Source organism: Prinia subflava, chromosome 9 (genome assembly GCF_021018805.1).
Source record: "Prinia subflava isolate CZ2003 ecotype Zambia chromosome 9, Cam_Psub_1.2, whole genome shotgun sequence".
NCBI lineage: Eukaryota > Metazoa > Chordata > Aves > Passeriformes > Cisticolidae > Prinia > Prinia subflava.
This window is the reverse complement of record NC_086255.1, coordinates 30,562,685-31,716,117: the sequence shown is the minus strand read 5'-3', so window position 1 is coordinate 31,716,117 and position 1,153,433 is coordinate 30,562,685. Positions and strand designations below refer to the sequence as shown.

Sequence of the window (1,153,433 nt, the reverse complement as noted above, 5' to 3'; positions counted from 1 at the left end):
TGGCTGTTTGTAAGGAATCTCAGAAGTGACTGTGGAGCAGGGAAAGATGCAGGGAGAGACACCTGGGGACTTGCTACACTTCCTAAAAATGCATCTGAAAAAAAAATCAGGAAGCTGGAAGGAATAAATACATCCAGTGTCCCCTCTTGCTCCAGCACATGGAAATTTTTTTTTTTTTTTTTTTTTTTTTTTTTTTTTTTTGACATTCAAAAATAAAATAAATCCGTGCTTGTAGAAATACAGAAAGGTTCTGAAGGTTTGGAAAGGCAGGATGGAGAAAAGCTGGGAAGGTGGGAAAACAGCAGGAAGTTGCTTTATCTGGGAAAAGCTGGCAGCACCAGGGCTGCATCTCCAAAGTGGTTTTGCTTCCCAGCCCACCCAGCCCAGTCAGGGATTCTGCTTTTTCTGCATTTGAGGTTTACCCTTTTCACAAAGCCTTGGGGACATTTCTGATGCCATTTCAGCCTGCATGGAGGCAGGGGAAAAATCCCCAAATCAGCTTTTAGAGGGAAAATTTTCATGGAATGACACTGAGAGTGTATTTTATCAATTGTCAGCAGCCCCTCCTCGGCTACATTGTTTCAGTAGTTCAGAAAAGGGCTGTTCAATATTTAAAAAATTAAAATACTACAATGAAAGCAGCATAAAAGGTGGTGGTTGTGGAGGGTTTTTTTCTCCCCCACTAATTTTCATGCTACTTTATGAAATCTGTGTCAAGTAAAGGGTGAACTCTCTGCCTTCCCTTTCATGCCATAATGCAAGGCTGGGCTCTCCCTGCCAGGAGCACGCTCCTCTCTTTGATCTGCAGGTTTATTATCACATGTCCCACCCAGGGAGAAGGCTGCCGTGCCTTTTGGGAAGCTCACACTGGAGCAGTGGATCTCCCCTGCAGAAACCCTGACATTTTAAATCTTCTTCCCCACATTTCTCAGCACTGCTGGGGCAGAGAGACTTGAAGCCAGGTTGAAATTTACCCCTCCCCTCCATGATATTAAAATAATCACTTAAAAAAGAAGAATTTCAAAGTGTTTTATCTTTTGATAGGAGAATGCTCCTGGCAACTTCAGCCAGAAACTTGTTCTTCTGTGGGAAGATGCTGCAAAAATATAGGTTGAGCTGGTGTGGGTATTATGAATATTAAATTTGTTCTCCATTATTCCATATGTTTGGAGGCAGAAAAGGAAAAAAGGAAGTGGAAATGGTGTTGTGGATCAACTGAGGGCTGGTTTTAGGGAAATTTTGGGGGCTGATTAATCTCTCCTGAATCTATGCAGCCAAATCCATCCTAAAGCATCAGTTGCAGAGACCATTTGATTTTGGGACAGTTGTGTCTCATGCCCAGTTCCTGCTGCTGCTGATCATTGTCTCTTGCACCTTTTGGCTGGGTTGATCCCTAAATTGTAATTTCTTCTCTGAGATTAAAAACAGGTAGAGCTGATTCCCATCTTTTATGTTGGGCTGGTTGATTTCTATTTTCGGAAGCCTTCTCCTTCTCCTTCTCCTTCTCCTTCTCCTTCTCCTTCTCCTTCTCCTTCTCCTTCTCCTTCTCCTTCTCCTTCTCCTTCTCCTTCTCCTTCTCCTTCTCCTTCTCCTTCTCCTTCTCCTTCTCCTTCTCCTTCTCCTTCTCCTTCTCCTTCTCCTTCTCCTTCTCCTTCTCCTTCTCCTTCTCCTTCTCCTTCTCCTTCTCCTTCTCCTTCTCCTTCCCCTTCCCCTTCCCCTTCCCCTTCCCCTTCCCCTTCCCCTTCCCCTTCCCCTTCCCCTTCCCCTTCCCCTTCCCCTTCCCCTTCCCCTTCCCCTTCCCCTCTTTATTTCTTGCCCAATATTCAGTAGCTAAAAATCAACTCTCTTTTAAAATCTTTACATCAAATGGAAAAGACAGGGGGAAACTTCCCATGGAATGATGTCAGGAACCTCCCCAGGCAGCGTTTCTGTGATGGGTCCTGCCCAGGCAGCACGTGGAGAAGGAAAACCACTGGAGCACATGGAGAAGGAAAAGCAGCCCCCACAGTGACTCCTTTCCTGAGCCTGTGATTCCCTGGGAACTGGAAGCAGCAGCTCCTTGCGTGGGCGTTGTGCTGGTGGTGTTCACATTGTCAGGGAGAGCACGGAGCTGAGAAATCCCTGCATCCCTCCTCCAGCCTGCAGGAAGCTGGGCTGTAAATCCGGAGTGTAACCCTGACCTGGGGGAAGGAGGTTTAAAATTTAAATCTGAAATCACATTTGTGGCCACTCTGGAGCCCTTCTGGCGGGGCTGGGAGATGCTGGGTGGCAGGGGAGCAGTGGGAAGTGCTCCAGCTCCCGAGTGGGGATCTCAGGAGTTCAGCAGGGCCAGCTTTGCTCACCCAGCCCCGTTCGCAGGTGAGCCCTTGGCCTCCATGAGGGTTTTGTTTTCATGGGCGCAATGTTTCTGTCATTAATAAAATCAGAATTATATCAGAAATAATAAAACCCTTCCCATCCCAGCTCAGAGCCCCACGGTGCCCTGTGAGCTGCAGGGAACATTAATCACCCCGATTGCTCTGCCTTCAATTGTGGTTCTCCATTCCCAGCCCGAACCCAGCCCTGCTGCTCATCCTGCCCCGGCTGTTTGCTGTCCTTCCCACGCTTCTCCGAGCGCTTTTCCCTCATTCCACCCCCCTGTGCCTGGATAAAAGCCCCCAGAGCTGGAGATGCTCCCGACGAGCTCGAGGTTGTGACTCAGCCACTTCACAGCAGCTTTCTAATCGCACTGCCTGGCTGCCAATGCTTTTTTCCAGCCCAGTTTGCAGGTGCTTTAATAGAACTTGCTCAGCTCGTTCCGTGTGATCTGTTTTCCCTATGGATTGGTATTTGTTGTCTTGCCTTCATTTTTCCAGCAATTAAATGGAGGCTGGCACATCCCAGAGGATGTGCAGGACTGGCTGTCAGGCTGACATGATTATCTGTGGGATTTCATTTACCTGCTAAAACCCTGGTGGAGTGTTTGCTGTTCTCTGGCTCTCCAAAATGTGGGTTTTTTGTATTCCAGAACTCAGCAAAGATCAAGAGCAAACTCAGTGACCCTCTGGCCCACCTTTTGTTGAAAATTAAAAAACCTAGTGTGCAAATTCCTGAACCACTCTATTTTCCAGTGTTTTGGCTGTCCATATTCATGTCCTGCTCTATGTTTTATCTGCTCAGGTGCTGACCCAGAAGATAATTTTTTATCCAGGGACTTGTTCAGTATTTTCCTTCCTGAGGCAGCTGTGACCATGAGTTTACTGCCCCATCACGTGACTCTTCCTGCCCCCTTCAATTCATGGGAATGAAGTGGGATTTGGGCAATTTTAGTGTGATGTTGATGGGGCTGGAGGTTTTTCTTTGCAGCCCATGCTGCCTTGGCCAACCTGTGCTAACACTTCCATTTAAATACACAAAATTACTTTTATTTTATTTTATTTTATTATTTTATTTTATTATTTTTATTTTATTTTATTATTTTTATTTTATTTTATTTTATTTTATTTTATTTTATTTTATTTTATTTTATTTTATTTTATTTTATTTTATTTTATTTTATTTTATTTTATTTTATTTTATTTTCATCTCCTTTCCTCTCAGTCTGAGGTGCCTGGCCCTGGGAGCAGGGGTGGTTTTTGGCCTGGAGAACACCAGGATTGCCACGAGTCTCTTGCTGAGGACATGAGGATGTTCTGGTGAGGTTTCTGCTGCCCTTTTCTCTCTGCTGGTCTCATCCCAAGCACTTCTCTCCCCAGTCCACATCCTCAGGGGCAGATTTAAGGAGCAGGATTTGAGGGAAAAGCTGAGGTGCTGTTTCAGGCTGCTCCTGCTCGCAGCAAAAGCTGCTTGAGCTTGATACTCCCCTAATGAAATGATGGAGGCAATGATTTCCTGGTGTGGGGGAAGCATTTTCCACTGACATTATCTCAGTTTAGCCTTCAGACCCGACACAAGGATAATGGGATAATTACAGCCCGATTTGATGTGCTCAGGCATCGCTTTCATTACAGACAAACGTTCCTGGAGAAAGGAAATGTCATCCCATTACTGGCTGATCTTTAAAACCTCGAGGTGCTCGCTCACTTCTGCCTTCCCCAATGCGGTTTCCACTCGTACACATCCCCAGCCATGTCCAGGGTAGTGTTTATCAGGCAGATAAAGCAGGCCTGGACACTCCAAGAAATGAGAATTCACTGGTCTCCAACCAATAAAAGTGTCCAGCAGGTTAAACACAGATCTGTCTTTTCAACTGAGCTTCTCATTCAGGAGCACTGGAGGGAAAACCAGGCTGGAAATGAGGAATGGTGCAGGTTTGTTTGGGATTTGGAGCTTTGGCATCTCCCCAATAAGATCAAGCCCTGTGTGGAATTTTATTGCTCTGCACAACTCCTGACAGGAGGGGGCAGCCAGGGGGGTCGGGCTCTGCTCCCAGGGAACAGGGACAGGACAGGGAAACAGCCTCAGGTTGCTCCAGAGGGGATTTGTGTGGGATAGCAGGGAAAATTCCTTCACCAGAAGGGTGCCCAGGCCTTGGTGGGGCTGCCCAGGGAAGTGGTGGAGTCACAGCCCTGGGAGTGTTCCAAAACTGTGGACGTGGCAGCTGGGGACATGGGTCAGAGGTGGCTTTGGGAGTGGTTGGACTCGATCTCAGAGGGGTTTTCCAACCTTTAGGATCCTCTGTGGAGCATGAACCCCCAAGCCCTAAAAACCCCGGCCTGATGGTAAAAGAACTGCCAAACCTGGGCTATTTCTCTTGCTCTTTTCGCATTGCCAGCCTCTCCTTAATTTTTCAGTTCAAAAGAGCTTGGCAAAGTAGTTGGTGGTGCAAGAAAAGAAAGGGTTTGGTGCCATGTGGGAGAACCGGGGCTGGATTGGGGGTCTGGTCAGAGCATGAGTGTAAATTCAGTGAGCATTAATGTAAATTCAGTGAGCATCAATGTAAATTCCGTGTAAGGCTGAGCTGGCAGATGGATTTTATGCCACCTCCCTCCTGGCCATGGCTTCTGGGAGGGAAAGGAGATCTGGGAGAAAAGTGCAGCCTTAACACTTGGATTATTTCAGCTTTGTCCTCCCCGTGGCTGGAAATATTTGATGCTTAAGGCAGTGACAGAGCCACGTCTCCGTGTAAAACCCAGACAAAATGCAGGGGACAGCCCTCAGCTTAATGCTGTGAAGTGGTCAAAAAAAGCTCCCAAAACCCGACGCCTCAGTTGCCAGGGAATAGAGGGAGGGCAAAGCTGCGGGGGCGCACGGCTTTCCTGGGAATGCTGCAATGAAGAAAGGCTTTCAGCTCTGCCTCCCCACCCTGTGCCCTCGCAAAGGGCCTCCCAGAGCAGAGGGGAGCTTTGGATGAGGGCTGCAGACGGCGGCGGTGCCCTGTGGGTGACCACAGCCCGCTCCAGGAGCTGCCCCTGGAGCCGCGGCTCGCCCCGGCAGCGGGGCCGGCTGAAAGGCAGCGCTGTTCCCGCTGCGGGACCTTCATCGCACAAACGCCGGGGAAGGATTCTTGGGAAAAGCTGCCAAAGCCCCAAACCCAGCGGGAAGGTGGGGAGAAGCCTCTCCTGCGTGCTGGGCTTGGCTGTGGAAAATATCTTGGCACGGCTCTTTGGGAGTGGAGGGGATGTGGGGTGGCTGCGCTGGCAGCGGAGGCTCCGGAGGGGGAAAATTTGGGGATAAACGCACTTGGGCAGGAAAAAGCTGCATGGTTTGGGGGTTTAGAGCATAAATCTGCTCAGCTGGGCACTGGAGGTGGCACTGCTGAGCTGGAGCTGCAGGTGGAGGTGTGGGTGAGGCAGCCTTTTCCCAGGGATTTCGTGCACCTGGATATTTGTCCTTGTTCAAAATAGGTGCCTCATTTTTCGTGCGGATTTACCCATCTGCCAGTTCCTGTAAAGCCTTCTGCTGCTCCTCCAAAAATGCCACTTAATACTGAGCATTTAATCGATTATGGCATCGATATAATGTAAAATAAGATTTTAATTCTATTTTTTTCCATAAGCCCCTTCTGCCCTTGACAAACACCAGCTCCCAGGTATTTGTTTACCTTCTTCACCACCAGCTCCAGCTGCATCCTTTGCCACGGGGGGATTTTAGCACTCCAAAAGTGCAGTTCAGCCTCAGCCACCAGGACTTAGAGCTCCTCCTTGGGCTCTGGCTGTGTCTTGTCCTTTGAGTCCATGGCTCTCTACCCACACACGGGGCAAACTTCGCCCTCGGGGTTTGTGTGGGGATTAGAGCAGAGGGTGGAGGTGCAGAGGCTCTTCCCAGCAGGAGGAGAGCTCCAGCCTGGCTTTTCAGGCAGCCTGCAGGGGGGTGGGCACAGGTAACACCCCGTTTTTTGGTCCTGATGCCCATTTTATGGCTGCAGGGTCCTTCCCTACCTAAACCCAGCACTCGGGTTGTGCTGGGAGAGCAAATCATGGCAGAGGTGACAGGGGAGGAATGTCTGTGCCTTGCACTGTGCTCCTTTCCAACACATTCCATCAAGGGACCAACAGGAAAAGGTGATTTTTTTCCCCCCAGATTTCTTTGATGTCACTGGCATCCCTTATAAATCAAATTTCCTTCCTAAGGCAGCTGTGGCCATGAGTTTACTGCCCCATCATGTAAGTCTTCCTGTCCCCTTCAATCAATGGGAATGAAGTGGGATTTGGGCAATTTTAGTGTGATGTTGATGGGGCTGGAGGTTTTTCTTTGCAGCCCATGCTGCCTTGACCAAGCTGTGGTAACACTTCCATTTAATGACACAAAATTCCTCTCCTCTCCTCTCCTCTCCTCTCCTCTCCTCTCCTCTCCTCTCCTCTCCTCTCCTCTCCTCTCCTCTCCTCTCCTCTCCTCTCCTCTCCTCTCCTCTCCTCTCCTCTCCTCTCCTCTCCTCTCCTCTCCTCTCCTCTCCTCTCCTCTCCTCTCCTCTCCTCTCCTCTCCTCTCCTCTCCTCTCCTCTCCTCTCCTCTCCTCTCCTCTCCTCTCCTCTCCTCTCCTCTCCTCTCCTCTCCTCTCCTCTCCTCTCCTCTCCTCTCCTCTCCTCTTTTTATGTTATTTTACTTTATTTTTATGTTACTTTATTTTACTTCATTTTATTTTATTTTACTTCATTTTTATTTTATTTATTCTATTTCATTGTATTTAATTTCATTTTTTTATTTTATTCTATTTCATTGTATTTTATTTCATTTTATTTTTTCTCCCCAGCTGGACGTGGGGAGATTTAAAACACGGTGTTTTTGGTGGCTAAATGCCACCCCTTCCCATTTTCCCTGCTGTGATCCCGGGATAAACAGAGCTGGGGGCTGGTGGGGCAGGGCTTGGCTTTGCCTGGCAGCTCCAATCGCTGGCACTGACTGCCAACAACCCCTTCAGGCAAGCTCCAGGCCATAAATAATGAATACCTGCTCAATTATTCGTGCAGCAGATGAATGCAGCGAGCTGACCAGGCTACGAATGAGTAATTATGTTAATTAACCCGTGCAGCTCGCTGGAGGTGCAATTAAGTTCATCCTTCTTTCAGGCTGCTGCGGTTTTTCAGGAACGGAAATGAGATAAAATGAGACAAACTAAAGCTGCAGTTACAAGAGCTGGGTTAAACCGTGTGTGCTTTGAGTGATCAGCAGACGAGCTGTGCTCTAATTCAGGTGGATTTATGTTCCAGCAGCCCTCTGCTCCTTCAGGGGGGAAACAGGTACATTTTTTAAAGCTTTAATCACTGCTCTCTGCAAGAACTTGAAGATGTTTCTGCAGATTTAGTAGCGTGATGTGCCAGTCTCTTCTTTTTATTTCCTGTGTGTTCCTGAAGAGGAAGAAAAATTAAAGAAAAAAAAATTTAAAGCCATTAGCATCATCAAATGAGTCCTGATAATGCTCTACAAATGGAAAGCTTAATTTTGCAAACACATCTCTTGCCATTCAGTGGCCAACAAAACCCGAGTTCATGTTAAAAGGCTTTTCTGGTGAAAACAAAACCAGAATTCAGTCACAAGTGGAGAATATTCCCATTTCCCCCTTGCTCTTGTGTTGATAACAAACATTGCTTTGCACTGTGAAGAACTGGAAGAACCCTGTTGGAGCTGGGTTCATGAGACAGAAGTTTAAGGAACGCCTGAGATTTTCCCCAAGCTGACATGGAAAGGATCTGCCCTCAGCTTTGCCTCTCATCGAGGAATTACCCAGGCAAGGGGAATTCTCCACTGAGGAGCTCCAAACCTGCTCCAGCTGGGAGGGTTTTGGTGAAACCTTTAAGTAGAAGTGAGGAGGATACAATCCATGGTTTCCTCTCCTTTTGGAAGAGCAGAGATGCAGAATGTGGCTCATCCATGGGCTGGATTTTTGGATTCGGGGTTCCCACATCTCATTTCACCTCCTGATAGGGATTTTTTCCTACTAAAGGATTGGGAGCTGGGTGGTTTCACCTGAGGTTTGATTTATTTTCCTGAATCGCTTAATCTTGCCTGGGTTTGATGTGCCTTTTAAAACTTTATTTACCCCCTGTCCTGGGCATCCCCTACAAAAATATAAAAAAGCTTGAGGGATAGAAAACATATTTACTTAAATTCCCCATCCTAGTGGGGCTCCTGGATTGATTCTTCTTCCGTAATTTACCCCTCCATGCTCAGCATTTGCTGTTCTGCTGCCCAATCAATGCCTGGAAATTGCATTCATGGTTTTTAAAATCAGAGTTTGCTTGCAACGCTTGACTTTATCTGCAGATCTGAGCAGTTTGGGAAGACAGGGATTGTTGTGGGGTTTGGGGGAGGTGATGGATTAACTGCAATTGTAGTGAAATATTTGTGGCATTAGCATGAGCTATTTAAATTTAATTGACTTTTCTGGGAGTTTACAAAGGAATACAAATGGAGAGTAAAAAGAGCCAGACTCCTGAAAACGGAATAATTTAAAATTCAAAGAAATGAGACAAAATTTGGCATGTGGAGAGGAAATAAACCCCCCTCATTTTTCAGGTTGGTCATTAATACTAAAAGCTAGGGATGTTTGGGTCTGTGTGCCCTGAATTTTGTGTGCACACTCAGAGTAGTTGGGAGTTGAGCCAGGAACGGGTGCAAATCAATGCTTTAATGTCCATTACTGCATCCAATCATTGATTCCAACTTGCACCAGTTCAATCTTTTGCATCTGTTTAAGGGGGAACAGAGAGATGGTTTTATTTACCATACCACAGCAGGAGTAAAGAAAACCCGCCCAAACTGTGGTGTCTGCAGGCAGAGTAGCAAAAGCACCAAAATAATTTGTTTATTGGGCAAAATTAATATTGAGCAGAAACAGGCTGGGAGTTTGCTGTCAGGGAGCTGCAGACAGTGCTGTGGGTTTATAAATGTCCATTTTTATATAAATAAACCCCTTAAGATGCCAGTTTGGGGGGGAGTTTTAGTGGGTAACTCGAGAAAAACTTGTGGTTAAAAAGTTGTGGTAGCCCCTTGCAGAGAAACTGAATAAATGAATGTATTGAAGCTGGGCTTGAGCAATAGCATTGCTAAGGTTTTTTAATGCGGTGACTATTTTTGATTTTTATTTATTTTTTATTGATTGCAATTTGATCGCTTTTGGGTGTTTTTTTGTTCGGCAGTTTTTCTGTTTTGTTGTTTTTTGGGTTTTTTTTCGTAATGCTTGCCCCGAGTGTTGGCGGCTGCGGCTCCAGCAGGGCAGCAGAGGGCGGCCTTGCTCCTTGTGTTTGCGTTGCCTCCTCCCCCGAGAGAAACGGGGCTAAAAAGCAGGGAAAAAGGGAAGAATGTGGGGAATGCAGCGCCTGCCCGAGCTGCAGGCCATGTAAGGGAGCGGAGCCGGCCAGCACCCGCCGGGGAGGGTGGCACAGGAGGCGCGTCATGCCCAAAGCATCGGCTGCAAACTCTGCTGATAGCCCTGGCTTGGAAGCAACAGGGAAAAAAAGAAAAAAGAAAAAAAAAAAAGAAACAGCGGGTGCGCCTGGGCCGGGTTGTTCAAGGAAAGCCGAGATAAAGCTGCAACACAAACAGTTCTCGCAGAGAAATCACCTGGGGCCAGCACAGGAGGGACCTGGAGCTGCTGGAGAGAGGCCGGGGGAGGCACCAGGATGAGCAGAGGGATGGAGCAGCTCTGCTGGGAGGAAAGGCTGGGAGAATTGGGATTGTTCACCTGGAGAGAAAAAGCTTTGGGGTGACCCAGCTGTGGCCTTCCAGTGCCTGAAGGAGCTACAGGAAACACGGAGAGAATCTCTTTCCAAGGGAGGGAGTGACAAGGGGGAATGGCTCCCCACTGCCAGAGGACAGGGCTGGATGGGAGATTGGGCAGGAATTGTTCCCTGGCAGGGTGGGCAGGCCCTGGCACAGGGTGCCCAGAGCAGCTGTGGCTGCCCCTGCATCCCTGGCAGTGGCTTGGATCACCCTGGTGGAAGGTGTCCCTGCCCATGGCAGGGGGTGATCTGGGATGAGCTTTCAGGTCCCTTTGAACCCAAACCCTTGTGTGATTACATAAAAAATCAACACCAGCCTAGGAATCTTTCCCAACCACAGAGAAGAAGACCCAAAACACTTTACCTTTGCGGCAGCATTGCTTCCAAGAGATTTTTCCTTTTAGGTTTGAGGAAGCTCCCAGTAGCTGGTGTCACAATTCCCCAGAAGTGACAATTGTGCTGTTTTCCACACAAACCAAAGATTGGGAGCTGGTGGGGAAGAGGTGCAGATCTGAGCCTTCCTGGCATGTGTGAATTCTCTGCCATGGAGAGGGGCTAAGGTCAGAGGAAAGGCAGCTGGAAATGGAACTGGAGAGAGGAAAACCAGGGCAGGTGAGGAGGTGGAGCAGCACCAGCCAGGAGGGAGTCCTGCACACCTCAGCCAGGGGTTTGGGTGCTGGTCTGTGCCAGAAATGGAAACAAGGTGAGGATAAAAGCTCTGCCCATCCCTGACTCACCCGGGGCACTCAGCTGAGAGATGTTGTCAGTGCTGAGGAAATCAGGCGAGTGCTGGTCTCTAATGCTCTGATGAGTAGAGCAATCGGTCCCTGCAAACACTGACAGAGAAAACGGTGAATATAAACATTTTACACACTCTGAGAGCCCAACTTGATGGAGTTCCCCCAAGCATAAATAAGAAATCGCTGTAGAAGTCAGTGGAGCGCTGTAAAACCTTTGTGAGGCCTGATGTGAGCCCTGTTTGCAGATTGAGCCTGGATGATTCATGGATATTGCCTTGGTACTGTAACAAGCCGGGCCCTCTGTGGGGTGCAGCCATTGATTCCAGGCATTACATGATCCCAGGGCTCAGCTCCTGTGGACAGAGCTTTTTGGGAAATGTTCTTGGAGAGGAGGGGTTTAGCATTGCTGGAATTGTGGCTATAAACACCTGTAGATCCCTAAATAAGAGTCTGGTGTTCCAGTGAAATATTTGCAGTTGCTCAGGACATGCAAATGTCAAAGACTTCAGGATAAATTCTGGCACAAATCTGATTTTAAAAAAGGAAGGCAGCTCTCAGTGCAACTTAAAGAAACACCAGCCTGTTCTCTGGGCATGTAAACTCCAGGTTTAAAATCTGTGGTTTGTGTTTATTATTATAAATACCTGAAACAGCCAAATGATAACTTTTAATAAGCAGGGGAATTAAATTGATTGTATAAAGAGACAGGGCACTTGTTCTCAATGCATCATGAAATAATGGTAATACACTGGTTATTTTCATATCGGGGGAGCGGAATTTGTGTTTATTTCTAATCCAATTTCAAATATAAATGAATTGTTTTGAAGGCTGGATAAATCAACCCAACAGACCAAGGCAATTATGGGAGGTGAGTGGTGCATTACTGGCGAGGAGAGATAAGAAACACTGCAGGGTCTGAAAGGGTGAGCAGAGGGAGCACCCAGAATTGCAAATGCTCAGGGCTGCTGAGAGGTTTGGCACCGCAAAACCCCTGAAGTGGAGGAACGGCATCAAACAGTCTCAAAATGAGGCTGGAGAAATGAGCTGCTATCAATTAATATAATTTGGGGGAGGTGGAAATGAGCTTCTTGCTGTTCTCACCTTCCTGAGGGTTTTGCTTTGCACCTCTTGCAGCCAGAGTGCAGTGACTGAAACAATGTGCACCAGGCAGCGCAGGTCAGAGAGGGGAAAAGCTGAACCTGAGGAGTTCAGCTGTGCTTGTGTCGTGTTTTAAAAGGAAACAGTGAAAAACTGCAGCTGTCTCGTGGAACAAATCTCCTTTCTGGTAAGCCCAAGTTTTTCCCAGCATCTGACAAGGACCAGTGCTCTGGCAGGGTTGGGATTGTTCAGCCTGGAGAGGAGAAGCTTTGGGGTGACCTCACTGTGGCCTTCCAGTGCCTAAAGGAGCTACAGGAAACATGGAGAGAGACTGTGGACAAGGGATGGAGGGACAGGACACGGGGAATGGGTTCCCACTGCCAGAGGGCAGGGCTGGATGGGATATTGGGCAGGAATTGTTCCCTGGCAGGGTGGGCAGGCCCTGGCACAGGGTGCCCAGAGCAGCTGTGGCTGCCCCTGGATCCCTGGCAGTGCCCAAGGCCAGGCTGGACTTTGGGGCTTGGAGCAGCCTGGGACAGTGGAAGGTGTCCCTGCCCATGGCAGGGGATAAAATGAGCTGAGATTTAAGGTTCCTTCCCACCCAATCTCCTCTGTGATTCCAAGGGTGCCCGGGGAGCTGCTGTTGCATGTTAGAGTCCCACATAAGACAAGCCAAGAGGTGATTCCATGTGGAAAAGGTTTAGGATGGATGCAGTCCAAGGAGGGATGTGTTGGGGGCAGTGCAGGTCACAGGGTCACTGAGGACGGGCTGTCCCCAGCAGTGCAGCTCTGGCTGATGAGAAGTGGAAGGGAGGTGGCCTGGCTGGCCCAGCCGTCCCCCTGTGGAAATCAAAGCCAGCACATGGCTCCCACCTTCCTTCAGCTGTTTCAGCTTCCCCCAGTCCAACAGAGATGTGTGTGGGAGCAGAATGGACCTGTTTTTCCAGCAACATCGACTGAGTTGATGTTTTTTACAGACTTCACCTCCGTTGCATCCTGGATCTTGTGGCTCCATGACTAAATCTGCTTCCTTACATTTCATCTAATTGGTCCCTGGGTTCATTTGCTGGTTGCTTATGGCTGAAAGCAGAAGGAAAACTGCATTTCCAAGGCTTGCCTTGTCTAAATGCTGCCTTTGCTCTACATAGTCAGTGCCCCGGGACTGCTGTGAGAAGCAGGGCATAGGCAGTGCCTAATTGGGGTAACTGCAAAGAGCACTGAGTGTTTATTTTCAGTTTGCAGAACAAGTTTCTGCTTAATCCAAGCCTAAGAAGACCTCCCAAGGCAGCTGAATTGTTTAGAAGTTGTTTCTGGCTTAATTCAGCCCAGAGGAAGTAGTGTTTAGGCTCTGCCTATGTCTGATCTTGCTGGGCAGTCCAGCCTTTTCTGGAAAGTGGGAAAAATGAAGCAGTCCCTGGAGGTGTGTGTGGACAGGAGGGATCAGGATGGAGGCACTGGCTCCTACAGGAGGGACTGGGATCATGTGTGTGGTCCTTCCTGGAGAAAGCCTGGCCCCAAGGATGTCATTCAGGCTGAGGATGTGAGAAGTGCTCCCAGGAATTCCATAGCATTCCCTTAACCCTGAAGGGCTGTGGGGACCCACAGCCACCATCGGCACCCAGCTGGTCGGGTGACCTGCTGAAAATCCAGTTTTCCTGGAGAAAAAGGTCCTGCTTTTGGAGGGCAGAGGTTTCTGTAGGCGTGTGGGCAGAGATGGTGGCAATAGGGTCTTGTTAGTGGGGAGAAGAAGTCAGAGGGATGGTTTTGATTGCTCTGATGGAAGCTCTGAAGGGCTTCTTGGACTTCTGGCTACTGAGACTGATTTTCTGGTGCCATTTTTCTGTAGAACTGATAATGAGATGAGTGATACTCGTGTTTTAGCTCTGCGGCCCACCCAGCAGGAAGCACAGCCCAGGCTTGGCTCCAGCCTAGAAAAACAACGAGGGGAGGGAGGGAGATCTCTCACCTTGTACTGACAAGGAGATGCTTTGTGCCATCTCTTCCTAGCAGGCAAAGAGCCCACAAAGGAGAATTTAAATCTTCATTGAAATGTGAGATGTGCTTGAAGCCACTGTGTTCCTGGAGAATCCTCTGCTATTCCATGCTCCCAATGTCTCCTCCTTCGGCTTTGCATGGTACAAACATTCATTTTGGTGTTCTGCGTGTCCCTAATGTGATATAAAAAGCTAAATGCATTACAACTGCAGAACAGCACATTGTTATTTTTTCCTTCAGCTTCTTCTGCAGCGAGCAATTTTTTGTTCCATTATTAAGCCTTGTGGTATTTTTCTTTTCTTTCTCATGCACTCTACCCCACATTCATCCTGGGAGGGTTTCCTAGGCAGGCTGGAATGGCTGCATGCTCTTCACACTTCTCAGTGTTTCTTAGTGAGCATGGAAAGAACCGATGCCCTAAAGGAAAGTCATCAGGATAATCCAGTTTAGATGTTTTGACTTCCAGCACCAAGGAATCAATGGGGTTTGAATGACAGTGCTCAGAGCTGGATATCTCCATCCCTTTGTGGGGAGGAATAAATGGCTTTCAGTTTTGTTTTAGAGACTCTGGAAAGGACCAAAATAGGGAGGAGGATTATCCAATGTCATGAGAAAACAGATCTTGTTTTCCTAGAGAAAAGAGGCTGAAGCACTACCCAGATACCCAATTCCTGCTCCTTGGTCTTGGCGAGGCTGCTTTGACACAGTAATTTCAGCTTCATCCCCATTCCTGGAGGCTGAATTAGTTCCCAGGTGCCCCCTACAAATCTGTAGGGCCCCGTGGCCCCAGAAGGAGCTGCCAGAGGCACTTCAGGGCAAAAGGAACGGCCAGATGTGCCTTAGGGAGGAGTCCGGTGTGCCCGTGTTTCAGTAGGTGGCACTCCTTGCTCTGCCTTGGGGACTGCTGTGGATTTTGGGGACGTGGTGGAATAGCATCCCACAGATGTGATGTGGCGAGTCTCAGGTATGGTTACACCTCGAGGTGCTTTTTGTGACGGTTCAGCTGCTGTGCTGCCTTCCTCGAATTTTTCCTGTATTTTTGTTTTTCCTTATCACCATAAAGGTGTTGCTGTGACTGTGCAGGTAGGGAAGGAATTTGGTGGTGTGCCAGGGGAGGGCAGAGCCCTGCAGGTCACACTCCTTCCCAAACCTGCACAAAGTCCCCACCAGCAGGATAATCCATCACAAAGTCCAGCCGGTTCAACTTTGTGCCGTGGCCTGATCCGCTCCTGCAGATATTTTGGGAAAAGGGTAGAGTGGATTAGACAAAGAACAAACACCACATCCAGGAGGAGGAAAATGTTTATGTATGTGGTCAGTGGTGTGTGTCCAGCCTCTCTGTCCGTGCTGTCCTGGCCGGCTGGAGCAAGGTGACATTTGTCTGTCAGGGATTGTGCCAGCTCCCTGAGCCTTGTCCTGGGAATCCAGGGAGGTGTTTGCAGGGTAGACAGTGTTCAAATACGGTTTCAGCTTGGAAAATGGCAGCTGAGTGGGTGCATTTGGTGACAGATGATCCCTGAAAAGGTTCAGAAGCAGAAGCTATCAAAACCCTGGAGCTGTGCAGACAGGAAATATTGTGAGTGCAGCGGAGAGGAGAAATTTCCCTGCTCCGTGTGGTTCCCACCAGCCAGCCCTGCTGCTTTGGGGTAGCTGTCTGCAGATGCTCTTTTTTTGGCTTCCCACTCGGCATCCAGGCACACTCTGGCAGTGGAGGGAGCAGGGAAAGGCTTTGGGAAGTTCATAGCTCAAGGTTTCCTTAAACTGCGAGCAGCTTCACCCCATCTTCACAACACCGAGCCAGTTGGTGCATTCCTGCCATTCTTCTCCCTAAAGCTGTTTCTTTCCATTCCCTGGATCAAGCAGACAAAGCAGCTGCTCTGTTGAGCCTGAGATTTTTTTTTTAATGGGAGCTTTAGATTGGAAGGAATGGGACCATAGGATTTATTTTTATTGGAGTGGGGTGGTACCCTGGGATCCCTGAGATCACACACCAGGATCTGTGCTGGCCTCGTGGTTTCTGTGCTCTGGTTTCTTTGGGAGAGCAGGGAATAGCCAGAAATAGGCAACTGCCAGCTGCCTTCCCATGGCAGAGCTCTGCTGTCAGCTTGTGAAACCCTTTGGGCTGCTTTGGCCTCATCCTGAAACCAGGGAACACCGGCCTTGGACTTGACAGGTGCTGGTTATGGTCCCAAATCTAAACCTGAGCCATAAAAATGTCTCTTGAGACCCTCAAGGGTCTAATGAAAATCTGCTTCCCACCTGGAAATAAATATACATTTTAGATACACTCAGCTAAATTCCTTGACAGCTTTATGTGCCACAATTTCTTATGGTTTTCTGTGGATCCCTTCTGTTCTAGGGCACTGTTGACTCAGTCCCGGCCTGTGCCCCTCTCATAGAAACAAAGCAATATTATTTTACTGCTTGTCACTGAGAAATTATGCATCAGTTTTCCCCAGCGCTGCAATTCTTTTGAAGCCTGGTGGGCTTCAGGTAACTGTATCACCTCACCCTCCTCAGACTACACTTCTGCAGGGAGGAAAGCAATAAAACTTACAGCGTGTTGGCTGAACGCTGTTAAAATATTTTATTTATCACTGATTCCCAGTTTGTAGGCAGCAGGAATGCATCTGTTTAATGCCTGTTGTCTTTAAAATGGAAATGTTCAGGAGATATTTGGTACTTTTGTTCCCAGTGAGTTATGTGAGATGGAAATAGGGGGAATAGGCAGTAAAAAATGCTGTCTGGGCTTAAACCTGTGGAAACAACCGGGGGACTTTGCTTTGTGCCTGGCTTGAATGTATCAAGGGGACTGAAAACTGAAGCGTTTTGCATAACCCAAATTCCCCCCCCTCCCCTTTTCATGTGCATCTTGAAAAATGCAGGATCAAATGCACGAAGAACTTCATATCTGTGAGTGGAGGCCAGGCCCTTTCCAGTGTGGAGCAGGGAGCAGTCCTAATTCCTCATCTGCTCTCTTTTATAAATTTATTTTATAAAGACCAGCTGCAGGTTGAAAGCTGGAGCCAGCGTAAAACAGAGAAAAAAAAAAGAAAAAAAAAAGGCAAGACCAAAGGAGCTCAGTCCCATAAGCAGGGGCAAATCAAACTCACAGAGGGGGAACAGAAACAGCTGCTGAAAACCTCTGAGCATGAAACTGTGCTGGTGCCCCAGTGCTGCAGAAGCTTTTGTGAGGTTCCTGTGCTTTCATCACTGGCTCCTCCAGGCTGGATGATTTCATCAGGAAGACCCAGACCAGCTCATAGCCCCCTGTTCCTTGCCCAGAGAGCCAGGGCTGGAGCTGTGCTGGCCCTTCAGTGCCTGGCAAACAGAGGAATCCAGAACCATTTGGCACCCAGGGCTCGGCTGCTGTGGCTCATTTATTTGATGTTGTTATTTCTGTGCTGCAGCCCCGTGGGCTGTATGGCAGAGGTAGGGCCACACAGAAAACCCGAGTGCATGAAGGAAAACCCCGCGCTCCAGGAAAGTCCGATCGGGTTTGGTATGGCAGAAACTTGGGTATTTCACGTGGGTATTTGGGCCAGGCAGAAAATCTCTCAGATTTAAAGCTGGGGATATGGTTTTTTTAGTGCTCTGAAAGCCAGATGCCTTCCCTCCAGGCTTTTCCAGTGCAGACAGACTTGACCGACATTCCCATGAAAATCTGGGTTTTTGGAGCCCGGAGCTTGCCGAGGCATGAGGAGGAGCCATGCCAGACGCTGGCTTGTGCTTCCACTCGGAGAAGACAACAAAACCCGGCTCTTTAAAAGCAAAGTAAAGGGGGGGAATAAGTTCTTTACGGAGAAGCGGCACCTTGAGCGGAGCGGAGGGAAGCGGGGCCACGCCGGCAGCGGGACGGGAGGGGAGGTCCGCGGCTCGGAGCTGTGTGCCGGCCTCCAGCAGCAGGCCGGGAGGGCAGCACCGGGGGCTGCTCCCGGCCGGCCCCCTCCCTCCTGGGCAGCCCGCGGGGCGTGGGCGGCGCGGGGCGCGGCGGGGCCGGCGGGAGGGAGCGGGGCGAGCATGTGCATCCTCCCCGCCGCCCCTGCCTCCCTCCCGCCGCCCGCCCGCCTCCCCTCCCTCCCCGCTCGCCGCCGCGGGTGTGTGTGTGTGTCTCGGCTCCCTCGCCAGCCCGGCCTGACGCAGGCGGATCCACATCGCCCCTGACAACACCCCGGCTCCGGAGCGCCGTGCCGGGGGTCCGGCTGCGGCGGCGGCGGCCCCGCGGGGCCGGGCCGAGCCCAGGGGGGCGGCGGGGGCCGGGGTGGCCCGAGCGCGGGGAGGCGGCCCCGGGGGGGGAAAGTTGCCGGGAGCGGCGAGGGGCGAGCGCGGCGGCAGGACCATGGGCACTTTGCGGGATTTACAGTACGCGCTGCAGGAGAAGATCGAGGAGCTGCGGCAGCGGGATGCGCTCATCGACGAGCTGGAGCTGGAGTTGGACCAGAAGGACGAACTGATCCAGAAGCTGCAGAACGAGCTGGACAAGTACCGCTCGGTGATCCGGCCCGCCACGCAGCAGGCGCAGCAGCAAAGCGCCGGCACCTTGCAGGGCGAGCAGCGGACCAAGCGCCAAGCGATCTCGGCCGAGCCCACCGCCTTCGACATCCAGGATCTCAGCCACGTCACCCTGCCCTTCTACCCCAAGAGCCCGCAGTAAGCAGGGGGTCACCCCGCCGCTCAGCCTTCCCTCGCTCCCTCGTCCCGCTCCATCCCCGGCCTCGCCGCCGCCCGCCGGGCAGAGCCCGGAGCGCGGCATTCCCGCATCCTCCCCGGGTGGCCCCGCGGGGTGGGAAAGTTGCGAGCGCCGGGCTTAGGAGGGGGAAGAGCGGCAGGAGCGAGCGCCGAGGTGCCAGCACAGGGGGACCCGGTCGTGCCCCGTCCCGGCTCGGGGGGTCCCGGCCGCCCCATCCCGCCGGGGGACGGGGCCAGCGGCGGGCGCGGGGGGGACGCTGCTGCCGGCGGGTTGAACCGGATCGTGTCGTGGGCATGGAGGCTTTATCGCTGCGGGAAGGGCTGGGGGAAACCCGGGGGTCGCTCTGGGACCCCGCAGGGAGACATTCCCAGCTGGGAAACTTGGAGCCCGTCGGGATGCGGTGCCCGGCTCTCCGGGCGGGGGATGGTGTTTTGGGGAGGGGGTTTGGCAGAAGCAGGAGCTTATTGCAGTGCCCCGGTGCGCCGGAGGGTGTGCGGGGGGCAGGGAAAGTTGCGGGGATCCTCAGGTGCCGGCGCGCCGGGGGATGCGCTGCCCCGGTTTCACACCTGCCGCAGATTAGGGAAATTAGAGCGCCTTAATGGGGAAACGGAGCCCTCGCGGGAGCGGGATCGCTCTGCCTCGCTCAGTGCCTTTTCCTGGCCAGTAAATCGCCGTGCCTTTGCTTCAGCACTTCTCGAGGGATAAAAACGAAGGAGGGAAAGAGGTGATGAGCGGATACTCGCCGCGCCGGGCTCCATGTGCGGGGACCTCGCCGTCGATGGGCAAACCCGCCTGCCCTCGGCGGCCGGCATCTTCCTCGTGGGATTATAACCGGGAGCGCTGGCGGATCCCCGGAGCCATGCCGGTAGTGGGGAGCGTGTGTGCCGGGCGGGATGCGGGCACCCTGCGGAGCCCCGCGGGGAGTGGGGCGGACGGTGCCCGGCCGGGAGCGGCGGGCCAAGGGGACGGTGCCCGGGCAGGGGCGGTGGGACACGGGGACCCTGCCGGGGCCGGGGGGCCCTGCCGGAGCGTCCCCTCAGGATCCCTGCCGGGGCCGGCTCTGCCGGAGCGTCCCCTCAGGATCCCTGCCGAGGCCGGCTCTGCCGGAGCGTCCCCTCAGGATCCCTGCCGGGGCCGGCTCTGCCGGAGCGTCCCCTCAGGATCCCTGCCGGGGCCGGCTCTGCCGGAGCGTCCCCTCAGGATCCCTGCCGAGGCCGGCCCTGCTCCCCGCGCAGCCTCAGCCCTTTCCCGCCGCCATGGCGGGGCCCCGCTGTCTCCAGGCAACTGCCCTCCCTCAGGGCGGCCGCCATGGCCGGACCCCGCCGGGCCGGGCCGGGCCGCGTGTCCCTCACGCCGCCCCGCCACACTCCCGCTCCTACATTCCCCTTCCCTCCCCCCTCGTTCCCACCGCCACAGATATTTTGTCCTTTTAAGGCGTCTGGCCGCGCGTTCAAAAGGATGTCAGGGGAAGGAACGGCGGTGGCGCGGGGAATGCCTCCCCGCAGCCCCCAAAACGAATAAAACACCCCAAAAGTGCCCGCCCTGCCTGGGGGACGGGGTGGCTGAGGCCCGGCGGGCGAGCGGTCTGTGAGATCCCTGGGGTGTGTGGTGAACATCCAAGGTGGGATAAGGTATCCGCTGTGTTATTTCCTCTGGGAAAGCGAAACCCCAAACGTGTTGGTTTCCTTGTCAGTATCGTTGCCCCTCGGCGCCCTCGAAGTGCTCCAAGAGCTCCGGGAAGCGCCACAGGTTTCAGCAGAGCGAGTGTGCGGAGTCCTCAGCCTCTGCCCTATCCAGCAGAATACCTAGGAAGCCTGGCAAAGCCTTGGATTGACGTTTTCCAGCTGGAATTTCAGTCGCTCCTTGTGTAAATGCAGCCCTGCAGTCTCGTGTGGGGTGTAACGTGTGCCACTCCTCCGAGTGTTTTATATTGATCATCCATGGCCAACACTCCTAATATTACTTACAGTGTTGAAGTCAACTTGTGGCTGCAGGTTGTAATCGCTCAGGTGGGGTATTCCAGGGGTTTGGAGCAGCCTGGGAGAGCGGAACGTGTCCCTGCCCATGGCAGGAGGCTGGAGCGAGATAAGTTTTAGGGTCCCTTCCAACTCAAACTGGTCTGGGATTACAGGAAAAGATCCTTGCTAATGGTTTCAGGAGTGTTCATGGCTCTGAGAAGTGCTGTGTGCTCTGTGTCAGCCCTAAGAGCCCGGTGGTCGAGATAACTCCTGGTGGTGGTGAGAGTTAAGGTGGTGAGGACCTGGAAATAACAAAATCTGCAAAAAAGGGTTGGCTTCCCCCCCCCAGTTTGTGCTGAACCTCAGTGACTCTTGAGGTAATGGCACCCAACCTTTGATTTTGTCAAGCCACTGGGAAGTGTTCAAAAGGCAGGTGGATGTGGAACTTGGGGATATTGGCTAGTGGTGGCCTTCACAGTGCTAGGAGAATGGTTGGACTTGATTTTGGAGAGGTTTTCCAACCAAAATTGTTCTAAAGTAGTTTCTGAGGGGTATTTTTTTAGTTTGGTGGTGCTGGATTTGCTCTCCTGGCAGAGGTGGCTGGAGATCAATAGTAGGTAGGATCAGTAGTAGCAGAAAATCTGTTGGAACTGAATTCTCATGAGGGTCATGGTGGATACTTGAGGGTCTGTGGTGGTGGAAGTTGTTGTGATGCCAAGTAGAAGAGTCTGGGTTATAGAGTGGTTGAACTCTGAATGTCTGTAAAGAGAGGAACTTGGGACAGGACACAGGGAATGGCTTCCACTGCCAGAGGGCAGGGCTGGATGGGATATTGGGCAGGAATTGTTCCCTGGCAGGGTGGGCAGGCCCTGGCACAGGGTGCCCAGAGCAGCTGTGGCTGCCCTTGGATCCCTGGCAGTGCCCAAGGCCAGGCTGGACTTTGGGGCTTGGAGCAGCCTGGGACAGTGGAAGGTGTCCCTGCCCATGGCAGGGGTGGCACTGGATGGGCTTTAAGATCCTGTCTAACCCAAACCATTCTGGGGTTCTATGAATGTCTTTCAATGCGTGAAAGTACATTTAATTGCGTTGTGTGGACAAATACAATTAAATCCGCAGGATCTTCCCTTACACACACATCCCCCCTCCCCCCATTTAGGATGCATAAATAGGTTTAGGTTAAATAAAATTGCTTTTTCAGAGTTGTAAGAGTTGGAGTTGCTGTTGCAGGGTTGGGCTTGTTTTGCCTCTACAATGTTTTTAAGAGTGAAACAGGACTTTGGGCTGACATGAGGAGCTAAAGTCCATGGAGGGACATGTCTAGCTATTCAACCATTTTCTTCTGAGTTATGAGTGAGAAGAATTGGGCATTAGCATCTTTATCAGTCTTCTTGTTCAAGTAACTAGTTATTTAAAGTTAGTGGCTTTTTATTTAAAATAAGTGGCTTTTTTCTTCCCTTACTCTCTCAAAGGAAATAACTTGCAAGAAGTGACTAAGAGGGTGCAGACTGGGGACAAAGCTGGCTGGTTTTCCACGTCAGAAAAAATGCCACGACTGATCTTTCTCTCCTCTTCATCTTCCCAAATTGCTGCTCGTGTTTGTTTTTCCAAACCTTTGACCTCTTGCAGGATATATCCTGGCTGCTAACAGCCTGTCAGCACGGAGGGAGTACAGGGAGATGGAGTTTGCACCAACTGCCTTTGCAGTTAAAATTGTACAGAGCAGCCAAGCAAAGAGAAGGCTTTTCCACCAGCAAGCTGCAACTCTTCCCTTTCCCTGCCTCGCTCTTGCCATGGGAAAATACCCAGGACTTTAATTTTAACAGGCTGCTTTGTTCAGGGATCGGCAACAGCTGTTTGCCTTTTTGGAAGGCTGTGAAGTCAGCTTGTTTTCTTTTCCAGAAAGCAGAAAAAAAGAAATGTAGAAGTAGAACATAGAACAAAGCACTGAGCTCATGAGTGTAAAGGGTCTGATCTCTTGGCTGAGGTGGTAAAAGCTCTGTTGTTAACAGAGACAGCAGTAAAGTGCTGTGTCATTTGTAAGAGATGTTGAGTAAAACAAAAAATAATTTGGTTTGAGGAGTTAACAGACTTTTGGGGAATCTGCCAAAATCCCAGGGACTCGTTTGTGAGGGGAGGAGCAGCCTGTGAGTTGTATTTAAGAGGTCTGGTTTAAGAAATATAAAATACTTGGTTGCATAGCCTTAGGGAAAGTACAACATCCATACAAGAGGTTTAACAAAATCCTTGCAACGGCCAGATTGGTTCTTTGAAGCAAATGTGTGCATCCTCTGGGAGCTAGAGGCGTATTTTAAATGATCATAATAGTCATAAAATCCTTAGAAATACTTGAAAAGCATGTTGTGTTTAGGGTGTTGGCATGAAATGCTCTTCTGGTGTTTATTAGTGCTACGTATGCTGCAGTACCCAGGAGCACTTATCTAAAACCCCCTGAAATGACACAAATCCTCTTCCCTCAAGCCCCACGCTCTCCTCTTCCTAAAGTAATTTGGGGGATGGCTGGTACATGATGAAACCACCGGGAACTGGTGGTTGAAGTGATGGGGGGAGGAACTGAGGCACGCTCCCACAGTGATGGTTTCCTGGAATGTGGGGTAGGAGCTGGGGTGGTGGTGGCCTCTTGAGTCCTGTCGCTTTCTGGTGAAGCATCTTGCCCTGAGTCGTCAGCAGAGCTGGATCTTGTGGTGCAACCTTCATTTTTCTTTTGGTGTCAATCCACTCTGATGTGTCCAGTGAGCAATTAGTTGAACTGCATTTATCATTTGCCGTGAGAGCTGTTAAATGCAGTGGTTGCTTTTATGTGCCCTAACACAGAATCCATCCGAACGTGGTTTAAGCTGATGCTCGAGGGACAAAAACCCATTAATGTCAGTGGGGTTTTTCGGTGCATTTGAAGGGTCAGGATTTTATTGCAGCGTGTGGAGCAGTGCTGGGGCACCGGTGGTGGGGGAGGATCCCTGGTGCTCTGCAGGGCTGAGGTTCTGCTGTGAGGGATGATGCTCTCCCTGCCAGAGCTGTGAACACAGGAAGGGTAGCGCCGGAGCAAGGCAGCCGAGCGTGATTTTCCCATGTTTTGACAGGTCTGGCTCGGCAGTGGTGGCAGTGATGGGGCTCCCCTCTGTGCGCTCGTGTGACTCACGCTCCGAGCGGCTTTAATGCCTTGGGAAGTGACAAGGGGACATTGTGACAGCTCAGCTGCTTGTGTAATACATTACAACCCTCTGAGGTTTGGGTTACTCACAGTAGTAAGGGCTGGCTGTGTGGTGTTGGGCTCTTGAGCACAGAACTAGTTTTTCTCTATTGGAGCAGTGTTTTGGGTCATCTCTCAACACGCTTGTTCAGGCTGGTGATGTTTATGCTGAGTGTAAACTCCGGCGGGGTTTGACTCAAAGGAAGGTAAAAAACAAATCTCCCAGTAAAGCTATTAAAGCCACGCAGTTGTTTTGTCATCTTCCGTCTGGTTTGTGCTGAGATGAGTTTAATTGCAAGATAAAACATCGCTGCAGTGTCAGTTATCCTTAGATCTGTGCAACAAGCAACACAGACTTCCCTGGGTGTTTGTGCTGTTGGAGATTAATTTTAGCAGTGTGGTGTCAGTAAACTGTGTTTTAAAGCAAAGTAGTTCTGTTCAGAAACGACAGTGACATTTTCTTGGTGGTTATATGCAAAGCAGCACTGTTCAGCAAGTACAGCAGCTCTGAGCACACTAACAGCTGGTAATTAACATAGAGGCTCTTTTTAAAATTGTAGTAGAGCTTCATAATTTCATTTTCTGCAGAATTAACTTTTTTCCTTTTATCTGTACTACTGAAATAATTACCTATACTTGTCTGAGCTGTTTTACATTCATTCTTAGCTGTATAAACGCTGTAGGTGGAGAGTTTTAAAGTGCTTCAACACAAAATGAGGTCCCCAGGCCACGGACACGAATTCCTTCTCTCCAGACTTTGTGAAAGCATTCCTGAGCTTCAGCATCCCATGTTCCTAAACACAGGATGTGTCTTCCGTTTCTGCAATTAATAATAATAATAATAAAAAAGCCAGGTCAGAGTTCTGAAATTGAGCAGAAATGGATGTAGCAGCACAGACAGCCCAGCCAGCTGCCTCTGGAAGGAGAGGGGACTCGGTGAGTCCTGAACTTGTGGAGCACCAGATGGAAAATAGGAGTCAAGGGGAAAATTTGTTACTTTAGAGAGTTAAAAAGGATACAGTGAATTGTTACATATCAATTTCTGTGGTTCTCCTGCCTGAGCTAGATGCTGTAGGATGATAAGAGTTACTGAATACAAACATCTTTCTGAGGGAAGGGGTCCAGGAAAGCTGAGCTGGAGGTGGGTTAAACACCACTCACTGCCATCAGCGATAGTCCTTGCTGCCTGTGCTGCTGGCCTTTGCTTTTGGCTTTTCATGGTGCCCAAACAGGCATCAGGATGAAGCATAAATATTTCTGTCAATGTTTTTCATCCGCTGCTTTGCTCTTTCCAGAGGGTCCGTGCAAGCAGAGAAGCGCCTGACATTCGTGTTTTGCTGTGGTGGTGTGGATGGTTGGACTTTCCCCATTTCAGTATGTTAAACCTCAGTTGGACTCCACAAAGAAAGTTGGGACAGTGTAAGCAGGAACAAGCAGGTGCTGTGAAGGACTGTGACAAGGAAAAGAAGGACAGACGAGGGAGAGGATTTAAAGAGAGAGACTTAAGGAAGAAGGAGAGGGTGCTGAAAGAAGGATATAGGAAAGAGGGTTTTGAGGCAGAGAGAAGTTGAAAGATATATGGGTGGTTTACCAAGTGGGAAGGATTTAGATATGTGGAAAAGATGAAAGGCTGGTGGGTCCTATATTGTATGTTCTGTACAATGCTGTATGTTCTGTACACCCCCCCTTAATTGAAATTCATAAGTTCCCCTTGGTCACATGTTACCTTTTCCCCTCTTCCCGCCACTGTGTTATCCCTCCCCTATCCCCTAACTGGTTCAAGGCTTGCAACCCTTCCCCTTATCTCCCAAGTGTCAAGGTTCCATTGGTTGCCGCAAAGAGGGACTCCCATTTCTCCTCCCCTACCCCGAAAGCATATAAGCTGGTGCATTTCTTTGTTCGGGATCCAGTTCCAGTTCAGCCTGGTTCCACTTCGGTCTGGACAGTGCTATGTTGGATTAAAGTTGTGGTTCCTCTGTCTGGCTGGCTGGATCCTCCTTTCTCGCTCTTAGCGCGTCGCTTCAGTTATCCTACTGCCGTTCCGGCCTCTCCCAGGGACAAGAACCCACAGGGCTGACCCCTTCGTTCCGCTGAGGGGCAGCTCGGGTTCCGCTTGCTCCGGTGCCTGGGCTGGCTCGGGGTGAAGCCAAGGGGCTTAGTAGCGGCACCGCGACATTTTGCGTTGCTTGTCTTTGTTTTGAAGGGCAGAACGAACAGGAGAAAACAAAAGTATCGGTTGCTACACTGGAGCATAAACCGTGACAATAATACCTTTCTCCTCTCAGCAGCTACGGAAAGTGGGTTGGTGTAAGTGTGCAATCAGTCGGGTATGTTGTGTGTATCCTGACATCCTGAACGCCTGGAATTGCATCCAGGTGCTCTGGAGGTGCTGCTGAAGCCCCTGCCTGGCAGGGTTTGTGTCAGGGGAAGCTCCAGCGTAGCGTGCTCCGAGCAGGAGCACAGGACCCGCGTTTTGCAAGGCTCTTGCAGCCTCTGGTTTCCTTGGAAACCAGAGCCTGAGCAAGGGAGAGCCAAACTTCAACACCCGTGCCTGCCTTCCGAGTCGAAAATGGGCTGTCAGACTTTCAGAAGTGTGGGCTCTTTGGGCTGTGTTTGGGGCTTGTTCATTAGGAGCAAACTTGAAGTAGGGTATCAATGAAAAAAGCTCCTTTGTCAGGCTGCAACAGTTCTGCCTGGAGCGATGCTTCTTTCCCCAAATTCCCTTCTTTAATTCAGTTTGTGAGCACATTTATTGGAGGTGTTTCCTGTCAAACCCCCCAGCCGTGTCAGGAAAGCTGCACAGCAGCTCGTGACTTGGGCTTGACGTGGATTTAGAAACTGGCCAGCGCAGGCCAGCTCGTTTTGTTCACTTCCCTGATGTTCTCTGAGGTGGTGGCTGGGGGTGACGAGGAGAAATCATCAAAGAGGAGAAATCATAATGGAGCTGCCTGGGTTGATGGAAAATTAAATTGCAGTCTTGTAAGTGCACATATACTTTGTGTTGAATGTGAAGAGAAATATATACATAATGACATGTACGTGCACTCATGTATTTAGCACATGTAGGGGAGCATTGCATTCATGCAAATACACTTTTATTAGGAGGTAAAACAGTCAGGTTTAATATCAGTGGAGTAGAGGCAGTTTTGTACAGAACCAGCAGGACTGTGGGAATGCATCCTGGTATAATGGAAGGTGTCACTGCCCATGAACGAGGTGACTTTTCAGATCTCTTCAAATCCAAATGTGGAAATGCTGTTGGTTTCCGTGACCACAGAGTATCATTGAGATTCAGGAGCAGAGGAGTAAATAACATGAGTGTGATGGAAATGGAGAGCCACTGTTCCCTGCTCCCAGTGGAAGTGGGTCCCTGGGATGTGTCACTGCTTGTTAGGATTTAAACTGGCTATTTGATGTCATTTGTGTGCAGAGATCTGGTGGCTGAGGGGAATTCATTACTGCTCTTGGAGTCCACAGGCTAAATGAGGAAAATAACCTTCTTGGTGGGTGAGATTTCTGCTGAATAGAGGAAATCAATGGCGCTGGGACTGCCAGCAACACATCAGGGCAGTGGCCAAGCACTTCAGGAAGGTGTAGATAAAGCAAATGTGATGCAAGTAGTGCCACTCGGCTGTACCTTCAGGCTTGTTGGAAACCATACCTGGCTTCAGCTACAGAGACTCTTTCAAAATCAGGCTCTTAAACTCCTGAGAAATTCCTTTAGGTGAAATGGAAGATCAGGTATCCTGGAAATAGAGTTAGCCTCAAGCCCTTTACCTTGAAATTGCAGTATTGCCTAAGTTGGTAAAGGTAAGGGGTTGTGTGAAGCTTAAGGGTGGACATGGTCAGCTGAAGGAGATGAACATCCTTCAGCAGCTCCTGTGTTTTGTGGTGTGGAGCACCATCCTCTTCTCCCTTTTCTTCTGAGCCCTTGGTTACTCCCCTGGGTGTCTTGTTCCTGCTCCTCCTTCTGCCCAAGATGTTTCTCTCTTCCCATGGGTTCTGCTTATTCTCTTCCCTGGCAATCCCAAAGCTCTTCTTCTACACAGCTATCTCATCCAGCAGGGTCCAAACTTTACATCTCTGATAAAAATCAGCCTTGTTTCCTTGTGTGCATCTGGAGGCAGAGAACCTCCAGTGGCTGGAGCACAAGATACAACAGGAGGCTGGATTTTCCTGCCAGTCCAGCTCTTCTGCTGTGCCAAGGCCTTTTCTGCTCCTCACCTGCCCCACCAGCGAGCAGGCAGAGGCCACACAAGAACTGAGAGGGAAAGGGCCAGGACAGCTGATCCCAGCTGCCCAAGGAGGATTGCATAGGATGGAACCCCACACTCCTGGGAATGGCTGAACACCCATCTGCCCATGGAAAACATGGAATGAATTCCTTCTGGCTTTGCTTTACCTGTTGAACTGCCTTTATATCAACCCATGAGTTTTTTTCCCTTTTGCCCTTCTGATTGTCCAGCTGGGGCGAGGGCTGTGAGGGGGTGGTGGTGCTGGGGTTCCTCCTCCAGCAGGAACATCTCAAAGTGCCTGTGACTCCAAAGGGATTGGGGCCCAAGGGTAGCTCCTGGAGCAAGAACACCCTGGGGCATCAGCAACTGTGCATGAGGCCATGGATAAGGTCATGGCACTGCAGGTTCATTCCTGGAGGGACTGTGGCTGTGGGTAGATCCATGCTGGAGCAAGTTCATTCCTGGAGCAGGTTCATTCCTGCAGGGACTGTGGCTGTGGGTAAATCCATGCTGGAGGAATTTCATTCCTGCAGGGACTGTGGCTGTGGGTAAATCCATGCTGGAGGAATTTCATTCCTGCAGGGACTGTGGCTGTGGGTAAATCCATGCTGGAGGAGGTTCATTCCTGGAGGGACTGTGACTCTGTGGCTGTGGGTAAATCCATGCTGGAGCAGGTTCATTCCTGGAGCAGGTTCATTCCTGGAGGGCCTGTGGGTAAATCCATGCCTGGAGCAGGTTCATTCCTGCAGGGCCTGTGGCTCCCAGAGAAGGCCATGCTGGAACAGGAGCACCTCAGAATAAGTGTGGCTGTGGATAAATACAGCCCAGCAGGTAAACCCCTGGAGAGACTGGTTGATGGATAAGGTTCCATCTGGAGCACGTACATCCCTAAGGGTGTCTGGATAGGTCCAAGCAGGAGCAAAGGGGAGGAGTTCACTGCAATGTTTGGTTTCACAGTCTGATCCAAAGGGAGGGTGGTGGAGAAAGTGATGGATACACCCTGAAGTTGTTGTAGCCAGAGATTTCAGTGACACCTCCCAGGAATTACTGCAGCAGGAATCCCTTGCTGGGAGCAGGGGGAAGGCTTCCCTGCGATGTCAGCCCCTTCAGTGGCAGTGACTTTGAGCTGCATTGTCCCAATGTCCCTCTGCACGCCCTGTGCTGGCTCAGTGGCATCCTGCAGACCTCCGGGCCCTGCTCCAGCTCCAGAGGCTCCGTGTCATTGTTTGCCATCGCTTGTCCTTACTACAGTCCTGCCTGTGGTCCAAACAACAGCCAGGTCTCACTGATGGGGAATATCCAGACCAAGAGCGGGATAAATGCATTATAAACGTGGGAGTGTGTGTGTGTGTCTGTACACAGCTCGTGTCTGAGTCCTGGAACAGGGCTGCGCATCCAAACTTGGCAGATATCTGCAAACTAACTGGGGGGTGTGTGTAAGACCTATTGTTTCTCCTTTATGCCTCCTTGCACATTTAAGTCCTGTTCAGACAGCTTTTGCACAAAGGGGAGAACATCTCCTGCTCATCAGATCCGTGATTGCTTCCTGTTCTCCCTGTGGAACCCCAGCTCTGCGAGGCACAGGAGGGCAACGAAGCGTGGAGAGGAGAAGGCTTTTCTCCATCAGCACTGTGCCCAAACATGGACTGGGGTACCAGGATAGAGCCTGCTGGGAGAGCGTAAGGCAGGCAGATCCTCTGGTCTTCCCTGACCTTCCCTTCTTTGAGGGCACAGCTGGGGGAAGCCAGAGCCACTTGGACTGCCATTGAAGTGTCCCTTCTCCTGCTTGGAAGAGAGACACAGCTGGGACAGCTGTGCTTGCACGCATTCTGGTGACATCCTGCTGCTTTCTGGGTGACTCTGGCAGGTATCTCAGAATCACAGCTTGCCTTGGCAGGGAGGCTCCTGTGGCCTTTTCCTGGATGTGTTCTGGGTGGGTGCTGCAGCACAATCTGGATTCCCAAGGGAATGCTAACTATCCATCTCATCTCCCTCCATTCACATGCTGGGTTTGTGACTGTGCCTGCAGGAGGGTTTCCAGCAGGAAACTTCTGTTTCTTGGGATCTGGCACTGGGAAAGTGACTTTGGGCTCTGTGAGGTGACAGACCTGACCTCTGCCTGCTTCACCTTCTGTTTTGCAAGGACTGTTATTGTCTCATCAACCACTCTGCCAGATGCTTTGTGTGTTGTCCATGGCTAGGAACAAATCATCCCTTCCCTCATAAATCCCCAGGTTTTGCCCCTTTGGACTTTGTGCAAGGATGAGTGTTAGCATGATCTAGGAAGGCAAAGCGGCTCCAAAAGGGAGATCATCAGTCAAATCTCAGCTCTTTGGGTTTGTGTCATTACTCTTGCACAGACAAAACAGGTGTTTTGAAATGGTTTCTTAATCTGAAAGCCACAAATAACTCAAATGGGAACCCAGCTAGTGTGGTGCTAAGAGCATCACTTGGGATGTGCAGATCTGGGTTAAGCATTATCCCACTGTTTGCAGGTACAAATGGAGAAGCTTCCACAGGGATTGAGGCCAAACCCATGGGAGACCTGCTGGAAACGGGGCAGAGCCAGGGACATGAGTCCATGTCACTCACATGTCACCTCTGGAGCACAGTGGCTCTCCACCCTCTCCTCGTTTTGACTGAAATTCCAGCTGTGAGCTATAAAGGACTTTTTCAATGGCAAGTTTACTCTATAGCCATATGTTTTTTCAACGTTTTCCACCACAAAAGGTTCGTGCTGTGCTCTGTGACGGGCAAGTGTTACAAGCTGGAGTCACATTATTTGTTTAAGCTGGCTGGGCACAAACATTTTGGCTGTAGGGTTCTGAAGGAGGCTCCTGCTTAATAAATACAGCTGAGCAACATTCAGAGCATTGTGGCAGAGTTGTTATTGATGGAAAATCCATGAATATGTAGCAACCAAAAGATAAAGCTCAGCAAAGCTGTGCTGGCAGGGTGCAGGGTTAGGAAGGGTGACAGGGGACAGCTGCCTTGGGCACTGGGGCAAAGCAGAAGCTCAGGTTAACTGTGGAAAATGTGGATGCTTGTGGAATGTGCCCAGAATGGGATCTTCACAGGGATTTGGAGTTTTAATATATGCTGGAGGAGCTTTCTGAGGCTTAGGTGCTCCCTGGGGAGCCTTCAGCTCTGCTACCTATCCTGATTTCCTTGGTCAGCAGCTGCAATATTTTGTGCCTTTGCTCATACTGAAGAAATGATATATCATGGGGAGATAATATTCCATGCTTATTCCAAGCTTCTTAATGGAATTTTTATCAGTTCCACTGAAGAATAGGATGCACAAAAAAGCTGCCTGGCTGTCAGGTTATTTGTTCTGTGGCTCCTTTAGAGCTGACTTGGCTCTCTCTGTGTGCCTGCCCAGTAAAATGATGAGAGGGACCATCCCACCCAAAATTCCAAGTGTCTGCAGCCACCAGGTGACATCAGATCCCTTGGACACTGAGGGACAGGCAGGGCAGGACTGCAGGATGCAGCCCCTGAGCATCCCTGGCTGATGCTTCAGACCCATCACTGGCACATCTCTCACTGCTTAACAGCTGATTTGTGTGTTTTTTGGGGTTTTTTTTTCCCCCAACAATATCTGCTTGTTTTAAAACTATCTTGTGCTCAGTGTTTTCAGAAGATCTAAAAGCTGGAGGTTTTGTTTAATCTGTTTGGGCTCGGGAGCCTGAGATTGCTCAGCCACAGCCACTCGGTGCCGTGACACCATTTTCTCTGGGATTGCTTTGCCAACTCAAGTGCACTTTGCTGCAATACAAACATTGAGGATAAAAGGCAGCCACCTCAACAAATCAGTGTGAAAGCACTGTAGAAGAACTGTAGATGGGTATTTTGGTGTTTTGGTCTTTTTTAGAGTCAAGATCTCTCCTTCTGCCCATTTTAAGGAGTTTTTTAGGCTTTTAAAGGAGTACCTATTGTGCAGGGAGGAATTTCAAAAGTTAAATCAATTGCCTGTTTGTGGACTCATCTGAAGGGTAAATCAGATGCTGCATTGACAGGGATCTGCCTGTGTGGTAAAACTTCAGACAAGGTTGGATCTAAGTGAGTCTGGAAAAAAAAGATCAGTCATGGATCTTTTGAAACCTCTCCTGGGAGGAAAGGCAGGGAGAACTGGGGATTCAGCCTGAAGAGGAAAAGCTTCAGGGAGAGCTCAGAGCCCCTTCCAGTGTCTGAAGGGTGCCAAGACAGCTGGAGAGGGACTTGGGACAAGGGACGGAGGGACAGGACACAGGGAATGGCTCCCACTGCCAGAGGGCAGGGATGGATGGGGTCTTGGGCAAGAATTGTTCCCTGTGAGGGTGGGCAGACCCTGGTTTAGATTCCTAGAGCAGCTGTGGCTGCCCCTGGATCCCTGGCAGTGCCCAAGGCCAGGTTGGACTTTGGGGCTTGGAGTAGCCTGGGACAGTGGAAGGTGTCCCTGCCCATGGCAGGGGTGGGATGCGATGAGCTTTAAGGTCCCTGCCAACTCAAAGCATTCTGGAGTTCTATGATTCCATTCTAATATTCATAGTGAAAAATGTTTTCCTCTGCATGCTACAGGTGTCCAGGCATGCAGTCCTATAACAAAAAAAAAAAAAAAAAAAAAAAAAAAAAAAAAAAAAAAAAAAAAAGGGGGCAACCCCCCCCAACCAAACAAAACAAAAAACCCAAACTGAAAATGCTCTGAAGGGTTATAGTGCTTTTTAAACAAGAATCTCAAAATGCCCAATCTTATTTTTGGTTACTGTCCATAAAGGCTTTTCTGAACAGCAGCGTCTACTCTGAGTGCAGCTGGTTGAGAAACCTCCCTTTTAGTGGCAGCTGGGTTGTGTGGAATGAAAGAATTCATTAACCTGGTGTGGAATGAGAGAACTTAATAAACCTGGTGTGGAATGAAATAACTAATCAGCCCGTGGCCAGCCTGGAAGAGCTGCCAGCTGATGTGTCCTGTCTGATTATCAGGGGCTTGATTCCCAGCCAGGCATGGCTGAGCTGAGCTCCTTTGTGTAAGGCTGAGGTGAAAAGCTCCTTTTTTTTCTGCTGGGGCTTCAGCAGAAAACTGAATTTTCATACCTAAGACTCCGAAGAGTGGTCACGGGCACGTAGTGGCAGAAATTTCTGCTGAGGAACAAAAACAAATTCCTCATCAGAGAATGTAATCAACTGGTGATGCTGCAGCTGGTTCCTTGCAGCCTGTGCACGCAGACAAAATAGCAATGTAGTAGAGAGAAAATGTTTGCTGAGTTAACTGGGCTATATTTAGGTGCCAAATAAACAGATTTCTGCTTTTGACCCTCCCCCTCACACCCTCAAAACTGCTTCTTGGGCTGTCTGCAAATGCCTTGGCTGTTGGTGGCTTCTGTTCCCTGCAAGAAGAGTGATGGGGAGCAGCAGGGGGGGACGTCTGTCCCAGCTGAACATGGAAAAGGTGAGTGCTGGGCACAGAGTCCCCATCTCCAGCCTTGTTCGCTCCTCAGACCTTCCTTAGCCCTGTCTGCACAGGCTGCCTGAGTACGAACCCCTGAACCCCCCAAACTCTTGTCCATGGGGGCCCTTGGGAATTGCAGGGAGTTCAATCACCAGGCCAGGAGCTGGTGCTGTCCCTGGGTCAGGGCAGCCCCCAGGATCGATCCAGGCTGGGGCTGAGCAGCTGGAGCAGCCCTGGGAGAAGGACCTGGGGGTGCTGGGGGTGAGGGCTGGGACCCAGAACCCCCCCGTGCCCTGGGCTGAGCCCCAGCGTGGGCAGCAGGGCAGGGGGGATTCTGCCCCTCTGCCCCTGTGCTCAGGTGAGAGCCCACCTGCAGAGCTGCCCCAGCCCTGGGGCCAGCACAGGAGGGACCTGGAGCTGCTGCAGAGAGGCCGGGGGAGGCACCAGGATGAGCAGAGGGATGGGGCAGCTCTGCTGGGAGGAAAGGCTGGGAGAGCTGGGGGTGTTCAGCCTGGAGAGGAGAAGCTCCCAAGTGACCTCACTGCATCCTGAAGGAGCTGATGGGAAAGATGGAGAGGGACTTTTAACAGAGGCCTGGAGTGACAGGACACAGGGAATGGCTTCTCACTGCCAGAGGGCAGGGCTGGATGGGATATTGGGCAGAAATTGTTCCCTGGCAGGGTGGGCAGGCCCTGGCACAGGGTGCCCAGAGCAGCTGTGGCTGCCCCTGGATCCCTGGCAGTGTCCAAGGCCAGGCTAGACTTTGGGGCTTGGAGCAGCCTGGGACAGTGGAAGGTGTCCCTGCCCATGGCAGGGGTGGCACTGGGTGGGCTTTCAGGTCCCTTCCAACCCAAACCATCCTGGAATTCTGTGACTACTGTGGCCTTTTTGATCCATGTAAAGCAGGAGCCGAAAAATCAGCATCTTCCCTTCCATGCTGCATTTTGCATCCCATTTTCCCCTTGCAGCAGGCTCTTTTCCTGGCACTGCTGTTGGGACTGATTGTACAGTTAGCCCTTTATTCGTGTGTGCATAAATTTGACTTCTTTTAAAGGAAGCAGCTCCTGTAATCGCCTTGCCAGAACAGATTAGGAGAGGGAGTGTGCAGATCACAACACTCCTCTGCTGCCTTTGACAACGAGGATTTCATCAGCCTGCTTCAAGTGCTGCTTGCAGCCTCAGGGGTGGCCAGAGAGCAGTAGGAAGTTCATTTATTCCTTTATTTTCTCCTCTTCAGATATACTCGTGCTGTTCATATGTTTTTGCCTCCTAATTTACAATAGGTTGGGTGGTTTGGGGGACACAGTGCTGTACCCGAGGAGGAGAAGCACAAGGTTTGCTCTGCCCATCCCTGCAGGCTTTGATCTGTCTGGCTTTCAGTGCTGATGAGTTTTCCTATCCCAGAGAAGCCTTAACTATAATTGCTTCACAAGCAGGGGCACTTGGTGTAGAAATTACTTTTCATTTCTGGTTAAATAGCAAGGCACACACTTAAAATTCTAGTGTTCTTATTTAAGGGACATGGATTTTCACAGGCAGAAAAGCTTTCCTCAGATTTCCACCTAAGGGACAAACATTAATGCAGATATAGGTTAATGACAGGTTTGTTTAAGGTTTCCTTTTCCTAATAACCTGAGAGTAAATCACACAGCAATCTTTAAAATTGGATTTATGTCTGTTAGAGGTGTGCTAATGATGTGAAGAGTTTGGAATAATTAAAGCTCAGGTTAGGAACTTCAGGTGGGGTTTTTTGTTTCATTTTTCTTTCGTTCATCTGAAGGCTTCGTGGAGCCCAGATTGATTGTTGGGGGGCAGAGCTGGTAACTTGGGGTGTCTGCTGCTGAGCTTCCAGCTGAGTGCTGGGCATATCTGTCCAGAAAAATGGAATTGGAGCACCTGCAGGGAGTAATTCTGCCTGGCACTTCTTTGTCCTGCCTCTGCAGACTTCTGTGGGGGAGAATATGATAACCAGCCTCGGGACATCCCTTGCTCAGCTCTCTTTTTGGTTGTCCCCGTGTTTTTTGATGTTGGCTTGGTGGCACAGGACAGCCCTCAGCTCTCAGCCACCCACCAGCCCACGGTGGAGATGGTCAAACACAGAGTGTCATCAAGAATTGGGGTTCCTGTGCAGGCCCAGCTGAGGAATGTCTCCTGGAGTGTGCTTTCAGTGCCAGGCACAGCGTCCAGCTGGGAATGCAGTGATTGGGATGGGCTTAGATGGGATTGCTGTGTTTGCTCCTTGGCTTGCTGTGCTCCTGGGGGCCTGCAGGGGCTTTGTGCAGAGCCAGCAGCTCCACAGGTGCTGTCACCTGGGATTTGAACTGTCTGCCCCATTTTGCTGTGCCACAGTCACCACCCTGACCACAAAACCCGTTTATTTGCGATTGTTGCTAAGCGGATAAAGATTAAACCAGTCTGCTGCTTCTCACAGAGCTGAGGAAGGTTTGAGCAGCTCTTGAATCCTTGTCTGACCCCATGTGAAATTCATGTGGAAGTACCAGGCCCTTGGGACATCATTCCAGTACAGGAAGATGGCAGAGATATGTCTGAAGGCAACGTTTTTGTCCAGGTTAAGCCTCTTAAACCTTGTTTAGCCCCCTCCTCAGCCCCTACCCCCTTTGCTGTTCCTGACAGCTTTTCTCCCTGCCCACAGAGATAATGCCAGGCTTTTTCCTGCCGTGACAGCCGAGCAGGATTCATGGTTGTGGCTTATCCAAACAACCGGTAAAAGTGTTATAGAGTGTTAAAAAAATAATAGTTGTTATAATTCAAGTGAAGAGCAAACAAACACTTGCATTCTCCTCCATGTGCACAGACCTTAACTCAGAATGGAGAGGGGAAGAGATATTGTTGGGAGAAATTTCTTTTTCTTTCAGAAAGGAGCTGTTTAAATGAAATATTCTGTTTTAATAACACAAAGATGTTAAGGCTCCACAGACTGCACACAATTTACTTGACCTTTATAAATAGAACAGCCTTGTCTCTCTATTGGAAAACAAAAGAAAAATCCAAAACCCTGAAAGCAGCATGTGCATTTATTAACCAGCACAGAGAGGGATTGTGAGATTTTATTCTTTGAGCAGGAAGGCCAATTGTCCAAGTAGGATTTGTAGAGAATACCACCACATACACCAGCTTTTTGGGATGGCTGCCAAAAAAAAAAAAAAAAAAAGGCAGATCCATTAAATTGGCAGGTGGAAAGTGTCATATTCCTGAGATCTTCCTGCAAGAGTTACAGTTTGGGAGGAAGGAAATACTGGGATGGTTGAGCACCTTGTGAAGTTGGCCTCAAACTGTGCCAGAGAGATTTAGATTGGATATAGGAGAAACTTCTCCATGGAAATGAAGACACTGGAAGAGGCTGCTTAGGGATTGGAGTCTCCATCCCTGGAGGTGTCCCAGGAAGGCCTGGATGTGGCACTTGGGCACATCTGGTGGATGTGGTGGTGTGGGGCTGATGGTTGGACTCAATCTTAGAGGGCTTTTCCAGCCTCAGTGGTTCTGTGATGGGAAGTGAAAGCTGCCAGCTGCTGGAATCACACGATGGAGAGGGAAAACCCTGGGAATTTAAATCCTAACGTTGCTTTTAGCAATCATTTAGAACCACTGCACCTATAGGACACTGGGGCTACAGATTATTAAAGACTAGTAATTTTATTCTTGGAATAGATGGGGAAAATCATGGAATTGCTAGGGTTGGAAGGGACCTTGAAGCCCATTCAGTCCTACCCCTGCCATGGGCAGGGACACCTTCCACTGTCCCAGGCTGCTTCAAGTCCTGTCCAAGCTGGCCTTGGACACTTCCAGGGCTGCAGGGGCAGCCACAGCTGCTCTGGGCAGGGCCTCACCACCCTCCTGCCCAATATCCCACCTTCCCACCCGTCCTGGCATGACAAAATGGGTCAAAGCAGAATGTCCCAGTTCCCTTAGCTGCAAGAGGTGGATTCCTCTTCTTAGTGTTCCATAATGGAGAATGCTAGGAGGGCTCGTTCCTGGAGGGAATCTGTCTCATAGGGACACAGTTAAAATACTTTTCCAAAGTCTGCCAGTGCATCACAGCTGCCTGAAATGCTTTGTTAGGTGAGCAGAGTTGTTTCATTTCAGATCAGGTGGATCTTGGTGGGTGAAATAGAGGTAAGTAAACGAGTTCCATTGGAAATAAAGGATTTTTCAAACCTCCTGTGAAAGGACACGTGGAAGTGCAGGACTCAGCATGAGCAGCGACTCACACAGGGTTTGGCTGTTCTTCTTTGGGTTTGAGTTTTCTGTTTAGCTCTGGCTGCTGTTGCTGTTTGGGAGAACAGGCTGGATTTAGATTTTAAAAAAGAATGCTCAAAGTTGTGCTGTTTTCTTACCAACTTGCAAGGCTGGAATTTTTTCTCCCTTAAACTCTCTAAAGGAAGGTGTGTTTTGCAAGAATTCCAGTGCCAGTTAATTTCATTGTTCAGTGTTTAACACAGGCTTAGGCTGATCTTTCCAGTCACCTGCACTATTGAATACATGGGATATTAGGATTTATGTAAACAGCTTGTGTCTGCTTTTGACTTTAAAAAAGAATTGTTATCTTTAAAATGCACTTAAATTTCAAATGACACTTTTTGGGCCTGTTGGGATTAAACTAGATGTAAATTATATCGGTTCCCTCCATTAGTTCCTGTTTCTTCCACGGAAATAACTCTGCTTCTTGGCAGGCACGTTTTCTCCATCTCTTTTTAGCTCTTTCTGTGTATTCCTTCATGTAAATATTTCCTCAACGCAGCCTGTGGAGCATGGAACAGATTCAGAACATGGAAGAGTTGTAGCAGAGCTTTTCAGAAAGTGAACAAGGTTTCTTTCCAAGTCCTGTGAAATACTTGGGACAGAGGAAAGGAACTGTTTCCCTAGAAACTCACGTGTGCTGTATTGGAGGAAACACCATTGCTGTCTCCTTGTGATGCACTGATGCCCTGTTCTGCTGCCTTTTTTTTTTTTTTTTTTTTTTTTTTTTTTTTTTTTTTTTTGGTAGGGTTTTATTTCTTTATTATCATGAAATCACAGATGGATTTGAGTGGGAAGGAATTTTAATGTCCATCCAGTGCCACCCCTGCCATGGTGGGGACACCTTCCACTGTCCCAGGCTGCTCCAAGCCCTGTCCAGCCTGGCCTTGGGCACTGCCAGGGATCCAGGGGCAGCCACAGCTGCTCTGGGCACCCTGTGCCAGGGCCTGCCCACCCTGCCAGGGAACAATTCCTGCCCAATATCCCACCAAATCTGATGCAAAGCACATCTGCCATTTCCTTCTTCCTTTTGTCTTCTGCCACATTTAACCTTTGGGGTCTTTCTGGCCCCTTGCAGCCCCTTTCCAGCCTGAGTATTTCTCCTGGCCTGGGGCTCAGCTTTCTGATTTGTTTTGGCTGATATTTGTTCAGCTGCCCCATGGGAGCAGTGAAATTGCAAGGGGCAAGGACTTGCAGGAGGAGCAGGGGGGGAGAAAGGGTTTGGGAGGATGGTGCAAGGAGAGGAAAGAGAAATCCATGGTGCTCTGCACTAGGAATGTCAAATGAGGCACTCAGACGAAAAAGGAACACGAGCCAGAGTTGCTGCAATGGGAGCAAGCATTTTGGAGTTGGGAGATGGTGTGGGAAGGTGATGAGACATGAGGGTGGTGGAAAAGGGGAGAGTTAAGTGCAGGATAGTAATGCAAGGGAAGGAAAGCAATCTCAGCACTACATTATGAGAGCAGACCTCGTTTTCTGCTCATGTGATGCAGATAAAGGTAACTTAATTCTCTGCCCTCCTTCGCCTTCTTTCTTCTGTCACAGTTCTCAGCCTCTACATGTGGTTCTTCTCTCCAGTGCCCTGTTTGGGGCTTTCCTGTGAGCCAAAGGTTTTTCTGCGGAGGACCTGGGCAGCAGCACATCTGAACTGTAAATTTTGGGACTTTCCTGGCTTGCTGAGGGAGACAGAAGAGCCCTGTGCCTTAATGCCTGTGGCTGTCTGTCCTTCAGAAACAAGTGCTGCTCCTGTTTTCCCTTGAAATGGCCCTGTTTGCAAAGGGGAGAGCCTTCCCTTGGGAATACCTCAGTGGATCCCATGCTGGGATTCTGGCTCGCCAGGCTGTAACACCAGGAAGTCAGAGGTGCTCCTAAAGACCACAGTGAGTGATCTCCAAAACTTCTCAGGGTCTGGAATGTGAACCCTGTGAGGAGCAGCTGAGGGAGCTGGGAAAGGGCTGAGCCTGGAGAAAAGGAGGCTCAGGGGGACCTTGTGGCTCTGCACAGCTCCTGACAGGAGGGGACAGCCAGGGGGGGTCGGGCTGTGCTCGCAGGGAACAGGGACAGGACAAGGGCAAACGGCCTCAGGCTGGGCCAGGGGAGGCTCAGCTTGGCCAGCAGCAGGAATTTGTGCATGGAAAGGGAGCTCAGGCCTTGGCAGGGGCTGCCCAGGGAGGGTTGCAGTGCCCATGGCTGGAGGTGTCCAAGGAAGGGCTGGAGGTGGCACTGAGTGCTCTGGGCTGGGGACAAGGTGGGCATTGGGCACAGCTGGGACTGGATGATCCTGGAGGGCTCTTCCAGCCTAGCTGCTTCTGTGGTTTCCCCAGTCTCCATGCCATTCCTTGGCTTTCCTTGGGCAGCACCTTTTGTGTTGCTGCATGCTTCTTTTACCTCTGTATGTCCATTCCCGTTAGGATTCCCTGAGGACAAGTGGTGCCATGTAATGTGAGGTTACTACTTGTTCAAAAATATCCTCCCATTTGCCAGACATAGGATGTTTCCCCTTCAGTATCCTTCCAGGCTGAAATTCCTGGAAACATTCAGAGCCTCTGGAGGAGAGTTATTTTGATCAAAGAAAAGGGCAGTTTCCTAAAGTCCTTCAAATTCAAAGCTCTTCATCTTTCCCTTGCTTTCCATCAGAATTTGGTGCCTGTCTTCTCCTAGCACATTTGTCACTATTATTCTTCAAAATAATTCCTTGAAGTTCTCTCTGTCTCATGTTCATATGTGGTTGGATGATTGCAGGTATCCCTGGAGTTTGTCTCATACGGTTTATGGGAATTAAGGAAATTTCTCTGAATCCCCAACCCACCACCAATTTCCCCCTGCAGATTGTTCTTCACAATCCAAGATTTTTTGAAGACTTGAAAGCCCTGAGACTGGAGCTTTCCATGCCTGGGGTTGTGTTTTTTGTGTTGTTTTGGGTGAGAGGGTTTCTGTGGAGGTGTTTGCCTTGTGCTGCTCTCATTCCTGCTGGGCTGGGCATCCCTTCTGTGGCTGTGGGATCTCCCCTTCACGAGGACAGTGTTGAGGGCTGTGTCCTCCTGCTTCAGAGTTTGGGTTCTTCCTTTGGTTACAGCCAAAGACAACATCACAACCATGGGATTCTTAGTGAAATTCCTATAACGAGAGGAGCAAGAGCATTTCTGAGCAAAAGCCCTGTTTTGTTTTAGTACCACAGAGTCATTGAGGTTGGAAACGCCCACCAGGGTCATCGAATCCACCCTGTGCCTGATGCCCACCTTGTCCCCAGCCCAGAGCACTCAGTGCCACCTCCAGCCCTTCCTTGGACACCTCCAGCCATGGGCACTCCAACCCTCCCTGGGCAGCCCCTGCCAAGGCCTGAGCTCCCTTTCCATGCACAAATTCCTGCTGCTGGCCAAGCTGAGCCTCCCCTGGCCCAGCCTGAGGCCGTTTGCCCTTGTCCTGTCCCTGTTCCCTGGGAGCACAGCCCGACCCCCCCTGGCTGTCCCCTCCTGTCAGGGAGTTGTGCAGAGCAGTTGTTTTTGGCATATTCTTCAAAACTCAGTGGGATTGTCACGGTCAGTGCTCATGCAGTAGAAACAGAGATGAGAAAATAGTATTTGGAATGTGCCAGCCTCTCCCCCACCTGCCTCTGAGCGGAAGGAAAGCAGCAGCAGCACTGCCCTGCTCCCTGCCCCATCCTCCTGCTTTTCCACAGACACCTCCTGAGCTTCCTGCTGCTGCTCTTTCTCCAGTTAAACGCCATCAAGTTGTGTGGCTGCTCAGAGTTCATTCTGCCTGCCACAAGGTGCTTGTCCAGCTCTAATTTGGTTTATTGGCAGGCTAGACAGAGCCTGCAGGATGTGCTCCTGCGGCTGTATCCCGGAGTGACCCTTCTGGGAGGAGGCACATCTTGCCCTTCCATCCCCACGGGCTGCTCCTTGGCAGTGGGGAGTTATTTGGCTAATGCCACACATCTTGCAAATATTTATGTCCCTGCAAACGTCAGGCCTCCTGCTGAGTCGTGAAGCAGGAAGAAATAGTTCTCCCTAAAATCCCCGAGAATATTTATTGGAAGACTGAGGCTCCAAGCACTGTCTGCATTCCACTGCCACATGCCTGTGGCATTTCAGCCAGGGACTTCCCCAGGCTGGAGAGAGCTGATGGAACTTCCCTGGTGACAGTCCCATCCATCACAAGTCTTGGGTGAATCAGAGAGAAGGATGTGAAATCTCTTGTTGCTTTTCTCCCCTCCCCATCCATCACAATTCTTGTGAATCCCCCTCCTGAACTTTCACTGGAGCAGCTCTATATTTCCCTGGCTGTGACAGCATTCCCTGTGGATGTGTTTGTCAGGGAGGAGCAAAGTGCTTTTGCAGAGCACATCCATCTCTCCTGGCCCACGGTGCATTTGGAGGAGCTCCTGACATGTTCTCTAATCCAGGAGAGCAGAGTGAGCTGTCTCTGCTCAGAGGATCTCTAATTGGATTTCTGCATCTATGTAAATTAGGTTATCATCCCCTTGGCAGATTTCCTGCCTGTTGCACCAGGGTGAAGCCATCCCCGTGGTGGCCATCAGTAACTCCCTTCTCCAGGGAATGGGTGCGGCTCACCGTCCACACCCTCCTTTATCCCCAGGCAGACCTCCAGAGGCACTAATAAACTTGGGGGAACTGTTGGAGTTGCCTTTTAGCTCCACTGCTCATCCCTGCCTCCAGTCAGGGGTCGCTGCATGGAGCTGCCAGGACTGGAAGGCAACATTCATAGTGGTTTGATGGATGGAGAAACTCGTGCCTTTCAACTCTGTGGGTCTTTCCAAGAGGGATCACTGTGACCTGCAGAATGTGTTGTCTGGATCTCTGTGACTCTGCCTTGCTCACTGAGCTCCTTCTGGAGGAGTTTGGGTTGTTTCTGGGTCCCTGGGCATGGAGACATATGGGGACGTGTTTTCTCTGCTATTTCTGTAGGTGCAAGAAGGCTCCAGCACAGCTGTGCTGGATGTGAGTGCTGAAATGTGAAATGCACGGGGTAACACCCCTCAAAAGCCTGCTTGGTTTTGGCCAAGCATCCCTGAGAGACACCCATCCCCCTTCACCAGGACTTTGCTACGTGTTCTGGAAGAATTCTGGGAAAATTCCTCCATGGAAAGGGAGCTCAGGCCTTGGCAGGGGCTGCCCAGGGAGGGTTGGAGTGCCCATGGCTGGAGGTGTCCAAGGAAGGGCTGGAGGTGGCACTGAGTGCTCTGGGCTGGGGACAGGGTGGACATTGGGCACAGGGTAAACTCGATAGCCTCAGAGATCTTTTCCAGCCCAAATGCTTCTCTGATTTTGTGTTCTCACCTGTCATTAGCTGCTCAAAGCTTCTGCTGTTTTCTTCAGGTAATCAAGGAGCTGCTTAATCCTGCTCCGAGGGCTTGGTAGTGGTTTCTCAAAATGCAGCTCATGTGGGAGTTCCTCGGAGCTGTCAGAGGGTGCAGGAGGAGGCAAACTCTGTTGGCAAGAGCCAACTTCTTCTTCTGCCTGAGCTTGCCAACATTTCTGGTGTCTAAACCTGGGGCTTTGTAGGATGCGAAGTAGGAGCCTAAAAAAAGGGTGGCAAATTAAGATCTGTGGGGTGAGACACATTAAAATGCAAGTTAACCAACTCCTGCCTACAGTATTTTTGTACCAACAACAATTTTCAGCGTAGGTGAAAGGGGATTTGAATATTTTTCTTGCTGAAATGATTTTTCTTTTTAAATGTCGAATGCCAAAATATGATATAATGAACAGCAGTGTACTGATATATTTAGAAATCCTAAGTAGAGCTGTCTGAGCAACATTCTCTGCAGAGCAACTCGATTCTGCAACTCCAAGTTGTATTGAAGTGCAAGAAAACCTGGAAATGTGGAAGCTGTTTTCTTTGTTTACAGGTTTAGATCAGGGCAGAGTTGCTTAACCTCTTTTTTAAATTGGCATTTTGGTTAAAAAGCTTAGTGGACTCTTGTGAGGAACATTCTTCCATCCAGCTGTTCAGGAGCAGCCTCGCTGAAGATGCTTAAGATCCTGCTCAGAAATTTCCTGTCAAACCTGAAGATGAGCTGTGGGTTGTGTGTTGTGGGAAAGGGAAGCACTGTAAAGAAAATCTACGAGTGTATTTAAAGGCCTTCATGTTACTCAGTCCCAGACTTGAATCCTACTCTAATTCCCAGTTACTGAGTCAAGAATAGCTCTCTTAGAGTTATATTTAAAATCCCCTGAAGGAACATCCAAAGTGGGCTTTATCCAGAGCCAAAACAAACAGCTAATGCAGAGTTATCAGCTATTAAGAGCACTGGAGTCCAAACAAGCCCCAGATCTTACCCAAAGGTCTGAGCTTTTCTCTCCTGCTCTGCTCCTCAGAGTGAGTTAGGAAAAGATCCATTTGTTCCCTTGCAGGTTTTAGGATTTGAAGGTATTATCCAGCATTTCACCCTTCAGGAAGTGCCGTGTGCTGGGGGCTTGTTCCTACTCCGGGGGCTTTGGCACTGAAGGCCTTCAGGGAGGAGCTTCCACCTTGCCTTGGCACCAAGATTTTCACTTTGGTTGTAAAAGCAGCTTTGCTGAAGGGTGTGGGCTTCAGGCTGGTGGCTGAGGGATTAAATAATCATCCTGGAAGTTCTGCTTCCTGCCTCTGGTTCTTAGATGGGAACCAAGGAGCTGACAGCAATCCATGACCCAGCCTGCTGGGAAGGGGGAGTGCCAGGAATGGGTTTGGACTGCCCTCTCTTGATGATGCTTATTTTGGTATCACTGAAGGCTTTGTGGTTCTCAGCTGCCAGGCTGGGACCTCTGGATGCGTGGCCAGGCCACAGGAGATGAGCTATACAGATACTTCAATGTAAGGAGGACACGGAACTGTTGGAGCAACTCCTGGAATTGCTGAGGGGACTGGAGCAGCTTCTCTCTGGAGCCAGGCTGGGAGAACTGGGAATGTTCAGCCTGGAGAGGAGAAGGGTGTGTGGAGACCTCACAGCTCCTTCCAGGGCCTGAAGGGATCCAGGGAAGCTGGAGAGGAACCCTGCAACAGGAACTGGAGTGCCAGGACAAGGGAAATGAGTTCAGACTGCCAGAGGGAAAATTCAGGTTCCATAGACAGAATAAACTCCTCCTTGTGAGGGTGGAGAGACCCTGCACAGAGCAGCTGTGGCTGTTCCTGGATCCCTGGAAGTGCTCAAGGCCAGGCTGGACTTTGGGGCTTGGAGCAGCCTGGGATAGTGGAAGGTGTTTGGGACAGCCCAAAGAGGGTGGGAAGAGGTGATTTTGAGGTCACTCCACCCCAAACCACTCTGGGATTCTATTTCAGAACAGAGCTGAACGTGTGTTTTAGTCTTGCCTCCTCTTTGCATTACACGAGGGCTTAAAACAGAATTAGAAGCTCTACAAAGGTGAGCTTTGATCAAAAAGCTTCCCCAACCCTGCTGGAAACTCGCGGCCTTTGCTTTTTGTGCCTCTTGGAAAGGACACCCCCTTTGGAAAGGGAGGTATGTCTGGGAACAGCTTAAAAAAGAAAAAAATCTGCCTAACACTTCTTGCTATGTATTCGTATTCTGCTGGACAGTTTCTGGAAAGCTGGAGCAGGCACAATCCTTGGCTGTGTTTTCCCTTTTTAAGGAAGGTTTCTTTTTTTCTTTTTCCATGGCCATGTTTTGTACAAGTAAACACTTTTAAACATTTCACGGTGTGGATTTTAAACAGACCATTATTGTAGGGATTGGCTGGATTCTTGTATCCCCCGTCAGATTTGGGGGCAGAGGCTGCAACTTTTTTTTCCCTACTTGTTATCTCTGAAATCAGCTTAATTCCTTGGGCAGAAATATGGAAGGTCCCAAAAGATAGTGCTTTGGGGCATGAGTTTCTACAAATAATTTGGATTTTTACAGCAGTGATGACCTAGTCCAAAAAGGTGCCACTGCTTGTAGTAGCTTTGAGCAGGGTTTATGGTGTGAGTAAATAAGTTCTCATCTCCCAGGGCCCTGCAGTTTTACTGCTGTAAACTTGAGCTATCTCTCTCAAGTTCCTGTGCATGTTTCCCTCCTAAATATGGAGATTTAGGTTATTAGTAGCATTTGTTAATTCCTGATGGGGGAAACTCCAGAAAAAATACTCTTTCCCCCCATCGGTATTTGCATATTGAAAAGTTCTGCTCAAAGTTTCGAGATGGAAACAGCTAAACAAATGGCCTTGCTTATTTTTGTCACTCCAAAGTGTGCTTTTTTTCCCCTTTTTTTGCAGGCATCTGCCAGCCTGTCCAACCAGTACATTGCTTTTTCATTTTCCTTACTGGCACTTTCAAATGGTTTTGCTGCAGAGCTGTGGTGGTGAGCACCCTAAAATTCAGAACTGTGTCACTAATCTTTAAATTGAACTCTTAATTTCTTCTGTTTTCCCGATCCACCTCTGTTTAATCAGCTCTTGCCAGCAGCAGATTCCCTGGGGAATGATTCCTTGACCCTCAGGTTCCTGCAGGCGCCATTGCAAACCGGGGCTGCACCAGTACAGGGTGTGGTGGGAGGGCTTTGGTTTCTGGAAGCATCCCTGGAGGGGTCTGTCAGAAGTTTTTCCATCTGCTCCTAAATTCTTCCCTTCCTTAAAACCAGCAAGTGGCTTTTCCACATTGAAACAAGACCTTTTGGGATGAAGAATGGAAACGAGCCCTTTTGGGATGAAGAATGGAAACGAGCCCTTTTGGGATGAAGAATAACTTTGTGTTCTAATATTTATTGTACATGCCAGAAGGTACAAACCCAGCAGGGAGAACGCGGCTTTTGTTGCTATGGGGGAAGAGCCTGGGATGAGCATTTCTTGTGTTCCTTGGAAAATGGGAATTTGGGTTCAGGGGTTTACTGTGTGCATTACAAAGCACCGTGGATTCACCTGGGCTGGAAAGTGCCCAAGGATTGGGCTGGAAGGGACCTTAATTTAATTAAGGGACCCTAAAGCTCGTCCTGTTCCACCCCCCTGCAGGGACACCTTCCACTGTGCCCAGGTGTTCCAAGCCCTGTCCAGCCTGGCCTTGGGCACTGCCAGGGATCCAGGGGCAGCCACAGCTGCTCTGGGCACCCTGTGCCAGGGCCTGCCCACCCTGCCAGGGAACAATTCCTGCCCAGTATCCCATCCATCCCTGCCCTCTGGCAGTGGAAGTCATTCCCTGTGTCCTGTCCCTCCAGCCCTTGTCCCTCTCCAGCTCTCCTGGAGCCCCTTTAGGCCCTGGCAGGGGCTCTGAGCTCTCCCTGGAGCCTTCTCCTCTCCAGGTGAACACCCCCAGCTCTCCCAGCCTTTCCTCCCAGCAGAGCTGCTCCATCCCTCTGCTCATCCTGGTGCCTCCCCCGGCCTCTCTGCAGCAGCTCCAGGTCCCTCCTGTGCTGGCCCCAGGGCTGGGGGCTCTCACCTGAGCACAGGGGCAGAGGGGCAGAATCCCCCCCCCCCCCTCAAGCTCCCCACACTTCTGGGGATGCCTTTCAGGGGTTTTATTTCCCATCTGCTACAAAACAGTATTTTTTATTTATCTCCTGCCCTTGTTCCAGTGGGTGTTAATAGCAGGGTTTGAAATTCAGCATTTTTATGTCCACTGCAAACCTTTAACACAAGGATTTCCACAGCTTAACACGGCTTTTGTGCAGGGCTTCTTTTTTCTGGGTCAAAAACCTGAATTTCTTTGGCTTGTTGGGGATGCTGGTGCTGGCTCTGGTTGGGCTGGGGCAGCAGAGCCCCCCCAGTGCAGCACTGGGAGGTGTGTGGATGGACTCCCCTCTGCGTGCTTTGCCCCTGAGAGGCAGCACGGCCAGGTTTTTATGCATTAAATGTATTTGTTAAGGTTCTTTTTGCATGACTTCTGCAAATTCGAATGCAATTAGCTTCTTCCTCCTGTTGCCTTATTAATTACCGTGATGGACCTAAACTGATTTGGGACAGGATGTATCACAGAGGATTGTGCCCTCTTTTTAAACTCTTCATCAAGTCTCCAGCACATTTGGTCATTAATCTTTCAGGAAAACGGGGATGGCTTGGTGCCAGGCTGCTTGCCCTGGAGAGGAAAGATGGCAATAACTGCTTTCTACTCTGAGTGACCCTCTGAAGGCAGAGACAGTCACTCCAGTGCTAAGTAGATATTCATGGAAATCCTCCTCCTTCAGACAAGCTCATCTGGAAACAGTCCTGCTGCCTTGCAAATATTGTAGGTTATTTTGTTTGTGTGTTGTTCCTATTAGAAACCTGAACCGGAAAGTACAGCAGAAACAAACACTTTTGGAAAATAAGAGGCAACGAAACAGCTGCATCTTGTTTAAAACACTTGCTCGCCATGGCAGGAGTGTGATTTTTAACCATTTAAAATACTTTTTTACTCTGGGTTACTGGGTAGATTCCTGTATTCACAGGTGTGGGATAGCTGCTGTTTTGGAATAATGGTGAGGATGAAGGAATGGCGTGGTTTGGAGAGGCATTTGTTATGGAATAATTGGGAACCAGGAGTTAATTCGTGTGCTCTGAGGTTCAGGGGTTTCTGGGCTGATGACAACGTGGGGGATCAGGCACAGGTTGGACTTGATGGTGTGGGAGGGCTTTTCCCACCTGGGATTCTACAATAAACACAATAGAAAAAAGCCTGTTTACCTGAAACAGCACCTGTGAATTACACAGAAAGAAAAGCTAATAATAATAATAATAATAATAATATAATGTGGAAGTTGCTGAGGGCCTGGCACGTGCAAGTGTGTGGGACTGGCAAGCCAGAGTGCATGAATAATTTTTGTGAATTATTAAGAGTGATGAATATTCTCTTGCAGGGAACAATAGAGGAGCTCTGCTTGTGGCTCTGACATATTTTTAGTACTTTGGAGTATGTTAAACTCAGCTTTTTTTTTCTTACTTGATTTTAAAAGGTGGATGGAATATTTCCTGCTGGAAGGGCTTGGAGCTCCCAGACTGTGGAGGGTGGTTTGGTCTGCAGTGGCAGGGGTGGAAGGAGAGGATTTTAAAGGTTTTTCCTAACCCAAAGCAGTCTGGGATTCCATGGAATACTCTCACAATTAGGCAGCTGGCTTGCAAGGTGGTTTTGCTCCTCCAGCCAGCACTGTTTAGGGCAGCTGGAGGTGCTTTTCTCACCTCCAGCTTTGTAGTCAGTGTCTCATTGTAACCAATTATCCCTACTAATAAAGCCTATTTTGCTCACATTCAAGCATGACTGAGTTATTATCCAGCCCTTGCCGTGTGGGTATTTAATTTCAGGTGGCAGAGATGAAGCTGTGCTTCACTGGTGTCCCAGCCAACGTGTTTTCCTTCATGATGATGTGTTTTTGTGGGGTGGTTAAAAGTGTTTGGATGACTCAGGGCCCCTGAGCTTGCTCTGACGTTCCTGTGTTGAGGACAGAGACTGAATCAGGTTGTTCAGATGTTCTCTTACACTTCTGATATCATATTGTGTTATTATTTATATAATTATTATTAATAATAATATAATATTGATACTATTATTAAGCTCTTGAATTCCCTAAATTTGTTCATGTCAGGTCTGTTTTGCAGGTAGAGTCATAAAGGTAGAAAAAGACCTTTAAGGTCCTTGAGTCCAGCTGAGTTTTCCTGTTCCTTTACTGTTGTTTGGACCAAATTTCTCCTCAACTCCTTTCCTGTGTTCATTTCCAACAAGGAGAGCATTGTTTTCTGCTGGGGATCTCCACATCCAGAGGGAAGTTTGACTTGGGCCAGGAATTCCCCACAGTCTTTTTGGGTATTCTTGCAGCAGCTCCACTTGAATGCCTGACTTTATCAAGGAGAAACAAAATAAATTTGGAGCCTTGGAATGAAATAAATGCCTGGAATCGGAATGCAGGGTGACATGATGAGCACAAAGGCTTTAATTAGGCTTTCTTTGGTGGGTGCTTGGGCAACACCAATAATGAGCTCGTTGTTATGAGGATTTGGGGTGGATGGGACCAGAGGAGCGGTCAAGGCTGAATCAAGGCACAGCAGAGAAAGCATTGGCTGGCTTGGCACAGGAGCTGGGGTGAGGAGCTGGGGCGATGCAGCCTGGTCAGCCTTACAGATCCCCAGCTTTGCTGAGAGGAAGGCACCCCCAGGGGCAGGTATTCCTTATTTACACAGGGAAGGGCTGGCGTGGCAGTCAGGGTTGGTGTGAAGGTAGATTCCCACTCTCAGGAGTGGTTTTTGGGCAGCCAGGTCCTGTCCCCTCCTGCCCTTCAGCAGGGTCACTTCTGGTGGCCCCTGGTGTCCAGTGGAATGAGCTGTGTTGAAATAACCTCAAAACTATCAAAGGAATAAAAAGAATCTTGAACATCACTGAGCCGGCTCTGTGGTGGGTGGAACCCTGAGCTGCTCCTAACCCTGTGCAAGGACCGTGGTGTCCCCAAGGCTGGGCTGGTTTGGGTCTCCTCAAGGCCCAATTTGGCTCTTTTTCAAGAAGACATGACCTATTAAAGCGCTTTTCTTTGAAAACCTCGTTTCATGTTCATCTTTCCAGCAGCTGAGCCCCTCCTGACTGCCCAGGCTCTGCAGGGAGCTGCTGCCTGTGAACAGTTCAGCCCCCAGGGTGAGGAAGGAAGGGCTGAGGAGCTGCTGTCCAGCCTGGAGGTGCTTTAGGAGCTTTAGTTTTGGTCTAAATCAGGACTGAACGTTCTCCGTTGTCCACCTGCACAAGTGGCTGTAGGAATTTTGTGCCAAATGCCTCCTGTAGTGATTATAGTATAAATACTCAGAGAATCTGTGAAGTGTCACCCTTTGGTGTGCTCCAGTTTGTTGAATCAATAGAAAATATAATAAACCAAGTAATAAATCTGTTACTTTCTTGTTTGTGCTTCCTTTCAGTTTTGTGTATGGAAGATATTCCAAGTAACTGTGTTATTGTAGATGTGAAACTTGTAGCTAAAAGAGGATTTTGCAACTCCACTAAATCTATTTTTATTTCAGTGCTGGACGTATCTCAAGCCTATTTACAAAAAATAATTGCAAGTCCATATCTCTGTAATTTTTTTTGACTTCTCTGCACATTTTTAGGGAAAACACTGATTTTTCTTTTTTAATTTATTTGTGCCCCAGGTCCAAGGAGCTAATAAAGGAAGCGATCCTTGACAATGACTTCATGAAGAACCTGGAGTTGTCCCAGATCCAGGAGATTGTGGATTGTATGTACCCCGTGGAGTATGGCAAGGACAGCTGCATCATCAAGGAGGGAGATGTGGGTTCCCTGGTGTACGTCATGGAAGGTAGGGGTGGGAAAGATCTTATTTATTCCTTTCTTTTCAACACTTAGAGACAAAAACTTTCGTGGGAAAAACGGTTTCAGAGGAAGAGGTTGTCTAAATATGGTTGCTTAAAAATTGTGTGGAAAATTCTGCCTGGATTTGTGTGCGTGCCTGGGTAAAGAAAGGAGGTGAAAGCTGTTAACCCTGCACTGGAATAAACCTCCCCTAACCAGAGTTCCTGTACTGGAGGTGATGTTTGCTGGATAAATGAGGATTTCAACAGAAGGAATGGTGGTGTGGAGATGGGAAGTGGCTGTGGAACAGGAGAAGGTGGTCACAGCCTCCTCCCAGGTGGAGATGTTGGTACAGCACGTGGGGCTCTCCACAGGAGCTGTGCTTGGGAGGATGGAAAGTGCTGTTGGTGCACAAAGGAAGTGCAGCACCTTGCTGGAGCACATCTGCTTTGGCTTTCTCAGGGAACACCAGAGCAGGGCGTGTTCAGCTTGGTAAAAATCTTCTAACTGATGTTGCCAGAGCTCTGCTTTATCAAAATCTCAGCTCCTTGTGTTTGGTGTCGTCTTCTTTCCAGGTTCTCTCACTCTCCACCTGCCAAACTGAGCATATTTCGTGTATATTTGTGATTTTTCTTTTTAAGGCAGTGCATGTCAGCTGTCAGAGTCACTGAGCTGGATCAAGCCTTGTGTGCATCCAGCATCCCTCTCCTCTGAGTGGCTGATCCTGAGTTCTGAGGGAAATATCCCTGAATTCCTTCCTGGTGTGATTTGGTACCACACTGGATAAATGCTTATCAAATTCTTCTTGCTCCTCACCAGAACTATCTGGTGGACTCAAACATTTTGGCCAGATAACACCTAAGGGGAGTGGAGGTTTTTCACTTGCCCACATCTGTATTTTCATATCTTAAATTGTTCTTTTAAACAAAAATCTTTCCAAGGCAGCAAGCCATCCTTTAAACAAGCTTTCCTGCCAAATTCCTCATGCTGTATAGTTGCAAATACTCCTCACTGCTTTCCCAAAACAACTTGAAGCTTCTGTCCTTTTAAGGTTAAGTCCTTTCTCAAGGCACAGGTTTTATTCCTCTGGTTTTTCACAGTTTTGAATTTTGCACATTGAAATGGTTTTTCTGTGAATTATGTGTTTCCACCCCCAGCACTGCATGGAAAGATTTAAGGTTTTCAGTCCTCTGAATACAGCGACTACTCTGAGGTGCACAATCTGTTCTGCTGATGATAAAAAATTACTTTAACATAATCCTTGAACAGTGTTTTCTTCCGAGTGGAAATGTGGAGGATTTGGACTGTGCAGTTCTGTGCTAACTTCCCAAACTCCCCCCACACCAGAGGTTTGCTCATGGGGTTTTTGCTGCCTGGCAGCTTTTGGGATGTTGTGTTCAATGCTGTCCCTCGAAAAAAAACCCTAAGAACAGGACATGTTGGAATCAGGGTTCATTTATCTCCTGCTCAGCCTCTTCCCACTCCCTGGAGAGGATTTTGGGGCAGAACTGTTTCCAGCGTGGTTTGGGGTATTGAGCATGGCTTGGTACTCAGATAACCCTTTACTGCTGAATAGATTTTATCATATTTATGTGATAAAATGATATTATTTATCAGGTATTATTTATCACATGGCCATGTGGTGATGAGTGTGCAACAAACGTGTGTCATAACCAAATATTGTGTTTTTTGGACACTTGAGGTTTTCCATGTTCTCCTGGCAGCCCTGTGTGTGTGAGGGCACGACTTGGCTCTTCCTTTGGCTTTGTAACTTAATTTAAGATTATTTAGATAGCTCCCTAAATATGCATAATGCTTGGCAAACCCAATTATGGAGAGTTTATAGTCTATGTTTAGATATAATGCAATGAGTGATGATGAAGTCATGGAAATGGGAGAGGACATTATCAAAGAGGTTGGGCTACGGTTATAAGAGCTCATTTTGGTTCATTATTCTGTATCCTCTCAATTATTAACACAATAAACCCAAATAAAAACTCTGTTCTTTGCAAAACTCTACTGGAGAGACCCATCTTTGAGTATTACCGAGAGGTGTTTCCTCAAAAATCAAATAAATGCAGTCCTCCTTCCATTAATTCCTTTTTCCTTCCTTACTTGGGCTCTTGCTCTTCTTTGAGATAGGAGTGAGAAAAACCAGAGCTTTGAGTCAGGAGCTGAAGCTGAAATTTCTCAGCAAGCAGAATCCTGTACTTAGAGCTTCTTTGCTTTTAATAAGTCTAATAAGCTTCTTTTTTTTTTGTATCTTGGGGTGACTTCAGCCACAGTCTGTGTCTTGCTGGCCAAATTCCCACCTCTAGGCATATGAGGGCCCCAGTTCAGGCTTTCAGGTGCTGGCCCCACCACATCCTATTCTTTAAAACACTTTATTTCTCTGGCTTCACCCTGCCTGTGCTGTTCCTTCAGCCCTCTGGGAACACCCCTCGATTCCCCTTGTGTTCAAAAAGTGGCAAGAAACCCCCTCAGCTTTTCCTTATTAACTGAAATGGGTCAAGAGGCGCCCTAAACTTTGAGCAACACCAAAAAATTTCCCTTACAGCTGTGCTTTGAAGGTGGGAATAGATGTATTTGTGACGTGACAAGTATCCATCAGGGGCTGGAATTGCTGGCAGCATTACACATCCCTGCTGTGCCCACCTCCAGCAGGAATATTCCTCCAGGCTGTGAGACTGGGAATGAAAAGGAGGATGAGTGATGCTCTGCCTTAAACTACTCCACACTGGAACTCTTGGCTCTGCAGGGAAAACAATTGTGAGAGGAAAATAAACTTATTTATTGGATATATTTCCCTTCCTGGGAGAAAGTTTGCTGCTCTGACAGGGGTTCAACGGATTATTTGTCTTCAAACTGAGGGGTTTTAGAGCCAAAAAAATTTCTTGTTAATTAATCATACATGAATCTGCTACCTCCATTTTTTTTCATTAAGGGAAAAAACCCTAAACATTTTCCACGTGGTAGTTTTGCAGGTTTGCATTTGCTGGCTTCACAACATTGCTAAAATTGTTGCTGAAAGCAAATTTAAAACGGTGGCAGCCTGGAGAGATGTTTCCAGAGAGCTCCCCCTCTGATCTGGGCGGTGTTGAGGGGCTGGAGCTGTGCCTGGGTGCTGCCTCACACTGATGAGGACAAATGGGATCTCTCACCTCCCACCCCAAATGTCTCCTCTGGCTGAGCCAGTCAGCTGCAGGCTGGATTGGGGCACGAAGATCCTGTGGAGAACATCAGGTCACAAGGATTGAGGCTCTCCTGGGAATAAATAGATATTCTCAGGTTTTTTTTGAAACATCAGTAATAAAGAGTAAATAGTAATAAAGTACTAAAGGTGTAAATAGTAATACAGTTTACACCTTCAAGTAATAATGGTGTAAAGTCCTCCCTTGAGGGTTGGTGCCATTCCCATGAAGTGTGGAAGAAATAATTGGTGGTAGTGAGGAAGGGGGAATTCCTTGGATTAACTCTTTTGTGGCTCATGGTTTTGTATTGGCACTGGGTGCTTCAAATGAATTCTGAGGCTGCACCTCTGCACACCCCTGGAGAACCTGAGGGAAGGAAAATCCCTGTGTGCTCCTGCTTCTACAGGCATGGGAAGGGAACAAGCAGCTTTTGAAGAACCACGCTGAGAACCAGCCCACACTTCCCTCAGCCCCTGCATCAGTAGTTTTCCCTTTCCACTTAAATTTCCTTTCATTTTGGTCTTCAGTCGTGGGGATTTGCCTTTTATTTTTAAAAATGACTTTGTCTCTTGCTTCCCTCTTGATCCAAAGGAACTGTGATTTCCCACGGGAACATGGGTTTTTGGGAGTCTTGGGAAGCAGTGTATTCCTAGACACTGTGGGATCTGCTGGGTGGGTGTTAAGGGAAGCCAAACAAAGTCCATGTGGCTGTTTGAAGTGCACAGACAAATGGCAGCCCTTCCACAGGGCCTCAGAGGGGTGAAATGCTCCTCTGGGAGGCTCAGGGGGGTTGAATCCAAAGCAAAGCAGGCACATGGATGTTGTTTGTGTCCCCCCAGGCATCACCTCACTGCCTTCTGCCTGCAAGGATTCATGCTCAGTGTGTTGGCACTGGCACTTCTCACTTCCCACATCTCCCTTTTCCCACCCTGCTTTTCCCCCAGGGTCACTGCAGGCTCTCCTGTTTCATGTGCTTTTGTACTATTTGTTTTTGTTTCCTTCATCCTGGTATTGCAGGGTTGGCCAGGAGTCAGGTCAGGGTTTTTTCCCCTCTGCTCCTCTCTGGAATCCTTCAGGCTTCATAGGTTTCCTACCTCTTGGAGAAATTGGGTTGTCGTGCCAAACTTGGGGCAATGGAATGCAAATCTTCTACTGTTATCAGCTCATTATTTTAATTTTACGGTGTCTTAATTATTAACTCTTCCAAGGGTATTATTTACTCATATTAGTGACGGGGAATTAAACATTTCTTGTACTTACTTCATGAAATGTTCATGAGATGAAATGGGATATGAAAGGATGATTGGGCTCCTGACAGATGTGGTTTGATATTCTGGAGACAGCAGTTATTTTTAAAGCTGCAGAACTAAGCCTTAGCACTTAAAATGCAGCAAGGAATAATGGTGAAGTCATCCCTCTTCAGCAAGGAAAAACCTAAACTTTGGTTTTCCAACTAAGCCAGTATTTGGTAGGGAGGAGAAGAAAATGGGATCCAAGCTGGGATTGATGACTTCAAACATCCCAAACCTGTGAAGCTGTTGTTGGACTGGCAGAGAGAGGAGGGACTGGAGGCTATTTGATGATTTATACAGATATAAATCCCCCAAACAGCTAAGTCTGGTCTCTGTCCTGCTGCCAGCACAAATTCCCTTTGGAGCTGGATGAGAGGGGCCTGGCAGGTTCTTCTGCAGGGCTGTAGAAGTTTGTTTCAGTGTCGAGCTGACCTGAGAATTCCTTTCATTTTCCCAGTGAATGCCTGGCTTTCTTTGGGATCTGCTCCTGTTCACAGTGATTTACTCCACTTTCCATCCCTCTAATCATTACCTGAGCCTCTCTGACTCTTTCTGCAGTGTGGTACTGACACGAAACTGGGGCAGCCTTGGCAAAAGCTGAAAGAATTCATTTCTGGGGAGGAGCACTTGGAGTTTATCAAACAGATAAATTATTCTGTAAATGCTCTCCTACAACCTGGTTCATCCCCAGGCAGCCAGAGATCCATCTTCCCCTCTCCAGGGAGAACAGTGGGTAGGTGTAACCTCTTTGAAAACAGTTCCTACTGGAGGACAAGCGTGATTATAGTGGATTTTTCCCCCTCATAAGATCATAGCTGGTGTGCCATTGATTTTTGTACTGCTCAGCAGTTAGGCAAAGGCTGTTTTGTGGTGAAGGGGCTTTTATTTACCAAAGAAATGGGAAGAGATAAAGCCTCATTCATTTTAATAATAATAGCAGCTGGAAAGGGAGGCACAAATGTCTTTCTTGTCCCCCCACGCTGTTCCATGAGTCCCTTTTGTTGTGGCTCCTACAAGTGAAATGTGAAATAAAAGGACTTTTCAGCCCAGCAGTGAACCTGGAGGAGCCTGGGCCCCTTCAGCTCCAGGGCTCTGTAACTCAGGCTGTGCGTGCAGATAGAAAAATCCCAGTGTTGGAGTCCAAACTATCATGGAAGGACCAGTAAAGGGAAGACTCCCTTTGCGTGGGCTCCACTGGTTTGAGTTCTTTGTTTGCTTGGAAGACTCATCTACAAAAACAATCAGACCATGGGAGCTCGGTGCCCTTTGTTTCTGCTCTTGGTTCTGAGAGAGAGCTCAAAATCACCACTTTTGGGAAGGGGAAGGAGAGAGAGGCCGGGTCAGAGTTGTACAAATACAGAACAGCCTGGGCTGGAAGTGATCCCATCAGGATCAGCTCTGGGTTCATCTGGAACCCTGCAGAGTTTCCTGTAGGAGCTCATCCCAAAGAGTTGCTGAGTAGTGACCTCATCACTGTTATTCCAGGCAGGAACGGGTTAAATGGGGGAAACCATTCCTCTTGCTCCCAGGGAACTTTTCCACCTTCCTTAAACGCTTCACCTTGGTTGAACACCTCTTCCCCTCCAGGGGAAGGTCATGAGAACATTTCCTGCTTTTTCTTCTCCACTGAGGTTTCTTCTTTTTTTGGTGGGGAAAACCTCCCCATGGATTTTTGTGGCCAAGGCTTTGTGTAGCCCAGAAGTTTGAGAGAGAGAGGTCTGAGAATAAATCCAAACAAAAGGATAAAACCTGGGAGGGGAAGGGGGGAGATGTTTGCATTGCATTATTTGGCAAAGTTTTCTGATTTTTCCCATGCTTTGATGTGCGGGGTCCTGATCTGCAACTTCTTTGCAGCCCCAGCAGATGGGTTTTGGGGAAAAATGAGAATTCTGTTCTTAGGAAACAAATCAAAATGTCAGATCAATGTTTGCACTGTATTTATCTAAAATAATGGAAATTACAGTGTATCCCAGCAGCTGCTGCTCCTCGCACATCCAGGCACAGATGATAATTAAATGCAATCAGAACACGTTGGATTTAAGATGGAAAAACTAATAAAAATAAGATGTTTGCCATCCTTGTGCTAAATATTTTCATAACCTCTCGGTTCTGACTGCAAAAGCTATTTTGTGGAGCCACTAGAACATGAAATAACAGTGGGTGAGCTTTCTCATATTCTAAATAGCAGCAGCAGCCGGGATTGGAGATGCTGCAGATCTGGAAAAGCAATAATCCTGGGGTAGTTCTGCAGCCCCATCCTTCCAGTGGAGCTCCACAAGGGACTCTTTATCACTGCTGAAGCTCTGTAAACTCTTATCTTGGAGTAGGAGGTAACTTGAAGTCATTTTCTGCCTGGATTGCGGGGTTTTTTTAGCTATTTTTACTGGTAGTGATGTGTAACTTCACAGGCTTCCTAAAGTTAATTGTATTTTTTGTTGCTTGTTGTTCTTCTGCTCCCAGCTCTTTCCTCTCGTTACTTTTTTGGGGGGGATGGAGAGGTCCAGGAGCTTTTAAAAGGTCTTATTTATAACTATGTGAAATCTGACTTAAATTAGTTCCCCCCCCCGCCCCACGAGTTTTCAGCCCAAAACACTGTGTTCTTTTGCCCTGTTCTCTCGTGACAGTTATTCCTCTCAGAAAAGAGAAGTCCAGTTGTAATGTGGATTAAAGGTGTGCAGTGGGGAGTGAGGAACTGCCCCTGGCAAAGCCCTGCTGCCTTCAGGACCGTGGGACTAGTCAGGGTGGAAGGGACATCTGGTGCCACATCCCTGCTCCAGCAGGGTCATCCCAGAGCCCCTGGCACAGGGTTGTGTCCACTGAAAATGGTGAATAACTGAGGAATTTACTGCAGGTGTCCCTGCAAAAAAATATTCCTAAGGATTATGGAGCCGTTTGTGCCCCTAAGCCTGTAACCCATGGCAGGGGTGGAATGAGATGAGCTTTAAGGTTCCTCCCAACCCAAAGTTCAGGATTTATTTGGCAGAAGTAAGATGGAAAACTGTCACCACTGCTGAAATTTAAGTTTTCCAGTGATCCCTGGAGGTTTGTAGTAACCCATGGGGTAAAAATTCCACATTGGCTGAGGAAAACGCCCAAGTGTCAGGTCCCAGGATGGAATTTTTTTAGAGCCAACTGGTCAACATGCCCTGAAATGAGAACCAGCTCCAGAGATCTCCATTTAACACTGCGCTCCTGTGTTCAAATTTGGACTGAATAAACGTATGGAAGATAATTTTTTTAAAGCAAGAATTATTTTTGTTCCTGGTCGGTACAAGATAAGAGAAGGAGATGTCCTTGGGAATGTTCATCTGGAGGGAACAAGTGGACCTGCTGCATGATGAATGGAAAGAAAGGAAGTTTATTTTCTGCTTTCCACCAGCAGCCTCAGCTTATTATCATTTGTCAGCTCTCTCCAGGAGGTTGTTTTCCTTCTTGGAAAAACCAGGCCTTTTTCACAGACCCCACTTGGCTGAACATATTTAACACTGCAGAACTTACTTTGCTCGTCACTGCTGCTGGGAGGATCATTTATTTCCTGCTCTTGTGCTCTGTCGACTGGAACAAAAAGCATTTGGGTTTCCTCAGGAGCTTTGGGTGGTGGGTGGGAAGATCAAGGGGCTGAGAAGTCCCAACAGCTTCTTGTGCTGCTCTGCCTTTTAAATTTTAAATATTAATGGTAATCTCAGTTTTCTGTCTTGTTTTGGCAAAATAAATCCTACATCCCAGAATGGTTTGGGCTGGGAGGGACCATAAAGAATATCTCATTCCCTGCCATGGGCAGGGACACCTTCCACTATCCCAGGTTGCTCCAACCTGCCCTCAGACAATTCCAGGGAAGCCTCTGACAAAAAAGCAGGCCTGGAGCTCTTTATCCCTCTTCCTGGTCCCCAGATTTGCTTCCCAGTTCCGCAGGCGGGTGATTTCCATGTGTTAGTATTCCGAGCCAGGTCCTTGGGTGACACAAACCAGCACAGCCCCATCTGTCACCGAGCTGCTGTCTCCATGCTCTGTTTAATGTTGTTATTTGCCAGAGGAAGATGAGCTGTAAGTGAAACCTTTCCTTCGTGCTCTGGCCTCAGACAAGGTAGCTGAAAAAGAGAACGAGAGCTGGGGCCAAAGCAGGACGTAAAACCTCACAGTGAGTGAAAGCTGAAGGGAGGCAATGGAGTGTGGGATGGGATATGGATGTGGGGACTTCCCCTGAGGACTGTTCAGGGCTGATGGGGCCAAGGCAGGAAGGAGCATGGGAAGGGACCTCAAAGGGACATCTGCCACTGTCCCAGGCTGCTCCAAGCCCTAAAGTCCAGCCTGGCCTTGGGCACTGCCAGGGATGCAGGGGCAGCCACAGCTGCTCTGGGCACCCTGTGCCAGGGCCTGCCCACCCTGCCAGGGAACAATTCCTGCCCAATCTCCCATCCAGCCCTGCCCTCTGGCAGTGGGGAGCCATTCCCTGTGTCGTGTCCCTCTATCCCTTGTCCATAGTCTCTCTCCGTGTTTCCTGTAGCTCCTTCAGGCACTGGAGGGTCACAGCTGGTTCACTCCAAAGCTTCTCCTCTCCAGGCTGGGCACCCCCAGCTCTCCCAGCCTTTCCTCCCAGCAGAGCTGCTCCATCCCTCTGCTCATCCTGGTGCCTCCCCCGGCCTCTCTCCAGCAGCTCCAGGTCTCTCCTGTGCTGGGCCCCATGGAATGGATAAATCCCCATTCCTTAGGATTAGTGATGTCTAAACACAAAGGTTAAGGGTTAAAAACTCATGCTGGGCTTTTGTTCCCCCTGAGTAAGTGATGAAAATGATCTGTTTTCTAACACAATTTTTAATTTTCTGAACCTTACAAGTCAGAACTGGCACTCAGGAGGCGTTTCCAGAGCTGTGCATTGTGCTGCAGTGCACAGCAAAAAGAGGTGCTGGAGATTTATTTCCCTGTCTGGAGATGAGTTCTAAGTACTTTCACCACATTATGCAGATCAGCTGTCAGACTGTGGGATATCTGCATCAGGAATGGCTCTGATGCCAGAATAGAAATCAGGGAGTATTCACTCCAATATTACAAATTAGTGATTTTAAGAGCTCCATAAGGAGTAGAAAGAATCACCATTTTTACAAGCTCATAATAAACAAGTTAATGCAGTGACAGTGCTGTGTGAGTGACGAGCATCAGTGTTAAGGTTTCTTGCAGACTGACTTGGATTGTCCTGTGTTTATTGAGGATGTTATTCCCCACAATGGGGAGGTCCTGGCACCGACTGCCAGAGACGTTGTGGATTCCCAATCCCTGGAAGTGTTCAAGGCCTTAAAGCTCATCCAGTCCCACCTTGTGCTATGGGCAGGGACAGCTTCCACCAGAGCAGGTTGCTCCACATTATGAGAAGGGGAATGGAAACATGCCAGGGATAAAGGGGTTCCCACCATCTGAGAATCAGGGGTCACCAGCAGACCCAAACAGGCAACAACTCCTAAGAGCAAAAAAAGGGGTTTTTTTTCTTTTTTTTTCCTCCAGTGGTGAAAGACAGGATACAAATGTGACATCAACAATTCCTTAGGAAATGCAGAGAGTTTTACATTTCAACTATGATTCCCTTCCTAAGAGAATGTGTAATTTTATTAATTTGACTTAGCTATTTCCTTCCATGGCATTTGATCTGTCAGCTTTGCTATGTGCAGGACATTTGGAATATCTCCCTGGTGGCCTGTGAGACCTTGTGCTTGCTCATCCCTGGACATCCTTCCTGATCCCTAGAAAGATCTGAGGCCTGGAAAAGGCACCTTTTGAAGAACCAGGAGGGCTCACTGAATCTTGGTGTGCACTAACAGCTACCATGTCTCTTTTGAAAGAAATGCTTTCCCAACATCCCTGCTCTGGTTCAGCCTAATGATTACCACAAAAACCTGGCCAGAACAGGTTGGGAGCAGCTGCAGACGGAACTGTTCAACATCACAGATTCATATCAGGCTCTAATGAGGCAAAAATTAGCTCTCCCCATGGCAGATGATTGCTAATGTGCTGGAATATTGCTGCTGCTGTCTCCAGCCTGCTTGGAATTCTAACATCATCCCCTCACACGGGCAGGACTGGGAGCTGGGAGAACGCCCTGCTTCTCCTTGCGGGGCTCAAGTTCTTCAGGACATCAAATTGGAGCAGAGAAAAGAGAAGTGGGTTTGTTAAATGACTGAGTTCTTCCAAAATCAGGCATTGCTGCCCTCATGTCACAGCTCCAGTGGTTCAGTCCGATTCCCTGAGTGCTTTAACAGGGAATTGCACCTTCCCTGTTCCTGATGATGAGCTGGGCACAAAGGTTTGCTAGGATGGTGCTGCCTGGAGGAATGGACACCATTCCCAGCTCCTCCCCAGGGCTTTCCATCACAAAAATAGCCTGAAAACTGGTCTTTGCTGGGAGAAAACAGCGGCTAAATTTATCATCTGCTCAAGAAATGAAACTTTAAGGATTGGTTTGTTAATGAAGGTGATTAAAGCAAAATGTCTCAGCTTTTTCCTTGCTTCTTCTGTGGTGTGGAGTTCAGGTGGAACATCTGGCTGGGAAAGCCTCAAGTCATCCATCAGGGAAGCTGAGTGATTTTTCCTCCAGGGCCAAAAGTCCCAGTCACAGGGAGTCTGGAGAGTTGCTGATGGAGTATTGAGAACACTTCCACCCCTCAGGCCCCACACCCCCGTGGCTGACTAATGGCATCATAAAAAACCAAAAGAAAACAACTGGGACACAAGGGAGCTTCCTGGTGAATGCGAATATAAACACTGTGCTTCTGTTACACTCTTGGACAGAAATGGTTCACTGTGTCCTTTTTCTACAGAACTTTCACCCTTCAGTGCATGATTTAGGAGTTGGGATTAACGCTTTGTCCTTTCTAGAGCCAAGGGCCACTTCTTGAAGTGTAAGAAGTGCTTGCATCTTGTCTTTGCTGTGGGAAGTTCAGCTGGAGCAACTGCCAGTTAAAAATACTGATAATGGAGCCATTTTCAAGGCCAAGTGGATTTGAAAATCCAAATGTGCCAGGCTGCTGTCTTGCAGCAAGTTTGGGTGGAAGCACCTCCAGCCTGACCATGATCAGTGGGCACTTTCTGCTCTTTGGCTAAATGCTCTCTCTGTGTCTTTGAAAAGATCTGTGTTTTCCCCCTGCAGCCTTCTTGAATGACCTCCTGATCAGTTTGCCACACAGGCTTTACTGTGTGGTGTGTCTTGATCTCAAGATACATCCCACATTTCTCGATGTGATTGGGGATTGCTTTGTTAAGGACCTTCCCCATACCATAACCCAAGTACCGCGTGTGGAAATGAAATTATTTTAGCTGACAAAATGAGGGTTTTTTTTGTGGTGTTTACCAAAGTTACACCTAATTCTTACAGGAGAAGAGCAGCCAGATTCTGTTGTTGATGAGCTTTAACAAAGGTCTTGCAGGAGATTTTTTTTCCCAATCCTTCCTATTTTCTTCCTTCTGTCCTTGTTACAATTCACCCCCTGAGCTGTTGTTGCTAAGCTGCCCTAAGAATTTGCATTCCCAGGCAGTCTGAAACTCTCCTAATTTCAAGAATAACCTCAGCAAGAAGCAATTCCATAACCTAAAACGTGGGCTGAAAACAGCCACTGGTGTGTTTGGTCTATTATTTGTGCCAGGGAACAACTCCTTGGGCTGCTGTGCAATCCAGAGGAATCCGTTTTAGGGGATGTGCGGAATTCTCCCTCAGCTCTCCTCTGCAGGCTAATAACCTCAAAAATGGTTTTGTTTCACAGCCAGCATTGCCAAGGCTCCCAGGGAAGGGAGGGAAAAGGAATGCTGGCCTCAGGAAAAGGCAGTCTTTTTTTGTCTCTTAAAAGATATCGATTCCTGCGCTGTGGGAACCTGGGGAATGGAGTAACAGTGTGTGGGATTTGTGTCTCAGTGAATGGGGAAAAACAATCAGCAAACAGATAAAGCCATTGAGGAAAAGCAGCACAGACAGACAGAAAGGGTTTTATTGAGTACTGGAGTGGAATGGCAGAGCAGTTGTGCTAATAAAGTCATTTTACCTGCGTGGGGCAGGAATGAAGGCTCGGAGGAGGAGAAATTCCCTGTTGGAGGAAGCATGGGGATGGAGTCTGTGCTCCGTATGGATGCCCAGCCTTGGGATGAGCTGTAAACCTGCCCGAACCATGGATGAAACCCTGAGCAGGGTGAAAGAGGAGCACTCAGTGCTGTGAACAAGCCAGTAGTACCTTGCCCAGCAGGTTGAGGCTGAGTCTCCAAGGCAGAGTCTGACAGGATTCAGCAGAGTGACAAAATCTGAGGGATTTTGGTTTTTTTGTGGTTCTCCCCAGTACTCTCACCTTGGATAAGCACAGCACATTCTTAAAGAGCTGGGTTTCCCCTCCAAAGGAACAAAACAAACCCCAATTGTCCTGGCTGGGAAGAGACATTTATTTTTAGAAGCCCCTAGGTTCTATGCAGACATGAATTATGAATTAATCTGCTCAGGTGATCAGTATTCAAAGCAGCTGTTCCCAGCAGGCTGCACACCAACAATTAGTGGCTCCCTTTGTTGAGTATTCCTAAGTGAATCCATACTGGGCAATTCCATCATCATCAGTAATCCAGGGAAAAACCGTCCTGTTGGTTTTGGTGTGCTTTACTGACCGAACCCTGCGGAAAGGACCAGTGGCTAATGGTTTTATTGTACTTCCAAGTCTTACTTGCATGGAAAGAAATCCCATTTTCTGCTGTGGACTTGCACTCCATTATCTTGGCTTCCTTCTCCGTGTGATGGAGCGTGGGCCAGGTGGTGTTTGTGGGACATCTGGGTGCTGGAACACCTCTCTGACAGCGTCATGCTTTTCTCCTTCATCCTTCTTTCCCAGTCCATCCCCTCATGGCTTTGCACCTGCTGGGTCTCACCTGGGGAGTCACTCCCAAGGAGATGCGGGTTCTGGTTTTCCACAGCACACAAGCAGATGCCAACATCTGCCTCCCTTTTTGGATACACCAATATTTCAAGTGATTGCAGCTCCAGGCTCGGGGAGATGGCTGAGCACCTCATTTATTTTGGATCCAGCCTGCCATCCCCTCCTCAGATGAATTACATTTGCCCACAGGAGTCCCTTTTCCCTCAGCCTGAAAATGTTTTCTGTCGTTCTTGATCTGCTTCATAATTTTCAGTGGGTCAGGAAACAACCCTTTCATTTAGAGGGAGTAAATACAGGTGCAGAAAGACATTTTCTCTTCTCCCAGCTATTTGGAGGCGATACAGGAGACTGGCTTTGAAAATATTGGCAGGCTTAAAAATGCCTCCATCTTTCATGTGTACGAAAGGAAACCTGTCTGTGACCTTTTAAGTGCCTTTGTTTACTTTTTGCAAGGTACTTCAAAGAAAAAGCAAGATTTAAGAGGAATTTGCTACTTAATGGGTCGATAAAGTATCCAATAAGGTGAGACTACTGCTTTCCCAGCCCAAAATAAATCACAGCACACACCAGCCTTGCACCTGAAAAGCTCTAGAGAGCAGCTATGAAAAAATATGTCTTGGTGGGTGATTGTTCTGGGCCGTCTGGTGACGTCCCCAAGTCATGACTGTGTCCTTTCAAGCACGGCAGCCACGTCACTACTGCTGTGATTCATCCCAGAGCCTCCAATGTTTCTGGCTAACATGGGCATGGTTTGTTTTCCTGATATCAGGGTAATTTGTAGAGGTGTTTAATAGCTGATTCAGTTCTGATTTGGCAGCAATTGCAGCCTTTCAGACATTCAGGATTGCTAGCTTTGTGTCCTTGCAGCAAAAACGCCCCCCAAACAAAAAAAAAAAAACAACAACCAAAACTTATGGCTAGAGTGTTTATGAGCTGTTGTTTTTAAATGGATTTGTGTGTTGAATATGATCTAGCAGAAAATCTGTGCTTTGCTTGTGTGTGATGGAGATAAAGCAGTCAGGCATTATTGGGCTGTTTATTATGGGTTTGTTTTTCTGGAAGATGCTCATTTTCAGCTTCTCAGAAAACACGGGCTCCTCTCCTGCGTAGTAACTGAAACTGAGTGGGTTTTGCTGCCAGCAGAGAGGCTGCTGGGCTGCCTGCAGGTCTGCAGGGGAGAGATGGCAAACATCTCATCCTTGTGGAGATCACTTTGGCTGGAGGTCCTTGAGGAGGGCAGAGGAAGCTGAGCTCATGTTTGTATAGCGAAATCCTTATCCCCTTTCTTCTTTATTGCTCTTAAATACCCATGACTTTGGAAGCAGCACTTGGAGAAATACTTGGCTGATCTGGACGTGAGGCAATAAGGTCATCATTCCTGCCAAACAGCTTCCAGCATCCCTCAGAAAGGGAGGAGCTGGAGTTTCCTGCAGCACTTTGGATGTGGGTCCTGTCTGGAGAGCTTGATGGCATCTCCAGGCCGTGCTGGGCATCTCTGGGCTCTGGGGAAGGGCTGGGGCAGCACAGCTGCACATCCCAGACATGGAGAACTCACTGCCCCTGTGATGCCTGGGAAGGCTGACCTGGAACAGAGACTGGACAGAGCTATGGAGTAAAGTAGATATTTATGAAAAGCCTCTAGGATACACCTCGGGCAGGACAAGAGCCTGGCCAGGGCTACACCCAAGATGGACTTAAAATGGTCACAAAATGGATGGCTGGTCATGAGGTCTTACACTTTTATAGAAGTTTTGGGTCATTTGCATGTTGGGGTTTAATTGTCCAATTACAGCTCCAGGTTGTGAAGCTCCACCCTTCTTGTTTTCTTTCTTCAGCCCACCTTTGTTTGTGCTTTTGGGCCTGAAAGTTGTACTCGTTGTTGGTCTTCAGCAGGAAAAGGATTAGTTTTGTCTCCCTGCTCTGTGAAGAGAGCTTACTAACACTTAGTGTGAGGCTCAGAACTGCACCCCTAGGCAGCACAGAATTTGGAAAACATGAAAGCTAAAACTCAAGGCACCACTTCCCCCTGGCAGTGTCCAAGGCCAGGTTGGACAGGGCTTGGAGCAGCCTGAGATAGTGGAAGGTGTTCCTGCCCATGGCAGGGCGGGGGACAGGACAGACTTTCAAGTCTCTTCCAACCCAAACCATTCTGGGATTCTGGAATTTTCTCCTAATCATTCTGTAGCAGGTTGGTAAAAAGTGTCTGGAATTTGGAATGAAGGGCAAAGAGCCTGAGTACAGTCAGAAGTCACCAGAGTGGCTGTGCCAAGTTCATCAGCAGTGCCAGGCAGCTGGAAAACCTTGGCTTTGCCAGGAATGAACTCCACACCTTAGTACAGGAGCAGAGCAAGGAGCTCTCTGATCTTGCTGATTCTGCCAACTTCTGTTTTAACCTCCCTCCCATTCCTCTGAGTTACCCCAAGTGCTGATGGAACCAGGCATTGTCACCTGAAGTTGTGCTGGGACACTTGTGCCGGGTGGCTTTGCTGCTCTCAGGGACAAGTGTGGGTTTTGTTTCATCCTCACACTGCTGTAAATAACACCTTCTGTGTTAAACCATGTTTCACACTGTATTTGTGAAACCTCAGAGTTTCCAAACTTTGAGGCCAAGGCATCCAAGGAGCAATTTCTCCTTCCTTGCTGCTGTTCCCGGCGGCTCTTTGGCACACGAGCTGGCATCCCCCGAGCCAGCCAGCCCTTAGCATGCAGGGCCAGCAGTCCTGGCTGGAAATGGGTGTGATCTTCACTCCTCACAGCACTCAAGACAATGATCTCATCACGTTCTGGGAGGATGGATGAGGCAGTGTGGAGAGATGGAGGCCAAAATAGCATCTTCATCCCGAAGGACACTCGGGAATGGATGGATAACCCTGGAGCTGGGGGAGTGGGGAGCCAAGCAGCTGCAGAGCTGCGCTGCAGAGCTTTGTCGTGATGGAAGTCTTACCCATTCAGACTTATTTGGAGTGAAATGAGAGCCTTGCTAACCCTGCCTGAAGGGTTCCCAGTGAGAGGTGTACGGAAATTCCCTGTGTGGGGCACAGTTTTGTACCTGGAATAAACCCCAGGAGAGCCAGGGCATGGCCCCAGCTTTACACTTCACCTTCACACCAGGTGTCTGGTGAAGCTTTCCATTAAATGTTTAGTTCCTGATCATTTTGTAAAGCAGGCCTTTTGAAACTTCTGCCATCGTGATTTGCACCAGGCTACTCAGTTTTTTGTCTGGTCTGACACCTCTTCTAATGAATTTTTTGTTGTAACTCGGTGTCCATGTGTTGAGTTTCATTGTCTTTGCACCGAGCTGCTGGTATTTGCATTTGAATTGCTTTCCCAGGTTTGTCCAAACGTTCTAATTTTCAATTTCCCAATTCTTTTGCAGTAAGAGCTAGTCAGATGAATAAAAGATGAAAAATTTCCTGGCTGTTTCATACCCTTACAGATACAGCATTTCTGAGCACTCAGAGAAAGGTCAGCAGTGCTCGTGCACCTTCATTTGTGCTCTTCAAATAACTCCAGAGTCCAGAAATGACAGGACAAGGCACAAAGTAATGGTCAGTGCTGAGGACAGCTGGGAGTACCTAAGGAAAAATCAGGAATCTGAGGGCAAGGATCACTCTTCTGTCTGTGTATCAGCCTGGGGATACACAAACCAAGAGTCAAACAGCCTCTGTTTCTTTAAGTTCCAGAGGGTTTGAATGAACCCCTTTTGGTTCATTCCATTATGATCCTTTAAAACTTGGAGGAGGAAAGCCAAGGGAAGATATTGGTTGTGCTGAGTGAAAATATTTGTGGCAGACTGCTCCGGTGTTTGGAGCTTCACTTAGTAGCTGGATGCTCCAAGTGAGTATTTTGGTAATCTGTAGGAGAAGTGTTTGTTTAATTGGAGAAACGAGACTACAACACATCGTGGGGGATAAAAGAGGCTCTGCTGCCATCCTTCCCTGCCCAGGAAAGGCTGAGGGAGCTGGGGCTGCTCAGCCTGGAGAGGAGCCCCAGCTGAGAGGGGCCCTCAGCCCTGGGTGTCCCTGTGTGCAGGGAGGGCTCCCAGCAGGGCCCAGGCTCTGCTGCGGGGGCCCAGCAATGGCCCCAGAGCCACGGGCAGGGCCTGAGCCCAGCAATTCCCCCTGCACAGGAGGCACAACTTCTTCCCTGGGCAGTGCCCAGCCCTGAGCACATTGTCCACACAGCCTGGGGGCTCCTCCCTGGGGCTGCTGCACAGCTCTGTGCACACAGTGCTGTGCCCTGTGCTCTGGGATGGCCCTGCTGGAGCAGGGAGGGGGCACCAGGTGCCCGCTGAGCTCCCTGCAGCCTCACCCAGCCTGGGTGACTGTGACTGTGACTGTGCCTGTGCCTGGGCTTTGCCAGCTGGACAGCACTGGGAATTCCCAGGAAATTCAGCTCAGCAGTCAGTAATTGAGATGGTTAAGGAGCAGTTATGGGGTCTCCAATGGCCAGAGGGGCTGTTTGGTGAGGCAGCTTTATGGATATGTCTCCCTCAAAGCTCCCGTTACTTCTTGTATTGTTTCCTTCATTCCAAATAACTTCTCATTTGACTTCCTTAAGTAAATGTGGGTTGATTTAATCACCTCCTCCCTGTGTCCACCCTCTGCACTGAGGTTACCTGTTACAGTCCCATTATGTTCAGCTTTTTAGAGCCCGTGTCTCCTCCTATTTGGTTCTGCTGAGGCAAAGCTCAGAAATTCACACCTTAGTAGCTTCTTTCCCTTCCATGGAAGATTTAATTTGGAAATGAGGGAAAAGTTCTTCTCCCAGAGGGTGCTGGCACTGCCCAGGCTCTCAGGGAATGAGCACAGCCCTGAGGCTGCCAGAGCTCCAGGAGCCTTTGGACACATTCCCAGGGATGCACAGAGTGGGATTATTGGGGTGTCTGTGCAGGAGTGGGACTGGATGATCCCTTTCAGCACAGGATATTCTCTGATTCCATAACCAGGAGAAAGCAGAGGAATGAACAGAGAGACTCTATATCCTCACTTGGCTTTTTAAGAAAGCTTTCGGATGCTCAGGTTCCTGTTATCCTGTTACTGTGGCTGCAGGGATTTTTCCCCCTTTAAAATTGGCTTCCTATCAGTAATTTTTATTTTCCCAGGGGATTTGCTTTTTGTAGGCTCTGGAATTTTTGCAAGGTGTGATTCCATGCAGTATGGATGGAACATCCTTTTTACCTCTCCAGTTACCTTGCCCTGGAGGATTGGAGGGAACCTTGATGCACATGAAACAGTACCTGCATTTTTGGTTCTCATCTTTGGCATTTGGATTTACCCCAGGAATAAACAGAGTAACCTTTGGGCTGCGAGTGGTTTTCTGTGTGAAATGAAAGCAGGCTCATTTTCCACAGGACCTAAAATCATTTCCCCACGAGTTCTAGTTAAGCAGTGTTTGCACTTGAAATCAGGACTGTTGATAGGAAATTAATGTTTTCAAATGTGATTAAAAAGCAAATAGTTGAATATAATCTCTGCAAACTAATGAAAAAGAGTAAAGCAGAATGGTTTAAACCAGCTTTGTTTACACTCCAGAATCCCTCTGTGTGCACATTCACTGCTGGCTACACTTTTCCAAATCTAATTGCTCCTTTTTTTCCTGCTGGAATAGCTGATAATCAGATTTATGTGTGAAGAAAAAGCATGTTTTATATAAAAAACCCAAAGTGTTTTATTTGAAAGAAGACTATCACCATGATTTTGTGGCACTGAGTGTTTCAAGGGGAGCTGAGTGATTCCCACTTCTCCTGAAGCTCAGCCAGCTGCCTGATTCTCCATCCCAGCACTTGTCTTACTGGGGTTAATGTTCCAAGACCTCGCAAAGAAACTCTGCTGTTTCACTCACTTCGTTTTTTTTTCCTTCCTGGAACAGAAGGAGCAGCACTTTGGCCTCTTGCAGGGTGAAACCAGAGCCCTGCTGCTCTCCTGCAGTTGATATTTTTGTTTGGGGAAGGGGTCACAGACCTCTAGTGCTTGCTGTGTTCCTCATCCCTCTGGCTTTTTTTTCACCTCCTGGCAAAGCCTGAGCCTCAGATCCGAGGCGGATGGGGCCAATGAGCTCAATGGCTCAGATTTTTGGGGAATCAGGCACGTAATTATGCCTTTATTATCTTAGATTTATTTATTGGAGTGTGCAACATTCTCTGTCCTTGGGAGTGAGCGTTATGGTTGCTGGAAGAGGCAAGAACAATCCTTAAGTGATACTGGTTACAGCGGGGTTTCCTTGCTGAGAGTTCATTTTCCTCCATGAAAGGAGCTTTAATTCTCTCTCTTTGAAACCAATCTGCACTTGATGCCTTTTACTGGAAAAAGGGAAGCAGCCAGCAGTGGGAAGAGGGTATAGTTCCAGTGGTAATACAGAGAAAATGGACTTTTTTTGGGAATTGGCAGATAGGTCTGTTTTCTTCTGGAATTAAATAAAGCAGGAAAGGCCCCAGCAAGATGCTGCAGGTCCCCTGCAATTCTTACAATAACAGTGACCATCTGCGAGCTGTAAGGTTCAGAACAATAAATAATTAACTCCAGAAAATTAGCTCAAATGCTCATTCATCAGAACAACAGGGAAGAGAAGGGTTATTGAATAATCCTGAAATCAACGTTTTCCAGCATCCTTCTTGCAGGGACATATTGTGAATTTGTTGGATTTGATATTTTAAGCACAAAAAGTCCTTAAGTTTCCAAGCTCTAAAGGAAAAGTTGCCTTGCCCGGGGTGTGTGTGCCAGGTCATCAGGCACTGCTCATCACCTCACTGAGTCAAGTCCTTCCTGAAAAGGTTTCATTGCACTCAGTTGTGACTGGACTAATTCTCTCCTCCTCAGGATGTCTCTGTGCTGCCTCCTGACTGCTGAGCACAAGAAATGGCACGAGAGAGTCACTGACTGTGGGATGCAGGCAAAGAGCTCCATCCTGTTGGGATGTGCAGATCACAGAATCCCAGAAAGGGCTGGGTTGGAAGGGACCTTAAAGCCCATCCAGTGCCACCCCTGCCATGGGCAGGGACACCTTCCACTGTCCCAGGCTGCTCCAAGCCCCAAAGTCCAGCCTGGCCTTGGGCACTGCCAGGGATGCAGGGGCAGCCACAGCTGCTCTGGGCACCCTGTGCCAGGGCCTGCCCACCCTGCCAGGGAACAATTCCTGCCCAATCTCCCATCCAGCCCTGCCCTCTGGCAGTGGGAAACCATTCCCTGTGTCCTGGCACCCCATCCCTTGGAGAGTCTCCATGTTTCGTGTGGCTCCTTCAGGCACTGGAAGGCCACAATTAGGTCACTCCAGAGCTTCTCCTCTCCAGGGTGAACAATTCAAGGCCAGGATCGTTGTAAGGCCAGGCTGGAAGGGGCTTGGAGCAGCCTGGGACAGTGGAAGGTGTCCCTGCCCATGGCAGGGATGTGACTGGATGAGCTTTGAGGTCCCTTCCAACCCAAACCACTCTGGGATTTCCTCTGCCTGTTTTTCATTAAGCAGTAACCTCTAAGTGCAAGTGGGAAAAAGGAAAAGATAATAATAATAAAAAAAAAAGATAACAAATACAAGCAAATATTTGTCCTTCCAGAATTACAGGAGTGTTGGGATGTGTGTGACAGAGAGAGCAACAGGCAGGATTGGGTTGGAGGAACAGGGGAAACTTGGCTGAAGGGCGTGCAGGAAGGATGGCTGCTGCCCACAGAGGAGAGGCAGTGCTGGGGAGATGCCTTTGGGCAGGCAATTCCTGCTGGGATGGCTGCTCTGGAATTCCTGCAGCCTCCTGGACCGAGGCAGCCCCAGTGCCTGCCACAGTGATGTTTCCCAGAGCCCCGAGACTTGTTTGAACAGAGCAGGAGTATTTCCTGTGGGATTGCTCTGGGAATGCTCAGGCAGCAAAGGGGCTGCTCTGCTTGGAGGTTTGCAGTCCTTCTGTTGGTTCAGAGGGAAAAAATGAGGAGGAGCTGGACACAATCAGGTTGTGCCTGTGCTTTTTCCTTTCCGCTGCAACTGCTCAGGCCAGGTGTCATTTTGGCAGCACAACTTCTGACTGCCCTCCTGTAAATCAGAATAATTAACTGCTATCAGGTAAAATAATACTGGAGAAAGCGAGTTGGCTCTTCTATTAAAAAGCTCACAGGGCTTGCTCTGCTTACAGCTCAGAAGAGTCAGAAACCCTGCAGGAATTGTGGCATTTCAGGTGATGATTGTGACTGGATTGCTCCAAATGGGAGCTTTAATTCCCTTGGATTTCTGCTTACCCCCTTAGGGTATTAAATATCACGACAATTTGGATGTTTGCAAGTGGGGTTTGACTTTGGAATTTCCTTCATGGCTTTTTCTGTCTTGGAGGTCTGCTAAGTCTTCTTTTTTGGTGTGGGCAAAGCTTTGAACACCGGGCCTGACAGCTGTGTGTGGTTTCTGACTGAGGGGGCAGGGCAGCTGTGGAGAAATGATGGGAGCATTGTCTGGTGCCTTTTGGCCTTCCTTTTCCTGGGTCAGGAGTGTTCTGTTGTGCTGTCAAGATAAGAGATGTCCTCTGTAGCTGGCAGAATTGTTTGCTCTTGGTTTGTGCAGCACTTCTAGGAATAAATATTAAAAGTGTCATTTTTTTCCACTGCTGCTGTGTACCGTGAAAACCATGAAGTTCATCTTTCCCAGTGTCATCTTCTAACTAGGAATTAAACTCTGTAGTACTGGAATGTTACAAGGTTGCTAAGATGTTGTATTTTTAGAAATCTGTGCTTATATCTTCTGGTGTGACAGGGGGCTACTGCTAATACCAGAAATGAAGAACCCAGCCCAATGTTTTATTTGCACTGTGAGAGTAATGGTGAAGTTTTGAGAGACAATCAATTTTTGCCAAGGAGCTCTTTCCTGAGCTGTCCTGACTCCAAACACAGCCTTGGGAAGAAAGGAGCCCTATCCTGGTGCAAACCAGAGCAGTGGGAGCACTGTGACAGCTCCTTGGGGATGCTGATCTGTTTGGAGCAGAGGCTCTGCAGGAGCTGGGGAGCTGCACACAGACACCTCTTGCTGGCCCTCACCAGCCCAGCTGGGCTCAGCAGGCGTGGGGGAACTCCAGCTCCCCTTGTGTCTGCAGCCTCTTCTCAGGCCTGGAGCAGAGCTCCCAGCTGGAGCTGCCACTGGAGCTCCCTCCTGGGAGCCGTGGGGCTGCACTGGTGGCACCAGCCCTGTTCCTGATGTGCCCCTTGCTCCTGGGAACCCTTCACTGCCATGGGCTGGGCTCCCATTTTAACTCCCAGGCTTTTTCCAGCCATGAGCACAGGCCGGCAGAGTGGTGATGTCACAAAGGAGGTGACACTGGCATGAGGCTGGGCTGTGATGTCACACGGTGTCCTGGCCCCAGCATGGTGACATCACCATGCCATGTCCATGTGTGGGCCAGCCCCACAGCTGCCAGCGCCCTCCCCAGGGATTCTGCATGGGCCAGTTCATGTCCCCTGCTGTACCAAGGTGGGACGTGACAGGGAGATGGGAGGGAGCACAGGCAGGACAGCCTGTCCAGACTGGCCAGAGGGATATTCCAGCCCATGGAACTCCCTGCTGAGTCTGGAAAGTGAGCAAGCTGGGGACAGGAGAGGATGATCACTGCTGGGATGGGCTGGGCAGGTGTCCACAGTCACCTCACAAACAGGGACAGAGACAAGGCTGAGGTATTTAACGCGTTCTTTGCCTGCATCTTCAACTCTCATTCCTCCATTGCCAGTGGAAAACGTGGATTGTCCCATGAGGCACTGCAGAGTCCTTGAGGAGGGCAAACCCTGCTCAGCAGCAGCCAAACCACCCACGTGTGATCCACAGCACTGGATGCACAGCACTGACAGGGTATTTTGCAGTCACAGAATCCACTTCAGCCTGTCCCCACGATGTGAGTTCCCAGCCAGGGGTTAGGAAAGCAGCGGGTAAAGGGCAGAGTGTTTGTGTTCCCTAGCTGTCCCTCTGGGCCCTGGATGCAGGGATTTGCTGTGACAAGCCCAGCTAGTTCATTCAGTGAGTGTGTATTGCTGTTAGGATGAATTTTAGCTGGATTTTAGCCTTGGTTGCTGCCTGGCTCAGAGAGCTCTCCTGTTTGGGGTGAGCTGGGAGTTACACAAAATGGTTGAGACAGGATGGGAAATGTTTAATAGTCTCCAAAGCAATACAAGTTTCTGCTCTTGCTGTCTTCTTCCACCTGCAAAGTGAGGTTTTGGCAAAAGTCTGCCAAGTAGCAGCTGCCTAGAAATGGGTGAGTTCAGGTGTCCTGGAGGTCTGTAGACCTTGAGGGACTTGGGGCTGTGGGAGAGGCAGAGGCCGTCTGCAGGATCTGCAGCTGCTCCAGGGTCAGGCAGGATGGACGTGGCTGTTCTGCAGTGCTGGGAGAGCTCTGCTGCCAGAGGTTTCCGTGTTTACCTGGACTGGAGGTGCTGTGTGTCCATGGTGGTGGCTCCATGGTCAGTGTTGCACCTCACTCCACAGTCACCCAGGCTGGGTGAGGCTGCAGGGAGCTCAGCGGGCACCTGGTGCCCCCTCCCTGCTCCAGCAGGGCCATCCCAGAGCACAGGGCACAGCACTGTGTGCACAGAGCTGTGCAGCAGCCCCAGGGAGGAGCCCCCAGGCTGTGTGGACAATGTGCTCAGGGCTGGGCACTGCCCAGGGAAGAAGTTGTGCCTCGTGTGCAGGGGGAATTGCTGGGCTCAGGCCCTGCCCGTGGCTCTGGGGCCATTGCTGGGCCCCCGCAGCAGAGCCTGGGCCCTGCTGGGAGCCCTCCCTGCACACAGGGACACCCAGGGCTGAGGGCCCCTCTCAGCTGGGGCTCCTCTCCAGGCTGAGCAGCCCCAGCTCCCTCAGCCTTTCCTGGGCACCCCCATGCTCCAGGCCCTTCCTCAGCTGCGCAGCCTCCGCTGGCCCCGCTCCAGGAGCTCCCTGGCCCTGCCGTGCTGAGGATCCAGAGCTGGCTGCTTTGGGCTCAGCACAGGCACCCTGCCTCTGGTTCTAGCCCCAGGATTAACCTCCTCTTTCTAATCTGTTCAATTGCTGAGTTATTACCAGACTTCAGGAGCTGGACTTCATTGTTGTCGACCTGACTTAGCGTAAGCCAGGCCTGAATCCCCAGAGGACACAGTAAATATCAAACTCGCAGTCATTCAGAGTAAGCCTTGCCTTGCCTCCTGCTTGGATGGGCTGGCTCAGCCTGTCCTAAATCTGTTCCTGTTTGTGTAAATATTTGCAGCCAGACCTCCCCTTCCACCCACTGCAATCCTGAGTCTCACTAATATGTGTCACCTTCGACTCGGTGCTGCTGATCCCTGTTGGTTTTTCTGATATTTAAAAGCTCAGCTGGAGCACAGTGACCTTCAGCCAGCTCCACTCAGGGATGACCTTGCTTACATTTCCCTTTCTACTTGCACTGAAGAGAAGTTTATAATTTGATTTTTTGTGTGTATGTGTGTCAAGTGATCCTTTCAGGAAGAATCCTGCAAGTTACAGTTCCGAGAAGGCGATGATTCGATTTTTGAACAGCAAAGAATTAACTTTAAATCTGAGAGCAGATAAAATATGAGGTTCTGCTCTGGCCCTTGCTTTCAGTAGCCCAGGGCAGTGGTGGAATTGCCATCCCTGGAGGGGTTCAGAGACTGTTCATATTCCCAGTGCCTCTGTCCCAGACCTGTTTGAAGAATTGCAGGTTAAGAAAAAAACCTCAAACTTAACCATCATTGTGAAGTGTTTTCAGAATTGTGGAAAAAGCTTAATTCAGGATAAACACATGTTGTACAATAAAATTTCAGCACCAAGTGGTACAAAAATGCCTTTTGAAGCCTCTTAAAATGAGGAGTGGGGTTTCCCATCAGAAACAACATTTTGATGAAACATTCTCTGCTGTGGTGCTGTGATGCTGCACTTCCCATGCTCAGTTCTAAAAGGGTCAAAGAAAACTTCAAGACCAAAATTCTCATTTTTGTGCCCCTCTTTTGTAAACTAAGGCTACTGTAAGTACAGTAGGCTGTGACACACAGTTTGAAATATCCTGTTCTTGTTCAGGTCTCGTTTCCAGCTAAATATATTTATCCCAAGACATGAAGTAGTCCCCAAGTGACTCTTGTTCTTAAAATACACTTCAGCAAAGGTCAGCTTAGCCCCTCACAGCCCCATTTTAGAGGAGAACATGACCATGCATTTTTCAGCTTGTCTTCCCAAACCCATCTGCAAGCCTCTCCAAGCAGATCATCGGCTGAACATGTGAAAATATGTCCCAAGGTTCCCTGAGGATTTTAACCAAGGCACTGAAACAGGGAAAAAATTTTGGCTTGGTCTCCAGCTGATAGAAATCGGCCTGGATTCCTCGGCTCCAGCCCAGCTCGTTGGATTTATCCTAGCTGGGGATGCAGGGGATGTGGAGGAAGTTATTTCAGGGAATTGACTGCTTTGTCAAAAAGATTAACCTGAAACATTTCCACCGTTTCAGAGCAAATCTCTGTTGCCAGCACTGGAAAGGGTTTCATTCATCAGGACATGATTAATGAGGGCTGGCAGCTCCACACAGGATTTGGGATTTTTTTTTTTGGTACAAATCTGATACGATTTAAGTTGGGCTGAGTTGTTTTATACGCATTTTCTGGGAGCTGAGAGCGCTTTGAGTAAGTAATTCCTTCAGCTGGAGATTGCCTCTTGGAATTTATGATGGGGCAAGGTTTAACCTGAGCATTTTTGTGGATTGCACTGCAGAATAAATAAACACAAGGTAATAGATTTAAAAAGCTGTGGAGCTGCAGGATGGGTGGAGGGAGTGTTGGGAATATGAATAATGGTACTGGATGGTCCTTCAGGTCCCTGCCCATCCAAACCATCCTGGGATTCCATGATCAGTGAAATCAAAAACCTTACAGCAAAATAGAAATACACGATTTGAGTTAAACAAGCAAATTCAATTCTTCAATTTCCTTTTCAGTTTTTGAGGGCCTTTATTTCCCCTGTAGTGTTTAATAGTTTTGGATGGTTTTCATTCAACAGTAAGTGGAGGGAGAATTGATTTTGCCTTCATTTATGTAGCAGGAGCTGTTTGTTCATATGATTCCTTTATGTGCTTTCTGGCATGCCATATGTGCTGCTGCAAGCCAGCAAGAAGTGCAGGATTTTTAGCTGTGTAAAAAAGATTTGAAGATATCTCAGCTGTATCTCAGCACTTACAAAGGAGTTGTTTAAATGTACACGTTGGAAATGTGTATTTTCTGTCTGTAATTGATTTCCTCTTGACCTGTGCCCATTTATCAGCTGAAAGGGAGCATTTTTATTCCTGTTAGGAGGAATCAGTCCAGGCTTGGTGCCGTCTCTGTGAAGCACTGAGTGGGAGGGGAATGGGGACACAGTTTGTGAAATGTCACCGGTGTAAACACATCCCCCTGAGCCTCAGGCACAGGAGCAGCCAGCACATGGATTTTCTTCAGGCAGGGGGAGGCTGGCAGGTACTTCTGACAGAATCATCCAACCAGAAGAGTGTTTTCAATCCAGAGAGGGCAAAACACAGCAATATCTTCTTAAATTTGTAGCGATCTCTGATTTATCTTGACTGTTTAGCCACAATTTGTCCTTCTGAATGTAATTCTGGTGACTTCTGACCCCTCATTAAGTGCTTTAAATTCAGGCTTTTGCTGGCTTCTTCAATCTTGGCTTGCTGGACTCTTTCCTTGTTCTTACTTTAAACTTTTGAAGTTTTTGGGTCACTTCAGTCCTGTTGCAAGCCCAGAGGGTTCAGTGAGGCTGCTCAGGGTGGGTTGAGAAGATGCTCACGTTCCAAAGAGAAGAGTGCTGGTTATTTGTTTTACCTGTCAGCAAACAAAATGCAGGTGGAAGAACTGAGTGGTCTCAGCCTCTGCTGAGAGCTGGAAAACACTCAGAATTTTACAAGCAAAGAGTGGAGAAGCTGAGCTGGTTTCACTGCAGGACAAAATTGGAAAGCACAGAGGAAGAAGCAGCAGAAGTTGGAGGCTCACATCTCCAAAAGCCACCAAGCAGATTGCAGCACGAGAGTTTGGATTTGTTAAGGATTGTGTGAGGCTCTGGGAATTGTCCCTGCTTTAGACATTTGATATTTCTCTCAATATCATGTTAATGAAGCTGGGAAAGTGCCCGTTTCAAGGCTACTTTTCTTCAGAAGGGCTAAATAAAAGTCACCATCTGTTACCAAATCACTGCAGAAAAACAAGTCTCCCTCTAATCTCGATTCCTCTCTAAGCCTTGAGGTCATGCTGGTAATTGCTGACATTCCCTGAGCTCCTGTGTAAATTTTACCATCATTTCAGCAGACGTTGTCCAAAATCCCTTGCCATGAGAAGCTGGGAAGGTGGTTGAGGAGTTTAGCAGTGGGGGCAAAGGGTGCTTTCACCTAAGGAATTCCCTTTTAAAAGCTGAGCAGAGGAAGAAACTGTTTATCTGAGAGCAGGAGTTGTGTGGCAGTTGTAGAGCTGGGGCATCACAAGCATTCCAGGTATTCCTGATGGAGTTTGTTACCATTTCCTGGAGCTCCTCTGCACTTTGGATTTTGGTGATGTCAAGTCTCCCAGCCCCTGCCTTGCAGCACATTGAAACCCATTTTGGCTTGGGTTTTGACACAATTTTTCAGTATCTCCTGGTGTCTGCTGACCTTTCTCAGGGCTGCTTGGAATGGGAAGTTAATCCTGTCCCTCTGTGCAAGAAAATTAAATGGTTGTTTGCCTTAACTGGCAGGGATTTGCAGCTGGCACCGGGAGCCTGCCCACTGCACGCAGATGATTTTTGCTGCTTCCCTGCTGGAAAGCAACTGGGTAGCTGTCATCTCCTTAAACTCCTCCGTGCTTTGGAGAGCTGCTGTGCCAGCTGCCAAAGCCTGACTGGTGGTTTTAATGGAATATTTTTTTCCCTGGCATCCAGATCGGTGCAATAACAGGGCAGCAACCGCGCCTCAAAAGCACAGCAGCATGAAGGGAAAGTTTTGTCCACTGATGAGGCTTCAGAAGGTAAATCCACAGCATTTCCACTGTAAAAATCACATTTTGGATGAGTTTTTCAGCTGTTGTCTGAGGCAGTTGCACATGCATAGGTAAGAGCAGAGCAGCTGTGGTGAGGAGCCTGTTTGAAGGGAGCAGAAGGAGTAACTGTGATGTGTCTGCTATGTCTGAAACACCGTGGGATGGCTGCAGGAGGGGTGCTGGAGCTCATGGAGATGACACATGCCATTGCTCTTTCAGAGTGATGTTTATTAGTGCTGGGGAAAGGGAAGGGACAGCCCCTGGGAGTCTCAGAGCGGGCCCTGTCTGGGGTGCAGGCGGCTCTGCGGGGTGTGGGAGAGGGAACTGTCGGCACTTTGGGGTGGTGAGAAGGGGCTGCTGAGCTCTGAGAAAATCCACGGCAGCCTAGAGGCTTTCCTTCTGTTAATTTTAGATTCTGTGTCTGTGTTTGCAGTCCTGAGGTTTCCTTTTTTATGTTTCACTCGAACTGGGAGTGATTCAGAGTTGTTGGTGAGCTTAGACTGAAGGAGGTTTAGATAGAGATAAGAAATAATGAGGGATTTCCCCCTCTGTCCTTGCTGGGAGGCGTTTCTGTTGTGCCAAACTGCCGGGGTGGCCTGAGGAAAGGCTTGGACTCCCAGGATCTCCAGTGGCTGTCATCCATCCTGGACAAGGGGAAGAAAAATTCCTTCTTCTTCATCCCTCCAACCCTAGTACATCTCTAGTCTCCACGGTCACTAATTAGTGGAAAGCCAAATGAGGATCATCCAAGTCAAGCAAGGTGAGGTGGATTTCCATCCCTTGCTCCCTGAGCTCTTGCTCCAGGTACAACCAGAGCAGGACTGCTTGAAGAGGCTGTGGGCTCTCCATCCCAGGGGTTTTCCAGGATTTAGCAGCTCAAAGCCAGCCCAAGTGAGGTGGTGTGAAAAGAAGGAGAGTTTAGGAGCAGGGGTAGGGAAAAAAATCACAGAGTGCTGTTTTGGGAAGCACCTGCCAGCTGAAGGGCTCCATCTCCTCCTTCCTGCCCAAACTCCTTTGGAAGTTGGGATCCAGACACGGACTGGGATGAAACATCCCCATAGGGAATGCTGCAGAAGCTGGATAACCCCTCCAGGAGTAAATATGGCTGTATTATATTTCAGGGTTTCTTGGGAACGTATTATGTGAGACAGGAAAAAATTACGGTCGGCAGGGTGGGAATTTTTTCCACGTCTCTTCTGTTGACATTTCTTCCAAAGTTTAGGTACTGCTAAGATCAGCAGTTTCCTGTGGGAAAAAATGGGAACAGAACATGGCTCTTGCATAAGAAAGAAAAATAAAGCACTTTTCAGAAGAACTGCCTTTATTTGTTACTTAATGCCTATGAAAGCGATTAGGGAGTGAGTACCAATCCAGAAAATAAACGTTGTGGAGCCTCCAAAACTGAACTTACTGCAGAATGGTTTAGGAATTCAGTGTAGTAGTTTCCACACCAGAAATTAAATATTCCACAAGAGTTTTGCGTCTGAGCTGAATTTACTGAGCACAATGTATTAAAAAGCTCCACTCCAAGCATTATCTCACTCTCTGAGAAAAAAGCCTCCTATTCTCACTCAGTGCCTCCAAGGACCCCTTGCTTCAGTTCATTTTTAAGGTCACTGAGATGAATTCATTTGCATTCCCAGTCAGAAATGCCATAAATTGTTTGATCAAAACCCTGCTTTTTTATTTTTTGTCAGTCTTCCCACTCGTTTTATGTAATCTCAATTTGGTATTTTTGGAAATCAGGCCTGCCTGGCCGTGTCTTGCACTGATATTGTCTCACGGTGGAAGCCTCCAGGGATTCAGGGTCTCGGAAACCCAAACAGGCAGAGCCAGTGTCCCTAAAGGAACAATTTTTGTGTAGGGAGTGTCCCTATTTCCCTAAGGGTTACAGATTTTTATGCTAATCACCAGTCTTGGAGAAGGGCATTTAGGAATATTTCCTGTTGATCTCCCTGTCAGCATCCATTTCCCAGCAAAATGTGAGTTTTACTGTAAACCTCAGAGACTGGGATTGGAAAATAATTACTTTAATAATGGCTTTGCCCAGCACTGCCTGAAATATTATTGTGAGTAGTGTCAGTGTAACAAATTTTGTGAGGAGAAAAAAATCTCAGAGGTCTGCAGTTGGAACAGAACTGCTTATAGTAAAGGTTATGGAATTGTGGAATCGTGGAATGGTTTGGGTTGGGAGGGACCTTAAAGCCCATCCAGTTGCAACCATGTGCAGGGACACCTTCCATGGACCAGGTTGTTCCTGGTCCAGCCTGGCCTTGGGCACTGCCAGGGATCCAGGGGCAGCCACAGCTGCTCTGGGAGATCCATTCCAGGTCCTGCCCACCCTGCCAGGGAACAATTCCTGCCCAATATCCCATCCAGCCCTGCCCTCTGGCACTGGGAAGACATTCCCTGTGTCCTGGCACTCCAGGTGAGGACCAATCCCTCTTTATCTTCCTTGCAGCCAATCTTCAGAGACTCCTTTCTCCTCCTTGTTTGGTATCCTAAAAACCTCATCCTGAGAGGAATCAATGCCCAGGAATTCGACCTCTGGGTAATTGGAGAAGTGCAATCGTGGAGGTAGAGCAAAGCAGGACCGAGCTGCACAGCGCTGCTGGAACCATGGAAATCACCCCAGGAAATCCACCCCTCCTCCCCAGAAAGGCACCAGGGGCACAGGGAGGTGCTGAGTAAGGGCTGAACCCCTCCGGTGTCTGGCTCACACAGGACAGGCTGGAGAGCCGGGTTCCAACCCCCAGGGACTGGGACGTATTTAGGAATGTTGGTGTTGCTTTTCTCCACGCAGGTCTGAAAAGCGCCGTCTTGGTGCTGCAGAGGAGACAATGGGTCATTCTTTTGTTTTGATGATGGAAGACTTGTCTGCAGTGGGAGCTGGCTGAGAGCTCCTCCCCCGTGGCTTCTGGCTCTTGGCTATTTTCTTTTATTACTTGGTGGAGAGAAAAATCACAGTGGCCTTTTCAGTGAGAGCGGGGGCAGAACTCCCTGCAGCCTTTCAGGGCCTGGAAAAACAGCTGGGGCACTTCTTACATGGGCACAGAGAGACAGGACAAGGTTTTGAACTAAAGAGGGGAGATCTGGGTGAGATATTGGGCAGGAATTGTTCCCTGGCAGGGTGGACAGGCCCTGGCACAGCTGTGGCTGCCCCTGGATCCCTGGCAGTGTCCAAGGCCAGGCTGGACCAGGAACAACCTGGGGTAGTGGAAGGTGTCCCTGCCATGGCAGGGGTGGCACTGGGTGGGCTTTAAGTCCTTGTCATCCCAAACACATGTGGCATTCTGTGTCTGCAGATTCCACAAGTGACAGCAGAGCCCCACCCCAAAAGCTTACAGCCAAATCCGGTGTAATTAGGAATCAAAGGCAATCTCCTGCTGGAGAAATGAGTGATGCTGAGCCAGTGGCTGCTGGAAGTGCCCAGGATTCACTTCCAAGATCCCAGGCTTGTTTCACAACCTGTGAAAGGAGCTCAGTTACCTTGGGCCATCCCTTCCCCGAGCACCGTCACAGCAAACACGGCTGCTCTCATTGCTGGGGCTCAGCCTCCTCTTGTTTCTCCATCAAAGTTTAGTAAGGGTGGGATTTAAGCAGGATTTCACCACGGATGTCTCAGCTGTCCCTCCCTCCTCTGCTTTTAGATGGAATTTTTTCCGTGACTTGTCCAGGGGAAGAACAGTTTGTCTGCAGTGAGTCCAGACAAATTTTGGCAGGCGGCTCTGTGAAAAGGGCATTTGAAAACCTGATGCACTTTAGGTATGCAGCTCTTTAAAGTGATGGAATAAGCTGAATAACAACTTCCACTTGATGGTTTCTTGGTTTAAAAATAAATATTTTAAGCAAAATGGATTGGAGATTGAAGATAATTTTGCTTCTTTTTTTTTTTTTTTTGCAAGAAAGGATAGAATTTATTGTGCTTGTGCATTTATCTTGGTGAATTCTTTCATCCTTAGTTGGTGTATTTCTAAATCTTGCTTTTCTTCTTATATTACATATGGAAGAATTCTCAGTTTGGAAGGAGGGCTATATATGGAATATACTCACCAAAAGGAAAATAAACCCAAACTGAAAATCCTTTTGGCTCCATGTCGGAAAAGTTTAAGGTCTGGATCCAAGAGAAACACAGCAGTTTCTGTATGAAGGGACTGCTATAATGTGAATAATATAATTAATATAATATAACGTACACATCTGGGGTCGCCTGGAGGATTTCTGCTGCAGAGGAACTCTAATGACAGACAGATGTTTTACCCCAAGTTCTTTCAGATCTGGTTCAAAAGCTGAGTTTCCATTGTTGCTCCTCCTTCCCTGAACCAACAGAAATGTGTTTTATAGTGGTGCCAAAACTGGGTTCAAAGGCTGCTGGCAGCTCCCAGGAATCACATCCCATTTTGCTCCTTGCCTTTGCCAATAACCTGTACACTTGCCGTGATATTTTTCACTGCCATGAAAGGATTTTTCGTCTTTTTGATATAATCCCTCCTTTAAGGGCGTGTGAAATGGGATATTTTAAATAAATGTGTGGGGGTTTCGTCCAGCAGAGGTGCAGATGGCAGTGTCAGACTGCAGCTGAGGGTGTGGATAGAACCACAGACTATCCTTAGCTGGGGTATTTGGATACAGGGATCACTGATCCAACTCCTGATCCCTACAGCCCCACCCTGGGCATCCCTGGAACGGTGTCCAAACACTCCCGGAGCTTGGGCAGCCTCGAGGCTGTGCCCATTCCCTGAGAGCCTGGGCAGTGCCAGCACCTTTCCCTGGGTGATCAGAACCTTTCCCTGGGTGATCAGAACCTTTCCCTGATCTCCAGCCTGACCCTGCCCTGGCCCAGCTCCACCAGCAGAGAGAATTTGTTTGTAAAGTCCCTGTGCTGGAGAAACAGCAAAAATGGAGTGGCTCATTAAAATCCAGCACTGGGATTGTTGGGTTTTATCAGGGCAGCGTCTCCCACCTGGGATTAACTCGCTGGGAGAAGATACAGGAGGAATAAAAGGAACTGGCAGTTCTCACAGCCATGATTTTGAGGCTGCTCATGCAATCTGAGACCTTCAGTGCAAAATCAATTATGAAGAAAAGAACCAGGCACTGAGCAAGGCAAACATTATTGCTTTAGAGCTGTTTCATTATGGATCGATTGCCCAGCGTCTCTGCTGTCATCCTTTTCCTCCTCATGCCCTGCTCCCATGAACGTGGAGAAACCCAGGAAGATTCCTTGTTCCCAATCGCTCTGTGCCTGCTGGCAAGTTGGAATTTGCCTGGTTAAATCGGGTTTTTAATTAAAATGCAGAGTTTTCAGTGGAGTTTTGTGCCATATCCTAGAATTTTGTTTTTGAATAACAAACCCACCGTTGCACCTTCATGGAGCTCTTGCTCTGTTCATTATTTGGGAATAATTCCAGGTATTGGGCTGTTCCCTAAACTTTTAGGGAGGAGGGCTCAAGGGCAGAGTTTTGTGTCCCACATCTGGATGGCTAAAGTGACTTTGCTTTAATTTCCCTGGATGATTTTGATTTTCACATTTCAACCAGCAGAATTATTTTTATCAAAGCCTCTCTGAGGATCAGGGAATCTGTAACCAAGGAGGGTTGTGTGAATTGTTTTGACTGGAGGCTCTCAGGGAAAAGCCCAAGTATTTTGGCCTGTTATTTCCAGGGGTTGGCTTTGAGGTAGCTGCCCTCCCCTTTTGGGAGTTTGGCTTTTATTATATTAGGAATCTCTTAATATAAAATGACTTTAATAAGAAACTCTAAGCTGGGTTAACAGGCTCAGGTTTCTAGAAATGTCCATTGATCCTTTAGATGGCTGAAGAGGAAATTGATTGAGGAAGGCGTCAGAGAGACCCTTTCAATATTGGAGGGTTTCAAGAAGTCTCCTGCTGGGTGTTTTCAGAAGGGGACATGCTGAAAATCAGATTAACTTGGGAAGTCTTGGCACAAGCAGAGCATGGGAGAGCAGAGCACCTTGGACTTGCCTGGTTTTCCCTGCTGCTTGATGCCTTCAAGGCTTTTGGTGGTTTATTCAGAACTCCAGCACCATCCTTCTCCTCCAGCCTGTTGTTTTGCACTTTGATGGCCTGCTGGAATGTCTTGTTGCCTTAGTAAATTGCCTAAGCACAAAAGCAAGCCCTGCTTGGGTATTTCTGTTATCATTTCTCTGTGCTTCTGCAAACACTTGCTTTAGTTCAAAAAATACGAGGTAATTTGCAAATATACTGGGAAATGCTACAGAAAGTGTTTATTTGTGTGATAGATATGAATGGTTTGGACAAGCTGTTCCTCATCATGGTGGTAGGAAATGATATCCTCGCATCTTACTGAAATAACTAAATACAGTTTGCCAAAGGACGTGTGGATGAGTCTGCCCTGAGAAGGTATTGACGTTTTTAGTGTGACTTTATGGTCCTAAGAATGAAGCAAACAGGGAGAAAAACCCTCTCTTTAGTGTCTTTTGCATTCCGTGGGGGTAATTGAAAGAGTTGGAGAACTCTGGTTTTCATTAGAAGGAAAAGAAATTCCAATTTATTGAATCATTTCTGTTTGCAGGTTTATGAAATAGCTTATTTGTTCAGGCAAATGCCAAGAGGCATCTGCAGCTCTGATAACCTGAGACATTAACTGTGCTCAGACATTATTTTTGCTTACAGTCAGGAGAATAGAAAGTTGACAGGGAAATAATGTGTTTTAATGAAGTATTCATCGCTTCTCCCCATTTTTCATCATTAAAACATCCATTTCAATTTAGAAATGGACCTGGGAAGTCATGAAATCTCTCATGCAGAACAGATGGTTTGCAGTGCAGATGGAAAAAATTCAAGCTGTTCCTAAACATCAGTCTGTGTACTTTAAGCAATTAACTGCTTTTTCTGCAGGTACAATGGGTCCATTCATTTTTTCTTTTGGCATGGCAGAGGTGAGTTGCCCAGCATGATTAAGCTCATATTTTGTTTTCAACCAGCTAAACGAAGCTCATATTTAAAATACTACATTTGTTAAACACAAGGGGTATTATTTTGGTAGATTTCAGGGTAGGTCAAAAGGATTTTGAGGAATGTTTGTGGTTCTCTTTTCCTAACTAATGAGGGCTTCTCGAGGTTCCTTTGTGGGCCACAGTCACAATGGAGTTTTCCATCCAAGTCCCCTGTTTCTCTAGATGAGATTCTCCTCCTGCTTCCTCTGGAGGTGGGAGGACAGGGTGTGATTGCTCAGTGTTTCTGTGCTGGTGTTAATTAGCTCGTTAATTTGTCGGGATGCTCGTTGTGGTTGCATTTAACATATGGCTGTTTGGCAGGGGTGTGACCTGGAGGAGCTGGTGTCTGTGTATATCTATATTATATATATTTATATTTATTGCTTTTTGAGCCATCTCCTCTGATGGAGCACTTGAGGGTCACTAATGGGATTTCATGAGGTGAATGGAGAGGGGATTTTAAATGGGCCAATAGTGACAGGAGAAGGGAGAATGGTTTTAAACAGAGGGCAGGGCTAGATGGGATACTGGGAAGGAACTGTTCCCTGAGAGGGTGTGGAGGGCCTGGTTCAGATTCTCAGAGAAGCTGTGACTGCCCCTGGATCTCCAAAGTGTCCCAAGTCCCAAAGCAAGGGCTGCCTGCACAAAATGTGATTTTCATGGAACTGGAGCAGGTGCCAGCCATTGGATGTGCTCCTGATTGGAGCTTTTAGAGGGGGGGATTCCCTTCTCTCTTTGTGTGCTTGCTGTGGTCCAACACACACCCTGGGAAACACTCGGCAGTGCTTTTTATTCTCTGAGATAATCCTTTCAGGAGCAATCCTAAACTTTCCCGTGAGGCTTTAGAGCTTCCTGGTAATAGAGAATCATGGATTCATTGGAGGGTTTGGGAAATGAGGGACCTTAAATCCCATCCAGTCCCATCCCTGCCATGTGCAGGGACACCTCCCACTGTCCCAGGCTGCTCCAAGCCCCAAAGTCCAACCTGGCCTTGGGCACTGCCAGGGATCCAGGGGCAGCCACAGCTGCTCTGGGCACCCTGTGCCAGGGCCTGCCCACCCTGCCAGGGAACAATTCCTGCCCAATATCCCATCCAGCCCTGCCCTCTGGCAGTGGAAGCCATTCCCTGTGTCCTGGCACCCTAGGTCCTTGTGCAAAATCCCTCTCCAGCTGTCTTGTAAACCCTCTTTACGTACTGGAGGGATCTGAGGTGCTTGGGGTCTGCTTGGAATGTTTTACATTTGTGAAATGTCTACGTCTTTGATCCGGGACACCTTTTAAATTTGCCACACTGCAGGACTGGCTTCACCTGATGTGTGGGTGAAACTTCATCACCACATCCAAGGTGGGTTTTGGTCCAAGATGGATAAAATCCTGTGTTTTGGGTGCACTGGGGATCAGTTTCTGGCTTACAAAGGTTTACATGGTGGATGCTTCGGCCAGAGCAATTTCAAAGCTTCCACCTCTGCTGATTTTGGAATTGAGAACCTGCAGAGATGCTTTATATTCCATGTCCATCAGCTCCCAGGAGATTAAATATATTTTTGGAGCATTGCAGACAGTGTGACCTCACTGGACTGCGGGATCCATCTCAGGTACAATACTGAACAGGGCGATGCCTTCGCTGCAGGCCAGGAGCACTTTCCTGTGGATAAACCATGGATAAACCATGGATAAATGCTGCTGCTGTGTCCTCCCATTGCCTGGGTGGGCTCAGCCCTGCTCCAGCCTCCTCTGGGAGCAGACATGGAGCTGTGGCTCTAAAAGGAAGTTGTCTGGACACCCAGCTCTTCCCAAAGAGCCCAAACAGCTCGCTGTTAAATCTGAAGTTTAGGCAGGCTGGCATCTCTTTACCCTAGAAGAGCCAACATTTCCCATGGTTTGTTAGCGTTGTGCCTTTCCCCAGCACTGCTCCTGTCTGACAGGCTCCAAATCCAAAGGGTTTCACAGGATTTCTGCCAGCTCCTCCCTCAGCAGTGCCCCCCCAGGTGTGGTCAGGGTGGGGGCTCCAGAAATGGGCTGCTCCCTGCGCTTCCCTTCTTTCCTCTCAGGAGCACAAACAGTTCCATTTTCCTGCTTAGCAGAATCAGCAGCTGAATAGATTATTACATTTAAAAAAGCATATTAGATGAAGTTTTATGTTTGGTCCAGAGCTGTGAGACCTGCACTGAATGAAATGAAAAACATTAAGGAGCTCTAACCACAGTGGAATCACGGAGTGGTTTGGGTTGGAAGGGCCTTAAAGGTCACCTCCTTCCACCCCCTGCCATGGGCAGGGATGCCACTCACTAAATCAGGTGGCTCCAAGCCCCATCCAAGCTGGCTGTGGACACTTCCAGGGAAAAGGCATCCACAGCCTTTCTGGACAACATCTCTGAGCAGTACTTGGTATCCTAGAGGAAAAACAAAGGCAATTTGAAGTGTTTTTCAATTGTACACAGAGAAATGTGAATATGGGAAAAGTGTCAGATCAGATATTCCCACTGTGCTGGTGGAGGGAAGGAGCCCTTAAATTCCTGCACATGTCACCTGTAATATGTACAATAGTCAGAAATATCAGTGTGGACAGTGCCCACAGCTCAGAAGGAAAATTAAATTTCAGCCTCCCCTTGGATTTTCAGCTTCCTGAACACCACTGAGGCTTCTAAGCAAGAAAATGATGGATTGTTGCTTTAGTTGACACATTACTGGGATTATTTCAGGTGATTTGCTGGGAAGGTGATGGTTTTTTCCTTGGCTTGGAGCATTTTGCTGCTTTCCTGGGGTGCAAGAAGAGGCTCTGCTGAAGAAGAGCTGAAAGTACAGCTCTGTACACAAAGATTGGACTCGCTGGTGTGGCATCTCAGCAATTAGTCATGACCCAAATGAAATAAACACCAAATCCAAACCAGCCAAAAATAGGCACCAGGTAAAATCCACGTTCACATTCCGTTTCCATTCTTTAAATTCCTCCAAGGGGATTAAAAAAATCCTGAGAGCTTTAGGCAGAAGGGCCAGAGAGAGGCAGGAATGTCACATCATTTGTGGATACTTCTGTGTGCTAATAAGCCAATGTTAGCTGAAATATTATCCCAGTACATCAAATATCCATTTTCCAGCTAAGGAAAAAAGGCATCTGCACATCTTGGCTGCTGTCACCTTATAAATTTTGATAAACAGATGTAGAACAATCAGCACCAAAGAAAGTGTGAGCACCAAACCGCCTTCTCAACTTACTGCACTCCAAATTCCTGAATGTAGTTCACTTTTCTAAGAAATGCTTAAATAAATTTTATTTATTCCCCTGGTGGCTTCAAACTGCACAGGGAAATGGTGGAGTCACCATTTCTGGATGTGTCCCACAGCTGTGGGGATGTGGCACATCACAGCTGATGGGGACATGGTTTAGTGGTGGTGGTGCTGGTTGGACTTCATGAGCTTGGAGGTCTTTTCCAACCTTAACGATTCTGGGATTCTTTAGAGTTGTTTTTAATATTTTCATCTGGAATATATTTCATATTTTTAATATTTTCATCTGGAAACCTAAAGCATTTCCCCATTTTTCTTGGAAAATAACCATGCATTCAGAAATCACTGGACTTGCAAAAATAATTTGCTTTTTGAAGTCCAGAGCTTACAACATTACTCCCAAAATGGTATTTTGGGAGGGGCTGTACTGAACACAGAGACACTGAGCTGTCCTTTTCCATCCCTTCTCCTCCACGAGCCTTGGATGTTCTTCCAAGGGCTTTTTGCCTCAAGATCTCAATCCTAAAAGTGATTATTTAATGAGTGGCCATGGATGTTAAAGCTCAAAACACGAAATACAAGTTGCAGAACTCGTGGAGGGCACAGACTGTGGGGTGGGAGAAGATCTCTCCCCATTCAGCTCCTGCAGGTTCCTACTGTGCTTTTCTGCTCCTTTCTAATGAAACATTCTGGCTTCCCAAAGGGATTTTTGGTTTGGATGCAGCATTTGCAGCCTCAGGGAAGGTGGGACAGCAGGAGCTCTGTGGTTAGGAAGGTTTGAAATCAGAGCTTGGACTGGAGATAGAGGGATGGCTCTTTCCCTCTGCTCCGTGTTCTGAGTGCCAACGCCAGCAGCAGCCCCAGACGCACCAACGGGAGAGAAAATAAGGTGAATTTTAAGTATTTTTGGGCCTTCTGGCCAAAAGTATAAGGTGAATTTTAAGTATTTTTGGGCCTTGAGTCACTGAGTTCAGCGAAGATGAGGCAAACCCCAGCTGGCACAGCAGAGCCAAGAGGACTTTTCAAAGAGGTGAGGGGTTTATTAAATCATGGAGCCACTGAAGGAACAATGTTTGCACACACCCAGTGGGGTTATTTTGTTCAGATAAAAAAGGCAGTTTAAATAGTAAAAATTACAGGAATAATTTCTTTTAATAGTGAACTTTCTGGGTTAAAAAGTCTTTGTTTGTGTTGCATCTAAACATCCCTGCTATGAACAGCTCCCTAATTAAAGCCTGAGAGAAGGGCAGTGTGTTCTCACTGAGGAGAAGTGGCAGGAACAGGGTCAGTTTTGGGGTAAATTCAGTGGCTGTGGCTACCTGGTGGCTGTCCCTGTTGCCCCCAGGCTGTGCCAGCTCCCAGTAACACTCACCAGATGAGATGTCTATCATTCCCATTAATGTGTTTACCCACAGCGAGTCTACAACAGTAGAAAATGATAAAAGAATCTATCTTTTATATATTTGAATTTAGCCCTTGGTCTTGCCATTTCCTGCTCCTGCAAGGCAGCTCTGAGAAGGTGATTTTCTGCCAGGGTCAGGTTTGGGTTTCCTCATTCCAGATCCACCTGATGAGTTTTGTGTCTTCTGGAGCAATGGGAAAAGCAGGGCCGAGCCCCACATGACAAAAATCACAGAATTCCAGCCTGGTTTGGACTGGAAGGGACATTAAAAATCATCCTATTCCCACCCCTTAGCATGGGCAGGGACACCTTCCACTGTCCCAGGCTGCTCCAAGCCCCAAAGTCCAGCCTGGCCTTGGGCACTGCCAGGGATGCAGGGGCAGCCACAGCTGCTCTGGGCACCCTGTGCCAGGGCCTGCCCACCCTGCCAGGGAACAATTCCTGCCCAATATCCCATCCATCCCTGATCCCTGGCAGTGGAAGCCATTCCCTGTGTCCTGTCCCTCTGTCCCTTGTCCCCAGTCCCTCTCCAGCTCTCCTGGAGCCCCTTCAGGCCCTGGCAGGGGCTCTGAGCTCTCCCTGGAGCCTTCTCCTCTCCAGGTGAGCACCCCCAGCTCTCCCAGCCTGTCTCGCTCCCTCCCTTCCCTGTTCCTGGTCCCTCCAGACAGATCCCGTGTTGGGGGTGTGTGGGCAGTGCCTCAGCCCTTGGGACCAGCAGGAGCCACGTCTGGCTGGGGTTCCATCCTCTGCTCTGTGCAGAGGTGCTGGGTGCTCACACCCAGCTCGTCCTCCTGCCTCTGGACATGCTTGGATTGCCTTCCCTGCCCTTTCCTGGAGAACACAACTGGGACACAAATTTCCTCCGTGCTTTGGAATGGGTGGATCTTCTCCATGTTTAATCCTGCAGCTCCATGGGTGTCTCAGGCCTTCTGAGCCCATGGGTGATGTTAATTAATGTGACACTGGGGCCATGCTGTCCCCTCAGTGGTTTCAGAGGCTTGGTGGCTGCAGGGAGGAACCAGCAGGGCCTTTCCTAAGTTCTCTCTGGGAGCCCTTCATTTCAGGAGCACACATTGAGATGGTGGGGTGGAATCCTGGCAGCAGAAATTGTGTTGCAGAGGAAGATTTCTCTCATTTTCAGACCTTTTCCGCAGGTTTGGAGCACAACATCTTGGCTTAACCCACTGTGGTGCAGCAACAGCCGGGGTTGAAGTGCCTGAGGGTGGCTCTGGCTTGGTATCAAATATTTACTTATCACTCCTCTTTGATCTGAAGGTGTGAGCCTGTGCAAGGTCACTGTCCTCAGACTGCACAAATCCCCGTGCTCTTGGAGGCTTTAAGGAGGTTAAGCCCTGTTTTTGCCAGCTTGTCCTGTAAGATCCTTGTGCAAAGGAGTGTTTTTCCCATGTATTTTGTATGTCCTAGCTGAGTTGAATTCCTCCTTTGAAATTGTTCCTGTGTCTCGTTTTATTGGTGGAAATAAAAAGCAATAAGCTGTTTACACCTTGGCAAAAAATTTCACAATAGAGGAAATCTTGCCGGAAAGCTTTTTCTCTTAGGGTTTTCAGTGTGGGGTGGAGATCAAAGGAACCTTGAGCTTTTGGATGCTCATCTGTATGAAACTGGACCTCTGAACCAGCGGAGATTTTCAGAACACTGCTTCACAGGAAATATTTATTGTTCTAAGGGAAAAAAAATATCCCCAGGAGTTTACTTGCAAGTGACTATTTTCCAAAAGAAATATTCCCCAGCTGAAAAAGTGGGGCATGAAAATGACTTCCACACTGAGGCATGAATTTCTTGGTTTTTCCCATCATCTTCTTAACCCCCCAGAGGCCTCATGAGCCAGTTACACACATATTTTTCCTTCCTTTAAAAGCTTTGCTAAAACCCAGGGTGTTGTAGGGATGGGTGGGAGCTAGAGCTGGCTCTGGTGGTGAAAATGTGACCGCTTTTGTTTGTTATCTTTAAAAAGCACTGAGAGCTGCAAATTGGCTCCTTGTCTGCTGTGTTTCCTGGAGGGACACGATGATCCCAGATAAAGAATCAGAGAATCCCAAACTGGGACTGGAGGGACCTCAAAGCCCATCCAGTGCCACCCCTGCCATGGGCAGCGACACCTTCCACTGTCCCAGGCTGCTCCAAGCCCCTTGGATACTTCCAGGGATGGGAATTGCCCACCTTGGCTGAACTGAGGGCTCAGGGATGGCTCTTGGAAGTGTGATGAGTTCCAGATGCTGGCTGGGAGAGCAGAGCAGTGCAGCTGGCAGCTGATAAGGATGTCCTTTGCTCCCTACTCCCAGGATAAGAGAGCAAATCCTGTGGATCCCTCTCGGTGTTGATCGGGAGCTCGGTACCATCGCTCTGCTCACCTTCGCTCTGAAACTCTGATTAAGTTATAAACTCGTGAAGGCAGGGAAGCTCAGGCAGGTGTTGAGATCTGCTGAGATTTCCCCTCCTGGGTTCCCTGGCCTGTGGCAATCCTGGCAGCCTTTCCCTGGCATCCCCTGTGTGCCCATATGTGGAGCAGAGCCTTTGATCCACACTGCTGGTGGGACCCGCGTGCGCAAAATTCTTCATTTCCCTTCTCCTCCCCAAAAAAACAAGAACCAGCAGCAAAGAGCTGGCCTTGGGCTGCTCAGGGATTTGAAGATATCAGACAGGATATGAATTTTCACGCAGGCAGTTTGCTGGAAGCGAGTGGAAGTGAGACAGGAGCATTAAATGCTGGAGCTCAGCTCCTCCTCTTGTTGGCAAATTGTTGGAAATGAGTCCCTAAAAGCACATTTGTATTTTTGTCTATTGGAGATGAGGAGTTGAGGTCCTGTTTGGAAAATGTACAAATGGTCTGGGAGTGTGGGGGCGTTTTTAAAACCCAATCTGTGTGTCAGGCATGTTGTGGGGGTGCAGGCAGCCCCTCCCAGGCTTGTCACTGCTGCTGATTCCCAGAAAATGTGGGAATCCTTCAATGCTGGGAACTGTGGTTGCTTTTCCTATCAGTGCTGGTTCCCTGAGCTCTTTTAGGGGATGGAGCCTTCTCCATGGCCAGCAAATGGAGATAGATTTCTTGCTGAAGTGTTGGAAGTTGGGTTGATCTTGGATTACAGCCCTGGGATGGCTCAAATCCTGCAGGGTTTTGGTGCTGTGACCTAACATGTATGATTAGGTTAAGTGTGTCCTTCAAGACACATCTCAAAGGACCAAGCACTGTAAGTGCTTGGGAAGCTTTTTCAAGCTGAAACGAGCCTCACTTGGTCCATCTGGAATTATTTTTCCACGGAGCTTGCTGTGTTTTATGCCCTCTGGTCCTTCCAAGCTGCGTGAGGTGACACGAGGCTGAGAAGTTGTGCAGGTGTTTTAGTGGAAAACTTGGGTGCTTGCATCAGCTGCAAATGTTTGGTGTTCCTTAGGGATACCTTAGGCTGACCTGGACAAATGCATCTGAGGGAAAATGGAGAGAATCTCCTAGGAGTGTCCGTGGGAAGTGCCTGGAAATGCTGCAGGAACATGGGGCAGGAAGGGAGCAGTGAGCATGGAAACAATCTCTGGAATGAGTTTAACACAAAACCAATGGCAAACAGCTCAGACATGAGGATGTCTAACTGAATAAACACCTGGAAGCTGCACAGGGACCATCCCTTGGAGCACACCTGGGTATTTAATGGTGAACTTTTGAAAGCTCATTAATGCACACAGGGTAGGAGTGTCCCAGGAGAAGGCTGTGCCTGTGGATTCAGCTTTTCTTGCCATGAATATGCATTGCCATGGAGTCAGCTGTGCCATGAGGTCGTCCCTAGGCAGCTCCCCAGGGTTTCTGGGCTGGAATTGCACTTTTGTGCCTGTGCTCCCTGGAGCTGCTGAGTGCAGGAGTCTCCCTTGCTGGGATTTTGGCAAGGGAAGGAAACTGGAGCAAGTGGAGTGTCTGGCTGTGCTGTTGTGCCTCAGCTCAGCTGTCCCAAATCCTTGTGAAGACGTGCACACAAATTGCCCAGATTTGCCACGTGTCACCCCTCCCCGAGCTCATTAAGGCAATTCCCTTCATTAAGCTGGAAATCTGCCCCAAAAGGTCCCCAGGGCTTTGTTTCTACACTTGGGGCCATTCCCTGCAGGAGGATGTGTGGGGTGAGCCTGAAGGTGTTGCTGAGCTGATAAAGCAGTGACAGCCTGGGGGGTGCCGCTGCCTGGGGTGGTGTTGGCAGCTCCAGGGGTGCTGCAGCTCCTCACCGGACACAGCCTCACCCCTGCCAGCTCCTGGGTGTCCTGCAAAGCTGTCAGGATGGTTGTGTTTGCTGGGCTTTTGTTCTTGTGAGAGGTAGGGCCAAACGGGCCTTGAGGCAAGTGTGGAACAAGTGTGTCAGCTTTCTCCAGCAGGTGCTGGTCCCTGGCAGGTTGGATGTGTGTCAGCAGTGCCCTGCAGCCAGAGGGACATCCCTGTCCTGGGGGTGCTTTGGGCACTGCAGTACAGAAAAGATCTAAAGTTGTCCTTCCAGAGTGACCAAAGGAGGGACACAGGGATGGGGAAGGGTCTGGAGGGGCTGCATGAGGAGCAGCTGGGGGCACTGGGTTTGTTCAGCTGGGGGAGGCTGAGGTCAGACCTCCCCAAGGGCTGCAGGTCCAAACTCTGCTCCCTGTGACGGGGACAGCACCCAGGGAAGGGCTGGAGCTGTGCCAGGAGGGTTTGGGTTGGAGATCAGGGAAAGGCTCTTTCCCAGAGGGTGCTGGGCAGGGAATGGGCTCAGCCCCGAGGCTGCCAGAGCTCCAGGAGAGCTTGGACAGCGCTGCCAGGGATGCACAGGGTGGGATTGTTGGGGTGTCTGGGCAGGAACAGGAGCTGGATCAGTGATCCCTGTGAATCCCTTCCAGCTCAGCACATCCCATAACTTTACAATTCTCTCTCTGACGTGTGACCCTCCAGAACTTCAATGTCTGCTGAGCCTGTGCCCCTCACTGCCTGGAGAAGGGCACAATCCCTGTGGGCACAGCTTGCAGTCCTTTCCATGGAGCTGGGATAACTTCTCAGGTCACCAAAGTAAAATGATAATTCCACGTGGAGCTTGTGGGTGTCTCCAGAGGGAGAGGGACACCAGCAGTACTCCCTGAGCATCCCACTGCTTTCTGGTGTGGACTGCCTCGTTCTGCTCTTGGGTAGAGCACAGTGCTCCAGTATCCAACTGGCAGGAGATGACAGCAGGAATTATTCAGTGCCTGGGTGTGGGGATGTGTCTCTGAGCACACAGAGGCTCTGTCCTAGGGGCAGCAGGGAATTGCGTTTCGGATTTCACGGAGCTCTTCCCTTTTCTCCTCAGGAAATAGAGAATTGCAATGCAAATTGCCTGGCAATTGATTCTCAGCCAAATCAATTTCTGAAGGGAATTTTGTTATTCTAACAGTCTCTAATGCACAGCCAGTATTAAAGGTTAAGAACTTGAGGGAAAAAAAACACAGGAAAATTGAGACCAGGACTCCATTACTGAGCTATTCACCTCCTTCAGTGCAGGAAAAGCGCAAGTCCTAATGCTTTCACAAGGAGCTGTTGATGATTTCCAGTAGATCAGAGTGTAATTAAATCAATTTGCTTTTAATGTGCTTTAATCGTTAAGAAAAGCTCATTAGGCAGCTTTTCATCCTGTGTCAGCAGCATCTTGTTTGGGGTAAGACCTGAGGATCCAGGGCTTACAATAGATGATTATAATCAGCCTGTAATCCAGCTCTGAGCTGTGTCAAAGTATTGATTGGTTATATGAAAACAACCCCAAAACATGTTCTACAATTGAAACATTGACACTATTGGCTGCAATTGCTGAAACAGAGCTCCCGTTTAGCAAACTGAGCTCTCCAGGCTGCTCCTGGCTCCTTCCTGCCACAGCTCCTCTGCCTCAAGGAGCCTCTCGGAGATTTTTTGGCCCTGGCACGACACTGAGTGCCTCAGGATCTGTGACAGGGGACGGTCACAGTGCCCTGGGGGTGAAAACAGCCTTTTACTAAACATTCCCTTTCTCTGAAGGGTTGGTGTGTAGAAATTCAGTGTGAAAATTGTTTGCTTTGCCTGGGAATGGCTGATTTTCCACTCTGACGTGGTTTGCTCTGTGCCTGTGGACTAGGGCTGGTTTTTAAAGAGGTTTAAGAGTTAAGTACCCAGTCCCAAGGAAATCTCGGAGGGGACATTTAGGCAAAGTCCACGTGGACCTGGAATTGTAAAAAGAAATATTTAGAGCTTGATTCTGGGCCTGATTTAGTAGCTTTTAGTAATGTTCCAGTATAAATTTGCAGGCTGAAAGCAGCTGTTGTGTGGCTGAGGAGTGGCTTTGGGGCAGGACAGGGAGGATGGAGCTGTTTCCCTGGAAAAGCTGGAGAAGCCACACGTGAAAGGGGAGAACAAATCAAATGGAGCTGCTGGAATGATGGTGAGGATGGAGCAGCAGCCCGGGAAGGCTGGGACACTGCTGGTGAACCAGGAATGGCCTCAGGATTTATGGTGGAGCATGGACACCACAAGCAGCAGCAGAATGGGGATCTGGGACACAGTTTTGGTCCGGCTGGGAAAAGAGACTCCTCAGCTGATTAAAACTGAAGGTGACAAGGCAAGAGTTCATCTTGTCTTGTCTCCTTCCCTCTGCAGGTGCTCCCAGCAGTGTGAATCCAGAGGGGATCCAAACGGGAGCGAGGTGGGAGAACTCTCCCTGCGTGTTCTTCAGAAGTGAATTCACTGAATTTTTTGTCGAAGGGAAAAGGAAGGGACAGGGCACAAGTGAATAGATTTCCAAAAAGAAAATGCAAAGGGCCATTTCAGCAGGTGCAGTCTCGTTTCTGCAGGACAGACAGGTGGCCAGGGGACAGTCAGAGCTGTGCCTGGGTGCCACCAGGCACCTTGGGTACAAGCGCCCCTCTGAGCTGGACAGAGCACGGGCTGGCTGCAGGCACAGAAAAGAAGGTCCTGAGTTACCTGTGCCAGCAAGAATCACTGACTCCTGGATTTAGTACAAAATAAAGCAGCAGGACTCTGCAGTGAGCTCATGAGTGGAGCAGGGAGGGCAGGGAACACAGGATCAGCAGGAGGCTTTCATTACCCTCTGTGTGCTGTGGGGAAAGGCACATTTGGGATTAATCACAGCAAGAAGGAATAGTGTGGGCTGGAAGGGACCTTGAGAGCTCCCCAGGCTGGCACTGCTGCTCAGAGCAGGGTGATGTTCATGTGAGGTCCAGTTTCTCTCTGGAACTTTGAGAATCTCCTCACCTCGAGTGCTGGGGGAAGTTTGGGCAGTAAAAAAGAGATCGAGATGTGTCAGAGAGTGACCAAAGGAGGGACACGGGGATGGGGAGGGGTGTGGAGGGGCCACGTGAGCTGTGGCTGAGAGCACTGTGTTTGCAGCACTCATGGGGGGACACTTTGGGACTTGGTGACTGGAATTTGCTCTCAGCACAAAATGTTTTCCGTGGGGCAGAGATGGACAGCTCAGCATTGCCACAGAGAGGGGCTCTGGCATCGCTGCAGGTGATAGAAAACCATCAGTTTAAATCCCTGTATCAAAGCTGGAGGTGCTCTGTGAGGAAGGAGAGGTGCCCAGGTTCCTGTGGGAGGGATGTGCTGCTGCCACAGCCCTGGGCTTCGTGGGCAGCCCCAGAGGGGACCAGGTGGCACTTCACAGGCTGGGCCAGGGCACACCGAGAGCTCTGCCACGGAAATGGGATTTATGACAGCCCTGTCAGAGCACCTGAGGCTGTGAATGCCAGCCCTGAACCTGCACAAAGCTTTGTGACAGCCCAGCAGCTGTGATCCAGGGCCTGTGGGCACTGAGCCTTCACAGGGAGGGCTTGGCTCAGCCTCTGAGCTCTGTCTCCCCTGCTTTCGGTTTGTTAACAAGCAGCACATTTTTTACTTGCCTGCTGAAACTCTCCCAGTGAATTTCCTGGATTTTTTTAAAATTTTATTTTGCTGAAGCCTCTTATTTGTAACAGCACCTGTAAGACTGTTTTGTTAAACATCTCCTGAGGTCTAATGGCCAAACATTTTGGTTTTCCTTCAAATCAGAGCACTGCATGAGTTTAGTGTGGTATGGAAGTGAAATAGCCTGAAAATCTGTGCCCCATCACCCAAATTAGCTTTTTGGAGCTGCCTTTTTAAAAAATCAGACCCTTTGTGGGACCTAAAACATCAACACATATTTTTATCTGCCTTGCTGTGGATCTGTGGATCTTCTGCCTCTGCTGTGTCCAGTTCTGTCCCTCCAGCCAGAGAGCCCTGGAGGGGCTGGAGTGTGTCCAGGGCAGGGAAGGGAGCTGGGGAAGGGGCTGGAGCCCCAGGAGAGGCTGAGGGAGCTGGGAAAGGGCTGAGCCTGGAGAAAAGGAGGCTCAGGGGGGACCTTGTGGCTCTGCACAGCTCCTGACAGGAGGGGACAGCCAGGGGGGGTCAGGCTGTGCTCGCAGGGAACAGGGACAGGACAAGGGCAAACGGCCTCAGGCTGGGCCAGGGGAGGCTCAGCTTGGGCAGCAGCAGGAATTTGTGCATGGAAAGGATGGTTAAACATTGGAAAAGGCTTCCCTGGGCAGTGGTGGAGTCCCCATCCCTGCAAGTGTTCAAAAAACAAGGAGATGTGGCACTTGGGTAGGTGGTTTAGTGGGCAAGATGCTGTTCTGTCAAAGGCTGAGCTTGGTCATCTTGGAGGTCTTTTCCCACCTTGATGTTTCCATGATTCTGTGTGGGAATAGCTGGTGTTTTCGCAGTGTGTGTTTTTCTCCCAGTGGAGGTACCTGAGCTCAATCCCTGAATTTGCCATTGTGGGCAGCAGCAGCAGTGGTTTAGTTTATTAAATTCACTTGGCTGCTGCTGGCTCGGGTCCTGCATTCCTACAGACAGCGCTGCAGGAATCCAGCTCTGCAAACACCAATTAAGAAGACAGTGGAAGGCACAGTAATTATAGGGATACTGTAAAACCCCAATGTTTGGCTTGGCTGTTTGCTGCTTGTTGCAGCCTCTACCCTGCAGACAAATCCCGGGGTGGCTGCTGAGGAGCCGAGCAGTGCAGGGTGGGATGTTTAAGAGCTCATTAAGATGAAGAAGCAGTGTTCCCCTGGGTCACAGCCCCTGTGTTCCCATCTGTCTGTGGGCTCCTTTCCCCCTCCACTCTCCCCAGCAGCAGCCCTGACCTCTCCATGACCCCCTGGCAAGGCTCACTTGAAAAACCAACTCAGGGAACTCTCCTAGAGAGCGTTGGTGCCGTTTAACGCTTTGTGTTTAACGCTTTGCCCACGTTGTTTGCAGAGTCAAATGTTTGTCTGGCTTTGTTGGGGACGGGCTCAGTGCTGCAGCACAGAATCCTGGAATGATTCTGGCTGGAAAAGATCTTAAAGCTCATCCCACCCCATGGCAGGGACACCTCCCACTGTCCCAGGCTGCTCCAAGCCCCAAAGTCCAGCCTGGCCTTGGGCACTGCCAGGGATCCAGGGGCAGCCACAGCTGCTCTGGGCACCCTGTGCCAGGGCCTGCCCACCCTGCCAGGGAACAATTCCTGCCCAATATCCCATCCAGCCCTGATCCCTGGCAGTGGGGAGCCATTCCCCCTTGTCACTCCATCCCTTGTAAAGAACCTCTTTCCATCTCTCCTGTAGCTCCTTCAGGCACTGGAAGGCCACAGCTGGGTCACCCCAGAGCTTCTCCTCTCCAGCTGAACACCCCCAGCTCTCCCAGCCTTTCCTCCCAGCAGAGCTGCTCCATCCCTCTGCTCATCCTGGTGCCTCCCCCGGCCTCTCTGCAGCAGCTCCAGGTCCTTCCAGCAGAGCAGAGCTGAGGAGCAAAGCCCTGCAGGTTTTGATTTCTCTCTTCAGGAGGAGAAATTGGGATCTGCTGATAGCCTTAGATGAACCTTTCTTATCATTAAAGACATAACAAGAGGCTCACCTCTAAATTATGGGTACAAGCATGTTTAGGATCCCAGAATGGTTTGGGTTGGAAAGGATCAGTCCCAGAAAAGGCTGCTACAACTTGTAGAACTCTCAGACCTTTCCCCCTGTGGATAGAAAGCGTTTTATTGTATTTTAAATGATGCAATTAATGTGTTGTGGAGATGCAGATCAGCCTTTTTTTCTTCTTTTTTTTTTTTTTTTTTTCACTCAGGTGGTTTAAAGTAAAGGATCTCATGAAGAAAAATGTCAGGGTAATTGCCAGATATAATTTCATTATGGCAGAGAAAAGAGTTGTAACACCCCCTGAATTCAAGGCCTCCATTTCTGATGTCTGCAACGCCTGGAATTATTTTAATTTAGTGTAAAGTTTTAGTCAGCTTCTAGGAGCTCTCATTTTCAGAAAACTTTCTTTGGTGGGAAATGCAAGACTGAGATATTTCCAGCTTAACCAGCGGAGATAGGGTTTTGTGCGCTGTTCAAGGACAGCTTTTTCACTGCAGTGAGAGAGATAAAATCCAGCTGGTAGCACCAGTAATAGCAATTTTTTAATTTCAGAGAGCCAGGCCTATCTCTGTGTTTCATTAATGGACTGTACTCCTTAAATCCAGTGAGGGCAGTGAGCCAAGGGCCACATTCTGTGTGTGTCTCCCACCTCTGGTTTTGGGCTGCAGGTCCCCAGCTGCTGTCCTGACATGGACAACCATGGAATATCCCAGCTGGGAAGGGACCCACACTGTCAAAGGTATCAGCAAAACCAAGATCTAATATTAATTTGCAAAAGCACAGCCAAGTTGGATGGCAAGGATTGCTCTCTTCCTTCCTGTGTGGATAATGCGGATAAAGGAAAATCAAATTAAGAGTTGAGTTATGGTGGTGGATACAGAGCTCAAAGGGTGAGGGGAGATGCCTCAAAGCTGTGCCAGGGGAGGCTCAGCTTGGGCAGCAGCAGGAATTTGTGCATGGAAAGGGTGCTCAGGCCTTGGCAGGGGCTGCCCAGGGAGCGGTGGAGTCACAGTCCCAGCAGACATTCAAAAACGAGTAAATGTAGCACTCAGTGCTCTGGGCACGCTGGGATTCGCTCAAAAATTGGACTTGATGCTCTTGGAGGGCTTTTCCAACCTCGGTGATTCTGGGATTTAATGATCTTTTCTTCACACCGAGTCCGACCTGTGTGTGGATTGCAGCACTTACTGGAGCAACACCCAGAATCTCTGTCCCAGGAATCTATCAGCTCATTCCACTTCTGAGGAGGTTTCTTGGTGATGCTGAGACCCCCATGTCCTTCACTGTGATTTATTTCTATTGTTGAACACTTTGAATTTCAAATCACAGTCACCCAGGCTGGGTGAGGCTGCAGGGAGCTCAGCGGGCACCTGGTGCCCCCTCCCTGCTCCAGCAGGGCCATCCCAGAGCACAGGGCACAGCACTGTGTGCACAGAGCTGTGCAGCAGCCCCAGGGAGGAGCCCCCAGGCTGTGTGGACAATGTGCTCAGGGCTGGGCACTGCCCAGGGAAGAAGTTGTGCCTCGTGTGCAGGGGGAATTGCTGGGCTCAGGCCCTGCCCATTCCTGCTCAGCTGGTTAAAGTCATCAGACAGCGATGCCTGTTTGTATTGGAGTGTTTTACGAGCATCATTTGTCATGTGAGCAAATTCTATCGATGCTTCAGTTCTGTAGCTTAGTTAAAGCTCTTAGTGATGGCTGTACCCTACTTTAATTTTGTTTTTCATCACAAAACCAAGCGCTTTTGCTTATCTGGGCCTGGAGCACAGCGGGGAGATGCAGGCCCGTTGGTGTTCTGTGCAAAAGTTGGACCAAGGAACGTTGCTGTGTTTAAAAATTCCCTCACGTTCCCCTGGCCTCGAATGCTAATGAGGAGCCAAGATGTGAGGAGATAATGCTCCTGCCTGGGCTCGGGAATTTGCTGTAGGGAAGGAGGAAAACAGCGGCATGGAAAATCGCCCAGTGGCAGCGAGGGCTGAGCGTCCCTCACTCTGCACCTAACACAGGCTGGACACAGATTTGGGGCTGCTGCATGCCCTCGGCCTCAGCTTTGCTGTGAGTACAAACCTTTCTCTGGAAAGAACCCTTCCAGGGCTTTGTGTCACAGAAGTGTTTCCAGAACACCGAGGAAAATAAAGATAAGGATTCTGAAAGGAGATTGAGCAAGAAAGGGAGAACAGAAAATCCACAGGGATGGCGTGAGAGAGGGGAGGGAACCAACTTGTTTTTACAGAGTAAATCATGGAGTCATGGAAATCAGTAAGGTTGGAAAAGACCTTTAAAATCCTGGAGTCCAGTTATCAACCAGCACCAGCACCGTGTTCACCGCTAGTCCACATCCCCCAGTGCCACATCCACACGTCCTGGGAACACTTCCAGGCATGGGGACTCCACCAGTGCCATGGGCAGAAATATCCAAATTTCCCTCTTGGCCAGGAAGAGACTTTGGCCAAGGCTTTACAGGTTGGGCTTGGAATACTCCCTCATGGTATGCTCAGTTACAGACTGAACAGACAAGTTTGATTTTCCTGTGCTGGTGTGTTTGTGCCCTTTGTATTTGTTCAGTTCATATTGTCTAAGGCCAGAGTCCATCCTCCAGCCTTGTCTCTTCTGTCCCCATTTGGGTGAAGCAAGAGGTGCCTGGCACTACATTTTGCTCCTTACGATTTTCCAAGGGCTGGACAGTGCTGATGCTCCTACTAAAACAATTTTGGTTGGGGCAAACCCCTTTTTCTCCTCACCCTCCATCCATAGCAACATTCCTGGCCATGCCCCTGAGCTGGGACAGAGCTGAGGGGATGATTTTAAGTCCAGAGTGTAAAACCTTTTTTGCTGGGCTCACCCACAGCTCCTGCTGAGTGCAGACTCCAGAGGGTGATGCTCAAATTTCAGCTCGATGCTGCAGGAGCCTGAGGTTAGAAACTTCCTCAATATTCATCTGGATTCATTTTTCCAAGCACTCCCCTCTAGAAGCTGAGGTTTAAATCCCCAAGTGTGTGTACTTGTGCAATGTGATTACTGAGATAAGAGTATACAAGGGAAGAAAGCCGCAGCTACATCACTGATATGTTTTTTTGCCCTTTAACTCGTCCCATTGAGCCAGAATTTGCTTTGAGTTATCAAGGAAAGCATTTCAGCTGTAATTGCTGTGTAGGGATCAGAGGGGGAGATTTTTTCTGGAGATGAGTGGAGGAGCTTTTATATTCCTGGAGAGGCTGTGGCCCCTGAGCTCCCCTGCCATCAGCTGTGCTATTTGTGGTATTTTCTGTATGGCCCCGTGTCCCTCAAAGCTGAATCTGTGAGATGGGAGGGATGAAGGTGTTCACAGGGTCCTTCCAGAGCAGGAAGATGAGTTTTGCTGCTGGGCTGTGCTGCTCTGTGGAAGTTCTCCAGAGCAGCCTCCTGGCACAGGTGTCCTTTGGTGGATTTTAGTGACACTGAGTTGGATTTAATCTGGAAAACTGCTGAATGGAACCTGGAGAGGAACACCTTGGCCTCAAACCCTGGGAGTATTTATATAGAGAGAGAAGTCCCAAAACCTCCTCAAAGGGGGGTTTCTTCATGATCTTTCCTGGACAGGTGGGTTTCCTTTGGTTTTGGCTCCCTGCTAAAGGAGGGGGGGGCTTTGCTTGCTCCTGCTTCCAGCTGTGCCAGTGCTGGTGGCACTGGGAGATGCGAGAATGCTGCTTTCACTGCGGGATGTTGAGGGACACCACTGCTGGGGAATGGTGGGGAATACACCTGGGGAGGGATGCTGAGGTGTGGGATGGTGGGGAATACACCTGGGGAGGGATGCTGAGGTGTGGGATGGTGGAGAATATACCTGATGAGGAATATTGAGGAGCAAACACCTTTCCTGTATCCTGGGGAAGCCACCTTCAGCACTAGGAGGAAGGAAAAGTTCATTTAAAAGATGATTTTTGGGGTTTTTTTCTGCTGCTGTTTGGGAATTGCTTTTTTTAAATTTTTTTCCCCTTTTTGCATGGGCTCACAAAATAAAAATTCATTGGGTTGTGATGCTGTTAAAAAACATTTTATTTTCATCTTTTGCTTTGTTTGGCTTCATCTGCAGAGAGAAACAAGCAGGTGCTGCTCCTCTGGCCCTGCAGTCACCGTGCTGAAGTGTGCTTTTCTCACTCCTCCACACTGCTCTGCTGCCCACTCACTCTGAAAACAGGGACTGGATTGTTTCCAACATTTTAAATTTTGTGGAGGCTTAAAGGATCCCAAGGATCTGCTTCCAATATGAAGGGGTTTACAGAGAAGCTTGAGGGACACTATGTCAGGGACTAGGGTGACAGGATGAGGAGAATGGCTTCAAATAGAAAGAGGGGAAATTTTGGTAGGATATTGGGCAGGAACTGTTCCTGGCAGGGTGGGCAGGCCCTGGCACAGGGTGCCCAGAGCAGCTGTGGCTGCCCCTGGATCCCTGGCAGTGCCCAAGGCCAGGCTGGACTTTGGGGCTTGGAGCAGCCTGGGACAGTGGAAGGTGTCCCTGCCCATGGCAGGGGTGGCACTGGATGGGCTTTGAGGTCCCTTCCCAAACCACTCTGGACTCCAGGTTTCTCCCTGCTGGATGTGAGGTACTCACATGATGATTTCAAACACAAAAGAGTTTTAAGCTGTACCCATGAATCATTTTGTGGGTATTTGGAGGGAACATAACTTGGCATCTGGTGTAACTTTGCACCCACCCACCTGCTTGAGCACAGACAGGCTGGGGGATGGCAGGGATCTCGTCTGGAGTCTCTGCCTCGCTTTTTCCAAAAATATTCACTTGCTTTGGCCTCTCCATGGTGCAGAGTTGCATCTTTGCTGGTGGCTGCTGTCCTTACACACGGCGGGGTTTGTGGGCTCCCATCCCTCAGTGAGCTGGGCAATCTCCGTGTCCATTCCTCTGCTGCAGAAATTCTTGTGCTGCTCATAAACCCTGTTCATGGATTTCATTTGGTGAAGCTGCACCTCGAGGGCTGTGTCCAGTTCTGGGCCCCCAGGCCAGGAAGGACTTGGAGGGGCTGGAACGTGTCCAGGTCAGGGAAGGGAGCTGGGGAAGGGGCTGGAGCCCCAGGAGAGGCTGAGGGAGCTGGGAAAGGGCTGAGCCTGGAGAAAAGGAGGCTCAGGGGGGACCTTGTGGCTCTGCACAGCTCCTGACAGGAGGGGACAGCCAGGGGGGGTCGGGCTGTGCTCGCAGGGAACAGGGACAGGACAAGGGCAAACGGCCTCAGGCTGGGCCAGGGGAGGCTCAGCTTGGGCAGCAGCAGGAATTTGTGCATGGAAAGGGTGCTCAGGCCTTGGCAGGGGCTGCCCAGGGAGGGTTGCAGTGCCCATGGCTGGAGGTGTCCAAGGAAGGGCTGGAGGTGGCACTGAGTGCTCTGGGCTGGGGACAAGGTGGGCATCGGGCACAGCTGGGACTGCCTGGGCTGGGAGGGATTTTCCAGCCCCAGTTATCCCAGAATTCTGTCACCCCTGTGGCTGTGATGCGTGGGAAGTCTGTGAGGCAGCTCCCCTGTGCACATCCACCCACACAGAGCACAGCCCTGGCTTTGGGATGTTTATTCCACCTGTATTAAATCCATTTATTCCCCAAAGAAATGACCAAAGCTTCTCCTTATGCATGGAAAAGTATCCAAACATGTAGTGCATCCCCAGGGAGGCTGGAATCACATCAGCTGCCTCTGCAGTGAGCAGGAGCTCACACAGAAATTCTGCACTTCTGGGGGCCTGTTTGGCTGCCTTGTGCCAAGCAGCAGCACAGCAAAATATGTTCGGGGTAGATTAAAGAGAGAGAGAAAAAAAGAATTAAGCTCTTTATGTGAACTAGGGGAAGGATTTGTTCCATGGAAATCCAGAGCAAGCCTTCAGAAATGTTGATTTCTCAGTTTTGAATAGGAACAAGAGGGTTCTTCATTATTTGTGAAAACAAAACAAAACCCTCCAGTCAAAAGTTGATTCTTTGGAATCATAGAAATCACTGATCGTTCCTGCAGCTTTGTACTTATACCATGTACTGGAGGTTTTTTTAAACCCCCCAAACAAGGCAATGTTTTATAGCTTTGTTGGCCTCCCAGGCAAACCTTTCACTGGCCCAGGTCTGATCAGCTTGTATCCACCCCAGGTCTCTGAGGAGAGGCAGGTCCTGTGTTCCTTCTAACAATTCTTCTTTTTCTTCCACTGAAATGATTCACCACCACAATGCAAAAAGCCTGAATGTTTCAAAAAGCTGCTAGAAAAGGAGCTGGATGGCTTGAGCAGCAGCTGGGACAGGAATTTCAGTGCTTAATCTCTGTTTTCTCTGGATGTGCAGTGAGCTCTGTGCCCTTGGGAGTTCCTGATCAGAGGTGTGAAGTGGATTGTGGCTGTACAAGGCTTCTCCTTGCACATCCTGGAGCCCTTTTCCCACCAGCACTGTTTAAAACATGTGGATTTGTAGTTTGGGATAATTCTGCAGCCCGAGGCATCTGCTTTGCTTGAGGAAGTTTAGCATAAAAGGGAATAGAGACAAAGGTCAAATCTAGATTAATTTTCCCCAGATTCCGGAGGAAAAAAGTTATTTTCCTCCTGTTTTCTCCCTGGGGGAGAGTGGAGACCAAACAGCATCATGGAGAAGCTGTTGGCTTTTCCCTGGCTCAGAGGAGAGCAGGTCCTGCTGAGGGCAGAGGGATTTCCTTGTCCCTGAGCTCGGAGGCTGTGGGGAGACTCTGGTCCCTCTTGGGACCATCCCCAGTGTCCCTGCACTCTGTGCTGGCTCACCCTCCCTTTTCCCCCTCCAGGAAAACAGAATTCCAGAATGGTTTGGGAAAGGATTTTAAAGAGGATCTGTCTCCACCCCACACCTCCCACTGTCCCAGGCTGCTCCAAGCCCCAAAGTCCAGCCTGGCCTTGGGCACTGCCAGGGATCCAGGGGCAGCCACAGCTGCTCTGGGCACCCTGTGCCAGGGCCTGTCCACCCTGCCAGGGAACAATTCCTGCCCAATATCCCATCCAGCCCTGCCCTCTGGCAGTGGAAGCCATTCCCTGTGTCCTGGCACTCCAGACCCTTGTCCAAAGCCTGTCTCCATGTTTCTTGTAGCTCCTGGATGGCCACAATTTGGTCACCCCAAAGCTTTTCCTCTCCAGGTGAACAATCCCAGCTCTCCCAGCCTTTCCTCCCAGCAGAGCTGCTCCATCCTCTGATCACCTTGGTCCAACGTGATCCTTTAAATCCCAGGAGTCAGAGGTGAGAGGCTTTGCTCCATTTTTGCTGTCCAGAAGAGGCATTTCCTGGTGATGTTTAATCTGCAGAAATGTCCATCTGTTGAGCTGCTCTGTGTCCAGCAGTGTCCTCCTGCTGTGCTCGAGGAGCTGCCGACACCCCAGCACGTGCCTGTGTCCGTGATCATCCCTCAGTCCTGGGGCAGGAGCTGTTTCCAGCCCCTCGGATGGCAGCACGAGGCTCTGAGACAGCGGAAGGGACATGCTCCATTAGCAGCTGAGATCTGCTGATCTCTCTTAAATTGTTTTCTAAAGAGTTTTTGCGGCGCTGTTCTGTTTTCGTCAGCAGAAAGGCGCAGCGAGAAAAATCCTTCCCGTTGGCTTCTCCCGCTGGTTTGTGTGTGCCCAGCTGGGCAGGGCTTGGGAAAGGGCCTTCAGAGCACAGCAAGGCTCAGCTTCGCCTGCAGTTCCAACTGGGAAGTTCCAAATGGGAAGTTCCAACACCAACCTGAGGAAGGTTTGCATTGGGTTGGGGCCCTCAGCACGAGAAGGATGGGGATGTGCTTGAGCAGATCCACAGGAGGCCTCAGAGATTCCTGAGGGATGGAGCAGCTCTGCTGGGAGGAAAGGCTGGGAGAGCTGGGATTGCTCAGCTGGAGAGGAGAAGCTCCCAAGTGACCTGATTGCATCCTGAAGGAGCTGATGGGAAAGATGGAGAGGGACTTTTAACAAAGGTCTGGAGAGACAGGACACAGGGAATGGCTTCCACTGCCAGAGGGCAGGGCTGGATGGGATATTGGGCAGGAATTGTTCCCTGGCAGGGTGGGCAGGCCCTGGCACAGGGTGCCCAGAGCAGCTGTGGCTGCCCCTGGATCCCTGGCAGTGCCCAAGGCCAGGCTGGACTCTGGGGCTTGGAGCAGCCTGGGACAGTGGAAGGTGTCAGGGTGGAGACTGGATGATCTTTCAATGTCCCTCCCACCCCAACCATTCCATGACTCTGTATTTTTATGAATGTGTGAGATGAGATGGAGACCCCCTTCACTTGATAGGATCTCACAGTGCATTCCTTAGGACTAGGGGTGTCCTCCTGGCTGGATCTTCTTTGTTTCTATCTTCTTTTCATGACCTCTCCCCTTCCCTAAACATTTGGAATGTCATTGTTGACCCAAATGTCCGGGGTTGTCCCCTCCTGTCTCTCTCCATCCTCTTGTTACATTGGGGGTGCGTGAATCCAGCATAAAACAAGCTAGAAAAGGGTTGGATTTCTGTTGCATAAAGTGCACTTTCTGCAAGAAAAATCCCAATTTTTCTTGGAATCCACTTCATTTTTCAAGTAGTCTCGAGCACGTGGGCAAGAGAGTGAGGAGTCTCTTGTCCCATCACTCTTCCTCATTGCCTAGATCTAGGAGAAAAAAAAAAACATTTCTGCAACTCTGTTGCTTTGCTTTTATTTTTCAATATTTTCAGACAGGAATATTGCATCCTTAGCTGGCGTGTGAAGGTGAGGGAAATAAACCTGGTGAGGAGCGTGAGGGGAATTCAGTATTTTTGGGCTCTAAAAGGTTTGTGTGGCTCTGCCCTTGCCTTCTGGAAGATTGGAGAAAATCCTGGAGCAATCCTGGTTTTTGTGCTGGACAGAAAGGATCTGCTGGATGGGTGTGAGGTGGGAGCAGTTATCCACAGAAATCTAAGGAGTTATGCCCATTTTTATTGCTGCTCCCTGATTTTTGGGTGTTGCTTTTTTCACATGCCTAAAATTGATGATTTTCCAAGCAAAATTACAGAATTCCTGAGGCTGGAAAAGACTCCCGGAGTCCAATGTGTGCCTGATCCCCTCCTTTTTTTGTGGTGGGGTTTTTGGTGGGTTTTTGCAGGAATGAGCTGAATCCAAGTGGGAATTGTACTTAAAGAAATGCCAAGCTGGATGAAAAATGAACCAGAAATAATTATGTATAATTTATTAATGAGTTGAATCGGCACCAAGAAGCTCTTGGAGGAATATTCTGACCACAGGTTTGTGTAAATCTGTATCTACTCCCACAGTATCCCCAGGAAATGCAGCTGTAACTTGGAATTATTGTCATTATTTTTCCATTAATTCAGCCAGGGAGTTGTTTGATCCTTTTGACAGAGGAAAATATGCTTGGAAAAATGATCTGGAGATGGAAATACACTGGCATTTTTTATTCTTTAGAGAGAAGCATCTCATGCTCTTGTCTCCACCTCAGCTTTTGTTGGAGGTGCCGTGGAATGTGGAGAAAAACAAGCCCCAAATCCTTTCATTTCCCAGGGCTGATTTCCTGAAGTGTGACTGCAAAGATTTTTTTTTTCTCTTTTCATCTCTTTTCTTGAAAACCTGAGATAGCCAAACCTTTGTCATCTTCTCTGTTTTCCTGCAAATGAGAGCAGCACTGGGGTGGGGTTTTTTTGAAAGTGAATTTCTTTGTCTACACTCAGAGACAAAGACCCGAGGAAAGGCCAGAATTCCATCTGAGAAAGAGCCACAATAAATTTATTGTTGCAGGATCAAAAATTCCTTGTGTCTGTGAATAATAAACAGCCAGAAAAGCAACAGAGATTTCTATAGGACCTTTAAATATCTCTATGAAAATCCTGGCAAGTTTTCTAATTCATTTTCCTTTTCTAAACTGAGATAAATACATTTTATACTTCCAAGCTCTGTGCCAGAACTGTACAAAAATGTGAAGGAAAGCACAATCACAGCTTTCAGTTTGTTGTAGGTTCTTAATTCCTGTGGAATGAGGCAACAAATTCCATGGAATGTGTGATCCATATAGATGAGACATTCGTGGTAACTCGTGTTTTTAATTCAATTAATGTTTAATGAAGGCCATTAAAACATTTTGGGGAGTTAAACTGGAAAAACCACACCAACACCCACCTTGCTTTGAACTGGATAATTATAATTATAGGGAAGCTGAGGAATTTGAGAACATGCCTCTTTTTCATGAGCTGGATGAAACAGCAGCAGTCAGAAGGTCGGGAATGTTTCCTCAATCCTGCGGGAAGGAAGCTGATCCCACCTGTGGATCCCACCCGTGGCCAGAGGCAGGAGAACCCCTGGAAAGGCTGGAGCTGGCTATTCAGAGCTGAGATGCTCTCCCCAGAATTCCCCAGTGTTCTTCCTGGGAACATTTTCCTTCTGGAATATTTTCACCCTAATAACTTCTGTGCCCTTATTCCAGCTGGAATGGAAAGCAGGTTTCGGAATTTGGGATTTGTCAGCTGCATTCCTTGGAGGAGATGCTGCTGCTCTTGGTTGGATTTGGGTTAATTTTGCCTGAATCAAGCAAAATAAGCAAAGTTCTGGGCAAGCCCTGAGCAGGATTTGGGAAGAGTTCTTCCCACCTGTGGCTTTTCCATCCTTTTGACGTTTCCATCCCCAAAGTGCAGCTGGTTATTTTAAAAGCACTGTTTGATAATGATAAAATTCATTGTTAACAGGGCTTGGCAGAATACGGTCAGGGCCTGGAGGGACAGGGCAAGGGAGTGGCTTCAAGCTGGAAGAGGGCAGGGATGGATGGGATATTGGGAAGGAATTCATCCCTCTGAGCGTGGGGAGCCCTGGAATGGATTTCTCAGAGATCCAGGCTGCCCCTGGATCCCTGGAAATGCCCAAGGCCAGGTTGGAGCAGCCTGGGATAGTGGGAGGTGCCCCTGCTTTGGCACTGGATGATCTCCAAGGTCTCTTCCAACCCCAACCATTCCATGATTCCAGGGTTTAGGTCCAGTCTCGTTTTCCAAGCTCTCAGAGAGGTTACTAAGTAGGAACTTCCCAAATTTCCCTCCCTGTTGCACCAGGGGTGTTGGGAGTTTTATTTCTGGCTGAGCTTGAAGTGCCTTTCCTTGGAGATCTTTGCTCTTCCTCTCCTTTTCCAGCCAAGCCCCAGGCGAGGTGAGGTGGAATTGCCTTCTTGGGATACATTTGGAGACTGTAGAAATCCTAATTTTTTCTCCCTGTGATACTGATTAGACACGGATGGGAGGTTTTCCTATTTTTTGAATTACTGCTACATTTGTTTAAAGACCACCAGCCTTGGATTTAATAAATAATTGAGAACAATGAATGAAGTTTTCTGTGGAAGAAGATATTTGGGATATATACTTGTTTGAATGATTTTTGGGGCAGGAAGAGTCCAGGATTTAAAATATTGTCATGATTTCGGTTGCTGGAATTCTCTGTTTAGAGAAGGGGGAGTGCAGCAAAATTTGGATTCTCCTTTTTGATTCCCTTCTTTCAGTAACAGCTAATCTGGAAAAGTGAAGCTCACACTTTCAGAGTAGAATTCTAATTTCTATTAAACAGGAATTGAAATTATCAAATTAAAATGCTTTTCCTTGAAAAGCAGCTCTTATTGCTGAAATAAAAGCTTCTAATTTATTTTCCTGACAGCAAATGCAGAGCTTTCACTTTGATCTTTGGATCTGCAAGTCATTTTCCTGGAGATTTTTTTTTTCATTTAATAACATGTCTTTCTCCCCACACTGCTTTAAAAGAAAAAAAAACTGAGGAAAACTGTTCTGAATTTTGGAGGTGAGCTTTCCATTTTTAATGGATATTCCAGGGGCTGTGGAAGGGATGGAGTCTGAAGGAAAGAAAACATGGAAGCATTTTTCAGGTGAGAGTCACTGCAAGAAGCTTTTGGGTTGATTAAACAAAATGAAGCTGTTGGTGAGCTGGCTGCACACAGGGGACTTTTTGGGGTTTAATTCTGTGTATTTACAGTTTTCAAGGATTTGGGCTGTGTTTTGGACAGTTCTTCACTTGGAATTAAATGGATAATCACAGGAATAGGTCTCAGGAGGAGAAGTTCACCCCCTTCTCAGGTTTTCCTGTGGGATGGGTTTTTTTCCTTGTGAATTTGTTGGCAGCATTCATTAAAATATAATTTTTTCAAGTCCCTCAGTGGAGGGAATTGAAGGATGGGAATGCTTGGATGGAATGGGGCGTGTAGGGAAAAGCTGGGGAGGTGGAATCTGGCAGGAAATAACAGGGTTGGGAGAGCTTTTGCTTTTGTATTTCAGAATTTCACACAAAAGTTTCTGAAGGAAGCTAATTCCAATCTGCAGATCAGTGCTGACAGTGTGAATAACCAGCTTTTCCAGGAGAAAAGGAGATTATTTGTTTGTTCCAAACTGTTTGGGAGCAGTTGCTGCACGTGACCACCACAGAAAACAGTTTTCATTCCACTTGTGTAAATAACAGCTTCTGAGACTTTGAGTTTTCCTGGGGTTTCATGGCAATCAATATTCCCAGGATGCCTTTTAGCTGGGCCATGTGGGGAATATCCATCAATATATGGGAATATTCTCAGAAGTGGAGCTGCTGTGATAGCAAAGGAAGGTGCTCCCTGGCAGGAGGGGTTTGGCATCTCCCCTTCTTAAAACCAACAGATCATAAATGTTTTCCATGATGAATCCAAAAATGTGTGGAACCCATGGATGTGCCACATTATCCCAGTCCCATCATTTCTCACCAAAACACAGCAAGAAGCACAAATCAAAATTTCTCTTTTGGGCTCTTTCTCCCTGTGCTGTTCCTAGCCCTGTTTGATGGGGATTAGGGGAAGGTTGCCTTTCCCAAGAAATCATTTGCCAGGGGCACAAACATTCCAAGAAACCCTGGATTTGCCTCTCTGCATGAGAGGTGAAATCTCATGTAAGCCACAGTTTCCCTTGTTCTTTTTTCCCCTTTGCTCAAATGTGTAGGAATTGATTGGAAGTCGGATTTTTTGCTGAGAGCTAAAACATGATTGGGTTCTTAATTATGATTTTTTTCTCCCCCCTCTCCATTTTGCTGCTGAACAGCCCTCAGTGCTCTGGCACGTGGCTTTCAAAGACTCCTTCTCCTTCATTTGCTCAGGAATCATTTTCCTCTGCTCCTGAGGTGCCTGGATTGATTTTGAACAGCCTGGGATCTGTGGGAGTGTGTTGGATTATTCCCACTGTGTTCTCCTAACACTCCTCTTGCTTTTTCTGTCCAGCTGTGTGGTGGAAAACGGGATTAACCCCAGATATTCTCCTTTTTGTTAAATTCCATGAGGGCTTTGCCTGGAGAGCTGGCTATCCATTGGAATTCTTCCTTTAGCTGGGCCATCAGGGTGGGAAGTGTGGACTCAGCTCGTGCCTGATTTTCTTTGGGAATTTTCTTTCCTAATGGCAGCACTGGGCAGCAAAGATGAGAGCTCTGCAGGTAGGAACCCACAGCAACTGCTCCCAGATGTGTGACACCACCACAGCACTGCTGGGAATTTAGTCCAAGGGTGTTCCTTGGACTAAATTCCTTCCTTGTCAAAAGCCTTCCTTTTTTCCACTGAGGAGCACGGGAATGCTCGGTTTATTGAAAAAAAAAAAAGAATATAAAATCCTTTCTAGAAGGTAAAGCTGCAGAGCAAACCCCCACGCTGGTTTTACAGGATGGAACTGTTCTGCTGTGATGGAAATTAGGACCAGCCTTTGGTTTCAGTTCAGGGAGTGCACTGAAAATTGGGAGGCAGCTCCTGCCCACTTTGTCCAGCCGGAGAAAAATTCCCAATCCCTTTGAGAGCTGGAAATACACTGGGAATACTTCTGGGCCTTTTGTTCAGATAAGAATTTATCTGATTTCTGCTTCTGAAATGTCCCTTGCACATCAAACCCTGGAATGTTCAGCCAAAAGAAACTGGAAATTTGCTTTATTTCCACAGTGACAGCCACTGTCACTGCAGGTAAAGTCAATCCAGCTGCTTTGTCCTGCACAACCTGCCCTTCCACATGAGGAACTTCTTTTCCATGAGCCTGGGGTGGGTGTGGAGTCTCTCTCTCTCTCTCTCTCTCTGGATTCATTCCAAGCCCACCTGGAAGTGCTCCTGTCTCACCTGCTCCAGATGAAGCCACATTCCTTTTAAAGGCAGGGAAATCCAGTTCTCTAAAATGACCATTCTGTAAGATCCAGGTTTTTAATCCTGTGATGATTCCCAGTGTTCCCAGTCCTGCAGCTTGGCCTCAGTACACGACTTTTGCCCTCAGTTCCTGCTGATGAATTTCCTTATCACAGACTCAAGGAAAAGAAATCCCACAGTTTTCATTTCCTGCATCTTTGGCAGCTGTTGATGCAACCCACGTGGGTTTTTTGCCATGAGGAATTACCAGAGCAACTTTTTCCTTCCTTTGCTGTGGAAATACTGATTTTTCCCCAAGATGTCTGGTGTGGTTCTCTCTGCAGCAGCACCCGGGCATGTGAAAGGGGTTTTGGTTGCAGAATCCTACAATGACTGCACTGTTCAAACCTGCTCTGGCTGCTGAATCCCAGCCTTGCTCAGGAAAGGCTGCAGCAGCCTCCTGGAGAGCCTGAATAAAACCCTCTTTGCTTGACTGTGAAATAAGCAGAGGGAATTTCAGAAATGCCCTTTAGCCCTATTTGTTTTGGTTCTAAAGTTGTTTTAGGTGTATGCATAGCAGAGACCGTATCATTAATTTGCCAATAAAAACCCCATAAACCAGCCCTGTTGGAAAGCTTTCCTGGTTGTGTCAGTGTCTCAGTGTAGGTGGAAAAAGGTCTGGACTTAAATATGTAATTAGTTCAAGAAGAAGATTATTTCTGGCAAGAGGTAAATAGGGCCTCGTTATTTCAAGGTATCTTTCTTGGGAGGAAATAAAAACATTTGCTTTAGGTGCTTTGTGGTAAAGGCAGGGATTAATTTTGTTGGAAATGTGGGGGTTTGTAACAGCAGCAATCCCAGACTGGTTTGGGCTGGGAGGGATCTCAAAGCCCACCCAGTGCCACCCCTGCCATGGCAGGGACACCTTCCACTGTCCCAGGCTGCTCCAAGCCCCAAAGTCCAGCCTGGCCTTGGGCACTGCCAGGGATCCAGGGGCAGCCACAGCTGCTCTGGGCACCCTGTGCCAGGGCCTGCCCACCCTGCCAGGGAACAATTCCTGCCCAATATCCCATCCAGCCCTGCCCTCTGGCAGTGGGAGCCATTCCCTGTGTCCTGTCCCTTGTCCCCAAGTCCGTCTCCATCTTTCCTTTCTCCTTCAGGTCACCACAATCAGCTCAGCCAAAGCCAGGGATGTCTTGTGTAAGCTGGGGGTGTTACAGAGCTGCTTCTTTTCTCTTTTCCTTTCCTCTGAGAGGCCTCAGGATGCTTGGGAACACTGTGTTTGCTGGGAAGGAAACTGAGGGTTCTGAAAGTGTCTGGCTCTGGCCAGGAAACCCGTGGAAGCTGCACTGCTGGTGTCAGGGAGCGTCAGGCAGCTATTTCCCTGGAGTGTGATCTCAATTTGCCTAAAGTGCTCTTCTTTCTCTCTCTGCCAGAGTTGCTGCTGGAAATGGTCATTATCTAAGGCAGTGTGTGCCCTCAGAGGTGTTTGAAGTTTTGGTGTCCCTGCTCTCTGGTGTCCAGATATGTTTTAGGTGCGTTCATTCTCTAAAAGGCTCCATTTCCACATGGACAGTTCTGCTGGGAAGTGGCTGCACACCACCCCTCATTAATTGGGTTAACTGCTTATATTTTAATGAGGATCAACAGTTCTGAGGGCAGGAGATCCCTTCCCTTCTCTTCTGAAGGCACTGGGAGTGTTCCTGTGTGTCCTGCTGCTTCACTTCCTCAGGGATGCTGCTGTGGAGGTAAATCCCACACAGCTCTCTGAAAGTGCTAAAATAAAGTAATTAACCCAAAAAACCTCGTCTCCTCAGCTGCACCAACATCTTCCTGTAGTGTTTCAGGAACAAAAGGGTGCTAACACCTCCCACAGCTTTGATCTCCCTTCCCCACTGCCTGTGGAGAAGGTTTGGCCTCAGTTTGTGGCTCTGCAGAGCCACAGACATTTCAGAGGTGTGGGATGGTTAATCTGGGTGATTTTTGGGAGCTGTTTCAGTTTGGCACACAGAAAATGAAGGCACAGAAGGACATCTCCAGACAATGTGTTTGAGTCACTTCACAGTATCCCGGGATATCATGTTTGGCGGCAGCTTTCCAAATGTTCAGGATCAGAAGGATGCTGATCTGTTTTTTCTAGGAGATAATTGTTGCAAGGAGGAAAAACATTAATGCAAAATGTCAGCTCAAAGTACAGTTTTACTCCATAAAAATAATCGACAGAAGGGACATTTTTTGGGGATAATTTGGTTGTTCTGGCTGTCCTGGCTATGGAGAAATGGAAAATTCCTGAGTGTGGATGTCCAGGAGTGGAATGTGCAAGTGAACTCCCCAGGCTGTAATCAGCAGTGCTGCCCCAGGAGGGCTCCTCCTGCCCCAGACATCTTGGGTGGGAAACTGAGGAAGCTTTAATTTCCATCCCCAACCTTCTCCCAGCTCCTGGGCTGCTGTGCAGGACATTTCCACTGGGAAATCTGGGAGCAGCTCTGAGCCCCCAGCAGCGGGAGTGGGGTGGGAAATGCTGAACAGCTTTAGCAATTACCAGTTCTGAATCAGCCAAGAAATGAGAGTTAACACCATCTATATTTCAAAAAGTACCAAGGGACCCTTAATGAGACTTCAGGCTCTTCTCTCATCCTGCAAACAGCTCTTCCCAGCACTGCTGCTGCTTCCCAGCAGATTCAAAGGGAGAAATCCAATTTGCTGGGTTACAAATGCCATCCCCTGCAAGAACAGAGAGGTTTGGGAGGCACCACCTCTGAGATTTGTATCTGTGGAACCTTTGCTTTGGAGCGGCTGGTGTGGATAATAAATAAATCAATCAGTGGCAAAGACTGAATATTGTGCTGGCTGGGTTGATGGTTGTGTTCCCAGACATTTTGGAGGTGCTGTTGAATCTGCTGGGTTTGAGATGTGCCTTTAATTCCCATTCAGCTTTGCAGCAACAGCCAATTCCCGTTTCTTGCTCCTCTTCCCATCCCTGCAGGCAGGGCTGGATGTGATCCTCAGGCTTGTTCCTACAGGCAGCATTGTTGGCTGCAGGTTTTTATGGCACTTCAGCGAAAAGCTGATGGAAAAGCACAAGGGAGAGACTCTCCCAGAGCACAAGTACCATTAAAATTGTATTTTCCACTCCTTTTTGTCCTGCCCTCTTCCAGCAGGGCTGGAGAGGCCTCCCTGAGCCCTGCTGGAGGCTGCAGATGCCCAAACCCACTCCCAAGAGGATGTGTTTAGATGCAATCATTCTTCTCTCCTTCCCTGTCACTTTGCCTCCATAATAATCTTTTTTTGTTGGACAGAATAGATGAGAGATTTTCCCTCTGGCTTGTGCAGCTGAGGAGGTTCTGCCACAGACCAAGGGCAATTTTTGGTGCATTTGGCACCTGGCACGGGATCAAAGTGACCTGGATGAATCCATGATTTAATAACACAACTCATCTTTGACATTCCCACTCCTTTTCACTATTTTTTTTTTGTGGTTTGTGTGATTTCTGTGAGTTGATCTCGTTGGTTCATAGCTAAAATATCTCCTCACTGGATGGGAACTGGGATTGACACTTGATCACCAAACCCAACAGGATTCTATTTTGCCCCTCAGTCATAATTAATTTCATGTTCAGTCAGAATTAAAGTGGAATTACAGAAAGCCTTTGGATGAAGGCTGGAGTGTTTGCTTCCTCTAGCTGGCATTATAATAAAATAATGATTGAAAACAGGTAAATCCCCCTTGATAACTAGAATAAAACATGATCCATCACTTGTTATTCACCTGCTCTTGCACACACGGGCTTCAAATCAAAATCCTTTGTATTTGCAATTGCTTCCAGCAGTGATACGAAAATTTTTGAGGAAACCCAGCAAACTGTGATTATTTCGAAGCAGATTTCTGTATTTCTGCAGTGTTGTTCTCACAGAATTGAGTCTGAAAACAGCTCAAGCCTTTAAACCCACGGAGTGCCCAGGATGAGGTTTGCATGAACCTGTTGGATTCTTCATTGACTCAAACCCCACACATTGATATTCCTGGAAAAAGGAGGAGCACCCCAGGAACAATGCCTGGTGATTTTTAGGAATGTTTTCCCCTTAAAATGCCTCAGAGACCCAAGATGAATTGCCTAACCCCACCTCGTAAAGAAGGGGGGAGCTGAAGGGTTCTTCATCAGCCTCTGGGACAAGCACTGAGCACAATACTCAGTGTTGCAGAATTTACTGCCCAAAGTTCAGGGGAAAAGTGTTTGTTGTGAGCCCTGGAAAAAGCTGAGGGGGGCTCTGGGTGTCCATGGAGAGGGCAGGTCCAGCTCTGCCTGAGGAGGAAATTAAAGGGGAGATGCCTGCAAAGATCTGCAGAGGGGTGGTTGGGTGGTGCCGAGCTTCTGGGCCAGTGTTTAATACAAAAACAGGATGAAAATAATCACCAGAGGTGACTTTTCCACACACTTTATGATGGTTTTTCCTTTCATTTCATTACTGAAAGCTTTTTCCATGAGGGTTTTATGCAGAATGACAGATCCTGTTTGGATTTACTATTTAGTGCATGCTTAAATTAATAGCAGCCCAGTGACACAAGTTAATTACATTTTAAACCATTATTAATGCCCTCCAAAGAGAAACATCTCCTCTGCATTAAATTCTGCTGCTTAACTGCTCCTTGGCTGGTGGAGATGGGCTCCTCCAGGAAGTCCAGCAGCGGGTTTGGGATGCTTCAAATTGGAATTTTCTTCCAGTAACATCCAGTGGGTGTTTGGACTGCTCAAGGAATTTCTGCCATGATCTGCTGGGCCAGGATTTTTGGTTCAGATTTCCACCACTGGGTTTTCTTTCAAAAACAGTTTGTTCCCATCAGCATGTGATAAACAAGATAAGGCAGCACCTGCCAGGTTTTAGCATCTTCTATTTTCTCCTCAGAGGTGACTGATAACACTTTTCCTTTCCTTATTTTTCCCCTTCTCTTCACTGTCCTGCAGTAAATTACTGTAATCCAATCTGGGGCTGTATTGAATCAGAGCCCTGTAAGGAACTGGGTAAGGCAGAGGAGGAGAGGAATACTTTGGGTTTCAAAGTCTATAAATCCCTGGGGGAAAAAAAATCCCTGAGCTCCAGTGAGGAATGGTTTTGTTGCTTTAACAAAGTAAAACTGCCTGAAAAATCATCCCAAAGAACAGCTCAAGGGAAGGGTTATTTTCAGGGAAATAGCCTGCTTGAAGTACTTCCTCACTCATTTTTTTTCCAGGAGAAAAGAGGATTCCTCAGTGCTAAGGAAACCTCTAAACTTGTCTGCTCTTGGGAGCATCTCGAGATGAGCCTCAGGAATTTCCTTGCTGCTGCTGCAGCGTGTCCCTCACCTCGAGGCTTTAATATCTGCCATCTGTCACCGTGCTTCGCTCTGATTTCCCTTAAATGAGGAGAAAAAGGCAGCCACCAAAAGGATCAGTGGCTTTTATTGCTATTAATCACATCTGTGGAGTCAAAAACAGCAGAGGAGCTGAGGGGAGGGAGAGCCTCGCACAGAGGCAGCAGCTGGTGGGAGAGGGAATGTGGGACTGGGAGAGGGAATGTGGGACTGGGAGAGGGAGTGTGGGACTGGGAGAGGGAATGTGGGACTGGGAGAGGGAATGTGGGACTGGGAGAGGGAATGTGGGACTGAGAGAGGGAATGTGGGACTGGGAGAGGGAATGTGGGACTGAGAGAGGGAATGTGGGACTGGGAGAGGGAATGTGGGACTGAGAGACGGAATGTGGGACTGGGAGAGGGAGTGTGGGACTGGGAGAGGGAATACAGGACATTTTTTTGTCACTTTGGGCTGCAGATTTTAGTGTTGGCCTGGCCTACTCTGTCAGGAAAAGCATGGTGCGAGTCAGGGACTCATCCCAAGTCTTGGAAGCAACACAGGCCGTGGTGTCCATCACCCCCCACGTGTGTGTGAGCACACAGCAGTCCCAACATCCTGGCTCTTGGAACAGAGTGAGGAGAGAGTGTTTCACATCCACTGCAAACTCTGGCCAATGCATCCGATGTTTCCCGGGCAACCAGCACACAGTTCCAGCACCAAACAGCAACATCCCTGCACCCTGCCCCTCCTGGAGAGGCTAAAAACACCGGCAGAGAGCCCAGGGGCTGTGAGAAACAGCGTGGCAGGAACAGTTTCTGAGGCAGATGGGCTGCTGGAGGGAGGGCAGCAGGGATGTCCCTGTGCCGGGAGCACCAGGGCTGGGATGTCACCCGTGGGAGCCATGGGCCACCCAGCCCTGTCCTCGTGGGCACACAGCGCCCTGCTAAGTTGTTTTCATAGACTGTGTGTGGTGTTTAGATATATTTGGATGTATTTAAGGTAAAGAGAATAATCTGAAGCAGTTGGAGGTAGAACAGATGGCAGTGGCTGCTTTCTCGGGTGGTGTTTCCTGGCACTTCCAAAATGGCCAATGCAGGCCTTTGTCAGCAGCTTCTGCTCAGGGCACTGGCACGTGGGAGGGTTGTTGCTGTTCCCACAGCTTGGAATGGGACATTTCTCCATGGCTTTATTTCTTGTTGTCCTGCTGGCTGAGCGAGTTTGAGGTGCTAGGAGTGATATCTCTTGTTTAGTCCCTCAGGGTGTTACTACAGCTCTTCCCCATGTGGGTAGGAACAGCTTTGTCTTCCTCACAGGATCCCAGGCTGGGTGAGGCTGCGGGGAGCTCAGCGGGCACCTGGTGCCCCCTCCCTGCTCCAGCAGGGCCATCCCAGAGCACAGGGCACAGCACTGTGTGCACAGAGCTGTGCAGCAGCCCCAGGGAGGAGCCCCCAGGCTGTGTGGACAATGTGCTCAGGGCTGGGCACTGCCCAGGGAAGAAGTTGTGCCTCGTGTGCAGGGGGAATTGCTGGGCTCAGGCCCTGCCTGTGGCTCTGGGGCCATTGCTGGGCCCCCGCAGCAGAGCCTGGGCCCTGCTGGGAGCCCTCCCTGCACACAGGGACACCCAGGGCTGAGGGCCCCTCTCAGCTGGGGCTCCTCTCCAGGCTGAGCAGCCCCAGCTCCCTCAGCCTTTCCTGGGCACCCCCATGCTCCAGGCCCTTCCTCAGCTGTGCCCTGTTCACAGTTGGAATTGTATTCCTGTGGTAGCATCGGATGTGGGAAGTAACTCCCTTGTTTGAAGGGGAACATTTTCTCTAGGAGTGAATTAAGTCTCATCTCCTGGGTAATTTATCTTTGTCCCAGGGCAAGGCCCTGTCTTGACGCCCTGCCCGGGCCGGTGATGAATCACTGAGTCCCAGCAGCCTCTCAGGGATGTTGGTGGCTGTGCTCCCAGCCCTCCGCAGGGAATGGACTCTCATTTATCCCTGGATCCTGACAGCCGGAGCCTGCGTGCCCCCTGCTCCTGTGAGGCCACATGGAGCTCAATGAAGTGACAAGGAAGGGGGACAGCGTGGCCACGGCAGGAAATGTCCTGCTGGTCAGATTGGTGGCAGCACAGGGGAGCCATGAGAGCCAGGCCTGCGGTGACAGCAAGGGGACAGGGGGGACAGGAGGGACAGTGTCTTTCCTGCTGCTGTGACACCTCAGGAGAGGCTGCCATCAGCAGGGCCGGGGCTGAGTGACACCTGGAAATGTCCAACTTGGAATCCCAGAATCCCTGTTTAGGTTGGAAGGGATTTAAATCCCATCCAGTGCCACCCCTGCCATGGGCATTCCCACCCCTTCCACTGTCCCAGGCTGCTCCAAGCCCCAAAGTCCAGCCTGGCCTTGGGCACTGCCAGGGATCCAGGGGCAGCCACAGCTGCTCTGGGCACCCTGTGCCAGGGCCTCCTCATCCTCGCAGGAGGAATCTCTTCCATTTATCTTACCTGAACCTGCCCTCTGTCAGCTTAAAGCCATTCCAGGTTTCTCCAAGCTCTGTCCTTCCTGGCCTTGGACATTTCCAGGGATAAGGAGTCTGAAGCCTCTCTAGGCAGCTTCTCAGGAGCATTGGCTTCTTTCCCTGCCAGCTTTTCTGTTTCCCTGGAGAAAAGGCGTGCTCAGATCCACCTGGGAGGAGACATACTCCAGGAGAGATCCCAGAGGAAGTGGATCATGCAAGCACTTATTCCAGGAGAGGTTTTTATCTGTTTATTCCTCCTGGAGAGCTCCAGTAAAATCTGCCGAGGGTAATGGTTCCTCAGAGCTCTAATGAAGGCCATCAGCGAGACATTGGCCTCTGTAGCTGCTGCTTTTTGTCTGCCTGAGCTTGTGATTGGCAGCAGGGGGTGGATTGCCTTTAAACACATGATCGATCAACTTAAGCAGCCTACTTGACAGCACCTTCATTATTTTTTCTCAGCCAGATCATTTTCTGTTATTAAAAAGAAGAGTAACAAGTGGGTTGGAAAATGTTTACTCATAGCTCCTCTTCTAGAGAGCTTCTGGTGTGGTTTTTGCCTTAAACAGCAAATACTTGTGTTTTCTGTGATTTGTTGGTTGGTGGTGTTGGATACCTGTAGTGGCTTAGAATGGTTTGGGTGGGAAGGGACCTCAAAGCCCACCCAGTGCCACCTCTGCCATGGGCAGGGACACCTTCCACTGTCCCAGGCTGCTCCAAGCCCTGTCCAACCTGGCCCTGGACACTTCCAGGTCAGGCTGGAGCCTGTGAGATGAGATGATCTCTGATATTTATTGGTATCTCTGATATTTATTAGCCTGTTCTCTTACATTACTGAAACTATATTCCTTTCCATTAATTCCCCCCAGATTTCCTGTGAGGCCACTCATCAAGTTCTAGGGCTGTAGCTCCATGGGAAGGTGGAGGATGGAGATTCCTGCCTGGGAGGTGCTGCCTGGCCCTGAGGACAGGGATAAATGGGACTGAGAGGCACCCGAGCTGTTTTTCTTCATTTCCAGAGCTGGGGAACACTTTGTTTGCAGAGGAATTGCACATGGGAGAGGGCAGGGCTGAGTTTTGGGAGTGATGCTGTCCTGGGGCTGACCCTTGGCTCTCCAGGTGTGCCCATCCGTCCCTGTGGGTTTCCCAAAAGCAGGAGGAGCCAGCAGTGGGAAGCAGGGCTGTGTTGGTCCCTCTGGCAAAGGCCAGGACAGGGGGAGGATCAGTCACAGTCCTGTCAGTCTCGGGCAGCTGCTGTGCTGTGCAGTGGCTTTTTGGAAATGCAGAGGTCCCAGGCCACTCTCCTGCAGAGATTTCGCATTTCCTTGGGGAATTAGCCTTGGGAGAAATTGAAGTAGCAGGTGAGTGATTTGGGGGAGAGATTTGATGGGGGAATGACAGGAAGAACACAGGAACCAAAAGTGAAGCAAGGTGGGAACACAGGCACCAAAGTTTTTGTTTGCTTAGTTGAGCTTCTCCTTTTCCAATTTTGCTTTAAGGATTCACTGGCATTTCCCTCACACATCCCCGGCTGCCTCTTGCCCTCCTCCCCGGTGCTGTCTGGCAGGTGCTGGCATGGGTTTTCCTTTGGAAGGCTGCAGCCAGTGTCCCTGCAAAGCCTGTGGCTCCCTCGCACTGTGGGATCTTGGCTTGCTCACATCCCTGAAAGCCTGGCTTGATGGAGCAGCCAGGATTGGCAGGTTTGTGTCCCCGGAGCTGAAGGGCAGCTTTTGTGCTTTAAAAAGGCCTTTTACAAATGCTCCGGACCCCGGTGCCAGCTGGAGAACTCGAACATCAGTTTCTAGGTAAATTATTTCTGCTCCCTGAGCCTTCCCAGCGGCCACTTGGCAGGCAATTAACCTGACAATGGGATATGGGAGAGATATGGCACAGGGGGTGAGAATTGGACATCGGGAAGATTTTTAATTTGCTTTTCAAAGCAGCACCTTCCCTGCTCTGCAGTGGCTGTTGTCATACAGCCAGGGGAGGGGGTGTTTGACACCCCCCCAGGTAGACTTTGAGGTAGATCTCAGCCTTTTAAGCCCCACACTTTGAGCCAAAGAGGGTCCTGTGCCAATGTGCCAGCTCTCAGGGCTAGCCTGGAGAGCCCTTCCAGCTCCAGGCAGCTCTGGGGGGTTTGGATCCCTTCCAGTCTGGAATATGTTGAAATATGGTGGGTTTGGAAGAGCAGGGAATTTGTCATTACCTGCTGTGGGGGACTTCTGGAGCAGCGGCTCCGTTATACTTTGGAGAGGTGAGTCAGGGATGCTGGGACAGGCTCCAGGCGCTGCTGAGCCAGGGATCACCAGGGACTGGGACAGGAGCTGGGTAGAACCTGGTCTGATCATGGAATCGTGGAATGTTTGGGGTGGAAGAGATTTAATGCTCATCTCATCCCACCCCTGCCATGGCAGGGACACCTCCCACTGTCCCAGGCTGCTCCAAGCCCCAAAGTCCAACCTGGCCTTGGGCACTGCCAGGGATCCAGGGGCAGCCACAGCTGCTCTGGGCACCCTGTGCCAGGGCCTGCCCACCCTGCCAGGGAACAATTCCTTCCTCACATCTCCTCTGACCTGATCTCTTCAGTTTTGTGCCATTATCCCAAGTTTTGGGTTTTCTCTTTCCCTGTAGCATCGCTCTAAAGGAATGGGCTGGGCAGGGAGGGGTTTGTGCTGCCTCGAGGATCTCGTGTGTGGTGTTTGTTCCTTTGTGGGCTTGTTTTGAAGTCGAGGAGCTGACAAGGTGGGCAAGTCTGGGGCTGGCAAACCTCTGATCTTGCTCTTGCATCCAGTCAAAAATCAGAGAGGCGACTTACCCTGAGGGATTTGGGCTGGAATGGGAATGTTTTCCTTGTGAGCCCCGCTGAAATGAAAGGTTTCTGACGAGAGGGGCTGGTTCCAGCTCAACTGAAGTTCAAAGCATTGAGTGGGAGCTGTGCCTACTGCGAGCTCTGTGAATACAGGATCCCTGCTTGTGCTTTGACAGCTCATTTCTTATATCCTAAAGGAAAGTCACCCGCTTCCCAGGAACCCGTTTGGCCGAAGTTGGAGCACCTGCAGTAGATGTGACAGTGAGTGGCAGTGTTGTAAGAAGTTACAAATGGCTTTTTGATGTGGGCACTGGAGAGCCTGTGCCAAAATGGCAAGAGATTTTCTGGCATGGGCTTGGGGGAAGCGTAGAAAGGCAAATCCTGCAGCTGTGTCCACACTGGCAGTGTCCAAGGCCAGACTGGATGGGGCTTGGAGCAGCCTGGGACAGTGGAAGGTGTCCCTGCCCATGGCAGGGGTGGCACTGGATGGCATTTAAATCCCTTCCAACCCAAACCACACTGGGATTCTGGGATTCAATCAGCTTTTTGTCAGCTGGCTGGTGTGGCTGGAAAAAGGCTGTGTGATTCCCTGAGCTATATCTGTGTGTGGCACTGGTCCTGCTGGAATTTTCCCTATACCAGTGATAGTAAAATGCAGTTTGTAATTGAAGGTTTTATTTCGCTGCTCCGTTTCCCTAAGCTCAAGGAGAGAAATCATAATTTTATTTCTTTCTCTGGAACCTGCCCTCTCTCCAGCACATGACCTTGTTCCTGGGTGAAGCCCAGCTGTATTTTGGTGCTTTTTCTGTGACCAGCTTGAAATTCAGAGGTCATTCAGACACACTGAAGATCACTTCAAGCATTTTGTGTGATGTAGTCAGGTTAAAATGTTTGCTTTATCACAGCTGTATGGGGAAAAAAAAAGCTGAAAGATGTTGCTGCTCCTGGCTTTGGCTGAATCTGTTGGGTTTAAGGCTTGTGGTTTTAAGGACCTGGATCATGGCAACCTTTGAAAAAGCTGCTGGGTGCTCTGCAGTAATAAAAGAAGACAGAAAATGAGTAATTTTCAGGTAATTTGAAGGCTGGTTCAAGTTTCTTTTCACTTTTCCATGTCTTTTGAGGTTGGAGAACACACTGCTGCCCAGAGCTCTGGGTCTCACTGACACAGGGTCTCTGTGGAGTGGCAGCAGCCACTGGCCCCTGAACACCCAGGAGTTCCTAAGCTGTAAGGGTGTAATTGCCTGTAATTAGCTGGCCTAAAGTTAATCAGGGCCAAAAAAGAGATTGTTTTTGTCTTTCTGTGTCTACCTGTTGCTTTCTAAGGCTGTGTGTTGGGTTTAAGCACAGCAATTAAAAGAGGAATAATTTAAATCATTTGTTTGATGAAGATGAAGAGAAATCTAGGAAATGCTGCTGATGTTCTGAGTTAAATCAACATTTATTGCAATAAAAAGTCCTTGTCCTGTTGGATCAACTCATCAGTGCATCGATCATGAGGGATTTTAGAGTTTTATGTTCCATTCTTCAAAACCCAAGGAAAGGAGAGGTTTTGCATGGGTTCCTTCCTGCCAGCTTCATCACTGGTCTCATTTTCGGGGTTTTGTCCAAACAGAGAGCAAATCCCTGTGGCTGGAGCTGGGGTGGAGCTCCTGCAGGTGGGGCAGAGTGGGGGTTTCTGCTCGAATCCCTCTGGTTTGCAGACCCCAGGGAGGGATTCCCTGAGGAGTCAGGGACTGTGGAGCTGCAGATCTGGATTTCTGTGCTGTTGTACCCTCCCAGGAAAATTTTCTCTTTCCCTTTATTTATGGTCCCTGCCTCCCACACTGAGTTTTCTCTCCTTGCTGGTCTCATCAATCTCTCAGAGTACAATTCATCTCATTTCAGGGGACAGCTTCTGTCTGTTAAAAAATACTTCTTTATTTTTCCCCTGCAAGGGCAGCCATGCAGGTGCCCACATTTGTTTCCCACATGCTTCCACAGGGTCCTTCACCCTTTTAAATCCAGGGGAAAACCGAGTGTGAGAGAGCAGGGAACAGCTTGGCAGGGGTGGAAGAGGGTGGGGTTTAAAGTCCCTTCAAACCCAAACCATTCTGGGATTCTGTGATTCAAGGACAACTCTTGGTTCTGTTTAAGAGGGGAAATTAAAAGACTTCCCAGGTCTGCATCTCCAGGTGCTGTGTTGGGATGTGCTTGGCTCCAAAATTAGCAATTTTCATCAAATTCCTTGAGCTCATTTCCCGGATGCCCTGAAGAGTGACAAACAGCCTGAGAAAAAGTAAAGCTGGCTGGGTTTTATTGCAGACACTGCTTTTTTCCTTTTCCTCATGGGGCTGTTTGTCACCAGACAAAGGAAGAAATGGCAGGCCTTGCAGGCCTTGATTTGTGGGAGCCTCTTTGCCTGAATTCCCAGCGGTTTTATTACCTCAGAAAAGAGAGAGGATGTGGAGGGAGGTGAGAGCATCTCTGCATGGTGCAGGGAACATCTCAGCCAGCCTGAGGCAGTTCCAGTGCTCACAAAATCCTTCAGGAAGATGAAAGGTGTGCTCTTTCATTCCTGCTTTTGACCAGAGTGCTGGTTTGGAGTCTGAAAAACAACTTTTCTTTGCCAGGCCAGGCTGGATGGGGCTTGAAACAACCTGGGATAGGGGAAGGTGTCCCTGCCCATGGCAGGGGATGGAATGAGGTGAGCTTAAAGGCCCTTCCAGCCCAAAGTAATCCATGAGTCCATGATTTTACAGCTCCAAGGGGCTTAGAAGCCATGGAAAGGTTCTGGGAGATTTGGCCAAGGTTTGGGTCTTCTGCTATATTTGGTTCCTTCTGTATTTAATACGCAACTTAAAAAATTCCTCTTGTATCTGTGAACTACAATCAGCCTTGTCATGCAGGGCTGTTAACTGGGGAACTGGGATTTGTGGGTTATTATTAATGTGTAGTTAATAAATAATAAATAAATAAGGCAGAAATTTGATTTTTTAAAATCAAAACTTCTCTTACTCATCTTTTAGGAAGAAATTTAGGTCAAATACCTTAGCTGGGAAACAATCTGGGGTGCTCAGCAGTGGTCTCTGGTGCTCTAAAGTGGCAAAACCTTTCACAGCCGGGAATGGAGGGCGAAATTTTGGCACTGCAGTAGATGAATTTCCACCTCAGGCAGCAGAATAACAAATCAGCCATTAATGTGTGCTCTCCTTTAATGTATATCCTGGAATTTATTACAACATATGCTCTGCACACACAATATTTACTGAGCTGGCAGCTTCTCCAAATGGGGCTTTGGAAAATGCTCCAAACAGGAATGCAACAAAAGCGAGAACCGTCTTTTAGCTGTAGTGTTGACTAAAACACACTTGACTGGCAAACAGAGGTAGGGTTTGCCAGGGAAAACCAGCCAGGCTCTGAAGGTTGGTGCTTCCTGCCAGCAAAGTGCTCCTTCTGTAAAACTTGTGCTGCTGCTTTAGGAACAAGACAAAACATTCCCTCGGCTTTCAAAACTGCTTCAAATTAATATCAGCAAGTTTCCTACACAAGCTGTGGCTGCACCTGAATCCCTGGCAGTGTCCAAGGCCAGGCTGGAGCAGCCTGGGACAGTGGAAGGTGTCCCTGCCCATGGTGGTGGCACTGGATAGGTTTGAGATCCCTTCCCACCCAAACCACTCTGATTCTCTGATCCCCTTAACCCTCCTTTCTCTCTGCCCTGGTCTGGTGCACTGAAAAGCTTCACGGGGACTTGTCCCAGAAGATCTGGAGATGTCTGTGGTGTGTCAGATCATCAGTGAAACCTGGAATTGTTGGAGGCTGCTGCCCCTGGCTCCTCATTGCTGCCAAGGCAGCACTTGCTCACTTCAGTACTTCCTGTGTTTCCCACTGGCAAACCCAGCAGGAGTTCTGGCAATGGAAAAACAGTAAAACAACAAAATGTGAGGGCTCAGGAATTTGTGTTTCATCAATAATGGTGCCAAACCAACCCCCCAGTGAAGGGCTGCCTACGCAGGAATCCCTGATTTCCCTCTCGTGAGGGATGTGTGCAGCTCCAGCTCTGACTTTTAAGAATCTGCACACACAAATTCGGAAGGATGAACTGGTAATTGTGGTTGTTAATGTGCCACTTAGATGTGGATTGATTGCATCACTTCACGGCCACCCCATCTCGGTTTTTACTTCATTTTTTCTGTCAGGGAGAGCCATTGCACAGAATTAGTGTTTGGTAGAAATGGAACTCCCTGCTTTTCTCCTTAAATTGTGATTTGTCATCAGTTGGAATGGGCAGAGTTCTTGGGGTTTGGGAATTGCTCTGTATGAAACTTGTGTCTCCTATTGGCCCACAAACTTCCATAGGTTCTCCTTCTAGGATAACTCTTGCCTTTCAGGCTCTGTCATCGAAAATGTTCCTTGTGGTGATGTTTTCTGTGCCTGTATTTGGCAGAGCAGCTATTTTGCAAACCCCATTCTCATCCTTTCTCACTTGGTGCTGTCACAGGGGTTCAAGTCTGTTGCAGACACACAGTTCCCATCCTTGTGGCTGTGGTGGGAATGACATCTCCATAAAACTGGGGAAGAAAACCCTGGAGGAGCAGCTGTGCAGCTCAGTACACCTGCAGCTCCTCATGCCCGTTCCTCTGGCTGGGCACTTTGTGCTGTGGTTTATTTGATGTGGTGGTGCTCAGTCAAGTATTTGATTTTCTTGAGGTCTCTTCCTGTTGCATTGCACCCCTACAACACTAAAAGTGTTTCCATATTAAGAAAAGAGTTTAAGTTACACCCCTAGGACTTTTAAAGAAGAAGAACAAGAAACTTCTGTGCTTCTCTCATTGTAATTAGCCCAGTGCCAGGACAAAAGCACCCGCTGGGTCTTTAGCTGTCCCTCAAGGAATGTGGCAATTTTCTATTAAGCAGCAAGCCAAAAACCCCTCCCAAATCATAACAGAGAGCACAAAGATTCTCAAAGCTTCTTCAGTGTGTCCTAGCAGGTGCAAGAGGCTTCCCTGCACTGTGCATGGCTTTTATTCTCTTGTTCTGTAGAGTTTGTTATTTTTCTCTTTAATTAAACCTTTTTGCTTTTTCAAAACACCTCTGATCAAGCTGTCTTGCTAATTATTCTTAAGCCATTTCTAGGAAGTTACCAGTTAACCCTCAGAGCTTGATACCCCTTTGTGGGGCTCATAACCTGCTTATGATACAGATTTGTATCATTTTCCAACCTTACCGGTGCTTCCCTTGGAAAAATGAGGCTCTGTCATTGTGTGGGCAGCAGTGGAAGGCACAGGGAAAGAAGGGCTGAGATGCAGCCACAGCTCTGTGTCAGTGGTGGTTTAGTGCTGGCACTGGGCAGGGTTCAAACCCAAACCCTACTCCAAACTCTATCCCCGGCCCTCCTCAGGGCTCAAATCTCCCTCATATTTCAGTGCTTTTCTGGCACAGCAGCCCCTGTGTGTAAATGCTCCCAGACAGACAGACAGAACCATTGCAGAGATAATTCTGCAGCCTAAGCTTCTTTTTTCCTGCTGTTCCCTGAATAGGGAAGTGCAAAGCCTATCAGGATCCTTTCCTTAAGAGCAGCTTTTAACCAGAAGCCCCCTCAAACTGCACGGATTGGGCTTTGATTCTCCCCCTGCTATCAGCAGAGTTTTCTGTCCTGCAGTGCCGTGGTGTGGGATTAGCTGGGGGATCAGTGACTCTCTAAGTGCCAGGTGAATCACGGCAAATTGGAGTGTGCCTGAACAGCCACGTTCCAGCTCTGAGCAGGGCTCGGAGAGTGCTGCATTAACCTCTGAGTGCTGAGGGCAGTGTGGAAAAACATCTCCCCGTGTAGCCGTGTGCTCTTTTATGGTTGCTGTCATTTCTCTCTGCTCCAGATAGCCTCTGTGAGTCAAAAAAACTTGATTATCCTGGTTACTCATTGATTATCCAAAGAGCTCGGCTCTGGGACTTAAAGAATTTGGCCTTCAAAATGAGAGCTTGGTGTGATTAGAGCCATCATGCTATGAGCAAGGGCTGTGCCTGAGGCCACAGAAAGATCCCACGCTCTCAAATCCACTCCTCTGGCTGTATTTCTCCCAAAGTTTGTCTTGAGTGGAAGCTGCTGCACCTTCCACTATCCCAGGCTGCTCCAAGCCCCATCCAACCTGGCCTGGAACACTTCCAGGGATCCAGGGGCAGCCACAGCTTCTCTGGGCAACCTCCCCACCCTGCCAGGGAAGGATTCCTTCCCAACATCCCCAAATTTCTCTGTGTCACCTGCTGTGGGGGCTGTCCTGTGTCCTCTGTTAGGCTTGTGAGCAAGGGACTCCTTGTACTTCCCAATTGATGGGATGGCAGTGCCACCTTTGTAGCTGTTAAACCGTGGCTGTCTGGCTGTACTTGGGTCTGCTGAGTTTGTGTGGACGTGCGACTGAGCTTTCCCTGCTCAATTGCCTGGGAAAAGTAAATGTTAAGTGCTCGTGCTCAATTAAACTGGGACAACAAACCGCAGTGCTGTTGAAGGTCCCAAGTCAAACACAAATCCCTGGCTTTGGGCTCTGGGTGGCCTCACCTGCAGGAAAAACCTTCTCTGCCCTGGAGTGCCTCTGGCCAAAGCTGAAATCTGGAATTCCTGTGTCCCAATTTGACCCCAAATTCTGCATTTCAGGTTGGGATGCAAGTCCTGTGACTGCCCAGCAGGACAGCCCCCCACCAGCACACTAGGCAGGGTGGGAGAGGTGGCCTGGGATAAATTCAAGTCCATCCAGCTCTTCGATTTCTCTTCCCAAATCTCTCTCCCCATGCAGTCCCAGAGGGCTGGGACTTGCTGCTCTCATCTACAGCTTTCCACCCTTTCCCACAGCCTGAGGGAGGATATCCTCAGTGGGGTTGGACAGTGCTTAGCTCCTGCTTGGCCCTGAGCAGACCCATCCCCTCCTTTCTGTGTGGATCTGCCCCTCCTGAATGGGGAATTGGGGTTCCAGTGGCCCCCTAGCTTCTATGAATGAAATCTAATTGGTCCGTTTTGAATTTTTGGTGGCCAAAAGCTGTGATGTCTCCAAAAATTTAGACAGATTTAGGGATTATATGTCCAATCCATAAATTCAATCTCTGGGATGAGCCAGGCTGATAAATGAACTCAAAAACCAGGGAGAAAATGCGGATTTTTTTCCCAAGGCAACAATTCCAGTAGGAAATGGGTTAAGTAAAAATCAGTGGTAGGTTACAACTCTGTGGTGTTGTTCCAACAAACTCAGGTGCTCTGAAGAGCTGCTTGTGGAGAGGAAATGCTGGGACAAACTGTGAGTAAACAGTGTGTAAATAGCGAGTTAATGTTCTCCCCCCTGCCAGCAGCTTCGTGGTGATCCTCAGGAATGATCTGCAATAAATTACTCTTAATTGGTTCCTAGATGTACAGAAATCGTCCGCCCTTGTTTGCTATTTTAAGTCATAAATTAGAAGTGTAACAGTGACCTTGATTCCATAACCCATCCGTGCCCTCGGAGTTCTGTGCTCAACACAAATAAAAGACAGAAAAATCAGGGTGGTCTGGGATGAAGTTGGGCTCCTCAGAATGCACTGCTGTTAACAAATTCTTGGCTGAGCAGCTCCACGATCAAGAGAAGTAAAACAATCTGTGCCTGCTGCTGGGGAAATATTTGTTATTTTCCCCCTCAATGGGGTTCATGTTCCTGATGCTGATCAGGAGTTCGTAGCTCTTGTTCTGCAATGGAGTTTCAATTATTTCTGAATTCTGCTCCTGTCGGTGTGTGTGGGGGAGATAAGAGTCTGTGGAGTCGGAGCAGTAAATCTTCCATTACTTCCTTTCCTACCGAAAGGCCCTGGAAAAGAGCAAACATGAGCACTCCTAACAATATCTTCCAGGTTTCAAATTTTAATGGAAACTCACTTTTGTTATAAAACCTTCCAGACAACTCCTTGCTCAGCCTTTTGCTCCCTCAGCTCTTGCCTGTTCTTCCCTGAAGTAGAATTTAAGGGAATTGGATATATCCATTTAAATGGATTTTTTTCATTTTAATGGATTTAATTGCACAAAGGGAATTGCAGTTGTGGGAACAACGGAGTGTCCTGGTTTGGAAAGACAGGTGTCTGCTAAGGAAGGCAGGAGCCTCCCTTGGAATGGAGAATGTAAAACCCCTCCCTCCGAATTATTATAATTTTGAAATTAAGGAGCTCTCAGGCAAAAATATGGGAATAGGAGTAACAGTTCTTTACTAGGAATATTAAAATAAAAATGTAGTATTTCAAAAAAAGCAACCAACCAAAAAAAACCAAAACACAGACAGAGTCAGAACACAGCCTGACACGCTGTTGCTCAGGGTGTTGGCAGCAGCCCAGTCCAGCCCTCCTGCAGTGACAGATGTGGTTCTGTTGCAGCAATGATCCTGGAGCAGGGGCAGTTTCCTCTGAAGGTCCAGTGGTGTGAGATGGGTCCAGCCTTCCTCTGGGAATGCAGAGCACACAGGCTGTGCTGGGCTCTGAATGCCAGGGTTTATCCAGGTGGGAATGCAGAGCACACAGGCTGTGCTGGGCTCTGAATGCCAGGGTTTATCCAGGTGGGAATGCAGAGCACACAGGCTGTGCTGGGCTCTGAATGCCAGGGTTTATCCAGGTGGGAATGCAGTGCACACAGGCTGTGCTGGGCTCTGAATGCCAGGGTTTATCCAGGTGGGAATGCAGAGCACACAGGCTGTGCTGGGCTCTGAATGCCAGGGTTTATCCAGGTGGGAATGCAGTGCACACAGGCTGTGCTGGGCTCTGAATGCCAGGGTTTATCCAGGTGGGAATGCAGTGCACACAGGCTGTGCTGGGCTCTGAATGCCAGGGTTTATCCAGGTGGGAATGCAGTGCACACAGGCTGTGCTGGGCTCTGAATGCCAGGGTTTATCCAGGTGGGAATGCAGTGCACACAGGCTGTGCTGGGCTCTGAATGCCAGGGTTTATCCAGGTGGGAATGCAGTGCACACAGGCTGTGCTGGGCTCTGAATGCCAGGGTTTATCCAGGTGGGAATGCTGGGCTCTCCCCTGGGTGCAGCATCTCCCCTGGATGATGGAATTGTATCAGCCCTGCAGGGAGCCTGGATGGCCCATGGACAGCAGAGATCCCCTGGAGGGAGGATGGGTGTGGAAGAGATAAAGAACTCTGGCCCAGCTGGTTTTAACAGCTGATAATGGAATACACACCCCTGGCCACATCCTGTGCCACAACCCAAGACATGGAGCCACTGGAATCCAAGGAGAGGCCTTTCCTCCTAGCTGGGAAATAGGGATGGAACAGGTGCATCAAATTAAGCACATTATGCCTTTATTTCACAACATTCTTGTTTTCCAAATTGCCCAGAAACACAATTATCCAACTAAGGAAAATGCAAACAATGACATTTAATTTGGCTTGGCGTATAATGAACGCTTCAGATTTTTGCCTCTCATGCTTTTTAAGCCTTTAAAGGAAAACCTGGAATTGGGGATGTGGAATGGGGAAAGGATTTTCAGGTAAGGAGGGGAATTTATGGTGAAGTTATTGTGCCCAGTTACTTGTCTGCAAACAGGGGTGTTTAGGGATATGCCTGAGGTTCAGAGTCAGATTTCAATTCCCAATTTCCCGAGGCTGCTGTGCTCCACTGCCCATCCCTGCCCTTTCCCAGCTCCACGTGTCTGGTGCTTTGGGCACACCCAACACTTCCAATGCAAAGCAGGGCAAAGAGAGCCTCAGGTGTGCTGAGGGGGAAAGGATCCTTGGAGATTCTCCCACCAATTCTGCTTCTGGAGAGAGGGAAGAGGAACAGAGAGACCGGAAAATGCTTTTCTTTGTGATCCAAGGTGAACCAAATAAGGAAGATGGGCTGGGAGAGTTAGAGGTGTTCACCAAGAGCAGAGAAAGCTCCAGGGAGACCTCAGAGCTCCTGTCAGGGCCTAAAGAGGCTCCAGGAGAGCTGGAGAGGGACTGGGGACAAGGGACAGAGGGACAGGACACAGGGAATGGCTTCCCACTGCCAGAGGGCAGGGCTGGATGGGATATTGGGCAGGAATTGTTCCCTGGCAGGGTGGGCAGGCCCTGGCACAGGGTGCCCAGAGCAGCTGTGGCTGCCCCTGGATCCCTGGTAGTGCCCAAGGCCAGGCTGAACTTTGGGGCTTGGAGCAGCCTGGGACAGTGGAAGGTGTGGCAGGGGTGGGGTGGGATGATTTTTAAGGTCCCTTCCAACCCAAACCGCTTTGGGATTCTGTGAAGATACAAAGGAATATTTCTGCTTCTTTTCCTGCAGGGCTCCATCTATCATCTCCCCTGTGTTAATTGGACATGTGAGCAGCTGTTTGCCCCCTCCTTTGTGATAATCAACCTTCCCAGCACCGTCTGGGGGGGTCGATGGACCCCACCCTGGGATACAGCCCAGATACCCTGGAGTGTGCTGGTTTTTATTCCCAGTGGGAGAAGGGAAGGATGGATGGATGGATGGATGGATGGATGGATGGATGGATGGATGGATGGATGGATGGATGGACGGACTGGATTGCTGGTGGTGCTGACTGAGCTCCAGGGTTTCTGGGTCAGGCAAGGGATCTGCCAGATCCCACCTTGTGGCATTCCCCAGCAGGAATAAATCACTGCGTTCCCCAGACACAGCAGCTCTGGCAGTCACTCATCTCTGCCTTCTGGAGCCCTCAGGATTTGATGAATCGCTTTCTCCCATCTTACAGTTTCCACAACAAGCAGCTCTGTGGGAGCAGGCAGGCAGGGAAGGAGAGGGATCAGCTCACCTCTTGTTTGTGAGCAGCAGGAGGGTGTCACACTGAAGAGGTGATTGATGGTGACATTGGTGATGGCAGGGATTTGTTCCTGAGTGGTGACATTGAGAAGTGACCCTGTGACTGCTGAGCTGGGAAAGGGCTGAGCCTGGAGAAAAGGAGGCTCAGGGGCGACCTTGTGGCTCTGCACAGCTCCTGACAGGAGGGGACAGCCAGGGGGGGTCGGGCTGTGCTCGCAGGGAACAGGGACAGGACAAGGGCAAACGGCCTCAGGCTGGGCCAGGGGAGGCTCAGCTTGGCCAGCAGCAGGAATTTGTGCATGGAAAGGGAGCTCAGGCCTTGGCAGGGGCTGCCCAGGGAGGGTTGCAGTGCCCATGGCTGGAGGTGTCCAAGGAAGGGCTGGAGGTGGCACTGAGTGCTCTGGGCTGGGGACAAGGTGGGCATCGGGCACAGCTGGGACTGCCTGGGCTGGGAGGGATTTTCCAACGGAGATGATCCTGGGATTCTCTGGGTGCTGCCGCAGACTGGCATTTCTGGTTTGCATGACCTCCTCCTCCCAGGGCTTGCTTTAGCTGGACCATCCATACAGCTGTTTATACTTTATTTTTCTCTTGCTGTTTTTATTTCCTGTTTGAATCGTGCCATCTCAAGGTATCCACAGTAATGTTTCCTCTCCAAATATAAATCTAAATTCAGCGAGCAGGCTGGCGAAGTTCTGGCAGGAAGGAGGACTATCTTCCCTTTCTTTAAATGTGATGCCCTTAAATATATGGGGCTGTGTTTTGAGTTCCCAAAGATTCCTGGAAGTGCCTGTTGGATTGGATTTTTCCCCTCCTCACAGTGAAAGAGGGTAGTTAATGCAAGAAAGCAGCTTGTCTGCTGGGTAGGCTGGACTTAAATCTTTGGTGCTAAATCCCAGACCTCTGATACATTTTATATCTGTTGTCACAGCCGTCATTTGCTGTTCCCGGGCTTTCCATGAGGGATGAGAGAGAAGAATCCTGGTGCTTTCTGCCATTGGCAAAGTGAGCAAAAGAATGAGCACATTCTCCCTGTCAGACATCAGAAGTTTATGGCATCTGTGCCTTGTGAGAGCATTTTCCAGGTGATCCTTTCCTTAATCCTGATCCCTGGGATGGATTATCTGCCAAGGAATAATGAACCAGCCTTCAGCCTTGGTGATGTCCCCCTTCCTCAGCAGCAGGTGGACAGCCAGATCCTTGGGAGAGCTGCTCCAGGCTCAGGTGGACCAGCTAGCTCCTGGCACAGTCAGGTCCTCTGACAAGGCATGACAATCCAGGCAGGTGGATGAAAAACCTTATTTAGCAGGTAAAAATCCCTCCTCAGTCCCTGAGGTGCTCGTGCCATGCATTTCCCTGTGGTGGCTGTCCTGCTTTGTCACTGGGGAGGGCTGGAGGGTATGAGGGAGGCTGGAGGAGCAGCTGAGAGGGGGTTTGTGCTCTCAGCCAGCTCTGTGTCCTCTTCAATGGCTCAGCAGGACGCCACTGCCTTGGCTCAGACCTCTCCTTTTCAGCTGGCAGCACAAGGAGCTCCCTCCCTGCAGCTCCCCTGGCACTGCGCCTGTTCCTTATTGGCAGCCAGAAAGTGGGAGCAGGAGCCATCCAGACCCGTGTCCTGCTCCAGGCACGGCGTCACTGCCCTGCTTTCCCTGTGGGAATTGGGAAATGTCTGATGCTCCTCTGCCCACTCAGACTCCATCTGTGTGGTGGCAGCAGGAGGAGCAGTGGCAGCAGGGCAGGGAGGGACGCTGCCCCTGTGGCAGCCCTGGAGGCACCTCTGGAGTGCTGTGCCCAGCTCTGGATCCTCAGCACGGCAGGGCCAGGGAGCTCCTGGAGCGGGGCCAGCGGAGGCTGCGCAGCTGAGGAAGGGCCTGGAGCATGGGGGTGCCCAGGAAAGGCTGAGGGAGCTGGGGCTGCTCAGCCTGGAGAGGAGCCCCAGCTGAGAGGGGCCCTCAGCCCTGGGTGTCCCTGTGTGCAGGGAGGGCTCCCAGCAGGGCCCAGGCTCTGCTGCGGGGGCCCAGCAATGGCCCCAGAGCCACGGGCAGGGCCTGAGCCCAGCAATTCCCCCTGCACACGAGGCACAACTTCTTCCCTGGGCAGTGCCCAGCCCTGAGCACATTGTCCACACAGCCTGGGGGCTCCTCCCTGGGGCTGGATGATTTCTGCGTGGTCACTCTTGGTTAGGACTATTTTACCCAGCTAAAGTTCTCAGCTGCAGTTGGATTTTTTTACAATCAGATTTGCCAAGGCTGAAGCTTAAGGATGGCTCAACAACTCATGAGCTACAGTAGTGCTATTTTTCATTTTCCATGTCCAAGGGGTAAATCATATTGGGGAGGTGACATTTAATCATCAGACCATGTATTAGAAAGGGGCTTGCTCATCCAGGGCATGATGAATTGATTTTCGGGGAGGACAACTTTCTCCCAGGGCTGAGTTAGGAGCATCCTCACAGGGTTTCTGTTTGAGAGACTTTGCACCTCTTTGGTGACAAATACGAAGCACCCGTGATCATCATCTGAATTTATGGCTCTGCTGTGTTTTGCAAGGCACAGCTTCACTGTCCTTTAGTGTTCAATAGAATATTATGTGCTTGATATTAAAAACCTGCAGAAATGTCAGGGCAATTCCAGGTTGTAGATGAAAGGCCACTTGGAGGAGTAAAAAAACCAAAACCTTTATGTAAACTGCACAATGGAAGGGAAGTTAATATGTCCCCTTGTGAAAGAATTGGGAGCTTGTTCTTAAAAATACAATGAAAAGGAGTAAATCACCTCCCTCAGAGGAGAAATCCATGTGAAAGTTCAGTGTTGGGACCCTTTTTGGCTTTGTGTCTGCCTCTTCTGGTCTCCCTCTGCACTTACAGAGAAAAGAAAACAAAGCAGATGAGCTTTGTGGGTGGTTCTGTGTTTCTTTTCAGAAGCTCTCACCCGTAACCTTTCCAGCCCTTTTGGGGATGTTTGTCCTTAAGTGATGTTCCCTTCTGCAATTCCAGCCTGCAGTCTCCTGTGAACTTTGATCTGTACAGTTGTGTGCATTCACCCAGGCCCTGCGGCCCTGATGGGTTTGGTAGAGATTAATTAGGGATGGGTTCTTGCATCGCTCCTGATTTTCACACCCCAAGCGCTCTCTGAGCCCTGCTCATCCTGCCCTTCCTCTTCTCCTGCCCTGTAAGAAATGGGTGTTGGTGACTGGGGGAAAGTTTAGCATGGAAAGGAGTAAAAAAGTTTGTGTGAGAGTGTTTGCATCCATGCTGGGGACAAATTCCTGCTGGGCAGGGTGATGGAGCAGCTCTCCTGTGGGGAAAGGCTGGGAGAGCTGGGGGTGTTCTCCTGGAGAAGAGAAGGCTCCAGGGAGAGCTCAGAGGCCCTAAAGGGGCTCCAGAGAGAGCTCAGAGGCCCTAAAGGGGCTCCAGGAGAGCTGGAGAAGGGACTTGGGACAAGGGGTGGAGGGCCAGGACACAGGGAATGGCTTCCATAGTGGCTCTGTTTTGTTTAGGCTCAGCTGCCTGGCTGGAGGAGCAGCCCAGCCCTTTACTCTGCTGTTCTCCCCCTCTGCCCCTGTGCTCAGGTGAGACCCTGCCTGCTTAGCTGCCTCCAGCCTGGGGCTTCCCAAAAAAAAAAAAAGGAATCTGGAGCTGCTGAAGCAAGTCCAGAGGAGGCCTTGGGGGTGCTCCAGGGCTGGAGCCCTTCTGCTGTGGAGCCAGGCTGGGAGAGCTGGGAGGTCTCACCTGGAGAGGAGAAGGCTCCAGGGAGAGCTCAGAGCCCCTGCCAGGGCCTAAAGGGGCTCCAGGAGAGCTGGAGAGGGACTGGGGACAAGGGACAGAGGGACAGGACACAGGGAATGGCTTCCACTGCCAGAGGGCAGGGCAGGGATGGGATATTGGGCAGGAATTGTTCCCTGGCAGGGTGGGCAGGCCCTGGCACAGGGTGCCCAGAGCAGCTGTGGCTGCCCCTGGATCCCTGGCAGTGCCCAAGGCCAGGCTGGACTCTGGGGCTTGGAGCAGCCTGGGACAGTGGAAGGTGTCCCTGCCATGGCAGGGGTGGCACTGAATGGGCTTTGAGGTCCTTTCCAACCCAGGGCTGTGTTGGATTGTGTGATTTTGGGATTCAGCTTCTCAGGTGGTGGCAGGAAGCAGGCAGTGTGGGGATGGAGGAGGCAGGAAGTGTTCCAGCCCCAGGCTGCAGGCATGGAAACAGGTTTTTGCCATGTGAAAACAATTCCAAACAGGCCAAACCTTTTTCCCATCCAAACTCCAGACTCCTACCCTGATTGTGTTGGCCAGGGCACTGGTACTTGATGTTTGGCTTTAATCTTTGGCCCTGGCACTTTTGATGTTCCAGGATTACTGAAACTTCCTGGATTGCTGAGGAAAAGTCTCTTCAGGGCACCTTGTCACATGAAGCCACTGCCTGTGAGCTGAGCAATTGTTTGCAGGCAGATGATCAGATCTGGGTGCTTTGTTTTCTGCATGCCCAGAGAGAGCAATATCAGATTTTTTCCCCCCTTTTCCACAGTCAAGACCGGTGACAGAGCTGAGAAGCAAATGGGACTTGTCACTCTGTATTCCCTCCACCATCAGAAGCTGCTCTCTCATGTCCCAGACAGTAATAAATCACATTTGCTGAGCCCAGCCAACGTGCTGATTTGCAAACATGGACTAGCAGCTCATAAGAGAATGCATTTCACATCTGTAGGGAGTAGACGTTGCATTAACCTGGAGTGGTGCAAATTGCAGCAGCAGCGAGTGAAATGAAGCTTTGCTACTTGAAAGTTCAGTGCAGACTTGATGTATGCAAAAGTAATTAAAACTCAATTTGTTGTGTTTTCAGAAGAGACTTCAAACACATTTGACAGAGAAATCACGTCCCTTTATATCACAAGGTGTTTCCAATCTTGTAATTTGCCCATTTGTCAGCTTGGATCTGGAATGAGAGCTCGTACTTCCAAGAAGTTTCTTGCTCAGGCAGTGATCACCCAGCAAGCCTCGTAAGAATAAATAATTGTCCCTACCTCCATTTTTTAGTGGATGTTCCCCAAGATTGTATAAAATGGGTCCAAACCTCCTCACAGCCCTTTGTCTTTTGTTTGAACAAATAACAAACTGGCTTCCATCCCTGGGAATATCTGTTCCCAAAAATGCCACTTCCCCATGTGCCAGGGTTTCTTTTCCGAAGAGTCTTTGTGCTTCACAGCTCCTCAGAACTCCTGGGCTGACCCATCCCTGCCAGCACAGGGCAGGCTTTGCTGGGGGGTCAGCAGTGTTGGGTTTTCCAGAGAAAAGCAAAAGTGAAAAGCAGCTCTGGTGAAATGGGGATTTGAAGGAGGATTTTTGTGTGCTCACAGCTGGCCCTGCCCTGCCTGAGGCAGGAATGAGATGATCTTCAAGGTCCCTTCCCACCCATCCTGGGATTCTCTGTTCAGTGTGGTTTAAGCCCTGGTTTCTTGCTTCAGAGCTGCCACCCTGATTCTCAGCTGATGGCATTTGATTATCTGAACAAACAGCCCTTGGATGATAAATTCCCCTTTTCTCTCTTGCTCAGAATCAAGACTTTCTTTTACGTATTTGTTTTTTCTTCCTTTCTTGCTGTTTTTTATTCTTTGAATCAAATAACCTCAAGTTCATAGCACAGGTATTTTTTTCCAAATTACTGATTTCCCAGTGTTGTCCTAACCACTTCCACCATTCCCTCTCTCTGCTGACTGGAGCAAGGTTATCCCTCTGTGGCCTCCAGGAAAACTCAGCTCCGTATTTTGGCACAAGCAAGGCAGAACAATTCTGTTTAATCCAACCTGTCTCCTATCCTTTCCCCTTTTCCCAGGGAACTCTGGATTTTTGGAGTTCTGTGGAAGGAAACAGCCCTGGAAAAGCTCTGGAAGAAACCACAGAGTCATTTGTGGGACAAACAGGGAGGGAATTGGGGCAGTAAGGGAGCAGAATCTTTTACAGCAGTGAAATCATTATTAGGTGTCATTGTTTCCATGTTATGGTGGAGTGTGGACCTTGCAGGCGTGTGAGGGTCTCCAAGGAATCCCTATTTTGTTTGCTGCTGACACTTTTCTCATATTCCTGCTTCTCTTCTTGATTGTTCTGGTTGCTTTATGAGCCACTTGGCATTTTTTAATAAAATTTGGGTTGAGCCCCTGATGTTATTTTCCCATTTCTTCCTAGAAGAAAACAGCTCTGAAGTGTCCTTCCATTCCCCACAGGATGCTTTGGAGGTCTTAAATCATAGTTAGGTGCAAAGAGGACTAAATATAGGGGTGAAATAAGGAAATCACTGGCATCCATCTCCCTGGGAGGCTGCAGGATAAAATGGGAAGGGGAGCAGCTCCTGAGGGCTCTGCCTGCAGCTTTCTTTCCCAGTGGAGAAGCCTCAATAGAGTTGTTCACTGTGCTGTGAAGGTGGCTGGGAATCTGAGCAGAGCTCCTCTTGGAGGAGAATTATTTTTGTTAAATGGGAAAGAAATTGTTCCCTTACTGCCTTCAGGGGAGAAAAAGCAGAGTGAAATTCTGAAGAGCCTGTTCTGCCAGGAACACTTTGCTGTCAGAAACCTGCAAAGTTTTATTGACCAACAGTTCAAAACCCCTCATGCCTGGACAAGGAATGAAAGCACCAAAGGTGCTGCTGCTTCTGTGTAACTCAGAGCCGAGCTCATGGCAGCTGTCAGGTGAAAACATTGATTTAGTGGAGATCTTCTCCTGCTGCATCCAAGTCACTCCAGTGAGAGCTCTGCCTGCTCAGCCTTCCTGCCAGCCCCTTCAGCCTCACCCCAGGCATTTATTTACCAGGAAAATGTGGGAAATAGGGGAGAGAGGAGCTGTGCTGTGAGAACAAGACCTGAAATGGGAAATGTGGACTCACAGTCATTTGGCACTCGGAGCAGTGTGAGAGAGGTGTTTGGCTCTTTGGTGTCTTGGTTTGGAAAGACAGGCATCTGCCAGGGAAAGCTGGAGCCTTCCTTGAAATGGAGAATTTCAACCCCCTCCCTCCGAATTATTATACTTTTGAAATTAAGAGGCTCTTTGGTAAAGATATGGGAATAGGAATCACAGTTCTTTACTAGGAATATTAAAAATAAAAATACAGTAGTACAAGAAAAGAAAACACTGACAGAGTCAGAACACAGCCTGACACGCTGTTGCTCAGGGTGTTGGCAGCAGCCCAGTCCAGCCCTCCTGCAGTGACAGATGTGGTTCTGTTGCAGCAATGATCCTGGAGCAGGGGCAGTTTCCTCTGAAGGTCCAGTGGTGCTGAGATGGGTCCAGCCTTCCTCTGGGAATGCAGAGCACACAGGCTGTGCTGGGCTCTGAATGCCAGGGTTTATCCAGGTGGGAATGCAGTGCACACAGGCTGTGCTGGGCTCTGAATGCCAGGGTTTATCCAGGTGGGAATGCAGTGCACACAGGCTGTGCTGGGCTCTGAATGCCAGGGTTTATCCAGGTGGGAATGCAGTGCACACAGGCTGTGCTGGGCTCTGAATGCCAGGGTTTATCCAGGTGGGAATGCAGTGCACACAGGCTGTGCTGGGCTCTGAATGCCAGGGTTTATCCAGGTGGGAATGCTGGGCTCCTCCCCTGGGTGCAGCATCTCCCATGGATGATGAAATTGTATCAGCCCTGCAGGGAGCCTCGATGGCCCATGGACAGCAGAGATCCCCTGCAGGGAGGACGGGTCCTGGAAGGGATAAAGAACTCTGCCCCAGCTGGTTTAAAGGCTGGTAATAGAGTACATAATTTTGACTACATCTTGCATTGCAACCTAAGACATTTGGGCTGGAAGGACCAAGTAAATCCTAATCCCAGGTGTCCCTCAGGTGGATTTACCCATCTCCTCATGTTATTTGCCACAGGACGGAGTTGTCAGCACATGCAACACCACTAAGCGTGCAGTGGCCTTTAAAAGTACTATGGCATTGGACCATTCGGCTAAAATTGGACTAAATAACATCCCTCCCCCCACACACAGTTATTGTGGTGTGGCTTGAAGGAGGGAAAGACTTCCCTGGTTTTTGCAGCACCTCTCCTCCTTCAAGGACGTGGCCGGAGGGCGAGGCTGGAAGAGCGATTCAGGATTTGCCCTGAGGAGTCTTTGTGGGATTTCACTGCAGAGCTGTCGGTGTTTGGCACTGAGCTGAGGGATCTGTTCCAGGCAGATTGATGTGTGGGCGTGCACCTGCAGAACAGTGTCAAATATTATGGCTGTGTAAATTTTAATCAGTATTAATCTTTTATTTCTCTGAGTTACAGCTTCTCTAGGAAGTGGCTGTCTCAGGGTTTTTAAATATATCTGTTCTTTTATTGCTGCCTTTCAAGCACATTATGATCCTGGGTAGAAAGGGAAAAAAAGCAATGAGTTTGTGCTGTTTTAAGGGATCTCAGCCTCTCAGTTTATTCTGTTATCTTTGATGAGACTCCAGTGATTGCATGTCCCAGTATCACTTATCAATCATGTATCAAAAGTGATTTTCAGTTTCATTGAAGGATAAATTAAAATTGACTCCTCAGTTCCTCACTTTGATTTGTTTATTGCTTCAGCTTTTGGTTTTGGTTGGGGTTTTTTTGGTTAACATTTTGACAGAGAATCATTAAGGTTGGAAAGGCCTCCAAGATCAAGTCCAACCATTAACCCAGCACTGCCAAGGCACCTCTAATTCATGTCCCTACATGCTGCATCCCCATGGCTTTTCAACACTTCCAGGGGTGATGATTCCACCTCTTCCAGCAAACCCTTCCAATGCCTGGCCACCCTTCTGTTGCCCTGTTCTTTTGGAAATTTTTAGCCTTCTGATTGTTTACTTTATTGGAGTCAAGATTCTCACGCTTCTAACAGTCTCTTAATGTAAAAATAGCTCTGTTTACTTAACGGTAGTTTTTTGTTTACATTCCTTTATGGAGGAGAAAAACTGATGGACTGTCTGTTTGACCAGTGTGGTTGGAGGGGTCATGATCCTATCCTCCAATCCACAACTGGTGCCAGAAATGTATAAATACGAAAGAAAGTAAAGTTCTGCCCCTTCTTTCCTGCTGAAACACCTGTGAGTCGCAGGGTTCTTTTATGTCCAACTGTGTCACCCTTCCTGTGAAGAAATATCTCCCTAAATCCAATTTAAACCTTCCTTGGGGCAACTTAAGGCTGTATTCTCTCGTGCTGAAATGCTCTCAAACTATTTTGAAAAGCCAGGAAATGTAAGTGACAGCTCTGAAGAGCAAGGGAGGAGGTTTGCAACCAGGAAATAAATTTGGATGGCAGGACCTAACAGTTGTTTGGGGCAGGTGAGCAAAGTAAGTGTATTTTCTCAGTGTATTCCACTGGGAACATCTCAGTGTTTTAAGGGGGATTATTTTAACCAAGTGTCTTAGAAGGGCTGTGAAAATGAAACAAATCGGGGGTTAAGAGGTGCTGAACCAAAATTGGGACAAACACTACAGCTCAGCAGGGCATGCTGTGTCCTTCTACAGAATGCTTGGAGGAAAATCAGTTTGCATTTGGGTTTGTTTGCTTTTGAGATTGAAACTTGTTATTTATCGAGCTAAGAGTGAGGCAAATTAGACAGGTGTGCCCTAAAGGGTATTTGAGCTTTTCAGTATTTTATCCAGGGTCAATATGAAACTCATCCCTTCTCTCTGATCACTTTTGGTTCACATCTGGGTTTCAGGAGGACTGGGATAAGGGAGTGTGTGTGAGGATAAACTCACTCTCTGCAGATCTTCTTGAGTTTCAGCTTAACTCCTTGAGTTCCTCAAAAATCAAACTGAGCAAACCACACCTTCTGTTGCTTTCCCCAAGGATCCCAGACTTCTCTCTCCCTCCTTTTGTCAGCCTCCTGATGGATGAATCAGGCAGAGCTGTTCATTTTCTGGGAGCTGTCCAGCTGAGGGGGAGAGTGTGGGATCAGTGCTCGTTCTGGGGGGACACAACCCTGTGTGTGCCTTTATGCTGAAGGAGATCTTACATCACACAAAATATCTGTGAGTCACATGAGAACCAAGGTTGTGCTGGAGTTCTGGAGGTCACCTCTCCATAACCTTGGGCAGGGTATGTTACAGTTGGAAGGATCTTGGAAAACCAGACCAAATATATGTCTGTGTATCTATTTTTTTGGATGCTTTATATGTTTTTTTTGAGGATGTGTATCCTTGGGAGTGGGTCCTGTAACAAAAAAATCATCATCATCATCATCATCATCATCATCATCATCATCATCATCATTTTAAGAGAAAAAAAATCCAAACTAATTTTCTGTTCTCCCCAAGAGGAGGCACCTGGAAAAAACCATTTATTTTGCTTTGGCTGCAGAGTTTCCTTGTGCAGGTCACAGGAGGAGATAGTTGGGAGTGTCCATCCCTGTGCAGGCAGAGCGTTTCTTCTGGGATAATTCATGAGGTGCAGGAGAAGGGAGTACAGGTGACCTCACCCCTGATTAGTGACAGCTGTGTTAATTAACAATACAGCCTCACCTTGATGAGTCACAGCTGTATCCAATAAGGATGAGTGAGGTGAAAGAGGGGTTTGGCTGCTGAGGGGAGGCTCATCATGGAGGAGGAACTTCGAGGAGCATGAAGGAGAGAATCATGAAGCAGGATCCTGAGGAGAGAGGATCACTGCTGTGAGGTCAGTCTGGGTCTGCAGTCACAGTCTAGCTGGGTAAAAGCTGCAGTCACACTCTGCACACTGATCCCTGCAGTCACAGTCTGCACACTGATCCCTGCAGTCACAGCCTGCACACTGATCCCTGCAGTCACTGATCCCTGCAGTCACTGATCCCTGCAGTCACTGATCCCTGCAGTCACTGATCCCTGCACACTGATCCCTGCAGTCACTGATCCCTGCAGTCACTGATCCCTGCAGTCACTGATCCCTGCACACTGATCCCTGCAGTCACTGATCCCTGCACACTGATCCCTGCAGTCACTGATCCCTGCAGTCACTGATCCCTGCAGTCACTGATCCCTGCAGTCACTGATCCCTGCACACTGATCCCTGCACACTGATCCCTGCAGTCACTGATCCCTGCACACTGATCCCTGCACACTGATCCCTGCACACTGATCCCTGCAGTCACTGATCCCTGCAGTCACTGATCCCTGCAGTCACTGATCCCTGCAGTCACTGATCCCTGCACACTGATCCCTGCACACTGATCCCTGCAGTCACTGATCCCTGCAGTCACTGATCCCTGCAGTCACTGATCCCTGCACACTGATCCCTGCACACTGATCCCTGCAGTCACTGATCCCTGCAGTCACTGATCCCTGCAGTCACTGCACACTGATCCCTGCAGTCACTGATCCCTGCAGTCACTGATCCCTGCAGTCACTGATCCCTGCACACTGATCCCTGCACACTGATCCCTGCAGTCACTGATCCCTGCACACTGATCCCTGCACACTGATCCCTGCAGTCACTGATCCCTGCAGTCACTGATCCCTGCAGTCACTGCACACTGATCCCTGCAGTCACTGATCCCTGCAGTCACTGATCCCTGCAGTCACTGATCCCTGCAGTCACTGATCCCTGCAGTCACTGATCCCTGCAGTCACTGATCCCTGCACACTGATCCCTGCACACTGATCCCTGCAGTCACTGATCCCTGCAGTCACTGCACACTGATCCCTGCACACTGATCCCTGCAGTCAGAGTTCAGCAGGAAATAACCAGCAGTGAGAGGCTGCAAGGGAAACCTACAGGAGGAGCTTGCTGCAGCCAGAGTCAGGGAATGGTTGGAGTTGACTAAGCCATGAAGAGGAATAAACCAGGGCCCTTTTCATGCTGTGTTTAACAAGAAGTCTGTGCCTTGGCTCATTTTTACCCTCTAATAAGAGAGCTGCTGCAACAATTAGGGACTCTGCACTTCTTCTTTTAAGGGGAATGTTGGGAGTTTGGTGATGAGGAGGGGATCGGGCACAGCTTGGATTAGAAGATGCTGGAGGGTTTTTTCTAACCCCAGTGACTCTGGGATCTCCACAGGCTGCCACGCTCTGGCTCTCAGTGCTCTGTGCCTTCCTCTCATCCTCTCTGTGCCTACTTCCTAAAGGTAGGTTTTTAGTCCCTACCTTTAAAGCCCAGGGGAAATTTCTTTATCCTTTTTTCAGCTGCTCTCAGTTCTCCCAGTCCCTCTCTGCCCCCAGGCTGCTGTTACAGATTTTGGCAATTGCCTCCTTTTTTTCCATTCTCTGCTTTTCAAAACTCTCCTGTAGCCAGGGTGGAAACTGGGATGGAGCTCTGCTCTTATCTCCAGTAATCCTTTCTCTGGAGTGTGCCTTGATTTAAATCCAAGAGGTGTTCCTGGAATCACTGCTTCAGGCTGCAGACATGGTACACGTTGATTTGTGGCTTCAAGCCCAGTTTCAAAACTATTTCTTAAAAGCCAGTGTTAAAAGGAGTTTGAGGATATCATTTCTTGGTAGCAGGTCCCTGCCAGGGAGGTGGGGCCAGCTTGGTAAATACTTTGTTTTTTGGGCACCTGAGCCATGGGTTTGTGCTGGTGTCAGACTCTTCAAAATAAACTTTGGCACTGGAAATACGCCCCCGGCAAGAGGATTTCCAGGGTCTGGTTTTGGGGAGAGTGTCCCAGTTCCATCACATTGGGACTGCTTCCCCCAGGGGGTTTGGGAGGAGGTAAAATCCATTTGTTCAACCCCAAATGCGTTTGCTGAAGGGGCTTGTAGTGTCAGCAGTTACAGCTGCAGGTTTGAGAGTCAGGATTCAGGTCTTGCTTCATTTACCTTCCTCTTGGGTTTTATCCAACAGGGGTAAAGCTCACTGGAGGGTTTTTGGGCATGGAATATGGATGAGGCTCTGCAGGGTCATCAGTCTCCAGGCTGACCAGCTGCCCTGTGTTCAATTCCTCTTCATTTGCACAGCTCTAAAAGATTGAGCTTTAAACTCTTGCTGCAGGTGCCAGCTTAAAACAAAATAAGCCTGGAAAATGCTATCAGAATTTATTTGGCTTTTCCCAGGGAGACATCTGAGGAAAATGCTATTTTCTCCGTATTCAAAGCACTCTCGCAACAATTTGCAGTGGGAAAGCAACTTGAAATTTGGCAAAATATGCATTATTTATTTTTTTCCTTGCTGATGTTGTGGTTATTCTGTCAAAACTTTTCTGAATTTGGGTAAGGGAGAATCCCATCAGGGCTTACATTTCCCCCATGGACAGGGGCTTGTCACTGTGTTGAAGGGTAACTTGTGCTTTGCCTCAGGTGCTATTTTTGAAAATATATTCAGCCTTGTTCAGGAAAACCTGCAGCTCCAGAGTGATATTTCCTAAAGAAAACTTTTTGCAAACAATCATTCCTCAGTTTTCAGAGCTGAGCTTGAATAGCATCCAACAAATCAAGCTGCAGTCCAAGTGTGAAGCAGGCACAGATGAAATCAAATATTGAACAGTCATTCATGAATTCTGTGCTGAATTGAGGGAATCCTCCTCCCACCCCTCCTGGCATTTTTGGAGTTGTGGGATGAAATTTATATCCTAGGAGTACGTGAGCTTGTGCTGAGCCCTGCTTTTTTACATTCCTCATTTTTCACTGGAAGTGTTTGTGTTTTTCAGCCTGGCATGGGAGTGTGATGAATAATTAGTGCCTTAATGGAAAAATCATCCTTTTTTTTCCTCCCCAAGGGTCCAGGACTTGAAGAGGGCCCAGTAATGTGAATAATACTAAAATCCATTGCTCTTACCCACTGCTGGGGTAGACAACTGAAAATAAGGAATTGGACCTTCCACATGTCTCCTGGGTATGGAGAAATAAAGGGTAGGAATGTCCCTGGCTCATTCCTGCTGTTAGAGCCTTTACTGGACAACAGAGAAAACTCTCTTACTGTAGAAAAATCCACTTGGGGTTCTCAAATACTCTCTTGGATATTCTTGTATGTTTAAAATTTGGATTTGGGAGTCAAGGAAGATTTTGGCTTGGAGCAGCAAGTGCCTTTTCCCCCGTGCTGGGAGGGAAAAGGGAGAGCTGGTAATGCACTGCAAAAATTCAGTCTATTATATAAATTACACACAGTTCCTCAGGTCAGCTTAATCTGTTTTCTTCTGTGCCTGGAAAGAGAAAATCACTATTTAATTATTGGGGGAAAAAAATGATCCTCCTGATTGAGGGAGTCACATGAGTGCAGTTTACTTTATGCTTCCATTCATTTGAGGGACATGGATGCAGTTCAGAGATATTATTTCAAGTTTAATTGGGTGGACTCAGAGTGACAAAACCCTCAGTGTCCCCATCAAAACAAAACCCCTCTGCTTTGCTGTTTTTGGTGTTGTAGGGGATAAAATTGATCCTGCTTTGTTGTTATGTGCTTCATTCATCTGTATTTTTCCTCTCCTGTGGTTAAAATGATCCATGTTTAACTTGGCATCCTAGGAGGTTATTCAGGAATTCACCAGGGCACAGGCCCTGGCACAGGTTCCTCATCCCTGGAAGTGTCCAAGGCCAGGTTTTGGATCACCCTGAGATAGTGGAAGGTGACCCTGCCCATGGCAAGGGTGGCACTCGATGACCTTAAAGGTCCCTTCTAAACCATTCTATGATTTCCCACGTGTAGATGATCTTCCAGGGACTCCTTCCATGATTCCTGAAACTGGGACGGAGACGCACCAGGAATAATTCACTGTCAGCCTGTTTTAAGAAGGGCTGTGACAAAAAATCCCCCAAATCCTGGCTTTAGTTTTAATATTGTGATTATTCTTCATTCTGAAGTGTAACACTCCACAGTCATCAAGGGGAAGATTGCCGGTGGCTGGGGCAGAACCCCGTCAATAATTCCATGAGTAATGCCGGCCATTAGCAGTTTGTGTTTCCAAACCAGAGCTGGTATTAGCACATCTTCATCGGACCCACCGGCTCCGAAGTCAAGCAGCAACTTAGCAATTAAAACTTTAATTGCTCCACAATTGAACTTGCAACTACAATGTAATTAGCGCGCAGAGTTTAATCTGGGAAAGCAGAGGTCCAAGGCTCAGGCTGTGTGCTGGGGACCAGGGCAGCAAGGGAAGCTGTTTCCTCTTGGAAAATCCCCAAGGATCGTTCAAGTCCAACTCCTAGGACTAGTTTTTCATAAGAAAAGCTTAATTTCCTAAAGTTTGAGTGAACCTCCCAGAAATCCTGCAAGGCATCAGGATGAGATGAGGCTCTGGCACAGGTTGCCCAGAGCATCTGTGGCTGCCCCATCCCTGGAAGTGTACAGGGATAAAGAACCAAAGAACTGAGACTTGAGTGTCTGCAGAACCCAAAATATTTCGATTTCTGCATGGTTCAAGGGGTTTTTGAAGGGATTTCAGTTGGGAGCAGGCTTGTGGCATGTGGAAACATCGATCTCTTTTATTGACCTTGACTCTGGTCACCTTCTCATGTTTGTCCTGGAAGGGGAATGGCTGGAGCCCTTGGAACTGGGGAACTGCAGACACTGAGGTTTTGATTTTATGCTCTGTTGAAAGATCATATGGATTGCCCATGGTTATAGAATAACTTCTTACAGCTGACAGAAAAGTGCTTTTTTTTAGTGCTAACTAAAGCTCCCCAAAATCAGCTCAAGCTGTAAATCAAATATAATGTTGAATTCGATAATTCTCAATATTTAGATTGAAACGCAGCATTTTCTGATTCTCCTGCCTGGAGCAAAGCATCTTGTGCATTATTTAGTGTTTGTCTGATGGAGATGCCCAGGCAAGCTGCAGATGCATCTCCATTAATTGATCAATATTGTGTTGTGTTTCGTTTGGTTCCTTTATCTGGCTGATGCAGCAGAACAATTTGTTTGCTCCATGGAAAACTGCGCTGTATAGACTGCCAGGTAGGAAGAGAAAATGGGGAAAATCTACGACAGTCCTTTGACTTTTTGATTCCATGAGAGGTGAAGTTTGCTCACGGTCAGGGCATCTTATGGTGAGATGTTTAAAGTTCCAGATTGTTTAGTTACACAGCAGGAGAAAGGGAGGCTTTCTCCAGGATAATAAATTGTAATTAAAGAACTCATTAATTAAAAAAACCACAAAACATCATCTTATCTAGTCTTGCCAATATTGTGCTGGGAAATCTTCTCGATATTTTTAAAACAGGTATTTCAATTTCATCAGCAATATGTTTCCTGTGCTCCCCAGCACTTGGGAATAGTGTGATCCCATCTGTGCTTTACTGCGCAGAATTGTCCCTCTTTCTTTGGAACCCATGAGCCATAAATCAGGTAAAGTCATTGCCTTTGCAGGTTTCTGTTATACAGCTTTATCCAGCAAAGCTATTTGCAGAAAAGCTGCTGAAGCTCGGTTCTATTAAACAAAAAAATTACATTCTTCAAAATAATTTGGGAATCTCTGAAGTGTGTGAGACCACACTAAAGGCTGATATTACTCATTCTTGAGATGAACAACTATTTTCGTGCTTCTTGTTAGGTTGATACTTTATATGAAGAAATGAACCAAGCATTTATAAAGATAGTCATAAAAGTTAACTTGTAATGCAGATATTTGAATCCCCCCCCAACTCTGCTTCTGTTCTACAGAAAACACTGCTGCCATTTTATACTCCCACAGCCCAGGTAACCTTTAGGCCATAATATGTACCAAACAGCCACTTTCAACTTGATAAATAATCACCTTTTCCAACCTGAATGAATCTGTGTTTCAGTTCTCTGATTGTTCTCCACGATCCCTGAAGCTGTTTCCCAGTTTGGGGTGTCAGAGGAGGCTTTTTAGTGGCCACTAGGATTCAAAACCTTTGCTCTTTTTCACCACTCTTTGTTTTTGGCAGGAATAACCCTGTGGCCCCCTCACATCTGTCCCCTCTCCATTCCCTTTTCCTGGCTCTTGCTTTTCAAACCCTCCAGTATTTCAAAGATTGGTCACTTCCAGCCTCCCAGGTTGGTCCTGAGCTCCTTTCTTTCCATCCAATCCGGGATTTTAACCCCTCCTCACACATCCCTTCCCAGCATGGTGCAGGTGAGCTGACAAAGCAGATTTCCCCTCATAAAATGAGATATTCAGGAAGGCAAGGGGTGGAGAGATGGGAATTAAATAATAGCCATGGGTCAGAGTAATTTTCTTTTGGATAATAGCTCTGTTATTTGTGGATGAGTGTTCTCTGGGATTAGTTTCTCAGGGAAAATGAGCAAAATTACAGTGCTGTTTTCATGTGTGGTGTTCAAGACCTAAATCTTTTCCTTTTTGAACACAAAATTGGGGGAAATTTCAGTGGAAAGTGTAAGAGGTGAAACCAAGTTCACACTTAGTGTACTGTAAGTATGTCCTGACTGTACAGAAGCTCCACTAAAAAACACTCAAGTGCTGAAAGTTTCTGCATGCAACAGTTGGTTTTAATCTTCTGCTGAATATGTGTTCTCTCCTTAATAATACATTTAATTCCTTTTGAAGTTGCAGGGTCTGGAGTTTTTTTGTTCACAGTGTGGAATCCCAGGGTGATTTGGGTTGGAAGGGAATTAAAGATCATCCTCTTCCACCCTCTGCCATGGGCAGGGACACTTTCCACTATCCTGGGTTGCTCCAAGCCCCATCCAACCTGCCCTGTAATCAAACACATTTTAAAAGTTACATCAAAAAACCATCAATCTTCCTTTTAAAATGTCTGAAATTATTTAATTGCCCTTTTCAAATGGTCTTTTTCTCTTCTTTTTCTCACAGATGGGAAGGTTGAAGTGACAAAAGAGGGAGTGAAGCTCTGCACCATGGGACCTGGCAAAGTTTTTGGGGAGTTAGCCATCCTCTACAACTGCACCCGGACAGCTACTGTCAAAAGTAAGAGCTTTTTAGATGTTTTTTCATCTCTTCACGTGGAAGTCGCAGCCTCTTTTAGATGTTTCACTTTCTCAGTGAATTCACCTCTTCAGGGCATGGATTCTGGTATGGAATTTAGCCACTCTGTGTGAAGATGATGCAGAGGAAATGCTTCATTCAGTCACTCAGGCTGGTCCTGCCCCATGCAGAGGAGCCTGAAGCTTATGCCAGTTTTCCTTACAATTCCTGCTGAATCTCATGATAATTATTTTCTTACTGCTTAGAAGAACCTTTCTGACCTATGTAAGTCTTGAAGTAATTCAGTAAGCCAAGCTTAGTTTTTGCTCAAGACAAGTCATCGTTTTCCCACTAAGCTGACTAAAATAAATCAGGAAAAAAAATGTGGATGGCACTTGACTCCCGGCTCTAAACTCCCCAGCACTTCTCCTCTTATCTGCTTTCTTTTATGAATGTTCTGGGCAAAGGCTTGGCTTACACAATTAAGCAGAGGAAGTAAATCACACTGCTGTGTACGACTTAAATAGGTTTTTGTTTAAATTCAGATGCAGAGTTGAGATCTGGTCCTTGATCTTGAGGACAAGAGTTTATAGTGGTGTCTGGAGCAGAGAGAGAGATAATAAATAGTTGTGTGATTTTAAGGTGCTGTGGGGAAGGGTACAGATGGCACAGAGTAATCCAAACAAGAGGTACAAATTTGAATCATACAAGCCAGTGGTATTCTTGTGCCAGAACAATGAGCTGTGCGAGTCCCTGCTCAAAAGAAAGCCTTTTCCAAATACCTAATTGTGCTTCAAAAGGAGAGAAAGGAAAAGAACAAATGGGCAGGAATGAGAAAGCAGGAACAGATAAGTGGATTATTTTCTGCAGGATGTGCTGTTCTCTGTAGGGCTGAAGGACATGAGTGATGTTCTCTGTTCTCACCTGTACCTCAGGTGACAAATTCAGAGAGGCAGCAGGTCTGTGTGATAAATGCAGCTGGGGAGGGCTGGAAAGAGCAGAGAGAAAGGTCAAGTCCTAGCCAAGGCAGTGAGAGCATGTTTGGTTTCCCCTTAGGAAAGCAGAGCTGAAAGGCGCCTGATCCTGCACTCCCCACGAGTGGAACCCCCCATGACCCCACACTCTGCTCCTGTGGCCATTCCCACCTGGCCGTGCAAGGGGCTCCCACAGGGGATTGCACACAGCAGGTTTTCCTGGCAGCTTTCCTCTTGCTGCCTTTTCCAGGCTGCTCTCCTGAGCAAACCTCCAGTGGCATGTGTCACTCAGTTGTCCCAAATCCCTTTGTCCTGGTTACACTGGGGCCAGGAGTAAGGTCACTACTCAGAGTCCTTGCCTCAAGGAAGAGCAGTCTGTGTTCATGTTCCTCTGCTCCTTTCCCAGCAGCATTGTGGGATTAGAGTTTTAATCGCTTTCCCAGGGACTTTAAGGGACTTTAAGGATATTTTTCTCGTTAGTGCACAGATCAGTGCAGTTGGGGTTGTAATGAGCTTGGGGAACCGCTGCAGCTTGCCCTCACGGAGCTGAGGCTGTGGAGGTGTTCACATCCCCTCAGGGCGTGGGGTTGACTCAGCTGATCCTACACAGCTTCAAACACCTGCTTGTTCCTTTAGGAAATGAGCAATAAATGTGGTAAATCCCTAGAAAGGTGAGTGGTAGTAAATGCTCCATTAAGCCTGGGGATAACTTAGATCATTCCAAGGTTTATTCTGGGAGAAACAAAACCGGTGCCTGCAGCTGAGAGCAGACACTCAGTAACACTGGTGGTGGAGCAGTGTCAGGGAGCCTCGTCCAGCTCCCATCTGGAGAAACACTCAGGGCTTCCCAGTATTCAGGAGAGAGCTTTCCATCATCTCCAGAGTGTCAGGAGTGTGTTTTGCTGTGCCTGCCTGTACTTCATTACGAGGACATTAAGTGCTGCTTTCTGAGGATGAAGCTGCAGCAGAGGCTGAGTGAAGGATGGATTTATCGGGGTGTGGAGCTCAGCGTTGCAGCTGGGCCATAATGAGGTGTCAGCTGAGTTGACATCTCCTGCTGGGACTGGGTTTTGTGTGTACCCTGGCTTTGGTTTGTAAATAATAAAGATTTTAGTGTCATTACTCACTGTTAGTCCACATGGGCTCTTCAGCTCGTGCTCACTCTGCAGGAGCAAACTTCAGCTGTAAATCACTAGGGAAGGGCTTTGTCTTTGCAACAGAATTTAGGAGATGTTAAAATTTAATGATTCTGATCTGACCCTTGTCTCATAATGACTCCTTTAATAAGGCAATCCAGGGCTTTGAAAAGCCTGCCCCAGGAGCACTATTAACATAGTTTTTCCCTATTATTGCAGTCTTAAATAAAAGCAGGATGGGGTTTGAGTTCAAGCAGGGCCTGGGAAGAACCCAAACCCTTGGGTGTTGAGGAGCACTGGGTAAGGCAGGGACACATCTCCTGACATGTGGCCTTCTTTTAAGGCAAATACACAGTTTTTGACATCTGATTTTTGTTTGGTTGTTCTGCAGTGTTTGCTTTACATTTCCAGATACTATTGGATTTGGGGTTTTTTTGGTTTGCTTTTTGTTTTTCCGGTAGAAACCGGACAAGTCTGCTCCAAGTATGGAACCGTGGAGGTTTTCTGTCTCCTTGGTGTTCACAGATCACCTTCCATTGCACACTCAGTGAAACTCAAATCAGCAGTTAATTTCTCCCTCTCTCTGTATTGATTATCCAGAGTTCTCAAGTGCCTGCATGCACACTTGGATGCTGCTTGCAATTTAAAGCAGAACCACAGACTTCCCTCCCTTGCTCCAACAAATAATTAAGTTCAGACTGAGAAAAACACCACTTGTTATGGCTACACCTAAAATGATGTCTCTGATCCTCTGTTTTTAGAGACATGGCTGGAAAAAAGAGCTGTGAGAGGTCAGCAAAAAAAGGCAAAAAAGATAGAACTCCCCCCAGCTGAATTGAGGCTGTGTCTAAAACATTGTGATTCTTCATTTTGATAACAGAAAAGATGTGGGAGGAAGTGAAATTAATCTGCTGTTAATATTGTGCAGCAGCACTCATTCCTCCTAAAGAATAATGCGTGCAGCAGGTTTTTGCAAGTGATTTAGGGTGGATTTTGTGGAAGAATCAGATTCTCCATCCTCTAAGCATATTCTGCTTATTTTAGGTGTGGTCTTAACACCTGAAATGGATTCTCTTGGGGGCAAAATTCAAATAAAACCATCCCCTAGAAACATCTTGGTGCAAGGCTGATGATTTAAGGGGAGTTACACTCCACACCAGCCCGTGTTTTCAGGAGAACTATTAGAAGAAAAAAAAAAAAAAAAAAAAAAAAAAAAAAAAAAAAAAAAAAAAAAGGCAAGCAGAGGCTGTAAGTTATTAAACTCTAAATTATGTAAATCCTTCTGCTGGCCCTCAAAAGGCAGCACAAGAGTCCCTCAAGCTGCTGTGCTTGCCAGCTGCACTAATTGTACAAAACCCGGCGCGGCGCTCAGGGATTAAGGCGGGAGCTGAGCCCTTCCTTGCCAAGCCTGGATGAGTCTGAATTTTCCACGGCTGTTTTTGTTTTAATGGAGTCCTGTGCACTGCTCACTGCAGCCCCAGGAATGGCAGAGCTTTACGAGGAGCTTGGTAACGTGGATAATTTGTGAGGGAAAAGAAGGCAGCAGTGAGTTGCCAGTTAAAACTGCGGAGGCTCGTTAAAAGCCCCGCAGAAGGATGTTGCCTTCAGATGTTCTCCTCCAACAATTACAGCAGCCAGGGTAAAGTTTCCTCAGCTCTCCTAAAAACACACTTTGGAAGGAAGTTGACTTTGGATACTCAACTGTTTGATTAAAATCTCTCTGATATTACCCGGAGATAAAAAACTCGGAATGGCCCAGCTGGTCCTGTGCCTGGTGGGAGATAAATGGAATATAGATGGATATGTCCTGGGAGAAAGTAATTTAAACTCACCCTTCCACTGCCTGCATTTTTCTGTGACCTTTACAGGTGTTGCAGGTAATGTGACAAGATGGGACTGGATTATTCCTCCAGGGGGATGATAATGAGGAAATGATGTTGAGGACAAGGGACAAGGCGTAGCAGGAGTTCTGTTCCACTTCTTGCTCTTCAGGAGCATCTTCAGGATGGCATCTCTGTGGCTCAGGAGACACAGGCACAGGGATGGGTGGTCCTAACTGAAATTTTAACTGAGGGGCAGACTAATCCAAGAGAAATAGGGAAAACAGAATGAAAAATTCATTCACCTCCTGGGATCATTTGTGTACCTGAAACATGTGTTGGAATAAGGTTGCTCAGAGCAGCTGTGGCTGCCCCTGGATCCCTGGCAGTGCCCAAGGCCAGGCTGGAGGGGCTTGGAGCAGCCTGGGACAGTGGAAGGTGTCCCTGCCCATGGCAGTGGTGACACTGGATGGGCTTTAAGGTCCCTTCTGACCCAAACCATTCTAGGATTCCAGGATTCACAAGTTTTCCCAGGCTCTGCTTCCTATTCCCTTTTCTAAAGCCTTAAAGGAGGTGCTGAAGGAAGAGGTGGGGCAGCCACAGCTGCTCTGGGCACCCTGTGCCAGGGCCTGCCCACCCTGCCAGGGAACAATTCCTGCCCAATATCCCATCCATCCCTGCCCTCTGGCACTGGAAGCCATTCCCTGTGTCCTGTCCCTCTGTCCCTTGTCCCCAGTCCCTCTCCAGCTCCCCTGGAGCCCCTTTAGGCCCTGGCAGGGGCTCTGAGCTCTCCCTGGATCCTTCTCTTCTCCAGGTAAACACCTGGAGGTTCTGGCATCATGGGTGGCTTTAAGACTCGGTATTTATTTATAGGAAAAACTTCCAGTGTTAAATCCATGCTTAAAATCTCTGCAGACCTGTATGGCCAAGCAGATAAAGTAACAATAAATGACAAAGCCCTGTTTTCTGTGTCTGATACAGAACGGGGGTGATCACCACCCCAGGGAAGCAAAATGCTTCTGTTGTTGTGGAATACTTGTGGAAATAATTTTGTTGATATTTTTCACATTGGTTTAATTGCAGAGTGGATTGAGCTGAGATCCCATCACTTAAACACGGTTATCAGGAGATGATGACTTTCTCTGTGCAGCCCTTGAAGAATTAGTTAATATTAACAGCAGATGTCAGATAATTAGTTCACAAGAGCTCCCATTTCATCCCTTTTTATAGATGTCACTGAAAATGTTGCTGATGTTTGAAATATGGCCAGAGCAGCTGTGAGAAATGAGGTGACTGAACTTTGCTGTCGACAGTAAAGCTTTGCTTTAGGCAGAGTTTGATAAACAAGGGGATGCAATGCAATATTTGCCATAAATATTAGTTTATGGGCTCAGTGACACATCTTTTCCCAGATTAAAATGCAACAGACAGCATGGGCTGGATTTGTGCTATAATTTACACTTTATATACAATTTCTCATTCTAGACTATTTCCTGGTGGTGATTTGGGAACAAAAAGCCACTTGGCACCAAGACAGACCCAGAACTGATCAATTTGTGTTTCAGAACCAAAGCAGCCACTGCCTTTTGTTCTCTACAGCCACTTCTAGAAGCTCTTTGATGACATGAAATCACCCCAAGCTGCCTTTCCTGCTGTCCATAAAAGCAGAGTTTGTAAAGACAATTTTGCCCATTGTAACTCAATGTTTCTTTCTGAGAAATGCTGGATGAATTTAAATATTTGATTGATTGTGTTGGAGGAATTGTGCTTCCCTGTATCTCAGGGAACTTCCATTAAGGGAATCCTAGAACAATCTCCCTAAAATAAGCTCTAATACGGTACTATTCTGTGAAAGTTACTGAATTTTTATTGCTTTCAACCAGGGTGTAGCAGCACCATCTCCACTGGCTGATCCCTTTGGATCATGAGGATCCTGCTGCCTCTGCTTCTCAGGCAGCAGTGGCCTCCAGGTCTCTGCAGCCCACGTGGAACAGGAGCATTTTTTCCAATGTTAAACCTACTACAGGTTTCATTGATGAATAATTTTAATTATTATCCCCCCCAACTTTTGTAGTACTGTGGGGTTATTGTGAGGAAAAATGCATGTGAACACCAATACTAAAATTATTCTTTTAAATTCTCCACGGGTATAATGTCAGTGAAGGTTTCCCTGTTTTCCAGGCCCTGTTAGCTGTGGCACGGTTCAGAACAAGGCAGGGCAGCCCTGGGATTGGGCTGGATCAGTGGAAAACATCTTCCCCTTGTGTCTGAACATCTCTGGAGGAGAGGAGACAAAATCAGGGGAACTCAGAGAGTCCCAGAAAAGTTTGGGTTGCAAAAGATCTTAAAACTCATCCCACCCTATCCCTGCCATGGCAGGGACACCTTCCACTGTCCCAGGCTGCTCCAAGCCCCAAAGTCCAGCCTGGCCTTGGGCACTGCCAGGGATCCAGGGGCAGCCACAGCTGCTCTGGGCACCCTGTGCCAGGGCCTGCCCACCCTGCCAGGGAACAATTCCTGCCCAAGATCCCATCCATCCCTGCCCTCTGGCAGTGGAAGCCATTCCCTGTGTCCTGTCCCTCTGTCCCTTGTCCCCAGTCCCTCTCCAGCTCTCCTGGAGCCCCTTTAGGCACAGAAAGGGCTCTGAGCTCTCCCTGGAGCCTTCTCCTCTCCAGGTGACACCTCCCAGCTCTCCCAGCCTGGCTCCAGAGCAGAGGGGCTCCAGCCCTGGAGCATCCCAGTGCTCTCTCCTGGCCTCTCTCCAGCAGCTCCAGGTCCTTTTTTTGTTGGAGGCAGCTCAGCAGGCAGGGTCTCACCTGAGCACAGGGGCAGAGGGGGAGAACAGCAGAGTAAAGGGCTGGGCTGCTCCTCCAGCCAGGCAGCTGAGCCTAAAGCAAACAGAGGCACTGTGCAGGCTCCTGCCTTTCCAGGCTGAGCTGCTCTGATCCCCCTGCTGATGTGTTCTGGGGGATGAAGGCCCCTGGAAGCTTTTTAAGGGCACAGAGGTGACTTTGGACATGAGGGCTTCACCCTGGTCTGCTGCCAGGGGTGGAACTTCAGCCTGAGGGAGCAAGGAGCAGCCCTGCAGTTGTAGGTGTTTTGCAGACAGTTCCTGTGTTGATAAAAGGAAATCTCCTCATTATTCAGCATTCCACTCTTATTGCCGCTCCTCTCGCCTTGCTTTGATAGCAGGCAGTGATGTCTTGTCTCCATTTCAGGGATGTGGTTTGAAGTGGGATTTTTCACATGGCCCAGGCTTTGTGGGGAGATGTTTCAAGTGAGGAGAAGGCTGTGCAGGGCAGCTTGAGCCTTCCTCTGCCACAGCTCTGTGTTACTGCTCTGATAATGTCAGTTTAAAATACTGATTCATGCTACACATCAGTTACACTGGCAAAAAGAGGCAGAATTCTGGAGAGGAGCTGAAAGTCCCAGTGTGTTTTTGGGGATTGTGTGGTGTCTCATCACCCTCCCTGGCCCTTTCAGCTACAAATGCTCTGGGGCAAAGCAGCTGACATCTCCTCCATGGTGTCGACCTTGTGACCTTAAATCCATTTGCTTGTGGCAATGGTGCAATAATAATCAAATTGATGGAATAATAATAATTCCAATAATAACAACAATTCCCATGATGGAATCATTGAGGCTGGAAAAGACCTTCAGGATCATGGAGTCCCAGCTGTGCCCGATGCCCACCTTGTCCCCAGCCCAGAGCACTCAGTGCCACCTCCAGCCCTTCCTTGGACACCTCCAGCCATGGGCACTGCAACCCTCCCTGGGCAGCCCCTGCCAAGGCCTGAGCTCCCTTTCCATGCACAAATTCCTGCTGCTGCCCAAGCTGAGCCTCCCCTGGCCCAGCCTGAGGCCGTTTGCCCTTGTCCTGTCCCTGTTCCCTGGGAGCACAGCCCGACCCCCCCTGGCTGTCCCCTCCTGTCAGGAGTTGTGCAGAGCCACAAGGTCCCCCCTGAGCCTCCTTTTCTCCAGGCTCAGCCCTTTCCCAGCTCCCTCAGCCTCTCCTGGGGCTCCAGCCCCTTCCCCAGCTCCCTTCCCTGCCCTGGACACGCTCCAGCCCCTTCCCAGCTCCCTAAGACTGCCAGTATTTGCTCAGGTTTAGGATGCTGAAGAGGGCTGCAGTTTAGTTGCATTTAGCTGCTCTGAAGTACGCTGGCAAAGATGGATTCTATATTATTTAAACACCAGTGTTAAAAGCTTTTGGATACCAAATAAATTGACAAAACTGCAGATAAGCTTTTTAATTAAAAAATAAAAAAAAAAGGCGCCAACCAAGTTCTCTGTATCGCTCGTTTGAAGAACTCATTTCATGAATTACATCTTCTCTGGGAATGCCTCGGAATGGAAGAGCTTTTATTTATCTTTAGGCTGCAATAAAACCCATCCAGACAACAGAAATGTTGACAACTGCATTCACTCCTCTGAAGTTGTTTGCAAAAAACCCTTTACTCCAGAATATCAGAGTCAGTAGTGTTTGAAATGGGTTTGGTGAAGCTCTGCCCTTTGCAGCCTGTGCCTGACGCCCAGCTGGAGGAAATGAGATTTAAATAGTGTCTCTTGTTTAGTTAACTGCAGGAATGAGGTGCGTGGGAAGAGGCTCAGCTATGTTTTGTTAGCTCTTTGTGTTTTCAAAGCAGTCCAGGGCCTCTGTGCACAGCAGAAGGCGCAGGGGCCACCCAAACGCTGGCTTCCCTTTTCCTCTGACATGTCCTGGACACCCCGGATTGGCTTTTTGATGGGAATTGAGGTGAACTCCAGACATCTGAAGCAATCTGACAGCACTGGGAACGAAGTGCAGAGATCTGAACAAGGCAGAATCCTGGCTGCCTTTGAAGAAATTGAATTGTCTTTATTTCTTGAGTTTGTTTTTCAGCTCTGAGGTTACTCCGCCTGACTTATCTGTGGTAGAGGGCAGGGGCAGAGGCTGATTAAATTCACACCACGCACCCAACTCGGAGCTTGTCTTTTAAACTGGGGTTTTCTGTAGCTGATGGGGGTCACAGGAGCTGCCTGGAGTGGGATGAATTTCCTGAGTGGGTGTGAAAATGCCACATGGTGGCTTTGTCCATGTCACCAGCCCTGTTTCCCAAGGGCTTTGCCCAGATACACCTGAGTGCCCACAGCAGAGGCACTGCTGGGATGTGCCTGTCCCTCCTCCCTGGCCCATTCCCTCCTTGGGAAGGCACATTCTTCACTTAAAAGCTGTTCAGCATCTGATTAGATTCTGTGTTCCCTGTCTGAGGACTCTCTTGAACCTCTTCAGAGTCCTTTATGTTCTTTGAATTTCTTCTGCCTCTGCTTTTGTGATCCTTCATCATTTCTGAGCACTGCCGTGATTCTTCCATGGCAGAGATCCCAAATACAGATTTATTGCTGTCAGACACTCTCTGCTAACACGGCACAGCTGGCTTTGTTCTTGGGGAGATGGAGTTTAGGTGAGTTTAGCTGATTTAAGGAAACAGAAACTCAGGTGCTCTGCCTGTGGTAATGGGACATCTGCCTTGATCCTGGGCTTGTGTTGGTTGGGAAGGAGCTCAGGAAAGCGTCTCCAGCTTTCCTCTGGGAGTGGGGCTGCCAGGCTTGAGACACCTGCTTGGAAAAGTTGTTTTCCTTCATGTCCAACCCCAGTCTCTCAAACTGCATCTCCTGAGAAGGGAGGTTTGGCAGTGGCAGCTCTGGAAGTGCCCCCTGGGAGGTGTGGGGGGTCAGGGATCCCAGCTTTGCTGCTGCTGCTCCCCAGGAGGAGAAGCAGTGTCCATCCACACACCTCTGTGTCCAGGCACACAGGAGCTGCTTTGGGAGGGAGTCTGGGTTAAACATTAACCCCCCTTTGGGTGATTTTTGGCCTCAGAGTCCACTTTAACCTGCAGCTGGATAAATACTTGCTGGCTGGAGGGAGGGGAGCACATAGAAGTGTGGGACAGAGGGAGAGTGCTCAGGGCTGCTGCAGGTAGTGCTGACAAAACAAGGAAAAGTGTTCAGAATCCTCTTTATTCTGCATTGTGGTGTTTGGGGAAGATGGAGCAGTTTTAAAGTGCTCTCCTGCTTCAGATTTGGAGCTGTTTGGACAGGGCCCAGTTTGGCTGGGGACATCAGGGGCCCTGCAGAGCTCATCCCCATTGTCCCACCTTTCCTAAAGGTGGCATTTCCTTTTATTGGAGGGAGAAATACACCTGGAGCAGAGCTCACAGTTTCTGATTGAGTTGAGATTTCTGCTTTGTTCTGGAAGCTTGATTTTGGATAAGCCCTCCTACCCTTTAGCACAGGTGTCTGGAAAACTGGGATAATTTGAATTTAGGTGCCTGAGATTGGAAACGTCCTGGGAAGGGGCTGGTTTATCCCATGCAATCAGCACTATAGGGGTTCTTGGCTGTAAATGGAAGTAGTAATTATTTGTGTGCCATTGCTGATGACAGCTTCCTGACTGAACAAAAAAAAAATCCGTGCCTGCCCCATTCCTGGAAGGGTTCCAAGGCCAGGTTGGACAGCCTTGGAGTCTTAGAGGGAATTCTTAAAAATCCATTTTCAAAATGAAGGATTTTGAATCTTCAGGGAGCCAAATACTTCGGTGTTGGTTGGGATTTTTTTATTTGGCTGCACAAATATTTGTCTGCTTCAAATGAATTGTAAAAGCTTTATGGTGTTTGCTTAATCACTGGTGCGTTTTTAATTGTTGCTTGACAAACATTGTAGTATCTAAAAAGACTCAGTAATTCCCCAGCTTTATGGAGCACTGGGAAAGGAGATAATCTTGTTTTGGCTGCTGCTACTGTAGAGTTTTTGGGGGTTTAAAAGAAATCCTCCTTCCAAGTCCAGGAAGATGATGATGGTTGTATTTAACAGCTAATATTCAGCTCCTGCTTCATTACTAAAATAATCCACCTTGATTATGGGCAAATAAAATGCTTCATCAGCTCCTCCATCAGCTACTGCAAGAAACTGGGAGGGTCCCAGCCTTTGCTGTGCCCTCATTTCCTCCTGGTTATTAACAAAAGCATGGCAAGACATCAGTGATAATGTATTCTTCCCTAATTAACCCCGTGCAAACACATTTCCTTCCAGCATTGCCATAAATATTTCTGTGGAATGAGCTTGCAGGCAGGTCTGGGATGGGATACAGGACATGGAATGATCATACACTGCTGTGGTGCTTCTCCCACATCCTGGAAATCCAGAGCCCAGGGGCAGCTGGCAAGGCAGGCTGTCCTTCAGCTGCCTCTGGAGCACGGCATTTTGGCAGGGGAAAAGCAGGGATGCGCTGCCCTGTCTCCAGTGGGCATGGGAATACATTCTGTAGCTCTTCAGTGGGAATAGATAAAAAATAGATGTAAACCCAGGCATGGAATCAAGCAGGCTCATTAGCACTGTGCCCCTCGGGGTTGCTTTAATGTGTGTTTTAATGACTTTGTCATCAGTGCCTGGAAAAGAGTGGTTCCTTTCCTGCTGGATTAGTGGTGGGTGCTGCTGCACTCCTGGGGTGGGTTCCCACATAAATTGGTGTATCTCTAGCACTCTGATGTGTTTGTCACAGACATGCTCGGTGCCAATCTGTCACCCAGGAAAACCCCAGACTCCAACGGGTTTGTGATGGCTGTGGCTTTTTATTTTCATTTTAATAAAATCCCAGAGTGGTTTGGGTTGGGAGGGACATTCAATCCCACCCAGTGCCACCCCTGCCATGGGCAGGGACACCTTCCACTGTCCCAGGCTGCTCCAAGCCCCAAAGTCCAGCCTGGCCTTGGGCACTGCCAGGGATCCAGGGGCAGCCACAGCTGCTCTGGGCACCCTGTGCCAGGGCCTGCCCACCCTGCCAGGCAACAATTCCTGCCCAATAGCCCATAAATCTCACCTCTTTTAATTCAGAACCCTTCCCCTTGTCCCATCACTATCTAACCATGGGAATAGTCCCTCCGTCTCTTTTTTATAAGCTCCCTTTTGCTACTGGAAGGTGCTTTAAGGTCTCCATGGAGCTTCCCCCTCTCTGTGCTGGGAAGATGGAGAGGTGGCAGAGATCGACTGAAAAATCTGATCCATTGAAAAAAGATCCACTTTTAAATTCCTCTGGGGAAGGTTTACAGCTGAGATCAACCAGGAAGACTGAGCAGTTTCTCAGGCAGAGAGGTTTTTTTGGAGGGTGGTAAATTTGGAGAAACCAATCTTAATTTTCCAACTTAGTTTGCAAATTAAGTCTTCTTTTCTGAGAACAAAACTCATGTTATGAAAACATCTTTATAAGCAGGTTGTAATTGCTTTAATCTGATAAAGGCAAAGTGTTCCCAGCTTTGTCCTTTAATATCAGTTCATCCTTCAACAGCATAAGAGCAGAACATGGGAAAGAAATGATTCCTTGTGGAAAGAAACTCATTTCCATATTCCTTCTCTCTTTTTTTTAATGTTCTACTGTAGCTAATGAACTGCTGTGGGTTTGTGTGGGCCATGAACATTCTGAATTCATTGTGTGTCTGCTCTCAGCCCTCACATTAGGACTGGAACAACGTTAATGTCTTTTAATCACAGCTGCAGTTCCTGCTGCACTGGGGTGTTACAGCTCTTGGGTGTGCTGGGAACAGAGAACTGACGCACACTTGTGTGAATTCCTGCAGACCCAAATGTTCCAGGCTGTTGGAGATGGGCACAAATAATCCTCCACAGATAAAATGTCCTTGTTGATCTAATTCTTGAGTCCCCAGTGCTCATTTGCTGGGACAGGAACAGCCTTGGTGGCTTTGGGAGCTTGTGTTTGTGTTCCAGCCTGGGAATGGGGTGAGTGTTTCCCTCCTGTTGGAAGCACTTCAGAGCTGCATCTCCATCTAGGAAGGTTTAATCTTGGTAAAACATCATTTATTCTCTGCAAGCTGCTGAGGTTTGAGGTTGGTCCAGTATCATGGAATCCCAGAATGGTTTGAGTGGGAGGGACCTTAAATCCCATCTCATCCCACCCCTGCCATGGGCAGGGACACCTTCCACTGTCCCAGGCTGCTCCAAGCCTCAAAGTCCAGCCTGGCCTTGGGCACTGCCAGGGATCCAGGGGCAGCCACAGCTGCTCTGGGCACCCTGTGCCAGGGCCTGCCCACCCTGCCAGGGAACAATTCCTGCCCAGTATCCCATCCAGCCCTGCCCTCTAGCAGTGGGGAGCCATTCCCCTTGTCACTCCATACCTTGGAAAGAGTCTCCACCTTTCTTGTAGCTCCTTCAGGTGCTGGAAGGCCACAAATTTGTCACCCCAAAGCTTCTCCTCTCCAGGCTGAACACCCCCAGCTCTCCCAGCCTTTCCTCCCAGCAGAGCTGCTCCATCCCTCTGCTCATCCTGGTGCCTCCCCCGGCCTCTCTCCAGCAGCTCCAGGTCTCCCTGTGCCAGGGACAGCTGTGTGGTGTGTCACAGGGGTGTTGGTACTGGGGGACTGCCAGGACACACATTCCGTGCTGGCAAGGCCACCAGGAGCAATTTCTCCTTGGGATCTGTGTCTCCACAAGGTTTGCTTCATGGAAGAGTGGGAAATATTCCCAATCCCAGACGTTCTCCTGTGGTTTGAGTGAGGGATGTGCTGGACTTGTTACACCCAAACTCATTTTAGCTGCCTAATGCCTTTTAGAGATTCCAACATCTGATACATTCCAGAGTCTGCTGGAAACACCCCAGAAATCCTGGGGACTCCAGCTGGGGCTGAAAGTCACAGTCACTCAACTCTACATTTCCTAAATTAGGAGTTTTAGGCTGTAAAGGTTAACGACATCAGAAGTCAGCCCCTGCCCGCCCTCCCAGGAGGGTGGCCTGTCTGGGAGACCTTCTGTGGATGAATTTTGTTGTAATGTGGAGTTATTTTGCAGCTTCCCTAAATTATTTTCCCCCAATATTTGTCAAGTTGCATGTAATATTTCTGGAATAGGGGAGGCATTAACCTTTATTAACCACTGCAGAGACTGGAACTCGTAAAGACTGACGGGATAATTAAGGCAACTCAGGGTGACTTCACTGCTCCTCAAACTCCATTAATTCTTATGACAGTGATGAATTTCAGTGCAGTAATAATTAGTTTTTCTGACTGTATGGGAAAACATTCTGTGAATCACTGCTGTAAATTCCCTCTTTCTGAGTCCAAAGGCATCTGAACTCCTCAATGATCCTGCAGTTATTTCCATGCCCTGAGAGATTTGTGTGTGTTGGAATGGCAGAGATTCCACAAGCTGGGACCAGCGGCACAGCTGGATGTACAAACCCCTCCTGTTGTGACACCAGCGAGGGAATTCCGAATGGCCTGGGATAGGCTGGGTTTCCCCCCTTGCATTTGTACCCTGCTGGAGTTAATCCTGGCCATTCATTAAATGTTCAGGCCTTGAATAATGAAGGTGTGGTTCCAGGTGAGGCTTTGGGAATAGATCCATTGGGAAGGGCTTGTTCAGCTTCTCTCTGCTCCCTGTGGGAACTGCTCTGATTGGCATTAAGGGCTGATTGTCACCTCCATGCAATTAATCTTCTCAGAGATACAGAGCTAGAGGATCATGGAATATCTTGAGCTGGAAGGAGCCACAGGATCATCCAGTCCAGCTCCTGGTGCTGCACGGACACCCCAACAATCCCCCTCTGTCCAAACACTCCTTGACACCTTCTGGGTTTGCATCCAGCTTGCAGCAACATTTTTCCCTCCCGTGGCTTTGGCCTGCAGTGTCCAAGCCCGTGTGAGGTGTGTGTTGGAAACAGAAGGGATGGGTGCTGGGGAAGAAGGGTTTTCAGACCTCTGGAGAGATTCCATGAGTGGGCAGGCAGCAGGAGAGCCTTGGAGCTCCCACAGGTTTGAGCACACACCAACAAAGGGTTTTGTCTGTCTGGAATAAGCCTGTAAAACTTCCAATGCAATTCCAGGTTGTGCTTGTCAGAGGAAGGAATTCTTGCTGATAAAATCCTGTGGATGGTTGGCAAATGGAGACAGGATGGTCCCGTTTCAAATCTTGTGCATTGATGTTGTGTGGAGATGATTGTATGTTTTGTGCTGGGAAATTCAGATTTCTGCTGGAAGAGTTGGGATCATTCAGCCTGGGGAGGAGAAGCTCTGGGGCTGCCCCCGGATCCCTGGAAGTGCCCAAAGCCAGGTTGGATGAGGCTTGGAGCAACCTGGGATTGTGGAAGGTGTCCCTTGGCAGGGGGTGGGATAAGATGGACTTTAAGGTCCTTTCCCTGATGCAATAATTTATATATAATATCAACCCACACCTTTTTGCCTATGCAGCTCTATTTTTTAAAAACAATTTTCCACTCTGAATTGCTTTTCTTCAACTCTCTGCAAAGCCTCTGTTTATAAAGTGGATATTAAAATGGGCTGAAAATTGTCTGGTCGCAAAGTCAATGCTCTCAATTCCCATGCAAATGGTTCATTTTCCTCTCTAAACTGTTATTTACACACAGTGGTCTGTGACTGTTTATGTGCAATGGCAATTCAACAAGTCCTGGGAAGGAACTGGAATCCAAGAGGCTTTAGTAAAATTGTCTGGTGCAGATTTCACAGTAGATTTGGTTAAAACCATTTTTCCCCATTTAGTTTGTCACTAATCGCTGCTTTCACTAATTACTTTTTTTGTCTTGAACAACTGCTTGGAACAGCTCCACAAAAGCCAATTTGTTGTGTTCATCATGCAAAATATGCCACGACCAATTACACTGCATGAGCCCATACATTTAAAATACAATAAATCATCTGAACACAGACCAGGATTTATTTCTCTGAGTGCACATAGAAACTAATCCACGATTTTCCTAAGGTGGTTTTATGGCTGTGCCAACTTCCTGTGTCATAGCATGAAGTCCTGGTAAGGAGGAATGGATTCAAACTGAAAGAGAATGTGTTGGAATTGGATACTGGGCAGGAATTGTTCCCTGGCAGGGTGGGCAGGCCCTGGCACAGGGTGCCCAGAGCAGCTGTGGCTGCCCCTGGATCCCTGGCAGTGCCCAAGGCCAGGCTGGAAGAACCTGGGATAGTGGAAAAGGTCCCTGATCATGGCAGGGGTGGAACTGGTTGGGCTTTAAGGTCCCTTCCAACCCAAACCATTCAGGGGTTCTGTGGTTCTAAATCAGCTTGTACCTTGTATTTGCAGCAGTGGGAATGGTGTCCTGTGAGGCCACAGGAAAATGAGGATGTGAGAGGAGGAAAAGGAGCAGAGAGAGTCGTGTGGAAGAGTTTGTTAATGAGAGCTGGATTTCCCTGTGCTCTGTTCCAAGGCTGCAAACCTGCCCCTGTAACAGACCCTCTCTGTGCACTTGTGCAGATCTGTGCTTGCCTTCATGGTTTAATCCTTTAGCTTTGCATTCAACATATTTCCAAATGACTCCAGTGATTCATTTTGGGATGACAAATTCCGTATTTTTAGCTGTTTTATCCCAGCTGCTGGGATAACTGCTGGGAGCAGAAGAGGCTGCAGCCAGTGATGCTCAAAGGGGAGGAGCCCAGCCTGGCTGCCAGACCCCCCTGGTGACTTTGATGGTTTTATGCTGTTAGCAGATAAATTGCAAAATGATCCCAAGCAGACAGGACTGGCTGGCAAGCTCCTGATGCCAGGACAAACAATATTCTGGAGTGTGGGAGCTTACCTGCTTCTCTCTCTCCCTTTTACACAGGGTGGTTTTAGCAGGTTCTTTATTTGCCAGAGCATCTTGAGGCCTGCAGCTGGTTTGGCACGTGCTGGGAAGCCCAGCTTGTTTAGCCAGTGGGTTATTTAGTTATTATTGGTTTATTTAGTTTTCTCTGCCCTCCTGTTGGAGATATGTGCATGGGAAGGAAGCCGTGGAAATCGGGCCACCCACACCTGGACTCACAGAAAAGACCAAGCAGTTTCCCAAGAGCTTTCAGGAGAAAGCAGGGCAAGAGGAAGTTATTTGGGAAGGAGACCTAAATATGAGCCCTTTTCATCAAGTGCTGAATAGGAGTGTGGCTCTGAATCCCCTTTGGAGATCAGCATTCCCCCAGGGAATTCCTGCATGGGGAGGGTCCCCGGTGCACTTAGTGGGATGTGTGGAGAGGATGGGAATGAGCCTCAGATCAGCCTCTCCACTGGGTGTTACAGCAAAATGACCATAAAGAAAAGGTGGGATGGAGCAGAATTCCTGCTTCAGTTGATGTTGTCCTCGTGTCCCAGCGGAATGTCCCAGCAAAATGTCCCTGGAAAAGCTGTTCCCACTGGTCCTCTGTGGCTTCATCCTTATGTTTGAATGCAGCACGTTCAGCTCCCTCTGCCACAAGGGACTGCAGAGGGATGGAGCAGCTCTGCTGGGAGCAAAGGCTGGGAGAGCTGGGATTGTTCAGCCTGGAGAGGAGAAGCTCTGAGGTGACCCAGCTGTGGCCTTCCAGGGCCTGAAGGAGCTACAGGAAACATGGAGAAAAGGAGGCTCAGGGGGACCTTGTGGCTCTGCACAGCTCCTGACAGGAGGGGACAGCCAGGGGGGGTCGGGCTGTGCTCCCAGGGAACAGGGACAGGACAAGGGCAAACGGCCTCAGGCTGGGCCAGGGGAGGCTCAGCTTGGGCAGCAGCAGGAATTTGTGCATGGAAAGGGAGCTCAGGCCTTGGCAGGGGCTGCCCAGGGAGGTTTGGAGAGAAACTATTTGCAAGGGATGCAGTTACAAGGGGAATGGTTTCCCACTGCCAGAGGGCAGGGCTGGATGGGATATTGGGCAGGAATTGTTCCCTGGCAGGGTGGGCAGGCCCTGGCACAGGGTGCCCAGAGCAGCTGTGGCTGCCCCTGGATCCCTGGCAGTGCCCAAGGCCAGGCTGGACTTTGGGGCTTGGAGCAGCCTGGGACAGTGGGAGGTGTCCCTGCCCATGGCAGAGGGTGGGATGGGATGGGCTTTAAAGGTCCCTCCCCACCCAAACCCTTCTAAAATTCCATGATGTTTCCGTGGCCAAGGCTGGCAGTGAGTGCCTGGGTGTCCCACTGGGCTCTGGTGACAATGTGACCTGGCTGTGGCCCTGTGGACCAGGACAGGAGATCCACCCTGGAGCCCAGGACAGGAGATCCACCCTGGAGCCCAGGACAGGAGATCCACCCTGGAGCCCAGTTGATTGGCACAGAGAATCAGCCACGTCCTGCTAGAAGCCTCTGGTGCTGTTGCTCCATTGTGACCCAAGCTGTGGATCCTGATCTTGGTGTGCAGCACAGGAATGAGGTTTTGGGGACAGGGAGCAGCCGATCCAGGATCTCCCCTGTTGAGAAAGCTCTGTCCCCCTTACCATGCTCACATCAGTCTGGGAATTAAATTTCCATGGGGAAAAGAGACAAAATTTCCATTCCTGTTCAGTGCATCTCCAGTGGCCTTGGTTCACCTGATTTCTTTTCTTTTTTTGCCTTGGCTCTTTTAATCCTGTTCATTAAGTATTTCATTAGTTGCACTGATCCCTCTGTTAATCTGTTATCAAAAAAAGATAATTGAATTTAACTTCCCAGCACAACCCATCTTTAGATGGATACAATTCTAGGCTAATGACTTGGTTTGCTTCTGTTAATTTTAAGAGTTCCTATAATTAGGCTGAGAATATTCTTCTGTTGACATGAGGTCTAAAATATTGCTCATCCCAGGGAAATATTTTTCAAATAGTGCAAATAAAAGTGGTGGTAGAAAACAGAACAGTGTTCAAATCGGAGGGGTTTTGCTTGGTTTGAAGGCAGCTTGGGAAGAGAAAGCATTTATGGACTATTTTGGATGTTCCATCTCTATATTGCTGAGAAATAGGATTGTATTCAGAGCTTTTGCAGTAAAGATAAATCTTTGTAAGGAGGAGAGAATTCCGCCATAACCATTGCTTCCAGCAGTAAAAGGCTTTGGGAATGCAACAACATTTGATGTGGAGACTTTATATTGCTCAAAGTATTTCCATTGCAGGCAGGTAACAGCAGATGAGGGGTTTCTGATGAGTAAATGTGTTGATAAATGAGTGATGGACTATTAATTAACGAGCAGCTTTAACCCTGTGTTCATCCCTGAAGGGGGACCCAGATGATTTTGGGGGAGAAGGCAGGAGGGAAGCAGCTCAGGATCCTGCAGCTTGGACTTTGTGGAGCTCTGTGTTGTTTCACTAAGAACAACTGTTAAAGTGCTTCACAAGCTGAATATTTACAGATCATTTCAGCTTCCCCAGCAGCTGGCTGTTCAAATCCCTCATGGAAGCTTCAGAAATCTCACTTAGGATATTTACTGGGTTGTCCTGCAAACTCGGTGGAGTTGCACAGAATAGAACATGAAGTGTTGTATAATCCCTTCTGCTGTGGGGAGGATGGACCCCAAAGCCTAAAGCAGTCCAGATACAGACCTGGGTTTCTTTGTGTTGTCTCCCATCTCCAATAACATTTGTGATTTCTGTTTTATCCCAGAATCCTGGAATGATTTGGGTTGGAAAGGACCTTCAGTCTCATCCAGTCCCGCCCCTTGCATGAACAGGGACATTTTCCACTATCCCAGGTTGCTCCAAGCCCCATCCAACCTGGCCTTGAACTTTTTTATGTTGGAAAGGAAATAAAAGAGACTCCTAAAGCTTTTGTTGATTAATACAGGTTTCAATTCCCACTCCCAATGTGCTTTCCCCTTCCTCAGCCTTTTTGCAGGCATATCCTCCTGCATGGCCTCCATTTCTGTGCAGCACCCAGGGAACAGGAATCACTTGCCATCCTAAATTTGAAGGGCTTGCTCCATCTGGACATGGTGGTTTTTACCAGGAAAACCACAGTGTGGGGATTTCCCAGATTTTCCAAGCTCGCTGTTCTGAAAGAAAAAGTCTTGGGAAGGACTTTTCCACTTAGGTTACTTATTTTTAGGAAAAAAAATTCCTTGTATCCTCCTGGAGGGCAGCAGTGAGGATGGGTCTTGGATTTCTTATTTCCCAGGAAGCAGATGGGTAAAACAATTCCTAAATCTGAAAGCTGGACATTTTTAAAATGGAAGCAGTGCAGTAGGAAAGGTGATACGTGTATTTTTGGGCAAATAACACGTGTGTTTTTTGGCAAATTTCTCCTGGCTGCCATTCATTCAGATGCCCTGGACAGGTGTGGATGAGTCAATCCCTTACGTCAGAGATGGGCTGTAAAATGGAAAGGCAGCTTTGCCACAGGAATATCACCCTCAGAGGGAGCATTCCTTCTCCCTGTAGGAAATGAATCCCAGATTAAAAAAGCCAGGAGCAGAGCAAATGCACCTCTGGTTCTGCAGCCCTGGGCCACTCCAGCAGTGGTTGTGCAGAGCAATGTTCATAAATCAGGGTTTGCAGCAGGAAGTGCCAAGCTCAGGTGGGGTTTTTATTTGCACCACTTTGTTCAGGAGGTGCTGGCAAAGAAATGGGATTCTCTGGTGGGGCTGGCACGTCCCAGCTCATTTGTGCTGCTGTGGGACAAGTGCCACCTCCTGTTCCACACTGCCGTGGGCAGGGACAGTGACAGCAGCCCTGGGGACAGCTCATCCCTCCCACAGCTTTGGACAAGGGACAGAGGGACAGGACTCAGGGAATGGCTCCCCACTGCCAGGGATGAAGGATGGATGGGATCTTGGGCAGGAATTGTTCCCTGGCAGGGTGGGCAGGCCCTGGCACAGGGTGCCCAGAGCAGCTGTGGCTGCCCCTGGAGCCCTGGCAGTGCCCAAGGCCAGGCTGGACTTTGGGGCTTGGAGCAGCCTGGGACAGTGGAAGGTGTCCCTGCCATGGCAGGGGGTGGAATAGATGATCTTTAATTCCCTTCCAACCCAAACCAGTCTGGGAGTCTCAGTTATACCTTGAACACACCCAGGCTGTATCCATGGTTCTCCCAGGTGATATTATCCCCCCAACATTAAATAAAAAAAGAACTGATGGAAATGGTGGGGTGTGAAGTGGGAAAAGCCTATGTCCTCTTCTATTTTTGCTTGCACTGAGGCACCTCCTGTCCCTGTCAGTGTCTTTCAGTCACCAGTGATGATAAATGCAGTATTTGTGCTTTTCATATGAAAATGGGATCATTCCCAGGGCAGTCTGGAGACTCTTTTATTAGAAAGTGTCCTTTATTAGAAAGCGTATCAATAGGGGAATGGGGAATGGGAGGACATCTCTATTTATACTGTTCCCTATTTTCTTTGATCATTAGATGCTCTGTAACTCCATCTCCAGCCCTCTCAAGTGGCATCATAAAATTAATTGGTTACCTCTGGAAAGTGGCAGAGCTCAGGCACCGAGGGTTTGACAGCTGGGATCTCCAGATGCAGCAGGAATGCAAAACAATTCTGCTCTCCATCCCCGAGCAGGCTCTGGGAGTGTGAGATCCGGGAGGGATGTCAGGGATGCCAGGAGAGGCTGAGGGAGCTGGGAAAGGGCTGAGCCTGGAGAAAAGGAGGCTCAGGGGGGACCTTGTGGCTCTGCACAGCTCCTGACAGGAGGGGACAGCCAGGGGGGGTCGGGCTGTGCTCCCAGGGAACAGGGACAGGACAAGGGCAAACGGCCTCAGGCTGGGCCAGGGGAGGCTCAGCTTGGGCAGCAGCAGGAATTTGTGCATGGAAAGGGAGCTCAGGCCTTGGCAGGGGCTGCCCAGGGAGGGTTGGAGTGCCCATGGCTGGGGGTGTTCAGAGCCATGTGGATGTGGCACTTGGGGACGTGGTGTGGCTGTGGCCATCAGGCAGTGCTGGCTCAGTGCTGGCCTTGATCCCCCTGGGGGCTTTTCCAACCTTCCTGACCCCATGAAGAGCAGGGCTCCTGCTCTGCTGGGAGACAGCCACACCTTTCCCTCCAAGCAGCCCTGGAGGACCTTGCACTGAACCTATTCAAACAATCCAGCCTTGAGCTAAAGGTTCCTTTTCCAGAGGTTATCCCCTTGGGAATTGTGTGCTGCCTGCTTCTGACCTGGAATGTTGGTGTCCCTGTTAAATCAAACCGCTTCATTTCCTGATCATACCCAGCGTGTTCCTCCTCCCAGGGAAGCAGGAGGCAGCTCTGCTGCTGGAAAATCCCTCTGGTTGGCTACAGAGGAGATGTCAGGAATCTATTCCCGAGTGCTTTGTTTTTCTTTAAAAAAATACATAATTTCCCCTTTAACTTCTGGCACGGGGGTGACCCCCCTGTGCTCACATTAACAAATTAATTAGGGGAGCCCCAGCGATGCCACTTGTCACAATTATGCTCAGGAGCTTAAAACATGCAAACCTCCCCAAATTAATTGCAAAGCTATTTCATGTACTAGCAGCTCAAATTAATCATTGACCTAATCATATTTATTCCAACATTATTTCTTTGTTAAAAACGAGCCATTTTAATTGGATAATGAGGTGCCAATGCCACTCAGGGATTGTGCATTCCCCAAGCTGATGGGAAGGAAGGGGGCTTATGCAAAGAAACCTAGAAAATATTATTGGAAGCATAGTCAGAAAAAATGTATTTAATAGAGTGGCCAGATATCTCATTTTTAGAAGCCTGCTTTTCCCTTAAAATAATCTTACTTTTTTAAAGAAAGCATGGCAAAAAGAAGAGTACTATGGTGTTATCTGCCCTGCAGGAGAATAATTGATAGAAATAAAGAAGCCTCCATAACATGTTGAAAATATATTTGATTTCCATACACGAACTGTGCCATGCTGCCCAAAATGGGAGCTGCTTTTCCTCTGCCATCGCTGCATCCCATCCCAAACCCACAGTGCTGCAGCACCACTGGAATGAATGGTTTTCTCCAGACTAAAAGTGGGAGGGGAAATAACTGGGTGGGAAAAGCTCTTCTCAGCCTGGAGAAGAGAAGCTCAGGGGTGAAATAATTGTGATCTTGCAGTGCCTGGAGGAGCTGCAGGAAACACTGAGAGAAACTATTTACAAGGGATGGAGTGGCAGGACAAGGGGAAATGGCCTCAAACTGACAGGGAGTAGGTTCAGATGGGATCTTGGGCAGGAATTGTTCCCTGGCAGGGTGGGCAGGCCCTGGCACAGGGTGCCCAGAGCAGCTGTGGCTGCCCCTGGATCCCTGGCAGTGCCCAAGGCCAGGCTGGACTTTGGGGCTTGGAGCAGCCTGGGACAGTGGGAGGTGTCCCTGCCCATGGCAGGGCTGGAATGGGATGAGTTTTAAGGTCCCTTCCATCCCAAAGCATCCTGAGATTCTGGGATTTGCCCTCCCCATCAGGGGGCTGGGATTTGAGGTATGACTGAAATCTGGTTCCTCCTTTCCTGCCCTGTGCTCCAGCCTCTCCTCTGCGCCATTCCCATCCTCATCCCCTGTGCTGCCCTGGCCTTGCCTCCCCTCCTGCTCCTGGGTGCAGCCATTGCCTCTGGAGCCCCTGGGAAATGAGGAAATCCCGTGGGTGTTCATTTCCCTGCCTGGTGGCACATGCAGGGGAAATGGATGAGCTCCCTCCCCAAAGTCCTTCCATAGCTGAGAACTGGGGAGGGGTCTCCACTCTCCTGACACATTCCCACATGGCTTTGGATGAGCTTTTCTGCCAGGTGATAACTCATTTTTATAGGGAATCAGCCCAAATCTGCAAAATACTGTTTGAGATGGGGAGGAGCAGGAACCTCATGGGTTTTATTAGGAGCTGAAGGGTTAAATAGGGCTTTAGAAAACCCCAGTGTCCTGTCCTGGTGAATACCTGGATTGGTTTGGGCACTGAGCATATTAAAGAGGTGCTTTTGTAATCCCCATCCTTACTCCTGGCTCTTGGAGAAGAGGGAATATCACTGGAGAACAGTTTTGTCTGTCAGCTGCTCACACCTAAAGAGTGAAAGAAATCAGGATTTCATTGGATGCCTACATCACTGACACCTCTGGGGGGCTGCCTATTAAATTTCAGCCCTGTGAATCCAAAACCTGATACTTTTGTCATGGAAAGAGGGATTTTCCAGGCTGCTTTTAGGTTTCCCAGAGCCCATGGCTGCAGGAGTCAGCACAAACAGGATGTGCAGGTGGTTTAAGGTGATGTTTTCTTGGTGCTGTGGGTTTTCTTTCCCCTCACACAGTGAAGGGACAGTGGTGGTGTCCTCCCAGTCCTGCCCTCTTTGAGGAGCATCCTGCACGTGATGTGCCCTGTGACACTGGGGTGGGACATGTGTGATGTGCTTTATCATTTAATGTTATTAATATGATTAATAATAATTAATTATATTTATAATAATTAAATGAATTAATTTGATTATATAGAATATCATATTATATATTCTATAATTATTATTTAATTTGCTTAATCTAACATGATTTAACCCTAATTCTCTGCTAACACCACGTCAGGGCTCTCCCCTGCACTGAGGCATCACTGCTGAAGCAGCAGAAGCTTTGGTGACTTTTCCCTTGTGCTGCCTTCACATCCTCTCCACTCCTAATTAGAAACAGAGGCTGTTAATTAAATATTTCCCCAGCGTTTAATTAAATATTTGTCGGGTGCCTGTGAACCTGCTCCGAGATAACAGGGTTTGTTCTTGCTCAGCGGGACAGTGCTTGCATCTCCCCAGGAAACCTTGGGATGCTTGGAAGCTGCTGCTCTGTGTGTGCATGGAAAGCAGCTGGATGTTGGAAAAAACCAGCTCTACAGGGATGGGGCAACCGAGATTAATTCCTTTCTTTTTTTTAAGGATTTTATTCTATTTTAAAATGTTATTTTAAATATATATTTTAAATAAAATTGAAATAATATTTTATGTATTTTTAATAATATTTTATTTTATTTTATTTTAAAAGATTTTATTCTGTTATCAAGCTCATAGAAGGATGAGACACAAGAGATGTACAACTCAATGCCATTTGTTCAGAAGCCAAACTATTTCGTGTTTACAATACCTTATAAATTATTTTCAACCTATTAGCTTTTGCCACACAGTGCTGCTAATGCTTCTAACCCCCATTACCTATTATTTTACCCCACGTGGTCTTGCTACAATGCATCTTTCACAGTTCTGTTATTCTTTGCAAGGCCATCCTTTGAACCTTGTTTCCAGTTCAGTTTCTCTCTCAGCAATGTCTGTGCTGTCCCAGGGCCTTTCCAAGTCAGCATTTTCTGTCTCAGAGTTTGCACACAGATGCACAAGGCTGTGTGAGCTTTCAGCCGGGCTTTGAGAATCCTCCCAGATCCATTTCCCCCGCTGGGCTGTGCCCAGCATCCAGAGGAGCTGTGGGTGTGCAGCAGTCTCAGCCCTGGGCTGGGATCGGCTGGGCACAGGGACAGCAGCCATGGAGAGCTCCCACTCCTGGGAAAACTCCTTCCTTTTCCACTGACAGATGAGGAGAGAAGGAGGAGGGAAGGGTGAAGGCTGCTGATCACTCTGTGTCGTCTATGAAGGAATCATCATTTCTGTCTTTTGGATCACAGAATCCCACAATGGTTTGGGTTGGAAGGGAATTAAAGATCATCTATTCCTGCCCCTGCCATGGGCAGGGAGACCTTCCACTGTCCCAGGCTGCTCCAAGCCCCAAAGTCCAGCCTGGCCTTGGGCACTGCCAGGGATCCAGGGGCAGCCACAGCTGCTCTGGGCACCCTGTGCCAGGGCCTGCCCACCCTGCCAGGGAACAATTCCTGCCCAAGATCCCATCCAGCCCTGCTCTCTGGCAGTGGAAGCCATTCCCTGTGTCCTGTCCCTCCATCCCTTGTCCCCAGTCCCTCTCCAGCTCTCCTGGAGCCCCTTCAGGCCCTGGCAGGGACTCTGAGCTCTCCCTGGAGCCTTCTCCTCTCCAGGCTGAACACCCCCAGCTCTCCCAGCCTTTCCTCCCAGCAGAGCTGCTCCATCCCTCTGCTCATCCTGGTGCCTCCCCCGGCCTCTCTGCAGCAGCTCCAGGTCCCTCCTGTGCTGGCCCCAGGGCTGGGGCAGCTCTGCAGGTGGGCTCTCACCTGAGCACAGGGGCAGAGGGGCAGAATCCCCCCTCCCCTGCTGCCCACGCTTCTTTTGGTGGATTCCCTGCAGTTCCCTGCTGTGCTGCTGCAGGACGGTTCTCAGCAGCTCCAGGGCTGGGTTTGATCAGGGCTGTTGGAGGAAACAGGGAATTACAAATCCAGGCATTTCTCCCCCAAGATGTTTAACCAGGGGCTGAACAGTCTGGAGCTCCCCCAAATCCTCAAGCCCTTTCTACTCTTCCAGTCCTCTCTGTATTTACTGCTTTGCTCCTTCAAGTTGCCTTTCCAGATTTTTCCTGTTTTCGAAGGATTATTGAGGTTTAGCCACTGCTTTGCACACCAGATGGCTCTTTTTTGATTAATTCCAGTAATTTTGCTGTTGTTGCTCCTCACTGCTCTACTGCTGCCACACAACACTTGCCTGGTGTTATTAAGTTTTGCAGAAAGAACAGTGGGGAGGAAATCTACAACTTAAGGACTGGAAAATAAACAAAAAAAAATACCCCCAGTAAAATTAAAAACTCCAGAACATAATATTTTCTTTTCCATTAAAGTCCCATTTTTTACAGTATTGCAGAAAAGGCTCCTTCTGCTCTTTGCACTCTGTGATATCATGGGTGAAGCTCTGACATATAAAATAATTTCATGTTTTCCCCTTTTTAATGAGAAGGGGTAGTTGATTACACAGGGGCCAGGGCTTTGACAGCACTGCTGGTGGTGGAAGTGTTTGGAAAGAGGTTTGGGATGACAATCCAAGGTTTCTCCAATGGTTTTCCTGGGGTGCCCTTTCCAGGGACTCCTGGGAAATGCTTGGCTACCTGGCCCTGCCCAGCATCACTGGGGCTGGAATGAAAAGGTCTTTTCTTGGACAACGGAAATCTTTCTTGGACTTTTTCTTCTACATCGCTAAATTAACTCCCCAACCATATCTCAAATTTTACTGGTCGTAGCTCAGGAAAAAACAAAATAAATCCAATTTCTGAACATTTTCAAGCAGCTCAAAGGTGTAGTGACAGCAAGACGAGGCTTCTTCCCATCCTACTGCAGGTCCTGGAGCAGGAGGGAAGCATTTGGGGATAGCCATGCTTTGCTCAGTGGCAGTGCCTGACTTTTACAGGTGTAAAACTGTGGTTTATACCTGAAATCCACGCGGGTCCCAGTGCTGATGGGCTATTTTCCCATCTTTTAGCCAGCCAAGTGAGATGCCATGGAGCTGGCACAAGCAGCTGCCTCTGGAAGTGCTGGCTGGAGCTGGAGTGGGACTCATTTGATTGGAGTCAGGGCGTTGTGGCTGAGTGCCTGTGACTGACACAGGTCAGAAACCTGCGTGAGTTTCGATGATTTTGGTATTTTTTTATATTCATCTCCAGAGGAGCTGTTTCCAAGGGCTGTTTGTGATTCCTCCAGGGGGTGAGGATGGAACCATCCTGCAAGGGAACAAAGTGCCAATCTTTTGCAGTGGCCCAGCTGCCGGGAGCTGTGTCTGCGGGGTCCCTGTGGTGGGGCACCCCACGCTCGCAGTGCAGTGTCTGTGTGTGACCCCCAGACCACAGCCCTGCTCTCTCTGGGGCTGCTCCCACTGCTCTCCTCCTCTGCCTCACGCTGCAGTGGTGGGAGCTCATGGATCAGTGTCCCTGGGAGCATTCCTGCTCTCCACATCACCGCTGGCTGCTGCTGCTTCATCCGGGCACGGCTGCAGGCAGAGAGCAGCTTCTGCTCCGTAGCTTTGCAGCATTTGCAGGGCCAGTCCTGGCTTTTTTCAGTCCCCAGCTGCAGACCAGAGTGGTTGGAAACCATGGAATGTGCTGAGCTGGGAGGGACCCACGGGGATCATGGATCCAGCTCCTGTTCCTGCCCAGACACCCCAACAACCCCACCCTGTGCACCCCTGGCAGCGCTGTCCAAGCTCTCCTGGAGCTGTGACAGCCTCGGGGCCGTGCCCATTCCCTGAGAGCCTGGGCAGTGCCAGCACCCTCTGGGGAAGAGCCTTTCCCTGATCTCCAGCCTAAACCTCTCCTGGCACAGCTCCAGCCCTTCCCTGGGTGCTGTCCCTGTCACAGGGAGCAGAGATTGGAGCTGCCCTCAGGAGGAGCTGCAGGTCCCAGTGAGTCTCCCCTTGGTCTCCCTCTGCTCCAGGGAGCTCAGGAAGAGCTCTTTGGGTGCTCCAAAGCTTTTTTGTGTGTGGAATAAACTGGGATAGGTTATCCTGACAAGGCTCCCAGCATCCCTGGTGCAGCAAGAACAGCTCTGGCAGTCCCTGGGGGATGAGCAAGGCAGAGGTGCAGCCACACACAAGTTCTTGTGACTTGAAGCCAGCACAGGGCTCATTCCTTAGATCCTGGCTCTGTGCTTGCCCAGAGCAGCTGTGGCTGCCCCTGGATCCCTGGAAGTGCCCAAGGCCAGATCAGATGGGGCTTGGAGCAGCCTGGGATAGTGGAAGGTGTCCCAGTTAGAATGCTCGAATTTTAAGGTCCTTTTTTATCCAAACCCTTCTGGGATTCCATGATCAGTTTAGCTGTGAAAAATTCCAATTATCAAACGGTGACTGTGTCCTTGCTCCTTCGGTCCCTGTGGATTTCAGTGCCAGACCTGGGGATGTTTTTATGGAGCACGTGGCAGGAATTTACCCGGGAATTTTCAGGATTTTCCCCCTCCTTTAGTGGATTTCTTTCTGTATGTACCCAAGCTTGGAAACCTGTTGGCAGGAGGGCTTTGCACACTTTGATTGTGTTTTAGTCGGGAGCAGCTTTCCAAGCAGTGATTCCATACAAAATGATGAAGGATGATCCCTTGGACTGGATGTCAGCCTCTTAAGCTCCTCTCCTGGCTCTCACTGTGGTTGCCTTTGGCAAAACCCCTCCTTCCTGGGCTGTTTTGATAAAATGAGATAATTTGTCAGTGTTTGTACAGCGCTTCAGGGACTTCAATTTTCATGCTTCAGCAACTGGCTGAGGTGACTTCAGTCAAAAGTGGGTTTATCTGAGGAGTATTAAACTGAATTTGTCTCATTAAGCCCGGCCTTTCTCTTGTTTTCCCAAAAATGATGCTGGCAACTGCAGCTTTATCTCATCAGCAGTGCAGGGTGATAATTGCTTTGGGCATGACACTTTTGCTCCTTTTAGTGCCAGTTTCTTCATGGTTTCTGGGAGAAATCCTTCCTTTTCCCCATATAATACCTTTCCCTGGTTCTGCATGCAGCAGCCACTCCTGTTCCAGCCCACAACCCTTCCCAGCTATTTCTGTTCCAGGGAATCCTCCTTCCTTCCCGCCAAGGCAGGTAACATTGAATTTTTTGAGAGATACAAGAGCCTATCCCTGTTTTTTGAACCTTCCCCCTGCCATTGGGGCAGAGCTTGGGAGGAATCCCAGAGTGGAAACCTCAGATTGAGGATGCCAAATCCTTCTGGTGAAGTTTGAGTGCATTTTAAATAATTTTTCATTAGCCATGAGAGTCCAGTTGGCTAAAACCTTCCTTGCAAAGATGATGGTGATGGAGCTTAGTGGGAAAAAGGTGATTTTCCACAAATGGGGTAAAGAGGATCTTTCAAGTTTGGTGGGGTTTTTGTGGGGTTTTTTTGTTTGTTTGTTTTGTTTGTGTTTGTTTTGTTATTGTTGTTGTTGTTGTTTTTGGTGGGTTTGTTTTTTGATGTTTTCATTGTTAATCCATTAACAATTTTTCAGAGTCAGAACTCCATATTTTGGGTTTGAAATATTTTTAAAGCCTCTGCCTTGATTTTTGGTCCCAATTGCTGCTACTTTGAAACGCCCTGGATAAAAGGCTCCTGTGAGTGATAAAAGGGATTATCTGCAGAAAAGTGGTTATTGTGTTGGTAATTATGCTGTCATCAAAGCCTTGTCACGCTTGAGCAGGTGTGAATTCAAGGTTCATGTCCAGAACTCGTTGCTTTTCCACTCCTGCTCCGGGGAGGTTGTTCTTATTTTGGGAATCTCTGTGCTCACCTCAAACCCTTCTGTCACCAGACCCTGCAATGAAGTTACAGAACCGTGGGGCTGCAGGGTCTGGGGTTAAGGACAGCACTTGATTTTCCCTGGCCAAAAAAATAAAAAGTTCCTTCTTGGCCGTGGTGTCCTTCAAAATTTCAGTCAAAAGGTTTTGTTTTGTTGTTCAGCACCCAGACAGGACCAGCCTGTCCCCACAGCAGCTCCTCTGGCCACCTCAGCCTCTCCTGGTGCCACCTCTGGAGATCTCCATCCCCAAGGATAATGCAGAGGGAACATCAGATCCAGCCTTAGCACCCCACAGGCGTTTTAAGGGATGCTGGGCTTTCCAGAAGGGCTTGTGTGGTGTTAAGGCAGATACTAGGAATTATTTCTGTGTGGAAAACAAGGCCAGATGTTGGAAGGGGCTGATGGAGTCCCCATCCCCGGAGTTGTTCAAAAGCCATGTGGGATGTGGCACCTGGGGACATGGATTAGACCTCGGCAGTGCTGGTTGGACTCTGATCTCAGAGGGCTTTTCCATCCTGAAGGATCCTGTGATTCCTCATGGTGTGCTGAGGGCGTTTCTTTAATCTGAGCATCCACCTGGATGAATTTTGAAGAGCTGGAGAAAATCCTGAGACAGTTTTGGCTCCTTAAAACCATCCTGCAATGGGATTTTTTAGGGAGTGAATTTCTGTAGTTGGATCCCAGATAATTCCCAAGAAGGGAGGATGGAGTAAGTAAGAAATCTTTATTAAAAATCCAGAGGAGTGAGATGATTTTCAACTCCTGGTTTTCAGTTCCCAGGGCCTTCCCTAAGTGCCTGGATGCTTCATCACAGCATAAAAATTTATGGGATTTAGCACTGCTGTAATGACAGCATGATTTGTGCTTCCTCCTAAATGGAAGCACCAATTTATTCCTTAGGGTAAGGGGGAAACCAAACAAACCAGGAAGAAAATAACAGTTTAAAGGCTGAAAATCATCTTTTTGTGTGTATCAGCCTCAAATAGATGGGCTTATAAGAGGGTGTGATGTTCCATGGATGGTTTTGTCCTGCAACTTCCACAGGTTCAGGTGGGGCTGCAGTTGGTTCAGCAGCTGAAAAAGCTGGGAAGCTCAAAGGAAAAAGAGAAGTGGGGGAAAGCAGATTAACACAATTATTTCTTGAGTGAACACAAGATCAATCGTTGAACCCCCCTGTTTTCCTGCTGGATTTCAAAGGCAGGAATAACACAGCCACTCCTCTGAAGCAGCAGGAAACCCCTCAGCTTCATCCTTCCATAAATGTCTATTTTTTGATGCCATTTATAAATAGGGTTCTTTAAACAGAGGTAGAATTTTCCTGCCTCCGTTTGGAACCTGTGGGGAATTTTGGGGGATCCATTTCTCACTAAGGAAATGGTGCAGCCACAGGTGATTCTGTGCATGCTGGTGCTTCACCCCTTGGGTGACCTGTTACCAAAAAATGTGGAAGCAGCATCCCCTGAGCAGCTTTCCAAATCTCTAAACTGTAGGATTTTGTGGAGGAAATTCCATTTGTAAATCTTTCTAACTCACATAATTGCCATCAATCTTAAAAACTCCTTTTTTTTCTCTGCTGCAAGTAGGTGAGTTTGTATCAGTGGAGAAAATTGCCTCAAAATCATCCTTGGTCTCTGGAGTGGTCTGTGTCAAATGCTGAATTAGTGGCCAAACCTAATTATGCCTCTGCTCTAATTACATCAGCACAACTTGACATGTCCTCAGGAGCCAGCATCCCAAACCCCATCTCCAGGGCAAGTCTGGCAGCTTACCCAGGCTTCTGACACTCCCAGTGGGGATGTGAATTCCAGATCTTTCACAGCCAGAGGTGTCAGGACAAACTATCCAACATTAGAGAAAAGAAAGACATAAAACCTCAGCTTTTTATTTATGCCAGTGGAGCAGGTTGGGCTGTCTGTGTCTGACAGAGCCAGGAGTGACCACGAGAGCTTGGGAACAGGATGATTTGTAAGGTCCCCTCATCCCAAACCATTGTGGGATCCTCTCACTGAACTCATCTGAAACTGTCACCAACATTCAGTCCTTTTACTAATAAACGCCCAGCAGAAATAGATTACTAAATCTGTTACATGTTTTCATTCATACGATGATTCCCCAAGCTCCTGCAGGATTTTCCTTTGTGCTGCTGGAAACCCAAAGCACCCCTGAGCTGCTCAGGCACCCCCAGGTGAAAATCTCACCTGGCTTTGATGGGTGTCAGTGTTGAGGAGAAGGAGAGAGGGAATGCAGCTGGCATGGAAATGAAGGGATGAACGAATGGGTTTCTGGAAAGGGAAGGAGAAGGTGCCAGGTGAGGTTGCCAGGATCTGTCAGCGTTCCCTGAACTGGTTTGCAGGATTAACAACAGCCCCAAATGAAACCGGCTGCTCGAAATGAAGACGAATCTGGGCTGAATATGCAAATGAGCTGCAACAGCTGGCGAGACCTTTGTGGGGCTGCTCCGGCATTGCTCAGAAATTCCTGCACATCTGGAGGAGGACGTGTGGCAGATGGTGCTGCTCAAGGCTGGGGAACAATTCCTGGCTAAAACAGTGGTTGCTTTATTTAATTCCCAGCTGAACCTAGCACGAACCAGACTGTGGGATCATCAGAGTGTGCTAAAAGAACAAAGGATTTGGGAAAAGGGAGGGAATACTGCACCCAGCCAGCCTGGGAAGTGGATACTGGATCCCCATAGGGAGTGTGGGGAGTTTGGCATTTGAGCCACAGCAAAATTGGTTAAATTCTAAAGCAAAGCCAGCCCATGGCTCAGGCAGGTGCCACCTTTGGAGTTCAATAATCAGGCTTAATTAGAAATCCAGGTTTTCACGGTCAGTCATTAGTGCTGGGAATAAGGTGGGGAGGAATTTCTGTAGCCAAAGGAAAAACAGAGTGGCCAAACTTCTTGTATCACGTCCAGCCACCCAAAGAACCTTCCCTCTTCAAAGTAACTCATGGAATATCCTGAGCTGGGAGGGCCCCACAGGGATCATCCAGTCCAACTCCTGGCCCTGCACAGACACCCCAACAATCCCCCCCTGTGCATCCTTGGAAGTGCTGTCCAAACTCAATTCCTCTGGATCTGATTAACCAGGAGCACTGCAAACCAAGGGGATGAACTACTGTGGCTTTTAAGTGAGTTTTTGGTCACTCTTTCCACATCTTTGTTCCTGGAAAATGATATTGCAGGGTTATCCTTCTTTTTAGAGCCAGTAGCAATAAAAACATTCCTTGTGCAATGCTGGAGATTCCTTGCCATTCACTGGGAAATTTGGACGTGCCAGTGGAACTTCTAATTTCCTGTGCTAACACCAAACTTCATCTGTCATTTGTTGCTTTGTGTTTTCCAGGGATTGGGTAAGATTTTTAAGGATTGGGGTAGTTTTTTAGCTGAGCACCATGTGAAATTCCCTGTTTAAGTGATTAAAGGAGTATGATGCACATGAAGATATTTGAATGTCCATGAGCCTTTTATGATTTAATTACAAATAATGGCCCAGCTTTGTAGATGTCAGTTAAATGAGAGGTTAAAGGTATGAATTATAAAAATTGGCTAAATAATATTTTATTATTCTTGTGAAAGAACAGCTACATCTGATTCAATGCTAATATTTATAACTTAAATGTTTGTAACTTAACTAGGAGTGGATTTGAGTATAAAAATAAAATGAGTTAAATGCTAAAATTAGAAATGTACTCCTTTATGGTAAAATTGCTGTTCTGTTTTAGGTTGTCCATCCTTTCTCCCCATGGCAGAGTTTCTCCCTTTTATTTTCCTTTCTCTTTTTGGCAAACACGGGTGGTTTGCACCTTGTGGGGTTTGAGCACAAAGCCTCTTCCCTGAGTGCCTTACCAGGCAGGCCCATCCCTGCTTCCCGTGCTCCTCATTCCTGCAGCCCCACATCCTGGGCTGCATTTTGGGTCAGGATTTGGATTTGGCAGAGAGGAAGGCAAAAGGGGCACATGAAAGAGAAGCTGTGAATCCTTTTAGCCCTGGGAAGATTTGTCCTTTTAGGGCAGGAGTGGGATAACCCATGAACTGTTTTTTCCTGTTATCTCCACGAGAACCTGGGGGTGGGATCCTTTCTCCTGTTATCTCTTCCTTGGGATGCAGCATCCACGGACAGGCACCCTCTGAGCTCCTGTTCACAGCTTTACAAGCCCTGGAAAGTGCATTTTAATTGCAACTCAGACAAAAGCAGAGGAAATAATAACCCAAATGCAATTTCTTCTCCCCTGTGGGCAATGGAATGGGAGCTGCTGGAAATCCTGCTTCTCTTGGCCAGCTCAAAATGAGATTTCCCTCCTCCAGCCCTGATTTTTTGATAAAAACTGATGTCAGTTTTCTTCAAATATTGCTGGGAATGGCAATATTGGGGTGTCACTGCAATCCCTGCACATGAGCTGCTTTGCTGGATTGTTTTGGGGCTGGTGCAGAGTGAAAGGGTTGGGTCAGGAGTTTCCCACTCCAGTGTGTCCCAGTCCCAGCTGGGCTGTGCTGCCCCTGGAGCACTCAGGAGCTCCTCCTCCAGCTTCCCTTTCCCCTCGCCCTCCCCAGGAGCTCAAGCACTGCTCCAGATCTGTGTGGAGCTCTGCCTCAGGGATAAAGTGGCCTTGATCCTGGAGAGGACCCAAAGGAATTTAACTCCCCAGGAAGAGCTGCCCCAGGCAGCTCAAAATGCCCTTGGCTTAGCCCCTGGATGAGCACCCTGCTCCTTGCAGAGACCCCCTCATCTCATTTTTTATGTCCTGGTCTGGCACAAGTTTCTTTGGCAAAGAGATTTATCTCCCTAGGCCTGGCTGCCTGGAGTTCTTCCTACTGCTCAATCCATTAATTAATCCCTGCACTTCAAGGTGGCAGATGGAGGCAGCAGGAAGATGGGAAGGCCCTTGGAATGCTCGGAGGGAGACCCTTGGAGTCAGATGTGGGGACAGAGGTGGCCATGGATTGTGCCATGGTTATTTTGCTGTACCAGGAGCTTGAAATTTAAGACCAGGTCATGCAATCCCAGTCGCAGCAAAGCTTGAGCACTCAGAGAAGGAAAAACACCTTCTGTTTATAAATCAGTTAGACATGGAAATATTTTATGGGTTTTTTTCTCACTAGGGTGGTAACATTTGTTTTCTTGGATTAGGAATGACAAAGAAACCAACCATAAGCCACAACTTTGGGGTAATTTTGATACAGAGGGAAGGGAGCTGGGGAAGGGGCTGGAGCCCCAGGAGAGGCTGAGGGAGCTGGGAAAGGGCTGAGCCTGGAGAAAAGGAGGCTCAGGGGGGACCTTGTGGCTCTGCACAGCTCCTGACAGGAGGGGACAGCCAGGGGGGGTCGGGCTGTGCTCCCAGGGAACAGGGACAGGACAAGGGCAAACGGCCTCAGGCTGGGCCAGGGGAGGCTCAGCTTGGGCAGCAGCAGGAATTTGTGCATGGAAAGGGAGCTCAGGCCTTGGCAGGGGCTGCCCAGGGAGGGTTGGAGTGCCCATGGCTGGAGGTGTCCAAGGAAGGGCTGGAGGTGGCACTGAGTGCCCTGGGCTGGGGACAGGGTGGGCATTGGGCACAGGTTGTCCAGGGCAGCACGGAGTCCCCATCCGTGGAGGTGTTCAGAAGATGTGTGGATGTGGCACTTGGGGACAGTGGTGGCCCTGGCAGTTGTTGATGACCTTGGAGGGCTTTTCCAGCCTCAGCAGTTCCGTGCTCCTGGGATTCCCTGGTGCCTGTGGGTGAGCTCTGATCACCTGCCCGGCTCCTGGCTTGAACACAGCACCACACACGGATCAATCCAGCCTTTTTCCTTTTCCCAGTGTGAACTCCCTCAGGGCAGGCAGCTGAGCAGCAGGAGCTGTGTGTCACCGTGGGGTGACCAGGAGAGGAGCTGATCTGTCAGGTGAGGTGACTCAAACAAAGCTCACCCCTCCTGCGATGTCCTTTGTGTTGGGACAACATTTGCATTCCAAATGCCACCGGGCCGAGGAGGCCAGAGGAGAATGGGACGGTGTGAATCCATTAAACAGCAGCTCTGGCCACAGCTGCCAGGGACTGGTGAGCAGTGAAGAGCAGGGCTCCCCTGGGAAGCTGCAGCCTGCTGGGAATGCTCAGGAGCACAGGGATAGGAATGGGAATGGGTTGTTTCCCCTCTGGATGCTGTTTATCCACAAACAGCAATAAATAAGGATTGATGTCGTCGTAGGATTAGGAACAGCGGCAGTAACGACACTCAGACTCCTGATCTCCAAGATGAGAGAGAGATATCTTTATTTTTCACCACTCTTTTATAGACAGTTCCGAGAAGGAAATACTGTTGGATACTCAGAACAACACCCCTTGACTGTTTTTTCCAAGTAAATAACAAGTTAGAAAAACACCCCCTGCTAATGGTGTTCCACCTTAATGGTTTTCCACCTTCCAAGGATTGTTTTTGACTCCTCCTCACAGTTTCTCAGGCCAGTGTGAGAAAGTTATGTGATTGGATTTCCCACAGACTCAGACTCTGCTGTTGCTGCCTGATCTCTCGCTTTCAGTATCCAAAGGTTGCTTCTCCCAGGAAGCAAACTCAAGGAGGAGTTTCAGCATGAAAATGTGTTGGTGCTGTTGTTGTGATTATTAATGCATCCCATCTGGATGGGGCATTGTCCTTGGATTTTCCATGTTTTTGGGATGCAGTGCCTTTCCTCGTTGGAGAGACCAACACCAATGTTAGGGGATTTGTGGGTTTCCCACAGGTGCCAGGGTGGTGATTCCTGAAGGAGATCAGTAGGATGAAGGGTGGGCAGGCCCTGGCACAGATTCCCCAGAGAAGTGGCTGCCCCTGGATCCCTGGCAGTGTCCAAGGCCAGGCTTGGAGCAGCCTGGGACAGTGGAAGGTGTCCCTGCCCATGGCAGGGGTGGAATGGGATGGGAATTAAGGTCTCTTCCAACCCAAACCTGGCATTCTGTGGTTCTGTGAATGTAGTGTTGACCAAATTCCTGCAATGCCCCAAATTTCAATGGTAAAAAGCAGCAAATGGAGCTGGCTGAGACTCCCCATCCTGAAACTCAGCCTGGAGTAGTGGGAACACGCTGCCTTGCAGTGTGTCTTGTGTTTTCAAACAGCTTTAGAAACGCTTTGGCAATATTTGCTTTAAATTAGAGCCTTAAATGATTTGGACCATGAGACAAATCTAATCTAGTGGGTTTTTTCCCTCCCGAGTTGCTTTGTCCTAATAAGTTCTTGCAGTGCATGAAGGGTTTTTCATTTGCATGATGCTTTTTCATCGAGTGCTTTGCTCCCACTCTGATGGTGCCTGCAGCAATCCTGAAATGTGCCAATAATGGTGTTTTAGCAGAGTAATGAAAAGCAGATAAACACAGGGACTTGTGCAGGACACAGATCCAGGCAGCAGCAGAGGAGTTGGGGTGCTAAGGGTGCCTTTTGTTGCCCTGGAAGATTTGGGACCTCCACAACAGGCTTTGTGTTCCTCTAAACATGTGCTGGTCTGGGATCAAAATTCCTGGAGGTCTCTGGACCTTTTTAATTCACATATGCCCCAAAATTATGCTCAAAATTACTTCATTAAGCACCCCACTCAACTCCAGTTCATTACCAGAAGAATGGCTGGGTGCTCAGTGCAGTGTGGTGGTTAAAGAGCTGACTTGTGATGTGTACAAAAACCTCTGTACGTGGGCTCCCAGGAGAACGTTTGGAATTGTAATGAATTCAGGAAAAATCCTTTACTCTGCCTGAAGTGAAGGCAGTGGTGTGGATGGGATCCTGTGACTCAGGCAGATGTTTTGTGCAGGAACATACAGCTCCTCTGCTGCAGAATTCCCCCCAAAGAGACATCTCTTTGATTTGGTGATATTTTCATGGGAATAATGGCACTGCTTCAGCCCTTGCTTTTGTGCTCCTTGTAGCCAAACCCTCTTGTGGAGCCTGAAATTCAGGGGAAAATGGGTTTAGAAATAGATATTGGAATGCAAAATTTACTTTTTGGCTCATGGAAAATGCAATAGAAAGGGTTTTGTTAAATGATCCTCAAATAGGAGATAGCTGGAATTGTTCAGCCTGGAGAGGAGGAGGCTCCAGGGAGAGCTCAGAGCCCCTTCCAGGGCCTAAAGGGGTTCCGGGACAGCTGGAGAGGGACTGGGGACAAGGGATGGAGGGACAGGACACAGGGAATGATGGGTTAGATGTGACCTCTTGGACCCGCGTGCTCCTTGTGACTTCTTTGTTACTTTTAATTCCACAAATACAGGGAATCAAAGAGTCAGGCTGAAAAGAACCTCAAATCATTGAATCCAGCCATTCCCCAGCACGGCCAAGGCCACCACTGGCCATGTCCCCAAGAGGCACATCCACACAGTTTTTAAACCCCTGGGCAGGACAGCCCTTTCCAGGACAAATTTCCTTCAAGTCCAACTTAGACTTGCCCTGGCACAGCTGAGGCTGTTCCTCTTGTCCTCTCCCTCCTTCCCGGGGCCAACTGGGTGAGCAGAGTCTGCTCCCTGGGCAACACACCCACCTTCCTTAAAAGGTTTCCCCAAAACTCCTCGAGGTTTGTCATTTACCGGAGGGGTTTTGAGTTTTCCCCCCATTTCTGGGGCAGTGTTTGTTTGTGCAGTTGCTCGTTTCCCTGTTCTGCAACACCCAAGCGCCACGGAGGCGCCGGCAGCCGCGGAATCGCTGCTCATCCCTGTTTATATCCACATCCCAGGCCAAGCCCTTGAGAGCAGCAGCGTGCTGAGCACACAGATGGGTGTCATCACCCTTAATGAGGGAGCTGCCGTGTAATTAAAGAGGAAAGACTCCAGGAACACCTCCAGGGCGGGCCTTGGGATGCTGGCGTTGGTGCTCTTCAGCCGCCGATTCCCCCCGGAGGGGACGGGCAGCGACACGGGGACAGATTGTGGGGCCATCCTGTCACTGTCCCCGTGGACTCCTCATGGAGTCACACCTCAGGAGCTCAGGGCTTCTGGACAACCAACCAATATAATTGAGCAGAAGCCATTTATTGTTTACATTCAGTTACATTTATACACTCTAAAACTACTGCTCATGTGATCAGACATTGCTTGGTTGGTGCCTCTGTCTTGTCCACACGTTCAGCTCACACCCTTCAGGAAACAGGATTGGTTACAGTCCAGGGCTTCATGGCCCTCCTTTATCTAGTTCTTGCAGTCTTGGTATTCTACTTCTCAGCCTCTTTCTTATTTTAGAACAATTTCTGTCTCAGTAACCTTGACGAATCCCGGCGGGTTCTGATAAGAATGACTAAAGGCGGTTTGGCTGGAGCACGCTGCAGCCTGAGCTGTTCAAATCCATTGCTGCACACCCACACCTCAGGACAAGGATTGCTGTGTGCACACCTGGCTTGCTCTCTCCTCTCACCACAGGCTTTCATATCCCGGGAAATCTCCAGGGGATGGACCCAGCTGTGGCTTTCCAGCACCTAAAAAAGATAGAGAGAGATGATTTACAAAGCTGGAGTACCAGGACAAGGGGAATGGCTTCAGACTGAGAGATTTAGGGTTAGATGGGAGATTGGGAAGGAATTCCTGGCTGTAAGGGTGGGCAGGCCCTGGCACAGGGTGCCCAGAGCAGCTGTGGCTGCCCCTGGAAGTGTCCAAGACCTGTCCAACCTGGTCTTGGAGCAGCCTGGACAGTGGAAGGTGTCCCTGCCCATGGAACTGGCTAGGAACAATTTCAGGTCCTTTCCAATCCAAACCACCCCATGATTCTATGAAAAATTGCCATATTTTTACAAGCCTGAAGCTGCACTGCCTCAGTTTCCCTTGATTTTCCATACTTGGAAAATGTACTTCTAGGAACTCATATTCCCAGACTAAATCATAAATCATATTTCCTCCCTCCTCTTTGGCATTTCCACAGGTCCTACGACTATTTCAGCTCTTTTCTGGCACTCAAAAATCACCTGACCTCCTCTTCACCTGTTGGCAGAAGGCTGGGCTGATTCACTGCTTTTAAGCATTGTTTCATTACACCCCATTATTCCCAATGAAAGGGGCTGTTTGGGATCCCTGGCTATTTGAGAGGGATGCAGGCAGGCCCTGAGCCTGCTTGGCTGTGATTCCTTTGGAAAAGGGACCAAAAATAGAATTTACATTTCAAACAGCTCCAGGCAGTTGTGCTAATTTTAAATATTTCAAAATATCCATCAGTTCAGGGAGTTAAATGGCTTTTTTTTTTCGTTTTTGGTCCTTGCATACACAGAGGCACAGTGACAGTTTTGGGGAATCTGCTGATGCTTAGTCCAAATAAAGATGGGAAAATGATTGGGATTTGTGGAGGAAAAAAGAAAGAACAAGTGTGTAAAACCTTCCTTATTCCAGAGCCATCTCTAAATCGGCACCACACACCTGGGAACCTCCTGAATAAAGAATGAAGTGTTAATACAGATTCAGGGGAATTTCTGGGAAGGGAGAAGTGAAGTTGCAATATCCTGGCAGCGTTACAGCAGCAGTAAAGCCCTGCCATTGCCTTCCCTTATCCATCTGCATCAGCCAGAGCTGGTTTGAGTTCCTGACCATTCCATCGTCCTGGACTGAGCAGGAAGTGTTGTTTGACAGGATGGTGCTGCCAAGGGAGGGAGGGTTATCCCCAGCACTCATCGAACCAGAACGTGCAGGAATTTGGGGCACTGTTATGACCTTTGTGATGCTGCACTACAGTCAAATCCTGACTGTAGCTCTCCATCCAAAATCCAAAATGTGGCTCTGGCTGCAAAGTTTTCCCAACACTGATTCCGTAGGAGCTCTCCAGCAGGGCTGGGGAGTTGGTGGCACCAGCACCCCTTTCCTGGGATCCACGCTCAGCCCACTGATGAGTCCCACCAGTAATTGCTTCATTAAATCCCTGCCAGTGTCTCTCGCTTTGCCAAAAGGCAAAATGCTCCTTCCTTTTAATAAGAGCTCATTATTATATTGGGGTGTTTATAAAAATGCAAAAGAGACAGAGAAAGATTTAAAAGCAATTATTGGGAACACTTTTGTTGCTATAACAACGAGAGGCAGCTCTTGATGAGCCATCAGATCCTTAATGTTAAAAAGTTTCATTGCCATGACAACAGGATGCAGTTTTTATATCCTGGACTGAACTTTTGCTTTTTTCCCCTGTTTTTGGAGCAGCAGCCTGAGCTGGATTTTTGGAGGGTGAAATATTTAACACACACAAGTAGGAGACAGGAAGTGGAGTACATAGGGATGGATCCTGTGCTTTCCCTTGTATTTTAAATTTGGGGTTTAGTAACTGTTGGGAACAGGGAGACTTGTGGGAGTCTTGGAGGAGACAGGCTTTGATCCCTAGAGATGTTCTTTAAAATGCCAGGGCTGGATGGGATATTGGGCAGGAATTGTTCCCTGGCAGGGTGGGCAGGCCCTGGCACAGGGTGCCCAGAGCAGCTGTGGCTGCCCCTGGATCCCTGGCAGTGCCCAAGGCCAGGTTGGACTTTGGGGCTTGGAGCAGCCTGGGACAGTGGGAGGTGTCCCTGCCCATGGCAGGGGTGGGATGAGGTGTTCAGTTCAGAGAAAAGAGGAAAAGCAGATCCTAGGACAACGCTCAGTGCTGTAGGAATGTTCGTGCCAGTGTGGAACAGCTTTTCCCAGCCAATCCTGAGAAACCTGCTGGAAATAAATGAAAAAGGCCAAGCAAATCATCTTTTCCAATTGCTTTTGTTTAATCCCCACACGGAGCTGCTGCTGCATCCTGGGCCTGGCTGGGTTTCCCCATCACATTCCCCCATCCCCTCTCTCTGCCAGTTCTTGTTTTCCAGCTGCTGGATCACACCGGGCTCTGGGATTGCTGTGGCACCCGGGAAGGATGCTCAGGCTTCTCCCTTAATGGGCTGTCAGCCCTCATCACTGTTAGCTGGGAAACGTAGGGAAGGCTTGGGATGCGCCCTGGGGCTGGGGGTGTGTTCCCAAGGAGGGCTTGCTCATCCCAGAATTTCTGCCTTCCTGTGGTGAGGGGAAAGCAGCTGGAGTTAGAAATGAGTTACTGAGAGAGAGGTTCACCCCAAAGATGGTGGAAGGAAATAAAGATCAATTTATATGCATCTGAAGTAAAACGTAAATGGGTAGATACAATATTTTAGTATTATCATTATATAGAAATGTAAACATATACAAATGGAGAGAAGCTTTGGATAAAGGCCTGGAGTGCCAGGACACAGGGAATGGCTTCCCACTGCCAGAGGGCAGGGCTGGATGGGATATTGGGCAGGAATTGTTCCCTGGCAGGGTGGGCAGGCCCTGGCACAGGGTGCCCAGAGCAGCTGTGGCTGCCCCTGGATCCCTGGCAGTGTCCAAGGCCAGGTTGTGCATTTGAAATAAAGGCAAGGAATCAGTGGGAAGAGATGAAAATGGCAGGAATTGCCCTTTGCCCTGCTCCAGTGTTCATTTGCAAAGCAGATCTGAATTAAAACCCCGTCTTGAACTCTCCTTGCTGCTGTTCCTGATTTGTCCCAAGTTTTGAAGAGCCACATCCCTGCTCCCCCTGCCAGGAGCAGGATTTTACCAAAGCAAACCTCCAGTGGTAGAGCCACAGAAGAGAACTTTTGGGATGTGTGGATGAGGGAAGGATGAAAGGAGCTCTCTGCAGCAAGGCCACGGGGTGTCACCGAGTGCTGCCCTGCTCTGAGCTGGGGGAAGCACCCAAGGGAGCAGCACTATGATTCCATAGCAGCTCTGGGGAGAGATAACAACTCAGAGTTATTCCTGAGTGATCCCAGTGCTCTAGGAACATCAGGAGCAGGGGAGCCTGAGGAATATCCAGCCCTGTGTCCTTCCCCCCATGAGATTATCTGGGATGTGCTCAGGGAGGAGAGCTCCAGGAGCAGCTCTGCAGCCCCCCTTGCAGCCTCTCCTGCAGCACAGGATGATGAAAGCTGGGAAATGAACCCAGTCTGGAAATGAACCCAGTCTGGAAATGAACCCAGTCTGGAAATGAATCTGTTTAATTCACGCTGCAGTTTGAGAACGCTGCTCATTAGCTCAGTGGCTGTGATTAGTGCTTATTACCTACGCTTAATTCCCTCAACCTTCTCCCTATTTTTTAGTTTTTTCCTTTTTTCCAACTGGTTTCCTGGTAATTTAGAATATTGCTTTGTTTTATTAAAGCACTGAGGAGAGCAGAGAGATGAGAGAGGACGAGCACATCTGAGTTGCCCAAAACCAAACCAGAATTTCTCCTGAAATTCCATTGCCAAAGCCCCGGCCCCACCTTTCCCAAAATTTAACACTGTGGAGCAAAAAACAGAGTCCAAGTGCTTGCCTGCATCCGTCTCCCTCTCAGGGGTGGGGTTTCTACAGCATTTTCTGCTCTGTATTACACCCCAAAATAGCAGAACTCGCTGTTTGCAGCTGGGCTTGAGGGTTTTAATATTTTGCCTTCTTAAAATTTTGCCCAATTTAGCTCGGCTGCAGAATCTCTTTTGGAGATTCACTGCATAGTAGAAATTATTTTAGGCATTTCTTTCTTTAGTATTTCCTCTTCACAAGCAAACAATTTGCCCTCTGTAAATTCTGCTAGTTTTCCTTGATAGTGAAATATTTTAACCCCATATGTAGATTTTGCTGAATTAAACCTGGCTGCTTCACAGGTTGTTCCAAGAAAATTTCCAGGGGAAGAAAAGTTCATTTGTGACAAATTTTTTTTTATTTTAATGGGGAGTTTAGGAATTATTCTTTTTAGCCAACTCCCTACCAACAAAGTCACTGTCCCTGGTCTGTTTGCATTAATCAGTCAGTCCATAATTGAGGTGTAAACAGGACATTCCATAATGATAATCCTCATTTTCTCTCCCCTTCCTGGTGATGCTGAATTGCTCTGGGATCCACTGTGGGTTGTTGATGGAGCAGGGATGTTTTGGGATAGATGGTGGGATTTAGGGAATTAGGAAATGGGATTTAGGAAATGACCTGCAACAGCTTCAGAAGCCCCTGGGATTCACTCTAAAAGAAAAGCTCTACCTGCTTTTATGATCACCAGGCTGCACTTCAGCCCTGGTACATTCCAGCTGGGGATTTCCTGTGTGTCAGCACCTGGGTGTTCCAGGAGGAGCTGGAGAACAGGGATGAAGCCAGGGAGGCTGGGATTTATGCTGGGTAGCAGGAGTCCTGCCCAGGGGTGCAGTTTGTTCCCTCTGCGGTTGAGATCATTTTGATGACTCCAGTGTCCATGCTGTCATTCCCACCAGGAATGGTTTTCCATGATAACCTTTGTCTGCTGGAGATCTGTACCAAAACCCCTCACAGGGGTGGTGGTGTGGATAAGAGCCTTGTCCTGCAGCTGGTGTTTGATGCTGGGAACTGGTGGCTTCCTGGAAAGGCCAATCTGAGTGAAATCCCTTCTCCACTTCGGGAGTTCTGCTGAGTTCTTCCTTCTGGATGAGTGGAAATGGTCAATTTTCTCTGCAGTGTGAAAAAATTCCACACAAACTCTCCAAGGCATCGAGGTGCTGAGATTGAAAAGCATCTGAGGGAGCTGGGAAAGGGCTGAGCCTGGAGAAAAGGAGGCTCAGGGGGGACCTTGTGGCTCTGCACAACTCCTGACAGGAGGGGACAGCCAGGGGGGGTCGGGCTGTGCTCCCAGGGAACAGGGACAGGACAAGGGCAAACGGCCTCAGGCTGGGCCAGGGGAGGCTCAGCTTGGGCAGCAGCAGGAATTTGTGCATGGAAAGGGAGCTCAGGCCTTGGCAGGGGCTGCCCAGGGAGGGTTGGAGTGCCCATGGCTGGAGGTGTCCAAGGAAGGTGGCACTTGGGGACAGGAATTAGGGCTGGGCTTGGCAGTGTTGGGGGAACAGTTGGACTCGATGGCCCTAAAGGTCTTCCTTTTCCAAGGAACAAGATTGCACCCTGTAATCAGAGAAAACACAGGACCTTGAATTTAGAAAGGGGTTTTCCCCCAAAAAAAGGTGTAATAATCTGAAATCAAAGGAGTGCAAAGCCTTAGAGCCATTTTAGTGGAACTCTCCCAGGTTAAACACAGGTGAGGAGCAGGGCAGCTCCCTTGCAGAGCAGTTCCCATCCCACCCCTCCAGGAGGGACAAATCCCTGCCCCATCTGGGAATTGTGGATTATTTTTGCTGGGAATTTCTCCCGGGCCCTTCCCAAGCTGCTGGGAACAGATGCTTGTCAACATCCCCCCTCTCTGCTGGCAGCTTGTCAGCAGATGTTCATTCTTCCCCCCCACAAATGATTCATCTTCATCTAAACAATAGAAAAAACTCACAAGTAAAGCATTGCTAGGTCCCATGAATTATTTAAAAATCATTTCAGATGTCAAAACTCCAGTTACAGTTCCTTGCAGCTCCCTGGTGACTCTGGAGTCATCACTCTTGAAAAATAACCCAAATTATATTTAATAATTGAATAGCATCTACTTTTGTGCTTCTTTATCAACTCTTGGACTGATATTTAATGCTCCTTAGGAGGTGCTTGCGATTGTTTAATTCTCTGTCATGCCAAGAATTCTGTACAGGAACATGTTGATTTTAATTGCATTTAGATTTGATTACAAAAAAACAGTAAATCACTCAGAAAGGGTCAGATTGTTCCATTTGGCCTCAAGCTGTTTTGCTTTTCACAGCAGATATTTTATGTGGAAATCTGGTTCTATGTGTGAGAGGAGTTCTGACACAGAACTAACGCAAGGTGAAAATCAAAGCAGAATTGTAGAGTTTGTAACTGTGACAAAACATTTTCAGAGCAAATTTCAAAATCCAAATTATTTTTCCTTTCATGGCATAAAATAAATCTTACTCAGCCCTCTCTACTGCCAAAAATGTACCACATCCCATATTGGCCGGATAGAAAATAATTCCTATATTCTCCTGCATGATTTTCTTCCCATCCCCTTCTCCCGCTCTTGTCTCTGGAATTCAGTAGTGGAACATTTTATTTTCAGCTAATTTGAGACAAAACCTCAAACACTGCTTAACTGGGTGGAAATTAATGACCCAGGGAGGACCTAAATGTCCTCTGCTGTTCTTCCTTGTGGGAATGGTGAGGCCCTGGGATGGATTTCCCAGAGCAGCTGTGGCTGCCCCTGGATCCCTGGAGTGTCCAAGGCCAGGCTGGACAGGGCTTGGAGCAGCCTGGGATAGTGGAAATGTCCTTGCCCATGGCAGGGGTGAAATGAGATTTGCTTTGAGGTCCTTTCAATCCCCAAATCCAAGGCAAAATCCAGCATTTTCCAAGGCAAAGATGCCCTGAGAGCTCAAGCATCAAGTGCAATCCTGGCATTTTATATCCCAGTTTTTGATGGGTTTAAGATGCAGAGGAGCAATGTGCATAACTCTGTAGTTCCTTTTATCTCCAGCAAGAGTTGAATTATTTAGAATTTATGACATGAAATCCTTGCAGTTAAAAAAATGATTGCCAGCAGCGAGTGTAAATCCCAGTAACAAGCCAGTGCCAGAGGAGGGGAGAGCAACGGGGAGTAACACGGAAATTCTGTGTAAATTCAGTGGTGTTTGCACAGGGAGGTGCTCCACGGACTGAAAACTGGAAATAAAGAACTGGGACAACAAACCAACTGTTTGGAATCAGTGCTAATCATATTTACATTTAATCTTTCCAGGACTTGAATGGATTTGGGAGGTTTTGGAAGAAAGGCTCCGACTAATCCTGAACCTTCAGAAATTTGTTGTTTTCAGTGCAGGGTTTTAATAAGTCAGGTTAAAATCGCAGAGTGGTTTGGCTTGGAGGGACCTTAAATCCCATCCCATCTGCCAAGGGCAGGGACACCTTCCCCTATCCCAGGTGGCTCCAAGCCCTGCCCAGGTTTGGAGTTAAATGAGTGGCAGAATTGAGCTGTGACTGATACCAAGCCCTGGGATTTGCCTCAAGGCGGAAAAACTCTGCTCTGACCATTTCCATGCCCTAAATATTTCCCATTTTTTGCTGCCTGTGGGGCAGATGGGATTCCCTTCCATCCCTCATGGATCTGATGTGTTGGGAGCCTCAGTGTGGCTCAGTGCCCAGCCTTTGCACAGAGGTTTTGTGATGGCTTTGGTTGGCAAACCAGGCAGAAACACCAAATCGTGTAATGGTTTCACATTCTCCACTTTTGTTTCCCAGAATCACCCACTCTTTTTTCCTACTGTGAGATAGGATTAGGAAAAAAGCAAAGCAGGCTCAAACTTAAGAGATACAGGTTTATTAACACACTGTACTGGTTTGAAAGCAAAACCAATGAGACTCCAAGTCAGAAATACAATTTAATAGAGAGAGAAGAAACAAACACCAACAAAACAGGGTAAAATAAAATAAGGTAAATGCAATAGTAAAATACAAAGGACCACTGATAGAGTCAGAATGCAAACCTGACACGCTGTTGGTCAGGGTGTTGGAAGCAGCCCGCAGTGAGTCCTCCCAGAGTGACAGATGTGGGTCCGTTGGAGCAGAGATGATCCTCAAGAAAGGCTCCAGTCATCCTCTGGGAATCCAGTGGGAACAGGCTCCCTTGGTGTTTGGGATTGCTGGTTTTATCCCGGTGGAAAGGCTTTGGCTCCTCCTGCTGGGTGGAGCATCTCCTAATGGGATGAGGTGATGTTATCAGTCCTGTGAGAGCCTTCAATGGCCCATTCACAGGGGATGTCCCTGGGAGGAGGATGGGTGGAGGAAGAGATAAGGAGGCCCTGCCTTATCTGCTGTTATCAGGTGTCCATTAACAGAGGGCATCCACCCTCTTTCCACCCATAGAGTTACAAGAGATAAAGAACAATATCTCCCAACCTGCTTAAACAGATGAAAATAGAATACACATTTTTGGTTACATTTTTCAACCCAGGACACACACACTAAAAGAAAAGAATGAGAACCAAAAAGAAACCTTCAGAACACTTCTCCTCCCCCTCAATTGTTTACTTTCCCATAAAAAGACATCACCTGGAACTCTTGGTCACTTTACCACCCACAAAATGATCTTTCACCAGTTCATGTGGAGAGAGAAGTCTCTTTTAGTCTGCCATGGAATCTCCCCACTGACAACACAAAACAGTTCTCTTGTGGGTTTTAATTCTCACAAAACCCATCCCGAAGCGGGAACCCGCCTCTGTGAACCTCCCACATCACACAGCCTTTCCCATGGCTGCACGCGGGCCACGGACACAGCTGGGGTGTCATTTTAAAAATGGGCAGTGCCAAACCACCACAGGCTTGGTTCTTGAAACACGTGGAGAGGTGTGGGCTCCAAAGACATGGGAGGACAATCCGCAGGCAGAACCTGGAGGGGTGGAAGTGCTGGCCTGGAAAACAGGCTCGGATTAGGAAATGACAGCTTGGTGGGGTGTCCTAAGGGCAGAGGGAGAGGAAAATGGAACTGCTTGATGGCAGCACAAACGGGGGGAGGATGGATCAGTTTGGACTCCTTTTGGTGTGGGCTGACAGAGGAAAATCAGGTGATGTGGGATGGGCATTCCTTGAATGAGGCGTGGAGAGAAAACAGATATTCTTGTGATTATAGAAGTCCTGGGAATTGATAGGTGCTCAAAAATCTCCTTATGATCTGCACAAGTCCCAGGAAGGGGACAGGGATGGACAAAATCTTTTATTGTTTGGAGGCAGGAAAATGTGAGCCCAGAGAATTTTGTGTGAGGGAATTTTGGAGTCGCTCTGACTGGATTTACAACCCAGTGTGACGTCTCTTGGAAGCTGGGACTAATGAGAGGCTTGGTATTACTATCAGATCACCAGGAAAGAGTGAAAGACTTCGGCATCATCTGTAGACATTTATTAAAAAACCTCTTAAACAGAATTGAAATATAGACACAGGAGTAGAGGAAATGTTGAGACTAAAAATAGAGTATATTTAACAAGGTGTAAAAATTAATTCATCATATTGGTCACACCTTCACCTGTAGAACAGGGGAAAGCATAAAAAATTAATTAGTTCCTATTTCCTGATTTAATTGGCTGTTGAACACAAATTTCACCTTTAAAACAAGGAGTCCTATGTGGTTGAATTTTAATGGTTTTTTTGTTATTATTTTATAAGAAATGCTATCTGTTGCTAGGCTGGGTAGAGGTTTCAGCCTTCAGCCCTGAGGTGTGGGAGGGCTGCCTGAGGGATCCAGCCTGGATTTGTCATGGATATTTCAGGACAGGGGAGGAGCCCTTGCTCTGATTTAAAGGAGTCTGTGCTGCAATTGGATTATGAGTCCCATTTAAGTTAATAAAATCAGGGAAATGCAGAATTAAGGTGATTATTGGAATTGGTGGGTCTGCCTTAGCAGGAAAAGCACAGTTCCTGGAGGAGAAGATGAGACCTGAGCTGAGCTGCCACGGGGAGCTGCTCAAAATGCCAAGATTTCATGGAAATTTGTCCATATTTTCTTCATGTACATATATAAATGTACAACTAGATGGATATATAAATAAAATACAAACTTCTGCTTCAATGCCAGGTCAGATGGGGCTCAGAGCAACCTGGTTCTGGTGGACTCCCTGTCCAGGCAGGGACTGGAATTGGATGGAAAATTCATGCTGGTGTTCTGTTTTTCCCAGATGTGGCACAGGGTCACGGCCTCTGTTGTTACCCTGATCTCACTCCTCAGGTAAATGCACTCAGCAGGAAAAGAATTGGATTTATAGATCCCAGAGATGTCGTGAATTACCTTTAATGCTTCACAGATCAAATTTAAAGGTACTTGAACTCAGCATTTCTTAGCTGGGGGTGAGGTTGTGATGGGGCTGGAAGTGTCTGGTGATGAAAACTGGTGCATATCTTGTACCAGACCCCAGGAAACCTCATAATTAAATCCCCCACTGTAGATAAAAGCAGGACAGGGCCTTCCACCCAGAAGGAAAGAGAATTTTGCTGAATTGAAGTTGTCCCTATCTCCAGAACATGAAATAATTGACTAATTTTTGGGCCAGCTTAAATCTCCTGTGCTCTTGGGTTCCTCTGCTTGAAATCCCATAGAATTCAAAATCAAGCTGTGGGGTCTCATGCAATTTAGTGCTCACTCTTGACACCTGTCACTTTTTCCATTATAAAAAAGCTGAGCAGCAGCATTTTTAATCAGAAAATTTATCCCCTGGACGTGCTCAACAAATGATATTTCAGATATTAACCACTGACATGGCAGTAGATTAAAATCCTCCTGTTTTAGCTGGGAATTGTGGTTATTTTCACTTGTAGGAGCATTTCCTGCAGGAAAATGGTGCCCGGGTGTTGGGTAGGCTGGAGATCTTCTTAATCCAGGAAGGATTGGGATCATCAGGGCTGAGGCTGAGCATCCTCCACCTCTGCTGACTCCAGAAGGCATCAAGAGGTGTTGGAACACAGGACTGTACCCAGGGAATGACAGCCTTTTCCAAAGTTATCCTGGGGATTTACTTGCCATGGAATCATAGAATGGTTTGGGTTGGAAGGTGATGCCTTGGGAAGGCTGACCTGGAACAGAGACTGGACAGAGCTGGAGAATAAAGCAGATATTTATTGAAAGGCCTCAGGGTACACCTTGGGCAGGAGCCAGAGCCAGGCCAGGGCTACACCCAAGGTGGACCCAAAATGGTCACACAGTGGCTGACTGGCCATGAGGTCTTACCTTTTAATAAGTTTTGATCCATTTGCATATTGGGGTTTAATTGTCCAATTACAGCTCCAGGCTGTGAGGTCCCATCCCTCTTGTTCCTCCCTCCAGCCACCCTTGTTTGTGCTGTTGGGCCTGAAAGTTGTCCCTGGTCCTCAGCAGGAAAAGGATTTGTTTTGTGTCCCTGCTGTGTGAAGAGCTGAGTGACCCTGAGTGTGAGCTCAGAGCTGCACCCCTGGGCAGCACAGAGTCTGAGAAACATGAAAGATAAAACTCAAGGCACCACAGAAACCTTAAAATTCATCCAGTTCCACCCCCTGCCATGTGGGCCAACAGGAGAGCTGGAGAGGGACTGGGGACAAGGGATGGAGAGACAGGACACAGGGAATGGCTTCCACTGCCAGAGGGCAGGGCTGGATGGGATATTGGGCAGGAATTGTTCCCTGGCAGGGTGGGCAGGCCCTGGCACAGGGTGCCCAGAGCAGCTGTGGCTGCCCCTGGATCCCTGGCAGTGCCCAAGCCCAGGCTGGACTTTGGGGCTTGGAGCAGCCTGGGACAGTGGAAGGTGTCCCTGCCATGGCAGGGGTGGGATAAGATGGATTTAAAATCCCTTCCAACCCAAACTTTTCTGGGATCCTGGGATTCAATGAGCTGGGTCTGGGTTTTGCCTTGAAATCGGGTCAAGTTTAGAGGCTGGGAATGAATACCTGGGATATTTGCATGCTAATAATGAGGAATAAACAATCTATCGGGAGGCTGAGTATGTAATCAACATTATGGCTTAATTACACCACAGAGCTCGCTGTGATAATTTGCATTTCTGGGAAATTTGATAGAGAGGGATGCAGCTTTTTGAGGAGCACTGAGGAAGGGCTAACATGTGGATTGCAGAAGTTTTGCAGACGTGCCAGTGTGTGATATTTGCTTAATAATCACGGAATCCCAGAAGGGTTTGGGTTGGGAAGGCCTTGTGGGGCTCAGGGACCACCCAGCCACTGAGGGATTCCTGTGGGAGAACCTCTCAGGAGATATTTTTGGGTTAAGTGTTGCAGGGATTTGGGATTTCAAGTTACACCCGTTACACTGAGTCTGAGATCAATCCAAACCCAGACTGGGGGCACCAGTGAGAATTGTAAGACCTTGGAGTGATTTTTGATTGATTCCAGATAAGGTCATTGGGTGCTGCACTGGTAAAAAGTAGTGACGTGGCCTCAAGTCCATATCCTTGGTATTTTTAATGAGATTTGCACTTTTGGCTGAATTTAGATGAGTTTGGGAAGAACCAGTTCAGCTGCTGACAGCTAGGAGTGGATTTGTACAAATGGAGCTTTTCCTTTAGGTGATGGAATTTTTAGTCTTAGATGTTGTCCCACTTGGAGCATCCTCATCACCTCCAGCCCCCATAGCTGCTTTCAAAAATTCTTTTTGTTATATTTAAAATATACATTGGAATATAGCTGTGGCTGCCCCTGGATCCCTGGCAGTGCCCAAGGCCGGGTTGGATGGGGCTTGGAGCAGCCTGGGACAGTGGAAGGTGTCCCTGACATGGCAGGGGTAGCACTGGGTGGGATTTAAGATCCCTTCACACCCAAACCATCCCATGATGCTGGTAATGGAGACTGTGTGATGCCTTATAGGCAGAACAAGACAGAGATTTTGGATAGTTTTGGATAATTTTGGATAATTTTGTAGCCATGCCATAGGACATCTCCAGCAAGTCGTGTTTCTGAGCTGCTCAGAAATGTGCAACACCCTGAAATACTTCATGTTCTTACTCCTCCCTTGGATTTCAGACTTGGAGAGGATCCAAGGACAGTCTTTATCCTGATGTAGCTGTCCCAGCTTTGATCCATGTCTCCTGTCTGTGTAGCCTGGTTCCAGGAATGCAGGGTAGGGAATAAACACGGGATTAAATATTGAAGGTGGGAATGATGTTACTGGTTTAGGAGAGCTCTGTCCTGCACCCAGTGCAGAAACGTTTCCAAAAGCAGCTTTGTCAGGGAATAGGCAGCAAAAGCAAATCCCAGCTGAATGTTTTAAGGATTTGGTTTTTCCTTTTCCAAGCCCATCAGAAGGAGGCTGTAACTCCCTTGGAGCTTCAGAAGACCTGGACCAGATGCCCCTAATCCTCCTCCCCTGCCCTTTTCCATGCTCCTTTGTGCCCCCCTTCAGCCTCCTGGCAGAGTGGGATTGGAGGCAGGGACCACAGCAGGATTTCCTCCTTGGTTCACGTTTCTTTTCCCAGTCCCTTTGTCTTTCTGACCAGGAGCAGGTGATTGAGGGGTGCCTCCTGCCCAGCCACCACACCCTTGTGTCTGTGGGCGAGCCCAGCTCTCCCCTCCTGCATCATTTTCCATCCCTCAGCACCAGATCCCGTTTGATTCGTGGGTTCTACGGTGTCCAGCAGCTCCTCTTTGGCTTTTACCTCCAACAGGTTTTAGGTCATCATCCAGTTTGATCCCCTCTCCCTCACCCTCACCCTCACCTTCTTTTCCAGAGCATGTTGGGCAGCAGGAATCCCCTGCACATCCTGGGTGCTTTGTGTCTTGAACCCTCCTGAGTTTCCCTAAGATCCTTTGTGAAGAGACCTTTATGTCAAAACCCCCCTGAAATGCTCAGGGGAGCGATCCCAGCCCTTCCCCAGGCTGGGGCTGGGGAACCCAGGGCCTGATTTCCCTCTCATACAGTCAGCAAGAGCAGCAGTGATACATTCATACCCAATTTTTACTGATTTGTGTGATTCCAGACAGCAGAGCATTCCGAGCAGTGGGTGATTCCCTTGCAGCCTCTGGGAGCTGTTTTCCCAGCATTTCCCACCTCTATTTTTACCTTTATTGCACAGCGAGGGGCACGTGCTGTAATAATCCTGTGAGAAGGCCTGAGCTGAGGTGTATCAAAGGCAGTGTAGGCAATCCCTTCTCCCAGGTATTCTCTGGAAGTGCTTCCTGCTCCCTCTTTGGCTCCTTTTTCTCCTGGCTGGAAGCAGGGGCTGGGCCAGTGGGGTCTGCTCCTGACCCAGCCTTTCTGCCCTCACCTCCTCTCCTTTGCAGCCTTGTTTTAGAATTTGGCATCCCACACCCTGAGAAGAGTGTGGGATGCATCCCAGGTTCTCTTGGAAAAGGTTTTACCCTCAACCTTCTGCCTGATGCTCCTCAGAAATCTCCATTGGGTCCCTCACCATGGCTTTGTCCCTGGTTTTCCCTCATCCAGTTACAACCAGCATTTTCAAAGATGATCTTTCTCCTTCTCATACTTTTCTGCAGCTTTTTTATTTTTGTTTTATTTCATTTTTATTTATTTCTATTTTTAATTTTTTATTTCATGTCATTTTGGGGGATATCTGGTTTATATTTCCTCCAAAATTCTGAGGGATGCAACGAGGTGCTTTTAGTGCCACCACTAACTTTTACTTTCCCTTTTCTCTGATCTTTTTCATTTCCTTTCAAGTCTCCTCATTTTTCTCTTAATTTGTTTTATGTTTAAGGCTGACCATGGGGTTGAAGCTCAGAGTTTGCATTTTCATGGGGACTAAATGGGAGTATTTTCAGCAGAAAACAGATCTGAAGCAGTTCTTTGGGGAGTTGTTATCTGCGATCAAGGCTGCTTTAAGGGTGAGGCAGTTTGGGGTAGAATAGGATCCAACTGAGGTCACTCAGTAATTCTGACTTGGCAGTTTCCCACGTGTCTTGTCCTGTGCCACAGAGTCCTTTCCAATGAATTTTGCCGAGAATTTTCAGCTTAAAATAAGACCTTGCAACTTATATATATATCTTAATTTATGGATTTTCCAGCACTCGTGCCTGCCCTTGGTTCTGGTTCCACTCCCCATCTTTGTGTGATGGATTTAAATGCAGCTTCCTTTAAAAGCCAGTTCATTATTGGCTGTTTTTCCTGTCTTTTTAAGGCAATGGAGTTTTCAAACCCCTCATTCCTCTGGAATATTTAGTTCTCAATCTGTTTTTCCACTCTGGTGAGCCATCCTTGTTCATTGTTATAGAAATCTGCAAGACACTTTTTTACAGAATTGAAAGTGAGGAGAAACTACAATTCAAGCTCCAAATTAAAAGTGACTTCTCAAAACTCCCAGCTCTCAGTAAATGAACTAGAGCTGCCTTCAACTCTGTGATATTAAAATTCGATTAAAATCAACTGGTTCTGCTGGAATTCCCACTGGAATTCCTATAGAGGATCTATGTTTAATGAGCCTTCCAGCTCCTCTCCAAAGAACACAAGCTCCAAAGTTTTAAAGCAATAAAAATGAACATTAAGGATGAAATTCTCCCTGGCCAAAATCACCGAGGCCCAACAGGCACCCACCTTATCCTAACAGAAGCATGGGAAGGAACAACTGGAGAACCAGTTGGTTTTGGGATTGTTGCTGCTGCTCTGGCTGTGTCTGGGCTCAGCCTGGTTTCATCCTTCGGGTCAGAGCTGGCAGATTTGCAAAGAACAAATTATTCCTCAATAAAGGCCTCACTCAGTCAGTTGTGGACTGTTTTGGTTTTAGGATCTGATCCACAGGTCAACAAGCGCATGGAATTCCAGGGAGCTGCAAGCACATTGAGAAAGCTGCTGGAATGTGCTCCCTTGTTCTCTTGAACATATAAAAATATTCTTTTATATCAGTATGTTCATCTCTGTGCTGCTTTGGAGCCTGTCCAGCACATCCCGTGTCTCACAGGATCAGAATCTTGAGGCATAAACACCTTAAAATCTCCTGAATCAGGAGAAATAAGTGTTTGAAACGTGGCCCTTCTGAGAGGTTAAATGTGCCACAAGAGGCAGAATTTAATGTTAGTGCAGAAACCACTCAGGGGAGGATTTCAGAGTTCAGGGAGGATGGAATTCCTGTTTCCATAAGGGTTGAAGACTGCTGGATCTGCTTGCTGAAGGACCTGAAGGAGGTGTGATGTCCATTCTGTTTAATAAGAACTCCAAATTCCTGGTGTAAGGGGAGAAATTAATCCTGGGATCCCTGAGGCTGGAAAATCCCTCCCAGCCCAGGCAGTCCCAGCTGTGCCCGATGCCCACCTTGTCCCCAGCCCAGAGCACTCAGTGCCACCTCCAGCCCTTCCTTGGACACCTCCAGCCATGGGCACTCCAACCCTCCCCGGGCAGCCCCTGCCAAGGCCTGAGCACCCTTTCCATGCACAAATTCCTGCTGCTGCCCAAGCTGAGCCTCCCCTGGCCCAGCCTGAGGCCGTTTGCCCTTGTCCTGTCCCTGTTCCCTGGGAGCACAGCCCGACCCCCCCTGGCTGTCCCCTCCTGTCAGGAGCTGTGCAGAGCCACAAGGTCCCCCCTGAGCCTCCTTTTCTCCAGGCTCAGCCCTTTCCCAGCTCCCTCAGCCTCTCCTGGGGCTCCAGCCCCTTCCCCAGCTCCCTTCCCTGCCCTGGACACGCTCCAGCCCCTCCAGGGCTCTCCTGAAGTGTTCCCTGGGTTGCTCCAGCTGTGTGGCTGGACAGGCTGAACTGCTTGGATTGCTGGAAGGGAGCTGGAAATGCCTTCCCTGTGGATTGGGCAGTAGATTCTCCATCATCTCCCTCTTCCATCTCCCATCCTGAAATAGGGCAGGCACAGAACCATCACTGCTGTGTGTTGAAGTTCAGGGGCAAGGTTGGACAGGGCTTGGAGCAGCCTGGGACATTGGGAGGTGTCCCTGCCCATGGCAGGGGTGGCACTGGGTGGGATTTAATGTCCTCTTCAATTCAAACCATCCTGGGATTCTGGGATCCCATCTGCCACAGTCTCCTCCCTCTGCCTGTCCCAAGTTTACCTCAGCTCCTCTTGGTTTATCTAGATTTACATCAAGCTGCCCTGAGGTTTATCTAAGCCTGGTTCCCCTGTGAGGGCCAGCTCTCCTTCCAATCTAATCCAGCTTTAATCCATATTTTAAAACTCCACTCTTGTTAGCTCAGTCTTTCATGTCTGTTTTTCCCCAACACCTGGGCTTACTGCTGGCTCTCAAAAAATAAGAGCTCCTGAACAGAAGCATTGGCACAAAATTGCCTCCAAAATCCATGAGCAAATTTCCAGGGAAGGCAGATTTCAGTGTGATTTAACCACGTTCACTGCTGTCTTTGGGCTGCAGCAGCAAGTGTTGTGTTGATTATGGAAACTGTCTGCTGGCTGGGGACTGCAGACGTTTAAAAATAATTCATAAATGTTATTAGAAGAAGGAAGAAAGCTCCTCAATATTCCATTTTCACTGTGATTTCTGAGCACTCCAGCCGAGACGCCAACTACCGCAGTGAGTGTTCAGTTAACAGCGTTTCCCACCCAAGTCAGAACCATCTGGAATGATGGAATGAGGCTTCTGCATATCAGGAAGGGATTTTTTTATTTGACATATGTATTAATCAACAGCCACAGTAGCATTATGCCCCTGAAGAACTTCTGTACATTTGTGGGGAATGTTTTTATTCCAGCTGTCCCTCGCAGCGTTTATTGAAACCCCACCAGTTCCCCTGATGGAATACACGGTGTTATTTCTGTTGGTGTTATGGATTTAATGGTTTGGAAAAGCAGCTCCTCATGAATGCCATTAAGCACTCTGCCAGCCAGGGACATCCAGCCTCCACCTGCACTGCTGAGGGGGGGTTGAGGAGCAAGCTTTGGGGGCTCAGGGCAAGGGGGCAGAGTTTGTCCCAAAATTTATGTGCTTCTGCCTCTGGGGGATGAATTTGGGTGCTCTGTTCCAGGCAGGCAGGTGGGATGTACGTGTCTGAGTGGGAAATGAGCCACAGGGATCACTGATCCAGCTCCTGGCCCTGCCCAGACACCCCAACAATCCCACCCTGTGCCTGGGAGCGCTGTCTAGGCGCTCCTGGAGCTCTGGCAGCCTCCGTGGGGCCTTTGGATGTGGAAATTGTGGAAATTTGTGGAAATTGTGGAAATTCTTCTCCTCCTGCTCTGAAATTTCGTTGTGGAAATGAAGGTGGCACAGGGAGTGAGCCCACCCTGGCCTTTGGGGGGAAAATTCATCTCCCAGAGGAAACAACTCAGGCAAAAAGAAGAATTTCCAATTCTTTCTGTGCACCCTGGGGCTGTTTTCCCAGCCCTGGGAGTAGAGCATGGCAGAACACCCCTGCAACAAATGTTGCCCTGATTTCTTCATATGCCCCTTTCCCTCTGCAGAGAAATTCCTGGTATTTATTTTTTTTTCCATTTTTTTTCTCTTTGTGCCCATAAGCAGGTGGATTTCAGCTGGATTCCAGCAAGCTCTGTGCCTTTTGCACTGCCAGTGGCCCTGTTTAGTGGTTTAGTGGTGGATCTGGGCTCTTGGTTGGACTCAATGGTCCTTGAGGTCTTCTCCAGCCTTAGTGATTCCTGATCCTATGACTTTAGGATTCCATCTGCCTCCCAGTTTGGTCTGGAGCAGCAGACTGGTATTGATGGGAGCGCCCTTCTGGTAGAGAACACTCTCCCTGTGTCACTTTGCCACACTGGTTTGGTTTTGGTGGAGAAACACCTCCCAGAGCTCCCACCACGTGTGATCCACGTGCTGCTGGATCCAGACTCGCTCCTGCCACCCTGCAAAGCCTTCCCATGTTGACTTCTGGAGCAGACACCCAAAAGGGCTCTGAAGTGACAGGAGTGCCACCCTGGGGTGTCTGCACAGCTCCCTCCTGTGATATTTTAAGACTGCCCTTTTCCTTTTCCCTGCTGCTCAGGACCTGGTGCTGCTGCTGCTCTTTGTGCAGCCTGTGGTGCTCCACAGGTCCCCAGGTCCAGAGGCAAGGAAAATCCCAGATCAGCTCATTTCAGGAGGAGATAGATGCAGAGTCGGGAATAAAAAGCCAGTGGGCTAAAACACAACTGGATGTCAAATCTGACATGATTCTGAGGCTGCACAGGAGCAGAATTGAATCAGAATTGTAGAATCCATAAGGTTGGAGAAGATCTCTGGGCTGGAAGTGTCCAAGGCCAGGCTGGATGGGGCTTGGAGCATCCTGGGACAGTGGAAGGTGTCCCTGCCCATGGCAGGGGTGGCACTGGGTGGGATTTAGGATCCTTCCAATCCAAACTGGGGATCTGTGATGATCCTGTTATCCCAGCTCTCCTGTGGGGATGGGCTCTCTGTGGATTTGGGGTTTGTTTGACTGAGGAAGTCCCCCAAGCCCCAGCTTTTCCCCAGGGCACACACAAGCCCTGGATTAGTGCAGGCCCTGCTCTGCCCCTCCTCTGTGCTATTTAAGCACAGCAAACCCTTTAGGACAGACCTTTAGAAGCCAGGGATAGCAGCACTGGGGTTTCACAGGATGGGACAGGTTTCTATCCAGTGTGGAAAACAGGGAATGCTCAGGAGAGAAAAAATCTGAGCATGGGTTATTTAATCATTGTGTAGGAAATGCTGCTCTTGGGAAATAAGGGAAGCATTGGAACACGAGGAATTACTGCGAAGTTCATTTAGCTAAGCACCTCTTCTTAATCACACCCAGAGAAGCTTTTGTGTCGTTGGGGTTTCGAGCTGCTCCGTGTTCCCAGTGTGCTGCCAAGCCCCGGTTTAACTGCTCTGTGCTTGTCAGAATTCTGGGATTGCAGCTCAGAGCTGGGAGTTTAGCTGTGTTTGCAGATGGCAGCAATGGAGTAACTCTGTTTGATGTTAAACTGCAGGGTGATGGGCAGCATTTTGCAGGAATGTGCAGCTGAGCGTGGGGCAAGGAGACAAAATTTTCACTCCTGCTGCTGTTCTCGGACAAGTTGTGCTGGCTGAAGTTCATCCCAGACTGGTTTGGACTGGGAGCTCAAATCCCATCCAGTGCCACCCCTGCCATGGGCAGGGACTCCTTCTGCCATCCCAGGCTGCTCCCAGCCCCATCCCTTGGACACTGCCAGGGATCCAGGGGCAGCCACAGCTGCTCTGGGCACCCAGGGCCTGCCCACCCTCCCAGGGAAGGATTTCTCCCTCATACCTCATCCAAATCTGGTTTATGTGAGTAGATCTTAGAAACTGGAGGGAATTTTGATTTAAATGGAGCAAAGGTCTGATTTATACCACAACATTTCAGGCTGGGAGGGAAAGTAGAATGTCAAGGAGGAAAGGAGCACTAGGAGTTTGAGCAGTTGGGTTTAAAACATGCTATGCCTTTCCTGTGAGATTATTTTCCTTGCTGCCTCTGAAGGGTGTGTGGCTTTTCCCTCTGTCCCTTTTCCTCAATGTCTTTTTCCTGGTGAAACCAAATTCCAGCCCTGGAACCTCTTGGACAAGGGACAAGAAATTGTCCCTGGGATGTGCAAGTATCTCAGTTTTGTGGTTATTTCCATTTTCTCCCTGTCATTTCTGTGGAGGGGATTGTTGGGTTCAGCTTCTCCAGTCCTACAGTCCCAGAAGAATTCATTCCACTGCTTTATTTTAAATTATTTACTCCAAAACTCCCTCATTTCTCTGCATGTCCTTTTGCTCAGCAGAATCATTCTGCCAATAACATTCTGTAAAAAGAGATTTTTCACATTGCTTTACACCCAGACAGCTGCAGTTTGGCTTTCCCTTTCTATTTTAGCATTTTAGGGGCCATCACTTCAGAGTACATTTTAATTTTGTCCCATCCAAAGCCCAAGGAGCAGCTCGGAGCTCCAGCAGCAAAATAAATTCAAGCCATGCAGTTGAACTAGAAAAGGAGCAAAAGCTGCAAAGCAGCTCTAAAAGCAGAGGTGACATCTTCCCTTTGGAAGCTCTGGAGCTGAGTGTCCGGGATGCTGCTGCAGGGTTCCAGTGGCACTGGAGAGAGGAAGTGGCACCCTGGGCATCTCCTGAGCTCCTGCAGCAGTCCTGTGCTGGGACCTGGAGGGAGGCAGCTCAGCTTTGGGATGAGCACTGGGATGTTTGGGACTGGTTATGGAGGAAAAGCCAACTGCACTTCTCCTCCTTCTCCTTCTCCTTCTCCTTCTCCTTCTCCTTCTCCTTCTCCTTCTCCTTCTCCTTCTCCTTCTCCTTCTCCTTCTCCTTCTCCTTCTCCTTCTCCTTCTCCTTCTCCTTCTCCTTCTCCTTCTCCTTCTCCTTCTCCTTCTCCTTCTCCTTCTCCTTCTCCTTCTCCTTCTCCTTCTCCTTCTCCTTCTCCTTCTCCTTCTCCTTCTCCTTCTCCTTCTCCTTCTCCTTCTCCTTCTCCTTCTCCTTCTCCTTCTCCTTCTCCTTCTCCTTCTCCTTCTCCTGTTTATTCTCCCCTTTCTTCTCCTGCTGCTTCTGTTTCCTCTTCTCCTGCATCCTTTGTCCTTCTTTTTCTTCTGCTCCTTCTGCTTATCCTACTTCTGATTTTTTCTCCTCTTCTGTTTCTGCCTCTTCTGCTTCTTCTGCTTCTTTTCCTGCTTCTTCTTCTCCTCCTGCTCCGATTTTTCTGTTCCTTTCACCTCTTCTTCTTCTCCTTCTCTTTCTGCTTCGTCTGTTGTTTCTTGTTCTGCTTCAGCAGCTTTTTCTGCTGCTTTTGTTTTTTCTGCACCTGTTTCTGCCTCTTTTCCTTCTGCTGCTTCTGCTTCTTCTTCTGCTGCTGCTTCTTCTTCTTCTTCTCTGTCTTCTGTTCTGCTTTTTCTGATGCTGCTTCTGCTTCTCCTACTTCTGCTCTTTCTGCTCCTTCTCTCTCTTCCTCTTCTCCTCTCTTCCAAGTGCCACTTCAGTTAAACTTTTCAATAACTGAACCCCACCCTGCTGGAAAGGTGTCCCAGGTCAGTTCTTTTGCACCCAGTGTAGGTGGCACTTCCCCTGTTCTCATGGTTGTTACTCATGAATTGAAGCATCCCGTGGTGCAGAATTATAAATGAGAGTGTCTGGCTGGGAAAATGGATTTCCACCTGGCTTGCTGCTGCTCTCCCTGCTCCACTGAGCTTTATGGCAAGTTGGCCATTGGAGCCACTTCTGTAGCTAAATAGTCCAAAGCACCTGGAGATGAAGGGGCAAAAAAACCCATTTAAACCCTGGTTTGTTACTTTGGAGAAATGCTCATTAATTTTGCTGCATGTGAGCAGCTCTTTTAAAAAGAGTGTTCCTTCCAACCGCCTGCTGGATAACTAAGAGCTGGGAATAGATTTCCTGGAACTGGGTGAGGTTGTCCCTTAGGGAAAAACCTGTGGATGAGGGTGAACTGCATATTTTAGATGGTTTGGTTTCAGGATCTGTGGCAGAGCTCTGTGAGGGACCCTGGGGTAAGGAGAGAGGAAAAGATCTCCTCACTTGGTGCAGTCCTGCTTGGGGTCCTCAGAACAAGAAGGACATGGGAGGTGCTGGAATGAATCCAGGGGAGGCCTTGGAGCTGCTCCAGGGCTGGAGCCCCTCTGCTCTGGGGCCAGGCTGGGAGAGCTGGGAGATCTCACCTGGAGAGGAGAAGGCTCCAGGGAGAGCCCAGAGCCCCTGCCAGGGCCTGAAGGGGCTCCAGGAGAGCTGGAGAGGGACTGGGGACAAGGGATGGAGGGACAGGACACAGGGAATGGCTTCCCACTGCCAGAGGGCAGGGCTGGATGGGATATTGGGCAGGAATTGTTCCCTGGCAGGGTGGGCAGGCCCTGGCACAGGGTGTCCAGAGCAGCTGTGGCTGCCCCTGGATCCCTGGCAGTGCCCAAGGCCAGGCTGGACTTTGGGGCTTGGAGCAGCCTGGGACAGTGGGAGGTGTCCCTGCCATGGCAGGGGTAGGGTGGGATGAGTTTTAAGATCTTTTGCAACCCAAACCATTCTGGGACTCTCTGAGTTCCCCTGATTTTGTCTCCTCTCCTCCAGAGATGTTCAGACACAAGGGGAAGATGTTTTCCACTGATCCAGCCCAATCCCAGGGCTGCCCTGCCTTGTTCTGAACCTTGCCACAGCTAACAAGGCCTGGAAAACAGGGAAAACTTCTCTGACATTATACTTGGAAGGTGTCCTTGTGTGGGACTGGATGATCTTTATTGTCTCTTTCAACCCTAACCATTCCATGAATCCATGATTCATGAGAAACCAAATAGCTTGCAGATATCTGTGTCATCTTCCCAGAATCTTCCATGAGCCTTTTCCATTTTTCCTGCTCAGATTCAGGCCCCACAGGTGCTGCCACCTGGAATTTCTGCTTGCTTTTAGGACCTTTCCCCCCCTCCACTACCACAAAGTGCCCTGCAATTCTTCCTGCCTTTCCTTCTCTGCAAGCAGCAGAGCAATTCCTGCCCTCCCCGAGGGCAGTTCCTGCCCCACCTGCATTCCAGGACTCTGCTTTCCATGCTGGGGATTCTCTCTGAGCTATTTTTAGTTGACTTTTCAGTGCTGTTCTTCCTGTTCCCTTTTTAATGGGCCCCCACATCAACTTCTCCATTTATCAACAGCTTCCCTTCCAACACAGGACTGTGTTAAGATCCCCTCTTTAATTGGGAATATTAATTTTCCTTGGGATTGGAGCTCCTGTAGGCACTGAGCTAGAACTGATTTGTGAACTCTTTTAAATATGAATTTATTGCTTTCCTCATTCCCCTTTCCTGGTACTGCCTCCATGCTCCTGGCACAGCCAGTGAACCAATTTGTCCCAGGCTGAGTCTCCACCTTCCAGGAGAGATTTGTGTTGTTTTCCTCTTTTCCTTCCCCAAATAACTGGAGACATTTTCCCTCACCCCATCTTGCATTCAGTGAACTAAATGAGTTCTTTAATCTGAGACTTCTGACCTGCCTGAGAGCCTTTTTGGCTTTGCATTCGTCTCCCCTCACACACGTCACTCTCCATCACACTCCAAACAGGATTTGGGAGTGCTTCTTGTTCCTCCTGAATTATTTCAGCTTTCAGTGTTCAGGACTGAAGAAGGTTTCTGAAGCAGCCTGGGAGCTCGTGCCCAATCAAGGGTTAATTAAAAACCTGGGCAAAGCTCTGTGCTGCAGGAGGGTGAGAAGAGCAGAGCTCCGCTGGTGCAGCCGGGAGGAGTACGAGGTGACACGGAAAGGTTATGTGAAATAACGAGTTGCAAAGAGCAAATCAGGACAGGTAATTAGCAGGGCTTGTAGTACAAGTGGTTTGAAATTCCAAGGAAAATGCCTGATGTGATGGAACACTTCCTCCAATAATCCCTGCCACCACTTCTCGTCAAGGCTGAGGGGTTTGGAGGCTGCGGAAGAGGATGGAGAGATTTGGGGGAGACAGCAAAGGTTGGGAGTGATGTTAGAGAAGAACAAATGCCAGGGAAACACCAGGGTCCTTCAGCTGATCAAGTCACCCGGGGTGAGGTTATTCCTGAAGAACTCATCAGGAGTTTTCTGTGCTGTGTTGGGACAGGAGGCTACATTCCTCCAAGAAAAATCCTGGGATCCCGCGCAGTATCTGCTCCAGCTGGTGGTGCTTAGCCCTGGCTGATAGATGTTGTCAGATCTGTTTAATACTGTTAAATTCAGTAGTTTTAGTACCCTTTTTAATACTCTATTTAATTTATATTTATATTTAATACTCCAGGTGGTTTTGTTCAAGAGCAGAGTTTGGTAATAACAATTTCTCTCTGCTTCTTCCCTTGGTCTTACCTGATCTTCTCCAGGCAAACCTTACACACTTCCTTGGAATCTCAGGGTTCCTGGAGCTGTTTGGAGTGAAAGCAGAGCTCCCTGGAGGGAGGAGCTTCCTTTCCTCCTCACAGAACCTGCATTTATTATTTGTCACCTCTGAGACCAGGGATTGAGCAGCAGCCCAAACATTCCAGGCGTGGGGCCTTGGGCACTTCCAGGGATCCAGGGGCAGCCACAGCTGCTCTGGGCACCCTGTGCCAGGGCCTGCCCACCCTGCCAGGGAACAATTCCTGCCCAATATCCCATCCAGCCCTGCCCTCTGGCAGTGGGAGCTTTTCTCTGTCTCTGCATTTATCCTCGGCCAAGTTAAAATGACTCCTTCCCTACTGACAAAATCTCCTTGGGGAATAATGGGAAAGGACCTGCTGGAAGATGGGATATCAGGATGGAGCCATCCTTGTCCCTGTGCTGTTGGTAGAAACTTGGGACAGAAACAGCTGGAGCAGGATTAAATTCCTTTATTCCCAGAAACATCTGAGAATAAAGGAATTTATTCCTGCTCCAGCCATTGGATGCATCCTCTCCATCACTCCATGCTGTGTTCTGGAGCCTGCTGGAGCCTCTCTCGGGATTCCTAGAGTGTCTGGAGGGATAAAGCAATTCCATGTGCTCCTCCTGTTTGGTTAAGTGTGCTTTCATCATCATTTCATACCTTAAACAGGAGGGACCAGAAATAGCTGGAGATGGCTGTGTTTCCCCCCACCCCGTGGTAATTTCCACAATATTCCCTGCAAAACCCAAGCCAAGTGGGAGGATGGTTAAATAGGAGTGGAAATTTGATGTTTTGTCTGCCCAAAAACCCCCTGAGGACACAAAGTTGCAGCTGTTTCTTTGCCTGAGGGCAGATAAACAAACAATTTTTGGGATAAAATAGCCCAAAAGCCAAAGTGAGCTGATGAATTCCAGCTTGGGGTGCAAGGGAATAATAATTTTCAGGTCTGGTAACCCTGCCAGCAGCACTTGGGCTGAGGATGATTCAACTGGTGATCCTTGAAAAAACGTGGGAAGGCTTCAGTGAGCACATAAAAACTTGGGAAGATGCTTAAAGGATGCAGGGCCAGCTGAATATTTAATTTTGGAAATAATGCCCCTGCTGGACGCTCTGATATCAAGGATTTTTTAATATTCAGGACTGCCCCACCTATCTAACATAAAACATATCGTAGTAAATAACATCAACAGTATTTAGGTTGCTCCTCTGTAAGTATTTAACCTAAAACTTAGCATATCCCCCTTTATTTCACTGCCTTTGCACATGACAAAGGGAAAAAGGAGCTGATGATCCTCAGCCACTGGGTCCACAAGAAGAAATGAAGCAAAACAGCCCAAACTTGGTGCTTTGGCAGGCTGGGGATGTGATGGAAGTATTGAAAATAAAGAGAATTAAGGCCTGGAGAGGTTCAACAAGGAATAATCCCTGTTATTTAGAGATTGAGGGCTGTTCAGCCTGGAGAAGAGAAAGGCTCTGGACATGGAGAAGCAGCTGGGACATATCCCAGGCTTTGGGCTGGACTCTGCACCCCTCTGTTCTCCCCTTTCTAGTGGGAGATATTTTCATGGGTTCCCAGGTAAATAAATAGGAAGAAAAGTTTGGAAATGGTTCTTCTTGGAAAAGAAGTTTGAAATCGTTTATTGAGTTTTTTCATTTGCTTCAATCAGGCATGCTGATGGAGAGAGGGGTTTGATTCATTTACTGAAATCATTGATTTAGATAATTTCAGTCAGCTTCAATCAGAAATTAGGGCTTAACCATGGCAAGCATTCCAAATTTAAACTTTAATGATAACATCTCCACCCCCATGCAGCTCTGACCCTTTCCCCTTATCAGGAAAGCCTGATACTTTTACCTCAGCTCTCCCCTGTTTCTCCAGCAGCATTTGCTTTGTGTTCAGCCCTTGACCCACAGCAGAAATCTGTCACAAATCATCATAAATCATAATTCCCATCAATGTTTGCTCAATGTGCAGTTCAAATGTTCTGCAGTGCCCAATCCCCTCTGGAGAGCTCCTCCAGCTGCAGCCATACAGAAACTGCAGGTTTGGGCATCCCTGTCCAAAATCCTGGTGGCTTTTGGATGAGCAGTGATTTCTTTCTGTGCTGTTCCAAAGATCAGACAGAGCCCCAGCTCTGGCATTTTGCTGGGGAAAAGTGTAAAAGAGGCACTAAACTTTAACTGGAGCAGCACTGCAGCAGAGCAGCTCTGGCTGCAGGATGATGTTTCAGATTATTGAGGAAGGAAAGCCCTGTTGCAGACACATCTGCTTCCATCATTTTGTTTCTCATATTCCTCTCTGGCTGTGCCTCCTGTAGTCATGGAATGGGATATTTTACATTTTACTTCCAGCACCCAACACAGGCTCTGTGGAGAGGAATGGGCCAGGAAATCTCTGGCTGTGTCTGTTCTAATTCCGAGACGACGTTGAATTTGTGGGACACATTCCAAAGATTTATTTTCATCTCAGGGCACTCCTAAACAGATAATTTTGAAGTCTTTAAGAGCATCAAATCCCAGAGATTTCCTCCTGTTTCTTCAGCACTGACGGAGTTTCAGCACAACAGGAGATGCTGCTCCTGCTGATTATAAGGGTCCTACTGACATTTAAATCTCTACCCTGATTAGCCTTTAGTAAAGCAGCTGTTTGTCATTAAGGCAGGAGAAATGATAATATAAGGTGTGATTAGTGGTTTAATTAATACAGAAGTGCATTGTCTGCACTTTACTGAGCTCCTGGGCTGCATAGGCCTTGAGGTGGAGCGGCTGGTATATGAATTTATTAAAATATATCTATAGGATGCAGTAGTGTGTTATGGCTGTGAAATGAGAGAGCAGTGCCTCTGCACAGTTCCTGGCAGGGGAAGGACAGCAGCAGGAATTTCTGCATGGAAAGGGGCTGCCCAGGGAGCTTTGGAGTGCCCATGCCTGGAGGTGTCACTTTGATTATAAAACTGAAAATGCTTCTCCTAGAGAAGTTTCTGTGTTGAAAACCAGGAGAGGCTTTCAAGGCTGTTCTGCAGTGCAATTCGGGAGGAAATCTTTGAGTTTGCACTTTGAAGGTTTTCCATCTCGCAGTTAGGGATAAAATCTCATTAAGGAGGAGGTTTGGGAACCGAAGGACCAGCAAATCAAAGCACATTCATTTCGTGGATCTTATCAGTGAGAGTATTTGTAAATATTTTGCTGAAAGTCTCTTTGCTTCGTGCTGTTTCCCGCTGTCAAATGGGAGTATGGGGATGGAATTTATTGCATTTACTCTTTGGAAAAAAAAAAGAAATTAATACAAGTGTAGCGGTCTGGGGAATAGCTTTAATCAAACTGTTTCTCTAAGGAGAAGCCGTATTATAAACGGTACATACTCGAGCATTTGTGGTTAGTGCAAATGTCTAAGCCACAGCTGAGATGAAAACTGGACCTTTTGAGGTTATGCCCCCTACTTTATGCACTGGTTATCCCTGTTTTTACAATAGAATTTGGCCTCTGGAGAATAGGATGTGATGTTTGGTGAGTAACTCAGAAGTGCTGGAATTCAGCAGGGACCCAAAAAGTAAAGTTGGAAAAGAATGACTCAAAACCTCCCCAGCTGGGAGGAGTTTCATTATCAGGGTGTAACAGGGCTTGGGGCTGGAAATTTCCCTGAGGTCAAGGAGGAATTTGGGAGCAGGATGAAACCTCAGTGTGTTTTGCTGGATAAAGCACTAAAAATGTCCCCAAATCACTCAGGCTGTGATGGACTGACCCCGAATCCTTGCTCACCTTGGCCCTTCTGGATTTCTCCTCCTCTCACGGCTGCTTTCAGGCCATCTTTCCAAAACCCCAAATCCAGGATGCTCCCAGTCCTTTCAGTGCATGCTCCCATGTCCAGCAGCTGAGTCTCCTGGCCTGCAGCATTCCCCATTCCCATGCTTCTCACCAATGACATCGTTTTCCTCTGCAGTTCACAACAGGAATTCTGACATTTTTTGCTAATCACGTTTTCCCCTTGTCTTGTTTTTTTTCCAGCTCTCGTAAATGTGAAACTTTGGGCTATTGATCGGCAATGTTTTCAAACAATAATGATGAGGACTGGCCTCATCAAGCATACTGAGTATATGGAATTTTTGAAAAGGTATGGCACTTGTTTATTTATCCAAAAATCCCATGAAACTGCCGTCCTCTCTTGCTTTTTTTTTTCTTTTTTTTTGTGAGTGCAGTATTTGATTTATTTCCTTCTCATCTCTTTTGGTTTTAATGATTATGATGACGATGATGATGATTTTTCTTTGCTGTTTGCCCATCCTCCTGAGTGGAGGGGGAGCTTTGCTGTGGGGGAGTTTCATTCCTGTTGTGAGTTATTCATTGGCAAAGAGTCCCAGAGTCGAGGGGTGAGAGACAAGCTTTCATGTGAGTCATTCAATGTATGTCAGAAAAGACACATTTTTACAAAAAAACAGCCTGTCAAGGGAAAAATCTGGGGTTTAAACTTGATCAGATCCATTTGGGGCGTGTTCTTGTGCTTCTGGAAGTAAAATGGGAGTTCTTAGAAAAGCAGAGCTTTAGGTTGCTGTAAAATGCAGGTTGGGTGAGTAACACAGACAGAAAAACAATTTTTTCGCTCATTCTATTTGATTTTCCTAAAGCTTCCTTCAGTCCCTTCAGAGATTTAAGCCTTGGAGAGGATCAATAATGAATAATCCTGGTTATTTGGAGAGCTGGGGGTGTTCACCTGGAGAAGAGAAGGCTCCAGGGAGAGCTCAGAGTCCCTGCCAGAGACTAAAGGGGGAGAGGGACTGGGGACAAGGGATGGAGGGACAGGACACAGGGAATGGCTTCCACTGCCAGAGGGCAGGAATAGATGGGATATTGGGCAGGAATTGTTCCCTGGCAGGGTGGGCAGGCCCTGGCACAGGGTGCCCAGAGCAGCTGTGGCTGCCCCTGGATCCCTGGCAGTGCCCAAGGCCAGGCTGGACTTTGGGGCTTGGAGCAGCCTGGGACAGTGGAAGGTGTCCCTGCCATGGCAGGGGTGGCACTGGATGGGATTTAAGGTCCCTTCCCACCCAAAGCACTCCATGAAATCCAGTGCCACAGTGTCAGGAACAGATTGTGTTTCATGTCACCAAAATGATCCCAAAGAGAAGGAAATGTCCCCAAATTGTAGGGAAGGGAAGGCCCAGGCCACCGTGGGGTTTTCAGCCATCCCAGTGCTACTCAGACCTTACTAAGCTGTTACTACACCAGGCCTGTCCCTGTTACTGTTGGAGAAGAGAGGGACTCAAGGAAAAGGAAATAATAACAGCAACAATAATATGTTTAAATATGATAGTTATATTATTAATATATTAATACTGTAATAACTAATATTAATAAGAAATGTTAATAATGCCATTATTAATAAAATATTACTATATAGAAGTGGATATTATTTAAAATGTATATTATATGGCATGTATAATATAAATATATATATATATATAAAATATAACATCTACGTGATTTGTAGGATCTTTTAGGTTGGAAAAACCCTCTCAGATCATCGAGTCCAGCCATTCCCCCAGCCCTGCCAAGGCCACCACTGACCATGTCCCCAAGTGTCACATGCACACAGCTTTAAATCCCTGCAGGAATGGGGACTCCTCCACCCCTGGGCAGCTGTGCCAGGGCCTGGCCACCCTTTGCAGGAAGAATTTTCCCCATATCCCATCTAACCCTCCCCTGGCCCAGCTGAGGCGGTTCCCTGGGAGCAGGAGGTGAGCAGGGACTGATCTCCAGGGGAACAGGAGGGATTGATTGATCAATCCCGTGGGATTGATGCCCTGGGTGAGGGTGGAGCACGGCTCAGCCAGGGGCAGGGAATTCATCCAAGCTGGGATTTGATCTGGGAGCAGAGTCCTGCCCACCTCCCTCCCGCAGCCCTTGGCTGGGGGGAGATCCCAGCTCCCAGCCTCTCCTCCTAGGCTGGAATTCCACTGGGCTCATTTCAGCCAGGAATGGAAATATCCTGGGAAAATACGGAAACTCAGGGACCTGGCCAGGCTTCCCAGTCTCTGCTGAGGTGAGGGTTTCCCTGGAGGGGGCGTGGGGGATGTCCCATGTCTGGAAAAGTGTGGAAAAGGGCTCTTTGCAGGTGTCTCTGTTGATGATTCCCAACAAACCAGCTCAGGAGAGGAAAAAGAACCTGCTGCTGTATTTTGGGGCTTACAACCCACCCATCCCAGCATTGACAAACCTTTCAACAAACCCAGGACTGAGGGTGGGGTCAGCCCTGGGGTGGGAACTGCCAGAGCGGGCCCCGTGTTCACATTAAGCTTTTAAGCTCTGAGCTTTAATAAAGATTTACCAGAAGATTGTCAAGATTAATTTGGATTCAGGTCCTGCAGAGCCTGCCCAGCTTTAATTTTAAAGCAAATAATGTGAAGAGGAAACCAAGGAGTGTTTCCAGTACTCAAGCTGTGCTGCTTGAACATAACCTGTGGCTCGTTAGAAAGGCTTAAGGCAAGCAAATAAATATTTATTTTTTAAAATCTTACAGTTTGAATTTAGGAAAAGTATTTGTTACACTTGGAGCATCTGGAGGAAGGTCTTTAAAAATGTTGCTTCCCATTGGGTCTTCCACTTGGGATCTGGCCACCTTTAGCTGTCTCAAGCTCAGTTTAAATCCCATATGGAACATTAAATGCTCATTTTTCAATCCCATTTGCTACATTAAATTCTCATTTTTAAAGATGCTTTCCTTCAAAATGTATCTCAGGAAAACCAGGATAAATGCTGAAAAGAAGGAGCTTGTTGATTGTCGACTTTATTCTTTACTTCTGGAGGTTTTGGGGCTTTTGTTTCCTTTCCTGCATTGATGTATGAATGCAAATGCTCTTGGTTAAGAAATAAATGGAATATAAAATAAAGGTTTGAATGGTGTCTGCCCCCAGAGAGTTGGTGGGGTTGGACATGATTTTTTCCTGCTGATATTGATCTAAAAGTCCCTCTCCAATTGCACCATTATCCCAATAACAGAATTATCACTGTCTCCAGCAACAGATTTTCATGTGTGAGCAAAGCACAGCAAAAATTAAACTTCTGGGGGTGAAATGAGGTTGTTCATTTATTTATTTATTTATTTTAATTCTCATTTGTCCTGCTGAAAGTAAAGGCAGCTGGATTTCCAGGGCTCCCTAGGAATATCACCCTGACAGCATCGTGGGTTTCCCGGGATTTTCCCCAGCAGGAACATCCTGCTGGCACAGGGCAGCTGCTGCTCCCCAGGGCCACCCCTGGGTGTCAATCCTTTCTTCTGAAGGCCAGGAGAAAACCAGAAAGCCAGGAAAATTCCATTTCCATAAGAAATCTGGGAGTGCCCTCCCAACATGTCCTGGGCCGGAATGCTGTATCCCGCCTTGCTCCAAGGATAGCACACTAGGAAAAGTTGGGATAATTTAAACTGGCTACTCTAAAAGAACTCTTCTGGAGCAAGAAAATCCTCTTTTTCCTCATTTTGCTGAGGAACCAGTCCGTGTCTCCCTTCCCAAAGTCAGCGGATGATCCTTGATGGAATCAGAATCCTCCCCAATTCCGTGGCAGCGCCTGCTCCAAGGAGGGGCTGGAAGAGCCGGCTGGATTTTCATCCCTGTGTGTACCTGCAGGACAAATCAGAGCAGGGACTCCCCTGTCACTTTCTGTCACTTGTCACCAAAACCACAGATTTTTGGTAGCTCAATATGTGACTAAATCAATGTCAGATCAGGGTAGATCAGAGGGCAACCAGCAGTGAAAAATGAAATATAATTTTGTGTTGTAGATTTAGTAGATCCTGATGGTACAGAGGGGTTTTGTTGTATTATCTCTAGTTTTTAGTCCAAATTGTGCTTTTTGTATGTAGTTGACTTTATTTGTCCATATACAAGTGCAGTGAGGTCACAGCTGTGTTAAATGCTGCTGTACCTCTCACTGCTATATTAATTGTTTCAGGCTTACAACGATTTCTTTCTCAAGCCAGTCCTTAAAATCATTCCATTTAGTTAAAACCAGTTAAGGAAACAACTATTTATTAAATAGATTTGTCCAGGGAATAAAAGTTGGGGGGAAAACCTTGTACTGTGTTCAGAATTTCCTGCTAAACATAAAAGTTTTAAGAGCAGAACACCTTGAAGGAGTGAATATTGTGTGTTTTTTCTTCCCAAGAAAGGCCTCATAAATGGAAAAAGCTTCCATCAGTTAAAAGAGGCTGCAGGTTCTAGTCTGGGGTGTAAACCCCAATTCCTCCAAGGCCCTGGAAGCAGTCAGGAGAGCTGGTGAGGGATGTTTGGTGCCACCTTGGAGGCAGGATTGAGCTTGAGGGGTGGATACTGGAGGCTTACTGGAGGCTTTCTTCATTCCTAGGGATGAAGAAATTCCTTGGGCAGGCAGGGAAAGGATTCTGAGCAGGCTGGAGGTGAGAAGCTGCAGAGGGTGGGGATCCCCAGGCACCCACAGGAGCTCCCTGGACGTCCCTGCATGTCCCAGGCTCATCCATGCAATGTGAACCCAGCCTGTTGTCCAGGTTTTGAGGGATTTCAGTCCCCTGCATGGAAAAGCAGCTCTGGAAAGGGCCCCAGCTCTTGCCTGCCCGCTGTGTTTGGTTTTTGACCACGTTTGAAATTCAGGCTGTGAGGGCATGGCCGGGGAGGCGGCTGAGCGGGAGGAGCAGGATTTGCTGTTCAGGGTTTGCTGGAGCAGAACTGAAGGGATGCTCTGTGGGATCAAACTGTCCATTCCCTCTGCCCTTTAACAGGGAAAATTGTCTTTCTTGTCTTGTGGAGACGGCCAGGCTCAGGTTTTTCTTGAAATGCTTTTTTGTAATGATTTTTTTTCGATAGGCACAGTTTAGTCTGTCTAACTCCTTGTGGATGCTGGGAATAGATAGGAAGGGGCTGGGGCAGGTGCTGCTCAGTAACAGAGGTTTAGTGTTAACCACACACATTTTAAACTAAGGAAAATCCTTATTGCAGGCTATGCACCACAGGGAAAAGGGGGGAGAAAGGAAAAGGAAGCAAAAGGACCAGGTACTTGTTGATTTAGAGCATGATGGTAGGGGAGGATTAATTCCTTTAATTCTGGTGTCAGCTGGGCTTGAAATGATGGTTAATACACATTGGAATAAGTCAATATCTCATTTTAATATTGCTGATTCATAGAATTAAAGAATGGGTTGGGTTGGAAGGAACATTGAAGATCAACACATCCCACCCCTGCCATGGGCAGGGACACTTCCACTGTCCCAGGCTGCTCCAAGCCCCAGTGTCCAGCCTGGCCTTGGACACTGCCAGGGATCCAGGGGCAGCCACAGCTGCTCTGGGCACCTGTGCCAGGGTCCCACCACCTTCCCAGGAAGAATTCCTTCCTCACATCCAATCCAAGCCCCCTCTTTGCGCAGAGCTGCTCCTTGCCCCAACGGAGGGACAATCCCAGTGTGACTCCATGGGATGTGCTGCATTGTCACTGTCTGCAGGATCTGACACCTCAGCATTTACCCCAGGCAGGTCACAGGCAGGGACTGCATCTCTGGGGTCTCAGGTCAGGGGGGCTCAATTCCCTGACAGGAGGGGACAGCCAGGGGGGGTCGGGCTGTGCTCCCAGGGAACAGGGACAGGACAAGGGCAAACGGCCTCAGGCTGGGCCAGGGGAGGCTCAGCTTGGGCAGCAGCAGGAATTTGTGCATGGAAAGGGAGCTCAGGCCTTGGCAGGGGCTGCCCAGGGAGGGTTGCAGTGCCCATGGCTGGAGGTGTCCAAGGAAGGGCTGGAGGTGGCACTGAGTGCTCTGGGCTGGGGACAAGGTGGGCATTGGGCACAGCTGGGACTGTCTGGGCTGGGAGGGAATTTCCAGCCTTGGGGATCCTGGGATTCTCTGGGGCAATTCTGGGCTGTGCAGGAATGCTGAAGGGACCAGGGGATGCAGCACTGGGTGCCCTGGGCAATCAGATCCTGAGGATTTTGCAGTGTTTATCCTGCTTTTCCAGTTTTGGGGTTTTTTTTCTTTCCTTCACCTCAGAGTTTACTTGGTGAGGTAAGCTCTAATTTGCTGGCAGGATTCCTTTGCTCTGTGAGATGATGTCTTTACATGTCCAAGGAGAACAAAACCACACGTGTCCTTTTCCCCCCTTTTTTGATTCTGTCAGCGAGGAAAAACACCCTCAGAGCCCCACTTGTGATCTCCAGAGACACAAGGCCTGGTTTGGGTTTAAGTTGCTGCCTTCTATCTTTAGATTATTCTATTGTAGTGATTTACCGAGAATTTGAAAAGATGATGGCAGGAATTAAATCTGGGACTTTTTCCTCTGGTTTTTATCCTTTAAAAAGAATGATGTTTATTTTCACTTGTTATTTTTGTTTTCCAAATCCCCCCCCTTTTTTTTAAGGGTTTTTGCCTTTTAGTGGGTTTTTTTTGCCATTAGTTATTCATTCTGCCCACAATGAGAATCACATTTTACTTTCCAACACTTGCAGAAGGGGATCTCAGGTACAGATGGACCAACAGTGTGGAATCACAGGTAATCCAAGTGTTCCTTGGTTTCACCCTGATGCAAACAGGCCCAGAATCCAATCCTCAGTGGTGCTTCAGGGCCTTCAGGGGTGGTTCCCTCCCACATCCTGCCTGTTCAGGGAAGGAAAACTCCTCCTGTCAGGAATTCTGCATCAAGTCAAGCCCAGTCCTGGCTGGTGGCCCAGGAGGACAGTGCAGTTCTGAGCTCCAGAGCAGAGCAGGCTGTGACAGGACTGCAGATCGTGTTTTCTGCAGCCCTAGCTCTTCACAGCTCAGTGCAGAACATTAGGCACAACTGGAGATTTATTGAGGTGTTAGGGTTTGTTTGAAGTCACTCATCCTTTCCAAATGATCATTTGGGATTGAAATATTGGTGGCTGTGCTTAGCAAGGGGATTGTTTTGTGCTGCTTACTAAAATGCAGAGGAGAGTGGAGTGGTGGGAGGCATTGGTGTGAAAGGCTGGGGCTTTTTACTGCCAGCATCAAAGTAGATGCATTTATTAAATATTTTGATCACATTATAGAGTGATGAAACACAGGGCTCTGGAAGGTGGTGTGATCTCCGAGTTGGGATCTGCATGGCTTCCTGGAGGTCTCCCTCAGAAGGGAAAGGAGGTGGCCCAAAATGGTGGGGCAAGACTTGTTTGGGTGTTACTTTGCTGATTTTGGTGAGAATCTCTGGAGCTGTGACCTCTCAGCTCTAGAAATGCTCAGGGCATTTGTTCACTCCCTTGCTGGGGCAGAGGAGAGAAGAACAGCCATGCTTGGTATTGAAGTATTAAAAATCAATTCCCTTTTTTGTTTTATTACTACTTAGCTAAAGATAAATGACAAAGCCAGTTGCTTTATAAACCTTCACATACCACTGTATAGCTGCCTACAAAACAAGTCTTATTTTAAGAAACTTTCCTAACTGCTATTATTGGGACATTTTTAAAATATATTAGGGAGACTGTTCCAGTTAAGGCCTGGATCCTGGCCAAGTCCTAGCCTTAGCTAGATGAGAAATATGCCAAAAAACCCCAAGTGTTTTCTGCACCAAAACTGTAATCAAGTCATTTTACCTTGCCAAATTTAGACCTGTAATAGCTAGAACCTCTTTTGAAGTGAACTTAGAAATCTGACCCAGGGACGGTTCTCCATTGTGGTGAATTGTAAAGGATGAGACATCTGCAGGTAGAACACAACAGGCTTTATCCCCTGGTTTATAAACCAGTCCTGGAACTGTTGGCAAATGTCGAGTGGCTTGGTGTCCATCCCTGTCCCTGTCCCTGTCCCTGTCCCTGTCCCTGTCCCTGTCCCTGTCCCTGTCCCTGTCCCTGTCCCTGTCCCTGTCCCTGTCCCTGTCCCTGTCCCTGTCCGTGGTGGCCGCAGATGTCCCCAGGTTGCCGTGCTCCCCTCGTGCCCCACTCACAGCCCCCCTCAGGGTGTCACAGCCTGCCTGGAGAGTTGAGGGGCCTTCAGCTGCTGCTCAGGGATCACTATTGGATCACAAACCATTCCTCAGTGGATTGGAAGGCGAAAGCCTCAGCACAGATTGCAGACTTACTGCACCCGACTCTCTCAGCCTCAGCAGGGGATGCTCACCTCAAGCAACATCAACAGGATTTGGAGATCCAGGCCTGTTCCTTAACCTTCTTTTAGAAGTTTGCCCATAGCCATTAAACTCTCCTTCCTCTGAGCTCCAGAGGTGTTTTGGGAGCCCGTGGACAGTGTGCAGCCATTAGATAATCACGGGTATTTCAGAGCTTGTCCTCGTGTCTGACACTTTTCATAAAAAGCCATTTATTCCCCTATCCAGCCTGTTTTCAGACAGACAGAGCCTATTCTTGTGTCCATTTGCAGGCTCAGGTAACAAATAGATCCCCTCCAAGGCAGCTGACAGTCTCCTCTCCTCAGAGGAGAAGGATTTCAGCAGGGCCAGGAGTTGGCTTGGAAATATTTTGCTTTTTGATCAGGCCTAGTAAAGAGCTCTCCATACAGGGGCAGAAATGCAGCTGGAGGTTTCCAAGCCCCGTTTCCTTTTGCCTGGCTCATAATCACATCGGCTCCAGTGTGATAAGAGGATTATTGTCTTTGTCATTGGGATTGTTTCTCAAATGAGGGAGGAACCTGAGCATTTCTTGACAGGTTGGAGGCTGAACTTCAGCTTCTCTGTCGTGTTTCTCCATCTCTTCTAAGAAGAAACGCCTGAATTTCCCTGCAGTGTCCTGGGCTGCATCTTATTAGCCATGGAAGTCTGTGGAAGTAGAAGTGCTCCTAGGGGAATGTTGGGTCTGCTGGGGTCAGAGATGCCTTTGGGTGGTGTTTGTTGGGATTTCTTCTCCTTGCAAAATTGTTCATTGTCTTTGTTTTATAATGGAACACCAGCTGAGGTCTCCAGTATAATATTTTAGAGAATTCCAAAAGAAACTGGGCTAAAATACTGGCTGTGTTAAAATCCATGTCATGTTAGGGAGAGAAAGTCATGGGAAAAGGGCCTTTTTCTGCACAGCTGGTGGAAAAGTTTGAGCACAGCCTATTTACGAGAAGGATGTCTCAGTGTTGGTGTTTGAAAACTCTGTCTGCAAACTGCCTTTGGAGCCTAATGAAAACTCTGGAGTCTGCCTGCAAATCCACAATGCCAAGCAAAGCCTTCAGGAGGAGCGTTAATTTGATGGAAAACACAGCTTTGGGGCTGAATAAATCATTGAGAGACTGTTTCAGAAATGAAAAATTCCATCTCTCTGGGTGCTGGATTCCTTGCAGGATGAAGAGGCTCTGAGGAAGAGGGTGGTGCTGGTTTGGGGTCAGACAGGCTGGGGACACTTGCCTGCAGCACTTGGAAGCTAAGGATGGATGCATGGATGATTAAATGGGCTGGGATTTGGCAGGGCTGGCAGGCCTGGAGAGGGGTGATTAACTTTGATGTTTAACTGGTGCCAGGGAAAGCAGAGGGTGGTGGGGTTGATGTGAGGCAGATGCTCCATGTCTCCTCTCATGCTGCTCAAGGCTGCACCTCTAGGGCTCTGTCCAGTTCTGGGCCCCCTCAGCCCCTCCTGGGGCTCCAGCCCCTTCCCCAGCTCCGTTCCCTTCCCTGGACACGCTCCAGCCCTTTGTCATGAGGAGTCCAAAATGAAACTCCCAAGGGATGCACTTGAGGGCCTCGCAGTGCCGCAGGGCCCAGAGTGAATGTTCAAGGTTTGAGGAGTTTCTCAGCTGTCCCTTCTGGCTGGTCCCTGAATCCCTGCCCATGATTATGGCATTCCCAAAGTCCCCAAGCCTCAGGTTTGAGCGGAGGTAGAAAACCTCAGATCCTGGCAGGAATTGCAGTGTCCATAAATACTCAGTAGTTAACTTGGAGTCCTCCTATTTTCGTGAAGGATTCATTGGAGTTTCAATTGGCTGTGAAGCTCTTTAGGATTTCCTGAGTGGGTTTTTAGTACAGACCCAGCGTTTTGCACATCCAGAACTTCAGCCTTGCTGGGAACAGCCTCTGCCACGGCTGCCTTCTCCTGGCACCAATTCCCAGAGAGTTCTGTGGTGGTGGCTAAAAACACCCTTTGGGTTCTGTTAGAAAGGGGGATTTAGAAACACAGCTCTGCAGTGAATTCCCTGGCCTGAAACATGGGTGCAAGTTGAACTGCCATGGCTGGGGAAGAGAGGAAAACTTGGGATAACTGGAATTGTGCCTGCAGAGTAACAGAGTGCTTGGGTGGTGGGAATTCTTTCAAGAAATAAGTGACCATGGGAAAAGGGAAATATCAGCAACTCCTTCACTGGCCATGGCCACCTTCTTGTCATGGGCTCAGTAAAAAACCCCGTGGCAAAAGCCAAGGAAAGGCGTCAGTCCTTCACATGGTCTAATTGGTGGTAATTAGCTGGAAATCAGAAAGCTCCAGTGCAGATTTGGTGCTGTCACTTAAATCCACTTAGATTAGTGAGAGGTGGGTTTTTCTCCCTGCTGGAAAAGGCTGGCTGGGAATTTTGGAGAGGAGCACGGTGAATAACCCAGCTCAGCAGCGTGGTTTGTAGTCCAACACTCATATCCAAGGCTGCAGCCTTCATTCCATCTTTCCTTAGGGATGGCTGGCAGTTATCCCATTGCCCAGCTGACCCAGCGGTGGGTGAGCAGCAAAGTGATGGAAAAATGGAAATCCATGGGCCACTTGTCCCTGAAACTTATTTTATTTTGAATTTTATTATGACAAAGCATCATGAAAAATGCATTTCAATAAGAACAAAGATTTCATCAGGAGTCTGTTGAGCTGTCACTTCAGTTAACTCTTAGCAAACACAGAGCCCTTGAGACGTGGGATGAGGATGGTGTGATCCTGTTTGGCTGATTGGAATCCTCTGGGGAGGGAGACGTGGCCAAGCCTCTGTTTGTTCAGGCAAAACCTAAATAGCACAGGCTGGCTCTGAGGAGCTTTGAAATGAAGGGAATTATTGCTTCCCCTGCAGAGGGAGTGTAAAATACATGAATTCACACAGACCCTTCTGACAGAGGGATTTTAGTGTTTGTCAGTGATCTGGGTGAAACAGTTGCTGAGTGCAGCCAAATCATGGCCCGTATACAAACCAAACAAACCCCCAAATCAAGAGGAAAAATAGGGGACAGTCTTTGGATCCAGTTTCAGTGCAGGACTCAGGAGTGCATCTGCACTGTGAGGTATGTGAGAGTCTGAAGGCCAAACTAAGCAAAGATCCGGGCACAATTCCAAACTGGAAGCTCATTAACTCCAGCCCTGTATTGGCTTGACCTCATGCTTGACCTCATGCAGGGATGTGCATGAGGACACTCCTGGACACTCCTTGGCAGGGCATTGGGAGCTAATTTTGGCCTTGACATTACAGAATGATGCTGCTGGAGACAAAGCTGTGGTGCAGGAAGAGGCTGCTTCGCTGTTTGGGTGCGGCACGAGGTGTGAGGGAAATGCTGTGACAATATTCCCTAACATTCTTGGGATAACAGCCATGATTCACGAGGAAATGGGATAGTTCCTGTGTTTAGGTTGTATTTAGGTTGGATCTCTGCAGAATGGGCAGGCTGGAGGATGTGTAAATGTGGGATTAATGCAGTGGGTTGCTGTCTATACAATTTATATCCTGCCTGTTGCTGTCTTGGAATTGTTTGTTTTGCACGCCTGCAGCTTGGTGAGCTCATCAATGCCTAATCTGGCAGGTAAAGCAAGAAATTTGGCTTAAACAAGTATTTTAAATGATTCCTAGGGGGATTTAGGGAGCTTTTCCTCTTTCTTTGCTCACAGTGGCAGGTTCTTTCCTGGTGTTTTCCTGGAGAAAACCTCTACGACCATCTGCAGTTTCTGGTGGAGCTAAGGGAGGGTGTCAAATCATTCCCGATTGAGGTTTTCCCTCTCAGAGTTTAATTATCTGCTTTTAGTTACCTGCTCTCTCCTAATTGCACTGGGGTTATCTCTGGGCAGTGTCAGAGTTGCACCCAGCTGGGTGAGAGCAGTGAGGACGTGGTTTTAGAGGTTTTAGGATGTGTTTTAGAGGATGAGGGATAGTGGTGCCTCCTCTCTGGCCACCTCCTGGGGTGGCTTTTGTGTCCCTCTGTGATCTACATCATTCCCAATATTGCACCTGCCCCCTGGAATTTCAGACAAGGTGAGTGGGAAGTGAAGGTGATTTGATTTATTCTCTTCCTTAAATAACCCAGGGCATGAAATTGGACTTGGATTTAAAAAGGCAACCCCCCCCTACGCCCAGTTTGCAGTTTGTTCTGGCATGAAGCAGTAGCCTTTACCAGGAAGAAACTCCACAGGGAATGTTGTAAAGGTGGGATTTACATCTGTTTCATCCAAAAGCTATCCTTTCCAAACCAAAACCAACCCGTATTTTCATTAAAGCTCACCAAGAGTTGCTCAGGAAAGCCAGGAATATTTGTTTCAATATTTATTACAACAGAGTCGAGCAGTTTCGACCACTCCAAAACCACTCCTGGCTGCTCCCAGTTTGCCACATGGATTTGTTTGGAAGATGTACAAATTGGGTCAATTCTTGTTTCTGTGCTTGAAGATTAGAAACAGTTCTGTGTGTGCACATCCCCAATCATCCCTCCAGAGTGAAGTACACATCCTTCACCTGATAATTGTTGTGTTTTGTCTCACGGAGCCCAGGAACGAGGCACAGAGCCTTTATGTGATTACAGAGAGCTGTTTAGATGTGCATCTCATTATGTGCCACGCAGGCTGCCTTCCCCACACAAGCAGCGCCTTTCCCCTCATGAAGATACAGAAATATTGATCTAAAGATAGGCAATAATTAGCACTAAAGAAGATGTTACAGAAAGTAGCCCCTGGCACTGTCAATAGGGGATCTTGTTTCAGAAGCGGTTGTTGAGCATGAAATCCCCGCTGAGTAAAATGAACTGATTTTGATCACTAAATGTCCACAGATTATAAATTTGGTGAATTGATTATTTATTCTTTTGTGGCCCTAACCCCAGTGGCTCTCGTTGTGTCACAGAAAATTCTCAGTGATGGGAGCCACCGGGCCTGGGGCAGGAGTTTGGTTCAGGAGCTGAGCAGGACACGGGAAAGGCTTTAAATCATTTTTCCCCTTTATTGAATGGGAAGAGTTATATTGGTGTTTTGAGGAAAACAGGGAATGTGGCTCCTCTTTGGGAGCTTCCAACTGAACTCAGACTGGGAAGAAGTGCAGGAATCTTCACCAAGTGGAGAGGAATGGAGCTCTGCCCTTTTTTCCATCTGTTTTGAGCCAGAAATCTGGGACTCATGTCTGGGAGTTCAAGTTCTTTTCTCACTCTTGAACTGCCCTCTACCTGCTGCTCAGGGTGGAATGGCTGGAATCCCTGGAAATGCCCAAGGCCAGGTTGGACTTCGGGATTTGGAGCAGCCTGGGACAGTGGGAGGTGTCCCTGCCCATGGCAGGGGTGGCCCTGGATGGGCTTTGAGGTTCCTCCCAGCCCAAACCATTCCATGGATTTCTGATTCCGTGACCAAGGCTGGACCCCAGGACTGTGGTAACCAAAGTCAGTCAGTTCTGAGGTGGGAAATGAAGGAATTTGTAGTAGTTCCCTCCTATGAAAAATTAATCTGTGTGAGCAAAAGATGGGTTTTAATTTCGGCATCTGGACTCAATTTGGAGAACCCTCCCGGGAATCTGGAGAAGAGTTAATGACTCACAATGTGCTTAATTACCTGTGAAGTTACTTTGTGCTGAGCAGACAGAAAGCAGAAGTTGGGCAGAGTGCGATGAAAGTTCTTTAGACGAAACAAAAAAGAAAGAAGAGGGGAAGAAGCGCTGTGGTTCCACAGGTGTCAATGACAAGTCCAGAAAAAAAAGGTGGGTTTGTATAGAATCATAGAATCCCAGAAAGAATTTAGATGGAATTTAAAGCCCATCCAGTCCCACCCCTGCCACGGGGAGGGATTTCTTCCACTGTCCCAGGCTGCTCCAAGCCCCAGAGTCCAGCCTGGCCTTGGGCACTGCCAGGGATCCAGGGGCAGCCACAGCTGCTCTGGGCACCCTGTGCCAGGGTAGCTTTGGTTTGTTTTTATTTCAGGGAGTTAATTCTGCTTTGACACAGGAGCCACGCTGTTGTTAATACTGGTACAAATGCCATTTCTGAAGCAAGGCTTAGTCATGCTACTAATGGGAGCATTTTCTCTTCAGCACCTTTAAAAGTTCACTAAATGGTGCCATTTGTACTCCAGTATCTTAATGTTTTTATGTTCAGGCAGAGACCGGTCTGGTTCTCCTGCACTGAGTCCATTTGCACATCATAATGATCATTTTATGCATTTGTCCTCTCCTTGCATGGGATGAATTTTTAATGTGCAGGCAGAGGGTGACATTTTTATTGCTTTTACGGGCATCAGGAATGCATTTTAAATTCAATTATGTACTGTCTCTGGCAATACCACACAAGTGACTTGCCAATAAATACATCTCGTGGATTACTGGAAACTAACAGGGACAGTAATCACTGGAGTGACTTCACTGGGCCAATTTCTGTCACTCCAAAAAATACAAGTTAATGTATATTAGGAGGAATAATTCAAGTTTCATATAGACACTGATAAACCAGCATAATTATTTCTGGAAGGAGATGAGAAGAGTTTCTGTAGCTCAACAGAGATGAACTCACTGGGTGCCCCAGCAGCTCGATATGCAATTAGAAATCAGTCTTTTAAAGGGTAGGGGAAGTCAGAAAAGGGCACTCCATGCACTGAACACGGGCTCAAAGAACTGGCAGGATTTGTGCTGTTGAATTGAGCAGGAGATGAAGACAAATCAGGTTTAGGCTGAAGTGTCCTCAGAGGGATGGTAAAAAATCCTGAAGTTGTTAATAATTGAGCAAATTCCAGCTGACCTGCCGTGAATCACTGTTCTGTTAAGCTGCTGACAAGGAGGGGGAGCAGAACCAGCTGGCCAGAGCACGCCAGGAATCAATCAGAATCTGGTTTAACAAGAAAATCCAAACTGCTGGAAAATGGGGAAGGTAAAATATGAAGTGAATTGGGATCTGTGAGTGCAGGCACACACACATCTGTGGGCACGGGATTCGTAATGCTTTGTGGGGAGATAAAGGGTGGTATTGAAAATAAAACAATGCCACTTGAAACAAGTAAATTCAGTGTAAGTCCTTATCCAGGGGAGGTAAATGCAGGAGGAACCAGCATTTGCTTCCAGGGCACGGAATGATGGAGCGGTTCATGTTTGCAGGGATCACCTGCTCCAGACCCTCCTTTAAAACAGCTGAGCTTCAGCTGATGCCACCAGCACCCCAGAGAAACCTGGAGGGAGCAGATGCCCTGTCCAACACAGCCTCTACTCCTCTGCAGCTGTAGCATGGGAGATGCTCAGCAGCTCCTGGATCCTCTGAGGAAACCAGGATTGCAACCCCTGACCTGGATTTTCCTGTCCGGGCTAATGGGATTTACCCTTCCAAACAACACCAGGAACCAGGAGCTTCTGTTCCCCTGTGTTTTGGTTTCCAGGTTCAGCTGATGTTTCAGTAAATCTCAGCCCTTCACAAAGTGTTCCCAGCACTGTCTCTGTGAGGTTCTAGATCTCAGGGACAGTGGATAAGGGACAATGGATAAGGGACAATGGATAAGGGACAATGGATAAAGGACAGTGTCCCTGAGCCTCCGAGCTCCACTACAGCCCCCACTGCATTTTGATTGGAGAAAGGTGCTGCACCTCTTGATTGGAAATACCCAGCCTTGTGTCCCTGGCTCCCTCATGGACAGAGCTCTGCCCCACATGGTGCTCTTCCAGTCCTTTCCTTAGTGCTGGAAATGAGGGAATGAGACAAAAAGCTCAGTTTTGTAAGTGGGATTTCTAAATCCGCTGGACTTTGCCCTTCTTCATCTGTGGGTGATCTTTGTCACCTGATCTTCCTCCCATGTGGGTAATAACCACTCTGAATCCATATTAGGTGACAAATGTGTTATTCCAGTGATACTTAATGGCATTTTGGGGGGATGTTATTGGGAACAACCTGGCTGCTGTGTTCTAAATCAATCCTTGTGTCCTCACCCTGGTGCTCCTGCCCTGATCTCCGTGCCTGGTCCAAAAATGAGCTGTTCAACACATGTGGGCCATTAAAGGGAGTTTTGTTAGACATCAATCACCCCAGAGGAGTAAACTGAGTCATCTGCAAACGTGTGGAATGATCATCAATAAATGAGGAATGACAGAGAACCAGGAATGGATTTATGGAAATGCTTTCAACACCGGTTGCTGGCTCCTTTTAACAGTATTTTGATATCTGTCAATGAGTCAGATTTTAATCTGAAGTGTTTCCTTCTAAACACATTGAATGGTGGTTTTAATCAAGATGAAATGTGGCCTTGCATAAATCAATGTACAGAAAATAAAATCTGCAAGCCAGCCATAATTGTATCACGATGATCTTCTTTCAATGAAAAAATGAAATAAAATAAGGCTGACTGGCATAAATTGTATTTTAAAATCATTTTTGAATGGTGGTGAAGCCACTGTTGGATGAGGATGGGCTCTGGGAATAGCCAGGCTCTTGGATGCTGCTCTGGGAAAAGAGTCAGGGCAGGATATCCTGGATTACAGGGCTCAGGGCAAAAACTCAGCACCAAAACTGGGTTGATTAGTTTTGGACCCATCATCCCTGTCCTTTCCCCATCCCTGACCTCCTCATGGGCTAATTTGGGGTCAGGTTTCCCTTCTGTTTGCTTCACGTCTGCCACAGAAATCCTGGAATTCTGTCCTGCTTTTTATTGTTTCTCTGTCCAAATATCACCCAGTGAGCCCACAGATATTCCCAACCACTCCCTTTTCAAGATTTCCTTCATCACTTTTGGACCAGGTCAAGAGGAAAAGGTTTGGAGGTTCACGGGCCGAGGGAATGATGGAGCAGGATGGGATACAGAGACAACCCTGTCACATCCTGACCTTTTGTCATCTGTTGAACAGCAATTAATTAAACAAATTGGTGGAATTGAGTGAAGCTGTTATGTTGCAGTGGAGAAAATAATGAAAAGAGAAAACGCTGGAGAGAGCAAAATGAAACATCTGTTGGGATTCAAGCGGGGACAGATCCAATGTGTGTTGGATCCAAAAGAAAAGTCCCCAGGAATTTCCCTCTAACGGCAGGACAGGGGCTGTTCCATGGACCAAGTGACCCATGGCTGGTCAGTCTTGCTGGTGACCACTGACCAGAAGGTTCGTCCCCTTTTCCAAACTGCTTTGGACCTGGAATGTTGCATTTTCCCCTCATGGATCATCCAAACCTCAGATGCTCCAGTTGGAAGCTTGAGTGTCCTGCTCCCAGCTGGACTGGGATGAGCCTGGGTGTAGGATCAAGAATTGAGGGTTGGATTTGGGATCATTGGCCCCAGATGGGAGATCTGTGCTGGGAGAAAAAGCCAGGACTAGGATGAGCCTGGATGTAGGAACAAGATTTGGCATTGGTTTTGGGATCACAGCCCCGATGGGCTGTGCTGGGAGAGAATATCAGGACTGGGATGAGCCAGTAGGATCAGGAATTGAGGGTTGGATTTGGGATCACCAGCCTGGGAGAGGAAGCTGTGAGGGTTTGACAGCAGCAGAACAGAACTGTGTGGAATTACTGCAGTTGGCTTCCCAGCACAGAGGGTTTTTTTGTTTATTTTGGATTTTTTATTGCCCATTATGCTGCTCGCCTGTCTCTAATATTCCAAGATTATGTTTTCATAAACAATTGTATTTTCGAGCCGTGTGTGCAATCTGTCAGGCTTTATTTGATTATTTCTCCAATACATCCCAGGCCCCTTGAAAATCCTCAACCTTTAATTCATTTTCAGCTGCGGAGGCTTGGCTGTGCATAGGAAATTTTGGTCTCCAGGATGTAAAGGGAGAATTAACAGCGGTGTAAAGTCTGGGATTAAATCATCCTTCTCCTTTCTGTAATTTAATAAAAGGCTCAGCCTTATCCTGGAGCAAGGGATATCCCAGCTATGGCTTTAGAGGTCCTTTAAAGGTATTTGGGATTCTGTGCAGGTAATACATCACGAGGAAAGGGGTTTTGTCCATTCATGGGTTGGGATCACAGAATTGGGCTGCTTGGGATGTCCTGGGGGTCTTGCTGGGGATCCCTGGGGTTGGCACAGCACTGCTTGTTAGTGGGAAGGTCTCAAATGCCTCTGAGGTGGATTTTTGTGGAAAATCATCCCAGTGTGGTTGTGCTGGGTTCTCACCATGAAAGGAACAAAATTCTTTGTATTTTGGTACCATTTTTGTGGCTTATTTCTCTGGGGTAACGAAGTCATTCTTGGAAGTCTCTTCTTGTCAGTGATCTCAGAAGAGATCCTCTGGTGTTCACCCAGAAGGGATTTTTTTGAGTTGTCCCACCATAAATCACCTCATATGTATCAGCCAGAGTAAAGAGCTCAAGGTTGCTCCCAAACCCGGTCTGGGATTTGGTGATGCTGCCAACCACGGGGTCACCCCTGCTAACTCCCAACCTAGGAATGTGTTGGGCAGGAGATCTATGTTTTTAAATCCTTCTTATAGTAACTTATAGTAACAACAACAAAAAAGGTAAATATTCACGTGTTTTAAAGCTTTGTGAATTGTGGAGATTCACTCAATACCTGTGTCAGGGAGCAATTAAAAAAAAAATTATTACACAAGGTCCCAGGCTGGGTGAGGCTGCAGGGAGCTCAGCGGGCACCTGGTGCCCCCTCCCTGCTCCAGCAGGGCCATCCCAGAGCACAGGGCACAGCACTGTGTGCACAGAGCTGTGCAGCAGCCCCAGGGAGGAGCCCCCAGGCTGTGTGGACAATGTGCTCAGGGCTGGGCACTGCCCAGGGAAGAAGTTGTGCCTCGTGTGCAGGGGGAATTGCTGGGCTCAGGCCCTGCCCGTGGCTCTGGGGCCATTGCTGGGCCCCCGCAGCAGAGCCTGGGCCCTGCTGGGAGCCCTCCGTGCACACAGGGACACCCAGGGCTGAGGGCCCCTCTCAGCTGGGGCTCCTCTCCAGGCTGAGCAGCCCCAGCTCCCTCAGCCTTTCCTGGGCACCCCCATGCTCCAGGCCCTTCCTCAGCTGCGCAGCCTCCGCTGGCCCCGCTCCAGGAGCTCCCTGGCCCTTCCAGGTCCCTGTGCTTTGGGGAAATTGCCCAGGAGAAGCCGGTGAAAAGCCAGTGATTCAGAGGATGTTAAAAACATTTACGGCTTGTCTTTCTCTTGGATACATGTAATTCTGAAGGCAGAAAATGATGGTGATCTCTGTGATGTGTTCATTTGAGTGGGGTGGCTGAAAGGAGGACGCAGCGTTCCAGCAGCAAACAGGGCTGTGCTTGGAAAGGGTCTCAGTGGCTCCATGAAAAAGAGATGATTATGGTGCTGTCAAGTGCAGCAGAGATCTCTTAGACACAGGACTCCTGCCTTCATTCGATCTTGGATATGATGTAAATACCCAATTTGGAGGAAAAAAGAGAAAACAGAGCGTGCATGCAAATGCCACTTGTCCCTTATTCACAGTCACTGTGATTTTGACATATTGACCAGTGCTTAGGATCTCTTTTGAGGGCACACCATGAGAATCAGTCCCAAAAATCTTTTGTTTTCTACTTTGCGTGAGGTAATGGTCTTTGTTGGACTTCATCTTGGTGCTCCAGGGTTGCAAGGCCAGGCTGGACTTTGGGGCTTGGAGCAGCCTGGGACAGTGGAAGGTGCCCCTGCCATGGCAGGGGGTGGCACTGGATGAGCTTTGAGGTCCCTCCCAACCCAAACTATCCTGGGATTCTGTGGTTCAATCAAGAAGCAGAAAATGTACTTGGTGCACCCATTTTAGGTCTGTCCAGACGCTGAAGGGTGAGGTTTCATTTCCCATGAAACACCACAGACAAAGGGGAAAAAATACAGGAGAGCAACTCCTAGACAGCAAACTGTTTTGAAGAGATAATTACAGTGCAAGCCAAAGACAGTTTAATTTCAGCTGTATTGCGAATGCAGGATCATAAAAGTCAGTGTTCAGGGCTGTGAGGCTTTGCATGACAGCTTTTATCTTTAATCACCAGTGTATTTATATCAAACACAGTGTGGCCAGATGGACCAGGGCAGTGATTGTCCCTCTGGTCTGGCCCTGCTGAGGGACTCGAGGGCTGTGTCCAGTTCTGTCCCTCCAGCCAGAGAGCCCTGGAGGGGCTGGAGCGTGTCCAGGGCAGGGAAGGGAGCTGGGGAAGGGGCTGGAGCCCCAGGAGAGGCTGAGGGAGCTGGGAAAGGGCTGAGCCTGGAGAAAAGGAGGCTCAGGGGGGACCTTGTGGCTCTGCACAGCTCCTGACAGGAGGGGACAGCCAGGGGGGGTCGGGCTGTGCTCCCAGGGAACAGGGACAGGACAAGGGCAAACGGCCTCAGGCTGGGCCAGGGGAGGCTCAGCTTGGGCAGCAGCAGGAATTTGTGCATGGAAAGGGAGCTCAGGCCTTGGCAGGGGCTGCCCAGGGAGGGTTGCAGTGCCCATGGCTGGAGGTGTCCAAGGAAGGGCTGGAGGTGGCCCTGAGTGCTCTGGGCTGGGGACAAGGTGGGCATTGGGCACAGCTGGGACTGCCTGGGCTGGGAGGGATTTTCCAGCCTCAGTGACCCTGGGATCCTGTGATACAACAGAGTTGGAAAAGCTGGGTGAGTTGGAAGGTAGAAACGTTCTGCTTTGGGACTGCAGGTAGAATTTGATTAGCAGATATGAAGAAATGCCACCTGCTAGATCCAGAATCACCCCAGAACATCCTCCAAGGATTCCAGCAGGAGCAGGTTCCCTCTCTGAGGTGGCCCAGGAGCAGCAGAGTGAATCCTGTGCCTTGACTTGAGCAACCAGGACTGTGCCTGCCCAGACTTCACTGGGGTTCCCGGGGTGGCTGCTGCTTCTGCCGAGCCTTTGTACTCTTAGGGAGCAATTGCCCTTTTCAAGATGAATCATCCTGGGTGAATTCATGTGCAGTGGGAGGAGGGGGTTCACATACCTGCTAATTACTCTCCCTCCCTCTCATGCTGACAGCAACAATGGAACTTTTCTTTGAAATCAGTCCCGTCTCCCCAGTGGCTGCCAAAGGAGATGCAGTAGGAGGCTCTGGGATAATGAACCCCTGTCAGGGAGAGGCAGGGAGTGACAGGAGCAAGGCAAAATACTCCTCCAGAGTTCCTGATCTGCCTGTTGAACACAAACACAGCCTGGGCCCAAAGAAGGTCCCTGGAAATGTTCAGGAACCACAGAGGTGGGCAGGGATATGGGTTCGTGATGGACACGGCAGTGTTGGACTCTGCTCCTGGAGCTCTTTCCAGCCTTAGAGATTCTGATCCTTTTGAGATCATTTCACCTTCTCCTCAGGGACACTGAGAGTCCTGGTCTCGTGATGTCAGCAGATCCTTGGCATCCTTGGTATCCTTTCAGCACAAGAGGAAAAAATGCAGTTCTTAGCACTTGCTTTACCTCAGTACTTGCTCATCAGGGATAAGATCAGTTCTGCTTCTCTCCCATTTTCCTGTGTGTAGTAGGGCTTAGGATATAACCAGATCCCTGAAAACAAATGTCTCACAACCTCCTTTCAGCATTTTATTTCCCTGATAAGGGCTGTGTAATGAGTGGCAGAGCATTCAAACTGTGGCTGTTCCATTTTCACCCTCTCCAAAGTGAGTAATTGTGAATTGTTTGCTTTCTGTGTGGCTTTAGCACAGCAGATAAATCATCTGCAGCACCTGCAGAGCAGATCTGTTGTCTCTTCCTGAGACTTCTGCTCCATGATGTGCTTTCAAGGCCAAGCCAAATTGAAATTAATGGGAATGTGAGTGGCTGTCACCCTCCCTGTCACCCACCCTCACAGCCAGAGAGTCCTGGAGGGGCTGGAGCATGTCCAGGGAAGAGAAACTGAGCTGGGGAAGGGTTCAGGCAGGACAGCAGCAGGAATTTGTGCATGGAAAGGGAGCTCAGGCCTTGGCAGGGGCTGCCCAGGGAGGGTTGGAGTGCCCATGGCTGGAGGTGTCCAAGGAAGGGCTGGAGGTGGCACTGAGTGCCCTGGGCTGGGGACAGGGTGGGCATCGGGCACAGCTGGGACTGCCTGGGCTCGGAGAGATTTTCCAGCCTCAGGGATTCCATGAATCCAAGCAAAGCATTTGGGAAATTGCTACAGGAAAACCAGCCTCGACTTAGCAATTACCTGTGTGACTGGGGAAGGAGTGAGATTTTTGGAGAAATAGAAACCTTTCTTGAAATTAATTTCTCCCACTTCTCTTGTGGGTATTATAAATTACAATAACCAGCAGTTGATCCTCCACGTAATATTTATTAATCTGACAGAAAAGAGGAATTATCTTTTGATGCAGCAGTTTGCAACACAAAAGGAATGTACCTGTGATGGTGGGCAGGCCCTGGCACAGGGTGCCCAGAGCAGCTGTGGCTGCCCCTGGATCCCTGGCAGTGCCCAAGGCCAGGCTGGATGGGGCTTGGAGCAGCCTGGGACAGTGGCAGGTGTCCCTGGCCATTGCAGGGGTGGCACAGGGTGGGCTTTGAGGTCCCTTCCAACCCCAGTCACTCTGTGAAATTATGCCAGGACCACAATCCCAATGGAGCCAGCATTCCCTCCTGACACAACTGGGAGCCCAGTGGGAGGCTGCCTGAATAGCTTGAGTTGTCCAGAGCACCATCTATTTGTGATATCTCAAATCAAGGATCAGCTCGGGCCGATCAGATGGAACCTCAGCTCTTTTGGAGCTGAGACAGAGCTCTAGGAGCATCCCAAGTGTGCTAAGGAAGGACATTTGCGGTTTTCAGCCTTCATTCCAGTTGGGTACCAAAAAAGACGTTTCAGGGAACTCAGCCTTGATTTCCTTTTACTGGAGTGTTGGAGTTTGGAGCTCTGCTTTCCCAGGGCACAGAGCAGTGACAACAGCTGCAGTTGTGATGGTGCCAAGCAGCAATAAGAGAGGCTTTGTTCCAGGCTTAACCCAGGACAAACATCTGCCACCGCCCTGGAGGAGCACCCTCGCTGAACACCCTTGGAAGGTTTGGAAGGCGTCTGGAAAGGGATTTAGAGAGTAAATGGCTGCTGTTCTCTCCTGGAGGCAGCGCAGAGCCAGGAGCCCTGCGAGCTGTGGTGTGTGGCAGGAGATAAATGTCCTGTCGGCACTGGCAGCACTGCCTCTGAGGCTGCAAACAACGCCTTGGGCCACAGCCAGCACTGCCTGGAAGCCCCTGCTGCTTCCCCCAGGAGCCATCCCGAGGGATGGATCACAGGGATGAATCCAAGCACGCTTAATGCGGATGTGCTTCCACCTGGAAGGTGAGAGCAGCTTGGTGGCTGCATCCCCAGGGATGGAGCCACGGCCTTTCCTGCTTCCTTCGTGTTGGGCATATCCCTGTCCCTCCGTGGGGACAGGGATTCAGTCCGTGGATGTTCTAGCACAGCTGCTTTCCCTGAGCTTGGCAGCTGGTGCTGGGCACGCTGAGCTCTCTGGAAAAACGTGTCACGTTTGGAGCCAGGCGGAATGGCTCCAGACAGGGAAATTCTCCTGGGCCCGGGAGCTGCCATCCCTGCACAATGTTCCGTGGCTGAGCAGTGGGGAATGCAGCCAGGAAAATGTCACCTCTGCTCCTTGCCTTGCTCGCTGCCCGGGGTGGAGGGGCAGGGGGGCTGCAGCGGGTTCCTCAGCTGTTCCCTGCGGGGACAGCCACGCTCTCCTGATAAAACGCTGTTTGTGGGTGGGTTCAAATCATCCAGTTCATTGCATTTGCTGTTAAAGCTCAGATCCCTGGAGCGAGGGATCTGCTTTGCCTCCTTGTCTGCTGCCTCTGTAGGGTAGCCTGGATCCTCTTGTGGATGCTGGGCTGTACTGCCAGCGGATCCTATGGAATAGGCATAAATAATTTGGTATCCCTACTTTTTAACACTCATACCACCCTCAGGAGCTTAGAGGAGCAGAGGGGCTGCAGGTGAGCAGGAGCTCAGTGGTGAACAGCTCCATCCCATCCCCAGCTGGATTCCATACCTCCTCCAGGGAGTGGACTGGGGGCAGGTGGAGAAATGACTCCTCATTTAGTGGAGTAAGAAGCAGCTGGAGAAAGTCCTTAATAAGGAATAGGAGGAGTCCTGTTGTGCTGGAAGAGGTTGGCAAGCTGCTCTTGTTTATTCTGCAATCAAATCACAATCATTAAACTGCAAAGAGCTTCCAAGATCATCAGGTCCAGCTTTTCCTGGGCAAAGTGGGAGATGGTTGTGGAAAAAGAGGAACAGGTGAAGCCCTTCACTTGTGCTGCAGGTAGGGAGAAAAGTCACAAGTTTCAAACTTTGCTGAGGACTTCCAGTGCTGCATACCAGGATATCTGTTTTGCCAGCTGTAGCATTGTTACTGCCTTGAGTGGGTGTTCCAAAATCTTCATTATTGATGGATTTAGGGAGCACTGAGAGGTGAGCTTGTTGGAGAAGGTCTGGGTTTGTTGGACCCTGCTTTGCGGGGCTGATCAATCGTTCCTTGAACAGCTGGAGCAGCGTTTGCTGCGATTTCTTCTACCCTAAACCCATCCCAACTCAAGGGCTGAATGTTTGCCCTCCTGGAGTTCCAGCCTTTTTCACACAGTTGTAGAAAGGGAAATACAATTTTCCTGCCTCTTACTGTGGTGATCAAAGATTCCCTGGGAGGTTTTCTGCTCCCATTTGCCTCCATCCTGTGTGGTTTTCCACTTGGAGCAATTTGCAGCTCAGCTGTTTTCCTCAAGGCTTTCTCTGGAGAGCTGAGGCTCCATTTGCCTTTCATGGCAAGTACCCACCTGGAAATAATCATAGAAATGCTCCTTTTGTACACAAGTCCTTCAATAATCCAGGCAGTTCTTGGAGGGAATGAAGACTCTCTTTTATGAATCCATTTAATATTGTCCTGTGGAGAGCAGAGGGGGATTTTTATTGACCTGGAGAATCAAATCTTGCTCTCTTCTTATCAAAGAAACTCAAATATTTGGCTGTTTTGTCGGTTCTGGCTGTTCAGGGGTATTCTGGCCTGCTGTAAACCTCCCTAAATATGGGATATGAATGGTGTAATTCCATGATGCGTTGGAGTTTGTTTTGTCAACAATTTGCTCTATTGCAGAGTTGAAGTTTTAGGCTTTTCTCATGGTAAGAATTGGAATTTGTTAAGAACTTGGGGCCTATTTCCCTGTTTTTTATGGATTTGGTCTATAATAAATGTCTTTCACTACCTTTCCTTGGATTTCACAGGCATAATTATACAAAAAATACCCTGTTGTGGGTTCCTCCCCTACTTTGGGAGTTTAAGGGTGCAACCACACTAAAATCTGAGCACTTGTCCAGGGCTGTTATCTTCTGCTGTAAGTTCATTCCTCATTTGGGAATGCTGGAATTGATGTAAAGAACTTTTATTTTATGCTTGGGCCTGGCTATCACAGAATTCCTGTCCAGTTGTTTGCTTGCTCCTGTTACAATGTGGGCCCACATCCTCCCAGTAATAAAAGTGCTCCTCCTAAGGAAAAAAAGCTGTTGTTGAGAGCATGACAGGTGATATTTTTTTGCATTTATCTGCCCAGGTTTGTTTTGTTATCATTAAATAGATTCAATTGAAGCTACTCTTTTTTTTTTTTTTTTTTTTTTTAATTAAATAGAAGGGTTAATGATCAAAGAATAATTTCGGTTAGAAAAGACGTTAAAGGTCAAGTCTAGGTGTTCCCTGAGCACTGCTGAGCCCCACACTGATCCACATCCCCACATTCCATGGCTGTTAAACCCTTCCAGGGATGCTGATTCCACCTGGGCAGCCCCTGCCAAGGCCTGAGCTCCCTTTCCATGCACAAATTCCTGCTGCTGGCCAAGCTGAGCCTCCCCTGGCCCAGCCTGAGGCCGTTTGCCCTTGTCCTGTCCCTGTTCCCTGGGAGCACAGCCCGACCCCCCCTGGCTGTCCCCTCCTGTCAGGAGCTGTGCAGAGCCACAAGGTCCCCCCTGAGCCTCCTTTGCTCCTTTAATCCCATCCAGTGCCATGGGCAGGGACACCTCCCACTGTCCCAGGCTGCTCCAAGCCCCATCCAGCCTGGCCTTGGGCACTTCCAGGGATCCAGGGGCAGCCACAGCTGCTCTGGGCTATGGTGTGTATTTGGTTAAATTTCCATTGTGTCTGTGTGTGTCCTTCAGCATCACCTGGGAATATTGATGGGTCTCAGGTTTTTATGGAAAATTGAGGATGAGAAAGCAGAATATTGTAAGTCACAGGCTGGTTGGGGATGGGAGGGACCTCTGGAGGTCCTTTGGTTCAGATTGCCCTGGACCATGTCCTGATGGCTTTGGGGGCTCTCCAAGGAGGACAATTCCACAGCCTGGGTGGGCTGTAAGGCACTGGAGATACAGCCTCAAAGTCAGGACACTCCCTGGAGGTTTGGAGACCCAAACTCGTGTCCCTAAATCCAGCCTGATCTAGGTGCAGTCCTGTGGGCCCTGGGTCGGGGGCTCTTTATGGCATCCCCTTCTCATCCCTGCCTGGCCTGGGCAGCCTTTGCTGAGGGGATTGCTGCCAAACAAGTGATAAAGTCGCCTTTTTGGCCAAAGAGAAGCCACAAATTTGGCTGAAGAACTGCCAGGGAAGTGTTCAGAAGCTCCCTGAGGGCTTGGATGGGAGCTCAGTGCTGCAGAGCTGTCTGCCCTGCTCTCCATCCATCCATCCATCCATCCATCCCTCCAGGTGTGGTTTCACTCTTTTATCTGGGGCTGCTTGGAGCTGATCTTCCCTGCCCTTTTTTTGTGCTGCATTTTATTTCTGGTGGGGGCTGAAGCAGACCAGGAAGGAACATGACTGAGCAGGTTTGTGGCACACAGGAATTCCAGTGGATCCTCAATGGATCCTGGCTGATTTATTCCAGTGGTCTCCCATCATCACCAAATCCATCCTGCAAGCTGCAGGAAAAGGAGCAGCTTCCTGTGATATCTTTTTGCTGTTCAGCCCCAGAGCATGAAGGAAAAATCTCAGGAAGACAGAGGGGAGGAGAGCAGCTGGATTTGTGCCCTGTGTAGAGGGATCCATTAATGGAGGTTTCTTTTGTATTGCAGCGTTCCCACATTCCAGAGCCTTCCCGAGGAGATCCTCAGTAAGCTTGCAGACGTCCTGGAAGAGGTAAGTGCTGTGAATATTGGGATTTCATGAGCTCAGGACCTTCTGCTGGCAATATCCAGCCTCTTCTTTTTCCCCAGAGAGCAGCTCCCCAGTCTGGCAGCCGTCGAGGCCATGAGAGGAGTTGTGGGGAAAATGAAACCAGTTTTGAACAGGGTTTGTGTATATTTGGAATTGGATTTTTATCTGGCTGGGGAGTGAATCAGTCATTTCCTGTGCCCAGAAGGGGATGAGCTTCTCCAGCCCCTGGGTGAGTGGTGGGGAGGAGGGGGATGTGAGAACCTGGTCTCATTTCAGATTTGATGGGACACTTATGTTGGAGGGTGTTTTAAAAGTGTCATGGAAAAGGTGCTCTGGGAAGAGTTCCAGCAGTGTTGGGATGGAGCTGGGCTTTGCCTGCCTGGCTTTAACTGGGGTCTCCTTAGGGTCAGGCTTTTAATAAGTCTATTTAAAACAATAAAGAAATCACCCACAAAACACCAACCAAAAAAAACCTCTGAAAAAATGAAAAAAAACCCTACAACTCCTCCCAAAAATGCAAAAAACCTGAACCTGCACTTTACCAAAGAGAAACCCCAACCCCCCAACCTTGCCCCATAAGCAGATGTAAAATGGATGTCAAATATTTGGGTCATATCACAGTTTCCCCCCATATTTTATTCCCACAACGCTCCCTTCTGGGCCTGAGGAATTCAGTATCCCAGAAAGTCGTTAATAAACCCTTCCAAAAGGTGATTTAAGTTCAGGAAATGTGTGTGTGGCAGGAATTTATTTCATTCCTGCTCTCTTTTCTTCATCCATGTCTCTCTGTCAGAGAAGATGTTCCTGTGGATTTGGGGGGAAAGCGCTGCTGACATTGGAGTTGATTTGAATCCTTTGAATTCTGAGCTTTGCTGGGTGTTGTTCCTTCTCTGCCTTTTTATTTAGTGCCCCAGATAAATTCTGTGGCTCCAACAAATCAGCTGTTTGTCACCCTGAATAATTGCATATTCACAGATAAGCTTTATTCCCTTTACTGCCAGGGAATGCTCTGATTTAGGGGAAAAAAAAGAAAATGAATTCCCTCTGCTGTAAATTCTATCTGCCTATCTCAAAACCCCACTCCCAACCAGAATTTGCTTGGATCACATCACCAACATTAAGCTCCTTATCAAGAGTTAAGGAGGAGAATAAAGTCCATAAAACTTTTCCAGAAACACTTAAATTTCTGTGGCGGGGGGAAAGACATTCTTAATAAATCTCAGTGAAGAAATGAGGCACGAAAGCAGCATCTGTGGGGAATAAATCTGGATTTTTAGGGTGGATGCTCCCAGTTTCCCACTTGGAATCAGCATTATTTCCTCTGGGTTTGTCTGGGATTGAGCAGGCTGTGTTTTGCATAAATTAAAAATAAAAAGTCACTCTCAGGTCTGTATACTGAGATATAAACTCCCACCTGGCTACAACCCCCTTTCCGTAGTTGACACCTCTGAAGTCTTGGAAAACCCCTCTGGATGATGGAATTGTTAATATGACATGGAAAAACGTGTCTGCTGACTCACCCAGGGTTTATCTGGGTGGCACCATCATTGCCAAGGATTTCAGTCTGGATGGGTAATTCCATTTAGCAAATGGAATTAAATCCTGGAGGGAGTAGGAGGGGGAGTCTGTTCCTGGCATGGCTGAGGAGTGGGATGAGCTTTTGGTGGGCATGGGCAGTGCTCAGAGGTCTGGGCTGGCATTTCCTCCTCTCCCTCTTTCCACCCCCCTTCATTTTTATTTGGGTTTTGTGGCACAATATTGGAATTTCTTTCCTGTCCTTGATTTGCTGCACATTCTGGGAGTGTTTCTCTTCTTTAAGGTTATTCCCTGTGCCATTCAAATGTAAAACTTGTAGGATTTCCACCTCAAATCAGGTGTTCAGCTACTGATAGACATAATTAAGATTCCTTGACCTCTTCTCCTCTGAAGCCACTTGCAGGTACTGAAGATTCTGTAGGTTTTCATTTGATCTCAAATTCTTCATTGTGCCTACAGCTGATTCTTCTCAATTTTGTTCCCAACTGCAAATTGCTACTCCTGTATCAAATTAGGATCCCTTTGTCTGGATGTCAGGGGTGGAGCTGTTACCTGCCCCAACATCTGTCCCAGCTCCACTGAATTGGGTCAGGTTTTCAGGGAAGGAGGCAGGAATTCAGAGAGCCAGGGGCAGCTGGAGTAACAAATCCCAGACTGGATTGGTTTGGAAGGGACATTAAGGATCATCCAGTGCCACCCCTGCCATGGCAGGGACACCTTCCACTGTCCCAGGCTGCTCCAACCTGGCCTTGGGCACTGCCAGGGATCCAGGGGCAGCCACAGCTGCTCTGGGCACCCTGTGCCAGGGCCTGCCCACCCTGCCAGGGAACAATTCCTGCCCAGGATCCCATCTAACCCTGCCCTCTGGCAGTGGAAGCCATTCCCTGTGTCCTGTCCCTCCATCCCTTGTCCCCAGTCCCTCTCCAGCTCTCCTGGAGCTCCTTCAGGCCCTGGCAGGGACTCTGAGCTCTCCCTGGAGCCTTCTCCTCTCCAGGTGAGCACCCCCAGCTCTCCCAGCCTGGCCCCAGAGCAGAGCAGCAGCTCCAAGGCCTCCTCTGGCATCAGTCCAGCAGCTCCGCTGGTGCCCCAGACAGAATCATCGTGGATCTGAAGTTCTGTGGCTGCAGATGCACAGGAGGAGATTGAATTAAGGTCTCATTGGCGTTTTCAACCCAGGCCTTTTCACCTGCCTTTCCTCATCCTGTGCCCTCACTGCCCCTCTGCTGTTTGGGGTCTAGCCTGGTAATCCCGGGGGATGCTGTGTGTGGGACTCTGGGCAGAGGCAGTGGCACAGGCACTTTGGGTTCTCACCAAACCCTGCAGATCAATTTTTGTGCACATAATGTCAGGTCTAAACTGCATCTCGTGGATTTGCCCCGTTTGCTGTGTGTGCAGAACTCGAGACAGCTTTGACATTTATGTGTGAGTATGATTTGTAGATTATTGCTGGGTGTATAGAAATTCAAGGTGTTCCTGGCCAGAGTGTGGAGCAGCCTGGGATGGCGGAAGGTGTCCCTGCCCATGGCACAGGGATGGACTTTAAAGTTCCTTCCAACCCATGATTCTCTGACAATACTTTATAATACATTGAAATATATAATATTTATCTGCCCTAGTTGTAGTGTAAATAGGTATTTAAATATAAATATGGCTAATTGCCCTGAATCCAGCTGTAGAGCACTTCATTAACACATCCTGGGTTAACAGGAGAGCAGCTACAGCTTGGAAGTGCTGGGAATGCCATTCCCACATCTCCCAGTGTGCATTTTTGGGAATGCTTTCACTGGAAGTGTTAATATTCAGAATTTTAATTTATTTGAATGCACTGCTGAGATCCAAGTGCCAGTGATGTGTTTCCTCCAGCCCCAGGCAGCCTGACCAGTGGATGTTTGTCCTGGCTCCCTGGACAAACAGCAGAGCCAAACTGAGGGGAGAGGCAGAGGAATGTGCTGAACCCCACAGGTGGAGGCTGCCAGGGATGGAAACTCTTCTGCTGCTGTGGGTGCTGAAATCTGGGATCCCAACTCCTGTCTGCAGCCACTTCAGCAGCTCAGTGTGCTCAGTGTTGCTTGCCAGCCTTTGTCTTTTTTCTTACTTTTATTTTAATTCCAGTGAAAGACTGAATTTTGGAAGGCACAAATGTTAAAAAAAAACCAGGACCCACAACTCTTCCCTGTTGCTCCTGCTGTGGCTGCTGGTGGAGAGTGGGATCTTGGAGGCGATTTCATGGCTTAGTTCAGCTTTAAGAGCTCTCCTGGGCTTTCCTGCAGGGATGCCAAGCATCCTTCCTGCTCCACACTGCCCAATTAGTATGGATCAGGAGGCCTTAGGATGCCTGTGGTTAATTAACAGAGGCTGAGCACAGTCCTGCTTTTGTGGGATTGTGTGGCAACAGTGAATAGAAGAAGGAAAATGTGCAAAATTAATTAGCTTCCCATAGAATCAGTGTTCTTTTAGGTTTATTTAGGAGTGAGGATGGCTCTTGTATAAAGGGAACCGGGTCCCTGGTCCATCCTGCAGGCTTTGCCAGCACCAAAGCAGGTATTGATGTGACACAGAGCCAGAAATCAGATTTGAGGGAGAATTCAAAATAAACAGGGAAGAGTAAAAGGTTTTGGTTAAGAAAAAAAGTCACTGTTATTATTTATGTTGTTTTTTTATCAAAGGAAGCACTCTGGGGTGTGTTCACTGGAGGAGCTGTGGGATAGGGTAATGCTGCCTGTGGAGGCATCAAATCAGCTTCAGTCACAACTGACTCCATCCCAAATGGACAAAATTTTGACTCGAGTTGCACTTCCATTAATTTTTCAAATGGTGCTCATGAGAACACAGCTTTGGGTTTGCAGGTGCACCAGGAAATAAAAGCTTTTGAGGGAAAAAAAGCATAAGAAAATAAAATGCAGCTGGAAAAACTGGAGTGCAGGAATACAATGGAGTCAATGGCAGGAGCTGCTCTGGCTTTGGATTGGGATAAAATGTGGTGTTTGGAGTTAAGTTTGCCTTTTGATTTTCTTTAATGTGGGCATGGACCACGTGAAGGGAATTAAAAACAATCTCCTGCTTGTGTTATCACAGGAAAGGAGTTCAGTGTTCCCTGGTTTCTGTGGATTCTTGTCAGGAGTGTGGTCGTGCCTGTGTTTATTGCCCATCCTCTCCTCTCCTGCAGTGGTAGAAATGGGGCAGAATTTGGGGTTTTTCTTCCACGGTTATGCAAAACTTATTGTTAGAAGGTGATGCCAGTGGAGAAAACCTTCGGACTCTGATGACTTCCTAATGTCCCAATATCCCATCCAGCCCTGCCCTCTGGCAGTGGAAGCCATTCCCTGTGTCCTGTCCCTCCATCCCTTGTCCCCAGTCCCTCTCCAGCTCTCCTGGAGCCCCTTTAGGCCCTGGCAGGGGCTCTGAGCTCTCCCTGGAGCCTTCTCCTCTCCAGGTGAACACTGCCAGCTCTCCAGCCTGGCTCCAACCCTTGGAGCATCTCCATGGGCTCCTCTGGAGCCACTCCAGCAGCTCCACATCCCAGATCAGACACCCCACTGCAGCTGGGGTCTCACCAGAGGGGTGTCTGATCTGTTGCCATTTCTTCCCATTTGATTTAACACCAAATCCCTCTTGTTTTCCCAATAAAATCCTTGTGCTGGACACATGGGAAGGCATTTCCTGGAGTTCCATGCTCTTGGCACCTCTGGGATCTTCGGGTCTTGACCTGGTGGGTGTTTGTGTCAGGTGCAAGGAGCAACTTCTGGCCTCTGCCAAATGCACTTTTCAGGCTGGGAACAGGGTTCTCTTTCAAACTGAGATTTCTGAAATGAGTTTAGAAACCTCTCAAGAAGCAGCTTTTGTTCAGGCTGAAAAGCCCAGTGGTACCAGAGAGATCTTTTTCCAGAGGCTTTCCATGTGAAGCTGGATTCCTCTGGAGACAGGGAAGTTCATTAACATCTCATTTGCTGTCAGAAGTCCCCCTGCCCTTGTCTCTGGGCTCCTTTGCTAAACCCCACGCAGAGCAGCTGGGTTGTTGGTTTTCTTTCAAGTGAGTGTGGTAAAATCCACTGGAGTTAGGCCAGAGCACCCCAGCCAGGGAATTACATTTCATCCAAAGCACGAGGATTCATGTAAATCTCCATGAGAATCCCAAGAACACTCAGCAGGATGGGAGTTGGGACTTGTAAAATTTTCTCAGCTGTCAGAGAAGAAATTCTTGGCTGTGAGGGTGGGCAGGCCCTGGCACAGGGTGCCCAGAGCAGCTGTGGCTGCCCCTGGATCCCTGGCAGTGCCCAAGGCCAGGCTGGACTTTGGGGCTTGGAGCAGCCTGGGACAGTGGAAGGTGTCCCTGCCTGTGAAATGAGATAATCCTGAATGTCCCTTCCAACCCAGACCATGCTTCCCCCAAGAGAGTTCTGTAGTTCCCTGTTTTCCAGCTGCCTTTCCAGCACTTTTCCAGCTTTTCCCTGTTCTTTGGGCACCTCCTTCTCCTCAATCAACCTCCCAGTGGTGGGAAAAGCCACTCCAGCAGGGCCATGGTCACCAGCAGGACACATGGCAAAGGCAGTGTCGAACAGGAAAAAACCTCCCTGAACTGACTTCATCCCAGGATTTTCGTTCTTTAATTTATTGTGATTATTTATAGCAATAGTGCATTGAGTGGATGATCAGCTTTTCAGGAGGTCACTGATAAAATGTTCATTTCTAAAGCTGCCCCTCTTAGGTTATGCAGGTGTTGAGATTTAAATATTCCCTGTTTAGTTGGATTAAACCTATCTGGGAGGAGATATTTTCATGTGCTCTAAAGCAGATGCTCCAGCTGATCCGTCACAGTTATGAAAGAAAGGAAAAAAGAAAAACAAAACAATTTTTTTGCAGTAATCTTAGATATTTTCCAGGGTTTCACAGATATGAAAAGAAAGGATTTAAGCAAATCCATAATTTATTATTTGCCCTGGTGGATTTGCAGGCTCTGTGAGAGACACACAGGAGGGATGTGGATTTTTTCATGGCACCTGGGACAACAGAGAGGTCACAGGGGGGCAGCTCAGGAGCTCCAAGTTGTCTCTTCCCTGATCCAGCCTTGTTTCTAATTTCCCCATATCTGTTTGTTTACTGTTCCCCGTTTCCAGAGGGTCTACAGCAACACCGGGGCAAGGAACCCATGGAATCTGCTTTTCCAGGCATTTTCTTTGTTTCAGACAGTTTGAAACCGATGGGTTGGTGGTTGTCTTTCACTTCCTGGGTGGAGAAAATCCAATCAATTAATCCTGACTAAAATGAAATTGAAATTTGGGCATGGGGAGGGGGGTTGCTGTGGTGGAGGTGGCTCAGCTCAAGCCCCTCTTCCCAAGCGATGCTCCTGACAGCCTGAGCTGAGGATTTTGGGGATGGATCTCCCCATGGATGAGGTTCCTGTTTTGTGCTGAGGGCTTTGCTTTCAGTGCTGGATTCTTTGTGAGAGGTTTGGAAGGAGAGCATGTGGCTGGCTGGTCTTTGGGCCATCTCCTCCTGGGAATTTGTTCAGCAGTTTTCAGAATTCCCTAATTCCCACCCACGTATCCCTGCTTACAGGCATGTGTGGGCTAATTTTGGTGGGAATGAACCTTAGAATGAAAATCCAACTTGGTGCTTACTCAAAAGCATTCCATGATTTCCACCCTTCAGTCCTGAAGAAGCTAGCCCAGACAATACCTTTTTTTTAATCTGTAAAAACAGGGAAATACTACAATCAGCAATTATATTAGGGAAAACTCAAATATGAATTACCCTGATGAGTGTTTTCCCGGCTGGATTTTCCCATAGCGTTGCCCACAGTGACACCTGCTGGAATCTGGGGCAAGGTTGGCTTGCAGGCCCTGCTGAGCGAGTCCTGCCAGGGATTAATTAGGAAAGAAAATGACGGGAGCAGTCCATGAGGTCATGGAGACACCTGTGGCCACCCAAGGAACGGCCACCAGGCTGGGAATATCAGCTGGAATGGGATCAATCGTTAAAACCCAGCTTTAAATCAAAGGTCACACATGAAGATGGGGAGATCCTCTTCCCAGCTCCTTTGGTTTTCCAGCAGCGCCAGATGTCCCCAGTCTGGAATGAAACCCGAGCTGCTGTCACCTGCCACGGCACACAGGGACTCCCATGTTCATCCCCCAGTGCCAGCTGGCTTTTAGGAGCTCACCCACACTCAGCACAGCTCAATTTTCCCCCCCAAAAAAGAGGAATTCCCCCTCTTCCTCACCAAACCGCTCACATTGTGGGAGGGCTGAAACTCAGCTTCTATTGGGATGACCAAAGTCTGTGGTTCTTCACCTGAAAGTGGTGGAAAACAGATCTTTGTGCTGCAGGTGCTCCTGCTGTGTTCAGCATGAATCTTGTGCCAAAGAAAAGGCTTTAATAACACAAAATGAGCAGGAAAATGGAAATAAAGTGACCCTGGTGGCAATTTGGAGACAAGTGAGGTGGGAAAGAGCTCCTGGCTGGGAAAACAGAGGCTGCTGCTGGAATGGGAAAGGAGATTCCTCAGTCAGCAGAAGAGACCAGCTCTGCTCCTTCCATCCCATATTTCTGTCCCCTGGGAAAAGGTGGGAAATGGGAATAACGTGGCTGTTGCTGGCTTTAAGCTGCTGCTGTCCCAGAGTTTTCCCTGTATGGGATGGGATCCCATCTCCATTGGGGTCAGACTCCTCTGCTTGCAAATCCAAATGGGCATTCCCCAAATTCCTGCAGGGAAAGGCACGCAAAGTGGAATTCAGAGTGTAAAAAAGCCCTGCTGAGGGAATTTTGGGATCCTTGGTAAGGAAGGAGTCACCTGTGCCTCGTGCTAAAAATCTGACCTAGATTACATTTCCCAGCCTTGCCCTGGTTTTCTTCTCAGGACGGATAAAAGAGATGCTCCAAAAAAATCTGCTCTAAAGCACCAAATAGCTGGGAAAAGTCCAATATTTCTGAGGGAAGTCATTGCACAGGAGGTTGATGGAGGTGGTGCTGCTGCAGGGACAGTTCTTGATGTGCTTCATCCTTCAGAAGTCTCAACTTGCACCGTCCTGTGAATTCAGGATGTGATTTATATTTTTCCTTGCACCTTCCTCTCTAGATGCCAGTTGTCCAAAATCCTGGAATAAATTGGAAGCAGTGGAAAGGTCCTGTAAAATTTTCCTCCAGGCAAAGCTGAAATAGGCTCATGCATCTCCAGCCAAGTCAATTTTTGCAGCAGAGAGTCTGTTAAACAGTAAAAAACCACTGATTTCTGCTCTTAGGGGGGAGATATTTTGTATTTCTATTGTAAAATACAGGTTTTATCCCAATTTTCCAAATTCTGTTGTCAAGGAGATGGTGGCAACCCAGGTGAGGTGCTCAAGGCAGCTTCTTTTTCCATTGGGAAAAGTTGTTACTGATGTTCCAAAAATTGAGATTTCACCTTTTCCCGGTTTATACACAGAGTGAAAGTTCCCTTGCTGCTTTAATAAATATTTTTGGGCCAAACATTTAAACTTATGGAAGTGTGAATTCCAGAATTCCTTGTTGTGCAGACTGGGAATGGAGGCTGAGTTTGTGTCATGTGGGTTGATAAAATTCTGCCTTTTTTGTACCTTTTGGGGGTTTGCTGAGAGAAATCAAGGGAAAAGGAGGATATTTTCCAGCAACAGCCAAAATCCATGGGGATATAACAGGGAATATGACCTGAGAGAGTGTTTAATTCACCTGCCAAACTCAGGGCTGGTTGTCACCTGCACAGAACCCTCAAAGTGGAAGCAGCTGGTGAATTCCGGGGTTTAAACTGGGATAATGACCTGTTCCAGCAAAAGTCTGTAGAGGATGGATAAATCCAATGCTTTCCATGATTTCCCTTCCAGTGAAGTTGGTTTCCAGGGATAATTTGAAGTGCATTTGCATATGGAGATGTAGAGTCTCCTCTTCAGTCTAGACCACAAAAAGAAAATACATTTCATAGCAGGTGACTGGAAAAGTGGCTGAATATATTGAATTAATGTGCATTTTTTTTATTCCTCGTGATCGATTCTGAAATGAGTTTGGATCCTGGTGGCAATGCAAATACCTGGGGTGAATAAGCATTCAAAATTTGCAGGAAATGAAGGAAAAGAAATGAAACAAATGTGTTGATTTAAGTTGTTTACTTCCAGTCTCATTTTGGCAAGGAATTGATTCCCATTCTAATAACTGTGGAATAGACCTGTGGATTTTGGGAGGGCAGTGGGATTTCCACACACATTCTTCCATTATGAGGAGGGAAACTAAATCAGAGCTATTTGGGAAAGGATTGAAGAGCAGCTCTTTTCTTGCATGTCAATGAAATTTAATTAAACCCCCATGGACTTGAGCTGCTGGTGATGAGAGAGATTTTGTGGGGTTCTGGTTCTGGCTGGATTTCCTCAAAGTTCCTGTGTGGTAATGTCCAACGGAGGCTGGGAATGTCATGGAATTACAGAGACTTCAAACCTACAAAAGCCTAAAATTCCATGTATGTGGCTGGCCCAGGGCACACAAACATCTTAAATTTGTTTTTTAGTTGTCTTTTTATTTTTGCTGAATTTTACTTTGTGCAGATTTTTGCTCAGGGTGACTGATGAATTGGTTCCACTCTGTTTCCTGGGGATCCTTTTCTAATTGCGGATTCTCAGCTAATTCTCCACATTTCACAGTCATTATCTGTGAATCTGGTATTATTTAAATTCCCAAGCAAAGATTTTTGGGGTTTTGACCCCAATTTGTGGCATGATCTGTGGCCTAATACCATTACTGCCTTTTACCCAAGTATTTTGTTATCTCTTCTCTCCCCTGGGAATAAATCCTATTTTTTTTCCATATCGGTTCATCTTGTTTTCCTGGAAAATCTTCTTGCTGAAGCTCCTCTCCCATTTCTCCTGACCCCGTGCTGCTCTCACCCTCTGTCATCTCTCTGCTCTCTTAATCCTTGAACTCTTTCACTTTTCCCTCTTGATCTTTGAGGTGGCCTTGACCATTCGCCTTTTTCACTCCGCTCTGTGTCTCTGAACTCCCCAGCTTTCTCAGCATCCTTTCCTTCCCCCATTTCTCATCCTCCCCAAACTCCTGTTTCTTCTCAGCAGAAAGTCCTTAAAAAAGAGGAAGATTTGAAGCACAAATCCTCACCCACACAGGCCAGCTCCTGCTCTCCAGCCAGTGCCAAGGGCCTTCCAGGAATGGCAGAAGGAAAGGGCCAGGAGCTCCTCCCATCTCGTTCAGCTTCCCTTTGGAAAGGAGGAACCTGGGCCAGCATTTGCCAAACGTGGTGCCTTATGTCCAGCTGTGTCCCCTCAGTTTGGGAAGGACATTGAGGGCTGTGTCCAGCTGTGTCCCCTCAGTTTAGGAAGGACATTGAGTGCTGTGTCCAGCTGTGTCCCCTCAGTTTAGGAAGGACATTGAGTGCTGTGTCCAGCTGTGTCCCCTCAGTTCAGGAAGGACATGCAGATGCTTGAGCATGTCCAGAGGAGGCAGCGAGGCTGGGGAGAGGCTTGGAACACAAATCCTGTGAGGAAGGACTGAGGGAGCTGGGGGTGTTTAGCCTGGAGAAAAGGAGACTCAGGGGTGACCTCATCAATCTCTACAACTCCCTGAAAGGTGGCTGTATCAGGTGGAGGTTGGTCCCTTTCTCCAGGCAGCAACTGACAGAACAAGAGGACAGAGTCTTAAGTGCACCAAGGGAAATCTAGGTTGGATATTAGACAAAAGTTTTTTACAGAAGAGTTGATAAAGTACAGGAATTGTCTGCCTGTGGAGGCGATGGAATCACCATCCCTGGATGTGTTTAAGGAAAGACTGGGTGTGGCACTCAGTGCCATGGTTTAGTTGAGGTGTTAGAGATGGATTGGACTCAATGATCTTAGAGGTCTCTTCCAACCCAGTGACTCTGGGATTGTCCACCTTGTTGCCTCTTAATTACCCCCGAAAATTGCACTCAGCAAGTGCTGGGTTGAAATCCAGTAGAATGTAAAAGAAAGGGCATAAAATCACAGCCAAAAGGACAATGTCGTGTTTGTCATGACCAGGAGATGAAACCATTGAGGTTTATCCCTAGTTCATGTCCTTCTCCTTGGTACTGCTTGGTTCAGGGGGTTTCTGAGATGAGCAGTGTTTGTTCTATGGCAAACCTGATCAATCCTGTTCGATAGCTCACAAAGGCTCCTATTTATCCATTGTTAATGGGCATGAGGAGAGTGTTGTGAAGGTTGGGTGTTCTGGTGTAAAGGCCTTGACTTTGATGGTGTAAAAGGAAACCACACTGCTCAGCTGTGTGCTCTGGGTCATGGAAATGCCAGAGAGGGGGAACTGCTGCTGCTTTCCATGAGAGAAGTCAACTTTAAGGCAGTTTCTGAATTATCACAGCAGTAGTGTCTTGTTTTACAGCTCAATGGAAAAGACTTGAATTCCTTCCTGGTGGAAATTCAGCCTGGGTTTCAGGACCAGCAGTTTCACCTGAGGAGCTGTCAGAGTTGGAAATCACCATTTGGAGAAGGCCTTTTGCTCTGAATTGGAATATATTGAGTTTCTCTCTTCCAGTTTCCTTTTGTATGACTTTATTCCCATCTCCTGGCTTGTCCCAGCAGCTCAGCTGGGAGAGGGCTGGGTCCAGCTCAATTTGTGGAGTGGTTTTTTTGCCTTTGGGACACTGAAATGGGATGGGGTTTTGAGAAAAAGGAGGAGCAGGAGGGTGCCAGCCCTATCTCCTTCCCTCCTGCTCACTCTCAGCACAGCGCAGGGAAATGCAAACATAGGCAACAGCAGTGCCAAACACCAAAAGAAACAGCCAGAAATTAAAGCAATTATTTATCCAAAGAACTTCAAATTAGGAACATTTCTCACCTCTTTGCATTTCAGGAACAGCAGGGCCCTGTTGTTTATCCCCTTTGGTTTATCCATTTCAGTGTGTATCCCATGGATTAGGTGGAGGCTGTACTTGCTTTTGCTTCACTGAAATAATAGTTGAATACTGTTTTTTTACTGTCCCCATACATCTTTTTAGATTCCTTTTCCCTGGAGCAATCTCTGTTCCTGAGTCCTCAGAAGCAAAGATTATATCCTGATATAATAAAGATTTTATCTTGATACGACCTCTGTTGAGGATAGATAGACTCATTGTGGGTATTCATCTCTTAAATCACAGTTTAGTTTTAAGCACTTGGACCAGGGAGTTGGATCAATAATCCTCAAGTGTCCCAACTATATCCAACCCTAGAATTCCAGGATTTGTGATATTCCAGAAGCTGTGCTGTGTCCATGCACAAACAGCCCCTTTAGGAGGTGTATTAAGAGCCTTGCTCAGGGAGGGTTTTGCAGGAATTGGAAGCAACCCATAAGGTGCAGACGGCCCCACAATTGGAGGAGACAGCCGGAGTGTCCAGCTCATTCTCAGGAGTGTTTTCCTCAGTGCTGTCACAGCCCATTAAGGAGCTACAGTGAATCAGTGCAGAGGAAATGTTTCCCAAAAGGATTGGACAGGGAGACAGGCTCCTGTCACTGCCACAGCACAGCTTTTGCTCTAAAATGCATCCTCAGAATGCTGGTGGGAGATCAGAGAGCTGTATCTGTAAGGAGGAAGAGTAAGGTTGTGATCCATCAGTATGAAAAACAAAAACATTGCTGCAGGACATTGCAGCTCAGTTAGAGCCAGCTGAGTGAAAATCACAGGATCCCAGAATGGTTTGGGCTTGAAGAGACCTTAAATCCCATCCAGTCCCACCCCTGCCATGGGCAGGGACACCTTCCACTGTCCCAGGCTGCTCCAAGCCCCAAAGTCCAGCCTGGCCTTGGGCACTGCCAGGGATCCAGGGGCAGCCACAGCTGCTCTGGGCACCCTGTGCCAGGGCCTGCCCACCCTGCCAGGGAACAATTCCTGCCCAGTATCCCATCCAGCCCTGCCCTCTGGCAGTGGGGAGCCATTCCCTGTGTCCTGTCCTTCCAGACCCTTGGAAATAGTCTCTTTCCTTTTTTCATGTAGGTTTCCTTCAGGTCCTGGAAGGCCACAATTAGATCCCCTTCCTCATCTCCTTCCTCATTTCTGTGCTCCATAATTAAGGTGGAATTAAGGGCATGAGTTAACCCTCTCTTCCCCTCCTTGCTGCATCTTCTTCATGTTTTATTTCCCACTTGTTGCCCTTTAGTTAAGCTGCTGCTTGTGTATTGAGATGTGTTAAGTGTTAAAAATTAGGGTTAAATGAGGAGAGGACCACAAAAACATAATCCTCCCCTCTAACCATTTCAAGCAGCAGCATTTTTAGATAATCCTTGGGATTATCTAAAAAAATGTAAAACCTGTATAAAATATATAAAAAAGCCTGTATAAAAACAATGTAATCCCTGTAAAACAACAGGGAAACAAATCTGTGTGATTCTTAAGCAGTTCAGTACAGAAGACTGATATTTACCTGTTAGGGTTTGCAGCATTTTCAGCAAGCAAATATATTTTTCCATTTTATTTTATTTGCATGCCAGTTGTCATTTTAGGATGTTTAAGGCAGCAAATCCCAAACAGGAAAAATAAACCTTCTAAAAGCTGCTTCTGTTTGGAGTTTTGCTGGCAGTTCTGTGAATATTTTTTAAAGACCAACGAAATAACACATTTAGGTTATTTTTATTTTATTTTAAAACACCCTAGATGCAATGGGTGGGCCATGGAGAACTGTCATCAACCCCGTGTTGGCATCACTGGTTTTTGTGGTACAAACCCAGCTCTAGCTTTGAAGTCCTCGTTTCAAAGCCACCTTTGTGCCTCTGCTCCCCTGAGGGGACCTTTGGCGCCGTGGGTCACGGAGCATTCCGAACGCCCCGTCTCCCAAACATTCCCAGCATAAACACGTCAGTCAGAGGCATCCAGGTGGAGGAAAAATGAGCTTTTCTCAAGTCAAACTGTTGGGTTGGTCTCCAGAGTGAAGGTTTCTCCATGAGGCCTGGTCCAGCTCAGACATCTCATTTTTAGTCAAGGTTTTCCCACAAGGCCTGGTCAGCTCTCAAGCATTTCATTTTTAGTCAAGGTTTCTCCACAAGGCCTAATTGGGGTTTCTTTGTGAGGCCTGGTGGAAGTTTCTCCATGAGGCCTGGGCAGGCTACCAGACATCTCAATTTTAGTGAAGGTTGCTCCATGAGACCTGAGTGGGCTTTCAAACATCTCAGTTTCAGTTAAGGTTTCTCCATGCAGCCTGAATGGGCTCTCAGACATCTCAATATTAGTCAAGGTTTCTCCATGAGGCCTAATTGAGGTTTTTCCATGAAGCCTGGTCAAGATTTCTCCACATGACCTGGTCAGCTCTCAAACATGTCCTTTTCAGCTGAGGTTTCTCCACAAGGCCAGGGCAGGCTCTCAAACATCTTGTTTTCAGTTGAGGTTTCTCCATGAGCCCTGGGTGGGATCTCAAATATCTTGTTTTCACTGAGGTTTCTCTGTGAGGCTTAATTGAGGTTTATTCCATGGAGTCTACTCAAGGTTTCTCCACCAGACCTGATCCAGCTCTAAAACGTCTTGTTTTTATTTGAGGTTCTCCATGAGGCCTGGTTGCCTCTGAAACATCTCAGTTTTATTTGAAGTTCTCCATGATGCCTGGTTGGCTCTCAAATATCTCATTTTTAGTTGAGGTTTCTCCACAAGGCCTGGTTGGCTCTCAAACATCTCGTTTTTAGTTGAGGTTCTTCACAAGGCCTGGTTGGGCTCTCAGAGGTGTCAATTTTAGTCAAGGTTTTTCCAGGAGGCCTAACTGAAGTTCCTTCACTAGGCCTGGTCAAGGTTTCTTCATGAAGGCTCTCAAACATCTCATTTTTGGTGGTATTTGGGAGCAGAAGCTCCAGTTGAAGTTTGTGACTCATCAACCAAGCTCAGCGGACCAAAGTCCTCAGCCAGATGTGAAAGTGAAAGTCTGGAATTGCAAAGGCTACTTTTTTTGTTTGGTGGGTGAGATGTGCCCTGGTATGTTTCCAAAGAAATTAATCACACATTTAACTGTTCTGAGATGGATGGATTGGGGTGGTCACTGAAATATGGTGTGTATGTTGCTTTGGGTCCTGTATCTGTGGGAGGTTTTCGTCCTGGGGAGCACTGGGACTCAAAAAAGGAGTTTATTGAGAAAACTTGGTGCTATTGGGCCCCACTATTCCTAGTTTTGTCCTTTTTCAATATACACTGTAATCATAAAAATCCAGACACTCCTGAAGAGAAGTTGCATTGGGTATTTCTCCACTCAAAGAAATGTCCATGTCCCCTCACTGACATTCTGCACCGGATGAGGGTTTTCATAAAACAGGATAGTTGCCTTTTTTAGAGCATAATCTGACTTGATCACGAGGTTGGTAGTTCTCCTGTGGGGTACCTGGAGCAGGTCATGGAGCCCTATCCATGTCTGATCCTCTCAAACCTGCCGAGTGAGCATTCTTCCCAACCCCACCCCTCCCTTTGGTGCTGGGATCTTTTTGATCATTTTAAGTAAAACTGACAATAGAAGTAAAGGAAAAAAAAAACCCTGGTATTTTTATAGAAACTGCTTCATGGAAGGCACTTGATGCAGGACTTCAAAGGGAGAAAGAGCTTCACTTTTGTTCATTTAGGTTGGAAGTGCTATTTTGTGAAAGATTCCGGCTTTTCTGTATGCTGAGGGACAGGATGAGAGGAAACAGCCTCAGGCTGGGCCAGGGGAGGCTCAGCTTGGCCAGCAGCAGGAATTTGTGCATGGAAAGGGAGCTCAGGCCTTGGCAGGGGCTGCCCAGGGACGGTTGGAGTGTCCATGGCTGGAGGTGTCCAAGGAAGGGCTGGAGGTGGCACTGAGTGCTCTGAGCTGGTCACAGGGTGGACTCCATGGTCTTGGAGGGTTTTTCCAACCTCAGTCACTTTGGAATTCTGTGAACTTTTGCCAAAACTCTTCTTCAGAGATTTTTGATGGTACCAGAGGTACCTGAGGAGGTATTGCTGCCTCTCAAGTGGGGCTGAAAGCAGGAGCCTTGCCTTTATTTCCATTCCTACGTGCCCTAAGCGAGCTCTTGTGCCCTTTGCCTGCCCGGGGTGATGCTCTGAGTCTGAACAGATAGCAAGAGTTCCATTAGAAGGTTGTAGCACATGGATGAGCTGATTTGTGTCAGAAAGCCAGGATTTAAGAGCAGGAGCATTGCTGAAGGATGGCAAGGATGGGTTGATTCAAGCAGGAATAATTCTGGGTGGAATTAGCTGTGAAAGAAATGGCTTGGAATACATAAACATGAGGATGTTGGTGGCAGGAAGGGCGTGGAAAGAGGCACTGGTGAGGAGCAAGTCAAGCGAAATGAAAGCTTTGGGCACTCAAGGAAGGACTAGAGGAATGTGACTGGAATGTTGGAAGAAGACTTGGCTGAGATTGGAGCTCAGTTTTAAAAAGAAGAGACAAAATGCGCTGAAGTGAGAGGCAGCTTTAGGTGCTTGGAAGCTCAAATTTGTGTTCCTTCCATTCCTTTGGCAGAGCTCTGGGTGGGAAGTTTGGGAAGACTCATGCATGGGAATGGTTGGGATTTGTGGGTGGGAAGTTTGAGAGGACTCATGGATTGGGAAGAGCTACGTGTGGGAGTGATTGGGAAGAATTAGGGGCGGGAATGGTTGGGTGGAATTTATGGGTTGGAAGGTTGGGAGAACTTGTGGGTGGGAATTGGTTACAGCAGCAGGACTGAGACTCAGTTCTGCAGTGACTGGGTGCTGGTGGTAGCTGGCGAGCAAGACCAGAAATGGCCTTTTAGGAAGCAAGTTTATCATGTTAAATTGCCCAGAAATCATATTAAAAATACCATTATTGTATCTAATGAATATGGATTACCTGTTGTAAATTTGGAAGCCATTAGCCCAGTTTTTTCATTACTAAGATTTTTGCGTGCCTACAGGAGTCCACTTCAGGGGTTTGATCCCAACACCTCCTAAAATCAGGCCCTTCCACGGAATTTCACCCTGGATGGTCAAAAATGTGCACCTTAAATCTGCTCTCCAGAAACACCCAACATAAGCAGTAAAACCTTTCAAGTTTGTGTCCAGGTCTCCTCCAGACTTTTTTTTTTTCCTTCCTCTTCCCACTCTGGCACATGAAAATGGGAAAAGCTGGGGGTTCTGTTATCAATCTGTAAGCAATAAAAAAGTTGGGGTGTAAAGATAAATAAACTCAGGTCAACACATCACCCTTGAAAGAAAACATCTCCAGCTTAACCAAATCTGAAGATTTGGATTAATTCCCCTGGTTTAGCTCCAATCCTCGCTGGTTTAGACATATTTTGGGATTAGAAGATCTTATGGTGAGTGCAGGGCATTTTTGGGGTGATTTGATCCCAAATTTGGACTGGGATAGAATACCCAATACCTCCAGCTCTCCTGGTTGTGGTTGAAAAACCTAACAGACATTTATCCCAAGGGAGATGCAGGAGAGGTTGGATGGGAAGCTGTTGGCATCTCCCAGCCTGCTGTTGGTTGAATTTGCAGGGGCAGAGCATCTGGGATGAAAATCCCAAGGTTTGAGGGAGTCTAAATATCAGTTCAAAGTCTTGATTTAGAAAATAACTGGTTTTTTTGGTGATGTATAAATGTACATTGCTTTTGAAGGGTGACACAAGGGATGAAAGTATCCTAACACGTTTAGTGCCAGCAGTGATAAACTGTGACATGAATTTAACAAGGACTATTCCACAAAATAAGGCAAAAATGGACAGATTAAACTACTGTAATAATAGGGGAAAAGCAAAACTTACTTGCTGAATAAAGCCCTTGGTAGCAAAGCTTGAAAACCACCAAAACCAACACAAAAAAAAAAAGAAGGAAAAGAAAATTTTTACATCAGACTTATTACTGCAGTTTAGTTGGTGTAGCATATTCCCTGTTGGAAATTTCTCTGTCTCGTTGACGTGCTAAAAATGGATTTAGGCTGTGAGGATAATTCATCTGGGCACAGGCTGGCACCAGCACAGCCAGAAGAAAAATGGGCAACCCACAAATGCTTCCAGTTTAATTATTCTATTCCTTACCACAGGACAGTCTTAAAGTCACAGCCAATATCAGGCTGGGATAAAAGGGGTCCAGGGTGGTGTTCTTCAAAGCTGCCAAAATACGGGCTGGAGAACAGGCCCCTGCTTTTATTTGTTCATCTTCATTTGTTTCCTTTCCCTCTTGCAGACTCACTACGAGAGTGGAGAGTACATCATCCGCCAAGGGGCTCGAGGGGACACCTTCTTCATCATCAGCAAAGGCAAGGTGAGTGCACACCTCCCCAGGCAAGGGGCTCCCAAAATCCCGCTCCAGCCTCTCTCTCTGTCCCCTCCCAAGGCACAAATGTGTCAGCTCTTGACATTTAATGGAGCTCCTTGGCTGGGGCAGGAGGGAAGAGTGGCCTGAAGGGCTGGAAATGAAATCCCCTGCTGGTTTGCACAGGCGCTCCCAGGGAGCACCCTGGGGTGGAAACTGTTGTTGAGCATCTGTGTAAATGACCACGAAACTCAATTTCTTTGAAATAAATCCTACAATACTCCATGATTTCTTTGGTAAACATCCCCCTTGCAAGGCTGGCTTCCAGGCTTCGTTCCCATGGCTCTCTCTTCCCAGATTCTCCAAATAATAGAAAGGCAGGGATGTCTGAGCTCTCTCCATGGGGAAAAAAATGGTCTAAGTTTCTCTTCCACTGCTCACAGGGAAAGCAGTGACCTCTTTTCCCATAAAATGCTGATGAGATTTTATAGACCAAGATTTTTCCTTCTATTCAACAATTATTTATAATTTTTTTAGCCTGCCTAATACACTTGAGAGACACTTGGCTTTTTTCCACATAGCAGGATGGAGGTTTTGGAGGGAATACACAGTGATCCAGCTGCCAACTCGTTTTCCACCATCATCTTCCACTTTCTGGGAGCCAGTCTTCATTGCAAGGCAAAAAATGATCTTTTTCAGATCAATAAGAATATCATGGAGAAGTTTGTGAAATGAAGTTAAGCATAGCCTACAGAAATCCAAGTTTGTTGGTTTGATGCCCTTTCACTTCCCTTCATGCACAAATAATATTCCCTCTTTTCCCGGAGTATGGACAATAATGAGCCAAGCTTCAAATCCTTTTTCTTTTGCCATTTTTTCATGGGCAAAAATATTGGGAAAGTGCATCTCCCTCCCTCGCTGGGTGTTTGGAGCTGTGTTGGCCACTGAGGCTTTTGCCCCACTTGGTCAGGTGGATCCCATCCCTTCCCAGCAGCACAGAATCCTGGAATAGCCTGGGTGGAAGGGACCTTAAAGCCCATCCAGTGCCACCCCTGCCATGGGCAGGGACACCTTCCACTGTCCCAGGCTGCTCCCAGCCCTGTCCAGCCTGGCCTTGGGCACTGCCAGGGATCCAGGGGCAGCCACAGCTGCTCTGGGCACCCTGTGCCAGGGCCTGCCCACCCTGCCAGGGAACAATTCCTGCCCAATATCCCATCCAGCCCTGCCCTCTGGCAGTGGGAGCCATTCCCTGTGTCCTGTCCCTCCATCCCTTGTCCCCAGTCCCTCTCCAGCTCTCCTGGAGCCCCTTTAGTCCCTGGCAGGGGCTCTGAGCTCTCCCTGGAGCCTTCTCCTCTCCAGGTGAGCACCCCCAGCTCTCCCAGCCTGGCTCCAGAGGGATCCAGTCCTGGGACCAACTCCACGGCTCCTCTGGACTCATTCCAACATATCCTCAATCTACGAAGAAATGTAGAAACCAAATCCCAGTTGTTGGCCTGCAGCCTTTAACCCTCACCCAGAGGATGGAGAAGACTTCCCATGGCCTTGGCCATTGCTCCAGAGCCCTGGACTCCTCCTGGAGCAGCTCCTTGGCTTTGTCCCTGGCCTCTGCTCCTTTATCTTGCTGTGACAGCTACTGGCCAGAAAAAGGGAGCTAAAATAAAACAAGGCACAGGGACTTGCTGAAAAAATGCCCAGACTCTCAGCTGGAGCCTGATGGCTTGACAGAAATTCCCACAGGGACAGTTAAATCCTGCCCAGTTTTCTCTTCCAAGGTTATTGCTTTGGAAAAGAGACACCAGTGGCTGATGGATGGATGGAGCTGGAGAGAGTTTGATTTTACTGCCTGGTTCAGGATGGATGTAATAATTAATCCATGCTAAGGATACAGCCTGAGATAGAGCCTCAGCAGTGAAACATGGAATAAATGATAATAAAATACAGGATTTTAGAGTCAGTGTGTGCTGCCTGGCACCTGCAGAAGCTGGAGCACATCATCTCCTGTGTCCCGTGGTAGAACTTGACCCAGGCAGCTCAGGAAGCCAGGAAAGCCCTGTTCCTGGGAGCACTCCTGCAGTGTGTGCAGTCAGCCTGAGCAGGAGCAGGGAGAGCTCCTCAGGGAAGATCTGTCCTGCTGTCACATCAGAGCGTCTGGAGTTACCCAGAATCATGGAGTGGTTTGGATTGAAAGGACCTCAAAGTCCATCCAGTACCACTGGCAGGGACACCTTCCACCATTCCCAGGCTGCTCCAAGCCCTGTCCAACCTGGCCTTGGGCACTGCCAGGGATCCAGGGGCAGCCACAGCTGCTCTGGGCACCCTGTGCCAGGGCCTGCCCACCCTGCCAGGGAACAATTCCTGCCCAATATCCCATCCATCCCTGCCCTCTGGCAGTGGAAGCCATTCCCCTTGTCACTCCATCCTTTGTCCCAAGTCCCTCTCCAGATTTCTTGTACCTTTAGGCCCTGGAATTCTGCTCTAAGGTCTCCCTGGAGCCTTCTCTTCTCCAGGCTGAAGTGAGCAGAGATAATTTTTTACATTTCTGAGCCCATCACTCCTCTCAGAAATACTGAGAAAATTTCTGCTCTGTTTTCTTCCAGCCCATCCTCCATTGATAATTCTTGTAGGGCCAAATTCCTTTTGCCCTTCTTCCCTGTCAGCTCCATCCACCCTAACTGACCCCAATCTGAGCTCCCTTAGTGTATTTTTTTAACTTGTTTCCCCAAGTCCTACCAAGCAGAAATCAGAGTGTTTTCCAAACATGCTGTGTGCAGGAATCTGTGGAGTAATACTGGATGGAAATGGCTCATTCCCTTCTGCTTGGGAAGTGCTGCTGCTCCATTCTTTGCCTTTATCCAGAGGCAGCGTGGGCCTTGCTGTGCCATTTTCCACCCTTTTCCCTTTAAAATGCAGAATGTGGCACCAACTTAATGCAGGTTCCCCACTGGAGGCTGGCTCAGAGCTTTTGAGCCTCGTAAAAGTCACACTGTCCTAATCCCTGAACACTCTTTGCTTGGGATCAGTGGAAGTCTTGGAAAAAGGGCTGAAATCTGCATTGAAGTTCCCTCTGTGCAGGGGTATTCCTACCTCATCCATCCCACATTCCCTGCCCTTCCATGAGTCAGTGCAGGTGTTTAGGGCTGTGTGCTGCTCATTAACCTCTTAAACCCACTGGTTCTGCCACGCTTAAAGAGCTGGGAGAAGGTGCGGGCCACAAGCAGGAATTTAATGGGGAAATGACACCAGGATATCACTGAATCCCAAAGGATGTGCCCCACATCCCACCTTTTGGCTTTGGGAATTTCCACGTGCAAAAGCTCTGGTTAAAAAGATGGAAAGATTTGGTTTCTGCTCCAGCTGGAGTTGTCCCCTCCCTGAACTGGAGAGAGAGCAGAGCCACGCTTCATCCTGCAATGCCCCAAACTGGTTTACTTCAGTTGTGCCCAAAGGATGGTGATTTGTGTTATTCCTGTCCCTTCAGGGAACTTGGAAATGCTGGGAATCGTGGAACAAAGCTAACGGAAGCTTAGGCCACGTGTCTGATGGATGCACAGCAAAATTTTCGAATTTCATCCTCCTGTACTGTGCTTGTGCAACCAACTCCACATTTGGAGTTTAAAACATTCCCCAAAATCCAAAGCTGTGTGTTTTTGCAGGAGTAGTAGCAAAAATCACCGCTCGTTTCCTTGGATGGCTGGTTTGTGATGCCAAGGGAAGAGTGCAGGACTCTGGGGAATTCCATGGTTCCCACTGGAGCCTTTCCTGAGAGATCCAGGAGGCGACAAGTTCCCCTCTGAACAAAGAGGTTTCGGTTGTTAACTCAGAGTTCCCTGAATCCTGTGGGGGTTTTGCTTTTCCGCAGGTGAACGTTACCCGGGAGGACTCTCCCAGTGAAGATCCCGTCTTTCTCCGCACTCTGGGGAAGGGGGACTGGTTTGGAGAAAAAGCCCTCCAAGGGTAAGTGCTCCTTATGAAGTAGTTCTTGAATTTTCATATTTTCTCCGGGATTTTTGCAGCTTTCAGGTGGTTCTGGCCATTTGGGCAGAGGTTGGGAGTGGATTTATTCTTTTGGAGTCTCTGGATTTGTGTTAGAAGGAGGCCCCACCTCAGTGGGAAATGGGCTTGTTCTGCACTTGAGCAGCCAAATGTAGACCTTCCCTTGCTTATGGACATCAAAAAATAGTTTATCTTCGTGCTTCCTTTCCCAAACATCCATTGCAAGCTCAAAGAGTTTGGTTTTTGCAGCTCTGGAGTGTTATTGCTGTATGGAAAAGGATAATCGTGGTCATCCTGATGGAGTAGATGTCTGAAAGCAGGGCAGTTAGAGGGGTTTCAATTGCCATGCTGTATTTATGTGATTTTGGAGGTGGAAACTGAATGTGAGTGAGCACTTTTATATAAACATTTTCCTTTGGGGATGAGCTAAAAAGAGCTGCAAATCCATATTCAGCAGGTGTTTATTATAAAATCAGGCTTCCTTAAGGCAGGAATTTGGGACACTCATTCATCTTCATGGACAAACGTCCTTTCCTGGGGGTTCATCTGGGTGCCAGAGCTCCTGGGCTTTTTTTGGGGTGCTGTGGTAACATGGTCAATCCCTCTACCACCCTTCTCCCAAATAAAAGAATATTTGAAGGCTGACTTTCCTGGCCCTTCTTGGCAGCCAGAGATGTATCAAGCACAAACCTCAAGTCTATGGCTCTTCACCGTAATTACAAAATGTTGTGGTTATTGAACAAATATCCTGATTTTGATTCCACCCCTGCACAGCCCTGGTGACACGGAGCATCCCCATGGTGGGAATTCCTTGGCATTTCAAATACAGCAGTTGGAGATTGGTTAATTTACAATACTTGGCTGCATATAGTTAAATAATCAATATAGAAATGGAAACTGAACTATTGACAGGGCGTTCTCAGCATGCAGGGAAAGCACAATCCTGCCATCCCTGGCAGGGCCCAAGGCCAGGCTGGACAGGGCTTGGAGCCCCCTGGGACAGTGGAAGGTGTCCCTGCCATGGCAGGGGTGGCACTGGATGGGCTTTGAGGTCCCTTCCAACCCAAACAATTCTGTGATCAGGTTTTTTTTTGCTACAGAGGTGGAATTCTTCCAGAGCCAGCAAGCTGATAATCACAGGAGTCTCACAGGGAGATTTAAATGGAATAATGTGAAAATATTGTAATGTAAACATTTGGTAGCTCAATAAATGGCTAATTAATGAGTTTCTGTCAGGATTGTGTGAGACATTCCTGTTGGGCCACTTGGGAAACTTTTAGATTCCACTGCTGTAAAATAGAGCTATGGCTGAGAGCTTGAGATAAAATGGAATTTTTACTCCATTTTCTTTCCTTTTTCATCTTTGATTAATTTTTTAAAACTTTCCCAGGGCCTTAGCAATACCTGGAATCCCAGAATGATTTGGGTTGGAATGGACCTCACAGACCAAGGGACACCTTATTAAAACTTGGTATTTCGTGTGGGCAGAATAAAACAACAGCTACAAATCATTTCTTCGTTAGGATAGAAAATAATGCGAAGCCCAGCAGGAGCTGGGATAACAAATCCCTCCCAGCAATATGTCCCTGACAGAGCCATCAGGGGCCGATGTGGATTATCCCATTTTCCATGCCCACAGCAGATGGCACCCATTAGCTCCCAGTATCCCATTGCACACCATCAGAACAAGTCATGAAATGATGACCCACACCCTCTCCCAGGCCCCCTTGTGCCTTCCTGGCTAATTGGAGGCAGCAGATGGATAATTTGCAGTCTAGCACGACATAATTTAGGGTGCTCCACAATCAGGTGTTGTTTTCTTTGTTGCAAAGAAAACATTTGATAGGGCTGGTTACAATAACTGTTTCTATCAGCAGGGAAGTTCCTTCAAATCAGCACGGGGAGATAACTCAGTGCATCTCAGGTGCTAAACTCAGCAATAACTCGATGTGAATAACCCAGTGTGGCTCAGATATTAAAATTGGCTGATGAATTAGGGGGGGCTGCCTCACTGGCCTCACACAGCTGGATCTTGCCCCAGAACATCTGGAGCACACCACAGCCCCTTCCAGAGGGATGTTTTGGGAGCAGCCATCCATCCCATTGGAATGGAAAACATGGTTTAAGCCTGTGGCAAGGAGTCTTGAGATAGAAAATGATGGGGGAAGAAAAGAGGACAGAGAGCAAGTTCTTAGGAAAATGAGAGTTCTGAGCACCCTGGGCTAGTGGCAGGTGTCCCTGCTCAAGGCAGAGGGTGCAGTGGGGTGGGCTTTGAGGTCCCTTCCAACTCAAACCAGTCTGGGATTCCATGGGTGCCTCCTTCCTGCTGCATATTCCATCATATATTTGATTTACACAAGGCTTGTGGTTTGGGTGATGTGGGTTTCACCCAGTTTTGAGATTCAGGAGGAGTTCTGGACCTGGAGCAGTGGCCCAGAGCAGGGGGCTGATGTTTGGGGAGGTGGTGATGGAGCAGGAGGGAGAGGGGTTTGATAGAAATATTCATAGTTTTGTTCATGAGGCTTAGACCAAACTGGCCAAATCTTGAGGTCTAGCTGGGATTTTAAGGCGAGTGCTTTGCTTTTTTAAAAAAGGGGTCCCTAAACACTCCTGGGCAGTGGCAAAAGAGGAAGAATATGGGTGAGTAGCCTAAGCTGAAGCTGAGACAGGGCCTCCATAAGATATGTGTGTCCATTGGATGTATTTATGTATAAATATAAATGTAAGCGTGTATCCTACTGAGAAAAGCAATGGGAATGTTGATGATCTAAACCTACAGGAATAGCACAAAGTTATAACAGACATATCTTATGTTACAGCATAAAAACAGCAGCTGGTTTTAAGGCAGTTTTATTGCATTTCTAGGAGGAGAATTTTAATGCCGTTTTATTCTGAAAACCACTAAGTTTGTTTATTTGCCTGTGTGGGCTGTCCTGGAAAATAAGGAAGTTACTTGTTCTGTGGGGAAGGACCTGGGGGACACGGAGCTGTCCCCGGGCCAGCAGAGTGTCCTGGGGGACACGGAGCTGTCCCCGGGCCAGCAGAGTGTCCTGGGGGACACGGAGCTGTCCCCGGGCCAGCAGAGTGTCCTGGGGGACACGGAGCTGTCCCCGGGCCAGCAGAGTGTCCTGGGGGACACGGAGCTGTCCCCGGGCCAGCAGAGTGTCCTGGGGCACACGGAGCTGTCCCCGGGCCAGCAGAGTGTCCTGGGGCCAAGGAGGCCAATGGGATCCGGGGCAGCAGGAGGAGCAGTGGCAGCAGGGCAGGGAGGGACGCTGCCCCTGTGGCAGCCCTGGAGGCACCTCTGGAGTGCTGTGCCCAGCTCTGGATCCTCAGCACGGCAGGGCCAGGGAGCTCCTGGAGCGGGGCCAGCGGAGGCTGCGCAGCTGAGGAAGGGCCTGGAGCATGGGGGTGCCCAGGAAAGGCTGAGGGAGCTGGGGCTGCTCAGCCTGGAGAGGAGCCCCAGCTGAGAGGGGCCCTCAGCCCTGGGTGTCCCTGTGTGCAGGGAGGGCTCCCAGCAGGGCCCAGGCTCTGCTGCGGGGGCCCAGCAATGGCCCCAGAGCCACGGGCAGGGCCTGAGCCCAGCAATTCCCCCTGCACACGAGGCACAACTTCTGCCCTGGGCAGTGCCCAGCCCTGAGCACATTGTCCACACAGCCTGGGGGCTCCTCCCTGGGGCTGCTGCACAGCTCTGTGCACACAGTGCTGTGCCCTGTGCTCTGGGATGGCCCTGCTGGAGCAGGGAGGGGGCACCAGGTGCCCGCTGAGCTCCCTGCAGCCTCACCCAGCCTGTGGTTTGTATGAATTATTTTAAGGCATGGCCTATGGAAAAGGTGTAGGAATTTGGGAAGCTGTCCCTCCACCTCATGGCAGGTCAGCTCGTGGATGGAACTGCTGGAGGAAGCTCCTGTTCGAGAACAAGAGCCCCCAGGCAGAGTGCCCTCCCCTCATCCTGCTGCTTTGTAAAGACTGCAATACACATTTTTTTTGATTGATTCTTTGCAAAATGTGTTTGTGGTGTGTAGGGGGAAGAAGGAATTGTGGTCTTTGGGTTCTGCAGGAGCTGCTGTGCCCAGCAGTGATAACTGAGCTGTTGGGACTGATTTATATCTGTTTCTTTGTTACATTCTCAATGATCTGAAAATGACAATGGTCGTAGCTGTTTCTCATGAAACAAAACATCTACTTCCAAGAAAATCTGTTCTATTTCCCATTTACATCTCTACCTCTGGTAGTTATTCTCCCTAAATTACAGAAACCAGACCTCCTCTACCTGCCCCAAATCCCTGGGGCATAATTTGTCCCTTGATAATTTCCTGGAACAATAAAACAATATCCTTGAGTATGGGAGGAATGTCACAAGTTTCTGTGCTGACCATTCCAGAAACCTGGCATCATATTTCCCACCTGGAACAGTGGGAGTTGCTGTGATGGATGTTGCCATCAGCGACCAGAAAAGCATGGGAATGCACATGGGAAATATCAAATCAGGAGTATTCCAATCAGGATTGCAGCTGGTGATGTCAGAGCTCTCTTTGTTCAGAAATTAACGTTGAATTTAATGACAAAAGCTTTTTTAAAGGCTGAGAATGAGACAATAAAAGTAGGACTTTGTTTCTTTTTCTTATAGAGGTGTGGTTTTTTTTTTCCTTGAGTTAGACTCCAAAATTAATTGTTTTTTGTTAAATCTGTATTAGCTCTGCAAGAGGTGCTGGATCACCCCACTCCTGCTCCTCTACTCCCTGCTCTAATTCCTGCTTTCCTTCTGTGATGCCACTGCTGGGCTGACCTGACCTGACTTTTCCATTGCTCCTTTTCCCAGGGAATAAATGAAAACTCTGTTTCTTTAAAAACTTCATAAACCAGCCCTGGAAGCCTTTGGGGTGCCCCACCTTGTTTCCCTGCTCTCTCTGTTCTTGTCCTCTGCAGCTGTTTTCATGTTTCTTGGCAGTCCTGGAAAGGAGCACCTTTCCCTTTTCCCCCCCTTTTTTCTCTTTTTTTTCCCCTTTTCCCCCCTTTTTTTCCCTTTTCCCCCCTTTTCCCCCCTCTTTCCCCCTCTTCCCCCCTCTTCCCCCCTTTTCCCCCCTTCCCCCCCTTTCCCCCTTTCCCCCTTTCCCCCTTTCCCCCACTTTTTTCCCCTTTTTTTCCCCTTTTTTCCCCTTTTTTCCCCTTTTTTCCCCTTTTTTTCCATTTTTCCCTTTTTGTCCCCTTTTGTTCCCTTTTGCTTTCCCCTTCCCTTCTCCAGCTTTTATAGGCTGAATCCTTTTCCAGTGTCCTTGAACTGAAGTTCCCATGAGTAATGAGGATTATATTCCATTTTCATGGAATACACGAAACACCTTCTTTGCCATCCCCTGTTCCCACTAAAACCTTCCCATCTGCTGCCCTATGAACCTCATTGTCCTGAATTTTCCAGGGAAAAGAGAGTGGATGGAGCATTGGAAATATTTGTCACTCTGGGACACAGAGGCAGGCACACAAGTGCAGATGTGGCAGGAATTTCATCTCAGGGTGACATTTCTAGAGAGATATATATGAATAAAAGATATATTTATCCCATAGGATAAAAATAGGAAAATACCATTGTAATTCCTATTTCTTCAGGGAGAACAACAGTTCCTTCTGTTGCAATCCAAGTGTTTTTGGGAAAAGGCATCTAACCACCAAAAAATATTGGGAAAGGGTTTGAGGAGCAGCAGAGTTCTGGTGTAGGAAAGCAAGTGGAATTTGTGATGGGAAAGGGCTGGAAAAATGGGCTGTGGGGTGGAAGGATAAATGAGGGAAGGTTTCCTCCTGGGGTGATTCCTCTTGGCATGAAGCCATTCCTTGGTCACAGTGCTGAGACATTCCTTATTCCCATTGCAGCCCAGTTTGGAAGAGTAGAAAAGGGAATTAAGAGCAGCCACGGGGTAGGAATGAAGTCCAGGGTAATGCAGGACAATGCAGTTTTCCAGCCAGGAGCTCCGTGGATAGGGAGATGCACCCACACGTAGAGGCCACCATAAAATGGAATCAGTGCTTCAGGTGTTGATGTGCAGGAGAATGAATTAAAACAACCCCAAAAGAATGAATAAACCCAACCTTCCAACTCTGGCACATTGAGAAGTGTTTTTGTCCCCCCTGTTGCTAAATACTAGGGATTTCTTTTTTCCATAAATCCAGTGTGTTTTCCCCTATTTCCCAACACCTGTGTCCTGTGTGTATCCCATGGACTGTGGATCCGACACATGGCCTCCAAGGACTGGCTGGAATTTTTGTCATCCATTATTTCTGATGCTTTTTACACTTCTTACAAGCACTGGGTGATCTCAGATGATATTTCAGCCTTTAGTTCCCTTTCCCTGCCAGGGAGGTGGGAGCCCTGATGGGTTCAGATCCATCCCCCTGAGGCTCAGGAAGCTTTTCCAGCCCTTGGGAAAGCTGATGGCAATTCCCTGAAACAAAACCCTCCCAGAGGCTTTGGAGGGCTGCAAGTGGGGAGGCAAAGTGACACTGGGACGGTGTCACCATCTGCTCCCCTCAGGGCTGGAGCTCCTCCTGCAGGGATGGCTTGGAGAGGTGGCAGCTGGGCCTTGGAGCTGATTGATCTCCTGAGGGAGATTTTGGGCACCCCACGGCAGAAATTCAATTAAATGGGGGGAGAGGTGGCCCTGCTCTGCCCAGGCTGCTGTTGGGGTGGCCTGGCCCCCATGCCCTTGGCTCAAGCACAGATGGAGGGGGGTTCATGACTGCAAAATTGTGGGATTTCCCTCAGGCCCTTTGGGGTTTGTGTCATTCCAGTATTACAAGCATGATGGAGTTGCTTTGCTTTCTCCAAGTCAGGCCCTTCTCCCAGTACCAAGCAATGGGAGAAGAGGAAATGACCAAGGGAGGTTCAGGCTGAATGTCAGGAAGAATTTCTTCACGAGAAGGGTTGTAAAGTTTTTTTTGTGCCCAGGGAAGTGGTAGAATCCCCCCAAAAAGCATAATCCTGGCATGGTCTGGAAGTGTCCAAGGCTTGGAGCACCCTGGGCTAGTGGAAGGTGTCCCTGCACGTGTCAGAAGGTTGGAACAAGATGAGCTTTAACCCAAACCATTCCAGAATCCTGTGCTGATTTCCATGATTCTGGGCCTTCCCTCTCTGCCCTTTTTTTGCCAGTACATGAAGGAATGATCTGGAAAGCGCCAGAGGGCAGAGCATGACGTGATGGCTCTCAGAGCATCCTGCTTAGGAGCACTGCACTGGGACTCCTGAGGAACAGTTTATCATCTGCTTTTCCAGCAGGAATGAATTGTGTTCTTGGCTCTGCCTGCCTAAAATCACAACACAGAATGGATTCTACCAAAGCTCCACCTAACGTGGCATTTCCAGTACCCAGAATTAATCCTGACCAACATCCTGAACCAGAGCTGCAGCTTTAATCATTTATGATCCTTGCTGGGCTGAATATCCTCAGGCAGTTTTAAAATCTTCCTTCTTCTCCTGCACACTCTAAAGTGTGGCACTAATTGCCACAGAAGGTTGGGGCTTTTAATGGTGCTTGTTTGGGTTTTTTTTTTTTTGGATGAGCCATCTGCTGCTTGAGTTCTCAGATGTGCAGTTGACTTGTTGATTTTTAGAGTCTGTTGTCTCAGATTATACATGTGGCAACAGGCCAGGTGAAGCCAATTTTCCTCTGCTGTCTTTACATCTTCTGGCACATTTAGTGACTTGTGAAGATCTCTGGAAGGTGTCCCTGCCCATGGCGAGGCAGCTGGAAGTACATGAACTGTAAAATCCCTTCCAACTCAAACCATTCTGGGATCCTCTGAACTCAGCCCTGCTTCTTCATTAACAAGGACCACAATTTTTATAGGAAAAAAAATGCTGTGTTTTAAAAGTATTGTAATATGTTTCTATATAAATATCATATGCATAAAATATTATATTCATAAAAAGGTTTGGAGCTAGAGCTCAGCACTCACAGTGCAATTCTCTGTTCTGGCAAACAGCTCAGTTTATAATCTCAGGGTTTTTCCTCATTTTTGTGCAGAGAGCTGGTACCACCTTAGTCATGCTGGTCAAAAAAGTCCTCATGGAAACACCTCCAGTTTTGAAGGGATGGGGATGGTCAGGAATGAAAGGCTGGTGCACAGAAATTCACCTTTTTGTCATTTATTTTCTAAGAAAAAAAGAAAACAAATACCAGAATCATGGAGTGGTTTGAGTGGGAAGGGACCTTAAAGATTCAAAATCCCACCCCTGCCATAGCAGGGACACCTTCCACTGTCCCAGGCTGCTCCAAGCCCCAAAATCCAGCCTGGCCTTGGGCACTGCCAGGGATCCAGGGGCAGCCACAGCTGCTCTGGGCACCCTGTGCCAGGGCCTGCCCACCCTCCCAGGGAACAATTCCTGCCCAATATCCTGTCTAAATTTCCCCCCTGTCTGTTTGAAGCCATTCCCCCTTGTCCCAGCACTCCATCCTTTGTCCCAAATCTCTCTCCATCTTCCCTGTCATGCTCTTAGGCACCAGAAGGACACAGTGATGTCACCCTGAAGCTTCTTCCCTTCTCTAGGCTGAACAATCCCAATTCTCTTGGCCTTTTAATATCTGTCTTTAAAATATTGTTATCAACCCAAAATCTCCCTCAGGGAAAAAGAGCCATTAGGAGATAAGGCCCCTTCCAACCCAAACCTTTCTAGGAGTCTGAAAAAATCCAAATTTTACTACTCTTATTCTCCTCACAAAAAGGGCATAAATAACATTCATTTGTGTGGGGAAGTTACACTCAGAGCCAACTTGACAACTCAAATGTAGTTAGTAAATAATCAAGTGGTTTGGAGCCTTAAAGACAATTGTTGGTTTAGAAAATCACAGCTTACGAGTTGTCCTTGCTTTTCTCCAACTGAGTCATAGCCCAGGAACTCAAATTACTGTTTATTTTTTTTTTCCTTTGAAGATACTGTCTAAAGAGCAGAGACAATATTCCTCCTGTTGAGTTAAAAAAAATCAAAAAAAATCAAAAACCTACATCTAATGTTGGGCAAGCAGAGTGTGCCAGATGGAGGAAGAAAGGCAGAATTCCACGGGTTTGGGGCAAAGCAGCACTACACAAGGTTTATAGTTACCCATATATTTGCTTTTGCTGCAGTGAACGTCTCCAGGAATTTTTCCAACCTCTTTTTCCCTCTGTGTTCCTTCAAAGCCTGAAAAAAATTTGCTGCAATAAGGAATGCAGAGGAAATAATTAATATTATTGCTATTTATTAGCTAAGAAAGCTGCTGGAGCACCATTCACATCAAAAGAATATGGTTTTAATTGATAAAATTTTCTAAATTGCACAATTTGGAGGATTTGTTTTCCTGTCTGAAGTGGGAGTAGTTGAATGTGTGGTGATTGAAGAGATTTCAGGGGTCAGATCTGGTTCTTGCATCCTGGAAAGAGCAAAACCCCGGGACTGCACTTTGTTTTCCCCATCTGGAGGGTGTGAAACAGCCTGGCAGGGCTGAAGGCTCCAAACTCTTCCCTTTTCCCTTTTTTCGTGATTGTTTGCAGGCAATTCCTGTGTTGTGCAAAAGAAAAAAAAGGAAACAACGGGGGGCAAAAAATACCCATATAATTTTGTCCTGCACCAATACTGTAAATAATAACCATCAATTCTTAGATCCAAATGTTTTACCCTAGAATTTCAAAAGGAGGATGTTTGTGTCAAAATGATGGCTTGTGGCAAATGTTTCTAGTTGGGGAGAAAATCCATGCTCCGAAAGAAATGTAGTTTTAATGAGAGGAGAGAAAAATCCCTGTTCAAGGGTTCCAGTGAGGAAATCATACATTTTTCCTGGGAAAATGCTTTCATCAAAATACTCCCGCCAGCTCTGTTCAAGTTTGTAAGCATTAAGTGGAACTGAGGAATGCAGCAATGAATATGAATTCCCTTGACTTCCTTTAAAAAAAACCCAACCCAAACAAGTGAAGATGCGCATGGGGGATGCAGGAGTAGGAATTAATTCACGGGATGTAGGCAGGATAATCCATGTTAGCAAACCCTCAGAGCAGGTTTACAACAAGATGGAATCAAAGAGGGGAAAAGAGAGCAAAAAATGGGATATCAGCTTAAATTTATAGCTGAATTTACTACAGCACCTCGTGATGTGGCTCCTGTTCAAGTCTCCTGTTGTACCCAGGGTCGATTTGGGTTTGTGTGTCAGGCTTTGGAGCTCCTTTTAAAATTCCTGTAATTTATCAATTTCAGAAAATTGAGGGAGTTTTGTGCACAGTAACCTGGAATTGGGATGCAGGGCCCAGTCATTTGAGGTGCCATAGTAATTAAATGTTAAGGTCTGTGCTTTATAAGTAATCAAATGTTCTCTATTAGAGCCCTATTAAAATAATTCCACCTCTAAACCACAGAATAGTATCAGCTCATGGCTTGCACTTGGCCTGCTGTAATTTAGACACAAAGGGACCAAAGGAAACGGCCTCAGCTTGCACCAGGGGAGGTTTAGGTTTGACATCAAGGGAAATTTCTCCACCAAAATGTTGTCAAGCAGTGGGACAGGCAGTGGTGGAATCAGCATTCCTGGAGGGATTTAAAGGATGTGTGGAGGTGGCATCTGGGGATGTGGGGCAGTGGTGGCCTTAAATCCCATCCCACCCCTGCCATGGGCAGGGACACCTTCCACTGTCCCAGGCTGCTCCAAGCCCCAAAGTCCAGCCTGGCCTTGGGCACTGCCAGGGATCCAGGGGCAGCCACAGCTGCTCTGGGCACCCTGTGCCAGGGCCTGCCCACCCTGCCAGGGAAGGATTTATTCCCAATGTCCCATCTAGATTTCCCCTTTGTCAGTGTGAACCCATTCCCTGTGTCCTGTCCCCCCATCCCTTGTCCCCAGTCCCTCTCCAGCTCTCCTGGAACCTCTTTAGGCCCTGCAGGGGGCTCAGGCAGTGATACCAACCCGGGAACAATGTAGGAATAATCCTGATTTATTTATATTCATTGTTCTCCTCATCCTCCCTCTATGAACACCCAGAGTTTCACAGGCTGAGTACTATTCCTGTCCTGTACATATTCCTATTTCTTTACAGTCATCACTCTACCAGTCCCAAAAATTAAATTTATATTTAATGATTATTAACATCAGTTTTAAGTCTCAGAGCAGATCTTTTACCCATGTCCAGACTTGGCACAGGGGCTCTTTATGCTGGTGATGGCAGATCAGGCTCCAACAGCTCCACTTTCAGTGGCAGCCTCTGATCTCACTTCGAGTTGCCCTGGCTGTTGACACAAAAGATACACTTAAGCTTTTAATTCCTTGGTGCATTCCAGCAGATTTCTGTTGTCCCTGCCTGTCCCTGTCCCTGTGTGGTGTCACTGACTTCAAAGTGGAGGCTGGAGCCAGCCTTGGATCTTGGAGATCAGCAAGGCTGGCTGGGAATACCCACCCTGATAGGGGCAACATTTAAAGTAATAAACAGTGTTATCACTACCCAAATTTGGGTGTTAATTCAGGTTTTCAGGTTTTTTCAGGTTTCTTGGCTGTGCTGGAAAGGAGTCCTTTCCCCTCTTCCCTTTTCCCTTTTCTCTTTTCCCTTTTCCCTTTTCCCTTTTCCCTTTTCCCTTTTCCCTTTTCCCTTTTCCCTTTTCCCTTTTCCCTTTCTCCTTTCCCCTTTTCCCTTTTCCCTTTCTCCTTTTCCCTTTTCCCTTTCCCCTTTCCCCTTTTCCCTTTCCCCTTTCCCCTTTCCCCTTTTCCCTTGCACAGACTGAGCATGGCCCTTGTGAGAGGCAGTGACAGCGTTGGGATTGGTGTGAGGAGCTGGGGTTACCTTTGGGTCTGGCTCCCAGAACTGGGCTTTGGGGATGGTTTTGCTCTTAGGAGAGCCTGATGCCTTGGAGTGGCTGACTAGAATAGAGGCTAGACAAGATTAAAAGAATAAGAATAAGTAGTTATTAAACACCTTGGGCAGTCAAAAGTCCCCCAGAGGGGCTGCACCCAAGGTGGACAATGGTCATGAGTTTTTCAGACAGATATAAGTTTGGTTCATTTATATATCAGGAATTAATCCTCCACTTACACATTCAGGTAATGAAGTAATATACCCCCAGTTTGCTTCCCCCCAATTCACTTTTGTTTATGCTTTTTGGGGCCTGAGGCTGTAGGGTTTCCTTGGATCTCAGGCCTAGAGAGGGATTGTTTTGTCTGATCAAAATGTAAGGACAGTTAATAACACTTCATATGGAGTTATGCACTAATGCAGTACAGGATTTGGAGATATAAAGGCTGAAATCTTAAGGCATCACTCCAAATCTCCACTGGAGGCTCAAGCTTCCCATTCCAGGGAATTTTAGAGGGGAAACATCTCCAGCTGTGCCAGCTGTGTGGGAGAGTGTGTGAATGGATCCGACTCTGCTGGACACCTCAGAGCTGGGACACTGCCAGCCCTTCCCACAGGGCTGGCATGAGGGGTGGGACACTCCATGGACAGTGCTGGTTATTCCCAACCAGACACTGAATGGATGTGGAGCCTCAGCACTGCTGATGAGTGTAGGTGAGAGAACACCCTCAGGGCTGGAATTAGCCTTTGGTTTCCTGGGATTTTTGGGATAGACTGGACCATGCTGCCTTCTCCGTGAGTTATCTGCTTTATTAAAGCCGGGCCATTACACTGATGGGCATCTGGCCAGTGGAGAGTCCATGCAGCCCCTGCTCCTCTGGGACCTCTCCTTCCCTTCCCATGGCCCATCCTCCTGTGCCAGTCCTGCAGCAGCTGATTCTCTGCAGGTTTGAGGCACCAAACCTCCTCTGTCTTCTTTGTTCTCCACACACAAGGTCCTTATCCCCAGATCCACTTGTTCTTATGCTGCCAAGCTGTTCTGGCACGAATCCTGCAGCAGGCTGATTTCCTTAATTATGATTATTGTCTTCCCCCTTCTGCCATCTCTCCAGCTCAGCAGCAGTCCCCCAGCCATCTTTTCATTCCCTGACCATCATTTGTCTGCTTTTGTCTCCATTCTCTGCCCAAGAAGTCCCTGCTTTTCTCTTTCCAAAGAGAAAATGGACAAGTTATGGTTCTCCTGAGGTGTTGTCACATCACAGAATCACAAAATCACAGAATCACAGAATCACCAGGTTGGAAGAGACCTCCAAGATCATCAAGTCCAACCCATCCCTAACACCCCAACTAAACCATGGCACTGAGTGCCACATCCAGACTTTTTAAAAGCACATCCAGGGATGGTGACTCCACCTCCTCCCTGGGCAGACAATTCCAGTACTTTATCACCCTTTTTGTAAAAACCTTTTTCCTAATATCCAACCTAGATTTCCCTCGGCACAGGTTAACACTCTGTCCTCTCGTTCTGTCAGTTGCTGCCTGGAGAAAGGGACCAACCTCCACCTGATACAGCCACCTTTTAGGAAGTTGTAGAGATTGATGAGGCCACCTCCTTTGCCCCAGACTAAACAAGCCCAGCTCCCTCAGTCCTTCCTCACAGGCCTCGTGTTCCAAGCCCCTCCCCAGCCTCCTTGCCCTCCTCTGGACACCCTCAAGCCTCTCAAGGTCCTTCCTAAACTCAGGGGCCCAGAGCAGCCCTCAAGCTGTGGCCTCCCCAGTGCCCAGGACAGGGCCAGAATGACCTCCCTGCTCCTGCTGCCCACACCATTCCTGATGCAGGCCAGGAGCCCTTGGCCTTCTTGGCCACCAGGGCACACCAGGGCACACTGCTGCCTCGTGTTCAGCTGCTGCCACCAGCACCCCCAGGGCCCTTTCTGCAGGGGCACTGTCCAGCCACACCGTCCCCAGCCTAGAGCACTGCAGGGGGTTCTGGTGGCCAAAATGCAGCACTCGGCACTTGCACTTATTCAGCTTCATCCTCTGGGACTCTGCCCATCCATCCAACCATTCCAGGTCTCTCTGCAGAGCTCCCCTACATTCCAACAGATCCAGCCACGCTCCCACCTTAGTGTCATCTGCAAATTTCCTGATGACAGACTCAGTCCCCTCCTCCATGTCACCAGTGAAACAGTGACCAGAGCTGTCCCCAGCACAGAGCCCTGAGGAACAGCCCTGGTGCCTGGCTGCCAGCTGCATGCAGCACCTTCAGCACCACGCTCTGGGCCCGGCCATGCAGGCAGTTCTGAACCCAGCACAGAGCGCTCCTGTCCCAGCCGTGGGCTGCCAGCTCTTCCAGGAGTGTGCTGGGGGAGACAGTGTCCAAGGCCTTGCTGAAGTGCAAACAGACAACAGGCACAGCCTTGCCTGCATCCACCAGGCGGCTCAGCTGGGCATGAAAGGAGACCAGGCTGGTCCAACACCACCCAGCCCTCCTAAAGCCGTGCTGGCTGGCTCTGCTAGCCTGGCCATGCTGTGAGTGCTGTGTGCTGGCATCAGCATCAACTGCTGCATGACCTGACTGGGTACTGAGGTCTGGTTATCTGGCCTATAATTACCAGGATCCTCCTTCCCACCCTGTTTGTGAATGGGAGTAACACTGGCCAGCTTCCAGTCACCTGGAACCTCACCAGTCAGCCAGGACTGTTAATAAATAACGGAGATTTCGCAGTTCGCAGGCTTCTCTGCCACCTCCCTCCTCACCCTGGGGTGGATCCCATCTGGGCCCAGAGATTTATGGATATCCAAGCAGCTCAGCAGTTCTCTGAATGCCTCCTCCTGGAGAACAGGGGGACCATTCTGCTCCCTGACACCATCTACAACCCAGGAGGACAGGGGAGCTGAGGACAAGCCAGGTTCCCAATAAAGACTGAGGCAAAGAAGGCGTCAAGCACCTCTGCCTTCTCCTCATCTGCAGTTACTAAGTTCCCTCCCTCACCCAAAAGATAACACAAGCTGGTCTTACCCTTCCTTTCACCATTAATGTATTTGGAAAAACATTTTGTATTATCCTTTACAAAAGTTGCCAAATGAAGTTCAAACTGAGCTTTGGCGTCCCGAGTTTTTTTCCTATGAGCCCTAGCAACCCCCTTAAATACTTCCTGAGAAACCTGACCCTCCTTCCAAAGATGACACGTCCTCCTTTTGTTCCTAAGTTCCTTCCAAACCCCATTGCCCATCCAGGCTGGACGTTTGCCTCCTTGACTCATCTTTCAGTGCATGGGGACAGTCTCTTCCTGTGCCCTGAAGATCTCTGCTTTGAAGAACCACATGTCCCACCACAACTCTGTCCTGCTCTGGGATGCAAGAGAAATTCTCTTCTGGTTTCTTCTTGGAGTTGTCTTCATGGTCTTCATTATCTCCAATCCTTCTTTTACTCTTTCCCTTCATCTCCCTCTGTCTTTTGGATCTTTTCCCTCACCAGATGAGCATGTTTTGAGCTCCTCAGTGGCAGAGTTCTGAGCTGCTGCCCCATTTTCATCTCTCCTTACCACCAGTATTATTTATTGTTTGGAAAGCTGTTGGGATTTCTTCTCTTCCAGTTTAACAGCATCATCAAGTCATGATTTGAGCTGGAGGGGGCTCACAGAGGGCACCTGGCCCAACTCCAGCCCCAAACGGCTCTGATTAGAGCATCCATCTGAATGGATGGATTTGAGACTTATTTCTTTTTCCTTTCCTTTCTTCATCTTTTGGTCAATCCACTCAGCTGTTGGTCTTTAAGTAAAGCCATTCCTAAGCATTCATAAAAAGACCCAGGACCACCAATCCATTTTTAGACTTGGAGAGTTGTCACTGGAATTCAGAGCTGCCAACTACGACCTTCTCTTGGCATCCCCAACTTCCTTCTCCTACATGTGGTGGAAGAGTTCTGTTAATTCCCCAGCCTCCATGTGGGGATTGCAGGTGTTTGTTTCCTCTTTTTTATCTTTTTTTTCTTGCTTTTTTCCTCTCTTCACTGAGCTTTCAACTCATCTCCTCAGTCCTGATGTCTCACAGCTCCTTTCTGTGCTTGTCTCTCTCCCAACAAGAGAAAGTCTCAAGATTTCCATATGGCAAAACCCTCCAGAGGTTTTATGTCTGGACACTGTGAGGCTGCTCTGCAGTTGCTGTTACTTGTCACGATTGCCTTTTGTTTGGGCCCTGACTCCTCAGTTTTCTTGCCTCAAACCCCAACTCCTCCTCTTTTCCTTCATGACCTGCCCCCATCCAACCCTTCCACTGGAGATTTTGGCATCCCACACATCCCACACCAATTTATTGCACTCTAAAAAGTATCCTGGGGCTTCTTCCAGGTGCTCCTGAGCCTGGGAGTAAAGTAATTCTCAGTAAAGACCTACAGAGTTGCCCAGGCTTTGAGACCCCCTAGAAAGTGCAGAATTGCTGACAGTAATTACATTTCCTGTGTTTATTTCTTTAAATTGATGTTTGTCACTGAGGTCTCTGCAGGCTTTTGCTGTTTGAGGCAAGGTGTCAGTGATTCTCCCTGAAATTTCACCTCAGATTGTCGCAAAACCAACAGGAGGGATGGGAATCGTTGAGCTGCATGCCTTAGATTGAACAGACATTTTCTGCAGTTTAGCTGTGTTTATATTCAATAAAGAAAAAGGAAAAAGTTCATTTGAAACTACTAAAGCTGTGGGCAACCTTCATCTCAATTTAATCTCGGGTTTGTTCAGGCTGAAAAAGTGGTTTAGGGTTATGTGGCAGAACTTCTCTAACGAAGCAATTTCACTCCGGCTGCTGAAGGGGCTGGCAGAGATTTAAATTCATTTTAAAAAATTATATTTAATATTTTTTTCCCCCTCAGCCCCTGGGTTTGTAAAATCCAGTTCTTGGTTCCTGAAGTCTAAAGCTCTAAATGACACATCCTTAAGGCACCTGCTGAATTCCATTATGTCCACAGTCAGGCTGTAATTAAATGAAAGGTTGGCAGTTGTAGAATTGAGAAGAAACTGGAAGGTTTTAGAGTTTTATGTAAACCATGATCTTACAAAGATGAAAATGACTATTACAGGAGGTTACTCAACATGTGTCCTAGGTGCTGGTTTATTTTCTCATCCTACTGTATAATTTTGGGTATAAAATGTTTGTGAACTTCACTCCCAAAATTTGTGTTAAAATATGACTTTTGCACCATTCTGGGGCTGAGATGGTGACAGGGAATATCAGAATCTTGGAATGGTTTGGGTTGGAAGGGGCATAAAGGGTCATGAAGTTCCACCCCCTCATCAAAACCTAGGATGGATCCCAGTTCCCCACTGCTGGTGAGGCCTTCTGGGATTTTAACATCCTGACTTTGGGCACTTTGAAATGTCCTCCAGGAAACTTTGCAACAGGAGATGGAATTTGCAAGCCAGCATTGCTCTTTTCTGCAGGGGTATTCCAAACATCTCCTGTTCCCACAGAGCAGTGCAGTGCTTGTAAGGATGGCTCTGGGTTCTCTGCTGTCCTGCATCTGGAATTGGTATCTGGAATTCTCCCAGTGCTCTCTGCAACCTCTCTGGGATGAATCTGCCTGAAGGAAAACTGAGGTGGCACAAAAAGCTGTTTGGTTCTTGTTCTTCACGGGGCCTGGAACTGGGGCTGTGACATTTACAAAATGAGTTGGATTTGCCAGAGGGAGTGGGGAAGTGTGGGGAGGAAATAGGGAAAAATCAGCTGAATATGTGTTGGAGTCTAGAACATCCCTCTGGCCACCCTGGAGATTTGGAGACTGGACAGGGGGGTCTGGGATCTGTACAAGGGGGTCAACCAGCCTCACACAGAGCCCAGGAGGACACTGCCTCTGATCCCTGCCATGGCAGTGAATGCCCACATTGTATGAAGAATCACAAGCTGAGAGAATTCAAAATAAGTAGTATTTAGTTTATCATAGAATGTAAATGTAGAATCTAGGATTTTTAGTATATGGGGCTGAAGAGGCAAGATGGAGGAATTGGGGAGTGGCCCCTGTGCTCCTTGTTCTTGCTCTCGTCCCCCATCTTTTGCTGAGTTGGATTTTAGAGATTGGTTTAGAGTAGTTAGTATAGGTAGTAGGTATTGGTAAAATTTTGTAAATAAAAAGTTCATTTTGGACAGTGGTTGGGTCAGGGGTACTGTACATAAGGTGTGGGGCTCTCTGATCCGCCCCAGTCCTGCCGCGTGTCCTGCTCTGCTGGGGACGCCCTGCAGAGCTGAGAAAGAACTGAGAGATAATGAAGAATAAACACCCTTGGAAATGTGCACCGGCGGACTCAATGTGTCGTCTCTACCTTCGGTGTGTAACACTTAGGGCAAAGCAAAGACAAATAAACCTGATTACCTCTGGGAACAGCAACCCAGAGGAAACTCCCAGGGAACAGCAACCTTGGGGGAAAACCTTAGTACCTTGGGGAACACCGACCCCAAGGAGAATCTCAGGGAATCAATAACCCTGAGAAATATGGGCCAAAAAAGAGCTCTGAAGTCCCCACTCCGACTTCCTGCCCCAGGCAGGGATGTCCCAACTCCTGGAGCAGTCATCATTCCCTTGTCCAGCCTAATCAGAAAACTCCCCAAGGAAGGAGCATCACCTATTGCACTGCTCCAAGTTTTCCTGAAGTTTTCCATCATGTCCGAGCTAAACCTCCTAAATGACAACTTGGAGCTGCTTTAAAAAAATTCCTGAGGGAATAAATCCTAAGAGAAGTAATTTAAACTAGGGAATCTGGCATTTAACTGGGATTATTGCCACTGTTTGCTTCAAAAAGCTCTTGAGCCTGGTCTTTGTGGTCAGGAAAATGGGAATATAGCTAATCTCCATGGATTAGGGGCTGTCCACAGGAGCGCAGGATTAATCCACAGGGATTGCATTATATTTTTTTTAATCTTCCATCGTGTGTCCTTTCTGGACAAGGTCTTAGAGACTTAGAAATAATAAATTAGAAATAATTTGGCGGTTTGGGAAAGATCTCTCCACCTGGGAAACTTGGGAGAGCTGAAACTCTTTGGAATGCTGGAAAAGTCAGAGCCTTTTGTGCTGTTGGTTTATTGTTCTGCTGCTGCAAAAAAACCCGAAAAATTCAGATTTTAAACTCGCCCCCAGCATGTCCTTGAGCAACATCAGATATTTTATGGGAAAAGCTCCCTAAGCATGATGTCTCCAAGGAATGCAGGCTCATTCAGGAAATGTTTTATCATTTGGAAACTCTTGATAAAAGGCCTGTAATAAAGTATTGGAGTTAACTTTGCAGCCTTATTTCTCCTTTTATGGCTGCAGAAGATACTTTTCCCATGTGGAGATTCCAGATTAAGGGTAGTGAGAGAGTGGAAGGGAAGGATTTTAACTGTAGTTATAATGGGACAGTGACCCTGTGACCCTGTGTTCCTGCTGGAGCTCAGGAGAAGCACTGGATCTTCTCAATTTGGCTGATCCCCATTTTCCATCCAGACCCAAGTTGTTATCAGTATCCAGGGCTTGGAGAGGGATGAGGCAGCCTTGGGAAAAGGGACCTGGATTTCTTTGAATCCCAGAACAGCTTGGGTTGGAAGGGGCATTAAGGATCTGCTCATCCCACCCCTGCCATGGCAGGGACACCTTCCACTGTCCCAGGCTGCTCCAAGCCCCAAAGTCCAGCCTGGCCTTGGGCACTGCCAGGGATCCAGGGGCAGCCACAGCTGCTCTGGGCACCCTGTGCCAGGGCCTGCCCACCCTGCCAGGAAGGAGTTGACAAGGTGGGGGTGGGTTTATCAATGGTCTTGGAGGTCATCTTAGTCCCTCTTTGTGTTTGTCTCTTATTAAATAATATTAAATGGCAGCTGCCGAGTCCTTCATGAGGAAAATGTGTCAAGGACCATTTCATGTGGCTGCTGAATCCTGTTGCTGCTGCTCTTCTTGTTTGAGGAAAATAATGCAAATAATTGGTTTCCTCTTTATCTGTGCCAGTTCCCTGGGTTTTTGGCATTTCCTGGGTTTTTTGCTTTGCCTGGCTTTGAATGATCTGATCAAGGCTGGAAGATAAGTTCCTTATGCAGGGAAGTTCTGCAAAGGCACCTTGTTGCCCAGAGTTTCTAGAAACTCTCCTGATTTGTTCAAGGTTTAATTGGTTTGTCCTTGAATGGGATAATTATCATTTAATATATCTTAAAGATGCTCTTGTCGCCCACTGGCTGATTAAAACAGCAATGGATGGGGTGTGGTAGGGTTTTATTTCACTTTAATGAAAAAGTGCTAATTTCATACCCCTGGGTTGTTTCCCTTGGGGAATATAATTAATTACGGCCTAGTTAACCTCTGGTTCATTACAATAATTCTGAATAAATTACACGAGTAATTGGGTGAAACACTAATGGGTTTGGCAGGCAAGGAGGTTCTACCATCCCAGTGTCAGCGTTGTGTCACTCAGATTTGGGTTTATCTGTCGCTTCAGACTAAACTTAAGTCACAGTTTACCTACAAAAACCAGTTTTAACTCCTATAGAATATTCCTGTAGCTGTGTTGGCTCTTCCCTGCCTTTCTGAGCTGCTGGAAACACTGTAGTAAGTTATATCCATCTCACTGAGGGTTTCCTGGGAGCAATGGGAAGGGTGGGCCCAATGGAAATGGTTTTACCATCAGCAGAGAGGGATTTCTGAGCATTGTTCCCATCTCAGCAGTGGGAAACACCAGTGGGACACAGTGGCTCCCTGCAGGGATTAAAACTGTGCCTGTGGCACTTGGGGTCAGAGTTTGGGGGAGGATGTGGCACTGTAGGGTGCATGCTTGGACTCGATGATCCTGGAGGGCTTTTCCAACAATTCTGTGATTCTTTGCTTGTCCTGGTGCCAGCAGATCCAGCCGTGGTAGGATGGGTGCAGGTACAGGGGCTTAAAACAGATTCCATGCAGGAAGCAAAGGATAAGGGGTGAGGTGCTCATCTCTTTCAGCCTTGAAAGTCATCAACAATAAGGATTTCAGCTGGATGTGGGAATACCTGCAGTGTATATCCTCACTGTGTTGTGGCAGCTCTTGGATTTAATTGGAATTCCCTTCCCAGGCAAGTGGATTCCCCAAGGGGTGGCACAAATGGAGTTCCTGTGCCCAGAGAAAAGAGCAGGGGCTGTGACAGATGGCAGCCCACAGGTATTGGAGAAAGATCTGAGGAGAGCTCAGAGCCCCTGCCAGGGCCTAAAGGAGCTCCAGGAGAGCTGGAGAGGGACAAGGGATGGAGGAACAGGACACAGGGAATGGCTTCCACTGCCAGAGGGCAGGGCTGGATGGGATTTTGGGCAGGAATTGTTCCCTGTGAGGGTGGGCAGGCCCTGGCACAGGGTGCCCAGAGCAGCTGTGGCTGCCCCTGGATCCCTGGCAGTGCCCAAGGCCAGGCTGGACTTTGGGGCTTGGATCACCCTGGGAATGGTGGAAGGAGTCCCTGCCCATGGCAAAGCTGATCTTTAATGGCCCTCCCAGCACAAACCATTCCATGATTCTGTGACTTCCAAGTGTTCCCACCCCAGCACTGCCATTAATCCCTCTGCCTGAAGGGCTCAGAAAAGCTCAGTGGAACTAACAGAAGGTGGAATTGTCGTTTTGCTGCAGTGGGGTTTGTGAAATGGATCCTGCTGGCTGTGGGCAGATGTTTCAGGAGAGGCTGTTTGGCACTTGGAACTCTTGGAAAGGCTGTTTGTGAATACCTGGGTGGAAACTGAGCTGAGGGTGCCACTTTGCACAGGTGTTCAGGCAAACATCCCAAATCCATCTGCCACCTTCCCCTGGCACTGCAGCTTCTGGAAGTTCCAATCCAGCTTTGGCTCCTGGCTCATCACCAGCAAAGAGAGACACAGGGAGTTGTGTTCCCCTGGGGTTTGCCACCTGTGAGTTGTGGATCTGGAAAGTGCCATTTGTCAGGAAATAAATAGTTATTATTTTCTTTATATGTTATAAAGAAACATATAAAGAAACAAACTCAAATATCAAAATTGTTTGGGCTGGAAGGGACCTCAAAGCCCATCCAGTCCCACCCCCTGCCATGGGCAGGGACACCTTCCACTGTCCCAGGCTGCTCCAAGCCCTGTCCAACCTGGCCTTGGACACTTAAACGAGGTGGGATCCTTCCTTGAAACACACATTTGGAATGTGAATACTCCCAGAAGACAAAAACTTTTATCCAAAATGTCACTTTGCCCTGAATGCACAAAAATTCCCCTTTTTTAGAGAACGAATTGAGGAGGAATTTGATTCCCATGGAGATGCTGACATCCCAAGGACACCCAGTGCTACTTCCTACCAAGCCTGAAAGACCCATGGGAATATTAATATCAGAACATTTATTAGGAAAATATAATTCTTATTTTCGGATGACTTTCCCAGACTATTTCGGTGCTGTTTTTCAAAATCCAGGGCTACAATTCAGCCTCATGTCCAGGCTTTTTTCCCATATATATTTTATTTAATCTTTAAGTTTTATTTCCTTTTTTGACAGACATTTTATTTTATAAAAAACCTTTTAATACCTAATCAAATTTCCATAAGTTCTCACCCATTTTAACACTGGAAGTGGTTTAGTGCAGACCCTGCTGTGGAGGAAGAGCACTTTTGCTCCTGATTTTTGGTGCTTGGCTCCTCCCTGTGCTGAATGGCCTGCTGCAACTATAGACCAAGATGCAGGTGAAGTTACATAAATTATTACAAATAAAAGGTAATCAAAGCTTTAAAAAGACAATTTTATGTCGTCAGGTAGGTAAATTCCCCCTTTTAAAGGATAGAAGATCACCAAATTTGGGTACCACTCCTCAGAATACCCAATAAAGCTGATTCTTATCTCCCACCTGAAAGTCACGGTGTGATCAGAAAATACCCAGTAAAATAAAAGTGAAGGTGGAGATGCTGGGCTTTGAGCTCTTATTGCTAAATTCAAGCTAAGAACTGATTTTTCCGATTTACCCCCCTATCTGATGTCTTGTCCTAAATGCTTTAAATTAGCCTTATTAAGAATATTGTAACAAGGTCAAGTGTACAGTGCTGCAAGGTGGGAAAAGGCATTAAAGAACTGGAATAGCAGCAGATTAGGAACCTCTGGGTAGTCCTGTGGCATAATTTAAACCCCACCAGGGAAGGCCTCATTTTTTATTTCTGAAAACCCTCATTAACACCATTCTCAGCTGATCTCAGCACTCATCTCCCCAGGGACTCTACCAGGCAGGAGCAGGCTCTGCAGAGCAGCCACCAAGGAGCAGGCACTGACCCACCTGCTGGGGGTGGTCCCTCGAGGTTCTCCAGTTTCCTGAGCCAAGACAGGGGGTTTTGTCGTCATTTTTAGGGAAGGAATGGTGAACATCAGGAAACAACTGGATGTGGCTGTGTCTATAGGGTCACAGATGGTTTGGATGGAAGGGACCTCAAAGCCCATCCAGTACCATCCCTGCCATGGCAGGGACACCTTCCACTGTCCCAGGCTGCTCCAAGCCCCAAAGTCCAGCCTGGCCTTGGGCACTGCCAGGGATCCCGGGGCAGCCACAGCTGCTCTGGGCACCCTGTGCCAGGGCCTGCCCACCTCACAGGGAAGGAATTGGCAAAATGGGGATCAGTCAAAGACTGGACTCGATGACTTTGGAGTTCTTCTCCCAATTTAATTAATTCTGTGATGCATGTCTGCATCAATCACCTAGACCTGCCTCATTTCCATGGGGGAAAACCACCCCCCACAGACCAAAATGTGGCTTTCCAACCTTTCATCTTCTTGAGAACCCAGCATCCATTTGCCATTGGCTTTGATATAAAAATACATCACTGGGATTAATAAACGCAGCGTGCTCTACTAAACTTTTATAGATTTTAATGTGAAACTAATAAAAGGTGCCATTGGAAAAAGCTGCACTTGAAAAGCCATTTCATCAAAAACGTTGTAAAAATCCTGTCAGGCATTAAAATCTCACTTCCTAAAAGGGAATGAAATACAACAGGAGGGATTCGACTCCAACGTACCCCAGTTTGAGGACATGTAGCAAAACCCCCATGTGTTTTAAGCTTCATGGATAATGGGAAAACAAAAAATTTCTTAGGGAACAGCAATTCAGCTCGTTGAGCTGCAAAAATACTATTTTACCAATATTCTACTCAATACAAGAAAAATGTACAATTCTCCAAATAGAAAATGTACAACTCTCCACTCTAATACTTGGTTTTATGCCTTGTGAGCATCTTGTTAGCATTTACTGACTGCTCCTAAAATATATTTCTACTCCCACTGGCTCCAGCTGAAGGGTTTAAGCCCTGCCAAGGGTTGTACAACAAGATTTACAAAAAAAAAAACAAGAGGAGCTCTTTATAATTATTGACTGGAATATTTATGAAACTGAGGCCTCAGGTCTTTCAAGGCTCTGTTGGTCAAGGAAATTCTGCTCTGTCTTTACTGCATTGAGCGTGCTGAAAGTAAAAACCTCCCAGCAGCTGCTGCTGAGATTCCACCAGCCTGGGGAAAAGGAGGCTCAGGGGGGACCTTGTGGCTCTGCACAGCTCCTGACAGGAGGGGACAGCCAGGAGGGGTCGGGCTGTGCTCCCAGGGAACAGGGACAGGACAAGGGCAAACGGCCTCACACTGCACCAGAAGAGGTTTAGGTTGGATATTGGGAAAAATTCCTTTACAGAAGGAGCTGTCAAGCATCGGAACTGACTGCCCAGGGCAGGGGTGGAGTCTCTATCCAAGGGATTGGGAGCAGTGGGAGCTATGGGAGCAGGTGTTGGAGCAGGATTTCAAGCAGTTTGGGGATTTAGGAAGGTAAAAAATACCCAAAACAATGGGAATCACCTCAAATATTTTTACATTTAGGGCAATTTATGGCAGCCTTAGGTAAAACCGTGAGACAGAGGCTGACGTGTAAACTTATCTCTTCTTAAATTGAGTTGTTGACAGCTTGTCAGAAGCAAAATTGTTGTAACTTCCCAATGTGGTAAAGTTGGCTGTAGTTCCAAGGAGAAGAACAGATCTGTGCCTTTCATCCCTTCAGTAATGTCCTTGTGGTGACACAATGGCGTGGTGACACACCTGGGAACGCTTAGGAACGCGGGTATTTTTTGCCACCTGATTCCTCTGTGGGACTGAGGAGCTGAAAAGGTCACACGAGGTCTCCTGCTGGGATTTTTGGCCCCTGTCCACAGCCAAGGATCTCCTGAGGGCTCCCAAATCCTCCCCTCTTGGATTTCCGCGGGCCGAGAGCCGCCGCAGCAGCTGCGGCCTTTGTGCAGGTGCCACGGCCTGGGCTGGGGGAGCTGCAGAATGCCCGGGGTGACCCAGGGCCGGGAGCTGGAGGGGACCAGGCGTGTCCAGGGGAATGTCGAGTTTTTCATGCTGGAGCAGCCGGGAGCTGGAGGGGACCAGGCGTGTCCAGGGGAATGTCGAGTTTTTCATGCTGGAGCAGCCGGGAGCTGGAGGGGACCAGGCGTGTCCAGGGGGATGCTGGAGCAGCCGGGGCCATGGAGCGCCGGGAGAGCGCGGCTGGCTCCGCGGATGAGGAGTGCAGCTTTTCGGGGAGCAGCTCCGAGGAGGAAGGGGAGGAAGGCCAGGGAGTGTCTGAGTCAGTGCTCTCCTCTCCTCCCTGGGGCCACAGAGGGTGGTGGGCACTGCTAGGAATTAATGAATGGGTTAATTAATTGCTAATGAGTTGTGTTTTACACGTACACCTCTAATAGCTGCTCTTACACTTAGCGCTGTGCTGTTAAAATAATTACTTGTATTTAATGCACTTGTAGTAATTAACTACCTGTTGCATTTAATACAGTAATTACTTTTCACTTGTTGTAATTCCTTTATAGTTACTTTTGCCTTTAAAGCTGTGCATTTACTGGGGGTAACCTCTGCATTGAATGTTTTGCACTGATAGTAATTAGTTGTTTCATGTATTTACTACTAATTAGTATTTAGTTTAATGTTGTGCACTGGGAGTGCAAATTACCTTTGTTTTTAATGCACTTGTAGTAGTTACTGTTTCAGTTAATACTGTGATTATTTGTTGCATTTAATGCTGTGCACTTGCAGTAGCTTCTGCATTTAATGTCTTGTAGTGGTTACTTTTCCCTTCAGTACTGTGCATTTACAGATAGTAACTTCTGTGTTTAATGCTTTGCACTCGTAGTAATTATTTCATTTAGTGCTGTGCCCATATAGTAATTACTTCTGCATTTTTTGCAGTTCACATGTAGTGGAAACTTATTACAATTAATGTTGTGCACTTGTAGTAGTTCCTTCTGCAGGGAATGCTGTGCACTTACTAGTGGTTAATTTTCCATTGAATGCTGGGCACAGGTAGGAATTACTTGGACTTGTAGTAATTACTCCTCACACTTATTATTGTGCAGTTGTAGCAGTAACTTCTGCACTGGAGTCTGTGCACTTGTGGTAATTGTTGTCTTTAATGCCACCTGCTTGTAGGAGTTACTCTCTCATTTAATGCTGGGCACTTGCTGGTGCTTTCTCTTGCCTTTAATCCCCTCTTAGTAATTCCTTCTCCAATTAATGCCTTGCACTTGGAGTTTTTCATGCCATGCACTTCCAAGGTTTCATTGGCCTTTAATGCCATGGATTTCTGTGCCTCCCTGTGCTGCACCTGCTGGCCAAAGTCACCTTCTAGAAAAGGATGGATTAACAGAAATTACAACAGTCCCTTGGGCATCTGAACACCTAATGTCAAATTTTATTGAAAATGTTTGGACTGAGGCCACCAATTTTATTGTGTTTTCCTGGTCTGTAATCATCTAGGTATAAAGCAGTAACCAAATCATGTCTGTGATCCATAAATTTAAAGGGATACATATCCTTTTGTGGCATCTGAAATAATGGGACAAATGTGTTGAGTTTTAAGGGGAATTCATGGACATCAACAAGTTTGAATTCTCGTTTTAATGGATCAATATATTGGCAAAAGCTGGCTATGGCAACCTAATGAGGAATTCAATATTGTCCTTGCTTGTCCTCTCTGTATTTACCCACGTTTTAGGAGTTAATAGAGATAATTATCCACTGCTACTCCGCTGCTTCTTTCTCCTCACTTTAAATTAGCACAATGTGATTTATCAGTGGGGTAAATTAGCACTAATACACACTTAATTCCAGTCCAGAAAGACTCAGAGTCAGCATTCCAGCACAGGCTGGAATATTAATGTTCTTCCCTTGTATTTCTGCTTGCTCTGCTCTAAAGGTGTGAACACGAAGAGAGCTCCAAAGCAATTAAAGTTAATTAATGATGACCTCAAAGGGAGAGTGCACGTGCATCACCTTTTTTAACCATATTCCTGCTTTAATACCTCCAGTCTTTAAATGGGAATTTCTACTCCTAACAGGACCTGTAAACCTCATTTTCTGCTTCAATGGAAGCATAGTGAGGTTCCAGCCTAAATGAATGAGGGGTGTTTAGAAGAGGGGAGGTCTCGCTTGTCTGGAATCCACTTTGATCTGGAAAGGTTGGAGGGAATTGGGGTAGACTGCACCCAGAAAATGCAGCATTGACTCTTAAACACTAGAACTCCAAATCAACCTGATTAAAATGAATTAAGCTAATATTTTTATTAGTCTTGGAATTCCAGTCTCTTATTACCCTATATGGATGATGAGAACAGCAGGGAAAAGCTGTGAAAGCCAGAAACTTGTCCTCAAAGTGCTTGAAGAACGCTGTATGTCAGAAATCAGAAGATTGTCATGGCAATAACTGGAGAAATGTGTTTTTTCTTGCAGGGAGGATGTCAGGACAGCCAACGTCATCGCAGCGGAAGCGGTCACTTGTCTGGTCATAGACAGAGAGTAAGTTCCTCCTTCTGCCTGAGCCTGGGGGGAAACTCCAATTTGAACCTTTTCCAGAGCTTCACAAGAGCCTTGGATCATCTTCTCCAGAGAGGCCTCCTAATTTGGGGTGTTAAAGTCACAGACAGGTCCTTGATGAGTGGAGGGAAGGTGCCCCAAATCAACCTGACAAAACGCAACAGTGACAATTAGAATCACAGAAAGCCCAAAAGGAAATAAAGGAGGAGCTGGAATTACTGTGGAAAGGGAGTTACAGTGGGACACAGGTGGAATTCACGTCCTGGAAGGCACCAGCTCCTGGCAAATGTTGGAGCGAGGTGTTATCCCAGTCCATGTGGGGATGGAGAGTCCTTGGGAGAAGTCCAGAGCCCTGCTGGGAGCTCTGTTGCTCAGAGGAAATACAGGAGAGCAGAAGAGTAAAATAATAATTTGTATAGAAATCTTGAGAGAATGAAGGGGGATTAATCCAGAAAAAAACCATGCCTGCATGCTCCAGTACTGCAAATCCAGCTGCTCTCTGCAGTTACTGGGAGTGGGATTAAAAGTGACAGAAAAATGACATAAAATGACACAAAAATGGAACATGACTCCTGGGCTGGTTTTCCCATTTTGAAGCACTGGCACAGACCAGCAAAAGGCCTGGGCACACCTTCATGGGAATCTTTCCATGGGAATGTGGTCTGGATCTGTGAAACCCACAGAGAGGGTGAATAGGTCTTGACTTTTCACTGCCTCCCCCAACACAGGAGCTGCAAGGAACCAGCAGGAGGGAGCCAGAAACTATGGAATAACGAGAAAAAAAAAGCTGATGTTAGAAAGGAAAATAAATCCATTGGATTTTTGACTGGGACTCACCTCTGGGCCAGGAGCTCTCAGAGCAATGTGGATTGTTGGGGTGTGTGGGCAGGGCCAGGAGCTGGATCCATGATCCCTGTGGATCCCTAGAAGGGATTTGGGAGCCCTTGTGCTCTGGTGAGGGATGGGGTTCTGTGCTCTTCTAGGGCTGATCTCCGTCCCCTCAATCCCACTGTGCCACAGCTGGTTTGTGTTGAGTTCTCTCACAGGCCCCCATTTCTGGGAATCTAGTGTTCTGTAAAGGCTGAGCTGGGGAATACCTTCAGAAATCCTGATAAGTTGTGATTTATGTTCATTCGTTATTAATTATTAAACCCATTCATTATTAAACCTATGGTCTGTCCACTGAACACAGGTGGGGAACACCTGAGAGTCCTTTCTCAGCCTGGCAGGTAAAACTCCCTTCTCCTGCTGTGGGACAAAGAGAGGAAGAAGAATTTGATTACTTAGCAAGATAATATTTTAATAATCTCCATGCTTTAAATAATTAGCAAAATTTAGCAATCATTAATTCAGAGAAATAAAAAGCATCACATAATGGATGCTTTTTTATTTTTACACTCTTGCAACAGATATTTTTGGTTTGCACTGTGAGAGTTAAAAACTTGAATTATTTGAATTCAAGTCACTCACTGCTGATCATTTCCCAGACTCTTCCTTTCCTTGTCTCCCGTGCCTTGTCCTCAGCATACAATGCCCTTGAAATAGTAAGGAAGTACAAATTAAATTTAAACTGATGAAGCTGTGGTTAATCTACCCCAGAGATTCTATTAACACTCTGCAATTAGCAGAGTAACACTATTTATAAAATCCTTATTTATAGTGCAAGAAAAGTGACCCTATTGATGTCCCTATTTATAGCTCAGAGCAGGCTGTCCTGTGTCTTGGCCAGTGCTGAATTTCGTGTCCCAGCTCCTCCTTAGGCTGTCATTTTGTAGGAATGACAACATCAGGAGCAAAATTTCATGTGGAGGTAAACTACCAGGACTTGTGGCAATCTGGGAAATTGGTGAGGAAAAAGACCTGTTATTTTAATATCCAGTCATGGTGAATTTTACACCTTTTGGGTTGTGGTGGTGGTTGTGAATGCCAAGTGACACAGAAGGCAGCAGTGGGAGCAGGGAGCGGGTGTTCCCTGCAGCTGGAATCTGTCCCATGCAGCAGGAGGGGTGACACAACTCACTGAGGCTGCCAAATATTTCCTTTTTCCCAGACAAGCTCTTTGCCTAATCAGATGGAACCACTGAAGCAGCAATTTCCATGCTCTGTGGGTGTCCCTATGTGAAGCAGCTCAGCAAAATTCGTGTTGCAGTTTAAAAAAACAAGGGATGGGAAAAGACCTTTTCCTTAACACACGGAATTCCTGGAGAACTCCAGTCTCACTGACCAACACCACTCACTGGAATTATCTGCAGTACGGTAACTCTTCCAAATTCCTTGTGAAAGGCTTCCCAAGACATCCAAAGATTGTTCCAGCTGCCACACTCCCATCTCATTAACAGAGAGAGCCACACCTTGGTGCCACAGGAAGTTATTCCTAAGGGAGGCGTGAGCCTGGCTCTGGATTTGCCAATATTCCCAGCAATTTTAGGAATGCTTTAGCTGCTGCAGAGTTTATAGTTTGGGGGTGAATAATATGGGAAACTCCATCTCAGGGATGAGCCAGAAGCTCTGGGCAAGCTGGGTTTGAGAAGGGAATTGCTTAAGCATGAAAAGAGGGAATGCTTTGCCTGAAAGGATCCCTGGAATTTATAAAATGTGTATAAAATGGCTACAGGGCTGAAGCAGTGGGAGTTGGAAATACCATGAGGGAAGTCAAACTCGAGTCATGATGGGTCTTTAATTACCAGATGATGTTGGTGCTGCCTCGCTTTTTAATTTCCTTGTGAAACAAGAGGGCTCTTCCAGTCCCCAAACACCTCAAAGACTCCCAAATAGTAGTACAGCTATTTTTGCCCATTGAGGAAGGTGTGCTTTGCAAAGTGCATTTCCAGCATCCTTTTCTGGCATAGGAATGAGCAAAACCCTGATCTAACAATGAAAACAACCTGCAGGAAACATTTGATGCATCCCATGGACTTCATTCCCACTTAAATATTTGTTACTAAAAGCAGTGACATTGTTTCCATCTTGCAGTCGTGTTTTTGAGTCGCTCTTTTTACTGGAATAATGAATTTCAGTGGGATTTGGTCCTTAATGCTCCTAATTCTTCCCTGGGAGGGTGGGAGAGGCCCTGGCACAGATTCCCAGAGCAGCTGTGGCTGTCCCTGGATCCCTGGAAGTGCCCAAGGCCAGGCTGGACTTTGGGGCTTGGAGCAGCCTGGGACAGTGGAAGGTGTCCCTGCCCATGGCAGGGGCTGGGATGGGCAGGATTTAAGGTCCTTTCCAACTCAAACTTTTCTAGGAATTCTTTGGTTCCCATTGGGAGCACCATTCATTTTGGTCCCCCAAGGAAGAAGACTGCCAGGAAATAAACCCCAAAATTTGCGTAGTCCTACCTGGTCAGGTGTATTTGAAAGAAAGAACTTGGAATTCAGAAAGAAAAAATTCCAAAGAATTTCCCATTACCATCAAAATTTCAACACAGAAGAGGAGGTACCGTAATCCAGTGGAGAAAATGAAGGGAAAGGGTGACAAGGCTGAGGAGATGAGGCTGGCAACCCTGTAAGGGGCACAGCATGGGGTAGGCTCCGTGCTCAAGCCCTCTGGTGAGTTGGGATTGATTTATCCAATATTCTTCCTGCCAGCCATGGAGCACAGACCCAGCCCTGGGCTCAAGGCGTCAGCTTGGAGACTTCAACAAAATCCACACAGCGTTCATGGGAATTGTGAAGGCCAGCTGGATATCCGACCATCTGAGGGAATTTGGAGAAGCCTTTGGATGCTTGAGGAGCCACAGAGCTCATTGCAGCCGCACCATTTCCTGCTGCTCAAACCTCCACCCTGGGGACACACATCAATATTTTACAGCACCTCTCAGAGGGCTTTTAGGCATTTTTATTTCAAAGTACTTTTAATTTTTTTACAATTTGTGGACTTTCTCTCTTTAGGACTTGCCTTGACCCTACAAGATCATGGTTGTTGTTAATGAAGTTTTTCCTTTGGTGACACTGCAGGAATTCATCCTCTGGGAAAAAAAGTTACTGTGGGAGCTGCTGGGTGGTGTTGCCTCCAAACTGTTCTGAGCTTGGCCTTGCCAGAGCTCATCGTGGTGAATTTCCAGGCTCCTTGGAGGGGTTATTAGATTTGTTCCAGAAGTACAGTTGGGGAAAACTTAACAAATATGTGCTGGATTTGATGGATTGGTCCTTCAGGAGCTTGTCTGTAAAAGGTCTTCTGATAAAAATGGTGCAGACACGCCTCGAGCATCTGTTCTGTGGATCAGTTTGAATAAAGATGCACAGGCTTCACTTGCAGCCCCTTTGTATGGAGGGAAAACAGGAGGGAAAGGCTCCAAACTCATTCCTGACATTTGGAACATCACTGGCACCATCAGGGACAAGTTGGTGCAACTTCATAATGATTTTTTTTTCACACCTATCTCTTGAAACTGAGAAAGTGTTTGAAAGTGTTCGTGGCTGCTCCTGAACTGTTGGAATATTTACACCAAGGTTGATTCAGGTTCATCTTTTATTTATATGGGATTTTTTTCCCCTCCATATAATTTATTTATGGTGCCAACAATGTTTTCCTGGAGCCTGGAGATTTAGCAACACTGTGGGTATTGGGAGGACAAAATTGCCTCATGCAAATGGAGAGAGAGGAGCGGATGGACCAGAGCCAGGAAAACTCAAGGCACAGCTGCTGCTGACAGAGAGTTGCAGAACTACCTGGAATTTCCACTAAATGCTGTTTTTCCAGCTTCTTGTCTTCTTCAGCCACACATATCAAGAGGATGAACTTTTTTTAAGGCAACGTTTTAAATATTTTAGCTATTTTCTGCTTTTCCACTTTGCATTTCCCATTTTTTGTCTGTGTTTCAAAGCCTGGGTTTTATGTTTTATCAGGGAGAGCTGTGAGGTGTCAACAAAGGTTATTGGATCGGCCCTCCTGGCAAGGGAAATTGGAGAAAAATGAAATAAAAAAGTATTATCCTGGCATGACTGACCCCATATAAGCTGAGCCGAGCTCTTTCAGTGGAGATTTTAGGGTTTGCTGCTTCGCTGTTTCTCCCAGTCGGAGCAAAGTTTATCCATGGAGAAAATTGGTTATGAGGAGAGAATAGAAAAAATGAAGAGAAAAGACCATGAGGAGAAAAAAACCCTGAGCAGTTTCTGATTGAATTCTGGAGGAGGTTGGGACTGAGCCGAGACTGTTGAGATGGGCAATAAAAAAGGGACTGAAGTGAACTTTGATAGCTTGCCCAGTGCTAAGTCTGGCTTAAAATTTTTAATAAAAATTAAGGGGCTTAGAGAAACTGTCGTTGCTCCTTTCAGTGACTTTTTCTTCTTTGCTGTTTCACTGGAAAAGATTTATTTGCATTGCCAGAAAAAAAAGGGGAGAATTTAACCCTGCCACATGTTCCTAAGCAAACCAAGCCTAAATCACAATTTAGGCCTTAGGTGATGTCGTATGGCCTTCCAGAATGGTGTTACTGTGTTAATTAATTGCCTAAATACCTGTTTGGGGTGCAATTAGGAATTAACACCCCAATCTTGCTTTGCTTTCACTGTCCCCTTGCAAGGTTTGGCTTCATCCCGTGGCACATTCCCTGCAGCAGGAAGATAAAACTTGAGGTGTTGAAGGAGCTGAGTTGTTCCTGTTTTCCCTGCTGAGCAGGGAATTTGGGGTTGAAAGGTTACTCCCGTTATTAACACATCCTAATATTAAAAAATACTAATAATTACCAGACTGATTAAAAACCACTAACAAGAGTTTATGTGAGAGCAAAAGGGTTTGTGCGTCCTCTTCCTCATTAATGAATTAATTAATTTGCTCTCCCTGTGCTGCATAAATGATATCTCTGATTGTAGGGTTTAAAATATACTGAATTAAGTGGAGTGGAAGACTGGGTAAATTGGTGTGGGCAGAGGGCATTTCCTGAGCTGTAATTCCCAGCAGAGAATCCCAGGATGGGTCAGTTTGGAAGGGCCCACAGTGAGCACCTGGTGGCACCTCCCTGCTCCAGCAGGGCCATCCCAGAGCACAGGATTGTGTGCACACAGCCCTGGAATAGCCCTGGGGAGGAGAACTCCTCTGGAAAAGCCCTCACAGCAGCTCCAGATCCAAGCCCCCTCTCCCAGTTGTCACCTCCTGCCCCACGGTGATGGGGAAAATCCGGATTTTCCCACCAGGATAACTGTGCCTCCCTTGGTTCTGCTCTAAGTGCTGTCTCCACTCTCCACACTCCATGGGGAACATTCCACAGGGTCAGGCATCTCCTGAAGGACCCTCCTGGCACTGTCAGTGTGTCTGATCCACCCTGGGTCCCACCACTCCTGTCCCAGGAACACAGAGTCTCCCCGGCCTCACCCCGTGCCTGGCAGGACATTGCGTTTCCCCAGCTGCCCTGGATTTCCCTCACCTGCTCAGTGCCACTCATTCTCTTTGATCCTACAAATCCTCCTTGAGAAAGGGCCATATTAAATATCCCCTTCTTGTTCCTGAAGTCAGAAATGTGGCCCTCAATGGGGATTTTAAGTTTTTTTCTTTCTTTTTTTTTTCAGTGTTTCCATTCTTGTTTTTTTTTAGAGCAATTCCTGTTCTTGAGCTCTGTGTTTCATGCCTCAGGAATGTCAGGAGCACAGAAGAATTGCAGAATTTCCATTTGTGAGGCTGTGACTTTGTGGCAGAGACATGAGTCAGGAGACTCTGGTTTGCAGCAGTTCATCTTTTCAAATTTTTCTTCCTTGGGAAAAGGAAAACCTGCGTGTGACCGACCCACTGGGAATACTGGAACTGGATAGTAGAAAGTAGCTTTTCACCTGGAATATTTTTGTTTGAAGGCATTCACTGATTTCAGTTACTAATTTCTAGTTTTTCATGGAATTCCAGAATGGTTTGGAATGGAAGGGACATTAAGGATCATCCAGTGCCACCCCTGCCATGGGCAGGGACACCTTCCACTGTCCCAGGCTGCTCCAAGCCCCAAAGTCCAGCCTGGCCTTGGGCACTGCCAGGGATCCAGGGGCAGCCACAGCTGCTCTGGGCACCCTGTGCCAGGGCCTGCCCACCCTGCCAGGGAACAATTCCTGCCCAATATCCAACCTGAATTCCCTCTCTTTCCGTTGGAACCCCCTTTGATGTGTTTTTGGGTGCTTTTTCTGTAACAATGAGAAAGCTGGGATCCAGAAATGGAAATGTCTCTTTGGAAGCAGAGGGATTTGGAGGACAGGGATGAGATGGTTGAGATGCCACCACCAGCCACATTGGCACATTTACTCTGAAACTTCTCCTGGAGGGTGAGAACCTTCAGCAGCCATTTCAGGGGGCTGGATAAATCGTTTTGGATCTTCTTGGCATTGGTTTCTGCATCTCCAGCATTTCTGAGGCCTGGGCCTGGTGGGTCACCAGCGTGGAGATCCAGCCCTGACTGCTGCCGAAAAGCCACACTGGATTTCCTGGCTCCCAGGTGGAATCTCTCCAGGTTCAGTGGTGGACCTGGCAGTGCTGGTGGGACTGGATGATCTCCAGGGTGTTTTCCAGCCTTGGTGTTTCTGTGGTTTTCCTCTCAAAGTGTCCCTCTGTCTTTACAGCTCCTTCAAGCACCTGATCGGGGGCCTGGACGACGTCTCCAACAAAGCCTACGAGGATGCAGAAGCAAAAGCAAAGTAAGTGCTCAGCATCGAGTCTCAGACCTGTGTTTGTTGGTGGTGCACCCCTGGAATTCCCAAAAACCCTCTCCTTGTTCTCCATGCAATAATACCAAACAGATTGCTCCTCTGGATGGAGGAATTTTCCTCCTCGTGTCTCCCCGGTTCTCCCCATGAATATGGAGATGGTTCTCCTCTGGTCAGTGCTCACAGCCAGGTTGTCCCAAGGTCCTGCTCCATCACAATATTTGAATCCAGTGGATCTTCCAGAAATCCTCTTGAAATATTGTGAGGTGAGAAACCCCAGATCTTGGGATTGCACTAGAGGGAATTGTTGAGGGAATCGTTGTTGAAGACATTTCATTTCTGTAGAAAACTCTGACCTTTCTCAGATACTTTGCAAAGCCAAACATGTTTTGAGACAAAGGATGGGCAGTGGAATTTGTCATTTGATGGTAAAAACTGGAGCTGCCATGATGTGAAGCAATATATTAATTTGAAGTCCACAATAAACATTCATTCCTTTCAGAAGAGAGCTGTAGAGTATTAGATTAAAATAGTTTTAAAACCCCCACTTTTTATTCTTCCTTGAGCTGCAATTTGATTTTAATCTGTAATCTTTGAGCTCTGATTCTATCCCAATGATTAAAGCTTTTCAAGAAGATCCTGTTCTGCTTCAGGAGGTGCTCAGTATCAACCAAACACAATTCAAAGGCAGAAGTTGTTGAAAATTAAATTTGTTCCGTACAACATTTCTTTGCTTTTCCTCCTTCTCAATTATTTTGCTTTTATGGGTATTTTTTTCAATAGCACATTAGGAAAGGGGAGAAGTGTTTTCTCAAAGTCAAATGCTCCAAGTGACTGCCTAAATTGCAGATTCCAATTAAGTTATACATAGAAACTTCTCATTAAACCAGAGGGGTTGGAATGTGTCTGCTAGAGGTATTGGACACCTCTGTGGAGGGATAGTGAGAATTCCTGATTAAGTATTGATTAAAAATAACTTTTGGTTTGTTTCAGAAACTAAGATCCATCTCAAAAATCTTCAGTTCATGAGCAAAACTTGTTAATCCTGCACAATACCCACAGATTTCTCTTTTCTTATCTTTGAGTGATATTTGAAATATTATACCTAATTAAAGATATTAAAAGGGTTGCATTTTAGATTGGAATAATCATTCCTGGCCTCAGATCAAATGTAAGCTTCTTTCTTATAAAGAAGTTCCATTAAAAAGGTTAAATTCCTTAAATTCTTATTGACCCAATTAAAAAGCTGGGAGACTATCAGCTTCCTTTACCATCTCCCAAAAAAGGGGATTTGGGGCATGGAATGCTTCACACAGAATGGTCCCAAGTATCCCAGGGTTATTCAGTTGTTATTTTATATTAATCTCTGAGTGTTCCTATTTGGGTTATATTGATTTCCATGGGAGCAGAAGGGAAGAACACACTGGGAATAAAACTGGGGAATTTTGGGTTGGGTCATAAACGATGTCATGGTCACAGAAGGGTTTTGAAGGTGTCACCACAACCCATCAGCACCAAGAAAAACATGCCCTTCCCATAATTTTGAGCTCTATTCTGGAGTATTTATTACCCCAGGAACGTTGGGGATGCAGATTGAGAAGATTTTGAGGACAGTTCAGGGAATTTTAGGATGTGCTGTACAGTGTGGGGGAGGCTGCAGTTTGGGACCTCTTTGGAAGCAACTCTTCCTTTTGGGAGCCACTGGGTTTTGACCTTCACAGTTTTGAGCTTTTATCTTCTCCAGTCCTTTCCTTCTTATGCCAAGTGTTTCATCCCAATGGAAGGGCAAGGCCCTGCTGATGGAGGAATTGTTCCCTAAAGGGCTGAACCCATTAATTTGGAGAGCAACTTTTTTATCTTCAAAGTCAGAGGCCTGTGCTGGAGGCCTGTCACTGCAGAGCAGGGGTGACAGTGACATTATTGTCACATCTTGACATTTTGCCTCGCACAGAGCAGGAGGGATCAGTGTTGTCTGCCAGGAAAAACATCCAAAAAAAGGAATGCCCTATTGAAAAATAGGGTATTTGGCAGTCAAAATCCGTATTCCTGTTTTCTGGGCTCCTTGCAAACCAGCAGAAAGGTGGATAAAGGAGGGAGAAAATGTGAAGTTCCTTGGAGAGAGATCCCAGAAGAATTGTGAGACCTTCCAGAAAGTTTTGGTGTTCCAGAGTTACCCCGCGAGGCAAAACTCCTTGGGAGAAAAGTCTCCTTGGCAGCAAGTTTAACCCGGATTCCTTTCCAAGCAGCAGTTAATTAGCTCCAGCTAATTGTCCTTCAAGGGCTCACTTTTTTCCGAGGGGAGGTTTGTGATAGGGAAGAACTCGGAACATGAAACAGGGGCAGGTTTGTGAGGCTTCACGCAAATCCCATGGAATGTTTCTGCTCCTCTTTTTTTAGCTCACACCTCCTTCTCAGAGCTCATTGCAGGCTGGGAAGAGGCCTTGGGATGCATCCCGTGGATCAAGTGGATCAGCAGGACCAAGGCCGGCTTGGGCAGGACTGGTCTAGGGGAGGTGGAGGGGGCTGGAATGAGATGGGCTTTGAGGCCCCTTCCAACCCAAACCATTCCAGGACTGTAAATGCCTACAAAATTAGTGGCACTGGAGATTTTTTCCTGTGTCCATGCTGTAGCACATCCTTGGAGTCACAGAGCTCAGGGCATGGCTGAGAGGACGTTAGGCAGGAGTTACAGGCTTGGAATATCTTTCCATGTGTCCATCTGTCCTCCAGGCCTGGAGGAGCTGAGCTATTTATTGGGTTTGTTCTTATTTTAAAGGCTCTTTTCTGCTTTTTTGTCAGCTTGGGGTTGGCAGTTCCCTTTAAAGTCCATCCTTTGTGTTCCCTCTCTTAAATCAGCAATTGCAGACTGTGAGACCAAGATTTTAGTTGTAGGCTATAATTTTAATCATAGGATTATGCAGACTATAATATGAATTACAACATTCTACTCCTCGAATATATTCACATGACTTAATGAATTAATTAACTAATGAATATTATAGTTGCCTCCTAAAAGGGGAAGGAGAGAGGCAAATTTGCTTGCTGCTTTTAGGAAAAGGGAGTCCAGAAGAACAGCACTGTGTCCCAGTGCCAGGCCCAGCCACGCTGGCATTTAGGGCATGAAGGGGATGCCCAAATAATCAGGATTAACTCAGCGTAGGTTGCTCCCAGATGGAGGCACTCCAGCAGCTTCCATAAATCCAGGAGGACACAGGGGGGAGGTTCCTGCTGCAGCTGGTGGTGCCAAGTGGGGCGAGGTTCAGTGACCCCTTTGCTCCAGGAACACCAATCCCTCCTCCCAGCCCGGGAGCTGCTGGCCTTGGTCCTGTGCAGTTGTTGAACCCTTCCTGAGGGTGGAGGGATTCCTCTCCAGGTGGTGCCTCCTTCCCACGGCACAGCTGTGGCACAGCCACACCGCCCAGGTGTCCCTCGCCACCCGGCTGGGACAGCTGGAGCTGCCTGCCTGTGCCCAGCCGAGCACAGCCCTGTCCCAGTGCTCCCATCATGTGGGTTTGTTATCTTCTCCTCTTCTGTTGTTAGAGCTGGGATGAAATGCCCAGGAGACACAGTTCGTGTTCGGACTCAGATGTTTGTTAATTCTTACCTACAGTACAGTCTCACAAGCTGTGAGTTCTAGCTAACAAAGTGAAAACTGGCTCTGTCTTGAACTCCTTCCAAGGTCTTTTAAGCACAAACTGTCCAATTACAAGATGACACCTAGATTATTTTTACTTTTAACCCAATAACCAAACACTTGTGATCCACAATATGGACTTCTTATCCAATTACAAAACACTACCCAAACCCATGAAAAAGGAGGTGAAAAAGAAGGACTCAGCCTACGCCCTAAATCTTCCATCTCGCCTTATATATATTAGTGTATTCTAAAACTTTAAACTCCAAGTTTTCTATCCTGTGATATTGCACACTTCTATTCAAACTCCACACCCACAATCCCAGTGCTGTCACTCAGTTTTGGAAGCCTGTTCCACAGCCTCAGGTCAATGCAGTGTTCTCTTGGGGGTCAGTGCCTGTCAGCACAGAAAGTCTGAAATTCTCAGTCTCAAGGGTTCCAACACCATCACGTTCCCAGCTGGCTCCCAGTGCCGATGTCCTGTGGCAGCAGGGTTTGGGATTGAGCCCCAGCTGAAGCCTGGACTCCGGTGCCTTTGTGCTGTTGCTCCAGGCTCTCTGCAGGTAGAGGTTGTTCTGACTGCACTTTTCCCTTGGTTTTTTCTCCATCCAGCTGTGCTGCAGCCCTGGGGGAATGTCTGGATACTCACAGCCAAAACTGGCTGTTTATCCCAGGGCTCGAGGGGACAGGGACCTTTATTTAGTGTGTGATGCCTTTCCGTGTCCTTGCAGCTCCTGCCAGGAGCTCTTTATCTTTCTGAAACTGTGTTTTAATGGAGACCTTCATTAACAATTGCACTCAAAGACCTGAGAGCTCTTTTCCAACCTGAATGACTCTATCCAAACCTTTTGTTTTGGTCCCTTTCCTAGTCCCCTTTTTCAGTCCCTGAGATGTCTCTTTTTTCACCTTACACCCCCTCTCTCACTCCATTTATTCATAAAAAAAGCATCCCAGGAATGAATTGACTTAATTTCGCTGCAGAGGGTGGTTATATTTTTATATACCCATGGAAATGAAATAGTATAAAAGTACAAAGATATCTAAGGAAAAGAAGGAAAAGAAATAAAGGGTAAGAGGAAAGACAGGAAAGTTCCCATCACCCATGGATCCAGAAATGAGGCTTGGTTGTTGTGACTTTATTATGTGTGGGTCAAAGTGATGGTCACAGTCTTGATCCACTGAGGATGAGGAAACATCTCCATAAACATACTGAGCCTAGATTTGCCCTTCAGCTCTGTAAAAAGGAGCAGAAACCAGTTTATCTTCATGGAAATTCCTGTTTTGGTGTCATGGAAAAGCTTGGGAAAGCTTTGCCTGCAGGTGCTGCCCCTGCAGGGCTCTGTCCAACCTGTTGTTGGACATCCAGCCAGCACTGGGGTTGTGTGGCCAGAGCAACCCTGGGCATTAGGGAAGGATGGTTTTATTTTGTTTAGAAATACAGCAGAGACAAGCCAAGAAAATTTTAACCAGAAGGAAAATGGGCAGAGTTAGGGTTCCAAAATGAGAGCTGCCAGTTCAAGAGGAAGATTTAGTGAGGGTCTGACTTGGTGCTGGGCTGGAGAACTTGGGCTGAAATAATCCACCAAGGCATGGAATGTCATTTTTCCTGCAAGAGACAGCATTTGCTGGCTTTGCAGCATCAGGGAGCTGTGCTGAGGGCTCCATCCCCCTCTGTGTCCCTTGTTCCCTAAATTAGGGACCATCTGGAAGCAGCTTTTGCCTCGGCCATCCATGGTGCCAGACTGAGGAGAAATCCCGTGGGATGTGCAAAAAGCTGGCAAAAAGCTCCTCAGGGCTAAAAAAAGCAGAGGTTGCAATAATTTCTTTTAAGCTGTGTAAATAATTAAAACCTTTCTCGTCCCTAGTGAGGGCTGTGTGGAAACAATAACTGATCATTGATACCTGTTCAGTTTGTGTGAGCTGGAACCTTTGCTGTTCAGAAAAAATGAGATTTTAGGTGGCATTATTCAGCCTCTAATATGGAAAAGCTTTTTCTCTTTCTGCTGGAGGGTTTTGCTTTTCCCAGCGTTCAGCCTTAAATAATTTGTCATTCCATCCTGAAGCCACTGGTAGTTTGTACCCAGCTCTATCAGATTTTCCTGATTGCTGTAATAAATAGGGATGGAATTAGAAAACATCTCAGAAATCATTTGAAAATGTGAGAGCCCAGCAAGAGAGCGTGCAGGGTGATGTCCCTAAGTGGAGGTAAATGCTAAATGTGGCTTTGCTTCTTGAGGGGGAGTTGCTGTTTGTTCGCAGACCTGAATTATTCACACAGAGACCACACCACGCAGACTGGGTGGCTGCTTCCCTCTGGAGAAGGAGCACTGGGGATGCTCTGTCACCCACCAGGGATACGTGAAATGACCTTTGAAAGCCAGGTTGCTTTATTGAGGTAATAATCTCTGTGCTCTCCCCTTGCTCATCTGACCTTTGCATGTGACAATGAGCTGGGGCAGATGTCACATGGAAGCCTTGGTGGGGAAAGGTCAGGGCCTCTGAAGTGGGCTGCCCTTCCAACAGCTGTATTTGTTTGTGGAATTGGAGCTGTTCTCTTCGTTTTATGGAATTGAGGCTGTCCTCTTTGTTTTATGGAATTGAGGCTGTCCTCCTCGTTTTATGGAATTGAGGCTGTCCTCCTCGTTTTATGGAATTGGGGCTGTCCCCTTTGTTTTATGGAATTGAGGCTGTCCTCCTCGTTTTATGGAATTGAGGCTGTCCTCTTTGTTTTATGGAATTGAGGCTGTCCTCCTCGTTTTATGGAATTGGGGCTGTCCTCCTCGTTTTATGGAATTGAGGCTGTCCTCTTCATTTTATGGAATTGGGGCTGTCCTCCTCATTTTATGGAATTGAGGCTGTCCTCTTTGTTTTATGGAATTGGGGCTGTCCTCTTCGTTTTATGGAATTGAGGCTGTCCTCCTCATTTTATGGAATTGAGGCTGTCCTCCTCGTTTTATGGAATTGGGGCTGTCCTGAGAAGCAAAACTGCAGCAGAAATCATCCCTAGGATAACAAATCCCAGAGGGAGCAGAAATGCAACGTGGATGCCTCCATGTGCATGGCCATTCCAGCTGCATGTGTGGGAGCACTTGATGGTCTGGGCCTTGGAAAAATGAGCCATTCCTTTGGCATGGCTGGGAATCCTTCTCTCAGGAGCTGCTGGGAATGCTCTGCTGATCCCAGGCTTGGAGCTCCATGGAGTGCTGGCTCAGTGCTTTAACCAGAAACCTTGGCCAACTTTGGAAGGGTGAGATCGAGGCAAAGGCAGCATTAAAACATTTCCCTGCACCTCTGGCGGTGTAATTTGGTTGTCCAGCACATTTTTTGGAGCTGTCCTGAGAATTTATCTAAACAGTTTTAAGGGTTACACCACTGGAAGTTGGGCTATTTTTGTCCTGCTGTTATTGGCTGACTTAAATAACAGGGAGGCACTTGAACAAAATGCATTACAAATAAACCTGAGTGGTTCTGCTGCTACAGAGAGCCAGGGATTTTGGACCTGCTGGAAAGAGGTGTGGGATCATTTGTGGCTTTCCCAGCACTGCAGCTCCCTGCCAGTCCAGTTCTGCTTGGCTGTACCTCAGCAGCTCCTGCGAGCTCAGGCCTCACTTTTACATCCAACAATTTGTAAGGGAAAGGAAGGAGGGAGATGTAGAGCCAGTGAGAGATGAAGGGCAGGTGTGCTGCTGGTGCTGGCACACGGGGAAGGTTTGGCAGGAAGAGATTTGGGACCCAGAGGGGAGCACCAGGGCAGGAGGTGGGACAGCGTTGTGTCCCTGCTGTCAAATTGTCTCGGCGGGGCTGGCAAAGGTGTTGCCAGATAAAGAAGTTTCTTCCCATTCACCAAAAAAGCTTCCCAGGATTTATGGGGGGAGCTCCAAGGCTTGGAAATGCTGGTTGTTTTAACTGCAGGGAGAGGGGAGGAGTAGAGGGTGGATGTTCTGAGTGAATATTCATTGTTCTCCCTGCCAACTCCCTGTTAGTGAGTGTGATACCCAAAAACTGCCCAGGGGATTCAGCTGACCCCAGGACAGAAACTGTGACACATTGGAAGATGAAATTCAATCACCCAACTGTGAAGTGAAAGAATTTAATCCCACTTAAAGTAAAAAACTCAGGGCAGCCATAACTCTAAAGCTGCTGCTGACACCTCCATCTCACCCACAGCTGAGCCACCAAAACAAACCCTTTTTCTTCTTTCCTGTAGAAAACAATCACTTCTCCTGAGGGCTCAAATTGCTTTCCATACACAGCTTCCAGTGTAATTGTAGTCCCCATTCCACTCAGGATTTCTACTCTCATCTCATCCTTACCTAGGGAGCCCTTTCCATGCCTGAAGGGGCTCCAGGAGAGCTGGAGAGCGTCTGGGGACAAGGGATGGAGGGACAGGACACAGGGAATGGGTTCCACTGCCAGAGGGCAGGGCTGGATGGGAGACTGGGCAGGAATTGTTCCCTGGCAGGGTGGGCAGGCCCTGGCACAGGGTGCCCAGAGCAGCTGTGGCTGCCCCTGGATCCCTGGCAGTGCCCAAGGCCAGGCTGGACTTTGGGGCTTGGAGCAGCCTGGGACAGTGGAAGGTGTCCCTGCCCATGGCAAGGGGTGGGATGGGATGGGATTTGAGGTCCCTTCCATTCCAAACCATGCTGGGTGTGTAGGAAAGGGCTCTAGGACAGGTCTCTGCCTTCCCTGCTCCCAGCGGTGGGACCCACAGGATGGGATGCTTCTGTATTTGGGATCACCAGGAAGGTGCCAGCCTCCCATTACAGTAATATGAACCATAACACTGAGTAGCTGAGATTTATTAAAAAAAAAAAAAAAAAAAAAAAAAAAGCCTGGTGCTTCCAGTATTATTTATGAATCCTGAGAAACTGCCACCATGTGATATTATTATTATTTTTTTTTTTCCCATGTGCTTGTTTGCAGCACTTGGAATGCCAGAATGGTTTAGGTTGGAAGGGATCTTAAACCCATCCAGTTCCGTGGGCAAGGACACCTTTCCACTAATCCCAGTTTGCTCCAAGTCCATCCAGCCTGGCCTGGGACTGGATTCAGGGAATCCCAAACCCCACACTGGGCAGTGCAGTTGGTTTTCCTGGCTGTGCTCTGCTCCACTTACATTGCTTTGCCCACAGTTGCATTTGCTCCATTTTCTGTGCCTCAATGAGTGCTCCATGAAATGATTTGAGAAGTGCTGAGCTCGAAATCTTTGAATCATCTGAAAAAAAAAAGGGAAAAAAAAAAAAAAAGGAAAACTGTTCTCATGATTTAGCTGATCCCACGGCTTCTGCAGAGGTATAACAAGATAAGACATCAGAAATACAGATAAAATGACATTGTGAATATGTGTGATAGCTCAGTGCCTGTAAACCTTGAAAGAGGAGATGAAAGCCTGATCTGGCCCGCTATGTTGGACATGAATGTAAAACTACCTGCAGGCTTTTAATGGGGCTTTTGTTATTAAATTTCTGATGCGAGCTAAAAGCCCCTCATTCATGGCTGTATTTAAAATTCATTTTAGTGATGGCAGTGAGGTGTTTCTGCCTCTGTCTGCTCAGCAGAGCAGCACAGGCAGATGTGTGTGAGCCCTGTCTCTTGGTTTCCTGTCATTTTCCTGGGCAATTGTTGGGCTGCTCTGTAGAAAACATCAAATAACATCATTTATTGATCACAGAGTGAGGGATTACAGTGATACCATGAGCTCTAAAGTGTGCAATTGGGATCTGCTCAGCTGTTGATGATCTGTGTCAAACAACTGAGCCATATCCCCCAAACCCGTCAGAGCTCCAGGTCCTGGTGCTGATCTTACATTAAGTCTCAGACCTGGGTGCATTTCCATCCCAAGATGCTTTTTGGCAACATGGGTATTTACATGGTGGATTTTTACAGATAGCTTTTTTATTCTGGTAGTGAAGTTTTATTGTTTCATATTATTAAATTAATTTTTTGTGCTTATAAATACTTTAATTGTTAAATAAAGTTTTTTCCACTTTTCTCCAAAAAAAATCTTTTCCTAAACCAATTAAAACAAAAAAACACTTAAATTTATTATTCAAAAAAAAAAATTGAAATGCTTTCTCCCAAATTTACCCTAAACCAAAACAAATACACTCAGGAAGGTGCATTCCTCACACATGGATCGTTATTCCTTCAGCCCTTTGGAGGCTGCTGCTGTGCAGGAGTGATCTCATTCCTCTGGGAAGGGAGCATGGAATTCCCATGGCTTGGAACTCTTTGAGGAGCCTGGGATGGGAGAGGGGCTGGCAGCAGGCCAGGCCAGGGCTGGGACTCTTGGAACACGCAGGGAAATTGCCAGGGGGCCCTTGCAGAAGCTGGAATTTCCAGGGAGTCCCTGCAGATGCTGGAATTTCCAGGGAGTCCCTGCAGATGCTGGAATTTCCAGGGAGCCCTTGCAGAAGCTGGAATTTCCAGGGAGTCCCTGCAGATGCTGGAATTTCCAGGGAGCCCTTGCAGAAGCTGGAATTTCCAGGGAGCCCTTGCAGATGCTGGAATTTCCAGGGAGCCCTTGCAGAAGCTGGAATTTCCAGGGAGTCCCTGCAGATGCTGGAATTTCCAGGGAGCCCTTGCAGATGCTGGAATTTCCAGGGAGCCCTTGCAGATGCTGGAATTTCCAGGGAGTCCCTGCAGATGCTGGAATTGCCAGGGAGCCCCTGCAGATGCTGGAATTTCCAGGGAGCCCTTGCAGAAGCTGGAATTTCCAGGGAGCCCTTGCAGATGCTGGAATTTCCAGGGAGCCCTTGCAGAAGCTGGAATTTCCAGGGAGCCCTTGCAGATGCTGGAATTTCCAAGGAGTCCCTGCAGATGCTGGAATTTCCAAGGAGTCCCTGCAGATGCTGGAATTTCCAGGGAGTCCCTGCAGAAGCTGGCTTGGTACAAATTCAAAACATCAGCTGTGCCCTTAAATTCCCCACTTGCAGCTTCCCAGCCATTTCCTACGCTCAGGGAGTGAGTGCCTGGAGTTCAGCTTTGAAAGCTGTTTTGCCAACCCCACTGCTCCAAATCAGCTGTTTTAATAACGGTGCAGGAGCTGAGTTGTCATATTTTGCATCTGGGTCAGATTCAGACATGAAAATATTTAGGAGTTGAGCAAGTGCTTAGTGAGGACGTGACCTCCTGCTTGGAAAAACAGCAGATCCGGGAGAAAATGCTGCTCCAAGGCTTTTGCTCCCTGCTGCTCACACGTGCCCTTGCTAAGTATTGAAGCTGACATTTACAGCAAAAAGGATTTGCTCTCATGTTTTATGGTTGCAAAGGGTAAGGTCCTGCAGGAGTGAGCCTTGCACCGGTGACAGACCACACTCAGCACTTCCCAAAGTCCCCTGAAAATTAAATGTCCTCAAATGCTTTTCTTGCAACCAGCTCAAACTCTGGTCATTTGAACTTCCTTTTACTGAGCTTGGGAAATGCAGCACCAAAATGAAGAACATCTCCTCCTGTTTCTATTTGTGTTTCAACCTCTCCATTGTTTCTCAGGCAGGCAGGTTTTAATCATTGCCTCGTTATCCAGGACAGCTCCTTGGAAATGAAAAAACCACTCAGGCTTCTCAGGAGAGACAGGGGAGGTGTAAAGGCTGGGCACAAGCAGTGCTGTACCTTCCCTTTCCTGGTGGGTTGGTGTGGTTTGAGGTGGGAGTCTCTGATTCAAGAGTCCCTTTATGTGAATCTCTTTGCATGGCTTCAAGCATTTTGCATCATTGTTTTAAATAGGGCTGGGGGAAGAAATTCAAATATTTGTTTGACCTGCAGCATCTCCTGTGCCATTAAGCAGAGGAGCTGAGCATAGCAAAGCTCACTTTGGGCATTGCCAGGGGCTGCCTTGCTCAAAAACTCATCAGGAGCTGCTGTTTCAGTGAATTCCCCTTTTGAGTGAGTGTTGGATGGCACGGCCTGACTTGGAAATGGAGATTATTGCAAACACCTCAGCTATTTGAAAGTTTTCCTAATTTTCCCCAAGTTTCAGTGGATGGCGTTGCTTAGAAAAAGAACATTTCTAGTAGAGGGCATCACTCCCTCTGCTGCAGGGGTCAGGAGAGGCTGAGCTGTGTCACCACTTTGGAGAAGGCACAAAAGGGTGCCCAAGGATGAACACTCCTGGAATATTTGTAAATGGCGTTGAAAGTGTCTCAAGAAAAAAAAATTCAATCATATTTTATTATGGCCTTCTAAAAACTCTCCAGGGCTTGGAATAGCTTATAGTCTCAGCAGCATCTCTCTCCCATTTCCAGTGTTTTTGTTGGGAAGAATCCTACTGTCATGTAATCAAATTGATAATTTAAAAGTGATAATTTTCAATCAACTTAATCATTTTCCTGAAGTCCTTCATCTTTTAAAAAACCCTTTCACTGTTAAAAAATAAAATTATCCAGGACCACTTTCAAGATACATCCAAAAGCATCCAGCCTGCTCTTTCTTCGGAAACCCATTTTTACAGTGCTTTGTGCAGAGAACTTGAACCCTTGTGCCAATACTCATTTAAAATTAGGAAGCCCACCTGAGAAGATTGTAAATTAGTGCTTGTTGCCCCATTGCCTCGTTGCAAAGCTCGAGTGTTGAGGGATGAGAATCCAGAGTGACTTGAGGTGATTTGGGGGAGTCAGGATCAGAGCTGCAATGAGGAGCTGGGGTCTTGCTGCCTCCAAACTGAATAATCCAGAAAACAGCTCAGCTTCAGCAAGTGGGATCAACCTCTTCAAACTGGGGTGACTGGGGGAGTCAGGATCAGAGCTGTGAATGAAGAGCTGGGGTTTTGCTTCCTCCGAATGGAATAATCCAGGGAACAGCTCAGTTTGCAGAAGTGGGATCGACCCCGTCCCTGTGGCTCTGGGCATTATCATTTGTGTGCCATCTCTTTACTGGCTAAGGTGCAGCCTTACCTGGCTCTGCTGTTGGAAAAGCCCAGTGCCCGTTAGTGATATTTATTTGTCTGATAAAACACAACATCGCCAGCTTGGACCTGTTCATTTGTATTTTACACTTCTGCTCTTTACTTTCAGTTTCTATGGGAACCTGGGCTGTTACAGCAGTGGGAAATAAAGAGACGAGGGGAAGTCTTGGAAAACACAACTCCTTTTTTCCACTGAATTGCCAGGCACAAACACTCAGCTTAGAGCCAAATAAACTGGGAAGGGAACAATCAAGGCGGGAGAGTTGATAATCATCGAGTCCCTCCTTGCTGAAAGATCTCAGCCATGCTTTTCTACTTGGAAAATCCAGGTGGGATGCTGAAAAGTTGGGATTGAGGAGGAGATAACAGGCTGTGGTGCTTAGCTTTGTGGCTGTTTTAGTGCACAGTGCTCCAGTGCAGCTAAAAATTTTATCAAACCCCTCTTTTTTTGGTGTAATTAATTCCAGCTGATGAGGTGGAAACGTGATTCATGTACAACTCTGTACATGAGAAACACACTCCAGGTCACCCCTTCCAGGGGATCCTTTGGGATCTGCTGCTTCTCTCAGTGGTTAATTCAGATGAGTGAAATAATGAGCAGGAAATAATTAGGAAAATCCCCCTAAGGACATTCCTCGCAGCACCATGATGTGAATTCTGAACAAGATGCTGGACTAAGGCTTGGCCCTGATGTTCTTGGTGATCTTGAAGATCTTGATGATCAAGATCTTGATGAAGTAAGTCTTTTCCACCCTAAATGTTTCTGTGTTTGCATTTCAGTTGACTTGGAAGGATGTGGGTGCAATGCTCTGAATACAGAGTGTCAACAAGGTGAAGATGACTTTTACATCTTCCAAGAGGTCTGTGCTGAAAATCCAGCAGATTGGATGAGGATATAAACAAGAAAAAGGCTTTTGAAACAGTTGGCCTAGAGCAGCTGTGGCTGCCCCTGGATCCCTGGCAGTGTCCAAGGTCAGGCTGGACTTTGGGGCTTGGAGCACCCTGGGACAGCGGAAGGTGTCCCTGCCATGGCAGGGGTGGCACTGGATGGGCTTTAAAATGTCTTCCAAACCATTCCATGATTCTGGGAGTTCAACAGAGTCACTTGCTCAGCACCAGCAGAGCCTCTGATGGAGGCTCCAGGAGAACAGGCTTTTTTCAAAGCCCTTGGGCTGGAATTGGCTCATCCTCCCATCCCTGAGTGCAGGGGAGGGCTTTGGAGCCCTGGCAGCTTTGGAAATGCCACGGCTGCTGTCAAAAGGCCTCACAGAGAAAGCCTCAAAACCCACTCTGCTAAATAATAAACACAGAACCACATATTTTGTGCCTTAATAAGCTAAAACATTGGCACCTACTTAAAAAGCCAGTTTTGATGTAGTCCTCAGGGATGCAGACATTCCTAATCCCCACGTATGGCTTACAAAGGAGCTCTGCCCCTCCGCCTTGCCTGGTGTTATTCAGGCTGAGGTGCCTGACAGGAAGATCTCACAGAATTACATTTGTTTGGCACAGAGCTGAGCTCAGACCTCCATTGATTCATTTTCAGTCAAAGGGAAGCTCATTTGAAACCTCCACTGCTAATTCCAGGAAAGGGAGAAGGCATTAAGGCTCTCCTGGGAGTTTCAAGTGACAGCAGAGCCATTAGCAGAGGGGAAGTGCAGGAAGATGATCTTTATCAGAAACCTCATGTTTGGCTGTATACTTCAACCCCTGGAATCACTGTTTACCCCTTGGTTATGGATTGTTTTATTACATTAAAAAATAAATGTTTCTGGGTCTCTCATTCTCTCAGTGAGCAGCAGGTGGAGTTTGGGTGATTACTAAAGAGGCAGGAGTAAAACCTTCTTGTAAAGGAAGAGATGATCCCCTTTGAAAATATAAATGGGCTTTTGGAAAGGTTTTGTGTAGGCTGACCACTGTGAAGGTGAAGTGAAGGCCTTTATAAAGAGTCTCTCCCCCTTTCTTGGGGAATCCCTTCAGGCACTGGAAAGCCAGAATCAGAGCTCCCCTCTCCAGGCTGAACACCCCCAGCTCTCCCAGCTTTTCCTCCCAGCAGAGCTGCTCCATCCCTCTGCTCATCCTGGTGCCTCCCCTGGCCTCTCTCCAGCAGCTCAAATCCTTGCTGTGATCTGGGTTTTGTCTGGAATGCTCACACAAAGGGATCATCAGAGGGCTGAGATTTCTGCTGGAAAAGCACAAGGGAGGGTGGTTTTGCTGTGCAGTGTTCTGCTCCTTCTTGTAGCACCTCTCCAGGAGCTCACCAAGCCTCCAGAGGCTGCCAGAGTATTCCAGGGAATATCACCACACACTTGCTCTGCTTCTTCACGTGCTTCCTGTTCTCCTGAGGAGAAAAACAAGCCTTTGACCGGGTCCCAGACATCCCACAGGTGATCTGTCCCAGGGTAAATCTCCAGTGTATCTTCATTGTCCACATCACGAAATAGATCTGAAGAGAGGAAGTGAATTAACCAGAATTCATTAAAAAAACAGATCTGACACAGTCCTGCTCTCTCCCATCTTCTGGGAAAAACTGGCAGAGAAGGAGCCTGAGAGGGAAGAGCTTCACCTGCAGAATTATTTCTCCTGTAAGAGCTAACTGGGTCTTTATAGCACAGAATTAGGCTGTAAAAGTCAGGTACTTAAATGTGGAGAAGAGCTCCTAGAGCAGGGTGTGTTCAGCATTATGGCAGATATTAAACATCCAGATAGGCCAAAAACCCCTGGATTTTAGTGAAATGATGTCTCCCGTTACTAAATATGTCTTGAAGATGCTGAATTGTGGGCAATTTTCAGGCTGGAGAGTCCCAGCTTGCTCAGCCATGACTCCTGTGGTGCTGTAGATCGTATAAAGCCAGACTGTTTTCCTGCTTCTTTCCTGCTGATCCCTGCCATTCCATCCTTCTTCCAGCCCAATCAGCACAGAGCTGATGTTGTCCTGGGGTTGTCTTGAGGGGAATCATCATCCCAGAGCCTGTTTTTGGCATTGGAAGTTTGGGTTATTCTTTTCTGTCTCTGTTTGATTGAATCTTCATTGGAAAAGCGCTGAGGTGCCTCTGCCAGGCCCTTCCCAAGGTCCTTCTGCAGCTCATTCTGGTTCACTGTTTCTTTTGTGCTGCTCTGAGTGGCTAAATGTTCACAGAAACCTCCTAGGAACCTTTAACCATCTGAATTTTGACTGCATCAAGCAGCAGCCCCAGCCTCAGGGTCACAGGTGGTGGCCTCCTGCTCTCCAGAGCAGTTCTTTCTCCACAAGAGGACCTCTCCTTTTGTCTCCTGGCAGCTTCATGTCTTTAATGGTCTTTGCTGGGGAACATTCCGAGAGACCTTTTCGAAACCACATAAACTCTGCTGAGCAGATCAGCCTTGAGTGTGACCCCTTCAGGAACCCCCATATGTCCCATTGTGGGAGACAGTAAATCAATTTTACTCTACTCTTGATGAGAGTTTTCACTAATAAAGATACAGATAATACAAGCCAGAGGTACTCAGGTCAGCTCTGCAAGACTGTCACAGAATTCTGGGATCACTGAGGCTGGAAAATCCCTCCCAGCCCAGGCAGTCCCAGTTGTGCCCGATGCCCACCTTGTCCCCAGCCCAGAGCACTCAGTGCCACCTCCAGCCCTTCCTTGGACACCTCCAGCCATGGGCACTCCAACCCTCCCTGGGCAGCCCCTGCCAAGGCCTGAGCTCCCTTTCCATGCACAAATTCCTGCTGCTGCCCAAGCTGAGCCTCCCCTGGCCCAGCCTGAGGCCGTTTGCCCTTGTCCTGTCCCTGTTCCCTGCGAGCACAGCCCGACCCCCCCTGGCTGTCCCCTCCTGTCAGGAGCTGTGCAGAGCCACAAGGTCCCCCTGAGCCTCCTTTTCTCCAGGCTCAGCCCTTTCCCAGCTTCCTCAGCCTCTCCTGGGGCTCCAGCCCCTTCCCCAGCTCCCTTCCCTGCCCTGGACACGCTCCAGCCCCTCCAGGGCTCTCTGGCTGGAGGGACAGAACTGGACACAGCCCTCGAGGTCCCTCAGCAGGGCCAGCCCAGGGGACAATCACTGCCCTGGGCCTGTGGCCACCCCATGGCTGGCACAGCCCAGGGGCCGTTGGCCTCGTGCCCCCCTGGGCTCCTGTCCAGCCCTGGCACAGCACCCCAGGGCCTTTCCCCAGGGGCCCTTTGCAGCCCCTGTGCCCCAGCCTGGAGCTGCAGGGCCGGGGCTGAGCCCAGGGCAGGAGCTGGCACTTGGCTTTGCTGAATTATCCTTGTGATAATACTGCTTTCCAATTCCTTCTACAATCCAGCCCATGGATCCAGCCTGTCCTGATCCCTCTGCAGATCTCCCTGTCCTCCTGCACATCCACACTCCCATCCAGAAATACTCTAAAAGGTTTTGTTGTCTCCTGAGGAAGCAGTGAGGGTGTAAATCTCCCGCTCCATGCAAATGTGTGGAATTCCAGTGTATCTGTACTGCCTACAGAAAAATGATGTCAGGAAATTTGGGAGAGCTGCAGGTGATGCAGGGAGGCAGAGGGGCACTGGGAGGGGCGGCAGGCTGTGGGGACGAGCTGTGAATGCTGCAGTTGTTTGATGAAAATGATTAGGAAGTTCTGAGAAAACGGAGCTGCTCCATAGGAGCAGGACAGAAACCAAATGAAAGTGTGGAGGAGCACACCAGTGTCCCCAAAGGCCCCTTCCTAGGGCTGTTCAAGGGTGTGCAGCTGAAGGGTCATCCCTGGAAACGTGGGATATTCCTGCCCTCCAGTGGAAGTATGGGAAAGTGCTGGATAAAGGATGGGAACCTTCAAAGGAGTGCCAAGAAACCCTCAGGCACTCCTTGCTTTTGACCCGCTGTCCTCTGAGCTGCCCTGGTGTTGAGTACCAGAGCCCTTGGTCCCCTCTGCGTTCCCCAGACCTGTGCTGTGCCTGTATTCCATTGAATTCCCAGAGCTGGGGCGAGATTCCAGTGGTGGGAACGTGGCTTGGAGGGGTTTTGGGGCAGCACTCATCAGTGCAAGTTCAGCTCCTGGCATGGCACAAGCCCTTCTCCAAACCGAGCTGAGTGCATGGGAGGTGTTTTAGGAAATGTTGTGCTCCACCAGAAAAGCAGGAATGATGTTGTGATGTGCAGGATTTGGTGCCTGGATTCCCTAAATGAGCCAGCTTGCATCCTTGCCCAGCCAAGGAGTTACCTGAGGTAAAAAACCTTGGGAGTTCAGGTGGTTAATTTAGCTCCTTGTTTTCCTAATCCCTTCCTGATTAGCATAGGTAATATTCGAATATTGTCAGAGCTCTTGGGGGTTTCTCCTGCCGTGACTTTCGGCGCAGCAGCAGCAGCGCAGTGAGAACTCTGTCTTTGCCTGGCTGCCACGTGTTAAATAAATAAATGCCTGATAAGAGCTTCCTTTTATCTGGTCAAGACAAGCTGTAAGACTGAGCAGCTCCTGTCTCACCATGTAAGACACAAACAGCTTCCAGGGCAGGCTGGGAAACACAGCTCTGGGTTTATTGCCCTTAGACACTACAAGGAGGGGGCTTGAGTTTCCCAGTTTATCCCAGTTCTGTGCAGATCTGTTGGAAGTGCCTCAGTGCAGCCAGCTGGGTTCTGTCTCTGCCCGTGCCCTCCAGCAGGTGTCCAGAAGGGGGAGAGGAGCAAAGAGGTGATTATTGATTTGCTAATTGGGAGCCTCTGGTCTCCAGCGATTTGGGACAGCACTTCCTGCTGTCGATAGATTTGAGCATTCCTTGGTGGGTTTATCTTCCCTGAATCTGCACAGCTTCTTTCCATGGTACACCCGGACCTTTCCAACTCTGATCCTCTCCTGCCAGAGTTGTCTTTTCCCCTTGCACAGAATCCAGCCCAGATCTGTGCTCCTCACCATCACTTTCCAGCACCTTTTCCAACCTTTCTCCTTAGCTTTTGAGGTGAGGGCAATAAAGGTGGGTGAATGACCCTCACCACCTGCTTATGCAGGAATTTTTTCCCCTCACTTCATTCCCACAGGATTTCAAGTGTAGGTATCACCTTGTCCCTCGGTGTTTATTCCTTGTTTAGTTTAATTCCTTGTTCAGATTTTCACCTTAGGCTCTTGTTTGCTGGTTTTGGTGATTTCATATCCCTGACCAATGCTGTCATTTTACTTCTTGTTCTTCCAGTTCATCCCTAAAGATGTTCAACAGAAACGATTTAAGCTCTGCTGGCCTCCCTCCATTAGGAAAATGAGCCATGCGTTTTCTATTTTGAACTTTTTTTTGGTTTAATCAATGCACAGACCTTTCTTCTTAAATCCCTTCCGTAAGAGCCTTTCAAACCTTGTCAGAGGCCGTTAGGAAATCCAAGCCAACTGCATCCAGCAGATCTCTCCTTCCCATGTGCCTGGGGGCTCCTTCAAAGAGCTCCAGTAGGCTTGGGAAGTGCCTTGGCTCTTCCCCAAAGAGCTCCGATTTTTCCATGTGTCAAGTGCTTCTGTTAGGACAGATGTTGTGTTTAGGGGACCAGAGGGCTCTGGATCCCATCAAAAAGCCACTTCCATCCTGGAGGTCCCACAGAACCGCTGGGGGAGGCCCATCTGGTCCCAGGGTCAACTTGGGTCACCTCCTGACACTTCGATGGGGTTCCCCTGGAGCTTCCCTGGGAAGGGAGATGTGCTGGGAGGGTCTCCCCAAGACCTTCCATGTTGAGCCCAGGGGTGAAAAGTGCACAGAGCTTCTCTCATGGCTTTGTTCTCCTCGGTGGGCTCTTTCCAGAGGGTCTCTGTAGGGTCTCTACAGTCCATGGTCAGGCCCGTGCTGCTGCTGTGGTCAGGAGGGGTTTATTATTTGGTTTGAAGCCTTTTGAAGTTGTTATTTGACTTTTTTGTTCTGTCTTACAGTGTTTTTCCTTTCAACTGGACATGCTTTTGTTCTTTTTTCTCTCCTCTTTCTTGATTTGCTTGGAATTACTTCGTATTTGAAGGGTGCTCTTGCTTTTAATATCCTGGCTCCTGCTGCCACTCAGCTGCTCCAAATTCCTGCTGGCCTCTCCTAGATCCATGCTGGGTGTATTTGCTGTGTCCAGATCCTCCACGTGCCTCTGCTGAGATTTAATTCTCCTCATCATCTCTTTCAGCTGCTCTTCAGATTCCTTTTTGTGACTTTTTAAGTGGTGCTTTTGTATCAAACCTCTCTCCAGCAGTGTGAGATCACAGCACATCATGGTTTTTCTCTTACAAGGAGGTTCTCCCAAGGATAGGACTTTGAATTGGGCCTGGCTTATCTTTTCTTATCTATCATGTGGTTGTGGCTGCCCAATCCCTGGAAGTGTCCAAGGCCAGGTTGGACAGGGCTTGGAGCAAGGGGAAGTTGTCCCTGGCCATTGCATGATGATTTTCAGGTCCCTTACAACCCAAACCAGATCACAGCCACCCTTGCTCATCCTTTGGGTGGCCAGAAATCTCATCCTAATACTCTCCTTCCTTGTTTACCTTGGAATTTCCATGCACAGTTAACCTTGATAACTTGTTTTGTTAACATGATTTAGCACAATAAATTACTCTGTTTTTAGGGCAGGCTGTTGGGTGTAGCCTTCCTGTCTCCAGCATCTTCTGGGGGTGTAATTCTGTCATCCCAGAGATGTCTCTGCCATTCCCCTGTGTGAAAATAACCTTCCTGAGAGCTGAGACCTTTGAATTCTCCTGTTCTTCACCCTTTGACCTTGCTTGGATGTTTGTGCATGCACAGGTGCTTTGGTTTTCCTGCTCCTCCAGATTTTCTCCAAATGGACCTTTCATTCTCTGCCTTTTCCTGACTTTTGCCAGGTAAAGGTTATTTGTGTGGAGGTGTTGAACTCTTCCTGCCTCTGCACGTTCCATCCCATGCGGAGCCAAAGGGACCTGCATGGCCCAAACCGTTGGCTTTGCTTTCCAAAGCGATGCTCACACAAAAAGCAAAATCTCAGCAGATAATTCAAATTAGAATTGGGTTTGGAGCAGGGAGATCCCAGGGGGGGCATTGGTTATGTGGAACCTGGGTTCAATGAGCTCTTCCCACATTTTCATTTCTCTGCCAGAGCAAGCAAGGGGAGCACCAAACCCCTCTTTTTGTGCACACCTGTTTGCTTTGTGAAGGAAGATCTGCTTTCTGCCTGTTCCCACTTTTCCGGCAGGATTTTACGTGATATTCCCCTCCTTCCTGCCTTCCTCTTACATGTCACCTTTTTTCCCAAGTAAATTAGGGTGGAAAATGCCAGATGGAACATGCTCCACCAGCAGTGCCAGCACGGCTGGAGTGCTCTGGCATTAGCCAGAGGGATAAATCCTTGAGGGTTTTGCAGGGATGCTTTGTGAATTTAGGTCCTGATACTCCTGTGCAATTAGATGCTCTCCCTGATGATCTCTGGGAATTGTGGGGGAGCCTCTGGAGTAAGAAGACATCATTGACCCACCTACTACAGCAGTGACTCCAGATCCTGTCACACATGGATCCCCTTTGAGCAAGGGGAATGCAGGTCCTGCACCTGGGCAGGAACAGCCCCAGGAACCAGCACAGGCTGGGGGGGACCTACTGGTGCAGCTCTGTGGGGAAGGACGTGGGGGCCACGGAGCTGTCCCCGGGCCAGCAGAGTGTCCTGGGGCACACGGAGCTGTCCCCGGGCCAGCAGAGTGTCCTGGGGCACACGGAGCTGTCCCCGGGCCAGCAGAGTGTCCTGGGGGACACGGAGCTGTCCCCGGGCCAGCAGAGTGTCCTGGGGGACACGGAGCTGTCCCCGGGCCAGCAGAGTGTCCTGGGGCCAAGGAGGCCAATGGGATCCGGGGCAGCAGGAGGAGCAGTGGCAGCAGGGCAGGGAGGGACGCTGCCCCTGTGGCAGCCCTGGAGGCACCTCTGGAGTGCTGTGCCCAGCTCTGGATCCTCAGCACGGCAGGGCCAGGGAGCTCCTGGAGCGGGGCCAGCGGAGGCTGCGCAGCTGAGGAAGGGCCTGGAGCATGGGGGTGCCCAGGAAAGGCTGAGGGAGCTGGGGCTGCTCAGCCTGGAGAGGAGCCCCAGCTGAGAGGGGCCCTCAGCCCTGGGTGTCCCTGTGTGCAGGGAGGGCTCCCAGCAGGGCCCAGGCTCTGCTGCGGGGGCCCAGCAATGGCCCCAGAGCCACGGGCAGGGCCTGAGCCCAGCAATTCCCCCTGCACACGAGGCACAACTTCTTCCCTGGGCAGTGCCCAGCCCTGAGCACATTGTCCACACAGCCTGGGGGCTCCTCCCTGGGGCTGCTGCACAGCTCTGTGCACACAGTGCTGTGCCCTGTGCTCTGGGATGGCCCTGCTGGAGCAGGGAGGGGGCACCAGGTGCCCGCTGAGCTCCTGCAGCCTCACCCAGCCTGGGTGACTGTGATTTGAAAGAGGCTGCAGAAACAGAGAAGAGAAAGCTCTGGGGAGACCTCAGAGCCCCCTTCCTGTGCCTAAAAGGGTCCAGGGGAGCTGGAGAGGGACTGGGGACAAGGGATGGAGGGACAGGACACAGGGAATGGCTTCCACTGCCAGAGGGCAGGGCTGGATGGGATATTGGGCAGGAATTGTTCCCTGGCAGGGTGGACAGGCCCTGGCACAGGGTACCCAGAGCAGCTGTGGCTGCCCCTGCATCCCTGGCAGTGTCCAAGGCCAGGTTGGACTTTGGGGCTTGGAGCAGCCTGGGACAGTGGAAGGTGTCCCTGCCTATGGCAGGGGTGGCACTGGATGGGCTTTGAGCTTCCCTTCCATTCCAAACCATCTGTGATTCCATGAAATGCCCCTCAGCGGCCCTTGGAAAAGGAACACAAGTTTTCTCAAGGTAGAGCTCTGCCTCTTACCAGCTGCTGAGCTGGAATCCCTCTTGCAAGAATTTTCTCCCAGAGGATTTGGGCCATTGGAAAAAAGAACCAAGGGCAAAACACTGACAGAGTTGTCTGAAACCCCTGGGACTTGAACAGATGCACAATAAGTGGTGGGCACAGAGAGTTGGACAAATAAACGTGTCTGACATTGTCAGTTTATTGATCTGTTCCCCACATTCCTTAAAAAATGTAAGAGGAGGAAGCTGCCACGAAGTCCTTTTAGCATGATCATCATGGTCACCATGGTCACGTTTCCCCTTGCAGGTCCTGCCTGGAGGCAGAAGGGCTCCTTGGAGCTGACGTGCTCAGCTGAGCCATTCTGAGGGTGCTGGGGTCTAATTAGCACTTTGCAATTAGCTGGGGAGATTTGGTAGAGCACAGCTGTGATCTGAGCAATTTCAACCTGTAATTAGACCGAGCTTTCCTTGAGATCATGTCTGGCTTTCCAAGGGTGGAACTGAGGCTCTTTCCCAATGAATCCCAACAACTTTCCCTAAAATACCTTTGGTGTTGTTCAATGGTACTTTGGAATCCAGTTTGGTAGCTGGAATTTATTGTCCTTGCAGAATTCATTTGGAATTTTAATGCGAAATTCTTGTTTTCCTGAGTATCCACAGCAGCCTGGGCTCCCCTTGGTGTTTTCCAAAGGAAAAAAAATTCCTCAAGGGATCTGTAGGTATTGCCTCTGAATTCAGTCAGAAAAGTGAAAGGAAGAACCCTCGATGCCTTCTTTTCCAAAGAGATTTTATTGTCTGTAGATCCAAACTCTTGAATCCAAGCTATTAAGTAGAAAAGAGGGAATTCAGGGAATTTTCTCCTTCCTGCCCAAAATACTCCTTTTTTTTCCCTTCTAAATTATTCAAGGGCATTAAAGATCACTGTGGGAGGTTTATTTTCTGCTGCCTCTGTGTTGTTCCTTTAGGAGTTGGGGGGTGAGTGCTGCTCCCACAGAAATGCTGAGTACACCCAAGATGCAGCTGCTGAATGTGGGGGTTTAAACCCCAGTTTGCCCCAGGAATCCATGCCTTGAATATGAATTTATTTGCCTGTTGATAAATAACAATTTACTGCTCTTCCATTTTACATCAAATGTTCTGTTCATTGGAATGAAATGAGGTCGCCACGGTCTGAGTGCAGCATTTGAGGTGCCGTGAAAGATCTTCTGCTTTTCCTCAGGATTTTGTTCCCTGGGCCAGTAAAGAATGTGATATGAGGCATTTCTTTGGCCTCCAGTTAAAACCATCCAGGGTTTAAACAAGGGATCAGGAAAAAGGGAGGGAAAAGAGAAGTAACAACCCCCATCGTTAAGCAATATCCTTTAATACTGCACAGAACAGGAAACTCCACCGGAGGAAGGAATACTCCACATCCTCCCTCCGCCCCTTTTAATTAAAATGGATTAAAATCTGGGGGGTTTCATCAGGCTATGCTGTAGGGTGTCTTGTTTGAACTATTTCAGGACATTTTGGCATGAGGAATAGTACAAATGTTGTTTTACCCAGAGCTGAATCCATCACTTCCCAGAGAAGGAGGTGGGGAGAGTCCTGTTGGGAGCATGGAGCTGTTTCCTCAGGAGTTTGGGACGAACATGTGCATCTGGAAAACAAGTACACATTTCCTTGGTGACCTCCCTGTGACTCCCAGAGAAATCCAGGGACTGAATTCCCTAAAAACCTTCCTTGTGCTCTCCTGGGAGCACTTGGGCTCAGATCTCTATGGTGTTCCCATCAGCTGGCATTTTCTATCCCATCTTTTTTGGCTCTTCCACCAAAATTGTGGCTTTTTCTGGCCCATCAGCATTTTGTGGATGTGCAGTGGACAATTCCACAGTGTGGGTGCTGGAACTGGGGAGCAGAGGGTTGGGATTTGGGGAGCTCAGACTGCTGGGGGCCATTGTGAGCCTTAAAAGGAGTGATGCACTTCTGTGTGTTACAAGAGGAGAGGATCCTACATGAATATCTGGGAGGAAAAGGGGTGAAATTTGCATTTGAAGGGGTTTTCTCTCAGATGAGGTCCCACTGTGGGGTGGGAGGCACCGAACCCAGCAGCACAAGGTGTTTAGTGAGGTATCACCAATCTCTTGGCACATTAAGGGCTTCAACAAAACTCACTTTAGAAAATCCAGACTTTTCAGAACCTGGATGAGGAGAAGCACTTTCTGAGCTGCTTTGGCTGCATTTCAGTGTGTTCAGTTACAGTTCTGGGTGAGATCTGTGCAACATCCAAGTCTTCAAAGCCCCATAATTCCAACAAATCTCTTTGTTTAACTACTGAACCAACTTGGGATGAGCTCAGCTTGCTGCAACAGCCCAATATTGTGTTTGTGGTGCTGAGCTCTCACTGAAAAGTGATTTGTTTTTAAGAAAGGGGAGGGAACAAATGAACCTGTGAGTTTTTTAACCCTGTACTTTTAATTTCAGATCTCCTTCCCCTTCCAGAGGAAGTTAGAGCTGCCATGGCTTTAGTGCCTGGTTTAGCTGCCACTCAAAGCTCCCTTTCTGTAAGAAAATCTGAAGCAGCGGGTGTGCAATTTTCTCCTGATGTGAAAGGCTGTGAGTTCAGGTGCTGGGGCACCCAAGTGAAATTCCCCAGCCCTGAAAACATGGACTTGAAAAGAAATCCAGCCTTTCTTTTCTGGCTTCAAACCCGGCAGAACCACCAGCACATGGCTTTTAAAAATCCCAAGGAAAAGGCTTTTGGTTTGGATCTTTGAAGGTGTCAGATGTGAGAGGAGCACCTAAATCAGGAGTTAAAGCCACCTCAGAAGGATGGGCTGGAAGGAGGACACCTGACCCAAGGAATACCTGGGTTATTATTCCCATCTCTTTGCCCTGGATCCATCCACAGAGCCATCCTTCTTTCAGTATGATTTGCAATTTGAAAAAAAAAATGAGAGTAGAAGATGAGTTTGACATTCTCCTTCTTGGTCTTCCTTGGGGCAGGGCAGCAAATCCTCATCTGGAGGTAAATCCTCTCTGAGCAGCCAGGATCTGTGGGTGGCATCCATCCCTCCCTGACTGGACTGGCATTAGGGTAGCTAATCCCAGGCAGGAATTATCGATGGAGATATCCTGGAATCATTTTGGGATCTGAATTATGAGCGAGCTGTTCAACAGAACAGCTGAATTCATTCCCAGTTCTGGAATGTCTGTGATGGACAGGAAAACAAGCCAAGAGCTGGGCTTTTCCTCAGGTCCTTTGTCGTTCCCAATGCCAGCTTTTCCTGAAAGGATCTTTGGGAACTTCCCAGGTGCATCATGAGGGAGATGGACACGTGGAATGCAGAGGAAGGAGCGCAGAGGCCTTTCCTACACATTCAGGACATTGTTATTGCCTGCTCTCTCTGCCTGCTCTGTCTGAGGGGCATTTTGGGGCAAACAGCCCCTTCCAGCAAATCCATGGAGACCTGGGAGTGCTCAGATCTTGGAGGAGCCTGCAGAGCAGGTTTGGCCTTCCCCAGCAAGTGCTGAGTTCACACCCTGGTTATTTTTTCCTGCTGCAAATGTTTGTCAAGGAGCATCTCCCCCTGAAGTCCTGACCCAATGGATTGATGTGCAGAGACAATGCTGGATAAGAGGGGTTTGTACCTGGGGTGGCACCTCTGAGAGGATGAGTGTCCACAAAGAGACAGGGATTTCTCTCAGTGCCTCCCAGGGATTTGCTTTCAGGCATTCCCAGGCTCTGGATCCTGCTGGTTGTGTCAACGCCCTGTGGCTGTCCCTGCTCCCCTCTGTCCCCTGCCCAAGCCCCCTCAAACAGGGCACATCTGAAACATCTCACGTGGACACGACACGAGCTGCTTTTGTTTTCACTTTCACCTGCTCCTAGATTCCCTGTTGCCCCAAATCCCTGGGAAAGAACAGATCCTGAGCTTTTTGGAGTCACTGGAGCCTGCAGGGAAGGGAAGCTGTGGCGGCCCTGCCACCATTTGCTGCATCTGCTCCTCCTTACATCACTTTCAACGATGAAGACTCCTGGTGACAGGAATTCCAGCCATGTCCCTGCCCCTCCCCATTGTTCACCTTCACTCAAATTTGTGCTCTTCACACAGCACAAATCCAAGCTAGGGAGCTTTACGTGATTTCAGGGTTCCAGGCAGGCAGGGTCCCATGGATAGACCAGGAGGGTCATTTCATCTGGACAGTCAGAGGGAGAGTAAGAACAGTCACAGTACTGAAGATCTGGAGGAATTTTTGCTTTCTTTTACAGAGATTTTTACGTGCCCCATCAGCTGAAGCAGCATTTAATAAGAAATAAATTGTGGCTGCCCTGTCTTAGAAGTGTTCAAGGAAGGGTTGGGAGCAACCTGGTCTAGTGGAAGGTGATTGGAACAACATGATCATGAAGCCAAGCCTTCCAAGCCAAACCATTCCATGACTCTCTGACTCCTTTAGACTCTCATTGTATTTTAAAACCATAAGGAGGGGGGTTTTAGTGGGCACAGAGATAAGGTTGAGTTTTGGGATGTATTTCCCTCCTCACCCCACCTGTGGATCTCAGGCTCATTTCACCTGTGTCTCCTTGCAGGCTGGCATCACCATCCAGGTGCTGCAGCTCCACTTTTCCCAGGTTTTGCAGAGATTCTCTAATTTCCATCTTCGGGAATGCATTTCCTCAGTGACGGGTGAGGTAGTGACCTGGCTGACCAAAAAAACAAATAAAAGGCTGCTTGTTAAACAGAGCTGGTATCTGTCAGTGGGGAAGGCTCCCAAATTCTGGGTTTACGCCCAAACTGGTGGCATTTGCTCAGATCAGGGTGGTTGGTTCCCATTTGGTTGCAATTCCTGGCTGGCTGGCAGCCTGCAGGTGGAGAGGAGCCAAGTTTTCTCTGGAGATGAGTTTGCTAACAGATGTCTGATGTTTCCCAACACGGTTAGGATGGGAATCAGGAGCTACTTCAGCAGGGCTGAGCAGTTGGGTAATTGCAAACCTTTGCTCCTCGCATTTTCTCGTTTATCAGCTGCCTGGGTAACACGATTATTTCATTATTTTTGTTGTTGTTCATTGTTTTAGGAGGCAAAGCTTGAAATATCTCTCAGAGCAATCATCATCCTAGGAGGCAGTGACTCATTTAAATGCTGGGAAACCTCCAGCAGTGTGAGGAGCCACAGGCTTTCCTCTCCCACAGCCCAAATATCTGGGCACGGTGTTGCTGGGCTGTGGACCCTGCACTGCCATTTCAAAGGACTGGGATATTGGAAGATGGAATTTCCTCCTGAGCCCCCAGATTACTCTGGTAATTACCCTGCCCAAAAGGAGGCTGAGGCAAGGCAGCTCCTTGGGAAGAGGTATTTTATTTGGAGGCGGGGAAAGGAGTGCTTTTCCCAAGCCCCAGCTCTTCCAGAGGAGGTTTCAGGAGGTTTTCTGCCATCTAGAGCTGCAGGAAATCTTGGAGAATAGCTTGGAGTTTTTGCAGGATGGTCCTGGCTAACTCAGACCTGAACCTCTCCTGTGCTGCTCTCTGAGGTCCCACTCTGCTGTCAGCTTCAGGAGTGGGCTGTGAGCTCTGCCAAGGTTGGGCTAGTGTCAGTAGGTGACAAAACCCTGCTTCAATAAGCAAAAAGTCCCATAAGGGGCACACTGGGAGCTGATTCCTGGTGTTCCCACCAGTTCCTGTGAAAAGCTCAGCCTTCATTTTAAAAGCTCTTTATTAATGAACAGACTGTTTGTTGCTTTTGGATCACACATTCCCTACATCTTTTCATTTTGTGCACTTCCAGCTATGACTCTCCAGGCATTTTGACCTGGGATGAGCAGCACAATTACCAAAATATCCAGGGAAAGGCTCTTGGTTAATTACAGCTAATTCAACTGGAGATAAACAAGCCCAGAAATCCCAGTGCAGGAAGTTCAGGCCTCGTGTCTGCACAGCTCCAGCACAGCACTGAAGGTTCCTGTCACGCCACTTGTGCCTCCAAGGTGTCTTCCCAGCACTCCTCTCATCAATTAATTCAGGAATCTGAACTCTTCCAGAGGTCACAAAAGCATTTGGTTATTTGGAAATTCTCCAGGCACTGGCATAAGGCTGGGATTTACAATAAAACTGCCTTCTTGATTAAAGAGGAATGGCATCTCCAGAGTGGGGAAAAGCACCCTGCCCTGGCACAGGTGGATTTGTCCCACAAAGGGATGAGTTATTCCCACCTCGCCCTGCACAAGTGGGGTCAAACTGTCCCTGCTCTCATCCCACCTCTGTTCTATGGACCTGCTTCCCTGAACAGACTGTCCAGAGAGCCTGGGGCTGCTGCACAGCTCTGTGCACACAGTGCTGTGCCCTGTGCTCTGGGATGGCCCTGCTGGGGCAGGGAGGGGGCACCAGGTGTGGTCCCTTTCAGCCTGTGAATATCCCAAACATTCCTGACTGTTGCAGGTTCTTTATCCTGATCCAGAACCGAACATCTTCCTACAGAAGAATATTAATATATCAGTTCTGTATCCCTGAGCACTGCTCTCCTGGTGCCTTGGAAGGGCCTCTTTACTTTGGGAGGTGATAAAATCAAACATCACAGATGTTTTTTACCATCGTTTTGTCGAGAACCTTGGGAGCTTCTGTTCAGGGAGCAGCACGCTCAGCTCCAGGAATTTGGAAGGAATTATGAACGTTATGATGAGGATCATACCCCTGGTTTCTGATTTAGCTTAGGAATATTTGTATTTTCATCTTTTTATTGAAGATATTTATCCTCTATCTTAGCAGGTTTGGAATGCTTAACAAGTTAATTTATAGGAATTTGGTGTTTAGGTGGACTTGGACTTTTGCAGCTATGAATAAAACAGAATTCCAGTGGGACTGTTGTCAGTGGGCATGGGCAGGACGTTTTTGCTTGATTTTACCTGTGCTTTGGTTTCACTGCCTGTTTTAGGCATTTCATTTGGGGTTTGGAGGCTTCTTGCACCATATTTAGGAAAAAATGCATCCAGTTTGTCTCATCTGCTTTGCTGCACTTGTGTGCACTCACTGCATCCAAGGGGTGTGGCACAGGGAATCAGCCAAGGGATTTCCAAAAGCAACCCCAAGAATGCAGCAAATATTTTTTGAAGCAAAATAATAGAGTTTTTTCACATGTTCCAGTGCAAATCCAGAAGATTTCAGCTTCCTTATCCAGGAAGGTGTCCCTGCCTGTGGCAGGGAGGTTGGAATCAGATGCTCTTGAAGGTCCCTTCCAAGCTGAACCCTTGTGTGACCCTGGCCCTGAAATTTTACATGTTTGTGTGTTGGCAGGGAATTTTCCACGCTGGGTTTTCATCTTCCCGGCGATTAGAAATCATTGAAGATATTTAACTGCCCTGTACATTCATTGTGGAAATGAGAGGCACTCACTGCTCTGTCACTCCTGAAGTGATGGCTTTGCTGTGCTCTGGAAGGGGACATTTAAATCCTTTCTTGGTGCCAGCTCAGCGTTCCCCTGTGATGAGCACGAAGGGATCAATGAGCAGCTGTGGCACACAAGGTTATCCCAAGTTCACAGCGGGCTGCTTGTGCTGATTGGCTTCCAAAGTCGGATGCACCAGGAGTAAGGTCACCCACAGGATCTGGTGACAGCATGAAAAATAAAGCAGAGGTGAAGTCATTTGTTGACAACACCCCCTGGGAGAGAATTGTGCTTTATTGCCTCAGATTTGGGGCTTCATGGTGTGACCTTTCACGCTGGTGGACCCCTATTTGTAGGTTTCCCTTTTCACTTGGAAAATGATGGAGTTTTGCCCATAGATTTTTTAAACAGAGCAGAGGAGGTGGCTTGAAGGGAATCTGTGAGTAGATCAGTTCATGCTGTCAATGCAATAATCAGGGGTGGGGATGTCCCAAAGCTGGCCGGGTGGCTGTGGGTGTGGGATGGGGGGTCATCTTCCCACTGCTGTCACCCTGCACGAGTGAAGCCCCCAGTGATCATGCCCTACTGTTAATTGCAAGCTATTCCAGCTAAAATGAAGCCCTGCTCCCTCCAGGCCTCTCTCCATAACCCAGCCCACTCTTTTCCCATAAAGTCACCCGCAGCCGAAGGTCGGACACGCGCAGGGACTCTCCGGCAGCTGAATGTCACATTTCATGGAGGGTGACCACATTTCATGGAGGGGGCGGACCCTGCTCATCCATTTCCCCTCCAAGCCTTGCTAAAAATACCCTAAACCTTAACAAGAAGCTATTTTGGAGGAATCATGGTCATGGATAGGCATGGGAAGCTGGTTTTGGCAGGCTTGCATGGCTTGGAGTTGCGTGTCCCTTCCTCAGGGGCTTGGTGTTGTGGGGCAGTTGGCCACGGGATAAACAGAGACCATCAGGATTTTGGGACACCCTGGCTTGGGGTGGCTGCTCTGAGTGGGTTTACAGGAGGAGAACAAGTGAAGATATCCTTTTAGGAATGTTGATCTGTGACTGAAGTCATTCATTTCAGGCATTTGCAGCTTATCAGATCTGATTTCATGAAACCTGGCTGGGATTTCTCTCCAGAGACCTTTAGTGATCCTGCCACTTCCAATAAACATTTATAGAAGCTGCTGCCAGCCTGTGGATATGAGAAACTCCTAGGAGAGACTTTTTCCTTCCAAAACTACTTTCAGACACCAAAATATTTAAAAGCAAACCCTGCCCAGGAGAAGATGGATAGAAAGTGCCCAGCCGTAGCTTTGGGAGCTGGATTGTGGTGCCAGGCGTTGGCTCTGCACCCTCAGTAGGGAAGTTTGCTGTTCCCCTTTGGAAAACCGTGCCCTCCGGAGCCCTGCTGGGGCTGGGAGCAGCAGCATGCTGAGCTAAAGGCCAGTTCTGAGAGCTGAGATGGAAGTGCAGCAGGTAAAGGCTGGCCCAGGCTCCCACAGCTCGGGGGCGGCGTGCGCTGCTCAGGTTTGCGCCTCTAAGAAATTTCCGTTTTTTCGCCTCAAAACCTCCAGATACGAAGCCGAAGCTGCCTTCTTTGCCAACCTGAAACTGTCGGATTTCAACATCATCGACACCCTGGGAGTCGGAGGGTTCGGGAGAGTGGAGCTGGTAGGTGACCTCTTCTCTTTTGTGTGGCATCCTAAAACGACTGCGGTGTTGGAGGCTTAATTTTCTTTGTTATTACACCCCAATAACAATGATCTGCCGGGGTTATATAGTGAAGAAAGCTGAATTACATTTCCTGAGGCATAAGAAATGTACCAATAAATGCTTTGCAGTAGCCAAGAAGGATTTATGTCCTGAGCTGAGAGAGGAGCAAACATCTCCTCTCTCTCGTAAGTGGTTTACAGCATTGATTTATGGCCTTTTAAAAACAACATGGAGAATTTGGTGAGTGCTGGGATTGGAAGTGCAACCTAAAATCTTATTTAGCCAGATCCAGAGTAACAGCAGAAAGGCTCTCCCACACATTTTTTATTTAGGTCCAGAGTGTGGTTGTCCTCAAAGCTGAACATTCAGCCTGACCCATGACAAAACATCCCAGGGAGGGCCTGTTCCTGTGCAGAACTGCAGAGAAAAGACAAAACCCGAGCCTGCTTTTTGCTCTGCTTGGCTTTGGAGCTCTGTGGTCTCCTTTAAAGCTGAGCCTGAGCAAGAGGCGCCCTGTTTGCAACACCAAGGCAACACAAAACCTTGGAGTAGGAAGAGGGAGTCGGGTTGCACCACGGAGGAGCTCCGGACACCGGACACTCGTGCGGAATGTCAGGAACTCCTGCAGGCCCGGGCAGGAGGGGAACAGAGTCACTGTTGCCACCACAAAACCTGGGGGAGCCTCCACTCCCTAACCCTGTGTGAGCCGAAGGCGGCTGGGAATTGGAAAATGGGCAAAACGAGGTGGTTTGGGTGGTTATTTGTGATGGAAAGAGTAAATTTGGTGTGCAAAGCACAACTTGCTGTTCCCTGCGGTTTATTCCTGACTTTTCCTGGGTGGATGTGAAATCCTGGGGAGGAGAGAGAGTCTGTGGGAGCATTGCCCCCTTCCTGGAGTTTGGGGTTTAATGTATGATTATTTTGTTTATGAATATTTAATTTGTCGGTGTTTTGAGGGAGTTGCCTGCTGAGGATGCTTTGGAGCAGGAGGTTGTGCTCAATGTCTCTCTTGAAGCCCCTCCATCCTCTCCTGGCTGCAAAATTATCCAAAATCTGGTTTCTCCACCCTAGGAGTGAGGGGCCCACCAGTTTGGGGCCTGGCTTGAGCCTCGTGAAGGTTTTGGGTTCATTTTTAAGGGGTTCTGCCAACTTCAAGGTGTTCCTGGGGACGTGCACGGGTTTGTCTCTGTGAGGGGTTGCTGGTGGGACCCTCACCGGTGGCCATGGCCAGGCCTCTGCCTGTGGCAGCTTTAGGGTGACCAAAACCCCACCCTGGTGATGGCCCGGGTGAGAGGAAGAGCAGGAGGTGCTCTGTCCCTTTGAGGTGTCAGCTCAAGTAAAGATATTCCATTCTGAGCAGATGTTCATACCTCAGAAACCTCCAAGAAGCCCTGGAGCCACCTGGGGTGGAAAAAAACATCCCCAGAGGTTTTCTTCAGGGGTGGGTGCCCCTCTCCTAAGCAGGAAAATGCTGGATAAGCTCATTTTTTGTAGCTCTTAACTGACCCTGAAGTGCATGCAGATAAAGCATATTTAAAAGTTTAGCTCAACACACCAGATTTAGTTGTTTTTCCTTTACCACAGAGGGAAATTTTGTTTAAAAGCCAAGAAAATATTCCTTTTGTCAAAGCTGAGCCTGGAACTCCTGCCTCATGCTTCCACCTCCTCCATTAAAAATTTGGTTTGTTACTTGGGGCTAAAAATGTAAAGTTTATTGGAGGAATTGGCTCTTTTATTGCCTGAGTATGGGACTGCAGGAATGTTCCTGGAAAACATTCACAGTTTTTTGTGCTTTCCAGGAGTAAAATGGATCCAAAAAAGTGACGGGCATGGTGAGGAAAAGGAATTTTATAACTTAGGGCACGAAGCCTCAGAACGTCACCAGTTGCTGGAGAAGGCAACTGGTGGTGGCTGGGGGGAAACTGGAATGTCCGGGGCTGGGATTGGCCAAGAGGGAATGACATTCCCAGTGGATGTGGCTTTCCAGACACCTCTGGGAATGCTGGTGCCTTGGAGAGGTCGCCCTTTCCATGCATCCATGCACAAGGACATGGCTTTTAGGTCAGACAGCCTAAAATATAGATTATTTTCAATTCCAAGGATATTACACGTGGAAATCCCCTTTTGTCTTGCTTTTCCAGGCAGTTTTGTTGTGTGTATCTCAGGAAAAAATTTCCAAAGCGTTGGAGTGAGTGTTGTTTGCTCAGTTTTTTAGTGGCTCTTCCAACATCCTTATGGATGCTCCTCTTCATCCCAAACTGGGCTCTGTAATTGACTTTTGTCTAGGTTTTTCTTGAGGGATAAACCATCCAGGGTTGGAGAAGCCACAGCAAATGGCAGGAGAGGACTTTTTGGGATACATCCACTCCTTTTACAGCTCAGCCTCCCTGCTTTGTGTCAGCTGAGCATCTTCTGTGGTGGGATCTGAGATTAACATCAGGAAAATAGGAAATTCAAGTGCCACTGGGATAGGGAATGTCACCTCACGTGACAGGGATGGAGGGCAAGCCTCAGAAATCCTCTCTGCTGACCTTTATTGCTCTTGGCTTTGTTCTTTAATTTCCTTTCCACTCAAGCCCTGTGCTCCTGAGCATCTGCCCCAGGTCAGTTCTTCTGGGTTGAATTCAAGATTATTTTTGACAGCTCTGAAATAAATACACTGGAGTAGCTGAATATCCGTGATTGGAGTCATTTTCTCATGGAATTGGTTCCTGTAGGTGATGGCTGAGCACAGGGAGACTAAAAATCACATTCTTGCCCTCTGCACTCCTTCTGGCTTTGTGGTGGCCCAAAAGGAAAAATTCCTAAATTTCTTAAGACACAGATAAAAACATGCACATAAAATGTTCCAGCCGTGTTTTATGGGCTCTGTACAAAGTGGACACAATGGAATTTTTCAGCTTTATCTGTGTTTTAAGAGGAATCTGGCCCCAGCTTCTGAAGTGCAATTAAATCTCTTCCAGCCTCCAGCCTGTGTTGTAAACAAAGGCATTAGTGAATTAATTAGATAATGAGGAAAAACCCACTGCAATTGTCTTCTGATAGCCTGACAGATGCAGAATCCAGATCTTTATTGGTGGAAATTTCCAACTGTATCCAATTTCCAATTCCCAAGCGAGCTGCTTTTCTTAGCTATGGCAAAGGTTTTTATTAGAAAGATCATTTTTTCTCTTGGAAATCTCCTAAATTTTGGGGTTTAATTGTCAGGAACTACCTCAGGCTGGGCCAGGGGAGGCTCAGCTTGGGCAGCAGCAGGAATTTGTGCATGGAAAGGGAGCTCAGGCCTTGGCAGGGGCTGCCCAGGGAGGGTTGCAGTGCCCATGGCTGGAGGTGTCCAAGGAAGGGCTGGAGGTGGCACTGAGTGCTCTGGGCTGGGGACAGGGTGGGCATCGGGCACAGCTGGGACTGCCTGGGCTGGGAGGGATTTTCCAGCCTCAGTTATCCCAGGATTCTGTGAATTTTTTGGCTTTTGAAAGAATGGATCTTTTGGTTGCTATGAAGGGGGGAAGATTTGGGGATTTCAGTGAGGGATTTGAGATCAGGTACCCAAGGAAATCCCAACGTCACTCTTTCTGCTCTCGGCAGAATCCTGGGGATGATCTGACCCTTCTGTTCCATCCCTTCCCAACATTTGCAGCATATTCCCTTCTCCAGCATATGCAGAATGTTCACTTTTATCACACAGCCACGTGGGGCTGGACCACTGCAGGGCCAGGTCTTAATTTTCCCTGGATTTTGAATTCCTGTTGAAACTAAACACATCCTTTGTAGATGGAAACACATCCTAGGGCTTGTCTGTTCATGGGAATGGTCTTGGCAAAGTTTGGAAAGATGGGATGTGTTGGGAGCCTATCAAAGCTGGATCAGGATACGAGCTGAGCCAGGGATTTCAGCTCTGGCTGGAGGCAGGAATTAAACATAAAAAATAGGTGTTATATTTCAGACAAATCCAAGCTGGGAAGCAGAGCAGGATCATGTACGGGATTGTTGGAGTTTAGCTCCATTTGATATTTCCAAGACCCTGCAGCAGTGAGTTTTTCCATTTCCCACACATCTTAGCCATTGAATCCTTCTTCCTCTATTTACTTTGCCCTGGAATGATTTTATGCATGAAATCCTTGACATTCCTCACTGCTTTATAGCCTTTTGCTTCCAGACATTTCTGCAAAATCATTTTTCCTCTGGGCTTTATGGGAAGACAGAAATTTTAATATATTTTAATATATTTTAATATATTTCCTCAGTATTTGCCCTTTACTCATAAACAAACCCATGGCTGTGTTTGTTGTCAAGCAACAAAAATCAGTTTTCAGTGCAGGGATCAGGATGTGGAGTAAAAGGAGTTTAGCATAGTTGAGTATTTGATTAAAAATGGTTAAATTTGCTTTTTTTAGTGTTGTCTTAGTGTATAATTTTACAAATTATTTTCCAATAGAGTCCTGTAGTGCTCCAATTGGGATAGGAAATTTAGTGCTTTCCCAAGCAGTGGAATCTGGATTATTCCAAAATATTTAAGGTCACTGTTACGGACAGTTTCCACCCTGCTGCCCACTTGGAATTAAGTTTGAAGGATTCAACCTTCAAAATTGAGCCTACAATGCGTCTTGTAGACTTCATTTTTACTCCGTGGTTTTTCTTTCCGTCTTTTCCTAAAATCCCAGAATTCCAGGATGGTTTGGGTTGGATGGGACCTTAAAGCTCCAAAATTCCATCCCCTGCCATGGGCAGGGACACCTTCCACTGTCCCAGGCTGCTCCAAGCCCCAAAGTCCAACCTGGCCTTGGGCACTGCCAGGGATCCAGGGGCAGCCACAGCCACCTTGAGCCATGTCTTAGGTAGGGTTTATTTAAGTCTTGACTTATTTTCCAGCCTAACCCAGCACAGTGTGTTCTGTAGCCAACCCTAAATTAATGTTGGGCTAGAGGTAGGGAATGGGAATCTAATTAGGTTATGCAAATTATCATTTCTCTCTAAACTTAGGTCAGGAGAGAGGCTGAATCTGGCCTTAAGGAGATGTAGAAAGTCCCCTCAAAATCCTTACGGATCATTTGGGCTGGAAAATCCCTCCCAGCCCAGGCAGTCCCAGCTGTGCCCGATGCCCACCTTGTCCCCAGCCCAGAGCACTCAGTGCCACCTCCAGCCCTTCCTTGGACACCTCCAGCCATGGGCACTGCAACCCTCCCTGGGCAGCCCCTGCCAAGGCCTGAGCTCCCTTTCCATGCACAAATTCCTGCTGCTGCCCAAGCTGAGCCTCCCCTGGCCCAGCCTGAGGCCGTTTGCCCTTGTCCTGTCCCTGTTCCCTGGGAGCAGAGCCTGCCCACCCTCTGGCTGATTATGGGGAATTTTTTTCCACACTGGGAGAAGAGGAATCCGTTCAGTGGGAAAAGCAGGCTGTCCCCTGCTGCTGGGACAGGAGCAGTCACTGCCCTGTGTGCAGCAGTTCAGCTCTCGGCATCAGGAGAGCTCAGCTTGCAAACGCCGCTCTCAGCAACAGCTGCTGCTATTTTTGTTGGTTCCACCGGATCGAGGCAGGAAACAGGGAACATGCAGGACCTTGGGAATGCCCAGCAAGCAGGAGCACTTGGAATTCAGCTCCCAAAGCGTTGCTGTTGAATCAGTTCCTATTTAATGTGATAGGGAAATAGCCATGTTCCAGCAGGGCATGGATTTCTGGCTCCCTTCTTTTGGAAGGATTCCACAGAAAGCAAAATTCCCTTGGAAAAACATCTTTGTTGTTGTGGAGGGTCAGAGGGACACAGAGGGAAATGGTGCTGAGTGGACTCCTCAAAGCCCATCCAGTGTCACCCCTGCCATGGCAGGGACACCTTCCACTGTCCCAGGCTGCTCCAAGCCCCAAAGTCCAGCCTGGCCTTGGGCACTGCCAGGGATCCAGGGGCAGCCACAGCTGCTCTGGGCACCCTGTGCCAGGGCCTGCCCACCCTGCCAGGGAACAATTCCTGCCCAATATCCCATCCAGCCCTGCCCTCTGGCAGTGGAAGCCATTCCCTGTGTCCTGTCCCTCCATCCCTTGGAAATATCCTGGAATGTTCAGTCACGGAAGTAAATCCTTCTCTAGGGGCTTGTTCTGCATCCTGGTAAATATTTATGAAAGTTTCCACTTTCCCAAGGTCAGCTGGGATTGGATCAGCACGGGAATTGCTGGGGTTGCAGCCTGTGTATAACACACATGGGGTGATTTATTTGGAATACAAGTAGGGAGGGAGGAAGGACCAGAAACACACAGCTCCCTTTTCCTCTTTTCCATTGAGCTCTGCATTTCATCTCATCAATACCATTTTCCCAGCCAGCCCGAGAAAGCACCATGGGGTAAAACCATATTTATTTCTGTATAAGTGTTGAAAACCGGACAAAAATCAGGCCTAGAGTGCTCTGTGTGTCCTGGAAACTGCAGAAGTTTAAAACCATAAAGCAAAGGAAGGATTTTGGAGTGGTTCCAACAGGAGGAGCTTGCTGTGATCCTATGAAACAAGGACATGGAAAAGCCAGAGGGGCTGCATCTCTCCTTTTTCCCTGCCTTTCTTTGCCCATGGAATTCCAGAGTGGTTTGGGTTGGAAGGGACCTTAAAGCCCATCCCATTCCACCCCTGCCATGGGCAGGGACACCTTCCACTGCATTTATACCTGTGTATATTCCATATTTATATTAGCTGGGCACATTTATATGCAACGTATATTTTATGTACAATTTATGTCTCTAAGCAAAATAAAAACCAATTCTTATTCATTTTTCTTCCACCTGCTGAGTTCAAACCCAAAGTCCCTGTGGTCCCTGTGGCTCCCTGGGCTGGTTTCCCCCAGGACTGAAGGACAGGGTGTCCTTAGCAGCCCCTTCTCACCTTCTCTGGATTAATCCTGTTTGGTGTTTTTGAAATCAAAAAAATCCAGGTGACCCCTACATTTATTTTTCAGCTTTTGGAATGAGATTGGGATTGGACACGAGGGTATTTTTGTATTAATTAACACAGGATTAATACTAAGAACTCTTATTGGTAAGAACAATAGAAGTGACCTGGAGTTTCCCACTTTTACATCATAAAATAATCCTCAAAGTCACCTTTGGCAGAGAGCAGAGCAAGGAGAGGGCTCAGGCAGGCTGGAAAAGAAGGAAAAGCCTCCAGGGCTCATTTTGCAGGTCATCCAAAAAATAGCCCTTGGATTCTGTACCTGTGCAGCCCTTTAAATGCAAATTAATCCCTCCATGGTTTCAAATTCCCACAAATCCTCTGCCTTCCAAAGGACTGGGAATGGAAAATGGATCTAAATTCTCCAGTGGCATCAGGTCCAAGCCTCGCCTGAGCTAATTGCAGCTGCCTGTTCTATATTTAATATAATGATATTAATATATTAAATTAATATTTATACAATAAATATCACATATTTATTTGTATAATAAATTTTATAAAAGCTATTATATCTACATTATTAACATCTATATTTAATATAATAATATATAAGCTTAATATTGTATATACAATATAATAAAATATTAATCTTTTATATAGTAATATTAATTAGTTTACTATTTTAATGTATTTATTAAGTATTTACTTTAATATATTAATATTTGTTGTTCTAATATATGACTATATTTAATATAATGAGAATTGCAGCTGATTTTTCTATGTTTAGTATTTGCAGCAGTGAGGACACCCTCAAACACCAAATAAACTCCCTGCCCTCGCCCTCCTGGAAATTCCCTTCCTTCCCTGGACTTACTTGGAAGTGTAGAAAAGCAAGTGACTTCCCCAAGCTCTCCATCCCTGACAGAATAGTAATACAACTTTTAAAAATAAGTTTTTCATGAGAGACACAAAATTTAGGTGGTCAAAATCTGTGATATTAAATAAGAGGACACAGTGGGATTTATTCCCAGCACCCTTTGTTCTGTGATATTGGAATTTATTCTCCTGGGTCTCCACCAGGTGTTTATTTTCACACTGATGCCTGGTACAGACTAACATTAAGAAAATAGGAATTTCAAGTGAATTTAGAGTGCTAAATATTAAATTTTTTATTGTTTGATGCCCAAATCAACCAAGAAATGCTCAATTTTGGTACTTGGAGCTGCTTTCTTGGTTATTTCTGTGTGTGGATAACATAACATTAAAAAAAACAGGCTGAGAATGAACAGATCTGATCTGAAGAATCTGATTAGGATTTCCAAAGACTTTGGTGTGAAATAATTTGGGAAATAGTGGTAGTGCTTGTCCATCACCACATGGGCTGGTCCTGTGGGAAGCCAAGAAATCTGGATTCCCACTAAAAGAAAGAGGGATGAGTTCTCCACAAGTTGATCCTTAGTTCTCTCAAATTTTAATTATTTCTTGTTTATACGTTTTGGTGAATTCTGCTCAGCCCAGACTTCTCCTTGATTTTCATCAGGTCTTTGATCCCTGTGTGCCCCCCCCCCGTTCCCCTGGCTTGATTCAGATGGGATAATACCCAATATTTCATCCAAACAGTTAAACTGAAGCCATTTATTCAAAATGAGACTTAAAAAAAAAATAGAAACCAAACCCCAACCCCAAACCAAAAGTGGTTTTATCACTCTGAGTTGGCCAAAAATGCAGAATTTCTTTGTGCTTGGAGCTGTGGTCAAACCAGGATAAGGAATAATGGGGCAGCAGGGATGGGAGAAAATGTTCTGCTTTACTTTTTGGGCATTGTTTGGGTCTTTGTGATGTGTTTCTCTGAAAATAAAGTGCCAAACACAGATTTGCAGCAAAGATAGTAATTCAGAGGGTGAATCTCAGTGTGAAAAATAGGACAGGAGCTTTGGAAAAACAGAAGTTTTATGTGGGCTTGGAAATTCTTGGGGCTGTGGGGAATGAGAAACCACAAATCAGGCTTATAGATATATATAATATATATTATATATATAATGTATAATGTATACTGGATAATGTATATATTATATATTATATATTATATATTATATATTATATATTATATATTATATATTATATATTTTTAAAAATAGTTTAATGATGACAACTTTGGCCCCAGATGGGTGGCCTCTCATTTGTTAGACTTGCAATCATTTGTGGTGGTGGTGTTGGAAACCTCTCTGCCAGCTGAGGACCAGCCTGTTGGGATTGATATCCTTAAGGTCTGCGTGTCCTTTTGCACTTGAGACTCCCAGTTTGATTTCTGGGGATGCTGAGGACACCACCCCTGCTGCTGTTCCCATGGGGATTCCATCCCTGCTGCTGTTCCATGGGGATACCATCCCTACTGCTGTTCCATGGGATTCCATCCCTGCTGCTGTTCCATGGGATACCATCCCTGCTGCTGTTCCATGGGATACCATCCCTGCTGCTGTTCCCATGGGGACTCCATCCCTGCTGCTGTTCCATGGGATACCATCCCTGCTGCTGTTCCATGGGATACCATCCCTGCTGCTGTTCCATGGGATACCATCCCTGCTGCTGTTCCCATTGGGATTCCATCCCTGCTGCTGTTCCATGGGGATTCCATCCCTGCTGCTGTTCCCATGGGGATTCCATCCCTGCTGCTGTTCCCATGGGGATTCCATCCCTGCTGCTGTTCCCCTCATCCCTGAACCACGTCAGAACAAAGCAGATGCACAAGAGGCTGTCCAGTTCAGGGTGTGTGGCCTGGCAAGAGCCTGTGAGCCTGTGGGAACGTTTGGATGACACTGTCAGGAGCGTGGTGGGATTGTTGAGGTGTCTGTGCAGGGCCAGGAGTTGGACTGAGCCATCCTTGAGGGGCTCTTCCCTCTCAGCTCATCCCACGGTTCTACACAGGTGCCACGTCTCATATCCACCCACATTCCTGCCAGCAAACCAATACAAATCCAGGTCTGACACAAAATGAATTCTGATTGCGTGAGTGCTGTCTCCTAACCCCAAAGGCAGGCTGGGTTTCTGACCAGGCTCAGTGACAGCAGAGCTGCTTCCCTCTGGCAGAAGCCAAACTCCTACAGGGACACCAAAGCAGAAGTTGCCAGGTGGCACCTCGTGCTCGACAGAGGGAAAGCACCTCACTGGAATATTGTTGTGAGCAGCAGACTTGGAGGCCTGGGAGGTCAGAGCAGGGTTCCTTTGGGAGGCTTGGCCAGCATGGGAAGGGTGGCTGCCTTCCAGCTGGCTTTGGGATAGGGACCTGTCCCTCGGGGTGCCTCAGGCTTCACAAGTTGCCAGGGATACCCCGAGGGCAAGCAAACAACTCCTGTCAGCCTCAGCTCGGGGAGCCAGGCTAAAAATAGGGGGCAGAGGCTAAAGGTGACAAGCAAAGCTGTGAGCAGGCAGTGCTGTTGGGAAGCCAGGTCTGCTCATCTCTGCAGGCAACCCAGCTCTGCAATTCCCAGCTCTGCAATTCCCAGCTCTGTGATTCCCAGCTCTGCGATTCCCAGCTCTGCAATTCCCAGCTCTGTGATTCCCAGCTCTGTGATTCCCAGCTCTGCAACTCCCAGCCAGCGCCTGCACAGGCAGGGTGAGCTGGGGAAAGGGGGCTGGGGAAGCCGGGTGTTAACATCTGGTGGCAACGTCTCCTGACCCGAGAGCAACACCCACAGTTGGCTTTTCCCTAAAAATCACGGTGTTTAGGAACGGCTGTCTTAGCAGTAAGCCAAGCAGTAGAAACCTGGGTCTCACGGCTGGAGAGGTGGGAGGAATTCCTGGAAGGCAGGTGTGGGATTTGTGGATTTGTAGAGGATTCTCAAAGCCTGGCTGAAGGCTCACATAGTCTTGTGCATCTGTGTGTAAACTCTGAAATAAAATATGCTGACTTAGAAAGGCCATGGAATAGGACAGACGTTGTTGAGAGAGAAATGGAACTGGAAACAAGTTTCAGATGATGGCCTTGCAAATAGACCTGATATTTTGGAGAAACAGAACTGTGAAAGATGCATTGTAGTAGGACCCACATGAGGTATTTTTAGATGATTGACTTAAATTGGCTTAGCAGCATTGCATGGAAAAAGCTGATAGGCCAAGAAACCCTTATAATGTATTGTAATTAGGAAATAGTTTGGCTTCTGATTTTGATGGCGTGAGTTATAACATCGGTATTGTCTCACCCTTCACATGAGACTGAAAATGGAATAAAACCTTTTACCACGCCTCTCAGGAGCCGTGTCTGTGTGTCGGAGGAGGGGTTTGTCCAGCAGGCGGGCTGCTGTCGGGGCGGGGTGTGGTGCCAGGCGGGCTGTGCCAGGCTGTGACCCCAGGCTGTCCCGCCGAGCCCAGGTGCAGCTCAAGAGCGAGGAGGCCAAGACGTTCGCCATGAAGATCCTGAAGAAGCGGCACATCGTGGACACGCGGCAGCAGGAGCACATCCGCTCCGAGAAGCAGATCATGCAGAGCGCCCACTCCGACTTCATCGTCAGGTACCTCCCTCGGCGTGCCAGGGACACACACGGGGATCAGCTGGCATGGAAGGGCCTCCAGCTCCCCCCAGGGCACTGGAGATGTGGAGCAGGAGGAACCTGCTGGGCAGAGCTCACGGTGCTGCCGGATGATCCATGTGGAGTCCCAGCATGGAAGGGTTGGGAGGGACCTTAAAGTCCACCCAGTGCCACCCTCTGCCATGGGCAGGGACACCTTCCACTGCCCCAGGCTGCTCCAAGCCCCAAAGTCCAGCCTGGCCTTGGGCACTGCCAGGGATCCAGGGGCAGCCACAGCTGCTCTGGGCACCCTGTGCCAGGGCCTGCCCACCCTGCCAGGGAACAATTCCTGCCCAATCTCCCATCCAGCCCTGCCCTCTGGCAGTGGAAGCCATTCCCTGTGTCCCTTGACCCAAGTCCTGCTCCAGCTGGACTCACCATCAAGAATAAATATAAATATAAATATAAATATAAATATAAATATAAATATAAATATAAATATAAATATAAATATAAATATAAATATAAATATAAATATAAATATAAATATGTTATAACTATATCTATAACTATAACACTTATAGTTATAACTCTATAACTATAAATGTAACTATAAATATAGCTATATATAAATATATAAATATAACTATATATAAATATATAAATATAAAAATATATATAAATATATATATAAATATATATATATATAAATGTATAGAGAGATATTTCTCATGACTTGGCTTTTGCCCCTGCTCAAGGTGAATTTTCCTTTTCCTTCCCAGCTCCTGAGTTTTCTGAAGCTGGAAGGCAGGGCCTCATCCTCTGAGATGACACAGTGCCATGACAATGGGCAGCTGTGCCCAGCATTTCTATATTTGACAGCTCGAGTTCAGCATCCCTGGACTCCTTGTGGGCAAACACATTAAAACCATCTCCCTGCCCCAAAGCTAAGCACATCTCCAGGGAGGAAAAGGGTTCCAGGCATTTTTGGTTGTTTCCACCCTAATAACAACATTCCCTGGCTTTTCTAGGACTGTGAGGACAGAGAGGGGGTTCTTTCAATGCAGTAGGTCAGGATGGAGCAGTGAGGATCCCTGGAGACACCTTGAAGGGCATCCAAGCCAAGGCTGCCTCATCCCACCTCAGAGATGCCTGGAAAACCTTTCAGCCTCAGGAGATCAGCCCTGCTCCCAGGAATGGCTCAGGAGACACAAACAAACCCCTGGGATGACTCCAAAGGGAAGCACGTGGCCAGGCCGGGCACTCAGGGGGTGTTTCCTTCCCAGGCTCATGGCTGGGATTCCCCTGGAGCCCAGGGCTTCTCCCGTGATTCATGGGTGACAGCTGGAGCCTGGCACTGCCGCTCCCTTCGGGATGTGCTGTTGGATCCATAAACATTCCTGGTTACCCAGGCTGGAGCCAAACATTCCCTGTGGGCTGTTCCAGCCGCTGGAGTTTTGGAAGGCTGAGCTGTTTTGGGATGAGAGGGGAAGTGCAGGGCCAGCCAAGCCACCCTTCCCAGAAATAGCCACTCCTAAATAAAACCTGAGCCTCCAACCATTCCTAATGGAGCCACTGATATTCGTGGGTGATAAATGAAATCCTGCCTCATTCCCTCTCCTCTTCCTTCAGCAGGGAAGCAGGACAAGGATGTTTTACCTGCACATCTGCTCCTTCCATATCCTGCAGTATTTCCCACCTTTTGCAACAACAACCGTCCCTGATTTATATTTAATATCCCATGGAAACCCTGCCCTGGGAAGGGACTTTCCAAGTCACAAAGCCCAACCTTCTGCTATTGCTAGAAAATATTTGATTTATCAAATTTGTTTTCTGCTTTTTTCCCTCTTTTCCACTTGTCCATCCACAGGGATTTGAAGTTTTCCTATAGTTTCTATCCTAAAATTATTCAACTTGGTTTTGTTTATTCAAGAACTTGTTTATTCATTTTCTTAGACCAGCTGGGATCTTTTTTTTTTTTTTGGGGGGGGGGGGGATGCAACAGGCAGAAATTTAAATATTTCAGTTGATTAATTCAGTTTTGAGCTGAAGGATGAAAGGTGGGTTTAAAACAGTCTTAGAGCCAGGACACAACCTCAGGGATGTTAGAATGGGAAAGACAAAATTCCTGAAAAACTTGGTTGTTTTCTTAATTCATTGTGCTTGTTAAAAAGGCTTTGAAGAATAATTTGGTTTGGTTATTAAAATGAATTAAACTAGGCAAAAGGAGCAGGAGAGGCCAAGTGGCACTAAATAAAACTGACTTTTAGATAAACTAAAACTCAAACAGAACAAAATGCTCTGGGCTGGATCAGGGGCCAAACAAGTGCAAATATTTTGAGGAATAAGGAAATAAATAAAGTAGTTATTCAAATATTGTGTCCTTTAAACTTAAGTCTGAAATAATGCCCTTTCATGTGTCTAAACATTATGCTTCCATGATGGCTGATAAGTAATATTTGATTTTCTTTATCTGTGCATTTTAGGCCAGATTTAATGCCCGTAAAATTTTCAGCAGGGCTGCCTTAATTAGGGAAAGCATTTCAGTAGTATTTCAATTACTAAGCAATTAAAAACATGAAATTACATTCTAGATTCTTGAAGTTTTCTGTAAACTTTAATAGAGATTAAATGCATATTAAGATAAATAATATTTTGTCCAAGTGGCAAGAAATAAGGGGGGGATTTTTTATTAAAACCATCAAATTTAGCATTATTTACTGGTCAGTTATAACTGACCATTGGTTTTACATAAATAGAAATTGATGTCTTCCAAAGGAAGCAAATCCTGCAGTGTTTTCCTGCTGATCCATCCCAGAGCTCTGTCAAAATAATAACTGGGATTAGCAGGGAAGAGCTGGAATCTGCAAAACCCACCTGGTTTCATTTCCATCATCTGGCAGCACTCCTGAATTTTGAACTCCTGGAATTTTGAACTCCTGGAAACTGCCAGGAATGCAGGAATTGCACCAGGAGTCGCCCTCAGCATTCCTTTCTGCTGCAGAAATTGTTAAAATTATTATCCAAGCAGCTGCAAAGAAACCTTCTCTGTTTCCACACCCTGCTGGAAGCCTGGCTGGATAAAGTGCAAAAGCAGCTGAACATTAAAATCAAGTAAAAAGAAGAATCTCTGGGTTTTTTTCACCAAAGTTCTTTAATATTATTAAACACATCTATAAATCCAATTAATGTGATATCATTAGAAAATCCTGTTGAGCACAGAGCGTGGATTTTAGAGCACAGCTCAGAACCTGAGGATGGGTTCACAAAGCCTGGCCAGTCCCTTGAGGGAGATTTTTCTCCACGTTCCTTCCTGGGAGGAAGAGGAAGAGCATTTCAGCTTCTTGAAGCTCTGTCAAACCAGGGAGTTGAGTGCTTTGGTAATGAATTTATTTGTGATTTCCTGTTGCCACCTGCAGGCTCTACAGGACGTTCAAGGACAGCAAGTACCTGTACATGCTGATGGAGGCCTGCCTGGGGGGAGAGCTCTGGACAATTCTCAGGGACAGGTGAGCTGGGACTTGTCCCACAGGCTGGGATGGTTTAAATGTCAGAACTCAAACTGGAAGGGTTGGAAGGACCTCAAAGCCCAGCAGTGCCACCCCTGCCATGGGCAGGGACACCTTCCACTGTCCCAGGCTGCTCCAAGCCCCAGAGTCCAGCCTGGCCTTGGGCACTGCCAGGGCTCCAGGGGCAGCCACAGCTGCTCTGGGCACCCTGTGCCAGGGCCTGCCCACCCTGCCAGGGAACAATTCCTGCCCAAGATCCCATCCAGCCCTGCCCTCTGGCAGTGGAACCCATTCCCTGTGTCCTGTCCCTCCATCCCTTGTCCCCAGTCCCTCTCCAGCTCTCCTGGAGCCCCTTCAGGCCCTGGCAGGGGCTCTGAGCTCTCCCTGGAGCCTTCTCCTCTCCAGGTGAGCACCCCCAGCTCTCCCAGGCTGGCTCCAAGTCCTTTTGATGTCAGAGTTTTTAAATGACAATTTCCCATCTCAGAGCTTTTCCCACCCCTGTGTTTGCAGCCCTACCTCCATGATTGTGGATATCAACTTCCAGCTCTGCCACACGGACACTGATAAATAATACCCATAAATGTTTTGGTATTTATGGCCCAGCCAGGACAGAGCAGTGAGCAGAAGGAAATCAAGAGGCTCTGTTGGCCCAGATATCCCAAATTACACCAGGGCTGCTGATTCAAGTGGGAATCAAAATCCACACCCTGCCAGGAGCACTGTTCCATCAGGATGCAGCAGGGACATGGAAAATCATTAGTTAGGAATGCATGCAATGCCCAAAAAAACCCCACAGTCACTGCCTTGGGAGGGTTGACCTTGGAGTGTTTGGGGCTGCTGGGGGCACGTGGGGTGTGCCCACGGAGCAGGAAAAGGTGGAGGGAATTGTAACTGTGGAATAGCCTCATCACTGAAGCAGAATTCCATTAAATTTGGAAAGATTGATCAGAGAGCCAAGATTAAATTGTCTTTTAATCCCCCAGAACAATTTTTTCTGTAGTTCTTCCTTTTCCCAGCAGTCTTTTTCTCACTGAAATGGGAACTGGAGCAAAGTTAGAAGGTGCTGGGTGGGATTTCTCCTGATCTTTTGTCAGAGCCTGATAATTCCATCTTCAGTTCTCCGGGATTTAAACTGAGGTTTTGCTGCCATCTAGCTTAGACACCCTCCCCAAAGCAGGCAGGGGGATGTGGTTTTCCTTGGAAAACTTCGGAAACAAGGATCCAAAGGTGCAGCTTGGAATTTTCATTAACTCTTCAAGTCCCATCAGCTGTGATTCTTCTGCCTTTTGTCTCAGTTAGGAACATTAATACAGAACTTATCTGCAACCTCAAAGGAGTTTTAACTCTCAAAAACCACAGTTGTAATTAGAAAATAATACCTTTCTGTTTACAAGACAAGGATTTCAAAGTTTTATTTCTACATTATAGAATAAACCTTAAAGTAGTTTCAGATACTAGAGGCAAAGAGACTTCTTCAAAAATGGAAATTTAATTAGACTGAGATAAAAAGGTGACTTTAGCACCAGGGACTTTCCAGGTGTTAAAAAGTGATTTTACTGCAGTGATAAAAGTTTTAACAGCAGAATTAATTCCATGGGGAAGGAATCCACTTCGCAGGGATTCATCTGATGGCTTTATCCCCTTTTCCCTCCCTCCTTCCTGCAGGGGTTCATTCGAGGATTCCACGACCAGGTTTTACACGGCATGCGTGGTGGAAGCCTTTGCCTACTTGCATTCCAAAGGGATCATCTATAGGGACCTCAAGCCAGAGAACCTCATTCTGGATCACCGAGGTTATGCCAAGCTGGTGAGTGCCAAAAAAAATCCCCCCAAACTCCCACTGAGTTTGGCCAGAGAGGGTCAGGAGCAGAGTCCCCCCACAGAGTCCATCAGAGGATGCTGAGAGGAGATCAGGGCAAGGTGGTGTCATCACCATCGGGATGTTTTCCTCACTTCAGCAGGGCTCAGGGTGTGGCTGAGCTGAGAAATGCTGATTCTGGCTTGGTGTTCAGATCCGTGCTCCTGGAATGCTGAGAAAAGGGCATCAGGAGAAAGCCACCCGGCTGTCTTGGGCAGAAAATAACCTGTTTGCCCCAGAACTTGGGATGATGCCTTCACTGGTGCCTTGGGAAGGCTGACCTGGAACAGAGACTGGACAGAGCTGGAGAATAAAGCAGATATTTATTGAAAGGCCTCAGGGTACACCTTGGGCAGGACAGGGCCTGGCCAGGGCTACACCCAGGCTGCACCCAAAATGGTCACAAAAATGGCTGACTGGCCATGAGGTCTTACCTTTTAATAAGTTTTGGTCCATTTGCATATTGGGGTTTAATTGTCCAATTACAGCTCCAGTTTGTGAGGTCACATCCTTCTCATTTCTCCCTTCAGCCACCCATGTTTGTGCTTTTGGGCCTGAAAGTTGTCCTTGGTCCTCAGCAGGAAAAGGATTTGTTTTGTGTCCCTGCTCTGTGAAGAGATCTGGGTGACCCTGACTGTGAGCTCAGAGCTGCACCCCTGGGCAGCACAGAGCCTGAAAAACATGAAAGCTGAAACTCAAGGCATCAAGGAGAGGCACTCTGCTTTTTAGGGATACCCCAAATGGCCTGGTGGGAGCATGGAGAGGGGCAGGAGAGAAGAGATGGTTCCCTTGGTGGGAGGTGCTGCAGGATGTGGGCCTTGGGAAGGCACCAGGGAAGCACAGGAGCCATAACAGGAGTTGGTCCAGGAGGGGCTCCTGGGAGTCATGGGGGCCACGGGCTCAGTGGCTTGGTCTGGGGGCTCTTTGGGGTGGGAGCAGCTGGGGACAGCAACTCAGCCCATCATCACAGCCTGCTGGCAGCCTCCACGTGTCACCCACTGAGTGACATGGGGGTTTACCCTCTGCAGCACTTCCCTGGGGCTCCTCTGGGGTGTAGGGTAGTGGAGGAGGATGAGGTGCAAGGCTGTCCTTCTCCCAGCCCAGCAGGACCTGGGACTGGGTCTCTGCTGGTCCCTCAGCAGCCCCCAGCTCCTCAGGCACATCCCTGAGCACGAGTGTCCCAGACTCCGTGGGCTGTGACCAAGGGGCTTCCTGAGCAGCCCCAGAGGGCTCCACTTTCCAGGTAATCTGATTTTCCATGCTGCAGTGCCACAGGGAGGCTGGTGAGCCCAGCACATCCCAACAGCCAAACTGGGAGGACACTTGTACTGCTCCACTCGTTATGGTGGGGGAGAAAACTGAACTTGGCAGCAGGTGCCTAAATCACAGAATCATTGAATGGTTTGGATGGGAAGGGACCTTAAATCTCATCCAGTGCCACCCCCTGCCATGGGCAGGGACACCTCCCACTGTCCCAGGCTGCTCCAAGCCCCAAAGTCCAGCCTGGCCTTGGGCACTGCCAGGGATCCAGGGGCAGCCACAGCTGCTCTGGGCACCCTGTGCCAGGGCCTGCCCACCCTGCCAGGGAACAATTCCTGCCCAATCTCCCATCCAGCCCTGCCCTCTCACAGCTTAAAACCATTCCTTGCCCATGTTAATTCAAATTTAAAAGAAAGAAAGCGAAATAATCAACCTGAGCTGGGAGCGATAGAAAGTTCCAACCTCCAAGGAACCCTTGGTGCTGGTGTTTGCTTCCCTCATGGGAATTTTCCCAAGGATAAATCAGCAAAAAGGTCACTGTGGTTCCCTGGTCCTGGAAAGACCCTCGGAGCTTTAATTAGGAGAAAATTCCCATGAGGAATCCTCCTTTCTGCCTTGCTTCACTTCAAGAGGAGCAGAGCCCATGGCTGACATTCCCTCTGATGCCCTGCCCTGACGCTCTCCTGCCCCTTCCCCCAGGTCGATTTTGGCTTTGCAAAGAAAATAGGATTTGGAAAGAAAACATGGACTTTTTGTGGCACCCCGGAGTACGTAGCCCCCGAGATCATCCTGAACAAAGGTCACGACATTTCAGCAGACTACTGGTCCCTGGGAATCCTGATGTATGAGCTCCTGACTGGCAGGTATGGGCATCGAAATTCATCCCAAGATTCCTGCCCTTGTCACCCCGATGAGGCCGGGGCAGGGGCAGGGCTGGGCCAGGGAGCTCCACGGTGGCTTTTCCACTCAAATCGTCTTTTTTTGGCTCTGAGTGGGCTGAACATGATGGGAAAACAGGAAGAGTTTGGCCCTGGATGGTCTGGAAATGATGGGAAGAGGGGAAGGGTTTGCACTCAGCCTCACTGTTGGAAAGGAGGAGGCAGGTGGGGCACCATCCATCCCTTCCTGTATTTAATTTGGGATATCACTGCTGCTCCTGGCAGTGGTGGCTTCCAGAGCTTCCTCACCTCATCCCCAGTGCTCACCCCCGGGAGATGGGGAAAGATCCATCCCCTCCATGGCCCATCCTCCAGGGCTGGACACACCCCCATCCGTGGAAAGCCAGTTAATCCCTGTGGAATCAGGTGCCATCACACAAAAATAAGCCAGGGAGTGCTGCTCAGAACCTCCTGAGCATGAAAAACTTCCTTTTGGTGCTTCCCTGCAGCCAGCATCCCTGAATTCCAGAGCTCCTCAAGAAATGGGAAACAAAGCATTCCATCAAAGCATTGACATCTACCTTTTCTCATCTGGGTCTACTTTATCAGACTTCAATGCTTTTTTAAAGACAAATATTTATGAAAGACAAGTTTCTAACCTTTTTTCCTTCCCTGTGCCCTCTGAAGTCCCCCTTTCTCAGGCCCAGACCCCATGAAGACCTATAACATCATATTAAGGGGAATAGACATGATCGAATTTCCAAAGAAGATTGCCAAAAATGCTGCTAACTTAATTAAAAAACTATGCAGGTAAGTGGATGAAAGAATTAAAAAGCCTTGATGTTGTCTGCAAAGAAATGAGCTGGGCAGAGGGATTTAGGATTTGTTATTCCTTTTACAGGGACAATCCATCAGAAAGATTAGGGAACTTGAAAAATGGAGTGAAAGATATCCAAAAGCACAAGTAAGTGTCTTCTCCATCAGCCATCAGCTCCAAGCCTCAAAAAGAGGCATTTCAAACACCTCAATTTTCTCCTAAAAACCACTTCCCTTCCATAATGTAAATTCATCCTCCCTTTTGGTCCCACGGGAGGGGTTACATGATGTCTTAGGAGTTTATTGGGATAAGAACAGGTGAGAGACCCATTCCAGGAACAATTTCTCTCATCCATGTGTGCTGGACCTTCCCTTCTCCCATCCCCAAAGCAGCAGGAATGGATGGATGGATATTTTTGTGGGAAGGCTCAGGGCTCATCCACCCACCTCGAGCAAACCTGAGGAAAACCACAAGTGGGACACCCTTGAGCATGAAGTTGGGAGTCAACCTAATTCCATAGGGAAAAAAAGGGGCATTGTGGGTCTCCTGTGGGAGGGATCTACGCTCTGGAAGGGAAGGAGCAGCTTCCAGGACACCTGCAGCAAGGAATGGTTCCCATCTGGGTGTTGGGAATTTCCACTTGTGCGGTGTCACCACGGGGTTGCTTCCTTCTTGGTGCCCAAAAAACGATGACAAGAAAAATTCCAATGGGATTTGAAGGCAAAGTCTGTGGGAGATGTTGTTCAAGCAATTTTCTTTTCTTTTTGTGCTACACCTGTCTAACTGTTGGATTCTTCCCTCCCTTCAGATGGTTTGAAGGCTTTAACTGGGAAGGGTTACGGAAAGGGACACTGACACCTCCCATAATCCCAAGTGTAAGTTTTCCTATCATTATTTTCTCCTCCGTGGCCAATTCCTCAGGGATGCTGTGAGCTTTGGGCAGTGGTACATTGGGTCAAGTGGGAATAATGTGCTTTATTTCTTCTGGAGATGCTTGGAAAAGTCACTTTAGGCACGTTCCCAGCCAAGCTTGCTGTCCAGGCAGGCTCTTCCCTGGGAAGGCAGTTTGAGGAGGGCACAGCTGTGGATTGTGGCAGGGGATTGAGGCAGGATCACTCACTCCAGCACATTTTCCTCTCTCTCACCTGCTCCACTTGCTCTTGCATCTCCTGTTCCCATTTCCGTGTAGAGCTGCCCCTTCCACCCTTCTCTCGGCTGTGTCTTCCTCCCTTCTCCTTTATTCTCGTTTCCTTTGGGAAGGCAGGTGGGATTTGGATGCTGTCCTCCTTTCCTTTCACACTGACCTCCCCTCTGTGCTGTCCTTTGTGCCCGTGCCCCTCTCTCCCTGCGCCCACGTCCCACATGAAAAGCGCTGCTGTTGATGTTTAACCCCGAGCGGGCGCGGAGGGACAGCTCCACTCATTTTTTCCTTTTCCAAAGCCCTGCCTTTGATGTCTTTGTGAGCTCTGTGCCCTCAAAGCCCCGCTGCAAGGGGAAACCAAACAGGATTAGCTGACAGAAATTACCTCGGCCCCTTCTGTCCTGCAGCCTCCCCTGCTTGTTCCAGCCTAATCCCTCGGGATCACCGGGGGAATGCCATTAATGGGGGTTTAATTGCAGCCCACTGCTCCGTCCTGCAGCTCCTGCAGCAGGGGCAGCCCCAGCTCCGGGCTGAATCTGCCATCCCAAAGTTTGCTTAGGGAAAGAGCAGGAGCTCTCCCATCCCCCCTTCTGCCCTGTGGGATGCCGGAGCTCCCGGAGCCAGTGGGAGAAAGCAGGACTTGGCAGATCTCTCCCATAACAACTCAGAAACGTTTTAGAGATCAAAGCTGGGTTTGGTTGTTTTTGTTTTTTTTTTTTTTCTGTTAAGCTCAAGCTACAATCCTGAGATGGTTTGGGTTGGAAGGGACCTTTAAGCTCATGCAGTTCCATCACCTTCTGTGGGCAGGGGCATCTTCTGCTGTCCCAGGCTGCTCCAAGCCCTGCCCAGCCTGCCCTTGGCCTGTTTTCAATGCCTCTTCATTCATCAGCAGGAGCACATTTCAAGTCAGGCAATAAAGTCAAGTTGGCTTCTTCACATCTAGTTGCAATTCCTGCTTTAGGAATGCAGGATGTCCTGAAAAAACACCCAGGATATCTCCCTGACTGGTTTTGGTGGATTTTTAGTTTGGTAGGAGCATTTCCAATACTGCTCTTACCCCACACAGCAAGGCTGACTGGAGTAGATGGGAGCATCCTTCCCTCTTCCAGGACAGCTCCAGGCTGGCCCTCATCCTTTAGTTTCAACCCAGCTCATCCTTTCCTTGAGCTCTTGGGAGTAGCAGCTTCTCCAGACCTACTCCTGAGATCCTCTCCAAACCCATGAACTGTGAATTTTGTCAACCCCAGAGCTGTCAATGCTGCTCCAGCTCATTTTCCACAAGTTTTTTTTCCAAAGTCTCAACTGCCACTCCAAAAAGGGACCCAAAATACAGCTCTGGGGGCAGGCATCCATTTTTCCTTCAATCTACCTCTCCTTGTTAGCTGGGGAAGAGCCAGCAGGACCAAACATACAGATTAGTTCCTTTTTCTTTAAAAAAAAAAAAAAAAAAAGCTTTTCCCAGCTCTTTAACTCTCATTTCTTACATGGCACTGCCAGTGAGGCAATCAGAGAGCTCTTACTCCACAGGATTTTTGGAAAGATCCCAATTTACAACCTGCTGCTAGCACACTGCTGAGCCTTGATACCACAGCTGGAATCTGTGATTTTACCTCTCCTTAAAAGCTCAGGGACTCTTCCAAAGATGAGCTAAGGAGGCAAAGGGTGAAGGAGCCCCAGCAGAGTCAACAGATGCAGATAATCCAAAAGAAATTAAAACCACTAAGATTTTGTGGGGTGGGTTTATTTTTCCAAAATGAGTTGGGTATTCCATAATTCCGATTTCCCCCAAAATGTGTTCAGCAGCCAGAAAATGCTGATGCAGCTGGGCAGCACATTCAGTGTAGCGCTGGAGTTGGAACTCCTGTCTTTTCCCAAGGCTTGCAGCATCATCCAACATAAAATGGGAATCTCAGGGGGGTTAACAAGCCCAGGTGGGTTGGGGCAACCCCTGAGATCAATCCAGGATATACTGGATTGATATACTGGGAATATACTGGGAATAATAATACTGGGGAAAAAATATCCCTATGAGAGGAGGCCCTGGCACAGATGCCCAGAGCAGCTGTGGCTGCTCCTGAATCCCTGGCAGTGCCCAAGGCCAGGTTGGACAGGACTTGGAGCAGCCTGGGACAGTGGAAGGTGTGACAAGGTGAGACTGGATGGGCTCCCACCCAAACCATTCCAGAATTCTGGGATTTAATGACTGTCAGTTGGCCCCTGGCTCTCGCTCTTCCCAAATCAAATGACTGAGAACTGCAGCAAGTGTTTTCCTGCTCTGGGTAAAGCTAAAAATATTTATTCTAGTAAGACATTCAATGTTTTTGGCTGGAGAGTTGCTGGTTTCCTCTTTTATATATATATATATATATATATATATATATGTTTGTATGTTTGTTTGTTTGTTTTATTATCTGGACTTAATCAAGTCCTCACTGTAAGGAAGTTCCCCTCACTGTCACAAAGCAGCAACACCTTAAATTCCATAGCCAGGGTAGATTTCAAATGTTGTGATTTCCAAAAAAGAAAGGGGCTTGGCCTTCATCCTGGGAAAATGGGTTTCTCTGGAAGGATCCTGAGGTTGAGCAATGTCAGGAAACTTCAAGGGAGCAGGGCTCAGCTCAGCATGCTGGAGCCACGGGTGAGAAACCCTGGGCTCAGAGGAGGCTTTTCCCACATCCGCTGTGATAAACTTGTGGCAGTGCGTAGGAAAACTCGGGAGAGCTGGGGAGCTGGGGGAACTCCCCAGCCAAAAGCTGCAGATGCAGCACTTCCCTGGCTTGCTGGGGATTCCCTGGGCTGCCCGTGCCTGTGGGATGAGGAGGGAGTGTCAGCACTGGGGTGAAGATCCCCTTCTTGTCTCTCTTCCCCTGCAGGTCGCGTCTCCCACGGACACAAGCAACTTCGACAGCTTCCCGGAGGACAGTGACGAGCCACCCCCTGACGACAACTCAGGATGGGACATAGATTTTTAATGTTGTTTCTCTTACCTGCTTCTGCCTTGCTGAGGACAGCTTTTCCTGGGACGTGGCTGCCAGCAGAACGGGAAGACCAGAACTGGGGAGGATTCGTGCTCGGGGTCACCATGATGCCTTGATTGATGCTGCTCCAGTAACTCCAGTGGCATTAGGACTTCTTGCTTAGTGACAATAGTGCTCTCCATGTTTTCTGTTGGAACGTGACCTGGCGCGGGCATGGTGGTCCTGGCACAGAGCCTGTCTCCGGCACAGAGCTCCTCCTCTGTGGCCACAGAGATCCTGGCACACTCTTGATTAGCAGAGTGAGAGATCCGTAGAGTGAGAGGCACTTGATTCCAGCTGCTTTTTTCCGTAGGATCAGTAGTAACCCATGAAGTGCTGCAGCTACTCCCGTGCAGGATTTGGGCTATTCCCACCCTCCGAGCTCCGCGGGGCAGCGCCGGAGCCCAGGAGGAGCACGGGCAGAGCACTCCCGTCAGAGCAGTGGGAATGTGTCCTTTTCCTTTCCTAGCAGTACTCCCAACGAGACTGAACGTTCCCTTTCCTCCTTGTTTCGGAAACATTTTGGCTCAGCCTGGTCAAACAGAAGCACAACCGCTGCAGATGCTGTCAAGGCAGAGTTGGGTTGCTTCCCTCACGTGGCAGCACCACCTTTGGGCTTCAGTTCTCCTTTCCCTTGGTGCCAATATGTGCATGGAAAGAGAAAATCATGGAATGAATCCATTGTACCCCTCCTGATCCATTGTGCATCTATTGATCCATTTCACATCTGTTGGTCCATTTCACAGGGCTCCAATCACGGTCCGGAACAAAGCAACAGCAGCCCACCAGTCTGATTAGGTATAAAATTAATGATAACTTTGACCTTTTTAGGCCCAAAGGGAAAAACATGAGACCTGTGATGTCCCTTTGAGATGCTACATCCATCCCTCACCTGGGAAGAAACCTGTCCCTGAACCATCCTGTGGAGGAATCCCATTCCTCCATTCCTGCAGGAATATGTAGCAGAGACTCCGTTCTCCCTTTTGATGATTCCATGTCTCCATGTCTGCACCTCATTAAAACAGAAATCCTGGGCCAGTCTGCTGGCTCTGATGGAACAGTGCCAGTAATCCTGGTGCCTCTCCAGGCCAAGGAAAGTCAGTGGGATTCAATGGGAAATGGATATTGGAAGATCCCTGTAAATGCCAGGTCCATGTGATTGTGTTTAACATGGGGTGGCCAAATCCATATGGAAAAAAAGAACTTAAAAACCATCTTATCAGGATATGCTTTTCCCTCACTTCTACTGCTTTTCCTTTGCTTGAATCCCCTCCTCTGGTTCACAGGATGCAGCAGAGGGATCCTGTCCTGGCTGCCCATTCGTTCCATATACACAGGACTAAAAGTTTATCCCATTATCCAACAGGAAACATCAGCTTTTGGTCTCTCTGAGAGACCTTGCCCCAAAAAAATCACAGAATCATGGAATGGTTTGGTCTGGAGGGACTTTAAAGGTCCTCTCATTCCAGCCCCTGCCGTGGGTGAGCAGGTGCTGCCTCCTGTGATCTCAGCCACCAAGAGCTGACCACGGAAAGATCAAGTCTTGCTGGCAAGGACTTTTCCCACACATTAAGATGGAAAAGGCCTGTTTGAGCAGTGAAGAATTCCTTCCCTGATGCTAAGTCCCAACTCTTTTGCATGTTTTTCATTAAAGGATGTAATCAAAAGGGTATTTTGACAGTGTGGGCTGTGTCTGCAGTTTAACATGAGCTGGGTCGTGTGACACCTTTGGAACCAGTCTGTGGCTCTGGAATTCCCTCTGTTTTCCCAAGGGTGAGGCCACGCCTCTGGCACAGTCACTTCTGCTGTTCTTTAAGCATTAAAACTTCATTTCCTTTCAAAATCAGAGGGGAAAGGCAGCACCTGCTGGCTTCTCCACCTTTCTCCAAGGGATGGACAGCACTGAGAGCCAAGGCTGAGCACGAGGGCTAAAACACTCACCAGGCATCTTAAACAGACCTAACAGCCAAATGCTTCCCTCACATCCCCCTGGATCTCCACTCCATGGGGACAGTTTCTGTAGGAGTTTGTCCCGGGATGGTGGCACCTGATGCAGTTGGCAGGCAAGGAGGAGAAAGCGCCTCAAGGATTTGGGGATCAACCTGAAAACGTGACAGGAAGGAGGCTCTAGAATGGGCTGAGGAGTTGGGTTTCTTTTTCCTGTCCCTTTTTTTACTTTTGCCAGGCATGGGAATTGTCACCTGCAGCGTGCACTGTGCTGAATCTGAGTTTATTTTGATATCAAACTCCTCACTCGACTTCCATGGCTTCTCCTGAGCATTAACACTTGGCATATGTATATGATAAGCCTTCAGTTATAATAATATATTTAAGTTGCTTTATATATATCTCTATATATCCACAACAAGGGATTGCCTCTGTGTTTCCACCTCCTGTCCTTATTTCTTTGTCTCCTTTCCTGATCTATGGGACGACAGCATTTTTAGGGAAGGGGGAATCGGCTCCCACGTTTCCAGAGGGGCTTTGATTGGTGTTGTAGCTTCTCCTCTGGAGCTGCACTGCCCACAGCAAACTTCTTCAACGACAGGACCACGAGCAGATATTTCTGTAAATAGGTATTTTCGTGTCGATGTTTCGTGGGTCACACAGGACTTTCTGTTCTTTTCCAGTTCCATGGCATTATTTCCTTCATTTCCTTATTTGTAACGTAATGTTTTTAGGTCGAGGTAGACTTGAATTAATGTCATGTTTGTCAGTATGATTAAACTTCCTGTCAGCTGTCCTGTTCACCCACCTGTCCCATAGTTCTAGAACGTCACTGGCTATCTGGCATTGTTGCAAGTGCCTTAAATCCATGGCATCTTATTTAAAAAATAAAAAAAAAAAGACAAATTTGGTGTTATGCTGCATGACAGAGACAAACACACCTCAAACTGTCGTCCTTTCTTAGCTTGCTGCGTTTTACAGTTCTTTCTGCTACCGATTTCTAAGCCTTTATTATCTGATCTTGATGAATTACAGAAATGATGACGTCGTTCTCTGATTTCTGTTCAATGTACCAGAGCTGTGTATCTGTTAATGAGATACAGAGTCATTTCTGTGAAATGTATAAATGTGATGTGCGGGTCAAATTAATCTCTGACATCCTAGCAGTCCGTAGACAGGTATTCCTGTTTTGCTAAGCTCTGCAGATCCCACCCATCCATGCTGTCCCACACAGCTCCTCCCCTCAGGAATCTCCCACCTGGGAAAAATCCACCCCACCTAAAACCCCGGTGCAAAGACCAGGCTCGTTTGCACCACTCAGCCAAACAGGATCTGTTCTCTTCCCTGCCCCACGGGGATGAGCCCCAGAAGCTCCTCCGGGCTCCCCGGCCCTGACACCGAGACTTGGGTGCTTTTAGGGCTTTTTCAGAAAAAAGGGGAAATTCCCATTTGGAGTTGTCTCTCCCCCCGAGTCCTGGTTTATGCTGGTTTTACCCCAGCCCTTTCTTTTATACTCTGATTTTCTCTCCTTCCATGGCAGAGGTTTTGTTTGTCGGGCAGATGCCGGTCACGCCCCGGCCATCGGCCGCTTGCACTCTTTGGATGTTGACTGAGGAACTTTGGGGTTTCTGTTTTTTGGTTTCTCTTTTTTCATAAACTTCCATGGCTTTTGTTTCGCTCTGTACTCCCCCTGCAGCTGTAATTGCCGAGTGCCTGTTGTATACTTTATAGAGTTGAAATAAAAATAATTACTTTTGAACGGCTGTGAGTGGGTTTCTTCCAGAGCAGGGGCCGAGTTTGGCAGAGATCCCCTGGATGGTGTTGAAATGTGTACAGGGGGTGAAATGTGGGGGTACAGGGGGTGAAATGTGGGGTTACTCCCAGAACTTGTCCAGAGCAGCTGTGGCTGCCCCTGGATCCCTGGCAGTGCCCAAGGCCAGGCTGGATGTGTTTTGGAACACCCTGGGACAGTGGAAGGTGTCCCTGCCCATGGCAGGGGTGGCACTGGATGGGCTTTAAGGTCCCTTCCAACCCAACATCATTCTATGATGTGATGATGACACGGAGGTGAGCAAAGCTGGGAGAAAGGAGCACCCAAACATCCTCTCAGGAGGGAAATGAATGTGGCAGCAGCCCAAGGAGGGGTGGGAATCGTCACCAATCGTTCTGCGGGATGCAGCAATCACGGCTCGAAGTTAATAACGCAATAAAAACCCCGGGGTGACGTGGCCCTCACCTGAAACCGCCAGGGGAACACCGAGATTTCGGGGCGAGGCGTGGCGCTCATTATTCCGGGCTAAAAATAAGCAAGGCGGGAGGGGTGGCCGGGCTGTGCCGGGGCTGTCGCCCGGCCGTGACTCAGCCGCTGCTGCCGGCACCTGCCCCCGTGCTCCCGAAATCTTCCCGGGCAATAATTATCCCGCCGTGGGCCGTTCGGGATAATGGATACCCGCTGATAGCGGGGACCGGGACAGCGATACCGGGAGAGGGGGGCGCTCATTGCAGCACCCGCATCCCCCGGGGGCGCTGGGGCGCGGCTCCGGCTCCTCGTGTTCTCGTTGAAACCAAGCTGAGAAAAGAATTAACAAGGCGGGTTAATTAACGAGGGTTAATTACCGGACCGCGATGGCGCGGCGGGGCCGCCAGGAGGCGCCCTGGGGCTGCGCTGCCCTGACGGGGAAGGAGCGGGGGAATGGGAAAATGGGGAAATGGGGAAGGAATGGGGAATGGGGAATGGGAAAATGGGGAAATGGGGAAGGAATGGGGGAATGGGGAATGGGAAAATGGGGAAATGGGGAAGGAATGGGGAATGGGGAATGGGAAAATGGGGAAATGGGGAAGGAATGGGGGAATGGGGAATGGAGAAATGGAGAGGGACTGGAGGGGGAATGAGGAATGGGGAGTGGGGAATGGGGAATGGAGAAGGAATGGAGAGGGAATGGGGAATGGAGAGGGAATGGAGGAGGAATGGGGAAGGAATGGGGGAATGCAGAGGGAATGGGGGAATGCAGAGGGAATGGCGAGGGAATAGAGGGGGAATGGGGGAATGGCGAGAATGGGGGGAGTGGGGGGAATGGAGGAATGGGGAGGGAATGAGGGATGAGGGAATGGTGGAATGGGGTAAATAGGGGAAGGGGGGAATGGAGAGGGAATGGGGGAATGGGAGAATTGGGGAATAGGGGAATGAGGGAATGGGGGAGGAAATGGGGGGAATGAGGGGAATGGGGAGAATGGGGGAATGAGGGTAATGGGAGAATGGAGGGGGAATTGGGGGAATGAGGGAATGGCGAGGGAATAGGGGAATGAGAGAATGAAGGAATGGGGGAAATGGGGGAATAGAGGAATGGGGGAATGGGGAGGGAATGGGGGGAATGGGGAAGGAATGGGGGAAAGGGGGAATGGGGGAGGGAATGGGAAAGGGAATGGGGGGAATGGGGCAATGGTGAGAATGGGGGAATGGGAGAGAATGGGGGGGATGGAGGAATGGAAGAATTGGGGGGAATGGGGAAATGGGGAGGATTAGGGTAATTGGGGAATGGAGGGGGAATTGGGAGAATGGGGGAATGGGGGGTGTATGGGGAGGGAATAGAAAGGGAATGAGGGGGGATTTGGAAAGGAGTGGGGGGACGACGCCTTTGATCTCCCGGCATCAAAGGGCCCGCAGCTCCCCCCAGTCGGCGCTGCCCCCCCGCCCCGGCTGGGGTCAGGGAGTGGGGGGAGGACACCGAGAGTCCCGTGGTGTGTCCCCCCCGTGTCCCCGCACACCGCCCGGCGCGGGGGGATGCGGAGCAGCCCCTCTCCTTTCCTGCAAGGCTGCGCTGGCGCCAGGAAGGACGCGGGGGAGGCGGCGGGGGGAGACTTCGAGGAGACCAAAGGACCGACTCTGCCGTCTGGGGAGGGCGGGGGGGGGGGGGCTCCCTGCACCCACAGCAGCTCCCACCCACTATGGGGGGGTTGCACAAGGGGGGGCGTCCCCCCCTTCCCTCTCCCCGGTCCCCTCCGTCGGGCGCGCCCGGCTGGAGACAGCGGCGGCGTCGGGGAGTGCGGAGCATCTGGCCGGGAACCGGGGCGGGGGGGGACGCTGGCTGGGGGGGGTCTGCCCTCGCCCTTGCGAAACCCCCTCCCGACCAATGTGGGAGCCCTCGGGGCGGGGTGGGGGCGGTTTTGGGGGCTCACGGGCACAGCCCCCCCCCCCGGGAACGCTTTGAAATCCCAGCCGGCGGGCCCCCCGCCCCGAGGGGCGGGCAGGAGGCAGCCCCGGGGGTATAAAGGCGGCGGAGGAGCGCAGGAGCCGCTGCTGGCTCGGCGCTGCCGCTCGGGGACACCGCGGGCGCGGGAGGCACAAGGATGCGGGGGCTGGTGGCGCTGCTGGCGGCGCTGAGCTGCGCGGCCCCGGCGGGGCGGGCGGCGGCTCCCGGGGGTGCCCTCAGCTCCAACGCCATCAAGGGACCCCCCCCGGGCGGGGCGGCAGAGGCCAGCGCCGCCCCCGCACCCCCCTTCGACGGCAGCAACAAGGCACCGCCGGCCGCCACCCGGCAGGTAGGAGAGAGCGTGGATGGAGCGGCGGGACTCCGGGAGTGGAGCGGGACACACACCGGGGATGGAGCGGAGGGACTCCGGGAGTGGAGCGGGACACACACCGGGGATGGAGCGGGACACACACCGGGGATGGAGCGGGACACACACCGGGAGTGGAGCGGGACACACACCGGGAGTGGAGCGGGACACACACCGGGAGTGGAGCGGGACACACACCGGGAGTGGAGCGGGACACACACCGGGGATGGAGCGGGACACACACCGGGGATGGAGCGGGACACACACCGGGAGTGGAGCGGGACACACACCGGGAGTGGAGCGGGACACACACCGGGGATGGAACGGCGGGACACAGGGAGTGGAGATGGACACACACCGGGAGTGGAGGGAACCCATCAGGGATGGAGTTGAGGGGCACATTTGGGATGAAGGGTGGGACGTCGGGGATGAGGACACACACCGGGAGATGGATTAGGGGGACGCGAGAGATGGAGGGGACACCGGTGATGGAAGGGATAAGAGAGAGGGGACACAGCACAGACGGATGGAGGGGCTGCCCAGGGGATGAAGGGACAGTCCGGGGATGAAGGAACAGTCCGGGGATGGAGAGGGGGACACCGGCGGTGGAGGAGAGGACGCACCGGATGATGGGGACACAGACACACGGGATGGAGTGGGGGACACCTCGGGCACGGAGGGGACACCGGGGGCAGGAGGACGTTCCGGGATGGACGCGGGAAGGGACGCACGGGAGATGGATGGAGCAGACGAGCCGGGGATTGGAGAGGGAACGCACCGGGGATGGAGGGGGAGGACACCCGGGGATGGGAGCGTCGGCCCCGCTGATCCCGTCGCCTCCTTTGTGCCCCCCAGCCTTTCCCGTGCGCCGAGGACGAGGACTGCGGCCCCGAGGAGTTCTGTGGGGGCGCGGCCCGCGGCGGGGGTGCCCCGCTATGTCTGGGCTGCCGTCGGCGCCGCAAGCGCTGCCTGCGCGATGCCATGTGCTGCCCGGGCATGGCCTGCAGCAACGGTGAGGGCCGGGGACACCCGGGCTGGGGGCCGCGGGAGGGGCCGGGGTCCCACGCGTGGCTGACACCTGCCCCACTGCCCCCGCAGGTCTCTGCACGCCGCTGGAGCCGCCGCACGGAGCGGCCGAGCTAGAGGAGACGGGCACTGAGGCACTGTCCCGACGGACGCCCGCTCCCGCCTGGCTCCCCACTGCCAAAGGTGAGGCGTCCCGGCTGCTGCCACCCCGCTGTCCCGCCTGAGGCTGCCATCCTTCCCTGCTGTCCCCTGGGCACCAGATCAGGCTGCTCCCCTGCCCTGCTGTCCCCCTGCCATCAGTCCGGGATGCCCATCCTGCATTTCTGTCCCCCTGGGATCAGTCGGGATGCCCATCCTGCTTCTCTATCCCCCTGGGATCAGTCGGGATGCCCATCCTGCATCTCTTTCCCCCTGGGATCAGTCGGGATGCCCACTCTGTCTTGGTGTCCAGCACGGATCAGTCCGAGATGCCCTTCCTGCTCCCCCATCCCCATGGGGTCGGTCCGGGATGCCTCCCTTTCCCTGCTGTCCCCTGTAGGCTCAGTGTGGGATGCCCCTCCAGCCCCACTGACCCCAGAAGACAAACCCGGGGTGCCCATCCTGCCCGTGGGGCGGCTCGGGATTCCCACTGTGCCCTGTGGGATTGACCAGTCTGGAATGCCCACGGTGCGCGGTGGGATTGATCAGTCTGGAATGCCCACGGTGCCCTGTGGGATTGACCAGCCTGGGATTCCCACGGTGCCCTGTGGGACTGATCAGTCTGGGATGGCCAGCCTGCCCCAGTGTCCCCACGAATGTCGCCCTGCCCGGCTGAGCATCCCCCGCGCTGTCTCCCCGCAGGAGAGGAGGGCGACTTCTGCCTGCGCTCGTCGGACTGCGCGGCCGGGCTGTGCTGCGCCCGCCACTTCTGGTCCAAGATCTGCAAGCCGGTGCTGCGGGAGGGGCAGGTGTGCACCCGGCACCGGCGGAAAGGCTCGCACGGCCTGGAGATCTTCCAGCGCTGCCAGTGCGCCGAGGGGCTGGCGTGCCGCCTGCAGCGAGAGCACGGCCCCGCCGACGCGTCCCGCCTGCACACGTGCCAGCGGCACTGAGCGACGGACGGACGGACGGACGGGCGCGACAGACTCCGGCCCCGCCGGAGCGAAGGTTGTTTCTCAAGGGAACTACTCCTAAAGCGACTTCTTGCAGTACGTTACTGTGTTGTGAATACTCGAGCTGGCACTTAGCTGTACATAACGCCGGGACTTTCAGTGACTTTTTAATGAAATGTTTTGTGTTTCTCCGAGGGCCCGGCGCCCTTCAAGCCGTGGCTGTGACTTTGTACACACTGGGTTTTTCGTTCCGGCTCGAAGGGATGCCGCCGTCTTGTGAATAAAACTCTTTAATTTCACCCTGCGCTGCCTCCACCCGTGCGGGAGGGAGGATGTGCCCGGGGGACAGAGGCAGGGGCGGGGGTTCATCCCCGCATCCCGCGGGAAACGCGGCTGGGTTGGCGCTGCTCATCCAGCTGCTTTTTAGGAATTCCGCGCTCGCCACCGACGCCCTCTGGCTACCAAACCGAGGAGAGGGAGCGCGGCTGGGGCTCTGGGAAAGGCACCTGGCGGCAGAATCCCCCTCCCTGGTTTTGGGAGGGAGGAGGGAGCCAGGGACCACCGGAGGGGCTGTGCTGGACCAACCAGGGGCGCTGCCGCTCTCCACCGCTCGCTCCTCTCTCCACGCACAATAAAGATTCGTTTTCCCCTTCCCTCTGCAGCTCGTTCCTGTGGCTCTTTTGGGACGGCTCGGAGGGAGGGAAAGCTGCGAGCACACGTTTTTCCCCAGCCCTTTAGCTGCCCCCATGTTTCAAGTGGTTCTAAGCGGGAAGTGTGGGGCTGCAGGTGCGGTGCTGGCCCTTGCCAGGCTGCCCTCAGCCTCCCTGCAACCTGGGCACGGGGTTTGGGGTGCAACATCACCGTGGAGCCTTCCCCGTACACCCCAAAAGTGCTCTGCACCCCAGCCCAAATCCAGCATGTCCCTGGGGGGCTCCGAGGGCGCTGAGCATCCCTTAAACGCTGCCCGCTCGTGGGTGTTGCGTGCCTTTGGGGGTGGTGCTGCCTCTTGAGGGCATTTAATTCCCTGGAGAACGCGGGGTTGTGGAATCCCAGCCCCACTGCAGCTCTGCCAGGAGCCTGAACCTGCCACAGGCGCAGAAAATGCAAAGGAGGGAGAACAGCCCCAGGGAGAGACAAACGTCCGAAGGATCGTTCCCGGCTTCCTTCCAGCTCTGGAACCGGCTGAGAACAGCCCAGACTCCCCCAAACTGGAGGGTAAAACACTGATGGTCCTTAAACCACATAAATCCACCCTTTAGGTCTCTCTGGAGCAGCTTTTGCTGGAGTCACAGCACGAGCTGGGGGTTGAAGCAGCCCCTGAAAGAGTTCCTGACTCAGGGCTGGAGTTTAGAGCTTAAGTCGTCATTCAAGGCTGTGAAAATTTTTTTAAAATATGGTTTAGAGTACATTTAAAAGCCATACTTTAAAAAAATTGCACAACATACACAGCATGCATAATAACATAATTATTTTATTATCATAATAATGTTATGCCTGCTAAAAGTCAATGGCACTAGGGTGAATAAAGGACCTGGCTATGAAACACTGAAGGGACCTGGCTGAGAAAAGCATCGGGAACTGCTCAGATGGGTTCAGATCTGTCATGAACAGTGTAATATTTCATCCCTAGGACATTTACACCATTGTCATTAGGGTTAGGGCTTTTTCTCCAGAGTGAGAGGGACCAGCACAGCTTTGACACCTCTGCGGGCAGGGAAAAATACCATTGTGGGGTAATAAACACCATTTCTTGTCCTCTTTGGTACACCTTAGTCCTCCACCCTCTTTTGTTTTGTTCAGGCTGGCCATCTCCACACCTGCCCTTGCATTAACCAAAAATGCTTCTTGTGCCTTGACGTTTTTCACTTTCCCAGCCTGGAGAAGGGAAAAAAGAACACTTTTAGAGCCATTCTGAGGCAAGAGAAGCTCAGGTCAGCACTGGTTGCATCTTTGTCATGTGGTCTGTGCCCAGCAGGATGGATGCTACCACAGACATCTCCAGAATAATTAATTTCATGGATACAGTCCACAAAACAATGGTTTTGATGGGTTTTATTCCCTCCTCTACCCCCTTATCACATCTGCAGTCAGGATCTCTTCCCATTTCTTCCCAGTTTGGACTTTCAGGGTTTGTTCTTTAGGTAAATCCAAGAAAATGGATTTAGTAAATCCAAGAAATTTGATTTAGTAATATCCCTTAGAAAAAAAAAAAATCATGAGAATATGGCTCTGTGTCCATTAAGATTAAACAAAAGCTGATCTTGAAGGGAGGGATTTTCAGTCATCCCTTGTCATGGTTCTGTCCCCAAAACCTGAACCCACTTTAGGTCTGCATCGTCCTGGGAAGTCAAAATACTCCTCTAGAACTCAGGAATGGGGATAAACAGCCCCTGAACCCTGGAAATGCCCCAGGGAGGCAGAAGCAAAGGCTGTCCGTGCCCCCTTTCCCAGGGGAAAGGCTCTGGAAGGTGGGTGGGAGGAGTGGGATTCCTTGAGGAATAAGCAGGTGGCATCACCGTGGTCCCTCCTGGATCCTTCCCCTCAGTGACAGATCTTCCTTATCAGAAATGCCTGAATGAATTCCTTGCCAGGCCAACCCAACAGCAACAACAAAAAAGGCTTGTGGGAAGCAGAAAATACAAAACTTGGGGAAAAAAAGGAATGTGTGGAGCCTTGGAGTCTGGGCTGGTTGGTGTGTCCAGTCTGGATCCCCTGCTCTGATCCAGAGGGAGAAACCCCGGCCTTCAGCTCCTGACACACAAACCAATGACCCTTGCTGGCATCTCAGGATGCACTTCCCCACCATTCTCCTCCTCTCTAAGGGAATTTTTCCCTCCAAAAAGTAGGAAAACACCTTTTAGCCTAAGCAAGAGAAGAGTCAACAAAAGAAGCGGGTTTTGGTGGATGAAGAGCTTTGGCACTTCTGGTGCACCTGCTGCTCCTGCTTTCAGGGCTGGAAGAGATCCACCAAAGCTCTGTGAAGTTCAATAATAATATTAATTAATTAATATGATTTATAATGATAGAAATCTGTAAATCAGCCTCACATAATGGCTTCTGCTGGAAAGGGACACCTTCCACTGTCCCAGGCTGCTCCAAGCCCCAAAGTCCAGCCTGGCCTTGGGCACTGCCAGGGATCCAGGGGCAGCCACAGCTGCTCTGGGCACCCTGTGCCAGGGCCTGCCCACCCTGCCAGGGAACAATTCCTGCCCAATATCCCATCCAGCCCTGCCCTCTGGCAGTTTGAAGCCATTCCCACTCCTGCTGCCACTCCGAAGTCCCTCCCCAGCTCTCCTGGAGCCCCTTTAGGTGCTGGAAGGGGCTCTGGGGTCTTTCAGCCCTTTCTGGACTCTTCCTCTTCCCTTTATAGCTAAAAACACTCAAGCAGCATTCCAGGCCCCACAGCCCCGGGATTCCAGTGGCTGGATAAACACGGGTGGTTTGAAGGGAAAATGGAATCCCTCCCGGCTTTCCTGAAATGGTTTTCCTGCACTGTGACTGCAGGTTCGGAGGAGGTGGATCACCGGGAAGCCCCTCTCTGCTGCGCTCCGTCGTGGCACAAAGGAATCAAAGCTCCCGGGAGGGAGGATGGGACACAGCGCAGTTCTTGCTGCCTTTTGGGGAGGTTTCAGGGCAGCAAATCCCATTTTCTTCCTAAGTTCTCTCAGAAACCACTTCCATGCCAAGCTGTTGCACAGAAACACCCCCTTTATTGGTTAATAATTGTTTAAAGGCGATGCTCACACCCTCCTCCTCTCTTGCATCGATCTTCACATCCCATTTAAAACTAAACGCCCCAAAAACGCTCGTGTGAGGAATAAAACCTCACACAGCACAAGAAAGGGTTACAAACCCCCTTAAAACTACCCACCGGCATTAGAAAGAAAAAATCCCAGTTTTCTTTTTTTAATCCTCACCTCTCCTGCCACAGAGCAGAATCCTGCCCCTTTCGGCTCGGGAAGTTGAAACAGAGGGAGCAGGTGAAAACCTTTGCGGCTGCGACACAGCACGCGAAGCTTTGGGGTGGTTTTGGGATTTGTTTTCCCGTTTATTTGGGGCCGCCTTTTTCCTGGGGGGGAGTTCACCACCTGCTGGAGCCGCTCTTTGTCCCGAGCCTTTCAATCCTTGATCTCCCTCGGGAGTGCAAGCGCAGCATCCAGGTGGTCCAGGTGGAAGGTGTGGGCTCCTTCAAACGCATCCCCTGCATCCCTGTTAATCCAAGGGGATGTTTATTCCCTTTTTATTTTCTTCTTTTTTCCCTTTTTTCCCCTCTCTCTCTCAAGTCGCTTTGTTTCCCCTCCCTCAGTGCCCGGCTTGTGTCCCTAATTAACACCTTAAGAGGGGGTGAGGATAACCGGGATGCTCCGGGAGGGCACTTCTGGGCAGAGCTCCTAATCCAGCCCCGGCGGAGGGAGGGGACCCATTAGCAGGTGATTTTAGGGAGAATTAACGCCATCAGCATTTAAATGGGCACGGCCTGATGAAAGGCTTGGCTCGGCTGCGAGCACCGGGAGGGTTTTCCCCAAAATCCCAGCTGCGGGATGAGGGAAGGGAAGCAATTGTAGGGGAGTGGATGGATGTTGTGGGGTCGGGCAAAGAGTCCGCGTGGGTTTTCCCTAAAAAAGGGGCGCGGTGGCAGTCCAGAAGGGGTTAAAGGATTCTACAAGGAGTAGAAACCCCAAAACCCCAAAAAGTTTCCCCCCCGCTTTTTTTTTTTTTTTTTTTTTTTTTACATAATTGGGACCAAAGAGTTGCTGCTGTGGTGGAAGGAAGGAATGATGCATCCTACAAGGATGGCATTTGGGCTTCGCAGCTTTAATCACCTTTTATCTGGCTCTTTAATATTAAATCCAGAGGTGACACAGAGTCAGGGTAGATAAATTCAGGGGGAAAAAAATCTCGCGGAGTCTTTAAGGTTGGGAAAAACTTCTGTGAGCATCCAATCCCATCAAAATCCCCCGGGAGGCAACTCAGAAAATATTGTAGCTCCAGAAGCACGGAACTGTGGAAAACACAGGATGAGGAGGTGGGAGCGTGTTCCCAGGAAAATTTGGCAGCTCCTGGGTGCCAAAGGGAGGGCAGGAGAGGTCTGGAGGGCTGTAAACAATGCTCAGGACATGCCTGAGGGTTATTTTTGCTCTTCCCAATGCCAGGAGGAGCTCAGAACAAACCCAGCGCTCTCTAGGTTGGGCAGCTGGGGGCCACAAATAAATCTCCTGGCTGGAGTCACCTGGGGACAAGGGGAATTCATAGAAAGGGGAGACTGGGGGGCCATTACTGATTTAGGAATTCTCCAAACACTGATCATGGGCACTGGGGAGGATCATTCTGGAAGTGTCTGGAGTTGGAGGAGCGTTTATTTAACTATTCATTTCGTTTTCCTTGCATGCTGGCTCCTTAAGGCCTTGTCGAGAAGGTGATCCTGGGCTGCTATCAGAGCCACAGGGAAGCCTTGGGCCTTATTTATTTCTTTGCAATTTCAAACTAAACCCTCCTCTGAAACACATCGTTGGTTGAAGATGGTGGCTTTGAGAGGAATAAGGGATTTTTTTTTCTGGTGGGAAGTGTCCCTACCCATGGCAGGGGTTGGGATGAGGTGATCTCTCAGGTCCATCTTCCTGTGGCAGGAAGGGTTCTCAAGCCACTCTTGGAAAAAAAAAAAATCAAAATTTGAAATATCTGATTTTTTTGTGCCCAGCTTAATGTTTCTGAGGCTTAAGGAATTGAGTTTGAAATACACCAATGCCACCATCAATCAGTAAAGAATTAGATGATTTTAAGGCTTTTTCCATCCCAAGGTATGGATTTTAATGGCGTTAACAGAAGGGCAAAGTGTTGAAGGACACATTCCAAGATTCGTTCCCTTTCTCTGCATTTTTTTTTTTTATTTTAATTAACACTGAGAGCCACAAATGAAATTATTTCTATACAGTATTGATCTTTAATTCCCTGCTTTCCATTAATTTATCACTTCCAGCCCAGGTGGCCCTTGGAAATGCCAACTCCCCAATTTGGGAAGAAGCTGGACAATCCTGGAAGTCCTGCACCTCACCCTTCTATTTCTGAACAACTAGAGTCACACAAAGAGCAACACATCCCAACCATGGTGATTTTAATTTGATTTGTTTTAGCACCTCTCCATGGAGTGGGGATGGTTTGAAAGTTTGGGTCACCCCAAGGTGTGTGAGGATGTCCCTGGTAGTTTGGGGTGGCCCCAAGGTGTATGAGCAGGTCCCTACCAGTTTGGGGTGACCCCAAGAGGTGTGAGCAGGTCCCTGGGGATTTGGTGTGGCTCCAAAATGTTTGAGGATGTCCCTGCAGGTTTGGAGTGTCCCCAAGGTGTGCGAGGATATCCCTGGTGATTTGGGGTGGCCCCAAAGTGTTTGAGGAGGTCTCTGCCGGTTTGGGGTGGCCCCAAGCTGTGTGGGGTGGTCCATGCAGGTTTGGGATAGCCTCAGGCTGTGTGAGGATGTCCTTGGTGATTTGGGGCACCCCAAGGTGTGTGAGCAGGTCCCTGTTTCTTTGGGGTGGTCCCCAGGTGCATGTGGGGAGGTCCCTTCTGATTCGGGGTGACCCCAGGCTGTGTGGGGACGTCCCTGTGATTCGGGGTGACCCCAGGCTGTGTGGGGACGTCCCTGTGATTTGGGGTGACCCCAGGCTGTGTGGGGATGTCCCTGTGATTTGGGGTGACCCCAGGCTGTGTGGGGATGTCCCTGTGATTTGGGGTGACCTCAGGCTGTGTGGGGATGTCCCTGTGATTTGGGGTGACCCCAGGCTGTGTGGGGATGTTCCTGTGATTTGGGGTGACCCCAGGCTGTGTGGGGATGTCCCCTCAGCTGTGGGGTGACCCCGATCCGCCCATTCCCCCGGGATGAGCCCCCCATTCCCTGTCCCTGCCGCCCCGGCCCTGTCCCGCCGGCAGGTTTGGGCTCTGGGCTCTGGGCTCTGGCCCGGCCGGCAGATCCTGCCCATAAATGAGCACGGCAGGAATCCCTGCTGGCTGTGGCCCAGCCGGGCAGGGCCAGGAATGGCCGAGGCAGATCTCGCCCCTGTTAGGAGCCCTCATGCCGCCGCCCCGGGGGTGCTCCCGGAGGGGCCGTGAGGGAAGGGCCTGGAGCTGGATCCTGCCCGGGCTTTGCTCCACTCCCATCCGCAGGGACCTCTGGAGCTCCTGGAGTTCTCAAACCACAGATCCCCTCTGCGGAAAACAGCCTCAGGTTTTAACCCTGCCTGGGGTCTTGGGGTGCACCCCGCCTTTGTTCAGGAGGAATTCCTTCCTGGAAAGGGTGCTCAGGCCTTGGCAGGGATGTGGTGGAGTGCCTATGGCTGGAGGTGTCCAAGGAAGGGCTGGAGGTGGCACTGAGTGCCCTGGGCTGGGGACAAGGTGGGGATCAGGCTGGATGACCCCAGAAGTCTTTTCCAACCTGATTTTAATGATCCTGGCTGAGCCCAAGCTCTCTGTCTCCACGCTTGGCTCCTGCTCAACCTCAGTGTTGTCCCAGAGCATTTATGAGGATTTTAGAGGAGGTCTATTCATGCAAGATGATTTTCCCCTGTCAAGGCAAGGCACTACTGTGGGCAATATTGAAGTATTTTGTCCCCTCATGTGTGATCTTGCAGCTCCTCCTTGGCGAGGCCTGTGGGGACTTGGGACACCATCAAACCTGTCCCTGTGTGATCCCCTCTCCTCGCAGGCAATGCCATTCCGAAGCTGGATCCTTTGCCCGGCAAACACTAATTCCATCAGAAAGCTGGCAGTGCTCACTGGCCTGTCTGAGCCACCAGGAAGCAGCAGGAATGCCAAAGGGAAGCCTTTGTACCCAAATTATTGCTGTATTTTAACCCCAGCTGTAGGATTTTCTGCTATCACAGGAGCTCAGGAGCTGGGGACAGCACCAGTTCCACGTCCCTGAAAGCTGGCAGGGGCTGCAGGGGTCCCACCACCATAAGAGGAGACTCTGGCATGGAGAGGTGGGATGGGTTCCTGGAAAAATCCATTCAGCAATTCCCTGGCTTTATTTTGAAACCAAAGTCAGCCAGAGTGATCAACAGGGAGGGAAATCCCTTTTTTTCAGTTTATGTCCCATGCCTTTAAAATTTTCTCTAATAATAATTTTGGTTTAGAGAGCATGTTCTTAAAAAAAAAAAAAAACAAAAAAAACATTTAATTGTTGGCCAAAGCATTGCATTGAGAAAAGAGGCTTCCAGCTGACTTGTTTGGATCCCTTTACAAATCCATCAGGGTTGTTCTGGGTTTAGTTTTTGGGGGGTTTTTGACAACTGGCAGCAAGGAACCATAATGGAAGGGTTTGGGTTGGAAGGGACATCAAAGCCCATCCAGTGCCACGGGCAGGGACATCTTCCACCATCCCAGATTGCTCCAAGCCCCAAAGTCCAGCCTGGCCTTGGACACTTCCAGGGATCCAGGGAAGGAATTCTGGTAGGGTTCCTATTATCCTACTGCCACCTCCATGGAATTATTTATACCCTGTTGGGTTTATGAGTCCTCACGGTACCACAGCCTTATTTTAAAGAGCCCTGAGCTGCACTGAAGAATATTAATTCCCTCTGCTGATGCTCTCCCAGGTTTCACTGCTCCTTAAAAGCTGACTTCCCTGTGGAATGTGCAGCTGGGTGCTACCCTGGAGGTCGCTGTTTGGGACTCAAGTGGCAGCAAGGGAGTGGTGACCACCCCGGACGCCGGAGCCGCCTGGCGCCAGATATCTGTGCTGTTGAGCAACCCCAGGTACTGCCTGGATATTTTTTTTCCCATTTTTGCTGCCTGCAGATCACGTCTGCACTACTGAACTTCCTGGCCTTGGGAGAAGGCCAAGTTCTGCCCTGTGAAGCTCCTGATGGAGCACAGAGCGCTGTCCACGTGGCCTGGGGGTGGTGACGCCCTGCCCGCTGCAGCCCCAGCGTCCCCCAGCTCCCAGGAGGGCTTTCATAGCCCCTGGAGATGGGGTCATGCTCCTGATGGTGGATTTCAACCTCTTGTGCCAGAAAGGGCTGAGAAAAGCAAGCCCTTCTTACCTGGGCATCTTGATCCCGCCTTAGATCTGACTGTCTCTTAAGTTGTGGATATGTATGTAAATAAAAAATTATTAAAGCAAGAGCCTTTCAAAGCTGGAGATGTCAGTGCTGCCATGAACCCTTAGATCTGAGCACCTTTTCCAGCCCAATTCAGAACCTTCACTGTCATTAAAATGGGGAGACTGCAGCCCACATCATCTTCGATAAGATAAATGTATTTTCCAAGAGTGTTTGGGTAACTTAACCTCAAATTTTTAGTTTATCCCTTAAATCCTGTTGAGCCACAGACCATCACTTTTGTGATCACTTTTCAGTTTTTATTTCCTCCTTGTCAATACAGTTTTAATCACTTTCAAATCAACACTGGGCACTTCACATCTAATCCTGTGACACAAGATAAGGACCATGTGTTTCCCCAGTCAGGAAAAGTTCTGAGGTGGATCTTTCCAGGTCTATATTTTAGGAAGAGCTCTAGATTTGGTTTAGTACTGACTTTATGTTTTGCAGAGCTGCTGAAATAGGATAAATCAGTGTGGGAATTTTTAAAATAAAATTTGTAGCTTCTCACTGATGCAAACTCAAATCCCTTTTGGGGTGAGGAACCGGAATATAAGCAAAATTCCTGAAGAAAAATAAAAACCCGACTATTTTCTTCCCAGCGAGGTTTGCTGTGCACGTGAGCTGTTCCCCAGCTTTAGATAAAACAGAGATGAATAAGAAAAATCAGATTTTGCCATGGACAAGGAAAGCACGGGATCCTGGGTGGCCTTTGTTTTTGTTTACTTCCTTGGGGTGTTTGAAGGCAAGAAGCTGATGAGGTCACTGGGAGCAGTGATGGTACAGACAGAGCTTTTTAAGGCACAAGTTGGCCCCCTTATCTCCCTCCTTATCTTTATTAGGATGGCTGGGGTGGGGTTTAGCCAGGGCCAGAGCTTCTGTTGCAACCTCGGAGCTCTTGGGCTCTCCCTCCTTCATCCTTCAGGATGAGCGTCACGTTTGGAATCTGCTCCTCTCCGCCCGGATCCCAGCACGCATCCATGGGATTGTGACATTCCCTGCCTCGGCCCTTGTATGGTCACAGAGCCATGGAAGGGACCCAGAGGGATCATCCCTGCCCAGACACCCCAACAACCCCACCCTGTGCATCCCCGGCAGCGCTGTCCAAGCACTCCTGGAGCCTGGGGGCCGTGCCCATTCCCTGAGAGCCTGGGCAGTGCCAGCACCCTCTGGGGAAAGAGACTTTCCCTGATCTCCAACCCAAACCCTCCTGTCACAGCTCCAGCCCTTCCCTGGGTGCTCTCCCTGTCACAGAGAGCAGAAGTTGGAGCTGCTCTCAGGAGGATGTGGAAGACCCCAAAGAGGTCTCCCCTCTGTCTCCTCCAGGCTGAACAAACCAAGTGACCACTTGAAAAGCAGGTGGAAAAGTCCTTTTCTTCTGTTTTTGATGGAATTTTGTTCCTTGTCCTTCTTTTTGCTTCCCCTGGGCCCTTCTTAGCCCATAAAGCATTGACAAAATTTTCTTCACTTTCAGGGTTCTGAGGTTGTCTCATGCCAGTCCCACCAGGCTTTGGAGCCCAGACATTGAAAACTCCTGACTAATAACCATTTTGTCTCCTTCCCCTTGCAGGAAGCCTCCCAGAAACTCCAACCGCATGGCTTTGTCGTTGCCCTTGGAATCACTTCTGAAATTCCTGGGATCATTCCCAATCCCCTTCCCTCCCCAAACTGCCCTGGGAAGAGGGGAGGCAGCTCAGGGCTGACTCACAGCACCTTCTCCATTTTTTTATTTTTTATTTTCTGTTACTGCTTTATTTGCTCCAGCACAACCAGAATCTCTTGTCACTGCTCTGTATGTAGCAGAGGATGAAGAAAATATCTGAGGTGGCAATAAATGCCAATAAGATAGCAGGGGGAATGCATTTCAAGTCGGATGGACACATTTTAGGCATGGTTTTGGGGTGAAAAGGATGTGTCCTGATGGGAGAGGGGGACAGCAAGAGACACAGAGCAGTCTAGACCTGACCTCTACCACCCACCCATGTATATTTGGTAAAAAAAACAGCTCTGCATGCTGGATTTTATTTTTCTCACTGAGGTACACATGGCTCTTAAATAAACATGATTATACCCTACGTGGATCTGCAGCTCGGGCCAAGCACTAAAAATAGTGGGCAGAAGGGAGAGACTTCAATTAGATGCAGAGTGCTCAACAATTTAACTTCTAATTGGCTTGTGGTTATCCCCCAACGAGGAACCAGCCCTGGTGTGCTGAAAGGATTCGCAGTCTGGCCAAACAGGCGCTCAAATTGAGTATTTTTGACCAAAAAAAGAGGCCTGGGTGTTGCATGTCGAGGAACTTGTGTGTTTTGTTTTGTGTAAACTTCATTTACCTTGAGCTCAGGGGTGAGGTCTCACCTCGGGGCTTTCACAGGTGGGTTCAGCTCCACGTCCTCTCCTCAATGCTGGTTTGGTGGCCCCAGAAGGACTTTGGGTTGGGTTTGGTTCCTGATTCAGCTCATGGTGCAGAACTTCAGGACCAGTGGTCAGAGGCATCCCAAGAACTCCTTGATTTCCATGCTCTGCTCCAGTCCCAACTCTATTTTCCTTCCAGCTCCCAGCAAGCCTGTCCCATCGTCATTCCCTTAATTTTTCCCTGCATTTAACTGATCCTGCTGCCTCAGCCTGGGAGCAGCAGCCCTCCTCAACACCATGGAGCTCATCCATCAGCCCCTGGTACGATCTCCCATTCCCTGGAGTCGGGTGTGGAGTGGGAGGAGGAGGGTGGAAACAGGGGCTTGAATTTTGGGAGGACGGCGGCCCCCAGCCACCACCCACACACCATTCCAAGCTTCCAATCCAGCTCTGCTCTGGCACACAGCAGGCAAAGGCAAAGCTTTTCCAAGGCTTTGCTGGGACAGAAAAGTGGATTACAAGGGTTCACTGGCAAAAATTTACAGTTGTCTAGCAGGAAGACAAAAGACTTCTCCTCTGTCTGCATCCACTCCATTTTTTTTTCCCCCCAGGATATGGGACTAGGATATGGGAATGTGGGAATCCTGCCCTTATTTCCAAGCCACCTTTTCTCCCCCAGCTCAAAGCATCTGCAGTAGCCCCATGATCACCAAAGCTTGGTTTTGTACATGTGCCTGCGGCTTAACTGGAGGTCAACATGGCAATTTAGGGGGAAAAATACCTCAATATTTTGAACTAAAAGTAGCAAGTGCATTCCAGTATAATCCATGCATTGTTGGAAGGGACATTCCAGGTGTTTTTCCCCATTTCTGCACCTCAGGAGTAGTCTAGGAAAGCTTTCCCACCCTTGCACTGGGGAAGAGACCACACAAACTGCAGCGTGTTTGGTGTGCTGAGGCTGAAATGAAACCCAGCCCTTCTCCCCAAAGCCGTGTCCCTGCAGCCAGCCCTTCCCCGTTTCCCTCCAGCCAGGAGTGTCCCAGAAACCACTGTGGCCTGACTGGTTTCAGTGCTGAGTTTTTCAGTGGAATTGGCTCCTGTAATTATCTGACTCCTTGCCAGCCGTGCCCACTCGCCCGAGGCTCCCCTGCAGTGACAGCCACGGGGTTTTGGCTGTGTTTGAACACCAAGAGGGAAATTTTGCCCCGTGGCTGGTGGAGAGGAAAGGGAAGGGTTTGGAATTGTGCTTCAATCCAGTCAAGGACTGCTCCCAAACTGTGTAGTGGTGGGGTCACTGTGAGAAGAAGAAGAAGAGGGCAGAGAATCCTCCTGTGGGCACAGCTTGCACCTCTGGCAGCTCTGGGTGAGGAGGAGGAAGATGGTCAAGGATTCAAGGCAGAGTTTGATTCATAAAACCATGGAATGTTTTGAGATGGAAGGGATCCTAAAGTTCATTCCGACCTAGTGGAGCCCTGGGTTGCTCCACTATCCCAGGGTACTCCCAGTGTCCCCAAGTGTCCCCAGTGTCCAGCCTGGCCTTGGGCACTGCCAGGGATGCAGGGGCAGCCACAGCTGCTCTGGGCACCCTGTGCCAGGGCCTGCCCACCCTGCCAGGGAACAATTCCTGCCCAATATCCCACCTAAATTTCCACTCTGTCAATTTGAAATGTCCTGGCACTCCAGTTTCTGATGATTTTTCCCTCTCCATCTTCCCTGTAACCCCTTCAGACCCTGGAAGTTGCTGTGAGGTCTCCTCACAACCTCCTCTTCTCCAGGCTGAACAGGCCCAACTTTATTTATTAATATAATTTAATTATTCCAAATAACCCCCCATTTTTATATAACATAGGACACCTATTTTTTCACTCCTAGACCTTCTCTCTCTTCATTTACTGCATCAGGTGTTCCATCACAATTAATTAAAAAAATCCTACCCCCCAAATTAAAAATTGTGTTTGCTGCTTTGTTTTTTATCTTTGTGAAATAGGGTTTCTCCTGCTCTTCAAGCAGAAAACTGAATTAAAGCATAGAAGTGAAATGATGATTAGATTAAATCCACCTTGATGAGCAGCCAAGGAATGCTTTGAGTCCCAAAAGGTGATGACTGTGGCATCATCAAGCAGCAGGGCCGACACCTCGGGAGCCTCCTGTGGGAAATCCTCTTCTTGCCCAGTCTTGCATGTCTGGGCTTGTTGGTTTGTCTCCAGCTCCTGGGATTTCGGCAAAGAAAAGTCCTCTTGTTCCACCAACCCATCCCTGCATCACTTCCCAGCGTTCAGGAAAGATTTCTCCATGGAAAGAGAGGTGTGACAATGGCACTGGGCTGCCCAGGAAAGGGGTGGATTCATTATCCACAGAGGCGTTCCAGAAATGAGTGGATGTGGCCCTTCATGGTTTAGTGGCCATGGGGCTGATTGACCAGAGCTTGGATTGATGATCTTGGAGTTCTTTTCCAATCTTACTGACTCCACCATTCCCTGATCACCTTTTTTTTTTTTTTTTTTTTCTTTGCAAGTTGGGAAAAAAAAGCAAATTATTTTGTTGCACACAACAGGACCAAGATTGATGTCCAGAAATGTAGATGAACATTCATATTTTGGGGAGGACATTTTGAAAAAGAAAGCTTTTTCTCCATCTAATATGAGCTGGATGCCCAAGGGAAGGACTTGAAAGCCCTCATCCCAATCCTGAGCACCCGCATGAGCCCATCCATCATTCTCCTGGAGTTCCCAGCAGCAGCAGAGCACAGCATGGATCCTTACCCTGTTCTCCTGCAGAATTTCCAGCCCAAAAGGCGTCTCCTGCTGAAATCCTGCTGCATTAACTCCTCTGACAAACGCCAAAGTGGCTGGATAATGGGAACAGGACATCCCTACCCCAGCTTTGCCAGCCAAGATCCAGCCCTCTCCAACCATCCTCAATCCTAATTTACTGAAGACTGGGATCTGGAGTTAAACATAGCAGGAGGCATATAACACAGGGCCAGAGCTGGCTCAGGTTGATCCCTGTTTTGGTTTGGAGTACCTTTCCCTGTTTATTTGGGAATTGCGGAATGATTTCTGGGGGTGGAGTGTGCCCAGCAGCTCCTGGGAATTGCTCAACATTTTTCAGGATCAGCTCCTTGGTGGTGGGTTCCCAGTTCTGCAGGGTGCACATGGGATATTTAGAGATGCAGAGGAACGAGAGGTTATGGATGAACAGATTCCCCCCGGATCCTTTCATTAAAGCCTGGGGGGGGCATGCCCCCAAACTGAATCCTGTCATGGAATTTGAGCTGTCTGGGTCCCAACCCTGTTATGTGGGATCCCACTAAGGAAAGACTTGGCCAACACCCCAAAAACATTTCAGTCCTGCCTGGATGGGTCACGGAGCATCCCAAAATCTTATCCTGTGTTGGCTCCCTGTGCTTTCCTTGGAGGTGTAAGAAGGAGCTTCCCAGAGTGAATCCCAGAATCACAGAGTGGTTTAGGTGGGAAGGAATCTCAAAGCCCATCCCATTCCACCCCCTGCCATGGGCAGGGACAACTTCCACCATCCCAGGCTGCTCCAAGCCCTGTCCAGCCTGGCCTTGGCAATTCCAGGGATCCAGGGACAGCCACAGCTGCTGGGCAATGAGGGTTGGGGTTTCAGCTATGAAATTCTATGGATTTAGGCCTATTGCCTTTTTTTCCTCCCCAAATTTCTCCCATTCTGCACCACTACCTGACACAGGGAATTTTCCTTAAGAGACACCATCCAAGCTCATTTTGGTTTGGAAGGGGTGGCCTTTCCCAGGTGGGGGTTGGGGTACCTGGCCTTGCTGATGGATCTGTGGTGTCTGTGCACTTTCCACATTAGGGATAGGAGAGAAAGGCTTTGTAAAGAAGACGCTCTGGGAGGAGAGTAGGGCACAGGCACCCCAAGTGTCCTTGGACAGTGAACCCCATGGATTTGATCAAATTCCCAGCTCCAAATGTAGGTTCCCTGATCCTGAACAGTGGAGGTGGGGTGCTGCCTCAGGTACAGAAAAACCCTATTTTCTATAAATTTTCTAAAAATCTGCTATTCACTGGCAGAAATACAAATTAAATTACCAAAGGAGATGTTAAACCATCAGATCCCAAGCTCGCAATCTTTAGGGAAAGGAGCTTAAATGTCCCACCACAAGCACCAAAACCTCATTCCCCACAAGATTCCCACTTCTTTATTTGTTATTATTTTATTGTGTGATGCGGCCTGAGACATTCACTGCCCTAATATTTCAGGTGGTGCTTTTTTCCCCAACCATTCCAGGATTTTTCCTGAGACCCAATAGCCAGCAAAATATGTTTGGATTTGGTTTTTTTTGTTGTTGTTCTTACCATAAATATCCTCTGTGCATGGCTCCTGATGTGATGAATTGATGGATGTGAAGCTCGTTGGCATTTCCAAAGTCACGCTCCAGACTCCTGCTTCAATCTGACCCCAAACAGATCGTGGGGATGAGCTGAGCTCTGCTCTTAAGCCTCACTCAACTGCTGTTTGAGCTGCTGAACTCATTTATACATTTGTCATCAATTTCTAAAACTGGAGGAGTCAGAAAATGATGGACAACTTTGAGGAAGGCAGGGAGAAAAGCCAAACTGGGGCTATTTAATGCCCAAATTCCCATCACAGCTGCTGCAATTTGTTTGTTCCCAGAGCAAAAATCACCTGGAAATTTCTGTGTAGAGAATAAAAAAATAACACAGTCAGTCTCCTGGCTGTAATTTAGGCAGTGACCACCAAAAAATAAAAGTTATGTTTGAGTAAAGGAAACTGGAAGGGGGAACATGCAGTGGGTCAGGACAGTGCTGGGTGCTGTGAATAGGAATAAAATGATGTTAATAATAAACAGCTCCGCTGCTCTTTTAAAGGACTTATTTCTCCAACACATGCAGAAAGTTAAAGTTACAACTCTGTGAAATTTCTGCTGGCTGCCTCATCTGTTTATCATTGACTCCCTGGATGCTCGTGGTAAGAATTCCGGCTTTTGGAATAATGTTTGTGGTAGGTGGTCCCTTCAAAGCTGCTCCCTCGCACTCCGCCAGCTTCATTTGCCGGGCGAGACTTTGCTCATGCAAAGTTTTCCTTCAACTGCATCCAGCGCCGTGATGAGCCAGTGCAAGAGAAACTACTGTGCTGTGATTCCCCTCTCAAGCCACTCAGACACTTTGAAGTGGAATCTTGCCTTGATTTTTGGGGCCAGAGAAGCTGTTAGGGTTTTCTCCCCCTCCCCTTTCCTCCATTCCCAAGGGAAAAATAAAACATTTATACACATGCTGGTGCTCTATATTTATCAACATGAGGTCTAAATATAGCATTGTTTTTACACCCATTGCTGGGGCTAACCCAGCCATGAAATAAACACGCTTTCTGCTTTCTAAAATTACATTAAAAACCCCTTTACAGTCATTATGGCCATTATAATGGTATCAAGGCAGAAATGGAACTGCTTTCCCTCTGTGTGTTCATCTAAAGGAGGGAGCTTCACATTCTCTTCAATAAACTGCAAGGACACTTTCCACCAAGAAGAGACAGAATTAAAAAAACCCACAAGGCTGCAAACCAAGAATTTAATCTTTTTTTATAAAGATTAATGTCATAAATCAGCACAGCCACTGCCCCACAAAGCAGACACTGATGTGAGGTGTAGCTGAGCTCATGCTGTGGAAGACAGGAGTGCAAGCACAAAAAGTCAGACAAAATCTCTGAAAAACTACTCCATCAGTTTAGAAACATTTTTTCCCCAATAATAAAAGGAAAAAGCAACAGGTTTGTTTGGGTTAATGTTGCACTGCTCCTGAGGCAAAAAATGGTCACAAATAAAACAAAACACACGTGGGGACCTCTGTATTTATTTAGCTTTTCCCAGATTCTAGAAATCCATGAGACTCCAGGCAGTTGGCTGATTCTAAAAGTCCACAAGACTCCAGTGAATATTCCAAGAGAGGCTAAAAAAAGAAGAAGATGGGAAGGAAAATTCCAGGGTGAAAATGGGCAGAAAAAAACGCAAGGGAGAAGATGGGCAGGGAAAATGCTGGGAAAACCTGGGATAAAAACACAGACAGGGTTTCTCTTGAGATCCATCGCTCCCACAAATGATGAGCAACTGGAAAAGGCATCACTGGAGAGCTGTGACTCTTTAATTACAAATCAGTGGATGCTCTAGGTGATGGATACAACGTTTTAAATGCTGATTTTTAATAATTGTTGCTTCTACATTGATTTCTAAATTATTTTAAAGTTTTCTCCATGTCTTTGGTTAAACCCTCCCTGGAGCCAGCAGCCCATTCCTGAGCTCCCATGAGCAGCAGCTCCTTCCCAGCTCCCCATCCTGGAAAGGCACTGGCAGGAGAGCTTCTGTGTGCTCCAGAGATGGAGCCCCTCATTCAGGACCTAAACCAGCCCCTAAATCAGCCCCTAAATCAAGTCCCTAAATCAGGCCCTATATCAGCCCAAATGAGTCCCAAATGAGTCCTAAATCAGCCCTAAATCAGCTCTAAATCAGCCCTACATCAGCCCTCAATCAGCCCTAAACTAGCCCCTAAATCAGGCCCTAAATTAAGCCCTAAATCAAGCCCTAAATCAGGCCCTAAACCAGGCCCTAAACCAGGCCCTAAATCAGGCCCTAAACCAGCCCCAAATCAGCCCCCAAATCAGACCCTGTATCAGCCCTAAATGAGTCCTAAATCAGCCCTAAATCAGTCCTAAATCAGCCCTACATCAGCCCTACATCAGCCCTAAACTAGCCCCTAAATTAGGCCCTAAATTAACCCCTAAATCAAGCCCTAAACCAGGCCCTAAACCAGCCCCTAAATCAGGCCCTAAATCAGCTCTAAATCAGGCCCTAAACCAGCCCCTAAATCAGCCATAAAGCAGTCCTCAATCAGCCTTAAATCAGCTCTAAATCAGCCTCTAAATCAGCTCTAAATCAGCCCTAAATCAGTTCTAAATCAGCCCTAAATCACCCCTAAAGCAGCCCCTGAATGCCCCTCTCCCTGTGTGACCTCCTGACACGAGCAGCACGCAGGAAGATGTGGGGTGTGAGTGACAGCCCTGCTCAGCAGCTCCTCGTGGAGCTGGGATTTAAGGACTCGACTCCAAAAAGTGACATCCAGGATGTCACAGACAAAAAAAATGGGACACTGCCCTTCACAGTGTCCTTGCCAGGGGGTGAGAGAACATTGGGATTGTCTGCCTGTGCCACGGGGTTGGAATGGGATGAGATTTAAGGACCTTTCCAGCCCAAACCATTCTGTGATGCAGTGTTTGTAGAATCCTCTGTGATTGTGGAATTCTGTATTGTTCTAATCAAATCCTATTATTCTCAAGGTTTTAATTTCACATCCCTTGCTCCTGGCAGTCGGGATTCACATGGATTCTCATCCTCCAGCTGGCAGCAGATGGAGAATTCCTTGAGAGCAGCACTCCATGATGGGCAAGGCTGGGAGCAGTGCTGGGGTGGTGTGGCTACCTCAAATATTTGGAATTTTACTTCTTTCCCTTTCAAAACCATGTTGCTTTCACCACTGCTGCAGCCCCCACATCCCTCCTCCCTGGCACCCAAGTATGTGAGCCCTTTCCCAGCAATTTTGGGCTGGAAGGAAGGCAGGAGAAGGAGGAAAAATTCAGAAATCCTTCCCTGTAGAGTCATTCCCAATGGAAAAGCTGCTCTGTGTCCTGGGATTGCTTTCAGCTGAACCACAGGCTGAAATTACATTGTTCAAATTGTTCAGAGAAGCGATAGAAAAACAAACCTCAGTTTCTTGGTGTCTCTGCTGTTTAAGCTTTGGCTGTGCTTCCACTGGGCAGCTATGGGTGAAAACAAACCTTTTTTTTTTTTTTCCAAATGGGAAAAAATCCTGGTTTTAAAAACCAGAAGTGGGCAGGAAACACTTCTGGGTTGTGGGTGAGCATGCCCATGGACACTCGGCTCCCATTTCTGGGAGGATCCACTTTCTCCCACTTTGGGATTGGTTTCTCAAGGCCAGGAACGTGCCCCTGAATTTTCCCAGGAAATTCCTGTCGAGGCAGCAGCTGTTCAGTTCCTTTATCCCACAGGGAGCACCTGAGTGGGGTGGCCTTTTCCTTGCCCTGGGCATGGGGAATTGGCACATTTGGGGTGGGTGTCCCCCCAGCTGTCTCCCAGGGGTGCTTGGCCCCAGCCCAGTGCCCACTGCCCGCCTTTCCCGCTCGGATGTTAATGGGATAACGCTGCCAGGGGCTTTGAAGATGAAGGAGAAGCCTGGACAAACAGGGCCAGATAAACACAGCGCTTCATCTCTGAGCAGCACCACTCCCTGAGAGCTCCCAACTATTTTTCCCAGTGTCTCCACACGCTGGAGGAAGCCCAGGTCACCGCTGAGCTCTCTTTCCCCCCTTCCCAAGGCAATCCATCCCATTTGATCCGTCCCTGCAGGATGCTGCTGGGAGCACACACGGGTTAATTGAGCAGCATTAACCCAAGTCAAACTATAACCCGCTGGGTAAACATTTCCCTATTGTTTCTGGGGATTACCGTGCTGGGAAGTCATTAATAACCTGGAAGTACATTCCATTTATCTTTGTTTATTAGCTGCTTTTGGCAGACTCCAGGAGCGTCCCTCTGCTCCCGGAGCGTCCCCGCTCTGACATCAGCCCAGCTCCAGCCCCCTGTAAAGTCAACAATCTGATTTGGCCATTAATCTCCCACTTCAAAAGGGCAGGCAGGAGGTGCAGGAGGAAGATCTCACATCTGCTCTTCCACTCGCTGCTTGCTGGGGCTGGCTCCAGATAAAAGCCTGGTCTAGGATCCCCCCGCACTGTCTGACCTCGCCAGCATCCCCAAAAACCCTTCAGGAACTCATTTCACCCCCCGTTTGCACTTCCAAGCAAAGCGGACTTGAACCCTGAGGAACAGGACCTGGAGGTGTTCCACACCTCAAGGAACTGCTTTAGGTGACCAGATCCCATCCCTAGCATCCCAGCAGGTACTTCCAAGGATTTGTCCAGCTCATTTCTGAGCTAAAGGCAACGGACCTCACTCCAGAGTCCAGAGTCCTTGTGCTCCAGAGCCCACCACTGAATCTGTGGCTGCAGAGGAAGCCCAAGCTCTCTGCAGACCTGCCAGGACCAAGGCAGGACCTCAGAGGGGAAGATCCATCAGCACAAAGGCATCACATCCTCCAGCTTAGTGTGGAGTCACTCCTACATCCCTTATCCAGCCTTTGGAACAGATCAGAATCAAAAATTCCACCAGATGCTAGAGAAAGAACAAATCAGAATTAGAAAACCCACTGGGTTTGCTGGAGGAACAAATCAGAATTGGAAAACCCACTGGGTTTTCTGGAGGAACAAATCAGAATTGGAAAACCCACTGGGTTTTCTGGAGGAACAAATCAGAATTGGAAAACCCACTGGGTTTTCTGGAGGAACAATTTGCCATGTTGGCAATGCTTAACCCCCTTATTATTGTGGGAGGGAGGGCTGAAAGCACTGCTAAAACAATTTATTCTTCACTAATTGCATTTTTTTCCCTCTGCCACACATCCAGGGCAGGAGTTACTGCAAGGAGGGGAGCAGGAGAAGGCCATGGGTGAGGAATTCCTTGTGGTTAAAGGCACCTTGGAGCCATCACTGCCAAAGCAAACCCAGCATTGTTTTTCCTGGGCAGGGTTTGCTCCTCGTGCTCCAAACATTTGCTTCCCAAACCATTTCTTCAAACCACAAATGTAAAATTTTGCCTTCCATGTCCAGAGCCTTTCACTTGCCCCGGGGAAGTCCCCAGCTGCCCTTCCGTGGGAAAACCCTCATTGAAGTGAAAGTTTTGTTAAACTTCATTAAAATGTCAAGAAATTTCCTGGTTTCACCAGGATATTATTTTGTTTTACCTCTGTGGGTAAAAAGGAAGATGCCAACTTCTTTCCTATATCACCTACAAGGACACTTGCTTTCATTTGTCATTTTAAAGGGAGGGATTATTCTATTTTATTTTATTTTATTTTATTTTATTTTATTTTATTTTATTTTATTTTATTTTATTTTATTTTATTTTATTTTATTTTATTTTATTTTATTTTATTTTATTTTATTTTATTTTATTTTATTTTATTTTATTTTATTTTAATTTATTTTATTTTACTTGTTTTTTGTTTCATTTTGTTTTATATTTATTTTATTTTCTATAGTTTATTTAATATTATTTTTATTATTTTATATTTTATTTTATTTTGGTTTGGTTCATTTTATTTTATTTTTATTTTTATTTTTATTTTATTTTATATTTTGTTTTATTTGTTTTTAAATATTTTATTTTATTTTATATTTTGTTTTATTTTATGCTCCCCAGCCCTCCAGGAGATGTGATGTGGGGCTGGGTGGATGGGTGGGGTGAGATCTCTCCTTGCTCTCCTCCTGTTCCTGCTTTTGCCCTGGATGCTCTCCTGATATTGGAGATTAGGTCCCAACCCCTCCAGGCAAGGAGGAACTTCAATGTGCATGTCCCAGATCCTACAAGGATGCTTTAATCACTGCGATATTGCATAAGGAGAGGGAGGGAGATGACAGATAGGCCCTTTTATTTTGCTTTCTTCAGGGCAAAACCCAGCAGCGGTTTCAAGACCTCCTGAGCCCTCCAGGTGATGAAACCTCCTGAAAAGACACCGTGATTCCCCTGGACTTTGCAAAATGTTCTGACTTCTGTGAATCTTCATCTCTTCCTCTCCATATCCCCTGTCTTGGACTTGGCTGCTTGGCTGAGGAAAATCCAACTCCCCAAATATCCCTGGCAGTGTCCAAGGCCAGGCTGGACTTTGGGGCTTGGAGCAGCCTGGGACAGTGGGAGGTGTCCCTGCCCATGGCAGGGGGTGGGAATGGAGTGGGATTTAAGGTTCCTACCAACCCAAACCGCTCTGGGATTCTATGATCGTCTCATTTCATATATAAAAATAAAACCAAAACCAAACCAAAAATAAAAATAAAAATAAAAAAAATAAAAATAAATTAAACCTACAACATAAACACAAATACAGATACAAAAATAAAAATAAAAATTTAAAAAAATTAAAAATAAATACAAATATAAATATTAAATTACAGAAATAGATTCATAACATGTCACATCCTGTGGGTGATTTCAGATGTCACTCTGCTTTATCTGCAGTTGTTGCATGTGATGCAGTGCTTACCCACAGCGCTGCTGCTCACGGGGATGTGCTCCACCACATGCCCAAGGAGGAATGAAAACATTATTTTAATTAAAAACGACCTGATCTGATCGTGGAAACGCTGTGTGTGTCTCCACACACCTGCCCAGGTGTGTCCTGCAGAACAAGCCCAGTCCGTGCCTTTGGAGGGCGTTTTTGGGGAAACCCAAGGAATATCCCTTCCGTCCTGGTCGATATTCTAGTTCAGTATTATATATATAAATACTCTTAAAAATGATGAATGCGTTCTGACCACGATGATTTTCCTGCCTTTATTATAAACTCAGGCGGGCAATGGGGAAAAAAAAAATCAAGTTGCTGCGTGCCACCTCCATGCTGTCAGAGGAAACATCCCGGCTGATGTGGGGAGGTGCCCGCGGGCAGGCACACTCCACCGCGCTAGTTTAACCATTAAGCCCAGCTCAAGGCGGAGCGGGCTCGGTGCCTAAGGTGAGGGCACGAAGAAAGGAACGCGAGGGCTTTGATCTGGGCCAGGTGTTAATTTGGGAGATTTGGGAGCTGTTAGGAAGCCGGGGCAGCGCATCCCGCGGGTTTGTCGGGGCCGGGATTACCCAGGCTGAGGACAAACAAGCTCAGCCGCGACAAACAGGGCAGCTGCCACATGAAAGTGCCACCCGAGCTGGCCGCCGCTTAATGGGGACACTGGTTTTAATGGGGACTTTCATCTCGGCGCTCCCGAAAGCAACGGGGGCTGGAAAAAAACAAAAATCACAGGAGGAAAAAGCGGATTTGGAGCTGGGAGAAGTCACCTGCTGCTCGGGCAAACACCCGGGATGGGCCTGTGGGGGATAAAATACAGCGTTTATTTCCAAAGGGAGGGAGGAGAGAAGGCATGAGGAGGGAGCAAGGGAAGGAAAAGAGCAATATGAGAAGCAGAGGCATTTTTCCCAATATCTGATTATCCAAATGCCAGGTTCTCCAATAGGTGCTGTTCCCTCTCCTACACACCTGACTCCTTCTACCCTTGAGGACCTCTGTGGTTGCATTCACCACTAGCAAGCCTTGAAAATGCCACTGCATAAAAAGATTTCACTTTCAAATAAACGCCCTGTTTGTTTGGGAGGTTGTGGGATGTCATTTTCACAATGAAGGAAAATGCTGATCCCCGAGGGCAGGATTAATATTGGGATCTGTGAGCTTAACACCTCATGGCTTGTCTCCCTGACACGATTTTAAAAAACACACCTTTAATTGAAGCAAAAAGATGATCTGAAAACCCTTTAAAAATAAGCATATTTCACCTTTCCTGTGTTGAGGACCAACAGAATCAGTGCTGGCTGCACATTTCCAATCAAACAATACCCAAACAATAAACACCAAGGACGAAACCCCTCGGTGACTATTTTTAACAAGTCACCACCAAGGACATTTTGTTGCTTATGGAAACACCCACAGGGCAGAAAATTTCTCGCAGCCCAAACCCCGATGGTTTTTGTTTTCCTTCAGTGCCAGTGATTTTACCCCCATTCCACAGCGCTGGATTGCGACAGGGGATCGGGAGAAGCAGCACCGTGAATGTGACACCTCCCAAAGGTGCCAGATAAGCCGGGGGTGCCGCTGCCCCCCGAGGCCACCGCGGTGCCTCGTGTGGTGGGAAGGAGCACCTCTGCCCTCTCCTGGGGCAGCACAGGGGTTTCAAACCCCCTGGGCGTTCTAGAGCCAGCCCTCGTGGTGGCTTGGGCAGCACAGAAGTGACAAAGATGTGGAAATGAGATCGTGCAGCTCCAAACATGGGCACTGAACCTCGCCGGGGCTTGGGACTCACTGCCTTCATCAGGGGGAATCCCAAGAAGGGAATTCGGGGCAATTTGGGAAGCTCCTTTAAACCAGCACATCCCTTCCTTTGGATCATCCTTCCCTTTGGACCATCCTTCCCTTTGGCTCATCCTCATCTCGCTCTCACTTGTGGTGCAGGCTCCCTTCTTTTATTTCCCTGGCTGCCTCTAATTTGTGGCCATGCAGTAACCACTGCTCAAGGCCTGCTGGGCTCAGCCCCTCGACAGGAGCTGCTCCCTGCAACCACAGCCATCCCAGGAAAATCGGGATGGGGATGGAATATTTGCCCTTCTACTCTCCAACAGCATCTGAGAATTCCAGCAATTCCCCTGAGACCCCGAGGAATGCAGAGCAAGAGGAGGAAGAGCCGTGCCGGAACCGACTCCTTTTTAAATTTCTTTTGGGCTGTGGAAAGTGGAGCCAAGGAAAAGCCGGGATAACGAAGCCCACGGTGGTTTTAATTAGCTGCAAGACTGGAATGTGGGGGCTGATTGTATTTGTTTAATGATGAATAAATATGGAATGGTGTGGGTGGCTGGCTGGGTGCAGGAGATGATCCAGGAGCCTCTAATGCACGGGAATACAAGGAATGCTGCTGCAGCACGGTGACATCCCTGCTGGGCTCTTCCCAAGGGATATCTCTCTGTGGAAGGCTTGGGACTGGCTCCTCGGGCTTGTTCCCAGTGGGCCAGGGAAGGAGATTTCTTGGAAGACAGCCCTGGCTGTGGCTGTGCTTGCAGGGGTCACCTGGAGCAGGATCAGGTGCTTTGCCTGGAGAGATGCTGCACAAAGCTCCCCCAGGGGAAGAAATTGGTCCTGGGAACACCCTCCTTCCATATCCCAGCTGCTCCCTGCTGGTCACTGCAAGGCCCTTAACTCAAAGGACCACAAATCATGGCTTTTTGGTGGTGTTTTGATCCCAAATTAGCGTGAGCAGGGAGGGTCCTGCCCATCTCTCACTGTTGCTACAGAGGAGGGCCAAGCCCAAGCAACCAAGAGCAAAGGATGGGAACATCTGGGGTCAGTCCATACCTGTTTCCAGATATCTGGGGTGTGATCAGCAATAAGCAAACCTCTTAAACTGTCCTGGGGGACCATTCCCTGCCTCCCTCCCATGTGGGCACAGTTGGGTTGTGTCCCTTTGTCCCAGACCACCACGGAGAGTGGATAATGGCTTGGTTTCAGGACGTGGTAGAGCTGGCATTCTGCCCTAGGGCGTTTCTAGGGTCTGTTGGAGGTGGTGGAAGCTTCCTCTGTGATTGTGCTGTGGCTGGTCAGTGTAGGAACACGCCCAGGGTGGAATCCTGCACCTGGAATTTCAGCAGCAGGGGCAACAGGAGCCTTGCTGGTCATGCTGCCCTCTCTGCCCAACTCTGGCCTTGAAACACCTCAACCCCCTTGGGCACATCAGTGGGGAGGCAGGGTTTGCATGACTTGATTGGGGTATCCTCCAAAGTATTCCTGGTACAGCTCTGATGCAAAGAGCATGATGGAGAGCCATGAAAATACACTGGAAAACATGCTGTGTGGGAATGGACGTGCAGAAGTGCTTTGAAATGGAATAAAATTTGCTGAAATATGTCCAGGGAAGGGTAATGAAGCTGGGGAAGGGGCTGGAGCCCCAGAAGAGGCTGAGGGAGCTGGGAAAGGGCTGAGCCTGGAGAAAAGGAGGCTCAGGGGGGACTCAGTTGTGGCTCTGCACAGCTCCTGACAGGAGTTGTATTAAGGTAGGGCTCAGTCTCTCCTCCCAGGGAACAAGCTGAGAGGAAACAGCCTCAGGCAGTGCCCGAGGAGGCTCAGGTTAGATATTAGGGATCACCAAAAGGATTGTCAAGCACTGGCATGGGCTGCTGATGGCGGTGTGGGTGTCCCCATCCCTGAGGCGTTGACAAGGGCTGTGGGTGTGGCCCCTGGGGACACTGCTGGGCGAGCAGCCGCACTCGATGCTCTCGAGGGCTGTTTCCAGCATCAAACGTTGGGTGAAAATATTTTTCACACACAAACGCACACCAGGTTTAGGGCAGGTTTCTAAAGCTTGGTCGCTGATGGGAGGTTCTTTTAGCTGTCACAGGAGAGAGCTACAGATTACATAAAATGGATCTAAAACCTTGATATCCCTTTTCCCACCCCAGCCTGTTTTATCCCCAAACCCACAGGACATCCACTTGGATAAACTGCATCTCCCGTGACCAGGAATGGTCCAAGCCCCCTACCAGGTCTTGCTGCTGCCACCAGCACGTGGGATGGGAGCCTGGAGCACCAGACAGGCCCTGGCAGCTGCAAATCCCTGCTGTGCCTCAGCCCTGCCCAGGTGCCCCCATGGCTTTCACCCAGCGCCGCAGATCGAGGAGCTCACAGCAGCCAGAGGTCCCATCTTGCTGGAAGATGCAGCGACTGTGGTTGCCCCTCCAGCACCACTTCCCTCCCTCGCTCTGGGCTGATCCAAGGCCCCAGCCTGCAGCCCCAGCCGTGGGGAGCTGCTCCTTTATTACCCTTTTCCTCTCTGGCGCAGCAGCCGAGGACACGCCGGAGCGGCGTCCACGGCTGGGCCTCTCTGGAAGCGCCGGCATCTGGAGCTGCAGCTCGTGGTGTCCTTTCAAGGCACAGCCAGGCAGCTGCCGAGCACATGTGGGGAGGGAAGGCGCTGCCTCTCGCTCCCAGGGATGCTCTAATGAAGCCTCTCACCCTCGGCAGCTCCCTCCTGGCTGGGGCGGCTTCCTGGAGCCTCTGAGAGCTGCAAGTTCAGGGCTCGGAGAGGAGGCAGCTCCCAGGCCAAGGGTGAAGCTCAGGGGGGATTTTATTCTCTTTGGAGGTCACTGGAAGATGGGGATGTTTAGATCTGGGGGTTGTGCTCTGAAGAGTTCAAGCATCAGAGCAGAGAATCACGGAATCAAAGCGTGGTTTGGGCTGGAAGTGCCCATCCAGTGCCATCCCTGCCATGGGCAGGGACACCTTCCACTGTCCCAGGGTGCCTGGCCTTGGGCACTGCCAGGGATCCAGGGGCAGCCACAGCTGCTCTGGGCACCCTGTACCAGGGCCTGCCCACCCTGCCAGGGAACAATTCCTTCCCAATATCCCATCCAGCCCTGCCCTCTGGCAATCTGAACCCATTCCCCCTTGTCCTGGCACTATATTCCCTTATCAAAAGTCCTTCTCCATCTCTCTTCTAGGCCTCCTTCAGGTACTGAAAGGCTGCAAAAATGCTTGGAATGCCTGCAAAATGCCAGGGCTGAACTTTCCTAGCAGAGAGTCCACTCTCAGCCTCTTAGGAAATAATTTAGCAGATTCTGACTGTTTGCTGCCTGTTGGGAGACCTGTACCAGTGAACCCCCATTTGCTAAGTGGGCAATAAAAAATAGAAATATTTTTATTTCTTCACCCCCTGCATTTTCTCCTTACAGCCTGGAACATTTTTTTGGCACTTAAAGAGTTTGGTCCCAAAGAAAAAAAGAAAAGTTTTGATGTTTCTGGAGATGGAATTATGATGCAGCACAGAAATGATCTCTTCCTACCATTACTGATTTGGGATAGGAGGCCACTCCTGACCCCCAAAACAGCATCCAGAGATGTGTCACATCCTCCATCCACTCCCTCCCACCTGGCATAAATTAAATTCTGCCTCTGGAAGAAGCTCTGGAGAGGGGAATTCTGGTGGAAAAGCAAGGTGTGCTCCAGAGGGAGGTTTGGATTTGCTGAGGTTTGAGCTTTGCATGTTTAGCGGGGCTGGGAACACACTGATGTGCATTTTACCTTTTCCTTGGTCATTTTTCCCTGCCTCCTGCTTTCCCTCTTGCCGTGGAAGGACAGAGCCTGGTGTGGGAAGTGGAGCAGGAGGTGAACAGCTGCCCTAGGGACAGAAATTCCCTGTTTTCCTCCCACACGTGCCCACGCTCATGGGTCATTCCCCAGACTTTACATCCAACTTCCAGCCCTGCACAGGGCCGGGATGGATGGAGAAAACATTGCCTCTGGCTCTGCATCCTGCCAAGGGAGAGGTGGAATTAATCCATGTTTTCCCTGGGGGCAAAGCTGTGTTTTCCCTGGGGAAAAAGCCATATTTTCCCTGGGAGCAGCGGGGAAATTTTGCAGAACGCAGCTAAGCCTGTGCCGCAGCCGCTGCAGGGACGTGGGGTTTGCTCTGCCAAGAAAAATTAAATAATGAATAGGAGGAGGGAAAGCCTGCAGCCTGCTCTCACTTTCGCTGATTTAATTCCAGCAGTGCTAATTTTGGGAACGCCAGCCCTGCCTTGCACGGGTTCCTCCCTGGATCCCAATCCCTCAACGACTGATGGACAACGCTCTGTCCTCCTGTCCTTCCATCTTCCATGGGCTGGGGGGAAAACAACACCCCCATTCCCGAATTTTTAGCACCCCAAGGCAGCGGAGTTTGGGCGAAGTGCTAGAATGGATGTAAACAGGGAATTACACCCTTCCAGCTGCACGTGGGGTTATAATTACCCGGGAATGCAGCTCGGCCGCTGGTGCATCAGATGCGCCACGCTGTCGCCAAATTTGCAGATGTTCAGCCTTACTTTTATTAAGCATGACAATGCCCAGCAGGATCTATTTTCCCTGATTATCCTCAAATGGAGAGGAATATTAAAAGGCAGGATAATTAAAAATAGATGCCTAAACAAAAGGATGTGTCTACAATTCTTTTTCGTAGCGCTTTGAAATAGTTCGAATTTCTCGGCTGGCTCATGTGTACAGGGAAGCCAAAGGATGTCTTAAATTCAGACATATGTCTTCATTCTGTTTAATGTGCCAGAACAAAAACAGAGCTCGAGACCACCATGAATTGATTTGGAAGCGACGGCTCCTCGTCCCGCTCTGCCAGACTCCAGGGCAGATTCTGCAGCGAGGATATAATAGCTTCCTACAAGATAAGAGGGGGAAAAAAAGAGGGATATGGAGCCTGTCTGCTGAATTTGGTGTTGTGAAGGTTGCACGGGGAGTGTCCCCAGAAATAAACTCTGTATTATTTTTTAAAGCCCACGTGCAGGGGTGTTTTCCAGAAAGGCTTTGCAAGAGGAATTTCCTTAAATCCCTCTGTCATTTGAGGCAGGCTGTGAAATAAGCATCCTGCCTTGGGTTTCTTTGGAGGATGAGGATCCAGGAAGAGCAAACAACCTGGTTTGGAGGAGATCCAGCCAGTCAGATGGCAAATTAAGGGCCCTGGCACAGGGTGCCCAGAGCAGATGTGCCTGCCCCATTCCCTGGAAGTGTCCAAGGCCAGGCAGGATGGGACTTGGAGCAACCTGGGACAGGGGAAGGGGGTGGAATGGGATAAGATTTAAGGTCCCCTCAAATCCAAACTGTGTCATGATTCTGTGATTCTAACACAGCACAAGTGAGAGCTGGAAAATTCGGAATTAGTCATGGGAAAAGGGAAGCTCAGGCCAGGAAATGGATCTTATGAACAAAAAAAAAGGCAAAAGGGACAGGTTAAACTTTGCAAATGTGCCCAGCTTCAGGATGAAGTAAAGAAAGGCACAGGGTGAGGGGCTGGCAGTGACTGCAGTAGGGCAGGAGTGGTGCCTTCAGACCCAGAGACATGGCAGGGCCAGCTGGGAAGATGAGGAATGAGGCTCCAGAGGATGGGATCTGGGATAGCTGTGGCTCAGTGGGTGGTGCTGGATGCTGCCTGTGGAGGGAGAGGCAAAGCCCTGACTCGTGTGAATCCACCAAGAACGGCCACCCCCATCCAAACCCAAAGCCAACCCCAAACCCAAAGCCAAAGCCAAGAATTCAACCCCTGCTCCATCTCTACACACTCTGGACACCAAGCCACAACTTCTAACTGGAGGTTTTGGGCCAAGATGGGAAGGCAGGTTGAGAGAGTGAAGAGGAAAACCCCAGTCCCAGACCCATCCACCCAGCACAGCCTTGCAGGCACTGGGGGTGCCCTGGCAGCACCCCGAAGGTCAGGCTGGAATGGGCCAAGCTCAGCATGGAGAAGGCTCAGCCACCATTTCCTGGGCTGTAGGATAGTGTGGTTTCCTGGGAAGAGATGGGAACTGTGATTTTCCCCCAGATGCAGCTTTGCAAAACCAGAGAGATTATTCAAATCCTTTTTCAGTTCTCAGGTTCTTTTTTCATCCAACTTCGTGTGGATGAGCTGATGTGTCCCATGGTTCCTCCACCCCAGAGAAGCTGAAGGATGTAGCAGGAGCTGCAAAAAGTTAAAACCAGCTCAGAAATGCATCTTGGTGCCTAAAGCTGAACCCCTAACACTGATCTGGAAAATCCCAAGCCTCCTGCCTGATCTAAAGGAATCTAAATCTTCCAGGCACCGTGGCTGAGGTCTGAAATCCCTCCAGACACCAGGACTTAGGCTCAGGGTCTGTACTGCATCCTGAAACTGATGGCAAAGGTTCCAGAAGCCCCCAGGGAAAGGAATGAGGTGATCCTGTCCCCCAAAACTACCCCAGAATTAAACTAAATTAATAGTTTAAATAAATTAACTATTATCTAACAAAAGAATGCTACAACATTACTGATCCCAAACATTTGTCTTTGGTTGATTGACAGGGAAGGTTGCATTGCTGAAGACAAAATAAGATATGAACATGATACCTGATTTAACTTAATGCTTTTCCTTTTTATTTTTTTTCCTTTTTAAATTTTTTTTTTTTGATTTAAGAGGTAATTTCATAGAAGACTTGCTTTCCACTCTTATCTGCAAAGCAGGTTTTGTGTGGTAGGTTTTAGTCAGGGCAGTTTCCTGTGGAGACAAAACTTGGGCAAGTGGTGGCAGAGGCAGCAGCGCAGCCTCAAATCCCAGTTTTTCCTTTGGAAGTGCCCAGTGCTGTCACCCCTGGAGGACACCCTGGAGTGCCTGTGGGCTCTGGACAGCAGAGCCTGTGGGCTGTGTTTTCTGGCTGTGTGTCAGCCTGGGAGAGCACAGCAGCTCCCATATCAGTGGGGTTGTATTAATCTCACTTTGTGGTTGCCAGTGTTTTCAGGAATCCTCCAAAACATCCCAGCAGCAATGGGATTTAAAAGCAGATTAATGACTTCCCGCTGGCTGGGAATGTCCAGACTCCTGTGGGGATGCCCAAAAATGGATTCGCAAATGCATCCACTGTTTGCTTTCTCTCTTCTCCCCACATAGAAATAACTGCTGCTCACCCTTGCAGATGCTCTGGGGCAATTGGAGGATCCTGTAAAAGCAGGAAGGGAGGCTTGGGAAGCAGGGAGATGGCCAGGAAGGTGATGCTGATCCCGAGAGGAGCGAGATGGACACCTGAGCTCCAGCAGCACAACTGGGACTGTTCCTGCTTCTCCCATGGCAGAGCTGTGTTGGGATGATGAGGGCTCCCCCTGCCCCAGGAACAGAGGACGTGAGAAGAACAAAAAGTGAGTTATTCCTGGAGGAATTACACATCAAGGAGCCAGATTTCCTCTCCATAAATCTCATTCAAGCACAAGTTCTGTCTTCCCAACACTGCTCTCGTTCCGAGCAGTTTCCTGGGATGGTAAGGAGCTCCTCAAAATGCTCCCAGGCTCTTCTGGATGGATGGAGGTGCTGGGGTTCAGGAAATGATCCCTGCCCTCTCCTGTGCCTGGTTTGGCCTGCTGGTGAAGCCCTGGGAGTGCAGGGGTGGGTCCAGACTCTCATTTCACAAATGGTCCCTGACCCTCTGAGACACCTCAGTCCCAAAGGTGTCCCTGAAGGACCAGGTGAGCACAAAGTGTTGGTTAAAAAACTCCTGGCTGAAGTTCTAAACCCCAATTTTCGAATCTCCTTTTAGGATCTCTGGCACCTCATTATTGAGGTTTGGAGAGTTGTTCTCTCCACCTCCCCCTTGCGTCTCTTGCAACTAACATGTAAATAAATTGGGTAAGATGTGACTGTCCCAGAGTGTCAGGGGTGGGGGTCATCCTCCCAGCCCCACCTTCACCCCACAGGAGCCAGCAGTCCCCTCAGACCAGTCCTATTTGGCACAAATTAAAAATCCACAGATTTCCTGTACATTTTTTAGTCATTCTGCTTGTACACACTCAATAAAAGAGATCAAGGAGAGAAAATTACCCCACCCCAAACCAAACACAGCCCTTCAAGCTTTGTTTTCTCCCACACTCGTTAAGTGCTAAACCAACATCTGGATGCTCTATAAATGTGTTATTTAAGGAGAGAGAGAGTTCCCCAGAAGTGATTATTTGCAGTGTCCTGGTCCCCGTGGCAGAGGGGCTTTGTGACGTGGGGCTTGGTGGCAGCTCCTCGCATTGAAGTGACTCTTTTGTAGTCTCAGTGTCTGTGCCACTGCCAGGGCCAGAAATCACCTCATTAATGAGCTCTGCGTTGCAACATCTTGATTCAAAGGCAGGATTGCCTTGCTCAGACAGGGAGGGATCACCAACACATCCCTCTGCCTTTCCCTTCGGTGGCCAGGGTGGGTTTGCTCCACGAGGAGGGAGGGATGTCTGAGACGTCTTTGACTCTGCTGCTGGCACAGCTGAGGTGACAGGGTGTGAAACGCTGTGGCTGCTCCAGGAGTGGCCAGCACGCTGCAGGGTTGGGCTTTGGGCCCCTTTGTCACAACATCGTGGCATCTCCTTGGGGACCATCACGTCTCAGCACCATCACAGCACCAGCGCGGGATGAGGACACACAGGGCATGGCCCTGCAGGAGGGATGTGAGTTTATTTCCACCAAAAAAGATCTGGAAAAACCCTGGAGTAGCTCTGGTTGGTGCCTGGGACCTTCCAGAGCCATCCTGTGTAAAAGTCCATTCTCGTGGCAGCCATGGAAACTCCTGAAGGGTCTCCAAGCTGAAGGCTGAGTGATGGGATCCATGGAGACATTTGTAGAAGCCTGGGCAGTAATGAGTTAATCCCAGAATCCGGGGATGGTCTGGGGTGGAAGGGACCTCAAAGCCCATCCTATCCCACCCCTGCCATGGGCAGGGACACCTTCCACTGTCCCAGGCTGCTCCAAGCCCCAAAGTCCAACCTGGCCTTGGGCACTGCCAGGGATCCAGGGGCAGCCACAGCTGCTCTGGGCATCCCCCTCAAAGGTGCCCAACCCATCTCCAGAAAGATCCAGAAGAATGGACTGCATGTGCTCATTTATTTACAGGAAGAGCAGGAAACCCCATCCCAGGGTGGGGAAAACACCCGTAAGAAGGTAACCCCCAAAGGTACCCCCCAATCTGGGGTGGCACCGCAGGACCCCAGACACCTAGATCAATGCTGGATGGGGTATCTCCTTTCCTCTCCTATCTGGTCTCTGCTTTTTGCTCTTCCCACTTTTCTTTTACTCTTCTGTCCTAGTTATTTTCAGAAAATGTGGACAAAAATGACACCAGTTTCCATGCTGAGCCTGCAGTCTGTCGATAAAACTTTGTGACTTCTCTTTCTGCACCCTCTTGTCTTTTTCAGTGCCTTTTCAACCATCTAAAATCTTTCCTGTGGGAGTAGGACCCCACAGCCGTTACATAAATTACAATTTAACAGCTTCCCTTCCAATGTCCTGTTCTCCTTCATCACCTTTTGGAGGAGGGAAAAGCAAATCTGGGAAATGAAAATTTGGGGCAATTTGAGGCTCATAAGAGAGTTCATTAGAGAGAAAACAACAGCAATTTGCAAGGCAAGAATTCTCCTGAACATCCCTTAAGGAGACAGTGGGAAAACATCCCACTTCTCCTGGAATGCTGGACCAAGGTCGTTCTTCAGGGAATACCATGACACAATGCTGGGAGGACAGGAAATTATTCATATGGGTCAAACCAAACCCAATCCCATGGCTGGGAATGCGGCTCCAGCTTGGATTTTACATGGAACTGGAAATATGTGGCTGTATTTTCTAATTTTGAACTAATTAAAACCACGTCAGCTTTGGTACACAGGAGCTGGGTGGCAGAGGAAAATCTGGATGGAAACACTGCTGAGGGTTTGCTGCTGGTCTTGGTCACTGATATTTTGTTGAAAACCCTGCAGGGGAAGGAAGCAAAGCAATGACCAGACTGCAAAACCATGAAAGAATTTGAAAGGACTCATTTATTGAGGAAGAGGGTTGGAAGGAAGAGTTGAAAGCAACAGTTTTTTTCTGGCTTTTCATGCAAAGGTGCCACTTGTACAATAAGCACAATTTGTTCTGTAAATAACTATTATGATAACAAAATAACTTCTCTTTAATTAGTCCTAGGCCATGGGAAGAAGTTGCACGGCATCATGACCTCATGCTTTTAATTATCTCCTGCCTCCACCATCTCCAAGCTCTGGTGAGAAATTAGGAAAGGGAGGAATTTTGTGTGATTGCATTTTAATTTGCTTGTTTGCCTTTTATTGCCCCTCCAACACATGGGAAAGAACAGAATTCTGCAATGCCACTCTCATGTATTAGAAAGAGGTTTGGCTACAGCCAGATGTGCTGCAGGAAGGGATTTCTGTGCTCTTCTCCCTTGCGATTGTCCAGTCTGGAGAGAAGTTTTGGGATGACCTCATCATGGCCTTCCAGGGCCTGAAGGAGCTGCAAGAAACATGGAGAGAGACTCTTTCCAGGGGGTGGAGGGACAAGGGAATGGCTCCCCACTGCCAGAGGGCAGGGCTGGATGGGATATTGGGCAGGAATTGTTCCCTGGCAGGGTGGGCAGGCCCTGGCACAGGGTGCCCAGAGCAGCTGTGGCTGCCCCTGGATCCCTGGCAGTGCCCAAGGCCAGGCTGGACTCTGGGGCTTGGAGCAGCCTGGGACAGTGGAAGGTGTCCCTGGCCATGGGATGGGGTGGCACTGGATGGGCTTTAAGGTCCCTCCAAACCCAAACCATTCCATGATCCCACACTGATCCTGACTGCCAAGCACCCCCTGCCATTCCCCGTTCCAGCAGCTCTTGGCTCATCCGCAGAGCCAGCGGTGAAATCCTGGGGAACGTGAGCTGAGGTGAGGAGATGGTGAGGTTTGAGCACGGCTGCGAAAGCAGGAGATTAAATAATTCGTTAAATTAATTCATTCACTAATTTGGGAGCCACGGTGATGTCACATCTCCCTGCGTGCCCCTCACAGTGTGGTGTGGCTCCTAAGAGCAGCTTTCCTTCTCTTCCCGGCAGCCGCTCCAAGGTCTGCTCCCGGTTATCCCCCGAAGGAAGGGCACAGGTCCCTGGAGCAGCTCTAGCCCATGTCACTGCTCAGCTGGACAGGACCAAGTGTCAGGGAGAGGAAAACGAGCTGTGGGTTAATAATTTTCCGCTCGCATCCCCGGGCTGGGGTTTGGCAGGCAGGACACGAGGGAAGGGAGACGCTCCCGGGAGAGGATGCACGTCCCCGGGGATCGGGGATGATAAATGGCTTGCAGAGCTGGCTGGGAAAACAGCGGCGCCTCGGGAAAGCTGTGAATCATCCCCCTGTCTCTCTCCGCTTCCACTGGAGTGGCTTCCCCTCTGGAAAAACGTGGCAATTCCTTTGATTTGAGGCGCTGCAAGGAAATGTGTCAGTCCTGGCATGCCCTGGGGCAGGCTGGAAGTGGGGATGTGTCCCCCACCCCACCGGGCTGGCGGCTCCTTGCAAAGGGGCAGGGTGGGATCATCTCCACTGCTGAATTCCAGTGGAAAAACGTCTGGATCCTCGGTCCAGTTCTGCTGCCTCCCACATCCTGAAGTCACTGATCTTTTTCTGAGCAGGAAAAAACCCAAAAAGCCAGGCTGGATAGGGCTTGGAGAAACCTGGGGGAGTGGAAGGTGTCCCATGGCAGGGGTGGCACTGGATGAACTTTAAGATCCCTTCCACCCCAAACTGCTCTGGGATTCTGGAATTCTGGGATTCTGTCACATTTACCTCCACCACTGGTTGATCCTGACTATGACTGATGCCAGTGCTGTGACCAGGGACAGGTTTTAGAGTCATTCCAGTGGTCTCCAGGGCTTGTGCTGGAGAAATCCCTGAAGGAAAACCCCTAAGGGTAACTGAGGCAACCCTGGCTGTACTGGGGAAACTGGTGTGTATGGAATCACAGAATCCCAGAATGGTTTGGGTTGGAAGGGACCTTAAAATTAATCTCATTCCACCCCTGCCATGGGCAGGGACACCTCCCACTGTCCCAGGCTGCTCCAAGCCCCATCCAACCTGGCCTTGGGCACTGCCAGGGATCCAGGGGCAGCTCCTCAGTGGATGCACTAAGGAAAAAAAAAAAAAAATCCCTAATGGTTTATACATATTTATTTTTCTGATTTGCTTCGTTCTTTGGGTATGTGAGCTCCATTTAATTTAGCTGGAGTGTCTGGAGGACTGAACAGTGGATGTACTCCATTTGCCCAGTTTTACTTAGTTATGGAAATCAAATCACTTGGAGTTTCACTTAAATTCTGACAAACAAGAAGGAGGGAATGTGAGGAATAAACCTGGAGAGAGGATGGAGGTGAAAAACATGCCCTGGAGAAGGTGTGGGGGAACTATATATACAGAGGTCAATAAATAGAGCTCCTGTTTGGGCTCTGTCAGAGGTGTCCTGAGCTCCCCAGGGCAGCAAAACATGTTTGTTTTGTGTAACCCCTCGGACAAAAACAATATGATCTGAAATGGTGGTGAAATGCACTTTTCTGCCCTAAATTAGCAGGCAAACTCTGTGAACCCAAAGCAGGCTTTGCCAAAGTCCCAAAACCTCAAACACCTCAGACCTGAGCTGCAGGACCACTGAAGGGGCTCTTTGATGGCTCAGCCTAAGGCCAAGATCTGGGAGGGTATTAGAAAGGGGAATTTTTATTGAATATATCAGATGGAAAGAATCAAATTTTTGATGTTCCCCATCCACTATGAAGTTTCAAAAAGAGTCCAGCAGAGCACTGGGCTGTTGACAGAGTTTTGGCTGAGATTCCAGCTGGCCCTGGAAGTGTGAAAATCCTAGAAGCCCCTTAGGGACAGAGTTTAGGTTTAGACCTATAAATACCTAGCTCAGGCTTAAGAAAATCCCAGCCTGAGCAGGATACCTGTAAAACCCACCAAGCCCTGAACCAAACAGACAGAAAACTGCAGACACTGCAAACCATTGTAACTGTAAAGATATAATAGTTCTATTACTTGTAACTGCAAGTAGCTGTAACTATGAAGCTTCTCCATCTCATATTTGGTGATGGTCCAGTCACACTTCAAACAAAAGAAAGTAAATCCCTATTTCCTCTCCCTCCCAGCACTTTTTCCTTCTTGCTTTCCCATGGCACAGTGAAATACTTTTCTGATATTCTGTGAATTCATTGGTGGAAGCCAATCCAGATTTCATTTCTCCCTTTATTTGCCTGGAGGAAGATCCAAAAGGACTGGAAAAATCAGCTCATCCCAGACTGATTCCCCTGCAGTTTTTCACGGCTGAAGGAGCTGAATTTGATGGTTTGGAATGACTGAGAGTGGCCATAAAGTGTTTGGATAAACTAAAAAATGTATTTTTGATGGGATAAAAGATTCCCACAACAGTATTTTTTTAAAGGCTTATAATGCTTCTTCCAGCATCCCATTAAAACCTTCTTTTTTCTGCCTGCAGCTGAAGGCAGGGATTTGGCCTCTGGATATGACACCTTTCCTGGGCCAGCCTAAAAGTGTACTGATAAAATGTCTGTGGAGTCACTGAGCCATTCTCTAAAATCCATGGGAAAGTCTACAGGTCTCTAAAATATAATCCAAGCTGCAAAATTATTATTCCTACGAGGAAATGGAATTATCACCGGAGAGCTTCATGGAACAAGCACCCACTTCAGCCTTGTGATGGAAAGTATCTTTTCTTCTTAGAAATGTTCCTTAGAAATCTTCTTAGAAATGTGGACAAGAGCCACGGGCAGGGCCTGATCCCAGCAATTCCCCCTGCACACGAGGCACAACTTCTTCCCTGGGCAGTGCCCAGCCCTGAGCACATTGTCCACACAGCCTGGGGGCTCCTCCCTGGGGCTGCTGCACAGCTCTGTGCACACAGTGCTGTGCCCTGTGCTCTGGGATGGCCCTGCTGGAGCAGGGAGGGGACACCAGGTGCCTGCTGAGCTCCCCTCAGCCTCACCCAGCCTGAGATTCCACCAAATTCCCCAGGAGGAAGAGATGGAAGGCTGGGTGAGGCTTTCTCTCCTTCTCTGAACATAGAAGTGAATCACTCCTGGATTCCAGTGATTCCCTTACCTCTTCCTTGGAGAATGGGGCCCTCTCACCAGGACACCCTTTAGCCATTTCCCAAAAGTATTCCTGAAGTTTTGACCCTTCCAGTGCAACAGAACTGGTGCTGGAGGAGATGGAAGGGAGGCACAAAACTCTCCAGAGGAAGGCACACAAAATCTGACCTGACCTTAGCAGGAGTAAACCCAGACACTGATTTTGCTGCTTCAGTAGAACTTGAAGTTTGTCCTGTAATCCAAGGCTCCTCTCCTGAAGCTGTAATTACCTAAATCATGGCTCATTAATACCTGGCAGCAGCACAATTACAGCCTGAGACCTCAGCTCCTGCATTCTTAGCAGGAGATTTTGCATTGCAGGCTGAGAATTCAGGTGAAAGCTCTCTCTCCATGACCTGTCATAAATAAGGGAGACCTAAAATCCATCCCCCAGCCTGGGTTTCCACAGACTGCCAGGATCGAGCCCCTTAATTCCTATTGATGCTGAGGGATTTTTGTGGAAGTCTAATCAAAGGGTTGCTGCTTCTAATAAGCTTTAGAAAAGCAGCAAGAAACAAAAACAACCCTGCCTAAGTAGATTTCTCCTACTCTTCATGTTTGCCCCAGCCTTGGATTATTAATTGCTGTGACTGCGATGTGCTTTGATTTATTTAAATCAAAGCAGGCTTCTTTGGCTCTCAGTTTAACTTTAAATAGACATTGATACAAGACTTAGTGATATAAAGGGCAGCTGGTTTTGATAAATGACATCCGGAGATGCAGGGGACTACTGAACACAGAAATTCCCAAATCTCTGCAGGTTACTGTGCATGCCAACACACACATTTATTCTGCTCACAACACCCACAGCAAAATGGAAAAGTAACAGGAAAATTTCCATGCGAGCACCTGGACATTGTCAGGAAGTCCCTTGTAAAGGTTTATTAAACCTGGGAGATTGAGTCTCACACCTATGAAGCTGCCAGGTACTGCTCTGACCCTGAAAAAAGATTGTTCATTAATTAAGTCATCATGGCTGTTCTGTGGTGATTCTGCATCCTGAATTTTCTAACCCCGTTTTTGGGTCAAATGCAAACCCCAAAGCCACGACACTGTGCTTTAGTTTAGCCTGGAGCTGCACCAGGGGAGGCTCAGGCAGGACAGCAGCAGGAATTTCTCCATGGAAGGGCTGGGGCTGAGCTGTGACAGGCAGTGGGAGGAAGGTGAGCCAGGACAGGGTGGTTTGAAGGCAGGACTAGGGTTGAGATTTTGCTGCTGCCTTAATCCACTTGCTTATTTTGCTGGAGATACTGGAGGGGAATCGGGGCTAAATGAGCCAGAAATGCACAATCATGAGGCTTGGGAAAAGTCTCCAGGATGACTGAGTCCAACCACTAACCCACATCCACCAGCACCACATTCCCACCTTTTTCTGCCTTTTCCAGGGATGAGGATTCCACAAGGATGGCGATTCCACTGCTGGCTTTAGTTCCGCTGTTAGAAGCGTTTCTTATCTTTGTGTGTTGCAAGATACTAACCAAACTCACAAAACTTTGACTAAATAAAGACAAAAAATTTATGCTTAATACGCCTGATGTTCCTCTCAACTCCATCTGTTGTTTCTTCTATCAAGCCACAGGCTCCTCAGAGAAGGGTCAAAGCTCCAAGGCTGCCAGAGCTCCAGGGTGTTTGGACAACGCTCTCAGGGACAGGGTGGGATTGTTGGAGGGTCTGGGTGGGGCCAACTTGAAATTTCAGAACCTTGCCAGGTCTCATTCAGCTCAGGATATTCCATGATTTCAAGCAACTGGTTTAGAGGAAAATCATCCAACAGCCCAGTGAGTGTTTCTGCGAGATGAGCTTGAGACACTTCAGAAGGTGGTGGTAGACAAGCAGGATGTGGCACCATGACCATGGAATTCCAGGATCCCTGAGGTTGGAAAATCCAGCCCAGGCAGTCCCAGCTGTGCCCGATGCCCACCTTGTCCCCAGCCCAGAGCACTCAGTGCCACCTCCAGCCCTTCCTTGGACACCTCCAGCCATGGGCACTCCAACCCTCCCTGGGCAGCCCCTGCCAAGGCCTGAGCACCCTTTCCATGCACAAATTCCTGCTGCTGCCCAAGCTGAGCCTCCCCTGGCCCAGCCTGAGGCCATTTGCCCTTGTCCTGTCCCTGTTCCCTGCGAGCACAGCCCGACCCCCCCTGGCTGTCCCCTCCTGTCAGGAGCTGTGCAGAGCCACAAGGTCCCCCCTGAGCCTCCTTTTCTCCAGGCTCAGCCCTTTCCCAGCTCCCTCAGCCTCTCCTGGGGCTCCAGCCCCTTCCCCAGCTCCCTTCCCTGCCCTGGACACGCTCCAGCCCCTGCAGGGCTCTCTGGCTGGAGGGACAGAACTGAACACAGCCCTCGAGGTCCCTCAGCAGGGCCAGCCCAGGGGTTGGGTGCTTCCCTGGCCAAGCCAGGATGCGGCACTGGGTGTTCCTGGTGCTCCCTGCACCTCAGGCAACCACAGCTCCCAGGAGCCAAGGAGCAGTGTCAGTCACACCATGGGTTCCAGCTGGGTACCCCAGCTTCCCAGGAATTCTGGAAGAGACAGATCATGGACTGGCCATAAGGCAGGGATCTCAGGGTCCCCAGAGAAGCTGACTTGTGCCCAAGAGGCTCCACCACACAATGAGGTATCAAAAGGAGAAAGGCCCTGTGCTCTCTGTATTGACAGACCCTGTTTGTTTTAGAAAGCATGGAAAATGGAAATCAAATCCAAGCTGCCAGAGCAGGCAGAGACTGGAAAAATTCAGGTAGGCTCATGCTCAAGGGACAGGCCTGATCACTGAGGTCATGGCTTTATACTGAGTGGTAAAAGCTTCTGGAAGGAGGGAGAAAGGAGGTGGGACACATCCATGTTTGTGGAATTTGGCTTTCCGAGCGACCACTGCCCGTGCTGAGGATGTGCAAGTGCCTGAAAAGCCACCTGTGGATGGAAAGGGGGAATGAATCCCTCCTCTTGCTCTGCCTGCATGAGCAGCCACTGCTTGTCTCCTTGAATTGCCACAATCCAAACCCATGGATCTTTCCCTGTTCTGTTCTCCTCCCCATATCCTGGAGTGAGTGAAGAGGAGGGTGCTGGGTGGTCACTGGCTGGGGTCCATGCCAGCCTGGCCCCTGGTGGCCTGTGCCACACCTCTGTCCCCACAGAGCAGCCCCATGTCCCCAGGACGCTCCCCAGCCGCCCCGGCGCTGCTGCCTCTGCTGCAGTGAGACCCTGGGCTGAGTCAGAGGTTGGAGAAGGGACAGGGAAGCTCCAGGCACCAGTGAGACCAGGAAAAGAATTCCTGCTGCTTTTGCTACCTCAATCCCACTGTCCAACACATCTATCTGTGCCTTGGCCGTACATATTTGGGGTAAGCCACCTGTGTTCATCCAACCTGTGCAACTCCCAGCAGTGTCCAAAACTGTCCCGTGGGTAAACACAACCACAGCAGCTGTATTTCCACAGGGAAAATTCCCTATGGGAAAAAAGAGGCCGAGGCAGGTGGATCTTAACCGAGAGGGAATTTTGATTGCACCTGTTATTTGATCTTTGTTTCTTTTAAGCACAACGCCTTTTGTTTTTCTTGCTTTCAGGCTCTGATCTGTCCCTCTGAGCAGGTGTCAAGCAGGTGCTTTCCAACCTCACAGCAGATCTGCAGTCCTGACACCCTACAGCTCCATCCTAACATTGGATATGGAGCCCACAGAAATCCTGACAGTTCCCAGGCAAGGAAACTCGGGAAAAGGTGGGGATGAGCACCCGTGTCTGTGTTGATTAGCCCAGGGCATTGTGTATTATCAGCCAGGCAAGTGTCTGACAACTGCTGTAGCTCTTTTTGAGAGGACCCGAAAGCCATGGGATGGGAGATGGATCTGTGTCAGGGAATACAGGGATGGGTGTAACTCTGTGTGTCCTTCATTCCTAGAAATGCCCTGGACTGCACAGGCACAGGCACCTGAAACTGATGGTCACCTCTCCTGCTGTGACAAACCCAGGGTGCGGCTCTGGTTTGGCTGCACATTTATAAGTGATGGTAAAAATGTTGTTTTCTTGCCATATGGCAGCATCCATCTGGAGCAGCCCTCAGGATCCAGCAGGAATCAGGTGAATTCTGATGGTTCATGGCTCCCTCTGAGGGAAATTTGGGATTGGGGAGGTCCCTGGGGCTCACAGGCAGCTGCTGCTGAAATATCCACTGGGAAGGCAGGCAGGGATGGAATGAGGAGAGGAAATGAGCCCAGTTCCACGCAGGAACAGGCAGGAGAAGGGGAATGGCTCCTTCAGGTGAGGAATGTTGGGAACACTGGAACCCCTGAGGGTGGCTGGGACTTAGGTCAGGGGAGCAGATGAGGCTTTGCAAAAGCCGGGTGAATTTGCTGGATATTCCATGAGGAGCTGGGTAAAGGCTTTGCCGTGGGATGCCTTCATCCTGCCTGGATTCAGGGACTTCCTCTGCCCCAGGATCCCAAAGTGTGCCTTCCTCTGACTCAGGAGAGAATAAAAGGGTGGAAGCTCCCTAAAACAGAGGCTCTTTGCACCAGTTTGGGCCGAAGGTTTGCACTGGTGAGTGGTGGGGTAAAAGGGAGGGAGGGATGGAGAAACATCAGCAATGGGTTCAAGCGGAGCAGCACCAGCAGGTCCAAGAAGGGGCAGAGGGATTTGGGATCAAGTAACCTCCCTGGATCCCAGGAGGGACCTCAAACACGGCCAGTCTACTGTTCTGGCCATAAAGAGGTCCCCAGTGGCAGCACCCTGGGTGTGAGCACAGCATTTCCCCCTGCCTCAAAGGGCATCACTCCTAAAGGCTCCCTCAGCCTCAGGAATCAGGGGTGATTTTTAATATCCTTAAATCAAAAATCAATTCATTTGTCTTTTTCTGATCACAGGAAAGATTGAACAGATAATGCTTCTGAAAAAAAAAAAAAAAAGGGGGAAGTTTCCTTGTGTGCTTAAAATTCCCTGAGTTTGGAGAAAGGTTTTCTCCTTAAATCCTCTAATTCTTGGTTTTTTATTCATGATGTCTGCTCAATAACAGAGCACAGACATGAGGCATCAGTTTAACACAAAGCAACATTTTAAGGCCCTTATCAGCCATGTATAACCCATTATACAGGTTATAATGTAATGTAATGTAATATAATATAATATAATACAATACAATACAATACAATACAAGGAATAGCAGCTAGGATAGCTGTGAATTATGAGCCCTAATTACTAATGAAGAACAATAATTATCAATTCTTCCCCTCTGCTTTCACCCTTTTGTACGGTACTTTTTAGTAATAACCTCCCAATTAAGTAGAAGGAAATGTTTCTTTTTTTCAGGATTGTTGTAACAAGGGTGGACTTCTGGACACCTTGCAGCATCCAAAACCCTTTGAAAAGGAGAAGTTTCCTCTAACAGCAGGATCATTTTCCTAATGCACGTGGCTTTACCCATGTTCAGCCTGGGGCTGCAGGGGTGTCCCAGCTTGCCAGATCCAAGGGAGGAACAATGGGATGCAGTCAAAGTGTCCTGCAGGGCTCTGTAAACTGGTGTTTATACAAACACACAAGCAAGCCCTCGCTTTGAGGGTAGGGTTTCTCCAGCTTCGTGGCTTTAGATTTCTACACGTACAAACAAAGAGTAAAAACAAATCAAACACTTGGCACAGGGCTTTTCCTCAGTGGCTGATGAGCAGTGCTTCGTGCTGCTTAATCAACAAAAACCAATTAACTCTTCAAAGGCAAGCACGGACCGATTCCTGCTGCCATTTGCATCGGGAGCAATGTTTCTCTTTCTCCCAACTTCCATGGAAGTCATGATGGTTCCCCAGTCTTTAAATCGCCCCGAGGAAGGAAGAGTTCAGAGAACGATTTCAGGGAATGATTTAATGGAATATTTTCACAGAATGATTTCATAGAATGACTTCATAGAATCATTTAATGGAATTGTTTGACAGAATGATGTTACAGAATGACTTAATGGAATCACTTCATAGAATCATTTCATAGAATGATTTCATGGAATCATTTCATAGAATCATTTAATGGAATCATTTCATAGAATCATTTCATGGAATGATGTTACAGAATCCTTTCATAGAATCATTACATGAAATGATTTCACAGAATCATTTCATGGAATCCTTTCATGGAATCATTTCACGGGATGATTTCATGGAATCATTAAGATTGGGAAAGGTCTCCAGGACCACCAAGCCCGACCATCAGCTCCGCACCACCACCGTGTTTCTTGTGTACTTTCTGCTGCTGGTGTTGGTGGCAGTGGAATCAACCAGAGACCAGCAGTGGAAAGTTTCTCCAAAGGGATGAAAGAGCTGCCAGGTGTGGGGGACAGGACATCCTAGACCTGGTGACCTGCCAGGGATGTCCCACTGGGTCAAATGTAGAGAGCTGGGAAGGAGGAAACGTCCTGGGTTTGTCTCTCAGCTCCTCCACCAACAACAGCACCTCCCTCACTGCCCGTATTTGCCACTGTACAAGATTCCTGCAGTATTGATGAGGCCAAAATCCCAGGACAGGCCCTCTGATGGGGAAAACATCTTGGCTAAAAGGGTTTTCTTTGGAGGGTTGGGTCGTTTCTCCTCCCCAAAGCTGCTGCTCTACTCCATCACTGTTAGGGTGGCAGACACAGTGTGGGGGACAAGGGGTTTTCTGTGAGGGCCACCTGAGATTCTGCACATGGAAATGAGTGTCAGGGAAAGAGGTCGGATCCATGGAATAGCCTGATTTTCCTAGGGCTGCTCTTGGTGTTTGCTTTCCTTGTGGCCTCCAGGGCAGACAGAGCAAGCAATCCAAAAACAGGGATGAGAGGAAAAGGAGACAAGGAGCTTTTAGTGCTCCGAGCCTCCTCCAAGGGAATTCGGTGTGGGCTTTCCTGGATCAAAGTTGCTCCCCCACAATCCATTGTAATTTATGTGTGCTGGAGCCATAGAATAATGCTGAGCTCATGTGGTTTGGTACTTGAGTAAACATGTTTGTGGAGTTCCTAATGCATGACAGAAAGGCTGGATCGAAGCTTTTCCTGGACCAGGAGGAGAAAGGAAAACAGCCACGCGTAAGGAGCAATGTGTCCCACTGAGGAATGCAGGAGAAAGGCTGGGAATCAGGATTTTAGTCTTGGATAAGGAGCTATTTCTTGTCATTATGGGGCTGAGAACCAAGTATCCTGGCTTGGGCTCATTCCATTATTCCTGAGCTCATCCCATTATTCCCGAGCTCATCCCATTATATCGAGGCTCCAGAGCTGCTTCTTTGAAACTCTTCTCCTCTTTCTTAAAGTCATATTCTGTCTTAGGGTGGGAAGATGCACACATTCCAAATGATTTCCAAATGAGGGAAAAACACGGCAAAAAGTTTGATTAAACTGAAAGAATAAAGGGGAAAAAGTGACCTGTCCTGTTGTGAGAAGGATGAAAATTAAATTGCAATTAAATGCAAATTAATGCAAATTAAATATTACAACTTATTTTTCTGTCTAGTGGAGTCTCATTTATTCAATTGGACTGTGCAGCTGGATAATACATCGTTAAACTAAAATAACAAAGTGTTCTTAATTTTAAAAGATAATTTCATAAGGGTTTTCTTTTTTTGAGTCCTATTTGGGTAGGGGGATTTATTTACTCTCGAGGCAGCACCAACACAAATCCTGAGCCCTGGTCACCGGTGGTGTCTGCAGAATGAGCAGGGGAACCATAACAATGGTTTTGTTTGATGTGTTATTAATGTACGTTCTAAAGGATCCTGTCTGATGAAGCATCCTGAGAAATGGACCTTCCCCAGCATTTCCTACCCCAGCACATGGATTTGATCTCCAAAGCCGACCACAAGAAGCAAACCACGTGTTAACAGCGTGGGAACACCAGGGAGAGGGACCTTGCTGGCTGTCTTTGCAACACGAGGAGGTTTCGGGGTAGTTCTGCCCCACTGACGTCTCTTTCATCAGGGAGACAGATCCCAGAGCCTTTTGGGGCCAACAAAAGCAACTGGCAGCAGGGAAATGAGAGGGCCTGTGTATGTGAGCTGGGATGAGCTGGGAAGCTGTGCAGATTTTTCACAGGCTGTGAGATGGAGCAGCTGGAGACTGAAATGCTGATGAGTCCCACAGATTTCCAAGGAGAAGCCCAAACTTCCAGGGAGTTAGGACAAACACTGGGTTACATTTAGGAACCACACATCCAGATGCAGACAGAACCCAAAGCACTCGGTCTGGGGCAATGCTGTGATCCTGCCAGCATCCACTCGTGACAGAACCACTCAAGTGAGAGTTTCCTGCAGGAACGAGGATTCCTGACATGGAAAAGAGATTCCCGGGGATAGGAGGTGGCAGAGTGCTCTGGGACAGCTTGGATGGCACAGAGAAGAGGAATGGGGGCTGGAATCTGCTGTGCATGCCAGGCATGAGACACAGAACTGGGAGCAGCAAGGTTTAAACAAACCAAGGAGATGCTTTGCAACATCCCATCCCAAAAGAACTCCTGGCTGGAAGAGGATGCTGGAGCTCTGCAGACTTTGGAGATCAATCTGCAGGCATTCAAAAGCACCAGGCTGGTTCACATACAAATCCTCCTGGTGGAAAAATAGCATTGCACCTCCACATCACCAGGAAAAGGGAAGAGCATCTTAGTGAGCTCTCACTGGGTGCTCAGTCTGAGTTTATGTACCTGAGATGAGGGCAGGAGAAATGGGCCTGGCAGACCTGAAGGACCTGGGTTTATGCTTGGTTTTATCTTTTCTTCTCAGCATAACTGTGAAAACAAGTCACAGCTCAGATACTGCAGGTAAGGGTGGGAGAAAAGACAGTTGGTGGTGGCCCAGACAGGTCCTCCCACTGCCATCTTGATGCCAGCTGTGACAGGGGGCATCCTGTGACAAGATCAAACCTCACAGTTACAGAAGAGGGAGATGGCGCTTCCTAAACACACACACACATAGTAGGATCCACTCCTGCAACATTTCCCACCCCTATCGATGGGGCTGAATTCAGCAAGTTGTCATGGAATTTGGAACTCTCTGAGCTGGCAGGGATCATCCAGTCCAGTCCCTGGCCCTGCACAGACACCCCAACAATCCCACCCTGTGCATCCCTGGGAGCAGTGTCAGAGTACTCCTGGAGCTCTGGCAGCCTCGGGGCCGTGCCCATTCCCTGAGAGCCTGGGCAGTGCCAGCACCCCCTTTTCCCAACATCCACCCTCCTCTGGCACAACCATTCCCTGGGTCCTGTCTCTGTCACAGGGAGCAGAGATCAGTTCCACTACAAGAAAGAAAAGATCTCAATTTAAGCACATGCTGGTGGTTATTAAGGCACTTCAAATGAGGTATGTGCTCCAGAGCTGAGCATTGGGCTCAGGCTGCTCCCCTGAGCTGGGACTGCCCTGATAGTCAGACATGGAACCAGAGAAAAGAGGAGCAAAACCCAAAATAGACGCACGCACACACAAAAATGCAGAAGGAGCGTTTCTTTTTATGTCTGTCTGCTGAGCTTAGTGGGCTTTCTTGGCTAAGTCTGAGCTAAATATTACTGAAAATAGCACAGTGCTGTAGCTATTTCAAAGCTCTGTCTGTATTTGTTCTGTGCACTGGGTGGGCAGGATGCTCCATTTCATAAATCACTTTCAACGAGACAGTAGGCTATAAAAAGGGAGGGTTTTTTTCCCTTTAGTGTTTTTACTTCTGAGTGTTCTGAAGTGGCACAGGCTGCACACTGGGGAGAGTTCAAAAAAATGTGTTCCTTGCTGCTCCACAGATCTTCTCTCACACATGAGAGACCCAGGGAGACATTGGGCAGACAGCCCTGTGCTCGTAGGGTGACCAGGTCGTGCTTAGACTGGGCTGAAATATTCAAAAAATGTCAGAGAAGGGCAGATTTAGAAGAGCTATGGGGAAGGAATTCTTCCCTGTGAGGGTGGTGACACAGGAAAGTTGTGGCTTCCATCCCTGGCAGTGCCCAAGGCCAGGTTGGACTCTGGGGCTTGGAGCAGCCTGGGACAGTGGAAGGTGTCCCTGCCATGGCAGGGGTGGCACTGGATGGGCTTTAAGGCCCTTCCAACCCAAACCATTTCTTGATTTTTCAGCTTCTTCTCATTCCCAGCCCTGTGCAGAGCCCTCCACAAGCACTTTCCAAGGGCAATTCCAACCTCAGGAACCCCTGGTGGTGGAATAATTACCTGGGAAAGAAAACAAGTGAGTTTTCAGGAGGGTTTCCTGGGACGTTTTTGGGCACAGTCAGGCAGGGATGTGGTTCTGGAGGAAGCTGTGAGGAAGAGGGGAGAAGCAGGCAGGAGAACCTACTTAATCCAGGAATTCTGCTACAAAGAGCCTTCTTCAAACTTTAGGACTGAGCTTGCACTCCAAAAGGATCCAGCTGCAGGTTAGGTTGCTCCCGGTGGTGGATTTTGGGAACAACAGGATGGGAGAGAGGCAGGGAGTCAATGCCCTCTGCAAGGAAAAGTTGCTGTCTGGTTCAGCTCATGGAGTCTCGACTTTTCCCACTAATACCACAAAAAAATGGGGATCTGCACATCGGTATGGAAAATGTGCCCTGGGATTCTGGCACTGGGCAGCTAAAGCACCACACAGGAATAAATGCACCTGGTGGAGGAGATTTTCCTCTGGGGAAACTCACAGGAACAGGGAAGTGTGGGAAGTCACACCTGAGAAAAGTCAGGAACAGCCAAGCCCAGAGAGCCCTCTGGAATCAGCTGGTCGAGCACTGAAAGCCTCAATAAATCCAACCAGCAATTCCAGCTCCAGCCTTTCCCTGGGCTGCTCTCCCAGCTTTTGGACTCCACAGTTCAGCATCTTCCTAGGTTTGGAAAAGTTTTTGGGCTTCTCAGGCCTGGAAGTGTCCCAGGCCAAGTTGGAGCAACTTGGGATAGTGGAAGTTGCCCCTGCCCATGGACCTGGATGGGCTTTAAATCCCTTCTAACCCAAACCAGCCTGGGATTTTTTCCATTCTCCTCTTTCCTGACACCATCTGAGCACGTCAGAGACCTTGGAGAGAGTTCATGGTGGTGGAGTTCAGGGTTCAGGTTTAAATTAGTGCTCCACGGAGGAGTAATTCTTTAAAAACCCAAACAAACCCAAGCCCACCCAATATCAGCAGCTCCAGAGCCTTTCCCAACTCTGTGGCTCAGATTTCACCCCCTTGTGTTAATTGATCCTGACTTAGGAGGGACCATCCAGTGCTGGGAAGGCAGATTAAATCTTTTCATTTTCCATGGCAAATACTGGCATGAATCACTGAACCCAGGCTGTGCTCTCTGAGCCTGCAGCACCCCATGCTCAGCATTCCCTCGCTGCTTTTAGCTCCCTGCATTTGTCATGGGACCTCCGTGGATTTGCTGAGTGCTGAAGTTTGCTTTTAAATTCCCTTCCAATCACGAAAAGCACACCATAAGTGGGGCCATTGTAGTGTGATTTGCAGAAAATGAGCTATCTGGAAACTAATTCTGGTGGTTCTACACTGGCTCAGCTCATGGTGTGTGGCTTTGATGAGGAATAAAGTAAAAAAATCTTGGAACATTCAAGTCAGAAAAATTCGCCCCAAACCAAGAGTCTGAAGTGTAAAAGCGTTGATTGAAGCTGAGTGAGAAATAGCAGAAATCCTCTGGTTTTGCATGGTGGTGTAAACAGTTCAGGGGTGGTGTAGCTATTGTTAGTAACTTAATGCCATAATCTGAGATATATCTGTACATTTATTTAGATAAATAGATAGATATGTTTCACATTTAAAACAAAGAAGCCTCCTGCTTTTCACACACCACCACTTCACCCCTTCTCTCTCTTAGACAGGGATTTCAGACCCCCAAAACCAGAGAAATAAGATTTTCCACAGCCAGTGTGGAAATCCTGGTGAGTGGGATGTACAGCCACTTTTCCACCGCCTCCCCAACATGCTGGAATCATGGATTTACAGCCAGAATTCCACCACATCAGTAAATCCAGATATTCTCTGCACCCCAAGGCTGAGCTGTGATGTCCTGACTGCAGCATCTCCCCTGTGCAGCCAGGCTGGGAGAGCTGGGAATGCTCAGCCTGGAGAGGAGAAGGGTGTGTGGAGACCTCACAGCTCCTTTCAGGGCCTGAAGGGATCCAGGGAAGCTGGAGAGGGACCCTGCATCAGGAACTGGAGTGAGTTCAAACTGAAAGAGGAGAAATTTAGGTTAATATTGGAAAGGAAAACACCTGGCAGGGGGGGCAGAACCTGGCACAGGGTGCCCAGAGCAGCTGTGGCTGCCCCTGGATCCCTGGCAGTGCCCAAGGCCAGGCTGGACTTTGGGGTTTGGAGCAGCCTGGGACAGTGGGAGGTGTCCCTGCCCATGGCAGGGGGTGGAACTGGATGAACTTTTAGGCCCTTCCCACCCAAACCAGTCTGAGATTCCATGAAAAGCAGTATCAGTGATGATGCCTTGCAAGGCACGATGGTCTTCCTCAAATCTCCTCCATAAGCAGTTTTTGCTGCTCAAATTACCCGCATTTTAAAACTAATTAAACAAACAAACAAACCCCAAACAAGAGATCTGTAAATCCTCTCCCATCCCTGACTCATCAGCAGCAACAGCACCTGTAAAACTTAAAATTTTAGTTTAAAAAGCCTCTAAAACTTTTGAGAATTAAGTCAGGGCATCCTATGAGAGGAACCAGCTGTCAGGGCTTCATCCAGATCCTTGCTGAAGACAAGGATTGAGGCTGGAAGGTCGCAGATGGATCCAAACCAAGAAACTTGGGGACTGGAAACTGGAAATTAGTGTTGGGTAGAACTTGGATGAGAGATGAAGGACGCAAGCACCAGGGGACAGCAGCTCTGCACACCAAGTGTGCACATGTTCCACCCGGGAATGGGACTGGAGGATAAAACCCCTCCTGGCAGGGCAGGGTGGAGGATTCCAGCTTCTCCCCACCTTCTCTGCCCAGGAGAGGCAGAAGGAAGCTGCTGCTTTTTTATGAGCAACTCTGACATGAAGCAATTTGAGGAGAGAGGCTCCTGGGGCATGGCTTCGGGAAAAACATCACCTCTCCCAGGCACAAATCCCAAAGGATTTGTGTTTACAAGCTGAGCTCCCCTCTGGCTTAGAGGAGTGGGAATACACAGAAAAAGGAGATGCAATGTGCTGCCTCCAGAGTGGAGCTGCCTTTTTAGGCCAGGTTGATCACATCAGACAGAAAGGTCTGGCCAGAGCGCCTTGGTCACCTTTAAATCTCTCTTTTACAGCCAGCTTTTACCTTAAAATTTTAAAAACTCTTTCTATGCTCGGTGTGATTTTCTCACTGAAAATGAGATTTGAAAAGACAAGAGAAAGTTCCTCCTAAATCACCCACCACATAATTCCTCTGGAAATGCAGGATTGCTCCAGAAATCGGCACCTTTCGAGCCCAGTGACCCTTTTCCTTGTTTTAGAGCCTGCCAAGGCAGCAGCTCCCTGTAAATGTCCAAGGCCAGGCTGAACTTTGGGGCTTGGAGCAGCCTGGGACAGGGGAAGATGTCCCTGCCCATGGCAGGATGAGCTTTAAGGTCCCTTCCCAACCAAACCATTCTGAGATTTTACGATTTTTTTCTTGAGCTCTTGGAAGGATTTGTCTCCCAATTCCCACTAGAAATTGTTTGAAGTTTTGGTTTTGAATAGCTTTGGTGGATGTTTACTTCCAGCACAGACATCCCATGTAAAAATGAACATTGAATTAAGATCCTCTCATTTGGAAGATGAGGGTCATTAGGGGTGTCAAGATTTTAGGGAGAGAGGTATTATTTGATGTATCACAGTCTTGGAATGGTTTGAGTTGGAAAGGACCTGAAGGATTCTCTCATTCCACCCCTGCCATGGGCTGGGATGCCACTCACTCCACCAAATTCCATCATCCTAATAAGTGTTTATTCCCTTTTTCCCCATTTTTCCTGCACTGAATGACCAAAAAACCTTAAAACACTTCCCAGCTTGGCTTGGCCGTGCTGTGTATTTGTATTTTAAGCAGGACTAAGCATTAGGGTGAGGAGATGATAACTTTGCCTCCTGCTGCCATTTTCTTCCAATCCAAAACACCCATGGATCGAGCTTGGGAAAGAGTTAAAGCAAATCTAAAGCTGCTGGGGCTGTTGGGAGCTGCTCTGGGCTGGAGCAGCTGATGGGAGGAGGCCGGGAGAGCCCAGGAAGGTGAAGGTGATGGAGAGATGGGAGAGCTGTGAGACAACACATCCTGGGAAGCACTTCCTGGTGAGCCTGGCTGCAGGGTATAATCAGGCATCTGCTGCTCGTTTGCTGGGTGTTTTTTTAACTCCCATCCCAGTCCCCCGAGCCTCCCCTCCTGCCTTGCCTTTTTTTTATTTTTTTTTTTGCTGGTGAATGCTGTCTGTTTGTGTAAGGGGTGTCAGGGGCCTGAAATTGTGATCCCAACCAGCAATTTGGGTGTGTGGGTGAAAATGAACTGTTGTAGTTGGTTATTTTATGGGCCCAAAATATGGCTGTTAAAAACCCCAACATTCCCCATCTGAGCTTTCTGCATCCAGCCCATAAAATGTCTGGGATGCAGAGATGGGATCCGAGGCGACTTCCTGCCATGAAATTGTGCTGCACTAATGATCACTGCAGCCTGTTTGCTAAACTTGGAGCCCTCTTGTTTTGCCCAAGGGAGATTATGTTGTTTGTCTTGGGGAAAAAGAAAAAAAATAAAAATGAAGTGTTTGTGTGCTGCAGTCGTGAAGTTTATGGAGCTTCAAAAATTCACCTGACGTGGGACTGAGCAGCCAGGTCAGCCTGGTACAAGAAGAAAAAAAAACACATTGGAAAGCTGTAAGAAAGGACAAGGATAAGGGATTATTAACAATTTAATTGTCTATCAACCCCCATATTTAAAATCAGTGCTGGAAGTTTATTTTTAGGTGGGGTTGTCTCTCCTCCCCTCTATTGTCCCCAGGTTTTTTTCCTCGTTTCTCAAACACTGCTTTTCTTATCATATTTTTTAAATCAAATAAATGCTGGGGTTTTTTACCTTAGGACAGGTTTTGAGTGAGGAGTTGTCGAACTTCAGGCTTCTAAAACTGCACCTCAGATGCCTTACAACAGAGAGATCCCAGTTCAGGGTTTGGATGCAGGGTGGAAAAAAAAGAATACAGAAAAGGAAGATTAAAGTGAGATGTGATGGAAAAAATAAGAATTTAAAGTCAACTGAACAAAGGGGCTTTTTCTTTCACCATCACCCTGGTTAGGAATAGTTTTTTTAAGCTGCTTTGAAGAAAAAAGTCTTTTTTAGGTGCCAGTGGAAGACTGATAAAGATGGATTGGAAAACAGACAGGGCCAGATGAGCCCCTTCATCCCAAGCACCTCAAAGCTGTTGTTTTAGGGCTCCCTGAAAGCCGCCCAGCCTTTTAATCCTTTGGATAAATCAGGACTTTTCTCCAGCAGGGGAAGAAAACACAGCTCCTGTTTGGCCTTCAGCTCAGGGAGGGTCTGGAGGATCAAAGCTGGGATTTTTGGGATCCTTTTGAACCGCCAGGCAGGCTGATTGGTGTCACACATGCCCGTGACATCCCAACTATCCCGATGGAGGGCACAGTGACAGCAGCCACAGCTGCAGAAAGAAGGAGTTTTCTGGATCTGCTCCCATATTTAATGTCACTTTTTGAGCGACGCTGCCTCACGTGTGGGATGTGTCAGCCCCACACACGGGCTCTGGGTAAGAGAATTACCTGCTTCCCAGGGCACCAAACACTTCAGGAATAAAAACTTTTACCAGCAACATGAAATTCCAGAGGCACTTTTGGTGGGATTTTTAATTTGGTCACTCCCTCTACTGGAGGTTTTTTGCTTCGGCCTTATGCAGATGGTGATCTCATTAACAGCTGATTAATCAGGCTTCACACTATGGGGTTTTAAACGATTTATTTTAAAAAATAACTGCATTTAACTATATTTTTGTTGTTGTTGTTGTTGCTGCCTGTGTGATAAAAATCTGTTGGGATACACACTCAGGGCAGCAGGGAAAGATGGGCCAAGAGAATTCCCTGGAGTTCGAGGCAATTTTTCCCTACAGCAGCATTTAAACAGCACCTTATTTTTAGCTTCCTAGTGGCTGCTCCGGGGCTGTCAGGATGTTAATTCAATTTATTACCCAGGTTTTGAAAGCAAACTCCCCCCTCCACGTGGAAATGGAGAAGAGGGCACTGCAGGATGTATCCCAGCAGGCTGGAGTGTAAGGAGCAGAAGTGATGGGATCACTGTGGATTTCAGGAACCTATCCCACTTCAAGTGCCTAAACCCAGCAGATCCAAGCACTGCCTTGAAGGCCTTTCCACCCTTTCCTGAAATTTAGTTTTGAGGTGGCTCTGTGTAAATGGAGAGAGCCTGGAAAGGGTAAGTAAATGTAATCCCAGCATGCTTGGCTGAGGAGGATTAATAAAATGCAGCCATAAAAAGCTCAAGAGAATCAATTCTTAACTTCCCTCAGCGTATTTGGAGCAGCAGGATGAGACTGATGCGGGAAATCTTTCCTGCAGTTAAAACATAAAGACTGGGGGCTGTCACAAAAAGGTTTTGTTATTCCCATCAATCCAAACCCTTGCCAGCAGCAAAGCCAGTCCATGCAACCCCAGCTTTGTGCTGTTGGGCCGTGTTGAAATTCCTGTTCCCTTGGTGGCTCTGCCTCCAACCTCAGCCCAGCTCAGCAATTGCAGGTCCCCAGCACCGCAGGCTTTTCTTAGCTGGGTTTGGTTAAGCCAGGGCTGTGTTTAAGGCAGGGCCCAGCCCCTGTTTGCCAAGGCCCTGCATTCTGAGCCCACAGGTTTTCACATTCCCAGCAGGAATTGCCCTGCCATCTCCCCTCTCTGGGTTTGCTGCTCAGATGCCTGGCACCAGTCTTTTAAGATGGAGGTTAGAGATTTGGACAAAATATTCCCTGGCAGGGTGGGCAGGCCCTGGCACAGGCTGGCTGGGCAGTCCCCATCCCTGGCAGTGTCCAAGGCCAGGCTGGACTCTGGGGCTTGGAGCAGCCTGGGACAGTGGGAGGTGTCCCTGCCCATGGCAGGGGTGGCACTGGGTGGGCTTTAAGGCTGTTCCACCCCAAACGATTCTGGGATTCTCTGATTTTTCAGCCCCTTCTCATTCCCAGCCCTGTGCAAAGCCCTCCACAAGACTTTTCCAAGGGCACTTCCAGCCTCAGGAATCCCTGCGGCAGAATCATTGCCCAGGAGAGAAAACAGGTGAGTCAGGGGAGTCTCCTGGGACATTTTTGGGCAGGGATGTGCTGCAGGAGGAAGGCTGTGAGAAGTGAGCAGGTAGGAGAACTTCCTGAGGAGCTGTGGCTGCCCCTGGATCCCTGGCAGTGCCCAAGGCCAGGCTGGACAGGGTTTGGAGCAGCCTGGGACAATGGAAGGTGTCCCTGCCCACGGCAGGGGATGGAAACAAGATGGGCTTTAAGTCCCTTCCAACCTGAAGCATTCCATAGTTTTTTGGAGCAGTTTTCAAGTGGCTGGCAAAAGTTTTTCCAAATCTCCCCATTTTTTTCTGGTGGTGTTAGCTGGGAGAGGTTCCACCCAACTCTGGGTCACCTCATCAGCCAGTGACACACTCAGCCTCTGGCTTCTTCTGAGGAGAACTCCTCTGGGAGAGGAACCCCAGGGATCAGCCCCTCACCTCCTGCCATCCTGAATTTAGAGCCCCAGGAGCATTTGGACAGTGCTCTCAGGGATGCACAGGGTGGGATTGTTGGGGTGCCTGTGCAGGGCCAGGGCTTGGGATCAATGATCCCTGTGGGTTCCTGCCAGCTCAGGAGATTCTGTTCCATGATCCTATGATCACTCTGGAATGTCACCCTCCTGCAGGGATGAAAGCCTTCTCCTACACCTTTATGTGCAGGTTGTGGAGTTTAATGCAGTTTAATGGAGAAATCAGCAATAAAGCAGATAAAAAACCTGGTCTGGGTTGTTCAGCAGCATCAGGGATCACCACAGAAACCTTTAATCTGTGTGGTTTACTCTGTGTGTCCTGGGTTTATGCCCTTTCTTGGGCAGGGGACACTGCAAATATTGGAGTTTCACAGGAGAAACAGGCAATCCTGGTATTTCTGTGGAATGCAGTGTGTAACCTGCTGTGGAAAGTCTGGGATGAACAGACAATATGGGCCTGTCTGTGCTCTCATGACCCTTGGCTGAGAAAAATCTCAGAAACCAGAAATATCAGTGAATTTCTAATCAATGAAACAAGGGCTATTAGCCACGGGAAGTTAAAATTCAAACCTCTGAGCTCTGGCCTGAGTTGTTCAGAACATCATGCAGAAAAGAAACACTGAAAATAATAAAAAATAGAACATATTGAAGCATTTTGAAAATGCTCTAAGGCATTTAAAGGTGTTTCTCAAAGGTGTTTCTCGAAGCTGTTGAGTTGATTATTTTTGATTGGCACATCTGACAACCCCAAAGCTCTGAAACTTCCTGAGAAAAAGTGGAATTCTCTTAAACCTTCCTGATAGCCCCAGGGAAGCTTTATCCCTGGCATGCTATGCTTGAAGATTTTTGAGGAGTAGGTGGTTCAAAGTGATGAAACAGCATCAGATTTTCCAGCTGTACCATGATTCTGGCAATATCCCAGAAAAATAACCTCTGGATGAATCAGCGTGAGGAATCCCAGGGAAAAGTTCAGGCCTGCTGCGCAGGAGGAGTTTGCATGTGACACCAAGCAGGAATTTGGCTGCTTCTCACCTGGTTCTCTGCATATTTAGGAGCAAAACATCCAGAATGTGATGCTGGGACACTGGAAAACGCCACCTGTGCAACTCCAGGCTGGCTACTGCAGCCCTAAAAAAATCCAGGCGGGGTTTAGATGAGCAGGAAAACTGGAAAAAATCAAGGCACGAGGTGGGCTTGCATCCAACTGTCCCCAAATGTCCCAGAGAGACCAAGGTGAACGTGTCCTGTTCTGTCAGTGCCACCAAGGGAACCTGTGGAAATGGCACCCAAAATCTTGGGAGACAAAAGTGGATTTCATTTTTCTAAATGGCTATAAAATGCCTGGGAGCACATGGTGTGTTCAAATAGAATTCCCCACTCCCTGTCCCAAAAATTCTGGTGATTTAAGTAAAACAGCCAGCCCTGGGTTCTGCCAAATAAACAAAAAACCAAGTGAAAATTTTCAAGCTTTCCTCAGCTTTTATGACCTAACTCTACCTCTGGCTAGGGACAAAAGTTACAAAAAATTCAAAATATAATGGAAGTAAAATTCCTTAAGGTGTTTGTGCCTCGTGGTAGTTATCCACAGCATCCAGGTCAGACATGGATACAAAGTTCTGCTAACACAGGAAATACATTTCCAGTCACATGCTACCAAAATATAACAGAATAAAGATACTCCGGGGTTAATTTTGTGCTTTGGTTTTAGCTTTTTTTATTTTTATTTATTTATATATATATATATATTAAATTTTATTTTATTTTATTTCTTTTTTGGTTTTTCCCCTCCAGGTTGCTGAGAACCCCAAACTTTCATGAGTTGTGAACAGGCCTAAACCTAAACCTAAACCTAAACCTGCCTAAACTTAAACCTAAACCTAAATTGGACTTTTCCCCCCTCAGCAGTGGAACGAACTCCCCAGGCTGGGGATTTTCATCTGTGCTTCCTCAATTACAGGATTTTTCAGGCTTTCCCTCATCTGTTCCCAGCTACATCCTGTGATTCCCAAAGATTCTCAATCTGGCCAGCACAACTTCCATGTCCTTATCAGTGACTCATCCGCACACTGGAAGATCTTAAGAGTGAATCACAACTCCCTGTTTGCCGAATTCCTGCTGCTGCCTGGGGAGAAAGGCTCGGCTGATGGAGCAGAGCTCGAAGCAAGAGACACTTTGATGTTTTAGGGGCTTGAAGAGGGTAGGAATCCTCCAAAAAGAGGATTTAAATCAGTTTATTAAATCACACTGAGGCTGCTGTTGAGCAGTGATACCTTCAAACTCACCCTTGGATTTTTCAGGCTGCACATGAGGTAAAATGGAAATGTTTGGGTTTTTGAAGCTGGCATTTAAAATATGCTGGAGCAGCTCTCTGTCGCATCAGCTCCGTGGAGGAAGTGTCACTCAGCACAACGGGCCACAGGCTGAGCCTATAAATTGTCTGAAATCTTCCCTTTCAGCTGTCAGCTGACAAATCCAAGCGGGAATTACATAAATACCAGTCCTACATTAAAGCCTGAACGCAAGGCTCCTGTCTGCTGACGTCTGAGAGCTCCAAACGCAGCGAAACCACACGGAGTTAATGATAATTGAGATCATATGGGCTTTATCAAAGCTTCCCCCAGAAAAGCAGCTTAAGGGAAAAATCCTTAAATGTGTGTCTTGACCACAGTCTAGCGATCTCCTTCCGCATTGGAGCCTTTAACTAATTTGTTGGGTTAATTACTGAGGCCCAGGAAAGTTTGCAAGAGTGATAACTGCCTATTCTTTGATTGCTGATCGTTCCGTCCAATGGTCTTTGGGAATTAAAAATAACGCAAGATGCCAACCTGGGGAATTCTGTCTGTGCCTAACACCGGACTGACAGCCAAAAAAAAAAAAAGGCAAAGCAGCCCCTGGAATGGTGTCAGGGAGCTCACGGCAGCCTCCAGAGGACTGGGATTCAGCACGGGTCCAAGGAGAGATCAAGGGGAGGTGGAGGGGGTCCAGGGGCTCGTTAGGTGACTGATGTGCCACATTCTCCCACCTTTAATTGGAGGGGTGGCGGAGCCCCGGCTCCGCATCCAGCGCCGGAGGAATGGCCAGAAGGTCAGACAGGAGGGAGAGGCGGGGGAGGAGGAGGAGGAAGTGGTAATTGAGGAGCCAGGAGATGATTGTGAAAGTGCTCCGAGGAGTCTGTGTGTCTGGCGAGGCGCAGGCAGCTCCGAAGCGGGGACGGTCCCGCTCCCGCTTCCCTCCCAGCCCAGCAGTGGCACTGCCGAGCATCCCCGGCGGCTGCCCAGGCACCAGAGCACGGCCAATTAGCTGTGGTTAATTAGCCGTGGGTAATCGGCCGTGTTATCTATGCCCGTGTAACGACAGAGGCATTGGCCGTCCTCACCCTCACACCTCGGTTTTGCAGGGATGAGCGGGAATGAGAAACCAATGGCAAACCCACGGAGCAGTTGAAGGACCTTTCTTCTGTTCTGACTCAGTTTACAGAAGGTTTTCTCTGTCCCTCCTCCATTATTTATAAAATGGACCATATTTTTTATTTATGCAATAAATCACTGACACCAGGCCAGCCTCCAGCACAGCTTTGTTGTCCCCATCCCTGGCAGTGTCCCAGGCCAGGTTGGACAGGGCTTGGAGCAGCCTGGGACAGTGGAAGGTGTCCCTGCCATGACAGGGGTGGCACGCGCTGAGATTTAGGGTCCCTTCCAACTGGAACTATTCTGGGATTGTATAGTTCCATGACGTCTGGGGAGAAGGGATTGGGAATGCAGGGTTCACATAAGTCAGGCTTTGTGCACAGACTAAGTACAAAACCATCAAAACCCTCAAAGGTTGCACTGGAAAACAGGGGTGGAAGAAGAATTTGGGCAATTAAATTACAGATGGATGTGTCTGAGGTGCAGAGGAGGACAGAGAGCCCAGGGGACACCACAAGAACAAATAAAATGCTGTAGGATGACACAGTGAACTGCAATCCAAGAGTGAGGAATCAGCAGTCTGAGGGTGACCGTTCTGCACAGAGGGATGAATCCAGAGGAGCATGGAGCATGGAATGGGTGTGCAGGAGGAGAATCCACAGGCAGAGCACACGTGTTCCAGGCTGGATCAGCTCCATGGAGGGACAGAGCGAGCCAGGCACTGATGGCAGCACTGATGAAGACGCTGGGTTTGTTCCCATGTGGAATATTCACACTGGGAATGAAGTGTTTGCCCAAGAGGAAACCTGGCCTGTTCTCACCCCACTTTTACAACAACCCCCATTGCCCATTCCCTGGATTTGAAAGAATTCTTTCAGATTTTTACATCACAGGGTCAGTGAGGCTGGAAAATCCCTCCCAGCCCATGGAATCCCAGCTGTGCCCGATGCCCACCTTGTCCCCAGCCCAGGGCACTCAGTGCCACCTCCAGCCCTTCCTTGGACACCTCCAGCCATGGGCACTGCAACCCTCCCTGGGCAGCCCCTGCCAAGGCCTGAGCACCCTTTCCATGAAGAGCAACATTTAATTATTTGAAAGCTTCAAGAAAAGAGAGGCAGCCTGACAGAATCTTTCTCTTGCCTGGGTTATTTCTTTCCCCTATAGAGAAGGAGGATGGAATATACAAGAAAAACAAAACAAAACAAAACAACAACAAAAAACCCCAACAAAACCAAACCAAACAAAACAACAAACAAAAACCACCAAAGAACCAAGGGTGAGTTATTTTATCTTTTCCAGTAAGAGCAGTTTCAGTTTTCCCCAAGAACACACAATTACTAATATCGAATCTGGCTTTAATGAGATTTTTTTTGGTGGAACAAGTACCTTTAGCACAGCCACAATATATCTTCATAATGCAGCCCAGTTGCCAAGAGAGGCATTACAATTATAAGGGAAGTATCTGAAAGTGTCTGTATGTTATTTTTGGAGTTGCATTTGAAAATACAAAGCCACAGCAGTACATCCTCGTAATTCAAATTTAAAGGCAAGAAAATTCAATATTAAGCACTTTCTCCTGCAACTGCTCCAGAACTGATATTCTGCTGCAAAATACCCATTCAGCTAATGGTTTTTTAAAGTGTGCACAGAACCTTAAAATGCTTACAGACCTTCCAGCTGTTGGCTTGGGAGCCCTTCCACTCTGAAGTGCCATCAGAGATGGCAGACACAACACAAGCAGATGTGAAGACCTGGATCAGAACTTGGATAACTGGTGAAAAATGGAAAAGGACAAAAAATATTTGTATTTTGGTATTGGAGAGTTGGTCTGCAGTCAGAGAATCCCAGAATGGTTTGGCTGGGAAGGGACCCTGAAGCCCATCCAATGCCATGGGCAGGGACACCTTCCACTGTCCCAGGCTGCTCCAAGCCCCAAAGTCCAGCCTGGCCTTGGGCACTGCCAGGGATCCAGGGGCAGCCACAGCTGCTCTGGGCACCCTGTGCCAGGGCCTGCCCACCCTGCCAGGGAACAATTCCTGCCCAATATCCCATCTAACCCTATCAACTTTTCCCTTTTTTCACACAGTTCTATTGAATCCTCCAGAGTGTTTTGCCAGGCTAAGATTTGGAATGCCCTTCCCCCAGCCTCTCCTCTACCTCCACTTCTGCTGAGTTTTGTGTTGTCCTACAGGAGTCAATGTCCATTTGCACCCAAGGGTAGCAACCCATCAACTGTAACCCCCTAAAACGCTTGGAGGATAAAACTTGATGTCATCAACAAACTTTTCCACCCTGTGGTTCTCCTACTTATTTCTCAGTGTGTTGAATCCTTGCCCAAATCCTTTAGCAACCTGTTGGTGACATCTCTCCTTTCCAAAGGCTGCATACTCACTCCTGCTCAGTTTTCTGTGTCTTTAATTAATTACTCCCCATGTAAATACCTTCCCTCTCATCCCACAGCACCTTTAGTCACCAAATTCTTGTTTGAAACTTGCAGTAGCCTGGATTTAGACACACATGGGGCTTCCCTGAAAGAATTGAAAAAATGTAAGACTTAACTTGCCCCCACGCACAGCCCACTGGCTCCTCCAGAGAGCTGAGCTTATCAAAGCCTCAGCTAAGCCTGGACTAGAGTTTATTTGATGGGGGACTTTGCCTAGACCTGGCTTTGGAGTTGTAGAAAGAAAATCTTCTTTTACATCACTGTTTTCCAGAACATGTAGCTCCCCTTTGGAAACCGAGGTGACAACAACAGATCTGGGGACATTAGCTGTGGTACAAGACTGAAAGAACCTGAATTACCCTTGCTCTGAGGGGCTGGTATCCCTTTGGTATCGTTCAGATTTTCTGTAAATGGTTCAAAATTCCATGACCCAGCCATTTGGGGGCTCCAATAGGATGGAGCCCTTTTTCTCGCTGGCCCCAGCACTTGCACAATTAATATCCTACCAGCATTGTCTTTTCCTTTTCCTGTCCCCATTTAAAGGCCACATCCTTCTCCTTATGTTATCCTCCCTCCCCTCCTGCCCCTGGCAATTTGTTAGAGGCCCAGCTCAGCCCTTTGCTGTTTTCCTGGGGAGCAGCCCATCAATCCCAGCTGTTGAGAACAGGACATAAGGGCTGGAAGCGTTTGGGGGTCGCATTTTTGCTGTTCCATGTGAGCCCTGTTGGCTGCAGGCATGCAGAGATCTGGGTGTTGCTGTCACTCTTGTCCTCCCAGAGGAATCCACGGGAGGAAGGGGATGGGAATTCTTCTCCCAGGTCCCTTGGGATCTGTTTGGGAGCCACAGGATCAGAGCTGGTGGGGAGATTTCTTAGGGCCTCACAAGCGTCACGCTCAGTCCAAACAATTGTTTCAAATGTAGTGGTAGGTGGTAAACCAAGCAGCATTTGTGGGGGCAAACAGTCCCTACACCCAGCTAGGAGCCATCTCACAAAGAGCTGGTGTGCAAATGGGCTTGGCCCGATTATATCTGACTAATTAACCTTATTTGACACCCCTGAGCAGGGAGATGGGAACCTCTGATGACAGCGAGTTAAGATAACAAGGACTGATAATCACACAACCATTGAAGGGTTTGGGGTGGAGAGGACCTGGAAGAAGCATCCCGTCCCGTCCCATCCCATCCCATCCCATCCCATCCCATCCCATCCCATCCCATCCCATCCCATCCCATCCCATCCCATCCCATCCCATCCCATCCCATCCCATCCCATCCCATCCCATCCCATCCCATCCCATCCCATCCCATCCCATCCCATCCCATCCCATCCCATCCCATCCCATCCCATCCCATCCCATCCCATCCCATCCCATCCCATCCCATCCCATCCCATCCCATCCCATCCCATCCCATCCCATCCCATCCCATCCCATCCCATCCCATCCCATCCCATCCCATCCCATCCCATCCCATCCCATCCCATCCCATCCCATCTCATTCCGCCCCTGCCATGGGCAGTGACACCTTCCACTGTCCCAGGCTGCTCCAAGCCCCAAAGTCCAGCCTGGCCTTGGGCACTGCCAGGGATCCAGGGGCAGCCACAGCTGCTCTGGGCACCCTGTGCCAGGGCCTGCCCACCCTGCCAGGGAACAATTCCTGCCAAATATCCCATCTGAATTTCCCCAGTGTCAGTCTGAACTCATTGCCTGTGTCCTGTCCCTCCAGTTCCTGATCCAGGTTCCCTCTCCAGCTCCCCTGGATCCCTTCAGGCCCTGCGAGGAGCTGTGAGGTCTCCACACACTCTTCCCTTCTCCTGACCAGGCCCAGCTCTCTGCCTGCCAGCTTTTCTCACCTCCTTGAGAGCTGCTGAAGGTCTGCCTGAGGCGGAAAACCTGGGCACTGAGGTGTCAGATCAAGTTCAACATCGATCCACGGAAAACAAAGTGTAAGGGAAACAGAATTCCAACCACCTCAGCACCCTCACAGAGGAGAATTTCTTCCTAATATCTGACCTAACCCTGCCCTCTGTCCATGGGAAGCCATTCCCCCTTGTCTCCAGGCCCCTGTCCAGAGTCCCTCTCTCTCTAAAATATAAAATATAGTAAATATTATATTACATTATATTTACATCTGCACATAAATATAAATTTAGATGGATTCCTCTGGCTGAGCATCCCCCTGGAGCTCTGCCACCATGACCTTGTTCAGCTCACCCCCAAATGGATCTGGTGACGTGAGCCCGACCCCGAGAGCTCTGTGCTTGCAATTTTCTAATTAGACCCGATTTAAATTGCTGTTCGATGAGGGAAGTTAATCATTAATGATGTCCCTGTGCCTGGAACCAAGCACAGACCCACAGGCTCCCTGCTTGCCGAGCTTGCACCATCATGAGATGCCAAACAGGGCTCTAAAAGGGTGGAAATAAATAAAATAAATTTTAAAAAAAGAATTTCTGTGGTTTAGCTTAGGTGCTGGGGTAAAACTGAGATGCTTTTCATGGTGGAGATGAACATTCCCATCCTCAGCCCTCATCCAAACACTCTCCTCATGGGGTCCTAGCCAAGGTTGATCAGCTGAATGTAGTCATTCCCTAAGCAGCCAAAAATCCTATTCCATAAGGAAAAAACAAACATTTTCCCAACATCTCCCTGCTTTCTGCCCTCTGTGCACTCTGTCACCTGCAGGATAAACTTAGAGGGCTCAATGCCAAGGAAGAGACAAAGAATCATCTTTGTAATTCAGGCATAGCAGCCAAAGGTGTTTAAATCAGAACAATATGTAGCAGGAATCAGATTTTTTGAAGTGTTTAAATCTCCCAGTAAACAACACCACAACCAAACCAAAGCCCCGCAGCGCATATATATATATGTAAATATATATGTATATATAAATATAAAAATATATATTAGGGGCAGTGAAATAAAAATCAGGTTTTTGAATATATATATATAAAAATAAAATTAATGTATTATACAGATATATTTTTATATATGGAGATAAAATAAAATTATATTATAAAATAAATGTAATAAAATATAATATAAATCAAAATATAAATAAAATAATAAAATTAACAATAAAATCAATAAGATAAATATAATAATATTAAATATAATATTAAATATAAAATATATGAAAATACAATATATAGAATATAAAATATACGTTTTATATATCTAATATATATTATATAAATACATTTTATATTTAATATATATTTGTATATAAAATGGTTTTATATGTAGTATATATTGTATAAAATATATATTTATAAATTTTATCTATCTTTATATATATATATATAAAATACCTAACTTTTATCTTTCTGCCCCTCACAAAACTGCCATAAAGCTTCAGTCTTCCCTCCCACCCAGAGCCATTCGATATCAAACCAGCTCTGACTGAACTCCTGCTTCCTGTTAGGACCCAAATACTGCTATGACATCGCATCTGCAAAGACCCAGCCTCATCCCTCTTTTCCATTAACTTGATTAATTGTTTTTCCATTTGTATCCTTTGTGATGTTCCTCCAAACACCCCACAAATTATCTGGCCTGTAGAAAGGCAGAAGTTGTTTGGCTTTTTGGCGTTGTATTTTTTTTTTTTTTTTTGTTCCCTTTCCCCCCTTTAAACTCGAGTGCAGCTTGGGAGACCTTAGCTGTGCCATTAGTTTTAAGTGCTGTGTGCAGACCTGCTGGCACCACCGAGGAGAGGGAGGACTCGAGGATGCTCCGGTGTCCCGGGCCAGCACAGGGCCAAAGCCACCCCTATGATTAGCGCTCCTGAGCCTCCATTTCCACATTATTAACATTAAACCTGGCTCCAAACCCAGGCTGCTCCGTGGGTCAGGGAGCTCTCCCCGAGCTCATTAACCACGCTGGGCACTCGTTTACTTCTGCAACAACCTCCTACTAATGCACGAAGCGGGGAAAAATGAAATGCAGGTGATTTCTTTTTTTTTGCTTGGGGAGGGGGTTCCTGCTTGATCTCCCAAACAGAAGCAGCAGGAGCATTTTGCCTGTCAGGAGGACAGTAATTCTTCAAATCCCCCTCGAGAGATAATGAGTGGCAGCGCGCCGCTTTTGATCTGTCATAATTGCGGGGCGAGAAGGAGCGGATGCGAGCGCCGCTGTGCCACGGGAAGGTCACTCCCGTAAACGTGCAGGATTCCCTCGGTGCCTAATCCCAGCCTGTCCCCAACAGCACCGGGCTATTTTTAGGCACCCATTACACATCCTGGCCCTATAAAAGCAGCGCCTCTCTGGTGCTTCTCCTCCAGGGTAGCTAATGAGTAGGTAGCGGAGTGCTGGCTCCGCGCTCCGGGCTCCCACGCTATTCCAAGGAAGGACAGCGGGACCGTCTCCTCTCTGGCGTCGAACAGTCCCCCCGCAGCACCCAGGCAATTTCAATTATTACAAGGCAACAGTACCAGTATGAAGCCCGGCACAAAATAAAGTAATTACACTTAATTAGGCAGCCAAAAACAAGCAAAAAAAAAATGATGGCCTGAGCCTCGCTGCTTTAGATGTAAGCTTTTTGTTGACTTAACGCAGGGCAGGTAGTGAATGAAACTTCAAAGTGTAAGCAGCTAAATTACTGCTTAATTAGTGGAGGCCGAGTCAAAAACACAGCAGAGAAAAAACAACAACAAAAACCCAAGAAAAAAACCCAACAAGCTCTCAATTTTCTGCTGTCAGAGGTATTGAGGCAGAGATACCCGGCTCAGAGAGGCTCTGAAATTAAGGATTATCCCATTAAGTCGGTGTTTGTGTTCAAAAGTGAGTTTCTGTTAATGCAGGGCTCTCCAATGGTGCTGGATCAATCCTGGGGCCTGCAAGCACTCAAAAGGGACCTGGGTGCAAACAAATTCCTGTCTCACAAATCTCACTGGCCTGGCAAGCTCCAAGTCCACGTTTTGACTCCCTTCATCCTCTGATCTGCCCCTCCCAAGGAACCTTCCCTGGAGAGACAGCTTTGCCAAGTCAGAAATGATGGGAGATATAAAAAAGAAATAGGTCTAGGAACACTGGATTCTTAGGTACAGCCTCTCTCAGTTTTGCTGTTGCCTATCCAGGATTGCAGTTTGCCAGGACAGCCTCTGATGCTTCCAAAAGCATCCCACAGCTTTATCACACAAATAAATGTGGAAAACAAGAGTGGCTCTGAGAGGCAAATTGAGCTTTGTTTTCTGTCACCTCTGGGGCTGAGGGGAGGGGGGGATTCTGCCCCTCTGCCCCTGTGCTCAGGTGAGAGCCCACCTGCAGAGCTGCCCCAGCCCTGGGGCCAGCACAGGAGGGACCTGGAGCTGCTGGAGAGAGGCCGGGGGAGGCACCAGGATGAGCAGAGGGATGGAGCAGCTCTGCTGGGAGGAAAGGCTGGGAGAGCTGGGGGTGTTCAGTCTGGAGAGGAGAAGCTTTGGGGTGACCCAATTGTGGCCTTCGAGGGCCTGAAGGAGCTACAAGAAAGGTGGGGAGAGATTTTAGACAAGGGACGGAGGGACAGGACACAGGGAATGGCTTCCCACTGCCAGGGATCAGGGCTGGGTGGGATATTGGGCAGGAATTGTTCCCTGGCAGGGTGGGCAGGCCCTGGCACAGGGTGCCCAGAGCAGCTGTGGCTGCCCCTGGATCCCTGGCAGTGCCCAAGGCCAGGCTGGACTTCGGGGCTTGGAGCAGCCTGGGACAGTGGAAGGTGTCCCTGCCCATGGCAGGCGTGGCACTGATGAGCTTTAAGGTCCTTTCCCACCCAAACCAGTCTGGGATTCTATGATTGGTCTCATCCCATTTCTCACCCAGGTCCCACAGTCCCCTTTAGGCAGAGGTGCTCAGATTTGCATGGGAACCCGCAGCCAATGGGGGATTTGTTTCATCTCTCTGCCTACTCTGGGTATTTACCAGTGAGAACAGCTGGAAGACAAAATATCTCCTACAAGGATTTCTACCTGACTCAGCTTTTCTCTCAGGAGCCCCTGATGATTCTGCCCATTTTAACTGCCCTTCTCACCCCACTTGCCTGTCTCTCACACCTTTTTCCCTTTGATTCCCCCTCACTCTCATCCTTCCCTCCCGCTGCTTGTCCATCTCTCCAGAGCCAGGCTTTTCATCCCCCTCTGATGAGCTCTTCACACTCCCCATCCAGACTTGGTGGCTGAGATCAGAAGCAGCTCAGGATGAGGTGAGAAGGAAGATCAAAACATGCAACTCCATCCTCCTAAATCCTTTACTTCAGCAGATTTAGAGGACTAAAATAATTGGTTTTTTGAGGTGAGGAGCTGTGTTGCTGTGTCAATCCTGTCCAACCCCTCCTCAACCAACAAGAGCTACAAACAACTAAAAAAAGGCACAAATTTGCTAGAAGACTTCTCATTTTTTGATTCCACATCTCAAAACTGTCTCAGGTGCTCATTTTGGAGTAGTGGCTCCATACTCAGGAATTATTCAACACCAGCTTGTCCCAGAGCTTTTATTTTGTTTGGCATGAGGAGAGTGCACTGCTGGACTAAAACCACTCCCTCTAACTAGGCTTTAAGTGAGCAGGTCAATTTTTCCAAGAGCAAGCTGTGCTTTCTCTCCACAGACTGAAAACTCTCAAAACCTCCTCAGCACTTGAATTTTGGCCCTTTTTCCCCCCAATATTTCTGCATGTGTAGCAGAAGGTTGGATATCAGGGAAAGGCTCTTCCACCCGAGGGTGCTGGCACTGCCCAGGCTCTCAGGGAATGAGGCTGCCAGAGCTCCAGGGGTGCTTGGAAAACATTCCCAGGGATGTACAGGAGGGGATTGTTGGGGTGTCTGTGCAGGAACAGGAGCTGGATCCATGATCCTGATGGATCCCAACTCAGGATATTCCATGATTGCCACCTAACCCCACCATGCTGGGGCTGGGAGCTCAATTGGGAATGCACAGAGATTGACACTCCAGGAGTGGCTGTTTCCTCACAGAGTTTGGGGTTCCACAAACAAAGTCCAGTTTGAGGGAAAAAAAGAGAAAAAATATTGAGAGAGAATGATCTCCTCACCCTCTCCAGCTGAAATTCAACAGCTACACCGTGCTGGAAGTGAGCTCTGGGAGCTGGGAAGCAGTTCCAGGAAAGCTTCCCTCAGTCCCTTGGTTCCAGCAGGGACACCAGAGGGAAATGCACATGGCCAAACTTCCCGGTGGGATAATGGGATTGCACCAGCCCTTGATCAAACTGACTTTATTATTAATAAATAATTAAAGAGTTCAATGACTTGGTAAGTTTTCAGCTATTTCATCTCCCTGCCCAGTGCCAAGCACTGCCAGTTCTCTCTGGGCAGGGTACAACATCCTGCTGTCACCTTTCCCACCGTTCCCTACACTCATATCCATCGGCATTTTTTCCCAAACCCTCAGCAATTTGCATTTTTTGCTGGAGATAACTTTAGAAAGAGGCACCTCCTCCCTTCTCTGCCTCTTAGTTGGATATTGTTTTCCACAGGGGTGATGTAAAGACATAAAAAAAATTCACTTGTCAGTCCCATGTGGATCTCAGGACAAAACTCAGCAGCTCTAATCTGCTCTGCAAAAATGAAACATGGCCCTACAGGGCACAATATTGTGTGTTCAGGAGCCTTTTTCTGTCCTGAGCACTCCTGAGCTCCAGCTTTATCCATTTAGGATTTATCTTTTACCAATAAAAGTGTCAGTTCTGGGATAATTCAAGGGTTTCACCAGAATCAATAGGATTTTCATGTGGTTCTCTGCACTGTTCCCTTTTAGGACAGGGTCAGAAAAAAAGTAAAATAGAGAGAAGGGAAGGCAAGCAGAAATTCAGCAGAATTTCCCCAGCTTCTGCATCAGATAAGCAGGGCACAAAAAGCAGGCATTGTCCTGGAACTGGATTTAAATGAGATTCCTCATGTCTTTCAACAAGACGTAGAAATGATTCTTTCAATTATTTCAGATGAAATGCTACTGGAAAGTTTGGGTTCCTGGTGCCATTCAAATTCAAATGCAGGGAGAGCTCACACATTTCGCTTGCTATGAATGTGCTCACCGAGGAACAGTTGGCTTGGAAAAAACAGAGAAGAGGTAGAGAGCTCCCTCCCTTTTTCCCTGGAGTCACTGGAGCAGGAGGAGGAATACACCTACTTACACATTAGTGCACAGTTACAACATGCTGGAGATGAGGAAAAATCCAGAGGTTGCAACAAAGAATATTTTTGATGACTCGAGTTTTTTGGGAATTGCCTGGTGGCAAACCTGAATATTGAGGCAATTGCTACGTCACCAGCTCACACTTTTCCCAATGGCATGGAGCCATGGATTGGCTGTGGATTGCCTTCATTTACTGCCACATTTACAAACAATTACAGAGCAGCTGCCTCACTAAACCCTGGGTTTGTGTAAAACCAGACTGAAATATTGACTGTAGCATATTTGGAGTGAAAGAAATCCTGCAAAAATCAGCAAATCTCTGTCAAAGCCCTTAAAAAATCCTCTCTCAAATCCACGTGTAAAATTACAGGAAGATTTTGTGTGTTTCCTATCTTCAGGCTGCTGTTACAGCAAAGTATTCCCATCGTATTCCTTAGAATCATGGAATGGTTTGGGTTGGAAGGGACCTTAAAGCTCCAAAATTCCACTCCTGCCAGGGACAGGGACACCTTCCACTGTCCCAGGCTGCTCCAAGCCCCAAAGTCCAGCCTGGCCTTGGGCACTGCCAGGGATGCAGGGGCAGCCACAGCTGCTCTGGGCACCCTGTGCCAGGGCCTGCCCACCCTGCCAGGGAACAATTCCTGCCCAATATCCCATCCAAATCTGCTCTCTTTCTACACCTTTTTTTTTTTTTCCATTTATAAGAGCTAAAGAGAGAAGTCAGGTTTAGAGTCAAATTCCCAGACTGGTCTCCTGAAGGCTCAGGGAGCCTGAAGAGATCCAGAGTCTGCCTCAATATCATCACAGCTGATCAGTGACACATGAATGTGAGGTTCTTCCAGCAGAACCAGTCCTGAGCTCTCATAAGAACTGATTTTTGCTGCTCTGGGGAGGAAGGCTCAGGAATATCCTCCCTGCCTTGGGGAGGGCAGCAGTGGGGCAGGAATTCAGGAGAGGACTAAGGAGACAGACTCCGTTCTCTCTAGGACTCCCACAGCTCTGATGAAGAGCCAAGAGATTCCTTCCCTATTCACGAATTTCCTCCTCCCTCAGCCATTCCCTGCAGCTGGCCCATCTCACCTGCTCAGCTGTTGGGTGAAAGCAGCAGGGGTGGGACTGTTCCTGGCAGAATAACCCACTAATCCCAAAGCATGACATAGCAAGTCCCTCATTCCCACTTCCCAGTTTCATCTTCCTCCTCTCCCCAGGGCATTTCTGAGGCTGAGGTCCTCATCCCTGGAGGAGTCCAGCCTTTTCCATGGAGCTCGTGGCTCATTTTCCCAACCACAGCAATTTCACAGCTCAGTTTCCCTTTCCTAACCTTGCTCAGGCTGCTCCTTGTTTCTCATCCCAAGGCTTTCTGGCGTGTGCCTCAATTTTCCAGTTGAGAAATGATGGCCTGAAGGCCATCAAAACCACAGCCTGGGCTCCTTTCCTCCCAAGAGAATCATTCACTGTCCCATAAATCTGAATATTAAGTAAGTTGAGCAATTATTTGTCCATTTTTATAAGCCTTCACCTAAATCATCTGCACTCACGCCCAGGGCCAGGCAGGAAGAGTTTCCACGGTGCTGCTGAAAGGTATTTTAATAAAAGCTTCTAAATTACTTTGTTTTTTATTAAACAATATTAATAAATTAGTAATGTTTGGTTATCGGAAAGAAATATGACAGCAGGTTTGTTCTTGGATATTTATATATGCGCTGGGAGATCATGGAATACCAACATGGTTTGGGTTAGAAAAGACCTTAAAACTCATCCTGTTCCACCCCTGCCATGGGCAGGGACACCAGGACATCCTGGGATAGCAGAAGGTGGCAGGGAATGGGAACAGAAGGAGCTTGAAGTTCCTTTCCAACCCAAACCATTCCCTATTCCATGATTCTGCGCCCAAGGAATTGCTCAGACACCATCAGAATTGGCACAATATAAAACCTCCTCAGAAAGGAGAAAGAGATTTCGTGTGAAGCTTTTTGAGGTAAAAATGATAATAAGCTGTCTCTGCCTCAAACAGTTTTTTTCTAATTTCTTTTTAAAATATGTGGTAAAAGCAGCCCTTTTTCTATTATTTCTGAGCAGAACAGCTCAACTTTCAGCTGGAAAAGGTGGTGCTGTACCAGGTGGTTTTGTTTGGTGTTCAGGAGGTCTGATCCGGAGTGCAGGATCCTGTATTGCACAACACATTTCCTGGAGGTGCAGAGAGCTGCTCCACCTGCAGTAATTTGATTCATCCACTCCAGGCTCCTTGGAGAAGGGCTGGACAGAGGACACACACGATAACCACCCTCAAAGTAATAAAAACCACCAGGAACCAGACCCCTCGTCCTGCAGGAGCAGGAGAAGGAGTAACACGGAGTTTTTAACTGAGAGGTGAATATTGGGAGAGGTCCAGGAAAGTCTCCAGGCATCTGCAACTCAGATGTTGCAAGAATTTCACCCACCTACGACTCGGAGAAGATTGTTCTTTGATTCTCCAGCCCACCATGACTCACCTGTTTAACCTTCCTTTACCTCTTCCTAATCTGAATTCCTGAATGTGGGACGCCCCACGAGGCACAGCTGCTTGGAAAGCAGGGCCATGGGAGGAGATATTTCTGGTGAATCAGTTCTCCTTCAAGCACAGGCCTGCAAAGCAAGAGGGAAGGATGAACAGCTCAGCCTGCCCTGGGAGCAGCCAGCTCAGAGCTTCAACCACAAGCAGATCAGACAATCAGGGAATATCCCGAGCTGGGAGGGATCCAAAAGGATCATCAGCCCCTGGCCTTGCACAGACACCCCAACAATCCCACCCTGTGCATCCCTGGCAGCGCTGTCCAAGCTCTCCTGGAGCTCTGGCAGCCTCGGGGCCGTGCCCATTCCCTGGGCAGCGCCAGCACCCTCTGGGAAAGAGCCTTTCCCTGATGTCCAACCTAAACCTCTCCTGGCACAGCTCCAGCCCTTCCCTGGGTGCTGTCCCTGTCACAGAGAGCAGAGTTTGGAGCTGCAGCTCCTGGTGAGCTCTGCCCGCAATCTCCTCCAGTGAACAATCCCAGTGCCCTCAGCCACTCCTCGTATGGCCCTTCCAGACCCTTCCCCATCCCTGTGTCCCTCCTTTAGACCCTCTCCAGTGGATTGATAACCCTGTGTTCTCCTCCCCACCCTGCCTTGCTAAAGCCACCATCCCTAGGGACGATTTGCTCTGGGAAAGAACTCCAAAGGTTGTTTCTGAGGGGCAGCAAAAGCCAGGTGTGCTGGGAGGAGGAGAAGCACAGGTGCAAAGAGGAGTGTGGAGGTGACATTCCCATGGGATTACCCATTGCTTCCTCCTTCCCCAGCACGCTGCAGGGAGCGTGCAGCAAGGTGCCTCACAGGGAGCGTTCTGAGGGCGTTTTCCCAAGCTCACGCCACTCACCTCCTCCCAATCACACAGCTCCGGTGCAGGGCTTGCTCTGAATCACTGACAGATTAGTCTCTTACCACATCCTGATTGTGGGAAGAAATTCTGCTGGGATTTACGGGATGATGCCAGAATCGAGGTGCTGATCATTCCCTCAGGGATGCTTTGTGGCATGGGGGCAGGCTCTCTCCTTTGTCACTGCAATACGGAAAGCGATGGGTTTAGAAATGCTTCCCCAGCCAGGAAAAAGCCAGGGGAGGAAAACAGGCCTCAGGAAATAAAAATGTATGTGAGACAATCACTTTTGAGGATTTGCAAGGGGAGATAGTCCAACCTGTGCCCTTTTAAAAGAGGGGGAAGGTGCAGCTCAATCTTTTGGGATGCTAACAGCCCTTTTGCATTTCATCTGGCAGGTCCCAGGTGGGTTTGCAGACCTCAAAATGCACCTGCTCACAGCTGGAGAGCAGCTGTGCAGCTCTGGAATACTCAGAGCTTAGGACACCTGATGTTTCAAGCATATAAAACTGTGTAGTCCACAGAAATGATTGATAGGAACCAATCAACGAATTCTGGTGTTAAATGGAATTAAAAAGCTGCTTCCTGAATCTTGCATTTTTATCTTCTTTTTCTGCTAGATCTGGAATTAAATACTTGAGAGATGGTGTTTCGTGTTCGGACTCCGATGTTTATTCATTCTTATCTATGTTACAGTTTCACAAGCCATGAGCACTTCTAGCTAACAAAGTAAAAATGTCTGAATCTCTCTCTACAAGGCCTTTTAAGGATAAACTTTCCAATTATGAAATGACACCTAAATTATTTTTACTTTTAACCCAATAACCAAACACCCGTGGCCCGCAACGCAGATTTTTCTATCCAATTACAAAACACCACCTAGACCTATGCAGAAGAAGGAAAAAGAAGGAATGGCCTTCACCCTAAAACCTCCATCTTGCTTTTTATATATATTACTATATTCTAAAACCTTAAACCCTAAGGTTTATCCTGTGATATTGCACACTTCTATTCAAACGACACACCCATAATCCCAGTGCTATCACTCAGTTTTGGAAGCCTTTTCCAAGGCCTCAGGGCAAATGCAGTGTTCTCTTGGGGATCAGTGCCCGGCAGCACAGAAAGTCTAAAATTCCCAGTGACCAGGGTCCCAACACCTGAATTGCAGCAAGGAGCTCATTGCCTTAAACCTACAAAGCCTTTCTTAATTTTGCAGTGCAGAGCAGGAGTTGGATTTTGTGCCTTGAAACACCCTCCTCTTCCTTTTTCCTTTGTTTCCTCCAGTACCTTCTCCTACCTCATGGACTGTACTTAAGTGATCCTCACACCCTGCCTACAATGTAAAAAAGTTTATATTGTCTGATTTTCCATTTAATCACAGAATCCCGGGATAATGGAGGCTGGAAAATCCCTCCCAGCCCAGGCAGTCCCAGCTGTGCCCGATGCCCACCCTGTCCCCAGCCCAGAGCACTCAGTGCCACCTCCAGCCCTTCCTTGGACACCTCCAGCCATGGGCACTCCAACCCTCCCTGGGCAGCCCCTGCCAAGGCCTGAGCACCCTTTCCATGCACAAATTCCTGCTGCTGCCCAAGCTGAGCCTCCCCTGGCCCAGCCTGAGGCCGTTTGCCCTTGTCCTGTCCCTGTTCCCTGGGAGCACAGCCCGACCCCCCCTGGCTGTCCCCTCCTGTCAGGAGCTGTGCAGAGCCACAAGGTCCCCCCTGAGCCTCCTTTTCTCCAGGCTCAGCCCTTTCCCAGCTCCCTCAGCCTCTCCTGGGGCTCCAGCCCCTTCCCCAGCTCCCTTCCCTGCCCTGGACACGCTCCAGCCTCTCAGTGTCCTCCTAGTAGCAGTCCCAAAGGACAGAGCAGAGGTGACCTCCTGCCTGGCAGATGTGGCCACATCTGGGCTTCATCTGTGACCTCTGGATCAGACTGAGAGCTCTCACCTGTGGTGTGTCCTGACCTCCAGGCTCACAGTGTCCTCTCATGGTTTGATATTTATTGGATGCCCATCCCAAGCAGGGCAGTTTGGGAAGATCCCAGGGGATCTCAGAGCCATCCCTCAGGGGCGGGAGGCCGTGCATTCCCACAGAGCTGGGAGCCAGGATGGAGCTGCCATGACCTTCAGTCACAAGTGGTTGTGCAAAGCCAGAATTGAGGCACTAACAGAACAAATCCAGGGCAGAGTTGGATACTGGGGAGATCAGGAGTGTGCAGCTGTTGAATGAGCATGGGAATGCAGCCATGGGGATGTTGGACAGTGAGGTAAATTGTTTTGGCAGTTGCCAACCCAGTGGTTTTGTTGTTCCCGTTTTACACCACCAGCTCAATCACCTCTGCCAGCCTTACACAAACACCCCAATTTTCCCTTCCTGGACTTCATCTCTTCTCCTTGTCTCACACACTTTGCCCAAACAACAGGGATAAATGATTCCACGGGATCTTCACACCCATCTTTAAATATGACAGCAACAAAGAGGCTTTCTCACAGCCTTAGTGATGCACACAGATAAACTTGAATTACTGCTGAACAAAAAACACACACAAGCCTTATCTGAGGAGCTGCAGCACCTCTGGAAATCATGAACTGATCAGCAGCAGTGGTTCAAATTCCTTGTTTTCCTGGGAGCATTAATATTTAGGTCTTCCTGCCTGAAACATTTGGAAACCCTCGTTAAAAATGTTGTCGGACAAGGCAGGCTCCGCAGTGTCTGTTTGGAAATCCAGCCCTTACAGCACAGGAAAAACCACACATGGGGCAGAAGGGATAAAATCGACTTCAAAAGGAGCAACTGAGGGCTTCAGCACCACCCCAGTCCCCAAGTGGATCAAGCAAACACAGGATGCACCAGGATTGTGCTGGAAAAAACAAGAAGCAAGGCATGGCACTGATTAACAGCCCTGAAGAGGCAGCAGAGGGAATTCGTGCTCAGTTTTTGCAGCTTGAGTTTAGGTGAGGGCTGGTTAGGAGATGTGTCAGACTGCAAGGGCTGGCAGGACACTCCAGAGGGTCAGCCCACCTTCCTGATTACCCTCATTCAGAGCAGCAAGGCTTTTTTTGCCTCAAAACCCCTTTGCAGAGGCTGATTTCTCACCATGACACATCACTGAGCATTAAAGTGGTGATTTGTACCAAACTGAGTCGAGAAATATGGAGATTTTGCCCTGGCAGCTGGGAAAAGTGAACCCACCCCTCTGAATCCTGTTGGAACCACAAACTCTGCAGTTGCTGTTGAAATCTACAGCTCAGCTGATGAGCAAGAAGGGGGAACACCAGATTAGAGATTTATGTATTCCAGAGGGTCACAAGAATGTCAGAATGAGGAATTTCCTTGTCAGGAACAGACCTGCAGCCTTCAGGGACTGCTGCTTGTGCCACCCCTGCCATGGGCAGGGACACCTTCCACTGTCCCAGGCTGCTCCAAGCCCCAAAGTCCAGCCTGGCCTTGGGCACTGCCAGGGATCCAGGGGCAGCCACAGCTGCTCTGGGCACCCTGTGCCAGGGCCTGCCCACCCTGCCAGGGAACAATTCCTGCCCAATCTCCCATCCATCCCTGATCCCTGGCAGTGGAAGCCATTCCCTGTGTCCTGTCCCTCTATCCCTTGTAAAAAGTCCTTCATCTTTCTCCTCAGCTCCCTAAATGTCCTCATGACATCACAACACCTTCACTGGACAAGAGGGAAGGATGAACAGCTCAGCCTGCCCTGGGAGCAGCCAGCTCAGAGCTTCAGCTGCCAGAAATCAGAGAATCATGGAATATCCTGAGCTGGAAGGGACCCAAAAGGATCATCAGCCCCTGGCCCTGCCCAGACACCCCAACAATCCCACCCTGTGCATCCCTGGCAGCCTCGGGGCCGTGCCCATTCCCTGAGAGCCTGGGCAGTGCTAGCACCCTCTGGGGGAATAACTCTTCCCTGATATCCAATCCAAACCCTCCTGGCACAGCTCCTTGTCCTTTTGAAGTCTGCTGAATTTCTTCAGTGAGAAGATTTTAGACCATGAATCCCAGGTGATTCCTGAGTCCTGGTTTCATCCTCACAGACTCTGCTGTCTGAGGTGATTGCATTTCTCTGTTTAAAACAAAGTTTGTTGGGCTCTTTTTCCCCCAAAGGAATAGGAGAGATATGAAGCCAGCCCTCTGGAGAGCCAGGGGATTTGTGAGACCTGTGAGCAAACCTTGATTCTTATTTATCCTCCCTGCACTGGGCATCTCTGTCTTGGGGGACCACTGACCTGCATAATGCCTACAGAATTAGGAGGAAATTAAGAAAGAGAATTTAATTTAAAACAGATCCCATTTAGAAATAATCCAGTGTCAAATCCAGCCATGTAGGAAGAATGACTTTGCAAATAGGTGACAGTAATTAATGGTCAGCCTTGATCATCTTAAGGCCTTTTCCAGCCTAAACAATTCCATGATTCTGCAATCCCTTCCTGAAAAAGTCTTGTGTTAAGAGCTCTTTGATTTCCTAAACACATCCTGATACTGAGATTTTACAAAGAAAAAGTGAAAGTTGGAGACAAAATAAACTCTTGTTGGGAACAGGGCCTAAACAAACCTTAGGCAAAATAGGGAGGTGCTAATGGCTGTGTTTTATCGAAGTTAGACTGATAATTAAATTATTAACAGTGGCTCTTTTTATAATAAGTATTTACTTCATAGACCTGTAGTCACCTACTTGTCTGTTTTGAGGCTGACCACTCATCTTCTGCCATAAAATGATTTTTTATTGATTTTAATAAAGTGGATATTTGTTTTCTTGCCAGCCTAAGTGGTTGAAATTTACTGCTGTTTGGAAAAAGCTGCAGTTTTGGCTTCCTATTTTATAAAACCTGGACTGCAGCAGCCAGAACTCCTCACTGCTTTCTTTGCCTGGCAGGGCAGCAAATTTCTTCACCCCAGAACAGACTGTCAAGATCAAATTTAATCCCAGGAGAGGTAAAGGGCACAGCTCAAGTCAGGCAACAGAACAGACCTCTTCTTCCATGTTTTCCTTTTTTCCCTGAGCTCCTTCAGTGCTACAGTTTCCTCTAAGGACAGGAATTTATTATTGTCTTCACTGATAAACTTGTAATAGGTTTCTGCAGTTGGTTTGCAGGCAGAACAATTACATTTTTTAAAATTAAGATATCCAAGTATCACAATTCCAGCCTGTAATTAAGTCCTTTATAAGTTCTCTTTTTTTTTTTTTTTTTTTTTTTTATGGTTGTTGTCAGAGGCTTCCTAAACTTGCCATTCTACCTGTGACTCATGTACCAAAGATTTTATAGGAATATTCTGGAATCCTTAAGCAAGCAATGTGTGGCTAATTCATCCCTAAGGCACAACCACCTGCATGTGGGGAAAGCACAGTTGGTGCTTTTAGGGTCCTGCATCCATGGAAGTGAGGGCAGTTTGAGCCCCGTGGTGATCCTGCAGCCTTCCAGCTGGGAATGATGGCCCAGACAGAGCCAGAGATGACCTGGGGAGCCCAGGAGCACAGGAAGGACATGGAGCTGTTGGAATGAGGCCAGGGAAGGCCATGGAGATGATAAGGAAAGGCTGGGAGAGCTGGGGGTGTTCAGCCTGGCAAGGAAAACTCTGAGGTGACCTAACTGTGCTTTCTGGTGCCTGGAGGGGCTGACAGGAAACAAGGAGAGAGATTTTGGACAAGGGATGGAGGGACAGGACACAGGGAATGGCTTCCACTGCCAGAGGGCAGGGATGGATGGGATATTGGGCAGGAATTGTTCCCTGGCAGGGTGGGCAGGCCCTGGCACAGGGTGCCCAGAGCAGCTGTGGCTGCCCCTGCATCCCTGGCAGTGCCCAAGGCCAGGCTGGACTTTGGGGCTTGGAGCAGCCTGGGACAGTGGAAGGTGTCCCTGCCATGGCAGGGGTGGCACTGGGTGGGCTTCAAGATTCCAACTCAAACCATTCCATAATTCTGCGATTCCAGAGCTATTTCTGCTGTGCCTCACAGAATGCCCTGCCTTGGAAAGGACCCACAGGAATTCCAGCTCCTGCTGCTGCACAGGACCACCCCAAACATTTGTGCTGTTTAACCTGGTGCTTCCCTCAACCCTTGCAGTCCTTCTGCAACCCTCCCAGCCGTGTTCCAAACCCTCTCTCCACAGTCCTGCAGCATCCCACATTCCCAGCCTTCCCAACCCCCAGAATGCCCACAGCACTGGGATCGCTCCAAGACTGATTTGTTTGGAAATGCTCCTGGATTTTCCATCCTGCCATTCCACATGTTGGCTGCACCCCCAACCTAGGACCAGCCCTCCTAAAAGCAGGTTTGTGCCTGTCCACAGCTGTTGTTCCTGTTCCCAAATCCAGATCCCTCTATTCTGAGCCCAGCCATATTCAGGACAGGATTTGGGGTGAGAAAGGGGGAATTTGCCACAGGTCAGAGTGGGATTGAGACCAGGCCATTGCTCAGCATAAAGCAGCTGCTCTGGGGACTTCCAGGCACACATGGGCTGCTGTTATCCTCAGTGGGACTTTTTTGGAAGTGGAGGCTCATTAACATCAGGGCAGGCTGCAGCATCTGGCCACAAGAACATCAATTAGCTGCCTACCAAGTTATCCAGCAGCAAACAAAGGCAGGCTTCCAGCACTCAGACCAAATGGGTTTGTAAAAGAAATAGGCTACAAGTTCAGGCAGTCGGTGCCAAGTCAACTCTGTGTTCACCAGGTTTGCTACAAGGAGCAGAGGAAATGGAGGTTTGGCTTTCTAACAAAGGAACATCCTTTGGGACCTAAAGAAAGGAAAAAAAAAAAAACATTTCCTGTCTGCCACTTCAACTCAGGATGCAGAGCTGGGCTGGAGAAATCTTTATTCTCCCGGAAAAGACGACACTGCTGTACTTAACCTTCCTTGAATCACTGCATCTTTCTGCATCCAATTTCCATCGTCTCTGCCTGTGGACAGCTCTGCCCAAGCTGCTGTAATTGGAAACAACTCAAAAGGAAACACAGAGGAGTTCCATGGAAGTGGTGCTGTCAGTCAAAAGCATTCCAGCAGCTGGGAGCACCTCGGAGCTGTTCCCAAGCCTTGGGAGTTAGAGGCACCCAGGGGTGATTTTTAAAAATGAGGGAACTACGCAAGGCAAAGAAGGATTCTGCAGCAGAGGACTGAGCTGAACCTACTCCAAATGAATTCCAGGATCTGAGATGTTCTTCTTCACTTTCAGCAGAATAATGGGAGCTCATCCCTGGAAGAGCTAAAACCCACAGCCAAAGCCTGGACTGCACACACATTGCTGACACAACTGCCACCATTCAGGTGCTGAGCTCAGTGCACTTCACCCTTGCCTGTTCCCCAGTTCCTCTCGCTGGCAGTGGGATTTTTGGAGGAAGCAGAAAGCTATCCCAAAGGCAGGAAAAAAGCAGGATTTTGGGCACTGGCTTGAGGCAAAGATAGATCGGCCCCAAGCTCTGAGATGCCCCAGAGATGTAGCCACAGTTTAAAACCTCTTCATTGCCAAGCATCGTCATCATCATCATCATCATCATGATCATGATCATCATCATCCAGATTCACTGGCCTGCAGCAGCTTTTCCACAGGATGCTGTGTCCACGCCAGGGTCCCACGGGACATTCCCATGACCAGGGCTTGGGACACATGGATGACCGAGAGGATCACTTGTCCCTCTGCCCAGCTGTTCAACATCTGCTGCCCCAGGTGCTGCAGGAGCAGCAAACCCAGGCCCGGGGATGCAGCAGCTCGGCATGGCAGCTCTGGAATGCCCAGATGGGCGGTGGCAGCTCTGGAATGCCTGGATGGGCAGCAGCTCTTCCCAGGGCAGCCTGGAGCCAGCCCCAACCCTCACCTGCTCCACACAGAGTTTCTGCCCAGGGAATATTGGACAACCATTGCCAAACTCCTTATCTGATAGCATGGAACAGCAGGAACAGCAGAGAATCATGGAAAGAATCATGGAAAGGTTTGGGTTGGAAGGAACCTTCAGGCTCATCTCATTCCCACCCCTGCCACGGGCAGGGACACCTTCCACTATCTCAGAGTGTTCCAAGCCCTGTCCAGCCTGGCCTGGAGCACTGCAAACACCAAAGTAGAACCAAACTTCTGCCTGTCTTGTGGTTTTATTGATGACTGACCCCAAATTAAACCTAAAGAATCAAATGAGGCTTTTAAAGGAACTTACATCAGGTTTAACCTGGCAAACACAGAGCAAACTTGGCATTGGGTGCACGAACCTGCAGCCTGTTCCTTTCACAAACCAGTCTGGGTTTCTGTAAGGTCTCTCTGTGGGTTTCACATAGCAAATATCAACAGAAAACTGTTTCTAAGCACAATTCTGCAGTAAATTCAATGAAATTTTGCTTAATCATACATAAGCCTGAAGGGATAAAAGCAAACCTCGGGCTGGCTGGGCAGAAACAGGCCAAACATCGAGAAGGATCTCATCCAAGCAGGAATTTATTTGGGATGGATTAAAAGCCTCAGAGAGTGAAGGAAGAGAATTAGTAAAACCCAAAGAAAGCAGAAGGCAGTGGTCAGCAGCTCCCTGCCAAGGAGCAGAGACAGGCTCCCTGTGTGTGCACTGCCTGGAAAAGAAGCACTGGGATTTGTGAGCATGGAGACAAACTGGATTATCCAAGGGGATCCAGCAGCCCCAGCCTCTCAGGGATTGTGGACCCGAGGTAATGAGTGCAAGGTCTGAAATCAACAGCAGTGAACTCACAAACACCCCTGTAACAGTCCTGTGATTAAATCTGAAGCATTCCACAGCAATTCCAGCTTTTCCACCTTGAAACAACCCTGCCTTTGCCTACCTGGTGGCAACCAGCAGTCCCACTGTGGGGAATGTGGGAAGGCATTCCCAAAGAACATGGAAAAGGGGAGCAGTGTGTGACTGTGATTTCCCAGTCTTGCAAGAAACCCTCAAAGTTCAGGGATCTGTGGAAAGGATCCCAAAGAAGTTTGGGTGGGAAAGGACCTCAAAGCCCATCCAGTGCCACCCCTGCCATGGCAGGGAAATCTCCCACTGTCCCAGGCTGCTCCAAGCCCCAAAGTCCAGCCTGGCCTTGGGCACTGCCAGGGATCCAGGGGCAGCCACAGCTGCTCTGGGCACCCTGTGCCAGGGCCTGCCCACCCTGCCAGGGAACAATTCCTGCCCAAGATCCCATCCAGCCCTGCCCTCTGGCAGTGGAAGCCATTCCCTGTGTCCTGTCATTCCAGGCCCTTGGAAATAGACCCTCTCCATGTTTTCTGTGGGCTCCTTCAGGCACAGACCTCTCCCACTGCCTGTCCCAGGATGAGATGCCAGGCTGCAGCCTGACCCCACACTGCTGCTGGAGGAACAGAATTCCAGGAGATGTCCATGAGGAGCCTGACTCCCGTCGTGCTCTGGGCTGCCCTGCAGAAGCTCATCATGAAGGGCAGCTTGCAGCTGATAAGGAACTTTGATTAATGTTAACTAAAGGCATTTGCACTGAGGAGAACCGGGAATGTTTGCTCTCTCTGAGGCATGGAACCTCTCCCCCTGTCACCTGGAGGGGGAAACTGAGGCACAGAATCCCCCATTGTCACCTGGAGGGGGAAACTGAGGCATGGAACCCCCCCTTATTACCTAGAGGGGGAAAATGAGGCTTTTTAAATGTGTCTTTAATAGACAGGGAAGATTGGCGTTCCACCCTCTGACTGAGGAGCAGGCAGCTGGAATCTGCCCGGGGCTTTGACACGTTGAAGTCTCTGTGCCTGATCCTTGCAGAGCTGCTGGGCAAACAGAGGGGCTCCAGCAGCAGCAGCCCCTGGAAAAGGAGTGGTCCAGACACACGGACATTCATTCCCACCCCTTCCACCCAGGAGCACATGCCAAGGATTTGGGAGTGCCTCGGCCAGCAGGGATGAGGGGGAATCTGAGGCAGCTCCTGAGGGAATCTGATGATGCAAGAGAGGCGCCACCAAGGAGCGCTTAACTAGAAGCAGTGAAACGCTGATGTCAAGGGCTGCAGGAAGCTTTTCCAGCTGATTCACACGGATCTCTGGACCTCTGCATCCAGAAATCCTCCTGCACCCTGCTCCAGCTCCAGCTTGTCCGAGCACCTGGCTGCTCCCGGGAATGGGGAGTTTGGCAAGACTCGGGATGATGTTTTTGGGCTTCTCCATTTTTGTTGAAAGAATAAGGGAGAGATTTTTCTTTCTCAGTACAGTTATGCAGTTCAACTCCTTTTATTTGTCTCTCCCCATAAATCAGAGTGATTTTGGGAAGGAAAAACTTTCCATTCAGAAGTTGAGGCCTTTATTTAGGGGAGATGATTAAATGGGTGATATTTATTGCTCAACTAAACTGGAGTTGTTTAGTCCACATAACCCACTTTATGTAGGACAGGCGCATTTCTGTATCACCTCTGGTTGCTGCCAGAACCTAAACCATTGCACCCCAAAGCTTAATTTTGCTGTGGTTATAAAAATCTGGGCTTGTCAGTCGGATTTCTTTCAGAGGCGATGTGCTGGATGCACTTCAGAGCAGAGCTCTGCATTTACCAGGGGGAAAATGAGAAAAAAGGAACCATCCTGTGCCACCCCTGCCATGGGCAGGGACACCTTCCACTGTCCCAGGCTGCTCCAAGCCCCAAAGTCCAGCCTGGCCTTGGACACTGCCAGGGATGCAGGGGCAGCCACAGCTGCTCTGGGCAGCCTGTGCCAGGGCCTGCCCACCCTGCCAGGGAACAATTCCTGCCCAATATCCCACCTAATCCTTCTCTCTTTTGGTTTTAACTCATTCCCCCTTGTCCTGTCACTGCAACACTTTCGCCTTTCATATGCAAAAATAGCACAATTTTTTTTTTTTCACTGTATTTCTTGCCTCCCTGTTCCCCAGAACAAGAGATTTTGTAACTCCCCATACTTGGCCCAGAAGACAAAAGTGATCAAAGCAACAGAGTTTGGGCTGAATCCTTTTTCCCAACAGGAAGTGACAGAATAATTGCACCTTATTAAAAAATATATAAAAAAGAGAAAGGGATGGTTTTGATGGGTTCTGTTCTACCCTGATTGATAATTAAGACCTCAGAGGTCTGAAGAACTTGAAGTTTGCTACAATTTAGGATAACACATCAGATTTGGCAGCTCAGCCCTAGACCTGAATTTGCTGAGGCAGCTCCTGGAGGATTTTTGCTGCCTGTAAAACACCTCCTCCTCTCCCAGGCACCTCCCTCCCCAGCCCCACAAGATCAAAGTATAAGGAACAAATGGAACTATTTCTTTACAACTTCAAGGTAACCCTAATTTGCTGTAAAGCTACAAAAAGCAACGAGGAGCTGCTCTTCCCTTGGTTTCTGCTCCAGGAGCTAGAGGGATGAAGGAAGTGCATCCACATAGGGCACCAGGAGCTGCGAGGTGACAAAACTCGGGTCAGATTTCAGGGAATAAAGTAAACTTGGAATTGTGGGTGTTTGCCCTTTGGGACTTCTCATCTCCAGCCAGGATGCAATGAAGATCAAAAGGTCCCTAATCCCAGTTTTTGGCTCAGGGTCAGCCCTGGGAGCAGACAGGTCTGAAGTCAGCCTAGATAAAACAGTTCTGAGGTCAATTCCTGCTCTGGCAGGTTAGGGAAAGGTGGGAGGAGATGGACCACATCTTTGGGATCTGCTGTCCCAGAAGGAAAACAATTCCAGGTGTGGCTGTGGCTAGGAGGACTGGGAAAAAGCTGGATAAAATGGAAAGAAAATGGGAAAAACCCCACATGTACTGATACAAATCATGAACAGTGAGAGGCAGGGAGCAGGATGTGTGATGGAAGTTGCTTTTCTTGGCAGCATCTGTTCCTGCCTCACCTCAGCCGCTCTGGTTGCACCCTTCTGCCAGGAACACACAAAGCCCGAGCCCAGATCAGTCCCAGTCCCAAGCAATACTCCCAGGATGTTCGAGAAAGAGAAAGGGAACATCCACCAATTAGTCCAAAAGCAGACAATCCCTGACATTTCTCGGGTTCACACAAGGACTGCCTGATACGGTGCAGGTTTTGGTCATGATTGAGCCCTTCTCATTTAGCCTGCAATAAAAACTCCTCTTATCCCAGCCCAAACTTGCTGCCATGGACTTGGGACTAACATTTGTATTTTACAGCATTCGGGTGGTGAAGAATTAAAAGGGAGGAACTTTAACCTGACACAGGATTTTAGACCAAATATGTGTTCAGGATGGGGAATTTGGATTATCAGGCTTCTTACGGCATTTCCACAATCCCCAGGGAACATTTCTCTGCACCAGACACATTTATATGGATGCCTTGGGAAGGCTGGCCTGAAACAGAGACTGGACAGAGCTGGAAAATAAAGCAGATATTTATTGAAATGCCTCAGGGTACACCTTGGGCAGGACAGGGCTTGGCCAGGGCTACACCCAAGCTGGACTAAGAAAGTGGCTGACTGGTCACGAGGTCTTACATTTAGTTTTACATAAATTACAAAAGTTACATAAGTTTTGGTTCATTTGCATATTGGGGTTTAATTGTCCAATTACAGCTCCAGGCTGTGAGGTCCCATCCTTCTCATTCCTCCCTTCAGCCACCCTTGTTTGTGCTTTTGGGCCTGAAAGTTGTCCCTGGTCCTCAGCAGGAAAAGGATTTGTTTTGTGTCCCTGCTCTGTGAGGAGCTGAGTGACCCTGACTGTGAGCTCAGAGCTGCACCCCTGGGCAGCACAGAGTCTGAGAAACATGAAAGATAAAACTGAAGGCATCAATACACAACAGGATGGAATGTGCTGTCTTTTCCATGGAGAAAAAATCCCCCTGTTTGGCCATTTCCCGGGAGGGCTTTGTTTTCAGGTGTTACCCAAACACCGCTGACAACAAACACTTGCAAACGCATTCCCAGGACACAGCGTTCCAGCTCTGGAAAGGTCCACTCTCCTTCCCCAGCCTCACAGGGGAGTTTTCAGCACCTTGTACTTGTGGTTTCCTACAGGACACGAGGCCAAAATCCAGATGGATTCAATTACCTGGGAACAACCCCGGTGCACTCCGATTCCTCTGGCTGTTGTGCCATTGCTTTATGGAAGGGAAATGTGGAATTAACACACCCCACACCACTTCCAGTCCTGGAATATCGACCACGGGTCAATAGGATGGCCCTGACAGCAAATCCAAGGTCATTCCCACCCACAGGGAAGTCAGGGCAGGAGATGGAACAGCAAATCCAGAGAGAAAAGCCTTAAAAAGAGCCCTGCTTGGCTTTGTTTAGAGCCCAGCAAACACTGAGGGAGCAGTTAAACACATATTTAATCCCTGTTGTGTTGTGTCCTGCTGTTTCAATACTTTTGGAGTCCATAGGATCTTCCTGCCCCTTGCAATCCTGGGATATTTTGGTGTCCTGGCCTCGCTGGCACACCAGGCACTGGTGGGGTTTTGGAGCATCCCTTTTGGGGCCTTAAAACACATGTGGCAAAGAACAAAATGCTGCCATAGCTGTAACCTTTAGAACTGTGGGGGTTTTCCTGGTCCTGATATTTGGCATAGTTTTTCTTACCAGCAGCAAATATTAATCACCAAAAAACAAAGGAAAAAAAAAAAAAAAAGAAACAACCCCAAAACATAGAAAAATATCGAAGATTTAATTAAATGAGAAATAAGTTCTCAGTCAGAGAAATTGCCTCTGTGGGTGGTTTATGGTGCATCACGGTCTTGGAACTGCAGTCATGGAACGTTTTGGGTGGGAAGGGATTTAAATCCCACCCAGTGCCACCCCCTGCCATGGGCAGGGACACCTTCCACTGTCCCAGGCTGCTCCAAGCCCCAAAGTCCAACCTGGCCTTGGGCACTGCCAGGGATCCAGGGGCAGCCACAGCTGCTCTGGGCACCCTGTGCCAGGGCCTGCCCACCCTGCCAGGGAACAATTCCTGCCCAATCTCCCATCTAAATCTCTTTTTTAAAGCCTAAAAAGGTTTCCCCTTCTCCTACCTGGGTTACTTTGCCCATCTGCCTCTTGCTCATTGTTGATTCCCCTTTCCCACTCCTTCTACATTCCTGTCACATTTAAGGACACGTCATTATCCTGAGAAATCCAATATTTGGTCCCATCTCTCTGCAGAGAGATGCTGACGCAATTTGGGATTATTTGAAAGTGGAATGACATTTTTGCCATGGATAAAACAGGAAAAGTCGCTCCAGAAACCCTTGGGAAAAGCTTGTTCTGGTGAATCTGGGACCACAGTGAAGGAGCTGAGGTCACTCCATGCTCCACACATCCAGACATTAAACCCCAACCTACACAAACCCCGAAGTTCACTTCCCCCAAGGCTTTTTCCCAGAGGGGATCTCACTTGGCATCCTCTCAGAATTATCCTCAGCTTCCAAATCAACAGCGGTGCAAAAAGAATCCCAGCATCCTTCTCCTTCCAGAGCCAGCAGCAGAACACCGAGGAAATTCGGCATTTTAATGCAGAGCAAACTCTGCGCATTTCATGATCCCCCTCTAGTGACGTTTTTTGGGAATGCCCCCATGGATAGAACTGAGGACACACAACCAGACCTTGGCAATTCACTCCTCTTTAAAACGACTGGGCTGTACAAAACCCAAGGGTCTTTTTCAAAGGAAATTAAAATTATTTTCTACAGAAAAGGATTCACAAGGTGGAAATCTCTTTCCTCCCCGTTAAGAGCAGCTCATCCCAAGTTTGGCTCTGAATTCCTGTTCCTTTTTCCCTTGAGCACACTTTTCCCTGGCCTTGGCAGTCACCTTGTGGGGTTACATAACTCAGTGACACACTTCCCCTGCCCTGATTTCCGTGTAACCTTCCAGCTGTTTCTCCTGGGGGAAGAGGGACCTTGTTCTGAGCAGGAGAATCGGGTGTGAAACTCCCAGCTCTGGATTTCCTCAGGACAGAAAACTTGACCCAGGAGTCTTCATAAATACAATACTTTTATGTCCAGACTCCAGAAATAATCTCAGCACGGATGAATTTGGATATAAACCTCCCAAACCCCAAATCAGAGTTAATATCACTCTGATTTGGAGAATTTTACTCTAATTATTAAGCTTATTATTTTTTTAACCAGGATTTAAATTCAGCGGGTGGCTTTAGGCCCACTGACCTTAGTTCTATTCAGATGACAGAATTTCTCAGTGTAAATAGTGCATAGGGCAGGAAAGGCTCCCAGGGGATGATATTTCCACAAGGAGAAACCACCAAATGTCTAGGAAGGCATCATTCCTCACATGAAAATATTCCTTGTTGAGAGGTGGTACCTGAGGCCAGGAGCCTGCACAGGATGTTCCCAGCTCCACAGTGAGGGGATGAACTGTTGGGTTCACATCTCCACCAGTCCAGTGGGGTTGCAAAATTTAATTCTTTGTAAAAGCTCAGATACTGCCTGCGCTATCCTGGTAGCCAGATCTGACTGGGAAATCCCCTGAAATGCCCAAATTCCAGTGTGCCATTGCTCTGGAATGCAGCAGCTGTTGCTTGCTATGATCTTTGGGATGTTAAGGATTAAGTGACTTTTCCAAAGAACATTCTCTGGGTGCACAGTCTTTTCTGACCTTCCCAACTCCAGCTGAAATTCTTGGGATCAGCTGGGGCATTTCAGGGCTGCTGGGCTGGAATCCTGGGCCCAAAGGAAAGTCTCAACCCCCCAAGCTCTGGGCTGCAAGAAAGAAATCCCAGAGCTCACATGGAGCACCTGATGTCACCAGAGGAGGCCACGAGAGCTCCAGCACTCCAATATCAGGGAATGGTTGGAGTTGGAAGGACCTCAAAGCCCATCCAGTGGGCAGGGACACCTTCCACTGTCCCAGGGTGCTCCAAGCCCCATCCAACCTGGCCTGGAGCTGATTTGGTTCATCCCAGGTGCCAGAGCAGGTAAAAGCTGTTTGGGTGCAGCCTGAAGGGGAGGAATCTTTCAGGTTCATCCCATCCCATGGCATCCCATGGCATCCCATGGCATCCCATGGCATCCCATGGCATCCCATGGCATCCCATGGCATCCCATGGCATCCCATGGCATCCCATGGCATCCCATGGCATCCCATGGCATCCCATGGCATCCCATGGCATCCCATCCCATCCCATCCCATCCCATCCCATCCCATCCCATCCCATCCCATCCCATCCCATCCCAAATCCCTGCACAGAAGCCTCTGGTCATTTTTCCAGACATTTCCCTACCACCCCCATTCCCACTGGTCTGGTTTTATCCCCTGCAAGTTGCTCCTCCCTGGTTTTTGCTGGTGCTGATGTTTTAAGGGACAGAACTGCTCCATTTCCTCCCATTTCACTCCGCTTGTGTCGTGCATTTATTCCAGTTCCCTGACACAGGACAGGGAAGCAAATTAGCCCTCACATTTGGGGCACCCAGTTCCAGGCTAGCCTGCACAATCTTAATTAGATCTGGTTTCACTGGCACAAAATCCCCTTTTTGACTGGGCTGAATTTATTCCATAGCATCCCTCAATCTATTTAGCTCTTGCTAAACCCTTTTATCCCCTGTCCCTGCAAACACTGGACTTTGTAAGTGATCAATTCCATCTCAGAGGTGGAAAATTTACTTTGTTCCTGACTCCAATAATTCCACAGAGGAACTGATGGAGTGGTTCTCTTGTGGGAAGAAAGAGCAATTCTGCCTTGATCGTGTTAGTTCCTTCCAAATGTATTTTCAATTCTAATTTACTGTCTTTTGTGCCTTTCATACCTGTTGCTCCATTATTAAAATGGTGTAAATTATCTCAGAATCTGTCAATTTATTTTGGGATGAGCTGTGATTTCAAAATAACAAATAATTCATTATAAATTTTAGCACCAGACCTGAGAAGAGCCGGAAGAAATGGCTGGACAGTCAGGACATGGAATATCTGGGATGATTTCCAGTCAGATGAACGTAGGGAATTCTGCCACATCCATTCCTGGCAAAGGTGCTGCCAACAGGGTCACAGAATCCCAGATCTGTTTGGGTTGGAAGGGACCTTAAAACTCATGTCATTCCTCTGAAGACACTTTCCAATATCCCAGGTTGCTCCAAGCCCCATCCAAGTGATGAAATCCAGGGAGAATTATGCTAAAAACTAGTTAGGAAAGAGGTTCCAACCCCATTTAGCAGCAGATATGGAAGAATAGGATGAATAAAGTGAATTCTCTGGTTCAATGCCACAACAGAAAGAGAGAACACCTTTATCTTCTCTCTTATCCTGGAGATCTGGAGTGATTTCCAAAGTGTTCCACCACTTTCTTGGAGTGCCTTGCGGAATTAACTCTTCTAAATGACTTTTTAAACGCCTTGGGCCCACACCTTTGTGATCAAGGGTGTGTAATTGCCAGGTGAAAAGGCAGAGACCCCGGGTTAAATAACTGCTGGATCATAAAAGTGAGGATGTAATTCCCTCTGCTGGAGTGGAAAGTGCCTCCCTGGGAAGGTGGAACCGCCCTCCAGAGGCTTCAGCCATCCCACTGATCAAGGGCTGCTCACACCCACGCCCCTGATAAGGAGCTGCCCTTATCAGGGAGCAATTGCCACCTTTTCCCTGAGATCAAGGGAGATTCTCTCTTTCATGGATGGGCTGCGAAAAGGACTCAGCCGCACACACACGATTTCCTCAGCAGGAAAAGCCGTGGGTGTCGTGGCAGGAGAAGGTCCAGCAGCACCTCGCAGGTGGAGGTTGGACCTTTCACACCATCACAGCCTGGCCGTGTCTCTGACCTCTGGGCAAACCCTGTCAGATCCTGGTGTTTGTTCCCGGTGGGATCTGTCCTGCGGGACAGGATTACTCCAAAAAAGCCTCTCCTTGCCTGCCCTGGGCTTCCTGAGCACCTGGAGGGCTCCTCCTCACCTGCTCCTCTGCAGTGAAGACACAAGAGGAGAGATTTTCCTTTGCACATCACCTAGTCAGGATCCTCTGCTTGCTCTCCAATCCTGGATTTTCCATCCAGATACTGCCCTGAAATAGCACCAAACAATTTAGGTCAGTGTTCTTATTATGTAGAATTATCTGTGTGCCTTTTTTACTAAAACACACATTTATACTGATATACACATTCATCAGCATAATCCCAGTGCAGTGCAATTATGCTGATGAATGTGTGACAGAGGTAAAAATCATGGAATTCTGGAATGGTTTGGGTTTGGAGGGGCCTTTAAGATGATCCCATGGGCAGGGACACCTTCCACTGTCCCAGGCTGCTCCAAGCCCCAAAGTCCAGCCTGGCCTTGGGCACTGCCAGGGATCCAGGGGCAGCCACAGCTGCTCTGGGCACCCTGTGCCAGGGCCTGCCCACCCTGCCAGGAAACAATTCCTGCCCAATATCCCATCTGAATTTGCCCCTTCTCAGTCTGAACCCATTCCCTGTGTCCTGTCCCAGTTCCCAATCCAGGTTCCCTCTCCAGCTTCCCTGGATCCCTTCAGGCCCTGGAAGGAGCTGTGAGGTCCCCACACCCCCTTCTCCTCTCCAGGCTGGACATTCCCAGCTTTCCCTGCCAGCATCCCAGCCTGGCTGTGATCTGGTGGGGACCATCCTGCCCACGGCAGGGGCTGGAATGAGATGATCTCTGAGGTCCCTTCCAATCCAAACTATTCTGGGATTCTCTGGTTCCATGGTGCACCTTTACAGGGGGAGGCAATGCTTTGATCCATCTGTGCCTCCATTGCTGTAAGGAGCTTTGGATAAACCATTTTTGGATAAACCCCAGCTCCTGTCCGAGAGCTGAAGGGCAGAGCCCAGCATGGAGATCTTCACTGCCCAAATGAGAGCTGCCTCCTCTTTGAACTGCTTTTGTTGCTCCTCTGAGTGCTCTACTCTGCATTTAGTACCCCATGGAATGCCCTTTCCCCTGCCCTTAATTAAGCACAGTGAATGATTTCACAGCCCAGCTCCTAAAGGTTGTCTTGATTAAATTCCTGACCCTGCCAGGACAAATTTGGTATTTGCTTTGCAGGAATTATTTCTCACAAGGTGCCTTTGATTGGTGTTAATTGTGTTGTCTTCAATCTCTCACTGATTGCATCTGCCCAGATCCTTCCAATCTTCAGCCCAGAGTGGCCTGTTCAGCTTTCTAAACACTAATTTTCATTTTTTCTTCCAAAACTGCTTAGGTGGGGTAAGATTTAACAGAAATCACTCTCAGTGAGTTGTGCCAGGGGAGTATGAAGGACAATCTCTTCACTGGACAGGTTGTCAAGCCCTGGAAAAAGGCTGCCAAAGGAATTGGAGTCCCCATCCCTGGAGATGTTCAAGAATGTGTAGATGTGGCCCTTGGGGACAGGGTTTAATGGTGGCCCTGGCAGTGCTGGCTGATCTTGGAGATTTTCCCCAACCTTAACATTTCTATGATTTAATCTTCCTTCATATTTGCAAGCAATTGTACAACCCAAGGAGATACAGCCTAAACCTGCTGCTCCTTTACAGTATTTTCTCCAAATAATGCAAAAAACTATCCTGCCAAAATTCTATTTATTGATAAAATATTCCATCTAAAAAAAAGGAATGGATAAGTTTAAGGTGCATGAAGATGCTCTGAAAACAGGGAAAACTAAGAATACCCAGCCAGAGCAGAGCAAAGGGGCAATAATAGGTCAGTGGTAAGAATTTACATTATTGTAAACATAATTCTGTTTTTATAGCTCCCAGCTCTCTATATAATCCTTAATCCCGACATTAAGTATAAGAAATGCCCCATAATTAAGAAAATACAACAGGATTTAGTGGCAGCAGAGCCAAGATGGGAAGATTTGGGGCTGGGCTGTAATTCCTCAAAGTCAGGAGCAAAACTTTCATGGAATAAACATTCAAACATTGTCAAGATCTTGATAAAATAGCAGGATTTAGGGACAAAGTCTTCTCACTTTTTTTTTTTTTTTTTTTTCTGAGACTCTTTTCTTTTTAGAAAATAAATATTTCTAATTTCAAATGAACTTTAAAAATGAAATATTTAGAAATATTTAGCACCAACCAAAATCTTCCTGCTCCTGTCAAATAAAAGCTAGAATTCCTTGGAAAATACTGCGGACACTGGGATTTTCTAAGGGAAAAAGAGGGCAAAGCTGCTCTCCCTTATATTTTCTATTTCTTTGCACTCTTTTATATTCCCTGTGGAGTTTAAAACCCCTGAGAAGAGATGGAAACTGGAGACTCAGGAGTTAAGGAAGAGCAGGCAAAATACCTCTGGGACATCCAGCTGCAGATCCCATAAAGCTTCTGTGGATGCCAATGTTATTCCCAAGAGAATTCCTCTCACACATCATGGATACACTTCTTTGCAGCATTTTTTTTTTCTGACTTTGCAAAAGAAAAACTCACTTTGTTTATTTGTTCATCACTGTTGTGTTGCAAAAAATGACCTTTTAAAGCCTTGTGGTACAAAAAAAAAGAGAAACTCCTTGAAGTTCTGGTGCTTCAGAGGAAATGAAAGGAACAGGAAAGGCAAAATCCAGAGCAGGACGCTGCTTGTTTTTAATGAACCCACTCATTTGACCATCTGACCCCTCCTTTTATGGAGAAATCCAAGGTTTTTCCCATGGCTGCTTTTGGGACTGTTCAAAAATAGGCTTCACTTTTCCCTTGCAAGTCAATTATAAATATCTGTGGCAGAATGCACAGCTTTCCCAAAAAACATCCTCCCCAGAAAAGAAAAAAAGAAAAAAAAAGTTGCAACTCCCACAACATTTTGGCCTTTTTTCTTACCTTATTAAGTTAATGTTTCTTTAATTATTAAAACAAACAAAGAATGCAGCAGTTTTCTAAATACAGATCCCTCGGGATAGCCTGGGGTGGTTACTGCCGAGATGCTTCAGAGGATTTGAGGCTCCTTGCTGCTTTTTCCCTGTCCTGTGCTGACATCTGCTGGGTCTTGCTCAGACTGCACAAACCCCTCCCGGGGACACTGGGGAGGGGCAGCCCAGAAACTCCCGGTTCTGGTCTTTTTAGAGACTTCTAAAAACATCCCACTCTTTGCTTTTCACACCAGGATTATTCTCCTCACAACTTCCTTGTCTGGCCCAACAAATTCCTGCCCTGCTCCCAAGAGCTGACTGGTTTGCCTGGTTTTATTTTGTGCATTATGATGGAAAAGGAGGGTGAGGGGGCTAAGCCACTCCTTTGCCTCCCAATTCCCTACACCTTGATCCTTCATGCTTTCTTCCAAAGGCCGTTTCTACTTCCCAAACTGGCTCTATCCCCAAATAAAACCTGGTTTGGCATTGTCTGGGGTTTTTAAAAGAAAAACAGTGATGTCCTGGATATGTATTTTCACCTTGGAGCAATAAAAATGATAAATATTGATTCTGTAATGCAAATATTTACAAAAAACAAACAAACAAGAATCCATGAAATATAGGGACATCTAAGACAACTACCCCAAGCTGTGGCCTGAATAACTTTTCAGGAACATCCAGGCAAGGATGGAAACTCTTGGATCAAAGCAGGTGGGATGTGGGCATCAAGCTCCTGCTCAGAGCACCTCCCATGTAGCCTGTGAAGGCATGGGGACTTAAAATTAAAAATTAGGAATAAGACCTTCATACCTCCTGAAAGAGCTCCTGAAAGAGATGCTGGAAGAGCTCTTGAAGGTGTTCCTGAAAGAACTCCTGGAAGAGCTCCTCAAATAGTTCCTTAAAGAGCTCCTGAAAGAACTCCTGGAACAGTTCCTGGAAGAGCTCCTGAAAATGCTCCTGGAAAAGCTCTTCCAGGAGGTAAGAAGGTTTAATTCCTAATTTTACCTCCCCATGCCTTCACAGGCCACGTGGGAGGTGCTCTGAGTCAGAGCTCCATGCCCACATCCCACCTGCTTTGATCCAGGAGTTTCCATCCCACCTGAATTGCCTCTTCAGTGCCTTGCAGCTGCATTTTGTGCACCTGCCCACAGCTGGGGCACACAGGTGTCCCCAAACCTGACCTCCAGGCAGACTCACACCTGCCCTGGGCTGCCAACTCCTCCCTCAATGCTCCAGTGGCTTTGGAAAAATTGCCCCTGCAAGGACACTGGGCTTTCAGTGTCACAGCCTCCTCGCAGAGGAGCCTTTCCATGTGTCACACAGGCACTGAAAATGTCACCTGAGGGCATCCTGAGCTGTCTTGGGGCTCATGTACTCCAGGAAAACACTTTCTGCCTCTGGAAAAGGCAACCAGCTGCTCCCTGAGGCTCCTGCCCTGCGGGGTCACGTTTCGGAGCAGGAGGCTTTGCAAGAGCATTTCAGAGCTGATGATGGAGAAGGAATTTTTGCAAGGGCCTGGAGGGACAGGACAAGGGGGAATGAATTTAAACTAAAAGAGAGTAGGGTTAGAGGGGATTTTGGGAAGGAATTGTTCCTTGGGAGGGTGGGCAGGCCCTGGCACAGGGTGCCCAGAGCAGCTGTGGCTGCCCCTGGATCCCTGGCAGTGCCCAAGGCCAGGCTGGACTTTGGGGCTTGGAGCAGCCTGGGACAGTGGAAGGTGTCCCTGCCATGGCAGGGGTGGCACTGGATGGGATTTAAGGTCCCTTCTCACCCAAACCATTCAATGATTCCATGATTTCCACTATTTTGTATTTCCTTTTGGGAGTGGGCCTCTTGGATCAAGCCCTCACCCAGCTCTCATGTGCTGCAGCCTCTGGAAAATGAACTGGAACAATGCAAACACAGAGGTGAGGAGCTCTGTGTGTTTATTAGGAAATCCACACGACTTTCAGAGACTCCTCAATTAATTCAATAAACTCTTAATGTGGGAAATAGACTTGGTGACACATGGAAAATCAGCAATAATGGGAAAGGGGGTCCTGAGTGTTGCTGACAAGGTCTGTCACACAAAAATGATGGCATAGAATCATTTAGGTTGGAAAAGACCACTGAGGCAGGAAGGAAGGATTTTTCCTCAAAATAGAGAGGTGTTCTCTTTAGCTTGGAATAGATGATAAAGTTTTGTGTCTGGAGCCCCAGGAGAGGCTGAGGGAGCTGGGAAAGGGCTGAGCCTGGAGAAAAGGAGGCTCAGGGGGGACCTTGTGGCTCTGCACAACTCCTGACAGGAGGGGACAGCCAGGGGGGGTCGGGCTGTGCTCGCAGGGAACAGGGACAGGACAAGGGCAAACGGCCTCAGGCTGGGCCAGGGGAGGCTGTGGGGGCTGTGTGAGCTCTGGGGTCTCTCAGTGCTCTGGGGGCTGTAAGGTTTTTAGGGGCTTTGAGGACTGTGGGGTCTGGGAGGTTTTTCAGTGCTCTGAGAGCTTTGGGGGCTGTGAGGGCTATAGGGGGTGGGAGAGTTGTGGGGTCTGTGAGGGCTGACATGGGTCTGGGGGCTCCAGGGACTCAGAGGGCTGTGGGGTCTGTATGGCCCATGGGGTCTGTGAGGACAATGGGGGCTGTGGGGGCAGTGGGGTCTGGGAAGGCTGAGATGGGTCTGGGGGCTGTGAGGGCTTTTAGGGCAGTGGGGACTGTGAGGGCTGACATGGCTGAGGGGCTTTGAGGACTGTTTGGATTTTTGGGAGAATTTCCTTTTCACTGAAAGGATGGTCAGACCTAGGGGCAGGCTGCCCAGGGAAGTGGGGGACTCATCATTCCTGAGAGTGTTCAAAAGCCCTGTGGATGTGGAAGCGCCAAGGGACAAAGGTCAAGGGAAAGGGAAATATAGATTGGATATTAGGAAAAAGTTTTTTACACAAGGGGTGATAAAGTACAGGAATTGTCTGCCCAGGGAGGAGGTGGAGTCACCATCCCTGGATGTGTTTAAGAAAAGACTGGATGTGTCACTCGGTGCCATGGTTTAGTTGAGGTGTCAGGACTGGGTTGGACTCGATGATCTTGAAGGTCTCTTCCAATCCAGTGACTCTGTGAATTCTCTAAATTCTGTGACGATGGCAGTGCTGGGAGAATGGTTGGACATGGTGATCTCAGAGGGCTGTTCCAGCCTCAGTGATTTCATCATTCCACAACCCAGTGACTTTTGTCCTCTTCCCCAATTCAGCTTTTCAGAATGGACAAAAATCCTGCAAAGCCCCTTTTGTCCCCTCTCCAGTACCACATTTCACAGAGGCTGAGATGCAGCTCCAGCTGATGAGGCCCTGGCACAGGGTGCCCAGAGCAGCTGTGGCTGCCCCTGGATCCCTGGCAGTGCCCAAGGCCAGATTGGACTTTGGGGCTTGGAGCAGCCTGGGACAGTGGAAGGTGTCCCTGCCCATGGCAAGGGTGGGAATGGATGAGTTTAAAGGTCCCTTCCATCCCAAACGGGGAAGAATCTATGATGTGACTTGCAGAGCAGGTAGGGGAATTAAAGCAGGTAAAAAATCACAGCGATGCTTTCCTGGCCAGGGCCACAAGGGGGACTCTGTTACAACTTTATAGAGTAAGAGGATTTCAACAGAGGAAGAGAAGAGGAATAAATCCGTTCTACAGCTGAATATGCAAATCTCATTTTAGGCTTTAAGTTTTTAATCTTTTAATCTGTGAAATTGTCTAGGTTTGGCAAGACAGGTATCTGTCAGGGAAAGTTGGAGCTCTCCTTGGAATGGAGAGTGTAAACCCTCTCCCTCCCAATTATTATAATTTTGAAATTAGGGGCTTTCAAGCTAAAATATGAGAATAGGAATAACAGTCCTTTGCTAGGAATATTAAAAATACAAATGCAGTAGTAACAAAACAAAACAAAACAAACAAACAAACAAGCAAATAAGCAAACAAACAAAAGTCCTAGAAAACTCCTGACGGAGTCAGGAATACGACCTGACACCCTGTTGGGCAGGGTGTTGGAAGCAGCCCAAATAAATCCTCCTGGAGTGACAGATGTGGTTCTGTTGGAGTAGAGCTCATCCTGTGGACAGGTTCAATGGTGGTGAGATGAGTCCGGTCTTCCTCTGGGAATCCAGTGGAAAAGAGGAATGTCTGGGGTCCCTGTGTCCCCATTTTTATCTGGGTAGGGAATGGTTGGCTCCTCCCCACTGGGTGCAGCATCTCCCAATGGATGATGGAATGTGTCACTGGTGAGCCTCAATGGCCCATGAACAGAAGATATCCCCGAGGGTGGGCAGTGGTGACAGAGATCACAAACCCTGCCCCACCTGGTTTAACAGCTGGGCTGTTGTCAGGAGGCATCCGCCTTCCTCCCCCTGGAATTACAAGAGAGAAAGAAAAAAACCCCAAACATCTCCCCAGCTGGTTTCAACAGATGAAATAGAATATACATTTTTTTTGGTTACATAACCCAAGACAGAAATTCATTTACAGGTATCAGTTTGCCTTCATGTCCAGCTGCTGCTCTGGCTCCTTTCAGCTCCTGGTTTGATGCTGCAAACTGCGTGTTGCAAACATCCTGTTAATTTTATTAATGAATTGAAGAGACTTGCTTGATCCAGTTTAGATAAAAATGACAAACCAACCCCCTGACAGCTCATGGATTCTCTGTTATATAACCCACTCTGACCACATTCCAGGGCTGGCAGGACCTGGCCAAGGTACACCAAGCACTGGAGCCAGATGTTGGCAGCGCTGGAAGGTGCAGAGGGTCACAAGAGAGGTTGGGATTTGGGCAGCAGGGCAGGAAAAAGGGAAAGTGACACGAAAAAGTGCTGGGAGAGAGGGAAGAGATGCATGGCCAGTGCTGGTTAACTTCAGCCATCCAGGGAGTCACATCTGCCTTAGAGCAATGCATTAAAAATGGCCAGAAGAAGAACAAAAGCATGATTTGAGGTTTTTATTAATGTGGATATATCTTATTGTGGTTTTCTGTACTTTCTACTAACACCTGGCTGCCTTGAAATCTTGACACAAGCATCACTCTCTACCCCCAGACACTGCACACACTGAAAACAGTTGGAGTTCTCAGATGTGACCCAGAAAATCAAGAGTTAAAACACAAGCCCTGTTCCCTTTAACTCGTAGGAAGTGAATATAAAAGGCACAATAACTCTCAATTTCTAGGGAGTTAATATAATAGCCAGTAAGTATCACCCTGAATTCCCTGTACAGTGCCTCTCTTTGCTAAAATGCAGGAGAAATCCTGAGTATCTCTAATTGAAACTCGGCTATTGTGCTGCTTCATTTAGTGGGAGGCTGTGGGTTTGTGGTGAGAGTCACGACTAAAATGAAACTGAGAATGAGCTGCCAATTCCCACGAAAGTGGAGGTGACCTCGCAGTTCCTTTAAAGGCTTCTCCAAGGAGGAGACATTATCATTCTAATTAGGGCTTCCTTTTAGTGGGGAGAAAATTTGTATTGCACTGCTGCCATAATTCTCATTATAAGTGAGCAAATAATTGTTCCTACACGACACATTAAATTCCTTTTATATCTTCAAAACGTTATCTAAACCCAAAAGTCAAAGGTTTTGGGTTTTTTTTCCTGCTGTAGGCCAGGGCTTGAATTGTTCTGCCAGGAGAAGTGCAACAGTGACAGGCACATCACATCTCATGGCAGATGTACATATCAGACAGCAGAGACTGATCTTCACCGCATTTAATGATCCTTTTGGAGGTCCCAGCTGTGTGTGACAGCACGAAAAGAAAGGAATTTGCACTGGGAGCAAAGGAAGTATAGGAAAGATTTCACAGTCACCCAGGCTGGGTGAGGCTGCAGGGAGCTCAGCGGGCACCTGGTGCCCCCTCCCTGCTCCAGCAGGGCCATCCCAGAGCACAGGGCACAGCACTGTGTGCACAGAGCTGTGCAGCAGCCCCAGGGAGGAGCCCCCAGGCTGTGTGGACAATGTGCTCAGGGCTGGGCACTGCCCAGGGAAGAAGTTGTGCCTCGTGTGCAGGGGGAATTGCTGGGCTCAGGCCCTGCCCGTGGCTCTGGGGCCATTGCTGGGCCCCCGCAGCAGAGCCTGGGCCCTGCTGGGAGCCCTCCCTGCACACAGGGACACCCAGGGCTGAGGGCCCCTCTCAGCTGGGGCTCCTCTCCAGGCTGAGCAGCCCCAGCTCCCTCAGCCTTTCCTGGGCACCCCCATGCTCCAGGCCCTTCCTCAGCTGCGCAGCCTCCGCTGGCCCCGCTCCAGGAGCTCCCTGGCCCTGCCGTGCTGAGGATCCAGAGCTGGGCACAGCACTCCAGAGGTGCCTCCAGGGCTGCCACAGGGGCAGCGTCCCTCCCTGCCCTGCTGCCACTGCTCCTCCTGCTGCCCCGGATCCCATTGGCCTCCTTGGCCCCAGGACACTCTGCTGGCCCGGGGACAGCTCCGTGTGCCCCAGGACACTCTGCTGGCCCGGGGACAGCTCCGTGTCCCCCAGGACACTCTGCTGGCCCGGGGACAGCTCCGTGTGCCCCAGGATCCCTTGGATGAGATTTCTCTCTCCCATCCCTCTTCCACCCACTCCTCAGTGACATCAGGCGTCTCTAGGACACTACAGAAATAACTTGGATGCCCATCAGCTTCTGGCCAGCTGGAGGGGCAGCAGCTGAACTCTCTTCTTCCTTGGAGACCACAAAAGCATCTCTTTACTTCCCCCTTCCCTCTATCCAGCTGTCAATTTTCCTGAAGTTTGTGGGAAATTAATTAATTTGAAGACTGCAAATCTTCCTTCAAATCTGGACAAAATTGGTCATTTGGTTCAGAAATGAATCTGAATTATCCTGACAAGTGGGTGGACACTGCACCCACCTCAGTGCTATTTCCATAGAAAATAAATTAGAAAGCAGGAGTGTAATGAGAACATTATTAAAAAAAAAAAAAAAAAAAAAAAAGAAAAAAAAAAAAAAAAAGAAGTGGTCTTCAAGTCTTAGGAGAGTTAATTAGTATCTCACACCTGCTGGAGAACTAATTACTGATGGGCTAATTTTGACCAGGCACCTGGGAAGCTCCAGTGATGGAAGCACAGCGGGGCTGTGATGCTGCAGGGCAGGGCAGGAGTGCTTCCCACAGGATCTATGGCCATGGATCACAGGGCTCTCTGCCAAGTGCAACAAGCCCGGTCCAACCTGTAAGTAAAGCACTCGCTTACAAAAAGAATTGGAATTTCTGGATTTCTGGGTTTTTTCAGGCTGCCTTTGGGATTTAAAGTTAGTGAGAAATGAGATGCTACTCTGAGATTTTTGGGGGTGTCTGAGTGATCCCTGTGGCTTCCTTCCAACTCAGGACCTATAAAGAAATAATTTTGCTTGGTTGGTTTTGGGGGATTTTAGTGATTGTGTAAGATCTGCACTAACATTCCTTTCCCTGGATTCAGCCAGGAAGAGTCTGGAAACATGTTATTAACCAAGACTGTGAAACAAACCCTTCTTTCCTAACCCTTCTTCAAAATGTAATTCTGCAGCATTAATTATAATGTAGAGTAGGAGAGAGAAACGTGTTCAGTTTGGGGGTTGTATTTTCCTCTTCAGCTGTAAATAAAATCTCCCCAAGACCTCCTACCTGAGCAGACCTTTTATCTATCATTTCTGTGAAAAATAAAACCTTTATAGAAAGAGGGAGAGGGATTAAACACCAGCTAAATTCACATTGCTGCTGTTTATGATAACATGCAGATGTGCCAGGGGAGGTTTGGAATCCCAGGATGGTTCAGGTTGGAGGAGACCTTAAAGCCCATTTCATACCACCTCCAAGGCCCATCCAGCCTTGGACACTTCTAAATATGCTCTATTTTTACAGGTTTGGGGCAATAAGATCTAATAAATCATATGAGCACAGCTAAGTGCAAAGGTGCAGCTGCTGTGGCTGGGTGGGGACAGCTTTTCCAAATTCCAAACCTTCTTTTGCTGATTATTTGCAAGAGTTTGTCTAAAAAGGGGCATGGCCTTGATATTTGGGCTATCTTGATACCTGCAGAGTCCATCATGAATGTTACAGGTGGCTCTGAAGTGGCAGATCAGCCTTAAATCCTTCCTGAGGAGGCTTCCTGCTTTGGCACAAAGGAAAAGGGTGTGAGTTGGCCAATTAAAATCCATCCATCTCCCAGAATTCCATAACCTGGCTTTGGATGTGTTTATTATGGGTTGGATTTGTGCTGTAGTGGCTGAGGCCAAGCCTGTCCCCTGCAGTTGGCTCAGCTGAGTGCCCAAGCACAGCTTTGCTGCTGAGCCTTGGCCAGGTTTCCCTGCAGATCCATAGGGAGGCAGTGATTCCGTTTTGGAGAGGGGTAGAGGTTACCAGGATGCTGGGAATCCTTGATTCCCATCCTTCCCAGCTTCTCCTACCATCCCAGCACTTTACCTGCGAACTTTTCCCTTTTCCTAGGGACAAATATTCCTCCCTTCCAACCCAAACCGCTCCGTGATCCCGCGTTATTTCCCACGGGAGCTGAACCAGCAGCACGCAGATGAATGTGTGCCACAATCTAGGAGGAAAGAACTTCCACAGCCTTCCCTCTAAATCCCTAAAAGGCAAACCATGCTGGGAAGGAAGCACAGGAATCCAGGTGACACGTCCTGCAGCAGCAGCAGGTGGGGTGATTTCACTGCCTAAAACCTGGCAGCTTTCCTCTCTGTTCCTTTTATACTCTTCCTTTAATGAACATGTGTTTATTTGAGGACTCCCAGGTTATTGGGAAGGCTGGAAAGGACCAGAGCAGCTCCTCAAATCACTGTCACCTCCCAATTTGTGGAGCACTTTGCCCCCCTGCTACCCCAAACTCTTTTGGCACGGGGAGCTCTTCAGCTGTGGGAAATGGATTTGTAGGGGATTCTCAAAGCCTGGCTGAAAGCTCACACAGTCTTGTGCATCTGTGTGCAGACCTTGAGATAAAAAATGCTGACTTAGAAAGGCCATGGAATAGGACAGGCATTGTTGAGAGAGAAATGGAGCTGGAAACAAGTTTCAAAGGATGGCCTTGCAAAGAAAGACTAGATACTTTAGAGAAATAGAGCTATGAAAGGTGCATTGTAGAAGGACCCACAAGGGGTAATTTTAGATAATTGGCTTTAGGGCATTAACAGCATTGTGTGGCAAAAACTCATAGGCCAACAAACCCTCATAATGTAATTAGGAAATAGTTTGGCTTCTGATTGTGATGGTGTGAATTGTAACATCAGTACCTTCTCACCCTTCACATGAGACTGAAAATGGAATAAAAATTTTTAAAATGCCCCTCAGTTGCCCCGTCTCTTGGTCAGAAAAAGGTATAATCTGACAGGAATGGTGCTCTGCATTTGGTGGAAGCTGTACCTCGTGCCTGTGGGCTGCTCATTCCTCCTGCCCCTTGGGGACAGATCCCATTTTTCACCAGGATTTCCAGCTTTCATTTCCCGGGAAGATGTGCTTCAGCCAGTGCTCTCTGCAGGTTCCCAGCAAAAGAAGGATGATGGTGGGTGTCTCTGCCAGGGCAGGAAGGGAGCAAATCCCCTCCAGGCACACCTGGACAGGGCTGTTCCATGAGCCTGCGCTGTAATTTGTCATCCTGGCAGCTTAATTAGCCTGGACAGCATGATGCCCAGTGTGTGTCTCCATCCCTGGGCACAGTCCTGCCTCTCCTGCCCTCCCTCACCTTTTGGGAGGAAGGGAAGGAGGAGGCAGTGGTGGAGCCAAGAATAAGAGCCCTGGGATCCCCTCCCTGTGCTTCTCCTGGCCTTGATAATCCCTCCCACGCCCCCGTCCACATTCAAGGCCAGTGCCCTGATGTCTCCTCAGAATTCCCATCCTCAGCCCCCAATTATTTGTGCATTTCCAGCCTGCAAGGCAAAAATGTGCAGCAGTAAATTAAACTGCTGGGAGAGACAAACATTTGTTATTCTTGGCTTGGTGATGGGGTAAAGTTTTGAGTTTATCCTTCGTGTTCCTCATTTAAACCGTGGTGATTAATGAGCATTGAGCAATTTGTTTCCCCCCTCTCCCTAGGACTAGCTCTGTGTAATGCTAAATCCGAGCAAAGCCTGCTCAATATTTGATATATTTAAAACCTCCACTTTCCTTTTTCATTAAAAGAGCCTCTCACCCACATTTCTGAGATAACAACTTGGAATAAAGGAGCTCTTTGTGAATGCTGGGAGAGCAACACTGTCTAGGTCTGATGTCTGAAAGGTAACACATTAAAAAATAATCATCCTTCTACCTGTGCAAAATGAATCAGATTAAATAATGACCTTAATACAATTTCCCTGGTGACCTTTATTGAGGAAAGAAGAATTCTTCCTGAGATACTAAAAATAACCACGTCAAAGCAGTTTCTCTAAACTTCGGTGTTGTCATTCTCTCTAAACTCTTGAAACAAATCTAAACCTCCCTCCAGCATTATAATATTCAGTTCTGCACCATTCTCTGGAAGCATCCCACCCCTGGAACCCCAAAAATCTGCCCCAGAATCTCTCCCTGGATTTTTGTAGCATTCCCAGGAACACCTGCCCTGGGAACAGCCCTGGGCCTGCTCTCACTTAGTTGGGTACCATGGCCACAATCTTCTGGGAGCAGAAAACACAATCTGGGGTGGTAAGCACTTAAAAAAAAAGGTTCATTTTAGCTTTGTTGCCCTAAAAAGATGATGTTTCCCGTTCTCTAAGCATTTAAACAGAGCTTTGAAGGCAAAGAGAAAGATTTCCAAGAGTTGGATTTGAGACTTTGTCCTTTCTCTAAGAAGAGCTGCAAAAGAGACATTGCAGAGACACTTCCCTTCACCAAATCCCCCTGGGAATCCAGCACAACTCCCCTGCAGTTTTCCCCTCCAAGCAAAGCTTCCGGGATCTCCTGGAAGCCAAATATTGGTTAAACCCCACAGGTCTGTGCAAATCGCTGCAACTCCACAGGAATCCCACTGCCAGAGGGCAGGGATGGATGGGATATTGGGAATAAATCCTCCCCTGGAAGGGTGGGCAGGCCCTGGCACAGGGTGCCTCAAGAAGCTGTGGCTGCCCCTGGGTCTCTGAAATTGTCTAAGGCCAGGTTGGAATCACCTTTTTCAGGGTTGTTGCTCCTGCTGGGTGACTCCTGAGAAGATCAATACAATTTTATCCTGTGAAGAGCAACCATCATTGCCAGAAAGATAAACAACATTCCAGATGTCCTGGCTGGTGCCACCTCAAAGGCCTTGGTTTTCTCAGCTATGAGTGAATGACCTGATTCTGCTCCTGTTGTTGCTGCAGTTTTGATCCAGCTCCAGCTTTAGCCTAGGATCAGCTGGGCTCAGTCCAGACAGGGAAATCACTGACACGCCCCTCTTCCAGAAATAAGGAAAAAAGGCAGAACTCCTCAGTTCTCATCTCACAGGCTTCTGAGAGCCAGCTGCCTCCAAAATTCAGCTGATAAACGTTCAGTTATCAAAGCTTGAGATTTAGCAGTGTTTTGTAATAAATGCAGGTCTTCTTCAGACTACAAACAATGGTAAGTCAGCACCAAGGAATGATGGAATGGCTTCCCTTGGAAGGGATCCTAAAATCCATCTCATTCACCCCTGCCATGGGCAGGGACACCTTCCACTGTCCCAGGCTGCTCCAAGCCCCAAAGTCCAGCCTGGCCTTGGACACTGCCAGGGATGCAGGGGCAGCCACAGCTGCTCTGGGCACCCTGTGCCAGGGCCTGCCCACCCTGCCAGGGAACAATTCCTGCCCAATATCCCATCCATCCCTGATCCCTGGCAGTGGGGAGCCATTCCCTGTGTCCTGTCCCTCCATCCTTTGTCCCCAGCCCCTCTCCAGCTCTCCTGCCAGGATCTTCAGGCACTGGAAGGCCACATCTGGATCACCCCAAAGCTTCTCCTCTCCAGCTGAACACCCCCAGCTCTCCCAGCCTTTCCTCCCAGCAGAGCTGCTCCATCCCTCTGCTCATCCTGGTGCCTCCCCCGGCCTCTCTGCAGCAGCTCCAGGTCCCTCCTGTGCTGGCCCCAGGGCTGGGGCAGCTCTGCAGGTGGGCTCTCACCTGAGCACAGGGGCAGAGGGGCAGAATCCCCCCTGCCCTGCTGCCCATGCTGGGGCTCAGCCCAGGGCACGGGGGGGTTCTGGGTCCCAGCTCTCACCCCCAGCACCCCCAGGTCCTTCTCCCAGGGCTGCTCCAGCTGCTTAGCCCCAGCCTGGATCGATCCTGAGGGTTGCCCTGACCCAGGTGCAGCACCAGCACCTGCTCTTGTTAAACCCATGAGATTCCCATGGGCCACTTCTGGAGCTTGTCCAGGTCCCCCTGGGTGGCCCCGTCCTTCACGAGAGTTTTAAAGTCCCCATTTCTGCAGCAGCATTTGAGGGGTGAGCAAGTGTGTGCAGGAAAACAAGGAGAGAACGATTGACCCCCCCCCCACCCACCAGCTGGAAATGATCCCTAATTTTAACCTTTCCAGATACACCTGGCATTTACTGGAGTAAGCTGCTGGAAAACGGACAAGCCACTTTTCCCAGCCACTGAGAGCATCACACAGAAGGAACCTGGGGACAAACCACCACCGTGGTTGTCTGCACTGCAGACTCCTGGAAATATCAAGCGGTTTTCCCTTGGATTGTGTGAGATTTCCCAGGAAGCGTTTCCATGGCCCAAACCAGCCCATTCCCACTGGGTGTTTTCCCACCATTTGCTAAAAAAAGCACATTTTCTTTTTTTCCAATCCCTTTTCCATTTTGCTGACTGTTTTCCAGGTTCTGGCAGGATTCAAGCTGTGATGGGAGGATGGCGAGTGACTGTGCTGGGACATTTCTGTCAGCAGACAGACACCTGTAACCCACCACAACCACACTGTCCCTTCCCTGGCTCCAAATCCTGGGTGCAGGGACTCCCCACCATTAATGCAAAAATAGTTAATATTACCCAACAGATCCCTGACAGATCTGTGGGACTTTCTTTATAGTCTTGCTCACAGTAGTAAGTACTTAAGGGAGAATACAGAAATAGTTCCATTTCCCACCTTGCTTTCCTTTTCCCCTCCCAGTGGGAATTACACTGCTCTGCCACAACCCCAGAATTTCTCACTTGGACCTCCCCTGGTCTGAAAATGTACCAGATGCTGTGCTAAGCCACAAAATCCTGCTTGGAGGAGTGTAGGAATTAAATCAGTGGCAGGAGGGGTGATTATCACCTTGATCTGCCTGCGAGTGCTTCTGCCACCCAGGGGAAGCTGCTCGTGCCGTGCCTCAGCCCGACACATTTCGGTGCTTAAATAGCTGTAAATTACATCCCAAGGCACAGCTCCGGAATTCTACTCCCTGTATCCAAAGCTGGGCTAATGCCTTGCTTCCCAAAGGGAAATAAAAGGGATTTTATATTTTTTTTTACTGGCTCAATCTGTGAGGTTCCTGCTGTTGGTTCTGGCTGCCAGCACTTGCTCACAACCTAAAATCTGGAATTCTTCATGGCATGGCATCCCCAGTGGGCAAAGTTTGGAATTCTGTGTTTATTGACAGGGTGACACCCCAGAAAATAAAAGAGGAAAAAAAAAATACCCCCCACACCCCCAAACCTTGTACACCTGAAAAACATTTCCCCACAGTATTCCCAATTTTAAAAGTTTAGCTAAAATTGAGTTAATTTTAGATGAGACAGGCCCCCGGGAATCCTGATCTCTGCATTGTGGGAGAAGCTCTGAGTGCCTGGACAGCACAAAGGAGCTGGTGGGGATGGAATTTCCCTTGGATAAGCATGGACAGCACTACCGACCCCCAGTGTCCAGCCCCAGCATCCTTCCCAGAGCTACAGATGCAATAGTTGTTTTAGAAATAAAGATACAACAACTGTTTTCCCTCAGAAAACTGGGAGAAAATGTTCCTCTAAAAAGCATACGACCCTAATGAATATTAGGAACAGAACTGACAGACTCTGCAATGAAAGCGAGGCAGTGAAATAATAACAGTGTCTTAAACAGGATTAAAATATAACATTTTACTTGTTATTTCAAAGAATAGATTTTTTTTTTTCTTTCTTCCATCAGTCTTATCTGTATGTCCAGCCTCCAGCTTAACTCCAAACAGCTGTTTTAGCGCCGGTCCCAAGTGCAAATATGCCAAGAAAAAGGAACTTAGGGAAAAGACACATCTTTTTGTTTGTTTTTCCCACGTGTGAGAGGCTACAGTGCATTTCTCATGCCTGAAGACAAGCACCATTGCTCAAAATATTTGGTCAGAAACCTCAGCTTGAGAAGGAGGTATTGGACAGAGAAGTCACATCGACACCACATGCAGACAGCTCCCAAAGACAAATATTCCCAGGGATGTGCTGGGGGAGAACCTGGGCAAAGGGAAAACCAACACAGCCGCAGCAGCACGAAGTCCTTTTACTGCCAGAGCAGATCCTTCCTCACCCAGACCTCATGGGGAGGCCTGAGCTGTGGAATGGAGAAAGAATGGTGATGCCAATCTCTTCCTTGCTAATTACACACATTTATCTGTTGGCTCTTCCAATCTTTCCACAGAAATCCAGGTTGTTCTCACAATTGGTTTGATTTTACCCCAAAAAGGTTTGCACCACACAACAGGACACTTTTCTCACGTGAACGTGGGTTCTGCTTTTTTTTCCTTTGCTGCTTCATACTGGAGAAAACCACTTTTCTTTGTCGTTTTTGGGTGTTGGGGACAACAAACAGTGAAAATTCTCAGCTCCCTGCCCAAGCTGTGACAACACTCAAAACTTTGAGGTAAAACCAGAAATTGTAACCATGTGCCTGAATTTATGTCGTGTATTTCACAGGTAATGAGCACATTAGCACAAAGTTTTGGAAACAACTCCGAGTGTATGTCCTGAGACCCTTTGCCCTTCCCAGATCTGTCTGTGCATGTTCACCTCATAAAATATTCCCTTTCTCTCCTCTTCCCTGTGGATCCATTTGTCTTTTCAGCACGTTTTTGTTCAAGGTTATCAAAGTGGAATGGTGATGGCTTAACCGCTTAACCCACCAGCCAGCTGGGCTTGGGAATGGATCCATCCTCTTCCCATTAGTTCCTCTTTAGTGCCTCCCACTACCACAGGCTCATGGATCATCCTGCTTTATTCCAGAGGAATACAGCCATAGGATGACAATTACTGATAGAGCATAAAAGCTGGAGCTAAAGACCATGGAAAGAAGTAAACAGAACTGATGTGGGAAGAGATAAAAAGATGAAAAAATTGACTGGGGAAGAAAATTGGAACGAGCTAATTTACAAAAGAAAATGAACAAACCATGGCCAGGTAGCTCTGAACAAAATTAATTGCTACACATTGCCTTCCTCTTTGCAATTTTTTATCTTATTTCAGCTTTTCTTGCACTTTTCTAAGTGGCAGTGCTGTAATTGCAGGAACTTTGATTCCATAACTTTGCCAGCTGGGCGTTGTTTGCATCAATTGCTCTGACTTGGAATTGGGACTCAAATTCCAGCAGCAGCCGAGGATTTGCTCCATTGACTTGGATGGGTTTATTTTTAATTTATTACTCTGAGGTCAGAAGGCAGAGCTCTGGATATAAATCTTGAACACAAATAGACAATTCCCAAATCTAGACAGTAGAGCCACAAGTACTGTACAGAAAAACAAAGCCAGGCAGGTATAGAACTGTCTGGAGGGTTAAACCAAAGGGGGCTGTGCATTTATTAGTAGTTTACTGTTTATTAAACAAGAACTCCAGATCCAAAAAAGAACTCATTAAGTGGAACCAAGTAGTGTTTAGTGAAATGGGAGCCTGTCAAAACTGGGGAGGACAATGGATCGGTCCAACGGTGAGTGCAAATTTTGTCTGGGAATTTTAAAGCGTGCCGTTTGTCATGGACAACGGATGTGCACCAATACAAACTCCGTACATCTGCCCCTGGGTGACAATAAAAAGCTCAGTTTATTATAAACCGAAGTAAAAATGAAAATTAAAAAAAAAGAACAACAACTAAAATCACAGTTTTGTCATTGGTATGTGGAGGTTGTTCCAAGGGCCCATCCAGAGCTCCTCCTCGTCGGACTGTGTGTGTTCACTGTGCGACTCCAAGGGCTCCTTGACTTCCTCGTGGTCAACAACTGATTCCTGCTCATCTGTGCTTTTCAGTTTGGCCGCCCTGGCCTTTGTCACTACATTTTCGGCCCCTATAGAGGAGGAAAAGGAGACACTGCACGGCCTGGAGTTCATTTTGTCGCTCAGGGACGGTCCCTTGGATAAGGTGCTCAGCGGCACGCTCTCCTCATGTGTCACTGCCAGCTTGTCCAGTTTCTTGAACTGCTTCCCCAGCCTCACTGGGGACGTGGCTTTCAGGTTATTGCCGAGGCAGGCGCGGCGGGTGCGCACCACGGAGCCGTTCTGGGCCACGTAGACGTTGCTGCTGCCGTTGGGCTGGAAGCCGGCGTTGCCCAGCCGGTTCCTCTGCCCGGGGTCGGCAGCGCTCTCCTCGCCCGTGGAGCTGGTCTCGTACTCCGGGTCCACCACCAGCTTGATCCTCTTCTTTTTGGCCCACTGTTGGACAACAAAAAGAAATGTCAGGGCATGCCAGGGCTGTTTCTTCATTTCCCTGACCTTTCTGTTCATTGGTTAATAACTCTCACCAGTTTCCACTCATTTTGCATCTTTCCCCTTGCGATGTGTGTGCAAACCGGAGGAGGAAGCTGCTGTGTGAGGGATGCCTTTAAGAAACTACTCCAGGGTGTAAATTCTAGGAGGGCCTTGAGGGGTTTTGTTCCCTTGCATTGTGCATTCCGTGCACAGGGCAGCTCTGCTTTGTGTGCATCACACATCCAGCAGAGAAAATCCTGGGACACACACCAGGGAAAATCTCAGGCAAAACTGGCTGGTTACAAAAAGAACAGCCCCGTGCTAAAGCTTTCTGACTGTTCCAGACAGGGGGGATCAGTGGAAATGCTCAGGAAGACAGTGGAGAAACCAGGCTTTAGGTTTACATAACTTACATATTTTATATTTTTTTAGTCATATAAATACCTTATGTATTTTTTCAAAGAATTAATGCAAACAATTTCCACCCTGCTGTGACTTTGTAGTGATTCCTCTGTGGTGAGCACACAACCCCCACTAGTTATTGTAATTTATAATTGATCTTTTAAAAATAAATGCCTCCTTGCAGCACACTGAAAAGAGCTATTACCCCTCTTGAATGAATAATTCAAGCACTAAGATGCCATCACAGTTAACCCCCACTGCAAAGCACACACAGGAATATGAGAAAAGCCAGTATTTAGAGAAAGAAAGTCATGCAGGGCACAAATACGTGGTTACTCTTCAGCTTTTGAGAAGTTACACTTGGTAAAAATTACTTAGATGTCTTTTTTGTTGTTCCTGGCAAAGACAGACAATGTTCTTCACATGGATATATTCCAGTGGATCTATTCCTGCTTAGTTTAAGTGGGATTTACATTAAAACATTGTGTGCAGCTACGTCATTGTGCTGTGTGGGGGCACAAAGGGGCAGGTAAGTGACCATGGATCAAGTTCAAAGAGATATTGAATAAAATAAAAAAAATGAAATTAAAAAAAAATATTACGAAATAAAACCAAACCACTGTACTGTGATAGGTAGGAAAGGCAGAGGTTGGGAAATGTAATCCATTTCCTTTCCTGACCCAGCTCATTTGGTCCTCCTGCCTCAGCATTCCTGGCTTGTGCATCACTGGTGTTTGCAACCTGAATCCTGTGATCCAGAAACAGCCCAATCCCAGCTCGCTCAGTTATCCCCTGCAGCGCTGGGAATGTTGTTTTGCTGCAATTCCACTTGTCCTCCCTGCAAGCAGAGCTGACCTTGACTACAGAGAACTCACCTGAAGATTAGCAAATGTATTAATACAATATTAATGTGTAAAATGAAAACATGGATGACTTTTAAATCTTTACATCCTCCTCCTCATCATTCCTATTCTTCCCTAAATCCCATGTTTCGTTGCTCCAGGAAAACAAAACCTTTTCTATCTATGACTGAGTATAGCTATAGTGTGTGTGTATATATATATATACATATATATTTTTATATATATCCAGGGCTGGAATTATCTTGGTTTTCCACAGTTCTCTCCCAAGGACAGTGAAATACTGGATCAATACGCTTTGCCCTTTTCTTTTGGCTGTCTCCAGCCCATCAGCATTGCTTAGGAAAGACCACACAGAAGGCACAGCAAGCAAAGCCACTCCTCACTGCAAACCATCACCTACTGTCACTCCTCCTTAAAAGGAGGTGGAATCACCCGTGGCCTCCGACTCCGTAATTCCAGTACCCAGGGGCTCATCTGACTGGGACTGGCTGCTTCCCTGGGACACCTTTTTCCTTGTTTTCATTCCTTTCCTGTTGGTGTCAGAGCTCTGAGTCTCAGTCTCAGTTTTCCCAGACGTGGCACTACCTGAGCTTTTAGTCCCTGTGGTACCTTTGGAAGTCGCACTGATTTCACTGTCTAGGCAAGAGGATTCATTCTTACTGGCAGTGTCCTCCCTGTCACTGTCCTCTGGGTCATCCTCTTCTTCGCTTTCCTCCTCACTGTCCTCACCAGGAACAGCTGACTGTCCTCCCTTGCCCTTTCCAGCAGCAGCAGCTTTTGTGTTGCCAGTTTTAGAAACTGCCTTGTTTGAGTTTTCTGCTGTCTCCTCTGCCTCTTCCTCTTCCTCTTCTTCTGACACCTCTTCTATGGTGTCCTCTATTTCCACGCTGGCAGAGGAGGTTTTGCTCTTGTAGCTGGATCCCGAGGTTTTCCTGTAGCTCGAGTCCCTGTCACTACCCGAGGCAGTGGAGCTCACGGATTTCTGGCTGGAACGTTTGCCACGGGAGCTGCCTGCCCTGCTTTTTACACTGGACATTTCCGTGCTCCTCCTGCTGCTGGACTCACTGGTCCCTGACCTGCTGTAGGAGCTCCGTGTGGATGAGCTCTTGGACAGGCTACCATCCTCATCGCTCTCAGAGTCTTCCTCATCATCGTCCTCTTCCGACGAGTCCTCCTCCGACTCACTGCTGGAGCTGGACTCGGAGTCCTCATCGGAATCCCCCAAATCCCCAGTTTCCTCATCCGAGTCCACGGTGCTTTCCGTGGCCTCATCCTGGTCCAGGGTTATTTTCAAGTAGTCTTTGTCTTCTGACTCGGAGCCGGAGCTGCTGCTCTTCTCAGAGGACTCATCCGAGGTGTGCCTCCTCCTCCTCTTCCTCCTCTTCTCATGGTCACTCTCCTCCTGCTCGCTCTCGGCCGTGATGCTGATTGAAACTCCCGACTTGGCTTCATCCCTCTCAGACCCCTCCTCTCCACGCGCCAAATCCTTGCCAAGGCCCTCCTGGAATTTCTTGGAGACGCTGATGCGCTTCAGCACGTGGTTCAGTTTTCTCATGGAGGGCCTGTCGTCCGTGGATTTCTGGAAGTAGCTTCCCCTGATCATCATGGGTTTGTCCCCGTCCACTTGGCGAGCTGACAGCAGCTTGGCATAGCTGGAATCTTTCCTACCTTTCACCTTCTGCAGGATCATCGGGAATATCTTTGCTCTCTTCCACCGGGAACGGGCAGACTCAGCTCTTCCTACGGGTTTGTGGGCACTGACTGCCACACGACTCAAATGCATCACTGCCTTTAGCCTCCTTTTCCCCTGGCTGCTCCTAAATCCTCTTCCAGGACCACGGCTGAGGTCCATCCCAACACCTACAGGTCTCCCTTCCACTGGAGGCCCTGCTGCCTGGCTTATACCTCTGCTGGGAGGGCCTCTGACTGGACTCATGCCCTGCAAATTATGAAAATTAATTGATTACCACTTGAAAGAGAGTTGTTGTGAAAACCTGTACCTTAAAATAGGGTAGGAATAGATGCAACATTTATTATCCAGCATTAAAATGAACTTACCTATTTTAGAGTAGTTTTCTTACTGAAATTATGGGAAATGTTTTGGAATTTCAGAGGTTTAAAAAGTTCTAGAAATGCACAACTACCTTACTCTGCAATGGGGAAAATACTGAAATGTTCTGTCTTCTCCTTTAATAATGGATTAAGATCTGGCATTTGTGACAATTGGACTTTTTTTCTCAAAAGAAACATTTACCTCAACTTTCCTCTAATTGCCACTCACATTTAATTTTTTTTTTGATTTCTTAGTGGACTTTGTGACAAATGAATTTAGGTACTGCTTTCCTCAGTGGGAAGTCATCATTTACAGGAAGAATATTAGCAATAGACTCATAGAGTCATGAAGTGGTTTTAGTTGGAAGGGACCTTGAAACCCATCGAGTCCCACCCCTGCCATGGCAGGGACACCTTCCACTGTCCCAGGCTGCTCCAAGCCCCAAAGTCCAGCCTGGCCTTGGGCACTGCCAGGGATGCAGGGGCAGCCACAGCTGCTCTGGGCACCCTGTGCCAGGGCCTGCCCACCCTGCCAGGGAACAATTCCTGCCCAATATCCAACCCAAATTTTCCTCTTTTTCGGTCTTTAGCCATTCTTCTTATCCTGTCACCCCAGTTCCTGCTGAAGAGTTTTCTTCTGGCTTCCTTGTAGGCCCCTACGAAATACTGGAAGGTTTCCTTATTTGGTGATGACATAAAATGGAATTACCTAAGTCTAACTGGATTTTTCTTTGAACTATAAACAGATGCTGATTTTAACAGAAACTCAGCAATTCTTTTTTGTGCCTAGAAAACAAAAGGAATCCAATGCTGACAAACTTTATGGGCCACCAGAAGGGCCAACGACGCTTAACACTGATCTATAAAAAAACAAATTCTAATCAATTCTGGCATGTAACTGATGAGCTTTGGTGGCCCTTCGAGCTGCTGAGGGAACAGAATGAGCTCCCCAGGGTGTGTTTCTCACCTCCTCTGCTGCTGGCCCGTGGGGGCTGTAGTAGTAGCCACCGTCGCTCTCCACCACGACCTCGCCGTACTCGTCGTACATTCCCGACGGGGACAGCAGGCGCCGGCGGCTCCCGTACTGCGGCAGCTCGTACCTGCCAGGGACACCACAGCTCCTCAGGACGAGCCCAAACCTGCTCACACCTCCCACACACAGCCAGCAGCGCACATCTTCACATCCAGAGGGATGGGAACGGCTTTCCCTGGTTTTCTCCCTAATTCTTTTTCCTTAGCGGCAACCGAATCCCAGACATCCTTCTGTTCCAACGGCCACAAGCCCCGTAGGGTAACCTGAATTTTGAGGTCTGTTGGACCAGGCAAGACCCCTCTAGGTCAACTTTCTTTCAATCCACCTGATTTTTTGGGGGATCCTAATCATGGAACGAAAGAGCAGCTCCCCTGGGATGAGTTCTGGGGAATGCCGGCAGTAATTCCTGAAGAGCCTGCAGTCTTTATCAGAACAAGGCAGGATGGGGTTTATTGGGGGAAATTCAAAAGGCTACCAGGCAGGATGGTGTTTTTGAGGGAGTTTTAAAAGACTGCAAGGCAGGATGGTGTTTTTTTGAGGGATATTCAAAAGGTTACCAGGCCAGGATGGTGTTTTCTGAGGGAAATTTAAAAGGCTGCAAGGCAGGATGGGGTTTTTTTTTTTTTGAGGAAAGTTTAAAAGGCCAGCAGCTGTCTGGGAACTGGGAGAAGAAAGGATTAATCCCTGAACTCAGGAGGGGAGGAGGTGATGGAAATTAATCTCCCAGGAAGCAGAAATACACACACAAAGGATATAAACCCAGCATGAGGGACGGGATGTGCACTCTGTAAGTGGGATAATGACATTCCTGAAGAAGCAGGGAGTTATCACACACACTTTTAACCTCTGAAAAGAGTTTTGTTGTTGGTTCACGCCTTTGTGGACACAAAGATTAAAGTAATCCTGAGGTGAAGAAAAGTCCTACGATTAACTGCTGGAATAATAAACATCACCAGCCTGGAAAAGCAGCACTTTCTGAAATAAAGAGGAAAAACAGAACTATACCCGTGCTCGTAACTGTAGTAATCCTGGCCATAGTATTCCTGCCCTGGATCAATTCCAGACTCCATACTCAACTCCTGGAAAAGAGAAACACTGATTGAATGCAGTGTGAAAAAGCCCAAATGTAATCACTGATTTTATTATTCTTTATGATGTAATTACTTCTTCTGACTGCAGAAATGATCCCCGCCCTGTGGCACAAAAATACCAGCGTCTCACATTTGCTCTTATTGCTTATTCTGGAAACAATTTTGTGCCTAAAATATTGGAAATAGAAAGATTTGCAGTTGCACTGCACAGCAAGGTGCTAAAGCTTCCAGCACCAACTGCTCAGCTCAGCTCCAGCTGCAGTAATCCATCAGCAGCTGACTGACACCAGGAAAAAATCAGACAGCAGTTGGAGAGCAATGGAATCATTCTGCCTGGGAATCTGAAACTGCGATGAAGCCCGTGGGAGCCACTGAAAGATGCTCATGGGGGAAATCACAGATCCCAGAGTGGTTTGGAAGAGACCTTAAAACCCATCCAGTCCCACTTTCCACTATCTCAGGTTGCTCCACGCCCCCTCCAACCTGGCCTTGGAAGTACCAAAATGCAGTAAATTTAAGGTATTTAATTAAAATAACATAACTGGGCTTACAATGCCAGAACTTCGCTTTTTATCTAAGAGCCAGGGGGAAAAATTACCTGAGACAGACACATCTTATTAGAAAATGATGTAAAAGCCATTCCAAAACTCACAGAACAATTAAGAAATTAAAAATGGTGGTACCTCTGGTCTGAGAAGAGAAGGTCTCAGCAACTGCTGTTGCTACAAAAGAAAATGAGAAAGTGGTTAATTAGGCAGCAACAATTAAAGTGCAGGCGATTGGTGTCTAAGATTAGCAATAAATGCTGAAACCATAGGTCCTTTGCAACTTCTTACGGCAGGCAGATGGATATTTCCATACCCTGGGAGAACACTGAGCACCTGATGCAGTAAAATCCCTTCACAGTCCACCATTTCTTTTACCTCAATATAAAACCAACTTCCCCGTTTTTGTGGTGATTGTCTGACTTATTTAACCCAAGAACTTCTACCAGAAGCCAAGAGAACCAAGTTCTGTATTTAAATTAAGAGACACAACCAGCTGTGCAAAGAGAGGAAAAAAATCAGCAAATATCAACCTTTATGATAGAAACGTATTTTGGGGAATTTTCCAACTATTAAGTGAGATTGTAATGAAGGAAACTCTTCTCCCTGTTATTAATTTCTGAATAAAATGATACTGCGGGAGCAGCAGACCTCAGAGAGCTGCAGGGAAGGTCCGTGGAGCCCCATCCCTGCCTGGCAGGTGATTGGGTGTGACATTGGAAAGCACAGCAGGCGTGGAGGGAATTCCCTGGGAAGCTGCTCCTGGCAGCTCCTTAAGCAGCAATCTCAGCCTGGAGGTCACACTGCTGCCACAGTGGATCCCAGCCCCCAGGAGATTTACGGCTCATAAACTTCTTGAATCACTTTCAATTTCTGGTCTCTAAAGCACTCAGTACCCAGGAGTTCCACAACACACAATCCCACACTGGCCTGGGTTGGGAGGGGCCTTAAAACTCAGCTCATCCCACCCCTGACATGGGCAGGGAGACCTTCCACTGTCCCAGGCTGCTCCAAGCCCCAGTGTCCAACCAGACACTGTCAGGGATCCAGGGGCAGCCACAGCTGCTCTGGGCACCCTGTGCCAGGGCCTGCCCACCCTGCCAGGGAACAATTCCTGCCCAATATCCCACCTAAATTTCCCTTGTGTCAGTCTGAACCCATTCCCTGTGTCCTGTCACTCCAGTGCCTGTTGCAGGGTCCCTCTCCAGCTTCCATGTGTCCCTTCAGGCCCTGGAAGGAGCTGTGAGGTCTCCACACACCCTTCTTCTCTCCAGGCTGAGCAGCCCCAGCTCTTCCAGCCTGGCTCCACAGGGGAGATGCTCCAGATCCCTCAGAAACTCCATGGCCTCCCCTGGACCTGCTCCAACTATTCCATATCCTTCTTATTTTGGGAGAACCAGAACTGTGCACAGAATTCCAGGTGGGGTCTCACAAGAGCAGAGTAGAAGGGGGGCCTCCCCCACTCCCCTGCTGCCCACACTCCTGGGCTGCATGGGAAAAGCACATTGGTATAATCAATATTTTAAAGGTAGTTTGGTGCCAGCCTTACCTCTTGCTGTGCATATCCTCGCCTAGAAGTCAGGAAAAGAAAAGAAATAAATTAGTGTAATGCTGTGAGCCTGAACCAAGATGCCCATTGCCATTCTCGCTGGAGAGGGGTGAAGGGAAATGTAATTAAAAATATAGTTAGCAAGGAAAGAAATACGTATCTCTAATAATAAATATGTTTTTCTTTGGGTTTGCTCTGGACACAGGGATTGTTGCATGGGAAAGGTTGGAGAAGCTTTGGGATCTTTTCTTGCTTTAGATTGTGAATGGATGAGGAGAAACCCCCAAGAGCCAGAGCAACCAGAGAGACTCAGCACAGGGAGAGGGGGACTGGGAGAGGCCCTGCCCGTCCCCTCCCTGCTGTGCCACCAGCCACAGAGGGACCCTGCTCCCTCACACGTCTGCTCAAGCTGTGAAACAACTTCTCCTACTCCTGGACTTTCTGTATCCATCAGGAATTGCCTTGGAGCCTGTATTACTAATTTCTTGTACCAACATTACATTATCATTCCAAATACACCCTTTCTAACATTTGATCCATGGGGGGAAGGTAGATTTTTTTTTTTCTTCTATCTGTGGTTATTTTGCCACAGGCTTTGTGCTTCTGATCTTATGAAGAATTTATTGTTGGTTTAATTCATTTTCTCTGAGCCATTCCTGGACATGACCAATGCATTTATGTCTGTCAAGTTCTCTGTTTTCACATTTTGTGCCCAAGAATTGAAATAGTTTGGGCAAAACTAGAGAACAAAAATTTAGGCCTTGGATTTTTTTTAAGGATAACTCTGGATTATTTTTATTATGGTTTTTAAGAAGGAAAGGGTAAATGCTCAAAATTATGTTAGGCTTAACCTAGGACACAGCCAGCAGTCATGGGGAAGTCTTTAATTACACTAAATAAATAATAAAGACCAGAGAAATCCTTTTAATTCTTTAATATCCCCATCTCTAAATCTTCCTATTAATATTCAGGATGTGGAGTTGATTATCAGCACTGAATTTATGCTGTCGCCTATATAATATAAACCTCATGGCCAGCTGAAAGGAAGATTTATCATCCAGAGATGATCTGTGACTTTTCGAAGCCCAGTTGAGGAATTCTGGATTTAGTTTCCATATCACCAACAACAATCTTCAGATAAAGGAGGTCTGAGGAGAAGGAAGCCCATTACTCTTAATTGCACTATACTGCAGATTAAAGGCATAATATGAGTAATTCTAATTAAATTTGGAATTCAGCTTTCATAAAAATAGCACCATGATGAGTTTTGCTGATACTTCAAATAGTTTTGTGTGGCCATGATTAGAAGGAACAAAAAGTCCCCAAAAGACATAAAATATCCATTCACTCACTGCAGCACAAGGATCTATTCTGGCACAAAGACAAAGGTCAGGACAACATCATTTGTTTCTAGGAAGGAAATAAAGCTCTCTACAGAGAGAGGGATTGCTTCTGGGAAGTGTTCTCAGCCAGACTTCACTGCAGTCTGCGAATCTGCCGTGTGGAATGGGAAGCGAGGGCACGGAGCCTGTGAGGATGTGGGGTAACAGAACAGCCACAACTCAGAGCTGGTACTGAAGGGGAGAGACACAGCCAGAATGAACTCACATGGACAAGATGTGCCGACCTTTTACTGCCAGAAGAGATTAGAGGAACTGGGATTTGCCTAAAGTAGCATTTCCCCAATTCCTGGCACCCCAGCAGGCACTTGCTCTTCCATAGCTTAAATCTGTTTTCATATCAAAAGCAAAACCATCACAAATCCCAAATACTACAGATACTCCTCAGAGTGAGCAACTACTCATCAGTTTGCCCTGGCTCCTAAAATGAAGATTTTGCTGCAGTTCAGAGCTGGAACTGAGAACAAATTGGGAAGGAGGAAGAGTAATTATAACACTGGGGTTCAATTCCAGCTTTGCATGGAAGAGCCCTCCACTGATGCCACCTCTGCTCCTGCTCAGGACTTGGCCCCGTCAAGCTGATGATGAAAGGATCAGAGATACACCCAGGGTCACAGAGGACCCCAGCTGGCTGAATCAGACAACCTGGGAGGGGTAAATTATACATAAATATAAATCATAACAGATGTTCAACCTGCTACCAACTCCTGTACTGGATCTAATCCTTTGTAGTGCTGCAGAACTGCAGTATCATGGAATCATGGAATGGTTTGGGTGGGAAAGGACCTTTATGCTCCTCCTCTTCCACCTCCACTCACCTTCCACTGTCCCAGGCTGCTCCAAGCCCCAAAGTCCAGCCTGGCCTTGGGCACTGCCAGGGATGCAGGGGCAGCCACAGCTGCTCTGGGCACCCTGTGCCAGGGCCTGCCCACCCTGCTAGGGAACAATTCCTGCCCAATGTCCCATCTAAATCACTCCTCTTTTGGTTTAAAACTATTTCCCTTGCATCATCCAGACATCTCAATGGGACAGAATTTCCCTGGTACAGCTTCTTTCCCAGTCTAATAGAGTATTTTTTTAAACAACAGCTATTTAAAGAAAGTCAGCAGGAGAGCAAAGGTTGCATTATACCCAGACAAAATGAATCCAGTTTTGTAAAGTTTTCAACTTCATAAGGATTTCCAGAATGAGAAAGCAAATGTTCCTCATCAGAGAAGAGCTGACTGCCATGACCCCCTCCCAGACTGTTCTGAAATGATGAAATTAAATATTTAAAGTGGAACTTCTGTGTGATGTTAACTCTTTCTACTTAAGGAACATCCCAGTTAATTGTAGCCAAACTGAATCATTGGAGTTTATGCTGTGAATGACTAAACACCTCCCTTTTGCTGTGTGACCTCACGCACCACAAAATCAGGTCTATTTATGTCATATTTCACTGGGGATGTAAAGATCTGCATGACAGCAGCTGTTTACAAGCTCTAACATGGGACTTGGGTACTTAAATCTAAATTTCTGTCTTTGGGGTCAATCCACTCTGAACATGAGCAGCCCAATAATTTTTCATGCCCGTCTCTGCCCTCTTCCCACTGACCCCTCTCCAGGAGCATGGCCAGGACACAGAGGGGAACATTTAAGTCATATTACCACTCTGGCCCTTCAATCCTAAAAATTCTCTACTTAATAGCTGCTGATCTTTGGGAATATGATTAAAACATTGCAGTGGTGTCACCTTTGGAGAACTGAGCATCGAAAATGTGCACATGTCATAAATGACACAGATTCTGTCACAGCAAAATAGGATGATAGAATAATCCGTCCCCTCACACATTAGCTACTCCTACACCTACCTTGATCCTACAACCTATCCCAACAAGGGCTTTAAGTAAAGGAAAATTCTAATGGATCAGCAGAACTTATGGGATGGAGTTCATGGAGTTTGGCACTGGGACAAAGAAAGAGAAACTACCTTGATCAGCTTTTGACTGAAGCATCCACACATGTCCTAACTGCAGACTTCAAACAAAACAAAACAAAACAAAACAAAACCCAAAAAACAGGAGAAAAGAGAAAAAGCCAAGCACCATGGAAATGTTGAGTCTGATAAACAGTCTGATAAATAATTAATTACCTTTCTGCACAGAATTACAATGTTGACACTGAACTGGAGTTTTAGTTTTGCTTCATTAGGTAATATCGGCCTTTCCCATTATGGTTTTTCAAAGTTGTCATATTAAACTTTTTAGATTTTGGCAAAGGACTGAAAGGAAACTTGCAAGTTGAACCAAACATTTAAATGCCCTAATGGCTTTTACTTAACATTTTTTTCAAAGGACAAGAAAATTTACTTTATATATACATTTATATTTGACATATTTATGTAAATGTAGAGATCTGATTTAGACAACTGTGAGCAAAAAAGCTGGTAAGTAAATCCACATTATGTGGATTTTTACAAGTACTTGGAGACCCTTCACCTGGTGACACTAATCAGAGTGACTTTATTACCATTTAATTGAGATGTTTCAGCTTGTGACAGACCAGCATGGAAATTAAAGACAGACAGCAACAACATGCACATGCAAAGTCATAAAAAACAAACAACAAATGCTTTGTACATGAAAGAAATTTACAAAATATAAACTTTTCACATGCAGTTAAAATATTAAAAAAAAGAAAAAAAAGCAATGAAAGGCAAAAGATGGAGAACAGGAGTGGGGACACAGCTGCATTTGCTGAGGAACCAAGAGCAAGCCCTTATTTTGACTGAAGACAGGAACTGAGCTGCCAGAAAATGTCAGCAGAGCAGAGCCCACGGAGCAGGGAGAGGCAGTATGGAATTAAGGAATGCCTGGGTTGGAAGGGACCTTAAAACTCATCCCACAGGCAGGGCGACCATCCCAGATTGCTCAAGGCCCATCCAATAACCTGGCTCACCAAAGATGAACCTGCTACTCCCAGGCCTTCCTTGCTTTGATGCCCAATATTTGGCAGAAGATTCCTTCCAGATGGGGTGTTTCATGGGCAAAGCAAGAGATTCCAGTCACAGCTGCAGGAAAGTCTGACTGATGTTACCTACAGTGAAGGCTGCTTAAAGAAGTATTGAGCCTGCTGCCGTCTATGCCACATCCTTGGGTAAAAATGGACAGTTTCCCCCAAGAATTTCCAGGACACAGACTAAGAACCAGCAAGGTGTAGTTCTGAGAAAACAACTTGGAGAATTATAATTTACATCACAGACTTCTGAGCGAATGGGAAGGACAACATCTCTCCGTTTAGGATTGGGAGTGGGTAAGTCAAGTACAGCAGAGAAAAGGGGGAAAGCCGGGATTTCTGGAGAGTCTGAGGCAGATCCTGTGTGCTGCGTTTGAGTCCTCCCACTCAAAAAAAGCAGGGAACATCCACCCGTGAGCATTACAGAGCTGTCGACTGGGAGGGGAAGCGTTTTTCCAGCTCCTCCACAACACAGCTCAAGTTCCCATTCTGCTGGTTGTGCTCGGCTGAGGCTTCTGGGGTCGGGAGCTCCGGGGCTGGGGCCGGTTTGAGCCTGGGGACGTGCTTGGGCAGCAGGTGGTTCTTGTCTATTTGGCTGTACATGTTGGCCACTGACTTCTCGATGGCGGCCAAGTTCTGAATGTTTTTAAGAATTCCTTTGAGCTCCCTGCGGGGAGGGAGCTCTGGCACTGCGGGCGGCGTGGGGACAGCTGGCTGTTTGGCAGGGGATTTGGAATGCTTGGCAGGGGACAGGAGCTGTGTGCTAAGAGGAGATGGAGAGGAAGAAGAAGAGGAAGAAGAAGAGGAAGAAGATGGAAGAGAAACTGCAGGCGGAGGTGGAGGACGGGGTGGCAACAGAGGAGGGGTTGGAGGTGGTGGTGGCAGTGGAGGTGGCAGCTGTGGAGGTGGGGGTGGGGGAATTTTAGGTGGATCTGGGATGCTTTCTACGTTTTCTTTGGTCTGAGGAGCTAGAAAACTTTGGCAAAGTGGTTTCTTTGTCCTAGAAGATGGAGGAGTTGGTTTGCGAGTTGGCGGAGGAGAATGTTCTTGAGGGTCATCGTGGTGAGTGACGATTACAGCAGGGACCACGGCAGCCTCTGCTTCAGCACAAGGTGTTGGAGAGGACAGAGGGGAGGAGCGAAGGCGGGGAGAAGCCACCACACTTTTGGGAGACTGCTCTGGCGCATTCTCTCCCTCCTGGACACTGGCGCTGTGCGTGGGCGACCGCGCGGATTTCACCTCGGGAGACCTCACTTGCTTCATTTCCTGCAGTGCCTCAAACTGCCTCGCCTTCTCCTTCACCGTCAGCTTGGGGCCACTGATCTTCTGGAATAGTGGACTGCTGACATCCTCACTACTGTCGGGGTTCTCAGCTCCTTCCTCCTTGGCTGCGAGTCTCTGCTGCTGCCACTGGATGGGGTCCATGATAACCGGCCTGCCCAGGGACCCTGACATGTGTCTCCGGGTCAGGTGGGTGGGCACTGTCCATGCCCGGTGGCTGCCCCCAAAAGAGGCCTCTCTCCAGGCCAGTCTTGAAGGAGAAAGAGTATCTAAGGTATCGTTCCTTTTCCGATGGAACCCGGCGGCAGCGGGGCTCTGCGGGAGGCCTTCCACGTACAACGGGTTTCGGGTGGTTAGCGGGTTCTCATCGGATAAAAAAGTGATGTTACTCGAGGATTTGGGGAGGTTGTTGTTCAGGGATCCATTGATACTGGATTGCTTGTGAGCCTCTATAGCACGGGAAGCAAAGCTGCTTATAACTCTCTGTCGGTCTCCTTCTTCTAAGACTGACTTTTTTCCCCTGCTTTGTTGGAAATGGTAGAGAAGAAAAAGACTTGAAAGAAAAGAAGATAATCACGTGTGAGGAAACATGCATGGACATAGGTACTCATGAGAGAGAGAAAAAAAGAACTTATGACATGAATCAGAGCCATTAAATCACTTCTAGCAAACTACAACCCAACAGCAGGAGCACATCTACTACTGGCAAGACATTTACTTTTGCATCTTCTTTAAGGGGGAAGGAAGAAAAATTAAAACAAGCTGCTGCTTGTTTTAATTTGAAGCTGTGTCGCTATTTGGTGAGTTCAAAGATAAATCCACTTCTTGTGAAAAAAACATCTTGTATTTCAAAATTGTCAGTTAATATTGTGGCCTATCCACCTAGAATCACAAAACATCACAGAAGTATCAATATGTGAATGAATTTCATCTCTTGTGTCTAGCAATTTCATCTCTTCATCATGTTGAACCCAATGAAAAGCCCCTATGGTTTACTAACATTGAATTTCTACACCAAAAGGGGGAGGTCTCATCACTTTCTGGATTGCATCTGTCACCTCCCAGTCCCTTATTAGCTTTGTCCCTCAAATATTTTTAATATGACAACCTTCTGAGCAGATTTGAAAATAAACAGTATTTTAAAATGAATAGCCCCAAACTGCCTGCTAGAAAAGTGCCCTTCAAGGCCTATTTTGAACAATGCTCACCACAGGCTGAAATGAGATTTATTTTTCTCTCAAACTGAGAAATTTAAGATATGAGCCTGTGTCAGGCAGAGCTAAAGTACAGCATGAGTAACAATCTTATCTATCTGCACAAATTAAAATATAATTTGACTGGTTTTAGTGACTTAGAGATGTCCCGTATTTTCACACAAGTCCTGAGTTAAAAATTTTAAGCCTCGTCTCTACCAAAATTTGAAATTTGGTAAAGGAATAGGAGAAAAAAATGGAGTTCTTCATGATTCTGTGAATGTTGGAAGACGAAGTTTTAGACCTCTTGGCCACATCGTTCTGTGGGTTTTGGTGGTGTTGTTTCATATCTCAGAAAACATAACTAAATCCAAATTAATGAGAAATTAATCTCTGGTGGCTAAATATTCCCTAGCAAAATTGGAAGGGAAATTTGAATACCTAGAAGGAGTTAAATATCTTTTTTTTACACTAAGTAATTCAAGATGTAAAACTCCTTTGTATTTAATAGGGTTGTATTTAATAACAAAACACTTTTGTTTCTTAACTTTTGTTTTCTGTTTGATCAGGAGACCACCCAGGCAGGGAAGCCCCAGCTTCCCAATGTTCCAGAGAGCCAGGAGGACTGGAATTCCCACACAGAACCCAGGGATCATTCTTCCATTTGAAAAAAACACCCAGCAAAGCTCCACAAAGTGAATAAACTCTCCCCAAGCTGCAGTTTGCCAAAGCTGAGTGTGCCTAAGGCTTCCTCTGGGCAGAATGAATAAAAATAATTAACTTCACACTAATTAGAGAATCCCAGAAGAATTTGGATTGGAAAGGACCTTAAAGATGACTTTGTTCCAGCCTGTGCCATGGGCAGGGACACCTTCCACTGTCCCAGGCTGCTCCAAGCCCCAAAGTCCAGCCTGGCCTTGGGCACTGCCAGGGATCCAGGGGCAGCCACAGCTGCTCTGGGCACCCTGTGCCAGGGCCTGCCCACCCTGCCAGGGAACAATTCCTGCCCAATATCCCATCCAGCCCTGCCCTCTGGCAGTGGAAGCCATTCCCCCTTGTCACTTCATCCCTTGGAAAGAGTCTCTCTACATCTTTCTCGTAACTCATTTAGGCACTGGAAGGCCACAATTGGGTCACTCCAAAGCTTCTCCTCTCCAGGTGAACACCCCCAGCTCTCCCAGCCTTTGCTCCCAGCAGAGCTGCTCCATCCCTCTGCTCATCCTGGTTCCTCCCCCGGCCTCTCTGCAGCAGCTCCAGGTCCCTCCTGTGCTGGGTCTCTGAGCTATAAAGTGACTCTGAACTCTGGAGCAGCCAGCTTTGAGGGCAGCCAAGCTCTGCATCTACTGAGCACAGCTGAGAGAAGCAGTGACTGAACTTGAAGGAGCCCCTCCAGCAGAAGGCTCATGCCACCTTTCTGCCACTGGAGCAGGTTATTTCAAAAGCTCCTCAGCCTCTTCCTCGCTCTACACGAGGCCTCTGAGAGCTGAGGTGACCCTGCCACGTTTTCCTGTTTGTGTGGAGCTGTTTTGATCACTGAGGACCAGCGAGTTCAGTTTCTCTGAACACAAAGACTCTACAGGCCATGCATGGGATTGGAAAGAACAGCCAAGGAAGGCTTAAACCCAGCCATAAATCCATGAGCTCCCAGCAAGCCTCTGTTCATGCACTCAGTGTTGGGTTGGCTTTTTTTTGACCCTTTGGCTTTAGAAATAATGCCCTTCAAGTTCAGCAATCACCCTTCCTCTCTCTGCTTCCAAGAAGAGGGATAAAGAAGCACAGAAGTATTGGAACTTCCCAGTAAATGTCTTTCCTGCTCAATGGACAAATAAAATATGAACTTCACCTTGCAAGGTTGGATGGGAATTGCTGGAAGGAAAATTAACTAATTTCTATTTATACAAATATTAAGACAATGAAATACATTACTTACTGATGCCTAAGGATCCAAAGACAGGGAAAAATGAAAATGGTGAGACAAGGGAGATTTAAAACTAAAGCGCTTTGTTCCGTTTCATTTGCTATAAACACCAAAGAAAGCAAACAAGACACTGCAAATGAAAGATGACAGACTTAGGACAACTAAAACAGGGAATAATGTATTAAAACTCATGAAAAATGGCAATAAAAGATTTTTCCCGAACATTTCCTGCAGTAAGATATTTAATGGGGAAGAAAAAGTTAATTTGTAATTATATTTATCAAAGCCTGTTATTTTATTGTAAATCCTATGGATTTTGATTTATCTTTGAAGGATTTTTGTATTTAATCAGTTCCTCAGCATGACGGATAAGCCTTAGTTGTATGCAAAGACATCTGAGAGAAAACAGTCCAACTACAGCGCCTTTTTTGGTGCAATGGAGACTATTTTTTGTCCAAATTAACATAAAGCTAAGCCTCAAAGTCAATACTGCAGATCTGGGAACTGGCACCTCTTTGGGGCAGTACTAAACCCAAAAAAACCTTTGCAGATAAAACACAGCACAACCCAGGCTTTTTCTGGGTTTAGCATCACGTAATTAATTTCAGCAGAAATTTGGTTTCGTGTAAAAAAATAAAAAGTGAATTTTATCCAGCTGGCACCTCCCTGCATAAGGGTACAGATGTGACTCACAAAGAGAAGTGCTACCATTCAAAAAAACTTTATTCCTTTTTCTTCCCTTCCTGCCCGAGCACAACTTGACAAGGGCAAAAGGCAAAAATTCAGCCCATAGCAGAAGCTATTCCTGCTCCCAGAATTTTTTAGCCCCCTATTTACTCAGAAAACCTCAAGCCCTGGAATTGTTCCACATGCAGAGACTGCACCCAGTTGTCCAAGAGTTAAAGCTCTGTCATGGCCCTGTAACATTTTATAAACTCCATCACAGCAGCTGGAAAATTCCAACTCTCTAGGCAAAACAGATCATGACTGAAAACGGAGCAATCCTCGTTTCCACCATCCACTCACTCCCTACCTGCTCCAAATATTATTCAAGCTGAGCTCTTCAGCACTCCTTGGTTTTCAAGTATAAATAGAGATGAGGAAGTGTGGCAAAGCTTATCAACAACCCCCTCAGCATCAGACAAATAATAATTGGCTGGAATATTTTCTTACTGAGGGTTAAATTGTTCTTGGAGTCCACCAACTTCAGGTTTACAGAGGCATGAAAAGAGAGGCAGCCTTGCAAGATTATTATTTTATGAGCATGTAAGAGGTAAAAGATGCATTTATTGAGTTACCAGGGGTTTCTCTGCTTTGATAGTTCCTTTAATTTCAATATTTAAACAGGTTTAAATTTAGAACAAAAAAACCCAACAAACCGAACACTTCTTACTCTAAGAAATGTGGACTTTGGGGCAGCAATTTTCAGGGAATTATCATGTCAGATGTGTGCAATGGATAAAAATTAATTTTATTGGATGGGTTTAGTCAACAAGCTTGGAAAACATAGATGTGCCAAAGAATCCAATCCTGGCAGCAGTGACCTGCTGTAGGATCTTGCTTTAGGAAAACTATCCGGTGAGACCCTTTTGCCCACTTAAAGACTGTTAAAGGTTCCCCCAGGCATAGCAAGAAGATTAAATTGCTTTTTTCCCTCCTTCCAAAGCCAGCCTATTTCTTTTCTGGATGTTGGAGAACCTCAGGCAGCTGAGGAATGAAGAAAACTTTTTGCACAGAGACTGCGTGAAGTGATTTCATAGAATCCCAGAATCCCGGAATAGTTTGGATTTGGAGGGACCTTAAAACCCATCTCAGCCATGAGCAGGGACACCTCCCACTAGCCCAGGCTGCCCTCAGGGGCAGCGATTTTCTGGATGGATCTCAAGGAATACTCACATGGTGCTGTCTCCAAGCTCCTCATAGAGGTTGTTGGCCACGGCTCCGGTGGGTTTTCCTGCTGGCAGAGCCATCTGGATCCTCGCCGTCTTGGCACACTCAGCCTGTCGCCTTTGGAGAGCCACGGGGGGAAAGAAGAACACTCATCAGGAAGACTCCAAAACACGCCCCCAGAGAAAGCCAAATGTGAGGTTTTCTATGCTCATGCCCTGCAGTTAATAAGCATTCCTGGATTTTGTCTTCATCAAAGGAGTGACATGATCATTTTCTCCTGGATTCTACAACTCCTGCTTGTTCTGTTTTGGTGGAATCCCAGAGCTCTCAGATCCCAGAATGTTTTGGGTGGGAAAGCACCTTAAAGCTCATCTCATCCCATCCCATCCATGGGCAGGGACACCTTCCACTGTCCCAGGCTGCTCCAAGCCCCAGTGTCCAACCTGGCCTTGGGCACTGCCAGGGATGCAGGGGCAGCCACAGCTGCTCTGGGCACCCTGTGCCAGGGCCTGCCAGGGAACAATTCCTGCCCAATATCCCATCTAAACCTGCTTCTTTCATTTTGATGCCTCTCCCCCCTGTCCACTCACAACTCATTTTTCTTAAAGGTGTTGGCTGGGAAATTTCTGTTCAATGAATGGTTTTCCCACTCCCCCTGTTTTTCTTTTCAATATGGAATAAAATCACAATAAATTTCTGTTCTCTGTCTAGAAAACAAAGCTCCTTGTGTGGGGAGCACCACCAGGGTGATGTGGCTGATATACCCTAACAACACCCAGTAGCCATTAAAATAAATCACTTTTTAACTCATCGCACCAGGAGTTCAGGAGCAAGTTGAGTACAGGAATTTTAAAAAACTCTTATATTTAATAAATTTTGAGACCAAAATCTGTCAGTATTCCTGTGGAAGCTGGGGAAAAAAAAGAAGCTGGAAATAAATACTTACTCTTTGAATCTGTTTGGTTGCAAAAAAAGAGATAAAAAGGAAGGTTAAATAAATTCTGCTTGCAACAACTGCCCATTACAGCGACTCTAACAGGAGTAATAAACTACAGGCTACTTAATTATTCCACACATCAAATTCCAGAATTAATGACTTGTTTTAAGGATCAGAACTTCCAGAGCTGAACAGCATTTGGCGGCTACATTTGATCCCCTGGAAACAATTCTGTAGTCAGCAGAAATATGAATTACAGCAGGGAATGAAAACAAGACACGAAAACATGAATATTTCTCCTGTTTTTTCTTAAGCAGGCACATTTTTAGACTTGTTTCTTTATACTGAATTATTTTTATATAACATTATAAATAATATAATGGTTATTTTATTTATAATTTCTCATTTTAGTGTATTTCAAACATGTATATACAATACTTTTAATAATGAAGGAGCATTATTTTTGGTTATTATTTAGAAGATGCCATTCTTTTGTGATTAGTAAACAATAAATAATTTATAAGAAACTTACAGGTTTGTGCTGGATACTGGATGTCAAAGGAGTCATTTTTAGATTTATTACTACAGAAATACTATAGTAAAAATACCAAGATTCCTTTGGAAAATAAGTGAAAAAGGCTGGAATGCAAAAAACCCCCACAAGGCTCAGGATTTTAGATTAACACTAAAATTCCTTTCATTTTCTTTGTCACTCTCCATAATAATACAATTTTTTTCACAGTGGGCTGCTATAGATCTCACTCCAAGTCAGATTTCTAGATGGGAAAAATGGTATTTTTAGATTAAATGATTTTAAGCTGATTCCAGAGAGCTCATAAAAGAGCTTTATTATAGGCTGAAACTGCTACAAGCTTTAAAAGAGATTGATGATGTTTGGATAATCTAAGAGATGCCAAGGAAAAATGAGGCTGTTTCATTTCTTTCAGGAATCTGTAATTCAGATAACAGTTTGGGAATGATCTGCCATCTCAATGGTTCAGGTGTTAGTCAAGCTCTTGCAAACTTCTTTAAAAGGCTTCTTCTCTTCACCCGAAGTGGAGAAAAGGGGATGTGAGTATAATCATTAATTAAAGAATAAATCAACGAATAAATGGATTTATAAATCTGTGAACCGGAATATAATGTATATGTAAATTTATGAATATAATATTTAATTAGAGAATAAATCTATGCATAAATATATATATCTTTATCTAAATAAATAAATGAATAGATATGGAGCCTTTAAGTCGAAATGCAGTGATTTTAAATATGAGTGGATGGGAAAATTTTAGTTGAGAGGAACTTGTTGCAGATGTTGATTTGAATTAATTTATCAAACAATTACAGGAATCTCTTCAGTGTATAAAAGGCAAGAGGAAATAACAAAAAATGTTTCTGATGTTGCCCTAAAATGGCAGAAAACCAATTCTCCAGGAAACATTTGCAATTAAGAAGCTCAGGAAAAAAATATTTCAGGATTTAAGCAAAAACACTGGAATCCTCTAATTTGATTTTTGATTAATTTCTTGAAAAAACACCTTTCTCCTCGATTGTTTGTGGGTTTGTTTTCTTTTTTTTCTGAGTGGAATTCAGCTCCAAATCCTCACTTCTGTGTCTGACACCTGGTTTTTGAGCTGGTGTTTTGGCACAAAAATCCTGCACTATGTTAGGAAGCACATCCCGTGTTTATCACACCACGCACCGAGCAACCCTTTTGGTAGAGAAGAGGATTAAACCCAAAAATCAATTTGTACAATAGAAATATAGATAATACATACAGAACATTATAGAAATAGGCGGTAATAAGTAAAAATTATCCTCGCGATGACGAATAATGGTCAAAGCGGCTCTGCTATGGAATGCATCACCTCTACAGGCCCTGGGGGAGGAGGAGAAGGAGGGTACTCACTGCCGGTAGCTGACCATGACGATGAGGATGGCCGGCATGCAGCAGAGGATGATGATGACAGCCAGGGCCAGCAGTGCCCCCTCCGTGTAGCCCACGGCCTGCGCCTGCTTCTTCACGTTGGCCACCACGTCCGGCGTGCGGATCTCCAGGATCCGCCCGCCCTGGCCCAGGTACGGCTGGAACTCCTTGTTGATGTCCAGCAGTTTGCCGTCCAGGAACCTTCAGTGGCACAAAAACACAAAACACCCCCCTGTTAGAGCCAAGTCTGTGAGGAGGGTGTTAATTATGGCAGGTTAATAGCCCAGTAAAGCGCATACGTCGTCCTTGTGGGCTTTGGAATAGTGGCAATTCCTTGTAATCCCCGTGCCAGGGACAATTCCAATGTACTTAACACCAGGACACAGTTTAAACGCTGAAAAGGAGGGCTGAGCTGAGCTCATCCTGATTTCCAGGGACACAAAGGCCTTGCTTTGTGCTTTTCCTTCTCTGCTTTGATCTCAAGGATCAACCAACCCTCCCTAGACACATCCCTAAGGACCACTCTGCCCAACAGGTCACCTTGCTCTTGCCCAATGGTGGAGTACCCATCCCTGGAAGTGTTCAAAAAACCTGTGGATGTGGCACTTGGGGACATGAGGCAGTGGTGGCTTTGGCAGTGATGGGGAATGTTGGATTTGATGACCTCAGATGTCCTTTCCACCCTTAACGATTCCATGGTTGCTGTTACCCTAAAATCAGGCAATTTTCAGAGGATTTGCTCAGCTCCTTAGGGAAATTCTTTGGCTGGCTGGACAAAAAATACATTGTCCAAGGCTTTAAATTGTGAAGGAAAATCAAAATCCTTGGATCACTCCAGAAGTGTGGATGGAGTGTCTCACAAGCTGCCCAGCTCAGAAGACCAAAGTAGGAGATATGTTAGGATGGAGGATCCTAAAAGGTGGGAGCTACAGCAGAATTCCAGATCCTTACATGTACAGCAGTTCTCCTGGAGAAAGACGAGGGAAAAAAAACTCCAGAAAACTTCAAATAAAAAACACCAAAAAATTTCTGTAAGTATTTTTGTGTATAAACTCTGAATGTCTAAAGAAAGCCTGAAATAGCTTTGATTTCCTTACTCTGATCACGAGACAGAAATTCCACTCCTCAAAGACCATTTCTTCAAGGGAGGTAATTTCTCACGACTGACTTCCTCTCAAATTAATTTCCTGATAAATCCTGGTAGCACTTCTTGCCCGTTTTTTATTTTGGAATTTTGGGGAGAATCCACTCTGCTCTGGGTGTGTAATGGATGAACTGGATCACGTCACAAGCAGAACAGCTCATCCTGAATGATGAATTTGGGCTGGTTTCATGATACTGAGGGCAAAGAGGCTGCTCACCCCCACCCTCACAACGGTGTCTGGAAGAATAATTCCCATTCCTGATATCTTCCACAAACCATTTCCTTGGTACATGAGAAAAAATCCCTTTTGCAACCTAAATGATGGCATAAAGTGGATATAAGCATTCTCTTGCTGCTCACTAGATGTCACTGGTGCATGTCCCATGTCCTTTGAGCTGGCAGAAGCCCTCTCAGCAGGACGGCATTAAATCCCTGGATGACTTTAACTATCTCTCCGTTGAAATTCCGCTGGCATTTTCCCGACAGAGCCTTTTTCACAGGTTCGTAACTCAGCCGTGAGCCTTTACTCTGTGATGGAACCTGACACGTTGTGCAGGAGCTTCACACAGTTTCTTTTTAACAGGGGGGACATTTTCCACTTAATTTATGCAGGAGGAATTTGTTGGATTCAACTGGTTTTTATGCTCCAATAAATCAAAGCCTCTTCCCTTTAAAAGATGGGAAAGGAGGCTGAACGTTTCAGTCTGGGAAATTACCTGAGTGGCCTCAGAGTCTTTTAGGAAGAGGGAGGACATAGTGAAGTAGAGGTACTATTCAGACCCATTTCTGGGGTGTAATCGAACAGATTTGGAGCAAAAATCAGATGAGGAGCAGCTGAGGGAGCTGGGAAAGGGCTGAGCCTGGAGAAAAGGAGGCTCAGGGGGGACCTTGTGGCTCTGCACAACTCCTGACAGGAGGGGACAGCCAGGGGGGGTCGGGCTGTGCTCCCAGGGAACAGGGACAGGACAAGGGCAAACGGCCTCAGGCTGGGCCAGGGGAGGCTCAGCTTGGGCAGCAGCAGGAATTTGTGCATGGAAAGGGAGCTCAGGCCTTGGCAGGGGCTGCCCAGGGAGGGTTGCAGTGCCCATGGCTGGAGGTGTTGATAAACTGTGTGGATGTGAGGACATGGTTTAGTGGTGGGCTTGGAAGTGGTGCTGGGTTAAGGATTGGACCTGATGAGCTCAGAGGTTCTTTCCAATCTAAATGACTCTGTTTTATGAGATCCCTGATTAATAAAAACTTCAGGTAATCACTCATAACAGTCTGAAGGAAAGATATGGATCTCCCATTGATTATCAGTTTTACAAAATACAGGACAGGGAAAATTCTGCATATCTTGAGAGACACGGGTTTTACCCCCTGGCACTGGCTGCTACATCCACAGCTTCCAAATCATGCCTTTGTTTTCCAGCCAAACGTTTTCCTGGAATTATTGTGGGATTAATATTATGGATTACAGGAGCCTCATGCTTTGGTTTATGGTGACAACTGTGACTCTGTTCAGCTGCTGCTTGGTGACCTGCTGTGTGACCCTTTTCTCTCAATTCCAGCTGCTTTGGGTTTGGATCCCTGACTCCTGCCTGTGTCCCTGCAGTTCTCCACTTGCTGTTCCACTTCATCCTCAATTCCCCTCACATTCGACCTTCACAAATAATTATTTTTAAACAGTGGCAGGTTCACAAGAAATTCTGTTAAATCAGAGCCTCCACTCTGCTTTTGAAGCAGGAACACAGCAGGTGTTCCCAAAAAAGCCCATTCTGGAAAAGCCACAGGTATCTTCCAATACACAATCATTTGGTGAGCTGTGTAAAAACCCCAGCTGGCAGAAGTCACTAACTCTGTGCTGTTGGTCCTGGATACATCATGGAATTGTTGAACACTTGGAAAATCACCTGTGGGAATTTATCTTCCTTACTGGTAATTAAATGTTTAAAACAGGATGCTCTGTTTCTTTTGGACTTATTCACCTTTCTCCCATCATATCCAGTTTATGAAATGATCCTTTCTCCCAGTGATCCCTTTCCTGTCAGATTCAGAGCAGATTCTTGGCTGGCAGAAGGGTGGTTGGGACTTGTGGCTTCCCAGTGAGGGGACAACCACTGCTGAAGTGTCCCCCGACCATTGCAGGAGGAACCCTGAGCCATCCCTCTGAAATCAGACTCCCAGGAGGCACCTTTATCTTTTTAGGAGGTAAAAGTCTTTGCAGATTTGGGTACGTCCCTGGCCCAAATCTCCTGAGGTTCTCCCACTTTCCAGTGAAAACTTGGGAACTGCAGCTGCAAAACTCTATCTCCTTACTCCAGTGAGCTGACAGTCACTCACCTCTACCCTAAAGCCAGAGAAGCATTCCTTGGGATTTTGCTGATTTAAATATTTAAAAGCTTTTGAAGAGAAGAAAAAAAAGCCCTTAAAAAACTGAGTGTGCAGGCACAGGGAGCATTTTAATGAAGCTGTTTCTCAGATGAATCCCCCTTCCCTTCCTGTTGGAAAAGCTGAGTTTTAACCCATCATAACTCTATTCTGCTCTGGGTACTTCACTGGACATCTGAACATCCCTAAAAAGACATTTCAATATCTTCAAAGGGTGCCAAAATGAAGAGGGACATTTTTTTCTGAGCATGAAGAGAGTCTGCAAGGGAAAAGTTTATCTTTCCTGGAATTCAAAGAGCCTCCCTGTTCAGATAACAGCAGATTTACATATCCTGATAGTAGTGGATTTACTGAGAGTTTTCCAAAGGGAGGAGGAAAAGGGTGTCAGAATCTTGACTTAAACTGTGAAAAGATCACAGTCACTCCATTCTGGGAATGATCAATACTGGACAAGTGACCACAAGCACCCAGAGCATGACTGAGACCTGGAAAGACTGAATGATGATGGGGGTACCTAAAAACAAATGGCAGGAAAAGGAAGGAGGCTCTATTGTCACCCCTCTGAAAGCTGTTATTACTATTAATTATATTTCATATAAAATTTTTATATAAAGTATTCATTTTTTTATATTCCTAGTTCAGAAAAGTGATGCTGGAAGACTGGAGTGGGTTCAGAGAAAACTTTAGGTGATTAAAAGAATTAAAACACAGCCCAGAGCAAAACTTCTCAAGAATAAAAATACAGAGGATGATGTGAACATGAGTCTAGACCTTGGTGGGACCAAGAAATTAAAGGCACCAATGGATGCTTTAATTTAGCACCCAAAATTATAATAAAAATGAGCCTGGAAAAATTAAAAAAAAAAAAAAAAAAAGACAAAAGGCCTAATTTTGACAGGAAATTAACCTGCAATAACAACCCCCGGGTTGTAGTTGATTGGATTTTCTGGTGCAGTTGCTTTGCTGATAGACATGTTCCAAGCAGAATTAATTTGGGGAGCTGCCAGACTTGCTCAGACTGATCCCAGTGATCCTTTCCAGCCTATAAAATCTGAGTATCTGCAGAACTTTCCTATGCTGTGCTTCACCTACAGTCCACCAGGAGCTCAGGAGGAGAAGTCCTTCTCCAACCCCATTTCCCTGTTGTCGTTCACAGCCTTTTCCTGCCAAGCTGCTGAAGATGCGCTCAGCACAGGAAAAGCCTGGTGGGGTTCTCACTGAGAGAAAAACCAACACCAAGGTGGAACATGTGCAAAAAGAAACCCCAAACAAATCAAAAAGGTTTTTTTTTCTCTTTAGAAGAAGAACCTGATTGGCATTTTGGAGAGCCTGATCTCGAGTGCCGAGGTGTGCACTGGGTCATGTCCCAGTCTGTTTTACATGAGGTGGAAACCACCCCTTCCCTTCCCTTCCCTTCCCTTCCCTTCCCTTCCCTTCCCTTCCCTTCCCTTCCCTTCCCTTCCCTTCCCTTCCCTTCCCTTCCCTTCCCTTCCCTTCCCTTCCCTTCCCTTCCCTTCCCTTCCCTTCCCTTCCCTTCCCTTCCCTTCCCTTCCCTTCCCTTCCCTTCCCTTCCCTTCCCTTCCCTTCCCTTCCCTTCCCTTCCCTTCCCTTCCCTTCCCTTCCCTTCCCTTCCCTTCCCTTCCCTTCCCTTCCCTTCCCTTCCCTTCCCTTCCCTTCCCAACAGATCCATGCTCCAGACAGAACGTGTGAGAAGCCTGAAGGTCAACGCTGCAGCACCAAAGCCTGAAGATCACACAGGACTTTGGGTACATAGGAAGGAAATTCCTTGGAGGAATTTCAGTTGGCAGCTCCTCCACAGGGTGGAGAAAACCTATTACAAGCTGTCGTGGTGACAATGTCTGAATCATGTGGTTTGGGACAATTTAGCCCAAGGCACTGGACTGAACTAGGAAGTGGAAAATTCCCAAGGTATCCATATGGGATCTCCATGCAGCAGCTGTTTCAATGGATTTTTCTGTTCCTGTTATGCTGAACCAGTTTCTAACAGACCAACGGATTCTCAAACCATCCGTGCAAACAGAGGGAGACCAACAAGACAAACACTCACTTAAAAAGCTCGTTCCTCATGATGGCTCTGTTGGTTTGCGGGTCGATGGCGTAGACCATGAGGTCGGATTTGGTGTAATCCTCCTCAGAGTATCCATCCCCAAACCTCCGTGCCCCGATGGATTCCACCACCACCGTCGCCCCTGGAATCTGGTCCTGGATGTAGCGTTCCAAAATCCTAAAGGGAAGACGGAGCTGGAAAGCTGCAGTGATTGGTTTGTGCTGCTCACCACTGACCCCAGCCCAAATGAGGTGCTGAAAGGAAAACCCATGGGATGAGAGGGATTTTGACCTCCAGAGCACTTTTAAAAAGGAATCGCTGTTCCACATAACCTCTGAGATGCTGAACTCCTGAGAAAAGCTCAGCAGTGCTCGGAGAGGTCTTCAGAAATTGTGTCCTGAAATCGAGCTCTTTGTATTTATGACCCCAGTCGAGTTTTAAACGGCTCATGGGAATCACCACCTATATTTCACACAAAATCCCCCTGTCAGCCTTTTATTAAGTTATATGATTCCAGCACTTCCATTCCAGCCTTCCACAGGGTGCATTCCATAAATTTTCACCCAGAGAAACAACCGCTTGAACAATTTTTGGTGGGATATTTCATCCAGGCCTCTGATATCACACAACATTTCAGGGGCTGCAACACCTGCTGCTCCAAAAGGCACCAGGTTCCACAGGCAGCAGGAAATTGGAATATCGGGCTGACATTTTTACCACAGGAAATAAAATCAAATAAACTGCAGCAGGATTCCACAAAGCAGGAGAAAGAAAGGCTGATAGAACTACGAGAAAACAATATCAACAAAAACAACAACCAGACTTGCTAAAGGTTGATGAGGTTTCGAACGTGGGACCAACAAAGGTTCACTTGAAGCCCACCAAGTTTTATAAACAAAGGCATAAATGCAGATGTCATCAACTCAGTGGGGGAAAAAAAAAAAAGAAAAAAAAAAAAAAAGAAAGAAAAAAGAAAGAAAAAAAAAGAGGGAGAAATAAACCAGAGCACTTGGAAGCATACAAGTTCCATCCGAACTTAAAATATTGAATTTCCTGGGCTAATTGATATGATGAGAAAATCAAAAAGCAATAGCTGGGAGGCAAAAGAAAGGGAACTAAGGGAATGTGCTGCCTGATCCATCAAGGACGCACCAGGGTGTGGAGGAGGGCATATCTCCCACAAAAAAGGACATCAGCGACTTTAGGGTGTCAATTGTTTAACACAAAACCTTCTGCAGTTGTGTTTTTTTCTCTGACAAAAGATTTCCCCCAACTCCTGATTTTTCAAGGCTCGTGATTCCCATTTATCCAAGGAACATCTCTTCTCTTTGTGTGGAAATGTAGTGTGCCATTAAAACCTGTTGTAAGCTTTTAAGCTTTTCTATAAGATCTTGAAAAATTCAAGTATGTCAAAGCCAGGTCATACCTGAGGAGTGAATATATGGAATTACTGCAGAGAAAATAGGGATACAGATTGGCTGACACGGTGTTCGTGGAGTGGTGTCCTCTGAACAAGCTCTCCTGTTGTTTGCAGATATGGAAAACTGCTTATCTCTGCTTCTGGCATGCTCTGCACTGGCAGCCAAGGTGAGAACCTGTCACACACACCTCAGCAACAATAATTCCCCCAGGGAAAACCTGACAGGACCAATCTGGGACATGGAGATTATTATAAAACCCCACCAAACCTGAAGGGAGTGTAAATGGATAAAATGAAACCACAACCATTCTTAGAAGGGTGTTCGGCACAAGGTGTCAGGCAGAACAAACATATAAAGGACTTTCCTCCATAATTAGCATTTAATCATCTTCTCTTGCTGCAGGAGGAGATGCTTTTCACGGAATCAAAGAACCCCAGAATCCACCCTGTGCCTGATGCCCACCCTGTCCCCAGCCCAGAGCACTCAGTGCCACCTCCAGCCCTTCCTTGGACACCTCCAGCCATGGGCACTGCAACCCTCCCTGGGCAGCCCCTGCCAAGGCCTGAGCTCCCTTTCCATGCACAAATTCCTGCTGCTGCCCAAGCTGAGCCTCCCCTGGCCCAGCCTGAGGCCGTTTGCCCTTGTCCTGTCCCTGTTCCCTTGTACAGAACTCTTATTACACCCTAGACAGAAATGCTGCATCAGGTTGGAATGTAGGGTCACTTCTGGCAGAATCAGTAACAATATTCCCTTTCCTCACAAATTCCTGGCATCCCGCTGGAATTCATTGCCTTTGAGAATATCTTTGTCTAAAACATTATTAAAACTGAAGAATAAACAGAATGTTTGGACAAGGGATGGAGAGACAGGACACAGGGAATGGCTTCCACTGCCAGAGGGCAGGCATGGGTGGGATATTGGGCAGGAATTGTTCCTGGCAGGGTGGGCAGGCCCTGGCACAGGGTGCCCAGAGCAGCTGTGGCTGCCCCTGGATCCCTGGCAGTGCCCAAGGCCAGGCTGGACTTTGGGGCTTGGAGCAGCCTGGGACAGTGGAAGGTGTCCCTGCCATGGCAGGGGGTGGGATGAGATGGGTGTTAAGCTCCCTTCCAGCCCAAAGCATTCTGGAATTCTGTGATATCACTTCCCGAGAAATGGGTACATGGCAGCCATTGGCTATACTGACATTGCAGGAATCCCCACAGAAAGTCTAGCAGAGTGGCAGCAGTGTTCAATTTGAAACACACAAATCGCACTTTTAGGTTAAAACAGAGAATAAAATCACACTGAAGACTGAAAAGCTGCAATTAAAGAATTCACTTAAAAATAGGGCAGTTCCCTGTAGAGTTGTTTGAAAAATCCTTCAGCTGAACTTGTGATGCTGAAAACGCTGTAGCATTTTAGAACTTCTCTGGAAATGGCTACTTACTTGTGGTGGTACTCACAAAAGCCAATCTTTTTCAGACTCCTACTTTTAAGTATCAACAGCATCCGCAGCTCTGCGGTATTGATCAGCAGAATTCAAATTAAAATTAGTCTGTCACTTGTTAATCCCACAAGGGTCACTCCCATCCTCCCACGTGTGTGTAAGAGCTGGAAGCAGGAGCAGAACAGGTGATGAGCCTTTCCAACTGCTCCAAGTCCACTGGAGCTGCTCAGTAGTGTGGGAAATGCCTGCCAGTGCGTCCCTGTTAGAACAGCTCTCCCAGTTCCCAGCAGTGACACTGGAAATGAGCATAGATCTGTCACTGAGGGATCCTGAGGCCCAAAGCTCCCTGGAAATCCTGAGGTGGTTGCTTTTCACCTTTAGATGCAAAATAAATGGAAAAGCGAAACAATACAGGGGTGTTGGTCTGCTGAGCTGTCCCTTGGCTGGGGAATTCTGCCCCATGAAGTCCCAGAATGGCTTGGGTTGGAAGAGACCTTAAAGTTCATCCAGTGCCACCCCTGCCATGGGCAGGGACACCTTCCACTGTCCCAGGCTGCTCCAAGCCCTGTCCAACCTGGCCTTGGGCACTGCCAGGGATCCACAGGATTCCACAGCTGCTCTGGGCACCCTGCCCACCTTCCCAGGGAAGGATTTATTCCCAATATCCCATCCAGCCCTGCCCTCTAGCAGTGGGAAGCCATTCCCCCTTGTCCTGTCACTTCCCAATTTGGGAAAATTCCATCTCCAGCCTTCTTGGACATCCCCTGTAGGTACTGGAAAGAGGCTTTCAGAACATTCCTGAACTGCTACTTCCTCTAGGAAAGTACATCCTGGAAGCAGCAGAACAAACCCCAAAATCTGGGATAAGGCACCACATTTCCAGCCAGCTCTCAGTGCCATGTCCATGTGTTTATATCCACACTCGAGGTTGCTGTATCCCCTTCCAGGCAGACAAGAGTCTGGAAAACAGGATTAAATCTAGGGGTTCACCCTGGCATCACAGCAGGAAGTTCTTTAGGAATTTAACAACCTATTGTGGCTTTGGAGCACATAAAATATTTTAAGAAATGGGAAAAAACAAAAGCCCCCAAACATTCTTTCTTTCAGGACTCAAATTACCAAAGACTTCGAGTGAGCAGGGTTGAAGATTCAATATCCTGCATAATTTTTTTTGCCAAAATTCTATTTCCCAAAACTAAGCTGGTGCAATAATAATGATAAATTTGTATTCTAGGTATTTGAAAATACAAATTTGGCAATCATGGAGAGCTGAGACCATCCAGTCCCCGCCATCAGCATCAATACAGACTTTTAAAGTGCTTTAATTAACTCCTCAATTCTGCTCCACTTCAGGCAAATTCTGGCCACGTGGAGTCTTTGCAGGATTAATAACTGTCAATGAAACCACTGGATTTTAAACTGGACTTTCCCAAAGAGACGAGAACCAATTCCAACCCCTCTGGTGCAGTCAGTGACAGATTTGGGGGACATACACTGGAGTCCCAGCTCCCAGATTCCGACATAAACAGAGCTCAGGGTAGGGTCTGCTCATCCTGTGGTGCCTGGGGTTCATTCCAAGCCTATAAACATCCATTTTTTTTATAAAACAGCCTTTCACAAAGCTGTTTTCTATCACACATGTGCCCAGCAGGAAGGAGCAGCACAGAGACAATTCCCACCACATAGAATAACTTACAAAATATTTCATAATAATATTATTAATAAGATTTAGAAAACAACCCAGGGCCAATGCCTTTATGCCCACTTATCCTAATCCTATAAAAGCAGGGAATCAGGAATCATTAAGGCTGGAAAACATCTTTAAGACTCAAGTCCCACTGTCACCCCAGCATCACTACAAGCAGATTGGTTTGCACACCAGAAAGGAAAATTGCTTTATTACACACTGCTGAAGTTGCTCTCCTTCTCTTTGTGCTCATCCTGTAAAATCCTGCCCTCCAAAACCCCTGCACGCACTCCAACTTTTTATTTCAGCCTCATTTGTCCCGGCCGCAGACGGAACATTGCGCTCATCCAAAGAATAATACCCAGAGACATCTCCCCTCTGACCCCCAGGACAATCTCCAGATCTCAGCACAAAAGGGCTTTTCCTGCAATTGTCAGCAATTCCCAGGGAAAGCAGGAGTTTACAGCTTTATCCACTGCATCAGAGAGCTTTGGAGAGATCCATTACCACAAGAACCCCGGGAGTTACGGAGAGCAGGAGCTCGCTGAACCAGCTGCCAGGGCGAGTAGCAAGTGGAAAAGCTGGAGCTGTACAAGTTTTGATCTCTATTACCCAACTTAATAAAGGTGGCCTGCAGTTATTAATCATCCTGGTTGCTCAGTGGGGAGGGTGGAAAAGACTCTGTGAACACTGCACCAAGCCCTGGGACACTCTCCCACACAAAGCCAGGCTGGCTGGACATGAAACAGCCAGCTGGTGGCAAATGTCCCCCTAATCTATTTATTTCATCAGATTGGATCTATTTAATCTAATTCAATCAATTCTGTTATTATCTAACGTATTCCTTTTCTGAGTTTGCAATTTAATTTGGAATGAAACATTACAGTGTGAAGAAGTGACAGAGAAAAAGGGGAGGGGAGGTGCAGCGGAGGGACAGGAGCAAAGTGACCCCAAAGTGTTCCTGTCAGAGAGGGAAAGGGTAAAGGACAAAGCAGCTACAGCTGGACCTGTGACTCAGGGACGTTCCACAAAGGGCAGGAGAGCAAGGGCCACCTGTGGAGAAGGCTCAAGGGCAGGGTCACTGCCACCACCCCAACAGTCCAGTCAGCTGTAATTAGACTTAATTCAGTAATTATCTGGCAAAAATCATAAAGTGAGCACCGGAATGTGACTTCTCCTGTGGGAAAAGTAACAAGACAGAGTGATTTATACCCTGCAGCTGAGATGTGCTTATTTTTTACCAATTCAGAGACTGAGGAGAAAAAAATCCCACAACTGCAGGGAAATCATCCACATCTGAAACACTTCCCTGAACTGTTCCAGCTCTCAGATATAAAATTTATTGTCTCATATACTATGATTAGACATAAAATCTTATGTGATGCACAATGTACATGTGCTGTATATTATGATCTATAATTTACAGTAGTATATACTCTTTTAAATGCAGCACAGTTTCTGTGCATTAAGGAGAGTTCCTTTGAAGAATGATGGCAGTCAGCTTTAGATATGCAAACCATTAAGTTGGAAGGTTCAACGTTCAATTCCAAAAAACTCCCTGAGCAATAACTCCAAGAATCAGCACTTGATTCTACGTTTGGATATTCAGGAAAAAGCCTGCCTGGCCACTTCTACATTGTTCTAGAGGGTTCAGCATGGATATTTCTTACCTTGGGAACTGCCTCACTCTTTTCAGGATATAAAACTGACTGAGAGAAGCACGGCTGAAGTGAGGGGAGAAACCCTGGAGAGATGCACGAGGAGTACTGGGGATCCTGATTTCCCAGGGGCAGCAGGAGGAGCAGTGGCAGCAGGGCAGGGAGGGACGCTGCCCCTGTGGCAGCCCTGGAGGCACCTCTGGAGTGCTGTGCCCAGCTCTGGATCCTCAGCACGGCAGGGCCAGGGAGCTCCTGGAGCGGGGCCAGCGGAGGCTGCGCAGCTGAGGAAGGGCCTGGAGCATGGGGGTGCCCAGGAAAGGCTGAGGGAGCTGGGGCTGCTCAGCCTGGAGAGGAGCCCCAGCTGAGAGGGGCCCTCAGCCCTGGGTGTCCCTGTGTGCAGGGAGGGCTCCCAGCAGGGCCCAGGCTCTGCTGCGGGGGCCCAGCAATGGCCCCAGAGCCACGGGCAGGGCCTGAGCCCAGCAATTCCCCCTGCACACGAGGCACAACTTCTTCCCTGGGCAGTGCCCAGCCCTGAGCACATTGTCCACACAGCCTGGGGGCTCCTCCCTGGGGCTGCTGCACAGCTCTGTGCACACAGTGCTGTGCCCTGTGCTCTGGGATGGCCCTGCTGGAGCAGGGAGGGGGCACCAGGTGCCCGCTGAGCTCCCTGCAGCCTCACCCAGCCTGGGACTCTCTGTATTTGATCCAAACTCTCCTTTTAAGCCACTCCACTATTCCAGTTCAGAGGAGCTGATGGGATATCTCCTCCATACAGGAGTGTACAGAGGAATTTGCTTCCCAAGACAGTCCTCTGCCCTGCAGAATGGGAGAAGCTCAGGTCTCTCTTGGCAGTGTGCTTTATCTGACTTTAGGCAGAGCTTTAAGCAGCCATCCCATGAAAATCAAAGAATTAAATGCTCTGAGAACCACTTTGGCCGCTTTATTCCAGTTGAATTTCAGGATGGGATTTGATGATGCCTCTGGGCTGCTTCCAATGGAGGATATGCTTCAATTCCATGAAATCCTGTTCCCTGCCCAACAAACAAGCACTCCCTGAAACTTCCATATTTCAAGAACTCTCTGGCATCTGTCTCCACCAAGAGAATGAGAGGAATGAATCATATTCTGAATGAGAGGAGCACACCCTGAATTTTTCATGAAGCCTCAGCCTGTTTTCTCTACCCCTTCTGCAGCAGACAGTAGAAAGGGGTCTCTCTGCACAGCTGTAATTAAAGTGGGCAACAGAAATGGCCAGTGGGACACTGATGTGCAGCCCAGACAATATGAAAAGCTTGATGAAATTAAAGCAGTTGGAGGAAAACATTGAATAACTGCAAAAGATCCTACTGGAAGTGTCAGGGAAGACAAGTCCACTGTATCCCTCAAAAAACTCCTAAGCCAAGTAGTGATGCTTTAAATCTTCTCTTCCCTGCTTTGCTCCCTTTATCTGGACCATTAACTCCCACCCATCTCTGGCTGTGCTGAGTGTGGAAAAACAGAATTATATAATTCTTAATACCTCATAACTCCTTGTGAAAAGGACAGAACCTCATATAACTTATCCTCCAAAGTTGTTGAAATCACTGTTTATTTTATTGTGAAAAATCACTGTAATTCCACAAATGACCCATGTATCCCTTCTCTAACATTCCCCATCACCAACTGTTGGCTAAATGTTCTATTTTCAGGGATTAATGTTTGCCAAAATGAGAGGAGAAAGAGCTGAGGAACCTGTGTAATGACTAATTTAATTCACAGAACACAGAATGGTTTGTATTGGGAAGGGATCTTAAGGATCCTCTTGTTCCAACTTCCCTGCCACACAGAGAGACACCTCCCACTGGACAGTGTTGATGACAGCCTTTTTATCTGTTAATTATTTACACATTAAATTTTTTTATAAATTACTGCATTATTTGAAGTGGCAAAACTACTTTGGTCTGAGAGTCCAAATAATTTGCTTTCCCTTTGCCTGTAGTTACATGCAAAAAATCCCAAATTCTTATTTTGTTTTTATGGGCTGCACAAATTATTAAACCTATATGGAAACAGGGAGAGGGTGATCTTTTAAATTTAGGAGGAAAATATGAGAAATTTGGAGAGACCAGTGAAATAAATAATAAATAAATAATTTCTCTGTGAAATAGACCTTTGTATCCAGCTACAAAATTATTTTTGAGATATTTGTTCTCTGCAAATATTTTCAGGAAAGAATGGGAGAATTTGAAAATAAGCTGATGTAATTCTTCTGGCAAAGGCTGTCCATAAAAACTAATTCTTAGAAGAGAAATTCCCCAGCTACACTGATTTGCCCATGGTGTTTGTGGAGGTAAAGGCTTCTCGAGCTGACCTGGAGAACTCAAAACTTGATAATATTGTAGGCTTTTTTTAAACTTTATACTCATTCCAAAGCTTTGTTCACAGTGAAATACAGAATCACAGAATGGTTTGGGCTAGAAGTGACCTCCAAGGTCACCAAGTCCCACCATCAACCACCACCACCCTGTTCACCACTAACCCATGTCCTCATTTACCAATTCCACATGGGTTTGAACACTTGCAGGCATGGGGACTCAACACTTGCCTGGACAGCCCCTCCAATGCTGAAACCAGCCTTTCCTCGAAGAAGTTCTCCCTAAAATTCAATCTAAACCTCCCCTGGTGCAGCCTGAGGCTGTTTCCTTCTGTTACTTGTTACTGAGAAAAGAGCTTGACTCCACCTCAGCAGAGTCTCCTTTTAGAAAGTTATTCCTGGTTCTAGGCAATCCCTCCCTTCAGGAAGTTATTCCTGGTTCTAGGCAATCCCTCCCTTCAGGAAGTTATTCCTGGTTCTAGGCAATCCCTCCCTTCAGGAAGTTATTCCTGGTTCTAGGCAATCCCTCCCTTCAGGAAGTTATTCCTGGTTCCAGGAGGAGCAGTCCCTGTGAGTTCAGCCCGTTGCCTGAACAACCTTGTTGGTGGTTCTGATGTTCGAGCCTCTCAGAGCCAACACACACCTGGCCCAAAACAGAGGGAGAAAAGGGAAACATCCCAAATCTCCTGGAGTAAATCCATCAGGAATTTCTCCTAGCCCAGTGAAGATGTGAGGCCCTCAAGAGACTTTTGCAATGACTAGTTGGACAATCAGCCCCAAGGTATTTCAAATTCCATGGACAAAAACAAGCAGGATGGATCAGACCTGTGGGAATCTGAGAAGTGCCAATCATCATTGATTGAAGTGACAAAAAAAAAAAAAATAAAAAGAGGACAAGGATTGGATATAAACTATTTCCTACGGCATTTTCTATCCCATATTGGCTAATTCCATGACAGCAAGTAGAGAAAATCATCTCTGTGTTACAAAAAGTAGCCAGAAGTGTAAACCCGACCCCTGGAAGCTGCTGCTGCTGCTGCTGCTGCGGTGTCTGGGGTCTCTTACTGACCAGATAGAAAACCTCCCTCACTCCCTGATCCATCCAATCCCAAAGCCAGGGAATTATCTGATATCTGGAGAGGAAATGAATTGATTACCCAATGAGCTGGTCTTTGTTTTGCTCCACGAGGGTGGGAGGAACGTTGGAGACGATCACTTGCATGTCCAACTGATTGACCACAGAGACCTGGAAAGAAAAGAGGGAAATCCAATCGGCACTGCCAGGCACAGCCCCCTCCCCATCCAAAAGCAATGGAAAAATTCCTTTCCTGCCTCCACACCATGCCCTGGTAGCCTGATTTCTCCTTTTAATTCCAAACAGGAGAGCTGGCAAGTCTTGCGGCCAAAGCACATAAACATCAAAGATTTAACTGGAATTTTAATTCCAGGTCTGCATCAGAATCATGGATTTTTAAGCTGGGGACAACAAAAGTCTGACAGACAGTTTAGACTTGGCTTAGAGAATCCCAGATCTCCCATAGGCTGAACTCAAAATTACTTCTGAGCATTTGGGTGGTTTGGATGCCAGGAAAATCCTCCCTTGGAGCCATACAATGTGCACCAAGGGAAATGGAAATTCAGGATTAATTCCACAAAATCAATGCTGCTTTGTTAGAAAATCAGGAAGGAAATTGTTCATTTACATTGAAGTGATCAGTGAGAGGTTTTATTTTAATCTCCAATTGTTTTAGCTTCTTCCTCTATCATAAAACCACACATTTCACAACTGAGCTTTTCCCTTAAAAATAAAAAGTAAAACAAAGTAAGAAAAGTTGCTTCTAATCCACTCAACACTTGTGTGATTTCTTGGAATAAAATTAAATTTCAGTTTTCCACCAAGGCATGGAGTGAACTCTGAGAAAATATCTGGCAATTATTGTTTTTTACTATGAACCCAACATCACTCCAATCCTGTAGAGGATTCTGGAGGAAAATTTGGAAAACTAGGCCAATGTTAAAGCTGATAAATTTAAAAATCAAGGGTTAGTTGATTCTAAAAGGAATAAACAGGCCCTGATTTTCCAAAGAGGAGCCCTGGAAGCACAGCAGCAGAAAAGCCTGAATGTGCTTCCACATCAAACACTGATTCACCAGCTTTGAAGCTTAATTCAACTTTAAATATTTAAATGTTCTTGAAATGTCATCAGATGCCCTGATCAGCACGTACAGGCTTCTGTGCAAGAAACACAGAATTATAATGAGCTCCAAATAAATTTTAGACTAAAATCATGCAACGGAACTGGAAAGCAATGATTAATTTAATAGAATTAATTACATTAGCCAGTTCAAGCAACCACTGTGCACCCAGGAACTGAAAGCAGTGTAAATGCAACAGCAAAAACAAAGGCAGTAATTCTTTTAATATGGAAGAAATCACAATTATCATCACTTGTTCATGTACAAAACCAGGGATAAACACACATTCACGACAAGCTATAGGAAACCAAGTGTGTTGGACAAAAATCAAGCGACATTTGAGGTTTCCATGGTAACATTAACTTGCTTGTTATCCCCATTTGTAAAGGCAGGCAAAGCAGAAAATTGTTGGTAACCTCTAGCCCACGAGTGATATCCCTTTGATCCCGAGCTTCGCTCATTAGGCACTTCCCAAGTTTTAAATCCAGCAAGGCAGAGCCTACAAAGAGTCTTGATTGTGATATGGCACCGATGGATTCCTGGGAGCAGCTGGGACCCGAATGAGGAGGGGCCCTTAAAACCTCCTCAAACCCCAACAAACCTTTGATTAAAGATGATATCTATGACATCATAAAGATGATATCCATCATCTCAAATAATGATAGTGAATGTCCACTATCTACACTTCCTCAGCACCTTTAGGTGCTTCCTTGCAGCAAACTCGACTTAAAATGCAATTATTGTATCTCTTTCATCTCACAGATGCTGAGAAGGAAAGCTCCATCACATGGAAGCAAACTGCCAACCCACAGGGGTCTGACTGGAGCCATCCTGCTGTCCTTCCCACGGATTGTCCCCACCAGCATGAAGACCTTTGACCAGGGGGTTTGGCAGGTCCTGCTGCTCCCAGAGATGTGCCAGGCTCTGGGGAAGCATCCTGGTCCCAGTTCTGGAGGATACCTTGCTCTGCTCAGCTTCTTCCCAGCATTGTCCCCGTGGTGGTGACCTGCCCCTTCTCCTGAGACCTCCTCCCGGTGCAGTGCTATCTTCTTCCCCTACATCTTCTTCTTTTGCATGGGAATAATTATATTAATTTCTCTGTGCACTTTTTGAGCTGGTTGTGAAAGAAATAACACCTGAGAGCCTGACCCCACAGCAGGAAAATCCTGTTAAAACCATGGGAAAGGATTTCAGTGCATAGATCACACTTGGTGCATAAAACCAGAGAATCCCAGAATGGCCCTGGAGGAAGGAACTTTAAATCCCATCCAGTGCCACCCCTGTCATGGGCAGGGACACCTTCCACTGTCCCAGGCTGCTCCAAGCCCCAAAGTCCAACCTGGCCTTGGGCACTGCCAGGGATGCAGGGGCAGCCACAGCTGCTCTGGGCACCCTGTGCCAGGGCCTGCCCACCCTGCCAGGGAACAATTCCTGCCCAATCTCCCATCCAGCCCTGCCCTCTGGCAGTGGGAAGCAATTCCCTCTTGTCCTGGCACACCTTGGAAATTGTTTCTGTATTTCTTGCTGGCTCCTTCAGGTCCTGAAAGGTCACAGCTGGGTCACTCCAAAGCTTCTCCTCTCCAAGCTGAACAATCCCAGCTCTCCCAGCCTTTCCTCCCAGCAGAGCTGCTCCATCCCTCTGCTCATCCTGGTGCCTCCCCTGGACTCATTCCAACAAGTCCATGTGCCAGTGTTCTAGGCAGGATGGGGTCGGTCTGGAATTGTATCTCCAGCTCCTCCAAGCTTCCAGGCCTTGCTCAAAGCAACTGCTCATCACTCAGCCAGACATCATAAAGGAAGCTCTATAAATTAATGAGACATCCTTCACTTTCTAATGTTCATGTCGATTCCTTCTGGCTATATTTTAATATCCCATTAGTGCATAAATTACCTAAGAATGCCCCATCATTTTGGGAGGTCAAGCATGAGGGCATCATCGTTTATGTGTATTTGGTGAATTCCTGCAGAACTCACCACGCCAAGGATTCTGGCTCTCATCTGTATCCTTTGACAGTGTTCCCATGAAGTGGATAATGCACTCCATCCCTTTCACATTATGCTAATATTGAGCCAATCCATCAAGTTTATAGGCTTTAAGAAAATTTAGCTTGGGTGGTTTCAGTGGCTGGACTAAGTCAATGTTCTTTGAACAGCACAAAACCACGAGCCTGAGGCCTAAAGATGGTGCCAGTTCTGAAATACTGCTTTCTCGGGGACTGAAAAGTTCATTCTCAGCCCAAAATTATTCCTTAACATAAGCAACTAAGGCAACTTGGACATGACCAGCAGGGACACAGAATCGTAAAATCATGGAATAGTTTGGGAAGGGACCTTAAATCCCATCCAGTCCCACCCCTGCCATGGGCAGGGACACCTTCCACTGTCCCAGGCTGCTCCAAGACCCAAAGTCCAACCTGGCCTTGGACACTGCCAGGGATCCAGGGGCAGCCACAGCTGCTCTGGGCACCCTGTGCCAGGGCCTGCCCACCCTGCCAGGGAACAATTCCTGCCCAATATCCCATCCATCCCTGCCCTCTGGCAGTGGGAAGCCATGCCCCATTGTACCGGCACTACAGGCCCTTGTCCGAAATCTCTCTCCATCTTTCCTGTAGCTCCTTCAGGCACTGGAAGGCCACAGTTTGGTCGCCCCAAAGCTTCTCCTCTCCAGGCTGAGCAATCCCAGCTCTCCCAGCCTTTCCCCCAGCAGAGCTGCTCCATCCCTCTGCTCATCCTGGTGCCTCCCCTGGACTCACTCCAACAGGTCACAAAATCTTTTTGGTTTAAGAAACGAAAAGCTTTATTCCAGTGCCTTAAAAAATTAAGCACAAGCACTTTATGGCTTTTCCCTAGGTCTGCCTGGAATTAAACTTCCTGCAGGGTTTGAATTTCCTCAGGAATTATCCCGTAATAATAATCCTTGGCTGATACTTACGAGCACTTCTGCTTTGCTGCTCAGTCCTTTGCCGTAATCGTCGGTGGCAATGACCTGGAACTTGAAATAGGATCTCCTCATGTTTTTGAAGAGCATGGCAGTTTTGATGAGCCCCGTGTAAGCCTCAATCACAAAGCCTTCCTTGCCATCCTTGATGGGGGGAATGATGAGCCTGTACTGCATGGCACTGTAATTCCCAGTGTCCTTATCATTGGCCTGATGGGGAAAACGAAACAGGCAGAGGCAAACAAGGTAAATATTCATGGAAGGAGTCATTAACCTTGTCCTTTAAATAAAGGTGCATCTCGGCCCAGCAAATTTCTGCCACTCTGACATTTAAAACATTAGATCCCAGAGCACAGATAAGGCTGTTACTTTAAATGCTTCATTTAACTTTGTTGCACTCAGTTTTGCTTTTCCAGCAATTTCTTCCTCCTCTGTTGGCATTAAGCTGCTCCAGAAGAAAAAAAATTATTTAAAAAGTAGAAAAATATAGGTTGACTTTCAAGTCTGCAACAATACCTCAGAACTGCTTGATTCTGAGGAACCTCCATTGCCAAATTCTCATTGAAAAGGAAATATCAAAGAAAAAACCATCTCAGCAACTCGTGCACAGACTTACACAAGAATGTCCTTCATCCCAGAGATATTCTGATGGAGAACAGGTATTTTTGGTGCAATCAAATAACTTTTTATTAAAACAAGGAAGGATTGAGTGGCATTCCTGCAGTGGTGCACAGGGACCTGCTGGGCACCTCAGTTCAGGACACAGAGCTGCCCTGGCACTGCTGCTGGCCTGGATCAGGATGCAGGGCTGGCATCAACCAGGCAGCCCCAGGAATTGTTATTTCACCTTCCCTGCTCCTGACAACCCCGTGTAGCTCCATTCTGGCCTCTCCAGTCCCATTCTGTATGCTCCTATTTAACCAGTATCCAGAGGGAAGTGTTTCCAAGGACCCCGGCAGAGCTTTCCTGTGCTCCTTCCAGGGATCAGCAAGGTGGGAGCTAATTAATGCCTGAGCACTCATTAGACCTGGGCAAGGCTCAGCATTTGGGACACTTCAAGATCTATCAGCAGGTTTTTATGGAAATATTGGCACTGCTCCTGAGGCCTGTTGCTTAAGCTAATGCTGGAATAAAAACCAGCCTTATCTTTGAAAAGGTGCACGTAATATCCATGGAAAATCCATACTGTGCCACAGCTTAAGAATGAAAAACAATAAGTGTTTGTGTCAGCATGGAGAGTTCATAGAATCATGGAACATCCTGAGCTGGGAGGGACCCACAGGGATCAGGATCCAGCTCCTGTCCCTGCTCAGACACCCCAACAACCCCACCCTGGGCATCCCTGGCAGTGCTGTCCAAAGGCTCCTGGAGCTCTGGCAGCCTCGGGGCTGTGCCCATTCCCTGCCCAGCACCCTCTGGGGAAGAGCCTTTCCCTGATCTCCTGCCTGACCCAGCTCCAGCTGTTCCCTGGGTGCTGTCCCTGGTCACAGAGAGCAGAGAACACAGCTGTTCATGAGACACCACAGCTGCTAGAGGAGAATTATCTGTGCAAGGTCATTAAGCCTTCAATAGGGGCCATTAATCATCATTAATTGTTTCCTAATCAGCACTGAACAAGTTCTATATGGTGGAAATAGTTGTGGGGTTTTTTGTTTTTGTTTGGGTTTTTTTTGTTTGGTTTTTTTTGTTTGTTTTGGTTTGGGTTTTTTTCCCATTTTTTGATAATTTTTCAGGGAATACCAGCACCAGATGAGCGATCCAGATACTCAAAGCTGTGTATGCTCCATGCTACTCCAACTCCTATCAGCCCAGATTCCCAGACAGAACCATCCAGCACTTAAAGGATCATATCCACGCTGGTTTAGCTGGAAAGAGCAAAGAGGTTTCATTCAGAGCTGCCCAAAAGATGAGCTCCTGGAATGACACTGTCACTTGTCATGGACACACAAGTGGTTAAATCCCCACCCTCTCTCAATATTTTGCTTTGTTCTAAATTCACAAAGCTTCGTCTGGCTCAACTACCAAAAGCATAAATATAAAATGTGTTGTTTTTGTTCTCCAGCTCCATAGGTTTTTTTCAAGTCTTTTAAAACTGAAATTGCTGCCTCCTGTGTGAACTCAAGCCCCTCTATTAGGGATTTTAGGAAAGATGGGAAGGTTTCTGAAATTTACTCTGTTCTGTCAGTCAAAAAATAAAGATATCAGTGGGCTTTTCCAGAGCATCCCAGCTTTCCAACTGGCACAGGGAAATACAAGTCCACCACGTCCTAGAGCCAGCAGATGGGAGCTTGACAGGTGGAGAGTCAGGAAAATTGTTGGCTTTCCACATAAATAAAAGGCTGAAGGAAGAAATGAATGTGAAAACATGCTGTGTCACAGAATCATGGAATTTTAAAGGTTGGAAAACACCTCCAAGACCACCCAATCCAACTTTTGGACATCACCTTTCCTATTCAAACACACCGTGCAGTGCCACATCCGCTCACTCCTGGCACCCTTCCAGGGCTGGTGGCCCCACCACTCCCTGGGCAGCCCCTCTTCAATGCTCCACCACTCTTTCATGGAGAAAAGTTTCCAAATACCCAACCTGAACTCAAGAAAGCTGAGAGAAACTTGGCTGGAGCAAAACACCTGGTTGATGCTTGGATGGTGAAAAACAAAGACAAAAATTAAAGCAGCAACTCAGCTGTGCCAGGACACAGGGACACTGCCAGAGGGCAGGGCTGGATGGGATATTGGGAAGGAATTGTTCCTTGGCAGGGTGGGCAGGCCCTGGCACAGGGTGCCCAGAGCAGCTGTGGCTGCCCCTGGATCCCTGGCAGTGCCCAAGGCCAGGCTGGACTTTGGGGCTTGGAGCAGCCTGGGACAGTGGAAGGTGTCCCTGCCCATGGCAGGGGTGGGAATGGATGGGATTAAAGGTCCCTTCCAACCCAAACCATCCTGGGATTCCAGGGTAAGTTCAGCTCATACAGCACAGCTCAGGGTAAAGCCATGACCAATCCAGAAAAGTCTTGCCTGGCCAAACCCTCTGGTTTATCCCCACTCAGCTTTACATGCTGGTAATGGAGCTGGGAGGGGAAAGAAAACCAGAATTCCTGTAACCCCACGTGGCACATGAGGGACTCAGCAGCAGCCACAGGAGCAGTGTCTGATCCAGCTCCTCTGGGGTCATCCGTGAGTGAGCCAAGTTTCCCCCTGAGTGCCCATTGAAGCCCAAAGGCTCCCTAGAGGTGCCCTGGAGAGGAGCATGACACCCTCCCAATAAAAAGCCAATTTCTCTGTTGAAATGGATTTATGAGGTTGGTTCAGCTGGGTCAGATGCCCATCATATTTTTAATATTGGCAAATTCTCTCTCAATAAAAGCTACGGCTTTTAATAGTCGTTGCTTTCAATGACACCAGAAATCAATTTCACCTTCAGCATTTCACGCCTGGAGACGTGTGTGACTAAAAACAAACAAAATTTGGATCCAAATTAAGGTATTGATGCTGCAGGCACAGGCATTAAATGAAGTCAGGCACTCTGCACAAAGCTCAGGACACTGGAGCTCAGCACTAATGAGATGTTTAAGTCTTGCAGCTGAGTTTAAGGCATTAAACTCCAGTGAAAGAGGCCTTTTGACATTTGAAGCTCACAGCTTGTAAAGTCCTGCAGAGTTCAGGTGCCTCGAGCTGCTGCACAGGCTCTGAGTTAATTGTCACCAGTTCTGAGAGCTCAGTGCCACCCCAGAGCCATCGGCAGCCTCAGCATCAACACAGTTCAGGCTCTTTCCACATCCACCCAGAGATGAGCAAACAGGTGCCAAAGAGCCTGGAAAAATGATCAGATTCCAGCTTCAAGGATTTGAACTTTCTTGTTTGCATTCTCCCCCTTTCTCTGCTCTTTGGATCAAACCTAAGGACACTCAGCTTGGCAGGACCAGCAGAGAGAGCTTGTGAGCTGCTCCCAGGAAGACCCCAAACTTCTCTGGTACAAGGAAGGATGTTTGCTATTCCTGTAATTTGTCCTGAAAGGAAAATATTTTTGACACTTCATTAGGAGGAGATCTATGACATCTCAAGAGTTGCATTATGACTGTCAAAGAAGAGAAAGAGCTGCACTTAATCTTAATATTACAGCAGCATATCTGCCTTTTGTTCTGTGCAAGAAATACAGATGTCTCCTAAATCCCGCTGTGATTGAGGGCTGATAAATATGGATGATCTCAGGAATTACCAGGCCAAATTCCAGCCTCCTGTGATTGAGTGTAGGTGTGCCCACACAGAGGGAGCTGGGTCAGCACGGCTGCCGCTGCCTCCAGCTCTTTCCCATCTCCTCCTACGGGGGAGAATGAAGCACAAATCTTGAGGTGCTCCCTAACCCCAGCACAAAAGCATTGAGAATATTTTTACTCAGAGGGTGGGCAGGCCCTGGCACAGGGTGCCCAGAGCAGCTGTGGCTGCCCCTGGATCCCTGGCAGTGCCCAAGGCCAGGCTGGACTTTGGGGCTTGGAGCAGCCTGGGACAGTGGAAGGTGTCCCTGCCATGGCAGGGGTGGCACTGGGTGGGCTTTAAGGTCCTTCCAATTCAAACCAGTCTGGAATTCCAGCATCCCCATGGCAGCTCTTTTAATCCTTTCACCAACACATAAAAACTACTGTGGTTTCCTATGCTTGCTCTAAATTGGAATTGTTACTTCCACTCTTCAGAGGAGAGAGGCTGGTGCACCTCTGCTAGGAAGACAGGAGGAGACAATAGGGAATGTCCAACCTGAAAAGAGAAGGCTCCAGGGAGAGCCCAGAGCCCCTGCCAGGGACTAAAGGGGCTCCAGAAGAGCTGGAGAGGGACTGGGGACAAGGGATGGAGGGACAGGACACAGGGAATGGCTTCCACTGTCAGAGGGCAGGGATGGATGGGATATGGGGCAGGAATTGTTCCCTGGCAGGGTGGGCAGGCCCTGGCACAGGGTGCCCAGAGCAGCTGTGGCTGCCCCTGGATCCCTGGCAGTGCCCAAGGCCAGGTTGGACTTTGGGCTTGGAGCAGCCTGGGACAGTGGAAGGTGTCCCTGCCCATGGCAGGGGTGGGGTAGGATGGGCTTTAAGGTCCCTTCCCACTCAAACCATTCTGTTCTCTCAGTGATCAACCCCTCCTTTTTCTCTCCTTTATAAGAAGGCCCAACAAATGATGCCTTTAAAGCATAAATTAATTAATCTCTGGCTCCGTGTGAGTGCACAAGCACAGCTCAGTGGCAGGACACCTGGGGAGGCTGATAAACCCTGCTCGGTGTGACAGCAGCACTGACCCTGCCACCAAAAATCACCAGTGGCACGTTTGGGATGAGTATAAAAATCATCAGTGACTGCAACTCCTGAAGCTGCTGCACAGCCATTGGTGATCCCAGTTTTTAGCATTATCAGCCTGAACTAACCCCAGATTTGCTGCTCAGAGTGAAATGCTGTTTTTCATTTGAAATGTTCTCCACCTCCCTCGCAGGGTCACCTTTAACCACCAGCTCGAGGCTGCCAACGGGGCGTGGAAAATGCAGGACTGGGATTGGGCTGCGCAGGGGATTTTTGCCTCCTCCTGGCAGATGGCAGCTTCAGTGCTCCCCATTAGTGGCTGGCACATAAAGCAGCTTTCAGAACCAGGCTGTTTTTGCCGGTAAGAATTTCCAGATTGTTGCAGATTTCCGGTTCTGAGGGCACGCCTGCCACTGGCCTGTTTTAGGGGAGGTTTCACTGGATGTTCCACACACACCTAGGCCTGGAAATTTGGAGTGGCCATTGCAATTTTCCTTTATTTCCTGTATTTCTTCACTTCCATGCTTTTTACACGCTCATCTGCCTCAAATCCTTTGGAACACACACTTCCCACCTTGGTTTACCACTGGCTGCCTCAGGAATTTGTATTTTTCTGATACCAAAAAAAGATTTTTAAAATTGATTTTTAAATTTATATTCATATTGTTATTAAATTTATATTAATATTTAATGTTTTAAATAAATATACCACATATAAAATATTGAGATATATTATTACATTATAATATTGTTTTATATTATATTAACAGTTATTTACATATATATTTATATTTATATTTATATTTATATTTATATTTATATTTATATTTATATTTATATTTATATTTATATTTATATTTATATTTATATTTATATTTATATTTATATTTATATTGTTTTAAATTGATGTATCAGTACATTACTGATATTGATCAGTGCCTGGCCTACTCCCAGGACCCCCAGTGCCAGGAATTTTCTGAGAAACACAGGCAGGAAGACATAAAGTGAATGGGAATTGCTGACTTTGTCCTCCAAGGGTGGCCAAAACCTCCCAGGTGCCAAAGGAAACTGGGATTCTTTTTGACAGGCTGTCTCATTGGAAAAGGTATTGAATAATGGGGGTTCCCAAAGTCAGGTTTGAAAACAAATAATTGGAAAAATGGATTTTATTGTAATTTTTCTTTGGCCAATAGCAGTTAGTGCTTGATAGAATAAATTTGCGTGTGTGAGAGAGGAAATAAAGGCCACACACACGGATTTCCTCTGTGGGATGGGGATGATCCTGGCACACTCCCCACTCCCAGCCCAGGTAGGAGCCTTTACTCAGGAAGGCACATGCAGGACCAACAGTCTTCAAAATGCCCCCAAACAACAAAATAAACTAAATAATCTTCAATTACATGGGAAAAATCCCAAAGGATAGGGAATTCTCTGATGGCTGCCAGAGGAAAATAATAGGAAAGAGTAGTAACAGTAAAATTACTACTCTTAGTACTAAGAGATCTTAGGGTAAAAAGCTCAGGAAGCCAACACAAAAAGCAGGAATATGATTTTTGAATGAAAAATGCTCAGCATTCCTGTAATACTTGTCTTTGCAGGACACACAGCTTTTTTGGGGGGCCAGATGTTCCAGCAGCTGGAGGCTGCGCTGTTGTCACTGCCATGAGCTTCCAGAGGAGATTTTTACTCCTACCAAGCATCTTTTCTCCCTATGCTGGGATCCATAAATCACATTTTAAGGAAGAAAAGGTTGTGACTGGCAAAGCAGTTCTGTTTTGTGCATGAGTTGTGCAACAGCCAAAGGAGGGATGAGGCAAATGTTGCCCTGAAAGCTGTCCTGGGTGCCCAGGGTGGAATCTCTGGAATTCCAGAACTTGCCACTCTAAAGATCCCAAGGAAAAGGAAATACCAAAAGAAATATACAGGTTATAGGCATAGATAGAAAAATAATGAGATTTAACAGAGATAACAGATCTAGGAGAAAAGCAATTCTGGTATTCTCTCCCTGGTCATAGCCAGGAATTTTAACTGTTTCTTTTATCCATTGTTTAGCTCATTATGGGATGCCTAAGATGCTTTTGAGATGAAGAAAAGAGTAATTCCTACTCCTCTGTGTGTCCTCAGGGCCAGGACCTGCACCCTAAAATGGCTTTGGTGTATTTGGCTGTCTTTTGTTTGGATATTCCAAGGATATTCAATATTCAATAAAGAATATTCAAAGGGTATAAAGGATGAAATTCCATTAAAAAGCTGACCAGAAAGGGGCAAAAAGCACAGGAAAGGCCTGGAATTAAAAACTGGTAAGAATCAAGGCATTTCCATCAAATACAGCCAATTCCAGAGCCTTGGAGTCAATGGCATTATTTAGGCCAGATTCCTTCCCTGAACTCATTTTCAGGACAAAAACACCTTTATAAACTGAGCAGGAAATTCAGACAATTCTCCTTCTTCACTAGAATTATGACCTCTGATATTTCCTCATTTAAATCTGTAATAATTCAATAATTTAATAAAAAAAGAAGAAAAGAAGAGGTTAATCCTGTTAATATTTAAAAAGCAAGAGCTAATAACATCCCATTATAGGGAAAAGCCAATTCCTGCTGGTAATTTCCCTAAAGATTCTGTGTTTGTGGGTTTGTTTCCTGGAGCAGATTGAAAATATTGTATTTGGAGCTCAAAGAAGCCTGGTTGGAATTCTGAGGGGGAACAACGGGAGTTCCATGAAAACACCAGTGAAAAGCAAAATAATTCTAACATAAGGAAACACAAAGCAAAGCTCAAGGCACAGAATTCATAAATTAGAGGCTATATATGTTACATCTGGTTTTAATTAATATATTCCTAATGAAAAGCACGAAAAGGTCTTTAATTAAGAAAATGGGCTTCAAATACATTGGAAATTCTGGAGGAAAAAAAGGAATTGCAGAGAAGGGGACTTCAAGCAGCAAGGAGCAAATCCTTTGCTAAAATTTGCCATTTTATTTAAATATATCCCTTTTATTTTTTTCTTGGAGCATCAATACCTACCAGCTTTCAGAGGCCACTGCTCTTAATCCATTCAGATCCATAGAGAAGAATTCATGGGGCTTATCACTCCCCAAATTAATTCTGATTAAAAATGACTTTTGGAGAATGGTTTGTGGCATTCTGCTGAGCTTAAGCTTTCTTTTTATCTACTTAAAGGAATCTTACTATGAATCTAGAGCAAGGCAGCTCATTATCCTCCTCTAAAAGGCTTTTATACTCAAATTTATGTAGTTAAGAGGTTGGTGCTGGCAGCAAGCCCAATGACCTTAGAGAGTTGGGAGAAACTCCATAGGATTAGCCTTGGTGCATATCAACTCTTTGGATGATGAGAGAAATTTTTATCAAAAATTTTATTGTCTATTTGTTTCTGAATTCAATTTGTGTGGAAGATTATGGACTCATGATTAGCTTTCTTCTCTCCCTAACTTTTTTTAAAATTTTAATTTATTTTTGGTGTTTGATTATTTTTATTATTTGCGAAATTTTGTTCAAGGCAGAGTAGAGCATGACTGAAGCATCTGAATGTTCAGCAGTGTATTTGTGATCAATTCATCCAAAACTGATTCACATTAACCACTCCATCAATAATTAAAGACTACAGTCTTTGATTATCCTTGCCAGTTATTGTGTCCTGGTAAAGAAGAACTGATTGTGGGATTTTTTGGGTTGGTTTTGAAAGTAGTAGTGCTGCATCAGGTCATTTGAAATGCTGGGAGAGTTGGGATTGGCCAGTCTTGACAAGAGAAGCCCAGGGTAGACTTTAGAGCCCCTGTCAGGGCCTAAAGGGGCTCCAGGAGAGCTGGAGAGGGACTGGGGACAAGGGATGGAGGGACAGGACACAGGGAATGGCTTCCACTGCCAGAGGGCAGGGCTGGATGGGATATTGGGCAGGAATTGTTCCCTGGCAGGGTGGGCAGGCCCTGGCACAGGGTGCCCAGAGCAGCTGTGGCTGCCCCTGGATCCCTGGCAGTGCCCAAGGCCAGGCTGGACTTTGGGGCTTGGAGCAGCCTGGGACAGTGGGAGGTGTCCCTGCCCATGGCAGGGGTGGCACTGGATGGACTTTAATGTCCCCTCCCACCCAAACCACCCCGGCATCCTCTGATTCCAACATCTCACATTTGAGGCTCATCAAGGCTGTTGTCAGTGCCAGCAATAATGAGAAGACACTGAGAAAATCACGTCTCAGAATCACTCAGATGATTTGAAGGAAAGTGAGCAACTGTTAATGAATGCAGAAGATGAAAGTGTATGTGTTAAAAACTCCTCCTAAGAACCTGAATTTCCCCCTGGAATCCAAACCTGAATAATTTCTACAGTGCAAGCTCTGCGTGTACTTTATTAATAACGTTCTCCTAAGTTTCAGCTTGCAATGCTGCTCATTTCCACTCCTCAAGAACAGACATTCATTCGATTAATTATTCTTAAGCCAGGCTGAAATGGGGATTGTGTTTAACTAACAGAGCAATTACTTTAGCTTTCTAAAGGCCAGGAAAAAAGGTAACGAGCACTGACTGTTGCAAATGCTTGGTGCTACAACAATAAATTCCAGCCTGATCCTCTGCAACGAGAGCACTTTTTAATTATTTCCAATTTTACTTTCACTAAACACACAATTATGTTTAATGCCATCCACTAATACCAACTCCTGGCTTAGGCCTCGTTCCATTTTGTGGCAGCAAAACCATGGAGGATTGGACCAGAAAAAGATCAAAGCCATAAAATTGACATTTCTTTTGGTCCTCCTTTGTGGACTGATCACCTGTCTTGAGTCAAATGTTTCTAAAGGGCAAAAGCAGATTCCCCTTGTCACCTCCAAATTTCCCTTAGCTTTTCTCCGCCCATTTCTTATCCCCTTGACTGACACACAAATACCTGTGCCTAAGAAATCCTCTTGGAAAACCAGGAAGGATTTCACAGCCTGTTCACGTTTCAGGGGATGACTCCAAACGTGATTTGACATTCGTGGCTCATGTTTCATTTGCTTTCAGATGGAACAAAACATTCCTTTCCCTAAACCACTTTGCCTTCCAGAATTTTTTACCTACTCCAGGGCCTTTGTCCTGTTATCTGCTCTCTACAATTCCCTGGAAGATGGATGGAGCCAGGTGGGGATCAGCCAAGGGGCAGGAGGAGAGGAAACAGCCTCGAGTTGTTCCAGAGAAGGTTTGGATTGAATAATTGGAAGAATTTCTTCATAGAAAGCGTGGTTAAGCATTGACCAGGTCAGTGGTGGAGTCACCATCCCTGGAAGTGTCTCAAAATGTGTGAAGGTGGTTCCTGGGGACGTTATTGGTGGTGGTGCTGGTGGATGGCTGAGCTCGGTGGTCTTAAAAGTCTTTTTCAACCTTAATGATTCCGAGATTCAGCAGTTCCAAAGTTCATGGATGTGACAAGATTCTTTGTTTTGCCACCATTTTTGGTTTCCTAATTTTGGTGAAGTAGAAGCTTCCCAATTCCCCACTTCTCTGTCATTTCTAGGCTGATTTTGGGAAGGACTCTCATGAAACCAACAACAACAACAAAAAAAACCAAACAACAACAACAACACCACCAAAAAAACCAAACCAAACCAAAAAAACCCCCAAAAACCCCAAAAAACAAAAAACAAAAAAAAAAAAAAAAACACCCACAAACAAAAACAAAACAAAAAAACCACCAAAAAAACCACCAAAAACCAAAAACAACAAAAAAATCTAGGGACAACTTCATAAAGCTCTGACCATTTTATCATTCCTGGTGTTCTAAACACACAATTTATTCATTTTAGTGAAAACAAAGAGCTTTTACTCTTGGCTATTACTGTAGTCTGTATATTATATTTCCATTAATTTCCTCTCTCTTTAAAACAAAACAAAACCCTATGGATGGTTAATGTTACACCCACTTTCCTCCCCATGCAGGTCTGAAATTGCTGGATTTACCCTTTAAAACCTAAACAAGGTGCTGCCAAAAAAGAAAAAAACTTCAGGTGAAAACTGGCATTGAACATAAACCAAATATTTAAATATTAACAGATCTAAAAAGAGAGCTACAGACTGACATGAGACACAAACACCTAAAACTGAGTACAAACAAAACCTGGGTTTTAACGCAAAATCATCCTTGTGTCAACATCAACCATCAAGCAGTGCTGGAAGATGCAAATTTCAAAATTTCCTGTAAAAATTCAAACCAGTGAGTACAAATCTTCCCTCTGTGAGTGAAAGTTATTAGAAAAACTACAGCCTTACCTTCACTTTAAGCACAGAAGAAAACATTCTGGCATCCTCAGACACCCCTCCAATGTACATTTTTTTGGTAAACACAGGTGCGTGGTCGTTTTCATCCTTCACCTCAATAAAGACCTTGGCTGTATTACCTAAAAGGGGGAAAGAGAAGGGAAAAGAGAATATTTTGTAATATTTTGTAACATCTCCTGGCATTCATGCATTTACAGCTCAGGGAGATCATGTAAAATGAGTGTAGGGATAATAAACTAAAAATAAATTCCTTAGATATCACAAAATGCTAAAATTGGATAATCCCAGGGTCACTGAGGCTGGAAAATCCCTCCCAGCTCAGGCAGTCCCAGCTGTGCCCGATGCCCACCTTGTCCCCAGCCCAGAGCACTCAGTGCCACCTCCAGCCCTTCCTTGGACACCTCCAGCCATGGGCACTGCAACCCTCCCTGGGCAGCCCCTGCCAAGGCCTGAGCTCCCTTTCCATGCACAAATTCCTGCTGCTGGCCAAGCTGAGCCTCCCCTGGCCCAGCCTGAGGCCGTTTGCCCTTGTCCTGTCCCTGTTCCCTGCGAGCACAGCCCGACCCCCCCTGGCTGTCCCCTCCTGTCAGGAGCTGTGCAGAGCCACAAGGTCCCCCTGAGCCTCCTTTTCTCCAGGCTCAGCCCTTTCCCAGCTCCCTCAGCCTCTCCTGGGGCTCCAGCCCCTTCCCCAGCTCCCTTCCCTTCCCTAGGTGAGTAATAAGGTTCCATGTCACACCTTAGTTCCACACCTTTTGGTCCCATTAAATACACACAGTTTTCACAAGGAGCTCATTAACAGCAGCTCTGCACCTTGCTTTATCTATTTTAATTATTCCTACTGCCAAGCAAAGACTTAACGGGTGATTCAGTCCCGGTGTCTATAAACTCATAAATGGTCATACAGAGTCCTTGCTCAGCAGCCTCAACACTTAATTTCCTCTGTTAATTGAAAGCATCCCTAAGCCTGTCCTCCTCCCAAACCTGGCCTGGCACAGGGGAACTCCATCAGCATTGCCTCACCTGAGAGGTTCAACAGAAAAAAACAGAGGTTCAGCACAAAACGCCACTGTTAATTTGGTTTTATTAAAGAGTTCCTGCTCCAACCCATTGAGCAATAAACATCTCCATCCTTCTGCAAGGGAAAAAACATCCAGCAAAACCCATGGACCTGGTGCCAAACAGATTCCACTGCGCAGTAATCTCCACCAACATCTGCTTCCCTCTTTCAGAATCGTATAATCCACAAAGATTGCTGGAAATGATGATATCCAGTTCATTAAAACCACATTTGCAAGTGATAAATTGCCTCCTTTCTGTGCTGGTCTTCCCAGCTCCTTTCACTGCCAGGATAATTTTAGTGTTGCACAGGTGCCACTGATCTGAGTTTCTCACACAACGCAGGTTCTTTAGAAAAGGCTTAGGAGCTGTATGTTTAGGGGAGGAAAAGATTAAACCACAGCCTGTTTCTGGCCAAAGTCATATTCAGCCTATCTGCTGGTCCAGCTGATGGGAAACAAATGATGGCTTCATAAATGGAACAGAAATCTGAAAAAAACCCCGAATATTTAAAATACTGTCCCTGGGCCAGCAGAGAGACCTGGGGCACACGGAGCTGTCCCTGGGCCAGCAGAGTGTCCTGGGGCACACGGAGCTGTCCCTGGGCCAGCAGAGTGTCCTGGGGCACACGGAGCTGTCCCTGGGCCAGCAGAGTGTCCTGGGGGACACGGAGCTGTCCCCGGGCCAGCAGAGTGTCCTGGGGGACACGGAGCTGTCCCCGGGCCAGCAGAGTGTCCTGGGGGACACGGAGCTGTCCCCGGGTCAGCAGAGTGTCCTGGGGGACACGGAGCTGTCCCCGGGCCAGCAGAGTGTCCTGGGGGACACGGAGCTGTCCTCGGGCCAGCAGAGTGTCCTGGGGGACACGGAGCTGTCCCTGGGCCAGCAGAGTGTCCTGGGGGACACGGAGCTGTCCCTGGCCCAGCAGAGTGTCCTGGGGGACACGGAGCTGTCCCCGGGCCAGCAGAGTGTCCTGGGGGACACGGAGCTGTCCCCGGGCCAGCAGAGTGTCCTGGGGCCAAGGAGGCCAATGGGATCCGGGGCAGCAGGAGGAGCAGTGGCAGCAGGGCAGGGAGGGACGCTGCCCCTGTGGCAGCCCTGGAGGCACCTCTGGAGTGCTGTGCCCAGCTCTGGATCCTCAGCACGGCAGGGCCAGGGAGCTCCTGGAGCGGGGCCAGCGGAGGCTGCGCAGCTGAGGAAGGGCCTGGAGCATGGGGGTGCCCAGGAAAGGCTGAGGGAGCTGGGGCTGCTCAGCCTGGAGAGGAGCCCCAGCTGAGAGGGGCCCTCAGCCCTGGGTGTCCCTGTGTGCAGGGAGGGCTCCCAGCAGGGCCCAGGCTCTGCTGCGGGGGCCCAGCAATGGCCCCAGAGCCACGGGCAGGGCCTGAGCCCAGCAATTCCCCCTGCACACGAGGCACAACTTCTTCCCTGGGCAGTGCCCAGCCCTGAGCACATTGTCCACACAGCCTGGGGGCTCCTCCCTGGGGCTGCTGCACAGCTCTGTGCACACAGTGCTGTGCCCTGTGCTCTGGGATGGCCCTGCTGGAGCAGGGAGGGGACACCAGGTGCCTGCTGAGCTCCCTGCAGCCTGAGCCTTTCTGTGGGGTTCTTCAGTGTGGAGAGAAGGGGGAAAGAAAAAGGAAAGAAAAGAAAGGAAATTACATTAATTGTCAAATCTCTGTCTTCTTAAACCAGATCTTTAGTAGGAAAATGAGATCCCCAGGCAGACTTGCCAACTGCAGCTTTGGTGAACAAGCTGGCACTAAAAACAGGATTATGTGGGGAAGTGACCTTGCCCTGCTGAGCCTATAACTGGTCCTGCCACTGGCTGCCACCAGTTGGGTGCTGGAGGGAAGATCATGATTTTATCTGTGTGGGTGGACTCACCTGTACTGGTTCTGTCTAATTCAAATTAAACATCATTTGTATATTGCTCACTTTTGTCATGTCAGGCCAGTTTGGGTGAGGTGGCTGAGCCTTGTGCAAAGTTTGCCTTGCAATTTGCTCAACTTCCCCACTTGTTTAATTTGCTGGCAGTTCTCTGAGCTGCCAAAACGCTGATTTGTTTAGCAAAGGGTGAATGCTTTCAGAATGGAGAAATGGAAGTTATTACATTAAGTGCAAAGCAAATTAAATACCCTGCATATCCACAGGCCAACATTAGAACCATCACCATTGAATATCTACCTGCATTGCAGCTTCGTGCCTGATTTCTGGACACAGTCCTTCCTCCTAGCAGATGGTGTGGATGTGGCATCTGTGAGCTCCTCCCTGTCCCACCTTTGGATCCAGTTCCACAGCTGGCTGCAGAAAGGGCTCTCCACCAGCTACAGAAGTTGCCTTACCCTCATAGTGGAATTCTCACTAAAATCTCTCAGCACCTGCCATGTGGGGAGGTCATGCCAGACCCTTTCCCATGGGGATTTTTCCCAGTCCCTCTGCTTGATTCAGGAATATTCCCTGCACAGGGGCTCTGGTGCTCCCAAATCCACCACTCCTGCACCCCCAGCCCCCAGTCTGATGGAAAAGGCCACCAATGAAGGGCACTCTCAGATAGTCTGGTTTAGACTTTGTCATTATACTCCTTTTCTCTTCATATTCCAAAATTTTAACTGCTTTTCTAAGCACTGGGTGTGGCTCAAACCCTCTTTGTGAGGACAGTGACCATCACAGGCTGTCAGTATTCACACTCACCCTGCAGAGGGGAAATTTATACCCCTGTGTATGTAAAACCTCCCATCTTTGGTGTTCTAAGTCTGGAATCCAGCTCCAGTTACTTTTTTTTTTTTTCTTCATGGATTCCAGGAGTTGAAAGCAAGCTTACTCCTTGGTGGTAATTCTTGTGAGACCTTTCAGAATCCAAGTTTAAAATCTCATTACTTATGGCTGTGCTGCCTAAAGAGCTGGCCAGGTGAAAGAACAAAAAGCATCTTTCTCTGGACAAAGCAGCACAGGCTGCCAAGGTGGCCAAAAAGAGCCAAGAAAATCGGTTTCAGTGGTACCTCAGTCTCCTGCAAGGTTCCTTTCTCCTCCTCCAGCCCCCTGGAGATGAGCTGCAGTGCACAGAAAATTTAGAACTGCAGCTGATTCTAAGTCATCCTTACCATGTAGGAACCAGCTAAATAATCACTGCCAAGACTTTTGGATCTTTCAGCTTCTGTGGTTTGCTTAAGGGGAGTGAAAACACCCTGAAAGCTGCTCTAAAGCAAAGCTGAGGAACATCTGAAACACCTAAAATGAGTAGACCATGAATAAGTAACACAGAAAACAAGTCCAACAGAAACTCCTGGGTCACTGGTGTGTACTAGCATTTCATTCCCAGAAGTTTTTCCCAAACATCCTTGTTGAAAGCTCTTTTCCAGTTTCCCCATCTAAAAATGTGACAGATCCATGTGAGCCTGTAGTTCCTTGCCAGGCTGCAGAAACGAAGCTGAACTAAAGCAATGATTTTTGGACACTGGGACAGCATCAATGATGCTTTGAGTGTTCCCAGGTGAGTTTTCCTCTGTGCTTTCACCAGCAGCATTGCACTTGCCTTCTGCAACATTCCAAGCCAGCCACAGATCCAGCTGCTCTTCAGGCATGGATAATTCTAACATAAATCTCTGTGTCTCCAAAAGCATTTCTGCAGGAGACAACAGCAGATTTCAAAGAGCCTTTCCAAAGTTCATCTGAATCCAGCTGGGAGGGAGAATTGTAATTTGCCAGGGTTTAGGAGCACTTTGCTTTACTCCTGCCTTACAAGAGCGTGGAGCAGGCTTTGTGCTTTGGCAGGTGAGCTGTGCTGAACTGCAGCTGGGCTCCATCTCACATTCCTGGACTTGGCAGAACCAAGCAGGAATCAGCACTGAATATTTTTCAGTGGCATTTAGATCTAAATGAGCCCATAAAGCCTGAAGAAGAACATCATGTGCTGTCATTGCTTGAGAGAGTGTCAAAAGAAGCAAACAGCAACCTGTTTGGAGCAGCACGGATCCAAGGTCTCATTTAAATCCGTATAAAACCTCTTTTTCTAACAAATAATGACCTGAGTGGGAGCTCAGCTTTTATGCTCTCTAAAATGCCCTGCTTTGCTGCCCAAAGAAATTGGAAGTTTGTCCCCAGCTCCACCAGAGCTGTGAGGCAGCAGGATCAGCTCTCCAGGCTCTGCTTGCATTGAGTCCATCTGTCACAACGCCTGGATTTGGGAACTGCCAGAGCAGCCAACTTGTAAAGCACCACCAGCACCAACTTTTGCAACTGAAAACATAAGGCTGTTCCATCAACACCACAGGGACACAGAATTCATGCTCATATTTAACTTAGTGGAATCATCATTCCCAATTACTATGGAGCAGCTGCAGAATTTTAGTCGTAAAACTCCCATTTCCACTTTATCCCCAAAGGGTTTTTTGGGTTTAGAAAACCAAAAATGGATGAAGGCAGGACTGTTGCCTTACCCCCACCCCCCAGAGGAAAGCCCTGCTCACAGCTGGAGGTACAACAGAACCAGGACAGTGCCTCTGTACCAACCCTGAGGGTGCCAAAGGTGACAAACAGTTCTACCTGACTGGATAAAACATGGAAATAATCAATGGAAGGGTGATTATGTTTTTAAATATTCTCACAGCAAGATAAAAACCATGTCTAGCAAGGTCCTCTCATGGAATCATCCAGGTTGGAAAATACCTTCAAGATCATGGAATATGACCTGTGACCAATCTCCACCTTGTCACCCAGAATATTAATTCCTCTTAAATACAGGAAAGGCTAGCATGGGGTTCTGTCATTATCTTTACATCTCTAGGAATGTGAAATCACAGAATCCCAGGATGGTTTGGGTTGGAAGGGACCTCAAAGCCCATCCAGTGCCACCCTTGCCATGGGCAGAGACACTTTCCACTATCCCAGGCTGCTCCAAGCCCCATCCAGCCTGGCCTGGGGCACTTCCAGGGATCCAGAGGCAGCCACAGTTGCTCTGGACATGCTCACCAATACTTTGGTTCTACAGCTGGGACCAGACTGAATTCAGAGGTAAAAGCCTCTCTTTGTCCCACCTTGTCCATCCTGCTCCAATGCTCTTTGTCCCTGTGTTCAGGCAGCACTTTCTCTTTGCTGCTCCCTCTGCTTCCACACAATCCTTCTACTTCCTCCTGCTCCTTACCTTCTTACCTCAAGAAGAATCAAGTCAAACTCCTGACCCTGCACAGGACAACCCCAAGAATCCCACCCTATCCCTGAGAGTCTTGTCCAAACTCCATTAATACTGAAGGTCCTTCAGGGCTCAGCATCATCAGAATCCTCAAAGAGAACTCCAAGCTTTTGAACTCATCCTCATCACCAAACCCGGCTCACCTTCCATTCAAATGAAGTAAAACCACACAGCAATTTCAAATCATAAAGTTTCAGTTAAAGTAACTCTTTAATGAGTTTGACTCTGCTTGAAGCAAGAATGTGACTTTGCATGATTTAGCACCATCCACAAAACCCCCAGTTTAAGTCACCAATTGATGTTCTCATACTCCAAAGGACATCTCAATTTACTTTCTCTCCTCATGTATTTATTCAATTTTTGCCACGCTGCCACCTGCCACCATCACTGAATAACAAGCTCAGTTACACTTACTGCACTTTCACTTTTCCCCTGCACAGATGAAAACCCCAGCTCCTACTTCTCTATAATTATTTCCTATAACACCATTAGTGAAAACAGTTTGGTGCCCAGCTTCTGAGCTTGGTGACATTCAGCCCTGTGTGGTGGCTGTTCAGTTTTTCAGGGCTCTGTTATTTACAGAATCCCAGGATCATTTAGGTTGGAAATTCCCTCCCAGCCCAGGCAGTCCCAGCTGTGCCCGATGCCCACCCTGTCCCCAGCCCAGAGCACTCAGTGCCACCTCCAGCCCTTCCTTGGACACCTCCAGCCATGGGCACTCCAACCCTCCCTGGGCAGCCCCTGCCAAGGCCTGAACTCCCTTTCCATGCACAAATTCCTGCTGCTGCCCAAGCTGAGCCTCCCCTGGCCCAGCCTGAGGCCGTTTGCCCTTGTCCTGTCCCTGTTCCCTGGGAGCACAGCCCGACCCCCCCTGGCTGTCCCCTCCTGTCAGGAGCTGTGCAGAGCCACAGGGTCCCCCCTGAGCCTCCTTTTCTCCAGGCTCAGCCCTTTCCCAGCTCCCTCAGCCTCTCCTGGGGCTCCAGCCCCTTCCCCAGCTCCCTTCCCTGCCCTGGACACGCCCAATGTGTATCTCCAAGTGAGGAGCCCAGAAATCCCTGGAGCTCCAGAGTAGGTCACTGACAATTTCCAGAACAATTTCCACTGATTCAGGGGTATCCAAGACCAGAACTGGCAGCAGGCCACTGCCACTGGGTGTCACAGCTCTGTATTAATTCAGTGTTGCACAATCCTGGGGCTGTGCATTCCAAGTCACCCAGCTCCAAAACAATTCATCAGTTTGACCTCAGCAAAGCCCTCAGTTACATGTTAATTGTGCCCCATCTCCTCCCACTGCAGCTCATCAGCTCAGTGCCCTGAAAACCAAAAGCAGTGTTAAACCAGATTAGAATTCCTCAAAAAAACAAGAAAAAAAACAACAAAAACAAAACAAAACAAAAACAAAACAAAACAAAAAAAAAGCGCCGAGAAAATGGAAAGGAATTCATTGTAATAAATGCAGGAATCAAACCCAGAGACGAAGGGATCTCCATTATAAGTCATAAGTGATTCACCTGCCCAGACACCTCTAAAGTATTTTAAATATATACATTTATTAAATTCTTTAGCCATCCCTGCAGCAGAGTGCACATTCTAAGGAATATATACGTTGTAGACTCCTGGAGAACAAAAGGCACCCAGCTAGTGTTCTTTTAAGCTGGCCTGAAGTGAAATTCCTGTCATTATCAAGCATTCCTGGATAAAGGAGTTCAGCCATCACCTTTTTGGAATTGCTGCTCAATTGGAAGAGCTGCTCTAGTGCAGAGCGTGAGTCAGAAGGGGTAACAGAGGGAAGGACCTGCTGACTCTCTTGTGTCTTCAGACACATCAGAAAGGTTTGAAGAAGGCTGTGTGCTGCATGGAAGCCTGATCTGCTCCCTGGGTGTTCCTTGGCTGTATTTTAATGGCTGTAACCTTATCTGGATTTCTCCCAGGCACAGGGAGAAGCAGGCAGCTCTGCCTTTCTTTCCCCTGGCAGGTACATCCTCCACGGTGGCTAAACCAGCACAGGATCTCACCCTGCTCTTAACAAAGCCAAGCTCCTGGCCACTGATTAACCCTGACTGTGTCACACCCCACACACTCAATTCCTGCTCAAGGGAGAAGAAATATCCAGGATAATCCAAGCTCAAAATCCCAAAATCTCCTGCTAGGTTCTGTGGGTAGCATTGGAAAGAAACCCTGGTGAAGGTATTGGAAATGCCACCCCTGTACAGTGTCTCAGGCCATTCCCAAGATTTATGGCATGTACCCAAATATTTGAGCACCTTCAACTAACACAGAACCCCTGAATCCCAGAGTGGTTTGGGTTGTATGGGGAGACATCCAGTGCCACCCCTGCCATGGCCAGGGACACCTTCCACTGTCCCAGGCTGCTCCAAGCCCCAAAGTCCAACCTGGCCTTGGGCACTGCCAGGGATCCAGGGGCAGCCACAGCTGCCCTGGGCAAGCCAGGCTGAGAGATCCAAAACTCATTGTGGGCTGTACTCCCACCATTGCCATTACCCCCCTAAAACACAGTGCAAGGTCACTTTCAGCATTCTCAGCAAATACCAGCAATATCTGTGTAAAAAAGATGGGAAAGGAAGGATTTTTGGCACTTACTTTTGGAGGGAACCCGCAGGTTGGATCTCACCACCTGCAGGGAGTCTGCCTGCACTCGGAGCTCGTAACTTTGGACCCTTTCATAGTCCAGAGGCTTTTTCACAGAGATCACTCCCGTTCTGTTGTTAATGGCAAATGCATCTGGAAGCCAGCAAAAATACAGGAGTTTTATGAGATGCATAAACAGGGATTTTCAGTGCCCAAGGGTTTTATTTTGAGGATGACACAGTTCTCTGACACTGCCAAGCAAGTCATTCCCTCCCTGCCTCCTTCCCTCCCTCCCTCAGGCTTGGAAAACCCCATGCAGATCATCTCTGAAGATATTTTTAAGGAGCAGGGTGGCTGGATCTGCCCTGCTACTGGGATAACCAACCCAGCATCACAGAATCATGGAATAGCCTGAGCTGGAAGGGACTCAAAGGATCAGAGAAGGCAACTCCCTGCGCAGGACTTGAGTACAAATGGAAAGATGGGACAAGACAAAGAGCCCACTCCCACAAAAAGGAGGATGGGCTGGGGAGTTCTTTACATTCCTCCCAGAAATTCTGTGTTATTTTGTCCAGGTGGATCACAGAGAGTAACCCAGCAGGATGTTTTGTTTGGATAGCAGGCTCTAATCCAGTATTTGTTACAGCATGGCTGAGTCTATAATCCTTTAAACCAGATTTTTAAGCAAGTACAACTGCATCAAAGCCATTTATGTTTTTAGTTCAACGTGCCCTGGACTCACACTACATGTCATCCATGGGAATTTTCACATCAGTGAGAATTATTTTCTTATGACTTTGCTAATTAATCTGATCTTTAGCTTATCTCCAAAGGCCTGATAACAGTAGTTACAGAATTGTAGAATGGTTTGGGTGGAAAGAGGCCTCAAAGTCCATCCAGTGCCATCCCATCCCATGGGCAGGGACACCTTCCACTATCCCAGGCTGCTCCAAGCCCTGCCCAGCCTGGCCTTGGGCACTTCCAGGGATCCAGGGGCAGCCACAGCTGCTCTGGGCACCCTGTGCCAGGGCCTGCCCACCCTGCCAGGGAACAATTCCTGCCCAATATCCCATCTAAACTTCTCTGTTCCAGCTTTAAGCCATTCCCCCTTATTGTGTTCTCTATAAAAAGTCCCTCTCCAGGTTTCTTGTCGGTCCCTTCCAGCCCTGAATTCCCTCCTGCTTGTCCAGACAAGGTGGGATTTCACCTCGACGAGCTGAGAGCTCTTTTTCCCACCTTTCCTGCAGACCTCTGGTGCGCCCACCAGCCCCCCCATAACCACAAGACTGAAATCTGAATATCAGCATGAATATTGATGCCATTATTATGGTTGCACTCACCCTCTTCATTCCCTGACACGATGGAGTACACGACGGTCTGGTTCAAGGCGGCCGCGGTGACAACGGCCACCACCGTTCCCTTGGCGGCGCTTTCGCTCACGGGGGGAGGCCTGCGGAGGGGAACAGAGGGATTTGTGTCACACTCCTGAGCAGCAGAGCATCAGAACTTATCCCTCACGTTAGCATCTCCGCCGTCTGTTACTCTGCCAAAGGATCTGTTATTAGGGAGAATCGTGTTAAAAAGGAAAATGTTTAACCTCTGAAAATGCAAACGCCACTGAAAAACGCAATACACAAGGGGCGGCAACATAAAGATCTAATGATCCTTGGATCTGTGAAGTGGGAAAGCAGGGAATAATGGGGAGAAACAAGGAGCACCACAGCCTGATAAATTGGAAGTAAAAGACAAAATAGACCTTTTTCATATATATTTTATATAGATCTCTTCTATAATAGATCTTGAATGTATTCAAGTCTACTAAGAAAACTCAGTCATCTGTCAGAAAACCACACAGGAAAAGTCATTCATGGGTAAAATTCCATGCCTTAAACAGGAATCACTTTGGGGCCACCTCCACGGGAATTTCCGCTCTTCACAAAGATTCAAAAATTTTCCTGCCAACACATTTTGGTACTATAACCCAAGTTGCTTTTCAGGAAATGAACTGCAACCCGAGGCTACCCATCCACTGGGAGGGTGGGCAGGCCCTGGCACAGGGTGCCCAGAGCAGCTGTGGCTGGAATCCTGGAATCCTGGATCTCTGGAAGTGCCCAAGGCCAGGCTGGATGGGGCTTGGAGCAGCCTGGGATGGTGGAAGGGTCCCTGCCCATGGGATGGGGTGGCACTGGATGGGCTTTGAGGCCCTTTGAACCCAAACCATTCCTTGACTCTGTGCTGATGTCTTTAAAGCAGCAATCCAAACAATTTCAACAAGAAGTGAGAGGCTTGAGCTCATCTCAAATCCTCCTCCTCAGATTTTCCTCATGGCAAGCAATGGTTGAATTAATGCTTCAAACTCTTCAAAACAAATTCAAAAGGATTTTTTGACACTCATCCATGGATGTAGATGGGAGGTTTTTTAATGTATTATGCAGATATTTTCAATTTTTAAAAATTACATTCATTCGATAGATAACAGAATAAACACCAGATGAGGATCTGCTCGGAGAGGCTCCTGAGTCTGAGGATCAGTTGTGCACCGATTTTCAAAATTCTGGACAGAATCTACAGCTGTTTCTTTCCAGGGAATATCATGGAGGTATTTAGAGGACCAATTGTCACCTGGGGACGTGGCCCAGTGGTGGCCCTGGCAGCGTTGGGGGAACAGTTTGATTAAATGATCCCAGGGGTCTTCTCAGGCCTAAATAATTCTGTGATTCCGTGAATATTTTATCACTTCCCCCTTTCACCTTCCAGGTGGTTTTCAAATCCTCTGTGCCACACCACATTTTCCCATTCTAAGGGCAGGGAGTGGGCACAACCCCGAGGCTGCCAGAGTGCCAGGAGCTCTCAGGGACAGGATGGGATTGTTGGGATGTCTGTGCAGGGCCAGGAGCTGGGATCAATGATCCCTGTGTGTCCCTTACAACTCAGGATATTCCATGATTACATGAAAGTTGGAACCCCAGGACACAATCCCAAATATTGGACCCAAACCTCTCCCATCAAGAAGTGACCAATCTTCCCTTCAACTCTGCCTTGCAACCATTTCCTTTGTAATCAATATTGCTTTGAACTTCATAGAAAAATTTAGAGATAATGTACACATGGAATTAAGTTTTGGATCATGCAATATGACAGTGATCTCCTCTTTTTTTCACTGATGGAAAAATCCCCCTTTACTCAAACACATGTGCCCGGAGCAGATCCCTCTGCTCCCACAGTCCTGTGTCAGTGGCTGGAATAAAATTCCTTGTTGCTCCTTAATTTATTAACTTCTAAACCTATCACTATGAAAAGCTTTTTAATGTGCATTTTACCAATGCAAATGCTAATCTTAGGGATTAAAAAGCTGCCAAAAAGGCAGGGAAAGACAGGTGAAAAAAGCTGCCAAGATGGAGTTCTTTTGATGAGGTCAGAGAGGAAAATGCCCTTTTTATGCTGCATTATAGATGATGTTGTTTTCTTTGTCTTCTAAAGGGGTGAGAGTGGAACAAAAGCCCTACATTTAATTCCTAGCACAATTCCAGGGTATTTCTCCAGTGGGAATGACCTTATAGCTCCCTCTTCCAGTGCTGAATCCAATGGGTTGACAAATCAATAATAATTAGTGAGAGGTTTTGTGTTTCCTCTGGAGGGAGGGGGCAGAACAGGCCTCACCCCATCGTAATTCCACTGATTTCATTCCCTTCCTTTAATTCCAGGGACTGGGAACAACAGGAGCAATGCATCAGCTGGAGTAAAACACCCAGCTCCTCCCTTCAGAGCATTCCTCTGGATGGTGGAGAAGCAAAGCAGCAAAAGATGAGCATCCAACTTCCTACATCCTGCTCTTTATCTTGTGCTTCCAGCTCTAATAACCTTTCTAAGGGAATAAATTCCTTATTTTCCAGTGTTGAAATAACCAAGATGGAAAGTGGTGCTTTTTTTTGACATATTATTTGAAGGTGTTTTAGGGCACAGACAAAGGTGTTTTTATGCCAGAATTTTGCATCACTGGATGATAAAAGCTGGAATTTTTGTGGAAAGTGGAAAGCAGGAGAATCCAGCCCAAGCCACCCAGAAAAGGATTAGAAAACCCATGGGAGTGGAAGGGAAGGAATTTCTGTGAGCTCAACACCACTGAGGGGCAGGGAGGGTGAAGGGATTGGTTTGTCACTGTCACCAGGCGGGGTTGGTGTGTCACTGTCACCCAGGTGGGGTTGGTGTGTCACTGTCACCTGAATGGGGTTGGTGGGTCTCTGTCTCCCAGCCCAGTGCTGACTCCATGGAACCAGAATTTGCATCCCACATCAGTGGCAGCCTGCATTTGGGAAAATGTGTGTGACTTTCCCTTTGGAATCACTGCTTTAGAGTGATTTTCTGCTGGTATTTTATTTGGTTCGTAATAAAAATTTAATAAAAAATTAGCAAATGTGGTTATAAAGTAAATTTTTTATACAGCAGGTACTGAAGCAGGATTTGCCATGGAAAAATTAGGGAGTGAGTTACCAGGTGATTACAGGAGAAGGATCCTTTTTTTGCCTACTTTTCCTTCTTTTAGTAGTGCTGATTGCATTTTATTAAATTCCTTTACTTCTTTCTATCAAATGAAAAGGAAACGAGACTTTTAGGAATTATTTTTCAATGAAATGTGCTGGTGAGAGGTTTCCTGGGGAAGAGGAAAGCACAGGGAGCCAGATCCTGGCAGGGAATCTGTGCTTGGAAAGGCTGAGGGTCAGAGCTCCCAATGCCGTGTTAATGAAATGTAGGAATAAATCACTCTGGGGGTATGGTATGGAACTGAAATTACCCATAATTTTAGTATTAGACCCCACTGGCATCCAGCAATGTGTTATCCTTCCAACCACGTTATCCTTGGAATTTATCCCATCAGTCTCACCAATCCAAGTGTGTGACTGTGCCCTACGTTGTGCATGGTGGGAATTTACCCCCCTCCTTTTTTACCTTCTGCAGAATCCTGACAGGGATAATCCTCCCTTCATAGCCTCAGGTTTAATTTGGGAAGATTGGGGGGATAACGTGAACACAGAGAGATCAGGAGAGCAACACCTGACATTTGGGTTAAAACACAACAGGTTAAGAGAGGATCCCCGGAGCAATGTCCAGACTCCCTCGTCAATTGTTTTGGAGATAAATACCATGGGAAGGTCAGAGTGCCTCCAGTCAATTTGGGAATTGAGACAGAAAGGCAGGATATCAAGTCCAGGAAGGAATATGTGACACTCTGAAGATGAACTGCTTGATTAATAGATCTAATTAAGATAAAAATATTCTTTTCCAGAAAAGAAAAAAAATCATTGCCTGGAACAAGCAAGTTCAGGTAGATACTAGGAAAGCAAAAGCTTGATAAATTGATGGATTAATGCACTAAAACATGTATAAAACTTGATAAAATGATGGTTTATTGGTCTAAAATGTGGCAGGTCTATCTCTTTTTGAGCAAGCACAGGAAGCCACGGTAGTTTTCATGTGCTGGTGAAGGGATTAGCTGCCATGGAGATGATGGAATTCCAGACTGGTTTCAGTTGGAAGGGATCCTCAAAACCCATCCAGTGCCACCCCTGCCATGGCAGGGACACCTTCCACTGCCCCAGGCTGCTCCAAGCCCCAAAGTCCAGCCTGGCCTTGGGCACTGCCAGGGATGCAGGGGCAGCCACAGCTGCTCTGGGCACTCTCACCACCCTAAGAATAAAAATACCCTCAATGCAAATCAAGTTGAGGTGAACAATGTAATTAAACAGTACCAAAACTTAACTTCTGAGGGTTTTTATGGACCTCCATAAATTAAAATATAAATATATAAAAATATTTTGTATTATAATATTCGGTATAAATAGATATAAAATATAAAGTCCACACAGTAGAGGCAACTGATGTGGCTCTTATGGAGTCCATTCACATTCCACTATTAAGCCTCAGCTCTAAACCAATTTTCCAAATTATTATTGGGTTTGCTGGCTTGAAATTTAATTTTTTATTAAATCTCGTGTTCATGCTTTTGGAGATAGACAAGTTTCATGGTGAATTTAAAGCATATTGGCTATCAGGCAAATTGAAAAAGGGCTGCGAATGATGTGTTTAGCACAGAGAAAAAGAAGAAGTTGAAAAGTAGAGAGGAAAAGTTAAAATTTCATTTGGACACTTCCAGTAGTTGGGCCCTGCAATGTATTTGAGACATGCTGTCCCTTTCCCACTCTGATCAGGACACAGATAATTAAGATATAGCAAATGCAGAGGAGGGTTTTTTGGGGGTATTTTTTTTATTATTTATTTTCAGGTTTTTTGTGTACAAATAATGTATTTTAATCCTGTTCTTTGTGGTTGCTTTGTTTATTTTCTGAGGGACAAACCCATTCTGTGGTTTCATACTCAGAGGAATCAGTGAGGTCTCTCCTGGTCTCCATCCCATCCTGGATGCTCCCAAGATACCATTTATTATTACTGGAAAAGTTAAAGTGAGTCAAAGGGCCTAAATGCTACATTGCTGTGATAGTCATGGAAAAAATGCTGTGGAAATGGATGAAACAGTGGTCTGGGAATGGATTAAAGTTGTCATGGCCAAAGGGTGGTTGTGTGGAGAAGGAAAGACTAAAACTCTGGATATATCTGAGATGGGATGGGGATTAAAGTGGATATTAATTGTGGTTTATCTCTAAGATTTGTGGTGGATTATCATTTATTGGAAGGGACCTTCTTGCATCCAGGGATGGGATGGATGTGGATCCTGGGCATGTGAGATGTGGGAAGGAATCAGAAATCACACATTTGAGAAGGTGGTGAGTTCAGAAGTTCAGAGGAACCATTTCAGTGAAGATGTTTGAAATATTTCAAAACAATTCCAGGGCAGGGAAGGGAGCTGGGGAAGGGGCTGGAGCCCCAGGAGAGGCTGAGGGAGCTGGGAAAGGGCTGAGCCTGGAGAAAAGGAGGCTCAGGGGGGACCTTGTGGCTCTGCACAGCTCCTGACAGGAGGGGACAGCCAGGGGGGGTCGGGCTGTGCTCGCAGGGAACAGGGACAGGACAAGGGCAAACGGCCTCAGGCTGGGCCAGGGGAGGCTCAGCTTGGGCAGCAGCAGGAATTTGTGCATGGAAAGGGAGCTCAGGCCTTGGCAGGGGCTGCCCAGGGAGGGTTGGAGTGCCCATGGCTGGAGGTGTGGCTGGTGGCACTTGGGGACATGGTTAGTGGTGAGCAGGGTGATGCTGTTTGATGGTTGGACTTGATGATCACGAGGTCTTTTCTGATGTGAGATGAAAATTCCAAATATATGTTGGAAGCTCCAGCATAAGCGCAAGGAAAACATTCCAAAATGCTGCAACTAGAAGGTTGCCTGTGGTCTTCCCTCAATAAAATGTAAATTCTATCCTAGTAAAGGTGGGAAAAGCAGTGATAGGACCTGGGAAAAGGATGATCCAAATGGATGCTCTAAATCCACCAGCATTAAGCAAAACATTTTGAAGGGCAAAACACTTTTGAGGGACAAAAATAGCCCCCTGTGGACTCTGACAAGAAAGGGAAAATGATTCCTGAGGGGAAAAATGATCCCTAATAGGGGAAAATCCCAGAGAGCTCTGCTAGGAGGGGAAAAGGGAAACTTCAGTAATCAGGAGTTTAAAGAAATTCAGCTCAGGAGCAGCCTGATGGGAAAGCATCTAAGGTGGAATTGATATCCTGGCAGTGTCCAAGGCCAGGCTGGACAGGGCTTGGAGCAGCCTGGGATAATGGAAGGTGGGATTTAAAATCCCTTCCAGCCAAAACCATTCCAGAGTTCTCTGATTCATGAAGGCCTCAACCAATCAGAGATATTGTGAACCATGGAACATGCCAAGTTGGAAAAGACCACTCTTTGCAATCCCTGAGCTCCAACTCAGAGCACTGTGGAGGCTTTTTCCACCTTTCTGAAGGAAGCAGCAAATTACAGAGATTCCAGCCATGGAATGCCACCCTCTACCTTCACTGTCACTGTGCAGCGTTCCCCATTCCCAAGGAGGAAAACTGTCTGAGTGAACAGCAGGGAACCAGGGAACTGGGGAAAATCTCTTGGAATAGTTGACTCTTGATACAGCTCCATGATTTTGTTGTGTGAAATCCTTTGCTTGGATGGTGTTTGACTCCAATATTGAAGGATTTAATTGGGTGGAAGACATGAGAACGTCTCTTCCACCGAGGGAGAGCGAGCTCCACGTGTCCCCAGACCTCCCTTTTTAGGCAAAACACATTTTCACAGCAGTGCTGGTGCTGGGAGAGAAATAAAACTAAATAAAATTCCACACTACATTTACACCGAGTTATAGCCTGGAATTCACAGCTTCCCATATTTCCCCATAAAACTTCGGATTGCTGGGCAACTGGACACATCTTTTCCAACAGGCTGGGGAGCTGTAATGCAACACTAACAGAAGCTGTAAGTTTGCAAAATTCCCCATTTTCCCTGTTCTGGAATGACTGAACACCTGGTTAATGTGCCCACAGGCACTAATTAGGAAGCAATGACGCTGCTCCCGGTTCCCATTCCATTCCCTGCTCCAGCAGCACTTTGCTACGAGCAATGACCTTCCCCTTGCAGAGGATGTGGAATTTATTAATTAACACCACACCAAAAAGACCCCAAATCCCTTTCAGCTTTTACTGTTTTAAATTGAGGACGTGCTCATAAAAAGGACAGGCTTGCTAAAAATACCTCTTTGTATTCATCTGAGGTTCCAGTTACATCTGGTCTCCGCTGTTTCGTAGCGCTACTAATTAATATCTGTTAATTAAGAAATGAAAGTGCTGCCATAAGTTTTTGTGAAGTAATGGAAACTTCTGGATTGAATGCTTGATCCAGAGGTGATCTGGGCAAAGTCAGGACAAAAGAAAGAAGAGCTTGGGAAAGGGGCTCTGTGTGGCAGATTTGATTTTCTCAAAAAATTGATTTATTTGGTTGATAGGGTTTTAACCTTCTTTTTTGGGCTGTCCAGAGGAGCTGTGGCTGGAAGTATCCAAAGGATGCTGGACAGGGCCTGGAGCAGCCTGGGACAGTGGAAGGTGTCCCTGCCCATAGCAGGGGTGGAATGAGATGAACTTCAAGGTCCTGCCTGACCCAAACCACTCTGGAATTCCATGGCTCTTTATCCAGAGACCATTTTCCTGGCACAGAGCAGGATGAGATTAAAGCCAGCATTTAAAACTTTAATAAATTGTGTGGACTGTCTCCCCCAGTTTGGGGCGGGGATGTAGAAAGTCACCCTGTCCCCACCCACCCACTCTCCAGGCTCTCCAGGCTGTGACACGGGCTGGAGACACTGGAATTGTCCATGTCTTCTGTCAGTTCTGTAGAAAACCTGTGGAATGCAGCTGACAGCCAGCACCCTGAGGGAGATGTGGTGACAAAAGCAGCATCAGCCGTGTCCTTCCCTGGCACCAAAGGTCAGCTGGGCTCTGGGATGGCCCAGCCATCTCCAATTAGAACTCCACATGCTCCACCACTTTGATTCTTTGGGATTTTTGCCTCTTTTCTCCACGCTGTGTTTTTGTGGAACAATGCCTGGCTCGGAAAACGCTTTGTTTGTCAGGCACTGCTGCCATCAGCTCTCTCCGAGTCATCCTCAACATCCACGGCAGGGACAGACAAGGACCCACACTGCTACTGCAGTTCAGCTCCTGGCTCCAGAGGGAAGCTCCAGCTGGAGCACTGGGACCACCCAGGGCTGACCATGGAGCTGTTAGGGCTGGAAAAGCCCTCAAAGGCCATCGTGTCCAACTGGGAACCCAGCAGAGCCCTGTTCCCTGCTAACCACGTCCCCAGGTGCCATCCACACCTGCTTGGAGCTCTCCCAAGGATGGTGACTCCACCCTTGCCCTGGGCAGCCCCTGCCAAGGCCTGAGCTCCCTTTCCATGCACAAATTCCTGCTGCTGGCCAAGCTGAGCCTCCCCTGGCCCAGCCTGAGGCCGTTTGCCCTTGTCCTGTCCCTGTTCCCTGGGAGCACAGCCCGACCTCCTTGGCTCCAGCCTTTTTCCAGGCACTTGAGGAGAGTGAGGAGATTGCCATGCTGCTGCTCCGCTTCTAAGAGGGAGGGAACGCTGGGGTGAGCAACATCCCAAATCCCACCTGGCCTCCTCTTACCAGTCCCTCCAGAGGAGCCAAGAATGCAGAAGTTCCCCTCTGATGGACTTCAGGGTGGATCTCTTGCAGTCATTAGGAAGGAACTATATTTTATCCCCCACTTATCGTAAATCAACTGCTCCATTCTGTATTTTCTGGATCTCAGAGCCCTCAGCTGCCCTTTGCTGTTTGATATGGAGAGCACAGCAGCCTTCAGAAGTCTCCAGAATAATTTACAATCCAAACAAAGAAGGTGGGGGGGAAAAGAGACCAATTAATGTGCCCCAAATGATGCAATAATGCGGAGGGAGAGCCAGTGAATAAATATCAATCTGGCTCCATCTGCTTGACTGGTGTCTCCTCTGGAAGTCACTCTGAGACACGGATAATGATCAATCAAAGTCTCCCTGGGTGTGAAGAGGGCTCCAAGCAGTGCTGGTGTTCCTCTGGCAGAGCTGCCAGGCTCTGCAGCTCAGCTCAGAGTGGCACTTCCATCTCCCTTTCTGCTCATGCCATCTGCTCTCTCTCTCTATTTTGTATTTATTTTTGATTTTGTAGCGCAGGCTGCAGCTGTATTCTGTAAAACTGTTCAACTGTGACCTTTCCCTAAATACACAGGAAGGAAGTTTGTAAACCAGCTCGAGAACAGCGCTGGAATCATCCAGATTATGGTAATTAGACAAGCAAAGATCAATACTAATCCACTCTAAAGCCACTAATTCTCAATCCATCTGAAACTCAAGCACCCACATCCAGCAATTTTTCGTTTTGCAAGGGGCAGCATTGCTCTGTGCTGACTTTCACCCTAGAGGCATCCTGTGTCACTGGAAAATGAGGTCCTGTGACACCTGCCAGTTCCAGCTTGCATCACTGTCAACAAACCAAACACAAGGCACAGCTTGAAGAGTGTGACAGTCCCTGAAAACCTTGGGAATCAACACCAGTCCTGCTCCCGAATGTTTGAGAGTCTCAGAGCTGAATCAGAAACTTCTGGGGTTGCTTTAATTTCATTTTTTGACATTGAGGAAAATAAATAATTGCTTTTGCTGTCCCCAGAAGATTTTAAGAGCTTCTTAACACTGTGCAAAGAATTTCCCAGGAATGGAGCTGTGCTTTGGAAAGGGAAACCAGGCTGTCCAGATAATCCTGAAGAGTTCACAGGGACACAAAGATAACCTGGGTTATTCAGGTGTTATCAAGAAGTATTATGGGCTACAAGTCAATTTTTACTGCCAGAGTTCTTTGCTGTAGTGAAAAAACATTCCCAGCTCCTGGGATAGCACTGGAGCTCAGGAATTTCACAGTCCCAGAGCGGTTTGGGTGGAAAGGACCTTAAATCCCATCCATTCCCACGCATCCATGGGCAGGGACACCTTCCACTGTCCCAGGCTGCTCCAAGCCCCAAAGTCCAGCCTGGCCTTGGGCACTGCCAGGGATCCAGGGGCAGCCACAGCTGCTCTGGGCACCCTGTGCCAGGGCCTGCCCACCCTGCCAGGGAACAATTCCTGCCCAATCTCCCATCCAGCCCTGCCCTCTGGCAGTGGGAAGCCATTCCCTGTGCCCTGGCACTCCAGTTCCTGATGCAGGGTCCCTCTGCAGCTTCCCTGGATCCCTTCAGGCCCTGGAAGGAGCTGTGAGGTCTCCACATGCCCGTCCCTTCTCTGGGCAGAGCAGCCCCAGCTCTCCCAGCCTGGCTGCATTGGGAAGATGCTCCAGTTCCCTCAACAATTTCTGGTCCCTCTCTGGACTTGCTCCACTGCAAGTTTGCTCCAGCAGACACCAGCCTGCCCTGATCTGAAATTCCAGTCACAAATGGACATGTTTTTATTTGCTACATTACCCAAAGTGATGCAGCAAACACTGCACACCTCTGGAGATACCTAAGGAACTGCAGGGAGCAGCAGGAACAATTTCTCTCTCGAGAAAAAATCCTTCAGCAAAGGATTATTATTAAATGCAAAGTTTGTAATTTTGCACTGGTGCTTCAGATTTCACATTTATTCAAAGTTAAATACAAAATGAGAGGAGAGGTATGTTTTTGCTATCTTTCACATTTTTAGGTGAGAAATAAGCCAATACTCCAATCACGAGGACAAACAGAGTGCAGATAATGAATTTTTGTCTAAACTAGCTAAGCAAGCCCATCCTTTAGGGCTTACTGAAGACAATTTATGTTCAATTTCTGCTTTATGATTCCCTGCTGTCCTTGGATTTGGAAATATCTGTACAAACCCCACTACATTGTGCTGCTGATTATGTCACTACAGTGGCACAGAGAGAACACATTGCAACTTCTTGATATCTTGAAGCTGCTTGCCTTGATCTTATCACTTCCTATTATTACACAGATGCCAAATGCATGAACACATTCTCTATTAAAAAATTTAATAAACTAATCAGCCTGTGCCCCACTTTTTTGTTTACTTTTAATCAATTTTAAGATGCTGAGGTCGATGATATTGGATTGTCAGAGGGTAAGTTTATGAAATCACGTCTCTGTGGTGATTATAACCATCACCTGCACTTCTAATATTGAGGAGGTCAAGTCTGAGTTCCCTCATGCCTCACACAAATGGATGAAAAAAAATGCCTCAAAAAAATGGTGTAGATGTTCAAAACACATTCCAGGAAACTTAACCTAGAGGCCTGGTGATCCCAGTCCCAATTCCAGGGCAGGAAATTTCTTTATGCAAATGATTGATATCTTCAACAACCTCTGAGGGGAAAATTTCAAGGAAACCTTCCCTCACCATCACCATCAGCCCAAATCTTTCCAGCTGGTGACAAACTGCTCAGACAGTAAAATTCCACCACAACAGAGTATTTTGGTAGCTCTATTTCAGACTGGCCTTCAAGCAGGACTTTATTTTGACTTTAAAAATGCCAGTTTTAGGGAGAAAGAATGAACTCTTTACCTGTACTCGTCCTGTGTGAAGCGTGGGATGACTGAGGGCTGCAGCACCGCAATTTCCACCGTGGTGGTGTTGAACTTCACCGGGTCCCCATCATCGTAGGCAATGACCACCAGCTACAAAGAACACAGAAAATCAGGCTCTGGCTACGCAAAAGAACATTTTTCATCCCCACTTCCAGCAGTTCGGGAAGTCTAAAAAACCAGGCGTGATTTTCTTTTGCTGCAAGTCACACATTGTGTAAGAACACGACATGGAGGGAAAAGGTGACAGCCATCCTCAGGTTGAACCTCTGCTGGAAAATTTACAGAAACGGGGTAAATTGGAGGGATTTCTTCCTGGAAAGGGTTGTTAAACATTGGAATGGGCTGCCCAGGGAGGTGTGGAGTCTCCATCTCTGGAGGTGTCTGAGAAACCGCTGGGATGCACTGGCGGGGATGGGTGACAGGCTGGACTCGGTGATCCTGGAGGGCTTTTCCAACCTCAGTGATTCTGGGATTCTGTAACTCCCAATAAAACAAACAGGAAAACCCTGGGTGAGAATTATCTGTTGCTGACATTAATACTTAGAACCAAGGGCTCATGTTAGATCTCATGTTAGAACAAACAAATTAACATTACTTCTCAGCCCCCTCCAAAAAGTCCTGTGCAGAAAAGAGATGCTCTAAGCTGAAACATGGACAAGACCAAATGGTCTTTTCTTAAATGAGGTCTGTTATAAATATTTTGATTTTTAAAAATCTTTTCTCTATTTGTTGATTTAATATCTATTTGTTGATTTAATCCGTGATTTTTGTGCTGGCACAAGCAGGTTCATCTGTTTGTAGCTTTCACATGAAATCTTTTTGCAGAAGGATGTAACTCCAGCCCACTGAAGAAGGATCAATGGGCATTTTTCCAATTTTCTCCCTTAATTTTTCCTTATTTCTGGAGGTTGCTACATGAGTCTGGTCTGCACCTCATTCTAGCAGAGCACTTTTGACACATTTCTGCCAGTCCAAGCTATTCCACAATAATGCTTTTTTTTTTTCCAGCCAGTATATCAGGAAAGTCACCAGTGCAAGATATAATTGCAGAAATCATCCAGATGTTAAATAGTGACTGGAAAAATTCCCAGAGGATTCAGCAGCAGACACAAGCCCAGTGGTCTCGAAGCAAATACCAGCTCCAACTGTTCCCATCACCAATTTCTGGAGTCTTCTCTGTGTTTTTTTCCTAACAATCCACATTTTCTGAAAAGCAATTCTTTATTGGATGTCCCATTTACTGCCCTGATATGAAGCAGTGTGGGATAGATCCCAGTTTTGGAAAACAGCTCCACAAAATAAGTGCTAAGGAGTAAAAACAACAAGTGCAGCAACAGAAAAGTTCCACTCTGGTGATATTAAGCAAGAGAAACCCTCTTCTCCTTTGGGCTTTATTATATTAATTAGAAACATAAAAGGACTTTAATTAGCAGTGTCCTAAACCAGGGACTGCTCCAGCTCAAGTAGCCCTTGATGGGACACTCAGGAGGGGAAAATAGTGGACACCTTTATTCCTCATAATGGAAAGTGTGCAAATAAACCTCTCTTTAACTCTCATTTCAGAAATAAATAACTGAAAGAAGAAAAAAACACCTTAATGACTGTAAGGAAGTTTCCAAGTTTCCAAGTAGGGAAAAGGCATCAAACTCAAGATACTGTGGATATTATTTTTTGACACACTTCTATTTTCATTTTTTTACTACCCCCTCCCTTCATGGATCTTAAAGAGCAGGTGTTCTACTGATTTAGGTTAAAATCTTACCTTAATACACATTAATTCACTCCAAACTCTTTAGGACCAGTGACAGCCAAATGGGAATTTAGGTTTCCTTGAAATCAATGTTTTTACATTAAAACACTTGTGAACAGGAACTCCTGAACTGCCCAGCTATGCAGTAACTTCATTTACAAGATATCTGGCTCCTCTTACAAAGTTCTCCCCACATTCTCCCCAAAAGCCCTGCTGAAAGTGAACTTGGGAAAAATGAGGGTTCCCCAAGCTGCCTCCCTGTTTTCCTCACCCTCCCAACACATCCATTCAAGACATTCCTGAAATCACAATGGCACAAAAGACACACCAGGAGAAAAAACAAAGAAACAAAGGAACGAACAGAATTGAAATTTTGTGATGGAAATCCAGTGAAAGGCTGGATTTGATCGGGGAGGTCTTTTCCCACCTCAGTGATTCTGGGACTTTTCTGTGCAATAGAGAAAACCAAAGGAGAACCACGATGGCAAAAGGAATCCCAGCAAAGTCAGGGGACATTTCCTGGCCCTGCAGCTGAGTTTGTACCTTGAACACTGTGCTGGGCTCCTCATTGAGGTTCACTCGGGTGACGACGCGTCCAGAGTTCTCCTCCACGTCAAAAATGCTGGCACTGTAGGGAAACTGGACAACATCCACCTTGTAGCGGACCAGACTCGCTGGGGTGCCCTGCAATGAAGCAAAGAAGCAAATTGGGATTTTTTTTTGGTTTTTATACAACTCCTGAAGCATTAAAATGCAATATTGGTAAGGCTGTCATGAGCAAAACTTGCTGTTTGTCTTCCTCAAACCTGAGCAACGCGTTCAATCCCCCCAAAATGCCTTCCATGACACCTGAGAAAGAAGGAAGGAAAACGACCAGAAGTTTGGAAAGAAAAGGGCTGAACCTCCACCTATTTAACCCAAAAATATTTTATAAAAACTGAAATTTCTAAACAGAAGATTGACATGGCTTAAGGCTAGTTAAAATACCTTTCAAAAATATTTTGATTTTGTATAAATCTCATTGAAAGTTTAAGAAACTTATCAGTGGTTAAAGAAAATGCCATTTTGCAGATGGATTTTAAGCAGTCCCATTAGGAACACTCCCCACGGTTCAGACACTGCTTTGGGGGCAGGGACTGAGCCCAGGCAGCCCCTGGGTGTGTCACAAAGTGTCTGAAACACCAAAGAAAAAGGGGGATCAGAAGCAGCATTGCCAGAGGGTTGAAGAGAGGAATTTTTCCCATCAGTATCTCAGCATTTTCTAATTGGAGGCTACTCACCCATTTAACAGTTTTACCACCACCTGCCTAAAAATTAACAATTATTGGAAGGATGTAGTTTCTTGGGGTACCCATTATTTTCCAACAATCCCATTTTCCAAAATCACCTCAGGGGTCATTATATCCATCAGCGCAGTGCTCTCAAGGCCAGCACTGACCCATGTCCCCAAGTGCCACCAGCCACATCTTTACTGAACACCCCCAGCCATGGGCACTCCAACCCTCCCTGGGCAGCCCCTGCCAAGGCCTGAGCTCCCTTTCCATGCACAAATTCCTGCTGCTGCCCAAGCTGAGCCTCCCCTGGCCCAGCCTGAGGCCGTTTGCCCTTGTCCTGTCCCTGTTCCCTGGGAGCACAGCCCGACCCCCCCTGGCTGTCCCCTCCTGTCAGGAGCTGTGCAGAGCCACAAGGTCCCCCCTGAGCCTCCTTTTCTCCAGGCTCAGCCCTTTCCCAGCTCCCTCAGCCTCTCCTGGGGCTCCAGCCCCTTCCCCAGCTCCCTTCCCTGCCCTGGACACGCTCCAGCCCCTCCAGGGCTCTCTGGCCAGGACAAGCCCAGAACAGACCCCAGGATTTGAGGTGCCAGCACAGGGGATGGGCACTGCCCTGGGCCTGCTGGCATCCAATAAATGATGAAGATTGTCCTTAGCCCACTTCTCACTGCTGATACATTTATGGAGACATTTTTTATTATCTTTTATGGCTGTAGCCAGAGAAGTTCCAGCTGGGCTTTGGCCCTTTATCTTCCCACAAGCTCCAGGGAACTGGATCTCCTGGATGTTTTCTCTCTGCATCTCCTGTAGGGTTTTGTCTCTGCAGGGTTTCATTTCCAGCAGACACCTGGTAGGCTGAAGTCCCTCATGAGAACCAGGGTTTGCAATGGGAAGACTTCTCCCAGCTCCTTGTAGGATGTCTCATCTGCCTCTTCATCCATGCTGGGGGCTCTAGGACAGATTCCCTCTGATCCTCTTGGCACACTAATGTCTAAATAATGATTTTGCAGCATGCCAAAATCTGGATATGCAGAGATTTGGGACATTTTACAAAATTCCTACTAAATTATTTGCTAAATATATTTTGGACTAGATTCAGACAAACACTTCTGTCCTAGCAACAGCATGATTTCATTTTCTGAAAGTCTCTGAGTCTCGAGCTCAGATCAGGCTTTGACCTTTACATTGTGTTTAAACAGCCAAAACATCATTAATGGTGCATTGCTGATTTTCACCTGTATTCAATATCGTGCTTTGTGGGAATATATTCCATGTCCCATGCCAGCCACAAACTACAGGGAAACAGAACATTTCCTCCTGTAAACAGCAGTGGAAATGGCTACAGAAGTGGTTTGAGCTCACTAAATGCTATCAGAGTTTTGCTGATCCAACAGAAGTCATTTGAGTGTTGCCCCTTGGAGCTCTCCAAGGAATTCCAGCCTGGACAGGGTTTATGAGGCTGTCAGCAGTTTTAGTCATCCCAGCTGGGTCTGCCAGGCATGTTTGAGTGGTTAGCAAATTAATAAATGACTGTGTTCATAGTTAAAAGCACTTCACACGTGCTAGAGAGGGCAAATCCGAGAAAAAGCGAGAAATTTCTGGGATCACGGCACAGCAGAGTTCATTATCAACTTTCCCCCTGGCATTGCTTGCTTCACTCATTTTTCTTCAGTGTTATCATTAAGAGCAAATTACCTGCTGCAATCCAGCCTATTTGGGCTCAGAGTAATGGCCTTAAACTTGCTTGGAAGACTAAGAGCCCTCATCATCATTAAAGCTCCTCACACCAGGTAATTTGTGATTAAATAAACAAAAAAAGCTCATCAGGTTATTGTTGTTGCTGATGTGATTATCAAGTATACTTTGCTTGTGTCACTTCGGAAAAATAACAAAATCAGGATTTACTTTTTATTTATGATATTTTGGCACTGATGTAATTAGAAAAATCTCCAGAGAGATTTCCCAGGGAAATCTGTTTAGAAGTGAGTTTTAATTAGCTGAAATATTAATCATCTTTTGCCTCTGTTCTAAATTAATTTAGATGCATTATTATGTCTGCAGCAAAACTTGAATCTAGCTGATAATATTCCCAAATAAACCACAGAGCAAGGATTGTGCTTGGCAGGAATCACATTAATTCTCTCCAACCAAAGTTTCCCTGAGACTCAGGACTAACATGAGACTTAAAAAAAGTTCACCCAGCTCCAATTATTTCTTCCACAGCTGCACAATTCCGTAAGATTCCATTAGCTCGGGGGAAATGCCATTTATTTCTGACACAGGTGACAGCTACAAACATGTCCCCAGTATTGGTGAGGCTGCCCCTGGAAAAGGGGCACACACATGCACTGTCCAGATAACTCCCAGCAGGAAAACTGTAATGGGATAAAGCCAGGGAAAACGGGGAAAAGGGAAACGCCACCATTGTTGGAGCTTTTCATGTGTGTTACTGCAAGCAAACCAAGAGGAAGCCCGGAATTGTTACTTCCACTCTGCAGGGAAGGAAGGCTGGAGCACCTCTGCTAGGAAGACAGGAGGAGACAATAGGGAATGTCCACCCTGGAGAAGAGAAGGCTCCAGGGAGACTTTAGAGCTTCTTCCAGCACCTAAAGGGGCTCCAGGAGAGCTGGAGAGGGACTGGGGACAAGGGCTGGAGGGACAGGACACAGGGAATGGCTTCCACTGCCAGAGGGCAGGGCTGGATGGGATATTGGGCAGGAATTGTTCCCTGGAAGGGTGGGCAGGCCCTGGCACAGGGTGCCCAGAGCAGCTGTGGCTGCCCCTGCATCCCTGGCAGTGCCCAAGGCCAGGCTGGACTTTGGGGCTTGGAGCAGCCTTGGACAGTGGAAGGTGTCCCTGCCCATGGCAGGGGTGGCACTGGATGGGCTTTAAGCTCCCTCCCAACCCAAACCACTCTGGGATTCAAACTGGTAACAGACAAAAAAACCCCTAGAATTTCTTAGCCCAGGAAAGAATGGGGGGAAAATGGATTTCACTTCCACTGGAAGTTGACAGGTGAAGACTCCAGGTGAGCCTGGAGTTTACCCCTAAGTATGGAATGGCAGCATCATGAACACAGAGTTATTTCCCAGGTCTCTCTCCGTATATTATCTCCATGTATAGATTTCAACTCAAATATGAATAATTTTTATAATAAGGAGTTCAATAAAGAAAGTTTTGTAAAACTAGTTCTATCAAAAAAATTAGAAATGGTGCTAAACCCCCCAGATTTACAGGTCTTTGTAACTTCCACAAAGCAGCCATGGAAGATGGGATTGCCCAGAGCAGGTGGATGAGTTTGGTGGCTCTTACACCAGCTCACAGTTGTGAATGGTGCACTCGTGTCAATTCACCCTAATTTCATTCGTATAAACCCTAAAATTTGAAGGATTTTGCTCTTTAGTAGGTAACTCAACAAGAGGGCCTGAAATTCTGAATCGCTAAAGCTGGAAATTTTGTATTTTTAATTGTCACAAGCTGAACACAAAAATAACCCATCAACTTTTAAAGCCTTGAGATAAAATTATTTGAAGAACAACTGGAATTTGCAGCATGTGTCCCATATGGTAATCTCCAGCAGCCACTGAAATTCCACAGGAAGAGCTTTTAAAAGATCAAGGTCTGGCCCACCTGAAAATGGTTTTACCTCTAATTAAAATGCAGTGAAATCTTTAATTAAATATCTCATAGCCTCTTAATTTTAGTGAGTGCATGGAAGACAATAAGGACAATTACTCCCAATTTGACAAAAGGGCTCCACTGAAGGAAAGCCTCAGGAGGCGTTAGGAGAACGGATAAAGCATTAAATGGGATGTTGTGGAGCTCTGGAAGCTGGCTGCTCATTAAAATTAGTGTTCTGCATCTGTTTCTATTAACATTTCCAATCAAAAAAAAAAGGCAGGATATGGAGGGGAATTGCCCATGGCAGAAATATCCCAGCTTTCACAGTGATAACCCGTATCAAAAAAGGGATAGACAGGAAAACAAACACTTCTTTTTATGTCAGTCCTGGGAATTGCCTCTCATAAATAAACTGAGCATTTATCAAGCAGCTCCTGGTGCTCTCCTGCCCACACTTCTAGAGGATTAAGAGCTTTGAGACCACTCAGAACCATTTTTTCATCTGTCATTGCCAGGCCACTTCAGTGAGGCATAAAATGTTCACCAGGGAGAAAACTCTCCTTGTCTACAAGGGATTAACCCAACACTAATCCAGGCTGACCATTTCTTCAGCTACACAGGATGATCTAAATGCCCAAAAAAGAGATGGTTGGCAGGAGGTGCTGGCTGGGACACTGGAGACTGTGCCAGCAACATCCAGGAGTGCAGGTGACTGAGCCAGGTACTGGCCTTGCCCAGGATTTGGAATCATTCCCTGGAAAGGCTGGGAAATACATAAGAGGACCCAAATCTGAAAACATTTGTGTTAACTAAAGCAGAGCAGGACTTGAAAGGAAGTATTTTCATAGAGGTGCTTCTCCCCCTTTACTCTGCTCAGGTGAGAGCCCACCTGGAATTCTGTGCACAGTTCTGGTGCCTCCAGCACAGGAGGGACCTGGAGCTGCTGGAGAGAGGCCGGGGGAGGCACCAGGATGAGCAGAGGGATGGAGCAGCTCTGCTGGGAGGAAAGGCTGGGAGAGCTGGGGGTGTTCACCTGGAGAGGAGAAGCTTTGGGGTGACCCAATTGTGGCCTTTCAGTGCCTGAAGGAGCTGACAAGAAACAGGCGGACAAAATAATTCCAAGGGATGGAGTGCCAGGACAAGGGGGAATGTCTTCCCACTGCCAGAGGGCAGGGCTGGATGGGATACTGGGCAGGAATTGTTCCCTGGCAGGGTGGGCAGGCCCTGGCACAGGGTGCCCAGAGCAGCTGTGGCTGCCCCTGGATCCCTGGCAGTGCCCAAGGCCAGGCTGGACAGGGCTTGGAGCACTCTGTGACCTTGAAGATCCTCTCATTCCAACCCCTCCCACAGGCAGGGACACTTCCCACAGCTCTCTCTGTCTTAGTTTTAACCTATTTCTGTTCCCTTTGTGTGCAGGCAGTCAAAGCCAGCTGGGAACTGCTCTGGAAGCACAAATCCAGCCAAGGCTGTTTGAGTTCTCCTGCTCACCTGGAATTCCAGGGGTGTTTCGGAGGCAGAGCTCCCCTGCACGGGGCTCACCAGTCACAGCATCCAACAGCCTAAACTTACCCACTCCAAAGGACTAAAAACCCAATAAATGGAAAACTCCTTAAGCTGCAGCTGGACAGCACCTCTGGAAAGGAAGCTCAAGCTGATGTGTGAGGGAGAACTCACAGTTAAAGGGATTGTTCACATGGAAAAAGTGCTCAGCTGCCTCAACAGTTCCAGTTGCAATGTGCTTAAAATAAAGGATTTTTATTCTTCTAAGGTTTACCAGTTATTTAGAAAAAATTGTAGCTGTTCCCAAGCTTTTCCTTGGCAGCCATGGCTCTAATTTATCCCCATCATTCCCTCTGGCCTGGTTTTGTTGTTTTTTGCTTAGTATTTCCTGCTTATACCTGGAATTAGGTAGAAGCTCCTCTGGGAAAAGCCGGGTGAGCAACCTTAAGATACCCAAGTAATTTGAAAAGTTATTTATGTGTTCATATAAAATGTTGGTACTTCAAAAATATAGAAAAATCTACTGTAGATTGTTCCAAACAAGCAGAGGACAAAACGTGGATTTACCAGATTTCATGAAAACAAAATTTTCAGGTGAAACTTCCCAGATTTCAATGACCAGAAGGGTGTTTCATGTTTATAGCTCATGCAAAAAGTAGTTATTAAAACAAAATTTACATTCTCAGTCACTGCAAATAAAAAAAGAATTAAAAATAGAAAAGAAAGGAGCAACTGGTAAGAATTTAAAGTGACATTTACTCAAAAGAGCCCTGCAAATCTTGCTGTGGCCTTTAGAGAAAAGCTCTGGGTTTTATGTTTTAATTGACATTTCACCAAGGACCTGAAGAGTAACCATCTGAGGTCTCTGATGCCTTCAGGCCAAGAGGTTTTGACCATTTTGAAATCCACAGATCAAAATAAAAACATTACAAAGTATCTCTAAGGAAGTGGTTGACTCTGGCACAAATTATTTCTGTTTTAACTGAGCAACTCTTCACAATAATCAGAAATCTGTGGGGTTTTTGCAGCAAAAGCTATCCTCCTATCAACAGTACATTCTAAGGATGCCCTAAGGTTTTAGAAATTAGGAAATTAAGAAAATCCCACATTTTCACCCTCAGATTTGTTCATATGGATACACATTCCTATGTGGAAGATACACGGAGTTGTAAATCACTCCGCGTGTGAAGATTTGTTGGGGGGATTTTTTAAAATAAAACCAAGAGACACTTTCATCTCCATCTCCAATAAATGGAGTTCTGTTGGATTAATTTAATAGCAAGAGCTCACTTTTACCCTTATATGCTATAAATTCCTAAATAATTTAGGAAATACACTCAGAAAACGATGTCCCAGGTGTCTTTCACCCTCTCGTGTTTCAGCTAAATTAATACTTGTCTGTTGAAATGGAGAGCCCACCTCCACTGACACCATTCCCACCTCCACTGACACCATTCCCACCTCCACTGACACCATTCCCACCTCCACTGACACCATTCCCACCTCCACTGACACCATTCCCACCTCCTCCTCCTTCCCCCAAACCTGTCCTTCTGCACCTGGAAAAATTCAAATTTGCCGTATCTGCAGAGAAATCCCACACAGGTGCTGGGCCTTTCCAGCTTTCCATCCATATTAATTTAACAACGTTGGGATTTGCTGAGAACAATGGATGTCTCTGAGGAGCTGATTAGGTCTGAAAAGCTTTTATTGCAGATGATGGAAAAATCTGGCTGGGCTTCTATTCTGGATATGGGAATTACATACATCGCTTGCAAAATAAAAACAGGAAAAGTTAAGCTTGGAGACTTCAAATTAGTTGGGCTCTTATAAACAGGCATATTTTAAAGCTACAATTATTTTTTTAATAGATACATATTTCTTTCCCTGAACTGATAAAATAAATGTATTAGTACCTTGCAAATAAGATTCCAACAGGTTTAAAACCCCCAAACCACACAAGTAAAATACTGATGATGAATATTCCATCCCTTAAGGCAAGTTTAGAGCAAGGTCCCCTTGCTGAGCAGAGAAAAGGTTGTGTGCTTTTAAACCAAATTTCCAGTGAATTCATATCAAATACTTTGTGACACCATTTAATGTCAAAGCCAGCTTCAAATAAATAGAGATTTTCCACTAGCACAGCCTGGCTCAGGCAGAAAAAGAAACACAGCCATTTATGCCTGGTAGTTTTACTTTTAAAATAAAAAAGATGAGGAACAAAACTACCAGCCATAATTTAAAATAAAACCCTTTCAAAACCTCCTTTAAAAGCTTTCCTCCATAGCTGGCTGACTTTTATGGCCCTTGCATTTAGTAGAGACTTCAGGGTAACATCATTTTTAAATCTTCATAAACATCAACAGGTGTTCATGTGATAGTGACAAAAATGTTCAGTAGGGTTTGGGGTTGTTAAATGAAAAATGAAATGACTTTGCACTGGAAATGCTGATTGCACAGGACTAAGGATTATAAATGTACTTAATCAGAACTATTGTTTCCCCTCAGTGATCTCTTACTCTTCAAAACTTAGACACAGCAATTATAAAATGGAGCTTTTATCAGAATGGGCAAAGAGAGCCCAAAATACTTCACTGTAAGGCAACAACGTTTATTTAATGTTAAATAAAAGCTGCCCAAACCCCAATCACACCACACTTAGCTAAGCTGTTATCTGATTTGTGTCCAAGCACTTCATCAGCTTTTAATGTGCATGGCACATTCCCCGTGAACTCCTCCCCACGAGGATTATTCTCCTTCTTATGCCAAACATTGGCAATTAAAAATTAAACCTGGCTGGCAGAACAGCTCTGGCTTTTCCTGTCCTCAGAGGATCAGCTGGTCACTGATGTTCATCAGGCACTGATGACAAAAATTGACATCAAACTTCAGAACAGGCAGTGAGTCAGGGGTGCGTGCCCAGTTCTGTCACTCAAGGGCTCCATGGGGGAGCAGCAGAAAAAAACAGGGACAAAAATAAACTTTATCCCCAAACCAAGTGCCCTGGGTTCAAATATTGCCCGTGGAATGTGCAGCTGGTGAGGTCTGCAGTCCCACTGATGCCTTGAGTTTCAGCTTTCATGTTTTTCAGACTCTGTGCTGCCTAAGGGTGCAGCCCTGAGCCTCACATTAAATGCTGCTGAACTCTCTTCACGGAGCAGGGACACAAAACAAATCCTTCTCCTGCTGAGGACCAAGGACAGCTTTCAGGCCCAAAAGCACAAACAAGGGTGGCTGAAGGGAGGAATGAGAAGGATGTGACCTCACAAACTGGAGCTGTAATTGGACAATTAAACCCCAATATGCAAATGGACCAAAACTTATAAAAGTGTGAGACCTCGTGAGTGGCCGTTCATTTTGTGATCATTCTTAGTCCACCTTGGGTGTATCCCTGGCCAGGCCCTGTCCTGCCCAAGGTGTATCCTAGAGGCCTTTCAATAAATATCTGCTTTATTCTCCAGCTCTGCCCAGTCTCTGTTCCAGGTCAGCCTTCCCAATCAATCTGTGATGGCTTAGCTGGCGAGTGCATGGTGACATCAGTGACAATCTCACAAAACTGTGATTTCTTTCCTCCTGAACTACCCCAAAGACAGGCACAGCTCCCCTTCCTGCTCCTTCATTCTCTGGAGCTGCATAAAGAGCTTTCCTCAAGCCTCCCTGACAGACAGGAGCTGCAGCATTGATTTTCCAGCTCCAGGAGGCAGCCTTGGAAATGCAGCCTGACCAGCAAAGCCAGGCTGACATGAAACAAGAGTTGGGGTTACTCCTCTGTGAGGCTCCTCATGGTCTGAGTCAATGGGAGAGTGGGGACACTTCAGAGGGCTCCAGTTTCCTCTCCCTTGGGTGTGGAATATGAACAGAGGCTGTTCCTTACCGGGGGATCCTGATCCTCGGCTGAGACTGTGGTGATGACGGTGCCCTTGGCTGCATCAGGAGCAACCATTCCCCTGTAGAGCTTCTGGCTGAACACTGGCGAGTAATCGTTCATATCCTGCAAAAACCAGAATTCAGAGTTCAGTCCAGGAGTTCCAGCAAAACTCCAGAGGCATTCACAGATGTTTTTGTTGAGTCTCTCCCTCCATGGGGATTTGCTGTTCCCAGACCCTCCCGATTCCATCACCCTGGCACAAAATGAGGGGGGAAGGTGACAAAGATTCACCAAAAAAATGGATGTGGGACTGCTCAGCTGAAGGGAATTCTGCAGGAAAGCACAGCCCCACAAGAGAACAGAGCAGAGAATTCCAGACTGCCTGCTTCTGTGGCAGCAGGCTCGGCTCATTTTCCAAAAGGAATGAGCTGCTCTGGCGTGATGGTGTTTGTTACCTCTAATATCCAATAAATTAAGGGGAAATAAAGTGTCCTTTGCAAGACAAAAGGGCATTTGCACAAATTCTTGTGCCTGAGATAGGCAAGGATACATAAATATATGTATATATTTGTATATACACCTAAACATATCTCAAATATTTTGCAGGGTTGTCCAGAGTTGCACTCTCTATGTGTGGAGATTAAAAATAAACTCAGTTTTTTATTTTTCAATAAAACAAAGATGCCTACCAAAACACTTTTTCCAATTAAAGTTTATTCTTCTCTAGAAAGTCTTTAGGTTTGTGGTATATTCAAATCAGTCCAGTCTGTCACTCATTTAATGTTGTGTGTTATTAATTGAGGTGTCACTAGGTTCAGTGGAAGGGGATGGGCTTTAATGTCCCTTCCAACACCAACCATTCCATGGTTCTGTGGGAATCTGGAGGCAGAGACTGGAATCCAAGGAGTGCTTTTCCCAGAGCACTCAAGGAGGAGGAAGAGGAGATTTAAACTCCTCTTCAACCCAGGTGTTGAATATTTATGTTTTTACACTAGTGGGGCACAAGCATGAAAGGTCCCTCGGTGTCCCCATAAACCAAAAACCCGAGAATGTCCCTGTGCACAGTGACATTCCCAAGGCTGTTCTATTGTCTGCACGGCAGGGATTTTTCTCCTGCTCTGTGTCTGGCCTGTCCCCACCTGCCTGGGAGCACCTGGGTTAGTACCAGTGCATTACAGCAAGTGACTGGCTTAATGAGTTTTAAATTACATATTGATTTCCTTCTTAGCTCCCTCCCTCCCCTCCTGCTTTGCTTCTCCTCTTTGGCATTCCCAGATGACAGTCTCGCTTCCCAACATTTTTGTTTGGCGTTTTCATACTCCTTGCAGACAGGGCAGTGTTTGTTTCCTGCCAATCTCTTTCCTGAATTCCAGCCCCGTGTGAGCCTCGGGAATGAGCTGTGTCCCACTCAGAGGATAAGGAACGTGGTGGGGAAGTGGGATCATGCATGTGCCGGGGTGACAGCGGAGTTAACCAGCTGGCATCAGGAAACCCCTTCCTACCTCTTCACTTGCTCTGGAAGGTGCAAATGGGGATTCTCAAGAACACTACAATGAAATCATCTCTCCAAAATTGAGCTTTCTTTGTGCTTCATCCTCAATCTTTGTGCAGGGATGTCAGGATGCTGTAGTGCTTTTGTGCTGCCCCATGCAAGCAAGGAGGAACAAAAAGTGGTAGACAAAGAGTATCTATGATAGGGAGATAGCTTTGGGGGTGCTATGCTTTGCCTTTTGCTCTGTTTTGTGAATAAATCTGTATAAAAATGGAATAAATCTGCAGCCTGATAAGCAGTGACATAAAGGCTGCTTTGTAGTTACCTGTAAATGCGTGCCTGTTATTACCTTACTGTCAAAATATGCAGCCCAGGTATTTGAAAGTGAGAAATCTGGAGAATCCATTACCCAAATTTCCCATTTCCGTATTTTCGAGCATGTCTGACAGTTAATGGGAGCCTGGATTTGAGTTAATGGCAGTCTGGATTTATGTGGCTGGAGCAGTGAACGGGGGAAGGTTTTAAGATGCTGCAGTTTGGCAGTACTTGTGGGATTATGCCTCAGATTTTAAAAAGTGATTTCATGACTTCTTACAACCACTTTGGGGGAGTTTTACTGCCCCATTCCTGAACCTGTGCTTGAGGATTGGACTCATGCGCTGCATCCACTTCTGTGCAAGGGTTAGAGGTGTTTTAAGAAGCCAGCAGATGTAATCTTCAATTATTTACCTGCTTACAAGCAAAACACATCTGGGGCTTTGGTCTCTGCTCAGAACAAAGCCCAGGACTTGCTCCAAATATTTGTTGTCCAAAGCCTCTCTGTGCTGAAAACCTGAAAACTCCATCTCTGCATCTGTCCAGCATTAAATTCTCTTTGATAGCAATGACTGGATTGAGGACCTTGGAGAGAGATAATTTACAAGGGATGGAGGGACAGGACACAGGGAATGGCTTCCACTGCCAGAGGGCAGGGCTGGATGGGATATTGGGCAGGAATTGTTCCCTGGCAGGGTGGGCAGGCCCTGGCACAGGGTGCCCAGAGCAGCTGTGGCTGCCCCTGGATCCCTGGCAGTGCCCAAGGCCAGGCTGGACTTTGGGGCTTGGAGCAGCCTGGGACAGTGGAAGGTGTCCCTGCCCATGGCAGGGGTGGCACTGGATGGGCTTTGAGGTCCCTTCCAACCCAAACCATTCCATGACTCTGGGATCCTGTGACCACAGGGCACAGGTTTTGGGGCTGGAATGGAGTGGCTCACTCCCATGACCCCTTGAGTTGTTCCCAGAACATAAAGTGGGTTTTTTCTCTGTTCCAACAAAACCAGCTCCAGGCTGTATTCTATCCTCAGGGGTGCTGCTTGGTGTCCAATAATCAGTAGTTTCTTTTTGTGACTCTGCTCATACCAAGGTTTCTACTCAGCTCTAAGTGGAAATCAATATTCCCTTGCTATGAAACCCATGTCTAAGCTAATAAATGCATATCAGGCCCTTACAGCCCCTTTGCAGTCTGCTGCCTTTTATGACAAATGCAATAAATAGGAAAAAAATGTATTTTTAGAGCCATCTCCTCTTCCACTCATGTTGAATGTCCAGTCCCACAAAGGGAAAAGCGTGAAGAGGTTTCCTTCAGAGCAGACCATGGAAATTCCCCAAACTCCCCACTCTCCCCACAACTCCAGTTCTGGCTCTGCAGTTTTCTGCTGTCATTTTGTTTTGAGCATCTGCCACTTCAGTCTTTGTGCACTTTCCCAGAGCTGGTGGCTCTGGGAATGCTGCCTCCAAGTGTTTAATAGTTCCCTGGTGTCTGGGGACTTGCAGGGGTGCATTTAATGTTCCTATAATTGTGAAACTCCTTTCTAGGGAAAAAAAGGGATGGTTTGGTACCACTGTACCTGAAAATTCCTATTCCTCTCGTAAAATCTTTAACTACAGAAAGTTCTCACTCAACACCTGATTCCCAAAACAAAAATCCAAGATATTTTATTGCTAAAAAAACAGAATGAGAACTCCATAAGGCTACAAGATATCATGGCCCTAAGGACATCCATAGCCATGAAAAACCTAGAGGAGCCTCCCCAGACCACACCATCTGCTCTGGGCCCAGGATCCCATTTTAGTCCTGCTCCAGGGATGCCAAAGGATTCAATACGCTTTTTATACATGATAGTCTAAAAAAATACATTTTAGAGTTCTTCACAAACAGTGTTCCTGGACATGAAGTGACAGAGTGCAAACAACTGAAAATATGGGCTGTGACTTCAGAAAACAATTTGCTCGGAGTGGAGTTTATTTTTCTGCATGAAAAATCAAAGTGTTATTGAGCTCTAATTCCTTTATGGGAAGATTATCTTTGGCCCATCTCTTAAATGCCATGCCACGAGGGTGCCCAGAGCAGCTGTGGCTGCCCCTGGATCCCTGGCAGTGCCCAAGGCCAGGCTGGACTTTGGGGCTTGGAGCAGCCTGGGACAGTGGAAGGTGTCCCTGCCCATGGCAGAGGTGGAACAAGATGAGTTTTAAGGTCCTTTCCAACCCAAACCACTCTGGGATTCCATGAAATACCTGACTTCACCAGACACTGGAGTATCAAGAACTTCAAGTCCCCTCATTTTATGTATTCTCTTGGTCTCTCACAATGAACACATATTAATAACACCAAGTTCAAACCCTTGAGATGATGCTGATATGGCCAAAGTGGCACCTGGAATTTTGTCTGTGAGTGGGTGCAGAGCTGCTTTACACAGAGCTTTGTCTGAAGCTGCACAGAGCAGGGCCTGGCTCACATGGCACAACTGCATCTCTTTCCCATTTAGTGCTCAGCAGGCCCCAAAGTAGCTCATCCTATAAATTAAAGGATAATATTAATGATGGAATACACGAGGTAATAAATGACTGGCAGATGATTGAACTGATCGCTTGAGATGGAAGGAAAGAAATAACTCTGTTTACCAGCACTGTAGCCCAACCCCAGGCCTGTTATTCCATTAGTGTCACCAGAAATGAGAAATATTTTGGAGGCAATCCAGCTGATTTTTTATAACCTTCCTGTAAGTTTTGTGATGCTGCTCTGTTCTTTAAATGGGAAAAAAAGTTCATTGGGTGGCTTTTCCTGCTGCCCCTGGATCCCATTGGCCTCCTTGGCCCCCAGGACACTCTGCTGGCCCTGGGACAGCTCCGTGTCCCCCAGGACACTCTGCTGGCCCGGGGACAGCTCCGTGTCCCCCAGGACACTCTGCTGGCCCGGGGACAGCTCCGTGTCCCCCAGGACACTCTGCTGGCCCGGGGACAGCTCCGTGTCCCCCAGGACACTCTGCTGGCCCGGGGACAGCTCCGTGTCCCCCAGGACACTCTGCTGGCCCGGGGACAGCTCCGTGTCCCCCAGGACACTCTGCTGGCCCGGGGACAGCTCCGTGTCCCCCAGGACACTCTGCTGGCCCGGGGACAGCTCCGTGTGCCCCAGGACACTCTGCTGGCTCCAGGACAACTTGGTGTCCTCCAGATCCTTCCCCACAGAGCTGCTCCAGCAGGGAGCCCCAATCATTAATGAACAATTTAATCAATCCTGGGCCCAGTACTGGGCCCTGGGGACACCCCCCAAGCACACCCTGTGCCACTGATCATGACCCCTGTGATCAGCCAGTTCTCAATCACCTCACTGCCCCATCACCCTCATTTTTATGGCATTGTTAGAACTGAAATCCTCTGGGGTTTTTTTATTCTTGTGGCTCTCACACTTTGAATCCTTCACCTGAGACAATGGCTTTGTTACACTACACAATGTCCTTGAAAAACTCCAAACGAATCCCCAACTCAGAAAGAGGAGAAAAGCACTTCTACAAACAAGAAAGAGGCAAAACAATATAAAAATAATGCTGGTAATAATAAGAGGAGGACACAGCATGAAATATACAGAAGCCTTACAGGCCCCATGATACAGAAATTCTCAATATTTGTGTTTAGGAACACATTACTCACTTAAGAGCAACTGTTTCTGTCAACAAACCCTATTACCCCAGTAGGCCCTTCCAAATGCTAAATCCTAATAATTTGAACTGCAAAGATTTTGCTTTTTCCGGTATTGGGAATCATCTGGAGTCTGAGGGGATGTGGGTACAACAAGAAGCAAAACAAACTCAGCCCTCCCAGACACCCCATGGCTCCTTGCAGCTTCAGGGGGAAAGTTAAGAAAGCACTCAAAGGAACCTGAGAACAGGGAAAAGAGGAAAATCTTGGTCTGTTTGAGGTGGTGGGAAGAACTCGGTGCCACTTAGACTATTCCTGCTTGGGAATACTTGAATGGATGCAACGATTATCGTTCTATGAGTCCCTGAGAGGGGTTGGATTCAGGTGGGGATTGGGCTCTTCTCCCAGGGAACAACAACAGGACAGAAGGAAACAGTTTCAAGCTGTGCCAGGGGAGTTTCAGGTTGGAAATCAGGAAAGATTGCTTCACCCAGAGGGTGGCCAGATATTGGAAGGGGCTGCCCAGGGCAGAGGTGAGGTTACAATGCCTGGAAGTGCTCAGGAGATGTGTGGATGTGGCACCTGGGGACACAGTTTAGTTGTGTGGGGTTAATGGTTTCACTCAGTGATCTCAGAGGTCATTTCCAATTAAATGATTCTATGGATTCATTGATTTATCTTTGGCTTCCTCTGCCAAAGGAGTCCTAGGACATCCTTCCAATGCAAGGAGCCTTTTGGCTGCAGCAGAGGCCAATAACTTGTTCCAGTCTGACACGAGAGGTACAGATGAAGTTATTCCTCCTGCAGTGAAAGCCCTGCTCTGCAATCTGTGCCTCGACCTAGCTGAGGGCAGGTTAATATGAACTATTTGTAACCTGTCACACCAAGAGCTGGGAGTGCAGAGGACAGCCCAGTGTGCATCCCCTCGTGCAGCCACAGGGAGCGGGGGGCTCGGGGCGTGCTCTGCTGGATATCACACCAGTGATGGACGACACCATCAGACAGCCAGAGCTGCTCAGAGAACTCCATTAGCCACGAAAAATTACAGTGCTTGCAGGGAGGAGCTGGGCTGGGAGAAATGACAAATGTGAGCGGGGCAGCGGGAGCCCCGGAGGGCTGGAGACCTCAGTAATAACACAAATAAAGTTCTGAGGGTTGGAGGGGCTGCATCTGGGATGGTGACACGAGCTGGGCCCCAGCACTGCCTCTGCTTCCCTCTAGTTCAGTTTTGTCTCATGTTGGGGACTGTGGGGCAGCTGCACTTGGTTTAGTTCCTATTTGGGCTTTCAAACCCTGTATTAAAGTAATTACTCAAAGCCCAGCCTCTAAACAAAGGGCAAGCTCAGGAGCCACTTAGAAGAAACACATCCAGTTCCTGCAGCAGGAGCAGAAGATGCTGAGTGGGAGGGAAGGGGTCACCTCTTGTTCTCACTTGGTTTCAAGGCTCTGCACTCTGCTCCTGCTGCTCTGGCTCTTGGATCAGCTTTGGGGTGTCTTGAGGATCCTTCCCGTGTCCCCCAGGACACCCCCCAGGGCCAGCACAGGGTTCTGCCTTCACCCTCCACCCTCTCCCCCACTCCTGTGAATTTTCTATCTGGTAAGTTCATCTTCAGATTCAAATTCAACCACACAGATTCCTCTTGTGACCAGTGCTCAAAATATCTGCCACCTGACATAAAACCCGCTAATGATATCTGCCCAGCACATTGAGATGTTAAATCTGGGTTTTCCACAAGTCCTCCTCTGTTCTGTCAAGTGCCACTTGGAATTCCCCCATCCTACCTCTCACTCCAGGCTGGAGCCTAAGCACCATCTTCATCTCAGCCCTTAAATGTTTGATTGAGTCCCCTGATCTGTTACAAAACTCAGCCTGTCACTGAGTATGAAAATACTCACCTTAAATTTGATTTATTTTATTTCTCACCTAAAGTATCCCCTGCTTGTCCTCCCTCCCAGGCCCTGTTCTGCCCCCAGCCAAACACTTTTTACTCCAAAACTGTTACTTCTGGCTCCAGCCTGGTATTCCAGCCTCTCCAAAGCATCATCATGCTCCCATTTTGTTGCTCATGCATGGGAAAAGTTTCCAGGAGAGCAAGAACTGATTTTTAGATCCTGTTAATCCCCTCCTTAAATTCCCTATTCCCACAGCACCTCCTTTGAGAGTGCAGAAGCTGCTGGTACACTGAGCCCACTGAGCTGAACTGTAATTTCCCCTAGCATTAATTAATACAATCAACCACACAATCAAGCAGACAACAGCTTTTCTCTGAACACAATCCTACATGAAAATCTTAAAAAAACCCCCAACAAACCTATCCAAACCAACCAAAACTATGCTTTTAAAAATTCAGTGTGCTGGGAAAAGGTTTATTTTAAGAAAAAACCTGAGGTTTGAGCAACTTGCTCTGTAAAAGTCCAACAGAAGAAGCTCAGGGAATGATGGAAAAGCTTCCTCTTGTTGAATGATGTGGAATGTGCTGGGGAAAAGCACAGATGAGTCAGGAACAGGTGACCTGCACTTCACACTGAGACATTCTGCAGACAGAGAGGCATCATAGCAGCCTTCTGGCATTGTCACCAGAGCTAAAATGGGAGACATTTACTGTCCTAAAAGAATTGAGAGCGCAGTAGACACTGACAAACAGAATTACTCAAAACCATGTGGCAATTTAAGAACCTGCAGATACAGAACAGGCTGAGCCCCAGACTGCCAAATGCTTTTCACAGACACATTTAAACTGAATGTTTGTGAGCTGTGCTTTTGGTCCTGCTACAATTTTTGCTCCTTCGCTGAAATCTGAGCCATTAAAGTCTCCTCTCTCCCACAGTTCACAAAACTCAAGCAACTACTCAAAAGAACTGCACCTTTGGGAATGCCAGGGGTAGGATTAGGGCATCTGAGCTCTCCTCTCCTCTGGGACACAGGCAAATGAAGATGGGGAAGTGCTGCTGTCCCAGCTACAAACACTTTTCATTTGTGGATCATTCCCAAGCAGACACCAGCACCCCCATATTCCTGAGGAGGCCCCTGAAATCCTGAGGAGAGGCTGTAACTCACTGCAGTTCATGGTGCAAGACACTAAATCGGGCTGTTCCTCTGCAGGGCTGGATTTTCCAGCAGCAGAATCTGGAATCCAGGATGTGCTGTGCCACACCAGCACTCAATACACCCCAGTGGGTCTTAAAATTACAGTCTGTGGGCTGAAAAGTGATTGTGTTATACTTTTGCAAACAATTCCATGAGGGGTTTATTTCAGCCTTTTAGGGATTCTAACGGACAAAATGTTTGAATTCGTGTCGGGTGTTCTTTGGTTCCCTAAATCCAGGATTTAGCCACCTAATTGCACACGGGAAAATAATTACAGCTGTTCTAACGTGTGTGCTTAACTGAACAAACTGCTGGCAGAATAAGGCTCAGACAAGTGAGATGCAGGAGGACAGAGAGTCCTGGTGCTTCCTAACTGCTGATGGAATGTTCTGGCACGACTGGGGGAGGATGCTGTTGGCTGAGGAGTGACCCCTTTACCTTGACTCTGACAGTGACAGTGGCCAGCCCAGGGGGCATCGTGCCCTTGCTGTCGAAGGCTTCCACGAGGAAGGTGAAGGTGGCTTCTGTGTCAGAGAAGGATTCGTAATCCAGGGATTTCCGCAGCGACAGCTCTCCCGTGCGCTCGTTCAGGGCAAAATACTGCCGGGCCTCCTCGGTGCGGATCCGATAGTTCACATCAGCACCCAGGTCTGCATCCTTGGCCTGCAGGGAACAGAGGGACACCAAACAAATCCATTCTCACAGAAGAGCCCTCTGACATTTAAAGGGCAAAGTGTTGCAAAAATTTGGGTTTAGTTGGGTTCGTGTAATTGTACTCAATGTGGACAGACACCAGGAGTGAAATTTGCTGAAGGTTCAAGCCATGGGAAATGAGCTCAGTGTTCTGGGAAAATGGCAGTGGGAACTGAATCTGGACTTGGTTTTCTTCCCTGGGCACCTGCCATTGGCCACTGCCAGGATCACAGAATCCCAGGATGGTTTGGGTTAGAAGGAACCTCAAACCCCATCCAGTGCCACCCCTGCCATGGGCAGGGACACCTTCCACTGTCCCAGGCTGCTCCAAACCCCATCCAACCTTGGACACTGCCAGGGATCCAGGGGCAGCCACAGCTTCCCTGGACACCCTGTGCCAGGGCCTCCCCACCCTCCCAGGGAAGAATTCCTTCCTAACATCTGATTTATATCTCTCCTCTTTTAGCTTAAAACTATTTTCCTTGGCCTATCACTGTCTGCCTGTGTTGACAGTAGCAGTGCAGGTTTGGCTGTTTCATTGCTTGTTTTTATTAACTGCTATTATTTCCTAAATAACCTTGTGTTTAAAGGTGGGGTTTTTTTTGGTACCTGGCTAAAGCCCAAACATTTTTCAGAATCACAGAATCAGAGAATCAGAGAATCAAAGAATCCCAGAGTGGTTTGGGTTGGAAGGGACATCAAAGCCCATCCAGTGCCAGCCCCTGCCATGGGCAGGGACACCTTCCTCTATCCAAGGTTGCTCCAAGCCCCCCCCTCCAACCTGGCCTTGGGCATTTCCAGGGATCCAGGGGCAGCCACAGATCCTCTGGGAAAAAACCTTGCCCCCACGCTCCAGTTCACAACCTTTTACTGCAGTCTCACTGCCAAGTTAAGCAAGAACCCCAAATACCGCAGAACAACCACGCACTGCCTCCACTCCCCGGTGCTCCCTTACCTCCAGCTGCAGGAAGACAGTTCCTGGTGGGAGATTTTCGGGCACGCAGACGGTGTAGGAGGCGTTGGTGAACACGGGGCTGTTGTCATCAATATCCAGCACCTTGATGGCCAGGGTGAGCGTGGAGCGCCGCGGGTCCGCGGCTCCGTCCGTCGCCTCCACGATGAGCTCGTAGTGATCCCTGGCTTCCCTGTTCAGTTTCACGGCCGTGTAAATGCTGCCGTTGGAGGTGATCCGGAAAAGGTTGTTGAAGTTTGCCAGACTGTAATGGACTTGCCCGTTAACCCCAGCATCTGCGTCTGTGGCCTGAAGAGACAGCAGGGAAACCACGGATTAATGCACAAACTGCAAACCTCCCAGGGAGGCGCCCACAGGAGAAAAAACCAGGTGAGGCGGGGAAGGATTCTGCCAAATCCGTGGTGTCCAGGAGGGCAGCCTGCCTCTCTCTGAGCTTTGAACAAAGATAAAACATCCCACAGAAACAAATGGCTCCATTCCCAGTGACAGAAGCCAGGCTAACTGCATCCTGGCTGGATTTCTTCAGGAGAAAAGGCACATTTAGCTGCTCAGCCTTGGAAGCTTTTGACAGGACAAAAGGGCGTAGCCTGAAGATGTGCCAGGGGAGGGTCAGGCTGGAAATCAGGAGGAATTTCTAATGGAAAGGGTGCTCAGGCCTTGGCAGGGGCTGCCCAGGGAAGTTTGGAGTGCCCATCCCTGGAGATGGCACTCAGTGCTCTGGGCTGGGATCAGGCACAGGCTGGACTCAATCCTGGAAGTTTTTCCAACCTAAATGATTCTGGAATTCTATCCTGTGATTCTCTGGACTTCAACAGGAGATGAATTTGATGCTTGTGAAGCCAAGCCCTCAGACAGTTCTAATGCTGAAGGATCTTCAGGACTGGGTGGTGTCTGAGAAGGATTTTTATTTAATGCTGATGTAGTGTTTCATTGCTGCCCAAACCCTTATGGAATATGAATTTAGATGAAGGATGGATGCAGACAGATAGAAGGAATACATCAATTAGAAAGTTTCTTACCACTTAACACATTTGTCACACTCAATGATATTTTCATCTCTGCTCTCTGAAACTCACATTTCTGTTTGTTCATCCTGTTCTTCAGACCCAAACATTATCATATTTCATCCTTATTCTTCTGTGCTCAAAACAGGCTGATGATTGCCACAGAAAACCATCTCGATTTCTTTAGTTGGGATCTTTGTTCTCACACACTGAACCAAGCCTCAGATTTCAGTGTCAGCCAAATAATTCTTGTTATCACATAATTATAGGGATGGACAAAATTAATAGGTTTTCATAGAGCTCTCAGGTTGAAATGCTGACCTGTTATTTTTTTCCTCCTCTTAATTAGATTAGGGCACGATGAACAAGGTTACGTAAATTAAACAAAGGCCACTCTGTGAGCAAGGTACTCTCATTTATTTGCCTTTATGAATGACATCTGTGAAGATCATAAGAGATTTACATGTTTTGTTTTCAGAACAGTTGCTGGGAATGCTTAATTCTGGTGACGGTGTTCATTGTAAGGCTTGGTAATGAAACCTTTTGTCTTGCTAGAAATCAATTAAAAGTTAATTAAAATTGCTAATAAGGAAAAAATCACTGTGTTTCTTCCCTGCATAACACCCATGTGCTAAGGAGGGTTTGCTGCAACTCCATTTTGACTGGTCCATAGGTATACAGCATCCTTCTAATCCACATCTGTCAGCTGGATTTGCTTAATTTCCAATCAATTCAATTTCCTCTGTAGAAATAACGGATCTAAACAAAAACCCCAAACAATCCAAAAAGCCCCATAGGAATCTCCAAGAGTAATTTGAAATAGGCCTATAATTGGAAACCGTGACAAAAAATTCTCATGAGAGAACAGTTTTGCATCGGGTTAGTTTGGAAGGATGTTTTTAGAATAGATAAACTTCTTGTTTTGGAAAGGAAATTAAAATGACTTTCAAATATATGGCAGGCTTTGCAACTGGGTTCCTAAAAATATGACCATGAATGTTGTGAACTCATTTGTGCACATCCTGAGGCAGAAACACCTTTGTCTCATTCTGCAGGACTGATTTGATTCACAGAATTCCAGAATTATTTCGGCTGGAAAATCCCTCCCAGCCCTGGCAGTCCCAGCTGTGCCCGATGCCCACCCTGTCCCCAGCCCAGAGCACTCAGTGCCACCTCCAGCCCTTCCTTGGACACCTCCAGCCATGGGCACTCCAACCCTCCCTGGGCAGCCCCTGCCAAGGCCTGAGCTCCCTTTCCATGCACAAATTCCTGCTGCTGCCCAAGCTGAGCCTCCCCTGGCCCAGCCTGAGGCCGTTTGCCCTTGTCCTGTCCCTGTTCCCTGCGAGCACAGCCCGACCCCCCCTGGCTGTCCCCTCCTGTCAGGAGCTGTGCAGAGCCACAAGGTCCCCCCTGAGCCTCCTTTTCTCCAGGCTCAGCCCTTTCCCAGCTCCCTCAGCCTCTCCTGGGGCTCCAGCCCCTTCCCCAGCTCCCTGCCCTGCCCTGGACACGCTCCAGCCCCTCCAGGGCTCTCTGGCTGGAGGGACAGAACTGGGCACAGCCCTCGAGGTCCCTCAGCAGGGCCAGCCCAGGGGACAGTCACTGCCCTGGGCCTGTGGCCACCCCATGGCTGGCACAGCCCAGGGGCCATTGGCCTCGTGCGCCCCTGGGCTCCTGTCCAGCCCTGGCACAGCACCCCAGGGCCTTTCCCCAGGGGCCCTTTCCAGCCCCTGTGCCCCAGCCTGGAGCTGCAGGGCCTGGGCTGAGCCCAGGGCAGGAGCTGGCACTTGGCTTTGCTGAATTATCCTTGTGATAATACTGCTTTTCAATTCCTTCTACAATCCAGCCCATGGATCCAGCCTGTCCTGATCCCTCTGCAGAGCTCCCTGCCCTCCTGCACAGCCACACTCCCAGCCAGCCTGGTGTTCTCCACAAACTGGCTGAGGGTGCACTTGATCCTCTCATCCCGATGGTTGATAAAAATATTAAACACTTATTTTCACAAAGAATAGCAAGCAAAGCATCATTATTAAATCCAATTATCTTGTTGGGATTATACCACCACAACACGGGTGAAGAATTAACATTTTTATCACTCAAAACTTGAAAAGAGATAATGTTCTCTTTATGGATAAAAAAGAAAAAGAGTTTAATCTGTTTCCTGAAGGAATCCTGTCTCAAGGGTGCACAACTATTTCCACATGGAAATAATTTCCCAGAGTCTTTTGGAGCCTGTGGGAAGAAGCTCCTTGGACAAGGACTTGCTCTTCATGTAGACACTCTCTGTCCCTCTTTGCAGTCAATCCCTTTGTACCAAAATGAACAATTTTAACCCCAATTTCACCCCCAGATCTGTAATCAACAGGTACAAGACTTGCCAGGAAGTGAGGGAACAGGAGGTGTGGAAAAAGTGGGAAGCTTTCAGAAAGTTCTGCTTTAAAAAATGGCCACGCTTGAATTTATCCTGACCCTGACAACAGGAACCAGTGACATGCCAATAAATTTAATCCCATTTGGTCGTTACCAACACTGGGCTGAATTCCATGAGTGAACAGGTACAGAGGGGGAGAGAAGCAAGGAAACAGTTCCTTCCCATATAACCAGCATCCTAAAGAAAGTCCCAAAGCCAAGGAGAAAACGACAGGACTGAAAAGAGTGGAGAGCACATTCCCATGTCCACTCAAGGCTTTCCACCACAACTTATCCCCAGTGATTTGCACAAGAAATATGGTGACAGTCCTGAGGTTTTGGTAGGTAAAGGGGCACCAGATGGCAGCAGACCTTAAAAGCAGCTGCAGATTTACAGGCAGAAGGCTCTTTGCAGCCTTGCAGAGGTTGCTCCTACCTGACACGAGGCAGCAGAAAGAGCAGCTGTGATTGCTGGGGCCACACAGCCCTCAAAGGCCACCAGGGACACAGGCACCATGGAAAGTGAGACCAAAATAAACCAAACCAGAATAAAAATACCCCCAAACAATAGGAGAGAACTAAAATAAAAGAGGTAAATCACAGAAGTATTAGAAGAGATTCCAAGACGGGGCCATAGAGCCATTGTATCTCAAATACTGGTTTATTTCTACCTTGCCCATCTCACTGAATCCCAGACTGGTTTGGGTTGGAAGGACCTCAAATCCCACCCAGTGCCACCCCTGCCATGGGCAGGGACACCTCCCACTGTCCCAGGCTGCTCCAAGCCCCAAAGTCCAGCCTGGCCTTGGGCACTGCCAGGGATCCAGGGGCAGCCACAGCTGCTCTGGGCACCCTGTGCCAGGGCCTGCCCACCCTGCCAGGGAACAATTCCTGCCCAATATCCCATCCAGCCCTGTCCTCTGGCAGTGGGAAGCCATTCCCTGTGTCCTGGCACTCCAGTTCCTGTTGAAGGGTCCCTCTCCCTCTTTCCTGCATCCCTTCAGGATGTTTATCCAGAATCAGTAAAAATGTGTCCATGCAAAGAGACAGAGCAAGTACTGCTGTGACTGGTGACTCCTCAGATCTCCAGGATGACTCTTATTTCCGTCTCTAATTCATGAAGTACTTACTGCATGAGAAAACAAACCTGGAAATCTGGGAATATAAATGACTTTCTACTTTATTTCCCAGAAAATACATCCCACGTTGATTAGAGATAGCCTCATCTACAAGGTGACAGCCTTTACCTGATGTGGTAAATTCAGATTTGTGTTACCAGCTCTGCTTCCACATTACCAGGAAACCCTCAGGAATATAAACCAACTGTGTTCCAGAGTAACAAATCATCTCCCTCCATCTCAAACAGCAGGAAAACACAGTCCTGGGAGATGGGAATGACTGAGACACCTCTGAAGGATCATTAACTCTGAAATATAATGACAAGGGCTTGAATGCCAACAATATTCGTTACATCATTATCATCCTTTGCAAAAGAAACCTCCAATTATATCCTCAGCTCCTGCTCACGATGGTGGCAGGATTTAGGCAGGTTAATTGAGGATTTGTGCCTGGAATGTTGGGAGCTGGAGAACAGCAAAACAAGGCTGTTATTCCTACTTGTCTCCAAATCAGAGACAAGCACGGTGGGTATCCCTCTTTCCTGCAGGCTGAAACATTTCTTAGGGCCCACTCTGCCACAAAAATAGCTTTCTTCAGTTTGAATTTCCCTTCTGCAGGAGCCAAACTTCCCCACAATCCCTACCCAAGCCAACCAAGCTCCTGGTTTTGGACAACTCCTCCAATATTCCAGCAAACCCCACAGATCAAGGAGGGAATTGCGCTGGAGGATCCAAATCACGCTGTTGGTGAGAACTATTGTTCTCATGGCAGATAACATGATTTTTTTATTACTAGGTATTTAATAGGTTTATTACTGAGGGTTTAATAGGTTTATTACTCAGGGTTGGAAGTATTCCCAAGCCCTTCATTTGTGTCAAACAGCAAATCAAGTGTGGGTGGGAGTGTTAGATTGGATTTTGTACTTGTTTTGCAGGGAGATTACAGTTCGTGCCCACAGGACAAAATTAACATCTCCCAGAGGCAGTCAGAGGCCACAAATATCTGAAATGTGCCTGACCTCTTGGTCATAAACCAAATATTTGTACGTATTTTAAGGAGGGAACATCAGTCATCCATAAAAGTCTGGACTTTGCTTCTTTCCTAAAAGAAAGGCTTTTCCTCTCTTTTGTTGCTTCTTGCCTGCTTTTACACAGCCTCTCACTTCTTAAATTTTCTTAGAGGGATGGAGCTGCTTGGCTGGGAGGAAAGGCTGGGAGAGCTGGGGGTGTTCAGCCTGGAGAGGAGAAGCTTTGGGGTGACCCAATTGTGACCTTAAAGTGCCTGAAGGAGCTACAGGAGAGATGGAGAGAGACTCTTTCCAAGTGATGGAGTGACAGGACACACGGAATGGCTTCCCACTGCCAGAGGGCAGGGCTGGATGGGATATTGGGCAGGAATTGTTCCCTGGCAGGGTGGGCAGGCCCTGGCACAGGGTGCCCAGAGCAGCTGTGGCTGCCCCTGGATCCCTGGCAGTGCCCAAGGCCAGGCTGGACTTTGGGGCTTGGAGCAGCCTGGGACAGTGGGAGGTGTCCCTACCCATGGCAGGGGTGGCACTGGGTGGGCATTGAGGTCCCTTCCAACCCAAACCCATTTAGGAGTCTTTGATTTTGGCTGTCCTGCAATTTCAAGGCAAATTCTACTTCTTTGAGACCCAAGTGCATACACATCTTTTGGAAAATCCTGCAGGTTTTGTGGATACCCTCCAGGAACTTCAGCATCCTACTGATTCCCCAGTCATGGCAGCTTATCCTTCACTCTACTCAGACTAGGATAAAGGAAACACCCTTTAAATTTTCAAATACTGACATAATTTTCAAATACTGACATAATTTTCAAATACTGCCATATTTTTAGGCATTAGACAAGCCAGAAGAACCCTGAATGATTGCTTCCATGGTCTCTGCTAATTCCACTGCACCTGGAGGGTTAATTCCAAAACCAAATAAACGTGATTCCAAACAAAACTGTGCATTAAGAGCAGTTCAACTTTAAGAGGAAATAAAAATGAAAATAAATGAAAACCCAAAAGCTCTTGGCTGCAAACCCATCACTGGATGGGCTGGTGAACCTCCTACATGAGTTAATCACATTTTAACACTTCAGAGCCTCAACCAGCCCAGCTTTCTTCAGGATGACACACAAGGAAATCCTAACCTTGGAGACCTGGTTGTCCTGGAAGGATGATTAAAATTTGGGGTTTTGATGAGTGTGTTCTTTGGCAATGTTATGATCAAGAGATTAAACCAATGCATTTGCACACTAGAGAAAACTAAAACACCAAAAAGCCCTCCTGAAACAACACCTTTCTAAATTACAGATGGAATATACTGTTTAAAATCTCCACATTTAGCTGGACTCCCAAATAGTTCTCTAATGTCAATCCAATTTAAAGTTATTTCTGGAATTTCTCTTGACTTTGGGTTGGAAGGGACGTTAAAGCCCTTCAGTGCCACCCCTGCCATGGGCAGGGACACCTTCCACTGTCCCAGGCTGCTCCAAGCCCCAAAGTCCAACCTGGCCTTGGGCACTGCCAGGGATGAGAATGAGGCATCAAAATCCTAAAAGGGCATGAAACAGAGACATGAAATCACTGATTCAGAAGATTTAGTTTGGCATCAAGTTGAAAGAGATAATAGGGCTTAAAGGCATCCCAAAATGTAAAGTGTCAGCAGATAAAACCAAAAATTCCTTTCATGGGAAATCCTTGGACTCTCAGTAATCAACTGTCATGAACGTGCTGATAACCAATATCAGTAAATATCACTGCAGTAAAACACAAATATTATCTGGAGGGCAAAGATGCAAATGAACACACAAATATAATAAATGTTGGGAACAGGGAAGACAAGAGCACAGCTTTTGAAATCCCTTTTGCTTAAGAGGCCATGTTAGGGGTGGCAAGGAGCTTTTTTAACCTCTTTGATCTGTGCCCAAGCTGACCTAAGTTCAAGGAACAGGGGAAAAAGCTGAGGAACTGTGGCTGCAGCCACTGGTGCCAAATATCCTCCAGGAATTTCCTGGTGCCAGCAGGAAGAGGTAATTCTGTCTAGCACTGATGGTCTGGAATGGAAATAAACAGCCCAAATCTCTCACCTCATCTCTTTCTCCTGATGCCACAGCTTTGGACTTGGGACATCAATCTTGTAAGAGGAATTTGCCTGTTAACTAACATGAAAATCCAACTAGAAGCACATTAAATTCTTTCTGTGACCAGCATCTCCCTGAGGATCTTGAGAGTGACAGTGCTGAAAGTCTTATTAAAGTTCTTTCTATCCTTCCTGGGGACAAATTCCTTAATAACCTGAAGGGAATGAACCACCAAAGTTCTCTCCCAATGATCTTGCTATCATCCAACCACTTGTAAGAAGTTAAGTCTGAACTTCCTCTGGTTGGAATTCACCTGCCACATTCTGATTCTCTGATTTTGGGGTCTAATTAGATTTTTTTATGGATTCTGACTCTAAAATCCCAGCTGCTCGTGTTGGTTTTACATCTGTGTGATGAATTCAAAGTGCTTTGTCAGGCACTGGGTCATGCAGTGAGCAGGAGTCCTGGACTCACTCTGGGTATTTGAGATTTACTTCAGAGCCTGGGATTTTACTCTTCCCCAAAGGCTTGAGTCCTTTCCCTCCTGGACTGTCCTCTCCTGCCATTCAGGACAGGACATCCCCTTTTTTCCTGGTCATGTCCTATCTCCTCCACCTCTAATTTTAATTCCTTTTCCTCCTGGATCACCCTCTCCCGCCAGTAAATCTCCCTTTGTTCCTGGTCTTCTCCTTTTTTTCTCCACCTCTAATTTTCCTTCAAGCTGTCCTAAAGTCCAGGAAATTTGGGAATTTAACTTCAGGAGCCTGTATTTTTAACACGGACAAGGTGGAATCTGCAGTGCAGGTTCTGGGAAATCACACACGGAGAACCAGGCAGTGGGGATTTAGGAAAAACTCAGATTTCTTTCTAGACTGTTCCACAAGATATTATAACGTAATAAAACAACAGAATCACAGATGCTTTGGGATGGAAAGGACCCTAAAGCTCACCTCATCCCAACCATTCCATGGGCACGGGCAATAATTCTTCAGCAGCATTTTAAGGAGTTTTCCTGCTTGTAGAAACACAGGATGAGCTGCTTGTGGGAGATCTCCAGAGGTCATTTAGTCCAATGCAACAAGCTTTACCCAACAGCCGTGAAATTTAAATCGGGCTTTAAATCCAGGGTTTATCACCTTATGAATTTATTAAATAAGAATAGAAGCCTGTAAGAATTCACTGATACCCACAGATAGAAAGCTCTGTTGGGAAATAACTACATTTCATCAGCATTCATGAGGGCTAGTACAACCAACATTACAACCAAAATAATTCCTCCAAGCTTTCCCATATTTTCCAGTAGGAAGGATAGGTCCATCCTAAAAACCAACTTTTCTTAAAGCATTTCTTTTGTAACTTAAAACCAAGCAGTTGACAGAGGTATCACAAAGCCTGCAGACTGCTCTTGTTAGTGGAATTGATTTATCCTGTTTCCATTTTAGGGAAGATCCAAGGGCCAGTGACACCTGAGCACATCATTCTTTATCTCCATTTTCCATCTCATTTCTTTCCCTGTTGCTGTCTCTCCTTGATAGCAACGTTCATGCTGCAGTTTTCAAACAGTGCTGATCAATGACATTAAAATACACAACAATAAATGAATTATGGCGTTGGGTGAAAGAATCTGGATATAAATAAAACCCCACATGAATAAAAACTTCAGTCGAGGGATGTCTTTCCTCTCCAGGGCCCCATCAACTCAACAGCTTTTTAATTAACCCCAGGCTGCTTTTTTAGAGTCTGCCACAAACTGCTGGGGACTGTCTTCCCCTGCCTGAAGGTGTGATCATGCCTGCAGATCAATATATTGATCCCTTCCCCAAGTGTCATTCCATCTCTTTTACCTCCTGTGCCCCTGGGACTGATTGAAGTGCAATGTACAACAGGGGCCATCCTGATGCCCCATCTCCAGCTGGTTTAGGCTGCAAGGAAGTGCCTGGACTTCACTGTGGAGTTTCCAGTGGAGTTTCTGGGTTTCTGGGGCCCTTTGTGGAGATTTCCAAGCAGCAGCAGCCGCGCTCCTGCCTTGCTGGGGGATCCCCAGGATCAGAGGGGAAGGAGCAGCAGGGAATCCAATCCGCCTCTGAATGCCCCAATTTAGAGAACACAGTGTGAAATAAAGGGATTGGAAACACATCTGCTCCACTGGCAGCTTTATCCTGTCTGGCTTTTGTTCCTTTAATCTTCAGGAGGCTCCTGGAATGCCCACAGGCAGCACTCCCGTGCCAGTGCCTCCAGCAGCTCCAGCTGGCAGCAGAGCTGCAGGAGAGGGAGAGCACTTCCAGGAGTGGATACTGCCTGCCTGCATGGAATAAACACTCCAAACCCTCCCTCTGCCACAGGAAACCTCTCACTGCCTTCCTGCTACGTCTCATCGGGAAACCACCCCCAAATATTATCAAAGTCCTTATGGGAATCCATTTGAAAGCCCAGCTTTCCCACTGAAAACAAAGCAGAGCATGGAAATCTCCTGTCTGTGGCAGGAGTTATTCCTGGGAGTGTTCAGATTGATTTGTACCACGAATTGCTTAGAATCCCCTTCCCTGGAAGTGTCCAGGGCCAGCCAGGACAGGCCTTGGAGGAAGCTGGGATGGGGGAAGGCATCCCTGGCCATGGCAGGGCTGGAATGGGATGAGATTTAAGATCCCTCCCAACCCAAACCACTCTGGAATTCTGACAATGAGCCCAGGCACCCAATCCTGAGACCAAACCTGAGGGATCAAAGTGGCTGAGCACCTTTCCCATGTCCTTCCTCACCAGGGTCTCTGCTCCCACGAGCAGCAGGGTCAGATCCTGGGTTTTAAGGTAAACATCTCTTGCTATTTTTTTTCCTCCAGGTAAAATGGGAAGGTGGCATTTAAAAGGGAAAGGGACACCACAAAATCTGTCTTGTTATTTAAAATCCTCTGTATGGCTGCTTGCTCTGGTGGATTTTAAGTTTCTGTCTGAAGTGAGTAAAAAGTTTCCTGAAAAGCAGTTTTGTTAATCAGTGGGTTAATTCTTGGCAGGGAAAACACAGGGCACTCTAAGGATTTCTTCTTTTACCAGGCTATTCCCACCTAAAATAGCCCTTTATGTGCATTTTATCACATTAAAGCTTCCACACAAAATTTATTCCCATTAACACCTCTCCCTGTGGTGTTACCTACAGTGAAGCACAACACACCAAAAGCTATTTCAGTTTTTAAGGAATATCCTCAAACAACACAGCTACACCCAAACTCTCATCACCATTATTTCAATAACCTCACTGGAGCCAGAAAAAAAACTTCCAAATGCCCCAATTTCTCTTTTCTGTACTACAGAATGGCATTTCCAATGGATATCCCTGTGTCAATTTGCAGCTGTGAACATGAGACAGGAGAAATACACCCAGAGTCTGGGCTATAAAGAAAAAGCTTTCTCCAACCAGGGACAAACAGGAAAGGAAACGACAGAAGCAGTTTCTGTCACTCCAAGTCGGAATAAACTATCCCAAGGCTTCAATAAATACTTTCATTTCCACACAACTCAGAAATTGCACTAATTTAGAAGCCAGAGAGCTTCTTGTGGCAATAACTTTGTGGCATTTTACAGTTCTGTCACAGCTAAAAATAGAGGCAAGCTCGTGTTTGAGAAGATGATTGAGCCTTGAGGGCCCTCAGCAAAGCACTAAATGGATTTGAAGGATATTTGGGGCTGATTGGAAATGTTCCACCTGTGCCTTTTAGGATGCAAAAATGAAAAACAGCCACACAGGAAGGCAATGACAAAAAGCATTGTGATAGTTTAACGATTTGTCAAAACTGACTTAATTGCACTGAGGGTTCCTAACTCTGTCCAAGACCAGCTCTGATTTGTTATTAAATAATATAAGGATGGGAAGGAACATGATCACTGTGGGTATTTGGGTTCCCAGGGTACTCAAAATGTCCTGTTTTTCTGAAGCTTCTACTTAAGGAGCTCCCATTTTCTCTTGATATGGTTGCTGCTGGAAAAAAAGGCATATTTTCAACCTAAATTGCTGAAAAATGCTTCCCAAATCCTCTTTTACCTACAGCTCCTGCTGGATCCAACCTTAGTGCAGCAGATATGAGACATCATAATCAACTTCTGGATTGAAAAACCCCCTAATTAATATTTTCTTCTTTCCCTTGAGTCAGGAAAAACCAACATTACCAAAAAAAAAGTGATGTTTTCTTGAAGAGACTGAATCTTCCTCCAGAGGACATCCATGTGTTATAAAAATTTACAGTTTCAAACCCTCAAATTAACACTGTCCCCTATTTTTATGCCAGGTCAGCCATTATTTGACCCAAGGAGTTGAACTGATTTTCCCCTTTCCTCTAGGTGTGACCATTTCCTACACCCGGGTGTCACTTCTCAGCACGTTTGAATTCTATCTCAAAACAAATCATCTCAAAATGTGGCAACACTGTTTCAACCCTGCAAATCTGTTATCAGTGAGTTTTTACAGCGGAATTTCTTAAAAAACAAGCTTTTTTTTGGTGCTACTTTTAGGTGAGAGAATGTTTTCAGTATTTAGCATAGAGAAGAAAACGATTCCAATATTTCAAAGCCCCAAAACGTGACGTTGTAGCCATAAATGAAGAGTTTGAGTTTCAGCTGAAGATATTTGGATGGGTTTTTGTCTAAGGCTCAATTATTTTGTACTCTTTCCTCATTGTCTGGACAGCTTGGGTAATAAAATAAACAATTTTAATGACTTACCCTTACTTGACCAACAAAAGCATTGGCTTCCTCTTCCTGCACAGAGAGGTTTTTGGGGAGAAACATGTCAAAAACTGGTCCGTTGTCATTGACATCTGTCACCACTATATTGACAGTAGCAGTCGAAGTCTAGGCAGAAAAAGAACATTTTGAAGAAATTCTCTTTATTTTACAGGTTCCCAGGTGACGACCCTACTGTTACCTCTTAGACAGAATCACAGGTAAGCAGATGATCAATATTTTAAACATGTTTTTGTGAAAAGGGAAGCATTTCAAGAGTTTATTTTGAATTTTTAGAAGACAAAACAAGCTCAAGACTGACTCATATATTAGAGATGCATGATAAACATCAGATATCTTTTGGTTTTTTATACAGTATTTTAGGGATTTAAGGAGTTCTTGTTGTGAGTGGAGGGAAAAATCTGGAAATATCAAAATTTGCCAGAATGTGAAAAGGAAATTAGTGATTTATCAATCAAAATATGCCACAGTGATGATTAACGAAGCTGATGAAGTGGCACCATCAGCCTTTATCATCCTCCTGTGTCATCCTTCCCCTACCCCACTCTGATGTTCTGTTTTCCAACCAAATTTTAACATCCCAGGAGGTGGGAACAGCAGAATTAACTGTATTTAATATAAAATTTCAAGAAAATGAAATGGAAATACGCATGGAAATTTTCTCTCCCAGTCAAAAAGGTGGAGAGGTGCTGGCTTGAGCCACATCCCTTTTCTGTGCTCCTATAGACTGAGAGCTACACACCAACACCCACACAAAACCCCAACAAAATTGTTGTGTTTGATAAATTATTGGGTTCAACATAAAGAATTTAAAATCAATTCATCCAACTGGGTGTCTTAAATATTTCTTGTGCCTTCTGATACTTTGCATCAAACTCGTCTGAGGGAAATTTGGGCCCTCCCAGCCAGAGAGCCCTGGAGGGGCTGGAGCGTGTCCAGGGCAGGGAAGGGAGCTGGGGAAGGGGCTGGAGCCCCAGGAGAGGCTGAGGGAGCTGGGAAAGGGCTGAGCCTGGAGAAAAGGAGGCTCAGGGGGACCTTGTGGCTCTGCACAGCTCCTGACAGGAGGGGACAGCCAGGGGGGGTCGGGCTGTGCTCCCAGGGAACAGGGACAGGACAAGGGCAAACGGCCTCAGGCTGGGCCAGGGGAGGCTCAGCTTGGGCAGCAGCAGGAATTTGTGCATGGAAAGGGAGCTCAGGCTTTGGGATAAGCTTAAAAGGGGAGTGGTGGAGTCCCCACTCCTTGAAGTGTTTAAAAAATGAGAGAATGTGGCATTTTGCAGTCGTGGTTTAGTTACAAGGTGGTGCCTGGTCAGAGATTGGACTCCATGACCTTGGAGGTCCTTTCCAACCATAAAGATTCCATGATTCCATGAAATGTTTATGACAAGACAGTTGCAGCAATTACACCATGGAGATGTGACCCCAGAAGAAATCTCTTGCTTTAGGAAGAACAAACCTGTTTGAAAGTGGCTCCTCACAGGCTTCACAGAGAAACCTGCAACCATCTTCCCTTAACAAAAACCCCAAAACAGCAAAATAAAGAAATAAAGAAAAAAATTATCCAGATAAAACCCCAACCAATAAATGTGAATGGAGACCTGCACCTTCTGCTGCTCTGCTGGTGTTGGAATCAGGCTGATCCCAGCTCCAGATCCAGCTGGTGTGGTTTCAGTGCCCCAAGAGCTCCCAACATCAGCATAAAATAACTCTTTACTACTTAAAAAAATCCAAAAATCCAGAGCATTTTGAACCAAGCCAGCACAAGGTGCTCCCAGGCTGGCAACTTCTGTTTACTGAGCCCCAGTTATTTGCTAGTTGTTCCTGAATCTGCCATTCCCACATTCCAATTCTAAAGGGAAAATGCACTTTCTGCCTTCTTGTCCACACCAAAGCCACTCCAGAGCGTTTGCTCTGCTGTGATGCACACTGAATGTAAATCAGCTTTTCCAAAGGTAGCTCAGCTCCATGAAATTCAGGGAAATAAACGCCCTCACATTTAATAAACTGAGGCAACACGGTGTTAAATAACAATGGCTTAAGGCATGAGTTCCCATTTGGAAAAGATTTCTTTTCATTTGGGATAATTTTCACGGGCTGTGCTTGATCATCTGCAGCATTTCTGCTCTTTGAGAGGATTTTATAAGGAGAAAGACAGGGAGGAAGGAAAAGAAACATTTGGAATTTTTTCCCAATTCTTGCCTAAGGATTTTCACTATTTTTCACATTCCTGGTCACTCTTTACTCATCTCAAGCACCTTCCCTGTCAGCCAACACACCCAGGCCAGTGCTCCACTTGTCACATTTAAATTTTCACTTCTGAATTTAAAAGGCAAGATTTTTGCAAAGGAAAAAAAACAAAAACAAAACCAAAAACAAACCACATTCTTGAGATGCCAAATAGTAGAATTAGTTTGGAAAATTTTATCAAATGCTCCTCTCCCTAAACTAGCAAGTGTGTTAAAACAAGATTCTGTAAGAAGACCAACATTTCAAGTAATCCCTGTTTTTATATGAGTAACAGCTTAGAAGATTATCAGATGTGAATGAATTCAGAATTCACTGTAATAAGATCAATATTTCAAATAATCTTCTTTTTTTTATTAATCACAATTTAGCAAATGACCCAAAGTGGGTACAATCACAAGGAACATTCAAAGCAGACTCTGCATTAGCAGCAGCCCCCTGGGTTCTCTTCCTTAAAATCAGTAACAGGCTCTGAAACTGAGGAAGGAAATGGGAATACTTCAGAATCTCCCCATTTCACCTGAACACAGGAAACATTTGTTATCTCACTGTTATCTCAGCAATGCCCACCTTTGCCACGAGGTGGGACTCACCTGTGTGTCTTTGAGAGCAGCACTTCTCTCATTACCATCAGAAAGTGCCGTGATCAAAGATTATTAACCAAAGCCAACGTTTTTAGATCCCCATTAGATGGCTCCAAAGATTTGTTGAAGCTCCCAGGCTCAGATTGATGCACTGTTCTGAAAAAGCCCTCACTTGACAACTAGAATGAATTAGAAAGGCTTCTCCAGAACTGCAGCAAGGAGCAGGATTGGGAACAACATCATCATCCCTGCTGGGAATCACGAAAAAGTCACCAGACACTAAAATCCCACTGACTAAATAATCATTGCCCGTGTTCAGGGATAAACCAGAACCTCTTTTCAGCCTGACACTGGATCAGAAAATATGGGAGAGTGGGCAGGCCCTGGCACAGGGTGGATCCCTGGCAGTGCCCAAGGCCAGGCTGGACTTTGGGGCTTGGAGCAGCCTGGGACAGTGGAAGGTGTCCCTGCCCATGGCAGGGGTGGCACTGGATGGGCTTCGAGGTCCTTTCCAACACAAACTGTGATTCCATGATTTTTATGTGACCTCCCAGGGATCAATTCTTTCCCAATATCCCATCTATCCCTGCCCTCTGGCAGCTGGAAGTCATTCCCTCTGTCCAGGTCCTTGGAAAGAGTCTCCCTTTTTCCTGGAAAGTGAAGTCATGAATTTCTTAAATTACTATGAGAAGTTGCCGAAGTTTCTAGAGCATGCTAAAAGAGCCACAGAAACAACAAAAAAGGTCTTCACAAATATTTAAATACCACTACAATTCTTTAAAGAAGTGGCTCCCTAAAATAATGAGAGACACCTAATTCACAACCAGTTTTCCAGGGATATTCCTCATGCAAATCCAACACAGGAAGGTTTGAAAACTGTTTTGGCTGGTTAAAAACGAGGCTTTTCTACAACAGAATCATCAAACAGGGTTTGGGAAGGAATGCTAAAGCTATTCCCGGAAATTCAACCAGGGAAAAAAACATCTCAGCCTTGTATCAGGCATTTCCTATTCATTACTGGAGAAGCCGTGCTTTCTTCTCTTTTATAATGAACATAAATAAAAGATCCACAGCAGAATTTTATGTCTTTCTTAGGGGCCCTCAAATAGTTCTTACATATATAATTCTTCCCTAAGCAGTAATTGTAAAATTTACATTGCCTCCACGAATCCTATGGGTGCCAGGCCCTGATAAATGTAATGGATGATAAATCTGAAGGAAATTCCATTTTATTCTTATTTTATTTGTATCATGTCATTTAAATTGAAGTTGGGAACTGATGAGAGCATCCTATGCCTCAGAGAGGAAACATTCTTGGCTCTGATGTTGAGCAAGTTTATTAATCTAGACAAACTCTTAGACAAACCTGTCATGTTGAGAGATAATTAGTTTGCAAATAATACAATTTGAGGCAAAGCCTTTATTTGATCAAAAAAGAAATGGTAAATAATGCTGCTGATCTCCATATCAGGATTTTTTGATATTCATCTCAAGAAAACGGTATTTGAGTGGTGATAGAATTAACAGTTCTGTGATTCAATTTTCAGACCTTCTTTCCTTCCATGAGAAGTTTAAAAGAAGTATTTCCCAACCCTCTCCACCACTCCAAGCTATAAAGATGAAATTTCCTGCTGGACTGCAAGGAAATTTTGGAGAGAAGACCCTGAGGTGAAGGGAAGGGTAATTCTGGAGCTTGTCAATAATTACACTAATGAGAGAAAAATCCCAATAAGCCTGGAGATGAGACAAAGAGAAAAACTGTCAAAACTCCAAAACAAAGCCCAAAGGGAAAGCTCCCAAAATGAAAACCTCATACACTGAAAAACATAACAGAAAATATGAGTACTTCATGTGGAAAGGAAGAGAGAATCGTGGACTTTGAAGGAACATCCTTGACAAACAGTTGGAATTGTTTAGGTTGGAAAAGCCCTCTAAGACCAGCAAGTCCAACCTTTCCCCAGCACCGCCAAGGCCACCCTGACCAATGTCCCCAAGTGCCACCTCCACATGGCTTTGAACACCTCCAGCCATGGGCACTGCAACCCTCCCTGGGCAGCCCCTGCCAAGGCCTGAGCTCCCTTTCCATGCACAAATTCCTGCTGCTGCCCAAGCTGAGCCTCCCCTGGCCCAGCCTGAGGCCGTTTGCCCTTGTCCTGTCCCTGTTCCCTGGGAGCACAGCCCGACCCCCCCTGGCTGTCCCCTCCTGTCAGGAGCTGTGCAGAGCCACAAGTTCTCTCCCCACCTTCCTCTTAATGGGAATTTATTTATTGGTATCTCTTATTTAGGAATTATAATCTGCTCCAAGTATTGGATTGAAAATTGGGATCAATCTATTGTTTTATGAGAATTCCTTAATTCACCCCTTCCCTTTTAGCACACGAAATCAAAGCCTTTGTAGAGAATATTATCCATGCTAAGCCACAGAAGCACTGAAAATTTAGGAAGCTCCTAAAGCTTGCCATAATAAAAGAGCTGCTGCAGGAAGAAAAGCCTTCTCTCCAAGAGGAGGAAATCTGCCTGTAGAAACTCCTCTGGCACAAACTGGAATTCCCAGATCAGCTGGAATTTGTAAGGATTTCTTATACAAAACACAGAACTTGTCAGGAAAATAGCAATAGGCAGTGTCTCTAATTACAGCTTGGAAAGAAAATAATTTGAGGAGAAGTTCCTTCAAGGAGAAAGATCAAATTATGGATCTGTGCATATTGTTCCCTTTCACATATTTAGGAATATTCCCTCTAGCTCCCTTCTTGCTGGGTAATGGAACTCATGTGGACTAGAGACAGGAGTAACAGAAGCAGTTACAGTTCCAAGGAGTAACAGAAAATTTAGAGCAATTAAGGAATTCTCAGTATGCTACTCAAGAAGTAAAGCTTTGTTTAAATTACCTTGATTCAGGGCTACCTGTTTGCTCTAAGGGAGGGAATTAATTCAAGTGTCGTGGGAGACAGAGGCTCTGAATTATGAATGATCATCTAAAATGGCCAAAATCCCTAAGTCTGACTTCCAGGATTCAACACAAAGCACTGAAATCCCAGGATCATGGAATGGGTTGGAAGGGACCTTAAATCCCATCCAGTGCCACCCCTGCCATGGGCAGGGACACCTTCCACTGTCCCAGGCTGCTCCAAGCCCCAAAGTCCAGCCTGGCCTTGGGCACTGCCAGGGATCCAGGGGCAGCCACAGCTGCTCTGGGCACCCTGTGCCAGGGCCTGCCCACCCTGCCAGGGAAGGAGATGAGGCTGCTTTAGATTCCCTCAGTTCCCTGTGGTTCCCACTACTTTTCAACTGTTGCTTCCTCCCATGACCTTCAAGGAACAGCAGAGTTCTGCATCCAGGTTGATCCCTGCCCTCAGTGCCCAGAGCACTGGGTTCACTCTCAGATGCCTTTCCAAGGGTGATGGCACCTCTGTCTCCCCAGGAAATGTGGCCCCAAACCAGTCCTGGGCTGTGCAGGGCTTAAATGATCCCTGTTTTTTCCTGAAGTGTTAGTTACAGAAGGAATGGGCACAGTCAGATTAAAGGGATAGATCTTGGATTTATGGCTTTCAGAGAAACCCTCCCAGAGCCAGGTCACCTCTGGTCTTCCCTCTCTAGAATCTTGGGATATACCCTGAACAGCTGGATGGATGACAGCTTCTCCTGGACTTCCAATGGAGTTTGGTGGCCTGATGGTTGAGTCTTGTAAGAGAAAAAAAAAAATCTGAACCCTGCCAGTAATTTCTGAGTACCCCAAAGGGACCATGACCACAACACGTTGATGCTCCTTCAAACATGTTAAAAAGGGAGGTTGGAGATAGAGGTTGGGAACATCCCCTGGGTGAGTGATAACTTTTAAGAACACCTAATTCCTAATTCCCAAATGGATTTATAAACTAGGCACTGAGCTGCTCTGCTTTGCCAGGCAGAAAATCCCATTTCTGCAGTGCTGGATGAATATTTTCATGATGAGGCATTAGTATTTGGAGGCTGGAATTCTCCTTATTTCACACAAGACACACTAAGATAACACAACAGAGCGCCTCTTTCATCTCTCTAAATCAGCTGACAAACACAGGCCAAAAATCAAGAGCACAGAAGGCTTTTTCTTTCTTCTGACAAAAGCCACGTGTATTTATTTCAAACTTCTCGCTCTGAAAGGTGAAGAGAGGAATTCTTGCCTTGGAATCACATCCAAACACACCCCAGTTTGTGAACACAGCTTGAGCTTGGAGCGTGTTTTTTTTCCTTCACATGCCACTTTGCCCATCTACAGCTCATTACTTGGGAAATAACAGCATTTTCCTTCCTGCTAAATTAATGCATCCTTAATTGTTTGTTGTGTCAGATTGTCAGTGGTGACAGGTCGCATTTTCCTGGGAAAACCCACAAGCCTGTTAATGCTCCAGGTCGTAACTCAGAACAACAATAATTTGGGCAGCACAACCCAGCATTTTAAACAATCAGGAGCGTTCCAGGGAAGAGTAATGGAAAGGTGGCAGCCAGGCCACCCCACTCCACGGAGAGCCATGGTGCTGGGTGAGGGCATAAGTGGCTCAGGATTAATTCTGATGGAATTAGCAGTCCCCCAAAGTCAAATGGTGTCACCACGACTGTCAGCACACCACATGAATCAGTTAAATCAGCCTTGGGGCTTAGAAAAGAGAAACCTCAATTACTCCGTGCCACAGCAGTCTTATCAAACCTCTCTTAGGCCTTTTGGTAATGACACAGAAAAAGGAGCAAGAAAAAAAATCACAAAACCTTAAAACCCCCCAAAAATTCAGGTGTGTGGGACCACAGACTTTAAAAATGCAAAAATGAGCTCAACAGACTTCACTGATGATGATGATGGGGGCTGGATACAGATCTCTATAAGAATATCAGGGATCAAAAGGAGAGCCAACACCACACTGTATCCTTGCACTGCTCCAATGGATTTTAGGGCAGGCACAGAGCACTGCCTTGCCCTGGTGGCAGCTGTGGAGGAGTGAGACCAAAGATGAAGAATCCAGCAACTGGTGGGTTTGGAAAGGAAATAGCGAGATGTCTTCTCCAGTATGAGAGGAAATGACCTCCAGTTGTGCCAGGGGATGTTTAACTTGGATATTAAGGAAAATTTCTTCACCAAAAGCATTGTGAAATACTGGACCAGCTCCTCAGGAAGGGGTGGAGTCCTCATCCCTGGAAGTGTTCAAGACACGTGTGGATGTGGCACTTGAGGACATGGTAGTGGTGGAGTGGTTGATGTTTGGATTTGATGATCTCAGAGGTCTTTTCCAACTTTAAGGATTCTGTGACATTCATAACTATGGGAAAGGCATCCAGAGGAAACGCTGCTCACCAAAAGTGTGAGGCTGAAGCAGCTGGACCCCAAGCAGAAGCACAAGCTCTTGTGCAAGCTTCTCCAAACTCCTGGAGATACCAGAATGGGAAGAAAGATCTGTTTTAATGTGTCTCCCTCATCCAAAGAAGATCCTGTCAGGGCTGGAGATGGCTGAGCCTTGCTTAGTTCCATGGAGAAAAGCAACCCTGGTTTTATGAGAACAAGAGAGTCATCACATTGAGACAGAAAGCTTTCAAAGCAGTCTGGGATAAACTTCTTCCTGAAAGCATCCACAATTTTCAAGCATAGCAACCTTTCTCAGCTGAGGTATTCCAGGATTTTATACACTCTTATTTAATAATTCATGAGCAGAAGTTTTGCCCCTTTGCTTTCATGTCATAACAGCTAAAAATCTTTGTTCACACAGAGTTTGGCTGGGGAATATTGTGGATATTGAAATTCTGGAGTGCTGGCCCCAGTTTCTGAACCAGTATCACTGGGTGAAGTTGCAAACACTAAACTTACTCAGGTGAGTATGAAAGACCAATACAAACATTCCCCTTTTTCCCACTCTGTGAGGGCTTTTTGGGCATCTTTATGCTTGAAATGTATAGATTAAATAACCCCATTTTAACTGTCAGTACCTGAGGAACATCAGCTCCTGAGATACCGTGCAACTGGAATGTGTCTAGGGATCCTGTAAGTGTTGTTCACAAAACTAAGCCACAAAAAGGCACAAATGCCAATTATCCACGTTGTAACTGAGGAGGAAATTTCTCCTGGACTGGGTTAGTGTGGCAAGGTTCTGGTAGTGAGGGGTTATAGGGGTGGGTTCTCTGAGGAGCTGCTGAAAGCTCTAACGGTGCCAACTCCAGGGGATCCAGGATGAACCTGCTACCAGGGAAGACCAGGGAAGAGATGGGGGTGATGCCTCTGATTTGAGAAGGAAAATTGTTATTGTGCAGCTGTAATTGTGGCCAGAGAAGAGTGGAGTGAGACCATGGGAGAGGAGCAGCTCTGCAGACACCCAGGGCAGGGCAGGAAGAGGGACAGGAGCTGCTCAGGCGCCAGAGCTGGGATTCCTTGGGGAAGCCCATGGAGAGGCAGATGTGCCCCTGCAGCCCATGGAGCCCATGGAGGAGCCCACACCAGAGCATGGGGATGCTGAGAGAGGTGGGAAACCCATGCTGGGGCAGGTTTGCTGACAGCACTTGAGTCCTATGGGGGACCCACACTGGGGCAGCCTTTTCCTGCAGGACTGACCCCATGGAAGTGGATCCACACGGGAGCGGTCCACGAAGAGCTGCAGCCCACAGGATGGACTCACACTGGAGCAGCTCATGGAGAACTTCTCCTGCTGGAACCCTGGAAGCTGAGAATTTCAGGCTTTCTGTGCTAAAACACACTGACACTCAAGAAAGCACTGCATTTGACCTGAGGCCGTGGAAGAGGCTTCCAAAGTTGAGTGACAGCACTGGGATTGTGGGTGTGGAGTTTGAACAGAAGTGTGTAATGTCACAGGGTAAAAAATTTGGGATTTAAGGTTTTAGTATATAGTAATGTGTATAGAGCAAGATGGAGGATTTGGGGCATTGGCTAGGTTCTTCTTTTTTCACCTTCTTCATGGGTTTGGGTGTTTTTTTTTTTTAATTGGATGAAAAAGTCCACATTGAGGGCCTCAGGTATTTGGTTATTGGGTTAAAAGTATAGATAGTATACATGTCATCTCACTATTGGATAAATAGCACTTAAAAGACCTTGAAAGAATTAGAGCCATTTTTCACTTTGTTAGGTAGAACTCACAACTCATGAGACTGTACTTTAGATTGGAATTAATAAACATCTGAGTCCAAACATGAAACTGCGCGTCCCGTGCCTTAATCTCGGCTCTAACACAAAGAAAAGAAGATAAATCTCAGTTTCCTGTGGGATGGAGCCCATGCTGGAGCAGGGGAAGGACTCACACTCCTCTCCCTGAGGAAGAAGCAGCAGCACAAAGAACAAAATCTCCATTCCCATCTCCCTGTACCACTGGAGGGGAGGAGCAAGAGCCCAGGAAGGAGGGAGGGGTGGTGGGAAGATGTTCTTAGGATTTGTTTTACTTCCCATTATCCTGCTCTGATTTTGTGGGCAATAAAATCAATGGATTTGCCCAAGTTGTTTTTGCCCATGACAATATTTGGTGAGGGATCTCTCGTATCCTTATTTCAACTCCTGAGTCCTTCCTTATATTTTTCTTCCCTGTCCAGCTGAGGAGGGCAGGGATAGGGCAGGTTAAGCCACCACATCTCATAGAAAAAAAAAACAAAACAACACAACAATAAGAAAAAAATCCCCCACACACCAGTAAAGTCTTTTTCCTCTGCATGCCTTTCAAATTAAAAAAAACAAACCAAGCAAATATAGGAAATAAAATTGAAAAGCTGACTTTAAGTAGGTTTGACTCTAATAGGTGGTTTCATGTTGGATGGAAAGGGATCAGGTTGGATATGTTACCAGCTAAAATATGTTAATGGCATTTAAATGACATTATACCTGCCTGGGGAATTAATTTTGGGATTTTAGGCAAACTACAGCAAGGCATCTGGAGACATCACCAGTTTTCTGTAGGCACTAATGGAACTCTTCACAACAAGCAGAGCTGGATAACAAGCAGCAGGTGAATGAGCTTGGGGAGTAGTGGTTCTGTAATTGTAGATTTTTTTTTTTTTTCCTAAAAGGACACTCTTTCTTCCTGATAAAAACTAGTTAAAAAGCAAATTTCCTCCATGAAATGGCACTGACTGCTTGGACCAAGGATTCGTGTGCTCAGAAGGATTTGGCACAGTCCCAGCCAGGAACTCTGAGTGAATCCTGACCCTCCTCCAGCAGGAGCCTGTCAAACAGCAGGGAGTACATCCAGAAGAGCTGCAAATCAAGGGGATTGTGCAAAGACACAAGGAAGCCTGGCAAATCAGTCACACCCACTGTTTCCTGGCATGGAAAAGGCCTGGAGATTTAATGGCTCGGTTGATCTGCCTTGTTTCATCCATTTGTTTATAAAATGAAAGCCAAGGATCTTATCCAGCCTTTTTTTGTAATCCTGGCAAGCCCAACCCTTAACCCTTTCCAGCTGCTGGCACCAGAAGCTTTGGTCAACTGAGTCCTATTGCTGGACAATCTTAAGAAGAAAGGTGCCCCACCACTGACAGAAAATATGAACTGCAGAAAGCAGCTACGGGCAGGTAAGGGACAGTGACAGAAACCCCAGACCAGGCAGAGGGAACAGGCTCAAGCTGCAGTGTGCCCACGTTTCACCCTGAGAACAAGGCACACACCCCTGCAGCTGCAAAACTCCAGGGGAAAAAGATCTGATATGAAATCACACGGAGTCAAGGAATCAACAAGGCTGGAAAAGATCTCCTGGATTATCAAATCTGAGCTGTGAGTGATCCTCATGCCAGAGCACTGAGTGCCACCTCCATCCCCTCCTTGGACATCTCCAGGGATGGGGACTCCAAACCTCCCTGCCAATGGGATTGAGGGAGGAGAGGAGACAATCAGATAGCAGGGGGTGGATTTCTTAAAGTGGATTTTGTTGTTACAGCAAGTGACAAGAACTTCAAGAGGTGTTCAACAGCTCAGTCCAGGGATAACTCTAAAGGAGCCCTCCACGGTTTATTTTGGGTGGTTTTTCCAGAGCTGGGCTTCAAACACTGTATCTCAGCTCATATACAACTGTTTTCTGCTAAGCACTGTGCTATGATTAACAGGATTTCCTTTCAAAACCCCAACTATCAGCTTCAGAATGTTAGAAATAATCTGCTGGCCACTTAATCCCTGGGCAAAGCGAATGAATCTCTCTCTAGATGAAAGGAAGGGGAAGGAGCTTTTCACTCCCCTTTTTTTTTTTACATCCCAGCCAGTATTTCAGGAGCACAACACAGCCTGAACCAACTTGCAAGTCTTTAATTTACATCTTCAGATTTCTCTGGAAGTTTGAGATCAAAACCACTGAACTCACAGCTGTGAGAACAGCTCACGAAGAACAAACCCACAAGTTTTAAGATGAATTACCACAAAAACTGTAACCAGATTTTTCATGGAAAAGGTGGAGACTCTGCTATAATTACTCCATGTTGCCACTAAATTGTATAAAGGCTTCCTTGATATTTTTGGGTGTGTGTGGAAATTCTGAGTAAATCTGGAGCAGGAAGGCAAAGCTTCAAAGGTGAAGAAGCTAAAAAGAACATGAGATAGAAAAAATAAATGAGATTTTCTTCTGCTACGATGAGCACAGGTCAAAATCCCCGAATTTTCATGATGACTCTGTGGCAATGTGTCAGATATGTCCCTGTTTTAATCTCAAACCCTTTTAGAATAGCTCAGATAATGCATTCTTGTTATTTATTAATTATTAGAGATATTATTTTAGATCTGTCGTTATACACAGGGTCAGATGTACAGAGATTTCTCCCCTACTTGTGTTATTACTCCATGGCAGAGCTGCTGCATTCCCAGGTACCTTGCACAATCCAGCTGAAAACTTTCAGGAAAAATAATTCCATTGCCTCTGCTTGATCAATAAACACATATCCTTAAATAGTCCACCATTTTGTAATATGAGAATTGGAAAAACCCACAATTTTCCTATATTAAACCCAAGTGTGAGCAGCTGTTGGTGGGGCTGGTTGTGGGGTCATGGATCAGTGCAAACATGGAAGACTTGGAGGTAGCTCCTGATAAAAAAATGAACATTTTTGAAAGAGAAGTGGGATTTTTCCAGAGAGCTGGACAGTCAGTTGTGGAAAAGGGCTGGATAAAGTACAAATCACTAATACAGCTCCCACATCTGGGAGACGGGAAGAAGAGGAGCAGATGCTGAACAGCACAGAGAAGAAACGGGAGATGAACATCTGTGAACACACAAGCCCTTGGCTGATAAAGAACAACACAGAGAAGAAACAGGAGATGAACATCTGTGAACACACAAACCCTTGGCTGATAAAGAACAACAGGAGAAGAAATAGGAGATGAACATCTGTGAACACACAAACCCTTGGCTGACAAAGAACAACAAAAAAAAATCCCCTTGTCCATGATGAAAGGCAGTGACACACCGGCTTCACCCGCACCAACCAAAGGAAAACTATCCCAGATTTCAGAGAGGTTTGGTCAAGATCCATGAGAAGCACACAGAGAGCAGGAGGAGGTGGAGTGCTGTGCAGCCCCGGCACACTCACCCCGTCGGGCCGGCCGTCCGAGGCCGTGACGATGAGGATGTAGCGATCAGTGCTCTCGCGGTCCAGGGCCTTCCCCAGGGCCAGCAGGCCAGAGCTGGGAACAAAACAAAACCAGCACACGTTAGCAGGGCAGCTGGGAGAGGTCTGTGAGCACCCGAGCCCCATCACCTTGCTGACACCAGGGCTCCTCTGTGTAGGAGCTTTTAGGCTTTCTGTTTTCAAGAAAAACCATGAGCCAATTCCTAATGTTCTCCACTTGGATACAGGAATAATCCTGGATTAAAACATCAGCTTAGTAAGACTACAAAAGCTAGAGCTCCACTGAACACAGCACCCTGATTTGTTCCTGCTGCACTTTAGCTATGTATTTAATTATCAAAACATATTTATTTAGTATTTTTACTATTAATAAATGAGGAGAGAGAAGGACAAGCAAGGGAAAAAATCACTGTGGAGTCCTGATACCCAGCAGGAAACTCTGGGAATACAACACACCCAGACTTCAGGGTGAGTCTCCTCAGGGAGAGGCTACTGGGGAAAGTTACACATTGTGTAACTTCAGAGTAAGGCCTGCAAGTATCCCCTAATAATTAAATATTGCTGCAGGAACAAGGGAGGTGGAAAATGAATCCCTGAGTGGTTTGGGTTGGGAGGGACCTTAAGGTTCACCCAGTGCCACCCCTGCCACGGGCAGGGACACCTTCCACTGTCCCAGGCTGCTCCAAGGCCCACCCAGCCTGGCCTTGGACACTGCCAGGGAATTGGGATCTTGTGATTATTGAAGCCCATTTTAAAAGGACAACAAAAGAAGGCTTAATAGGAAGCAACACAAAACAATGTTTGAAAGCATTGCAAATTCCTGTAGCTGCTGACAAATGAAAAAATTTGGGGTTTTCCTCTGATCTAATTCCAACTTGCAAATGTCTGGAAGTCACCCAGAGGAAAAAGACCCTGCCACAGACTTATTATTTTTATATTAGGAAGGATCAGGAGGGCACAGTGTGGACAGTCCTGCCTAAAGAAGCTCAGTGCTCCTTAACTGAGCTGGCATCAGAGCCCTGAGCTGTCCCAAAGATCCACACTTCATTTCCACGATTTCAGTGCCTGCTGGAACCTGGGCAAGGTTGTGACAAAGTGATGACACCTCTCCTAAATCCAGAGGGCATTTAACAACTATGGATCCAGGGTGACAGTGATCCCAGCAGCTTCTCCCATGGAATTCCACCAAATATCTTAAGGAAGATGTAACACCATAAGTGTTTGCAGCCCAAACTCCACACAGTGGGATCTGGAGATCCTGTGGTTTCCCATGTGCTATTCCACTGCCAATGGGTACATCAGACACAAGCAGTGGTCAGGCACAGCTCTAAATTCTATTTGCTGTACCCATATTTGATGTGTCAGACCCAGAGCATGAACAATGACTTGTGCAGAGGTTTTATTGAAACAGAAAATCCAAACTAAAGCACAAATTCCCACCAAACCAGGAGGTCTCCCTGGCTGGACTTCTCCAGAACACTTGGATGTGTCACACCTGGACCTAATAATGGATTTTTTTCCCCTAAAATGTAAATTTCTGCAGGATTCCTTCTCTAATTTCCTACTCTCAGAGAAGATCTCAGCAAACTGGTTCCAGGCCAGTTTTTCCACTTTTTCCAACAGAAACAAATCTCAGCACTTCCTGGGAAGCTGCTCCTTCCAACAAATACCACAGAAATTGTGAGTGGGAGCACAATTCTGCCCTAGGCTTGAAAGGCTGGTGGGGAAAATAATATTTCAGGGAAATTTCAGGAGATGCTCCAGTCAGTCTGCCTCATGGTTATCCAATGAAAACTTGGGTTTGTGTCCTGTTGAGCTTCCTTCCAAAAGGAAAATTTTCATTGAATCTAAAATACTTCCCCGGAAATTGGTAAAAACCAGGGGTTAATGAATTTTGTATATGGTTTTTAACCCAATAAATATGGAGCTGAGATGTCTTGGGTCCTGGAGAGAGGACAATGGAATTTCCAGCATCCCCCTCCTTCTTCCAGAGTGGAATTCCAGATGCTGAGGATTCCTGATCCAGGGAAAATGATGCTCCAAAGGGAAAGGGCAAAGTGCAACACCATAAAAAAGGATAGACCTGAGAGTTTCTGCATATATTTATATATTTTTAAATATATAACCACATATTATTATTTAAAATACACATTAATATACATTTTATATAAAGTAACTTACTGATATATTGATATATTTTATACAACCACATATTATTTAAGAGATATATCTCCAATTGTTGTATATATTATATTATTATACATATAGCTATAGCTATTATAACTATAAATATAACAGCTATGCATAATTAATCCGTACATGTGTATGGATATTTATATGATTATATCCACAGACAAATGTTAAAATTATATATATACATCCAAAAAGGACATGATCCATATTTTATATCTGCATATTAGATCTTATTATATTTGCGATTTTAGTTACTTGATTGGAGCAGTAATTGGGTTACTAATTTGATTATTAAGACTTTAATTAGATTAAGGAAAATTCTTAGTTTAGCAGACAGATATGGCCCTCAAGAAGGCAAAGCAATCAGCCATTATATATAAGCATGTGACTATAAATAAATATATTTAATACATTAAATATATGTATTAAATTATTATGTTATATAGAAATATCTATTTTTCAGCATTTGTTCAAATCAGTGCAAGAAAATACAAAAAAAATTAGGGGGAAGGAAGAGTAGATAAAACATAAAAGACTAAAGTGGTACATTATTAATTAAAAATATATTAAAGTGGAGCTGAGAATAGAATATTGACATCAAACACTGATCTGCATGAATCCATGTGCACTTCTCTAATATTTTCTACCATATCCCCTTTTTTATTTCTTTCCTACCCCTGGAAAAATTATGCTTGACTGTCTGTTTCAATAGATGAGCATCATTTGAAAACAGGCTAAATTACAAATATCCTAAATTATAAATACCCTAAATTATACGTCCTAAATTATCAATAGCCTGTGTTTTCCCCCAGGATTCTGACTGCTTTTACACTCCAGCTTTCCAGCCTCACTCTTTCCTGGGAGCATAAGGAGGCAGGGAATTACCAGAGGTGGTGCTCAGGTTCCAGAGAAGGGAGAACAAAACCATCTTCAAACCCTCAGACTGAGGAGAAAGATGGAGCTGGGAGATGCAGAACTGGGAACACCCAGTCCTGGTGCTGCCAGGCAGGAATTACACTGGAGTTCACTGCCTGCTCCAGGGAGGAAAACAAGAACCCAGAAAAAGGGAGAGAGAATCCTGGTCATGGGCTCTGCCTTGACCTTCACGCATCCAAAATTGAGATCAATTCCTGTAGCCTGACACCATTTACATTAAAGATGTTTTATTTAATATTAATCCTCCTTTAATTGATCAACATATTTCAGTATCCAGGAAAAAGAAGGCAAAAGGCTGAAGGAAATTTGGCACAAAGCCTTTTCCAAAGGAACAGGAAGAGGAAAACTCTTCAAGGAAATCTTAACATGAGGTGCTGGAGCAGAGCCAAGCACTGAACCCCAAACGTGCTCAGATTTGTGGGGACTGCAAGGCTGGGGGAGTCAGGCCTTCCAGGGATCCCAGGGGATGAGGATGGAGGAATGGAGCAGGAATTCCAGTTAGGAATTCATTCACACACTATCTTTAACTGCTTGGTTTCTGTGTATGGCCACCTTGCTCACATCCCAAACTGGACAACAGGTGGATCCAGATTCCAGAGGATCTTCATGCCAGGAGCTGGCCCGGATTTCCACAGGTTTTTTTAAGCCTGTGTGGTGTGGAGAACTGACAGGAATTTAATGGTGTGGTGTGATCACTGAGTGACCCCTTTGGAGTATCTCTTGTGTAGCCAGGTGGGATTGTTCGAGTTAAAATCAAAAACCAGTGCTTTCCTACCACTGGAACTCCCCTCTAGAGCATCCCTCATGTAACCAGGTGGGATTTTTCAGGTTAAAATCAAAAAATGGTGCTTTACTACCACTGGAACTCCCCTCTAGAGCATCTCTCATGTAACCAGGTGGGATTATTCATGTTAAAATCAAAAAATGGTGCCTTACTACCACTGCAATCCCTCTTTGGATCATCTCTCATGTAGCCAGGCTGGATTATTCACCTTCTAAATCAACAAACCCTTCCTTACTACCACTGCAACCCCTCTTTGGAGCGCCTTTCATGACACTCTTGTAGATTATCCAAGTTCCAAAGGTGCCACAGGAGGTCAGGATGAGTTTTTCCGTGTTAAGGAAAGGGTTGGTTGTGTCCCTTGGGCAGGAGTCCCTACAAAAGTCCAATCCCAAACCAGGGACAGCACCAGGAGCCCAACATCAATCCCTGCCCTGGCCATGGCTGTGAAGGAAAGTGTCCCCCTTCCAAAGTGTCCCCTCTCCAAAGTGTCCCTTCCCTCACCTGCCAACTCTCTATCAATCCTTGTGGATGAGAGCACCAGCATCTCCTGGCACCTTCTAGGCTTTATTCCCATTTCCTGAAGGATTTGATTCTCCATGAATGGGAGATTGATCATCCACAGCTCACTCAGAACATGCAAACCTGTCTTAGGATGTTTGGCTATTTAGGTTCACAATCTTTCCCTCACACCAAATTTGAATTATTTTGCACCAAGAATTAATAAGCCCCAGGTTGCTTCTGTCCCATTATTTGTTGTGGGAAGTCAGCTCACCACCCTCCCCCTTCCTCCTGCAAGGACGAGGATACTTTGGATTGCAAATAATAATTAATAACAGGTAAATTAATAGCTAAAAATAGGTAAAATAAAGGGTGGTGGGCCAGGCACAGACCAATCTGATGCTTATATTTCATAACAAACCCTCTGTTTCTCACTCTATTTAAGTTGAAATTCAACTGAAGGAAAATAAAGCTCTTAAACAATTCTCAATAGGCTTTTCACCACAGGCTAAACCACAACAAGTCAGGAAATTAAAGCAAAAATTGTCCCTGTCATTAGTCAGGAGCTGACAGGTAAAAGGGTTTTAATTAATCCCTGGCCACTCTTTTAAATAGAATCTTTCCACCTCAGCGAGTTTCCCTTACCTGAAGTGTTTAAAATAAGCAAACAGTGGCCAGTGACAAACCCCAGAGTGGAATTTGGCTCACAGAGCTCTCGTTGTTGGCTGACAGCCCCTGCGAGGAGCAGCTGAGGGTGTCTGAGCACAGCCCTTTTCTCTCAGCCCCTCCATTCCCTGCACTGACAATTTCCAAGCCTGCTTTCCCACTTACCTCTGAGAGAGATTAAAAACTTGTTGAGGATCTCCATTCTGAATGAGGTATTTGATGGGGTCGCCCTCTCTATCGAAAGCCTTTAGGGGAGGAAAAAAGAGGACAAAATTCAGTCAGTGGCAAAGGTTTCTTCTCTTCTCTTCCATGTAGAAACCGGGGAATTAAGGGATTAATTTGGATGACACCAATCCCTGTTTCTAAGGCAACTCTGGTTGTTGATGGGCTACTCAAGTTGAAGCTGGAGCACATCAGGATTCTCATGCTGCACAGAAATGACAATATCCTGAATGCAGGATAATAATTACTATTAATTATTAGTAATTATCTAATTATCAAATTACAGCTACATCCAGCAGCATGAGTATGAAATTTAGGCTCTAATCATTTACTCCTATTTTTCTGTGGCCCCACACTGATTAGATTGAACTTTCAGTTTCCTTTCTTCCCATTCTTCATTTCCACTTCTTATCAAGATCCCTCTTTCTGTTATTTTATTGGAATCCCAATCTTTGGCTGCTACTCCAGTGAGTTCCAACTGCAGCACTCACCCTCCACAATAATTTGCTTTTTGGGAGGTGGGGTGTGTGTGAAGATCAGGATAAGACCTTTAAGAACAGGCATTGCCAGCACCAAAATGAGGATATTCCACCTATTAGGTGGAAAAAAAATCTTTCAGAAGTGGAATAAACTCCTTTTGATGTCTCTCCCGGTGCCACCTGAGGCCATTTCCTCTGGTCTGGAAAAGGCCAACCCCCATCTTGCTCCTATCAAGTTGTTGCTGTGGACCACAATCAAGGGCTGCCTAGCTTTGAGATGACCACCTAAAAGGAGTTTTTGAGACAAAAACCCAAGGAAAATAACAAAAAACCCAACTCAAACACTCCCCAAAATTAACAGCAGAAGCACAAACCATTAGAATGTGCAGGCAGAGCAGGGAATACAGTAAGAAAGCAACTTGGCTTAGCCCAATAAAAAACAGGGGCTAAGTCAGATGGAAGGGATCAGCACAAAGAAAGGACAAGGAAAACTGGATGGGGACAGTCAGGAAAAGTCAAGGCAAAACTGGAATAGAAACAGGAGAGAACACAAAGGATAACAAAGAAATGTTTAAATTACAGAAGGAACCTGAGGAGCGGTTTGGAAAGCAGAAGGAATGACGTTGAGAAGGTCAAAGAGGTAAAACTGCCCCTGTTCCAGCTCCAAACTAAGTTAACTGGGGCAAAACTTCAGCTGAGAGCTGGGCAGGAGTCAGGCAGAGAAGTGTTCATGAACAGAGATCTTTGAATCAGCTGCTGGAATTCGAAGCTGGTGAAGTCCATCCTGGTGTACAGGAGGGCTGCAGCAATCTCAAAGCCATCAGAGATTTTTTTGAGCACTCCCAGAGAACAAAAATGCTGGAGGGCAAACCCAAGGTCTATCCCTCATGGAAGGAAGTCACACACCAGGCAAGTGGAGTGCAGTTCCCAGAAACCCACAAATATCCAAATTCTTTGTAAGTTCCCTGCAATGCCAATATGCAGATGGATGACACAGACCTAAATTTCTCCAGAACAAAAGGATGCTGAAGCAATTTAATCTGATTTTCCAACAGGACAAGTCTCTTGAACGGGGCAGAAACTGTGGGTCAATAAAGCAGCTGAGCCGTGGTGAAGGCTTGATGGGACATTTTCCCAAAGGAGTTCTGACAACACAGTCTCCAAATGGAGGGTGGGATTAAGCCAGAATCAAACCCATCATCAAAATTAAGGCCAGGCAGTAGTGGGTAGTTAATACTGACTCAGTTCTGCACGCGTGTGTACAGCTCTCCCAGCACTGATCAACATTCCCATCCACAGCATCAACAACAGACTGGGAAAATGGGGAGAACTGTTTATAAATTCCATGGGTGGTGCTGAGTGACGGGAGGTGTGGGTGGAATTTGGATCTCCTTGGCCTGAGGATATGAACAGTCAGGATGTGAGCCAAGAACACAAAATGCTGCAAACACTGGAGGCAGACAATGTGAGGAGCTGGCATCTCTGAGGACTGGCCTTGCTCCTAAATCACCAGAATCCCCTACTTGCTCCTGTCTTTAGCCCTTTGTCCTCCTTTTGCCTTCCTTGCAGGGCATCCTGCCCTCCCTTCACATTCAGCTGTCTCAGGGGTATCATTATGGTCTGCATTCTCTCACAGCAAGTCAGGGGCGCTCAGAAAGCCAGAAAATCAAAGACTGGCTGTCCCTGATTTCATTTCCTCCTTATCCCCACAGAAAATCCACCTTCAATCAACATGCTTTAAAAAAAGGGGGGTAAAGTCAATCATTGCTTTTAAAAACTCTTGCTTTCTTTAAAAGCAAAGAACATGAAGTTGAGAACAGAAGAAAACCACCCAAGGCAAGGAAGAAGAGCAACCTGCTCCTGATATTTTCCAGATCAATGGCATGGAGTGATTCCATAAATTGTACACAACAATTTCATGTTAGCTCCATGTTCAGCCCATAACTGGACCCTGCTAACAGCCCTATTTGTTCTGCAGGCTCCCAGAAAAAGGACAGCATTTGCATATTTTAATTAATAATGGCTCGCAGAACATGAAGCCATAAACGCCTCCCAGGCATGCCATAAACTCTGAGGTTTATTTACAAATTAATGCAGTGGAGATCATTTAATATTGCAATAATCTCAGATGTTGTTAATTAAAACACCAGTCAAGACCAACCAGGTGGGTTAGAAAATAAATAAGGGGATAAGAAAGAAATAAGACCCTCCATCATCAGCATAAGAAATTTTAATGGACAAGTAAAAGTCAATTTTATTTTTCCAAAGTCTAATGGGCAAATTAAAAGCAGCATTTGCATTGTTACTGACCCTAATGTTTTGCAGATCTTCAGATTTGATAATTTGGGAGCACTTGAAAAATTTGGCTGGCTCTCTCCAGGATTTTGTAACCCTCCTGCTGTATAAAGAACTACCAAATTATTACTAAGAGAGAGCCATAATTTCTTAATCTGCACCAGCCCAAACACTGATGGGATTAATAAGGCTCAGGAAAAGAAACATCAGTGTGAAAATTTACACAGGATGTTCCATATCATTGATGGAACACAGGCAATACCTTAAGGCACTGACAGAATTCCACAAAACCCAAACCAAGGTGCCTAACTGGGAACTTTCTGTTGCCTGGAAAAGGCAGCACAGGGTTTCAGAAGCTTAAATACTCAGTTTATGAATGTTTAAACAGTCCTGGTGGATTTTACACAGCAGGGAATAAAAGAAGATGAAAACAGAAGTATGCTGAACACCAGAGAAGTCCTTCAATCCAGATGGAGGTTTTAAGGCAGGACAAGGGAGTTGGACTTGGAAATGGGTTGGGAGGGATCCTCAAAGCCCACCCAGTGCCACCCCTGCCATGGGCAGGGACACCTTCCACTGTCCCAGGCTGCTCCAAGCCCCAAAGTCCAGCCTGGCCTTGGGCACTGCCAGGGATCCAGGGGCAGCCACAGCTGCTCTGGGCACCCTGTGCCAGGGCCTGCCCACCCTGCCAGGGAACAATTCCTGCCCAATGTCCCATCCAGCCCTGCCCTCTGGCAGTGGAAGCCATTCCCTGTGTCCTGTGCCTCCATCCCTTGTAAAAAGTCCCTCTCCATCTTCCACATTTCAGGTTGAGGACTACCAGACCTACAGGAGATACAGTCCTTACTAACCACTAAAGCTAAAGCCAAGCATATTTGGGATTTACCAGTCAAGTATTTTTCATAAAATGCAGAATCATTGAGGTTGGAAAATCCCTCCCAGCCCATGGAATCCCAGCTGTGCCCAATGCCCACCTTGTCCCCAGCCCAGAGCACTCAGTGCCACCTCCAGCCCTTCCTTGGACACCTCCAGCCATGGGCACTCCAACCCTCCCTGGGCAGCCCCTGCCAAGGCCTGAGCTCCCATTCCATGCACAAATTCCTGCTGCTGGCCAAGCTGAGCCTCCCCTGGCCCAGCCTGAGGCCGTTTGCCCTTGTCCTGTCCCTGTTCCCTGGGAGCACAGCCCGACCCCCCCTGGCTGTCCCCTCCTGTCAGGAGCTGTGCAGAGCCACAAGGTCCCCCCTGAGCCTCCTTTTCTCCAGGCTCAGCCCTTTCCCAGCTCCCTCAGCCTCTCCTGGGGCTCCAGCCCCTTCCCCAGCTCCCTTCCCTGCCCTGGACACGCTCCAGCCCCTCCAGGGCTCTCTGGCTGGAGGGACAGAACTGGACACAGCCCTCGAGGTCCCTCAGCAGGGCCAGCACAGAAAGGGTTGTTTGGGGTTTAATGAAACATTAAAGCAGATTATTCTATTGGAGCTTCAGTTTCCAACCATATTTAAATCCCATTAAATCCTTCAATACTAAAACCTGCCAAGAGGTTTTCTGCCTCCTATGATCCCTCAGGCCCTCAGCCACAGATTCCAGCACCTGTCAGGGAAACAGAAATGTTTCTGTTTCTCAGCATGTTCCTGGCTCCTGTTCCTCCTTGGGGCTTCTAACCCCAAGTGTCTCTCACCAGGGAGGAGAAGGCTCCTGAACAGCCTGGCCCTTCAACTCCTCCCTCCCTGCCGACACCACAGATGTGCCAGGAGTTAATTAGCAGCACTGAGCTAAATTAGTCATCGTCCTTCAGCACAGGTGACTGTATCAGCTTAACCAGCCAAAATAATCCCAGTCTTCCATCAGGAAACCATTTTAGCAGGAGCTTTCCCATCCACCTGCTTCAGTGAGTTAATTAGAGCTCCTTTATTTCACTAATGCTAAACACAGCATTAAGTAAGTTCCTGATCGCACAAAAACAACAACAACAACAACAACAAAACCCTAAGTAAAGAGTTGCCATTTATCTCCCTATTTTGCACAGCTGGTTTTTGGGCAGAGCACAATGCAGTAAATAAGGAACAGTAAATAAGTGAGGAGAGAGTTGATTTTTTTAACCATTAGCACAACAAGGGGAGGATGAGGGATGTTCCTGCTCCTGGACCTGGCCAGAAGCTGATCCCAGCGCACAGGGTCCCACTAATCCTGGGCCTGGCAGCACTGGGATCTCTGCTCCCTCTCACTGTTGTTACACACACCAAGGGGTAGAAATAGCTTCAGGCTTTTTTCAAAAATGACAGGCTGGGGAAGGCAAATCGCCAAAAATCTTGCTGAAATTCCCCATGAATGAGGTGATGAAGCTCCACTGATCTGCTAGCAAATATGGAGAGAGACTTTAACTGAAGGAATCACAGGCCCTTCAAGCTTCCAGCCACTCATAGAATTATTTTTTCTAATAAAATTATCACAGAATCCCAGAATGATTTGGATTGCAAGGGACTTCGAAGATCAACTCATTCCACCCCCTGCCATGGGCAGGGACACCTTCCACTGTCCCAGGTGCTCCAAGTCCCATCCAGCCTGGCCTTGGACACTTCCAGGGATCCAGGAACAGCCACAGCTTCTCTGGGCAGTGCCATTTGAAGCCTCTAGCATCTTTTACAATATTTAAATCAAAAAAGAAGTAACAGAAATAGCCAAGCGATCCCTCTTTCTCTGCAGTCCATGTAAAAGGGGCTGTTGATCAAAACGAAATCATTTTCAATCCCTTTGAACTGCCCCTGGATGCAAGGACTGGCTTGTGCACGGCACGGACACAGAGGGCAGGACATGGAGAAGGTCTCAGTGCCTCAGGGAGGGGCGGGGAAGCCTCTGTACCTGCAGGTTCAGCAGCACAGCGCCGATCCTCATGGCCTCGCTGACCTCCAGGCTGTACATCAGCTGCGGGAAGCGCGGGGGGCTCTGGTTGTTGGGAGGCAGCACCTCGATGTAAACAGTGGTGATGGAGCTCCTGCAGTGCAAGGGGGGAAAAAACAGTCAAAAACAGTCAAAACCAGTCAGAATCAATAAATCCAATCCACAAGGCCACCCACAGTGGCTGCTTTACGCGCTGTGTGTTCTCGAGCTCTAACAGCCTCCCTTTGCTCCTCTAAAAGCTTCAGGACACATTTTTCCTTCTGGATCAAAAGGAAAGCAGGCTGCCACATGAACAGGAAGAAAAGCTCAGTAATTTCTCCCAAAGCAGCCCAAAGTGGTGTTCTTTCAGATCTGTGAGGTATCAGTGCACACTCCACAAACAAACAGCTCCAGTGTGCTGTGTCCTCTGCGGGAGCAGCACAAATTCCAAGCTGGGAACTGCTCCTGCCACGCACACCAGCCACCCCTGGAGCTGGCAGTCAGTTTGCTTCCTTTCCTCAGAAAAGAGGGAGCTGGGAATGCTGGCAGAGAGGATAATGCTGGGAGAAGGGATGCACACAACTCTGTGAGGCTGCTGCAATGCTGTGGATCAATAATTCCCGTTTCAGAGCAATAAATCCCATTTCAGAGCAGTGGCAATGCAGGTGGCTGCAAATCCCTGGCAAACCCTTCAGCTGCACTGAATCCCTGCTTCAAACAGGGCACATCCACACACATGGTGACAAGATTCCCACTGTGCCAGAGGGCAGGGCTGGATGGGATATTGGGCAGGAATTGTTCCCTGGCAGGGTGGGCAGGCCCTGGCACAGGGTGCCCAGAGCAGCTGTGGCTGCCCCTGGATCCCTGGCAGTGCCCAAGGCCAGGCTGGACTTTGGGGCTTGGAGCAGCCTGGGATTGAAGAGGTGTCCCTGCCCTGGCATTGGGTGAGCTTTGAGGATCTCTCCCAGCCCAAACCATTCTGGGATTCTAGGAATAGTAAACAAATTTTCTTCAAATATTTAAGGCAAAATCACAGAAGTAAAGCATTACTAGTCTACAAACTAAAAGCACTCTGATATTAAATGGCCTCTATTCTGCAATTCCAATCAACTTTTTTATTAACACCTAGCATTTTTCCCCCATGTCTTTTGTGTGGGTTATAGCCCAGTTAAAGAGCTGGCAAATTCTCCTTTAGCATGGGAAGGGGAAGGAGATGGAGCTGAGCCAAGCACTGCAGCTGGTGTTTGCAAGTGAATACACAGAGACCTGCACAGCATTTGGGAATTGTGGAGAGCTCCCAAAATCACTCCAGGATGGAAAAACAGCTTTTGTGCCCCAGCTGATTGAAAGTCACCTGCATCCCCATCTCTGCTTAAATTATCTCCATATGGAATCATGGAATGGTTTGGGTGGGAAAGGACCTTAAATCTCATCCATTGCCACCCCTGCCATGGTCAGGGACACCTCCCAGTGTCCCAGGCTGCTCCAAGCCCCAAAGTCCAACCTGGCCTTGGGCACTGCCAGGGATCCAGGGGCAGCCACAGCTGCTCTGAGCAATTATAAAATCTATGATGAATGGATTTCCATCCATGTGCATCAACCTATCTTGACTTGATCCAGCAGAACCCCGTATCACCAAGTGATATGAATCCCATGTCCAGGAATCTGAGGGATTGTGAAAAGCCTAAAGTCTGACCTGAAATTGTTTGATTTTACAAATGTTGTCATTTTTTTCTCCAAAACCAGGAATTGTTGTGCTTCAATGTAGGAGTGGGCTGTGAAGGGAAAGGTGAGATCTCCAGCCCTGGAAGGTTTCAAGAAACAACTGGATGTGACACTTGCTGTGGTTTAGTTGACAAGGTTGAACTCAATGATCTTGGAGGTCTTTTCCAACTGTAACAATTCCATGATATCTCAATAACCTATGTAAATAATTATAATTCATTATATTCAACCCCCAATTCTCAGCTGGGGCATAGCCACCCATCAACATTTTTAGATGTCATTCCATGCAAAAACATCCCAACAAACCTAGACAGAATTCTGAATTCCAATTTAAATTTGTGTTCAAAAAGGCTGCAGAGCTCCAGTTGCTGAGCCAGGTTCAGTGGCTGGGGTTTGCTTTGTGCATAAGCAAGGGGAGACTGAAATCCAGCCACTTTCCAGGTGACTTTGGTTATCCTGGCAGAGCTTTCCACCTCTTACTTGCCTTGAAGACATTTTCAGAGGAGGAAGCACAGGCTCCCAACATCCATCCTCAGAAATGCAGATGTTTAGGCAACACAAAGTTTTCTCCAGCACAAATGGAGCTGATGGCAATCAGAGCTATAGTCTGGGGCCACACCGTGGGGATCTCAGACTCTCTGAAGGGGAATTATTGATTTTTGCCCTCACTCTGAAGTACTACACAAAATACATGCATAATTGTCCTCAATTTCCTCCTCAGCACTACCAGCAGCCTACTACCAGCTTGAGAGGGTTTATCAAAAAAGCAAGCAGGAGGAAAAAGAGAGTGAAATTCAACCAGGGGACAGCTACCAGATGCTAATTTTATGAACAACTTAGCAAGTTGAATGGACAGTAATTATAAAATATGTGCACAACAGCATGAGCTGCATTCATGGAAACATGATAGAAGCAGCAGGTCCTGAGGAAAATCCAGTTACTGAAATCCTACTCTTGTATTTTCTTTCCTTCTTATGTTTCCCATTTGGAGAAGAAGTTTTCACTTTACAGTTGTGGGAGGTTTAAACACTGGACCCTCCTGATCCTCCCTGTCACGCTGTTTGGTCAAGGAGGTTGTCACATTATCAATACCAGGCCCAGAACACGGGGGACATCTTTTTGCTCCCTCCACACCTTCATGAAATGACATTTTGGCACAACTGCCACATTTAGAACACAAACTCCACAGAAACAGGTAAGCAGGGCTTGGTACTACCTTTGCTGGTTTTTGATCATAAAGGTCATAGAACGGTTTGGGTTAAAAAGGACCTTAAAGATGATGATGTTCCTCTCCCCACCTAAATCCTAAATTTGCAGTCTGCCCTTCTTTTTCAGCTGGGATACAACAGAGGTAATTCTGAATTCTGCCCTCGAGAATTTTGGTCTTAGCGGGGACACTGCACACCCTACATCTGGAAAGGGTCTCCAGCTCAGCAACCCCATTCTTTGGGATCCTTTTTGCAGATTTTCTGAACAAAAGGCATCTCCCTCATCATTGCTTCCTTCTTTCCATCCCTTCACCTCAATGAATGAATGGACACGCACAGTGGCAGCACAACTGGGAACTTTTAAATAACAGACCATGGCAAAGCAACAAAATCAAAAAAGCCCAGTGCTGTAAGGGAAATATCATGAAGGACCACAAAGGGCAAGAATTCTACTGTGCTGCTTTTCCAGACCAGAGGCATGGAACTGTATCCCAGCGTGGATTACAGACACGGGGTATGGCTGGATGTCCTAGTTCAGGGAAAGATTTGTGAGGAAACCTCCGAGCAGGGTCCCTCTGGAAAGCAAACTCAAAAGGCCCCTCTTCCCAGCTGGTCTGGGAAAAGAACTTCCTCAGAGAAAAGTGGAAAAAACTATTTAACAAACAAAATGCCTACAAGCATAAAGAATGAATAAGATGAAACTTCTTGCTGCTCCGAAGAGAGATGGTAAACCTGCAAAAATCTTTGCTGTGGGTAGCTCAGCTCATTCAGTTTTTTCTCAGTTTCAGTCTCTCTGGATGTCCAGGCCCGGTGGGCCGCAGATGCCAGCCCTTGGTGCTCCTCTGGGGTATTCAGTTCAGAGCAGATTTAAGGAAAGAAATTTTTTCTTTCCAAGAAAAAGGGGAAAAAAAAAGCCTAGGGAACTTCTCTGCCCTAGCTAGCTAAAACTAACCAAAAAGCAAAAAAAAAATCTGTGTCACAGCCACTGGTCCATGCTTCAGATGAACACAGTCCAGAGAGGATTGTGCAGGAGCGAGAGCTGTTCTCAAAACAAACTTGGCGTTTCTCCATTCCCTGCTTTGCTCTCAGAGCCAGTCTGAAAGGCACAGAACTCAACACACAGCCCAGGCAGAATAGACAACGGGGGGTACCAGCCCCATAAAGTCACCCCGGGACACTGTAGCCATGGCCCTGACGCCAGCAGATGCGTTAGTTACCTTCTCTGTGCGGGTGGAGCACTGTCGGAGGCTCTGACAGTGAGGGCGTAGGAGCGCCCCACGGCCAGCGCCACTCCCGGCGCGATGGTGACCAGCCCCGTGTGCTCGTTGATGGCGAAGTGCCCCTGGTCCCCGGCCAGGATCTCGTACACCACGCGCCCGTTGGCCCCCTCGTCCGCGTCCACGGCCGTCAGCTGCAAGGCAGAACCACAGCGTCAGCACGGAGCCGCCTCCACGGCCTCCGGGAGGGGGATCGGACACCTGGGACACGCGCAGGGATTTCTGAGCACCTCACAGCAAAGATACAGCTGAAGTGGAGGGTAATAAGTGTAAGGACATCACGAAGCAGGGAAAAGCCGCCTGCTAAATACTTTCAGCCACTTATTTTAAGATACAACTTAAGAAACCTAATGATACCGAGTTTATTCTGTCTATATAAAACTTTCAGAAGGGAGAAGACCTTCCTTTTTTTTTTTGTGTAGCACCTTTGTTGTTTTTTTTTTTTTTTGGTGTAGCAATGGTGCCCAACGTGGGGCTCCCGGGGAACCCTCCCCGGGGACCCCCCTAAATCCAAACTACAACATAGCAACAGTAATGAGAGGATTGTATTTATTTATTTCCCATCCCTCTCTTCACTTTTCCCAGTGACAGCCCTGGTAGTGCCAGGAAGTCTCGCGTCCAGGCCTGGCATTCCAAGCCCTCCTGGTGCACAACTGGAGAGCAATGTTGGTGTTAATATGTACCTACAGCTATGGCAGCCAAGTGGAAGGGAAATGGCAGCTGTTCCCATATGGATACACACTTGGAATCATGGAATCATTCAGGTCGGAAAAGCCCTCTAAGATGGCTGAATCCAACTGTTAACCCAGCACTGCCAAGACCACCAGTAGCCCATCTTCCCAAGAACCACGTTTTCTTTAAATCCCTTGAGAAAAACCTTAATCCTGATATTAGACCCAACTTCTAGTGGTGAGCATAATGAAATGAGGGGGTTCTTCTCTTCCCCCCTGAGAAAGGCAGTGGGTTTATCCCAATTCCGGAGGGAGCCATGCTAAAGCAAACACACACACAGTCAGGAATTAGAGCCCAAGGAATATATTTGCTTTTAGTGAATCATGGAAGAAAATCCCAGAGTGGTTTGGGTTGGAAGGGACCTTAAAGCTCATCCCATTCCACTCCCTGCCAAGGGCAGGGACACCTTCCACTATCCCAGGTTGTTCTAAGCTCAGTTCAACCTGGCCTTGTTGTCTCTTCCTCCTTTAGGAGCTGTTTTGCTGACACACAACTGACTTTTCACTCTGTAGGACAACATTCCATCAAACAGCACACGGAATGACATGAAGTGGTCTGAGCAGCACTGGAACATCCAGGAGGCCACAGCATCCAGCTGTGAGTCCAGCTGCCAGCAGCTGGCAGTGAAGTTACAGGGAATGATGGCACCAGCAGGGGTGACAGCAGAGCTTTCCTGGGATGTCCAAAGTAATCCCTGCCTCAGGAGGGATCCCTGCAGGATGAAAAAAAAGAGACATAGCTTCTTCAAAGGTCACTGCCTTGGCTTTGCTGACACAAACATTCCTGCCCTGGGGCAGCAGGATGGGAGCACTGAGCATCAGTGGTGATGGAAAACCTGGAACCAACTGCGAGGCCAAGGGCAGGATCAACAGCTACTCCCTGAGGCAAGGCCAGCTGAACTGCAGCCTCTGCACCCCTCCTTGTGACACCCTGAGTCAGGGACAGGGACACCCTGACAGCCCTGCGTGCTACAAGTGAAAATCATCTACCGATCAATGCAGCATCACAGCAACTTCAGCAGCTCACAGCCCCCCACAGCACCGCCCAAGGCTGCAAACCAGCACCCAAAACTTCCAAAGAAACACCTAAAACTGCAAAACAACACCCAAAACTGCCAAAGAAACACATAAAACTGCAAAACAACACCCAAAACTGCCAAAGAAACACCTAAAACTGCAAACTGACACCCAAAACTGCCAAAGAAACACCTAAAACTGCAAAACAACACCCAAAACTGCCAAAGAGACACCTAAAACTGCAAACTGACACCCAAAACTGCCAAAGAAACACCTAAAACTGCAAAACAACACCCAAAACTGCCAAAGAAACACCTAAAACTGCAAACCGGCACCCAAAACTGCCAAAGAAACACCTAAAACTGCAAAACAACACCCAAAACTGCCAAGGAAACACCTAAAACTGCAAACCGGCACCCAAAACTGCCAAAGAGACACCTAAAACTGCAAAACAACACCCAAAACTGCCAAAGAAACACCTAAAACTGCAAAACAACACCCAAAACTGCCAAAGAAACACCTAAAACTGCAAAACAACACCCAAAACTGCCAACGAAACACCTAAAACTGCAAACTGACACCCAAAACTGCCAAAGAAACACCTAAAACTGCAAACTGACACCCAAAACTGCCAAAGAAACACCTAAAACTGCAAAACAACACCCAAAACTGCCAAAGAAACACCTAAAACTGCAAACGACCACCTACAACTGCAAACGACCACCTACAACTGCAAACGACCACCTACAACTGCCAAACACGTAAATCTGCCAAACCACCACCTACAAGTGTCAAAGAAACATCCAAAACTGCCAAACCATCACCTACAACTGCCAAAGAAACACCTAAAGCTGCCAAATCACCACCCAAGACTGCCAAAGAAACACCCAAAACTGCAAAATCACCACCTATAACTGCCAAATCACCACCTGGGACTAGCAAAACACCTTTGCCCAAGGATGGCTAAAAATATGGAAGAGAAGGAACCAAACCTTGCCACTAAAACGAGAATAAACCCCAAAGCTGCACTCTCTGAGTTAATCCCATTTGCATACAACTTTAAGCACCAAGGGGAGGATGTGAATTGTGGAATCTTGGAATGGTTTGGGATGGAAAGGACCTTAAAGCTCATCCAGTTCCATGGGCAGGGACACCTTCCACTGTATCAGGCTCCTCAGAGACCCATCCAACCTGGCCTTGGACACTTCCAGGGAAAATCTCAGGGATCTAATTAGTTCCTAAGATAATCTTGATTCTTTATGCACAGAGGCTCAGTGAAATAAAAAATTTCATTTAGAAAGTTATAAATATTCTTCAAATCAAGCATTAAGCCCACAATATCCTTAAAAACAAATCTTAATCCATCTCCTATAGCATTTTGGGACACACTGAAGAGTGAACATAGGATAAATCCTTGAAATACCCCAAAAATCATGGAACAGAGGTCATCTTCTCTTAAAAATTTAAAAAACAAATTAATATTTGGGTTGTTGTTGTTTTTTTTAATCTACCTCATTCTCTGTCTTGTTTTGGAATTCTGAAGAAGTCATCCTATGACAATTGCAGTTCAATAACTCACTCTATAGCTTCTATACATACCTGGGTGTGTTAATTAACCTTGCAGAGAATAATTATCCACCCAAATGACAGAGCTGTAAAAACCTTGTCTGCTGAACTTCAAAAGTAACACACACACACAGAAAGAAGATAAATAAAGCCTTTATGCAAAATACAGGGTCCTGAGGATTTAATGACAGGATTTGGAACCAGGCCAGTTTTTACTGTGACGACACGAAAAAGGAAAATTAATTGACTACACAAGCACAGAGATTAAGGTTAATTAAACCTAAAAATATGGAATGCTTGGAAAGATAAATGATTTGAAAAACATTTTGGGGGCAAACCCAGGAATCAAACTTGGGATTAAATAGAATTAAAGTTTAACTGCTGCCATAATATATGATTCCAGAAATCCCATCTCCATCTGTCCCAGCCCGATAGAGCTCCATAGTTAACAGGATTTAAGAAACAGCGGCTAAAATGTAAAGGGAGAAGAACAAAACAAGGATTCATTTACTCTTCTAAGAAATTTTCATACAGCAACTCCAACTCCATTGCATCAACATTTAGTGTACGGAAAGTCTGGCAAAATAGGTGGGGATTCTGCTGCAGCAAGAAGTGGTCTTCTTGGAAGGAAAATAAGATTTAGGAATGGTTTTGTTGGGAGGAAAAGGAGAGTTAGGAGTGGTTTTGTTGGGAGGAAAAGGAGATTTAGGAATGGTTTTTTTGGGAGGAAAGGCAGATTTACGAGTGGCTATTTTAGGAGGAAAAGAAGGTTTGGGAATAATTTTTTTTGGGAGGAAAAGGATGTTTCGGAGTGGTTTTGTTGGGAGGAAAAGGAGGTTTAGAAGGATGGCCTTAAGCTTACAAAGACACATCCTGGTTATGATATAAACTCTGCTCAGACTCACTTCATTACTGGAGGAAACTGGGCTCCAATGTTTGTCTTGGAACCTTCCCACAGCAGCATTTCTGATCACCTGGCCCTGGACAGATAAAGTGATGACCAACATTCCCAGCAGCTTTCACCAGATTCAGTGTGATGGAAAAATTCCAGGATTGTTATGGAGATATTCCTGAACTTGAGTCACCCACACACAGCGATCTCTGAATAAGTTAAAATACTTTTTCATTATCTCCTTCAGACATTTCATCAAGCCCCAATCCATTATTTTTCCTTGAGTCTGCAGGGACATTGACTGAGCAATGCAAACACAGCCTGGTTTTGTTTTCTCTCTCTGCTAATCAGGTTTGCTTTGGAGGCGGCAATTAATTACCTGATGGGCAGGAGGCAAAAGGTTGCAAATAAACACGTAAATAAAAGATGAAGCGGGGTTTGGAGATGACTTTTATGAGGATTGTTTAAGGGAAACATTCGGGAGTGGTCAGGCACTGAACAGGTCACAGCCCCGAGGCTGCTCAGGGAGTGTTTGGACAAGACTCCCAGGGGTGCACAGGGTGGGGCTGTTGGGGAGGCTGGGCAGGGCCAGGGGCTGGATCCATGATCCCTGTGGATCCCTCCCAGCTGCAGATACTCCATGATCTTAACATTGCTGCTAAATTATCCTGCTTTGTTATGGCACAATGCAGGTTTAAGGGCTGTTGTCTCGGGTTGCAATGCAAGATGTAACCAAAAGTATGTATTCTATTGCCATCTGTTGAAACCAGTTGGGAAGGTGTTTTTCTTTATCCCTTCTGTGACCCATCCCTCAGAACTCCAGGACGGAGGGGGTGGGTGTCTTCTGTTAATGGGCCAGGAATTAAAACCAGCTGGGGCAGAGTTCTTTATCCCTTCCAGGACCCATCCTCCCTGCAGGGGACCTCTGCTGTCCATGGGCCATCGAGGCTCCCTGCAGGGCTGATACAATTCCATCATCCATGGGAGATGCTGCACCCAGGGGAGAGCCCAGCATTCCCACCTGGATAAACCCTGGGATTCAGAGCCCAGCACAGCCTGTGTGCACTGCATTCCCACCTGGATAAACCCTGGCATTCAGAGCCCAGCACAGCCTGTGTGCACTGCATTCCCACCTGGATAAACCCTGGCATTCAGAGCCCAGCACAGCCTGTGTGCACTGCATTCCCACCTGGATAAACCCTGGCATTCAGAGCCCAGCACAGCCTGTGTGCACTGCATTCCCACCTGGATAAACCCTGGCATTCAGAGCCCAGCACAGCCTGTGTGCTCTGCATTCCCACCTGGATAAAGCCTGGCATTCAGAGCCCAGCACAGCCTGTGTGCACTGCATTCCCACCTGGATAAACCCTGGCATTCAGAGCCCAGCACAGCCTGTGTGCACTGCATTCCCACCTGGATAAACCCTGGCATTCAGAGCCCAGCACAGCCTGTGTGCACTGCATTCCCACCTGGATAAACCCTGGCATTCAGAGCCCAGCACAGCCTGTGTGCTCTGCATTCCCACCTGGATAAGCCCTGGCATTCAGAGCCCAGCACAGCCTGTGTGCACTGCATTCCCACCTGGATAAACCCTGGCATTCAGAGCCCAGCACAGCCTGTGTGCTCTGCATTCCCAGAGGAAGGCTGGACCCATCTCACACCACTGGACCTTCAGAGGAAACTGCCCCTGCTCCAGGATCATTGCTGCAACAGAACCACATCTGTCACTGCAGGAGGGCTGGACTGGGCTGCTGCCAACACCCTGAGCAACAGCGTGTCAGGCTGTGTTCTGACTCTGTCAGTGTTTGCTTTTTGTTTGTTTGGTTTTGTGTACTACTACATTTTTATTTTAACATTCCTAGTAAAGAACTGTTATTCCTATTCCCATATCTTTGCCTGAGAGCCCCTTAATTTCAAAATTATAATAATTCAGAGGGAGAGGATTTACCTTCTCCATTCCAAGGGAGCTCTGGCTTTCCCTGGCAGACACCTGTCTTTCCAAACTAAGACAGATGTAAATCAAGAACTTAGGCTAAGCTGCGGCAGGACCTTAAAAATTAATTTGTACTGGTGCTATCAGACAAAATTATTTCAGTGGGGAACAGGGCACCAATCCCCTGCATATATTATTCTCCATTTTCAATCAGCGAGTTATTTAATTGTTCCTGGAAGAGACTCCTTGAACATGAGTCATGCCACTGCAGCAGGCAATTAGGGAGAAATTAAGATATGTAGAAAGTTTGAGGTAGGATGTAAGAAGAGCAAAACTGGGATTGTTCACCCTGGGGAAGAAAAGCTTTGGGGTGACCTCATTTTGACCTTCCAGGACCTGAAGGAGCTGAAGGAAAGATGGAGAGAGACTCTTTACAAGGGATGGAGAGACAGGACAAGGGAATGTCTTCCCACTGCCATGGCAGGGGTGGCACTGGATGGGCTTTGAGGTCCCTTCCCACCCAAACCATTCCATGATTCCATTTAAGGCCAGTCCACAAGTTTTCCTGTAAAGGCAAAATAGAAAAAAATCTCCTCATGGGCCAAGATTTAGGTGAATAATACTTTTTGCCACTCTCTGTCTCTTCCAAGCTCTCTCATTTTCCTGCTCAATATTCTCTGTTCCCCGCATCCTGAATATAAAAATGAGAAACGTCTAAAGAAAAACAGTGGATTTAAATTATTGAGATGAAATTTTGTTGCACCACTGCTGCAAACTCCACCCAGCAATGTGTACCTCATTTCAATATCTGAGTCACAGCAGTGGAAAAAGGGAAAGCTGGGCAGCAAAAATATAATAACATTAAAAAGATGAAATTAAGTAATTTACAAGGTTTACTGTTAATAATCTTTCTAGTGGCAGTTATTATTTACCACATTTAACTGTTTTAAAGGACAGATTTCTCAAATGAGAACCTCTCAGGGGGCACAATAAAATACCAAGGGAGAAGGAAAAATGAGAAATTTTCAAGCTGAAAGGAATGAAATACACAGACATTTAAACTTAACTCTCCTCAACCAAGGCCGGAAAAAAATTCCACAAGTACTGAGACAACTGAAATAAAAATAAAACCTGTTTTTGTCACTTCTCTGGAAGGTAACAGGGAAAGAAGGAAAATTCCTTGGTCTAATCATCCCAGCAGAAAGGAAAAAAGTGGGGGAAAAAATTGAATTCCGCTTCTAATGAATACAGTTGCCTGCTATTTGTGGTTATTTTCAAGCTGAACCTAAGAATTTCTAAATTTCCTTTATTATTTTTTTAAGCGTGTACCAGACAGCAAACAAAAGTAGCTTAAAAGCTATTATGTTTGGTGCTTTTTTCATGAGTAAAATCAAAACAATGTCCCACAAAACAGGACAGCCAGAAAGCACAAACTGGGGTTATTTGTCCATTTTATTTGTACATTTTCCTGCAACTGCACTCTGGAGAAAAATATAGGAAATGTAAGAATATCACCCTAAGGATAATAAAAACCAAGTGGCTGAAAATCAATCTGATTATTACAGATGGTTTTGAGACTATCCAGATGCTCTGAGGTCAATGTTCTTTTTCTAACCTGCTTTCTCTACTCAGACAAAGTGGTTTTATGAACTAATTTTCCTCTGGAAACTGTCAGAGATGAGCATCCTCTCCCAGCAGAGGATCCCAAGGGATCCTGGTCCCAGGAGGGAGGGTGGGGTACAAGCTGACTTTGTTCTCATGCAGACAACAAGGTGAGTGCCCCTCAAAATCACTGTGCCAGGGTTAAAAAAAGGGGAAAGAAAGGTCAGATTGGCCTTTGATGAAGTATTTATAAAGCCTTTATATATATGAAGTGTATATATATAGATATTTTATATCTGAAGACTGAACAACTTACCAAATAGTGCAGCTGCCCAAAATTCTTATCAGGGAATCATGGAATGGTTTGGGTTGGAAGGGACCTCAAAGCCCACCCAGTGCCACCCCCTGCCATGGGCAGGGACACCTTCCACTGTCCCAGGCTGCTCCAAACCCCAAAGTCCAACCTGGCCCTGGACACTGCCAGAGATCCAGGGGCAGCCACAGCTGCTCTGGGCACCCTGTGCCAAGACCTCACCCTCACAAGGAGAAATTTCTTCCATACATTTCACCTCGATTTCCCCTCTGGCAGTGGGAAGCCATTCCCCCTTGTCCTGCCACTCCTTGGAAATTGTCCAAAATCTCTCTCCATCTTTCCTGTAGCTCCTTTAGGCACTGGAAAGCCACAATGAGGTCACCCCAAAGCTTCTCCTCTCCAGGCTGAGCACCCCCAGCTCTCCCAGCCTTTCCTCCCAGCAGAGCTGCTCCATCCCTCTGCTCATCCTGGTGCCTCCTCTGGACTCACTCCAACAGCTCCAAATCTTTCCTGTGCTGGGCCCTCCTTATTTCTGGCATCATCACTGATGTTTCAGTTTAGGCCACTGAAATCCTAAGACCTGACCTTTAGCTTTTTTTTTTTTTTCCCCTTTCTTTTCTTTCTTTTTTTTTTTTTTTTTTTTTTTTTTTTTTTTTTTTTTTCTATTTTCTTTTTTTTAAGCCACGTAATTGAGAAACTCAGATCATGTGGTCATGTGGGATGAGTTGAAAAACAACTCCTCTCTCAACGAGCCAGAATTTTCTACCTTCCCCCTCTGACCAGACTATAAACTCTGAAAATCTGGAAGTAGCCATGTTCTCACTGTGCAGACAGAAGCATGGATTTGGGAAAACCTCACTCTTGGAATTTAAATTTTTTAGCAGAGGCAAGCTAAAGGCCCAACCTCCCCATTATTCCTTTCCCAAATAACCTGTTCTGGCTCAGTTTTCCCAAGAAATGTGTCCCCCTGCTCTTTGAAAGCCTCCAGGCTTGGAATGTGTTTGCAGCTGCAACACCAGGCTGTGTTTGAGAGCTGGAGAGCAGCACCTTCCCTCTGAGCACAGAAACACTTCAGCAGCTTCAGACAAGCCCAGGAGCTGCTCTGCTCCATCTCAGGCATCATCAACAAACCTCAGACAGCCCAGAGCATCCTCAAGGCCAACTCTGAGGAGAAAACATTCTTTTTACCCAGCAGAAATCTCATTTAGGAACATTTTCTGCCTCATGCTCCCTGGCTGCTTCAGGACAACAGCGTTTGCTGTGGTGTTTTCACCCAGCCTTGTGCAGCGTTTTAAGGAATTTAACCATGCTTCAAACTTTCCTCTTTCCCTCAAATCTTGCTGGCAATGGCCCTGTGGCTGTCCCTGATTGTTTTTCAGCACTCGTAGCCCAAATTGATGAGGGGATAAAACAACACAAAGGAAGAGCTGAAGATGCAAAGGCACAAGTGCAGCTCAGGAGGGGCACAGAACCGTCTCCTCATCGCTGCTACACTCAAATTAATTCCTGATTATGGTTCAGAAAATGGCATTTTATACTTAAATCAGCTGATTAATTTTATTTTCCCAATATTTCCACTGCCTTCAACCACTCTGGAGTGCCACCCATGGCATCTTGTCTTCTCATCCATCTGGACTGGCAGCACACAGAGCAGGGCTGAGATCTTGGAAGAATGAGGCAATAAGAACCTTTTCCCATTAATTTTAGTGTCACCAGGATTCACCTCCAGTCCTGCACTAAAACACATCAGTGCTGGCAAAATTTAATTGAAACTGCTTCTTTCTGGGCCTGTGTTAAACCCATTTTTCAGTGCTCATTTGCTCTACAAACAAACTTGCAAAAACCAGCAGGTTTTCTGGCATGGGAAAACATTCCTGGTTATGTCCTACTCCAGTGCTTACCTGTTCTCCCAAAATGTTTTATCTCAATATCCAGCTAATAAGGAGAATTTTCTTTCCCTTTTGAGATATTTCAGCTGAATTTTTTTTTTGTGGAACCTCAGAGGAAGCAGCTGAGCTGCAGCCCTACAGCTAAAACAGGCCTGAAATTTAGTATTGGAAATTTTGAATAGATATTTAACTAATGAAGTGGATGCAGATAAAAAAACTCATTTCTAGCTGGTTTCAGTGCATTTCCAATTTAGATGAAGAAGGCCACGTACTGCAAACAATAAGTGAGTTAACAAAGGTAATAAAAGCCCTGAAATTACCTTTATAACACCTTCCCCAGGCCTCATATCTGTATAGATCTTGACACTGTAGGAAATGTTGGAGAAGGTCGGGGAATTATCATTTGCATCGATCACCAGGATGTTGACAGTCACTGGGACACTCTCCTGGACTCCATCAGAAGCTGTCATCTTCAGAGGGATAAAAAAAGCAGGACAGGAATGCATTTTAATGGCGTGTTCTCCACACAGTTCCAAGAGAATACAATTCCAAGAGCAGAGGATACAGCCTGACAACCCCAAAATCAGCATTTTGTTTCTCTCTGCCTTTACAATTGCAGGAGGATTCAGCAGGACTCGAGCCTGCTTGTGCAAGACTCAGGGCAAAAGCAAAGCAAACACATCCAAACCTATCCAGTGTGGAAGTGAGAGGGAATAACTTGGAATTTCCCAGGGATGGGGCTGGGATAGGAGCTGTTGAGTTCATGGAGTCTCACCACACCCAGGGGCTCTGTTAAACCTCCCAGACAACATTTTGAGGTGGGAATTACAGAGCTGGGGGCTCTTCTTATTCCACAGAAGAAATCTGAGCTCTCCTTTCCAAGGAAAGTGGACAGAAAATTGGGGAGCACAGACTGGGAACCCCTGCAGAAGAACTGGGTTTGCCCACAGCCCATTTCCAAATCGCTGTAGGGCTGTTAAGTAGTTCATTTGCAGCCTGAGGGAATATTAAATCCATTTATGCTTTTTTTTTTAACTTTTTCTTTTTTTTTTTTTTTAATACTGATGTCTGTGCTTTCTATCAGGGTTTGTTTGGATTTTTTGTGTTTTTTGTTGTTGTGGTGGTGTGGTGGGGTTTTTTTGTTTGTTTTTTGGGGGTTTTCTTGGGTTTTTTTGGGGGGGGTTGGGTTTTTTTGGTGTTTTTTTGGTTTTCTGTGGGTTTTTTTGGTTTTTTGTTTTGTTTTTGGTGGGGTGGTGCTGTTGTGGGTTTTTTGGGGTTTTTTTTTTGTTTGTTTGGTTTTTTTTGTTTTGTTTTGTTGTTTTTTTCTGTTTTTTTTTAATAATTTGGGATATAAATAAAGCAAAAAGCCCAAGACAAGGCTCATGCTCCTGGCTCCAGGGATGAGAGGAAAAAGGCAACGAGAAAAGCAAGGCCAGGAATAAGAAAAGAGGGCTCAGATCCTGCCATGGGATGAGGAGCAGGCACCAATCTTGGGGCCATGGAGAATGTGCTGGCAGGGGAATTTAAAATGCTGCTCTCCTCCTTCTGGGCCATTTCAAGACTTCCAAGGATGCTGGAATTGATCCGAGCAGTGCCTGGAGAGTTTTCCAAGGGCATTTCACTCACGGAGAAGGTGTAGAGCTGCTGGACCTCCCTGTCCACGGGCTGCAGCAGGGTGAGGTAGCGGGTGATGCCACTCTGAGTCACAGTGAAAAACGTGGTGTAGTCGTTCAGGAAGAGGTGCAGCTGAGGATCCTTGGTCTTTCAACAACATCAAGAGGAAAAAAAAGAACATTTTATTATAAATTCAGAGGTACATCGAGTCTCCAATTACTCGCTGCAAGTGCTTGTTTTAGTTGAAACCTAAATAAGCACAAGTGCTGTGACAAAATCCACAAAACTGTAAAAAAAAAGGTAAAAATACGCACTGCTGGCCTAAAAATCTAATCTTCTTGATGAAAAACATATTAAAAACCCACTAGAGTGGGAAAATCCAATTGTAAACAAATACCTGTATCGGTTTTAAATAAGTGCATTTTTTCCCCCTATTAAACAGTAATTTTTAAGCCAGACACAACTTTACATAAGAAACCAGATTCAATCTTTTATCTTCATATTAAAACCCAAACGAAGCTAAACTTGATCAACAGAGCAATAAAACAGCTGGGTTGGTGCACTGAACAAAGAGAATGACATGGGGGGAAGTATTTCAGGAAACAGAGGCAGCTCAGGGGGGCCTCTTTAGGTCTCAGAAAGAATCCAAATGTATTGATGCAGAATTAGGAACCTCTCAGCTGATGGGGGAAAACTTCATAAGTTAACAGAAAAGTAACATTTTAAGGTAAAGAAAGGGGAAAAAGGCATTGTAAATTCACTCATGGCTTCTTGAGGACTTGGGTCACTCCTGATTTCCACCTCTTTCAAGGTGTTTCTAAATCACCTTGAAAAAACAGTCTGATCAGACTCTACATGAGTTAAATTTTCAAAGAAACTGCATTTCTTTTGGTTGCCCACAGTACCCCAACAACTTCTGTGTCCTTGTTCATAACCTGGTTAATTTAACCTGACTTCCTGCTGCTCGCACTCATGAATTACAGAGTTTATTTCTGTTGGTAGGGGAACACAAATTCCAGGAAAATGAGAAAGTCTGGGAGACAAGTCCTACAAAAACTGCATTAAACTGCCCCCAGGAATGAGCAGATGAAGAATCACAGGAGTGGTACCAGGAATGACAGAAAATCCAGGATTTTACCCCCTGCTTTCCAATGCCATTCCACAAATCCCACCCCTACAGAGGAGGCCACAGGGAGAACCTGATGAATAAAGGGAGGAAAAATGAATTCAGCAAAAAATCCCGAAGAAGCATTACATCTTGGAACACTTTCTGAATCCAAAGCTCTTCTGGATTCCATTAGTGCCATTCCTGGAGGATTAAAACCCTTGGGAGCACAGGACAGGCCCCCAGCCAACTCTGACCTGCACCAAGTGCTACTAGGACAGAGCAGCACAACACCACAACAAAGAGAATCTGCTTTTAATGAGCTCAAATAAAGCCCAAAAGGCAAAGATTCCACTGTTTAAATGAGAAAACATTCCAGGAAGCCATGGGAAAGAATTATCCAAGTGTTCTACACGAGTGGTTCCTCAGTGCCTAAAGCTTTCCTGCAACTGCAGCTCCCAGGAAAATGAAAATTCATTTTACAGCCAGCAATGCAAACAGCAACCTCTTCATTCCAGGAAAACTTCGGGAAGGTAATTGCCCATAATTGTTCACTTTGTATACATTATAAAGTCAGTTAAGAATTCAATTTGCAAAACCCGCAGTTAGTTTTGCAGTTCTTGCTTTCATGTCCTTTTGAACACAAACAAACAGCATTTTTTTCCAAATTTATTCCCAAGAAAAGCCAATGATGGAGATCCCAAACCCTCCTGGAGTAATGTGTCCTATTCCTTTGCAATCCTTGTCTTAGAAATGTTCTCCTAATATGGGAGGTAATCACATTTACAGCAATCAATGCCTATTTTACCACTTCCCAGGCAGGTCAGAGCCACAGAGCAATTTATTCCCTTCATCTGGAAAAACACTGTTATACTTGGACATTATTACCAGGGATATTTGACATTATTATCAGGGATCTTGGACATTATTATCCCACTTTATGCTGCCTGAAAAGTCAGCTTGACTTAACGGAACATTTCATGTGTGAGAGAACAACCCCAGCTACATTGCCAACATGATTTCCAGTAATTTATTCTTTTAAATTGTTTTATTTTGGGGCATGGATTTCAGCATTGAGATTTCTGGTGACATTACTGGGTCATGGAGACAAGGCTGGTGTCTGATAAATTGTTTGACGTGGAATTTGAAGTAGAAAATTATCACAATCCACACAAAAGAGTTCACATGCAACCTGCAAGGAGCATTTCAAGCACACAGTTCAAACCTGAAGTACTTTTTAATTTAAAAAAGCACTTTTCTAATACTCAGGATGTCTTTGAAGACTTGTGATAATTTAATAAGCATTAGGAAATTACAATGTATGACTTTATGCCCTAAATTGGGTCCAGTGTGTTTAAAGGGCTCTTTGCAGGCTTCACAAACAGGGACAGTCCCAGCCACAAACACTATCAAGGCAGGGAAAAATGAGGGAGGAAAGGGGGAAATAAAGGAAGAAATCACACAATTAAACCCAAAAAAGTGTTTTGCACACATAACACCCAATACCTACAGGGAAGGCACCTGGTGGGACCTACAAAGGAAAACACAAAATGAACACGAGTGAGGAAACACAAACCTGGGACAAAGGGACAGCAGAACATTTGGGGGATTCATGGTTACAAACAAAACAAAACAAACACAACAAAATGAGACACACAAAATGCTGCACTCAATAAACAAAGCCTGGGCTCGTGTATGCTCTGCTCAAAAAAATCTCTGGAGAAATTCCTGCATGGATGTGGATGCTCCATTCCTGCTCCTCAAATCCCACCAGGGGTTACAACTCTGCCCAAAGCAAACAGTTTTCTAGAATTGATGAAGATGAAACCAAAATTATTTGGTATAATTATGGTATTGCCAAGATGGAGCAGACAAAGGTATTTATTCTATGTGCGTTTCAACAATCCCCAAAGTTTTTTGGACAGGGTCTATTTGTCTGTGAAGTTCTCCAGGGCAGCCAGAATAAATTCCAAGAGTATCCAAACAGCTCAGACTTCTTGATTTCCAGCACAGGTCCACCCCCTAAAAGTGCAGTGATAAAAAAGACACTTTGAGGCACAGCTGAGTTTTCTAACATTTATCAAGTGGAGGGTGAAATGTCTGTGAAAAATCTGCTTTGTTGGAAGGGTGTTTCTGGCATCTGCCCTCCTTGTTTCTGAGTGAAAGGAGAAAATCTTTGCCATGTTCACCTGGAAAATCTGAGATCCAGAGCCTGGCAAAGGGAAAGTGGGGGAGATTCTGTCTCCCCAACATAAAAAAGATGTGGATTAGTTGGAATGAGTCCCGAGGAGGCTATGGAGGAGCTGGAGCCCCTCTGCTCTGGAGCCAGGCTGGGAGAGCTGGGGGTGCTCACCTGGAGAGGAGAAGGCTCCAGGGAGAGCTCAGAGCCCCTGCCAGGGCCTAAAGGGGCTCCAGGAGAGCTGGAGAGGGACTGGGGACAAGGGACAGAGGGACAGGACACAGGGAATGGCTTCCACTGCCAGAGGGCAGGGATGGGTGGGATATTGGGAAGGAATTGTTCCCTGGGAATGCCAGAAGGTAGAAACCACGAGATATTCATCCTAAAATAATCAAGGAAGACACACAATGTTACAGGAGGAATTCAGTGTTTATATTTCTGATTTTCCTTAAGTGTAAAGATCCAAAAAATTTTAACCCCTATCTCTAAATCCTAAAGGAAGGAAAGCAGCCTTTTGTCTTTGCCTTGACCTTCTTTTAGTTTTATAAATGATATAAATGGGCTGTTTAATTTTGGCAAAGATATTTCCTGAGTTATTACAACTGTTGGAGTGTCATGTCGGGGCTTCCCAGGGGCAGCAGAACTGTCCCCTTGAGAGAGCACTGACTGCAAAACAACTTCAAACAACAACTGGGAGTGATAGAAGTAATCAGACAAATATCAGAGAAAAATGCTTTGGTATTTAAAATGCTTAAGTTCTCCTGTTTTGGTTTTTTTTTTTTAAATCTAATATTTTTCCTTCTCTGGATATATTACTGAAAATATATAACCTGCACTTGTAGCTGCATTTAAAACTTATTTTAGACCTTACTTGCTCTGTCTGCTATCATTGCTGCCAAGACATCCATAAGTAAAATTCTTGCATATTACCCACAAGTTCTCTGAAAAAAAAATCCAGAGAATCACAGAATGCCCTGAGGTGGAAGGGACCCACAAAGATCATTGAGTCCAACTCCTGGTCCTGCATGAGATAACCCAGGAATGCCAAGGCCAGCTTGGACAGGACTTTGAGCAGCCTGGGACAGTGGAAGGTCTCCTGCCCAGGGCAGGGGTGGCACTGGATGGGATTTAAGGTCTCAACCCATTCCATGATTGATACTCAGGGCAGCTTTTATCACCAACCCTAACCAGTGGATAAATTAATTCTCTCCCATGGTGTCTTAGGTTGAAATGCAAGATGTGACCAGCAGTGTGTGTTCTGTTACCAGCTGTTAAACCCAGCTGGGGCAGAGTTCTTTATCTCCTCCACAGCCAGCCTCCCTCCAGGGGATCTCTGCTGTCCATGGGCCATCGAGGCTCCCTGCAGGGCTGATCCAATTCCATCATCCATGGGAGATGCTGCACCCAGGGGAGGAGCCCAGCATTCCCACCTGGATAAACCCTGGCATTCAGAGCCCAGCACAGCCTGTGTGCACTGCATTCCCACCTGGATAAACCCTGGCATTCAGAGCCCAGCACAGCCTGTGTGCACTGCATTCCCACCTGGATAAACCCTGGCATTCAGAGCCCAGCACAGCCTGTGTGCTCTGCATTCCCACCTGGATAAACCCTGGCATTCAGAGCCCAGCACAGCCTGTGTGCTCTGCATTCCCACCTGGATAAACCCTGGCATTCAGAGCCCAGCACAGCCTGTGTGCTCTGCATTCCCAGAGGAAGGCTGGACCCATCTCACACCACTGGACCTTCAGAGGAAACTGCCCCTGCTCCAGGATCATTGCTGCAACAGAACCACATCTGTCACTGCAGGAGGGCTGGACTGGGCTGCTGCCAACACCCTGAGCAACAGCGTGTCAGGCTGTGTTCTGACTCTGTCAGTGTTTGCTTTATGTTTGTTTGGGTTTTTGTACTACTACATTTTATTTTAATTTTCCGAGCGAGTAAAGTACTGTTATTCCTATTCCCATATCTATGCCTGAGTGTTCCTTAATTTCAAAATTATAATAATTTGGAGGGAGGTGGTTTACATTCTCCATTCCAAGGGAGGCTCCTGCCTTCCTTAGCAGACACCTGTCTTTCCAAACCAGGACACATGGGAACCAAAGAGAAAGGAAAAAAGAGGCTTGGGGAAGCTGTATGTAAAGAGCTCTCAGCTCACACAGTTTAAGTTCCTCATCTCAGCTTTGCTTTGCTCAGGTCTTAAGGTACTAGCATAGCTTAATTTAATTTATGCCATTTAAACAAAACAATTATATCAGCAGTCAGCAATTCTGCTGTGCTGAAAGGTCTGTTTGCAATGTCCCATCTATAAAATAATTTCTGCAAGGTTTATAGCAGGACTCTGTTATAATTCCCACAGGGTTTCAATTTAGAGTGGGTTTTGTCCTTTTTTTTCCTCAGACAGTTAAGTGAGCACTTTCTTCCTGCATTTACCTGAGGACACAGAGTCATTTTAATTTTTCAGTAAGCAGGCAGAATTCATTATGATTAACCAGGGTCACCAGTGGGAACTGGGATGAACCAGCACAGACAGGGTTTATCTCAGTGTCTCATCAGCAATCCTTAAATTTAAATATATTCCTGAATAGATGAATTTACTGAGGTACAATGAAACCATCAGGACACTGAGACCTGCAGAAGTTAATCATGACCTCTGCTGACAATCCCACCCTGAGCCCACATCCATTTCCATGAACAGCAATTTCAGTGTTTGGCCATTTTATATGGGAGCTCTATGTAATTGCTGCACTCCCAGCTGGAATTCTGGGGATTCTCCTGCCCACAGCAGGTTAGAAGCACTCTTTGAATCCCCAGCACGTGAACTCAAACACAGGCACTTCAGTCTGGTCCCCTCACATCCATGTTACACCTGCATCACACCATGGCTTTGGAAAGGGCTGTGCAGGAAGCAGGTGATGCCAAAGGAACAGGAACATGGAAGATTTCCACCCAAGGAGGAGGCTGATCCCCTCTGGCTACAGGCAGATCTCTGTGAGTCAGAGAATCTCAGAGTGGTTTGGGTGGGAAGGGACCTCAAAGCCCATCCAGTGCCACCCCTGCCATGGGCAGGGACACCTTCCACTGTCCCAGGCTGCTCCAAGCCCCAAAGTCCAGCCTGGCCTTGGGCACTGCCAGGGATCCAGGGGCAGCCACAGCTGCTCTGGGCACCCTGTGCCAGGGCCTGCCCACCCTGCCAGGGAACAATTCCTGCCCAATATCCCATCCAGCCCTGCCCTCTGGCAGTGGGGAGCCATTCCCCCTTGTATCACTGCACATCCTTGGAAAAAGCCCCTCTCCATTCATTTAGGTGTTAATCCACCTGAATTTATTTCTCTCTCCCAGTGACAGGAGAACTCCACAACAAGGAGAAAGCCTCAAAATAGATCTTTGGCAGTTACTCCTAATGCCACACTGAAATATTCACCTTTTCCAACAAGAAGAATTCACTTTTGGCACTGCCTTATTGTGTATTGTGTGGCTGAAATAGATTTTCACTAACTTCACCAAACTCTTGCTATTCATCATCCCAAGAAAATTAAAACATGAGGTAAAACAACCTTAGATTCACTAGGAAAAGAATTTGGGCCCTTGAACTGCCATATCAGTGGAATATCCTTCCTGTGGAGAAGACATTTCAGGCCTGTTTGTACTGAAATATGTAACAACTGCTAAGAAGCTGCCTGAAGCAGCTCAAGAAAGATACATTTGGTTTTTACAGCAATTTCTGATGCAGATTATTTAAGTTATGGTCATGCTCCCAATTAAGGATCTGCTGTAGATTGGACAGATATTTTTTATAATTAGAGATGCAATTAAAATTACAAATTCTTGGGCTACAACTCTGTCAGAATTTTTACTGCAGGCAAACACAAGTTCATTAATGAATTGCCCAATCCCAGATCCAAATATTGGGAGGAATTCACATGTGCTGATGTACAACAATAAAATACGGAGCACATTGGTCAAACCACCTGTGATGAATCTCAGAGAACCCCTCAAAACTCCAGGTATGAACCTGTACTGACCAAATAAGGAACAGAAAGGACTTCAGGTGGGAACAGGATTCCCTGGATTTTATTATAAACCTAGGGAATTAAAAGGACATGTTGCTCTTCCATGCAGAAATTCCCTAGCTGAAATATTTTTATTTTGAGTGTGTAAATAGTATGTGTGGTACTTTCTACATGATTCAATAAAAATCAGCCCAAATTCAGGATTTAACATTTCCAAGTGATCCTATTTTTCTGTCCTGGGTATGATCTAATATGGAGTTACATGAAGAACCTTGAATTACCCAGTTTGCCTTTGACACCTCCTGGGCAGAGCTGTGCAGGTGCCACAGAAAAGTTAATCCAGCACCATTAACTCCAGCCTGAAAACCCTCTGGAGCTTAATGGATTCCCAAGTCTCTGACATCCCTTGAGTGTAAGAGATTTTTGGATTTTTTCACACCAGAAATGGGAAAGAATCCAAAAACAGCAGCAGCAGAGAAAACTGCCACTAAATTTGTGTGTCTGAGGTAGGACATAGAATTTTCTTCCATTAAAGGGAATTACTTTGAATTATTCCACAATGGAATTGTGGCCAGAAGTTCTGCGTGGGTTCTCTGACCACCTTCCACTGTTTCAGGTTGCTCCAAACCCATCCAGCCTGGCCTGGGACACTTCCAGGGATGGGGAATCCACCAACTCTGTGTTATATTTATAAACCTGTTCCTTGCCCACCTTGACTATTCCTATCCAAAGCAGCATCCAAGATCCCATTGATTGGATCAGCCAAGAAACTGCTTTACTTTAAACACAACTGAACCTGAGTGTTTCCCAAGGAATCCTGGTCTTCAATAACTCCTGCTGATTCCTACCCTGTGCCCTCATTCCATACCTTCTACCCAGCTCCCACAGAAGCCAGATCCAACCTCGCTTTCCATCTGCCCTCCAACCATTGATTTTTAACAATGCCCATAAATTGATGGTGAAACTTTAATGGATAGAAATCTTTTGCAGGAATTTGGGATTTAAAACCATCAATCACTCTAATGCTGTGATGTTTTAGTGACTATGGGCTCTTGTGTTCCTTAAAAAGCATGAATTTGCCTAAAATGAAGCCTTAAAAAGCAAGATTGTTTTCAGACTCTCAGGTTAAGAGCTTTATTCAGAGATCCTTTAGCTATTCCTACAAAACCCCAGCCTGCAGCTTGGCTTTCCTTCTGTAGCTGAAAGAACCAAAAAGATCAAGGGAGACAACTGGAGGGACAATGGAAATTAGAACGAAAATAAATATTGGCTAATGAAGACCACGGTGATCTTGGTGAGAACAGAAGAAAGGTTAGAGGTGTTGTACTGTTACTACTTGGTTACTATTCCTCTGGAGATGCCTGATTTCCACTCTGAGTAATGTTACATCAAAATCTGGAAGAGCAAAGAATGCACTGAACTTTCAGCCTCCTGCTGTTCCTCCTATTCCTCTTCTTTTTGGTTCGAACAAGGAATTCCTTTCTCCCTCAGCTCCCCTCTCCCATTTCCATGGTGTGGGGCAGGCTCATCCCTGTCACAAAATGCATTTTGATTCCACCGAGCATTCACCACCTTGAACAGAACAGAGTCTTCCAGAGAGGTAAGCAAAAGACAGATCAGAAAAAACCAAACAACTTCCTAGCTGAACTCAGAATAATAAAACCAGAAAATCATAATGAAATGAAGATGATAATTTTTTTTTGGATTTATTGACCTAAACAGGTTTGTCTCAATAAAAAAATAAATTTAAAAAAATATAAAAGGACCCTGAAAATAATAAAACTGCAGCCATTCCAAAAGAACAAACTGTACCTCTTCCACGTCGTTGTCCAGCACCACGACCTGCAGGGGGGAGGTCAGGTTCCGGTTATCCGAGATGGTCGTTCCCACCGGGGAGGATTCCAGGATGAAGCCCTCGTAGGTAGACCTCGTGAAATAAGGCTTCTGGTTGTTCTCATCCAGGATCTCGATGTGGAGATTGGCAAAGGCAGGGAGAGGGTGGCCATTGTCTTGTTCAGCCTAAAAATATCACCTCATTTGTTAAAGGTTCCCAGCTATGAACAGCGACTGGGGATGGTTCTACTTAAAAGTCATAATCCAGTTAAAAAACTAATTTTTTTTCTCAGATCCCTGCATTACAGAACTCAACATCATGGAAAAGAGAAATACCAACTAAAAATTAGCTAGGAGACAAGAACAGCAACATATTCCATCACAGCCACAAGAAACCCAAACCTTGTGCAAACACAGCTCCTTAAACTCTCAGGATTGAGACTTCTGGAAAAAGCTCTGATGGATTGAAGGGAACTGGGAATGCTGATTGTACAGCAGAACCCACAGCAGCAGCAAGAAAGTTAAACCCAAAAGGTGGGAACAGCACATGTGGATACATTTGATTCTTCTCCCCCCAAATCCACCTCTTCAGCATTACATGAATGGGGTTTTAATTTGGATTTTGACTGTTTCTGAATCCCAGACTGGTTTGGCATGGAAGGGACCCTAAAGCTCATCCCATTCCACCCCCCTGCCATGGCAGGGACACCTTCCACTGTCCCAGGCTGCTCCAAGCCCCAAAGTCCAGCCTGGCCTTGGGCACTTCCAGGAATCCAGGGGCAGCCACAGCTTCTTGTAATATTTTTCTTATTCTCAAACTTCCTAAAGGTAAAAGCACTAAAAAAGGTAAAAGTTAATGCCCATTCCAGGGTGCTAATCCTATAAAAACCTATGATCCTGCTTTCTTTTCCAGTAACTTCCCAACCAGCAACTAACTCAAGCAAAAGCACAAGGGAATTAGGAGACAAAAAGTAATTTGGTTTCCAGTTTATGAAGAGCAAACCAGGTTTAATTACAGTCCTGCACATGACACTGCAGCAAGACAACTTGGGCATTGAAAGAGAGTTTCCTGTTCCTATGGCCAAAGTTTGTATTCCCAAAAATCTAGATGCACACAGACCCTGGATCACAACAGAGAGAACAGGGCCTAAATTCCTGTTGTTAACAGGACTTTCTGTTTGCAGAGGTTTTACTTCTAATCTGGTATTTCCCCCATTTCAAACAGATAATTCCTCATTTTTCAAATCAAGAATCCAAGGAATCTTGGTCTGGAAACATCCCTTTGACTTCAAAGTTTTAAAGAATTCCTTATTTAAACAACTTTTCTTGGTCTAAAAAATGCTAATTCTCTTTGTTAAAAAAACAGCAATAGTTTAGTAATTATAAAAACCTCTATTTAAAAAAAAGGATTAAAATCTATTTCGAATAAAAAGAAATATAAGCATAAAAATTATTTTCTTCAAAGGCAGTCATGACACCTTAAGTAATCCATAAAAAACTCATTCTCAGTTTTTAGGAAAAATCTGATTTTTCTTTTTAAAATATACCTGGATTACTCTTGAACAACAGGAAAAAAATGCCCCAGGCTCCAGTCCAGTTCATGCTCCACTGAATGAAAATAAATTACATGTGTCAAAACCAACATCACCAAGATCACCTGGCAGGACTCTCTCTGGCTACCAAGTCAGGAAGGTGAAACTCCAAAAATGTCCTGAGACGGAATTTTTTGCCCAAGTTAAAATACTGAAACCATGAGAGAATATCCCAGGAAAAGTCTGCTCCTCAAGCAACGCACACTGCTGAGATTCTATTTTATAAGCAGATGTATCATGGACTCAGAGAATCCTGGAATCTTTTAGGATGGGGAGACTCCAGGATCATGAAATCCCAGCTGTGCCCAATGCCCACCCTGTCCCCAGCCCAGAGCACTCAGTGCCACCTCCAGCCCTTCCTTGGACACCTCCAGCCATGGGCACTGCAACCCTCCCTGGGCAGCCCCTGCCAAGGCCTGAGCTCCCTTTCCATGCACAAATTCCTGCTGCTGCCCAAGCTGAGCCTCCCCTGGCCCAGCCTGAGGCCGTTTGCCCTTGTCCTGTCCCTGTTCCCTGGGAGCACAGCCCGACCCCCCCTGGCTGTCCCCTCCTGTCAGGAGCTGTGCAGAGCCACAAGGTCCCCCCTGAGCCTCCTTTTCTCCAGGCTCAGCCCTTTCCCAGCTCCCTCAGCCTCTCCTGGGGCTCCAGCCCCTTCCCCAGCTCCCTTCCCTGCCCTGGACACGCTCCAGCCCCTCCAGGGCTCTCCTGAGTGCTCCTCCCCACAGGACTAACAATGGTTGCTCATCATTAATTTTCTTCTGCTTTTCCAAGTAAAATCAGTCCCTTCACGGCCCAAAGTTTCCATACAACCCCTGTGAGTTACTTTATAACAACGCTTAATGTTCCCTGCCATAAAGAGATCCTGAAAAAAAGGAAAATGCAAACAACAGAGGCTCTTAATCTTCTGAACAGCTTGAAACACCACAATAATAGCCTTGCTTTAAAGTCCAAGTGAGCCCAGAGCTCCTTCTGGGATAAAAGGAAGAATATTCACCCCGGAAGGTGTTTGCGGGGTTTGCTGAAGTGCTGGGAATTACACATGGCCAAACACAAAGAAAGTTGTTTGCTCCCAAAATTGGACTTCAGATTTGAAACACTGGAGCTCAAAATGACAAAAATAAAGGAGCCCTTCCTCACTGAGCACTTCCACTCAGAATCACTCCAGCTTTCCTCGTGTTCAACAGGGAAGATGATGGATGAATTTCATTTTTTTGTTTCCAAAGACACCTCTTAGGAAAAAAAAACCAACAAGCTTTGCAAACAGACACTTCCTTTTGCCTTTTGTTTGAAACAAAGAATTTCATATTACAGTGTGAGGAATTGATTTGCTTTCAGGTGTTCCATGAAATCAGTCCTAGAAGCAACACTTAACTACGAGCAGAGTTCAACACAGACCCTTCATAATGCTACAAAAATATAAAATAGCTGTAACATTGGCAACTTTTGCTCCAGTGCCCTATTTGTTGGGGTTTTTCTTTGTGTGAGGGTTTGGGGTTTTTCTGTTTGTTTGTTTTGTGGTGGTTCGGGATTTTTTGTTTGTTTGTTTGTTTTGATGTATTTTGGTTTTGTATTTTGGTTTTGGTTTTGATGTGGGTTTTTTTTAGAGATTAAGTTATACCTCATGAGAGTTGCTCCAGACACTGAGTGCTCTTAGTGCAAACCCTTTTCCCTCACATTGCCCTGTTAAACACTTGTCTGGACTTGCTGGCCACAGGTTGAGCTTTTTTGTTTCCTAACACATATTTTAGAGTACAAACAGCAACCAATTTACATTTTCTTCACCCAGAAGGCCACTGGTATCTAAGCCACAAAACATTTGGGTTCCAGTCCTTCAAAGAAAATGTTTTAGTGTCAAAATAATGAGAGTTCTCTCAAATAACCCCAAAGATGTGACCTTCACACTTCTACCAAGACACAAAAAAACCAGCCCAGGATTAGGTTCTAGTACAACTTAGAAGTTAAGAGCAGCTAAAGGGAAAAAAAAAGGAAATTATGTGAAATGTGACAATTCTGACAGATATTTAACTGCTTTTATTGCGTCATCTGTGCTGAAGACTGCTTGTATCTGCAGTGTCCGTAATTTCATTTTATCCTGATGGAAGATGGCTGGAGACGACAGGAAAGCAGTTCCAGGAGGGATGCAAGGAGTGAGGAGAGAATGGCTGTGGGAATGAACAGGACCAGCAGGAGTTCACTCCTTCAAAGCAGCAGATGAAACAGCTCCCCCAAAAAATGAGAAATCGGAGCGATGCAAAAGGCTCCCTCATGGAAGTGCAGAGAATTCCAAGCTGGAAAGGACCCACAGGGATCCCTGAGTCCAGCTCCAGGCCCTCAGCACTATCCAGAGCTGGAACATTCTCCAGCCAGTTCCCAATATCCCCTCTCACTGCCAAAGCAGCAGGTCCTGTCCTAGAGAAATGTCTAAAAGATAGCAACACTTGCTTCCCTTACACAAAACTCAGAGTTCCCATTTCTCCGTGGAATCACAGAATCCACCTCAGCAATCCTCTGTCCAAAAAATCTGTCCTGAGGTGCAAGGAAATGGATTTGTTTTATCTAAGACACGTCCTTGCTACTCTTTTTCTCCAGAGTTATCTGAAGTGTAAAACAGGGTAATTAGGAATAAATTAGAAAAAACCCACCAAATGGGGGGTTTATCTTCATGCCAGATTTTTTATTTGATAAAAATGGGAAGGTCCATCCCTAGAAGGAAAGGAAAAACACACACACACACAAAAACCCCCCAAAATACCCAAACAAAACAAAAAAACAACTCCCAAACCAAAATAATAATAATAAAAATCCCAAACAAGCAAACAAACAACCCAAAAACGTTCTCCCCTCCAGTCCCAACAGGAAGATGAGCAAATGGAGCTGAAGGGAGAGTGGTGCATGAGGATAAATGCAAACTTCATATATCCAAAAAAAAAGGGATGTCAGGATTTATTCCCCTGGTGAGGGGCTACACACAAATCTGTGTGGGAGAGCAGCAGGGGGAGCTGCAAACGGAGCTCCAAGAAGATCTCAGACTTCAGGAGAGCAAAATCAGGTGGCAGGGGGTGGGATCAGATGGGCTTTAATGTCCCTTCCAAGCCAACCCATCCTGGGATTCTGTGATCTATTATTTAATGGATGTGATTAAAATCGGGAGCAGCCAGCAGGGAGAGAGGGAAGGGCAGGCAGGGGGACAAAGGGGCTCCTTTGAACGGGGAGGGAAGGGTGAAAGAAGGGACAGCATTTATCCAGATTTTGGCTAAACTTTAGGGTTGGGGAATAATTCCCAAGGTCAGCATGTACAGCACAAGGAAAGAAGCACTGAACTGGATTAAAACTTGGCTTAAGGACAAGGAACACAGAATATCTTTAGAACACAGGAGAAATGTGACTTTTCTGTCAGTGACTTTGCTGTCACTGGGGTGGGGAAATTAAATCAGCACAAAATGTGCCTGCATACTGGGCTTTAAAAAACACCCAAACTCCAAAATATCCATTTCAGCTCCATGGAAAAAGGGGGACTTCAGGACTAGCAAGACTCACAATGCTGTAGGGCAGTGAACAGTAATTACAGATTATTTTCCAAATATTACAACTCTTTCTTCTTCCCTTAAAATCCCCACCATATATGAAGGCATTAGGCCAAGTTTTAAGTACTGAATGTTAAATTTTACAAGGAAAAGGATTGTTTCTTATTGGAGAAAGGAAATTTCTGTCAATAAAAGCATTACAGGATATCCCAATTATTGATTTTAACAATTCCATTGCTCTGAGAGTTCTGACACAAAATTTAGGGTCAGTCTTACTGACCTGAAGACATATTTTAATGATTTAATGGAAAAGTTCGGATTTCCTGGACCCTTTTTTTCCTTCATCACAAAGACAAACCCCATCCCTGCACTCAGATTTTTAATTCTACATCAAATCCCATCAGTGTGTTAAACACAGGAGAGAAAAAAAGTTGCCTGAAAGAGAATTAATTGAATTCCGAGTTCACCTACGGGCTCAACTTTTGAAAACCTAATTTAAAAAACCACTTATTGTCCTTAGTACCTACAGGAGATACACAACCAAAGGAATGATTTGGAAAATTTCAGCCTTGACAGGAAGAGGATGGAGCAACTCTTTAATAAAAATGAACTTCTTCCATTCTTTTCCTAATCTGTTGCTCTGAATACAGACCCCAAAATTTAGAGGAGCAAAGAATAAGCAGAAGTCTTCTTAAATGTGAGAAAATTACGACATGGGAAGAAGGGAAATTTGGAGCTACTCAAACAAAAGTAACAAAGGTCAACAGATGATGGAGCCAAGAGATCAGATCAGAGTTGAAGGCTGAAATTTTTGCAAAAAAAAGAAAGAAAAAAAAAATCAATCCAACCTTTCAGATCTGAAGTTTCTGAAGGGTTGAAAACAAACAAACAGACAACGGTAATTCAGGACTTTTTAATTCTTAAACCCATAGAGCATTTCTCCAATCCAAGAACTTCCAGTCCAGTGAGCCTCAACTGATGAGCATCTCACTGCCTGCTGGAATTGTGCTGTCTGAAATTCAGAATAAAACAGACACAGAATCACCAAGGTTGATGATCACCTTCAAGGTCACTGAGTCCAACTGTCACCCCAGCACCACCTCCAAACTGTGTCCCCAAGGGCCACCTCCTGATGCTTCCTGAACATTTCCAGAGAGGATGACTCCAACACTGCCCAGAGCAACTTTTCCTGAAGCCTGACCACTCTTTCAGGAGAAAAAGGAATTTTTTCTGATGTCTAATCTGAACTGCCCATGGTGAACATGGTAAGAAGAACAATTCCAAAGTCATGCTTGAAGCTACAGCTAAAGACAGGAGCCTAGAGAAGAAAAGCAGCTCAGATCTCCCTGGATTTCTCTTTTTATTATTAGTCATGAGCCAGCCCAGCCTCCCCTTGAGCCCAGATCAGCATTCAGCCCCACAGCACTGCCTGTTAAATTCGAGTCAGAAGGAATCATGATTTGGGTGGGAAGGGACTCTGAAAATCATCTTGTTCCACCCCTGCCATGGCAGGGACACCTTCCACTGTCCCAGGCTGCTCCAAGCCCCAAAGTCCAGCCTGGCCTTGGGCACTTCCAGGGATCCAGGGGCAGCCACAGCTGCTCTGGGCACCCTGTGCCAGGGCCTGCCCACCCTGCCAGGGAACAATTCCTTCCCAAAATCCCATATTGATTTGCCCTCTGTCGGTCTGAATCCTTTCCCCCAGTCCTGTCCCTCCAGTTCTTGTTGCAGGGTCCCTCTCCAGCTTCCCCGTATCCCCTGAGATCCAGGAAGGTGCTGTGAGGTCTCCACCCAACCCTCTCTTTCAGAGAAGAACCCATTTTATCTGCTTTAACCCTGCCACCTCCTTGTCTCAGTTGGAAACTCCTCACCCTGGCACTGCAGGAGAGGCTGAACTGCTGTTTTCTCTTCACTCCCAGAGCTCTGGCATGACACCTTACAGGTGTCTGTCCCGGCTCCTTCCTTCCTCACCTGGAGGAGCCTCTGTCCTGCTCTGTCCTTTTTGGGACACTGTGCTCAGGACACCTGGATCTGTTCAGAGCTGCAGTGCTTTTCTCGCTGTTCTTTTCTCTACTTCCACTAATGATTTCTAATGTTCCCTTTCCTTTTTATATATATTTCTTTGGATCACCGAGCCAACCTTCACACTCCGTTCACAGTTCCAACACCAAGACCTCATTCCCAAGTCAGACCAGAACCCATCATTTCATATAAAAGTTTAGGGTGATCCTTTCTGACACGTTTCACTTTATTTTTAAGCCATGCCCGATTTTATCAGTGACTTGCAGAGTCCTTCTGCAATTCTACAGTCAGTCCCTGGAAGTGTTAGGAAGATATGGGGACATGGAGTAGTAGTTGGCTTGCTCGGGTTAATGGTTGGAATTGATGATTTCAGAGAGTTTTTCCAACCTAAGTGATTCCGTGATTATATCCTTTACAGCCAGAATATTTTACACATATACTATACATATTATGATTCTGTAATACTTCAGGATTAGAATTTGCTATTATTTCAGGAATTCAACCATTGAGATCATTCCCAAGATTCTCCAGCCTAGAGCTCCCCTCCACAACCTCCCTGTGTTTTAAACCTGATCATTTTTTGCCCTTGCCAGTGGAAAAGGTCTGTGAGGGTGGGGAGGTTTGGACACAGATTTCCCAGAGCAGCTGTGGCTGCCCCTGGATCCCTGGAAGTGTCCAAGGCCAGGCTGGACTTTGGGGCTTGGAGCAGCCTGGGACAGTGGAAGGTGTCCCTGCCCATGGCAGAGGGTGGCACTGGATGGGCTTTGAGGTTCTTGCAGCCCAAACCAGTCTGGGATTCTCTGCCCTTTGTTAGCATCAAAATACTTCCAGGTTTTCTTTGCTGTTTCAACTCCCTCAGGTTTTATGGCAGCTCTGAATAGACAAACATCATGATTTTTCCTTAATTACTGGATATCAACTCATTGCAAATATTGAGGTGAAATTCCTGCAGCTCCTCATCCTTGGCCTACTCCAAAGAGTGAGTCCCTGTGAACAGAATCACCCCCAGCACGAGCAAGTTTATCAAAATCAGCTCGCCCCCAGGTGTGGTAAATTCTCCCAAGTACAGGAATTCCATCTGTTGCAGCAGCCCTCTTATCAGAGGATAAAAATGAGCTGAGACACAGAATTCCTGTTTATCACAGCATGAAAAGGGTCCTGGTTTATTCCTCTTTACAGCTCAGCCAGCCTGACTCCAACCATTCCCTGACTCTGGCTGCAGCAAGCTCCTCCTCCAGGTTTCCCTTGCAGCCTCTGACTGCTGGTTATTCCCTGCTGAACTCTGACTGCAGGGATCAGTGTGCAGGGATCAGTGTGCAGACAGTGACTGCAGGGATCAGTGACTGCAGGGATCAGTGACTGCAGGGATCAGTGACTGCAGGGATCAGTGACTGCAGGGATCAGTGACTGCAGGGATCAGTGACTGCAGGGATCAGTGTGCAGGGATCAGTGACTGCAGGGATCAGTGACTGCAGGGATCAGTGACTGCAGGGATCAGTGTGCAGGGATCAGTGACTGCAGGGATCAGTGACTGCAGGGATCAGTGACTGCAGGGATCAGTGACTGCAGGGATCAGTGACTGCAGGGATCAGTGACTGCAGGGATCAGTGACTGCAGGGATCAGTGTGCAGGGATCAGTGACTGCAGGGATCAGTGACTGCAGGGATCAGTGACTGCAGGGATCAGTGACTGCAGGGATCAGTGACTGCAGGGATCAGTGACTGCAGGGATCAGTGTGCAGGCTGTGACTGCAGGGATCAGTGACTGCAGGGATCAGTGACTGCAGGGATCAGTGTGCAGACTGTGACTGCAGCTTTTACCCAGCTAGACTGTGACTGCAGGTTCCAACAACAGGCTCTAACTACAGCCCCAGACTGACCTCACAGCAGCGATTCTCTCTCCTCAGGATCCTGCTTCATGATTCTCTCCTTCATGCTCCTCAAAGTTCCTCCTCCATGATGATCCTCCCTTCACCACCTACCCCTCTCTTTTATCTCACTTATCCTTGTTGGCTGTATTGTTAATTAACACAGCTGTCACTTATCAGGGGTGAGGTCACCTCTATTCCCTTCTCCTGCACCATCCATGAGCACTTCCCTGCCTGTACCAGCACATCCAGCCTCCAACAGCCCATCCTCTCTGCAAATGGATCATAATGGAAATGCCAGCTTAGATTTTGTCTGATTGATAAATAACCCCTGCTCAGATAGGGAAGGAGCAAAGTGCATCAATTTGATTAATTCTCCCATTTGCTTCATGCTTAAAAAAATAAATAAAACCTGTCTGATGCTTTTTAGAGCTGGTAACAAGAACATAATCTCATGTCTACTGTGCAGTGGTCATGTCACTGTAATTTTAATTAAGCCCTTTCAGTTTAAAAGTTTAATCCACATATTGTGGCAGCCTTGCTGTTGCCACACAGAAATTTCAATGGGAACCACCCAGAAATCCATGTTTTTATTTTTGTAAGGATGTTGTAGTAATGCCCATGTTTCTTGGCAGAGAATGGAAGTGCCAAGAGTTTCTGTAGGAGAGCAAAATTGGTTTTCTCCTTGCTTATCATCTAATATATTCCAGAGGTAGAGGAAGGCTGAAATTCAGCATTTCTTATTAGGATCTTTAGTTCTTTTCATTGTCGCCCTATTTGAGAATTCAACATTTATCAGCAATGTAGGTGAGCGCCCCTATTTCATGTCCACCTTCCTTCCTGCATTCAAATATTCCTGTATTGACTTAACCACCTTTTCTATTTCACAGTTTTCCATAATATCTTAACAGGAGAAAAAAAAAAATTGATCTTCTCATATCAGAGAGAATATTTTAAAGATTAAATTGAGCGCGTGTTGCAAAAATAGCAGATTTTCTGTTTGAAGGGAAACATCACATGTTGCACCCCTCCAGATAAAACAGAATCAGATCCTACAACTGCGAGAAATGAGAAATGTGCAACACAAGAAGCTGAAGGTTTGATTTGGTACAAGCCTGAGCCATTATTCCAATGGTCCCTGAAGGACACAGCATTAAAACTTTTATTGTTTTAGCAGATGGCACACTCTCATTCTAACAGACTGATCCTTTTCTGTACTGTTTTCTTATTTTCCCTGACTGCACATTTTCCACAGCGACAGGAACCTCCTAAACCCTATAAGCAAGGCCATTAATGACCCAAGTTGCTACTTAGGCACAGAAAATACCCTCCCACACCAGTTAATTGATTATTTAATCGATGAATTGTGCAGCCCAAGTTTGGGAATGAAGGGCTACAAGGTTTTAACCTGTAACACATTTGGATATTTAGAGTCATGGAATAGTTTGGGCTGAAGGGACCTCAAAGCCCATCCAGTGCCACCCCTGCCATGGGCAGGGACACCTTCCACTGTCCCAGGCTGCTCCAAGCCTGGCCTTGGGCACTTCCATGGATGGGCTGTGCTCGATGGCTTTTCCCAGCCACAGGAGCTGAACGGGCAGCAGGAGGAGCAGTGGCAGCAGGGCAGGGAGGGACGCTGCCCCTGTGGCAGCCCTGGAGGCACCTCTGGAGTGCTGTGCCCAGCTCTGGATCCTCAGCACGGCAGGGCCAGGGAGCTCCTGGAGCGGGGCCAGCGGAGGCTGCGCAGCTGAGGAAGGGCCTGGAGCATGGGGGTGCCCAGGAAAGGCTGAGGGAGCTGGGGCTGCTCAGCCTGGAGAGGAGCCCCAGCTGAGAGGGGCCCTCAGCCCTGGGTGTCCCTGTGTGCAGGGAGGGCTCCCAGCAGGGCCCAGGCTCTGCTGCGGGGGCCCAGCAATGGCCCCAGAGCCACGGGCAGGGCCTGAGCCCAGCAATTCCCCCTGCACACGAGGCACAACTTCTTCCCTGGGCAGTGCCCAGCCCTGAGCACATTGTCCACACAGCCTGGGGGCTCCTCCCTGGGGCTGCTGCACAGCTCTGTGCACACAGTGCTGTGCCCTGTGCTCTGGGATGGCCCTGCTGGAGCAGGGAGGGGGCACCAGGTGCCCGCTGAGCTCCCCTCAGCCTCACCCAGCCTGGGTGACTGTGAATATTCACTACTCAAATATGAATTATTCGCTGTTACCCCAGCATGACCCATGCTGGGATTCTGTGAACATTCCCCACTCCCAAAATTTTCTGTGCCCCTATGATCTTCTAGAAGGGGCTGTGAACTGAACACATGAAATAGAAACCAGCTGCATTCGCAGGACACGGAGGCTCATAAAAAGCGAGGGCACAAGTGATGCTGAGTTTGTTCACACAACGTAACGTGAAATGTTAGAACCCTGCCAGGGTTCTTTCCACAGATGCTTCACACCCTTCTTCCCCCTGATGGTTCTAAGTGATGCCTGACAGGCTAAAAAGGAAGAGAAAACTGCACAAGAGACAAGCAGGCCCACCCTGCATTTTCTCCAGAGCTTTTTGTTTCCCAAAGAATATAAAAATGCTGAAAAAAAAATTCAGCCCAAATTACCTTAATAACCAAGTCAAACTTCTGGTGTAAATCCCTATTTATTGGCTTGAGGAGTGTCAGTTCAGCCGTTGTGAGATTCATATGGAAATACTGGGGATAATCCTCAGGAGTACCTGCAAAAGAGACATTGAGGTTTGAACAACTCTGAAAGGTGTAGTTCAGCAATGTGTTTATTTTAGTCATTAATCATCAAAGGAACAGAGCCTCATTCTCTTATTGGAAGGATAAAATATTGCCTTTTGTGTATATGCAGCTTAAGGATACTATAAAGTTATGTGTTTAATATTATCATTTCCTTACTCTCCAAACTGATGAAGATTCCTTTCAACTGGGACTCCCTAAATACTTGATTACAACAGGAATATTATTATTAACATAGAAATAATATATATAAGTAATGACACAATTAATAACGACAGACAGGTTATTTTATATATCCTGCCAGGAAAAGTTTCTCCTCAGGGAGGAAGCACCAGATGAAACCTCAATTTTTTGTCAGTTGTAAATGGTGTTTTCACGTCTGTGGATTTCCAGGATATTCTCCAGGCTGGTGAAAAGAGAAGCCTCAGAGCCTGAATGGATTTGGGAGCCTGGAGGAAGGGCTGTGCCAAGGCTGTGCATTTGGGCAGCTGCAGCCCAAAAATGTGCCTATGCCTAAGCCAAAAGGTTTCAGCACCACACCCCGGCACAGGAGGAGGGAAAAATTCCAGCTACAGCAATTTTGAGCCCTGGGATTCTCAAAGAAATGGTGCAAAAGGGCCCAGAAAGCCCAAGTGCTCCACAGAGGGTGAACGCCAGCATTCCCAGCTCAGCAATGCCGCAAGAGCAGCCCAAGAAGCCAAAATTCTGATTATAAATCTAAAATCTTGAGGGGTTTAGGTCTGGGAGCAGCCCTGTGAGCAGCTGAGGGCAGGAGGCACTCATGGCTCAGGGGACAAGAGCCCCAGAATATCCCTGAGCCCCTGGAGCTGCCTGGGAGCAGCACAAACCCAGCCCTGCCAAACCCCGAATCCAGCCAGGACTGAGGCACAGGCTCAGCACCAGGGAAGATCACTCTCCTGATAAATGCTGCTGGTTTTTGCTCCCCTTACAAGTGCAACGGTTCTTTCAGAAAGCCAGGAGATCAATTACTGCAATAATTTAATTTGCAGTCCTCCAATGACAACCATTTGCTAGATAAATAAATTATACGTATATTTATATGTATATTATTGTATACTTATTTTATATTACTTACAGATTATATTTATATTATAAATAATATTATGTATTATTTTATATTTTATATTAAATTATATATATATTATTTTTATATGTATTTTTTCAGTGACTCTCTTAACCTACACCTGTATTATGGACCCAAAACGCAGCAAAAGAACCACCATGGATTATTTCTTCTCTTATACCACCAGCACAAATGCAGAGCTTCAAGCTCCAAGTCCTGTATCTCCTTGCCTTGCCTTTTAATTTCAAATTCTAATTAATTAATCTAATTTTTGAAGAGCACAAGTCACCCAGCAGGAGCTCCAGACTTTGGGCAGGTAACAGATTGCTGGTTTTAGAGGCTGCACATCACCAGGGCTGCTGCTGAAGCTAAAAACTGTCACAAAATTAGGGATAAAATGCAAAAACTTCGAGAAAGGAGAAAACAAGAGGTGCCCTTAAGGAGAAGAAATATGTAGGGGAGGAGGGTAAGAGTCACAAAGAGAGGGGAAGATGAGGCTAATAATGTGTAAGGATTTCAGGAAAGAATCTGGGAAAAAAAACAGGGAAAAAAAACCAACCTGAAAACCCCAATAAGAACCTAACCAACCTCAGCAGGTAAAGGAGGAAAAGGCAGCAAGGTGGATGAGAAAAAGCAAAAATTAAGGGATAACACAGCTGGATACCCAAATCCTGACTGGGGAGGCCCTCTCAGCTCCTGCCCAGCTCAGGAAGAGCTCAGACTCTGGGCCAGCTTTTCCAGAAACAGGGATATCTGCTTCTGCATATACAAAATAATTTCCATTTTGCCAGGGCAGAGCAGCCCTCAGCCCACCTCTGGCAGCTCTGAAATCCAGGGATGAACTCTGATTCTCCTGGCTCCAGAAATTCCATGTGTTTGGAGAAGATGAAGGATCCAAATGTGGGGCGCCAGCAAGGGGGAGAAGGAAAGGAGCCCTTGAGTTGCTTTTTCCAGAACCAGAGGAGAGATTTTGTGGGACCTGGGGCTTGAAATGGACACAGGACTGGAGAGGATCCCCCCTCCCCAAAAGCTCTTGTGCATTTTTAGCTCTTTCTTTAAAACATCAATCAAAAGTGTCCAAAACTGGCAGCAGAAATCACTGAGCCAGTTCCAAGGGCAAAAAGCTGATGATTGAAAGGAAAATTTGGCTTTTCTCAAGGACTGGCCCCAGAGAAAATAAAGGCTTCAAACTACTCCCAAAAATAATATTTTACTAATATTTTACTAATTTTATTAGTAATTCACTATTAAAAATGATACCTTTTACTATTAAAAATAGTAAAATTTTCTAATCAAAATAATAACATTTACCAGTAGAATCAATAAAGTTGCTAGTAAAAATAAAAGGAGGGGCCTTGTTTTACACCTGGATAAGCCCAGGGAATGTGGGTGTATTGCAAAGACCCAAAGAAATAAACGTTTCCAAAAGCCAAAGATTGGAAAAATTAGTGTATTACCAGAAAAAAGGAAAAAAAAATCCCAAATATCCCATTCTAAAATGTTAAATACTGCATCAAATATCCACAGTGCCTGGAGTATTTGCCTTGCTCAGGTGGGTGAAGAAAGAAGGGAAAAGGAGAACCAAATAAAAGTGAATCAAATTAAATAATAAAAAAAAAATCATTCTCATAAGCAACTTATTCCCTTGTTCCATGGGCACAGATGAAACCTGCCAGTGTTTGAAAAAGGACATTCCCAAAGATATCAAGGAGAAGGAGGTTTAGATCTAAAGAAAAAGGGGAAGAAAATCCAAATAATGAGAAATATCTGCAAGGTCCATTTCCTGTGAAACTACTTAATATTTTCTGAGGCTAAAACAGAAATAGCAAATCCTGGGAGAGATGAAGGCAGACTAAAAATCCAAAAAGAAATCCTTTGGAAGAGAACAGGAGAAGGAAAATAAGGAAAATAAAAAGTAAAAACCAGAAAAGAGAGAGAAAAAAAGAAAGAGTGAAAGGAGGGGAAAAGGAAGGTAAAAAGAAGCAAACAGGAACAAAATAAGGGGGAAAATGAATTTTAAATTTAAATTTTAATTTAAATTTTAAAAGCAAGAAAATAGAAAGTAGAAATAAAGAAAAAAGGGGGGAAAGGAAAAAAAATGAGGAAAAAGACAGAAAAATTAAGAAATAAGAAAAAAGGAAGAAAAGAGTAAAAAAGGAAAATATAAGGGAAGGGGAAAGAAGGAAAAAAGAAGAAAAAAGAAGGGAAGAAAAAGGAAAATATAAGGGGAAAAGAAGGAAAAAAGAAAAGAGAAGGAAAATAGGAAGGAGAAAAATATAAAAGGAAAAAAAATAAGGCAAAAAAAGAAAAGAGAAGGAATAGAGAAGGAAAGAAAAGTGAAAAAAAGAAGTAAAAAGGAAAATATTAAGGGCAAATGAGGCTAAAAAGAAGAAAAATAGAAACTAGGAAAATTTAGGAAAAATAAGGAAAAATAAGAAAGGAGAAAAGAAAGAAAGAAGAAAGAAAAGAAGAAAAGATGAGTGAAAGAAGAAAAAATAGGAAGGAAGAAAAGAACAAAAAAGGAAGAAAAAAGCAAAAAGATTAGGGAAGAAGGGGAAAAGAAGAAAAAATATAAGGGAAAAAGAAGAGGAACAAAAAAGTAAAAGAAAATAGAAAGAAGAAAAAATAAATAAAGAAAAAAATAGATGAAAGAATTAAGGAAAAGAGATGAAAGATAGAAAAGAGAAGGAAAAAGAAAGCAAAAAAAGAAAGAATAGAGGATGAAAGGAGAAAAAAGTAAAGGAAAAAGGACAAAAGAAAGAATAAAAATGAAAGGAGGAAAAATAAAAAGGAGAGAAGGAAGAAGAAAATAGAGGGGGAAAAGGAAGAAAAAAAAAATGGTCCCTAAACCAACTCAAATTGCTGCACCACATCTTTCTGAATTATTTCTTGGAATAGCCACTCCAATAGTGCCAACATCCCAGATTAGTGACACACAAACTTTAATAATTTCTCTCCTGAAGAACTTTGTAAATTATGGAAAAACCTTCAGAAGTTGGTCTAAACGGGGCCCTGGGGTGGAGCTGCAGAATTTAGTGATACAATCAATTTATGATATTTATAATAAGTCCATTTGCAGAGCTAAACCTCCACCACGTGCTCCTCAAAATCCTGAATTCCACCTCTCTGTGGCTGGGAAAACCATGGAGTTTAACACAGGGGTAGGCAGGGAGAAGATGTGATCCCACAGAATTCCCCATTTCCAAATCCCACAGAAAGGTCCGTGTGTGGATTTTGGGAATGGCCGGGCAGGTGGAGCCCGACCACCCTCAGGCCTCTCATGGTCACATCCTACAAGCCCAGAAACAAATGCCAAACACAGGGAGGCAGCAGGAAAAAGGAGAAAGAGCAGCATAAACAACTTAGCAAGCTTTAAATTACAAAGGAAAGCTCACAGGCAGCAAAATTGCAGGAGGATGCGGAAAGATCCCACAGTTGCCCTGTGCCACATGATTTTGGGGATGAGATCTGCTCTCATTGCCCTTTTTTAGACTCTTTTTTTTGTGTCTGTCAGTGGAAACACACAACCCAGCAGAGCTCTCCTTTCCCTGGCTGTGTTGTTCCATTCAAATCAGACAACAATTCTGGGTTTAATCTGAATAAACACCAATAAATAACCATGTGAAATGAACTCCCATGTGGCAAAAAAAAACCACCAACAGGCAGAAGAACAATTCCAAACATCCCACTGACCACAAGAGGAATTTTTATCAGGGTTCCACTCTCCCAGGCAATCTTTTCCTGGCTGGTCATGCCAGAGGGCCTGACTGGGAGGGATAGGAAAAGTAGCAGACACCAACCAACTAGGATGGAATAGAGGATGCCGGGTCGCTCGGAAGGAGGCTGGATGTTTCGGTCCTGATCTATGGCTTGGATGGGTGGAGTGACACTGATGGGATTCACACGGGCCTGAAATGAGAAATCACAGTGGAAACAGAGCAATTAGAGAGCCAGCAGGGAGATCTGGAGGTTCAGCACAACGACATCTCACTGGGAAGGGTACTCGAGGAGAAAAAAACCTTCAGAGTGAGAAGAATATTTACAGCTCATGGCCCCTTTAAATCCAAATTAACCAAGCAACATAAACATCTCTATGGCAACCTCCTTTCCTTGAGATACAGCTTTAGGATAGACCCCAGAGGAAAGGAATCACAGCATCCCAGATGGGTTTGGATGGGAAGGGACCTTAAATCTCATCCAGTCTCACCCCCTGCCATGCACAGGGACACCTTCCACTGTCCCAGGCTGCTCCAAGCCCCAAAGTCCAGCCTGGCCTTGGGCACTGCCAGGGATCCAGGGGCAGCCACAGCTGCTCTGGGCACCCTGTGCCAGGGCCTGCCCACCCTGCCAGGGAACAATTCCTGCCCAATATCCCATCCAGCCCTGCCCTCTGGCAGTGGGAAACCATTCCCTGTGTCCTGTCCCTCCATCCCTCGCAAAGAGTCTCTCCCTATTTCCTTGTAGCTCCTTCAGGTCCTGGAAGGCCACAATCCAGTCACCCCAAACCTGGTGCCAGCTTTCATCTCTGCCAACCCAGCCTCTGTGGCAGCTCCAGAGCTGCCATTCCCAACTCCCACAGTTCCAGTGACCTTGGCTGCTCAACCAGCCACAAATGTACCACACACGGGTGTGTGCACACCAGCCTCTCCCCTCCCCTTGGAACGTTTCCCTGCATGACAAAAACCCTTAATGAGCTCTGTGAAAAGCCAGACGCCCTTTTTTTCTCCACATGCATCTCGTCCTGGCAGCCTTTCCTTTGGAAAGCTCTGTGTTCTGCAAGAGGGGACTTGAAATTCAGCGTGGGAATAGGAACGAGACAAGTCCACGCTCGGCCAAGTTTTGGCAGAGCTGTCAGAAATCATCCTGCTGAGAGCTGGGAGGGAGCTGTGAGAGCTTTGGTGGTGCTGAGAGGAAAGTTAAAGAGCAAAGGGATGGACCAGGAGGAGGAGAGGAAGTCAGGGATGGAGAAGAAGCAGTTTATTGACCCCTCGTGTAGGTGTGGATGGGCAGCCCCATGGTCACCTGCCACCACACCCCAGGGTGTGTCCCCACAGGCATTTCCAAGTGGTTTCCCAAGTCCAGAGGCTCTTCCAGCCTTTTCCACACCACAGTAATTTAAAGTACAGACATGTCAGGGATAGGCACATTAAAAAGTGAGGGTGGATGTTCTTGGCCTCCCAAATTGGGACTGGTAAGATCCTCACTCCTCTCCTACTCATGGCTTTTGTCCCTGTCCCCATCCCACTGGCCAGGTCCTTTGTCATCACTTAATTCCATTTGGGACTCTGAAAAATTAAACTCTTAAAAGCGTAATGAGGGAGACAAGCTCAAAATAGGCAGAAAGAGAGAAGAAGATATATTTGACATCTGCTTCAATTTTTAAAAGGCTTTAGGATGGCATAGAATTTACATGGGAAGAGAGAGGATTGTGCAGAAGACTGATCAAGACTAGAATGCTATTTTTAAATTCACAGATCAGTTGGAGCCCTCTCAGAAAACCCCACATTCGAGTTAGAAACAAACCCACAACAGAACCAATCCCATCTGTTAGTCTGGGTTTAAACTCACCATTAATGCCCAGAGCAGCTGTGGCTGCCCCTGGATCCCTGGAAGTGCCCAAGGCCAGGCTGGACTTTGGGGCTTGGAGCAGCCTGGGACAGTGGAAGGTGTCCCTGCCCATGGCAGGGGTGGGACTGGGTGGGCTTTGAGGTCCCTTCCAATCCAAACCAGTCTGGGATCCTGGAATTCTATGATTACAATACTGCAGGTCCGGCTGGGTCTATACCAAACCAAGACTAAAATCAGAATTGCTCAACAAATAACTCGATTAGCAAGGACAATGCTTTATTTTCCAGTTCAAGGAAAAGTCGGAGAGCAGCACTTAAAGCCCCTCCATTTGAGGTGAAACAGGTTCTGGTTGAGCAGAGGATATTTTATCCCACACCTTTGCACCAGCCCCTGGGAAACAAAGCTCTCAGTTGAACAGAAACAGGTCCAATAGGGAAAAGAATTATAAGGAAGCTGAAAACTAAAAGTGAAGTCCATTTAATTTTTTTTCTATATAAGTTGTTTCTCCAGGTACTGTACACAGCTAAAATGGGCTACTCAAGAGCAAGGAGATACCATGCACCATCTGCTGAAATGTTTAGGGATAGAATCCCAAAATTATGGAATGGTTTGGGTTGGGAGGAACCTTTAAGCCCACCCAGTCCCACCCCCTGCCATGGGCAGGGACACCTTCCAGTGTTCCAGGCTGCTCCAAGCCCATTCAACCTGGCCTTGGGCACTGCCAGGGATCCAAAGGCAGCCACAGCTTCTGAGAATTCCACCCCAGCCTCTCCCTACCCTCACAGGGAATGATTGCTTCCCAATATCCAATCTAAATTTCCCATCTGTCAGTCTGAACCCATCTCCCTTGTCCTGTCACTCCAGTTCTGTTGCAGGGTCCCTCGCAGTTTCCCTGCAGCCCCTTCAGACCCTGCTGTCTCCCCACAACTTTTTCTTCTCCAGGCTGAACAGCCTCAACTTTAATAATTTAAAGCTGTTTTGAATTAACTTGGCTGATGTGCCTTAAATCAAAACTCAAGGTACTTTCATACAGCTTTAATAGTCCACAGACAATGCAGCAACTTTTTCATTCAGATTTAGAAGTTAGAACTACGAAAACATAAGACAATGAAGCAGCCATTACGTTAATAAACGGGTAAGAGCACGTTAATAAATTAATCAAAACACACACAGGAAGTTTGAGAAATATACTTTGCATATACTTTGAATCAGAAATAATTGTTTTAAAAATGAGGAGTCAAACAAGGAGTCTTCCATAGGCTTCTAACATCCTTGCAAGAGCCCTAAAAATCCCCTACCAGGCTCCTCCTCAGGAGCTTCATGAGGACATGGAAGCTCATTAAAGGAAGGGAGAACAGATTAATGAAGGGGTGAAGTGTCTGAGGTGCCCATGGGTGCCAGCTGGAGGCAAAGCAAGAGCACAGGGGGTTTGGCAGGGAAAGGCTGGAAAAAGATCTGGGAAAGTCAGCAGGGAGCCACAGCAGGGCAGGGAGATCACTTGGAATAAACAGCCGCCCTTCAAATCCCAGCCTCTGCCCAGGGCAACATGAAAGGCTGCCCAAGCTCTGGCAGAGGCAGGTGATTAAAAAACAAAAAAAAGATCTTGCCCATCTGAGGGTGGGATATGCAGTAATTTATTTTCCTCGTTAGGGAAAAGCTCCCTCAGTTATTGGTGTGGTGATTAATTGACTTCCAGGTGTTCACTGTGGCAGAACTGGGCAGGCCAAAAAGCAGAACCTCAACCTCACCTTGCAACTCTTAGCACAAATATTAATAAATTTTAAAAAATCCTCCTTCAAACAGCTGTGAGGGGGAGCTTGCCAGGGAGTCTGCAGGGCCACAAGATGATCAAGGCAGAAAAACACTTTAAAAAAGCTCAGAGAGAATAAGGTAGCAGCAAAAACATCCTTTCCCCTCCCATCTTTTGTGTTCACCATGGAGGCAGCACAGCAACACCTTCTCCATGTGGGATGTTCAGCAGGTCCTGCAAAAATGTGCCAGGGGGTTTTAGGCTCCTACTGAGGATTGTGAATGAAGGAAACAGTGGATATTTTTAATTAATGCATTTAAATGCTGCTTAATAATTCAGGAGTGCAGTTGCATTCAAAAATCCAAAGAGGATTTTTAGGCACCTGCCTACGTATTGATTTCACCATCCCATGATTCCATGGAAGGATTATGGGGGAATTTACAACTGAGATGTAGAATATGCATTTGGGGCTTTCAAGAACCAAAAACCCCAAACAAACAACAAACCACCCCAAAATAAACATGGCTTCTAAAAGTAATATAATTCAGAATATTTTTAATATATTTTATTTAAATTATTTTAAGATGTCTAGGAATGTCAGGCTTCCAACAGAAGGGTGTGGACAGTGCAGAATTCTTTTTAAAGTCAGGGTACAACACAAATGGTTGCATAGCTGATAACATGGATATGGATTTAAAAAATCAGATTTTCTATCTTTTCCATCTACCTGAGATGCAAAGCTGAATTTGCCGACCATAGATACTTAGGGAAAACTTCCTCCTTTGGGGAAGATGAAAAGGAAAAGAGAGGAAATAGCACTTTTTGGGAGTTGAAAAAACAATTTTCTGCTCAGAGCTGCCTTTTTCACTTGTGAGGGGGGTTATGGTGTATTTTGGGGGTTTTTGTAGTATATTATGGGGGTTTTTTTTGCTTGTTACCATGAAAATCATTGTGATTTAGGAAACTTAAAGCCAACTAAAACCTACATTTTTCAGCTAGGAAGGTTCTTTTTTTAGCAGAGAATATATTCCTGAGAGGTGCTTTCTGTACAGCTGAAGACATCAGACCATGAACCAGCTCCAGGCTTCACTCTGGTGAAGCTGCTGTGATGATTCACAACTACTTGAGCTCCCACCAGAGGCATCCCTGGGGCTCAGGGGCCAGGGCCACCACACAGGCACAATTAAACACTGGAAAACATTGCAAAGGATGAAACTGCATGGGAAGCAAGAGTTCCCAAAGTTTTGTTTGGATTCACTGATGTGAGCTCAAGAAATCCACCGAGAGAAGGGACAAAATCCTACACTGCCAATTTATTACTGAGTCCAACACAGCAAGGCATTTTCTACCCACGACTCCCACTGAAGACTGAGTTGTTAAAGGCACTAAGGTGGCTGGAAAAGAGATTTCTAAACCAGAGAGACCTTGAGCTCCTGGAGTGGGATTCTGTATTAGCACAGTCAGTTCCCACTGGACATTTCACACCAATATTGGCTACCCTTAAAATGATCATTTTTACAGGCAGCTGTAACTGTGGCTGGTGGACTTTGGATAAAGTCTCAGGACTTTCCACCTGCATCATTCTCACAGCTCAGCTGAGGAATTTGCTGCTGAGCTGGAAAACAAGGCTGAGGAGCTTTTCTCCAGATGGAAAATCCCACTAAAGCAACACACATCGCCCCTGGTGCCATGCAGAACCCCTTCCCAGGGAGCCCTGTGCTATTAAACCAACAAAGTTGGTGATGAATTGCTGAATCATTATGGTCACACTGGTTCTCCTTGTGCTTTCCTGAGGTTGGAATGCGAGCTGTAAGTGGGAAATGAGCTGAGCTCTCTCCATGCTGTGCAGAAGTGCCTGTGACTTCGCCAACACTCGGCACTAAAACAGCAGGGAGAGCTGCAGAACCATTCCAACATCATTCCTTGCTGCTGCCTCAGCTGCTCTGCCAGCACAACAAGGGCTGTGACAAAACACTAATGAGCACAAATCCATCACAGAGCACTTGCATGTCAGCAAAACGTGGGGAATGTTTCAGTGGAGTTATCCAACCACAAAGGAAGTCAATCCAAAAAGCAGGAATCGCGCTACACATGTAGGAGATACCACCAAAATCTCGTCGTTAGTCCAACCATGTCACATCAAATTTCCCATTTGTAGGATCTCACTGTTCTCCCTCTTTTCTTGCCTTCCCACTGGCAGCTACACATTCCTGCCTTTGATCAGACCCAGGGGAGGCAGAGCCTCCTCACAGGAGCCTGCAGGAATTGCTGTGCTGCTCTTTGAAGGCTGATGAGACACAGAGATGTACAGGAACCGGGGGGGAATGGGATCTTTGGAGCCTTTGCATTGCCACAACACCCAAACTGTGGGCCAAGACCTCAGCTGAATGCTTTGGAGACTTTGGAAGCAAACCCCAAGCATTGATTTAAAACACACTCTGAAGCTGAAAGAGAATAAATTCCCTGCAGAAAATTGTTAGATCAAGTTATCACGGGAGCAAAAAGAGGTTTTTATAGCAAAAATTCTGGGCCTGGAAACACATCCCAAAAAAAAGGGCACAACAATCTGAGGAAACCAAAACTACATTGCTAGACCCCAGAGATTTATAGCTCATTCACCCCATTTATATTTCTTAGAATTATAGTATCAGTAAGGTTGAAAAAGAGCTTTAGCTCATCCAGTCCAAGCATCAATCCATCACCACTGATCCATGTCCTCAAGTGCCACATCCACACCTTTTCTTAACCCCTCCAGGGAAATGATGGGGCAGCCACAACTCCTCTGGGCAAAGCTGTGCCAGGGCCTGCCCACCCTCACAGGGAGGAGGTGTTTTCCTAATAATCAAAATCTCCAATCTAAACCTGCTCTCTGGCAGTGGGAAGCCATTCCCCTTTGTCCTGGCACTCCATCCCTTGGAAAAGTCTCTCTCCATGTTTCCTGTAGCTCCTTCAGGTACAGGAAGGCCACAGTTGGGTCACCCTAAAGCTTCTCCAGGTGAGCACCCCCAGCTCTCCCAGCCTTTCCTCCCAGCAGAGCTGCTCCATCCCTCTGCTCATCCTGGTGCCTCCCCCGGCCTCTCTCCAGCAGCTCCAGGTCCCTCCTGTGCTGGGCCCCCAGAACTGATCTGCAAATCAAATTAATTTTCTCTTTATTTGTTTTTCAGAAGTTCCCCTTCATTTCCAGAAGCCACAGCGGGTAATTGATGCTGTTGGTACCTGTGACTTGGCCTCTCCTGTCTTCTCTAGGAATAAAAAAGTGTTTTAGTGACCAATAGGAAAAATTAAAACAGGATTAATTATTCAATTCGCCTCCTTTCTCAACTCAGCACTAAATTATCAAACAGCTTTTAGCACCTGATTTAGCTGCTCAATACAACCCATGGCTACTGCATTCCTAGGTTTCTGTCATGCCCCATGTTTATGCAATTTCTTGAAATGAAAACTGTAAAATTCAAATATCCTGGCAGCTCGGGTTGTTAACAGAGTAAGCTGTCAGAGAACACAATTCCTTCCATTCATTTGTAAAAACAAGCCACCTTTGAGGGGAAAAAAAAAACCCATAACATTCCGAAAGAGCAGCAAGAGAGCATAATGAACCCGAGCACGAAAGAAAACAGAGACTATTTTTATCAATGATGTCTCCCAGGAACAGCAGGGCCAAAAAAGAATTGAATTTCATCAGGATCTGATCACAGTGCTTACTAAATTGCTTTTTCTGTATCTGACATGCTTGATAAGAAGTGTCCCCAGCAGTGTCTGTGCAGGGGACTAAATGAAATGCATTATGCAATGGGCCTCCTGCCTCAGCACAACCACAATTGAGGCCAGAGCTTCTCCTCCTTCCAAGGTGATGACTGGCATTAAAGAACAATAAACATTTCTTTTTTTGACATTTGGCTTTTTTGCCCATACAACTATGAAGTCTATTTCCTTGATTATCTCTCAAATTCCTGATGGTGGGTTTCTTATTATCCTGATTTCTGTGCAGAGGAGCAAACTGTGCAGCCTGAGACAAGCACCTGTATCTCCCCAAAAATCAGAAAATACTGAAAAATCATGCAGCACCAGCATAATGACTTCCAGATTATTTTTATTTTCATTTCTAAGAGTAATTTCTTTGCAATTAAAGAAATCTTTGTAACATGAACCCAATTTTGTTTCCTTATAAATGCTATTTCTCACAGAGGGATAATTCTCTCTATCCTGTATCTACACATATATATATATTTATTTCTCTTCCTAAGGACAACAGGCTGAGGGCTTCTCTGTGCCTTTAGAAAAATTAGCTACACAATAATACATCACAAAAGGCACAAGAGGTTACAAGCAAATGATAAAAGAGGAGAAAGATTTGTTGGGAAAATATGACCAGTACCAGTGGTGGAATCTTTCTTAATTTCAGCTGTATGGAACTAAACAAAAACCCAAAAAAACCCAGAGAATAATTCATTTGAAATCCAAAAAAAAGCAAGAAATATCAAGATGAACAGGTCAGTATTTCACCCAGGCCCTTTGCCTCTTGCCTGACTCTCTTTGCACAGAGATTTTATTACAATAATGTTGGTGGTTCTTTCTCTCATTCCCACATTTCATCTTCTGCAGAGAATTTGGCATTTCCCCACTGCAGGAACAAGCCAGAGTCTCACAGCAGTGGGAATTTCAGAAGGCTGAAACAGGAGGGGGACATTTGGTGTCAGCAAAACCCTACTGCAGCTCCCACTCTCAGCTTGAAGAACATTTTCATTTTCTGTGCTGATTTTTCTCTCCTTTGGGTACTCAACGAGCACTTCCCCAGTCTAGGAGTGGGAATGTCATCCGGAACTACCTCACTACTTAATTCCAACTGACTCCACCACTGTCCTCTCCTCATTAAAGTCTGCCAGCCTATCACAGAAATTATCTTAGGGAGAGATTTTGTGGCCAGAGCCAGCTACAAATTCTGCCTCACCATTATTAAATACATTTTATTACATTGATTTAATGGTAATGTTAGAAGTGGCACTTATAGATTGAAGGTTATAGGGAAAAATGGGTTTTCCCATCTAAATTATGGATTTTCAATAAATTTGTTTAGATGTAACGTGTGTGTGTCCACACATCACCTGCAATGCTCGCATCCTTCATCCTTAAGCTCATCCTCACATCTTTTTAGGGTGAAATAGGGAAATTCTATCTTTAATTAAATGCTTTTCTTTCCCAGTCCTCGGACAAAGAGCAGGAATTATTTACCAAGCACATCCCTACCTCCCCAGCAGTGCTGTGCTGCCGAGGGTATTGATCCAGAGCCAAATGGAGATTAATCCCATTTTCTCCTCTCAGGAGAGGAAGTCCTACTCACCAGGAATTTCCTTGTTCTCCACAGGAAAGACCTCTAGGATTCAAGGAATGTTTTCCACAGAACCATTACCAATAGCATGGAGCAGAGGCAAACATGACTGTCCTGGGAATGGGGATTTTCCTTTCATTTCCGAGGGTGATTTCATTTTAATGTGGACTTACACATATTCATCAATGAAGGTTTTGCAGATCACATTTGATTAACTGAGGAATTAATTTGCACCCTCTGCATTGTGACAACAAGCTGAAAAGAGAATTAATTCCTCCTGACTCCTAATGATCAGCTAGTTTAATGGGACAACCCAGGCACTGAAATAATTCTCTTTGCAAGGCCCAGGGATGTGACAGAGATGAAGATTTTTCTGGAGTGAAGTTGGCTAATAAAGGATCACTGCAAGAATATTTTGCTTAAATGTCAACATTTAAAGCCTGCAAATGCTTTGAAATGACATTTAAGAATCAAATAAATTGCTACATATGTTTTCTTTGTGACAACAGCTCCACTTGGTGCTGTAACAAACACAGAGCTATAGAACACGAAACAGAATTGAATCTTACAGGAGCTCCTCAATCAACACTTTGGTGTTTTGGCACTTCATTAATTCATTAATTGGCATTTTAGCCTCAGTTTTGCTGCACAGAAAGGTGGTTTGTGCTCCTGAACCTGCCCTGCTGCCCACACCAAACCCCTGGAGATCCCTATCCAGCCCTGGATGCATTGGACTGCTGTGGCTGCCACCAAAGTTTGAATCAACGCAGCCCCTTTTCCTTCCTGAATGGAAATTCCTGCTAATTTCAGAACCACTGGTACTTCTTCCAAGCAAACTCAGGGCCCTTTTCCTTCTCAGCTCCAGAAAAAGCCAGAAAAACTGAGCATTTCCTCACCTTTAAGTTCCTAACCGTGATGAGAAATGACAGGCAACTGATGAAACATTCCCAGATTTGAAAACAAACCAATAAATTATGAAATCAGTCATTTTTAACCAGGTTATTCCTGCCTTGACAATGAATCAGATTTGAGATTTAACTTTAAAGTCTGATAAACAGCTGGAAAATGCCCCTGTTTTCAGCAGCAGCCAAATTTCCAGCCCAGCCTGAGTCTCTGGAGAGCTCCTGGAGCTGCTGCTCCTCCTGTGCCACCCAGGGAGCCCCATGGCTGCAAATATGATCTGCACAGATATTTTTCTTTTCCTGTTTCATTTTTTTTGACCAAAATCTTCTCACTTTTCAGGCAAGTTTGATCCTTTTTCCCTTAAAAGCTCCAGTTTAAAGATTAGAACTACTATATATATAAATATACATTTAATTTTTTTTTATACACAGACAGCAACTCAACTTCTGAACCACAACTGCGTTAAAATCCCCTGAAATAAAATGCCTTTCAGACTTTATTCCCTTATTCTGCAGCCTTGCTATAATTTTCTCAACCACAGTGTTGTTTGAAACACCTGGTTCTTAAGACAATCATTACATTTTGGAAGTTAAAATCATGATTTGGTTTGGTTTTGAAGGGCAAACCAGGCAAGTGAACCTCTCCTCTATCTGAAACACATCTATATTTAAAGTCACAGGTTAATCTTAGATTAACAGGGACCGTCCTGCCTGATCAATACCTCAGCCAAGGGAGATTATTCTCAGGTTTACATATTCACATAATAAAGTTCCTGACAATTTTACTGAAAATTCTTTTTAATTAGCCATCCTGGTATCCTCCCAAATACATAAAATTTAATTATCTGTAACACCACATCTTTGTGATTTTAACTTTTTCATGCATCGCTACTTTTCAGTGACATTTTCTTTAAAAAAAAAAAAGACTCTACTTATCAAGAGATGGCATATGGGAGACAGACAATCCTGAAAAGGGGAAGGGTAGGGAAAATCACATCAGCAGACTTAAAACCCCTTTTATAACTCCTTATCAGGTACTAGCAGATAATCTATAGCTTATCAAAGCTGTCCATTCTGATTTGGCTGAGTTACTCGTTCAAAATCACCAAATCAGGTTAAAAATCAGCCCAATATTGTGAACTTTATCCATTACCTTGAACTTCACATCAATCTGGTGACCTCTGTAGGGCTGCAATTAGAGTGAAAAGAGGGGGAAAGTGGAGATGAAAAGTTTGCCTGGGATAAACAGGGTGGCTGCAGCCACAAGAGGATTTTATCATTGTTTCTGCCTTGCTTTCCCACTTCCAAAGCACTTCATGATTGCCTATCTGTTCATCTTGCATCTCTGCTGAAATTTAATTAGAAAAATTGCTATCTGCCTCCAACGGCAAATAACTTGGCCACAGCTCTGCCTTTCTTCCATAAAAAGCACCCTGACAACTGCAGAGGTGTCAGGGTCAATCTGCATTTCCCCTCCACTCATCTGAGCCGCAGCATTTACCTAAATTGCTACTGAAAAACTAATCCCTGGAAAAATGGGACAATTTGCTCATCTTTCAGTGCTAGAGGGACTGTTCAGAGCCTCAGTCATTAAGTTATTTTCTAATTTACTTAAGAACAAGGATGGAGAGACACAGCCAGGCTTTAAAACATTTCTCTGGTTATTTCTTGAAGTGACACAAATGCCCTGTCCACCCAATGTTTTTTTGAATTAAAGTACCCAGGAATTCCCATTCATCTCAGCCCAGCACTAATTATCTTGCACCAAAGATTTTAGTGTAATTAACAGCAGGGCTGGATGCTGCCTATTCAAAATACAAAATCACTTTTTTGCTTGCCCAAAATGATTTGTAGAAAGAGAAACAATTCTCCTAATGATGAAAACTCTGTTTTCTCTGGAAGGCAGACTTTGAACATTTAGTTTTGCCAGCAGACACAACTGCAGTCAATCATGGGCCAATTCCAGCAGGAAGTGTAAACACCATCCCCTACAAGAACATCAAGCAGCAGTCCCAAAAACTGGACAGAGCCTGTTCAGCTGGGAAATGAATAATTAGAAACAAATTAAATCCCAAATAATTTCCTGAGGCTTGATGCCACTGAATCACAAACTCAGCTCGTAAGTCTCGACAGGCCAAAGGCTGGCAAAGCTCTTTTATCTTGTTTGAATTTAAAAAGCCAAATCTTAGTACAAATAAGGCAAAGAAAATAAAGGCAGATTGAGATTGAACTTCTCCAGAGACCAACAACTCCCTAAATCAAATGTGAACATTTGCAGCTTAAAATGTCCCATATCTAACAAACAAACACAAAAAAAACCCCAAGAAAAAGTGGCAATTGAAGATAATATTTTTGGTTTTATGCAGTTTGTTATTAGGGGTGATTCCCTCCCTGTGAATTGTCTTTAAGCAGTCAGCAAGAAAAACCCAATTATTCTGTGGGATTTTACCACTCACAGGTAAAAGAGGCGTTCCTCATCTGCTGAAAGCTTCTATTAAAGTGGACTTAACCACACATATCCACTTCAACTCAGCCTAACAGGCCAAAATCTGAAGGCTGTGTCCTTCAGTGCCCCAAAAATCTTCCTTGGCACCTGTGTGGGAGCTCCAGGTGAGCCAGCAAATCTCTCCCACTTCAGGGGTGGTTATTCAGTGTTCACTCCATGGTAAATCCCTGGATCAAATGCCTTTTAAACTGCTACTTCCCACAGCAAAATAAGGTAATTAATTAATTTAATGACCACTGGAGGAAATCCAGAACATTTTGATGAACTTTTCTCTTTGATTAGTAGAACCAAGACAGGGAGATGCTGTTTCCAGAATTTTCACTCGTGTTGCTGCTGCTGCTGGAAGTTTTATATTGATGTGTGTCTGGGAGAAAACTCCAGGGTGCTTTGTGTTTGGGAGGAACTGGGATTTGCAGGGCCAAAGGAAAGAACTTCAAGGGAATTCAGCTGGAAGGAACTGTCAGATGTTTGTCATCCTCAAGCCCAGAGGTGCCCCAAACCAGAATTAATCACAGAATTCACTAGGCTGGAGAAGACCTTTGAGATCATCAAGTCCAAAACCAGCACATCCTGTGCAGTGCTAATTAATTACCAATAATCAGCATTAATAAGCTTTATATTATATAAATATATTATTAATATATTTATATTAATAATAATCAGCATTTGTCCAGAGCTGATTAACTCTTGATACTCTGGAAGTGTCCTGTGCTCCCAACCCCAGCTCACTCAGTGGGATTACAGCACCTTGAGAAAAATGCAAATTTTTCTCCCTGATGGAGATGATTTCTCTCAAACTGATGGAGCTGAAGGGGTCCTACTCACTAATAAAGACTTGAAGGCCTTCCAGGGGCACCTTCTGCTCTCCAGTGTCTTTTTTCATCCCTCTCAACTTCACAGTTGTTTGAGAATGTTTTATTTATTATTTTTTAGCTTTTCATCTCTCTGTGCTCTGCTCAGCTCCATGAGGACTCCTTAACAAACAGATGCCGTGAGGACCCTGCTGACACAATTCCTGAGGATTCTGGGGGTAATCAGAACAAACCTAAACCCTTTCCATGCAGTAGGATCCACCAGAGGTGCAAGAACAATAATCTTGTAGAAGAGTGAGGTCGAATCTGGATTTAGTACAAAATCCTTGATGTCATGGAGTGTCCCAGTGCCCATGTGGGCTCATAATTACCCCATGGAACCCCATAACAAACCCTACAGTTGCAAATCTAGCCCAGCAATTAATGAAATAAATCTTATCCATATTTTGCTGCTTAACAGGTTTTTCTTCTTTGTAGAAATGGATGATGGAAAATACCAAGTACACAAGCGGAGGAAATCTTCATAATGTGAGTGTGGCAGGAATGGACTGAAGGGTGAAAAAAGGAGAAATTATCTTGCCCATGTTATGAGATATTCATGAGGTTGGACTTTCTAACTCCACATGATGACTTGCACATCCTGATAATAAATGCTAATTTATTCAAGTCTTCCTGATACAAGACGGGAAAAAATTAATTACCAGAGCTGATCAGACACAGAAACACTAAAATATGATATAAATATAAAGCAATGTAACAATGCAACAAAATTCCCCAAACCTAATCAACAATCTACACGGGTTTTCTTGGAAATTGAAATTCAGCTAATAGCAGGTAATTAATTCCCAACTTTTTACCTCAGTAAATTCATGGATAGATTCCAACTATACTGGACAAAAATATTACTCTTCCCAGTGACATTAAATGCTTTACTTTAGGGGTCAGCTGGGTGGACATCTTGCCCAGTAAAGCAGGACTTCTCTTTCCAGCTACTGCCTCTGAATAATGCATACTTCCACTTTATTCCTCATTCATTAATATTCCATCTCACCCTCATTGAAAAATTAAAAAGCAAATTAAAAATAATAAAAAAAAGATGGTGTTAAACTAAAAATAGTCCTTTAGCCTAGGGAGTAGGGTAATGGTAGCAATAGAATAGCTTAGTGAAGAGTAAATATAACACATAAAAATGTAAAGGATAAATAATGTAAATGTTTCCTGCATGAATCCAGGTATGAGCCATATCTTCTAAAGGAATTACTGCTTAAAAGCCAAGTAAATATTTGAGGTTCAAGGTACAACTTCTTCCACTTAGGTTCATCAAAATTGCTGCAAAGAGATAAACAGCAAAGAGTTCGTGGTTCACGAACACAACCCAGGTCTCATTTCCTAGATCAGGGGCAGTTTGACACAAGAAAAGCTAAAAAACAAACAAAAGCAGCTGCTCCTGAGCTCGCTGCAGCTCAGGAAGTTTAAATAAATGAGTTTTGCAGCTCAGTACCTAAATTCCAGGCCAGATTTTTCATGGCACAGCCCCTCTCCTGGCAGACACTGCTTTGTCTTCCAGTGGAGAACATGCCTGGCCAAGGGCAGAGCTGGAATCCTCTCACTGAGGCAGCACCACAAAAATTGTAGTTTGTGTTGTATCTTCAGATAACCAGATTAAAAAACTCCTAAAAACACCACTTATTTATAATTCCTGCCTCATCTGCTCCCACATTGGGAATTATAACAGATCTATGCAGGTAAAAGGGGTGACAGTCCCTCATCCTGCATAGTCTGGGTGCTCACCCTGAGGAAGCTGGACAGGGAGCTGCCCCTTCCCTTAAAATGCCACCAAGCCCAAAGGAAATTAAAGAAGAATTTAAAGTCAAAGCAGTTTTTTGCTGGGGTTATTTAGTCTGGAGAAAAGGAGACTCAGAGGTGACCTCATCACTCTCTATGACTTCCTGAAGGGTGGCTGTATCAGGTGGGGTTTGGTCTTTTTCTCCAGGCAGCAACTGACAGATCAAGAGGACACAGTCTTAAGCTGCACCAAGGGAAATATAAGTTGGATATTAGGAAAAAGTTTTTTACAGAAGGGGTGATAAAATACAGGAATTGTCTGCCCAGGGAGGTGGTGGAGTCACCATCCCTGGATGTGTTTAAGGAAAGACTGGATGTGGCACTCAGTGCCATGGTTTAGTTGAGGTGTTAGGGATGGGTTGGACTCAATGATCCTGAAGGTCTCTTCTAACCCCGTCATTCTGTGATTTACCAAGTCCCAAACACAACACATCTACAAAGGGTTTTTAAGTACACCAAGGTGTAGAAGTGTGTGTGGGGAAGATGTGGAAATTAACACTCCAAGGTTCAATACAGATCATCTCTCCCTTCCTTTGACCCATCCCACGGATAATTCCAGCAGGAGTCCTGAGGCCACACCAAGCAATACACCACAATGTGTGGGATGGGAAAAGAGTGCAAGGCACAGGACAGGAAGATCAGGGAAGAGCAGGAATGTCCACACTTCCAACCTCAACCTGCCCTTGGCTGGAGGCAGCAGGATACAGAGTGTGTGCTGTGACAAGCAACCAAAGTTAAAAACCTTAATGTCAAAACTTAACATTATTTTAATGTCACCTTAATGTCAGAGTTAATCAGGTAGGACAATACCTGGTGATTCGATTGGTTCTGTCTTTTTATATTCTTAAATATATGAATCAAAGGTCACATATCAATATTAATTCAGATATCCCTGTTTCTGTTCCACCCACCAGTGTTGCAGCAGCCCTCTTGTAAGAGAGTAGAAATGAGCCAAGGCACAGACTTCCTGTTTATCACAGCATGAAAAGGGTCCTGGTTTATTCCCCTCTAAAGCCCAGCCATCCTGACTCCAGCTATTCCCTGACTCTGGCTGCAGCAAGCTCCTCCTGTAGGTTTCCCTTGCAGCCTCTCACTGCTGGTTATTCCCTGCTGAACTCTGACTGCAGGGATCAGTGTGCAGGGATCAGTGTGCAGGGATCAGTGTGCAGGGATCAGTGACTGCAGGGATCAGTGACTGCAGGGATCAGTGTGCAGTGACTGCAGGGATCAGTGACTGCAGGGATCAGTGACTGCAGGGATCAGTGACTGCAGGGATCAGTGACTGCAGGGATCAGTGACTGCAGGGATCAGTGACTGCAGGGATCAGTGACTGCAGGGATCAGTGACTGCAGGGATCAGTGACTGCAGGGATCAGTGACTGCAGGGATCAGTGACTGCAGGGATCAGTGACTGCAGGGATCAGTGACTGCAGGGATCAGTGACTGCAGGGATCAGTGACTGCAGGGATCAGTGTGCAGGCTGTGACTGCAGGTTCCAACAACAGGCTCTAACTGCAGACCCAGACTGACCTCACAGCAGTGATTCCCAAGGATCCTTCTTCTTCATGATTCTCCCATTCATGATCCTCCTCCATGATAATCCTCCCTAGCTAACCCACCCCCTTTTATCACACTTATCTTTATTGGATATAGCTGTTGCTCATCAGGGTGAGGCTGCATTGGGTAATTAACACAGCTGTTACTGATCAGGAGCATGGTCACCTGTATTCCCTTCTCCTACACACCAGAGGTGCAGATCTCCCATCAAGAGCTCTGCTGTAAGTAAAGGCAACTGGCACCAAGTGGCAACAAGAAATGATGAAGTTTTCACCTCATTCTTTGGATTTATGTGTGCATGGAGTGTGAAATGAGCCTTACACTCAGCTTTATCCTGACCCCATGGATGTATTAACTGGCATACTTAGCAAAAGGACCTACATGGGATAGACCCCCATTGCTCTTCAGTGTCTCTTGATAAAAACCTGATAATAGCAACAAAAATCTTTTCAGCGGTCAGTGGCTAATGCTTCCTCTTCTGAAAAATCTTTCTCCTATGGTTTATAACAACCCTCAATGGAATAACATCAAGCCCCCTCCCAAAAGTCCTTCTTGGGGATATTTTGAGAAACGCAGACAGATCAGGAAAAGCAATTTCAAAATTTACCACATTTCTGCAAGACTCAGCCCTTGCAGCCAACAGGCAGTTTGGCACTGGCTCCAAGCTGGAATTTCGCCATCATTCCCACATGCATCTTACCTTGGTTTCCTCTTGCTTGGCACACAAAACACGGTGTCAAGCACAGGTGACCTGACAGCTCCTGCTGTGCCCACAGGAAAAGATGACAAGCAAACAGATAAAACCTGGACAAATCCCAGAGGACTTACAGGGTCTGTGAGCTCGGGCAGGCTGGCTTGGTAGGTGAGAGGTCTGCAGTCCCGGGTGTTGTTCACCAGCACACAGGGAAGGAACATTGGTCCCAAATCATCCCCATCCAGCACGTCCACGGTCAGGGTGGTCGTGCTTGTCCTCCGCTCGTTCAGGTTTTGGGCTCGGTCCTGTGGAGCAAACCAGGCCCATCTGGTGAGACTTCCTGAATTCAGAATCTTCTGAAAAAGATCTCCTGAAAACTTCCTAAAAAGAGCCACCCAAAAGGTTTTAGGCAAAGCTAAGGGTAAAAAACTTAAGCTTTCGAATTATCCATGTTCCAGTAGTAATTACTCGAACTTCAGCCTCAGAGCTGCAGCCTGAAAGGCTCACAAGTAAAGTGCAGAGAAAAAGTGAAGAAATACTGCAAGACATCTCTCACTCAGAAATAATACAGCTTGGGAAAATTATAGGACTAAAACTATGGCAATGCAGCACATTTGAAAAAGAGAAAAAGGCCTTGTGCCTTATTTATAATCAGAAATTGTTGTGCTTATACCCAAAGTACACATTAGCAACAGTTCAAGTCTTCTTTCTTCATTTAGTGAAGAAACATCTCGACTAGCTAATATTTTGCTTAAAATACTCAAAAATATTCCCATTTTCACAGAGGAACTGCAGCATGAGCTTTCCTTTGCATAGCTAAAATCTTGGGGGGGAATATGTGCCATGAATTGCATCTTGCCCTCCTATCCTAATGTAACACTGAAATAAGAAAAAGCAATTTTTAAATTTATTTTTTAATTTATGCTGTATAATAATATCGTCTATGTTAGATGAAGAGGCCATTGCTCTAAACTGGATTGGATACAATTTCTTCCCTATTTTGTAGTCCACTCAGTTCTTGCACCAGCTTCACATTTAGAGTAAATATGGGAATTTCTGCATTCAGCTTTCTTCATGGTCAATGATGAAAAACAATTCCAGCTACAAGGAGCAGCTTTCATCATCAACTAAACCATTTCTCCATTCCTCCAGTAAGTGCCTCTGAGTAATTCTGGATCAAAGCAGATAGAGAGTAATTAATTTCCAGCAGTATCTTCAGGATGCAAGGACAACAAAGCACTGATAGTGTAATCAGAGGAGTGTGATTGCATAGTACACACCAGAGAGGATTCAATGCAACCTGTGGGGATATAGAACTCCAGAATGGTTTGGGAGATCTCAAAGCCCATCCAGTGCCACCCCTGCCATGGGCTGGGACATCTTCTACTGCTCCAAGCTGCTCCAAGCCCTGTACAGCCTGGCCTTGGGCACTGCCAGAGATGGGCTGTGCTCGATGGCTTTTCCCAGTAATAGGAGCTGAATGGGCAGCAGGAGGAGCAGTGGCAGCAGGGCAGGGAGGGACGCTGCCCCTGTGGCAGCCCTGGAGGCACCTCTGGAGTGCTGTGCCCAGCTCTGGATCCTCAGCACGGCAGGGCCAGGGAGCTCCTGGAGCGGGGCCAGCGGAGGCTGCGCAGCTGAGGAAGGGCCTGGAGCATGGGGGTGCCCAGGAAAGGCTGAGGGAGCTGGGGCTGCTCAGCCTGGAGAGGAGCCCCAGCTGAGAGGGGCCCTCAGCCCTGTCCCTTGGGCACTTCCAGGGATCCAGGGGTAGCCACAGCTTCTCTGGGCACCCTGTGCCAGGGCCTGCCCACCCTCCCAGGAAACAATTCCTTCCCAATATCCCATCTAATCCTGCTTTCTGTCAGTTTGAAGCCATTCCCCTTGTCCTGGCACTCCATTTCTCCAGAGTCTCTCTCCATATTTCTTGTCAGCTCTTTCATGTCCTAGAAGGCCACAACTGGGTCACCCCAAAGCTTCTCCTCTCCAGACTGAACACCCCCAGCTCTCCCAGCCTTTCCTCCCAGCAGAGCTGCTCCATCCCTCTGCTCATCCTGGTGCCTCCCCCGGCCTCTCTGCAGCAGCTCCAGGTCCCTCCCGTGCTGGCCCCAGGGCTGGGCCAGCTCTGCAGGTGGGCTCTCACCTGAGCACAGGGGCAGAGGTGCAAGGAGCATTGAGCCACCCCTGGAGGCTGGCTTCTGCTGGCAGAATGCTGAGCATGCCACAAAACATGTAAGAAAAGAGATTGCAGAATGTATCAGCACTTCTGTATCAGAGAGATGACAGGAATGTGGAGGTGTGGAATCAGGATCTGCTGCTTCAGAGCAAATATCATTTCCCATGAATGAAGATGTATCACAACAGCCGTGATCAACAGAAGAGAAGTTTTCATTTCAGTCGTTATCAGAAGGACAAAAAGGGAAAAAGGCTTTCACAGCCCTCAAGGGCACCAAACCCCCACTCTGATGACAGATATCTGAGATACACTTTATACATCACTTTTCCTCTCAGTGCGAGTTATCCACTGCCAGCCACTCTGGAAAAACCTCTCCGTACACCTGCAGCATGACTTGAAGGAAAAATCACCTCCTTATAACAAAATGCATTTCCAGCCTGAAGAATACAATGGAACTGAGTCCATTAAACTCACCTGAGTGAAAATTAACCTCACCAGATTTGTTGGAAAATGGACATTTAGTGCCACGAGGCTGCACTTTTCTGCATGGGCCGCAATGCACATTTGCAAGTTGCTCCTTGTGCCAAAAAGGTTGGCTTGTCACACACTGAGCAAGCTTTTTTAAGCAGTAATAATATGCCTGAGCTTTCAACAGCCTGGATAAATCTTAAATTAGATCTTCAGCAGAAGAGGATTTATCAGAGCTGGTGTTTCAGCAAGGCTCTGCCTTTCCTTGGGAAGGAAACGAAACCTGCACCTAAATCAGGGGCATAAATGGCCTTCAAGAGATTTATACTCACATTTGCTTGAACAATGACAAAATAACGAGTCTTTTCTTCATAATTTAGTCTTTCCCTCAGTACTACTGCTCCGGACAAAGTGAGAGGAATATCAAAGGTCCTGTTGGAAGTCTGCAAAGGAGAAAACAGCACAATAAAATTGAACATGCCTCTAAGTTGTGTTGTAGCTGGGCCACAATGGGATGATGCCTTGGCTGGTATTCCAAGGCTGCATCTGCTCTTCAGATCAGAGGTTATAAAACTTTCTATGTTTTCTCCTACCCAGTTTCCCCCTGAAGAACCCCACAATAACAAATCTGTACAGGACAGAACTCTCCTGGATTATTTACCTATTGGTTGCTACTTCCAACCATCAAAGTTGGACTAGTCTGCTTCTTTCCCCTTTGCCATCCTGAATTTGCAGTGTGCATTCAGAACAAATGCTCAAGCAGTAGAGATAAGAAATCCACATCATTGTAGTTATTTGCTCTTTATTCTGCCTTTCATGAGGGCAATGAAGTGCTAAACAAGCTGAGAAGATCAACATTTAGGTGCCAATTCATGCATATGTTCCTATCCGAGGAAATTCACATTTCAGGATAAATGCAGATGTTAAATTGGGTGAAATTCCATTTGTTCCGTGTATTTGCTTCCACAGACTCAGGTGACAAAGCTGGGGCACCACTGGCAGGAGGGCACAAATTTCTGACCTGAGATCCAATTGCAATTTCATTATCAAATTAATCTAATTAAAAACCCCCATCTTTCCATGCTTCAATCTCCCAGTGTCAAAGATAGTTAATATTTAAGTATTTTGAACAGGCAACAGCAATACAAGATTCCAAACACAGCAGAGGCACACAGCAATGTTGTTTCTTTACTTCACATAACAAGACCTTTTTTCTCAAAGAGCTTAAATAAATACTAAAATTGCAGGGTTTTTTTCAGCAATTAAATGAGAATGAGTGTTAAATTCCCCATGCTGCAGGTATCTGTGGTGGGCTGGAAAAGAGGATTGGGAAGTGGGTCCCAGACTGATAAATCACTGGAGACAGCCTGAGGGTGGCACTCATCTTTTGGGATAAAATATTCATCATTCCCACCGAGAGGGGAGAAATCAATTAGGAGATTTATACTGAGGCAAAGCAGAAATCCTGGAATCGCAGAATGGTTTGGGTTGGAAGAGATCCTAAAACCCATCCTGTCCCACCCCCTGTCATGGGCAGGGACACCTTCCACCATCCCAGGCTGCTCCAAGCCCCAGTGTCCAACCTGGCTTTGGACACTTCCAGGGATGGGATAGACAACTTCTCTGGGCATTATTGAAATACTGAAATAATCCAGCTGCTGACAGCTAGGCAATGAGAGAGAAGGTAAATTCATCTGTGGTTACAGGGCTCATGGGCAGAAAGGATACTCAACATGAATGAAAACATTTCTTTATGTCCAACAGCAACCTCTTGTTCGTTTGCTACTTCATGTTATATCAATAAATATAAATATAAATAAACATGGAGGAAAAAAGCCTGAATGGCTGTACCTTGTCATTAGGATTGTACTGGATGACATATTCTATCTGGCCATTGGGACCATCATCAATGTCAATAGCACCATTGTTTCCAGAAAATCCTGTGAAGATGGTTGTTCCAACTGGAGTTAACTGCAGGAACAGCAAGAGATCCCCATTATAACCTTGAGGTTCTAAAGTTATTTTAACCTAATTTTTCCGCCTAGCTCTTGTCTATAACAGATCAAGACAGAACTTCCTCTTTTTCTGAAAAAAAGACAAAAATGAGAAAAAACACTATAAACCTCAAAACACCCATGAAATAAATACAGATTAAACCAAATAAAAGCTCCTTTTTCAGACTCAGGAAGGAAAACAAGGACGAGCTGCAAATGTAAACAGAACTTATTTGACAGCATCTTCATAGCAACGTGAACAGAGCCAGATTAATATTGTTACATGCAAACACAAACACCCATAGAGCTTCATGGCTTTGAGCAAACACAGGGGTGATGCTGTTGCTCCAATATTGTGTTGGCAGCAATTGAATACCCATTAAATGATGCTTTGAAAATGAGTCAGTTTATAATTATCCTTGCACAGATAAATAGCAGGAAATCAAGGCCCATTGAGAGCAAAGACAGAAGATTTCTTGGGAGTCATCATTTCTGAATTTAAATATTCAGGAAACTTTGCAAGTAATCAACCTGAAAGCGAAGAACAAATGAACAAACACTTGTGGATTCAGCACAACCCTTGCTCCCTGGTGCTCTCATTGCTCCCAGATTTCTGGCCCTTAAAAACCCAGAGTCCCACTGGTCCCTCTTCTTTCCCCAGAACTTAACACAAAGTTGCTGCATGTATTTAAACCTAGAGGGCCTAAAAAGGATTGAAATGTTGGAAAAAGAGCAGGGGCCAAAGGACAGAGTCATTCCAGCATTTGGTGCAGATGTGGATGTTATTTCACGTTCCTATTTTGTAGTGCTCACAATAAAGCAAAGACTTAACTCCCCATTTCCTCCTGCACTCATAGTTCCTGTTTTATTTATAAAGCTGCTAATTGAGGGTGTAATGGTTGGCAGAGCTCTCTGGAAAACATTTTCAGGGTTGAGAATACTGAATCTTTGAAATAAAACCCACCAATTCCCAGCCTTTTTATGGTAAAACAAGTGGGGCTTAATTGATAATACCATCATTATACACACTTACACCACAACTCTTTATGTTCATGTTTTGCTACTAACTTGGCTTATTTACTCCTGGAACAGGCAGCAGAAGTGTCACCCGTGGGTGGAGGAAGTCGACTGTGCCCTCATGGGTTGGGATGTGTGGGGGAGAAGGGGACAGGAGACCAAAGTAACCTGAAAACCAGCTGGGAAAAGTCCCAGGATGGTTTGCAGGGGGCTTTCCCACCTGCTGGGGGTGGGCTGCTCCTTGATATCCACTCAGGCACCCCCTTGCTGCCTCCTCAGCAGCTCAGGAGAGGAGAATCCAATGTTCTTGAGGGAAAAGAGGGAGACAAGGCACCCCCTGCCTGGGTGGCCTCTGTACCGCACTACCAGGCAGGACAGAGGCTGTGGGGAACATTGATTTAACATTGATTTAACATCCTGCCAGCAAAAAATACACTGGGGACAGAGGGACACAAACCAGCACTGCCTCCTATCCCAGCTCTCTAGTCCAGGCTCGGTGCCACTCCTTCACTCCCAACTCCTCCTCACCATTTTCTCCTCACTGCCACATGGCCATTTCTCCTCTCTTAACTCTCTTTCCCCCTCTCTTAACACCTTTTCCCCTTTCTTAACCCCCTTTCCCCCTCTCTTAACCCCGTTTCCCCCTCTCTTAACCCAGATTTCCTGAGATGCTGTGGGGCTGGCTGAGGGCTGGGATGTGCCCAGTGCTGGAGCCTGTGGATCCCTCAGCCCAGGGCAGCTCCCACATCTCCTCAGGCCCTGCACTGACACCCTGTACCTCAAAATAAGAGAGTTTAACCAGTTAATCCCTGTTTAAACACCGGTTCCATCAGTGGAAAGAGCCAGGCACTGTGCTGGCTGGTCATGGGGTGGCGTGTGATGGAAATATCCCAGGTTTCTGCTGGCCAAACAGGACAAAGTCCTGGTGCTTCCAGATGGATCCGAGAGGAACAGCTCTGGAGACATCATAGAGATCATCTAATCTCCACCCCTGCCATGGCAGGGACACCTTCCACTGTCCCAGGCTGCTCCAAGCCCCAAAGTCCAGCCTGGCCTTGGGCACTGCCAGGGATGCAGGGGCAGCCACAGCTGCTCTGGGCACCCTGTGCCAGGGCCTGCCCACCCTGCCAGGGAACAATTCCTGCCCAATCTCCCATCCATCCCTGTCCTCTGGCACTGGGAAGCCATTCCCTGTGTCCTGTCCCTCCATCCCTTGTCCCCAGTCCCTCTCCAGCTCTCCTGGAGCCCCTTTAGGCCCTGGCAGGGGCTCTGAGCTCTCCTGGAGCCTTCTCTGCTCCAGGTGAGCACCCCCAGCTCTCCCAGCCTGGCTCCAGAGCAGAGGGGCTCCAGCCCCTCCACGGCCTCCTCAGAACTCATTCCAACAGATCCACATCTTTCCTGTGTTGGGGATCCCAGCGCTGGACACTCTTCTGCATATGGTGTCCCATATTAAAATAAAAAAGCCCTATTTTTATTTAACACTATTAAATATTGTAAAAATGCTGCTGTTCCAAGCAGCCCAGGAGATGACAGACATCCTGGAGCTGCTGGCACAGCTCCCACCAGCCCATTCTGACAGTGTGCAGATAAATAGTGGCCAACATAAAAAGGCACCAGCACCGTAAAGCACATTATTAAGTGATAACAAAGGAGACAGTGGCAAAAATGACACATCAGTAAACACCAGAACTCCAATTCCATGCTCTAACAGTAAAAGTCAAAAGCTAAAGTCTTGCATTTGATGTATTACAGCCAGAATAACTGACTGCAGATGTGCAGACCTTTAGGACACGCACGTTTCCATTTTATCTAAGTTTTCTTTCATGACACACAAATAATACTAGAAATGAATGCTGGGAAAAAATCCTCTCCATTCCTTCATGACAGAGCTCCAGCAGCATTTGGACACTGCTCTCAGGGATGCACAGGGTGGGATTGTTGGGGTGTCTGTGCAGGGCCAGGAGTTGGACTGGATGATCCTGGTGGGTCCCACCCAGCTCAGGACATTCCATGATTCTGTGATTTCCAGCCTGCTCAAGATCTCACATTAGAGATTCCTGTAGCCTTTAGGAAATGCAGATGAGCTCTTAACTTGATATTTCAAATCCACTTCCAATCATGTGGGAGAGGCCCTCAGTACCCACAAACATTTTACACAGAGATCTCAGTATTGTGCTGGATTTTACTATGATATTTACCATTAGCCAGCCATAATACATTTTCCCACAATTCGTGAGCGATTTCTGAGAGACTGCTGTCACTTCCTTGTTGGAAGAGCAAGCAGGAACTAATTTCCCCTAATAAAATGCAACTTTAGCCTGGAGAAAAGGAGGCTCAGGGGGGACCTTGTGGCTCTGCACAACTCCTGACAGGAGGGGACAGCCAGGGGGGGTCGGGCTGTGCTCGCAGGGAACAGGGACAGGACAAGGACAAACGGCCTCGAAATTCCTTCACTGAAAGAGTGGAATTTTGTTTCTCCATAGGAACCTTTGGTATGTCCTAGGAAAAGGGCCTGAAGCTGTGCAGCAAAGGGTTTAACCGTGCCGAGTGTTTTACCTTATGCAAAACAAAACTTTAGGGATTGCAAAGAAACAATTCCGGGAGTGTCGGCAGCAGCCTGAGGATAATCATCTCCGTGGGAACTCAATCCAGTGGAAAAGAATCATGATGACACGAAACAAGGAAGATTCCAAAAAGAGTGCAATTAAACAGATAGAGAGGAGATGCACGCAATAAATCTTCTCCTTCCACCGTCTACAGCTGTAACGCTTAAAAACTTCCTTCAGCGTGATTAATGGCTATTAGAAGTTGAGATGCAGGCAGGAATGTTCAGCTCTTCCATAAAACATTTGGAAAATAAATTCCCTTATTATTGCCTATTTACAAAGTTAAAAATGAATAATTTTTCAGAGTGGCCCCAAAGAGCAGAGCAAAGCCAAATTTACAGTTAATCATTCCGAGCTAACGCTCTTTTGATGATGTCTACCTGCAGAGATTAATTATTTCGATACCACAAGGAAAAAGACAGGAATAATTATGCCACAAGAAATGAAAATTCAGCACAAGTTCTAATTCTCAACAGCCCAAACCCAAAGTTTTGAAATGACTGAAGTCCAAGAAAGGCTCTAATTTTGCAAAGGATTTCCATCTCTGCTATTGAAGGAGAAAAAAAAAAACAAGCCCCAAACTAAATAAATGAAAAAAACCCCCAAATTTTGTCTTACAAGCAGTTCTAAGGTTACATGCATTTAATAAATACCGACTTCAACCGTGTTCTAGGGACTCCACCTCCACTTCCAAACAGAATCTGCTATCAAATGCTCTTGACTTGCCCTGTAGGACTCAGGAAAGTGAAACACTAAGAGCAAAGAAAGCCAGTTTTGTAAAACCCAGGCAATGCAGTATTGGAGCTCTATTTAGCTCAGATAAAAATGATCCAGATAAGTTGTGTTTAACACAAAACAGAGACACTGCTACTGGGCATCAACAGTACAAAATCTTACTTCCTAATCCCTACATTAGGCTTCATAAATTTAAACCCCTTGTGGCAATGCCATAGATTTGCCCGTGGAATATTAACTGAGCTGCATAATTCTTCTGAATTTTAACTCAGCTGCAGAACTTTGGGTTAATATGGTAATAATTCAAATCTGCAAGCCACCAATACGGTCAAATCTAGCCCCAGGCTAATGCCACTGTCAGGAGTTTTTCCTAACTGAATAACAATGGGATGTTTTCATGTAAATAAAAATATGTCACGCAAAAAAACCAAGGGAATTACTCTGCAGAGGATATCTCATTATCATAAAAATGGTGACATCAACCTTCACTTGTTTTTACTTCCATGCTGAGATTCCTAATCCTTTGGAAAGCAGTTGGAGCTGCCTGAGATGCTTGGACTTGTAAAAGCATCAGGAAGGGAAAACTGGCTCCAAAATGGTGGGGAAATAGAAAATCTGTTTTCAACTAAGACTTTAAAAAAATCAGTATTATTTGTAACTTAATGTGGATTCCCAGCACTGCCATTCCCAGTTAAGCCACTTCATCCAACAAACATTCCAGCCTCCATCAACACTGACAAGGACAAGCCCAGCTCCATGTGACAAGTCCATACTTTTAACAGAAGAATTAAAATCCTGGCAAAAAAAGTATTCCTCAATAAACAGGTAATGAAGATTTTGATTCTTAGCTGCCAAAGAATCAAACCACTCACATGAATTTCTCTGCACATTTTAATTTGGGATCACCTTTACCCAAGGGTCTTCCACAGGTACAAGTGTGGGAATGATGGAAGGAAACAAATCCCTAAGGATTGTTGGACAATAGGCAGAATATTTCACAGACGCTCTTTATGTCTTGAGATGTGTCAGGGTTCTGAGGGTCCAGATGAAAATGTTTGAAGCAGCAGAGTGAGGAATTATGGCACAAGACAAAACATGCTGGAGAAAAAGACTACAAAACACCTGGAGTAAGGAAGGAAAGGAGGGATCACCATATCCATGTCCACGAGCAGCTGGGAAACACAAAAGTGGTCTGGAGCTGCTCTGCACAGATTTTACAGGTAACTCATTAGGGAAGCACCACTGCATTTTTTTCCCAATCCTTGTGCTTTTCCTTGAGCATTTGCCAGGGCACTGGCAAAGCAAAACCCCTGGATTAGGGGAGCTTTTGGTCTAACTCAGGACAAAGCCATTCCAATCAAGTATAAAAATCCTTTTGGTATAAAACTAAACAGACACTACTCTACCACATCCATCTCGTTCTAAGCCTTCTGGAAAGATCCAGGCTTAATTTTAAAGCATTTCTTTTTCTGTGCAAATGGAAGCCACATGTGAAGCCAGGATTTTATGGTGCTATTTACAACTACCCTCAGCTTCCTTGACAAACTCGTCTTAATATGTGGGGGACAATTCAAATATGAAGACAACTTGATATAAAAACCATTCTGTTTCTCCAAAATGTAATAAAATCCACCCCTCCTTTGTTTTATGTTCCTTGTGTAAGAGAAACTTCTGTACTTTTTGGTTCACAAGCAACCAGAAAACAAGCAAAAATTAAACTTTTCTTCCCAGTGCATTCCTGTTGCTAAAGTCACCAGAGGCAGCACCAATTAGGAGCAGAATAAACGAGCATTAAAACATTTAATCACTCATTAAAACCTTTGAGAGAGTCTGAGATGCTTTGTGAATTATTTTTTTGTTAATTAATTAATGAGAGCATGAAGTCACTGGGTGCTGCTCAAGGGCACAGTGGTGCCATGTCAGATGTTATCCATGGAACAGAGATAAAATTAAAAGAAGAAATTAATTAAATCAGGGTGCAGCTGGTGGAAAGAGCAACAGTGCATTTTGCTCAGCAATAATTCCAATAAATGCTTGGTGTCCTCAGAACCTTGCTCAATTGCTAAACACAAATAATTGGGAATGGTGCATTTTGCACTCTGCCTTTTGGACTTCTCCCTAGTTATGGAAAATTCTTGTTTTCTTAGCATAGCCACACTCCCTGTCTTTGGTCTTACTGCAGAAATTATGTAGGTTTTGGAAGTGATCTAGGCTCTGCAGCACAACCCACACAGGCTCTTCAGACTGGTGTTGATGTTGCCTTTATTCAGGACCAGAAATGTTCCTGTTCTGGGTCTGTAGAAACAGAGAAATTCCATGGCCAATGTGAAAACCAGGGACAAGCCTATGGAAGACTTTCCTCATGCTCCCAGATTATGGTGGGAAATCACACGGGCAGCTGGAGTGCCAAAAATGTGTCTGAAGGGAAATGCTTTCTAATTTAAAACCAGAAAGTTTCAAAAATCTTGTTTATCCTTATCTCAGTTGCAAGTCCAATATAATGTGTGGATTTGGGGTTTTGTTCCTCCACACTTTTGGGTTAATTAGGCCTCAACTCATCAATGTCCTTCCCCTTTCCCAGGGCAATGAGCTGTCCTGCACATGCATGGTCATGGAGGCCAGGGACAACACAAGGACACATTGAAAAGCTGAACCTCCCAAACACAACAAAAGAGGAAATTTCTTCACACCAAGTCTATTAAAATCAAAGCAGTCATGCTCTTTCACTGACCCCCACCCCACAAACCAAACCACCACTAGGCTGCATATTGAATATATTTTTAAATATAACTTTACTTCTTTCAGTCTTCACCTGTACGAAACCAACCCATCTTTCCATTTTCCACATAATTTCAGCCCACATAATTTCTCTTATTTCATGTCAGTCCTTGTTTCTACTCATTACTAAAGCCCTGAGATGCTAACCCTGAAAAGACAGACTTTTTGTACTGCTTATTGGCAGATTATTCAGTCCTTAACAGAATGAAAAACTTCACTGGAAAATGAAATGAGGCTGTACCAGCTCAAGAATGAAACAATTTTTTTCCTTCAAAAGACTCGGTGATCCAATCTACAGCTCTCTATTCCAAAAAAACACCCCGTATTCCAAAAAAAATAACATAATAAATAATAGAAAATAAAAAAATTAATTTCACAGACTCCATTTAATACAGAGCAACAGCAATAAACCACATTTGCACTTTGCCAAGATTCAACATTGTCAACAAACCATTTTAAACTTTTTTTAAACTTTTTTTTCTTCATACATACATTTCTTTTACTTCCAGGTTTGTTGTTAATAGTGCTTTAATTTAACAGAGAACAACGCTTCACTCACGAAGATGCTGCTATAATTTGGGGTTTTTTTGCAATATTCCTGGTGAAAAACGTGCTGGTCTTTGTATTCCGTAAGGAAAAAAAGATCTTTGTTTTCCTTAAGGAAAAGCACAATTACATGCTAAAAACTGAAGCCTACCAAAGCGATGAGCATTTCCGGAATGGAGCAAATATCAGGGATTTGAAAACAACCATATTTTTTTGGGTTTTCAGAGGGGAGGCACTGAAAGCTGTAATTCAGCAGTGACCCCACCCAGAGGAGAAGGAGGAGAACGAGGCGGCTCTGACCTCGTTGACGGCCACGTAGTAGCGCTGCTGCTGGAACTGCGGGGAGTTGTCGTTGCGGTCGCGCACCACGATGCGAACCTCGTGGTTGATGATGGTGCCCACCTTCTTGTTCACACACTGCACCTGCACCACGATGGACTGGATGGACACCGGAGGCTGCGAGGGGAAAGAGGCCGTGATAAAGGGGCACAGAAAATGTCACCTGGCTGAGCCTTTGGTTTATTGTTTTTGGAATTCACTGGATCCCAGATGGGCTTGGGTGGGAAGAAACCTTCAGGCATCTCATTCCACCCCCTGCCATGGGCAGGGACACCTCCCACTGTCCCAGGCTGCTCCAAGCCCCAGAGTCCAGCCTGGCCTTGGGCACTGCCAGGGATCCAGGGGCAGCCACAGCTGCTCTGGGCACCCTGTGCCAGGGCCTGCCCACCCTGCCAGGGAACAATTCCTGCCCAATCTCCCATCCAGCCCTGTCCTCTGGCAGTGGGAAGCCATTCCCTGTGTCCTGTCCCTCCGTCCCTTGTCCCCAGCCCCTCTCCAGCTCTCTTGGAGCCCCTTTAGGCCCTGGCAGGGGCTCTGAGCTCTCCCTGGAGCCTTCTCTGCTCCAGGTGAGCACCCCCAGCTCTCCCAGCCTGGCTCCAGAGCAGAGGCACTCCAGCCTGTGGAGTGCCACAGCATCCCTGTGGTCTTCTCTGGACACATCCCAAAGTTCCTCTTGTTTCTTTCTTGCTTTGAATTGAAAGGTCAAGTCTGAAATAAATCACATTTGCTACCACTTACATTTGCAAATCATTCAGAAACAACTTTCAGTGTGGACAATCCTGTTTTTCTCACTGCAGTGAACACAGCAATGCTCTAAAACTCCCAAATTGATGAATGGGCAAAGAAATATAGGCTGGAATGGCTTTTGCTACTCATTTGACTAAGATCCAAGAATTTTTAGGCTGCCTTTAATAAGCTGCAGTCACTACTAAGTATATTTGGATTTATTAGCCAACCCCAAGAATAATATAACTATTTGAAATTACAGATATTTAATAAACATTTGCTATTCTGAATTTAGAAAAATATGTAAAGAAACAACTGCACAATGGCACAAGTTGTTTACGAAACCAGGGATGAATCATCTCAGCACCTTTCAGCAGCTCTCTGCACCTTCAGTTCTGATTTATCACTGGTCATTCTTCCTAAGTACTTAAAGTTTTGGAAGAAAAGTGTGAAATTTTCTTCTCACCTGACTTTTTTTGAAAAACACACTGCCATCCTTACTAACAATCAATGGAATCTAGGAAGACTTTCTGTCAAGCAAGAAATAAAAAAAAGGACAGGATCAGGCTGACTAAATCAGCAGGGAGAGAAAAACGGGAGGAATATCCAAATGTATGGAATGCAATCATTTGTGAATCAGACTCCAATTTTTGTTCTGTAATAAAAAGCTGAGTCTAAAGGTTTAACTTAACAAAACTCCCAATTTCATTGGAACTGCAAAGTTTCAAGTGGATTTAAGTGGAAAGATGAGAAAAACTGTTTGGGGTTTTTGTTAACAAAAAGAGGCCCTCCCACACTGAATGGTTCTGTGGTGTTGCGGTAGCACAGCCCTGGTTCTGAAGGCTGGAAATATCCTTTAGGAGAATCCATAAGGTTGGGAAATCCAAGGTCACAGAGTCCAGCTGTTAACCCAGCACTGACCCATGGCCCCAAAAGAGCCATATTAATAAAACCCATGACACACATTTCATATTTTTACTCAGTTCCTGAGTTTTTGAGGGTTGCTCTTCTTTTCTTTGGGTTATGAATGACAGCAGTTCCCTGAGACAATGCAAGAGAGGCACAGGGGGCATCACCCCCAAAATCCAGCCCACCTTAAAGCCCAGATTTTCTTCTCATAGCCCACTGAACTTAAATAGCCACAGATGAATGACTGGACACAGTATTAGAGGTAAGAAGTGTTTCGGTTCATAGTAAAAAGTGAGGAATCAATACCTTAAATACCAATGTAAACACATTATTACCTGTATTTAATTAAGAAATGTACACACTTCACTTGTTTCCTGGGGACTTGAGTCTACTTCTGGCAAAGAACATCCCTGTAAAGTGTCTGGGAACTCACAATAATGGGAGTTGGTTTAGACTGTGGCTAATACTGAAACTCAAATAATCTGATGAGGTTCTTTGGATAAAGCATTGGCTTTGATTCACATTAGGGTGACAAAAAAGTGTCAATAAATGGCCTTGAAAAGAAGAATTACCACTGATCCAACGGGAATTTTGGCTCCTAACTCCTGATAGACGGAGGTGGGTGATAAGAATGGACCCCACACTTCTTAGAGTGGTTCCCCAGCCTTGCCTTCCATTCCAGGCTCTCATTTTTTGCTCTGACTTAAATCTGAGAGGCCAAATCTGCTCCAGCAGCTGCTGGTTGGCACTTGAGGAAGTGACAGCTCTTTCCCAGAAAGTCTTCTGCCACCATGACCACTCTGGCACGCTTTGTGCTTTGCATGGGAAAACAGTTTGTGAATTAAAACAAAATTAAGAACAGCTGAATTCAATTAGTGCCTTTCACCAGCAAATGGAAATGAGGAAAAATTTGCATGCTGTTTTTGGTACTTAAGAATTTATCTCAAAACACATGGAGAAGACAAATTAATCAATCAAGCTAATACAAAACAAACTCCCCTGCACTCCAAGGAGAGCTCCTGAGTTTTACAGCATTTTTGCCATATTGATTAAAGCACTTGGAAGTCAATTTTACTTTCAGGTTCCGTCGCAAGGTTGCAACACTGTGAGGAAATGTCTCTGTTTCTGGAGTGTTTTCTCCTCAATGAAATTAGCCTAGATGAGAACACTCCTATTTATTTTCTGCTTTTCATCTTTCTTTTTATAAAAATCAAACTCAACCTGACAATATTTCCTTAACACCATCAGGAACGAGCACAGCAGATATGTTTTAGGCTGCCTTGAAAAAAGAACCTGAACCAGCACGTTCTCAATGGAACATGTCAAGCTTTGTGAGTGAATTGTGGCAGTCACGACTCCTTCACCTCTCACAGCTCATAATTCAGTGTACACAGGGAAAGCAGGCTGCTAATAAATGTCACAGGGCATGGGGTGAGCAGCACTTCTTCCAGTCAGCAAACCGTAATCAAAATTTAATTCCACAAACGAGTCAAGTTTGGTCATATATAAAACCTTAACATCACTTTTTTTGGTCTTTGTTGTTGTGTTTGTCCACAATAATATTTGCACATACAGTCAAGTTCCTGTGTGCTCCAAATAAATCCCCCAAAAAGGACCAGATTAACTCTGTTCACATCCATCTGCAGACAAGACAGATGCAGGAATTATATTCCAGCAGAACTGGTGCGCATGGTTAATTAGAAATGAATGCATTTGTGGAGAACACCAACCCCAAACTTACATCTCTGTCCAGCACCCTGCCAGTGCTGTTCAGGTACAAGGTCTGCTTGATGGGGTCCAGGATCACCCAGTAATCCACGTTGTCCTTCAGGGAGAGCTCGATGGTGGGGTCAGGCCCTCCTGCTGTCCCCTTGATCAGCATGTTGTCAACCAGGATAGTGCCTGCAACGACATCAAAACAGCCCAGGGAGGAATTTATAGGGAATCCACATTCTTATGTATTTTTGCAAGCACTGCAACACCGAAAACGCTGTTTTCTACCTTGGCTTGGTGGTATTTTATGTTTTGAGTGATGTTTAAAGAGTCTGAACCTTATTATCTGTAATGAAAAACTGCCTCTGACACTGAAGCTGTATCAGACAATGCCAGAAAGAAGCACTTGCAATGCACAATGATTTAAATTGACAACGAGACCTGTCACATCCAGCTATCTACTTAACAAGATGAGCTTTTTCTTCATTGAGCAATCATCTCCCAATCTCACCTCGAACAAATGAAAGCACGGAAATAACAACCAAACTCGGAATAAATTTTCTGCAGCGAGAGCGACACATCAAGGTGATGATGGGGAGAAAAAAGCACAGTTACATAAAGCTCTCCAGGAAAAAAAAGGGTTTGTACCTGGAGTTGCTCTGCAACAGAAACTGAATTGCAGCACAAGGACATGAAGGCTGCAGCCACACAGCAAAGGTGGTACTGAGAGGAGCAGCCAGCTCTCAACATGGAATGATAGGATTCTTTTCCTATCTTTTCATGGAATCACAGGATCCCAGAACGGTTTGGGTTGGAAGGGATCCTGAAGATCCAAAATTCCACCCCTGCCATGGGCAGGGACACCTTCCACTGTCCCAGGCTGCTCCAAGCCCCAAAGTCCAACCTGGCCTTGGGCACTGCCAGGGATCCAGGGGCAGCCACAGCTGCTCTGGGCACCCTCACAGGAAATAATTCCTTCCATATATGTAACCTAAATTTTCCTCCTGTCAGACTGAACCAATTCCCCCTTGTCCTGTCACTCCAGTTCCTGATGCAGGTTCCCTCTCCAGCTTCCCTGGATCCCTTCAGGCCCTGGAAGGAGCTGTGAGGTCTCCGCACACCCTTCTCCTCTCCAGGCTGAGCATTCCCAGCTCTCCCAGCCTGGCTCCACAGGGGAGGTGCTCCAGCCCCCTCAGCAACTCCATGGCCTCCTCTGGACCTGCTCCAAGAGTTCTGTGTCCCTCCTATGCAGGACAGTGCACGGAACTCCAGGTGGGGTCTCAGGAGAGGCTGTCTTGTCCCATCCTGCCAGTCAAGCCTCCCTTTTGGCAGTCAGCTCACTGCCCCCACACTGTACACAATTTCCTGTGGAGAACACTCCCAGCTCACTTCCCAAATGTCAACCATTACAAACCACCCCGAGTGTTGCCCTCCAGTGCCTCAGATTTGCATGCACAGCATTTATAAACACTCCTCTGAAATTTCTTTTTTTTTTTTCCTGCAAAATTAACACCCCCCGGTTTGTTTCACACCAAAATATTAAAAGGAATTATCTTTGTGGAAGTTCACTGGCAGTTATGAAGAAAACCTGTGAATGTCAGTAGCTGCAGAACATTTAAATCAGGTTAAAATATTTATCATGTAACCTCCTGTTATTAAGGGCCCAAATAATTTATTCCGAAGTGTAGCATGAAGTTTCTTTACACCTTCACTTTATAACAGTGACTCCGTATAAAAATATTCATCCAAGAGGAGTGGCCCCAAGAGGAGCTGAGGCCTTTTTGCTAAAACAGTAAAATAATCACTGATCTTAACCCCGGCAAAGTGGTTTGCAGTCCTGTGGGGGAAAACACCACAGTAAGGTCTTTTCAATCATTTATTTTGAAACTACATTTTTTCTGACGCAATAGAGATGACAGGAAGAAAATTGCCAAATATTTGGGAATAAAACTGCCAAACTTTGCACCAAAGACTGGTTTCAAGTACAAGGAGCAACAACTTTTTAGCAACCTGAGAAACATTGGTTTTACCCAGGTATTTTATGTCTCTTGGCACAGTTTCCTGTTCAATCACATCTGTACAGTTCTGCTCTGCTCCAGGAGCTTGGCCTGGCACCTTTTGGGAGACAAGCACTGGTTTTAACAGAAAGAGGATTTCAGCAGGAAAACCCAGCTCGTTTCCAACCCTGTGACACTGCCAAGGGTTGATGTCTACTCAACAAATCCTGTCAAACCTATAAAATCCACCACGTTGTGCACTGCCCTCGTCAGTGTGCCTCAATGATGATGCAAAGAGTTGGTAATCCAAATTCACTTATAAAAATATCTAAGCAATTTAAAATCTGTTTAAAATCTGAATTTCACAGTCTGTAGTCAAACCCCCATGACTTCCCTGACCTCACTGCTTTGATTCTGCATCTCACTGGACTCTGTTCTGCTTCACTCTCTGCTTGGCTTCACAAAGCACTTTTGTTTGTTTTGGTTTCATCCAGGGATTCTTTTCTTCTTAAAAATGGGCTGTGTTTTCCTCAGATATTCATGAGGCACCCGCACACTCTCTCTGAGAGACAGCAGTTTGCAAATCAGCCTACTAATAGCCATCCTTAAAGTCTCCTTTCTCAAGTTTATGAAGTCTCTGATATTTCAGAGGCCTTTCCCTTTCCCCTTTAAATATCTATAAGTTTTTCTTTACACCCTGCCTCAAATGCCAGGGAGGGAACCTCCTCACAATAAATCTGATGTGTCTGCATCACCAGTTTTCCCATAAATGCCAGCACTAAAGCAAACCAGTCCGGTGATATTTGTAATTAACAGATGCAATGAGTTGACAGAAAACCTGCTTTGCAATTTTTTTTCGCACAAGAAAAACTCAAGCAATCACAAAATCCGAGAATCACCAAGGTTGGAAAAGCTCTTGGAGTTCCAGCTGTGCCCGATGCCCACCCTGTCCCCAGCCCAGAGCACTCAGTGCCACCTCCAGCCCTTCCTTGGACACCTCCAGCCATGGGCACTGCAACCCTCCCTGGGCAGCCCCTGCCAAGGCCTGAGCTCCCTTTCCATGCACAAATTCCTGCTGCTGCCCAAGCTGAGCCTCCCCTGGCCCAGCCTGAGGCCGTTTGCCCTTGTCCTGTCCCTGTTCCCTGGGAGCACAGCCCGAACCCCCCTGGCTGTCCCCTCCTGTCAGGAGCTGTGCAGAGCCACAAGGTCCCCCCTGAGCCTCCTTTTCTCCAGGCTCAGCCCTTTCCCAGCTCCCTCAGCCTCTCCTGGGGCTCCAGCCCCTTCCCCAGCTCCCTTCCCTGCCCTGGACACGCTCCAGCCCCTCCAAGTCCTTCCTGGCCTGGGGGTCCAGAACTGGACACAGCTCTCGAGGTCCCTCAGGGGACAGCCCCTGCCCTGGGCCTGTCCTTCTGTCCTTTGTGCACAAGCCCCTGCAAAGGATACCCAGGACTATCGTTGGCGATATTTTTCCTGGCTAATGAAAAAAAAAAATACTGATGGGATATTTTGATTGCCCGTCACCACAAGCAGATTTTAAGAAGAGCTTTCCATCTTCCATGGAGACCACACACTCTGGTTGCTTTCCCACATGCCCTGAAGCCTGACTGATGACTGAGGCACCTTGTGGAAGGACCTTACAGATTTCCAGGGGATTAGTACAGGATAAGCTTCAAGGAATCAAAGTCAAGGAAGCTTTTGGCTGAAAAAGCAACAAAACCAGCCAGAACCCGACAGGTTGGACAAGAGGGGAAAGGTGTTTTATTGTCAGAGGGAACATTTTCTGAGCTTGTTGCAATTATTCAAAAATGGCTGCAAAACAGGACAACAAAAATAAAAACTTTCAAGTGCTGTAAGTATTTTAAAAGTGTTTTACACCACACTGTTTCCCTGAGAGGAATCCAGGAGCTGAAAATCTTCATTAGGCTGAAATAAAAGGGAAGGTTTTAATTTTACAACCCAATCTCAGGTGAGATTTCCATTCTGTGGGAAGGGCATTGGACTCAGGTACAAAAAGCCATGAAATGTGGGATCTGCTGGTTATGCTCTGCTAAAGAGAAGAGCCTGGTAGGGCTCAGTGAGGAGTCACTTCCTGAATGATTTTGATGCATCCTGAGATTATTTTAGGTGAATGTTTTGGCAGAGCCCATTTTAAAGTGTGAGGGGATTATGACTGGTCTGGGAATAAATCTTATTGAATCATGAAGTGGTTTGGGTTGGAAGGGACTAATGTTGTTGAAAAGTCTCTAAGCATCAAAAAAGGCTTTTCTCTGCATTTTGATCTATTTTTGCAATACAGGAATGTTCTTATGGGATTGGGCTGTGGCCTGCAAAGCCTTTAGATGTCCAGCAATACTCTGCATTCCAAGTGGAAAAGCAAAATGAATCTGCAGAAGATGGGAGAACTGAGGTTCTCCCTCCAGGGGATCATTTTCTGCATTTCAGTCTTCAAAAACTTCTCCTTCTGGGAATATTTTCTATTTTACTTAACGTTTTCAAACTCTTTTGAACATGCTCTAACGTTGAATGACACAGAAGGTAAATGCAAACCCTCTCTCCAAAACCTGTTTACATTCAATTGCTACTCAAAATCCAAGCTCTGTAAAACAAATTCACTAAGGATTGCTTTTAGGATTAAAAAAATTGGATCCTACTTCATAATTAACAGAAAAAGCATCATTTGCATATGCAAATACCTGTCCAGGATCAGCCCAAAGACCCACCTAACCTGGTGTCCTGGGTGTCAGGACACATCCAGACCTGAAATTGTATTCCAGCTCCCTGTTCCACGAGCTTGTTGGCTCCAGAGTAATCTTGCCCATGCTCTTACTGGCTTTGCAGGTGAAAAAGAAAAAAAAGATGTTTTCAGCATTTGCAAACCACACGGGCTTCTCTTCAAGAGGCTTTAAAAGCTCACACACTGAGAAGACAGCAGCATTAACCCTGCTCATCTGCCCAGCAGGCTGGTGATAAAGCCTTACAGACCTCTTGGTACAACAAGGTGCAACAGATGACAAAAACGAAATGGATAAATATCGATCAGTTGGAAGATCCTCTGTATTGGTATCGATTGGTCGAGTCCCTGGCAACCCCACAAGGGTAAAACATCCCCTGAAATAAAACTCTGAAAAAGGGTTTCTCTTTTGGTTTTTAGCTTAGCCAATGGGACCTGAAACAGACTGATAAAGTTGACATAAGATTGCCCATTACCTGCACAAAACCTGCTGGTTCTTGATAAAAAACATTCCCAGATTGGTGGTCTCATACCAGAGAATGGCCATGAACAAAACTGGTACTCTGTAAAGCACCCCATGCACAAGGAAAAGGCTTTCAATTAAAAACAAAAACAACAACAAAAAAATACACAGGGTAAAATTTCTGGGAGCATTTGAAGAAGAAAATATTCCTCTTTGTACCAGACAGCAAAGAAGTAATAAAAATGCACATCCCACAGTCAGTGGTGAGATAAAACCTCTCCAGCCTGTTCCAGCCTTCCCTTTGTTTCTTGCCTCCCTTCCCAGAAGACTTTGGCAGCAGCAGCTCTTGAAGGTGATTTAGAATTTTTAGGACACAACAACAACAAGGTTCTACATCAACACAACCACTGTGAGTCAGGCTTTCCACGGAGGGAGTTTTGGGAATTACAGAAACTTCCTCCAGTGCCACAGCCTTTGGTCAAGGGAACCACCCAGAGTGTGCCCAGCAGTGGGAATGGGCATGGTACCAAGGCTGCCAGAGCTCCAGGAGGGATTGTTGGGGTGTCGTGGTCAGGGCCAAGTGTGGGACCGGATGATCCTTGTGGGAATCTTCCAGATCAGGAGAGTCCATGATTCTGTAAGCACGTTGGCATCAGGAAGGTTCCTGTGAATTTTTCCTGTACCTAGACAAACTCCTCTGTGAGAAATAATAATTAAAAGAAGCATTCATCCCTGAATGATCCTAGGGAACGATAGCAGAGAATGATCCCAGGAGTCATCCCTGCATTCTGTCAAGGTCACACAATGAGGGAAAATGCTTTCAGAATGACTCAAGTCCTAGCGAAGAAGAAAAATCCTGCTGTGCAGCAAAAGCAGGAGCAAACCCAGGTTTGTGTCCTCACCTAAAAGCAATGCAAATGAACATCCAAACTGGCCAGAGACTGGAAAGAGCTCAGAGTTGGTAGCACTGGATTCAGGCACTGGGATAAGAGCCAAACCTCCAGATCCTCATGAAAATCCAGGAAAAACCATGAGACTCTAAGAAGAGGGGACCTTTCACACTGGATGTCTTCAGGTACCAGACAAAACCTCCTGAGGAAAACATCTTCTTGGATCCAGCTGAACGGACTGATGGGTCTTTATTCTATGGTCCTGACATTCTGAGACAGAGCAGAAACCTCAGCAAGTTTTACTTCCATTCACGTGGAATCATTAAGGTTGGGAAAGACCCCTGAGATCATCAAGTCCAACCTTCAGCCAATGTATTATGAAACACTGGGAAAGGAAACACTCAGAGACGAGGGAGAACCAGTACAGGGAAACCTTGAAGCACAAAGGAGCTTGGGATCATGAAACTTTACACAATTCCACCCTATGGGATGACATTCCCAAAGCAAGGAATGGTTCCTGCCACTGCACCCAATTCTTCCACCACTTTTCACCCTGAGCGTTTTCCCACTTCTGAGAGTAAGTTCCTTACACCTCGCCCTGATGAAAACTTCAGAGTTTATTTTGGTGCTTTGGTGAAAAAATATGTATATTAACGAAGTTTGTGCATATTCCCAGGCAGGGCAGAGCTCCTGGGAACACTAATCCTCTGATTATGTACATTGATTATGGAGTTTGGTACCTGCAACCAGAATGATTTGCACTTAAAAGGAGCCAGGCTCCCAGGGATATCCAAGTCTTCACATTTAAATATATTATCACAAACCCAATCTCAGTTCTCTTTCAGACCTGGTTTATTTTATCGAGACTATGTTAATAAAAGTTGTATTTATTCTTCGTCTGCTAAATAGGTCCCAAGCTAAAGCAACCCCAATTTTATTCAGTTTATTTTTGTTCGGCTAACTCAAATCTGCTCAACTCAAAAACCCAAGCACTTTCTTTTAAATGTATGTTCACCTTTGCTAACTTTGGGATTTCTTTCCCTAAACTTTTCCTCAAATTCGTGGGTTGGATGCACTGAAGCCATTGCTCCAACCTGTGCTACTGAGTCCAAATGGGGCAGATTTAAACCAGAAACTGCAACCCCTGGCACCTGCAAAATGTACAGCAGCCAGCCCTTAAAAGGGACAGAAATTCACACCCAGAGGTCAAAACCCACAGCTCCCAAAAATGCTGCAGCTGAAAACTGGAATGAACTCAGTGCCCACTGCAGGGATTTATTCTGGAGGCACCTGCAGACCGTGTGTGATATCACTGGTGTCTGCAGTCCTTCCACTCCCTCCCGAGATCCCGGACGGATAATTTTCCAATAGTGCTGTTCTCAAGTCCCTGGGCATATTCCCTGTCAGGTTTGACAAATGTGTAGCAACATAAACTGGTTTTCATCAGAGATCTGCCTCCTTTGTTGTGTTAGTGGTTGGTGGGAACACAAGGCCAGGCTCTGGGTGCTTACACACCCCAAAACGGGGAGCAGCAGGAGCTGACACTGGTGTTGGTGTCACCTCCAACCACCTCAAGTGCCAAATGTGACCCCAAAATCCCCCAGGGCGAGCCCATGACTTCTGAGCTCTGTGACAAGGTGACCACCAGGGAAGGGCTAAAGCCTTGTAGGGTCCTCCTGCCAAATGGAGGATCTGCAAATACCCAAAACTCAGTGTAGGAAGAAAGTTGGAACAATGATACTTTCTTGGCTCTTTTCCTACAGATAAGCCCAGGATTTTGGAAGGTAGATGTGAGACAAAGGGCATTTGGTGCCTCTTCCTCCACAGTCCTTTATGCACAAGGTCATTATGAACTGGAGCCCCTGGTTGTTTTGTTTCATTCACATTTTCCTGAGGGTGCCATACTTCTATTCCCACTCAACAGCAAATGGAAAAATACTTGATTTTCATTCTTATTCTGGGAAAATGACATCTTTGGAAATACAGTTTTATGCCACTGAGGAGATGCCGAGCTTTGCTGGGTTTGCATCTCAAAACAGGAACCCATCTTTCAGAATTAACTTTAAATCCATCTCTGGGATTGAGGAATGGGAGGGACTCATCTCTCAACACAAGACTGATGGTGAGGAGGCAGGAATTGTGAGTGGGGCATGGCCTTGGCCAGGGAAATTCTGATGGAAACTTTAATCCAAATGAATGTTTCTGCACAAAACCCACAGAGATGAAGATCCATCACATTTCCCTTACACCCCACATACTCAGGTAACTCCTTTTGGAGGTCCTGGGCACAGTTTGGGGCTGTGTCAGGTCTCCAATAAATACTTAAAACTGTTTTTGTAAATTCTGTTTGCCTTCCAATTCTTTGAGCTACTTCTCAAACCCATCAACAATGAGGTTTATTTGCGCTCTGTTTAGAAAAGTCTGATTTACACTTTAAACACACAAGGACTCCTAAATAATGAATCAGATTGAGCAGATTTTCGGGAGCACTGTGATCAGCAGTGGCTGCTGAAGGTGTGAATTAAATGACTTGAATGTTTTCACCTTAATTTGGAGCCTTCCTGGGGTCTGTTTGCAAACCATTCAGAGAGGAGCAGCAGGAGCCTGCACTGCTCTGCTCTAACCCTGAATTATTAAAACTATCAGACCCTGTCTAAACATTGCTCACGGTTGTGCATAATTTCTTTAAATATTTCCTTGACATCTTCTGTGCACCACATGCAGCTGTTTTCTTCTTATAAAGGAAGCAAAAGAAGGACATTTTACTAATGCTTTTCCATCCTCTTTATCTGCTCGTGCTGGTTTTCCTGCAGGAAAGCATCCCTGGGGGGAAAAAAACAGCATTGCCAGCAGACCTGGATTTTCTTGGTGTACTCCAAAGCATTAAAACTTACTTTCCAAACTTGTGCCCCAGTGTGTTTAGTCTGAGGCTGGCTCCAGTCTCCCAGTTGTTTCCAGATGTTGGAAAGGTGCAGACACTGTAACCTGAGGCTCTGGAAAAAGGGAATTAAAAGGGAAGTGTGGGGCAAATGTAGGGATAGACCCCACTGAACACAGAATCCTGGAATCACAGAATGGCTTGGGCTGGAAGGGAGAATCTCTGAAGTCCATCTTCTTTTACTCCTGCCATGGGCAGAGATTATCCCAGGCTGCTCCAAGCCCCAAAGTCCAACCTGGCCTTGGGCACTGCCAGGGATCCAGGGGCAGCCACAGCTGCTCTGGGCACCCTGTGCCAGGGCCTGCCCACCCTGCCAGGGAACAATTCCTGCCCAATATCCCATCTAACCCTGATCCCTGGCAGTGGGAAGCCATTCCCTGTGTCCTGGCACTCCAGGCTCTTGGATATTGGAAATTGTCTCTCTCCACGTTTCCTGTAGCTCCTTCAGGCACTGGAAGGCCACAACTGGGTCACCCCAAAGCTTCTCCTCTCCAGGCTGAACACCCCCAGCTCTCCCAGCCTTTCCTCCCAGCAGAGCTGCTCCATCCCTCTGCTCATCCTGGTGCCACCCCTGGATTCATCAAACAGAAAAAAATCATCACAGACCAAAATTTACATCTTCAACGAAATTTGGATACAAGCCTTGCTGAGCAATAATTCAACCTTACAACATTCTGGCTGTGAGATCCTTCCTGTGATTGCCCAGAGGCCAAAGGAATCCTTGAGGTGAGGAGTGGAGCACTACAGAGGAAGCACATGCTGGATTTTATAACAGATTGAGGGACGATTTCTTATCTGTTTTGCCTTCTATGAGAACAGGGAAGCATCTTCATTCATGGGAAAGAGCACATCCTTTCTGTTCCTGAGAATTGCATTATCACAGAACTAAAAAGCATAAAAAAGGCCTTTGTTATCCACAGAATTCTACAGGACCCTTTGTAACCTACAATTGTGCACCAGCCTCTGATCATACCGCTGTCAAGGAGTCAGAATTCCAAACAACTGACAAGAGAGTGGCTGAGTGGGGATCATACTGGGTTTGGGAGCAGAATCCTGGATTAGGAGATTTTTGGAGCAAGCAGAGGGATGGATTACAGTGTCCAGAACTGGTAAAAACACCAATCTGACATCCTTCAATCCTATTTTTGCCCCATTCCACTAAAGCACACAAGGTGGGGCTGATTTACTGTCAACAGTGCAGCTCCTGGCTGTGTGTGCAGGCATCCCAATAGAAACATGGGAAAACCAGGAATATTGCCCTGGTTTTTCGAAGTTTTTTTTTAAGCCTTCTACTTGTTCATAAGATGGAGTCAGTTCTTTAGTTTCTGTACAATATTAAGAGTCAGTTTTTCACTTTCTCACACTTTGGAACATAAACAACCTTTCTTGGTTTTGTTCACTGTCCTTTGTTTACATATTTCTAGCCTGAAAATAATGTTGGTTGACAGCTGGTCTGGCCAGTGGGGTGAAGGGGAGTAACCCCAGAAGCCAATCCACACCCAGACCCACAAATGTATAAAAATGGAAGAAATAAACAGGCTAGCCCTTTTTTGGGGAGCAGCTTTTCACTGCAGACCTCCTGCCTCCGTGTTGTTGTTTTGCATGTTGTTCCAACGCAGGAATACCTGGCACTACATCCTGCCTGGAAGAATTTTCTTTTCCACTTTGAAACGCTTTTTCTAAGCAGTTTTGTTGCTTTTGCAATCAAGCACTGCCTTCTTCTCCACACTTTCCTATTTCTGGAGGTGTTCTAAGACAGGTTGGAACAACCTGGTCTAGTGGAAGGTGGCCCTGCCCACATCAGGGGGTGGAACAAGGGTGAGGTTTAAGGTCCCTTCTAACCCAAACCACCCCATAATTATGTGATTCCTCCTAAATCAAATCCCAAGCCACTAATGCCACTAAAGTGCTACCATCAGAAGGCAATTTTAAGCAGCAGTTTTGCAGTTATCAGGGGAAAAAGCAAACCTCTAAAAGCCATGCTGTTCCCCAGAGCCAGTCAATTATTTCACACTTCCCTGACCTGGCTGTCAGGAAAGCAGCAAGGACATAACCAGCTTCAAAGTGTTACCTGAGGATCAGCTCTTTAAACTTTTCATCACCTGACTTGCAAACTACGACTGATTTTATTTTCCCTTTAGCCAGACCTGCTCCTTTTCCATAGGGAAATCACCCTCACCAAAAGCTCTTTTAGCACCTCTCAGCATAAAGAGAAAGTTGAGGGAACTGAAACCAAACATTTGGAGGAGATTGCGGAGAACTCGCAGTGTTTCACTTCACCTGTGATCTGAAAGCTCTCTTAAAAACTAAAATCTGAATTAGAAAGAGTATTAGATGTGATTAAATTTGTGCTGTCCTATTGCCACGTGGAAATGAAAATGGACATGGAAGTGAGTGGCAGTGTCTTTTCACAGGTAACAAAGGACAGGGTGAAAGGAAATGGCCTCAAGTTGCACCAGGGCAGGTTTAGATTGGATATAAGAGAAAATTCCTACACAGAAAGGGTTCTCAAGCACTGTAATGGGCTGCCCAGGGAAGTGGTGAATTCGCCATCCCTGGAAGCATTCAAAAAACTTGAGGACTTGAGTTAGTGGTGAATATGGTGGTGCTGGACTGATGTCTTAATCACTAAAAAAACCAGCTTCTCTGGGCACTCTGTGCCAGGGCCTTCCCACTTTACACCGAGCAATTCCATCAAGACACTGTAAACAGCACAAATTATTTGTGCAGTTGAAACCTTCTCTCAGCATTTCCTGGGCTGTGTCTTTCCTGAACTCATCCTGCATTCCCTTCCTTGCTTTCAACAGGAATAGTAAACAGCAGAGTGTGTAAGCAGATTTCAGAGCTAATTGAAAATAGGAACATGGAGCCTAATGGTATTAAATGAAAAACCCTGTCACGTTTAGCAACAGATCATTTGCATCTCCTTTATTTTGTTGTTCAAGTTCCCTGTTTGCATAGGAAAAACTAAAATACATGTCAAACTGCTTTGTAAGTGCCTGGTATCTAATAAGGATGAAAATAAGTATCTCAAATGCTAATGAAACATGATGTTTATTTGCCAAGCAAATTACGGGAAGGCAAGTTACTCTGACAATGGCAGAAGGGAGGAAAGGCAGGAAGACCTGCCCTGCCTTCCAAACTCCAGGCCACTTTTGATCCTGGCAAGTTGGTCCTTGCCCAAATAACAGCTGGGAATAGCCTGGGAGGTACCCGCACCCAGGTTTGGGTGCTAGTGCTGGTTTTAGAGGATTCAAGAGAAGAGTTGCCTGCCCCAAGCACTGTTAAATCCATGAGACAGGGACAGAAGAGAGTAACAGGGTGGGGTTAACTCCAGGCCTGGTGCAGGGGAGATCCAGTCAGCACATCCTGGGAAATCCATCCCCAGAAAAATTCCTGCTGTGGCAAAGCATGCAGAGAAGGAGGTGTCATACACACATCACCCCAAGCTCACCCCAGGTTAGGGACAGATGGCAGCTGCCACCACCAGTGACGACCAAAGGCCCCCAGAATATTCCTCTGTGGATACCTGGGACAGGAACTACAGAGAACACCTAGAGCAGGAACTTGAGATAAGATCAAGTTGATACAATTGTCTGGGTGTTATCCCAGGCTTAGGGGAAGGTTAACAAAGCTGGGGAGAAGGAATTGCTGAGAATGGACAAAAAAAGGCAGAATTTATGATACACAAGGAAAGCCAATCAACTGGGACAAAAGGAATTCTGGCAGGGACAGATTGTGACCACAGATCTCAGAAATCACCAACTCAAAAGAAAAGAAACTCTGAGCTGGAACTAATTAGCATTAGAAACAAGGGAATCATGTAACCAAGTGTAAGAGACCCGTGATGCCCATGAGCATTAATTCCTCACCTGCTAAAGTGTATAAATAGGGAAAAGTTCCAGAGCATTTCGGGAACCTCCACCACTGAGAAACCCAGGATGAAGAAAGACCAGCAGGACACCAGTGGATCTAGGGATGGATCTGTCTCTCTCTTCTCTTTTCTATTCCTTCCCATCTCTCTACCTCACATTCATTGCTACATAAATTCCATATTATTTACCTCAGCACATGGACTCGTTTGCACCTTAATTTGGGCAGAGGCATCTCTCACTAATCAGATCTTAATAGAGGTCAAGGGTGTTAATTGAACAGACACGCTCAGCCCATGACAGTTGGCTTCAGAGACACAGAAAAGACCCTGAAGCTGCCTAATTTACCAGCACAGATCTGTCCATGGGGGCTCAGAGCTAACAACAGTCCAGTGGAAACCAGGAATTTCCTGCCTATGGCATACAGATTGGAACGAGATTATCTCAATCCCTTCCAGCTCAAACATTTCTGGGATTCTGCAATTAAAACTTTGGCTTCAGCAGCCAAGTTGCTTCCAGGTCTCATCACTCAGTCACTGGTGGCTGAGGTCAGTACCTGGCATCAGCTGCTGGAATCTTCCCCATCTTCTCCATGGGACCAGAATGGTTTAAGGTTTTAATGAAGTCCAGGCTGGGTTGTATTCTTCCCTGTGAGGGTGGGCAGGCCCTGGCACAGGGTGCCCAGAGCAGCTGTGGCTGCCCCTGGATCCCTGGAAGTGTCCAAGGCCAGATTGGACAGGGCTTGGAGCAGCCTGGGACAGTGGGAGGTGTCCCTGCCCATGGCAGGGGTGGCACTGGGAGGGCTTTAAGGTCCCTTCCAACCCAAACCATTCTGGGATTCTATCCTATGATTGTAACTCTGCTTTCCGTATCCCCTATCAGCCCTGCTGGGAATGCTCAGCCAGAGGGATCAGCTGAGTTCCTGCTCAGCTTTTCCATATCCAGCCCAATTTCAGACCACTCTCCATCGTCCTGTGTACTGTTATACACCAACATCTCCTCTTTCCTTAACTGGATCCTTTCCCATTCCCCAGTCTTTCAGCACGCAGAGGTGAGAACCACCCTCCATTCTGCACTCTGAGGTGGAGCAGTGACATGTTTGTGTTCCTCCTGTCTTTTCTCCTGGCAAAGTGCCCAAGGTTAGTGATTTTGATTTACTGTTGGAGAGAACAGGCAGAGGAGCTTGTCCACAGTGATTTGTGGATATATTTCAGAAGCAACACACTCCAAAGAACATCTCCTTCTGTAGCTTCAGCCTCCATCTCCCATTGTTTGAGATACTTTCCACTTGTATCAAGAAGCCTTTGAATCCTCTGGAGCTGCTTCCTGTGAAAAATCTGCAAACTTAATATTTGGATTCTTCCAGACACAAATTTGGAGCTGCTCAGAAAATTTACTGTTTAAAAACACCTCTCTAATCTTTTACCAGTTCTCCATCCCATGTGAGGAAGCACCAAAAATGTGCTGTTGAAATGTGTGGGGCTTAATAGGCTGGACATGGAATAAAATCAGACGCTTTATATTTGTAGATCAGCAGAGGTATAACTTTAAAAAGGAAATATTTTCTTGTAAGATTTAATACCACAGGAGCTGTTTGTTTGCCTTGTAGAAGTCTATGAATAATTTTCTTTTTAAATGTTGTTACAGTGTCAAAAGAAGACCTAAAACTTAAGTAGCCTGATAAATTCACCTTTTTGTTTATGGCTTTTTTTTTAGGGGAGGTAGTGACAGTTCCCAAAACCAGCCCTGGGAAATGCAGGAAACCTGGGGAATCTAAAGGAAACGCAGGGAAGGAGCTGGCATCAACCCAGAGCACTTTCTCTGCTGAGAAAGATGCACTGATAGAGCACCTCTGTGATGGCTTTACTGCAGGAACAGTATCATAAATCTATAATGTTTCTCTCCATAAACTCCACTGATGTACAGTGTATTAAACTGGCTCTTAATAAACTGCACTCCTTCCCTCTCGCTTGCCTCCCAAGTACATAAAATAAACACCAAGAAAAGGAACTAATTTAGAAAATTATGTCTATTCTTTTTCCTTTTGAGAGGACAATAGTGGCCAATGGCTCAGGGTGACAGTGGTGTCCCTTGGGGGGACAAATGTTGATTAATATCTTCATTAATGACACAGACAAAGGGACTGAGGGCACCCTCAGGAGGGTTACAGGTGACATTGAGCTGAGGATGACCTTGATTGTGACCTTCCAGGACCTGAAGGGGCTATAAGAAACATGGAGAGAGATTCTTTACAAGGGATGGAGAGACAGGACACAGGGAATGGCTTCCACTGCCAGAGGGCAGGGATGGATGGGATATTGGGCAGGAATTGTTCCCTGGCAGGGTGGGCAGGCCCTGGCACAGGGTGCCCAGAGCAGCTGTGGCTGCCCCTGGATCCCTGGCAGTGCCCAAGGCCAGGCTGGACTTTGGGGCTTGGAGCAGCCTGGGACAGTGGGAGGTGTCCCTGCCATGGCAGGGGTGGCACTGGATGGGCTTTGAGGTTCCTTCCAGCCCAAACCATTCCAGGATTCTGTGAAAAGAGAAAATACTCAGACAAAAACTTTAATCTTCTGAGGCAGGCCCAAAGCTGCCCTGGTCCTCAGTTTTTCTCTCCTGCAGCCTCACTGCAATGTAATCTCGATTTTGCCGACCCCTGGCAGTCACTGCTGAACATTCAGAGCTGCTTTCCATTTTGACAGGTTGCTGCCAAACACTGATTTTTTTTCTCTGTTTGCATGAGGCTCTCCTTGAAGAGGTCAGAGCATCCCAGGGGAAACCCGGTGTCATTTGAGAGGCACAATAACAGCCCATTACACAGACCAATAAACAACGTTGGAAGCAATTCCTCTTGGACATTCAAACCCTTTCCCTTTTCATTTTACCTTTCCGTTATAAAGAGTCCTGTCATTTGCAGTACATTCTTGCAATAAAATAGAAAGGCTGCAAAAACTAACTAGTGATTTGTTGAGATGCATCTGACTGTGGAAAAACCCACTCCATTACTGAAAATTAAGAGCTGACCTCAGGGACCAGACATGAGCCGCACTCAATATTGAGTGTTAACTTTGTTCCATCCCTCTTGTTTAGCTTGTGAGAAAAATTATACATTAAAATCTGGTTTGATCCTGCTCCATTTCAGCTTCTGCTCCAGGCACTGCAGGGATGGTCTGCGTGGACAGAGAGAGGAAGGGGCTCTTTACATGAAATCCCAGAATCCCAGGATCCCTGAGGCTGGAAAACCCTGCAGGATCACCAAGTCCAAGCTGTGCCCAATGCCCACCTTGTCCCGAGCCCAGAGCACTCAGTGCCACCTCCAGCCCTTCCTTGGACACCTCCAGCCATGGGCACTCCAACCCTCCCTGGGCAGCCCCTGCCAAAGCCTGAGCTCCCTTTCCATGCACAAATTCCTGCTGCTGGCCAAGCTGAGCCTCCCCTGGCCCAGCCTGAGGCCATTTGCCCTTGTCCTGTTCCCTGGGAGCACAGCCCGACCCCCCCTGGCTGTCCCCTCCTGTCAGGAGCTGTGCAGAGCCACAAGGTCCCCCCTGAGCCTCCTTTTCTCCAGGCTTTTTCCCATGTAATCCACCAAGGCTGGGCCATGCTGGGACCTGGCAGTGGAAATCCCTTCCTCTCTACACACATAATTAGCAAAAGAATTTAGGAACAGAAAATTTTCTTACACTCAAGATTTTGCATCTTCTGTCTCTATACTGAAGGTACAGAGATAATTTGCTTGTATCATTGCTGGCCTTGCTGCTGTTCCCCCTATGTCAGCACATCAAATTTCCTTCTTTACATTCCCCTCCACAGACATTATGGATCTCTGTTATCTAACTTTAATCTTTCATCTTTGCCATTCCTGGATGGCTGAATTTGTGGGATTTGGGACATTAAACACAGCTCAATTTGAGGGAGTGGCCAGCAGGGGCAAATCTGCCATGGAAACACCACTGAGGTCCCTGCCTGGGCCTCTTAGGATATCCCTGAGTGCTCCTGGCCTCTTTATGGGCTCCCACTGTGGCCGCCAACCCCGGAGTTCTTGGTGACAACTCCTGCTGGTGCTCTGCTGCTCTCCAACCTCATCCTCTCCCACCACAGCACCCCAACCCACACTTTCCTTCTGACCTCGGCATTTCTCCTCCTGAGGTCTGATTTCATGGAAGTGAACCACAACAGTCAAATTGATCCTTGCACAGCCCCAAACAATTCAGCTGCGGGCCTTTAATGAAGCCTTAATGACAGCAATTCCAGCTCAGAGCACAGGAGAACAACTCAGTGGAGGGAAGGGCAAATAAGAAATGGGTTTCAGCCGAAGCATTCACAAGCCCTGCTGCTGGTGACAGATACCTGTCATATCCCAAATGGAGCTCGGAACAAGCTTTATTCCTTCCAAGATTAATCAGTGTCTTCACTCCCAAACATTTTCCTAGTAATGGAAGGCAATCATGCCTCCAGCTTGGGAAGACATCATCATTTAGAACAACACAGTCAGCTTGATTTTCAGAAAAGAGTGATGGGACGCGATAAGAAGTGGCCAAAATCTCCCCAGCCTACTTTTCAGTGCACTGGATACAACACTTCAAACACAAATTCAAATAAATATCGAATCATGAAAACAGCTTGGTGGTTGAGTAGTGCTCATAATGTGCCATGAAAAGCCATTTTCCTAATGGACATTTGGGGATTTGTGCACAAAGTTGCCTCCACATGCAGATGTTGGACAGAAAAGCTCTGCAAAGCTGGAAGGACTTGCTCAATTTAGAGCTGACCTGAAAAACACCCCTTGGGAATGATGAGAATAATCAACATTTACGCAAATGAAGTTCCATGGTTTGACTGAATGGCACATGAGGAAGTTATCATACAGTTTATGCCTGGTAATTACATTATCTGAGATGTCTGCTAGAGTAAACTGAAGGAAGGAATGCCTGAATATGTTAATTAAAATAATGAACTGCTGAGATACCACAGCAACTGTGCTCTTGCAACCTGGGCTGAAGCAGAACCACTGTGAGTCCAGGCCATTTATTACAAATAATGAAAAGCAAGACACAGCAAAGAGGGAGATTTGGTGGCAGTGGCACTTTGGAGTCTGCTGCAGTGGCCAACTCTGTTATCCAGGGGAATTTCTACCAGGCTTGCTGGGAGATATCTCTAAAGAGCAATTTGGGTTTTATAATCATTAAGTAAGAAATACTAAGAAGACTTGGGGTTTATTCTCTTTTTTTTTTTTTCCTTTTCATTGTTAGTATTATTAATACATTTAACTTTAATCCCAGAAGGGTTTGGATTGGAAGGAGCCTTAAATTCCATCCAGTTCCTCCCCTTGCCATGATCAGGGGCACCTTCCACTATCCAAGCTTGCTCCAAGCCCCATCCAACCTGGCTTTGAATTCCCACAACCTTAATTTTGCTCAAGTACAGGGGTACTCATCTTGCAAAACACAAAATATGTCCTGACAGGAATCATCTTGGAGTTTGAAGCCAACCAGAAAAATGTGGCCAGGGCTCACTGCAGGGAAATCCCTGGAAATAAGGAGATATAAAGTGTGCAGAGCACCTTTGCTCTCCTGTTAATGAATCCACCAACGCCCCATAAATGCAGTTATTTTACCCACAACGCCCAGACAGTAAAGAATATCGAGCTCTAACACAAATTCCATTATTCCACCAGAGAGGCTCAGCTAATGATTCCAACTCCACATGCCTTGTCAAGTTAAAAGACACCGTAGACACTTGGATATTTTATATATTTAACAGCCAATTGCTCGTTGTTTATTCAGAGCTAAAAACTGAGTACCAGCTGTGGCAGTTCCCCACATTGTCCCCAAAGACAGCAGGGTGGTTGTTTTGAACCAACAACCAGTTCATTTCCATGGCAGGCAGAAAGGAAGAAAGAAGCTTGCCAGAAGCATGGATTTTACCATAAGGAAGTGACTGGCAGGTGGTTCTGGGGCACAATTATCCTGGATTTATACATTTATCTGGAGTAATCCTCAATTCTGGCTATGGCACCTGTGATTATTTGGCTTTATCTTGTTATTGCTACAAACTTCCTGTGACACTCCACTCAATCCCAGCAGAAATTTCCCACACATACTTCCATGCACTAAAACTGCTCCTGCTTATGGTTTTATTTCAGTACATTTGCATCCTCTGAGAGTTCACAGTTTTCTTCTTGAAAAAGACTTTTAAAATCCATCCCAGCAGCATCAAACTTAAAAATGGGTTGGTTTATGTATTTCCCAAGCTGAGTAGATCCTCCCTCTATTCCTTCCAGATTTCTTCCCTCTCTAACTCTTTCCAAGGAGGCTGCAGATATTTTTTTGTGTGGTGCATCCAACAGCTCTAAGGGAGCCATCAGCTTCCAATCACCTCAAAGCTTCCTGTCTTTACTGGGAGGTTCTGATCCTGTCCAGCCTGGCCTTGGGCACTGCCAGGGATCCAGGGGCAGCCACAGCTGCTCTGGGCACCCTGTGCCAGGGCCTGCCCACCCTGCCAGGGAACAATTCCTGCCCAATATCCCATCCATCCCTGCTCCCTGGCAGTGGGAAGCCATTCCTCCTTGTCCTGGCACTCCAAGCCCTTGGAAATAGTCCCTCTCCATCCTTCTTGTTGGCTCCTTCAAGTCCTGGATGGCCACAATTGGGTCACCCCAAAACCCAGAGCTTTTCCTACCACTTGTTACCATACAGACCTCATTGAGTATTTGCTTCTGCAAGGACACCATGAAAGAGTTCAGAAAAATCAGTGTTAAAACGTGGCATATCAATATATTCCAGCTGAATTGGACACCAAGCCTTGGCTGCCCAGCTGGCAGGGAGGGCTCAAATATCCAACTTCTCTCATTAAGTCATGATCCCTCTGCCTATGGAGATGCCAGAGGCCTTGTTGTCTTCTTTTCCCCATCCCTGGAAGTGTCCAAGCCCGGGCTGGATGAGGCTTGGAGCAACCTGGGATAGTGGAAAATGTCCCTGCTCATGGCAGTGGGTGGAACGAGATGTCTTTTAAAATCCCTTCCAACCCAAACCAGGTTTCTGTGATTCTTTTCATAAATCTGTGCTTCCTTTAGGGCTTTGCAGCAAACAACCCTTGTTACTCTCATTTGCTGCTGCTGTACAGATCCCATCAGCTCCCTGCCTTCCAGCACATCTGTGCTGCATCTGTTCCAACCAGAACTCCAGATGTCCAGAGCACACGGATCTCACCACGCTGCCGTCGTTTCCAAGACTTCAAGCATTAGTACAAAAATCTGCATGTTTGGTCTTGGTCTGCTTGCTTGACTGGTGTAATTGGAGGAAAATCTTACATCCCAAGGCACTTCTTCCTTGTTTTCTACCTGAAGTTAATCAAATTCTGCCCTATCCCTGTACTTCCTCTACAGAAGATGAATTTCCTCAAATTGCTCGTTTGTCCAAACTGTTCATTCCTCAGGTTCCCTCCAGACTTCCAACCATAAATGCCATTTTGGCTGAAGTGAAATTTGTCTGAAACAGCAGCTATTAAAAGGAAACATGAAACTCCACGAAAACCCTGGAGGCACTGCTGAGCAGGTTATTCACCTCCTGCTCCTCACCCTGTTTTATTTGGGACAAAAGGCTTCAGTGGGAACATACCACATGTAATCTTTAAGCCACATCAAGCTGGCCAATAATTTGCATGGCAAATTTACAGAGTTGAGAAAGGAAAAAATAATTAAAGTTGGAAAAGACCTTAAATATCCCCAAATCCAACCAACAACCCAGCACCACTGCTATCACCACTAGCCCATGTCCTCAAGTGCCACATCCACATTATTTGAACACTTCCAGAGATGAGGACTCCACCACCTTCCTGAACAGCCAACCCCAATGCTTGACCACACCCTCCATGTAAAAATTTTCCTTAATATCTAGTCTGAGCCTCCCATGGCACAAGGTGAGGCCATTTCCTCTCACCCTATGTCCAGTTTCCTGAGGGAAGAGATCGATGCCATCTGGTTCCACCTTCCTTTTGGAGAGTTAAAGAGCAATAAGGTGTCTCCTCAGACAACAAGGTGGCTCTCTCCTCAGCAGCCCCACTGATTTTTGGGAGCTCATTAACAGCAGGCTTGAAGATCCCACAGGTAATGCTCATTCCAGTGTGTCCCACACCCAACACCCCTCACAATTTACCAGAATATTTCCACCAGACAAACCTTTGATTAAACAACTTCCAAGCACTAATTCCCATTCTCTGCTGTAATAGTGGGTAGGTCACACAAAGGCAGCATTTTGAGGGGTGAACCCAAGTCCTCTGTGCCAAACCAGCCCATTTCTCTAAGAACAGGGGCTCAGACAACCAGTACAGGCAGCAGCTCCAAAACTGTTCTTCTCCACTTGAAATGATATTTAAATCCTGCCACAGACAACATTTCCCCCCATGCTCTTACCAGGAAGAAACAAAATATTTCATGCTGGATCCAATTACGATGCAATCAATTTTAACTGATTCTGCTCTGAGTAGGCATAAATATTTCTCATAAAGGAAGTTAGGATAATTGATTGATTTAGATTAATAGAGAGAAAGTGAACTGTTTTACAAACAGCTGGGAATTAACTTTGTCCTTGCAAGCATGAAACAACACCAAAGGTCTCTCAGCCTTCAAGAATGTACAAATCAGCAAGGAAGAGGAGTTTCTCAAGGGGGCAGAAAGAAAGATCCGCTTAGCACAGCAGGGATTTGAAGGCTGGAACACCAACAACTTCCTACCACCATAGTAACGACCTGTCAACTTTGAGTTCCAGACACGGCCTTGATTTCAGCTGCAAATCCATTTCTGGATTCATGCTCTTGCTTCGACTTCAAAGTCCAAGTTCTCTTTTTTGTTTCCCCCATCATAATTATTATTTAACATCAAAAAAATGTGCCACACCCCCTTTTTTTTTTTTTTCCCTTTTCCTTCCTTTTTTTCTCTTTTGGGTATTCAGTTGTTAATTGAATGACAACAACTGAGGGCTTGCTAAGCAAGACCACGAGTTTTCCCTCATCTCCAGTTGGAAATTTACTGCATGACCATGGCTGGAGATGGGCTCCTGACAGTGTCTTGTCAGGAACCAACACACTTGAGTGCATTTTTGTCCCGTCCCTGATGACTGGGAAGTTCTTCCTTACGCACCCACAGAAGATGCACCCTTAAACCTCATCTGATCTTCAGCACAGCCTGGATTGCTCCTCAGGGTGAGGAAGAGCATCTCAAAGGAGTGACCTGTGGAGGCTTTGAGAGTAGCCCAAAGGATAGAGGAGTGAGGCAACATCTGTGCTGCAAATCCTTGGAAAGGAGCACCAACCCATGCTGCTTCCTGAACAGAACAAGCTCCAGCAATCCTTCACTTTGCTGTTTCCTAATAGCTGGAAACCCACCCCTGCTCAAAATAAACCCTGTGGAAGACTCCTAAAGAAGCTGAATGACGTGGGGATCACAAAAACATTAATGCACTGGAAGGTGTTTGAAAGACTCCTCTGTCAGTGAGAGGAAAATCCACCGCTGCCTTTGGAAGAACCCCAAATCTGGCAGAACCCCCAAATCTCTGTCACTCTGGCTGATGCAGTGCCAAGGGATGCCACTTCCCAGCTAATGGGAGAAAAGGGAGAAGAGGCTTCTGCAGGGTCAGCACATAAAATACAGACACGTCCTGGGGTGGGCCATCATGGAAATGTGCTGGGCTCCAAGAAAGCCATTCCCACTCAGGCACAGGGCCTTGGAACTGCCATCAGATTCAATGATAGCACCAGCCCACCATTTAACATTTTTACAATAAACCCCAAACCAAACAAGAACCCCAGTGGAAACCATAAAAAGAAAAAAAAAAAGCAATCCCACACCTCAAATGTTTTCCCATGACACACATTCAGTGCCACTGTTTGCATCTCCATCCATCACACCCACTGACTGTCCTGCCTGCTTCCTCTGGATTTGCCCACTCCTGGCCAGGACACCCCGGCAGACAGCCCCTGGATCAGACCCTGGGGCTGTTTGGTTCCTCTTTCCCATCAGCTGTAACACCACTGTGAATTACTGGCTGCAATTAGTGGCTTCTGGGGATAAATGAGATGAAGCAAGGCCTCACCACAGGAGAATGATGACACCTGCTAAGGTTGCCATGATGTTTTTCACAGAAAAAGAAAAAAATGTTATAGGGGAGTAATTAAGTTTCTCTCATCAAAAGACTAAGACGTGTTTTTCATTAATTTTAAGGTTACACAGGCATGTAACTCTCAAGGGAGAAAGCAATCAAAAAAAAACACCAAAACCCTAAACCAAAATAATTTGATCAGGCAAAGCAAAGCAAATGTTCCAGAAAAGAGATGCCTTTGAACACTAACAGAGATCATAGAATCAGAGCTTTGGGTTGGAAAGAACCTCAAAGCCCATCCAGTGCCACCCCTGCCACGGGCAGGGTCACCTTCCACTGTCCCAGGCTGCTCCAAGCCCCAAAGTCCAGCCTGGCCTTGGGCACTGCCAGGGATCCAGGGGCAGCCACAGCTGCTCTGGGCACCCTGTGCCAGGGCCTGCCCGCCCTGCCAGGGAACAATTCCTGCCCAATATCCCATCCAGCCCTGCCCTTTGGCAGTGGAAGCCATTCCCTGTGTCCTGTCCCTCCATCCCTTGTCCCCAGCCCCTCTCCAGCTCTCCTGCCAGCACCTTCAGGCCCTCGAAGGCCACAGCTGGCTCACCCCAAAGCTTCTCCTCTCCAGGCTGAGCAGCCCCAGCTCTCCCAGCCTTTCCTCCCAGCAGAGCTGCTCCATCCCTCTGCTCATCCTGGTGCCTCCCCCGGCCTCTCTCCAGCAGCTCCAGGTCCCTCCTGTGCTGGCCCCAGGGCTGGGGCAGCTCTGCAGGTGGGCTCTCCCAAATGTGAGACAGAGGGAAAGTTGGTAATACCAGAGAAACAAAAGGCTTTAGGAGAAACCTGTGGCTGACCAGGTCAAGCCCTTGCAAGAAGCTCTAGGATCCTCCATTGCTCTGTTTCATAGACAGCCAAAAATCAGAGGTGGTGTAGCAGACCACCTCTGTCCAAAGGACGGAAAGGCTGGAAGCACTGATTATAAAAACATCCATTTTCCAGCAGGAAGAGGTGATTCAGGCCACAAGATGCTGCTGAAACCCTGGTTACTGACACGGAAACAGAGGCCATGCCAAACCAGTGTGACAGTTCTGTGCCTCTGGTCCCAGCACGTGGATGTCTCCTGGAAGAGCCAAGAGTGCTGAGATCCCTTGGCAACAGGCCTGAAACAGGGAAAGCAAACACTGTGCTATTCTTTAATCCCAGTAAATACACACATCAGTTGGAGGCTGATCCCAGCAAAAACAATGCAAACAGACAGAGGAGACCAAATGCATGCTACAGGAGCATAATACACTTATTAACATGGGACAACGGGGAAAAAAGTACATAAAATTGGTTATTTGTAAGGAAATTACAAGCCTGGAGAGCAGAGAGAATGCAACTTCCCAAATTTAAAAATCCATGGCCTCGTATCACATAAGCTGATTATGAAACTATGAAAATAAACTGGATGAACATTAAATAGATTAAGAACGAGTGAGCTGAGGTCTCAAAATGCAACCAGGAAGAAATCCCTGCATCAGCCACGTGTAAAGACTCAGCTCCAGGTCTGGGAATGGTTTGGAAATGCAGTGTCCTGACTGGGAAGGGTCTGGACCCCACCAAGATGCTGTGGAGCCCCTCTTTCCTTTAGAGATGGAAAGAGTTGCAGGCTTTGAGCGTACTCAGGGCAATTACAGAGGTTCATGCCAGGCCAAATTTTCCTCCAGCACCTCCCTGCCATCCCTGCTGGAGGTGGGACATTGTCCAGGAGCACTGACACAGGGTGGAGGTGTATAGCCATGGGATAATGAGGGTATTAGCAGAGCAATGGGGGAACACTGCATGGTCGTGGGGGCCAAAACTCAGAAAGTCAAATTAACCCGAGTCCGTGGAGAGGAGTCCAGCCCAATGACCATATCCTAGAACCCCTGATTTCATCAGAAATGCTCTAAAACTCCTTTTTTCTGTTTCATCAAGCAGAGACTGAGGAGTGAGATGCCCAGACTTGTGCTGCCTTGAGGCCCCAGGGCAAAAACTGCTTCCACTGTGGAGAGCAGCAGCCCAGCAAGCCTGGGTTCCCACCACGGAAAGAAGGAAGGCGAGTTTTCTTTCAGAAAGGGGATATTTTCCTTTAAAGGTGGGATATTTCCTTTACAAGTCAAATACATTCTTTCAGAGGTGGGATATTTAACTTTTCAAGTGCTGTATCAGCTAAGGGATGGGATTGTTCATTAATAATGATGGTGATAACAGGGGAAATAAACACTGTGAGGTTACAGCAGCTTGATCATTTATTCAGCCCCTTTTGCACTTCTCAGGCTCATCCCTGCACCCACCTACCAGCAAGGTTTGTATTTTGGCTGGAGCTGAAAGCATTTTCTGCTTCCCTAAATCCCTGATGGCTTGGATGGGATGAGGCAGGGAAGGGTGAGAGGTTTAGCTTGACTCACAGCTTTTTCCTTCATCTCCATTTCTGGGTTTAACCTCACAGGCAGCACTCACAACCCAAAATAGCCCCGACATCCAAAACTCAGAACACAGAGCTACTCCATGCATGCTCGTTATTCTTAAAGGCTAATTAGAGCTAATAAAAATAATATCAAAATGTTCAGGGCTCTGCCTGGCTGCTGAATGAGAAGGACGGTGCAAATCAGTACTGAAGGGAGAGCAAATGTGTGGTTTTAATGTATTTTAATGTTTATTAATCCAGCAGAGACATCTGACACCCACCAGGCATGTTTTCAGATAGCTGAAAATTAACAGAGATCATGCCACTAATTATAAAAACAATTAAACAAAACCAAGGCAGCACATTTTAATTAAAGAATCTTCCCTTTTGTTGATTTTTGTTTGTTTGTTTGTTTGTTTTTTTAATCTATGCCATGTCATATTTCAACAGTAAAAAAAAATCCCAGCCCAAAGCTTCAATGTGCTGTCAGTTGGGTGAAATTGCCCTTGAAAAAAAGCAGCCACCATTTCCCATCTGTCTGCAGAATAAAGAATTAATGAAAGGAAACCCTCAGTCAATTTAAAAATAATGAGCCATCAATATGGAGCTGCTTCAGCTCTATCAAACTGAATTAACAGTTCATGCTTTATTTTCTTTTTTGCCTCTGTTTCTTCTCTTTTTTTAATCCTGTTGATACTAAAATGCAAAAAGTCCTAAATTTTACACTTCTCAACCACCCAATTCCTTGTCTGGTTATGAACAGGTAAAATTTACTAACTCAAGTTGGGCTTAACCTTACTAAACCAGGAGTACAACTTTCCAGCACCTTTTTTTTGACACCTGAACTCCAAGCAGGCATCAACCATGGCAAGGACTTGAGCAAAATCTGGCACAAGCCAAGGAAGTGCCCGGAGCAGCTGGCTTACATGGGATAATCCAAACTGTAGGGATAATTCTAATTGTACCCCAAGTAAAAACAACTTAAACCCCCCAGGTGATGGAGGAACAGCTCCCTGAGCACCCTGGGTTCCAGGGAAGCACAACAATCACTCAGAACAGGCTGGGAGCCCACAGAAGAGGTTTTTAATCCTGTCACCCCACGCTGAAGTTTGCATGAGCACTGCACAACCCAAGCAGGCAGGGCCCCATGCAAAGCTATTTATACACAATTTTATCACCTATTTCTCCTCTCCCCCTCCACGCTGGCCCAGTGAGGCCCAACAAAGTTCATATATTTTGATTTAACGATGAAAAACACGTCCTGCCAATCCACCTCCTGTGCTGGCATTTACTGGTGCTCGGGAGCTGTTTGTAATCTTGTATTCTAACCACTATCAATTATCATAAAAAGGTTGAAGTCTTCACCTGCTGGTTGATAAATAATGCATGAGAGAGCTTAACAACAGGCAAGAAATAGCACTGCCAGATCTTTAACACTTAATATCCAACCAGCCCTGGTCCCCAGGGACCTGAACAAAAAGCCCGTGCTCCAGGGGCAGAGCCTGGGCAAAGAAAGGTGCTTTACAAGTGCCTTTTACAGAGTTCCACAGGTCAAAGCCTGTGGTTTGCCTGAGATGTTGTTAATAAAATAACTGGGGTAGCAGGGAGCTGTTTGAACTGGTGCTGTATGGCATTCCAAGGGGGAAAAATAACATTGCAATAATCTGAGAGCTCTGTGAGAACACTGATTAAACAAGGAGGTATTCCCCCATCTTAATGATCCTATGAATTCTATGATTCTAGGAATTCTTCTTATGGAAATACGTATTTCATTCCTGTTACTGAGCATTTTTCTTTAATTTTTTATCCTTTCTTCTTTTTGTTTTTTTGTACTCTTTTATTTTTTTTTAATAGACAGCAGCATCCTTCAGGCCCAACCTCAAGCTACACCACCAAAGAAAAGCAACATATCCTTCCCTTTCAGCTCCTCTCAGCCAGAGCTCCTTAAAAACCAGAGCCTCCAGTGGGAAAGGTGGAAGGAATGAACACCCATGGTGACAACACACCTCCAGGAGAAATGGTTTCTCACTGCTGAGATTAATTAAGAGCCTGGAGGGCCTTCAGCAGGAGCATTAATGCTGAACAAAAGCGTGAAACAAACCCCATATGGTCACTTAACAAATTTAACACGTTAAAACATTATGAGGTGGTACTGATGGGATTTGAAAGTGTTTTAATAACCCAGGGCAGAGCCTCAGCATCTCATGGCAGGTGGAGGTGAAGCAGGAAATCCCACCCAAAATGGGAGCAAGCACAGGAGGATGAGCCCAGCCTGTGGATCCCCAGAACTCCCCTGTCCTGCTGCACACACACACAGAGGGAAATGCAGGTCCTGGTATTCCCAGGCTGGAAAAATCCAGTGGAACACAGCTGAATGGTGGGGAAACCATGAGAGTTTTTGTGACCAGAGCTTTGCTTTAACAAGAGAAGAGGGAGAAATGAACTGCAATCCTTCATCTCTGCTAATCCCAAGGGAAGGAATGGTTCCAAGGACATTCCTGTTGGAGAGATGGATGCTGACAGCCCACTGGGGGTGTGAGGTCCCACAGAGAAACGGGCTCTGTGGGACAACAGGCTTAATGTAGATTCTAAAAAGGTCAAGGGTAAAAAACAAACACCAGAAAATTCCTTTAGCAAGTAAGTAACAACAAATGGGCTTTCACTTACCCTGTTTAGAAAGCCAAATAAAAACCCAAACCTTTTCTTTCCCACAAAAAACCCAAGGGGGAGAACATGAGTGCATAGAAAATCACACCATAAACATCAACCATTTGGTGATCCTCTTTCCTTCCTTCACTGGGAAACTTCTTTCTATCTGATGAGATATAGTTTACAAAAAAACCTCACTCAGTTCTAATCCTAAAACACAGATAATTCAAATTTTGCCTCAGATTTGTTGCTAAGGGATCTGTAAGTAGAGATATGCCTCTTGTTCTGACACAGCAACCACATCATGGAGTGGTTTGGGTTGGAAAGGACCCCTCTCTTGTTCCACACCTTCCACCATCCCAGGTTGCTCCAAGCCCCATCCAGCCTGGCCTTGGGCTCTTTCATGGCTGGGGAGCCCCTCAGGAGACCCAGACAGAGCCAGAAGGGCATTCCCCAGGGGTCTCTGATCCATGGGGCAAACAGAGACAATTCTGGAGAGGAAAACAGATAAAAAGTGACCTTTGACAGATAGGAAGAGCAACTCACAGGCCACAAAACTTAGAAAGAAACAACCAGGTGAAAATCACAGATCATTAATGGTGGAAGAGACCCCTGAGATCAACTGTTAACTCAGCACTGCCAAGGCCACCACTAACCTGTGTCCCCAAGTGTCACATCCACGTGGCTGTGAGATTCCTGCAGGTATGGGTGGATTTGCCACTGCCCTGGGCAGCTGTGCCAGGGCTGGAAAACCCTTCCAGGAGGAATTTTCCCAATATCCAGCCTCAACACTGGCACAGCCTGAGGCCCTTTTCCCCCGTCCTGGCCCTGTTCCACCCCCCTGGCTGCCCCCTCATGTCAGGGATTTGTGGATGGGCCCTGCTGAGCTTTCTTCTCCTCATCAGAACTGAGGATTATCCACCAGAAACCCCTGAGAGGGGAAGAAACAGCCCATGGGCCAGCACTGCATCCTCTCCCCCAGCCCTCTGTATGCCAGGAGGAACTATTGGAAAGACTTGGATGCACCAAACAGAGGGTGTGGAGCTGCATGTGAGGGGAAACAGAACAGGATCAGTAACAAAAAAAAAACCAAAAAAAAAAAAAGAAAAAGAAAAAAAAAAGAAAAAGAAAAAAAAAAAAAGAGAAGAAACAAAAAACTATCAAAAAACACAGACAAACTTGAAAACTGAGGTGGTTCTCCCTGCTGCTGCTTTCCTCAGGGATGCCCTTTCTAAAAACTATTAATTCTTTGCATGGAAGATAATTTGTCACAGAACTGCTCTTTTAAACTTCACCCTGTTGTGAAAGTGACAAAATAATAGGCCCAACATGAATGCTCAGCAGTGCATTTCAGAAGAAACATGTGCCAGGCTTTTCACTGGGCTCGTAAACCATCCTGAGAAATAAAATTTTACGCCTGGTAGAAGCAACGTGTAATTATTCTTCTGAAAAGAACTAATACATATTTGGGCAAAAAGTCAGTAAAATATTCATAGATCATGGAATGGTTTGGGTTGGAAAGAAACTCAAAGATGTTGTAGTTCCATCCCCCTGCCATGGGCAGGGACACCTTCCACTGTCCCAGGCTGCTCCAAGCCCCAAAGTCCAACCTGGCCTTGGGCACTGCCAGGGATCCAGGGGCAGCCACAGCTGCTCTGGGCACCCTGTGCCAGGGCCTGCCCACCCTGACAGGGAACAATTCCTGCCCAATATCCCATCCAGCCCTGCCCTCTGGCAGTGGAAGCCATTCCCTGTGTCCTGTCCCTCCGTCCCTTGTCCCCAGTCCCTCTCCAGCTCTCCTGGAGCCTCTTTAGGCCCTGGCAGGGGCTCTGGGGTCTCCCTGGAGACTTCTCTGCTCCAGGCTGAACACCCCCAGCTCTCCCAGCCTTTCCTCCCAGCAGAGCTGCTCCATCCCTCTGCTCATCCTGGTGCCTCCCCCGGCCTCTCTGCAGCAGCTCCAGGTCCCTCCTGTGCTGGCCCCAGGGCTGGGGCAGCTCTGCAGGTGGGCTCTCACCTGAGCACAGGGGCAGAGGGGCAGAATCCCCCCTGCCCTGCTGCCCACGCTGGGGCTCAGCCCAGGGCACGGGGGGGTTCTGGGTCCCAGCTCTCACCCCCAGCACCCCCAGGTCCTTCTCCCAGGGCTGCTCCAGCTGCTCCATCCTAGCCGGGACTGATCCTGGGGGTTGCCCTGATCCCAAAGTAGCATCTGCACTTGGCCTGGTTAAACACCCTGAGATCCTTGCCCCTCCAGACCACAACTCCCCCAAAGATCTTCAGAAAAAAATGGGTTTATCATAAAGAGAAAATGATCCCTAGAACTGGGGCAATAGTATAACTCAGAGACAGCCACAAGGTCCAGACTTAATGATTTATTTTAATCAGGCCCTATGTTCCTAAACAATTGTGTCAATAGGAAAAAAAATGTGGAATAGCAGAGTAATGATGAAAAATGATGGTTGAATAAAGGAGGGAAAATCTCTCAGAGCCGTGGAGCAGAACATTCGGCTTGATTAGCATGACTTTGAAAATCTAAGAGGATACAAGGAGCTTTCACATGAGACTGTGTAACAAAATAAACCAACAAATGTAATTTATGTTTGAGCCAAGCAGGGCTTTGAAATCCATCATTTATTGAATTATTTTACTGTTCCAAGCACTCTGCTGTTCAAAACAAGCAATAACTTAAGTGTGATTCTTATTAGTGATTCAAAGTTGGAATAAAGAGAAAAATTCTGATGTTTTGGAGCAATCTGCTTAAAAACACAGGGAATATGAGGGAGAAACATATTATCCATTAATTACTAAGTAGTTATCTACCATTTTAAGATCAAAAAAAAAATTAGTGTGATTAAAGGAAGCTGGGAGATGACCATTATAAAGCTATTTTTCCCTAAAGTTTTCTCCTTCCCCACCCCCTATTTTGGGGGGTTTGGAGGGTTATGAAAACATTGAGGACAGCTCATTACTCACCTGGTCCAGATCCATGCTCCCAGTGCCACATCCAGCCACATGTTGAAGAATGGGAAATGCAAAGCCACACCTGCTCACCCAGGTGTGAAAAGGGACTGGGGTTATATCATCACTTTAAATGGAAATTCAGGTGAGGTTTCCTCGGGAGGAAGTGATTTTTCAAAAGCACGCCAGGCTTACAGAAAGCATCTCAGAAGAGTAATGGGAATTTTGTCCTGGGGGACAGATTTCCCAAGAACAGATTTCCAAAGGGACACAATCCCAGGGTGGGTCAGGCTGAAAGGAGCACAGTGGACATCTGGTGTCACCTCCCTGCTCCAGCAGGGAAGCACAGGGCACAGGATTGTGTTCAGGTGGGTCTGGAATATCCCCAGGGAGGAGAACACACATTTCCTCTGGGCACGGACCAGGCTCTGCTCCGGGGGCCCAGCACAGCACCAAAGGAACGGGCAGGAACTGACGCCCAGGAAGTTCCACCTGGACATGAGGACAAACTTCTTCCCTGTCAGCTTCTCACTTTCTGGATCTTCTATAGATTCTTTATGTCCCTGTTGTGCTCCAGAGGGAAGCAGGGAGGCCCACCCTGCCTCTGGACACCAGCCTTTACATCTTGGTCCCTGGGTGCTGCTATGGGCCTTGCATGCAAACCTTCCCTCTTCCAGCGCTTCCACAGCCCTTTGGCACCATAAGCTCTCATTTTTAGTGTAGTTTTGTCCATTTTAATCAAACACTTCATTTCCCAACAAGGTAAGGTGGGGAATTCTTCTGACAGACAGAAGGAGACCAGTTTGGGGGCCCATCACACTGTTGAACTGTCTCCTGGTGTTAACTGGACTTGGAAAAGAACTGATGTGGCTCCAACCATTCACATGGGATAATGGAAAGAAACTCCTCCCTGGGAGGGTGGGCAGGCCCTGGCACAGGGTGCCCAGAGCAGCTGTGGCTGCCCCTGGATCCCTGGCAGTGCCCAAGGCCAGGCTGGACAGGGCTTGGAGCAGCCTGGGACAGTGGAAGGTGTCCCTGCCTGCAGCACTGGATGGGCTTTAAGGTCCCTTCCAACCCAAAACAGTCTGGGCTGGAAGGGACCAGGACTCAGCTGAACAAAGGTGAATTTTAAGAGCTGAGCTGGCTCAGCAGAGCCTCAGCAGGTCCAAAAAGCTGATTCCAGACTGAGCAGCTCCAGCACCCAAGAACCAGCAGAGCTGGGAATTTTGGAAAGGGAGCACCTGGCCAGAGGGATCACCAGAGCTGGGGGAAGAAGAGTGAAGGATTCTGAGCTTCAGGGTATGAACTACATCATTTGACAAAAAATTCACATAAAAGAGCATTCCTCAGAAAGCACAAGATCCATTTTCTCTGACACCAGTGTCCCACCTTTGCTGACAGAAGGAGAGGAAACCTGAGCTCCCTGGACTGGGACAGCCCCATGGGAGTCACTGCCACGGGACAGCAGACCAGGCTCACCTTTCCTGGGAGCTGGCTGGAGCAGCCTCCCCAGACTTACCAACCCTGCTCTGGGCTCTGTTTTACACTCCAAAATTAAAGCAATACCAAAACACTTGGAAAGAACACTGCAGCTCTGGACACCAATCCCAACCACCAACTCCCACTCCCTGGAGCAAAATTGATTTTGAAAAGCCTTAAAATGTATCAAATCCTCCGATTCTTGCACTGCTTTACTGGGACTGTGAAGGAGAAGACAATCAAAGAGCATTGCTACTGAAACAACATTTGATGTAATAAAACTACATGAAAGAATTAGGGAAAATATGCAGTTCTTTATTGGCAAAGGTAAATAGACACCCTGGGAATATGAATGGATCACGTACCATAATTTGAATAATTTATTCTGACTACTCAAACTGTCATAGATGAGCTGTTCAGAAAAAAATCCAGTGACTCTGAGGAGAATTTCCAGTAAAAAAGGAAATCCCAAAGACATTTTGAAAAGGCCTCAGCATTACAGAGCAGAATCGTGATCCACAAAAATTACACTACCTCAAAATGGAGTTAAATTCCTAATTTTTGCCATTGAAACATCACTTGTCTCTCTCATCCCTGGAGGTACCTCTCTTCCACCTCTTCCAAGAGCATCAACACTAGGTTAGAATGTTTGTGCAGACAGCTGACAGCACAAAAATAATTAAATATTTCCAACTCTATCCCTATTTTCTACCCCTAAGAATTAACCAGTTTCTAAAAGGACAATCTTTTTCTACTACTCCCACCCTAAATTACCTCCTGCTCTTTGAAACTTTATTTTATTTTTTAAGACATAATTTTAAAGAAATAACTGAAAGAGGAGAATTGCAGAGAACTTTAACAACAGCTCTGCTTAAGTCCCAACCACTGCTGATGGGCTGATAAACAGAAGTAGAATAATAAACTGATCCATTTTACAGCTTCCTCAGTCTTTACACATTTGTCCTACACGAAAAACATGAGAATTTAAATCCATGGCATAAAAACAGCATTAGACACTAAATTGATTCATTACTTCCCAATGAAACGCTTAATACCCAAATCTGAAGAACACATCATTTCGGAACAGAAATGAACGCACAGGCTGGAATGAAACAAAAATAATTTCCATAAATTTTGCCCTCTTTTCCCATCTCATGAATTTATAAACTAAATCAAATTGTCAGGAAAGAAGTGATACTTCCTTGCGCACATTTTGATTGAAGCACCTGCAGGCAGAGTTGAGAAGCAACACCTATGAGCCAACTGCTGACATGAAAAATGGGGAAAATACATAAATAGAAGCTATAAAAAAAGAAAAATATTCCACATTTCATCTCACTGAAATAACTTATTAGCTAAGTAAATTATGGAGGAAATTGTGGACAGTTCTTGGACCAGAGAATTTAGAGAAATAAACCAAGTCAGATACAGTTGGGTGTCTCTTAATTCCCTGGCACTTGCACCCTGTCACAGGCCCCCCACCTCCAGCAGCAGGAAGTCCTACTGCAGAGATTTTCCTGGAATGTTCATTGTTGCCAGTGGATTTCTATGGCCCAATTTAACCCCTTTCTCCAGGTCTAATCAGCACACTCCTAAACAGCACAGGAATGCTTGGAGCAGTCCAGAACTAGAGCCAGTGCTTCTCACAGCACCACAGGGTCTGGGCTGGAAGGAACCATAAAACCCATCCCATCCCACCTGCCATGGGCAGGGACACCTTCCACTGTCCCAGGCTGCTCCAAGCCCCAAAGTCCAACCTGGCCTTGGGCACTGCCAGGGATCCAGGGGCAGCCACAGCTGCTCTGGGCACCCTGTGCCAGGGCCTGCCCACCCTGACAGGGAACAATTCCTGCCCAATATCCCATCCAGCCTTGCCCTTTGGCAGTGGGAAGCCATTCCCTGTGTCCTGGCACTCCATCCCTCGTAAAGAGTCTCTCCATCTTTCTTGTCATAATTCTCACCCCAAAGCTTCTCCTCTCCAGGCTGAACACCCCCAGCTCTCCCAGCCTTTCCTCCCAGCAGAGCTGCTCCATCCCTCTGCTCATCCTGGTGCCTCCCCCGGCCTCTCTGCAGCAGCTCCAGGTCCCTCCTGTGCTGGCCCCAGGGCTGGGGCAGCTCTGCAGGTGGGCTCTCACCTGAGCACAGGGGCAGAGGGGCAGAATCCCCCCTCCCCTGCTGCCCACGCTGGGGCTCAGCCCAGGGCACGGGGGGGTTCTGGGTCCCAGCCCTCACCCCCAGCACCCCCAGGTCCTTCTCCTTTTAGAGCAGCACCCATGGGAAAGGTCCAGGCTCCCAAACGAGCCAGGGATGAGCAGATGGAGCAGACCTGCACAGCCCGGTGGCATGGCCACGTTCAGCCCCCAGCTGCAGCCACGTGGGGCACACGGATCAATACAAATCCACTCCTCCTGTTAGAATTTATCCAGGATATTGCACAAGGGTAACAACTTCTGACAGAAGTTTCCCAATCTGGCAGCTATTGGATCTAATGGATCACCTCTCTTCCTATATAAAAACACAAGGCCGGAACAAACTCCACAGAGCGAGGCCTAATTTGAGCACATGCTATTACAGGCTTGGGCCTGATCCAGCTCAGATTTGTACTGCTGGCTAATCTAATGGCTTAGACCTGGGATTAATGAGCACAGAACAGCATCAGCACCCAGAGATTCAGCAAAACACTGCTGAGACTCATCACTAAAATCTCCTCATCCACCTCCACTGCACCCTGAGCTGGAATGGCAGGCTGGGCCTGGACCCTCAACCTAAAAGTGGCCAGAATTAATTCAAGGTTTATTTATTGGCTGCAATACCTTAACTTCGATCTGCACACCAGACCTCCATTGCCAGGCAAAGCAGATCCTGGGTTGGTGAAGATAAATTTGAAAAGGATGCTCAAAAGCTTGTCAAAAGCACTCATAAACACTTTAGGGAGCTGTAAGATTGTCTAAAGATGTGGGGAATATCTATGTGTGGGCAGAGAGGCATAAAGACAATGGCATGAACTAGATTAAAAATCATCTGAAGCACTTTCTCCCTGGAAACATTTCACTGGAATGATAACAACATATAAACTAATAATTTAAATTTTTTCCATTATAGAAACACTACATAAAACAGTGCACCAAGTAAAAGCAAAATGCAAAGAGCCCTCCAAGTGCCTTTATGGGAAAAATAAGAAAAATCAAGACAAAATCAGTTTGGTGTCTTTCCACGCCTACACATACGCTGCAAACTTGGGGAATGCTGTTCTCAGAAGCCTCTGAAATGGTAAAACTAAGATGATTTTCCTTCACAAAGCTGATTTTTGAATGACAGGAAGCAATAGGCGAAAGTATTTTTGTTTAAAATTAAAGAGTGAGATGCTCATGAAGGCAAAACAAGAATATAATGGAATCATTTAGGCTGGAAAAGCCCTCCAAAGCTGAAGCACCTTCAAGTCATTAATTCATCCTTCTTCCTGGAACAGGAGAGAAAATTAGGAAATGAACATCAAGCCACAGCTCTTAAGGAATGCATTTCTTGATACACCTGTGCTAGGTCACAGCAACCTTCTAACTTGATTTTACTAAACAACTTTTCCCCTTAGCCAAAATGCCTGGGAGAGCAGGATTCTTCCTTCTTCAGGGCTAATTAGTTCGATTCCAGCCCACCCTGGTGGTCACTGAACGTTTAATTGAGAAATGAATATTCAGAGTCATCACTCCCAGTCATTATCAGCACACCCAAGCCCTGCTCTGGAGGGAGGCTACAGATTTTGTGCCTCCGGGGACATTTTCTTCAATCCCTGTCGATTGTCCCTGAAAACCAAGTTAAACCATTTTGGACACCATGGAAATCATCAGCGTGCCTCAGCAATCAGGTCCATTCTTCCAGCATTACACATAATAAAACTGAAAATAAATCGGTCCAACAGAATTAGGGGGGGGAAAACCCACAGCTTTGTTTCCTGCATTTTAGTGCCCTATTTCCCATGGGGGGTAAGGGAAGGGGATTTGTAGCACGATCACACATCCCCTCCCTCCCCAGGAAGTCAGGCTGACCAGGAAGATGAAAAGGTGGAAAAATAACACTTGACCCACCTACAGCCACGAAGCTGCACTTCCTTGTGTCAGACATCCCCAAGGAATGGATGGAAGAGAGCAGGAGGTTTTGGGGTTTGCTCCCGTTATTCACTGGAGCACTCACACCATCATAAGGGAAGCAGGAAGAAAAAACCCCACCAAAATAAAAGCAAACCGCACCAAGTGACTGAGTTTTTCTAGGATGGGGAAGATCACGAAGCATTCCTAACTGTGGAATTTTTTTGTTCTGGATGGAGCACCAGAACACCAGATCCTATTTGTCCTCACATCAGGGGAATTCACTTTGTTCTGCTTGTTTCCTCTATCCCAACGTCTGCTTTCTCTTTCAATTTCTAATTTAATCGCTAAATCTTTAAAACTTGCCTTGTAGAAGGCCTTTCCCAAGTATACTTTCCATCAAAAATCCTGCCCAAAGATTTAAATCCCTTGAGAATTTCAGGCTGCTCATCTGAAGGGAAAAAGCACAGATAGCTCCACATGGAGGCCTCCAAAAATTTGAGGTACACTGGCAGTGAGAAAGTCTGACCTAGGAATAAGGCTCATTCAGTCTTTAAAACAAGTTAAAATCAAATCTCAAATCCAGTAATAAAATAAAATTAAATCCAAGGGCAAAAAGAACTCTCTGCCTATAAAAATCATCGAGAAAAATTCAGTTTTGTTGTTAATATGATCTGAAATACTATCACCCAATTCAGTTCAACACAGGGAAAATCATAAAATAATTCATTTATTCCTTAAGAAAGGTCAAGTTCTTTCCTTCCAGGATTGCTCACATGAGCACAATTATAATGTAATTTATTACTGAACCAAAATTACTTGATATAGAGAGATATTCATCCCATGGTGGGAAACTGTCAAATCTTAACATCTCTGCTGATCTCAAGAAGATCTTTAAAGGTCAGGCACGGTACCTGTGTGCCTGACTATGAAAGCAAGCAACAGTTTTTTGGGAAAATGTTATTATTCCATGAGATTTGCTGGTCTCTGACTTCCTGTGAATTAGGACTGATTGAGCTCAATGTGCCATGGCACAATAGAAGTAAATATCTGTTTCTAAAGAGCAGGATTTTCTGTTTAATTGTGTTGCCAGAACACAAGGACCACATGTACTGATGGAATGAAAATGTCCCAGCCATTGTTTTGAGATTTTCATCCCAAAACCTTAGAAAAGCCATTCCAACCTCAACAACAGACATTTGATAGTAACAGGGTCATGCAAGAATGAAATAAGGATGAGATTTCACACTTTAAGTGAGCTAGAAACATGTTTCTATAGGCTAGAACAAAATTAGGTGGATTTTTATTTCTACATCTCTTGCAAATCCAAATTGGATTTTCAAGATTCCTGAATCAACTGGAAACTGATTCCAAGATTCCTGAATCAATTGGAAATCCTAATATAAAATTTGGCCACTAGAAATGTAGAACACCATGCATTCCTCATTAACTTTTATATCACAGATTGAGTTGGGTTGGAAGGGGCCTCAAAGCTCATCTCATTCCAGCTCCTTTGCTGTGGGCAGGGACACTTCCCACTGGACCAGGTTGCTCCAAGCCCTGTCAAGCCTGGCCTTGGACACTTGCAGGGATGGGGAGTCCACAGCTTCAACCTCTCTTTCTAAAGGTTTTCTCAAAGTGTTTTTGATGGCACAGCTGGTTTGGATTTATTTATAACCCCTTGCTGTAAGTACAGATCTATTTCTAATGAGCAGGGAGGATGAAAGGCTATGAGAGATGAGCTCTGGCAGCCAAACCATTTCAGCTGAGGGGGTCATTCCACCAAACCTGAGCAGGCCACGAATGGAGCACATCAGGACACAACAGCAGCTTGCAAAGAACCAATGTATCCGATTCAAAGAGCAAATCCACCTTCCTAGCCTCCCTTTGGACACCCCTGACTGCAGGGAAAACCACCCCAGGAGGAGGGAAAAGAGCCTGGTTTTAACATCCACCCAGTACCAGAGGTTTTCAGCACATGGGTGTATTAAAAATTGGTTTATTGAGGAGTTTTACCTATAAATGCATTTATCCATCTGACTTTGAGCAACTCCAACAAGGAATTCCTCCTGGAATAACAGCATTCCCACCAGCATGACCTGGCTTTATTCACCATCTCAAGCACCCGTATCTGATAAACCACAACCACACACAGCACAAAACAGGCCCAGCTTGCAAGGTTATAAAAATAAACCCTAAACACACAGAATAAAATGCAGGAAAGAGTAGGAACTTACTCTCAGGAGTAACAGCTGATTGTAACAGGATAAAGCACTTCATCCCATCACAGTACTCTGCATAAATGCCATCCTCAGAGCACAGATAAACAATCTTAGAACCCTATAATTTGTCAGGAGAATTAAAATACTGAAAAAAAGGGACATGATTTTCTTTTGAAATTTCCATGACTACAACTAAGTTCTTCCATTTCCAAGGTGTCCACAAACTCATGTTCTTAAACTTAGAGGGAACCAACAAGAAACCTTCCAAAAGCCACATGGGAAACCCAGAAGATCACGTTGTTTACACTCCTTTCATGCTGCAGAGTAAAATTTCAGCTTTACCCAAACAAAACCAAATACTGACCAGAACTTTGTCCTCTGGTACCATCTCTGACTTAAGAAAAATTAAGAACTATCTGCAACAAAGGCCTTAAAGACTGGTTATAAATAATTTGTGTTATAAATAATTGTGGGGCACTCACCGTTGCGACTCTCCTCGTCAATGGGAACTATTGTGGCTGGAGGACCTGTTCTGGCCAACTTGCAATCTATAAAGATGAAAAAACGAGTTATTTCTTATTCCAGAAGTAGGATCTCAGGGGTTTTGTTGTTGGGTTTTTTTTAAAGTCAGCATATTTGGAGCTGAAGGCAAGTATTCCCTTAAATGTGATGCAGGTATGAGCTACAACTAATAGTAAAGTTCTACTCACAAAGGTTCAAAATCAGAGCTGTGTGCTTAAACCTTACTCAGAGAAACTTCATAAAGCAAGGGAGGATGTGATGACAAGAGATATCAGGTATGAGCCACATTTAAAACACTTGAACAGCAAAAACGTTAAATGGTTTTCCTCTTCCTTTGCACGTCATGAACACACAGCCCTCAAATCACAAAATCATGGAATGGTTTGGGTTGGAAGGGACCATAAATCCCATCTCATTCCCTGCCCCTGCCATGGGCAGGGACACCTTCCACTGTCCCAGGCTGCTCCAAGCCCCAAAGTCCAGCCTGGCCTTGGGCACTGCCAGGGATGCAGGGGCAGCCACAGCTGCTCTGGGCACCCTGTGCCAGGGCCTGCCCACCCTCCCAGGGAAGGATTGTTGTCACCACGATCCAGCTGGATGGCTACACTAACGAATCTGTTTGTGTCTTGCTCTAGAGATCCCATCTGGAATCTCAGTGTCTGTCAGGACACAAGGAATATGATGGTAATTTAACCCAAAGAAATAAGAAAGGGATGATTAAAATGTATAAATCATAATTAAAGCTTCACAACAGAAACAAACATAATTTGAATTTAATTGCAACAAAAAGGATCTACTTAGTGAATGGAATTTTAATAACTCTAAGGAGAACACAAATGAAAAGCAGACGAGCAATGTTCAGGAAGTCATATTTTGCCATCTTACCCTCATATTGCCAGTCTGGAGTCAAAGGTTTAGAGGCATCAATGGAAGCAGAGCAGAATAACGAAAGAAAATAAGTAAGAGTTTGTTGGTTTACTCAAAAGAGAGGTTCAAAGATATCAAGCAGTACATGCAGAGCTAGCAAACGCATAAGTGTAGCCTTAAAATACATAAAAGCATGATCACCACATGTGATGACTGCTTTAGGTTTTCTACTTTAAACAGCAGAAAACCAGTACCCCCTTTAAAGCACATGGAAATAAAAGTTCATTAGGAAGAGCTTTTAATTTTCCAAGAACCTCATTGACTCAGTGGAAAAAAAGTCAACCATTCTCCTTCCCACTTCACCACTCAGGACTACCTGAGGTTTTATATTTATTTTATTTTTACCCATGATTTTATAGACTTTAGGAGGCTCCTCTGATGCAGAGCCCAACCAAACCCCATTTGTGTGACATGGTACCTTCCAATCAAGTACCGGACTGGAAATAGGAAAGAAATACTCAGGTATTACTGATTTCTGTTGGTTTTATGGGGTGTATTTTTTTACAGGCAAATCGCAACGGAAAATAATCTGTGAATTAAATAGAAGAGCGAGCAGAGGTAAATCCTATTTCCCATCTTATGGTAAAAATTACACATTTGCCAACTTCAAAGGACCCACACTGCAGCTCGTTACAGCCTCTAATTACCCCAGCAGAGACAAGGCCGACAAAGGGAGGTGAGAACAGTGAAGCATTTCTCAGATCTCCGTTTAGGTGAAGCCCCTGAAGGACACATCTACAACACTGGGCTTTCCTCCAGCAGCAGCTTTGTGTTGCCCCTGAGGAGTTCAGCTGCAAGGCCAAACATCTCAGCACCACGGGGAAGGGCTGAGCATTCCCTGAGCCTGTGCATCCCTAAGGACACTGATGGAATTCCCAGAGCACAGGGCACAGCACTGTGTGCACAGAGCTGTGCAGCAGCCCCAGGGAGGAGCCCCCAGGCTGTGTGGACAATGTGCTCAGGGCTGGGCACTGCCCAGGGAAGAAGTTGTGCCTCGTGTGCAGGGGGAATTGCTGGGCTCAGGCCCTGCCCGTGGCTCTGGGGCCATTGCTGGGCCCCCGCAGCAGAGCCTGGGCCCTGCTGGGAGCCCTCCCTGCACACAGGGACACCCAGGGCTGAGGGCCCCTCTCAGCTGGGGCTCCTCTCCAGGCTGAGCAGCCCCAGCTCCCTCAGCCTTTCCTGGGCACCCCCATGCTCCAGGCCCTTCCTCAGCTGCGCAGCCTCCGCTGGCCCCGCTCCAGGAGCTCCCTGGCCCTGCCGTGCTGAGGATCCAGAGCTGGGCACAGCACTCCAGAGGTGCCTCCAGGGCTGCCACAGGGGCAGCGTCCCTCCCTCCATCGCTGCTGTATTAGAAACTGCAAGGACAACGACATGACTCAGGTCTTCCAAAAGACAAGAGCAAACCTTTATTGTACATTGTGCTTTTCATAGACAGTTCCGAGAGAACAAGAGAGGATTGGCCCTCAAACCAACACTTCACCATCATTGGTCACTCAGGAAAAACAGCCTTTGAAAACACCTTGCAAGTAAACAGCAAGTCACCAAAACAGCACCTGCGAGGACTGTTTTGATTCTCCCTCACAATTTCTCAGGCCAGTGTGGTAAAGTTATGTGACATGCTGTCCCACAGACCTGGCTGCTGCCTGATCTCTCTCTCTGACCAGGCTTTCAGCATCCACATCCCCCGATACAGATTTTGAGAAGTACAGGGAGCTGCTGTGTGGGTGCCCCTCACTCACCCTTCTCACGTCACTGCCTGCAGACATCCACCACCACTCTGGGTTTGCTGCCACAGAATCATTCAGGTTGGAAAAGTCCTCCAAGATCACCAAGCCCAACCTGTGAGCAAATACCTCCGTGCCCATTTCCCCATTTCAAAGTGCCTTAGGCAGTCTAAATAAAATTATTAATGCATGAACTCTCCCTCCCTATTCCTTTCATTCTTATATGGTCTACTTTGATACATAACAATTGAAAATTTTCTGTTTGTTTGGTTTTTAAGAATTAAATTAACTATTATTTTATTTTAGAGCTTTTTGTTTTGCAGGCATTAACAGAGCAAATAAATCACCTGGAAAACCACATCTTTCATACCACTGTAGTTTCCTACGAGCACACTGTGTGGGAAGATAAGAAATGTTTGCATTATCTATATGAAATATGGCCTTCTATTTTTTTTTCCCTGCTCTCATTTTTTTTCACTGGATACAATAAACATTCCAGGGCCATAACAAAACCAACTCTTACTTTTTCTAGAGATGTATGTTCTTGTTTTCTACATGTTCAGGATTTGGGGAACTGAAGTACCCTTCAACAAACTCTTAATTAGGGCAAAGAAGCTCAACAATAGAAACTTTTACTTTGTTTTCAGGAATAGCCCTGCTATACCCCATACAGCAGTGACTCGAAAAAATAAAAGTGAAACCAAACTAAATATCCAAATAAAAATCCAAAGCAGGGACAATGCTTAAGTCTAAAAATTGCCTATATCTTACTAAAAGAACAACCATGACTTTTTAAAAAACCTCCATGGGCTTTTGCACCTTCTTCTCTGTTTCCAGGATGATATTTTCTCCCTACTGGGTGTACCAGTGAAAGTTTCAGCCAAATTAAGAAAACTTCTAGTTTATATTCAATTTAAAAAATATCAAAAATTCAAGCTAAATCACATGTTCACATTAACAACTATTCCCAAAGTTAGTTTTCCATCAAACACACCTGAATTTCCAGAATGATAAACAAAACATTGTACAGTGCATATAAAAGAAATGTTCAATATTTAAAAAGAATGTCCAGCATTCCAGTGTGGGAGTCTCAGAGAAAAGGCAGGGCAGGCCAGTGAAATTCAGCAATGTGCAGAGGATTTATTGCCAGTGCGAGAAGGTGAAGCAAGAAAATTTATCAATGAGATAAATTTCAGTGAAAAGAAGAGATTAGAGTAAGAGCCAGAACTACAGGAGGGAAAAAACACAAGCAGGATGGGAGTAGGAAACTTCTGGATTACTCTATGGCATCAATAAGAGCTTTGCAAAGAAAAAAAGTTTTATTGCACAGACAAGAGTTTGCAGATTATTTCCCATCATTTCACCATGCCAGCACTACCCAAATCTCGTTTTTCAGATGTTGTCACCTCACCCTTCCCTTCTGCAGGAACAAACCTAATAAAGCCACAGACTCAGTTCCACATCCATCTCCATGCAGTGAACAGATAAATATAAAACTGCAGTCTGACACAAATTTCCAATTCAGAGACAATAATTTTAATTAAAAACCTTGAAGACAAGTGGCACGTTGCAAAAATATGGGGGTACCTTTTTTCCCCTCACAAGATATAATCAATAAGAAGCAATATGAGCTCAAAAAATCCTAAACTCAATCATTGTGTTGTATGACCAGGCACTAGCCAGAGATGGTGGGAATTCGTGGGGACATGAAAAACATCTTTGGACTGAGCCAGGTGCAGAGAAATGTTATTCCCATCATCAGGAGGATGGAGAGTCTGCCTTATGAAACTGGCAGAAGTTGGAATTTATTTACTTAAGGAAAATGGAAGCTGTCTAGAAACACCCTTGGGTAAATCAGCAAGGAGGAAAAACAAATCCCTTAAGCTAAAGAGCAGCACCAATGAGCAGTGTCCCCTATGAAATTGTCCTCAGTGATGTTACATTAAAGAGACTCTGTTTTTAGGAGAATCCCAGAATGTTTGGGTGGAAAGGGACCTTAAAGTCCATCCAGTGCCACCCCTGCCATGGGCAGGGACACCTTCCACTGTCCCAGGCTGCTCCAAGCCCCAAAGTCCAACCTGGCCTTGGGCACTGCCAGGGATCCAGGGGCAGCCACAGCTGCTCTGGGCACCTGTGCCAGGGCCTGCCCACCCTGCCAGGGAACAATTCCTGCCCAATATCCCATCCAGCCCTGCCCTCTGGCAGTGGAAGCCATTCCCTGTGTCCTGTCCCTCCATCCCTTGTCCCCAGTCCCTCTCCAGCTCTCCTGGAGCCCCTTTAGGCCCTGGCAGGGGCTCTGAGCTCTCCCTGGAGCCTTCTCCTCTCCAGGTGAGCACCCCCAGCTCTCCCAGCCTGTCTCCAGAGCAGAGGAGCTCCAGCCCTGGAGCATCTCCATGGCCTCCTCTGGACTTGTTCCAATTCTCTCAATGTTTTTGTCCAGTATTTTGTTTAAATGATCCTCAACAGAAATTATTTCAGCACTCAACACTAAGATCATTTTATTCAACCTAAACAAGCACAGAACAACTACAGCCCCAAAGGGGACTTAGGAAGGAAATATTTCCTCAAGACTTTAAACCCAAAGAGCATAAAGGTGCCCCATGTCAGTGTATGGCCTTGGTAGAACTCTTCTAGCCAGTATTTTACCTCTTCCAATTTTACACTGCAGTTTATTACCAGAATGTATTACCAGAATATGCCTCTGCTCCAACTTTCTCAACAAAAAACAAGTTGTCCTTGAAATTCCTGGGCATAATGGAGTTGTTTTTTTAAGTCAAATCATGATAAATCAAACACACTTTAAAAAGGAAAAGCATTCCATAAATGAGCTTCCCTCCCTACAGTTTTGATGATGCTTTTTATGTTTAAGCAGCAATGCTGGTAAATGGAATCCTGAGGCAGCAGTGCCCCCGCCCCAACCTCCTTACAGAAAAGGCAAATAGGACTTACTAAATAAAAGAACAAGCTCTGAAGGCTTTCCTAAGACCTCACAGCAAATCATTTCTGTTCCTGTTGTTAACTTCACTGTTTTTCCTAACAGTGCTTCTGATTTACCCTTCTTTAATCAAGAGAAGGGGATAAATAAAGGGCCTCTCTCCTTGGGAGCAAAGTGAGAACCTCTTTAGCAAACTCCCCATGTAACAGTGTCAAGGCTCAGCTCTATTTGGCTTCTGCTGGCTAATTTTCATTATTTTAATTTCTAATTATTTTTAATGAGATGGCTCAGAGGAAACCCTTAATCACTGTCCTAGGTGAGATGCTCAGCAAGGTCAAACAGCCTGAGCACAGACAAACACAACAACTTGGATAATCAGGTATTTTCCCAACAGAGACCTGCTGGATCATACTCCTTTCACTTTTGAAACCCCTTCAAATCCCCTTCTCATCCAGAATTTCTGTTCCCTGGAGAATTCTACTCTTGCTGTTTTACAGCAAAAAGCACAGAGAATAATCTATAAAAATTAAAACAAAGGTTAATTAATCAGCTAACAACAAACTCCCAGTGTGCAGAACCAACGGGCAACACCAAGAGCTCTGCAGACACCTGAGAGGAGAGTCTCCAGTGGGAGGTGGCTCTGCCCATGGCAGGGGGAAAAACTGGATGATCCTGAAGGTCCCTTCCAACCCAGACCACCTGTGACACCATGGTCACACGAGCTGGGGGTTGCCTGACAGACAAAGGTCCCTCCAACAGCCACTGCCCCACAGCTATGGGGGTTTGCAGTTTCCAGCAGCTCCCTTTCTCCTCCTGAGCTCTTCTCTTCATTCCCACCATCCCAAAGGCCATCTGCATCCTCACAGCCCCTCTGCCAGGGACTGCCACCTCCGAAGGCACCAGTTCCTCCAAAAAGGGCTTTCACAGGATTTTTCACACCCTTCCACAGGATTTTCCTGGTTTCCTGCTCCCAGTCACTGGAGGGACTCTCAGACTCACAGGATGGTTTGGACTGGAAGGAACCTTTGGGATCCTCGAGTTCCAACGGGCAGGGACACCTTCTGCTGTGAACAGCAGGTTAAGGAGTAGCTGGAGATACCTCAACTCCTACACCACTCACTGTGTGGGGGTTACGAGGCTGCAGCAAATCTCTAAATAAATCTCTAAAATGCAGCTTTTGCAAATCTCTCCTCAGAAACTTTTGTGAGAGGCCCCACACTCACATTTCTGAGAGGTCCCATGCTCACCCTCACAGGGACAGCTGAACCTCACACGCACTGAGACACACTGACATCAAGACAGAGGAGGTACAGCCATCCAGAATTGTATTTTTACTCCCCCTACCAAACACAGTCACTTGGAAACCTCAAATAACCACTCATATTTGCTACATCTCTAATTTCCAGCTCAATAAAACTTTTGAATTATGTGGGAGCAGTGTCAGGAGAGGGCTGTTCTGGTCCTTCCATCACATGGCTTCAAAGTTTATTAAGAAAAATAGCTTGGCCCACAAAGGCCTAAAAATTTAAGTGACTTCAAGCACAAAACGTCTCCCACAAGACTCGAGAGGGGATTTGTATTCCCATTAACAGCGCATAGCTTTGGGAATAAAGTTCACTAACTTAGTCCTACCCCTCCAAAGACAGGACTTTTACCTTGACATAAAAAATAACTGAGGGGCTCTTCAGGGAGAACAGCACAATCACCTGGAAAACAAAGAGCCAACCTGAACCTTCCTAGGACATGATTTTGGGAAGTAACTGCAATCTCCTCCTGAGCACTCCTGAAATAAAACTGGGGGGAAAAATATCCACTTCCATATGCTAATCACCAACTCTTCTTCCAGCTGCTGCAGAAACACTCAATCATTACTTTGAGTTATTTCATTATTTATCTTATATTCAAGTTTGCTTTTATTTAGTCAGATAAATTGTTCTGTTTGTTTTTATTTAAACAGTCACAGGGAGTGCAATGGGCAATTTCAAACTCCTGACTCAGTTCCTAGCAGATACTCAGCCCAATTTAAAAGATTTTTCCATTTAATAAAGTTCCACCCACTAACAGTTGAAGGAAATTATTTTCTTCGTTATCAGGGAAAAAGTTTATTTTTTAATTTTAACTGAAATGAGTATAAGAGTAAACCTTGTTAGTAACTGTGGAGGGCTCCTCAGCATCAATCCCTTACTTCCTAAGGCAGCTCCCCAAGACAGGAAAGAACAAAGTATTAACTCTTAAATTTGTCTTTTTGTTAGTTTTCCCAAACTCTTCCTGAATCCACGAGTGTGCAGCATCCTCAACACCTTAGAGCAAGCTTAATTTGAACAAGTCACAGCTTGTTCATATGGTACCACCCCATCACACTGCAGGAAGAGGCAGCATCCAACCATTCCCTACCAACCTTCTGTTCCCTCCATGGCTCCAATAATCCACTTCATCATCCCCAACCACTGCAGAAAACAAGAATTTATGGCGAGTTCAGGGCTCCGATCCACTTCAGTGACTGTGTGCTGTCAATAAGACAAATGGTAAAATGGAAAATTCTTCAAGGAGCCACTAAAGCCACTTTATTTGATATGCATGTGAAAGAAAAAACCTTGGATAGCACAACATCCAACACGGAGAAAACCTCTGTGGGAACAAGGCAATGACAACTTCTTTGCTACTACAAAAAGCCTGACCCAGCAGGCAAGTCCAGATTATTTTCCACAGAATGGGAGCAGAGTTGTTAGAAAAAAGCAGAGAGAACTTCTCTAGGACCTAGAGGCGAGCAAAAAGTCTTGCTTTGTTATGTTTTGTTTCTTTCCCTCTGTGTTTATAAGCACTTTAATTTTGCTGTAGAGAGAATTAAAGCCAACTCTCAACATTCAGCAGTTTTAATTTCATGGATACTCTTTGCTTCAACCATGACCCTTTCCATCGTGGAGAGGGGAAGAAAATAGCTTGGGAAAGAGGGTTTGGAGAGTCAGAGATGAAGAGAGGCTGAGCAAGCTGGGGCTGTTCAGCCTGGAGAGGAGAAGGGTGTGTGGAGAGCTCACAGCTCCTTCCAGGACCTGAAGGGACACAGGGAAGCTGGAGAGGGACCCTGCAACAGGCACTGGAGTGACAGGAAACAGGGAATGGGTTCTGACTGACACAAGGGAAATTTAGGTGGGATATTGGGCAGGAATTGTTCCCTGGCAGGGTGGGCAGGCCCTGGCACAGGGTGCCCAGAGCAGCTGTGGCTGCCCCTGCATCCCTGGCAGTGCCCAAGGCCAGGTTGGACTTTGGGGCTTGGAGCAGCCTGGGACAGTGGAAGGTGTCCCTGCCCATGGCAGGGGGTGGAATTTTAGATCTTTAATGTCCCTTCAAACCCAAACATTCTGCAATTTTTTAAAATGTATTTAAAGGCTTTTCTTCCCATTTCCTTCACATGATTAAGCCCTTCAAACACCTACAGAAGTCTTGGAGATACAAAGTGAGAATCACCAAGTCCCATCCTCAAGCCTCAGTCACTGATAATACTTTGGCCATTTTAAATAAGGAATTAAGTTATTAATGAGGAAACAGACACTTGTCTTCTGTCTGACCATGGGCTGGAAATCAGAGTTTGTGTGTGTGGCAAACACAAGATGCAGGATGGAACAAGGCCAGAACACCTGCACTGGTTCCCTAAAACCCTGCCAGCACGAGTGCCACGAGGGCAGTGGTGACCCTGAGGTGGCTGGTGATGGGACAAGCTGCTGAGAGAGCCCAGTTCAAGAAACCTCCATCATTCACAACCCCAGCGTGTCAGTGCTAAAACCTCCAGCCTGGGGTCTCTTATGGACTGAAACCCCCAGCAAAGCTCCCGGGAGCTGGTGATGCCTGGGAAAGTGAGAGTGGCTTCTCCAAACTCAGAGGCAAGGAGTGAAATTCTTGCAGGCTGTGTTAAAGCACCTCACATTTCACTCTGCCTGAACAGGTATTTCTGTTTCCAGCTGCACTTGATTCGCCAAAATGCTCCAGCTGCTCCTGAAGGAAGCAGTGCTTTGTCCCTACCTCCACTTCCATTCAGCAGGGAACGCTCAGGGGGGGAAGAACACAGCCATGAAAGAGTCTCTAAAACTTGATTTACAGACTGAGGGTCCTCATAAAGAGCCACATAGAGCCATACATTTAAATCGAGTAACTAAGCAACCCCACTGCAGGGGAAAATGCCCCGCCTTGTTTCCTGTGTGGGCATTCAGCCCCACAGCTGGGCAATTTCAGAGGAGCTTGGCATAACCTTTACATTAGCTGGCTTGTGCTGCCATGGCACTGCATTGAAAATGGCATAAGAAGGGCTTTCACAGGCTATTTTCAGCTCTTCCTGACAGAAATCCCTAATTGGAGAGTCTGGGAAGGCACCCCAGCCAACCTGAGCTTGATTCAGCCCGGTTTGAGATCCTGCTTAAACCTCCAAAGCTTTTGTGCTTTGATCAGGGTTAAGCCCTGCTCTAAAATTCGGGGCTCAGGCGCTCCAAGGCTCGAGGGAGACGTCAGTTTGGGGTTGGGTTTGGTTTGAACTGGACAAAAAGTGAGGCTGGGAGACAATCCAGTGCCAAAAGGACAAACAGCAAATAAAGACCATTCTGAAAAGCTCCGGTTCCATTTCAGGACACGCAGCCTGATCAGCCAATTTATTCCATGGCTTTATTCTGTCATCCTTCCACGTTCCTTTTTTTCTTTATTTTATTTACAGATACAGTATCTCTAAAGGGCTTGAGACGTGCAAATTGCCCTGCCAGTGCTGTGCATTGCTGTTTTATTTTTACAGCTCGAGAAGAATGCAGAGCCATCCCTCTTTCAGACATTGTGCTTTTAGACTGAAATAACTCCCCATTTTACAAGCAGTTTTGGAGTTGACAGGAGTCTTTAAAATCATACTTGTGCCTCAAAACACTGTAAAGCACATAAAAACATGATACTATGCCAAGCAGCAGCTAAAATTACCATTACCAAAAGTCATTTTTAAGACCATTAAAAAGCACTGGGTGAGTCGAGAGAAGCTGCAATATCTTAAGAAGTGCTTTGAAAAATTGATTAAACCTGCTTTTAACGATTCCTATGCCCCCAGCATTCAAATTTCATCTTACATTCAGTATTTGTTGGGATTGCATTTTCCCTATTATGCCTGTAATGCATTTAAGACAGCATCCTCATAGAGGAGGATAAAAAATTTCTGATATTGGAACTTTAAGTCATTCTTGGTACTATAAGCAACTTTTAAAGCAAATTTTGACTGCTGTAGAACCAGTAGTAAGAGCAACTTGGGAAAAGCAGTTGAAGATATTCTTAACTTTTCATATTGTTGGAAATTCTTTAAAATCAAATAAATTGGCATTTACTAACTGAAACATTAGGTGAGCCAATAATATTCATCCTTGCCCTGTTTCTAAAGGGTAAATTTGTCAGTTTTACATCTTAGGTTAAATATTGAAGTTGAAAATCATATTTAATAATCAGGCTTCTCATCTTGCCCTGAAAAGTTTCTCCTATTTCAGTCCAGTCTTTTAAATGTCCACGAGAGGCACAGAAAAACTCAGTTTGTGTTCCACAGAACTGATGGAGACAAGCCAAGATGAGAGAAAGAAGCATTAAAAGTAATTTTTAAAGTAATTTTAGGGAAAAAAAAGCCTCCACAGAATTTTGTTATGTACACAGGAATATTATTCTCTGTAAAAACAGATGTCAAATTTTAGAAAATTTCAAAACCATGTGAATACCACTGAATGCATTTTTTGAGGCTGTGATTTCAGTGGCTTCCTTTGAAAAGCAGCACTTTATAAACTGGGGTAGAAAAGAATTGCACAGACATGAAACCTCCAACTTCGGGGTTTTAAGACTAAATCCCTCCCCTCAACCAAAAAAATTAGCAACATCCACATGTTATTAAAAAAATGAATCAAGTTGTCAGTGTCTGGTGGAACAAACAATTTTCTCCTCTGAAGTCACCTCTCCCAGGCTATAAATATTCCAATAATTCCAGAACCTTCCCCTTGGTGCCAGTCTCCAGCAGGTAACCCAGGAAAACGGGTGCTAATTAAGCTGCCACTCCTAGGATTGTTTGTGTTCCAGGGAATTAACCACCTATTTGGGGAGATTTACATATTGTGCCTATAAATAGCTCTCTCCTGACATCCCTAATGAAGGCAATGTTGATCAACAGCTTCCTGTAATTTAATCAGGACCTCAAGCGGCAGTGGCAGAAGGGGAGGACGTGGCTTTGCCATCCCAAGGCATCCCCTTGTCTTAAAAGACACTCAATTCCCTCAGCTCCTCAAACTCTCCCTCAGACACTGCTAAAAATACCCAGACAAACAGATTGCCACAAGTGCATCTTAACTACAACAATGCAGTTTTTCTCTGTCTTTCTCCCAAAAATGCAACACCATTCTGGAGGAATACATCCTACACTCGTGGGGCTGCCCTGAATTATCCACCTGAAACCAGGGAATTCTCCCTCTAAAACATGATTTAATTCCCACTGAACACTGGCATGAGCTAAGACAGGGTGCTGTGCTTTGGAAAGGCTTATAGAGTATCTAAAATTAGCAACCAAAAAAGGCTCCCAAAGGACCAAAATGTTGGTTTTATGTCCATTTCCAGGCACGCATGCAGTGGCAGAAGCCAGGAAATGGCACGGAATGAACTTCCTACTCACAGTGGAGCTCCTGTGGCTTCATAAAGTCACCTCATTTTGCACAGAGGCTGCTGACACAAAGCCAGGGATGGAAAAGTTACTCAGCCAAGGACATGGGAAGTGCTGCCCCCCCAGGGTGCAAAGGTGTGAGAGGAAAACAGGCTCCCAAGTCACACACAGAAGGTCCTTTCGTTCCCTCGAAAAAGATGAAGGCACCTAAGACATCGTGCAGCTCCTGAGTCCCAGCCATTTGCACGTCCCCATCCATGAATAACGCGGAATAAGGAGATTTCACAGGAAATGTCATCCTTGGAAGTGTCTGTTAATGAATTATGGCCCAATGGGTTCAGTAATTGAGGCCTGAGCTGCTTTCTGACCATCCTAGAGCCAGCCTGTGTTCAAACAGCCTGAGTTAATTAGGAAAGCAATGAGGACTTCAACGCTAGAGAGAGACAGGGAATTATTTGTGGCTCCCCTGGTGAGCTGCACACTTTGGAGATCTAATTTGCTGAGTAAAAACCAAGGTTATCTTAGTTTTATAATTAAAATTGTTCCCAGTCCACAATGTGTTACAGGAGATGTGCTTTGGCTTCCTGTCCCACCATTTATCATTTATGTTCTCAGGTAAATTCACAAAATATCTCCAAATTTGCAAAAAAAACACCCCAACCCTAAAAAAGCAGGATGAAAGGAGAAAGGGAGACTGGAAAGTCAGTACTTTCTTCAAACTGTATTTTAGAAAAACCTTTTCGTGAAAAGCATGAAGGAAGAACTTAAACCATTTTTTTTTTCCTTAAGTACCTATTTAACAAGAAAGCCATATCCTGAGATGGAAGAACAGGTCTCAGGCTGGCACCCTCTCTTACTCCTGCCACAACCTTGCTATCCTTGTCCTTGGAAAGTTTGGGCCCTATTAATGCAAAACTGTCTGGAAATTGTAAAATAGTGAGAGCCTTTGATTGCCTTTGAACCAATTTAGGGTTTATTTTAATGAATGGAAGATTTACAGCTATCTCCTGTGTAAAGCAACTCTGTGAGGGAGGAATTATTGGATGGGACAAAGAACTGCTGGACACAGCCCCTGCCAGCTCACAGTGATCCCAAGCATCCAGCTGGAGAGGATTCCCAAAAAGTTAAAATCAGAGAGGCTGAAAATGGAATCCTGGAATGGTTTGGATTAGAAGGGACCTTAAAACCCACCCAATGCCAGAGCAGGGACACCTCCCACTGTCCCAGGCTGCTCCAAGCCCCAGAGTCCAGCCTGGCCTTGGGCACTGCCAGGGATCCAGGGGCAGCCACAGCTGCTCTGGGCACCCTGTGCCAGGGCCTGCCCACCCTGCCAGGGAACAATTCCTGCCCAATATCCCATCCAGCCCTGCCCTCTGGCAGTGGGAAGCCATTCCCCCTTGTCCTACCACAGATGCTGCTGTGTGGACTCTCCAGCCTCTAAACACTAAAAGATTTCTTCCAGAAACTTTAGTCAGGATGATTTTTTTGTGGCTTACTTTTTCTTTAATAATGTCATGAAAATGAAGTGTAAGCATGGTTCATCTACTGTCTGAAACCTTTATCATCAACCAACTGATAAACTGCAAGGAGAGAGTCACTGTATTTCTGCCACATTGAAAAAGACATTTCATATCCCTCGCAATATTGACTCCAGAGCCTGAAAATATTTACTTCTCCATTTTTTACCTCCTTAGGAAACACTTTCAAAAACAAACACCTTACAGGATATCCTGATTACCATCAAAATCTTTCTAACTCCACTCTCAGGAGAGGTGAAGGCATGGAAAAAATATCATTCTCTAAAAGGTTGCAGTAGAGTCCCCAACCCTGGAGGTGCCCAAGGAAGAGCTGGAGGTGGCACTCAGTGCCTGGGGCTGGGGACAAGGTGGGCATTGGGCACAGCTTGGATTCCTTTGTCTTGGAAGGCTTTTCCAACCTCAATGACTCCATGAAATGGCAAAAAAAAAAAAAAATCATAAATTCTGCTCCTGGTGCTAGCAAGAAGCTGAACTTGCATTTTGTATTTGTTTACCTATGTACATTAATTTTATTTTAATTTACACATGTAAATTAGCATGAGATGCAACTCAGCTCCTTGTTGCAAACACAGTCAACATTAAAAAATAATAATGATAATAATAAAGGAAGATACTTGCTGGCAGAAATTAAGACTGATCATCTGTCCTTGTAAGGATACAACTGCTCAGTGTTTTGGCTCTTATGGAAAATGAGAAATGCCAAAGGAATCTCAGCTCTGCCTATCAGTGACCCTTCCGAAGACCTAAGAACACATAAAACCCTTCTCCAAGCACCACCTGCCTGGAAAGGACAGGATTAGGAGGTGTCCTTGCTAGCTCAGCCCAATACAGGTGCACATCCAGGGAAGTTTTCAATCAGCAAGGATGGGCAGCAGAAAGGATGTGATTTCTCTTAGTTGTACAAATTATAATTCATAAAAATACATGAGTAATTTGGACCCACAGGCTACACAGAAGCCACCAGCAGGAGGACAAAGTGATGCCTAAAGCTGGACTCAGTTTCATTTCTAATAGCTGGAAATAAAAGGATTCAGGGTAGCTTTCAAATCCTTCCTGTAAGGTTTTCCCCTCAGAGATAGCACTGGAAATAATCCTGCAGATGAGACAGCAATTGCATGGGTATTTCTGTAGGGTTTAAAGTCTTCTTAGCGTTCAGGAATGCCCAGACTCTTCCCTTTCTAATTCCTTCCACTTTCTGAAGCTCTATTTTTTGATTTTATCTCACGCACAGACACTGATAAAGAGGCAGCACACCTGACATGGAGCTTCTCAGCCTCTGCTCCAGCTCCAGGCTGGCTGAAATGGAGAGCTTGATTAATTTTGTATTAGCCAGCTGCACAATAAATCCCAAGCCATTGATTACACGGGAAGAAGAAGCAGATAAGGTATTTTCTTTGCAGACCTCCAGTACTTAATTATACAAAGGTTCTACCCACAGGGTTGGTGACGAAAAAAAACCTGATCACAGCTCTGGGAGTTCTTTATTATTTTCTATGTGTGATCGTTCATGTTCTTTAAGTTTAAAATTAGGTGCTGTTTTTGGTTGGGGGCAAAATTCTGGTTCATGATGGGTTTAATTCTGGATAAAGAAGAAAGCAGTTGTTTATCTGAAGCCATTCACAGTTTGCCTTTCCCTGGCAGTTTGTTCATTACTATTTTAATTAGCAGACAAGTGTGGGGTCAGTGATTATGTGGAAGGAGTTTGGATACTGAGCAGTTCAGTGATATTTCAAATACCCTGGTACCATCAGGTTTCTTGTGCAAGCAGAGCCTCTCCTCACCTGTTAATCACCATCTCCTGAGCAGAATAAGAACACCAAGCCCTGGAGCTGGAAAACCACTGCCTGTGCCACTCTGCCCATCGATTTTCTTACCTAAACAGATCACATTGGAGAGAGGAGGAGCAGTTGACTGGAGCAGCATTCCAGGGGCTGCATCATCCTGATTAGCTCCATTTGATTATGTGTTATTAATTGCTTGTGTACCTGAACTCATTAAATGAAAAATAACGCTGCTTTCCTGCAGGTTGGGCACTGAAGGTTTGAGAGATGGACACCACTGGTAGAACCTTTGAGAGAGTGCAAAGAGCAAATGCAACAAAGGGCACATCAGTTTTCAGTGGCCACAGGACCCCAGATGTCATTGGGAGCCCAGGGCGAGAGTGTTCCTCATTTATTTCTTGACTATAATATAATATTCATTTTAAAATAATTCAATTTTTTTACTGCCTACCCAGAAATTATTCCAGGGAATTGCTGAAGAAAAACCCTGTGTTTCCAAGCCACATGGCGAAGCAGGCTGAGGTCTGCAGTAAAGACCCCACCTGCAGAGCTGCCCCAGCCCTGGGGCCAGCACAGGAGGGACCTGGAGCTGCTGGAGAGAGGCCGGGGGAGGCACCAGGATGAGCAGAGGGATGGAGCAGCTCTGCTGGGAGGAAAGGCTGGGAGAGCTGGGGGTGTTCACCTGGAGAGGAGAAGGCTCCAGGGAGAGCTCAGAGCCCCTGCCAGGGCCTAAAGGGGCTCCAGGAGAGCTGGAGAGGGACTGGGGACAAGGGCTGGAGGGACAGGACACAGGGAATGGCTCCCACTGCCAGAGGGCAGGGCTGGATGGGAGATTGGGCAGGAATTGTTCCCTGGCAGGGTGGGCAGGCCCTGGCACAGGGTGCCCAGAGCAGCTGTGGCTGCCCCTGGCAGTGCCCAAGGCCACGCTGGATGTGGCCCATTCTGTGAGTTACAGTTTCATCCTTTACTGTTGTTTCTTTTTTTTTTTTCCTTTTGTAAATAATATGAAAAATGCACTTGCACATCATTTGTATTTGAACATCCCATACATCCTATCTTTTCTAACATATGCAACTGTAGGAAATTTTCACAGCCTCGAATTTATTTCCACAGCAGCCATCAACCATTCAGAGATGTTATTTTGCTGGCTTTGTTGATAGAGATTTTGTTTATAGTTTCCCCTTCACTGAAACACCATATTCTATAAGATCTGGTTCTGATAAGACACTCACAAAGTACCTTTGTCCTGGTAGGAAATCTATCCCATTTCTATTAAATGGGGCAGCAGTGAATCCTGTGGAGCACAGCGCTACAGATTGAAAAGAGGCTTTTGTTTGATAGGTGAATTAGGAGCATTTACTTGGAGTTCTCTGTATATTCATTATTATGAATACAACAACAATAAAAAAAAAATCAAAAATAAATTTTAAAAAACACCCCAAACCATTGAAAAACCTGCTTCCTTTATGTTTCTGTGTGTAACAGCAGAGTAACTGCACAGAATCATACAATCTATGACTTTTAAAGGCTGTGTAGCTCTAGCGCCTGCCATAGGCAGGGACACCTTCCACTGTCCCAGGCTGCTCCAAGCCCCAAAGTCCAGCCTGGCCTTGGGCACTGCCAGGGATGCAGGGGCAGCCACAGCTGCTCTGGGCACCCTGTGCCAGGGCCTGCCCACCCTGCCAGGGAACAATTCCTGCCCAATATCCCATCCAGCCCTGCCCTCCTCCAGCTTAAAGCCATTCCCCCTTGTCCTGTCAGTCTACATCCTCATGGAAAGTCCCTCTCCACAAAATTCCCCTTTGGTTTTATATTTAGCACAAAACCCTTCATTATTGTCAGGAAGTCACTAAGAACACTGCCCAGATCTGTGCAATTAGTTTTGCCATAAAAAATAGTAAAGGAAAATCTGAAAGAATTTAAAAATAAAACAAAACACACTGAACAAAGAGCTAAGCTGAAGTTTTTGACTTGTGGATGTAAAACTTCACTTTCTAAACAAAACAGAAGCACCTTGAGCTTTACAATAGTTCAGGTGGCAGGATCCCAAACATTTTATGGAACAAAAAGTCTGAGGAGTCAAGAAATTTTTGCAAAGAGTAAAATCTCTTAACAGTAGTACAGTAAAACAATAGTAAAATTCATTGTTTCTATGTAAGAAGATGGGAAAATAGAATTTAAACACCAGAAACTTTCATCCACCACCATTATGTGGAATAAAAAAACCACTCCACTCTCTCTTTTTGGATTTTTTTTTTCTGGGAAGTTTTTTCAAACTTTTCTGTGATTCTGCAGTAATTAATTTTTGTGCTGTGTTATTTGGAATTGAATCAAAAGCCAGCCACTTCTCAAGAAACACAATTAGGCTGCATTGGGCCAACTGGTCTTAGAGAAAAGCAACACCAGGCAACACCAGAAACCTTTCTTTAAGTTAAGCCCAGCTGGGGGATCAAATTAAATGGTTAAATGAGGGAGCCCCAAATTATTTAACACTCTCTATTCCCCTCTAGGACCAAACAGTTCCCTTCAAACAGTTCTGCTTAGAAATAAGGTGTTTATAAACCCATGGCAGGCTTGTCCAGCAAGTCAAATCATTAATTCCTGTCCCTTTAGATATCCTGTTAGAAGGGACAAATAAATCAAATGTTCCATGTTGCATCAATATTGCTGGCAAAATCATCAACAGCTTATAAATCAGAGATTAAAATGAAGATTTTCTGGTAGAGAACCAAAGAATGTCTGACATGGCAGGGGCTGCCCAGGGAGGGTTGGAGTGCCCATCCCAGGGAAGGGCTGGAGGTGGCACTGAGTGCTCTGGGCTGGGGACAAGGTGAGGATCAGTCTCAGGTTTAGAGTCCCTTTCCAGCCTAAGTAATTCTGGGATTCCATGGTCTCCTGCTTGAACATTTAAAGAGTTTGCAATTCTTTGAACTTAAACTCCAGTAAGAAGTTCCTAAGATGAGATCATGGAGCACCATGAAATTCACAAAAGGGAACTGAAACGATATTGGAGGCAAACACAAACTCACACCACAACCCCCTTCCTGTGTAAATCAGCTTTCCAGGATAATTCAGACTAGAACTGAGCCTTCAATTGCAGAGAAATCCCATTTCTCTCTAATCCAACTGAAGAAGACAGTTTTTCTCCTTCCTTCTTTCCCCACCTCCTTAACCCTTCCCACTGCAGTCATGTTTAACAATGCGCAGCAGGATAATTTGGCATTATTTAAACATTTGATTTCTGCCTACATATATCAGCTGTTCATCTCCCTGCCAATTTAATACTCTCCATGCCTCAAGACACTAATAAATGCTGCAAAGCACAGAGGGTTTTTTTTTATTATTATTATTATTATTTTTTCCAGCCTAACCCAAAAGTTTTTCTTTTTTCAACATGTAAAAGAGAAAAAAAAAAAAAGAGAAGAAGAGGATAATTATTGTCTGTCAATAGAGATCCTCCAGAAGAGATGAGAGACAAAGTGTTTGGCTAGCAGGAACCGCACCTGGACATTCAAAAATCGCAGCAATGTTTGTGGAAAAGGTGAGAGGGAGAGAGTCTGGTTTGGTATTTGGGTGTTTTCAGTTCAAATCTCCAGATATTTTCTCACCATGGGCATTCCATGTAAAATCCCAGAGTTTCCAGGAGCTTCAGCCAGAAAAAAGCCTGCCTGTGTTTAATGACAGACAACAGCTGAACAGTAACAATGCCCTAATGTGAAAATGATCACTGCAAAATGAACGTATTAAACTGAGCTGGGAGAGCTCAGCCCTTATGATTACTGCCCAGACACAGGAGGTGATTCCCACTGCACACAGCAGCAGAGAGCCTGGAATCCCTGAGGCTGGAAAAGCCCTCCAGGATCACTGAGCCAAACTTTGATCCCCACCTTGTCCCCAGCCCAGAGCACTCAGTGCCACCTCCAGCCCTTCCTTGGACACCTCCAGCCATGGGCACTCCAACCCTCCCTGGGCAGCCCCTGCCAAGGCCTGAGCTCCCTTTCCATGCACAAATTCCTGCTGCTGGCCAAGCTGAGCCTCCCCTGGCCCAGCCTGAGGCCGTTTGCCCTTGTCCTGTCCCTGTTCCCTGCGAGCACAGCCCGACCCCCCCTGGCTGTCCCCTCCTGTCAGGAGCTGTGCAGAGCTACAAGGTCCCCCCTGAGCCTCCTTTTCTCCAGGCTCAGCCCTTTCCCAGCTCCCTCAGCCTCTCCTGGGCTCCAGCCCCTTCCCCAGCTCCCTTCCCTGCCCTGGACATGCTCCAGCCCCTGCAGGGCTCTCTGGCTGGAGGGACAGAACCGGACACAGATCCTGCTGGCCTGGGCAGGAACTCAGCCCCTGCTGAAGTCCAGACTTTCCAGAGGCTCTGGAGAACCAGACCCCTGTTTAAAGCCTTCTGAAGGAAGAGTCCATAATCACAATCAATAAGGAAGTTGCTGGGCACTCAAAGTGATTCAGAACACACAGACCCTGTGCCCCAAGGGATGCAGCCCGAGTCTGTTCTTGTTACGTGAAAATCAAATCCTACAAAATCAAGTTTTGACCAAGCTGAAGTTCCTGTGCAATATTTTAAACAGCTACTTCCCATAAAAAAAACAGATTAAACCACAGTAAGAAGGAGGCAATTTCTATCACAGTTTATCTGTTCACACGTGACAGTCTCATATAAGGATTCAGAAAATAATTCTTAGTGGTAGACTGAGACAAGGAGAAATGAGAAGGGAGTTTGGAAAGTAACATGACAGGGACAGCAGGTAAAGAAAGGATTCCTGACCTTCCATGTCAACAAGACACAGGAATTCCGTGCTTCCAAACTGTGGCAACAAATACCATATTGCCAATAAAAACTAAAATTGAGCAGGCAACCTAAATTACTGGTGAAGTATGAGATGAAAGGCATGACACTGAGGCAGATTAAAATCCTGCCAGTTGCAGTCTCTCTTGGTTCTTTGAAAGTCAAACCAGTTAAACTATTGCCCTCAAATAGAATTTTAAAGCCTGACTCCCTCAAAAGTTAAAATATTTACATTTTAGGGCTTCCTAGTAAAGAAACACAGTCTATTTATATGAGCTGCCTCAGTACTAAAATTTAGTGTCCTGACTAAGCTGCAAATGTGTTTCTGCTGAAGAGAAAACCAGAAAGGAAAGGCTATGGCCTTCCAAGTCTTCATGCTGCTTAGAGCAGATACAGAATGTCTTCATGACTGCAGAAGGAATCAGAAAATTCACTGCCTGAAGAGCTGCAGTGGCTCTGCTCACACACAGACTCCACGGCTATAAATCAATGTGTGAGTGCACAGACATTGATGATTTTTAGGAGTTCAGACCTAAAATTATCACTGGAGTTAGAGCTGCAAGTCCCGAAGTGTGAGCAACTCTTCTGGAGGGGACACGAGGTGTTCCAGGGCATTTTTAGGGGGGTTTCTGCTTTTCCTGCATCAGGAGTTCCCTTCCCAGGTGTGACTAGCACCTTTAGGAGCCCAGGCCTTGGAGGGAAAGAACCAGCTCAGTTCTCACAGGCTTCCCCCACAAAAGAATGGCTCAGGACAGTCAAGTCCTAAAAGAATCAAAGAGCATCGATGTTTGATGCCCTAAAATCGAGACAATCCAACACATGGGCAGGAGAATCACAGTCACCCAGGCTGGGTGAGGCTGCAGGAGCTCAGCGGGCACCTGGTGTCCCCTCCCTGCTCCAGCAGGGCCATCCCAGAGCACAGGGCACAGCACTGTGTGCACAGAGCTGTGCAGCAGCCCCAGGGAGGAGCCCCCAGGCTGTGTGGACAATGTGCTCAGGGCTGGGCACTGCCCAGGGAAGAAGTTGTGCCTCGTGTGCAGGGGGAATTGCTGGGCTCAGGCCCTGCCCGTGGCTCTGGGGCCATTGCTGGGCCCCCGCAGCAGAGCCTGGGCCCTGCTGGGAGCCCTCCCTGCACACAGGGACACCCAGGGCTGAGGGCCCCTCTCAGCTGGGGCTCCTCTCCAGGCTGAGCAGCCCCAGCTCCCTCAGCCTTTCCTGGGCACCCCCATGCTCCAGGCCCTTCCTCATCTTGGTAGCAGAAAAAAACTTGGGAGTGCAGTGCCTGGAAGAGGCTCATTCCTAGCCACATCCCACAGTCCCACAGATCCCCAAGCTGTTGGGATCTGGGATTTCCTCTTTCTCCAGAGCTTCCTGCCTCATCGCTCCCAGCACAGCCACCGGGAGAGCCCAGGATACTCAGCTCCTTCCACCAGGGCAAAAATCCGTACATTAACTGTGATGAACCTTGTTTCAGTGCCCCTACCTGGTGAATAACTCACCTCTCACCACAGGGAAATCCATCTTCTGTGTCCTCAAAGTGCAGCTGGTGGCACTCAAAGACACTTTGAAGAACTAAACCCTTCTGAGGAACTTAATGGCTCTGCTACAACTCAACAACATCAAGGAGAGCTCTTTTCCCTGTAGGATCAAGGGCGCAGCTCCCAACCAAACGCAGCAAGGCCCCATAAAACACACCAGTGACTCCTGTTCCCAAGAACAGACACTCTCCCTCAGGCAAGAACCTGGTGGCATTGCTCTCTGTGCAGGGCTCAGGGGATGATCAATGAGCTCCAGGTACTCAAATATGCATTTTCCCCAGTTAATTTCCTGTCCAACAGTAATAGATCAAGATCTGAAACTATTTTCTTTCCAAAATAGCCTCTTAAGGTGATTTGTTAGGCCCCTCAGTGATTCAATTTTTGTAGCAGAAGATGGTTAGACTGAATAAAGACATTAACTAATAGAGGGGGCCTTGAAAAACAGATGAAGGGGTTTATGGCTGAACAGTCCTGGTGGCACAAGTGAACAGTTGTGTTTTTCACAGAAAAAAAAACTTACTTAAAAAGTCACCCCTACTCAGGGTAGTGGCAAAGACTATTTAAATGTTTTATTACATTCTGATAGAAAATATCCATCTGCTGAACACTTGGGAAATGAAATCCATATTTGGATGAGCAAATCTTCCGATTAGCCTTGGTTTTATTTTGTGAAATTTCGTTTCAGAATGAAACAAACCACTGAGCCAGCAGTGAGATCCATATTCCACAGTGCAGGTGTCCATGGCTCATCTCTTGTTCCAGTGAAGCAGAAACGAAGAAAAAGGAAGGAAATGAGTCTGAAGCCAGAAGATTGGAAGAACTACAGTGATAAGTCCAAATAGAGTTGAAAAAACCAACATTAAATAATCAAGAGAGCATTCCTTCTTAGCCATACATCCCAAGAGAAATACGTCCAACATCCTGCTTGCATCTCCTCTGGGATAAACAAGTTTTATTCCTCAAGTGAGTCAGAAGGAATGATTTCATGGAACAGCTCCAGGACACTTCTGGAGAGGAGGCTTCTAGAAATCCTTATCCCCAGCGTTATGGCTGCACTCTTGAAGGTCTTTTCCAGCCAAAATGATCCTGTGGTTCCATTGGCTCCACACCAAACACAGGTGGGACTCAGTATTGGCATTTTTGGTGTGTGACAGGGTGGTGGGACAGGTCCCTGCGGAATGTGGGGGACAGGTGACATCGAGCCCAGCCCTCCCCTCCTGCCCCTGGTGAACACCCTCAAACACAACCCAAATTTACAAGATAACAAAAGGACCAGGACGGGCTCATCTCTGAGCATATGAACTCGGGATTTTTGTCACTGTTCTTCTTTTACAGCTATAAATCTTCAGGAGAAATACGAGGACCTTCAAGTGTTCTTTTCATTCATGCATAAAAAAGTGCAAAACAACTTTAGGTTTGAAGTAGCATTCCAAAAATCTTCAAAAACCCTTCAAAGATTCCATGGTCTGGAACAGATCCCCACAGCTCACAGCCCCCTTACACTGCTTCTGAAAACACCAAGAACAGATCCATTGCAAATGTCGGGTGGGTGGATCTTCACATTTGATTTTGTTTTTTAAAAGGGATCAGAAGGATTTTTGCCTTCTATTCATCTTTTAAGAGTAAAGAATAAACTACTGGTGCCCCCCTCAAGCTCACATTTGTATTTTTATGAAAGGTATGGACTCAATGCTGGGAAATTAAATATGTTAATTGGCAAATAATTGCTGCTGGATTGGTTTAGCCCGGCATAAAAGTGCAGAGAGTTTTGAATTCAGCAGACTTCTCTGCTGGCCAAAAATTGCTGCTAAATTTTTTCTTTGAGCCATAGACATTGGATTAGAGAGGGAAAAAAAGGGAGAAATTTGATCCTGTGTTTTCACCTTCCTCCTCCCTGATTACTTTAGCCTCAGAGTTTGCCTCTAAATTCAATAGAGCAGCACTGGAAAAATAAAAGAGATTTCACCTGACCTAATTTCACGTATTGCACAGCTACAAGTGACATTTCTACTTTTACTTAAGCTAAAAGATTATGAAAAAAAAATAGAACCTTTGCAGCATTTCTCCTGCTTGGGAGAGAGACAACAGCAGGAACTGTAAAACCAGATCTCTGTCTTTCAGAAAACCAAACCAAAAATACTCACAATATTCCCCATCCACAGTCCAGCCTAACATTTATTCTGGTGCACCATAGGATTGAACAAAAGCATTACAGGATGAAAGAACTGAAATTAAACACTGAATGGGCTCATCAGCAGTAAATTAGGACTGATGGTATGGCTCTGTAACAAAAAGTGTTGGGGTTTTTAATAACTGGGGGGGTGGGTTTGACTACAGAGATGGGAAGTGCTTGAATTTCACCAGGAGCAGATGGGATCCTGGGGAAGCCTCCTACTAAAGTCCAGGAGAAAACCAGCCTGAGCAAGGCTCTCCCAGATGAAGTTACATTGGGACATCATTAATTGCTGTGGTTGAGGAGGATTTGGTGACACGGGAGGTCAAGTGAAACAGGTGAAACAGAGAAATGATGAGCTAATGAAGCAAAACGCAGCAAGAGGGGCAAGAAACGGAGTCAATATCCACAGCTCCCGCCAGGAAAATGGAGAATAGGCATGCTGGGTGCAAAGAAACAGCCCATACTTTCTGCCAGAGCTGGATTTTATTTATTTGTATTTGTTTTTCTGCTGTTAAGAGAACTACAGTGTTTGGAAATGACAATTGCCAGAAGAACACATCTTTTCTGTGTTATATTTCAGGTTACAAATTCTGCTCCTGCACACCAGAACTGCTCTGGGCCCAGCCCTGAGCAGAGTTTTCTATTTGGCTATAAGAAACATATTCCCAAGTAATTATTCCTGTAAGCATTGCCTCATTAGGTGGGTGCCATTTGCTGAGTCACCAGTCCCCCACCTTGGCTAAAATCCATTTCCAGCTCATTTCTTCTCTATTACACCACTGGGAAATTCATCCAGAATGCTTTTAGATACATTTACCCTTTCCTGAACACAGTGTGGGGGAGGAAATCAGTGCAGTTTGTATCAGGGTGCTGCATGTCCCTCAAGGAACAGCATTTCTCAACTGTCCCCCTGAAAAATCAGCAAGAATTTTGGCTACAGGGTGCAAAATTATACTCATTATAACAAAGCTGCCCTGTTCAGGCCATATAAGAGAACATTACCAAGGATAAAATCAAGCTTGGCTTCTGTGATAAATAAATTGGCACGACCCAGGCTAAAAAAATCCACCCCAAAATTATGTTTAGTACCCTTTCAAGTAAGGGAGTTGCTGTATTTAGTCAGTCACAGGACACTGCCATTAAAGAGAGGTGGCCCTTCCCTTCTTGTAAATCACCAGGAAGAAAAAGGATTCTGAACAATCTTGGGATAAGGATAGAGAGATGAGAATTTGTTATATGAGTACAAAGGAACAGAAATGGAAACCTGAGGTGATGCCTCAGAAGGGTGACCTGAAACAGAGACTGGACAGAGCTGGAGAATAAAGCAGATATTTATTGAAATGATACACCTTGGGCAGGACAGGGCCTGGACAGGGATACACCCAAGGTGGACTAAGAATGGTCACACAGTGGCTGACTGGTCATGAGGTCTCACATTTTTATAAGTTTTGGTCCATTTGCAAATTGGGGTTTAATGGTCCAATTACAGCTCCAGGCTGTGAGGTCCCATCCCTCTTGTTCCTCCCTCCAGCCACCCTTGTTTGTGCTTTTGGGCCTGAAAGTTGTCCTTGGTGTGCAGCAGGAAAAGGATTTGTTTTGTGTCCCTGCTCTGTGAAGAGAGCTGACTGGCACTGAATGTGAGGCTCAGAACTGCACCCTTAGGCAGCACAGAATGTGAGAAACATGAAAGATAAAACTTAAGGCATCAGAAGGATCCCTTTTCCCCTTCAGGAGATCAAATTGTCCCTGTCCTGTCTGGGCCATCTGTGTTTTGCACACTTCACCATCATCAAGCCTCACCAAAAAAGGCTCCTCAACCAAAACTCCCCATTTTATTCTCCTCAAAGATGCCTTTTTGGAGAGATATGATGCTGCCAGCATGCGCAGGAATAAAAATCCCACTAAAAAGTGCTGCTGTTTTTTTCCCAGCCTCTCCTGAGGGCTCTCCACAGCCCCCCACAGTCCCATGATCCTGCTTTGCCTCCCACAATTATTCCCACTGCTCTGCTGTGTCCTCCCATGCTGCTGGACATGCCAGAGGCCGTCCTGCTGCCTCTCCTCCTCCCAACCCGACCCAGCATCTTCCTCCTCAAACCACCACCCCCCAATGTCAACCCTGGCCAGCCTGATGGCCCCACTCCTCCACTGCAATAAATGATTAAAAGCCAGTTAATTGTACCCCAGCACAGAGCAAATGTGTGAAATATGAGCGGCTCGTCCCCTTCAGTGTCAGGGATTATGACAGGGTGTAAAAATGGAGAAAATTAAATTAGCTTTCTTGTACATTTATGGGCATTAAATATAACGTGGGGTTGAGCTGGGGGACAGAAGGGAATAAAAGGACATTTGGAGAGTGATTAGGAGAGCGAGAAACAGAGGCTTTTGACTCAGTAGGAAAAACAAAGCATAATTCAAGCAGGATTGAAGGCTTCCCATGAAAGCAAAATTACTTTACTTCCTAACTGACAAAACAGAGGTTTTTAAACCAAAATCCAGATGCCAAAGTCATAAAATGTGTACAATTACAGCTCTACCCACATGGAGTGCCATGGATAATGAGCAACTTCATTACAGACGTTCTGAAACCACACTCAGTTTTCACTTGTCCCACTCTTTATTCCCAAGAGTATTCAGGAACAACTCTGACAGACTTTGCCCTTCAATACTGTCAGACTGTTCAAAAGAATAAACCCTAATCAGTTACCCAGGGCTGTAATTTTTAATTAGCAGAGATCACTGGCACGACACATTTCTGATGTCTTTTAATTAAACTCAACCAAGGTGCTCTGAGGAGGGACACGAGCTACCCGTGTCATGTTTCAGGGTTCCTGAGGTATTGTTTCTCTAGAAAACCCTCACTGTGCATTTCTTCCCAAGTTTTTGGTCATTAACAATTCTCTCAAGCTCCTCTTCCAACCACAACTGCTGATTTACCAACAAAGGAAAGTTCACTGGTAAAGCTTGCACAATGAATAAGACAAAACCAATTTTGATGCTCGAGTCCAACACTGAATAATCATAACTGAAGATTTTATCTCCCCTGGTAAATCAACAGCTCCAGAAAAATGCAATCATCAGTAGATGCTGAAGCCATGAAACACAAAACACACCCAGACTTTTCTTTCTTGTAACCTCTTTTCTTACCAAGCTACTTCTTCAAGTAATAATTCTGGGGGGTTAAAAAACCATTCCAATGAAATTCCAGAGGCATCCCAGCCCTCCCACAGCTGCAGCCCCTCAGCCAAAGCCTTACCTTCATCATTCTGGGCCAGAGCCCATGCCAGGACAGCAGCGAGTGCCGTCCCCACTGTGAACCATTTCCAGAGACAAAGCTGCTGGACCATCTTCCGTCAAACTTCACTCAAGGCAGAGCTGCAAAAGAGGGATTTGACACATTTATTACTCAACCTGCACAGAGCTGAGCCACTGCAGACTCTTTCACAGGTAGGGGATATACAGCCTCTAAGAGCATGGCATTGTTTCAGTCACAAAAATAAATGAAATAAGGAAGGAGAACCCCATTCGTATTAATCAAGATGTGTGTACTCATTAATGATAACTGTGCATGCACAGCCCTCCAAGCCAAGAGAATGCAAGGTTCTGGCTTAAATCAGGTCTGCTTTCCATAATTTCCCTGCAATAAAGTATTTATGTCATCCTTCCTGCTTTCAAGCACTTTGGAGAAGCAACTGTAGCAGAGAAATTGCACTGAAACAAACGAGGGTTCACTGCAAAAGGCCAGAGGGACACAGGATTCAAAGGCATTGCCTAGGAAAAATGGGAATGATCCCAGAGGATGGCCTTCTTTAAGGACACAGGTTGTTGGGTTGCGTCCAGGAAAATGAGAAGAACACCACCAACACCAGACCAAAAAAACCCCCACAACCAACAAAGTAACATTAAAAATACCCAAATAAACAACAAAAAACCTCAAAAAAAACCCCCCAAAATCCAAACAAAAAAATCCACCAAAAATCCACAAAACAAACAAACAGCAAAAAAAATTAAAACAAAACAAATAAAAACAAAGACAAACAAACAAACAATAAACAAACCCCCCAAGAAAAACTCCAAATAAAACCCCAAAACTCTTTCCCTTCCCGACCCCCAAAGCAAAGAAAAAACACCCAAACAAACAAAAATCCCCCACAAAAATCCATGAGACAGGTCTGGCTGAACTCCAGAGTATACCTGGACTATAGAACATTAGAAAGTTAAAAAAAGCTCTGATTCATGGTTCCAATTTAAAAAAAAAATAATAATTAGCACAATTCCACAGCCCAGAACTGAATTATTTAAAAATATTCCTTCAAATTTAAAAAGTTTGGGATAAATACAATGACAGGAGCACGGAATGAAGAGATATTTTCAGCAATATAAACCAAGTTATTGTATTAAAAAACTAGCTGCATTTATTAAAAATCAAACAAACTTGCAAAACAATTGCGTGCCAACAGCTTTTGAGGAAAACCTGTGGAGTTTTTCCCACAGGAGAAGGAGAGCAAGTAGGGAAATGTAATAAGCCAGACTGAGTGGCCCATATTTACTCGAGTATTTAAAGTTCGTAGGTGCCAACATATATTAAATATGTATATACATAAAGTTAGTTTGCTTGCAGAATAGCTCACATGGGTGGGATCTCCAGGATGTCAGAGGTTTTTCCCAAATTCAGTGATTCTAACCATGCTTTATAAGGCTCCCTCACAGCAAGCACAGCTCCTTTTCCCTTTGTAAAAGTCATGCATTGCAGGTGACTTGACTGGATTTTATTATCAAAGGGCAGCAGCAAAATCATTTCCATTTCTACACTGAACACATTGCTTCACTTCTCATCCGGGGGTTAAGGATGGAGGGAGGCCTCTCCAAGCCCCACCTCCCCCCAGGCTGGACTCTTCCCAGCCTGTGCAACAGGCAGCAGCTCCAGGAAGAACTTCAGTATTGGCCATGAAACAGGTGAGGGCCTCAGCACAGATCTCATGGCACTGCTCACTCCTATTTCGGACCAATGTTTGTCTTGACAGAGCAGCTCCAGGTCACAGAACCCAGGAATTCCAGTTGTTGCTTTTATCTTCTTTTTGCCTGGGTCAGGACTGAATGCACGAGATGGTATTTCGTGTTCGGACTCAGATATTTATTAATTCTTATCAATATTACAAACTATGGGTTCTACAGCACTTCTAGCTAACAAACTAAAAATGGAGCCGTATCTCTCTCTCTCCCTACAAGGCCTTTTAAGGATACACTGTCCAACTGAGAAGTGACACCTAAATTAATTTTACTTTTAACCCTATAACCAACCACCTGTGGCCTGCAATGTGGCTTTTTCTATCCAATTACAAAATACCACCCAAACCCATGAAGAAGAAGGAAAAAGAAGAACTTAGCCTACACCCTAAAACCTCCATCTTGCTTTATATATATTACTATATTCTAAAACCTTGAACTCTAATTTTTCCACCATGTAGTATTACACACTTCTATTCAAACCACACACCCACAATCCCAGTGCTATCACTCAGTTTTGGAAGCCTTTTCCAAGGCCTCAGGTCAAATGCAGTGTTTTCTTGGGGGTCAGTGCCTGTCAGCACAGAAAGCCTGGAATTCTCAGTGCCCAGGGTTCCACAACCAGCCATGCACAGCACCCTCCTTCCTCCTCTCTCTTCCTTCTCTTCCCTTACCGTTCTTCAGCTGTTTCTTTCCAAATTCCAGCAGGGAATTGTGGAGTCACAGAATTCTGAAGGTTGGAGAAGACCATTCAGGTCATTAAGTCCAGCCAGCACCACCACCACGGTCACCACTAACCCATGTCCTCAAATGCCACATCCACACATCCCTGAACACTTCCAAGGATGGAACCTCCCCCACTGCCCAGGGCAGCCCTTTCCAGCGTGTCACAACCCCTTCCTTGGAGAACTTTTCCCTAATATCTGATCTGAACCTCTCCCAACACAACTTGAGGCTGTTCCATCTTCTCATATATTCCCTGGGAGAAGAGACCCAGCTCCCCTCTCCTCACTATCAGCTCCTTTCAGGGAATTGTAGGGAACAGCCTCAGAGAGGAGAGAGCAACCCCGACAGCTCAAACGGGAATTTGTGGCAAAATGGGAAGTTAGAGACAGCTCCAAGGAGAATTCCAGACTCTTCCCAAAGGAACTATTATTCCCATGGGAGAGGAGACCAGATTGCTCAAAAGGGCCTTTTCCCTCCCTTCTCCTTCCCAAAATGCTCATTTTGTTACTGTCATCCAAGCTTCCACTTAGCCCATTCCCAAGTCATTTTGGAATTTGTAACAGCACCTTCCAAAAAAACCCCCAAAATGACTTTCACCATGATGTATTCCTGCTGACTACTTGGAAATCAAGGCTGTTTCCACATTACCCAAATAGATTCCAATTACTCATCATTATTAAGCCTCCTGGGAATTCTGGGGATGGGAACTTCTCAGTATTTCACCACTAATTCCTCCCCTGTTAACAAAAATTCCTGAAGGAACTGAGCTCAGCTGCTTTTCCACTTGGAGCAGTGTTATTCCATTAGGTGGTATTTGCCTCCAACCTTTTAAACCCTAAATCCCAGAATACAGAAGTTCAGGAGACTCTTGGTGTCTTCAGGTCAGCCTAAGGAAAATCCCATCCAAAGACAGATTTTGGGTGTTATCAGACCTAAAAAGAACCGCACAAACTCACTTCTGAGGCCTCTGATATTTGATTTTACAACCTTGAAAAACAAAATAAATCCAGCTCTCCAATCATGATGTTCTATTTTAGAAAGTTATTCAGAGCTCAGCTGACACCCTTGAGTGGAGTCTGCTCCTGAGAGATTTTTAGGATGGAATCTTGACAGATTTATTTTTGATTTTGATGAAATGTCAAGTTAAACCACAAGGATAGCAACACTGCTGCTCTCAGAATAAGCAGCTCTCTACGCAACTGGACTACAACTGAAGAAAAATCCTGGTTTTTCCTTTGGTTTGTAGCAGAACCCCCTCCCCACCCCCAAGAAAAAAAAACCCTAACAACCTCCCCCCCTCCAAAAAAAAAAAAAAAAAAAAAAAAAAAAAAAAAAAAAAAAAAAAAAAAAAAAAAAAACCCACCCAAAACAAAAAACAACCCACAAAAACCCACACAAAAAAAGCCCAAAACCAAAAAAAACCCACACAACCCCCAAAAAACCCAAACAAACAAACAAGTAAAACCCCCGAAAGCCAGGAGTATAAAGTACAGAAAATGAGACTATTAAGTTTAAATGACTCTGCTAACTTGGAAATAGCTCAGAACAAATCACAATTTGCCACAAAGTGCCAAAAGGTTGATAACCTCTAAGAAATAACTCCAGACAGGAAAGAACAACTATGAATTGATGAGAGAAGGAAGATCTGTAAAGTCACACAAAATGTCTAAAAGACTCAGTATTTTCTGGAAAAATATTCTAATTTTAAATTTTAAGGGATGATAAAGGTAAATTAAAAACAAAACCAATCTAAATATGAGTTATGACATCCAAGAACTTTTAATATATTTAGAGGGACAATAATATGACAAAAACTTCCAATAATTATTTACTTGTAGATCTGGTGTTATTACAAGATTTAAAGCCTTGCATTCAGTAGAAGCTGGAGCAGGGGGCAACATGGCCTTGGTCAAAACAAATAACCATTCTCTGGGCACCCTGTGCCAGGGCCTGCCCACCCTGCCAGGGAACAATTCCTGCCCAATATCCCATCCAGCCCTGCCCTCTGGCAGTGGAAGCCATTCCCTGTGTCCTGTCCCTCTGTCCCTTGTCCCCAGCCCCTCTCCAGCTCTCCTGGAGCCCCTTTAGGCCCTGGCAGGGGCTCTGAGCTCTCCCTGGATCCTTCTCCTCTCCAGGTGAGCACCCCCAGCTCTCCCAGCCTGGCTCCAGAGCAGAGGGGCTCCAGCCCTGGAGCAGCTCCGTGGGCTCCTCTGGACTCATTCCAACAGCTCCACATCTTTCTTGACTACTTGAAAAAATTCAGTGGAAAAAGAAAAAAAAAATCTAAATTTTGAGCCAGGTTTGCCACAAGCCAGAGTCGTTGGCTCCCTCACACCAGAACTGCCACATCCACACCCAATTCCATGGGAAACATGGACCATGGAAGTGGCCACACCACCCAAACTGCCACCAGCACCAACTCCTCTGAGCACTCTCCACCAGCAGAAAATCTGAAAGCAGCTTGGAGGCAAACACTGCACCTTCTGCTCCTACAGTGGGCTTGAAGCCCTGGCAAACTTCAACAGAAATCACTAAGTGAGCATTGTTAATTCATCAGACACGTAAACAAATATTTGCTATTTATTTGTCAAGAACAGTTCTTCCTGAGAAATTGCTGGGGCTGGATGAGCAACTCAGCATTCAAAAAAGGAATTAAATACCCATTTATGTCTGTGCTATTATTTACATAACAAGCCTGAACTCCTTCAAGCATCAGGAGTCGCCCATTTTGCTTAGTGGTTTTTGCATTTTGCTTTGCTCTTTGCACCCTACAATTGTGATAAACCTTTAAAAGTATTTAAATTTTAAAGGTTGATGCAACTGAATTGCTTTAACACAGCAAAAATTATAGTGGACTGGTTTTATTTTAAGGTTCATCATTATTACTGATCATGAACTCTCCTAAAGTTTGTAGACATAAAATAGGGAGTGCAAATGCTTATTCTGGAGAACTGGTGCCATAATAAATCAGAAATGCCAGTAGAACAGCAGGAAAAAGCCTCTCACAGAAGGCAAAAAGGAGAGGAACTTGCTTTAGAGTCTGTCAGGGTTCCTTGGTTAAAGCTACAGTTCATTAAAAACTCTGTGTCCCAAATGCTTCATTTTTTTGTCACCCAAACAATTCTGTTGAATTGAATTCTGAGCAAAAAGCTTCTAAAAGATTATTTAACCACACAACAGGCACACACCAAAAAAACCTCAACCCTGTTTTGCCTCACAACGCTGTTCAACACTCAAGTCACCTCAGCTGGTGTGGAATTCAGATCCATTAATTCCGTGAAATATCTTGGGGGGTTTTACTTCTGATAGCAGGTCCTGAGCTGCTCTCCCTGGGGTGCACACCCAGGGCACATCTGCTGGAAGACACTCTCACCTGAGGCTTCACCACAAAACCAAACCCAAATCCCAGCCCAGGGATCACCTCTGGCAGCTCAGGACACCTGGGAACATCAATCTCACCCCACAAGCTCCCTCCCACACCCCGGCCCTGAGCCCCTCTCACTGGTGGGGCACATCTGCTGGAAAACACTCACCTGGGGCTGAAAAAACCAAGTTTAATTCCAGCATTCTGGCTCAGGAGCTCAGGGACCCCCTCTGGTGGTTTGGGACATCCTGGAAGCTGGAGATCAGCCCACAGCCTCCCTGCCATGCCCAGGCACTGAGCCCCTCTCTCTGGTGGGGCACATCCAGAGCACATCTGCTAGGCTGGAGAACAGCCTCAGCTGGGGCTGAACCACAAAAACAAACCCTAATTCCAGCCCAGGAGCTCAGGAATCACCTCTGGTAGCTTGGAACAGCCTGGAAGGGTGAATATCAGCCCACAGCCTCCCTCCCCTGCCCATCCCAGACCCCATCTCCCAGCCCCCTCTCCAAAGGGGCTCTTCTCTTTTCCAGAGAAAAGCCAGGGAAGGAAGACTTCACCTCCGAGTTAAAACCAGATCTGGCTCTGATTCAGCTGCAAGTGTGACTAACTCTGTTTGCTGAAGTAAAATATCTGCTTAACTGCTTTCCTGAAGAATTATTCAAGCATAAGCAAATATTTGGCTGTGCTGGTGCTACAGTGAATAATTCACAGTGCAAATCCAGCCCTTTCTCCAGCTCTGGAGGTTCCAAAAATCCAAACACTACTCCAGGTTTTATTTCACTGACACTTCTTGAGCAATTAACACACGAGTATTTCAGCCTGTGGACTCTTGGATTTACTCAATCCTATTAAAGTGCTCTCATGCTCTGGGACTGGCACAGTTCAGTTGGATTTTATCATTCCCCTCTCCTTGGATAAGACCTTTCAGGAACGTGAAGATTTTTAAGATGAAATTTCAAGATCAAACCTGCTCCCACCTCATTTCCCTTTCCCCAGCTGCTGGGTCTGTTCCACATAAATAAACACATTAAAAAAGTGGAACACTGATGTCCCTTGTCCTTGTGTTATCAAGCTCTTGAGCTTTTACTCTTACTTGGAGGCAGCTTTTTCAGACAGCAAAGACACAAAAACAAGGAAAAAATGATGACAATTTATAAGAGGATCTGAAGTAAAATTTCACCAGCAACTTGAAATTCCTCATAATTTTCTCTGTATCTACATTCAAATAATTCAACTTCAAATATTCCTGCTTTCCCCCCCTTTTTTCTAAGAACTATTGGGTTTGTTCCTTTCCTAAATAACTCTTTAAGCCTGTTATTTTCTGTGCCTTTCTTGCAGAAATGACTGTCTAGGAGTCCATGAGATGCCACTGCAAGGCCAAAGTAAAACCTCAGTAACAGAGCTCAAAAAAGTCTTTTCAAACTTCAGTGAGAACACCACAGCTTCCCCTGGGCTTGGCTAGGAAAGACAGAAGAGTTCATTAACAAGCCATTCTTACTTCAATGCAGAAATCTCTAAGTTCATTTCAACTCTGCACGCCCCCCAAAACCCCAAACCAGCTCTTTTCCTAGATTACATCAAAAGTTCTTTATTTTCCATCTCTGTGTAGCAGTGGAAGCCAGAGAATCCCAGAATGGTTTGGGCTGGAAGGGACCTTGGGGCTCATCCCATCCCAACCCCTGCTGTGGGCAGGGAAACCTTCCAGACACGCCAAGGGTACTTCTCCAGCCTCCTGCCAGCAGAACATCCCACAGATTATGATTTAAAAGGATTAAAACTATTTAATGCTGCTGATTCCCACCGAACAAAGACGATTGATGGAAGGTTTGCGCAGAGAAAACTCAACTGAACTCCCAAAAATAGAAAAGAGCTTTATGGGATAACTGAGGAAGGGAGAGAAGCACTTTTGTTTCCTGCTTCTATCACTAGTGGTGATTTATTTCCTGTCTTTTAACAAGCAATGCAGCTATTGGATGGATTAACAGGATTATCACTCTTCCTGTCCACAAATCCCATTTTTCCATGCATTATGAATTTATTTATTCTTGTTTCCAACCCCTTTGTATGGACTTCACCTATAAAATATTGTTTTCACAGAAGGTTTTGAGCCACAAAAGAAGCTGTTTGGCTGTGACACTGTTGATTTGCAACTCCTGCTGTGCAGATGGTGCCTCCAGAAAGAAGAGAGAGCAAAGATATCCTAAAGATAGAATAACAGAGCCTGAAAATGAACATTAACATAAAAAGATTAAAAGAAATACAACCCATTTTAGGCAGGAGTAGCTCAGTTCATCTTTCAATAACCTTTGTCTTCACAAAATATGCACACAGAGCTAAAGTTACACATTAAAGTTAAACGTGTATGTTAATACACATTAAATGTGTATGTTAATAATGAAAATATAATTCAGTCGAGAAGTCCAAAGATCGGTTTCATTGCTTTTACTGTAAGACAGGTATTGGATTCCATCCCAAAAACATCTCCATTTCTCCCTTGCCAGAGCAGTTTCTCTCCAAGGATCCTTCCCTGGGATTACATAACACAGAGGAGAGAATCCAATGGGTAAAATCTCTGTGACACCAGGAAATGTTTTGTCAAGAGCCCCTCTGAGAGCTCCTTACAGGACACCAGGATCTGTCTCCACATCTTATGGCTGAAAAAGTGACTGGCATTATAAAGATGGAAACATCCCAAACTAAACCACGACAATGAACATGACCCAGATTAATTAAATTTGTGTTAATTGGATTTAAGTGCATTCATTTTATTGAAGAAAAATGGCATTTTCTCAAGTAGACTTTATATGCTGCCTCTTCCCTTCTCCGAGAGGATTTTATTTAAATTTTGTAAAAATAAAACCACTGAACTTGTCAGTTTTCTAGAAATTAGTGTTTCTGCTTGCCTGCAGTGACTGCAGCAGGAGCAGTGTTAAATACACCCTGGAGAAGTGGCAGGAGCAGTGTTTGAGTAGCTCAGTGCATGCCCTGTCAGAATTAATGTGTGCACAGCCCCTGAGCAGATTTCCTCCAGCCACTCCCAAAACCAGCTGAAGATTTTGGTACTGGAGATTACCAGGCCAGAAGTTAGGCCTGGCTTTGGAAGTTAGGCCAGATGCCAAATAGTAAGGCTGGTTAAGCCAGAGAACTGCCTCAAGTCCGCACCAGGACTCAGAAGTCCCCTAAAAAACAAATGCACATCCCATCATTGCACAGGAGCCAGCCTGCCCTACTCCACACCTTTGGGACACTCCCAAAAAATCCCAAACGTTCTTTCTGCCACCAGTGCCCACCTGCTATTAACCCCCAGTAACCCAGAGACCAGGCTCCTCAGCAGAGCCCAACCTAAATTAAGTCATTTCACAGGAATTCAGGATTCTCCTCTAGAAAAGATCAAAAGTTTCATCTTTATCGGGTCCTTGGTACATTATCAGTGACCACATCCTGCACATAAATCACTGATTATTTGTTTAACCCCTGAGCCACGTGCACAAGGAGCCTTCAAAACAAGCTCAGATATCCAAGCTATTCCTAGACTCCTCTCACACCTCAGCAGTTTTCTTGGAAAGCCTCCTCAGCCTGGACAGCTGGATTGGAGTCTGTTAGTGGAGTCTCCAGCCAGATTTTCATGTTGTTTTAAGCACATCCCTGCTGTCCCACACCTCCTTTTTGCCTCTGCTCCCTAAGCCTGACCTTCAGTTTCCTCCTGCTCCCATCCAACAGCACCCCAGCCCCAAAGGGGGTCTTTGCCTTCCTCCATCTCCTCCTTCCCTGGCAGTTCTGCACATCAAACCCACTCATCCCCAATCCTTCCTGAGCAGCTTCTCCCAACCCTCCCGTGCCCTTCTGCTCTCTCCCTGATCTGACACCACGTCCGTCAAGCCTCAAGCACGCTTTCACTCCTCTGCTCCATGATCTTCCTTCCCAGTACTTTTAGGAGGTCTTACCCTTAAAAATCCCTCTTGTCACTTCTTAATAGGCACTGACTGTAACTGAATAATGTGTCTTGATAATGCTTGGATTGATTTCTGAGCTTGTAGGCCAGGAGGGAAAGGAGGTAGTTAAATCTTTACTCACATTTTGACATTTTTAAAAGGCTTCACAAAGCTGGAATCACTTCCCCTCTTCACTGCCCCAGAGAAGCTGTGGCTGCCTCTGGATCTCTGGAAGTGTCCAAGGCCAGGTTGGAGCAGCCTGGGGTGGTGGAAGGTGTCTCTGCCCATGGCAGGAGTTGGATAAGATGGGCTTTAACCAACCCAAACCATTCTATGATTCCAGGATTTCTCCATTTCCATTTAACCCTTCCTCCTTCTGAACCTCCTCATCCTTCCAGCTGCTTCTCAGCCCTCTGGCAATCACATAAATCCATCTCCTGAACCTCTGTTTCTCCAGATACCCTCACACCTCAGTGCTGCATCATCAACCCCCAACACTCAGCATTTCACTTCCCAGATTTTCTGGATTCCTGCTTTCCTCAAAATACAGAACACCCAAGGCTTTCACCCACTCAGGTTGGCTGTTCCATGACACTTGGGCCTCCATATCTCCCAAGCAAATCCTTCTCTTCCACCCTTCCAGAAATGTTTCTGCCCAGTGCTAAATGCAGCAACTGATGTGGCATTTCCAGCTTTTTTTGTTCTGCTGGATCTGTGGGTGATTCAGAGCTGGGGTGTGCCCACAGGCTGGGATGGGCACAGGGCACTCACCCAGGGACAGCTGGCACTGAGAGGCTGCCACAGCTGCTGGGGATGGATTTAAACACCCACATGTGGGTTTTGATCTGCTCAAGTACCTCCTTGGTCAAATATCCAGCAAGAAACGGCTTCTGAGGAACAGAAGAGAGATAAAGATGGGATCTTACAAAATATTGTGGAGACAGGAAAGTTACAGAGGTGACTCTGGGAGAAATGCAAGCACAGGGATTTTCAGATGGCACCTGGCTGCTACAAAGAACTGTTTCCAGGCTGGACAGAGGCTACACATGCCAGGATTACTGGTATGGAAATGGCTTGGGTTGGAAGAGACCTTGAAGATGCTCTCATCCATCTCCCCATCCATGGGCAGGAACAACTGTTCCTCCCTCCTGGGGCCCTGCTGAGCTGAGCCAACTCAGCCACAAAACAGACATTTCAACTCACTCCTGGGTATGAATCCCAAACTGGTTTGGGTTGGAGGGACCTCAAAGCCCATCCAGTCCCACCCCTGCCATGGGCAGGGACACCTTCCACTGTCCCAGGCTGCTCCAAGCCCCAAAGTCCAGCCTGGCCTTGGGCACTGCCAGGGATCCAGGGGCAGCCACAGCTGCTCTGGGCACCCTGTGCCAGAATCTCACACAGGTACAAATTTCTTCCATATATTTCACCTAGATTTCCCTTCTGGCAGTGGGGAGCCATTCCCTCTTGTCCTGATACTCCAAGCCCTGGTCCAAAATCTCTCCCCACCTTTCTTGTAGCTCCTTCAGGCACTGGAAGGTCACAGCTGGGTCACCCCAAAGCTTCTCCTCTCCAGGTGAACACCCCCAGCTCTCCCAGCCTTTCCTCCCAGCAGAGCTGCTCCATCCCTCTGCTCATCCTGGTGCCTCCCCCGGCCTCTCTGCAGCAGCTCCAGGTCCCTCCTGTGCTGGCCCCAGGGCTGGGGCAGCTCTGCAGGTGGGGTCTCACCTGAGCACAGGGGCAGAATACCCCCTGCCCTGCTGCCCATGCTGGGTTAACAAACAGGGAAATCCAAGGAAAAACACTGCACACCTCACCCCAGCGTTGTGCAACAGAGACAATTCCACACCATCACCAGCAAACTTTGAGGTGGAGGGAACAGCCACAGGGGAAGTGATGCACAAGAACCTCAATCCTACATTTCAAATGACCCCAGTAAATTTCCTGAGTCTAAATGCAGCACATCCCCTGGAATGGGTTCAGCAGTTTTGCTGGACATGAAACATCTCAAATTTTAGTTAGATATTTCACTCATAGGGCCTGTGCTGGTGGTTCTTTCTAAAAGATCAGCCAAAATGGGTTTACAAATGCTTGTATTTAAGAAGGTATTAAGATATCCAAGTAACAGTAAGATCTTTGAAGGAAATCCAGGAATATCACCAAAACCAGAGCTTAACAACCCAGCAATAACACATCACTCAAAAGAATGTTTTAAAAGTGGGCTATTCTCAAATTTCAGAAGCTGTCAAAGTAAATAAGATTGTTTCACCAATTTCCTGTAACATCTCATAAAGGAAAAAAAGCAGTGTTGTTTTCTGACAGTCCTGAAATGAACAGCACCCTTACACCCACACGAGGTCACAAGTTGGTCTCTGACTGAGGCCAGATGCAGGAGAATGGACAAAAGCAAACAAGGAAATGCACTCGAAGATGCAGAGATCACTCAAGGAATGGAGAGCCTGTACACATCCACAGGCTCCTGATAATGTTCTCCCCCTCTTCCACTCACTTTTCATCATCCTACTTGATACTTTCATTGGTACTGAGCTGACATTTCCATGAATTCCATTAAAACCTCTGGTGTTTAGAAGTGATTAGGTCGAGCTGGTGAAGTTGAATAGGCTGGAAACAGCCAGCACAGTGTGGACACTCAGTGACCTCCCCATGGCACACCAGTGAGGAACCACATCCCTGCCAGGGCATTGCCACAAATTCAGGCATCAGATCTGAACCTCTGAGGCTGGAGAAGGAATTTGGATAAGGAATAGCAGGATGAGGCAGAGCCTTTAAACTGAAAGAAGGCAGGGATGGATGGGATATTGGGCAGGAATTGTTCCCTGGCAGGGTGGGCAGGCCCTGGCACAGGGTGCCCAGAGCAGCTGTGGCTGCCCCTGGATCCCTGGCAGTGCCCAAGGCCAGGCTGGACTTTGGGGCTTGGAGCAGCCTGGGACAGTGGAAGGTGTCCCTGCCATGGCAGGGGTGGCACTGGATGGGCTTTAAGGTCCCTTCCAGCCCAAACCATTCTGAGACCCTAATAAACCGAAGTGATAATTGGTTTATTATCTGGGGGATAATAAACCAAGCTTCACAAATGAGGGCAGAGACCTCTTCTAGCTGCAGCAGCATGAGCTGGCCCAAGGTTCAGCAGCAGAGACCCCAGGACAAAAATCCCTCACAATCAGATGAGAGCAGAGAGGGTACCCAAGACTCTCAGGTGGAAGGAAAACACAGAAGACAAAGTTCATGGTGGGCAGTTGGAGCATGGCTTTCCTTTTCCATGAAAGAGTGAGCAATGCCAGTCCATCTTGGAGGCTGCTCTGTCCACAGCACTTCAAGAAGGAATTTTACCACCTCAGAAGCACAGGGATGAACCTGGGAGATGTCAGTGTGACTGTTCATGTCACCAAACAGCAGCTGCTGAGCGCTGGTGACACCCAGCACGGATTTCTCTCACTGCTGAAGTCAGGGAAGGGGAACAGACTTGGAAGACATGATTATTCCTACAGGGGAGAGGGTGGAGTTCTGGACATGGCCCTGAGACAGCTCCTTTGATGAAGGGGAAGAGCCATTCCTGTGCTTCACATCAGAAAGGTCACTACAGGTGAGCACTGCCCAGTGAGGTGATGTGTCCCCTCCTGGGGCTTTGGCCACAGTGTCCCCAGCTGCCAGGTTGGGGAGGGACAAAAAAGGCCCTGGCAGCAAGAACATAACAATAGACTTACAAGAAATGTTCATTCTAAAGATGAAATGAGAAGATAAAATTAGGTTTCATGTAGTGTCAGAAGAGATGCCTTTCAAGCCAGGCAAGTATTCCATGGGATTGGCAGCAGGCCTGAGATTAGGGGTAGTTGAATCTGTTCCCTCAGATTTTGTGGCTTTTCTCCTAAAATGTGTAAAGTGAGATGGGGGAGAAAGGAAAGCACCATGGGGTGTGAGGTTGGCTGCCCAAAATCAAAGGCTGAACTGTGAGAAACACCATTTTAGTGCAATTCAGTTGTAAAAACAAGAGCAAGCTACAAGCTAAGAGGCCAGATGAGCTGGCCCACGCACTTTACTACTGCTGGGTGAGGAGGGGAAGGTGGCAGAGTGTGGAATTAAGTGCCAGGTGAAAGTCTGCCAGCTCCAGAGTTCAGCCCTGGCAACCAGCACAGGACTGCCAGCAGCTCTGTGAGGATCTAAACGCATTTAGTACCTGGGCAGCTCGGGAAAGGAACGTGCATTTGGATAGAAAGGCACGCTGGGACCAATCAGCTATTCATGTATGCAGAGAGGACTGGGATTTTGTCAGCTTTTCAGCTGTTTTCCCTCCGAGGAGGCGGCGCAGGGAGCGGCTGTGGAACCCGGCTGAAGTAAACAAAATGCTGGGCAACATTAGGAGGGAGAAGAAGAGGGCCTAAATTAAAATGACATTACACAGGACAATAGGAAGCCCCTGGAGCATTAAACAAAGGATTTGCTGCCATCATTTCAAAAAAAGAGACATCAGAGAAGGGCAAGGGCTCAGGAAGGACACTGGGGGATGTTGCACTCCTCTGTCAAACACAAGAAACCCCCAAAAATCCAACCCTACCTCAGAAATCAGACTGGTTTGGACTGGGAGGGATGTTAAAACCCATCCACTTCCACCTTCCACTGTCCCAGGCTGCTCCAAGCCCCAAAGTCCAGCCTGGCCTTGGGCACTGCCAGGGATCCAGGGGCAGCCACAGCTGCTCTGGGCACCCTGTGCCAGGGCCTGCCCACCCTGCCAGGGAACAATTCCTGCCCAATATCCCATCCAGCCCTGCCCTCTGGCAGTTTAAAACATGGAAAAGTCCCAAGGATTACTTGCTGCAAGAAAGAGACATTACAGACATCAGCTGAAATCTTGATCAGCAAAGCTGCTGTAGCAACAATTTTTTCCCATGACACTGTAATATTTCTGTCCTAGAGGAATACAGACAGGAATAAAAGCAAGAACACACACAAAGAAATCTTTCTGATGCCTGCTAAACACTCGGGCTTGTTCAGGAAGTCATCAGAACAGAGAAAACACTCTACTCCCAGTTGTTACCTCTCCAAACAACAATAGATTTAATTATGCAGATTAAAACAAGGACATCCCATGCTTCAGGGCTTCTGCAAACTGCCTGAAGGAGCCACAGGGGAGCCCCCAGGTAGTGCTGTGCACCTCACCTCAGGTATAGGGTTCAGGGACACATTTCCTCCCTCCAAAACATGCAGTGAATCAGAGGAATATCTGCTGAACAGGACAGATTAATGGCTTCATTCCCTTGCTAATTGATATGTTTGATTTTGCCCCCCCAGCTGTGTGATGTAAATTGAGTAAAACATATAAAAGTCCATAAATTAAGTTGAGCTTCCTCAAAATTCTCTACACTTGTTCCAAGCTAAATAAACTGCCGGGAGTAACAAATCTACTTCACCTAATCTGAATTTTACTCCCTTTCCATCACTTTGGTCCTCAGCACACAACAGAGAAGACGGCAGGTTCTACACCTGAGCATAATGCAGTCAGGTTTTGGGAAACCGGGGCTTAAATCCAGCTGTTTCAACAATGTCCTCATTCCAAAAGTGACAACACACCCCAGGGGAGACCTTGTGGCTCTGCACAACTCCTGACAGGAGGGGACAGCCAGGGGGGGTCGGGCTGTGCTCCCAGGGAACAGGGACAGGACAAGGGCAAACGGCCTCAGGCTGGGCCAGGGGAGGCTCAGCTTGGGCAGCAGCAGGAATTTGTGCATGGAAAGGGAGCTCAGGCCTTGGCAGGGGCTGCCCAGGGAGGGTTGGAGTGCCCATGGCTGGAGGTGTCCAAGGAAGGGCTGGAGGTGGCACTGAGTGCTCTGGGCTGGGGACAAGGTGGGCATCAGGCACAGCTGGGACTGCCTGGGCTGGGAGGGATTTTCCAGCCTCAGTGATGCTGAGATATCTGCAGTGAAAAGAGTTTTATTTTCTGGAGCTGGCTCCTGATTCACACAACTGATGTGAGGCATTCCTCTCCTAGGGGGAAAACTGGGAAGAAAAATCTTTCAAGACAAAATATCCTGATAACAATAAGATGTTTAGCCTTGGAGGGAAGCCATCAAAATCAAGGCAGAATCTGTAAAGAGGCCTTTGGAAATTATCCAAAATAGGATCCAGACAGAAGCAGGGCCACTTGACTCGAGGACACAGTCTGAGGTGGCACAAAGAAGTGGAGAACATCACAGTAATGGCATCAGTGCTGCTGAACAGCCTTACCCTGATTCTGAAGTTTAAATTTTCAATGCTTTCTCATTAATTGCATCTTGAGGGAATCAGATGGTTTTAAACTTGGTGGGAGCAGATTTTTTTGAGACCTGAAGCACCACGTGCCAGGTTTTTGGGTTCTGTCACACCATTTTGAAAAGTCGAGGAGGAAAGAAAGAAATAAAAGAAAGAATGAGAGCAAGGCTGTAAAAAAAGTGAAAAAAGTTAATGAGAACCTATGAGGGTTAAATGTTAAAATGTTAAAGTTAAATGTTAAAAGTTCATGAGAACCCTTTGGTTAAAGCTCCTCAGAGGCCACTTAGACTGGACACCTACTGGGATGGGAGGGCAGCAGCTTTTCAAAATCCCCCTCAAGAGGCAGATTTATCCTGGAACAAGACCTGGATTTACCCTGGAGCCACTTCCACCTCCCATAAACAAGGTAAATAAATCATAAATCACCTCAGCACAGGAGACCTCAACCATGGGTCTAAACAACATTATCCTTGTATTGAAATCAGTCTCTGGAAACATCCTCACAGGAGCCCTCTCCACTCTTGGAATTGAATTGTTTTCTAAGTTCTGTTGAGTTCCTCCTCAAATCTTTTATGCAGGTTTCATTTTCCTTATGCTTTAATCATTGTTTACACCTTTACAGGACAAATGCAGAAAGGCAGAAATGCAAGTCTTACATCTTTACTTATCACTTAGTGTGCAATCACGGACACCTCACGTGGCTGCCAACACATCTGATGCAGGCAGATTGCAAAACGTGGCTCAGCAGAGGTCCCAGCAGGAAACCCTGGGAGCAATGGGAAGTTACGGAAGTGGATGTTGGGTTTCTGTGCTCCAGCCCTCTTCTGGGAATTAAATCCCAGTGTTTCTGTTTCGTGCCCTTCAGTACAAGTCTTGTTTTTGAACAGACTTTCACAGGGAAAGCCTTTTGCCCAACTGAGCACTGCAATTTTTACCACATTTATGGCTTTTAAACACAAGACATCTTAAGTGTTCTACAGGTGGTGGTAAAGCTCATCCCAAACCCCACCATTTTATGGAAAACCAGGAAATTCATCAATATCACACAGCTGCTCTTTGGAACTGTGCTCCACTTTCAGCATCATTGGAATTGCTTAAAAAAGAATTTGAGATTGAACAGATTTTTAAAAGACACATTTAAATGCTTTTCTTTTTTTTTTGTCCCAAGTTCCCTCCCAAACAAAAATATTCCCTGAAGTCTCCTGAAGAGCAGACTATCCAATATGGAAAATACCAGCCTATTTAGATCAACATTTAGAACCAATACTTGAATCAAAGTATTCTGCTCAGGATATTTTACCAGATGTGTTCCAAACTGGAAGTTTACCTAGATATAGAATTTTCAGATTCATTAGGAACATAAAATGACCCAACTGCTGTATTTCTTAGTGTTTGCCCTAGAATTCTTTCAATCGCTTTCAAATTAATAATTATCCCTCTAAATTAATAAATTCTCCTTCTCAGTTCCTGAAAGGAGTAAGCTGTGCTCAAAGAGTCTGGAATCCAGGGTGGATGTTTTGCTTTCTTTATGGGAATTATAAAATCATACAATGGGTTGGGAAAGATCTTTGAGACCATCTAATTCCAAGCCCCTGCCGTGTGCAGGGACACCAGGTTTTCAGTCACCTCACAATCAGAATTGGGCTCATGTAATGAATGACCAGAATCACTCTCCAAGAATGTGTATGAGGTACAAAACTCTTGAGAATTAAAACTTTGCTGGATAATCCAATGAAGTTGAAGAGCACAGAAGTTTCCCAACCCTATTTGCTGAATTCATCACATCTTCTCTCCGTTTTTCACCAGAACACCAAATCTTTGTCCCACCTGTATAAATTGGAATCAATTAATATTCATTCCTCCCTTTCCCCAGGCTGAATTTCACAGAAATGGGTATTTATTAAGGATTTTTTTCCCCTCTTGGAGATAACTGACACAGGGAGCCTCTGATACCAAAGAGCCCAAAGTCACAGAGATCTGGCACAAAGTTCAGATCAGGTCAGTATCACCCTGGTTTTGAAGACTTTTCTAAGCCTTCTGTAACATTCTTCATATTGGAGTCAGAAATTTTACTTTATCACACTTTCTACTATAAACACTGGCCATGTTTTGCTAACTCACTCATTGTTTACAGATTTCTAGGTGGGAGGAAAAAGTTAACTGACAGTTGGCTTGACCAATGTGGATTGAGAGGCCGAATTTCATCTTCCAATCCACAAGCCCCACAAGAAATGTATAAAACTGAGTTTTGTAAATAAACTCGTCCCTTTTTCCTGCTTCGCTCACCAGCGTGTCCTCGTGCAGTTCTTTCCGTGTCCTCTGTGACAGGTCAGTGGATTGATGAGAAAAACAGGAAGCAGAGCCCAGAAAATCCTTGTTGAAGTAAAAGGAATAGCAGGGCAGGGAAGCCCAGGGAGCTGGGCTGGCCACAGGAGACTGGGGAGGACAGGCTGCACTCCAGCCCAAGGATCAGTGGCAGTGTTTTTAGGATATTAACATAAAAGACCTCTAAGTGGATGGGATCTTTACTGCCTTGGAAGGCTTTGTTTGCAGGCTTTGCCAGGCAATAAATTGATTTAGCAAAATGTCAGGGTGGAGGGAGGAGGCAAGAAACAGGAGGCGAATTCCTCCCAGAAGAGCTTCAACTCTCTGACTGCTCGGCAGAAGGCAGCTGAAGGATTTACTGATCTGCTGGAGTATTTAATGAAATTATTCTCCTGCGCACAGCCGTTATGAGCTGGATCATTGATATCTCTCCCCCAATAACTCACTCCCTGCTCATTATGCAAAAAAACTTCACATAAATACCTCCACACTCATCATTCCAATCACTCGTGCCACTGCTGTTTAAAAATCATCTTACACTGCCACTTCCCCTCTTTCCATGGCATAATTCAGCACAGCATTGCTAAAAATCCAATTCAGAGCGTCCCAAAACACAGAGTAATTTTGGTTTGTGGCAGGACACCAAGCTCATTCCTATTTCATATGAAAGTTTTGTCTAAAGTTAATTAAATGGCCAATCTGACCATAAATTTGGTATTAAACTAAATTCTCTTTGCAGTTATAAAAAGCCTAACAAATGGATGAATTGCAAAACAGAAGGTGGGATCTCTGAAAAAAACAATTCAAACTTAATTCCTACTTCAGAGGAGGCAAAGAAAAATAAAGATTTTAGAATCAATTGGCTACTATAAATTTCCTTCTACAAATAAGAGCCTCTGACATTTAAAAAAAGAATTGCAATAAGCAAAATTTTGGCTTTATTTCCAAAAAATTATTAACTTCACCTGTGTTGGAAATAAGACTAGGGACAGAGGCAGAAAACTCTCAGTTTTTAGAGTCGTTTCCACACCCCACTACTGATCCTCCAATAGGACAGGCAGCACTATCCTTGTTCTAGCATCTATGAGAGAAGTTTTTATACCAGCAGTATGAAAAGGGGAAAAAAAATTTAAAAAGTTTAAAAAGCCACCTTCGAAGAATTAAATTACCTGTGAACTTTTTTTTTACCTTTACAAAGACAAAAGGTTATCAGTCAGGACAAAGCTACAGCTGATCAGGCATCCAAAGAAAGAGCGATCATCAGGACCATTAAATAAAGCTGAAAAAAAAAGGAATTTAAAAAATAATAATAAAAAAAAAAGAGTAACAACTCATTTCATGTGTTGATAGCCCAGTGCTTGATTAGAAAAAGTGGGAATTACTTATCCTTGTCGCCCTTTCCCTTCAGTCATCACACAAGTCCATGAGATCCTTGTTCTGTCCTTCCTTTCCAGGCTGAGAGTCCTGAAATCACTTAGTTGCTCTTCAGAGAGGAATTACATACAATCCCGTAATTAAATCTCTGCTGAATTTCCCCTGGATTTCATGAAATCTTAACAATGGGGGAAAGCGTGGGACTAATTCCCAGGGAAAATGAACAAAATGTTTTTTCACCTCCTGTGTTTCTATGGAGAAATTAAAGAGTCTTTTCATAAAGTCCAAATGTTTAAGAAAAATAGAAATTCTCAATGCTTCACCATCACTGCTTCACGTTCAGAACTCACCTCTGTGGCCTTTCCCTGGGAAACCATCCCTGCATTTTCTCTCATCTTGCAAGAACCCAGGCAGTGCCCTACACCTTTCAGAGATGGGAAAAGCACTGCTCTCCTCATCTCCCACCAGGAGAGGACATTAATCCCAGCAGGAATGCTGAGGACAAACCAACCACAATGGATTATATCACTGTCTAATAGTTCCAGGAGCTAAATCTCTCTATCAGGCTCATCCATCACTGGGATGCAGCAAGAGCGAAAGTTTTTCAGGTAGACAGAGATTTTTTTTAAAGTCAGCTTTTAACAGTAAAAGGCTATCAGGATATTCCTCAACCAACACAAATAATTTGTCTTCCCACAGAGGAGTCATTTCAACACCTGTGCCCCCAAACAAGAGCAGAACCCCTGGATTCCCCACTTAGGTGAATACACGGTCAGGGTTGTGTGTAAATGTTATCAAGAGTTGCTGTCATGAATTTAACCTCATAAAAAAAAAGGCAGAAAGTACAAAAAATTAAAGGAAAACCAAAATATTCTGTCAGACTGGTCCATGGATCTGCAGCAGCAGCTGCTGGTTGTAACTCCTTCGTGTGCCAAGCTGGTGGCAGGGAGTTAAGACGCCTCTAAAACCATGCTCAGCTAAGCACTGACATCTCTGTTTCTCTTCAGGTCTGAGTTCTGACCAAAACTCACCCTTAAGGAACAAAAAAAACCAGTGACCACAGCCCTCCCCTTCCTCAAAAATCCCCTGCTTTAACATGAGATGATGAAGCAAAAGCTATGCAGAAGGTTGGGAGAGAGCAACATACATGGGAGTGAAAGAAAAATATTTATATACCCTGGTGAGCAAAAAAAGGTGCTTTTAAAACCAGCATTCGATAAAGCACAACAACTGCATTTGCTAAACCCAATCCCAAGTCCTGCTGGGCAGACATATGGCACATAATAAACCCAAAATTGGTTAGAACTGCTGAAATACCATCGGATAGATGAAATTATTTTCTAACAATACTTAGCTACTGGGAACAGCTCTTGCCTTCATACACCAATTACTGCTTAATTACTGTCAGGCCACACTTCCTAAAGGAACAGCAGAAGGGAATTTATGGCACCAGTAAAGGAAACGTCTGTTACGTCAGGAGTAAGAATCATTATTGTTTGTTACAAAATGGTTTCTGATTCAACCTGGCCTTGGACACTTCCAGGGATCCAGGGGCAGCCACAGCTGCTCTGGACACCAGTGCAGGGGCTTCTCACCCCCTCAGGGAACAATTCCTGCCCAATATCCCATCCATCCCTGCCCTCTGGCAGTGGAAGCCATTCCCCTTGACCCCAAGGCCACCTGGTCTTGTTAAACCCATGAGACTCCCATGGGCCCCTTCTGGAGCTTGTCCAGGTCCCCCTGGATGTTTGGGGGATCATTTCACAGTCATCACACAATGTACAGAAGAAACAAAACGAGTGTTTCTACATCCAGAGGCTCCCAATTATCTGAATCCCTCCTCTCCAACAGAAGGGCATAAATCAGGCTGCTCATAAATTTCTGCTCCACTAAGTTTGCAATACAAAAGCAGTTTCTTCCCTAGGGACAAAGAGAAGCAGCAGCACTTCAGAATTCCAGCATTTCTGTGAGCAAGCTTGTTTCCAAAAAACAGAAAACAAAATACAGTATCTGGAATACTTGAGTAGATGAAAAAAAAAAAAAATCATCCTCAAATGCTTTTCAGCACTATCTGCTCTGGTTCTGCTTCTCTTTTCCACCTCATAGTAGGATACACCCCATTTCCTACCTGAAGGGCAAGAAAAATGGAAATTTGCTGAAAGCCAGAGCAGAGGAAAAACTCCTCATCCATTTCCACTCAGGGCTGTCTGCTGCAAAGCCCCAGGCTTCAAGGACAGTCAGGCATTTAAGGAAAAATGTCTTCATTTTGTTCCTCAGACCATTTGAAGCACATGTGATAAATCTAGAGAACAGCTTGCCAGGTGCATATTCTAAGGAGGAATAAAATCACGGCATGAGAGGGACAAACCTCAGTAAACAGATTAATTATGTTAAAATTAATGATTCTGAAGCAAGAGCCACAAGGGACAGGGGCCTCCTCCCTGCAGACTGAATTATTGCAACAAAGGCCAGCATTGGAAAAAACACCTGACATGAAGCTCCAGATCCATCCGGATTTCACCCAAAGTCTGTAAAGAGATGAAATAAATCCCCAAATAAATAAAAATAAAGCACAAGTCAGGAAAACATGTTCAGTGTATCTCTCGCTGCATATACAGCACATTTTATATACATACACACCTTGGCCCCAGCAAAAATCAGCTGTACAATCCCTCAATGCTCCTTTTTAACACCACTCAGCACCTTGAAAACTAGTTAATAATCCTTCTAATAATCTCTAGTATCTGAAATCTTAAAATTTGGAATAGAGCTTTGAGCTTACTGGAAAGTAAGAAAGACAGTGAAATAATAAAGTGGCTTGTGAATTCTGACTCTCTAAAACTACATAGAACCACTTCAAAAGAGTTTTCTACACACGATTTTACTGGTTAAGACATCACAAATCCTTGAAATTCTTCATTCTGGATGCTTCTTTCCCCTTTAAATTAACTCTCAGGGTAAAACATGAAGATATTTCTCATAACCGGTGTCTCTTGTAATCCTAATGGTGCAGTACCCAAACCTGACCATTTAATTCTCATTGTTCATGTAAAAGTGTGTTCACTTGACTGTTAAAACTTCCCAGTTCCATCTGATCATATGGGAAGGCACCAAAGTATCAAAGTGGAAGGTGTTATAGGCAATTTAGCTTTTAATTAATCTAAACTTGGAGCTAAAATTATGATACACAATTTAATTTTATGTTTTAATCAGTCCTTAATAGGGCATTTAAATCTCCAGAGCACGCACTCACATTTGGAAGGGCTAAACTAAACTCTCTACCTCACCTGAAAAAAACCAGCCCCTGAATTTTAACTAATCCAAGAACAACAGGTCAAACAAAGGCTTGAATAGTGAGAACTGAGGGAAAATCCCCAAAGTTTGCCTCACTTCAAACACACTTCATTACAAAAACAAAACCACGTGAAACAACATCAGAAATTACAAAACCACCAAACAATTAATGAAGGCAAAGGAGACACCTTCCACTGTCCCAGGCTGCTCCAAGCCCCATCCAGCCTGGCCCTGGACTCTTCCAGGGATCCAGGGGCAGCCACAGCTGCTCTGGGAATTTGTGCCAGGGCCTCCCCACCCTCAGAGCTGCACAGGATCAAGTGAACATCTCCACCCTGGCAGAAATTTTAGATGTGCAAAACAAAACAAGAAACCCTACAGCAAACTTTCCCACAGATCAACCACCAACAGGATGAACAAGAAACAAAAGCTCCAACAGGAGAGGGAGGAGAGGGAGAATTCCATGTGCATCCAGCACAAAGCAAGCCTTCCTACTGAAATAACCACCACAAAATAAAATAAAATAAATTAAGTTTTTAATCACAGGATTGTTGAGGCTGGAAAATCCCTCCCAGCCCATGCAGTCCCAGCTGTGCCCGATGCCCACCTTGTCCCCAGCCCAGAGCACTCAGTGCCACCTCCAGCCCTTCCCTGGACACCTCCAGCCATGGGCACTGCAACCCTCCCTGGGCAGCCCCTGCCAAGGCCTGAGCACCCTTTCCATGCACAAATTCCTGCTGAAATTTTTAACCATCAAGATGATTTTAAAGAGTTGTATTCCTGAGGTACCTTGCCCAGCTTTGCCCCAATGGACACAAACCAAACCAGGCAGAACCTGGGACACGCTGAGAAATCTCTCCCTGAAAAGTCACTAAGTTCAGTTCTCATGTTTGGGACCAAGCAGCTTCCTGGGGACCCCAGACACATCTTCTCATTTAACTAAATCAAGAAGCCAATGACCCAGGCAGACATTTTTATACAGAGCACGAGTTGAGGAGGTGCTGCCTCCAGGCTCTGACAGGATGCCCAGGCAGTCCATGCTGACAGACCTTTTAGGCTCCCAGTAAATAAAACTGTCAGAACAAGAAAAATGAACAGTTGGGAGTGTGAAAAAAAAAAAAAAAAATTAATCGAACTTGATCTGTACATCAATTTAGCCTCTGGGGCAAACTAAAATTACTTGGCTCTTACTACCCTGGAAACATCCAGCTCTCTGTCCAGGGTGATTCATGTTCCAGGCTAAATCATCAGAACCAATTAAGAAAATGTAACTCCCTGACTTTGTCTGAAGTACCACCCACCACCTGATGCAAAGATCTTGCTCTGAGTCCCTGCAGACACTGAGAAGGGCAAGTGTTCAGTGCTGCAAGAATGAGTGGCTCTTCCCTTGTCTCCCAAAACCCAAGAATGTCTCCAATGCCCCTTGTTGGTAAAATACTGAGAGCTTAAAAGAGTGGAATCACCTTGTTCCATAAAGTGAGGGCAAAGAGAAAAAAGAATTTACTCTATTTTGCAATTTATAGTTATGAAAAAGAAATCCAGAAGGTTTCATGAGGGGAATGTTGCTTCAGTGGGGAAAAAAGGAATAAAGAATGAGAGCCATGAAGAGAAAAATGCAGGTCCCTTCTCTGTCTTCCACCACAATCCCTGACCAGGTACCACCTCCAGCTTGCTCTCATACAGAAAATACAAAACCAGCCCAATTCTTCTACTGAAGATTCAGATGAGTTCTACAATCTCCCTCTCTTTTTTTTTTTTTTTTTTTTTTTTTTTTTTGAGTCCAGTAACAAAACAATTTAAAGTAATATTACTGACTCCAAGTTGGAAATGTGTTTTTACTGTTTCCAAGTGCTAGGGATACAAAAGGGTTTTCAGACTTAAGTAAAAACCATCCAGGTGTCTCCAAAGCAACCTGAAGGTGAACACACCTGGATTTCCTTAGTTTATAAATCTGTCTTGGAGGTGAGCAGGCACTGAATGATAGATCTGAAAGAAACTGAGACAAAAAATTAATCCCTTTTCTGCACTCAGTTGTTTCACACCATATAGTTACAAAAAAAAAAAAAAAAAAAAAAAAAGAAAAAAAGAAAAAATTCTACAAACTTGTCATAAGCAATAAGGGCCAGGAGCTGGACTTGAATGATCCTTGTGAGTCAGGATAGTCCATGATTCTATGAAAATCTTGGAGAGAGGCAGCAAAATGAGACACACACGTTTCTTCTGAGCAGACATGGAATACATTGTCTGCTACAGAAAGATTTTCTAGCAAGAACCATAAGGAAGATTTTCCCTGTAGAGCAAGTTCCACTGAGCAGTAGGAAGTGAAAAACCAAGAGGTTTTCCTCTCCCAGTGGCACAAAAGTGTGTTAAAGAACCACACTGAGATGATCCTTCACACATCTGACACCCAAGAAGCAGCAGTTGGGTCCCATTCCATGGTCCAGGTTGCTCTGACATCTTCCCCAGGAACAGCCTGCAGGCCAAGAAGTTGCAACGTGCAATTTCCACAACAAGCAATTCACAAAATTAAATAACCTGCTTCCAGTTCTGGCCAGAAATCATTTCAAGAGCAGTGGAAAAGCCAACAATTTAAATACATCTTTAGCTATCCTCAAAGATAAAGGTTCTTGGAGCAACCTGGATAGTGGAAGGTGTCCCTGCCCATGGGGTGGGACAGGCTTTAAAGTCCCTTCCACTGCCAACTGCTCTGTGATTCTCAGAGGGAACAGAGACGACGACTGTCACACTTGAAGATGATTATTTGTGAAAGCAAGAACTTTGCACAATTTTTATTGCTCTTTCCAAAAGCTGATGGTTCAGAAAGAACGGGCGGGAAAGGCTGAAGAGTCAGCAAATGTGGCTTTGCTTATTTTCATCAAGGAGAGTGGTGGCAATCACGGCTGTAGCAGCAGGACCAGCCCCTTTCCCAGCAATGGATCTCACCTCCTCCCTGGCCATGCCCTGCACATCCCATAAAATACAGCAAGGTGTGGAGTGGTGAGGGAAAATGCAGCACAGGGTGGCACAAGGCAGCTCTCTATCTGTTCTCCTGGTCAGGAAGGAGAACAGCCAAGGACAGCTCAGCCCAAAACAAAGTGTGGCCAAAGGGGCAAATGGAGTGGTTTCATCTGAGGCACATCTGCTCCCTGTGGGCTCTCACGGCTGCAGAGAGGTGTCCTGTGCCTGCCAGCAGCAGGGAGCACAGGGACACCACTGCACCCAGTTAACCCAGTGCATCTGGGACTGCTCATGGGCACCTCACCCTTGCCAGACCAGCTGTGAATGAAGATGGAGGAGGATAAAGCCCAACAAGGCTCAGGTGAGTTCCTAAGCCAGACTGTCCCTGTCAGGACATGTTCAGCTGCTCTGGGCAGGACAAAAACCGATCTTATTCCATGTTCACTCCCCAAAATTCAGCCACCAGAATGGCCTACCCCTCAGCCTGCCAGAAAACAGCAGGAAAAGCGGCTGAACTCAGAGACTGGAGAAGGTTGGAAGGTTTCCTGAGGGGAGAGTTGTTTCAGTGAAGGAAAAGGAATGAAGAATTACAGCCATGAAATGAAAAATGTAGGTCCCTCCTCTGTCCCCCACCACAATCATTGACCACATCCCACCTCCCCACAGAAAACACAAAACCAGCCCAATTCTTCTGCTAAAGATTCAGAAAAGTTCCACAATCTTTTATCTTTTTTAATAAGCCAGCCTGTAAGAGGAGCAATCCTCTTGTAGCTGATGACTAGTATTTACATTTGTAATAATATATTTCAAGAGCATAACTAATAGCCTGCAGTAATTTAGTCAACAGAATTCCTCCATTTGATGTCCCTTTGGAGAAATTATGAAACAAACCCTAAACAGATGCTGACAAGCTGTTCCCAAACACGGATGTAACATAATTTTTAAAAACTGCTTAACTAATCAACATTTGAAAGTAAAAGTACTGCTTGTGACCTGCATTATCATGCAAACTGTGTATTATTTTTCCATTCTAAATCCAGAATTCATTATCATATTTGATTTATCATGCACAGCTCTACAAACCTTATTTACCCTCTGGCTTCTCAGCCTTCACAGCACTCTCATAATTTAATACATCATCTGTATCTTTGTTTTCCTCATCTCATCAAAATATGACCCACTCATCAACACAAAAAAAACCAACACCCAAACCAAAAAACAACCAACCAACAACAAAACAAACAAAGAACACCTCCAAAACAATTTTAAAACTATAAATCCCAAAGCTACTGCTGAAGCAATGCCCACAATTACTCCTGTGGCCCAAGTACAAGATGTTTGACAAAGATTTATTGTTAGAAATCGTTTCAAAGCAAGGGGAAATTGATAACATCCCTTGTTAGTTTATGACAACGGTTGATTACCTTCAGTCAAATATTTACAGCTTGTTTACAATTTCAACATCAACAATTTTGACTTGCAGTCATTTTATTTTGTTCCACATCTGACTGCAAGAATGAGGCCCTCAAGCACTAAAAAAAAAAAACCTGCATCAAAAAGATCACCCTGCTAATTACTTTTTCTGCTTGTGTGAAGCGCGTTGGAGCTCCACAGCTTATTGTTAAAGTTTTACTATTAAAAATATCATTTTAGCTCTGGATAAGAGCAACTGTGATGTGAAACACCTAGGTATTCAAAGGGAGCTTCCAGTCTTCCCATTTTCCTGTTCTTTCTGGTTTTCCACCCTTTTCATATCCATCAACCCTCTAATTCAGGCAGCCCAATTTCCAGTTCCTCCTCACCTCAACAGCCTGATGAGTCTGGCAAACAAGGACTCCAACAAACCCACTCCATCTTCCCAATTGTTTGAAGCTTACAATACATCTGACCTGAAGGACATTTCAGGAATCCTCAAATAACAAAGAATTGCCACCAGAGCTGCTGGTGACTGGCCCAAGCAGATAGATTTTAGGTAATAGTGATTCCAACCAGGCACTTCCAGGAATAAAAACCCGGTAAGCTCTTTAATGCAAGCAGGACAAAGCCTGTACCTGTTGCAGCAGCCCTCTTGCTAAAGGGTAGAAATGAGCCAAGGCACAGACTTCTTGTTTATCACAGCATGAAAAGGGGCCTGGTTTATTCCTCTTCACAGCTCAGCCAGCCTGACTCCAACCATTCCCTGACTCTGGCTGCAGCAAGTTCCTCCTTTAGGTTTCCCCTGCAGCCCCTGACTGCTGGTTATTTCCTGCTGAACTCTGACTGCAGGGATCAGTGTGCAGGCTGTGACTGCAGCTTTTACCCAGCCAGGCTGTGACTGCAGGTTCCAACAGGCTCTGACTACAGCCCCAGACTGACCTCACACCAGTGATTCTCTCTCCTCAGAATCCTCCTTCATCCTTCTTCCGTTCATGATCCTCCCCTCACGAGCTACACCACTCCCTTTTATCTCCCTTTTACCACACTCATCCTTAGTGGATACAGCTGAGACTCATCAGGGTGAGGCTGTATTGATTAATTAACACAGCTGTCCCTTATCAGGGGTGAGGTCACCTGTACTCCCTTTTCCAGCCACCAGAATTCTGCCTTTCCTTAATTACAGCCCAGGAATGTGCTGAAGGTTCATCTGTAAGAATGGTAAAGGGCAGAAAGCCAAGGCCAAGTTTTGAGGAGAACCTGTCTGTTGGTAATAAAAACTAATAATAAATTGCTGGCTCTGTCATGCATTAATACAGGGATCTACAGGGAAGCCTTGGAAAGGTTGTGCCATTTCCTCCGGCATCAAAGCTACCAATCCAATCATATAAAGGAATGATAAACAACAAACAAGCAGGAAGGGAGCAAAAAAAACCCCCAAACACCAAAAAACCCTAAAATTACACAAACCTTTGACACAGCTAAAGAGAAAAGAAAGGGAAAAATCCTCGCAGCAGTTGTAACCATGTGGACAAAATTCCTGCTTTTCTGTATGTATGGTTATATTCCACCAAATATACTACTACTACTACTACTATACTACTACTCTTTATTTACTATCTACTGGCACATACAACCTCTTTGCTTCATAAACCCACATCAGACTACAGCTGCAACCATTGCAGCAGTAAATATTTGTGTCCAGGAGCATTTTCACTGAAACTGGTCCAGCCAAAGTTGTATGAACTACAGGTCTCTACTACTATGATCCAGTTTTTTCCAAATATACACAGAATAGCAAAACCCACCGGAGGGAAAAAAAAAGCCTTAGAGAGGGAAAACATCCCTTATTTTTGTAATTCTACATCTAAAAGCAAAACAATAACGGGGGAAAAAAACCAAAACCAAAACAAACAACAAAAAAAACCAACCAACCAACAACAACAACAACAAAAACCCAAACAAAAAACAAAAACAAAACACCTCAGCACATCCAGATTCAGTATAAATCCCAATGCTGGATGCTTGAAGGAGGGAAGAAACAAAAGAGCTTTTTCAGAGAAGGGGAATATTCTGAGTACTTAGGGAAATTGAGATATTTTCTGGGTTTCCATAAAAAAAATATGACACTAAAAATCCAAAATACAGGTCCAGGACAACAGAGATGAAGGTGAAGTGTATCATAGGTTTGTGTTTTCTTAATTTTTTTTATTGTCGTTTTGCATTCAGTCACACTTATGGATCCTGCAACCTGCTCTCCCATACAGGGGTTATTCCCATCAAGGTGCAGGAGTCTTGAGGAAGAGAAAGAGCAGAAGGAAAAGCCCTGGACCTGGGCAGGAGCAGCCCCAGGAACCAGCACAGCAGGGAGGGACCTACTGGAGCAGCTCTGTGGGGAAAGACATGGGGGACACGGAGCTGTCCCCGGGCCAGCAGAGTGTCCTGGGGCACACGGAGCTGTCCCCGGGCCAGCAGAGTGTCCTGGGGACACGGAGCTGTCCCCGGGCCAGCAGAGTGTCCTGGGGACACGGAGCTGTCCCCGGGCCAGCAGAGTGTCCTGGGGCACACGGAGCTGTCCCCGGGCCAGCAGAGTGTCCTGGGGGACACGGAGCTGTCCCTGGGCCAGCAGAGTGTCCTGGGGGACACGGAGCTGTCCCCAGGCCAGCAGAGTGTCCTGGGGGACACGGAGCTGTCCCCGGGCCAGCAGAGTGTCCTGGGGGACACGGAGCTGTCCCCGGGCCAGCAGAGTGTCCTGGGGCCAAGGAGGCCAATGGGATCCGGGGCAGCAGGAGGAGCAGTGGCAGCAGGGCAGGGAGGGACGCTGCCCCTGTGGCAGCCCTGGAGGCACCTCTGGAGTGCTGTGCCCAGCTCTGGATCCTCAGCACGGCAGGGCCAGGGAGCTCCTGGAGCGGGGCCAGCGGAGGCTGCGCAGCTGAGGAAGGGCCTGGAGCATGGGGGTGCCCAGGAAAGGCTGAGGGAGCTGGGGCTGCTCAGCCTGGAGAGGAGCCCCAGCTGAGAGGGGCCCTCAGCCCTGGGTGTCCCTGTGTGCAGGGAGGGCTCCCAGCAGGGCCCAGGCTCTGCTGCGGGGGCCCAGCAATGGCCCCAGAGCCACGGGCAGGGCCTGAGCCCAGCAATTCCCCCTGCACACGAGGCACAACTTCTTCCCTGGGCAGTGCCCAGCCCTGAGCACATTGTCCACACAGCCTGGGGGCTCCTCCCTGGGGCTGCTGCACAGCTCTGTGCACACAGTGCTGTGCCCTGTGCTCTGGGATGGCCCTGCTGGAGCAGGGAGGGGGCACCAGGTGCCCGCTGAGCTCCCCTCAGCCTCACCCAGCCTAGGATTTTGTGAGAAAGGAACACGACTCTCCTGGTGAGCATTAGGGAGTGAGGACTTTAGAGAAACCCCCACCACAACACAATGCTCAGGGACAAGATAACTCAGGCTGCCTGAATGTGTTCCCAGTGAGGCAGCTCATGAATATGAACAACACAACAGTGTCACCACCGCACCAAATCAAACTTCCAAAGGCTGCAAGGGAAAGAAACAACCACTGAAATTAATAAATATCTGTTTTTCTGGAACTCTGTCTCTGCTGCCCCAAAAGAGTTACATGTGTAAATGATACACAGACCCTGTAAAAGGGTATCCATTTCCTCTCTAGTTTCAACCATTTCTCCTCTAATGTGCACCTATTATATTTGTCAATCTTACAATCACGAGAATTATTGAGGGAAGAGATGCAGCATTTTCAACCAGCAAAATTCCAAAGAAAAAGCTTTCTCTTGGCAGCAAATGTTTGTGGATTTTGGGGATGTGGATCATCGCCCTAAGGGTTCTTTTAACACAATAATCTGAAACATTGTGTTTAGGTTTAGTTGAGCTTTTCCCATCTGCAGAAGGAGCAGCTTTGCTTTATTTGCAGATTTACCAGGTGATACATCTATCCCAAAACATTAACTGGAAATGAGAGCTATAAAGCAGCTGATGGTTGGGTTTTCTGATTAAATGCAAGGTACAGGCTCATATCTGCTCTGTACACTCACAGCAAGCCAAGAACAGACACAGCGGAGAGGAACAGATCTTATCCCCCTCCACAAGCACCAACCCATTCTATCCACAAACTATTGTCCTTCTGGAAGAGATGTGCTTTTGATGAACACAAAAAATCCCCTCCTGCCAAATTCTCCCGCACTGCAGTGGCTGAGGTATGTATTTGCTTGTTTCAAGAGTGATCACTGCTTAATTTGAGAATTATCTATAGGAACAGCCAATGAGCCCTCAGAGACAGCTCAGGCTGTGGCGTTTACATTTCCTTTCCTGAAAATACTGAAAAGTTTGGACTTGCCAGCTGTCTCTGCTCTTTGTGCAGGGAGCATCAGTTCCACTCAGAAATGCAGTTGTTCCTCTCATCTCACACAGGTGGTACTGTGGAAACACAGATTGGTTTGGGAGGGTTGGGATTGGTGGAACTCATCCAGTTCCACCCCAGGGACACCTGCCACTGTCCCAGCCCCATCCAGCCTGGCCTTGGACACTGCTAAGAGTGGTGAGTCCATGGGAAACAAACCTGGATGATTGTACATTGTACATTGATGTACAGCTGCTTTTCCAAGGGATGGCACATTCCTAAAAAAAATCCCTGTATTTTCCTCCCCTCCCTTCTTTTTCTTTTTTTTTTTTAAAGTTACGTTACTGGGAAAGTTACTCACAAAAGCCAGGAGCCTTAAAACAAGAGAAACCTTCCAATTAGGGCAGACAGACCCAAAACCACTTCAACCCAAAATCTGAGGCAAGAAACGTGCCCACGGCTGAGAGCTCCCAGAGACATGAAAAGCTTTCCAGAACTGCAACAACCCAAACGTGCATTAGGCAGACACTCTCCACAACAACAACAACAAAACAGGACCAGAATTCAAGAAGAGGAGCAAGCTGAAGAATCAATATTTATAGGAAAAGAAAGGTAACTGGAAAAAATACTGTAAGGAAGCAGCAGCTGGGTCTGAGGATTACAAAATAATAAGAAAGTAACAACAACCTGAACAACCGTAACAAAACTCCTGAAAAGCAGGATCTGTGGTGAGAAGGAAGCATGACGTCCACTGCTACAGGTGGGAGGAACAGCCACTCCAAAGGTTTCCTCTAAAATTGTCTTTTCTTTCAATTAACCATCAGTTTTCTGCATCACATCCCAGAATGGCTCAGTCTGAAGAAGCCCTCGAAGATCATCAAGTCCAACGTTTCCCCCAGCACTGCCAAGGCCACCCATGTCCCTTGTGCCACATCCACACTGCTTTTAAATCCCTGCAGGGATGGTGACTCAACTTCATACTGCAAACACAAGATGCTATTTGAAGTGCATCAATAAAACCATGTTAAAAACCAACAGATGGGAGCTGGAAAAAAAGAAATGTTTTTTTTTGGTTCTGCCTTTCCTGGAGCAGCACCTTATTTCCACAAGGACGAAGATCCAAACAACAAATCCACAAATCCTGCCACACAGTTTGCAGGAGGACTATTATTACCTTCAGCTTCCTTGCATGAGATTTAAATTAGCAGATTCAATTAGGCTTGTGCAAAATAAAATCCAAGACAACGCTCGTATGGGTATTTCCTTTTCACAACCTGTTATTCCCAGTAAAAGCAAAAAACTCCAACCCCCTGATTAAACTAACAGTGGAAATTATGTTCCTTTTTAAAGGCACTAATTAGGTTTCTGTGGAATGCTGCAGGGGGACGGGTGAAGCCATCCAATCTATGTGGATTTCACAGTTCATTTCCAACCTCAGCCAAACCCCAATTTATCTCATTAGAGAACAATATTTCAATCTCTCTTTTTTAGCCATAAACCAAAGCCAGCACATTTGATGCTCCAGCTCCAAACCAGCAGTGGGAATTTGTGGGGAAAACACGGAACCCTTCATTGGCAGGGATATCCCAGGGTGACAGTTACTGTAAGCAAAGCAAGAGGCAGAAGCCACCTCGTCTGAAGCACTGGTGGCTGAGCCTGTGTTGCTGCAGATGCTCCAAGCCTGAACCAGCTTGGAAAACTCTGCAAGAGCAGGACAAACTCTAACAATCTTCTCCCCAGAAATCATGGATGTGTGTGGTAGAACTCCTGAGCTTGCCCAGCAATCTTCACATTCCTGAATTTCCACATTTCAGACCAACTTGTCCAGTCCACAGTCTCAGCCTGAGAAGAGCAACTTCTGGCCAAGTCCTCAAAACTGCAAAAAAAAAAAAAAAGGTCCTGCACAAATGGGCTCAAGGGCAGCATCTGCAAGGCCTCAAGGGGAGTTTTACTGTCAGAGAAATTTGACAGAAGAGCAGGAAAGCTCAAGACTACTTACAGGAAGCCTCTGCCTGGACGCAATGGAGGAACAGAAAGTATGGAGGGGAAAAAACTCCACACCCCAGAAACCTGAGGCAATCAGTGAGATCCAGGAGCCAAGCACACACCTCTGGTGGTGCTGAGCAGCTCTTCAGCTCAGCAGCCTCCTCACCTCTGTGAAAAGGTCCCAAACCCGTGCCTTGACTCCAGAAAGGGATGAGAAAACCTCTGAGGTCAGCTAAGAATCTGTTATAATTAAGGTCACAAGCCAACTGCTACATCTCAGATTTGGGGTTTTACCTTTAGAGCTGCATGGTAGGAAGCCAAAGAGGTGAAAACCCCAAAAGCCTGAAGCCAAGGGTTAAATCCATCCAGCTGCTGACTTTGGCAATGCTGATGCTAATGCCAAAGTATTAAGTAAAGGGCAAACAAATAAAAATACACTGTAACTGCAAGTCAATACCTTAAAATACAATAAAAAGAGCAAAACAGAACAAACAAATCGGTTCAATAAGTTTCATGTCCTTTTCAAAACTGTTCCCTTATTAATATGACTAATAAAGTCTGGCTACAACAAAGCAATAACCCGTGCATGAAAAATGGGGAGCATAAATGCAGTTATTGTTTGGAGAAATCAGGGTACACACACTTAAGAAGCCCACAAGAGCAAAATAAAGTTTTGTTCACAACAAGAATGTTAATTCTGAATTAATTCATTGCCATTTCCTTTAATGGGCTCATCAGATTTAGGCTCATATTTATGACACCTGAGGAGGAAACCAGGTGCATCAACCACTCAAGACTTAGAACACCAATTAACCCTTTGGTTAATTTGATGATAAGCCAGCAGACAGCACAATGACAAAGTAACCAAGGCATTTTTTAAAATTTTTTAAAGCAAACCTTCAGCTGCCTGCATCCTTCCCAGAGGAGGCACTTGGGCTGGAGCTGGGAATGAGCCCTGCCATCAGCCCCTGCTCCCAGGCACAGCCTGGGTGATGTTTATAAATACACATATGCTGCACTGAGCAGACTGCATCTCCTTCAGGACACAATCCAGGCTTCCAGGCACACACGGAATACACGGCCAGATTCTCTCCTATTACCTCACCATCTGGTGCTGTTGTCTGAGAGCTGCAGGTTTGAAAAGCATGCACAGAACACATTTGGGTGTGAGTTCCTGTGTGCGTTGTCTGGGACTCACCTAATTACCTTCAGAAATTCCTGCAGCTCTCTCCCCTCGTGAACACACGTTCCTATCAATCCCTCGAGGTGTTCTCTGAACAAACTCCACGCTGCTGAGTTGCCCTGCTGTGCTTTGGGGTGATTCACACCCATGGGGGTTGCACAGAGCTCTACACGCTGCTTTTGGACTCCTGCAGGCTCCAGCATTCCAGAGCAGAGCTGGAAGCTGAGCTTTACCTTCCTCTGCGCCCCCACGCTCCCACCGTGGCCAGCTCAAGTTGTTCTTTGCAAAGACCTGAAAAAACCACGGTGCCACTGCAACCCCTGAAGCCTCCACTCCCCAAAACCTCCAAGTCACTGCACTCACCAAAGTCTCTGCTGCTGATTCCATCTGCACTCACAGTGACCCCAAGCATCGCTGGGCTTCCCCAATAGTTAAGAAAAATATGAAGTGCCACCAAAACCCACCTACAAGTGATGCTCTCAGCAAGGCCCCTCTCCATGCTCCTCACACCCACAGAAGTGAAGCCTGAGAACCAGGGCTGCTCCAGCCAGCAAGAGGGAAATGTCACCCATCCCAAATACAAAGGTTTCAATCATTAACATCATTAAAAAAAAGAAATCAAAGGCACATCTCTCCCCCTCAAACATGTCGGGGGTGGAAAGCTATTTTAAATATCCACTAAGACTGGAGAAAATACTTTTCATAGGATGCAGTGATCTGGCTTTAAACCATTTCTTTTAAATTAATTAAACTGCAAGCAGAAAAAAACACTAGCTAGGAGACTCGCTTCAATTTCTTTCTTTTTTTTTCTAGATAGTTTGTGCAAGCTCTTTGTCAAGTTACATCCACAACAAACCTGCTCTGATACCCAAATTTCAGCTACAAGAGATAGGAACATCAAAAACCAGAGAAAAGGTACTGTTTAATTGCTTCTGCAATTCTCCAATTAAAAAAAACAAAAAAACCAACTGCCAAACAAACACATGCTTGCAATGGAAGGAAAAAAACAAGTTTGGAAACGATCTCATTTACTCATTAGAAGTTGAGTCCAAACTGCTTTGAAGTCTGAGCTCTACAATTTCAAGTTGGGAGGGGAAAGACAGAAAAGGGTTTGCTGTTTCCTTTTCATTTTTTTAACCAGCGTCTTCAGCAGCATTTATCAATTCTAAATGCAAATTAAGCTGGGCTTAATTTTGCATTTGTATTCCAAAGGCTGATTGCCACATGCTAGAGTAACAAATAACACAGGAGATCTTAGGAGCTCGAGAAAGAGAGCAGATAACACAGACCTACATTTCTAAGACTTAAATTAGATTCTGTTCACACTATCACAGACACAAAAATTAAAAGCCCCAAGAAGGTTTGAATACAGAAACTGGTAACTTATCTCTTTTCATAGGAGTAGGAACTACTCCAAGTGGAAATTTTACTCCTCCCTTAACATTTCAACTCAGGTAAGCATAGCAGTGTTTCAAACTTAAACACTTCACATCCCCCAATTTTCTCACGCACATAAAACCAAGAGGCAAAATCTCTTTTAAAAGGCTTCCACTTCTTTCTCTTGCCCATTAGAGCAACCCCACACTTCAGCAGGAACCCAAACTTCAAGAGTTTTTAAAAATTATTTTAAAATTCCTCCCAGCAGAAGGAACTCAGGTTTCCAACTCATGCTTTAAGCATCTTTCTTTTAATATTAAGATATCAGTTTTCCTCCTCCCTTCTCCCACAGCTGAACAGACAGAGCCCTACCAAACTTTCCAGCACACTCCAGCTGGTTGGGGTTTTTTGGGGAGAGGAGGAGAGTGAAGCTGCCACAGGTTTCTGTCATTCCATTCTCACCTGGCCCAGCAGGTTTCTCTCCAAGGATACAAACCTGCCCTTCATAGTCACTCATTTTATTCCCTGCTCAGTCCCTTCCTTTGAAATAAAGTTTAAAACCTGCAGGAACTGACCAAGAAAACCAGGAGCCAGGAGAATCAACTCTCAGCAGACTAAGCCAGAGAAATCAGCTGCCCCAAAAAACCTGAGGGGTGGCTGTGAAGCTTGGATCGTGCTTTGACAGCACTGAAAAGCACAGATGGAAAGTTTGCCTTTAGATTCTCCCGCTGGGCTTGTCCCCAAAGCCTTTGAAAGCATCCTGTTGGTTTTACAACTAGAAGACAAGATAATCACTCTGACAAATGGTAACATTTACATTTGGGACATTAATTCACTCCTGAGCACATCACCTGTCTGCCACTTCACTCCTACACCAAGTCTGAGGCCCTAAAGAGCAGAGATTTAAGCCCAGCCTTGTTAAACCTCTGAATTCAGCTCCTGCTTCACCCTGGCAAAAGGCTGAGAGAGCAGTTTTCACCTTTTCCTCTGCCACATTTACCCTATAAACCCATCCAAGCATTCCCTGCTCGACTCTGTGGTGTATTCTTGACTTAATTCATGCTGGAAAACATTCCTAGAGTTCAGTGGGTGAATTCTCCCAGGAAGGCTCATGTGTTCTTTCCAGAGGAGAGCGTGCACAAAGCAATTTAACCTGGATTTTCCTTCATAAAATTCATGCAGCAGCTTCTCATTTTTTTCAGCTGCCTGCATGGGAGTCAGGGCCATTCCCTAAAACCCAGGAGTTCTGGAAATCTGGATATCAATGAAAGTGTTGATATTTGCTTTATTCTCACTAACCAATTATTAGAAGCTGCTCAGCAGCTGAAGAGCTCAGAAACCAGAGAAAACCACCAAAGGAGTCCTCACCACAACCTCAGGGCAACTTGGGGTTTATTTGGAATTTGTCCGTGAATAATTGAGTTTCACAGAAGTTAAAACTTCTGTCCAAAAATACAGGAACACAAAGCAGGATTTGCAAAATGTCAAATCCATAAATCCTGAAAAGCTGTAATTTGTTTCTTCCCAGCCTTTGGGAATTAATGGGATTACTAAAAGCAACGTATCAAGAATGGGAAAAGATCAAGCCTTCATTAATTTATAGAGCAACTGATTAAGCAATATTGCTGCTCTACAGACTAACACTAACATTTAACAGGCTGTTAAATAACTCTCATTTAAAAAATACTGCTCCACAGTGGTAACCTTTGAAAAATTTAGGATTAACCCAGCATGCAACTGCATCACCAGCTACTGGGCAGCAATCCACAGGAGATGAGGGCTGGATAGGGCTGGAAAAATTGCAGGTGATGTTTTGTGAGGAAGACTCTGTTAGTCCCTAAACAAATGGATTGCAAAGTGTAATTTCCTTAAGTCCTGATGGGACAGGCAGTCCAAAAAACCCTGATATTTTGAGGTGAATGCCACCACAAAGGTTTGGTTCACTCCCAGCTCCAAAGCTCCTGCCAGCCACAACTCCAGTCATCAAACTGGGAAGAGCTGGGCAGCACCTGAGGCTCAGGCTGCATTTAATACCCCTAGGGAAGGTACCACCCCTGCCTGTGCAGCAAATTGGTTTGCACAAAGAATATACAGAATTCCAAACCAGCAGAGGAAGCAGGGTGACCTCGGGGAGGTGACCCAGGGCACTGCGTGTCACCCTCAGGTGCTGCAAGGACTGAAGGAGGAAGGCAGCTCCTCTTCCTCAGCTGGTTTTTCAGGTCTTGTGCTAATCCCAGGCTACAAAATGACAAGAAAATTCAAGAATTTACAGATCACCTATGGCAAAAACTCCAGGGAATGTGCAGCCATCGCTCTGAAAAGAGATCTTTGAGCATCCAGCCCAAAGTCAGCTGGCACTTGAGTGCTCAGTGGTCTCAGAAACACCAAAATAAACACAATTCCACATCACTGGATCTTCAAGAGAAATTCCTGCCAAAACAGGATTTACTGAGATGCAACACAGGATTTTCTGAAACACCTGCTTCCCATGTGACATCAACACCTGACCAAAAAAAAAGCCCAAATTCCCAAGTTAGACGAGTGACAGAACAGATAAAAATGTTCCATTTCTTTCCAACAGGTTGGATAAGAGCCAAAAGATGTGCAAGCATCCTCACTTCACAGATAAGATGCTGTAGCAGCAGCATCCATGGGGTTTATTTCATTTTCCTTTCCTTCTTTTCTCTCCTTTAAATGCAAACCCCACTGTCTGAGTAACACACAGAGAAAAGTGAGCTTGTGGTAACCCCAGCCACGGCTTCTTGCAGCAGTGTTTGAATTCCAGTCCCAATTAGGGGCAGGAAGAGAGTGTCTGTACCCCGGGGGAGGATTCACTGCTGCAGGGTGGAGTGATTCACATCTGCAGAACTCACTTTGGGGTAGCATAAACCCAAATAAATTGGATTAAACGCCAATATGACTGAAAGTAAGCAAAGAAAGGAGCCTCTGCAGTGGGGTTTAAATGTTGAATTCCCATGACTGACAGGTGGGAACCCAAGACAGGACTCACCAACACCAAAATCAGCTCCTAAAGAGGCAGAAGGGGGACAGGGAAAAGAGGGGATTCGAAGTGCTGGAACAGAGTGCAATTTGCACTGAGATCCAGCCAGGAAAAATAGCATGGCTATAAATAGGAGTCTGCTGTATATTGCATGAACTGTGCTGAGGTCCTGGAAGGAAGCAAAAGCTGTAGTTGGAGCCTAAAACCATCTCAGGGAGAGAATTTGGGTGTGCAGAGCCAAAGAAGAGAGGGGAGCACAAGGTGAAGGGGGAGGCACCATCCCTGCTGCCATCTTTGCTGTGCCCTCCTCACTCCCACGTTGGAGGAGACCCTGTTGAATTCATCAAAATAATTTTCCTGCAAAATTAGAAACCCCTTGGAAGGAAGAATAACAAGAGAGAGAGCTCAGGAACAGCAGGGTTTCCAAATGAGCTTCTCAGATTGCTGTGCACAGATATAGAACAAAGATTTAACCACCTGCTTCCACTGTGAGCCACAAAGCCACCTGGCAACATCCACATAGAAGATTCACTCCATAACTTTATATAAATACAGGGCATAGTGCTTGGAACAACAGATATTGCCTTAAAAACAAGTGTATCACATTTTCTCAGGAGCTACAACACACAGAAATGCAACAGGAATATCTGAGAGCAGCTCGTGGGACTACAGAACCCCTCATTTTTCCAGGCAGGGAAACTAAATTCCATCTGAAAGGCATCATCAAAATTGCTTCTGATCTAATTTAAAGGATTACCTAAAAACCTAATAATCTCCAGTTGTAATTAGATAAATTGCATACTCAGATTGATTAAGCTTGTCATTTACAGCAAGAGCCCACATTCCTCTTGTCTGTAACAAGAATGCTCCATTGGAACATCCTTCCATTGGGAAAGCTCCATCAGTCAAAGCTAAGGAGCCAATGGGAGGTGAATTTTTAATGCAGGGATGGATTAAAGTCTTTGGAATTGGCCTGAAAAGGTGTTTTTGCAATGATTTGTTTCCCTTACGTTTAAAAAGCCTCTTCCTTTGCCAGCCCCCCCTGCCATCATGCAGTGTTTGCCCAGCCCACATGGACAGACAGGCTGGAAGCTGCAGGATGGGATTCCAGAGGAAATTGCTGTGCTGCATCTCCTTCAACAGCCTGTCCTGCAAAACTCACTAAGGAACAACAAGGGAAGCCCAGGCACTCAGCTGCCTCCTTAACTCACCTCAAGTATTCTCCTCTTCCTCAGACACCTCCTTGGGAAGTACAAGAGCCAAATTCTCCCCAGAGCTGCATACCCATCTCAGAAGATAGAGAAAGAAGGGAAAAGTGCATCAGTGCAGCCATGGATACTATTAGATGTTCATGTTTGACTAAAGCCATCAGGAGAAATTCTATTATTCCTTCCAGGAGCTGGAGGAGCTACAAGAAACATGGAGAGAGGCAATTTCTAAGAGTCTGGAGTGCCAGAACGAGGGGAATGGTTTCCTACTGCCAGAGGGCAGAGATGGATGGGATACTGGGCAGGAATTGTTCCCTGGCAGGGTGGGCAGGCCCTGGCACAGGGTGCCCAGAGCAGCTGTGGCTGCCCCTGGATCCCTGGCAGTGCCCAAGGCCAGGCTGGACTTTGGGGCTTGGAGCAGCCTGGGACAGTGGAAGGTGTCTCTGCCCATGGCAGGGGTGGAATGAGCTCAGACTGAGTTCTCTGAGATCACCACAAACATTACAGATGTCTACAATCATCCTTCCTGTTGAAATTTCACACACCAACCTCAGAATCACCGAATCTTTTAGGTTGGAAAATCCCTCCCAGCCCAGGCAGTCCCAGCTGTGCCCGATGCCCACCTTGTCCCCAGCCCAGAGCACTCAGTGCCACCTCCAGCCCTTCCTTGGACACCTCCAGCCATGGGCACTCCAACCCTCCCTGGGCAGCCCCTGCCAAGGCCTGAGCTCCCTTTCCATGCACAAATTCCTGCTGCTGCCCAAGCTGAGCCTCCCCTGGCCCAGCCTGAGGCCGTTTGCCCTTGTCCTGTCCCTGTTCCCTGGGAGCACAGCCCGACCCCCCCTGGCTGTCCCCTCCTGTCAGGAGTTGTGCAGAGCCACAAGGTCCCCCCTGAGCCTCCTTTTCTCCAGGCTCAGCCCTTTCCCAGCTCCCTCAGCCTCTCCTGGGGCTCCAGCCCCTTCCCCAGCTCCCTTCCCTGCCCTGGACACGCTCCAGCCCCTCCAGGGCTCTCTGGCAGGGAGGGAACAATAAGCAGGGAAGCAGCAAGGAAAAATTCCCATTCCTGTGGACAATGAGGTATTTACTTTCATTTCAAAACTCTTTAGGAGTCACAAAAGAAATAGAAGTAATGGATAAAAAATGCTGAGATGCAAGAGGAAGAATCACACCAGGAGTTCCATCAGCACTACTCTGGGTCTGGATGAGACAATAGGAATGCTGTGGCACAGAATCCATCAGTGCCTAATGCCTTTAAAGGCTGAGAAATATTTTCAAGGTGAAGGACTCTGGCACTCCTATAAAGAGGGCAGAGGCTGTACAAAACCTCAGGCCCAGCAGCCTGGAGTTCCTCATTTCTCCAGGAATTTTTCATGTGTTGCCATAGAAAACAATCGCACGAAACACGGAGCCACCTGCACTCCCACCTGCCCTGGAGAAGGGTTATCCTGCAGTTCTCCTGCCTGGATGACACAAAACATCAACAGCTGCACGAATAAAACCTTTGGGAGCAAAGCAAAGCCCTGGAGAGCAGTAAGGGCGATGATTCACAACAGGGGAAGAGCTCTGAAACGCTCCTGGGGCCAGCACTTATCCCAGACTTACCCTTTAAACAAAAACAGGAGCCCCCAGCCCTTCCCTCCCTTCCCCAAACCCATCAATACCTCAGGAATAATTCATGCAGCAAGAATGAAGAGCACTCATCACAGAAGTAACTCCATTTCAAGGTACCTAAGACGTAATATTAAATCAATAATTTAAATATATTCATGACTCGTATTAATGTAAAACATCTCAGAAATAAAGCTCGACGTCCCTACTCAACAGTGAGTTCTGAAATATTGCAACTATTCCTGCAATAAACGCTCAGGTTCCGTTCTTAAATTTAGTTGGCCTCTCCAAAACTTGCCAAAGCTCCAGCTTTTCTCCGTTTATTTTGTAAAATATTGATCACTGAATATGATGAATTAACTGCAAGCCAGAAATTTATAACAAGTGTGAGGCATGTAAGAATAAACTGCAGTTTTATTGGCTTTTCCTTTCCCTTAAGCTCATCCTTATTCTTATATATTCTCAAACCCTCAATATCACTAAAAATCATTGAGTTGCATTTCAAGGAATTTGTCTATTTAATGATACTTCACTGTTAGTAATTGAGCAGAAGGGGAATCATTTTTTAAAGAAATGGCAGTAATTGCTCCAAAATCCTCTTCTGGAAAGCAACAGATGTTATGGTGCTTCCTATAATACACATTTTTCAAGAAATACAGTTTTCCATGACTTTTATAGGACTAATTAGTTCCAAAATGCAGAATCCCATCCTCCTTTTTCCCAAAGTCCTGTGAGAACGCATGAACCCAGATTTCTTGGGGTTTGCAGCAGGGACATGAAACCAATATTGGTGATAAAGTTCTCCTTCCACCACACAAAAAGAACCCTCCAGTTCCCAAATTATTTTTGAGAGAGGGGTGAGATCTGAGCACCACATGAAGAAGCTGCTCAAAGTAAGAAGCAGCATGGCAATAAAGATTATATATATATAAAATTATCATAATTTTACAAAACATTTGCTATTTCTGAAAGGTTTTGTATCTGATATTTTAATACTTAAAAACTACTTGAGGGCTCCAAGTCAGCTGATTTGGGTCAATAGCAGAGATGGATTTCAAAGCATTAAATAAACTCTCTTTCAATTCCCCTCAGACAAGAGTAAATACTCCAGCATTTATTACATATATTGGACACTAAACACTGAATTTTCTTTCCACTTCTTATCTCAACACAGTCAACACATTCCAAAACACGGCATTAAAAGGAGAATGGATTGCTGTGAACATGGGGTGAACTTGATGGCTTTCCTGTCATTTCCAAAACAGATTATGAAACAAAATCATTCCAATTCCAGGCAATTCCCAGCAGCCACATGCTGTGCACCTCACAACATTCCTGTGGAGGAATAAAACTCATCCACGCAGCCCAGCCTGCTTTGGTGTTTATTCATGGATTTAACTTCTCTTTCTCCCCCTAACCCCATGATTTACCTTTCCTCCCATTCTTTCCACATTTATTGCCCTTCCCTTTGTGCCCTTCTGCCTTTGTTCAATCCAAACATTTGCACACCTGTCTTGGAGAAAACCTGAAGGACCAAATTCCCCTCACGGAATCACAGGTTGGGAATTACCCCTGAGATTATTTGGTCCAACCTTTCCTGAAGTTGCAGCTTCCCGACAAAAAGGATTGGAGGTCATAACTAACCCAAACCAAGGAGCTTCTGAGGAGCAGGCACAGTGAGGCCATGGGACACACAGGATCCATGTCCAGGCCTGGCAGTGTCACCTCCACCCCAAAGTGACCTTCACTGATTCGCTAATTCATACCCAGTCTGATTCCAGTTATGGAAACCCACTGGAGCGCATTAAAATGTCACGTTTCTAATGAAGCTGGTCTGGGAGGCTGGGGAGCTGAGCTGGACGCTGCTCAGAGCTGTTCCAGGAGCTCTGACTTATGAGACAGGCACAGATAAGACTCCTGCACTCACACTGCTGGAGGCCTCATCATTTTCTGACACGTTATATCTCAAAGTACTCTTAATTTCCTCCAGTTATTCGGGGAGAAATGGTGCCGCACTGCAGTGATTCCCCAGCCTTTCCTGAAGGATGCACTGAATGGGAACACTGATCCCCTCGAGTTTGCTTTCCAAGGGATGAATCTGCCACCTCTGAGTTCCCTTTGTCGCCGTGGACCAGAACATCACAGGGAGAAATCACAGGCAGTGAGGGCACCTCCCCACACACCAGTGCTGTACATCCAGCACAAAAATATCAGAGTTTTCCTGCTCCTGAGGGAGAAGCAGCTCTCTAAAGACCCACACAGACAAAGCCATGCTGGCACAATGGAGGGAAAATGCTTTTAAAGAGAATTTGAAGTGTCATCCTCTCCTCCGGTTGGAAAGGCACCGCATCCTGCTCAAGGAACACACGCGGTGTCTCGGATGATCTCACCCTTCACAAAGCTTGTGTGAATTAGATGGATGGAAAAAATTCCTCCCTCTGATGGGGAGAGGCCCTGGCACAGAAGCTGTGGCTGCCCCTGGATCCCTGGAAGTGTCCAAGGCCAGGCTGGACAGGGCTTGGAGAAACCTGGGACAGTGGAAAGTGTCCCTGCCCATGGCAGGGGCTGGGACAGGACTTAAGGCTTCAAGGTCCCTTCCAAACAAAACCATTCCATAGCCTTGCTCACGATAATCTCCTTGCTTCCAGCACCAGGAAGATGCTTTGGCCATGCTCCCACCTTGAGACTGGAGGAGCAGAATCCTGAAACAAACAGGACAGCTCTAAAGGCTCACCTCTTGCAAGATGCAACTTGCATTTGAATCGAGGCCATCAACTCCGCTCTTCCCTCCTTCCAGTGGGTTCTCAGCTCCAGTCATGGGTAAAACAGCAACTCACATCCCACACAATCCAGCTGAACATGCAAGTCCTAACTGGTTACATCCCAGAGTTCAGCAACTCCTCCTTCTACACAGATCAGTGCTTTTAATAAAACATTACTGGAGGAAGGTGATTGTCCCCCTGTATTGGGCACTGGGGAGATCACATCCATGTTCTGAGTCCTGTTCGCATGGCAAGAGAGCCCTGGAGGGGCTGGAGCGTGTCCAGGGCAGGGAAGGGAGCTGGGGAAGGGGCTGGAGCCCCAGGAGAGGCTGAGGGAGCTGGGAAAGGGCTGAGCCTGGAGAAAAGGAGGCTCAGGGGGGACCTTGTGGCTCTGCACAGCTCCTGACAGGAGGGGACAGCCAGGGGGGGTCGGGCTGTGCTCCCAGGGAACAGGGACAGGACAAGGGCAAACGGCCTCAGGCTGGGCCAGGGGAGGCTCAGCTTGGGCAGCAGCAGGAATTTGTGCATGGAAAGGGAGCTCAGGCCTTGGCAGGGGCTGCCCAGGGAGGGTTGGAGTGCCCATGGCTGGAGGTGTCCAAGGAAGGGCTGGAGGTGGCACTGAGTGCTCTGGGCTGGGGACAGGGTGGGCATCGGGCACAGCTGGGACTGCCTGGGCTGGGAGGGATTTTTCCAATCTAAAAGATTCTGGGATTCCAATGCTATGAAAAGGTGTTCACTGGATTTCTCCAGAGTAATTACAAAAATTGTTTGTAAAGAAGCTTCCTTAAACTGTTAACACACAGAGAACAGTAGGGTGTTCTGAATAGTTTAGAAATATAACTATAAAGCAGAAGATACTTAAAATAATATATTAAAAGGAAGCCATTCTGATTTGGATAATCCATGCGGATTCAGAAATCTTAAATCAGAAAAAAATGTCACTGGGCCATCTCTCTAAAGTAACAGGGACACAGCATTCATTAGCTGGACTCACTGTCACCCTGTGCAGTTCATTAAGGATGCTGCTTTCTCCGTTCACACAGGAAACTGTTTAGAATTCCGCTGGACCTGCTCAGGCTTCCCTTTCACTAGAGCTGGAGAGGAAAAAACCTCCAGCTAATGAAAGCCAAACATCTGGCACATTCAGCAAACAGTTGCATCCTAATGACGGGGGGAGAAGTCATCTCTCTCATCAGTTCATTTCATCCCCGCCGTGTGGGTGGGGCGCGGGGATGGGGAGCACAGAAGCCTCTCTTCATCCCCCACCCGACTGTCGGATTGGGATCTCGAGGATGGATCTGCACTGCCACTGCTCACTGGGATGACAGTCACACAAGGAAAAGCACATTTTTCAGGGATTATATGTAATATTTATATATACATTATATATGGTCTGAAAGGAAGAACAAGGCCAGGAGCAAGGCAACAATGAGGGCAGTCCTGAGCAGGGACACCAGAGGCAAAAAAAAATCCTGTAAACCTTGCACAGACACAGAGCAGTTCAGCTGCCTGGCATTGATGCTCCAAGGGCTGAAGCCTCTCTGCTCTGGAGACAGACTGAGTTGGGATTGTTCAGCCTAGAAGGGAGAAGGCTCCAGGAGAGCTGGAGAAGGACAAGGGCTGGAGGGACAGGACACAGGGAATGGCTTCCACTGCCAGAGGGTAGGGCTGGATGGGATCTTGGGCAGGAATTGTTCCCTGGCAGGGTGGGCAGGCCCTGGCACAGGGTGCCCAGAGCAGCTGTGGCTGCCCCTGCATCCCTGGCAGTGCCCAAGGCCAGGTTGGACTTTGGGGCTTGGAGCAGCCTGGGACAGTGGAAGGTGTCCCTGCCCACGGCAGAGGTGGCACTGGATGGGATTTAAGGTCCCTTCCAACCCAAACCAGTGTGGGATTCAATGAACTTCCCTTTGTCTTTGCTACAGCTGATAGGGCCAAGTCCAGGCTCAAAACTCCCAGTGTTCCCACATGGATATCAAAGAGCTATCACACCCAAAGCAGAGAGGAAAAGAGAGTTTCCCTCAGCAAAGCTGTGCAGACCCAGAGCAGGGTCTAAAAGAGACAGTGTTGGGCTGAAGAGGGTGCAGGCAGAGCTGCCAACAGGGACAATGCCGGGGAGAATGGCTCTTGGAAAGGCAGGGAGAGGCCTTGGTGGCAAGAACAAGCAGCTCCATGTGTCCCTCAGCACAAGAAGGAACAGCAGACACTGCTGATACACACAGTCCCTTGTTTGGAGCCATTGAGAGGGACCATCTCCAAAAGCTTTCCAAGAAAAGGCCACGGGGAAAAGAACCTGGGGCCTTTGTCCCACTCTTAAGAGAGGAAGAAGAGCAGTAAGGACAGGAACTGGGGGGTTCACCTGTCTCTGGTCACAGAGACATCTCCAAGCTATCCCTCACGGAATTCTTTGGCACAGAGCTAAGCCATTGTGAGTAGGGAGAGACATTCTTCCTAAAGAGAAGCAACAGGTTCCACCCACACCATGGTCTGTGCTGCGCTCTCCGCTGGCTGACGCTGATCCAAGGCCAAGACTGTGCTAGGCCTTGCATCAATCCATCATCTTCCCCGAAAGCTCTGAAAGTAGTGGTAGTGATGCCTTAGGGTTTGGGTTTTTCTGTTGTGCTTTGGTGGGTAGCTTTTACCTTCATATTAAGTGGTGCTGGGATCTTTTCACAGGATGATGGGGACAGGGCAGTTTTGTCCTAGCAGGGGACTCAAGGACACTCTCTTCAAGCTCCAGGCCCAGAGCATAAACAATGGGATAAAAGGAGGCAAGCACGGAGGATGAAGCCTTGGGAATCAGAATTATTGATTGGACAGTTGACTGCTATATGCAAATGTAATGGAACTTATAAAAGTGAGAGATCTCGTGACGAGGCCCTCCTTTCGCTTCCATCCTGGAGCCATCCGGGCAAAGTCACTGCTGTGGCTCTGGTGTTGCCAGGGTGTGGCCTTGAAGGCACTTAAATAAATACCCACTTTATTCCTTTAACTCTGCCTAGCCTCTGTTTCAGCTTCTTAAGGCATCAGTAGCAGCCTTCATCTTTGTGTGTGGTGTGCAACTCCTCAGCTGGGACAATTGTAGCAATAACTGCGCTCTCCCACGGCTCATAAACTGCAGAGATGTGGGCTTCACTCTCCAGCTGAGGCTGGGAGATTGGGGATTCCAAGCTGTTAAACTGGAAGTTACGGGGCCATAACTTCTTCCCCTGCTCCCTGCATTGAAGGAGAGCGTTGCCTGTGGTGTGTTCCACATGCAAGTAAATCAGATGCACCCGGGAGCAGAGGACAGGAGTCAAGGTTAAGGGAGAAGCACGTCCTCTCCGCTTGTTTCCTGGCACACCTGGGACAAGCACAGTCTGCTCGAGACTTTTGGCTGCATTTCAAGCAGTTCATGGAGCACAAAGACTACAAAAACAACACTGGGGCCCATCTTAGCTCTTTAGAAAACAAACTGGACGCTGCATGGGTCTGAAGGGTCACGACAGCACAAATTAAACCCGGTTTTAACGGTGCAGCCGAAGCAGACAGGGCCGTCCACATCCTGCTTCCACCAGGCACAGCACTGGGTGTCCAGCCTGCTTAGACTCCTCTAGATCTGCCAACGAGAGGGCTGTCTATCAAAGAATCATCGAGTGGTTTGGGTTGGGAGGGACATTAAAGGTCATCCAGTCCCAAACCCTCTAGCACAGGCAGGGACACCTCGCACCAGACCAGGTTGCTCGGAGCCCCATCCGTCCTTACGCAAACCCCACACCACTCCCTGGCACCCCTCCAGCCCCTCTCACCCCATCAGGTGTCAGTCTGCTGGGAATTCCATCACAGAGAGCATCTCCCCTACCAGGGCCTCACAATATCCATCATCTGGGCAAGCAGCAGCTCTGGAGAAGACAAATCTACCTCCACACTCCGGTGCCCTGGCAGGGATGAATTTACACTGTTGATGTCCAGTAGCTTTTCTCCAGGCCCACCTGGGAAGAGTCAGCCCCAGCACCACCAGCAGCTTCACTGCATGTTCAGGCCAGAAGGAATGAAACAGAGAGGAATTTGTGCAGCTTGTTTCCTGTAACATTCATGACTTCAGAGGTAGGTCAGGTATGCTGTAATCCACCTCTTTTTGTGGCTGCAGAACCAAGTTGTGAATAGTTTAAAGTGTTATAGAGTAGAATGATTGTGGGGAATTTTTGTTGTAACTGTCATGAAGGGTCAAGGAGTAGATTTTGTGTAAATTGTTCACTTTGGTTTTGGTATTGGGAATTTGTTTGTTTGGTTTGGTTGTTTTTGTTGTTTTAAGTGACGGCTGTGTGATGAATGTGGATTTTAATGATAATTCTTAAATACCTTAAATAATGTTTCCAGCACAGTATCCACTCTGACCAGTTCATTAACGGTTTCCAAAGAATGCTGTGATGACCTTACCTGGTCCACAGTGATTTCATCCCTGCCCAGGCTGCCCCAAAGCAAGGAGAAACAGAAGCTGAGCCACACAAGTGGTCCTGAACACAGAATTATTGGCAATACAGAGCATTTCTAAAGAAAATGCTCGGGGAACTTCTGAAACAGACCCCCAAAAACCCAAGTGTGGGTAAAACTCCTTACAAATCTTTTAAAGGAAGGACACAGTGTGAGAGTACCTCGCCAAATTAAAATTAAGTGAGGGTTATTTGTGAACCAGGGATGTAAATTTATGGACCAAGAACGGCTCCGTATCCCATGGCCAGCTCCCAACCTTTGTGTCAGACAGCAGCTGTTTGATTTGGCTGCTCCCTGGGCTGGGAGAGCTGTGCTGCTGGCTGTGCCCAAGGTGGGCATGCAGGGATTTCTCCAGGTTTTGACATGGGTTCAGAGCCCATTTTCCTGGGACCAGCAGTGCAGCAGGTCCAGCACTCACTGCCACAGCCCAGAACTTTACACTGACACCAAGAGGGGACTAAAAGCAGTCAGCTCCCCTCCCTAAACCTTTCTTCCACCAAGCACTTCTACCAGAGGACAGAAATCCCGTGGCTGGGATTCAGGGATGTGCAGGACCTGCAGACCATGGCAGGATCAGGAGCTGTCACTGGAGGAACCTAAATTCCTCCACATCCCAGAAACATCTTGGCCTCAGCACACTCAGTCTGTAACAAACCATTTTTGTCCCAGTGAATCACCCAAAATTGCAGCTCCAATTGCTCATGGACTGTCACAATCCTGCTTTACTCAGCCCTCGTTTTGCGCTGAGGTTAAAAATGATAACATTTGTTCAGCTCAGAACCCAACGTGTGCTTGCGTGCTGGGAGGGAAAAGAGCACTCCCAAGAAATGGTAATTTTTGGAAATGCAGAAGGTGTTGCAGCATCTCGAATGTCACAGAGGAAGTAGATTCAGCTGCCATGGCTTCAAAGCCAAAGCTCTGGTGATTTCCCAGAAACGGAACAGTTCCAGGAGGAAAAGCCACTGCAGAATTTCAAATACAAAGCTCTGGTGATTTCCCAGAGACACAACAATTCCAGGAGGAAAAGCCACTGAAGAATTTCACTTTACAGAAGGTGGGTATGATAATGAAAAGCGTTGTAAAATTTCGGTAGACGTTCTGTGCTTTGTTAGAGTTCACAATTATTTCTGGATATTGTGATACAAAAGTTTTCTTTTTGAAAGCCTGGATTTCAGCTGAGATTTTTGCACTGGAACCTTGCAGCTCTCTCTCTCCCTCCATCAAACCAACAGTTTGGATCTATGGGTGCATGAACCTGGGACCCCCTTGCACTGGAGGAAATAAAATCTGAAATATCTTCTCTACAGAGGGACCAGAGCAGCAGCATTTGAAGGAATCTGTTCTGAGGAATGCTTTTGCTCCATCAGGACAGAGCAAACAAATCCCACATCCCTTGTGCTCCCCAGATGAAATAAACTCTGATTATTCAGTTTTGTGGGAGCTACAGTTATGGCAGGGTGGAAATATTGATGCTGTTCCCGTGTCTGGCCTAATCAGGGGCAGAATTTTTCCATTTTGGTTCTCTCAAAGAGCTGCCAGAAAGGAATAACCATTGGGGCAACAGCGAGCTTGGTCTTATTGCTTCTCCAGACATGAGCAGAGAAGATTCTCCACAGGATTTTCACTTGGAGGCAGAGAAGGGAGCCAGAAAAGAGCCATATGTTAAATTTCAATATTGGCTGTGATCAAAATCACTCTGGGAAGGGCTGATCCAGGCAAATTGCATTGGGAGGCAGTAATGCCATAAACTGGAAGCAACACATGGGTGGCTGTGGTGTCCTTAAGAGAATTAAGAACTCTTTAGCAATTGGGCCACTGTTGGGGAATTTCATTTTCCAGATACAAAGAACAAAAATTACATATAGCAGCTTAATTTGTGTGCTCTCATAGAGGATTGATCCAGCAGGAAACCTTTGTATCTGGGAGAAATAAGGTTAATTCATTTTCAGTTTGGAGAAGATTCACTGACAGAAAATAAACTGGATTTGAATGATAATCAGCTGATTAAACAAGATGGAAAAACAAAAGAAAAAGAGGTTGTAATTAAGGGCTATCAGCATCTGTTTGGGGAAAAAAAAGAAGAAATTAAGGGAAGTAACTAGAAAAATCAACTGAAATGAGGAGCTCAGGTATCTGAAAATGAAGGAGGCCCAGAAAACTTTAAATGCCAGGTGCCAAATATTCCAAAGAATAAAAAGGAAGGGAAAGACTCTCAAGATGAAGGACTCTGCATGGGTGCACAGCTAACAGGGAACTACCTCCAACATGAGAAGGCTTTTCACAGAAGTGTATGGAGTTTTAAAAAAGCCAAAAACCAGACACAATGAAGAAGTTAAAAGAAAATCTGGGGAGAATTGGTGTAACAGAATGTCAGAAGATCTCCAAGAATGCGGTATTTTCCTGGTTTTGAGAACTTTGTGAAGGTTTTTGGGTGCTCTATGAAGGCAGGGGTCAGGAAAAGAACAATGTGGGTTCCTCTGCAGCAAGATGGGCATTTTGGGAAGGACAGTCACCAAATCATTAATGTTGGGAAAGACCTCCAAGGTCATCAAATCCATTGAGTGTAAATACAAAGGAAATTTTTGATCTTGTTTTCAGTAAGGGTGTTAATATTTACCATGGGAGGAGAGGGAGAGGGTGAGTGGTGAAGAAATGAAAATGAAAAAAGAAATGAAATAAAAAATAAGAAACACCAGGGTACAAAAGAAGAAATCATCACAAAGGGAATAAAAGCTGTAGGGGCCATTAAAGTCAAAGCCAGAGTTTGGAAACAAACGGCACACAAAATTGAACACCACTCCGACATTCCTTTAACTGGGATCCTGCAGACAATTAAAGAGCAGGAATAAATTATTCATGCTTAAGAGAAGAATTCTCTCTGAGCCTTTACCACTTCCTTCAGTGGCACAGAGACCCAAGTGCTCTTCCCTTCAAATTTCTTTCCAAAGACATGAAAGCACTGCGAAATATGACCAAGTTTCTTATTATTCAGCACAAGGAAGCTCGTGAGAGACTAAGAGATTACCTCATCTGATAACATTCCCCAAACGCTGGAGATGCCATTAATCTGGGGTTTAGCTGAGTACTCAGCAGTGCCACGTGGGAACACCGGAGCTAAGCTGCAACCAACAGAGGCTTTTAGGGGTAGATGAGCATCTGGTTCGTGGGGAGACAACAGCAGAAGTCCTGAAAACCTAAGTGATTATTAGAGGGTCTTAAAATTCAGGCCTGGAACTGATCTCATTAAACATTTCAGCAGTAACTGTGTCACTAATGGTAGGGACAGTTGGTCCCATGTGACACAGCGGGGACACAGGACTTGGAGGAGGGGACACTGACAGCACCCAGAAATAACTGGAGGCTCTGAAGGACTGAAGGAGCAGAGGCAGGATAAATTCAGGGAGGCACAGCTCAGGGTCAGGTACTCAGGGAGTGCAAGACATTTCCTGGAGTGCCCAGAGGAAGCCAGCGAGGAGGAGCAGGGTGTGTGAGTTAATTCCAGCAGGGTGATGAAACTTCCATTTTTACAAGGGCAGAGACACCAAATGCAAAAAAAAAAAAAATCCTACAAACCTTGCACCCACACAGAGCAGTTCAGCTGCCTGGCATTGATGCCCCAAGGGCTGAAGCCTCTCTGCTCTGGAGACAGACTGAGTTGGGATTGTTCAGCCTGGAAAAGGCTCCAGGGAGAGCTCAGAGCCCTTTCTGTGCCTAAAGGGGCTCCAGGAGAGCTGGAGAGAGACTGGGAACAAGGGGTGGAAGGACAGGACACAGGGAATGGCTTCTCACTGCCAGAGGGCAGGGCTGGATGGGATATTGGGCAGGAATTGTTCCCTGGCAGGGTGGGCAGGCCCTGGCACAGGGTGCCCAGAGCAGCTGTGGCTGCCCCTGGATCCCTGGCAGTGCCCAAGGCCAGGCTGGACTTTGGGGCTTGGAGCAGCCTGGGACAGTGGAAGGTGTCCCTGCCATGGCAGGGGTGGCACTGGATGGGTTTTAAGTTTCTTCCAACCCAAACCATCCTGGGATTCTGAAAACCAAAAGCCCAAGCCCATCCTTGTTTTTGGAAGGGCTCAGTGATGACACCAGGGAGAGCTGGCATTAAGGCTGCAGTGCCAGCCCCACAGCTGGAGATGCAGATGGTCTTTCCCAGTCTGAGGCTCCCAATGCACATTTAAAATGAAGAACTCAGAACCAGTGGTGCTAAAACTGTCTCCAAACATCAGCCTTGCCACCTCTCAGCCCCAAAGTTCACTGCTATTAAACTACACCAATGCCCTTCACAAGTCCACTCTTTGTGAAAATTTGCTTTCTTTCGTTCCTTTTTTTTAATTAATAAAACTGATGATTGCAAATAAGAGCCTTTCATAGACACACAAAAAAATACTAATCCACAATTTAAAATGCAACTCAAACCACAGACTGCTGCAACTCAAACCACAGCCTGCAGCACAAAAGGAATTAATTCACACTTGATACCTTTAACCCTTACAACAATTTAGCTATACAGCAAGCTATGACCAGAATCTATCATGGCCACTTAGCTTTATCATCTAAAGACCTTTAATTTTGTTCATTTCATATTCTTTGAAAGTAGTTGTGACAAAAGTCTTCTTCAGTATAGAGACCCATCTCCTATACCTAAAAAGAAGACATTACCTGACAATCCCAGACACCAGGAAACCAAGATGTTCATAAAAAGAAAAAGGAGAGAGAGAGAAAAAAAAAATCTAAACCCCCACTTTTATAATAGGAGAAAAAAAGAAAGGCTCTAAAGCCTCCCCACCTTTCCCAGGAACATTAAAAATTTTGCAGCACAATTTTCCAGGCGACTGCCTTTGTGGCAGAGCCATTACACCTGAGCAAATATGACACAAGGTGACAATACAATTATTCCAAGCAGTGATTTAGCATGAGTAGAACACCATAAAGAAGATATCGAGCCCCAAACTTCTCCACAGGCTGCACATTCCCTCTCCAAGGGTAAGGTGTGAAACACAGCACCTGGGAGTAACTTTCTTGCCTCAGCAGCTCCTGAAAAAAGCTGGGAGTGGAGGCTCCATCCTTGAGCAGAGCTGTCCTCTCCTTAAATTCCACTCTCATTTCTTAGGGGTGCACCTGCCAAGCCACAGGGATCATGTTCCTGAAACCTGAGTGCTACCAGGGCAGATAAAATGCATCAAATAACCCCTGGCTCACCGTCCTGCTGCCTGCCCTGGCAAAGAAAACCCCAAAGCACTGAAATTCTGATAAGAGAAACTGAGAATTCACGGGCAAAGTCTCCAACTCTCCAAAGCAAGGCTCCACAGCGTGAAAGCCCAGGCCATTAATATTATGAATTATTTACCATATCTCCTGCAATATCAGCTTCCCAGCTCCACCAATCAGCTGGCTTCGTGGGAAGGAAGGAAACGTGGGCTTGGGGTTACCCTTCCACAGGGAATGTTGTGCTTAAACACCATCTCCCTTTGTGTGGAGAAACACAAACACACACCTCCCCTCTGCCTTCAAATGCTACATCAAGTTTACTTGTTTGCAGTTTCCTTGTCTGTGCTTGTTTACAGTTTTCCAGATTAAGTGGGATGCTGTAATCACTAATATTCCCCTTTTTTTAAAAAAAAATCTGAAGTAGTGGCAGCATGGCAATCAACAGCAGGCAAGGAAAATGCAGGATTTCATGAACAGCAATGACTAAAATAATACCAAATTAACAGACTAGGAATAAGAAAGGGGGAAAAAAAAACCCACACCAAAAGAAATCCCAAACAAACAAAACCAAATTTAAAAAAAAAACAAATGAAACTAAACAAAACAAAAAAGTATGCAGTAAGAAGAGTTAAATATGAAGGAATTCAATGTATGGCCAAAATAAGTTGTTTGGTTTCTTTCTTTAATTAGAATTAACTGTGGTATGAGAAAAAGGGGAGAGAAGCTGACAGAAAGTACTAAGACAGCACTTACTACTGAGTGTAGAGGCTCATCAAGCAATGAGCCAGGTACAAGCCCTCAAGTTTCCTAATTCTCAACTCTAAACACGGCACAGCCCAGGCAGGAGGCTGCTGGGCACGGGGGTGCTGCGGAGGAATTCCTGAGAGAAAGAGGAGCGGAGCTGTGGGACCTCCGCTGTGCCACCAACATGAATTTCCACTCCAGACAAGTGAAAAGCGGGGGTTCAGATCTTTCCTCTGCCCCTGCAGGGAAACCACGCTGATGGAAAGACAAAGACCTCAGTTTAACAAAGGACATTAAACCCCCGCGGTTTTTACTGACTCCCCCCACTCCAAACCTAGCGCGATGAGGGGCTCATGATTCTTCTGAAGAGGTGAATAAAACATTAGTCCTGGCCGTACTTTTACCTGAATTCCAAGGGAGATCAAGCACCAGACCCCCAGGCTGAGCCGGCAGTTCAAAGTTTGCTGCGCCGGGTGATGCAGCGAGTTCCCCCAAGGTCTCCACGGGGAGCAGGAACACACCTGCACCCTCCGCTCTGCCTCCCGAACAACAGATTCCCCCCAGAGCTGGAACAGAGCCAAGCGAGCGGCAAACAACCCGAGAAAGAGCAACGACGGGGAAAAAAAAAATAATAATACCTCAGCACATCAGAGCGGGAGGCGCCCGGCCATTCCCCAGCTGCCGCTCCGCATCCCGGCTGCTCCCGATGCTGCGATGGGCAGGGATGCGCCTGCCCCTTGCCGGGCACTCCCCCGCTCCCAGCCCGGCTTCCCAGCACCCCCGGCTCTCCCTCTGTCTCCTCCTCTCCCTCTCTCTTCCCCTCTCGGCTCCCTCGGCGGGGCTGGGCAGCGCTGGGTGCCCCCGAGGCTCCGCTCCCCGCTCCCGCTGCCCTCGGGAGATCTGTGCCAGGACAGCGGGAATCCCGCTGGAGCCCGGCTCGGCACAGCGATGCTGCGGGTTCGGTGTCTGTCTTTCCCCGCGATACAGGTGCCAGAAAAGCCTAAAGCGGGGTTTGGGAGAGAGCTCAGGCTTTCACTCACCTCCGCGGGATTTAAACAGCATTCCCTGAAAGTCCCGCTTGCAATTCCTGGAAACTTCACGGACTCATGGGAGTCCACCCAGACATCAAAGGGAGCTTATTTAAATCCGAGCATCATGGTTTGGGCTGGAAGGGACCTTAAAGCCCATCCAGTTCCACCCCCTTCCACACCTTCCACCATCCCAGGCTGCTCCAAGCCCTGTTCATCCTGGCCTTGGGAACTTCCAGGGATCCAGGGGCAGCCACAGGTTCTCTGGGCACCCTGTGCCAGGGCCTGCCCACCCTGCCAGGGAAAAACTTCTTCCCAATATCTACCCTAAATTTCCACTCCATCAGTTTGAATTTCCTATTGCATTGTTGGGATTGTTGTCCCTATTACCAAAATAACACAAGGTTGATATGGTCCTGTAGCCACTATAACACCAGAGCACTCCAGTTCTTGAAAACTTCTGCTGGGACTAAAATTGCTCCTCAGCCCTTCGAAAAATAAGTACACAAGGTTGTTGCAAACCTACCTAATGCTGCTGCTTCTCACCCACAAGCACCACTTACCAGTATGACTTAAAACCTTAATTTCTTTCCAAAAACCTCATAAAATTAACCAGAATGAGCATTATCTTTATGCTATGTGAGCTGAAATATTATTTGTACCTGAACATCAAAAACAATGAAAATAAAATTAAAAATCCAATACCCATAGTAAGACACAGGGTTATTCCTCTTTCCTGGTGTAGCTGTGTGCTATATTTGGGTAGTTCTACCATTTAATAATAAGATTTAGCTGTTCTATCCTTCAGACCACTGTAACAGAGATACACAGATCTGTATTTCTGTTACAGCGTTCACTCCTCACATGCTCCCAAAACACCAAAGGCAGCTCCCATGAAATCAGCAGTATCCCATGAAATCTTCAAGGCAGGATTTGGCCCCCAGGAGTGTAGAATTCCTACAGGCAGAAAGGACAGCCCAGGAGAAGCTGCCTCTGAAGGAGAGAAAAGCCTTTTTGCTCCCAGACGTGTGCGTTAAATATTTGATACGCTCGAAGAATGTTATTGTTGGTAGCTTCACATTCCCTCCGAGCATCATCAAAAGGAACTAGTTCACCTTGTGGGCTGCGATCCGGGAGTGCTTGGCAGAAGGGAGCTCTTCTGGAAGCGTGAGGATCTGACAGGAATAACGATGATTGGCAGGAAAGGTGCTCATTAGTTCCCTTCTGTTCCCTGAGCATCCTGCGTCTCCCCAGCAGGGCCCACCCAAACACAGCCAGGGCCAGCGTCTCACAGGGAGTTTTTCTTGGCAATCACTGCATGAGCTGCAGCCTCCTGGGGGTGCATTTGCACGGGGTGTAGCACGGGGAAGACTAAATTCCACTTCTGCCACACTCAGATGCGTTTTTCTGCACTCAGGGAGAGGATGCCTGGGAAAGAAATTCTGGTTTTGTAAAAAGCAGGAGCCATGGTCCTGTTGGAGCCTCGTGTGCTCTTCACCAACGTTATCTGCACGTGCCAATTCCAGCCTGTCCTAGGAATGCGACCCAGCTGTCCCACACAGACAGACCAGACCTGCTACAGAGCTCTGATTCTCTTATATCTTGATACAACAGGTTCTTCAGTCCAGTCTTTTAAAACGTGCATAAAGTTCCTTCTCATCTTCCAACTCTTTCAAACGCCTCGGATGACATTGAGATCTTTGGCAATTATGGAACTTGTCCTCCCAAAACACATCTCTGGGCATGCAGAGGAGAAGAAGGTGACTGGGATCAGTCAGTCTGGATTTACCAAAGCTAAATCATGCCTGACCAACCTGTCTAGGATACAGTGACAGAAATAATGAAGAGATGGAACGTGGATGAGGACACAGCAGTTATAATTTCCCTTGACTTTCCCAGACTTCCAGCACTGTCTCCCAAGATATTTTTGTATCCAAGTGAGGACATTGTGGTCTGAAGCAGGGGGACAAGTGAAAAATGGGTGAGCTCAAAAACCTAGTTGAATGACAGGGCTCAGATGTGGCAGGAGGAGACACAACGGGAGAGCTTTTCCTTCAGGAAAAAGTGCTGGGGCACTGAACAGGCTCCCCAGGGAATGGGCACGGCCCCAAGGCTGCCAGAGTTCCAGGAGTGCCAGGGATGTACTGGGAGGGATTGTCCTGGGCAAAGCCAGGAGCTGGACTGGATGACCCCTGTGGGTCCCTCCTGGGTCAGGATATTCCATGATTCATAAGATGAAGCAATCAATAAGGATAATAAGGTACAACATTTCCTCTCAAGGACAGGTAAGAAGTGCAGCAGGGGCTTTGGAGTCTCCATCTTCACTTTTTTTTTTCTGGATAAAGCCCTGGAGAACCTGGTCTGAACCCAAACCTGGCCCTGCTCAGCCTTGGTGGGACCAGTGATTTTATGTCGTTACATTTTACAGCAATCTCTTTCCTTACTCAGTAGTTGCTAAATAGATTTGAGAAGTCATAGTTACTGCTTAGGCAACAAATACTGGATTGGGTCTAGAAGTTACCAGTGTGTATTTCCAGTTAAAAGCAGTGCAATAAAGTTAAAAATCTTAATGATTTCAATATTTTGTGCAGTTTAGTTGAGCCAAAGGACAGTACTAGAAGCTTTGTGCTGTATAGGTGTTTGGTTTGTGTGAGGAGCAACACAAGGAGCACAGGGAAGCTCTTGGAATTGCAGCAGACAACTAAAGAATCTTTTCATCTCCCACCTGATGCAACATTTTTGTTTTCTTTCTGAAAAACAGAAAGTTTGCAGCTCTAGAAGGCCAAAGATGCAGATGGCAACTCAGTGACTGTGTTCAAACTGATTTCAGGGAGGACTGACCATTATTTGCAGTCATCCAGTTGGTTTAACCTTGGAGGAGAAGGTTGGGGTGTTCTGTAATTCCCTGCAAATAAGAGCTCACAGTAAAATGCTGACCACCTCTTAACTACAGCCCTACAACGTGCCCTGGACATGCAAAAAAGACCTTCTGGGGAGGAGAAAAGGGTAAACATTTAAAGACAATTTGCACAGAGGTACAGCAGAAACAGCCTCACTGATTCTGTGCATCCTTTTTTTGAGTATTTTTGTCATTGAGAGGCAAAGGGGGTAAGGGAAGACGATCCCAGCCCTCTGGAAGTCTGGGCAGAGCCCTACAATCTGCCCATCTGTTCACAGGGAGGGATTACACCAAACCACTGAGCCTGCAAGCTCACAAATCCGGGAGGAGCAGTAATTGGCTTACTGTAGTTTGTTAGAGTCATAATTTGATCACAAACTCCTCTCAAGGCAAGTTCATCCACGGCATTCATTTCTCTGCCTTTCCAATGGCTCATTTGTTCTGCAGCACTATAAATATTATGTGAATGAAAATCACAGGAAATGGCTATTCTGTGCTCCAGCGCTTTATTAAGAGATATCTATTTCCAAAAAAAAAAAAACAAAAGGAAAAAAAAGAAAAAAAAAGAATATGAGAAAAAGCTAATTATATCTGCATTTACACAGCTCCTTTCAGAAAGATTATCCAAGACTCTTTATAAAGCATCAAATGACAAGCCCAGAGCTCTGCCTATATGCAACAATCAGATATATTCCATATGCAGCTGCCATAAACATTTCTATTCATGCCAGTTCATCTGTGCTGGGATTAACAGAGTGAGAAAAGCTGGCCAAGGACACCTATTTAAAGAACCAGGAGGTTTAAGTGGATGAAACCTGCACAGTAACTTCTCATCTAAAGCACAGGGCAGCTAATGATGATGTAACCTGGAATTCTCACTGCAAACACAACACTTTGGGTCCAATCCTGCCCTGTCCTGCCTTGGACATGATGCTGGGTGTGCCAGGAGCACTTTTGGGGCAGGTCCTGAAAATACCTGCACAAAACCAGCAGGGCAAGGACTCCAAGCACGGGGGGTGGGGGGATTTGCACAGACTGGGATTTGGACAAGGTGCTCCCAGGGCCAGGGCTCTATCCCAGCTGGGAGGCTTTGGGGCAGGGCAGGAGGAAAAGCCCTCAGTGCAACGCTGCAGAGCCCAGCAGCCCCGAGCTGGGAGAAGATTTCAGGGAAGTGCATGGAATTTTCAATGCCTAAATCAGACCCCAGACTGGAAATGCTCCTCTCTCCCAGGGAAGCTCTGTGCTCCTGGCAGACCACGGGTGCTGCTGCAGTTTTGCCTCCTCGTTTCCCAGGTCACTCCAGGCACGTGCAGAACTTGGTGCCACCAAGGCTGAGAACCACATTTCACACCTTAAGCCAGGTGAAATCCAGAGGCTAAGGTGTATAAATAGGCTTCCTCATACTTCACCTCCCGTGGCCTCACTCCCACAGCCCTCCACAGAATTACTACTCCGGCTTTCCACAAACACTCAGCTGGAGCGGGGATGGAGGTGGCCCTCATCCTCCACATGGGGAATGAATCCAAGCCCCAGCCCCTCAGGACCAGAGGGAAATGAGCCCACAGCACTTCTGTTTGTCAGGAAAACACTTTAAGCATCAGGACAGCAACAGTTTTGGGAGAGCCACTCCTCACCTGGCTGCTAAATCCCTGCCAGCAGAGCAGGTTATACTGGGCTGCAAAGCCAGATTAAGAGATAACTCCTCACTAGGCTGATCCATAAAAAATGCAGGGAAAGTCCTGGGACAGAATCCCCCTCCTGCTGCCGTGCTGGCCACAGAAAATGCGAGCTCTGCTTAACCCTTGTAAGAAAGAGGATAAAAATCTATCCCTAAAGCCCCACTCGGGTGGGTGGGCACAGAGCTCTCAGCAGCCCCGAGGGAGAGGATGTCACCCGGTGCCCCTCCTGCCCGGGGTCACCCTGTGTGCCATGTGTCATGTTTACAGTGCAGGGCGTGGCACAGGCCATCCTGGAGCTGAGCAGGGTACCCAGGGAAGCGTGGTGGGAATGCTGAGGCTGCCTGGCTCTGGTGGGGCCAGCATGTCCCAGTGAGGATCCAGGGATGCCCAAAAGGTGCAGCAGGGTTGTAAAAATTCACTTTGTGTTTGGAAAGGGGCAGAGGAATGCAGCACTTAATGAAATACGAACACACATATAAATACAAATACAAAAAAATACACATTTTTAATATATATATATGCATATATATATGGGTTTGTACATATATATATACACACACATACATATATATATGTGAGTGTGTATACATATATATATATACACACTCATATGTAATAAAAAGTGCCTGGTAAATGGGTATATTTTACTCGGTGCTGTAAAACTCCAGCAGCTCCCAACTGCTTTACACCATTTTAAACCCACCCAAGGCTGGAACCCCTGAACACGCACTCCAAGCACAAGAAACAAGTGAAGGCACAGTCACACAAAACAGGAATTGTAGTGTCCCCTGTCCTTTCTCCCTCTGGATGCAGAGGCTGTGAGAGCTGTCGTGGGTAACGGGGCAGTGCCACCCCACTGCCACATCCCAATGCCACCAAAGGCCTGGTCCCACAGACAGAGTTCAGGTGCCTCTGTCCTGCAGGTACTGTCCACAAGCAGGTGGAAGAATATCACCTTACAAAGAGGTGATTTACAGCCTTACAAAGAGTTTTCTTCTGTGAAGAAACGCTCAGCAAGGCAGGAACCCAACAGCTCCACGGCCATGGCCTGGCTTCGCTCCCTACTACAGCAGCGAGGACGTCACAGCCTGAGCTGCGGATAAACAACATTTTATTCCTGCCCTGCTTGAACCCAGCTCGTTTGGAGCTGGATCCCGCCTCCTTCTCCCCAGGTGAGCTGGCAGAGGCGGCAGGGGAAATACACAAACCCCACTTCAATTATTTGCTCATCCTTCAGCAATAAAAGGGCAGAGAAAGGCACCACACAAAATGAAATGCTCTTTGGAGCAAAGGGGTATTTTAAATCCAAATATTCTTATGAGAGATTTGATATCTCCTCATCCAATAATTTTGGAAGAGCTGTAATTCTGTCTGGGAGATTTCCCTAACTGCTCCAGCAATAAACCAAACACTGCACTAGGGCATTTCAATATTTTTTGTTTCTCTCTCTGGTACCTTCTCTCACACTCAGCTCACTTTCCAACAGCACTTTCAAGGCATTCAGTTTATTATCTGCTTTTCATACCTGGAATTTTAGTCTTCAAGTGGCAATTCTTTAATGGTTTATTGCTCACAATTAAATTTTTGGAAAGGCAAAAGGCTGTCTTTGAAGGTGCTGCTTTAAAGCAGCACAGCATGACACATCCAGTCCTACACAGTACAACAATCCACTGAATTTCCTTTTAGCAGAACTCCTATGGTTTATATTATTATGGTTTATATTATTATACTTTAGATTATTATTCTTTTCACACCCCACAGCCCCCATCAGGAGTTACCACACACTGAAAATTTACCCCAAAAAAAGTACTTTTTGCTCTCCAACCTGCATGGATTCTCCCCCAGGACACAATGGCAGCCTCCGTTCCGGCATTGACCCTTCTGGTTGGATCCTCATAGGAATTTCACTTTGGACAAGAAGCGCTTTATTCCTGGAATTCTGCAGAGCTGCAAGTTAGCTGAGGACTGTAAGTCCACTGCACGCTGGCTCCCTGTCAGTCAGGGCTAATTCCCACAGATTAGAGAAGGAAATCCGTACAGTTCTCCAGGTCCTAAACCCTACTGCTAAGAAAAGGGATTTTTTTTCTTCCCAAGTCATCTTTTTTGGAGGAAAAAAAAGGAATTGCCCATGAATCATTGCTGTCTGCACCCGAAGTATCAGAGGAGATGAACCAAGAGCACCAATCCCTGGCTGTGTGTTGGTTCCCAGACCACCCACTCCCGACATCGAGTGTGTTCACCCCGAATAACATCACGATCTCAACAGTTATTGTTGTCAGGAACAACCTCACAACCACAAATCCCTCTCCTCTGCTTTCCTGGTGTCCTCAGACAACTGGTCTCCAAGGAATGCTGAGCACTGTTACTCTGAATAGGAGGGTATGAATCATTGTGGAAGACAGAGGCAGAAAACTGAGTTCATTCTGTTGTCTTTCACCACAAAGTGAAGACTTGGTTCAGAGAAATATTTGCCCTCCTGATTCCTTGGTGCCTCCATGCTGATATGGATATCACTTGGCAGGGCTGTGGATATCACTTAGCAGGGAGATCCTTTCTCTCACTTGAACTGAGCTCTTTTAGACTTTCTTCACGCCTTCTCTGGTTCTTGGGATCACAGAATATCCTGAGCTGGAAGGGACCTGCAGGGATCATTCAGTCCAGCCCCTGGCCCTGCACAGACACTCCAGCAATCCCTGTGCATCCCTGCCAGCATTGTCCAGTTCCTCCTCATCTCCAAGTCTCTTTCTCCCTCTGGAGACAGAGAAGTCTAAAATTATCACTGAGAGCTTCTGAGTTAAAGACCATCCATCACAAATCCCACCCAGCACCTGTGAACAGCCCATCTGACACAGCTGCCTGGGGATTATGGAATCCCAGGATGGTCTGGGTTGGAACGGACCTTAAATCCCATCCAGTGCCAGCCCTGCCATGGCAGGGACACCTTCCACTGTCCCAGGCTGCTCCAAGCCCTGTCCAACCTGGCCTTGGACACTGCCAGGGATGGATCAACTACAGCCTCACAGGAGAAACTGCAGGAGAGAGGAATTCCCCACTGTGTTCCAAACCCTCTTTTCCTCAGTTCTGGATAAAAGTGAATTTCAATGCACTTTCATCAGCCTTGCAAAAAAGCACCAACTGGCACAGCTCTGAGGCTGCTCTTTTGGATCAAAGGTGGAGGCCTTTGGATCACAGGAACAGGCTGCCCAGGGCAGGGATGAACTCCCTATCCCTGGAAGTGTCCAAGGAATGTGCGGATGTGGGACCTGAGAACATGGGTTAGTGGTGAACATGATGGTTGATGGTTGGACCTGAAGACCTTAGAGATCTTTTCCAACCTTAACAATCCTATGATTCCATTATTTCCCTTTTATTCTCTGAGTGAATGGGAATATTTAGGTTGAGAGTCTCAAAATATGACCAGGAGTTCACAGCTGTGCAGTTCTGAGCTTCTCCTAAGATGCCTAGGGATTAAATTGTGATGGAGACTTTGCCATCACTCCAGCACAACGGCAGTGCTGCTGTTTTTCCCAATGCTGAGTCTTGTATAAAGGTGAGCAGGGAGCCAATAATTACCTTTCCAGTGCCAGGAGCTTAGTGCACCCGTGGCTGGAGAGGATTGCCTGGAGTCAGGAGGAGCAGGAAGGATGCAGGAAGGATCCTGGCTTCTCCACAGTGCCGGTGGCAAATCCTAGAGTGCTGAATTTCTAGCTTCCCTGCCTCTGTCCTAAAGCTGGCAGGTTTTGCTTCTTAAAATGCTCTGCATAGCTTGTACTTATTCACTGTTGGAAAGTTCTTGATTGGATAAACACGGGGGAGCAGGGAAAATGTACAATGTGTATTTAACATATTTTCCCTCACATTTCGTATCCACCTGAGGAAGGAAGATTGGGAGCACTCAGTGCCTTCACCTTCGCCTCCTGCAGTCATTTCTATGTTAATATGTCATTATGTGATAGACTTTGAGCAAGGGTCAAGCAGCTCTCAGAAGGAGGAACACTGTGCACTATTGGGAAAGCTAATAGAAACATGCTTAAAGCATACTGAAAAGAACAAAGGTGGATTTAAAACACCTTTAAGAATTCCCCAAATTCATATTTATGTTGATTCTGGTCTTACAGGAAATACGATAGAGTACTTTAGACAGACCTGAGGGGGCTTTGAAAATTCTACAGAAAAGACTGAAGTCATTAACACTCCAGTTTAAAATATTTTGCAGATAACCCCCTTATCCCTTTCCCATCTCCACTGCTCTCTCACACATTTCTAATTTTTATACTGGAATATTCCAGAGCTGGATGAAAAGCCTCTAGAGAAAAGCATAGCAGCCAGCCCCACTGGTGTTAGGCTGAACCAAGCAAGAGTTAGGCTGTCTCCAGGTATGCAGGTCTCTGTGTATCTGCTGGAATAAGAGGAAGGTGGGTTCTCCTCATACTTGGGCAGTTTTCTACCTGAAACCTCCATACCTGCACCCTTACACAGGCTGTGCCAACAGAGTAACTGTTCAGAATTATCCTTGCCAGGCTCTTCCTGGTGGGACAACAAAAACCAGGAAGAAACCTGTGCTTCCCTGGCACTTTCCATCATCCCTGTGCCCTTATATTTGCTCTCTCTCATATCACCATATGTATGAAGCCACTTCTACTGCAGAACCACTACAGAGCCCTCTTGAAACCTCTCCTGCACTCTTCTGCTGTAATTGCCAAATGCAAGTGGATACACAGAGAACACTTTTGTAATACATTCTTTTGACTCATATTTACATTTTGCTGTGAGAATATAACTACAAACATGGTCCAGATCTCAAAATGCCTTTTCTCTCTCTCTGCTAAATGTTAATGATGCCCATGTAATTTGTCTTGATCAAAATAGTTCCCTTGCTTTAATCTTAATCACTTCTTATCCCTATTCTCTCCTTTCTTCCCAACTCTCCTGGTACTTCCCCATCTTGTAAACTCTTCATTCTCCATTCTTTGTATATCTTCACGAAACCTTCAGCTAGTTCCAAAATTCAGTGATGCATCTGTGTTCATCCTTCCTTGCCATCCCCCAGCTTCCCAGCTCCAGCCTTTATTCCCTCCGTGCCTACCTCAGCTCCCACAGTTTCCATTTCCTCCACCTGCCCCTGGAGCACCTCCTTGGGACCTCTTCCTTTTCTTTTGTGCTGTTTCCTCCTCATGTACTAGGATGATCCACTTCTGCTGCTCCCACCTTCCTCTCCCTGTCACCCTCTCGGCTGTCCCCACCTCCCCTCAGTGGCTGTTTTGAGGGGCTCCTGGGGGATTCTCCCAGCTGCCGAGGTCACAGGGCTCACATCCTGAATTCCATGGAATCCACTTCTACCCTGTGGCATTTCTCTCCTTATCCCTCCACCAGTATTCCCCAATATGATCTGCAATAATCAGCTTTCCTCAAACTTTTAGAATCTCCAAACTTTATCCTCCGCTGGATGTTAGCTTTCCTACTTCCATGTTCTTCCACAGGCAGATATCCCCTATCCTTCAAAGCGTGCTGTTCTCACCTATTTCACTGCTGGTGCACTTCCACCTCTTGGGATTCACATCCACTGGGCAGGAGCATCCACAGATGCTGAACTCCTGCCTCAGGTGTGCCAGCATCTGGAAGCAGCCATGTATTTGACTGAGGGGAAATCAAGGGTCCCACATCCTTTTTTCCAGCACTGAGTCCAGGTGTTTTGTCCCAGAGAGCTTTGGCTGCTGGTAGGAGACCCAGATTTACTCCTAGTTTTAACTTCACACTCCATTCCTCTCTATTGAGCCAGGCTGGATCAGATGGTATCCTGGAATTAAAGAAGTAATGCTCACAGTCTGACTGGTTCTGGATTCCTCCTGTCCCACCCCCTTCATCTCCAAATTAAAAAAAAAAAATAACAGAGAGAGTAAGGAGTAACCCATGAGTAGACCATGCCCTGACCACAATGTAACCGAGGCTGAAAAACAAACCAAGCACTGCATTCCCTAAGGGAATACAGGGATTCCTAAGGGATAGTGGTGGAAAAGCTGGCAGTCCCTAGTAGCTATGCAAAACCACACCTGAGTATTTGCCTCAGCTAAACCTAAGAGTAACCTTGGAGTAAAGTCAGCCTGGGGCTCAACAGTGATCACTGTAATGCCCTGAAATAGCAGCCTCAAACAAAGGGAATTTATCTGAGTAAGGGACTAAAATGGCCATGACATGAGCAGGCCAACATCAAACACACAACAGCAAGAGCAGCCCACAGCACAGGAATACTGATGATCCTGCCCATTCCTGGGCTGCTCTGTCCTGTCTGGCAGCAGATTAACAAAAATAACAAATGGCATTAAATAGGCTCCAAGTGGGAATGGCTGGGACCGTTTTGCATTCTCGATGATAATTGTAACAGAACTCAAGTATCAGGTTGGTACCAATCTTTATGTAATGAGACAGCAGCTCATTAATGAACAAATACTGAGATTTTCTTTGTGTTGTACTGGATTATCACAGTCACCCAGGCTGGGTGAGGCTGAGGGGAGCTCAGCGGGCACCTGGTGCCCCCTCCCTGCTCCAGCAGGGCCATCCCAGAGCACAGGGCACAGCACTGTGTGCACAGAGCTGTGCAGCAGCCCCAGGGAGGAGCCCCCAGGCTGTGTGGACAATGTGCTCAGGGCTGGGCACTGCCCAGGGAAGAAGTTGTGCCTCGTGTGCAGGGGGAATTGCTGGGCTCAGGCCCTGCCCGTGGCTCTGGGGCCATTGCTGGGCCCCCGCAGCAGAGCCTGGGCCCTGCTGGGAGCCCTCCCTGCACACAGGGACACCCAGGGCTGAGGGCCCCTCTCAGCTGGGGCTCCTCTCCAGGCTGAGCAGCCCCAGCTCCCTCAGCCTTTCCTGGGCACCCCCATGCTCCAGGCCCTTCCTCAGCTGCGCAGCCTCCGCTGGCCCCGCTCCAGGAGCTCCCTGGCCCTGCCATGCTGAGGATCCAGAGCTGGGCACAGCACTCCAGAGGTGCCTCCAGGGCTGCCACAGGGGCAGCGTCCCTCCCTGCCCTGCTGCCACTGCTCCTCCTGCTGCCCCGGATCCCATTGGCCTCCTTGGCCCCAGGACACTCTGCTGGCCCGGGGACAGCTCCGTGTCCCCCAGGACACTCTGCTGGCCCGGGGACAGCTCCGTGTCCCCCAGGACACTCTGCTGGCCCGGGGACAGCTCCGTGTCCCCCAGGACACTCTGCTGGCCCGGGGACAGCTCCGTGTCCCCCAGGACACTCTGCTGGGCCAGGGACAGCTCCGTGTGCCCCAGGACACTCTGCTGGCCCAGGGACAGCTCCGTGTCCCCCAGGACACTCTGCTGGCCCGGGGACAGCTCCGTGTCCCCCAGGACACTCTGCTGGCCCGGGGTCAGCTCCGTGTCCCCCAGGACACTCTGCTGGCCTGGGGACAGCTCCGTGTCCCCCAGGACACTCTGCTGGCCCGGGGACAGCTCCGTGTCCCCCAGGTCCTTCCCCACAGAGCTGCTCCAGCAGGTCCTCCCCAGCCTGTGCTGGTTCCTGGGGTTGTTCCTGCATTCCCCTTGGTGATTTTCAGACAGTTCTTTCCTGCCTATCTCTCCAGGCTGTCGAGGCCCTATAAATAATAGGTAATAAATCCTCTATTGTTCCACAATCAGAAGCAAAATTGACATCTTAAATTCCAGATCTTCTCTCTCAACCTGTGGGCTAAAATGTCATGTCACCTTTTTGACCCCTCGAGGGAAATTTAATTGTGAAGTAGGAGCATTAGATCTATACTCAATTATTATTTTCAAGGGAGAACAGCACTTCATTTTGTGATTTATACATTTATACTCAGTGCAGCTGAACTGTATTAATTCTAAATCAGAATAATATTAGGAAGTGAACATCCTGCTGGGTACAACATGATAGAAATAAGAAATATAAAGGCAGTGTGAACATTCATCCATTCATTATAGAAGCCTCTGTTTCTAAATAGCCACACATTCTTGGGGAGAGGGAGGAAATATTTTCATTTATTTAAAAGCAGCAAGAAACTCTTACAGTGGTAAGTTACGTATGAGAATTTTCTTTGCCAAGGAACACCTGGCTTTTCCTAGGGGCATTTGTTTATACTGGGGAGAGAAAGTATTCTGTTAGTTCAATAAACAATACATCAACCTCTCCACCTAAATTCACTTTTAGGCTGAGTAATGAAAAATTTCATTTGGAAAGGGAACTTTCGGGACAATGAGCCTGAAGACACTTCACCAAAGACCCGTATATCATTTTCATTAGAGCCAAACTCACATTACATCTTGTGTTGTTTTGAGCTTTTAAACTTTACTATGACAATCCTCATTTCTTCCCTACATTCCCATTCTAGAATACAACATGGCAACGGCTGATTTTCCATCCTGTCCGCTTTCCCCTGGGCATTACCTTGGTCAGAGCAGCACTTTTAACAAGGAAACAGCAGCCAAAGCTCTCTGGGACAAAACACCTGGACTCTCCTGCACACAGCTATGAATCTTTGGACAATTACTGTCATTTTATCCACATTAAAAATGGAAAAAAGTCTTTCCTTTCCTTTGCAAAAGCCATCAGCTTTGCCCACCGGTGATCTGTTCCCTTCCTGGCTCCACCAAAACCTTTGGCTGTTTTGAGTGCATGATTTATATTCCTTATCATCACTTAACTTGCTCATAGCTTTGCTGTTCAGTACGTGGAACCCAACAGATTTTCCTCCACAGGGCTGTTTCCTGGAATACTCCATTTCACAAATCAAAGACAGTCAAAATAAAGGATGAAAGATGACGTTTTTCTCTCCCTACAAAATAACAAGTTGTCTTTGGGTGGATTCAAAATTTCTGTCTTCACAACACAAAATACCAGTGGATCAAAACAGGCAGAAATGGTGCCCAGCCAAGTCAAATGACATCAAAACCAGGACAAAAAACTTGGAAAAGAGTAAGTTACAGTGAGACTGGGGGGATGGGAATCCCCTGTGACCTGACCATGATTCTCACATTGGAGAGGCTGCAGAAATGAAATCTTTATTTCCCCAGTATCTCTATGTATGAACTATTTTTTAAGTCCTAACAAGCAACAGGAGTTGGATGATGAAGTCACTCTCACCACCATCTGCTCCAAAAGAAAAGCAAAGAAACCAAACCTCCCAGAAATCCTTTGTGTTTGCAAAGAAATTCACCCTCCCAGTGCAGAGATTTTTATCCAATTCCTTGATTACCATGAACACCCAGCTTCCCATTTGGTCACAAGCACCCCCGTGCAAATCGGAGACGCAGTGTAAAAATAGTCACAGTGACAATAACAACGCCAATAATGAGGATGGAGATCTTTCTAAACCACGAACAAATGTTCATTTTACTCTAAAATTAACTGTGGAGAATGGGAGCATTTTTGTAATCCTTGTGTTCATTGTTGACTTCCTCTGTTGAGCTTTCTGGATGCTATTTCTGAGAGGGAAGAATGAGTCACTGTCTTGTCTTGCGATGAGCCCTGGGGTGGAGTTCCATGTCAGCTGCCAGAGAAGGAATTTAGGGGCAGGTGCTTTTCAGGAGACCATGGCAAACACCCAGTAACAACCAGTGGAGACTCTACTGTGGGATCAAATACAACGTGAGATATGAAGGTGCTTAAGGACAGGACAGACAAGGAGAGCTTTGATCAGATGATGCACCCACAAGAGCAAGGCACCCTGATAACCCTCTTGAGGATTTCACAAGGGGACCAGAATGGCTCCATGGCTGCTGAGGTTTGCCAGGAGAGTGTGTTCACTTGGGAATTTTATTTCCCTGCAGCCACTGAATGCTCACTCTTTTGGGAAAATCCATATGACACCAAAAATTTCCTGAAGTGTCTCAGTTTTGGAGCCTGTTTAGCTTCACCTGCCAGGAGGCCATAAGAGAGCTGAGTGTCTTGGAGCTTTTGGGGCCACCTTCAGCAGAGAATTGAGTGTGCCTCAGCTTTTGGGACCATCTTCATCACCAAGTTATAGTCACCCAAGGATGGGTTTTTTAAATGGGGGTTTCCAGGCCCTAGATCACAGGGAAATTCCCCTTTGAACAAACAGCTGAGCAGACAATGCCACAAATGTTCATGCAGAGCTCAGATTCCAAGGTACCTTTAACCTTGAAATATCAGCTGACAAGAAAGTTTTTGTGTTTTATAATTGCTGCTTCTTTCTTCAAAAGCTACGGCTTTGAAGGCCTTACAAAGCCTCACCTACTAAGGACCTGTTTATGGCACCTCTTTTCTTACAAAAGTCGGACATTCCTTGTACTTAGAGCAAAGAGCCAACAATAGCACACAGATATTTCCATTCCAGAGTTGAATACGCTGCCTCCTTCTTCACCTCTGGCCAAAACTCAACTCAGCAACAGGTGACAGCAGTGATTTTTGACCCTCACATTTAGGGCAGCAATCTCTATCCCAGTCCTAGAATTCCACAGCTCTTACAGCCCCCAGCCCAGAGCAGATCCAACACCTGACCAAACCCCAGGGCCTCTCACAATTAATGACAGCACCCAAAGATGCTCCAGACTCACACCTCGTGTTTCTTTAGTCACTTAGCACACAGGTGACTCTTGGTTCTGAAGTCTGACCAGAATGAGAAGAATGTGGAGGTATTTAGGACTCTGCATTTTGGAGATGAATAAGGGTGATAATCCATCAGAACGGATTCAGCCGGTTGGGAGGAAGTGCAGAGGTTTATGTTCATCACTTCTCTCCATACCCAAAGCAGTGAGCGTTAAAGTCCCACCCAGGCTCAGGGATTATAGACTCCAGCAGGGCAAATTTCTTCCTTTGCTCTTATGTTTGTTATAAAGGGCTTTGGAAACCTCAGCACTGATTCCCTAACACACCCAAACCCCCAGGAACACAGGATTACTGAGGAGCTCCTTGTACAGAGAAGGAGCTGGCTTTTAGAATGCTGTGTTCCCTTTGCCCAGCTCAATCCCGAAATTGCTGCAGGACATCACAGCCACAAAACCCTTTAATGTGGCCCTTCTGCACCAAGTCATCTGCTAATGTCCCCTGTTAAGTGATCTAAGCCTGGCCTCAATCTTCTGTTAATGAAAGAGAAGGAGGAGGATGCTTTAACTGCTATTATTAGCTCTGGTACCTGTGCACAGGAAACAAAACAAAACAGAGCCTTTAATTCCCCAGGCTCCCCAAGGAAATCAGCAGAACAAAGTCAAAATGGGTGAAAAACGTTGTGACGCCCAGGGATTTCTTCCCTTAAGTGTCTGCTCGAGGAACAACCTTCCTTCTACATTAAAAAAAAAACCCCAAAACAGTAGTGTTATAATTTAATCTTTACATTCAGCAAACTGAATGTTAACTGCTGTAATTTTATTTGAAGCTCCAGGATGATTCCCTGGATTGAGTTAGGACGGGATTTTGGCACCAGCTCAAAAATTTGATGTGCAACAGGAGCAGCTTTGTGTTGTCCATCATCTTCACGTGGTGCAGTGCACACACTGTGCTCTCACCTTACTCCAGTTCAATTGTTCCAGAATTTGGAGTTTCCCAGCAGTCCATCCCTGCAGAGGCACATTCTGGTGCTGTACCCACCTCAGGGGTGGCCCTGAGACACAGGAGAGGGCTCCTGCACCTTACCAATGACACCTCAACAAGCTGAGATAAGCCTGAGGACTCCAACTCCTACCTTTAAAACACCACTAAAACAAACTCTGGAAACACTCCCAAACTCCAGAACTCCCATCCCTGAAAACGAGCGCCGATTTCCTGCCGTGTTTTCATAAATCTGCAAGGAATCTGAATATTTTTTTAGTAATTACTGAAAATTTAGGTCAAATACTTCCTAGGAGGTGGCCTCCAATGTCTGATGACTGTAGAAAAGGGTAACATCTGCGATTGCTTGATTGCTCCCATAACGGGATCACGGATAATTAACCATTACAGGGTAATTGATATGTACGTAAATGGATTAGGTGCTTAAAGTTCAGCCTGTGTCCCTCAGATAAACTGGTCCCATGCACTCTCAGAGCACAGCACACGCTGGGATTTCAGCTGGATTTTCCTCTCATATTCATTATGCAGCCTGACTAATTTAGGAAAGAGTGATTCAAGTCCCAACTAATTGACAAAAGAATTTTGAAATCTCTTTGAATGCAGGTCTTTTGAGATCTAAAGAGATCTTCTGAAGTCTAAAGAGAGAAGAAAACAATGCGATGTGAATTTAGGTTTACTTTTCTCCTCTTCCAGAAAGTTACCAATCCTCTACTTGATATTTGTCTAATTAAATAAAGGCAAATGAGAAAATAAGGAACTCTTCCACAAGCAATCTTTCAGTCTGGCGTTCTTTTCACTTTAGAATTTCTTGGTTTTTTGGCAGAAAAACAGATTTTCTAAATATACTAATGCCTACTGCTTGTGGATTACATTGTGAATGACACACATCAACAATTAAACTTTGAATCTGGCTAGGGCTGGCTGAATTTTACTGCTTCTGAGTTTTTAATATATTTCAGATTGCTGAAAGCTCCCAAGGAGGAAGGATCACTACGGTTTTACCACAAAAAAATTGTAAAGAACCCCTGGTACCCCACAGAAAGGAGGATTTATATAAGAACAAGCATAAAAACATTACATTTTCCAAGCTGTTTTAACTTTTCTCATGTCCATATCCAAATTCAGCAATACACTCATCTGTGTCCACTGCTCTTGATGTCCTATTGTTGTCCACACTCCCTTCCTGCTGCAGCCACATTTCTCAATACCACACTTTACATATTGATTGTTTATTGCTATCTAAACCAACTGCAGATATATTTATAGGACAAGAAACTTGGTTCTCATTTTTTACTACAACCATTACAACAGATTGGTGTTGGGTGGATTTGTGCAGCTGAGGCTGCTTTGCAAATAATTCAAAATGAAAAAAAAAATCTTGGAACAAGACAAACTGCAAAAATGGATTTGGTTCACACACACCAACAAAGTCCTCCTTTAAATTATAGAATCCCAGCATGGTTTGGGCTGGAAAGGACCTTAAAGCCCATCCAGTGCCATCCCCTGCCACTTTCTCATGTTGCTCCAAGCCCCAAAGTCCAGCCTGGCCTTGGGCACTGCCAGGGATCCAGGGGCAGCCACAGCTGCTCTGGGCACCCTGTGCCAGGGCCTGCCCACCCTGCCAGGGAACAATTCCTGCCCAATATCCCATCCAGCCCTGCCCTCTGGCAGTGGGAAGCCATTCCCTGTGTCCTGCCCTTGTAAACAGTCCCTCTCCAGATTTCTTGTAGGTCCTTCAGGTACTGAAGGGCCACCATAGGGTCACTCCAGAGGAAGTCTCCATCTTCCCACTGTGATATGAAGAGAAATTTCCTCTCTGATATCTGGGAAAATCAATAAACTTCATGGTGTGGCAAGGAAATTAATAAATCGGGGTGAGAAAAATACTGAAAGAGCAATTCCTTCCTTCCTTCCTTCCTTCCTTCCTTCCTTCCTTCCTTCCTTCCTTCCTTCCTTCCTTCCTTCCTTCCTTCCTTCCTTCCTTCCTTCCTTCCTTCCTTCCTTCCTTCCTTCCTTCCTTCCTTCCTTCCTTCCTTCCTTCCTTCCTTCCTTCCTTCCTTCCTTCCTTCCTTCCTTCCTTCCTTCCTTCCTTCCTTCCTTCCTTCCTTCCTTCCTTCCTTCCTTCCTTCCTTCCTTCCTTCCTTCCTTCCTTCCTTCCTTCCTTCCTTCCTTCCTTCCTTCCTTCCTTCCTTCCTTCCTTCCTTCCTTCCTTCCTTCCTTCCCTTCCTGCCTTCCCATTATTCACGCTTTATCTTACAAACAACACCCACATCCCTGAGCTCCAAAGACAAGAGCAAAGTCAACACCATTTCATGAGACACAAACATGGATAATTCCTTGTTTTCCAGTGGGGGGCATTAAACTCGCTGGAATTAAGAGTGCAGGAGGAAATTGCTGGGGGATTCCAAACAACAGGAGAACCAGGAGATGTCTGTGTACCAGCCTGCTGTGAAGGTGCGAGCATCTTTGTTAACCAAGTTCCTTCCATAGTTTTTTATCCAAATTCCACCATAAAGCAGCAGATCTTGGAGCCTTTCCTAAATGTATTTACAGATATTTATAAAAGCAAATGCAATGGAGGTTCCCACGTGACTTCAGAGTGGTCAGAAAAAGAGACTGGGCTTTGCAATGAACTGAGTTAGAATATTTCCATGATCATATCAGTTATTCCTGGGAGGAAATGTCTGCTGCCAGAGGGGTAAATCCAAATGCTTTTTTGTAACATACTTTTTTTTTTGCCACTTACAAAATTGCAGAGGTGACAAGGAACGCACAGGAAATACAGAAAGCATCAGCTGGGAAATTAGGCAGCACAGGAAAGCCAAGATAACACAATTTGACTCGAGCACTTATTCCATCCCAAACCAGGCTGCCTCCTGCATATGTAAATATGTAGCGCCCACGACGCCCTTCCCCCAAGGAGGAGCACCTGAACCAATCATCCCAACTAAATCGTGGCCTGCCTTGTTTGTGCATGGTTTAGTCTCAGGTACTTCAGGGGAAATTGCAGAAGTAGAGCCAGCCTGCCAGGTGACAGCTTGCCAGGGAAAATAATTGGCATCGTGCTCGGAGGTGCGCGACGCCGGCTCCTCCATCATGTGCTAACAGGGAAGGCTAAAACCCAGTCAGCCTCACCCTGCCAGGCCTCCAGGTGAAAATGTTCCCATTCCTGCTCTAACAGGAGATCCGGAGGCAAATGCTCTGCGTTACATTTATTATGATAAAAGGTGCTTATGGTGATTTATGGGAGGTGTGGAAAAGGCCGACTCTCGGCGCCAGCGTTCAGCTGGTTCCTCCTGGAGCTGGCAGAGGGTTTCAAGACACACAGAGAGTTTAGGGAGGGGTGAAGAGCTCTGTATTTGCACATCTGTGCATAGAACAGCACGGAATGCACAGGATTCCCAGAGAAACCGACTGTCACCTCCCTGGAAGAGTCCAAGGTTGGACATTGGGGCTTGGAGCACCCCGAGACAGTGGAAGGTGCCCATGGCAGGGGGTGGCACTGGATGAGTTTAAGGTCCCTTTCAACACAAACCATTCCACGATTCTGTGGCAATAACTATGCAAAACTTAGCATAAAGTGGGACTTAATTTAAAAAAATTCCCCGAAATTTTCCCAATGTTTTAAAAATATCAGCTGTGCTACACTACCCATCACTCCACTTTTCAAAATGCTTCCCAGGATTCCAAAGAAAACTACACTGCAAGTAAATAAATAAATAAATAAAAATCTGCTTTTTCTCCTTAAATGCAACAGATCACACATTTTTCCCCATTTTGCACAAGTATTTAAGACTAAATGACAATCATAAGAAGCACAATTGGCAAGCAGGTTGTGCAGTGCTAAATTTGTGTCATCTGTGTGAGCAGTAAAACCCCCCAGTGCTGCTGGATTTACAAAGGGCTTGCAGGGAACTCATTGCTCAGTGTGCAAAGGAGAGAGAATTCCGAGTGAGCCTTAGCTGGAAAGCAGAATCCCATGGATTCAGCTCCAAGGCAGTTGGAAGGTGAAGAGCAGCAAACTGTGCTGCTCAGCAGAGCCATTAACGATACACAGCCACTTAGACAGGGGGATTGGGCTGATTTCCCAGAAGGTGTTTGATAAAGGCAGCAGCTGCCAAATTCCTCTCCTTTATCCATCATCTCCCCATGGGGACACCTCACCTTTCATCCCACGGCAGCTCAATTTCCACAGGAGCCTTTGGTCAGCGTCCCCAGCCAGGGCTTTTGGAGAGGCAGCCGCATTTCCTTGTCCTCAGAATTGGTGCCAGCTCCAAGGAAGCACGGTGTGGCTATAAGGAAGGACTCACCTTCCAAACAGGAGCTTGGCATCCTCTTCCAACTTCTCCATGGTGATACAGGTGCAAAATATTCATCCTTCTTTGCTATTCCGGCCTTATTTCCTCTGGCTGTTCCTTTTGTGTCTCCGTTACTCATCTGCCAGAGTTTTGCACCTGGTGTGCTTGTGAAAGAATTTCTCAGTTCTCCTGCCCTGCTCAAATTGTTCTCCCAGCCCTCTCCTGGCACCTTACCGTTTAATATTCCACATTTTGTTCTTTTTCATTTTCTTCTCTTGGACACAGCCTCAGCTTTCCACAGCCCTCTCGTATTTCTAGCAACCATCCGTTCCCTGCTTCCAGCCAGGGAAGATTCCTTCTGGATTCTCTCATCTCTCTTTTGATGCTTGGCATGTCCAGAACATCCCATGGGACAAACTGTATCCCTGCCATCTGCAAGTATTCAAACTGAGAGTGGTTCGTAACTCTCAATAACAAAAATTGTTTCCTTTAGTAAAGTTCATGGAATCCCATAAAGATTAGGGTGGGAAAAGCCATCGAAGATCAACAAGTCCAGCTGTCAGCCAGCACCACTGTACTCACCACTAACCCATGTCCCCAAGTGAAACATCCGTAGGGATTTTGAACATTTCCAGGGATGGGGACTCCACCACTTCCTGGGTGGACCCTTCCAATGCCTGACAGCCAGGAAGGAAACCTGCATTCCTGTTTTTAGGGGACTTTAATGGGAAACCCTTTCCACGTTCATACTGTCCAGTCTGAGGTTTGTATTCCAGAACATCTCAGAAACCCAAAAAACCTTGCATTTAGGTCAGGAGCTCATGAAATTCCGGAGTGTAAGAAAACTTTGTGCCTTTACAGAATGTTTTCCCTTAGAAATTAATTCCTGTTTTTTGATGGACAATGTATGAGCACAAATAAGAAATAAACATGGATTCTTCACCCTGCTGGCAGTGCCTGAGATTTACACAACCAAATTGAAGCAACCAAGACTAAAATCTCAGCCAAGGGGCACGTTTTACATAGAGAATCCTCTTGTTCTTGGGATCTCCCACTTCCAGCGTGTTCTCATTTCTATTTATCCACAGAAATTGGGTACCAGGTAAAATTACAGGACATTTCCAAATTCCTACTGAAATTGGCAGCCTACAACCCCTTATAGCTGCTGATGAGCACAAACTCACTGAGCAAAGATGTTTTGCTGTCTCACCCAGCCGAAATTCTTCATTTCCACCCCCAAACTGATAAAAGGATCTCCATGACTGAAAGCAGCAACTTATAAAACTCCACGTTCAACTGTTTTCATAAAGCAAAATTAACATTAACAAACTTTTGAGATACAGAGGTTTTACAGGTTTTTTTTTTTAATTATAAAATTACAGTCAAATTGCAATACCAAGGCAATTAAGGGAAATAGCTAAAATAATATCAGGGCTTCATTGCCTGAGAATTTAAATGAAGCATTAATTAGTCCAATACAATATTGAAAAATAGAACCATCTTGTACCTTATTCAAAATGATTAGCACCATCCACAGGAGCCAAATCTCAGCATCATTAAATAAATCTTCAGAAATAATTAAAATACTCGAAATGTGCAAAGGCAAAGAATTCCGTCTCTGCAATATCTCTAAGCCCACAAAAAGTCCAGGACAAAGTAATAAGAAATAGTTTTGTAGCTGTTGATACAGACATTTCTCCTGAAAATTCTGCTTTTATTGTTTGGAATGGATGTCACTGACACAGCTCCTGAGCGGGGCCATCCTCTCCCCAAAATCTGCCTTTTATTTTCCCTTTTTCATTCTGCCAAGTAGTGCCTTGCTCTCTATAAATCCTACTCAACAGCTCTGCCAAGGATACAGCCACTGTTGCTATCAGCTGAAACTCAAATTTGGCCAGGAAAAGTTGCCAAAGCAATGGAAGGTGTGGGAAGCCCTGGACAGAGGAGTGAGAAGTCCTGTGCATATTTAAACATTCTTAGCAGTGGTATCTCAAATTTCAATCAAGATTACACTACTTTTTGTAAGAAAGTCTAACATTTAGCTAAAAAAAAAAAAATAGCTCCAGGATACATTTTGCTACTAATCAGCAAGTTTTTTTTCATTGTGCTTATGAATTAAGGTCCCATAAAAAGCTGAATAGTTCTCTTGGAGACATAAAGGTAAAATTATTCAAAACCAACAAGGAATACTCCTGTAATACTGGATATTTGAAGAAAATAATGTTTTGCTGCTCTGCACAAAGTGGCAAAAGCCTTTTTTTAAATATATATTTTGCTATCTTTATTCTGTTTGCTAGTCTTTAGGACTAATTAAGTGCTCTCCACTAATTAAGTGGTGGAGTATTTTGATGCTTAGATTTGTCCTGTTCTCTGCCAGTTGGTCTCTACCCAAGTATCCCAATGAAAGACTTTCCAGAGTACATGAAAAAAACATGGGGGGGGCAGAATGGTGCACCAGTTCAGTGATAGAGCTAACAAAAAGTGAATCTTCCTAATTAGGCTGCTCATCATATCCTCATCTACAGCCCCGAGGGCAACCAGAGGTGTTTCTTAATAACAGAGTGCTGGAAGAGCCAGAGTTCAGAAGTGTGGCCCAGGCAGGTGAGAAATGACAGGCACAGAAAATTCCATAAAGATGTGTCCTTAAGGAGTCAAGCAGCACAAATCACCACCTGAGCAGCACATTAATCCCCATCTCCTGCAGACTGGAGCGTGACACGTGAAGATCCTTCTCCCAAGCTGATTATCTGTATTTCCTTCACACCCTGACTCCAGCTCATCTCCTCACCCACGCTGCTAATTGGTTTTCATGCCCAAAACACATCAGCAGAGCCTCTGCTCCTCGTCTTAACCCAGTCCCTGTCACCTCCACATGTCAAGTGCAGGCAACTAATTCTCATCAGTCCAGCAGCTTCTTTCCTGTTTGACCCTGTCACCAAAACTGCAGGAATAAGAGGAACTCTCTGCGCCATCCATTTAGAGAATCAGGCATTACTTAATTCTGGCCAGGATGTGCCGTGGAAACGATCTCATCCACACACAGCCAGGGTGTCCAGTAGAAATTATTCCATCATACCTCATTTTTCACCAGGCTTTTCCCATATTTATACATAAAAAAGCCAAAGAAATTCTCATTCATTGGTTCTACATTGCACAATTCTTAGCTTTCAATCTCCTATTGGCTATCGATTCCCTTTGCCTTCGATGCTAATTTGAGCCTAAATTTTTGCTTCCCTTATCAATCTTTTCCCAGACCAGAGGGTGCAGTCTATGTCCATTTATCTCCTCTGTATCTTCTTGCTACTCCCAACCTGGAGATGTTAAACTCATGGAGTCTGGGAATCTTCTTTTTGTGGATTGAGTCCTAGCAGGCATCACCCAGAGAAAGTCAAACTCTTTGAGCCATTTGAAGAGAAGCTTCAATTCTCCTTCCCCTTTGGCAAAGGCAAAAAAACACCCCTGACTAAAGGTACTTTAAAAAGAATTTAAAACTTATTTCCAACAGCCTCACCTCAAGGAGCCTTAGAAAGCTCTCAGGCAGCTGGGGCTGAGCATTTTCCATTTTTAGAAGCTGAAGGCTCCCTGAAAGTTGACTGGGGGTGTTGGTGCTGTGCTGCATGGTGACATTGTTTTGAAACACAACATCAAAATGTGGCCTTTCAGAATGTCTGGTGCTGCCAGGATAATGTTCCATCACTTATTGCTTTGTCCTGCAGGATGCAGCTTGAAGGTGGGGTCACTTTTATCCCTGCACAAGAAGTTATTCAGTTGTTGTCCTACCTGGCCTTTCTTTAAATTCTGGAGCATTCTCTTGCACACTACTAGATTTGTGAGGATTAAGTCTTCCTACATAGACCATTGGAAACATCCTGAGAGCTCAGCTCATCCATGTGTTTTAAATGTGCTCTCAACTAACATTTCCTATTTGCAGCTCTGGTAATTAAAAATCAACAGGAAACTTCTGCTACTTTGAAACCAGACATGGTATCACACCTTTCAGGCAGAGGCACCCCTGGTGAGATGGTGTTCTACCACCACTAAATATGTCCCAGTTTAATCCAAATAAGTCCTTCATCATTTCATTACTTTTTATCTTGCACTGCTTTGCAATGTTTCAGTCCTTGATTCTTCCCCAAATGAATTCCTAATCACTGCCACAGCTTTCCACAGCATCCCACCTGTACAGGCATCAAGCTTTGCATTACTGAGTTGAGTAATTCCCTGCTTTAATCCTAACCTTATACTGAAGAAATCCCCTCATTTTTCAAATTTCAATCATCTTGCCGATTCTGCTGCTGACAATGTGTTCAACACAAAAGAGAAAGTTCAGCTGTAGCTGGAGGATGCTTGGTGAGGCTTCAGAACGTGTCAATGCTACAATTACCTGCATCAATTGTTCTATTAAAACATGAGCACAGCCCTCAGAGGAGAGCTCTGCCAAGCCATGCTGTGTCTGCCCTGGAAAAGAACAGGGAGGCAGACAGTGCTTCCTGCTGGGAATAATCTCCAGCAACTTGCTAAGAAGACTTCCAGAAGATGAGGACATGTTCTTGTGGTTACTGGCCCATGATGGATTTCCAGACACTTTCTGAAGTCCAGTCTGGATGAAACCTTTCAAGGCAAGGAGCTCTGCAAAGTAACCACACACACATGGAAGGGATGACCTCTCCTCTCCTCTCCTCTCCTCTCCTCTCCTCTCCTCTCCTCTCCTCTCCTCTCCTCTCCTCTCCTCTCCTCTCCTCTCCTCTCCTCTCCTCTCCTCTCCTCTCCTCTCCTCTCCTCTCCTCTCCTCTCCTCTCCTCTCCTCTCCTCTCCTCTCCTCTCCTCTCCTCTCCTCTCCTCTCCTCTCCTCTCCTCTCCTCTCCTCTCCTCTCCTCTCCTCTCCTCTCCTCTCCTCTCCTCTCCTCTCCTCTCCTCTCCTCTCCTCTCCTCTCCTCTCCTCTCCTCTCCTCTCCTCTCCTCTCCTCTCCTCTCCTCTCCTCTCCTCTCCTCTCCTCTCCTCTCCTCTCCTCTCCTCTCCTCTCCTCTCCTCTCCTCTCCTCCTGTATTCAGGATTTTAGTATTTTCTGTCACACAGAGTTCATTTTTGGCTCGTCCAGCCTCTGCTGTCCCTCCCTGTAAGCCCTTCCACCGCTCTGACCATCTTTGCTGCCCCATCCCTCCACCTTCAGCAGGTCCCCAAGGAACCCCTTGGAGTGACCCTCCCATGTGCACCTCTGGCTGACACTGCACTTTCCACTTCAAATCTGTGCTGTTTCCACTGGCTCCCATTTTAAATTTTACTTTCTTGACTTTCAAAGGACATTTAGCCATCTTTTTTTATAAAATACCCATCTTAATGCTCAGGTTATTTCAGGGTGGCAGTGCTTCACTGTTTGACCTGCACTTTGCATTGCTTCCCAAGGTTCTTGTAAGTCCAAACCACTCCTGTTCACGCCTAACTTTGTTCTGTTTTGTTAATTAAAGCACAGCTAAAAGGCAGCTTCATTCCAATCCTGCCACTGGACACTCTGTGTATCCTGTGCCAGGCTGCATCCCATCACCCCTGGAGCATCTGCCAGTTCTTGGTCAAGGAGTTCAGCCACTTTCAACACAAAATGTTTTCCATCCCAAATCCTGCTCCAGCTCCTTTGCCCACACCTGTTTTCTCAATTTCCTTGAGAAGAGCAGGGAGGGCCTGACCTTCTCTGGAGCCAAGAGATCAGCAGGAGTGAGCTCTCAGAATGAATATTCATAGGCTGGATCTGCTCTGCTGATCGTTGTGGTCCATCACCCTGCTCCTGCCTTGGAGCCAGATTTTAATTAACTGCTTCAAAATGTATTTTTTCCTTCCTCTGTTTCCTGTTTTCCCTGCTACACTTTCCCCATTTGTCGGGACATCTGCCTGTGCCTCATTCGTATTTTTGTCTTCCTCCAAAATTAATATTGGTACATCAGAAATCAATTGGTTGGAAAAGAAACTTAAATCTCACTCCAAATAAATAAAATAGCACTTAAATAAGACAGAAAAAGTGCTTTAAAACTGTGTCTCTCTCCCTTAAAATAGAAATTAACCTCCCTAAGCAGCCCTGGAACAAATGTAACCCTTGCTGTTATTTCAGTGCTCAATGTTTAGCTAGGGGAGGTTCTGATTGGATATTAGAATTTTTTTTTCCTGGAAGAATAACCAGACATTGAAATAAGTTTCCTGGGGAGGTGGTGGGGTCACCCTCTCTGGAAGTGTTCAGGAGGCATCTGCAGGTGTATGATGATGCTGGGGAAATGGCTGGATTCACTGATCCTGGAGCTCTCTCCCAATCTGATGATTCTGTGATTTGCTACAGCCTTATCAAGGCATCCACTTCCAAGGAGAAAGCTTGGGGACAGGAATACATTTGTAAAGCCAATTCCAGGTCACAAGCTGTCTGGAACAGTCCTTTGGAATATGTGATGCCATGGGAAGGCTGATCTGGAGCAGAGACTGGAGAATAAAGTAGATCTTTATTGGAAGGTCACCTTGGGCAGGACAGGGCCTGGCCAGGGCTACACCCAAGGTGGACCCAAAATGGTCACAAAGTGGCTGACTGGTCATGAGGTCTCACATTTTTATAAGTTTTGGTTCATTTGCATATTGGGGTTTAATTGTCCAATTACAGCTCCAGGCTGTGAGGTCTCATCCCTCTTGTTCCTCCCTCCAGCCACCCTTGTTTGTGCTGTTGGGCCTGAAAGTTGTCCCTGGTCCTCAGCAGGAAAAGGATTTGTTTTGTGTCCCTGCTCTGTGAAGAGCTGGGTGACCCTGACTGTGAGCTCAGAGCTGCACCCCTGGGCAGCACAGAGTCTGAGAAACATGAAAGATGAAACTGAAGGCATCATTTGCACTATTCCACACTCTTCCAAGGGATCGGCAGTGCAGGGACTTTTTGCTCCCACTCCCAGCAGCAGGGGTAAATTGGGAGTGTGTGTGACAAAAAGGAGCCTCTCCCCCATTTATGGACTCCAAAACCTTTCTTGTGCTCTTTTTTTTTTTATTTTGTCATTGTCAAATAGCAGAAGTTTAACATTGAATAAATGAGAGTTTCTACTCACAAAGTAAAAATCAGTCCCTCTTTTATCCATCAGCATTTGGCCATTAAGGATCTTCCCAGAAGCAGAGTACAGAAGTGCATCCTAGTCTGAACGTCACTGTGGCATTGCTATAAAATCCTGAATTCCAGAAATGACCCTTCCATCTGATAGCCCAAACACCTAAAAAATAAACCTCAGCAGGATCATTATTTGCATTCTGGGGGGAGGCACAGTCCAAAGATGGATGTGGAAGCTGTGAAAAATCTCAGGGGAAAGAGCTGTGGGGTTCAAAGCTGTGCTTGTCAGGCTTCCTGATCCCACTGTGGAGTTGAGGGGAGGCAGACTCACACTTGGGGGGGAAATAAAGGTTGTGGGGTGCTCCTGATTACCTTGACTTGCTCTGCTGCCATAAATCCACCCATCTTTTGCCACAGCTCACAGTAATTCCTGCAGTCACAGGTCAGGGACTCAGGGGAAGTGAGAGGTGAGGGGAAGCTGCATCCCCCACAGCGCTGCTGCCTGCATCCCACTTCTGAAAGGGTTTTATCAAATCTCTGCGTTTTGAAAGACACAGAGAAGAGCTGACAATGACTCTTAACACTAAGAAAGGCAAAATATGGCCATAACAAGCCAAAAAATTACTGGAATTATCCAAGAAAACCTGCATCTAGATCTTTATCTTCATTCAACAACTGACAGCCAAAATTAGGGCTAAAAGCAGGAAGGACTTGGGAACGTGAGGGAAAAACTGAAGCATAAAACCCACCAAAACACTAAGAAATATAAACCTAACCAGGACAATGAGGCAGCAGGAAGGCATGCAGTTTCAAGGATGACAGCTTAACAGGAAAAAAAACGCAGTTTATCTTTCTCTTTTGCATCTGGAGAGTTTGGGATTGAATTTCCTTCCAGTACCTGAAAGAAATCCTGCCAGTATTCAAAGTGGGGAAGCCAGAGAGGAACTTTTCATCAGGAGCTGGAGGGACAGGACAAGAAGGAATGGCTTCAAACTGAAAGGGCAGAAATTTAGGCAAGATATTGGGCAGGAATTGTTCCCTGGCAGGGTGGGCAGGCCCTGGCACAGGGTGCCCAGAGCAGCTGTGGCTGCCCCTGGATCCCTGGCAGTGCCCAAGGCCAGGCTGGACTTTGGGGCTTGGAGCAGCCTGGGACAGTGGGAGGTGTCCCTGCCCATGGCAGGGGTGGGATGGGATGGAATTTAAGGTCCCTCCCAACCCAAACCATCCTGAGACTTTGTGAGTATATGAAATAACATTGCTGAGGTAAAGATTTGGGAAGCCCTCAAGGAAATGTGAATCTATTTTTTCAGTGTTCAGAATTATATGCAGATGAGTCACAATATTTTTGATCACTCATTGATGATCAGTTCCATTCACCAAACCAGCACCAAGCTGCCTGTGCCCCAAGCAGTCAAATAAAACAGATTTTCCTGACACTTCCTTTCCCTTCAAATCCCTGGGGAAGCTCTTGGGTGGCTCAAACACTTCTCAGGGTATTTTTAGAAGGCTTGGGTTTGATTATTTACATTATTTTTTCCTTTGGGTCTTAAAGACGATGTGGTAGAACAGATCCAATCTTTCCTTGCTCTGCTTGCATTTCCTTTGCAATGTAAACACAGAAATCCAGGAGCTGCAGACTCTTGGTGACTAAAACTGCCTTAAGTCAGGGGAAAATCGCAAGAAACACAAGTGTTTAAAAAAAGATGTCTCTGTCACCACCAAACCTGGGATTTGCCTCTCTCACAGGATACCTGTCTTGGCTCTCAAATCAGCTGCAGACTCCCTGGCTTTGATTCCACTTCAAAGAGAAATTTGGTATTTATTCTCTGAGGAAGGAAAACTCTGATTCGTGCCTCTTTGATGTCTTGTTTCATAACTAAAAAAAAACCCCAAAAAATACCCAACTTTATAGGGGCAAGATTAACTAATATCAGCAGCAGTGACTTATTTACCAAAAGAAAAGAGTTTGTGAGCAACACTGGAGCTGCATTGAGCATGAGAGTGGGTAACCCTTGGGTTTTATTTATCAAATTAAATATTAAAGAAAGCACTTAGAGGTTTTCTTAGTGGAAGGGTTTGGTAGCTCTGACTCTTGGCACTTCTTTCATTCATACTGAGCTCCAGAATAAGAACCTTACTTGGTGCAGGCCCAAATTTTGGTCTCAGCAAGAGGCAGACAATGGAAAATGAAGCAGTGAAGTGTTATTTGACTGTGAAAGGTTCCTGGCACCACAATGCAATTTCAAAGCTGAGATTAGGGAGGAATCCCCATGTTTACACCTAAAAGAGAAACTTTTCTTTTCTTTTCTTTTCTTTTCTTTTCTTTTCTTTTCTTTTCTTTTCTTTTCTTTTCTTTTCTTTTCTTTTCTTTTCTTTTCTTTTCTTTTCTTTTCTTTTCTTTTCTTTTCTTTTCTTTTCTTTTCTTTTCTTTTCTTTTCTTTTCTTTTCTTTTCTTTTCTTTTCTTTTCTTTTCTTTTCTTTTCTTTTCTTTTCTTTTCTTTTCTTTTCTTTTCTTTTCTTTTCTTTTCTTTTTTCATTTTCCCACATAACTTCCACTGGTTGGAATAAAATAGCCAGGCTTTTAGAGTAGGGAGGACTGGGAGAGATAAGGTTGCTTAATTTGTTAAAATACAGCCCATATCCCATCTAACCCTCAGAAAAATATTTGGAAAATTATTCCACAGGTACAAAATCTTTTACTACATCTCTCATAACCAGTTGTGCTGCATTCAGCAGTTCCCCTCACCATCCCTTGTTTTAAAGGAATGCAAACAATGCAAAAAAGCAACTAAGAAAAAAGAAATAAATTGAACGTTGCCCTCTAAAACTCCTGCCTGCCTTGTGATAATTACTGAGACAAATGTTCTCCTGGGGAGAGAAGGAGAGGTGTTTCCACAGCCGTCACAACCACACACCTTTGTGGCTCACAGGTGCAAAAATGAATAGACTGAATACATATTAAATTCTCCTGCCAGTGAATTGTGCAGCACAGAATCACAGTCACAGCTTTCTGAGTTCTTTATTAAGCTGAGGGAGGCAGCAGTTTCACTCCAAGGACTGTTCTGAATGTATCTATTTGTTTGCAGAACTACAAGCTCCTTTATTTTTCTTTTGTTTTGGCCAAATCCTCCATGCTCCTGCGCAAATTAACTTATTTAACTTTTTAAATTGTTTTTGACTTTTGAAATTGTTAATCATCCCAGGGAGCTGCAGGGACAGGACAAGGAGGAATGGGATCAAACTGAAAGAGGGGAAATTTAGGTGGGATCTTGGGCAGGAATTGTTCCCTGGCAGGGTGGGCAGGCCCTGGCACAGGGTGCCCAGAGCAGCTGTGGCTGCCCCTGGATCCCTGGCAGTGCCCAAGGCCAGGTTGGACTTTGGGGCTTGGAGCAGCCTGGGACAGTGGAAGGTGTCCCTGTGCATGGATTGGGCTTTGAAATCCTTTCCTGCCCAAACCATTCCAGAATTCCATGGTTTAAAATCATTCCCCTGCTCCAGACACTTTCCAATGTCACTGCCCCACTGCACTGAAAAATCTGACAGCGATTATTCCCTCATCAACATCTAAGGACGGGTTCATTATTCCATGGCTTTGTTTATCCTGGTAATTAAAGCAGCTAAACACATCCAGCAGCCCAAACCCAGCAATGAACATGAAGCCAACAGCCAGACTCCCCTGCTGGTGCTGCTGCCCTTGATCCCCCCTCACAGCAATGGCTTTTCCAGCTTCATCCTAAGAAAACTTCCCAGAACTCTGATTTGATGGCAGACTAAGCCAATGACACTTGAGCTTCTTTCAGATCCTGCAAAATCTGAATACTTTAAGACTCCTTAGGATTCATCCCCAGGTATATTCAGGTTTCAATTCCTTTTGACTTTGCTGGAGAAATGGAAGTGGAAATAGCTGTAATGCCAGGACTCTGCAGGAGAGCTGGAGGTGGCAAAAGGGACAGGGAACATTGAGCTGGCTCAGCTCTTTTATCCCTAATCCCATCTCCCCTGGCTCATCCACCTGCAGGGACTCTCCTGTTTATTCACACTGAGTTTATAAACTCTCAGCAGCGCCACAAAATAAAATGGGAAGGGGGATAACCACCACAGAGCTCTGAATTTCGCCTGTTCATTTTTCAAGGTTCTCCTTAAAAACCTCTTTTTGCCATTTCTTTGCTTAAACATAAGATTTCAAAACTCAGAGGGGGAGGGAAAAAGATGCCAGTGAAGGAGTATTTTGTGCCTCAGCTGCCAAATCACCCAGCAAGGGACGGAGAAAAGGTGTCCTGGGCCTTGGTCCGTGTCTCTCCCATCCCCATCCCTCGATTTGTCTGCAGCAAACAGTGCTGGGTGCATCTGAGCACTGTTCCTCTTGGAAAGCAAAATCAAATGCAGGAAATGCCTTTTGCTATTCCAAAATTCCCTGAACATCTTCTCTTCATAGAATCACAGAATCCCAACGTGATCAGGGTTGGAAGAGACCTTAAAGCCCATCCAGTGCCACCCCTGCCACGGGCAGGGACACCTTCCACTGTCCCAGGCTGCTCCAAGCCCCAGTGCCCAACCTGGCCATGGGCACTGCCAGGGTTGGGGAATTCCCACCTCTCTGGGTGAAGTTCTCAATTTTCCCCAGCTTCCCAGCACCACAAAGAAAATTCTGCACCAGGCTCTGAAGGAAATTCAGAGGCACTGGTTGCTGGGGAGAATAATATTCTTGTTATTGCAGAAGTGTAGAAGGAAAGAGGGGAGTCAAACAGACTCCATCAGAGGTTTCTGTGGAAAGATTTTGGGGTAACAACAGCCCTGGAAAGATTCTGGGCCAAGGCAAGCCCTAAGGAGCTGCTGGGAGTGCACCCAGGGCTGGGCAGGGAGGTGAGCTGGAGGAACTTGGCTGCTGAGGAGCCACAGGCAGGACCAGACCTGGGATGAACCCAGGCTGCAACTGCTCCACTTGCCAGTCCCTGTTCCTGTGAGTCCATCCCCATCTGGTCACGCCCCTGGATTTGTCTGGGTGTGAGGCAGTGCTGGGGGATCCCTGCTGTCCATGGTGGGACAGAGGAGACATCCCAGTGTCCCCTGTCAGTGCCTCACCCTGGGCTCCACACAGCCCCAGCCATCTGTTCCTGCAGAAGGAGCCAGCCCCTTCTCATTCCAGAGATGCACTCCTCCCTTTTCCACTCACACAGAGCCTTAATTCCACTTTACTCTTCTTCTGATCCCAACAATCTGTCCTTGTGTCTGCCCTGTCCTCAGCTGGCTGAGCCATCACTGCCTGTTCCTGCTGTGGCTCCTCTGTGAGCCACATCTTCCAGCTCACCTCCCTGGGTGCACTCCCAGCAGAACTCAGGGCTCTTGGCTCCCCAAAATCTTTCCAGGGCTTGGTTGGTTGGTTCCCCAAAATCAGAATCCTCTGGGGGAGTTTGATTTTCCTGCTACACTTCTGCAATATCAAAAATAATTCATCCCCAGCCTTCAGTGTCTTTGAATTTCCTTCAGAGCCTGGAAGGCTGAGTGCAGGATTCTCTTTGTGTTACTGGGAAACTGTGCAAGGTTGGGAAACTTTCCCAGAGATGTGAGGACTCCCCAGGCCTGGAAGTGTTCCAGGATGGGGCTTGGAGCAGCCTGGTATGATGGAGGTGTCCCTGCCCGTGGCAGGGGTGGGAATGAGATGGGCTTTAAGGTCCCTTCCAGCAGCAGCAGAACAGTGCTCAAGAAACATCTGACCTTTTCATCCCAGTTCTCTTTGCTACTCCAGCACCCTGTAAAATAGCAGCAGCCAGAGTGTGCTACCGACAACACCTTTAATTTTAATACCATTCAGTAAGGAATGGTTGCTCAGAATCCTTTTTTCAGGTCATGTGAGGAAATTATTATGTCTGATTTATACCTTGAAAGTGCATGGTGGAATTTCTGAATGCTCTGGGCTGTTCCTAGAATATTAATTTAAAGAAAACATATTAGTGGAGAGCACCAATTTCTGCCACATCACACTTCCAGGGTTATGTTGCCCCCTGGGGATGACCTGGAGTTATCAGTGAGTATCCAGGTGATCTTCTTGGGGCAGGATTGGCACTTCCAAATCAAGGGACAGAAGCACAGCAGCAGATGCTTGTACCCCTCCTAAACTACCTGCTCCACCTCACAGCCATTTGGAGGACTATCTCGGAAGAGTTACAAAAATATCCAGCCCCAAACTGAAATGTGGAGCTCCTGAGCTCAGCACAGCCTGGGATTTCAGCACTTTCCCACCTGATGTTGGCCTGAACCTGAAAAAAAAAATGAATTATCCAAGTAAATTATAGATCTGGGAACATCTGTGGCATTTTCATCCTAGAGAGGAAATAATCCAAGATGACCTCAACCATTTCATTCCACTGTCCTTCATTCCCTGCCCAGCCCCTCCAGAGCTGCTGCTGGAACAAGGAGTAGGAGCAAGGCACAGGTCTCTGTGCAGTCCCTAGACTGGCCAAAATCCAGCTGGATTTATTTCTGAGCTCCACAGGAGCTGGAATGTCACCCTGCCTGATGAGCAGGGGCCCTCTGATGATGATGTACCTGGGTGCAGGTGTCCAGCAGCTCCTGGGGGCTCTGGAGATAGCAGGGCAAGGGCAGTGGGGCAGGATGCTCTTCCCTGCCCTTGGAATGGCTCAAGGAATGGGGACAATGCTCTATTTGCAGGCTGTCAGGGGGGGCATGTGCTGGTTTTGGTGTGAACCATGCTAAATCCAGTCTGGCCACTAAACCTGATGTAACATCCTGAGAGTGGGGCCAAGACTTGGCAGAGAGGCTGCTGCACTGCCCTGCAGGTGTAGGACTGGCAGTGAACCCCTTTAAGCCACTAAATTCCATTCTCACTTGCAAATGGGCAGGTTGTCCCCTTGGAGTGTGTGAAGGTTCTCCCCCGGGGTTTTGGGGATGTCCCCCAGGAATGCTGAGGTTGAGAGGAGGAGAGGAACCCTCTGCCCACGTTGGGCTGAGTGAGTTACATCAACCTCTGCTTAATAAATGTTATTTTTTGCTGGCTTTAATATAATTGTTCCCAAAGGAGAGAACAAGATCCCCAAATTCCAGGAAATACCCCGTTTCAGTTTGGAAATCCCTGAATTCTTAGTGACCTTAAAAGTTTCCACTGCTGCGAGTGCAGAAGGAAAATTTCCCTTGGGAATCACAGCCAAGGCTCTGATCTGGGGGGAAGAGACACCAGGGAGTGCTGCCTTCATGTGAAGGAGAGACTAAACCAGGGATCAGAAAAGCTAATTTGGGAGAAAATCAACCTGGCTAGAATTCTGCTCCCATTAGATTAAAAAAAAACCAAAACCAAAAACTCTATTTGATTCCAGACAAATCAATTCAGCCAGTACTGGGCTCTGAGAGTGCCTGAGCCTCAGAGGTTGGAGTAGCCTGAGGATTATCTTGGTCTCCATCAGTGTAAACAATCCAGGAGCATTTTCAAGCAGTGATCACAGAGCTTTCAAATGATGATGAAAGGGAAGGAGGTGATTCAGATCTAACACCATTATGGGTCAGCTCCAGCGCTGGGAGGTTTTTATTTGTGGCTGCTGAGAACAGACAAGCCAATGTCTCTGTACCCACCTTTCCTGCCCATCCCAGGGCCACCAGCCCTCCCCTCCCCTCCCGATCCTCTGCTCCCCAGCCTGAATAACCTCAGCTGAGATGTGGCAAACTGCATATTTATGAATTAATTACTGCCTTTAGCAGCAATTACAAACCCAGACAAAATTATGCATCAATGGCCAAGTGAGCCAGGCACTGCTGGAGCTCTGTCAGGGAGGCCCAGGAAGGAATCTCAGTTCCAAGAAGTCAGGAATTAAGGAGAACTCTATTTCTCTGCTGCATTTTATTTCATAAATACATTTATATGATCTTATGTCTGTTGTAAATCCTGTTCAAGGGTATGTCAAGGAGGTGATAAATGAAGGTGTAGACCCTTGACAGCATCCTGAGGATCTGTTAGTGCCTGTCTGGGGGGCAGCAATGTCCTTCTCTGTGTTTCTGGGTACTCTCTACTCACGTGAAGGCAGAAGAATTCCATGAGCTGAGTGCTCAGCGAAGAGGAACTGCTTTTAATCCACCTCTGTTGTATCCTACCAGGAGAACATTAGGATTTATACCACCCTGTCACCGCACAAAGGCGTGCAGGGAGGGAGTTACACAGCAGAGATATCTGTGGGTAGAATTAATGGGGAGAGCAGTGTATTTGTGGGAAACATATCCTGACTGACACAATTACTTGGGGAAAATGAGAGCAAAATCAGACCAGACTCTCTTCTCTGTAAAAGTCAGTTCTGATCCAAAAATCCAACAGCCTGCAATTAACAGATTCTACACATTTTGTCCTGCTCTGGCTTAAAGCTGATGTGGTTTTGGCAGAGCCTTTCAGGCTGATGCTGACACCTAAATTATCAACCTCTCAACATCTGCCCTCTGAAAACCTGGCTCTGTTAGGGCAGCAATAAACCCCCAGACATTTCTCCCCAAATATTGGGCTGGTCACGATCTGGTGAAGGCAGTGTGATCCCAAGTGCCAGTGGGAAACCCAGGAATGCAAATTGGGCTTGAGGCAATGCAAAGCACCACCAGAATTTCAGAGCTGATCATCCCTGGCACATCTCAGTGCACAGGGACAGGCAGAGGAGCAGCCAAGGAGCTGAGAGGACTAAACCAGCCAGGAGCTTCCAACAGCAGCTGCTGAGGACAGGAGCTGGAGTCTGGGAAGACACCAGAGAAAAGAATCATGGAATTACAGAATCCTTCAGGCTGGAAAATCCCTCCCAGCCCAGGCAGTCCCAGCTGTGCCCGATGCCCACCTTGTCCCCAGCCCAGAGCACTCCGTGCCACCTCCAGCCCTTCCTTGGACACCTCCAGCCATGGGCACTGCAACCCTCCCTGGGCAGCCCCTGCCAAGGCCTGAGCACCCTTTCTGTGGAGAAATTCCTCCTGAAGTCTAAGGAAGGAAAATTCTTTTCCCATTCTCTCAGAGGGTCTGTAACTCATGAGCACAGACCTCTGTCCTGTACCTTCCTGCATCCAACCCTGCCCTGTGGTTATTTTAATTAACTCTCTCTGAATATTTTACCCTTTTCTTACCCTCATTTCTGTGCTCACAACTCCTGCAAAGTGGCCAGTGTTTCCACCCTCCTTTCTGTTTAAATCTCACAGATCTCATCATAACAGAACATCTTGCTGTAAGTGACAACTTGCAGTGGCTTATTTGTGCTTCAAGATTTTGATACCAGGCAAATTCTTCTGTGACACCCCAAATCCCCAATCGACTGGAAAATTGTGAAGAATGCAAAGGTGCAGATCACTGGGAATTCCTTTTTCCCCTCCATCATCCCCAGCCAAGTTTCAAACCCAGCTGACAAGTTGTGGGTGCTGTGCTGAGCAGAGCCAGCTCTGGTTACCTCTGTGCCTTTTTTATACCACTGCAAGCTGCAAGGACTTTAGGGAGAGTCCTTTAGGGAGGATGGTTTTTAAACAGATCCACTTTGGAATGCCCCAGTGCTGAGATACAATTCAACCAAATCTCCAAGCACAGAGCCTTTAAAATTATCTATAACTCTATCTTTTGAGGGGGGAAAATAAATTAATGAGTGTGCATGGGAGAGATAAATCATGGAGATAAGGATCATATATAAATCTACAGAAGCTACATAATTAGTGCACCAGAGATGTGGGATTCATCCTATTCTCCAGGTGAGGATGGAGGTGTGGGAGAGTGCTCCAGGTCAGGTCACCTCTGAAGGACTCTCCTCCTCCCTGCACACTGCTGTGCCCTGCAGGGAGCTCTGGGAGCATGGACACTGCATTCCCGGAGGACAGAACCACGAAACCCAGGAATGATGCCCCAGGCTGCATGGAGTACATGCTGGAGAGGTGTGGGATCCCCAGCAGGAGCTGCTCCAACCTACACCACACTTTAGTCCATCTAAAAATCCCCACAGCAGGCTCCTCGCTGGAAGTTGGCTCAGGAGAAGCCCCCCTGCTCCAGCCAGCTCAGATTTAACTCCAAAGACAAACCACAATGTCTTAGGAACACCTCACAGAAAGGTGCTTGGACAAGTCTGGGATAGTTTCCCAACTCAACACCAACGTGTTGCCTTTTCCCTGGATGGCCAAGCCGTGGGATTGCAGCAGTTCTGCTGAGTGGTGCCCACTTAAAGAGATAAATCTCAATTTATATTCATTTCTCAGAGTGATGCCAAGCACCAGCGGGCACAGCAAAGCCTGAACTGAAGCCTTGGCATGCTTTAAAGCCAATATTTCTATTTTCAGCCGAGTTTCTCCGGGAAGAGAGCTTCACATAATCATTCCACGACGCTGCCTTTTTGTCCTTCCCCCAAAATCCTTTGATAGCAGCATCAAAGCTATTAAGATGCAAATCACTTCAGGAAAGCTGCAGCCAAGATAGAGGAGAGCAATTCCCAAAGATCCCTATGAGGGGATGTGCTGCAGTTTCACTTCCTGGTCATTAAATGTAGGAAAATCCATGGAAAACCAGTTATTCCCAGTCTCCAGGGGAGAGACAGGCCCCCAGAGCCCAGTGAGGAGATGGGAATCACAAGGAGCCTGGAATTCACCTCTCCTTTTACTCAGAGCAAGACTTCCAGGTTCAGCAGCATTTCTCAGATCATCCACAAGGATGATCTCTCCCTGAAAATGGTTTTTAACAGGAATACACTGAGAAGAGATAAACAGACAAACATTTGATGCACTGATAGTGTTGTGGCATAGCTCCTATCACCTGGAATAAAGTAGGAAGGCTTTTAGGAAGGAATGCTATATCCTGCTTTTGTACCCATAAACTCTGGAATTTCCATCACTGTATTAAAACCTGAAATTCTCCCACTGTAAATATTTTTCCCTTTTCCCAGAGAGCATGGAAGACAGCTCTGAGAGCACCTCTGCAGTTCTTTTAAAGCCAGAGCCAGCCACTGCTGCAAACTCATCTCCCTCAGTCTAACTCCATCCACGAGACCTGTAGAGGGCAGTGGATAAAAGAAAATCAAGCACCAGAAAGAGCCATAGATGCTAAATACAAATTAAAAGGGAAAAAAAAAAAAAAAAAAAGAAAAAAGGATCTCATCTAAGGAGTTCCTCATATTGAAAAGCTTACAGGTAATTCCATGGATTAATGGATTACTGCAATGGGATTTTTCCAAGCCCAAATCCCGGGCTCTCTGGCAGATTGCACTGTCAGGCTTTACAGCAGAGCTTTTCCCTTGGGATTTACCTTTTTGTTTTTTCCAACAGGAATCTTGCACCTAAGCTGAAGTGTGCAGCTGGCCCTCCCACTGCCATGGTGCTCATGGGCAAACAAAACTTCCCCCTCCTCCACAGAAAACCACATTCAACCAAGGAACAGGGGAAACACAGCTGAGCAAAGCCAAGTGTTTACACAATATACAACAACGTGACAGGAGTGTTCAAATTAATATCAATTTAATATCAAACCAGCCAGGGCCCCGAGCACAAAGCAGCCTCCTGGACAACTCCTCTGTGGTTTTCAGGCACACTGCTAATAACTTCATTATCCATTTGGCATATAGAGTTAACTCATTACTGATGGAACATGTAAAAGCCAGGGTAAAACTCCAATTAGGCGCAGCAGATAAAAGCAGGACAGGACCCTTTCCCTTATCTTGCCCAGGAGAGCATTAATCAATACAGCTCGGGTGTTATGATCACCTCGTTTCTGCCGTGCTGCAGTAACTTCTCCCAGCTTTGTAAACCCCCTACAATCCCAAAATTGGCTCTGCAATCACCACGGGCAGAGCTCTCCATGCCCCGTTTATCCCTGGAATGCAGATCAGGATCAGAACCACCAGGAAAACCACCAGAAGAAGGGAGGGAAACAGGGGTTGAAAATGCGCGGAGGTGCTGGGGGGTGTTCCTGGAGGCAGCGCCGCGCTCGGCTCCTTCCAGAGCCCGCCTGAGTCACCGAGTTATAAATTGCCACTGCTCCCGAGGAGCCGGGGCTGACAATTCACTCTCACCTGCTGCGCTTTTTAACCTCGCTTGTGATGTTTTCATTTTTTTTCCTCCCCCTGCCAATCATCTCCTCTCTTTGCCATCAGTGTTTCCTATTGTATCAGTTCCCTCGGGTTTAAAAAGGCACGGAGAGCTAATGGCTGCTTTTGTACCGCACATTTGGGAAGAAAAACACTCACACGGACTTCTGAGCCTTCCTCATACATACTCTGGCACAGTGGCTGCAGTGTCCCAAAATGAGAGCCTGTAGGAATGAAAAATCGGGATGATGCTATTCATGCTCAGAGCGGAATGAAACAAAATCATTTTGCTATCATCTGTTATATAGATCTCTGTATGTCACAACAATGTGGGGACACATTTTGGAGGGGGTTTGCAGAGACTGGAGGAGTCTTTCTCCTGGGAGAAATCTGTTTTCAGTGATGGCACTCCTTCTCCAGAAAGGAGAAGGACATGGCAGAAAAATGAGGAAAAATCCCAAGTGAAAATAAAACACTGGTGCGAGCAGGAAAGAGCAGTAAGAATGGGTCATGGACATCAGTCCAAGGTTGGATTGGATGATCCTAGAGGTCTTTTCCAACATTAATGGTTCTGTGATATTGTGATTCAAAAAGTGACAACAACAAAATAAAAACAGATAGATGCAAGGCCTTGGAGTAGCACCTTTGGATGGAAACAGCACTGGGGAGATCAGAAATATTGTTGTGACTTCATCAGGCATGGAAGGTGCCCACAGCCACATCCAAACCCACACCCACAGCTACATCCTGATTCACCTGTTCAGTCCCAGCCCACTCCAGGGAGGAGGGACCCCCTGTCTCTGGAGGAAAGCACTGCCCGTGGCACTTTCCTCACACAGACCAGCTCACACTGCCTCCCCCAGCCCGGCTGGATCGTGCTCCCGTTTGGCAGGAGGCTGTTCCTGTCTCTCCATGCAGCCTGTGTTCCAGACTCTCAGTCACACCTAAGTGCTCTCCAACCAGACCACAGCCAAGTCCAGCTGGGAAATTCTCCCAACCACAGTGAGAGGTTGGATCTTCCCACAATGAAAATGAATCCTCGGGTGCATCATCTCAAAGACCAAATCTCCTGCTCAGGGGTGAGCCAGCGGCTCCCTGGCCCAGATCAAGAGGCTTCAGCTAAAGCCAGGCAGAATTAAAGCCTGCTCTGCAAGCAGCCAGCCCAGCAGCTGGGATAACCCTAATTTTCCTGTCTCTGCCACAGGAAAATGACCATGGAATTGAATACGAATGAAGAGAAGCTGGATTCTTTAAAGAAACCATTTGCTTGTGGTTTGCTCCTCTGGGAGTGATCCAAATGCAGTGCTGAAGCTCTCTCCAGCATTCCTGTGACAGAGGTTTTCATTTTAACCAAAGGAGTTGCCAGGAAATTTAATCCACATACACCAGAGGTTAACGTCCAAAAAGGAGACAGAGGAGTCCTGGAACTTAATCTGAATAAACAGAGAGGCCATGGGGCATTCCCCTGGGGTCTCTCAAACTTTTGGAGGATGCAGCCTCCTTTTTATCCTAATTTCCCAGGTGCATGTCCCTCTCTCTTTCCCCACTGGATGAGGTATTTGAGACTTTCTGAAACACCTAATACCTGAAACACCTAACACCTAAGACCCCTTTCTAATGTATAACCCCCCCTTTTGTCTTTCCTTGTGTCACTCAGTGGAATTCTTTATGGAATTTATGGTTCTTCTCATAATTTCTTTCATCTCTCAATATCTAGTTTTATTTATCAGCAGACCCACAGTTTGTTTGCAAAGACAAATCTCTCATTCCATTTATCAATCAGTGGGATCCTTCTCATTGTTTCTTTTATTTCTTGGTATCTAGTTTTATTCACCAGCAGAGCCACACTTTGTTTGTACAGACAAGTCCCTCATTCCTTTCAGAGTCAATATAACGAGACAGGTCTCACACAAAAACTCCAGTTTGGTCAAAGCACAAACCCAGAGCAGGGATGCTGCACAAATCATTCTCAGTGGTGATGCTGCAGCTGAGGGCACTGGCAGCTCTCAGCCTTTGCTTCCCCTGCCTGGACACTCCTGCTGTGTCTGTGACCTTGTGAAATCGCTGTCTGGGGAGAAGGGAAGGTCTCTGCTAGGAAATGTGAGCATTTGCTATGATTTATCATTTCCACCTGCTCATAAAAACAATTATTTTAAATTATGTAGGATGGGGATGATAACTGCGAAGAACAAAACCCGAAACCTCAGAGGTATTTGTTTCATTTTATGGCCTCTCACCTTCAAATTTCTTGACCATATGGTTATGCAGAAAACTTGGTAAAATCAATACTCTATCAACAAAATAGTGCAGCAGCAGGAAATCATTTGGCTCCTTAGGCCACTGGTAAATGAGGCAGGGTTTTATGAATGTAATGTTAATATTCAGACAGGGAGGTAAGCCACTCAAAAATAAACACATTTAATCCAAAGACTTCTACAAACAATCCCAAATCTATTTTCATTCTCTCATTAGCAAGTACACTGAGAAGCTCCTGGCAAGCACTGCAATTTGTTTTAGCTCATTATAATAGCTCATTAAAAATAGAAATAAAAAACTTGGAATATCCAAGCTAACTTAATGGCAACAGGGGAAAGCTTCAGTCCCCACCATCAGCTCTGCTGCTCTCCAACTTTAATTGGAGCAAAATAAACTTGTGTCTTCCTACACTACAATTTACAAGCGAAAGTGAAATCCCTGTGTTTGAAATTGTCTGGGTACATGGTGAAGTTTGTTTAAAATCTTTGGAGAGATATTTAAATATATCCACTGTTTGGGATAGTCTACGTGGTTTTTTGGTTTGGAGGTTTTTTTCCCTCAGAAGAAAAGCAGTGGAATTTGATCATTGCCTGAGTCTGGATTCACTCCAGCTGAATTTCCCCTGATTTCAGGCAGAAGTGGAATTTCCCCTCTCTCTCCAAACAGGCCCAATGTCCTTAAGAAGTTGCCTGTGCCCTGAAGTGGCTCTTAGGAGTTTAACAGTGGCTTTAAATCAGTTCTGCTCAAGGCAATTTTTTCTTTTTCAGTCAGTGCTCGTTCTTAGTCTATTTTTCATCAACTAGAAAACAGAGGATAATTAAGAGAAAACATTGCCATCAATCAACAAGAAAACGAAAAAAAGAATAAAAACTTTGTACCTAAATGAAGGCATTTCACAATTTCAAACCACAAGAATTTAACTCAGTTACATTCAGATTTCTGTTCCTATTTTGCTTTAAAATGACAGATTTTTGCCCGAACCAGAAACCCTGCACACACAGTTGTTGTTTTCCATGACTCCAGCACAAGCAGCTCCTCCTGCCCTTCCCAGGCATGGGAGAGGGGCAGGTCAACCACTTTTTCAAGAGCAGCAGGAAATTCACCTGGAACAGTCTGGGAGGGGCAAGGAAGTCCAACCCTCCTTTTGCACTTTTCTGAACAAAGCAATGCGGCTGACCAAAAAAAAAAAAAAAAAAAAAAAAAAAAAAAAAAAAAAAAAAAAAAAATAGGAGCAAGAAATATCAATTGCACTCACACTGAAATTAGGATTCAATAGAATAATAGAATCATTCAGGATGAAAAAGACCTCCAAGGTTATCAATTCCAGTTTTGGACTGAATACCACCACGCCTACTCAGTTTTTGAACAAAGGGTGATTTAGATGAAACTGGGAAAATGTCAGTATCCAATGTCAGTAAATTAATTTATTTAAAACTCTATTGTAAGAGAGAGAATTTGCTTTCCTTTTCAATGTCTCTCCCTTTCACCATTCCAATTTTCCTGCTTAAGTCTTCTCTGAGGTCCTGCTGAAGTGATGACAGGGACAAAAGGGACAGTCAGGAAGGAGGCAAAATGCAAGAAGGGTTAGGAAGACAGAAGTATTGCACAGATGGATTGGTTGGATTTGTAGCTCCAGCAGTTTTTCAGCTCTAGGAATATGGAGGAATGGAATTACCCCTTGGGTTAATATTCTACAACCTGTAAAAACCCCAGGGTATTTTAAATTCATTTTATATGAGCAGTACTTGAAATCTGTAATGGGTCTGTAAACCTATCTAACAGCAAGATCCAGCTACATTATTAACACCCAAAGTGTCAGGTTTTGATGAATTTCCATATAATTGGAAGCTGAATAATCAAGAATTTAATTTTATTTAATGCAACAAGTCAATAATAAACTCACAAATATGGCTATGAATTAATCCCACTTCATCCCATGACCACTTTTGTCTCTTGGGCAATCCTTTGATTTATTCTTAGAAGTTTTTCCTTAAAACAGTTTCATCACCACCTTTGGCCATTTGTTGTGTTCATTTACTCCTTCAATGACAGAAGTGAAACTCTTTTTCTCACACTCTCAGGAGATTTTAGTGCCCTTTGAGAAATCTTGCACTGATCCCAAATAAGCAGAGTGGGAATCTTAATGGAATAAATTGCCTAACCCTTGACACATGCTTGGACCCCAACTCCTCATCTACACCATAGTGAAATTCAATTTATAAAACATTCCTGCTAGAAATAAACTAATTTATTAAATGCAGTACCACACATTATTATATGTAAAGCACATTTAAGTGAAAAACGCTGATGTGAAAAAGTAATTTTGTCTGCAATTTTTCCTCGTAGTGAAACAGAAGCGTGCATGGAAATTATCCCAAGCAAATCTCTCAGCTCCATCCCTCTGATCATCTTGGTGGCTCCCCTGGATTCGCTCCAAAATGACCACTTTTCAGTTTTCTCTTTCCTTTCTGTTGTCATAACAACTGTAGGTCTCGTGTCTTTCTGGAGATGGGCCTCTCATTTATCCCCGAGTTCCAAAGCCTCTGGAAGGTGACACAGGGCCGTGGAGGGGGTTGGTTCAGACTCTGCTGATGTTACCCTGAAAATCTCATCTCTGAGGAGGCAGCTCTTCCTTTCCAGCTGGCCCTGGCTGCAGAGGGCACAGGTTTCTCTGGAGGACAGCAATGACACGTTCAGTGCATTACTCAGGCAGGAATTGAGTTACTGCTCTTCCAAGCTTGGCTTTTGACTTGCCTGTCAAGCACACAGCATCTCATAAAAGGCACTGGGCTGTTTCACTGTGCTGACTTGCAGCTCTCAGGCACTGGAGGAGATGGGATTGGCTTTGCCTTGATGTTCAGGAAGGAGGCTTGCCAACAATTTTGAACCAGATGAATAAACATGTGTTCTGAAGGCTCTTTTTCTACAAATCTAATAACGAGTTTCAGGGGTTGAGGTGAGAACAGGGGAGAGTTTGGATAAATCAAAGTGTAGGAATGTCCCAGGAGGGTCTAATGTGTATCTAGCAAATGTTCTAAGCATTACAGCACTTCTTTTCTGACTGTAACAAGGCAAGGGCTAAGAGTTGGTGGATCAGTCCTGGTAAGAGTTCCAGGCTACCTTTGGAATTAATTTCAGGTATGATCTCAATCCCTGTCTTACAAAATGACAGGCATGATGCAGAGCCTGGCATCACCCACTTGGTGAAGGGACAAAGCCCAGAACACACCCCAAATAACACAAAACCCCAAATAACTCAAAACCAGTCCAAGGCAATGCTCCAAAAGGGTTTGAAGAGGGAGTAGAGTGTGAAGGCTTCATCCCTGAAAAGTCTGTGTCCCAGGCCAGGCCATGCCAGGTAAATCCTGCAGAGGGACAGGCAGCAAGGGCAGCACTCTCACACTCACAGGCCATGAGCAGAGCAGGGGGAAGGGTTGTCCACCAGAGCAGCAAACCTGGAGCCTTGTGCAGGCCCTGCCCAGAGGGGTGAAATGCTCCCACGTCTGCCTTCCAATGTGTGCAGTTCCAGAATATCCCATTCCAAGTCTGCTGGGATGCAGGAGGGCAGGATGCTCTGCCTCAGCTCCAGAGTGATTTGGAGGAGCTCCAGTACAGAGCAGCCTGTGTGTGCTGAAGAACAAGAGAGCCCAAGGAATGTTTCTGGGAGCCCTCTCCAAGTAAGGACTCAAAGTCTGCAGTGACCATGCAGGATTCCGAAGCTGAGTCTTTCCCAGTCAGCACCACTTTATAAACAGCCGTGTTTAAAGCAACACTGAATTAGCCACTGGTCCTTGAGGGCCAGAAGCACAAAATAAGCTGGGAAGCTTCTAGACAAAAAGTTTCATCTTCCCAGAACAGCAGTGTGGGAGTAACATCTTGCCTGTATCTCCAAGATCTGCTAATGGGAAGATGGAGAATCACACAGCACAAGGTTGTTCAGAAGGGTCACACTGCCATCCTACAGCTCCCATCTCTGCCCTGGAGCAGGGGAGGGCTGGAGCTGTGCCAGGGCAGGCTCGGGCTGGAGATCAGGGAAAGGTTCTTCCCCAGAGGGTTCTGGGCACTGCCCAGGGAATGAGCACGGCCCCGAGGCTGCCAGAGCTCCAGGAGCGTTTGGACAACGTTCTTAGGCATGGGATGGGATTGTTGGGATGTCTGGGCAGGGCCAGGAGCTGGACTAGATGATCCCTGTGGATCCCTTCCCATTCAGGTTACTCCACAATAATACATCGATCTGCTCCTGCCCAGACCAGATTCCTAAAGATTTTGGAAGGAGCTTTGACTCAGCCAAGAACAAGGAGTGTGGGCAGTTGTTGCTGTTGTGGCCAGAGCCAACCATGCAGAACCATGGATGAAATCCAGGGCCTTCAAAGGAAGAAATAAAGAAAAAAAAACCCTAAACCTTCATTTTTCTCACTTCTCTGTATCAGATGCTTGTACATCTTGATTAGAATTCAGGATGACTCATATTCCACGGCCCTTCTAAGCCCTAAAATACTACCACCACACAGAGTTGCTTGCAAAGATGCTCTAAGGCATGGTGAGCAAAATCCCCAATAGGAATTTTCGTCCTCTTTATTCAAATAAATTTTAACTCTTTTCCTTTCCAGACCTCGAGACTGATACATAACAGCAGCCACTATTTAAATTAGGTGGCTACAGTGAGTTTCTGTGATGTACTGCCCATTATTTTAAATTAAACCAAGAAAATGTGGACTCTTATCACAACTATTGAACGCAGTTTTCCTTCCCTGTCGATTTACATCCAAATAACCAACTTATCAACCTGCAAATGTCAACCTGCACTGAGGCAAGGAGGTGTGAAGCTCTTAAGCAGACATTCTCCTTAGGACCTAAAAGGTCAGTGTGCATGTTATTTATTCTTCCTGGGGAAAGATTCTACTCTTAAATCAGGGAAGGCTTTTACACTATCCACAGAAATAATAACAGAAGGCTTTAAGAAAAGACCAGCCCCAGCCTAAATCAAAAAAGAATCTTCAAAAGGATTCATTTTTTTAACCTACAGACAGAAATATATCCTGAGAATAAAATCAAGAATGGAAGAGCATTGTCCTCCAAGGAGTGTCCAGGCACAAGCCCAGGTTTGGATTCTGCTCCTCTTGAGGGAGTCAAAACTGCCAAATCCACTCTGACTTCCACACAGGAATGTCTCTGACTGGCACCTCTTTTCCACCAACTTTAAATACCCTTAAACCCCATCCTCCCCTGGTTTTGGCTGGGATAGAGTTAAACCACAACACAAACTTGTATTTCTCTGTTTGACTCCTCTTCCTGGAAACCCCAATAACCACTAATTTTATAATGAAATGGCATTATGGCAAAGGCAATCCTGCTGCCTGGCTGGCTCCCACTGTCATGATCAACACTGCAATCAAACATTTTGTTCCTCATGGCATTGTCTTAGTGCAGAAGATTGAGACAGGATGGTGAAAATAAGGAAAATTTGTGGCTGGAGAAATCAAGCTCCAGGGTTAGCTGGGGAGACAGATGAAATAAGGAAACAGCACTGCACTAAAACACCATTTTTAATGTGCCAGAACCACTGCTTTGAGGGGAGAAACAGCAGCAATGCAGCTCCAGCAGCAAAATTTATCAAAATAATCCTAATTTCTGAAGAATAAACTCATTATTGTTGCAACAGAGGACGGTCTTACCCTTAAGCTTCCTTGAACCCACTGGATGGGCTTTAAGGTCTCTTCCAGCCCAAACCTTGAGTGATTCTGTGATTTCTGCCCTATTTTACCCTTTCCTTTGCTTTTTTTTTTTTTTTTTTGCATCCCAGCTCTGCTGTTGCACATTACCAAGAAAATATCTGTATATGTCGTGTTCCAGCTCTCACAAACCACGAGGAAAGTACTGTCATTAAAGAAACCAATTTAGAAGCCCATGTTATTAAATAAATGCTTCCTGATAAACATCCTGATAGGGGCTTGATGCAAGAGGGAAGTTGCTGGCAAATGTGTCTCATAAACCAGTGGTTTCACATTAATTAACAGAGAAAGGAGAAGGCTTTGCATTTCCTTATGCCAAAAACCAGTGTGAAGAAGTTACTTTAAACAACTTCAGCTCGTTAGTGAAACCTTGGGTCTTGTGAATTCACCTGGCTTGATTAAAAAGATGGGTTCTGTAAAATCTGTGATGCATCACTGAAGTGATTTGATGTAGTAAAAGGCTCTGCCTTTTTGGTCTCTGGTTTCTGGCAATTTGGGTGATCTGGGAATCAGACATTCACACTCTGCACAACTCCTGACAGGAGGGGACAGCCAGGGGGGGTCGGGCTGTGCTCCCAGGGAACAGGGACAGGACAAGGGCAAACGGCCTCAGGCTGGGCCAGGGGAGGCTCAGCTTGGGCAGCAGCAGGAATTTGTGCATGGAAAGGGAGCTCAGGCCTTGGCAGGGGCTGCCCAGGGCAGTGGTGGTGTTCCCATCCCTGGAGGTGTTAAAGAAACACGTGGATGTGGCACTTGAAGATTTGGTTAGTGGTGAACACAGTGGTGGTGGTGGTTGACGGCTGGACCTGATGATCCCCAAACTAACTCTTGGACAGTACCAGGGAGAGAAAAATCACTGTTCAAACAACCAGTTCTGCAAAGTTTTTGCTCTTTCCTGGAGTCCCAACATTCCTTTTGTCCCAGAGGCTCTGACTCCCTCTCAGCTGATCCCACTGCAGGCTGCTCCATCCCTTCCAACCCACTGGGAATGCAGGGACTGTCTGTCTGCTGCTCTGAGCAATCCAGAACAGGTTACACATCCCCTGCATTATTTATACTGGCTACTTACAAGTTGATTTTTATGTGTTTAAAGTTTCCATCTGTAGGTTCTGGCTCCATTTCAAAATCTCCCCCCTTCCACTGTGTTCTAATGGATATCTGTTCTCTGGGAACATCTGTTGTTAATGGGCCCTGTTAGATGTAACAGTGACACCTTTTTGCATCTTATTACATGCACACAGTTTTCCAAATGCTACAGCTTCCTTTCATGGTAAAACAACAACAACAAGAAGAAAAAAATAGTTTCAAGTCCTGATGAGCTTTTTATTCCCAACAAAAATGTTGGGAATGCAATGAGAGACCTCAGTATAGGGAAATATCTTCCACTGCTTAATTTATTAAATTATTAAAACCAAGTTGATGAAAATATATTGGCTCACATGACTAAGGATCTCCTGTTCATTCCATTCTTTTAAATCTGCCTCTTTTATTCTTTCACTGAACCCTTTTACAAGAGTCAGAGGTCTCCATCAGATTATTTCTATAATTAAGATGTATTAAAATGGCACTTTAGAGTGGACTTGGAGACTCACAGCATCTGCACTGTGTATGGCTCCAAACATTTTAGATCCTAACCGATCTAACCTCAGTGTCCTGAACAAAAATCCACCCTGCTGCATCCAAGTGTCACCATCCAGCCCCTGAGGGAAGGATTTATCCATGTAGAGATGTCCATGTGGCAGCAGGAAGGCCTCAGCAGGCTGTGGGTGAGTGGGAGCCATTTGTTCTCCAGCTCCCACTGCTCGTGCAGCCTTTGTCACATTATGATCTTCAGGAGATGAGCTGGAAAGGCTCCAAAATTATAGAATATCAGGGGAAAAGTGGAGGAGGTGTGACTGACATGGAATACATCCCATGAAAACATCCCTAAGACCTTACCAGACCCATTGGGTTACGGAGGAAGGGAAGCATCCCAGAAATCAAGCAATTGTCAAATCAGAAAGTCTTCCTGGACTCCTGAGGCAACTTGTGGAGTCCCAGGGCAGAGGAACCATCAACAATGGCATTGCTGGATAAGAGCAAATACAGCTGACAGATCGCTCAGGTTTGTTTCTTCAAAGCCTGGGGACAGTCACAAACTGGGGGCCCACCTCTCGCTCCTGGAGGCTGTTCCTGAGAACTGCAGGTGGGCCTGCACTCAGAATTCTCATCCCTTCCCTACTTGAAAAGCGTGGCTTTGTGTCCCAGCTGTGTTTGAAAAGCCCTTTGGGAATTCCACTGCTTAGCAGTTCTTTCCCCAGTTTCCAGTTTAAACATACTTAGGACACACTTTAGCCCACCAGCCTTTCCAGCTGGATTACCAGCTTCTATTCCCTTGCTGATATCTGGACCCTCAATGTGTTGTTAAAAATGAAACATCTCTATTTTACTGGGAAAGGAACTGGATCCCGATCAGTTCTGTCCCAGGGAAGAGGAAGGGAGGCACACCAGGCCATGCCTCATCCTTCTCTGCACTCTCGTTTTTAATAGACTTCATCTGATGACAGCCAACGCAACCACACGCACGTGAGTGAGCCTTGGGCAACTGGACAAACTTGTCTACTCACCAGACACAGCCTGAAACCCCCTGCAGCTCTGTGGGATTTTTTAGGAGCTCCATCACCAGTGGTTCCTTGCTCCTCCCATTTTAAGCCCCAGGAAAAGCTACACACAGCCCCTTCACTGGGGAGTCCATCAAAAATTAGAAACCAGAAATTCCTCCCTGACAGAAGCAGCCCCTAAGGAAGAGCAGAGATATTCATCCCATGAGACAATTTCCAACTTCCAGAACTAAAGCTAACAAGGAACAGGTTTCCCAGAGAAGCTGTGGCTGTCCCTGGATCCCTGGAAGGGTTCCAGGCCAGGCTGAACAGGGCTTGGAGCAGCCTGGGTTGGTGGAAGGTGTCCCAGCCCATGGCAGTGGCTTGGAATGGAATGGGCTTTGAAGTCCTTCCCAACCTAGGCTGTCCTGGGATGAGTCCTTGGTGATGATTCTGGGAGAGGCATCTTTTGTATTTTACAGCTCTTGGCTGGTGAGTGGCGATGTCCAGCTCAGCACTCATCACCCGTGGGTGCAATTTTTGTCCTTCCCTTTGCATCCACCTCTGGATGGTTTCACCTCTGGCCACTGCCTTGCCCAGCAGTTAATCCTGCCTCAATCCTGTTGCAGTTTTCCACAGTCAGCACTCAGCTCCAGTGCTCTGGAGGAAGCCCTGACAGCACACCCTGTGTCTTTCGCAGCTCATTTATCAGTTGAGTATCACAGGTTTGTGCAGATTCCTTGGAGACCGTGCTGCTGTCATCCTCTCACTCAGGAAACTGCTCAGTTACTCCAACCTTCTGTTTCCTATCCTTTGACCAATTTTTTCACTGATGTGTGGAGCATTCCTTTTCTTTCTCATCCTTTTGGCTTTAATCCCAAATCCTCAGAGGGCTGGGAACACAGCATAGCACACTCGTGATGATCTACTCCCCTTCCACTGATGAGGACCCATTTCTGGGTTCATTTGCTCCTTTTAACTATCAGCTTGGGATCAGTCTGGGGAAGCTCCTCTGCAGGTGGGGTTGTGCTAACATTTCCCATCCCTGGCAGTGTCCCAGGCCAGGCTGGACAGGGCTTGGAGCAGCCTGGGAGAGTGGAAGGTGTCCCTGCCCCTGGAACTGGAAGAACTCCCTGTGGAGCTCCCCTTGGGAGGGCTCTGCCTCCACCTCTGTCCCAGAGGCCGAGCTGCTGCAGTTCCCCATCCCTGATGGAGGTTTCCTGCCTCAAGGAACAGCACTGCTCACTTAGAGCCTGAGATCCACCCTGGCTTGGTTCCATCTTTTGGTTTGTTTGGGGACTTTGGGAGGGGAGGAGGCAGATGGGCTGGTTCCACGAAAATCAGTTCCAAGGCTGCTACAATAACCCACTTCTTGCTAGTCTGGCACCTTCCTCCTACTCCCCAGGCAAGGTTGGCTTCACACCTGCACCGATTCGTACTTGATGGAAGCAGGTTCAGAACTCGATATTTTAGATCTAAAATTTTATTTATTCTGTCTTTATAACATACCTAGGCTCTGAACTATTTAGAGTAAATTTCAGCTCTTGGAAGAACAGGTGTCCTGGCAAATTCTGAAGTTGTGAAAACTTCAGCTACATTCTACAACCAAACACTTCCTCTAAAATGAAGCTGAACTTCCATATGCTAAAACTCTTGTTTTGTTTACAGCAGCCCCCCCACTCTTAGTCTCTAAGACAATGGCTTAGTATTATTATTAAATTTTATGCTGCATTTGTTCTACTAATCCACAAAGTCAACAAAATTCTTTTGTGTAATTCTTGTGTCCTTCACAGTATTACAGGAGTTTCAAAACCTGCATCAAAACCTTGTGCCAAGGTCACTAAAGGAGTGTTAGGGAGGGTTCTTCATGACACCTATCCCTCAGGAATGCTTCTGATTCCTCCCCTGCACCTGGAGCACACCTCATCCTGTCCCAGTCCCCTCTCTTCCAAGCTCCTTATCTGTATTAGCCATCTCCTTATAATTCCTGTATTAATCTGTGCCATCTCTGCTTTCAATAATAATTTCCTCTGGGAACTGCACTGAATAAATGCTGCCTATAAATCCAGAGAGCTTAAGCCCCCTGCATCTCTGTAGTGTGAGATGTTCAGTGGCTCAGCAGAAAGAGCCAGCCTGGTACTCAGATAAAATCACCTGCTGAGCAGAATTTTCCCTTTTATCCCACTTTTCACTCAGGACCTTCTGGATTACTCTTTGTTCCAAACCCATCTGCTCTGCATGGGCTTTCCAGGATCTCTTTCTGCCCAGTATTCTCACATCAGAATGCATCATATTCCCAGATGGAAATCCACATTAAAGGATTTTGCTAGGGAGCAGAGATAACAATCGAAAAAGTGATGGATTTGCTTTCTCCAAAGGATATCACCAACAAAGCCAAGAGCGTTGCTATGCTTTAGTCAAATAAATCAAGCAGACTTGGCAATTAAAATCCCAACTGAAAGGAGAATTGGAATTACAGGATGATTTTCCAGCTTCTTCCCATGACAGCAAAATTAAACTGATATGGATGTAGAAGGGGAGTGGAAATCCTGCCCTGATAATTTCTTTGGCAAGAATTAGTTCCTGCCATTACAGAACAGCTGTTTCATATTGCTCATCAAGTTTTGAATCTTTATCTGAATTTCTCCTAGGAAAGAAATTACTTTTTTTTCATTGCAGTCTACGTTGGCACCCAAGTTCAGTGCCCAGAAAAAAAGAACCTGCCACATTTCCTCCTCCTACTCCTCCCCTCCTGCCATTCTGTGTTCAACATCCCAGCCAGAATTCAAACACAACTTGAAGGGAGATAAACCTGGTCATGAGATGTGCATTCCCAACAAAACCAAGCCTGTTTCCATCTTGTGATTCCAATCAACAAATTCTCAGTGCCACAGAGTGTGCAGCACCCAGCATTCCAGAGAGACACATTCTCCATCCTTTCCCCACCACATTTTCAGAGTTAGTAATTCCAAAGATGTGACCTTCATCAAGGAACCACAGCTGTCATTATATGTCTGTACAAACATCCTAAAACATTCCTGAATTTAACATCAGGAGACCAAAAGTTAAGGAATACAAGGAAAAGAAAGATAATGTTGTTTTCAGGAAGTGCAGTGGACAAATTGACAAATGAAAACCATCCAGAAGTTAACTCAGCCTCAAGGAACACAGGTTTTTACAAATTATTCAAGACAGAATTTTGGGAATGATATCCAGCAAAAACATACCCATATTAAAAGGGAATTGTCACAGTACCTTAACTGCATTTCTCAGCCATGGCTGTGGAGGTTATATGTTGATCACCTGGAAAATGTGAAATAGAAGATTAATGATATTGTTCATATCTTAATTACTGATTAAGAAGAGCAACCAATCTCACACATCTTCCTTTATTTAAATAGTTTTCACTTCCCAAACAAACAGAGAAGTGCACAACACGCAGCTTTCAATATCTGCTGTTTTATTCCTGATAAAGGCAGCTTCAAATAAGGAAAATAACGAGAAAACAACGCCTGAGGTTTTCATTAATGTAGTTTACATATTTTCATGAAGGTTGTCAGCTTGGAAACCAGTGAGAAATTCATAACAAGCTTTATCCTTCTAAAATACCCACCCTAAAACACATCAGGCACTTATCTGTAATTTGTTTCGACTCAAATATATTCTCCACCCTCCCCCAAGATGAAATATTGAAGAGGGAAATCTCTCACTGGCACATTGCCTTGTGCCTGTGAGTTGTCCCAGGGATGGAGAACACAACTGGGGCTGCAGGAGTATTTTGGGGCTGCTGCTCCAGTGTTTATCCAACCGAGACTGTGCCATGGAGGAATCCAGGAGGAATTTGGGCCTCCTGGGTGGCAGCTTTCACCCTTCTCCCAGCACCAAAGGGAAACACAGGGCAGAGACTCCAAGGCTCCAAACGGGGAGGGAGAGTCCCAGGATAGTGGGAGGCACCTTGAAACTTGATATTGGGGGCCTTGAAAATCAAATTGCTCAGGTACCGGGCTCATTTCACCTTTGGCTTTTGGGAAAGTCCAGGTCCTTATAGACACATCCAATTCCTTCCCAATATCCCATCCAGCCCTGCCCTCTGACAGTGGAAGCCATTCCCTGTGTCCTGTCCCTCCATCCCAAGTCTCTCTCCAGCACTCCAGCACTCCTTTAGGCCCTGGCAGGGGCTCTGAGCTCTCCCTGGAACCTTCTCCTCTCCAGGCTGGTCAGCACAGAATCCATATTCCATTGGAATTAGCCAGCTTGCCATGCTCCCCAAGCAGAAACAGGAAAATTTAGGCACACATAGTTAGCTTTGCAATGACCCAAACTGCTGCCTTGTTCTGAGGTGGAATAAATCCACACCACATTGGGCAGGGAGATTTAGGAGGTGACTCCAAGCTTTGAAGGCTGATGGAAATTTGGGGAAATACATGCATGATGTGTTGACTTCCAACAAAGTATTCCATAAGGGGAAACAACATGGTATTTTCATAGCCTTCAGAATTTAACTGAGTAAAAATGGGTAAAGCTTCATTAACAAGACACCAGATGTGTGTGGGAGTGCATCGCTCTTCCCAGGTCTGCTTGACCAAATCATTTATCTCATATATATATTTATATATATATATATATACACACACAAAAAGGAAAGAAATACAACCAGACAAAAACAAGGCATAGACAACACGCAGTTCATTACAGCAGACATTTGTTTGTATTTCTGAAGACATCCAACAGTCCTAATATATTTTTGAAAAGAATAATAAATGTTTCCAATATAGAAATCTTTTGCTGAAACTTCCACCTGAAGGAATTCCTATTCTCTGCTTTAAACAGAGGTGGAGAAGAGACCAGAGGCTCCAGAGAGATCTCCAAGTCCATTCCAGTGCCTAAAAGGGCTCCAGAAGAACTGGAAGGGACTTGGGACAAGGGCTGGAGGGACAGGACACAGGGAATGGCTTCCACTGCCAGAGGGCAGGGCTGGATGGGATATTGGGCAGGAATTGTTCCCTGGCAGGGTGGGCAGGCCCTGGCACAGGGTGCCCAGAGCAGCTGTGGCTGCCCCTGGATCCCTGGCAGTGCCCAAGGCCAGGCTGGACTTTGGGGCTTGGAGCAGCCTGGGACAGTGGAAGCTGTCCCTGCCATGGCAGGGGTGGGATGGGAGGTTTTTAAGGTTCCTTCCAAAACTGAGGATGGGAGGGAAGCTGCTCTGGGCTGTGTGAAACACAGGCAGGTTCTGCCAGCAGCGTGGTCACCTCTGGATTCCACATCCCAGCAAAAGACTCCCTCCTTCCATCCCCAAAAAATCCATACTGCTAAAGTTGCAATTGCCTTGCCCAGAGAATTCCCAGTCCCCCAGGCATGGGTGAGAGGGACTAAATGAATTCCACTGCCATGAGAACAGAATTTCCTCCTTGCTTTACTCAGAGATTAATGCCCACTGTCAGCAGCTTTTATGATAAATGATCGTCATTGTGAATTTTGGTAATGAAGATGCATCATGCTGTGTGTTGTTCACACACTGCAGAACACTTCTCCTCTAATCAGCAAGGGCTTGGAGTTCTGGAGATTGTTTTGCAGAAAAAAAACATATAGGCTGTTGGTATGGGAATTGGTTTGTACTTTAATGCTGTAAATAGAGCCAGAGTCTTCAATTCTGAGTTTCCCTGAAAGGTGATGACAGAACCATGGGCTGTGGCTGTTCCATCAGCCTGGGCTTTGGTGTGAGAGGAGAAGGTGAAAACGAGAGCTGCTGGACCCATTTCATCCACACTGTCTATAATTTTGGGGTTCATTTTGGGTTTTACACTCTCCCTGGGAAGGATCAGCCACCCCCTTAGACTCACACCCCTGTTAGTGGGAGCAGAGCATTTGGTGCCCCCTGGACACCAAATCTGCTTTAGTTTCCTCATTCACATGCACAAAACCACACGGAAGTGACCCAAAATTCAGTAAACAAGAATAAGCACCAGTGGCATTACAATCATTGTGTGATGTTGTGCTCACTATCTGCATATCCCAGGCTGAAATTAAAGAACACTTAATTTCCACAATTGGTGACTGCCTGAAAAAACAACTCCCATCACTAAATCTGAAACATTATTTTGGTGCATTCCTAGTTTCTTATTTTTGAGAAGCCTTCTCCTTCTTAAGGGCAAAGGACATGAATAAAGGGATGGAAAGGCTGGGAGATCTGGAAGTGTTCACCTGGAGAAGAGAAGGCTCCAGTTGCAGGGCCTAAATGGGCTCCAGGAGAGCTGGAGAGGGACTGGGGACAAGGGCTGGAGGGACAGGACACAGGGAATGGCTTCCATTTCCAGAGGGCAGGGCTGGATGGGATATTGGGCAGGAATTGTTCCCTGGCACAGGGTGCCCAGAGCAGCTGTGGCTGCCCCTGGATCCCTGGCAGTGCCCAAGGCCAGGCTGGACTTTGGGGCTTGGAGCAGCCTGGGACAGTGGAAGGTGTCCCTGCCCATGGCACTGGATGAGTTCTGATGTCCCTTTCAACCCAAACCATTCCACGATCCTCTGATTAAAACAGTGGGGTTAGGAATTGGATTATGGGAGTGGGACAAGAGTGGTGATCATGTTTAGGTTTAAAGTCAGGGCTGCAGGGTTTAGGTGGTTACACCTCTCCAAAGAGACCCTTGAAGCTCCCTCCCAGTCTGACCCTGCCTGATCCCTCCTGACCTCCACAGGTACCATTAGTTGGGAATTTGGAAAAAGATCACCTTGGTTAATTTTTTGGCCCTGCCTCATTTGTTTCTGCCTGAAGTTTATCTTTTTCTCCCCAGCGTGAGACTTTCACTCGGCCTCTTCTCCACCCAAAGAAGTAACTAATGTAAACACTCAGCAATGTTAAAAACCAGCATGAAGACCAGTATTATCTCAGCTAAGGAAAGCAAATTCACATTTCTCATGAAGCAAGACTCCTAAATCTCTCCTGCAGCTTTGAAAATTACCCTCTTTATTTTAATTAAGCCAGTGTTACCCGTAATGATGCCTACAGTGTGTACATCTTCCTATATCACCCCCTAGCAAACTCCATCTCTGTACTTCTCTCAGTGGCTGATCTGGAATTTTGATGCAGAATTTTAGAGATTTTTATCCCTAACTCAAGAAATTAAAGAGTACTGATCAAGCCTTGAAATAGTCACGAAATCTGCTTTCTGTAAAGACAAATATCTCCCTGTTTTTGCAGCTTGCAAGGCACATTCATGAACCAGAATTGTTTGGGGTGGGGGCAGCAGAATTCCTGTGCTTTCAACATTTTTTCTCCTTGTCTGCAGCAAAAAACAGGGTTTGATTTTGCCTGAAACGTGCAAAGTGCAAACAGTTTTCAGCAGAAAAAAATACAAATGCAGCTATATCCTCTAGAGCTAATACAACTCATCTGCTCCAGGTTGGAGTTACAAGTATGCACTCATTTACTGGTAAAAAAAGGTAAAGGTTTTGTTCCTAGAATCTCTTGGAAAACAACCATCTTCCAAAAACTCTCCATCAAATACTACAAATACATAAAGAATACTACCCTGGCATTTTTATTAAAAGTTTTCTTGTCAAATTGAAGCCATGAAAATCTGATTTACTGCCAACTTTTTTTTGGAAAATCAACCCAGTCGTGTTTTTCTTGGCAGTGGGAAGTAAGCTTGAGTCAAAGTAAGATTTGTTTTAGCATTATTTCATGTTTTCTGAATACATTTCATATATATTTATGTCTGCCTGTTTCTACTGCATGGAAATGCTGCTCTCACCCAGCTGGTGGAACTTGCTTGGCTGCACACGGGAGCAGTGATTGAAATCCAAAATGAAAATCTGAGTTTTCTTCTCTGTGCTCTTTGCCATACAACTGCATCTGAAGTGTATTTAAAGAATTTACTGCTTGTGATAAAATTAAACCTCCAAAGTAGTTTTAAAAAGACTTAAGGATTTTTTTTTTTTTCCTAAGGGCAGGTTGCTCAAAATTCCACAGTGCCTCAGAAAATGTTTGGGTTTAGGGATTTCAAGCTGCTCAAGGTGGAACCTCAGAGTCCAGCACGGCACTGATAAATCAGAGCAGAAAATGGAATTCAGTAAAGCAATGAACTTTCCAGATTTTTGAAAACTTGACGTGTGGGAGGTTCATAACCCACCCAACAGATGACAGGGATTCTCTGCTGCAAGATGTCGAGTGTGACAGCCTGGCCAGGAGCTGAGAACTCTAAAAAGTGAGGATTTGAACTGATTTGTAGAATCACAGAATGATTTGGGTTGGAAGGGACCTTAAAGCCCATCCAGTCCCACCCCAGCCTGGCCTTGGGCACTGCCAGGGATCCAGGGGCAGCCACAGCTGCTCTGGGCACCCTGTGCCAGGGCCTGCCCACCCTGCCAGGGAACAATCCTGCCCAGTGTCCCATCCATCCCTGCCCTCTGGCAGTGGAAGCCATTCCCTGTGTCCTGGCACTCCATCCCTTGTCATAAGTCCCATTCAAGGTGTCTGGGAGCCCCTTTAGGAAGGAGCTCTGAGTTGTCCCCTGGAGCCTTCTCCAGATGAACACTCTCATCCCTGGAATGTGGTATGCAGGTAGCACAGGGGCACTGCATTGTTCCTCTCCATCATATTCCTTTCGGAAGATGTCTTAAAGCACAAAAGAAATGGGTCCTCCAACAAAGAGCACCCCAGTGGTTTGACATGAGGAGAAATGTAAAAAATACCTTTTCTCTGGCTAATTCGGGCTGCAATGGCTTCAGCTCTTTTAATCCTGACTTCTTTCTAAAAGCAGAGAACACAGTGCCAGCCCTTTGCTCTGAATTCATCAGGAATGATGTTCCTATTCATCAGGAAGCTGGAGAGAAACCCAGGGAGAGGCAGAACTCACGGCTCTGTCCTCAGCAGCTGCATCCCCGCCAAGTGCCGAGCTGGCAGTGCCCGCGCGTGTCCCTGCCCACGCCCAGCTGCTCCTCGCTCTGTTCTGGGCAGCTCCCACTCCCCCAGCCCTGCTGGGAGCACGGCCCACGGGGAGCTCCAGAACCGGCTTCCATCACAGCCAAATCAGTGCAAGGGATGGGTTCATTTGGCAAGAAACCCCCAAGCTCTGCAGCTGTGGGGTTTGGGGAGGTGGAGTGCAAGGACAGTGGAGCTGCATGTTGTCCTCAGCACAGACAGGGAGAAACTGGGAGCAGCATTTTCACTCTGGGAAGATGCAGCACCTACCCCTGATGTGCATTTCAAACCTCAGCCCTCAGGGGAATTTGTGTCTGCACCCAATGCAGGGTTCAATCAGATCCACGTTCCTGCAGTTACAAACTGACAGTGAGAGGCACCAAATGCAAAACCCACAGAGGACAGGGAAGGATTCAGGATTTATCTGTCAAACATGGAGCTGCAGCTGCTTCTGGACCGTAAACACAGCCTTGTGGTTTCAGCCACAACCTGGGCTCAACCAGAGCATGGATGTTCCCAGACACAACCCCTCATTTACACTCTGGGTGTTCCCACAGCTCAGAAGCAGTTTTTAAATAGGACTGACATGAGCTTGCACAATGTAATTACACCGTACTTTTTAAACAAAGGGATGCTCTTCCATATTTTTCATACTCATCCCTGTGCTCCTGAAATCTCCCTCCTACTCTCCAGCTTAATAAGGCTCAGGAATGTCTGAACAGCATATTGAGGTGTAAAGGCTCCCACAGTCTTTCATCCCCCAGTCTATGTAATACTTTCTGTCTAATATTTATGTAAGCCCATTTTAGGCTGTGTTTGGCTCGGTTAATATTTTTCCCACTTACATGGAACTATTCACGGAAACCTTCAGCAATGTATAGATTTATGTCTCCAAACACAGGCATTCCCAGCTATTTTTCTTACATCAGCCCTCTCTCTATCCACTGACAAACAAAACTAAAGACAAAACTAAAGACAAAATCAGAAACTCACAGCCTTTAATGTTCAAGAGAACACCCGCACCTGCAGGGACTTTGGCACCAGAAAGCAAGGGGGTACCTACAAGGCCATTCCTGTTAAGGATCAGGCACAAAAAGTGACTTTATGGGTATGAATTCCCACAACTCTTTCCAGAGCTGTACCTTAAATTACCTACAGGCCTGTCCCTGGTGGTGTCACCAGGGTTCAGTACACGTGGGCCAGGATTGTTTAAATTGTTCATCAATGGTTGTGGAGGAACAGTCTCAGGAACCAGCACAGTGGGACCTGCTAGAGCAGCTCTGTGGGGAATGACCTGAGTGTCCCTGGGCCAGCAGAGTGTCCTGGGGGACACGGAGCTGTCCCCAGGCCAGCAGAGTGTCCTGGGGCACACGGAGCTGTCCCCGGGCCAGCAGAGTGTCCTGGGCGACACGGAGCTGTCCCCGGGCCAGCAGAGTGTCCTGGGGGACACGGAGCTGTCCCCGGGCCAGCAGAGTGTCCTGGGGGACACGGAGCTGTCCCCGGGCCAGCAGAGTGTCCTGGGGGACACGGAGCTGTCCCCGGGCCAGCAGAGTGTCCTGGGGGACACGGAGCTGTCCCCGGGCCAGCAGAGTGTCCTGGGGCCAAGGAGGCCAATGGGATCCGGGGCAGCAGGAGGAGCAGTGGCAGCAGGGCAGGGAGGGACGCTGCCCCTGTGGCAGCCCTGGAGGCACCTCTGGAGTGCTGTGCCCAGCTCTGGATCCTCAGCACGGCAGGGCCAGGGAGCTCCTGGAGCGGGGCCAGCGGAGGCTGCGCAGCTGAGGAAGGGCCTGGAGCATGGGGGTGCCCAGGAAAGGCTGAGGGAGCTGGGGCTGCTCAGCCTGGAGAGGAGCCCCAGCTGAGAGGGGCCCTCAGCCCTGGGTGTCCCTGTGTGCAGGGAGGGCTCCCAGCAGGGCCCAGGCTCTGCTGCGGGGGCCCAGCAATGGCCCCAGAGCCACGGGCAGGGCCTGAGCCCAGCAATTCCCCCTGCACACGAGGCACAACTTCTTCCCTGGGCAGTGCCCAGCCCTGAGCACATTGTCCACACAGCCTGGGGGCTCCTCCCTGGGGCTGCTGCACAGCTCTGTGCACACAGTGCTGGGTCAGCTGCTGGTTTAGACATTGAGGCTTCGACTCGTACCCACACCAGGTCGGTTTTGCATGATTTCAGCACTTGCAGCATTATTCAACAGCATGATACAAGCATAATAATTTTAGTCTTTAAATTTGAATAACTTCCTGGGGAAAAACTGCAGTCTATTTCTAGAGCTTCTAGGTTGTGAGATAATAGAAAAAGTCCATTTTAATTTTTACTAAGTTCCAAAATTCCATTAAAACCGAGAGATATTTTGAGAAGTTTGTACATTGTGTCACACAGAATGAAATCCCACGACCTGAGTGGTATCTTACACCTTGGCAGTCTTGCTGCCGGGGGTTCTCAGACACTGCTAAAACCTGCCTCAACTTGTTTGGTCTTAATCAGATTTGATCCCAAGTCTGGAAAAGTTCAGGACTATTTCTGTGTCTCCTGCAGCCACAGGTCCCTGTAGGCCTGCACTTTGAGATCCCAGATTTTGTGTTTCTCTACTTAATTCACAGTGACAAAGGGGACCTGTGGGATTTCCAGCCCTTGTGAACCAGCCAATCTAGCAAACCTTTTAAGTATGCAAAGAAATTTCAGGCGTTTCCTGACATTCCCGCAAATGAGATCTGAATTGGAGCTGTAACATTAATACATAATACCCACATTAAAGCTTAGCAAGGCAGGAGTTGTTCAGATTCATATTCCAGTGAGACAAACAAGTGTCAGATGCAGAGGTGGTCTTGAAGGTGTCACTGAGGTTTAATTTTAGATTTTTTTTCCCTGCACACCATAAGTTGGGGATCAGGGCATTTTTTTCAACATTATTAGAGAATATCCAGCTTAAAAAACTCCCATGTTACTTAACAAAGGAGTAATTTGAATTGAAAAATCTTAAGGAGAGCTCTTCTTGCCCCATTTCCATTTTTGCAATTATTATATACATATTAATTGGAGCAAACTCTTTAGGAAATGGTTCACATAAGCAGCTTTTAGCTGATGAATTATCCCTGTCATTTAAAAACATTTACATCACTTGTTTATGTTACTTTGTTAATTTTATTGTAATTTAGTATTAATTAACAGCCCTGTCTTTACAAGGTGTTTAATCAGTAACAACTCTTAATTATACCACAGCATTGCTTAATAAAAAAACACACTATTTGGGATTAAGTTAAATTGGTTAAATTAATCTGTTATCCTCTTTTGTGGGTAATTTATTGCACAATAAAAGCAAGTCATGAAATTATTTTCATGGCAAGTAGCCTAAAAATAATTTTACAGAGATTCTTTTTTACCTTCACTACAGAGAAAAATTGTTCAGAATTTCAGATTTTCCTACAGATCAGCACAAGGCTCAGAACTGTCTCAAAAGTTGCAGTCACAGGAATTTGGTGCTGAAGCAGCCTGGTTTGGGCAGTGATGCTGGAGCAGGGGATCAGCACCCTCAGCTCCAAGGGAACCTCCCCAGCCAAGGGGCTGCTCCTGAGAGCAGCCAAAATCTTCTGCCAGAGCCTGAGGCCCTGCCTGGGTCTGCTGAGGTCACAGGAAAGCTTTTCCTGCATGGAGCTGCCAAACTGCATCTTGAACCCACCCGAGCATTTCCCACAGAGTCCCAGAGTGGTTTGGGTTGGAAGGACCTTAAATCCCACCCAGTGCCACCCCTGCCATGGGCAGGGACACCTTCCACTGTCCCAGGCTGCTCCAAGCCCCAAAGTCCAGCCTGGCCTTGGGCACTGCCAGGGATCCAGGGGCAGCCACAGCTGCTCTGGGCACCCTGTGCCAGGGCCTGCCCACCCTGCCAGGGAACAATTCCTGCCCAATATCCCATCTAAACCTACTTCTTTCAGCTGAAAGCCATTTCCCCTTGTCCTGTTCCTTCATCCCTTGTCCCAAGCTCTCTGGGAGCCCCTTTAGGCAGTGGAAGCGGCTCCAAGGTCTCCCCATCTCCTCATGCTCCGAGGCAGTGAGCCCTGAGCACTGCCCATGCCATGGGACAGAATCCATTGGCTCGCTTCAAATCTGCTCCTGGATAATCCCATTGCAAATGTGCCAACCCTGCTCCCTGTGTAAGGAGAAAAATTCACAGATTGCCCATAAACACTTCTCCCCTGCTTTGGAGCTTCTGTCCATCCACACGTCCCAGGCCTTGGCTGCACCTCTCCAGCTGAACACCCCAAATCCACCCCATGACTCCTTGTACGATGCCACTCACCCCTCCTGAAGCCTATTTCAGACCTTTTTAGTTATGCACAACCACTTCTTCTCTATTTGGCATTGTCAAGCACTCACGGTGACTAAAATAAATCTTAATTATTTCAGATCATTTCTTCCTGTGTCAACATCATTTAGAATCGTGAGTCTGTCCTTGCTGAAATGCCTCCAGACCTTTCTGAAGCCGTTCTCTCTGCGACTTTCTGGTCCTAATCTATGATCTCTCACAATTCAACGCAGAAAAATAAAAATTAAACATGACAATTATGGCTTAATGTTTGTCACAAGCTCGGGACAGGCTTGAAAACACCTCCCTGTGTGGCAGCAGGCAGTGGGCTCACACTCAGCCATGACTACTTTTCTGGAGACTTATTCCACATTGTAATTCTGATGCTCACCTCTGAATTTTTAAAAGAACAACCGAATTGGAAAAAAAATTACAAATTTACTAAACCAGTGATTTATGCAATAGAATTTCCCTTGTCAGTCTTCTGGGTAGGTCACAGGTAACAGTTCAGACTGTTCTGGCCACTTCTGAAGATAATTCAGGGCGAACTTCTTGAGTCTGGTGACTTCAATAACAATCATCTCTTAATTATTTTTCTAACTATCTATTCCTCCTTGGACCCTTGCATTATCTCCTGAAATTAGTGAAGAAACTCTGGTTGTATTTCCAGTGCTCCTCATGCTGAGGGGAAGCATTTAATAAAATATTTATAAACTATACTTTTCAAGAGTTCATCCTTTGGAAAAGCAGCGCCATGCATTACCTGGGAGGAAAACTAAACTTCAAAAATGCCTTAAGATAATTATTTTACTCAGCAGAGTGGGGAAACGTTCACACTCCAAAGCCCCAAAGGTTGCTTCATCTGACTCTGATCGTTTTATGATAAATGGATGAGTGTGTGTTTGTTCAGGCAGACTGAGAGACGGTGCACAAGTGCCACAGTTTTTGGAGGAAAGAGGAACTGATGAGCTCCAAAGGCTCACAGAAGGATTTTGAGGTGCCTGAGCTGATAAGGCTCCTCAGCAGCATCTCCCACATTTAGGAGGTGATAGGGTGATACCTTGGTTCTGATCCTCCTTCCAGAATTTTCCCTCTCCACCAGGTGTTTGCAGAGATAAAGTTTTATGCCTGAATGGAAGCACCTCTGTACAATTTGTCCCTTTACTCGCTATGTGCTTGTGCAGTTCCCAGGGCTTCACTGCAGCGATGCCTTAAGAGACTCAACACACAAATTCTTGAAAGCAAAAGCCTTTTCAGAGCCTTTTTTTGTTGTAGATCACTCACCAAAACCAAGGTTGAGACTGGCTTTAACTGGAGGCCTCTAAGCTGCAACCTCTCACGTCTCCAGTTACAGCGAGTTTCATACTTAAGGCTCTACAGACCTGACTTTATTTTCCCCTGACTTTTTCTTCCTCCTCTTAAACCTACTGGTTTTGGGGTTTATAGTGTTTTCTGTAGAATGAACAATTAATGAAATTTTGCTTCAAAAGCAATAAGCATTCTGGCATGCAGCAGAAACGTGCTGGCCCTGCTGAGGGACCTCGAGGGCTGTGTCCAGTTCTGTCCCTCCAGCCAGAGAGCCCTGGAGGGGCTGGAGCGTGTCCAGGGCAGGGAAGGGAGCTGGGGAAGGGGCTGGAGCCCCAGGAGAGGCTGAGGGAGCTGGGAAAGGGCTGAGCCTGGAGAAAAGGAGGCTCAGGGGGACCTTGTGGCTCTGCACAGCTCCTGACAGGAGGGGACAGCCAGGGGGGGTCGGGCTGTGCTCCCAGGGAACAGGGACAGGACAAGGGCAAACGGCCTCAGGCTGGGCCAGGGGAGGCTCAGCTTGGCCAGCAGCAGGAATTTGTGCATGGAAAGGGAGCTCAGGCCTTGGCAGGGGCTGCCCAGGGAGGGTTGGAGTGCCCATGGCTGGAGGTGTCCAAGGAAGGGCTGGAGGTGGCACTGAGTGCTCTGGGCTGGGGACAAGGTGGGCATCGGGCACAGCTGGGACTGCCTGGGCTGGGAGGGATTTTCCAGGCTGAATAATTCTGTGAGAGGGCAAGAAGGACACCAGGGCCACCAAAAGACATCAAGGCATGTAATTATATCCAACTGGCACCACAGTGCACTGGGGTTGTCCTGGAGGAAAGAAAGGCTAAATTTCATGTGTGCTTTTTTTGAGCAAATCTCCATCCATGGCCTTAAAAACAACCTTTAATTTCCTGGCTGGTCTCCCACATGCCAGGGGTGAAGTGCCTCTGCTGGGGAACAGGAAGGTGTCACCTGGGGTGCCTTGTGGCTGCTGATGGAGAGGAAGGAGCACAGCTGGGCTCTGGGCTGGGTTCCACTGCCTTTGAAGCACAGGAGGAGCAGGGGGAATGCCTAATGCTGCAGAACAGCCAGGGCAGCAGAATGGAACCTGGGAGACCTCCCTGGTGACACTCAGCAGTGTAGGAAAAAAGCTCCCCATGTGACCCAGGCAAACACACCCGAGTGAGAAAAACAAGGTCTTCAAACAAAGCTCCACCAAGCAGCTTCCTGTGCTCAGGGGACACGCATACGTGGATTTGGGAGCTCAGCTGTGACCTCTCAGACATCTTCAAGCACAGAGCCACCATCACAAACCCCCAGCACCAAAGCAAGCCCTTTAAGTGTTCATTCTCAAAGTTCACTGCCCACAAACTGGTGTGATATTTTAACTAATGATTAAATAGTGAGGCTGCTACAAGCACATCTTTCCTCTCCCTGGGAGCTTTATTTCTACAGCAGGTAATGCTCAGCCAAGACTCAGCACTGCTCTCCTCTCATCCATATTCATTGTACAGAACAATGTTAGAACACCTGCACCTCCCTGGAAGTGTCCAAGGCCAGGATGGATGAGGCTCGGAGCCACCTGGGCTAGCAGCAGATGTCCCTGCCCATGGAATGAGGGCTTCAAGGTCCCTCACAACCCAAACCAGTCTGGGATCCTGTGATTCTCTGTTTGCATCGTTGTGAAATGTTTCACAAGGGCACAGACCTGACTTTTTCCCCTATATAACCTGGTGGTTATATAGCATTTAAAGGTTACAAAGAGAATAGCCTGGGCATTAAGAGATTTTTTTTTTTCTTCTGTTACTCTTCTAATATTCCCTTTCTGTTCTGCAGTTATAAAGGTTTGATTTGATGAGCCTCCCAGAACTCTCCATCCCCTGCTGTGCCCAAATCACACAGCTCTGTGAACTGGGTGCAAAGTGCTTCCACACCTTTCTCAGCATGGCCTCAAAAGTCCTAAACAAAGACTGCAGGGAGCTAGCAGCACTTTAAAGAGGAGGCTTCACTTTAAAAGAGAAGCAGGAAATCCAAGAAGGGAGTGAGGAGAAATACACGACATATGAAGAGCACAGCAGAGGCTGGGGAGGAAGGCACCACACAGTAGGTGGTTTCCAAAGAATAACCTGACACTACCCTCACATGTGGCCACCCAGTGCTGGATCACTCATCTCCATCGTGGCAATCATTTAGGAACATTTTAGGACTTGCCATCATCACCAACAGCTATTTAAATTTGGGATGTACAGCAGCACAGTAGAATTGTATCTCTCCTGTCCCTTTTTTAGTACAAAATTAGTCATTTTTTTTGCTGTGACAATTTACTGGTGAAGGCAAATCTTAAAAATGAGCTTGCAAGTGTTTTGAGTTTCAAAGATCTGTCTCTGCAAAAGCCCGATGATGGTTCTGCGTTTCATCACGTCACGGCTGCATATCACCGGAAAAATAAAAGTCACAGCTCAAGGAAGATAACAGGGTAAAGTCTGGAAGGGCTCCTGGCTGTCAGGAGGAGCCCTCACAACTGAAAGGCAAGAGAAAATCTTTCCCTAATCTTTCCTTTCTGAAATTGCATCGTTGTGCTGAAGTACTCAGAGCTATCACAGGAGCACAGCCACCCACACACCCCGATGCACACGACAGAGAAAGCAGGGCTTCATTTCAAGGAGAAATCCTGGAAAACCAGATCCAAACAGCCCTGAGGCATCCTCACACCAAAGAAAAAGGGGGAAGAGTCTGAGAAATGCCCCTGTGAGTGTGGAAATGGCTCTGCCAGCTCCAAAGTCATCGCTGCCACCACAGTCCCTGGCCTGGAGCTACCTTCCCTGGCTAAGGAAGGGGATCCAGTGGGAAACCCTGCCTCACCCTCCTGTCCAGCAGTGCCAGGCTCCAGTGAGGGGAGTTTCATGGAGCTGCACCCCCAGGCAAGGGCTCTCTCAGGGGAAAGGCTAAAACTTGAACCCCTCATAGACATTTTTGCTCTGATTGCCTGATGACAGTGGCTAAAAGGCAGTTCAGACCAACACCCTCTTTTGCAACTTCTAAGTGGAATTCACTTGTGTTTTCTCTCCTCTCCCCATCTCCAGCAGGGCAGCAGATATTTGTGCCTGCAAAATATCCATCAGAGCTGCCATCTGGCTAAAAAAAATAAAATAATTCTGCTACTGGCAAAAAGTAAACTAAGAATTGAAACACCTCATGCTCCTCAAACACACCAACCCCATTCAGAGAGGGGTTTTATTTATCCATTTGGGTTTAAACACAGCTGCTAAAGAAGGTGACATCTCAGAGATTTCCACCCGGGACAGAGCTCCTGGCAGCATCAGAGGAGCCCCAACATCCAACACGCAGAGTTTAGATAAAGAGGGAATTGATCTTGTTCTATTAACTTTGAAAGTGCCTCTGTAGCACCCGGAGAGCCTTTCAGGCAGATTTTTGCAGGCTGTCCTGGCTTTGCTTTGATTGCTGTTGTAGCTGGGATATACAGCTTTAGTGTGAGGGGATTATCTGTTATCCCACCCTTTGGGAGCACCTCCTGCTGAGACAAAGTCTTTTCTCTGCTTAATCTCTTAAATTTCACATAACTAACAAAAGTACAGCACATCCAGCATCACATTTCTTTCTCCTAATATCCCTCAGGCCCTTGGAGGGGCTAAACAATCCCTAAATGGTATTTAACATCACCAGATCTGGTTCTTAATTCACTGATAAACTGAAATCTGATGGCATTTTTGGGTTCCCAATCACGATTGCTTCGTGTCACACTGCTCATTAATGCTTTTTCTACTGTATTTTATGGGAAGGAACAGAGCTGGGAGGATTTAAATCTTAGGCCTGAAAATAAAACAAAAGAATCACTCTGCGCTTCAGGATCAATTGATTCTGGTGCTGTCCACAAGGAATACCCTTGGCATCAACAGAACCATTTAATCCCTCGCTGTCATGTGGCCCATTCTCTCCTGGCTCAGACAAATCTCCACCACTTTATCCCAGGAGAGAGAATATCCTGCTGAAAGGCCAGGAGTCTGTGTTTGAACAGGGATCACACAAAGCAGAGCTCTTTGGAAGAGAAGGGTTTATGTGGGGCTCCCTGACCCCTCCTCAGGCTGGGGACACCTTCAAAGCCCAGGGCACAAAGCAGAGGTCAGGGCATTGCTCATCCAGAGCTGCTGGCAACTTTGGGGCATGATCTTCACAGAGGCAGAAAATCCAGAGGGAGCAGGGAGGTCCTGGGCCCACCAGTGGGATATGGATTTTGGGGACATGTTTCTGCAGCCAAATGCTGCCATCAAGGGGTTTAATATAATTCAAAGACAAGGAGAAGTGGAGAATTAAAGGTTGTAAGGTTGCATAATTAATTAAAGTGATATTAAGTAAGTCACTAAAAGGAAAAGCAACCCAAACTCCTCTTCCATCAGCTCCCTTGCTTGTGGATTCACATCTGCACGTCAGGAGGGAAGGATATTCCCGATCCATGTTCCCTGACTAAAGAATGTGCTGCAATGCAGAAATGCAAAGTAGAGAATTAGAGAGGAAGAGCTAAACCAGTATTGAGTAATGTCATATCTGTATGATTATCTTCACGTGAACACGTCCAACAGCGCCAGGAGAGGCTGAGGGAGCTGGGAAAGGGCTGAGCCTGGAGAAAAGGAGGCTCAGGGGGGACCTTGTGGCTCTGCACAGCTCCTGACAGGAGGGGACAGCCAGGGGGGGTCGGGCTGTGCTCCCAGGGAACAGGGACAGGACAAGGGCAAACGGCCCCAGGCTGGGCCAGGGGAGGCTCAGCTTGGGCAGCAGCAGGAATTTGTGCATGGAAAGGGAGCTCAGGCCTTGGCCCAGGGCAGTGGTGGAGTTCCCATCCCTAGAAGTGTTCAAAAGGCAGTGACACTTGGGGACATGGCGATGCTGGGTTTATGTTTGGGTTTTATGACCTTCGAGGACTTTTCCAGCCTTAGGGGTTCTGTGATTCTATATATCAGCTAGCCAAGAAATACAGGGTCCACTTGGTTAAACAAAAGCAAGGGCAGCCTCCCAGCACTCCTGTCTATCCATAAAATGCACAAATCCAGCCATCCTAAAGGAACAAACACAGCAATTCTCACATGTACAACAAAACTCCCACCCACAAAAACTCCTAGAAGGAAGCAGGAAAAGATCAAGTGCCTGCATAAAAATCCTGTCCTGCTGCACAGAATCTTCTCCAGACACGTTCAACTCTCCATTTCCTTTTGCTGTCATTTCCAGGGGTTCAAGACACCAAAGAACCGTCTCTTGCTAACCCAGATGAACGGAAAACCGCTCGTGGCGCTGCAGACGGCTGAACGAGCATCTTGCCACGTCTGCAGAGAGTCTGAAGATCAGAGGGACAGCAGAGTGTCACCCAGAGGACACCACGGAGAGGAGGAACCGCTGCTGGAGCGTGCCTGGAGGTCCTGACAGCAGGAAGATGGATGTGCTGCAGGATGTGGAGCTCCCGCATCCCCACCAAGCAGATGAGCCAGTTTTTTCCACTCAGGTCTCCATCCCTGCCCCTCCCAGAGGTCCCCTGAGGCACAGGGTGTGCTGTGCTCACCTCTGAGCAGGCCAGGAGGAGAGAACCCAGCCTCAAACACCAAATCAGATGGGGATCCACAGAAACACAAAGCACTTGGGTCTGCTCACGCAGAATTTCAGACTAGTGAGGAAGAGAAAAATCGGGGAAATTATCCGTTCATAATTGTAATATCCATTACAAGACAGGGATTCTAATTACTGTGTTTTTCTGCTTCTTTGCTTGTGCTCTACAGAGCATATTGTACAAAGGAAATGGGTTTGTTTCCAGGCAGGTTTTTTTTTGTGTTCCTTTTCCATTTGCTACATTTGCCTGGCGAGCAGGGAAACAACACAAAGCACTGGCATGCACCTATCCCCACACCAGAGGAACAGATGGAGGCACCCAGCCAGATCCCAATGCTACTGCACCACCCCAGGAATACTTTTCCTGAGGATTCAGAATCCCAGAATGATTCCTAGTACCTGGATGAATCTCAGGAACATCACCATTTTGCTGGGTATCCAATCTGAGTGTTGAATTCTTGGATCTTCCCTTAGGAGAATGCTAAAAATTAGTATTTTTTTCCCTGTTAATCAGGAAAAGAAACAACTTTTCCCATTTAGTCTGGTGGGCAGCACATAGTGAGGCAGTTTTGGAGTTCTTGCTGCTGCCAACATCCTCCAAATACAAATGTGTTTGTAGAGGTGCTTGCACTTCATCCCTAGGAAGAGAAACCTGCCTCAGTCTATGGAATATGACAAAAAAGCTCCACAAGATGACCTTAGTTAGATTTTCCCAGCCTTTTCACCCATTCATTATAGAATTACAGGATCATTTAGGCTGGAAAATCCCTCCCAGCCCAGGCAGTCCCAGCTGTGCCCGATGCCCACCTTGTCCCCAGCCCAGAGCACTCAGTGCCACCTCCAGCCCTTCCTTGGACACCTCCAGCCATGGGGATTCCATTACAGGAGTTGTGATTACCTTCATTGTTAATATGCCTGAGACTTCTGAAATGAAATTCCATTCATTTTATAGTTAAGTAATAAAGGCAAGAAGCCATCCAGGAAAGGAAATGCCAAGTCCCAGTGGATAAAGGGATGAGCAAAAGCAACTTTGACAAGAAAGCTATATGAGAAAATTTGATTTTTTTTCTTGAAATTCAAGAGTAAAGCTTGTGGAAGGCAGATCACTTGAGGAAAGGCTAGAAAAATTTGGATTCTTCAGCCTGGAGAGGAGAGGCTTCAGGATGACCTTGCTGTGCCCTCCCAGTATGTGAGGGGTTGAAAGAAAAATGGAGAGAAACTCTTTACAAAGGCCTGGAGTGCCAGGACACAGGGAAGCCAGAGGGCAGGGCTGGATGGGATATTGGGCAGGAATTGTTCCCTGGCAGGATGGGCAGGCCCTGGCACAGGGTGCCCAGAGCAGCTGTGGCTGCCCCTGGATCCCTGGCAGTGCCCAGGGCCAGGCTGGACTTTGGGGCTTGGAGCAGCCTGGGACAGTGGAAGGTGTCCCTGACCATGGCAGGGGTGGAATGGGATGGGATTTAAGGTCCCTTCCAACTCACACCAGTTTGGGATTCCCTGACAAACCAAGGCAGAGTCAGCTCAGAGGAGGAATTCCAAGGCTGCAGTTTCCCTTTCTTGGCTCTGGCTGTAGCTGGAGTCAGAAGATATTCAGAATTTTTTTTTTCAGTGTAGCAATTAGATGTTCAGCAAAGCATATTCCCATCCTAATTTGATTCCTTTCATGCATCTCCCTTTAACTGATCCTATTTGTGTGCAGCAGGAATTCTCTGCCATCCATGCGAAGTGTAATTTCTTCTCATGCCACACTGGGGGAAACTGTTTTATGATCCAGCTGTTGGTATCCTATTACCTTCCAATGAATCCTTTATTGCTGCCAAACATCATGCTATTACTACTTAAAAGTTAAATATTATCTGTAAAATATATCTACACTTTTATAGCCGGTATTTTATATCCAGCATGTAATACACAGGATTTTTTCATATTTCTCCCCTGAAAACCAGACCTCCTGATCCCATCCCTCCCTAAATGAAACAATGGAGTTCCATGACCCTCGTGCAGACCTTTTCCCTCAAAATGAAGAAAACAAGCAGTGAAATCAAATGCAGAGAAAAATATTTCATCAGCGGAATCACAGAGTCTTCCCAGGAAGAAAAGGAACTAGAGATTGGTAACATAACTGTGGAATTTCCCATTGCTAAAGCCTTGGAACAGTCTCGGCAGGACAAAGAGCAGGAGAACACTGAAATTCACCCCTCTGCCAACTCCACATCCTCCACCTGCCTCAGCCAAAAGGAAAAGGAAAGAAGAAAACCCCAATACCCAGAATCTCTGGTTCAATGCCACAGGAAATTGTTAAAAAATCCAGAATTTAGATGGCCGGTCTTAACTCTATTTTTTATTACCTTCTGACAGCATTGCCCAATGAACAACCCCACTGCTTTCAGCAGGCTGAGGGATGATGATTTAAAGACTCTTGACTATAATGGAAAAAACATTGCTTTGACTAAAGCCACAATAAGTAGACATTTCAAAAAAAGAAAAACAAAAAAAAAGGACAATTTTCCTCTCAAGTTCCTCTTTTACCAAATCACAGGTGACTCTAAACCTTTGCTCCTGGCAAGGAATAATTAATGTTAAAGCTACTGAGGTTTTGTAATAGCATTAATTTCTGTGAACATTTGAGTGTCATAAGCATTTTAATTAAAAAAAAATCAAAATATCTTTAGAATCTGGATGATTTCGGTTTTTCCATTCTTGAGACCACAGTTAAATATATTTGTTTCCTTCAATAAGGGGCATCTTTTCTTGATGGTTTTGAAATGCTCTCCAGGATTTCAGTTTCACCCTTAGCCCCCACAGCCTCTCAGCTGAATTATGTTATTTGCTATATCATAGAATTATGTATTAATAGTATTATTTTATATTATATGAAAAAATATGTTATTCTTGTCTCTGTTTGAAGCTGAATATTCAGCTACGTATTTACTAAGCAAAAGTGGTCTCGACATAAAAGAACTTAAAATTCCTTCCACATCTCAAATAGAGCAAAATAACATCCCACGATTTTTTTCCCCTTTTAAGTCATCATGTAGTGAAATTGGAACCCGAGCAGACAGCGGGGATCTCACACCATTTGTTCTGCTCCGAGTGAATGCATTATAGACAGGGAGTCATTCTGGCTGCCTCTCCTCACTAATTCTGAGGGAAAAATACTCATTTTATTTGTCAGGGACGCAGGATTCGCACTGCCCACGTGCCAGAGAAAGCAATCTTACAAAAAGCCCGTAACTGATGGAGAAGGAAGGTGCACACCGGTTTTCAAATGCCCAAAATCCACCAGAGCTGTGCGTGGTTGCACAGGTTCCACTCTCAATTCCAGTGTTCTCCCAAGACAACGATTTGAGCCCCATTCCATCCATCCGCAGGCTGCCAGGATGGGCAGTTTGAAATCATGGTAATTAAAAGTTTTAATTAAACCCTGCGAAACACAAGCTCGTTAAATGCGCTGATACTCAGGGCCGGGAGCAGAGATGGATTTATCCCTGGAATGCTGCAAGGTGTGATGGCATGTTATGATTATTAAAGCTTACAAATCAGTTACAACTCCAAAACCATTGCCGAGAATAATTACAAGCCTAAAACAAACAACTCAATTCATTCTCACATCATGAGAGCTCTTCTATTAATCTATTTCTTATCAAGAAGTTCTTTATTGGAAGAGGCTGCACTAAGAAAATCACACTTAAAAAATCCAAACCCATTTTTTTCTTTACACAACTCTCAAATGAGCGAAAAACCCTTGAATAAAACTTCGGTATTTTCTCCTCTGCATAACAATAATGTTCTGTAGAGCACACGAGATGATGAAGAAAGTTCAGAATCCCTACAGCAAGGAGAAAAACCAAACAAGTGACAGACCACTGATGTCACCAGAATGCCAAGTGCTAGGGGCACAAATCCCAGCTGCCCACAGGGAATGGGGTGGGAATCACTGAAGAAAACTGGGGAGGCTCTGAGAAATATGACTGTTTCAAGAGGCTTTCCTAGCCAAAAATAATGTTAACTGTTCCCTCCCAGCTTCTGCATTCCTTTGATTATTGTCACATTAAAGTATTCCAATCCAACATGCTCCCATGAATTTTCCTTGTGTCTCCTCCATGTCTGATCCTGTTCCACTCCTCTGAAGACCAATGAAAGGAAAGCAAATTCCTGCTCTCCCAGAAGCCCTGGCTTTGGCTGGGGCTGAGTTATTTTCCCCCCAGGAGCTGGTGCAGTGCTGTGGGATTTAGGGTGAGAATCCCATTGCTAAGGCACTGATGCTGTGGTTGGGGCTGGGTCATGCTCACCTCACTCAAGGACTCTCAGCTTTCCATGCTCTGCCATCCAAACACAGCAGGAAGGAATCAGGACAATAACTCCCCCTCACAAGCTATGTTAATCCCTCCTGAGACCATTCCAGCTTCTCCATGCACCCCACACCAAGGGCTTCTCTATTTATCTTGGTTCTCCAAATTCTCCAGGTTCCCTCTTCAAGGCAGGCCTGTATTTCCTCAGTCTTTTCCTAAAACTACTGTAGAACCTACCAAAGATTGTACAGAATTCAGGGTTTGCTTTTTTTTTTTTTTGCTCAGCACTCCCACCCCTCACCTCCTTGCCTTGGCAAGGTTTGAATTATTTGATTGCACAGCACTGAGCATTTTCCATATTTCATCCAATGATGAGCCAAATTGAAATGCAGGGTCCACACGGCATCTGAATATTGTATTGTTCATCAAGTGGAGAAGGAGAGCAAACCTCCCCTCACCAAAATCTTCACAGTGACAGAAAAACGAGCCTGTGTCATATTACAACTGAAATTATATCCCTGCATAAACAGCAGTAGTAGTGAAATGGGAAAAACTGCCATGCAAATTACCCCAGCTGGCAAGATATGTTCTTTACAAAAGTCTAACAGAGAAATACTGTGAATTTTGGGGGGGAAAAACCCCAAACACCAAAACCTCAAACTATACTACAGCAGTGTAAGCCTGCTGATGCCTACCAGCCTTGTACTGTCCCAAATCCAGCCTGGTTTTTAAAGCCTCAATTGCTCAAAACACTGGATTTGCTTCAGATTGAATTCATGAGAACATTTTCCAAGCAATATGTGGGAAGCAAGGAACACCAACTGATTATTAGATACCAGGATTTGGAGAATATAACATTTGGGTGCATAGCCTGTGGCATTCCAAGCCATTCCTCCATGGATTTAACACACTTTGTGTGGGACGAAGCTTGACCCATCCACGAGGGTTAACGCTGCACTGTTAAAACAGTAATAATGTGATTTGCAGTTAAAAATTTCTACATGGAGGAAAAAGGCATGTTTTAATTTCTGCTGAAAAGTGACTCATAGTTGGCACTTGATGGAAACCAAAAACCTGCCACATGCTCCAATGCAGTTTTGCACCTCCTCTTTCACAATCCAGGAGAAAAACACACCTACAAAATATCCACAACTAAAAAAAGGGTGAGAAAGAGGCCCTATGTGTAAGGATGTGGCTCAGAAGGAATTTCAGTGTTTATATCATGGTGATCCATGTTTTATGTGAGGGAAGTCTGGGTAAAGGAGCCTATCCCAGATGACCATGAACAAACACCTGCTGTGAGGTGTGGGGAAAGGCAGAGAGAGCCCCAGGAGGTATCAGGAAAAGATGTGAAGAGAAATTCCATCATTGCTCTGGCCTCATCCACCCAGACCCACAGTGCAGTACCTGCACTGACAGTGGTGAGCAAAGAGCATCGTGGGTCTGACATGGGATCCATCTGCTGGCTGTAAATATAAATACCCCTGGACTAAACAACACTGCAGGGGAGGGGCTATTCCACTCCCTCCCCCTTCCACTTTCCCTTTCCTTTTCCCTTTCCCTTTCCCTTATTTCCCTTTCCCTTTCCCTTTCCCTTTCGCTTCCCCTTCCCCTTCCCCTTCCCCTTCCCCTTCCCTTTCCCTATGGCTATACAGCTGGAATGAACCCACCGAGGTGGGAATGAGACAGGGAACCACTTAGGGCTAAATTTACAGGGGAAAGATTCCAGAAACTGGGACCTAAAAGAGAAAACAACCAAGTTTAATGTGCCCCACAGTCATTTTATGGATGCCAGACCCCGGCAGTGTCCCACGCCCCTGGTGGCAGCACTGACAGCATCCTTTGAAGATGTTTTTCTCTCCCTCTGGAGCAGGGGAGCAGCTTTCACTGCTGAACAATAGGATGTTCTCGGCTGCAGCACCCCGAGGTCACACATTAATTGTACCTCATCTCAACACCAACACTCTCAAATAAACCTTTGTGCCCAGGGCTGAACTTAATTTAATTCTCATCAGTGGCCTGCAATTGGAAATAAGTCCTGTCAGTACCTACCTACCCACAAGATCCCTAGGTTTCCTTTGGGACACATTTTTCCACACCCAACTTCTCCCGAATGCAAAAGCTTTTACCAATCTGAACCAAAATAATGTACAAGAGCTGGGGTGAAAATAAGAAGATAAAAGGGGAAGACAGCAGGATCTGTAAGTACAGTGGCTATAATCAGTACATAAAGGTAGGAGCTGCTTCTTAGGGCATCAAAAGAGAGCGATGTTTACGGACATTTGTTTTCCTAAAGGGAGACCATAAAGCACCATTTGAATGATTTCATATCTGCTCCAAAGATTGGTACAGGAGAACTTCAAAAGATAAGGATACATCATCCTGCAACTCAAACTGCTCTCCGAAGTCCCATTAATGTTGTTCATTCTCCCCTGCAGAAATGAACCCATAACTCACTCCCAGGGGTTGCAAGAAACGCCATAAAATTGTCTGTATCTCGCAGGGCAAACGTCTGCATGGGAAAGATAGTGTGGAATTATGGTGCGTGTGAACCCTCAGCAACCTTCCTGTTGATACTTCATCACCTGCCACACAACTGTGGCTGTCCCAGCTATAAAAATCATACACGGAATGGTTTGGGGTGGGAAAGGACCTCAAAGCCCATCCAGTGCCACCCCTGCCATGGGGACAGGGACACCTTCCACTGCCCCAGGCTGCTCCAAGCCCCTCCAACCTGGCCTGGAACACTCCCAGGGGCAGCCACAGCTTCTCTGGGCATCCTGTGCCAGGGCCTGCCCATCCTCAAAGGGAAGAATTTCTTCCCAGTATCCAACCTAAATTTTCCCACTGAGCTGCTGAACTTGAGGCAGATGGAGGTCAGGTGGGGTCTCTGCAAAGGACAAACCTCCGCAGACAGCAGATGTCTTACAGCCAGCAAAAACACTGAATATTTTTAACTATTACAACTTAAAAGGTGTGAAGGAACGGGGTTTCCAACCAGTTCATGTTTTCCATGGCCCACCCTTCAGCAATTTCACATTTGGAGGTGTCTTTGCAGCTTCGTGTTTGTTCTCTGCTCACACTCCCAGGGTGTCACAAGCAGCTTACAAAAGCTTTCAGATCATCAAGGAACCACAAGGCTCCACTTTCTATTTTAATTTCTGTATTTTTAAGTAAGATATTGGAAATCCCTTTAATTAGAACTAAAAGCATGCACTTGTGGGACCTCTCAGTTGAAAACCACCGGTGAGTTCCCACAAGATGTTTCCATTGGATCCAGAAGTTTCTAAGAGCATTTTATAAATCAATAAATGCACCCTGGTTTTAAAAGTGTGTTTATACACCCGTGCTGCAAAACAAAATTCCTTGACTGTGAAAATTGCATCTCTTCTCACAGCACTTCATTTCCAGCAAATTAAATGTGGCACTACCAATAACCTCCATAATGAGGCAACTTGATGTGAAATAATTCCAGGTTTTCACAGCCTTCAGGAACAATTATGTTAAAGGCACGATGATTTAAGTGACTGAGTTTGTTCAAGGATATCTGCAGAACCTGTTTCCCACCTTCCAGGCCTTGAGATCTCCTGTGAGTTATCTTGGTCACAGGGGAAACCTCTTGTGGTCGTGGTGAAAGCCTCAGCACGTGGCCTGCAGAGACTGTGGACTGCAGGGAGCATTTATGGATTCTCCTTTGGGGCATTCTGGAGGAAAACTCCAGAGGGAGTAGATGGGAGGGGAACTGCAGGTCAAGACGATGCCACCACACGACCTTTTTGTGTTTCTGGCTGTAAGAAAGAGCCACTGGACCCCCGTGTTACATCCTAAGTGCTTCCTCTGCCACCTCTTGCCCTGCAGCAGCACATGGATTTACCTTAGGGTTGGAAAAATGAGAGTAGAAATTTCGTTCCTGTCCTTGCTGTGGCACTGTACCTTCCTTTGTGACCTCAGCAGAGGACTGAAGGGAGTTCTGCCTGGAAATATTGTCCAGAGAGGCTGGGGGCTCCTCCCTGGGGCTGCTGCACAGCTCTGTGCACACAGTGCTGTGCCCTGTGCTCTGGGATGGCCCTGCTGGAGCAGGGAGGGGGCACCAGGTGAGCTCCCTGCAGCCTCACCCAGCCTGGGATTCTGAACATGGAGAACTTATCACCTATGTAAATATATCAGTGAATACTCTGGAAGTAGGATTAATTCTATAGACTATCCATCTTTGATGACACAACATATTTTTCACTACAGTAATTCTCACAAAATTATTATATTCTCTCCAAAAATGAAGCCGTATTTCTAGATTTTATTCTTACAATGTACAAAACTGAGGGCTGAGACACAGGTGAATACCAATGATCTGGTGAGAGACAAGTCACAGCCAACACAATCTGGCAGAATCTTTCAAGGCCTCACATTTTATTTTACTGTGATTATATGGCATAGAACTTTTTATGGAATAGTCTAATAAAAGTGATACTACATCGTGTGAAAGCATTTAAATAAAAGGATTACTTGATCCTGTATTTTAAGGTCTGCTTAGCTGGGAGTTGCTCTCTGAAGGGCCTGCTGGAGACCCTGCAGTCGCTGAGCCTCATCAATTTTCTTCTACTCTGTGGAAAAGCCTGAAGGTCTTTCCACTCTCTGTTGTCCACTCCTCCTTTAATAATTGGAGAATCACTAAAGAATTGAGGTTTGGTGGGACCTGGAGCTCATCCTGGCCTCTGAGGCAGTGGGAAACACCAAAAGAAAATGTTGCACCCTTTGCCCATCTGATTTTTCTCCAGATGTGCACAGAAACCCCTTGGCCACTCCACAAGGTACAAACAGTGACCCTTCTGTGTTTCTGTGTGTATTTCAACACCAGAGCCTGCAAAGTGAGGCAGTGTCTTTAAACTGAACATTCCAGGTGATGATCTCCCTTCTGCATGATCAGAATTTAGTGGTGCCAAAAGGCTTTTGGAATTTGACTGTTTGACTGCTGAATTCTGACATTTCCCACATAGCCATTAGATTTCAACTATCGTGACTGCTATAAAATGTGCCTAAAATTATACTCTTCAGCAAAACTCACAGCAAACAGTCTCATCATGTGTGATTACCATGGTCAGTCTGTCATTCTTAGCTGGGTATGTGCTCACTGTGAGACCACAAGCAAAATCTGCCCTGCCCCTAAGTAAAATAATTCCTGGATAGCTAGAAGAAGAACCAATAATTCATATTTACCTTTGTATAGTACACAGCAATCTCTACAGAGAGAGCACAGAGAGACCGATCCTCTACCACTGCAGAGTTCTCACCTGCAGCAGTTTTGTTTGGCAGTCTCAGATTTTCAGATTTGCCACAAGTGCCATGTGAAACATGAGCTTTGTTTCAGTTCCAGAGGCTCCCAAAATATTCCTTTTTACCAAGAAGTAAACCTGGAGGGAGGAAGAGGCAAAGGCCCTCCTGAGGCCCACACTGCTCACAAGTGCATTCAACTCTTCCCAATCTAATTCCCTTTGGAAGCCCAGAGCACCAAGAAGAGTCTAATTACTGTTTAATTACAGGATCCTGGGATCACTGAGGCTGGAAAATCCCTCCCAGCCCAGGCAGTCCCAGCTGTGCCCGATGCCCACCTTGTCCCCAGCCCAGAGCACTCAGTGCCACCTCCAGCCCTTCCTTGGACACCTCCAGCCATGGGCACTGCAACCCTCCCTGGGCAGCCCCTGCCAAGGCCTGAGCTCCCTTTCCATGGAGAAAGAAGGACAATCCCATGCCTTGACCTGTGCTGCTCCTTGTCAGCCCTGCCCCGTGCAGTGCCTGGAGCCATCAACAGCTGGAAACCACAGCAGATACACAAAGCTGGAGTTGAAAATGGAGAGCAGTGGCTCCAAAACACTCAGGTGTAGTGACAAAAGCCAAAAGCCACGTGGATTTTAATGCTCAGCCCAGAGCACACCCAAGCTCGAGCACTGAGGAACAGCTTCCTGCTGTCCCAGCTGAGAAGAGCAGGAAGGGAAGGAGCAGGGACACACTGGGCTTCTCTTGTAGCAACAGTGGTTCCTGCCACCACCATCCATCTTCCCCTTTTGTCAGCCCAGCACTTGGAGAAGTGTTCCCATGCCCCATTAAGCTGGCTGGAATCGGCCTGGAATTGAACTGCTAATGCAAAGGACTCATGTGACTCTAAAAGGGACAATTTGTTGCAGGGCTGGGAAACCACTGGTGTGAGAAGCATCATCCCCCAGCTAATCACTGTGACCACCTTCAGAATGGGCTCAGTCAGGGTGAGCACAGGGGAAAAGCAGTGCCCTGAGATCCCTGCAGCTGTCAGGGCGTTTAGAGACGCAGCAGCCTGAGGCCCTTATGATGGTTAAACAGTGCATGGTGACAGCCAGCACAGAATTATGCACAAAGGTGTGAAAGTGAACTCTTTAGCTCTCCACAGAAGCCTTTGACTCATTATCTCTATCACTACATTTTCATAGTGCTGGATGAAACACAATTGGCACATCCTGACTCCTGTTAATGAACAGAGGTGAGGTGGGAACACAAACCAGGGAGATGATGCCGTGTGCTTTGCACACAGCCTGGTCAGGCTGGGCAACCCAGGGTCCTGCACAGAGGGGAGCAACCATTCTGGCTGGAGGAAAGGTGCTGGAGTGCAGGGACAGCCTGGAAATGGGGACAGTCCATGCAGACAAATGTCACGGGGTGCCCAGGGACCTTGGCTGGTGATGCTCAACCCTGGTAAGGGAGAGACTGCATGAACACGAACAATCAGGATTTCCTGTGCAGCCTCTCCAGCCAGCAGGGATCTGCCCTGAGGGCAGGAAAGGCAGGAGAAGATAAAGCTGCTGGGCTGAGGGTGGCTCACAGGGGTGAGTGTGTGAGGGAATCAAGTCAGGTCAAAGCTCTGATCTCCTTAGGTTCCTAAATAAACCCCAGGACCCAGATACCTCACTGGTCCAAATAAAGATCCCCCTTCCACAGCTGACACAGCACCACAGGCCTGACCACTCTCCCAGGTGCTGGAGAAGGGAAAAGCCACATGTGAGAGTGAAGAGGAGCCCCAGGCTCAGGCTGAACCCTGCTCCAGGGCTGGCTGCAGCAGCACAGCTCCCAGGGACACACAAAACACCAGCCCAGAATCCCAGAATCCCAGAATCCCAGAATCCTGGAATCCCAGAATGGTTTGGGTTGGAAAGGACCATAAATCCCATCCAGTGCCACCCCTGCCATGGGCAGGGACACCTTCCACTGTCCCAGGCTGCTCCAAGCCCCAATGTCCAACCTGGCCTTGGGCACTACCAGGGATCCAGGGGCAGCCACAGCTGCTCTGAAATTTTCATAGATCCCTTCACACATTTTTGTTCAACTCATTTAAAAAGAAGGCACTGTTTGGGAAATGGATCAAAAATGGAAGCCATGGCTGTATTCAGTTCCATATAAAGCTCTAAAACTAATTATTAGTAGTATCTGGAGAAGGGGACAAATAGGAATAAATTTCACAAAAAGCTGAAGGCATGGAAAATATTTTTGCACACGAAAGACCAATTATGATTTGTCATTGGTTCAGCTCTACAGAAACCCTAATGGAATTCTTCATAAACAAGTATTTTGCTTAGCAAACTTCCAGATGATGCAGTAAAGTATAATAAGCTCCCTTAAACTGTAATTGTAACCCTGGCTTTGGAGTACATTGTAATAAGAAATAACTGCCCTGTCAGGATAATGCTCATGCAGCTTCTAAAGGACCAATCAAAAAACCCAAATCTCACAATTAACCCTCATTCCCCCCACTAGAAACAAAGATTAAAAAAAAAAAAAAAGAAAGAAAAGGAAAAAAGCAATGGCAGTGCCCATTTCAACTTGATGGCAGCAAAATCTAAGTTCAAGTGGCAGAAAGTATCAATAAACAAATTCCTCAGAGCGAGTTACAGCCACTTCAGGTTTATTACTTATTTAGAGACTATTCATCTTCAGCAGCCACTAGACCGACACAATATCCCATTCCACTCCAAAATAATTCTCACATCTGATCTGATGGATGTAGTGGGATTAAAAAAAAGAAAAAAATGAAAAAAAGAAAAAAAAAAGAGAAAAAAAAAGAAAAAAGAAAAAAGAAAAAAGAAAAAAGAAAAAAGAAAAAAGAAAAAAAAAAAGGCAAATGTAGAAGAGTAGAATAGGATGATTTATAGAAAAATGAGTGTTTTTAAAATTTCCTAAGGTCAGTGCTAGCTGCTAGCTTCAAAATAACGTCTGGATAAAAATTCCAGACACAGGTAAGATAAAACACTTAGGGAAATGATTCATCTGTGCTCTCTGTCCAGAAACTTATTCAATCTTTGATCAAAATCGACCCTTTCTGTATTTCTACATGAAATGAAGGCAGAATATGAGCCTGAGGTGATGTCATAGAATAAGAGAACCATGCAATGGTTTGGGTTGGAAGGGACCTTATAGATGATGCAGTGCCACCCCCTACCATGGGCAGGGACACCTCCCACTGTCCCAGGCTGCTCCAAGCCCCAAAGTCCAGCCTGGCCTTGGGCACTGCCAGGGATCCAGGGGCAGCCACAGCTGCTCTGGGCACCCTGTGCCAGGGCCTGCCCACCCTGCCAGGGAACAATTCCTGCCCAATATCCCATCCAGCCCTGCCCTCTGGCAGTAGAAGCCATTCCCTGTGTCCTGTCCCTCCATCTCTCTCCATCTTTCTTGTCAGCTCCTTCAGGTCCTGGAAGGTCACAATTCTCACCCCAAAGCTTCTCCTCTCCAGGCTGAACACCCCCAGCTCTCCCAGCCTTTCCTCCCAGCAGAGCTGCTCCATCCCTCTGCTCATCCTGGTGCCTCCCCCGGCCTCTCTCCAGCAGCTCCAGGTCCCTCCTGTGCTGGCCCCAGGGCTGGGGCAGCTCTGCAGGTGGGCTCTCACCTGAGCACAGGGGCAGAGGGGCAGAATCCCCCCTCCCCTGCTGCCCACGCTGGGGCTCAGCCCAGGGCACGGGGGGGTTCTGGGTCCCAGCTCTCACCCCCAGCACCCCCAGGTCCTTCTCCCAGGGCTGCTCCAGCTGCTCCATCCCAGCCTGGTTTCCAGTGAGATTCCAGCTCTGTCAGTTCCCCAAGCCCAATGGGAAGGCCCAAGGACAGGAATTCTCCCAGGTGAAAGGTGCTTTATGAGCATTTCTCTTGTCACTGCCACTGCAAATCACTAATTCCACATAGGAAAATAATTCCCTGTGCCAGGGAGGAGCTCTGTCTTCAGGACCTTTGCTTCTGCAGTGAGACAAAAATTAGACAGATGAGGCACGGTCTGAGCAACTCCTTTTTTCACAACATAAGGAGCATGTGTCAAATTTCTGTCCATCAAGTATAAATGCAGCTTTAACTACCTGAAATGCATCACAGGTTGGAACAAGACCCTCATCATAAATTTATTTATGTTTAATAAAACCCTTTAGGAGAGTGATAGAAAAGGAAAGCATGGACAGGAAAACATCCACATGTCTGAGTTCTGGTTTCTGGCCAAGTTTGAAGCATTTAGCTGGATGAAGGAAAGTTTCTAAAGCTCCAGGAACTTTCCAGAAGCAGCCTCAAACACTTCCATTCCAGGCAGGAGTGTGCCATGCCTACTAGATACCACACCTGCAGACATTGCAAATAATTTGATTCCTTTAGGGAGACAAACAAATTTTATATCTATGAAAAAGCCTCATATAAACTCATGGCACATGATTTTTAATAATAATAATAATAACAAAGTAACATGGGGAAATATTGCCAGCATGGCACCACCACCTCATTCTCAAATGTGGGAAGAGGTGAGATGAAAAACAAGGAAAAATAAACAACCTAAAGCAATCCAAGTGGGACTCGGTGCTAAATCTGGGTGTTATTTCAGAGAAGGAAAACAGATTGAACCCAATGCTGTCACAGCCTTAAAATACCTGCACCAGGATGCACCAACTTCCTCAAATATTTTCAGATCCATAACTTTTATGCAGCCTTTTCAGAGCTTCCTTATAAATTTCTCCCTAAATGCATCAAATACATTAGCTTCAGATAAAACCTGCTCCTCAAATAACTTCTGCTATAAGGAAGGAACAAAGGTCAATCACAACTAAATTGGATTCTTTTAACAAAAATGAGAAAAACTCTCAGCCATGTAATGTGGAATTCAGGGTTGGGTTGGTTTCCGAATTAATTACGACTGCCAAGTCCTCCTCAAAGAAAGCAGAGCATAGCAAATGACACCAATATATAGATATTTATTAGGTGCAGCCTAGCCAGGGACTGTTCCTGTTTTCTGCTATAACCATTCAACAAATCTGCTACGAGAATCCCTGAAAATCCAGTGCTGGGTTTTGTTACTTCCATAAAAGTTGAAGTATTAGAAGACTGTGCCTGCAACAGCCCTTGGGCACTGCTCTCTGCTCCCTGTGACAGGGACAGCACCCAGGGAAGGGCTGGAGCTGTGCCAGGGCAGGGTCAGACTGCAGATCAGGGAAAGGCTCTTCCCCAGAGGGTGCTGGCACTGCCCAGGCTCTCAGGGAATGGGCACAGCCCCGAGGCTCCAGGAGAGCTTGGACAGCGCTGCCAGGGATGCTCAGGGTGGGGTTGTTGGGGTGTCTGGACAGGGATGATCCCTGTGGGTCCCTTCCATGGTTCTATGAAACTGTAAATCTACAGTATAAAGCAGGGGAAAGTTATTATTTCAAGAATCTGTCAAAAGAAATGAGGCTTAATAAACATGCAGCGTGGCTCAAAGGAATGTGACTGAATAATAATTGTTCTTGTACATAAAATACACTCTGAAAAAAAACCTGTCTTGCTCATAACCAAGAGTTCACAGTGTTATTTATCCATGTAATCAGTTTGGGAAAATGTTCCCTTTATCAAAGCACACTCTGATTTACAGACAGCTCCCTCTGCTTGTCCAGGACAGAGGAAAGCCAGGAGTTGTACAGGCAGGACACCCATCCATCCAACACTCCCACGACCTTTAACTCAACTTCAATTAAGATAAAACTTTCTATTCCATGGTGTGACAGCTCACAGAAGATTAATTTCTCACATGGAAGTCACTAAATTGGACAGCCCCTCAGATTGGCAGGATCTGTCACTTGTGCCAGCATTCCCTGGAACTGCCCAGTATGGACAAGGATTTTATTTAGAGGGGTCTACTTTCCTGCTAGAGAAAAGGTTTTCATTTTAAACACTATAAAGCAGCACTTCTCTCCAGTGCTACTACAACAGCAGGAATTTTAAACAGGCCCAGTGGCGATTTCAGGTCTTAAAATCCTCCTTTACACTCCTTCCCACAGAACAAAAAACAATTCTCATTTATTTGAAATCAAGTATGCAATTATCTATCAAATGAGACAGGGAGTTTGCAGCCAGCACACGGCAGGAGATTGCTCTTGGAAAAGATGTTGTTTCACCTTGCATAAAGCAGTACACACCATCAGCTCTGGACAAGTGTCCAAGAAAGACAGAAGAGAAGACAAGAAAATTAAGGAGAGAAAATAGGATTGTCTTTCTTTCCTTCTACAGATTTCTCCTCCCTTCTGCACAGCAGCTCATTGTAACTAAGGCAGTGTCAGAATTATAGAACAGCCTGGGCTGGGAGAGACCTCAAAGCCCACCCAGTGCCACCCCTGCCATGGCAGGGACACCTCCCACTGTCCCAGGCTGCTCCAAGCCCCAAAGTCCAGCCTGGCCTTGGGCACTGCCAGGGATCCAGGGGCAGCCACAGCTGCTCTGGGCACCCTGTGCCAGGGCCTGCCCACCCTGCCAGGGATCAATTCCTGCCCAATATCCCATCCAGCCCTGCCCTCTGGCAGTGGAAGCCATTCCCTGTGTCCTGGCACTCCAGTCCTTATCCAAAATCTCTCTCCATCTTCTTGTCAGCCCCTGCAGGTCCTGGAAGGTCACCATCCTTAGCTCAGTGTCCCCTGCAAACCTGCTGAGGGTGCACTGGGCTCCTTCATCTGTCCATGAAGTTATTGAACCCCTCTGCTCCCAGGACAGACCCCTGAGGGCCTGCACTGGTCCCTGACGTCCACCAGGGCTCTGAGCCACTGACCACGACCCTCTGGCTGTGGCTGTGCCAGCACCTCCTTCTCCATCCAGCAGTGCATCCATCCAGTCCAGCTGGCTCCAGCCCAGAGAGAAGGAGGCTGTGGGGACCCTGTCAGAGGCTTTACAGAATTCCAGAGAAACGAGATCCGTGGCCCTTCCCTTGTCCACTGATGGAGTCTCTCCACCAGAGCAGGCCACGGGGCTGGGCAGGAGGGTTTTCCCTTGGTGAGGCCGTGCTGGCTGTCCCAAATCTGTCCCTGTGCCCTGTGAGCCTCAGCAGAGCTGCCAGCAGGGGCTGTCCCTGGATCTTCCCAGCACAGAGGGGAGGATGACAGGGCAGGGGTTCCCAGGCTCCTCCTTTCCACCTTTCTTAGAGATGGGGACAAGGTTTCCTGTTAGAAAATTATATCTAATAAAGAGGAGAAGCAGGGTTCAAACAGGAGCTCCATGTGTGACCTCCTTGGGGGAGCAGTGACACCTCCTCTACTGGACAGGTCTGGTTCCCAAGACACAACAGTTTTAGAGAATGTGACAGCACATCCCCCTTTCTCAACAGAAACATTCTGTGGGATCCAGACTGGTTGTCCCTCAGATTGTCCCAGGAGACAGAGCTGCAGAAGGAACAGGTAGAAAAAACCAAACCTGGCCCTGGGTTCTCAAAATATTCCCCTATTTTTTCAAATATATCACACATAAATCATGTCAGGAGAGCTTCACCTCCAGGTCAGTGAGCAGCCTTTGGTGGATATAGGGGTTCACAGACTCCACATCATCCTGGAAATCCTGGGATCAGATTATCCTTTCGTTCACATTGATATCAGAGTCTATTACAGGCTCTAGGTCTTGTGACCTGGGTGTTATCCCCATTTGCTATCAACTTTTGCATTCCAGAGGATGCAAGCCTCTGCCCCTCCCAGGATTTCCTGCACAGTGTTCAGTTCAGCAGTGCAGGCAGGAGATTTTAAGAAGAAAAAACCAAAATCTCCCAGCCAGGGGAAAGTGGAAAACCACCCCAAGAAGTCTTGAATTTTATCCTGGTTTTGATAAAACTCATTAAATGAAGCTGTGAAAAAGGGCAGGGAATTAATGAACCTCCAAGCTCTGGACTCTCAGGGAAGACAAGAGGATTTCTGCTTGTGGCTGACAGCTCTTGCAAGAACCAACCACAGCTCGTGCCCTGCTGCAAAGCTCATGTCCATATTTCTCACTTCTCCTACCAGGAAAACAGCCAAGAAAGCCATTAGGGAAAATAACCCCCTGATCCATCAATGCATCACTAGCACTCCAAAACAAATGAGTGAGAACAGGAATTATGTCAAAGGTTTGAACACTCGGAGAGGGAGAGACAGAAAACTCTGTGGATGGATTTAGAACTCTGGATTTGTCTCCCTAGGGGAGAAGGATGCAGTCAGAAAACATCAGGGGAAAAACAGAAACAACATTAGAGCCTCTATTCCATGCTTTTCTTTGAAATAACAAATAGTTTTTGTATTTTCAGCTACCACCAGAGATAGGAAAAATGAAATTACTCTGGTGATGCCTCTCCAAGGCAAGGGCTGCTGCCAGACACTGGCCAATCCAGAATTCCAGGAATTTAAAACCCCTGAGCCTAACTAATAGCAAGAGCCAGCCTTGAGCTGGTAGAAGGAAGAGGAGGGTGTTCACACCCTCAGCTGATTTTTATCCATAAAGTGGAGAGAGAATCCTGAAAAATGTACCCATGTTTATAGCAGAGCTTTAATCCTCACCTATAAACAAACTGAACAGCTCTAAGAGGTGTGCACAGAGGGATGGAGCACAAAGCAGCATTCCCCGTGGGAAATGGAATATCCTGGGAAGAAAAACAGCGGCATTATGGAAGCCTGACACACCTTCCTCAGCTGGGTGATGGATGTCATTGCTCTGGGAATGACAGGAATATCCAGCTCCAGCTGCTGCAGCTTCATTAGGTCACACAGAAATCAAACTGAGCAGTTCCTCCAGTTCCTTCAGCCTTCCCAGGGAGGCAATCCTTGCTCTGGTCCCTGCTTTCTCCAGACAAAACCAAGGTTCTTTGAAAGAGAAAAGCTGCCCTTGGAAGCAGCATTGGGATGTTTATGCTCTCTCCTTTTACAAGAACATGCATTACAGATAAAAATTAATGCCAGTGCCTATAATATTTTAATTTTTTTTCACACAGCCCTGCCATAAAGCTAAGAATGCAGAGAGAAACCTAGAGCAGGCCTGATTAATTATACATGCCAAATTAATTATACATACTAAATCATTTTACTACAAAAGAATAAAAATGTATCTGTGTTCTAATTGCAATGTTAAAACATTTACACCAAACTAACCACTAAATAACTGTGAAACCAGGACAACAGCATTTACTTCTGGCAAGTTCTCCAACATATCTAATGAAGTGAGAACTTAACACAATTAAATTCCCCATATTTTAGCAAAGTCTCTTACCTCAGCATATCCCCATTCGAAAACTGTTGAATTTGAAGTTTGCTGAAACTAAACTCAAATTTATGAGCACTTAGCAAGGCCTCTGGCTACCTGCACTCACCAGGAGGGAAAGGGAAAACAAGTTTCACCTCATTAGGAGCGAGACAATGCTTCAAACTTCATTTCATGATGAGAAAATAAACTTCTCTCCCTAAAAAACGGCACAGGGAACACTCATTTGGAAGCGTGGATGATGCATCAAGGGGAGTAAATGATGTGTAGAAAAGGCTGAGTTGTCTCTGACCTTCTTGTAATTTCAACCCTGCTTTTAACTTCTTACCTGAGTTTTGCACTTCAAGATTTGATTCCTTGAGTGCTGCAAGTTTAATTTGTAATTCCCTGCCTCAGAAGTGTTTTGGGTTTTTTTCCCCCCTGTACTGCATGTAATTGGAAAGATTGGGATTCCAATCACAGCACAAAGAAAGTCCTAAGTAGCCCTTTTGAGATGAATCAGGAAACCTCAGAATCCCAGAGATTTATTGTCCAAGAGAGCAAGAGGAATTACCACTCCCAACCCCTCCAATAAAAATATGTTGGAGAACCCAATAAAACACAACCCTCCATCTAAACCATCCTGCCCCTCTGCTTTTTGGCCAATACCACCTTGATGTAAGCCAGACTCCCACTGGGAAAAGCTCTGCAGGATCTCATTTCCATTGGGAAAAGCCTGGGAAACCTGGGGGGAACCCTAGGGAGCCTCACTGATGTCCTTGGACATCTCATGCAGAGCAAGTCCCACAATTTCCCAACTAAGAGGGAAAGGTTTACTTGGCGTAAACCTCACCAGTCCCTGAAAATGATGATGCCCTGCTCAAGTATGAAATGATTTTATAAGTGCTCTTTAATTAATTACAGCTTTTTAAGGCTTTGCCTTGTTTCCAAACCTTCATGGCTCATGTTTGCAAGGCTTTTATCTGTTTTGAAAGCCTAGAATTTTTGTAGACCTTTAAAAGTGCTGTATGTTACTTCTTGGGTAATTGTAGTGTTTCAGCATAGCTTTGAAATGCTGTTAACAAGGATGAAGACATTTTCTAATTTTGATGCATGTCAGAGGAGAAGAAAAGGTAATGTGTTAGAGAAACTTTGTGAAAACAGGGAGATAACTTAGTGATAATGGGTCTGTTATTTTGTAAAAAATAAAAATTAAACAAACAAATTCTGAGGTTGCTTGAATTTATTTTCACTGTTGGGAAACTTAATCTTGACTGGACAAGCACGTCTGGATAGGATGCTTCAGCCTTTGCTTGGGGAAAGCAGAAAACCATTACAGCCCCCACCCAGCACTACAGCAAGAAGGGGCGAGTTGGAAGGAAAACCTGTGGAAACTCGTCACAGAAACCAGGATGGAAGGGACGGTATCAGGGGATGGTCCTGCCCTGGGCTCAGCCCGGGCCCTGCAGCTCCAGGCTGGGGCACAGGGGCTGGAAAGGGCCCCTGGGGAAAGGCCCTGGGGTGCTGTGCCAGGGCTGGACAGGAGCCCAGGGGGGCACGAGGCCAATGGCCCCTGGGCTGTGCCAGCCATGGGGTGGCCACAGGCCCAGGGCAGTGATTGTCCCCTGGGCTGGCCCTGCTGAGGGACCTCGAGGGCTGTGCCCAGTTCTGTCCCTCCAGCCAGAGAGCCCTGGAGGGGCTGGAGCGTGTCCAGGGCAGGGAAGGGAGCTGGGGAAGGGGCTGGAGCCCCAGGAGAGGCTGAGGGAGCTGGGAAAGGGCTGAGCCTGGAGAAAAGGAGGCTCAGGGGGGACCTTGTGGCTCTGCACAGCTCCTGACAGGAGGGGACAGCCAGGGGGGGTCGGGCTGTGCTCCCAGGGAACAGGGACAGGACAAGGGCAAACGGCCTCAGGCTGGGCCAGGGGAGGCTCAGCTTGGCCAGCAGCAGGAATTTGTGCATGGAAAGGGATCTCAGGCCTTGGCAGGGGCTGCCCAGGGAGGGTTGGAGTGCCCAGCCCTGGAAGTGTTCAAAAAACACATGGATGTGGCCCTTGAGGATATGGTTTGGTGGAGAACAGGGTGGTGGTGCTGGGTGATGGTTGCACCTGATGACCTCGATCTTGTCCAGCTGCAATGGTCCTGTGAGCCTGTCTGGGGCCTGGGCCAGACCTGAGCAGCACAGCAGACCCCTGCTCTGCCAGCCCTGCAGCACTGTGAGGTTCTCCCACACGGACAGGATCCCAGCCTCCTCATAACCCACAGCCAGGATCTCTCTGACGGCTGTCCTGGGATGCCTGCACTGAAAGCCATGGCGCAGGAAGGTGCTGGAAGCAGGTCTGAATGTGCTGCTGGTGCCCCAGGCATGCACAGCTGCACCTGCAGCCAGAGCTGCACCTGCAGCCTCCTGCCTGAGCCCCTTGCAGCTCCAGGTTGGTCTGTGAGCAGAGCAAACCTTGGCCTGTGCGAGCTCTTATCACACACCCTGCAGCGCTGAGGGTGTGATCCAGATCAGGAACCATTCCTCAAGATGACAGCCTGGTAAATCCAGGTTAATAAACCTGAGGTGGGAGCTGTGTTTGATCACACACAGAACTTCTTGCTTTTCTTCCGAACAAGGGGATTTTCCCAGGGTAGAAAGGAACAGGAGCCTTCAGACTTCAATGATCCACTTTCATATTTACCAGGACTGCTCCAGCTAATCCTGGATGCAAGTCTGACACTCCCAAACAAAACACTGCTGTCTGTGCTGGAACGCTCACTGAGGGAAACAAAATACTCTCCATTGGAATAGGAGCTTCTAAGGAAATCATGGAAGGCAAGAAAATTCCCAGGGACTCGACTGAGACTACCAAATATGCAGGGCAACGTTTACAACATAACCAACATTTACATGACACAAACCCGCTGCATCTCAAGGCTGGGTTCTGCCCAAGTCTGGGTAATTCTGCCCAAATCTGGATAGTTCTGCCCAAGTCTGGGTAGTTCTGCCCAAATCTGGGTAATTCTGCCCAAACCTGGGCAGTTCTGCTGCTGCCCCCCTGCCCCAGGTCCTTGTGAAGGATGCTTTTGTTTGGCTGCTGCTCTTTGCGAGACTGACTCCATCCTGAGGTTCTGCTGAACAAAACTCTGATTTATTTCTGCAGAGACATCAATATTGAAAATACCACCTCCTGAAAATTAATAGAGTGTCTGAGAAGCAGGAAGTTATTCTCCCACAGCATCTCTGCCATCACTCAAAGCATGGCCTTTATCATGGAACACATGAAGGATTAACGCTGACTCCGTGGTACCAAATTAGAAACAACGTCTTGGAAATTAACTCAACTTTCATGAATGCTTCTGCCAGACCTAAAAGCTGAAGACACTTGAAAGTAAATATATCATGAACAATTTGGCAGTATCAGCTTCTTCACACTGACATTTAATATTGACTCTGAGAGATCAAAACCCTCCAAAAAATCTCCATTGTCAGGGAGTCTGCTCCTGTCACAGCAGCAAGATTCAGCCTGAAATTTCTTGAGCTCCCTTCTCATCAGCAGCCTTAGACAGAGTTCTCTCTCTCTGAGAACTCTTTTGAGTTTCTCAGCTCTGTGTTTGTACACTCCTGACCCCAACCTGTTACTGCCAATGAAAAATAAACAGCAGAAAACATTGGATAACCTGCACTATTTCATGTCCCAGAAGGTTATCCCTACTCCCTTGAACACTGAGTTCAAGGCACTCTAGTGAGGAATTGATTATTCTCTACCTTGTCTATTTAAAATCTGTTTTTCCTCCAGAACTTAAGCATTTTAATATAAGGAATTATAAAGGATAGCTAATTGAAATCATCTGAGGGCCTGCTCTGTGATTAAAATCTGCTGAAGGTGTAGCTGCTTCCTTTCAGACTCAGAGCACTTTGAAACCAGACAGATTTTAAGCAGAGGGAACTGCATTTTCCCGAATTTCAGGGTTTTTTCCCCCTGTTTCTAGTACCTAAAGGGGGCTTACGAGAAGGCTGGAGAGGGACTTTTCACAAGGGAATGTAGTGACAGCACAAGGGGCAATGGCTTTAAGGGGAAGGAGGGCTGGGTTTGGTGAGATATTGGGCAGGAATTGTTCCCTGGCAGGGTGGGCAGGCCCTGGCACAGGGTGCCCAGAGCAGCTGTGGCTGCCCCTGGATCCCTGGCAGTGCCCAAGGCCAGGTTGGACTTTGGGGCTTGGAGCAGCCTGGGACAGTGGAAGGTGTCCCTGATATGGCAGGGGTGGCACTGGATGGGATTTAAGGTCCCTTTCCACCCAAAGCACTCTGAGATTCTTTGAATGTCCTGCACACACACATTGAAGATTCCTGCTTCTCTCCCCCAAAGAGATCTCAATGACCTTGTTAACAGCAGGAATTTCTTGGAGAGCTCAACCATCCTCTGCAAAGCATCACTTCCAGTCTAAAGAAACAAATGAGCATTTTAAAATCCTTCTTACACGGGCAGTTCCAGTCTCTGCAACTACCACATAAATAGAGCAGCATAAAAATGTCTAAGATGACCAATTGGTAATATTCTTAATTGACTATAATAGCAAAGATTTACAGTTCATTTATCTGCATGTAATTTCAAGTGACTCTTAATATTTTTTACCATTTTTTAAAAGCAGAAAACTGGATGCAAATTGAGTCCATAGTTACACTAGGTAATATAGACCTGGCACAATAAAAAGGATGAGTTTGAAGAGAATATGGGTTTAGTTCTTAAATTTGTGAAGCGTAACATAATGAATGCATCTCATTTCACTTTTAAAGCAACCTGAACAACACACCATCTTTTTTGCATGCAATTACTCCCCACCCACTGAGACTGTGAGGACAAGAAGTTTGCAAGGACAAACTCTGTTGGTTAAGAAAGGTCCAAGTGTGAAAGAATTACATGGCCCAGCTTCATCCTTCAGCCATTTCACCTCAGCACAGGGAGAACAAAAATCCCATTGGCATTAAAAGCACTAAAGATCAGAGCCTCGGGACACAACCGAAATGTGAGCTACACTTTTAGTATATTTAATTATCACTGCTGGAAAATGAGGTCTTGATTCCATCACTTAATCTTAGATCTCCCAGCCTATACAGAGACAAGGTCACTTGTGAAAATACTCTTCCAGGAGTCACAGTCAAATCAACAGATAAGAAAATGTATTTCTGGTTTTGTGTTTTGTTGGTGGGGTTTTTTTTGTTTGTTTGTTTGCAGGAGGGTTTTTTTGTTTGTTTGTTTTTAATATTACCATTCAACCCTTTCCCCATGCTCCACAGAAAGGTACAGAAGAAATGGCCAATTATAACTCTGCACAATCATGTCCTTCTCTCCTGTTTCACCTTCTACATCTCTGTGAAATTAATCTCATGCTAATGGCAAAAGCCTTTTTTTCCTCCCTAACAAACAAAGGGATTAAATGATACCCAAATCATCAGTGGTTTTCTCCAAGAATACAAATAAATGAAACAACAGCATTATGGCAACTTTTGAAGAACATGGCTGGAATTTGAATTATTCAAGTAAATCTGGTAAATCACTGCCAATAATGCATCTTCAAGTACTTTAGGAAACTCAAAGGCCAATTAGAAATAGGTTGCGTGATTTGATAGGGGAAATGATCCCATTTCTCTCCTCTTATCCCAAAGACAACTCGTTTGCTGTCCCCAGGGTGGCAATTTCCCAGATCCCTCCCTATGTTTTTCTTTTTTTCTCTACCAAGCGAGGTCTCTGGATCATAAATTGCCTTTTCCTCCCTGCTTCCTACAGATCCTGACTCACCCAACCTTGTCTTTTCTGTCTCAACCTTTGGGAGCTTAGATCAAACTTTTATATACCAAAACTTCCTCAAAACCATGTGTTAAATTAACAGGTTTGGGTTTGGTTTTTTTCCTGTCTTATAATCCCACACTGCAATGCATTCTCAGGTTGTGCACACACAGCACACACAGTGCACACTTCCTCTGGGAATTTCCAATTTCTCTGGCCCCTGGAGAAAGGGACACTTCTGTGCCACTAAACTTTGCGAAAAATGTCCTGTTTATTTGTGCTTGATTATAAACATTTCCTTTTTAACCCGTTCATTGACAAGATGAGTTGGTGTTTTTATCACTTATTTGTATTCAGATCCCAGCACAATCTATCATTTATATGCCATACATATTTGTTAGTGATTTGAGATAAATTTTGTAATTAGAGGTTTGGGATAACAATTCCTGCGTATTCTCAAAAAGTTTCTTTGTGAGAGAACAGCTGTAAATTGCAATTTTGCTGTTAGAGCTCTGCATGTACAGACCAAATAAAATGATAATAAATGGGAAAGCATCAACTGTAACTCATAAAATGTAATGAGGCATTAAAAATGCAAATATTGGAGCAGTTCATAGCTTGACCTGCTACAGAATTCAGCATCAAGAGCATTGCAGTGGTCAAACTTCATGGAAACGGCTCTTAAAATCTAAATTCGCATATTTTGTATAAAGTATAGAGAATAAATCGGAGCACAATTGACAGTGATTCCAGGTGGCATTTCTGCATTTCTAAACCAACTCTTGCCATCTTTCACTTTTTTCCCTTCCGAAATTTCCCAGCTACTCAGCTAAAATCGTGTTTGGATCTGAAAAATCTCTGCTTATGGCATTTCCTCCTCCCACACAAGATCAAAGTTTGGTTCAAGCATTTTTAGTTCCCACGAGGGCAGGATCTGGACTCATTCCGTGCCTGCACACCATTCTGCCTTCCCTAGTTTTTTCTAGATTTTATCCCTATTTTGCTCGACCTCCCTAGGACTGATTCATCACTTGCTGATTCATCCCAAGGCTCAGGAGGTTCTTTTGAACTGCTCACAGATTTTTCCCTTTTTAAAAATGAATCTATTTACTGAGAAAGACATAAATATGTCTTCTATAAGGACATTGAAAGTCCCAGTTTTGGTCACCTTAAGGAACAGGGGAAAAGGGCACTGCTCTAACAGATCAATTGCTGCATGTGCTTTGTGCCCACAGAGGAGTTTGATCTGTTTTCTTCTCCATTTCAGTGTGAATAGCATCTTTGTGCAGGAGAAAAATGGAGAGATTTTTCTGGCAAGAGTTCCAGACTGCCCTTTGCTCACCCCTGCTCAGTTCAGTTTGTCCTGTCAAACATCCCATCAGGTGAGCAGATTATTAAGCAGGTACCCAGCAGTGCTCATGGCATGCCCTCCGTGCCCTTCTCACTCCTCTGAGGGGTTCATTCAGCTCTGCCTTCAGCAGGATCCCAGCCTTGCAGGGAAGGGCACGTTTGAACTCTCTGCTGAAATCAATCCCGCTGAATGTGGGGACAGTCCCCAGAAAACACCACCAGAGGAGGTCAAAGCAAGGCATTGCAAAAAAACAAACAAAAAATTAAGCAGAAACAAGCCCAGCGGAGGGAAACCCCAACCTGAACTGTCTTGTCCTATAGGACAGATTTATTTCATCTGTCTGCAATGTGTTAGTAGCAGTATCATGGAATTGCAGTCAGTGAAGTTGGAAAAAGCCTCCAAAATCACAAGGTCCAGCTGCCAAACAGCACCACCACCCCGTTCACCATGAAACCATGTCCTCAAGTGCCACATCCACGTGTTTTTTGAACACTTCCAGGGTTGGACACTCCAACCCTCCCTGTGCAGCCCCTGCCAAGGCCTGAGCACCCTTTCCATGCACAAATTCCTGCTGCTGCCCAAGCTGAGCCTCCCCTGGCCCAGCCTGAGGCCGTTTGCCCTTGTCCTGTCCCTGTTCCCTGCGAGCACAGCCCGACCCCCCCTGGCTGTCCCCTCCTGTCAGGAGCTGTGCAGAGCCACAAGGTCCCCCCTGAGCCTCCTTTTCTCCAGGCTCAGCCCTTTCCCAGCTCCCTCAGCCTCTCCTGGGGCTCCAGCCCCTTCCCCAGCTCCCTTCCCTGCCCTGGACATGCTCCAGCCCCTGCAGGGCTCTCTGGCTGGAGGGACAGAACTGGACACAGCCCTCGAGGTCCCTCAGCAGGGCCAGCCCAGGGGACAATCACTGCCCTGGGCCTGTGGCCACCCCATGGCTGGCACAGCCCAGGGGCCATTGGCCTCGTGCCCCCCTGGGCACCCCTGGGCTCCTGTCCAGCCATGTCCACAGGTGGAAAAGCACTAAAAACACTGGGATCTGCTGCCACAAGGCCCGAGGTGCTGCTGCTTCCCTGTGCTCCAGATTCCCAACACAGCCCCTGGGGGGTGACAGGGGTTGGACCCGCTGGGCTCTGAGTGCCAGACAAGCTCAACAATTCTGGACCTTGCCCTGTGCAATCCTGGGCACTTCGCTGTGGAGGCAGGCAGAAATCAAGGAAAATCAATTCCTTCACGAGGAGATTCCCAGTGTCTCACTGACACAGGGTTTGGACACCTGGGTACTGTCAGCTCTCAACCCTCGTTCCACTCTTTGCCATTAAAATGTGTCCCGGGGAAAAGAGTCCTTACAACAAATGCATTTCATTCATCAACTGCTGCAATTAGGCAGCACCCAGCAGACCTCGGGGCATTCCTTTGATGCAGCACTGGTTCTTCTGTAGGAATATTTGATGTACAAACCACGTTTCCCCTGCTAAGTGCTACTTCAGGCAGCATTAAAACAGTTAAACACCGGCTCTCCCTCCAGTGCTCTCACTTATTGTGACTCAGAGTTTATCTCCTTAGCCAGACAGGTCATTAATTTTCCCAGGTGTTTATTATCCACAGGAAATGTCCTACTCCACTGGTATCAAGTGTTTTATATCTGTGGCTTTGCCTGTGTGAAATCAGTGAGATGACCAAAGACCTTGATATTATCCTGACGTTATTACTCAATATGACATCTCTATGCCTTGCTCCCTTGAGCATAGTAAAAGTAGTTTTATAGTCAATTTTGTTGCCAAATAAATCAAGCCATAATCCCCTTGCCCCTCCAAAATCCATGATTTTTTTTCCTGAGGTAGTGTAGGCACCAAAAGACACGCTATATGACTGCCTACTAAACTTCAGACTCCCAAAGTAGATGATGAATTGCTGCCATTTATTAGACAACTCAACTCACTATAGGTGCCAAATCACATAAAATCTTGAGATCTTCTTCTCAGACTCCAATTTGAGAGAGCATTCTCCTTTCCCAAAGACCCTGCTTTTAATGTTAAGAGCCAAGTATGACAGTTTTATCCATTAACTAATGCCTACATTTTCAGAGGAGGGATGGGCGGCCATATGTCATAGGAAATTGGTTGTAAATCTTTCTCTTTTCCTGGCTCACTCTGGGGGCTTTTTTAGATCTCTGTCCCCTCAGAAGAGCAAGGATAACGGTGCAGCAATGCATACATCAGCTACACAGTATGGATTCCTTTTTATTTTTAATTCTTTTCCCCCTTTTTTGTACATACTCCTCAATGCTTCTTCCCCTGCAATGGGGTGTCAGTCTCTGAGTGGTGCAGCTCTCAGTCACAGCTCCATTTCACACTCTTCCTTCACATTCCTGGGACTCAATTTTGTTAGCATCCTGCTTTTGTCTCCTCCCAATGGCACCAGAGCTAAGGACAGTTATGCCTTTCATGCCATCCACCACATTCCTGTTTTGTTTTCTTCTCAACTTCTTGTTTACATCTGCTGAAAAACTCCTTTTCAACCAGAGGCTCTGTCTGTGTCCATCTCTTGAGATTCCTGACAACTCCACTCCTCAGCAGCTTTACTTTTCATGCCTTTTCCTTCCTGCTCTGGGAGTAATGACACTGTCACCTTGTCCCTTTATCCAAGACACGATGTGCACTGATTTCCATGGAAAAAAAAAATCCCTTTTCCTCCTGGACAGCCAGGAAGCAAATAAGAGTAAAATATGTGCAAAACACATGCTCCTGAGGAAAAAGGGCTGATGGTAGAGAGATCAGTCAGAGGGAAGTAAAAGGTAAGTGATAAAAGTAAGTGAAGGAAAGTAAAAGGAGAAGAAATAAGCACCAATAGTAAATAAAAAGGGCAAAGCCAGAGGTTTGTGCTCTGGTTTGACGGGAATCTGCTTGGAGGGCACAGGAAGTGTTGGACTCTGGGTCACTCCACAGCCCAGGGCAGTGACTTCACTCTCCAGGCACTGCTTTGGTGAGGCACACACCCAGCAGCCATGGACACCATGGAATGCAGCCAGTTTGCACACAAGGGAGCATCCAAAAGAGGAGGAGGAGGAGGATTCCAGCTGGGGATAAATGAATGGAACTGGATGGAGAATGCAACTTGCAGCTGGGGCTGCAGGCAATGCACCCTGCCTCAAGGAACGGGGCTCTACAAAAGGAAGCAGCCAGGCTTGGAGGGGATTCTTCCCTCAGCTGCAGTCCCATCTCTCCTGGAAACCATCACTGTAACAGCAATGGCTGGAACAGCCACTGCAGCCCTCAAAGAGCTTTCAGATTTCCACAGAGATCCTCTAAGACCAAAGAGCAGTAACTCAGCCGATGCAGGAGCAGGTTGTGTGCTTGTCCTCAGCTGCAGCTTCTGGAAACAAGGGAACCAAATGAAAGCAATATGCAAATGGAGCCTTATCTCTGCCCCCACAGCCTGCAATGCACACACTCATTTGCCTTGGTATTATCTAGGAATGTCCTCCAGTGCAGCTCTGAGCTGCTGCCACACAATTAAACCCACATCTGTTAAATTTTATAAACTCTTTGTCCTTGATAACATCACCCTTTTTAACACTCTGCTTTTATTTAACCATCTCTAAGCCCACAGACAAATGCATCTGCCACTTCATTCCTGACCCCTGGGAGAAGATCCATGCCCTGCTTGCAGTTATTTTACCCTTCTCTTGGAGCCTTCCAAAGCTACAGCTCCATAAGGAAAGCACAGCTAATCCCAGACTAATTCAACCCAACCAACACAATGAAAACAGCTGGAGGGCCCAGAAATAAAAATTTCACCCTGTGCAGCCAACAACATGAAAATCACTAATTTAATCTTCCTCTGAGAATGCTGGACAGAGCAGGAAAAGGCCTAAATTAAACAGAACTGCAACATGAACAAACATGAGCTGTGATAAACTGAGGCCCAGAAAACAACTGAACTTGCCCACAAATCTGGTATTAATGAATAGACAGATCTGACTTCCTCACATCACCTAAAAATTAACCAGCTCTGAGGACAGAGGGGAAAACACCGAGTCTGACTGATTGCTTTTAATGCTTGCATCTTGTAGCAGAGAGATTAAAAAGGATTAAATGATGGGAGAAATTACTAATGTCAAATTATTAATGACATAATGATTAATGTCACAGCTACTTAAATGCATAATAGAACAGATTTCTTCAGAGGACTTGCATTCTGTGAAGAGCAGCTTTGTGAAACCAATGTAAGTGTTTTTGTCTCTGATTTATTACAGAGCTTTGCATGAATACTCCTCACAGGGGTCTTCCCCAAGGATTCTGGAGCTCCTTCACCAACTGCTGTGAAACTCAGCCTTTCATGTAGCTGGGGTTTATCCAGATGATCCAGCTCAAATGTCCTTTCTGTAACAAATCTCTTATCACTTGGGCTTCTCTCTTCTGTAGAAGCGAATTGTGACACTGAAAACTGCCTGTTCACTCATCTTTACTTAGAAAATGAAGTACCAAACACATCTCAGCCTTGTTTTCTGTATTACATGAAAGCATTCGCTCTGGGAAAGGCAGAACATCTTTGGCCTTGGCGTTTTCCAACCAGGGAACAGCCAGAGAGGGCACATGAAATGAAGATGTGGATGCAGTACAGAGAAACATTTCTGTTTAACCAGCACTAAAATGCCAAGCACATGGTGGAGAGAAAGGTCCTGGGCAAAAGCTAACCAGCACTCAAAATTATTTTTCTTTGGCTATTTTTCCAGTTTATATTTTTTTTTAAATAACAACCTTTATAAACTTCTGACATATGAAATTAAACAAATTGCCTGCAATTCAGCAACCCAGGCACAACCCACTGCTGGCATTTGTGTTGTCATTAAGCAACAAAATTCAATCATACCAAACCTCTATTCTTTGCTAACCTTGATAGGTGTTATTATCCAACCAAAACCAGTGTCCCCAGGGAGGCAGCTCACTTGTCTGCCCTGCAAATCCAGCCTCCAGCTGCCTGTCCAGGATTTAATTGCAGACAGCCGACAAGAAGGAGACAAGGTAACTCCCATGGCTGGCAAAAACGAGCTGAGGAGGTTTTTACAGCTGCTGCCTTCCAGTGACAGCCACCCCCCAAAAGAATGTGATTAATGGGGACATGAGCATGGGGAGAGAAGGATGCACAGAGAACTGGATAATCAGAGCTCTGACATCAGTAAAAGATTTGCCACACATCAAGAACGTGGATCTGCTGGATTCCCCCAGGGCTGGAGCCCCTCTGCTCTGGAGCCAGGCTGGGAGAGCTGGGGGTGCTCACCTGGAGCAGAGAAGGCTCCAGGGGGAGCTCAGAGCCCCTGCCAGGGACTAAAGGAGCTCCAGGAGAGCTGGAGAGGGACTGGGGACAAGGGACAGAGGGACAGGACACAGGGAATGGCTTCCACTGCCAGAGGGCAGGGCTGGATGGGAGATTGGGAAGGAATTGTTCCCTGGCAGGGTGGAGAGGTGCTGGAATGGAATTCCCAGAACAGCTGTGGCTGCCCCTGGATCCCTGGAAATGTCCAAGGCCAGATTGGACAGGGCTTGGAGCAGCCTGGGACAGTGGAAGGTGTCCCTGCTCAGTTTTGGGAGTTGGATTTCACAGCCTCTTAAAGTCCCTTTCAACCCAAACCATTCCAGGATTCTTAAACCAGAACTCACAGAGTTTATTAAGTGCCTGGAACAAGGTACCCTAATCAACTTATTCTTATTTTTATTTATACTTATTCTTAGAGAAAAGAATAAGAGTAAGAGTAAGAATAACCCAAACTAAATATTTTCTTTCTAGAATGCTAGATGTGAGTAAAGCTAATGAGGCAACATCCCTACTCCTATGAGAATCTCCAGAGGACTAAAAACAAGGGGTGCTTGCAGGGAGTGGGATGGAGATCACACCAGAGAGCAAAGCAGAGGTACAGTGTGGAAAACCAGAGCAACAGGCATGAATGGGAACAACTGTGTGAGGGAAAACTTCCCTTTAAATCCTCTTAGAGCTGTTAACACATGAAAGACAAGAGGAAATCATCCCGTTAAACTGCAGTTAAATAGGAGAAGCTGGAATAAAATCTCCATTACGACTTTAGTGGCAAGTAGCAAAGATAAATGGAGAGAAAACAGTGCCTTGCTGTGGATCCCTAATTGGAGTCTCTCGTTTTCCCAAATAACTGGCACATTTGACTTCTCCCAACAGGAGGATATGTGTCAATAATGTAATATTTTAGCCTACTAAACCCTGCAATGATCAAAAAGAACATTGCAAAGGCTTCAGCAGTGCAGCAAAGGACAAGAACAAGTAGTCAGGGGCAGTAGATTGAGCCACATAACAAAGGATTGGCTCCTAGCAAGACAGAAAACCAGGACATCAAGTGGGAATGGTACTGACGTGACCCAAATCCTGGAGGAGAAGGGCCACATTCACACGAATGCCTTCAGCAAAAGCAAAACAAGAGGTCACGTTCTGAGTTCCAAAATGCTCTCACTCACAAGCAATTCCTTCTTTTCCACTGAAATGGCTACAAAAAGCCCCTCAGGAAGGGCAGGAAGCTGTGCCCAGGGAGGAGACAGGAGGCACCTCCAGGGCTCTGCCCTGGGGACAATAAAAGCTGCTCAGTCTTCTCTCCCCTAAGCTCCATCTCCCACCCCTGGAGGTGAAGAATGACCTGTGGACAGGGAGAGACACTGGCCCAGGACCCATAAGGAGGAGAAAACCTTAATATTGTTCTTTAATTGCAGCATAAAAAAATGGGTCAGTATGAACATGAAATATTTCCTGTTCTCTGTGGTATTTTCAAGGTTAAAAAAGAATCTTCAGTTCCTTTTAAAGCAGAATACACGTGGATTTCCTGAACTCCAGGAGCTGCCTGGAGCTGCTGCTCTTCCCCAGCAGCCCAGCCTCAGGTTTATATTTGACTATCACTTGTGACATCGAGCCAGAGACGTGTTCATTGCACTTCATAAAACAAATACAAGTGAAAATGAACACCTTTGTCTTAACAGAGATGATGATCTTCTCCCTGTGGGATTATTGAATTGCCCTACTCATCATTCTCACTCTTCTAGGACCTGTCATAACATTCCCAGAAATTCTTCCATTAACTTCCATGGAAATTGAGTTGCCTTCCTGGTTTTGGAGACTCTGTGTTCTCTGACTCAAATTGTTTCTGAAATGAATAAAAGCCTTTTTTGTATACAGGGGAAAGAGTATTATAAATGCAATACTCTTTTTTCTTATTTTATTTTTTATTAAATCAAAAGGTCTTTCACCTTTTAAATCTACCTTCAGCTCAGCTTAACAAGAGCACCAACTTTGCTCCTACCATGCCTTAGTAATGAATTCATTCCTGCAATATCCAGATCTGATTATCAGCAGAGATAAGGAACTTTACCTCCACATTTTCCTGCTCTTCTCAGGGGTTTAGCCTGTTAAACCCCTGGACATGACAGAGCATAAAAGACTGCCAAGTGCCTGTAAACAGGAGCAGCAAATGCATCATCCCAAAGTGAACAGGCAGGGAATAAAGGACTGCAATGGACCTCTCAGGACTCCCTGTGCTTTCCCCAGCCACCACTCACCAATCACTGCTTAAATACTTCCTCGATTTGCCAAGCCATTTATTAAAGCACAGGAATATTTTCTGTGCCTGTGCTTTCCCCAGTCCCTCTATTTGTTGCAAATAACCTCTTTCACCTCTGCACGTTCAGTTCCTACCTCTGCTCCAGCCACTTTCCTGCTGCCTGAACAACACTGGACTTAATCAGCTTTTGCAGCTGCCTTAGAGCCCCTCCAGAGCCAAAAAAAAACCCAAAAAACCCAAAAAACAACACAACCAAAAAAACCAACAAACCACCCACCCAAAAAAAAGCTGATTCAGTGCCACCCCTGCCATGGGCAGGGACACCTTCCACTGTCCCAGGCTGCTCCAAGCCCTGTCCAGCCCAGCCTTGGGCACTGCCAGGGATCCAGGGGCAGCCACAGCTGCTCTGGGCACCCTGTGCCAGAGCCTGCCCATCCTTCCAGGATGGATTTCTTCCCATTATCTCACCTGAATTTCCCCCTTTCAGTTTGCTCCTTGCCTCATCACTCCAGTTCCTGAGGAAGAGCCCTCTCCAAATGGTTTTATCAATAGTTCCTCATGTGAGAATATTCATTCTGAAATAATGGCAGGTGCATGGATGGACAACAGTGACTTTGAACTGTGCTGTGTTTGGGACGCTTCTACTCACATTTATCTCCAGCCACTGAATCCTGAAATGCTCCTATTGCTCCCTCTGAATGCACAGGGCTGAAATCTCTTTCATTTGCTTTGGAGATCAACATTTCCCAAAAAATAGCACTGATAAATTTCCTCTTCGCTTTCCTGTAGGCTTTCCTTGCACTGACCAGGCTGTTGGGGTGGCTGTCCTTGCAGATGCCTGGAAACTTCCCTTCCTCTCCTTAGACTGCAAGTCAGAAACAGATTTTCATCTATGACCTCAAGAAACTCTTGTCCCTTCCACATCCAGCCTGATTTGATCCCTGTAGCACAAATCTGAATTCACTCCTGCCTGTGGTTGCTGTGAATGCTGTGCACAGAAAAGGAAGACACTTCTATTTTTAGATGAAAGCAAACCAAACCAAAACAAAAACAAAAAAGACACAGAGAGTACTTTGTTCGTGACTTCCCATCTTTCTGCTTGGCTTTCTCTGCTCTAACAGAAGCTGAGGAGTTCCAGACATGAACTACTGGAGGCTGGGATTTGGGAGTAGCAGCTTTAGAGAATTTTGTTCAAAAGAATTTGCTCTTTCCAGTGCATCCTTTCAATTCAAGCCAAGTGGTTAAATATAGACACACTGTGTCAAGGAAATTTGCTCCATATAATGCTCTCAACGCAGCAAAATAGAAAAAAAGGAAGCAAATCAATAATGATTCAAGTATAAATACGGGAAATATAAGGCTTAAGGGCAAATACTTGATATCAGAAATTTTAGGAACCCCCATGCCAAGCAGAACCAAATTTCCCAGAGAAAATGAGAGAAGAGGGGAGAAATGCACCTGGGTAGAGTTTGCTGACCTGAAAGAAAAGCACCAAATCCCAGGCACAACAGAGTGCCCGGGGTCTGAATGTGCTGATGGCAAGGGATGCAAAACCTTGTGAGCAAAGAGACCTGATGAACTCAGATTATCAGAAATGTAAAAGAAATTCCATGCAAAAATAACACAGATGACACATGGCACTTCAGCCTTAGGACAGGACACCTCAATTCCTGTTTTGATCAGCCACAATGGTGCCTTGAAGGACCTCCACTAGACCAGATTACTCAAAAACTCCTCCAAACTTTGGCATCTTTATTGCATAAAAAATGAAATGCAAAGGGAGTGTTTATGGATTTTTTCCAATCATTGTTGAAATATCAAAAGACAGAAATAAAACTTCTCAGTCAATTCCTGACTGCATTCACACAAAAATTAGTGTTAACTTCAGTCTCCCAACCTTGCCTATCCAAAATGCCAAATCTCAATTTCACCATTTAAATCAAAACTCAATTACTGCAATTGTTAACCACAAACAAGTGTAACATGATTAATCACATGTGAGATGTTTGCTGATTAGGACCTGTAACAGTAATTTCCTTCGTTAATTTGAAGTCTACTTTTGTTCATTTTTGAAGATGATCATTCAAAATGTTTTTATCTCCTCTTTATGAGGAAAACAAAAGACGGAAAACACGTGCCAAATGCAGCTTCTCCTTCACTGAAGCTATTTCCTGATAGAAACCTGGAGTTTCTCTCCTTGGTTTCAGGCATCTAAATTGAAATAAAACCCACTTTTAAAACTTAATGACTGTGCTATTTTAACAATCATTGTCATTCTCCCCCTTCACCAACGTGTGGGAGAAACTTTGAAACACTGAGATTGTTTAACAAGAAAAATTAAGGTTTATGTTCTTCTTCAATTAATGACAGTATTATTTCTCTTCCATCCTAGTTTTCCCACAGTTCCCCTGGCATAATGATGTCTTTAGGATATTCTAGTAAAATATTTGCTCTAAAGTATTTTTTTTCTCTAGGAGTTGTTTTACAAGCATTTCTGCAAGGCAGACCTGGGTATAGGGCTGGCAAGCAGAGGAGGAATGCAGGGTATCAATCCTACAGCAGAGCTGGAACTGAAAGCATTTACAAATTTTACAAGGAAATTGAAAATTATACTACAGCTAAATTACATTTTTACCTGTCTCTGCACAGGATTATAGAAGGTACCAGGAGTACCCCAACCTTTCCCTGCTGGGGTGACCTCAAGCAGCCAGCACCTTGGAAGCAGATCCAAGCAACCACCTTTAAAAAGAATCCAGAAGTGATCTGTTCTGTCTCCCACTAGGGTGAACAAGTGGGAGACAGAAGAGGTCTTACCTCCTACAGCTTTTCCTTGTATACAGTTTTTCTTCCAGCCTTAAATCCACGTCTTTTCTCCTGATTAGTTCCAGCCTGGTGTGGGCACAGCCCTCCCAAGAGGGTGGCAGTGCCCAGGGGTACAACAACCTCACTGCAAGGAGAGAACCCGAAAAGCTCTTGCCAGTTGTGCTTCCCAAAATCTTGGAGCCTAATTCCTGTAGCCTCAGGATCTGCAGCTCTCACCAGGTTCCTTAAATCAGTCCCACAAAGGGGCGCTCTAAACCTGGCTGTTCCCTGAGGAGTTTTGGAATTGTTTCTGAAGGTTTCCGTGGAAAACTGGCTGGATTCTCTAATTAGTGCTCTGCTCCTCGGGTTGTGCTCATCTGAAAAGCCAATCACCTGTTCCCAGAGCATCCTGGCTGTGGGCTCAGTGCTCTTGGTCCATGAGAGCTCTGCAAACAATAGCAATGATCAGGTGGTGGAAAGCGTTCCCTGTTAAGCTGTTTGAGGCATCTGGAACAACAGCTGCCTCTCCACGTTAGCAAAGCAGTTTGCATTTGGAGAATTCACTTATTTACCACTTTTTGCAGCACACCAGCCTATTCATGAAATTCTAATCTCTTCCAAAATTATTCCAGTTGCTTTTTATCATGCTAAACTCTGCCTTATTTCCTCCACACCACACACTTGCTGTGGATCTTTCTCCTTGCATCAAATAAAGCCCCTGTTGTGTGTTACACCTCCGAGTTTGCTCCAGGGCTTCCCCTCTGGAGGGGCTGTGCCTGCGCTCTGCACCTGCATTTTGAGCTGGGATATGATCTAACCCTCGACTGCACAACACCCAGAGAGTTTGGACAAGCTGAAATCAGGGTCACAAAACAAGGTGGCAGTACCACTGGAGGGCTCTGCTGCTTTTCTCCTCCCACCAAGGCTATCCTTCAAAACTGAGAGCAGGGCTAAAGCTGCCAAAACCTCTCTTCTTTTTCTTTTTGTGACTCAAGCTATTAGTAAAAGAAGGCACATAAAGAGGAGGCTGAAGTAAAGGTTGATGGTTTGATGAGGAGAGAAGCAGAGATGGTATCAGAGACCCCAGTAAAGCTCTGGCTGAACACAGGCCCACAAGATACAGCCTAAAAGAAGGTAAAATCATGAAAAACTTTTGTTTTCTGCTAGTTTTCTCCTCTTCAAGAATTCAACATCAATCTAAGTATCACCAGCTTCCTAAAGGACTGAAAAATCATCAGGTGAGAGAAACTCCACCTATCCATGTCATCTCTACCCATCTAAGTGGTCACTCCCAGAATTTCCCAGCTGCTCAACAAAATGAAAACAATTCTGTTCTGCTCTTGGCAGAGAGGACTGAGACACCCATCCCTTCTGCAGCTTTTAGAGCTCCAGGAATGACATTTTCTTTTAATGCTATTAAAAAATATTACTGTTATTTCAAATCTCAATCTTACAAACTCCTACTATAAATTAGTGGGTGTAAAAGCAATGGCTTGTGAAATATTAACATGAAAGATATATTTTATCAAGAGCTGACTGGTTTGCTGATAAACTGACTTCTGTAACCCAAATAATGGAATCTCCCTGTGGTCTCTCAGCCCTGCTGACAGTGAGAACCCCTTCTAAAAGCAGACAATTAAAATAATAGAATCTCCATTTTGGCTACTCTGATTTTATCAGAGAACCACACAAATGTATCAAACCACCTGGATTTCCCTTGTGGGTGGGTATAACAGTACCTTGAGAGCAAGTTGTGATTCTGCAGTCTCCTGATTTTTTCAAATAAAAGGAAGAAATTCAATGAATTAAACTTGCTTTCATATTAACCAGGGGTTTAGGCTGGGTGTTCCTACACAGTGATAATCAAAGCACCACAGGGAGTGAGCAAATGGCTCTGCCTGTGCAGAGAGGCCATGAGACACCAACATCCAGCAAACTCTCAAGGTCATCAGGGTGAGAACTTCTTACTTCAACACTCCCCAAGGCTAATTTTTAAAATGTATTCACAGAATTAACTTTAAGCAATGCTGTCTCAATAATAGAATGTCCACAAACAAGTTGAGATGTCCAAGTTAAAATAATAATCACCTAATTCTAAAGCTGCAGTCATTTCTGATTGAAGCATGGTTGGAATTACACAGATCCTTGTTTTTAACAGTGACTCAGCTTTACCATCTCCAATTTCCATAATGACCTGCTGAACTTTCAAATATGGGATGCAGGGAGTGTGCTCTTAATGCCAGCTGCTGGTGTGGTCGATGCTGGGATCTGTTGCATCAGCACTGTTTGGCCACTTGAACAGAATAATGTGCAGGTGTTTTTTCAGGCAGGGTCAATTTAACACCTGGTTTCAGCCCTGCTTTCAAATCATCAATATAATGTGGATGGAAAGCTGCCAGTGCACAAAGTCTGCTTGGGCTTGCTTGGGAAAAGTATTTTGTGGCTGATTTATCCTTAAAAAACTATAGGGATAGACTAAAGCAAAGCTTGACTGGCTGCCAATGAATCCAGGGGATTCAACCCCATGGCAGGGGTTGGAATGGGATGGGCTTTAAGGTCCCTTCCAACCCAAAACATTCTGGGGTTCTGTGGTCACAAATGCACTTCAAGCTGCCTCTCCTGTGTCAATTCACCTTAAAGAGCTTCCAGTGGATGCACCCAGCTGCAGGAACACCAGGCAGAAATCAGGACTCAGGACTCTCTCAAAAGCCTCTCTCCATTTTGAAGCCAAGCAAATCAAGCCATGCAAACCAGGAGTTGGAATAACGTTGTCAAAGGCTCCCCTTGGGGAAATACAGGCATTGGTTGTGCAGCTGGAATGCAGGGTCCTGATGCCACGGGAAAGATTAAGGCCAGGAAAGGTGTTTTACCAGAGCAGATTATCAATATACAGCTAAACACAGCCTTTACCAAAGCTGCTGCAGCCTGACACTAAACAAACCCACAGAAAAATTGCCTGGAAAGGAACAAATGGTGCAAGGAGCCCTTCTCCTCCTCCATTAGTTTTCCAGGGAAGCCTGTTCAGAGAATGAAGTGCCAGCACTCTCCTGCAGTCACTGCTGCACTGAAGGGACCTATTACAGCATCTCCACACCCTGAAAACAGGAGGGGTTGCTGTTTCTTCAGTCTCTACTCCATGGTTCGTTTCATTCTCAACAGAGGGTCCCTAAATTACACCATTCCTATTTTTAAGGAGATCACTAAATACTCTCAGAACACCTGTGATTAAATTTAGGAATAGCATAAAATAGCTTAAGTGCTTGTGCTTACAAATGTGGGTTTTTTCTATAACAAAAAGAACAAATATGAGTTCATTGAGGTATATTCCATTCAGGTACACTTGAAGGCCACAAGAGTCAAAGCTGAGCTAAAGGAAAAAACAGGATATTTGCATTCTGTGCTTAACCCTGACAGGGAGGCTGCAGGCAGCCCTGATTTCCCCCTGCCTGCCCACTGTAAAAATGAGCCAGCCTTAGTTAGGCATGATGAAATGTTCATTCTCCCCAGCCAGAGACATTTAATTCTTGTCCAGAGATGTCCCCAGTTGCAAAATGCTGCAACTTGCCAGGAGCAAAGAGTGAAAATGCTCCTGTTTGTAGGACACTTGTAAACCTCCCTGTTAAGGCTCAGGTGCCCAGCAGCAGTAGGAGGAGGGAGGAAAACCTGATTTTCCCTTTCAGAGGCAGGCAGAGCTCACACCCATGTTTCATAAGGACATGAATTGATTCCTGGCTCCTTCTGCTGCCCACAGCTCCAACACTTCCCCTGCCTGGGCACACAAACAGCTCAGCACTCACACACAGGCCCTGGAAAAGCAAAAATGGAGACCCCTGTGTGTCCTGGAGATGACGAATGCTCCCTTAGAAGGTTTGCTATGGAGCACAAGTCAGGCTCTCCAGGAAGAGCACAAGAGTTTGATAATTTCTGCTAAGACAGAGCTGCTCCTGAGATATCAGAATATCAGAGCTCCTAGCCACAAAGTGCAGGAAAGGCTCAGTTCCCTGTTTTCCTTGAAGGGATCCAAAGGCATAACTTCCAGTCCTTTGTCAGGGAAGCCACCTCCAATGCAATGCTGTCTTTATGACTATAAAGCAAAATCTGCTCAGGAAAGCAAAAGGGAATGGAAGGGGATTTAAAGAAAATACAGGAAACCTCCTCCTTCGGTTTTGCCACGGGTGAGTTTCATGGGGCCACGTGTGTGGTCACCTGTTCTGTTTTGCTGTGCATTAAAAACTTTGGAAAATACATAAGCATTCTGTTTAAAAGAAAAAAATCAGAACCTTTACGAATTAGTTACTCAAAGGGTAACAGTCAAAGTTAAGCTGTCCCTCAGATGGAGATTCGAAATTCCCCAACAGCCAAGAGTTTTCATTTCTTCACAAGACTTATGATGACAGAAATGAGACTGATTTTTCTTTATCCTGGCAGGGAAAGAGGCTGGATGCCTCCTGAACTACTCCCTCAGTTCTAAAGTGGGTGTGACAACCTCCAAGGTGCAAACTGTTCGTGTTAGAGAGATTGCAGCTTTCCAAAAGCAAAGGTGCTAATAAATGCATGTATTTCACAGAGAACCAAGCAAAAAGAATGGCATGGTCAATAGCTGACAAGGACCCCAAAGTTTACAATAACCTTTCTGCTATCACTGCATTTTAACCAGCCAGGGCCTATTTTGAAGCAGGAAAGCAAACAGGCTCATCCAAGGATCTCAAATATTCCTGTTCTTTTCCCAGATTCCTCACCTGAACGTGGTGTCCTGCACTTAAAAGATTCCTCTCTGTCAGAAACACTGGACTATTCTTTCCAGCAAAACCAACAGGATTTTATTAAGCACTGGCAGGTGTTTAATGAATTATACTGCAGAAAAAGCCTTTTGCTATTAAACCACTTGAGCAATTTTAAGCAACATCAATGTCAGAAATGAAATAATCGCTGGGTTTCAGACTGGCAGCTGATTTTCTATTTTTGCATGGGTACCCCTAAATTTATCAACTGCAATTCCTGATTTGGAGTACCTTGAGAACCAAGCCCCACTCCCACCACAATAAACTGCAGTCAGGATCTCCCTTTATCACCTCCTGGTGTACAATATTCTTGCATGGCAACTCTTTAGTTCTCTCTTTTGTCTACAGAATAATCGATGGAAGACTCCTGGAGGGAATCACTGAAGGAAAGGGAGCCTTTTATGAGCTCACGTTAAAACTGTTACCACAGGAGGTTTCTCAGGAAGGAAAGGGAAAGGAGGATTATTGCTCCCTCTCTGCAGACAAAAACGTAACCTTAGGAGGGTTCATAGCAAAAGAAATGGTGCAGAAATTGTTCCTATGACATGTGAATATCCCAAGTTGAAAACACTCAGGGAAGTGTGGTGCCTCACACAGTCACAGTGGGGTGGGCAGCACCCTCTGTCCATCAGGGATAAAGAATAATTGGTAAGAAGTCTGACTTCTACAGCCACAGAGTGGCTTCTGCTCTGCTGTTCCTTAGCACAGGTGTCAGTACATTTTTCTTTATTTTCCCTTCTTCCTGCACTTCCCCTCTCCTGATCCTGTGGGGATTCAGTTCTGCTATGTTTTCATTTACTGAGCCCAGGTCAAGGACTGGAAGACAAATGTGTTTTATAAAAAAAAAAAGTGTTGCTCTATTTGCCATTGCTGAAAGGTCAGGCACACAAAACACACACACGGGGAGCTTTTGGAGGGAGCACAGTTCCCTGAACATCAATATCAGTGCAAAAGGAATGCTGCTCTCCTGCAATCCCAGGAATTTGGGAGGAGGTTGGTGGAAATGATGATGTTTTCCCTTGATGCCTTGGGAAGGCTGATCTGGACCAGAGACTGGACAGAGCTGGAGAATAAAGTAGGGATGTATTAACAAGTCTTTAGGATATACCTTGGGCAGGACAAGAGCCTGGCCAGGGCTACACTCAAGGTGGACCCAAAATGGTCACACAGTGGCTGACTGGTCACGAGGTCTCACACTTTTAAAAGTTTTGTCCATTTGCATATTGGGGTTTAATTGTCCAATTACAGCTTCAGGTTGTGAGGTCCCATCCTTCTTGTTCCTCCCTCCAGCCCACCCTTGTTTGTGCTTTTGGGCCTGAAAGTTGTCCTTGGTCCTCAGCAGGAAAAGGATTTGTTTTGTGTCCCTGCTCTGTGAAGAGCTGAGTGACCCTGACTGTGAGCTCAGAGCTGCACCCCTGGGCAGCACAGAGTCTGAAATACATGGAAGATAAAACTTAAGGCATCAGCCTCACAGGGAGACTTGTGCTAATCCTCCTGAAAGTGGCACTGAGACTGTCCTGGGACCCATCAGGCTCTGATCCCACAGGAATGGCCATGCACAGGTGCTGCTGCAGAGCCACAGAATCCACTTTGGGACCATCAAGCCCAACCTGACACCCACCACACCTCATCACTCAGAGCAGGGCACGCAGTGCCACGTGCAGGTGGTGACTCCACCACCCCCCTGGGCAGCCCCTCCAATGCCTGAGCACCCTTCCTGTGGGGAAACACAGCTGAGACCTGCAGGAAAAGGTAAAAGCTAAAACCAGCTCAGTTGGATGTCTCTGGGCCACCCTGGGACCAAATCCTCAGCCCCAGAGGCAGAAGGAACAGGCTCCTGCTGCCACCACGCCAGGCCACCACCAGCCTCTCTCTGTCCCTGTCCATCTGTGTCCATCAGCCAAATGTGTAGAGAAATGGGAATTTTGGAGCCTCAGCCAGCTCCAAAGGCAGCACTGTGGGGACAGGAGGAGGGATGGCAGCCTACAAGGATGCAGAGAGACTATTTACAAGGGATGGAGTGACAGGACAGGGGAGAATGGTCTCAAACTGATGGGGAGAAGGGTTACATTGGATATTAAAATGAAACTGTTCCCTGTGAGGGTGGCAAGGGCCTGGCACAGGCACAGGCCTTGCCCAGAATAGCTGTGGCTGTCCCACAGTGTCAAAACAAACACACAAACAAACCACAGACCCCACTAAAACTGAAGCAGAGCACCTCCAAATCACAGAGTAGAAACCTTAAGGTTGGAAAAGTTCTCCAAGACCATCAAATCCAAACTCAAATTACAAGGACCACATCTAAGATGTGCGAAGGAACCGTTAGATACGTGCAAAAAGTATAAAATGAAGTTAATTTTACTCAAGAATTATTAAGGGCTCCTAAATTCAATTTTATTGTCACAGTGACTTGATGATCACACAATAATTCACTTACAAGTGATATTGTTGTGAAAACTCCTACCTATATTTTCTTCAGAGTACTTTACTCTGCCAGTCCAACAGCAACCACTTGATCAATGGAAACATAACTTTTGTTCAAAATAGAGAATCCCAGATGGGTTTGGGTTGGAAGAGACCTTAAAGCCCATCCAGTGCCACCCCTGCCATGGGCAGGGACACCTTCCACTGTCCCAGGCTGCTCCAAGCCCCAAAGTCCAGCCTGGCCTTGGGCACTGCCAGGGATCCAGGGGCAGCCACAGCTGCTCTGGGCACCCTGTGCCAGGGCCTGCCCACCCTGCCAGGGAACAATTCCTGCCCAATATCCCATCCAGCCCTGACCTCTGGCAATTTAAAACCATTGCCCCTTGTCTCTGTGTGCCCCTCCGGGCCCCCTTCAGGCACTGGAAGGGTCTCTGTGGTCTCCCCAGGATTTCTCTGCTCCATGTGAATACCCCCAGCTCTCCTTTTCTTTGTAGGACAGTGCTTCAGCCCCCAGAGCATCTTTGTGGCTTCCTCTGGACCAGTGGCTTTTATATTAAAAAGATATCCTAATATCATACTTTTCCTTTTGCAATAACAGTGCCTTAAAAAACACAGCAGGACACAAAAAAAAACCCCAAACCTCATGGACATTAAAGATTTGTGTGTCCAGCAAGGTGAGAAGAGGTAAAACAACCCTACAGGAGTTGTGTTGTCAGTGATAACAGGGCCAGCACTGAGGGAGCACAACCTTCCCCAGGAGAGCTCCTCCCTGGAGCCATCCACAGCCATGGATACAACACCAAGGGAGTGATCAGACTCCTTGCATTAATTAAATATCAGTGACAGGACTCTGGGGAGGGATGCACCCCACGTGGAGAGACGTGCAGAGAGAAATTAATACATGGGTTTGTTTTTTCCTTGACATTATCTGCAATCCTGTCTTTCAAAACTCGTCATGGATGTCAAACCGGGAGATGCTTCAAACATCCTTGACTGTGTTTTGGAAAGCAATTAGGCTGATTTCTCCTGTGAGCAGCGTGCTGGGAGACATCCCTGCATGGCCAGCAGCCCACGACACCTTCCAGATCCACCCCACCTGGTGGGAGTGATTTCCTGTGCTTTAAATAAAAACTGGTGTGGCTTCCCAGCTGCTCAGTAAACAGCCGAAATTGTAAACACTCCCGTTTGTCCAGCCTGGAGAAGAGAAGCTCTGAGGTGACCAAACTGTGGCCTTGCAGCACCTGAAGGGGCTGACTGATGGAGAGGACAATTTACAAGGCATGCAGTGACAAGAAGAAGGGAATGGCTTCCCACTGCCAGAGGGGGAATTTGGGTGGGACCTATGGAAAAATTTTCTTTTCCAACCTGTGAGGGTGGGCAGGCCCTGGCACAGGGTGCCCAGAGCAGCTGTGGCTGCCCCTGGATCCCTGGCAGTGCCCAAGGCCAGGCTGGACTTTGGGGCTTGGAGCAGCCTGGGACAGTGGAAGGTGTCCCTGCCCATGGCAGGGGTGGCACTGGATGGGCTTTGATGTCCCTTCCAACCCAAACCATCTGGGATTCTAGGAGTCCCTTTGTATTTTGGTATCCCCTCACAATTCCCATGGGGGAGAGAAAAATAGAAACCAAATCTCACAAATATTCAAGCAAAAAGAAAAAAATAAAAGGGGAAAAAAACCCACCCCTAAACAGCTGTGAATACCAGGTTGTTACTACCGCAAATAAGGGGAAGAAAAAAACAAAGGATAAAGAAGAAAAAAAATTACAATTTCTACTTATTGTCTTCAACTACAGGAAAGAGAAGGGAGCTCTAGAAGTGTTGGAGCTGCATGGAATGCTCTGAGAGTGCAGTGAAGAAAAGACCAGCTGAGCCAGGGGCCTGGCACAGCTTGTTGGAGCCCAGATGTTCCCAGGAGCAGCAAGAGGGGATGTCCTGAGGGGATATCCCCAGGTAATCTCGAGAAGCCAGAGCTCCTTACTTGTGTTACAGAGGGGTTTTGATAAGAAATCAAGTGCTGTGGAGGGTTCTGATTCTGCAGAACCATTAAAAAAAAAAATTCCTTTCTGTTGGTTTGCTATTATTTTTATCTTTTACTTCACTCTCCCCCAAAGCATTTATTATTGACAGCAACAATCAAAAATTAGACAAGGATGAGCTTTTTTGAGTGAATTCTTGGGGGAAGGATGGAATGATTTGTATTGTAAAATCTCACTCGGGAGCAGCCACAGAGCTAACCCCGAATCCACAGACACTTCATGGGGCTGGGGAGAGCAAGGAGAGGCTCTTCCCTCACACAGGGAACCTGTTGCAGATGTGCCTCCCTCCTTCAGACAAGAACAAAGGAGGGAAGCAATTTGAAGGGACAAGTACAAAAATATCCCTGAATTGCATGTGACACTTTTCAAGGCTCAGTCAAATCTCTTTTCACTTTAGTATTAAAAAACCCCAGAGAAATTCTCATAATGTCAAAATGAAAAACTCAGTGTTATCATGTTCTTGATCATCAGTGACATTCAAAAATGCTGTTTGAGATCCCATCAAAAGTTTCTTTCTCCTCTAGTCTTTCAAGAGGGTGTTTGAACATTTCGTGGCAACAATCTGAATCTGAAAATTTTATCTCTTTTAGCAAACATTGTGAAATAGGAATTCCAAACACACTTTGGGGATAATTTCAAGTGTCCATAAAGATTTTATGAGTGCAATCTTATTTATTTCCCCCCTCAGGCAAATGTAATTTACCAAAACCATTTGAAGCAAGGTCCTGTAAAGGTGTAACTCAACAAATCCTCATTTTTAAGCTTCTAACTAACCCCATATTAATATTCCTCCCTCCTCCTCAGTCATTTTCTGAGGAAGTAAAAAAAAACAACCTACACTTAAAGAAATAATTACTGAAAGCAAATTAAACTATGGCTCTTACTTAATGGAATTACAGACAAAAGTTAGAGAAACTTAACCACACCAGGTATCTTACAAATATAATTCCAAGGGAGCTGCAGCTCCTGACAGTGCAGACATCCTTAAGAGCAGAGAGTTTCAGGAGACTCTCTGTCTTCCCAGGAAAGTAGAGGATATATGGGGCTGTTGAGAGTTTAATAAAAGGATTGTTAAGGAGCAAAGGAGGTTGAAAGCAGAGGCAGAGTGTAAATCTTGGGTCTCAGAGCGTAAATCTCAGCTCTTCAAAGGAGGGCTGCACCTTCTCCCAGGGCTTTAAGGGCAGTGTTTGAGTTTCTTGGCTGTGAATACCCTGCAGGTTCAGGACTCTTACTGGGGGTGTGCACAAGTGAGGATTTCAGCAAGAAAAAGCTTCAGGAACACCTCAGCAGCTGTAAAAGAGCACTGGCATTGCTTTGCACATGCAGGGCCTTGCATGATCCAGGAGGATTTACCCCAAATCCTCCTCCCCTGACTTCACACCAGGGCCCTCCATGAGGAAAAGTGTTTTATGCCATTGATGCCTTGGGAAGGCTGACCTGGAACAAAGACTGGGCAGAGCTGGAGAATAAAGTAGATATTTATTGAAAGGCCTCTAGGATACACCTTGGGCAGGACAGAGCCAGGCCAGGGATACACCCAAGGTGGACTAAGAATGGTCCCACAATGTCTGACTGGTCACGAGGTCTCACATTTTTATAAATTTGGGTCTATTTGCATATTGGGGTTTAATTGTCCAATTACAGCTCCAGGTTTTGAGGTCCCATCCCTCTTGTTCCTCCCTTCAGCCACCTTTGTTTGTGCTTTTGGACCTGAAAATTGTTCTTACTTTCTGTCTGGAAAAGGATTTGTTTTGCGTCCCTGCTCTGTGAAGAGAGTTCAGCAGCACTTAATGTGAGGCTCAGAACTGCCCCCATAGGCAGCACAGAGTCTGAAATCATGAAAGCTAAAACTTAAGGCATCACATCACCAAGATCTAAATCCCAACACTGTGCTAAACTTGAACAGAGCTCCCCTAAAACCCTCCACTTTCCAATAAAACGCTCAATTTTTTTCTTGTTCCTGCTTCTCAAGCTTTTATCGCATGCCTTTCCCAACCAGGGCATTCTGCATCCTTCAGAAAGGTACTGGAATCCAACTGGAACATGCTCAGGTGAAACCAATACATTTAAAAATGAACCAACCAAGGTACAAGGAGAGAAACCCCTGTGTCTTCACACTCTGTGTAGTGATCCAAGCACCTGCTGCATAAACAAGGCATCAAGGGAAAACAATTCAATCCTAAAAGAAAATGTCACCACTTTGCTTGGTGGAGCCGTGAGCCAAAAGGATTGTCAGGAAGCACCTGGAGATTCCCAAGGAAACCACTGATCCATCCCAGTGTTCTGCTCCTCTAGGAGCTCATGAAAGGCCCCAAGTGGCCAAACCAAGGACTGGGAGCCCCATTCCCAGCCTGATGTTGTCCATGTATTTACCATGGAGGGCACTGGAGAGCACCCAGTGCCTGGCAGGACCAGACCTCTGTGCCTTGAACAGACTCCTCTGCAAGGCTGCATTAACATCATTAAACCATAATTAAACCCAGGCTCTTATAAGCAGTGCTACTTTGCAGATCTGAGAGGGTCCAGGACAATAAGAAGCATCTCTGATTAAACAGCATGGTCTTTTGATTTTTAACCTCAGCATCATGCGTTTGCTCCAATCTCCATTTGAAGTCAATTTTACAATTCCCATTGACTTCAGCAAGAATGGAATTAGATCCTGACATATTTGCATGTCAAATCTCTTTTCTTGCCTGTTACAGTGCTCTCATCCGTGACATCTGCAATTTAATGGTACATTTTCCATGAAAAAGCCATGCTACATTTCTTTGAAAAGCAGCAGCAATGAATAACACAGCCAAAACAGGGGAGATAAATAATAAAAAAAAAAACCAACCCAAACTGACACTTCCAGGAGTGAAACTTTACAGGGTTTTCCCCAATAGGGAGAAAATTGTCTACTCATGGATCTCCTTCATAAATTTCAAATAAATAAAAGACTCCAAAAATGTGTTTTGCAACACTATTACTATCCTAAGGGGAAAAAAAAAAAAAGGCGCTATTTGGAAAACAATGCTAATAAAAATCAAACCTTTGAATGGCCTGTGCAGGTGTGTTCAATTCAAGTTCCAACATTCAGAATTTAAATCAGATGCAACTGATTTAAGAATTTTTTAAGACTTTTTAAAAGAATTTAAATTGATGTAACTGCTGCCTCAAAACCACTGATGATTTTATTTTGTAAATTAATTTATCTTGCAAGTTTATCTTTTTCAACCCCTGAAGAAGTGCAGCTGGTTTCTCAGTGGATTTCTCCCTCCACGTTTGCAGTCACTGCCTTGAACCGTGGAGTTCACACCACAGAATGTCTCTTGAAGCATTTCTGCTGTTCCTATGAATCATTTGCAGGATTAAAAATAAAACATGAGGCATTTCTGGGCCACACATTGATTGTTTAATTATTTTCCATTTGAAGTGCAGGCTATTTTTGGCACAGAATCTTTATGTTGGCTGGATAGAACAATTCATCTTCTAAAATGCCTCAATGTCGAAAGCAAATTAGTCAGGTGACAGCAGGAGTGTTTAGGTTCTTTGCTAACCATGATTAACTTTGGAGGGTCTGCAATAACGTAGAGTTATTCACCAAATTAATTTTCACCTTGGTACCTACAGGCTGTGTTTTGAACCATTTCAAAGTAATAAATAAATATTACTGTGCTGTTCAGGAGGTTTTACACAGGAAATGCAAAAATTCTCCCATTATTAGTGCCAGGCTCAGAAAACTTTCTCAGATGAATTTCCAGGAAATCAAGCAATGCATGATGGAGACAGACTGTTTCCAAGGGAGGGAAAGACAGGGCACAGGGAATGGTTTCCACTGCCAGAGGGCAGGGCTGGATGGGATATTGGGCAGGAATTGTTCCCTGGCAGGGTGGGCAGGCCCTGGCACAGGGTGCCCAGAGCAGCTGTGGCTGCCCCTGGATCCCTGGCAGTGCCCAAGGCCAGGCTGGACTTTGGGGCTTGGAGCACCTGGGACAGTGGAAGGTGTCCCTGGATGAGCTTTAAGGTCCCTTCCAACCCAAACCCTTCTGGGACTCTGATTATTCCCTGATCATTACATATCCATAATCTGTTATCTGAACTATGTTGCCTTTATGCTGAAATTCGGGAAGTTTACTGCTTTGATTAACCCTTCCTTTGATTCCAGTCCGTCCACGCTGCTGTGTTTTCCCTGTAATTATGATATCAGGCTGTCTTCCTTTGAAATAAATCCTAATTCCTCCCTCAGACAGCGCAGGGCTCTGTCTCCCACCCCCTTGTTTGGCACGGCACAGGTGGCACAGAGCAGTGGGAGGTTGTTTATCCAGCTGGCAAAGGAAGGAGCAGATGGCACACAAGGCACAGGGATCCTGTCCTCTGTCACCTGCCCCCATATCCCAGAGCTGGGAGGTGGAACCACACCTGGACAAAACCTCACAGGTCTTTTCTCCACATCTGGATACTCACAAGCAGGATATTGAATAGAAATCCAACAGAAATGATGGAGGATCATGGAATTGGTGAGAATAGTGATGTGATGCAAGAAGAGAAAGGGGTGAATTAGTGTGGAGAAACCAGTGTTCCTGCAAAAGGTTCACTCCTGTCTCTGCCACAGTGAAAGGATGAGCTACCAACAAAAACCAAGGAGGAAATGGTGGAGGAATCCCTACCTGAACATGACCTTTGAAGGATGAGACTGAGAGACAAACAAAATTCCATGTAGATTCTTAGTTTCCTGATACTTGGCCTCCCATCCCAGCATTTTCACTATATTTTAAATGGTCAAATAGGGAATGTGGATCCAGAGTTGACCTTTCTAACCACAGGGAAAGTGTGTTAATTATTCAGAAGAAATACAAGAACCACCAGAGTGTCTGATTTGTTTTGTTAATTAAGACTTTAAACTACTTTGTGCCACCCCAGCTAATTGGCACGCTTCCTTAGCCAAGTAAACAGATCTTCAGAAGGCTCATAAATCAGACCGTGTTTGTAAGCAACGTTTTCGTAGCAGATATTTTCTATTTTTGGACAGAAAAACCAAGCTGCTGAAATAACCAAACTACAACTGCACTCACCCAGGTCTGGGTCAGACTCTGCTCAGATCAAAAACGCCATCACTAATGCAATATTCCTCAACAATTGCACTTTGCAACCAAAATTCAAGGCAACATTTCCTAAGGTAGAAATGGAAGTCAGGCCCTCAATTTCTCTGTGAGAAAACCATATCTCTGTCCATTTGTAAAACTTCCCTTACAGGATTTAGGCAGACAACTGCCAGGGCTACAAAATATCCCAGACAAGAACTACAAGAGTTTCCTCAATTCCAACACTTCAGCTTGAAGGTTTTCTCTATAAGTTGAAAAACAGCTCAGCATTCAGTGGGTTAAAAGTGAAGTGTCCATGGCCAGGTTGGACATTGGGGCTTGGAGCAGCCTGGGACAGTGGGAGGTGCTCCTGCCCATGGCAGGGGAGGCACTGGATGATTTTCAAGGTCTCTTCCAACCCAAACCATTGTGGGATTCCATGGGAATTCACCCATGTTTTTTTTCGTTGTATGTCTATTCAGGACCTGTTCTGATTTGCGGAAACCTCAGACATCTGGAGTGCCCATTGAACTTTTTCTTCAGGTTTTTTAGCTTCCAAAAATGCAGTCTCAAGGCAAACAAAAACCCTGCAAACCTTTTCCCTCAGACTCTGAATGAAAAGCACTTGCCAAAGTGAAAGGCTCAAAATCTGCATAGTGAGGAGCTTACAAGTGGGGCTTTCTGTCTTCCTTGGTTTCTGGATTAACTGAATTCTGCCATTAATATTCCAAGTAGCATTCCTTTTGGGAAGCAGACATTTATACCCTGATGCAGGGAGTAAGTTCATATTCCTTGATCTTGAGAGACAAAGCCATGCTTGGGATGAATTCCATTAAATTTTGGGACCTAAAACTGAGCACTACAGGTCATGGGCTCTCAGAGAGCAGATTTTGCCTTGAACTTCTGTCTACACAGACAAATACAGGGGAACAATAATAAATCTCCACTCCACTTAATAGATTAATAGTGCCAGAAGGTTTTACCTTGATCCTTTAATGCTCTGTTATTTAATAAGTTTGTCAATAATTCCTGGCTTCAATCTCAGGGTTTTCCTTGAATCTTAACCTGTGCAGGTGTACTGCATGTGTAAAATAAATATATATACACATATATATGTATGAAATGTCCTGAAAAAATTTGTCCCTGCCCCTCATATCAGTCATTAGGCTACTGCAGAAGATATATACTCACACTATAACATGATTCTGTAAATTCCTGCTGGTAATTAAAGTTCAATCCTTTTATTTGCAATTATGCCCAAAATCCTTCTAATTAAAATAGAAATGTGGAAAATAAAGAGGTGACCAAGCAGCAGCTGCAGCAGAACTCCAGCTGTCAGGCCACCAGAGGACACCGTCACGTCATTTCCAAATAGGAGCAAAACAATTTTTGTTTTAATGCCAGTAATTAAAATTTAGATGGATAGAACAACTCTTTACAGAAACACAGAACGGTTTCAGCTGGAAGAGAACTTCTTTAAAGTTCATCTTCTTTCGCCCCCATCCATGGGCAGGGACACCTTCCACTGTCCCAGGCTGCTCCAAGCTCAAAGTCCAGCCTGGCCTTGGGCACTGCCAGGGATGCAGGGGCAGCCACAGCTGCTCTGGGCACCCTGTGCCAGGGCCTGCCCACCCTGCCAGGGAACAATTCCTGCCCAATATCCCATCCAGCCCTGCCCTCTGGCACTGGGAAGCCAATTCCCTGTGTCCTGGCACTCCATCCCTTGGAAACAAACTCTCTCCATGATTCTTGCAGCTCCTACGGGTCCTGGAAGGACACAATGACCACCCCAAAGCTCCTCCTCTCCAGGCTGAATGATCCCAAGGGCTCCAGCCTTTCCTCCCAGCAGAGCTGCTCCATCCCTCTGATCACCTCCTCATGTCTAAATTCCATGCACAGCCAGTGAATGTGAGAAACCTGTGCCCATACTAACAGAACATCTGAGAATAGTCTGAGGCTTTACATCACACACCCCAAAATAACCCCAAATAACATCAAATGAGGATCCTGAGGATAACAACAGCAAAGCCCACCCTGCCTGCAAAGCCAGTGCTGCTGACCAAGCACTGCCCTGTCCAAAGCCTCACCCACAGCAGTTACAGAAGAACCACACTCTTCCCAAAGCAAGCAGCACCTCCTGCCTCGAGCCTGAACCCTGAACCCAGTGGAGCTCCTGGAGAACATCACAGCAGTGAGCTCATTCCCAGGGAGCAACATCTGACTGATCCTGGGCACTGAGCGCTCACCAAGTCCTGCCCACACCTGATCCATTACTGACCTTTACCAGGCCACACAAAATGAATGCAAAGTGGTTATCCCATGATCAGGGAGTGCTGCTGCCAGATGCTGGAAGATGAAGATGTATTTAAACCTTTTACAGTCACGGAAACCAAAGTAAGAAATCTGCTTACACTGGTTTGATCTGTTGATACTGGCAGGTCTGTAAAATATGCAGACTTACAGCTCTTATTTTCTATACATTCACATCAATTTATACCTGACCTACATAACAAAAATGAGACCTGCACAAGCACAACTGCTCTAATGTGGAAGCACCTTGTGTGAAGCAGGAAGGAGTTCCACAGGATGGAATGTAGGATATGTTTTAGAGAGCAGTCCTGAGAGGAGCTGGGGAAGGGTCTGGAGCCCCAGGAGAGGCTGAGGGAGCTGGGAAAGGGCTGAGCCTGGAGAAAAGGAGGCTCAGGGGGGACCTTGTGGCTCTGCACAGCTCCTGACAGGAGGGGACAGCCAGGGGGGGTCGGGCTGTGCTCGCAGGGAACAGGGACAGGACAAGGGCAAACGGCCTCAGGCTGGGCCAGGGGAGGCTCAGCTTGGGCAGCAGCAGGAATTTGTGCATGGAAAGGGAGCTCAGGCCTTGGCAGGGGCTGCCCAGGGAGGGTTGGAGTGCCCATGGCTGGAGGTGTCCAAGGAAGGGCTGGAGGTGGCACTGAGTGCTCTGGGCTGGGGACAAGGTGGGCATCGGGCACAGCTGGGACTGCCTGGGCTGGGAGGGATTTCCCAGCCTAAATAATTCTGGGTTCTCTGGTTCCACATGAACAACATGCAGCTAAACCAACATGAGATAAAATGATATAAGCATGGAGGGACAGAACATAGAATTACAAGTTTTTCTGCTCCAACCAAATAATTTGCTTCACAAATTAACACTTCCTGCTCTTTTTAGTGTGCTAAAATATACAAACAGATGTCCCCAACTTCAACTGTGCCTCAAGGGCTGTGCAGTGGCACTATGCTGGAACAGGTCAGCACCCATGGTAACAGTGAGATGGAAAGCTCCTCTGACAGATACAGGCATCCTTTTAAAAGCAGTAATTTAGTTTAATGCAACCATTTTTTGAAGGTGTAGGCTTTACTCTTGCTCTGCAGCTCTGGTGTGTGGCACTTCTCACAATAAGTGGAGTGCACACTTTAAGTAATCCAGGTTATATGAACTCATCAAAGGAGTATTCCAAGCACTATTTTACTCATCAGTTCCAAGGACTGTTTTACACATCATCTTGGGTGGCTCACGATTCCCAATTTCCCTTGTTAAGCTTAAGAGAGCTCTTGAATTGTTAAGTTCATAGGAAATTGTTCTTAGGTCAGCTGCAAAACTCAGGCTATGGCTGAGCATTCTGAATTAGAGAAATTTAACAAAAAATAAGTATCAGTTCTGTGTGTTCCGTACAATGTGAACATCTGGAAATAAACCAAATCACCTTTCCTAAGCTAAAACCACTCTCCCTGGCTTAACTCACAGCTATCAGTGTCAGTGCCTATTTCAGTCGTGACTCTCATCACAAGAAATCAGTCCTTTTCCTTTTCCTTTTCCTTTTCCTTTTCCTTTTCCTTTTCCTTTTCCTTTTCCTTTTCCTTTTCCTTTTCCTTTTCCTTTTCCTTTTCCTTTTCCTTTTCCTTTTCCTTTTCCTTTTCCTTTCCCTTTCCCTTTCCCTTTCCCTTTCCCTTTCCCTCCCCAGTCACCTGCCGAAAGCAAAATTATGCATATTCACTCCAAAATCTGGACTAAGAGGGAGGATTTGAAAAGTCTGGAAAGCAGAGGTAAGAGCATGTTTTTGGCTATAATAAGAAAGAAAGCAAACAGGAAAATCATTCCCCATAAGATGTGCCAGGAGCTTCCCTGGTGTTATGGCATTAGAAGGTCATTGCCTGCTCTAGAACAGCAAGCAGAGATCACACAGGCCCTGCCTGTTAAATAATTTTTAATTCTTAAGCCCAGCAAGGAAAAGCTTTTGATGGATTTCTGCCCTGTGCCCTTTCCTCGTGCAGGCAGTAAATACAGAAATTGGATTTCCTGCTGCGCTGCCCTGGTGGTAACAAACATTTTCACTTCTGACAGGCCTGTGCCACTTTATGCAGCTGTCAGTGGGCTTCTTCCACACTTCTTCAGATGCCCAGGGGCTTCTTCAGATGCCCAAGCAAGCTCGTGTCCAAACTGAACCATTCCAAATCTCTGCCAAATATCAGCAACAGTGCCTTTTCCCAGTGTTGTTTCCCTGTGCATGGCGCTGAAAGGGGTTGATGTAAAGACTGATCACCCTGCTCTGCAGTTATTCAGGGATGCACTTGATCTCACACATCTCAGGCTAATCTCAGAGCCATGCAATGTTTGTAAAGCTGAAAAGGCTCCACATGTAATTATCTGAAAATCATTGAAACCAAGGGTTTTGTTAAAACATGAGGAACAGACCTCAGATTCAGGCTGACACCAACGATTCTCTGCTGGGTGAGTGCACACATCTTACCTGGGTGGGCTGACACCCAATGTCCTTAAAGGTGTGTCCCCAGGGTAGTTCAGCTGTGATGTCACTGCTCAGACCTGTGACACGGGCCAGCACTACAGAGGCCACTGTGGAGCTGGCAAACGGCATCAGTGCCAGCTGAGCACACCTAATGCCAGGGAAAAGAAGGGAAAAACAGTCTCTGATCCCTCCAGGGGAACTCAAAATGCATTCACAGAGGACAAAATTCACTCCTGGCTCCCCACAGCACCAAGGGGTGACAGGACTCGCCTCGAGCCCACAGGCAAAGGCTAAAAACCAGAACTGCTCCCTCGTGTTTTCCGTTTCCCTGGTGATTTCAGATGTTGATGCCTTTTTCACGTTCTCAAAGCACCGAGCACTGCACTGAGCACGTTAAAAGCAGGCTGGGGTACGGAATCCCACAGAGAGATCAAACACTGCCCTCACAGAACCTGCCCTTAATGGACTTAATGCATTCAACAGGCTAAAAGGGCCCTGGTTATGAGCAGCACGATGTTACATCCAGGCTGTTCCCCCCACAAGATGGAACACTTTGGATTTAGAATTTTGCTACAGTTTTGTAGCAAAAAAACAACCAGCCAGAAATGCCAATCCCAAACCAACCTCAGTGAATATTTTTTTGTTCATTCTCATGGCTACAAACTGAAAGTAGTTCCAACTCCTGGACCTCCAGAGAGATTTTTGGAGGTGCTTTTATGCATTTTTTAAAAAAATCTCTATCAGGGAAGGCCATAAAGTTGCTCTGCACAAGGTACTGGGATGTAAAAGGAGGTCAAGCTCCAGCAGCAACATGATTTTTATTGGTTTCAGTGAGCAGATAGTCCTGAGAGGGCCACAAAAATCCTTAAAATGTAAACACAAGCAGGTTTTTTGTTGTAGAAGACACTCTACTGAAAGTGTTCCTCAGAATACCCAGGACATGAGGATTTACTATGTGATATCCAATAAATTAGCACCAAAATAGGAATTTTTTCACAGAACAATTTGCATTTTTGTAGCACAATAATAAATTTCACTGCTTTTCTATAATGGCTGTGACAGCCCAGAGATTCCCTTTGATTTCATCCATTTTTGAGCACAACAAATAAAAAAAAAAAACCCTATAGAAAATGTAAAATCTGTCACCTCAAGCTAGATGCTGTGCCAGAGACAGGCTGGGCTTCTTTTCTGGCAGAAAACCCTCCTGTAGATGCTATCACCCACCCCAAAGCCTGACTTCTTCACATGTTAATTTACTAAACCTGACAGAATACACTTGTCAGCTTCGTTTCACCAGATGCTACCTGACAATTCCCACATGGAATTGGGGAAATGCATCCTGAAAGGGATGTAAAATCACACACAAAAAAAGATGAAGAGCTTGTCAAGTCAAATCATGCAGGCCCAGAAGGACTAAGGGTGCATTGATTAAATCAGCTTTGGCTTCCACGATAACTGAGGCAGTCACTGAGCCACTGTCCCAGCCAGTGGAGGGAAAATGTGCTTCTATGCTTTTGGAATACCTGGAAATGTTAGGGAATGCAGAAAGCCAAAAACCCTCACCCTTCAAACCCTGCTCCCTCCCACTTAGTTATGGCGTTAAGAAAATAAATGCCTGTTAAAAGCATGAAAGAAGAAATCGATATTTTCAATTGAGGTATATCCTCCTGCAATATCCTGGACTGTTCCTAATGTAAGCTTAGCAAAGAGTGAGAACATTTATAATTTCTAAGAATTCTGTCAGAATAAAACAATATACAGTTTCAATAGAAATTACTTCCATTCCTTAGGAATTATTGACTGGATAGCTTTAATTCCTCATTGAACAGATGATTCTGAAGAGGCTGAGGACTTGTATTGTGCAAAACCAGATTTTTACCTTCAGAAATACAAATATTCCCACTAACGTCAGTGTTTGAATAAATTTAAGTTCACAGTGCTTACATGGATGCTTAAGATTGTAGTTCAACATGCAGCAAGGTGGGTAAGGGAATCCCTTGATTTCCTCTTACACCGATTTAAAGGAATCATCAAATGTGTGAGAGAAAAAGGGACTTAGTCCCCTAAGCAGGGACTGTTCCTCTGAGTCACCAGCAAGAAAACAAATATCACTGGGATAAAAATTCCTCTTTTTAAGCCTGGCAAGAAGTCCTGGCTATGCACCAACTGTTCATGAACATAAAGAGACTGAATATTTTCTGCTACACGCAGGAGAAATTACCAGTGGAGAGAAGGAAAAGAAGTGGAGCTTCACATGAGCAGGAAAACGAAATGGAGGAAGAAAAGCAGGAGAGCTGGACAGGGGCTTTGGACAAGGATGGGAAAGGCTGGAAAAGGGGGAATGGCCCCCCACTGCCAGAGGGCAGGGCTGGATGGGATATTGGGAAGGAATTGTTCCCTGGCAGGGTGGGCAGGCCCTGGCACAGGGTGCCCAGAGCAGCTGTGGCTGCCCCTGGATCCCTGGCAGTGCCCAAGGCCAGGCTGGACTTTGGGGCTTGGAGCAGCCTGGGACAGTGGAAGGTGTCCCTGCCCATGGCAGGGGTGGCACTGGGTGGGATTTAATGTCCCCTCCCAACCCAAACCACTCTGGGACTTTGTGATTTGGTAAAAATGGTGGCTGAGATCTGCTCCCCAGTCCTGTGTAACTTCCCTTCCTCAGCACAGAGTCCCAAACCTGTGGGCTGCCCACAAAGGGCTTTTCTAAAGGGAAGAAGGGCTGGATAAAGCTCCCAGCCAGGATGTTCCTTCACCTCCCCTCTGGGAGCAGATGCAAGAGGAGACCCAGGCCCTGCTGGGTTTGTGTCTCCAGGGGATGAGTGTGCCTGGGGGATGACTCAGCAAGATCCCATGCACAATAAAAATGAAAGAGATATTCCACACGAAAATATGAGTTTTTTTTAAATTTTCCTAAGGCTGGCTAAAAGGCGCAGGATCAAAATGTTTCTTTACAAACCGTAGGAAAAACTCTGCTGAAATCTTCCCATCTCCTGTTAAATGCTGAAGATACTTCCCCAAAATGGTCTTGAAAAGTTTGTGCTTCAACTCACAAGCTGTGGTTTAGTCCTAGGTCCAATGTTTCACATCTTTGGAGCATTATCCAATCTATTTTAAACATGCAGGCCAATCCTGAAATGAAAACTGGGACTTTTCATACCTGTAATTTTCATTAGTAGATGCTAATACTAAATGTTCTCGAATTTCCTTTGGTTAATATGAAGATTAAAAAGTATTTGATTACTTAATCAAATCTAGCTTTTAAAATTAAAAGCAAAATTTGACATGATATTTTTAAAATATTTTTGCTCTATTCATTTCTTTTATCAGTTAATAGCAATACCCAGCTCTGTGAACCAAGACCAGCTTATTGATCTGGAAATCAAGAGATTGGATCAAATATAATTTTATTTTTAAAAGAAAAAGCAGAAGAGGAACAGGAGAAAAAAGATCTCTTGCTGTAATTTTTCACTATTATGTCAGGAGATGTTTCTTTGCAGCTGGAATGCTTCCATGGGTATGGGAGTAGGTCGTTATATGTGGAAGAAAAACTAAGAGAACACAGCACTCTGAAATGTGACTTACAAGAAAAAAAAATGAAGATTTTTTTTTTCCCTAAAATAATAGAAAAATGAAGAGATTTGGAGCATTTCTAAGCCCTGCTTTGTCTACAAACTTCTGTGGGTTTCGTACCACATCCACAGGAGGGAACAGGCAGAACCTTTTGATTTCAGTGGTTTGGAAGCTCCTCAGGGTCCTGTGTTCATTTTTATTAATTCTAATAAAATAATTAAGGATATTAATATTAATTTATTATCCTTAGGTTGTACCTAAGGATCCCCCCTGAGACCAAGGGCTGAGCAGCCTGGGCTGTGGCCCTGTGGCAAAATTCGTGTCTTGTCAATACAGGCAAGTGGGAAAACTGGTTTGGAATGAGCATGGAACACAAAGGTCTGTAAGCAGATGATGAAGGGGATAATATATTGGAATTATCTCCATGCTTTATGAGGCAAGGACTTTGGGGGGCTTGGAAGAGCAATACAATAACCAGGGAAGCAGCAGGGAAGCAGTGCAATAAAAGAGTTATCTATAGCTGACATATGAAGTGTGTTCCTTCTTTGGCTATTTGTGAATTATCAGGAGTTTTTGAGGCTATACAAAATTCTATATTGTGTTTTTAAATGGAATTAGGATGGCTTTTTGTTCCTTTTCCTTCTCTTTCAACTACTGCACTGTTCTTCATCTTTCATAGGATTGATCTTCCCAATGAATTTTTTTTCTGCCACTGTAATGAAGTCTTCATTTTGTGATGGAGATCTCCACTCCCTTGGCAAGGCTCTAGAAATACTTGAGGTTTTCAGGAGTACTTGAATATTTCTTACTCATTTATTTTTTTTTCCCTTCAGAAAGACTGTGAGGACTAGGAATTTCCCCCTGCCCTCACTCCAAGCAATCCCACCGTGCACTTCCTTGCAGGAAATCAAGCTCCAGCTAAGTGGTGGGTTGTGCTTTTAGCCAGTCGTTGCTTTTTAAAGAATTTTCCAGAAACATGTTCCTCTGATGAGTGAAGGTCTAATTTCAAATTTCCCTCTAGATTCATTCAGGGAAATAATTTTCCACATGTTTCCCATGATAAACAAACAGTGAAATTATAAACTGGAAATTTTTTTATCATTATAACTGTTATTGCCCTGCCCTCATTTGTATTGTCCACCCTCAATGTAGCTCTCACAGCTATAAAAGGCCTTCAGATATTCAACACTTTAATTTAGGAAGGGTTTTGTGCTTGGGGATATTTGATCATTGGATATGGGATTTAAATCACGTATTTGGAAGAGGTTGGCATCAAAGCAATTATGTAAATTGTGAATGACAAAGGAATGTTGTCCCAGTCCTGCCAAACCCCACGGATTTGGTGCCACAGTGTATAGGATCACTCAGATTTCAATCCCATTCAGAAGATTCTGGATTTTCCACCACCCCATCTCTTATTAACTTGGGATGGTCTCAGTGCACCACAACTCTGATTTATCTGTTCAAGGGATTGTCTCAATTTCTGGAGCCAAAAAAGCCCCAATTTTGCCACCCTGAAACATGTAACCACCCAGCCTTCAATGAGTCTTGTCTAAAGGAACAACAAGAGGACCTGGAAAAGGGGGCTTTTGTTTGGAAAATTCAGTATTTATTGGCAGTTGGACCTTGTATTAATTGTCATGATTTTGGACTGCTTAATACTTCTGATTATTTAAAACATAAGGTAGAATATTCGTTTAAAAATACTCTACAGAAGATTTTTAAACCAGTCAGGAGAGACAAAGAAGCTTTACATCTTCTTTCATCTATTTGGTAAAAAGTCCAGACGTATTTCATGCAGGATATATTGCAAAATCAGTGGAAATTGTCTGGGGTTAGGAAAATTAATCCAAGAACAGATGTCCCTGTGACTCTGGCACCCAGGGATCGTTTCAGCCCCTGAACGTCAGCCTTTGAAGATCAAAAGGCTCTTAATTGCATGTACTATTTCAGGTGTCTGCACAAAACACAAAGTTAATAACATTTGGAGATTGATGCTGGGCTAAGAGAGCTTCTTTTTATCTGATGGAAGCTCAAAAGCTTTTGGGTGTCAACAAGATCGTTAAAGAATTAATTTGACATTTTGAAAACAGTGATATTAAAAGAAGATGTGTATTAGGATGCAGTTGTAAGAAACTGAGCTTCAAAGGAGTTACAAAGGACAGGAAAATGATTAGCAAATGTTATTAAAATATCACAGATCTTATGTGGCTGCAGGTGTTTGTGTTTGTATTGCAGTTATTTTTAATAAAGAAAATGACTAAAAGTCTGTAAAAAGGACTGCTCACTTTCAGGGCCAGAGATTGGCATAGTATGAGAAAAAGACTAAAATCCAATTTATTCTTTAAAAGCAGAAAACATTGACTACATGAACATTTTGGTAACTCCTTATATTCCGAATTACCTGAAAGCAGCGATTCCTGGGGGCTGGGATGAAATAATTGTGAGATATAATTCCAAGGCTGGTGAGAGACTTAAATAACAGCACTGCTATGGGCTGTACACTTATTTTCATGACAAAATTATTGGTGATGTCTTCCCAAGAGCTGACAGTTGCCAATATGTTTCCTTTTACTTCAGGATCGTGCCTTCATTTCTAATAAAAAAGAGGAAGATGCTGATAAGTGCTGAACTTCCTCCCAGGGGACTGAATTTGTAACTCTGAGAGGTTTCTTACTGTGAAATTCCTGCTGCCTTTGATGGGCACACGCAGAAGAGTTTGCAGGACTGTAGAGGGAAAAAAATTGGTTACTTCCTGTTGTGCTGTGTCATTCAGAAAAAAATGATGCCAAGGGCGCAATGGATAGGAAGCAATGCTGAAAAAGCATTCCTTGGAGTTTGTAGGCTGTTGATTTGTACTAAAGGAGGGCTGGACTCTTATTTTTTTTGTGCTTTCTGTACTTGAAGCAGACAATCCCTTTCCCTGATTGTTTCCTGTGTGTTTCTCCAACGGGATCATGTGCTTCCAGCATGTGAAAAGGCCTGCTGTTGTCTTGGGGTGATTTTATGATGACAGTCTCTTCCCTAACCATTTTCTTTATGCCCAGAAGTGGCTGCTGTAGCTTTGAGGTGGGTCCAGAGTAGGGGCAGGAGCCTTGGGGGCTCTCACATGGGCTTTATTCAAATGCACGTGCCCAGGCGTGCTCAGTGCGCTGCAGACCGGCGGTTACTTCCTTGCTTAGCTATCTTGGTTTTTGGTTAGCTTAAGCAAGAAGTTATTTTTTTTTCTGCCTTTCCCTGGCCTGGAGAGACTGCAGCAGCGATCCTTCAATGGCTTTTGTTTTTTTCTTGAACTTTTTGCTTGGTTTTGGTCTGAGATCAGACAATCACTGGGAGACAGTTGGCTGGGACTCGTGGAGAGACAAGGGAACCACTCTGCCTGGCTGAATCAGCAAGAGAAAGGGCACCAAAATCCACCAGCTTCATCTGCTGAGATTAGACCAACACCAGAAGTTCAGCAGGTTCCCATCTCTTTTGCCTGAGCTGCTGTGTGAACTTGTCCCTTTCCCGAGACAAAAAGCCGGTGCCATTTTGTTCCCCTGCGCCGTGTGGCCAGCCAGTTTGTTTTTTTCCCTGGCATTTTGGGGTTTTTTTGTTCTTCTGTGGGTGTGGGGAGGGGGCATAGGTAAGGGTCTGGTGGTTCAATATCTACCATTTTTTCTTTTTTTTCCACCGTGCTGTATGGGCACTTTGTTTGTCAATAAACAGGTGGGGTTTTTTTCACTTTCACCCACTGCTATTCATTTCCTCATTGGCAAAATGAGATTGCTGAAGCCCTTTTACTTTAGAGGAAACACTCACCCCAGAGCGTTTTCACCTAAATTTTTCTCTAAACCAAGACCTATGAAGGTCATCAAAGTTTTTCAAACACTTTTTCCAGAGGTGCTTGGAAAGCCAGACAGGGCAGGTTTTTGGAGCACAAGAGCACAAATCAAAACCACATCCTCATTCCAGATTCTGGGAAGAAAATGAACCCTACACCCAAAACCAGCCCAGGTACGAAAGCAATCCCCATCCCATTACATGTTGGATATTCTGTCATGCAGAATAGGAAAAATGGCTGCAATTCTTTACCCCACTCTGGCTCAGGGAATGTCAGATTCCAGCAGCTGAGAGGCTTTCCAGAGCTGAGTGTTTTGCTGGTTTATTTTCTTTGAATATTTTTGGTGGTTCCATGTATTTATATTTAGTTATGCTTTCCATGATCAAGTTTTTTAGTTATTTAAGGGAAACACTCCACCTAAACTGCAAGACAAGGGTTTGTGAGGAATGTTGCATGGACATTATTCAAATCCTGGGGTGCTGGTGGCAGGACATTCCCGCTGATGTTTTACAAGAAACAAGCAACTAAGTTTCACCCATTTTTCCCATGATGTGAGCTGTTAGAGACACCTTTGGAGACTTAAGAAAAACAGGATTCTCACCTGTTCATAAAAGGTAACACTGGTTTGGGTTGGCAGGGACCTTAAAGCCCATCTATTCCCACCTCTGTCATGGGCAGGGACACCTTCCACTGTCTCAGGCTGCTCCAAGTCCCAGTGCCCAACCTGGCCTTGGGCACTGCCAGAGATCCAGGAGTAGCCACAGCTGCTCAGGTCAATAGAGATGAAAAACCTATTTTTTTTTTATTGCTAACTGTAATTAAGAATACTAAAGGTACTATCCTGGGTTTGCATTAAATTTTTAATTCATTGTTTGAAAACACCTAGAATGAAAAAGTTCCTCAAGTACATTAGGATGACACTTATGGAAATCAAATATAACATCAAAAAAACCCCAAAAAACAGAGAGAGAGAATGACACTTCTAATTAACTCGTGAGCTCTTTGAATGTGTCTTCTGTAGATTTTAATACATATTTGTTGTTCATATTACAGAATCAGGCATTTGAGCCTAGTGAGGGGTGGGAGGGTGAAAGACCTGCTCTGAATTTCGTCCAACACCAAGGGAATTAAAACCCCTCTCCACACAAACAAGAGATGTTGAGAACAAAGCATTGCCAGCAGAAACCAGAGACAGAGGAGCTGTACAAGTAAAAGCCTCCAGGTCTCCCTCCTTCATGTACCTTTGAAAAAGGAGAGTTAACAGTTCATAAGAACTGTAATAAAAACCTGGCCAGGAGCCCAGGGCTTCAGAGCTGCTGCAGGTTGTGAGAGGCACCTCTTGCTATGGGAAAGCACAGCAGGAATGGGAGATAAGGAGACGCCAGAGCAAACAGAAAACAGGCACTGGGAAGCAGCTGAAAAATACCTGCAGCTCACGATGAAAATCGTGCTAGTAGGAACTTCACACCTTAAGTCCACTCCAAGAGCTTTTTCTCAGGTGCTTGACAGGAGAAAACACTCAGGAAAGGGCTGCTGACAGCACAGCAGCTCTGAGAGAATAATGTTCTCAACCCACTGCCTGTCTGGGGCTTATATTTTGAAGATTTAACAGAGTTTACACATTTATGGAACACCAAAATACCGTGCCAAGACATCATAATTTTGAATGAATGTATCATCATTCCCTGATGCTGATAGAGAGGAGGATCCTGTACAGATATGCATTACAGAGCAATGCAATATGGAACTGCCAGCTCCTGCCCTGGGCTCAGCCCAGGCCCTGCAGCTCCAGGCTGGGGCACAGGGGCTGGAAAGGGCCTCTGGGGAAAGGCCCTGGGGTGCTGTGCCAGGGCTGGACAGGAGCCCAGGGGCACACCAGGCCAATGGCCCCTAGGCTGTGCCAGCCATGGGGTGGCCACAGGCCCAGGGCAGTGATTGTCCCCTGGGCTGGCCCTGCTGAGGGACCTCGAGGGCTGTGTCCAGTTCTGTCCCTCCAGCCAGAGAGCCCTGGAGGGGCTGGAGCGTGTCCAGGGCAGGGAAGGGAGCTGGGGAAGGGGCTGGAGCCCCAGGAGAGGCTGAGGGAGCTGGGAAAGGGCTGAGCCTGGAGAAAAGGAGGCTCAGGGGGGACCTTGTGGCTCTGCACAGCTCCTGACAGGAGGGGACAGCCAGGGGGGGTCGGGCTGTGCTCCCAGGGAACAGGGACAGGACAAGGGCAAACGGCCTCAGGCTGGGCCAGGGGAGGCTCAGCTTGGGCAGCAGCAGGAATTTGTGCATGGAAAGGGAGCTCAGGCCTTGGCAGGGGCTGCCCAGGGAGGGTTGCAGTGCCCATGGCTGTAGAGATTTAAAAGCCATATGGATGGGGCACCTGGGGACATGGGTAGCTTTGGCAACGCTGGAGAAATGCTTGGACTTGGATGATCTCAGAGAACTTTTGTCATCTAAATAATTCTAAGAGACATGGTGACAAAGGAGAAAACAATCACTGAATTCCACACAAAACAGCTGAAATTGCTGAGCAGAATCACAGGAAATAATTGAGACTTCCTCAAAAATAACAAAATCAAGAGTTGCCTGCTCTAAGAGAATCAAAAAGTTTGTTAGGCAAATGATCATAAAAGAATAAGGAAGAAATGGGTGTGAGGCAACAGCATGACACAGAAGAGTTCCAGATCCAGTAGAAGAGTTCAGATAAATAAGTTTGGGTGAGAAGTAAGTGATATCCCTTCTATTTTAAGTCAATAGGGCTGGAATTCCGTGCCAGAGCACACACATGTTCAATCACTAAATGCATTTCCTGAGGAAACCAGCACAACCTTACCAAGAGGCACAGCAGGTCTAATTTCCAGCACTGTGAGGAAAAATCCTGCAAGACCTTCCCAAACCCCAAGGCTGGCACCAGGACAGCATCAAACTGGCAGCCAGGCCAGTGCTGGATGATCCATAATTTGCATAATTTGTCCTGTACATCTGCCCATGGCATCAGCTGTGGCACTGGGAAGCTGCCCACCCTTTAGATGAGGACCAGAGTCATGATTCAGCTTACTTTTGGGGTTTTTTTTTTCCATTTGTATCAGATACAGTTCAACCCCTGCTATAATTCAATGCCCTGAAGTCCCATTAAAATAGGGCTGTGCTCCTGGGACAATATAGCAGAACCAAGCTGATTCCTTCTGAGAACATCTGCAGCTTTGCTAACTTCTGTAAAAACCCAATGCACGAGGGTTATTCTCCAGCTGGGAGCAGTCCTGTGTGCTGATCCCATCCTCTGGAGGAAGAGGAAAGAATTCCAAAACTGTGTGTGTCCAACCATGGCTGGGAGACAGCTCCTGGCAGCTGAGAAATGCTGTGGTGGGACTCACCCCCAGCCATGCCCTCTGCCAGCTGGAATTCTGGCAGGGTGAGCTGGCTCTCCTCAGCCCTTGGGAACCAGAGAGTTTCTAATCCAGTTCAGGGAATGATACAGCCTGGGGCTAAAAGGAGAAGAAAGACACAGACTCGGCCCTAAAAAAAAATATCCAATGAAGACAGAATGGCAGACAAAACTCTAATTCCAAATATAAGACCAGACATTCTAGATAGAGGTTACTTTGTATGGTTTGGATTTTTTTATTTTTTTTTTTTGGCAGGGGAAGTTATTGAATTAGTTTCCAAATCAGTTTTCTATAAATAACAAAATAATTTAAAGTGTGGGCATTTATAAAAGATCTCATCTTCAGCGCTATATCTCATCATGCTGCTTTGATTTCTTCCATGGTCTGCACTGCCTGTAACTGGCTAAGCAGGAAAACACATTATGATGAACAATCTATTTTCTCTATCTGATCAAGGCTTCTTAAGACAAGGCAAACAAATCTAGCAGCATATTTAACTCTCTTTTAAACAGAAATGCTTTCAGAGATCACTCACTCTGCATTCTTGGGTTTTGCAGTGATTAAGGATCGGTTCATGTGACTTCTCGTTGTTTGCACATCATAGTCAATTGTGAATGAACAGTGGCCTCAGTGGCCTGAGCTCTGGAAACAGCTGCTTTGGACTTTAATAACCACACAGCAACTCCTGGTGTGGGTCTACAGCCCATTTTTATGTCGTGTGAATTTCAGGCTTGTCTAAATGTTCGTTATCCCCCAATTTGAAATTATCACCGAGCTCTATGAAAGTTCACCTCTCAGGATTAACATTCACCTGCGATTTGTCAAGTGCTTCCTACAACCACATTTTTATTGACTCTGTAGAAGAACTTGATTAGGAAGGGAGTCCCTCAGGCTGAGGCAGGAGGTGTGAAATGCTGCCCTGTCCATTCCAATTGAAATGTAGGTACCACACACTCCACTGAGCTCAGCGAAAGGAAGGTGGGTCCAGCCTGTCACAGCAGCTCCAGGGAGCAGTGAGCAGACAGAGGCTACAACAGCATCTATTTGACCTGCAGTCTCAAATTGCTACCCCTGAAATAATAAAGCAACAAAAGACTCAAAAACTATTTATAGCTCTCATGTATTCCCTGACTCAGAGGAGCTGGGCACATTTTTGGGGTTAGCAATGAGAAAGGAATATTGGAAAAACTGTTAAAAACAGGAAGCCAGGTGATAAATCACTCCCTGCTATGCAATTGTGGAAAATTTAAAAAAGGATAGCTGCTATTCTAGCTGGGAGCTCATTGATTTTGTCAATTAGAATTCTCAAAGTTCCCAACAGACCACCTTTTTCATACCAGCTTCTTCCAAATGAGTGATAGCCATTATCATGTCAGTAATGTAGTGATAACCTCACTGAGGGGCAGGAAAGTGGAAGGTTTTATTCTGAAGAGATAGAGACACACCCCAGCTCTCCGAGGGTACTTCACCCTATTTTGGCAACCCAACATTCCAACAAATACCATAGAAACATGTTTTTCAAGACAACCGTAGGAAATCACAGTTGTTCTCCCCTGCCAGCACTGTGTTATCAGGGCCCCAAGAAGCAGATTTAATGAACCTTTAAATGACCCTTCTCCCGGAGATCATATTAACAGTGTGGCCACTGTTGCAAAAAAATAACCTTCCCCAAGCCAGCCAAGCTCCTGACACGTCTATAAAGTTTTACAAGCACCATGTTGCATGTTCACAAATAAAGCACTCGACTTGTTAGAGCTCATTAATCATGGAATCACAGAATGGTTTGGATTGGGAAAGCCCCCCAGGATCAGAAAGACAAACTGACAGAAATTCACTCAATTCTTCGTCAGGAATTGAGTTCACCCAATTCTTTGGACCATGGGACATGGACAACACCACCACAGAGCAGCCCCGTGTTTTATGTGGGAAGAACTGGCCAAGTGAAAATTTCTTTTTCCTCTTTGAAGGTCACCTGTTCCTACACCACGACAAGAGGTAAAAATACAGAAGGATGGAGCTTGTTTGGGTTGGGACCAGCACACAGCAGGTTTCCTGATGGGTGGGGAGCAATGACAACTTGAACTGAGTGGATATAAACCAATACCCTAAGGATGAACAGTCTGCAGAGTAATGGATTAAAAACCATGACGAGGGAAGGCAAATCAGAAGATATTTGGATTAAGAAACAAGTAAATGATATTTTGGGCTCCATCTGAAAGGGGTTGGAAATCCTTCCCACTCAGCAGCAACTTATGAAAATAGAATTAAAAAAAAAGAAGAAAGCAAACATAAGGTTGGATGCCCATGCTGATGCTCTTAACTTCAAAAACTACTGATTATACATTTCCTAGATTTTGCTTTTTGGATCCCACTGAGTTTCACAGAGTATAAACAGACCAAGATACATCTACATTCAAGTCAGATGTTGCCAATAATTTTCAGTAATATTCTTACGAGGTGAACATAAGGTTTAGCATCTGCAATCTGTCTGAGCTGCTGGGATGGTTTAAAGGTACCAAGCTATCAGATTAATCAAATTTTGGGAAGAGCAAAGAAAGAAAATTGCATATTAAGCTAAAAAACCCCACACTGATGTGCATTTTAGAAAATATATGCTGCAGTCAGCATGCCCAGTAACCTGCCATTATTTACACACAGCCAGCTGTAAATCTTTGGAATGTGTGACCCAGGAATGCCAGCTACCAATAATCCTGAGACATTGACAAATCCTGTGTGTAAATTGTAGCACATATTGAAGTGAGCCAGTCTGTGAGAATCTGCGAGTCTAAACTGGTGTGCTTCCATCTGGAATTGTTATTTATTTAGGGTAGAAAACTCCAGTATCACCAAGTCCAGCTGTTGACTCAGCACTGCCAAGGCCATGACCGAACCACGTCCCCAGGTGCCACATTATCTTCCCTGAAAAACAGGGAAAAATACAAAACGTGATGGCAAGAAATGATAAGGCTGTGACATAACCCTCAAAAGAGGAAAAACACTCAGCTAAGTTCATAAAGCAGCTGATCTTTGTAAGGCACCAAAGCCTGAAGGGAATGATGTGAATTTATATTCTCTGAAAATGTGGCCCCTGGAGCCTAAAACGTAGTGTGTAAAGAAGAGAACAGAGATCTGGCTGGAGAATCAAGTCCATTTTACCACTGACATTCCTGTTCTGTCCACAGGCGAAAATCCTTCTGTTATTGCAACTGCAGCTCTTTCTGTAACACACCAGAATTCTTCTGACGTGTGATCAGGCAGGTGGAGACAGCCCCTGCCTGACGTGGGAGATTCCAACTCAGGGTGCTGACACACGTGAAACCCTTCTCATCACACATTCCCCGTGACCCTCAGAGCAGGAGGGAGGTGGCTGCTGCTCCTGCACCAGAGGAGCACTGCTCTGCTATGAAACCACTGGGACTGATCTCATTTTGATGTCTGTCACTTGTCTCTAAAAGAACACCAATTCAATCCCTGATTTTTAAGAGGTTTCCTGCAAAAATGCACCGCTGCCATGTGTTGATGGCACACCCACTGAAGCCTTTGAGCAGGGTTAGCTGCTCCTAGCACCTCAGTGGGGGATGGAAGAGCAGAAACTGTCCAGCAGTTTCCCAGATCCTCCACACAATGTCCAAATTCAGCAGCACTAAAAGCACATCATTTTTTATGGATCTAGCAGTGGTCCCACCACACGCCTGGAGCTGGTATTTGACAACTCAAGAAACAATTCCAAATGTTTTCTGATTGTTTCCACTGAGTTCCAAAGACTTCTTGACAGAGACCTCTGATTCCAGTGGTGCCTCCCGAGGCAGCCAGGCGGCCTCTGAGGAGAGGACAAGGATGGCTGGGATGGGGACCTGAATCCTAGAATGCTCTGGGTTAGAAAGGACATTAAACACCCTCCAGTCCAACCCTCCTGCCACGAACAAGGACATCTTCCACTACACCAGGCCTTGCTCCCAGAGAGGTCTGGAATGGAAAGTTTAAATCCATTCTCAGGAAATGATGCACAAGAGAAGCCACAGCTGATGTTCCTGCTGTCCTATGAAAAACAGCTTGAACTCTTTTTTTTTTGCCTTTTAAGTGGAATAATCAGTTCCTTCAAACCTGCAAAGGAAATGTCATGGAGACATGGGAAGGAAGAGATGTGGGGGCTGAGAGGACAGGAGGAGAGCATTAATTACACAGAACCTGACAGGTAGAGGAGAAAACGTGATGCTTTCCAACAGGAAAAGAATGAACAGATGATTGAGATTTGCCATCAGGCCCTGCATGTTTCTCCCTTCTGGACCTGTGAAAATAAATCCCAGGATCTCAGTTAAAAAGTCACCTGTGGTGGATAAAGCTGCTCCCCTGCCCTGAGGTGTTTGCTGCTGTGACACTGCTCCTCAGGATCAACTGCAGGGTCAGAAATCTGCTGCTCCTTTTAACTCCTTTTCCTTGAATTTGCACTATGGAGCTGCCCTCAAATCCAGACACTGACCTGTGCAGCCAAGGCCTTCCCCAAAGGATCAAACTCCAACTTTAATCAGAGAGGGAGAAGCTTTGTCTCAGATCAGAAAATGCAGAGTGAAAAAATGAAGAAAAAAAAAGTGATGGCGTGGGTTTTGCGGTTTAGCTGGGATTTTTACTGGGATTTTGGAAAGGTCTATGGGGAAATACACTACAGGCAGGTCTCCCTGGAGTTCCTGCATGGAGGAGGTGCTCTTGCACTGTGCCACTACAGCCGTGGCTGCTCCTGATTATCTGAAAAGGAAAAGATTTCCCAAGGCATGAAACTGCACAGCCGAAACAATTCATGGGTGCTTAAGCCCAACACTGATTGCTTCCTTCAGGGGATATTTTGTTTCAGGTTTTTCCCCTCGATCTAATGTCAACATTGTATTTTAAACAAACACTCCTAATTTATTCTTGATTTCATAATGCAAATTACTTTTTCTAGTACTCCATCTATTCTGTTATTTAGTTCCTGCTTTATTTACCAGTTTGTTTTGCATATAGATCTCCCCCCTAAGCAATCCCTGCATCAAGGGCTAAGTTTATTTTTCCATTCCTCTTCTCCCACTGTTTGTGTGACTCTGACCACAGAATATCAGGTGAGAATCCTTTCAATGAAAAATTCCTGTGAGAAAATTCCTTCTGTTCCACCCAAACAAGCTCCTGGCTTCCAGACATTTGCAGGTCAGGGACCTCTCAGGCCAGAGTTTATTTAGATTTTTGTCCATTATCTTTCTATAATCAAATGCAATTTCCACTTTTATCTTTTTTGCCTAGCTGCAGTTATTTTCAGCACATATTCTATGTCCCCTCTCCCCTTTCCTTTCTTATTCCCTTGGTGGGATCCTGTTAACTCCAGGTGCTCAAATTTCCTGTGACAGATCACCACAAGATTATAATTTTCAGGAAAAACCCTCAGGTGCTTCAAAATAGATTGGGATTTTTGATTGTTATGAACTCTACCTTACCACATACCTGAAAGTTCAGCAGGTAACCAAGAACTCATTGTCAAAAAGTGCTTTGGGCACAATTACAGCTAAAATCTTCCATTTAACACACTCATCATCCTGTAGCACACAGTTATTTTTGTGTGTTTGTACTTACTTAGCACTTGACTGTGTGATTTAATAAAATACAGGCCTTGATAACAGAATTGAAGATGAGAGGACTGTTAGAACTCCTGGATTTTTCTCCAGAACTTTTGCCCATCAGTAAATTATAGCTCATGGACAAAAACTCTCTCTGCAAAACCAAAGTCTTCACACATCTGAGGTGATGAGGCAATCAGAGACAGAAATTGAGTGAGATGTGATACAGAAACCCAGGGGTGAATAAAGAGCATTATTAGATTTAAAACATGACAGATCATAAGTCCAGAAAAATACTTCCATTTCAAATCAATTAATAAATGCTACTATTGATAATATGACACAGGGACACACCAACTGTAACACCAAATAACATCAGATAAAGAGAGTCAGGCCACCAAAATCACAAGCCCCAGAAAATGTTGTCATTTTTATACATTTCTGGCTCAAACCATTTTGAGACATTTTCTAGCTTTATCAGAAAAGACTGCTCATATGCTGCTTTCACTTCCTTGAATCCTCAGAGACTTCTGTAATCATTGTATTTCCTCCAAACCAGAGCTCTTTAATAAACAAAATACCCTAAAATAGCTAAAATTCTATGAGCTAAGTGGTGTCTGTGGCACATATAATTTGTTAAATGCCAGGAGATGATAAAGGAAAATGTGCACAGATTTTATAAAGTAAATATTCCAGAAATAAAGTACATTAAAAAAAAGAAAAAAGAAAAAAAAAAGAAAAAAAAAAAAAAAAAGAAGAAGAAGGAACAGCAAATGGATTTAGAATTATGGAATCATTTAGGTTGAAAAAGGAGTCCCATGGAGTTCAACTTAGCCCCCACCTTGTCCCCAGCCCAGAGTACTGAGTGCCCTGTCCACCCCTTCCTTGGACCCCTCCACTTGTCTAATTAACAGATTAGCCTGATAATTTTATATTACTAAAGTGGTCTCTTATTTTTTCAACATCTACACTGAAGCAAAGCATCCTTAGTGACAGGAACTCCATTTTCCACCTGACTCCAGAGTTTCTGCCTCAAGGAGGCAATGGGTTCTCTCTTTAAAAACAGACTCACACAGTCCTTGGTTTGTTAACCAAGACAATTTGGGAAAACTCACACAAAATGAACATATTCCATTCCTTGACTATTTCTTCTCTAGCAGATCACAGCCCAGAGGGTTCCTTCAGGAAAACTGTGCAGCAGGAGGAAGGAGTTCCCTGCCTTCAGTGCCCTGATTCTGCCCCAAAATGCCACACATGAGCTACGGGTGTGTCTGTCTCACCATCTCCATTTCACCTCTTGAAAACCTGCAGGAAATTATTGACACACAGATATACTGTGGTTTTTTCAGGTGTTCTCATGCACTTTAATTTAATCCCTTAATATGTATTAAACCCCTGCCTGTTTAAGAGCAGTTGGCAAGGAACTCTCTCCCCACACACTGATAGAAGTTCCTTGCACTTGAACATCCCTGCCCACATGTTTCAATAGAAAACAGCTTGGGGTTAAAAGATTTTTAAGTTGCATTGGTTGCATTTAGAGAAAAATAAAATTGTTAGTTAGCTATCAGGTATTTCTTCCCATTATGTTCAGTTTTAGGTATTTAAATACTGGAGTTGAATATTTTCACCATGGGCAACTCAATGAATCAAGGCAATGCTGGTAACCTAATTTCAAGCACTGCTTTTTTTTTAGGATGGATTTTGTTTGTTTTCATTATTTCCATTATTTCATACTTGCTTCAGTCTCTATACTCATACACCAATGCCACATGCTTGCTCTTCTTCTCCCTGCTATCACATTTTTAACATAATATACAGGATATAATATAATATGTGTGACATAATATATGCATGTACACCATTACTTCTCTCTGAATTAATTTTTTCCTGATCTTGGGAAGTGTAAATCCAGTTGCTGGCAGGTTTAACAGGATGAAAGTCAAGATTTACTGGGTTCTGAACCACAGCCTGGTCTTAAACATGACCATGGACTGCTGCTGAATAGTTTTTATTTTTTTTAATAATCTTCCCAATCTCTATCTCTTTTGAGAAGCTACTTGCCTGCAACAAAAGATAATGTGTAATTTGATTAAGGATGGATATATTTCCTCCACAGCACAAGTAGACAATCTACTGTAAAGTAGTTTGAACTTTCATGCCTAATGTTGGTGAGTTCTCCTACATAAGGACAGCTGCAGTTACCACGAGCAATGAAAATAAATATTGAAATAGAAAACATTCCAGTTTGAAGACAAGCAGCAGCTTCAAGAGATGTGTGTGCAGCAAGGTCTTTTTCTCTGCTCTGCTCTCTTCACCCTTTTGTCAGGAAGAAGATTGAGAGTGATCCATTTAGGCTGGGCTTTGCCTCAGCTTTGTGTCTGCGGTGCGAGGGAAGGGAAGAAATGCAAACAGAAAACAGGACAGCTGTAAAATCACCTGAAGTGCTGCCACAGCCATGCAACCATTGAATCAATAAGGCCTATATAATAATCAATTATTGATCCAAGATCAATAATCTTGGAAAAGACCTCCAAGATCATCCAGTGCAGCCTTCCACCAGATCCCACCACGGCCACTAAAGCACACCAGAAAGAGCCCCATCCTCTGTGTCTTTGAACAGCTCCAGGATGGTGACTCCAGGACTGCCCAGGGCAGCCCATTCCAATGCTTAACACATGAAGCATTGGGTCATTGGTTAAACCCAGGTGAAGCTGAACCTGAAATAGGAAGAAAATTTGTCACATGGAAAAAAAACCCCACCAAAATTAGCACCTTAATGAAAAATGAAGTATGACTAACGACTTCTCAAGGAACATATTACCACTGACTGGAATGGCAATCAGCCCTCTTCAACACTAATTTTGGATAGATAACATTAATTTATAAATAAGCAGTTTTAGCATTACATCCAATATCCCTCTTGCTCAGCACACAGCAATTAGAGCCCTTGAGAAATCACGCTCCTAAAAACATTGCTTTGCTGGGCACAATCAGTTGGCTGCCTGAGAAACTGAAGGAAAAGCTTGCTTGTTCACCAAATATTTCCAGTGGCCTGATCCCTGGGATCATTTGGGGGCTGCACAGATTCAGGAGCTGCTCGGGGTTTGCATTGCTATTTATAACTTCTCCTCGTCTGGGTGTGGAAATCTATCTAGCACCAGCAGAGTCATCCAGACACAGAGCAGACCTCCTGGGAGCTGAAGAAATTAACCCAAATTAAACCTGCCAAGTTCATGTCACAGCTTCCAGAATCACAGAGTTATCCAAGCTGGGAGAGACCTGAAAGATCATCAGCTGTTCCTCAGCATCACCCCAAACCACACCCCAAGGACCACATCCAGAAAACTTCTGAACACTTCCAGGAATGGTGACTCCACCATCTTCCTGGGCAACTCATTCTAATGCCTGACCAATTTATTCCAGTGCCTGACCACTCCCTTCCAGTGAGGTTTTTTTTCCCCTCTAATATCTGATTTGAACCTCCCCTGGTGTCACAATGCTACAGAACTGTGGGGTGCCTGTCTCCAGTCCTGACATCACAGATGTGGAAATCAGTGAACCTCAAGCTGAGGCAACACAGAAAATTTCACATCAGGCATAGAAAAAGTTGTTTTTCTTTTTATCCTTCATAAAAAGTGGAAGTAAATTAAGTTTTAAGTTAGTCTTCTCTAGGATACCGTGGTACAGAGTCTGAGGGTGTATATGGTCAGTCAATATTTAAACTCTCCATGCAAAATATATTAGGCAAATATATTTAAAAACATGCATGTTATACATATATATTTGACAAATATATTTAGAGGAATTTAAAAGAGTTTTGAATTTCATGACAGACAAAATCTGCATCCAATTTTGAGACAACCCCCAACAGACTGATTCATACTTTGAAACCGTGTCCTTGTAACCTTGAAGGAATCAGAAACATTCATTAGGGACAAGACATATATTTTAATAGACTTGATAACACAAACCTGTTGGAGTAAAAAAAGAGATGGGAAAATGTATCTGCTACTCCACGGCACCAGTCTGCAACTGTGTGGGCAGAACTGTCTATGCAGCACTGCCCCCCAAACCCAAGCAAACTGCACGACCTGCTCCTCCAGCTGGGATGTACACAACCTCCCCCCATCCTCCACCCCCCAGTTTTACAGGGAGAAGGAACTGTAAATTAAAAAAGCAGATCTTTATCCACAAGCCTGTTCCAAGCATAAATTATTACAGTGTGGCATAAGGAATATTTGCCAATGTTTATCTCTGACTCACTCACCAGCTCTTCTCTGCCAAAATGGAACACTAGGTTGGAATCATAGCATCCTGGAATGGTTTGGAAAGCACCTTAAAAATCTCTTATTCCACCCCCCTGCCATAAGCAGGGATGTCACTCTCTAGGACAGGTTGCTCAGGGCCCCATCCAACCTGTCCTTGAAAGAAAAATCAAATAAAACTCAGAAATTATTAAGATGTAAAGGTGCCAATAACCCAAAATGTGGATGCCTCCCTGCATTGAAGGAACACGAAAAAAACATTTCAGGATGTTACTACTGATCCCACGTCTGGAACTATATTTGGCTTTTAAAAACACACTATTTGTTTTCGGTTCTGAAAACCAAACTCCTCGTTACGGCAGAAGCCCTGCTGCAGAGTCAAAAACCACTGAGACTAGAAAAGCACTTGGAGACTGAGCTGTGCCTGATGCCCACCCTGTCCCCAGCCCAGAGCACTCAGTGCCACCTCCAGCCCTTCCTTGGACACCTCCAGCCATGGGCACTGCAACCCTCCCTGGGCAGCCCCTGCCAAGGCCTGAGCTCCCTTTCCATGCACAAATTCCTGCTGCTGGCCAAGCTGAGCCTCCCCTGGCCCAGCCTGAGGCCGTTTGCCCTTGTCCTGTCCCTGTTCCCTGGGAGCACAGCCCGACCCCCCCTGGCTGTCCCCTCCTGTCAGGAGCTGTGCAGAGCCACAAGGTCCCCCCTGAGCCTCCTTTTCTCCAGGCTCAGCCCTTTCCCAGCTCCCTCAGCCTCTCCTGGGGCTCCAGCCCCTTCCCCAGCTCCCTGCCCTGCCCTGGACACGCTCCAGCCCCTCCAGGGCTCTCTGGCTGGAGGGACAGAACTGGACACAGCCCTCGAGGTCCCTCAGCAGGGCCAGCCCAGGGGACAATCACTGCCCTGGGCCTGTGGCCACCCCATGGCTGGCACAGCCCAGGGGCCATTGGCCTCTGGGTCCACAATCAACTGCCCCACACCAATTTTCTCAAAGTACAGGCAAATGACACCGTGGAAGCTTTGGTTTGTTCTGAACAATCCACCCCTTCTATCCCAAAACTTTGCTGGCGGAAACAGAACCCCTTCTCTTCCTCTGGCAGTCTGCTTTGGAAGTGTAAACAGCTTGGAAGTGTAAAAACCACTCCATGGACACAGATATAAGGGGATTTGGATGGTGCTGCTGCAGACAGGCTGTTCTGGGAGGGTGAAGGAAAGCCAAACAGTCCCCCTTGTTTACAACAGGTAGCAAAGGGCCCCTGCTGGCCCACACTCTTCCTAAATGAACTTAAAGGGTGACAGCGTCACATAATAGTCCCCTGACCTACCCTACATATTTCTGCCAGCAAATCTGTCAGTACAGGATGGTAAAGCATCCTGTCTTTGCAATCCTCACGGCACAAATGCACCCCCAGTGAGTGCAGAACACTTCTGCTGCTTCAGCCTGAGCTTCAGAGATCTCCTGTGATGACACAAACTCTACAGATCCTGGATTTCACTTTGTTCCAGAATGCTGTGAAATAACACAAAGAAAATTTGTTCTGTTTCATAGCAAACCGAATACAGGAATATGAGTAATTAATGCAATTTTAGAGATGGAAATGGTTTGGAATTAAAGACTCATTAAAGGCATATCTGGGAGGGGGTTTGGGATAGAAAAATTGAACAGATATCACTGCTCGTGTGTATCCTGCACTTCCCAGCTGTGAGCAACTAGCAAAGAACAATTTGCACATGGATAGCGTTCCAGCAGGATATTTTTTTGACCAAAGCAGCTCAGCCAGAACACTTCCCCTCAGGTACGTCCCCTCTGACCAATGCACCAATTTGAGCTCGTTCCTGGCTCCCTCCACAAGGACAAAACTTAAACATCCCCCTCTGACACCAGTCAGTCCGTGAAGGCACAGAAATGCTGCTGCACTCATCAAATAGCAAATAAATTAACAGCTCCCAGGGTTGTCCCCATGACAAGGCAGTTGAAAATGCTCCACGAGCTTTGCCCACCTTTGCTTACCTTTGCCTACCTCTCTCTGCTGGATTCCTCCTCACCTCATGCTTCTGATGATCCTCTTAAAACTGCAGCCCACCACTGCCCTCGGTCCCAGCAACCAGCCCTCAGAGGAAAGTGTTATTTGAGCTACTCAACCTTCCAGCTGGCAGGAATTATCCTCTCCTAGGTAAAGAAACTCGTGGGGTGAGCACAGTCCTGAAACCTCAACACTTCATACTGCGCCGAATAAATTTGAATGGTTAATAACACCGAGTTAACAAAAAAATTCTCCCAATGCAAACGAAACCAAATAGCCCAAACTCCTGCCTACATCCCACCCTTCCTTGTGTGTCCCAGGTCAGGGATTGGGGAGCACAGGTTCAGCACACAGACAAAAGTATCCATGAGAGTCCACCTGATCCAGCCACTGCTGGATCAGCTCCTCGTTTTCATTTCATCCTGGGAAACTGAGAGCTCTGATCACATCATCAACATGTGCCAAAAATTCATTGCCACGTCCCACAAACTGTCTCTCAAACAACGCATCATGCTTCAAAAGAAATTCCAGGAGAATTTAATGTTCGGAATATTCCCATCAATTTATTAATGCAAAGGCTGGAATAAATTCTCACCATCACGATTTTAGTTTTGCCATGAAAATGAATTGAAAATATGGGCCAGGTTTGTGCATTTGTTTATCTGCATGTTAAATACATCAGCTCAGTGGCAGCCTCCTCTGAACTGGGGAATTGTGGTGCAGTGGTTCCAACAGGGACTTTAGGGCACAGAGTGCAGTTTGTCTGGGCCTCTACAGATGGTCTGGAGTGCAAATACAAGGGAAAAACCTGATAGAAAATAAACAAACACTGTCTTCCTTAAATGTAGTTGTCCTTTAATGTATTATTAAAACACAGAATCCACTAATCACAGAATTATAGAGTCCCAGAATGGATTGGGTTGAAAGAGGGTCCCTTGATTTTTTACCTTTTCCTTGTTCATCAAGAAAGACTGATCATTTGACTTTCTATTCCATCAGAACCTGGCATATTTTAATTTTAAAAACATTTTGGGCATCACTGAGGAGCTCACTTTACTAAGAAGGCATAGACAGATCCCTTCAAGGTCTGGCTGACTTTGGGGTGCCAGCACAGCATTTTGCAGCACCTCCAGTGCATTTTGGACACAGGCAAGCAGAGCATCCACCTCCACCTCCTGCTGTGTCAGGAGGAGATAAAGCCTCACAGGACACCCAAGAGGTAGGAATGTTAATAATTCTCATGCTGAGTTTCTTCAGGCCTGAAGATATCATTTCATAGCAAACAGATAACCACGAAGAAATCAGACACCTCAATGACATCACCTTCATCCTTGCCACTGTCACCGCACCCACACAAGGGTTAAATGATTTTTGTGATCATGCCAACCCCAAATGAGCTCAAGCTTGGCACGTACAAGATTAGAGGGGAGAAAAAAGGCCACTCTAAATTATACTCAACAATGACACTTTGCAGTTTCAGAAACTCAGGAACATAAATCAATATTAAGTTTCTAAGCTCTCTTGACAAGGAAAACCATCATATAATTACAGAATCAAATGAGAGGCATGTCCACGTTGTAAGTATTTGTAAGCAAGTTGATATCAGTCGTACTTTAGAAACAAATATCTCATTTACAAGCCAATTTGAGCAATATAAGCTGCCAAATTGAGCCTGAAGCCTGGAACCCAAAGCCTGCAGGAAGAAGCCAGTCCTCTAATTTCCTGCATGACTGGACACACAAAAGTAAGACAAAGTGTCGTTCTATTACAGCTCAGAAAACATGCTTTTAAAACTCAGGTAGGGTTTAATTCCTTGGCTTCCAGAGTTTTAGAAACAAACTCTTGCTTAAAAGAGCTCAGTGCTGAGCTTAATGGGCTGAAGGCAATCTGTGTTAATGGAGTCCACTCTGGAGTGGAGTGGATTTGCTTCTCTCAGTGCCTTTAGCTTGGAAATAGCCAATATTTCTTTCTTCACCTTATTATTAGTAACTGTAGGGATGAGAAATTATGGGTCCATCTTAGCTGTCATCTGGTCTAAACTTCAGACTACTCATGTGCTCTAGGGACTTCTGCTGTTTGTCCTAAATTAAATAATTGTTAGGAACTCAAAGGGGTGAAACCATTCCTCCCTTAATTACGCATTTCATGCCTTGCTAAACTCCTGAACAAAACTGAGTCAGTGTTTTGTGGTGGGCAGGGCATTATTTGTGGGGAAAATCAGCACGCATTTCAGTGGTTAAATTGAGAAAGAACCAAGCTGAAACCTCCTGATTTCAATAGCAACTGATTAGCTTGAACTGATCTTTGAAAGTGGCTACTACATGGAATTTCCATGCTCCTTCCTCTTGAGTATCACATCATCATCACCTTATTTATTTAGATATTTCCCTGAATAAAAAATATGAGAAAACAAGGCTGCTCTGCTCATTATTTCCAAATATCTTCCCTGGGAAACAACCCAACATCAAAATATTTTATCATCGCACTCCCAGCACCTAAAACTTTGTGCTTGTCTGGCTGTTTGTGGCTCTGTGCCGCCCTTCTCCTCAGGTTTCTGCTGCGTCTAGGCACGGCTGCCAGCACACAAATGTCCTTTTTTGTCTCTAATTACACCACAATGCCCAGGTGTTGAGCCCCTGGACCTGTGACACAACGACTTTCCTTTATTCAAGCTATTTACAATTATATAAATTGCTTGAATATTTTTTTTAACATCCATTTTAAAGCTCAAAGTGTTTCATCTGCCCTCCCTTCCTGTACAATAGGACCTCTCATTGCTTTTCATGCTTTTAGCAATTAACTTTAATAATTCTTCTATTTTCCCCCCACTAAATATGGTAAAATATGGAATATAAATTCACAGTAGGCTGAATTTACCTGGTTAATCCCCAGTTTTAAAGAGAAATACAAGCAAATACATGAACCAAAAAGAGACACCTTCAGGTTCCCAGCTGTGACAGCAGCAGATCAATGTTTGTTGTGCCACCTTGACTCAAGAATCTCTCCTATGATCATTTCCCCAATTTATATTCATTACAGAACACCTGCCAGATCTGTTACCCAAATTATTTGGTGTCCCTGTTGTATCCCCCAACGTGTGAAACCACCCCTTGTGCAATCAAAGCTCAAGTCTGCTTTGAGAATCACCACATAAAAAAAGATTGATTTTCATCTTGGAAATGTCAGACTTCTGCCTATAATGCTCAGCTACATTTTTCAGGAGCAGTAAAGTTCAAAAAAGAGCCCCAGCCCTGACACATCTCCGACACATCATGATGGATGTGACAGTTCTGCTGCTTTACTGCCAGAAACCTCCTGCTACAGAATGAGGCAATCAATGAAGAATAATAAATCTATCCCAGACCCCAGAACTATTTTTTGTACATGCAGAACAGCAGAAATGACATATTTGTTATACCTCTGGAGGTAATAAACCATCACACTTTCTTTACTATTACACAATTCCAGTTAAACAGTTTAATCTTTACCTGTTTTATCTGCTCAACACTTCACCATCGCAACTCCCAATATGCATTTTCAGATTATTAATGTAGAAAATTTAAAAAAAACAGAAAAAAAAAAAGGGGGGGGAGGGAGAGAATTGAAGACACACTTTCCAATTAAAAGAAGAAGTTTTCTTACCATTTTTTTCTGGTCCCTCTGTCAGCCAGGAGAACAACTGCTGCTCCAAAGGAATCTGCTGAATTACGTTCCCTTCATCCTGGAACACATTGCTCCTGATTAATACTGACTCCAAAATTTTACCTTGAGTGTACAGCACAAATACATTTCATTTCCCTTTTTTTGAGAAGTCCTGTGTTTGAGATAAATTGCAGCAAGTTTGGAAAAGTTAATTTGACGTGCATAAATCAAGGCTTTGCAGAGAAGGGATTGGTTTGATTTATAGCTAATGCCTTTGAGTGTATTCTCCTACCTATCCTTCAAGTAACAGCCTTGATTTCAGCAAGAGGGAATATACTTCAAAATAAGTATTTTCTGAGGTCATTTGACCACACCACCAAAAAAAACAAGCCCAGCTGTGCCAAATACCGTGATTTAAAATACATGAGTTCATTTAAAATTTTCAGTACACAAGCTCAATAAATTTGAAAACTGTTGCAGGACTAGATTGATGGTTCCTTGTGCTTGTGTATGATTTCCAAAACACATCCATGGATCACTGTCATAATTCTATTTCTGCCATTATTTTATACATTCATAAGCACACAGGCAATATTTAATGCTGTAGTAACTGAGTTGGGATGAGGTGAGGCACACAGAACAAGCAGGTATGTGACTAAAGCTCACTAAAACTGAGAATTGGGAGGAATTTCAGGAGCCAAAAACTTCTCTCTACTCATTTGGCTTTTCCCAAGCTGAAGTTTTAAAGGCAGGAACATCCTGACACTCTCCCTCTCTTGCCCCCTGAAAGGCACTGGCTGCATTTGTAACCAGGCTGAGGAAGGGACAACAAGCAAAGTTTCTTTTGCTTTCGTACAAACCTGAAATAAGTTCATAAATCTGTAAGTCAGGCTCTGCCCCAGAGCAGTGGGGACCTGGCTGTGAGGAAACACTCAAGGTAGGAAATGAGTTTTGATGACACCAAAATCACTCCTGACGCTCCTTGGTGGTGGCCCTTTGCTAGAAGGCTGCTCTTGAGGAATCCCCATGAAATGTTAGAGGCAGAAAATAAGAACAAAAAGCAGATTTCAGCACGTCTGTGCTTGGATAAAAAGCAATCTCACCCCCCACTAAAAAAAAATCATTTATTTTTGTGTGTGGCCTTGTTATCCCTGAAACCCCCTGGTCAGACAGGGCTCCTCTCTCGTGGGTGTGGGAAGGAATGAATTCTCCCAGTGCACACAAGGAAACTACAGCAGGATCAGGAGCTGCTGCCCAAGGATGATAAAACGTTCCCATGACAATCCCTCTCAGCTGTGCATCTCATTGCTATTTCCAGCAAGCACAGTTTGGTTTTTTTCCAAGTGAAGACAACAACGCACTTTCTGAGGAATTCAAAATTAGCAGGAGCAGTGCAGCACTGCTTTGGAGTTGTTTCTGATGATTAATAAATTAATTTACTATTAGGTGTTGTGGGAAGAGGCAGAAAATAACTCAAATGGCTCTTTCCCTTCAAGCTGGATGATATTTTTTTAGAGTATTTTCTCTGAGATCAGTGAAATGTTCTGAAAATACTTTGTAGGTACCAGTTCATTTAAAAACAAAGCAATAACTCTACAAAAATTAAGATTTTGTTTTTCTTTTTCCCTAGGAGCTAAAATAACATTTGGAATGTTCTTTAATTTTTTAATGATAGGAGACTATTTTGCATTAATATAATGAAGTTGCTTATTATAGCTGAAGCTATTTTTAAGTTTCCCATAACAGGCATAACAGTTCACCTAATCATCTCTAATTTTAATGTAATCCTTTTAATTCCTGATACAACCCTAATTCTTAAACAAATGTTAAATAAACAGCAAGTCTAGAATCAGTGCAGCTCTTACAGCATTGTGCCATTCCCAACCACATGAAAACACTCTGTAATACAAAATTATTCATTTTCAGTTGCCATTCTGGGTCAAAACCCTGTAACTGCTCACCAGATTAACTTTCAGTAATAACAGACTTGAATACATTGTTTTGATTAGCCAAGATTCTCTAACATCTCTCATGTATTAGTAGCTCAGCTCAGATTTTCCAATTTGTTCACTGATGTCCTTAGCAGAGAAAAAAGGAAGCATTTTCTGGACGAGGAAAGGAGCAGGGTGGTTTCAGGTGAGGCAAGGGCTCTCAGAGCTCAGAGAAATCCAAATTCAATCTTCCAGCCCCCTCATGATCTGCTGACCTTCTTCATGTGAATAAATGAGCTGAATTTAATTCCCAGCCAAAGGACCAGAACCCAAGCAGATTCTTCAAAACCTGATTTCCTGCACTAATAGAGACAGAAGAACAGCATTCCCCAAGTTCCAGCTGTGGGATTTGTCTTTGATGTCTCCCTGTAAACATCAGAGGCCAGGGACCGCCCTGTGTTGGTGGCAGCAGCAGGAAGGGAGGGTTGATGCCCACATCCAGTGAAAACCTTGGGCTGGTACAGCACAGAGCAGCTCTTTCCCCTTCCATCCAAAATTCCAGATGCCACTGGCACAGCCAGGGAACCAGGCAGAGGGAATGGCCAAACCTCCCTGATTCACTGGCTTTGAGATGCTGCATTCTCAGCCTGCCTGACAGATTTCATTTTCTAGGTACTCTTATTTAAAGTTAAAAAACCCTTCAAGTGCATCTGAAGTGAATGAAAGGATTGTTTGGTTGTTTATTTTGGCAAGTTAGAGAATTTCTGTCTGGAATCAGAATTCTGGGTTGCCAGGGACCCACGAGCATCCAGTCCCACTCCTGACCCCACAACATTGCCCTTTTTAGGGTGAGTTTTTTCTTTTAAATCAGCACACGAGCAACAGCATGAGCACAAGTTTAATCAGCATCCTCCCTCAGCTCCTCTCACTGAATTTTGCTGATTGTGATTCTGAATGCTGCTGAGATTCAGCTCCTAAAAATGTGTCATAACAACTCCAGCAGCACCGACACTCTGACCTTCAACTCTAATTAATTTTAACAGACATGGCCGTGTTTTGAAAAACTAAAAAAACCCCAAAGATCTGCCCTGCTCTTTTCCAAAACAAATAAAAAGGTAAGAGTCAGCCTACTGAATAGACAGAATGAGATTCACAACAAAAATAAACTTATTAAAATGGCTTCTGCTTATTGTGTTTTAGGAAAGGGGTTTTGACCATGGGCACGCAAGCCAGACCACAAAAAAAACCCCAACCAAAACAGTGCTACACTAAGGCTACATTAAAAAAAAAACAAAAACAACAAACAGTTTCAAACTAAAAGCTAACAAGATCTAGATAGGTTTTGTGTCGTTTTCACGTTTTAACTGTGTAATAAAATCAACATATTTTGCTAAACCTTTCTGAGACCTCACACTGCAGGTAGTGAGGGGACCTCAGGATCACCTTTCTTTTGTAAAGTCACTGTAGAGTCACCTAAATCAAGTTTAAAACAAAACTAATCACTCCATTTATTCAAGACCATAAATATTGAAAGTTTTTTCTTCCCCAATGAGATTAAAAACATAGTCTATTCTAGGTCAGTCATGTCTTTATGGATACAAATAATAACATTAGGATGTTGCAGGACATAAAATAGATTTGGAATTAAACCCCATGCTTTATCTAGAGTCGCTCTGTGACTTTACAGGGTTTAACACAGAAGTTCTTTTCACTTTTTTGTAGTGTCTACTTAAACTACTGTGACTGTGAGAGACTTTAAACCAGTGAAAGAGTAAAATCCCACAGACTCCTTTCATTGATCTCAAACTTGTGAAGAACCTGTTGTTTAGAATGGCCCAGAAGAGGTGGAACTGTGAGAGGGGATAAAGCACTGTGGTATTTTATAATGAAACTGTTTTCATTCCCTATGAGATGAGGCAGTAAAAAATCCCAACCCTTTTAACATCCTTTAAACACAGTTTACATGGCTCTCCCTTCCTCGAGAAAGAGAATCTATTCCTTGGATAGGAGAAACAAATCTGAGGAGTGCAGGGGCAGTGATTGAAGAGCTCTCTCCATGAATATCCACCTACTCAGACACGGAACAAGCTGCTCCCAGGCAGCAAATTAAATCCATCCCTTCAGCAGCAGTGAAACACAGAACACTAAATAATTCAGCTCTCAAACTCTAGCTACAGGATGTTGACAGCAGGAACTGCCAGCCCTGAGGATGCAGAGGTGACCCCAGGATGTGCTGATGTTCCCTCTGCCCCCCTGCAAACTGAGCCCCTGCCTCAAACAGAGGTGCAGCCATGAGGGGGCTTTGAAAAGAATTGCCACTGTCCTCAGCCTGAAATGCTTGGGAGCCAGAACAATTTTCCCAGGGCATAATGAAACCACCTGAGGAAATTGTTCCAGTCCCTGCTCAGGCAAGGATTAATGCTGTTGCTCCTAGCACGTAAAAATCACCTGGAATTCCCACCCTGAGCAAGGCAGGGCAGAATCAGACAAAACCAGCAGCTCTGCATTATACACTGCTCACTGCAGGGTCACAAACTGCCTCAGTAAATATTCCCAGAATAGCTGGAGCTGGAAGCGGCCTCTGGAGATCATCCTGTGTAACCCCCTGCCCAGACAGGGGCACCTGGAGCGGGTGGCACAGGAACACGTCCAGTGGGGTTTGGGATGTCTCCAGAGAGGGAAACTCTCCCTGGGCATCTGTTCCAGGGCTCTGCCACCCTCCATGGAGAGTTCTTGCTCATGTTGGGGTGGAACTTGTGTTGTGTGGCCACTGCTCCTCATTCTGTCACTGGCACCACTGGACAGAGCCTGCACCCTCCTCTGCCAGCCCCTGGAGGTGTCTGTGTGCATTGATGGGATCCCCCTCAGCCTCTCTTCTCCAGACTGGCTCAGCTCCCGCAGCCTCTCCTCATCAGGGAGATGCTCCAGACCCCAAATCACCTCTGTGGCCTCTGCTGGACCCTCTCCAGTAGCTCCCTGTCCTTCTTGGACTGCAGAGCCTCGAGCTGGACACAGCCCTCTGGATGTGCCTCACGTGGGATCCCTCCCTGACCTGCTGGCCATACCCTTCCTGATGTCCCCAGGATCCCTCTGGCCCTCCAGGCCACAAGGACACTCTGTCAGCTCATGGTAACCTTGTCTCTCACCTGCAGCCCCAGGTCCTTCCCCCAGAGCTGCTCCAGGTCCCCCAGCCTGTGCTGGCACTGGGTGCTGTTCCTGCCCAGGTGCAGGAGCTGTGTTTCCCTGGTTGAACCTCACCAGGTTTCTCTCCAGCCTCTCAAGGTCCCACTGGAGGTCAGCTCAGCCCCCAGGTGGATCCACCAGTGCCCCCAGTCCTGTGCCAGCAGCAGCTGCCACCACCAGCACTGCCCACACAGGGGTCTAATCCCATACCAAGCAAGATTCCCTGGCCTGAAATTCCATATTTCCTCTGATCTTCCCATCACTTTTGCACTTCACTATGGTATTAACAGAACCAGACTAGAGTGAGGTTGATGGCAGAATACAGGGATTGATTTTCTGCTGTCTTTCCTTTACCTGTCCATATGACAAGGGAATTTCATCACCAGGACAAGGCCTGCTCACAGAGAGTGATGCCCACCTGGAAAGCCCAAGAACCACCTCAGGATGGGGTGAAGAGAGGGATCTGCACCCAGAATGTTCTGGAAGGCAGACCCCAGGTGTGCTGGCGGTGTATTCCAGAAAAGGAAGGTCCCAAAGCTCCCATATTTCCAGCAATTCCCTTTAAGTGCTGGCTCCAGCAATGCCATTACCTGGTCACCACCATCTTCATACCTTGCTCCTCTGAGCAGCTTCCATTCATCTCCCTGTGTTCAGACATGACACAATGGAAACATAAACCATGATGTACAGAATTGCCATTAAAAATAAGTACAGCTGTCACTCTGGTGGATGAAAAAATGTAGCAGAGATAAGAAATCAGTCCAGCTGCAAGTCTGCATTATCAGACCACCTTAAAAATGCAAAAGATCAAGGATTTGGTCTGATTTTTAAAAACACATTCTACTGCAAGCCCAGGTATCTCATCAAGCCTTTTGCAAAAGCATCTGCTTTCCTTCAGGGCTTTTCATGTCCAGCCTATAGAAAGGATAAATATTCCTTTAAGTGGCAATGATTTCTGAAAGATGAATTTTTAAGTGATTTATGCTTCAGGCAGTGTGTATAAAACCTGACAGGAAGCTCTAAACTGATGAGCATTCCTGCTTTGCTCTTGCACTGATTTAAAAGGAAAAAATCACCCTAAAAAGGGCAGTGTTTGCTTGAGTTCTGAAAACAGAGTCCCAGTCTTAAAGGATGGCAAGAACTGAGGAATATCACTGATGTGGTGATAAAGATTTTTTTTTAAGGAAGACAACAAAATTCCTGGGAAATGTATCCTGAAAAAAAAAAAAATAATAATAAAAAAAAAATCAGATAATCTGCTCTCCATGGGCAGCAGTACCTCTGGAATCAATGTGTTCCATGGTTAACAATCAAAACACGGGAACAACCAGAACAATTCTTTTGAGGATAAATGAAGGAAGTCAGTTTAGCCATCACTGCTAAGAGAGACAATTATGATGCTCAAAGACAAATAAATGCATTTCTAGATTAATACCACGGGGCAGAACACTAAAAAATGGGAATTGAGGAAATAATTTAGTCTTTCTCTTATATCCCTTCCCCCAAACCTGAACATTTTCTACAACATGGTTTTGTTGGGGTTTTTTTTTTTCCAGCATTAATGGCACCTGCAGCCGGAGACAAGTAGGCAAATTAAGCACCTTGCAAAGCCTCAGCCACAGCAGCTTCTCTTCTCCCAGCTAATTAAAGGGTTTTCCTCTGAGCCTGAAGCTGTCTAATCATGGCAGAAGCAGTCCCCCATCATTAGGGATGACTTGAATCAATCCTGCAGCAGGATGCAGACTCAATTTCGTATTTGATTTTTAATTATAAGCTCTAGATACCAATTTCCCTAAGTTTTCAACATAAACATTAAAGAAAACCAAACACCACGACTGAGATTTCACAGTCTTTTGTTGTTCATAAGTGGACTAAAACTGAGCAATTTTGCTTTCACAAAAACCAGGCATAATCCAAACGATTACAGAGCTAAAATCCCTGCATGTCCAATATTGCTGATCAAAACCAATGGAACAGTCAGGCCTGAGATAAGGTCTCTGTATCATTTTGGCAGCTTTATTGTTATTGTTTTTTAACTCTTGGCAGAAGTAAGGCCAAAAATCTTTCAAGAGATCTTTCATTTCCTTTCTACGCCTTACAAGGAACAGAATAAGTATATTGTGGTTTAATATGCTAAATTAGACAACATGTTTTAAAACACAGTGTTGGCTGATAGCAGCACAAAGAGTAAGACAGTTTCTTAATCAGTTTTTTCTGGACAATGATTTCTGGAATTATTGGCTACTCCAGGAAAAAAAAATCCAAATGATTACAAGGCAGATTCCACTTTAAAAAATTCCAGTTTATTCTTTGCTGTTTTGAATAGGGGCTAAGGGAGGCTGCTGTGTTCTCTGTGCCTTTAATAGACAGAGGCAAGGCTGGAGGAGGTGAAATAGGCATTTTCTCTGGAATTCCACCATTCAGCTGTGAAGAATTTCATCTTTTCCTTTTACCTTGGAAGTGCAGCTGAAGAAATGCAAAACGCCCCGTGCACAGAGATATTTTAGTGCAGCTGCATTGTCTCAGCAAACAATGCCGGGCCTGGAGGAGAGCACTGCTAAAAATAATTCCCCAGCTGAGGTCAGGAGGAGAGGACTCATCACAAACCATCCCTGTTGCCCTCATCTGGGCACTTGTGCACCTCTGGCAGCAGCTGGTGCCAGCACATCACCAAACCCAGAGAATTTATGAATACAGTAGGTCACTGAGTGGTATCAAAATAACAACTGGAAGAAAAGTGAATTGGGCACTTGGGCAGAAATTGCAGAGGTAGGAGCAGGCTGTGCTTTGTCATCTGCAGCGCAGTTCAACAGAGGAATAGCAAATGGAGAACAGAGCTCATTCCAGCCAAGGAGACAGCAACAATAGAAGGAAGTTCTCCAAACAAGTGTGAGCACCTTCAGTTTTGGTGGAATAAACTCTTTATCAGGTGGGTGAAACCTGGGAGGCCAAAACAGACTTCAGCATCAGAAAATGCCCAGGATAATTCAGTTCAAGCCATTCACATGCACATGAATAGGGACATGATTCTGAAACTACATCAGAAAGTATGGAAAATACAGCAGCTTTCCTGTTTCTATTTCTAGTCCACCTAAGTGCAGAGCAGTTGTGGGTCTGAAATCATTCCCAAATTGTTCCAAATCTGCTCTCTCAATATATAAAAGTCAAAATACACATCCTTCCTCCAGGAGGGGTTTGGTACTCATTCACAGGAGGGGAATGGCTGGTGTTAAGAACAGCTGCAGTTATTCAGATAAAGGAAACTCAGGAGCTGAAGAGCAAGAAAATGAAAAACAAAACCCAGAAGAACACGCACCAGAAAAACCACACCTGAAAAAACAACAGCTGAGAACATTTTTAAGACATTTGCTTGAGGGAAATACATCTGTTCAAAAAAATCTTAGCTTGGAACAGCAATTAACACACTATGATAATTATTGAAGTGGAAGTGTATTTAGGCAAAAGTCATTAATGTAGTGATTTTAGTGCTAATGAGCAACAGATGTGGAAAGTTTCAACAGAACAAGTTAAAAACAATCAGCCAGATAAGATATTGAACTTCTGTCATGGACACTGTTGTGGACTAGGTTGTAAACCAGATAAAAAACCCCAAGGTTTAGCCCACGTTAAAACCGAAGTCACACATTTCAACATAAAGATATTGAAGCAAATTAATCATCTCTACCAGATTAGAATAAGAAATAAGGTCTTTTTTGGAGTCCTGCAAAATGGGGCCCAGATGTTATAGAAGTTCCATATTCAGACATTATTCTAGGATGCTTTAAAAGCCACCCAGCCCAGCCCTGTGACTACACTTCAGTTCCAACCCGGGGCTGAGAGTGCACAAAACTGCACCACCTCTAAAGCCTGGCTCAGCAAAACCTGCTTGAGCAACCATGGCTCAGCATTAAAGTCAGACAGCAAGGCTTTTTTGGATGAGATGTTAGGAAGGAATTCTTCCCTCTGAGGGAGGGTGGGCAGGCCCTGGCACAGGGTGCCCAGAGCAGCTGTGGCTGCCCCTGGATCCCTGGAAGTGCCCAAGTTTGGGGCTTGGAACAGCCTGACAGTGGGAGGCGTCCCTTCCCCTGGCAGAAGTGGGATGAGATGAGATTTCAGTCCCTTCCAACCCAAACCCTTCCAGGATTCCATGATAATTTACACCAAGAGAGAAGTGTCCCAGTTGAAGGCACACCTCAAGAGAGCCTGGCAGTAATTCCAGCCCAGGACATGCAGAGTAGCATTGAGGTTCCCCACAAGGCTGGATCCAGATCCGTGCAGCAGCAGGAGCATCTCATCTGGCACTGCCAAGAAAAAGCTGAGCTGTGCTGAGCTTGCAGCTCCTGCTGCCTGAACTGCTCCCAGCGACAGACAAATGCCCACAGAGTGAACAACATCATCTGCAGAAGCAGCCAAAATGTCAGATGGGAACACTCCTGTAGGATGTCAGGGGCAAACACTCCTGTAGGATGTCAGATGTGAACATTCCTGTGGATATCAGATGTGAACATTCCTGTAGGATGTCAGATGGGAACATTCCTGTAGGATGTCAGATGTGAACACTCCTGTAGGATGTCAGGGGCTAATGCTCCTGTAGGATGTCAGATGTGAACACTCCTGTAGGATGTCAGATGGGAACATTCCTGTGGATATCAGATGTGAACACTCCTGTAGGATGTCAGGGGCAAACATTCCTGTAGGATGTCAGATGTGAACATTCCTGTAGGATGTCAGGGCAAACATTCCTGTAGGATGTCAGATGGGAACATTCCCATAGTGTGTTTGAATGGTCATTGTGCCAGGGGAAAGTGGAAAACTCCATGACTTCAGGAGGTGATGGTGTCATCTTGCTACATCTCAAATAGCTGATGGAACCTGGAGAGATGATTATTGTCTAGTGAAAACCTGAACCTGGGGGGCTTTGTCCTGGTCCTGACTTTCACAGGCAGATGGCTCAGCAGCCTGGAAACATCTCCTTAGGGCTCTGGAGTGCTTTGTTCCCAGCTGGCACTGGACAAACACACCAAGAACAAAACCCTGAACCTTCTCAGTCACATCAGCAGAGGATCAGATTGTGCAGCAGCTTCAAACATCAAATCATAGTGCATCACAGACCGGTTGTTCCCATTGTGAATTCCTTAAATCCATTATTTGTCAGTGGAAAAGCACAGGATCAGTCCAGGGGAGAACAGGAAAATACTTCTGAATGACCACAACAGGCCTAGCACCTGAGATTAACCAAAAGTCACCAAATTTACCACTGATTAAAAAAAGTCACACAACCTCAAAACTAAAATAATCCATTTATATGATCAAACTATGTGGCTGATAAAGTAGAAGCTAAGCAGAACAGCTTCAGCTGGCTCTGGATCTCGCACTATTAAATACAGTGCTTTACTTTTTATAATATAAAATATTTAATCAAACCTCTGATGTCATAACTGCTTACAGGTGACTCCACACACAGAGCAGGACATGCCAAGTGTGTGATTTTACAGTTTCATGCCTCACTTCCCCAAGCTGCTCACATTTCAAAATGCCTTTTTAATCCTCAGTTTTGCTGCTGCTTTTTTGCCGAGTCCATTGCCTGGTTTCAGGTAGAGCCAGAGGCCTGCTGAGATCCCGGGGAGCAATGTGAGGTCTTATCTCCAACACCACCTCTTGTCTGGGCTGGATACTTGAAATTAATCTTTTTGGAGCGCAGAGGAGGCGAAGAGAAGGAATTAGGTGGGGAAGAAACACCTCGAGAGAGTTTAACAAAACAAGGCAGGATGTGCTTAACTTCTTAAATCTGACAACACGGAGGCCTAGAGGTGAGAGTGTTGCTCTCTTCACCCACCATCTGTGCAAGGGCAAACACAAACTAAGCTCAGCAAAATGAAGGCTGTGGGCACAGGATAAATATGTATAAAAGAGGCACGGGCAGCTTGAGGCAGGATGCTGAGAGCAGCCTCGCTGCAGGGGACACAGGAGCAAAACGAGCTGCTCCATCTCAGAGCATCCTGATTAATGTGCAGCAGGATTATCCAGCACAGATTGCTGGAAGGGCAGGTGCCTGGTGGCCTCTCCAGCAGAAATGCCTCGTGTTAGAGGAGAATCTGCAGTGAAAAACCATTAAAGGTTTGGCACAGCACATCTGGGCTGGCCGGATAACAACACACACAAACTGCAAATGACCTGGATGGCCTTGGGATGAAGGAGGGCAGGGCTGGATGGGATATTGGGCAGGAATTGTTCCCTGGCAGGGTGGGCAGGCCCTGGCACAGGGTGCCCAGAGCAGCTGTGGCTGCCCCTGGATCCCTGGCAGTGCCCAAGGCCAGGTTGGACTTTGGGGCTTGGAGCAGCCTGGGACAGTGGAAGGTGTCCCTGCCCATGGCAGGGGTGGGATGGGATGAGCTTTAAGGTCCCTTCCCACCCAAACCATTCTGGGATTCTGTGATATTAAAGACTTCTAACCAGTCAGAGAAGAGGTTACTTTGGATTCCCACTCAGTCCCTTCGATTTGTTGATCTCAGCAAGGCAACCTGTCGGGATTTCCCCTCTTCTGCACTCATGCTGGGTTAATCCCTGCAGCCAAGTTACACATCCATGCTCAAACTCTCTACCTTGGATATTCCTAGAAGAGGGAGGTATCAAATGGCAGAAAAGGGAGGCTTTGTTCCTAGCTCTTCTTCACTAAGGAATGCAGCTGAAGGGATTTCTGAGCTGTACTTACACAGGTGAGGAAATGCAAAGCATTTCATGATGGAGAAAACACAGGGAGTTGGGCTCCAGAGCTTGCTGTGTGACACAAGGCAAGGCACAAACACAGAGAAGAGTTCGTGCTGTAAATCCTCAGAAAACACACACAGCCTGGCAGGGAAGGACAGAGGAGAAAAAAAAGAAAGAGCTTGTTTGCTAAATGGAATATTCAACTATTTGTTGGCTCTGAGAAAGCCTCTGTGCCAAAACAGAAGGGCTCACAAAGAGCACAAAGTGTGAGTTTAAAACCACCTCAGTGATAGAAAAGGACTCCACAGTATTGAATGGCCATGGAGGGATTCACAAGTCACACTGCCCAGACAAGCTAAACCAAACATAGAACCTGCCCCAAATGATTGAGAATGGCAAAGGCTGAATAAGAACAAATCCTAGGGACACTGGTTAGGGTCAGAGAGGAGAGGAGAAAATCCCAACTGAATGCTGCAGTGCAAAAATAAGGATGGAAAAATAAAGATGTCTCATCTTAATGGTATTTTTAAAAAGTGAACAAAACCCACCCACACTTTTAGGACAAGCACTTTTAAAAAGGATTTGTCCAGGTATCGCTGCAATGTCAGGACTTTCCTTTTGCAGCATCTCTGTCCCCCTCTCCCCGCTCATTTTCAGTCCTTTCTTCTTTTTCTACAGCTGGTTATTTTTATTGGATGATATTGGACAGGATATAAATTCCTTTCCCACTGACCTGCTGCTTGGGCTCTTCTAAAGCTCGTGCAGCCCTTCAGGAACTGCTAGGGGTGCTTTACTAATGACTCATTCAGTCTGCAAAATCCAGCCATGTCCAAACGAGGCTTTGGTGGAGATGAAGCTTAGTCAGGATTAGTCAAAACACTGAGCCAAAAAAACCTTCTGTATCTCCTAATTTACATCAAGGCAGCAGTGCCAGGGTGTTTATTTGGCTTTCAATTGACAAGATGCTGAGCAATCCTACCTTTTCCTTTTGTTTAGGGCATGCGAGCAGGGTTATGGAAATTTCCCGGCTTTATTGTGGGATTTATTCAAAGTGAAGAGCTCCATGAGGGTACAGCTCAAGGAAAAGAGGATGTAAGTATTGACTCAGCTCTTACAGTTGTTTCACCAGAGTTTTGGAGACAGCACAGGGGGAGGCAGCACTTGTTCCCAACCCTCTGAGGAAATGGTGGAAGCAGTTAATTAAGGATTTTTGTGGTGCCAAAGCTTCCAAAGATGCACTGACAAACCCACAGGAGCAGAAAATGCCATCACTGCAGAGTGAAAAAATCGGGGTGCAGACCTTGGAACCTGTGAATATTCAGCAGAGCAAAAGCAGGGACAAAAGCTCATTGGAGGCAGCTGCAGCCCCACAATCCAGGTGCCATTCCAAGGAACAGGAGTATGGTGTCCTCAGGGAATGTTGTACCAGAGAAAATGGAACAGAGTCCAATAAAAGCATGAACTTTCTGTGTGTCTTTTGGGGTCTGGTTTTTTAAAAATTTATTTCTTTGCTTTTTGGTTTATATTTTGCTCTAAGGAACAAATTTAACTTCAGTTTAGGGGAAAATGCCATAATAAATTCAAATACTCTGCAAGCAGAATCCAGTGACTAAAGTGAAGGATGTTTTGTTGGGCTTTTTAACCTATTAAGATCTAATTTATGAATTTTACTGTATTAAAATATTCACCACAAAGATAGGTTAATGCAATAGATTCTTTCTGGAAGCCTTCCTTCTTAATTTTCTTGCTAACAAATACAGTCCTTAAATTTCAAAACTTTTATTTTTAACTCTGAACTGAAAAAAATCCTAGTGTGACATAGAATGAGGAAGAAAAAGTTGGGAGAAATAACTATGGAAAAACTGTCTGAATTAAGAAAAGAAACAGAAACCAGGAATTACTGTGTGAGGAAGGGTTGGAGATCTGGGATAATCACAATAGGAGATAAATCCTTTGTCATGTATTTTACCTCAAATCCAGGTGACAGGTGAAACCAGCCAGGTCTGGAGGGCCCAGACCTCCACACACCTGGATGGAAAGGGGTTTGTGGCATGCAGGGGCAGCTGCAGAGCAACCCAGAGAAGTTTCACCTTCCTAAGGCATTAAACATGGGTAGTAATGGGAGATTAATGAAAAAAATCAGGACAGGGAACAAACGAGTGATTTTTTAATTATCCTTCCTGTAGAGTGTGAAAAATTTAACATAAAACCTTAAAATTTCTTCTTCAGGAAACAGCCTCTGCTTGCAGAACTTGCTTATTCCTTTCTAACCCCTTCAACATCATATTTTATGCCATCATGGAGGTACTGAGGGATATTAAATCTAGAAATTCTTCAGCTTCAACTTAAATACAGCTCAGGCAGTTGATTCCACTTTCCTCTGCATCATTCCAAAGTATCCCACTATACCCAGAACTGGAGAAACTGTGTCCCAAACCAGCATGAGAATTTAAATGTAAACTGTACTGTGAACCTATATAATTTAAGGATTCGCTCCATATTGATTCTTCATGCAACAGTGCCATTTCTTTTCTAAAAAAAAAAAAAAAAAGTCCAACTTTTAAAATAAAAATGTTAAACCAGTTCAACTCCTAAAGCAAATTTCCAGCCTTCCCATGGCACAGCTTAGCAAGGGCAGAAGGCAGCTGCAGAAATCTGGAATTCATTTTCCTGCCAGATGTTCCAGATGTTTCTGGCACTTTCCTGGTCTCACCAGTGACCTTGTGGGGCAGCTTTACTGCTCCCTGTCTTGAGAGTGCTGGGGGGGGGTCAGTGTGGGAGCCTGATGGAGAATCAGTTTTATCCTCTGGAATTCTTGCTTCCCATCATGAAATGCTTTCCTGTATAACAAGAATACACTGATATTTTCCTACATTTTCTCCAGCACAATGAGACATACAATAATTATATAAATGTAGAAGAAAATTTCAACAGCTTCCATTTTATAGACACATACAAATTCTAAGGCAAACACAAATTGCATTACTAAACAATCAATGTAAAATAGCTTGGGACATGAAATCCCCAAACTTCTGGTGGTTTTTTTTAAGGATTAAAATCCATTCTCCCACTATCATCATGTCTCGTTCATTAGCAGCTCCACATGATATTTACAGCCTCATGCGGCAGGAAAAGATTCACATTAAATTAAACCCTGTTTCTGATGTGTGGATTGCATGTTCTCGAATTTCAGGACTGTAGCTGACTCCCTGAGATTTCTCACCTTGGAATTGGGAATATACTCCAAGCAGATCGTTGCTTACACCTTTCCTTTCACAGATGTTCTCTTTACTCTGGAGGGCTGTGAAATACTCAGCCTTAAAGAAGTTCATTAAATAACCTCCGCAAATTTGGATAATTTTGAGTTTAGAACAAAGTTTTCTCCAGCTTGGGCACAATCCTTCTCAACAGTGGAGACAACATGGAATTTTACTGCCTCAAGGATGGAAAGAAAGAAGTTCTTTTCTTTCTTACAGCCCAGGCAGCAGAGTTGTTCTGAGATGCCAGAAGACCCCCAGGCTCCACTTAAAGAGCCTCAGGGTTGGAACCTCCCACTCAGGTTCAGCCCAGAGCCTTTCCTGCCAAACACACCCTCCTTTCTTTGCCCCTCTCCTGCCTCTTCAGTCCCACAGCACCGCCCTGCTCAAGGCTGCTCAAAGAACAGCCTCGACCATCACCTGGCAGTAAATCCCCAATTCCTGAACACAACAGGCTGGTTCTCACCAGTGCTCTCTCCAAACGTGCCCTTGACTGCCGATGGAAAACTACACTGAGGTGAAGAAAGCTCATTTAGAGAGTTGTGGGATGGTTTGGGTGGAGGGACCTCAAAGCACATCCAGTCCCATCCCATGGCCAGGGACACCTTCCACTGTCCCAGGCTGCTCCAAGCCCCAAAGTCCAGCCTGGCCTTGGGCACTGCCAGGGATCCAGGGGCAGCCACAGCTGCTCTGGGCACCCTGTGCCAGGGCCTGCCCACCCTGCCAGGGAAGAATTTCTCCCACTGAATTTGCAGCAACGACTCCAGAATAAAGTAATTTGTTCTTGGAAATCAAGGGGATTGAGTGAATTGCTTGCAAAAGCTCACCTGAGCTCTTGTCACCTGAAATAAACAGTGAAGAAACATCAGCTTCTGACAGCAGCTCCCAAAAATGAGACTGCAGGGTTTGGCTCAGGCAGCGAGGCTGGAAGTCCCTCCATTCCAATGGAACTTATGGAGCAGCAGTGAGGACAGCTGACATCAACACAGGCAAAGTGCACTTGGCTCTGGGGCTCCAGGAAACATGGAATGTTTCAGCTCCTTAGGAAAAGTGGAGGCAAAATTCCTCCCTCTTCTCCCAGTGCTAAAGTGCAAATTTCCTCTCCAGTTTCCCATTGTTTCTGTGCTCAGGTTTGGGTCACCTGACATTTACTGAGGGAAGCAAAAGATGTTTGATGTACAATTAGTGCATCAAAATCCTCAGTTTCCGGCATCCCCAGGAGATTAATTACGTGTATTATTCAGAGAGCTCCAATTTAAATTCTGAGCAGCTTCTGATTCTCGTACTTGAGAGCACTAATGATTCATCCTTTCATCCCATTTGGCTTCTAAGCAGACACAAGTACAAAAATTATGTAAAAATTAAAATGACGTGCAGTATTAATTCACAAACAGCAAAAGGCGGGGAGGAGATGGAAGTTCTCACAACGTGGTTCATTCTGGAACACAGCAGCAGCTCCAGCAATAGAGTTTGTTTTAAAGTTCAGCTCTGTGAAACTTGTTCCTCACTCATTACAGAAATGTTTTATGGAAGTGCTGTCACAGAACATAAAACCCAGGTTTTTTTTTCATTGTGTATTTATGACACTAAGGCCAGTGTTTTACACCTCTTGCACACTCAAAGGTAATACTCTATATTTTAACTTTCCAGTTAAAATAACCTTGCAAACACTTCAAAGAAATGTACTTCTACTGTGCTTTTATGAGTTACCAAAAAGACAAAACAAGCAGAGGGCAGACTGCCATGAGCTCCCTGTTCTGGAATACATTAAGTTCTCCTGCCACAGCACCTGCAGCTGCCCCAGGAGTCAGGTTTAGGAATTGGAATCACACTGACATTATCCTGGCACTTAACTGGATGGCCCCACATTATATGCACCATGTCAACCCTTGTTGCCTTTCTTTGTGGCACTTGGATTTGAAAGATTTATCTTTCAAAAGAGAAAATCTTTCTTCAGTCTTTGCTCTGCTTCAGCATTTGGATAAACAGATGCCAGCAGAATAAATGCTGATATAAAATTAGCGATGTCACGTGAAAATTGCAAAAGCAAAGAAGTTCACAAAAAGATTGAACCTTTTTATTCAAATCAGCAACTAATAAATTTCAATCTCAGTGATGCCTGGAGCAAAAGAGACTCAGGGGGGACCTTGTGGCTCTGCACAGCTCCTGACAGGAGGGGACAGCCAGGGGGGGTCGGGCTGTGCTCGCAGGGAACAGGGACAGGACAAGGGCAAACGGCCTCAGGCTGGGCCAGGGGAGGCTCAGCTTGGGCAGCAGCAGGGAAGAGTTCTCCACTCTAAAGCTTGTAGGGGCCTGGGAGGGGCTGTCCAGGGCAGGGGTGGAGTCTCCATCCCTGGAAGTGTCCAAAAAAAGTGTGGATGTGGCACTTGAGGACATGGTCAGTGGGGAACAGAGTGGTGCTGGTTGATGGTTGGTCTTGAAGGTCTTTTCCAGTCTCGGCGATCCTGTGATTCCACAACTCCACATTCCGAGCACGTTTCCTCCAGGTCATTTCTGTCACTTAACAGCCCACCTAACCCAAAAGCTGTGGAAACTCCACCCCTCTTCTGCCACAGATGATTTCTTGAACTCTGACCTTGAAAACGAAATCTACAACCCAAAGGTTTAAATCCTCACCAGCACTGAGCCATCAGAAAAGCGCAGCCCACCTTAGCCCTGCCCCTCCCTGTCCCAGTTAACATCACAGGGAACCTCGAGGCCAGAGCTTCAGGCGTGTGAACTGAGACTTCTCGGATTCATTTCATTTCAGGATTTTAAAACCAGATCCTTTCAACATCACTCCAAAAACCAAGTGGCGAGTGTGTGTTTATACTGATATTAATGCAAATATGTCTCATTAATTCAGAACCAAAGGTGAGCCCTGGGAGAGTGAGGAATGGGCAGTTTGCTAGAAATTAATTTTAGAAGAAAAGATATAAAATATATTTTTATATCCATAGGCTTTATATCCATAGGCAAACCCTTTTACTGTCACTACACCTCTTTATAAAGTACTTCCTGCAATGGCTGAATCCCTCCAACAAAGCACTTTGAATCAAAGTAAAATGAAAATAAAATCTTCCAAGGTGTAAGAACTCTGGGCCTCAGAAGCAGCAGCTTCTGTGAGGTCCTCAGACAGTTCACTTGCCACGCACACTTGCTATTTGCCAATAAATCAGAGAAAAGAAGAGAAAGAGACAGAGAGAAAGACAGAAACAGAAAATATTCCCCAGCTTATTTACCCCAGGAATTTTCAATTAGTGAGGTCATCTGAAGGTAACCATGCTTGTAAATAGCTAAAAGAAATACAGAAAAAGTCTCCAAAACACAAAAGGTGAACTTGGTACACGGCCCTTTTTCCTTGAGAATCCCTTTGAAAGTGCCCAGCTCTGGTCTGGGCATGTTCCTTCCACCCTGGAAAGTTTTAGGGAAGTAGAGGGAAAACTTGAATAGGGAAGCAGAGCAATATGCAGCAGAACTAATGCAAGTTAATGAGTAACTGTTCCCATCTTATTTGTATTTGTCCCTATAGTCATCCTTCAGTTTAATGAACAAAAATTGCAAAATATGAGTAGCATGCAGAAGACAGTTTGAAAAAAAAAAGTTATTCAGAGAACTCTAATTTATAAATTTCATGGGCAGTTAATCTAAGTTGGAAACGACTTTCAGAATGAAAGGTTTTCTATTTACAGATGAGTGAAATGCCAACACAAACATAAAAGAAAATAGGAAAATAAATTGAAATATCTCCGCTTAAACTTTGTAAACATTTGTCCAGGCTGCCTATCTATATTCTGTTTTATGGGAATAAATCTATGCCAAGTGACAAAATTTACCTCAACTATAAAATGCACACTAAAAATGCATTTCCACCCACTAAAGGGTAAGCAAAAGCTGTATTTTTATCTATCAGAAATGTTTTCCCTCCAGAAAGGAATGTGTAAAAAGCCTGTGTGGTTCTCAAATGCTCTGTAATTCACTGTCAAGAAGAGCTTGGGAATTCAAGATCCGTGCTGGCCACGTGCTCCTTCTCCATTGCTGCCTGAGAAATACAACCCAACCTGATGCTCCACACAGTTCAGCTGCTCAAGAGGCTGTTCAGAGCCTTACCCATTTAGGCTGGAAGATATCCAAGGACAGAGTTGCTTCAGCTTGGCTTGGTCCTTTTTCCACTGTTTCATCACTCTTCTTATGGGAAAGAAATATTCCTTCCATGGAGTTTTCTTATCTAATCTGTGTCTGTTCTCAGGTGGAAAGAGTCATGGCCATCCTACCCCTCCTCCTGGTGGTTTAAGCCTTTTTGTTCCGTTTTCCCAATTTGTTTGAAGAGGTAAATTACACTTCTCTGGTGGCCACAAAACCAAAACCAAAATGGCACTGAAATATAGCAGTGAAGTTGTCTAAGTGCCCCTTATATTCTAACACCATCTCCTGATTGTCAGTTTTTTCTTTGAGGAGCAGTGTTCATGTTTGGCACTGAAGAAAGGTCCGAGAATCGTCTATTTAAAGTTACTTCCACATTAATAAAACTAGGAATAAAACTAGGGGAAAACATCAAATAAAATGCAAGAAGGATTATGAAAATCAATCAACAGGTAAGCAATTCATTTACTGAAATGTCACCGAGTTTGGTAGGACTTTATTCACCTGGGGACAACAGAATCCAGATGAAGGATTACCCTTTCTTACAGGCTCTTGTATCAGACTGCAGCTTCATTTTCTGTCGTATCAGCCTCATTGTAAAGCTAAAAATATTCCCAGACAAACTCTGTTTGTCTGTATAACCACTCCCACCCAAAGTCCTGGTTCTCCTGCTCATCCAGCCTCCCAGCAATCTATTTATACCCCATGTAGAGGACTGCCACACTCGAAAGGGAAGGCAAGGGATGTTTTAGGGCTTGTCTGGGAGGTTAAGTCTGAAGGGATTAAGCATGAAAGGGAGTAGGATGCTCATGGACGTGGCTTTGAGGCTTTGCTGCCCAAGTGCTGATCCTTGCTGTGCCGTGGCAGAGCAGGCCAGGCACACAGTGAGAGGGCTCACACAAAATGCTGAGGGGTGCCAAGACAGACAAAAGAACTATAAAAGAAAGGCCTCGTAAAATCAGGCCTGCTCTGCTGGATTCCCAAAGTTAGCCTGTCACTTCTTCCTAACCAATTTACAAATTCCCATGCAAAAACAGTCTTGGTATGAAAACTCAGCACAACAACCTATTCCTGTTTGAAAAACAAATGCACCTGCAATGACAAGGGATCTGTCCCATGAGAATCAGTAAAGAAAACATGAAAACAATCCAAAAAGAGAGAGATTTGATGGACAAGCAGAATACCTTTTACTAACCAACAGGGTAATTGGCAAGTAAGCCATTAGCCAATTAAAGTTGCACACGAGGTCTGTAAAAACTGTATAAAATGAGTTGTGAAAATAAAGAATGGGCTTTTCCTGCATGAAAATAATGGAGGCTAACGTATTACAGTGGGGTGGAGAGGAGCTGGCAAATAAAAGTATAAATTCCCCATCCTCATCCATCCTGCCAAGGCAATCCAGGACTCCTGCAAAGAACATTTCTCAGATCCAACACACAAAGGCAATTTTCAGGACAGGGAGACAATGGGAAGGGTGAGGCTGCTCGTGGAGAATGAATTATCACTGCATCCTCCTCTAATAAGACAATTCTGCTTAAAATCACTCTTCTCATCACTGTCACTGCAGACCAGAGCTCAGAAAGAGCCTGGCCCCTTCAGGCCTTGGAGATCCGTGTCCAAAAATCTCACAGGAGTGGCCTGCCCTGCTGCCACACAATTCCTTATGTGAACACAGGGGATGCTCTATTAATTTTCCAACACCTTTAATTTTCAGCCAAACAATGATGGCCCATAAAGGATCACCAAGGGATCAAGTCAAGGTAATAAAATCATGAATTGATCTTACTGCATGTCAATAGTAACTGACATTCCATTCAGCTCCTTGGAATTCAGCAGCAGGGGTCAGCCTTTGTGTAACAAGCTTCTGTTCTCTTCTGCATTTAAACGGTTCTGTTAATTGGTTATGGGATTAAAATTAAAAATTTTCTTTCCCCATAATCATGGAAAACTATTTTTTCCCAAAAATATGAGGCTCTTTCTGTGGATGTAAACAATGCTAGTTAAAACTTTTCTAGAAGATGAGCAGAACAGCAGAAGCCCAAAAAGATGTAATGCATTAAAAAGAAAAAAGGCAAATTAGGAGCTTGAAAGAAAAACTGTGATTTTAATTGAAAAGCACATTAAAAAAAAAAAAAAAAAGATTATTCTCTGTACCAATGTAACCTGACAGCCCAAGGAAATCCCCAGCCATTCCTGAGAGTCACAAGCCATCACACTGCCATGGATGTTTTCTTAATATCAGAGAGCCATTCCTTAAAACTGCCAAAGTCTGGGTACAGAAAATGGACACAGTGGAATCAGAAATCTTTTCCCATGCTTTTATATCCCATACAGAACTTTGCAGTTTCCCTATAACTTTCAGAAGAACAGCAAAGGGAAGACACAACCCCTTTATTCTGATCCACAGCTGCTGTGCAGATGCAATTAATTTTAATCAAAATTCATTTTAACCAGGGGACCAGGACTTTCTTCAGAAAATCAAAGTGTCTTCAAGTTGAGAAAAGAAATCACTGTGGTTCCAGGAAAAAAAGTAAATTTTACTATTGAAGTTTATCCTCTCTTTCACTTTATGCCTCCAAAAAGTGAAAAAAAAGTTAAAATACATTTCCTTGATGCCAAAACCTTTAAAATAGTCATGAACATCTTGGGTGATTCTATTTAATAACTCCATGCCAACTTCAAGCAGCCACTTTGCAGAAGAACCCCAGAATTTTCCAAACACCTTTAAATCAGCAGTGATAAAATTAATGCCAAAAAAATAAAGTGACAGCCCAAGCACACCAAATTCCAACTTGTGCCATGCAGAGCCCTCCAAGGAATATATTATATCATATTATGTTATGCTATGTTATGTTATGTTATGTTATGTTATGTTATGTTATGTTATGTTATGTTATGTTATGTTATGTTATGTTATGTTATGTTATGTTATGTTATGTTATTATTCTCCTGAGTGCTGACCACTCCAGCCATTGACTTGGGGGTTGTCTGATTGTTGTAATTAGACAAGTGCCCCCCTAGTGAGCCCCAAATGACCTCCAGCTCCACAATTAGCCCCTGAATCACCCATAAATGACCAGAAAGTGCCCCAAAGCCCCCCAAACCAACCCTCAGACCCCTTTCTTGCCCCCCAAATCCTCCCCAGAACCCTCTCTGATGCCTTTTTAACCTCCCCTCTCCTCCCTAGGACACCCCAGTCCCTCTTAAAGTGGATTTAAGCTGCATTTTCCCAACCCATGCTGGAGAGAAAGGTTTCTTTCCCTTGTTTATTCCAGACCTACAGGAAATTCCCTCATGTAACTGTGATTTTTTCTGGGTTTTTTGTGTTTAAATCAATATTTAGAAGGGCCAGGAAGGAACTTGTCAGCAAATGAAACTAGGGATGTATTGTAAACAAAGAAGTAAAAACCAGGGGGAAAAAAAATCAGGTTTTTTATTCCTCAACTCTACAAAGCAGCAAGTAAGAACCACTCCAGAGTTGTGGCAGATGTCAGTAACTCTTTCACCTACAAATAAATCATGGGATCAATCCTATTCCTAAATGTTCCAGCTGTGCAAGAGCTCTCTAATTCACAGTAAACTGCTCGGGCTCTGATGAAGCACACACCCAGAGAGAAGCACTGCTCTGAAACAGAGCATCAGTTCCTTGAGAGATGGTCTATTAAAAAAAAAAAACCCTTTCTGATTTGATGGTATATTAAAAAAAAAACCCTTTCTGATTTGATGACCTGAGCTACCGACTCACAAAAATAAGGAAATTATCTACCTCAGAGAAAACAGCGAATTACAGGTTATATAACTTGCAGGTTAATAATTCAGGTTATCATTTTAAAGGCAATCAGGGTTATAATTTCACTCCAGAAGTTATTTCTGCTGCCAGCTGGTCGTGCTCAGTGTGAGCTGTGGTGACAATGCCCTGAACCAAGCCCTCCTTCAGTGCTTATTAGCAGTACTCAACTCCTCCTTCTCCCTGACCCCACAATTCCAGACCAAGAAATCAGCAGCCACAGGGGCTCTTGATTCACCTGCTCACATCCCCAGGTCTCACTTCAATGCACCCTTGTTTGTGCCGTGGTTCTCTGGGCTGCCTTTTTTCCCAGGCACCTTGGCAGACTGGAGAGCTCAGCCACAAAACTGCCCTAAAAATGACAAAAATAACTCAGGGGTGGCTGAGTTTCCTCACATCCCCAAAATTCAGTTCTCCACGTGCTCTCAGTGGGCATCACGTTGAGCCTCTGCCAAAACACACGAGCAGGGATCAGGACCTGAGAGCAGCACATTTTAATGGACATTAAAACGTTTCCTACGAGTTTGGTTTTGCCATTCCTGCTCAGAAATGAGTGAAGGAGTAAAGCCAGGCTGCTGCTGAGCACGACATGGAGCAGAAGGAAACTGCAGTACCCCAAGACACTCATCTCATCTCACATATCAATTAAAATTCAGTTCTGTGCTCAGCATAAACTCAGATTGCTCTGAAATCCACTGGGACAGGAAACAGACAAATTGGCATTGGGGGGATCTGGATGCCTTTAAATCCTGCTCTGAATCACGGTATTTATTTCTTAAGTGAAGCAATTAGCAAACAAAAAGAGAAGCAGAGTCATTTCGGGCCCAGTGATTGCTCTGCAGTTTTTTTCATGTTGGATTCTGTTGTCTAAGCTCCTGGTTCCACAGGGATATGTTGTCACTAGATCTATTAAACTTATAATCATGCACAGTGTGCGGAAGATCTTTATATGTTATTTATAATTGCCCAGATAAAATACTCCTCCTTCTCCAACATCGAGCCTTGACAGGATATTTATACCAGTAATTGTATTTCCAATGCATCTCACAGCAGTTAGTGTTTTATCAGTACTATTTTTAGGACAGACAGTTGGATGCCTGCTAAATACTCTCATTTTAAATTAATTTCTCCAAACGTTGCTTTCTCCCACTGCAGCCCGTATTCTCCATTGCCAGGATGGGGCAATATCTCAGATTTCTCAAAGCAAAGAGTATCAATTTTTGTCCTGCTTATTGCAGCAGGTCTGAGGGGAATAAATACAAGATGTCTTATGCTTTGTCCATCTTTAAAGCTGGATGCAGGCACAGTCCTGAACTTCACCTAGCACAGACTCAAGCAAAAAGGTGGTAGAAAACCCTAAAAGCTTATTTTGCCACATCATTTCCCATTTTTACCCCTCCAGGGTTACTCATACTCACAGGTAATATCTACACCATCACCCAGATTTTGCCTGCCTTTTATGCATTTCTTAATGTGCCTGAAGTAATGAAAATCCCTCTGGAAACGATATTTTCCTTCTGATCAGGAAGGGGGTATTTCTGAGCCTGTCTCTCAAAGCAGCACGCGTTGTTTTCAGTCACTTTTGGAAATCTCTTCAACAGATATTGACAGGGAAAAGAAGGTAGGGAAATTTAAAAAAAAAGGCAAACCAAAAATGAAGCAAAACTCCTTCGTGTATTAAATTCACCATCTTCATGGGAAAAGCTTCATGGGAAAACAGCACAGCACAAATTCTCACTGTGCATTTGGCATCATCAGTAGCAGCTACAGGGACTGTTTGGATATATAACAACGTGCTTCTTTCTTCTGCTGCACATTCCTGCAATGTGGGGATTTAGCCTGATATCGTCTGTGCCAATACACACAAACGTTCTTATTTAAATATTTTTTTCCCCTGAAGTCCAATTTTAGGGATAAATCCAGTGATTAGACTTGTCCATTTGAACTACACTGCTGTGACCTGGCGCAAGACCCTGACTAGAGCAAAATATAAACATTGATGGGTGTTCCTGAGAGAGTTCATTTTTATTATTTATTATTTATTATTTATTATTTATTATTTATTATTTTTTATTTTTTATTATTTATTATTTATTATTTATTATTTATTATTTATTATTTATTATTTATTATTTATTATTGTGCATTCTCAGTTTGAGGGAGAGCATTGATAAAGCAACTTTTTTTATTTTTAACCAAGAGTCTTTTGACAGAAAACTTTTGGGTTGTAACAGCTTTGAATGGCCATTCCACAGAACAGACCCCAGCTCAAAACAGGGGAGGGAAAGGGAAAGGGAAAGGGAAAGGGAAAGGGAAAGGGAAAGGGAAAGGGAAAGGGAAAGGGAAAGGGAAAGGGAAAGGGAAAGGGAAAGGGAAAGGGAAAGGGAAGGGGAAGGGGAAGGGGAAGGGAAAGGGAAAGGGAAAGGGAAAGGGAAAGGGAAAGGGAAAGGGAAAGGGAAAGGGAAAGGGGAAGGGGAAGGGGAAGGGAAAGGGAAAGGGAAGGGGAAGGGGAAGGGGAAGGGAAAGGGAAAGGGAAAGGGAAAGGGAAAGGGAAAGGGAAAGGGAAAGGGAAAGGGAAAGGGAAAGGGAAAGGGAAAGGGAAAGGGAAAGGGAAAGGGAAAGGGAAAGGGAAAGGGAAAGGGAAAGGGAAAGGGAAAGGGAAAGGGAAAGGGAAAGGGAAGGGGAAGGGGAAGGGAACATTCCCAGACTCACACTGGTGAATTCTGGTAGCAATGAATCACTTTCCTTGGTAATGCAAAAGCAGCTCCAAGTCAAAGCAAGACACAGATTCAGCAGGGTTGGAAGAGACCCCCAGGATCGTTGAATCCAATCATTTCCCCAGCACCACCAACCCCCAAACCATGGCCCCAGGGGTCACCTCCTGATGCCTCTTGATCCTTTCCAGAAACAGTGACTCCACCACTGAACTGGGCAACTTGTCCCAGAGCCTGACCACGCCATCAGGGATTTTTTTTTCACAGTTTCTAAGCAGAAGCTCCCCTGGCACAACTTAAAGACATTTCCTCTCATCCTTTGGATTGAGACATAGCAGAAGAGACTGACCCCCTACAAGTAATTTCAAATGAAAATCCACAACAGATTTGGGGGCTGGTCAGGGGTAGGAACAGAAACTGAGTTGGAATAATTCAAGAAAAGCAGCTCATGCCAGATTCTTCCATCAACCAAACTTTTCTAAACACCTATTGGACCAAGGGACTTTTAATAATAAATAGACAACAACACTTTTTTATGGATTACTCTGAAATTCTGTTTGCTCTGTTGTTTTGAAACCTTTTTCATTTCAAACTCTTTCAGTTCTTGTCTTGCAGTTCCTTGGGATGCAGAAAACCAGGTGGAAAGGGAATGACCTGAGCTGAAGTTCAGTTGCTGTAGAGCTGCTCTCAGTCCCTCAGAAGTCATCAAACTAAGAATGGAAGTTTTGAAGGGGTAAAGAGATGCAGGTTTTCCTCTTTCCTTTATGCCACTGCTTTCCCAAGGATGTTCTACAGCTCTGAGTTGTTTCCAAGTTACCCAGATTTTTGTGACCCTCAAATGGCAAACAAGTCTTTTAGAAAAGCAGTATTAAAACAACCTCACACACACACTGAGGCTTAATATAGACATTTCTCCTGCAGCAAGCACAGAGATGATGTGCATGTCATTAAAGACACTTGCACAGGCTTCTCACCTCCTTCCTGTTCTCCACTGAGTCACCCTTGCCTTGAAACAATGTCCCAACCTTCCAGACACCGAACACTTCTAAAGATTTACGCTGAAATAAATGTGACACGTCCAGAAATATTTACACTCCCTCAATGCAAATAACCATTTCCTGGTCCGAAATATCCTGGGAAACAAAAGATTCAGTGCTGGCTTTCCAAGAGTGTTTTTAAAAAGGGAATGTCAGACCTTCCCTCTCTGAGCCCCAGGAATACCCTGTGGCTGGAGTCAGACTTTGTTTCTGATGTCACTGGAGAGGGAGAATCACAGAATCACAGAATCACCAGGTTGGAAGACACCTCCAAGATCGTAAAATCCAATCTATCCCTAACACATCAACTAAACCATGGCACTGAGTGCCACATCCAGTGTTTCTTTAAACACATCCAGGGATGGTGACTCCACCACCTCCCCAGGCAGACAATTCCAATACTTAATTACCCTTTCTGTAAAAACCTTTTTCCCAATATCCAGCCTATATTTCCCTTGGTGCAGCTTAAGACCCTGTCCTCTCTGTTAGTTCTGTCAGCTGCTGCCTGAAGAGTCCCCTCCAGGCTGGAATCCCAGCAGCATTGCTGGGACAGGAACCCCTCGAGGGGAGCCAAGGGGGCAGGAGGCTGCCAGGGAGACCCTGCAGTCTCCCCACTCGGCTTTTCCCAGGTAGAGCCTGGTGTGCCCCCAGAGCTGGCCCTGCCTCAGGCAGGAGAGAGAGCAGAGCCCTCCTCAGGTCCCCTCCCAGCCATCCTCACTCCCATCCTGAGTCTGCTGCCACTCCAGCACTCATCCTACGAGCTGGAGAGACGACAAATCCTGTGCTGTGAAGGTCTTCCTCAAAACTGCTCTCTGCAGAGTCCCTGCAACCTCCAGCCTTAACAACAGGAATGTTTGTCGTACAGGAAGAGCAAACGAAAGCCCCAAATGATGATTGAAGCAACGCTGACAATATTTACAAACCAGGGGAGGAGAATATGCAGCAGTGGCTTGTGCAGTGCCTGTGGCCAATTTTCCTTTGCACTGAAGACACATGGCTTTGTCAGCAGCAATGAAATTGGATCTTGTTTACCAGCGTGAGCAGATCATAGCACTTTATTATCATAGCAAACGAAGATAAATCTCAACGTCCCGCAGCACAGCCGGGGCTTTGAGGCAAAGTGACAACCATGTCCTTGTTGTCACAACACCACAGCACAATTAAAAGTACAGGTTTCATAATTAAGAACTTCCATACGACAAATCTCTTGGAAAGATAATATTCTCAAACGCTTGCAAACAAGCACAAACCACACATTTTATCACAGCACCTCAACCCCAATGAACAACTCTATTTTCAGTTCTCTGATCTCCAGCCATTGGCACAAAACCTTGGGAGTTTGGCATGCCTGTTGTTGTTTAAGATTTGAAATCTTTTCTCACATCACGTTTGCTGCTCCTAGATTTCAGAACAACAGAATGAGCACAGAGTAGCTCGTTCTGTTGCCTATTGCATTTGGAAGAACTGAGATCAGCATTTTTAAAAGCCATCCTCAACTGTAAAAATGAATATATTAAAGACACAACAGATCTTGGTCACAAACACTATTTATTTATAGCTCCTTTTGGTAAAAAAAATATGCAAAGAAAGCTCATAGGTGAATTTTTGGGCCACATTTCTGTGCAGCAAGGGATAAGTGACACATATGAGAACACCTGGGCATTATCTATCAAACTTCTATTTACATACCAACATTTTTGGTTTTAGAGAACCTTTAGGAGGTTTTTTATATCCTGGGTATAATTTCATTTCATTGGCAACAATGCACTGTAATAAAACACTTCTGTGAGAAAACAGGGGTTTACTCCTATTTATTGTATGAAAATTGCATTTGCTTCTTTCAAAAACACCCATCTTTTGTCGTGGTGTGAGCTAAACTGTGTTTTAATGAAGCTTACATGTTCCTTTTTGTTTGAATCTCAGCTAATTTCATAAAAAATTAAAGGAATAATGAATTATGTATTTAAAGGTAAACAAATCCTTAAAGCAGCTGTGGTGAAACCCAGACACACCCACTGAGTCTCCCCAGGTGTAGCTTAGCAAAGCACATTAAATAAACCCCTGAAGTGTAAAAGACTGATCAATGCAGTCTGTTCTTACCCCTGTAAAACAAGGGGGAAAATGCCAGCACAGGAATTCCAGTGTGTGAAACACCCACAGGGAAGTCCAAGGCTGAAGGGAGGCAAGAGAAGATGCAAAAAGCTGCAGCACCAGGAATTTCCCGAAGTGTTAAACGAGAACTTTAACCTGGTGCTTTTCTCACAGGTTTGCTTCACACCCCTGGTCGTGCAGAGAGGATCAGCTGTTGTTCAAGAGTCGAGAAATACAAAAGTCTAACAGGAACTCGCTGTTTATGAGCAGTCTTTAAATGAAATAACATAGCTGGGGGCTGCTGTTCAGCACAAGCTTTCAAGGATAGGACAAGATGAATGAAAAAACCTTGCTCAGTTCAGAAGAGTCCTAAATTTAATAGTGGGTACAAGTAATGCTCAGACTGCTCAAATTTTCCTTCAGCTGTGGCACAATCAGAATCTCTTCTATATCCATTTAACAGCACTGCATTTACAACTCTTGTAAAAAATCAGATTAAATCCAAAAAGTATTTAGACAGAAAAGGAAAAAAGGGAGAACTGACAGCCACAATCTCCTTTATTGTGAACATCCAGCACCTGCACAGTGCCCTGGAACAAAAACAGCTCTAAGGTAGGGCAGAAAGGAGTAAGAGGGCTGAAAAATGCAACATTTCCTCAAACAAATAATGAGCAACACCACTGATAACACCAGAATCTCTCCCATTTTTGGTGTCTTTAAACTTCATCCCTTTCATCCCCTTTCAACTACTCTGTACTTGTTACTAAAGCAACGTATTCACCTTGGCACTCAAATTCCATCTTAAGGCTGGAAATACTATTGGGCTGAGCAATCCCAGGGAAAGGAGGCAGAGAGATATTCCTCTGAAGGCTCAGTGCATTCCTCAGAGCAGTCACTGGAATGCCATAAAGCCCTAAATCTGGGTATTCTCCTCTTTCTTCCTCAGCTGAGAATTCAAGAACCTTTCCCACATTTTAAATGCTGTCAGGACCTGGCTGCTTTGCAGGTGGGAATATAAATGGGGCTGTTAATGCTCATCCAGCAAGAGAGGGAATATGGAATATGCAGCAGGCGGGCAGGATCTGGATCTGAGTCATCCTGAGAGCACAAATTGGTCCCAGTGATCAGCAGGGCTCCACAAGAATTCCCCACTCCAGGGTTTCTCAGCTCAGGGGCACAGCCACACCACCTGCTTTTGGTTTACTGGAGAGCAAAGAGAAACTGGGACCTTGCCAAGATCCCTGTGACCTCCCCAGCCTGTGTGACCCTCACACATCCAGGGATGAGTAAGGCTTGGATGGATTTAAACTATTCCCGGCTCCCATTTTAAGTGGTTTGTTTTGAACAGATTTCCCCAGGCACTCATGGGAGTGAGGACAAATTGCAGTGGTTCTCTCAGCTCAGCAGGACCTCTGCTGACAAAATTCCTGTTTCAAAGCACAAGGAGAGATAACCTGACTCAGATAATCAAGGTAATTAGATCCCAAAAATGTCCACTGTGCCATAGCTCTCCAATTTAGAATAAGGCAAAGATCCTGTAATAATTACACTTGCAACAACTATTACTAACCTCTGAGGGAGAGCGAGCAGATTTATGAGCTCTCCTCACTAAGAAACCATGAGTGTCACACACATTTACATGAGAGGTACCACCTGTGACTGCTGCTTGACATCACAATAAAGCACATTTCAGACATCTCCAATTTCCCTGTTTCTGCTGTTCAGCTCACTTTGGGGTTCTGCTGCTTTTCCACACTCCCTACCCCTGTGCTGGCAACAAAGCAGGAATTTCAGATTTAACTCCAACCATGGTATTGCCTAAGACTCAAACCCAGCGATGCAATGATCAAAACCCCTCCCAGTGTATCACTTTCACCCGTGATCTTTTTCCTCACATCAGTTCTGACAGTGTTTGTTACATTTCTGAGTGTCACACACTCTTCTGTGCAGAATAAATAAACCCCTGGCTCTCTGCCCTCTGTCTGATACTCCCTTCCCCTGCAAGGGCATCCTCTGCCCCTGGATTTCAGTCACCTGTGGCCTTCTGGGCCATATCTTGGCAAAGCAGGAAAATGAACTTTCCTCACAGCATTTCTGGAATTGCATCTTCCCATCATTTCAACACTAGAAAAGGTTTTTTGTTTTTTTTTTACAGAAAGATATTTTTCTTTAATTACCAAATCATTTAATGCTGGAAAGAGTCCCACAAAACTTCACATCCTACAGCACTCAAAGCTGAGTGTTTTTCAAACTCTTCATACTCTTTTCAAATTCTTTTGTTTCCCCTCAGTTGTTAAGAGCTTTTCTGCCTCATTTTTTGGTACCCCCCAAGACAGAAAGAATACTGATGGGACCAGCTGAGGAATCAGCCTCAGTGGAAATTTGAATTATGGGAGCACTTTGCTTCCTATCTCTGCTTCAAACCAGACTTATTTGACAGATGCTGGTGGACAGGGCTGACACTGAAACAAACCTGTGACTACATCACAGTCAAAAATTGCCTCAGTATTATACATTGACATGTCCTGATCAATGTTCTTCAGCCTAATCCAAATCTCTCTCAGTGAAATGAGAGCAGAATTTTATACTCAATATGCTCAGCTTTGCTGCCAGGTCCCTCCTACTTAGACCTGGCATACAAATTTAGCCTTCTTCCTCAGAGTCAAGCAAACACACACCAAAGCCCAGGCAAAATATTCCAAGGCAGAATCAATAAGGTTGGTAAAGACCTCCAAGATCATCCAGTGCAAACTTTGAGCCACAGGGCTGATGCTCTGGATTGGGCAAGGATGGTGCTCAGGGCTTAGAAAAACTGTATTTCACACACTCAGTGAGAGTGAGCAAAGCCCAGTTCTAGTCTAAAATCCCATTTTCATTCCTGTGTCCACTGAACAGAATCAGGATTAATGCAACCACACACGCAGGATTTAATGTTAAGGTATTCTGGTGTACAAAAAGAACGAGACTGAGTAACAAAAAACAAAAACAAAACAAAACAAAACAAAACAAAAAAATTAAAAAAAAAGAAAAAAACAACCCACTAAACTTTCCTGGGCTCTGCAGGGAAGCCAGGCCCCTTTTGGCTTGTTGAGTGCAACATCCAACTCTTACAGCCAGAATTAAGGAACCTTAAGGAATTAAGGTTCATCAAGGAATAGATAAAATTTTGTGTGTATGAACTCAATATCTAAAAAAAATGATGGCATTTTTGGACCAATACCCATTTCCTTGTTGTTAAATATCTTTCCAATACAACCTGTATCTGTATTAACTGATATGGGAATAAAAGCCCTAAAATCCCATTGACTTTCCAATCATTAAACAAAGCCCCCCAAACAACCCAGGAAGATGTACATGATTTTTAATTATCTAATACATGTATATATCCTAAATATAGACAGATAATCTATTTTTATGCCTCATCTTAAACCTCCTGTAATAACTGCACTCCAGCTCAGGTAATTTAATTTCATATTCTTTCGAGAACAGGCTACTGCATTCCTATTTAAAAGATAATAATTCTTTGGAATAACTTGTTAGAGAGGCCGATGGAGTTCAGAGGAATCCTTTGCCCAGGTGGGATTTCTTAGGAAGTTTTTAGAAAGCAAATCAATAAGAGTTTACAGATTGCAAATCTGATCACACTCCTGCCTGTCCCCAGAGGAAGCTGTGGAATTGTCATTTCTGCGAGGGGATCTTGGCAGAATTAGTTCTCTGTCCTGGAAAATTGCTAAAGGACAGGGGACAGCAGGCTGGAGCAAAGGCACTCACAATCAATAGAACAATACTTGTGTTATTTATCCTGGCAGGTTTTTACCCTGGTTCTGATCTCTAGCATAAAAAAAGGGTAAAACCTCCTTTATGTTCAGTATTTCATAGAATCATCTGAACAAGGTTGGATTTGGGGAGGGTATAAGGAGTGGATGTTGATGCATGATATGATTGGAACAGCTTTGCTTGTAGTTCATTAAATCAAGTCTTACTTTAGAGATCAAATATTCTCTGAAGCCTCTTGGATTTACTTTTTCTCCTACTCCCCACACTCCTCCTATCCCCTGCCTTACTTTTACTGGAACACTGGTTCAAGAAGTCCCAACTCATTAGGAATTACAGAATTCCAGAATGGTCTGGGTGGGAAGAGACCTTAAAATCCATTCAGGTCCATGGGCAGGGACACCTTCCACTATCCCAGGTTGCTCCAAACCCCATCCAGCCTGGCTTTGGACACTTCCAGGGATCCAGGGGCAGCCACAGCCTCTCTGGGCACCCTGTGCTGGAGCTTTGTGATACTGGAAGCACTTCTTGATAATTCTATGTGTGAATGATGTGGGGGGATAAAGGTACTTTACAGAGAAACAAAAAGGTCACTGCCACGAGAGTCCTTTTCTGGAAAGTTTGAGGGAAGCAATCAAGAAATGGATTATTTTCTGCTGTCTTCTCCATGGGCACAGGAATGTCTGGGAGATGTCACCTGTGGCATTGTCCCCAGTGGTGCTGAGGTCTCAGACTCCATTTGGCAGGAGAGCAGGGGCAGAGAGCAGCACAAGCAGCTGCTGCTGCAGCAGCTTCACCTTGGAATGCCAACAGGCAGGAACAGCCACAGGTGGAGAAATCCAGAATTATCCCTGGAGGTTTCCCCTGGCACTGGCTAGAGGATCGATGGCCATGGCCATCTACAGCTGCCCCCCAGTCGTTCTGCCAAACCCCATTTTTGGTAAATCAAGCTTGCCAACACCTTTAAACTGACTATTTCATCCAAAAAATGATGGTAGCTGAGAGTATGCTTCACCAGGCCTGCAAGCAAATCAGGAATGCAGATAAAAAGAGCTGTGCTTATGCTGAGTTTTCCAAAGTGAATGCACATCTCTGTGTGCCCTCCTCACCTCTATGGGTGAAACAGGAGATAAGAACTGACTTCCTCCAGTCCCAGTTCTGTTGGACTGCATGGAAAAATCAAATTGTGCATTTTAGTGACCCAGGGAGAAGCTGACAGACATTTTTACTTTACACCAACCTATTACTGACTCAGAAGATAAGAAATTCAAACAAAAACCTCCATAATTTCCATATCTGACTCCAGCAGGTGGGACTACTCTCAGTGAGGGGGTGGGAGCCATTTAAATTTTTTTTTCTCCTGTTTTTTCTTTCATTTGCCTTGAACACCTCCCAGTCTGTCCTTTTACTCCTACTCTGTGAGCATGTTTCACACAGAGGATGAACAAACCCTTTCCTGGAGCTGAACCCACAGTTCAACTTTAAGCCAGGCCTCTCCTGTAGGTGTAGAGGACATCCAGGAATGTCTGAAGGATTCTTTTGTGTACAAAACTTCCTTCCACGGAGAAATGTGTGCAATCAAAAATCTCTCCCTCTAGGACTAGAACCTTGCCCACACTCACAGGAAAAGCTCTCAGGAGAACAACTACTGCTTAGTGACAGCTTCATTGTAATAGAGATGAGCCACTTCACGAAAATGGAAATTACAGTTTCATGATGACAATGAAAATAAACATAAAGATATTTTCTTTTCAATCCAATTCCAATCTTGTACCAAGAGGAATGATTTTTTTTTCCTTTTTTTTTTTTTTTTTTTTTTTTTTTTTGTGGTCTCAGGTTAGCATTTTGTTTCATACAGTTTGTTTCAAACAATTTCTACTCTGAACAGTGCCCTAGGAATAGCCTGACCTGAGAATGACTAATTCAGAGGTAAGGGAGCATGAAGAGCTCTGGTTACTCAGAATTTGATTCACTGAACTCTAAATCTCTTTTTCAAAAATAACGACAGAAATAAAATAATTACATATTATCAACTGTTTGGCCAAACTACAGCACGAACTCCAGTCACGCTCTAATCAAGTTAAGAGGAAGCAGAGTGACTGGAAGAACTTTGGGAATGAGAAATAAGTGAAACCTGGCTTTTTCTAGCGGAGATCAATGATCCAATGTGATTGCAGACAGATGCACGTTACCTTCCGTGGAATAAATTCGGTTTATCATCACATACACGTTTTCCTTTTCACAAATGGGCTTCCTGAGACAGCTTTGCTCTGGTGAGCGAAGGGCTCTGCTCTCAGGCAGAGTTCCACCAGCCTGGAGCCACAGTTCCTGACAAAGGGCCAGCTCAGAAATGCTTTTTGAGCTCCTCCAAAATTCACTCTTAGTGAGTTAGGCAGCAACTGCCCAAGGCACTGGCAGCCTGCAGTGTTCCCTGGGAAGATCAGCCCTACAAATCCAACAGTTTGGGTGGCACAAAGCTTGGCTCATCCCAGTTCAGGCGCTGATTTCCTGATGGAGGGCCCCTGCAGACACACACCAGAAGGAACTGGAGTCACTGAACTCATCCTTCCTCTGGGGAATTATTTGTTGGTGGCCATGGGAGGGGGAAAGTGAGCACTGGTCCCTGGGAGGGCTGCTCACCAAAAGCTGAATTTTGGAAATATTGGTTTAAGTATGGCCACTGTGAAATCCAGTTCCTTCCACAGCTCATGGAGACAACCCCCTTTGTGCAATGTCTGTCAGGGAAATAGCCACTCTTCGTTTTTCAGAAAGGTTTCCTCTGTTCTCACTCAATTACTATAAAAACTTTACCACAGGACTGAGGCACAATTTTTTTCCCCTCTAGACCTTAAGAAAACTTGTCATCTGCTTATAATAAGTTAACTGCTAGAAAGCATCTGTTGGGTTAGGAGGTAAAATAGTGATAAAAAAAGCCCTAAGGATGACTTTGAAAGATATTTTCCCGAGGAAATTATGGAAATCCTCCTGATCTGAAGAGAAATGGAAATTAGCAAAACTCCCTATTTCTGACAGTCCCAAAATCTCCTGTTGCTTTGTAAAACCTACCCTAAACTCAAGGCAGTCCTGCTCTGTGCTGCTCTTGATTTAATCTCTCAGCCCACCTTCACAATCACCTTTAAAGTTTGGCTCTGAGAGGCCAATTCTGAGCCAGGCTGAGATTTGCAGGAGTTGAATGGAAGGCACCAGCCTGGAGCTGTGTGTCCCCACGTCCAGCAAAAATCCCTCTGAAGCCACAGGGCCAATGAAAATGGAGTTAATTATAGCAGCTTCACCACGAATATGTGGGTTATGCAACTCAGAAGAACTCAATAACCATTTTAATGGGGGTCATTGCTATTCACAGAGACATTGGAGAGAATGCTCTACCTGGCTTAATTGTTTAAATTAAAGGGTTTCAGCAATTTGCAAAGCTGATTTTGATGTTTTCTATAGAACAATGTGTCTTTGCTACTGTGAAATGCAGGGGACAACAGAAAACCACAGGCAGGAAGAGGAAAGCTCCTGCCATCACCTCCAAGCTCCTGCTGTGCACTGGGCATTTAAGCTGAAATGGCCTCTTTTCCCAAAGAGAATTTATTAGAATTAATCAATAGGCAGCTGGGGATCAAATCTTCAAAACCAGGCAGCACCCAGCAGCTCTCACCACGACCTGAACGTCCACTTCAGCAGATGTTCAAGCAACTGGAATAATTTGGGGAATGGAGATTGACCCCCTTTTGCAGACAAAGGACAAAATGTTTTGTATAAGCATAATTTCTGTTCTCCCCCTACCATTATACTCTGGAGAAAGAGCATTCATGGCTCTTGGGGACTAAAAATAGGTTAATAAAACTTCAAACAGATCAAATTCCTTGTCTGGTGTTGTTTCAAATCCCCCAGTGGTTGTGAGGGTCCATATTTTACAATCAGAATTGCAAGAGACATTGTTTCATTATGAGGGTCCTCTGTTGCCGCTCTCAAAGCTCAGACTTTGAAGAAAAATGGAAATTTGAGAGGTAAGTTTCCCAAACTCATGAAAATCTGACTATGACAAGCCCCACACCTCAAAAAGCCCCAAACCCAAAACACCAACTCACACCAAAACACCCCAGAAGTACACAGGTGCTCAGGAAAGTCATCCAAAAACTCAGCTAAAATCTCCAGATATCTGGAAATGTCTCCAAATATCACCATTCTGGAATGGTGATGCACGTGGCAGTAGAGGGGCAGGGGACAGAAGGAGAGGGCAAAGGGCAGAAAGGCCCAGAGAAGGGAGGTGGCACAGATTGCTCACCATGACCAAAGCTTAAGAGGCTCAGATTGAGCTGTAAACTGAGAATATGTGTTTATAAGGATAATAACAAACAATAAACTTCCAAATCTGTCAGGAACATAAACTAACACAAAGATAATCAATAAGGGAAAGCTGATAAGTGATGAACCTTAACTCACAGGTGGTATTTTAGTAGCATGCAGTAAAAAAGGCATGATCCTCAACCTGATTAAAATGGGTCAGAAAACTATGAGAGAAAACCTTGTGGAGCCAGGCTGGGAGAGCTGGGGCTGCTCTGCCTGGAGAAGACAAGGTGTCCCTGCCCATGGCAGGAAGTGAGATTGGATGGTATTTAAGTTCCTTTCAACCCAAACCATCCTGGGATTCTCTGAAAACCTCTCAAATATTTTAAAATAAACACTTAATTAAATTATTTAAAACAAAAATGTAGAATTCTGCAGATTTTTTTTTATGTGCTATGAGAAACAATTTTTTTTCCCAGAATGTTTGGCACAAAGATCTCTGGGAAAGCTGGAAGAGGTTTAAGCTTCCAAAATGTATCTGCTTAAAACAGTAGTTTACGTCCAATTTGCTTTCTATACTCCACTTATTATATAAAACTTAGTAATAAAAAATGGCACTGGGGAGGCTCAGATTTGCAGTGTTCAGCAGTTACCTGGTCAGAAGTGCTCAGACTGAATGTTAAATTAAAACAACCAATTAATATTAATTAAAGCAATCCCTCAGGTGTAAAGCCTGCCCTATTATTAACAAAGCCCTACTGGATTTTTAATTATTACACTTTGCTGTAATTGGTTCACCCAACCTGATTATGGCCTTGGGGACACCCTCACTGACAGCTCCACAGACCCAGGGTCACTGGCTGGAATTTGGGAAGCAATTCCTTCACGTGGGAAGGGAAGGGGTTGGACAGCAGGTTACAGAACAGGGAACCAGAACTGGGATTTTCAGAGGAAAAATTATCCTGGCTTCTTCCCAGACACGCCTGCACATCCAGCCCTGAGGTTTGACTCTTCTTCAGTGCTTCACAAGGGATCCAAGCTTGGAAAGGAGGGAAAATGGAGTGATTTTGAGTCCTCTGGAAGGCACTCAGCTCCACTGCTCCAGACAAGGAAATGCATGGTGCTAATATTCCACTGACTACCAAGAATCCTCCCTGACACGTTACTCCACTTATTTCATGGCTATTTTGATTCAAGTACTAAAAGCTTTGCAAAACAGAAAAAAAAAATCAAAATTTAAACCCTGTAAAAGCAATTTTGCAGCTCAGGTCTTGAGGGAAGGACAAAAACTTGGGGCATTCAATAATTGAAGCTCCATAAGCAACAGTGACTCACAGTACGGAGCAGAGATTTTTGACAGGCATTTCATGGAATTGCAGCTGCTCCACCAGGCACAAAGAGGACTGGTTAAGTTCCCAATGCATTTTTAAAAGAGGGAATTAGAGCTATCCATTCCAGGTCATTACTCATGCAAGACAAGGAGACTTCCAGCTTCTCTAGTAGTTCTCCTCCTGGGAACACATTCCTTCTATTATTCCCCCCTCCCAAATTTAATTTTTCATAACTGAAAAATAAACCTGATTATCAACTTACATCTCTGGCCTGCCCAGTGCACCTTTGCAATATTATTTTCTCTCATTTGCAATCAGAAAATCCAATTTCTGTAGGCTCGGAATCCGCTCCCTTCACTTTCCGCCTAGCAGAATCCCACGTTTGTTCAGGGGGGTGTTTGTTATTGGAATGTCTCGTGTAAAAAGGGGAGAAGCATCCAAAACAGCTTCCAGATACAGCTTTGCTCTGAGGTCACCCTGGCAGCATTTAACACCTGCTTTGCCCTAGAATATGGAATGGAATGAGCAGGAGCGCTGAGCTCTGAGCTGTGGATCCCCACCTTTCACCCCTGCCCAAAGGACAGCTTGGCAATGTCAATGAGAACCCTACACTGTACCCCAAAATATTTTAACCTGTGTTGCAGAGTCATTGAAGGACTACATAAAAGAGAAGGCTTCTCCCACTCTGTTCTGCTGTGGCAAAGCTGAGTAATCTACAAAGAAGTAACCCCCTTCCCTTCCTGGGAAGGTTTAGGCTGGATTTTAGGGGAAGGTTCTTCCCCCAGAGGTCATGGGGCACTGAACAGGATCCCCAGGGAATGGGCACGGCCCTGAGGCTGCCAGAGCTGCAGGATGACACTCAGACACAGCACTGAGGTTTAGATCATCCTGTGAGGAGAAAGGCATTGAACTCGGTGATCCCTGCGAGTCCTGTTCAACTTGGGATATTCTGATTCCAAGAATCCCTGCAGGGAGACAGTGGGGGTGACTCACAGAAGAGTCACCAACAAGACAACCCAGGTACAAAGGTCCATCTGTTGTAGCAGAGGTCACAGTTTGGAGAAAAGCAAAAAACCCAGCATATGACACAGCTATTACAGAGCTGCTCAATTAATGCCTTGTCATTAAAATAATAACGATGTCACAGTAGACAAGCTGCTAGGAATAAACAATGACAGGCATGTCCCTTGAAAAATGGCCTGTCAAGAAGTGAACTGAATATTTTGAAAAGCTTTTCTATAAAAAAACCCACGTGTATGATGTTAAGCGTGCACAACACAAAGTAATACAGCCCTTAAGTACAATAACCCAGCAGATTTCCAATATCTTATAATGCCCTGGTGCTCCTGCATCTGTTGTTTAAAGAATCCATGGTTTCCTTCCCCCTTGGAAATCCCAGTCTGCTCCTTGTTTTTCCTTAGGCAGAAACAACACCCCCAGCTAAAGGATCTCAAATGCATCCATAGAAAAGATATTTCTTGTTTAAAAAAGTGGTGTTCTTGCTGGACTGTGAAGTTTGTGTCTTTGTTTAATTATAATTCAGTTCGACCAAAACTAATTATCTAAGCACATCTATCCAGGCATTAATCATCCAAAATGCTTGGATATAAATTTCAAATTTGAAAACTTAGTCTGTCACAGACCACTGCAACCTTGCTCCTGCAGGTTAACGTTGGTTAAATGGAAAGAAAAAATTGCCTTGTTTGCTTTTCAATTGAAACTTTCTAAAGAAACTAAACAGGTGAATAATAATAATAACAACATCAATAGAACAAACAAAAATCCCCTCCCAAATCTAAAGGCAAGACATGAAAACAGCCAAGGATTTGAAGGCTACAAACACAGCATTCCCCAGAAAAATTGGGTTTTGGAAGGAAGTTTCTCTTGGGAGAAAGGGCAAGGCCAATTCTCAATGAAACATAAAAATTTTCATTATATATTAGAGAACATACAGGAATGTTTGAGATTGCCACCTATCCCAAGTTTGGATTGTGAACACCATTCCAAACCCTTGGAAATCAGGAGAAATCTGGCACAGCTGCAGGATGTTATTTCATCTCCACTGCCTGCCACTGAAAAATTTATGTGCCCATTACTACCTTTGATGATTATAATGATGTCATTTACTTGGTCTAAAGTGGATATCAGAATATACCTTGTCCTGATGACAGCAATAAAGAAATAAAAAAAAAAAATCACTCCATGGCAAAAAAAAGTGATTAAAATTGCTATGAAATTCCCATTACTGCTGGACTTCTGATAAAAATCATGACCTTGGCAATCAGCACATTGAGGGAAGTATTAACAGAGCCACTGGCAAAAGGAAATCAACCCTAAAGTCAACAAGAAATCATCAAGCACTGGAGACTGATTACACTCACATATTAGCCCCATGGCAGTAGCACATGACTTGGCCTGGACTTGCTAAGAACCAGGCTTTGGAGGAGTTTGTCAGGACCCACCTCACACCTGGGATTCTGCTGGGGACACTTTTGCTTTTGGAGGTTGTTCAGGGTGTTCCAGGGCTGCTGCAAAGCATCAGTGCTACAGGGCATGGCCTGCGAACACCCTTCTCTCCTCTCTGACCCCGGCTGTTACCCTTCTCCATGGAAAATTATCCTGGTTTGGTTCTTGTCCCAGTGTAAAAATGAAAATTCAGCCTTTCTGAAGTTCCTCTGAAGACACACAGCACATTAAATACATGCAGATTCCAAAGCAGTGACTGACCTATCTCCACAACAAAAATAAGTGGCATTTTTGCATTTTTTTTCCCACACCTATTTTCCCTATTCTTACTACAATACCTTCCTCTAAAAATCGATGTAACCCTTCAAGTTCCTGGTTTTAAAATAAATTGATTGCACACAGAAAAGGTCACTTATTTCAGTAAAATGCAATCTCTGGACCTGTTTGCCTGGGAGAGCAAAGCACTGAAGATTTCCATGGCAGGAACTCTCTCCCCCAAGCTTTGTGCACTTGTGACAGTCCCTGTACCTCTCCTGGCCACGGGTTCCAGACAGAAGGAAAAACAGGGAAACAGAGACAGTAAATCACTGCAAAACCTCTCTGAGTTCTCAGCTATAAGGCAAACATTGCCTTCTTGGCCTGAATCTTTCTGCCTTTACAATTTAAAGCCCTACCCAGCTACACAGATATCACAACAAAGCAACAATTCCAGTCTAAACACAAAGGCAGCGATCCCCAAAACAGCTCTGAGAAGCTGCTTTAACTGTTTCTGTAAACTGATTATGTAAGCACATATACCCAGGCATCCATCCTCAAAAAATACTTGGATATAAATTTCAAATTTGAAAACTTAGGCTACCCCAGCCAGGAGAGCACTGCAACCTTGCAGGTAACATTTGATAAATGGAAAGACATTTAAAAAAAAAAAAAAAAAAAAAAAAAAAAAAAGAAAAAAAAAAAAAAAAAGCGCCTTGTTTGCTTTTGCATTGAAACATTCTGAAGAAACCAATTAGGTAATAATAGAAAAATAAATAAATAAATAAATAAGCAAACAACAAATAAAATCCACCTATAAACAAAAGGCAAGAAATGAAAACAGGCAAGGATTTGATACAGTATTCCCCAGAAAAATATAACTTTGACAGTTAAATTTGTGGTTGAGCTGGAGACTGAGTGCATTTTGTCCAATCTTAGTTTAAGCACATGCTAAGGTTAGGAAACATGGACTGAGAAATAGCAACGTCGACACTGCAGCTCTAATTATCTGCACATGTATAATTTAAGAATATTTTGTATTCGTCTGCTGAGAAGTTGAGTTGATAACTCGAATCTACTTGTCAGACTTCCACACCTGCATCCAAATTGCCTCCAAGACTTGGGAAGAAGTTATCCATGGACACCAATGGACGTAAGAGTGGCCTGCAGGGAGGCAGTCAATCATTTAATCTTCGGATGCTTAAAACACACGGGCTTTTCTGGCTGTTTTCTGTAGTGACAGGATGGGAGGGAATGGCTTCAAACCCAAAGGGAGAAGGCTTAGACTGGGTATTAGGAAGGAATTGTTCCCTGGCAGGGTGGGCAGGCCCTGGCACAGGGTGCCCAGAGCAGCTGTGGCTGCCCCTGGATCCCTGGCAGTGTCCAAGGCCAGGCTGGACTTTGGGGCTTGGAGCAGCCTGGGACAGTGGAAGGTGTCCCTGCCCAGGGCAGGGGTGGCACTGGACGGGCTTTAAGGTCCCTCCCAGCCCAAACCATTTTGGAAGTCCAGAACCCATCCTAGAGGCAGGCACATTTCCACGACTCCCAGACTGCTCCCATCTTCAGTGGCCTCAAGAAGGCCAAAGCTGTCTCAAACTCTGCAGAGAATCCAGCACATCTCTCATCCCAGTTAGGGACTCTGGCCTCTGTGCTCTGGGTCTGGTGAAATCCTAAACCTTTACAAGTAAGGCGGTGTTCAGTCACAGGTTGGACTCGATGACATTGGAGGTCTTTTCCAGCCTCAGTGGTTCTATGATCCTGAGTAACACGGAATTCCAGACAGAAATAAAAAAACCCAGAAGCAACTCCAGATCTTTGAAGTGTGAGTGAGTGCAGGAAATGCCCCCAGTGCAGGGTTTGGGGTGTGGTGCTGGCAAACAGGTCAGCAGAGAGCCTGGGACTCAGGCTGTGTCTGAGGCCAAGCTGCTCAGCAGCAAACAAAGCCCACGTGATGCACCCTCTGCCCTTTTGCCCTTCCTTTTCTCCCAAAACTGAAGGGCCAAAGAGATCCAGGCTGATGCTCTCAAAGTCAGGGGTTTGTTTAAGATGTGGGAACGCAAACTTTCCATGGATAAATGAAGAACCATTAGATGTTCAGTCCTTGTCCAGTCAGACACGGACTCTTGGAAAAGCCTTAAAGGCTTTTTGAACCAACAGCCACTTCCAAGAGATTGTTGCTGCACAGACACAGAACCCTGTGCATGGGTGTTCTTATCCAGAATTTCATTTAATGGATAATTGTTCTCTGGAAAGCAGTCAGACAATGTCTGCCAGTACAACTATTTCTCAATAAAAGCTCATTTTTTATATTGCAGCTCCACTCTGGCTGACCCGAACATTCAGAGCCTTCATTGATGCATGTGTGAAGTATTTGATACACCCCTTGTTGAAGTCTTCCCTGCAGGAAACATCTCCTCTCTTCTCAGCAGGATGCCAAGAGAGCCCCAAGGACACAACAGCATTTACACCATTGTTGCACTGAGTGAGAAGAGCCATTTCTTCTGTTGACATTCTGCTTGCATTGAAATAGAGGAAAAAGCTCTCCCTGCTTAAGTGACTTCCTTTAAGCTGGAATTGAAACCATCCAATACATCAAGAGAGGTCTGAGGTACACAACTAAAGCCCTGTCTTCTTTTGAAAATTAAATATATTGAACATATGGAGGCTGGGACTAGATGATGTTTAAGGTCTCGTCCAGTTAAAGCCGTTCTAGGATGTTTTTTTGTTTTAGTTATTTTCTAAGGTAAACAGAGTTGGTAACAGAGGTGTGATCTGGGTGTGAAAATGTGAAACTGCTCCAAGAGTATGTTCTGGGACAGAGATCTCAAAGTGGAGGCTTTTTTACCAGTCAGCCCTGGAGAGAAAGAACTGTACTTAATAAAAAATGTTTGAAATTTCTCTATTTTCTTCTACATAAAATGACAAGTTCAAATTTCAGATTTTGTCAAGAACAACTATGAGACCCATGAGCAACACAGAAGCCTCCAGAAACCAAACCAATGCACAAGGCTCTTATGTCATGTCTGAAAGATCATATGAAGCTATCAGAAAGATTAATCCATCCACCAGCAAAGAGGTTTAACCTTTAAGGTAAAAGCAATCCTGGGTTTTCTCTGCAATGTCAAGCAATGGAGCATCATCCTGAATCTAAAAGCTTTGATGAGATGAATGACATTTTCTTAGCCAGTCTGCCTGTGCAAGCCCCAGGTGTGTGTCAAGCTGCCAGCCCCAGCCTGGCACCTGGCATTCACCCCTGGAAGCTGGGGACACTCCTGCCCAGACTGGAGGGAACATCCCTGAAGGCAAACTCCACACTGGTCAAACCCCTTCCCACAAATTCAGAAATAATAATCTGAGATCTTCATCAACAGAGCTCGGTCCTCAGGTTGCCTCATCCTACTTAAGCTTGTGGTTGAAATTGCAGGGGCATGTTCATCCCAAATGTGCTCTCATTTCTGACAGGCAACCTGCTAGAAGTAATAAAAATGCATTTGCTGCTGAGATGGGGGCATTATGGGATGTTGGGCCTACTCCTGTTCAGATCCCATGGCAACACTCAGCACAGTGCCAGGGGTTAGAAAGGCCATGCCAGAGGAGGCTGGAGGGCTCATGGAATATCCAGAGTTGGAAAGGACCCACAGGGATCATGGATCCAGCTCCTGTTCCTGCCCAGACACCCCAACAACCCCACCCTGAGCATCCCTGGGAATGTTTTCCAAGCACTCCTGGAGCTCTGGCAGCCTCGGGGCCGTGCCCATTCCCTGAGAGCCTGGGAAGTGCCAGCACCCTCTGGGGAAGAGCCTTTCCCTGATCTCCAACCCAAACCCTCCTGGCACAGCTTCAGCCATTCCCTGGGTTCTCTCCCTGTCACAGGGAGCAGAGATTGGAGCTGTCTCTGTCACAGGGAGCAGAGATGGGAGCAGCCCCTTTGGAAGAACTGCAGATCATCATCAGCTCTGCCCTCAGGCTCCAGCAGAATGAGCAAAGCAACCTCAGCCCTCCCAGGGCCAGGCAGGCCCCACTTCTTCACCTCCAGTCATACCAAAAGCACAAGCCAAGGCAACAGAACAAGGAAAGAAAAAACCCCACACCTCCCTGAACCTTTCTCCCTGGCCACCATTTCCAGACCAGCTCTTTATCAAGCCATGCTCAGTTCAGGTGCTCGGTGACTTGATGTTGGTTTCTCCTCTAAAAACACATCTGCTCTCCCCTTTGGTGTGTATGAACTTCAAGTATCCCCTGGAATTGTCCCAATGGGGTTAAAACACCCCTCTCCTGTTTGTGTTGAGCCCTGGTTCCTCAAGCTTCAGCAGAGGTCCTTAAAGCTGCAGTGAACTACTGATTACCTCTCCACGCAGCACGTTTTTAATGTATTGATTAATCCTGACTGGGCATTTTCATGGAACCCCCTACTGCAAATCCAAACTCCTGCTCCCAAATGGCAACAATCAGATCAAAGTCAAAATTACTTCTCTCTCATGCAACTTTTGCCAATTACCCCGAATTTCACTTGGCATTTTAAGAGTAATCCCTCTCACAAGGTCCTCTGCAGATCTTCTTGTCATCTCTCACCTTCAGAGCCCCCTAAGCAACTTAATGGCATCACTAAATATCCTCATGTATCCACAGTAAGCCTGGTTTTCAGGATATACTGAACAACAGAGATCCTGATGTGCTACTCAATTCAGAGGTGAGCTCCTTCCCCCATGAGGACTGACCCCAGGCTTTTAACATCCATTTCCTACTTTCTAATCCATTATTTGTCCATGGAAGGATTTCTTTGCTAAAGTTCTCCCTAACTTCTTTTTATTGTGTGTTGTCTTTCTGATTACAGCGTACCACAATACCTTTTATATTCTGCATAATGAGCCCTGCCAAAGGAAATTTCTTCATGCAGGCCAGTCACAAAGAGCACCAAAACCTTCAGTGGGTACACAACCAATATCTTTTCAGAATAGATCTTTTGTGCTAAATATTACAACTCTTATGTTTCAAGAAAAAATAAAAATAGTTAAACCTTCTTTTCTAAAGCAAGAGCATTATTGCAAGGTAACAGCAACAATTGCTCTTGACAATTTAGATATCATCCAGGAGACTGTGAGGCTTCCAGAGCTATCAGCCTCTAATCACTTTTCATGCAGCCTGACATGTGAAATACGCTATTTAAACACCACAGCTGCTTAAATAAAAGCAGAGTTTTGAATATTCTGTCCTGCTACTGATTATTTTAAGTTTGCAAAGACACACACTGTCAAACCAATTTGTTCACATGTGGATTTTTTTCAGCTCAGGAAGACCTCGTTTCCTGAGCAACCCAAGAACGACCTATAGACTTGAACTGAAAATGGAAGGACTGAGTTCTGGTGAATGAGTCCAAACCTGACCAGCCCACACTGGATAGCAGCTGATCATTTTCAGCTGCCTCAAAGAGAAAGCAACCCTCAAAGTGTCTGGGGGATGGAATCCCTCTCAGGTTTTGTAACACCCCTTTATCTGGCTATACCTGACTCATTCTGTGTGACAGAGCAACTTTCCCAAAGGGAAGGTTAAATCACATTATTCAACCTCTGACAAGGGACAGAGGGACAGGACACAGGGAATGGCTTCCCACTGCCAGAGGGCAGGGATGGATGGGATATTGGGCAGGAATTGTTCCCTGGCAGGGTGGGCAGGCCCTGGCACAGGGTGCCCAGAGCAGCTGTGGCTGCCCCTGCATCCCTGGCAGTGCCCAAGGCCAGGTTGGACTTTGGGGCTTGGAGCAGCCTGGGACAGTGGAAGGTGTCCCTAACCATGGCAGGAATGAGATGCCCTTCAAGGTTCCTCCCAATCCATTCCATGATTCTATGAAAACAAAAATGACCAAAAAAAAATATTCCCATGTGCTGCAGTGAGTTCACTGAAGATTCTCTTCCTAAATGAAGCCCACAACTTGTGATTTACAAGTGCCAGCACTTTGCTGCTCCCCTGGCTTTGGGCAGCACTGAGCACCTGCTCCCTCCCCACCCTTCCCTTTTCTGAACCACCCTTTTATTACATTCATGTATTGTCCAAGACAGCCATAACTGGAGTTCACTAAATAAATTTGCTGTGAGAAATTTATACGGGGTTTGAAAGTTTAATGCAACTGCCAAAAGATTTTGGAGTGCTGGGAGAATTAATCTTACTACTCATTACATTTATTGATTCCAATCAAGCTTCCAGACATCAGCATAGGTGCCACTGCTAAGAAATAAAAAGTTTCCAGGAAATCTCTACGTAAATCTAAAGTGACTGCCAGCTTTGGGGAAGGGAAAAAAGCTAAGGAAGAGGTGTGTGATCTACATGCCAGTAAGTGCTGGACTAATAGGTTATCAGCCAGCACTGAGGAGCTTTCTCCAACCCTGCTTTTATAACCAGCTCAAGATGAGACTTCAGCCCTCAAGCCTGCAAAAGGGCCAATATTCATGACAGCGTTTTCTCTTTGAACACTGTGAATTCAGTTAGGGATGAAAAGCAAAAGGGCACTTCCACACATAAAGGTTGGGGTTTTTTTCCTTTTCTTTTTTAATTAGAAGCCGAATCTGGTTGCAGGTAGAAGCTGAGCAGCCATGCAATCATTCTATACCAAATAAATAGAAAGAATAACTTTGCTGCTCTGCCTGACATCAAGAACAAGTGGAGGCTTTTCATTTGAGGATGGATGAAAACAGTGACTGCGAGTTTTGGAAATAATTTACCACATTTGCTTGAGTAAACCTGAGGGAAAAAGAGCATTCATGAAGGGATGAAAAATAATGACACAAGGTTTTTGTTTTCTACAGCTCCTACTCCAGTCCTCCCTTAGGACTTGTATGCAAACCACAGCTCATGCTGAGGGAACAACACAATCCAGCCAACCTTTGAAGAAGTTTGGTTGAGTACAGCATGTGAAAAACATTTTATTTACACAATTTAAAACTGATTTTAACATAATTGCTTTTCACCTGTTTTTTGTTGGGTTTTTTGCTTGTTTTGTTGTTGTTGTTGTTTGTGTGTGTATGTGTGTGGTGTAGGTTATATAAGGCTACCCTGGAAAACACTTGTGAAAAGAATTATTCCAAAAGTTTGCAGCAACTCTGAGTTTCTGAAGTATCATTTTTACTTGTGGTGGTTGCAATAAGTAAGAGCAGTACTGAAAACAGGCCCATGTAAAAGACCTTCCTGCATCACCTGTGAGCTAACAATTTCTTGAATTGGTTGGGATGGCTCATATTATAATAAAATAAATATTTTAAAACTTTCATACTTCTGAGCATTTTGCTTTCAATTTTAATTTATAAGAGAACAATGCCTGCAGTGCTAAACAGAAAGATGTCAATAACTTGTCAGAATTCCTTGATGTTTGCCATTTTGCACAAATATGACCTGGATGTAGTTGAATCCTAGTTAAGCCTTAAAAAATTAAGTTAAATGGAAACTATAAATAATGATCAGCCTGAGCAGTTTGATTTTTTTTATTTTTGTGTCATCGTTTGACTTTGTAAATGAAAGTGATTTTGGGACATGCACTTTAACAGCAACATAAAAAGTAGCTTAAAACTTCCTGTCTAGATTGATTGTAAACCTGTTGTTTCCACAAAAAATAAGGATTTTTCTGCCTAGATAACACCTAACCTAGCACAGGAACCCATCAAGCAACAGGATCAACCTGTGGAACCTTGTGTGCAGGTTTTCATTAGCTGATGGTGCTGGGAAGGTTTTGCTGCTCCACTCCTGACACAAATGAGAGTTTACTCCTGACAGATTGTCTGACTACCCCTTGTAACTGAAAGCACAGGTACAACCCTAAAAACCTCACAGCAATTTTATTCTCTATTAACTCAACCTCACCAGGCCCCTGGGACCCACCTTGGCAGAGGGAGTATCAGCTAGGAGAGAATGTGCTAAAACATAACATATAATGTTAAAAACAACCAAGCAAGCAAAAAAACCCAAAAACAAACCCAGAAATAAACTATTTTAGTGTTGTCTTTTATATATATATTTGGAGATCTCACTGAGAATCACCAGCACAAATTTTAAGTAACCAGGCTTGCTGATAAAGGAAACAGATGTGAGTACAGTAATCTCACACACTGGAATTAATTACATCAAGTTTTAGGTGATGACACAAATAAAGGTCAGGTTGTACTGCTGAGATGATCAAGAACACAAACTGCAAACCCATTGCAACATTTAATAACCCCGGTTCCCCACAGGGCAGGGACCCTTTCAGGCAGCTGTGTGATGAGCAAATACCGAAATGTCACACCTGGAAAATTACCCAACCTGTGCCTCCCACATCAGATGCTTCCCATTTAAAACCCAACCAGAGCAGCTCTGCTTCTGATACATGGAAGACAATTCACACTCCCTTTCTAATTGCCTCTAATTGCCAGCTACAATTTTATCCACAATTTCAACCCTGGAAAGGATGCTTTCCATCAGCTGCAAACAGATAACAAAAGGCTGGAAGGGAACATTACTCTCATGTGTTTGGATATCCTCTGCAAACCCTAGTTAAGAATGCTTTATCCAGCCCCATGGTGGCATTTCTTGAATTCCATAAAATTGTGATTTAAAAGCTTTGAGCAATGTGGTAGCTGAGCTCATCTCCAACCTAATTTTGAAAGCTTCATTCTTACTCTCCATTTTTATTCTGGATTTATCTGATTTCAGCCTCCTACAAGAACCTTGTCCTACTCCTGTCTCTCACCACAGTCTGCCTCCAGAATTCAAGCAATCTCTGCACCTGCAACCTGTCAGGTAAGAGTCAGCTCCTTAGAAATTTTTATTCCCGGGACATTTGATCACCAGAACCAACCAAAAATTAAACATTAGGTCAACTTACTAAACTCAAGCAAATAACACATGCAGTTCCATGGCTAATTTGAATACAGATACATATCAGAGACAAATCACAAGGTTGGATATCAGGAGGAATTTTTTTTCCTGTAAAGGGTAGTCAGGAATTTGAAGGGGGACATTGGTAGAGTCCCCATCTCTGGGGGTACCCAAGGAAGGACTGGAGGTGGCACTCAATGCACTGGGCTGGGGACAAGGTGGGGAGTGGGGACAACTGGCACTCCATGGGCTGGGAGGGATTTTCCAGCCTCAGTGATCCTGGGATTGTTTCCTTTATTATCAAAAAAACCCATATTCCCTGCATCTAACAGCTAACCCCAAAATGAAATTTCAAAAAGCCCCTCACCTTTCCAACCCTGGGTGCGTGTGGCTTCCAGTGAAACCCCCAGCTGGCTGGGCTGTCCCCTCGTTCTCCTCTGGGCACTTCTCTTCCACGGCTCCCCCAGCCCTGCCCGTCAGCTGGACATCACTGCACGGCCGTGCAGAGGCACCCGGGGCATCATCCCACAGCAGCTCCCTCGTCCTCGCCCTGCAGAGGCTCAGCAGGCTCCTGGTGGGGCTGCAGGCAGCGAGGAGCCCATGCTCTGTGGGAGAGAGAGGCAGCATGAGAGAGAGAACACTCAGAAGGGACAGCCACACCTGGAATGGGGAGACCTGGAACGGGGCACAGCCAGACCTGGAACGGGGCACAGCCAGACCTGGAACGGGGCACAGCCAGACCTGGAACGGGGCACAGCCAGACCTGGAACGGGGCACAGCCAGACCTGACAATGGGGCACAGCCAGACCTGGAACGGGGCACAGCCAGACCTGGAACGGGGCACAGCCAGACCTGACAATGGGGCACAGCCAGACCTGGAATGGGGCACAGCCAGACCTGACAATGGGGCACAGCCAGACCTGGAATGGGGCACAGCCAGACCTGGAATGGGGCACAGCCACACCTGGAATGGGGAGACCTGGAACGGGGCACAGTCAGACCTGGAACGGGGCACAGCCAGACCTGGAACAGGGCACAGCCAGACCTGGAACAGGGCACAGCCGGACCTGGAACGGGGCACAGCCAGACCTGGAACAGGGCACAGCCAGACCTGGAACAGGGCACAGCCGGACCTGGAACGGGGCACAGCCAGACCTGGAACGGGGCACAGCCAGACCTGGAACAGGGCACAGCCAGACCTGACAATGGGGCACAGCCAGACCTGACAATGGGGCACAGCCAGACCTGGAATGGGGCACAGCCAGACCTGGAATGGGGCACAGCCAGACCTGGAATGGGGAGACCTGGGACGGGGCACAGCCGGACCTGGAACGGGGCACAGCCACACCTGGAACGGGGCACAGCCACACCTGGAACGGGGCACAGCCACACCTGGAACGGGGCACAGCCACACCTGACAACGGGGCACAGCCACACCTGGAACGGGGCACAGCCAGACCTGACAACGGGGCACAGCCACACCTGGAACGGGGCACAGCCACACCTGGAATGGGGCACAGCTGGGAGGGCTGGGGCACAACAGCTGCTCTGCAGACAGGGATCCCAAGGGAAAGCACCTTCAAAGCAGTTGTGGCTCTAAAGAGCAAAGAAAGGACTTGGCCCTTCTTCTCCCCCAGCCTCTTTCTAGGTATTTTAAACAGCTACAAAAACCCCAGAATGGTTTGGGTTTGAACCAATCCCCCAAACCATCCTCAGAATGGTTCAGGTTGGAAGGGAGTTTAAAGATCATCTTGTTCCAAACCCTCCAGCAATATTTCCTAGAAAATAGTCCTGCTCAGTGTACTGTTCCTCAGATGGGGAAAAAAGGGCCCCTAACTCTTACTACTCTTCATTAATTACAGCTTAAAACTTATTACAGCAAACCCCAAGTGATCTTAAAGATTAAGAGCATTCACCAGAATGCAGAAAAGCCAACAGGAATGTTTCTTGTCTCTTCTCACCAGAACACTGGGGCACTTTAAATAAAGACCATTTCGTGAAGAAATTGCAAAAATACCAAGGAAAATATAAAGTGCAAGGCTTATTTTTCAAGTGAAAAGGCCAATAAGATATGAAAATTGCGAGCTTAAATTTCTTTAAAACATCAGAAAAACTTGCATTTCACAACAGTAACAGGTTCCAGGAAAAACTAAGTGAAAGCAGCTGGAATGAGGTTTTAATATCCAGTGAATGGGCAGATGATGACTTGCACAGAGCCACAGCACCAGCCTGGGGGGCTGCAGCAGCCACAGGAGCCCTGAGCTGAGCAGCAGAGCTGGAGCTGCTGCACCAGCAAAGGTGGAAGCAGAGGATGATCCCAACCAATAGCTCTTGTCCTCAAATCACTTCTTATTAATTAAAAAAAAATCAATTATAAACACTTTTCATAGATAAATAAGAAAGCTTTGGTCCAGATTGTGAGGAAAAAAGTCTGTGCAATGCCAAGGCTGAAAGCCTTGGGGGCACAGCCTACAGGATAGGATGAGTTTGGCTGGGAAGGAAGCAGGGCAGAACAGTGGAGCTCCTTTAACCATGCAGGGAATCAAGGCTGAAACAAAACTTCATCTTCCAAAATAGAGCCAAAAATGCTCTAAAAATGCTATAAACATTCTGATGTCAATCAGAAATCGATTCTTTAATTCCTTGTCACAGGGATGAGTAAGGAGCTAGTGTTGAAGAATAATAATCCCCTTGGATGTGAAGGAACTTGGAGCCATTGACAACACACAGCATCCCTCAGCCATAGGTCACTTGCTTCAAATGATAATACTCATGAAACTGAGCAACACTTCAGGGGAAAGCTAATCCCGCTCCAAAGCACAAAATGCTCCTTCCGGTTTTCAGCCCCACAAACCAGAACTTTTCTAAAGCTTCTGAAACAGTTACCTACAAAAACCACACGTAAAAAGTGAAGGAAACATCAGTGTTGGGGTCACTGAGGCAGAATTAATTCACCTCTGATGCACAGATTTATCATGACACCATCTGGAATCACCCCTTTGCTCCACAAGGCTCCTGCCTCAGGCTCAGCACCAAAGGGGGAAGAATAAAGCAAATGGTACAGCCAGAACGTCTGCATGCCTGGACTCCTAACCTCCAGAAAGGATTCTTTGATTGCAGCCTTTGTGCAGAATGCACACATGCACACACAGATATGGATCACTCCAGTGTCAAGGGCTGTGTGGCTCAAAGAGAAAGATTCCTCCCCAAAACAAAGGCTGGCTTTCTACCACGAGTATTCCCCACTCCCCTCCTCTGGTGACAAAGAGAAAGCAGCACAGAAGCTGCTCTCAGACAAGTGACATTTAGCCCGGTGTTCCTCCCGTCGCTGGCAATCCTCCCCCGCTCCAGTGGGCTCACATTAATAAAGAATCCAGAGGTGAGCAAGAGTGTGTCAAGGACTGGGGGAGAAAAGCAGCATTAGGGAGGAAAATCCATTAGAAAATGAAAAACAGGATCAAGCCAACCACGAATCTCATACTGCAGGACTACCGAGTTGCCTTATTAAATTGCATGTAAGGAGAAAAGTACATGAAAGGGGTGAAATTAGGAGAAGCAGAGACCTACCCAGTGCTGAAGCACCTGAAAAACCTCCTGAAATTCAAATAACATATTAAAAAAAAAAAGGAGAAATTTGATTACATTTCCAGGCATTTTCTCTATCAAATCTCCATGTGAACATATTTTTCCTCTGTCTAGCAGAGCAGTGAGTGTGTACCTAATGTTTATGGGAAGAAAGAGAGGCTCTAATATTAAGGCATTAGTTCCAAAAACTTCTTCCCTGTTTTCACCTACTAGATTTTCCTGTCTGAGCCATCTTTCCCTGTCCTTCAAAGTTTTCCTTCAGGGTTTTGTGTTCAGCAAGGAAATGGTCCAGAAAATCCTTGGGTACTCACCCCAGAGCAAGAAATTTGGGCAGGAGATAAAAGGTTAAGCAGCCTGAAAAGTGCAAAGGTTCAAAAGTCTCAGGTGCTCAACTAAATCCAGAGGTGTGACCTTAATTAAACCATCAAATTTATGACTCAGAGTCCAAGTACAGCATGTCCCATCCTCTCCTATTTCTATCAAATACATGTCCAGGACATAAAGGGCTCCCGTTAATTAAGAAGGATTGCTGAAATCATGTAAAGCATCAGAAAAAAACCTCAGAGGTAGGGTCATTCATCTTAAAAGGGAGAATAAAAAATTAACAAAATTGCAGCACTCAAGGGGAAAAAAACTGAATTATGCCCATTCTTAACTAAAAATACTTTGCACATAAAACTTTGCAGGCTGGGGTCCCCAAATGGGAAATACATGTGCTTTGGACCCCAGTAAATACAGCATAGAATGTTTCACTATGTGCCTGCTCATTAACATTTATGAACGTGTTAATTAGAGCAATTCTTAACTGTGCTCACAGTACAAAAGCACTGCATACATTTAAAAGCAACTGAGACCACATTAAAACTCTCAAATTTAAGAGTGGGAGTTGCCAAGGTTCAAAGAGCAGGGGATCAAAACAACTGGCTAAAAGTATTCAAAGTAATCCAATCCAAATATCAGGAGTTATTTTCCTATCCGAGGTTGACTGTATTAACGAGGGTGTTTCCTATGAGAAGACATACAATAATTTGAGTAATTTTAAAGTAAAAGGCTAATGGATATAAATTACAAAAACAACCCTTCACTGGTGGAGACAAATCGTCTCATTAAGCCTGGTGACATTCGGGGATTGAGCTGTAACAGAACTGCACCAATCAGTGCTTCAGTGGCCTCTAATTGATTTGTTTGCTCAGCCATTATCAACTGCAGGAAGGAAGGAAAGCTTCCCGATGCCCGGGAATGAACCTCACCTGGGGAGGAACCCAGGGATGTTTTCAGACCAGGGAAACACAGTCTTGTGAAGAGATTTCCTGGGATCAGAACAAACCAAGGCTGTCCTGCTCAGAAATGAGAGGTGGACACGGCCTGGAGCAGACCCTGGTGATGGGATCCAAATCCAAATGAAGAGTGGCAGCTACACAGGAAGAAATCCTCTCCAGGAGCAGCTTTCTGACTCAGTTCCTACATCTCCTCTTTGTTCTCCTCTCCAAGCCTGTGTTCTGGCAAGAAATCTCCCTCCCAGAGTGCTGCTCGCACCTCATTGCTGACACATCTGCTTCAAGCCAAGGCTTTCTTCATCTTAACCTAAAGAGATTCATTAGCAGAAAAATGCCAGATGATATGTTTGTCCTCAGGGGTGACAAAGCTCCATACTGGATTTCTTATTTAACTGATTCCATTTATGACAACTCCAGGTTCCAGGTTCTCCCTACCATCATCTGTTCTTTCTTTGCTGCACCACAGCCACCCCACCGAATCCAGAAAAATGAATATATCTATTTGGTTAATGCTTGACTTACAGTACCAGTCAGTGCAAGTACAGGAAAACTTTATTTTTACAACTAAATATAGCAGTAGTTATATTTTCACTTGCCACAGCTAAAAGAGTTTGCTTGAATTAGCCTATTTTGAAATTATCTGGTTAATAATTGCCCAAATGGAGATGATGTTGAGCTGGGGGGTTGCAGTAGCTGAAATCAGACAGATCCATTACAGTACTTCACCCATTTTAACTCCAAGCTAGGCCTGAGTTTTGTAACTAAAGCTGTGATCTACTCCCTGGAGCAGAATCCTGTTCATACACATAGGAATTGTCTTCCTAGTCTTTGCATTCCATAAAAGAAATCCTACTGGCAAAAATTTTATCTGGAAACTTCTGGAACTCCTCAGAGCACATCACACACTATGAAACTCTGTATGTGAGGAAATGGTTCAGTTCTGGCCCCAGCAGAAATTTGAATGCCAGGCCTATACTTTAAGCTTTTCAAAATATTTGTGAATGCCCTGGGTCTGGTAAAAGGGATCTGCCACAGACTTGTCCTTCACAGAATCCCAAATGAGTTTGGGGGGACCTTAAATCCCATCCAGTGCCACCCCTGCCATGGGCAGGGACACATTCCACTGTCCCAGGCTGCTCCAAGCCCCAAAGTCCAGCCTGGCCTTGGGCACTGCCAGGGATCCAGGGGCAGCCACAGCTGCTCTGGGCACCCTGTGCCAGGGCCTGCCCACCCTGCCAGGGAAGAGCAGAAAATGCAATTCCATAATCAAGGATCTTCACGGCATTTAAGCGTTTCATGGCAATGGTTTTGCTCTAGACTCGTGCTGTGCAATTTAGAAATAACCAATTCCAGGTAGCCTATGGAGTTATTTAAGGCAGGGGCAAAGGATTCTCAGGTGCACCTGGTTTCAAATACCTTCTACACCTGAACATACACTGCTATTTTAATTTAAATCCATTGCACATCATCTGTTCTATGCCTAGAAATTTCAAACTTTTCCTTGAAGAATACTGAACTGAATTAAAAACTCTGAGATACAGATGAGTCAGGCTGAGTCATAACCCATTTTACAGACAAACCCAGAGCAGTGCAGCAATATACCCTGAAGTGAGAAGCTCACTTCTCCTCATGCCCCTCAACAGAATTGAGAGCTGCACCTCAGACACCCCAGCAATTTTCTGCTTCACAAACAGCAATAAATGACAGGGTTTCCTAAGAGCACACGCGCAGCCATGGGATGATCTGTGTACATAAATACAGATACACTTGGTTTGCTCTGTGACTGAACACCTGAAAAGCAGCAAGGCAAGGGAAAATTAAGTTTTCAAGAACAGCGGGAAATGCACCACAAGTATATTCAGCATTTCCTCTGTTAAATGTACTGTGTTCCACACAGAACACAAAACACCAAAGTTATGCAAGTTTTTAGAGAAAATCTCAAAGTTGGACTCCACAATTTTTATCGCATTTTAACATTCTGAGTTTGTTGCCTGCTTCTGAGTTTTACCCAGAAAAAGAGTTTAACCTGAAGCCATGATTCTATTAAAAAAAAACAACACCAAAAACAAAAAAACAAAACAAAAAAACCCCAACCAAACAAACAAAAACAAAAAAACCAACCAAACAAAAAAACCCACAACAAACAAACAACCCCAAACCAAACCAAAAACAATAACAACAAAAAACCCCAAAATAAACCCAACCAAATTGAAAATACTTAACCTCTTGCAAACTGACATAAAACTGTCCATTATATCTTTTCTTCTTGGAACTTTAAATCCAAATTGCAATGGATCAAAATTAAAGCTTGAATTTCCTGCAGACACACCCGCAACTTGCCCCATTCTTAGCTAAGTTTGAAGGGTTTAAGTTTAGCTGTCAGTGCTCTAAAGTAAAAGTATTAAAGATTAAGAACTCTCCTCCTATGGTTGTGGTGTTTAGGCAGTCATAAACACTTTATAAAGTCAGCTGGGTGCAAATGCACAGAGAGTTTATCTCTAACGTGATATTTAACTCGAATTTTACTGGAAGCAATCATCAAAATTGAGATTATTGAGATCTCCATTAATCATGGGTGCAAACCTAGACTTTCTCAATACTTCTGACTGTACCAGCAATTAATATCTTCTATATTGAGTCTATTCACCAGGCTGAGAGAATCTAAAAATATCCCGGTGCTAAGAGTGCTGATTTCTCTGTCTGCTGCACAGCTTTTGTGCTCCTCGTCTGCAGGGAATCCTCTGCCTGGTGCCTCCACATCCCATCCTCAAAGAGAGACTTCAAATAAGGTTCTGGCATTTCTCCAGCATTAACTGTGACACAGTCACTCCGGCAGGGAAATGCCAGATTTCACCGAGCTGCTGAGGGGGTGGGGTTGGCAGCGCTGTGCTAACGCCCAGCCCTCTCCCTGCCTTTATTGCAAATCATTTTCATACACGTTTCCCCAACCAAATTTGATTTTGTCAACATAGCCAGTGGGTTTGCAATACAGGTATTGTTGCTGGAAATGTCAGTGCTCTAAATGTGATTCCTGATGTAGCCTCTCATAGGATATTGAGAAAGAGCCAAGTAAATTTATTCTTTCTATCTAAATGTCAGTTTAGGTGTGAAAAACCCTAAATATCATGAAGAGAAGAGGCATATGCACTGTATATCTAATGTGATGACTTGGATAAGAAACAAAATTAAATCTGTTTTGTATGAGAATAGTGAACCCTACAGAGGAGGATGTCAACAGCCCCTCTATAAAAGGAAATGTATATTGCAGATATAAATAATTTTACAAGATCCTTTTTATTGTAATCATAAAACCTCAAAACCATGATGGAATCAAAGCCGTATTAGAGTTTAAAATACCATAAACCAGAAGCTATTATATCCCTGGCATATAGGATAATTTAAAGGAAGACATAATCACTAAATCAAATTTTATCTTGCATCAGTAATAGGAGAATTGTGTTTTCATCATCAACTCCCCATCCAAGATCCTGCACAAAAGTCAACAATGGCTCCATTTATAAAAAATATCGGAGGGAAGTTGGGGTGGTAAATAACTGGTTATGGAGATGGGGACTGAAGGCAGGATGGAGAGATGAGTGCTCAGGGCAGGCTCACCTGGGGAGCTCCGGGCCAGGAGCTGTCCTGCCCAAAAAGCCAGAATCAGTCTGGGAAAAGAGAGGCTGGGAAGGTGACATTCCATGGATGAGACAAAGGAGGTCCAGACAGGAAAAGACCACCTGCAGAGCTCTGCAGATGGACCTTCCCTGTCTCGGTGTCTGAGCAATCACTGTGATGGATGGGAGGCAACAGGAGGAGATGTGGAGTCACAGACCCGAGGGGAACATCCTGGCTTTCCACACAAAATGATGGATACCTGCTGAATGCTGATACGCAGGAACAACAACGTGGGGCTGCAGCTGTTAATGCTGTGAGGAAATTGGTTCAGACTCCTTGACAGCCACTTATAAAGCAAAATAAAAGCATAGAAAATGGGAAAAAAAATAAATGAAGATCAAGTGTTTCTTTGTAAAATCCACAGGGCAAACTTGTTGCACATAATTCTGACTCCCCCACCTCAACCAAGTGCATCAGGGACTTAGAAAGGGTTCAAGGACAGAAAAGAAATCTGAGAGCTTCCAGTCAGGAAAGGGAGATGTCTCACAGAGGGATGAGAGAGGTGTGGCACACCCAGAGCAAAGACAGCCCAACCTCGGGATCAGAGCATCCACAGCAGCTCCAGACAAACAAAGGCTGTGGGCTTTCCTGCATGGCTGTAATTAGGCAGAGGAAATTTGCTCCAAGACACCATGAGTCTCCATGGGCCTCAAAGGACTCTCAGCATTGATGTGGAAGCCAGACCTCCTGGATGTATCTCTGGCTTCCCAGCTGCCACAGTGTGCGGAGTCTGAGAGAGTTTGCTGAAGAATTTCTATTATATGCTTGACCTAAACTCACACTGTCATGCTGCTTTCCAAGGGAAGAACCCTAAAAATGATACAAAAATTGGAAAATACAAGAGAAGAAGCCTTTATCTTGAGCTCAAAGTGGCTGTGAGGCAGCTGGAGCATTCCTGGAGGTGTGGGGGTAGGAACATTGGAAATGGGAAGCAAAGCTTGTGCTCAGCCTTGTGGTTTTCCTTGGGCAGCCCCCTCACTGGAGGGAACTGGAGAAGTGGTTTGTGACTGGTGAATCCCACCAAGATCCACTTGGACACTCCCTGGAGCCAGCAGTGCCCCAGGCTGGTGCTGTCCCAGACCCTCCTCTGTGGTATCTGCCCCTAACCCTACCCCAGTCTTCCCCCTTCACTCTACACTCTTTTAGGACTGTACATCCCCTCACTCTCCTTGTTGATCAAGACAATCTCATCATCCCATCAGCAACCCCTGGGCCAGAGCATCTTCCCCCAAGTCAGCACCAAAGATTGGTCAGAACATGAGAATGAGCAAACACACAGCCCATGTGAAACAGAACCAGCTGGGGTGGGGATGGAGGAGCTTCCCCTGCAGGATCCTGCCTCTCATAGCTCAGCATGCAAATTCTAGAGGTTTCATTTGCTCAAGGTTACCCAGATATCTTTAACAGAGCTCTGAACCAGACTCCAGTCTCATGTAAGATTTTAATTGCAAAGCTTTGTCTGCACAGATTTATTTTTCTTGGTTCCACTCTCCTGTAAATAATAAACCTCCCTCTATAACACCTGAAAGCTTATTATGTGCCTCAGTAAAACTGTTCATAATTATTCAGTTATCTGATTATGTTTGCCCTTTTGTGTATTTGAGCACCTCAGAGACACAGAAGGTATTAAAGCATTTACAAACCAGGTAACTAATTTATTTTCACATCATTTTCCCTCCCATACTGCACGTTATTATACACAATCAGTCACCTAAACTACAGGATGCCCCCACTTTCTGTATTTCTGAATGGCCAATAACATCAGCTGTAAGGAGGGTTTCTATTGAACACTGATATTCTTGTTTGGACATGAATACCCTGTGTCTGTGTGGATATAGATCCCCACAGAAGGAAACCTTGTTCCCTGAACACAGGATAAAACAAAAAACCATCAGAAATGCTTGCAAGGAGCCTGAGTGTGACTGATAAGGGAGCTATATAAATCTCCAGCAGCCCCTTGCCAACTCAATTCTGAAACATTCAGCTGATTCCAACTGCAGATTATGACTTTTCTCCAACCATCCTCATTTTCATCTTCTGCTAAAAATATTCATTTACCCAAAGCAGCAGAGAGGCAGCCCAGGACACCCAAACTTCCATAAATCACAGACATTGATTTAATCTCACGCAAGTGAAGCTTCCTGCTGTCCTTTTAAAACAAACAAGGAGGACTCAGAGGCCTGCACATAATCACTGAATTACAAAGAACAGATGTGAAACATTAACAAGGAAATGCTTATGCTGGCAAGGAGCAAGGACTATAAAGCAGCACGCACTGTTCTGAGCCAGATTGGCTTTTCAATGACTCATACTTATGAGATTACAAACAAGAAGGAACAAAAATTAAATGGTTCATTTGACTGGGCCTAATACACTTTAGTTACTTTAAATTAACTGGTAATTGTGCCATTTCTTTCCCTTGTTCTTTTCCTTCTGACTTCTTGGTTGGAATGCCTTGATGAAGGGGGAATTATTACAAACCCCAGACAACTCCTATCTATGCATTTACCTATCCCAAATTCATGGTTAGTGCAAGCATTTCCTTCAAAACATGCCCTCATTTCTCTGAAATGAAAGCACCTCTCTGTCAATTGCCTGTTCAACCTGTTACTACACCAAGTATGCACAGGATTAATTTTTCTTTTTTTTTTTTTTATATGTATATATATATATTTTTTTAAAAACCAGTTCTACAGCCATTTTATCCTGTTCATTCCCTGAGCAGCCTGCAATAGTGGAAGGTGCCCCTTGGAATGAGATGATCTCCAAGGCTCCTTTTACCCAAACCACTCTGAGATTCTGCAGTATTGCCAGGCCTGTTCCTCACCCTGCACTGACAGAGGGAGAGAAAAGGACAGACTCACCCCTTGCAGGGTAAATAAGTGAGGCTGTCCAAGCCATATCATGAATAACCTCACATGGATAACAGAGATGAAGAACCACTCTGAAGTGCAGGACAATGAAGGCTTGAGTGCAAATAGCAATTGAAATTCATTACATTTTAATTAACATAAAAAGTCCACTGCCTGCCTCTCATAAATATTTTCTATTTCTATGCCTGTCCTACAAACACGCCCTCATCTTTCAAACCAGTTCATGGTTTATTGATCCCATGACTTGGGCTGCAAGAAATGAAGAAGAACTTTCCTCCTGCATGGTTTGATGGTCACATCACATTTACAGGAGCTGGACATCGATGATCCCTGTGGGTCCCTTCCAGCTCAGGATTTTCTGTGATTCCAAGAAAGGAACACGTGTGGTAAGGGGACATTGCTGCCCATCTTCCCTCATGGTGCCAGGGAGAAAAAAGGGTTAATTTCATACAAACAGAACCTTCCCACTTGTGTCTATCACAAGTACTTTAGGATGTTAATATTGTGTCCTGTTGTTGCTCTAAACATATAAAAATTAATGCCTTAACTCCTTGGTTGTAAGGACCCAGGGAAGATCTACACTCTCAGTTTGAAAAGAATCATAACCTCGATGGAGCACATTGGGAAACTGCTGCTCCAATGGCTGATGTCTACTTAGTTTTTTATTAATTTATTTTTTCTATTTCTCACAGAGATACCCATATGTTAAAGCAGAATTCCTCATCATGACCAACCTGGATCAATTTTTGACAGCACTGGGGACAGATTTTCTTCCTATTATCCACTGGGAACGAGAAAGATGGGGGCAGTGAATGCCTTAATTTTTTACAATGGCCACAGGTGTGGGAGCAGCACATCATCATTTGGTAAATTCTGGCAGCAATCATTTCAGCATAACTATCAAAAATTCAGGCTTTATTTGCAATCAGAGTCTCTCAGGTCCCCATTAAAGAGGCCTCCTTTGTGCCTTCATCTCCCAGAGTGAGGAGTCCTTCAGCATCACATCATCCCTAAGCACTCGTGCCCACAGAAGTCAAATTAAATAATTTCGTGCCTTTTTTTACCTTCAGCAAAATGGACAATTCATTTTCTGTCTTACAGCAAATCAAGCACCCTCAAATCACTTCAGTGTCTCTTTCCACCACAGTGCTGAAATTCCAGATTTCCCAGCCTAGCAATGATCTTGCCACTACTTCCTATGGAAATACCCCCCCACTTGTGCCCCAAGCTGATATTGCCTGTATTTATTTAGTATTATTATATATATCCACATAGGCCTGTTCTTAAGACCACTAGAGAAATTACAGACAAATTTGACTCGTTGCAGCCTTTTAGACTGATAAATTTTGGGCAATATGGGAATTAACAGATCATGAGGTTTCCTGCTCTTCATAAAGAAGAGCACTGAAGCAGTTGAGAACTGGAGGAAAACTCCCTTTACCAACCTGAGGGAGCAGCACAGGGAAGAGAGAGAAGGTGATGCAAAGAAAGGAGCAGCTGGGGAAAAAAGCTGAAGTAAAACAGCTGAAGCTGTTTTGTTTCACTGTTAAATCACATTTATAGAGTGATTTCACTCTTAAGAGTAAGAACCAGCATCTCAGAGCCCAATTATGGCCCTAGTGAGGAACTCCTCTGCCCTGTATTGCAGAAATGCAGAAATGCTCCCCTACCCTTCCCAATCCAAATGCTGATCTTCATAATCCTATTTGAAGAGAGTTTTAAAATTCATAATTTACGTTCAAATTCAGAAGAAATTTTGAAATAAAATGGCAAGAGAAAATACAAAAAGGAACCTCCCAGCTGTGGTGGACTTTCCAGCTCAGTTTCAGTGCCAAGTTTTTAATTTGCTCAAGGCTAAGAGAGCCTGAACATTTCACATTTCAGTGCTTCTGCAGCTCCTCTCACACCTAAGCTGCAGTAAAATGCACAGAATGATGGCAGCACTGTGTTATTCAGGGTACATTTTCCCTACTGGCACAAATGCACTGTGCCATTCAAATTAAGACTTCACACCAAGATGGCAAATTTCCCAAACTGCACTCTTAATCTCTCCCATCCACTTGACAGAAAAGATAATTAAAACCCACTATTGGAACAGTAACAGAACATTCCACCTTCTTACAAGGAGAAGAATCGATGAACAAAGACCGGAGAGAAACGGAAAACATTAAAAAACAAATCTAAAAAAATCAGAAGTCCTCTACTAACAAATTGCTTTCTGCAGAGAGGTCTACAGGGCATCAACTTTCAGGGAACACAGCACTGATTTTCTCACAGAAGCAAAACAGGTATTTACAGTCATTGGGATCCCTCAGCACACTGAATTATGCAGCTGGCAAAGCACCAGACAGGAACAAGTAGATGTTGTGTCCATCAGGGCCACGGGCATGACCCCCAAGCAATTCTTCCATAAGGTGTAAAATAACGCAGTAGTTGAGACATCAAATTGTTAATAAATATCCCTTTTTATTATAAGGCACCAGGGAGGATTACAAAACTCCTCATGAAATGACCCAGGCTCTGTCCTAAATGTCTCGTCTGACAATGCCCAAAGCAGAAAAGAGATGAAAACTTATTTTTACTGTGTTACCCTGCAGAGTTTGAAAGAAAAGGCTCATAAACCACCAGGCCAAGCACCATCTGCATGAACTACCTGGAGTGTCACCACAATAGGGGACATCACCTTCAGGCAGCCCAGAAATCAGTGCGGGAACAGGAGAATCAAACTGGGTCACTTCTGTTAGAGTGCCCTGTGTGGTTCCTTTGTCTCCCTTCTCCTGCTCTGGACTCCTGGATGGTTTTCAGGAAAAGATGAATAATTTGGCTGATCAGGTGAAGTTTGGGAGGAATGGCTGCTAATCCCATCCCCAGCAAGGGGAGCTCACAGCACAGACCCTCCTCTCCACGCTGGGGACACATTTAACACCAGGGAGCTGAAGGACACGGGCCTCTGGCAGCACCACTGCCAACCAACCACACCCACCTCACCAAAAAAGGCATTTTAAGCCCAGACCCGACTTTGTTTCTAGGATATTACTCCCAGAGAGCTGAAGGAGATGCACAGCAAGCAGCACAGCTGATGGACAGTGCTGTGTCAGGCCCTGGGAATTCAGCACTGTCTTACCCTTGCAGGTGTTTTGGAAGCAGTGATGTGCCCTGAGACATCTCAGATTCTGCCACTTCAGGGTCACTCCCTGGCACCAAAAATCATGTCACTTATCAGTGACCAGCTCTGAGGCCAAGACAAAACTGTTTCAGCAACTGCTCTTTCCAGAAGTGAGCAGCGTGTTTCCTGCTGTGGCTGGAGTTTGTGGGATAATCACAGGCACCCTTTGCCAAGGGTGATTTCCATGGTCTGAAACGCAGCCTCCCAGTGAATTTTGTGGTAATCAGATTCTTCTTCTCCTATTTATGTTCTTCTCTGTTTATTCATGGAGGAACTTTACCAGCATGAGTAATTCAGCAGGGCCAGGACGGGGTGGGTCAGGCAGGATGAGAAGGAATAACAGACAGGAGGAATTGGTACAACAAACTGGCACATTCCAGCTCCAGTCCAGGCTATGCTGAGATCAAATCCATGCATCCCTGACTAACATCATCCCTGGGAACAAGAAAAGGAGCATGAAGCTCTTTCTGTTTGCACCTGACCAGGCATAATATGAATTCTTGGATACCTCAGAGCAGAAGCAGCCTTCAAATCACACTGTCCACCCTGGCTGGGTGACACAGGTGGCCTTGGAATACCAGCTGGCCCTGTAGGATGCTCTGCCTGGGAATGTGGTCAAACAACTCCAACACTGTGCAAGGCTATCAGTGGTGGGCAGAGAGGGGCATCCTGTGCTGCTTGTGGTGTTGAATTATGCCAAAATCAGTCTGGCTTACCCTGATGGAGAGGTAAAAGATGTGGCAGATGTGGTGAAGTGTTATCTAAAATTGCTGAGCTGGCCTGGAGACATGTGACAGATGTCAGTCCTTATAAAAGTCCAGTCCACTTTCCTTAGGGCAGGTTCTCTAACATATTCCTTCTTGGAGTGTGTGGAGATTCCTCTCTTGGGTTTTTATCCCTAAGGATACCCCTCAAGGCTGAGTGAAAGATTTGCCCATGAGCTTTGGTAGGGGTGAGTTACATCAATCTCTGATAATTGTTTCTTTTTGCTGGTTTTTAATATAATTGCTTTAATATTGCTTTGCTGTTGTGCACTACCCAATCTTATACCATAATAACAGTTTCAGCTTTCGTACTGTGTAGTAAACAATTCTGATCACAATGGTTTATCACTTATCATTTGATATAAATAGATCTGATTTGCCATTATTAATCCTGCAGGACAAAGTGACTTAAACCATTGACAAAGCCTGGGTCTAGGGCTGGATCCAGCCACCCTCAGGCTCCTGTTGGAGCAGGAGCTTAGAAAGCCAAAGGGGCTTTCTGTGCCTTGTGACTCACCAGGAGCTCCTCTCAAACTTTGAAGCTCCCACTCCACCCATGACAGCCCCTCCTCACTGTTTCCTTCTGCTGCCAAACAATATTGAAGAGACCAAAACCTTCCCTGCCCCAAGCAAGCTCAGGCAAGGAGCAAATCAAAATTTCTGTCAAGTTTGCTTGCAGTGACATGAAGTGTTCCTTCTCTTCCTTCACAGGGAGTTAAAAAGGAAAAGGATGCAGAGGAGCTGTGGTACCTGCTCTGCCTGGCCCCGAGTGAGCATCAGGGGTGCAGACACAGACTGGAGTTCTCCACATCTGCTTCTCTGCAACCCTCACTCATTTGCCCCTTTATGCCTGGATATAACCCTGGGGAGTTCCTTGAGTCACAGATTTCTCATCTTCCCCAAGTCTTAGAAATCAGAGAGAATGTTTGAAGAACAGAATTTCGCAGTGGACTGGTATGTACAATACAAACACCAGGCAATAATTGTACTTATATATTTATATCCACACACATACCACTGCAAGAAACTCTGCTCAGATGCACAGCAGGCTCTGTTTGCCAGCTCAAATGTGGAGCCCAGCTGCAGCACTGGTCATGCTCCCACACCCAAGAGATGCATATCAAGTGTTTGATATTCATCCTGTCCTGCTCTTTTCTCCCTGAGAAGAAGGGTGCTTATGTTCCACAGCAATCAAAATAAGTTCAAGACTCCTAACAAACCTGAAGAGGTGATCAAAATATGTAACAGAAATTAAAAATAGTGAAATTAACACTTAATTATAGAGGAAGAAAAGAACAAAGCGCACATCCCTTTCTTTCTGCATATGGAAGCACAGGAATGCACAGAAATTGCATTATTTACTTTAAAAAAATATTATCTACAATCCTGCATTTCCCAGAATGGTTTGGGTTGGGAGGGGCCTTAAAGCCCATCCAGTCCCACCTCTTGGCATGGGCAGGGACACCTTCCACTGTCCCAGGCTGCTCCAAGCCCCAAAGTCCAGCCTGGCCTTGGGCACTGCCAGGGATGCAGGGGCAGCCACAGCTGCTCTGGGCACCCTGTGCCAGGGCCTGCCCACCCTGCCAGGGAACAATTCCTGCCCAATATCCCATCCAGCCCTGCCCTCTGGCAGTGGGAGCCATTCCCTGTGTCCTGGCACTCCAGGCTCTTGTGAAAAGTCCTTCCCCAGCTCTCTTGGGGCACCTTCAGGTACTTCAAACACTCTTTGGAGGCTTGGCAAGGCTCAATAATACCTGCCACTAGTAGCAATTATAATAACAACCCCGAACTCCCATCATGAATAGTATGAACCAATGAGAGCAGTCTCAAATATTTAATGTTTGCTGGGAAAACCTTCCCCAGAAGATCATTAACAAAATGTTAATTTCCACCCAATGCTCTACAACATCAGCCATTAATAAATTATGTGTACATCAGGAATTAGCTTTAGCATAATATTCTCAAATGACACATGCCTTTCCCAAATATTTTCAGCAAGGGGCTTCTTATTTGTGTTGAGGGGATGAGTTTTTCAACAGGGTTGGTTTGTTACTGTTGGTTGATGTTTTGGGTGATTTTTTTTGGTTGGTTGGGGTTTTTAGGCTTGGGATGGGCACAAAGATAGCCACATTTCTGGAGAGCAAAGAGCCCATCTAATGGATTCTGTAATTTCTAATACTAGAAACTCTTTGGCATGAGCAATTTTCACAAATTGATCTGAATTTAGCTTGGGTAGCAACGACAGAAAGTGCATCTATTTTAGGATGAAATTCCAAGTGCCATCAAGAGCTGTCTTTGAGGAAGAGCTATGAGCTAAACCAGCTCCAGGTCTCATCATGCCACACATATGGTTCTCATTCCTGAAAAATGACCCTTCTTTGCTAAAGCAGGCACATATTTGAAAATAAAACACACATGCAAAGACTGCCACCAGGAAAAAAACCTGCTTAATGCCCATTCCCACCTCACAAGGTCTTTGAAGGCTTCCTGGTTGTGGGAGGCCTCCAGAAAGCTCTTTAGCCCATCTTTCTAATCAGCAAATCAAAATACTTCTTCATAATTCTCATTACTAGGGGGAAGAACTCTTTAGCTGGGGACCTCTCCACACGAAGTGGAATGGCCTCAGTTGTTACACAAAGGATTCATGGCTGTATGTGTTAAAAACAATGCAATTGATGCAATTAACACATTTAAATTGAGCTCTAATTTTTTAAGATACTTCAAGCAACACATTCAAATTTAGCTCTGATTTTTTAGGCTACATCAAGCAACAGCGATGCTGCATCTGAGACTGAAGACGTGAAACACAGCCCTCCTCTGGGTGCCACAGCAAGTCCCAAGCAGCAGGGAATTCCAGCAGCAAGGAATTCTGCCATGAAGGTGAGCAAAGGTTCACCTGGGGTTGATCCCAGCTCCCAGCCAGCAGCTCAGAAGCAGCTCAGAACCTGTCAGATCATCCTCAGCTCCCTGCTGGAGCTCCTGCAGCTCTCCATGCACACACTGTGGGGTTCCTGGCATCTGTGGAGTGATTATTCCCCACCACATGGATGGAGCAGAGCTTTTCCTGACACCTCAAAACACACAGAGGGGCTCCTCCTGCTTCTGTGCCCACAGACAATGAAGAATCCTCCTAATCTGCTCCAGGTCTAAGCAATTTGGCCACTGCACACAACAGGAGGAAGAAAGTAAGGCAGCTCCAGGATTAATTTTTGCATGTGATTATTAATAGCAAGCAATGCTGGCAGTTACTCACTGCAGCCTGTGGGGAAAATTTCTCTTGGGCAATAACTCCAAACGTTGCTGAAAAATCTGAAACATTGCACACAGCATGAAAATATTGAACTCGCCTCTCTTTCTGCCAACAGACTAAAAGGAATTCTCAAGGAGTCCTCTGGTGAGAAACAACAGTTTGTGATATGCAACACCACAGAGCACCAGGTAGTAACAGCAGAAGAAAAGGGAATCTGCTGTTTGCTTTCATTGCTTGCAGACTCAGAAGTCGCTGAGGAGAAAAAAGTGCTGACAAATATAGCATTGGGTTTGTCCACAATGGAAATTTTTATTAAAGTAAATGAACACTCAGAAGAGAGAGAACATAATCCTAGAATCATTGAGGGTGGAAAAGCCCCCCAGGATCGCTGAGTCCCAGCTGTGCCCACCCTGTCCCCAGCCCAGAGCACTCAGTGCCACCTCCAGCCCTTCCTTGGACACCTCCAGCCATGGGCACTCCAACCCTCCCTGGGCAGCCCCTGCCAAGGCCTGAGCTCCCTTTCCATGCACAAATTCCTGCTGCTGCCCAAGCTGAGCCTCCCCTGGCCCAGCCTGAGGCCGTTTGCCCTTGTCCTGTCCCTGTTCCCTGGGAGCAGAGCCTGAACCCTCCTGTCAGGTATAAAGACACTGAGGAAGCCACCAGAGCCAGCTGGACAGGGATGTCCAACAGCACCCTCCAGGCTGGCTATGGGAAGGTTGTGGGCAATAAAAAATAAAATAATAAATAAATAAATAAAAGTAAAAAAAATAAAAGTAAAAAAATACACCATAAGTTTTGACTTTATCAAGACTCGGAGCAAGGAATAGAACAACACAGAGCAATACCATCTAAATTTACTGGAAAATTCCCCCAATGTTAAATCAGAAAATAAAATGTATTACTTATTATAGAAAAGTATGACTCAAAGTCCTCTAAGTGATCCTTCAAAAAAAAAAGATAAAGAAAAAAGAAAGAAGTTATAGTCTGTTCTAGAAGAATTGTCACTTGTTACATTCAGCTCTCTGAAATTCTTCCTGGCTGAAAATTCCTATAAAAATGATACAGTATGGGGGGTTTTGGTCACTTACAACAAGAAAATAACTTCATTTTTCAGGCAGGTGAGAGCAATTTTCCTATCTTTTTCCTATCTTTCCTGCAGCATCCCCAGATGCAGTAAATGGAAATTTTCAGCAGCATGCACTCAGCATAAAAAGCAAAATCATCCCATAAAACCAGGCATCCAACGGCAGAAGTGGTGGAGCATTAATTCCTCTGTGCAAAGGTATGAAAGAGACTTTTTGCCTACCAAAATGGCTCATTTCAAACAAGCAGCAATGGAGATTTTGTGGACTAACAGATGTTTAACAGATTATAAAAACCAGACACACTTTACTGCCACCGAAACCATCGGTGCTTGAAAAGGCACTCCCACAAGGAATGATCCTTCCCAAATGTGCCCGGGAATGCCTGCTCAGGTCATGGTGGGGCTAAAACACACCTCCCTCACTGCAATCCCAGATCCCAGTGCCTGGGACAAGGACAAGCAGTCAGGGAGAAGCAGAAGGCTTTCCCTGGAGGCATCAATGCTTTTTATGGGATCCACATTTATAACCTGTGAGGTCGGAATTAACTCCATGCCCTGTGGAAACGCCAGTGCCAACCTCCCTGGTTTAACACAGCAGTTCAAACACAGAGCTCACCCTGGCCAGAAGGATAAATTCCACTTGCTGACTTGGCCTTTGGGACCCGGGGGATCAGACACACAGCTCGGGCCTGGCTCTTCCCACATGAGAACACACCAAGGTAGGAGAGCGAGCTGTAATCCCGTGCTGAGCTAACCAGGTTTGGGGGGAAAGGAGAGAATAAATCCTCCTTTCCAATGTCTGTACTTCCAGGCAGAGACAGCCAGCAGCCTGCCAAGCACAGCCTGACAGAGGGACAGGATGGGCCAGGGTCTCTCTGCCCCTTGGAACCTTTTCCTGAGCAGTCTCAGCCATGAGGTTGTGAAAAGGATTCCCAGGCGGGTGGTGCTGCTGCAGAGATCCCCCAGGTGAGCTGGCTCTGCACTCTCAGGCCCCTGCTAGACAAGACCACCCTCATAAAGGGGCTCTGGAACCATTCCAAACACATTCCCTCTCTCCTGGGAGCAGCTCTGAGGTCCCACAGCACTGGCCACAGGGACCCTTCTTGGGCTAATGAGGATTTTGACATTGCTGATAACCTCAGACTTTGATCATCACACAACCAGGGCAGGGCTTCAGGGCTTGCCAAAGCACAGCAGTGACACTCACCCTGAGAAATGTATTTTTCAGAAAACATTGAGCATAAATCTTACACTGACTTCCATGGCACTAAAGCAGCTGTATGTTCAGGAGAGAAAACAAAGACCAAGCATTAAAATCAGCTGGGGCTCTAACAGCATCCTCTTTGCCCTCAAAAAACTCAGTAAATCCATTTTTAAAACCTCTACCTTTCTGTCAGTGGTGGTTTGAACTGTTCAATGTATTCAAAATCTATCAGTGTGAGGGGGAGAAATGAAAACAGATAAGGACACACAGGAGGCTGCATGAGCATGTAAGTTGTATTTCCACAGTTAAATAAACCAGGAGACTGTGAGGGAGGAAAAACAGAAATACCACAGGGGAACAGACTGGGCAGAAACCATCTTATTAAATCAGTTTTGTTATGAACAGGGTGAGCTCGAGGCCTGTTGAAGTCTGAGACATCTACTATGGACTTATCTGAAATTGAGCCTGTGCAGCTGAAAGAGTAAATTTGAATGTTGTGGTTTTCCAGTCTAAAGAAATCACATTTTTTCTGACTTCAGATCCCAATGAACTTATATTGTTCACTGTCAAGTTATAAAGAAAAAAAATACATCAGAAGCCTGACAAAATTAGATAAGGTCTTTAGGTCTCAATTAATGCTCAACTGAAATTTTTTCTGAAGCTTTATTGGCCACATTTTTCACATCAAATAACCCATGACATGGAACTGAGGATTCAAAAGAGAAGGCAAAATAATTCCGTGACTTGGTGTTGTGCCAAGCACATCAGTACAGCAGCAAGGATCAGGAGTCAGCCTTTCCCAATCCAGCCAAATCAAATCCTCTCCCTTTTCAGCTCTCAAATGGAAGCCAAACTCCTCTTTCAGAAGAAAAAAGAAAAGTGTTGCTGCCACACACATAAATTAATGGTCACCCTCAGTCTGCTCCAGATTCCCCACACCGAAACCTTCAAGGAAATTACCAGCTTTCCTTATCACGAGCACCTTCCTGCTCCAGAGGGTGAAAAGAAGAAACAACTACTGGAAAACATAAAACAAACCCAAGAAAAGTGGTATTATGTCCTAAAACTAACAAATGCTCCCTTTCTTTTAATTGAGACAGCTCTCTTCTCCCTGCAACAAAAAAAAAAAAAAAAAAAAAAAAAAAAAAAAAAAAAAAAAAAAAATCCTCCAAACATTCAGATAGAAGGAAAAGCTAAAAACAAAACAAAGGAAAAATCCCAAATTTTTAATCATGGATCCAGAGAGATCTCAGGAGAAATAACATGCAATGTAGCGATGGTTTATTGCTGTTACTTTCTTCCCTCCTTCTTCATGCTTCACTAAGCACATGCACACAGCTTGTCTTACCAAAAAAAGGACAACAAACAAACAAAACAACAATAAAGCATGCTGAGGAGGTTTTTATACTACTGTTTCACTGGTTTTGACAATGTTTCATATAAAAAGGGGCACAGTTTATAGAAAAGGCCTCTAAGAGTTACCAGTATGACTCATCCTACTTGGTTAATAACAAATAATTGTTATAACATCAATAATAACAATAACCACAATAATAATAGCAATAATAATAATAAAACCAGCAATAATAATATTAATAATTTTCTTTCAACCTGTCTGTCTACAAATAATGAGGGAAGCCTACCAGCCTCCCCAAGAGAATAAACAAACCAGGTTGCAAAAGACCCCAAACACATTTCCAGCAATTTTTTTGACAAAGTATCAATTTAGCAAACACACCTTTTAAAAATTATTCCACCAAAACAATAAATGATTGCCAATATCTGTGTCTAGAGATATGAGCAGATTTAACAAAAAGCAAACAAAAAGCAGGACACCCATTTTTTCCTCCATGAAAGAAGGCTGCAATCTTTAGGATGACACAAGTGACAGGAAAAGGTGCAGGAGGTTATGTGGGTGATAATGGGGATCCTCATTCTAAGAGACAAAACTGAGCTCAAAACATTTAAAGGTCCAGTAAAACTGGAGGAAAATGCCAGTGATGGACCAGACAAACCCAGCAAAGTGGCCTGTAAAGCATCACCAGGGCAGAAAGGGTTTGTGTTAGCTTTCCCCAGATGATGAACACTTCATCAGGTGTCACAACCTTTCCCAAGGTCAGCTCCAGGAACGTGTCCCTGCTGTCTCTCCCTTTGACCTGCCTCACTGCTAACATCTGGGCAACATGCACATCTTTCCAAAACCAAGGCAGGTTCAACACTGCAAACTCAGATTTATCTGGAAAAAATTATACCAAAGTGCTTCAGCGGTTTAAATTGCAGTTAAAGAACTTTTAAGCCTAATCAAAGCAATGCTGGGGTGCCACCTCTGATACCACTTGGCTCTCTACACAGCTCACCTCTGTTTTATTACAGTATATCCCTCTGCAAGGGAACCAAACCAGCCTGCTTGGATCCTAATTCCATTTTAATTTCTAATTTCAAAAATGCAATCCAAAACAATTCTTTGGTTCAGCTGTGCTGTTGGGTCTGTGTTCATGCTCCTTCCCTGCAGAAAGAACACGGCTTTGCTTTGGCTCTGTGAGCTTTTTCATTTCCTAAGGCCTGGTATTTTCCTCCTCTGTATGGCCATCCAGGCTTTTTACCAAAGAAACAACAAAGATATAAATATGTGTAGTAAGCACAGGAACGATTTTGTGCAAGACACTTTTCCTAGATAGCATTTTTTCCTCTTACACTGTCAACAGAACAACCTGGGGTGCTCAGATCAGAAGGCTTCCTCACAGCACCCCTCCAACAAGAACATCACAGCCTCAGCTCCACTCCATGCCCTGCTCAGGGCTCGAGTGAAGAACAGAGGAAGAGCCTGGGTCTCCACACTGACCCGAGGCTGTTTCAGACTGGAATCTGGGACAAGGAGCACAAACAGCCCTTCAGAGGCAGCCCTTGGCCTGAAAAAGGCTGAGGAGAAGGGCCGGGAAACAACACAGCAGAGAAAAATTATGTATGCTGGAGAGTCATGGAGAGAACTTTCCAAATGAGCAGTTATGTTGATGAGAAACAGAAATTAATGGGGTTTGGGAGAGTTCTGTCATGGTTGTGATGCCTTTACGTTTCAGCTTTCATGTTTCTCAGATTCTGTGCTGCCCAGGGGTGCAGCTCTGAGCTCACATTCAGTGCTGGTGAGCTCTCTTCACAGAGCAGGGACACAAAACAAATCCTTTTCCTGCTGAGGACCAAGGACAACTTTCAGCCCAACAGCACAAACAAGGGTGGGCTGAAGAGAGGAACAACCTGAAGATGTAATTGGACAATTAAACCCCAATACGCAAATAGACCAAAACTTATTAAAGTGTGAGACCTCGTGACCAGTCAGACATTGTGTGACCATTCTTAGTCCACCTTGGGTGCAGCCCTGGCCAGGCTCCTGTCCTGCCCAAAGTGTATCCTGGAGGCCTTTCAATAAATATCTGCTTTATTCTCCAGCTCTGTCCAGTCTGTTTCAGGTTGGCCTTCCCAAGGCATCAGTTGTAACAGAGATCCAAGCTCCTTCCCTCTGTGGGTTTCTGCCAGGAGTTACTTTCTGTCTCCCCATGAGGAAGGGGTGAGGATCCCACCAGTAACACACCCCAAGTGCCCAAACCCCATTCCCACATCCCCCTTTGAGCCATGGCAGAGGGCAGTGCACACACAGCCCAGCCCTCAGTGCCACCACTTCATGACACTCCCATGTCACTCATGTGTCTCCTGAAACTGAGACCTCTCACTGTCCCAAATCCTCTTTCAGATCAGACCAGGTCCCCACTCCTACCACAAAAATCTTGGCAGACTCCATCCTTTCCCAACCCATCTCCCAATAATTTCAAAGATGCCTTTTTGGTCTTCTTTGACCAAAATCCACCTGAAGCCCTGCAGATCCCCTGCCCTTCCCTAATAGCTATTCCAACCTTTGAAAGACAGGGTTTGGACCAGAACAGAACTCAGGAGATTCATCTGCTCTCCAGCTGGAGTTTGGTCAAAGATTTTAGGCACAAACTCACAAAATCCCTTTCCTGATGCACACTGCATCACCCTGCTCGTGTCACACATTCCATTTCAGGGCTCCAGGGATGCACAGACATTGCTCCCAGATTCAGTTTAGGTACCAACATCTGCCACAATAACATTTTCATTCATGGTTCCAACTACCTCTTCCTCAGGTTTTATTCATCCTTTAAGTTAAAAAGGAGGCATTTGGTGTTAAATTGACAAACTCACTTGTTTTAAGGTTTGGATTCAATTTTTGGGAGCTTCCCCTTTTTAACTTAGGACAAGGCCTTTGATATGACACCACTGGATCACAAAATTATTTATTGGAGAAAAAAACTCTTAGGTCATCAAGGCCGACAATTAACCTAACACTGCCCAACTGAGATTTTATTTCCTTTAAAGAAATAGTCATTCTTAGCCAGTTTCCCAGGGATCCTCCTCTTTATTCCTCTTGAATTCATATTTTCTTTAAAGATCATTGGCAATAAATATACAACCAAAAATGCTGTGCAAGGATTACTAACACAGGCAAAGAGTGATGCTGGGGAGAAAGAATGCTCAGTCTTTAGCTGTTTTACACTGCAGGGCTGCAGTTGGAATTTGCCCATCAAAAATGATGGTGTTGTGCCCGTGGGCTGCAATTCTCAGCTAAACTGAGTAAAGAAAGGGATTTTACTTTGGAGTCAAGATTTTCATGCATTTTTTTCCCTTCTTTAGTAAGAAGGAGCAGCCTTGTGAAGCAGTACACCTTTTATAATTTCTTTTGTTCAAGAGAGACGAGAAGGATCAGGAAGGCCCCTGGATTTCAGTCTACATTTCCACAGCTGTTGGCAAGTTGTGATCTTGATGACATAAAAAAAAGTGAAACAATTTCCTCACAGCAACTTCATCAGTAACAACCAACAACACCAAAGCATTATTTTCACCACACTCATCAATTTCCTGGTTCTTCACTTGTGCACTGTGAAAAGAACCTCCAAACACCCAAGTAAAGGATGCAGCAGGGAAAGATTTGATGGTGAGAGACACCTCAGCATTTCAGCACTGCTGGGGCAGTGTATAAAGTAAAAGGCTCAGATTGCAGATGACATGTCTGGGTTTGAATAATTCATTCTCTTGCCATGTGCCCTCTTAAGTCGATGTCAGACCCACGAAAATGTGAACAAACTGGAGCAGCAGCTCACTGTGCTGGTCGAGCACTGCAACACAGACCTGGTGTAACTGGCTTGATTAGTAAGGTTAGAGGTTACACCTCTGGAAAACCCAAAATTTCCATCTAGAAAATACCTAATACTAAACCTAAGAATGCTGAAGCCCTCCTTCTACAAATATTCAGCACAAGATGTTGCCTCGAGTTCAGTTTCTCAACTTGCCAACAGCTTTTCTACAGTTTTTCTCAGAGTTGGAAAAGATATCTAATTATTATACCCACTTTCCTAAATTCTGACACCTTCAAAACACACAATGCTTGGATTGATTATTCTTCGTTTAAAAATAAGGTAATTCAAAGTATTTCAAAAGAGTTTACCCTCAAAATTATCAGCCAGATATCACTGGATACAATCTATGTGCATAGTCCTTGGGATTGGCCAGCAGCTTTCACAGAATCACATCAAGGGTGGGAGAGACCTTCAAGGTCACCAGGTTCAACCATCATCACCCCTGATCCAGGGACTCAAGTGCCACCTCCAGATACCTCTTGAGCACTTCCAGAGACAGTGACTCCACCACTGAACTGGGAACCTCATTCCAATGCCTGACTTGTCTTCCAGGGATTTTTTTTCCCCTAGTATCCAATCTTGGCAGCCTACACATCATCTCTCCTTCAGAAAGGAAGGAGGGTTTCATACATCCAAAGCAAGCTGAGCTCTGTGATGTACTCCCCCCCGAAGACATCCCTTCTCCCTGCCCTTTTCCCTGGAGACTCTGATTTATAAGAACACAAACCAAGTATTTCTCACATACAAGGAGAAGCACTCCTCCAGCTTGAAATCCTGGCATTACATTAGCATTTATATATTGTAGTATCTATTTTTTTTTTAATTTTAACCATGCCATGCTCACAGTCAGTTCTGTAAAAAACTGCAGCAGTCCATGCAATTAAAAAAATCCTAGTGCTCAAACTTTCTAATGCCAAGCCCCTCCAGGCTAAAGGGCAATAGGAAATAGAACCATTCTTCAATGCTGATCACAGTACAGGATGCCATAGTTATTCAGATTTATATCAGGATATTTAAAAATATATAAATACAAATCATTACTGCTATAAAATAAAAGGTGACCCTTATTTGTACCTTTATCAAATGCCTAAACTCTATCCATATTAATAGAACATGATCTTTTTTTTTCATTTACTAAATTAACATGAAGGTAACACAGAGGTAAAACCCACACTTGTATAAAATAAATAATATAAATCCCAGTATTAACCCAGTTAGATCCTGCTTTATGCAGTCAGATTTACACTGGACACCCACACTAGGAAACACCTTAAAGAGTACAAGAAACACAGTTCAACCCAGCAATCCAAAATCTGATGCCCCAACCCAATATTTTGTTCCAAGGCAAGACTACTTAATGCCTAGAATGTTTCACTGAGGAAGAAGCAGGAGGAGGAGGAAGCTGCACACTTGTAAATCTGTGGAACACCGGATAATGGCATTTTCATGTGAGCCTTTCCCTCAGACAGGCCTTTACATAAACCCTCTGCAGCTTATCTGAGTCTTTCCAACTCACAGGCATAACTTGGCCATTTGGAAGCAAACCAAATTAATCAGCAGACCAAGAAAATCTTATGATATGAGCATAAATGCACACATAGCAGGGAAAGGCTGGACTGGATGATCCTGGTTGATTCCTCCCAGCTCAGGATATTCTGTGATTCTAGAAATGATGCTGGTGCTGGTTTGGGTCATGTCTGCCCTCAGCCCCTCACGTTCCTCAGGTATTTTTATGTTAAAGGATAAATCAGTGCCCTCTCTTGAAGCAGGGACGTCACAAACTAATAAAGCTTCCTAATAAATCAATACCTCATTGCCCACATCAAAATTTACTGCTCCTACTTTCTAGACTGCGATGATTGAGGAAAATAAAGATTTCTCTGCAGCTGAAACATGTTCCAGTACAAACGAAATTAAGAGCTACAGTTTAAGTTCATTATACAGCATTTCACTTGCAAAACTCTGCCTGCCCTTCCTTTCTTCAATTAATTCTGGATTACATGCTAATCAGAAGAGTTAACACCCTTTTGTTCAGAAAATCAGGAGGCACTGAAAGAACATTCAAACGTATTTCATTCCTTCTTCAGCAATTATCATGTAATAATTAACTTCAAGAAGCAGTTATGTGTCTCATTACAAATCATTCAGACACCAGATTGCCACGCTCCTATTTCTGTGCATTTCTTTCCCTTTCTTCCTTGTATTTTTGCCACATAATCCACCGGCCAAGAAATTTATTATGACATTTTTCTTTACTTCTGTATAAAGATGCATAACGGTAGACTGACTTCTTTATTTTTTTTTTTACTTTTTAGGATCATCTACCTTCAGAGAAAGTCTAGTGGTGAATGAAAAAGTAGCCTAAGAGAATGAAATCTAAGAATCAGCAGAAGTTTGCCAAAAATATAAACAGGAACAGAATTAAAAACAGGAAAGGGACTTTCAGGTTATTTCTTCCTCTTTAAAAGCAGGATAATTGATATAAAAATACCCCACCAACCCACAAATATTTGTCCAGCATGCTGTTTAAAAACACGGATAGCAGAGGTCCCACAGCCATCACCCTTCATTTCCATGCTCAGCTCTGCCTTTCTCTCGAGCCCTTACCCCTCCACCTGCTATTTCCTTCTTTGCCAAAACAGCAGAGCCCTGCCTTCCAGGACAGCTTTACATCTCTAATTTCTCCTCTTTTCCCTCTCTTTAGCACACACAATTCATCCAGATTTTCTAGATTTCTCAGAGTCCTGGCTGACATTTGGCTTTGGCAGCTGCTGGACCATTGACTTGCATGACTTTCCATTCACTGTATCTCCAAAGGTTGCTGCCTCACACTGAGACCTGGCAGCCACTCCCCAAACACATTTCCATGGGTTGTGTGTGCCAGACTTCAGTGCCCTGCCCAGATCCCTCTTTCATTCCAGCCTCTTTATTTCAGGCCACTCTTAACTAGGGAAAATCCTCCTGATGCAGAAGCCAAATCCTCAAAACACTTCCATCTCTTCCTTCCTCGACGCTCAGTGTTCAAAAAAAGCAGATTCCACTGGGAATGGCACTGATTAAAAGGACTGGATCAGAAAAAGACAACCTTCCCTCCATCTGGGCTGTGCATCAGCTGTGAACTTGTGGGAACTGCTCTGAGCACCTTCCAAAAGCTGCAGGTTTGGAGGAGAGCCGAGAGCAGTTTCCATGCTCCAGTGGTTTTCCACTCCACGCTTCCTTGCCACCAGTCAAGATCCCCTCTGTCCTCCCCATTCTCTCATTACATTATAAGGGTATGGGAGGAGAAAAAACTTTTCATTATAAAGCTTTGGTGGCTGAAAACTCCTGAATTTATGCACATTAGAAAATTCTGGGGATACTGGAAACAAGCCAAAGAATAAAATAAGCAATGCTTAGTGGGGAAGATAAATAATCCCATCTGCCAGCCTGAAATGCTCACACTTTCTTTAATGTCATTTGTCACAAATAATAGACATGAAAAAGTATTCAGGGCAGCTTCAGAAGCTCAAAACCAAAAAATGGGTGGGGAGGGTGAAAGCCTCAGCTACAGAATATTAGGCTTATAAGAATTATTCAGATCAGCAGGGTTAGGTCAAAGTTACTTTTCTTACCTTAGGAACTACCAGGAGCAAACCCCAAACTGAGACAGGACTCAGGATGTCCCTAAGGGCTACAGAAGGATTATCTTAAAAATCAGAGGGAGGAGGACTCAAGGAATTTGAGATCACTAAGCTTATCTTTGCTCCCCAGAAAGAGATCAGAACGCATTATTAATCAATTTAGAGGTACCTAGGGGATAATAAATGGGCAGCAAACAGCCAGGGTGAATTTGTCAAGTGCAAATCGTTCAAACCAACCTCATTTCCATCTCTGAAAGAGTAACCAGGGCATTAATATGAAAGGACTTCTCTAAGGCCTCCACCAGTTTTCTTTAGGAAATGTGAGCTAAGTTCTTCAATTAGGTAAAAAGGCAGGCACAAGAGTAGTTTTTAAAATGTTCTCTTTCAACCTGAAGGATATTTCAAGTACAGTTCTGAAGAGATACGTCCTGTGTTCTCTAATATCTTCACTAATGATTTAGAGAATGAATTCTAGAGGAGATTTACAAAAATATGCAGATGACGACGATGAAAAGGGTAAAAATAGCTCTGAAAAACAGGATCAATATTTGAAGTTATCTTGGGAAACTGGAAGAGAAATTCAAAGCTCTGATAAAACAAGCCAGGAGAGGTTATTGAGGGTGGAGTTGAGAACTTTGAGTGCTCAGGGGCCAGCACGAGGCACCTGGGGAGCTCACAGATCCCTTCCATCAGAGCGAATTTAGGCAAACATCTGTCAGTGTCTGTGTTCCTGCCTCGGGACAGGGAGGCCAAGCATGCTGAACTCCCCAGGAGCCCTCCAGCCCTGGCTCAGGGAGCTCCCCATGGGGCAGGAGGACCTGCATCTGAGAAAGAGAACACGCCAGGGGAGTGTCTTCAGGGACTCAGGAGAAGCCAGCTAAGCCCAGGCTTGCCAAGCACAGCCACTCTTGAACTGATACCCAGAGGAAAAACACAGGGAAAAAGGATCAGCAGCATCACTGGGAATGCCTGTCCTGATTAAAGCTTTCACTCTGTAACTTCGAACAACAGAAATGTTATAACATATGTAATATTATATTGGGCAATATAAATGTACTGAACACATTGTAGAAGTAGCTATAAGCTTTTTTTTTTTGCTTCTTTTTATTCTGTAACTGTGTTAGAAACACAAGTTCTACGAAGATGCGAAGTTCCTATTATCAGTTCCTATTATCCTGTTTTTTCAGAGCTATTTTTACCCTTTGCATCATCGTCATCTGCATATTTTTGTAAATCTGCTCCAGAATTCATTCTCTAAATCAATAGTGAAGATATTAGAGAACACAGGACGTATCTCTTCAGAATATGTTCAAGGTTTCAAGTCATTTTAACCAGCTGCCAGAACTCACTTGCCTTGCTGCTGTTCCAACAGAGCATTTCTTTCCTCCCTTTTCCTCAGAAAAAGATGGAAGACAACAATCAATGACATTCTCGCAGTGCACTGGGTGGTTTTTAATAATATCTCAAAATAAAGATTGAAAACACTGCATTTTGATAATTCACAACACCTGGAGGAATTCATCTATCAAAAAAAAAAACCCAAACAAACAAACAAAATCTCAGTACTTCGTTAACCAGCTCTTTCCTCAGCCCCAACAAGTTTGGGTTGATTTCTGAGCCCTTAGTAGCACCCACGTGCAGTCTGGCTGAGAACTATTCTTATCTTCAGATGCAAACACACATCTTGTGCAATTAGACTTGGACCAGAACAGGAGCTTTAAACCATACTTTTTACTCATGGATATTTACAGGAAACTCTTTTCTTCCTCAAATGCAGGACAGAATACCAGCTGGGTTCTATGCAAACATAGTCTGACAGAGTCACTCTTTCTGAGGGCTATTTTCATGGTTTCCATGTTAATCTTTACTTTTTTAAATGCTGAAGAATTGCAGCTGCAGCATGAATTCTTTTTAGAGTCATCTAATATATCACAGTAAATATTAAATACAAAGTAAAAGTAGAAAGATCAAGGGTCTGGGGTGTGAGTTGTTTTTGTCCCCGACCTCCTTCAGCTCAGGGGCATTCCTCCTTGTCCTGTCACTCCAGGGCCTTGTCCCAAGTCCCTCTTGGAGCTCCTTTAGACACCACAAGGGACTTAAGGGTCTTCCTGGAGATTCCTTATCCAATCTGGACAACCCCAAGCAAGGTAAATTTCCATTTTGTTCTCATCCCTAATTCAACTCTGCAATGTTTAAACACTGGCTTGTACCAACTTCTTTGTTCTTCCTTTCCAAAGAGGTGAGGAGCTCCTCCTGATTCCAGGAAGAAATTGTGTGTACACCATAAGCAATGACCCAGTCTGGTTTCCAGCACAATGATTAACAAAATTAACACCCATTCAAATCCCCCTGCCTCCAAACTTCTGGGAAGGCTTCCCCCAACCCTCAGAGGTCCCAGGAACCAAGAGGGTTCCTTAAAACCCAACAACAACCCTGGGCACAGTTCAGTGAGAGCCGTGCTGGACTCAGGGAACTGCTCCAAGCAAGAGAAGAAGAAAATGTGGGAAACACAAAGAAGGGAAGAGAAAGTTTCAGATGGAAGAGATGGATCAGCTTCCAGACCAGTTCACACACTCCAAAAACACTTTGCCTACTGTGCCTTTCAACATCAGCCTCTGTAGGCAAAGAGGAACTGGTGAAATAAACCCAGGAATGCTAAAACTAAATATTTCAGTCACCCAACATGATACTGGGGCAGAAAAATTAACATTCCAATGAAAAATGGATCTGTTTCTACACCTGTGGCAGGATTAATACAATTATTTTGGCATGTACAAAACAGGTCTTTTTTTCAACAAAAAATAAAATAGCTGAACTTTTCACTAAAAAATTAAATTCACATCAAAAGCCACTGCAAACAGTTTCTCTCTGCACTGATCACAAGTGTTCCAGTGTAGGGATTGCTCAAGCAAAGCAGGTACTTGGCACAGCAGAAAAAAGAAAGGGGTTCCATTCGCCAGCTGTGCTTTGTCCACCAACATATTTTTCATTTTTATTAGTTTTAGGCTACTTTAAAAATAGTCCATCCACACAAGGAGAATTCCATACATGAAATTAGCAAAACATAATAGGATTTAGAGAGAAAAAGAACAAAAGAAGTTAAAAGTTTAAAGATTAAAAAACCATGAAAATTAATGTATTCCATTTAGTTTCCCAGAGCATGTCCCATCCCACTCTGTTTAATCCCAGAATCACTGAGGTTGGCAGTGACCTTCAAGACCATGGAGCCCCACTGCCAACCCATCACCACCCCTAAACCGTGTCCCCAAGTGCCACCTCTTCAAGGGAAGACCACAGCCCTGCCTGGAAGAATGGGCCCCTTGTTGCCAAATACCTTTGTGAGCACATCATGCTACAGGATCAGCCATGAACAGGCAACATAAAGAGATTTTTCAGGCCTTCTTTGTTTGAAATGAAGTTGGATCTACATGCAGAGCTCCCAGGGCCTTGCTCTGAACACTATTACAAATCATGTCACTCAGGCAGCACGGAGGAGACTGCTACTAACAGGCAGAACTTTCCTGATTAACTCAGCATTATTTCTCTGCCAGGTCCTGTCATCATTTCTCATTAAAAATCATTTCATTGCACAGCTGTCCTATTGACTTATAAAGTACTAAAGGATGTCAAAACCTGGCACAGTGTGGCTCTCGCAGACAAAAATACAACTGCTGGAACTCAGTCATTAATTTCCACCTCTTTTAGGAGGCTGTGTGTTACCTGTCAGAGAGATACTACTGGAAACTGCACTGTGACCATTAGAGACAGAGAGTGACAGTGACACCAATCACCTCAGGCTGGCAAACATCAGACACGTGGCAGGAGGCACAGCTTCAGCAGAGATTTTGTGCTAAGAAGGAACCGATGGGGAAAAGCCAGAGGGGACATTCTGGTGACAGAGGTAGTGCTGGTGCTTGGGGTTACCCCCAGGATCGATCCAGGCTGGGGCTGAGCAGCTGGAGCAGCCCTGGGAGAAGGACCTGGGGGTGCTGGGGGTGAGAGCTGGGACCCAGAACCCCCCCGTGCCCTGGGCTGAGCCCCAGCGTGGGCAGCAGGGGAGGGGGGATTCTGCCCCTCTGCCCCTGTGCTCAGGTGAGAGCCCACCTGCAGAGCTGCCCCAGCCCTGGGGCCAGCACAGGAGGGACCTGGAGCTGCTGCAGAGAGGCCGGGGGAGGCACCAGGATGAGCAGAGGGATGGAGCAGCTCTGCTGGGAGGAAAGGCTGGGAGAGCTGGGGGTGTTCAGCCTGGAGAGGAGAAGCTTTGGGGTGACCCAGTTGTGGCCTTCCAGTGCCTAAAGGGGCTCCAAGAGAGCTGGAGAGGGACAAGGGATGGAGGGACAGGACACAGGGAATGGCTTCCACTGCCAGAGGGCAGGGCTGGATGGGATATTGGGCAGGAATTGTTCCCTGGCAGGGTGGGCAGGCCCTGGCACAGGGTGCCCAGAGCAGCTGTGGCTGCCCCTGGATCCCTGGCAGTGCCCAAGGCCAGGATGGACTTTGGGGCTTGGAGCAGCCTGGGACAGTGGAAGGTGTCCCTGCCCATGGCAGGGAATGGAATGGGATGAGCTTCAAGGTCCCTTCCAACCCAAATAACTCTGGGATTCTACAACAGAAGCGAGTCAGTGCCTTACACTGGTAAAAGGTTTGAGAAGCGCCTTCAGTACAAGCCAGAAAACAGCCCCAGCGTTTCCCTGATGAAGATGATTTGAGTTCTAAGTTACACTATATAAGTTCAGATAATTTTACATTAGCAGTAAAGAAGGATTCTGCAACAAAACGGTGCTTTTGCAGCATGGGTGCAGATATTCTCAGCTGAAAATGTTCCACAGCTTTCACTGAATGTCCAAGTTTAAATACAGCAGCTACTCTGTCCCAGAAAAGTGATTTCCCCATTAATGTTCTTTAAGGTGATGTTTCATTCTTTGTACAGACCCTTCCTCTGTTTGTTTAATTGCTATGCAATTTAAAATGCATTGTTAGTATTTAAAATATTAGTATTAACCATATTGATTTTCAGCTGGGACAGTTACCTTGCAGTGCAGGCTCCTTGGCACAGTTTAAATCCCATCATTAAATCCCATCTGGAGGCCAAACCTGAACAGAACGTGGTATTGCAACCGAAGCAAAATGAACAGTCACAGTGGGAAGTTTTGAATGATTTAAACAACCCTATCCCAAAGCAGCCAGCTAAACACGAGGGATCAGAGCATTTCCCTTCAGCTCCAGAAATCACCTTGTGCTCTCCTGGCTGTGGAGAGGGAAACCCAAGCCCTGGGTGAGGTTTGCAGTTCAAGCAGCAGTCAAAGTGAATCTGCTGCAGGTGGAGCTTCTGCAAGGTGTGAATGCAAAGAGCACCTGGAGCAGGCCATCTCCTCCCAGCCTGCTCTGGATCATTTCTGTGCCCTGTGGAGGCTGGCCCAGGCCCCAGGCAGCAGCAGGCTGTGGGGACAGTGCCAGGACACGGCAGCATCAGCAGCTGTGGCCCTGCTGGACAAAGAGGGGCAGGGCACACGCAGCCAAAAACGCAGCAGAGCACAAGGGAGCAGTGGGGACTCCAGATGCTGAGAATTTTGTTCTGTCAGCACAGAACTTCAGGGAAGGACTGTGTTTGACCTGAGACCTCAAACAGGCTTCCAAAAATGAGTGATCGCACTGGGATCATGGGGATGTAGTTTGGATAGTATTGTGTGATCTCACAGGGTGAAAAACTTACATTTGGGATTTTAGTGTATGATGAGATATTGGACTCAAGATGGAGAACTTTGGATGTGGATTAGTTGTCTTTTTTGCACCTTCTTCTTCCTTCTTCTTCACAAGTCTGGGTGGTTTTCTGTTACTGGGGGAAAGAGGCCCGCATTGCAGATTTTGGCTGATCACAGTTGGATTAGAAGCATAAATAATATAGATGTCAACTGTTTATTGGATAATTGGGACTTAAATAGCCTTGAATAGACACATTTTAGCTCACTTTCCTGACTTGTTAGAGAGAGCTCATACCTCATGAGTTTGTAATAGATAAGGATAATAAATTTCAGAATGAGACTTCAAAAACAACGTCTCCTGAGTTTTATTCACCCTGATCTCAGAGCAGGAAAGAGCCAAGCAATCCCACAGGGAACAGCTGCTGCTCAGGAATTTTCAATTGTTCCCACAAGCTGGGAGAGAAGCTCAGTCACTGCCATCCCTGTCACCCTTCCCCACAGTGCCAGGGCTCCACAGCAGCCTCCAGCTCACTGGATTTCGTTGTCCCCATGGTTGTCACCTTCCCCCAAACTGCCACAGCCCTTTGTGCCACCCAGGCCTGTGGGCACTGAGCCCCAGCCATTGATGGAAAAAGGCCAAGGCCACAGGGCCTGATTATTTAATTCATTTTAGCCTCCATCAGAGGCCCTCAGCAGTTCTGCCCCAGACGACCCCGACAAACTCCAAGACAAGAAACAAGAGCACGAGGGAGGGAGCCCCCAGAAGGCTGGGATCTAGGTACAGCAACAAGGATGGCCAGTCCTCAGTTCAACCTCTGGGCTCCTCAGCAGACCTCCTAGGACAATTCCCCAGCAAGGTGGCACAAACCAAACTCATCCCCTCTGGAAACAGAACAAAGCTGAGGCAGCGAGCTCTGGAGAAGCCAGGTGCCACCAGAGGTGTATTTAAGATTTTGTAAACAGCAAATCAGATATTTTTGGAGAACAATGATGAAAAAATCCCCACATTTTATCGTTTAACCTTCTTACTCCAGTCCTTGTACCTTCATCCACTACTGCTGACTTCCATCAAAAGTATGGAGAACTTCAGACTCCGTGGGATGGTTGAAAACACTGTTCATTTTGACCTGAAAATCCATACAATTCCTGCTCCCTTTTCCCAAGTCTGACAGTTTGCTGGCAGGGTAAGAAGGGAAGCTAACCCTGTCTGAAAAAATACCCTCCAAAGAGGCAGGAGGCTACGTAAAAATGGATACAATTTTGCAAAACCTCACATTCAATTTACTGTGAAGCAAAATTTTAAGTAAATAAATCTCTTTCCATAAATTACTGCTGTCTGCTACTGGACACAGCTGCCACTGGGGTTTTTTTTGGCAGGCTTCTCACGAAACAAATATAAAAATTTATTTGGCAGCTCCAAGTTAAAAGAATAGTAAGTTTGCTTTTGATTATGTGCTTCGAGATGACATTCACACACTGTCCCCATCACAGGCATCTGGCATGCCAGGAAAAGCAGCCTGATGCGTGCTGGCAGCAAGAAGCCTTTGCTTATGCCCACTCCAGCACTCGTGTGGGGATTTTTTGGGGGGTGTGGTTCTGTTTGTTCATTTTTATTTTGTTTTATGAAATAAGCAGGAGGATTTGCTCCCTGTGAGGAATTTGGTAGCAGAAAGCCGCTCATACCATTCCAGGTATTTTGCTGCCAGTCCAGTTCCACCCATCAACCAACACACACAGATTTTCAGATATGCGCAACAGAAAACAAACTGACTTTTCTGATCCATCAGTCAAGGTTTGGGGCCAAGAAAGCCCTAAAATTCAGTAGCAGGGCCCCTCAAGGTGTGCCGAAGGTACAAAATTCTGAGGCTTATTTAGGTTGTTCATCCTGCATTATATCCTCTCCCTTTGGAAATATATTTACTGAGAAAATGCCTCCATATAAGTCTGAAATTCTAACACTAGACTTCATTGTGGAAATTTTGGATTAAAGAAATTAATTGTTTCAGGGGCACAGAATTCTGAGGGAAATTTATTTGTCAAATGCAATAAAGCTGGCAAATTTCCTACAGTTGTTTTTAATAACCCTTCCTGTAAGTCCCCTGTCACTCAGCATCATATTATTGCATCATATTCTGACATCACCATGTCCCTGTCAGACTGTCAGGATGATGCAACAGAGTTTATTTGTGGCTCCACTTTTGGACCAAAAGGATATCTTAACCTCATTATCTCCCCATTACCATTAATGGTACCAGAGGCCCTGAAACAGATCAACACATCCCTGCTACAGGTGTCCTGTACAAATTCATGAAATATCAAGAAAAAATAGGGCTTTGAGACTTAAAAAAACAGAAACCAAACCTTATAAGAGTGCTGGAAGATAAATATCATCAGTATACAAAGCAGTAATTATGATGAAGCCCCAGTTTTTAAATATTATTGTGGTTTCTGCAATTAGCTGGATACAGCTATTGACATAAATCATGTAATAGCTTCATCATAGTCAAAAATCCATTACCCACTGGGCCACATTATGAAGGCTATGAAAGGATTTTCAAACACTTGTTTTGTTTGTTCTTCTCCCCCAGCTGACAGTTTGTGTCACTGCTATCACCCCTCACTCCCCCAATTGCAACCACAATCAGTCAATTCCCACATAATCCCCATTAGCACACTCTGCCCTCAATAAATCTTAACATTTGGTGTCCTTCCTGCAGTTTTTATTGCATGGCCTTTTCACTAATCCAGGACTTCATAAGAGGAGCTGGCAGCTGTTTTGCAGCTTTCTGGACAAGAGCATAACTTTTCTTTTGTACCCACTTTACCTGTTACTTAAAATTATATTGATGCTATTTTGCAAATGCACAAGAAGTGAATTGTCACTCCTTTCGTTACATCTTTTTTTCCAAGTCTACACTCTGGCTTATAAATGGCTTTCCATTAAAACAGTATCACATCAATTAGGCAGAATCCTAAAAATATTTGCCAAAAGCAGTTTTTGCACCTCCTTTCCACTGGAAAGCAAGGAAATAACAGGATCTGCTCATTTGTAAGGGTCCTCGTCACTTTTAATGTTTTGCCTTCTCTTGGGACACCAAAAGTAGGTAGGAATTGTGAATTTTTCAGTGATCTACCAAGAATCAGATCCTAGAATTGCACAGGAGCCTGGGGCAGCCTTTCCCACTGAATCATGAGTTACCCATTAAGCAGCAGTTCCTTGCAACATCGAGCTACAGTCACTGATGGCAACCAAAAATCTCAGAGTTCTGCAGCCTTCCTGATAAACATCGGAGCCAAGGAACCTCACAGGATCCACTGCTGAGACAGAGGAGGGAAACAAGGACATCCTGCTGGCCAAGCTGAGCCTCCCCTGGCCCAGCCTGAGGCCGTTTGCCCTTGTCCTGTCCCTGTTCCCTGGGAGCACAGCCCGACCCCCCCTGGCTGTCCCCTCCTGTCAGGAGTTGTGCAGAGCCACAAGGTCCCCCCTGAGCCTCCTTTTCTCCAGGCTGAACAATCAACACCTCCTATCCTTTTTTTCTTCTCAGTGTCAAATTTCTGGGCACCATTATCTTGTTTCCCTTCTCAACACACTCTCTTAAATCCAAAAATCCTCCAGCTCAGTGTCAGTGTGGCACAACTTGAAAAGGTTGGAAGGTTGTGTGGGGACAGTGAAGGGGACAGTGACAGGTCCTAGCAGGTTATGTACACCAGGCTTCCCCTGGGAACAGGGAGAGGCAGAAGGAAGGACACCCCATGACCAGCAGTCATGAACTTGCCAAGTGACCAGTGAAGCCCAAAAGCGACCAGAGAACTGTTCCTGAGAGGGAGTGAGATGAAAAAGAGATGTCCCACTGAGCAACACCACTGTTTGGGACAACAAAAAACAGGGCAAATTGTAATTTTTTCCCCTCTTTTTTGTCACCCTGGTTTTGAAGACTTTTCAAAGCCTTCTGTAATGTTCTTCATATTGGAGTCAGAGTTTTTACTTTCTCACAGTTTGTACTATAAACAATGGCCATGTTTTGCTGTCTTTCATTGTTTACATATGTCTAGGTGGGAAGAGAAAGTTGATTGACAGTGGCTTGACCAATGCGGTTTGAGAGGTGGAATTCCATCCTCCAATCCACAGGCCCCATAGGAAATGTATAAATTGAGTTTTGTAAATAAACTTGCCCCCTTTTTCTCCTGCTCTGCACACCTGTGTGTCCTCGTGTGGCTCTTTTCATGTCATCTGTGACATCTTTTTCTTCTTCCCAAGTTTTACAACCAAGAGTATCAGATCCATCTGCAGGCTGAGTGCCTTCCACCTGCAGCAATAAAAACTCTGTCACCTGCTTTACCTGTGCTGAAATGTGTTACTCCTGTGTTGACAGAGCAGCTGGGGTGTCCACTGTGCTTTGTGCTCCTGCATTTCAACACTCTCCCCAGCTTTAAAGGACTCAATCACAGGTATTTTTTAGCACGTGGAATTAGACTCACAGAAGGGTTTGGGTTGGAAGGGACCTTAAAGCCCATCCAGTGCCACCCCTGCCATGGCAGGGACACCTTCCACTGTCCCAGGCTGCTCCAAGCCCCAAAGTCCAGCCTGGCCTTGGGCACTGCCAGGGATCCAGGGGCAGCCACAGCTGCTCTGGGCACCCTGTGCCAAGACCTCACCCACACAAGGAGGAATTTCTTCCTTAAAATAACAAACATGCCCTTAATACTCAAGGAGGAATCTTCTTCAACAGACAACAGAGGGGAACGTACAATGGATTTCGGTGTGTAAGGAACTCCCCTGCACTGTGCAAGGCCTGTCAGAATAAATGCAGCTCCAATCAGTTTTAAATTACAGAAATACTACTGTGTATTACACTTTGTAAGCATTGTGTTCCCTCCAGGAAAACATGAAAACATTTGTTTTCTCAAGAAATTTTTTTGCACTGCTGGTTTTATGGTGCTCAAAAATATCCCAAACATATCATATAAACCTTGTGGGACAAGAACAAATTTTAATGACTTTTTCCTTGTGAAGAGAACTTTCAAAAGCAGTCTCTGAAATGGATCAGAATGCCTAATGTTGGAAAAAGGATTGAGAGACTTGACTGTTTCTTTCCCTCAGGATCTCAAGGCCCCTTCTCTCTAACATATATATGACATAAAGTGAGCAGGTGCTGAACAGTGTGCCAACAGCTCCTACTGAGCAGCTCTCCCTTTGCATCACACAGGACCTCTGGCACCTTGGGGCAGCAGAGAAACCCCATCCTGCTGCTGGTTCCACAAGAGGAGCACCTGTAGACACTGCAGCACCTGAAATAGTTGAGTTTTGTGATTGAAAAGGTGCCCATGGGGCTGCACCTCTCTTCCTGCAGTCTCTGCTCCTGGGGCAGCGGCAGAGGAGTCCTTTGTGCTGAAAACCAACACACCAGGATTTCAAACACGAGGCTGATGAGTCTTTCCTACAAACAACTAATGTTTGCTGCTCATGTTGCAAATGCTGCTTCAACTTCTGCTCTGCCTGGGCAATTCCTGCTGTCCTCAGATGCTCCTGGCCATGGCAGGCACATTCCATCACCCAAACTTCCCTGCACAACCCTCACAGAGAGATTTGGCAGGACTGTAACTGCTAAATGAGCAGCAATCAAGTAGTTCACCCAATCAGTTTTCCAATTCACCACCACTGCTATAAATACGGCCCATTATTACTGAATGCAGCTTTTAGGGGGGAAAAATACATGCAAACTTCCTGCTGAAGCTAATCTATGGGAAAATTATACAGAACATCACATTAAAGTCTAAGTAAACACTTTGGCACACTCCTAATGTATGTGCATAGATTACTGGGGTGTGCTTGCAGGATAAGTGCCATTTGATGTTCAAATTATTGGTGGATATTTAAAGTTGATTACCCTAGAGGTAAGATATAATTGGTAAACAAGGAATACATACAGAACAACAACATAATACCCACAAGTTGTGTTTATTTCACTATTCATTCTCACAATCAGGACAATAGTTCAGTCAAGTTCCTAACTGTATTTTCAAGCTACCAAAATGAAATCAGAAATACCAAAGGCATCATCTTCCTCAGTATGAGATTGGGAGGTGAATGAAAAACATGACTGGACTTCATCTGCACATCTCCAGAAAATGGATATAGAAAATAAGAGACTAAACTGAGAGAAGACAGTGGTGTGCTGCCTAAATTCCTGAGGAGAGCCATCCCCTCGCAGGTGTGATGTGGGACATGCTCACCTGGCTGGCACACATACAGTTCATTACCCACAGTATTTCTCCTTCCCCGTGTAGGCAGCTTGTCTAGACTGTCTGATCACCCCCATCTGTAATCAGCCTCTGGCTTTTCTCATTTTTTTGACTTGAGATGCCTTTCACTCCACAAGATGGTGTGATTCCTCTCTCCTCCCATGTGTTTCCTCTTTATCTCTGTGTGACACCAATGAATTGCTGTGGTTTGGGCTTTCCTATGGATGACCTGAATGAGACACAGCAGTGCCACCATGCTCCCTGACAAAGTCACGGAGTTTTCTGTGGAAAACAGGAACCCTCGTTCCCTTCAACACCTGATGTTACAGCTGGCAGCCAAAGGGATTCTCCCAAAGGAAACCTTAGAGAGAAGACTTTCCTCAAAAAATATATTTTGAGGGAAAAATTTCCATGTTGAAAACATGATTGAAAAATGTGGGTAATGATAACCAAAATCTAGATAAATAAAAATCACCACCATCAAAACAAAGGGAGGCTATTTAGACCATGCCTTACCCAGCTGCTCATGCTTAGGGTGTCTGTCAATAAATGCACAGCCTGGCTGGGTTTGTGTTCAAGGCTTGGAGCAACCTGGCCAAGGGGAAGGTGTCCCTGCCCACTGCAGGGTGGTGGAACAAGATGGATCTTCAGGCCCTTCCCAAGCCCATCCATTCCATGATTTGCACATAGGACACATCAGGAGCTCCCCCATGAGACCACCAGCACACGCCAAACTGGTTTGAAGCGCCAAGCAATGATCTTCTAGGGGAAAGCAAACATCTTATTCCCTGCTGGAACACAAGGAGAAAACCTCACAGACAATTCCCTGCACTCAAAGGCCTTGGAGCAGCAGTCTGAGCCTTCCTCAGAGGAGGAGATTCCAGCAGTCACACAGACAGATGATGCAGTAAAACACTCAGGAAGAGGAGTTAGGTCTTGCTTAAATCCTAACCAGAGCAGCCACACTGTGTGGCTAAAAGAAGACCCCACTCCAGCACCAAAGACAGCAGTGGCAACAACCAGATGCAGCTGGGAAGTATGGAAATTTATTCAGCAAAGCCATCACATTAACATGGGAGTAGGGGAAAAGCCATTAACTGGAAGAGTGTGGAAAAAAGAAAAAAAGGCCCAAGATGTAGAATTGCAAGGCTCAAGGGCACCACAGCAAGAACAAAATGTTTCACAACGTTTCTTTTTTTAAAAAATGGTACCATATTGCTAGCTTGTGTGCAAAAATGTGGCACTGATTTTATGGGATCAGACTCCTGGAATTGTTTGGGTTGGAAGGGACCTAAAATCCCACCCAGTGCCACCCCTGCCATGGGCAGGGACACCTTCCACTGTCCCAGGCTGCTCCAAGCCCCTCCAACCTGGCCTTGGGCACTGCCAGGGATCCAGGGGCAGCCACAATAATTTCTGGAAGATTTGTTACCCGCAGGCACATCTTGAGATCAGTCCTGCCAGCAGTGCCCTGCGGTGGTCCCATCTCCAGTGCCAAACTCCTGCCCCCACATCTCCCCACAGAATCCACTGCTCTGTCCTTGGAGTGTCTCTCATTTCAGAACAGCACTCTCCTTATGGATTGTGAAGTGCTTTTAGAGCAAAGGACACAAACTCCTGCCTGACAGAGTAGGCAGGGTCAGGTCGCCCACCTCCAGTTAAAAATGCAGATCTCCAATGCAGACAGAGCTAATTTACAAATAATAAAAAGCTTTGCACTTTTATATGCCAAAAATGCAACCCTAACAACTAAAAAAAATTAACTCAAAAACAACTCCAAAAAAGCCATCTAGGATTTACAGCTGGAGCAAAAAACATGAGATTGTATTTGAATCACCTGAAAACATAAACCAGGAATAATTATGTTTTAATGGGGCCTAAATACTCATTTTAACAACTTCAAGCATCTCATGCACTCTTTTGTCTTCTCATTATTTTGATTTCATATGGTATTTAAAAGAACTTCATGTGCTTATTATAAGGAAAGGAAAACTGTTTTTATTAAGCATTAATTCTTTTATTTTGGTGGCAGCAAACATCTCTGCCATCTGGCTTAAGTGCTGCTGGTTCTGCTCTATAACAGCATTAGAAACACAGGCACACTGCTTTCATCATTACCTGCTTTTCAAGGCAGCCAAAAGAACTGTGCTCCAGGTAACAAAGGCTCCTCAAAACCCTGTAAACAGTTAAATAAGAGGGATTTGGAATTCAAGCGTGAAAATCCTAAACTCACTTAGTGCCTCCATGGCTTAACTCAGCCAGTTGCAATTTCTGAATTCTTCCACTAAAGATGCATTCAAAAAAAAAAAAAAAAAAAAAAAAAAAAAAAAAAAAAAAAAAAAAAAGAAATCCTTCCCTAACACAGCTTTGCCAAGAGCTCAGGCTTTCAAATTACTTGAAATTATATCACAAATCGAGAGCTTGCAAAGAAATATGGAGAGATTTGCTGGTAAGTACATGACAGAGATAATGAAAACCAGTGTAATCCAGAAAATCCAGTTCTGCTGAAAGTAAGAAAGTAAGGACAGTTGTCTTCCTAGGGAGATAAAAACTGACAGCTCAAGAAAGAACCAAGGGGGGGGAAAAAAGTCTTTATCACAAAAGAAGAGTTTTCTGATATATTTTAAGGACTGAAAATCTAGGATCTGCTTAACAGCTCTGCTGGCAGATCTCAGCCACAGAACTCAGAGAGATTACAGGAGGTAGTGTCTATCAGTTCACCTTTTTTGCATAAAACCCATGCTAGTCCATGTGTGAGCATGGGAAAGGCATCCTGGTGGTGCTGAAAGAGGTCCAATCCCCTCCCTTTTGCCCTGTCACTAAACCAGAGACACTGTTCATGCTGCAGCTCAGCTCCTCGGGGCCTGGGAGGTGCTGAGGATTGCTACCCCCGAAAAGAACCCCAAAGCACCACTGCAGGTCCCTGGGACACTGTGCAGGCTGGCACAGCAGGCAAATGCACCTCGGGCTGAGCCAGGGGAAAACAGGATTGTACAGGGAAATGGCTCCTGGGGTTTGGGAAATGATCAGCCCAAACCAGGGAACACCTCACAGCCTCGCTCTGTCAGCCCACCTGCATTTGCACTCTTAGTTTTAACAGCAGTTTGCCATGGAATTGTCACATCTGGGAAAAAACTCCAAACCTCATTCTGTTTATAATACATGATATTCTTTTCAGCAATCAAAACCATTTGAGTATTCTGCTCGAAAAGAATATTCTTAGATTATCTTTGTGGGTTTCCCTTTTGAGGAGAGGGACAAGAGCCTGGGCAAGCATAGCAAGAAACAGAAGTGTGATTAGAGAGCCCAGAGAGGCTCAGCATGGCTTCCTTGACAGCAAGGACAAGGTACACTCTGCTCATCCAAAATCCTTCTTCTTTTCCACAGCAAGGATTCACCGTATCTCTCTGAAGGAGGGACTCTCCATCTCATCCTCTCTGCCTGTTACTGCTCCCCAGTTCTCCACACCAACAAAAACCCTTTCTCTTTTTTGCTATTTGGCACACAGGTTACTTAAATCAGTATTTTAGCTGGTGCTGGGTATAACAGATGTGTCAAGAGAAATGCTGTGACATTCCCAGGATTCCTCAGAGCTCTCTGTGTGCACACCATGGTGTCGCTCTGCCAAAGGGCAGCTCTGGAATTTAGGAAGATATTGCTGTGCAGTCCAAAGGCACAGCAGCACAGATATCATTACACAGAACCCATGTCTCGGGTTAGCCAAGGCAATCATTCAAAGCAGCAGCTCATCAAAAAGACCCTCAAGAAGCCTCCAGAGCTCTGTAGCTCCTGTCAACAAGATCCTGCAGGGAAAAACACAAGTGACGAAGAAAAAAAAGTCTCTAAGTTTTAGCAGCAGATCAATGAAATACATCAGTACATCTCATCCCTTAGCAGACAACATTTGGCCTCATGGAACGTGCTATTAGACAAAATTGGCAGGAAAACCTCTCCAAAGCACAAACCCGTCACAGCAACAGCTCCAGAGATAAAGCTGTGAGTTCTGAGCAAAGCACAGAGTTCTGATACAGAAGATGTAAAGGTGGCTGACAGAATAACAGCTCTGCAGCTGAGGATTGCATTTCTTCCCCCATCACAAGCCCAACAGCTCCTTCATGTCTGATAGGCAAGCAAGAGTGATGCAGAAATATGTTAATTGTAAACAGGTTTTATTTACAGGACACTTGTGTCTAATTAAAATTGAAGGAGAAACTTCAATTTTGTTTTGGATGGGTTTGGAAAGAAGGGAAATGAAACATGTTTGGCCCAGCAGCCCATTGCAAGCTCCTCATGGAGCTGAGGGATCTCAGAGGAACAAGAACATTTTGTTTACATGTGGATGTTAAACATGCTGCACTGCAATCAAATATGCCTCCTATAGAAAAAGGAATTGCTTTCCTGCTTTCCTGGAGAAGGCAGGGCCCTGGGAAAAGCTCTGCCTGCCCCTGGCTCCCTGTGCAGCTGGTCCTGCATGGAGCCAGAGCCTTGGAGAGCATCCAGCACCAGGATGTGCCTCCACCCAAGCACCAGCACTGCTCCAGCAGCACCTGCCCATTACTCATCTGCCAGACATCAACAGAGACAATTGGCTCCATTTCGGATGACTTCTCTGTGACCAAACCCTTCACCTCCCTGGGTGAAGGAGATGTGAGGATTTCCAGGATGGAGCACCCTGTGCTTGGTGGCCAGGGGAAAGGCTGCCTCCCCCACCTGCAGGCACAGCAGCCCTCGCTCTGTGCCCTCAGGGAAATGCAGAAGGGATTCAGAGGTGTCCCACATTTATAAAGATTTCAGTTCCCACCCGCCAGTCTCCAGAAGAGTTGTTCAGAATGACTTCAGGGATGCAAAGCAAAGGAAAGCAGTGTTTTTGCTGTAACAGCACTGGCCAGGTGAAACAGAGACATTGCCTTAAGGAAGGAACCAAAAGCTTTCTGAAATCGTGAGACAATCACAGCTTGTGGCTTCCTGGCCTAGGAACAGCTCTGACACCTGGACACGGAGAGATTCCAACACCAGGGAATCAATGAGCACTGCTCACTCCTCACCTCCCACACTCAGTTAAGCACTGCTTACTCCAAGTTCCACTTCTCTCCCCCAGCACAAGCTTTAGGTGATATAAACCATTATTATCCATCCTCATGGGTTTCATACACAAAAATAGCTTTATTTAAAGGAAAGAACCTCTTCAAGGGAGTGGTAAAACACACTCTGGGTACATCACCATAACGCAATCAGAGTGGGATTTTGTTTGACAGTTTAGAACATAAAATTATATTGGATGAGGGGAGAAAGGTTTTCATGCAGTAATAAAAGCTACAATCCTAAAATAATCACTCCACTTGAATACACCCTCTAAATGTATTCTCATTTAATAGTGCTGGTATACAGGGAATTCTTCCTCTCTGCTAGATAATGTCAGGTGTTCAGATTAATAATTTTTGATTTTCTCCTCTTCCTCCCACTTTCAACCCTGCAGTAACATATCCCATTATCTGTTTCACACTAATTAGCAACAACAAAATGCAAGCTGTTTTAACACACAGCCTCGTTTTGTGTTACACAGTGTAAATTGGATGGGCAACATAACTAAAAGGGTGGAAAGGGAGTGGGGGGAGAGAAAAAACCCTGTAAGATGAGAAAAATCACTTTAAATTCCAAGTGGAAGCAGAATTTCATAGAAATTTCATAGAATCACGAAGGTTGAAGAAGATGGCCAAGACCATTGAGTCCAACCTTTGACCTTCCACCACATTTGAAAAAGATATATTGACAATTATTGCCTTGCAAAATCAAACTATTTCCCTAAATTCATTAAAAAGTGCTGTCTGTGCAGATAAAGACAAACTGAAAAACCTAATTATTAATTAACCCAACTTCTTGAATCTTGTACTTCAGTGAAACACTAAAATGAGTGTTCCACCAGCCCTGGCAAACAGTGCAAGCAGCAGAGTTAATACCAAGAAAAAAATCTTAGCACAATTTCTTTTCAGAATCCAGAAACTTTTGTAATTACAGGCACTTTGAAATTTAAATAAGAAAATGCCAGGTCAGAACAGCGTGGCAGGCTCAGCTTTCCTTCTCTCTGGAATAAGTTTTCCCCTGAGATCCCCTGTGGCACATTCTCCATCACTGGTTAGAGCCAAGTCTTCCCAATGGTGGTTTTGGTGGCCTTTCCACGCCCCAGAGCATCACCCCTCCCTATGAAACAGATCTTACTTCATTTCTGCCCAGAATTCAACAGCCACGAGTGGTGCAGTGCAGTGAATATTCACTTTTGTAGGGGGCTTTCCAGAAAACTGGCTCCTCATGAGTAGAACAAATGTTAATTAATATTTTCAGCTAACTGCCAATGTCCCAGCAGTTTGGGATTGCAGCTGTGCCCTGAGCTTGGCTGCTCTGCAGCAGTGAGCAGAAGGCTGGTCTGGCAGGGGAAAAGGGAGAAAAGCTCTGTTTTGTGGTCAGAACCAGCAAATTGCTTCCCAAGTGCTATTGAGGGGGGATCAAAGAGTGAGGGCATCACACAGGTGAGACACAACTGCAGTGGCTGTTCAGATTCCAAGCAAAAAAAATCTCCTGTTCAAAGGAATATGATCCAGGGGAGGATACAGGAACAAAGGCAGCTGGGGTGCCCCACCACACCAGAATGGGCTGCACTCCTGAGGCTGGGGGACAAACTCCTGCCCCAGGGGAGAGTTTCAAACTGCCAGAAAAAGCTGAACAGGAATTCCATAAAATATCTCAAGGAGGGGGAGAAAATATTATTACCAACGCAAAGCCGTTCAACAGTACTTAAAAGCATCTCTGTTCACATCAGCATCCAAAAGCAGAGCATCAAAGCAGGACCAGCCACTTTAGTGCCCACAGAAGGAAAAGAATACTAAAAGGCTCACCCTTGTGCTGTTATTAAGCTGCATCCCCTGGCATTCATGAGCATGAGACAGCTAGACAAGAATCAATGTCTCTTCACACTCTTCAATGAAAAAAAAAACAAGTGAATGTTTTCCAAGTGATGGAAAATTACGAATACCAGACTTTAGGGACCTGCTCCAGCTGCCTCCTGCAATATCACCAACTTCCCTCACAATGCCCATGAATTCATCCAATACACTTTTATAACCTCCCCTCTCCTCAACTCCCTCAGTGCAACCAATACTCTCAGCTTCTTCTGACATCCAGAAATCACTCCCTGTTACAGCTGGAATAAAGTGTGGCTGATTCCAAGTGGTCAGAAGAAAGAAATACAGCCAGGAACCGTGGAACCCACAGCACAGTTTCTCTCTCACTGAAGGTAATTTCAGTTTATTTCCTATAGCCAGATGCAGTTTTCCTTCAAAACTAAGTAAACAAGCTGTGGGAGCTCTACTCCTGTGTCAGAGCTGATCGGAAATACATTATGGGGTCAAAAACCACTGCAGAGATGCTGACAAATGAGAAGAGAAATACAAAAAAGGCATCTAAGCCTGCAGTGAGACTAAAAACGTTGTCTGTGCCATGACCAACAACTCTGTCCTTGATTCAGCGCAGCAGGGAGGGATCAGCTGAGGTTTTAAAGCCTGACAATCTCCAAAATCTGTGTTCTTCTAGGCTCTTCCCTTTCATGCCATCTACTGAGTATTTTCTGAGGGTAGGAAGGGAGGCATCACAGCACTGCCCAGCACCAGCCTGTTCTGAGCTGGCTGCCAAGGAGCAAATATTAGACTCTGAAAGATGCCAGTGATGTCTTTATTTGCAACCCTGAACGAGATCCAAGAACATCAACTGGAGCATTCATAACCTTTGAGCCCTCAGCAGGCCCTACAGATGGGTACAGAGAAAAGCTTTGTTTTCAGGGACTGAGGAAGTTGTTCCAACAACCACAAGCTCTCAGGTGTGCTTTCGCTCCTTGCCCTCGCTGTGGTACCACAGGAACACACAGGTGGCTTTGTGAGACTGGAAGGGCAGAGGAGGCTGGGTGAGAGGAAATCAGCCTTCTGCACCGGATCCTTTGTGGCACATCACAGTCCTGAGCGGGGTCAGCACAGCAGCTCCCAAAAATACAGGTCATGGCGTGAAGGCAACACGTCCTGACTCGTATGTTGGGCTTTGCAGACAGCTGACACTTCCTCTGTAGTTCTAAGAACTGAAATACAATCTAGTTCTAAGGGCTGAAACCTCCATACAAGTTTCATCATCAGATTTATCAAGATGCGACAGCAACAACATTAATCCCTACTTTTAATTTAATCAACGATTCGTTCATACTTTTCACAGGGTTCAAACAGCAGATGAATGTGAAATATCTACTGCCTAAAGTGCTGAAAGAAACTCAGTTGTTGAGGCCACTGAGCAACAACACCTGGAGTTGAGCTGCCATAGACTTTGGTGTCCAAACCCCTTCTCACAAGAACCACAGCTCTCCTGTTCCACAGAAAACACTGTGTCAGCACTGATTGTTCTTTCAGTCTATAAATTAATTCTAGATCTAATTCTAGATCTTCACAGCTGGCACTTACTAGCAGCTGCTTTTCTCCCCTCAGCAGCTGGCAGACCAAAGGTATCCTGTGATAATTCCCTCTGCATTAGAGGCCCCCAGCACTGCTGAGGGGTGAATCTGAGTTCAGCAGGAGCTGATTGTGCAGCTCTTGTGCCACAAGGACTGTCCTGTCTACCATCACCTTAACAACTGCTGTAGTAGGTAATGCAGCCCTAAAACAGAACCAAAGGAAGGGCAAGAGCAGCCAGCGTTCTGAACTGCCTGCCAAGGTGGGCCTTCATCCTCCTCGTGACTTCAAGGCACTGCAGTGGAATAAATTCCTGAAATTTGAGGCTGTTCACTGCTGCAAAGCACATCAGTCAAACTTTTCTGGTTCTTTCCCTCCCGTAGGAAGATAATAGTACCAGCTAGACCAACTGCACAGCAGTGTTGAAAGGATTAATTAGCTAATATTTCTACAGTCTTAAGCATGCAGAACATCACAGATGCACAGCGTAATTACTGTTATTAGGTAAGTGATTTCTTTGACTCGTTGGGACAACACACATTTTATATCTGTCATCTTTTCATGGCACAGACGTCTGCCACCAAATACTCTCAGCTAAAAGGAAACCTGAATATCATGGTCTAAACTATCCATGATGTTGGGTATTTTTTGGGGGAGGGTAAATTTTTTTTCAAGCATCTATGATTTCTCATTACCAATAAGAGATAGAAATTCTGCTGATAGCCATAAAGCCTTAAAGCTGGCCACAAATGAAGGCCAACACAAAAGCTGCTGACCTAGTTGGAAAGTGCAGTATCCTCCTAAATACCAGGGTGCAAATTAAACTATGCTGGGTCTGCTTTCCCTGACTTGCAGCAATGTCCAGAAATGCTTTAGCTGCTGACCAAACTTGCTCTAGAGCTATTAATGGGATAAAGTTTTCTTCTCTTCCTCATGGGGCTGGGATCAGTCAGGGTACTGGATTGCAGGTACTGCACAATCAAAAATAAAATAAGCTAAACTACAAGAAAGGGTGTGAGAATTCAGCTTTTTGTGGAAATTCTGGAGGGAAACTTCAGCACAAAGGAGCCAAGAGCAGTGTGATGGAACTGGAAGCTGGACTTGCGTGCGTGTGTCAAGGGTGATGCTAATGCAATGTTAGTAACTTCATACTGCAAATAACAGATGATTCCAGGATGGTGATATCCACTCTCTCAAGCATAAAAATCAATGCTTTTCATGGAAATTTAGGTCAGCACACAACCACAGACACAAGCCTGATGAATATGTTAAGGAACAGTTTAAAGCAATGCTAAACCAAACAGCTGAAGACTAACAGTGTGTAAAGGTGTCATCAAAGGGCACAGAAAATTCACTCTCTGGGAGAGTTGCAGTGCCATGAATCCTTGATGTTCTGGAAAAAAACAGGAGAAGACAAAATCCCAGGCTGGGTGAGGCTGCAGGGAGCTCAGCGGGCACCTGGTGCCCCCTCCCTGCTCCAGCAGGGCCATCCCAGAGCACAGGGCACAGCACTGTGTGCACAGAGCTGTGCAGCAGCCCCAGGGAGGAGCCCCCAGGCTGTGTGGACAATGTGCTCAGGGCTGGGCACTGCCCAGGGAAGAAGTTGTGCCTCGTGTGCAGGGGGAATTGCTGGGCTCAGGCCCTGCCCGTGGCTCTGGGGCCATTGCTGGGCCCCCGCAGCAGAGCCTGGGCCCTGCTGGGAGCCCTCCCTGCACACAGGGACACCCAGGGCTGAGGGCCCCTCTCAGCTGGGGCTCCTCTCCAGGCTGAGCAGCCCCAGCTCCCTCAGCCTTTCCTGGGCACCCCCATGCTCCAGGCCCTTCCTCAGCTGCGCAGCCTCCGCTGGCCCCGCTCCAGGAGCTCCCTGGCCCTGCCGTGCTGAGGATCCAGAGCTGGGCACAGCACTCCAGAGGTGCCTCCAGGGCTGCCACAGGGGCAGCGTCCCTCCCTGCCCTGCTGCCACTGCTCCTCCTGCTGCCCCGGATCCCATTGGCCTCCTTGGCCCCAGGACACTCTGCTGGCCCGGGGACAGCTCCGTGTCCCCCAGGACACTCTGCTGGCCCGGGGACAGCTCCGTGTCCCCCAGGACACTCTGCTGGCCCAGGGACAGCTCCATGTCCCCAGGACACTCTGCTGGCCCGGGGACAGCTCTGTGTCCCCCAGGACACTCTGCTGGCCCAGGGACAGCTCTGTGTGCCCCAGGACACTCTGCTGGCCCAGGGACACCTCCGTGTCCCCCAGGACACTCTGCTGGGCCAGGGACAGCTCCGTGTCCATTAGGAACTACTCAAAGCAACACAACATCTCCAGGCACTCACATGTTGAAATTGGCCTTGGGTCCTCACCTTTGTTATAGTCCAGCTCATCAAAGAGCTCTGAGGTTGAGAGACTCGGGGAATTCCAAGGAACACCACCTGGCAGACTTTAATTTCCCAGGGAGACACATCGGCCTGGGTCACACAGAATTCTCCCACAGGCTCACAGACAATGTGTCTGGTAGCAGCCAGCTGGGCTCATTTAAATCCACTTTAAGGAGAACACCACTGTGTAAAGCAGGAGAGCACAGCACTGTTCTCCCAGCTTCCTGCTTTTCCCAATCTGTCAGCCCCAGAGAGCTGCTCCCAGAGCTGATCAGTCACAGCTCCAATTCCATCTCTGCATTATTAGCCAGCATTAGCAAAGCCAAATCAATGGCTTGATTGCAGATTTGCCAAACAGAAGGGCAATGTGCATGCATTAGAATGATGAGGCAATTTGCAACTTCATTACCTCCTTCAGAGACATGTGAGCTTTTACCCTAAAAGTGGCACATGGATTTTAAATCATGCTGAACCCTAGAGCTGCCCTAGTTTTCCCCACAGGAGCCTGGAGGATTAACAGCTGGCACACTGAGGCCAAGCCTGTGCCAGCCCCCATGACAGCCTTGAGATGGAAAGAAAGTCATCATGAGTTCCTTCTGAAGGAAGGCCTCAACCTGCAGAATAGACCATCCTTATGGAAGTCTCCTGCCTCCCTGGGGCTTGGGGTGAAGATGAGAAGAGAAAGGTTCCTACTCCAGTACAGCCCTCAGATTATTATCCATGACTGATTTCTCAGAGGCAGCAGTGAAGTTACAACCAGAGGTCTGAGGGCAATCCAGAGACTTCAGAGACTGATTAAGGGATCAGGAGCAGAAGCAGTGTTCTCATCTACCATTTCAAGAAGTTTCAGGATTGACACCTGTCTGAGAGCTTGGTGTCACTCACAGAATTCCAGGGTCTTTGATCAGAGGTTGATTAACACAAAACACATTCAGTGTGAACCCCTCCGAGCCAGAGAGCCCTGGAGGGGCTGGAGCGTGTCCAGGGCAGGGAAGGGAGCTGGGGAAGGGGCTGGAGCCCCAGGAGAGGCTGAGGGAGCTGGGAAAGGGCTGAGCCTGGAGAAAAGGAGGCTCAGGGGGGACCTTGTGGCTCTGCACAGCTCCTGACAGGAGGGGACAGCCAGGGGGGGTCGGGCTGTGCTCGCAGGGAACAGGGACAGGACAAGGGCAAATGGCCTCAGGCTGGGCCAGGGGAGGCTCAGCTTGGGCAGCAGCAGGAATTTGTGCATGGAAAGGGAGCTCAGGCCTTGGCAGGGGCTGCCCAGGGAGGGTTGCAGTGCCCATGGCTGGAAGGTTTAAAATATAGAAATGTGGCACTTGGGGACATGGGTTGGTGGAGGGCTTGGCAATGTCGACTTAACTGTTTGACTTCATGATCTTACATGTTCTGTCTAACCTAAATGATTCTCTGAGGGTAAAAGGGCAGCAGCCACTCACTGGAATGAGAAATTGGGTGTGTCAGAGTCTCCTTAATCACCAGCAAACAAAAATATACCCAGGAGAGGTGGGCATCCCAAGAACCAGCCCCTTAGGGATCCTATCCTCATCCATAGCTGACTGACTGCATGCACAGCTCCAGAGAGACCAGTATTTTCAGCTAAAGCACTGAACTTTTGGGAAACTAAAAGCAGTTTTTGCAGACAGAAAATTATTATCCTTACTCAGCACTTGTGAGGTGAAAATGAGCAGTTACGTTCCACTCCAGCCACTGCACGGTTGTTTAGAAGGAACCTCTGGCTTTTACTTTATGTAAAATCCATGGCAGAATTGAGACAAGACTGGAATCAGTCTGCAGTCTGAGCAGCAACCTGCATTTTACTCAACCACTGTGCTTACATTTTTAATGACAGCTCTCCTGTGCATCCTCCTTAAACTGTTGTTCCACAAAAGCCAGGGAAATTCCTGATGTGCCTTCAAATGGAGCAGACCCATTGCCACGTGTCACTGTGGAAATTGGGATTGTCTGCTGTGAAAGTAGCCAAAATTACAGCTTTAACACCTAATGCAAAGTAAAAACATCCATCTAGTTTAAATACTTTGATGGGGAGAAAACCAAGCACTTTCCCACAAAACAACTTTCAAATACCACAGCAGTGAACTACAACCTCTTTATATAGTCTTTGCTAAAAGCAAAACTAAGAATACAAAGCGTGCCTGTGCGGGGAGTGCCCTGCATTTAAACACCTGCCTGTGTGTTGCTGAGGAATAACTTATTTAGGAAAAAAAAATCCAGAAAATCATGTTAAACCCCACAGGAATATGTGTTACCCAAGTTCTACTCCCCCAGTTCATTGATGCCTATCTGTAAATAAAAGATTGTAATCCAGCTTGTTGCAATTAGGTATCATTATCCTGCTCTGTTTTATGATTTTCTTCACTAATGAACTGAAGTGATTTCAGATATCAATAATTACAGTGCCTGAAAATTTTAACAAAAAGCTCCATAATAAAACAATAATTCAAGCTAATAAACCCTGACCAAAATCTCTCTCTTAGGCATAAATCACCAACTAAGTACCAAGAGAAATATTTGAATACAACTTTGTAATAATTGCTTTCAAATTAGCAATAGAAGGAAGCAGCAATTCAAACTCCAATACTTTAGGCCTTGTTTGAAAAATGAAGAAAGTAACTTATGCAATTGATGCTTTCCATCTGTTTGACAGCTTAAAAATCAACTTAATGTACATAAAAGGTCTGTGGTTTGCAACTGTACTTAATCCCAGCACAGAGCTGTCAGGGTGAACACACCTGCACAACTTCTACATTAAACAGGATTTACTCAGCCAAGATATTGATAATTCAAGGTCAGGTCACACTGGATCACACACTGACATCTGTTCCTCTTTGTTACTACATTTCTCTGTGTCTTCTGAAAATTCAGACCCACAAGTTCTGTCTCTGCCAACTGCTACACTCAAGCAGGTGTTAAAAACAAGCACTGAGAACAGGCAGAAAAGTTGTCATTATTTGTTACCACAGTATGAAATGGGCTCCCTAAAATGTATCCACATAAGATTGCTGGAAGAATTAGGCTCTTACTGCTGTCGGTGTGGAAGCAAACAGGAAACAAAGCAGCCCAATAAGGTTGGATAGATGCTGGCATTGATTTTATTTTTGTATGTATTTGAAACACTTGCAGGACCTTAGGAGACAGACAGACAGCTGTCTTGGGCAACAGCTGGAATATCTGCAGGAGCAGGAGGAAGGTCACTGTCACCGGTGGCACAAGTGTGTAACTGCAAATCAGCCCTAGGGAAACACCTCTGAACAAATGAATGCTAAGTTCAAACACACTGCCAAGTCAGATTTCCAGCTGCAGGTTGATTAATTTTGCACATTATGATGGTGAATTACTGTAATCATAACTTTGGGACAGGTTATAGGCAGGTATCACAGACAGCCTGAGCTGAAATCTAAGGGATTTCAAGCTCCTTCAAGGCTGGGGTTTAAAAGAGAATTTGAAGAGGTATTAAATCAAATACACTAAGTCAATAAATAAAATTATAGCTAGGAAAAAAACCTGCAACATAAGCAAGAAAGATCTACAAAATTTCTTGTGACATGTTACATGCAAAAAATATTATAGAAAACTTTTAGGGTTAATTTCTGGCCTTTTTCCCTTCCTGCTGAATTAGAGTTGTTTATGAACATCTGCAGTTATTTGGCTTTATTCAGCTGTAGCAGCACTGGTTGGAAGGGACATCTCTAAACCAACCTCCACCACAGCAGCACCAAACTGGGTCAATTTTCCCCTTTTTCTGGCCAAGTCCCTCTCCCTTGGCCCTGCCTGAACCAGTCATTCCTGGGCTGGGACAAGCTCTGGTTTGTGCCTCCTGGCACAAGACAGAGAGCAAAGCATCCAGCACCAATTTGCTTTTCTTGCTGTGGTGAGTGAAAGCTTCAGTGAATTGCAGCCATCGTATCTTTGACTGCTTCCAAAAATACCCCTTGCATCTCACATTCAAGGTTTGCCTTTGTTGAAAGCTGTTTAGGAATGGGGCTGTGATTGGTTTTGAATAACACAAAGTAATGTTTATTGCTTTCAATACTTATAAGGCAATAAATTACTATTTCCTAAATAAAAACAGCCAGTGACCATGTCTAATAAATTTACTGAGGCTGAACATTTCCATTTGTCACAGGTCATATAATGGAAACATTCTGATACATTTTTCAAATGCACATATAGGAATTTGAGATGTTATTAGTACTGATCCCCTAATTAAAAAATGAATTTAAATAAGCCAAAAGATTTTTTTTTCCAGAGTCTCAGAGATCTTCCTAATTCCATACATGCAGAGCAGCAGAATGGCACAGGCTGATGGATTAAACAAAGCCTGATTTTTTAATAGCCTGACAAGTAAGAGCAGTCAAGGAGCAGTTAGATAACGTGTACACGATATCAACCAGAGCAGTCCTGAAATATTTCTCTTTCCAAGTGGTAGTCAATGGCTTATTAAAGAAACAGATCCATCTAGTGGTAACACTGCTTTTATGCTAATGCCTGTGGGAGGCATAAGCAGAGAGGAGTGGGGATAAATGAATTGCAGCACCAGAAAGAGCAGTGGCAGTCAAAGCTTCATTCCATGTCAAGTAGGGAGAACTTTTCATTGGGTGAAGCTGCTGAACAAGCCCTTTCAAATAATTTGGTTTACAAAATATTAGCACTTAGACAGGACCGAGCCTCACCACCCAAACCTGTCAGTCAGGATCAATGTCAGCCCGTGGCAGGGAAAGCTCAAATGCACCAGGCAGGGGTACTGCTGGAATGCTCTCCAGAAACCATCATTTGAGTTTGAAACATCCTAAACTACTTCAAAAAACTGTTTTTATAATGTAATGACTTTCAGTACATCTGTGCCTAAACAACCCTCTGTGTTGAGCAACAGAGTGTTCTACTCATTTGATCCGGTGTCATTGCATGTGACAATTCAGAGTGGGAATGGTCCCAGGGGACGAGAGGGAAAAAAACCCCACAATGTGCCAAAATCTGAAAGCCATGCAATTCTGGGCTTGTCAGAGCATTCCTTGCAAAAAGTGCTAGAAAAGCTAATAAGGGCTCATCTAATAATGAATTGAAAATGACAGTAAAATTAGCATCACGGGTCACGATTTCATGGTAAATAGATCTTGTCAAAATAAATCATTGTGCTGTTTTTCAGTGGGAGTCTCAGGCTTGGGCACTTGGTGCCTCAGGCCATCTTGATTAGAAAACAAAAGCACTGCCATGAGATAATAAATGGACTAAAAGCTGTGATGGGTCCCAACAGGCAGCTGGAAAGGAAGACAAAACGCACATATTGCTCCAGGGAATGTTTCCCACCTTGTTCCAAATCCTTCTCTGCCCACAACTCTGCCAAGGCAGTAGAGAAAACTGAAAATGATCAAAGGTAGCAAACAAAATAGACAGCAATGCTCACACATAAGCAGCTCAAAAAGAAAAGAGGGCCCTGGCCTCACCTGGTATGGCAGCCAATTCCCAAATTTAACTCGATCCTGAAATCCCTACAGATACACGAACCAGATGGCAAAAAAGAATTGGGAAGTAACAGGGATAGAGAGGTGCAAACAAGGCAGCAAAGGGAGCAGCCAGCAGTGGTTCCAACATGGGAATTTCTAGGAGCAAGGTCTTCCTTAGCCTGAAGGAGAGAAAAATCAAAGGAAGGGGAAGCAGCAGCAAATCCATGTCTCCACTCATGACCCTTTCTCCCCTGGGTCTCTACCAGGGTGCAACACAGAACTGCCTTTTCCTGCCTTGCACAGAAAACAAGGATTTGTGGGTCATCTCTCAGACAGCAAAACCCTCCAGAGATGATTTCAGAGCAACCCTGGCAGTATGGCAGGCAAAGGACTTCTCCACATTTGTAATCTCTGGAGCACAGTTTGTTCCCTGGTGCTCAGAGTCCATCAGCCCTGGGCCTGGGCACTCTGGCAGTGGTAGAGGACAAGCCCTTTGCTATCCCCAAGGTCTCTGGGAAACTCATTTCCACTGAAAACACCCCTGCTCTTCCATCGTGCACCATGAATGTTGTGAGTGACCACTTCACTATCCTCTACTGGTCTGACATGGATTGGTCACATCTCAGATGTAGAAAATGACCAAAACCCAGAGCCCTCCACAAAGAAAGGATGTGGAGATGCTGGAGTGAATCCAGAGGAGGCCACGGAGCTGCTCCAGGGCTGGAGCCCCTCTGCCCTGGGGACAGGCTAGGAGAGCTGGGGTGTTCATCTGGAGAGGAGAAGGCTCCAGGGAGAGCTCAGAGCCCCTGCCAGGGCCTAAAGGGGCTCCAGGAGAGCTGGAGAGGGACTGGGGACAAGGGCTGGAGGGACAGGACAAGGGGGAACAGCTTCAAACTGACTAAGGGCAGGATTAGATGGATATTGGGAAGGAATTCTTGTCCCTGAGAGTGGGGAGGCCCTGGCACAACGTGCCCAGAGAAGCTGTGACTGTCCCTGGATCCCTGGCAGTGTCCAAGGGCGGGCTGGGAAAAGCTTGGAGCAGCCTGGGACAGTGGAAGGTGTCCCTGCCCACAGCAGAGGTGGAATGGGAGGTCTTTAAGGCCCCTTCCAACCCAAACTGTTCCACTTTAAGGAATCCCCTTAGCTGGGATGTGAATGGCCTCACAGCAGCAGCATTCCAGGTGAGCAGCATCCCCACCCCTGCCTGGTGCTGTCATTCCTTGAATCCCAGCCCAGACAACACCTCCCTCCCACAGGGCCATGTTGTGGTACCTGGCGGAGCAGGAATCCTTCTGGAGAGGGAGCTGCCTCATCACTGGGGTGTCACAGACTAAACCCAAACACCTCCATGTCCCTATGGGTGGCAGGGACACAACTCCAGCTCTCCCCTGCCAACCCTCCCAGGCAGGGAGCAGCATTTTGTCTTTGCTCCAAGGCTCCCCTCCCTGCCCACACGTTCAGTGAATCCTTTGATTTGCTGCACTGAGCCCAATAAGTGCAAGATCTAAGGACTAAATCACAAATAACAACCTGGTACCCAGCTCAAGGACTCTGCATCCTGCACCTTTTGGAGTGAAGTTACAACTTTAATTACTGGAGGGAAACACATCCCCAGTCACTTGAGATTTTGCTTTTGAAGATTAGGCTTCTCCTAGAGAGCTTCTCTCCAGGCAAAGGCAGCAGTAAGGAAGTCAGTCCCAACCCCAGAGCACTCTTATGGTCCCTGGGACTGTCTAAAAAGAATAGAAAAAGCCTCCAGGAAAGTCATTTGAGAGTAGGAAGAGAAAGACTCCTGTAAAACATTATCTGAAAAATAATTTGTCTGCTACAGAAATATTCCAGTGGAGTCCTGGAGATAAATTAAGTCCTCAAATGATGCACAAAGGGAAATAAAAATGAAACTGAGGAATTGAAAGTAGAACAGGTATTTCAATCATACTTCTTAGCAAAGACTGCTGAAATCTATTGTCAAAACTACTGTTTCTACTAGTTTTCCTCTCAATTAAAGGTGGTTCAAGGCACCACCACTGGGGTCAGCAGGGCAGAGTTATTTATTCCTACAGTGGCAATTCCCACTATGCAAAACAGGGACCAGAATCCCAATGCCATGGCAGTTTTTTAAATGACTAACTAGAGACTGAACTTCCAAACTTGAACAAGAGCATCTGAGCATTCAAATCTGTTTTTTAAAATTTTTTTTCTAATTCAATGTTTGCTCCACTTTAATTTTTCAGCATCTTTTAGAGGAACACCCCTGAACAGGGAGCCAGTATTTTTATATTTACATGATGTTTTTCTATGCCAAGAGATGCAAGAACTATGGAGGGGTAGACTGGGCCATTGCACCAAGGAGCAGCCATCAAGGATAACTTAAACCACTTTAGATTATAATAAGACTACTAACATTTCTGCAAACAGACAACTTTTTAGTGCAGACCTTTAATATTTCAGAGAAAACTGGATTCCTTTCTTTCATGTATTTCATGTGAAATAGAACCAGCAGAGAATGAAATGTAGAAAAAGGACAACAGAAATGACACTAAAACATGCTGATAACACCACAAACTTTCTCATACCTGCAATTATGCATGATAGTCAAATGAAAAATGGATTGAACGTGGCTGTAAGTGGTGCTGCGCTGGGACCCCTGCATAGCTTTGGAAGGAAACTGACGGGGCTGATTAAATTAAATCAAAAGCTGGAGCACTTCAATGACAATAAAGGAAAAAACAGCCTTATAATTCAGCGTGAGAATTACTGAGCTGCTGAAGGGAACCACTGAGCTGCAAAGTGACTGGCACAAGCAAAGCCCTGCTGGGTCAGTCAGGCCCTGCTCCAGGAGCCTGGGAGCACATTTGCTGTCTGACTGTGGCTATTCCCTGCACAGACCCGAGTGGCTCTGGTGCTGACACTGCCCTCAGTGCCCACACGCACGGGTTTGGGAAATTCAGGGCAGGAAAGCAACAGCAGGAGCCTGGCAGAGGCCATCCTTTGGCAGAGCTGCTGTTGACATGGGAAATCAGCAGGATGGTAACCAACTGTGGCAGGCACAGGCTCTCCCAGCACAGTACCCCTGGAATGGGGTTCTCGGGCACATCCGACCTTCACGCTCGAGCACAGCACGGAGAGGATGTGTTGGCTGCCAAAATACAGCTGCTCCTCACAGGTGAGGGAACAGGAGGGCTTGGGAGCTGGGGAACTACAGCTGGTGCTGCAGAAATTTCATGTACTAGAAAGAAATTGTTCCCTGGCAGGGTGGGCAGGCCCTGGCACAGGGTGGCAAGAGAAGCTGTGGCTGCCCCTGGATCCCTGGAAGTGTCCAAGGCCAGGCTGGATGACCTTGGAGCAGCCTGGGGTAGTGGAAAGTGTCCCTGCCTGTCTTTTTGCACCTTCTTCTTTACAAATCTAGGTGGTTTTCTGTAATTGGGTGAAAGAAGCTCGCACTGCGGGTGTTGAATGACCATTATTGAGCTAGAAATATAAACAATATAGATGTCCACTTATTATTAGGTAATTAAGGCTTAAATAACCTCGAGTAGACACCATTTCAGCTCACTTTCTCAAGCTGTTAGGGAAAACTCACCTCTCGTGAACTTGTAATAGATAAAGATAATAAATTTCAGAGTGAGACTTCAAAAACAACGCCTCCTGAGTTTTATTCACCCTGACCTTAGAACAGAAAAAACCAAACAATTCCAACACCTGCCCATGTCAGGGGTGGAACTGGATGAATTTTAAGGTCCCTTCCAACCCAAACCATTGCATGATTCCATAATACCTGTACAAATGCACACGGGTGTTTGTTTCCACACACACAGTTAAGTCAGGTGCAGCAAAGGCACTGAGAACTATTTCCAGTTTTTCCTTCTGTTCTCCTTTTGCCTAGACAGCAACTGCTGCTGTGCTTCTGGATTCAATAATTATATTTTGATGTGCATGAAGGGTTGCTAAAAATACCTGTGAACTCAAGTAACAAGGGTAACAACATAGCAGATGGCAAGTTTTGGGGTTTGGGTTTTTGTTGGGTCCTTTCAAACATACTGATCAATTGCTATGAAGCAACCTCTGATTTACAGGAACCTCAGAAACACTACATTCGGTATTTCTCTGAGCTCTGCAGGCTCAACAAGCAGAAATCAGGCCCTGTGGTGTTCCTGCAGCTGAGCAAAGGGATCACTGTGGTTGCAGTCTGTGCTTCCCTGCAGCAGGATGATGAAGAGATGGCACTGATGTGCACAGAGCATTTCCTTCCTCTGCCAGTGAGCTGATATCCGTGTCTGGGACCAGTTCTGGGGGCAGCAAGGTGCACATGCAGCTGTGAGGAATTCTGCTGTGGAAGCACATGGTGTTCTTTAAGAAACAGATAATGAATCAGTGCAGCACCTTGTCCATTTTGCCTTGCCAGCTCCAGGACCTGCCCCTCCATGGCCACCCCTAGAAAACCCTGGAAGCATCAACTTCCAGGATCAAGGAGCCTTTAGTAAAGCCCACGTGCCTTCACTTGCTCTGCTGCACCTCCAGCTCTGCCAGGGCCATTATAGCAGTGCTTATTTATTGCCATTTGATCTCTGAAAGAAGGATTAGATGGACTGGGATTTAATCACCATCCTCAGGATTTAATGGCACTCAGCAGAAAAGCTGAACTGAAAATGTGTTTGGGAATGCTGAGAAGAAATGTTGTTGTGTAATTCAGGTATCTCTTTTAGTCCTACTTAACTTCACCTAAGCACAAAACAAGATTTCACTTTGCCTGAAAGATTCATAGGCACACAGGGCCTCGAGAGGCATTACTTCAGGATTCTTAATTTTGAAGAGATTTCCAGAAAGCTTCTTGAGAGAGCACACACTTGTGTACACAGAGACGGTATAAGTGGCATCTGTCAGAGCAGGGATGACTTGCAAGCAGAAATTCTGTATATTACTTCCAAAGAGGATTGTGTTCTCCTCCCTCTGCTTTTCCTTTCTGCTCCTGTGAGCCAGGAGGAAAAAAATCAGCTGTCAGTGTTCACACTTGGATTTGTCTCTGGTGAGAAAAATCCCCGGGGAAGAGCAGATCTTAATTCCAAGGCTGGGCAGCCCCTCCAGGTGAGAATTCTTGTCCTCACAGTCCCCTCCAGGCTCAGACTTTTGCACTGCACTGGGATGAATCTTTACCCTAAAAAAGGGAGATGGCATCCCAGGGAAAGCATCTCCGGAGCATCAGGATCACATCCTGGTTTTAGCAGTTCCTCTGCCCTCGCTGAGCTGATTTGCCCAGCTCTGTGTCCTTACAGATCTGCACTGTGCCAAATGAATCCACCTTGATTTCCCAGAGTTCCTTCCCTTCTTTTCTGGGCTAAACAAAGGATAATGCTGCACTGCAAAAAGTGTATTGTGAGGAAAACAGGGAAGAAAAACCAACAAATACCACAGCACCATTTCTTTTCATCTTTTTTTAAAAACAAAACAAAACAAAGGTTTAAAACCATTCAAGGACAAAACAATACTCTTCACTCAGTATAGAAAAAAATGTTTTGCCATCTCCAAGCTACAGGGCTGAAGTTCTCCTTCAGGACTGCTCAAACACTCTCCATCACATGCTGCTGAAAACTTCATTAAAATGCGACTCCTTTGGAATTTAGGAGTATAAGAACTTAGATGTGCACCAGAAGTTAGAATTCATATATCCAAAGGATCCTTCACTTGATGTTTACCAATGCCTGTCACTTATTCTGCTGTGCAAGTTAGATTTCCTGCTGAGAGCATATTCAACAGTGCTTTGTTACCTCTTGTTTACCTATTGTGTATTTTTTGTGCGTGGCTGGGATTTTTTGTGTGCTTTGGGGTTTTTTTTAAATGAGAATTTGTTTAACAAATAAATAAATGGAGCCTTTAAAGTTGCCATTAGTGAACCTTGAGCATTCAAACAGATTGAACAGTAATATCTCCAGCCACCTAAATCCAGGGATAAAATGTGTTTCCTTACATCCTCATCCAAGTTAAAGAAAAAAGTATTAATATCAGAGCTTTCAGCTGTAATACACCCTGGTCGTGCATTTTTCTCTAAGCAACTCTCCTGCTGATCCTCTTTTGAACCCCCATGATGTAGACCTTTCCATTAAAAACCATTGAGAACAAACTTGGAGCCTTTGCTCAAGCATCCTTAGAACACCAGCACCACCCACACTGACCAGTCTAAGCACTTACAAGAAATCCCACAGTGTCATAAAGAATTTTTTAAAGTAGCCACTCTGCCTTTTGCACCTCAAGAAACACCATATCTCATCTTTGCTGCAGGAGGTTGAATGTTCAGGAAGGCCAGATCCCACTCAGAGAATGGGAAACACTTGGGAACTTGCTGGGAAACAAACTCACAACAGCCACAAATATTTATTTATCAAGATTTCCAGGAGGGAACGAGAAATTTGGATGTCGAAGTCTTCAGAAAATCACTTTTTTTTCACTGACCAGACTGGGGATAACCCACGATTACAAGTCCCTGCTGAAACTTTCACACTCTAATTTCCCCGATGGCAAAAACCCCTGACCAAAGGGAAAACCTGAGACATGAGGACTGCTTGGCTCTAATCCATCCAAACGAGCAGCTCTGTGTGAAACTTTATTTTTTGTTAGGACACCAGTACAAGCATGTGGCATTTCCCAGTTCTTCCAAGAAACAATGCAGTGCACCCCACAATCTTCCAATGGAAATGAGTCTACCTCACACATAGGGGTATGGAAGGGAAGAGCCCAAGGGGATGAATAAAGTTGAGATTATTCTTCATTCTTCCCTTCTAGCTCCCCTCTTTGAAAGGCTGAGACTCTTTTTAGAGGAGACTGAAAGAAGCAGAACTTTCTTCCCCTGTCTCAAACACATAAAAATCACCCCAAAAGTGAGCACACCTTCCCCAAGAGAGTGACATTTTCCACCTCTCTGCTCATAAGGACAAGGAGAGGCAGGGAGGGACCTGGGACTTCTCAAGACACAGAAAACACAAGGAAGGGAGGGCACCTCCCAAAAAGAGGCCAAAACCCAGACAATTCTGAATTCTTTTCCACAAGAACTCTAGTGGAAACAATTCAGGGAAAGGAAAGCCTGCAAGTCTCTGCTCCAGGGACAGATGAAGAAAAGACCACCAAACATCAGGCAGCATCCTGTCAGGGATTATTTATCACCTTGGACTCGCCTGAGAGCATCTGTCAATCTCTCAGCAGCCTTCATCCCTCACAAAGGCATCTTCACATCCCTCCAGCACAAAGTTATCACCGGGTGCTCCTGCCCTGTCATCCCTTTCAGGTTTCCTGCTGCCTATCCTTCCAAATTTCACATTCCAAAGGGAAGCTGAGAGCGCAGAGGCAAGATCAGTCTGAAAATGGGATGTTAGCTCAGGACTGGGATCTGCACCCAGGGTTTGGGGTGAAGCTTCCCTCTGTCCCAAAAGGTGACCTGCTGGAAAGGCTGCACGTGGCATCCAGGACATGGAAAAGGAATGACCTGCGGCTTTCTATTACCTTTGCAGGATAACACCACAGAAAAGTGATGGATTATGTGATTTCATCTTCACTTATGCATCAGAAGATTTAAAAAAACCCCAAATATTAACATTATGTCTGCTGGTCAGAGAGGGAGGATTCAAAATATCAGTGCACTTCCAAAAAACAAAGTCCACTAAGAAAACCTCAAACAAATCAACAACAACAAAACATAAAAAAACCCTGAAAACCAAACCAAATAAACAAAAACAAACAAACCAACGACAAAAAACCCTCCCAAAAATCAAAACCCAGCAACACACAAAAGCTAGAAAGCCATTCAGGTCCTGACTTTTCCCCCAGGAAAAAGACAGTGTGTGCATTATCCTGCCTGCTCTAAGATTACATTAAATTCTTATTTCTGAGAACTGAAAAAGACCCAAGCCAAACCCATCTCTCTATTCCATATAAAACCTGATAACTTCTCACAGAGTGTTAATAAGTCTGGCACTCTGGTAGCTGATCCTGAGGTTCAAAAAGAGGTGTATGACTCATATTTATTTTCATTCCCCATGGTCGAGAACAGAGACCACATAAATGACAAATTAAATGGCCTGACCAACAAATTCCTTGATGCCAAGTGCAAGAAAAGGCACAGACCAGACCAAAGATCCAGTTCTGTCATGTCAGGGAAAGAATCCCATCAGGGCTCAAAGCACAAGAGCAGAAACCATGATTAAAGTTGGAGAATTCCAGGATCAAAGCCATAAGAGGGGGAAATTATTAATAGAAATATCTCAAACTCCTGCATCAGGACATGTGATCTGGTTTTGCACAGAGAAATTTGTTGAGGTTCAGCTCAACAAGAAAAGCTCTTTAGATAATTATGTACCTATTGAGAGAGTTGGCAGTTTTGGAAGAAAAAAAACCCCAAATTACTCAAAACATGGTAAGTTAAGTTGCCAATGAAAACCAATCCAAAGGTTTGGGGAATTTATTTTTAATTGTTTTGCTTTTTTATTTGGGAAAGTAGCTGGAAAAAATCTGTAGGCTCTCCTCTGCCTGTGTCCTTGGCTCAGAATTCCCACCAAGAAAGACACTATTGCTCCAATTAATTAAGAGAGGAAATGCAGGCCACTTCCACAAGAAAGAAAACAAAATAAATACATTAAAACTAGAGTAGGAGGTAGCAGATATATGGAGCCAGAGCTGGCACTGCTCCTTCACCACACACTTTTTGTTTGTGTGTCCTGATTACAGGAGGTTTCCATCTCTCTTGAACTACTGTAATTTATTCCAGGAATAAATGGAAGAAATAATGAATGTCAAATACTCAAGCTTTTAAGAAGCCAAATATTCTCCTTTAAAAACAAAACAAACAAACAAAAAAAAAAGGAATGACATTTTTAAGGAGGCCATAAACACAAGATGGTCATTTTCATATCACTGGGCCAAGGCAATTACACAAAAGAAAATGGTACTTAAATGAAATAGGGGAATGTAAAGCACTTCATTGTTTTCTCTCATTTTCTTCATCTCCTGGCACTTGAAACCCGAAAGTGTCGTGCTCCATTAACAATCCTGGTGTTCAGCTGGAGAGAGAGCCTTTATTTTGGCAACCCAGCAGGAATAACCCAAGCAGCACAACAGAACCACACTAACATATGTGAGAAGAGCATTTCCTTTATTTCCCTGTCCTCTTTCACATTGTGTTTCATTGATTTGCTTACTGAATTCACTGAGATTAAAAATCCACGCAGTCAGGGACGCCCACATTGTCCTCTGCAGTGAATTACTGGCACAAAAATAATTTGTATTTAAGTAGGAAAGAGGATATAAACCTTGTGCAAGAAAAATCGCTTTCATTTTGAAAGAACAGAAAGGAACAGGCTCTTTTACATTTTACTGTCATTTGTCAGTCTTTCAGTGAGATGTGAGAGATTTTATTCACTGATAACTTTTTATAAAATAATAAAAAACATTTAGCAGAGGGGCATAAAATATCTCTTGAGTTACTTCATGGAACTGTGGCTACCTGCCACAGATCCATCATCAGCTGAGGAACGCAGCATTTGATAATTCACTTGCCAACCCCAATGGTATCATGCCCAAGCTCTCTCAGAAAATTTGTCAGGATAATAGGATGTTACAGCTTTTAACTCTAATGGTCATTGCCAAGTTTAGAACAAGAAGTCCAAAAAATTATTTTACTTTTGGTATTTCTGCCAGTACTTAATCACCAGCTTTGGAATCCAGTTTCAGTTCTCACATGTCTCCTTTCCCTGTCCTGTGGGCTTCCTTCAGGTGACACCTGACAAAATAACATTTTTGGTCTACTTGGAGAGCAAAGGAAAATAAACCCTTTTATTTTAAGGAGGCCAGGTAGGCAGATCACTGAAATGGCACTGAATTCCAGAGAAAAATATATAATTGTCAGACCAGGGAAGTTTCAAATCTAATTTTTTCTTTAAACTTAGTTTCAAACTACTACAGAGGAGGAGAATGGGTTCTACCATCAGTTGCATTTTCAATTTTAACTGGTTTATATTTGACCCACACAAAATCTAAAAGTACCTCTCAAATCCTAGTTTAAGACAGACTTTCCCACTAAAGTAACACCCATACAATGGAGCACACCTTGCAATTCTGTAAAATTTCTACAGCAACGAGTGAAGTGCCAAAGGAAAAAAAGTCCTATTTGTAGAAGTGGGCAGAATGGGCAGAACAAGGAGCATTAATTGAAAATTTGGATGAAAGCCACTGGTTTGGAAGGTAAAGAATAGCACAAAAAATGCAAGTACAAGCAAATCAGCATTTCATAAGCCAAGTGAGAAGAAAAACAAATGAGTTACTACCTGTGCTATTTATAGCCCAGTCTTCCTGCAGGTGGCAAACCAAAGGAGAATGTTTAAAAGGAGAACTCTAAACCAAGAGACCGCCTGGGGATATTTATGGGGAGAGTTTTCCAAAGCTTGTGGGGCAGAAAGAGCTTTCTCAGGGGGGGAAGCCCAGCACCATAAAGGACTGAGGCAGCCTCCTGTACCATGGGAAGCCCTGGTTTATTTTCTTCAATATGTAACAGCTCTGATGTAATTGGTAAGTTAAAATATTTCACATCCAAACACAAGTTTTTTACAGTGGATGAGTTTTAAAAGTTTGAGGTCCTTAGAGGAAAAGTCTGCAGGTGTTTCACAAAGGACCAAGGTTCTTGTTGAGCAGATAGACATTAAAAAATAAAATAAAATAAAATAAAAAAATAATAAAAATCACCCATTATTTGTTACAGCACAAGAAGACAAGGCACCACAAGAGGAGAGATCCTCAGATCTTCATTACACCCCATATCCATGCAGGTCCACATGCTCTTTCTCTGGCTCAACAGAATAATTGTACCTTATTTCTCATCTACTTCTGCAATTCCAGCATAAGCAGCCTTTTGGAAGTAGGAACACTCAGGCACCAGTGAGAATTTCTAGGGTCTGAACTCCCTAATAAAACAGGCCCCAGACTTCTCATTCCCTTAGAAGAAGCCAATTTCTCCCCTCCACCCATCAACACCTTTCATAGGCTCAGCTTTGATAACTTCAGTGGTTGCAACCTAAACTAACAGAAAGTTGATTTTTAGTCACAAACCCTTCAAATGCTCTCAACTCTTTATAAATAAGCACCCTCTACAAGCTCAGGAAATCCAGACTGTTAATGTGAATAACCACCATCTCAGTATCTGCAAGGCAGAAGGATCCCTGGCACGTTGTTATTATTTACAACCCCTCCATCAAAATCAAGTTCAAAGCTTCAACATTTCAAGGCAATTCACTGTGTATGCCAACAAGCCCTGTGCTGAGAAATATTTCCAAACTGCAGTACAAATCTGGGGCTTCCAAAATGCCCGCAGAAAGCAGGAAATCCTTTCATCATGGAATGGGTTGGGTTGGAAGGGACCTCAGAGATCAGAGTCCAAAAGACACCCTCAGATTGAGGGAAGTTTAAAGGCAAAGAGAACTCCCCACCATCAGAAAGTGTTCACTTCTCTGCTATTGCATTTGCTTGAGCTGTCAGTGACACAGCAGGGCACTGGCTTGGTCCTTAATTACATCTCAATTCTTGAGAGGACCCCTGGACATGTCTCCCTCACACCATTCCCAAGCACACTGACAGCAATGACACGGTGATTAGGGAATTTTAATTTGCTTTAAAACACCCTCTACCCCCTAAATGAGTCTGTCAGAAGCTTTACTCACACACTGGCCTGCTGAAAGGACTTTCACAAGTCCCCACTCAGAGCCCAGCTTCCCAGCAGACTCCAGTAACCACCAGTAACTCACTCCACCCCAGGGACAAAGCTGAAAAATTAGCTTGTGGTTCACTGTTTAGCATATCAAGGGTTTGGCCCTAAACACACTCTCCTCAGTACCCAAAATAATGTTTATATTCTTCCTAATATAAAAGGTTAGTCAACCATTTCAGGAGAACAGCCAATTGGATTTTCTCCCCTTCAGTTTTGGTGCAAATTGATGCAAATTTGCACAACAGAGCTCAGTTCCAGTCTCCTGTTCTTGAAAAGAACTCACCTGTGGTCTCCAAAAAATATTTTGGAACAGCAGCAATTTCATTAAACTCCCAATGCAGTCTCCTACATCAACAGATCTTAAGAGAATAATTTATTAGTTGTCCAACTTGAGCAGGGCACAGAGCAGTGGAGGGCTCTCAGGAGCCACAAGAATGCCAGGACTGGGTTTCTCTGCTCCCATTAGAACCAATAAAGAAAAGGAAAGATTTTCACTCAGTGGTCTGAAAAGGAAATGAACTTCAGTTATTTGTGGGCATCTTTCATAAACCACTGAGCTTTTATCAATAGCAGACACTCTTCTGAGCTAGAAGGGCTTTATTCAAAGGAGAAGAGTCCTGGTAGGACGTGTCAAAGTGCTCACAGTGACACTCCCAGTGCAGGAATAATCAGCTCATCTCTGACCTGCCACCAAAAGCCAGGTGGAGAACATCATCTGTGTGACACACATGGTTCACTTTTGTTAAAGTTTTAAAAGTTTAATAATAAAAATAAAACAATAAGAGACATAAAAAAGCAAAAGTGACCAATGTTTAGGTGCTGGCATTCTATCAGAAGGGACCCCTTGCTAACAAAGTATTATCCCTTAAAGACAATAAGCTATTGCATATTCATAAATCTCATACATGATTCAAACATTCTTTTTGACTTTGAGTGTCTCTGCTTAATTTCAACTTTTCTCCCCCATTATTCTATCCTGTAAATCACTTTCCCGTGCCTCCACAAAGTTTCAAGTTCCTTGATAATGGAGGCAATAAATTCTTTCTTTTGGGATTTTGGTGTCTGCTGCTGTTATCTCTATCCAGATAGGATGATGTGAAGGATTTCTTAATTGTCTTCTTCATTCCTTGAGCTAGTTACAAAAAGCATTTTACATTACATAGTTTCAATTTTAATATTATGCTCTAGCCTAAAAACTATATTTATCACATTACTGAAATAAATCACTTTAATACAGCATAACTTTCTAACATAACACACATAGTATTCATTTTAATATTTGCAAAAACCCAGTCATATAATATGTATTTTTAACACCTGGAAACATGGTTAATAAGCAAAATAGTTGCATGGGGAGGTGCTGGAAGCAGCTCAGGAAGATCAGTGGCTCTGACACAAACCCAGGCACCAGGCTGGGAGCAGACAACAACTCTGAGCTGTATTGGTTTGACCAAACCTGGGTCTACCAGAGCAGGGTGCAAATCACAGAGGGCACCACCAGCCCATTCTGAGCTTGGGTCTCAGTTACCCACAGCTTCAATAAACTTCTTTTTTCTTTTAAATTTCATTGAGGTAAACCTGTTTTTCATGACGACAGGTTGAGTTGTGGCACACAGATATCAAACACCCAGCCAACCAGGTCTCAAATCACTGCTCATACAAAGATGGAAAAATGAGCAATTACAGTAAAAACAACAAGAACCAAATAAAAATAAAATATTTTTTAAAAAGCCATTGTATACTAGAACTGAGCATTTGGGGAGTGTCTGAACTGTGAGACATATTCCAGCTACAAAACCAAAGAACACTGAGCAAAACTTGCTTCACAGCATTCCAGAATTCAGTATTTGTGGGAAAGGTCTCTTATTTAATTTCATGCTGCTGATTTTTTCACTGACTTGTCCCAACTGTAGCAGTACTGTAAGAATTGCATTACCCAACACTGCTTTGGATATAAGATTCAGCTGTTACTTTAATGGATTCATTTGCATTAACTGGAAGCATAACCATTAAAAAAATTATTTATATTTCTTGGAGCAGTGTTCCCAAATCTACAGCAGACCACAAGTAGTCTCAATTTATAATTCTTGAAGCTGTTTGGGCCTGCCACCAAGTTCTGATTATCCACAGTGCCTCCATACTTCAAACTTGTAAAATTCTGGGTACAACACAGAGCAAAAATGGAGAAAAGCCAAAATGTGGAAGAACAAGAGAGGGAAAGACCACACTGAGCTCAGTAAGATCATGAAGATCTTCTAGTCCAGTCCCTTGCTGTAAGGAGGGGACACCTCCCACTGTCCCAGGCTGCTCCAAGCCCCAAAGTCCAGCCTGGCCTTGGGCACTGCCAGGGATCCAGGGGCAGCCACAGCTGCTCTGGACACCCTGTGCCAGGGCCTGCCCACCCTCACTGTGGCTTTTCTTACCACAAGTATTCCAGATGGAATAGGACTCAATGGGCTAAAAGAGGATTGTCCATGCAAGCATTAATTTTGACATAATTATATATATATATATATAAACTACCTCAGCATCAGAGCTTATAAACCTTGGGGTATTTTGGTATTTGGGGTTTTTTTGGGTTTTTTTTATTTGAACCATAATTTTCTGAGAAAACATGATAACAACTGCCAACCCAAGATAAGTTTAACCAAACACTGATAATTTTGGCAAAATTAAACCCATGAACCCCCAGGTGTCTAGGAACCATATCTTCAATGTGAGGGCTTTTTCAGAAGCCTAAATTTAGATGTTGTAAAGTTACTACATCTTACATTCAGTACTAAAAGCTAATTTGGGCCTTATTTTGGGGAAAGCTCTCTTCAAATTCAGATTTAGAAGCTCGATGCAAATAACTGTTCTTTTGTTAAGAAGTTCCAGTGATTGCCAATTCCCTTCTGCGTGCTGATATCCACAAAGCACTGGGAGAGGAAATTAGCTGGCTTTGAAATTCCTTCATTGCTTCCCAGCTCGGCATGCCCAGGAACTTGTGGGCATCTCTGTTCCCAGCCAGCCCTGCCTGTGCCCCAGAGGAGACACAAACAGGAGCCTTATCAGAGCAGGGCAAGGATGGGCCCTGGCAAAGGGGGACACCCTGCATTCAGGAATAGCCCAAACCAGCTTTAAAGCTTTCAGAATAGCAACCAAAGGGGCAAAAATAATTAAAAATAAAAGTGCAGAACTGAGACAGAGGAGCTGGCCTATTAGGGTAACAGAGTTATGACCATGCTGCCAAATTAAATGAAGCTTTATGCTCAAAGGGGTGATTCCCACATCCCCTCCTTTTCTAAAGCTTGAGAAGCAAACCTAGGTCACACTCACTGCTGGGTGCCCTCAAGCCAGGTCACACATCAAGCAGCCCAAGTCTCCCCTCAGTCCTTGGTGCAGCCTGCACTGATTCCAGCACAATTCACACACACCAAGGCTGTTCTTTCAGAGATCCCTGTTTCCTTTCTATCTCCAGTGTTACTCCCCTTCCTTTCCATTTTGCCCCAAAGGCAGTCTTGCACTAATCTGTTTTACCAGCCCTGGTCACTTCTCACTCAAGGATTTTCCTTTCAGAGCATCACCAAAGCAAAGAACTGAGCATTCTTGCATCCCACCCTCTGAGCAGTGCTCTGATCACTGCATCTCATCCTTCTCTGGGCATCACTTCATGGCTGTGCCCCAGCCCTGGCAGTGCCAGGCTTCAACTCAGCCATCACCTTCAAGGAGCTGCTTCTCAAGCACGGATCCTCTTGTACAAATGCTGATCAGTTTGGGGGTTTTTTTTGTGCATAAAAAGACCCCAAGCATGATTCTGTCTGCTAAGGCAGACAATTCTGAGGACAAAAATGAACAAGTCTGGTTTCATTGCTTAACTTTCCATAATTTCATCCTTATTCCAACTACAGTATGATTATAAATGCATTTTGGACGAGAAGATTACTATTGAGCTTACATCTCTTAATTACGCTTCTCTTTTCATATATACAGCTTTGGTCTGGCTCTTGGCTGTGAAAATTACAGATTTGCTTGGACTTCAGACTGAAAGTACTTACATTTATTTCCATGAGAGATTTTAATTCTTTTCCAAGTAATTTCAGCATTTGAAATCTAAGCCCTTCAGTGCTGACAAGCACACCCCAAATATCAACACAAGTATTTTAAAAGTCATTTAAAAAACCACTAATCCTCAATTTCTACCACTTTTCATCCTAACCATTCATAAAATGTCCCAATCTCTATTTCTATTGTATGTGTGAACTGTAGCTCCAAAGTCTAAGGAAGATTAACACCAGAAAGTGAATCTCTTCTGCACAGGGAGCTGAAGAATAGCAACACTCCATTTTCCTGCTTTGACTTCTTTCAGCATTTGATTATAACATGATCCCAGTCACTCCAATCACTGGAGATTTATTCCATTTTTGGTTTATTTTATATGAATCACATAATGGAAACAATGTGTGTCATTTCACTCAAGGAAACAGATATTTCTTCTAGGATATTCTTGGAGCAAAAGCAACATTCAAGTCAGTGACTTCAACCAGATTCTTCAGCAGGTATCAAACCACCACAGGGAGAATTCAAGTTTTTCACAATTGAAGCCCTTAGAGCAGGCATAAAAAAATAAGGATTTATCCACCATCAGTATAATCCAAATACCTCCCTGTAGACAAGAAGGGAACACTGGCAGTTTATGCAATTAAAATTTCCTCACAGGCATTTAGAAAAGAATCAACAAAGCAGGTATTACAGCCAACATTTTTCTAGTTATTTCATGTTTTTATAGAGGTGTAGCAGTGCTGCAGCACCTCGAGTGAAGCTGTTCTGACACCACCACTGCCCCCATGGTTCTGCTCAATTTGATGAACTTTGAAATGCCTGCTCTTGTCTGAGTGACCACACCAAACCTCCCTGCAGAGCTGCCCTTCCCAGGCCCCCTGGGATGCAGTAGGATGGGGATACAGAAACATGCACCCACTCAGCTTTACAAATTCTGTTCAAGGGACTGGAGAGAATAAAATAAACTCATGGCTTGAAATTTACATTTACAGAAGAAATGAGATCAGTGAGAAGAACTGACACCACAGAAATGGGTCCTGTAATACCCAGCTGCAGGTTTCCATCACTCCAACAGATCAATTTTTACTCCTGGGTTGATGTTTTTAAGGCTTCACATCATTTTGTAGAGGCACCAAGGGGAAAAGAGGGTATACCAGCTGGTATATGATGACTTCAGAAAGCCTTGGATCACAGCAGAGGTTTGCTGTGCCCAAACCTCCACGCCGAGCTGCTCAGACAGACCCAAAATCCAAACAAAAAGGACCACATGGATTTGTTCTCTGAGAGCCTGCCCTCCCCACACCCATCTCTCCTGAGTGCTCCCTTCTGCACAAGGCACACAATATCCAGCCCCACTGAAAACATCTCAGGGGAGTTAGCAAATGCCTTTCTCTACACACTCTCAGTTCTTTATAAGTCCCTGTAGCAGAATTCCCAGCTGCTTTACTCTAGGTTAGTCCAGTAGATTTGTTGGACACAGCAGACCACTTAAATGCAAACTAAAATTTTCTCTCCTGAGAAAAAAAAATGTTCCATTTCACCTTTCCTCCATGCAAAGATCATAAAAAAAAAATCCACTATATTGAGCCAGCAAATGCCTAAATTCCTTCTCCACCTCAGCAGAACGTGCCTTTACCAGGAAGGGGACAATACTGAGCTATAAACACCACAAGAGTAATTTCCCAACAGATCTCACTGATTTGGGGTAGCTTCATCCAGCCAAACCTCAGCAATCATTTTTCAGAGGATGTAGCACCTCAGGAAATTGTGACTGTGTGATTTTAGAGTGTTCAGATTCTCCAGGGGCACGATGCCCCCAGCACTGTCCCTACACCAGCAGCAGCAGGGCAGAACACAGCACTGCCTGAGCAAGGAGTGTTCAGAAATCTCCCCTGAATAAAAAAAAAAAAAGGGATTGTACAGAAATGGGGGAAAACCAACCCAAACAAGCCTCCCCAAAGCACTCTAAAAGTGCACATGTGAGAGAGCAGAAAGGAGGAAGGTTAATTCATCCTGTCTCTTCACAGCCAGCCAGAAGCAAAGCTCAAGGTCCCTTATCTGTCCTGTTCTCCATTATTTTACCTGCTTTTATCCAATTTGGTTCCTGTGCACAGCATTTTTCCAAGAGAACAGAGAAGTGATAGAAAATGTAAGATTTTAAATCTGTGGAAAATTATTTGGGCCTCCTCAATAGACATGTGAGTTCAATAAAAAAGTTATGTAAGAACTACCTCTGATGTCACAGCACCCCACACCTCTGGCCTTTGCTTTCACCTGTAGACAGTGGGAGTGGAAGATATCCATGAGTATCTGAATTAATTCCTGCAAACAGCATTTTTTATTTCCTTTTCAGAAATTTAAATATCTTCACAAGAGTTTGGTGAAGACAAGCATTTTCTGGAGCATGGACTTGAGAAGAAATCCATTTCCACTGAGCCTGAAGGAGCTTAAATATGTGCAAGTGCTGCTCTGCCAAGCCCTGCAAAGCAGCTGAGGGAGGGAATAAAATTAAGTCTTCACTTCATACATACATTATAAAATGATATAGATTTTTTATTAACATATATCACAGGGCTGCAAATCCAAAACTGCGTTCCCACCAAAGGTTTTAATGAGCAGCAGTTCCTACTTAAAACAGAAAGGAACTGGACTGCAGGAGCACTGCTACCTTGAGTGAAGAGGTATTAATGCCTGAAGGGGGAAAAAAAAACAAAACAAAAAACCACAAAAAACCCCACACAAACCAACCAACCAATATTGTGTCAAGGACAAAAACTTGGTTTTGCCTTGACTACCCAAACCCGCCTACTTAAGGAGTAAAAACCAAAGCCTCAAGTCCAAACTGACAACTCAAATTCAGTGTGTTCAGACTGCAACCAAAAGTTTTGTTATTGTCTGCCAAAATCTGCATCTCTAGCAACAGCAGTCATTTCCCCTTCCTTTATCCCAGGAAAACTGAATTTGATGCTGTGCTGATCTTCCACACCTGCTGCAAGGCTGAGGCTAAATTTTGATCAACTCCCCCAGTAGGAAAGCAGCCCAGAGCCCAAGGTTGTTACCATGTTGCTCTAAATTATTTAAATTTTCTACCCAAGCATCCTTTTTCACTGATCTCTGTTCCACGTACACAAAAGAAAGAAATTCAACTCATAACCTGAAAATATGACAAAACCCTCAGTTGTTCCATTCTGAAGGGGTTTTGTTAGGAGCAGTTGATTTGTTTGTTCTCCATCCAGCTGCAGCCCACAGAGGAGTTTCCCATTCCAGGTATCTGTCACTTAATGCCACTTAAATCTCTCTCTAGTGGCTCAAGCATGGTTCTGCTCAAGAGAACTCTTTAGGACAATGTCCCAGTTTGGGATAAAAAGGCAGATAACTCTCACTTAAGAACACACCAGGAATCCAGAGAGAACAGGCACCCTAAGCCCTATTTTGGTCAGTGCCACCCAAATTTTTAAGGGCCAAGCTAACTCCAAACACAAATATGTATCTATATCTCAATTTGAAGGGGCTGGAGGAACTCCATAATTATACAGTGTCACAATAAAAGCAGCCTTCCTAATCAGCTTCATCTATCTTCTTTCCTGACACGTTAATTGTTACTTGCTTCTAGAAAAGATGTCTGTGCAGCGATTCTATAACAATAAGATGTATTCTCTGCCCAGCACACACTGGGAAATTGGTTACAGATTTTTATTACAGCTTGTTGATTCAGCCTGTAACTACTGAATAAAAGAGTTGTAGCAGGAGAGGGACTTCTTTGTCTAGTTTTAACAGTTTATTTATTTTATTCACCCAGGCTGTAGGCAACTACAACTCTTCTCCAAAGCCAGGTCATACAAGATAAAAAGTTTTAATTGAAGAATGCAGAAGATTTTACTCAACGTCTCAAGAATTAAATCCTTCCACTTTTCAGGGACACCACTCAGCAGCTTGCAGTCCACCTTTCCCTTTCATTTTCCAGGATGGGCAAAGTAAAATAAACAAGGGCAGGAAAAAGTTTTAGAAAAATCCTTTCCTTGTGTTCTGTAGCTCAGACTGGGATTTCACTGTCAGCAGTAAAGAGAATGGAGAATATTATTCATGCAGTAATCTGCCCTGCATCTCATCTCATCTTTTATTTCCAAACCCTTTGAAGCTCCTTTGCCCAGGTGAGTGCACTGCTACAAAGCCCCTTCTGAACTGCTGCCCCTTTTTCTGTAAGAGCCCCCTACGATTCCTGGCCACATCTTGACCCTCATCATGGCCAGATCCAAGTTTTTATTCCCCCCATGTATTTCATCAGTAAGAGATTCATAGCAGAAACTTCACCTCACTGAGAGCAGCTGGGCAGCCCTGCCCTGATCTGGCTGGAGATGGCCTCTGCCCTCCTCTGAAAGCAGAGGTTATCATGCAGGTGATGTTCCACCAGCAGCACCCCGGGATTTTATAGCAAACTTCTTAATCCTCCAGCAATGTGCTGCCTTGCTGCAGGGGAAGGGAGCAGCACTGCAGAGCTGATGATGATTTGGGCACAGAAACTGTGGCAGAATTGTGTTCTTCCTTTCCAACAGAAACAAAATATTCATTTAAGCCTCTTGCCTTTTTTTTTTTTTTTTTAATGATATTCCAAATATAGAAGGTTATTCACAAGAACAAATTTTAAAGGGAGTTTCTCATGAGATTCCTGATGTTTTTATTAGGAGAGTCTGACACAAAAAACTACAAAACTTGATACTGTTTCTGTGGAGTGAAGGATCCCTGGAGGACATCCCACGTTCAGTTCCATTAATTAGCCAAGCCAGAAGTACTACAGCATTCCCAGGGATTTTGGGAAGCAAAAAAAACCACTGTTTGCTACCTGTTCCAGCCATCTTCCCTTGCATCAGTTCATGGAGACTGACTGTGCCAAACAGGAACCCCAGGAAAACTCCCCAAGGGGAAGGCATTCCTTAGGAGGATACTCTAAATATTACTGCTAGTTATTTGAGTTACACTCTCAATTCTTCTCAGGTTTTCAGACCTGATTGTCATTTGCACTCAAGCAATGTGTATTTAACAACTAACCAGGCAAAACTTTTTATTTTTAATAAATCTGACATTTTAGACCTGCCAAGTCACATTTCTATGCCAAGGCACCTCTGAGTCAAACAAAGGCCATGGTCAATGTGACTCATAAAAACAAACCCCATAAAATAATATAAATATTAAATATTAAATATAATTTTAAATAATTAAACCCATAAAAATCCTTAATACTAAAAGCTAAAGCAGAATCTCCAGTAGAAACCTTAGGTACTGCCAAGCCTTTATTTCCATCCATGCAAAGCCACTCTTAACCTGCAACCAAGCTGAGAAACTCAACACAGTCCTACTGTCCTCACATAACAGCAACATACAAGGAAAATTCAGGAGATGGTGTTTCATGGTCAAGCCTTCTCATCATCAATACACGTTTCTTTTTTTTTTTTTTTTTTTTTTTTTTTTTTTTTTTTGGTTTTTTTGTGTCTTTTGATGGTGTTTTTTGGTTTATTTTCCCAATCGAGTGGGGTCATTCTATAAATTGTAATGCAAAAAGAGCCTCCTCGCAGTGAAAATGCTGCTTTTGGTGCTGGAGCACATTCCAGTGAAAAGTCATCTCCTCCTGCCTGGCCTGAAGGAATATGAGCAACTTCCCACTCCCCAGGAGAGGTTCTCATTCACCCCTGCTGTGTCCTGTCTTGCTAAAACCTGTAAGACATCTTCCGAGTGGAAATACATAATTCATCCCCATGATTATTTTATTAACTTACATGGCTTTAGCACAATGTTCTCCCATGCTCAAAAAGTACTTTTTTTTTTCTTTTTACTTTTCACAAATCATGAATAAATTTCTGTTCTGTACAGACATCAAGAATTCTTTGTCTCCAGCACAATGGTAGAGTAAGGACTCATGGGTTGGATCCTTTCCTTCTGCTGTAAGTTCTCCTTGCCAATAGATAAATCTTAAAGTAAGATAAGGAGAATGTTTAAGAGCAAGTGTCAGAAGGAAAAAGCAAGTCAGGAAAGCTGTGAAAAGCAAGTGGGGAAAACAGAGCAAGTTTTCACCATCATTATTTTTTCTTTGTTTGTTTCAAAACGAAAACTGTCCAAAATGCAACCATGCTATGCAGCTGGGAGAAGGGAAGGGTGGGGATCAGAGTGTTTTGAAATGTATTTTCTTCTTTTGAAGATTCCAAATAGCTTTCAACCCAGGATTCCTTGCTCTCAGCAAGAATGGATGCCCTTTGTCACTATTTCTGAGCAATTTAAGATTCAGCTGAAAAATAAGCCAGGTTGGACACAGTTGCACCAGAGTTAAGAGTTAAAGGTAAACAACTCATGTGAGTTACTCCTGCTTTCACCAGTTATGTCTAACACTAAACCCCAGGTGCTCCATTGGGTTGAACACATGACTAAAACTGATTTAAATCTGGATATTTGCAATGATACCAGGTCATACCAGAGATCTCTGTAGCCCTTTCTTCCATCCTGCAGCAGTGCCCAAGGGCAGGTGGACGAGTCCCGCAGCCAGACTAAGCCCTTGTTCCTGATTTCCCAGGGCTCCTAAGGCCTCAGACCCTGCGGCTTAAGTGCTTTGACCACAGGGAATGTCTGCACTTGACCACTTTCCACATGCACAGGAGATGTTTTCACTCCTTTGCTCTCTCCTAGCCCTCACAGGGTGTGCACAACCAAGTGAGGAACCTCTGCACTCCCCCAGGCATTCACTGAAAAGAACCCAATTCTCAACTCCCCTTCTCCACAGCACTCGGAACACCACAGAGCTCTTCCCCTCCCCTGCCCCTGCTCCCTTCCAGACTGACAAGTGCATATTCCCATGGAGCTGTGCTGTGTTCAGTGTCCAGATGCTGCCTTTCAGCAGCCCCTGAACCCCTTCCATCACTGCTCTCCAGGCTGGAAGGAGGATGGCTGTGCAAAGATCCAGGCAATGCATGGATTGATGTGGCCATAGAATGCTCCCTTCTGTTTCTAATAACTCCTTCTTTTCTAATAACTCCTACCCCTTCAGCCAGCTTCTTGGCAGCTGCCAGGCACCCAGCTGACATTTCACAGAATTCCCTAAAATTTTAACACAAAGATCTCACTCCTGATTCATAACAGTCAGCTCAGAGCTCAGGCTTCATATGAAAATTAGGATCCCTACGAACATCGCTCCACATTTATCTGGAGTGAATCTCATCTGCCTTTTTATTATCCAACCACTCGATACTCCAAGGCCCTTTTGCAGCTCCTCTCATCTCTCTTTCTTGGCTGGTGATCATCAACATACCAATACTCCTTTTTTCCAAGGCACAAGGAATAGCAGAACACAGGTCTGCTCCCAGCTCCCCTGCACTGTGAGAGCTGACTCTCATTTCCTACTTTTCACAGTCACCTTTTGTCACTGCAGCCACCTTGGTTCCTATTCCCCTGTGTTCCTTAATATCCTCTAAGATAATCCTTTCAAAGGCTCCAGTAATTGCATTAGCATCAGCTTCCCTCTGGAAAAGTCACATCGATTCTTCCCTATTCTGCTGTTTCCATGCATCAGCTACCTCCAGGCCTTATTAGCTTTACCCAGCTGGTGTGCTATGGACATGAGGCCTGTGGCTCTGTGCTTTCATCCAACACTCCTGAACTACTCCAAGAGCCATTTCTCATTCCTCCATTGCCTCTTCCTTATGTCTCTGCTCCCCTTTTGGGTGCCAAGCCCAGCTGCCATGGATTCTATGCTCTAACTCCTAGGAGCAAGTACAGGATGGTCAATGCAAGCAGGGCTCTGGCAGCAGCTACAGGAATCACAGCCCCTGCCCTTCTCAGAGCTGTGTCTCCTGGGGGCTCCCCAGGGAGCTACTCCTGGGAGCAGCTGGAGCATCTGAGGTTCCTCACTCCTTTCTTGGACTGAAATCTCACCTGTCCCTGTGTGCATTCCACCATGCCCTCTGTGACCAGACAAGTGTTCTGCTCAAATTTCAGTGTTTCCTCAGAGTTTCACAACTTCTGCAAGATTTTCTTCTGCTGGATGGAGTTTTAAACCACCTCGTTCTTGCCACCATATCTGGGAGGGTGTGAGAGGTGTGTGGATGTGGCTTTTGGGAACATGGTTTAGGGGTGATAATCTTGAAGGGTTTTTCCAAACCTGCTGATTCTGTAACTTCAGGTTACAGTTTCAGACACTTCCCACCATTGCTTCTTTTAAATTACCCTTCACTCTCATTTCTTCTTTTAGCAATTCCACTGCTCTTTTGATAAAATCATCTAAACCTGTCATGCAGATGCCCTCTGTTTCAGACATTTTCCCCATTCCTCATCACCCTATATCATTTTTCAACCACTGCTCTTCTCTTTTCTGCTCCTGTGTACAGCACAGGGAGTGTTTCAGTGGGCACTACTGCTGAGGCCCCAGTCCCACTCTGCTGAGATCCCTCCTCCACAGCCCAGACCCTAAACTACTGACACAAATGTGAACCACAACCACTGGTCCATCCCCAGCCCCAGAAAGCCCACGAGGTCTGAAATTTTTGTCACTTGCCAGTCCTGCTGTGATTCCCAAAAATGCAAGTGGTCACACAGATGAGAATTCTCTTGGGAAGAGACACAAATGCCTGTGGCTTAAGGGGGGATTCTGATGCCAATGCACACCCACGGGAAGGCCTGGCAGGAGCATTCCTGCTCTGGCTGCACTGAGGATCCCCCGTGCAAGGCTTTTCTCCTCCTCAGCAGGTCTGGCTGGGAGCCTGGAGATGAGATTGTCTCACCCAGGAGCTGAAGAGCAAAGTTAACAGTGCATGGAGGCACAAGATTGAAGTTCTGGATCAATTTCCTCCATGTTAAGTTGGCCAGTTATTTTAACTGCGGTTTGCAATTACCAAATCAACACCAGAAAGCTACAAAGAGAACAGACTTAAGACCTTTGTGCTGTTAATTTCTGTGTCTACCAAGCCATAATTTAAAACCAGCAGCTGTGTCACGAAGATACTGCTGCAGCCATCATCCATCAAGGAGAGAACAGAGATGGAGAGAGGGATCACACCCCAAGATGCTCAAACCAGCAAACCATGAGCTGAGCTCAGCACATCTCAGTTTTCTTACTCCTAGGAGCTCTAGGCCCAGGTTTTACTTCTACTTGCACACTCTAAAGCAGATAAATCAAATTCCCCACACTGCATAATCTCATAAAACTGTTCCCCATAGCAAAGAAGGGACTGTCTTGCACAGATCTTGAATCACTGAAGATACAACTGAGAGTTTCCCCAACGATATTTTGATATTAATGTTACCTTTATTCATAAAGATGCTGAAACAAAGAAGCAGTTGCAAGAAATATAAGAAATACAAAGAAACTGGGATTTAAAGTGTAGTTCTCACTAGTATTCATAGACAAAGTAAATTACCTGCACAAATATAAGAAATATTTTCTCAACAGTATTCATAGACAAAGTAAATTACCCGCAGAAATATAAGAAATATTTGCCTCATTAATATTAACACGTATGTGAAATATTATGTTGATGAAGAAAAGTGTCCTTTCAAATTAAAGCAATTAAGATTACTGCAAAAATGGAATAATCTCCACAAGAAAGTGAACAAGTCTGCAAGTTACAAGGTCATGTATCATCCAAATGCAGCATGGCAGTGCATGTATCTATACAGAGATATAAAACACAGATATTTACATAACCATTGCAGGGTGAGAGCAGCTTTTGAGAAGAGCTTTCTGAGGAATAAAACTTGAGACAAAGGGAATAAAACCAAGCAAGGAGAGAAGAGATGCTTCTCCTTGGAGGAAAGCAGGTGGCGGGGACAACAATCAAACTGCTGGACAGAATTATGGAATGGGACGTCCCTAGACCCACCAGCCTGGCAGAGTTTATTTTATTGTCTCTGCCAATTCATCTCCTCACACCCACGTGCAAAGCAGCAGAGCTCTCAGCCAGGCAAACTCCCGAGCAGGGCAGGGTTCTCCTCCCAGGACACTCGAGTGTCCAACACACATGGGCTGAAGAGGGCTGGTTTGTGATGGGGTTTTGTTGGTTTGCTTAACATTGTGCCTCCTCTGGAGAGGACACTAAGTAATGATATCTTGGAATGTAATTCACAACTAAAATGGTGCAGATACAGACCAATAACAGTGACTGCTGCTGCTGTAACCACCTGGCCTCCCACAGAATAGCGCACCACACGCCAGCAGGTGCAGCCCCACTTCTTGTCTTCCTCACATCAGCACTTGCAGGCATACAAATCCTCCAGAATTTAAACACCCAGCTATGTTCTAATGAGAATCTGAACCCTTCAGACCTCCAGGATCACATTTTCCAGGCTGGATGAGGCTCTGGGCAAGCTGGTCCTTGCCCATGCCAGAGAGGTTCAATGAGAAGACCTTTAAAGTCTCTTCCAACCCAAATCAGTCCACGATTCAATTAAATCACTGCCTCTGCCACAGCATATGAACAAAGGAAAAAAAAAAAGTGTGCTGAGCCTTCACAGAAAAGGCTCAAAAAAGTGTAACCCTGCAGCTCCCAGCTTGCACAGGAGGGATCTGTGCCGTATATAAGACTACAACACATCTGGATCAAGAGTCAGGCAAGAATTTGGATAAACTCTTTGCACTCAGCTTGAAGCTGCTGGTGGGAGCCCAGCCAGCCCCTCTGGTTCCTGTACCTCCTCCCTGAGTGAGGGAGGCACCATCACAGCTCTCCTCTTAAATATAAGTTACATTTTGCTGTTCCAACAGTGATTGAACACTCCAGACAAACCTTTCCTCATTTAGGACAGCCCTCCATCCTTCCCAGGACATTCAGGAATTCCCCAGCACCCAGCTCAGTTACACACACCTGAATTTACTTCTTTAGTCACCCCATCTTGTGTTTCAGTGCTGTTGCACAGGGAAAAGATGTAAAATGTGAGAGTGCTGCACCTTGGAGTGGAATAGCAAAGCCTCACCTCCAGGACCATCCTGTTCCTCAGACAAGGCACCAGGGCACAGGGATGGCTGCCCAGGAGTGCTGTGGTACACACTGCCTTGGAAGGCCCTCTGTGGTAAATTAAACCTCTGCTATCCTGCCTGCAGCCTGATTTTAGTGAGTGATTGAAGTGCACTGATGCAGTTGGGGTTCTTAGCAGGCTCAACCATTTGAGCAGGGCTTCCCTCTCCCTTGCCAAGGAGTGACAAGGTATGAAGAACACCTGGTGCTGCACGGTAACTTCACCTACAGCTGTGCTGTACTGCTTCCCTGCCCTAATCCATACAGAAAATGCAAGTTTGGGCACAAAGTGGAAAACAACAAAAGCTTTAGCATAACTGCTTTTCACACAGACATTTTTTTTCTATACAAAAAGCAAAGTTGCCCTCAGTGAAGCACTGCCCAGGTTCTGCAGCCACCATAGTCAGCAACACAAGTACAGCAAGGCCTGGAGCAGCTCCTCCCTCTAGATGCTGGAGGGCCAGCCCTGCACAGAGGACTGCACTCGTTCATTCCTTGTCCCTGGGTAGCAGCCACTGCCAGGGCAGCTGGACAAACATCCCTGTACACACCACGTGTCCCCCAAAGCACACAGAGGCCTTCACACGGTGCCTCACAAGTGTCAGGCCACCAGCACTGTGGGAAATACTCTGCACCACGGGAAAGGAATGGAATCCTAGAGTGGTTTGGGTGGGAAGGGACCTTAAAGCACACCCAGTGCCACCCCTGCCATGGGCAGGGACACCTCCCACTGTCCCAGGCTGCTCCAAGCCCCAAAGTCCAGCCTGGCCTTGGGCACTGCCAGGGATGCAGGGGCAGTCACAGCTGCTCTGGGCACCCTGTGCCAGGGCCTCCCCACTCTCAGGGAACAAGAAATCCTTCCCAATATCCATCTAATCCTGCCCTTAGTCAGTTTGAAGCTGTTCCCCCTTGTCCTGTCCCTCCAGCCCTTGTCCCCAGTCCCTCTCCAGCTCTCCTGGAGCCCCTTTAGGCCCTGGCAGGGGCTCTGAGCTCTCCCTGGAACCTTCTCCTCTCCAGGTGAGCACCCCCAGCTCTCCCAGCCTGGCTCCAGAGCAGAGGGGCTCCAACCCTGGAGCAGCTCCATGGCCTCCTCTGTACATGCTGCAGTAGTTCCATGTCCTTTCTGTGCTGGGAACCCCAGAACTGGATGCAGAGCTCTGCGTGTGTGGTCTCAAGAGCAGAGGGACAGAATCAATTCCCTCGAGCTGGTGCTCACACTTCTTTTGACATCACCCTTCTGGACTGCAGTGGCCTCTGGTCTCTCAAGTGACAGAGCTGTGATTTGGCCTGACCCCAGACCCCAGGGCTGGGCTTGGAGAATGCACAGAACTGCTTGAGCACACCTTTGCTCTCTCTGCTTCATGGCAGACAACAAGTACCAATGCCCTGGACACAAAACCCCAGTAAAATTCCCCCTTCCACAGGGGAAAGGGGCGTGGGACACCCTGGGTGTCCACAAATGCACATTCTCAGGGGGCCTCATGGAGGCAAGAGACAAAAATGTGTCACAGGGCCCCATCGGATGCGGGTGGATGAGCACAGGAGGGTGGCTGTGCCCACAGCCCTGTGATCCAGACTCCAGGCCTGGTGCTCCACACTCAGCAGCTGGGGAAGAGGAAGCTGCAGAGCACACAGCAGGCTGGGCCAAGATGCTCTGCAAACTGTGAAATTCAGCCCCCCTGCCAGCTCCTCAGGCTGAGCCCCTCTTCTGCTCAAGATCAGCCACTTCCCATTCTCTGGACAGGACCCCCAGACTGGAAGCATATGGTCTCTATGCTAATTAAGGCTCTCAGGCTTCCCAAATTTTTCATGGAACGCCTGAGTTCTGTCACATTCATACCCTAGCAGCAACACCCCCTCAGGGATGAAAACTTCAGGGGCAGCAGGGAGCAACAGCAAGGAAAAAAATAAAATATGGTATCAACTTCTGGCATGTAAACCATTACACCTGGCAGATCAACCATTTAAAAACAATTACAGCCAGGATTTATCTGTAAAACAGAATCAGCCTAGAATATATCAGGTGTTATGTGTTCTGCCTCACTCCACCAGAACACTGCACAGATTCCAATCAATCCAATTTCAAGAACGTTTCCCTGTGAAGGGAAGTGCTATTCCCTCAGTAAACAGCTCAACCATTTACCAGCATTACTAATTTACGTAATTCTACTAGCAGCACTGAACAACCACTGAATCACTAAAGTTTGAAAAGACCTTTAGGATGATCAAGTCCAACCTTTAAGATCAACCAGCACACCCCACCCTGTTGTCAGGTGCCACCTCCATGTGTTTTTTGAACACTTCCAGGGATGAGGACTCCACAATGCCACTCCTCACATCCCACCACCAAACAACATATTCCTCACCCCAAAATCAAAGGGTCAGCTCCCTTTAAATACACTCTGCTCAACACTAACACAAATTTGCCAGCATATTGTAGGAAATTCTCCTTTCTTTCTCCTAGGTATCTCTGTGTATTTGTTTCCCCTGCAGTTCCATCTGAGCCAGTTCACAGCTCCAAACACATTCCAAAAGCATTTTATTTAGAAAGGCCCAAATATCCGTTTCACACAGTCCATTACATCAGAACATGGCAACAATTTCATCTGCTTCAGCCTGAATAAGAAATTATTCCCCACATTCTTTAAACAGTGAAGCTCATGTCAAAGAAAATAGCTTTCAGATGTTTTACAACTCTTTCATCCACAAAGGAATGCTTGGGGCTTATGAAAATATACACCTGCTCATTTGAAAGCATCTTTCCCCCCAGTGGGAGGAAACAAGAAAAGCACAACTAATGCAACAGTTCTGCCCTCCACATTGAAAAGGCAGCCAGGTACAGGGCCTGCTGCCACAGCTGGACAAGCTGAGTGCAACCACATCTTCCAACACCCCTGAGCTCTGAGGTTTCTGCCCCGGGGTAAAGCTGGTTCCCCTGCCACAGCCCACCAGGCTCTCCCAGTGCCCACAATTTTCTTACCTAGTCTGGCAAAGTAAACCCTCAAGTTCAGGATCAAACCCCTTCTAACCCATCTGGAAGCCCACAGGAAATGTTGCTGTGCCCCTGGAACTGGGACACGTCAATAATGCATGTCCCAGGATCATTTACATCTCTAACACACAACCCTGGTACCTGCTAGTCAGCCGTGGAACTCAGTGCAACATAAGCAGGTTCATTTCACAGCAAATAAATACTCCCAGCCATCAGCAGATTTGTATCATTAACTGATATAAGTGCAAGAGAACAGATATTTTTCTGTGGGTCTCGCAGCACAGTAATCTTTGTTATAGGCTGCTCTCTGCAGAGGGATGATTGAGAGGCCCACAGTTTGCAATTTGGCACCAAGTCCAACTCCTGTTTCAGTTGACTTCAGCACAATTTGCTCTTATTTCCCTGTACAAGTTTCACTGCTGCAGACACGTAGATATTCCTCCCACAAAGGGCACGGAGCATCACTGAGACCCAAAAATTCAAACCAACAACTTGCCTTCCTGCAGCCTGGAGCGTTTCTTTCCGAGAGGATGGGGCCTCCACACAGAGAGGAGCTGCCACTGCGTCAAACAGCTAAAGCAGCAGCTGTGTGTAACCACGACACTGGGAAAATGCAGCTGCTTTCCAGGATTTTCTCCTCTTCTCCGCTTAGAGCAGCACTGGCCAAACCCCCGGACAGAGCAGCTCCAGTGGGAGCAGGGATGGAGAGGAGGGAGCTGGGGCACAGCTCAGAATCAGCACTTCCAGCAGGTCAAACCAAATGTTTCTCAAGCGGGGCCACGTCAAAACTGACGTCACAGCTGAGCCTTAATGGAAATGGAAAAACCAGGATCATTTACCTCCCTGTAACAGGAGAGCACAGCTAATGGGGCCGGGGAGGACAGCGAGACCCTGCAGGCTGATGGTGCTGGGAGCTGCAGTGACCTGCTTGGGGACCTGGGGACAAGTCCCCACGAGGCTCAGGGTGAGCACAGCCCACAGACAGGGCTCTTGGCAGAGTCACCAAGGGGGGAAGACACCTGTGAGGTCACAAATCCTCTCTCCAGCATCACCATCATCATCCCCAAATCACACCCCTAGGGGCCACACCCAGACATCTCTTGAACTGTGACTCCACCAGCACCCTGGGCAATTCATTCCAGTGCCTGACCACTCTTCTAGTGATTTTTTTCCTTAGTATTTGATCTGAACATCCCCTGGTGCATCCCCCTAAAGCCATTTCCTCTCGTCCTCTCACAAGACATGGCAGGAGAGGCTGACCCCACCTCACCACAACCTCCTCTCAGGCAGCTGCAGAGATCACCAGGAACACATCCCCCAAAATTGCCTGGCCGAGGTGCCAAGAGGTGCCTGGAAACCCCAGCACAGCTCAAGAAGCCCAGCAGGACAGACAGCCCTGACTTCCCAGTGTGCACACCTAGAAAAAGTCACTGCAAAATTCATCTGCATCCCCGCTGTAGCTGTTTGCTCTGGTTGTCCAGAGACACAAGTATTTCTCAAAATAGAATGCTCAATACCAGCATTCTCAAAAGCTCTTATTGATTTCTGCCCAGACTTAACAAGATATTTGACTTTCTGAAGCTGTACTTAATTTCTTTGTCGCTACACTGCGTTTCCTTGAGCCGTGGTCCCTCCTAACACTCAGCAGCATCATTTTTCTCTCTTTCTCTGAGCCACCTAAGAAGGTGGAAGTGTCCCATATCTAGCATAGAGAAACATGGCTCTTCCCAATTATTTTGCAAAGGATCATCCTGAACTAGAGATATGAGTAAGGAGAGAACTCACCAATAATAAGGCACTTCTTTAAAATCCTATTTTTTATAGAGCTCTTGAAAGGTTTGGGTGGGAAGGGACCTTTCAGCCCATCCAGTCCCACCCCTTGCCATGGCCAGTGATACCTTCCATAGACCACGCTGCTCCAACCTCAGCAACTCTGGATAATTTCTAATTATTTCATTGTCAAAGACCAGGATTTTTTAATTTTTTTTTTTTTTTTTTGAAGTTCCAAGATGAGAAGTGCAAAACACTGCACTCTGCCAGCACCCACAGTTCTATATAAACTACACCAACACAACTTGGAGAAAAAAGTAAATGTAATCCTAAGGACTAGTTTATTTTAAAAACATTAAGTCTACATTTAAACCATGCCTTTGAACAAATGATGCAGAAAACATAAATGACAAATCAAAGGAAAGCATGCCTTGAAGGATTTACACTCTTTTCTGCAGAGTCGCTCCAGAATCTGTCCTCTAACCCAGTATTAAGACAAGAATGTGCTTTGGGAATGGGCCAGTGTGGAAAGAGAGGCTTTAACATCATTTGGATTTCACATATAACATAAGAAAGGCATCAAAACCACCCAGTGCTGGAACTGGGAGCAGCTGATTCTGCTTCAGCAGACATCATAAAACCATTCTGCTCCTCCTCAAAACTCCATTCAACTCCTACCTCAAAAAAACCTCACAATGCAGCAGTAAAAAGTTTAAATTTAAGGGGTTTTTTTTATATATATATTTTTTCCTCCAAGACAATATTTTAGTCACAAGAGATGTTACAGAGTAAAGTTATATCCTGCAAGGATAAATGAATCTGAAATTGCTTTTAAGGAATAAGTATTCGTCTGAGATCCGAAAAGGCAATACATCAAAAAAAGAAGGTAAGCAGCCTATTTCAGGGCATTTCACCAGTGCATTTACGGATGGTTTATCTTCTTCCACTTTATTCTTCAATTTAGGCAGCATTATTCACTGTTACTGTTAATTTAGATCCTTTTGTTTTCCTAACGCTACACAGATAAAATGATGGTCAGGACAAATTCACAACTGTTTTAAAATCCAGAAATCCTGATGAAGTACCCACATGAAACTGCTTAATTAAAAAAACCAAAAAACTAAGGGAATTTATCCTCATACACAAACATGGGATAAATTCTGCTTGTTTTCCCTTCTCAGAGATGGAACATACCAGAAAGGTGCCACTAAAGGGAAAGAAACACCTTCGTGGGGGGAAAAAAGGAGAACTGTTGAACTCAGCTCTTCATTTTCTTCACGGATGAAAGACGAGATTAAAAAGATGTTCCAAAGAAGAGCAGGGGATTTCTGGCAGTTAAAGAACACAAAGGGAGAGGCAATGCATCAATGCCTGAGCAGCAGAATCCCGGCAGTTCATCTTCTCCTCACTCGGATGTTCTGTGAGTAAACAGCCAGCACCGCTGAAGGGAGGACACAAAGAATTCGAGGGAGAAACACAACTGGAGCTGAGCAAATCGATACCTCCAGCACACAACTAGTGCTCCTCATTAGTCCATAGCTGAGGTGTTAATGGTCCTCCTGATCGCTGCTTCTTCGGGGTTTTAAAAATACGGAGAAAATTAAAAGACTGTAAAAATGCTCAGCTCTTGGAAGCAATAACTGAGAAAAAGCTGAGAAGCGTGCAGGTAACCCTGCTGCTAACTGGTAATGTAATTTAAAGAAGAGGGATCTGTGGCTCCTGCATTCCTCAATCTGTCCTATTTTCCAGGATGGAATTGCCATCCTGGGAATAAGCCAGAGGAAAGCCTGCATTTGGACACAGCCGTCAGGGAAGAGCTTTTTAAATTCAGATTTTCCCCAAAATTGTTGAGCTACCAGCACTGTTCTCCATAGAAAGCTCCCAGTACAATGAGGGAAGCAAAAGTTATTTTCATGTACGCTTGCTTTTAAAACTTCAATTCCTCCTTCTCCCATTGGACACAATCCTCTGGAGCAAAATTAAAATTCGTGGTGATAGCCATAGAATAGTCTAGGGCGAGGAACACGTACCAAAACACTCCTACACTTCTGTGGTGTTACCACTCGGAGACATTTGCTTCCATCCCCTCCTCCTAGTTATGAGGGGAAGGGTGTCACCATGGCCTGCAGCAGAAGGCTGAGGTTGGAGAAAATGAACTGTTAAAGGTGAAGAGCAGCACACACAGAGCTATCTTTCCCTTATTCTACCATACATTCCCACCAGAGGAGGAATGGAGCCATGTGGCAGAAGAGGGAAAAGCAGGGTCTTAAAAGCAAAGAATTCCCAAAAAACTGAGGGAAAACCTTACTACGTATGTACACTTCATAAACCAGAAATTGAGGGTACACAGTTGGCAATGAGGGCAAACACTCAAGGAAAGAGAAACTGAACAAATTCAAGGTGTTAACAGCAGCAAGCCAAACTGGCAGTGTCTTCAGAAGCCTCCACCATTCCCATTGCATCTTCTGCTGCTTCAGGGCATTTAAATGTTTCAAGACAGGAATGATATAATTGGTCACAGTATAGGAAATACAGGTTCTTAGTTGGGGAAAAAAAAAGGTGAAAAAAATTCAGAGTGACTATGTTTGTATGTCTGAATCCCATGCACACAGAGTTTTGGAAGGAAAAACCACACTAAAGGATGCCCAGGTCAGTGAAGAACCGGCAAACGTGAGAGGAGTTCAGTGCCCAAGACCCACAGGCATCCCGCAAATACAACAGCTTCTCAAAATATTCCCACTGAGGCAGCAATAAATAAAGCTGATGTGATGTTTCTCCCCCTCATTGGAACTGTGGCGATGTATTCAGTACAACATCCTAAGGGGAACATATTCCAGAGAAATTGAACTTGAAGGACTGATGTGAGGGGAAAGGGAATGGAAATGCAATGGAATAAGGCTGGGGGAAGGCTCCAGCACAGCTCCCCCAGCCTGCAGAAACACCCTGGGCAGAGTAGTGGGTACATGTCCACCCAAAGAAAGAGTCATACCTGAGCTTGTTCCTCTAGAGCTTCCAAGCTGTGCCTGCCTCTGGGTGTTTGAGGTTCCAGAAAAGCTCATGACCCACACTCCACCCCAGCTGGCTCTGTGTGCTCAAGCAAAGCCAGCAGGATCCTGCAGGAGAGCACCAGGAAAAAAAGGCACAGTGCCAGGGGCTGCCTCTGTAAAGGCTGATTCAGATGGGAGCAGGTGTCAGCCCCGGCCACGAGGGACCCAGCCTGCCTTGCTGAGAGCTCAGCAGAATATTTCTAAATAACACTGCACGTGACCACAAACCAGGAGAGGGTTTCCAGCGCTGGCCCGTGCACTCGTGGCACCACAGCCAGCACAGCCAAGCCTGCTCAGAACCAGACATGCCCTGGAAACTCTCCCACGAGCCCAGCAGAGATGGACCTGTGCCCACAGCAGCAAATCCCACAGAATTATGATGGGACACTGGCACAGCTGGACTGAGTGCACAGGTCACACTGCCAGCTCAGGCTCTGCTCCATTCAAAAACATTTAAAGTGCCCTGAACCAGGCAAGGCTGCAGTACAGCTGGTCCTACCTCTTTTATCCAAGGAGGGACACGCAGATTGGGGTGGCTGGGGACAGGAGAATTGCCCAGATGTTCCATGAAATGCCTACTCTGCATGGGCTGTTTGTTGAGAGAGGGAAGGGAAGATATCAACTCTTCTAAGCAGTTCCCTAAGCAGCACTTTGGAATCATGGAGTGATTTGGGTTGGGAGGGACCTTAAATCCCACCCAGTGCCACCCCCTGCCATAGGCAGGGACACCTTCCACTGTCCCAGGCTGCTCCAAGCCCCAAAGTCCAGCCTGGCCTTGGGCACTGCCAGGGATCCAGGGGCAGCCACAGCTGCTCTGGGCACCCTGTGTGGGTGGTGAGGAACTGGAAGAACTTCCTACCAATATCTGATCTACACCCACTCTGTTTCAGTTTGAATCCATTCTCTCCTGCTGAACTGTCCTCTGACAACGCTCCCCCAACCCTCAGAAGCCACACTTTCCTCACTACAATTGTTAGGGGAAATTGTTTGGTTTAATTCTTGGGAATAGCACATTTGCATACTGCCCACAGAGCTCCAAAACACCAAGGGGCTTTTTTAACTTTAATTTTTATTTAACCTTAAATGCAGAAAATCCTCCAGCCCCAGATGAAACCTCAGGTCACACCTTTTGACGATGCAGGGAGCAAAGCAAGTCTCACAACAGAGTGGGTGCTCACTCTGGGAAACCACAGGCAAAAAAACCCCCAACATAATCCCTTTCTCCAGAACATGTGGAAGCAGGGGACACCAAAGAGGGCAGAAAACTACTTCAGCAAAAGGACAATGATGGCGCAATAACAAACACGAAAATATGGGTCTTAAATAAGCATAAATTGTAAGAGATAGGCAGAGTAATTTGAGCAATCAGCCTTTGGCTGAGAAGAGGGAATATTACCCATGACACGCTTTGTTTTGTGAGAGGGAATGTTCAGCCGGGCAGGCTCAATGGTCCCCTCAAGCACTGAATTCTCATGAGAATTTTAACAACAAAGCCACTTGTTTATCTGAGCACTTGAAGGAAACGATTTTCTAAATGACCACTCAGAGCTCGACAAGGAGCAGGGCACAGGTGATCAGAGCAGAGCCACCAGAAGCGCCTTCAGAGGAACCCAGGACATCAGGCTGGGTGATAAGTGACCTTTTGGAAAGACCCTGCCAAGGGTTCTGCTGTCTTGGGCCAATGTTCTACATTTTCTTTCTTACAATCTTGTGGCAAAAAACGGCAGAAACGGCAGAAGGTCTTGGTTTTCTTTTTTTCTGTTTAATTTTTTCCTTTTTTAAGGCCAAGAAAAAATTCAGGTGTTTATATGAAAGCAAAACAAGAAGCTAAAGCCTGCTTTGTTTGAAAGAGCAATGCAACTCTTTGGAAAAGCTGATACAACAACAGGGAAAAGCAGGGATGGCACACAACATGGGGAACAAGACTTTGGACCACTACCTAAGAACATATTTGAAGAGAGACGATCCAGTTTTTACCTCCTGCTCCCTAATTCCATCCATTTCCAAAGGAGCCAGGATGCGCATCAATCCCAGCAGATTAAATTCTAATGACCAATCTTTTGCCATTAGACATGCCTGCCTGCCTTGGAGTCAACAGCCAGCCTTGCAGGTGAGAAGCGCTGGCTTTGTTTCTAACAGGTCTCAAAAATAATTTTCCAGGTTCTGAGTCCCTCATTATAACTGATTTCAGAGTCCAAAATTCATTAGCTGTGCTTCACCACCTCCCAATCAGCACCATTGTACAATGCAGCCAAATCTTTGCAGCTCTGACACTTCCAAGTAGACAAAGGTGTTTTTTTTTACTTTCTGTGGAAAGAAAACGTAACAGCAACTTTACAACACACTTGCTACGTGGTGCAATGGGACTGAAAAAGGAGGAAGAAAGGAAGAACTGATTGCCCATCTTGAGACCTACCAGCAAAGCTCACTTTGTGTTCTTAACAAAATTCCAAGTTCATGGCCTGCCTGAAATTATATAAGGATGGGTCTATTTGGATGCATTTTTTTTAGAGTAGAGATGTTGCTAATTCAACCTTTAAACCCACCTGGCAGACATGATATTGTTGTGATAGAATTAAAAACAAGATTGAAACATATACACAGTTATTAAAAAACAGCAGGGCAAGGCTGGCACACAGCTCCCCAGAAAGGCTGTGGCCATCAGATTGGGGAAATAGAAACATCTGAAAATAAAGCTTTATTTTATATGGCAATGTACATTAATCCTTCTGAGCCTGGTATTGGTCGTGCTCAGGGCAGCTGCACTCCTTCACTGCCTGCTTCAGATTTCATATCCAAACCTCCCTGTTTCCATGTCCTTCCCCCTTTGCATGCAACAGAACCTCTTCAGCACAGGAACACCCTCATTTCCCATGAAAACCAATCCCCTCCTGCATGCCCATGGAACACACAGCCCTCTATCAGTTCTGAATTGAGCAGAACCAAAGCTGAAAGTGGCTCCATGGCTTTTAGGAGGCTCTGGAGAGCATTTAGGTACTCACGAGTGGATATAGCTGTAAAACCAGGTAAAATGGGAAGCACTGTTGGAGCTCCCACTGTTCCTCAACACTGTGAGCAACACACTGCCCCTTTCCAAGGTTTCCAGTCAGGTCAGAAGGGATCCTTTGCCCGAGGTCATCCTTCCCTGAGGGGTTTTACAGCCTCATCCCAGGTTTCCAGCTCCTTCTCACATTCTCGAGCCCCACAGCCTCATCCAAACCCATACCACCAGCAAGCACCATGTTATTCCTGACGCTGCACGATTTCTTCTGCTAAAAGCAACAAGGGGTCCATGACCAGGCAATCTGTTGGAAAATGCCACAAAAATTGCCACCAGTTTGTGGGTTAAAGCCTTTTCCCCACCCCTGCAGAAGGCTGAAATAGTTGTAGCCAGCCTGGAGAACACAACCAATTTATTACAGTGATCTTTTCTTGCTGGCTCCCTTCTCCAATCCCTCTCAGTGCTTCCAGCAGAATGTTAACTCCGAGAAAACGGAGCAGTGGGGGAAAGGAAACAGTGTTCCTACAGATGTGAATGTCATGTAAATGTCAAACCTCCTGTTAAAATTTGATCAGGAGACTGAGTGAAAGGGAAAGAGCGTTTCTGTGAGTAAACCAGCACATTAACAAGAGTTTCAGCCTGTCTGCTCACAACAGGACCTCAGTGATGGATTTCATTATTCTTAATTTCCCATGTAATATTAAGCTGCAAGTGATTTTGCTAAAAGATCATATACAGCAGTACAAGAACCGCAAACAAATGTTGGTTGACAAGATAAATCTACATCAGTCTTAAAATTAAAACCTATGTGTGCCTTTTCTACCACTGCACTTAATCAAAAAATATCCATTTCTACTGCATTACAAATAAATGTTCCTCTGCTTAGACAGACCTGGAGCATGTGCACACATTCACCTGTATCAGGAGAGAAGGTGGTTTCCCACTAAATACCAAAAAGCAGAATTCCAGCAGATGTTATAGGGACACAGATAATTGCAGTGAACCAACCACCAAAGTTTTTGTCTTGGGAAGGAACTGTTTTATGCAAGACTGTACAGTCCTACTGAGGACACATTTCTTGGTGAACCTTAGGCAGGGAGATGTTCCTGTCTCGGGGGCTCTCTCCCTGCTGAGTGAGCAAAGTTCTGCCACTTCAGGACCATGGACATCTCCCAGAACACCTTCAGTATTCCAGCAGCAAGGTGAGGATGTTACTGACATGGGGAAAGAGATACCTGGGCACAGAGACAGGAGCAGGACGTTACATTAGATGGGATATTGGGCAGGAATTGTTCCCTGGCAGGGTGGGCAGGCCCTGGCACAGGGTGCCCAGAGCAGCTGTGGCTGCCCCTGGATCCCTGGCAGTGTCCAAGGCCAGGCTGGACTTTGGGGCTTGGAGCAGCCTGGGACAGTGGAAGGTGTCCATGGGTGGGGTGGGTTTTGAGCTCCCTTCCAACCCAAACCATTCTGGGATTCCATGAACTGTAGCTGTTGGTTTTAACATCAAATTAAAGACTTGCTTCACTCTAAAGCACACAGACAGAATAATTCTACAGCAACATTCAGGTTACTCAATGCAAAATGAGGATTAGAAAAATTTTCCAGCTACATGACACTTTCTCTTCAGCTGTACACATCCCCACCAAACCACCACCTCTTCTCAGCACACAGGGACTAACTCTGGCACAACCAAAACCAGGCTCACTTCAGTTCAGAATTATTTTCAAACCAGTCCAATAATCTCCCTGAACTGATCCCTTTCAATCCAAGAAGCCCCAACTTCTATCACATGTGCATGGCTCAAAAAAATGAGTTCATTTTGCAGTAGCCTTGGCATCACAGTTACCTGTTGTGCCACCAAAACAACCTGCTCATTTCTTCCACAGGAGTTATACAAGGATACCCTTGGAAAGAACTTGGAATTTCATGCCCTCAATGACATCCTCTGTGGCTGGCAGCCCAAGTCATAAACTTGTCACCATCCTGAAAATTGTGGGAGGGCAAGAGGACATAACATCCATATTTCTGATGGATTAATCCCTTTAGTTTGAGACTCCCTTAGTAGTTGGAAGATTTTTTTTTCCTTTGGTAATCTGCCTTCAAAGATATTAGAATAAGAATATTGTAAAGACTCTAAGGGAAATCATTGTAACACCCCCTCCCCACCCCCAAAAAAATAGTGTTTTTAAGGGATTTCAGTAATCCTCTGTCCTTTCTCTTCAATAAGGCCAGCTTTCCTGTCCTGCTGTAGCTGCCATATTGCTGAATTTCCCTCATCCACACAAACCTCTGGATAAACCCAGAGCAACAGCAGAAGGGAGGAACACCATCCACCAGGAGCCTTTCCCCTGAACCTCCTCTGCTTCCGAGAGGGCTGCCAGGCACAAGGACACCACAGAGGCTGCTGGGGAACTCCTGGGGCCTGTGCACTCCAACTGTTTTCACAGTATCTCATTCCCTGGAGTTTTTCAAAATACAAAGTGAATTTTATAAGCCCCATGGTTCACCAGTCATGAATTCTATTTTATTGTAGGCTGAACATCCTTAAAAACCAAAACCATCTGAAATTCACTGGGTGCATTTATCCAGATCTTCCTCAGGTACAAGGACTTATGCAAATAACCTTGTTTCACATTAAATGCTAAAAGATTTATTTTTTTCTAAACTCCAAGTTTTATTCCAATGAAAGACATTGCTCTCAGAAAGTAAAAAAAAAATTGTGAAAAAGTAGTAAAGGAAGGCTGCTGAATAAAATTATCATCTGCTCTATGATTGATTTGGGCATCTAAAAAGGAAAAAGTCCTGCAACTTTAGTAAAATGAGAGTCCTGGAAAGCTCCTTGACTATCAAAACTGCAGCAATTTCATTATTATGAACAAATTTGTTCTAGTGGACATCTGAGTAACAGAGTTCAGACTGCTCTTGAGAGATTTAAAGATCCTATTTGAGAATGTTAAATAACTTGAAGCCCCATAAGCTAAATGGATTCAGAAACCAGTCAGTGCTTCTTTGAATTTATCTTGTGCTCACACATCTATCTCCCTCCCCTTTCTTTGACAGGAAATGAAAAAAATAAAAATTCAATGGCAATCTATTTCTGCATCAAGTTGTTCATTTTTCCTTGTCATACACATGGCACTAAAGTGTCACAACCTAATTCCATTAGCGTGTGGGTTTCATTTCTAGTTTGCACTCATTCTAGATGCAACAAGTTAAATTAAATACACCATATTCTAATTATTTCCACTGTGCTGCCTCACAGTTTCCTCAAACTTGCAATCTCTGTTTGCAGACAAAAGCAAAGAAAAAAGCTACAAGTTATTCTGTGTTGTTGAACACACCACCAGAAATCAAAAGTTCCCAAGTTATTTCAAGCTTGGATATTACCCAAGTGTAAAAACTGGAAGAAAAACCCCAAAGAAGTTCATAATCCATGAATTCAGTTTGCTTGGTGAAGCACAGTTCTGTTCAGGGGAGAATCTTGGGAATAAGGATCTACCATAGTGCTAAAGAACTGGAGTGCAGCCACACCCAAATATTTGTTGTTTAGAGGAAACACTCAAAAACACAGTTTAACAAAAGCTCAATCAGAACCACATCAACAATGTTTGCCTTTTCTCCTACCCCCAAAAGACCATAATGGATTTCTCTTTCCAGAAGAAGATTCCTTTTCTCCACAACCATGACAGTAATCATCATCACAGAATCCTGGTTGGAAAAGACCTCCAAGATCAAAATCCAGCCCTGCCAAGCCCACTTCCAACCCATAATCCAAGCACCACCTGCCCAGTGCTGCAAAATCCATCCCTGAAGGTTGAAAGCTCCTGTGATGGGAGCAGGGGAAGGGGAGACAGCCCTGCAGAGAAGCCAGGTTCACACCAAGGTCTGTAAGGAGGGAGCACAGAGCTGCCTGATGTCATCCCAGCAATGTCTGGGGCTGCTAGGCCAAGGAATACCCTGATAGCTCAGCAGAACTGTTGGCCATGAATTATGCTGTTTCCCATAACATGGATACCAGAGAAACCTGGAGTTACACTCACATGGTGCTAGGAGATGGCACAGAGGTGACAACACCCATAGGGAGCATTCCCATGGGATAGCTCCCAGCACGCCCAGACCATCAGATCACAGGAGTTCTCTCCCTGTTGCCAAAATCAGCCATGGAAGTGCCCAGTGGAAGACAGCACCCATTGAGACAGGAGCACTGCCTCTCCAGATGCAGAGGGGGAGACTGAAAATGTTGCAGTCAGCCATTCAAATTACTCTTCACACTGACATTAGTATCCATGTTTTTGTCAAAAGCACCACATGAAATGCAACAGATTGCAGTTGTATATCTCACCCAAAAGAAAACTCACTCAAACCCTCCAATGGCTGGACACTGAACCAGAATTTCAATTGGAAACAAAGGAGTATTTTTAGCTGTTTAAAATACGTAAGAAGAAACCACGTGAATGAAGTAAACACAGCAATCAGCACATGAACGAAGTGAATGCAACACCCAGGCTGTGCAGGAAGGTTCCCCAGTTACAACATCAAGTCTGGAAAATGGACATAGCATAGCACCAACCCTTATCACACAGCCCTCCCAGACCCTCAGGCACTGCTATTTACACTTTCCTTCTTACAACCTGGGTCCTAAACCATTAAATACAGAATTATTTGGGTTGGTTTTAAGTAAAAATGTGTGCTAATGTGTACTTCTAGAAAAAAAAGCTATTTTAGGCACAAATGCTTATCCAAATCTGACTGCCCAACCACCAAATTAATAACAAGCACTAGTAAAAGTAGTGGTTGTATGTTTGTCCCCCACTAATTAAATCACTTCAACCAGAGCAGCATTTTGGTTCTTAAGCAATAATCTTTACTTTAGAAAGGACTCACTACTCTTACTAAGATGGCTCCTCAAAATCCTTTACCAGGAATATTTTTCTCCTTGTATCTTTCCCAAACAACTCCCAGAAATCCTTCCACCAGCTTTAATCAGTCAGCTTTGCCTTTTTACCTCACTTCTCTCAATACCTCAAATGGTTTGTTGAGGTTAGAAAATGAAGCGTATGAACTAAATTAAAAAAAAAAAAAATAAGGGCGCATTTCAGTGACAGAAAACAGCTGCAGCCTTTGTGGCTCTTCTCTTTGAACCTCCTTCTGTTGCTCTTTTTTCCTTGCCCTTCAGGCTGCACTATTCCAGGGAATTTATTTGAACCAGAAGTGCCTTTTTCTGTGTTGCAGGGCACTGTTTGATGACAGACAACACAGGATGGAGAAGGACAGCAGTCCATGGCCCTTCCTCAGGCAAACATCCAGGACAGGCAGGCTGGGTCTGTTTGAAGTTCCAAGGGAAACTGGGAGAAAGCCCAGGATTCCTCTGTCCACCTTCAGGCTAAGATTGCAATCTTGATGCCATCGATGCAAATTCCTGCTGGAGCGTTATTTCCCAGTGGTTATTCCCAGTATAAACCAGCCCAGCTCAGGCAAGGGTTTCATCCAAAGGGTGGGAGAGCTGATGGCACCTGGCTCATCACAGCTCTGCTGTCACTGCAGCTTCCTAATTGAGGTCCACCACTCATCTCTTTGGGCCTCTAATTGCTCTCCACAGTCCCTGCAGGAGCTTCCCAGCAAAGTTCCTCCGGTGCAGCCCAAACAAACAAACAATTAACACCTTCCCCTGCCTTTCCCACACAGGCACAGAGCAGAGGAGCTCCCTTGCTCGTCCCAGTTCAGCAGTGCTGGGGTTTGCTGCACCCTGGAACCTCTGAGGTAGCTCCTTCACATTTTGTGGTTGCCCCTGGATCCCTGGAAGCATCCAATGCCAGGTTGGACAGGGCTTGGAGCAATGTGGGATAGTGGAAGACATCCCTGTCCACAGCACAAGGTGGGACTGGATGGGCTTTAAGGTCTCCTCCAACCCAGACCATTTTGGGATTCTGGGATTAACCAAGGATTGAGGGCAATCACACTGCCAAGGTCCAATTCCTGCCAACAGGGGAATGCACAGGGATGCAAGGCAGCTGCAGCCCCACCCCAGCTGTGGATCACCCTTCTCCCTGCTGGCTGCCCCTTCCCAAGTGAACCCGGGGAGAACGCCCTTCTCCCTCTCACACACAAAGCTGTGTGTTTTGGGCACATGGAGGGGTTGTAAGGTGTTCAGATCAGTGGATTTATATGTACAAAGCAGCCACTCTTTTCAGTGAGTTTGGCTCTTCCTTCAGGGGTTTGTCAGCAGCCACCAGAATTACTTGTTCTACCTTCTTTGGAGCTACAGCTTGATAAAAGTCCAGCCAGATACACAGTGGCCCAAGAACAGCCTGACATCCTCAGGAGCACCCCAAGCCACTGCCAGGGGGTCACACCCACTGCCTGAACTGCCAAAAACAAACCACTTCCCACTTCTGCTGAGTTAGTACTGATTGTCAAGTCTCCTGTAATAAATCACCTAAGCGTGCAAAGCTGCAGGAGCATCTCCTCTCTCCCAGAAGCCTGCTCTGCTGTGCTTGCACAAGCTTTTTAGGCACTCAGTGTCTCTTCCCCCAAAAGACTTCACATCAACAAATGCCTCACATAGAATCCTCTGGTAGCAGCAAAATTAATACATACCTGCAAGGCACTTTTTTTTCCCTTCATCAATCAGTTGATTAGTTATTTTTAATTAAAACAGCAAGCTCTGATTGCAGGATTTTAAGCAATAATCCTTGCCACTTTAACAACTGTTTTCTGTGGTTCAGACACTGAATTCATAAACCTTTAATAGGACAGAACAAGCAAATTCAGGTTTAATTCTCAAGCAGCATTTCGGCTTGATCCAGATTTTGAGCTTCCACTCTTCAGTTATCCCTCTGCATGTTCTAAGTATAAGAAGTAAATAATAATTGGCTAACAGAACAGTTTTAGTTTTAGTCTGTGCACTCTGAGTTCAAGAGAAAAACAGCTGGTTCACACACAAAAAAACCCAATGCTTCATTTTGCCAGAAGTCTGTTAAGTTTACTTCAAAGCTTGGATGAAGAGGATCCAAAAACAACCTTCATGGCTAAGAAGGTTCTCTTTGCCAAACCAATGGTTTTATACCAGAAATGCTGTTAAAACTGAACTAAGACCAGATTTTACTTCCCTGTTTTCAGATTTTGCTGCTTGGCTGGACAGAGGCCCATATGCAGACACAAATGTAAAAACAAAACAAAACAAAACAAAAAAAACCCCAAAAAACCAAAAAAAACCACCAAAAAACAAAACAAAACAAAAAAAAAACCAGAAAGCTACTGTTCACATTATTTTCCTGTGTTTAAGAGCATTTTGACTGAGGCTCTGAGGCCTAATTGCTACCAGAAGTTTACTAAACCCATGAAAGAAAAAGTGAAAAGCTACTAGTTTAATTTCCTTCACCTGCTTGCTAACCATGAACAGAGTTTTAACAACCCATGTCCCTCATTTGAAGCTGTTAACAAAGTACTTAAATCCCAGGGTTCAGGGGTGAACCTCCATGGATTTCAGGCTGCTAAGGCATGGGAAAAAGGAAAGGAGGCAAAAACAAGGGAGACCACTTAAGGATGTGTCCCAATAAGTAAAAATGTGGTTCCTGGAGTGTCCAGGGGCCGGTAGCAATACATGAGGAACTTATGGAAGTTTATTTTGTAAACTGAGGGAAAAGAACTCAAGCCAGGTTCTAACTCCTGTGTAATATCCATACCCTTCTGTCAGCCCTGGCAAAGCTCTACATCCCCAAATCAGTCCTGTAGCAGCTTCTGAAGCACAAGGCCCCAGTCTGCAGCAGATGCCCACCCAGCACTTCAGTGGAGCTGTCCCAAACAGCCACCAAGCTATGCCACACATCTATACCACAGATACACAGCAGCAACTCAACACTTTGTGCTCCAGGCTCCCATTTCTGCACAGAAAATCAGAGCCCAGGTCTGAGAAGTTCATTTACACAGCTGATAGCTGACAGGATGCATCATTGGGGGAGGAATGAGTGATAACCATGGCATCAAAAAGCTGCCTGAACATCTTCACCTGCAAAAAGCACTCTGAACTAGCACTCACTTTTAGCAGGCTGCTCTACCAACCATTCCCATCTTGCCAGAGGAATTAGATACTCTTCCACTTTTCCAGATATGTTGTCATTGGGAAGTAACAGAAAAAGCAGGATGTGAAAGGCTGCACACAAAACTTGGACTGAAAACACGAGCAAGCCTGATTTGAGTGTCCCTTTACCTGTGTGCAGTCAATCCCTTGAAAACAAAGCACGTGTCACCCACAGTCACAGGGGGTGACATGAGGGGGCCTGCCACATCCACAGCACCTGAAGCAAGAGGGGAGAGCCAGTATTCCCCGATTTGGGAGTAATCTGCCTCAAATCTCACACAGCTTTGGCACACCGGAAAGTTCAGTCAGGCTGGGCTCCCCTGCCGCTGCTGCAGGTGCCGGGTTATGCGTGAGGAGGCTGTGGCTCCTGCGGCAGTGCCGGCTCCCTGTGCCCCTTCAGGGCGCTGGGAAAAGCATCCCCACACCCGCTCTGTGCTCCGTGCAGACCGGGCTCTGCTGGGAGGCAGGAGGAGATCGCATCTTTCGGGGAGAACTGAATTTGGAAAAGTTACACGGCAGGAACAGTTTGCATTCATCCCCAGCTTGTTACGTGGGATCTCGAGAACATTTGCTTTGCCACTCCAGCTCTACAGTCTTGAATTTATTTTTAAACGTCTCTTTTTTCCCCAGTTTCCACTCATCAGAGAGCAAGTTCTCAGTCGAAGTGAGAAACGTATTTGCTTAACACGCAGACAGCCCAAAGAGCAGTCTGAGAAATTTATATGTCACGAACCTCCTCCCGTCGGGGGGTGGGTGGGAACAGACACGGAAATGTTTCCACCTTAACTTTCGATGATGGGAGTGGGAGCTACCCGCCTGGCACCCACAGGGGCTTCCCCCCACACCTCCGCGGGGCCCGAATGAGTCAATTGATTCACATCCAAAAACCCCTCCGGCTACCACACCCCCTCCCTCCGAATTAACATCCGATCGTCATTAATGGCCACTGCCGAGAGGCGCAGAGGGGCTGGAGAGCCGGCACCTGCCTCTCCCGGCGTGTGCCCCCAGGTGACACCACCCACACCTCTGTCTCGCTGTTCCCAGGGTAAAATCACTGCTCAGGCTCCAGCCCCCACGGCTGACCTCACCGCACAGCCCCCGAGTTGGCACAACACTTCAAACGCAGGGCTCGCACCAGCACAGGGATGGATAAAACCACCGGGGTGTGTGAAAGGTGGGCAGCAGAGCCTCCTCACCCACCAGGAGCCGGCACCGGGGTTACCCTGCTGGATCCTGCCCCAATCCCACTCCCGAGCCCAGGAAGGTGTCTCTCCGCAGCTTTGCGGCTGCAAGCCGAGGAGCTGCCCGGCTCCCCCCCGCAGGACTCCCCCGGAGCCCGGAGGGCTGAGGCACTCGGGAAAAGGCAGCAGGGAAGGCACCCAGCACCGCTCCGCTTCCCCCAGAGCGGCTCGGAAATGAGCTGGAGCAGCAGCCTCTCCCGCGCCAAGTATTACAGGAGCGGAATACTAACGGGTTCCTTTATTTTACCCATTACCATATGCAGATATTAAAGACCGAGCGCTGCATTTCTGTCACTACTGGCCCTCGCAAATTAACCCTGCGTCTCAAAGCGACACCTCGATAGTTGAGGTCACCGTCTCTCCTCCGCTTGGCGACAGCGACCGATGGGGAAGGGGAGGAAGGGATGGGTGTTCGTCCTCGCCGGAGGAGGCTCTCCCGGAGCCCTGCCCTCGCCCCGGCAAGGTGGGAGCCTCCGGGCTGAGGCAGGAGGAGCCGCGGCAGGGCAGGTCCGGCATCCCCCCCACCCACACCCGCGCATCCCTCCGTCGCCCCCGACTTACCCCCTTTCCTCCGGGAAACTTTCGGCCGCCGCGGGCAGCGGGACGGGCCGGGGGCCGCCGCCCCGTGGCAGCGAGGCCCACGGGGTCCGTGCGGGCAGCGGCGGCTCCGCTCCGCCCGCCGGGGCCGGCGCGGCTGCGGCGGTGCCTGCGCAGGGCGGGGGAGCGGGAGCGGGGCCGCCGCTGCCCCCCCGGCGCGGCCGCGGCTCCCGGCGCGGGGAAAGCGCTGCTGCGCTGCGGAGCCGCCGATCGCGCCCGCCTCCCGCATCGGCGAAAGGGAGGAAAAAAAAAAAAAAAAAAAAAAGGGAGGGAGGAGGAGATGGGGGGAGAAAGAAGGCAGCGAGCGCTCGCCAGGGCTCCGGGCATCCCTGCCTCGGCAGCCGGTCCTCCTCCGGGATAGCGCACCCAACTCCCCGGCAGCCCCACCGCCCGTCTTGTCCCCCGGCCATGGGCACGGCCAGAGCGGGCCAGGGGCTCGGGGCGCGCTCCTTCCCTTCCCTCCCTCCCTCCGCGGCTGCGCTACGCTCCCACCCCGCGCCCCCCGCCCAGCCGGAGATGCTCCGCGGCGCCGGGGAAGGAACCGCCGGCAAAGACGCTCTCGGCACTTACTGAGCCCAACTCCGGACCGGAGCGCGCCCGCTGCCGAGGCTGTGCTCGCTGCCGATGCCTGATCCCCAAATGCCACCTGTAGGCCTGTTTCCTCGGAGGCTGAGCGTCTCGGCTGCCACCCGCCCGAATCCGGCGTGCCAAGTTCCAGGTGGCGAATCAACACCGCGGGGACCTGTTGGCCGCCCGTGTGCGCCGGGTCAGCCCCGCCGCCGGCTCCCGCTGCTCCCCGAGAGCATCCCGTACCAACCCGGGCCAGTCGCACTCACTGCTGCAGCACCAGAGACCCCGAGGGGGAAAACCCCCGGCTGTCACCCCACGGCAGCACAAACCCTCATTTCCGAAAAACGAACTCCGCGTTCATCCAGCCGTCTATGGCCGGTACAAGGGAAGGACCCCTCACAAGTGAGCGGCAGCTAAAGCGCTGGTGGTTTCAAAAAGGAAATGTTCACCTCTTCACCCTACTCCCTCCACTCATCTCCAGCCCGGGGCAGGACAGGCTCTCTCCTGGAAGAGAGTTCTTCCTTGGCTAAGCGAATACAAAATGCCAATCTGCCCGTTTAATTACGCCAGACTCCCCTCCCTTCTTGCCTTCAAACCCTTTATTGGGTTTACCTGTGCTCCTCCCTCACACTTCTGCGGGCAACTCCATCAACGAAACCACCAGCACCTGTCTGTAAAACCTTTTAAAAAGGAAAATAATCGCTCCTGACCTTTCACGTGAGGGCGACCATGTAAATCTCGAGTGTCTCAATATCCCAGATCCAAGCGTCAATGTAGACTTAGAAACCACAAATTTTTTGCACGGAAGCTGAGTAAAATCTGTTCTTCCCCAGATATTTTCAGAGGACCCCGCTAATCCCTTTGGAATTAACAACCAAGCCCAGCCTTCAGGAGGACTCGCGCCGGATTTGCAGAGTCCCGAGGAGCTCTGGCACTCGGGATCTCAGACAAGGAGCGCAGAGTTTGATCCCAGGGGAGCAGGATGCTGCCAAGCAGCCAGAATTCGAGTGCATCTCCCTTGCGCCACGGAGCAGCCCCCAGGGCTCAGAGAGCATCACTGAGGTGGCCCCAAGCTGCGGCCGGGAGCCACCGGGGCGAGTGGCTTGGGGCGAGGGGCTGCGCTGCCGCCCGCACCCGCTCAGCGCGGGCTCCCGCAGCTCGGGCGGCCTCACTGCTCCGGTGAGGGTCCCCCATCCCATCCCATCCCACCCCCGGTGCCCCGCGTCCTCACCTCCGCCGCGGGCCCGGCTACCTCTGCCTTGCCCCGCTCGGGAGCGGCGCGGAGCCGCGCTCGCCAAACGCGGGCGGAGTGTGCCCCCGCCGCGGCTCGGAGGGACGGCGAACTGCAGCCGCAGGCAGCGGCCGCTGCTCTCCCTCCTGCCTTCTCGCTCTCCTCCTGCCCTCCCCGGCCCGGCCGACATCCCCTCCTCTTCCTCACCCCCGCGCTCCCCGCGCCTGCGGAGGTTTGGCTCGCTAGGGAGGGAAAAAACCAAAACCCGCAAACTTCCCTGAAACGCAGAGGAGCTGCGGCGCGCCGGGCTCCGTGCGGAGTCCGAGAGCGGGATCAGCCCGGGGATACCGGTGTGGGGTGATTTCCGTGAAGTAAAAGTGAATATTAATTACGGCGGCTCAAGGGGAGATACCTTCACTGTGTCCCGGTGCTGGCACAGTCAGCTCGTTAGCAGGAGTGGTGTTTGGGCTTCCAGCAGTTGTCCTTGCACATTTGTCTTTACAAACAAGAGAGACTTGTAAAGAGCCTCGTGTACTTCAATAGAGGCCCACAAGCTTCCTTGTTAATTTGCTTTAAGCGTAAGCACTTCCTGAATAGGTGAGCTTTGCAGCTTAATGGGAGATTTTTTGCGAACTATCCGAACAAAAATCTGAAATAGGCAGGATCAGCAGCCTGTGGAGTCGGGGACTTGGCCATTATTCATTTTTTACTTCAACATTTATGAATAACACTGCACATAGACTAAAACTTCCCCTACCTCTGTCCCCAAAGGTTATAAACTTAAGCCCAGATCAATGCAGTAGCACAGGCCAAACTCCTCCACTAAGAACAAGACGCAAAGAACAATTATTTTACTATGAAACCTCAAGAAGACTGAGGTTGCCTGGAGATCCCAAATCCCAAGCCCATTGCTGCTGCTGTTCCCACCACAGCTGCTCACATGATGACCCCAGCAGGGCTCAGAAAATGAGTTCTGCCCAGTTGGCTGCCCTGCCACCAAAAGTTCTCCAAGTTCCTCTTAACCTTGTAGCAACCTTGCTTGACCCAGTTCAACTCACTAAATGAGCAGAAAACCCACCTGGCAGCAAAAGGCAGCATTTCCTTCATCTTTAACAAGCCAAGGGGGATCACTGAGGAGTCAGAGAAGCAGCAAAGGCACTGCTGAGCAGGTCTGGGGTGAGCAGACCTTGCAGGTGGTGCAGGACCATCCCCTTCAGCTGCCAGTTGTTCTTATACTTGCTCAGCCACCTGGTGACCCCTTCTCCTCAATTCCACCAGAGTAAATCCAGATTAAATCCCCCAGCTGAGCCTGAGGTTGAAAGTTCTTCCCTCACCTTCTCGGAAGGCAAAAGCAAAAGTCATTTTGATTCAGATGGAGCCTCCTTGTGTTTCTCTCCCATACAAAAGTGATGAGAGCAGGGATTTTAACCCCTGTGGCACCCAGGTGCTTTACAGGTGCACTGTAAATATTGGAATGGCAATGTGCACTCTGCAAATCAGCTCACAGCTCATGCCTCAGCATCATTTGCAAGCACACAGGTGAATGAAAACCTCTCTTCTCCTACTTCCCTTCCCTCATGCTTCTTAAACATTCAAATTAACTCCTAGAGGAAGGAAAGGAAGCAGAAGGAGGTTAAGCATGAGGGCAATGCTGCTCAGCACCCGAAGTGTTGCCCTGACCAGGTAATTCTCCCCAGCACCATTAGATGAGTCACAGAGATTCTAGCAGAGAATCTTGTTCGCTTATGCAGGAGACCAACAGACCTGAGAGCTCAGGAGCTCCTGTGCTAATGCAGAATTCAGTAGCTTTTGTCACAGTGCACAAACATATTTGAAAAGTGATGCTTTTAATTAGAGAAAAATTTAATTCCTCCTTCAAAATTTGGTGGATTATTTTAATAAGAGAGTAGGAATTACAAGCACAAGTGTCAAGACTCCATTGATCAAATATTTACACATAATTTAAATGACTCTGCCATTTACCTAATCTTAAAATTCAGAGTGAAAGAGCAGAATTGCCACTGTTTGCTTAGGTATGGCTACATTCACTAAGCTCATGCCTTAAGCCTCTACTTAATCTGTTTTACTACTCAGAATAATTGCAAACAGGGCGATAACTTCTATTACATCCCTACCTTCTCTTCTCTTTTAAAGAACAGTTAATCACAGGAAGAATGTGCAGAGGCATTTGCGAAGTTCTGATTTTTCTTTTTCCATGGCCAGCTGTACTGAGAATTTGTTCAAGGATCAATGTGCATTTTATATGAATACAATTAAAGTTGTGAATATCATTCCCCAAAGCCCCAAATTAAGTTCTCCTAATCTGTCACCTCCTGTGAGTATTGAACTGGATGGAAATTTTATTGATTCCAGTGGAAGCAGGTGCTGCTCCTTCATGTGCTGGTCCATCTCAGGCCATCTGTACCTCTATGAGTGTGACATGTACACTGTGTGCACTATAGATCCATACCTCAATACCACCCACAATCTGCTGCACATGGAAAAGATTAATTCCACGTGTTATTGCAGGAAATTATAGCCAGGAGCATCTCACACACATTAATTAATTTGCATTTACTGCCAGTTGTGTTCACGACAGAGACACAAACAATCCAAACCAGCCATGCTGCAAATCATTCACAGATGAAAGGCTGGCACGCACAACCTGCTGCTGTCCCCATGTCCAGATATCCATCCCACTCCTCGTTAATTTGAGGAATGCTGAGTGACCACACTGCCCATCGATTTCATTTGTGGCTCTGGGCACTCAGCACTCCTCCACATTAAGCCTGAGGGTGCAGGAGATGAGACAGTGAAAGGCCACAAAAGCTGTTTTGGCAGAAGGGGCTTGCTCAGCAACACACACAGAGCCTGCAGCACAAACAGGGAAGAGGAGAATTCTCCTCCTTCACCTGCCCCCAGCACAGGTCAGCCTTTCCCTTTCACCAATCCTCTGTGGTGTTCTCTTCTCCAGGCACCTTGGGAATTCCACACACCAGCTGGGAACCTTCCTGACACACACTCAGGTGCACTTACCCCAGGCACATGAGAAAGCTGGCAGAGAGCTCAGAGCTGCAGTTAAAGGTGGTACCCCAATCTCAGAACCAGTGAGGTTAGAAAAGCCCTCCAAGATCACCAACCCAAGCCCATTTCTACTTATTTTTTGAGCATTCCAGGTGTGGTGACTCCACTACTTCCCCAGGGAGCCTTTCCAGTGCCTGGCCATCCCTTTGTTGAAGGAATTTTCCATAATATCCAAGCTGAGCCTCCCCTGGCCCAGCCTGAGGCCGTTTGCCCTTGTCCTGTCCCTGTTCCCTGGGAGCACAGCCCGACCCCCCCTGGCTGTCCCCTCCTGTCAGGAGCTGTGCAGAGCCACAAGGTCCCCCCTGAGCCTCCTTTTCTCCAGGCTCAGCCCTTTCCCAGCTCCCTCAGCCTCTCCTGGGGCTCCAGCCCCTTCCCCAGCTCCCTTCCCTGCCCTGGACACGCTCCAGCCCCTCCAGGGCTCTCTGGCCAGGAGGGACAGAACTGGACACAGGATTTGAGGTCTCTGCCCAGTGCCCAGAGATGCTGAATTAAAAGGTAACACCATGGCTGGCTTTTCATAACTTTTGAGTGCCTGACACTACAGCTGAACCAACTCATAATACAAGAAAACCACTGTGAAGAGGAGAGAGCTGCAGGGATCAGTGTGCAGGGATCAGTGTGCAGGCTGTGACTGCAGGGATCAGTGACTGCAGGGATCAGTGTGCAGACTGTGACTGCAGCTTTTACCCAGCTAGACTGTGACTGCAGGTTCCAACAGGCTCTAACTACAGCCCCAGACTGACCTCACAGCAGTGATTCTGTCTCCCCAGGATCCTGCTTCATGATTCTCTCCTTCATACTCCTCAAGGTTCCTCCTCCATGGTTATCCTCCCCTCAGCAGCCAAACCCCTCTTTCCCCTCACTCATCCTTATTGGATACAGCTGTGACTCATCAGGGTGAGGCTGTACTGTTAATTAACACAGCTGTCACTAATCAGGGGTGAGGTCACCTGCACTCCCTTCTCCCACAGGAAACAGCTGTCAGAATCAGGTGGACTTTTTGGAGAGTTGACACTAATAAGAGTTCTGTTCCTACAGAAAAGCCTGAGGAGCTGAACATCTCTGACTGGTATTACAGCTAATAACAGCTAAGGATAAATAGCAGCTCCCAGAACACACTCAGCAGCTTTTGTTACAACTTAGTTGTGAACACATCCATCAAGAGTGATTACACCTCACCAGTAACTAAATTACAAAGCTAAAACACAAATGAAGGGTGAGCACAATAGCAACCATTCAAATGTCTCTGTGTTCTCCAAAGTCAATAAAAGTTTTGTCCTTGCATCATTTCACTCAGTTGGGAACTCTTCTGTGTCTGTGGTTTATAAACACATTTGAATAGCTTTTCAAATTAACTGCTTGCAAATAAAACAAAGAACATGGGAAAATATTAACTTTTGTTTATTTAATATTTTGAAATTTGCATTTAGCATCTTAGAACATGTCTAGAAACTCTCATGTTCCATTACTGAGGTAACAATTTCCCTGCACATGGCAGGGGGTTGAAATTAGATGATTTTTAAGGCCCCTTTTTAACCAAAATCATTCTGTATTTCTGTGATTTCGTATTTCTTTTGATTTCTCTGTTAGCAAACCCAAAGGGAGGTAGTTTGAGGTTGAGGAAGGAATCCATGTTCATGTTTCCTCCATCTTTAAATGCAGCACAAGTTCTCGGAGTTGTGACACGCGAATAATAATGAATGCAAATTTAAAACATGTATTTTCACTCACCCAATGAGAACGTACTTCAGTGTAAGCAAGATATCATTGCTTCTCATAATCACAAAAGTCCTATACAAACTGGAAAGAGAGAATTTAGCTCATTATAATCACAGAATCATAGAAAGGTTCAGGCTGGAAGGGTCCCAACACCCCCTGCCGTGGGCAGGGACACCTTCCACTGTCCCAGGCTGCTCCAAGCCCCAAAGTCCAGCCTGGCCTTGGGCACTGCCAGGGATCCAGGGGCAGCCACAGCTGCTCTGGGCACCCTGTGCCAGGGCCTGCCCACCCTGCCAGGGAACAATTCCTCCTCAGTAGCCCATCTAATCCTGCCCTCTGGCATTGGGAAGCCATTGCCCCTTTTCCTGGCACTCCAGACCCTTGCAAAGAGTCTCTCTCCATCTTTCTTCAGGTACTGGAAGGCAACAATTATCTTTGGTAAGAAGATGCAAGCAGGTGCATCCTCACTGCTGTAAAGCTCCAGGGAAACCACAGCAGTCTCAGTTCATTAGACAGGGCTGTCCTGGCATGTGTGGGAAGGGGTTCGAGGAAGCAGGATATCCTCTCCTCCCAGAATTAAAATACATGAATGGTTCAAAATCACATCCTCCAGGTGGGCAAGGCTGCCCTTATGTGCTAGTGAAGGAAATTAGAAAAAGGTTCCCTAAAAATAAACCATTACTACTGTACCATAGCACCAAATCATGGCCAGGGTTTCCCCAAAAATACAGTGAAATCATAGAATGCCAGAATGGTTTGGGTTGGAAGAGACCTTAAAGCCCATCCAGTGCCACCCCTGCCATGGGCAGGGACACCTTCCACTGTCCCAGGCTGCTCCAGGCCCCATCCAACCTGGCCTTGGACATTTCTAGGGGTCCAGGGGCAGCCACAGCTGCTCTGGGCACCTTGTTCTCAATTTCTTGCTATTTTGATGTGTCAGTATGAAGCTACAAAGGAAATCACATTGGTTTGCGGCCTTTGTATTTCTGTGTTGAAGTAGAACCAAAAAGGATTGACCCACTCTTGCCCAGTTCCACGTGAAGCCATCTGTGTTCAGTCCCAAGTTAAGGAACTGTTCATAACATCCCACTGCAGTGTCAGGATGGCAGCAATCTGCATTCCCTTATTCCCCAGGAACACTCCAGCACGGGGTGCAGTGCCTGCTGCTGGGGAAACCTGAAGCAATGTCAGATCCTCCGTGTGCCAGACAGGATTCAGGCTGAGGAATCCCTGAGCTGGGAGAAGAAATCCCAGAGTCTCTGGGAGGGCGTTGTGGAGGGCACATCTGGCACCATCCAGCACAGAGCCCTCATCCCCAGCGAGGCAGAGAGCACAACTTGGAATAAAGTCAAGCTTTAACTCCACTGGAACTTCTGATCTAACAAAGGGGTGAAAGCCAGAGAAGTGTCTCTTCCAGATGTGAAACACAGAGTTATAAAAGGACTAACAGATACAGGACAAGTCTTTGAGATAGAGAAATGGGCATCCCACTAAAGTCAAAATGGTTTCCAAAAATATCCCACTAAAGACCTCATCAAAGCCACTTTGCCAGCAGCTGTAAATGTCACACAACAGCTTCGAGGTGGCTGCTGAGGACAGGAAGGGGACACTGCCTTAGCCACTGGCACAGGCAACAGAGGAACCAGAATGCAATTATTGCAAATGGGTTCCTGCCAGCCCCGTACAGTTAATAACCTTTACTCTGAGCAAAGTGTAACATTTAATGATCCAAATGGTGAGTGTTGCTCTTCTGGGGACTTCTTCCCATAGCCTGAGGGAGAAGAGCAGCTGTTGGTGCTTATCACATCCCTCCTGAATACACCAGCTGCTCCAGTCCACTCCAGCCATTCTTTAACCTCACTCCCTGAGTGCCATCCGTGATTACATCCCAGCTATTGAATGCTGACCACCCTTGACACAGACACTGCAAACACAACCCATGGCACCTTCCCACTGGAGACTGATGGCCAGTTTGGTGCTAATGTGTGTTTGTAGCAGTACTGAACAAGCAAGTCTCACTGAAGTTACACTTGATTTATGTGGGAGCCACAGAGATAAGAGCCCAAACCAAAAATCTAAAAAGGCCATTTATTTTTCTTAATCAGGAGAAACGCAGATGGGATTTTAGGTGGATACAACAATTTAAACAATGAATTAAGTTTTGAAACTAGTTTTTACTGCCCGAAGAATCTTTTATCACTACCATTGACAACTATGTCCCTGAAGGACCTTTATTCAATAATCTTCTTAAACTAACTCATTGTCATTGTCCCTAAAGCCTACAGGACTGGCATGTGTATTTGTGTCACTTAGGTATTTGCAGCAGAAGATGGATTTTCTATGCCATGAGATTGACCTCTGAAGACTTATATGAGGTATTGATGGGTTACAAAGCTGGACTGACCAAAAGAATTGAGCAAATCTTGACTAACTCAAGTGTTAGTGCCTTGCCAATGCAGTGAAGTGTTTGGACAAACTCAGTTTGAATCATTACCTCATCCTGTCTCAGGTAAGTTTGGACTGGCAGGTTTTGTTAGGGAACAGCTGTTCCCATGCACTTCTTTTACAGACAAATTAGCTGGAAAATCTGCCTGTTTAGCACAGGGAGAAAAATATTTACACAGCCCACGGGGCCTTCTGTGCCTTACAGGGCTTAGCAGCCTAAAAATGCAGTGCAAGTTGTCCTCTCTTATCTACCTATATGCATCATCTACTTCTAGACATGAAAGTGTTGGTGGGGATGGGAGCTCTTTTTCACATTTGCAATGAAATCAGACTGAATAACTCGGATTTTAGCCTTAGTAAGGCATTACATGACTGATTAAACTCAGCAAGGTGGTGTAATTGTCATAATTTCTGGTCACTCCCCATTAAAGAAAGAGAAGGCAATGATACAGCAGTTAAACTTGTCACAGATACAACGAAGGAAGAATGGCAGGCTGGAAATATTTAGCTACAAGAAGAGGCAAATACGGGGAAAACAACGGTACAAAAGCTAATGAATGACATGAAAACAGAATGAGTCATTACAAGATGCCATTCTCATAGCAAGAGATGGCTGGAAGCAATTCATGTGAAAGTGGTGTAAGAGAACAACATTTTATACAACAAAATTAGCCCAAAGATCTATCTCACAGCTGAAAATCATTCCTGAAAAGAAGTTGGCCAGTTATTTTGCTCAGGTTAGGTTTCCACAGGAATGGAGTCATATAAGCTCAGAACAAAACTGAGAACGTGAGGACGCACTCCTGCAGGCTCCAGGATTAAATAATCCCCATACCCCCAAGCAGCAGGTGGAGAATGGACAAATTACCCAGAGCAGGGCTTTATGCATCACTCTTCAAGGCATCTGAGCCAGCAAACTGCCCGAGACTGTGTTAATTTGGGCAAATGTTGATTTGATGTAACCACAATCCCCAAATTTTGATAATTTGAGCCCAAAATGAGAAGTACCTGAACTGGAATATAAAAGCAGAAACTCCCCCCCACCCCTCCATGCTATTATACTTCATGGGTAAAGCACTCTACTCTATTTATTTTTAAAGTTAAGCAGAACATTTACATTGTGCCAATGGAATATCCCTGACTGCAATGCTAAATGATGAGTGCAGCACCAGCCCAAAATTAACCAGGGTGTGTGATGAGGCCTGGAAGCTGGGTAATTGGGAAGAATCACTGAAAATCAGAAAAACAAACTGAAAAGTCAATTTAAAAAACCCAAAACACCATAGGGATTCAAAATTTAGAGAAACATGTTATCATCAAAAGTGCTCTACTGCACTAGTAAGCTCTTTGTTAATTGACTGTTTTGTTAAGGTTCATTAAAGGCTGGTGTTGTAGCCAATAAATCTGGTTGTACAGCTAAAATTCTGTTTTGTTTCAAGAGTCAGAACAGATTCTTTTCAGCCTGCGATGCCTGAAATTGTGTTTATTGCTTTCACTCATCAGCTAGTCTTGGGTTTATTATTTCAGTTATTTTAATCACTCAGAACCCTAGTTGTGCTCTGCACACTGGAAATGTCTGTACAACATCCCTGTAGCCTGCTGGGGCTGCAGAGATCACAGACACAGCTCCTCTGTTTGGAGCATTTAACTCACGTTACAGCCATTTAACATTGGTTTATTTCCTGCTCTCATCCCAGCTTGGCAGCTCTGTCTCTAGAACATCAAATGCTTTGCAGGACTCGCTATGTTTCACTCTGTGCAGTAATGTGAAGTTCTTTTCTATTCAGAAATGGGACGTTTTATTAGGAAGAGCAAACCCTGTCAACTTTTAGCAACATAGTCGTAAATTTCAGTGGAATTAGGCACAGAAAATGAAGGTAGTACCATGCTTTACAAGGTATAGTGTATATATATTTATCAAAATCTAGTTTATTGAGTGTGGTAAATCAATAGAAGCATTATTATCCACTAAAAGCATATATAGAAAAATCTGAATTTAAAAAAATATATAAGAAGGAGTACAATAATCAGCAGTGTTCCAAAACCCACAGAGACAGAAAAGAAACAGACTTGGGCAGTGTGTATGTTCTAATTGTCAGGTCCTTTTTATCCCATTTGAAAACTGTCCATCCCAGCTTGGCCCAGTGAACACCAAAACCTCGCTCTCATCCTCAGAGAAGCTGATGTGGATCAAGTATCAATGGATCCAACAGTTTCTGGCACACCTGAGCTGCTGCCTGGCACAGGTACCCTTGTTTGAGTCTGAGCCTTTTGGAATAGCTTGTTAAAATAAATGCTGGACAGGAGTCAGCACTTCCCAGGACACCAGGCCACCTTCCACTGCTCTGCTTAATTCTCCACATTTGACCAAATAAAGCTTCTAACACCCATTTGCATTCTGCTCAGACTGAAAGCAAACATACCTCAAGGATATTTTTCTACTGAGGCCTCTCTGTGTAGGGCAAAATAAAATTTTGCTCGCCTAATGAAGAATGGCAACTGAGTGATGAGATGCAAATACATCAAGTGCAACTCCCTGGACCGAGTGAGTATCTGGAGCCAAACACCTTTATCAATTACCTCTGAAGCCCAGTGGGTAAAGCAGGGTTGAAAATTAGCAAAGGAATTTACCTGCTGAACCCAATCTGTAAGAAATTCAGCCACTTAATAATAATTCCTCTTTGTTCATCGCCCAAACAGAAATCTCTTCCACTAGAGCTGTTCGTTTTCTTCCTTGCAGCTGTTCTCCAAATTGTGCCCACTTTTCTGACTGGTAGGGGAGCAAGCTATGCCCTTGTTCTGCAGGGGGAGAGGTTAATTTTAGCCCTCATAATCCCAAACACCCCTTTCCCTTCTCCAGACTGCCACTGGGCTGAGAGAAGCTGGAATTAACCTTCACACCTCCTGAACTCCACAGCATTCCATCCAAAAACGACACTGGAGGCCTTGGCTCAGCTGCTGGGGGTCAGCACAGCTCAGGGCACGGCCAGGGCTGATCCAGGCACACGAGGAACCCCTGAGGATGGGATTTCCCTGCTCGTGCTGAGCATTTCAGTGATCAAATTCTTCTGTGTGTGTCTTCATGCCCTGGGTTCTTTATGATCTGTCAGCTGCAGATTATACTCAGCGCAGAAGGGATGAAGGAGCAGTCCCCAATTTTAGGGCTGTGCAGAGAGAAAGAGAAAATCCTGTTAAAAATAAAAATGACCCCTGAATTCTGACGCCCTCATAGCTGCCCTAAGAGGCAAAATATCCTGATTGAATGCTGTCATCATCACAACATCAGCACGTACCAGTCCTGAACTTACCTTACACTGCTTTGGCTTATTCCAGACAGGATTCCAACAGCTCTTCTGTTTTCATTAATCCAGTGCATCCTGTGATCACTTTTTATTTCCAGTTTCACAGTCTTCCAGCTATTCTGGGGTCTGGCACCACTTTAGTACACCTTTAGTACACCTTTAGTGTGGAAACTTCCATTAAGGGGAAAATTTGGGGAAATTTTCCCTTTTCCCTAAATAAATGAAGCTATGTTCTGAACGAAGTCTGTGTTTCCTAATTAGCCAGCACAATAATTAACCCAATATTGAGCAATGGCTTTAAAGAAGTTAATTCAGAGCATCTTTTTGGACATTCAGACATGCTGCCAGTTGTACTTATCTAGGCAGGGAAAGGTAGTGTGGGGAACTCTATGGCCTAGAAATACTAAATGCCAGTAGTTTAATTTAAACAAGAATTGGGGTGCATGCTGAGCTGTGCAGTCACATCTCTGCCCTGCAGCTGGACACCTGGAGAGACAGCAACAGAAAACAGCACAGTTTTCTTAAACAACACGAGTACCATCCCCAGCCCTGGAGTGTCACTTCCATCTTTCCCTGGTAAAGCACTGAAATAGCAAATGCCTTCTTGAAAAATCAAGTTCAAGTGTCTACATCATTCAGGCAGTAACTTAATTGGTTACATTAAGGTGTGCAAGTTTTAGATCAACTCTTGCAGATCTCATGTCACACTGGCAAATGAAGAGTAATAGAATCACAGAATGACTTGGGTTTGAAAGGACCTTAAAGCTCATCTTGTTCCACCCCCTTCCACTATCCCAGGTTGCTCCAAGCCTGTCCAACCTGGCCTTGGAAACTTCCAGAGCTGGGGCAGCCTCACCTTCTCTGGGCACCCTGTGCCAGGGCCTCCCTACCCTCCCTCACAGGGAATAAATTATTCCAAATGTGCAATCTAAACCTGCTCTCCATTTGAATCCACTCCCCCCTGTGCTGTCACTCCCTGCCCTGTCCAAGATCCCTCTCCATCATCCTTGTAGGCTCTCTCACAGAATCCCTGAGGCTGGAAAATCCCTCCCAGCCCAGGCAGTCCCAGCTGTGCCCGATGCCCACCTTGTCCCCAGCCCAGAGCACTCAGTGCCACCTCCAGCCCTTCCTTGGACACCTCCAGCCATGGGCACTCCAACCCTCCCTGGGCAGCCCCTGCCAAGGCCTGAGCTCCCTTTCCATGCACAAATTCCTGCTGCTGCCCAAGCTGAGCCTGCCCTGGCACAGCTTGGGGGTCCTTCCCCTTGTCCTGTCCTGTGCTCCCTTAGAGAGGAGCCCAATCCCCCTCACCTTTCCCAATCCCTTCTGGCACTGGAAGGGCACAATTAGGTCACCCCAAAGCTTCTCTTGTCCAGGCTGAACAATCCAAATTTTCCCAGCATTTCCTCAGAGCAGAGCTGCTCTGTCCCTTTGATCCTCTTGAACTGCTCCAACAGGTCCACCCATGTCCTTCCTGTGCTCGGGACTTGAGTGCTAAAGGAGCAATATCAGTTTTAAATAGAAACCTGTCGCTGCTGGTTTATTTTTCACACATCACACTCATAGGGAAGACATACAAGCAGCAGAAAATGGACTGAAGAAGTGAAGTTTGTAAAAGAGACAGAGAGAATGAAAAAAAAGGACTTAGCCTGCGAACATGAAACCCAGGAATTATTAAGAGCCATCTTTTATTCACCTAGGATGCTAGGGTTTTTAAGACTGAAGGTCCAAGGCAGTAACTTAGCACATTTTAAAGCTGTCTATACCAATGGGTATTGCAGTAAATTACTGCCATCTCAAAATACAACGTATGCACCTACCTATATGATTACTCATAAAATGTTGTATTATAACCTAAACCCAATATATCAAATTTTATTAGGCCATAAATATAGTATATTTATGTTTATAAATTACTTAGCTCATTTATTCAGAAAAAAAAAATATTCAGGACATGCAGTTTAGTGTGATATCATTCAAAAGCAGCAGGGCTATAGCAACGCGTGTTTCTGGCAAAATACAATAAAAATGTATAGACAGGGAAATAAAACGCTTGAATTTACTATTAATGTTCTTCCCTCTACATTGACTATCAATCATCAAGGTATTAACATCACTCAAGAAATGGCATGCTGTGAGAAAATTATGATAATTCATTCTGTAATCCATATTTCTATGAATACATGAAAAAGAAATGGCACCGATTTAGGTGGGTTCCCTCCCCCCTGCCTAGAAAATTTTATGGGTTATTTTCGGGAGGGAAATCTATACTGCCTTGAAAGTGTGTAACTAAATTCACACTGAATGAATAATCTTCCATCGATGTGGAACCCCCCCGACACATTCCCAAGTTTTCCAAACTCACTTTACAAATGGATTTGCTAAGTACTCGTCTGACAGGAATCATTTCCAGCTCCTCAGGGGAGAGAGACAGCGAAGGTTTACTACACACAGCAGCAACATGCAGGAGTCAGTGAGAGAAAGAAGGATCCTTTGGAATTGCCAAGGGAGTTTGAAGTGCACAGCGTGACTATCAAAAGTCAAATCAGGCCCAAATCGGGAAGTTAATATTCTTCATTTAGCTTGGGTAACAGCAACACAGAAAAAACCAAATATATCCTTTTCTCATCTTTTATAGGATTATGCAAAGGTGAGAAACAGGGAGCATGTAAAGCAACATCTGGAATACAAGACAGAAATGTCCCTCAAGATGCCACCCCAAGTTTTGTTGGAATTCTAGATCATCCCTCATTCAGAGGGTGTTGGGATGAAGTGCTTAATGGAACCCCTCTTCATCCTTTGGTAAGGATTTCTACAGCAATAAGGCTTCACAGCTGAGCACAGGGAGATTTTGCTTTCACTGAAAAGCATTTGGGGAGATAATCTGGACTAAAGTAGAGCTTTTGGGAGAGCAAGAGCTCTCTCACTCTTTCCATCCTGTTTTCCAGGAAAAAATGGCAGGAAATCAGGCATTTAGTGTTCCATAGAATAAAAAAGGTAAGATACGAATCATGTGAGTCAACACATTAGAAAATATAAACTATAATCAACATTTTTATGCTGGAGCACTAAGAAGTGCCTCCACCTTAGCTTCAGATCAGCTGCAGGCAGATGCTTTCAGAGAGGGGAAAATATGCTCATGAACTCTCAGTGCTTAAGAAATTAATCTCCATTCTTAATGAGCAATTAGCAATAGCTATTTAGCCAAGTAACAGACCTCAGCTTCTGAATCCCCTTGAGTTTAAATGATACCTGGAGTAGAATGCTGGCTTCAGGCTCATTTCCCCTGTGAGGTTTTACCTCCCAGGAACACCCAGTGACTCTCTGAAGCCCCAGGGTGTCCCTCCAAGGCAGAACCTGCAGTGCCTGGCGGTCCTGGGGACCATTTCTGGCTGAGAGCTTTCAAGCACACTCCTGGCAATACACCGGTTTTAACTGTTTTAACTGTTTTAACTCTGTGAGAAGGAGAAACACCCCCTTCCCAGCAGCTCATGGACAAGCTCACACCATCCACGGGCACACTTTCAGGGACACCTGTGACTGGGAATTCTGCTTGTGTTTAGTGCAGAGTTATTTCCTCCCCAAAAAAAAAAAAATCCCAGAATTGTTTGGGTAGGAAGGGACCTTAAACTTATCCTCTTCCACCCCTGCCATGGACAGGGACACCTCCCACTGTCCCAGGCTGCTCCAAACTCCAAAACCTGGCCTTGGGCACTGCCAGGGATCCAGGGGCAGCCACAGCTGCTCTGGGCACCCTGTGCCAGGGCCTGCCCACCCTGCCAGGGAACAATTCCTGCCCAATATCCCATCCAGCCCTGCCCTCTGGCAGGGGGAAGCCATTCCCTGTGTCCTGTCCCTCTGTCCCTTGTCCCCAGTCCCTCTCCAGCTCTCCTGGAGCCCCTTTAGGCCCTGGCAGGGACTCTGAGCTCTCCCTGGAGCCTTCTCCTCTCCAGGTGAGCACCCCCAGCTCTCCAGCCTGGCTCCAGAGCAGAGGGGCTCCAACCCTGGAGCATCTCCATGGCCTCCCCTGGCCTGGCTCCACCAGGTTAACTTCTGCCACGTGTTGAGGGCCCACACTGGACACAGTCCTCCAGGTGGAGACATTGGTGAGCTCTGACACAGCTACAGCCTCGTGGTTTGTATTTCTCTTTGGAGGCTGCACCACACCCCTATAATTTACATCACAGAGTGACTGAGGAGCAGTGGCTGAGCTGACCACTCTCCTCACAGGAGAACAGCACTGGAAGTCCCTTCAAGGCCTCCAGAGTGTTGGCAAGAGCTCCCTTCACAGCACAGCTGTGCCCTGGGGGCATTCTTTAGGGAAAGATTCCACTAATCCACTTTTAAACTGGAAGTATCTAAACACTTGAATTGCTTCTCCAGATTCAGTGTCCTTTTTGCTCTCATTCCCTGCTCTGAGTGATGCTCCTGTGTGTGCCCATGGAGAGGGGAAGGGTTTTTGGGGAGAGCCCACTGGACAAGGAGCTGCTCTCCCCACTTTTCCTGCCTCAGCTCTGTGGAGACCTGGAATGGGTACTGAGTACCTGATAAAATCTTGGCACAGAGAAGGATGAGACACGTGAAGATTTATCAGGTCTCTGAGGGTGTCTAGCACCTTTCAGAACAGCTTAAAATAACACTGAGACAGCTCTTCTGAGGTGTTTTGTAAAGTAAAAGGTTTTAATAATGACAAAAATAATAAACAGCACAGAACAAAGAGAAAACAGAGCACAGGTGTCAGTGAAGCCTGGCACCCTGCTACAACACCCCAAAAAAGCTCTGAGTACCTTTGTGCTCCTTCTTAAATACTTAATGTTTTAGGAGGGACAGTTTGGCTGGCTGCCAACAGAATCTAGCTACATTTTGAGGAACAGCTAAAAAGACCTATCAGTGTTTTTATCTTGGCATTGAGCCAGTTGCTGTCAGGACAGCAAAGAAATTTCTGGGTCCTTTACCTTATAAGAAATGCAAGGGGTGAATCTTAAACCTTTCCCTATATGGAAGTACCTTCTCAGATGTGGGTGCTTTACTATAAGTACCCAAATCTAATCAATTCCAGCAGAAAGAACATGGCTGGACAGGAAAATAGCAAAGTTTTTAAGGTGTATTTATTTGCTGTACACTTGAAATGAAGACACGTTTGTCAGATAATGCTGTATTTTAAAGCAATTTAAAAAAAATCCGTCTCACAAAAATATTTTTTTTCTTCAAATGTAGCATGAGCTGTATTTCTTCTGTCCGCACAATTTCTTGGGAACCTTGATTTTGATTTAAACATACAAAATTTAAGCAGTGCTTTAGATTTTTTCCGCCTCCAGAAGCTGTTTGAACATTCTTTTGTGGTTTTTAGAAGGCTCATTTTAAAAATTAACAAATAAAACTTCAATTTTTTCCCCCGGTGGGTTTGGCTTATCTAAACCAGCTGATATTGCTGTAATATGTTGAGCTCGTTTTGCAATTTGATATGAAATATGAAAAAAATACACAAAATTCAAATATGCCATTAATCTAATTGAAGCTTTGCTGATACTCACTAGATATTTCACTGATGTTTGCCTGAAAAATGATCTTTATTCTCCTTATTGCAACAGATCTTACTGAAACATCTATCAGGAAGCCTTTTTTTTCAGAGGGAAATAATAGCAAATAATACGGTATGAAGTCTGTCAGACATATATACTGCATTTTAAACACTTCTGCTAAATGCTCTAAATTGTTCTAAATGTTCTTCCTTTTTTTCATAACAACTCCATTTTAACTTTGGTCAAATGAAAAAAAAAAAAAAATGAAAATTGAGAGGCACAGCCGCCTTTGGTGCAGACCTGGGCTGTCACACATTTGATCTGCTCAGTCAGACTGGACATGCCAAAGGCACACCTGGAAAGGGAGTCCACATCTGCACATTCTGCAATTTAACTTCTCAGGTTTTGGCTGCAGAAGTTCCCTCTACGTCTACAAAGTTGTTGCCCTTATCCAGCAGTGCCATAACTCCAGCTCAGCTGTGGAAGTGGCTCAGCCATGAACCCTTGCAATGCCCAGCCTAGGCACTCCTACAGCTAAATCCTGGGAGGAGCAAGGCTTGGATACCTGTAAAACAGGAAATCTGCCTAAAAACAACACGTGTTCATGTTCAAGGGCAATTTTCCAGCTCTGACCCCACTCCTGTTAAACTCCAGAACAAGAGCAGGGTGCTCTGCCTGGAGTGGGGGCAGAACAATGCCAGCAATGCCCCGTTTTTAGAGCTGTCAGTGGCAGATGGAGAAGGGGACATCCTCCTGGCTTTGGGAGGAATAAAGCTGAAAGCAGCCTGACTCATCAGTCCCAAGTTAAAAATCCTGATAGGGAGCTGAAGATCTGGCAGAGCTGATAAAGGAACAAAGAAGTGATCCCACTGATAACTTATCTGAATCTGCTCACTGACACAGCTGGCCTGGGGACACCTGACTGACAGAAGGGTTCTTTGGACCCAGAAACACAGAGCCACTTTTTAATGGGGGGATCTTCTAATAAACCCCTTCCTTGGGTGTGTGGAATTCCTCCCTGGAGTGAGGATATCCCTCAAGGTTACTCCAGCCACAGAGATATGCCCACAGTCCTTGATCTGGGTGAGTGACATCAATCTCTACCTACTAATTGTTTTTGTTTGCTTTAATATCATTGTTTCAATCCTGTCTTAACAACAGCACACTGTGTTGATAGTTATAGCTCCTGTACTGTGCAGTAAATTATTCCAATTAACATCTTTTAGTCTAATCATCATAATACTTATATTTTTTCCTTTAAAAGGCAATTTTTTTTTTTCAATTTGCTGTAACAGAAGCACTGGAGTACCAGGCTAATGACTGCAATTCTAAATGACTATACACATGTAGCATTATCATGAACAAGCAAATATTGATTCTCAGAGAATAGAAAACAGTTCAATAAAGTATTCTTCAGCATCAGTAATAAGGCTTTTCCAATAAAAATTAATTATTTTAAGGATAATTTACTAAATATATACTTGCTTATTTGAAGCTCATTTGGCAATTTGCTTCCTAAGCAGCAAAATTAGACAAAGTTAATTTTTATTACGGAAATGTCAACTAGTATCAGAAAACTTAGATCAGATGGGTTTTTGGCAGTCAAAACCCTCCTTTGAGAAATTATAAAGAACAAACATATTTTGGCAGATGGGACTACAACATCTCCCACGGGCAGAATTTGGGTACTTTTTGTGAGGTTAAACATTCAGTGTTTCAGAGAGGAGTAAATTATTTTCCTGTGTGTTCCTTTTGCCTGCCACCCACCCACATCCCTCGATATAAACAGCAGAAACATGCAGGGGTGGTGGTGCAGGGATAGCCACATGCAATTTTTACGCACAATTCCAGCTAAAGGATCCAGGAAATCTTCCAGAAAACATTTCATGGAAGACGTTGGTGGACAGAGAGTTAACAAGGGGACACTCTGGCACAGGTGGGGTCCTGAGGTGGGCATGGGACACTGGAAGGAGGGGATGTTCTGCAAGCTCAGAGAGACAAGCAAATGCTCCAGAGTGCAGTGTATTGTCCAGAAAGGAATCTTAGAAAAGTTTTTAAATGCCATTACACCCACAGAATCATACAATCATTAAGGTTGGAAGAGAATTTCCAGATCATGCAGTCCAGCACTGCCAGTGGACCCCTAAACCACATCACCCAACACAGACCAGGACACCTCTGGGACACCTCCAGGAGTGGTGACTCCTGCCCTGGGCAGCCCCTTCTAATGCCTGACAACCCAAACAGTGAAAATTGGGGGTTTTAACATCTAATCTGAACCACCCCTGTCCCAGCTTCAGACCATTTCCTCTGCTGCTCTCACTGAAGGCACAGCCACAGAGACAGGCCCCACCTCACTCCACCCCCCTGTCAAGGAGTTCAGAGAATGATGAGGTGCTCCCTGAGCCTCCTCTTCTCCAGACTAAGCAGCTCCCTCAGCCATTCTTCAGACTTGTTTTCTAGGCCCTTTATGAGCTTTGTTGCCCTTTGCTGGATGGGCTCCAGAACCTCAATGTCCTTTTTGAAGTGAGGGGCCCAGAACTGGATGCAGCACCCGAGGTGTGGCCTCAGCAGTGCCCAGTACAGGGGGACGGTCACTGCCCTGGTCCTGCTGGCCACGCTGTTCCTGATACAGGTCAAGATGATGCTCTTGGCCTTCTCGGCCCCCTGGGCACACTGTTGGCTCATGTCCAGCTGCTGTTGACCATCAGGATCCATAGATTTGTGTCTGATTGGCAGGGCAGGTCACCAGCCATCTCCTGGATTCCGGGATACACTGAGCTCCCCATCACCAACTTCTGGCTCTGGGGCTGGGTATCCTGAGGACAAGTGGTCCTGATATTGAAGACTGAAGCAAATAAGGCCTTAAGTACCTTTTGCTCATCCCCTCTCACTGCACTCCCCTCTGCATTCAACAAAAGAGCAAGGCTCTCCTTGACCCTCCTTTTGCTGTCAAGGCATTTGTAGAAACTTTTTTTGTTGTTTTTAATTGAAGGCCAAATCAAGTTGTAGTTGGGTTTTGGCCCTTTTAATCTTCTCTCTACACAACCTTCCAATATCCTTCTGGTCCTCCCAAGTTGCCTGACCCTCATTCCAGAGTCAATAGATTCTCTTTTTTCCCTAAGTTCCAGCCCAGATTCTCTGTTGGGTTGGTCTTTTTCCTTGATAACTTGTCTTTCCACACATGGGGACAGCCTGCTCTCAAATATTTAACAATTCCTTTTTAAAGCACATCCAGCCTTCCTGGGCTCCTCTGCCTTTCAGGACTAGCTCCAAAGGAACCCTGTCAATCTCTCTGTGCACTGGGTAATCATCCCACAAACATGGCTAAGGGGATCTAGTGGCTTTTGATTCCATTTTTCAAAAAACCTTGATGCAAATAAATAAATTCCTATGAAAACCTGCAATAACCCTTTCATCCTAATGCCTAAAAGAACTTTCAAATTTTAATTTCACAGAGTTCTATAGTTCTGGCTGAAAATCCACAAAACCACACAAGAGAAGGAACTTACACACATTTCTTCCAGAGGTTATCAGCACGTGCTTGTATCACATAGAAATTATAAAAACTGACATTTTCAGGGGGGAAGTTTATTTCTGTCAATGAGAAGCATGTTCCAGAGTTCAGGACAGCTTCTTCCTTTTCACTGGAACGCTGTCCTTAATTGTGCTATCAACCTCAAGGAAATTCAAGTTACAGCTCTCCTGTTCACGTGGGAATGTGAACGTCCAAATCACAACCTTCTTCCCAAAAACAAACACTCCCTCACTAGAGGTAGGATATTTTGCTAGGAATGACAGAAAGCCTCTAAGTCCCCTGCCCTTGTTGATGAGCCATTCTAAGCACAAACTGTGTCCAGGGAATAAAGGAGCATTCCAGAAGTCTGTCATTTACAGATGGTTCCAGGGATTGCTGTTGTCTCCATGTGTTATGATTTATTGTTTAATCACTCAGCACTGGCAGCTCCTGGAAGGCAATAACGTTAAAGGGCACAGGTTAACTTGTACAGTGTTGCCAAACACTTTTTACACTGCTAAAACTTTTGTTAAATGTGTAAATCCTTCTGAGCTTGTAAATGTCAGGACTTTAGGACTCCTGTACTACAGCCTGTGCAGCAGCTGGGGAAAGTATCAGCTGCATGCCCATGTGGCAAAATTAAAACCTTGTAATTCACTAGATAGAACACATCAAATATTCATTTTATTATATGCAACAGCTCAAAGTGATGTTATAATTTTCTTAAAACCTGAACACGGGCGATTTTGAGAAGAGAAACCCTGTACTGCAGAGCTCTCAGTAATCAGTGAGGAACTCCTCTGGAGTTTATTGGTGTTTCACTGAGCTGGATGTAGTGAACTGAGCAGAAACATGTGAGCAACCTTGAAAATTGTCTGTGAATCTCCTCCTGGAGATTAAGGTCACACATAAAATTTAAGGACAACTGCATTAGCAAGCAAATAATAAGCCAGAGTCAATTTAAAAAGCCTTTCATTGTGGGTGTAAAACCAGCCACAGGGTAGAGTTATGGCTGAGAGCACAGGAACTGCTATTTCACACACACCCATCTTTAACCCGCACTCACAGGATGGGAAAAAGGTTCTGAAGAAAGCAAGAACTTCTCAGTCAGTAGGGGAAGGTGGAAGAAACCCCTTGCCATTGCTCAAGTCCTCCTAGGGAGAAGTGTGTTAAACTTATGCCTATCAAAAGATGGGTGGATGACACAGAGCTTGTTTTCTTCATAAATAGGCAAGTTGACACTCCTTGGTCACCTTCAAACCTTAAAATATCCTTCTGCCTCACAGTTTAAATACAGCTTCTCAACTGTTCCATGACAGAACACTTACACTTGATCATCTTGTGTTTGACTTGATCTAGTTTTGATCTCACCCAAACGCTGTGACTCACGAGGAAACCAGGCCAAAGCTCCCAGGATGGACCAGCTGAGAAGAGCCCAGGCACAGAGCTCCAGCCAAGGCACAAAGCCAGGAAAAGGGATGGGCATTCAGCACGTGTTCAAGGCCCAGCTAAGCCCTCAGTGAGCTCTCGTAAAGGTATTCACACTTCTCAACCTTCCCAGAGCAAAACAACAGAGCAAAAACCTCTGGCCCTCACAATGGGTTTAATACAGACAAGTTTTGCTAGCAAGTTCCACACTCCCTCCCTCTGTGTTAACTACAGGGAATGTGTTTCCAGCAAAACAAACCTAGAAACTTTTCGTGATTACATAAGCAAAACTGTTACCCAAGTTTAAATACCATTACCCAAAATAAACAGTCACCCATAATCAAGTCTCTGGTTAGCTAATGTAGGCTCTGTGAATACTGAATTTATGCACTGATCAAGTGTCACAGCTTTATAACTGCTGCATTATTCCAGTCTTACAGGAGGATATTCCTACCTTCCTGGCTGTCTCACAGCACGTGTGACAGAAAGCCCAGTTCTCACCAGACAGTGCCCAAAGAGTGTGACAACACAGAAATAAATCTGTACGAACCCTGCTGTACACAATGTATTGCATGGGCAGATCCCTAAAAGGTGTAAATGGAACCAAATCCACTCTGCTTAATGAACTGTAAAGTGGGAATGATTTGGGATTGAGGAAGGTGTGAAAATACAGGGCCTCCTGTGGGTGAGCAGCTCCTGCTGTGCTCCCTTCTGCAGGGCTCAGTCTTGAAGCAGGGGGTGCTAAATGAGTCCAGGAAGCCCTTTCCTAATCTTGCTGCTGCTCCTGTTACTTCATCGAGGAAGAATTTGTCTTCACTGCCCATTTGGGAGGAGATCTTGGTAATGTTATGCAGTTTGGGCATTAGGAGTCCTTTCCTCCTGAAAAGGCCCCAGGTGGAGATCCTGAAAATACCAACAGACCCTTGTGTGTGACGTGTTCTGGGAGGAAACATCATTCCTCCATTTCAGCATCATACATAACCTTGCATTCCACACTATACCAGTGAATTTTTTGTCTCTACTGTTTTATTTCCTAACTTGCCACCTCCGTAAATGTGGTTTGGGGTTTTTTTAACTATTAAACCAACATAAAAGAAATGCATTCAAGCAATGGAAACTCTCCTCTTGTTTTGTTCTCCAGGTGGACAAGAGAGCTGAAACCTGAGAATTTGAGGTCATATTAGAATAACCAAAAAGATTCTATACCTGCATGTTTTTGCTAAAGGTTAACTCTGCCTTTGCAAGCAAAAGTTCTGTGTTCAAAGGTATTTTTAGAAGGTGTTAAAAAATGTTCTTCTACAATTTTTTAGCTTTCTTTTACACTACACTTTACTACAGAGAGTAGTGAGTGTTACCAATAATGATTAACATAAGGAAGAGTTAAGAATTTTGAAGGTAAATGTAACAAATTAGTGTTTGAGAATATGAGAGGTAGTGATTAAACACTGAAGTGAACTTCTTGAATGCAAAATGGGACATCTGTTCCTTTGCTTTCCAGTCTGCTGGTTGGTTTTTGGGGTTTTTTTCTGTCAGTTTGTAGCATTTTCTCCATTCCATCTACAGCATCCCAGTTTTTCTCCCTTCACTGGAACTATTTCAGCTTAGCAACCTTCTGCCTTCCTGTCTTAGAGCATATTTTCACATTGCTTTCCTAACAAATGACAGCGTGGCATTGTTTCTGCTTGTTCCAAAATATCTCTTTTCTCCTTTTGTTTTCTCTTTTAATTGGGATTCCACATGTGCTCAGGGACCACTGTGAACTCCTTAAATTTACTCAGGAAAACCAGTATCAGCACATCAGCCTGTCCCACGTATGAAAGGTGTGGTGGAGCAGGGACAGATGGAGATATATTTGGCTCAGGTGGTCTCGCCTGTCCAGGGAACACCTCACACTCCTGGGATACCAAACTTGGTGTGGCATCACAGCCACCACTGGGATTGCTGGGGGGTCATTAAAGACAGTGTGGGGCTACAACATGGGAGGGCACCAAGCAAAAGGATCTAAGAGAAATGCCCCTGGGTAAGATGAAATCACAGAATCCCAGGATCACTGAGGCTGGAAAATCCCTCCCAGCCCAGGCAGTCCCAGCTGTGCCCGATGCCCACCTTGTCCCCAGCCCAGAGCACTCAGTGCCACCTCCAGCCCTTCCTTGGACACCTCCAGCCATGGGCACTGCAACCCTCCCTGGGCAGCCCCTGCCAAGGCCTGAGCTCCCTTTCCATGCACAAATTCCTGCTGCTGGCCAAGCTGAGCCTCCCCTGGCCCAGCCTGAGGCCGTTTGCCCTTGTCCTGTCCCTGTTCCCTGCGAGCACAGCCCGACCCCCCCTGGCTGTCCCCTCCTGTCAGGAGCTGTGCAGAGCCAGAAGGTCCCCCCTGAGCCTCCTTTTCTCCAGGCTCAGCCCTTTCCCAGCTCCCTCAGCCTCTCCTGGGGCTCCAGCCCCTTCCCCAGCTCCCTTCCCTGCCCTGGACACGCTCCAGCCCCTGCAGGGCTCTCTGGCTGGAGGGACAGAACTGGACACAGCCCTCAAGGTCCCTCAGCAGGGCCAGCCCAGGGGACAATCACTGCCCTGGGCCTGTGGCCACCCCATGGCTGGCACAGCCCAGGGGCCATTGGCCTCGTGCCCCCCTGGGCTCCTGTCCAGCCCTGGCACAGCACCCCAGGGCCTTTCCCCAGGGGCCCTTTGCAGCCCCTGTGCCCCGGCCTGGAGCTGCAGGGCCTGGGCTGAGCCCAGGGCAGGAGCTGGCACTTGGCTTTGCTGAATTATCCTTGTGATAATACTGCTTTCCAATTCCTTCTACAATCCAGCCCATGGATCCAGCCTGTCCTGATCCCTCTGCAGAGCTCCCTGCCCTCCTGCACAGCCACACTCCCAGCCAGCCTGGTGTTCTCCACAAAATGGCTGAGGGTGCACTTGATCCTCTCATCCAGATAACCCAGATCATCAGTGGAAATATTAAACAGCAGTAAATGACACATCCCCCAAGCATTCTGGAAAGGACTGGTTGGGTGAAGGGACATCCAATTGCACAGCACATCTGAGCCACTAAAACCCCCTAGCACTTTTGTTTTCCTTGCCCATGCTTCCTCCCAGCAGGCTTTACCTACCTGGCTCAAAATTCAAGGCTTGACACACCAACAGTTATAAAATTCGATTCAGAGTTCCCATCAATAACCACAAAAGAATGCAACAGAAGGTGCTGTAAAAACAAATAAAAAGAATCAGACTGGGGGCTTTTGAAATCAAAATCCATAGTTATGACAAGTCTGTAAACAAATTAAAGGAGGAGAGAGAGGTATGCAGCAAAGAGAGAATAAGTGTGAATAATTTTAGTGCTCCCCATGTTCAACCTGGCCCCAGTTTATCCAAAGTCAAGGCTGGATAACAATGGATTGCATTGGATCAGAGACAGGTTTTAAAGGGGAACTATGAACTAGAGAGGGAATGACATGGAACAAGGATGTTGTTGGACAGAAATTCACACTCCCAAAGCAGCTACTTATAAAAAAAGACATAGAAGTGATGGTGTGAAATTGTGTGGGGCGGGATCAGATGATGAAGGCAAGCGACATGGGCACAGTAAAACTCACAACAGTGATCTCAGGATGGGACATTACAGAATCCCTCATGCCAATGGCTCAGAAAGATGAAAAACAAACAAAAAACCAAACCCTTATGTTTTTTATGTGGCAAGGGAGTTAGAGGAGGCATTTAAACTAGGTAAGGTGGTGAAGCCAATGACAGGTGGTGCTGATGAGTCTTACTGAGAGACAACTGATGATGTATTATCTATAATTTACATTTCTGAGGTAATTTCTTTCTAAGAGAACAAAATGTTCCAAAGGCAGAATAAATACTGTGTGCCATTCATTAGCGACACAAACTCAAACAGATGTCTTATCTCTAATTAACACATATCCTCTAAAATTATTCACATGTGCTCCTTCCCTGGGTTATTTTCAAAGAACAGGTGAACGATGTCTCAGATTAAACAGTTTCACATAACATCCTCTTCGTTTCTGTACTCTCAGGCACACTCACCAGCTCCTCTTAGTTATGCTCCTCTTTATACTGGCAAATCAATCAAAATCAATTAAATGCTTATAAAATCTTAACCTTGACACAAACATATTGAAGGACTTAACTAAAAACCCAATTTGCATAATTTTCATCCTAGAAATAAGTTAATAATAGCACAGAACAGAAAACTTTACAATAAAGAAAGAAAAAATTGCTGTTACAGCTACTTAAGAATTTTCACTGTTACAGTATTTAAACTGATGCGTTGTCATAAAGGTAATACCCAAGTTGGACAGGTTTCAGTAAGTACCTAAAAGGTAATTTAATGGCAATATTTTAGGATAGGTCTCATTATTATACTGTGAAAAGGAAGTCAGGGTTCTCCACCCAGATCATAAATCAAGATAGCCAATTAAAAGATGCAAACTGAATATCTGATGAAATTTAAATCTGCTGACCTTAAAACACTGTTAACTAAAAAGATGCTGCAGGGATAAAAGGCTTTGCTATGAGCCTCAGACCAACACTTTTATTTTAGCTATCTTTGCAGGCATTCCTAACTCTGCTTTCCCTGTGAGACACGTGGCATTTTTTTACGTGGACAGAAGCAAAAATCTATTTAAATTGTCTATTTCCCCAATTAAAGTTATTTGTCTTTTGCTGTATGACTGGCTGTGTGAAAACAATCTCTTTTTACGTTTACCCAAAGGGAAAGTCAGCCTTCTCCCCTCTGCTTGGGATTTTCCCAAAAGCTGAAAAAAGGAAAATATTGTCCCCATCTCTAAGAAGGGTGGAAAGGAGGAGCCTGGGAACCCCTGCCCTGTCATCCTCCCCTCTGTGCTGGGCAGATGCAGGGACAGCCCCTTCTGGCAGCTCTGCTGAGGCTCACAGGGCACAGGGACAGATTTGGGACAGCCAGCACGGCCTCACCAAGGGAAAACCCTCCTGCCCAACCCCATGGCCTGCTCTGGTGGAGAGACTCCATCAGTGGACAAGGGAAGGGCCACGGATCTCGTTTCTCTGGAATTCTGTAAAGCCTCTGACAGGGTCCCCACAGCCTCCTTCTCTCTGGGCTGGAGCCAGCTGGACTGGATGGATGCACTGCTGGATGGAGAAGGAGGTGCTGGCACAGCCACAGCCAGAGGGTCGTGGTCAGTGGCTCAGAGCCCTGGTGGACATCAGGGACCAGTGCAGGCCCTCAGGGGTCTGTCCTGGGAGCAGAGGGGTTCAATAACTTCATGGACAGATGAAGGAGCCCAGTGCACCCTCAGCAGGTTTGCAGGGGACACCCCTGAGGGATGAGGCCATCCAGAGGGACCTGGACAAGCTGAAGCAGTGGGAATCTCAGGAGGTTTAACAACACCAAGTGCTGGGGCTGCGCCTGGGTTGGGGCAACCCCCAGGATCGATCCAGGCTGGGGATGAGCAGACAGAGCAGCTCCGGGGAGAACCCTTGGGCGTTGTTGTGCTTTAACCCCTGCTGGCAACAAAGCTCCACAGAGTCACTTGCTGGACCCCCTGAGCAATAAGGAGGAAAACCAAAAGTGAAGGCTGAGATAAAACAGCTTAAACATTGTAACGAATTTTAACTATTACTGTTATAATAACAATAACAACATTTTAAAAGAAAAAAAATATGCACAACACAATTGCTCACCATCCACTGACAAAAGCCAGACCCAACCCTGATTCAGGAAACTCTCTAGTTTATGTACTGGGCAGGACATTTTATGATGGAGGATATCGCTTTGACCAGTTCCCTGGCCTGACCTGTCCCAGCAGTGCTCCCTCACCTTTTTTTTTTTGTGTACCTCCTCTTGTGCACCTTTTGTGTACCTCCTCACAGGTAGAGAGCAGGAGACACAAAAAGTTGTTGACTTAGGAGAAACACGAGTTAGCAACAACCAGAACATGAGCATATTATCAGCATTACTCTGTACTGAATCCAAAACACAGCCCCAGACCAGATACTAAGCAGAAATGAACTCTATCCCAGCCCACAGCAGGACAATATCTGCTCCTTATTCCATACCACTATTCCATTTATGTCATGCCAAGGGTCACAGTCCCCCACACTCCATCCCGTCCCCATTGACTCTGATAGACAAACCCACAGCCATCATTCCCTGAGTCCATGGAGCACCTCTGCCAAATGCCTACAGAGGGTGCACAAAAATGCCTGTGGGAAGCCTTCAGCCCATGGCCTTGCTCTCCATCCCTGATAACAGTATTTCAGGCAGGAAAAATGGTGTAAGGTGTTGGGTTGTTGCACACTGCACATGGAAATCAGTGCTGGTTCTGGTACAGCTGTGCTTGTTCAGGTTTATTAAATTCATTCTTCACTGGACCCATGATCAAAGGGTCAGATTTCCAGAATATCTTGGAAAACATGGATGCTGTCAGCTGCTCAGAGGTGATATACATGTAGCCACTACAGAAGTGTTATATAGTAATTAACTTCACATAGATGAATTCCTTGGCTGTTCACACCCAAAATCAAATGTCCTGGAGGCACACACTGGACTTCCACATCCTCCCAAGCCACCAAGGACATGGTGGGTGAGAGCTGGGACCCAGAACCCCCCCGTGCCCTGGGCTGAGCCCCAGCGTGGGCAGCAGGGCAGGGGGGATTCTGCCCCTCTGCCCCTGCGCTCAGGTGAGAGCCCACCTGCAGAGCTGCCCCAGCCCTGGGGCCAGCACAGGAGGGACCTGGAGCTGCTGCAGAGAGGCCGGGGGAGGCACCAGGATGAGCAGAGGGATGGAGCAGCTCTGCTGGGAGGAAAGGCTGGGAGAACTGGGAGTGCTCACCTGGAGACGAGAAACTCTGGGGTGATTTAATTGTGGCCTTCCAGGACCTGAGGGAGCTGACAGAAAAGATGGAGAGAGACTATTTAAAAGGGATGGAGTGTCAGGACAATGGGGAATGGCTTCCCACTGCCAGAGGGCAGGGCAGGGATGGGATATTGGGCAGGAATTGTTCCCTGGCAGGGTGGGCAGGCCCTGGCACAGGGTGCCCAGAGCAGCTGTGGCTGTCCCTGGATCCCTGGCAGTGCCCAAGGCCAGGCTGGACTTTGGGGCTTGGAGCAGCCTGGGACAGTGGAAGGTGTCCCTGCCATGGCAGGGGGTTGGAGTGGAATGGGCCTTAAGATCCCATCCAACCCAAACTGTTCTGGGATTCTGCTGCTTGTCAAGGCACAAGCAGAGATCACCAGGAGCCCCTGCATTCTGCAAAGCCCTGCTGCACTCACCTAGCATGCACAGAAAGCCTTGGGCTGTCATATTTGCTCAGTGTAGAACTCCTAAATCCAGGGATTTGTGACCTAACCTGGTTGTGTTTTAGAAGAACATCCCACCCACCATATTGCCCTGAAAGCAGCTATATTCTGTTTACAGCTTCATGAGTGAATATTTTTAATACTTTAAACCTCGACTTAGGTGTATAGCTGGGGTAGCATGTCCAGCTAGACCACCTCCATCTTAAATTGACCAGCTGTCCCAAAATTACAAGAGTTTTAGAGTTCAGGTACAGGAGAAGGAGCAGAATCTTTGCTGCCACAGAAAAGCAGCACCCTTTCCAAGGTGTTTCCTGCTTTACTTCATTCAGTTGGAACAGGTTAATCCAGTGCTCATTTATTAAAAGTGCCTTTCTTGGGTTTTCATGCTGTTCTAGTTGTCAACTTTTTTCCTTCCTATATATAAATAATGTTTCCTCTTTATCCAAAACAACAGCTCATTCTGCTCTCCATCTTTGCAAGCTGTCACTTGCAAACACTAACACAAAGCCCAGCCTCAGAGAAGTTTAAAATAAGGATCCAAGAGAGCTGCAGATGAGCCATGATGCACCTCCCAAGGCTCTGCAGAACTCCCCAGTGAAAATTAACACTTCATTTGCTGGGAAAGCTCGGTGGAAAAATACCCTGCCACTCGTGCTCCTGCCACATCCACTGCCTCACCACAGACCAAAACCCTGGGGAATTCCATCCCACTTGGTGGGATTGGATTGAGAAATTCCAATGAATGGAAAAGGCTCACGTGGCTGAACAAGAATCCACCTGGTGGAAGGCTTTATTTAAACTCACCCTGACAAAGTCAGACATGGTAAAACAGTTTTGGTTTTTAAAATAAAACATGGGATCAACCACAGCAGTGACTGTCACAGACTTAAGGAGATAATGACTTGCATGAGCTGGAACAGGAGGAATTATTCTAATAAGGCTCAACATTTCACTGAGGGGTTTTTCTCATCCAGTGTCTTCATGTTTCCAGGGCTACCTGGACACAATAAACACCTGATGTACCTGCTCCACACCTGCCTAAGCCTTGTGGATATCACAAAACCCAGACTCAAACAAAGACATAGCCCAGAACGAGCCTCTCAGGCCCCAAAAAAGCAGTTTCAGGTGGACTAAAAATTTGGAGTATTTTATATTTTGGGAAAAAAAAAAAAAAAATTAGCTTTCCAATTTCAAGCATGTCCCAAAAAATGGTTTCAGTTAGAAATTTTGAAATGGAAGTTTACTTCTTGTTTGAAGGCTAGGCATATCAAAAGCAAGTCCACGAAAATAGTTCTTCATGTTTTTCTGTAGGTGAAGAGAAGAAAAAGAAAGGCTGGGTAGTTGTTAGGAATATAGAGTTCAGAGTTTCTTTTTCTGGTACAGTCAGCAATTTGAAAAGAAAGCCAACAAAAACCCCAAATCAATTATCTCAATTTACAGTTTGATTTTTGATCACAGGCTCTGGGAGTAGAATCCAGATACTAAATAGCAAAATAAAAGCTGCTAACTACCAGAAAACAGGACCTTTTCATATAAGACAAGCACAAACTGATTGAAATGTGAAAGCAGCTACAGGAACAGGCCAAGAGTTTATTCCCCTTGCCCACTTTCAATCCTTGTCACGTGGAGGAGTGGTTTTCATCCCGTGTTTCAGTTTTTGCTGCAGTGGAAGGCATCTGAATGTTAATCCCCACCTCATGCCTGAACCACAGGGCTCTGTAGGGTTGTTCTGACCTTTTCAATATTCTGCATTCACCCTTTCAGCTCCCCCATTAAAACCCACCAGCCACAGGTGAGGCAAGGGAATGGACAGCGAGGGCTGGAAATGCACTCCAGGAAAATCCACTGAAGAAGGAGTATCCAATCCATTTCTGTGACAAAGATGAAGGAAGACTGGAAAATGTCACTAAACTAATTCATTCTCTTGAGAAAGCCAATAAAGAAAAAAAAAAATGTGTCTAGTTAGACTCCTCTGCTTGTAACTCCCATAGAGCTGCCTTGGATGCTCCTGTGAAGCCACCACAATTTACAGCCTTTGGAAAAACCTACTTGTAAATCAGGCAGGCTTATGATGAATTTCAAGGATTTTAGGTTACTGCTCAAGAAAAACAAAGCATGACCAAGAATCCTCAACAAATGCACTTCTCCCTCTACCATACCCCTCCTCACCAACAGGGAATAAAATATTCCTTAGGGCAAAGATTTTGGGGAATAGTGACCTAATCAAGGCAGCTTCTCCATTCCCTGGCAGAGCCCCCCTCCCTGGGGTGCCATTTTCTCACTGTTTTATGCTTATCTGTGAATTTTAGGTTCTCCTGTTTGCCTTGGCACAGTTTCAGATGCAAGAGATCCCCATTGCTGCCATTCTAATCATTAGTAGCCACCTTATCATCTAATCATTAGAGCCACCTCTGTGCTGAAACAGGAATTCGTCTCCAAAAGGTGTAGGAATTTTGCATTTCCAAATCACTTCTTTATACTGCTTTTTCTGTTTCCTGGGATTAAAGAGGGGTGGTGCTGTAGGGGTGATCAATCCCTGTAAGGATGCAACAGGTAGTCCTGGCTTGAGATCCCATTTTCTTTTTAAAGACCTGGCAAAATCCCTTTTCAAATCATGATGGAAATATCTTTTCATGAATGAAAGTGAGCCCAAACAGTAATGTGCCAACAAAGTACAGATTTCCTGAGAGCAGTTACCAAATTAATGAAAAAATACCCATTTTTACTCATCTAAACATTACAATTTTCCATTTGCTATGCCTATTATAACTAGTCACAGTTAGAAGGTCAAGAATCTTAGTGCCATTATTAAGTCTAAGCCTGAAAACAAGAAGAGGTGAGCTTATTTCGTTCTCTTTGTACGCTCTTCAGTGCTTGATAATTTAGTATTTTCCTTCCAAGCAGTAATTTCTGTGCAGATCCAAGGCAGTCAGATGCCAGGCTGAGACGTGTCAGACCCGCACAGGTTGAAGTGGTGTGGTTATTGCTGCCTCAGGAGCACGTGAGCCAGAGCTGTCACTGGCTGAAGATGTTCCTCTCGGAGGTGACACACAGCCTGTCTCCCCAGAGCAGGGCTTTGGGCCAGCCAGTGACAGCACTCAGAGCAAAACACCCTGCCCAGGTGTGTGGGAGGACAGGTGAAGTGTGTAGCAGTGGGGCTGAACGAGTCAGCCAAACCCGTGCCAGAGTCAGCAGGACAGATAATGAATCCTCATGCTTTGCATTTGCTGAAGCCACACTTTGGAATCTGACTCACCAGCTCCTGCCTGTGCTAACCCCTGTGAGAGAGGCCACAGTTTCCTCAGCCACTCAGCAACAGGCAGTGTTTATCCTTGTTCATCCCATCTCCACAAAGCACATCCGTGCTCACTGCCACCCCTGCCACCTGCTCTCCCCACTGCTCTGTGCTGCAGGGTAAGGCACTGAGGGACTTTAAGGACCTTGGGGGAGTATTCTCTGTTAATCCACAGTGCCCTCCATCCTTCTCCTCTCTCTGGGGCAAGCCAAGAATCTGCCATCAAGAGACATTTCTGCTCCTTCCTCTCAAGCCTGCTCAGAAAATGAGCTGACCCCTCACTAACACCTTCTGGACATACCCACTCTGCTCCTTTCCTCACACATCCAGGCCTGGCATGGGGAAAAACAGTGATTCAGATCATTCAGGCACCTTCTGAAATCCCTATCCTTAATGCTGTGCTTCAGACTGGTCAAACTCAGCACAGGGGCCAAAGGATTAAGCCCATCCCAGTGAATCCACCACATTCCCCTGAAAGAAGCTATATCCTGTTATACAACCTCATGAGAGAGTATTTTTAATACTTTAAACCTAGGCTGGGGTAGCATGTCCAGCTAGACCACCTCCATCTTAATTTGGCCAGCTGTCCCAAAAATACAACTCCTTTTACTTGAGAACCATTCCCAGCTCTTAGTTTACACATTTCTAGTGAATTCTCACCCTCCCCTTCAAAATCTTGTCCAGAGGCATTTTCCCTTTTTGTTCACAATGTTATTGTTAATTTACATCTTGTTTGTGGCCAATTTCCTGTTTCAGAAGGTTGAAAAAGCCTCCAAAGCAGCCATTTTTGTTTTTCCAACCTTCCTGTCCCGTCCATCTCCCTTTTATTTGAAGTTCTTATCCTTCAGAGCTCAACAAACAAGACTCAGTTTCAAAAATCTCAGGTGCTTCAGTCTCAGGTGCACCCAGTCCTTTGCAATGGCAAGAGCTGAATGTCCTAATGAAAAGCTGTCCTAACTAGAGAAAATCAGACTGGAAAGGGAGAAAAAAAGCAACCACACAGCCCTCACCACAGGATCCTCATCCCTCCTCCTGTTTTCTGGGAGTTCCAGTTGCTTTCCCCTCCCCTCCTTCTTCTTTGCATGCCTCTTCCAGCCCTCTCACTTCAAAACACCCAGATGAGCCCCTGTCTATGGACGAAGTTCTTTTCAGCTGTGCCTGTGGCTTTTCCCTGCAGAGGCAGCAATTTTAATTATCTGCCTTTTCCCACTCATTTGCAGAGCCTGTGACCATCATTAATACACACACACACAGGTAAGTGTCCAAAAATACTCCTTGCTGCACAGCACACGTTTTCCCTGTGAGTATTTTGTTTCTTTGGAATATGTTCCTGTGTCCTCCTGCATGAGCCTCGTGCCACTCCGACCGTCCTGGCTGTCAGTCCGTGGATGCTGGAATCAATATAAATGAGACACTGGGGCAGGAGGAGCCAAGGGACACGTGGAAATGGAGTGAATATCAGCTTGGCCTCCCTCCTGAACCCAGGGGTTTGTAAAGCCTGTAAGGGATGTGTTATAAATACCAATCCAAAAG

At 46.5% G+C, this 1,153,433-nt stretch overlaps 3 protein-coding genes across 5 annotated transcripts in view; 2 read left to right on the top strand and 1 right to left on the bottom strand.

The window, feature by feature from the left end:
- The window catches only part of PRKG1 (protein kinase cGMP-dependent 1), a 373,799-nt gene extending 8,155 nt beyond the window's left edge, over window positions 1-365,644 (top strand). The window contains exons 1-18 of one of the 2 annotated variants that reach the window (XM_063406142.1): window positions 18,102-18,621; window positions 50,779-50,945; window positions 153,874-153,987; window positions 221,701-221,806; window positions 248,708-248,771; window positions 267,442-267,519; window positions 271,370-271,464; window positions 299,017-299,082; window positions 306,633-306,707; window positions 337,952-338,048; window positions 349,322-349,461; window positions 352,878-352,967; window positions 354,633-354,774; window positions 356,785-356,948; window positions 357,651-357,773; window positions 357,865-357,927; window positions 358,589-358,655; window positions 361,795-365,644. In XM_063406142.1, the coding sequence (XP_063262212.1) occupies window positions 18,311-18,621; window positions 50,779-50,945; window positions 153,874-153,987; window positions 221,701-221,806; window positions 248,708-248,771; window positions 267,442-267,519; window positions 271,370-271,464; window positions 299,017-299,082; window positions 306,633-306,707; window positions 337,952-338,048; window positions 349,322-349,461; window positions 352,878-352,967; window positions 354,633-354,774; window positions 356,785-356,948; window positions 357,651-357,773; window positions 357,865-357,927; window positions 358,589-358,655; window positions 361,795-361,893 (2,061 nt within the window). In that variant the 5' untranslated portion in view covers window positions 18,102-18,310 and the 3' untranslated portion in view covers window positions 361,894-365,644. Of the gene's footprint in view, window positions 1-18,101; window positions 18,622-50,778; window positions 50,946-153,873; window positions 153,988-221,700; window positions 221,807-248,707; window positions 248,772-267,441; window positions 267,520-271,369; window positions 271,465-299,016; window positions 299,083-306,632; window positions 306,708-337,951; window positions 338,049-349,321; window positions 349,462-352,877; window positions 352,968-354,632; window positions 354,775-356,784; window positions 356,949-357,650; window positions 357,774-357,864; window positions 357,928-358,588; window positions 358,656-361,794 lie in introns of those variants that run through there. The other variant, XM_063406143.1, reaches the window with a different exon arrangement.
- A 2,422-nt stretch (window positions 365,645-368,066) lies between these two features.
- DKK1 (dickkopf WNT signaling pathway inhibitor 1) lies at window positions 368,067-371,224 on the top strand. The gene is made up of 4 exons (XM_063406492.1): window positions 368,067-368,424; window positions 369,298-369,454; window positions 369,541-369,651; window positions 370,309-371,224. Exons 1-4 carry the CDS (start codon window positions 368,233-368,235, stop codon window positions 370,557-370,559), a joined length of 711 nt encoding a protein of 236 aa, XP_063262562.1. The 5' UTR covers window positions 368,067-368,232; the 3' UTR covers window positions 370,560-371,224.
- A 107,497-nt stretch (window positions 371,225-478,721) lies between these two features.
- Window positions 478,722-1,119,146, bottom strand: PCDH15 (protocadherin related 15). Of its 2 annotated transcripts, XM_063406141.1 has the most exons (40): window positions 1,119,064-1,119,146; window positions 1,013,415-1,013,652; window positions 963,234-963,312; window positions 864,798-864,845; window positions 755,179-755,297; window positions 727,829-727,894; window positions 688,584-688,744; window positions 685,169-685,324; window positions 677,044-677,163; window positions 675,525-675,635; window positions 672,689-672,859; window positions 655,396-655,504; window positions 650,371-650,483; window positions 638,755-638,961; window positions 629,661-629,795; window positions 628,355-628,504; window positions 618,032-618,225; window positions 613,864-613,996; window positions 608,180-608,259; window positions 602,899-602,992; window positions 589,523-589,651; window positions 577,179-577,484; window positions 575,969-576,193; window positions 567,003-567,119; window positions 557,283-557,423; window positions 554,967-555,079; window positions 543,309-543,418; window positions 541,981-542,121; window positions 533,130-533,257; window positions 521,588-521,803; window positions 517,617-517,705; window positions 507,915-508,091; window positions 502,315-502,533; window positions 499,472-499,582; window positions 488,790-488,811; window positions 487,379-487,417; window positions 486,610-486,683; window positions 485,539-485,671; window positions 483,025-484,458; window positions 478,722-481,218 (listed from the first exon to the last, which is right to left on the bottom strand). In XM_063406141.1, exons 5-40 carry the CDS (start codon window positions 755,267-755,269, stop codon window positions 480,667-480,669), a joined length of 6,567 nt encoding a protein of 2,188 aa, XP_063262211.1. In that variant the 5' UTR covers window positions 755,270-755,297; window positions 864,798-864,845; window positions 963,234-963,312; window positions 1,013,415-1,013,652; window positions 1,119,064-1,119,146; the 3' UTR covers window positions 478,722-480,666. The 2 variants fall into 2 exon arrangements, with proteins under 2 accessions (XP_063262211.1, XP_063262209.1); XM_063406139.1 differs by lacking the exons at window positions 483,025-484,458; window positions 864,798-864,845; window positions 963,234-963,312; window positions 1,013,415-1,013,652; window positions 1,119,064-1,119,146 and having other exon boundaries at window positions 755,179-757,065.
- Between the last annotated feature and the right edge of the window lie 34,287 nt (window positions 1,119,147-1,153,433).

Coding starts and splice junctions, on each gene's coding strand:
- DKK1 (XM_063406492.1), top strand. CDS start 368,233: ATGCGGGGGCTGGTGGCGCTGCTGGCGGCGCTGAGCTGCGCGGCCCCG. Junction 368,425..369,297: donor CGCCGGCCGCCACCCGGCAG/GTAGGAGAGAGC, acceptor TGTGCCCCCCAG/CCTTTCCCGTGCGCCGAGGA. Junction 369,652..370,308: donor CTGGCTCCCCACTGCCAAAG/GTGAGGCGTCCC, acceptor GTCTCCCCGCAG/GAGAGGAGGGCGACTTCTGC.
- PCDH15 (XM_063406141.1), bottom strand. CDS start 755,269: ATGGTCCAGCAGCTTTGTCTCTGGAAATGGTTCACAGTGGGGACGGCA. Junction 685,325..688,583: donor GCAGGGTGCTGGACAGAGAT/GTAAGTTTGGGG, acceptor TTCCCCTCGCAG/CCTCCGGTGTCCATCCAGTC. Junction 502,534..507,914: donor ATGAGGAACGAGCTTTTTAA/GTGAGTGTTTGT, acceptor GTGCCACTGAAG/GTTCCTGGACGGCAAACTGC.